The sequence below is a fragment of the Lygodium microphyllum genome, chromosome 1, assembly GCF_053477565.2.
Source record: "Lygodium microphyllum isolate KBCC chromosome 1, Lygodium_microphyllum_v1.1.10, whole genome shotgun sequence".
NCBI lineage: Eukaryota > Viridiplantae > Streptophyta > Polypodiopsida > Schizaeales > Lygodiaceae > Lygodium > Lygodium microphyllum.
Genome location: NC_141135.1, coordinates 188,477,962 through 189,631,394, shown reverse-complemented (window position 1 = coordinate 189,631,394; position 1,153,433 = coordinate 188,477,962). Strand labels below are relative to the sequence as shown.

Here is a 1,153,433-nt window from a genome sequence, read left to right as displayed (position 1 = left end):
TATATATATATATATATATTGCTTTAAGGTCATGATATATTTAGCAACTCTTAAAACTTTAGGAGTTGGTTTTCTTTTTAGTGGATTTCTCACTTTGAGATGCTTTAAAGGACGATAATACCTCTCTCTCTCTTAGTCTTCTTATCCTTTTATTTGTGTTTTGTGTATTCTTGAGATGTCTAAAAGGACATTAACTATGTTCTTACTCTAGGGTTGTATTCTTGTGTATTCTTGTGTTTACTCCAATTATCTTTGCTTCATCTCACAAATGTTCTCTCCTTGACTTGTATGTTTTTGTATCTTTTAACTTTTGTGTACTCTATTTTGCTTTTATGCTTGTACATTTAGACCACCCTTACTCTAGCTTTGCAACTTGATCTAGCCTTGGTCTAGTTGTAGCTTTCACACGTGCCTGGCCTCGATCTAGTTATAGTTTCCACATTGACAATAACTTTAGTTTGCAGAGAATTGCCTAATTTAGCTTTGTAGCCTACCTTAACAGTCTTAAACACTACCTTGATGGAGATGATGTTGCTCTAGCAAAGTTCCACAACAAGTTTTTGTTAGAAGTGGAGCAGCGGTGGAAGCATAAACATGTGTTGAAATAATCTGCTGAAACACAATACAAAAAGAGAAAAGAAAAGAACACGATACAGATAAGAACTCAGATGTATGCACGGGAAATGGAATCCATATATCTGAACACAAGACAGTCGCATACAACAATGAGTCACTGGCTGCGTGGGCACTGGCATTGGCATTGGCTCCTTTCTCCACAGAGTCTGTAGATGGTGAAGGTGATGATGATGTTGACTGAGGAGGAGCACCGAGTATAAATAGGCTGAAAAAGTGGGGAGCAATAATGTTGGTCGGACTAGAAAAAATACCTAAAATACCTAATAAAAATGCCCAGCCCAGATCAAGCTCAGACTCACACATGAGCTGACAAATGCTATGCTAACACTCTCTCTCAGATCATGGGTGATTTGATACAATACAATAGTACAATGAAAAGGGATCAGAAACTATACAACATAGAACCACCAAGTAGAACCATGGATACCCAAGCAGTGGGTGATCAAGCCACCATCAAGGTGCCTCAGAGATGTCGATGTTGATCGTACCAAACACTTGAAAATAGAGAAGATCATAGCATGGCTCTGTGTCCATCATCAATGTCTCGCAGTAGCATACAAGACCATCTTGTAAAAAATGCCCTTGAACATAGGTGACCATGGATTCTCCGCCTTTGGTTAGACCGCCAAAGTGTCCCCTCCTGTGAGCTCCAGACGAAAGCCTCCCGCTCTTTGTCAGATAACCATCTCATCATGAACCTGGATGTCAATCCTAGCTCCAGGATTTGATTTCGCCAAATTGAAGTCGATGCGTCAGGGACGTTCCTCTCTGGAACTTGTGCACATGTATAAAAGTAGAGATGAGGCGCGGCTGCCCCATCAAAACACCCGCTCACACTCCCTCTCTGGCACAAGAGAGTCATGAGGGATGACCTCATCACCACCACTAGAAAGCAGTCGAGGAAGGGGCCACCAAGCCCTTCTCGGGATTCGAAGAAGAGGATCCCTTTCGCGCCTTGGACTTCACCTGGGTCAGAGGATCTGAGTCGAAGTTTGATGAAGGAGAGAACTCATCGGTAGAGTCAACATCTCGCTTCGTCTTTTGCTCCTTCCTGGAAGCCGCTAACTTCTTACAGTCCTTCTGTAAATGTCCCTTCTTGTCACAGTGGTAACATTGGGCCTTCGACTTCTTCTTCCCGTCACCCCTCTCTGAAGCTACATAAGCCTTGCCTTCATAATGTGCCGGAAGCCGCCCCTGTAATCTCAAGGATGTCTCATGCTCAAGAAGCATCGAGGTCATATGTGTAAAACTGACAGGAGTTGATGATGTTTGCGCCCGCAAAGCATTGGCCACTCCATCAAATTCCGAGGGGAGCTTGTAGAGGACCGTCCCGATGAGATGCGCCTCTGGAAGAGTAGATTGCATGTGCTGAAGTTGGTCCTGTACCTGTGTAACATGAGGAAGAAAAGATTGAATAGTATCTTTCGGCTCAAACTTCATCTACTGGAGCTGGCCATAAAGTGTGACTGCCCGCATGATGGAAGGTGCCTCGTACATTTGCTGCAACTTCTGCCATACTTCAGGAAATGTCCTACAGGAGGTAACCGTCGGTAAGACCGCTTTAGAAATACACCGAAGCAACGCCGAGTAAGCACGGGCATTGTTCGAGTCCCATGTGAGCACCGCTTCCTCATGGTTGTCCTCATCAAAGTCTTCAGGAAGAGGAAAAGGATGGAGAGGGCGAGGAAGAGCTCCACAGACGATGTACCATAACCGCTTCTGCACAAACCAAGCTTTCATGACAGCACTCCATGTGAGATAATCAGGTCCATGTAACTTATCATCAGTGGAAGTGCACAGAGGAGCCATATGGAGAGGATAAGAAGAGAAGTAGAGAAGAGATGGAATGTAGAGAGGAAACAGAGCCAAAACACAAGCACAGACGACAGAAAATGAGAGTTCACATACAATATAATCCAAAATTTGATCAACAGAAGACAAAATCAGCTACAGAGAGTCAAAAAATAATCAAAAACGGTCAAAAACAGCAAAAACGGCCTGAAGTAATAGTCACCTAGCCACGAGGGACGCTAAATCAACAAAACGCAGGCTGTAAACTGCAGAAAAACAGGTAGAAAACTGTCGCCAGCAGCTGCAGATGAAAAACGCAGGCAGCAGAGGGTGCGTAGGTAGCAGACGATGGCAAAACTACAAAAAACGCAGGCTAAAAACAGCCCCAAAATAGGTCGCCTGGCAGCGACAGCAATCGTCTGATCAACAGGGGTACAAAACAATCCTGAAATCAACAAGAAAACACAGCAGAAACACAAATCTTGAAAACTGATACCATGTCGGAAGTGGAGCAGCGATGGAAGCATAAACATGTGCTGAAATAAATTGTTGAAACACAAGACAAAAAGAGAAAAGAAAAGAACACGATACAGATGAGAACTCAGATGCATGCACGGGAAATGGAATCCATATATCTGAACACGAGACACTCGCATACAACAGTGAGTCACGGCTGCGTGGGCACTAGCACTGGCACTGGCATTGGCACTGGCACTGGCTCCTCTCTCCACAGAGTCTGCAGATTGTGAAGGTGATGATGATGCTGATTGAGGAGGAGCACCGAGTATAAATAGGCTGAAAAAGTGGGGAGCAATAATGCTGGTCAGACAACATTAATGCTGGCCGACTGGTGCATAAAAATGCTCCATTGGCATAAAATGCCACACAAAAAAAAAACCTAAAAAAATGCCCAGCCCAGATCAAGCTCAGACTCACACATGAGATGACAAATACTCTGCTAACAGTTTCACCTCAATTATTATAGTTGGTGATGATAATGAGAGCCACCTTCTAAGTGGTCTTGAGGAAAGCACATGCATGCAACCCATTATTGTATCGATATTAATTAATTTTTGGCTATAAAGATCTTTGGCACTTGCTTGGAAAATCGAACACTCTCTATTGCAATAAACACCTTGAACCTTAGACAATGTTGTCATCATGACCTTAGATGAAAATGGCTCTATATCTATAAGTTGAGTATTCTATTACTCTTTACTCAAGTATTGGGCAATTCACATTCTTGACCCTCAACTTGTTTTGTTAATCTAGTTATTTTGATTGTCATTGGGATGCAAGTATCTCCCCTTGTTGGAGGCTTAAGTTGAAGTCCTTATATTTGTTCCTTGATCATTCTTTGCTCTTGGGACTAGGCACTTATAAACTTTTACTAGAGTGGTGAAAGTACCTACATTTTAAAGGTACAACTATTGAAGACCTAGAGGATTGTTTGAAGATTTTGAAATTCATGCCTTCAGAAAAAATGCTTTATTGGCACTCTTTCCTTCTACCTTAGAAGGCTCAACAAGCAAATGGTTTAGCTAATTTTAAGGGAATCGCTTCACTACATGAAATACCCTCAAGAAGCAATTGAAGGGTACCTTCAGATATACCAATGGTTACGAATGCATAGGATGTAAGCTTAAGCATATTTGTCTCAAGGAAGTTGAGTTAGTGATAGAGAATTGAGATGAGGATGTGGTTGTGTTGCAATTGGTATAATCTTTTTAAGTGCATTCAAAATTCATTAGTCTATCTCATAGAACTCCATGAGTTTCAAGAATGTTTTTCTCACATCACCTTAATATCCTTTTTACTTGCATATATTCACTTATTTATAAATTGGTCTTATATTTTCGCAAGTGATGCATCGCAACTTACACATGACTAATATGGCCTCTTACTCTAGATTTGAATAAAAACAAGAGGAATAAAACATTGTCTAAATATCTAGATAAAAATTAGAGTAGTTGAATGAGTTATTAGGGGGAATATGGACTCAAAAAGGATATCGTAAGAAATTGATTAGGAATCCTTAATCTTGGATTAGTTTCTTTTCATTGGTTATCATTGCATGTCTTTTTGTCCCTTGGCTCCTCTACATTTTTGGACTCCATTTACTTTTTACGGTGGAATCTAGTTAGAAAGGATGGGATTCTCCCTTTCTTTTCACCTTGGTAACTAGTCCTTTTCATCCTCCAAGTTGAGACCACCACTCTTCCAAAAGTGTTACATGAGCAACTTGGATTTATTTTTGCTTCAAAAAATAATTTTAATATTTTGAAATAAAAATTATAATTTTTTTAAAAAAGGTATCAAAGCATATCGTAAGTTAAAATAATCATTTAAAACATTTTTTGCATTAAAGATTCTCTAAATCAGTTCATACTTTAAGAAGGAACCACTACTCTTTCAGAAGTGTCACACTAGTAACTTAAATTTTAAAAACTTTCAATAAAAAATGGGTTTTTTTTTTCTCAAAAGATATCTAATCATATTGCAAGTTGAAATACTTATTTTTTATATATCTTTTTGTATCGAAGGTTCTCAAAATTAGCTCATATTTGATAATATCCACTTTATACTCCACTACTCCTCCTAATTGCCACATTAGTAGGACAGACTAATTTTGACATCAAAAAGTGATTTTTTTTCTCTTTTATTAAAACATAGTCTTTTTCATCTCCAATGGTGTTTAACCATATTATAGATGCATCAAAGTATTTTTAATGCTTTCTTTTGTTCTCTAGTCTTTTCAAATTAGCATTATTTTATGAAAACTTAATCTACTTCATTTTCTTTCTTGCTCTAATGGAAGCACTTTAGGACAGCAATTATAAGAGAAAGGTAGATTTGCATGTTTGTATAGATGAAGAGTATGTAATTGTAAAGTTTTCTTATAGTAAGTATAGGTTAGATTCACAATTGCTTCTCAATATCATTTAGAGGAAAAGAAAAATATTGATATTTGAGTGGATGAATCCTTGTATCCTAATGATCCTAGTATTATGCTAAATTCACATTTTAATTTCACTTCTTCGTTGCTTACTTTTATCGGGGATGGTGAAAATGGTTTACTAAGTTATTGCAAATGATTTGATAGAAATATTAATATGTATTAATATTATAAATCAATACTATATATCACTTATGAATCTTTGTTACAATCCCACGGTTTATTTCTACCTTCCTCATCTATAGAGGTATCACCCTCATTGTTCTCCGGCTCATTGTTAACAACTTCTACATCCTTGCTTGCTTCTTCCTCTTTGGAAGAGTCTTCTTGCTCGCAAGCTCTTGTTAAAGTCTTTAAGGCTGATTGAGGGAGGGTCTTCGAGCCTTTGGATTGATGAGGAGAGGACATGGAGATGACGAGGTGGTGCTACTATTAGATTCATTCTGTTGGCTAAAATTGGGGATCTCTTTGCCTTGCCACAGTGAAGTGCAAACTTTTCCTTGGCCTTGGCTTAGGAGTGGATGTCATTACAAAATTTATTTGGTGCAGGCCATGAGGTGGATTAGAAGAGAAGACAACAATAGATGTATAAAATAAGAAATAAGCTATATTTATATGAAACCTAGTACTAGGGTTCAAGGGGAGTTCACACATGATTTTACATGCATGCGCATTTTGAACCTTCCCTTTACCCCGTCGTGTGCCATGTTGCATGTGTATTCACTGCATATATGTTTTGCTACTTTTCCTTATTACATGCATAGATTTGTGGCCTGAGAGATTTAGCCAATGTGGTAACCTTAGCATTCTACAATCTAATGAAGCGATCGACTATGCATTCAAACATTTCTGAAAGGTAGCTTTTCTTGACACGACCACCTCCATGATAAGTATTCTTGAAATATACACCATAAGCGTGATAATGAGACTTTTCCATACCTTGGGTACTCCACATTTTTAAAGACACATATTTCTCTAAAAAATATGGTCCATGAGCATACGATGTGCTTCAAAGGTATGGAGTATTAACATTAGATTTGGAGCGTCAACATATTCAAATATTAAAGAACATGCAAGAAGTAGAGTTGAAGGTGTATCATGTAGTAGGTGATGTTGGTTTCTCCCCATGCATTGACAACTAGCTTTGTAAAACCATTGAGCAATGAATGAAATTCAACTTGAGTGGAACAAACAATTGATGGTTTTAGCATTATACACACTAGCTTATCAAAAGAATATCAAACATTCACACATGCATTCTTAAGACTAGGATCTCTTTTCAAATCTGTACTACATTTGCATAAATATTTACACGACTCCCACTTTAACTTTGATGGCTTGCCAATCATATTGCTTAGGAATCTCTTCGCCTTCATTCCACTCATTGATATTTTCTATGCTATGCCATGTTTAATGCTTTTTTATACTTTTTAATCTTTACCTTGCCTATGTATACACTTAATGAATTTAATAGCTCCTTGACTTTCTCAATAGTTGCTTCACATATGGAGGGATTTATTGTGAGATATGCAACTTCAATAACTTGTCAAATATATGCATAAGGAAATGCAAAGTGCAAAAATGGGTATTTTTAAGAATAATTGGAAATATGGCTTTCTATTTCTTATCAAGACGTAACCTATTGGGTGGTACCTTTCTATTGTAGGCCAGTCCTCCCTTTCATGCAACATCATCTATAGCCTTAGAAGAATTATTTGTTTTCATGCAAAATGGACAAGGCAATGATGTTGATACCTTAGTGTCATAATTAAATATATACTTAAAAGTCTTGATATCATCGCCCAAGTACCAATTAACGTTGGAATTCTCTGACTCCTTCCATGTAGAGCTTCTTGCCACTTGTTTGTTGAGAAATTATATCTAGATATGGAGTACATTGAAAAATCCAAAAGAGAATATTATGGGTATCCTTGGGTACTTCGGCTGCTAGCCGCTAAATTTTCTTTTCTGACTGCACACTAAACGATTGGACATGTGTGCTATCTTTTGCATAGGCCTCGACATAATTCATTGATGTAAGGCCCACCCTCTCCAACTTGTATCCCTTTACACTTTGGCATTCGTCAAGCTTGCTAACAAACTCTAAGGTTGAAATAAAACTTGGAAAACATAGTTGATAAAAACTTAGGAGAAAAACGTGTACTATATAAAATCCATAATGTTAGATTATGACAACTTATATACCTTCCAAGCATTGCACCTTGTAGAAATAAGTCATGGCACATTGCAACTTAACCAAGTCAACAAAAATATTGTTGAAGTTATCATAGTCATGAGAAATCTTTCTAGCTTTAGTTCCCTCCACTTCCATTTTACCCGTGATAAAAATAATAATCTCATATTGATGGAATCAGCAATGGGTATATTTTGTACTCGTCTTACAGCTCTCAATCAAAATGGACAAGGCAAAATCATGTGCTTTATCTCTCATGGACTACCCCTTTCATTTTGTTACTCAATGAAGGTGAGGACCCCCTTGCAATCATAGTGGATGTTGAAGAGCATGTTGGAGGCTCACTAAAGGATGTCCTTGATCTAAAGCCTTCAATAGTGGACAATACCAGAGAGGAAGCAAAGGATGCTGAAGAGTTAAAAGCTCTAGACCTTATGGTCAATAGAGCTATAGTTGCTATGGATAGCACCTTAGGAGATGGCTAAAGTGAGCAAGAGACTGCACCCTCTGCCACAAATGCAAATTGTCGCATAAATAACATGTGTGAGGTTTTTATTGATAACAAAGATTTTATGTTTCTCCATGATGTGGATAAATTTTTTGGAGTGAGGAAGGATGAGGCATTGTTAATGCTGACAATCGCCAATGACTTCCCCATCGTGTTTGATGATTTGCTTACAGAGTACATCAATCCAATGTTAGAGCTACTCATAGTTCTAGTAGATGTTGTAGACTTGGCAAAGCACACCACGATTGGCACCCAAGAGTTTGAGGCAATGCATGCTAGCTTGGTAGCAGGACAAGTACCCTTGGAAGAGTAGCAAGTCCCCCCCGATCAACGAGTCCAAGTCAAGTGTGAACTTGACCAAACCCTCGAAGATCTCTGCTAATGCCGAGCAGGAAGTGTATCAATAGTCTATCTAGATGTATACTATTTTGAGCTAACTTCATGTCAATGTAGACCGTGCTTAACATCAATGATTTTCCAAGTCACTAGAAGGGCTGGGGAGCATTCAAGAAGGATGCCTCAATAAGTCACTACATTGGTCAGATCCCCATTGATGACATAGCCATTCTCCATGCCACCTTACCCTCAACAAACAAACTCAGCTCTGTATCCTAAAGGCCCTATCAAAAGTATTACGTGCATCCACCATCACCTCGAATGTGCAGAAGATCATTCTTGTTAAAAAGGAGTCGGTGAAGCACGTTTTTGGTGCACACCTACATGGAAGGATACTACACAACGTAGGGATTGACAAAGCCATAAGAGCTAGCCAAGACCACCATGCAAGAGAGCGTCAAGGTAGAGTTGCTGCCAGAGGCCAAGAAGAGATAAAAGTAGACCCATGAGGAAATCAAACACGTGACATGTATTGCAAAAAGCCAAACAGGTCAACAAATCAAAGTGTAGAAGCTTGAAGAAGAATTAAAGTAATATGAAGGCAATAAGTCATGGAAATAGACACTCAAAGAAATTCAACCTTGGAGGAAGAGAATGCTTTACTAAAATTGCTTTTGAACTAAATGAAGAATGATAAGAACATTGAAGAAGCAAAGTTGTAAAGGTGTAAGCAAATTTCCATGGGTTATAAGGAAACAAAATGTCAATTACTTTTAATGTTATCGCTATCCTTGAATGGTGAAGTAATCTTTCATAGACTCGATCCATATTTCTGCTTCAACCTCGACATTTTTGCCTTGGCTAAGAAAAACAACTCATATCTCAGGCTACAATACTAAGTTTTTTAAAAAAAATTCTTTTTGCTCTGATACCACTTGTAATGTACCTGCCTTTGATTACATGACGAGTAATGTTTTAGTAGTCACCTAGAGTTTATCTTCTAGCTGTTGCCATCCGTGCTCTAACCAAAATGATTGGATTTTGTCAGGCTAGTTAACCCTAGGTATACCCCGCGAGGGAAGCATCTTGCCATTACCCACGGAGGACCAACTTGAAGGTTCCTAATTGACCTAACAGTCACTTATCAACAACTAACTCACATTCGGAGGTATCCTTTGAGAGGCTTCTTGTTCAAAAGGAGCAACTGCCATTATCATTGGTTCATGGAGCACAACACTTTTTTCAAGTAACAAGCTAAGGATTTATAAAATCCCTTGCAGTGCTTTGGCACAGCCGTCGTACATTTCCCCTAAGATAATTTACAGTTTGGGTTCTGAGACCAAACCCTAAGTAAGTCAGCGAATTGGCCCTTCCTAGAGTTTCTTCCGAGTCTTAGTTATCTAAATACCTACCACATTATACGAAACATATAAAAACAACTTCATTAATTAAAGTCCCTTTATACACAGTTGTTCATTTACGTAAGTTACTCACAAACAGACAATTAGAATAAAACAAGTTCATTGATTATATTCCATAATGTGTGTTCTCTTGCCCATATAGGAGAAAAATTACAATTTCACTTGTTGCCTCATCCGCGCATCTACATGTCATCAAGATCAAATCCACCTACAACTAGCATTCATAGGTGTCCCAAAGTAGAACTCGGGCCATACAGGGGACCAAGTAGTTCCTAGGTGTGAAAAAGGATTTACTAGCCAGAGCCCCCTTGGCACCTTTCCACCTCCTACTTAATATGATCCCTGCTGGGAGACCTCTCGCCATCGGAGCCAGTCCATGCTTTTGCGACGGTAAAAACATCCCCTCTTGGTATGGGGATTCAACACCTATCCTTGGGGGAGGTATAGGGCTCCTCAATTCTTATCTCTTTCGATTCTTAATTCAATCAGGATATAATCTAGAAGATCACAAACAAGATTGATGTCTACAAGCAGTTATGACTTCAATCAATCATGCAACTTTCAAGTGATACTTAATTCTAGTAGCAATCGACACTTGAGTTTCACATAATGAAATCTTCCCCTTGGAATTTAACTAGGGACATCTAGATTTTGGAGTCTCTAACTTCCCAATTCTTGTAACCAAGTTTATTGGCCTTAAGTCAATATTTCTTAAGAGACTTATCTTATTTCTATTGAAATTGGATAGAAATTTTTAGAAAAACCTGTGGTATCACGATTAGTAAAGGGTTGTTATCCGCGCCTACGACTCCATTAGTGACTCCTGTCCTCGCAACTCCAAATGTTGCTTCCACGTTAGTAGGGCCATTCGCGATTTCTTCTTTTGAATTCTTTCTCTTCGAGGCCATATAGAATAGAGGTATGATAGAATATGATAGAGTTCTTTAGTGTATTGTCTTCTCGGATCAGAGTAGAAGAGGACGAGAGACCTTCAGCGTATCCCTTTCCTTGGGTTGAACGGGTAATGTCTCTTCGTCTCATCCTCGTCAAGATTGCACGTTATCACTCCTCCTTCTCGATCAGTGCCTCGTCCCATTAAGATTGCTCTTGTCCTTCCTCGTCTCATGGGAGCCATGGAAGAAGCCTGATGGGGTCGGGCAGCGCTTTCGCATAGGGTTGGAGAGAGAGAGAAAGAAAGAGAGAGAGAGAGACTCAGTTGATTACATCAGAGCTTCTTCGCATCAATAGCAGCAGAAAGACTTCTGCATGGGTCGTTATGTGTTTGTTACGTGATGCTCTACCTTATTTATATAGTAATGAGAGGGGGAGGGGAAGAGAGCGCGCTTGCTTTTTGGCTTTTTTGATGACATCATCGATGACAAAGATTTTTTTTTTCTGCCATGCAACTTGTTTGGATCATAACTTCATCATATGGACTCCAAATATAATCGTTTCGGGTACCTAAAATGATTGGAACGCATTTGATCGACAAGCCAACACGGGCAGAATTGCGAAAATCTATAAAAAATAGGTGAAAATAATGATTTTTATAAATCACGTTATTTCTATCTATCTTTTGTCTTGGATGACTTATTCCCTTCAAAATAAGTCATAATATATATTTGGATCCATCTAAAGTCAGAATTAAGTCATCTAAACATAATACTAGAGATTTCGGACTATTCTAGTAAACCAGTCCTGCTTCATGTAAATCCTATACAGATTCTGCAGTTTTTTTTTCCATGTGTGGATGTGTAACACCACGTACAAACTAAGTAATGGGAAAATTACATAATGTCCCTTTCTGCCAATTCATAAAGTGTTCTAGGGAGGCCTATAGCTCTTAGCATGTCATTCCGATCATTTCTTAGAGGATCTTCCATATATTGCCCCTTCCTAGGCAGTTCCATGATGGCTTTATCTAGGAGCTTCTGCACCTCATCAAAAGAAAACTTATCCTTAGCACTTAGGACCTGGGGACCATACCTTTTAAGCAACGGTTTTCCCTTTACAACTAGGGCTTCTAACATCCTTGTGATACCTAAAATTTTGGCATGATGGCCCACCACATGGGTTGTTTCATCCATAACTGCACTCCACTGTATGTCAAGTTTTTCCCATGGCACTACGGCTTTAGCATAATCACTTGTTGATGCCATGACCGCCATAGCTTCCAACATACTTGTTCCATGCCCTCTAGGTTGATGGATAGTTATACATGATTTCTCTTGGGTAGAGACCACACCAAGGCGAACCTTGGCCCATGCCATCACATTAGAGGATGGGGTAACCACTAACTAGTTACTCTTCTCATCACCTAAATTATCTTCTATAGAGGACTCATGGTATACATAACTAACTAAATCCATTAGTAAGTTTTGTATAGGGAAAGCCAAGGTTTTCCATCCTTCAATGAACCCCATTTTATGGGCATCTTAGCACACTCCTAATCGACATAGATAAAAAACGGGCATGACACTAGCTCTCTAACGGACCCCTAAGACACACAAGACACCCCACATGGCCTCATGCCAGGAGCATCTAAGGCTCACACTACACTAAACTCTAATATCGATCTTGCGTTTGTAATAGGACATAGTCCAATGTTTACCTTCCTCTACTCCTTAGAGGGAGATCCCATAACATATAGGTATAATACCTCATATCACATACACAGGAGGCAACCCCTCAGCTGAAACACCGTGGCCTCACTACAACTGTCCTACATCAAGGGGATTGGCCCCAAGATGCACTGCTCAACATAAAGAACAAGCATACAAGCTCCACTCTTTGATTTATCGAATGATCCAGGAGTTGATATTTCCTCATTGAACTTAACCCAAGGAACTTGTCGTCTAACGTACAGCAAGGACTTTCTCACACTCTAAGCATTGGTCGATGTTCAGCATAAAGGTGCTACACATCCAGGATTTTATACCATGTGGCATGCAAAATGCAAAAGTGGATGCTTATTGTGCACAAACATTTTATTCTAAAACAAATCAGCAAAGTGGAGTATAAAAATCATCCCTTCAATGATTTTCAATCTATTTGTTGTTGTTGCGTTGCTAGAGACTAGCACTGAGTTACCTCGTGCTACTAGCCTCTTTAGACTTAACTTTTAAATGTCCTATATGACATGCACAACCAAAAGATCAGACTTCATTTTCAACGCTTAAACACTTCCATGATCCTTCTTTTCCCCCTATCGCTTATATGTTGCATCATTGCATATGCGTAGGGTTTTATGTTTTATCATTTTTGGTGTATGCAGCAATAAAAACACACTAAAACATAAAAACAAGGGAAGCTGAGGCTATACCTCATGCCTCAACCTTGCCAAACATGTACACACATTATCCATATTTTTTCTTATTTATTTGTTGTGAAAAATCTAAATTTTCCTATTTTTTACTATTTTCACTATTTATTTATCAAGAAAATAGACCATTTATTGGTTTTTCTGATTATGACAACTGAGAATCACTCATGTTCCAATTTCATCCCTCATGCATCATTTTTATCAAATGTGAAATGATAAAAATCCAATTTCCTTTGTAAAATGTGTGTTTTTTGGATTTTAGAAAATTATTATCAGCATTATGGCATTATGTATTTTGATTTTTCTAACATAGAATCATCAAATGTATAGCAAACAACATTCAAACCAATTTTCATCCAATATGAACATCATTTGGCCAACCAAACCTTTAAAAAAAGCATTTTTTCCTTTATGAAATAGAATTATTGGTTTTTTTACGGTTGCGGGTTTCTGAAACTAGATTCGGGATAGTAGAACAGTCCACCATTAATGCTCAACCCATCTCCAATCATCCATCTCCAACCCCAAGTCGACTTGGAAGTGATTCGGTACTATGCCGGACAAGCATTCACCACCCGGGCCTTCATCTCCCTTGACATGCAAGAATTGCCCCTTGTAGGAGAGAGAGGGAGGAGAGAGAAAGACTAAAAAATTAGGTTTCTCATTTCTCAATCATATGATGCATGCTTACATCCAAAACAGAGAGCGCTCTGTGTGGATCTGTAATCCATCTTCATCTCTCTCACCAGGCCAACGAAGAGGCACCAATCATCGGAGCATCATGAAAAAGTAGGGGGTGCTATGCCCAGGCCCTCGCCAAGGGGGCCAGTGCAAGGGGCCCCTTTCGCAACCCCTGGACCCCAAAATAGGGGCCCTTGATAACTCCCTTACCCTGCAACTCGATGCAATGTGCCTTGAGTTGCTACTAGCTTAACTACTCCATCTAACCCAAAGATTAGAACCACAACAGTCACCTTTTTGCCATTCGGTCGCATAGAACTCATCTAACATACAAGTCAGGACTCAACCAATATCTGGGCTCACATATGGCTTTTCCTAATAATTGGGGCCTTACAACTTTGAGCACCACAGATCATTGGTGGCACCTTATGAGGGAGTAGGATCTTTCCCTACCTCTAGGCATAAAGTCACCAAGTGCCAAAGAGCTATAACTATGTGCAAAGCTATCTCCACGACCATATGAAGATCCTCTAGCTCTGGATGAGCTACCATGATCTCTTCGATGGTAGAACATACTATCTTGACTAGTATCTGTCCCATTGGTATATATGCATTAAGGTCCAACTTCATTTCTTTTGCAAGCAACAAAATAACCAACCAACTCCTTAAAGTTAGGCATAGTGCCGCCTCTCAAAGGAATGTAGGTGTCAAGGGACTTGTATGTAGGTCCAAGTCCATTCAAAGTAACAAAACCAAGTCATCATCATCCACATGTACATTTATTGAAGCAAGATCTTGCACAATCTGCTTTATCTCTGCAACATAATTAGTAATACTTCAATTCCCACACCATGCACCATGTAATCTCAGGTTTATCTATATTTTTCTTTCCTTTGTGCAAGTGCCATACACTTTCTTAATGATCTCCCAAGAATCTTGATTGGTAGTAGCCTTTGTAATGTACGGGATCAATGTTTTTGAAATGCATATAGATATCTTATGCAAAGCCTTCCTATTTTAACCTATCCAATCTTTGTAGGACCTCTTTTTTTCCTTTGTGGGCTCTTCAAAAACTTCATGGCATGCATCTTCACTTGTAATGAGGCCCCATAGACCTCTTCCCATTAAAAAATTATTCATGTGATAGAACCATACACTATAGTTATCCTTGGTCAACTTGTCACCAACAATCTAAGTAATCTGTGCAATTTTTGACATTATGATAACTATAACTTTAGAAAAACCATTAGTATGCAAAGTGCCAAACCACTATTCAAGCATGTGAAGAAGTTTGAGCATCAATCGCTGAAATTAGAGACCAAAAAAACATTAAAAATATCCAAGAAAATTCGCTCAAACTAAGTTCCAAGGATGTGGCTATCCTACATTAAGCAGCCCCTAAGCTTTCGGCATCCAATACATGTGCCGATTTGAGACCAAAACCAATCAATTCCTTGCTCTCATACATTGATTTGCAACCTTCCATGGATTCCAAAATGCATTCAAAGCAAGCTCAACAACTCCCAAATTCGAGCTATAATAGCTCTTTGAATCCATGTACTTGCTTTGGGTGGATTAGACGAGGATTTGTGCCCAATTTAATGGTGGAAAACAAGTTTTCAATTCGATGTGGACCTTGATTTATCATGCTTTTCAATCTAATAATTTTCTCTCACACTCTTGCTTTGATATCAATTGAAAGGAATAAATATGGATGTCCAATGAAAGGGAGATGGCACACGATATGGAGAAGATTGCTTTTTCATCTTCATCCTTCTCACTTCTCCATTCAACATGATACACACAAAGTATCTCACTAAAGTGATATATACCTTTTCACTCTAAAGTCTCTTTACATATAGCCTCTATTTTATTTAGTGCATACATAGGATATGGACTTACCCTAGGTCTTATTTCTCAAGATTTTGATGCAAGCCCCAACCTTTTAATGTAGCCATTGCAATGACAACTCTTACAATTGTCATCTTTGCCACTAGAGCAAATGTCTCCTCATTGTCGATCCAATAAGTCTATGCATAACCTTTGCTAATAAGTATTTATTTATATCTACTCATTCTTCCATTTTCATTATACTTTACTTTGTAAATCCACTGGTAGAAAATAGGTTTCTTTTTCTCACATAGTGGTACCAGATCCCAAGTTCAATTTACGTCCAATGCAACCATTTCTTTATCCATGGCTTTCTCCCAATGAGCATGATCCTTAGAATTCAACTACAACTTTCTAGCTTTGATATTTGTACCAAATAGTTTCACTAGGTTATTCCATGCTTTTGTAAGATTGATTGCAACCTATATACATCCAATCATGTTGATGTGAAACACTAATGGAAATTCAATACAATATATAGCTGTTTGAGCACTGTGATTCCATTTCTTAGATGCCTTGGTCTGCTTTGGCATAGCATTTTCCTCTACTTAGTATTATCTCCTTCAATGTGGTCCTAATAACCTTTATCCATAAGAAAATTGGTCAATCTAAACTTCCTAGCATGGAAGTTATGCTTATCAAGCTTGCCACTAACAATATGATTAAATCCCTTAGACATAGTGCAACAAAACTTTAAAAAAGCTATTTTATAACCACCTGCTAATCTAGGTAAACTATCACCTATATTAATCTCCACACATAAGCATACGTCAAGCAACAACTATAGTGTGAGAGTCTACAAATACTGTTTGCCACACCCAACACCTATAACTTATTTGCAAAACAACAAGATTTATAGAGATCTCAAACCTTATCAGACTCACACATGAAGAGTGTCAAATTCCTAAATGGAGACTAAAACATGCCTAGAATATGAATTCGGCCACATAGATTTTGATTTCATAGGTTTAGATTAGAGATCTATAACATTTCCTCAAGCACTATGCTTGTAAAGATAGCTCATCAATCAAAGATCATAATGAGAGATATTGCCATAAGTATTTTGCATAGCAAGTCTTCCTTGTAAAATCTTGTTCTTGTGGTTCATAGTTCTTTATCTGAATACTGCTTTGATGCCTTAAAAGATAGGGGGAGAGAGAGAAATATTGAATCCTTGCAAGACACAATATATAGAGAATGCACACAAGATAGGAAGTTGAAAACCCTAGTCTTTCTTCTTTCTTCTTTTTATTAACTATAAAAATCTACCAAGAATTTCTCCTCTTGTGTTGGGAATTGCAAATTTGCTTTCTAGCTATACCCAATTCTTCCTCTCCCTTTTAGGTCTTATGGAATAGCACCTATTTAACTGCTCTGATATAATGCAAGTACACATCGACATTGCACAAACCATTCTAACCAAAATGAAAAACACTCCAAGTCCTAGAGATTTGGTTAAAATTTCCTTAACTATAAAACAACTAAACAAGTACCACATTAGTGACGAGCCTTGCAGCTTTATCAAATAATTTGAGAACTTCTATAAGGCCAGTAACCTTCTTGGTGGTGCAAAGCAAACAAGGCTTTCAAACTTTGCTTAGAAGAAAGGGGATGAACTTGGTTTATCCAGATGATGTTGAAAAGGCCTCTTTCATACTGCTTAAGGACATGTTCATTAAACAGTTTTCCAAAGCTAACTGTGGGAATAATCTCATTTTGTAGCTCATGAGCATTAATTAGTTAGAGGATGAAAGCATGAGAGATTACGTCTCTAAGATATTGACTTTGTACAAATGGATCTCTACCACAAAGAGATTCACTGCCAATGTAGTAATCTCACAAAATCCTTCATCAAGGGTATCCATAATGAAAAGATCTATAAAACCTTGACTAGAAAGTTTGTACTTGATCGCTCCAATATCAATATTTTCTAGACAAGGCTATCCATGTGGATGACCTTCACCACATGAATGTAGTAGTGATGAATAGCCACATGGATCCTATCATGATATACTTGAGGACAATTCTACATAGAAACTAGGGAAACCTAGGAATTAGTATAGCTAATGTTAGGAAGCAGTAGTAAGAACTACTCAAGATCACAAAATCATTAAAAATTTCTAGAACATACCATCAAAATGTGTAATCCATTTACTGTGGTGGGAAAAATGTTTCTGATCACCTTGATCATGCATGAACTATGGACGATTCGGCCATGAAGCTACATATTACAAAGCCCCACAAAGGCACCTTGCCCCCTACATTTGCCTACTAGAAGTTTAGCCATAGCCTAAATTACACTATAAAATCCCCACTTGTCCCACAATTGTCACTATCGACCCCTCCAATGAGCATGCAATGAGTTGAGATTTGCCCTTTTGAGATCCCTAGATCCCTTGCGCTAATTTTCATGCACCTACCCTTGTCCACTTCATTGAGGAATACCCAATATAGCAAATTCTAGTGATACACAAATCCTTTTGTTTATTTATGACAATGAAGAACACTTGATCCTCATGAACTATTGTCATGTTATCCATTATGACATTGGGATGAGGCCACGGGTAAGGCGTGTCTACAAATAGAGATCCCATTGCATATTGAAACTATGGGTGGTCAGGACATGCTTCCTCAAAAGTGTCCATAGAAACAAGAGAAATTTAGGGGGAGTGATGTTGAACCATCATTTCCTTGAATGTGGAATCACATACATGTACATAGACTATCCACAACATAAGGCAAGTAGTAGAAGCAAGGCAATAGTACTATTAGTTTCATTGATCCTATTTGTAGTGGAAAGGAGCAATGGCAAAGTTATCATTCCCATTCCTATGCACGATATCATTCATGCACAAAGTAAGATTAGGGGAGTGAGCATTGAAGGCCCCATGATGATGAATGGATTAGTCATTGGCAAGAAGAGTGCCAAGAAAATGAGAAAAAGAGCTAAACTCAAACTAAAGAGTGAAGGACTCTCAACATCACCATAGTAGGTAGCTATCACCTCTAATAAAGAGAGTACTACAAATAGCATCACAAATTCCTAAAGAAACCATTGCCAAGGAAAGGCATACCCTCACCTAGTTTAGCAACTAGTTGTAATTGACAAGGTTTAAGGAATAGATAAAGCTAAGTCAAGATGAGTTATAGATAGGGTAGGCCAACAAGATCTTAAGCATTCCAAGCATGTCCTATGTATCTCTTCAAGAAGATAAGGGATTAACACTTTCTAGGAAGCACTTTTTCAAATTCCATGAAGAATGTGTCGAGATTTAAAGTAAAGAAACTTGATCTTTGCTTGGATGGAAGGTTATATTCTGAAGCTCTTATAAACAATAGCACATCTCCTTTTTACAATAGCTCTTTGTTTTGATGAGTTGTATTAGTGATGGTTATAAATTTTTAAAAGAATATAACTCAATCTTATTATAGAGAAAGATGTTTTGAGATTGAAGAATCACTTACTAACAAAACATAAAGATGAATTGTTACATGGTGAAAGAAACTTAACCTAGTATGTTTTTTGTGTTTATTAGTTTTAACATATTAAGAAAATAGGTGACAAATTTTTTACAAATCAAATCATAACATTTCACCAATGATATAACAAGTTCACATTTTAGATAATATTTAGATTTGGCTAATTCACATGCTAAATTTGTGCTTGTTAGCATGTCCATGGACATACTATTTGTGATAATAAGAGTTGTCTTGGAAGCATTGGTTACTTGAATTAGTGTAATGCACATAATTGTCAATTACAAGACTCTCCATATGCCTAGTATAATCTTCCCTATAAACTTGAAGCTTGTCAATAAGATCCTCTAGAAGCTCTTGAAAGTTGAAACAAACATTCAACCTTACCTTGATTTACTTAAACTTAGATAAATTTTCTACTTTGTCAACACAAGATCCATTCATTTGATTTCTAATATGTTTTGAGATTGAACTTCTCCTTAATGAGGTTCCACCTGTAATAAGAGTTATCTTGGGAGCAATGGTTGTTTGAATGAGTGTAATGTACATAACTATCGATTGTAAGGCTCTATACATATATAATATAATCTTACATAAAACTTGAAGCTTGTTAGCAAGATCCTCCATAAGCTCTTGAAGGTTGAAATGAACATTTAACATTGCGTTGATATCCTTGAACTTAGATGGATTTATTTCTTCATGAAGAAATTCAAAAAGCATATAATCAATTGATTCATTCCTTCACAAGATAGCCTCTCTTTTTTGTCAATTTTTATAAAAAATACTTACATGTACTTTGTCTCTTCCCAAAACAAAAACCCATACAAAAATAATACTATTTGTAAGAAACATGAATTTCTTGGAGATAGACTACATAGACATAAACTAAAATCACATTTCATAAGACAAGTATGAAAAAAGTTATATTGTTTATAAGAAATGCAAATCTCTTGGAGATAGACTTTAGAGTCATAAAATAAAATCGCACTTCATAAGATAAGGGAGAAAAAGTTAGGCTATTGTAAGAAATGTGAATTACTTGGAGACAAACTAAGGAGTCATGAACTAAAATTACATTTCATAAGACAAGGGAGAAAAGCTAGATTTCAAATATTAAATGGATCAAATTAAGGGACATTCAATATTGCCTTGATATCCTTGAATTTAGATGAGTTTATTTCTTTGTTAAGAAATTCAAAACCGTGTAAATTCTTATCTTCTCAATCAATTCATTACTTTAGAGGATAGCCTCTTTTTTTTCAACTTTTATCACAAATACCTACATATACTTTGTCTGTGTCCAACACAAAAAGCCATATAAAAAGTAAGACTATGGTAAGAAATCAAATTTCTTAGAGATAGACTACACACTCATGAATTAAAATCACATTTCATAAGACAAGGGAGAAAAAGTTAGACTCTTTGTAAGAAACACAAATTTCTTTGAAATAGAATACAAAGTCATGAACTAAAATTGCATTTCATAAGACAAGGGGAAAAAGGTTAGACCGTTGTTGTAAGAAACACGAATTTCTTGGATACAAACTATAGAGTCATGAACTAAAATTGCATTTCATAAGATAAGGGAGAAAAATTAGATTTCAAGTATTAGATGGACCAAATCTTGTTATAAGACATGCACAATATAAGCCTATACTATTACTTGGGGCTATTGTACTTTGTATTTCATGAAATAACCAAGTTTTCATTTGAATCTAAAGATTTCAAAAAATATTTTCATGAGAAGTTTTTCAATATTAGTTTCAAACATATATTCTTAAAAAAATATTTTTATAGTTCAATATTTAAATGTTTATCCTAATATATCTAGAAAATAAGTAAACTTTATTTCTTCATAATATCTCAAAGGAGCAAATAGGCATATTTGAGAGGATATCTTACCTGTAAGTTTAAAGTCTTGAGTGTGTGCATATAGCTACGTTGTTTTAGTGTCTAAAGAAATGAGCTGAGAATGAAAAGAAAGGATTTACAAAGGAACTTCAAAATAATAAAAACAGAGCCATTTTGGCCTTGAAAAGTGTGTGTGTGTGTGTTTTTAAATGATCATTTTTTAAAATCTAGGGCTATTGACCACCTTGTGAGAAATCTTGTATAAAAGCACTCACTATTTCAAACAAGAGATTTACAAGGACATAGTTCATTGCATTCCAAACCTATTTTTCACAAGAAGTCTAGTTTTGGCAAGTGTATACCTCTTAGAATATATAAATCACTGGGATAAGCTAAAATCTCTCGATCTAATCTCCATCTCCAAATCTTTTATGGAAATTTTGCATTGAATATTGCTAAATAAATTGCTATCTAGGGTTCCAATCCTTGCAAGCCTTACTTTCTTAAAAAATGGGTAGCTATTAGTGAGATTGATAATTAGTCAAGTAGTTATCTTGAGAAACACAATTTTTGGGGATCTGTGCATTCTACCGGCTAAAAAATCATGTTTCTAAAGCCAAGGTTTGAAAAGCACATAATCTTGTGTCCTTTACCATTATCTTATGAAACATGAATATGATGGCTTGTACTACTTTTCCTTGTTAGTAATTCAATTTTCATAAGACATACTGTGAGATTGAAACATATAATTATGTATCCTTCTTTACCATTATTTTCTAATTTTGTATCATTCTTTACCATTATCTTATAAAATGTGAATATGATGGTTTAAGCACTTTTTCTTCTTAGTATTTCACTTTTCATAAGACAACTATATGATTGAAGCATCTAAATTTTGTATATTTCTTCACCAATATCTTATGAAGCATGAAAATGATGGCTTATACTACGTTTTTTTCTTAGTATTTTACTTTTCATAAGACACATTTAGAGCGGATTTTTGGAGTGGATTTAGAGTGTAAAAGTAGCCCAAGATGCATAAAAGAGCAATTTTACATGGAAAATGAATCGAGTGTAGATCAAGGAGCTGGAGTATTTTGAGATACATTTTAACACTGAGATTCCAATGCAAGTCTCTATTCTCGTCGAATCAAAGGTCATTTGACCCCCCATTAACAATCCCAAGATATAGCGTTGTGAAGCGGCTATCAGATATATGAGATACAAAAAGTGTCTGATGGATGTAAGAAGCTGGGAATAACAAATGAGTGTTAATAATGTTGATATTATGCCATGTCACACTGACATTGGTATAAAAGGAGAGAAGATGTAAAATTTCACATCTTTTTGACAAATTAATACAATTACAGTCTTTCTCTCCCTTCTTGCTCACAACTTCTATGGCTTCCCCTTCTTTCTTGTCTTTCTCTCTCTAAATCTAGTCTTTCTCTCTCCTCGTCACTCTCATTCTCTCTCTTCCTGCAGTCTTTCTCTCTCCTCTGGAGTCTTCTCTCTCCTCTTTCTCTCTCCCTAGTTTTCTCTCTGACAAGTGGTATCAGAGCTTGAGTATTTGATCCATTATTTTCTTCCATTTTCAGTCCCATTTTCCTATTTCAAAATCAATTTCAGACAAAAATGGTACAAGATAGTGACTAGTGGAGTGCTGCAGGACACCTACAGTTAGCAAGAGACTACATCTGGAGATATCTAAGGTCAGATATGGCGGATAAAGGCTTAAATGGCTGGGCGTCATTAAATTTTATGCAAAATTGAAGGTAACTAGGGTAAAGGATGGTTAATCGGGCCTAGTTTGGGAACAAACGTGGTTACTTTGAAAAGAGGGGTTTCTTTTTCCCCTTTCCTGGAGTTTCCTGCAGGTTTCATGGAAGATCAGTCCTAAAGATCTATTCATCTCTCTCAAACCCCTGAGTTTCTTGGCCAACTATCACATGGAATAGATTCCTCTGCTCAAGACCTTCAGAATGAACACAAGGTTGCTCAAGTTTGCCACAGCCATGGAGCCAGAAGCAGCCTCGAAAATTGCGGCACAATTTTTGGGCTGATTCCAGCCCTGCCTCTTGCTCAGGTTGCTTCCCTTCAGCTCTGGCACTCTTCCTGGTCCATTTCAAACATAAATCCTCAGCAAGATTAAGGTTCTCAGCTTCATTCAAGGATTCCTCAGCTCTTTCTAAACCCTAGGTGAACAGTCCATGGGCAGCCATGAAAGCTTCAGCCCAAGCTTTCATTTCTTAACAATTTCTTGAAGATTCTTCATCCTTTTAGCCCGTGGAATCATCTCAGCAAGGATTCTTCAACAAATTGCAAGGATTCTTCAACAAATTGCAAGGATTAAGCACGGAATGGTTAAAGATTGAAGATCAAGAGCTTCTATGGAGCAAAAATTTGGGGGAAACGGGTTTAATGCTTCAATTTCAAGCATTTGAGGCTTCAAGATTGTTCTCAAGCACCGGATAAGCAAGCCTTATGGATTATTTTACCAACATTGGACAATCGGGGGCTCTATCAAGCATATGAGATTGATCAAGTCATCTTTAGCCATGTCAAAGGTGGTTACAGGTACACCATTCATTGCTGAAGCACATGTGCAGGTACTACAGGGTACCCACAGGTCCTATATACCCTTTTGCAGGGTTTGGTAGCCATTTGGGGTTACTATCTTGCATTACAGGGTCAAAACAGGGCACTTACAGGTCTAGATAGGGTGTAGGACTGGACAGTTCAGACTCTGAAATCCAGCTACAGAATTTTCTGTCCTAAACTTGTTATAGCATGCTGTAGCTCATCTTGAAGAGGGCATTCTTAGCTTCGATTTGCACAAAAAAGTTCTGAAATCTGAGTTTCCTAGCCAAAGTTATAGCCATTTTTCTGACAAGGGGTACTGCAGGACTGCACTAATATGGCAGGACATAAAGGCAAAAATAAGGTCCAGGAGGATTATGCTCAGCAAATCAGGGATTCCATGATAGATAGCACACTTCAAGAGAACTCTGAAGAGCTTCAACAACAAGGAGAAGTCAGTTTACTCAATGATACTTTGTGTGTCCATGAACAAATACATAGGGACCGACATGAGGTCATTTTGTCAAGAATGGAGTAGATGGTTTTATCTATTGATCAAACGAAGTCTTCCATTGATAAGTTGGTGGATTCAACTACTTAAACTAAGGCTTCCATTGATAAGTTAGTAGAATCTAATGCTCAACTTATGGCGCAATTTTCTCAATTAATGCAATTGCAAATGGGATCAAGAATAGCTAATGAGAGGGCTTGTTCAAATAGTGGCCTTTCAGTCCCACTTTAGCCATCTAACCAAAATGGTCATGGAAATGGGATTATTGGAAGAAGAGGCATTCCAAATAGTTAGTATGAAGTAGGAGAAGCTTCACAAAGGCATGATGACTATTTAGGCAGTTTGAATGGGGCCAATACTCAAGCTTTTGGATTGCATACTCAAAATTCCAGGGGTACTTTACCAACATGAAGATTACATAGTAATTCTCAGCCACCTGTTGGAAGATTTCAGTCTCAATTTGGAGGTTTTTACTTGGTAATCCTGATCAGCCAATTTTGGGACAACAACTCTTTCATGAAAGAGAGTTCAAGGATAAAATTGTTTTAGCCAAATTTAATTGCTAGTCATCTTCACCATCAGACTTAGAGGAATGGACCTCTAAGATGGAGTCCTACTTTGATATATACCCTGAAACTGATGATATGAAGATCCACTTTGCTTCCTTGCATCTAGAAGGATTTGCTCATACTTGGTGGAGGTATATCAAGAAAGAGAATATACTTGTAGAGAATTGGGAAGCTTTCAAGGCACTTATGGTTGAAGTCTTTGTTTCGCCTCTTGAGAAAGAGAAGTTAGCACAGAGATGGTATGGTTTGGAACAAAGGGGCCTAAGTGTAAGAGAGTATACAAACCAATTCCTCAACTTGACCATGTATGTGGAAAGCATTAGTGATGAGGCTAAGCTTCACAAGTTTATGTATGGTTTGGAGCCATCTTTGTCAGCTGATGTTATGACACAAAATCCTACTTCACTTTTCAAGGCTATTGAGCTTGCGGAGTGCTATGAAAGAAAGTATAGGAAAGAGTCTTCATTTAAGCCAAGTTATGGACAGCCAAGGACTGTTTTAAAGCACGGACAAGTTGGTAACATTTATGGCAGCAATCATGTGCCTAATGGGAGCTTACGGGTACCAACTTATCCTCCATTTAATGCTTCTAGGTCTCAAAGTAATTTCAGGACAGCAAACAGTCCAAAGGTTGAATTTAAACAGGGTGACAACAAGCCTAAGTCCACTTCAGCTAAATATATTCCCATGGATCTTTACAAGGAAAGGAAGGACAAAGGCTTATGCTTCAAGTGTGGAGAAAAGCATACACCTGATCATGCTTCAAAGTGTGTATACAAAAATATCAAGCCAAAGCTTCAAAGTATGCTAGTTTTTGAGGACTTTGAATATGACATAGATGAAGCTAATGTAGTGGCAATCAATGCTGAAAATGAAGATTTTGAGGAGGACATTGGACAGGAGTACTTTTATGATCCAGCCGACTCTTTTCCTTTTGATCCAGGTGGAAATGTTCCGTTTGACCCTGATGGATCTTGTGACGAGTCACTTGCTGCCACTAATTGTTCTATCTCTATGGATGCTTGGACGGGATCTAAGAGCCCTAATACACTTCGTATGAAGGGAAGCATATGTGGAAAGCCAGTGTTCATCCTGATAGACAGTGGCAGTACTCACAGTTTTGTCAATAAGTCCATCATGGACAAGTTAAATTGTGTTTCCATAGACTTACAACAGCCCATTAGAGTACAAGTGGCCAATGGTGAAGAAGAAATCAGCACACAGATTTGCCCACAGGTTTCTTTGCAGTTAGCTGAAAAATTTGAAGCCAAAGTAAACCTGATCACTTTGGAAATGGGGCCCATAGATATTGTACTTGGTTGTGCTTGGTTGATGACATTAGGAAGGATCACTATGGATTTCTCACAGTTATATATGGAGTTTATCTCCAATGGACAGCTCATCCATTTACAGGGAATTCCTAGTAGATCTGATTTTCAGCTTATCACCATTTAACAACTCAAAAGAGAGTACAAGAAGCACTCACAAATATTTGTTTTGCATTTGAACAAAGAAACACAGGATCAGCCCAATAATTCAGCAAACCATCCAGCCTTAACAACTCTTCTTGAGAAGTATAGAGATTTGTTTGAAATACCTACTTCATTGCCTCCTAAGAGAGCGGATCACCCCATTGATTTGGAGCCCAACTCAAAGACAATCAATAAGCCACCTTGCAGATTATCAAAATGTGAATGGGAGGAAGTAGCCAAGCAAATCAAAGAGCTTCTTGAAATGGGATTCATTGAACCAAGTTCTTCACCTTATGCATCTCTAGTCCTGTTAGTCAAAAAGAAAGATGGATCTTTCAGAATGTGCATTGACTACAGGGATCTCAATAAGATAACAGTGAAGAACATGTATCCCATACCCAGGATTGATGATTTGCTTGATGAGCTTAAGGGGGCTCGATTCTTCATGAAGATTGATTTGAGATCAGGGTATCATCAGATTTGCATGCGAGAGGGTGATGAAGTCAAGACTGCTTTTAGGATTGATCGTGGGCTCTATCATTTCTTGGTGATGCCATTTGGGCTTACAAATGCTCCAGCTACCTTTCAAAGCCTGATGAATAAGATCTTGCAACCTTTCCTCTTTCAGTTTATCTTGGTGTTCTTTGATGACATTTTGATCTATAGCAAGACTTTACAGGATCACTTGGCACATATGAGGAAGGTTTTTGATGTGTTGAGACATCATAGGATTTTTGCTAAGGAGAAGAAGTGCTCTTTCATGCAGACTGAAGTGGAATACTTGGGACATATAGTGAGTGAAAAAGGAATACAGGCTGATCCCAAGAAGGTGCAATGCATAAGAGATTGGTCAACGCCTACTACTACTACCTCTCTTAGAGGATTTCTTGGTCTATCTTCATCCTATCGCTGATTTATAAAGAATTATGCGGCAATTGCAGCTCCTTTGACTGACAGGTTGAAGAAGGAGGCTTTCTTTTGGGATGCTCTTGCAAATAGTAGCTTCAACCAGTTAAAGGAACTACTTACTTCTGCTCCTATCTTAGTATGCCCGGATTTCTCCAAAGAGTTTACTATACAGCGTGATGCTAGTGGCCATAGCGTTGGGGCTGTTTTGCTTTAGGAGCATGGAGTAATTGCATTTAAGAGCCGTAAGCTTACAAATAAGGAGATGGCCATGAATGTTTATGACCAGGAAATGTTGGCTATCCTACATGCAATCAAGAAGTGGCACCATTACTTATATGGCAGCCGATTCAAAGTACATAGTGATCACTGGGTACTCAAGTATTTCCTTACTCAGTCAAATCTCACTCCAAAGCAACGTTGCTGGGTAGCTACATTACAGAATTATGACTTTGACATCACTCATACAAGGGGCAAAGATAACATAGTGGCTGATTCTCTTTCTCTTATGTGGGCTTGCAAAGTGTCAGCCATGACAGAATTACATAATGATTGGATTGAAGAACTACAGGAGGCCTATCTTTTAGATGAGGAATTCAGCCAAATCTTTCAGAAATTATAGCAAGGTCTTATGGAAGAAAACTCGCATTACCAGCTTAAAAATGGTCTTATTTGGTGGAAAGGCAAGATTGTTATTCCCTCTACTTCATCTTTTAGGCGGAAAATTATGGAGGAGTTATATTCTTCGCCTTTAGCTGGACACTTGGGAGTTTTCAAGACTTATGACAGGATCAGCAAAAGCTTTTATTGGAAAGGAATATGGAAAGATATCAAGGACTTCGTTATGAAGTGTATGCCTTGTCAACAAAATAAGGATAGCACCCATAAGCCAGGAGGCTTGTTACAGCCATTGCCTATTCGTACGGGTAAATGGACTCATATTACTATGGATTTTATCACTGGCTTACCTACTACTAAGAAGGGGTGGAATAGTATTTATGTGGTGGTTGACAGACTCACCAAAGCAGCTCATTTTATCCCAACAAAAATTCAGTTTGCTACTTCTCAAGTGGCCAACTAGTTTATGGAGCATATTTTTAGACTACATGGATTATCGCAGGTGATTATCCATGATAGGGACTCAAAGTTTATGAGTAACTTCTGGCAAGCGGTATTTACATCTATGGGTACTAATTTGGCTCCATCAATGGCTTATCATCCCCAAACTAATGGACAGACAGAGAGAGTTAATAAATTGTTGGAGACTTATCTTTGCCATTTTTGCTATGATGTCCAAACCTCATGGGATTCTTGGTTACACCTGGCTGAGTTTGCTTACAACAATTCCACTCATGTGAGCATAGGAGTTTCACCCTTTGAGGCTTTGTATGGTTACAAGGTGCCCTTACCCACAGTTATCTTTAATGAAAAGATCAATCCTCATGGGAAGGAGGAATTGGAAAGAATGCAGACCCTTCTTCAACAATGCAAGGTGAATCTAAGGAAGGCTCAAGATCAAATGAAGATGTATGCTGATGAGAAGAGGAGGCCTTTAGAGTTCCAAGAAGGAGAGCTGGTTTTGTTGAAGGTGCCCAAATCCAAGTACTCTACGTTAAAAGATGGATCTAGTAATAAGCTTGCCCACAGGTTTTATGGCCCTTACAAGATCCTTAAGCAGATTGGAGATTTGGCATACAAACTAGAGCTTCCCTCTTCTACAAAGATTCATAACGTCTTCCATGTTAGTCAGCTCAAGCCCTATTATGGTGATCCAGTGGATATAGTTGATGAGCTGCCACCTATTGATGAAGATGGTCTTGTTCAGTACATCCCATAAGCTGTTATAGGTCAGCACGAAAAGAAGCTTCGATCACGTTCTATTGTGGAATATTTGATCAAATGGAGAGGTTTACCATCTGAAGAGACTTCTTGGAGACCTGATTCTATATTGGATGAGTATCCATACTTGAGGGAGACATTGGTGGGTGGCTGAAGCCTATTGCTTATGGAGCTAGTAATGATGCAGACTGGTTCAGGATAGCACGCTGTTTTAGAACAGTTTTTATCGTATTTAATTTTTAGAATTAAGCTATCTATATGACCTTAAAGTACTCTTCAAGAGCTTCGTTTTGATATATGGTACATCTCATTTGGACACTTCTATCAAAAGTTATGGCAGATTTGGTCCAGCAGGGACTGTTTATTCAGCAAGCTGTCTATTTTGTTCTGGGACTATTTGTTGAAGACTTCATGGCTCCATTTGCTTCTGAAGCATTTCAAATCATGTATATAGTTGGGCCTTACTTCCGTTCTTCAAATTCAGCTCTTGTAATGGTCATTCTTCATTCATTTTCCATTTGTAAAGCTGTAAAACAGAGTAGTACTCTGTTCTATCCATCTCCTTTCTAGTTGTTTCTAGGTTTGTTTTTGAGGACAAAAACTTTTGGGAAGGGATGGATTGTAAGAAGCTGGGAATAACAAATGAGTGTTAATAATGTTGATATTATGCCATGCCACACTGACATTGGTATAAAAGGAGAGAAGATGTAAATTTTCACATCTTTTTGACACATTAATACAATTACAGTCTTTCTCTCCCTTCTTGCTCACAACTTCTATAGCTTTCCCTTCTTTCTTGTCTTTCTCTCTCTAAATCTAGTCTTTCTCTCTCCTCGTCACTCTCATTCTCTCTCTTCCTGCAGTCTTTCTCTCTCTCTATAGTCTTCTCTGTCCTCTTTCTCTCTCCCTGGTTCTCTCTCTAACAATGGAGGCCAAATTGATATATTTTGATGCCACGAAGTGACCTGTCTAGTCGGATCGGAATTTGGAATCCGCTTACTCCACCAACAAGGCCAAAACCACTTACTAGGAAGTGTGAATAGCGAAAATTGAACTAGTCAATTTGAAAGTTAATAGTTAAGCCTTAAGAGGCTTAAAAAATCATAAAAATTTATGTGCAAATTTTTTTGTGCGCCCCTTTGATTCCAGCAAGATGCCTCTCTCTGCCACCAGGGGAAATGGTCAAAGAGATGGAAGGTGGGGCTTCGATCCACGTGAAAGGCACTTCATTTTGATTGTATGCCCGAGAAAAATGATGCAATGAATGAAATTCTTTGATTTCAATCTTTCTCTCTCCTCCTTGCACCTTGTTCCCATGGTCTATTCTATGTGAGATTCTATGTGAGAGAGGGGTGGACTGAGATGAAAGATTTTGTTCCTGTGATGATCCTAAAGCATTATGGAGCATAGATCGAAGGTTGGGGATGTATCAGTGGCCATAGAAGAGCATTAGAGGCTTCCCAACTTTGAAATGCATGTGGATTTGTATGAAATCAAATAATGATTCTTTCATGCATATTATGGAAAATGGTTTGGAATGATTGAATATGATTTTCATTGCTTGAAAAATAAAAATTATCAGTTGGTTCTTGCCGTTCATATAATTAAAATGAAATTGAGAAAACTCGCAATGTGGGATTTGTGAGATTTTGAAAGAACTAAGGGTTTAATGAGATTTCATGGTTCTTATAGTGTTCATATGGGATCATATGAAACATAATACTGGTTCTTGATACATACAAGCTCTACATGTTTGAAAATAAAAAAAATTAGTGATAAATAATAAGATAAATCATAGAAAATCAAGAAAAATAGATTTTACGCATGGAAAAATTACCAAAAATTATGAATATGTCTGTAAATGTATGACGGAACTAGGGCATGAGGTTTAGCCTCAGTTTATCCCTATTCTTTATGTTATACTATGCATTTGTTGCTTTCCACATAAGAAAAACACATAAAAATCATGTTTAATCTACCATCAAATGCAAAATCATAAATGGTAAGGGAAAAGGGAATGTGAGAGTTAAATATGATTTGAATTTTTATTTCGTGCATGTTCTATCATATAGGATCTGATTATTCTAAGTCTTTAAAGAAAGGGAAATAACAGGAATTATTCCAGTGCTGCCTTATAGCAATGACACACTGTGTTAGAGTGAAGTTATGAAAAGACTTATTTGTGCACATCCACACTGTTTGATCTATAAGTTTACTTGTTTGTGCACTCTATGGCATTCACTTTACATACGCATTTTCATACGTGGTATTAAGATAATCATCTCTTGGATGCATAGCACTTGATTTCGAGTGATTGACCCACATTAAGTATGAGGTTTCTTAAGCCCCGTAGGTCTAGTTTTACGGTTTTCTTTGGGGGATTGATGTGGTAAGGATTAAATAATCTCCAAGAACGTTTCATTAAAAGAGAGGACTATGTTGTGTATTGCTTTATGTTGAAACACGCACATTGGGGCTAATCTTTGGGGTATAGAAGATCTATAGTGGAGACACAATAATAAGCTATAGTGGAGACACAATAATAAGCTAGGGGATGCTCCCTTCATTTGTGTTATGAGGCAATCTTTGGGGTATAGAAGAGCTATAGTGGAGACACAACAATAAGCTAGGGGATGCTCCCTTCATTTGTGTTATGAGGTGCTAGACACCGATATGTTTGGGTACTCGTTTTGCTTGAAGTCTAGAGAAGGGCATAATGTTGGACTATGATCTCGAAATAGTATCTACAAATGCATTCTTTGGATAAATCAGTTTATAGTGTTTATATGCTCCTGGGACTACGAGGCCTTGGGGGAGGCTATTTAGGTGAGATTAGGAGGCCAGCCCCCCTAGAGCTAGTGTTTGTTGGGCCCATTTTTGATCCTAATAGGTGGTGCGTTTCCCAGGAACCACTAGTAAGTGGCCATTTTCAAATCTTGGTTAATTAGGGACCAGTAAGTCAGTTTATACCAAAGAGCATCAAGATAGACCCATTATTTTCTTATAAACACTGTCAAGTTGAGATCCAAAAACAAGAAAGAGCTAAAAGGGCTAGATGGTGGGCTGAAATCATTAGCAGATATTCTTCTTAGCATAGTAGCCCAATACCCCTATGATGAGGGAGAGGCCTTAGTGACCCTAGTGCCACAAATAGTTCATTAGGAGGAGGAGGAAGCTCTAGTGCTCCCCTTATCCCAATAAGTCAGCCCGTTTCAAGTGGAGTTATAGTTACGCTATCATAAAATCCTATAAGAAATCTGGTTGTTGTTATGGCATAACCTATTGCAATTCCTATAGGTATGCCATGTTTTCCAACTTTAGGTTACTATCTACCCATCTTTAATGGGTTAGTGGAGGAGTATGCGAAGCTTCATATAAGAAAGTTTATGAAACTTAATTGTCAAATTCAAGAAGTGGGACATCTTATGATATTTCTCAACATGATCCTAAAAGGGAGGGCTACAATGTGGTATCATAGCTTAGAAGTGGGTACTATAATCACAATTGATTTATTCTTTGTAGCCTTTCGTAGAGAAATTTCCCTTGAGGAGAGAGGTGGACAATACTAGTTATGTGTGCTAAATGTGACACATCAAGAGCCCCATGAAAATGCTTGAGCATATGCCAAGAAGATGAAAGAGGTCTTTCACAAATTACAAGCTTCTATCCCTATCCTACCTACTTCCCAATTCCAATACTTCTTGCATGGATTGGAATTCAATATCCAAGTGCAGTTGAGTAGTGCCCCTTTAGCATATATAGATACTACTATAACTTGAGTAGAGGAAGTGGAGTCCTGCTTACAAGTGGCCTATGCATCGAGGGTAAATTAAATTCAAGCCTTAGTCCTAGAAATAATTTGGGATTAGTTAGTGGAGATCTAGGTGCAATCAATACCCATGTGACGATTGGCCCAAATGGTAGAGAAAGCATGATACAAAATGTGCCTTTATTTGACAAATCCTCTAAATGTCATTAAGCCAATTGTGAGCCAAAGAGCTCCTTTTGTAAACTAAGGGGCCGTGTAGCTAGTAGCCCCTTTGCAAGTTGTGCAACCTAGTGAGAGGGTAGCTCTTAAAGCCACTGGATATGAGTCATCTACATCAAACATTGTAGAAGAAGTAAAAGATATGATGAAACATTATACGGATATGAAAACTAATCAATACGACCAGATCACCATAGATGGTAATTTCTTAAAGCGTCAACAAAATTTGATGGGTACTAGAAAGCCCAATAATGGGGGACCCATCATAATTCAACTGTAAGTGGTATGGTGGGTAGCATCTCCCTCATAATTGTCCTAATGTCATATGCAATATGTGTGGGAAGTTTGGTCACTTAGCCACTACGTGTTGGAGTAGGGTTAGTTCTCTCCAGTAAGGTAGTTAGCAACCTGGGCCTATGAACCATCATGCAAAATAACAAGAATGCTAAAGGGGAGGGCCCTAAGTAAATTTTGCAAAGGGGTAAAGCCACACTACAAGGAAATTCCCAGTGGGGTAAGTTTGGTTGAAACTTTGCCAATCAGTGAGTGTTTATCTCCTAACAATGTTAGGGTGGTAACTAGGGATAAAAAATTCAAAGATGCTTAGAAAGATGACCCTAGGACAAGCAAAGTCAACACTAAATTCAATAGTGATCACAAGGTGTTGGATACCCAAGCGGGTCCTCTTAAAAAAGATGTTGTTTTAGAGGAGAATGTGATTAAAAGAAAATGGAAATCAAAAGAAAAGGAGGGTACTAAGATTATCAAGAAACCAAAAGAGTGGATTGTGTGGAAAGAGAAGAGAGTTGTGGAAAACTTCCGTGAGTTTGACCTAGCGTCGAGACCTAAAATGGGCCCAACACTGGCTCTAAAGCACTAGATGGGCCTCTATTACTCACTTAGAACCACCCCACATGGCCCTGCGAGGCTAGGAGCTCTAAGAAATTTGTGTTTATCCTATTTTATAGTCCAACGAATAATTATTTTCCCACTCCTCAAAGGGAGTCCCTAAACATGCTGATGTTATACACCACATAACACATACACAGGGAGCACCCCTCGGTTAATCACCACTGCTCCACTACGTCTCTCCAACCTCACTAAATAACTCCCAAGGAATTGAATATCTAGCCCTACGACTTGGGATACCTCACATTCTTAGCGTTGGTCATCATTTATACAAATAGGTGGTATGCATCCAGGATATGATACCATGTGGCACATCAATGCAAGTGTGAATATGACCATCATGCTCAAACAAATTTATTCTTTGAAAATTAGCAATGTGAAAGTACAAAGACAATTCTTTTCATGATTTTCTTTTCCTACGATAGTGCTTTATTGCCTAGGGCTAGCACACCGAGCTTCCTCGTGCTACTAGTCCCTTTTTATTTTTAACAACCGCAAACTCTATATGATATGCACCATGAAACATCAGAATTTAACGTACTTCAACCACTCAACCACCCCCTACTCCCTACCATTCAAAATTTTGCATACGTTAATAGGTGTAAGGCATGTTTTTCATATATATATTTTTATCAAAAGCTATAAGAGCTCACTCTAACAAAGAGATAGGGCTGAATTGAGACTAAACCTCATGCTTCAGCTCTATCATACATCCACAAATATAAATCTAAAAATTTTGATGCAAAAAACCTAAATTTATCCATTTTTTTTTCTATTTATTTATAGAAACTTAGCATGTTTCATTCCATAGGAATGGCAAATGCACGCCAAAAATACAAAAACTACATATTTTTCCTTACTGCCTAGTCTCGGATTTTGCGTGTTTTGCATAAAATTATTATACGATTGATTTTTATTATTCCTTCAACATGACTGATCGGATAGAGGATTGGCAATCAAATCCAAGCATTATTAACCATTTCAAATGACAATTGATCATAAAACGGTAAAATCTACATTTTTCTCATAAAACCGCTCATTATGACACACATTTTTTGATGTTGGAGGCCCACTGACACTCTTTCACAATTGTGACCATCCGTCCAACTCTAATTCATGTCTCTTTCCAGACCGACATCATCGTTTGACCAAAAACTTCCATCTCAGTCCATCCCCCTCTCTTTTACATTGATCCATGAGAACAAACCACAAGAGGAGAGAGGAGAGAGGAAAGAGGAGAGATAAATATTGAAATCAGGTCTTCATGTATAATGCATCAAATTCAGTCATCTCTGAAGCGATGAAGGGTGAGAAAATGGTGGATTGTGCTACTAAGAGCATTCCCTTAATGATTGCTAATTACAAAAATGTTTTTTTAATCATGGAAGGAGGTGCCGAAAAGAAAACAATGCCTCCCCCCCTCCCACGTCTCATGAAATGTGGCTTTTGGGATCTAAGCCACTAAACCAAGCTTAAAGTTTGGTTTTTAAAAAAATTGGTTCAAGTTTTGTGTTCACACTCTGACCGAAGTGGTTTTTTAAATTTTGGAGGGACCAAACGCGCTCGAAATTGACACCATTTCATTTTGCATGAAAATTTGGTCTTTATGGTCTCCTGGGCTCTTTTTCGCTTCACATGATGGCTCTAAAAGCCACTCTCACCTAGCAAACATGCTATGTGAAGTTAAACCGGATGCTACAACTAATTCAATTATCACCGAAGGTTTGTAAGTTCAAGAAAATCCTACAAATGGGTTATGTCGTAGAACCTTTTGGTGTCCATCGACTGGGTAGTGAATGGTGGGATCATGTAGAGAAGCACTGCCCTAGGGTGCATGCTTATGTTGATGGAATCTTGATAGATAATGTAGTCGTGGATCTCAGCTCATTTGTAAACATTATGAGCATAGATTTATTCAAGAGGCTAGGTTTGCCAATCCAAAAGGGTGTCATGATGGTTTTAATAATGGCTAATGATAGCCTAAGACAACCGAAAGAAATGGTAACGCAAGTACATGTGACGATTGCTAATATTGAGTGCATTCTTGACTTCCGTGTTATCCGATTTGCTAGGAGGCCAAGCTATCAGTTGTTGCTTGGACGTCCGTTGATATTACATTCCGATTGTTTGGTCCCAAATGGTCGATTGGTTTTTGGGTTTGGGTTAAAGAGGATAATTTTGGATGCATACCTTGAGTGCTCGTTGGATAAAAGGGCATTACCTCACACTATAGAATGGAAGACACTCAAGGAAACTTTAGCTACTGTTGGAACCTCAAGTTTCTAGTGATTCTAAAGAGGGTTCTACTACTAAGGAGATTTACCAAGTATGTTTGAATGAGCTAATAGAGGCAAATGATAGGATTCATGATGTTGATGTGATAGAGTTGGATCTTGGGATTCCCAATGATCCCCACCCCATTAAACTAGCCACTATGTTATCTGCTAATGAGCATGTGGATTATGTAGTATTCCTACAAGAGTTTAGGGATATATTTGCATGGAATTATGATGAGTTGAAGGGGATTGCCCCCTCTATTGTTGCTATGCATATGATCCCATTGAAAGAAGGTAGTAAGCCAGTAAGGCAGAAGGTTAGACATATGCATTTTTTAAGTTGAGAGAGCATCTTTTTGAGAAGTTGATGCGTTTAAGGGGCCTGATCTTTCCCATTATTGAACATACATAATGGTGCTCACCGGTGGTAATTAGTGAGAAAAAGAACAATCAAATCCACTTGTGTGTTCATTTTAATGAAGTGAATAAGTGGACAGTGAAGGACTATTATCCTCTCTACCTTTTATTGATTAGATTTTAGATCAGCTCTGGCAAGGCAAGAGATATACTCTTTCATGGATTGTTTTCTCAATTATAATCAAATGGATGTAGCTAAAGAGGATAAGTTAAAGACGATGTTTATTACAATTTTTGGTACTTTTGCGTACCATGTGATGGATTTTGACCTATTTAATGCTCTTGGGTCTTGGTAAAGAACGCGACTAACAAGACATTTGCCGATATATCTCCTGAAGAGTTGAAGGTTTTCATAAATGATTTGGAGGTAGCTACCATGACCCGTCATAGACAATCGATTGTTCTATGCACATGCTTTGAGCAGTGCTATGAGTATTGCATAGTGTTGAATCCTCGAAAGAGTGTATTTGGGGTGCCTTATGGTCTGCTATTGGGTCATGTTGTGAGTGTAGTTGGTATTGCCACCAAATCTAAAAAGGTGGTTGTTATTGTGGCCTTAAGTCCATCCACCTACCCTAGGAAAGTTCATAGTTTTGTTTCATTCGTGGGATATTATCATCAATTCATTAATTCATTGGCTGAATGTTTGTTACCCTTGATGAATCTTTTATCTCATATCCATGTTTTTGAATGGAGAGAAGCATGCAAAGTGGCATTTGAAGATGTTAAAATGGAATTATCCAAAGCGCTAGTTTTAAAAGCTCCAAAGAGGCATGAGGTTTTCTATATATTCATGGCGGCGACAAGGTGCAGCACTAGTTGTTGCCTATCCCAGATTTGGGAGGCATAGCTTTATCATCCTATTTCATTTGCTAGCCATAAATTGGGAATTTCAAAGCTTCATTACAGCTATTTGGAGAAGGTTTTCTTGGCTATGGTGTTTGCCACCAAGAAGTTCAGACACTATTTTTTATGAGAAGATGATTTTTTTTACCAAAGACGAGGGATTGTATATATTACTAAACAAGCTTCAACCCTTGATCGCCTAGCCAAGTGGTTAATTTCTTTGCAAGAGTTTAATTATGAGATTAGGAGCAAGCCACCAAAGCTGTAGGGTATTGTTGAGTATCTCATAGATTTTGGTGAGCCTAAGGAAGAGTTGAATAATATTAGTGACTGCGAGGATTTATGCAAAATTGATGTAGCCTCTATTCAGTCACGATATGTGTCTATCGTGCATTATCTATCAACAAGCAACTCGGCGTAAACTCTTTCTAAATCCGAGAAGAGGAAGATTAAGCAACGAACACTTTGCTTTTCAATAATAGTGGGTGTTTTACATAGGAAAGGTGTGGATGAGATTTATTGTCATTGTGGTGGTGCTTGATGAGGTACCCCTTATTCTAGAAGAATGTCATGATTTAGCATGTGGAGGCCATTTTGCTGGATGGCTCACTACCTAGAAAGATTTATATGATGGCTATATTGGTAATTTTTTAGGATGCTTTCACATATATTAAATGCTATGATGTCTGCGAGAGACACGATGCTAGGGAAAATCATAAGCAATGACTTAGTCATATTCTTGTGACTTTGCCCTTTGAGAAGTGGGGCATCAATTTTGTTGGACTTGTGCATCCTTCATCTACTACCTTCATCTACTATGCGGAAGCGTTATATCATTGTGGTGATGGACTACTTTATAAAATGGTCTGAAGCTTGAGCTATTATGAAGGACAATGCCAAGGAAACATCTAGTTTTATTATGGAACAAATTGTTTGTCATTTTAGTCCACCTAGGGAGCTAGTGTCCATTTGTGGGACACATTTTTTAAATAAGGTCATAAAGGCCTTGACTAAAGCTTTAAGAATAATAAAACTACCCATATAACCCCCAAGTGAATGGACAAGTAGAAAGTACCAACAAGCAACTTGTAGGGATTTTATCCAAGACCGTATCAGAGGGTAAGTGCGACTGGGATAAGAAACTGCATGTGGCTATTTGGGCTTATAATAGTACGTTCAAGAGTGTGACATGCCACAGCCCATTTAAGTTGGTATATGGAGAAGAGTGTGTGTTGCCCTTGAAAATTGAGTTACCTACTGTGAGGTTTGCATTGAACCATTCTTTGGGTGAAGAGGAAGCATTGCAAGAAAAGGTTGACCTCCTTGGCAAATCTTGATGAGATCCGATTGTAGGCTTTGTTACATCAAGACGTAGGGAAGAAGAGGATGAAAGTGCTTCATGACCTCCGTGCCGAAAAGATATAAATTTCTTAAGGGTTAGTTGGTCCAATATTATGATGCACGTCGCAAGTTATTTCCTAGCAAGTTAGAACTCAAATGGGATGGCCCTTATAAGATCATTCGATTAGGAAAGAATGGCTCTATAGCCCTTTTAGTAGATTTGCAGGGGGTAGAGTTTAAAAATAAAGTAAACTTTAATAAGTTGAAGCCCTATTATGTGTAGGGGATGACATCAGACTTGGTACCTTTGCAAGTCTTCTAGGATCTAGCTTAAACTTGCAGAGTGTGCAAAGGTAATCAAATGGGCAGAATCATTTCACATACATTAGAATAAACAAGAGCTAGAGACTCACCCATGTATGTAATGATAGAATTTTTATGAGAATTGCATATCTGCCACCATAATCACATGAATTGAAATTGTTGAGGGCTAAATTGACTTGTTTTTTGGGCTAATGTTTGTTGTTTTTGTGAGTTGAATAGTTGATTTTTGTGATGGGATGATTGTTTTTTGTTGAGTTTAGGAGTTTTTTAGAGTGTATTGGGATGGGTTGAGTAGATTTAAGAAGCTCGTGATGGTTTTTGGTTGAGATATGATGTTTTGATAGGTTCTGTGATATGTTTGTTTGATTCTGATATGGTCTATTTTGCCTCTATTTTTGTCTATATTCTTTCTATTTGTGAGGTTGGGATTGTACATGAGTGGTTTGAGGAATGATTGAGAGTGTGCTAGAAAGTTTTCGATAATTTGAAATGGTTTTGGTTTAAGCTATATGGTTTTTTTTGCGTTCTGTAGACCTTCTATAGTGTTCTGTAGAGCTTCTGTATCTTTGGTATGTAAGCCTCTATTTGCTTTTGTATGTGTTCTGATGGATGGATGTTTAGCTTGAGAAATGTTTTGTAATCTTGAAAGAGGAATAATACAAGCTTAAAATAGCTCAAAGAAGTAGAAATAGATGATAAAGACTTGAAGTGAATACAAAGTGACAGTGACACTAATGAGCTCCCAAGGGACACTGTAGTGGCTCTAGTGACTCTTCATATCATGCATACCTCTGAGGAGGGATATCCACAACCAAGAGAGGATTATTGAGAGTTATTATTTGTTATTTTCATTTACTATTGAGAGAGAGAGAGAGTATATGAGAGATAGCCAAAATTCTATGAAAACCATTATATCTATTTGAGAGAGATTGAGAGAAAGACTATGAAGACTATGAAGATGATGAAAGATGAATACTATGTGATGAATTCCATTCAAATTTGATCATTCCTTTGTGTCATTTTGGTTCTTGGATTGTTTCTATGAAGAATATGTCAAAGACGTATTGTGATAAATCAGTGGGAGATTTACTATATAATGTTGCGTAAAGATTTGGGAAGATTGGTATTCATTTTATTCTTGTGGTTGATTAAAGTATGAAGAACATGCTTGTTGGTGTGACAAGATAGTTTTTCTTGTTGTAGACTCCCCATTTTCTTGGTATTACTCTTGGGGATCCATATTTTTGGTGCATAGTAGTCGAGAAAAATTGCTATCAACAAGCACCAACAAAGGCTTAAAATGGAAGAAGTGGCATTATTGAAGAGGAAGAAAAGCAATGGAAGATTGTAAATTCTTGCTACTACTATTGAATGATTGGAGATCTTCATTGCCAAAGCCACTTTTTACAAGAATTGTATTCCTCAATGGTAGAATCATGTCACTATCTTGATGTGGGCTCTATGTGATAGATGGATCTCACTATCTTGTCAAGCTATAGAAAGTTGTATCACTATAGCCAATTGTTTTCCACAAAACTAAAGAGCAAAGCAGAGGCATAGAGAATGACCATCCATGGGAGATTTGGCCTTCATTGAAGAATTTCCTAACATCATCAAGTGGGAGATTTTGAAGAAGCTTCGGGAGTTGTGGTTTGTTGACGTTCACAAAAATAAGAAGGAAAAGAGTTAGGACTTGTTTGTGGACACCAAAGAGCAAGATACATGGGATGCTTTTGGTGCACTGACAACCTTGCGTTTATTCAGTTGGTAACCCACTAGAAGCTAGTAGATAGAGTATTATTTACCACCTATGCTATTGAAACCCTCCAAAGTTGGTATTATCGAGACAATGGTACTATGCAATCTCCAAAAGAATGAAATTTGATACCTTCAGAACTGAATAGCTTCCCCTCTATAGTGGGATGACAACTGAATTTAGAGATGTTGAAAAGAAGGAAGTAGAAGAAATGTTGGTAAGAGAGTCCTCCATAGAGAGATTGAAACCCCTTTGATTTCCTTTTGTTGAGTATAGACAAACTGGGTGGAGCCAACTCCCTGATGAATGGCACGATCAAGAGGCAACTACTAGAACAAATCTAGAGGTATGTGAGAAGAGAGAAGGCAAAAATCAAAGTTAAGAACCAGCTAGTGGCAAAAGCTTCCTTTGACACCCATGTGGCACTCTTTACAGAAGCCCCAATGGAAACCTAAGGTCCCCTTCCAAGTTTGATCCATCCTAAAAATATTGATGATAGACCAGCAAATGTAGTCCCATTGCTAACCTTTAAGTGAGAGTACAATGAAGACCTCGATCTTCATGTAGCTGAGTTCATGGTAGCATGTGTAGCCAACAATGCCAAAATCCCAAAGCATTGGTTGGTAATATGACTTGCCACTTTCAAAGGAGTGGCATTTCAGTGGTATGAGAGACAAGAAGCGGCAAGAACCATTGGCACATGGGATGACCTAAAGGTGGCATTTCTTACCAAATTCAAGCATGAAGGTTTTGAAGAGCAGATACGAGAGAAGTTCATGAACTTAAGTCTAGCAGTCCTTTAGTAAGTGGGCAGAAGCATATGTCGCTAGAATGGAATCCATACTCAAGAGATGGACCAACCATAATTTAATGAAGGCATCTAAAAGGGAGTTTTTCTTAGAGACCTACATTCAGAAGTTCATAAGTTTGTGGAGTTGAGAAGGACATCAACCTACAAAAGCTGTAGTGGAAGGTGAAAGATTGTATGATGAAGTGGAGGCAAGGCTATCAATGACCTCAAGCAGAGGAGTCTTACCTCCTCCCATGCCAGGAATGGTATATCCACCAAATATAGACCTAGAGATTGTTTCTTATCCCTATCCTAATAGATGCAAATAGTGTCGCAATATAGTGAATCAAATCCACAATGGCCGCCTTGCAGATAGCAGTACCTCAAATGATGGTTCAACCACAACAACAGTGGCCTCAAATTGTTTCCCCAATGGAAACTCAACAACAATAGTGGAATGATTCCAATTGGAATCAACAACCAACATTCTCAATAAGAGCTCTGAATCAGAATCAAAATAGAGGACCCTTTGGACCAACCCAAGTAGTCTATGTGGTGATTACATAGACTTCTCAAGACCCTATTGCGAGTACTCCAGGAGGAGAAAATTTGAAAGACACTAAAGGTGAATATTGTCAGCATATCCAGTACTACAGAAGGTGGAAGAGATGTGATGTGATCTAGTACATGGTGTAGAAAGTGCCATCGGGTGGGTCATGTAGCCACTAAGTGTACTCAAAAGCTAATCATACCAGGAGCCTTCTATTCATATTATTTAAGGAAGAATCATACAAAAGATATATGTTATTCGAAGGATATGCATGAAAGAAGAAAGAAAGATGAAGAAGCAAATTCAACTTGTTGGAATCCAAGATAACAACCCAAGATATCAGACCAAAGCCTAGAGAGTTTGATCCTGATTTTAGCCCAAGGAGGTTCTCTCCCCAAAGTTACACAAGAAGATAGTTTGGCAATGGCCAGATATTAGAAGTGGAGTTTTATATATGTGGAGAAAAATGACATATTTTACCAAATTGTCCAAACCCTAGATGATCCATGGACTACAAGCCCTTATGTAGTCGATGCAAATGAGAAGGACACACTAAAAAAGACTATCCTAATCCAACCTATGTGAAAGCCAACACTACTGATAAATCAATAGAAGATCTAAGAACTTATCGCCAACTTGGTGGAATTGAAAGTTGTCGCAATCATGCGTGCCAAGAAAAGAGAACCAACTATTCCAAAAGAGAACATTCATTTGCCAAAATTGTGAAGTTCAATATTCTAATAGAGAAACATAACAATATAGTACAAAGTAGTCTAGTGCCATAGAATGACACATAGACAGTTACAAAAGTAGGACCAGAGGTCCAAGAGATAGACAACAAAGAAGTACCTACAGCAATAGAAGAAGTTCAAACGTTTTTGCTTCTAGAAGAAAGAGGAAAGATGAAAGTGGGTGTTTGCCCATTCTCTAGCTGGCTGGTGGAGAAGCCCATGGATCTTATCAAAGAGTATGACTTGGTCAAAGACCTAGACACATTTAAACCAAACCTAACATTCCAACAATTATTGACGCTATCCCCCAACTTATCGAAAGAAATAAAAAACATATTAACAAGAAGATGTGGCCTAAGGATTGCTTCTATAACTGCCACTAAGTTCAATAAGACTATAGAGCCAGTAAAAGAAGTGGATGTGGCTAATGCCTTCTTAAATCTCGACACCCTAGAGATTGGCATTTGGATTAAAGGATGTTTGATTGTCAATGCATTGATTGATGGAGGCTCATTAGTCAATGTAATAACAGATGTGATAATGAATGATCCATGTCTACAAGGCATGCAACCTACATAGTGGCTTATTAGACTAGCAGACCAGAGCAGAATTAAGCCTTTGGGCATCCTTTTATATGTGAAGACAACCTTGGCAAGAAGAGACTATTGGTTGACCTACCTAGCGGTGGTGAAACCAAATTTCTATGAGACCTTATATCCTCTGCTAATACTGGGAAGACCATAGATTTTTAAAACAAAAGCATAGACAGATTGGTTCAAGGGAACCCTGATTCTAGGCAGAGAATCCAACAAGGTGATAGTGAAGTTGTATGGTTTGCAAAAAGGTAATGGATCCACCTCTACTAAAGTCTTATTGGAATCCCCTATTAAAGTTACAGATGGTACATTAGTAGAAGAAGTAGATATCAAATAGATATTTCCCAAGAAAATAGAGACAAAGACCCTGACAATGGGCACTGTAGGCTAACTCCAAAAAATAAGCAAAAGTCCTTGTTGATGGTTAGATACCTCTTGTTTGAACCAGGAATGACTTTTGAAGTTACCTCTGATAGTGAGATAGAAGCATGGACATAGATGTACTACTCTCTCTATTGCATGGCCATAGTAGAGTCAGAGTTAGAAGCAAAAGATGCAACAGAGAGTGTAACATGCCCACCTATTGATTGTCCACACATGTTTTAGAGGTCCATTAAGAAACGATTCTAAGCCATGTTTCCTGGTACTCCCATGGAATGTTCCAGGTATTGTCGCCTAGGGTATCTCAAGTCTACCTCGCAATGGAACGTTCATGGTAGAATCCACTAGGATCGGCCTGAAATCTGAGCCCCTAGTGGTTAGGGTCTCCTAGCAGCATTTTAGCGTCTGGTCCTGGATATCCTACTTTACACAGAGATACCCAAGCCAAAGTAGATCCATGCTGTACTTGGTTCAAAGAGAATGGGAAATGAGAGGGATGTGTTGCTTAACCTCTCCACCTACAGGGCATAGTCCCATTTCGGTCCCCTAAAATGGCATGAATCGGGTTCTAACCTAATAATACCTAAAGGTCGAACGATGGTAAAACCTTGTGAGAAGCCTCCCAGTTCTCTGGGATAGCCTTACTGTAGGACAAACCCGTCAGGGGTTCCGCCCACCCGCTTCCCTCAATAGGCATTCTTTAGTTATCTAATTAGGTTCTATCACATTTATGTGTGACATTTAAAATCAGCTTCCTTAATTGAGCCTTTTAAGAAGTAAGAGGGTTCGTTCATGTAATTTACGTATGGCACATACATGAATACATAGCAAGCAAACTTTTTGACACACAAGTTCTTTAACTTATTTTCTAGTTAAACTTTGTCTCTTGCCCATACAAGAGAAATTATGTAGCCCTTTTGTCCAACATAAGTAGCCGGTCCAAATAACATGGCACCGTAATTTCTATCCATCATCCAGAATAGGATCTTCCAACGCCCTAAACGTTGGGCTCATGGTAGTCTACAACTCTATTCCGGACTTGGAAAGGGGTGTCCATAGCTCCACTAACCCCAAGCGACCTAGGAGTGAGACACAACTTTTTGTGGTTGACCTTTTCACCACTCGACCTTCGACCCATGAATTGAGCAATGCCATATTAGGGTAATTTGTGGTGTGATCTTGGAGATGATCCATCCACACAAAATATTATTCCTTAATTAATACAATTAAGCATCAAGCACAATCCAGGAAATCAGCCTAATATCATCTTCCAAGAAAACATTCCTTTATTTCCCATGGCAACTTGTCATCACTGACCCCTGCCATGCATTTACCATCAAACACAAGCACTTGGATTAATCATCCAAATCATATCCCATCAACCAGTTTAATGAAAAAGCATTGAGGACTTATTTGATCAATCCACAAAAACAAACGTATCCTTTTCCAAACATTGCGAGAATAGTCGCGATAACCTTTCCATTGCGTATTTACTCTCCCCCTTGGAATCGGGAAAGGTTCCATGTAAAAATTACTTAACACACCCTTCTTTCGACTAAGGCATATGTTAAGGTTTTGAACACTATACAAGACATAAGTCCTAGTAGTCACTTATGTTGATTGATAACCCAGCTTTCTTCCCAACAAGTACAAAAGCATTGTTCTTTCCTTCGACTTAGGGTTTCCTAATCTTTGAGCTCTTCACTTGCCCTAAGGTTGTTGCTGCATCTAACACAACCCCAAATAGGATTGATGAACATATTCGCTATCGGACGGATCTCAAGGTATCATAGTTATAATCCTAATGATTGTTGTTTGCACTAGCTACACATAACTTCAAGAACCCAATGAGCTAATAGCACGTGATATTAGCAAGACTTTAATGCAAGGTCAATTTGTGTACCATTGATGCATATGTCATATAATCTTTCCCATGAATGCATTGTTTATGTGCATAACCCTTAATTAATCTTTATGTTCTTTATGCCATGTATGACTTTGTCACGTAGCATTGGGATGCAAAGTATTTGAGTACATGGGTTTGTGCGAACCTCAATGCACCATATGCATAAATCTATGTGAGGCCATCTATGGTTGCGGAAAGAATTAACCTATGATCCCCTATGAGTTTGTTAATTATTGAAAAAATAAATTCAAGCTACTTATTGAAATGAACTCATATGCATGCCTATGCCTCAATGAATAGCGGAGATGGAAATTTGTACCTAGATATTCGGATATGAATTATCCATACCCGACGTTGTATTCATATTCGTAGAAACACCTTGGCTGGTGGCTCCATTGTTGGATGCGGGATTACTTTGATGTGTGTCTCCCTCCATTTTTGGGGCCATACTTCTGGCCTATAAATCAGTCTTTTCTCTCGTTGGAGAGATGGTGTGCCGGGGTGATTCTTCTCGAAAGGATTGGACTTGTAGGGAGACAAGTAGAAGAGCAACGCGTGTGGTCACCCTCTAAGGAGGGGAAGGGCTCCCTCTTCTTCTTATTCTTCTTCTTCTCTCTCTCCCTCTCTCTTCCTCTTCCTATCTCTCTCTTCTTCTTCTTCTTCTCTTCTTCTCTCCTCCTCCTCCTTCTCCTCCTCCTCCTCCTCTTCTTCTTCTTCTCCCTCTTGTCTTAGCAGCAACATGGCTAAGGAAGTGGTATCCCTCCCTATTATGGGGGGGAGAGGTTATTATTGGGGGGTGGGTTTATATGTGTTGGGGGGGTGAGGAGGCATCATTGTCTCCATCTTCTACTTCATTGTCATCTTCTTTCTTGTCATCAGTGCTTCCTTCCTCTTCTCGCAATCAATGTCATGTTCATTTCCGTCTCCTCCAACTCCCTATCTACTCGTCATGATCGCCTCCTTCCTCATCATCTTTGCCCATGCAGTCACCCACCTCGGTATCATCACCAACCTCTCGTCCTTTTTCCTCCCCTTGCCACTTGTCGATGATGACAAGGTTAGGGGATTAAAAAAAATTCAATTATTTTATGAAGGGTGGGGGGGCAGTTTATGTAGTGATCGAAGACATTACATCCTCTCCCCCTTAGAGAACTCAAGATGTCCTCATCTTGGAAGAACTGGGGAAGACAGGCATTGATGGGGCTTAAGGCCTGTGGGTTAGGACCTACCATGTATCCGCTGTGCTACTCTAATCACTCATAAGCATGTGGTGTTTTGAAACAACATCTTATCGCATTAGATCTATCTGAGTCTGGATTATGAAAGAAGAGCTTATTGTAGTTATATCCCATGGATATCTTCTAGGTTTTCCCAAAGTATCAGGTATATTCTGGATCACTGGAACTTGTATAATTTCATTCTTTGTAAGTTCAAGTTCTCTTTGAGTTCTGTTAGGACAATTGACGTAGCTATGTCCAATGTTGTGGCACTTGGAGCATTAGTGTTTAGGGTGCTTTGGACATTCCCTTTTGAAATGACCTAACTTCCTGCAATAAAAAAAACGCGGAGCTTTATCACCTGCGGTCACAAGATTTCTAGTCTTCCTTGGCAGAATTTTCTTCATTAGACCAAATTGCCTTAGGATCCTTTTAATAGATTGAAGTGGTCCTTTATCTTGGAAAATTTGTTTTTAGATTGTCCTTTCCTTAGTTCGGGACTGAGCTCCATGGACAATCGGCTTTGCTTGTAATACTAAAGAATACTTACAAGCTTCGACATTCTGGTAAGACACGATCCATATTAGTTGAGAAGAAACGACTTAAGAGAAATTCATTGCAAGTTATAACTGTCATTCCTTGCTAGAGTATCTCTAATTATTTGCAAGTTCTAGGCTCAAAATAGATGCAACTCATATATTACTTAGGTTAATTGTAGTTACAATAGTAAAGTTTATTCCAATACAAGTTGTATTTCATGTTGACAAAATTTCTAGCATTTCTAATCATCCTGAAGGGGTGTTGTAGGTTCTAGGTCTTTTTCTTCATCTGATTCCTCTATATATCCATAGACTGCACCTGTGTAGCTTCATTTCCTTGAAGGCTCCATATCCTCCGAACTTAAGCCAGGGAAGTCTACTTGGACATGCCCTAGCTCATTGTAGTGGAAACATCGACGGTTGGGACATCTCCTACTACGGATGTGCCCTAACTCTTCGCACAAGTGGCATCTCTTGTCCTGATATCAGGAATCATCTTTGCTATAACTGCTCGATTTAAGTTCCTGGATGATTGGAGTCGCTCGAAGTAATGCCTCTTGCAAGTCTGTTGGACACATTGCTTCAAGACACTAGTTTAGAGGAGTGTTTAGGCCATGGCAAAACTTGGATACTTACCACACAATATCCATAAGTGGTGTGTATTTTAGTAGGGTTACAAACTTTGGGTAGTAGGCTTCCAACATTAATTCGAGCTACTTGAGCTTGAAGAATTTATTCATCCTCAAAGTCTGGTATGTTGGTGGAAGGTATCGTCTGTGTACAATATCTTTCAGCTAAGCCCAAGTGATAGTGGCTTCAGAAACACCTTGATCCTTGCACCATTGCTTCCACCATAACTGATCCTGGACAATTAACTTAAGTTTGGCTATCATTTCTTGATTGGTAGCAGCAATTTCCGAAGCAGAGAAATAGTCATCCATCAACTCAATCCATATCTCGGCCTTTTCTATGACATCTATCCCTTCTTTGTCAAACTCGGGTGCCTTAATTTATTTGAGAAGGAATTTCTTCTCTTGCATGACAGCATTTGTGGGTATCGAAGGTGCCTCACAATCAAGCCATACCGCTTAGGTTATTCCCTTTAGGACATGTCTACAAACCATACAATAAGCAATCACACCTCATTCTAAAGTTTCACTCTGATACTAACTGTAACGTGCCCGTGTCCAGGCATGTTTTAACAGTCCATTGAGAAATGATTCTAAGCAACGCCGCCCGGTACTCCCATGGAAGGTTCTAGGGTTTTTCACCTAGGGTATCTCGAGTCCACCTCGCAATTGAATGTTTGCTATTGAACCCACTAGGATCGGCATAAAATCTAAGTCCCTAGTGGTCAAGGTCTTCTAGTAGCATTTTAGCATTGGGTCCTAGACATCCTACTTTACACAGTGATACCTAAGCCAAAGCAGATCCATGTTGTACTTGGTTTAAAGAGAATGGTAAATGAGAGGGATGCACTGCTCAACCTCTCTGCTCATAGGGCATAGTCCCATTCCAGTCCCTTAAGACAACATGAATTGGGTTCTCACCTAATAATACTTAAAGGTCTAACGATGGTAAAACCTTGTGAGAAGCCTCCCAGTTCTTTGGGACCACCCTGCTCTGTAGGATGGACCCGTCGAGGGTTCTACCCACGTGCTTCCCTCAATAGGCATTCTTTAGTTATCAAATTAGGTCCTATCACATTTATGTGTGACATTTAAAATTAGCTTCCTTAATTAAGCCTTTTAAAGAACATGGTTCATTCACATAATTTACAGCACATACATGAATACAAAGTAAGCAAACCTTTTGACAAACAAGTTCCTTAACTTATTTTGTAGTTAATCTTTGTCTCTTGCCCATACAGAATAAATTATGTAGCCCTTGCGTCCAACATAAGTACCTGGTCCAAATCACATGGCACTATAATTTCCATCCATCATCTAGAATAGAATCTTCCAACACCCTAGATGTTGGACTCATGGTAGTCTACAACTCCATTTTGGACTCGAAAAAAGGGGTGTTCAGAGCTCCACTAACCCCAAGAGACATAGGAGTGAGACATAACTTCCCATGGTTTCCCTTTTCACCACTTGACCTTCAGCCCATGAATCGAGCAGTGCCCTATCGGGGTAATCCACGGTGCAATCTTGGAGATGATCCATCCGCGCAAAATATAATTTCTTAATTAATCCAATTAAGAATCAAGCACGATCCACACAATCAACCTAATATCATCTTCCAAGAAAACATTCCTTTATTTCCCAATGGTAGCTTGTCATTATTGACCCTTGCCATGCATTTACCATCAAACACAAGCACTTGGAATAATCATCCAAATCACATCCCATCAATCAGTTTAATGCAAAAGCATTTAGGACTTATTTGATCAATCCACAAAAACAAATGTATCCTTTTCCAAACATTGTGGGAATAGTCATGATAACCTTTCCATCACATATTTACTCTCCCCCTTGGAATCAAGAGTGGTTTCATATAAAATTTACTTAACACACCCTTCTTTCGACTAAGGCATATATTAAAGTTTCAAACACTGTACAAGACATAAGTCCTAGTCGTCATTTACATTGATTGATAACCTAGCCTTCTTTCCAACAAGTATAAAAGCATCAGTCTTTCCTTTGACTTAGGGTTTCCTAATCTTTGAGCTCTTCACTTGCCCTAAGCTTGTTGTTGCATCTAATGCAACCCCAAATAGGATTGATAAACATATTCGCTATCAGATGGATCTCAAGTCATCATAGTTATAATCCTAATGATTGTTGTTTGCACTAGCTACACATGACTTCAAAAACCCAATGAACTAATAGCTCGTGATATTAGCAAGACTTTAATGCAAGGTCAATTTGTGTACCATCGATGCATGTGTCATATAATCTTTCCCATGCATGCACCGTCTATGTGCATAACCCTTTAAGTAACCTTTATGTTCTTTATGCCACGTATGACTTTGTCACATAGCATTGGGATTCAAAGTATTTGAGTACATGGGTTTGTGTGAACCTCAATGTGCCATATGCATAAATCTATGCGAGGCCATCTATGGTTGCAGAAAGAATTAACCTATGATCCCCTATGAGTTCATTAATTATCAAAAAAATAAATTCAAGTTACTTGTTAAAATGAATTCATGTGCATGCCTATGCCTCAATGAATAGCGGAGATGGCAATTTGTACCTGGATATTTGGATATGAATTATCCATACCCGATGTTGTATTTGTATTCACAGAAATGCCTTGGTTGGTGGCTCCATTGTTGGATGCAAGATTACTGCCATACTTCCGGCCTATAAATCAGTATTTTCTCTCATTGGAGAGATGGTGTGTCGGGGTGATTCTTCTCAAAAGGATTATACTCATGGGGAGATGAGGAGAAGAGAAACGTGTGTGGTCACCCTCTAAGGAGGGGAAGGGCTCCCTCTTCTTATTATTATTCTTCTCTCTCTCTCTCTCTCTCTCTCTCTCTCTCTTCCTCTTCCTCTCCCTATCTCTCTCTCTTCTTCTTCTTCTTCTTCTCTCCCTCTCTCTTCCTCTTCCTATCTCTCTCTCTTCCTCCTCTTCTTCTTCTCTTCTTCTCCTCTCTCTCTCTCTTCTTCTCTTCTTCTCTCTCTCTTCTTCTTCTTCTCCTCTTCTTATCCCCCCTCTCTCTCTCTCCCTCTTCTTCTTCTTCTTCTTCTTCTTCTTCTTCTTCTTCTTCTTCTTCTTCTTCTTCTTCTTCTTCTTCTTCTTCTTCTTCTTCTTCTTCTTCTTCTTCTTCTTCTTCTTCTTCTTCTTCTTCTTCTTCTTCTTCTTCTTCTTCTTCTTCTCCCTCTTGTCTCTGTGGCAGCATGGCCAAGGAAGTGGTATTCCCCTACGATGGGGGGGGGGGGTGTTTTATGGGGGGGAGAGGTTATTATTGGGGGGGGTGGTTTTATACGTGTTGGGGGGGGGGGGGGGGGAGGCATCATCATCTCCATCTTCTACTTCATTGTCATATTCTTTCTTGTCATCACCGCTTCGTTGCTCTCCTTGCAATCAACGTCATGCTCATTGCTGTTGCCTCCATCTCCCCATCGACTCATCATGATCGCCTCCTTCCTCGTCAGCTTCTGTAATGAAAGAGACCTAACTGTCCTAACTAAGGGAAAGGAGAGAGAGAAGAACTGCAGAAGAAGAGGGAGAGGAGAGAGAAAGGCAGGAAGAAGAGAGAGAAAGAGGGAGAAAGAAAGAAGAAGAGGAGGAAGAAGAAGAAGCCATGGAAGCTTGAGAAGGTGAAAAGAGAGTTTCTTGATAATTTCTGTGATTCCTCAAAATACCCTCTTACACCTTATATACTGTCAGTGTGATTGGTATGTTCCCATGCCATGTTCTCGTGATCCCCGTTCATTACAACTTCGCCCATGCAATTGCCTGCCTCGGCATCATCTCCAACCTCTCGTCCATCCCCCCCCTTACCACCTATCAGCAACGACAGTGGGAGGGGATTTTTTAAAAAAATTCAATTATTTTATGAAGGGGGCGCTTTATGCAGCGGCCAGGGACATTACAGAAAGCATGTTATTCTTCTACAAAGCCCCTGTAGAGGTAGATATAGAGTCCAAAGAGGGTGATGAGATAAAAGTCAAGATGTAGATAATAAAAGCAAAATGGAAGAAGCTAGTCAACATGTAGATAAAAGAGGATAGAAATGAGGAGGAAGTCCCAGAGGCTCTAGAAGCCAAAGATCCACATGAGGTGGGATAGAATAACTATGGTACCCTTCGGACTGGTAAATGGATCTCATCATATGAAAATGAATTATAGGAAATAGATTAAGGAAAATAAGCCCTCTTTTAGTAGTGGCCCTTATCGCCCTAATTTTCCCTTCTCAAGAGAAAGGATGATGATGATGCACCGTGCCAATAAGCGGTAGTCCTGTAGCCTAAACTGAACTCAATGGTTCATATTATGTGATGTTCTTAGAGGTATCCTTAGAAGATGAGTCCTCGAGTCAAGAGGTAACTAACTCTAAAAAAAAATCAAAAATAGCCCTGAAACCATTTCAGCAACCCAAAGAGAAAGATGACTCCCCTCTAAAGGAAGAAGTTGGTTCTAGCAGAGCATCAGATGAGGAGGTCCCTCCCTCGAAGAAGTAGTCCGCAGGACCTTCATCTGTGAAGTGGAAGGTGAAAAGAAATTAACTTTTGAGGATATAGATGACATTGAACATCACTTGAAGGTGGGTAGTGATCTCCTAGAAGTGGAGTTGTTGGTCTTGTATGACCTACTAAAGGAGAACTTGGATGTGTTTGCATGGTTGTATAAGGATATGAAAGGGATTGATGCCACAATGTATCAGTATCACATCGCCCTTGAGCCCGATGCCAAGCTTGAAAGGTAAAGATAAAGGTTCATGAATCCAAATTATTCAGCCCTGGTGAAAGTAGAGTTGTTGAAGCTATTAGAAGTTGAGTTCATCTATCCAGTTGCCAATAGTGAATGGGTTTCACCTATCATGGTAGTACCCAAGAATAATGGAAAGTTGTGGATCTATGTGGAATTCTGAAAGTAGAATTCCAAGATAAAAAAAAATCATTTTCCTATTTCTTTACAGACCAATTGTTGGATATAGTGGCTAGAGATGAGCTTCATTCCCTCTTGGATAGATTCCATAGGTACAACCAAGTTCAAATAGCAGAAGAGGATCAATCTACCTATGCCTACAGAGTGATTCTATTTGGACTTTGCAATGCCCCTGCTACCTTCCAGAGAGTGATGATGGCTGCATTTCAAAATCATTTGCATGATTTCATTGAGGTATATCTAGATTATTTCTATGTCTTTAGTCCTCTTTGTAAGCATTAGGGGCACTTGGAGCACTGGTTGGGAGCATAGGATCTCACTTAATCTCAAAAAATGCATATTTTGAGTCTCTTCAGGCATTTTGTTGGGCCACATTGTCTCTACACAAGGAATAGTAACAGACCCTACCAAGATTGAGGAGAATGTAGCTTTAATAGCACCATCCAAACTCAAAAAATTTAGGGGATTTCTCGACCATATGGACTATTATAGGAGGTTCATCGCACTCTTTGCAAAACTAAGACAACTCCCTTATACAAGATCTTGAGGAAAGATGCAAAGTTTATTTGTATAGATGATTGTGAAGAACCATTCAACACTTTGAAGCAGTGTTTGATTGAAGTGCCTATCTTGCAATCTCCTGATTTGACAAAAGAGTTTCATGTGCATACTGATCCATCTCTAAAAGGTTTAGGCACAATCTTATTCTAGAAAAACTCATCCAAGCTAGATCAACCCATCTACTACGCAAACTGTAAGGTCATTGATCGGGAAAGGCACTATACAGAGTTAGAGTACCTCGCAATTGTGTTTTCCTTGGAGAAGTTTCGACATTTACTTGCTATCGACGTACTTCAAGTTTTATATGGATCATGAGGCATTGCCCTTCCTGATGAATAAGGTAGACATTAAAGGCCGAATGATGAGATGGCTCCTTCTGTTTGAGGAATTTGACCTTGAAGTGGTTACCAAGCCTAGTCACTTCCATGTTTTTGATGCCAGGAGGCATATTCCATGGTGGATTTTGTGAGACCACACTGGATTTTGTGAGGTTTTGTGGTGGATTTCGTAAAAATATATTTATTTTCCAGGGCTTGTATACACAAGGTGGATTCCTTGTGCGAGAAATTGACAGGGATGCCTGTCCTTTTTGGGCGTCATATTAATTTAATGTGCACGTAGGTGATTCCACAAGATAAATATTTAAATTAATGGATGTTTATGAGTTTAGAGTGCACTCGTATTAAAATAAGGTTAGGATAGAGTTTCAACCTATTTATTTATTTTGTAGCCAAAGACTGCTAAGTATTCACTTTTATTGGTTTAATTTTATTATTTTCTAACAATTGTGAATGCTTCAGTTGATGTTTAGAGCAGGTAACAGTGGCGTTGGGAAGCATTGGGTGATGGCGTGTATTCAAATTACCTAGAATAAATTATCATTTTTGATGGGTGCGTGCCTTATCATTAAAGACGTGGTGCTAATATTATTTATGTGTGCTTATTTATTGAAGCACTTGACAAATATTTATTATTTTGTATGCTCATGGGCACCCGGTTTGAATATTTTATTATTGGACATTGTATTTGGCCACAACTTGACTTTTCGGATGCTCAACTGCTTTATTCTTTATTTGAACAAAAGAAAACACAAAAGCCAAAGCATGCCAATTGTAAAATTGGGCTAGTTTTGAGCTTTGAGATGAATAAATTTATAAATACATGCCTTGTGAAGTGCTCACACAAGGCATGGGAAAAGATTGTACCCAATTTGTCTCTTTTCTTCATATCGTGCAAATCTTCCTTCTTGTTTTATGAGCTTTACTAGAGTTCTTTTGTTCTTGGGGACCTTCCGACGCTCGCTACGTACGCATCCATCATCCGGTTTGCGTACCGGTGATATCAGAGCAAAGCTGAGATCAAGGGCTTCCAATCGCTTAGTATGTTGAGTGAAGGCGAAGCTCTTGGAATGAACGGGCTCTACAATCAATCTCGCAATGAACCGTCAATACCAGCATGTTTGTGGCAGTAGAGAACTCCATGCTGTGTTGTCACATTGTGAAGGACCACTCTCTGACAGAGGACCACTTCCCAAGCTTCTTTATCAACATGTTTTTTCTCAGAGTTAGCAGAGAAGAAAGATTTGTCAATTGGAGTTTAAAAGCTTAATAAGCTTTATAAAAAGCTTAACTTTTCCAATTAAAACGTCTATGGTGGTAGGACGATATACTGACTGCCATCGAATCCAGCATCAACATACTGCCGTCCTGTCACGTTTGATCTCAAAAGTCAAGCTTTTTAAATAGTTTAAGGTTCTTAGGATATACTAAAGCTTAAGAATTTTAATCTTTAATCTCTTGCCTAGCCTAGCAAATGTTCACACTAAACCAACCTTGAACCGATTTTGCAACTCCATCAAGCCCCTACTTGTACCTGCACTCTAATAGAGCCAATTTTTAGCAAGCAGATTTTTATACGGAGTAATCTACACGGACGAAGTATTCGTTGGAAGAAGGCCTTCATCAATTACCCTAACCGCAAAGAAGAAAGATCGCAAAATGTCATTAAAAAAAAAGGCAAGTCTTGTAAACCCAAAGTTGAGCTACACTCATCCCTCTAACGAGATTTTGAGTGTGTGAGGTTGTTTGAGATTTTGCAGGATGTCTGATCAAACCATGGAAGATTTATGACCAAAGGTGATTTATCAAAACCAACGATGGAGAAAAAATTGGACCTAATTATGATGCAACTTCAAGAGGAATGAAGAGCATGTCAAACTTTGCAAGCTCAACTAGCTACTCTTCAACGATCCAGTGTTGATCAAGACGGAGCACAACCCGAAGATGTTAGTTGACATACGATTGATGCGACACTCGAAGCACAATATCTCAGGAAAGAAGCCAAGATAAGTAAAATAAATTTTAAATTTTATTCTTTTAGTGGGAAACGTGACGAAAAAACTGTTCTTGCTTTTATCAATCAGTTTGATGATTATTTCCATGAAGAGTAGTATGTTGAGAAAGATAAACTCAAATGTGTCACTAACCATTTAGTGGTGGACAGAGCATCGTTGTGGTGGAATATTTTTTGCAAGAGTATTGATTGTCCTACTACTTGGGAGGCTTTTCAAAAGAAAATTTGCAGAATTTTCTTCCACCTCAATTCCATGAAAAAGCAATCAAACAATGGGATCTTCTACAACAAAGAGATCGTGAACCTATTCCGCAGTACACTGAGCATTTTTGGAGTGCCTTATTGCAACTTTGAAAGCTTGAAGATGTACCTAAGGCAATCCACAAGTACAAGTATATGTCTGGTTTACTTGGTCACTTCTATGCGGAAGTGAACATGTTCAAGCCAAAGACTTTGGAGGATGGGATTTCTTTGGCCCATGATTCTGAAGAAAAAATTCATGGACGAGAAAAGTGGCCACAACAATTTCCAACTAACAGTAACTTTGGTACAAAGAAATTCAATTTTAACTTTCGAAGATTCAATCAAGCTTTGTTCCTTCTTCTTTCCGTAAATCTTGGACGTGACCCCCTGCTTTACCATCAAACATAAATTCAAATCTTAAGCCATCTCTTCCGCCAAATCCTAACATACCCAAACTTCTAGCCATTACCAATAATATTTCCAAAGCCAAGCCTATAGTTTGGTACAAGTGTCAATGACCTGGACACTTAGCAATAAATTGTCAATCCAAAAAGCCAATTGTTCACATCAATTACTTGGGAGTGACTGAAGATAAAGACCATGAAGAAATGACAGATTTCATGGAAGATGATGATAATATCGGTACTACTTCAGATACTTTACCAGGTATGCCAAATCCTCATTCATTATTAATGATGAAATGTCTTGTGCATGGTTATGAAAAGATTTTTTTGCATGATGATGGGAGCACACATGGTTTTATTTTTGCAAAATTGGTAAAAGAATTGAATTTACATACTGTTCCAACTCATTATCACATAAAAGCTACATTCTTAGGCACTAGATACAATGGTATACAAGGAGTTCGTGATTTAGAAATTAAAATTGGCAATTATGTTGAGCGCAGAAATTTCTTGGCTGTGCCTTTGCAAGCTAGTGACATTATTTTAGGAATGCCTTGGCATCACAAATATAATCTTGAAATAGATTATTTCACACATTCAATGAAAATTCATTCTAACGGAAAACAAATCACATTACATGGAACACACACCTTAGATAAATTTCCATTGCTTAGTCACACACAGGCTAAATGTGCATTAAGAAAAGGTAGCAAATCATACTTAGTATGGGTGAATGAAATTGAAGCTAAGGAAAATCAGATGCATCCTAGGCATGCACAATTTCTTTCACAATTTAAAGATTTTTTTGCTGTTGGTTTACCCCTTGGTTCACCACCTACACGTCCTAAAGACCATAAAATAAACTTAGTCCCAAGTTCTCAACTACCATGTAAAGCAGCTTATAGACACAATCAAATTGAATCGAAAGAAATCCAAGCCCAAGTTGAAGAATTGTTAACATGAGGACTTATTAGGCCCATTAGTTCTCCTTTTGGTGCACCTGTCCTATTAGTCAAGAAGAAAAATAATACCTATAGAATGTGCATTGATTATCAGGCCCTAAACAAGATCACAGTTAAGAATAGATATCCCATCCCTAGGGTAGATGACCTCATGGATAAACTACAAGGGGCCACTATTTTTAGCAAAATAGATCTCAAATCTGGATATCATCAAGTAGATTGGATACACCTGACATTTTCAAAACTACATTTAGAACTCAATTTGGTCATTATGAATTCCTTGTTATGCCTTTTGGTTTGACTAATGCACCAGCTACTGTAATGTGTCCCCCTGTCCACTTGTAGGACACGTCTTAACAACCCATCGGGAAGAGAGTCTAGAAAGCGCTGCCTGGCACTCACAAGGAATATCACGGGGTTTGCGATCAAGGTCTTCCTGAGTCTGCCACGAAGAGGAAGCATCTAGCCGTTCCCACTTAGGACCGACCTGAATTAGGGTTTTCCTAATAATCAAGTTTCTAGGGAAGTAGCTAGCATCGAGCCCCAGATGAATCACTTTGCGCAGAAATATCAGGGTCAAAGTGGATTTATACTGCACTTGGTTCAAGGAGAATGGGAAACAAGAGTGATGCAAAGCTCGACCTCTCTACCCGTAAGGCATAGTCCCATTCTGTTCCCCTAAAACAACATAAATCGGGACTCTAACTCTATTGATTCTAGGTAATTGCTACTTCGGTATCAATTCCTTCGAGAAAAGTTCTCGGCTAACCAGACCACCATTTTGTAGGACGGACATGGAGTCACGTCCACCACACTTTCCTCACGTTGCTTAGTTATCTAATTACCTACCACATTTAGTTTGACATGCAAAAACAACTTCCTTAATTAACCAATTAAACATTGGTTCCTTTACGTAACGTAGGCACTGACATAGAAAAACAATGTCAAGCAAGTTCCTTTTCAACATTTGATCTTTATTTATCATAGTCTTTGGAATACATCAAATATCCTGCCCAAAGGCTATCCCAGCAATCCTCAGGGATCGCTACTCCAAGTTTTTCCCATTGAGTAGTATATAGGCCTTGCGATCCCATCTCGCGTCACATCAGCCTCTTGTGTAGGATCCAGAGGCAAGGAATTTATGGCCAGAGCCTCCCCTGGCACCCAAGCATCCTCCTGCTCCAAGCAGCACCCACAGAGAGACCTCTCACGGCTGGTTCGGTCCACGTACCCGGTGTGGTTAACAACCCCCTTGGATAGGGTTAGGCAGATAGTCGAAGGTAACTGAAACTACCTCTCCCTGTCGGCTTTTAACATGAAGCATTAGTTGTTTTTCCTGAATTAGTTCCTTGAGCAAAGAAGTACAAATAGTGCACCTAAGTGTACAATCACAAGCATTCTAGTGGTCGTTCGTACGGCCAACTGCTAAGGTGTGATTCCTTTTCCACAAATACTCCCAGCATTCGATCCTGGATCATTCGCGACTTGGAAAGATCCCAAAGGTTTAGCAAGCTGAGTTGCTTCTTTACCCTTTTCCTTGGGTTAGTGTTTATACCCTGTTGACCCCAAATTGTCACTACCTTAGGTTTCCTTATATAATAGATCCTGGACAACCCTGTCGTCCTAACTTGGTTGGTCAATTTGCTTCTTGGCAATTCACCACTGCCCTGAGCTTGACAGATCAGTTCCCAAGAGGGAGTGTTGTAGTAGGGCAACTACTCATTTCTTAGAGAATCTAATTTGTAATTAGAACTCACCAATCATGGTCTAAGGTGTAGCAGTACTTATCTTGTGATTTAGATGCAAGAGCATATGACCATGCAGGCTTGCTGCACGAGATAGGTGTCAGTACCTAACTTGAGGGATTATATCTCTCATCATACGGTATTTCTTGATCAAGAATCCCTTTGATCAAGATACAGGGTTTTGGAGTCCTATTGACCCCAATCCAAAACCCTAATCCTACTAGGTTGATAAATGATTTGGCCCTAGGGTCCTTAAATTCCTTGCAAAAGTCTAGCATTTGGTCATCTGATCCTTAGGGTGAGAACCCTAGATCATCCTTGCACGGGCGTTTAGATAACCCTAACATTTCGTGAATGTGGGTTGAACTTTTAAGATTGAAAATATTAAATCGGCATCCTAAGTGCGATACTAAGAAAAATTTTAATGTAACTTAACCTAACCTACCACATTGAGGTGATCGTCGTATGCTGACTATTCACGCCTTTATGAATCTCATGTGAGTTATCCAATTACATGCAATTTACTTAATTTATCTAACTATCTTACGAATAAAGATGATCCTTCCTTTAGAGATGCAAATACTTCCCTCTAAAATTTGCAACAACTTTCCTTAAAAGATGAAAGTAACTGCAAGATGCATGAGATGTATCATTCCATGCCAATATGTAATTTCAAGACCATAGGCCTTTTGCCTTTATGCAACTATAGGATCTACAATGATCTTTCTTCCTTTCCTTTCCCTATACGATTTTGAATGACATTAAGAACTACCTCCTATAAACCTTACATTTATGCATCGAATTCAAAGCTTTTGTATTTTAATGAAGATGCATCCTTTCCCCAATTGTGAACTTTGATTAAAGAACTCTTTACATGGATGCATCATTTTCTCATGACCAGATGCCAATGAATACATCATTGATTTAATCCTTCCTTTATCTCTTAACTCAGCCTAAAATGTAACTATCCTTGCATGCAGATTACATACTATATGTTTTTTTTTTGTCAAAGTTCATAATCCTTTTCCTTTTATTGCAACTATTTAGTCATCATTAAATGACCTTCTACAATCATCCTATATACGAGTCACAACCAAGTATTTATTACATAAGTGCATCATGTGCTATATGCCCTATCCTTTGCATGATGCAACAAGGACGCCTTTGCACAATTGCATCATATGTTATAAAATGCAACTACCCTTGACCATGGAAGTGCAAGCAATGCAAGTACCTCTTCATGCAACTGAACTTTTTAAATCGAAACAAGTATATAAATTTTCCAATGCATTTAAGTTTCTCTATGTGAATTAAAACATGATTTATGCATCCTTTCCATGCGAGGATATTTTTCAAAACCTGGGCATTTAATATCGGGGCATTGTCCACTCTCGTACTTTGGGTTGAAGCTCCTGTGTGTGCTCCTCTCGATTTTTGTTTAGGAGCCATTGACAAAAATAATATCGAATCAACGAACTCTGCCTTGGTCTCCTTTTACAAATTTCGTAATTGCTTATTGCCCGAGATCTCCTTTGCGGCACAGGAAATAAGCCTTGGGGGACACGAACTATGAAATCCAACACTGCTAGTGAACTTGGTTTGGTGAAGTTTCAATAGAAGCTTCTTCAAGCTTCTGATTTTTCTAAGATGACGTGAGGATGATGATGAAGAATGGGGTGATGATGGTGAGGATGATGATGATGAACCGTGTGAGGAGGAGGAAGATGTTGGCGATGGCGCAGCCTGACGGCATGGGAGCAGCTAATGGCGTGGCAGCAGGTGACGGTGTGGCAGCATGTGACGGCGTGGTAGCACGCCCAGATGATAGGCCTCAAGCTTGGGAGGGGGGGTTTATATAAGGTGAAGGTGGGGGATGATTAAAGGAGTGGGGGGGGGGTGTGGCCACACAGGTGGTAGCCGCATGCCTTCCTCCTCATGCCCCTCCATAAACTCCTACACACATTCTCTCTTCCCACCATGCAACGGGAGAAGGAGAGGGAGTTTTAAATTTTTTTTTGCAATTATTTATTATTCTTTTTCTTGGGTGGGAGTTCCTACGGTGGTTTGTGGTTTTGTGGGCCACGGTTTCATATGCACAATGCGGGGGATGGTATTGTTAATACACGAGGATGGAGCACTTAGGCCAGAATTTCTTGTTGCAGGAGATTACTTCAAATTGCTTTTGTGCGGGATCTAGGTTCTTATAATATTTTATTATAGAAATATTACATTCTCTTCCCCTTAGAGAAATCAAGATGTCCTCATCTCGAGAAGATTTGGGGGTATTGTTGGTTGAGAGTACATTCATCCATCCAGGTGGCATCCTCTTCGGGATAATCTTCCCACTAGATGAGGTATTCTCTCAAGGTCCTGGATCTCAATTGCCTCTCCCTAACATCTAGGATTCTGTTAGGTCGTAGCTCAAGGACTCCTTGGCTAGGCATTACAATTTGTTGATCATCAAGCACATGACTAGGGTTAGGCATATACTTTTTCAATAGGCTGACATGGAATACATTATGAACTTTTAGGTTTTCAAGGAGTTGGAGTCTGTAAGCATTAGGCCCTAGGCACTTGAGAATCTTGTAGGGTCCACAATACCTTGGACTTAGCTTTTTGCACTCACCAAGGATAGGGAACTCTTCTTTGGACGTACGCGAATGAAGACCATATCACCTTCAATGAAGGATCTGTCTTGCCGTTTCAAGTCCGCGTAAGCCTTCTGTCTGTCCTTGGCAGCTTGGATGTCTTATCTTATTGATTTGATTTGGTCATCCATGTCTTCCAACATCTCCTTTGAAGCTTCAACCCTCAAGTTTGGATCCGAAAAGCTCAAAGGAGTACGACAATCGTGCCCATATAATGCTTGAAAAGGGGTCATCTGAATGCTTTGTTGGTAAGAAGCATTGTAGGCAAACTCAACCAGTGGCGGAAAATATTGAATCCACTTTTTGGGTTCGCGACAGCAATGTGCCCTAAGCATATCTTCAATGACTTGGTTGACTCATTCCTTTTGACCATCGGTTTGGGGATGGTAAGCTGTACTGAAACAGAGTTGAGTCCCAATGGCCTCGAAGATAGCCCTCTAGAAGTGTGATGTGAAGAGGGAGTCACGATCACTAATGATCCTTCTGGGTAACCCATGCAGTTTGAATATTTTCTTAATGAATAACCTTGTGATGTCTGAGGCTTTATAGTAGCTCTTCCTGACTGCATTAAGGGTCTTGGCATAGCCAAGATGTCCTGAGAAAGGGGAGTCATGGGCTTCCCAAAGTATCTTTTGCTTGAGTCATTGGCTTGCCGGGATTCATAATCTTGTCCTAAAGTAGACAAGTCCACTATTGATAGAGAATTCTTGATACTTTATTTTTAGCTTCGGGTCTTGATCTTTGATGGGGATCTCCCTTAGGAATTTCTGATAGGTTGGGTCATGACATGTCTCTTCTCTAGCTAGCTCAAGAATTGGGTTATTTGGCATTGATACCTTTGTGGCTAGAGATCTTGCTTTTGATGGATCTTGCAAAAGTAGAGAATTTAGAAATGCCTTGCGATGACTGAGTGCATTGGCAACTACGTTCTCCTTTCCAGGCCGGTATTTGATTTCAAAATCATATTCTTCCAGTACTTCAATCCATCGATGTTGCCTCATATTGAGCTCATTCTGGGTGAAAATCCATTTAAGACTCTTGTGGTCCGTCACTAAGGCAAATTTGTTACCCAGCAAGTAGTGTCTCCAAAGTTTGAGAGCATGGATGAAAACCAATAGTTCCATATCATGGGTAGCGTAATTCCTTTCATGGCTCTTCAGTTTCCTTGAAGAGTATGCTACGAGATGACCTTCTTGTATAAGCACACATCCTAAGGCAAGTGTGGTAGCATTAGTTATCACTTCAAACTCCTTACTAAGATCAGGAAGTTTCAGGATGGGTACTAATACCAAGCTTTGCTTTAGTTTGTCAAAGCTGGTTTGTTCAGCAGGTGACTATACAATTGCTACTTGCTTCCTTAGTAGATCAGTTAGAGGCACTGCAATCAAAGCATAGTTTTTGATAAAGACCTTGTACCATCCGGTCAATCCAAGAAAACTACATATTTCTTTGACAGAAGTTGGTGTTGGCCATTCTAGAACGTCTCTGACCTTGGCTAGATCCACTGATACAATGAATCCCAGATATTCAATCTATTGCTTGAAAAATGCACACTTCCTCTTCTTGGCATAAAGCTTGTGTGCTCTCATTGTTTCAAGAATAATGCGAAGGTGGGATTCATGATATTTTTCCTGCTTGGAGCAGACTAGGGTATTGTCAAAGAAGAAGAGTACGAATTCATCAAGATAGGGCCTAAAGATATTCTGCATTAACATGTTGAAGGTAGCAGGAGCATTTGTCACCCGAATGACATGACTAGGAATTCAAAGTGTCCATACCTTGTGTTGAATGCGGTCTTCGAGATATCTTCTTCCTTGATCCTTATCTAATAATATCCAGATCTGAGATCTATCTTAGAGAAGATCTTTGCACTTTGAAGACGGTCAAGAAGTTTATCTATTCTTGGAATGGGGTATTTGTTTTTAATGGTCGATTGATTCAACCATCTGTAGTCAAGCGTTCCATCTTTCTTCTTCTGGAACAACATTGGAGCTCCCCATAGCGAACTGCTAGGACAGATGTAGCCTTGGTCTGAGTTGCTCCTTCAGCTCAATCGCTTCTGGGATGGACATCCTATATGGTCTCTTTACGAGATTGGTGTAGCTCTTGGCACCAGCTTGATTTCGTGATCGACTTCCCTTTGAGGAGGAAGTTCTATCAGCTCTTCAGGAAATACGTCTCTGTGTTCCTTTAACCATGAAGGTTCTTCCCTAGATTCCTAATTCTGATCTGGCTTATTTAATTTAATCAAATAGACAGGTAGGCCCTTCCTAACTCCTTTTATTATCCGTGTTGCTTTTGCCAGCTAAATTTTTTGCTTACCAGCCTCTCCTTAAGTTGTAAATAGTTCCCCTTCAGAATTTCGAAAGGAGACTTGGCCCTTTCCACAGTGAATGTGGGCATCATTGGATATTAGCCAATCCATTCCGAGCAAACATTCGTGGACACCTAGGTTCATTACCCTGAATCTGACCGAAGTCGACTTTCCACCCAGTAGGAATTTCACCTTAGCAGTTTGCCTGGTACAAGAGACCTCTCGACCATTTTCTAATTCCACAAGTAAGGTAGGTTCCTCTATTGTGGCTATTCCTAATCTTTTTGCATAGATTCGTGAAATGAAGGAATGTGTACTGCCACAATCAATCAAGGTTTTGAAGCTTTTACCTTGATAATCCGATGGAGTTTGAATCACTGAGAATTGGCAATTCGGGCATTTCTTGTGAAGAGCAGCATGAACTGTTGCCCTCTCAATGTTAGCTTCCATGGATGGATCTTCTTCATCACCCAGCTCCTTGTTGGCAACACTGGAGGTTCTCCCTTTGGCCATGAAGGTGGCTCCTTGGCCATGGACAACTCCTTGGAATGGCCCTTGGTGTTGTCCTCTTCTAAGCTTGGGACACTGCCTTTTGAAGTGTCCAGCCTCATTGCAATGGAAGCAACGGAGATTGCAGTCATTATCTTGTGTAGGAACGAAGTTGTTGACAGTGTTGGCCCTAGCTTTCTTCCTTTGTCCCTGATTTTGGCCTTGCGCTCTCTTAGCATGAGACCTATACATTCCCTTGTTCTGATCCTTGTAAGACCAAGTCCTGTTGTTCCTTCGCTTGGTCTGCACCTCCTGTATTATTGGTGCAGCTCAAATGAGTGCGTCTTGTAGGTCCGTTGGGTGCATTGATTCCAAGCGAGTGTTTATGGGTGGATTTAACCCAGCACAAAACTTAGACACCTGTTGTGTCATATCCATTTGTGGTGCGTACTTTAAGAGAGAGATGAACTTTGAATAATATGCATTAAGTGATAGTCCAAGCTGCTTTAATTCATAGAATTTGTTCATCTTCTGTGTGCGGTAGGCAGGTGGTAGATACCTCCCTTGCACAGCTTTGAAGCTTCTCCCAAGTGAGTGTCCCTTCTAAGATCCCTTGGTCTTTGCACCATTGTTTCCACCAAAGTCTTGCTTCGCTGGTAAGCTTTAGTTTGGCGAGCATAGCTTGGTTAGCGGATGTAGTTCTAGCTGTCTCAAAATAGTCGTCCATGGACTCGATCTAGACCTCGGCGTCAGTTTGGACAGTCCTTCCCTTACCATCGAATTTAGGCGGCTTGATTTGTTTGAGAAGGAGCTTCTTCTCGTGTTTATGGGTGGATTTAACCCAGCACAAAACTTTGACACCTGTTGTGTCATATCCATTTGTGGTGTGTACTTTAAGAGAGAGATGAACTTTGAATAATATGCATTAAGTGATAGTCCAAGCTACTTCAATTCATAGAATTTGTTCATCTTTTGTGTGCGGTAGGCAGGTGGCAGATACCTCCCTCTCACAGCTTTGAAGCTTCTCCCAAGTGAGTGTCCCTTCTAAGATCCCTTGGTCTTTGCACCATTGTTTCCACCAAAGTCTTGCTTCGTTGGTAAGCTTTAGTTTGGCGAGTATAGCTTGGTTAGCGGATGTAGTTCTAACTGTCTCAAAATAGTCCTCCATGGACTTGATCCAGACCTCGGCGTCAGTTTGGACAGTCCTTCCCTTACCATCGAATTTAGGCGGCTTGATTTGTTTGAGAAGGAGCTTCTTCTCTTGAATTATAGCTGTACTTAGTCCAGGGGTCAGACTAGGAATCTGCACTTGAGGTTGCACCTGGGCAATAAGATTCTTTACGTTAAAACTTACCAAACGTTTCTCACATTACATTAATATGCCAAGCACAGCCTTTAGCCAAATTACCTAATCACTTAACTCCTTTACTAACAATTACAGCCATGACAGACAGTGATAAAAATCTTATTCATTCATGAGGGCATAGCCCTTTTAAGTACATTTATTTTGGGAAAGTAGAACAAGTTGATTGGCACATCAGTTTGGGGAAAATAGGATTGTGTTACATTCGACTACGGGGACTGAGTAATAATATGGAGAGGGGTCATGGATTTTCAGGAATCGATAGGTCATAGGAAGCTCGGGATATCCCTTCCTTTGATACCCGTTCTTCTCATAACGTCCCAGCACCTTGATTTTGTCGGTAGGGATCACTCGAGTCACTTCTTCGCACACATACTTGTTCTGCTTGACTTTCTGACCGCCCACATGCAGGGTTGCGTTTGTGTGAGCCTCGATAAAGATGAACAGCTTCACAATCTTTAAATCCTCCATCCACTTGATTCTCTTCAAGTTGGTCTGAAGGTACACAAGTCGGTGGGCTGCTATGTAGTATATTCTTGATTCATTCGTCCATCTCCATTGCACGTACATGGGTGAAGGATTGTAGATGCGGTCTAGAATATTCATCATGCCTAGCCTCTGTCGATAATCCGAAGCACGCATTGCAGTCATAAACATAACCTGGAACACCAAGAATTTGTCCCATTCTTTGTGACTCTGCAGCCTAGCATCCATAAGTGAGTAAGGAAATGTTCTTAATGGAAACATTGCTCTACTTCTCCCCATTAAGTTCCCTTGTAAATATTAGATCCCGTTGGACTGTAACATATCCCATTGTCCACTTGTAGGACACGTCTTAGCAGCCCATTGGGAAGAGAGTCTGGAAAGCGCTGCCTAGCACTCACAAGGAATGTCACGAAGTCTGCGATCAAGGTCTTCCCGAGTCTACCACGAAACGGAAGCATCTGGAAATTCCCACTTAGGACCGACCCGAATTAGGGTTTTCCTAATAGTCAAGTTTCTAGGGAAGTAGGTAGCGTCGGGGCCCAGACAAGAACCACTTTGCGTAGAAACATCAGGGTTGAAGCACATTTATACTACACTTGATTCAAGGAGAATGGGAAATGAGAGGGATGTGAAGCTCGACCTCTCTGCCCGTAAGGCATAGTCCCATTCTGTTCCCCTAAAACATCATAGATCGGGACCCTAACTCTATTGATTCTAGGTCATCACTACTTCGTTATCAATTCCTTCGAGAAAAGTTTCCAGCTAACCGGGACCACCCTTCCATAGGACGGACTGGGAGTCACGTCCAATGCACTTTCCTCAGATTGCTTAGTTATCTAATTACCTATCACATTTAGTTTGACATGCAAAAATAGCTTCCTTAATTAACCAATTAAACATTGGTTCCTTCACGTAACTTAGGCACTGACATAGAAAAACAATGTCAAGCAAGTTCCTTTTCAACATTTGATCTTTATTTATCATAGTCTTTAGAATACATCAAATATCTTGCCCAAAGGCTATCCCAGCAATCCTCAGGGATCGCTACTCCAAGTTCCACCCATTGACTAATATACAGGCCTCAAGATCCCATCTCGAGCCACATCGACCTCTTGTGCAGGATCCGGAGGCAAGGACTTTACATCCAGAGCCTCCCTTGGCACCCAAGCATCCTCCTGTTCCAAGTAGCATCCACGGAGAGACCTCTCATGGCGGGTTCGGTCCACGTATCCGTGGTGCAGCTAACAACCCCCTTGGATAGGGTCAGACAGACAGTTAGAGGTAACTGAAACTGCCTCTCCTTGCCGGCTTTTAACATAAAGCATTAGTTGTTTTTCTTGAATTAGTTCCTTGAGCAAAGAAGTACAAACAGTGCACCTAAGTGTACAATCACGAGCATTCCAGTGGTCGTTCGTACGGCCAACTGCTAAGGTGTGATTTCTTTTCCCTGATACTCCTAGCATTCGATCCTGGATCATTTGTGACTTGGCAAGATCCCAAAGGTTTAGCAAGCTGAGTTTCTTGTTTACCCTTTTTCCTAGGGTTAGGGTTTATACCATGTTGACCCCAAATTGTCACTACCTTAGGTTTCCTTATATAATAGATCCTGGACAACCCTGTCGTCCTAACTTGGTTGGTCAATTTTCTTCTTGGCAATTCACCATTGCCCTAAGCTTAACAGATCAGTTCCCAAGAGGGTGTGTTGTAGTAGGGCAACTATTCATTTCTTAGAGAATCTAATTTGTAATTAGAACTTGCCAATCATGGTCTAAGGTGTAGCAGTACTTATCTTGTGATTTAGACGAAAGAGCATGTGACCTTGCAAGCTTGCTGCATGAGATAGGTGCCAGTATACCTAACTTGAGGGATTATATCTCTCATCATACGGTATTTCTTGATCAAGAATACCTTTGATCAAGATATAGGGTTTGGGAGTCCTATTGATCCCAATCCAAAACCCTAATCCTACTAGGCTGATAAATGATTTGGCCCTAGGGTCCCTAAATTCCTTGCAAAAGTCTAGCACTTGGTCATCTGATCCTTAGGGTGAGAACCCTAGATCATCCTTACACGGGAGTTTAGATAACCCTAACATTTTGTGAATGTGGATTGAAGTTTTAAGATCGAAAATATTAAATCGGCATCCTAAGTGCGATACTAAGAAAATATTTAACGTAACTTAACCTAACCTACCACATTGAGGCGATCGTCATACGCTAACTAATCACGCCTTTATGAATCTCATGTGAGTTACCCAATTACATGCGATTTACTTAATTTATCTAACTATCTTACGAATAAAGATGATCCTTCCTTTAGAGATGCAAATACTTCCCTCTAAAATTTGCAACAACTTTTCTTAAAAGATGAAAGTAACTGCAAGATGCATGAGATGTATCATTCCATGCGAATATGCAATTTCAAAACCGTAGGCCTTTTGCCTTTATGCAACTATAGGATCTACAATGATCTTTCTTTCTTTCCTTGCCCTATACGATTTTGAATGACATTAAGAACTACCTCCTATAAACCTTACGCTTATGCAGCGAATTCAAAGCTTTTGTATTTTAATGAAGATGCATCCTTTCCCCAATTGTGAACTTTGATAAAAGAACTCTTTGGATGGATGCATCATTTTCTCATGACCAAATGCCAATGAATACATCATTGATTTAATCCTTCCTTTATCTCTTAACTCAACCGAAAATGTAACTATCCTTGCATGCGAATTACATACTATATGTTTTTTTTTTGTCAAAGTTCATAATCCTTTTCCTTTCATTGCAACTATTTAGTCATCATTAAATGACCTTCTACAATCATCCTATATATGAGTCACAACCAGGTATTTATTACATAAGTGCATCATGTGCTATATGTCCTATCCTTTGCATAATGCAACAAGGACGCCTTTGCACAATTGCATCATATGTTATAAAATGTAACTACCCTTGACCATGGAAGTGCAAGCAATGCAAGTACCTCGTCACACAACTGAATTTTTTAAATCGAAACAAGTATATAAATTTTCCAATGCATTTAAGTTTCTCTATGTGAATTAAAACATGCTTTATGCATCCTTTCCATGCGAGGATATTTTTCAAAACCTGAGTATTTAATATCAGGGCATTGTCCACTCTCGTACTTTGGGTGGAAGCTCCCGCGTGTGCTCCTCTAGATTTTTGCTTGGGAGCCATTAATGAAAAAAATATCGAATCAATGAACTCTCCCTTGCTCCCCTTTTACGAATTCCGTAATTGCTTACTGCCCAAGATCTCCTTCGCGGCATGGAAAATAAGCCTTGGGGGACACGAACTATGAAATCCAACACCACGGGTGAACTTGGTTTAGTGGAGTTTCAATAGAAGCTTCTTCAAGCTTCTTATTTTTTTGAGATGACGTGAGGATGATGATGAAGAATGGGGTGATGATGGTGAGGATGATGATGATGAACCGTGTGAGGAAGAGGAAGATGTTGGCGATGGCACAGCCTAACGGCGTGGGAGCAGCTGATGGCATGGCAGGAAGTGACGGCGTGGCAGTAGGTGACAGCGTGGCAGCAGGCCCATACGATGGGCTTCAAGCTTGGGAGGGGGGGTTTATATGAGGTGAAGGTGGGGGATGATTAAAGGAGTGGGGGGAGGGGGGGTGTGGCCATACAGGTGGCAGCCGCATGCCTTCCTCCTTATGCCGCCCCCATAAACTCCTACACACACTCTCTCTCCCCACCATGCAACAGGAGAAGGAGAGGGAGTTTTTAAATTTTTTTTGCAATTATTCATTATCCTTTTTCTTGGGGGGGGGGGGGGGAGTTCCTACGGTGGTTTGCGGTTTTGTGGGCCATGGTTTCATATGCACAACGTGGGGGATGGTATTGTTAATACACGAGGATGGAGGACTTAGGCCAGAGTTTCTTGTTGCGGGAGACTACTTCAAATTGCTTTTGCATGGGATCTAGGGTCTTATAATATTTCGTTGTAGAAATATTATAGCTACATTCAGTTGTATGATGAATCACATATTTGTGAAGCATCAGTACTGTGTAATTGTTTTCTTTGATGACATATTGGTTTTTAGTAAGAATGAGAATGAGCATAATGAACATTTATCTTTGGTTTTTAAATTATTGAAAGAGAATCAATTATATGCTAAACTGTGAAAAGAGTGAATTTTTCCAAATCCAAATTGAATATTTAGGACATATTGTTTCTTATGATGGTATTCAAGTTGATCCTTGAAAGATAGAAGCAATTTTGAATTGGCCAATCCCTAAAAATGTGCATGAGTTACATTCTTTCTTAGGTCTTGCTAGCTTTTACATAAAATTTGTGCAAAATTTTCCATTGCTTGCATTACCTTTGACAAAATTGTTAAAGAAAGGTGTTGTATATCATTAGTCTAATAATCAGCAAAAGTATTTTGATTTATTGAAACATGCTTTAACACATGCACCTGTTTTGCAACTACCTGATTTTAATCGATCATTCTTTCTAGTAGTCACTGATGCTAGCGGATCAAGAATAAGAGCTGTCCTTATGCAAGATTCACATCCGATAGCCTATTCTAGTTGCAAACTTAAACCCTTTGAACTGAAGTATTCTACCTATGATAAGGAATTGTTAGTTGTAGTACATGCCTTACGTCAATGGAAACACTATCTAATGGGATCTGAATTCATGATCAAAACAGACCAACAAAGTATCAAACATCTCCTTAGTTAGCCACAAATCTCTGACCATCATATTAAATGGGATGCTTTTATTCAAAGTTTCCATCCACTTATCCAATATCAACCCAGAAAAGAGAATGTTGTTGTCGATGCCTTTAGTAGAAGACCAAGTATCCATAATATCTCTGTTATATCTTTTGATTTCCTTATCCCTATGAAAGATACCTATGACCAAGACCCCATTTTTCAAGCTGATTGGAATACATTAGTTGCTAATAAATAGATTTCATTATTTCTACTTTAAGAACATTGGTTGAAGATTTTTACCAGCCAGAAATGGAATCTGATATTTCTAACTTTGTTTCTAAATGTTTAATTTGTCAAAGAGTCAAGCGACACCATGGTAAAAAAATATGGTTTATTAATGCCTTTACCACTTGCTGAACGACCATGGGAACATATTTCAATGGATTTTATAACTGGTTTACCAAACACCCAAGCTCATCATGATATGATTTGGACTATTGTAGATTGATTTAGCAAACATGCATATTTCCTTCCATGCAAGAAAACATTAACGACATCTCAAGTTGCACAATTGTTTTTGAAGACTGTTTTCACTAACCATGGTTTGCCAAAAGCTATTATTTCTGATCGTGATTCTAGATTTTGCAATAATTTTTGGACTACTTTTTTTTCTAATTTAGGTACAAAGATTGATTTTTCATTTGCATTTTATCTTGAAATAAATGGGCAAACAGAAGCTACTAATAGTACAATTTTAGATCTTTTACGTGTATACACAATTTCAAAACCAAAAATATGGAATACATACTTGCATTTACTTCAATGTGCACACAATAATACACCACATACTACTACACAAAAGCACATTTTGAAATCATTTATGGACATAGATTGCCTACACCTGTTACATCATTGTCAAACAAAGTTAAAGCTGCTGATGATATTGCCAATATGCATGCTACTATTTTTGCGGAAGTTAAAGATATGATTGCGAAAGTGCAACAATCATACACTAAACAAGCTAATAAGAAAAGAAAAGCCACGAGTTTCAAAGTTGATGATTATGTTTGGTTACGCATTGAAAAGAGAAGATTGCAAAGTGTTGAGAAACACCCTCTTGTTAAATTAGCATCTAGATTTTATGCACCTTTCAAAATCATCCACAAAATTAGTGCCAATGCATTTAAATTAGAACTACCCCAATACTAGAAAATTCATAATACTTTTCATATCAGTTTGTTACTGTCAAGAATCGCGTGGTGGAGGGACTTGCTCAAGATGCTGCGCCGAACACACATAGAATGCACAAGGAGAAGCTCACTCAAGAGACAAGAAGAGAGATGGAGGCCAAAACGTTTTCTTGCTGGTTTCTTCTTCTTCTTACACACACTTTACAATGTACACAAAGTATAGATAAGATAAAACATAAAGGGAAGTGGCCTACTAAGTCAAACAATGCATAACCGACTACACTAGTCAACTGACGCTATAACTATGCCAGCTGTAAATAGGTGTAACAACCTGAATATAATAAGTAATGAGTCAGTGGCCATGTGTGAGTCATAATGACCACCGCCGTGCTAAGTGTAGACATGTGGACCCATCTAACCAGGCGATCCATCATCAATGTCCGCATGTGTTGAGCTTGTCATCTCAACACTCCCCCTCAAGCTCAACTGCATCCCTGCAACTCCAAGTAAGCTTCAAAACTTTTGAAGCTTCTCTGTACCCAATGCCTTTGTGAAGATGTCAGCTATCTGATCCTGTGTGTTGACATACACAAAGTCAATATCACCTGCTAGTACCTTCTCTCTCAGAAAGTGGTAGTGTACCTCAATATGTTTTGTCCTGGCATGGAACACAGGGTTCCTAGCCAATTGTATACTGCTCATGTTGTCACAATAAATGACAACTGGACCTTCCACCTGCACATCCAAATCAGCCAATAACTTTTGTAGCCATACTACCTCACATGCTGCAATAGTAACACCTCTATACTCAGCCTCTGTACTCGACAAAGCAATTGTAGATTGCTTTTTGTTGCTCCAAGTAACTACTGCACTACCAAGAGAGAACATGTATCCACTGGTAGATCTTCTATCATACATTTATCAACCCAACCTGCATATGTGTATCCAAACACATGTACATTTGTACCTGCCTCATAGAAAATTCCATAATGTAATGTGGACTTCACATATCTCAATATGCGTTTGACTGCATCCAAATGTGGCTTTCTAGGTACTTGCATAAACTGACTCACAAGACCAACAACATAGCTCAAGTCTGGCCTTGTAATGGTCATGTAGATCAAACTCCCCACTATTCTCCTGAACATATTAGGGTCTTCTATCTCATCCCCAACATCAGCGCTCAACTTTACATTCTGCTCCAATGGGATTGAAAGTGGTTTGCATGCTGTCATACCATACTTGGACAACATATTCAAGCCATACTGTCTTTGGGACAGCCATTTACCATCATCACATCTGATCACCTCAATGCCAAGGAAGTACCTTAGCTCACCCAAATCCTTCATCTCAAACTTCTTCTTCAAAAAATCATTGACTTCAGCAATCCCACTATCACTATCACCTGTAATAATCAAGTCATCCACATAGATGACTATGATGACCAAATCTGCATCTCCCTTTCTCACATAAAGTGAGTGATCAACATCAAAAACATAAAAGCCAATATTGACAAGATACTCTCTGATCTTGTCAGACCATGCTCTAGGTGCTTGCTTGAGCCCATAGAGCGCCTTCTTCAACCTGCACACATACGTGGGATGCTCTAAATCTTCATAACCTGCTAGCTGATCCATATACACTTCTTCATGCAAATCACCATGCAAGAAGGCATTCTTCATATCCATTTTCTGCAACCTCCAACCTTTGGCTACTGCCAAAGCAATCACACATCTAACAGTTGCCATCCTAGCAACTGGACTGAAGGTTTCATCATAATCTATGCCATATGTCTGGGCATAGCCTTTTGCAACTAGCCTAGCTTTGTACCTACTAATAGAACCATCTACATTGTGCTTAATCTTATAAACCCACTTACATCCAATAGCTTTCTTTCCCTTCAGCAATGATACTAGATCCCAAGTCTTATTGGCCTCTAATGCAGCCATCTCCTCATCCATTGCTGCATCCCAATGAGTATGACCAACAACATCCTCAAAACAAGTGGGCTCAACATCCTCAAAAAGTTTCACCATATAAGCATAATGGTGAGCTGCATAACCTTCAAAACAAAATCTTTTAATAGGGTATCTGACCCTGCTAGATCTGCGTACCACCGGATCACTCAATGGAGCCTTTACATTATTATGAGCTCTCTGTACACCTGGTGTCTTGACAGAAGGAATACCAAGCTCATCATCTAAGCTCTCTGAGCCACTGGAGTCTCCATCAAGAACTGCTCCAATGCCATCTGACACTTTATTCTTTCCTTTGTCTTTACATGTAGTGCTACTAGATGCACCTGAAGATGTAGAGGTACTCCTTAGTCTCCCAGACCAAGGACTACCATATGTTGTCTCTGGTCCACTAAGAGCCCGTGATTCTTGCTTTTCATCTTGCACATGAGTGTCATGATCATCATCATCATCATCCAATGCATCACCACTAGATGCATACCAACTGCTCATTTCATCAAAGATGACATCCTTGCTCACTTTGAACTTACATGTGACAGGGTTATAAGAGCGATACCCTTTTTGCTCTAAATAATATCCAATAAAGACACACTTTTCAACCTTTGGATTCAGTTTCTTCCGCAACTCATCTGGCACATGAACATATGCAATGCAGCCAAACATTTTCAAGTGTGAGACATCAGGCTTCTTACCTGTAAAACATTCTTCGGGGGTCATACCATGAATTGCAGCTGTGGGAGTTCTATTCATAATATAAACAGCAGTATGAATAGCCTCAAACAAAAAATGCTCAGGCATATTCTTTTCAGTCATCAAGGTGCGTGCAACTTCTGCAATATGCCTGTTTTTCCTTTTTGAAACCCCATTTTGCTGTGGGGTATACGTGCATGTGAACTGCCTCTTTATCCCATGAGACCTCAGAAAATCACTGAACTCATTTGAGAGGTACTCTTCCCCTCCATCTGACCTCAAGCACTTTACTTTCAAGCCTGTTTCTCTTTCAACTGCAGCCTTGAAAGTTCTAAAGTGCTCAAAAGCTTCACTCTTTTCCTTCATAAAATATACCCACAGCTTTCTAGAACAATCATCAATGAATGTGACAAAGTATGAACTGCCTCCAAGAGATACATTTTGTGTAGGCCCCCAAATGTCTGTATGCACAACATCAATGATATTTCTGCTTATATCTCTGTCATGTGAAAAGGATTGTCTTGCTTGCTTACCAAACTGACATGCTTCTCATACCTTATGAAATTCTACAACTCTAAATGTAGGCAAACCTGTAACCAATCCTTTGGACTGCATTAATTTCAGCCTTTGTACATTTGCATGTCCAATGCGTTTGTGCCAAATTTCAATATCTGCAACAACACCTTTTCCTTTAGCATACATAGCAGCATTCATAGTAGGAATTCCAGCATCTAGAGTAAACATACGTCAAACTCTACTTCCCTTTGCAACTAACTTGCACTTGTCATTGAAGTCTTCTACAAAGCAGCCCTTTGCATTAAATCTCACTTGCAGCCCTTGCTCTACCATTTGACCGACTAACACCAAGTTCTTTGTAATAGATGGCACATGTAATGCATCTGAAAGACTCTTTGTCTTACCATCATGCAAGGACAAGGGAACTTTTCCAATGTGTGAAATTGGGTGGCATGAATCATCACCCATCTACACATAACCTGCATTTTGCAAATTCTACATCTCTCCAAACCATTCTGCATGGCTAGTCATATGATTGGATGCACCTGAATCAACATACCAAACATCATCATGTGTTCCCTTTCCTGTAACAGCATTCAACATATGCTGCATAACAAACAGACGTTCATTTTTGTCTTCATTCTATCGTGAAGACGATGCATAGTTTCCTTGTTGCAACTTACCACTGCGAATATCATCTTTCTTAGCATAACATTGGGCTGCAATATGACCTATTTTGCCACAGTATTGACACACAATATCAGAGTTGTTAGAACCTCTGTTTTGCCATCCACCTCTTCCTCTAAAGCTCCCCCTTCCTCTAAAGTTACCACGACCTCCTGAAACCTGCATATCGCCAAATTGTTGATTCAATCTGTTTTGCTGGTTGTCACTACCACGTCCTGTACCATGGCCTCTTGAAGAGAACCTGCAACGTCCCCTTCCTGAATTGGAGTAGAAAGCTTGGACCTATTCACCACTTTTTTCAGATGTCTCACTTAGCATGTTGATCTCTTCAGTGATCATAAGGGAGAGCACTCATCAAAATCTGATAATGGCTTTCTAACATATACGAAAGTTACAAAAGACTTCCAAGCCTTTTCATTGTTAAGTCCACCCAAGGTAGACGACACCAAATCATCATCATCGGGCATTGCATCAATCGCTGCCAAGGCATCTGCAACTCTCCTTACCTTCAGTGCATACTCATTGATAGACATCTTCCCTTTCTTCAATGTATTCAACTCTTGCTTGAGTTGAATCTTTCATGCCTTTGTATTTACAGAAAACATACTTTCAAGTATGGTCCAAGCTACATATGAATTCTCTGCATTTCTAATGTGTCCGAGCATATTATTGTCAAATATCTGTAGACAACCAACACATGACATTTTTATCTTTTGCATTCCATTCCTTCCGTGCCTTTGTCTCTTCTGTAGTTGGAGGATCACTCACCTCCAGCTCCTTTTCTTCACCTGAAACAAACTCGTAGAGGCCTTTTCCAATAAGGAAGTTCGTGACACGAAACTTCCATGAAGGGTAGTTGTTCTTGTCAAGCTTCTCAATGATGGGGCTTCCACTGTTCTATGCCATTATCACAAAATTAATACCAAACAACAAGCAAAACTTCTACAACCCTCGACCTGTAGTGCACAGTAATACACCAAACAACCTTTTTCACTGTCTGCTCAACAATACATGCAATCTGCAACCAGTTTGCAGATAAACCTTGTGTTTACTCGCTGGTAAACACCTTTGAACTTACAGATCTGAAATCTATAACCTACACACCCACTTTCAGTCAAGGGCGTATTTGCAGAATACACAGCGCTCTTTGCGCATACCAAATCTCACTGCAATCTGAGATTTTTGCTTTGCCTTGCTTTTGGTGCCTCCACAGGCACTATCCAAGAGAAAGAGTGGAAGGATGGGAGAGCTTCTTACTCGTGGCTTGCTTGCTTGAACCTTGCTTCTTCTCCTTCACTTCAGCCTTCGAAATCAGTCTCTCTTAGTGGTGGGGCTCTGATACAATGTCAAGAATCGCATGGTGGAGGGACTTGCTCAAGATGCTACACCGAATACACACAGAATGCACAAGGAGAAGCTCACTCAAGAGACAAGAAGAGAGATGGAGGCCAAAACGTTTTCTTGCTGGTTTTTTCTTCTTCTTACACACACTTTACAATGTACATAAAGTATAGATAATATAAAACATAAAGGGAAGTGGCCTACTAAGTCAAACAATGTATAACAGACTACACTAGTCGACTGGAGCTATAACTTGCCAGTTGTAAATAGGTATAACAACCTGAATATAATAAGTAATGAGTCAGTGGACGTGCTAAGTGTAGACATGTGGACCTATCTAACTAGGTGGTCCATCATCAATGTCTGCATGTGTTGAGCTTGTCATCTCAACAGTTACCACCTTTTAGAGGCCAATTACTTGTCCACCCTGTCTATGAAAACCCTTCTTTGTTAGAAGAAGAAACTAAAATCCTTGAACTTGAAACTATTCTAGATACTGACTTTATAACCACTAGAACTGACAGTAGATACTCTAGATATTTGGTTAAATTTAAAAATCATCCTATTGAAGAGGCCCAATGGATGCATGCCCACGACCTAAGTGCTTACCCCTGACTGCTCACTCCACATTGAGCTAATAGCAATTGAGGACAATTACTATCCTACCATGGGGGTATGATGCCAGGAGGCATATTCCATGGTGGATTCTGTGAGACCACGGTAAATTCTGTGAGGTTTTGTAGTGGATTATGTAAAACTATATTTATTTTTCGAGACTTGTACACAAGGTGGATTCCTTGTGTGAGAAGTTAACGGGGTCACCTATCCTTTTTAGGTGTCATGTTAATTTAATGTGTACGTGGGTGATTCCATAGTGGGTGATTCCGCAAAATACATATTTAAATTAATGGACGTTTATGAGTTTAGAGTGCACTCGTATTAAATTAAGGTTAGGATAGAGTTCCAACCTATTTATTTATTTTGTAGCTAAAGACTGCTAGGTATTCACTTTTGTTGGTTGAATTTTATTATTTTCTAACAATTGTGAATACTTCAATTGATGTGTAGAGCAAGTAACAGTGGCATTAGGAAGCACCAGGTGATGGTATGTATTAAAATTAGCTAGAAGAAATTATCATTTTTTATGGACGTGCACCTTATCATTAAAGGCATGGCACGAATATTTATTTAGGCATATGCTTATTTATTGAAGAAATTGATAAATATTTATTATTTTGTATGCACATGGATGCACGATTTAAATATTTTTTTAATAGATATTGTATTTGGGCACAATGTGACTTTTGGGGTGCTCAAATGCTTTATTCTTTATTTGAACAAAAGAAACCACAAAAGCCAAAGTATGCTAATTGTCAAATTGGGCTATTTTTGAGCTTTGAGATGAATAAATTTATAAATATATACCTTGTGAAGCACTCACACAAGGCATGGGGGGAGATTGAACCCAATTTGTCTCTTTTCTTCATGGTCGTGCAAATCTTCCTTCTTGTTTTATGAGCTTTAGTAGAGTTTTTTTGTTCTTGGGGACCTTCTGGCGCTTACTACATACGCATCCAGTATTTGATTTGCGCACTAGTTTTGCCGATTATCTGTCATAGATCCCTCATATTGAAGAAGAGGAGTAGGATGATCCAGACCTCCCTGATGTTTCCCTCTTTTTGGTCAAAATAGTAACCCCATGGTATGAAAACATTACCAAAGTCTTAGCCACACAATAGTATCCCCTCGACATCTCTAGTAGAGAGAAGAATAAGCTTATGTTGGAATCAACCCTCTATACCTTGCTAGGTGGCACTTTGTACAAGCGAGTCAAAGATTAAGTTCTATGGAGATGCGTTGTGGGAGAAGAGATTGGGATCGTACTGAAAGCATGCCATGACAAGCCTTGTGGTGTAGACACTTTTTGGGAGAAGTGACAACCAAAAAGGCTCTACTCATAGGTTATTGGTGGCTTACATTGCATAAAGATGCCTACAAATATTGCAAGCACTATGATTCTCGTCAATAGATGGGAAAGCCCACCAAATCTAGTGCCATGCCACTACAATCCATTCTTGCCCTAAATCCATTTGAGAAGTGGAACATTGACTTCATGGGCCCAATCGACCCTCCAACAAGAAGGAAGCATAATCTGTACATCTTAATATGTAGTACTGATTATGTGATAAAGTGGTGTGAAGCCAAAGATGTCAAATGAGATGACAAAAACAACATGGCCATGTTTGTGTATGAGAATATCATCACCTGTTTTGGCAGTTCCTTAGAGCTTGTCAGTGATAGAGGCACTCACTTTCTGAGCAAGATTATGAAAGAGCTAACAGAGCTTTACAAGATCCATGACTACAAGTCCATACTCTACTACCCTAGAGCCAATGACCAAGTTGAAGTTATCAATCGTATCATCTATTCAATGTGGAAAAGGATGATTGCTACACATCATCATAACTGGGATGATTGCCTTACTGAGGCCCTCTAGGCATATCAAACCTCCCATAAGGATACTATAGGATAGACACATTTCTAGTTGGTATATGACATAGAAGTCATCTATGCTGCTAAGCTAGAACTACCCTCTTTTTTGCAAGTACCAATCACAAAGCACTTGGGAGATGATGAGTCCTTGCAGACAGCAGCACCACCTCTTCTACACTTGGAATCTTTGGATGAAATACGATGGATAGTCTTACAGTCTATGAAAGCCACATAAGCTTGATAAAAGGCTTACCATGATAATTTTTTCAAGCACAAAGAATTCAATGAATGTAACCTAGTCCTCACCTATGATTCACTCTTTGGCAAGTTTCAAGGAAATCTCCAACAACACTATATGGGCCCTTACAAGGTACTTGTGGTCAACCCTAATAGTGGCTCTATCCAAGTGCAAGATATTGATACCTTTGATAATCCATTCTTGATCAATGGATACTTCCTAAAGAAGTATTATCCTTCTTGGGGATCCTAAAAATCATAGCCAATAGTCCCTCTCCCTCTTGGGCATCGCTCCTTATTACTTCTCATGTTGTCACTCATATCCATCACTCTCATTCTGACAACGTGGCATCCCATTTTAACAAAGCATCATTGATTAAGACATGGAAAGGATGGAATGGTGGTTATGGTCATCCATGTTGATATTCTTATCATAATAGATGCTCTTGAAAGAGATATTACTAAAGCAAAGCATAGGCTACACAAGGATTTTGACATTAAAGATCTTGGATTATTGAGGCACTTTCTAGGACTTGAAGTGATCGACACTCCACATGGAATTTGGATGGTGCAAATACAATATTCATTGGAGATGTTAAATAAGTATGGGATAACAACATGTAAGCTAGTGGATACTCCATTGGATCAAAACATAAGGATGGTTGATGATGGATAGTATGTTGAGGTTGTTACTATGTTCGAGAAGATGGTTGGTAGCTAGATCTACCTAACCATAACAAGACCATGCTTGAGTTATTTAGTGGTAGTGATAAGCCAATTCATGCAAAATCCATGCAAGTCACATTTGGATACAATGAGAAGAATGTTGAGGTATATCGAGAAGATAGTTAGCTTTGGCTTGTTCTATGAGAGAGGGATTAAGCCTATATTTTTGGATACATAAATGTAGTCTAGGCAAGAGGTATCATGGATAAGAGATCCACTATGATTATGATTTTTCATTTGGTTCAACCATGGTGAGTTGGAGTAGCAAGAAGCAATCTACAATTGCTTTGTCAAGCATACAAGCACAGTATAGAGGAATAATATTGGTAGCATGTGAGCGGACATGGTTGAGACTACTTTTATGTGATATGGGGATTAAGATGGATGGTGAATTTATCATATATTGTGATAAATATAGCGGCACGATGGCAAAGAACCCAGTCTATTATGCAAGCACAAAGCTTATTGAAGTACACTATCATTTCATTAGAGAAAAAGCTATGGATGGAGAGATAGACTTGGTACATGTCAAAACCAATAACCAAGTCACAGATATCTTTACCAAAGCATTAGGTAAAGATAAATTTGAATACTTTAGTAGTGTACTTGGAATATTGTATTTGAAAGCTCATTTTGAGCTTAAGGGGGAGTGTTGAGAGTAAGTCCTCCATATCCTATGTATGCACTAAATAAAAGAGATGTTGTGTGTAAAGAGACTTTAGAGTCAAAATGTATCTATCACTTTAGTGAGATACTTTATGTGTATCCTGTTGAATGGAGAAGTGAGAAGAAGAAGAACCTCCATATCGTATGCCATCTCCCTTCCATTGTGCATCTATATTAATTCCTTTAAAAATGGATATAATGAATGCATTCTTGCATGGTGACTCATTGAGAAGAAGTGTACATGGAGCAAGCACATGGCTATGAGAAAATGATTCACCCCAATTATGTGTCTAAGCTATGTAAAACCTTGTATGTGCTAAAATAGGAATCATGACCATGGCATGACAAGACAACACATTATCTTGTCTCTATTAGTTTCCATGTTGGAAATGCAAATTAGTCACTTTATGGATATCAAAGTGATAGGGGTATTGTTGTGATCACCTTATATGTGGATGATATAATTGTTGGGGTGATAATGTCCAAGAGGTAGAGCATGTGAATAATCTTGTCAAATGGAAATTTGATGTGAAAGATTTGGAAGAATTGAAGTACTTTATTGGCATTGATGTGATAAGAACATCTAAGGGAATCTAACCCTCACAAAGCAGTACATCTTGGACATTTTTATGAAGTATGATATGGATTTTGATTGTAACCCACTACATGCAATGACATAACTACAATAACAGTTGAAAAGGGAATTAGAGGAACCATAGAAAATGAAGAAAGGGGTAAAAGAAGGAAATAGAAAGATAGTAGAGCAAGCCGATGAAGTGGCAAGGGTGTTGCACAATTACAAGCAACTATAAGCTTGGTTAGCTTATGAACTAAAGCAAAGAATGGAGTTGAATCAAATGTGGAGGAGCAATGGGTTAAGCTTGAAGAACGAAGACTACCATTGCTATTTGTAAATTTCTTTTACAAGATGTGATGTGCTACTATGGATGTGTTGGAAAAGTGACTGTAGATAGAGGAGAATTGGATGGGGATGAGGCAAAAGTATGGAATCAAGATTTCTCTCCTTAAAATCCAAAATAAAATGGAAAAAATAAGCAAGGACACCTGCATATCATTAATTATTTGGCAAAAGCATGCCGAGAAATTAGGAGTCCATAAAAGATATTATTGCAACTACATAGTACGTGTTGACTTGGGAGGACGATATGACTAGGAAAGAGCTTCCTCTACAAATTCGGTAGTTTGAGAGAAGACCTAAAGATATCGAGCTCACATTGGTGTGCTTGAGAGAAGCCAAATTGAAAAACAAAAACAAGTTTGATAAGAAGCATATGCTTTTCCCTAAGCCAATGAAAAAAGGGGATTGGGTGCTAGTCTACATTAGTAGTCATGGGAATCAACTTAGCACTCTTAGAAAATTTTCAAAGTGATAGTTTGGCCCATATTTGTGATGAAAAAAGGGGATTGGGTGTGGTAGTCTATGATAGTAGTCTTGAAAATCAACATAGCACTCTTAGAAAATTTTCAAAGAGATAGTTTGGCCCATTTTTGTGAAGCATGTACGTGAAAATGCTACCTATTCTCTCGATCTTGATGGTACAAAGATTAAGGTCCCTATTGCTAGAAAGAGGATGGAGCCATTCAAAAGAAGGGATGTCAGTGCATATGAAGAAGAAGGACAAGACCATGACCATGTTCATGAAAACTTGGAAGATGAAGAATACAATGAAGGTAAATAGCCTAAATATGTTGAAGACTAAAAGATTTGGACATGCCAAAGAATATGCAAGTTTGGAGGGGGTGGATGTTGTGTTGCTTTGAAGGTAGATATTATAAAAATTCAAATATGACTTGATTAAAGTAACTGAATATGAGGTACTTTACATTACCCATCATACATGTATGTGAGAAGAGGGGAGAGATTGAAAAGGGGATATAATGTAAACTTATTTGCAAGCAGTTAAAGGTAGGGGATAGGAATAAGAAGAGGGCTAGAGTTTTTTTTTAGTGTCAATAAAGCAAGCACTAGATTGGAGTAATAGGAGAATTGAAAGAGAGTAGGAAAATCAACACAAATTGTGCCATGCTATTTGGGTTGATCATGGTTGTCTTCTTCTTTACACTTTCTAGTTCTTGGATTGCATGCTTCTTGGCTAAATACTAAAGGATTTTGGGCTTGCTTTTGGGATGAAGTTAGTGCATACTTTATGGCTAAAGACTAATTTGTTAAGGTTGAGAATATATTATTCAAGGGTGAATTATAGCATTGCATTACTATCGTAAATTATATGCTTTGTTGTCTTAAATTAAGGGAATCAATGGACTATTTTGATGCTTTCTTGATCCACTATTGGCATAGTTACAAGGCTCATGTATAGGGTTGAAAAAGGGATATTTTGGTGACTCAATGCAAGGATTATCATGTGATGTTGGCTAAATCAGTTTTTGATTGTTCATATGTAAGTACAGGAGCGTTTTTGAACTATAGATACATAGTTTGTTATCCAAACGTATCTATGGTGATTTATTTGCATATAAGGCTAAACATAACTAGCTCTAGTAGTAGCCTCAAATATTAATGTATATGCTAATGTATATGTTGTATATGGTTTGAACAAGATTTTGTGAATTATACAAAAGCTCTAGTTGGATTTTGAGTTAAATTGGTTCCTTGTTACTTATATCTATTACCTTCTCTCTTTCTTTTCATATTCTTCCACACTGAAACTTGCATATTTTTGCTATGATCTATTCTTTCCTGAGATTTGATGTCTTTTGCCCACACCAAGTCTCTCAAAAACACATGACATGATCCTAAATTTTTCTTGTTCTATGAAACATCTTATTTTAGTTTTTTCTAGGCATAGCACCATCTATTATGTGCAGAATTTGGTTGGGACTTTTCAACAAACCCCTCTCCTCTCCCTCCCCTCCCATCGGGGTGTAATAATCCATCAGGTTGCCATGTCTTGCAATTGAATGGTGACTCTATCTATAATTGGTTCTAGGGATTCCGAAAGATAAGTTTCTTCAAGAAGTAATCACTATAAGTGAGTTGATATAGCCACTTAGAAGGTGATTCTCCTCCTCGTATTAACTAGTATTACAAAATATGTAATTACCTTAATATTACTTAGGCCATTACAAAACTATGTTTCATTAAATTGTATGCAAGCATTAATGCTAAATACTTTATGGATATCATAAATTGAACTATACTTCCTAGAGTCAAAGATACACAAGGGAGAATCTATGCAATTATAATCTAGGATTATAATCTTATGTCTTTGTTTCTTTTCTTTGATCTAACTCATGTGATTAGACTCAATAATCTAGGAGATCTTGTATTGGTATCTATTGTCCACTGTATTCAATGTCTATGGATGTAGAAGAACTCTCTCGTATATTGATCTCCAATGTTTATGGATTTAGAAGTACTCTCTTATAGAAGCACCCACTAATCAAGGAGATCTTGTATTGGTATCCAATGTTTATTGATGTAGAAGCATTCTCTTGTGCTCACTTAGTGACTTGAAAATTTTTAATTCCATTGTTTGCTAGGACTATATGGCCACTCACTTAACAATGATGTGTTTCATATGATGTAAGTAATATGTCTCTTGCACACATAAATTAACACATCTACATCCATCCATGCTTGGAAGACAAGTCACATGTGTCTATATATGTACTTATTTCAATATACACATGTAACAAATTGCACTTGAAAGGCTATTATAGGGGGTTTCCCAAACTTAGTATGTGATACAATTGCTTATCACACTTGCAAACACAATTTTTCGATTGGTTGTTGCTTGATGACTAATTGTTTTCCCAAGTCAAACAAGCTTTGTGAGTTGCTTTAGTATGTATGATTGTCTTGATATCAAGAGATGTGCTCCACAAAACAAACACCATAACATAGTACAATTTTTAAAAGAAGCTCCATAACTCCTTATGATTGAGATACATCACTCTCTACAAGTATAAAGTTGTCCTTTGCTCTTCACTAGATAGTTTGCATTGATGTGGTTTGAAAATGTAAGTTTGTGCCTTGCCTTTTGATTTGCCATGAGTATAATAGTCCCCATTTCCTTTTTCTCATTGGCATGTAGGCAACTAGGTTCACTACTGAGCTCATTATTGCACTTGAAAAATGGAAACAATGAACATGATATGTGAACCAACCCTTTGTGTCGCCAAGTTGACTTGATTCAAAGTTTATGATATTGATGTGTGGACTATCCCTAAATAAACATAAATCTATCTTGCAAAATGTACAAAATTCATATGGGTTGTCACATATAAATTTTATAGGAGCTACCCGAATGTGTAAGAGAGTGGCATCCAAGTGATGAGTGAATATGTCTATATGTATAAGAGAGTGGCATCCAAGTGATGAGTGAATATGTACACGTGCATCTATATATGAGAGTAATGAATGGGGAGCATGTGGAGCAAAGATGTGATTAGTGTATCCAATGTCTATGGATTTAGTAGCACTCTCTTATAGAAGCACCCACTAGTCGAAGAGATCTTGTATTGGTATCCAATGTTTATGGATGTAGAAGCATTCTCTTGTGCTAAGTTAATGACGTGAAATTTTTAATTCTATATTTTTTGCTAGGATTATACAAGCATGAACTTGGCGATGATCCATTCTTTATGATGTAACTATGTCTTCTCCACACATAAATTAACACATCTACATCCATGCATGCTTGGTAAATGATTACACGTTTCTATATTACTTGTTTCCAATATATGCATGTAACAAACTGCACTTGAAAGGCTCTTATAGGAGGTTTCCCAAACAAGGAGGAAGTGGGAATGAGAAAGGATAAGAGCAAGCAAGATAAAAAATTTTAAAGGTAAGAAGAATAGCACATCATTTACTTGAAATAGGAGGGAGACTTAGTATGTGATGATACAACTGCTTGACACACCTGAAAATACAAATTCCTAATTGTTTGTTGCTTGGCGACATTGTTTTCCCAAGTTAAACAAGCTTTGTGAGTTGCTTCAGTGTCTTTATTTGTCTTGATATCAAGAGATGTTCTCTACAAAATGAACACAATAACATAGTATTGTTTGTAAATGAAGCTCTATAACTCCTTACAATTGAGGTATATTGCTCTCTACAAGTATAAGGTTGTCCTTTGCTCTTTGCTAGATAGTTAACATTGATGTGGTTTGAAAATGTAAGGCCATTCCTTGCCTTTTGATTTGTCATGAGTACAATAGTCCCCATTTCCTTTTACAGTTGGTATGTAGGCAACAAGTAGCTTCGCTTATTGAGCTCATTTTTGCACTACAAAATGGAAACAATGAACGTGATATGTGAACCAACCCTTTGTGTGGCCAAGTTGAATTGATTCAAAGTTTACAATAGTGATCGGTGGACTATCCCTAAATAAACATAAATCTGTCTTGCAAGATTTACGAAATTCATATCGATTGTCACATATAAAGTTTATAGGAGCTACCCAAATGTGCAAGAGAGTGGCATCCAAGTAATGAGTGAATATGTAACCCTATGTATGTATGTATGTATGTATGTATGTATGCATGCACGCATGTATGTATGTGAGAGTAATGAATGGGGAGCATGCGGAGCAAAGTTGTGACTAGTATATCCAATGTTTGTGTATTTAGAAGCACTCTCCCATAGAAGGACCCACAAATGTCAGAGACCTTTTATTGGTATCCAATGTTTATGGATGTAGAAGCATTTCCTTGTGCTCACTAAATTACTTGAAATATTTAATTCCATTTTTTTCTAGGACTATATGCCACTCACTTAACTTTGATGTGTTTCATATGATGTAAGTATGTCTTCTCCACACACAAATTAACACATCTACATCCATGAATGCTTGGAAAATGACTCACATGTGTCTATATATGTACTTGTTTTAATATATGCATGTAACAAACTACACTTGAAAGGCTCTTATAGGAGGTTTCCTAATCACACGATATGTGAACCAAGCACTTTGTGTGGCCAAGACTTGATTCAATGTTTATGATAGTGTTGTGTGGACTATCCCTAAATAAACACAAATGTAGTTGCAAGATTTAGAAAATTTATATCGATTGTCATGTATGGAGTTTATAGGAGCTCCCTAACTATGTAAGAGAGTGGCATCCAAGTAATTATATCATTTAGTCTCAAAGAGTCTTTCACAAGTTTAAATTTGAGTAAAACAAATTTGACATGATTTTATACACACACACCTTGAGTACTTACTATCAATGAATGTGGTTTGTTAAGTGCAATAATAAGTACCCCAAAATCTAAACACAAAGGACTTTACTAATCTTCTTGTTTGTATTTTTCTCTATAACCATTCAATGACATCATAATATTTATGGTAAATGTCAAGGCTACAAACTGAGAAGCTCAATTCTCAATAGGATTTTTTGCTCTTTTTTGGTGGTGCCATATAGAATACACTGCCATTATGTGCATCTAAGAAGATACATATTTGATGACAATGATATTGCTCACATGCCCGATGAGTGATGCATGCCTTGTGTTCACAGAGAGAGAGAGAGAGAGAGAGAGAGAGAGAGAGAGAGAGAGAGAGAGAGAGAGAGAGAGAGAGAGAGAGAGAGAGAGAGAGAGAGAGAGAGAGAGAGAGAGAGAGAGAGAGAGAGAGAGAGAGAGAGAGAGAGAGAGAGAGAGAGAGAGAGATTATGTGGTTTGGAAACTATGAGATGAGTTAGAGTTGATTATTGCACAAAGAGACAAGGTTTTCCTTAGGATTGCTCTAAGAATAGTGAGTGGGTCCCACGTTGTCGTGTCGCTATGCAAACACAGTGTGAAAAACCCTTGAGTACATCATCATCTGGCTTTCTTATTAATCTAGAGAGTCAATGTCATATTAGTCATTAGTGTTAGTGTCAATAGTATGGATGTTCAAAATTATGGGCTTTTTTGGATCATTTTAGCCTATTTTTGATATTTTAGATATTATTTCTTGTAAATATCCTCTAAATGTGTAGAAAAATTCTAGAATAGGGTGTCATGCAAAAAGCAAGTGGCTTTTCAACCAGTTTTGGAGATCTCATGCAAAAAGAAGTGCTTCCAAATGCACGTTGCACACGATTGTAGTTTTTTAGTAGCAAACAGCACCTTCGAACACGATGAGGAAGGAGAAGGAGGTATCGAGAGAATTCTGAGTAGGTATCTTAGGGTTTTACCCCCCTTTTAGAGCCAATAGAACCATCAGATTTTCCGTTTGAGTAGCAGAGGAGAAGCTAGTTTTTTGTGCCAGTCTTTGGGTAATAACAGGGTGAAATAGGGCATGATGAAAGGGAGACTCATTGTAAATAGGTTTTCTTAATCAAGAATGCTTTGAGCCTCTCATCTCTTACATGTGTATTGTTTCATCTCTCATTGGTCTCTACTCTATGTAATCTCTATTATCATCTCTACTCTCATACAAAAATCTACCTAATCTATTACAACTGTTAATCCTTGCTTAAGAATCTCTCTACTATCATATACATCAATCTATCCCTTAATACTCTTATTGAGTCCCATATCTAGAGACCCAGTGACTCCCTAGCATTCATGGAGATTATCTTGACAGTGTCCTCATGACTAGCACTAAAGGGACACCATGATTAGTGTGCCTAACTTGACTGGTTTGTGGCTTGTGCTTTTTTCCTTGTGTTGGTGTCCTAGGCTCACTTGATACACATAGATACAAGGCTTTCCGTATGCCTACTCTAAGCATGGTGTCTGGGTCTTATGTCCTCCTGACTTGGCACTAAAGCAATCACTAAAGGGACACCATGATTAGAGTGGCCATGCATTTGACCTAATTGATTTGTAGATTGTGCTTTTTGCCCTAGGCTTACTTGGCACACAAAGAGATAAGACTTTCCTTATGCCTACTCTAAGAATGGTATTTGAGTTCGATATTCGAGTCCCATGTCCTCATGACTTGGCATTGAAGGGACACCATGATTAGCGTGGCCATGCATCTAACGATTGATTTGTGGCTTGTGTTTTTTTCTATTTGTCAATGTCCCATGCATAAAAGACTCAAGGATTTTCTTATGCATGCTCTAAGCATGACATCTAGGTCCCATATCCTTGTGACTTGGCATTGAAGGGACATCATGATTAGTGTGGTCATGTGTCTTGACTTGACTAGTTTGTGGCTTGTACTTTTCCCTTTGTGATAGTCTCCTAGGCTTTCTTGGCACACAAAGACAAAGGATTTCCTTATGCATGCTCCAAGCATGGTGTCTAGGTCCCACGTCCTTGTGACCTAGTAGAACTTAAAGGAAACCATGATTAGCATGGTCATGCATTTGTGACCTAATTTGTGGCTTGTGCTTTTGCCTTGTGTCGATGTCCCAAGCTCACTTGGCACACAAAGACATAAGGCTTTCTTTATGCTTGCTCTAACCATTGTGTTTGGGTTCCACATCCTCATGAACTAGCACTAAATAGACACCATGATAAGTGTGACCATGTGTGGGAGCTTTCGCTCAACTGCCAAGACCCATGGACTGCTTATTGTTTCAAGTGTTCCAAGCCGAGCACTAATGGCTACCTCTCACATAGCCAACGTGCCATCCATATCTACTGGTGTAGTGAGCTTACCTCCATGCCGATCGAGTTACCCCCTCTCTCGCGCACTCCACCCAGTAGGGTTACATCCTCTCCCCCTTAGAGGAATCGAGATGTCCTCATCTTGAGAGGAAAGTGGGGAAGACAAGCACTACTGGACCTTAGAGCCTGTGGGTTAGGGCCCATCTGTGCTTCCGATGCGCTACTTTGATTACTCAAATTCTCAACTTAAAATAACAACTTGTCACAATTCATAGGATTCAATAGGATTTATTCCAAGTACAAGACTTATTACCTCAAGAGGATCTTCCTAGGATATCTAGTCATCCTCAAAGGTTATAATAGGCTCCAAGCCTTCATCATCATGTGGTTCATAATATGAGCCAAAAGTAGAGTTTAGACGACTTCATTTGGCTGCATGTTCCTGATTCTCGGGGTCTGTTTGGATGTGTCCTAGTTCATTGCAGTGGGAACATCAGCGGTTGGGGCATCTCTTACGGATGTGTCCTATCTCTCCGGACTTGTGGCACCTCTTGTCTTGATCTTGTGAGTCATCTTCATCATAGTTGCCTGATTTAAGTTCTTGGATGATTGGATTTTCTCGGAGTAACGCGTCTTGAAATTCTGTTGGGCACATCGATTCTAATCGAATGTTTATGGGTGGATTCAACCCATCACATAATTTTGACACCTATTGTGTCATATCCATTGGAGGTGCGTACTTTAGGAGTGAGACGAACTCTGAATAATATGCATCAAGGGATAATCCTAGCTGCTTCAATTCATAGAATTCATTCATTTTTTGTCAAGATTGTGGGAGAGAAGGAAGAAGTCTCACTTGTAGCTTTCTTGCTTGCATAATGGGGGAAAACACACAAGGGTGGAGGCTGAAAACAATTTTCCTCTTCTTAGTTGTGTAAGCAAAAAAGAACTCAAGTACAAAGAAATGGAAGAACCCTATATATGGGTCTCAAACCAAACTCAACTAACTAAGGTGGCATACTAACTGAGCCACGAACTAGAGTAGATAAGGATAGCTATCATGTAGCTATTATTCATGGGCGGTGTACCAACCGTGTCTGCAACTGACAAGTCGGTGACATAAATACACAACCGTCACCCTGGCGTATCACGAGTGGAGCTCGATATCTCAACACTCCCCCTCGAGCTCAATCCCAATTCGTGCACACCAAGCAGGTCTCTGAACTTGCGCAGCTTCTCTGCGCTCAATGCCTTCGTGAATATGTTAGCTATCTAATCTCTGTGCTGACATAACTAGATCAATAAGACCTAGTAAAACCCTCTCTCGCACATAGTGATAATGCACCTCAATGTGCTTTGTTCTAGCATGATAGACTGGGTTATTTGCCAAGTGTATACTACTCATGTTGTCACAATAAATGACAACTGGCCCATTTGTAGATTGATGCATATCATAAAGTAGCTTATGCAACCAAGCTACCTCACATGCAGCCATTGCTGCACCCCTGTACTCAGCCTCTGTGCTCGACAAGGCAACTGTAGGCTATTTCTTGCTGCTCCAAGTGACTGCAGCACTCCCAAAAGAGAACAGATATCCACTGGTAGATCGTCTATCAGAAGTACTACCAGCCCAATCAGCATCAGTGTATCCATGCAACTGTATCTGAACCCTAGTCTCATAAAATAGTCCATACTGCAATGTGGACTTCACATACCTGAGTATGCGTCTAGCCGCATCCAAATGTGGTTTCCTTGGAGCCTGCATAAACTGACTTACCAATCCAACAGCATAGCTCAAATATGACCTGGTAATAGTCATATAAATCAAACTTCCTACTATGCGTCTGTACATAGTAGGGTCTTCTAGAAGCTCACCTGCATCTGTGCTTAGCTTCACATTCTGCTCCAAAGGAACTGAAATAGGCTTACAGCCTGTCATCCCATATTTGGACAGCATGTCCAATCCATACTGTCTCTGCAAGAGCTGTATCCCACTTGGTGATCTAATCACCTCAATGCCCAAGAAATAACGAAGCTCTCCCAAATCCTTCATCTCAAACTTCTGCTTCAATAGCATTTTCACATGAAGGATATCTTCATCACTGTCACCTGTCATAATCAAATCATCAACATAAATGACAAGTAGCATAATACCTTTCTCTGTTTTTCTCACATAAAGTGAGAAATCTGCCTTGGAAATCTGAAAGCCAATAGTGACAAGATATTGTCCTATCTTGTCAGACCATGCTCTAGGTGCTTGCTTCAAGCCATACAAGGCTTTCTTCAACTTGCAAACAAACTCAGGATGAACATCATGCACATAACTTGGTGGCTGCTCCATATAGACCTCTTCTTGCAAATTACCATGCAAGAAGGCATTCTTTACATCCATCTGATGTAAAGACCATCCCTTTGATGCAGCCATAGCAATGACTGCTCTTACGGTTGCCATCCTTGCAACCGGACTGAATGTTTCTTCATAATCAATGCCATATGTTTGTGCATACCCCTTGACTACTAATCTTGCCTTGTATCTGTTCACAGAACCATCTGCATTGTGCTTCACCTTATAAACCCACTTACAACCAATTGCATTTTTACCTTTAGGCAAAGGTACCAATTCCCATGTAGCATTTGCTTCCAAGGCATCCATTTCTTCATCCATGGCTTTCTCCCATTTTTCTTTTCCCATGGCTTGCTCAAAAGAAGTGGGTTCTGGTTCCTATATTACTTTGACCATATATGCATAGTGAATGGCTGTAAATCCATCATATTTCAGCCTATCCACAGGATACCTAGCTCTCGTAGACCTGCGCAAAGTAGGTTCACTCCCAGGTGCTCTTAAAACATCCCTGGTCTTCCTTACTCTAGGTATAACAATAGAAGGAATACGCAACTCATCATCAATGCTCTGTTCTGAGCGACTGGATTCACCATCCACATAAGAGTGACCTGCATTCACATCAAACATGGGCTGATCAACCTTCTCTTTTCCTTTTCATGATACCTGCATACCACTATCTGCATTACTTTGAGAAGATTCTCCTGATCTCAATTTGCCTGTCCATGGTGAAGAATGTGAACCATTGCTAGAGGACGCTCCAGGTCCACTAATATTTTGTGACTGCTGCTGTGAATTCTGTGCAGCATTACCATTTTGTGCATCTACATCATCAATCACATTTACTGGTTTATACCAGCTACTCATCTCATCAAAAACAACATCTCTACTCACTGTAAACTTACGAGTAGAAGGGTTATAGCATCTATACCCTTTTTGCTGCTGCAGAGAGTAACCAATAAAGATGCACTTCTCAGCTTTTGGATCCAACTTGGATCTCAACTCATCTGGCACATGTACATAGGCAATGCAACAAAAAATTTTCAAATGAGAAATATCTGGTTTTCTACCAGTATACCTCTCCTCTGGAGTCATTCCATGTATTGCTGCAGTGGGAGTCCTGTTCATTATGTAGACTGCTGTAGCAACTGCTTGAGCCCAATAAAAATCTGGCAAGTCTTTTTCATTGAGCATGGCACGAGATACCTCTCCAATATGCATGTTTTTTCTTTCTGCAATTCCATTTTGTTGTGGGGTATGACTGCATGAATATTGCTGCTTTATGCCATGCTCCTGCAGGAACCTTGCAAACTCATTTGAGAGGTACTCTCCCCCTCCATCTGACCTTAGGCATTTTATCTGCAGGCCTGTTTCTTTTTCAACCATAGCTTTAAGAGTTTTGAAACGCCCAAAAACTTCACTTTTCTTTTTCATAAAATACACCCAAACTTTTCTGCTATAGTCATCAATAAAAGTGACAAAATAATGACAGCCTCCAAGAGATGCAACTTTAGTAGTCCACACATCAGAGCGGATTAATTCCAATGGCTTCTCACTCTCTTGAACATGTCTAGGAAATGGTTTCCTTGCCTGTTTTCCAAACTAACAGGCTTCACATACCTTATGCATTTCTGCAACCTTGAATTTAGGCAAACCTGCAACAATATTTTGGGCCTGCATTGATTTAAGTTGCTGTACATTAACATGACCAATGCGTTTATGCCAGATATCAATATCTGCAACTACACCGGTCCCATGTGCAAACATTGCTGCACTCAATTCAGACATGTCTGCATCCAATGTAAACATTCTGCCCTTCTTCTTTCCTTTTGCTATCAAGCGACCTTTATTTTTCATATCCTCAACAAAGCATCCATGAGGATTAAATCTGACCTGCAAGCCCTGCTCAACCATTTGATCAACAGAAACCAGATTCTCGGTGATATTCGGGACATGAAATACATCGGATAGGTATTTCTTTTTCCCATCTTGCATAGACAAATGAATTTTTCCAATCTGCACAATAGGATGTGCAGTATCATCACCAGTCTCCACAAATCTTGGTTTTTCCATTTTCCTTTCATCCTCCATCCATTCTGCATGACCTGTCATGTGGTTTGATGTACATGAGTCAACATACCATACATCATTGCTTTCTTCTGCACTTGTCACAGAATTGTTCATGTGCTGCACCATAAACAGATGCTCATTTCTGTCATCACCCTGTTTACTAGAGGATGCATAATTTCCTTGTTGCAGTTTTCCATTCATGATGTCATTCTGCTTTTTATAGCAGTCTTTAGCCATATGACCCATTTTACCACAATAGTAGCATTCAACATTACTGTTTGTATTTTGGCCTCTTTGCCATCCACCACGACCTCTTTTGCTCCCCCCGCCTCTAGAGTTACCATGTCCTCCTCCATAGGACTGGTTTTCTTGAGTTTGCTGCATATTCTGATTTCTACCACGGCCTCCAAATCGGCCTCCTCTACCTCTGCCTCTACCTCTTCCAGGATTTGAGTAGAAGACAGCTTCTTTTGAAGTTCCTCCTGAAGAAGATGCACCACCATTTCTTTGCTCCTCAGAAATTAGAAGAGCAATCAGCTCCTCATAATCAGGAAATCTTTCACGAACTGAAATGGATGTCCGAAACTGTGCATAATCCTTTCCTAGACCATTCAAGGTCACAGAAACTAAATCATCATCTTCCACTAGCAACCCAATGGAAGCAAGTGCATCTGCAATCTTCTTCACCTTCATGTGGTAGTCATTGATGCTCATATTTTCTCTTTGCACATTATGCAACTCTTGCTTGAGCTGCATTTTCCTGGCTTGCGTATTTGTGCTATACCTTTTTGACAAAGTATCCCATGCCTCCTTTGGCGTACTTGCATCCTGAATATGCACAATCATAGAGTCTGAAATGTTGATAGACAGCAAATACATAACTTTTCTGGCTCTCTCATGCCATGCTTTAAATGCCTGCATTTGCTGTTGATTAGGAACATCAGAAAGAACTGGTTCTTCTTCATTTCTTGCAACAAATTCCCAATATCCTTTTCCCATGAGGAAATTCGTCATTCTAAACTTCCATGCTTGGAAGTTGTTCTTGTCAAGATTTTCAGTGACAATCAGTGAAAGAGAATCAGACGCCATTACAGAACACTGCAAAAAATTCTGTCACTACAAAAAACACAGCTTCACCCTCACAAGGGCAAATCTGCAAAACTGGCAAAAGTGGTATTTGACCACACAGTCACTTCCTAGTGACGATTTTGCATAAACAGGAACCAAGGATGATTCTGTAACTCCCAATGTCTCTACGCACAAGCATACGATGCAATTTCTACAGTAACTTTTCACCGACTTGTAGAACAGTGGCTACACAGCATAAAACTGGGCCTTTTCCTGAGTACGTGCAGAAAACTTCCGCCTCCAAAATAGGCCCTGAAATGGCCTCAAATAAAAAAAACAAGGTCGCCAAGGGCTAAAGCCCTTACCTGCAGCATATACGGCCTTCTTGCTTCACCGCGAAGGGCGTCTCAACCAAGACAATGCACTCTTGCAGTTTCCGGCTATGCTACCTGCAGAGATCTGCTCCCAAAATAGAAAATGAAAGCAACACTGCTCCTCTTACCAGAACACCGCGAGCTTGGCTTGCTTTCTTGAGCTCCTTACCACGAACAAGGCTCTGATACCATGTCAAGATTGTGGGAGAGAAGGAAGGAGTCTCACTTGTAGCTTTCTTGCTTGCACAATGGGGGAATACACACAAGGGTGGAGGCTGAAAACAGTTTTCCTCTTCTTAGTTGTGTAAGCCAAAAAGAACTCAAGTACAAAGAAATGGAAGAACCCTATATATGGGTCTCAAACCAAACTCAACTAACTAAGGTGGCATACTAACTGAGCCACGAACTAGAGTAGATAAGGATAGCTATCATGTAGCTATTATTCATGGGCGGTGTACCAACCGCGTCTGCAACTGACAAGTCGGTGACATAAATACACAATGGTCACCCTGGCGTATCACGAGTGGAGCTCGATATCTCAACATTTTTTGTGTGCAGTAGGCAGGTGGTAGATACCTCCCTTGCACAGCTTCCTTAAGCTTCTCCCAAGTGACTGCCCCCTCCGAGATCACTTGGTCTCTACACCACTGTTTCCACCAAAGCCTCGCCTCGCCTGTAAGCTTAAGTTTGGCGAGCATGGCTTGGTTAGCAGGTGCAGTTCGTGCTGCCTCAAAATAGTCCTCCATGGACTCAATCCAGATCTCGGCATCGGCTTGAATAGTCCCTCCCTTGGCATCAAACTTAGGTGGCTTAATTTGTTTGAGAAGGAACTTCTTCTCTTGCATGTCAGCATTCGTGGGTGCAGAAGGTGCGTGACAATCAAGCCATATCACTTAGGTTATTTTTGTTTAGGATATGTCCATCAATCAAACATTAATCAATCATGTATCATTAAGAAGTTTTGCTCTGATACCAACTGTAACGTGCCCGCTCCTCAAATTGTGGGACACATCTTAGCAGTCCATCGAGAGATATATCTAGAAGACACCGCCCGACACTCTGAGGGAATGACATGGGGTTTGCCAACTAGGGTCTCTCGAGTTTGCCCCGCAACGAAACTTATACGGCTGTTCCCACTAGGATCGACCTGAAGTCCGGGTTCCTTGTAATCGGGTCTCCTAACAGCCTTCTAGTGTCGGTCTACAATTGCTCCACTTTGCGCGGACACAATTGGGCCAAAGCAGACTCATACAACACTTGGTTCAAAGAGAATGGGAAATGAGAGGCATGCATCGCTCGACATTTTTGCCCGTAGGGCATAGTCCCATTCCGATCCCCTAAAATGGTATGAATCAAGGTTCTAACCAACATTGTCTAAGGTCATCGTCCGACATTTCCTAACATTCCTCGTTAACATTTCCTTTGAGGAAAACTCTCCGCTAACCAAGACCACCCTTCCGTAGGATAGATCCATTGGTCACATCCACCACGCTTCCCTGGGGGTTGTTTTAGTTATCTAATTACCTACCACATTATGTTTACACATAAAAGCAACTTCCTTAATTAACCCGTTAATCACACGTTCCTTTACATAATTTAGGGCAGTGACATGAAGACAAGATAGAACAGGATCAAACTTATCTTCAGATTAATGTTTGTCTCCTACCCATACAGTAGAATTAAGTGTTCCTTTCTACCTCCACCGAAAAATCCTTCCGTCTCCATCAATAAAAACCCGAAGGTTTATCCTACCAAGATTCCACCTTGTAACTAGTATCAAGTCCTTGAGATCCCATCTTGAGTCACGTAGAACACTTGTGTAGGGTTTGGAGGCATTGGGATTTACGGCCAAAGCCCCCACGCAAGTGTCCTCCTACGCCAAGTAATTTCCACGGAGAGACCTCTCACGATGGGTTCGGTCCACATTCCTGGTGCAGATTCATAACCCCCTTTGTTAGGGTTTGGCGGTTCGCAAGGGGTCGCTAGTGGCGTCCTTCCTTAATTATCTCTTTAGAAAATCATCCTCAACTGAAGCAACCAGCTTAACATCCTTTAACTAGGAAAACATCCTTTTGTTCCCATGGTAATCAATCATCACAGACCCGGCCATGAAATCATCAACCACACCCCACTTGGGTTAACATCCAAAACCACATTAACAAACAGTTGAATGCACAACCTCTTGCTTCAAGGCATCGCAATCCCATTGCATGCACAACCAGAATTTAACTTGGATGTATCAAAACACTTTTACAATCTTTTCGAACAACCAAGCATAACTTGGGTCAACAATCCATCTTTAACAAGATCAACCTTCGTTCCATTTCAACAGTTCCAAGCAACATGCTTAGCATGAATCAACTACCCTAAAGTTCGCTCTCCCCCTTGGGTTAGGGCTTCACAAGGTCAATTTAACAAGTTCCTTCTACATCCTTTAAATGAACTAAGTGATTTCATCTTGACCTTTATTAATCCTGGCTACCTATTTAGGGTAGAAGATCAACCCAATTCCTAGAGTAGCTATCTAGTATTATAGGTCACCAAGTGCTAACCCATATTGCTAGTACATCACCAAGAGTACATTAGCAAGATTCCAACCTGATTAGCCATAGGTTATCCAATCTTCATCTATTGGCTAGAGTTCGGACAAGGATCTCTAAACGGAATTTTCTTTTAAAACTGCTATTCTAACAATGTTTATCGTGCAATCCCATTGTGTGTGCAAGTTAACATATATCGACATGTGCATGATCTAACTATTACTTTAATGTACTCTATCATCCTTGCGCATGAAAAACTAGTTTGCAATCTTAGGATGCTATTGCATTTTTTTGATAAGGGAGTATTTTTATCTCTTTTGATGCGAGGCTCCAATCCTTTTCATGAAAATAATGCAAACTAAGGTAATCCATTCAGTGTATAATACAAAAATATTTTCTACTATTAATCAGTAGAATGTTCCTCATGCAAGTGTTTGCATTTTCCTTAATCAATTTTACCTATCATTTCATTGACCATAAACATGAAATATCTTATGATTATTACAACTATCGTAACTAGATTCATGCCTAGGTTCTTTACCTATCAAACCATGCAATATGAATTTTATTATGATCCCCTATCCTCATGACATAAGCAAGACATCGAAGCAGTACCTGATTGTGGGGAGAAACTTTAGTGTTTACCCTTGGCAGTGTGTTTGCATGGATGGTGGCATCTTAACCCGAATCTTCGTCCATGGTTGTGGGATTCCCATTCACTTGGGAAGATCTCCGCTTGGGGGCCATCCTCAATTACGAGACTCTCTGAGTCATGGAGAGAAAGTCCATAAGAACCTTGGCCAAGAGACAACGTACGTATAGGGAGCACCTATTGGGAGCCGTGTATCCCATACACGAACTTCGGTAGAGAGGTTTGATGGGATGCGTCTTCTTGTGCAGGGATTGCAGAACTCTAGCACTCCAATGCCACATGAGCATATCCTGATGATGAAGATATATTCCCAAAGGCACGAAAAGGGAGCTCGGGCATGAATTGGGCTTAGGGGGGGAAGGTTGGAAAAATTCTAGAACCTTCTCTCTCTCTCTCTCTCTCTCTCTCTCTCTCTCCTTTTTCTTCTTCTCTCTCTCCCTTCCTCTTTTTCTTCTTCTCCTTCTTCTACTCCTCTCTCTCCTCTTCTTCTTCTTCTCCTCTCTCTCTTTCTCTTCTTCCCCTTCTTCTTCCCCTCTCTCTCCCTCTTCTTCTCCTTCTCTCTCTTCCTTCCTCTTCTTCTTCTTCTCCTTCTTCTACTCCTCTCTCTCCTCCTCTTCTTCTTCTTCTACTTCTCTCTCTCCCTCTTCTTCCCCTTCTTCTTCCCCTCGCTCTCCCTCTCCTTCTCCTTCTCTCTCTTCCCTCCCTCCTCTTCTCTTCTCTCTCTCCCCTCTTCCTCTCCTTCCCTCTCTTCTCTCCTTCTTCCTCTTCTTCTTCTTCTTTTACTACTCACGGGGCATAGCTACCTCGCCAGGGGGGGAGTTTCTGTTGGACGGCCCAGGGCCGCTACTGTCGCACGGGGGGGAGCTTGCAACGGAGGGGGGCGCAACATCTGTGGACCACCAAGGGGGGCCACCTGTGCCAACTGAGGGGTGGCGGAAGGTGATGTGGCAGGGAGGGGGGGTGCTCTCTCTGTGGACGAGGGAGGAGGGAAGGTGCTGCTTTTATAGGAGGGGGGAGGAGGTGGGTGGCATGGCCACCCCTCCCACCTAGGGGCTGCATGCCCCCATTACCACCACATCACTCCCTCTCTTTGTCTCCCCGCTGACAGCCCCCATTACCACCACATCACTCCCTCTCTCTATCTCCTCGATGGGCTGTCGGCGGGGAGAGAGAGGGGGAGTTTAAAAAGATTAAACTAACAATATTCTTTTTTTGAAATTAAGGGGGGGAGTTCCTATGGGGGGGGGGAAAACACGGGAATGTTATAGTATGCATGTTCATGAAATAAATTATGTGAAGGAACCTATGATTTAATGGACTAATTAAGAAAGCTGGTTGTATATGTTTCAGTAAATGTGGTATAGTTAATTAAAAAAATAAAGATGATACCGTCACCAAAGGAAAGGGCATGACCCCCAACGGGTCCGTCCAATGGTAGGGTTGTCCCGGTCAGCTAGAATATTTTCTAAATCAGCACAGAAATAGGAAGACAATAAATTGATCAACTAGTCATTAGGTAGAATTGACTTGCATTTTTTTAGGGTGCCGAAATGGGATTTTGCCTTATGGGCAGGAGGGTTGATGTATTGCACTCCCCTCCATTTACCATTCTCTTTGAACCAACAAGAGCAATGGCAAGTCCACTTCACTTTGAGTAATCCTGTAAGAAGTGGGAACTCGAAATTATTGACGCTAGCTCATTGTAGGAGACCCGTTTGATTTAGGAACCTAGAAATTCAGGTCAATCCTAGTGGTTTTGGATAGAACTCTTCCGTTGCAAAGTAGACTCAGTAGGGCCTAAGTGACAAATCACACGATGTTCCAAGGGCGGCGTCATTTTTGGGAAACCTACTGATGGACTACTAGAAGGTGCGCCTTGGATTGAGACTGCGGTGGACTCCTCACATACATCAAGCAAGATGGATGCACATAGATCTATATCTTGGAAACATTTTTTAAGATTTTGTTGGCAATGTGTGCCAAGTGGGAATAATAGATTGGGGTAGGGCTCTAGATTTCTCAGAGCAAAGTAGGTGTTCACAAAGCCAACTTAGGGAATGCCATGATAATGATGAAACATATAAAAGAAAAGTATATCAATGCAAGGTAGATCATGCATGAAGGGAATGGCTTGCCCTTGAGTTTTAAGACACAATATTGAAGGGTTGTGATACACCTCAAATAGATGTCTATGCATTGTGATGGATATTAAGAAAGATTTGTCACTTCTATGAGGATGCATAAGACTACTTTGACTTGGAAAAATCCATTTCTCCCTCCTTTCAAATGATTGGATATTTGTCAACTATCTTTGAAGATAAAATCATGAATGTAGATCTATCAACTTGGGTTTCTTTTGAGCAAATAAACAAGCTTGTTTGTAAGCACCCTAGTCTGAGAATGGAAACTTGGCCATGCATCCATTTGGAGAGATGGAGCCAACTTCTACATGAATACTTTTTTGTACACCATGTAAATCATATCAAAGAAAATTTTTGCTAACTTTACTTCAAAATATCTTAGCACATCTCTTTTTTCTAGCTTTATTCCTTTTGAACAAAAAAATGCCTTGTGCATTTGGCATGTATCATCTGACATCTCTTTATATATGTATGATTTGTATCTACTTTCTTGATAAAGTAAGTATGGACACTTGGATGTTGAGTAAGCTTTGTTGACAAAACTTGTGTATCCAATGTTATGTGCATTAAATCATAATTTGAAAGCTAACTAAAGCGAGTATATATGTGTTTTTTAAAGTCAAGCTTTGCTAGGAGATTGCTCTTTTGGGAGAACTATAGTTAAGAGTAGTTGGCTAGCTACAATGAGGTCTCAAAATATAATAAGTAACTTCATGGGGCATGATTCAAATGCATTATCTTATCATTGGATCTTTCATTCTTGTTATGAAATCTTTATGTGTGGGTGGATTTATATTTTGGTTTGTTAATAAAGCAAGCATTCAATCTTGAATGTAAAGATGTGTTAACAATAGTTGTGTATCCAAAGTTATGTACATCGCACCATGATTTGAAGTCTAATTCAATCTATGTACATCTTAGAGTTTTTTATTTTTGTATACATTAAAAAATATTTTTCATATTTATTTTGAATTCTTTTTGAACATCAGAAAAAAAGCCACAGAAGCATATCTAGGGAGTGTTATGGCAACAAGAGAGATCGTCATAGTTTTTAATGATGGTGCAGAACAAAACTACGTATTAGGGTTTGTTGGGAGAGAGAGTGAGACAACACTCACACCACCCAAGAAAATGCCAATGCCACCTTGAGCCTCAGAGAGGAGCCACTTGGATGGCAATAAGACACACACACTCTATGTGTGTGTGTGTGTGTGATGCTGACTATCTCTTTTGTTTTTCCTTTTTTTAAAACAAATAATAAATATTATTATTATTCTTCTCCTTCTTTCCTTTCTTCTTCTTACTCCTCTCTTCTTCTTCTTTTTCTTCTTCAACCTCTTCTTCCTCTTTCTCACTCCATCTTCTTCTTCTTTTCCTCCTCCTCTAATCTTCTTCTCCATTCTCCCGCACCCTATCTTCTTCTTCTATTCCCCTTAGTTTCTACCTTCTTCTAATAATTCTTCCACCATTAGATGAACTGTAAGCTTCCCAAGAAGACACAAAACTTAATAGCATATGTGGAACCTTGGCACACAAGAAATCCAAAAAGGAGAGTACGAGTTTGCATTTTGAGTTTATCTGAGTTTTGAGTTTTTTGTTATTTTTTAAAGTTTTTGTTTTGTGTTTTTTTTTCCTACCCTAACAATGCCTATCTTCACAATCTCAATCCAACAAATTTGTTCCTTCCGATTCAGCCTTCCTAATCTAGCCACATGGGTCTCGCAATGCTAGCCACAAACACGAACAATCGAAACCCCATTGATCCCGTCCACGCCCATGCACGTCTCTTATTCCACCACATGGTAGGAGTGTGAGAACCTTGGCAATTGCACTGTCCTAGGTCCTAGCAATGGAACCAAAACGTTAATCCTAATGCACCAACAATCGAGACTTTGGACAAACTTCTATTGTTTTAGAACCTACAACTCACTTTGGCAAGAATCTCTCACCTTGTCTCTCAACACTCCACTCTAACTGACCAAGTACCCTCCTCTCCAACCCAAGAAAGAAAGAACACAAGACTAGCTCAAGTGGTAATGAACTCACCTAACTTATCCTCTTGCATTTGATGACTCGAAGGCTCGAAGATGGTTCCGCGACCATGATCAATATGATCCAATGTTGTCACTCCTTTGCATCCACAACCAAGCACACCAATGAGTCAAAGAGCTAGTAGAGAATACGAGAAAAGAAAGACGATGGCGAAGAGCTTCACCTTCCCTCAACCCCTTTCTCAACACACCTCTCACTCTCTCCCTCTTAGTCACTCTCAACACAATGGAAGCAAGATGATAGACTAGAAAGATTGAATAGAAAGCTTCAATAGTCACACTAACAAAAATTTTGCAGCATGGATGTGCCAAAAAGGCCCCCCTATGACTGAGACCTCCCACCCTTATATAGACACAAGATTAGGGTTAGGGTTAGGGTTTGCGCCCCTTTTGTGTTTAGGGTTTCCACAGTTGTGAATTAGGGTTTGCACCCTCTTTTGGGCATCCTACCCATTTATTGCACTCTATGCCGATCAATCCCCACTGCGCGCTTGAACCTTAGCCTAAATAGACCAAGCCTATGCTAATCTAATCACACATACAGTGCGTAACCCAAGCAACACTTACAAGTGTGACAAATATAAATGTGAGTGATAGATACAATTTGCACAAGAGTGAGTTGGCTCTCACAAAGTAATACATCCATGATAATATGATGATGTCCATGAGCACAATAATAATACAAGTCCATCAATATTCCAAAAAGTAATATACTGAAGTTTCAAAAATAGTAATCCATCAAAAAATGTATTTGCACTTGCACTTCTAGTTTTCCTTCTCAAAATATAGTTAACATTATTTCCCCCCGAGATGAGTGCTTGTCCCATGGCACGCATGTCATACGTAGCATGCAGTAGATTACATCGAATATGCAAAATAATTGAAACAGGTGATGAAAGAGTAGTGGTCCGCATGGAGAAATATGAATGTTACTGATGAAAAAATGTGGCTACTGAAGAGGAATGTGCTCAAGGAAGAAGGAGGTGATGAAGAAATGGTATTGAAGACTAAGATCAATCATGAATCCTCTCTTGTCACAAGATCAATCCTCGAGATCACACCTCTCACAGATCTTTGTAATCAAGTGATTGACCATTGTGTATCCTGGCTCTTTGTAATGCAGAAACATCAGGATCAACCACTGACACCCTAACGGACCTTGTTCAACATAGGCTCTTTGATCACATGGATCTACTCACAATAGGAGCTCATATGGCCCAAACATTGCTGTTGAGTGGGATGGGTAACACACTTGCCCAACAAGACCAAGCCAAGGTACCCCTAGTGGCTAACCAAATTGACAAGAATTTTGAGAAAGTTTATGAGTCCAATAACCTTATTGCCAATGCCAAGCAAGCTCAAGATTTTGGACTTTGCATGGGCAAGAGGGGATGTACTTGGTTCACTGGCCTCGATGTAGCTGATAAGGCTTCCTTTGCAACTCTTAAGACTCTCTTCATTAAGCGATTTGTAGAGGCCGGCTATGAAGATAATTTAATTTTTTGACTCCTGAACATAGAGCGACTGGATGAAGAAAGCATGTGGGACTATGTGTCTTGCTTGAGAGGTCTCTATAAGCGAACCGCACTAGCCAAAAAACCCGGGGGGTCTAGTAGGGTTTACCATATGGTACCACGTGAGTGTAAGGGAGGGAGGTTATTTAAGGGAAGGAAGGTACATTTTATAAGGTAAGATCCCGTAAATAGGGGGTAGATAAGGGGTATTTCCATATATTTCTTGTGCGCAGGTGACATCTCCTTATTACTACTAGTGAATCCCCTATGCCAAAAAATAAGCTATCAAAGCAGTCATGAAGGCTTTCATCAAGGGTATCAACAATGAAAAGCTCTATGAGGCACTGGCTAGCAACTTCGTGCTAAATCAAACAAATATCAATGGAGTTTTAGATAAAGCAATTCGAATAGAGGACCTACACAAGGAGAGAACTTGTGATAGGAAAGGAAAAGGCTTAAAATCTGACTCCCAATCTAGTAGAGGAAAACTTGAGATAGGAAACATCCAAACTCAAAATATCATGGCCAACGTGATGAAACAACAACAAAAGCTCGTGAAAGTCATTGACTCATTCAAGCATACTCGACCATACCGACCAAATGTATAGTGCATAAATCATGATGGTGATCACATACCGTCTAAAAATGCTCTCAATAGGACAGAGCGTGCACTAATTGTGGGTGGTTTGTCATGAGGCTATTGAGAAATCAAATTATGTATGCCCATAGAGGCTGAATGTGTGCCCAAAAGAGGCTTGCCCATAAGTGGCTTTGTATGGAAAATATGAGAAAAGATGTATGCTCTAGAAGCTCTAGGAAGAGCTGTTTAGAATCCCATATGCACAGTGAAGGTAATAGTACTATCCAAAAAGCTATAAAGGCATGTACTTGGTTGACACTCTATGTACAACGAAATGGAACTATCAATTTGAGTTACTCGAGACTGTTTTTATGAGTCCAAGCTAATCTCTCTTGGAACCTAATTCATTTGAGTTACAATCTCTCATTCTAATAATGTATCATGTGTTGTTTGATTTGTGTCCACCATAGCTAACTAGCTCTAGATCCGTGTTTCTCAACATGGTATCAGAGCCATGGCTAAGCTAGGTAGCTAGTAGGTAAATTTTCTCCTTTTTTTTCATGCTCAAAAATCCTTCCTCTCTCATTCTCTCCCTTGTACAAGCCTATTTTCATTCCAGTATCTCAAGCTATCCAACATCCATTGTTCATACGAGGTGAAGAAGCTCAAGGAAGGAGGTGCTATTCAAGGTGCTATTCAAGAAACTTGATTTGAAGTCTACATTGAAGGTGCAAGCAAATCTTGTATTGTTTCCATGTATAACTGTAAATAAGAAATAGTGACATAGTCATGCTCTGGAGAGAGTCTTTCCTGTATACTCTACAGTACAGATCAATCTTCCATCTATATTCATGGATTCCACCAAGGGTGGGAAGGGTGCTGCTAGCCATGGCAAGGCCAAGAAGAAGGCCGTCTCCAAGTCCGCCAAGGCTAGCCTTCAGTTCCCCGTGGGAAGGACTGCTCGCTACCTCAAGAAGGGCCACTATGCTTAGTGTGTTGGCTCTAGTGCCCCTTGTCTACATCACTATCGTGCTTGAATACCTGGCCGCCGCAGAGGTGTTGAAGCTCATTGGAAATACTACTCGTGACAACAAGAAGAACATGATTATCCCTCGCTAGGATCAACTAACTGTGAGAAATGATGAGGAGCTTGGAAAGTTGCTCTACAGTGTGACCATCGCTCATGGTGGTGTTCTTCCCAACATTTATGCAGTGCTGCTTCCCAAGAAGACGACTAAGAAGGAAGAAAGGACCGAGAAGAAAAAGGGAGCCAAGTCCCCGTCAAGGCAGAGAAATGAGGATGTTTCTCTATAAGGCTGAATTGACGCTGACAAAACACACCACCGAATGCAAAAGATGGTGCCATTTTACTATATTAAACCTTATCATTAAAGGTTTCGAAGTCTCCCCTATTAAAGCCATGTTCACACATTGTTTTATCCATTAAGTTTTCATTCACACTAGCCCTTTCTTGAAAACCTCATTTGCACACACCTCTGGCTGCATTCAAACCTTCACTTAAATTCAAGCTCAGTTCTTGAAATTGTAATCGGGATTAAAGACTACCATTGAGCAAGATTGCCAATTAGTAAGACCTTCCCGTGATTTCAAAAAATGAGATCTTTTATTTGCATTATGCATGTGTCTAAACTTGAAAGAAAATCCAATGCCAAGCCATGTATTCCAACAAGCCAAGAGCTATCCATAGAAAAATGTATTCATTTTGTATGTCTAAAGCTATGCAATGCTCATGATAAGCCAAAAGCCAATTCTATATATCCCAATATCTATGTAACAGTTCAACTCATGAATGTCAAGAAGGGTTTGACAAGCCAAGGCAATGTACCCATTTGCATCCATCCCAACCTCACTGAAAAAAAGGATTACACCAAGAAGACTGGAGCACAAGAAAAAGCACCAAGCATCAATCAAAAGAATGAAGAATAAGAGCATGAAGAAAAAGAAGTCCAAGAAGATAAAGAAATCTTTGTTGGACAACAAAGAAAATTTCCCATAGTGGATCTTTATTTCCCATAGTGGATGTAAAAACCCTACCAAGATGTAAAGTTTCAAGCCTTAACTTGACTAGGCTGCCAAAGATCTAGTCTCCTAGTCCATGTTCACATGCATGGGGGGCAAAAGCTAGCAAGGGTAGAGACTCATCATTTGAGGGGGTTGTTGAGAAATCAAATGATGTATGCCTATAGACGCTGAAGGTGTGCCCAAAAGAGGCTTGCCCTAAGTGGCTTTGTATGGAAAATATGATAAAATATGTATGTTGCTCTAAAAGCTCTAGGAAGAGATGTTCAAAATCCCATATACATAGTGAAGGTAATAGTACTATCCAAAAAGCTATAAAGGCATCTACTTGGTTGATACTTTGGTACAAGGCAATGGAACTATCAGTTTGAGTTACTCAAGACTATTTTTATGCATCCAAGCTAATCTATCTTGGAACCTAATTCACTTGAGTTACAATCTCTCATTCTGATAATGTATTGTGTGTTTGATTTGCATCCACCATAGCTAACTAGCTCTAGGTTTGTGTTTCTCAACAGAGGCATCTACATGTCAAACCCCTAGGTGGCTTCCCTATGCGATGCCATATGCCAAACATGGGCTCCCATACCCAAGTCCTCAACAAATGGCTCTTCTTGCTCCTTCAAAGAGTAGAAACATGTAGCTCCTCAAGGTGACATTAACCCATTGGGCATGACATTGCCTCTAGGCCTGATCATAACTCACCCACCTAGTGATGCTCTAGTCCATTTTGTTGAAGAGCCTGCCGAGGAAGATGATTATACCAACCCATATGTCACTTATGATGAAGAAGGAAATGCGGTGCTTATGGACTATAGGCCCATTCTGATCATGATGTTAGGATGAGGCTGAGGGTGTGGCTTGACGCAACCCCAGGAGACTCTTGCTTGCTGGAATTGTGGCCAACCCGATCACATCTCCACATGGTGCCCTAAAAAACAAGAACAATCGAAGGAGAATGAAGTTGACCAAAGGTGTCCAGAATGCAAAATAACTCATATGTATTCCGATTTCCAAAAAGGAAAGCTAGCTCTAGCAAAGCTATACCCACTGTGCCGTTGACTCCCTTTGTAGTCAAAATGTTGAGAGATGAGGATGTGATTCCCATATTGATTAATGCCATTACATGAGCACAAGCTAAGAAAGGTGGCATTAGTATCCCTAGTCCATCTCTAGCTATTAGTTTTGTCATTAGAAAGAAGAATGCAAAGAAGAAAACTAAGCATGCTGCTCTCAAACTCAAAAGTGGTGGGGTCACTTCAGTTTCCTACAGTTTCTTTGAATGCTAAGCAAGCTACATTTGCTCCACACACAAAAATGGTTGCATTAGCCAAAGTAGGTAAATACCCTAACACCAAGCATCAACTTAATTTGATTAGAAAAGTAAAGAATTGAGTTGACGAGGCTCAAGCTAAAATTAGGGCTGAAGAAGCCAATGACAATTTGCAGCCACATGGCATCGATAGCACACTTCCCTTTGCCTCAACAATTGGCCCTAACACCTTTGGACGGCCCGCTATTGAATTTGGTGCACAATGGCTTGCCCAAGGTCAATCAAGGAAGTTATGGTATCAAGAAGTAGACCCTGGGCTCTTAGCTGTCTTAGCCTCTACAAGTGTCTCCATCCCAATTGACATGCTCTTCAAGAACAATCCTGCCATTTGGACCATGTTCAAGACTTGGATAGACTGAAGTAACGAGACACTGCCTATTGAGAAAAATCCCCAACATCCATTGCCTAGCTCCCCACCTACACCCGTCCTGGGTGCTCTTGAAGTTGCCACGTTTTGGGAAGGTGTTGAACAACATGCAGTTCTACCTTTAGAAGTGTTCGGTGATTACATGAAAAAGGTATTATAGATACCAAAGCCAATGTCAGTATCGTGAATCAAGCGATGCTTAAGATGTGGGGAAACCCTCCAATTGAACTTGTCCACTTTAATCTCACCATTGCTGATGTTTCTAAGGTGCACCCCCCTAGGTGTGTTGAAGGATTGGCCAGTGAAAATTGCTGGTGTGAAGTTGTTTGTCACATTTGTGGTCAAGAAAGGAGTTGACTATGATCTCCTACTTGGCTGACCTTGGATGCACAATGCATGACTCATTGAAGATTAGGGAAATGGTCTCATCTTTTTGGGGAATGGTACCAAGGCTATGTGTATTGAAATGGCTAGTTGGAAGACTACCTTAGTCAACATGGATGCTATTTCTAGCTTGTTGCATGGTGACACCATTTGTTCCCCAACACAAAATCCCTTGAACAAATATATTCCATGCCGAAAAGATGAGCAAGAATAGCTTCATATTCTTGCCACCTTGGAGTTGCCATTCACACTGAGGAAGGTGAATACACAGAGACCAATGAATGTCTAAGTCAATGCAGGCTTAAAGAAGCACCTGTACACAAGCTTGATATTCCAAATGAATATCTTTCTGTGCCATTGTTGATGATGCATGTTGGCCCATCACAAAAATCTAAGCCAAAAGACTTTAGTGCACCTATTACTAATCACCTTGAGCTCCATAAACTCCTCTCATCATGGAGACCAGCCTTCAAGAACATGGGTGAGGCTAATCTACTGATATTTGAAGAGCTCTTAACATGTCCCACATGGAACTAGACCAAACTACATCAAGTTTTGTTCGATTATCATAATAACCTTTTTGTCTCCATGATGCCCCCTGATGTCTTGGCCATAGGGGAGAATAGTGACTTTGAAGATGAACCGACTAAGTATGAAAGTGATACATATTATGATGCAGACTATGACTCTAATGGAAGAACAATTGAGCAAATCGCAATTGACCAAACACCTCACTTTGCACATTAATGCTAGCCTAGTCCGTGTTAAATCTGATTTAGAATGGTTGGAGTATTTGCAAGCCATGGATTATGCTCATCTCGAATCCAACACTCTTGGCCTGGCTTCCAACCCTAATCTATTCACTATTGAGCCCTCATTAGACCTACCTTTTCATGCTCCACCAATGTCTAAGGAGTCTCATTCTGAGTTAGATGCTAGCATTGACTCGGATCCCAAAATCCCTCAGCACGCTCTAAGATGAACTTGCCGGTTCACTTGCGAAGCAAGCATCTTAAGAAATCTTAGAAGAACCCTAACTCTGCTCTATAGGCTCGCAATATATGCCCCAGGATCTCCCTAAACACTTTACTAGGTTCAAGAAAGGGGATCGGATTTTCATTATTCGTGGCACCAAATGCCAAAGTGCAATTAGTGAATCTATTGAAGACCCAACAAAAGTAAAGGAAGTTGACCTTGCTGAGGAGGGGGAAACACCTAAACCTGCCTTTATTGCTGAGAACTTAAGCTAGGAAGATGAGGAGGTGCTCATCTGATTACTTAAGGAGTTTCATGACGTGCTTGCTTGGAATTACACAGATCTCAAAGAAGTACCACCTCAAGTCCTTATACTGTCGTGGTTCTCAAGAAGAATGGAAAAATTCTAGTATGTGTCAACTATAAGAAGGTCAATGCAGCAACCAAACATGATCTCTATCTACCCTGCATAGATTACATGATTGAGACAATGGCCAAGAATGAGGCTTATAACTTCCTTGATGGATTCTTCAGATACAATCAGGTTCAAGCTCACCCAAATGACCGAGACAAGACTACTTTTGCCACTGAGTGGGGCATCTTTGCTTACATTGTCATGCCATTTGAGCTAACCAATGCACTCGCCACCTTTCAATTATTGATGTGCACCATCTTTAAAGACATGTTTTGTAAGTGGCTTGAAGTATTTGTTGATGACCTCTGTGTCCATACCAATAGTAGGGAAGAGCACTTAGCCAAGCTTTGCCTTGTCTTTGAAAGATGTCAGCAATATCACCTTTCCCTCAATCCACTGCAATGTCAATTTTGGGTAAAGCATGGAATTATTCTAGGACATGTTGTGTCCAAGAATGGCATTGCCACTGATACAGCTAAGATCAAGGTTATTATGGAGCTTCCACCTCCCACCAACACAAAGGGTATTCAATGCTTTCTTGGGCATACTGGCTATTATTGCCGCTTTTTTCTAAATTGTGATGCTATTGCCCAGTCACTTTATAAGCTTCTGGTTGTGTGGGAATGGACTATTGAATGCTAGGACGCTTATGAGGCCTTGAAGAAGGCTCTTGTCTCTACACCCGTTTTACGAGACCCAGATTAGACAATCACGTTTCATGTTCATATTGATGCATCTAAAATTGCCATTGGAGCTATTTTGTGTCAACCTACTGAACATAACATGGACTTTCCGGTGAGCTTTGCAAGTAGGCAACTCACTAAGATTGAGATGAAATATTCTACTGAATGGGAAGGTTTAGCAATGGTTTATACAATTACGAAGTTTTGACATTATTTGCTTGTCACTCCCTTCACTTTTTTTGTTCATCAAGCTCTACTTTATCTCATGAACAAGCCATGTGCTACAGGAAAAATTGCCCAATGGTTATTGATTTTGCTTGAGTTTGATTTCTCTGTGGTTGTGCGAAAACGAAAGTAGCATTACATGGCTAATCACATGTCTCGATTGACCAGTGGAGAAAAGGCAACTGGCTTTGATTATAATTTACACAATGCCTATTTGTTTCGACTTCAACAAGAGGCCCAATTGTTCATGGCTAATCACATGTCTCGATTGACCAGTGGAGAAAAGGCAACTGGCTTTGATGATAATTTACACAATGCCTATTTATTTCAACTTCAACAAGAGGCCCAATTGTTCAAGGCTGATCTTAGACCCCATTGAGCAGATGATATTGTTGCTATTTTAGAGAATGGCATTCTTGCATGCCCCATTGAGAAGGCTCATCTCACTCGCTTGTTGATTAAGACCCGACCCTACCAAATGATTGCCGATAAACTTTATTGAATAGGGCAAGATGGTCTCCTTTGCCGATGTGTGTGTGAACATGACATGGAGTGTATGCTCCATGAAGCCCATGGAGGCATTGCTGGTGGACATTTTGATGGTCAAGTGACAGCACGTAAAATTTTATAGGCCTAGTTGTGGTAGCCCACCACCATGTTTAAGGATGTAACATGCTTTGTTAAGCGATGAGTGCCAACACACCAAACTTCCTATTTGCAAGAATAAGATGGAGCTATCACTGTCATTGCTCGAAAACCTTTTGAAAAATGGGGTATTGACTTTGTAGGACCTATCACTCCATCCACCCAGTATTCACAAGCATGCTACATCATTGTGGCAACCGACTATTTGACTAAATGGGTTGAGGCACAAGCCACCAACAAGAATGACACTTGTACAATTACTAAATTCTCATGGGAACAAGTGATTTCTCGCTTTGGCTGCCCTATTGAGTTGGTTAACAATCAGGAGACTCAGTTTCTGAATGAGGTTATTGAACATTTTCTCTCTACCTTTCTAATTATCCACCACAAGTCATCTTCGTACTATTCTCAAGCTAATGGCCAATAAGGTTTTTCTTAATGTATTGACAAAGACTATTTCTGCTTCGCGCTCTGATTGGAATAATAATCTTATGGCTGCCCTTTGGGCTTACTACACAACTTTTACTACACAACTTTCAAGACTGCAAATTGGTGAAATGAGAGAAGGATCGAAGCTTGCACTCGAGAGCTATGGCGGGAGAGCAAGAGCAAGAAAGAAAGAGAGACAAGAAATGGGAACTCCAATAGTCATAATGTGTGACCGGGCCTTCCTTTATTCAAACTGTCATTAAAAGAATAAAGAATAAAGTGACGGTGACGGGCGCCCACCATCTGCAGTGTGCAGTGGCGGTGACTGTCAGTGTAGTAATACACGGGTGGCTAGGCGGAGGCGCCTTTACCCCCAACAACCTCCCACTTAAAGGTGAATCTTCCCTAGTGAGGAGTGAAAGAAAAAAGATAAATACAATACAACATGTACACATGTACAACAGGATGAGGAAAGACGTCATCTCATCCCACGCCCATCAACCTCCTGAGGAAGGCAAAGCGCTCTGTAGAGAGGCTTTTTGTGAGCAAATCTGTAGGATTGTGGTCAGTCGAGATCTTGACAAGGTCAACAAACTTGTCCTCAATGACCCCACGTATGAAGTGATAGCTCACCTCAATGTGTTTTGCCTTTGCATGGAAGACCGGATTCTTAGCTAACTGAATATCATTCAGAGAATCTGAGTGTAGTGTAGGATAGCATCAATACCAAGGTCAGCAACCAAATGACCCAACCAAATGGCCTCCTTGCAAGCCTCAGTGGCTGCAACATACTCTGCCTTTAGAGTAAAAAGGGCCATGCATTTCTACACCCTGGACATCCAAGAAACAGCACCTCCAGCATAGGTGAATACATAGCCAGAAGTGGACTTCCTACTATCTGCATGTCTTGCATAATCAGAGTCAATGCACCCCACGACTCCTGTATCCTGGCTGCCATAGCATATGCACATATTAGCAGTTCCCTTCAGGTACCTCATGATACCCTTCACAGCATCCCAATGCTTCTTGCCAGGTGTAGCCATATAGCGTGCCACAACACCAACTGCAAAGGCAATATCTGGATGACTGGCTATCATGGCATACATAAGACTACCCATTGCGGAGGCATAGGGAATCTTGGCCATCTCGGCCCTCTGATCATCTGTCTATGGACAATCAACCTATGATACCTTCACATAAGAAGGCAATGGACAGCCAATAGGCTTTACGTCCTGCATACAGAAGCACTCAAGGACTTTATGAATGTACTCCCTATGTGACAAGTAAAGGAGTCCCTGATGCCTATCGCGTCTAATGCGCATACCAAGTATGTGAGCGGCCTGTCCTAGATCTTTCATCTCAAAGCTCTTCTTGAGATGAGCCTTAAGAGCATCTAGCTCATCATGAGCTTTCCTTGCTATCAGCATATCATCCACATAGAGCACCAAAATCAATAAAGAACCATCACGGGCTTTCTTCTTGTGAAGACACAGATCCATAGCACTCCTGTTGTAGCCCTGTGACTGCATAAAGGCATCAAACTTATGATACCACTCCCTAGGTGTCTGCTTCAAGCCATAAAGACTTTTCTTTAATTTGCACACTAGGTACTCCCTGCCAGGTTCTGCAAAGCCCTTAGGTTGCTCCATATAAATCTCATCATGCAAGTCCCCATGTAAGAAAGCCGTCTTGACATCCATCTCGTATAAATCCAAGTCAAGCTAAGCAACCAAAGCCAAGACTAAGCGCAAGGTGGTCGTCTTAACCATAGTAGAAAATACCTCATCAAAGTCCACACCATGCTCCTGCTTAAAACCCTTTGCTACCAATCTAGCCTTGTATGCCGGCTTGGGGTATCCAGGGGTACTTTTCAGCTTGTACACCCACTTGCATGGCAAAGCTTTCTTGCCCGTAGGCAAGGAAACCAAATTTCAAGTGTCATTCTTATGCAAGGAGTCTATCTTAGACTGCATAGCCCTCTCCCGGAGTGACTATCACCCCTGCGCATAGCCTCATCATAAGTGAAAGGCTCTCATGCATCTGTAACCAAGACATAATGCATTGAGGGCTGAAATCTATCAGGTGGACATCTGTCTCTAGTAGACCGTCTCACGGCAAGCTCTACTGCCTACCTAGTTGCCTCTGCTGCCTGCTTAGCTGCCTGTCCAACACCCTGACCATGAGCATTTGTTGTAGCTGTAGGCTGTCCAACTGGCTGTGTGGGAGCTCTCAGCTCCTCTTGAAATATGACCCTGCGGATCTCAACAACTCTCTCAGGCTACCGATGCATCTTGTTTTCATGGAAGACTACATCATGACTGCAGATGACTTTCCGCACCTGTAGATCCCAGAGACGGTAACGCATCTCGCCTGCATCCCCATAACCAAGGAAAATGCATTTGACACTCTTAGGATCCAGCTTACTTCTCTTATCCCTGGGCACATGGCAAAATGCCTCACATCCAAAGACATGGAGATGCACATAAGAGGAAGGTTTTCCATTCCTTACCTCCTCTGCAACTTGGAAATCCAAACCACTAGAAGGTGATCTTTTTATGACATGCATAGCTGTACTAACTACCTCAACCCAAAAGCTCTGTGGTAGGCTTGCATGGCTAAGCATATTGTGTACATGCTCTTGGATGGTTCTATTCATACACTCAGCCAAACCATTCGGGGGCGGTCAACTGATGCTTAATACCCCTCTCATCACATAACTACTCAAAAGCACGTGAGACATGCTCACCCCCATTATCTATTCTTAGGTATTTTAGCCTATACCCAGACTGGTTCTCAACCAATGCAAGCCATCTCTGAAACACAGCCAAGACATCGAATTTAAACTTAATAGGATAAGCCCAAACTTTTTGTGAAAAATCATCTATGAACGTAACAAAATACTTTGCACCACCCATAGACTGACAAGGCATGGGCCCACAGACATTCGAATATACCAATGCCAAGGGATCACTCGTGCGTGGCCTACCATACTTCTATGCATAGACCTAGTCTACCTACCATAATGACAATGCTCACATGAATCAAAACATGCATAATCAAGGGGCGGTAAGTACTGCAAACCAGAAAGCATTTTCATTCCCTTCAAAGACATATGGCCCAAACGGGCATGCCAAAGAGATACATGTGGGATAGAACCCACAGACAAAACATAATCAAGGGAAGAAGCGGATACAATCATGGGATAGAGGCTGCCAGCCTTGGCACCTCTCGCAATCACAAGTCTGCCACGAGTGATCTTCCATGCAGAGTCTCCAAAAGATACATGATAACCTGCATCATCAAGCTGTCCAGGTGACATGAGACTGCATGTCAAAGTAGGTACATGACGTACATCCTGCATAACAAAACTGCTGCCAGAAGGAAACTACACCCTAACATCACCAATGCCCACAATATCAAGAGAGTTGTCATCACCCAAGCGCATAGAACCCAAAACAGTACGGTATGAATGAAACCACTCTCTACAAGGTGTCACATGAAAGGACGCACCCGAGTCCAAGATCCAACACTATGCATACATAGAGTGTATCTCTATCATCTGCGAAGCACTAGAAGAAGCTGCAAGGATATAATAATCATCATCAACATCCTCAAGCTGCATAACATTGATCTCTTCAATTTTAACACTGGACTTTGCAAACACTATGCTGTGATCAGAAGACTTATCATGCACTTTGTCTTTCCCCTTATATTGGCACCTTTCATTGTGCAGTTCATGGCATTGTGGCCTAATATGGCCCTTTTTCCCACAATGGTGACAAGTAACATCTGCATTCTTGCCACGGGATTTGCTATGTGACTTTCCACGAGACTTGGACTGAGATTTCTGAGAATCCCATCCACGGCCACTGCCACTGCCATGCTTTTAATATCCATCATTCCTGCCTCTAACTGTCATAGCATGCGACACACGAGAGGCATCCAAATTCTTACGGTTAACCTCTTCCTACGGAAGAGCACTCTCAACATCAGATAATTTCAAGGTAGCAGGAAAGGCACATAATGCAGTGCGAAATACATCCCATGACTCATTAAGAGTATCAATAAGAAAAGAGGAGTGACATCCTCTGTAAAAGTGATGTCCTACGAAGTCAAGTTCTTGAGTATAGCATGGAACTGGCTCAAGTGAGCAAACATAGTCACATTCTCCTTCATGCGCAGATCCATAAGCTACTTCAGCCAATACATCTGACTCGCTCTCGACTTTTCTTGTCATAGAGATTCTTGATTTTATCCCACAACTACCATGCACTCTGTTCTTCCTCAAATACATTGTAATGAACCTGTTCTGTGAGAGATAATACAATAGTGGACTTGCATAACTCATCAAGCTCAAGCCATTCCTCATCTGACATAGTTGCAAGCGGATGCATGCTTAACCTCAATGGTTTAATCTACAATTTCTGCACCAACACTTGTCAAATCTGGCTCTTCCAATAAGAGTAATTCATACCATCAAGCTTAGTGATGTTGAAAATAGCATGATCAGCGAACGAACTCGCCATAATGTGCTAAAAGACTGTAGACAGTTCAAAACTACCTGTTGTTTATTGCAAAAAATGACAAAAAAATCACCAAAATTGAGAGAAAATGGTGAGAAAAGTGTAACTAAAGTTGCTGCCCACCAAGTACTAGTGAAAGTATATCATTTCAGAATATTTCAGCATGAGAAATCCATGTCAGTAAGGAGTTATATGCTTGCTGTAATAAATGGCAACAGGGTACTGTGAGAAAAAATTGCTGATTAAATCACTGCACCAAGTCAAGAAATGACAACGAAGACATGACCAGCCATAAACGGGCATAAATCAGCACCAAACAATCATCAAGACCCTGAGCAAACACCCAAACATGTCACCAAAGCATTCGTTAGTAAGTAGGCATACCCCTTGGACAATAGGGCAAAGTATACATAACACTAGCAAGACCTGACACCAATAGGTGTATGCTCACAAGAGTGCAAAGCCCAAGCTTAGGTCAAAAGAAACTCCAAGATACCAGTGCATGAACCATGTAACATTTAAGTGTAAGAGATCCCAAAGCCTCAAGTATCTGCAAAATGCTCAAAATAGCATAAACCTCCTGGTCAATGTCGGTCAAGCATACAAGATGCTCCCATTGGCACAAAAAGGCGGATAAACAAGCTCAACAGCTCAAGCAAACCAAGTCAGAGTACCAAAGACAAGTAACCAAGACAATGCACATCCAAGGTCGTAATGGAAAAAGCCAAGTCGTAACAGAAAAATCCAAGTCAATGTCCAACTTCTCAAGGGAATACTCAAATGAATGTTGAGACGATCTCAAACAACTGCCATCCACATCCAAAGCATAAAGCATTCACCAAGACATCATAACCCATACTGGATAGCCTAGGCATAAGCCATGTCATAGATGAAATGCCAACTGCAAAGAAGTGACAGTCAAACCCAAATCAAGCTCTAATCTCAGCTCAAAAGCATTCCGGAGCATAAACAAGACATGTGGCATAGTGCAAATACATCATGACATCATACCAAGTAGCCGGGAGCACCTTGTGACCAATGAGCATAACCCAACTGTAGCATAAATAGCTTCAGCCCTGAAGTTTCCAGCAGCACATAACCTCTATAAATTGAGCAAATCAGTGCTGAATCCAAGATCAAATCCATAGGCAAACCATAGGCATACATTCCCGTATGTATAGACACCAACCGGGCATAATCGGGCATCAAATACCAAGACTTGTAAGCATAAAATTGAAGTAGCAGGTGGCTGCCCTATTTTGGATAGATCTGGGATTGTTCAAAACTGTCAATGGCTGAGCTAAATCAGCTCCAAATGCGTCTCACATAAGAGGTATAACATCCACAAGTGATCCGATATCAATAGACATCAGTAGAAGCATCACATAAGCCATAGGCATACAAATACATGCTATCTCAGACCTAAAACCTGTTACAAAATATTCTGTCATCAGAATTTGGCAAATTCGACATCACCATTGCGTCCGAAGCATGCTAAAACCCCAACTTAGACTCTTACCTTGCCTGAATCGGGTTCCAAATGCTCGAGATATGACAAAAAGAGTGATTTTTGGGCCAGATATTGAAACATGTGCAAAAAAAAAGTGAGCTGGCTGGGGGGGGTCTGCTATCCCACGTGTTAACAATGGGGCCCAAAGGGGGCACAAATGGGGGCCAAAGAAGGCCTACACCAAGCCTTAGCAAGCCTTGATAGGATGGAAGCAAGATCCAGGTGAAGGAAGCTCTAAGAGGTGTGAGCTATGGCTGCCCACAACCTGTGAAAACCTTGTTTACCCAGACCTGTGGACTGAGATAAATCTCTGAAATAATGAAGCAATACCTCAATGTCAATGCCCTAATGGTGCCTCAATAGGCCGCGAAGAAGCTCGAGAAGCCGGGGAGTGACGGGAACTCAAGAGAATGAGCTATGGCTGCCGAGAAGGAGACCCAATGCAAGTGGGGAGTCGATGGGAAGCTGAGAATGCCACAAGCCAAGTTCAAGAGTCGGAAGCCATGCTCTGATACTAGTTGAAAGGAGAGAAGGATCGAAGCTTGCACTCGAGAGCTATGGCGGGAGAGCAAGAGCAAGAAAGAGAGAGAGACAAGAAATGGGAACTCCAACAGTCACAATGTGTGACTGAGCCTTCCTTTATTCAAACTGTCACTAAAAGAATAAAGAATAAAGTGATGGTGACGGGCACCCACCACCTGCAGTATGCAGTGGCGGTGACTGTCAGTGTAGTAATGCACGGGCGGCTAGGCAAAGGCGCCTTTACCCCCAACAACTGGCTAGACTCCATTTTGACTCACCTATGGAACTAATGCTACTATGCCAGTTGAGTTTCTCATTTCTAGTTTTCACATTGTAGTATAGGAGCATTGGGACGGCACTTGTGGCTTGGAAAAACCGCCTTGTGGAGTTGGAACTCCTCAATGAGACTTACCTTTTGGCCACACATGCCTCCTTTGCTGAAAAGGACCACCATAAGGCCTGCTTTGATAGACATGTGCAATAGCGTTCCTTTGACAAAGGTGACATGGTGCTCTTGTATTCTCTTAAGGGTCATAAGCAAAAATTGAAACTTTGCGATCTAGGACAATATCTCATTCGGCAAATTAGCAAGATGGGCAATGTTGAGCTTGAAACCCTCGAGGGGGAAGGCATTGGCCACTTCAATGGCAGTTGCATTAAGAGGTATTACCCCTAGAATTTTGAAATTCTCATATAGTTTGGGAATTCCCAATATAGTTAATATTTGGCCACATGATCAAATATTATCCCCTTAATTGAAAGTGGAGACTACCCTTATTACTATATAGGTTGTCTTTTCAAGTCCCACTTTGAAGCATGGGTTAAGATTTAGCCACATAGTCAAATCTTTACCCCTTATTTGAAAGTGGGACTTGGGAGATTTCCAAATTCTCTAATATGGTGTTAAACATGGTATGAGCAACTTGAGTAGTAGGCTGATGCTTATCAATTGGCTTCACCTAGCCCCACACATAACTTCTATTCACTTTTCCATGTATGAGCTGTTTCCATCTCTTTAATCGACCCCGTGGATGACCTTGGCATTCCCTCGGGGTCTTCCTTTGGATCTAGTTGTCTGCTATCAAGTAAGTCACTATTGACGCTCTCATTGATAAAAGTTCTGACTTCAACACCCTTCCATATAACCTCTAGATGGATTTGGGCCAACCCATCTTAACACCCACTCGCACTACTATGCTTCATCCCTATGGTGGCCAACCTTACTCGCTATTGGGTAAATGTAATCTTTTGCTTAACTAAGAGCATACCTCTTCTTTTTTATGTTCTTCTGAATCAAGAGGATGTGGGTAAGGACTTTCTCTTGGGTCACTCCTTTAAGTATCACGTTCTATGAACCATCAACTATATTCATCAATGCATTACATTGCAATTGCGATTTCCAAATGCCCATGTTGTTTTTGCTTTCAATCATGGGGATCCTTCTGTAGGGAAAACCCATCATTACCATGCTACTCCTGTTCATCAAACCTCCAACCCCGCACCTACGGAGTCTGCTCACTCCTAGTGATGGCCTCACCTCCCATACTAGTTCCATCTCTTCCTTCCCCACCCTCAAATCCATTGCATAGGTGGCCAATTTTTAATGTTTCAAGACTCTTCCCAAGCCCAAAATTTCCTCTTGTTGGTTGCCTTGCACTCTCTTGGAGGCCCAAGGCTATTACAAGGGTAATGCCAACATTTGGATTCCCAAATGATCTAAATGTTTTATCCCTTATTTCTCCTAAGGCTTCATTCTCTAGTAGCCCCAAGTGTTCGACTTACTATCTACAAGCTTCTCATCCATTCCCACCCCCCACTTCACCACGTCTCATCTTGTGCTCCACTCTCCACCCCCTTCCATCCCACTTGCCCACCCACTGCCTGGAGAGTCACTTCTACTACCTTCCTCTAACTCTCCATATTCATCTTTTGCTCTGGATTCACCTAATTGCATTCTTCCCACACCCACCCTTATGCCCTCAACCTCATCTGCAGCGTTCGCCTCTAACAATCCCTCATAGCTAGTCCACAAGTTGGATTAGGCAGCCCAAGGTCAACTTCAACAAGAATGCAGGGAATCGGTTCCACCTCCTCTTCAGCTTAGTTCCACCACCCCTCCTCCCCCTTTTGGTCTAAAACCTTTGCTCACATGTTGCTCTCTTAGCGGTATGGTAGCGGACTTGGCCATGAAGGACACCTCCTCAAAGCTAGATGGTTACTCCAATTCAACTCTATGTTTACCACTTTTTCAAAATTGTTTGCTATGATTGACCTCAGCCTTTCCGATAATGAGACACTTGAACTTTCTACTTGATGGAATCCCACGTGGGAGGAGCATGAACATCTCTTCCACAAAAGTCTCTTGGTGTAGGCTGAGTATGCCAACTCTTCCTCAAAAGTGTCTCCAATATCCAATCCTCCCATTTCATCTCTTCTTATGCTCCTGTGACCACATGTGATGACACGGCTGTGATTGCAGACCTTACAACCAAATGCACCACTTCTTGCCCTTTCTTACACACCTGGTATGGCCATGAGATTGCTCATGCTAGTAATCACCTTATGACAACTACTGAGCAAAAATGTGCCATTAGTAACCTTCAGGCTAATCCTACATATCATTTGCATGTCTCACTCCATTTTGGCTCATGACCTTGAAGCACCTTCCAACACCTGGAACATCATCCATTATTTAATAAGGTTCTTCTCAAGGAGGAACTCCATGTGGCTAGTCACTTTGTTGGTCCCTATCTACTCACCGATATTACCACTTATTTGTGTGGTTTGACTCTGCCCCCACTTGACCTTGATGCCTTCATGGAATTGGAGTATAATCCCAACTTTTACACTTGGTGGATGTCTACCCTTCCCTCATCTCCCCCTTCAGCCCAGCTGTCTTTGTGTTTTCTTTGGCCATACTTCATCTTGTGTGTATGTTTCTTTTTGTTGTATTGCACTAAAATCCTTGCCAGTCCTCTACTTGCCCCTACATGTTAGGGAGCTTGCTCGTGTTCATTGCTTGCAGGAGGGGGGAAATGGGGTCAATCAATGTTGGCATTTGTGAAATGTATGATTTGGTTCTTATTGTAACTTTTTGTGTGGATTAACTAGAAATTTCTCAAGATGTGTTTTTTTTTTTTTTTTTGAAGTAGATGGAAGGCTACATGGATGTTCATTAAGGATCCTCACAATGATGAAAAGATTGTGTTCACGATGAAGCAATGCAAAGAATTTGGTCTTGAAGTTAGCTTGTGGGGCTGTTGAGCGCCTTGAAGTTTCATCACCTTACCAACTTGGAAAACATTCTTAGTAGGTATCCTAAAATGAGGAAGTTTGTGGCTACATGTGGGCTAAATGGCTATGTTAGGGCAACCAATGGGCCTATTCACTTTGCTAGCTGTTACAACTTTGTGCAAAAATATCATCCTGATATTGAGTAGGAAGAGAGCAGAAAATTGGGGAGGTGGTACTCATGCCAAAAGTAGTGGAACAAGTCTTAGGTCTTCGTTGAGGATCAGGGAAGCATGGTAAACCCTTTAAACTCATCTAGTAGATCAATGATGGAGTGATAAGTGTGCAGTTACTTTGGATGGTCTGTTGATTTTATCTATTCGGGAGGAGGATCTTAGGATCTCTATACAAGTTTTTCATCACTTGTTTACTTACAGCAAACCCAACACCCATACTGGAAGGATACCCAAGGGCTTTATGGAAGATATCCTATCTGGTAAAATTACTAAGGGCATCTAAATAATTTTTGGTTAGAACAAGTCTATGACTCCCTTGCAAAGGGCATTGAGCCCTCTCCAAAAACCCTAATGAGAAGCCTTCCACTATTGGGGCCAAGTTTGGTATAATCAACTATGGCAGTTCCCTCATTAGGGTCATCACTGTAGCCTTAGGACTCTCTGAGTCAACGCAAGTGGAACTAGACGTGGCAGAGGTGGGACAAATGAAAGACAAGAGACCAAGAGAGGAACAAGGGCCAAGTATGGAGCAATCCATCCAAAAATGGAACCAAAAGGGAAAAAGAAAAGAAAATACCAAAGAGATCACCACAAAGCCCTTAAGGAATTGCCGAAGGATGCATAACACATGAGGGAAGCTATGAAGGATGCATAGCCCTCAAGGAATTGCCGAAGGATGCATATCCCTTTGGATGCACGGGCGTCAAATTAATTGAATATGCACATGGATGATTCCATAGTGGGTGATTCGGTCAAATACATATTAAATTAATAGACGTTTACGAGTTTAGAGTGCGCACTCAAATTAATTTAAGATTAGGACAGTGTTCCAACCTATTTTAATTATTTGTAGCTGAAGACTGCTAGGTATTCACTATTGTTTGTTTACTGTATTTATAAACAATTGTGAATGCTTCAGTTGATGTGTAGAGCAAGTAGCAGTGGCTTTGGGTAGCATTGGGCGTTAGCCTAAGTCCAAGCATAAATTTTATAATTATGATTAGTTATCTTAAGTATAATATATAATATTATATTATTAAAATTATTACTCTATTTGTAAGTTATAAGTCTAAACTTCTTTAGTAATAATTAGATCATTGTCCTTAGTACTATTAATTTATTTAATTTTAATATAGATTATTTTAGAATATGAGATTTAAGATATGCTTTTATTGAAATAAGCTTTCTTTATGGAATACCTTGCTATTTTCTTAATGTGGTTAAGTTTAGAAGGCTTTTCTAGCTTTCTTTATAAAAGCAACGAGATCACGACCAAAATAGTAGAACATGGTGAAAACTGAGTTTTTTCATTTCTTCCTCATCTGAAATTGGAATTCAAAGCTTCAAGAGTCATTTGGGGGGGTTTGGCATACTCGGAACACAATGGTAATGTCAAAATGTCAAGATTCAGAGCACAAATTTTTTTGTAGCAACTGCAACATGTTACAGGATACCTCTTGACTCTTAAAACTCCGTATTTCAATTGATATTTATAATTTCTTTGTAATTATATATAATATATGAATGAAAATATCCATGTAAAAAATATAATATATAATTAAGGATGGCAAACCATAGCTTTTGCCATGGGGAAGATTGGGCCCAATCGTGTGTTTTTCTCTTGTCTTTCTCAATCTATTGAGTTATTCAAATCCTCTTATGTATTATAATATTGTTTGTATTTAATAGTTGAGATGTTTGATTTGTTAGATTTTTTCACTAAGTTCTATTATGTGTGTCATAAATTTGTTTATGATTGAGATTTGATTTGCTAGATTTGCCATGTGTTCTGCTTCGTAACACTAGCAACTACATGACTTACAAACCCAGATTGCGAAGAACAAGAAGATGGAGCGGCTGAGAGGACAGTTGCAAGAAGTTGAGATCATGAGGAAAAGAAAATGAATTTCCCGTGCTTAGGTTGTGAATCTTATGGTCCCGATTGGAGGCAAAAAAGAAAAGTGCAACAACTCTCACCAATGACTCAGCAGAAGCACATCAAATTCAAGCACAAGATAGCCTTCACAAGGCTGCAAGATATAGTCGGAATGAGTTTAACTATTGCTATCAATCAAGTTGAGGAGAAAGTTATTCGAGCTTATGAGGAGACACTGTAGCAACTACTCACAAATTTGGCAAATTTCCTTCATGAGGAACACTAGTTTAAGCTTCCTACAGAGCTACCTATAAACATGCACTATCATTACATCAAGGGCTTTATAAGCAGGCCATTCGCACCATATCATCCAAGACCATAAGAACTATGAAGGAACTCAAAGCTCAGTTGAGACTAGCACCAGGTTCCTTGGTCAAAATTGGCCAAGGAATGGAGCTCATATTATTCACCTCGCACCCAAATCAAAGTTAGATGATTGCTCACTTGCATGACATGGGCTATAATGGATCAAAATTTGAGAGATGTAGGAATGGTACACCCAACATCCATTGAGTTGTGCGACATACAACATGAGTCACTAGCTAAAGTCCCCAATGTTGTACAACCTCTTGAGGACATGATTCCTTCTTTTGATTACATGGGTCCCCCAAGATTTTGTTGAATAGGAGGAGGAAGCCATCAAGGAAACTCAAGAACCACCACCATTACCAAACATGGCACTGGAGGTCCAAGAGCCCTTTGACAGGATGGTTCAAGTCCTTCAGGCTACCCCTCAAGATGTGCTAGAGTATCCACTTGACATGCAAGGTGTTGAGGCAGAAAGAGAGGATCTCGATGAGCCCATTAAGACCCATCACGAGAAGCAGAAAAAATAGAAGACCATAAATTTTTATTTCAATGTCTATAAAGATGCTAAATTTAGAACACCCTTACAACTCAATACCATGCAAAAGCTTATCAAAGTGGAAGAGAAGATCACCAAGAAGTGGTTGAAGAAGCAGGATAGGTAGGCTTTCAAAGTAGCTTGCAAGATTCCCAAGGAGAAGAATAAGAGGGAATATCTCATTGAGAAGCCACGCGATGTGTGGAAGCATCAATCGGAATGGAGATACCCTATCCTTGAAGCAGATGAAATGGCCCATTCTGCCCTTTTCCACTCAAATCAAAAGACAGATGTGCTCCATGGCCCTTATCCCAAAAGGTATGGAAGAGAATATGATGCTGCGAAGCATGGTAGACATAACTTTCCCAAAATTCCCAATATCAATGCTCTACATGAGAGTAGACTCTATCACTTCTAGTTGCATGACCTGCTGCCCTCATTTGACAGTTTCCTTAAATTGTACTCAAATTGCCTAGATCCTACTTTCATAGTCACTTGCAATTATCTCTGCCTCATAGTCAAGCTTATACAGCAGCAGCCACACTGACTCCTTATGAGAATGGCTTGCCACCCTTACTCTTTAACATCAATACAAGGATTGACCGCATTGCTATGGCAAGACTTCTTCTTCGAGATGTACTATTCCCATCTTACTATGTAGCCTTACTCGAGGATATGGTGGATAGTAGATTTGCTCGATCTACACACCCTTTCTACCCAGAATCGCCCATTGATCTCCGCACCTTTCTTAAGCCATATCTTTTGAGCAAAGGGTGTCTTTCACTCACCTTGATGCTGCCACTCTCCCTGCGGACTGAATCACTTATACATTCACATGAAGAAATAAAATTTAAACAAAAAGCCCAAAAAAACCACAAAAAACCAAAAGAATAATTAAAAAAATGAAAGAATAGAAAAGAAAAGAGGGCAAAAGTTCCATGATTAGTTAGGTACACTCACATTTCACTACACCTAAGGGTCCTCAAGTTGGATGCGTCTAGTGGCTTTAGTCATGCTTTAGTCAGCTGGCTCCGCTTAATCCCTTAGCCCTTCCCTCACTACAAAATCTTAGGGCTCATCAAGGGCAGGACATCTTGGGCTTGCTCAGATGGCCTTTCACCTTGGGTTTTGCACCGCACAATAACAATTCACCAACTGAGTCCTCAAGTGTGGGACAACACTTCAGGTTTGCGACCCATCTCCCAATTGCACTTGCAGTTGCACAAATCATTGCACATGTATGTTAGACACACCCCCCCTTAGGGAGAGCACACATTGGCTTGCAAGTTCTTGCAACAGGGCATTTGAAGGCCTGAAGTACCATCCACATTTGTGGCAGAGCCTCAATTTTTGGATATCATCTACACCATTAGTTGGGGCATCTTAGTCTTTAGTACCAATTCTTCATCACCTCCTTCTTCCTCGGGCACATTCCTCTTTAGCAGCCACAGTTCTTCATCAGCAACATTCATATTTCTCCATCTTCCGGAGACCACTACTCCTTCATCACCTGTTCCCAATATTTTACATCTTCAGTGTAATCTATTGCATGCTACCTACAACGTGTGTGCCATGGGACTAGCACTCATCTTGGGGGGAAATAATATTAATAGTAGTTTGAGAAGGCAAACTGGAAGTGCAAAATACTCTTTTTTGATGGATCAATATTTTTGGAACTTCAGTGTACTACTTTTTGAAATATTAGTCCACTTGTATTATTATTGTGCCCATAGACATCATCATATTATCATGGATATATTGTTTGGTGAGAGTCGGTCGTGCAGATTGTATCTATCAATCATAGTTGTATTTGTCGCACCCGCAAGTGTTGCATGGGTTGCACATGTTATGTGTGATTAAATTAGCATAGGTTTGGTCTATTTAGGCTAAGGATCAAGCACGCAATGAGGATTACATGGATAGGATGTCCAAAAGAGGGTGCTAATCCTAATTCACAGTTGTGGAAACCCTAAATGCAAAAGGGGTGCAAACCCTAATCCTAACCCTAACCTTGTGTCTATATAAGAGCGGGAGGTCTCAGTTGTAGGGGGGTCTTTTTGGTATGTCCATGCTGTGGAAGCTCTATCAATGGTGTGACTACTAAAGCTTTCTATTCAGTCTTTCTAGTCTATCATCTTGCTTCCATTGTGTTGAGAGTGACTGAGAGGGAGAGAGTGAGAGGTGTGTTGAGTGAGGGACTAAGGGAAGGTGAAGCTCCTCGCCATCATCTTGCTTTTCTCGTCTTCTCTACTAGCTCTTCGACTCGTTGGTGTGCTTGGTTGTGAATGCAAATGAGTAACGGCATTGGATCATGTTGATCGTGGTCGTGGAACCATCTTCGAGCCTTCAACTCATCAAACACAAGAGGGTAAGTTAGGTGAGTTCATTACAACTTGAGCTAGTCTTTGTCAAGATTGTGGGAGAGAAGGAAGGAGTCTCACTTGTAGCTTTCTTGCTTGCACAATGGGGGAATACACACACAGGTGGAGGCTGAAAACAGTTTTCCTCTTCTTAGTTGTGTAAGCAAAAAAGAACTCAAGTACGTAGAAATAGAAGAATCCTATATATGGGTCTCAAACCAAACTCAACTAACTAAGGCGGCATACTAACTGAGCCACAAACTAGAGTAGATAAGGATAGCTGTCATCTAGCTATTATTCATGGGCGGTGTACCAACCGCATCTGCAACTAACAAGTCGGTGACATAAATGCACAACGGTCACCCTGGCATATCACGAGTGGAGCTCGATATCTCAACACTCCCCCTCGAGCTCAATCCCAATTCCTGCACACCAAGCTGGTCTCTGAACTTACGCAGCTTCTCTACGCGCAATGCCTTCGTAAATATGCCAGCTACCTGATCCTCTGTGGTGACATAAACTAGATCATTAAGACATAATAAAACCCTCTCCCACACATAGTGATAATGCATCTCAATGTGCTTTGTTCTAGCATGATAGACTGGGTTATTTGCCAAGTGTATACTACTCATGTTGTCACAATAAATGACAACCGTCCCATCTGTAGGCTGATACATATCATAAAATAGCTTATGCAACCAAGCTACCTCACATGCAGCCATTGTTGCGCCCCTGTACTCAGCCTCTGTGCTCGACAAGGCAACTGTAGGCTGTTTCTTGCTGCTCCAAGTGACTGCAGCACTCCCAAAGATAACACATATCCATTGGTAGATCGTCTATTAGAAATACTACCAGCCCAATCATCATCAGTGTATCCATGCAACTGTATTTGAACCCCAGTCTCATAAAATAGTCCATACTGCAATGTGGACTTCACATACTTGAGTATACGTCTAGCCGCATCCAAATGCGGTTTCCTTGAAGCCTGCATAAACTGACTTACCAATCCAATAGCATAGCTCAAATCTGGCCTGGTAATAGTCATATAAATCAAACTTCCTACTATGCGTCTGTACATAGTAGGGTCTTCGAGAAGCTCACATGCATCTGCACTCAGCTTCACATTCTGCTCCAAAGGAACTGAAATAGGCTTACAGCCTGTCATCCCATATTTGGACAGCATGTCCAATCCATACTACCTCTGCAAGAGTCGTATCCCACTTGGTGATCTAATTACCTCAATGCCCAAGAAATAACGCAGCTCTCCCAAATCCTTCATCTCAAACTTTTGCTTCAATAGAATTTTCACATGAAGGATATTTTCATCACTATTACCTGTCATAATCAAATCATCAACATAAATGACAAGTAGCATAATACATTTCTCTTTTTTTCTCACATAAAGTGAGAAATCTGCCTTGGAAATCTAAAAGCCAATAGTGACAAGATAGTGTCCTATCTTGTCAGACCATGCTCTAGGTGCTTACTTCAAGCCATACAAGGCTTTCTTCAACCTGCAAACAAACTCAGGATGAACAGCATGCACATAACCTGGTGGCTGCTCCATATATACCTCTTCTTGCAAATCACCATGCAAGAAGGCATTCTTTACATCTATCTGATGAAAAGACCATTCCTTTGATGCAGCCATAGCAATGACTGCTCTTACAGTTTCCATCCTTGCAACCGGACTGAATGTTTCTTCATAATCAATGTCATATGTTTGTGCATACCCCTTGACTACTAATCTTGCCTTGTATCTGTTCACAGAACCATTTGCATTGTGCTTCACCTTATAAACCCACTTATAGCCAATTGCATTCTTATCTTTAGGCAAAGGTACAAATTCCCATGTAGCATTTGCTTTCAAGGCATCCATTTCTTCATCCATGGCTTTCTCCTATTTTTCTTTTCCCATGGCTTGCTCAAAAGAAGTGGCTTCTGGTTCTTGTATCACTTTGACCATGTAGGCATAGTGAATGGCTGTAAATCATCATATTTCAGCCTATCCACAGGATACCTAGCTCTCGTAGACCTGCGTAAAGTAGGTTCACTCCCAGGTGCTCTCAAAACATCCCTGGTCTTCCTTACTCTAGGTGTAACAATAGAAGGAATACCCAACTCATCATCAATGCTTTGTTTTGAGCCACTAGATTCACCATCCACATAAGAGTGACCTACATTCATATCAAACATGGGTTGATCTACCTTCTCTTTTCCTTTTCGTGATACCTACATACCACTATCTGCATTGCTTTGAGAAGATTCTCCTGATCTCAATCTACCTGTCCATGGCAAAGAATGTGAACCACTACTAGAGGACACTCCAGGTCCACTAATATTTTGTGACTGCTGCTGTGAATTCTGTGCACCATTACCATTTTGTGCATCTACATCATCAATCACATTTACTGGTTTATACTAGCTACTCATCTCATAAAAAACAACATCTCTGCTCACTGTAAACTTAGAGTAGAAGGGTTATAGCATCTATACCCTTTCTCTGCAGAGAGTAACCAGTAAAGATGCACTTCTTAGCTTTTGGATCCAACTTGGATCTCAACTCATCTGACACATGAACATAGGCAATGCAACAAAAAATCTTCAAATGAGAAATATCTGGTTTTCTACCAGTATACCTCTCCTCTGGAGTCATCCCATGTATTGCTGCAGTGGGAGTCTTGTTCGTTATGTAGACTGCTATAGCAACTGCTTGAGCCCAATAAAAATCTGGCAAGTCTTTTTGATTGAGCATGGCACGAGATACCTCTCCAAAATGCTTGTTTTTCCTTTTTGCAATTCCATTTTGTTGTGGGGTATGACTGCATGAATATTGCTGCTTTATGCCATGCTCCTGCAGGAACCTTGCAAACTCATTTGAGAGGTACTCTCCCCCTCCATCTGACCTTAGGCATTTTATTTGCAAGCCTGTTTCTTCTTCAACCATAGCTTTAAGAGTTTTGAAACACCCAAAAACTTCACTTTTTCTTTCATAAAATACACCCAAACTTTTCTACTATAGTCATTAATAAAAGTGACAAAATAATGACAGCCTCCAATAGATGCAGCTTTAGTAGTCCACACATCAGAGTGGATTAATTCCAATGGCTTCTTACTCTCTTGAACATGTCTAGAAAATGGTTTCCTTGCCTGTTTTCCAAACTGACAGGCTTCACATACCTTATGCATTTCTGCAACCTTAAATTTAGGCAATCCTGCAACAATATTTTGGGCTTGCATTGATTTAAGTCGATGTACATTAACATGATCAATGCGTTTATGCCAGATATCAATATCTGCAATTACATCGGTCCCATGTGCAAACATTGCTGCACTCAATTTAGGCATGTTTGCATCCAACGTAAACATTCTGCTCTTCTTCTTTCCTTTTGCTATCAAGCGACCATTATTTTTCATATCCTTAACAAAGCATCCATGAGAATTAAATCTGACCTGCAAGCCGTGCTCAACCATTTGACCAACAGAAACCAGGTTCTTGGTGATATTCGAGACATGAAATACATCCGACACGTATTTCTTTTTCCCATCCTGCATAGAAAAATGAATTTTTCCAATCTACACAATAGGATGTGTAGTATCATCACCAGTCTCCACAAATCCTGGTTTTTCCATTTTCCTTGCATCCTGCATCCATTCTGCATGACCTGTCATGTGGTTTGACATACCTAAGTCAACATACCACACTTCGTTGCTTTCTTCTGTACTTGTCATAGAATTGTTCATGTGCTGCACCATAAACAAATGCTCATTTCTGTCATCACCCTCTCTACTAGAAGATGCATAATTCCCTTGTTGCAATTTTCCATTCATGATATCATTCTGCTTTTTATAGCAGTCTTTAGCCATATGATCCATTTTACCACAATAGTAGCATTCAACATTGATGTTTGCATTTTGGCCTCTTTGCCATCCACCAGGACCTCTTTAGCTCCCCCTGCCTCTAGAGTTATCACGTCCTCCTCCATAGGACTGGTTTTCTTGAGTTTGCTTCATATTCTGATTTCTACCACGGCCTCTAGATCGGCCTCCTCTACCTCTGTCTCTACCTCTTTCAGCATTTGAGTAGAAGATAGTTTCTTTTGAAGTTCCTCCTGAAGAAGATGCACCACCATTTCTCTGCTCCTCAGAAATTAGAAGAGCAATCAACTCCTCAAAATCAATAAATCTTTCACGGACGGAAATGGATGTTCGAAACTGTGCATAATCCTTTCCTAGACCATTCAAGGTCACAAAAACTAAATCATCATCTTCCACTGGCGACCCAATGGAAGTAAGTGCATCTGCAATCTTCTTCACCTTCATGTGGTAGTCATTGATGCTCATACTTTCTCTTTGCACATTGTGCAACTCTTGCTTGAGCTGCATTTTCCTGGCTTGCGTATCTGTGCTATACATTTTCGACAAAGTATCCCATGCCTCCTTTGGCGTACTTGCATCCTGAATATGCACAATCATAGAGTCTGAAATACTGATAGACAGCCAGTACATAACTTTTCTGGCTCTCTCATGCCATCCTTTAAATGCCTGCATTTGCTCTTGATTGGGAACATCAGGAAGAACTGATTCTTCTTCATTTCCTGCAACGAATTTCCAATATCCTTTTCCCATAAGGAAATTCGTCATCGTAAACTTCCATGCTTGGAAGTTGTTCTTGTCAAGCTTTTCAGTGACAATCTGTGAAAGAGAATTAGATGCCATTACAGAATACTGCAAAAAATTCTGTCTCACTGTAGAACAGTGGTCGCACAGCAAAAAACAGGGCCTTTTTCTAAGTGCGTGCGGAAAACTTCCGCCTCCAAAACAGGCCCCGAAATGGCCTCGAATCAAAAAAACAGGGCAACCAAGGGCTAAAGCCCTTGCCCGCAGCATATACTGCCCTCTTGCTACACCGCGAAGGGCGTCTCAATTTGAGACAATGCACTCTTGCACTTTCCGGCTGTGCTACCTGCAGAGACTTGCTTCCAAACTCGAAAAATGAAAGTAACAATGGTCCTCTTACCAGAACACCACGAACTTGGTTTGCTTTCTTGAGCTCCTTACCAGGAACCAGGCTCTGATACCATGTCAAGATTGTGGGAGAGAAGGAAGGAGTCTCACTTGTAGCTTTTTTGCTTGCACAATGGGGGAATACACACATAGGTGGAGGCTGAAAACAGTTTTCCTCTTCTTAGTTGTGTAAGCCAAAAAGAACTCAAGTACATAGAAATAGAAGAACCCTATATATGGGTCTCAAACCAAACTCAACTAACTAAGGTGGCATACTAACTGAGCCACGAATTAGAGTAGATAAGGATAGCTATCATCTAGCTATTATTCATGGGCGGTGTACCAACCGCATCTGCAACTAACAAGTCGGTGACATAAATGCACAACGGTCACCCTGGCATATCACGAGTGGAGCTCGATATCTCAACAGTCTTGTTCTCTTGCTTTCTTGGGAGAGGAGGGTGCTTGGTTAGTTAGAGTGGAGTGTTGAGAGACAAGGTGAGAGATTGTCGCCAAAGTGAGTTGCAGCTTCTGAAACAATAGAAGTCCCGTCCAAAGTCCCGATTGTTGGTGCGTTACGCTCAACATCTATATTTCTTTTTCCTTGCAACCTACAAAGTTCTTTGAATGTAGATTATATGAGATCACAAGGTTTGTTTTTCTTACTTAATGGCTCATACTCGCGATCAATCTCGACATGGAGATAATATGTCTCTCTCCTGTATCTCTTTGAGATGATGGTTCGAACACTGCCGTCTCCCTTTGTGATGTTGATTCCACCCCAGCCATCTCCATTCGTGGTGTTGATTTTGCCCCAGCTACCTCTGTTGATTCCACCCTAGCCATCCTCGTTTGTGATGTTGATTTAGCTTCATCCATCCTTGTTTGCAATGTTTGTGAAGCTACTTTCAAAAAAATGAGGGAGAATACATGGAAATGTTTCAAACGTAATGTGGCGAGCACAATTCAAGGCTTCACGTAGTGCTCGTCTTTTGATAAAAAGAGACTATGTCATTAATTCTAATCGATTCAAATATGAGTCGTCAAGTTTTGAGCATAGGGTAATTGATTCCAAGAATTGACCTCTAAACTCTTAATTAAGGCTAATTGACAACTTAAAGGCTACGGGTTAATATGTGTATTTTAGAAAAAATGAAAAAATCCTGAAAATTTTAACTTTGTAGCCATTTGTATTGATTTTTGAATTACCTCTCTCTATGCTGAGGTGGAATTTCTTACAATGCTTAAACTTGAGTCCAAATCTCCCCTAATGCCTAAAATCTCTTATTATTAAGAGAGTTATTAACTCTTAAGCTAAAAGGCATTTTTGGAGTTCATATTCCCCCCTAATGCACAATCTATAAACCCTTAGTATTACATGCATTCAATATTGAATTTAAAAATCCTTGATGTATTCTCGTGAATAAAAGGTGTCCTTTTCCTATTTAACATGTGAATATTCGGAGTAATTGGTGCCCTTCTCTATATATTATTAAAAAATGTCTAAAAGAGAATGATAAAAACCTCTTCTATTAAATATGTGTGATAGACTTATATATTTATAAGTGACCCCCACATGATGAAATATTAACTCTTTCTAGTATTTTGGGAATAAATAATAACTTGTTCAAGGTTGCAAAGGCAATACTCATAAGCTTGATTTGATCTCTTTAGAGACTTTATGACTATTGATACATAACTATTTTCATATTAAGAAAAGCCTCTGAAAAGTAGGTGATAAAATTTTAAAGTTTGACTAGTTTGGAGTTGATTTTTTATTCTATTTTTCGAGACAAAAGATGAGGTGCCATTTCTTAGAGGGCCCAAGTTTGAGTCTTGGAGAAGCCATTACATCGAGTGTTTCTCCTAACATGTGTTTGTATTCTTGACTGACAATCAATCGACTCCTTGACTCTTCGATTTTCTTCTATAGGAGAAAAGTTCATAATGGGTCTCTTGACAATGCAATATATATTCTTAATTGTCCAATTGACTTCCATAGAGTATATCCTCAATTTTCTATGGAAGGAGAAGCCATGGATTTGGAACATCAATTGTCAAGGGAGGGGAAGTGGTGAGGCCATGGAGCCTAGAAGGATGACAAGTGCTCAAGCTAAGGAAGCCATGGAGCCTAGAAGGATGACAAGTGCTCAAGCTAAGGAAGGAGTCACATTCCAAGAGTCCATACAAGTACTAGGTCTATACAATAATTGGGAGGGGGGATTGTGGGTTAAAGAGAAGCTAGGCGTTAATAAGCCTCACACGTAGCGCCCACGTGTCGATGGCGAAGAGAGTCGGTCCCTTGTGACGAGTCGCGATGTTAAGATGTCGCCGAGAGTGCGCGCTGAGGTTGCGTGTCGAGGAAGAAACCGCACCAGACGAGTTTACTCGTATTCGTAGAAGTCGACGATAAGTACGTCTATTCGTATTATTAAACATGCTAACTTCTTGCCATTTCTATTAAGAGTGTGAATTTGCAAAACGCTTATTTTATAAATAAGTCTCCTCCTTTTGTAATGGTTGACAATCGCATGGATGGAACACATTGACATATAGAGATGGACATTCACACACTTTCTATACCCATGTGGAGCCACGGCTTTGGTATAGGTTGACTCGATATAAACTTTGAAGAGGTAACCCCATAGGCAGGTAGTTCCCTATGTATATAGAGTATGCTCCGAATCAGTAGGGGCGATGGATACATAGAGTGCCTGTGTGTTCACATATCGACTAGGTGGCTTTGCAAGTCTTTCACTTTTTCTTTTGATGCAAAAAGTACTTACATCTGCATCTCCAGGATGCTCCGGGTTTTGCCCAAAAAGGCTACTATTGCCCTGCCTTTACATGACTTCCAAGTCTTTCACATTCAGTGAGCAATAGCTTTCGATTATTATCACTGAACTTTAGGCCAGTGGGCTTGGGCCCCTGAACAATTTAAAAAACATCACATTTTAAAAAGCAACTTTGAAGAGGTAGGCTAATCAAAAGAGCTATGTCAAACCATATAGCCAATTGTGGCTAGCATCCAATTTAAATCATGCTCAGCAAATTTTTTGTGTTTCCACAATTGGGTTGAAAGTATGGGAAAGCTAGGTGAAGCATAGAGTCTTCATCTTGGGAACCTCTAATCTATGTAGTAGGCTGGGAGCAAAGCCTTAAGGACATGAATTGTTCATCTTGAACTCTCTTATTGGACCCTAACAAGAGCTAAAAGATTGCACATGGCCTTTTCTTAACAGGTAAGGGGCAACATCCTTAGGGCTTCTTGGCTAACTATGATCGCATAATTTATGGGGATGCATTTTTATTCATTTGTTTTTTTAAAACATGTTCTTAAGATGGCGCAAACCTAATCTTTTCCAAAACCGACCTTGTATTACAATTACCAGTTCATTGTAGTAACTCTCGTAGGTTCCAAATTGGTTTTTGGTTTCCATGATTTGGAGGTGCATTGATAATTAAAAAAAGATGCCTTGCTCGTTTCCATGATTTGGAGGTGCATTGATTTAAAAAAAAAGATGCCTTGCTCATTTCCTTTTACATTGCCTTGTCCAAAAGGGCTTCGTCATCGCAAATTCCACTTATATCCCATGGATAGAGAACATCTATACCCACAGTCTAATTGGTTTACAAGCAAGGAAAAAAGGAACATATGCAAACAAATGTGGATGATTTGACATGTGCAAAATATTCAATCTTCTAATGTTCCCCAAATGGATGGGCATCCAATATATAGTCCATATGTTAATGCACCACCGTTCTAAACTATGGACTTAAGCCAAGAATCGGTTAGCTCGAGTGGTAACGAAGCGGTGTAATAAACCCAAGGTTACAGGACTTTATATGATGTATGATGTAAGAAGTTGATTATCGCTCAATTTGGTCGGTCCGTGAGATGGGTGTTGTAATGGGACCACATGTTAAGGGTCTATAGTCAAGGATTAGGGGATTCCTTAAACTACCAAGTATCGGTATTCAATTAGTACAAAACCATCTCCCATCTAAATCATGGACTTAAGGGAGTGTAGGCCCGGATGAAGTTCAAGAGACATCCCCAAGAGAGCTGATGAGGACGATGACCATGCGAGGGGTCATGCAACATGGCAAGAAAATGAGGGGGGGAAACACTCTTTTTAATCATTATCCATCCATATGGCTTGCCGACTTCCGATTATATAATTCGATTAAACCAAAAAATAAAATTCAGAAAATGGAAAGTTGTATTCCGATCTTGAGGTGAATCTCGAGTTATCAAGAAAAATATATATATATACGGGAAAAGATGATGAAATAGAAAAGAGGTAAAAACGACTTACGTTGCTCGTCCTGGATCAAAGCCTCAGTTCTTGGGTGCTGATTCCACGCATAAAATCGCATGAGCCCACTTCCCATTTAGTAATCCTGCCAAGCGCCCCCCGCTCTCTCTCGCTCGCTCTCTGTGTATGCTCCCCCTCCTCTCTCAGCGATGGCGCCTACGATCACAGCCACCCCTTTCTTCATCTTGAGCTTGGCCCTAATACTAGCGGTTGCAGGCACTTCAGCTCCCATGAGCTCCTCGGCCTTGCCAACAGCAGCAATAAGACTGCCCGGTGCCTATGGTGACCCTCACTTCAAAGGCTGGGATGGCATCAACTTTGATTTCACAGGAGAACCAGGCGGGATCTACTGCATGATCTCAGACACCCTCCTGCACGTCAACATGAAGCTGGATGGCCACAGCAGTCTCACTTCAGATGGGCAGGTCATGGCCCAGACATGGATAACATCCCTGGGGATCCTCTTCCAGTCGCACAGGATCATCCTGGCGGCGGCACAGGAGCCTGATGCAGCGGGGGGGAGCTTCCTGGCAGCCATGGAGGTGGATGGGCAGGAGGTGGTGATGGGGCAGGAGGGCTCGCGCTTCACCTCATCAGATGGGCAGGCCAGCATCCGCTATGAGGAGAGGAGGCATGAGGGGGTGCTGCCCTATGACAGGTATACGGTGAGGCTGGCAGGGGCAGCTCGGTTGGGGCTGAGGGTCGGGCCGGAGGTTCCTGACTGCAGGACAAAGGGGGAGGCGCATGTGCACTTCAACATAGAGATGGAGGGGGCAAGCCTCTCGAGGGAGGTCCATGGGGTGCTGGGGCAGACGCTGCTCAATGCTCAGGGGAGGCTCCATGGGACCTCCGACTACAAGACTAGATGGAACTCCCTCCTGGTGGAGCAGCAGGTGGATGGCCCCAATGGAGAGGGCTACCTCGATGGCTCTGTCTCAGACTACCTCTCCTCTGGCCTCCTCTACTCGGACTGCAGATTCTCCCGATTCAATGCCAACTTTGCGCACCTCCCCACCGCCCTCGTGGAGGTCTCCTCCGGTTACTCTCGACGGCTTCTCCTTCCTTAGGTTAAGGGGACTTCTCCCTCCCCCTTATCATTAGGGTTAGGCCTAGGGTCCTTGACCATCATGGCCCAATGTAGTTAGGACCTTGCTCATGCACCCAGGTTCGAATCCCTCCACTCATTTGTCTGCAGTAGGGTTAAGTCCCCAAACCCTACTTATATGCATATTTCTGGGTGTGTGTGTGTGTGTGGTATCCCATAGTTTCATTAGAGTTGTTTCTAAGAAAAAGGCCTCTCTTCCTTTGCCCACACACATGGATTGATAGATAGTTTCTTTACACACTTTGGCCTAGTTGCTTCATCATACACATCAACTCCCTTGTACAACTTGCCCTCTATCCTCGTGCTTGATTGTGTGTCTCATGTTTAGAGGATTACTTATGTCCTACCAAGTTCCTTGATACCAACTCCTTGAAATGTTTGTATACATACACTAATGACATTATAGAGTGATACTATTTTAGGATTACAAGGCATGCTTGCATATTTCAATGTTAGATATTGTGGTTGTTATTGCGCTCCTCTTTAACTAGCGGTTTTTTTAAAAAAATATCTTTTGTAAGATAAGTCACTCATCTCTACTTATAAAGTCAGTCATATGTTGTAGGCTCTTAGGGAGAATATGGAAAATAGGAAAAATTTAAGTATTTGATATTATTTTTCATACATTTGATGATGTGTGTTTAGAGGGGTTACCATGATGAACAATAATGTGTTGAAATTGTAGTTTTGTACCAATAACTAAATGCACAAGCATGTATCTTATTGTTTCCAAACTAGGAATTTTGGGATGCAACGGAAAAATAGGATGAATTTTTGCAACATAGCCCAAAAGAATGATGATGAGTGTATCAATTGACCTTTGCATAACACAAGTTTTCTTAATTGCATGGTAGTGAATATGGTTAACTAAAATTTATGGTAAATTCTCATACCATGATGAACCTCCTAACCCTCATCTACATGGACCTTGAATTAACCTAAAGTGTGATCATCTCTTATATTTATAGTGTCTCCAAATTAATGCTTCAATTGTAGGATATGATTACAATTTACATGAATAAAGACATGATCCACCTCAATTGACTATTAAGCCTCCTTCAAGTGAGTTACTCATTGTGTACTAGTGAACATGCTTTGTCCTACCTTGGGCATGGGAAATGTTGCTCTAAAGATTTGTCATGTTTTGTCTCAAAGTAAGGTTTTGTTAAACTCCAAAATCTTGATTGCGGTTTAAGAAAACATTTATCTTTTACCTAAAACCAAAATATTATGGGGATTACATACTTCTTACCCGGTGATTGGACGTTGCTACTAAATGCACACTTCCATATGCAAAATGACACCTAATTGCATGGATCAAGCGGCTCTAACCTACCCATTTTTCTAAATATGTTATAAGACTATTGAAGGCAAGTGAAATAAGTGTAAAGGCTAGCATGTTGTTACTTTTGAACAACTCAAATTGTTGCTCTAGATGAAGATGGAGGAGAAATGAATAAGGTATTTGTTGAGTAGAATTGATCCTTTAACCATCAAAAGATGATGCCGAACAAGGGAAGATTTTTGGTTGGAGGGGTTCCAAAACCTTATTCACTCTTTGGATTTTGAACCTTACAAGTAAAAATTATTTAAAATTCTTGGATCTAAATGTGTAAACAACTTTGCACTATTGGGCTACAAATATGTACATATTTTCCCACACCCTTGAGAGCGAGAGAGAGAGAGAGAGAGAGAGAGAGAGAGAGAGAGAGAGAGAGAGAGAGAGAGAGAGAGAGAGAGAGAGAGAGAGAGAGAGAGAGAGAGAGAGAGAGAGAGAGAGAGAGAGAGAGAGAGAGAGAGAGAGAGACCATAGCTCAAAGTAAAGTGCATTAAAGTCAAAGAAGTTAGGGGTGATTTACCACTAGCTTATTTTTGAGGTTTTGATAGTAATTGAGCTAATGCTCAACTTAAAATGTTAGAAAAATAGTCCATGTATACAAAATACAAAAGATTTTGGCCAAATCTATTTCCCACAACTCTTGAAGTCAAGGTATATATTCATCTTATTGTTTAAAGTATTGTTGATGGATAAATAAAATATTTTCCCATCTATCTATAATTAGGAAATCATAGGGATCCCTCATTCTTTACCCCAACTCTAGTAGTCTCGAGCTTGGCTACTAAATGCCAAGTTTTTGTGTTTTCGAGGGGAAGAGAGGGCATAATCACACCTAATGGCATCAACATGATTATACCTTGCCACTTTTCTTGGTCTATTATTGCCGTGTTGGAAGGAAAGTGAAATCTAAGTAATGCCTACTATCATGTTTTCACTCAAAGCATGGGACAGTAGAGGGACAATATATGATCAAAGCCTCTATTCACATTAGGTGTGTGCTTTCCCTTATTCATGTGCCTTACCCAACACTTCCAAGTCTCAATTCTTATTATCTATTTGCTTTCCCCTCTTCACATTATGTACATGCTTTCACCTATTCGTGTGCCTTGCCCCAACACTTTCAAGTCAACACAAAAGGCATAGTGCATCATTAGCAAGGCCAATTGAGAAGAGCAAAAATGTGCATCCAAATGAACCAATAACTAAAACTCCCATGGTTGCATTGCATAAGAATGACACTTGGGATTTATGCCAACTCCCATCCAACAAGAAAGCTACATGATGTATATGGATCTAGAAGTTGAAACTTGACAATAAAGGATAGATTGATAGACATAAAGTTAGATTTGTTGCTAAATGATTTTCTTAAGAATATGGTACTAATTATGAAGAGACTTATGCACCTATAGCCAAGATGAACTCCATCAAGTTGTTGCTCTCTTTGGCTTCTCTTCACAATTGGAATTTATGGGAGATGGATGTAACTAATCCATTTTCCAATGGATAGCTTAAGGAAGAGGTCTACATGAAACAACCAGAAGGCCATGATGCATTAGAAAAAGAGCATCTAGTCTACAAGCTAAAAACAACTTGTATGAATTGACCAAGAGCTTGGTATGGAAGAATAGATAATAGCCTCAAATGTCAAGGATTTCAAAATACTAATCATGAACATATGATATATTATAATATTAAAGGGAAAGATATTGTACTTTTCTTGCTTTATGTAGATGATCTAACTTTGACAGGAGATAATGATGCTTCAGTGGAGGATGTAAAGTCCAAACTCTCCCATGAGTTTGAAATGAAAGACCTTGGATGCTTGCATTATAGTCTTGGTATTGAAATTTGTAGGATGAAGTCATGAGATATTTCAATTCTCAATAGACGTTTCTTCAATCTATTCTTGGGAGATTTGGTATGGCTAGCTCCTAAGCTATCTCTATATCTATGGAATCAACCCTCAAGATAACTATGGATGAAAATAGTACTTCTTGTGATACTATTGTATATAGGTAACTCATTGATTTTTTCATCTATTTGACTATTAAAATACATTATATTTGTTATGCAATCAATCCAATTGTTCAATTTATACATAGTCAAGGACGTCTCATTACATGGCAATTAAAAGAATACTTATATAATTGGGATATTTTATATGTAGGTGATAAGTTGAATCTACGCAGATTCAAATAACCCTAATTATGCATCAAGTTTGGTTGATAGGAGAAGCATCAACATCAATGCTTTTCCCTTGGAAGTGGAGTGCTCCAAGAAGAAAAATACAATCAATCTCTCATCATCAAAGGCTAAATACAAGTCCTTAACTACATTAGGTTGTGAAGCTATATAACTAAAGAGTTGCTTGCAAGAACTTGGGTTCTATGGATCCTATGATCCCACTCATATCCTTTGTGTAAAATCTCTATTGAATCTTTAGCAAAGAATCCAATCATGCATCAAAGGACCAAGTACATTGAAGGGAGAGAGCACTTTATTAGGAAAAGAGTTGCATAATGATCATATAGTGTTGCATCATTGCAGTATTAAGAAGAATGTGATTGACATCTTTACTAAATCTCTAAGGAAAGAGCTCTTTTATAAACATAGAGTAGGACTTGGTATGATGGAGCTTTGCTTAAGGGAAGGAGTTTGAGGAGTAAGGGAAGGTTTATAATGGAAGGCCCCAAAGTCAATCTTCCAATCATTACTTAGCTCTTTAGTTTTCATTTATCGGTTTTACATTTTTATATTGTGTTAAGAGATACTACTGAACTTGAGGGAAGATGTTAAAGTGTTCAAGCTCACACCATCTCTTCACTAAGGTGTCAACAATGCTTTTTGAATAGCAAAGGTCAAAGCTAATGCCAAGATAGTAGTTTACTATGCAAATGGATTTGAAAGATGGAGGGGGAAGACCTAATCTTCCCCAATCAGAAAAGCGGGGGACAAGTTAGTCACAAGGTAGTTGGGTTGTGCCCATATTCAATCTTAGGAGATGGCTCCAATGATCACCAAGTGTTGTAGGCATGTGTTAAACTAGATTTTGGAAGACGTCTTCTATACTAGTCAAGAATGCAAAGGCACAACCATCAAAGTAGCATTATTGACATGAAAAATAAACAAATTAGTGGAGTAATGAATGATGGTTAAATGATAAATGTGATATAGAAGTATATGCCTAAGGTCATACAATTGACCTACGAAAGCACTTTTTGGCACGACCAACAAGTGGGTATGAATATTGCAAAAGTATCCTTCAATCAAGCGGAAAATTTTGGTTATCACCTTTATAAGAATCAATTTTATAGGCCTAATTAACATCTTTCATAATAATTTTTGGAGATCTAAATGGATGAAATATTTATCTTTTTTAGTACTACAATGTGGATGTAGGAATCTTTGAGATCTAATTTTTGCATTATTTTATATAGCCATGTAGGGATAGCCCTATGGCATTCATCCACAACTGCTCCAAATCACTATCTATTGCTCTCGAAACTTAGTAAACCTCATGGTACCACTCCATGACATCCGAGACTTGGTTTAAAGCATCATTTGAGTGGCATTGATTAGCCATCGGCCCACTATTTGAAACAATTTGATATATACTATGGTGAAGAGCCCCCATTGGACTTCATAATGCTTACATGATGCTTTTTTACTACTCGGATATTATGGGGATTCCTTGAGATGCAATTTGGATTGGATAGAGCTCATGTAGCTTATTTTTAGCAAGGTTTATTGCTAAAATATATTTTGGACAGCAAGCATGCATTAGTGAAGCTTGCTTTGTATGCCTATAAGTGCTTCGAGGATTCTACATGCTTATATGGATGCTTGGTATTAATCTATGTGTCTATATATGTGTATGATGCACTTTGAGCTTTGTATTTGAGCTTTGTTGGATGTATTTGGGCATTGGACATTTGCTTCAACGATTCTCACTACAAGGGAATGGGGCAATAACGACGGCCATTTGCGACGCAAAAAAGCGGTGTTGCTAAAAGCGTCGCTATACGCGTCTCTATTTGCGTCGCTATTTGTGTCACTATATGTGTCGCTATTTGCGTTGCTAATATTAGCGACGCAAATAGAGATGCAATGCATATAGCGACGCTAATAGCGATGCAAATAGAGATGCAAATAGCGACGCAAATAGAGATGCAAATAGCGACGCCGGTCTGGGGAAAAAGTTTCGAAAACCCGAGCGTAACATTCACTGAGAGAACATTTGCGAGAAAGAATGAAAGAGAGAGCGAGAGAGCTTAAAGCTTTGTGTGTGTGAGAGAGAGAGAGAGAGAGAGAGAGAGAGAGAGAGAGAGAGAGAGAGAGAGAGAGAGAGAGAGAGAGAGAGAGAGAGAGAGAGAGAGAGAGAGAGAGAGAGAGAGAGCTCATCACCATGCCGCCGCCGTTATATATGAAGAAGAAAGAGAAGTGTGCAACAGAGAAGGGAGGGAAGGTGCAAAGAGAAGGTACAAAGGGTTTCATCTTCAGGCCTTTGAGGTAGGTACATTGCCTCTTCTTGCTTTATTTTTATGTTATCTTGTTTTCTTTTTTTGTTTTTCTTTGCAAAGAGATACATGGAAAGAGAGGGAGGGAGGAAAGAAGGGAGAAGAATGAAGGGAGAGAAAGAGAGAAAAAGGTAGAGAAAGGAAATAAAGAGAAAGAGGAAGAGAGAAATGAGAGATGAAGAGAGGGAGAGAGGATGAGTAAGAGAAACAACGAGAGAGAGAGGGGGAAAAAACAAAGAGAGAGGAAACAAAGAAAGGGAAATAGAGAGATAAAGAGAGGGGGAGAGAAATAGAGAGAGGGAGAGGGGAGGGGGAGAGAAATAGAGAGAGGGAGAGGGAAGGAAGAGAGGAGGAGGACGTAGAAAAGAAGGGTGAGGTAAAGAGAGGAAGGAGAGTGAAAAGAAGATAGAGAGAGAGGGAGAAAGAGAGATAGAGAGAAAAAATAGAGAGCGAGAGAGAGGGAGAGAGAAATAGGAAAACAATGAGAGAATGAGAGAGAAGGTTAATATAGAAAAGTAAAGGGGGAGGGAGGAGAGAGAGATAAAGAGAGGTGGGGTGACATTTCTTTCAATATCTTTGTTTCTTAAGCTTTTTATTTTCTAGCTTTGATTGTCTTTGCAATGAGATGAGTTGAGTGAGAGTGGGGAGGGAAGGAGGGAGAGAAATAGAGAGAAGAAGGGAGGGGAAGGAAGAGAGACATGGAGAGAAATAAAAAACAGGAGAGAGAGGGGCTTCATAAAAATTTGTCAAAACCCGAGCATGGCATTTTACAGGTCTGTAAACAAGCGAGAGAGAGAGAGAGGCCATTGCCACTGCCACCATCCATGAAGAGGGAGGAGACAAGTGTAAAGGAGAAGGAAGGAACTCCCGAATGAGAAAAAAATGAGAGAAGTACGAAGGGATTCTTCTTCAAGATTTGAGGTAAGTGCATTATCTATTCTCTCTTTGTTTTTCTCTTTTCTTTACTTCTCTCTTTCTTTTTGTTGATGAGTGTATTGAGAGAAGAAGTGAGAGAGATCAACATGTACAAGGGAGATTTTGAGAGAGTGAGAGAGAGAGAGAGAGAGAGGTCATTGCCACCGCCAATCCACCACAAAAATAGAGGGGACATCTGCAAAGAAGAATGAGGAAACCCGTGAAGGAGAAGAAGAAGAAGGAGAGAAGCGTGAAGGATTCTTCTTCAAGCTTTGAGGTAAATGTATTATATCTTCTCTCTTTGTTTTTCTCTTTTATTTACTTCTCTTTTTATTTTTGTTGATGAAGAGATGTATAGAGAGAAGAAGGGAGACAGATCAACACAAAGGAGATTGAGAGAGAGGGAGAGAGAGAGAGAGAGAGAGAGAGAAGCTACCATTGCCACTACCATTGCCACCACATCCACTAAAAGAGAGGGGACAACTACAAAGGAGAAGCCAACCTTTGTCTCTTCTCCATCTTGCCCTCCTCGAGCTTGCATGGCAGGCACCAAGCAAACATGTCCCCGTTTCTTGGCCATGGAGAGGCCTCATGCCAAAGCCCGCCACCTGGAGTACAAGGTGGAGCCTCCTCTAGTGCAGCAATAGGTACTCCCCATAGAGCACAACGGCCACTAGAGAAGAAGAGGAGATGGAAACCAGGCACGAGTGTGAGACAGCCCACCAGTAGGAAGGTAGACTGCTACAGCTATGATGATAGAAAGAAGAGCCTACATGATGTACTACATGTACCTTCTATTACCAAGAATCTATTGTCGATTGGACAGATGGCAGAACGAAATTTGCAAGAATCTAGTGTCGGTTGGATAGATGATTTCAACTGATACACGTGGCTGTACATTCGGAAGTACAAGGATGAGGTACTTGATGTCTTTAAGCAAATGGGTTTATAAAGAGAAATGCAAATCAGATGGTTCGTTGGAAAGGTATAAAGCCCGGCTCGTTACAAAGGGATATGCACATCAATACAGCCTAGATTATGAGGAGACTTTCAGCTGGGTTGCTAAGATGGAAATGGTGAGAATAGTCATTGCATTAGTGGCTTCTAAGGGCTGAAAATTATGAAAAGTGGATGTCAAAAATGCATTCATGAATGGTGACTTGCTTGAAGAGGTACATATGGAGTAGCATGAGGGTTATGTATACAACCTGAGGTGTATATGGATACTAGCTAGCAACCCCGTCTATCATGCTAGATCCAAACACATAGAAATTCATTACGATTTCATCAGAGAAATGGTACTTGTAGGATAGATTGATCTACTTCATGTGAAGACACAAGACCAGGTAGTATCTTTACCAAATCACTTGGTAAAGAGAAATTTGTTTGTTTCATGGATCTACTTGGAGTACAGTAACTAATCTGAGCTCAAGAAATGGAGTTTGAGAAGGGGGAGAATAAGCTGGAGTAAGCAGAAGATCAATGGGACTTATTCATACCTCAGGGTTCTGACTATAATGAAAGCTTGAAGTGAAGCTCTTCTTCTTGGGCCTAACAAGTGATAAAAAAGCTCCTTGATTAATACTTTTTTGAATTGATTATATCTAGCTTTTGTAATCACAATCTCTTTTTCTTCTCGGGCCTAAGCAAGTGATGAAAAAGCTCCTTGCAAAATACATTTTCGAATTAATTATATCTTTCTTTTGCAATCAAAGGATTCAAATTTTTTTAAATAATCTGATACACAATTTTTAGACATTAGATGTAGCTGACATTGGCAAATGAATTATGCAAGAATATTTAGTGCATGCAACTAGAAGGGTGGCAGGGCTGCATGCCCTGCCACCTATTTTTCCCCCCCTCTGTAACCGTCACTATTTACGTCGCAAATTTACTCTGCAATCGTCACTATTAGCGTCGCTATTTGCATCACTATATACGTCGCTAACCCAATTAGTGACGCATATAACGATGCAAATAGCGACGCTAATAGTGACGCAAATAGCGGCGCTAATAGCGACGAATCGATCGCGTTGCTAATAGCAACGCGAATAGCGATGACGGGGATAATTTTTTCCATGAATAATTCCGTCGCTTTAAACGTCGCTATTGGGTCTATATGTTGTAGTGTCTTCACTCACAAGTTGAAGACATATTGGATGTATATACTTCCAAATGTATTTATGATGTACTTGGACTTCCTGGAAGTATGACACTTATGTCTTGAGCTTTTCTTGCTCACTTTGTATTCTAGATTCACTTCCACAATGGAAGACACTTGTACTTTCTTTTTAGAGCTTAGTTCTTTAGAGACTATGGGAGTCTCTTGCGTATGTATATGCTCAATTGATCTGCACATACACTATTCTTGCAAAAACTAACTCTCATGGGCTGATTTGCTTTTAAGAACCTAGATACCTTGTAACTATCATTGTCAATGGGTTGTCAGTGTTGGATACATGATTGATATGCATTGGTTGTATGTATTTATGTACTTGACACCCTACATGTTTTGACAAATTTTTGTACTTGGTTGCTACACTGCTAGTTGCATTTTATATTGTTGAGACCAAAAATGGGTGTGACACTCGCTTTAAGGCTCTAACCAAGCTCCTATACTCACCAAACCACCCTCATGGCCAAGAGCATCTAGAGGCTACAAACTACTCTAAATAAATCACACATTTGTACCAATTTGTAGTCCAATGATCTTTCCCATCCCAACTCCAACAGCGCAAGTATACTACACATTCATGTGACTAACACCTCGTTGCACATGCATACAAAGCCACGGGGGATTCACTAATAGTAATAAGGAGACATCACCTACGTGCAAAAAATATATGAAAATACCCCTTATCTACCCCCTATTTATGGGACCTTACCTTATAAAATGTACCTTCCTTCCCTTAAATAACCCCCCTCCCTTACACTCACGTGGTACCATACGGTAAACCCTAGTGGACCCCCCCAGGATACAAAGCATACCTTAGTTGACCATTGTGGCTCCTATGGCTCTTGTACATGCCGGGAATTGGCCCCAGGATGTGTTGTCTCAAACATAAAACACAACCATAACATTGTCCACTCTTTTTCCAAGCTGCATGTTCTAGGAGATATTTTTGTTTCTCACTTAATCAATCCTCAAAGAAAATCATACTATCATATAGCTCAGAAATACTCACACTCTCATCATTGGTGGTCAATAGTTTTATTAACCAATTGCAATGCATCCAAGAGACTTTCTCTTTCTTGATACCATATATGCAAATGCAAATGCAAGGTGTAATGCCATATAGTGCTTGAACAACTTAGAAACAACACCGAACTAATCCATGCTATTGTCCCTTTAAAATTAAATGATGCCAATCCTATATGTCATGATATGCATGAAAATCAAAATTTAATTTATACTTAATTTTCCACAAGTCCATCCCCCCTATAGTTAGGTTGTGCAATCATGTACCAATTTAAGAGGGTGTTTCATGTCATTTTTTCCATGTACAAAAGCGACAAACACGCACTTCCACATAAAAATGGAGATAGGATGAGGCAAATCCTCACATACATCCACACACATATATCTATTTTATAGTAATTTTTTATACATAAAAACTAAATTTTTCATATAAAAAATCTATTTATTATTTTTAATGAATTTATATTATTATTATTTTTAAAAATTTATAAAGCTTATGTGGATTGTGATTCAACATTACACTCAATATAACTCCTCTAATACCATTTGAACAAAAAAAACATGAAATTATCATTTTTCTACTAAATTTTGCATTACAGGTTTTACGATTTTGATTTCCATTACATATATTGCTAGAAATTATTGATTGTGCTATAATTTCATATATATTCAAGAATATTCAAATATTTTCAATCATTTTTTATAATAAAAATGAAAAATTCATCATAAAATTCAGTAAACGACTGCTTACTCTATAAACCGTATACGCATCCCATCATATTTCAAAAAGAGAAGTTGTTGATGCTTTTTTACAACTAGCTAAGGTCTCTTTTTACTTCCTTGTTCCATTCCTCACATCTTGTCATACTAACCAGCACCCATTCCCCCTCATCCTCTCAGTCCATGCGAATAGCAATTATGACAAGAGAGAAAATTTGGAATCTGAACTTTTCATATAATGCATCAAATGTCTTGCTATTTCTTGTGATATAGAGCAAAAAATTCAAGGATCTCTATCCCAAGAGGAGAGCACATATTTATAAGAGACAAAATGCCATTTTTAACAAAAAGTGAAGCATTGAAAAATTGGTACCTCCCACCATTCGTGATATTTCATGCAAATTAGTATATTATTTGACACTCAATTAACACATAACTTGCAAAAAAACCACTTCGACCCTTGCATGTTTATATTGTTCAAAAGTGGTTTCGGTCTAAATTGAGGGGCAAAGGATCTTGGATTCATGATCTAACTGGATAAGCGGCTTCTGGCATCGAAAACTATTACCATGGCCTCTATCAATTGCTTTTTGACTTTTGAATCAGGTAGCTACTTCATAACACCAAACCTTGCAGTAGCCATTAAATGGGGGATCAAATAGACTATGATAGAAAAATGGACACTTGAGTGGGATTCTTAGTGTCAAAATGCACCTAAAAAAACTCTAGTGTGGTAAAAATACTCTAAATATGGATGCTCAAGATAAGGAATGACTTTTCCCATCCAATAGTCTTAGTACACTTTGTAAGTTTAAGTTAGATGCTAAAGAGTGCCCTACAATGAAATTCATTTTGCAAGAAATACTGCCACTTCACTAGGCAATCAGGTGGCTGCAACTTATTTATCAATAGCCTCAGTCCCTCTAGCTTCGTATAAATACAGCCCTTTTATAAAAGATGTAGTGCTTGAATTTCTTTGTTGCAAAGACTATTCCAAGGCATAGTTTCTCCATGTAGGTATAATTAATCTCGGACACCCCCAATTTGTGAAGACTAGTAAATGCAATCGGATGGTACCACTTCTTTTCTCGAATTTGGACTAAATATTAGTTAATACTATACATAGTAGCCATTGAAAATATATAAATTTCTCACCCCTTTTAGATGCTTTCAAGACTAGTGCTTTTGCCAATTTCTATTTCACATCCTGAAAGGTATACTTGACACGAATCACTCCAAACAAATAGACAGTTAAAGGATAATAGATTTGTCAATGGCAATGTCCTCTCAGTTAGTGCATTAATAAATTGTCACAATAATACCTTATTGACGATCGAAAGCTATGTACTTCTTTAGGAGTATGTGGTAAACTCATAGTGACGATAACCTTTATCTTTTTAGGATTGACAATCACAATACCAACCAAGCTAACCACATGGCCCAACACAATCCATAAGGCACTCCAAAGATGCAATCTCTTGGATTAAGAGCGATGCAGAACTGCCTGCACCGCTAAAGTATTTTTTTTAGAATGATCAAATATCTCTCCCTAGTGGTAACTGCCCCTAGATCATCAATGAAGGCCTCATTACATAATACAAAATCCATATCATGATACACAAATGTACCAAATACAGTGATAAATGTCATTTTCAACTTATCTTTCTTGCGATAGCCATCTGGTTATAACTGACAAAGTAGTCCATAAACGAATAAATATCCCTATCCACTGACTAATCTAGAATATGATCAATAAATGGCAAAGTAGATAGTAATCTTTAACCATCTATTTATTAAGCTCCCTAAAATCTACACAAAGCCAAATTTGATTATTTTTCTTTTTTCTAATAATATCAAAATATCCTTACACAATTTTTGCAGCTCCTTAAATAGTTTGTCCCTTAGCTCAAAAGGCATATGCCTCACTTTTTGTTGAATAGGGCGGCTACCTTCCTTTAGGGGAATAGTATGCACAACTAGAATAGGAGGAATACCCCTCAGCTCATCATAGCTCCATGCAAAAGTATCAGGGAATTCTTGAATCAAGGACGCGTAGTCCTTTCTCTCTTCTACACTAAGCATCGATATTAATTCAATTGATTATGAATCATTCAATGTACCGAGATCTAGCTCAATTACATTTATATATGTGATTTTGTCTTCAACTTCTATTGGCTCATTTAGAGTTGCCTAAGAGACATCTTTTGTAGTGGGCCCCTCTTATGATTCATCACTTGTGACAAAGTCTCACCACCAGAAGGATCCTCTAATGCATCTAATTATATCAAAGATAAAGGTGCTCTCTCATTTTGAGGAGATTCAAGATATGCATCTTCTATTACGCATCTGGAACCTCTGCCAAAAATGAGATGACCAGTGGATATATCAACTTGATAGTTAGATTGCAAGATCCATGGCCTTCTTAATAATACTTGATAGATTGGCTACCTTGCAAACCTAATAAACCTAAAGTCCAAAATGCATTCTACATTAGCAACATTCATGTGGACATTGGTAATGCAACCTTTTGATTGTCTTGAATTGTCATCAGCCATCTAGAGAATTGTTGAGGCATCCTTTTGGATCTCCAATCCCAACCTTTTCGTCAATTTTGAACTCATAATGTTGATAGAGGATCCCGTATCCACAATGGCATGATCCACTAATATGCCATCAATATATGTTGCCACCATTGGGCAATGCTTTTCAGCATGCTCAAACCAATCATCTCCCACACGGGCTCTTCCCAAGGGTTTGACAATATACCCAGTGCAAAGGATCTTCTTAGACTATTTACACACTCTCATAAATAACTTGATCAACTATAGGAGATTCACATCAGGCTTTACCTAAAGAGAATTGGCAAAGTCGAATTCATCAGGCTTTACCAAATCATTCTTTCTCTTGGTCAACTAAACATGCTTAGGTGTCTCTTTCTTGGCTTTTACCTTCTTCTTTGGTAGCTCCTTATTGGAATCAACTTTGCCATTAGTAGCTTTCAGATGATCAGATTCCACATCGGGGGACTTGCGTTCGCCTATCATCTTGTTCAAGGTTTTCCTTAACAAGTTTTACATTATCCATATTGCCTTCTTTAACCTTCTATCCTCTTGTAATAGCTCGTAAATTGAAAGCCTCAATGGTGTTGACGCACATAGCTTTGATAAGGCTGACACGACTACCACTAGGAAACTTTTTTATGATAGATTTTCCTCTCTACAATATTTTCTTTGGTCCCTCATCCTACTAAATATCATTCTCCTTGTGCTCGATGACTAATCAAACCTAGCTACCTACTCCCTTGCTAAAGAGAGCTACCGACAAGTACTAGCTAGGTGGTCAGAACTTCCCACATATGTCACATTTGACATTAGGGCAGTTTCTTGGAAAGTTTTGAGACTACCACACCACTTATAGCTAAATCTTAATGGACCACTCTCTTCAAGATGTTGCCTTCATATCAAGTTTTGTTGCTTATTTAGAAAATTAACATCTATGGTTATTTTTCTATATTGTTATGTTATCATATTGGTATAATGCTTCATCATGTCCTTGAATTTTCCTAGTACGTTTGATGCAATAGACTCATAGCCATGATCATCCTCTTGCCATTTTGCTTGCCTAATCATCTGATCGACTGTTGATTAGTTGGTATGACATTGGGGTTCATCATTTGGATTCGATTATTTAGTGGAACCATTTGGCTAGCCATTAGTATAGCAACATTAGGAGGAGACGGCAGCGGCAGCATGAGCACATTTTGCATTATGCTTCCTCTTTAATTCAAATAATCGCACCTTGACTTCCATTGATCAATGCCAAATTATTTCCAGGACTTAAACTTGTAAGCATGACTCTACCTCCTTTGCTTATGTAATAGCAATGCCTATATCAGCAAGAGCAACATTACTCAACTAGTCTTGGATATTGAAGTCTAATCCAAGTAAAAAGTGCTACAGTTGGACAACAGGTGGAATAGAAATAGAGGTTTGCAATTTGCAAAACACCTCTTTTAGTTTCTTGGTGTATGCTTAAGCATTCTCATGGGGCTCTTGAGGAATAACATTTGCAAATACTTACCACCCCTCTCAGGGGCAAACTCTCTTTGAAAGATCATAAATAATAAGTCAATCATGGTTATGGTCCCGACTTCCAAGTCATGTTACCATATTGTAGCTCTTCCTTTCAAAGTCATGTTAAAAAACATCGTAAGATGTCCTTAGTCCTAAATTCAACAATTAAACATTAATGTCTAGAACTCACTAATGCAGAGCTCCACATCTTCCTTTGCTAACCCATTAAAAATGGATAGAGGAAAACCTAGGGCTAGGAAATTTGGTGTCCCTGTAGGGATCGCAATAGGTTGCACCATAGCAATGATTGGATTTGCTACACAGGTCTGTAATCGATGGGACTACACCCCCATTAAAATTTGGCTAACTTGTCGGGGTAAAAGGCATGCTAGAGCTTTCCCCTTCCCCTAACAGGCTCGTTGGGATAATAGGGTCAACAAGACCTCTCTTTCTCAAGGATATCAAACTACCATGCTTACTTTAGGATAATATCTCCTAAAGTAAAGATCTCATCTCACGATCTAGCCCTTTCATCTCTTTCTTGACATTGGATTTAGCTTGATAGTATAACGGATCTATTTCAATGCTCTTTGGTATACATGAAACAACTGGTCTCTATTAACCAAGATTTAAAAACTACCACTTATTAGTAGCTCTCAACAAATGCACCATCTATCGAGACTAAAAATGGGCCCAACATTGGCTCTAGGGCTCTAGCCGAGCTCCTATGCTCACCAAACCATCCTCACAGCCTCATAGTCAGGAGCATTTGGAGGCTGTACACTGCTTTAAATAAATCATATGTTTGTATCGATTTGTAGTCTAGCAATCTTTTCCATTCCAACTCCAATAAAGAGAGTATCCCACACATACTGGTGACTAACACCTCATTGCACATACATATAGAGCACCCCCCCAGTAGCCAATTGTTGTGACTCCTACGACTCTCTTACACCTTAGGGATTGGCCCCAGGATGCATCATTTCAAACATAAAACACAATCATAACATTGTCCACTCTTTTTTCAAGCTACACATTACAGGCGATGTTTTTTTTCCTCACTTAATTAGTCCCCAAAGAAAAGTTTACTATCCTATAACTCAGGGATCCTCACGCTCTTATCATTGATCAATAGTTTCATTAACCAATTGTAATGTATCCAGGAGACTTCCTTTTTCTTGATACCATGTATACGAATGCAAGTGCAAGATGTAACGCCATATAGTGCTCAAACAAATTAACCATAAATTTGCCAAAGTTGTGTATTTAAAAAACATTCTTTCAATGAGTTCCTTTCTAACATATTGCTTCATTGCTTAGGAATAACACGGAACTAATATGTGCTATTGTCCCTTTAAAATTAAATGAAGCAAGTTTGATATGTCATGATATGCATAAAAAATATAATTTAATTTATACATAACTTTCAACAACCCCTTTCCCCCTAGTATTTAGGTTTTGCAATCGTGCACCAATTTAAGAGGGTGTTTCATGTCATTTTTTACATATAGAAAAGAAGAAAACAAACATTTTCACATAAAGATGGAGGTAGGATGGGTAAAATCCCCATGCCCTACCTTCACCATACATCCACACATATACATCTATTTTATAGCACTTTTTTACAGATAAAAACTAATTTTTCTATCAAAATTTTTCTTTCTCATAATTTTTTAAATGTTAATATAAATTTTATTTTTTATAAATTTTAGATTTACAAAGCTTATGTAGATTGTTATTCAATATTAAATTCAATATAACTCCATAGGAACACCATTTGAACCAAAAAAATCTGTGAAATTATCATTTTTCTACTAAATCTCGCATTGGGATTTTATGATTTTAATTTTTATTATGTGAATTGTTGAAAAATATTGATTATTATATATTTTTAAACATAATCAAGAATATTCAAATATTTCTAATCATTTTCATAATAAGAACGAAAGATTTATCACTAAAATTCAATAAAAGACTGCTTACTCTATAAACCGCATATGCATCTCATCATATTTTGAAAACGAGAAGTCATTGATGCTCTTTTACATTCAATGACACCTCCTTTACACTTCCTTGTTTCATTTCTCATATCTCGTCACACGAAGAACTGGTATCCATTTTTCCTTATCCTCCTTAGCCCATGAACAACAATTATGATGGGAGAGAAAGAGGAGAGAGAAAGAGTGAAATCTAAACTTTTCATACAATGCATCAAATCTCTTGTTGTTTCTTGTGATATGGAGGAAAGAATTCAGGGATCTCAGTCTTAGGAGGAGGAGGTATGATTCCAAGACACACGAAATGCCATTTTTTAATCAAAAAATGGAGTGCCCCCCTCCCCCTTCATGATGTTTCATGCAAATAAGCTTCTTTTAAGCTCAATTAACACATAACTTGCAAAAAAACTAGTTCAATCCTTGTTTGTGTTACTCTATTTGGAAATGGTTTCAGTCCAAATATGAAGGGGCAAAGGACCTTGGATTTGCAATCTGATTGGATGACCGGCTTCTTGGTGTCGAAAACTATTGCGCTAGCCTTTATCACTTGCTTTTCGACGGATCAGGTAGTTACTTCATAATTCCAAACCTTGCAGCCATTAGATCGGGGTCAAATGGACTCTGATTGACGAACGGACACTTACATTGAATTTCTAACGTCAAAATGCACCTAGGAAAACTCTAGCTCTTCTTGATCTATGATCAGCACATTTTTCACCAAAAAAAGTCTCTTTTATGGATCTCAAGCCACTTTTATGCTTTAAATTTGGCTCTAAAATTTAGTTCTCATATATATTCCCATTGATACCTAGATATTCCTAGCAATGGGAGTTGTCTTCTTTGGTCATTTGTCTACATATGTATGGTTATTTACTATAGTATTATGGATAGAAATGATGAATACTCCTTATGAGTAGCAAAGCCTTGTTTGAGCACTCTAGTGTCTATTGTCTGTGGACAACTATGTACTCTTTTGTTCCCTACCTCTTGGTCTCCCTTTTGATTGAGTTTTGGGACTCTTTTGATGTAATTATGACAGCCCATACTCTTGTGCTTTGCAGTCATTTACAGACATAATGGTGGGTACTTTCAATGCATCAAATGATAGGTCTGTTTTCAACCTTAAAAAGATGGATGGCAACAACTTTCAATATTGGAAGATGCAAATATGATACGTATTGGTGCCAAAGAAGTAGATTAGGCCATTGAAAGCCTAGGACATACAACTAGATAATTGGGATAGATATTATTGGGATGAGGCAAGTCTACTATCATACTTCCTTTATCTAAGCAGGTGTATTTCAATGTTATCTCGACTAATGGTGGTGCATATGATTTATGGAAAAAGATATGTGATCTTTATGACAAGCATAGTCATGTATCTCAAATGTATTAGTTGAAGAAGCTTGTGGACCTTTGCATGAAGGAGGGCACCCCTATATCTACTCATTTGAATGAGTTTCACTCTATTTTCAGCCAGCTTATCTTGTATGACATCAAGTTTGAGGATAACATAAAGTCTTTGTTCTTGATTATCACACTACCAGAGTCATGGGATACATTTCATACTACTATGAGTACTAATTCTCTTGAAGATGGTTTTTAATGTAATGATATTAATAGTGCCTTATTTATAAAAGAAGTAAACATGAAGAATATTAATGCAACCTACACTTCTCATCCACTTACAATTAGAGGTAGAAATGATAGAAATGGTAATAATAATTGTGGTAAAGATTCAAAGAGGTAAGTATCAATCTCGTGGGTGTGGTCCCATAGTAAGTCATATGGTCATAAGTCCTCTTTGACATGTCATTATTGTGGGCAATATGTCATGTTAGGCTATAGTGCCATAAAATGCACAATGATGAGCACAATGAAAAAGGTAAGGGAAAAGTGCAAGAAAATGCAAAGTCTACTAAGATTGTGCCTAAGTCTAATGTGAAGATAGAGGAGATAAATACCTTGGAGTATAGTTCTAATGACTACATTCTTGTTGCTTCATCACTCAATGCTACTCTATTGACCAATGTTTTGTCTTCTTACTCTCAGTATTGGCTTCTTGATTTGGGGACTTCATTTCATGTTACCATGCATTATCATTGGTTTCATATCTACCATATTGTTATGTGTTCTGTTAGATTGGGAGATGACACTACATTGAATATTATTAGCATAGGTGATGTTAGACTGTAGTCTCTAGTACCGGTGCTGCTTTTGTGCTTCATCATGTACATCATATCCCAGCTTTGACTAGAAGTCTTATTTCAATTGGGCAATTAGATAATAACAGGTACCATGTATATTTTGGTGATTCTTCATGGAAGATCATCTATGGTAGTCTTTTTTTTGCTAAAGGTATCCAAGGTTGGTAGTATCTATCCTTTGCTTATTTCTAGTTTTGTCGACCATGTTTTGGCTATGATTGATATTCCATATGTATTTTTATAGCATTGTCATCTTGGGCACATGTATTTTGAAAGGAATAAAAGTATTGATTCATTCTTAGTATCTCCCACTTTTGGATTATTCTTGTTTTGATTCATGTACTCATTGTTTATATGGCAAGTAGAGTTGTAACTTGTATAAGAAATCTAATTCTATGCATGTGGTGAGCCTTTAGCCCTTTTTTAAATGTTTATGGTCCCATGCCCTATCAATCCTTAGGTCATGCAAAGTACTTTGTTGCATTCATAGATGATTATCTGCATAAGGTTTGGGCCTATCGTATTAAGCAAATTAGATGTTTTGCCTATGTTTCAATGCTTTCTTGCTATGGTTGAGAACCAGTGTAGGTGGTGAAATGCCTATGGTTTGACAATGGGGATAAATATGTCTCTAAGTGTCTTAAGTAGTTTTGTGATAAGAGGGGTATTAAGTATCATTTGACTGCCCCATACACTCTACCACCATGCATAGTAGACATTAGTACATGGAGGTTTGACAATGGGGGTAAATATGTTCTACTTGCATAGTAGACAAGTCTAAACCAACCTACAACTCTTTCCTGCATCAAGACTACACCCACTGAAATGTCAAATGCATCAACAAATACATGGAATGGAATATCCCACTACAGAGGTTGTAAATTTGGTGCTACTACCAACATCTTCTTCAATATACCAAAAGCTTTATCCTGGTCATGCCTCCAGACAAACTGAACTCCCTTCTTAGTGAGCAATGTAAGCGAAGCACAAATATGAGCTAAATACCGCAAATACCTACTGTGTCATTTGGCTTTACCTACAAAGCGCATCACTTCTTGGAATGTTGTAGGTACATTAGTCTTCTGAACCGCCGGGATTTTCCTTGAATCAATAACCATACCTTCCTCAAAAATAATATGTCCCAAAAGAACTCCTCTTTTGGTAGCAAAAAAAGATTTGAATGGGTTAAGTGACATGCCAAATTAATGACATCTTTCAAAACAGAGCCTGAGATGCTGCAAATGATATAGAAATCATCAAAGAAAACCCTCATAAAAGATATGGATCAAATGTTTCATGAGCTGCACCTTGAAATTTTGGTGGTCCATTCTTTAAATCAAAATTCATAACAATACTTACAAATGCTCCCCATTCTATTATAAAGGCTATCTTATCCATATCATCCGAATGCATGTGAATCTAATTATATCTAGAGAAACCATCCAGAAAATTGTAGATCTCATGGCCTGCCACATCATCCAATAAAGAATATGTAAATGGAAGATGGAATTGATTAGTTATTGTTGTTGCATTCAATTTTCTATAATCCACACAAACCCATATCTTGACATTCTTTTTAGGCACCACTACAACAACCAAGTCACTTCATTGACGGGTTTGATAAAACCGACTCAAAGAAGTTTGTCAATCTCTTCCTTCACTTGTTTAGCATAATTGGGATTCATACAGTACTACCTCTGCATAATAGGTTTTGCATCTGCCTTTAAGTTAATTCTATGCTGATATACCCTTGGATGAAATCCCTTCATGTCAGTATACTCCCAAGCAAAGATATCCTGAAATTCCTTGCAAAAATTGATCAATTGATGCTTGAAGTCTTCCTTGACAAAAATACTCACCTTCATAGATTTAGAAGTTGCTTTATCTTCCAAATACAATTCCTGAACGTCATCTTTAAACACTCTAGCTGCCTTATTCATAATGTGCTCATATTTCATCTCTACATCAATAATAGCTCGTTGACTTGCTTTATCTAGATCCTCCTCTATCTCTAATAAAGGCTTCTTTTGCTCTTTAAGAGTTTCCAGATCGGTTATTTTACTCCCCTCAGGAGTAACATTGCTTTCTACAACCAAACTACTATTTTGTAGTATGAAATCACTGCTTTGCTCTATGGAGTTACTGTTTTGCTCTATGGGGTAACAGTTTTGCTGCATAGAGTTCCTATGTTGTTGCATTGGGTACTTGTGTTATTCTATGGATAAAACCACTTCTGATGATGATATTGCTAGAAATATATTATATTGAGACAAAATCTTTTCAACATCTACCTCAAACACTGGTACAACTATAGGATTAGCTTGCAGAAAGAGCTCCTCTTCATCATCTTCAATCTCCGGTGCAACATTAATTGTTTGGACGATACTTGAGCTTCAATATGTAATATTTCCACACAATAAAAGTTAGTTGGTTAGTTCAAAAGTTAGTTAGTTAATTAATAAGTTAGTAAGATTACTAACTAAAGACTAACTAAGGTAAAAACTAACTAACATTAATTATTAATAATTTTTATTTAATTTAAAATATTTTATTTAGAGAAATCAAGAGTCGTAAATTCGATAATTTTTTCGAATTGGCAAGGACCGTGGCCATCCTTCACGTAAATTACAACGTGAACGAATCTTATGAGTTATATTAATCACTAGGATAATGTGTATAGTTTGGATGGTCTAAAAATATTAGACTTTTGGACAAGACTAGAATATTTTAGATATTTTAGAGATTATCTTAATTTTTTTTAAAAAAGAGATATGGAGATTTCTAGAACTAGATGTCATTTAAAAGAAAAAAACAAGTGATGCGTTAGTTAGTTTGAAGATTTTATAAAAAGAAAAACAAAGAAAAGTGACTGGCGAAATCGCGCGCGCCGCGATCGCAGTTTACAGGCAGTAGACAGCACTTCGAACAGAGAAAAGAAGAAGGAGTGAACTGAGAGCTTTCTAACCAAGTGTCTTGGGGTTTTACCCCCCTTTCGGAGCCAATGGAACCATCGGATTTATGATCTGAGCATCAGATCACTGATCTTTCCAAGATCCCCCTCCACAAAGAGCTCCACTTCTCAACCACAAGCCCTCTTCCCCAATTCACTATAAATACGAGGCATGGGAGAGGCATAAGGGAGATAAGGAGACACCGAGAGGCTGCGAGAGAGAAGAAGAGAGAAGGAAGAATACTCCTTCAAGAGGCTGCGAGAAGCTAGAAAGAGAGAGAAGAGAGAGAGAGAGAGAGAGAGAGAGAGAGAGAGAGAGAGAGAGAGAGAGAGAGAGAGAGAGAGAAAGAGGAAGAGAGTTAGCCCAAATCCCTTGTCTCGATCTTTAACTAAGCCATATTCTCTACCCTCCATCATCTAAAATCTATCCCACTTTCCCTATCTCTCAAACTCCTCGTGGACGATGGCTCCAAAGCGACAAAGTGGAAAAACCATGGAAATCAACGCAACCGGTCAAGCGACGGGTATTGCCAATGATACGGGAGTGCCCGAGGTTGCGGGAATTGCCACCACAATTGGAACATCGGGTGTGGCTAATGCGAGCGCGAGTAAAGATGAAGTCCCTAATGTCGTCATGCCACCAAACCAGGTTATTCATTACTAGATTATCAATTTTATAATATAAGATAAATTACATAGGATATTAGCTTTCATATTCTTCGCTTACACATTAAACTGATAACTCATCTAGAAAGACATATTAGTTCAAGCATAAAACGATTAATCACTATGATTTCTAGCTAGAATAGTTGGGATACTAAGGCATAGAATCAAGATAGAATTAATTGTCAAAGGTTATTGTACATATGTCTTTATGCGTATTCAATAGAGTTATGATCAAAATGCGACAAGGTTAAGAACTGATTAGTGAAGGTTATAGAAACTGGTTATCTATTTAGGAATCCTAAAGATCATCTTGTTGAGATTATTGACACAATATATTTCCTTAAGGGATTTTGCTTATGTTAGATAAGTAAATCCAAATGGAAAACTCATGCCCTGCTTAATGTGTTTTAAGAGGTGTACTCAACACTTCTTTATGAGGAGAAGAATCCTCATGAAAGGTTGCCTTAGGATAAGGTCTACCTTGGTTATGTGAAACTGTGATTTACATGTTGGGATGATTGTCATTGCACTATTTGATACATATTTGAAAGGATTGTTTGTGTTTGCTAGAATCTAGATTTTTGATTGAAATTATTGCCAACAGAATAAAAGGAAGGATCGCGCTAGGCTACCCCCAAGCTAGCAGCGAGACCCTACTCCAAGGGGGTCGTGATTATCGCTACGAGAGGCTTGGACCGGCTCCGTAGGCGAAAGGTCTGTCAGTAGGGATAGTCTCGGGCAGTAGGAATTGTAGGTGCCAGAGGGGGCTCTGGCTGTAAATCCTGCATTGTTCCAAGAATCTGACGAGCCCCTTCGTGACCCAGGATGGGATCCTGGAACCCTAAATACTAGTTATGAGGGTGGAATCTTGGTGGACAGAATGTCCTTATGGAATTCTGTGTATCTTCCGCTGGGACGGAATGATGGGAATTGTAATAGACTTCCAATATAATAAAGAAGTTGCTTTATTGTTCGAATTGTATGCGTGTTAGTGAGATAAATTATGTGAAGGAACGTGTGTCTAAATGGACTAATTAAGGAAGCTGGTTGTATATGTTCCAATAAATGTGTTGTAGGTAATTAAAAAACTAAAGATGACCCATCATCAGAGGAAAGCGGGTGGGCGTAACCCCCGACGGGTCCGTCCAATGGTAGGGTGGTCCCGGTTAGCTGGGAGCTTTTCTACATCGAATATAGAAATAGGAAGACGATAAATTGACCAAGTAGTCATTAGGTAGAACCGACTTGCATTGTTTTAGGGGACCGGAATGGGATTTTGCCTTATGGGCAGGAGGGTTGACGTACCACACTCCCCTCCGTCTCCCATTCTCTTTGAACCAAGTGCAATGGCAAGTCCGCTTCAGATTGAGTAATCCTCTAAAAAAAAAGTGGAACTCGAAATTACTGACGCTAGCTGGCTGCTAGGAGACCCATCCGATTTTAGGAACCCAAGTCTTCAGGTCGATCCTAGTGGGTTCGGCCAGAACTCTCCCGTTGCGAAGTAGACTCGGTAGGGCCTAAGTGACAATCCCGTGATGTTCCAAGGGAGCAGCGGGCGGCATCATTTATGGAAAAACCTACTGATGGACTACTAAAAGGTGTGCCGTGGATTGGGACTAGCGGACACCTCACAGTTGGTATCAGAGCGCATGTTAGTATAGATTACGACGTAAGCTTAAGAAAAATATTATTTTTTTCTAAGCATAGCCTAGGACATATTTTACTTCTCTTTATTAATCTATGTTTTTTGAATTATGGCAGAGTAATGAATCTTGGAAGCGATTCTTGATCTTTCAAGTAATGTTTATGTCAGCTATGCATTCATCCAGTTTTTCCTCGAGAATTCAGATGATGCGAGTACTAGATCAGTTGTACAACCCGTCGCCTCTATATCGTGAAAGACGGTGGATGATTAGTGGAGGATATTGCTATATTGATGCAAGCCGTCTAGCTTATCTTCAAAATAATCTGAAAAGGGTAAAATGGATGGAAGATCTTAAAGTTGTTAAGATCTATCTATTTCATGAGGCCACTGTAAACTCAACCCTGTATACTAGAGGCAAGAAGATCAAACTAAACCAATATATCTATGGGGAAGTTACGAAGATCCTTCCGGCTGACAGAATAAAAGTCATAGGTCGCTCTAGCCGCCGCAACTACAAAAAAGAGGGATTTCCTGAACTCCCTCAAAAATATAGATTCCTAGATATTTACTCTCCGAATCCAAGTTACTTCATAAAGGATGTATCAGAGTGTCATACTTAGATTGTAGTAGGGAATCCTTTCCTGAGAGAAAATAAGATGAGCCTGCGAGCCATTTGAATAATGTATTTCCTTCCATCTGATTACCTTGTACATCCATTGTAATAAAAGACTGATTGATACTTTATCAATCAAAGAAATAATGCAATCCTATTTTTATTATTTTTGTCTTGAAACCTCTGAAATTGCAATTTAATTTTATGGGAAGAAAGTTGATTTGAGAATTGTTTCAGTAAGACTAAGCGAGAGATATTTTGAGTATTGAAATCTATTATTGACGCTACATAGAGTTGTAAAATTTAACTTACGAATTGCTAAAAATTTCCCAGAATCTCGCACCCACAACAATTCCCAACGAAGCTCAAGAGAAAAGGAATTTATTGAAGCAAGTCAAACCTCCAGAGTTTAATGGGAAAGGCGAAAATGTGGAAGCTGATGCAGAAATTTGGATCGAATCGATGGAAGATTATTTTACTGCTGCTGAAACTATCCCAGCCAACCAAGTCATGATAGCTAAGCTAAAATTAATTGGCGAAGCTCGACTTTGGTGGAAGCAGTGGTGCCGAGATCAAGGTGTCCCTGAAAATACCATTACTTGGGATTTGCTGAAAGAAGCTGTAAGAGGAAGGTATTTACCTCCAGCTTATCGCACCCAAAAGATGAACGAGTTCTTCAATTTGAAGCAAATGGGACTGACCTTGGAAGCATACTACTCCAAGTTTGTTTCTCTTCTTAAATATGCACCCCCCATGGATACGGTTCAACAAGTGTCCAAGTTTTGCAATGGGCTAAATTATCCTCTGAACACTCGTTTAGAATCAATGCGCCCCATAGACCTCCAGGATGCTTTGATTCGAGCTGCTCCTATTGTGCGGGAAGTACAGTCAAAGCCTAATCACAATAAGTTCTGGAGCTACAATAACCAGAACAAAGGAGGATTCAAAGGTCAAGCAAAAAGAACCCAAGGACAATTTTTCCAAGGACAAAAGAAGAAGGCAAAATCCAATGCAGTTGGAAATTTTATTCCTACCCAAGGAAACAGGGATGGTCTTAGGTGCTTCCATTGTAATGAGACAGGACATTTCAGGAGAGATTGTCCAAAGCTTGGTAGAAACCATCACCAAGGCCAATTTCGAGGTCAAGGCAGAGCTGCCCAAGGTCGTGGTCATGTAGCTATGGCAAGAGGAAGAACGTCAAATATTACCCTAAAAGAGACTAATAAGGAGGAAGACCCTACTATGGAAGAAGATATTGAAAGAGCAACTGTTCATGCTGCATTCCACAGGAAAGGACCAAATCGTCAATATTCGGTAATACAGACACCGGCTAGTCACCAAGGTAAATCATTTAAAGTTTTGATTGACTGTGGAAGTACACACTCATTTATTTCACCCAAGTGTGCTAAGAAGATAGGTATAGATACTGTAAATGCATCAAAGCTGCTTGTGGAATTAGCAAATGGAAAGGAAGTACTTTCTACACAGCAAACTGCCAAGGTAGAGTTTAACCTAGGGGAAAACCTTTCAAGTATGAGGTTCAGGGTAATGAACCTAGGAGCCTATGAATGTTTACTAGGAATGGATTGGCTGATTCCCAATGATGCTCATATCCATTGTGGAAAAGGTCAAGTCACATTTCAGGATTTGAATGGTGAAATAGCAACTACACAAGGTGAAACAGGGAAACCTAAAGTTCAATTGGCAAAAGCTTCTCGAATTGTGAAAGGCTTGAAGAAAGGATTACCTATTTACTTGATCAAGCTTAACAAGACAAATCAAGATGATCATGCAGAAGAAGAACCATCCTGGTTAAAAGAGTATGCTGACATATTTCCTGAAGAGCTAACTGAGTTACCTCCGGAAAGAGAAGTTGATCATGAGATCAAACTTGTTCCAGGAGCCGCTCCAGTGGCAAAAAGACCTTACAAAATGTCTATTCCTGAAGCCATCGAACTAAAAGAGCAACTCAAGCAACTGCTAGAACAAGGGTATATCCGGCCAAGTAGTTCACCATGGGGAGCCCCAGCATTATTCCAAAAGAAGAAAGATGGAACTCTCCGTCTTTGTATCGACTACCGAGGGCTAAACCAGGTGACAGTAAAGAATAAGTACCCAATCCCAAGGATTGATGAGCTTCTTGATCGTCTACAAGGAGCAAAGATCTTTTCTAAGATTGATCTTCGGTCAGGATATTACCAGATTAGAGTCAAGAATGAAGATATTCCAAAGACCGCCTTCAACACAAGGTACGGCCATTTCGAATTCATTGTGATGTCATTTGGATTGACAAATGCTCCAGCTACCTTCAACAGGTTAATGCAGGACATTTTTAGACCCCACCTTGATGACTTTGTCCTTGTATTCTTCGATGACGTCCTAACTTATTCTAAGGAGGAAGAGGATCATGAACCACATCTTCGCATTATCCTAGAGACAATGAGAACACACAAGTTGTATGCCAAGAAGAAGAAGTGTGCATTCTTCAAAAGAAAGATTGAATACTTGGGATTCATAGTATCTATTGAGGGTATATCAGTAGATCCTGCCAAGGTCAAGGATGTTCAAGATTGGCCGCCCCCAACCACTATCAAGGAAGTGAGAAGTTTCCTTGGCCTAACAGGATGGTATAGGGTATTCATCAGAAACTATGCTCAAATTGCAGCACCTCTTACAAATTTACTTAAGAAGCAAGTTGCCATTAATTGGACGCCAATCGAACAATCTAGCTTTGAGCAACTAAAGCATAGTCTGGTAACTGCTCCTATCTTAAGGCTACCTGACTTGAACAAGGAATTTGAAGTTGTCACAGATGCCAGCTCTCTTGCATTGGGATGTGTACTAATGCAGGAAGGACATCCTATAGCTTACTCTTCAAGAAAGTTGAAAATCCATGAGCAGAAATATGCTACTCATGACCTGGAGTTATTAGCTGTGATTCATGCTCTCGAATTATGGAGACATTACTTGCTTGGAAATAAGTTTTCCTTAGTCACAGATCATAAAAGTCTTAAGTGGATTTTTACTCAACCTGATCTTAATATGAGGCAACGACGTTGGATCGAGGTTCTACAGGAATATGACTTTGAAATTAAGTTCAGACCCGGTAAAGAAAATGTAGTAGCAGATGCCCTTAGCCGTAAAGCCTTCCTTAATGCTCTTATCACTGAAGAACCATCTAGGTCAGAAACTCTGGCTACAATGGTATCGATGCCGACTAATCCTATCATCGAGTTGACCAAGGATGAAGCAAATAAGGACCCAGACTATCAACAATTGTTTTGGGAAGTTCAGAATAAGGAGCAAGATCCCAAACTCAAGACTAAGTATCAGGAATTCTCTATAGATGAAGATGAAGGACTTGTTTATTTCAAAATGAGACTATGCATTCCTTCAAGTCAGACTCTCAAGAGAAGGATACTTTGGGAAGCACATGACTCTCCTTTTTCAGGACACCCAGGATATGCAAAAACTCTTAATGCTGTCAGGAAAAGTTATTACTGGCAAAAACTCAAGGGTGATATACTTAAGTATGTCATTGAATGTTTAAATTGCCAAAGGGTAAAATCTGAACGTGTCAAGTTACCAGGAAAACTCCAGCCACTTGACATTCCCCAGATGAAATGGGAATTTATTAGCATGGACTTTGTAGTTGGGTTACCTTCTGTACAAGGAGGATATAACTCAATAATGGTAATAGTAGACATGCTAACAAAGGTCGCTCATCTTCTACCAACAAAAACCAACTACAAGGCTTCAGATATTGCTAGAATTTTTGTAAAAGAGATTTTTAGGTTACATGGGTTACCTAAAAGGATCATCAGTGATCGCGATTCTCTTTTCACATCACACTTCTGGAAGAGTTTATTTGAAGCCATTGGAACCCAACTTTGTTTCAGTACTGCTTATCATCCACAAACTGATGGGCAGACAGAACGAGTTAATCAAGTAATTGAGGATATTCTACGTGCATATTGCAGCAAGGAACCTAAAAGGTGGATTCAGTATCTATCCTTAGTGGAATTTGCCTATAATGCCTCCTATCATCGAAGTATTCAGATGACTCCATTTCAGGCACTGTATGGTCAAGATTGTCGTGTGCCACTTAATTTTTCCGATCCTACTCTAAGGGTAGAAGCCTCGAGAAAAATGTTAGAAGAAATGGATGATCAAATCAAGATCATCAGACAGGATATTCAAGCTGCCAAGGATCGACAAAAGGCGTATGCTGATCTAGAAAGGCAAGAACGAATCTTCAAAGAGGGAGACATGGTCTTCATCCGTGTCCATCCAAAGAAGAGTTCTTTGTCTTTAGGTGAGTTTAAGAAGCTAAGTCCAAGATATTGTGGACCCTATAAGATTCTCAAGTGCCTAGGACCAAGCGCTTACAAGATACAACTCCCTGAGAATATAAAAATCCACAATGTATTTCATGTTAGCTTATTGAAAGCATACGTAGCTAACCCTAACCATATCCTTGATGATGAACAAGTTGTAATACCTAGCCAAGGAGTCCTTGAGCTACAACCTGACAGAATGATTGATGTAAGGGAGAGAAAATTGAGGAGTAGAACCCTTAGAGAATACCTTGTCCAATGGAAGGATTACCCTGAAGAAGATGCTTCATGGATAGATGAGGATGCTCTTCATCAACAATACCCACAGTTTCTCTCGAGATGAGGACATCTCGATTTCTCTAAGGGGAGAAGGATGTAATATTTCCACACAATAAAAGTTAGTTGGTTAGTTCAAAAGTTAGTTAGTTAATTAATAAGTTAGTAAGATTACTAACTAAAGACTAACTAAGGTAAAAACTAACTAACATTAATTATTAATAATTTTTATTTAATTTAAAATATTTTATTTAGAGAAATCAAGAGTCGTAAATTCGATATTTTTTTCGAATTGGCAAGGACCGTGGCCATCCTTCACGTAAATTACAACGTGAACAAAACTTATGAGTTATATTAATCACTAGGATAATGTGTATAGTTTGGATGGTCTAAAAATATTAGACTTTTGGACAAGACTAGAATATTTTAGATATTTTAGAGATTATCTTAATTTTTTTAAAAAAAGAGATATGGAGATTTCTAGAACTAGATGTCATTTAAAAGAAAAAAACAAGTGATGCGTTAGTTAGTTTGAAGATTTTATAAAAAGAAAAACAAAGAAAAGTGACTGGCGAAATCGCGCGCGCCGCGATCGCAGTTTACAAGCAGTAGACAGCACTTCGAACAGAGAAAAGAAGAAGGAGTGAACTGAGAGCTTTCTAACCAAGTGTCTTGGGGTTTTACCCCCCCTTTCGGAGCCAATGGAACCATCAGATTTATGATCTGAGCATCAGATCACTGATCTTTCCAAGATCCCCCTCCACAAAGAGCTCCACTTCTCAACCACAAGCCCTCTTCCCCAATTCACTATAAATACGAGGCATGGGAGAGGCATAAGGGAGATAAGGAGACACCGAGAGGCTGCGAGAGAGAAGAAGAGAGAAGGAAGAATACTCCTTCAAGAGGCTGCGAGAAGCTAGAAAGAGAGAGAAAGAGAGAGAGAGAGAGAGAGAGAGAGAGAGAGAGAGAGAGAGAGAGAGAGAGAGAGAGAGAGAAAGAGAAAGAGGAAGAGAGTTAGCCCAAATCCCTTGTCTCGATCTTTAACTAAGCCATATTCTCTACCCTCTCTCATCTAAAATCTATCCCACTTTCCCTATCTCTCAAACTCCTCGTGGATGATGGCTCCAAAGCGACAAAGTGGAAAAACCATGGAAATCAACGCAACCGGTCAAGCGACGGGTATTGCCAATGATACGGGAGTGCCCGAGGTTGCGGGAATTGCCACCACAATTGGAACATCGGGTGTGGCTAATGCGAGCGCGAGTAAAGATGAAGTCCCTAATGTCGTCATGCCACCAAACCAGGTTATTCATTACTAGATTATCAATTTTATAATATAAGATAAATTACATAGGATATTAGCTTTCATATTCTTCGCTTACACATTAAACTGATAACTCATCTAGAAAGACATATTAGTTCAAGCATAAAACGATTAATCACTATGATTTCTAGCTAGAATAGTTGGGATACTAAGGCATAGAATCAAGATAGAATTAATTGTCAAAGGTTATTGTACATATGTCTTTATGCGTATTCAATAGAGTTATGATCAAAATGCGACAAGGTTAAGAACTGATTAGTGAAGGTTATAGAAACTGGTTATCTATTTAGGAATCCTAAAGATCATCTTGTTGAGATTATTGACACAATATATTTCCTTAAGGGATTTTGCTTATGTTAGATAAGTAAATCCAAATGGAAAACTCATGCCCTGCTTAATGTGTTTTAAGAGGTGTACTCAACACTTCTTTATGAGGAGAAGAATCCTCATGAAAGGTTGCCTTAGGATAAGGTCTACCTTGGTTATGTGAAACTGTGATTTACATGTTGGGATGATTGTCATTGCACTATTTGATACATATTTGAAAGGATTGTTTGTGTTTGCTAGAATCTAGATTTTTGATTGAAATTATTGCCAACAGAATAAAAGGAAGGATCGCGCTAGGCTACCCCCAAGCTAGCAGCGAGACCCTACTCCAAGGGGGTCGTGATTATCGCTACGAGAGGCTTGGACCGGCTCCGTAGGCGAAAGGTCTGTCAGTAGGGATAGTCTCGGGTAGTAGGAATTGTAGGTGCCAGAGGGGGCTCTGGCTGTAAATCCTGCATTGTTCCAAGAATCTGACGAGCCCCTTCGTGACCCAGGATGGGATCCTGGAACCCTAAATACTAGTTATGAGGGTGGAATCTTGGTGGACAGAATGTCCTTATGGAATTCTGTGTATCTTCCGCTGGGACGGAATGATGGGAATTGTAATAGACTTCCAATATAATAAAGAAGTTGCTTTATTGTTCGAATTGTATGCGTGTTAGTGAGATAAATTATGTGAAGGAACGTGTGTCTAAATGGACTAATTAAGGAAGCTGGTTGTATATGTTCCAATAAATGTGTTGTAGGTAATTAAAAAACTAAAGATGACCCATCATCAGAGGAAAGCGGGTGGGCGTAACCCCCGACGGGTCCGTCCAATGGTAGGGTGGTCCCGGTTAGCTGGGAGCTTTTCTACATCGAATATAGAAATAGGAAGACGATAAATTGACCAAGTAGTCATTAGGTAGAACCGACTTGCATTGTTTTAGGGGACCGGAATGGGATTTTGCCTTATGGGCAGGAGGGTTGACGTACCACACTCCCCTCCGTCTCCCATTCTCTTTGAACCAAGTGCAATGGCAAGTCCGCTTCAGATTGAGTAATCCTCTAAAAAAAAAGTGGAACTCGAAATTACTGACGCTAGCTGGCTGCTAGGAGACCCATCCGATTTTAGGAACCCAAGTCTTCAGGTCGATCCTAGTGGGTTCGGCTAGAACTCTCCCGTTGCGAAGTAGACTCGGTAGGGCCTAAGTGACAATCCCGTGATGTTCCAAGGGAGCAGCGGGCGGCATCATTTATGGAAAAACCTACTGATGGACTACTAAAAGGTGTGCCGTGGATTGGGACTAGCGGACACCTCACACAATACTACTTGATTAAATGTAAATAACTTGACCTCCTTACTCCCATGAGGGATGATTGTTGTATTGGAACCACAATCCTACTTCAACTTGGCTAATCTAAACCAAGGTCTTCCCAACAACATATTATATGAGTCCCCTAAACCTTCCATGTGGAGAACAACAAAACGGACCTTGAACTTTAGCCCTGCTACCCAAATAATTTGATTCTTTAATATCCCAAGTGGCTAAAGTATTCTCTAATCTTCCATTTAAACTTGTAATGGTGCTACAACAAGTCCTTGCAATTTATGTGCCAAATACAACTCTTCAGGCAGAATATTGACTCTTGAACCTCCATCTAGTAGTACATTATCAAATGTACTACCCAAGTATTCAACTTGAATAGTTGGAACTTCGTAATCTACCACCTCCAACTATGTGGGGATCACTGCTTGACATTCTGAAATGTGTCCACTATCCATGGCATAATGGTTCAACACTTTATTTTGATTTGACATAATCTTTGCTATAAGCTTTTCCTTAAATCCTAGGATTATCTTAAGGATTATTTCTAAAGTTAGCTGCAATGAAAACTTAGTTAATGCAGCAAAAAACTCATGGGAACCATGCAATGACTCATACGGATCCAAACTTTGATGCTGATCACTAAACTGCATTCTTGTCATTAACATATCTTGTTGGTTTTCCTCATGCAGCAATTGACTCTCTTGAGCTTCATGAGGAAATTCTATAGCCTTAAAGTTGTTTTGAGTGCTGCTTCTTCTGCAACTTCATAACTTTGTTGGAGGTTGCTTCCCTAGACTTTTCCTAGTCTTCCCAATTGATCCTTTGCTTAGCTTTTGCCCTAGTAATGGCCAAAACTGTTGTCTTTTTGGACAGTCTTCCTCAACTATGAAATTTGAGCAATCGCAGCCTACCTGCAGGTCTAAACCATGCTTGGTTACATTGAAAACACCCTTATTTGCACCTCCTCCTAAAAAACTTCTTGAACTTGCTGGTCTAGTTATTGGCCTACTGCCTGGCTCTCCATGACTTTTGTAGGTATCTCAACAAGAACTACTACTGCAGGTGTTGATGGTTGCTGTCCACCACGGGGTAGTCCTGTCGGTTGCATTTCTTGCTACTCTCCAGTCTGCATTTCCCTTTCATCCCTATGGTGTATCCATAACTCACATTTAGGTCCTGACCTGTATCCCTGCTTGCCACAATAATAGAAAGGCCCTCACTACCTCTACTAAACATTATTCCATAGCCTTGGCTAGTGTTACTAAATTGATTACTTTATTACGCATTCTCTATTTAGTAAATTTATGTCAATAAATTAATGACTCACTTTTCTTTAAGTGTTGATGATGATCTATCATGGCCATGAGACCGTTTAGAGACCAATATTCCTAGTGCATCACTTAATGAGGTGATCAGAGCAATGTGACAAGGATATCTGGTACAGGTAGTACAAGTTATGAAGTGGGAAGGAAGTGTCTGCCAAGTGTAAGAGTGTACACAAGAACAAAGGAGATACACATAAATGAAGATGGATTGAGCTCTAAGAAGGGGAAGTGCATTAACATTGTGTATATGTATTTATGTGTGCATCCGAGGACGCCTGGGAACGTTTACTTGTGTGTAATGAGCATTGCATTCATTTGGGGTCATCCTCTCCCTTACAAGTCAAGGTTTAAGGTCTTTTCTCTCTGAATGAATTAACGAGAGAAGTAATTCTTTCACTAAGAAAAATGAGAGAGGTAATTCTCTCACTAAGAAAGACAAGAGATGTGATCCTCTGGAAGTGAGGAGAAAAGTGATTTTCTCTTTCTAAGGTTTAAGATGACACAAGCTTTTGTGTGGAAGTCAATCTTAAGGTTGATGCCCAAGGAAATCTAATGAACTCTCCTTATCTATGGCTCAAGATGGTTGCATGGACCATAAGTTAAGAATAGAGTTTAAAAAGTTACTTTTCTTAAAATAGACATGGTGAATCCATTTTTAAAATATCTCGTGACACAAAGCCGATCTCTAAAAACGGCTCGCAAGGGTTATCAGAAATGGTGAGATCTACAACTTTTGTGTTGGATGTTTTTCCATCCGAGCAATGCACAGAGAGATATTCCAAAATTGGTGCTATAGAGTAGGTCTTGGAATAGCTACATCTTGCATGAAGATCAACCTTTCCAATTTGGGCACTCAAGTCTCTCTCCAAGAAGAGAAGCTCTTGGAGCCTATAAAAGGGAGGCTCTCCTTGGGTGAGGAGGAGATGAAGGAAGCATCACTATGCATGCATGGAAGAGGACGAGAGAAAGTAGTTTGAGTCTCACAAAGTGCTACGGAAGCTCTGTTGAAATCAAGCACCAAGAAGAGAGCCCTGCACATATTGTGTAGGAGAGAAGAAGAGAAATCAAGAAGATCAAAAGAGCCAACTTCGGAGTTGTGCAAGTGCTCGCCCATTGTATACTATGTAAGGATCTGTGTAAGTTCAAGCTCACCAACCCTCGAGTTGTGCAAGTGCTGTAAAAGCTTTGCTGAAATCAAGCACCAAGAGAGAGCCCTATGCATATTGTGTAGGAGAGAAAGAGAGACTCAAGAAGGATCAAAAGGTGCCAACTTCCAAGTTGTGGTTAGCCAGTTGTATATCGTGCAAGGAACCATGATCTTATTCCCAAGGTCTACAAGTTAAGAATTGGTTTATGTGTAATAGAGGATCTTGCTCCTTGTCAATAATATAACTCCACAAGGGGGGGGGGGACTGGCCCATCTTCGAGTCCCTAGTGTGTTGTCAATCCCTCTATCTCTCTCTCTTTCTTTCTACATCTTTCTTTTCTCTCATCTGTTCTCTCTCTGTGCCAGCATAATATTCACCTTATATCTTTTAAGTATACAAGAAGGTTGACCGTGTATCTCAGATCTTATAACCTGGTCATTACCCCATTGCTTAGCCAATTGACCTTTTCTACCAAAGCCTCTAAATCCTCACTACTATGCAAATTCAGGTGCAATTTGGTTTACGGATGCCGTTGGAGGTGTTGTTTGTTATCTTGTATTCTATACCACTGGATTGTACCAACATGCTCTAGCCTCATGACCCACCTTTTGACATATGCTACATGACTTCACATTCTTGGAAGTATTCATAACTCAATAGTTGTTTCTTTATTTTCTTCTCCAGACTTCTTTCCAAGGCTATCTTTTCCTCTTTTTCTTTCCCCTTCTTCTTGTCCTTAGAAGAACTTTTATCTTTCCTAGATTTCCATTTATGCCTCTTTTGCCGCCGTTTACTTCGATTGTGATCCAAGTCACTTGATTCAGTATTCGACTCAGAACCTGATGAGGTATCTTGTTCATCACTAATATCCCCTGAATCAGAATCATTAGAGTTAGATTCTGAAGAGTCATGCTTACTCTTCTTCTTGGATCTACTCTTACCAAGTCTTTTTTCCAACCGTTGTGTTGCTTTAGGTAGCACATCTATGCTATTATTATTTTCAATTTTCACGTTGGCAATTGCTCCTGCAATAGCTTTATCCAATCCCTTAACAAAATAAGAATATTGTAACTCCAAAGAAGGCCTATCTTCATTCAACTTGTTTAATAGGTTTTTAAATTTTTGTGTATAATCCTGCACTAGCATTGTCTTCTGCTTGATTTCCTCAACTTCTTTAACATATCTCTAGTTGTCTTATGTTTTCTAAATCTAATTAAAGAAAGTATTTTTAAGGTCATCATATGTGGTAAAGTATCCAACATCATAAGTACTATACCAATCCATGGCCTTACCTTTGAAGGTTTATGCAAACTACTGTAGTTTGACCTGATCCCCAAACATATTGTTGAAACCGCTAGCCACCCACCTTGTCTAAAACTATGCAACATGACAATCTAGGTTGTTAACCCTCAAATGAACTAAGGTGGGAAAATCCAAAAAATCTGAAGTTGAAGACAAGGCCAAGGCAAAAGTGAAACGGAAGGTGAAGGTGCGCCAAGAAGAATCTGGAAACACAAGAAGTGCAGAAAAGTCCTAAATCAAGGACAAAGGAGGACAAGAGAAGTGCAAGCTAATACTTGTGTAAAAGAGCACAAGGCACACTAGGATCTATTTTAAAGAGCGCGTGCAAATTGTAAAGGTAGATGAGCGGTAGGAAGGAAGTTAGGAAGATAGGAGGACAATGGGAAAAGGGGCCTAGACCGATGACCGCCCAAAAGGGATTTAGGGTTTTGTATATAAAGTTGAAAAGTGAACGAGAAGCTCATTCTTGTGTGTGGCCAAAAGTAGCTCTCTTCTTCTTCTTCTTCTTCTTCTTCTTCTTCTTCTTGCTTGCTTGAGCTTTTGCTTGAGAGAGGAAGTGTGAGAGAGTGAGGGTGAGGGATCGGGGATTCTCTTCTCTTGTCTTGTCTTGCTCGTGGCAATGGAGCTTGGAGCGTGGAGCTTGAGGATGGAGCTTGCTTGAAGCTTGCACTTGGATCATGGAGCTACCGAAGTGCGCGGGAGAGGCGCGGCATGGAGGTAAGATCAATATACCCATAGATATGGATGGTGCGTTGGCTATGTGAGAGGTAGCCATTAGTGCTAAGCTTGGAACACTTGAAGCAATAAGCAGTCCGTGGGTCTTGGCAGTTGAGCGAAAGCTCCCACATTTTGGTTCCGTTGCCAAGACCAACGGATTCAAGCCTTGAGCACTTGTGCGCTTCGAATCGAGCATTGAAGTAGGGTTTTCCCCGAACTGGTGCTTGAGGTAGATAGTTAGGAAGCGAGGGAGTTTGAAGAGGTATTCGATCTCTTTAACAAGTAGGTTTTTGGTTTTTGGACTTGGAAAAGAATGATGGAGTAGTGTAGGTATTTCCCTTATGATTTTTTCTTACATTTAGAAAGGATAGGAGTAAAACATTGGAGCACACAGTAGGGGTTTTTGTTGCTGTAAAATAGGCTGAAACAGGGAAAAGAAGGGCAAAAAATGAAAATTTAGGTTAAATGTTAGTAAGGGAAGCAAGACTAAGATGAGTACAGGCCTGGGGAGGGTGATAAGGGGCCAGGAGTGGCAAGAAAGGCCACATTTTGCATTGCAGGGTTTCAAGAGAGCAGGAGAGAGGGAGAGAGCTTCATTGCATGGACCTGCTTCAATTTGGTCATCTAGGATTTATTTGCCCAGCCCAGGTAATTCCCCACCTTTCCCTACATGAGTAGCTTGGATCTAGAGTTGCTCAGCAAGGAGGAAGGCCTCGATCACTCGGCGCGACGAATTCTTTGAAGTCCGGTAAAAATCGCATCATGCTCGGCCCGTCCAAGTGATGGTGATTCTAGGGCGAGTCCCAAAATTGGCCCTCGGTCGGCCCTCATCCCACTACCACTTGGATGCCAACCACTCATACCACTCAATCCATTAGGCCCTCGGCCATCTTACTCGGATGCCCTTCGCTCGGCTCGTCTGAATCAAGCATTCGGACCAACTTGATATTTGGCCCTTGGCTCATCGGCGGAGGCTGACTCGGCCCAACCCCACTCGGACAAGTTGCCATTCGACCCGGTTGAATTCACCATTCGGTCCTCATCCCAACACCTGACTTGTCCCTTGGCCCACTCGGCCCTCGGACAACCACACTCAGTTTTGACATTCGGACGAGTTGCATTCGGCCCTTTTTCCTTCAGCCCACAACCATTCGGACGGCGGGCCGAATCAGGCATTCGGCCCCTGCAATTTTGACTTGTTGGGCCAAATTTGAATTCTTTCAAATTTTAACTTGTAGACCCTAAAACTGATCGAGAGACCATATAGAGCCAAAACCACATCATAGATCTATCATTGGGCTGAAATCTAAATTGAGCAGTTCAAAACTTGGCTATAAACGGTCCTTCAAATCACACATGGCACTTACTGTAACGGCCCTATAGGTCAGGGGGACTACCCCCCCAGACCCCCGCAGAGGGGGCTCTGCCCCCTCGGCACCTCCCCCAAGTAGGTTGGAGAGAAAACACGCACCGTGACAAGTCCTCCAAAATAGATCCTAGTGTAGTAGTGGCTCTACACAAGCATGGATTCTCACTTGCAAAAGAGCAACCAAAAGCCCATACCTGAACAAAGACAAACAGAGACCCTAGAACCTCAATGGGCCAATCTAGCCAACAAGAGTAAAAAGGCCACACTGCAAAAACACATATGTGTTGCATTTGGACTGCATCTAGTCAAAGTAGAAAGCAACAACATCAGGCTACAACTGCGAGGATGACTAGATATGACAGTCCTGACGATAGATGTACCTTGAATAGCAGTGCACAAACGATCCAAGACATGAGTGGAGAATCCACATCTGGTCATACAGTTGGGGACTCAAGGGCATTTTTCAGAAGGCTTAAATTTACAAGCCAAGACCCAGAAGACGAAGACATAGTACCACCTCCTTATCTTAGGGTCAAACTCACTGCGAAAAGAGAGCACACTATCGATGCTTTGATTGATGGAGGAGTAGATTTTAATATCTTGACCTATGAAGCATGGACCCTACTAGGCCAACCAGAGCTCACACCAAATAATGCAACTCTTAGTCCCTATGAGGGACACCCACAAGCATTTATGGGGAAGTGCAAAGTCCTTGTGACCATTGAAACGTAAAGCTTGCCTATCCTATTCCATGTCCCTCCAAATAGTACTAATTGTGGAAAGGAAACCCTCCTAGGAAGACCCTTCAAAAGGGAAACCAAGTGTGAGGCCGACTATGTAGCATAAAGGATACACCTGACACTACCGGGTGTGAGGATAATCACAACCTTTGGCAAGGGTGACCTCATCGAAGCTCGAGGAAAATGCAAGGAAGGTGCTAATATAACAAGCAAGCCTAGTAATGAGAGCAAGGACCTCTTGAAAGAGTTGATACAAGAACAGGTTGAACAACGAGAATTAGTGCGTGAGGCCATGCTTGAAACAAGAAGGTTAGGAGACAATGCCAAGGATGGGCTTTGGACTTTCAAATATCATAGAATACCCCGAAAGAAGCCCAAGCCTTATAGACACGAGAGCTTGCACAATGCCAAGATGGATATCCAAAGTGTTGCTTCGTGCTCAAGGGTATTATGCACGTAACCGATGGATTTGGATACCAAAACCCCTTGCTAAACCTCCTCTATTAGTTGAAGGCCAGACCGTAGCAAGAGCAAAGAAGCACATGAGGAAATATAAACAAAAAACCAAGTCTTGAGTCAAAAACATTGGAGTGACCGAGCCTCTCATGATCAAAATCAAGCAACCAAAAGTGACTATTCAAAGGGCAGATCCTCAGTCTAGCAAGCTTGATGAGCAGATATTAGATATAATCGTTGAGGGTAAGAAAAAAGCCACTAGTGCCTAGGGAGCCTTTGATTTCCCAAGAGGATAACAGGCATCATAGGCACAACATTGCTCATGGCAAGGTTAAATTCTCAACAAAGCAAATGGCAGAATCATCTAACAAAGCAAACCACGTAGGAGTCCCGAGTCTCCTACACCCTCTTTCCGAAATGGACATAGGAAGCACAACAACAGTTGTCGAGTGTAGCTACTCAATCCCAATTTCTATCTCCATCTAAGCTTCCAAATGTCCAAGAGGTGGGACATGACATCACCCATAGCTCGCGACCCAAGGATATGCCTATGCAATCTAATGTGACTAGATCAACTAAGGCTTGATCTGCACAAGTGAATGCTCAAAGGGAAACAAAAGACACACCCACTTCCGATCTTCCTGAGGACTTGACACCGGAACCTACTAAGAGTAGCCAGTCCACTGAACTAGCTGCTACTACTTCCAATCAGGGATCACAACAATCATAATCCTTGGCCATGACAATGCCCCTTGCAGAACGTGTCCTTAGCCATTCACCTGTGGAGGACGTGTCGCAACCAACATCCTTGACAACTCTAGCACTTCCAAAGCACCTAAATCCTAGGATTGAGGAGCTAAACAGAGGGGAATTAGCTGAAGAGATAGACTCTCCAAAAAGAGAGGCAGTTGTACCCGCACAACCTAGCAGGGCTGTTCAGCAAGCTGCACTATGTCCCATGAGGACACACTAGAGAAAGAAAATGCTGAGGCCCAACCAAGCACATCAATGATTGACCTAGTTCAAGGTTCTGAGTCTTCCAAGGATACACCTCGATTGCCAAAGAAAGAGAAGAGAAAACAACAAAAACAACAATGGTAGTTGCAAGCAATTGTAGACCCCAAGAAGAGTGAGATCAAGAGTGCCAAAGAGCTAAGGAATAAAGCATTGAGTCCACCCATGAATGAACCCACTACCATATCTCCTAATAGCGGTGAAACCTTAGACACATCCATGTGATCTGAAAAATCAAAGCAACCATTACCATCAACGGTTGCTTGTAACACTCAATCCATCGACAATAGAACTCACATTGACCAATCAAGAGTGGATACAACACTGTCACAACAGGGTGACAAGACTATACTGGTCACATCCAAGGAGAACCATGACACAATAGCAGCAAGGCCTTAGGAGAAATATGGAAACCTCAAAAGTATAAGCAATCCTAGCGTTGACCAATCTTGCTCATCTAGGCCTGAGCCCCCAACTATGCTAAAGCCTAGGGAAACTCCTCGAAACTTACATGAGATAGTGACCGAGCAAGCCCTCGTTGAATATAGAAGTGTCACAGAATGCTTAACTGAGTTGGATGCTAAACTCAAATTATTCACACGTGTCTACGTCCTTGTGCACATGGGTGCATTCCCCAAGAAGCAGCTTGGGGAATACTTGTCATTTCCCCTATCCTGGGAAGAGCAAGAACATCTTGAAGAGCACTATGGCAGGCTCCTACATGAACGCATGTGACTCGTCTCTGACAAGGAAGCCAACAAACTACGCTTGACTGTGACATTCAATGATGTGATCTACCAACCAGATCTCTTAGAAGTAGAGCAACTAAAGTGACAAACAGAGGGTTGAAGTCAATTCGAAAAATTTTGGTTTGAAAACCGCATTACAATGGCCGAACTGGGAGCCCAAATTAAGACGGTTTCAGAGGAGCGATTGGCCAAATGGCGGTCCCAAAGAGACCCAACCTATGTGGTGCTGACTTCCTTTCGAGTACTGACTGCCATTCAGGGTATGGACTTAGCTGAAACTAGCCAAGAGAACTCTCTGGCTGATAAGGTTCTCACTGAGGAGGAGTTTCATGTTGCTAGTAGACTCGAACAAGGTACCATGCTACTCAATGTTGCAAAATATCTATTGTTATTGAGTAAGCTGCCACAAGTACTGGATGCGTGTGCCACACTTCAATACAATCCTGAGTTCTACGATTGGTTTTTATCCTCATGAAGTGGCATGGATTTGTAAATATGTACATAAATAAACAATGAGTTTTGTGACCCTGTATAGATAATATCAACACACACAAGCAATGATAGTCAAGCGTGGGGAGAAGAGTTGGGCTTGGCAGGCTCAGCTCCTCAAGTCCTCCTCTCACCGCACATTTAGAAGTCATGTGGCCATTCCTGCCTCTAGGTGGAGGGTATGCAACCCTCATTACCACCATAGGAAGCCCTGACCAACATCTTTGATGGCATAGATGGGGTGCCGTCCCCTTCTATACACCTTTCCCCTTTCCGATCTATCCTTCCAAGGATGAGCCTTGCTCCACTCCATGACAACCAGTCCACGCAACTTAGCATAAGCCAAGATTTGCTATAGCTGGAATACGCCCCACAGTCGAAGTAGGATGAATATCATCATGAGGGCTGTCCCTCTACAACAAACACTCCTCACTTCACCGCACTCCTCCTCAAATGTGCTTGATAATCCACTATTTAATCTCTTTCATGCAAATAATTATATCCTTCCTCAAAGCCTAACCTTGGTTCACATTTTGCAGATTTCCCCACAATAGCCATCATGGAGCACACAATGCAGCTGGCATACAAGGAAGCTCTCCTCCATAGAAGGGAGCATAAGGCACTAGTGCCCCCACCAAAACGCTATGTGCCTACTCTAAAGAGATACACACAGAAAAGAGGCCCCAAGATACATTACCTAGGACACAGGCCGAAAACTTCCCAAGCCAAGAGGACAAAGGCTCATGGGAGCACTCCGGGTATGGCAACACCGGCCGTGCAGGTCCCCCACCAGACGCTCGGGCACCAAGTGCTTGAAAGAGGAGAAGGTTGTTGAGATATCGAGCTCCACTCGTGATAGGCCAGGGTGACCGTTGTGTATTTATGTCACCGACTTGTCAGTTGTAGACGCGGTTGGTACACCGCCCATGAATAATAGCTACATGATAGCTATCCTTATCTACTCTAGTTCGTGGCTCAGTTAGTATGCCACCTTAGTTAGTTGAGTTTGGTTTGAGACCCATATATAGGGTTCTTCTATTTCTTTGTACTTGAGTTCTTTTGGCTTACACAACTAAGAAGAGGAAAACTGTTTTCAACCTCCACCCTTGTGTGTATTCCCCCATTGTGCAAGCAAGAAAGCTACAAGTGAGACTCCTTCCTTCTCTCCCACAATCTTGACATGGTATCAGAGCCTTGTTCGTGGTAAGGAGCTCAAGAAAGCAAGCCAAGCTCGCGGTGTTCTGGTAAGAGGAGCAGTGTTGCTTTCATTTTCTGTTTTGGGAGCAGATCTCTGCAGGTAGCACAGCTGGAAAGTGCAGGAGTGCATTGTCTCAGGTTGAGACGCCCTTCGCGGTGAAGCAAGAGGGCAGTATATGCTGCGCGAGAGGCCTTTAGCCCTTGGCGACCTTGTTTTTCTGATTTGAGGCCATTTCGGGGCCTGTTTTGGAGGCGGAAGTTTTCTGCACGCACTCAGGAAAAGGCCCAGTTTTATGCTGTGCAACCACTGTTCTACAGGTCGGTGAATAGTTACTGTAAAATTTGCATTGTATGCTTGTGCGCAGAGACATTGGGAGTTACAGAATCATCCCTGTTGCCTGTTGATGCAAAATCGTCACTAGGAAGTGACTGTGTGGTCAAATACCACTTTCACCAGTTTTGCAGATTTTCCCTTGTGAGGGTGAAGCTGTGGTTTTTGCAGTGACAGAATTTTTTGCAGTCTTCTGTAATGGCATCTGATTCTCTTTCATAGATTGTCACTGAAAAGCTTGACAAGAACAACTTCCAAGCATGGAAGTTTAGAATGACGAATTTCCTTATGGGAAAAGGATATTGGGAATTTGTTGCAAGAAATGAAGAAGAACCAGTTCTTCCTGATGTTCCCAATCAACAGCAAATGCAGGCATTTAAAGCATGGCATGAGAGAGCCAGGAAAGTTATGTATTGGCTGTCTATCAGCATTTCAGACTCTATGATTGTGCATATTCAGGATGCAAGTACGCCAAAGGAGGCATGGGATACTTTGTCAAAAATGTATAGCACAAATACGCAAGCCAGGAAAATGCAGCTCAAGCAAGAGTTGCACAATGTGCAAAGAGAAAATATGAGCATCAACGACTACCACATGAAGGTGAAGAAGATTGCAGATGTACTTGCTTCCATTGGGTCACCAGTGGAAGATGATGATTTAGTTTCTGTGACCTTGAATGGTCTAGGAAAGGATTATGCACAGTTTCAGACATCCATTTCAGTTCGTGAAAGATTTTTTGATTTTGAGGAGTTGATTGCTCTTCTAATTTCTGAGGAACAGAGAAATGGTGGTGCATCTTCTTCAGGAGGAACTTCAAAAGAAGCTGTCTTCTACTCAAATGCTGGAAGAGGTAGAGGCAGAGGTAGAGGAGGCCGATATGGAGGCCATGGTAGAAATTAGAATATGCAGCAAACTCAAGAAAACCAGTCCTATGGAGGAGGACGTGGTAACTCTAGAGGCAGGGGGAGCCAAAGAGGTCGTGGTGGATGGCAAAGAGGCCAAAATGCAAACAGTAATGTTGAATGCTACTACTGTGGTAAAATGGATCATATGGCTAAAGATTGCTATAAAAAGCAGAATGACATCATGAATGGAAAGCTGCAACAAGGGAATTATGCATCTTCTAGTAGACAGGGTGATGACAGAAATGAGCACTTGTTTATGGTCCAGCACATGAACAATTCTGTGACAAGTGCAGAAGAAAGCAATGATGTATGGTATGTTGACTTAGGTGCATCAAACCACATGACAGGTCATTCAGAATGGATGGAGGATGCAAGAAAAATGGAAAAACCAGGATTTGTGGAGACTGGTGATGATACTGCACATCCTATTGTGCAGATTGGAAAAATTCCTTTGTCTATGCAGGATGGGAAAAAGAAATACCTCTCCGATGTATTTCATGTCCCGAATATCACCAAGAATCTGGTTTCTGTTGGTCAAATGGTTGAGCAGGGCTTGCAGGTTAGATTTAATCCTCATGGATGCTTTGTTGAGGATATGAAAAATAAAGGTCGCTTGATAGCAAAAGGAAAGAAGAAGGGCAGAATGTTTACATTGGATGCAGACATGTCTGAATTGAGTGCAGCAATGTTTGCACATGGGACCGGTGTAGTTGCAGATATTGATATTTGGCATAAATGCATTGGTCATGTTAATGTACAGCGACTTAAATCAATGCAGGCACAAAATATTGTTGCAGGTTTGCCGAAATTCAAGGTTACAGAAATGCATAAGGTATGTGAAGCCTGCCAGTTTGGAAAACAGGCAAGGAAACCATTTCCTAGACATGTTCAAGAGAGTAAGAAGCCATTGGAATTAATCCACTCTGATGTGTGGACAACTAAAGCTACATCTCTTGGAGGCTGTCATTATTTTGTCAGTTTTATTGATGACTATAGCAGAAAAGTTTGGGTGTATTTTATGAAAAAGAAAAGTGAAGTTTTTGGGCATTTCAAAACTCTTAAAGCGATGGTTGAAAAAGAAACAGGCCTACAGATAAAATGCCTAAGGTCAGATGGAGGGGGAGAGTACCTCTCAAATGAGTTTGCAAGGTTCCTGCAGGAGCATGGCATAAAGCAGCAATATTCATGCAGTCATACCCCACAACAAAATGGAATTGCAGAAAGGAAACACAGGCATATTGGAGAGGTATCTCGTGCCATGCTCAATGAAAAAGACTTGCCAGATTTTTATTGGGCTGAAGTAGTTGCTACAGCAGTCTACATAATGAACAGGACTCCCACTGCAGCAATACATGGAATGACTCCAGAGGAGAGGTATACTGGTAGGAAACCAGATATTTCTCATTTGAAAATTTTTGGTTGCATTGCCTATGTACATGTGCCAGATGAGTTGAGATCCAAGTTGGATCCAAAAGCTGAGAAGTGCATCTTTATTGGTTACTCTCTGCAGCAAAAAGGGTATAGATGCTATAACCCTTCTACTCGTAAGTTTACAGTGAGCAGAGATGTTGTTTTTGATGAGATGAGTAGCTGGTATAAACTAGTAAATGTGATTGATGATGTAGATGCACAAAATGGTAATACTGCACAAAATTCACAACAGCAGTCACAAAATATTAGTGGACCTGGAGCGTCCTCTAGTAGTGGTTCACATTCTTCGCCATGGACAGGCAGATTGAGATCAGGAGAATCTTCTCAAAGTAATGCAGATAGTGGTATGCAGGTATCACGAAAAGGAAAAGAGAAGGTTGATCAACCCATGTTTGATGTGAATGCATGTCACTCTTATGTGGATGGTGAATCCAGTGGCTTAAAACAGAGCATTGATGATGAGTTGGGTATTCCTTCTATTGTTACACCTGGAGTAAGGAAGACTAGGGATGTTTTGAGAGCACCTGGGAGTGAACCTACTTTGCGCAGGTCTACGAGAGCTAGGTATCCTGTGGATAGGCTGAAATATGATGGATTTACAACCATTCACTATGCATATATGGTTAAAGTGATACAGGAACCAGAACCCACTTCTTTTGAGGAAGCCATGGGAAAAGAAAAATGGGAGAAAGCCATGGATGAAGAAATGGATGCCTTGGAAGCAAATGCTACATGGGAATTGGTACCTTTGCCTAAAGGTAAAAATGCAATTGGCTGTAAGTGGGTTTATAAGGTGAAGCATAATGCAGATGGTTCTGTGAATAGATACAAGGCAAGATTAGTAGTCAAGGGGTATGCACAAACATATGGCATTGACTATGAAGAAACATTCAGTCCGGTTGCAAGGATGGCAACCGTAAGAGCAGTCATTGCTATGGCTGCATCAAAGGGATGGTCTTTACATCAGATGGATGTAAAGAATGCCTTCTTGCATGGTGATTTGCAAGAAGAGGTCTATATGGAGTAGCCACGAGGTTATGTGCATGCTGTTCATCCTGAGTTTGTTTATAGGTTGAAGAAAGCCTTGTATGGCTTGAAGAAAGCACCTAGAGCATGGTCTGACAAGATAGGACAGTATCTTGTCACTATTGGCTTTCAGATTTCCAAGGCAGATTTCTCACTTTATGTGAGAAAAACAGAGAAATGTATTATGCTACTTGTCATTTATGTTGATGATTTGATTATGACAGGTGACAGTGATGAAGATATCCTTCATGTGAAAATGCTATTGAAGCAGAAGTTTGAGATGAAGGATTTGGGAGAGTTGCGTTATTTCTTGGGCATTGAGGTGATTAGATCACCAAGTGGGATACAGCTCTTGCAGAGGCAGTATGGATTGGACATGCTGTCCAAATATGGGATGACAGGCTGTAAGCCTATTTCAGTTCCTTTGGAACATAATGTGAAGCTGAGCACAGATGCAGGTGAGCTTCTAGAAGACCCTACTATGTACAGACGCATAGTAGGAAGTTTGATTTATATGACTATTACCAGGCCAGATTTGAGCTATGATGTTGGATTGGTAAGTCAGTTAATGCAGGCTCCAAGGAAACCACATTTGGATGCGGCTAGACGCATACTCAGGTATGTGAAGTCCACATTGCAGTATGGACTATTTTATGAGACTAGGGTTTAGATACAGTTGCATGGATACACTGATGCTGATTGGGCTGGTAGTATTTATGATAGACGATCTACCAGTGGATATGTGTTCTCTTTTGGGAGTGTTGCAGTCACTTGGAGCAGCAAGAAACAGCCTACAGTTGCCTTGTCGAGCACAGAGGCTGAGTACAGGGGTGCAGCAATGGCTGCATGTGAGGTAGCTTGGTTGCATAAGCTACTTTATGATATGCATCAGTCTACAGATGGACCAGTTGTCATTTATTGTGACAACATGAGTAGTATACACTTGGCCAATAACCCAGTCTATCATGCTAGAACAAAGCACATTGAGGTGCACTATCACTATGTGCGAGAGAGGGTTTTACTAGGTCTTATTGATCTAGTTTATGTCAGCATAGAGGATCAGGTAGCTGACATATTCACGAAGGCATTGGGCGTAGAGAAGCTGCGCAAGTTCAGAGACCTGCTTGGTGTGCAGGAATTGGGATTGAGCTCGAGGGGGAGTGTTGAGATATCGAGCTCCACTCGTGATACGCCAGGGTGACCGTTGTGTATTTATGTCACCGACTTGTCAGTTGCAGACGCGGTTGGTGCACCGCCCATGAATAATAGCTACATGATAGCTATCCTTATCTACTCTAGTTCGTGGCTCAGTTAGTATGTCACCTTAGTTAGTTGAGTTTGGTTTGAGACCCATATATAGGGTTCTTCTATTTCTTTGTACTTGAGTTCTTTTGGCTTACACAACTAAGAAGAGGAAAACTGTTTTCAGCCTCCACCCTTGTGTGTATTCCCCCATTGTGCAAGCAAGAAAGCTACAAGTGAGACTCCTTCCTTCTCTCCCACAATCTTGACAAAGGTAGCTAGAGACAAGCGGGAATTTGATGAATTGTTTAAAAGAATTCTTGAAACAGCTAGAGCCAGGGACTATACCATTCAGGTCCTATCTTCCCCACCTAGCCTACTAGGAGTCCCGCACTGGCACAACCCCAGTTGCCCAACCACCCAAATTCATCCCACCTCATACAAATAGAATAGGCCCTATGATGTATAAGCTACTTAAAAAAGGCCATCTTGCCATAAATTTTTGTCCTTTAGTGGTTAAAATGGTAGACTCCCCACCTGTACAAACCTCCCTTACCTACTACTAATACATGTTGCGTCTTTAACAAATGCCGATGATATGCATCACAATCAACACCATAGGACTTTGATAAAGTAATATCTTTTTGTGTTGCATCTGTCATTATAATTGATGCATGTGACTTGCATATACTCTCACGAAGTGTCAAGTGGATGCAAGACAACACAGTCTTTGTACGAAAGTGTTCAATGCCCAAGTCATCAAGCAAGACTAGAAATCTCACAAGGAGCCATGACAATGCCTCACCGCCAAAAGTGAAAATCACCCTTGCCGATCGCCCACATCACATTACCCAAAGCATGATCAGTGTCTACTCTCTCTTTCTGGGTCAAACACTACACCTGAAACTCACGGTAGCTAATTGTACCAACATCGCACGTGACAAAGAGGTTTTGCAAAATCTCCAGTGTATCTTCCCATCTCAACAATTGTTCCTCTAGCAACGAGGCTAGGACACAATCATCGCTGTAATATCCAATTTCACAGCCTTTGAATCTTGACATTTCCCAATCCAATTGAAAGGCTGATAGCCTCAATGTATTGCAATGGTTTTACCCATGTTATTCTTTATATATAAAAAAATGGGAAAAGAAAAGGAAAGAAAAAGAAAAAGAAAAAAAAACACTCACAATCATAGCACGACACCTAGGGGTCCTCAAATTAGGTACACCTAGTGACCTTGGTCGACTGGCTCCATCCCTAGTCCCCTAGCCCTCTACACATCCCCCAGGATTGTTCAGGGCACATCAAGGGTAGGACATACCTAGGGAGCTTGTCTCACCTATGGTTAGACCTGTCACCCTGATCCATTTGCACGATTTCTTTTTGCACTCTGCCTTAGTGCCATTGCAATCGATCATGGTAAGCACTACACGAATGGCCATGAAAAGTAGACTGTACTCGTCGAGCAAACCCAATAGCCTACTAGCTACTGAAAGTTCGGTGTCAATGTATTCAATTATGCTATATTGTGCTGTCACAACACAAAGAATGTCTCATACACCTTCATGTGTACTTCTCAACATGGATAACTTTGTTTCATCCACACGTTGTTACGAGGAACCAGCCCATGGTCTTCTAACTACCTAATATCTAAGTATCCATAAGCACTCACATAATATCTGCACCAAAATATATACACAGTTTGGGTCCTCAAGTGCAAGAGAATACTCTCAGCTTACTAGAGTTCTATCTGTCTCCCAAACTAATCAAACTATGTATTGTGCACAATAAGAAGACTAGCACTACCCTTAAGGAGACACCACATATGAGAGGTTTTCAATCGCAGGTGTGGGAGCTTTCACTCAACCGCCAAGACCCACGGACCGCTTATTGTTTCAAGCGTTCCAAGCCGAGCACTAATGGCTACCTCTCACATAACCGACACGCCATCCATATCTACGGGTGTAGTGAGCTTACCTCCGTGCCGTTCGAGTTACCTCCTCTCCCGCACACTCTGGTAGCTCCACGATCCAAGTGCAAGCTTCAAGAAAGCTCCATCCTCGAGCTCCACGCTCCAAGCTCCATTGCTGCAAGCAAGAGAAGAGAAGAGAAGAGAAGAGAAGAGAAGAAGAGAGGAGAAGATGGAGAGCTTCTCCTCCTCTATGTTAGATATGATCAATGCCCCACCCTCATTAGGTGCTACCAATGATCCATGGTGCTCAAAGTTGTAAGGCCCCCATTATGAGGAGAAGCCAAGTGTGAGCCCGCACATTGGTGGAGTCCTGACTTGTATATCAGATGAGGTCTATGTGACCGGATGGCAAAAAGGTGACCATTGTGGGTCTAATCTTTGGGTTAGACGGAGTGGTTAAGCTGGTACAACTCGAGGCACATTGTATCGAGTTGCGTTATAAGGGAGTTAAAAGGGGCCCCTATTATGGGGTCCAGGGGCAGTGCCCCCGGCCCGATGGTAAAGGGAATATTCCCTGGAATATTCCTTGGTTGACTAGTGGAGGCTCATATGGTAGGTCGGTTAGCAGGCCGACCTAACGACTTTCGCGGGCTATAAAAGCTAAACCCTTTCACAGCCATCTTACACTCATCTTTCACCCAGTCAGAGTTGTTATTCCAACTAGCCTTAAGCTCTTCACCTATCTTCTGTCTAGATCGCCATCTAAGCTTCACACAGTGGAAGCGCACGGGTGGACAGAGCCATCTTTGTATTAGTTGTTTGGAGCTAAAGAATTTACTGATTCTCCTCTTATCTGTTGTGTACTCTCTATCTCTTTCTCAGATTCTGTTCGCTTTTACATGGTATCAGAGCCCAGGGGGCTCTAGAGATCGAAGAGCGTGCAAGAGGCAAAGGCTTCAACAGCAAAGAGAAACTATATCAACTTCGGGAAGTGGTTTTGGCGCATCAGGAAGCGGTGCAGGAGGTGGTGCTGCTGTACCGGCTATTCAAACACTGAGGATTCGTCCACCAACCTTCAGCGAAGGCAAGTTAGATGGTACAAACTACACCTTGTGGAAGTTCAAAATTACAACTATCCTTGATTCTTATGAGCTTCTGGAGACTGTGCTGGGGACTGACGCAGAACCACAGCCTACCCCCGACCCATCAAATCCTAGTGTGATGATTCCTCCGAATGCAGATCTTCTACGAGCTTGGAAACGAAGGAATGCAGATGCATTGTGTGCCTTAGTTACAAGCTGTTCTGACAGTGTTTTGACTCTGATTCAACATACAACCAAAGCGTCAGATGCTTGGAATGTACTAAGGAGTCAGTATGAAACACGAAACTAAACAAGGATTCAAAACTTGGAGAATCAACTAGCAGCGGAGAAGTTTGCTGAAGGAGAGACGGTTGAAGCATTCATCACTCGGATTAAGAATCTGCGCGACCAGATGGCTGGCGCTGGGATATAAAAGACTAGTGAAGAGCTAGCTCGGAGGTGTCTTCGGATTTGTCCACAAAAGTTTGATGGACTAGTAACTGCCCTTAATACTCAGGTGAGACCTCAAGCTTTGACTTTTGAGGAGTTTTGTGCATTATTAATGGAGGAGGAGTTGAGGCTGAAAGCCTGAGAAGGAAGCACCAATGGAGATGCTGCATTATCTGCCAATGCAAAAGGCAAAGGTGTTTCCTCCACCAAAAATGATGGTGAAAAAAAAGAAGAAGGGCGGCAAGAAGAAGTTTCAAGGAGAGTGCTTCTACTGTAAGAAGAAAGGACATGCAATTGCAGATTGTCGTGTCAAGAAGGCAGATGAAAAGAATGGTACTCTTAAAAGTAAAGGGAAAGAGACAGCCAATACGGCTGAAGCAGAGTTGGAATTATTCATGGCGACCATTGAGGAAGTGTGCTCCTCAGCGCAAGAAGAATCTACCACTGACTCATGGGTGTTGGATAGTGGGGCCTCCCGTCACATGACCAACAAGAAAGGTCTATACAGTTCTGTGCAGCCTCTACAAGAATCCATCACTGTGACAGTTGGAAATGATGCTAAATGCCCTGCTGTGGGCACAGGTACTATTTCTTTTGTTGCTGCAAATGGTGAAGTCAAAAAGCTTTCAAATGTGTTGTATGTTCCCGAAATCAGGAGAAATCTCTTATCAGTTGCTGCCATAACTGATCTTGGTCATGAAGTGAGGTTCAAGAAGACAGGTGCAGAAATTATTGATAGTGCTGGCACAATTGTTGGCAAAGGAGAAAGAAGGAAAAACCTGTATGAGCTAAGTGCTCTTACAGCCACCGCTGGAGTGGGCACAAGTAATCTTTGGCATGAAAGGTTTGGACACATCGGATTTGCAGTATTGAAGGAGATGCAAAAGCAAGGTATGGTTGCTCACCTACCTACAATAACTGAATTGAAGGAACCATGTGAAGCTTGTATGATGGGCAAGCAACAGAGAAAGGCATTTCCACAAGAAAGCAAGAATAGAGCACAGGCTCCTCTAGAGTTGGTGCATGCTGACTTGTGTGGTAAGATGCCTACACAGGCCTTGGGGGGATCTTCTTATTTTATGTTGATTGTCGACGACTACAGTAGGAAGATGTGGGTGTACTTCCTTCGTGATAAGGCTCAAGCTTTTGGTAAGTTTAAAGAATGGCTAATACTTGTTGAGAATGAAACAGGGAAAAGTGTGAAGAAATTTAGAACAGATGGTGGTTGTGAGTTCAACTCAAAGGAGTTTGAAGGTTTTTGCAAGAGCAAAGGTATCAAGCGTCAATTGACGATGCCTCACACACCTCAACAGAACGGTGTTGTGGAACGCAGGAATCGCACCATTGTGGAGATGGCAAGATGCATGCTAAAGGGCAAGGGATTGCCTAACCATTTTTGGGCTGAAGCTGTTAATACTGCAGTCTACATTCTAAATCGGAGCTATACAAATGCTCTCAAGGGAAAAACACCTCATGAGGCTTACACTGGTAAGAAACCATCTGTCTCACATTTCAGAATTTTTGGATGTGAATGTTGTGCACATGTTCCAGATGAGAAGAGAAACAAGTTACAACCAAAAAGCAAAAAATGTATCTTCTTGGGTTATAGTGATGAGCAGAAGGCTTACAAATTATATGACCAAGAGGCAAAGAAGATCATCGTGAGCCGTGATGTGGTGTTCAAGGAGGAGCCACATACAGTGGAGGAGGAGAAGACAAGTTCTTCCACTTTATCATCAAGCGAAGAAGTAGTCCACTATGAACCTATCCCGAGAGCTATCCCTATCCTTAAGGAGGAGGAAGCATCATCTTCAGATGATGAGGAAAAAGTTCACCAACCTGACATCACCCCACCGGAAAAGCCATTGCCGTGCTGGGTGAAGCAGCTCTATGACCACAATAATCCTATGCCTGCATCTCTTGAGGAGAAGGCAGACGGACCAAGGAGGTCTCAGAGAATAGAGGAGCAAAGGAGGGCTTCTGCTCACATAGTCAATATGGCCTTGATGGTTGAGATTATGAGAGAAGTAAAGGAGCCAACTGACTTAGAAGAAGCACTTGCAGATCCATCATGGAAGGTTGCTATGCAGGCAGAGTATGACAGCATAATGAAGAATGACACTTGGGAGCTAGTGGATCGACCAGCAAAGCGGAAGGTTATTGGCACCAAGTGGATCTGGAAGGTAAAGTACAAGGCTGATGGTACCTTAGAAAAGTACAAAGCTAGACTGGTTGCCCAAGGATTTTCACAAGTTGAAGGGTTTGATTTTCAAGAGTCATTTGCCCCAACTGCCAGAATGACCACTATTCACACGGTACTTGCAGTGGCTGCCCACAAGAAGTGGCCAGTGTACCAAATGGATGTTAAGTCAGCATTCTTAAATGGTGACCTCAAGGAGGAGGTATACGTGGCTCAGCCACCAGGGTTTGAGGCCCCCCATTCTGAGAACAAAGTGTGTAAACTGAAGAAGGCATTGTATGGGTTGAAACAAGCCCCCAGAGCATGGTACCAACGGATAGATAGGTTCTTTTTAAACCTAAACTTCAAAAGATGTGCCTCAGATGCTAACTTGTATGTTTACAGGGATGGTAAAAAGTCTGTAGTGATTGTCCTATATGTGGACGACCTTCTTATTATAGGTGACTATGAAGATATGATCAACCAAACTCGAAAGGCTTTGAGTTCTGAGTTTGAAATGATAGACTTGGGCTTGCTGCACTATTGTTTGGGGATTGAAGTCTGGCAAGAGCCAGGAAAGATCTTCATCTCTTAGAAGAAGTATGCATGGGAGATCTTGAAGGCATTTGGCATGACCGAGTGCAAGGAGATAGCTACACCTATGGAGGTGAATGCAAAGTTATCCATTGAGGATACATCAGCACTAGCAGACATTGGGAGGTATAGGAGGTTGGTCGGCAGTCTGATCTACTTGTGTAACACCAGACCAGATATCAGTTTTGTTGTTGGTGTTTTGAGCAGGTTCTCAAACAAACCTCATGAGAGTCATTGGAAGGCTGGGATGCGGGTGCTCAGATACTTGAAGAAAACTCTTGACTATGGTGTCACATACAGTTTCGGAACTTCTCTTGTGGGGAACTGTGACTCAAATTGGGCAGGAGACATTGATTCCAGGAAGTCAGTTTCTGGTTATTGTTTCTCTTTGGGTTCAGGAATTTTCTCTTGGATTAGTAAGAAGCAACCAACAGTGGCATTGTCTTCTACCGAAGCATTGTACAAGGCAGCTTGTTTTGTTGCATGTGAGGCCGTATGGTTGAGAAGGATTCTATGGCATATGGGAGTGCAGGATGAAGAACCAACTGTGCTGAGATGTGACAATCAAAGTTGCATTGCCATTGCCAAAAATCCAGTGTTTCATGCATGCACCAAACATATAGAGATCCAGTATCACTATGTGCGTGATTTGATGGAGGATGGGATAGTGGAATTGGTCTATTGTCCAATAGAGGAGAATGGAGCAGATATCTTCACCAAAGCACTTACGAAGGATCTGCTTCAAGTTCATCTTCAGAGACTCGGCATTGGGCCAAGGAGATAGTTCACCTATGGGTGGACATTGAGGGGGGGTGTTAGATATGATCAATGCCCCACCCTCACGGTGCTACCAATGATCCATGGTGCTCAAAGTTGTAAGGCCCCCATTATGAGGAGAAGCCAAGTGTGAGCCCGCACATTGGTGGAGTCCTGACTTGTATATCAGATGAGGTCTATGTGACCAGATGGCAAAAAGGTGACCATTGTGGGTCTAATCTTTGAGTTAGACGGAGTGGTTAAGCTGGTAGCAACTCGAGGCACATTGCATCGAGTTGCGGTATAAGGGAGTTAAAAGGGGCCCCTATTGTGGGGTTCGGGGGCTGCGAAAGCGGCCCCTGGTTGGGGGGTCCCAGGGGGGCCAGCGGCCCCCCTGGCGGGGGTCCGGGGGCAGCGCCCCCGGCCCGATGGTAAAGGGAATATTCCCTGGAATATTCCTTGGCCGACTAGTGGAGGCTCATATGGTAGGTCGGTCAGCAGGCCGACCTAACGACCTTTGCGGGCTATAAAAGCTAAACCCTTTCACAGCCATCTTACACTCATCTTTCACCCAGTCAGAGTTGTTATTCCAGTTAGCCTTAAGCTCTTCACCTATCTTCTGTCTAGATCGCCATCTAAGCTTCACACAGTGGAAGCGCATGGGTGGACAGAGCCATCTTTGTATCAGTTGTTTGGAGCTAAATAATTTACTGATTCTCCTCTTATCTGTTGTGTACTCTCTATCTCTTTCTCAGATTCTGTTCGCTGCGCCGTGTAATATTTTACACTCTATCCCTCACCCTCACACACTCACTCCCTCACACTCTCACACTCCCTCTCTCAAGCACAAGCTCAAGCAAGCAAGAAGAAGAAGAAGAAGAAGAAAAGGAGAGCTACTTTTTGCCACACACAAGAATGAGCTTCTCATTCACTTTTCAACTTTATATACAAAACCCTAAATCCCTTTTGGGCGGTCATCCCCTTTTCCCCTTTTTTACATGGCCGACCGTAGCCTAGGCCCTTTTTCCCATTGTCCTTCTATCTTCCTATCTTCCTTTCCACCGCCCATCTACATTTACAAATTGCACGAGTGAGAGACCGGCGCTCCTTGAATTAAACCATGATGTGCTTGTGCTCTTTTACAAAAGTTTTGACTTGCGCTTTTCCTTGTGCACCTTTCTCCCTTATTTAGGACTCTTCTCCTTGTGCGTCTTTGTCTTCCATTTCTCTTTGCCTTGGCCTCTATCTTTGTCTTCTTATTTAGCTTTTCCGGATTTTCCACCTTCATTCGTTTGAGGGTTAACATTACCCCCCTCCTAGACAAGTGCCAGTCCCATGGCACTCACCGTCGTAGGTAGTAGGCTGTAGCATGCATCGAAGATGTGGGTGACAAGGACATCGGTGGTTTCCGTGGAGGAGTGTTGGTGGTGGTGTGGTAGAAGGTCCTGGGGGCCTGTTGGTGGCCAAGGTGGCTGGTGGAAGGTTGTTGGAGTTGGCGGTAGGGCTATTTTGTGTTGGGGATTGCATTGATGGCCAACACAAGTGTTGGTTTGTTGGGGATTCCGCACATGATGATCCCTTGCGGGCTTGTCGGATAGTAAAGGATAAGCATTTAGAGTTGGGTGTTGATGAAGATCGAACGACACTTTCTGTGGAGTCTTCAACACCTGTAATTTGAAAACCTCTCGTGTGCTCTCTCCCTAAGGGGTAGTGCTAGTCTTCTTATCGTGCACAAGACATATTTGATTAGTTTGGGAGACAGGTCAAACTCTAAGCAAGCCTAGAGTATTGTCCTGCACTTGAGGACCCAAACTGTGGATATACTTCGGTGCAGATATTATGTGAGTGCTCATGCATACTTAGATATTACGTAGTTAGAAGACCGTGGGCTAGTTTCTCATAACAATGCGTGGATGAAGCAAAGTTGTCCATGTGGAGAAGAGGTACTCGTGAAGGTATATGAGACACCCTTTGCATTGTGACTGCACGACGTAGCATAATTGAATACAAGGACACCGCACTTTCAGTAGCTGGAAACTATTGGACTTGCTTGATGAGTACGGTGTACTTTTCATGGCCAATCGTGCGGTGCTTATCACCACTGAGTGCAATGGTACTAAGGTAGAGTGCAAGAGAGAATTGTGCAAGTGGGTCAGGGTGACAGGTCTAACCATAGGCGAGACAAGCTCCCAAGGTGTGTCCTGCCCTTGATGTGCCCTGAACAATTGTGGGTGATGCTAAAGGGCTAGGGGACTAGGGAGGGAGCTAGTCGAACAAGGTCACCGGACGTACCTAATTTGAGGACCCCTAGGTGTTGTGTTGTGATCGTGGGTGCTTCTTATCTTTTCATTCATTTCTTTTTCTTTTCTTTTCTTCTTCTTCTTCTTTTTCCTTTTTTTTTTTTGGAAACTTGCCTGAATACAACTATTACAATATGTTGAGGCTATCAACCTTCCAATGGGTTGCTTCGAAGGCTCCGAAAAATTGATATTATAGTGATGATTGTGCCCTAGCCTCGTTGTTAGAGAAGCTGTTGTCGAGATGGGGAGATACACTTGAGATATTGCAAACCTTCTTGCGACACCCACGATGTTGGTACAATTGAGGTAACGACTGCCATGAGCCAACTATAGAGCTTGACCCAAAAAGGGAGCGTGGCCCATGAATGTGCTTTGGGCCATGCGATGTGGGCAGTTGGCAAGGGTGATTCATGCTTTCAGCAGCGTGGCTTTGCCGCGGCTCCTTGTGGGATCGATGGTCTTGCGGTGATCGGGCATTGAACACTTTTATCCAAAGACCTGTCTCATCCTGTATTCACTTGTCGCTTCATGAGAGTACAATCTATAATAAACCAGTGCAATTCAAGGAGACATCACTTATCTGAATTCTATGGTGTTGACTTAGACATTTATCACCTGCGCTTGATTAGCTTGTTCTTTTGCTAAAGACGTGAAATATATTGAACGCAGATATGAAAAGTTCGTACAATTCGGGAACATGTCAACACTTAACCATTTAAAGACAAAAAGTCATGGCCAGGTAGCATTTGATAAGTCCTTTATACAACACGGGGCTACTCTATTTGTATGAGGCGGGGTGAATCTAGGTGGCCGGGTGATTGGGGCGCTGCTAGTGTGGGGCTCCTGTGGGGTTGGGCAGGGAACATGTCGACCGGGACATGAATGGTGTAGTCCCGGGCAGCTACCGTTTCCAGAATGTCTTTAAACAATTCATTGAATTCTTCCCTTTCCCGAGCTGCGCTTTCTACCCTTGAGCATCTGGGGCCCGGGCGTGAGCTGGGGGTTTGTGCCACTAGTGCTGCCACCTGTTGCACGTTTTGAGTCTTGGATTTCTTGACTCGAGGATTCTTCGGCCTTCGCCTTGGACAGTGGCGCTTAGGGCCTCGCTTCTTGGCATACCTCTTGATGGTGGGCACATAGCACTCCGGTGGAGGGGCGCGTGCCACATGCTCCTATCGTCTGTGAAGAGCGTTTTTGCATGCCAGATGTCCATGGTTCTCCATGTGTTCCGTCTGGAAGCCTGCGAGATGCAATCCAAGGGTTAGACCTTGATATAGGATACAATTGTTCGCATGGAAGGGATTTTAGTGTGGTTTATCAAGCGCATGTGACAAGAAGGGGAGGGGTGAGGCATGCAGTGTTTTGTCATAATGGGATGGCCCCCATGATGATGTTCGTTTTGCCTCTAGCCATTAGCCAATATTGGCTTATGCTAAGTTGTGTGGACCGGTTGTCATGGAGTGGGATAGGGCACATCCTCGGAAGGATAGACCAAAAAGGGAAGAAGGTGTATAGAAAGGGGCTGCATCCTGTCTACACCATCAGTGTTGTTGGTCAAGGCTTCCTATGGCGGTAACATGGGTTGCATGCCCTTCACTTGGAGGTGGGAATGGTCACACGGCTTTTAAATGTGTGATGAGAAGAGGACTTGAGGAGGTTAGCCTGTTAGACCCAACTCTTCTCCCTGCGCTTGACTATCATTACTTGTGTGTGTTGATATTGTTTATACAAGGTGACACAAGAATCAGTGTTTATTTATATACATAATGTCACTTCACGAGGATAAGAACCAAGCGTAGAACTCAGGGTTGTACCGGAGCGTGGCACACGCGTCTAGTATTCGTGGCAGCTTACTTAATACTGATAGATATTTTGCCACATCAAGTAGCATGGAACCTTGTCCGAGTCTACTAGCTATATGTAACTCCTCCTCAGTGAGAACCTTATCAAACAAAGAGTTTTCTTGGCTAGGTTCAGCCAAGTCCCTACCCCGAATGGCAGTCAACACTCGAAGGGAAGTTGGTGCCACATAGGTTGGGTCTCTTTGAGACCGCCATTTGGCCAATCGCTCCTCTGAGACTGTCATGATCTGAGCCCCTAGTTCGGCCATTACAATGCGGCTTTCGCACCAACGCTGCTCAAACTGACTCTGGCCTGCTGACAGTCGCTTTAGTTGCTCTATGTATACGAGATTCGGTCGGCAGAGCACTTCATTGAACGTGACGGTTAAGCGCAGTTCGTCTGCCTCCTCGTCAGAGATGAGTCGCATGCGTTCATGCAAGAGCCTGTCGTAGTGCTTGTCAAGATGTTCTTGCTCTTCCCAGGATAGAGGAAAGGACAAGTAATCTCCAAGTTGCTCCTTGGGGATTGTGCCCATGTCCGCAAGGACATAGACACGTGCGACCACTTTGAGCTTAGCATCCAACTCAGTTAAGCATTCTGCAATACTTCTATGTTCAACAAGGGCTTTCTCGGTTGCCATCTCATGCAAGGTTCTAGGAGTTTCCTTAGGCTTTAGCATAGCTGGAGGCTAAGGCCTAGATGAGCAAGATTGGTCAACACTAGGATTTCTTATGCTCTTGGGGTTCTCATGTTTCTCCTGAGGTTTTGCTGCAATTTTATCATGGTTCTTCTTGGATGTGACTGGTATAGATTTGTCACCCTGTTGTGATGACGTTGTATCCACTCTTGATTGGTCAATGCAAGTTCTATTGTTAGTGGATAGAGTGTTGTAAGCAACTGTTGATGGCAACGGTTGTTTTGGTTTTCACAGCACACGGATGTGTTTGAGGGTTCACCGCTATTCAGAGAGGCATTAATGGGTTCATTGGTGGGTGGACTCGATGCTTTATTCATCGGCTCTCTGGTGCTCTTCGTCTCAATGTTCTTGGGGTCCACAACCACCTGCAATTGCTGTTGTTTTCGATGTTTTCTCCTTTGTTTCCTGGTTCGTGAAGGTGCATCTCTTGTTGATTCAGGATTCTGGACTAGGCCACCCGGTGATGTGCTTGGTTGGGCCTCAGCATTTCCCTTCTCTAGTGTGTCCTCATGGGACATAGCTGTGGCTTGCTGAATAGCAATGCCCGGTTGTGAGGATACAACTGCCTCCCTTTTCGGGGAGTCTAGCTCTTCAGCCAACTCCCTTGAGTTTAACTCCTCCAGCCTAGGCTTTAGGCCCTCTGAAAGTGCTAGAGTTTTCGAGGAAGTTGGTTGCGACATTTCTTCCATAGGTGAACTTCTAAGGACATGTTCACAAGGGGCATTGTCATGGCTAAGGGCTGTGACTGGTGTGATCCCTGATTGGAAGTAGGGGCAGTTGGTTTAGCGGGCTGGCTACCCTTGCTGGGTTGCGGTGTCAAGTCCTTAGGGCCATTAGAAGTGGTCGTTGCTCTTAGAGCATTCCCTTGTGTAGACCGAGTATCAGTTGAGCTAGCCACCTTAGGTTGCATAGGCATACCCTTGGGCCAAGAGCCACGGACGGTGTCGTGTCCTGCCTCTTGGACATTTGGAAGCTTTGATGTAGGTTGAGATTGGGATTGAATAGCCGCACCTGACAAGTGTTGTGCTTCCTGTGTTCGTGTAGGGGAAGTGGGTGTAGGAGACTTCAGACTCCTAAGTGGCTTGAACACTGGCTTGGAGATTTGCTCGTGGCTGTTAGCCGATTGTGCTATTTGCTTTGTTGAGCATTTAACCTTGCCGTGAGCAATGTTGTGCCTATGATGCTTGCTATCCTCTTGGGGAATCAAAAGCTCCTTGGGCACTAGCGGCTTCTGCATATCTTCAACGACTACATCTGGCATTTGCTTATTAAGCACACTAGGCCGAGGATCTACCCTCCGATTGGTCCCGTTTGGCTTCTTGATTTCGACCATGAGGGGCTCGGTCACTCCACTGTTGTTGACTCGAGACCTGGTTTTTCGCTTAGATCTCCTCCTACGCTTTTTTGCTCTTGATACGATCCGAGAGGTTTAGTGAGGGGTTTTGGCACCCAAATCCATCGGTTGCCTACATAGTACCCTTGAGCACGTAGCAACACTTTGGATATCCATCGCGGCGTTGTGTTGACCTCGCAGCAATGCCTACGTCTATAAACCTTGGACTTCTTTCGTGGTCTTCTACGATATCTATAAGTCCCAACTCCATCCTTGGCCTTGCCTCCTAACCTTTTTGTTTCAAGCATGGCCTCACTCACTGGTTCTCATTGTTCGACCTGTGCTTGTATAAACTCTTCCAACAAGTCCTTGCTCTCGTTAATGGGCTTGACTGTTACGTCAGCACCTTCCTTGCCTTTCCCTTGAGGTTCACTGAGGTCACCCTTGCTAAAGGTCGCGACTATCCTCACCCCGAGTAGAGTCAGGTGTATCCTCTGTGCTACATAGTCAACCTCACACTTGGTCACCCTTTTGAAGGGTCTTCTTAGGAGGGTTTCTTTCCCGCAGCTAGCACTATTTGGAGGAACATGAAATAGGATAGGCAAGCTTTCTGTTTCAATTGTCACAAGGATTTTGCACTTCCCTATGAGTGCTTGTGGGTGTCCCCCATAAGGATTAAGAGTTGCATCAGTCGGTTTGAGCTCTGGTTGACCTAGTAGAGTCCATGCTTCGTAAGTCAAGATATTGAAATCTGCTCCTTCATCAATGAGAGCATCAACACTATGCTCTCTTTCTGTGGTGAGTTTGACCCTAAGATAAGCAAGTATTACTATGTCTTCATCTTTCGGGTCCTGGCTTGTAAATTTAAGCCTTCTGACAGATGCCCTTGAGTTCTTGACTGTATGACCAGATGTGGATTCTCCACTGCTGTCTTGGATCGTCAGTGTAGTGCTATTCAAGGTACATCTCTTGTCAAGAGTGTCATGTCTAGTCATCTTGGCATTTGTAGCTTGCTGGTGTTGCATTTCACTCTGACTAGACATGGTATGAACACAATGTCTTTGTGTTCTCGTGGCGTGGCCTTTTTGCCCTTGATGGCTAGATTGGCCCATTGATGTTATAAGGTCTCTGTTTGTCTCTATTCGGGTACGGGCTTTTGGTTGCTCTTTTGCAAATGAGAATCCATGCTCATGTAGAGCCATTACTACTCTAGGGTCCAATTTGGAGGACCTGTCGTGGAGCGCATTTTCCCTCCAACCTACTTGGGGGAGGTGCGGAGGGGGCAGAGCCCCCTCTGCGGGGGTCCAGGGGGGCAGTCCCCCCCGTCCCGCAGGGCTGTTACGATAAAATACATATACAATTTGGAGGATCGTTTATAGCCAAATTTTGAACTACGTGCTCTAAATTTTAGCCCAGTGATGGATCTGTGATGTGCCTTTAGCTCTACGTAGCCTTTGGGATCAATCTCAGGGTTTAGATGTGTCAAAATTTGTGTTCTAGATACCTGTCTGATTTTGACACTTTTTTGTCCGATTCTCAGATGTCCAATTTTCAGGAGTCCAATTATCAGAATCGGACGTCCGATTTTGGGTTGGTCCGATCGGCCCAATGGTCCAATTTTGGTCACATCCGATTCTGGGAGTCGGATCGAAAAAGTGGTCCGATTCTGGGAATCCGATCAGATAGGGTAGTCCGATTCTGACTGGTCCGATTCTGACTGGTCCGATTCTAGACTGGTCCGATTCTGACTGGTCCGATTCTGACTATGGTCCGATTCTGGGTGGTCCGAGTGTCCGAGTGTCTGAGCGTCCGATTCTCAAAATCGGACGGGTTGGTCCGATCGGATGGTTGTCCAAACGTCCAATTCTCAAAATCGGACGTCCGATTCTGGGACTCGGACAGCTAGTCCGATGGCATGGACGATGGCTTGCGAGTTGCACGCGATGCCTCTAGGCGGACGTCTACTACACTGAATCGTCCAGCGCCTTCCAGATAGGTGCAGGACACTACAAGGGAATGCCAGACATGCCTGGAACCACTGTGGTGCTCGAATCAAACGGCACTCTAAGGATCTGTGCCCCTATTTCCCTGTTTTAGCCTATTATATAGCAACAGAGAACCCTACTATTTGTTTCTTTTTCTTTGTTTTTTCCTATCCTAATGCATCCAATCACAAAGTAAATTCCTACACTACTTCATTCCACAACATAAATCTCAAGAAAGCAAAACACCTACTTGCCAAGGAGATCGAATACCATCTTCAACCCCCTTGCTTCCTACCTATCTACCTCAAGCACCGGTTCGGGGAAAATCCTACTCCAGTGCTCGATTCGAAGCGCGCAAGCGCTCAAGGCTTGAATCTGTTGGTCCCGGCAATGGAAGCAAAATGTGGGAGCTTTCACTCAACCGCCAAGACCCACGGACCGCTTATTATTTCAAGCGTTCCAAGCCGAGCACTAATGGCTACCTCTCACATAACCGACGTGCCATCCATATCTACGGGTGTAGTGAGCTTACCTCCATGCCGTTCGAGTTACCTCCTCTCCTGCGCACTCCGGTAGCTCCACGATCCAAGTGCAAGCTTCAAGCAATCTCCATCCTCAAGCTCCACGCTCCAAGCTCCATTTCCGCGAGCAAGACAAGAGAAGAGAAGAGAAGAGAAGAAGAGAGGAGAAGATGGAGAGCTTCTCCTCCTCGGTCCCTCACCCTCACACACTCACTCCCTCACACTCTCACACTCCCTCTCTCAAGCACAAGCTCAAGCAAGCAAGAATAAGAAGAAGAAGAAGAGGAGAGCTACTTTTCGCCACACACAAGAATGAGCTTCTCATTCACTTTTCAACTTTATATACAAAACCCTAAATCCCTTTTGGGCGGTCATCCCCTTTTTTACATGGCCGACCGTAGCCTAGGCCCTTTTTCCCATTGTCCTTCTATCTTCCTAGCTTCCTTTCCACCGCCCATCTACATTTACAAATTGCACAGGGCGCTCCTTGAATTAAACCATGATGCGCTTGCACTCTTTTACAAAAGTTTTGACTTGCGCTTTTCCTTGTGCGCCTTTCTCCCTTATTTAGGACTCTTCTCCTTGTGCGTCTTTGTCTTCCATTTCTCTTTGCCTTGGCCTCTATCTTTGTCTTATTATTTTGCTTTTCCGAATTTTCCACCTTCATTCATTTGAGGGTTAACAGCAGGTACTGAAGACTCCATCAAATGCATCATTAGCTCTTCATCATCACTCAATTCTGACCTCTTGAACATTCCTATCATGCGAGCCTACCAAACAATTGGCATGTGCAGAATCCCCACAAACCACCACCTGTACCAGTCCCCAACGCAATTCCCAGCAACAAACAGATCTACCCCCAACTCGAACCACCCTACCATTAGCCACGTACGCCAACAACCTAGCCCCAATGACCTTCATCTGCCCACCACTAGAAATCCTCCAAGGAAACCACAGACGTCCTTGCCACCCACGTCTTCGGTGCATGCTAAAGTCTGCTACCTCAACGATGAGTGCCATGGGACTGGCACTCGCCTAGGAGGGGGGGTAATGTTAACCCTCAAATGAACAAAGGTAAAAAATCTGGAAAATCTGAAGTAGAAGACAAGACCAAGGAAAAAGCGAAATGGAAGGTGAAGGCTCACCAAGAAGAATCTGAAAACACAAGAAGTGCATAAAAGTCCTAAATCAAGGAGAAAGGCGCACAAGAGAAGTGCAAGTTAATACTCGTGTAAAAGAGCGAAAGGTGCACCAGGATTTATTTTAAAGAGCACCGGGCTCTCACCCCTGCAAATTGTAAAGGTAAATGAGCAGTAGGAAGGAGGCTAGGAATATAACAGGACAATGGGAAAAAGGGCCTAGGCCACGGCCGGCCATGTAAAAAAGGGGATAAGGGGATGACTGCCCAAAAGGGATTTAGGGTTTTTTTATATAAAGTTGAAAAGTGAATGAGAAGCTCATTCTTGTGTGTGGCCAAAAGTATCTCTCTCCTTCTTCTTCTTCTTCTTCTTCTTGCTTGCTTGAGCTTGTGCTTTTGAGAGAGGGAGTGTGATAATGTGAGAGAGTGAGTATGTGAGGGTGAGGGACCGGGGAGGAGAAGCTCTCCATCTTCTCCTCTCGTCTTCTCTTCTCTTCTCTTCTCTTCTCTTGCTCGCGGCAATGAAGCTTGGAGCGTGGAGCTTGAGAATGGAGCTTGCTTGAAGCTTACACGAAGCTTGCACTTGGATCGTGGAGCTACCGGAGTTCGCGGGAGAGGAGGTAACTCGATCGACATGGAGGTAAGCTCACTATACCCGTAGATATGGATGGTGCGTCAGCTATGTGAGAGGTAGCCATTAGTCCTCATCTTGGAACACTTGAAGCAATAAGTAGTCCGTGGGTCTTGGCGGTTGAGTGAGAGCTCCCTCATTTGAGTTAGATGCCCTGACCTTAGGATTGAGTGGTGGGTTGGGATTCATGACTCTCGACTTCTTATTCTTTAATGGATGCAAGGGATCAAAAGTAAGAGACTTCTTTGCAGTAACCACTTGTCTCCTTAACAAGATTGCACTTTCTAACACCAAATGTTATTATCTCTCCATTGCACGGTCTAGAGGAGTTGAAAGATCTTGCAAATTAGGAACTCCATTTTCTTCTTCAAGAGAACTTGAAGGGGATTCGGTAGATGTAGCAGGGAAATGATACACAATAGCGATACTAGCAGAGGTACCCACATCTTGGAACTCCTCTTCAAATAGTGGAAACTCCTCTTCATCCAGGGTGTCAATTCCTCCTGCTTCACGACTGTCATTCTACAATAACCCCTATTGTTGTCCTACCAATAACTCTCTTAATTCTCTGGATTTGCCTTGGGTTAGAATAACATTTTATGGGTACGAGTAATTCTCTTATATATATGTAGAGATGCAAAGTTAAACCTTTAAACAACATCATGCTGCTTCAAGTAGTCTACCACTACTTCAAGGATCAACAAGAGTTTAGATTTCTATCATCAAAGAAGATTATTTTGATTATGCTTTAATATCCAAAATAGAGAACATTAGAAGAAGGGCTATATCATCCTGGCTTTAATACTACATAACTTCTTCATACAAAGATGTTCCATATAGCAATTTCAAATTTCTAACCTAAAACTTTGCCATTTTAAATGATGTTTTAACACAAAGAAATAGGGAAGCAATGGTAGGATCGCCAAAGTGTTGCTTCCCTATGTATGCAAAAAACATAACATGACAGAAAATGCTTTATGGGGGCAAATACCCAATCTCATATCAAGAACTCATATAAACTTAGAAGTAATCATATAGAGACATAGAAACACTGACTTCAACACCAATAATCAAAAAATGATAAGTAAATCACAAAGATCATGCTATAAATAGAGCAAGAACACCACAAATGATGACATCAACTACTAGATCCTCTCTATAATCATATGAATCCATCATACATCAAGCATGGACATCAAAGATGATCAGATAAATGAAAATGACACACAAAATGCCTCATTAGGTCATGATTTACAACTGCCTCAAAACTGCACTTCATGAGGCACTAAAATTCATGAGGAAAAATAAGGACGACCTCACACATAAGACTAACATAACTAAGGTCAACCATGCTAAGGGCATAATATATGATCCATAAAGTGTGAGATCATGACCATGGCTAACATAAACCTTCCTCATATGCACATTTGTGAGTCTTTAGATGTGAAGTTTTATGCCATATCCCCAAAGACAAGAGTAATAAGTTGAATCGAAAGTCTGTAAAATGCATCTTTCTTGGATATGGTGATGCAGGCGAGATAGACTATCGCATTTGGGATCCATAGGATTAGAAGATTATCTGCATCAATGATGTTATCTTCCATGAGGAAAAGATGCATATGAGACTAGAGCAAGTGATTGAGGTATGTAGGGTGATATTTCAAGAGAAGCCTCCTACTACATTATAGTTAGCTCCAGTGAGGCAACATGCTACAACTACTAATGATGTAGTGTCCCAAGATTTGCCTATTGTGCAGGATCATGATATTGGACAGAGAGAAATAGTCGTATAGACCCCATAGCTAGTTTTAATATGCTCCACTAGAGATTCACATCCTCTTGATCACTATGATTCCTCTATGGTTTATGTCATGGTGACACTCTACTGAGCCACTTACCTATGAGGAGGCTATGCATGGAGGCGATTCTCATTCTTGGGAGAGGGCTATGAAATTTGAGTTTGATTCACTACAATAGAACCATACATGGGACTTAGTTTCCTTGCCGAACGGAAAGCGTGCATTTCCATCCAAGTGGGTGTACAAGTTGAAGAGTAGCCCTAGTCTCCCTAAGCTACCATATAATGCTCAATTAGTTGCAAAGGATTTTAAATAAGAAAAGGAATTTGATTTTGATTAGATCTTCTCTCCTATGGTCAATATGACTACCCTACACTTGCTATGAGCCTGGTTGCTCAATTGGATTGGGATCTTTGTCAAATGGATGCTAAGATAGCTTTTTTGCATGGGGGGAACTACATGAGGATATTTATATGTAGCAACCTAAGAGCTTTGTGAAAAAAGGTCTTATTGCAAGTGGAAACACCCATCCTATCACTTTATTCTTTATTCTTTTAGTGGAAATAGAATAAGGAAAGGCAAGTCACAAATTGTGAATGTTGGAATTCCCACACATCAATCTCTCTCTTCTAGGTTGAATCTCTATAGCTCTTGCTTCCTTGTTACTTCTACTCATAGTTCCACTTCTGCTCCAACTTTCAATATAAGTTGTTCTAATCAACTAGATTGTCATCCTAGCAAACACAATGCAATCATAGCATATCTAGTGTATTCTAGTTCTATATAGACAATAGACATTGCAAAGGGCACTACTGAGTATATTTGAGTATAGCCCACACTGTCTATATTGTGACTTCTTCCTTTGTACTAGTTTTGGGTTTGGGGATTAGCCCATGACTTGTACTTGGCAAACATAATTGTCATTCTAATATGAATAAATAATTCAATATTATTATTAATTTTATGTTCTATATCCATTGTGGGTTTGATTAAGACTTGTATTAGTGTCTTGCTCTTATCTCAACATATTTCAATATTTTTTCTTTACTAAACAATTGATTGTGTTTGAAGATACTTTTGTATATGTAAAAGTACTTTCATATCTAGAAAATCACTTTTATCACTATTTAAAATCTTTTTTTTCTCAAGCACTTTCATCTATGTAAAAAGTATTTTTCCATAGTACTATTATTAATATTGTTCTAATTGATTGAGGGCTCATTTCTTCCTCATAAAAGGTATGTTCAATACATTATTTTATGGTTATGGTTGTTCTTGTATGTGATATGAGATGGAATATATTACCTTATGGTTTTGTGATTGTAATAGCTAGGCAGTTTATGGATCATGGTGGCTTAGGATGTTGGGATCCCCAATCCAACACTCCTAGCATTTTGTAGAATTCCAAAAAACTCAACTCTATGGGGTGGGGGTCCCATGCTTCTACTAGGAGGTCGATGTTTTTTGTTTATGGATCCCTTGAGCATCTGAGAGGGCAAAGGGCTGAGTGTAAATAAGTGCCTTTGTTAAGTAGGATGGCTTTATAGGCTAAAGGAAGCTTAGTGGGGCTTTTAGCTAGTAAATCCCATGTTGTCTGCAAAAGAAATATGGTCACATATACAAGTTCTTTGACCATAGACTCTTCATTAACATGATCCTTTCCAAGGCCTCTAAGTTTCTTTTTTAATTTTTGGTTCCATAGCATACTCATCATAACTTAATTGCATTCTTGATACTTGATACTTTTGTTTCCACCACTAATTCTCAAGTGTAGGCAAAAAACTATTCTCTCTCAACAATGCAAATGAGTTTTCTGATTGTTATCTAGCAAAATTTCCCCTCCGATTTCAAAACTCAAAACTTCATTTGAGAACTCCACATTTGATAAGTGGAGGGGTAATAAGATAATTGGAATTAAGTCAAATTAAGAAAAGGCTTATTTCCCCTTATTCTCACTTGAAAATCCTAGGCCTCAATTTAATTGCATTATATTTCTTAGTGCTCCTCCTAATATTAATCTCCCAAGAGATTACTTCACACTCAATTCTCTATATTTTCTCTTAATTTTCTCTAAATTTCTAATATTTTTCATTTTGTTATGTTTAATGAGTTTGAACTAATTTTTGCTGGTTCACTTATCATGAACATATAAAAGTTTACGAGGGGTCTAATGAATCATTTTTCTCTCAAGGAAACTTGGATTTAATGACTTCTTCAACTCATAATGAATAACTCAAACTACACAATTTTTTTAGCCTCATGGCTACATTGCATTCTTTTCCTCATTTAAAAAATGGAAATTTCTTCATCTTGAAAGATTTAGGTGTGTTACCTTTCAAGGGAGGCTTCTTCTAGTCATATGGTATCTTCTTCAAGACAATCCTTCTATTTCATGAGGTACTCTACCTATCTTCTTTGAGATAACCCTTCAATTGCATGAGGTACTTTTATAAGACGAAAGATCTTGAGAGTTTTTCTCTTCTATCAAGGATTCTCTCTTATTGCAATTTAGCACTCTTTAAGCTAGCATCACAATCATTTCATCATCTAGGATATGATTAGCACTAGGCAAATAGGGTTTGAGTATTCGTAGATGGAAAATATGTCCAAACTTTGAGATGTTGGGGCAATTTAAGTTTGTAAGGTTGCTTCCCTAGAGATATGCATATTTTGATTCATGTGAGCATTGTCTTGCAGACAGAGACTAGGAATATGTATAAGAAGTCTAGTAGGACATGCATGAGTGAGCCCCTGGCATTGGTACATTTGGATATCTATGGGCCCATGCCTTATCATTCTATGGGTGGTGCAAAGTATTTTGTCACGTTTATTGACACTTTTTCACATAAATTCTGGGCTTATCCCATTAAACTTAAGTCAGATGTCTTGGCTGTGTTTCAGAGATGGCTGGCATTGGTTGAGAACCAAACTAAGCATAGGTTGAAATGCCTTAGGACTAACAATGGGGGAGAATATGTGTCACATGGCTTTGAGCAGCTATGTTACGAGAGGGGTATTAAGCATCAGTTGATCGCCCCCTCTACCCCACTTGAGAATGATTTGGCTAAGTGAATGAATAGAACCATTGATGAACGTGTACGCAGTATGAGCCTACCACAGAGCTTTTGGGCTGAGGCAGTCAATATAGCTATGCATATCATAAATAGATCACCTTCTAGTGGTTTGGAATTCCAGGTTGCAGAGGAGGTATGACCCGGGAAACCTCCATCTTATGTGCATCTACATGTCTTTGGATGTGAGGCATTCTGCCATGTGCCCAAGGACAAGTGTAGTAAGATGGATCCTAAGAGTGTCAAATGCATTCTCCTTGGCTATGGAGATGCAAGTGAGATGGGTTACCACCTCTGGGATCCGCAATCATGAAAAATCATCCGCAGCCATGATGTAGTCTTCCATGAAGACAAGATGCATTGGAAGCCTGAGAAGGTGGTAGAGATACACAAGGTTATATTCTAGGAGGAGCCACATGCTCCTGCATAGCTAGTTGGCCAGCCTACAACAGCAGTTGGTATGCATGGCCAGGGTTTTGGACATGCAGCAGGGCCTGCAGTGAGATGATCTACTAGAGATAGATATCCACCTAATCGATTTGAGCTCTCAATGCATTATGTCTTGGTTACAGATGCAGGAGAGCCTCTCACCTATGATGAGGCTATGGGTAGGGGTGACAATCACTCATGGGAGAGGGCTATGCAGTCTGAGATGGACTCCTTGCACAAGGATATGACTTGGGATTTTATTGTATTGCCTAAGGGCAAGAAGGCTTTGCCATGCACATGGGTATACAAGCTGAAAAGTAACCCTGGAAACTCCAAGCCAACTTATAAGGCCAGACTTGTGCTAAGGATTTCAAGCAAGAGTATAGAGTTGACTTTGATGAATTCTTTTCTTTTGTGGTCAAGATGGCCACTCCACGCTTGGTTTTGGCCTTACTCGCACAGCTTGACTTGGACATGTATCAGATGGATATGAAGACTACATTCTTGCATGGGGATTTGCATGATGAGATTTACATGGAGCAGCCTAAGGGCTTTGCAGAACTTGGTAGGGGGCGCCTAGTGTGCAAGTTGAAGAAAAGTCTTTATGGCTTGAAGCAGGCACCTAGGGAGTGGTATCATAAGTTTGATGGCTTTATGCAATCACAAGGCTACAGCAGGAGTGCTATGGATCTGTGTCTTTACATGAAGAAAGCCCGTGATGGCTCATTGCTTATTTTGGTCATTTATGTGGATGATATGTCGATAGCAGGGCAAGCTCATGATGAGCTAGATGCTCTTAAATCTTAGCTAAATAAGAGCTTTGAGATGAAGGATTTGAGACAGAGGCCTCTCACATTCTTGGTATGCACATTAAGCACGACAGGCATCAAGGACTACTCTACTTCTCATAGAGGGAGTACATTCATAAAGTCCTTGAGTGTTTCTACATGTAGGACATGAAGCCTATTTGATGTCCATTACCTTCTTATGTGAAGGTCTCACAAGCCAATTGTCCACAAACAAATGAGTAGAGGGTCGTGGACAATTTGATGTATGCCATGATAGCCACTCGTCCAGATATTGCCTTTGCACTTGGTGTTGTGGTATGCTATATAGCTACTAAGAGCTGGATTTTAGGACCCGATTTGGACCTGTTCTTGAAGCGTTGAAGCTCGTTTTGGAGCTGGAAAGTGCCCGAGATGTGTTAAAGAGTGAATTTTCATGAAAAATCAAACAGTGGCGGATGGTCGAGCTAGATTTTTCCTAGATGAATTTCGACATCAGGAATCCAACACATGTCTCAGTTCGTCAATCGAAGGTCCTTTGACCCTCCATTTAATCCCCGCAAGGTTCGGTGTTATAAATCAGCTACCGGATCAGGAAGTTGTAAAGTGCATGGGAGAGGCCAGGTTGATGGAGTTCAATGCCATGAAGTCGCCTGTCCAATCAGATTGCAAATCGGAGTTCGTTTGGGCCTTCAAATTTGAAAAATCCACTTGCGGGACAATGTGAACACAAAAAGATGAACCGATTATTTTAATGTTTTAAACCTTAGGCTTCATAAAAGCCTTGAAACCAATGCAAAAACTGTCGAACAGAGGGAAGCATCAATGCGGCTCCTCATTTTTGCTTGTTGCCTCTCCGATTCAAACCCGTTTGAAGAGAGAGAGGGAGATTCTCAATTAGGGCAGGCAGAGGAACAAGATGGCTACAAGCTTGCCCATTTTAATGGAGGATTTAAAAATCTCGTGTTTTAGTATTTCTCTCTCCTCCCTCTCTCTCTTGCAAGGGGCAGTTCCTGCGTGTGAAGAAGAATGAAGCCCGATTGGTGAATGCTCGTCCGGCATGGTACCAGATTGCTTCTAAACTGAAGGTGGGCTGAAGATGGCAGTGTGGAGGTGGGCTGAGCATCAAACGAGGCCTGATTTGTAGGCCCGCAACAAGTTTCAAAACGTGAGATAATAAAAAATACACGGTAATGACATTTTTTCAAAGAAAATGGCTCTTTTTTCACATTTGATGAGGTTAGCAATGTTCATATGGGCTAAAAATTGATGGACATGTTGTTTACTATTGTCAAGATTGTGGGAGAGAAGGAAGGAGTCTCGCTTGAAGCTTTCTTGCTTGCACAATGGGGGAAGACACACAAGGGTGGAGGCTGAAAACAGTTTTCCTCTTCTTAGTTGTGTAAGCCAAAAGAACTCAAGTACAAAGAAATAGAAGAACCCTAGATATGGGTCTCAAACCAAACTCAACTAACTAAGGTGGCATACTAACTGAGCCACGAACTAGAGTAGATAAGGATAGCTATCATGTAGCTATTATTCAGGGGCGGTGTACCAACCGCATCTGCAACTGACAAGTCGGTGACATAAATACACAACGGTCACCCTGGCGTATCACGAGTGGAGCTCGATATCTCAACACTCCCCCTCGAGCTCAATCCCAATTCCTGCACACCAAGCAAGTCTCTGAACTTGCGCAGCTTCTCTGCGCCCAATGCCTTCGTGAATATGTCAACTACCTGATCCTCTGTGCTGACATAAACTAGATCAATAAGACCTAGTAAAACCCTCTCTCGCACATAGTGATAATGCACCTCAATGTGCTTTGTTCTAGCATGATAGACTGGGTTATTTGCCAAGTGTATACTACTCATGTTGTCACAATAAATGACAACTGGCCCATCTGTAGACTGATGCATATCATAAAGTAGCTTATGCAACCAAGCTACCTCACATGCAGCCATTGCTGCACCCCTGTACTCAGCCTCTGTGCTCGACAAGGCAACTGTAGGCTGTTTCTTGCTGCTCCAAGTGACTGCAGCACTCCCAAAAGAGAACACATATCCACTGGTAGATCGTCTATCAGAAATACTACCAGCCCAATCAGCATCAGTGTATCCATGCAACTGTATCTGAACCCCAGTCTCATAAAATAGTCCATACTGCAATGTGGACTTCATATACCTGAGTATGCGTCTAGCCGCATCCAAATGTGGTTTCCTTGGAGCCTGCATAAACTGACTTACCAATCCAACAGCATAGCTCAAATCTGGCCTGGTAATAGTCATATAAATCAAGCTTCCTACTATGCGTCTGTACATAGTAGGGTCTTCCAGAAGCTCACCTGCATCTGCGCTCAACTTCACATTCTGCTCCAAAGGAACTGAAATAGGCTTACAGCCTGTCATCCCATATTTGGACAGCATGTCCAATCCATACTGCCTCTGCAAGAGCTGTATCCCACTTGGTGATCTAATCACCTCAATGCCCAATAAATAACGCAGCTCTCCCAAATCCTTCATCTCAAACTTCTGCTTCAATAGCATTTTCACATGAAGGATATCTTCATCACTGTCACCTGTCATAATCAAATCATCAACATAAATGACAAGTAGCATAATACCTTTCTCTGTTTTTCTCACATAAAGTGAGAAATCTGCCTTGGAAATCTGAAAGCCAATAGTGACAAGATACTGTCCTATCTTGTCAGACCATGCTCTAGGTGCTTGCTTCAAGCCATACAAGGCTTTCTTCAACTTGCAAACAAACTCAGGATGAGCAGCATGCACATAACCTGGTGGCTGCTCCATATAGACCTCTTCTTGCAAATCACCATGCAAGAAGGCATTCTTTACATCCATCTGATGTAAAGACCATCCCTTTGATGCAGCCATAGCAATGACTGCTCTTACGGTTGCCATCCTTGCAACCGGACTGAATGTTTCTTCATAGTCAATGCCATATGTTTGTGCATACCCCTTGACTACTAATCTTGCCTTGTATCTGTTCACAGAACCATCTGCATTGTGCTTCACTTTATAAACCCACTTACAGCCAATTGCATTCTTACCTTTAGGCAAAGGTACCAATTCCCATGTAGCATTTGCTTCCAAGGCATCCATTTCTTCATCCATGGCTTTCTCCCATTTTTCTTTTCCCATGGCTTGCTCAAAAGAAGTGGGTTCTGGTTCCTGTATCACCTTGACCATATATGCATAGTGAATGGCTGTAAATCCATCATATTTCAGCCTATCCACAGGATACCTAACTCTGGTAGACCTGCGCAAAGTGGGTTCACTCCCAGGTGCTCTCAAAACATCCCTGGTCTTCCTTACTCCAGGTGTAACAATAGAAGGAATACCCAACTCATCATCAATGCTCTGTTCTGAGCCACTGGATTCACCATCCACATAAGAGTGACCTGCATTCACATCAAACATGGGCTGATCAACCTTCTCTTTTCCTTTTCGTGATACCTGCATACCACTATCTGCATTACTTTGAGAAGATTCTCCTGATCTCAATCTGCCTGTCCATGGCGAAGAATGTGAACCACTACTAGAGGACGCTCCAGGTCCACTAATATTTTGTGACTGCTGCTGTGAATTCTGTGCAGCATTACCATTTTGTGCATCTACATCATCAATCACATTTACTGGTTTATACCAGCTACTCATCTCATCAAAAACAACATCTCTGCTCACTGTAAACTTACGAGTAGAAGGGTTATAGCATCTATACCCTTTTTGCTGCAGAGAGTAACCAATAAAGATGCACTTCTCAGCTTTTGGATCCAACTTGGATCTCAGCTCATCTGGCACATGTACATAGGCAATGCAACCAAAAATTTTCAAATGAGAAATATCTGGTTTCCTACCAGTATACCTCTCCTCTGGAGTCATTCCATGTATTGCTGCAGTGGGAGTCCTGTTCATTATGTAGACTGCTGTAGCAACTGCTTCAGCCCAATAAAAATCTGGCAAGTCTTTTTCATTGAGCATGGCACGAGATACCTCTCCAATATGCCTGTTTTTCCTTTCTGCAATTCCATTTTGTTGCGGGGTATAACTGCATGAATATTGCTGCTTTATGCCATGCTCCTGCAAGAACTTTGCAAACTCATTTGAGAGGTACTCTCCCCCTCCATCTGACCTCAGGCATTTTATTTGCAGACCTGTTTCTTTTTCAGCCATAGCTTTAAGGGTTTTGAAATGCCCAAAAACTTCACTTTTCTTTTTCATAAAATACACCCAAACTTTTCTGCTATAGTCATCAATAAAAGTGACAAAATAATGACAGCCTCCAAGAGATGCAGCTTTAGTAGTCCACACATCAGAGTGGATTAATTCCAATGGCTTCTCACTCTCTTGAACATGTCTAGGAAATGGTTTCCTTGCCTGTTTTCCAAACTGACAGGCTTCACATACCTTATGCATTTCTGCAACCTTGAATTTTGGCAATCCTGCAACAATATTTTGGGCCTGCATTGATTTAAGTCGCTGTACATTAACATGACCAATGCGTTTATGCCAGATATCAATATCTGCAACTACACCGGTCCCATGTGCAAACATTGCTGCACTCAATTCAGACATGTCTGCATCCAACGTAAACATTCTGCCCTTCTTCTTTCCTTTTGCTATCAAGCGACCTTTATTTTTCATATCCTCAACAAAGCATCCATGAGGATTAAATCTGACCTGCAAGCCCTGTTCAACCATTTGACCAACAGAAACCAGATTCTTGGTGATATTCGGGACATGAAATACATCGGACAGGTATTTCTTTTTCCCATCCTGCATAGACAAGGGAATTTTTCCAATCTGCACAATAGGATGTGCAGTATCATCACCAGTCTCCACAAATCCTGGTTTTTCCATTTTCCTTGCATCCTCCATCCATTCTGCATGACCTGTCATGTGGTTTGATGCACCTGAGTCAACATACCATACATCATTGCTTTCTTCTGCACTTGTCACAGAATTGTTCATGTGCTGTACCATGAACAAATGCTCATTTCTGTCATCACCCTGTCTACTAGAAGATGCATAATTTCCTTGTTGCAGTTTTCCATTCATGATGTCATTCTGCTTTTTATAGCAGTCTTTAGCCATATGACCCATTTTACCACAGTAGTAGCATTCAACATTACTGTTTGCATTTTGACCTCTTTGCCATCCACCACGACCTCTTTGGCTCCCCCTGCCTCTAGAGTTACCACGTCCTCCTCCATAGGACTGGTTTTCTTGAGTTTGCTGCATATTCTGATTTCTACCACGGCCTCCAAATCGGCCTCCTCTACCTCTGCCTCTACCTCTTCCAGCATTTGAGTAGAAGACAGCTTCTTTTGAAGTTCCTCCTGAAGAAGATGCACCACCATTTCTCTGTTCCTCAGAAATTAGAAGAGCAATCAACTCCTCAAAATCAGGAAATCTTTCACGAACTGAAATGGATGTCCGAAACTGTGCATAATCCTTTCCTAGACCATTCAAGGTCACAGAAACTAAATCATCATCTTCCACTGGTGACCCAATGGAAGCAAGTGCATCTGCAATCTTTTTCACCTTCATGTGGTAGTCGTTGATGCTCATATTTTCTCTTTGCACATTGTGCAACTCTTGCTTGAGCTGCATTTTCCTGGCTTGCGTATTTGTGCTATACATCTTTGACAGAGTATCCCATGCCTCCTTTGGCGTACTTGCATCCTGAATATGCACAATCATAGAGTCTGAAATGCTGATAGACAGCCAATACATAACTTTCCTGGCTCTCTCATGCCATGCTTTAAATGCCTGCATTTGCTGTTGATTGGGAACATCAGGAAGAACTGGTTCTTCTTCATTTCCTGCAACAAATTCCCAATATCCTTTTCCCATAAGGAAATTCGTCATTCTAAACTTCCATGCTTGGAAGTTGTTCTTGTCAAGGAACATCAGGAAGAACTGGTTCTTCTTCATTTCCTGCAACAAATTCCCAATATCCTTTTCCCATAAGGAAATTCGTCATTCTAAACTTCCATGCTTGGAAGTTGTTCTTGTCAAGCTTTTCAGTGACAATCTGTGAAAGAGAATCAGATGCCATTACAGAAGACTGCAAAAAATTCTGTCACTGCAAAAACCACAGCTTCACCCTCACAAGGGAAAATCTGCAAAACTGGCGAAAGTGGTATTTAACCACACAGTCACTTCCTAGTGACGATTTTGCATCAACAGGCAACAGGGATGATTCTGTAACTCCCAATGTCTCTGCGCACAAGCATACGATGCAATTTCTACAGAACCTTTTCACCGACCTGTAGAACAGTGGCTGCACAGCATAAAACTGGGCCTTTTCCTGAGTGCGTGCAGAAAACTTCCGCCTCCAAAACAGGCCCCGAAATGGCCTCAAATCAAAAAAACAGGGTCGCCAAGAGCCAAAGCTCTGTCCCGCAGCATATACTGCCCTCTTGCTTCACCGCGAAGGGCGTCTCAACCTGAGACAATGCACTCCTGCACTTTCCGGCTGTGCTACCTGCAGAGATCTGCTCCCAAAACAGAAAATGAAAGCAACACTGCTCCTCTTACCAGAACACCGCGAGCTTGGCTTGCTTTCTTGAGCTCCTTACCACGAACAAGGCTCTGATACCATGTCAAGATTGTGGGAGAGAAGGAAGGAGTCTCGCTTGAAGCTTTCTTGCTTGCACAATGGGGGAAGACACACAAGGGTGGAGGCTGAAAACAGTTTTCCTCTTCTTAGTTGTGTAAGCCAAAAGAACTCAAGTACAAAGAAATAGAAGAACCCTAGATATGGGTCTCAAACCAAACTCAACTAACTAAGGTGGCATACTAACTGAGCCACGAACTAGAGTAGATAAGGATAGCTATCATGTAGCTATTATTCAGGGGCGGTGTACCAACCGCATCTGCAACTGACAAGTCGGTGACATAAATACACAACGGTCACCCTGGCGTATCACGAGTGGAGCTCGATATCTCAACAACTATTGGTTTTAGTCTCTCATAATAAAAAACTCTGAAAATATACACTTAAAGCGTGGGAAATAAATGGGAAAAGCCTGAAAAGCATGGTTTTTTGAGTAAAAATGGGGTTTTTTAGGCTTAAAATCGAAAAAGTATGAAACAAAATACCAATAAAATCTACATGGTTACTTTTTAAAGACTCAAGAGCCATAGCTTTGAAATAATGCTAATTTTCTTCCATTTTTATTGACAATAAATAAGAAAAAATAAGAAAAAATGATTCAAAATGCTTTTTAAAAGGGGAAGATTTAGAGAATGGACGAGAAAAATTATGGAAAATTATGGATGTGTCTGTGGGTGTATAATGAGGATAAAGCATGAGGGTTTGCCTCATGTTATCCCCATCTATATGTTTTGTGATTATTTACTACTTATTTCGTGCGAAATACACATGAAATCACCCTTTTACCCATGCAACGAGGCAAAACCTTAAATGGTAGGGGAGGAGGGAAGTTTGAGTGTTGAAATATGTTAAAAAATCTGATGTATTTGCTACATTATTCATATAGGATGATGTTAAGTTAAATAAAGGGAAGTACAACACGAGTGTAAGGCTTGGTGTCTTCTCTCGTCGCAGTAATTAGGCATTAGTGTATGGAAACATGAAAAGAATAGATTTGCACAATGCATGACGCTATTTTCCCATTGTTTGAGCACTTAATCATATACACATTTGCATCAAGCATTGTTAATGGTATCAATTACAAGCTCCTGGATGCATAGCACTTGGTTTCTTTAGGACTTGACCTACATAGAGAGAGTGAGCAACCTGATTGTAGGTCACGGTGGGTCCAAGGGGACGGATAAGTGAGGATAAGTGCATTCCTAAAGTATATTGACACTAAGAGGGGATTTTTATCTGAATGTGTCTATATGTGGAAGCAGTGCATCAAGGAGCCAATCCCCAAGATGTAGGAGAGCTGTAGTAGAGTCATGGCAATCAGCCGGTGGGGTGCCCTTATGTCTGTGATATGTGGCATTTATTGCCGATATATGTATAATCTCCCTTTGAGGAGACGGGAAAGGGAACATCTATTGGATTACAGACTATAAACATGCAGTGATTAGTGTTTAGGATAGTGTATCCCTCGACAGATGCTCCTGGTCCGCGAGGCCGTGAGGTGGGGTTGTCTATTGAGAGCATGAGATCCAGCTAGTGCCTTAGCCAGTGCTGGCCCATTTAAGGTCCCATCAGTGGTGCGTCTGTCGGGAGTTGCCTATAAGTGGCGGTCTCCGAATCTAGGTTGTAAAGGGAACTAAGTTCATAATTTCCATTAGGAGTATGCTAAGCTAACCATAAAATGGGGTTTGTTCAAGGATGGAAAACCTTGGCTTTCCCTATACAAAACGTACTTATGGACTTAGTTAGTTATGTAGAGCATGAGTCCTCTACAGAAGATAATTTAGGTGATGAGAAGAATAACCAGTTAGTGATTACCCCATCCTCTAATGCGATGGCATGGGCCGAGGTTTGCCTTGGTGTGGTCTCTACCCAAGAGAAATCATGTATAACCATCCATCAACCTAGAGGGCATGGAATAAGTATGTTGGAAGCTATGGCAGTCATGGCATCAACAAGTGATTATGCTAAAGCCGTAGTGCCATGGAAAAAACTCAACACACAGTGGAGTGCAGTTATGGCTGAAACATCCCATGTGGTGGGGCATCGTGCCAAAATTTTAAGTATCACAAGGATGTTAGAATCCCTAGATGTAAAGGGAAAACCATTGCTTAAAAGACACAGTCCCTAGGTCCTAAGTGCTAAGGATAATTTTGCTTTTGATGAGGGGCAGAAGCTCCTAGATAAAGCCATCATGGAACTACCTAGAAAGGGGCAAGATATGGAAGATCCTCTAAGAAAGGATCAGAATGACATGCTAAGAGCTATAGGTCTCCCTAGACCACTTTATGAGTTAGCAGAAAGGGACATTAAGGATAATATTAACCTCCCTACACCAGTAAAGGTGGAAATGGAAGAGGTTAGAGACCCTAAGACATTAGGGTTAGGCCATGATTACGAGGATTTTAATGGCCCAGTGCTAATCTCGAAGGAAAGGACTAAATTCCCTCCTCCTTATAGGGATCTCCTAGTGTTTCATGGGCTGGTTAATGAGGATCCGATGGTGCATTTACAAGAATACGGCCTAACTTACCTTGCAAGTGGTTTCAATGATATTCATTGGATGCTCGTATTCTCAAGTACCCTAAAGGGAGAGGCTAGAAAATGGTACTAGAGCCTCCCAAGAGGGTCTATTAAATCCTTTGAGGAGTTGAGTGATCGATTTTTAGATGAATATGAGAAGAAGGTGCCTATGACCCAAGTTTTAGGGCAGCTGATACAGATTAGGCAAGAGTCCTATCCTTCTGTTAAAGAATAGGCTAGAGCCTTTGATGATATTTTGAGACTTTGGCCAAGAAGAGCTACTGCATTGCCAGGTGATGTGCTATGTGAGCTCTTTTTGAGTGGCTTAGAGATTAATATGCAAATCCAAGTGGGACTACGGAATCCTAAGTCGTTAAGGAAAGCAAAGATGCATGCCAGTAATTATGAGGGACTTATTTAGAGATGTTGGGAAAAAATTTGGAGTTTTCCCCGCTCAGTACAAGTGCATCCTAGCTTCCAACCATTTCTACAAGGAGACAGCTCACTTTTTGATACCAAGGTAGCCTATGCGAGGAACCTTGGTAGCCAAAATCTCCAATCAAAAAATGGCAATAGTAGGGATAATATACCCCCTGGGGATAAAAAGATTCCAAGCCCAGTAAGTCCCATCAAGGCTTGCAACACTTCCATGAGAGGTAGTTGTGATGGTGGAATTGATAGAACCATTAGGTCTACAGGCTTATATGAGCATTCTATGAGTGGTTCTAGTTGTGCTCCTAGTAAGGCTCTTGAGAGACCTTTCCAATTTATAGATGAATCATGCTTTTGAGTAGATGCTATTCCTTTTAGTAAAAGCATGGTTCCTATGGCTAAGCAGTTGTTGCAAAGTGGACAAAGGCAAGTAAAGACATCTCGTGGAGGGAAGATGAGGCATGCCAAAGGTCCACCTGTACTAAATAGAAGCCATAAGGCTGCGAGGCCATCTGGTAATGGTGATAAATCCACAGTGAGTCCATTGGACCAATGTGGGCAGATGAGGCCGTCTAAGAATATGAAAAGGAATATGAGATGGGTTTGGAGGCCCAAAACCCCTAAAAATATTGTTGGTGTGTCAGATGAAGGGCCAGGAATTGCATGTGGACATGCTTTGATGGATTCCCAAGAGGATGCGACTAAAGGCCATAATGCGACATCTGACAATAGGGACCACCGCCCTGAGATGCATCTATGTGATGGGTCTAGGCTTGAAGCTCTGTCTAGTTTGGATCGTATCACTGACATATGTAATGGTCCAATTAGAGAAGAGTTGAATGATCATAAATCCATGATTCTCCCTGTAGGAGGCGTTACTAGAAAGTTGGGACAAGCGATCCGTTTGAATGATGACCAAGGGGATGAGATATATCAACCTAATGATATCATTCATTCAGCTCATAGTACCCAAGAAGAGATGGCCATCATTACTGAGATATCAGTAGAAAGACTTGGGCTAGTGGATCTACAAAGAGCGTAGATCAAGCTTTTAGCTGACTCACATGAGTAGCATGAGGCTAGTCCTCCTATTTTATGCTATCCTTGGTATCCTGATTAGTTTGATAGGATGTGGTGTATATGCCAAGGAGATCATATATTGCATGGATTAGAATGAACTATCCATTTTAGGCCAAGAGGGCCATTTGTTTGTCTAGTGCAGGTGCAGTTAATAGTTTTCTGTTTTAGTCCTGTGCGCCAGATACATTCAAAGAAGAGCTTGGAGGGAGCCTTTTGTCGTGCTAAAGCTTCTTATGGCCCTATCTAGGTGATATCTCTCCTTTATGAGTACTTTCCTTTTCATGCTATATGTGTCTGTGTACTTGCGGGGGATTTCTTTTCTTATTGGGGACCAGTAATCGAGGCATGAAGTCCCAGGATTAGGCTCTGCATGTTTGGGGGAGGTTTGAGTAGTCATTGCATCCTGCAAGGCATTATCAGGCATTGTAAGACCTATTTTAGATGGGAGTTCTAGTGATCTTGTTCTGCTGACCTACTAGGCGGCCATTCTGGGAGTTCTTGTTAGTTGTGAGGCAGTTAGAGAAGCCTACTAAATATTGATGGAAAGAGAAAAAACCCTAAATATCGGAAAGACAATATATGAATATACGGAGTGTATAAAAAGGGGTTCTAACCCCTATAAAAATAGAAAAGAAAAGAAAGAAAAATCTTTGAGCTGTTGTTTATCGCCTTGCAAAGGCCTGGTAGGTTCCTGGGGACGAGACAAGACCCAGGGCCGATGCCTTATCTTCCTAGGGGTGGCTTCTAGCAGAAAAATAAGAATAAAAAAAGGTTGGAATGAAAATAAAAGTGAGCATTAGAAAAGGATTAAGTGTCACCTTGCGCGGGCTTGGTAGGTTCTTGGATACCAAGACAGGACCTAAGGCCGATACCTTGCTGTCCTTGGGTCACTACACTCAGCTCCCTCCTTTTTACACACTCGAGTATGGAAAATAAGAGGCTAAAGACCCAATGTGCTAAAGGATAATATTTGTTGATCAGGCTATAGGAGTCCTCGCCTAGTAGGAGCTCCTAGTTGAGTTGTCCTTAGTTCGGTAGGTAGTTCAGACCACCACTCAAGATGACCTCTTTGATTGTTCTTGTTAGCTTGGTTGTGTTGGCGCAGTTGGTTAATGACTAGCTTTCCACTTTTTATCAGATTATGCTAGGTCTACTCCTCCTGGATTTCATGCCTTGGTTTTGACAAGGGGCTAGGGTGAGTGGTGTGATGTATTTTGTTATGTATCTATTTTCTATCAGCTTGATACTCTTTGTGGTTGTGTTTATGTGTAGAATCGTTCGTGGGATTCGATGCGCTGAGTCACCCTATCCCGTGGTCGCCAGTGAGAGCTGGATTTTAGGACCCGATTTGGACCCGTTCTTGAAGCGTTGAAGCTCGTTTTGGAGCCGGAAAGTGTCCCAAGTGGTGTTAAAGAGCCAATTTTCATGAAAAATCAAAAGGTGACGGATGGTTGAGCTAGAGTTTTCCTAGATGCATTTCAATATCAGGAATCCAACACAAGTCACGATTTATCAATCGGAGGTCGTTTGACCCTCCATTTAATCCCCGCAAGGTTTGGCGTTATAAAGCAACTACCGGATTGGAAAGTCATAAAGTGCGTGGGAGAGGCTAGGTTGATGGAGTTCGATGCCACGAAGCCGCCTGTCCAATCGGAGTTCGTTTGGGCCTTCACATTTGAAAAATCCACTTACGGGATAGTGTAAACATAAAAAGATGAACCCGTTATTTTAATGTTTTAAACCTTAGGCTTAATAAAAGCCTTGAAACTAATGCAAAAACTGTGAATAGAGGGAAGCATCAATGCGCCTCCTCATTTTTGCTTGTTGCCTCTCCGATTCAAACCTGTTTGGAGAGAGAGAGGGAGATTCTCAATCATGGCAGGGAGAGGAACAAGATGGTTGCAAGCTTGCCCATTTTAATGGAGGATTTAAAAATCTCATTTTTTAGTCTTTCTCTCTCTTCCCTCTCTCTCCTGCAACAAGGGGGAGTTCCTGCGTGTGAAGAAGAATGAAGCCCAATTGGTGAATGCTCGTCCGGCATGGTCCCGGATTGCTTCTAAACCGAAGGTGGGCTAAAGATGGTAGTGTGGAGGTGGGTTGAGCATCAAACGGGGCCTGATTTGTAGACCCGCAACAAGTTTCAAAACCCGAGATAATAAAAAATACATTGTAATGACATTTTTTCAAAGAAAATGGCTCTTTTTTCGCATTTGATGAGGTTAGCAATGTTCATATGGGCTGAAAATGGACATGTTGTTTACTGTTGATTTTAATATTTCATAATAAAAAACTCAAAAATATATATACTTAAAGTGTGGGAAATAAATGGAAAAAATCCGAAAAGCATGGTTTTTTGAGTAAAAAATGGGGTTTTTTAGGCTTAAAATCAAAAAAGTATGAAACAAAACACCAATAAAATCTACATTTTTGCTATTTAAAGACTCAAGAGCCATAGCTCTGAAAGAATGCTAATTTTCTTAAATTTTTATTGATAATAAATAAGAAAAAATAAGAAAATTTGGTGAAAATTAATTTTTTAAAGGGAAAAAAATAGGGAATGGACGAGGAAAATTATGGATGTGTTTGTGGGTGTATAATGAGGATAAAGCATGAGGGTTTGCCTTAGGTTATCCCCATTTATATGTTTTGGTGAGTATTTACTGCTTATTTCATACGAAATACACATGAAATCACCCCTTTACCTATGCAACGAGGCAAAACCTTAAACAGTAGAGGAGGAGGGAAGTTTGAGTATTGAAATATGTTAAAAAATCTTATGTATTTGCTGTATTATTCATATAGGATGACGTGAAGTTAAATAAAGGGAAGTACATCATGAGTGTAAGGCTCAGTGACTTCTCTCATCGCAGCAATTAGGTGTTAGTGTATGGAAACATGAAAAGAATGGATTTGCACAATGCACGACGTTGTTTTTCGATTGTTTGAGCACTTAATCATATACACATTTGCATCAACCATTGTTAAATGGTATCAATTACAAGCTCCTGGATGCATAGCACTTGGTTTCTTTAGGACTTGACCTACGTAGAGAGAGTGAGCAACCTGGCTGTAGGTCTAGATGGTGGGTCCAAGAGGATGGATAAGTGAGGATAAGTGCATTCCTGGAATGTTTAGTATATTGACACTAAGAGGGGAGTTTGTTTCGAATGTGTCTATATGTGGAAGCAACGCATCGAGGGGCCAATCTCCAAGATGTAGGTGAGCTGCAGTAGAGCCAGGGCAATCAGCTAGTGGGGTGCCCTTATGTCTATGATATGTGGCATTTGTTGCCAATATATGTATAATGTCCCTTTGAGGAGACAAGAAAGGGAACATCCGTTGGATTACAGACTATAAACACGCAGTGATTAGTGTTTAGGATAGTGTATCCCTCGACAGATGCTACTAGTCCGCGAGGTCGTGAGGTGGGGTTGTCTGTTAAGAACATGAGGTCCGGCTAGTGCCTTAGCCAGTGCCGGCCCATTTTAGGTCCCATCAGCTATACCTAGCAAGAAGCATTGGGATGTCATAAAGGGTATCATGAGATACCCAAAGGGCAAAGAAGATATGTGTATTTGCTATGGTAGCCAACATACGGGAGTTGTGGGGTACAGAGACCTCGATTATGCAGGACGTGCAAATAGTAGGAAGTCCACTTCTCTGGCTATGTTTTCACCTATGCTGGAGATGCTATCTCTTGGATGTCCAGGGTTCAGAAGTGTATGGCTCTATCTACCACTAAGGCCAAGTATGTTGCAACTATCGAGGCGTCAAGGAGGCCATATGGTTAGGCCTTTTGATCCATGACCTTGGGATTGATGCTATACCTACATTGCATTCGAATTCTATGAGTGCTATTCAACTAGCCAAGAATCCGGTCTTCCATGCGAAGACAAAACATATTGAGATAAGGTATCACTTTATATGTGGGGTCATGGAGGATAGGTCTATTGACCTTTTCAAGATCTCCATTGACAAAAATCCTACATATTTTCTCATGAAAAGCCTCACTACCGAGCGCTTTTCCTTCCTCAAAGAGATTGATAGGCATTGGATGAGATGAAGTTTTTCCTCATCCTATTGTACATGTGTACATTATACTGTATTTTCTTTTTTCTTGCACTCCTCACTGGGGAAGATTCACCTTTAATGGGAGGTTGTTGGGGGTAAAGGCACCTTCACCTAGCCACCCATGTATTACTACACTGACAGTACCCGCCACTGCACACTGCAGGTGCCAGGCGTCCATCGTCGTCACTTTATTATTTATTCTTTTAGTGACTTTTTGAATAAAGGAAGGCCTGATCACACATTGTGACTGTTGGAGTTTCCATTTTGTGTGTCTCTCTCTTTCTTGCTCTTGCTCTCCCGCCATAGCTCTTCCAAGCAAGCTTCGATCCTTCTCACCTTTCAACTACTCCTAAGGAAGTAGATGACCATTAGATGTTGTAGTATATGTATGGTATCGTTGAAGAAATTGGAACCTCATTGTTGATAGATCTTTAAGTTTTGTTTCTTCAATGAGGCTCCAAGATAAAAATATTGTCTTGATTGGCCTTTGATGTCTTGATGTGATGCCTCTAGAGCTTGAGATCTTCAGGAATGTTTTGATGCTAGTGTCAACTTCAAGTCTTTAATGTTGTTGCAGTGTAGGATTTTCATAGAAAGCTTCTAGTGCCAATGACATTTTCTTCAAGCCTTGAGTTTCATTGCATTGCTTTGTCACCTATTGCTTTCCTGCATTCACATGGTGAAACTGTGAGAGTACCATGTAGTGGATTCTAGGGAAAAATATAGAAAGAATTATGAACAATTTTTTTTCTTCTTTGAATTTCACCATCACACGAGGAGTGAAAGGTTTGATCTTGTACCTCTTGTTTTTATTTGTTGCCCTCGCATAAGATGTAGCATTGTTTCTAAAGTTGGAGGGACTTTTTCTCTTGCTAGTGTAACAAATTGAGCTAAATAAAAATATGTACAAAGAAACTAAGACTAAAAAGGAAAAAGAGTTAGTAATCTACAATTTTGGGATCCACCAATCATAGAAATTTGGATTGTACTCCAATTCGACAAAAGCATCCAAGTCATGTGGTTTGGTAACCAATCCACAAATATAGGTAATTAGATCACTAAGCAAAGAGGGTCCTACAAAGCGACTAACAATGTGTAGTTCCTCTTCAATCAGAATCTTGTCAAGCAATGGTGGGTGATATATCAACTTTTGTGGCAAGGCGAGATTTTAAGACAAGGTGATAGAGCACAATGAAGTAGTCTCACGGTAAGTTGGGTCAGCTTTGAAGTGTACTTACTATATGGCATTGCTCAACTGGGGTCATAAGACGACTGCTATTGCAAGCAATCTCAAGTCGATGAGAAAACCACTTCTGCAAGAATGGACTTGAGGAATGGAAATTTTTCTCAAGCTCATCAAAAACTGATTGATCTTGGATTTTGGTCACAAAAGCATAAGAAGGAATAAATTTGCATGATAGCAAGTGCTCCTCAAGGAGAGTCCTAACATTTTCCTCCTTAATCAAGAGGCTTTGATCGAAAAGGTGTTCATTTTCCTCCCAAGTGGAATGCCATTTAGAAGCAACCTAAACTAGCTCATCATCAGCAAGGCCTAAATCAAGCAAACAATTTGGCATAAGTTGTGTATATGGCCTCAAATTGGAGTAGGCATTCTATTTCAAAGGAATTGAAATTCTTTGCCAAATGAGCGGCCATGATACTCAATGGTCAACATACTAGCAAAGACTTGATGCCAAAAGGAGGGTCGAGTTTAGTAGGGTTGATCTGGAGATATGTCTCAGCAATCTCCTCAAAAGCATCTCGAGGTTCAATCGGCTCAATTGGGACTAACTAGTGGGGTGAGTTAGTAGGGACATCGGTGGCGTTGGGCCTAGAATTTGGAGTCGCAAGCATAGCTCTTCCAACCACTGTGTCTAGGTTAGTAGAAGGTTTATATATATCACTTTGTGTCACATCATTTGATGAAGATTCATTTATTGTAGTACTAGAAGCAGAGGTAGGATTTGGTGTTGTGTCATGCAACCTTGGAATAAACCATTCATAGAAATTAGGATTGTATTCTAATGAAGCATGCTCATCAAGAAGGTGTGGGTCATGGGTGAGACAAAAGATATATCTAGTGACATCAATAATCATGTCTCTCTATTCTAATTGACTTGCAATGTGTAGCCCGTCCTCTGAAATAAGTTTGCCACACAAGGGATTAAGTTTAGCCAATTTATAAATGTTGACACCATGGACAAGTGCAAGCACTCGAAGAGATGTAGGAGCAACATATGTAGGATCATGCATTGAAGTCCAAAGTGCCTTTCTTTACTTAGAAATTGTCATTACGTAGCTACCATATTGTTCAGCTAACCCTCGACTAGAATACCATTTCCATTCAAACTCAGTTTGTCCTTCTGCTTTCTTGGCCAATGCTACAACATCTTCCCTACTTGTTGTGTGCTTCCCAGTGTAGAACACAAGAATTAAGTGATGGTTCTCATGCTCTACCTTGGTCATTTTCTTTATAACTTCCCCCACAACTACTAGGTATATCCAACAAATTTGTGATTGCTTTGACTGTGTCAAAGGCTTTTATAAGAGTTTTTGATGCTCAACAGTATGAATCCCAAGGTTGGTGTGAACATATGCACGAGCAAGTGAAGTCAAGAGTGTTTTATCTAGTTCCTTAGAACTCGTAGCTTCTGATTGATCTCTATGTTGCCCCCTCTTTTCTAACATCTCCATGAGCGATCGTTTAGCTAGTTGGTTTCAAGTGCATTTGAGCTTTTGGTTGAGAAGAATGTGACTTGTGAAACGATGGGTTCATTATGCTCTTTGCACTAGATTGTATATCCTTGTGTGAGACTGAAGTACTAGAGGCTTGTTGTTCAACTGAAGTAACAGTCTTGGTCACATCCAAGGGTTGTGATTGTATGGGTTCCATCTCAGAATTGGAAGTAGTAACTTTCGATTCAATGGAGTGGTTAATTGTGACAATCAAACTTGATTGTGCACTTGGATCCTCGGACTGAGTGGAAGTTTTCATGGTCTTGGTATTTCCGAATTTATTTGTGACAACACTCATAAAGGGAGGTTATCGCTCTTTTGATGTTTTTATAGCTATCCCTTATGGATCCTTTTCCTTAGATCAAGCAGCTACACTAGGCTACTTCTACAAGATTTTTTGTTCTAGTTTGGGTGACAAAGGTTATTGGTTTTGAGGAGACTTCAGTTATTTTGAATAACCAGCAACAACCTGGGGTTGTTGCTTATCAACACTTCAGGGTTTTATCTCATCTTGTTGAGATGGAAAGCTCGACACGTGCGGACATTGATGATGGACCGCTTGGCTACATGGGTCCGCACGTCTACACTTAGCATGTTGGTGGTCATTATGACACTCACATGGCCGCTAAATTCTCACTTATTATATTTAGGTTGTTACACCTACCTACAACTGGCAAAGATATAGCGCCAGCCGATTAGTGTAGTTGGTTATGCTCTCTTTGGCTTAGAAGGCCACATTCCTTTATGTTGTATCTTATCTATACTTTTTGTACATTGTATAGTGTGTGGAAGAAGAAGAAAAAATCATCAAGAAAACGTTTTAGCTTCCATCTCTCTTCTTGTGTTCTTGAGTGATCTTCCTCTTGTATATACAGTTGTATGTTTGACGCAGCAGCTCAAGAAAAGTCACCCACCACACGATTCTTGACATGGTATCAGTTCCATGCCACTGAAAGAGGCTGAAGTGAAGGAGAAGAAGCAAGATTCGGGCAAGAAAGCATCAAGAAAATGTTTTGGCCTCCATCTCTCTTCTTGTGTTCTTGAGTGAGCTTCCTCTCATGTATACAGTTGTATGTTTGGCACAATAGCTCAAGAAAAGTCACCCACCACACAATTCTTGACATGGTATCAGAGCCATGCCATTGAGAGAGGCTGATTTTGAAGGCTGAAGTGAAGGAGAAGAAGCAAGGTTTAAACAAGCAAGCAATGGGTAAGAAGCTCTACCATTCTTCCGCTATCTCTCTTGGATAGTGCCTGTGGAGGCACTAGAAGCAAGGTAGAGTGAAAATCTCAGATTGCTATGAGATTTGGTGTGCGAGCAGAGCTTTGTATATTTTGCAAATCAGCCCTTTAGGGCTAGCCACAATTATTTTGGGAGTCTAAGGCCATTTTAGGCCCCGTTTTAGAGCTGCAAGGTTGCGAACAGTGGGTACACTGTGATTTTGGCTGTATTGACCGAAAGTGGGTGCACAGGTTACAAATTTTGAATCTGTAATTTTTGAGGTATTTGCAAGAAGAAAACATAAGGTTCATCTGCAAAACAGGTTGCAAATTACATGTACTATCGAGCAATCAATGAAAAAGGTTGCTTGGTATAGTATTGTGGACGTGTTGTAAAAGATTGTAGAAGACTAGCTTGCTATGTTGTATCCTTGTTTGTGATAATGGCAGAGAACAGTGGAAATCCCAATATTGAGAAGCTTGACAAGAACAACTACCCTTCATGGAAGTTTCGTGTGACGAACTTCCTCATTGGAAAGGGCCTTTATGAGTTTGTTTCAGGTGAAGAAAAGGAGCCAGAGCTAGGTATCCGACTGCAAATGAATTAAAAGCATGGAAAGAATGGAATGCGAAAGACAAAAAGGTGATGTACTGGTTATCTGCAGTCATTGATAATACGATGTTGGGACATATCAAGAATGTAGAAACTTCACATGCATCTTGGCCAATGTTTGAGAACATGTTTTCAGTAAATACAAAGGCAGGAAAGATTCAACTCAAGCAAGAGTTGAATGCCTTGAAGAAAGGGAAAATGTCTGTCAATGAGTATGTGTTGAAGGTGAGGAGCATTGCAGATACTTTAGCAGTAATGATTGATGCAATGACTAATGATGATGATTTGGTTTCATCCACTTTGAGTGGCCTTAACAATGAGAAGGCATGGAAATCATTTGTTACTTTGGTATATGTACGGAAGCCATTTTTAGATTTTGATGAGTTGATCTCTCTTATGATTACCGAAGAGATCAATATGCAGGGTGACTCATTTGAAAAAAATGGTGAATAGGTTCAAGCATTTTACTCAAGTTCAGGAAGGGGACGTGGTAGATCCTCTTTGAGAGGCCGTGATATGGGACCTACTCTGGCGATAACCAGCAAAACAGGTTTAATCAACAATTTGGTGGAATGCAGGTTTCAGGAGGCCAATGAAACTTTAAAGGCAGGGGGAGCTCTAGAGGAAGAGGAGGATGGTAGAATAGAGGTTCTAGAAATTCTGCTATTATTTGCCATTATTGTGGCAAAACAGGCCATATTGCAGCCCATTGCTATGCTAAGAAGGATGATATTCGCAGTGGTAAATTACAACAAGGAAATTATGCATCATCTTCACGACAGAATGAAGACAAAAATGAGCATTTGTTTGTTATGCAACATATGATGAATACAGTTATAGGAAAGCGGACACATGATGATGTATGGTATATCGATTCAGGTGCATCTAATTATATGATCAGTCATGTTGAATGGTTTGGAGAGATGTAGGACTTACAAAAGAAAGGTTATGTGCAGATGAATGATGCCACCCAATTTCACACATTGGAAAGGTTTCCTTGTCCTTGTATGATGGCCAGACAAAGAGTCTGACAGATGTATTACATGTGCTATCAATCACAAAAAATCTAGTGTCTGTTGGCCAAATGGTAGAGTAGGGGTTGCAAGTCCGATTCAATGCAAAAGTTTGTTTTGTAGAAGGCTTTAATGATAAGTGCAAGTTTGTTGCAAAAGAAAGTAGAGTTGGCCGTATGTTCACTTTAGATGCTGGAATTCCTGCAATGGATGCTACTATGTATGCTAATACTAAAAGAAAAGGAGTAGTTGCAGATATTGAAATATGGCATAAATGTATTGGACATGCAATGTGCAAAGGCTGAAATTAATGCAGTTTAGAGGATTGGTTACAGGGTTGCCTTCATTTAGAGTTGCAAAATTGCATAAAAGTATGTGAAGCATGCCAGTTTGGTTAAGCAAGCAAGACAACCCTTCTCGCATGACAGAGAAGTGAGTAGAAAAATACTTAATGTAGTGCATACAGATGTTTGGGGGCCTACACAGAATGTATCTCTTGGTGGCAGTAAATACTTTCTCACATTTATTGATGACTGTTTAAGGAAGTTATGGATATACTTCATGAAGGAAAAGAGTGATGTGTTTGAGCACTTCAAATCTTTTAAGGTAGTTGTTGAAACAGAAACAGGCTTAAAAGTGAAGTTCTTGAGATCAGATGGAGGGGGAGAGTACCTCTCTAATGAGTTTAGTGGCTTCTTGAGGACTCATGGGATAAAGAGGCAATTTACTTGCAGGCATACCCCACAGCAAAACGGGGTTGCAAAAAAAAAAAGGCATATTGCAGAAGTCGCACGGGTATTAATGGCTGAAAAGAATATGCCCAAACATTTTTGGTATGAGGCTATCCATACTACTGTCTATATTGTGAATAGAACCCCCACAACTGCAATTCATGGGATGACTCCTGAAATATGCTTTGCTGGCAAGAAGCCCGATGTATCGCACTTGAAGGTATTTGGATGTGTTGCATATGTTCATGTGCTAGATGAGCTACGGAAGAAGCTTGATCCAAAGGCAAAAAAATGTATTTTTATTGGATACTCTTTAGAGCAGAAAGAGTATCATTGTTATAACCCTGTCACAGGTGAGTTCAGAGTGAGCAGGGATGTTTTCTTTGATGAGATGGGCAGTTGGTATGCACTTGATGGTGATGTATTAGATGATGATAATGATCAAGATAGCTATGTGCAAAAAGAGAAACAAGAATCATGGAGTCTTAGTGGACTAGAAACATCATCTGGACTATACCTACAGTGATCCCTTGGTGTGGAAGACTAAGGAGTAGCCCCACATCTTTAGGTGGATCTATAAGTGTTGTAGGGAATGAAAAAGGAAATAAAAAAGTGCTGGATGGTAATGATGCATCTACTAGTCATTTGGGATTTGATGGAGATTCTAGTGGTTCAGAGAGTTTAGATGATGAGCTTGGTATTCCTTCAGTCAGGACACCACGTGTACAAAGAACTCATAGTAATGTAAAGGCTCCATTGAGTGATCAGGTGGTACGTAGATCTAGCAAGGTCAAATACCCTGTTAAAAGATTTGGTTTTGAAGGTTATGTAGCTCACCATTATGCTTATATGGTGAAACTAGTTAAGAATGTTGAGCCCACTTGTTTTGAGGATGTTGTTGGTCATGCTCATTGGGATGTAGAAATGGATGAGGAGATGGCTGCATTAGAAGCCAATAAGACTTGGGATTTGGTATCCTTACCTAAGGGTAAGAAAGCTATTGGCTATAAGTGGGTTTACAAAGTCAAGCATAATGTAGATAGTTCAATTAGTAGGTATAAAGCTAGGCTGGTTGCAAAAGGCTATGCTCAAACATATGGCATAGATTATGAAGAGACATTCAGCCCAGTTGCTAGGATGGCAACTGTTAGATGTGTGACTGCCTTGGCAGTAACCAAAGGTTGGAGTTTGCAGCAAATGGATGTTAAGAATACCCTCTTGCATGGTGAATTTCAAGAAGAAGTGTGTATGGAGCAGCCAGCAAGTTATGAGGATTTAGAGCATTCCACATATGTGTGCAGGTTAAAGAAGGCGCTCTATGGGCTGAAGCAAGCACCTAGAGCATGGTCTGACAAGATTGGAGAGTATCTTGTCAATATTGGATTTTGTATTTCTAATGTTGATCACTCATTTTATGTGAGAAAGGGAGATTCAGGTTTGGTCATCATAGTCATCTATGTGGATGACTTGATTATTACAAGTGACAGTGACAATGGGATTGTTGAAGTTAAGGACTTATTGAAGAAGCTTAAGATGAAAGATTTAGGTGAGCTGAGATACTTTCTTGGTATTGAGGCGATTAAATGTGATGATGGCATATGGCTATCCCAAAGGTAGTATGGCTTGGATATGTTATCCAAGTATGGTATGACAGCATGTAAGCCTCTTTTAGTACCATTGGAGCAAAATGTGAAGTTGAGTGTTGACTTTGGGGATGAGATAGAAGACCCTACTATGTTCAGGAGGATAGTAGGGAGTTTGATTTACATGACTACCACAAGGCCAGAATTGAGCTATGTTGTTGGCCTTGTCAGTCAATTTATGCATATGCCTAGAAAGCCTCATTATGAGATATGTGAAGTCCACTTTACATTATGGACTTTTTTATGAGGCAGGTAAGGACATACAAGTATTTGGATGTACATATGCAGATTGGGCTGGTAGCATGTCAGACAAAAGATCTACTAGTGGATTCATGTTTTCCCTTGGTAGTGCAACAGTTACATGGAGCAGCAAAAAGCAACCTACAGTTGCTTTACCAAGTACAGAGGCTGAGTATAGAGGTGCTGCTATGGCAGCATGTGAGGTGGTATGGCTACAAAAGTTATTAGGTGATTTGGATGTGCAGGGAGATGGTCCAGCTGTCATTCACTGTGACAACATGAGCAATATAAAGCTAGCTAGGAATCCAGTGTTCCATCCTAGGACAAAACACATTGAGGTGCACTACCACTTTGTGAGAGAGAAAGTACTTGCAGGAGAGATTGACATGGTATATGTCAACATACAGGATCAGGTAGTTGACATTTTCACAAAGGCATTGGGTGCAGAGAAGCTTCGAAAGTTCCGAAGCTTACTTGGAGTTGCAGAGATAAAGTTGAGCTTGAGGGGGAGTGTTGAGATGGCAAGCTCAACACATGAGGACAATGATGATGGACCGCTTGGCTAGATGGGTCTGCATGTCTACACTTAGCACGTTGGTAGTCATTATGACACTCACATGGCCACTGACTTCTCACTTATTATATTTAGGTTGTTACACCTACCTACAGCTAGTACAGATATAGAGCGAGTTGATTAGTGTAGTCGGTTATGCATTGTTTGAATTAGAAGGCCATTTTCCTTTATGTTGCATCTTATCTATACTTTGTGTACATTGTATAGTGTGTGGAAGAAGAAGAAAAAATCAGCAAGAAAACGTTTTGGCCTCCATCTCTCTTCTTGTGTTCTTGAGTGAGCTTCCTCTTGTGTACATAGTGTGTATTTGGCGCAGTAGCTCAAGCAAAGTCCCCCACCATGCTATTCTTGACACATCTATCCTTGGACTTTTCGTTGTTCTGGCTTGAGCAGCCTCACATGGAAGTGCTTTCTTTGGATTTAGCTTTTCCTCCTTGCTCAATGACTTTTTAGAAACTATGAGTTCCTCTTGCGGATTAGCAACAACTTCAAGTGGTTGCTCTTTCGTAATTGAGGGCTTAGGTGTCACAAGAACTAGCTCGTTAGTAACTAACTTATCTGGTGTTTTCTCCTCAAGTATCTTGGTCCATGACCTAGATCTATGTGTGGGTCTCTTTTACTTTCTCCTAGATTTGGATGGGACTTGGTCTGTAGTCACGGGAGGTGGCTTTGCGGGTGGTTTTGGTAACCAAATCTAACAATTTCTTGCATAAAACCCTTGAGCATGGAGCAACACTTTCGGCACCCATCATCGTAGCCTTGTGCTAGCTCTCCATCTTTGACACTTCCAATTACTTGCCCTAAATCTCTTCCCCCTTTTAGATGCAGTTCTATTTCCAACAACTTGAGAAGCTATGGTAGAGTTTCTAGTAGTTGTGGTCTTTCCTTTGGTTCTAGGAGGCTTCCTACGGAGCGATTCTCTCTTGTTCTCATGTGTCATGAGTAGTTCATTAATAACTCTCTGGTTATCCTCTCTAGGTGTTTGATATCTAACTTTGAGACAAACTTCTTGCCCTTCTCTAGAGAAGAGACAAGGTTTCCTTTGCTGAAAGTAGTGAATATCTCCACTTCTTGTAAGCTAGTGTATACAGTGTGCTTTGTAGTCCACAATGCATGTGCTTGCAAGCTTAAAATGTCTTCCAAGCAATACTTCCTTTCCCATATCTTCTCAATTTGGAAGCACATAAAAAAGGAATAGGCTGATCCTCCATATGGCTTGATAGCTGCCTTTCCCATATCTTCTCAATTTGGAAGCACGTAAAACACTATGGGCATGCTTTCAGCCTCAATAGTCAGGAGAATTTTGCATCATCCTAAGAGGGAATATGCTGATCCTCCATATGGCTTGATAGCTGCCTTGGTTGGGACAAGTTCAAGTTGTTTGATGTTAATCCATACCTCATAGGTCGAGATGTTGTAATCTGAACCCGTTCCAATCAAGGCAGCTATCAAGCCATACAGAGGATCAACCTATTCCCTCTTAGGATGACGAGTTCAAGTTGTTTGATCTCAATCCATACCTCATAGGTCGAGATGATGAGCTCTCACTTGGCAATTAGTTTGCCCTAACATATGCAAGAGGCATTAGCTCTTCATCTTCTAGGTCAGTGTTTGTGGCTTGTACTTTTCATATATTAGGCATGGTAGACCTAGTTAGGGTACTACATGAAACCTTTCATGTTGGATAGTCATGATACATGTGAGTCATCCTGCACTCAATGCATCTACGGTTAGCTCTTGGAAATTTATCTATCACCATCCGATCTACTAGCTTTGGCCTAAGCTCTTGTGTTGCTAGCTTTGACAACATGTGAATGGATAGATGGATGGGAATATTTACTTGTTTGTGTTGACTCATTAGGTTTTGGGCCTTTGAGATCTAAGTTGATTCCACTATGAGGCACGTTAACAGAGTCTAAAACTCCTAATAGCCATATGACAAACTCTTCTTCTAATGGTCTTGTGTGGTTTTTGGTGTATGTGTTCTTGTTCAACTCTCTAGGCTTGTCAATTCTTCTTAGATTTCACAACTTTGTTTCTTAGAGTTCTTATCCTTCAAATTTGTATCTAATTGGTCAATCGGTCTTGTGATCTTGCACTAAGTGCAAGTGGTGGAAGTATGGGCTCAGTGGTTGGCTTCTCCTCTCAATTGCTATGGTCTTGGCACTTTCTTTGAATGGGGTTCAAAATGATCCAAAGGAGGCTTAGGACTTATGGTAGCTTGGTCAATAATATTTTACTCATCGAGCCCTTATAATGATTGGAAAGGAGTACATGATGATGTTGGCTTCGTTGGACAATTTTCCCCTTAATGACTTGTATTGTGTCCTATATGTAGATGTTAAAGTGACTATTGTGGTTGTGCACAATGATCCTAAATGAGCTAAGGTAATGTCAGCCCAATGTGTGTTGCCAAGGTTTCCTAGGTGATATGTGCAATGTGTGCTAGGTCCTTTTAATATGATGAGGTGGTTCCTTAGTTTAACAAGCTCTTTGTTGAGTTCTTAAGTCATTAAGATATTTACTTCAAATGCTTGACTTCAAAACCTACAAGTTATCAAGGCACTTTGCAATAGTTTGATTCAAAACCTCACAAGAGGGAGTTGTGTAAAATTAGGCTTTCCTTTCCAATGCAATGTGCATGGGTGCAAGAAATTCCTCAAAGTATCACAACCATGTCATGCTAACAATATGGCAAGTTAGGATGGCACGTTGATGGAAATATGTAAAGCAAGAGGTTAAAATTTAGCATGTGAGTAAGACAAGTATGAGTGATCCTTAAGGCATCGTGTGTGTGTGTAAGTGGGAGTGTGAGTGAGTGAGTATGAGTGAGGGGTAAGTGAGGTGTGAGTGTGAGTGAAGGATAAGTGAGATGTGAGTGTTAGTGAAGGATAAGTGAGATGTGAGCATTATGGGTATGAGTGAGTGTGGATATGAGTGAGTGAAGGTGGTGGTGGAATGCACAAGAATGACCTTATCGGAATGAGCCAATGGCAAGAGTGAACTTCACGAGAGTGAACTCCACAAGAGTAAACTCTACGAGAGTGAACTAATGTGTGGGAGTGAACTCCTGTGTGTACAAGTGAACTAATGGGTGCAAGTGAACTCCTATGTGTGCAAGTGAACTATGTGTGTGAGTGAACTAATGTGTGTGAGTGATCTATGTGTGCAAGTGAACTAATGTGTGTGAGTGATCTATGGAATTGTCTTAGTGTGGCAGTGAGGTTTTAGGGTTTGATGTCTCGAAATGAGTGCTCGTGTGTGGGAGTTAGGGTTTATATGTTGGATGTGAAAGAAAAATAGGGGTGTGCGAGTTAGGGTGATGGGTGTGAGTGAGAGTGAACTGGTTAGGGTTTAGTGTGTGTTAAGGTGAGTGATGTGTGAAAAGGGGGTGGGTGAAGAATGTGGTGGTTATGTGTGTGTTTGGGGTAGTGGGAATGGGGTGTAGGGAGTGTAGGGGTAATGGTGGGTGATCCAAGGTTGTGTGTGAATGTGTGGATGTACGAGGTGTGGTTTGGTTGCATTTGTAATGAAGGAAGCTGGGAGGAGAGAGAAGGGAAGCTGAGGAGAGAGAAAGAGAGCAAGAAGAAGAAGGAAGAAAACTAGAAGAGGAGAGAGAAAGAGAGAAAAGAGGAGAGAAGGAAGAAGGAAGCCATGGAAGTTGGAGATGAGGTGAAGAGTGTGATCTTGATAATAATTGGTTGCCCTAATCTGGGGCTCTTACACCTTAAATACCTCAATCAATGTGACGGGTGTCTAAACCTTAGTCGGTGTGTATCCCACTTGTTACAATCCATCCCCACTCAAAAGGTTTTTGCCCTCAAAAACAAGGAGAAATAGAGGGGAGTGATGGGTGGGCTAAGGGAGGGTTGCAAAGTACTACTCAGAGCCCTTTGACAATGAAGAATAGGTGTGGAGAGACTAAGGACTGCATGTAGTCCTGAACCGGTCTGCTGAAGTAAACTGGTCATAAATTTTGATAGGCTGCTCCAAATAGGGCGTACTATATGTCAAAATGGAGCTTATGACGAGTACTTTCAGCCTATGTAGAATGCACATGCATGTGATTTGAGTAAGTACAAAACTGTTCTAAAACAGTGTGTAGTCTGCGGGCGGGAAGTGGGCAATTTGGGGCATGACCGGCTAGTCTTCCAACCATTGGGGTTCACGGAGGTAGGGAAATTCATTGAGGATGGTTGCTGGAAGCCAAGAGGCTTCTTCCAAGGGTAGGCCTTGCCATTTGATGAGGTATTCTGGGGGAAGTTCCTCCACATAGTCCACTGAGGAGCCTACAAAGTGTTTGAGCTGACTGTCATGAAACACATTGTGGATTTTGGTGGTGGGGGAGGAGGGGGGGAGTTCTAAGAGGTAGGCCAAGTCGCCAACTCTCTTCAAGATGCAGTATGGGCAATATAGAAGCGATGGGCTAGCTTGTTACTGTTGCCCTCTTTGAGAGTGGAGTAGTGGGACTTAGGCACTTTCAAAAGGACTAATTCTCCCTCTTGGAATTCCAAATGCCTTCATTTTTCGTCAACATAGAGTTTCATGTGTGTCTGGGCCTTCTGAAGATTCATTTTGCATCGTTGAAGTAAAGCTTGCATGCGATCCAATTCAACTTGACTTTGAGGATTGATCTTATCAGTAAACAAGGCTGTAGGAAGGGGAACCTTATACCCATATAAGGCCTCAAAAGGGAAAACTCCAATGCTAGAGTGTGTGGATTTATTATATGCAAACTCAGCCAAGTGAAGCCACGTATCCCAACTATGATGTACATCATGGAAAAAGTGCCTCAAATATGTCTAAAGCCATTTTTTCACTCTCTCAATTTGGCCATCAGTTTGAGGGTGGTATGCAATGGATGGAGCAAGCTTGGTCTCCATGGAGGTGAAAACTATCTGCCAAAAGTTGCTCATAAACTTTGCATCCCAATCATACACTATGACTTGTGGTAAGCCATGCAACTTCAAGACATTTTCCATAAATTGAGTGGCTACTTGAGAGGTAGTGTATTGGACCTTAGTGGGAATAAAATGGGCAGCTTTGGTGAGGCGATCAATGACCACATAGATACTATTCCACCCTTTCTTAGTCATGGGAAGGCTAGTGATAAAGTCCATTGTGATGTGAGTCCATTTCCCTTTAGGGATAGGGAGAAGCTACAAGAGGCCAGCGGGCCTGAGTGTACTATCCTTGTTCTGTTGGCATGGAACACATTTGGTCACAAAGTCCTTGACGCCCCTCCATAAGCCTTTCCAATGAAAGCTCTTGGCAATCTTGTCATATGTTTTGAAAACACCCAAGTGACCAGTAGTGGGGAAAGAATGCATTTCTTCCATGATCTTCTGCGTGAAGGGGGAAGTGTGTGGGATGACGATCTTGCCATGGGACCAAATAAGGCCATGCTTGAGCTGATATTGGGAGTTTTCAGCCATAGCCCCATGTTGTAATTTCTGAAATATGTGGCTGAAATGATCATCTGACAAGTAAGCCTCTTGGAGCTCTTCCACCCAATCACTGTGCAATTCTAAGATAGATGACACTCTGCATGCGCACATTCGAGAAAGAGAATCAGCCACAATATTATCCTTGCCCAGCGTGTGAGAAATGTCAAAGTCATAGTTTTGTAGGGTTGCCACCCATCGCCTTTGCTTAGGAGTCAAAGTAGACTGAGTCAAGAAGTACTGGAGGACTCGGTGATCACTTTTCACTTGGAAGCAGCTACCATACAAATACTAGTGCCATTTCTTGATGGCATGGAGGATGGCCAATATCTCTTGGTTGTATACATTCATTTGCATCTCCTTCTCATCAAGCTTGCGGCTTTGAAATGCAATCACACCATGCTCTTGCAACAATACTGCACCAATACTGCACCAATACCCCGGCCACTAGCATCACAATGAATGGTAAAGAGCTTAGAGAAGTTAGGGCAAACAAGGATGGGGGCTGAAGTAAGCGCGTCCTTTAACTACTTGAAACTATGATCTACAGTGGCATCCCAAAAGAATGGCTCTTTTTTCAAGTGAAAGGAGCCAGGTGGTCCTTTCTCCTACTATGCATATGGGATTCTGGTCCTGAGCCCTCATTACTTCTCACAAAGGGACTAAAGTAGGTGTGATTGCAAATATCTCAACACCCCTCCTCAATCACAACCAAAAGTACAAAGTGTGTAGAGGCTTTAGTGAAAGCAACACCTGCAAAGTGTGGGCACACCATAAACATGGCAAAAACACTAGAGCCTGTCGTAGAAAAGGCTAAGTGTGGGTACGACAAACATGATGGACATCCAGAGGCTGTAGCAGGGACCTCACAAAGTGTACAGAGGCTATAGTACAAGGATAACTGAGGAGTTTACAAGTTTATGTTTATGGCATTAGGGCTAGGAAATACAAAACTAAAAAAGTCTATCTGAATAGAAGGACTGATGAGGTTTGTCATTCTCCTGGTGGTCTTCTGAGAGTGGAGTTTTGAGCCCGCGATGTGCCTAAAATTTTCCAAAAATTCAAAATTTAGGGGAAAAATATTCAACATCGAAGGCGGCGGCTCCAGCTAGGACAATTTCAAGCACCAAGTGAAATACGACTCTTAAAAGGCGCCCGAGCGACACTTGTTGATTTTTGATAAATTTTCAGACTGCTGTGCGGGTAGTCAGGAGTTGCCAAGTAGTGCGGGATGTCACGCCAGATGCCTAGGATTTTTCAGAGCTCGAATCGGAGCCCAGATAGGGAAATGGCCAAGAAACCGGTCAAGATGCGAAGAGGTGGACAAACTTTGGGCCAAATGGGTTGTGCCTTTTGGGAGCCCCCTGATGGGACCTAAAATGGGCCGGCACTGGCTATAGCACTAGCCGGACCTCATGCTCATGACACACAAACACCCTCACGGCCTCGCAGACCAGGAGCGTCAATCTAATACTGAAGGACAAACTTCCCTTAAGCTTAATTCATGCGTTTATAGTCTATAGTCCAACGTTTCCCTTAAACTCCTCAGAGGGAGAACCCTTATACATTGGCAATGCCACGATCACACACATATGGGAGGCACTCCACCAACTAATAGTTGGAGCCCCACTGCAACTCTCCTACATCGTAGGGATTGGCCCTTTGATGCACTGCTAGACATATAGAACATTTCCACACATACTCCTCTCAAGATACCAATATTTTACGTTCCAGGATGTACCATTCCTCACTACAATTTCCCATTAGGACCCAACGACTAACCTATAGCTTAGGACATCCTCTCACGCTCATCGTTGGTCACAACCTAAGAAAGACAAGTGCCATGCATCCAGGAGGTTTCTCTGATACCTTTTAATTATTATGCTTAATGCAAATCATGTATGGCTATGTGCTCAGACAAAAGAAAGATCAGCATCGTGCATGATGCATAAAACATTCTTTTCGTGAATTTTACTAGCGCGTACTGCATTGAAAGGAGGCACCGAGCCATATGCTCATACTACCATCCTCTTTATTCAAACTGGTTCCTATATGCCAAGTGCAATGCATAAATCAAATCTTTTCTTTATCTTCCAGCGTTTCAGCCCCTCTTCATCCAACTCTTAACATTTTGTATCATTGATCAGTTTGATAGGGTTTCTATGCATTTCTCCCTTTTAAAAGAACAATAAATACGCACAAAACATAGAAACGGGGACAAATCGAGGCCGACCTCGTGCTTTGCCATTGTTATACATTGCACAAACATAGATATAATTTTCCCTAATTTTTCTCAGTCCATTTTCTATTTTTCTCTAATTTTAAACTCATTTTTTCCATTTTTTGGGTATTTTTCCCTATTTTTCTTTAATAAATAATGACTAAAAATAAAATTTGATTGTGGGCTATGGCCCTTAGATTCATTGATAGCAAAAACTCAAATATAGTTGGTGTGACATATCATATTTCTCATTTATATAGCAAAACCCCCAATTTTACCCTTAAAACGCGTGTTTTTCATGTATTTTGACACTAATTCTGGGCCATGTAGCCTTATATTTTCTTATTTTCAGGTTGCAAACAGTTGAAACTCATGGCAAACAATATCATAATGAACTTTCATCCCGTATGAACAAGGTTTCATAAAGCAAATAGCATAAAAAGATCATTTTTCTTTGTAAAAATAACATTACCGCTTATTTTCAGGTCTCGGTTTCTTGGTCTTGATTACGAGACTGATTTCCAACATGCATTTAATACTCAGTATCTTCAAGAACAGCACTCTTCATGTCTTCATCCATCCGGAAGCAATCCGGTCTCATTAGGATAAACTTTCCTCAATCATTCTTCATTGTCTTCTTCCACACAAGAACAGCCCCTTAAGGGAGAGAGAGGGAGGAGAGAGAAAGACTAGAATCAGAATTCTTCATCCAGGCCATCATTGCGTGAGCAAGAGGCAGCAATATGATCAGCAGGGAGAAGGTAGTCAAGCCCCATGATCACTTGAGTGGGTTGTATTGAGGCTGCATCCTCCATCTCCAAGAAGTGGGTGCAAATTTCGGCGCCTGTCTGGCCACGTTTTCTTCATTCCTCCTCTCTCCACGATTGGCATGTTTGATGTCATGTGGCATAAAATGTCTTGGGCTCCCAAAGGTCACCACTCATTTGGCCAAAAAGAAGTCCACCCTTTCGCATCTTGACCAGTTCCTTGGCCATTTCCCTATCTGGGCTCCAAATCAAGCTCTGAAAAATCCTAGGCATTCGACTTGACTTCCTGCATTGGCTGGCAACTCCTAACAACCCGCATGTCAGTCTGAAAATTTATTAAAATTCAACAAGTGTCACTTGGGTGCCTTTTAAGAGTCGTATTTCACTTGGTGCTTAAAATCGTCCTAGCTAGAGTCGCCCCTTCGATGTTGAATATTTTTCCTTTGATATTCGTAATTTTTAGCTATTTTCAAGCACTTCTCAGTATCAAAACTCCGCTCTCAGTGGCAACCACGGGATAGGGTGACTCAGCTCGTCGAATCCCATAGTAGATTTGCACAAAACAACCAAAGGAAGCATCAAGCTGATACAAAATAGATACACTAAAACACAGCACAATGCTTACCCTACCCCCTGACAAAACCAAGGCATGACATCCACAAGGAGTAGGACTAGCATAATCTGATAAAAGATCCAAAGCTTGTCACTAACCGACTGCTCCAACATGACCAAACTAAAAAGAACTATCAAAGAGGTTGCCCTAAGTGGTGGTCTAAACTACCTACCTAACTAAGGACAACACAACCAGGAGCTCCTACTAGGTGAGGACTCATATAGCCTGCTCAAGAAGTACTTTCTTATAGCACATTTCTTCTTTTAGGGTTTTAGGTTTCATACTCGGGCATGTAAAAAGGAGGGAGCTGAGCATAGTGACCCAAGGAGGACAGGGCATTGGCCTCAGGACCTGTCTTGGTACCCAAGAACCTACCAAGCTCTTGCGAGGCGACACTTAATCCTTTTCTGACGCTCACTTTTATTTTCACTCCAACCTTCCTTATTTTCTTCTTTTTCAGGAAGATGCTACCCCTAGGAAGACAAGGCATCAGCCCCAAGTCCTGACTCATCCCCAGAAACCTACCAGGGCTTCACTAGGCGATGATCAACTGCTTATAAATTTTCCTTTCTTTTCTTTTCTTTGATAGGGGTTAGAACCCTTTTTTACACACCTTTGTATATATTTATTGTCTTTAAGATATTTAGGGTTTTGTTTCATTATTTTCTTCTGGCAGGCTTCTCTAACTGCCTCACAACTAACAAGAACACCTAGAACGACTGCCTAGCAGGCTAGCAGAACAGTGTCACTAGGACCACCTTCTAAAATAGGTCTTTTGATGCCTGACAATATCTTTACAGGAGGCAACGACTACTCAGACCTCCCTCAGCCATACCTAACCTAAACCTAGGACTTCATGCCTTGGACGCCGGTCCCCAACAAGAAACGAAAAACCCCTTAACAAGTACACAGACGCATATAACATAAAACACAGTACTCATAAAGGAGAGATATCACCTGGATAGGGCCACGAGAAGCTTCCGTGCAACAAAGGCTCCTTCCACGCTCTTCTTCCGAACCTATCTAGCATAGAACTAAAACAAGAAACCATTAACTGCACTTGCACTAAACAGATGACTAGCCCTCTTGGCCTAACAAAATAAAGCATTTAACTACAAAACTTGATCGGCCCTCTTGGCCTAATGAAATAAAATAGTAACACCTCGCAAAATGTGCCCTCTTGGCCTAAGTAGATCAAACAGAATAGCACCTACACATCCCTCCTTGAAATAGTATAAATATACAATAATAGGCTCCTTTCCAAGGAGGAAAAACATGCTTGCAGCCCTAAACTAAATGCATAAGGTTATGACCCATCCCTCTGCATATATAGCAAGAGGCGTACGCATAATATGTTGTCTAATCAGCCTATGGGTCCAGGATAACAATGGTAGATTGGTCTCGGCTACTCTTTGCATCACCCATATCAACCATTGTCTGCCATATATTGCATGCTCTGATAACATACCCCACAAGCGACCGGGTCCTGTTTCATCATTGATAAAAATATCCAAACTAGGACCACAGTTGAAGAATAGGTCATCCTCATAAGCAAGATTTGCCAAAGAATCCGCAAATTGATTCCAGTAACGTGGATTTAGCTGAAAAGACACTCTCTCAAACTCCTCAAGTAGGGTCATGGCAGTTCGATGATACATACAAAGAATGGGATTCCGCACTGTGTATGTCCCATCTAGCTAATTCAGGATCAACTGGGAATCCCCTTTTACTAACAATCGCTGAATACCACCTTGCTTGGCAATATGCAGTCCCATAATCAAGGCTTTATACTCCGCCATATTGTTAGTGAATCCTACCCCGGGATAAGCAGCTAACTTCATCGTAACTCTACGTTGGGGATCTCAGATTACTACTCTAACACTCCCTTTTTTATTAGGGCCCCTGGACGCTCCGTCAAAATATAATGTATATGTCCATAATGGGTTTACACAGCCGGCCATCACGAACTCCTCTATTTGTAATTATGATAATCAAAGTTTATCATGTTTAGAGGGTGAACTGACGGCTCCATCCCACCTTCTTCATTGAACTCAACAGGGATGCTCATCAATAGTCGTAAGTAGTGATGGCAGAAGACTTTGATCTCCCACACAAAGGTCCCATCTTCTTGCTCAATCACTTTGTATCCTTTGCTCCACCAGATGAGTTTCCCCTAATTGTATCTCTGCTCTAGATATGGGTGCTCCAAATAAGGAATTAACCGCCCCATCAACCGGCTTTAAAGCTCTTTTGCAGGTCTCAAATCATCCCCAGTATGGACCTACAATGCATTTTCTTCGTATTAGCATACTTAGAAATAATAAGGTTTAATCTTATTAAGATTAACCTTATTTTTAAACTCTACTCCCTGTAGATCAGCTAATAGAGCCGTAAACCTATTTTTCCCTATCCTAACAATCTTGTAGGGGCCATCCCATTTAGGTTCCAGCTTCCCTGGAAACAGCTCCCTACGCGCATCATAATATAGAACTAATTGCCCTTTTTTCAAGGTATACTTCTTTGCTCTAAGGTCATGCAACTGCTTCATCCGGTTTAGCCACCTCCTGGTGTAATAAGCTCTGCAATTTCAGCTCATCTAGGTAGGATATGGTCGTGAAATGTTCAAAAAGGGAATCCTCAACTCCCAAAGAGTGGTTAATTGCAAACCGTATGGTTGGCAACTCAATCTTGAGGGATAACACACACTCTTCCCCATAAACTAATTTAAATGGAGTATGGCCGGTAGCTCACTTGAATGTCGTATTGTACGCCCATACTGCCACATACAACTTCCTGTCCCAGTCTCATTTCTTCTCAGAGACTATTTTAGACAAGATCCCCACAAGCTGCTTATTAGTACTTTCAACTTGCCCGTTTGCTTGCGGATTATAAGGAGTCGTTTCATTATGCTTGATTTGCCAAGCTTCTGTCAAGCTTTTGATCACTTTGTTCAAAAAATGGGTTCCACGGTCCGACACTAGTTCCTTCAGGGGACCAAAACGGCAAATAATCTACTCTAAAAGAAAACTTGCAGTCTCTTTTGCATTGTTCTACCTCATCACACGCGCTTCTGACCATTTTGTAAAATAATTAGTGGCTACTATAATGTATCTCTTCTAAGTAGTAGACGACGGGGTGATAGGACCCACAAAATCAATGCCCCACTTCTCAAATGGAAGCATAGCCATGATAGGTGTAAGTGGGCATTTCCTATTCTCTCTACTGTCATGCCTTTGACAGGTATCACATCTCTTAACATACTCAAAGGAATCTTGGAAGATGGACGGCCACCAATATCCATCTCTTAAAGCTTTCTGCGCCGTCAACCATCCCCCAAAGTGCCCTCCATATGCAGAGTCATGGGACTCTTCCAAGATGAAAGGAACCTCGTCAGGCATCACACATCGGCGGTAGATATCATCAACACCCTGCCGATATAGTGTCCCTGTGATCAAGGAAAACTTCAAAGCCTGTTGTTTGATTTTCCTCTTTTCAGACTTTGATAAACCAACTCTAGTCTCTCCTGTTGATAGATAATGCGTAATAACAGCATACCAAGATGGGATAGAAGCTGTATCAATTTTAAATATTTCCTCAATATCACTTCCTTTAGCCAAAGTCTCTTTCGGCTCCCCAAAATCCACAAGGCATTCCACAATACCCTGCGACCTCGGTGGCTTACTCTTAATCTCATAATCAAACTCTTGCAAAGTGATTAACCATTTTGCCAAATGATCAGGCGGTTGCAGCTTGTTCATAAGCAATCTAAGCCCTTCCGCCTTCATATAGAACACTACCTTTTCATAGAGGATGTAGTGCCTGAATTTGGGCTAAACAGCACCTTATACTATGCATGGTGGCTGCTGAAAATATATAGAACACCTCACCTCTTTTAGGTGCTTTTAAAACTGGTGCTTTTACTAGCTCCTATTTCGCATCCTCAAAAACTACCTTACAAGGGTCGCTCCATTCAAATAAACAGCTAAAGGATGATACATTCGTTAATGGCAACATTCTTTCTACCAAGGCATTTATAAACCTCCGATAGTATCCTATCGACGACAGAAAGCTATGCATCTCCTTCGGAGTGTGTGGTGGACTCATAGCAACTATGACCTTGATCTTTTCAGGGTTAGTTGTTATTCCTACTAAACTGACCACATGACCTAGCAATAGCCCATAAGGCACTCCAAAGACACACTTCCATGGATTAAGAGCGATACAAAATTGTCTGTAGCGCTCAAAGCATTTTCTTAAAATAATCAACATCCTTTCCCTTACAATGGCTGCCCCTAGGTCATCAGTAAATACTTTCAACTCATCTAGGGAGATGTCACCAAAGGTCTTGTCTGCTGTTCGTTGCCATGATCTAAGTGCATTGCACAAACCAAAGGCCATCACATGGTACACAAAAGTACCAAATACAGTAATAAAAGTCGTTTTTAACTTGTCATCTTCTACAATTGCCATCTGGTTATATCCTGCAAAGCAATCCATGAATGAATATATTTTCCTACTCGCTAATTGATCCATAATCTGGTCAATAAACGGCAATTGGTAGTAATCCTTAACTGTCTGCTTATTCAACTCTCTAAAATCCACACATAATCGGATCTGGTTGTTTTTCTTCTTCCTGATGACAACTGGTGAACACCATTCTGTGTGTTGTACAGGAAAGATTAAACCATCTTTCCTTAGCTTATGTAACTCTTCAAACAGCCCGTCCCTTAATTCAAAAGGCATACGCCTTACCTTTTGACACACAGGACAATTGTCTTCTTTTACAGGAATAGTATGAACAGCCAGGCTGGGAGGAATGCCTCTCAGCTCATCATAACTCCAAGCAAAGATATCGCGGAATTCTTGAATCAAGGACACATAGTCCTCCTGATGGGACCTAAAATGGGCCGACACTAGCTATAGCACTAGCCGGACCTCTATCATATGCTCAACAACCCCACGGCCTCGCGGCCAGAAGCGTTGATGACACATACATTGCCTTCCTAAACATCTTGCGTTTGTATCACGTCTCGTAGTCCAACTCTAACCCAATTAACACTCCTCAGAGGGAGTCCCAGCACATTGCCAAATGGCATGAAGTACAAACATAGGAGGTCCTCCCACGGCTGACTGCCATTACCTCATTGCGACTCTCCTACATCTTGGGGATTAGCCCCTCGATGCGTCGCTAAACATATATAACACTTCGCACATAGTCCTCTCAAGGTACCAATTATTTCGTTCCAAGATGTACCATACCTCACGTTACTTTCCCCTTAGACCCAACGCCTAGCCTACAGATTGGGACAACCTTACTCACTCAACGTTGGTCACGATCTAGAGAATACAGGTGCTATGCATCCAGGAGATATTGTTTGATACATTTTATCATTTTATGCTTCATGCAAATTGTGAATGTCCATGTGCTCAAACAAAGAAAAATCAGCATTGTTCTTAGTGCAAAAGCACTCTTTCAATGAATTTCTCTGACGCGTAATTGCTATGTTGCACGAACCTAGCACCGAGGAGACCTCGTGCTACTAGATCCTTATTTTAAATTAACGATCGATCTATATGATATGCATAGATGAAAACAATCAGACTTTTCTTTCTCTTAGCACTTAAACACCACCCTCATTCTCTTTACCCCCTCGCCGTTTAGATTGTGCACGATGATAGATTTAGGATAATATTTTTCCATGTTTTTGTTGTATGAAAAGCAATAAAAACTCACTAAAACATAAAGATAGGGTTGAACTGAGGCTAAACCTCATACTTCAGACCCCCCATACATACACAAACATGAATCTTATTTTTTAGTATTTTTCGCACACTCAAAACCTATTTTTCCCTTATTTTTACCCATTTTCCCTATTTTTCTTGTATTTTTTTGCAATATTAAATAACAGAAAATGAAAAATGAGTTGTGGGCTATGGCCCTTAGGTTCATTTGCATCAAAAACACAAATTTAGTTGGTGTGTCTTATTATATTTTCCATTTATATATCAAAAACACCCAATTTTTTTCTATTTCACGTGTTTTACGGGTTTTACACCATTAATTTCAGTCACAACACTTATGATTTTCTGATTTTCTGAGCAAAAACTGATCAAACTCATAGCAAACAACAACATAATGCATAATCATCCCATGGAAACAAATACTCATGAAGCAAATTGCATAAAACATCAATTTCCTTTGTAAAAATGGAATTACGATTCTTTGCGGGTTGCGGGTTTTTATTTGCCATGTCTCGGGACTGATTTTCAGCAGCCATTAATGTCCATGATAGTCTAGAATCAGCAATCTACCCTCCTCTTGCATCACGGAGCAATCGTTGATCCTTCTTCTTCCCACATGAATCTGCCTCTAGAAGAGAGAGAGGGAGGAGAGAGAAAGATTGAAATCAGAGATTTTCATAGAGACCACCATTGCACGAGCGAAGCACGGCGATATGACCAGTAGGTAGAGTTATCTGATAGATATCCTCTGTAGTGGACCCCTCTTTAGATTCATCACTAGATGATGTTTCACTATCAAATAGATCGTCTACTGTTTCTAATTCAATAGAAGATAAAGGAGCTCTCTCACTTTGAGGAGACTCAGGGTAAGCATCGATTATTACTTGATTAGCACCTCTACCTAGAGCCACACAGCCAGCGGGTATATCGACTTGACAGTCTGTTCGTAAGATCCAAGGCCTACCTAGCAAAACTCGATAGCTAGGACGTCCTGTAAATCTTATCACCCTAAATTCCAAAAAGCATTCTACACTTGCAACTGTAACATGGACCTTAATAGCACAACCTTCTGGTTGTCTTAGACTATCATCAGCCATTCTAAGAAGGATGAAACTATCTTTCTGGATGCCTAGACCCAACCTCTCCATCAACTCTGAACTCATGATATTGACGGAGGATCCAGTGTCTACAATGGCATGTTCCACTAATATTCCATCCACATAAGCTGGAACCCCAGGGCAATTCTTTTCAGCATGGTCAAACCAATCTTCCCCTACTCGTGCTATGCCCAAAGGTTCTACAATATACCCAATACGCAGGATCTTCTTAAATTCCTTGCGTACTCCTGGAGATAATTTAATCAATTGCAAGAAGTTCACATCTGGTTTAACTTTGCAAAGAGAACTCACTAAATCAAAGTCATGATAAGTAGTCAAAGCTCTCTTTTCTCGCCAAACCATCCTCTCTTTTGGTCTCGAGACCGGCTTTGATGCTTCTTTTTTAGCTCTTGCCTTCTTTCTTGGTACTTCCTCATCTCTTTTAGGGTCGCCTTTTCTGTCAACCAGCTTTAGCAGTCCCCCTTCTATGCTAGGATTCTGGACTTGCATCCCCTTATTCCCTTGTTTAGGGTTTCTCTCAACCGGTTTTGTATTATCTTTGTCAACCTCTTTAGCCTTTTGGCCTCTTTTCACGGCTCTTAAGTTAGAGGTTTCAGCATAATTGACTCGTACAGCCTCAATAAGGCTGACTCCATTGCCTTGTGGTAACTCTTCTACAGTTGTTTTTCCCCTCTGCAATATTTGTATGGGTGCATCATTCTGCTGCAAATTATTTCCTTGCACTCTATGATTCACTAGGCCCGGCTGTTTACTCCCTTGTTGGAGAGAACTAATCTTACTCCAACAGATAGCACCTAAATGCCCGACTTCCCACAAATATCGTATTTAACATTTGGACAGTTTCTAGGGAAATGATGTCCACCGCACCACTTACAACTGAATCTTGAGGGTCCCCACCCTCTTCAGGGCGTCAACTCCCTATCAGATTTTGTTGCTTCTTCAAGAAATTAATGTCGACAGCGATTTGTCGATATTGTTCAGTAATCATGTCGGTATAATGCTTCATCATATCCTTAACTTCGCCTAGGACATTAGATGCACTTGACTCATAGCCTCGATCGTTGACCCATTGTCCTAACAATCTGATTTGGCATTGGCTGTTGACCCATAGGAACAACATTACAATTTGAAACTTGGTCTCCAACATTTGGTGGAGCCAACTGACATGCCATAGGCATAGTCACACTAGGAGGAGCTGGTAGCAAAGGTACATTCTGAACCACACTCCCTCTCCCATTAGGGTTAGTCATAGGCATCCCTTGACTTCCGTTCGTCAATGATGGATTGCCGCCAGGTACTAAACTTCCATTAACATTCATTCGAGAGGAGTAGGCCGTCTGTAATCATGCTTCTACTCCTTCTCCCCGCGCAATGGCAGTGTCTATATCAACCAAAGCCACACTGCTCAATTGTACCTAAATATTGAAATCCAATCCATGCAAGAAATATTGCAATTGGGCAGTCGGTGGAATAGGAATGTAAGTTTGTAACTTACGAAACACTTCCTTAAGCTTCTTGGCATAGGCTTTCACATTCTCATGAGGGTCTTGGCGCGTTACATTCAAGACCCGCAACCAATATTGGTCACCTCTTTCAGGGGCATATTCTCCTCGGAAAGCTGCATAGAATTGATCAATTGTGGTTATGGTCCAAGACTCTATCCTCTGATACCATATCGCAGCCCTTCCTTTTAACATCATATTAAAGAACATCATGAGATGTCCCTCATCTTAGATGTTGATCCGGGTTTTTTACAACCCAGATTATTACCACAAAATTTGGCCAAAGCCCCTATCAAGAGCTTACCATATCACTTTGGGTTTACTCTTCAAGCACTAGGTATGCTACATTGCTTCTCGATTATGATAACTCTAGCAAATGGGGGGAACAAGTTCTTAGGAGGCATGTCAATGTAAAGGGTAAAAGGGATGGTTATCTTAGTGAAGATGGAAATGGATTACATCTAGGAGTTGAGTGAGTGCATAGATTTTTCAAAGGACTAGCCTCCAACTACATATGGGCCCCGTCTGCATCACTAAGATTTGGAATCTATCACCATCATTAGAGGACACCTCACCCTAGCACACAAGTCAATATCCACATCATGGTGTCATTTGGATCTTGCACAAAAGCTTACAAGCATGGACCCCTTTTGTCACATGCTTATATGTATTTATATACATATGGGGGACTAAAGTCAAAGTAGCTTTTAGAAGCCATTTTTTATAATCTCAATAACTCCCAAGAAAAAGTGAATTTCAAGAAAATTCCAACAATGTCCGATCAGTTTCAACCTGGTCTACAAAGTTGCAGAAGAAACTTTTTTCAAATTCCTCACGGATTTGAAGTTACAAAGGCGCAGACTGCTGGCTACATGCAATTTTCTTCTCTCTTTCACCACACCAACTTTTCACTCTATCCTTCTTGTAAATATATTATAATAATGTGCTTTGGACACCCACCTCTTGTAATCTAGCTCCATTTCTCTATTTTGTCTACCACCACCCTTGGCTTCTTGCATGATGACCAAGGTGGGGACTTGTCCCATCCACTATTCTCCATATTTTCAAAGATGCCATACATCATCTAGGATTATGTTAATCAAGAAGATTAGCTTAATCTAATCCCTCATGGAGGCTATATAAAGAGACCATGGAGAATGAAGAAGGGGGAGGAAGGACAATGACAAGTCCATGAGAGCATTCTAGAATATCCTCATCTCTTTGAGGTAAGCCATGAGTAAGTTCTTTTATTATGTAGTATAATGGCAAGCTTCCTCTACTTCTTCTCCTATTATCTCCCTCTCTTCTCATCTTCTCATTACATGTAGCATAATGGCAAGCTTCTTCTACCTCTTCTCCTCTTGTCTCCCTCTCCTCTCATCTCTCTCTCTTATATTCCAATATGGTGTCTAGCACATATATTCTCTCTTGTAAATTTGTGTCTTGGTTCTCTTGATTCTCTTTGAGAAAAGGGATGTCCTAGCCCATCCTCCCTTTGGCTAGGTGGTGCCCCTCTTTAGTTCTCTTAGTGAGGATTGGAGGTTGGATGGGTAAGAGGCAACCCGTTCATCATTTCAGCCCTCATTTTTTGTGCCCCCACTGAGGACATTCTCAACCACAATTCTCTACCTCCTTATGTGGGACGATACAACACATAGTGGTATATCCTCTACTACAAGTTCCCCAGGTGGCTCTTCTCCAACACATTCACCAAATTTTTTTTAAGCTGGTCGAAGTCCATGACTCCTAGAATGGTCTCCTAAGGAAGCCCAAGAAAGAAAGTATGCCTATCGGATGACAACACACATGCGGATAAAAGGTGTTCACTTTAGAAATTCCATTCTCTCACAACGAAAAAAAATATGTTGCCATCAATTGCTAGGTTCTCAAAATTGTGGTGAGTGTTTTGCAAACAAAGTGAAGGCCCTTCTGAGAAGTCCTCGTCTCCAAATCATCAAATCCCTCTCTCTCTCTGGCCTAATCCACATCAAAGGAGGACAACTATGCATGAACGGTGTGGAGTTTTGTAGAAGTGCAAAGTATGGAAACTACCTTCAACTGTTGTTAGCTCGAAGGTTGGGTGTGGTTGAAAAGGTGGCCATCACACCTTATGAAATATATGTCACCAAGGATAGACACACCAAGGCAAGAACAATCACTGGTGAGCAAATTCTTCGTATAGCAAAGTTGGTGGGTTCCAAAAAGAAACACTCTGGGAAAAATCCTTCAGAATTCAAGAAAGTGTATTCCCTCTACTCCCTTAAGTAGTCTCCACTCATGAATAATAATAATGGCCCGAATTTCTACACCTTCCACTCTGTACAAAACATCTGAGTTAATGTATGCATCAGTATGAAGATTTTCTTCCAGCAGCGTCTTGTCATGTACTTTGGGGCTGAAAGATTAAGGGAGATTCTTGTATCACCAGAACCTATAATCTTCCCAATACTAGACTACAATGCATCCTTCAATGTACATGTCTTTATCCTATTATAATAGTTTCTCATGAATCAGAACGAGTTGTATGGACCTATCCGTCCACTTGCTATGCAAACTATGCATATTGTAGCTAGCACAAAGCTTAGATTCCAAGGCATTATTAGAAGCATACTGGGGCCTAGACGTCTTGCTGAAATCAATGCATCTGTGAACCCATTCATCCTTCCCCTTATAAAATACAACTTAAGTCTAGACGTTTTCATCTTCGTACTCTACTAAGGCAACATGACATTTCCAAGTTTTTTTGGGTACAAAGGGGAGAAAGCTCTAGACTTTTTGGACGACTTAGAAATGGCCTTCCTAGTCACAGGCCGGGATGATGAAGCAACCAAAGTACATGCCTTCTCTTTAGTTCTAAAGGGTGATTCTCGAGTGTGGTATCAAGCTCTCCCGGAGGCTACAAGGGGTAATTGGGAGGATCTCAAGACCGCATTCATGCACAAGTACCAAGATACAGAGCCACCTGAAGATATTTGGAGACAACTCTTAGATCTTCGCCAAACCTTACCAAGGGAGTACCAAGCATATGAAGACGTGTTTATAAAATTGTGGAATAAATGGACAGCCTCTTTAACCGAGGGAGAAAGAGTATCTGATTATCTTAAGAAAGATTGTTTTCTAGCCGGACTCCATCCTCTACTAAGGGAGAAGGTCAAAGGAAAGTTTCCCACATCCTATGAAGAATCGATCACTTACGCGAGGGAGAAAGATAGAAAATTGAAGTATCAAGCCCAGTTGAAGGGAGGAGTTGAGCCCATGCAGGTTTTACCAACCATGCCAAGGCCTAGAGAAATAGCAGAGGCCCCACCTGAACCAGAGATACCACAGCAAGAGCTCCTACAACGCATTACTAATCAACTTGAAAGCCTTTCATTAAATTTGGTGCAAGGAGTGCGGCCCCCTCCCCTCATAAATGAAGGAAATAGAGGTCCAAGGAGGCAAGAAGGAGAGTATGTTTGCTATAATTGTGGGGAGACTGGCCATGGTATGTACTTTTGCCCTCATCCTAGGTGTTTTCCAGGAAATGGGTTCCAACCAAGAAGGAGGGGACAACAAGTGACACCACCTAGGAAAAAGTTTGTTCCACCAAATCCAGGGCCTCCACCACCGGTTCAAGTTCTCCATCATCCTCGACCACTTGCAGAGGTGCCACCCTTGCCTGTCCAACCACCAGAGAATCATGATGTTAGGATAATTAGTTTAGATGAGAGTGATGTCAAAGGGAAGGCCAAAGTAGTAGAGGTTGAAGCAATGCCGGTGAAGAAAGCTCGCAGAATTGAGAGAATGGAGCCTACACCACCAAAGGAGGTTGAAAATATGGAAGAGGAGGCACAGTCATCAATGGTTGCAAAGGCACGCAACAGTAAAAAGAGGAGGGCTCGCTCACGCTGGCACATTGAGCCAGATGATTTTTCCATGGGTAAAGGTACTAGAGCTTATGATTTGCTTTTGCTGATGTGAGGAATCAAGGGCCAAAAATTTCATGGCCACAATTACTACATCTATCTCCAACAGTGTGGCGACAATGGTCAAAGATGGTAAGCATTAGACCCATGAAGAATAGACATGTGAATGCAATCCATGCTAGAAAGTTGAAAGATATTGTGCCGCTAGTGGAAGCCAAAATCAATGGGCAGAGAGTATCAAAGACATATGTGGATGGAGGTGCAGAGATTTGTGTCATGACGGAAAAGTTGATGCATCGTTTGGGATTAGAGGTAAATGAAACTACTAAATTTGGGGCCAAAATGGCTAACAATGTAGTAGTAAATTGTTTGGGAGTTATAAAGAAAGTCAAGATAAAGGTGTGTGGAGTGCAATTGGACATGTATGTGATGCCAGTGAAGGGGGACGGCTCATTCTTGGGTGACCATGGCTAATGGGAATGAAAGCCAGACAAGATTGGAAGACAGGGGCTTTAGAGCTAAGGCCACAAAAAGGGCTACATAAAAAATGGAAGAGCACTATCTACAACATGAAGGAGGGCCGATAGGAGGATCTTGTGTTAGAGACCACCGCTGATGAATGGAGTTCCAGCGAGGGTTGGTCATCTATGACAGAGGGAGAGTCTTCTAATGAGGAGGAAGAAAGCTCTCTAGAAGTGATGGGGATTACATTAAAAGGGCCTTCTAGTAGTGAAATTCCGCAGCAGCTTCCAAAGGTCGAGAAGGAGGGGTTAGAAAAAATGTTGGCTAAGGATCTATCAGTTGAGGAGAAGGCAGCCTACATGGAAGTGGTGATAAAACACTCTGCACTTTTTATTTCTGATTATGAACACATCACAGGTGTGACAGCAATACAACATCACATTAATCTAAAAGAGGGAGCACGGCCAGTGGTGCAGCGACTATGACGATTGGGAGTAGTTCAACAAAACGCTCTACTCAGTAAGGTGCAATGACTTTTAAAGGCAGGCTTCATCTATCCAAGAGGGGACTCAGAGTGGGTTTCACATGTGGTGGTGATACCCAAGAAGAATGGAAAATGGAGGATTTATGTGGATTACAAGCCGCTAAATGCTACAACTAAGAGAGATCACTTTCCTCTTCCCTTTCAGGATGAAATACTCAACGAGGTGGCCGGGCATGAGAGATACACTGTTTGTGATGGGTATTCAGGTTATTTCCAGATCTGAATAGCTGAGAAGGATCAACAAAAGACTACCTTCATTACACCTTGGGGTTATTTTGCTTACAAAGTAATGCCATTTGGATTAACAAATGCCCCAGCTACCTTTCAGCGATTCATGAATTATGTCTTCCAACCATATTTTGGAAAATCCATTAGGATCTTTATTGATGACTTTTGTATTTATAGTTCTAAGGCTCTATATCTAGGGAAGGTGGATGAAGCTTTCAACCTCCTTGCACAAATGGGGGGGCAGTTAAACCATGAGAAGTGTTGCATTGGTGAAAGCAGTGTAACTTTGTTAGGGCATGTCGTAAGTGAGAGGGGCATTGAAGCAGATCCAAATAAAGTTAAGACCTTATTGGCGGTGCCATCACCATCTTCTGTGAAGCAACTAACCTCTTTCATTCAGAAGGTGCGATATATGGGGCGGTTCATTCATCTCCTCTCCCAATTAATATTTCCACTGCAACAGTTAACCCACTCTGAGGAGCTCCTGTGGAGTGACGACAGCGAAAGGTGCTTTCATGAGGTGAAGAAGGCTCTTAGCACCCTTCCTATAATTTTACAGCCGTGTTGGGATCAAGAGTTTTTTGTCAATCTGAGTTTTGGGGAAGATGCTCTAGGGGAAGCACTAATACAAAAGGATGCTAAAACTGGCCTAATGAGACCGGTTTACTTTTCTAGTAGAGTAATGACAGCATCAGAATGAGGGTACAAGATGGTCGAGGTGATGGTTTTGTCTCTAATGTTTGCTGTAAGAAAAAATTGTCCTTATCTTCTCCCTAGGCCATTCACAGTGATCACAATAGAAGAGCATTTTCCCTATGCCTTGTAGCACATGGATGTTTCAGCCAGAATCGCTAAGTGGGTGATACAACTCCAAGAGTTTGACTACACCTTCAAGGTGGAGGATTCTACTCGAGCTTGCCTAGCTGATTTGTTGACCCATAGATGTCATCAAAAGAAGGGAAAAGAGAAGGGAAAGGTAAAAGAGGAGACACCTCCTCTTGAGGAACCACCACGGGTGGAGAATGCCCATGCCCTCTACTTTGATGGGGCCTACAAGCATATTAAAGACAGAGCGGCAGTAGGAATAGTGGTGTTCAGTCCCGAAGGTGACAAAATTTATGGAGAAGGTATCAGCTTGGAGGATGTCCATTCTAACAATGAGGCAGAATATCAAGCCTTGCTTTTAGGTTTGAGGTGGTGTCTCTCACATGGTATCACTCGGCTTAATATTTTTGGTGATTCTATGCTAATTGTTAAGCAAATGAAAGGAATCAGGGCTTGTAAAAATGATAGCTTAGAAGTGAACATGAGGGAAGCTAAAACTCTCATGAGAAAGCTACAGAAAGCCCAAATCAATTTTGTACCAAGGCGCACAAATGGCAACACAGATGCTCTAGCAGCTGAAATTTTGAAAGAGGCAATGGTGGGCATCATTGCAGTAAAGCTTTCCTTGTTTCAGGGTAAGTTTCAGCTACAAGATGTGCTTTATTTTCTTGAGCATGGTGAGGCACCTACACATATGAGTAAAAGTGAGAAAAGGTGACTAGCTACTAAGGCCACTAAATACCGCTTGATAAATGATGTGTTGTATTGAAAGGAAAAGGATGCAGTGCTTAGAAGGGTGCCAACAGCAAAGGAGATTATAGATGTGATTAAGAGCTGCCATGAAGGGTTTTGTGGCGGACATTTTTCTCAAGAAATAACTAGCAGGAAGATTCTCCAAGCCGGTTTTGTGTGGCCTAGTCTACATCGAGATGTGCAACATTGGTGCCGCACTTGTGACAATTGCCAAAAGGCCGGACCAAGGAAGCTAGAGCATGAGGAACAAAATCCCATAACTACATATGGCCCATTTGAGAAATGGGGGGTTGATGCAATAGGGCCACTCCCACAAACTCAATCTGGCAAGGAATACATCATAATGGGAGTGGACTGCATGACGAAATGGGCAGAGGCTTCAGCAACTAGTAGGATCACAGCCCAAGAAGTGAAAAATTTTGTGTTTGAAAATATTTGTTGCAGGTTTGGCACACCTTTGGAAATTATCTCTAATCGAGGTCTTGGTTTTAGGGCGAACCTAGTAGGGGAGCTAATGGAAAGGCTAAAAATCAAGCACAGGCATTCTACTCCCTACTATCCACAATGTAATGGTTTGGTCGAAAAAGTGAATGGGTTGATTTGTAAGATAATTACCAAGCAGGTACACATGCACCCCAAGCACTGGGATAAAAAATTGAATGCATCTCTTTGGGCCTATAGGACTTCATTCAGAACCTCACTTGGCTATACTCCATTTAACCTTGTCTATGGCCAAGAAGCTTTGCTTCCTATAGAGGTGGAACTGGCTAGTTTGCGTGTTTTAGTAGCCAGTCAAGAGAAGAATCAAGATAAGAAGTTAGAGGAAAGGATCTTGGATCTAGAGAGGCTGGAGTTAGATAGAGAAGCAGCAGTCCAACACTATTCCATGCAGGCTGAAGAGAGGAGGAAGACCTTTAATAAGAAGATGGCTAGCAAACACATAAGGGAAGGATCACTTGTGCTACGCTATGATAACCACTTTGATAATAGAAAGGATGCTAAACTTGCGTTCAAGTGGGAAGGGCCATTCATGGTCATAAGGAGATATCCAAATGGCAGTTATAAGCTAGGTGACATGGATGGGAAGGTTCACAAGACAAGGGTAAATGGATGGCGACTGAAGCCTTATTTTCAAAGAAATATGAACACTTTGGAGTAGTCATTCAATGAAGAGCCACCAATGAGGGGGTGCAGTCCTCCTTGCTCTATTGGACCATCATTATCAAGCTAGAGGCATGAATATCTCTAGCCTAAGGGGAGGGCTAATGATCCGGGTTTTTTACAACCTGTATTATTACCACAAAATTTGGCCAAAGACCCTATCAAGAGCTTACCATATCACTTTGGGTTTACTCTTCAAGCACTAGGTATGCTACATTGCTTCTCGATTATGATAACTCTAGCAAATGGGGGGAACAAGTTCTTAGGAGGCATGTCAATGTAAAGGGTAAAAGGGATGGTTATCTTTGTGAAGATGGAAATGGATTACATCTAGGAGTTGAGTGAGTACATAGATTTTTCAAAGGACTAGCCTCCAACTACACATGGGCCCCGTCTGCATCACTAAGATTTGGAATCTATCACCATCATTAGAGGACACCTCACCCTAGCACACAAGTCAATATTCACATCATGGTGTCATTTGGATCTTGCACAAAAGCTTACAAGCATGGACCCCTTTTGTCACATGCTTATATGTATTTATATACATATGGGGGACTAAAGTCAAAGCAGCTTTTAGAAGCCGTTTTTTATAATCTCAATAACTCCCAAGAAAAAGTAAATTTCAAGAAAATTCCCACAATTGCCTGATCGGTTTCGACCTGATCTACAAAGTTGCAGAAGAAACTTTTTTCAAATTCCTCACGGATTTGAAGTTACAAAGGCGCAGACTGCTGGCTACATGCAATTTTCTTCTCTCTTTCACCACACCAACTTTCCACTCTATCCTTCTTGTAAATATATTATAATAATGTGCTTTGGGCACCCACCTCTTGTAATCTAGCTCCATTTCTCTATTTTGTCTACCACCACCCTTGGCTTCTTGCATGATGACCAAGGTGGGGACTTGTCCCATCCACTATTCTCAATATTTTCAAAGATGCCATACATCATCTAGGATTATGTTAATCAAGAAGATTAGCTTAATCTAATCCCTCATGGAGGCTATATAAAGAGACCATGGAGAATGAAGAAGGGGGAGGAAGGACAATGACAAGTCCATGAGAGCATTCTAGAATATCCTCATCTCTTTGAGGTAAGCCATGAGTAAGTTCTTTTATTATGTAGTATAATGGCAAGCTTCCTCTACCTCTTCTCCTATTATCTCCCTCTCTTCTCATCTTCTCATTCCATATAACATAATGGCAAGCTTCTTCTACCTCTTCTCCTCTTGTCTCCCTCTCCTCTCATCTCTCTCTCTTATATTCCAATATGGTGTCTAGCACATATATTCTCTCTTGTAAATTTGTGTATTGGTTCTCTTGATTCTCTTTGAGAAAAGGGATGTCCTAGCCCATCCTCCCTTTGGCTAGGTGGTGCCCCTCTTTAGTTCTCTTCATGAGGATTGGAGGTTGGATGGGTAAGAGGCAACCCGTTCATCATTTCAGCCCTCAATGCGATAATTGAACATCAATCTTTGGAACTCACAAATGTGAAATTCTGCATCCTCTTCCGCTAACCCATTAAAAATGGGCAAGGGGACTCCTAAGTAAATCCGATGTCCCTACAAGAATTGCAATGGGTTGTGCCATGGTGACAATCGGATTAACAATAGAAGCTTGAACGGGTGAATTCACCCCCCTACTTGAAGCGGGTAGACTTGGTGGAGAAGACGAAGAACTTACACTTCCTCCTACACCTAACGGACTATGGGGAGCAGTTGGGTGACTACTAAGACCACTGCCTCTTATACGTACCGGGCTACTCCTTTGAGGAGAATAGCGACTTACAATCTCTAACCACCGTCTAGCTCTCTTAGCACATTCTGCTTTGTGGATTTCGGCTTGACGGTCCTTGTCAGAGGACATAAACCAACTTCCTTTTGGTCCCTAGAAACCCTAGATTCGAGAACCACCACTTAAAGGCAGCTCCCGGTAGACGCACCATTGATGGGACCTAAAATGGGCTGGCACTGGCTATAGCACTAGCCGGATCTCATACTTATGACACACAAACACCCTCACAGCCTCGCGGACTAGGAGCGTCAATCTAATACTGAAGGACAAAATTCCCTAAAGTTTAATTCATGCGTTTATAGTCTATAGTCCAACATTTCCCTTAAACTCCTCAGAGGGAGAACCCTTACACATTGGCAATGCCACGATCACACACATATGGGAGTCACTCCACCAACTAATAGTCGGAGCCCCACTGCAGCTCTCCTACATCGCAGGGATTGGCCCTTTGATGTGCTGCTAGACATATAGAACATTTTCACACATACTCCTCTCAAGGTACCAATATTTTACGTTCCAGAATGTACCATTCCTCACTACAATTTCCCCTTAGGACCCAACGACTAACCTACAGCTTAGGACATCCTCTCATGCTCATCGTTAGTCACAACCTAAGGAAGACAGGTGCCATGCATCCTGAAGGTTTTTCTGATACCTTTTAATTATTATGCTTAATGCAAATCATGTATGGCAATGTGCTCAGACAAAAGAAAGATCAGCATCGTGCATGATGCATAAAACATTCTTTCCATGAATTTTACCAGCGCGTACTACGTTGAAAGGAGGCACCGAGCCATATGCTCATGTTACCATCCTCTTTATTCAAACCGGTTCCTATATGCCAAGTGCAATGCATAAATCAAATCTTTTCTTTAATTTCATCCCCTCTTCATCCAACTCTTAGCATTTTGTATCATTGATCAGTTTGATAGGGTTTCTATGCATTTCTCCCTTTTAAAAGAACAATAAATACGCACAAAACATAGAAAGGGGGACAAACCAAGGCTGACCTCATGCTTTGCAATTGTTATACATTGCACAAACATAGATATAAATTTTCCTAATTTTTCTTAGTCCATTTTCTATTTTTCCTAATTTTAAATCATTTTTTTATTTTTTGGGCATTTTTTCTATTTTTCTTTAATAAATAATGACTAAAAATGAAATTTGATTGTGGGATGTGGCCCTTAGGTTCATTGACAGCAAAAACTCAGATATAGTTGGTGTGACATATCATATTTCTCATTTATATAGCAAAACTCCCAATTTTACCCTTAAAACGCGTGTTTTTCATGTATTTTGACACTAATTTCGGGCCATATAGCCTTATATTTTTTTATTTTCAGGCTAGAAATAGTTGAAACTCATGGCAAACAATATCATAATGAACTTTCATCCCGTATGAACAAGGTTTCATAAAGCAAATAGCATAAAAAGATCATTTTTCTTTGTAAAAATAGCATTACCACTTATTTTCAGGTCTCGGTATCTTGGTCTTGATTACGAGACTGATTTCCAGCATGCATTTAATGCTCAGTATCTTCAAGAACAGCACTCTTCATATCTTCATCCATCCAGAAGCAATCCGATCTCATCCAAACAAGCTTTCCTCCATCATTCTTCATTGTCTTCTTCCACACAAGAACAACCCCTTAAGGGAAAGAGAGGGAGGAGAGAGAAAGACTAGAATCAGAATTCTTCATCCAGGCCATCATTGCACAAGTGAGAGGCAGTGATATGATCAGCAAGGAGAAGGTAGTCAAGCCCCATGATCACTTGAGTGGGTTGTATTGAGGCTGCATCCTCCATCTCCAAGAAGTGGGCGCAAATTTCGGCGCCTGTCTGGCCACGTTTTCTTCATCCCTCATCTCTCCACAATTTGCATGTTTGATGTCATGTGGCATAAAATGTCTTGGGCTCCAAAAGGTCACCACTCATGTGGCCAAAAAGAAGTCCACCCTTTCGCATCTTGACCAGTTCCTTGGCCATTTCCCCGTCCGGGCTCCAAATCGAGCTCTGAAAAATCCTAGTCGTCCGGCTTGACATCTCGCATTGGCTGGCAACTCCTGACAACCTATTGGAGTAAGATCAGTCTCTCCAACAAGGGAGTAAATTGCCAGGTCCAGTTAACCATTGTGCACAAGGAAATAATCTCTAACAAGAAGATGAGGGACTAAGACAAATACTGCAATGAGGAAAAGCTATTGTAGAGAATTTGCCTCATGGCAGTGGAGTCAGTCTTATTGAGGCTATATGTGTCAATGATGCTGAAATTTCTAATCTACGAGCCATAACAAGAGGTCAAAAGATTAAAGACAGTGACAAAGGAAGTGTAAAACGTGTCAAGGGAAACCCTAAGCAAGATGCTAGGGGAAAGCAAGTTCTGAATCCTGATATGGAAGGTGGACCTCTAAGGCCTGTTGATAGTAAAGTTGATCCCGAGAAGGATAAAGTATTTCCAAGAAAGAAGGCAAAAGTTAAAAAAGAGGTAGCAAAGCGGGTTCAAAGACCAAAGGAGAGAATGGTTTGGTGCGAGAAGAGAACTTTGGCTAACTCCCACGACTTTGATCTAGCAAGTTCTCTTTGAGAAGTTAAACTAGACGTGAATCTCTTGCAATTGATTAAACCTTCTCCAAGAGTATGCAAGGAATTAAAGAAAATCCTGCCTATTGGGTATATTGTAGAACCTTTGGGCATAGCATGAGTGGGAGAAGATTGGTCTAACATGATGAAAAGCATTGTCCTAGGGTTCTAGCATACGTGGATGGAATATTAGTAGAGCATGCCATCGTGGACACTGGATCCTCCGTCAATATCATGAGTTTAGACTTAATGGAGAGGCTAGGTCTCAAAATTCAAAAAGATGGCTCCATACTTCTTAGGATGGCAGATGACAGTCTAAGACAGCTAGAAGGTTGCATCGCTAAAGTCCACATTATCATTGCGAGCATGGAATGCTATCTAGACTTTAGGGTGATAAGGTTTCCAGGACATCCTAGCTATCAAGTTTTGCTAGGTAGGCCATGAATCTTATGAACAGACTGCCAAGTTGATATACCCACTGGTCGAGTGATTCTAGGTAGAGGTGCCAATTGTGTAATGGATGCTTACACTAAGTCTCCTCAGAGTGAGAGAGCTCCTTTATCCTCTACTAAACTAGAAACAGTAGATGATCCATCTGGTAGTGAGACGTCATCGAGCGATGGATCTAAAAAAGGGTCCACTACAGAGGACATTTATCAGATAACATTGAATGAGCGGATAGAGCCTCAAGATTGAATAAGAGACACGGATGTTATTGAGTTGGATCTTGGTACGCCTAATGATTCGCGGCCAAATAAATTAGGTTCCATGCTCAATTCGGAAGTCCAAAGACCCTATGCTTGAAGCAATCTTCCTTTGTACGCTTGTTGCACATGAATATTACACTAGCAAGATCCTCGTTTGTGAAGACGAATGCCACGAGGACATGCCATGGGGTGGTGCGGGAAATCGACTCCATGAATGGCCACTAGTAGCTCATGTTGATTTCATTTGGATAAGGCTTATTAAGCCTTAAACACTAAGGCTTACACTTGTTTTGTGTTCACATTGGAACTTGAAGAAACTAGCTATTTTTGTGGAGCTGCTTTCACATTGGAAGGAAGACATGAATTGGATTGCCCAAACTGGTTCACAGTGAATCAGTTCATACTGCAAAGAAGAAGAACTAGTTGGTTTGAAAATTGAAAAATGATAGTTTCTATGCAACTTATCGGAGGCTATTTAGAGGCTGATTTTTTCTCAAAAAAATTTGGAAAATTTTTTATAGCTTTAGCTTGGCACTAAAAATTGCATAAAATTTGCAGAAAAAGTGGTCAATTTTAGACTCGTGTTTTTATGCATTTTGGGTCATATAGACATCGTGTGGGATCCAATTTGGACGTTTCTTGGTGGAAACTGAATGTATGACATGTTGGCATCATGGATGGATGTATATGAAACATTTTGGACACATGTATGACAATCATATTTCTAGAAGCTATTTTTACATGCATTTTTGGACTATTTTTTATGCTTTCTAGTCTCGGATTGGACCATTGATGTTCCGGATTGGGGCATGCTATTGAATACCATTTGTAGATAGTTTGTATTGCTAGTTTTTTTTTGAATTTTCAACAGCCATAATGTCTGACATGGCACAGATCACTCAGATTGTAACACCATTTTGGAAAATATGGAAATTTCCCATAAGTTTTGGACATGTGGTCAAATCTTTGGATTTGTCATAACTTGAACACTATATGTCTAAATTGAGCACACTATAGCTCAATAAATTCCATTTTTCAAGTACTTTACAATGATAGGTCACATCATATGGTTTTGAGAAACTTATGGACATGTTATCCGGGTGCCACCTTTTTAGTATTCAAAAAATGGGAATTGGGAGATTCCCAAACTCACTAATATTGTGTTTTGTGGAGACAAATTGACCAAAGACAACTATAGTGTTTGGTCTTACAGGATGGAGAATTTTTTGATGGGTAGAGGTCTATGGGACCTCATAACATGTGATGATGAATGTCCAAAAGTTCTTGAACATCCAACTGTAGAGCAAAAGAAAGTGTATAAGGATTGGACATGGAGGAACAGGAAGGTTTTGCATTGGATCTCCATATGTATTTCAGAAGCCTTGATTCCTCATATAAAAAAGGCAAGTACTTGTAAGGAGGCATGGAAAATCATAGAAAAAATGTATGGAACATGAACAGAGGCTCATAAGATACAACTCAAGCAGAGATTACATGGTGCATGGAGAGGCAATTGCAGTATCAGTGACTGTGTGGTAGAAATCAAGCAAATTGCAAAAGACCTTACATCCATTAATGCACCTATTGATGATGATGATTTAGTGTCAGTGACACTAAATGGACTTGGACCAGCTTTCAAATCTTTGGATACCTCTATTTTAGTTAGAGAAGGCTCTATGCCTGTTTTTGAGGAGCTTATTGGATTGCTACTTACACAAAAAATTAAGTTGGGATTGAATGTATCTAGTAGTGGGAAAAATGCAGGTGGAGATAGTGTTTTCTATCACCAGAGAGGTCGTGGCAGCTCATCTAGAGCTAGAGGCTCTTCACTTGGTCGTAGTAATTATGGTTTTGCTCGTGGAAGAGGTAACTTTGGTCATGGTGACTTCATGCATAGAGGCATGGGGAGATCTTTCCCTCGAGGTAGAGGACGGTATAGTCCTCCACAGAGAGATGGCACTTGTCATTATTGTGGGCAGTTTGGTCATTTTGAGAGGGATTGTTATCATAAACAAAATACCATGTCTAGGGGTCGTGGAAGGACCCAATATGGCCACTATGTAGGCACTTATGGTGGTACAGGTTATGGACCTAGCCTAGAGGTCACCTATTTGCTATGGAGCATGTGCTTGGGAGCATGACTCACCCTCTTTGTGAGAATGACTAGTTTTTGGATTTAGGAGCTACAAACCACATGACTCATCATGTTGAGCGGTTTGATAGCAAGGAGCAGATGTAGAATGAGGAATATGTTTCCATTGGTGATGATACTTTACATAAAATTACTCATATTGGTAGTGTGCCACTTGTTACTAAAGATATGATTGAGAACAAGCTTGGTGATGTACTTTATGCACCCACAATAACTAAGAACTTAGCAGGTACACACCTTAGAAAAATGGTGTGGCTGAAAGGAAGAATCGGATTATTACAGAGGTTGCAAGGGCAATGATGAACCAAATGAACATGCCATTGTCATATTGGGCAAAAGCAGTGCATACTGCAGTTCACATTATGAATAGAACACCTACAGCCTTGACTCATAATATGTCACCATATGAGAAAATGTATGGCAGGACACCCACTGTTACGTACTTTAGAGTCTTTGGATGTGTTTGCTATGTTCATGTTCTGGAGGATTTGAGAAAGAATATGGAACCAAAGGTTGTAAAATGCATTTCCTTGGATATCTTGATGAGAAGAAGGGATACAAATGCAATGATTTAGTGAGTTAGGAAGTATACATAAGCAGGGATGTCAGATTCAGTGAATATGAATCATGGTACAAGCCCAAAATTGCAATGGATGTTGATTCCTATGAAAGCAATGAGATGATGGCTATGGAAGGAAAATTTCAGCAAACAACAAGGCTGAAAATCAGCATGTGGAAGATGCTTCAGGACCTCAAGAGAATGTGGAAAGCAGTGGTAGTTACAATCCATGGAGTGATAGGTTGAGAAGTGCACAAAGGAGTGCAGAAGTCATGAAAGGAAAGAGACCTATGATTGAAAGTTCAAAAGATGAATCTATAGATGATAAGTATGGCATTCCGCATGTTAAAACACCTGGCACTAGAAGTGTAGGAAAGTATGTTCCACCACACGCTAGATCAGTTGAGACACATGGTAGTGCACCTCAATTGAGAAGGTAGAAAAGGGGAAGGTATCCAGTTGATAGATTGACTTATAATGGGTTCATGAAGATGCATTATGCATACATGGTTTCTTATGTACAACATGTGGAGCCTACTTGCTTTGAAAAAGCAGTAGAGAGCAAAGAGTGGAGACAAGCAATGGATGCACTAAGGAAAAACAAGACTTGGGATTTGAGGAAATTAGCTCATGGAAAGAAATCCATTGGAAGTAAATGGGTTATAAGGTCAAATGTAAGTTGGATGGTTCCCTTGAGAGGTATAAAGCAAGGCTGGTTGCAAAAGGATATGCACAAACTTATGGTTTGGACTATGAAGAAACATTCAGTCTAGTAGCAAAAATGACGATAGTGAGATCAGTGATTGCCTTGGCTTCTATCTATGGTTGGAAGCTTAATCAAATGGATGTGAAAAATGCATTTTTGAATGGAAACTTAGAAGAGGAAGTGTACATGGACCAACCAGAGGGCTATGTAGATCCAAAATACTTACGTTATGTATGCAGATTGAATAAGGCTTTATATGGACTGAAGCAAGCACCAAGAGCATGGTGTGATAGCTTCAAAAAACTCTTATGCAGTATGGGATTTTAGCAGAGCAAAGCTGATTATTCACTTTATGTGAGGCATATAGAAGATGGTATGGTTGTTGTTGTCATCTATGTTGATGACCTCTTTATTACAGGTACATTTGAGAGGGAGATTGCTGAAGCCAAGCATGGATTAGATAAAGAGTTTGATATAAAGGACCTTGGTTTGTTGAGATACCCCTCATGGAATGTGGCTAATACAAAAGCAATATGCATTGGCGATGCTGGAAAAATATGGCATGACAGGATGCAAACCGGTTGATACACCATTGGATCAAAATGTTAAGTTGATGGATGATGGATCTTATGTTGAGGATGTCACTATGTTCAGAAAGATGGTTGGTAGTCTTATCTATTTGACCATTACAAGACCAGACTTGAGTTATGCTATTGGATTGATAAGTTAGTTTATGCAAAAACCATGCAAATGACATTTGGATGATGTAGTGAGAAGAGTTCTTAGGTATGTGAAGAAGACACTTGGCTATGGCTTGTTTTATGAAAAAGGAATCAAGCCTACATTGTTTGGATACTCAGATGTAGACTGGGCAGGTAGCTCCATGGATAGAAGATCTACTAGTGGCTATGCATTCTCATTTGGTTCCAGCCATGGTAAGTTGGACCAGTAAAAAGCAACCTATAGTTGCTCTATTAAGCACTGAAGCAAATTATAGAGGTATTTCATTGGCAACATGTGAGCAAGCATGGCTGAGATTGATCTTATATAACATGGGGATAGAGATTGATGGTGGAGTCATTACATGGGGGATTCGCTAGTAATAATAAGGAGATATCACCTGCGTGCAAGAAATATATGAAAATATTCCTTATCTACCCCCTATTTATGGGCCCTTACCTTATAAAATGTACCTTCCTTCCCTTAAATAACCCGCCCCCCCTTACATTCACGTGGTACCATACGGTAAACCCTAGTGGACCCCTCGAGAGGCATTATGTATTGTGACAATGTTAGCAGCATTATGTTGGCAAAGAACCTACTCTACCATGCAATGACAAAACGCATAGAAGTGCACTATCACTTCATTAGAGAAAAATTCATTGATGGAGAGATTGACTTGTTCCATGTGAAAAAAAATGACCAAGTTGTTGATATCTTTACCAAAGCATTAGGTAAAGATAAGTTTGACTACTTCAGGAGTGCACTTGGAGTCTTATGTGTGCAAGCTCATTCTGAGCTTGAGGGGGAGTGTTGATAAATATGACATATCCTAAGTCATATCCTGTGGATGTATGTATCTAGAGTAGAAGCATATGTAAAGTGTCCTTAAGTTGGGGGTATCTATCACTTTTGAGGATACCACTTTTATGAGACTCTGAGAGAATGGAAGAAGCATAATGAAAAAGAAGAGGATGAAGAAAGATTGAGCCTCCATATCCATATCTAAATCACCTTCTATTGTGCATCTCCATTGAATCTATCATCTACTTCAACCCACTTCTTCACTTTTTCAATGGCTTCAAGTTGGTGCTTTGGGTTGGGGTACTCCCCTACCTTCGCACTTCCCTTCTCAGCCATCTTTGGAGCTGATGTTTCTGCCTCTACATCTCTCATCCTTTTTCTAGTAGGCAGCACTGTGACACTCTCCATTTTTAGTGCGATCTTTGCGTCAAGTTTCATTTTCCTTTGCCTACGACTCTTTTTTCTGATTGAGGCTATGTCTAAGTTGATAGGCCCTAGCAATGATATGCTGGCTTGCTTCGTCTCCGCGTGGGTCATGACATGCAATGGGATGGGGCTAGCCTCCTCGTCGAGTGTCTCAACACCAAAAAACCCCAATGGGATTGATGGCACCGTTGCTAAACTAAAGGATGGTTTTTGTCTAGGGAAATCGGCAAAGAGATGAGTGATTCCACAATTTGGGCATCTAAGATTTGCCTTATTGTAGTTGGCTTGGTCCCTCTGGGGGCAGCGCGAGGAGATATGTCCTGCGTGACATGAGATTGGCTCTTGGGTCTTCCCTCCTATGCCTCTACCTCTACATCTACTTAACACAATCACCGGTATTGGTCTATAATCTAAGGATCGATTACCCTCCTCGTGTCATACGAGACATAAGGGTTCATGTAAGGTTCTTTTTCGTTCGGCTCCTCCACATAGTGGACTGGAGAGTCACTGAGTGGATGGATTATGTAGGGTCCATGTGGTCTGGGTATTCCTATGGGGTTTATCTCCATCCTAAGAATGACTGGGTTAGTTTCATTGGGCACCGAGAGAGCCAATGGGGCTCCCCTTTTGAAGAAGTTTGGCGGCCTATTCACTGGGTAAGGCTAATTGTAAGGTTGTGAGTATAGAAGTCTCCTTGGTAGTCTACAATGCATGGCATCGTGGCTGACAAACCCACCATAATTTGTGCAAGGTTGGGACCTAGGGTCTTGACACTTAGCTGGCAAGTGGTTTCTGCCATAATACACATATTGAACGTGAGGTCGTATTAGTCATCTCATCATCTCTTGTAGTTTGGCTAGCTCCATCTTCATCTTTGCTAGCTCCTAACTTGGGTTAGCACCCTTTCCTTTGTCTTAAGTACTTGGGCCTGATCCTTCGCTTGACGTTGAAGCTCTCTCAATGTTTCTAGGGTTAGTCTCTTCTTGTCTTGAGCTCCTAGAGCTTCTCTACTTGAGATGGTCATCCACTCTAATTGCATCGTCAAAGACCTTAGCTAGCGCATCTCGCTACAAGCTTGAATTGCTTCCAAGGCCTTGTAAAGTTCCTCACTATGTATCCCATTGATGAAGACTGTGGAGATCGCTCTTTCAATGGGTCACTCACCAGTTGGGATTCTCTTGAAGAGACTTTGCACGTGGGTGACGTAGTCTCTTATATCCTCCTTGTCCTTCTACTTGACATTCATTAGCCACACTAGAAGGTTATTGAAGTACCCAGGCTCAAAGAATCTCTTAATGAAGACACTCTTGAGGTCGTTGAAGTCAATCTGCTCCGCAGCATCCAGACTCATATACCAGGTCCTACCCTTATCTTCTAAGCATAGGTCGAAAACTTGTTGATCGCTGAGAAAGATCAATGAGGCCGTTGGCTTCACAGACCTGCTCGAACTACTCTATAAAGATATAGGGATCATTTTCTGGATCATATTTATCTAGCTGCTTCATGATTATAGGGATTTTAGATTGGCTCTTGGAGCCCTAGGTAACTCCTAATCCTGCAAGCAACCAGGTTGCCATTGTACAGCGCTTTGTCTAGTGGAAATTTTTTCTAGCAATCACTTCATGAGAAGCTCACTCAACGTAAGAACTCCTTCCAGCGCTCTTTCCCTCTCAGTATTAGGGCTTGTCCTATTTCTATTTGTTAGGGCTAGCACTTGCTGAATCTCGTACACTTCTATGCTCTACTGCAAGCTCCTAGCTTGTTGTTCCTAATTGTAGTTCACTAGGCCCTTTAAAGCTCCCCGTGCTAGTCTCCTCTCCTCTTCGAGGTCTACTATGATATCCTCGGGCATCCTACGGTGGTGGTGTGTCTGGGTCTATAGATCGTAATTGGTGACTAGTCATCACTGGATTTTTATCAAAAAACTACTTGGGTTGAGCTCTTCATCCCATCCGAGTTAGTGCTTGTCTCTGCCATGTCAATGGTTTCTCTCTCCACCAGGTTGTCAATGAGATTGATTAGATTGGGTAGATCCACTCCTCTAATGGTGTTTGTCCTTGATGTGTCTAGCTTCTCTATTGCGTCTTTGCTTGGTCCTCTGCTTAGGGTTTCGATCACCCCGACTATGTCTCAAGGTCTTATCCTACTGGTGGGTTCATTCTAGGGTTACATCTGACTATGTTCCTTGTCAATTACAACCAATCCCCAATTTACAGTCACTCTGTGTGTGTGTACTCTCTTCTGTCCACTATGTGCAATCAGGCTTTTGGCTTTTCTTAGGTGTACTTGAAGTGCTGGAAAACAATATGAGTGTGAAGGTAAAGGGACTATGCGGCTCTTGCACTCTCATTTACAGATTTGGCATGATAGGATCTAAGTTTGGTTTCTGACCATTCTCATTGGTCCTAGGGTATGTGCTGCATTGTTTAGCTTGATCGAGATCTCTTTGGGGATCTATGACTCAGTCTGGTGCTATTTAGTGGCTTAGACTTGGCTACAGTCCCTTCTAAGTCTGTGTTTTGTCAATTTTCTTATTTCTTGCGGCAGAAAGGTGTTTTAAGTGTCTATATGGCCTTTGAGGGTTTGCACGGCAGTGATCAGGGTCAGTGACGGTCTAGATATTAACAATTTAAAAAAATCCAAATTCAGCCTAGCAAGTCCAAATTGTAGGGCCCAAATGTCCATTTGGACTGTCGGAATGGCGGAGGGCTGAATGCAACTAGTCCAAATATCAAATTCGGCCAGTCCGAATTGTTGAGATGACAAGCTCATCACATGCGGACATTGATGATGGACCGCCTGGTTAGATGGGTCCACACGTCTACACTTAGTATGTTGATGGTCATTATGACTCTCACATGGCCACTGATTCATTACTTATTATATTCAGGTTGTTACACCTATTTAAAACGGGCATAGTTATAGCGCCAGTCGACTAGTGTAGTCGGTTATGCATTGTTTGACTTAGTAGGCCACTTTCCTTTATGTTGTATCTTATCTATACATTGTGTACATTGTAAAAGAGTGTGGAAGAAGAAGAAGAAACCAGCAAGAAAATGTTTTGGCCTCCATATCTCTTCTTGTCTCTTGAGTGAGCTTCTCGTTGTGCATTCTATGTGTGTGTTCGGCACAGCATCTTGAGCAACTCCCCCCACCACGCGATTCTTGACATGGTATCAGAGCCGCGCCACTAAGAGAGGCTGATTTCGAAGGCTGAAGTGAAGGAGAAGAAGCAAGATTCGAGCAAGCAAGCCATGGGTAAGAACCTCTCCCATTCTTCCACTCTTTCTCTTGGACAGTGCCTGTGGAGGCATCAGAAGCAGGGTAGAGCAAAAATCTCAAATTGTAGTGAGGTTTGGTGTGCGCGAAGAGCGTTGTGTATTTTGGGCATCTGAGGCCATTTCAAGCCCTGTTTTAGAGCCGCAAGGTTGCGGACATTAGTTTTAGGGTACACTGTCATTTCGGCTGTTTTGACCAAAAGTGGGTGCGCAGGTTACAGATTGTGAATCTTTAATTCTTGAGGTGTTTCCAGGAAGCAAACATAAGGTTTATCTACAAACAGGTTGCAGATTGCATGTATTGTTGAGCAGATAGTGAAAAAGGCTGTCTGATGTATTGCTATGCACTACAAGTCGAGGATTGTAGAAGATTTGCTTGCTATTTGGTATTAGTTTTGTGATAATGGCAGAGAACAGTGGAAGCCCCATCATTGAGAATCGCAACAAGAACAACTACCCTTCATGGAAGTTCCTTGTCACGAACTTCCTTATTGGAAAAGGCCTCTACGAGTTTGTTTCAGGTGAAGAAAAGAAGCCGGAGGTGAGTGATACTCCAATTGCAGAAGAGACAAAGGCACGGAAGGAATGGAATGCAAAAGACAAGAATGTCATGTATTGGTTGTCTGCAGTAATTGACAATAATATGCTGGGACATATTAGAAATGCAGAGAATTCATATGCAGCTTGGACCATACTTGAAAGTATATTTTTCGTAAATACAAAGGCACAAAAGATTCAACTCAAGCAAGAGTTGAATACATTAAAGAAAGGGAAGATGTCTATCAATGAGTATGCACTGAAGGTAAGGAGCATTGTAGATGCCTTGGCAACGATTGATGCAATGCCCAATGATGATGATTTGATGTCGTCTACCTTGGGTGGACTTAACAATAAAAAGGCTTGGAAGTCTTTTGTAATTTCTGTATATGTCAGAAAGCCATTTCCAGATTTCAATGAGTTGGTCTCCCTTATGATCACTGAAGAGATCAACACGCAGAGTGAGACATCTGAAAGAAGTGGTGAACAGGTCCAAGCTTTCTACTCCAGTTCTGGAAGGGGACGTGGCAGGTTCTCTTCAAGAGGCCATGGTATAGGACGTGGTAGTGACAACCAGCAAAACAGATTGAATCAGCAATTTGGCGATATGCAGGTTTCAGGAGGTCGTGGTAACTTTAGAGGTAGGGGGAGCTTTAGAGGAAGAGGTGGATGGCAGAACAGAGGTTCTAACAACTCTGGTATTGTGTGTCACTACTGTAGCAAAACAGGTCATATTGTAGCCCAATGTTATGCTAAGAAAGATATTCGCAGTGGTAAGTTGCAGCAAGGAAACTATGCATCGTCCTCACGACAGAATGAAGACAAAAATGAACGTCTGTTTGTTATGCAGCATATGTTGAATGCTGTTACAGGAAAGAGAACACATGATGAAGTTTGCTATGTTGATTCAAGTGCATCCAATCATATGACCAGCCATGCAGAATGGTTTGGAGAGATGTAGGATTTGCAAAATGCAGGTTATATGCAAACGGGTGATGATTCATGCCACCCAATTTCACATATTGAAAAAGTTCCCTTGTCCTTGCATGATGGTAATACAAAGAGTCTTTCAGATGTATTACATGTGCCATCTATTACAAAGAACTTGGTGTCAGTCGGTCAAATGGTAGAGCAAGGGCTGCAAGTCAGATTTAATGCAAAGGGCTGCTTTGTAGAAGACTTCAATGACAAGTGCAGGTTGGTAGCAAAGGGAAGTAGAGTTGGATGTATGTTTACTTTGGATGCTTGAATTCCTACTATGAATGCTGCTATGTATGCTAAAGGAAAAGGTGTTGTTGCAGATATTGAAATTTGGCACAAGCACATTGGACATGCAAATGTACAAAGGCTAAAATTAATGCAGTCCAAAGGGTTGGTTACAGGTTTGCCTACATTTAGAGTTGCAGAATTTCATAAGGTATGCGAAGCATGTCAGTTTGGTAAGCAGGCAAGACAACCCTTTTCACATGACAGAGATGTAAGCAAAAATATCCTTGATGTTGTGCATACAAACATTTGGGGGCCTACACAAACTGTATCTCTTGGAGGCAGTTCATACTTTGTCACATTCATTGATGATTGTTCTAGAAAGCTGTGGGTATATTTTATGAAGGAAAAGAGTGAAGCATTTGAGCACTTTAGAACTTTCAAGGCTGCAGTTGAAAGAGAAACAGGCTTGAAAGTAAAGTGCTTGAGGTCAGATGGAGGGGGAGAGTACCTCTCAAATGAGTTCAGTGATTTTCTGAGGTCTCATGGGATAAAGAGACAGTTCACATGTAGGTATACCCCATAGAAAAATGGGGTTGCAGAAAGGAAAAACAGGCATATTGCAGAAGTTGCACACGCCTTGATGGCTGAAAAGAATATGCCTAAGCATTTTTTGTCTGAGGTTGTTCATACTGCTATTTATATTATGAACAGAACTCCCACAGCTGCAGTTCATGGGATGACTCCTAAAGAATGCTTTATTGGCAAGAAGCCTGATGTATCGCACTTGAAGGTATTTGGCTATGTTGCATACGTTCATGTGCCAGATGAGCTACGGAAGAAGCTTGATCCAAAGGCTGAAAAATGTGTCTTTATTGGATACTCTTTAGAGCAGAAAGGGTATCGATGCTATAACCCTGTCACATGTAAGTTCAGAGTGAGCAGGGATTCCATCTTTGATGAAATGAGCAGTTGGTATGCATCTAGTGGTGATCCATTGGATGGTGATGATGATCATGATACTCATGTGTAGGCTGAAAAGCAAGAATCACAGACTCTTAGTGGACCAGAGACATCATTTGGTAGTCCTTGGTCTGGGAGACTAAGGTGTAGCTCTACATCTTCATGTGCATCTAGTAGCACTACAGGTAAAGACAAAGAAAAGAATAAAGTGTCAAATGGCATTGATGCAGTTCTTGATGGAGACTCCAGTGGCTCAGAGAGCTTGGATGATGAGCTTGGCATTCCTTCTGTCAGGAAACCAGGTGTACAGAGATCTCATAGTAATGTAAAGGCTCCATCGAGTAATCTGGTGGTACACAGATCTAGCAGGGTCAGATACCCTGTTAAAAGATTTGGTTTTGAAGGTTATGCAGCTCACCATTATTCTTATATGGTGAAACTAGTTGAGGATGTTGAGCCCACCTATTTTGAGGATGCTAATGGTCATACTCATTGGGATGCAGCAATGGATGAGGAGATGGCTGCATTAGAGGCCAATAAGACTTGGGATCTAGTATCATTGCCGAAGGGCAAGAAAGCTATTGGATGTAAGTGGGTTTATAAGATTAAGCACAATGCAGATGGTTCTATTAGTAGATACAAAGCTAGGCTGGTTGCAGCAAATGGATATGAAGAATGCCTTCTTGCATGGTGATTTGTAGAAAGAAGTGTATATAGATCAGCCAGCAGGTTATGAAGATTTAGAGCATCCCACGTATGTGTGCAGGTTGAAGAAGGCGCTCTATGGGCTCAAGCAAGCACCTAAAGCATGGTCGGACAAGATCAGAGAGTATCTTATCAATATTGGCTTTTATGTTTCTGATGTTGATCACTCACTTTATGTGAGAAAGGGAGATGCAAGTTTGGTCATCATAGTTATCTATGTGGATGACTTGATTATTACAGGTGATAATGACAGTGGGATTGCTGAAGTCAAGGACTTTTTGAAGAAGAAGTTTGAGATGAAGGATTTAGGTGAGCTAAGGTACTTCCTTGGCATTAAGGTGATCAGATGTGATGATGGTATATGGCTGTCCCAAAGACAGTATGGCTTGGATATGTTGTCCAAGTATGGTATGACAGCATGCAAACCACTTTCTGTCCCATTGGAGCAGAATGTAAAGTTGATTGCTGATGTTGGGGATGAGATAGAAGACCCTACTATGTTTAGGAGGATAGTGGGGAGTTTGATCTACATGACCATTATAAGGCCAGACTTGAGCTACGCTGTTGGTCTTGTGACTCAGTTTATGCAAGTACCTAGAAAGCCACATTTGGATGCAGTCAAACGCATACTGAGATATGTGAAGTCCACATTACATTATGGACTTTTCTATGAGGCAGGTACAGATGTACAGGTGTTTGGATACATAGATGCAGATTGGGGTGGTAGTATGTCTGATAGAAGATCTACTAGTGGATACATATTCTCTCTTCGTAGTGCAGCAGTTACTTGGAGCAGCAAAAAGCAATCTACAGTTGCTTTGTCGAGTATAGAGGTTGAGTATAGAGGTGCTGCTATTGCAGCATGTGAGGTAGTATGGCTGCAAAAGTTATTGGATGATTTAGATGTGCAGGTGGAAGGTCCAGTTGTCATTTATTGTGACAACATGAGCAGTATACAGTTGGTTAGGAACCTTGTGTTCCATGCCAGGACAAAATATATTGAGGTACACTACCACTTTGTGAGAGAGAAGGTACTAGCAGGTGAGATTGACTTGGTGTATATCAACACATAGAATCAGATAGCTGACATCTTCACGAAGGCATTGGGTACAGAGAAGCTTCAAAAGTTTCGAAGCTTACTTGGAGTTGCATAGATGCAGTTGAGCTTAAGGGGGAGTGTTGAGATGACAAGCTCATCACATGCGGACATTGATGATGGACCACCTGGTTAGATGGGTCCACACATCTACACTTAGCACGTTGGTGGTCATTATGACTCTCACATGGCCACTGACTCATTACTTATTATATTCAGGTTGTTACACCTATTTACAATTGGCATAGTTATAGCGTCAGTCGACTACTGTAGTCGGTTATGCATAGTTTGACTTAGTAGGCCACTTTCCTTTATGTTGTATCTTATCTATACTTTGTGTACATTGTAAAAGAGCGTGGAAGAAGAAGAAGAAACCAGCAAGAAAACGTTTTGGCCTCCATCTCTCTTCTTGTCTCTTGAGTGAGATTCTCCTTGTGCATTCTGTGTGTGTTCAGCGTAGCATCTTGAGCAAGTCCCCCCACCACGCGATTCTTAACACGAATGTGGTTGTTTGAGGGCTGAACGTTCGAGCAGTTGAGGGCTGAGTCAAGTGGGTCGAATGCAAAGTTTGTTTGAATGGTGAATTCAGCCGCGCCGGGCCGATTGTTAGCTTATCCAAGTGGGGTTGGGCCGAGTGGTGAACGTTTGAATGGTAGTGGGCCGAATGGCCAAACACAAGAGGGCCAAGGGCTGATTCTAGGGTTTAGCCTAGAATCGACATCACTTGGATGCGGGCCGAATGCGGCACTATTTTGGCAGATACAATGATAGATCGATTCAATCATATGTTTTAGATCATGACATATAGCATGCACCTCTGGATCAAAGCTATGGATAGAGGAGAAGAGTTGTATATACCTGCAATGCGCAAAAGACTCCTGGGTAATGCGATCGATCCAACGCGGGCAATGGCTCTCTCTCTCTCTCTCTCTCTCTCTCTCTCTCTCTCTCTCTCTCTCTCTCTCTCTCTCTCTCTCTCTCTCCCTCAATTCCACAGTTGAAAATGAGCTCTCCCTTGGCCTCTTGGGTTATAAACCCTTCCCCTTGATCTCTCCAATCACTCTCTTAGCGACATAAATCCATTCAAGCACTCTTTTTTCCCTTTTTTTCTTGATTTGTGCCATGTTTGGGCATGTTCAAATATTTTCCTTTTTTTTTAAGATTAAAATAAGGGAGGGCAATGCTATGTTTTAATACGGGTGAGTGGAGGGTGCAACAAAAATCCTAAAGCTTTCCGCTTCAATTTCTCGATTCTACCTACTCTAAATGCAACAAAAATCAAAAGTAAAGTACTGAAATGATTTCTCCTACTTGCTTAATCATCAAAAACCAAAAATACTTACTTGTTTCAAGGATTAAAAACCCAAAACCTCCTATCTATCTAAAGCTCTGGTTCAAGGATGAACCCCTTACTTCGATGCTCGAGTAAAGGCGTGCAAGCACTCAATCTTGAATTCCTTGTCCCCAATGGAACCAAAATGTAGAGAAGACCTCAAACTCAACCGCCAAGACCCACTGACCACTTATCCCTTCAAGCATTTCAAGCGATCACCTATGGCTATCTCTCACCTAGCCAATGCACCTTCAATCCTACCCCTCGTCCGCTCATGCTTTTTACCACTTTGTAAAATAGTCAGCCCCGCCACTATAATATATCTCTTTAGTGTAGAAGATGATGGGATAATAGGACCCACAAAATCTATGTCCCACTTCTCAAATGGAAGTATAGTAATAATAATCGAAGTAAGTGGTCACTTCTTATTCTCCCTAGTGTCATGTTGTTGACAAGTATCGCATCTCTTAACATACTCAAATGCATCTTGGAAAATGGAAAACCACCAATATCCGACTCTTAAAACTTTTTGGGCAATTAGCCATCCACCAAAATGCCCTCCATAAGCAATCATGGCACTCTTCCAAAATGAATGGAACCTCATCACGCATCACCAATCGGCGATAGATATCATCAACCCCCTACTGATATAGTGTTCCTGCGATTAAGGAAAATTTCAAAGCCTGCTATCTAATTTTTGTCTTTTCTGCTTTTGATAAACTGGCTCCAGCCTCTCGTGTTGATAGGTAATGCATGATAGCAACATACCAAGATGGAATGGAGGTCGTATCAATTTTAAACATTTTCTCAACACCACTTCCTTCGACTAAAGTCTCTTTCGGCTCCCCAAAATCTAGAGGGCATTCTACAGTACCCTGCAGCTTTGGTGGCTTATTTCTAATCTCATAGTTGAATTCCTAAAAAGTGATTAATCACTTTTCCAAACGATCAGGCGGCTATAACTTGTTCATTAGCAATCTAAGTCCTTCCATCTTCGTATAGAAAACTACCTTCTCATAGAGGATGTAGTGCCTAAAATTTTTAGTCACAAATACCATTGCAAGGTTCAACTTCTCCATATATAGGTATAATTGATTTTTGATCCCAACTTCCGACTAGCAAAGGCTATTGGGTGATACCATTTTTCCTCCCATATTTAGGATAAACAATAGCTAATACTATGCATGGTGGCTACTGAAAATATGTAGAATACTTTGCCCCTTTTAGGTGCTTTTAAAATTGGTGCTTTTACTAGCTTCTATTTCACATCATCAAAAGCTACCTTACAAGGGTCACTCCATACAAATAGACAGCTGAAGGATAATAGATTCGTTAGTGGAAACGTTTGCTCTACCATGGCATTTATGAAGCTCTGATAATACCATAATAATGACAAAAAGTTGTGTACTTTCTTCGAAGTGCGTGGTGGACTCATGATGGCGACTATGACCTTGATCTTTTTAGTGTCATTCGAGATCCCTACTGAACTGACCACATGCCTAGCAATAGTCCATAAGGGACCCCAAAGATGCACTTCTGTGGGTTAAGAGCTATGCAAAATTATCTTGAGCACTCAAAACACTTCCTTAAAATAAATCAACTGCCTTTCTCTTATGGTGGCTGCCTCCCAGGTCATCAATAAATACTTTCAACTCCTCTAGGGAGATGTCACCAAAGGTCCTATTTGTTGTTTGTTGCCATGAACCAAGTGTATTGCATAAACCAAAGTCCATCACATGGTATACAAAAGTACCGAAAGCAATAATGAAAGTTGTTTTCAGCTTGTCTTCTTCTGCAATTGCCATCTAGTTATATCCCGCAAAGCAATCCATAAACGAATATATTTTCCTACATGGTAACTGGTCTAAAATCTGGTAAAAAATGACAGTGGGTAGTAATCCTTAAGTGTTTGTTTATTTCTCTTCTTCCTGATAACAATAGGTGAACACCATTCAGTGTGCTGAACATGGAAGATCAAACCAGCTTGTTGCAATTTTTGTAACTCTTCAAACAGCCCGTCCCTCAATTCAAAAGGCATATGCCTTACTTTTTGACGCTCAGGATGGCTACCTTCCTTTAGAGGAATGGTATGAACAACCAGGTTGGGAGGAATACCTCTCAGCTCCCAAGAAAAGATGTTGCAGAATTCTTGAATCAAGGACACATAGTCATTTCTTTCTTCCAAACTGAGTATTGGTTGTAATTTAATTGGCCACAAATTATTTGGCATACCAAGATCTAGCTCAATCACATTCGTGTCTCTTATCCAATCTTGAGGCTCTATTGGCTCATTCAAAGTTATTTAATAGATGTCCTCTGTAGTGCACCCTTATTTGGATTCATCACTTGATGACATCTCACTAGCAGATACATCTTCTAATGTCTCTAATTCCGTAGAGGATAGAGGAGCTCTCTCACTATGAGGAGACTCAAGATATGCATCTACTACCACATGATTGGCACCTCTACCAAAAATCAAATGACCAACAGGTATATCAAATTGACAATTGGATCACAAGAACCATGGCCTTCCTAACAATACTTGATACCTTGGCCATCCTATGAACCTAATAACCCTAAAGTCCATAATGCATTCCACACTAGCAATGGTCACAAGGACTTTGTAATACAACCTTCAGGTTGTCTACTTAAACTATCATTAACCATTTGCAGAATTGTGGAGGCATCTTTTTGGATTGCTAGACGCATTCTCTCCATCAATCCTAAACTCATCATGTTAATAGATGATCATGTATCTATGATAGCATGATCCACTAGTATTCCATCAATGTAGGCTGCAACCCTTGGGGAATGTTTTTTAGCATGCTCCACTAGTATTCCATCAATGTAGGCTGCAACCCTTGGGCAATTTTTTTTAGCATGCTCCCACCAACAATATTTTCCGATATTGTTCAAAAATCATGTCAATGTAGTGCTTCATCATATTCTTAACTTTGCTAAGGACATTCGATGCACTTGACTCATAGCCATGCTCGTCTATTGGTCGTTCCATTGGCCTAACAATTTGATTAGGCATTGGTTGTTGCTAACTCATAGGAACAACGTTAGGGTTTGATGCTTGACCTCCAACATTTGGCGAGGCCATCTAACTAGCCATACGCATAGTCATATTGGGAGGAGCTAGCAATAAGGGTACATTTTGGATCATGCTTCCTCTCACATTTGGGCTAGTCATAGCTATCCCTTGACTTCCATTGCCATTGGTCAATGCCAAAGTATTTTCCGAAACGAGACCCATATTAAGATTAGTTCGAGGCATAGGCTGCTTGTAGTCAAGATTCTACTTATTGTGCTTATCTAATAGTAGTGTCTACATTCAGCAAAGTGACACTATTCAACTGCACCTGAATGTTGAAATCCAAACCATGCAAAAAATATTGCAATTGGGAAGCTGTTGGGATAGGAATAGAGGCTTGCAATTTGCAAAAGACCTCTTTTAACTTCTTGGCATATGCTTCGAGATCCTCATGTGACTCTTGAGGTGTCACATTTAGTACACGTAGCCAATGTTGACCACCCCTTTTAGGGGCAAACTCCCTTTGAAAGGCTTCAAAAAATAAATCAATAGTGGTTATGGTTCTGGCCTCTAGGCCATGATACCATATGGCAACTCTTCCTTTGAGAGTCATATTAAAGAACATCATTAAATGTCCTTCATCCTGGATGCGATAGTTGAACATCAACTTTTGAAACTCCCTAATTTGGAGCTCTACATCTTCCTCCACTAACCCATTAAAGATGGGTAGGGGGAAACCTAGGAATGGCAAATCTACCATTCCAGTAGGTATAGCAATAGGTTGAGCTACCATGGTAGCAACCATATTTTCTACAGGGGTTTAAACAACCCTTATTATAGCTCCACTCGAAGTGAAGGGATTGATTGGAGGGGGGGAAGAACTAGAGCTTCCTCCCCCTAATGGACTGTGTGGCAAGCTAGGGTTATTAAGACCCTGCCCTTGCAAAGATATTGGGCAACTCCTTTGCAGAGAGTATCTTCTATTTATCTTAGCCCACCGTCTAGCTTGTTCAACCCTTTCTTGCTTTTGGAGCTTTGCTTGATGGTCTTGTGAGTCTAGCTCACTAATTTCTAGCATACACTAGAGAATAGGTCCCAATTGACCAAGGCACAAAAACTACTACTTATTAGCAACTCTTGGCAAACGCACCACCTTTCTGGACCTAGAACAGGCCCGACACTGGCTATAGGCACTAGTTAGGCATCTCTAACTCTCACAAGACAACCCCACACGGCCTCATGGGCCAGGAGCTTCCAAGGGACACACTACCCTAGAATTGCTACTATAGATATTGTGTCTGTAGTGAACTGTAGTCCAATGATTTCCCTTCCCTACTCCTTAGAGGGAGATCACATACATCCTGGTATAATATATCACGTAACAAAACATAGGAGGCAACCCCTTCGGATAAATGTCGTGGCCCCACTAATACAGCTCTCCTACAATGAGAGGATTGGCCCCTCGATGTACTACTCTAACATAAAAAACATACGAGCAATCTCCACTCTTATATATTTTGAATGATCTAGGATATTTAATATTTCCTTACCAAGCTTTTCCCAAGAAATCGTTCATCTACCCATCTCGGGTTCCCTTACACACTCCACGTAGGTCAATGTTTGGAAAGCAATTGCAATGCATCCAGGTTTGATACCATGTTATACTCAATGCAAGTGTGGATGACCATTGTGCTCAAGCATTTTATCATTAGAAACGTGCTAGGTGAAGTGTAAAAACAACCCTTTAATGATTTTCCAACTAATCGTACATGCGACGTTGATATAGACTAGCACCGAATTTCTTTGTGCTACTAGCCTCCTTAATTCAAACGACAATCCATCCTATATGTTATGCATAGACCAATAGATCTGAATTTGAAACATTTTCAACAACTAACCACTTTCACAAACCCTCATCCCCCTACCATTTAGGTTTTGCATTCATTGGGTAGGTGTAGGGTTCATTTTCTTGTAATTTTTTAAAATAAAAATTGATAAAAACATACTATGGCATAGAAAAAAGGCTTGAAAAAGGCTTGATCCTCATGCTCTAGTCTTTTTATACACTCATGAACATAAAATGTATATTTTCCTAAATTTTTAGGCACAAAAACTAAATTTTCTCTTATTTTTCCTATTTTTCTCCTTTTATTTGTTTAAAAATTATGATAATTTAGAATTATAAATTCCTACTGATCAAGGACACTTAACATCATTTTCATATCCATTTATATCCCATATGAACCCAAAACACTCAACAAAAATCCCAAATTCCATTATTTCCATGAAAACCACAACTTATGGGTTTGTGTGTTTTGTGGGAAATTATTATATCATTGTATTTTTTGATTTTCTTTCATATTTCAAAGAGAATGCAACATGGAAAACCAAGAACAATCATTATCAAGCACTTTCTTCAACCATTTTTTCATAAAACAAAAGAACTACTCACTTACGCATAGAAACTGTGATTTTGAGGCTTGTATCTCATAGACGGGAGGCCGCTGATGTACTCTCTTAGCCCGATCTACATCCTCCATCACTCCAACATCATCATTTTCTTCGGATTCTTCATCACACCCCTCCCCCTTCTCTCTTAAATTGATGTATACGAACAACAACAAAAGGAGAGAGGAGAAAAGAGAGAGAAAGACTAAATTTTTAGATTTCTTAATCCTCCATAAAAATCAGCGACTCTTTGGGAGATTTATCTTCAAGATATGATTAGTTCCAGCTTGCATTAGAAAGCTGGGATATCACTACCATGAAGACACAATTTATATTGGTTAGGATGTGTACGCTTCCACATGGAGCAACCAATTCAGTGGTGCATATGATGAATGCTATGCATAAAGTTTTGAGAGACTAGAATTCCTCAGTTGACCTTACCCTTTCTTGATGATGTGCTCATAAAAGTGTGTGATATCCATGAGAAGAATGAAGAGTTGAATGAGTAGGGATGTAGAAGATTTGTGGTTGATCATATTGCTGATTGTGACAGGATTTTGAGCCATCTTGAAGAAGTGCATTTGACTCTATCAGGAGAAAAGTTGGTTTTTTGAGTGGAGGAAGTATTAGTTGTTGGGCACATGTGTGGACCATATGGGAGAAATCCCTCACCATTAAAGATTGATGCCATAAGCACGATGCGGGAGACGTGTTTGAATATATTCGAGGTGAGAAGATCTTTGGGTGCATGTGCCTTTTACTTGATATGGATTTTGCATTTTGCTCATGTGGCTGAAATTTTATATAAGCTCTTTAGAAAAGGGAAAAAGTTTTGGTGGGGTAAACAACATACGAAGGTAGTTCAAAAGTTAAAGAGATTATTGATTTTACAGGAGTAGCTTTTGGGTCTTTTGTTGAGTCTCAGGAGTAGCTTTTACAGGAGTTGGACTTGGACAACAATCTTTTGTATTACCATTCCAATTCATCATTGCTGCATAAGCCACTTGCAAGCGCCACTGTACTCCTTCTACTTGGGTGATAGCAGTGTCAATGTTGGCCAAAGCGACACTATTGAGCTGCACCTAGATATTGAAATCTAATCCACGTAGGAAAAATTGCAACTGTGCAGCCAGTGGAATGGGGATATAAGTATTAAGTTTGTGAAGAACTTGCTTTAGCTTCTTGGCATAGGCCTGAACATTCTCATTTGGCTCTTGGCATGTTACATTCAATACATGCAACCAATACTGTCCACCCCTCTTAGGAGCAAACTCTTTATAGAAGGTCGTGAAGAATTGGTCAGTACTAGTTATGGTTCTAGCCTCTAGACCGTGATACCATACTGCTGGCCTTCCTTTTAACATCATATTGAAGAACATCATTAGGTGTCCTTCGTCTTGGATTCGATAGTTGAACATGAGCATTTGAAAATTCTTAATATGGAGTTCTCCATCTTCTTTTGCTAACCCATGGAAGATGAGCAAAGGTGCTCCTAATGCTGGTAAATCTGGTGTCCCTGTTGGAATTGCGATGGGTTGTTCCATGGCTACAACTGGATTGACAACAGGAATTTGTGTAGGTAAAACTACACCCCCACTTGAAGCAGGTTGATTGACTACAAGAAGGAAAGTACTAAGATTTTTGCTTGCACTCAAAAGGCTGCTTGCGACACTTAAGTTATTAGAACCACTATCACTTATGTGTAGTAGGCTACTTCTTTGAGGAGAATAACGCCTTACAATCTCCAACCGCCATCTAGCCCTCTCAACACGTTCCACTTTTTGTATTTCGGCTTGACGGTTCCTGTTAAAGGACATAAACCAAATATTTGGTCCCTAGAAACCCTAGATTTGGAACCACCACGTATTGGCCGTTGCCGACAAACACACTACTAATGGGACCTAAAATGGGCCGACATTGGCTATGGCACTAGCCAGACTTCATGCACACAACAGACAACCCCACCACACAGCCTCCTGGGCCAGGAGCATCTATGATACACCAATGGACACAAGATAGACTTAATTATGCATTTGTAGCTGATATGTAGTCCAATGTTTACCATCTCTTCTCCTCAGAGGGAGATCCCATAACATACAGGCATAGTGCCTCATAACTCAAACATAAGGAAGCTCCTCTTGGTTGATCGTCGTGGCTCCACTGCGACTCTCCTACCCTTGGGGATTGGACCCAAGATATGTCACTCCAACATATAAAACATAACACACAAACTCCACTCTTTTCTTATTTTGTATGATCCAGGAATATATAGACCCTCACCAAATAGTCCCAAGGAAAGGGTACAACTGCCCTACATCAAAGGCTCCTTTCCACTCCACATATAAGTCATATCCTAAGAAGACAATTACTATGCAATCCAGGACTGATACCATGTCATATGTCATGCATAGTGCATATGATCCCAATTCACAAACAATATTCATCAAATTAGCATTTTGTGATGTGAAAAAACAACCCTTTCATGATTTTCACTAAATGTATGCTTCGATGTATGGAGACTAGCACTCATTCCTCGTGCTACTAGCCCCTTAAACTAAAATATCTCAATTCTAAATGAAATGCACAATCAAATATTTCAAATATTCAAACCCTCTCATCCCTCTTAATCTCTTAACCTCACCCTTTCCCTCTAACGTTTAGGTTATGCTGCGTTGCATAGGTGTAGGGTTTATTTTGTATGTATTTTTCGCATAAAACGAAAAAAACCATGAATTGTGACACATAAAAAAATCCAAACTAAAGCCAAACTTCATGCCTCAGCTTTGTTATATAGCCACAACCAAGAATTATAATTTTTTAGATTTTTATAACGTGAAAATCCTATTTTTCTTCATTGTTAGCTATTTTTCTCTATTTATTTGTGCATAAAAATAGATTATTTTTCAATTTATGATTAGTGAATGATTATGAGAGCTGAAAGATTTTTTGTCTCATAATTTTATCCCATGCACATCTCTTTTCCCGATCGAAAACCAATAAAACCTTCATTTTTACACTAAAAATACACTTTTTGAGCTATAATTTAATTATTGTGACTATTTATCATTACGGATCTGCATTTCTTTTATGCAAAACCCTCAATAATAATGCAAAAAAGATCCAAACAAATTTTTGTTCCAAATGAATTCCATTGCAACCATCAAACATAAAAAAGAAGTAAAATTCCTTTGTAAAAATGACGCATACCGCTTACTTGCATGTTGCGGGTTTTTTTATTATTTTTTCAGGTTGCCAACAGACTAACCAATAGAAAATATTCAATGCTGAACATCTCCCCTCAGCCTCCTCTTGATCTTGGAGTAATCCATCCGTCAACCGGTTTCATTCTTCTTCATGTACATGAATTGCCCCTTGAGGGGGGAGAGAGAGAGAGAAGAGAGAAAGATTGAAACTGGTTCTTCATGTCCATGCATCCATTGCTCGTGTGAAGACCAATGATGGAAAGTGAAGAAAGAATGTATCAGGCTGGTTATATCAAATCATAGTGGTGTATTGAGGTGGGAGATGCCCCCCTCTCTCCCTCTTCTTCAAAACGTCATTGTACAGGACCTCCATTTTTTTCACCATGGAAAAAAAAATGCCCCCCCCCCCCCCCCCCCCTTGAGTGAATTTTTTGGGGGGGAGGCCCCAAAGGTCACATCCCCCACTACAAGATCAATTTACACTACCTCCACTTTGGCCCTCCACTTCGAGAACCCCTAGTCGACTATCCGGCCTTCGATTTGACTTGCGAAAATTTTGCTCATCTGTCTCGAAGATCCCCACTGCCGGGCACTTCCCAGAGTCTCATATGACAGTCGAAAAATTTATGGAAATTTCCCAACCATCGCTTGGTGGATCTTTAAAGCACTTTTGGGGCTTGCTGCTTAAAATCGTACTGATTGTAGCTGCCGCCCTTGACGATGTCTATTTTTCCCTTGAAATTTGGATTTTTTTGCTATTTTTAAGCACTTCTTGAAGTCAAAAATCATTGCTCATGCATCTACCTATAGCTGGCATAATTATAGTGCCAATTGATTAGTATAGTCAATTATGCATTGTTTGACTTAGTAGGCCGCTTTCCTTTATATTGTATCTTATCTATACTTTATATACATTGTATTATGTGTAGTAGTAGAAGAAGAAACCAACAAGAAAACGTTTTGGCCTCCATCTCTCTTCTTGTGTTCTTGAGTGAGCTTCCTCTTATGTATATAGTGAGCTCAATCAAATGCCCTCACCACGCGATTCTTGACACAAACTAGTGATGAGAGGGGGGGTGAGTCAAAAGATTTTAAAACCTTCGTATTTTTATAATAGAAAAAAGGGGAAAAGAATGAAATGGTAATTGATAAAGGTAATGCATCATCACCACCCTCCTTGATTTCATTTACTTGTATTGTCAAATTATGTGACTGACATCGGTCATCGTAATCATCACTACAATCCATAATCTCTCTCACACTCTCAATATCACCAAAGTTATCATGCCACCAATCAACCAGCCTCTGAATTGTTGTTAGTCCCAAGTACACAGAAGGAATGAGAAATATCCTTTAAGCTAAGGCTATAAAAGGCTTGGTAACTGACTTTTCAAATGGGCACTAGTTCTCTGCTATTATACACACACACACACACACACAGTGTGTGTGTGTGTGTGTGTGTGTGTGTGTGTGTGTGTGGGTATGTGTGTGTGTGTGCATGTGTGCATGTGTGAGGAGAAGAAGGAAGAGTAGAAAAAGGAAAAGGGGAGAAGAGTAGAAGGTGAAGAGAGAGGTGGAGTAAAAGAGAAGAGAAGAAGAGGAAGAGAAGTAGGGGATGAAAAGAAGGAAAAGAAGAGAAGAGAAAGAGAGAGAGATGGAAGAAGATAGTGGAGGAAAAGAGAAGAAGAGTTTGAGAGTTAAAGATAGAGGAGAGGAAAAGAGAGAGGGAGAGAGAGAGAGTAATGGGAGAGGAAGAGAAAGAAGATAAGTGGAGGAGGGAAAGAAGGGAAGAAGAGGAGGAGAAGAGGTAGGAAAGAACAAGAAGATGAGAACAAAGAGAGAGGAAGAAGGAGAAGAGAGGACGAGAGAGGAGAAGAAGAGATGGGTAGAGAGAGAGATAGAATATAGGAGAAGAAAATAAGAGATAGAGATAGAGGTAGGGAGATAATACAGAAAGAAAAAGCAAAGATTAGAGGAAAAGAGAGATAGAGTCAATGTCTTGGACCCCCATCATTGGAGGGAAGGCTTGAAGGATAAGTTACATGTACACTACAACTACTCAAAGCTTTAGAAGGTCAAGATAATAGGGAGCACTATCGATTCTTGGAGGGAGTTGAAGCTAAAGGATGGATTCGTGAAAATGTTTCAACTTTATTAATGTAGTGAAATGCAGGAGCTAGAGGACAATTAGATGAGAAGACATTGTGCACAATGAGAGAAAGTGATAAAGACAATGTGGAAAGTGAAGTGAAATGTAGTTGTTGATTTCATTGCTAGTAATTGTATATATACATGGTACATTAAATGAGGTAGGTGACCTCCTATTCTAAATATGTGAGATATTTACAATGAGGATAAATATGGGATCCTTTTGTCCACATGCTTGTATATCCTTATCTTATCTAGACTTTACCCTAACATCCCCCCTTAAAAAGGTTCCATAGAGAATTTAAATGAATACAACTAGATGCAATTACAAAGAAAAGAGAGTACCACTGAAGATCATGATTTACATCTATCTATAATATCATCCCCCCTCTCCCCCTCCTAGAGCATGGAAAGGATTTTCATTACAATTTTGTGCTTTAAGTGGGGAACTAATTTAGTGAGGAAATCAACAACATTATCATAGGAGATATACACAATCAAGGGTGATATAGGAATTTTATACTAATTCTCATACAAAATGATATCCCATATCAATACAGTGGAGTTTGAGACTTAATTTAGGGCCTTGAACTATAGAGATATATGATTTGTTGTCGGTGAAGATGGGAATTTGCTAAGGGTGATATCCAAAACTACATTCTCCAAGAGTTTCTTAATCTAGATAACTTCTTGTGCTGCCATGTTGTATGCCACATATTCGACTTCTGTAGCAGAAAGTGCTACTAAGTGTTGATATTTAGTGTTCTAAGAGATAGTACCACTTGTTAGAGTAACAATAAAACCTGTGAGAGATCTTCGGGTAGCAAGGTCTCCACCCCAATCTGCATCCGAATAGGACTTTAAAAGAAAGTCATTGTTATCTTTAGAAAAGCACAGCTCCACATGAGGTGTGACTTTAATATATCTCAAGACTCACTTCAACTACTTCCAATGCTTGTACATGGGTTGATGCATGGCCTTGGTAAGAATATGTCATGCATAAGAAAAGTTTGGAGGGGTACAAGTAATCAAATATCTGAGATATCCAAGTGCTTCCATATAGGGAATAGTTTCCATTTCATGGGCTTTCCCATTAGAGAGAGAATGAGATGAAGATGGATTGAGCTAGAGATTTTTAGCAAGAGGAGTGACCATATGTTGCATGTAATAGACATGATGTAGGTATGTTGATGCATTTTGATGGATGTGGGTGATTGTTCAATTTCAATGCCAATAGAGTAATGCATAGGACCATAATTTATTATAGAAAATTGGGAGGACATTATGGATTAAGCCTTGGACATTGCATAATGAGAGTTAGTTAGGATAGGAAAGTCATCAAGATAGAGGCCTAGGATAATGACTATGTTGCCTTGAATGAGAGCATAGATGTTATGTCCTGTATTTAACCTTCTAAAGGAATGGTGTACTAATTGAGCATGAATGTGAGTGTACCATTGCATTGGTGCCTTTTTCAAGCCATAGAGAGATTTATGTAGAAGACAAACATGGGTAAGAAATTTGGGATCCACAAAATTTAAAGGTTGGGATATATAAATCCCTTCATCCAAGTGACCATGTAAGAAGGGAGTTTTGACATCAATATGATGTAGAATTAATTTGAAATGAGTAGCCATGGAAACCAATACCTATAAGGAAGTCATAGATAGTACATGAGAGAATGTAATCCCATAGTGGGAGGCTTTTGATCTCTTCAAAATCATGAGCTACGAGTTGAGCTTTGTATTCATCAATGGTGTCGTCTGGTTGGAGCTTTTTACAAAGCACCCATTTCAAATTGATTGCTAATTCCTCAGAAGGAAGAGGGACTAATATGTAGGTGTGGTTTTGAAGAAAAGCCTTGTATTCCTTGAGCATTGCAACTTTCCATTGAGAAGCTTCATGATTTTAGAGTGCTTGATTGACGTAGGGGTATTTTGGTGGCTCAAGAATGCGATTAGGAGGTGGATTTTAGGTTTATCCGATGGCAATATTGTCTTGAACATGGAGGTCATTCAAGATCTTATAGCATGAATTCAGTAATGACATGGCTTCATCATCATGGGAGTTGAAAGAGCTGAAGAGAGTGATGGGCATGGAAGAGGAAATTGGAGAAGACGGAGGTTTGAGAGTAGTGATAATGAGAGCAGTAGGTGGAAAGTTGCTTGAAGTGGAGAACATGGCAGTTTTTGATGAGTGGGGATGGAATTGGAATGTTATTTTTCTCTTGGAGTTTCTATTGTGAGTGAGTGAAGATAATCAAGAGATGAGAGAGGAGATTGTTGAGGAGCCAAGGCCAATGAGAGTGGATTGAAGGCCTATGTGATTGTTGTTCTTTGAGTACTGTGGCGTGATATAACTTTTAGTGGTAGTAACATGGGGCAATTGAGGTGGAGATAGTTGTGAAGGGGCAGTCAAGGAGCTCATATTGCATGGATATGATGGAATAATGAAGGAAATAGGGGTCAGATTAGTTACTGCAATAGAGAGAAGATAGATGGTTGCTTGTGTGGAGATTGCTAACACTGATGTCTTGGTGCCATATGTTGAATGATTTTCCCCATGTGATTTTGTTGTGAGACATCCTTGAGGTAGGACCTGATGTTGTTGTAAGTGAGCAGTAAATTGCAACATTCATGAGAGAAGAGATAGGAGTTGATAGTACTAAACATGGAGTCAAGAAACGGTTCAAGAGTCATATTTTACTTGGTGCTTAAAATCATCCTAGCTAGAGCCGCCGCCTTCGATGTTGAATATTTTTCCCTTGATATTTGTAATTTTTGGCTATTGTCAAGCACTTCTCAGCATCAAAAATCCACTCTCACCCCCTAAAATCTTATGCCACATGACATTTGGAAGAAATCATGGAGAGAGAAATATGGAGGAGCATGCCGCCTGTTTGACGCCGAAAATTGCGCCAACATGGAGATGGATCATGGTGGCAGCCTGCAAATACCCTACCTAACCAATCATACCCCCGATCTTCCCTCTCTCTACTGATCTTATTGCTGGTCTTCACTTGTCCAATGGTGGCCTGAATGGAGATTTTCGATTCTAGTCTTTCTCTCTCCTCCCTCTCTCTCCCCTAAGGGACTGTTCTTGTGTGCAAGAGGAAAATGAAGAATGGTGAAGGAAAGCTTGTCCAGATGGACCGGATTGCTTCCGGATCAATGAAGACATGAAGATTGCTGATTGTGAAGATGCTGGACATTGAATGTGGGCTGACTTGCAATCCCGCAGCAAAACCGAGATCTCGAGACACACAACTTAAGCGGTAATTCAATTTTTATGAAGGAAAAATGAATTGTTATGCTATTTGATTGATGAAACATTGTTCCCATGGGCTGATTATGCATTATGATGTTGTTTCCTATGGTTTTAATCAGTGTATGCTTTGAAAATCGGAAAATCATAAGTGATATGGCTGAGATTAGTGTTATAAAACCGTAAAACATGCGTTTAAGGGGTAAAATGGGATTTTTTGCAAAATAAATGAGAAATATGAGACATAATATGAACAAAACCTGAAATTTTGCTGTCAAGGAACCTAAGGGCCACAATCCACAATCAATCTTAATTTCTAGTCTTTTTTTAATTGAAGAAAATAGAGAAAAAATACAAAAAATTTGTGAAAATGGGTTTTAAATGGGAGAAAATTAGGAAACGATAAAAAAAATTCCAAAAAAGTACGTGTGTGTTTATGCAATGTATAATGAAGGTAAATCACGAGGTTGGCCTCGGTTTACCCTCGTTTCTATGTTTCCATCCATGTTTATTGCTTTCTTTGTAAGGAAATACACATAAAATGACTCTTTCACCTATCAATGAATGCAAAACATTAAACGATAGGGTGAGAGGGGAGGTTGAGCATCGAAATATAAATTAAAATCTGGTTTATGTGTTGCATCATGCCTATAGGACGTTGTTTTAAAATAAAGAGAAAGGCATCATGAGCGTAAGGCTCGGTGTCTTTTCTCGTTTCATTACATAAATGCTAGCATGGAAATCATGAAAAGATTGGTTTCGCACGATGCACAATGCTGATTTTCTTCTATTTGTGCACTAGACCATTCACATTATGCACTATGCATGGTTCATGCTATCAAAGGAAAATCTTCTGGACTGCATAGCAATTGTTTTCTTAGGACTTTGACCCACGATCGAGAGCGTAAGGTTATCCCTTGCCGTAGGATAGAGGGTCGGTTTCTTAAGGACTGTTAAGTGAGGACACATGGTATATCTCTTGGAAATACAAGAAATATAAAGAGAGGAGTTTATGTTCGTTTGTGTTATATGTTGAGCAGCGCATCAAGGGGCCAATCCCTGCGATGTAGGAGAGCTGTAGTAGGGCCGCGGTGTTTCTACCGAGAGGTTGCCTCCATGTGTGTGATCATGGCATTGCCAATGTGTATGGGTTCTCCCTCTGCAGAGCTTATGGAAAGGGAAACGTTGGACTACAAAACGATGAAACTATAAACGCATAGATTAGGATTTAGGGCAATTTGTCCTTTAGCATTAGATTGATACTCCTGGTCCACGGGGCCATGAGGGTGTTTGTCTGTTATGAGTATGAGGTCCGGCTAGTGCCATAGCCAGTGCCGGCCCATTTTAGGTCCCATTAGTGGTGCGTCTTCCAGGAGCTGGAAATAAGTGGTGGTTCTCGAATCTAGGGTTTTTTGGGACCAAAAGAAAGTTGGTTTATGTCCTCTGACAAGGACCGTCAAGCTAAAATAAAAAAAGCAGAACGTGCTGAGAGGGCTAGACGGCGGTTAGAGATTGTAAGTCGTTATTCTCCTCAAAGGAGTAGCCCAATACGCATAAGGAGCAATGGTCTTAGTAACCCAACTGCTGCACATAGTCCTTTAGGTGCAAGAGGAAGCGTAAGTTCTTCCTCTCTTCCACCAAGTCAACCCACTTCAAGTGGGGGTGTGATTCCATCAATTCAAGCTCCTATTGTGAATCCGATCGTCGTCATGGAACAACCCATTGAAATTCTTGCAGGGACGTTGGATCTACCAGATTTAGGAGTTCCTTTGCCCATTTTTAATGGGTTAGCCAAAGAAGATGCGGAGTTTCACATCTATGAATTCCAAAGATTAATGTTTAATTACTGCATCCAAGATGAGGGACATCTTATGATGTTCTTTAACATGACATTAAAAGGAAGGGCTGCGATATGGTATCATAGTATAGAGACTGGAACCATAACCACAGTCGATCAATTCTATGCAGCTTTCCGAGGAGAATATGCCTCTGAAAGAGGTGGCCAATAGTGGTTGCATGTCTTGAATGTAATGCGCCAAGACCCCCATGAGAATGTGAAAGCCTATGCCAAGAAGCTTAAGGAAGTGTTTCGTAAGTTACAAACTTACATTCCTATTCCGCCGGCTGTCCAATTGCAATACTTCTTGTATGGATTGGATTTCAATATTCAGGTACAATTGAGCAGTGTGGCTTTGGCTGATATAGACACCGCCATTGCGCTGGTAGAAGGAGTAGAAGCACGATTACAAATGGCCTACTCCTCTTGAATAAATCTTAATGCGGGTTTAGTACCTGGAGGCAATCTACCATTGACAAATGGAAGTCAAGGGATGCCTATGAATAACCCTAATGGGAGTGGAAGCATGGTTCAAAATGTACCTTTATTGCCAACCCCTCCTAGTGTGACTATGCCTATGGCTAGTCAGTTGGCTCCACCAAATGTTGGAGGCCAAGTTTCGAATTCTAATGTTGTTCCTATGAGTCAACAACCAATGCCCAATCAAATTGTTAGGCCAATGGAACGACAGGTCGACGATCGAGGCTATGAGTCGAGTGCATCTAATGTCCTTGGCAAAGTTAAGGATATGATGAAGCACTACACTGACATGATTTCTGAACAATATCAGCAAATAGTTGTTGACGTCAATTTCATGAAGAAGCAGCAAAATTTGATAGGGAGTCGACGCCCTAAAGAGGGTGGACCCTCAAGATTCAGCTGTAAGTGGTGTGGCGGACAACATTACCCTAGAAACTGTCCAAATGTTAAATGTGATATTTGTGGGAAGTCAGGCCACTTAGCTGCTACCTATTGGAGTAAGATGAGTTCCCTCCAACAAGGGAGTAAACAGCCAAGTCCAGTTAATCATAGAGCGCAAGGTAATAACCTACAGCAAAATGATGGACCAAGACAAATATTGCAAAGGGGAAAGACCACTATAGAAGAGTTGCCACAAGGCAATGGAGTCAGCCTTATTGAGGCTGTACGCATCAATGACGTTGAAACCTCTAACCTAAGAGCCATGACAAGAGGCCAAAAGGCTAAAGAGGTTGACAAAGATAGTGCAAAACCGGTCGAGGGAAACCCTAAGCAAGGGGATAAGGGGACGCAAGTCTAGAATCCTGGCGTGGAAGGTGGACCTCTAAGGCCTGTTGATAAGAAAGTCGATCCTAAGAAGGATGAGGAAGTGCCAAGAAAGAAGGCACGAGCTAAAAGAGAAGCACCAAAGCCGTCCCGAGACCAAAGGAAAGGATGGTGTGGCAAGAAAAGCGAGCTTTGGCTACCTATCATGACTTTGATTTAGCAAGTTCTCTTTGCGAAGTCAAACCAGATGTAAACCTCTTACAGTTGATTAAATTATCTTCAGGAGTACGCAAGGAATTCAAGAAGATCCTACGTATTGGGCATATTGTAGAACCTTTGGGCATAGCATGAGTAGGGAAAGATTGGTTTGATCATGCTGAAAAGAATTGCCCTAGGGTTCCAGCATACGTGGATAGGATATTAGTGGAGCATGTTATTGTAGACACTGGGTCCTCCATCAATATCATGAGTTCGGAGTTGATGGAGAGGTTGGGTCTAGGCATCCAAAAGAACAGCTCCACCCTTCTTAGAATGGCTGATGATAGTCTAAGACAACCAGAAGGTTGCGTTACTAGAGTCCATGTTACAGTTGCAAGTGTAGAACGCTTCTTGGACTTTAGGGTGATAAGATTTGTAGGTCGTCCTAGCTATTGAGCCTTGCTAGGTAGGCCTTGGATCTTACGAACAAACTGTCAAGTCGATATACCCGTCGGTCGAGTGGTTCTAGGTAGAGGTGCTAATCGAGTAATAGTCGATGCTTCCCCTGAGTCTCCTCAAAGTGAGAGAGCTCAAAGAAACTCTATTGAATTAGAAACAGCAGATGATCCATTTGGTAATGAGACATCATCTAGTGATGAATCTAAAGAGGGGTCCACTACAGAGGATATTTATCGGATAACTCTAAATGAGCCGATAGAGCCGCAAGATAGGATAAGAGACGTGGATGCGATTGAGTTGGACCTTGGCATGCTGAATGATTCGTGACCAATTAAATTAGGTTCTATGCTTAGTTCAGCAGAAAGGGAGGACTGTGTGTCCTTGATTCAAGAATTCCGTGATATCTTTGCTTGGAGTTATGATGAGCTGAAGGGCATTCCTCCCAGCCTGGCTGTTCAAACTATTCCTATAAAAGAAGGCAGTCGTCCTGTGTGTAAGAAGGTAAGGCGTATGCCTTTTGAATTGAGGGATGGGCTGTTTGAGGAGTTGCAGAAGTTATAGAAAGCTGGTTTAATCTTCCTTGTACAGCACATAGAATGGTGTTCACCAGTTGTCATCAGGAATAAGAAAAACAACCAGAACCGATTATGTGTAGATTTTAGAGAGCTGAATAAGCAGACGGTTAAGGATTACTACCCGTTGCCATTTATTGACCAGATTTTGGATCAATTAGTGGGTAGGAAAATATATTCGTTCATGGATTGCTTTGCGGGTTACAACCAAATGGCAATTACAGAAGAGGACAAGTTGAAAATGACTTTTATTACTGTCTTTGGTACTTTTGCATACCATGTGATGGCCTTTGGTTTGTGCAATGCACCTGGATCATGGCAACGAACAACAGATAAGACCTTTGGTGACATCTCCCCAGATGAGTTGAAAGTATTTATTGATGACCTGGGGGCAGCCACCGTAAGGGAAAGGATGCTGATTATTTTGAGAAATTGTTTTGAGCGCTGCAGACAATTTTGTATCGCTCTTAACCCACGAAAGTGTGTCTTTGGAGTGCCTTATGGGCTATTGCTAGGCTATGTGGTCAGTTCAGTGGGAATCGCAACTGGCCCTGAGAAGATCAAGGTCATAGTCACTATGAGTCTGCCACACACTCCGAAAGAGGTACATAGCTTTCTATCATCGATTGGGTACTATTGGAGGTTTATAAATGCCTTGGCAGAAAGGACGTTGCCACTAACGAACTTGGTATCCTTTAGCTGTCTATTTGAATGGAGCGACCCTTGTAAGGTAGCTTTTGAGGATGTGAAACAGGAGCTAGTAAAAGCGCTAGTTTTAAAAGCACCTAAAAGGGGCGAGGTATTTTACATATTTTCAGCAACCACCATGCATAGTATCAGCTATTGTTTAGCCCAAATCTGGGAGGAAAAGTGGTATCATCCGATAGCTTTTTCTAGTCAAAAATTGGGCATTTCGAAAATTAACTATACCTACATGGAGAAGTTGTGCCTTGCGATGGTCTTTGAGACTAAAAATTTGAGACACTACATCCTCTTCGATTGAAGGAAGTGATATTGAAGAAATGTTTAAAATTGATACAGCTTCTATCCCATCTTGGTATGCTACTATCACGCATTATCTATCAACAGGAGAGACTGGAACTAGTCTATCAAAATCAGAAAAGAGGAAAACCAAGCAACAGGCTTTGAAGTTTTCCTTGATCGCAAGGACACTATATTGGCAGGGTGTTGATGATATCTATCGCTGATGTGTGATGCCTGACGAGGTTCCTTTCATTTTGGAAGAGTGCCATGACTCTGTATGTGGAGGACATTTCGCTGGACGGTTGACGACATAGAAAGCTTTAAGAGCTGGATATTGGTGGCCATCCATATTTCAAGATTCCTTTGAGTATGTTAAGAGATGTGATACCTATCAGAGACATGATAGCAGAGAGAATAGGAAATGCCCACTTACACCTATCATGGCTATCCTTCCATTTGAGAAGTGGGGCATTGACTTTGTGGGTCCTATCACCCTGTCATCTACTACTCAGAAGAGGTACATTATAGTAGCAACTGATTATTTCACAAAATGGTTAGAAGCACGGGCGATGAGGCAGGACAATGCAAAAGAGACTGCAAGTTTTCTTTTAGAGCAGATTATCTACCGTTTCGGTCCACCGAAGGAATTAGTGTCGGACTGTGGAACCCACTTTTTGAATAAGTTGATTAAAAGCTTGGCAAATCAAGCATAATAAAACAACCCCTTATAATCTGCAAGCAAACGGGAAAGTTGAAAGTACTAATAAGCAGCTTGTGGGTATCTTGTCTAAAATAGTCTCTGAGAAGAAACGAGACTGGGACAGGAAGTTGTATGTGGTAGTATGGGCGTACAATACAACGTTCAAGTGAGCTACCGGCCATACTCCATTTAAATTAGTTTATGGGAAAGAGTGTGTGTTACCCCTCGAGATTGAGTTGCCAACCATACAGTTTGCAATTAACCACTCTTTGGGAGATGAGGATTCACTCTTTGAACGTTTTACGACCATAGCCCACCTGGATGAGCTGAAATTGCAAAGCTTATTACACTAGGAGGTAGCTAAACATCGGATGAAGCAGTTACACGACCTTAGAGAAAAGAAGTACACCTTTAAAAAAGAGCAATTAGTTCTGTATTATGATGCGCGTAGGGAGTTATTTCCAGGAAAGCTAGAACCTAAATGTGATGGCCCCTACAAGATTGTTCGAATAGGGAAAGAAAGGTCTATGGCTCTACTAACTGATCTGCAGGGAGTAGAGTTTAAAAATAAGGTTAATCTTAATAAGATTAAACCTTATTATTTCTAAGTATGCTAACACGGAAAAAAATGCATTGCAGGTCCATGCTAGGGCTACTTTGAGACCTGCAAAAGAGCCTAAAGTTGGTTGATGGGGCGGCTAATTCCTTATTTGGAGCACCCATATCTGGAGCAGAGATACCATCAGGGGAAACTTATCTGGTGGAGCAAAGGATACAAAGTGATTGAGCAAGAAGATGGAACCTTTGTGTGGGAGATCAAAATCTTCTGCCATCACTGCTTACGACTGTTGAAAAGTATCCCTGTTGAGTTTAATGAAGAAGGTGGGATGGAGCCGTCAATTCACCCTCTCAACATGTTAAATTTTGACTATCATAATTACGAATAGAGGAGTTCGTGATGGCAGGTTGTGTAAACCCATTGTGGACCTACACATTATATTTTGACAGAGCATCTAGGGGCCATAATAAAAAAGGGAGTGTTGGAGTAGTAATCCGTGATCCCTGACATTGAGTTACGATGAAGTTAGCTGCTTATCTCGGGGTAGGATTCACTAACAATATGGCAGAGTATAAAGCCTTGATTATGGGACTGTATATTTCCAAACATGGTGGTATTCAGCGGTTGTCAGTAAAAGGGGTTTCCCAATTGATCCTGAATCAGCTAGATGGGTCATACATAGTGCGGAATCCCATTCTTTGTATGTATCATCGAATTGCCATGACCCTACTTGAGGAGTTTGAGAGAGTGTCTTTTCAGTTGCTTCCATGTTACTAGAATCAGTTTGCGGATTCACTAGCAAATCTTGCTATGAAGAAGACCTTTTCTTTAATTGTGGTCCTAGTTTAGATATTGGTATCAATAATGAGACAGGACCCAGTCGCTTGTGGGGAATGTTATCAGAGCATGCAATATATGGCAGGCGATGATTGATATGGGTGATGCAAAGAGTAGCCGAGACCAATCTATTGTTGTTATCCTAGACCCATAGGTTGATTAGACAACATGTTATGAGTACACCTCTTGCTATATATGCAGGAGGGATGGGTCATAATCTTATGCATTTAGTTTAGGGCTACGAGCCCTAGTTTTTCCTCCTTAGAAAGGAGCATATTATTGTATATCTGTACTATTTCGGGGAGGGATATGTAGGTGCTATTTTGTTTGATCTCGTTAGGCCAAGAGGGCCACTTTTATGAGGTTTTGAATGTTTTATTTCATTAGGCCAAGAGGGCCAGTTGTTTGTTTAGTGTAGGTGCAGTTAATGGTTTCTTGTTGTAGTTTCGTGCTAGACAGGTTCGAAAGAAGAGCTTGGAAGGAGCCTTTTGTTGCACGGAAGCTTCTTGTGGCCCTATCCAAGTGATATCTCTCCTTTATGAGTACCGTGTTTTTATGCTATATGTGTTTGTGTACTTGTGCAGGGGATTTTTCTTTTCTTGTAGGGGACCGGCATCTAAGGCATGAAGTCCCAGGTTTAGGTTAGGTCTGTCTGAGGGAGGTCTGAGTAGTCGTTGCCTCCTGTAAAGACATTGCGAGGCATTGAAAGACCTGTGTTAGAAGGTAGTTCTAGTGACCTTGTTCTGCTAGCCTGCTAGGCAACCACTCTAGGAGCTCTTGTTAGTTGTGAGGCAGTTAGAGAAGCCTGCCATAAGAAAAATAATGATGATGAAAAGAAACCCTGAATATCTTAAAAGAACTAAATATATACAAAGGTGTGTAAAAAGGGGCTCTAACCCCTATCAAAGCAGAAAAGAAAAGAAATAAAAAATTTATGAGCTGCTGATCATCGCCTTGCAAAGGCTTGGTAGGTTCCTGGGGACGAGTCAGACCCAGGGCCATGCCTTGTCTTCCTAGGGGTGGCATCTTGCTGGAAAAGAAGAAATTAAGGGAGGTTGGAGCAAAAATAAAAGTGAGCGTCAGAAAAGGATTAAGTGTCGCCTTGTGAGGGCTTGGTAGGTTCTTGGGTACTGAGACAGGACCTGAGGCCCATGCCTTGTTCTCCTTGGGTCACTACACTCAACTCCCTCCTTTTTACATGCCCGAGTATGGAGAAATAAGAACCTAAAAGAATAAATATGTTAAAAAGAAAATACTTCTTGATCAGGCTATAGGAGTCCTCACCTAGTAGGAGCTCCTGGTTGTATTGTCCTTAGTTAGGTAGGTAGTTCAGACCACCACTTAGGGCAACCTCTTTGATAGTTCTTTTTAGTTTGGCCGTGTTGGAGCAGTCGGTTAGTGACTAGCTTCAGACCTTCTATCAGATTATGCTAGGCCTACTCCTTGTGGATGTCATGCCTTGGTTTTGTCAGGGGGTAGGGGTGAGATTGTACTATGTTTTAGTATGTATCCATTTTGTATCATCTTGATGTTTCCTTTGGTTGTTTTTGTGCAGATCTATTGTGGGATTCGACGGGTTGACTTGCCCTATCCCATGGTCGCCAATGAGAGCGGAGTTTTGAGCCGGGGATGTGTCTAAAATTTGCCAAAAATTTTGGAATTTAGGGGAAAAATATTCAACATCGAAGGCGGCGGCTCCAGCTAGGACGATTTTAAGCACCAAGTGAAATATGACTCTTAAAAGGTGCCCGAGCTACACTTGTTGATTTTTGATAATTTTTCAAACTATTGTGCATGTTTTCAAGAGTTTCCAGGAAGTGTGGGATGTCACGCGGGACGCCTAGGATTTTTCAAAGCTCGAATCGGAGCCCGGACAGGGAAATGGCCAAGAAATCGATCAAGATGCGAAGAGGTGGACAAACTTTGGGCCAAATGGGTTGTGCTTTTTGGGAGCCCCCTAAAATTTTATGCCACATGACATTTGGGAGAAATCGTGGAGAGAGAAAGATGGAGGAGCATGCCGCCTGTTTGACGCCAAAAATTACGCCAACATGGAGATGGATCATGGTGGCAGTCTGCAAATACCCTACCTAACCGATCATACCCCCGATCTTCCTTCTCTCTGCTGATCTTATCGCCGGTCTTCGCCTGTCCAATGGTGGCCTGAATGGAGAATTCTGATTCTAGTCTTTCTCTCTCTTCCCTCTCTCTCCCCTAAGGGGCTATTCTTGTGTGCAAGAGGAAAATGAAGAATGGTGAAGGAAAGCTTCTCCGGATGAGACCGGATTGCTTCCGGATCAATGAAGACATGAAGATTGTTGATTGTGAAGATGCTGGACATTGAATGTGGGCTGACCCACAGTCCCGCAACAAAATCAAGATCCCGAGACACACAACCTAAGCGGTAATTCAATTTTTATGAAGGAAAAATGAGTTTTTATGCTATTTAATTAATGAAACATTGTTCCCATGGGCTGATTATGCATCATGATGTTGTTTACTATGAGTTTAATCAATGTATACTCTAAAAATTAGAAAATCATAAGTGATATGGCTGAGATTAGTGTTATAAAACCCGTAAAACATGCGTTTAAGGGGTAAAATGGGATTTTTTGCAAAATAAATGAGAAATATGAGATATAATATCAAAAAAACCTAAAATTTTACTGTCAAGGAACCTATGGGCTACAACCCACAATCAATCTTAATTTTTAGTCTTTTTTAATTGAAGAAAATAGAGAAAAAATACCAAAAAATGGTGAAAAATGGATTTTAAATGGGAGAAATTTGGAAAACGGTAAAAAGAAAATTCCAACAAATTACATGTGTGTTTGTGCAATGTATAATGAAGGTAAAGCACGAGGTTGGCCTCGGTTTACCCTCATTTCTATGTTTCTGTCCGTGTTTATTGCTTTCTTTGTAAGGAAATATACATAAAATGACTCTTTCACCTATCAACGAATGCAAAACATTAAACGGTAGGGTGAGAGGGGAGGTTGAGCGTAAAAATATAAATTAAAATCTAGTTTATGTGTTGCATCATGCCTATAGGACGTTGTTTTAAAATAAAGAGAAAGGCAGCATGAGCGTGAGGCTCGGTGTCTTTTCTCGTTTCATTACATAAACGCTAGCATGGAAATCATGAAAAGGTTGGTTTCGCACGATGCACAATGCTGCTTTTCTTCTGTTTGTGCACTAGACCATTCACATTATGCACTACGCATGGTTCATGGTATCAAAGGAAAATCTTCTGGACTGCATAGCAATTGTTTTCTTAGGACTTTGACCCACGATCGAGAGCATAAGGTTATCCCTTGCCGTAGGATAGAGGGTTGGTTTCCTAAGGGACTGTTAAGTGAGGACACATGGTATATCTCTTGGAAATACAAGAAATATAAAGAGAGGAGTTTGTGTTTGTTTGTGTTATATGTTGAGTAGCGCATCAAGGGGCCAATCCCTGTGATGTAGGAGAGCTGTAGTGGGGCCGCGGTGTTTCTACCGAGAGGTTGCCTCCATGTATGTGATCGTGGCATTGCCAATGTGTATGGGTTCTTTCTCTGCGGAGCTTATGGAAAGGGAAACGTTGGACTACAAAACGATGAAACTATAAACGCATAGATTAGGCTTTAGGGCAGTTTGTCCTTTAGCATTAGATTGACGCTCGTGGTCCATGAGGCCGTGAGGGTGTTTGTCTATTATGAGTATGAGGTCCGGCTAGTGCCATAGCCTGTGCCGGCCCATTTTAGGTCCCATTATCTTCTTCTTCTTCTTCTTCTTCCTTTGCTCCATTTTATTATTCTTCTTTGACTACAACTAGATAGGCCTTTTGGGACCTCTTTTTGGCGTGGCAGAACTTCTCGGTGTGTCTGGTCCTTTTGTAGAAGTCACAGAAGAGCTGATCCTTCTTGCCTTTGTACCTCTTGCCAACATATAATGCATGATCATCTCTAGAGGTACTTGGTTCTTCCTTAGTTTTTAGCTTCTTTTCCTCCTCTAATAGTGATGCCTGGATATCAACAAGTTCAGGATTTGGCATGTTGATTAAAGTTGTTGATACATTATTATAATCAAGAGGCAAACTCTTAAGTAGAACACCGATGCAAACATCTTCTTCCATTTTAATGTTGATTTCTACAAGTTGGGTTAGAAGTCCTTCCATGTAATTTAGATGTGTGGCAAGTGATGTGCTGGACTTCATTTCAAGCCTAAAAAACTCAATTAGGAGACCATACTTTGATGATTTAGACTATGCACCGAACAAGGTGTCAAGTCTATTCCATGTATCCTGTGAGGTCTCACAGTTATCCACATGGTGGATATAGCTGTCATCTAGCTCAAACTTGATAATGGTCTGAGCCTTATCATCGTTCTTTTGCCAAGTGACAACAAGATCTGCATCACGAGGCTTCTTTTCTTTTCCAGTGGTAATGGCCAAGAGGCCCTTCTTCATCAGGATCAATTTGATGCGGGTCTGCCAGGTATGAAACCCCACTACTTTGAAACGGGTAGTTGGAGAATCTTTGCCTATGTTTGACTTGAGAAACCAGCAACAAATTAGCTTCAAATGACTGAGAATAACCAGGAATGAGTTGATCTTTATATGTGTCAAAAGACACAAGCAATGGCAGTGAAGTATCAAAATATACTAGTTTGAAATTTGATGTTTGTTGCTTGAGTTTGACTTCATGATCTTCAAAAACTCTTCATGGATTTCCCTCCTTGCTGATTTGATGGTTGAATACTTGCTGAAAACTTCAAATTAGAGTGGCCTGGTTGATGAGATATGGCTGCTTCAACAGAGGTAGGTAGGTGTTGTCCATAAACACAGTTATGGCAGCAACTCTGAAAAGAGGCAATGTTGAAGCTATAGTTGCCCAATCTCAATGATTGAGGTGCTATGAAGGAGCTTTGGAAGTAGAGAAACACTTCTCTAGAAGGAAGTTTAGAGAGATTTGGCTTGTGGAGAGAGATATGAAAGCTTCAAACTGACAGAGTGCTGCTGTCTATGGCTGCCATGGAAGCTTCATTGAAGGTAGGAATGCAAATGAAATTGGAGATAGGGTACTCAAACTGAGCTAAGAAAAGATGGAAAGGAGCTGAGAAGAGTGAAAGGAGAATTGAGCCATACTCAACTGAGCTCTGATACCATGTGAAATATGCGGGATCTAGAGCATGGTAGATGTGGAAGCTATGGAGGTTGAAAGAGGAAAAAGAAACTCATGAAGACATTGACCCTGACTAGGACAAATTGTTACACAAGTGAATTAGGTTCCAAGATTGAGACTTGGACTTATAAGCACAATCTTGTGTATTGACAGTGACATGACACTTTATTGGAAAGAAAAGAGTACTATCATTGCATTAGAAAAAGAGTGCAAGTACAATGCTTTATAGGAATTGAGTGGTGGTGCTTTCTCCTACTATGCATATGGGATTCTGGTCGTGAGCCCTCACTACTTCTCACAAAGGGATTAAAGTAGGTGTGATTGCAAATATCTCAACACCCCTCCTCAATCACAACCAAAAGAACAAAGTGTGTAGAGGCTTTAGTGAAAGCAACACTTGCAAAGTGTGGGCACACCATAAACATGGCAAAAACACCAGAGGCTATCTCGCAGAAAAGGCTAAGTGTGGGTACCACAAACATGATGGACATCTAGAGGCTGTTAGCAAGGACCTCACAAAGTGTACAGAGACTGTAGTACAAGGATAACTGAGGAGTTTACAAGTTTATGTTTGAGGCATTAGGGCTAGGAAATACAAAACTAAAAAAGTCTATCTGAATAGAAGGACTGATGAGGTTTGTCCTTCTACTAGCGGTCTTCTTCTTCTTCTTCTTCTTCCTTTGCTCCATTTTATTATTCTTCTTTGACTACAACTAGATAGGCCTTTTGGGACCTCTTTTTGGCGTGGCAGAACTTCTCGGTGTGTCTGGTCCTTTTGCAGAAGTCACACAAGAGCTCATCCTTCTTGCCTTTGTACCTCTTGCCAACATATAATGCATGATCATCTCTAGAGGTACTTGGTTCTTCCTTAGTTTTTAGCTTCTTTTCCTCCTCTAATAGTGATGCCTGGATATCAACAAGTTCAGGATTTGGCATGTTGATTAAAGTTGTTGATACATTATTATAATCAAGAGGCAAACTCTTAAGTAGAACACCGATGCAAACATCTTCTTCCATTTTAATGTTGATTTCTACAAGTTGGGTTAGAAGTCCTTCCATGTAATTTAGATGTGTGGCAAGTGATGTGCTGGACTTCATTTCAAGCCTAAAAAACTCAATTAGGAGACCATACTTTGATGATTTAGACTATGCACCGAACAAGGTGTCAAGTCTATTCCATGTATCCTGTGAGGTCTCACAGTTATCCACATGGTGGATATAGCTGTCATCTAGCTCAAACTTGATAATGGTCTGAGCCTTATCATTGTTCTTTTTCCAAGTGACAACAAGATCTGCATCACGAGGCTTCTTTTCTTTTCCAGTGGTAATGGCCAAGAGGCCCTTCTTCATCAGGATCAATTTGATGCGGGTCTACTAGGTATGAAACCCAACTCCTTTGAAACGGGTAGTTGGAGAATCTTTGCCTATGTTTGACTTGAGAAACCAGCAACAAATTAGCTTCAAATGACTGAGAATAACCAGGAATGAGTTGATCTTTATATGTGTCAAAAGACACAAGCAATGGCAGTGAAGTATCAAAATATACTAGTTTGAAATTTGATGTTTGTTGCTTGAGTTTGACTTAATGATCTTCAAAAACTCTTCATGGATTTCCCTCCTTGCTGATTTGATGGTTGAATACTTGCTGAAAACTTTAGATTAGAGTGGCTTGGTTGATGAGATATGGCTGCTCCAACAGAGGTAGGTAGGTGCTGTCCATAAACACAGTTATGGCAGCAACTCTTAAAAGAGGCAATGCTGAAGCTATAGTTTCCCAATCTCAATGATTGAGGTGCCAAGAAGGAGCTTTGGAAGTAGAGAAACACTTCTCTAGAAGGAAGTTTAGAGATATTTGGCCTGTGGAGAGAGATATGAAAGCTTCAAATTGACAGGGTGCTACTGTCTATGGCTGCCATGGAAGCTTCATTGAAGGTAGGAATGCAAATGAAGTTGGAGATAGGGTCCAATACTCAAACTGAGCTGAGAAGAGATGGAAAGGAGCTGAGAAGAGTGAAAGGAGAGTTGGGCCATGCTCAATTGAGCTCTGATACCATGTGAAATATGCGGGATCTAGAGCATGGTAGATGCGGAAGCTATGGAGGTTGAAAGAGGAAAAAGAAACTCATGAAGACATTGACCCTGACTAGGACAAATTGTTACACAAGTGAATTAGGTTCCAAGATTGAGACTTGGGCTCATAAACACAATCTTGTGTATTGACAGTGACATGACACTTTACTGGAAAGAAAAGAGTACTATCATTGCATTAGAAAAAGAGTGCAAGTCCAATGCTTTATAGGAATTGAGTGGTGGTGCTTTCTCCTACTATGCATATGGGATTCTGGTCCTGAACCCTCACTACTTCTCACAAAGGGACTAAAGTAGGTGTGATTGCAAATATCTCAACACATGTAAAGCTAGGAGGTCCATAGCAATTTTCTCCAATTGTTTCAGCCAATCACAGCCCAAGATAACATCAATGGGGCCCATATCTAGGGCAATCAGATCAACCAGTGCCACATAATTTTCAGTCAAGCATAAGGGAACTGCAGGACATACATGTGTGCTGATTTCTTTTTCTTCATTTGCTACTTGGACCTTCAAGGGGTGGCGTAATGCCATAGGAGTACATTTCAACCAATCAATGGTTGATTTATTGACAAAACTGTGAGTGCTTCCACTATCCACAAGGATAAAACATGCTTCCCATTTATACTTCCTTGAATGCGAAGGATACTGAGGCTGCGGGAACCCATCCAAGCATCCAAGGAGATCGAGCAAAGGGAAGTGGGAGGTGGGTGGGATGTTAAATCGAGTATTTGCAAGGGAGCACTACCTGGGTCAAAGGGAAACCCATCCTCCAGGTCATAGAACTGCTCATGATCAACATTCTCCATGGGCTCACTCTAATCAATGGCCAGGTCATCCTCTTCATTGTGCCAATCTTCCATGACATACATGCTGTGAACTTTGAACTTAGCTATCTTGTACGGGCATTTGGAGGCATGATCAATAGTGTACTTATCTCCACATTTAAAGCATAGGCCCTTTTCTTTTCGTTCCTTCACAACATCTGAGGAGATGAATCATTGACTATTGGATCCATGGGAAGGTGATGCAATGGGCTGTTTATTTCAGCATGTCTATTTTCAGCAATAGAGCCCGATGCTGTCCCAAAAGTGCCCATTTTTCTTTTAGCATGGAAGGGGGAGTAAGTGGGTACTTTGGGGCTGTTATTAGGCATAGAAGAGCCTTGAAAACAACCTCTATATGGGGTTGATCATGAAGGGATGCGGGGAGGTCCAACACCTTACTGAAAATGCTCATTCTTACGATACTTTCTTGCATATCTCTTAGCCAGTTTGATTGCATCAAACAGTGTAGTGGATTTTTGGGCCATGACATCAGCCGATAGACTTAACTCCAACCCATAGATGTACTTGTGCAATTTAGCATCATCACTGATGCTTTCCATATACATGGTCAAGTTCATGAACTGATTGGTGTAGTCAGGTATAGTGAGGTTACGTTGGTCAAGAGTGTACCATCGTCTTGCCAACCGTTCTTTTTCCACACGGGACACAAAAACTTGGACCATATACATTTTGAAATCTTCCCAATCAATGAACTGTTGATTCTCCTGATTGATATAGCACCACCAAGTGTGGGCAAAACCTTCCAAATGGAGAGAAGCAAAAAGTATTTTCTGATCATCAGTGTGGGGGTAGATGTTGAAGTAGGACTCCAACTTGGACATCCATTCTTTCAAGTCACATGGTGAGAGGGATTGCCCATTGTACTTTGTGAGAATGACCTTGTCACGCAGATCATAGGGGCCATGATGCCCATGAAATCCTTGTTGTCCATGCATCCCGTGGTGGCCATACATGCCCTGATGTCCATAAATCCCTTGTGGTGCATTTAGCCCATGTTGTCCATTATAGCCATGCTGTCCATGATTGCCAGGTTGGCCATTTGTAGCATATGGTCCTTGATGGGGCTGATTCATATGTGGTGCATGGGGGCTCCTAGGTAGAGCGGGTGAAATTTGACCCAAGGTGGGAGAAGGCCTCAAGTGAATGTTGCCGGCATGGTGGACGGGGGAATTCAATAGGGGCTCATCATGCATATGAGAGGGTTCCCCAATCTCATAGGTAGAAGGGAAAATTCCCTTAGCGCCAAGTATACCCTGTGGGCCATGGGACGGTTCTTGATGTGGAGGGTGTCTAGACTCATGTCTAGAGTCGTTGGTCTTCTCTTGGGATGAGCTATTAACCTTTATGGCAGAAAATGATCAGAATTTTTTGTAGGGGTTTTACAGTGCCTGTCATGGAGCGGTCTGCAACCTATCCACAGTGACCCTAGTGCACAAAAATGGGCATAGCTTTCACAGCGTAACTCCGATTGGGGAGATTTTTGGATTCAAACTAGAGGGGACAAAGACCTCTTTGAGATGAGATATAGGTTTTACCCCTATATTTAGGACAAAATGTTCTGCAATGGGATCTTTGTGACAGTCCTGTAGGACTATGACCAAAAACATTGCCTGTCCCTTAGTGCCAATGTCTTACATGGATAGAGCATAGATCAAGGGGCCTGATATGCCACATCAATAGCATCTTGAGCATACTAAATGTAATCCCGAGCATCATTGCATACCCATCAACTCTGCCATTCATGCATAAGTACATTCATTGTCATACATCTCCATTGATTGCATGTACCTCAAATGGCATACATGGGTGCCATTAGCATTGTAGGGTATCCAAGAGGGATCATTGGGGCATGGAAGTAGGGCTTATGAAATTACCTGCACATGCAAACAAGTATTGGGCTCCGGATCACCGGGAGGTGGGCAAAGTTCCCCCTAGGCTGGGTTGTGCACCCCTTCAGGGTCTTAAGTGGTAAGGGAGGGTCACCTCTCTTTTGTCTTATCACCTCGCCTAGCATCAGCCTTTTTCTCAGTCGCAGTATACATGGCAAAAAATTTTAATTAGTAATCAACATGAGATGCATTGGAAAGAAGACATTGGGCCTTTTCATGAGATGCAAGGAATGATGAAGATTGGGGTAGGGGTTACCTTAGCAGTCCAATGACTCACTAGCTGCTACTTACCCAATTTACAATGGCTAATATCCATCCAAGATCATAAGACAAGGTAGGGGTTAATGTTAGCCATTACAATGAAATTCGAGAAGAGATATGATGCTTGTATGCAATCTTGAATCTCTCCAACAATGGATTAAGCTCAGCAAGTGGCTAAATTGAGAGATTAAGACCAGAATGGCATATCTCTTTAATGCTTGTGACGATCGTTGAAGCCCGAATCATCATGATGCTGCTTGCTCCATTGATCAAGTCTGGTTGTTGGTTGGGCATTCGTGGAAGAGTACTTCAGCATTTGAGTACTCTTGCTAATGAAGAAGGCTCCCAAGCTTATCCTCGAGCTTGAGCTTCAAGAATGGGAAGCTTCAAGTGAAGCTTTCATGGTTGCCCACAAAGCTCCCATGAATGCTGAGCTCAAAAGCTTCATCCGGGGAAGAGGAATCCTTCACGAGCTGAAGGGGTTGTGGGATTGAGCTCTCCGGGTCAAAGAAAGCTTCAGTTAGGAGAATCCATGGCTGCCCCAAACTATTTCAAACAGTCCCAGCTGCTATCCACCATGGGAGTTGATTCCTAGGAGCAAAAGTGCCAAAGGCGGAAGGCCAATGTGTTGGAGCAATGCCCCTGGAGTGGCAGGGAGGGGAGGGCAGCAAGAGGAGGAGTGGCAGGAGGGCTGAGGAGGAGCAGGACAGCTAGCGCAAAATGCACCGAAAATTACAGGGTTGTCCTGTAGGCTTCCTTTTGATCAGGAGCTTGGGAGATCAGGGAAGAAGTCTCGGGGCTATTTGATGTTGGGGAGAACCCTCAAGTTAGATTTCTTCGGGTTTCTTTGGGCTGGCAGCCATGGCAATTTGTAGGAGAAGAGAGAGAAAGAGGGCTGAGGCAAAAAGTGACTGAGGTTTTGCCCTCTTCCAACTCTTGGGACTCTAAACTTGGCCGGGAACCCTTAAAATTTGCATGAAAAGAAGTGACAATCTGCTATTTTAATCATTTTACCTCCAGATATGTCCGACTCTCCAGCCATAGCTCCTGCTTGCTCCAAAAAGCTGAAGTTAACTGTAGTCCTTCTTGCTATACCTGTACCTGTAAGCTGAGTAACTAGGGTTTTTGGGATTTGAAAAGGGAGAAAGGGGAAAGAGAAAAAGGACCAAAGCCTGAAGCTCTGATACCACTTGTAATAAAAGAAGTTGGGAGGAGAGAGAAGGGAAGCTAAGGAGAGAGAAAGAGAGCAAGAAGAAGAAGGAAGAAGACTAGAAGAGGAGAGAGAAAGAGAGAAAAGAGGAGAGAAGGGAGAAGGAAGCCATGGAATCTGGAGATGAAGGTGAAGAGTCTGATCTTGATAATAACTGGTTGCCCTAATCTAGGGCTTTTACACCTTAAATACCCTGGTCAGTGTGACGGGGTATCTAAACCCTAGTCGGTGTGTATCTCGCTTGTTACAGCGTTGAATGTGTGAATATATGTGTGTATGAGTGCTTGTGAATATGTGTTAGTGTGTTTTTTTTTAATGTGCATGTGTTTTTTGAGTTTAGGTTTGTGTTATGTTAGTGGTTTTATGTTTTAATGGGTGTGTGTGGACATGTTTCTATGTGTGTTTCTATGTGTGTGTGTGTGTAATTGCTATGTGTGTTAGTATGTTTGGATATGTGGGTTTGAAGACTTGGGTGTTTTTTGTGGGAATGGGTATAGGGTTGTGTGTAGACAAGAAGGGGAAAAAAATTAATTGAAAAAATAAAAAATGAAAAAAGTGAAAACTTATCTAATGTGGTCGCCACAATGTTGATCATGGGTGGTCACCACTTCGCAACTTGCCACCGTCCTGTCACTAGCCTGCATGGATCCCCAAAAGGAATACTAAGGAAATATGGATTATACTACAATAAATTCTATCTTGGATCATCAACAACCATCTCTTTCATCTTTTATGTGATCATAACAAGGAAAAGAACAAGAAATCTTCATGCAGCTTCATAGAAACAATTCTCCCACGGCTTTAACTTTGACAAAAGCCATCATTCTCTTCGTATTCTTCATAAAATTCTTTGATATACATTGAAAACACAAAATAATATGCCACTTTGAATGGAAAAATGTCACATATGATTCACCTTCAAAGATTCCATGGCTTTCTCTCACAATCTCTCATAGATAGATACATTATTTTGCATAGAATTGGCTATCTCTGACTTTCTCTCTCTCTCTATCAATAGTACATAATCTCCTCACTAAAATACTCAATAATCACTCACAATAACCCTTCTTTGGTCGTGAATACCCCTCCCAAGAGATATGCCTGATATGAAAGGTCACCAAAGCCACTACAGTGACTCTTCACAATTCACTACTATCACTTCACTCCAGTCTTCTCTTGAGTCTTCAGTAGCTACTTGTGGGAGCTCTCACTTAACTGCCAAGTCCCATGGACCGCTTATTTCTTCAAGAGTTCCAAGCGAGCTCTAATGGCTACCTCTCACATAGCCGACATGCCTTCAAACCTACGAATGTAGTGAGCTTACCTCAGTGCCGAAATGAGTTGCCTCCTCCTTCGCACACACTGGTAGCTCCACGATCCTTGATGCTACCTCAATCACCCTCAAACCTCCTCCATCAAGCTCCATCCACCATAGCCATGCACGCGCAAGCAAAGAGAAGAGAGGAGAAGAAGAGAAGTGGACATGGTGAAGAGCTTCACCCTCTTGATTCCTCACTCCCACACACTCACTCCGTCACACTCTCACACTCCCTCCCTCAAGAGCACACACACAAGCAAAGAGAGGTCTCTTGTTAGCCACACACCCAAGAATGAGCTTCCATTCACTTTTTGAACTTTATATACAAGCCCTAAAATTCCATGGGCGCCCTTCGTTTTTACATGACCGGCCTTTGTGGCAAGGTCCTTTCTCCTATTTCCCTTTTGTCGCCTCATGTCTTAAACCTACACCCATCTATTCCTTTACAAATGGCATAGAAGGGAGTCTCACGCTCTTTTACAAGATTTCTTAGAGTTTTTTTAGGCGCCTTCTCTTTAAAATTATGCTTCCGCCTCAGCTTAGTCTTTTAACGGCCGCCTTTTGTTGAGATATCGAGCTCCACTCGTGATACGCCAGGGTGACCGTTGTGTATATAGTCACCGACTTGTCAGTTGCAGATGCGGTTGGTACACCGCCCCTGAATAATAGCTACATGATAGCTATCCTTATCTACTCTAGTTCGTGGCTCAGTTAGTATGCCACCTTAGTTAGTTGAGTTTGGTTTGAGACCCATATCTAGGGTTCTTCTATTTCTTTGTACTTGAGTTCTTTTGGCTTACACAACTAAGAAGAGGAAAATTGTTTTTAGCCTCCACCCTTGTGTGTCTTCCCCCATTGTCCAAGCAAGAAAGCTTCAAGCGAGACTCCTTCCTTCTCTCCCACAATCTTGACATGGTATCAGAGCCTTGTTCGTGGTAAGGAGCTCAAGAAAGCAAGCCAAGCTCGCGGTGTTCTGGTAAGAGGAGCAGTGTTGCTTTCATTTTCTGTTTTGGGAGCAGATCTCTGCAGGTAGCACAGCCGGAAAGTGCAGGAGTGTATTGTCTCAGGTTGAGACGCCCTTCGCGGTGAAGCAAGAGGGCAGTATATGCTACGGGACAGGGCTTTAGCCCTTGGCGACCTTGTTTTTTTAATTTGAGGCTATTTCGGGGCCTGTTTTGGAGGCGGAAGTTCTCTGCACGCACTCAGAAAAAGGCCCAGTTTTATGCTGTGCAGCCACTGTTCTACAGGTCGGTGAAAAGTTACTGTAGAAATTGCATCGTATGCTTGTACGCAGAGACATTGGGAGTTACAGAATCATCCCTGTTGCCTGTTGATGCAAAATTGTCACTAGGAAGTGACTGTGTGGTCAAATACCACTTTCGCCAGTTTTGCAGATTTTCCCTTGTGAGGGTGAAGCTGTGTTTTTTGCAGTGACAGAATTTTTTGCAGTGTTCTCTAATGGCATCTGATTCTCTTTCACAGATTGTCACTGAAAAGCTTGACAAGAACAACTTCCAAGCATGGAAGTTTAGAATGACGAATTTCCTTATGGGAAAAGGATATTGGGAATTTGTTGCAGGAAATGAAGAAGAACCAGTTCTTCCTGATGTTCCCAATCAACAGCAAATGCAGGCATTTAAAACATGGCATGAGAGAGCCAGGAAAGTTATGTACTGGCTGTCTATCAGCATTTCAAACTCTATGATTGTGCATATTCAGGATGCAAGTACGCCAAAGGAGGCATGGGATACTTTGTCAAAAATGTATAGCACAAATACGCAAGCCAGGAAAATGCAGCTCAAGCAAGAGTTGCATAATGTGCAAAGAGAAAATATGAGCATCAATGACTACCACATGAAAGTGAAGAAGATTGCAGATGCACTTGCTTCCATCGGGTCGCCAGTGGAAGATGATGATTTAGTTTCTGTGACCTTGAATGGTCTAGGAAAGGATTATGCACAGTTTCGGACATCCATTTCAGTTCGTGAAAGATTTCCTGATTTTGAGGAGCTGATTGCTCTTCTAATTTTTGAGGAGCAAAGAAATGGTGGTGCATCTTCTTCAGGAGGAACTTCAAAAGAAGCTGTCTTCTACTCAAATGCTGGAAGAGGTAGAGGCAGAGGTAGAGGAGGCCGATTTGGAGGCCGTGGCAGAAATCAGAATATGCAGCAAACTCAAGAAAACCAGTCCTATGGAGGAGGACGTGGTAACTCTAGAGGCAGGGGGAGCCAAAGAGGTCGTGGTGGATGGCAAAGAGGTCAAAATGCAAACAGTAATGTTGAATGCTACTACTGTGGTAAATTGGGTCATATGGCTAAAGACTGCTATAAAAAGCAGAATGACATCATGAATGGAAAACTGCAACAAGGGAATTATGCATCTTCTAGCAGACAGGGTGATGATAGAAATGAGCATTTGTTCATGGTGCAGCACATGAACAATTCTGTGACAAGTGCAGAAGAAAGCAATGATGTATGGTATGTTGACTCAGGTGCATCAAACCACATGACAGGTCATGCAGAATGGATGGAGGATGCAAGGAAAATGGAAAAACCAGGATTTGTGGAGACTGGTGATGATACTGCACATCCTATTGTGCAGATTGGAAAAATTCCCTTGTCTATGCAGGATGGGAAAAAGAAATACCTGTCCGATGTATTTCATGTCCCGAATATCACCAAGAATCTGGTTTCTGTCGGTCAAATGGTTGAGCAGGGCTTGCAGGTCAGATTTAATCCTCATGGATGCTTTGTTGAGGATATGAAAAATAAAGGTCGCTTGATAGCAAAAGGAAAGAAGAAGGGCAGAATGTTTACGTTGGATGCAAACATGTCTGAATTGAGTGCAGCAATGTTTGCACATGGGACCGGTGTAGTTGCAGATATTGATATCTGGCATAAACGCATTGGTCATGTTAATGTAAAGCGACTTAAATCAATGCAAGCCCAAAATATTGTTGCAGGATTGCCAAAATTCAAGGTTTCAGAAATGCATAAGGTATGTGAAGCCTGTCAGTTTGGAAAACAGGCAAGGAAACCATTTCCTAGACATGTTCAAGAGAGTGAGAAGCCATTGAAATTAATCCACTCTGATGTGTGGACTACTAAAGCTGCATCTCTTGGAGGCTGTCATTATTTTGTCACTTTTATTGATGACTATAGCAAAAAAGTTTGGGTGTATTTTATGAAAAAGAAAAGTGAAGTTTTTGGGCATTTCAAAACCCTTAAAGCTATGGCTGAAAAAGAAACAGGTCTGCAAATAAAATGCCTAAGGTCAGATGGAGGGGGAGAGTACCTCTCAAATGAGTTTGCAAAGTTCTTGCAGGGGCATGGCATAAAGCAGCAATATTCATGCAGTTATAACCCACAACAAAATGCAATTCCAAAAAGGAAAAACAGGCATATTGGAGAGGTATCTCATGCCATGCTCAATGAAAAAGACTTGCCAGATTTTTATTGGGCTGAAGCAGTTGCTATAGCAGTCTACATAATGAACAGGACTCCCACTACAGCAATACATGGAATGACTCCAGAGGAGAGGTATACTAGTAGGAAACCAGATATTTCTCATTTGAAAATTTTTGGTTGCATTGCCTATGTACATGTGCCAGATGAGTTGAGATCCAAGTTGGATCCAAAAGCTGAAAAGTGCATCTTTATTGGTTACTCTCTGCAGCAAAAAGGGTATAGATGCTATAACCCTTCTACTCGTAAGTTTACAGTGAGTAGAGATGTTGTTTTTGATGAGATGAGTAGCTGGTATAAACCAGTAAATGTGATTGATGATGTAGATGCACAAAATGGTAATGCTACACAGAATTCACAGCAACAGTCACAAAATATTAGTGGACCTGAAGCGTCCTCTAGAAGTGGTTCACATTCTTCGCCATGGACAGGCAGATTGAGATCAGGAGAATCTTCTCAAAGCAATGCAGATAGTGGTATGCAGGTATCACGAAAAGGAAAAGAGAAGGTTGATCAGCCCATGTTTGATGTGAATGCAGGTCACTCTTATGTGGATGGTGAATCCAGTGGCTTAGAACAGAGCATTGATGATGAGTTGGGTATTCCTTCTATTATTACACCTGGAGTAAGGAAGACCAGGGATGTTTTGAGAGCACCTGGGAGTGAACCCACTTTGCGCAGGTCTACCAGAGTTAGGTATCCTGTGGATAGGCTGAAATATGATGGATTTACAGCCATTCACTATGCATATATGGTCAAAGTGATACAAGAACCAGAACCCACTTCTTTTGAGCAAGCCATGGGAAAAGAAAAATGGGAGAAAGCCATGGATGAAGAAATGGATGCCTTGGAAGCAAATACTACATGGGAATTGGTACCTTTGCCTAAAGGTAAAAATGCAATTGGCTGTAAGTGGGTTTATAAGGTGAAGCACAATGCAGATGGTTCTGTGAACAGATACAAGGCAAGATTAGTAGTCAAGGGGTATGCACAAACATATGGCATTGACTATGAAGAAACATTCAGTCCAGTTGCAAGAATGGCAACCGTAAGAGCAGTCATTGCTATGGCTGCATCAAAGGGATGGTCTTTACATCAGATGGATGTAAAGAATGCCTTCTTGCATGGTGATTTGCAAGAAGAGGTCTATATGGAGCAGCCACCAGGTTATGTGCATGCTGTTCATCCTGAGTTTGTTTGCAGGTTGAAGAAAGCTTTGTATGGCTTGAAGCAAGCACCTAGAGCATGGTCTGACAAGATAGGACAGTATCTTGTCACTATTGGCTTTCAGATTTCCAAGGCAGATTTCTCACTTTATGTGAGAAAAACAAAGAAAGGTATTATGCTGCTTGTCATTTATGTTGATGATTTGATTATGACAAGTGACAGTGATGAAGATATCCTTCATGTGAAAATGCTATTGAAGCAGAAGTTTGAGATGAAGGATTTGGGAGAGCTGCGTTATTTCTTGGGCATTGAGGTGATTAGATCACCAAGTGGGATACAGCTTTTGCAGAGGCAGTATGGATTGGACATGCTGTTCAAATATGGGATGACAGGATGTAAGCCTATTTCAGTTTCTTTGGAGCAGAATGTGAAGCTGAGCACAGATGCAGGTGAGCTTCTAGAAGACCCTACTATGTACAGACGCATAGTAGGAAGTTTGATTTATATGACTATTACCAGGCCAAATTTGAGCTATGTTGTTGGATTGGTAAGTTAGTTTATGCAGGCTCCAAGGAAACCACATTTGGATGCGGCTAGACGCATACTCAGGTATGTGAAGTCCACATTGCAGTATGGACTATTTTATGAGACTGGGGTTCAGATACAGTTGCATGGATACACTGATGCTGATTGGGCTGGTAGTATTTCTGATAGACGATCTACCAGTGGATATGTGTTCTCTTTTGGGAGTGCTGCAGTCACTTGGAGCAGTAAGAATCAGCCTACAGTTGCCTTGTCGAGCACAAAGGCTGAGTACAAGGGTGCAGCAATGGCTGCATGTGAGGTAGCTTGGTTGCATAAGCTACTTTATGATATGCATCAGTCTACAGATGGGCCAGTTGTCATTTATTGTGACAACATGAGTAGTATACACTTGGCAAATAACCCAGTCTATCATGCTAGAACAAAGCACATTGAGGTGCATTATCACTATGTGCGAGAGAGGGTTTTACTAGGTCTTATTGATCTAGTTTATGTCAGCACAGAGGATCAGGTAGCTGACATATTCACGAAGGCATTGGGCGCAGAGAAGCTGCGCAAGTTCAGAGACCTGCTTGGTGTGCAGGAATTGGGATTGAGCTCGAGGGGGAGTGTTGAGATATCGAGCTCCACTCGTGATATGCCAGGGTGACCGTTGTGCATTTATCTCACCGACGTGTCAGTTGCAGATGCGGTTGGTACACCGCCCATGAATAATAGCTACATGATAGCTATCCTTATCTACTCTAGTTCGTGGCTCAGTTAGTATGCCACCTTAGTTAGTTGAGTTTGGTTTGAGACCCATATCTAGGGTTCTTCTATTTCTTTGTACTTGAGTTCTTTTGGCTTACACAACTAAGAAGAGGAAAACTGTTTTCAGCCTCCACCCTTGTGTGTCTTCCCCCATTGTCCAAGCAAGAAAGCTTCAAGCGAGACTCCTTCCTTCTCTCCCACAATCTTGACACCTTTGCGCCTTTGCTTTTTTTTTTTGTTCTTTTTCTACTTTTTGCTTCATTTTTCTGTCATCTTGAACTAAGGTTAATATTACACCCCTCCGAGACAAGTGCCAATCCCATGGCACTTCGAGGTCTCTCTTATGGAAGGGTGGATTGTGGGCCAGGGCAGAGGGACTCCTGTGATTAGGAAGCTTCGAGAATGATTTGGGTGGAGAATTAAGGTGTGTCGAGTGGATGATAGGGGGTCTCCGAAGTTTGTGGTTTACAACATCTTGTTGTACGTGGAAAGAGAAAGTGCTCGATCTAATGGGAGTGTCTACCTCACCCTGTAGTGCTTGGTGCTCATGTTGGTGGAACAGGGAGTTGGGTCTAACCCTAGGTAATCCTGGGTGATGTCCCACACTTGAGAACCCTGTTCGTGTAAGGGGAGGTGCGGTGTATGTAGCTTAGGGCAATAGGTCTAACCATAGGCGAGTGTTATCTCCTTAGGTGTGTCCTGCCCTTGGGGTACCCTAAGCGTGAAGTGGGGAGGCAAAAAGGGCTAGGGGGCTAGGAACGGGACCAGCAGACCGAGGTCACTAGATGTGCCTAGCTTGAGGACCCCTAGGTGTAGTGACTATGAGCCATGTGCCGCGACTTACATGCGGATGCTTTTTTTTTTTGGTACATGGTTCGATAGTAGGGAGTTGTTAGTCCTCGTCCTCAGAAGGTGGTGGTGAAGGAGATTTAATGGAGTGACTCAAAAATTTCCAGCTGTGCATGAAACTCTTAAGGTTCAAGCAAACCTAGAGGGGGGTGGTGGAGAGGAATGGATGGCTGCAGCAAATGAACTAGTTGTCACTCATATCTTCAAGAATAGGGAGGCAAAAAGAAGGGAGAAGACTGGCTCGCATCATTAGGTGGGTCATCACATAGCTATCAATGGCGTTAGGATAAAAAAAGAGTGGAGGGAGGCCACGTTCTTCCGGGGTGGGATCCTGTCTAAGTAGGATTTTTAATAGCCTAAGATAGTTGCAAGTGGTAATGAAGGCGAGATCCAGGCAGGAGGAGAAATCAGAAATAAACTGTGCCATGGTGGCATTTAAGCTGTCAAAGGTAAAGGTGAGGGCCTAGGCTAAGGTGGTAGTATAGGGGTTATATATGACAGGGAAGTCATAACGGCCATGGGTGTTTGCATCAAAGTCTACTCCTACTCTACGAGGGTATGCCATGTAGGTAGGGTTGTTCCTCTCCAAAGAGAGAGTGTTAGAGAAGGCCATCCATGTGAACACATTGTCGTCGCAGATGTGTCTCTGCCACAATGGTTGGCACTCGTATCCGAGCACGGACCGAGGCACCTCAAAAGTTTTATCTTACCAGTATTCCACATCCTTGGTGCCCTAGAGGGTGGGATTCTTCTCTCTTTCTTTCAGCCATTATTGGCTTAGCCAGCTTCTGATGTTGATCACGTCGTCCACTATTTTAGGGGGAAGGACTCTGTGCAGGGCATTGGGAATGAGGAAATTGAAGTTAAAGGGCTACTTCTCTTTTTCTTATCTCTCCCAGATTATGAGCTCCGCATGAAAACTGGCCAGCAAGTCATTTGGGCATGGTGGGAGGGGTACATACGGCTATGCCATAGGGTTAGCCCTCAATCTTTGTCTAGCTTCTTCCACCAATTTCCTCCTCTTCTCCCTCAGGGTGGTTTTCCTTTCCGCCGATGCCCCTGCCCTTCAAAATGGGGTGAAGGGGGTTGTGGAACCACTTCTTCTTCAAATCTGCCTAGGTCAGTTTGCAATTCAGCCTCACTCCCTGGGTGCTCTTGGTGTTATACCTCATCTGCGAACCCCAGAGCGTCAATCTCCTAGGGGGTTAGGCCAGCTGATAGCAGGTACCTACCTTGTTCATCCAGGCTCAACCCAATTGCAATGGGTTGGGAGGGCATGTGTAGTCCTACTCACAGAGCTCTGCGGGCTATGCTCAGCTTCTTCTTTACCGCCTCCAAGGACTCCCCTTACTTTGCATGAGTGGCATCCATCAGGGTATTTAGGAAGATTCATTGTTGAGTATTGAAAGCCACTTGGACTGCCTCTGCTTTGCCTTCTACTAGAACTTTCTCTTTTTCCACGAGAGCCAGGCGATGCGCCAAGGTCTTCACTCTTCATTCATTTTGGATTTCCCACTCTTTGACTCTCTTTTTCATTTCCTCCATACCTTCTCCATATCTTTGCACCATGGCCATGAGCCTTCGCTCCTGGTCTTTCAATTCCCTGCTCATTCTCTCCTGCTCCTCTAACAGATGATTTTTTATACTAAGAAGTGCTTAAAAATAGTCAAAAATTATGAATATCAAGGGAAAAATAGACTTCGTCGAAGGCGGTGGTGGCAATCAATACAATTTTAAGCGGCAAGTCCCTAAAGCACTAGTGCTTATTTTCATGGAAATCAAACGATGGCGGATGGCCGAGTTGGAGTTTTTCTAGATACAAAACGACATCAGGAATCCAACGCAAGTCTCGTATCTCCATTCCGAGGTTGTTTGATCCCCATTTAATCCCCGCAAGGTTTGGGGTTGTGAAGCAGCTGCTGGATTTGGAAGCTGAGAAGAGCGTGACAGGGCCCAACTTTGTAGATTTCGATGCCACCCATCTAGATGGATCTCGAATCCGATGTCGTTTGCCCTCTCAAAACTGAAAAAACCATTTGACCGAAAGTGTGAATGCAAAAAAGCATGAACTAGATAATTGGGTATTTAGCTTGAAGCTCTTAACAAAGAGCTTAAGGCCAAAAAATGGCCACGAAATGAAACAATGAGGGGGTGGGGGAGGGAACGTCAATTTTTTGCGCTCCCTCTTTTCTCTCCAAATGATGATTTTTTGATCTGAGGAGTGGAGAGGAATGCTCCTGGGCCTGGAATGCTTCTATCCTTTGCCCTCCATCGCTACAAACTGATCAAGAAATGATGCACTGAGTGAAGAGAACAAAAACCAATATTTCTCTCTCCTCCTCTCTCCTGCATAGAGGCTATTCATGTGCAAGAAATCAAGAAGAAGAGGGGCTGAAGGATGCTTGTCCGGCTGTGATCGGATTGCTTCAGCATGAAGAGGAGGCTGAGGAAAGAGGTTCAACATTGAAGAATGGTTGCTGATTGGTCTGTGGGCTGCTCAGAATAATTATTATAAAACGTGCAACACGCAAGACATGCGGTATGCTTCAATTTTATGAAGAAATTTGCTTGTTTTTGTTGTTTCACCGTCCAATGTTGTTCATATGCAATGAAATTTTGTTTGAACCTTGTTTGCATCATGATTGAGGGCTGGAATTACAGAAATACAGAACCCGTGATGATTTAGAGTCGTTATTAATTCTTTAAAGCCCACAAAATATCATTTTTAGTGAAAATTAGTGGTTTTTTTCTATTTTGAGTTGGAGAAAAGGGGTGAAAATGGGATAAAATTAGAGAAAATGTTAATCTCAGTCAAAACAATGAGCCAATACAAATAAATCAGAAAATACCTATTTTCCATGAATAATAAATAGAGATAAATAGCAAAATAGGGAAATTTTGGGTTTTTCGGGCTCAAAAAATATGAAAAAATAAGATTTATGTGTGTGAATGTTTGGCAAGGTTAAAGCATGAGGTTAAGCCTCATTTTGGCCTTTTCCTTTATGTTATAGTCTGTGTTTATCGCTTTTTACATACAAAAATAATACAAAACAACCATTTACATCTATGCACCACAGCAACACCTAAACGGTGAGGGGAGGATGAAGGTTGTGTGACGATTTAATTAATCAAAAGATAAAAATTTTGATTTTTCTCTTTGTGCATAACATTTAGGAATGGTTCCATAATTAAATATAGGTGACTAGCAGCACGGAAGTTCCGATGCTAGTCCCTAAAGCATCGCAGCACGTAACGCTTAGTTAAAATTCATGAAAGGGTTGTTTTCCGCACCTCACATAGCTGGTTTATTTTTAATCATAAAATAGTTGTGCACAATTGTCATACACCTTGCATCAAGCATGCCATGTGGTATCTCCTAGAATGCATTGCACTTGTTTGATAAACTTTGACCAACACGCTGAGAGGACAAGAAACCTAAGCTGTAGGGTTAGACAGGTGCTTCCGTTAGAAAAAGTTATGTGAGGCAAATTAAAATCTCTTGGAACGGTGAATTATGAAAGAGTGGAGTTTGTGCAAATATTATATGTGTTAGCGACGCATCTTGGGGCTAATCCCTGAGGTATAGGAGAGTCGCAGTGGAGGCGTGGCAATCAACGGGCGGAGAGGTGCTTCCCTATGCATGTATTACAAGGTATTATGCTTATATGTTATGGGATCTCCCTCTGAGGAGAAGGGAAGGTGAACATTGGACTACATATTGGATACAAATGCAAAATCGTAATAAGCATTTAGTGCAAAGTGAGTTTTAGACACTCCTGGCCCACGAGACCATGTGGTGGGGTTATGTGTCGTATGCATGAGATCCGGCTAGTTCCATAGCTAGTGCTAGCCCATTTTAGGTCCCATCAGTGGTGCATCTTCCGGGAGCCGCCAACAAGTGGTGGTTCTCGAATCTAGGGTTTTTAAGGACCAAATAGTTGGTTTACGTCCTCTGACAAGGACCGCCAAGTCGAAATACAAAAAGCAAAACGTGCTGAGAGGACTAGACGGCGGTTGGAGATCGTGAAACGCTATTCTCCTCAAAGGAGCAGTCTGCTATGCATAAGTGGCAGTGGTTCTAGTAACCTAGGTTACGAGTAGCTCTTTGAGTGCAAGCAGAAGTCTTGGTACTTCCCTATTTCTAGTTAATCAACCCACACCAAGTGGGGGTGTAGTGTTGCCTACACAAACTCATGTTGTCAATCCGGTTGTAGCCATGGCACAACCTATCACAATTCCAGCATGTACACCGGATTTATCAACATTAGGAGGACCGTTACCCATTTTCCATGGGTTAGCAGAAGAAGATGGAGAACTCCACATTAAGGAGTTTCAAATGCTCATGTTCAACTATCGAATCCAAGATGAAGGACACCTAATGATGTACTTCAACATGACTTTAAAGGAAGAGCGGCAATGTGGTATCACGGTCTGGAAGCCGGAACCATAGCTAGTAGTGCCCAATTCTTTACAGCTTTTCGTAGGGAGTTTTCCCCTGAGAAGGATGGACAATATTGGTTGCATGTTCTGAATGTAACACACCAAGAGCCAAATGAGAATGTCCAAGCATATGCCAAGAAACTAAAGCAAGTTCTTCACAAAAATTAATGTTTATATTCCCATTCCAACGGCTACATAATTGTAATATTTTCTACATGGATTGGATTTTAATATCCAGGTGCAGCTGAGCAGTGTTGCTTTGGCCGATATCGACACTACCATTATCCAAATAGAAGGAGTAGAGTCACGCTTGCAAGCGGCTTATGCAGCAAGGATAAATTGGAATGGTAATAATTTGGCCTTGACCAATGGGATTCAAGGGGATCCCATGTTAAATACAAGTGGCAAAGGGAATATTATGTCAAATTTTCCTATGTTGCCAGCTCCTCCTAGCATGACTATGCCTATGGCTAGTCAGGCAGCCTCACTAAATAGTGGTGGAAACCAAACAATGAATCCTAATGTTGTCCTAGTTGGTCAGCGGATAATTCCTAATCAAGTGGTTAGTCCCATGAGGCGACAGACTGATGATCACGACTATGAGTCAAGTGCTTCTAATATGCTTGGTGAAGTTAAGGATATGATGAAGCACTACACCGATATGATCTCTGAACAATATCGACAAATAGCTGTGGATGCCAATTTTCTTAAGAAGCAATAGAATTTGATAGGGAGCCAATGCCCTAATGAGGGTGGCCCCTCAAGATTCAGTTGTAAGTAGTGTGGGGGCCAACATTTCCCTAAGGAATTGCCTGAATGTTAAATGTGATATTTGCGGGAAGTCTGACCACTTAGCTGCTACCTATTGGAGTAAGATCAGTTCTCTCCAACAAGGGAGTAAACAACCAGGTCTAGTTAGCCATCACGCACAAGGAAGTAATCTCCAGCAAGACGATGGAACAAGGCAAATACTGCAAAGAGGAAAGGCTCTTGTAGAGGAGTTACCTCATGGCAGTGGAGTTAGCCTTATTGAGGCTGTACGTGTCAATGATGCTGAAACTTCTAATCTACGAGCCATAACAAGAGGTCAAAAGGCTAAAGTGGAGCCCCAAGAGGAACACCAAGGAAAAGGGAATTCTCTTGCAAGAAAATCTATCTTGTAACATCAACAAGCTTTTATTTCATTCTTTTGATCAGCAAAACAAAGAAAACAGCAATTCTTCACACAGCATCATAGTAGATATCTCCCACGGATTTGATAGAATCAACCATATTCTCCAACATCTTCACAAAATCCATCAGTATAACAAAGAACACAAAGGAATACACCATCTTTGAATGGAAATCAATCACATATTATTCATCTTCAATGTCTTCATAGTTCTCTCTCTCAAACTCTCATGTACGATCACACTGTTTTCATAAATTTGACTATCTCTGGCTCTCTCTCTCTCTCTCCATCAATAGTACATATTTTCCTCACTAAAATAATCTCATAATAACCCTCAATAATCCTTCTTAGGTCGTGGATGTACCTCCCAAGAGGTATGTCTGATATGAAGAGGCACCAGAGCCACTACAGTGTCTTTTCATAGCTCACCACTGTCACTTCACTCCAGTCTTTACTTGAGTCTTCAGCAGCTACTTCTTTGACTTCTTTTAGCTCTTTTTCACTTGTATTCACCTCTTTCCAAGGCTAGAAAACTTTCCCAAGCTACACTCTCATCCAACAGAACACATACAGAAGCATACAGAAGGTCTACAGAGGCTCACAGAAGCTCAACAGAGAGTTACAAAATGTCAATAGAAAGCATCAGAACTACATAACTCATACCAAAACCATTCCAAACCATCAAAAATCACTCAATAAGATTTCAAACAATCTCAAACCCTATCAATCAATACTCCATCCTTCCATACAAAGAGAAAACAGAACAAAACAGAAGCTCAACAGAAGCTATCAGGACCAAACAGAACATATCAGAACATCAACAGAACTTCACATCTCTACTAATAAACATCATGAGCTTAATAAAACCATTACAACCTATCCAAAGCATTCTCAAACCACTTCCAAACCAATCAATCATCTCATAAAATCAACCATTTAGCTCTCCAAAAAAACAAAAATCAGCCAAAAAATAGGTCATTTCAACACTCAACATATCCCCACACTTAATAAGGAAGCGTCCTCATGACCCAGGAAAAAGGGAATACAAGTTCATTCAAAAGCTCAACTTTGATCTTCAATAAATCTTCAAAAATAGTCCATCCAACCACGACCCCAACTTATAACCTGTATCTAATATAAAGAATACAACGAAAGGAAAACCCTTTATACACTAACACTTCTTATCAAACTGGAAATCACAACAAACTTGTAAAGGATATAAGAGGTTTCTTCTTCTGCATCAGCATCTTCAACTATCCAACCAGCAACACCATCACCGCAATTCTCCAAAAATGTAGCTCGTACGAAAGTAAATCGAATAGGCAACCACCACGATCTTATCACATAAATTAACCCACAACACAAACACTACACACAACACAACCATCTGAATGACTCCTCCAAAAAGAGAGATTTATCGTTAAAAATCATCCACAATACATTGCAAAGGTATCAACGAAGATGATCCCTTTTGAAAGCTTGGTGATTTCGAAAACGATCCATGGACAAGGATTCATCTACAAATGTCTTGGGAGGATTCTGAAAAAATTGAAGGCAGCACATCCTTTCCAATAAGACAAGGTATTTGCTACGCAAACAGAGGGCATGAAAGTACAAGACATCCAGTTGCTGGGAATCAATGCTCACATTGACATTCATGCACAACTTTGGAATAGGTTTTGAATCATCATGGGAATGCCTATGCATATATGCCAGGTACCAAGTAAAATGAGCAGTTAAGCGCACAGAAGGATCTGCAGACTGAGAATATTGCTAAGCAAAATGCAGATAATTCTGATAAGCCTGATTAGCACTTATCCATTCTCCTGGGATCAATGGCCAATTGATTTGAGGTCCAGTAAGGGAATCATTTGAACTCCAGCCTCTTCTTCGAAGAATCTTCTGATAAAAACCTTGATACCCACTAACCAATTGAGGAGGATTAGGAATAGAAGTGTTAGGAGACGGAAGAGGGACTAATGAAAGAGGATGAAGCAATGGATAGGCAAAATCATAAAATGAAGAATGGATTAAAGATGGATTTGCTGAAAATTGAGAAGATTCGGTTAAGAAAGGCGTTAAAAGATAAGCAGAAAAAGTTGATAGAATGTTAGGGGATGGGGAAGGACAAGGATCAGGAGGTAGAAAAACTCGATCTTAAATAAAAGAACAAAGGGTAAATATAGGAATTTGAGGAGATCCTTGAGGTTGGAAAAGAAGGGGTAAAATGACCTTTGGGTTAGATTGAAAAAGGGAAATATAAGCATCATACCTATGAGCCATTTGTTGATAATGAGTTAGGCATGGTAAGGATGGACCTAAAGCTGATCTACGATGATAGGCTTCAAAGAAAGAAGTATCAAACGGGGGTTAGTTGGAGAGATAGGCTAAAAGATCCACCCTCAGTTGGTTAATGTTCTGGGCATGAGCTGAAGCTTTGACATGATGGTGATTCAAAATGACAGCATCAACCATAGTGTGCCATGAAAACTCAGGACACTCAGCCACCTTTGAAGAATATCCCTAGAACATCTCATCAATCCTCAACTCCAAATGTTGGACATACAAAGAAGCTTGCAATACCACATCTTCGACATACCAAGTCAGATCTTCATCATCTGGAATCAGTAAATCACCCCTCAAATACATATAGGACAAAAGCATCATATCTGGAGTGTCAGAGTCTTAAAAAACCATCCTCACTACTTCTATCAGCAAATCAGATGACCAGGCCCCACTCCATCTATCCTCTGGAATAGGTAAATCCATCGTGGAAAGTTTTATATAGAAGGCCAACTTCTGTTGTTGATAATGGACAAAAAAGGAATGATCTGGTGGAACATATTCTTGATACTGCTCAAAAGAAGACCATAATAAATCCATGCGAGATTGCAATCTTTCCACCTTGGCCTGAAATAAGGGACATAATGTAGCATGTCTCTGAAGAGCTACCAAGCCTGCAGGAATAAAAGAGAAACTGGTTGCACAGGACTCTGTGTATTAGACCGAGACTGAGCCAATTGATCTTGGAGTTGCTGGATTTGAGCATTGCTCTGGTCTAAGATAGCTGTGGTGGATTTAAATTTCTCTGCTTGGGCAGCTATCACCTCCTTCATCTCTTGACTCTCCTTCTGTAACTTATCCCTCTCCTCTGTTATAGCAGCCACTTGAGACCTAGCTTTTGCCAACTCAGCTTTCAACTTAGAGATTTTAGCTTTTTGAATATCCATGAGCTTACTCTGCTGCTCCATTTGTGTACAAAGGTCAGAGAATTTCTCCTGAGCAGAGGCTAACTCAGTATTGGTCTTATTCAGTTCCTCCTTAGACTGCTGAACTTCATCATAAAATGAAGAATATAATTGCTGGATAGAGGCAGTCATCGAAAGCTCAATAGAACTCTGGATATCCTTGCATAGGAACGGAATAGCATCTCCTATTACCAAGTGGTGAACAGAAGGAATAGTAAGTTCTAGCATCCCATCTCTATGGGCTCTGAAAAGATTTGGCGTTTGAAGGAATGCAAGCAAGGTGCTGCAAGACTGGGCATGAACTGTCACTAGAACTGGAGGAGGAATAGGCACTGACTTAGCCACCCTCTTGAGGCATTTTCTATGGATGACAAGGGGAGGAGGAGAATCATCATCCTCAATTATCACATCATCATATTCATTATGAGGCGGAGGAAGAAATTTTGGAGGATCAATTAGAGGTAAAGAAACTTCCTTTGCAGGGGCAGCATGTAGCAAGAAGACATAGAGGAAGGACCCAAATGTAACATTAGTTACATTTCCTTGAGTAGCTCAGATAAAGTGGTGATCCATCTTGGAGAGGAGGTAGGTACTCCAATCAATAGTTATGCCTTTCAAAATTATTCGTGAAGCTATAAACAACTCCTTGGAAAGATAATGAGATGGGGATTTTGCAAGCATGAACCTGTCCTGAAGGAATTGGCATAGCTGTTTCCATAGGGGATTGGAAATCATGGAGACACCAACTCCTGACGTGGTAATGACCTTCTTCGGAGCAAGAATATCTTGAGTCTGCTTTTGCAACAGCTTTAAAATATCGTCATTGGTGAACAACTGTCTGGCAGCAGGGACAAACTCCCCACGATATGGCAGTCCAAGAGCCTTGCCTAGACTCTTCGGTGTCAGAAGAACAGTAGTGCCATGGACTGGACCAGACCTCTTACTGTAAGAGGTTAAAAACTCGTCACAAATGGTAGGATCATCTGGAACCAGTGGAAAAAAAAGGCTCATGAACTTGGACAAGCTTGCTTTAGCGACAACGTCCGAATCTAGTAACAAAGAATAATCATGTAAAGCCAAAGGAACATACTGGATCGGGGGAGGAGTACGAGAGGGCGCCATTCAGATGGTTACACACACACACACCACGAACACAGACAAACAAAGAGAATACCTGCAAAACAACCAAAAGGCTATAAAAAAGGAATCAATCCAAAAGAAAGACACTCATACAAATATAAACGTAACTAACCCAAGTACCACCCCAGACAATACACAGCCTAGAAAAAATTTGGCATGACCTCTACACATATGCGACTGAAAGCTTCATGCGATGCAATATGCAAACACCCAAATCCCCGTATCAGGCAATAAAGAAAAAACTACACACCATACCCGTAATCGTAACACATGGACAAATCAGACTACCAAAAAAAACGGACATCAAGACTGGACCATAACTTGACCATCAATGTCAACTAATAGATTCATATGCGCCCATCCCATGAAGCGAGTTCATTAAAAAGGAGAAATAAGTGCAGTGAGGGGGAATTAATTTAATGAAGGGTTCATTTTATAAATAAATTATTAACAATGGGTGACATTTTTATTAAGTGATAAACCTTAATAAGAAAACGGCGGTTCCTTCTTAAAATTTTAATTACACATTATTAGATTGGAGCGGTGCATTAATCCAAATCCCGGACCTTGATACCAGACTGAGGTCTCTAAATGCAAATTCATTTATTAAAAATTAAGGTGATGTGAAGCGCTTTTTTGCCAGCGCGTGCTTTTGTGACAGTTGGTTCATTGTTATTAAAAATATTAAGGTGCCTTTGAAGCGCACGTAGCGCGTACTAAGTGAACGGCGGGTTGATTTTAATTAGACAAAGGTGTGTTTGGCACGAGCGCGCGTGCCTTGGTGGTGTTTAGGATTCATGTTAAAAATTAAGCATGAACTTTGGGGTAGCTGAAAAAATAAAAAATATAAAAGGAAAAATACCTAGAAGTGGGTGTATGTGTATGCAATGAATGCGCACGTCTCAATCCCCAAAATGTAGGTCAACAATCCAAAAAGAAAAACCACGGACTCAAAATAATTGGACACACGACATAGCAAGATTAGTGTATATGAATTTGTTTGGATGACTGATGGCTTATATGTGGTTATTGTTTTTTTTTAAAATGTTGTGTATTGTTGATTGTGTATTTTGGTTTTTATATGTGTTTGTTTGTTGTAATGTTTTTTTTTTCATGTTTTTGTTGATCTTTGTGGCAAAATTTTGACAATGAAACACATATAAAAATGTTGAAGATTTTCAGCATCAATCCACCATGTGTGACCAAGGTATCTGGATTTTTCCAGATTTTTCAGCTTGTGTTTGGAATTAAAGAGGATTTTTCATGAATTTAGGCATTTAATGAAGCATTTTTACCATAAAATAATAATGAAAATAATTGGCACAGCATTTTCAACTTAGAAAATATTCCAAAAATAAGCAAAGAAGTTGATGGAATTTTTAAGATTTTTTTTGCAATTAAATTGGTATTTTTACCAATTTTAATGAATTTTTGCTCATTTTGTATGTATTTTTGAAAGAATTTTTACTTTTAGAATTTTCTGAGATTTTCAATTTGGAAAAATATTTCAATTGACTACAGAAATATTGGAAAATTTTTTTTAAATAAATTGTAATTTTTTTTATTTTTAATTGATTTTTAATGAAGTTTTGAATTTTTAAATGTGTTTTTAGGGTTTTTTTGGGTTTGGAAATTAAAATTCGGGAATATGTACCTAGCAATGGACTGCGTGTCAGCTGCGTGTGAATAGCTGGCTGGTGCACACCACCGCACGGACAAGCTAACGCGCGTCCCCGCGCGTGAACGGCCGCTAAGCACGCACGAACGCGCACATACAACTCCGCGTGCACACACACCTTTTCGTGGGAGAGGGGACTGAGAAGGGTTTCTGCGTGTGTCTTCTTTTTTTTCGTTTTTGAGGTCTCGATAGGGAGTACAGGGCGTAAGAGGGACTGGGGGAAACGGGGGCCTGTGGGGGTGGAGCGTGGGGTGGGTGATGTTAATGGTAGGGAGGGTAGGGTGGTGGGAATGGGAGCGTGTGGGGGGGAGGAGGGGTGGGTGGGTTGGGTGTGTGGGGGGTGTGGGGAAGTGGGGGGGGGGGGGGGGGGAATGGGGGCTTAGAGGGGAGTGAAGGGTGGTAATGTGTGGGGTAGGTGGTGTGGGAGGGAGGCGGAGGCCCGACAGGGCAGGCGGCGGGCACGGCCAACGAGCGGGGCGCTTTCCAGGTGGCAGCGGCCAGGGCGTCAGAGGGCCCAGGCTGCGCGGTGGGCGGTCGCAGGGCGTCAGCAAACAGGGCCCAGGGGGGCGTCGCATGGCAGGCGGGTGCCACAGGAGCGACGCGGAGGGCGTGCCAGGCGGGAGCGGCGGCGTCTGCGTCCAGGGGCGGGGGCCGAGGCGGGGGGAGACGAGGGAGGGAGGAGAAGAGGAGGAGGAGGGAGGAAGCGTGAAGGAGAGGAGATGAGGAGGAGGAAGGAGATGGAGAAGAGGAGGAAGAGGCCCTGGAGGGATTCGCCGTGCAGCACGGAGGGGTAGTGGAAGGAGGAAGAGGAGGAGGAGAGAGTGTGTCAAGATTGTGGGAGAGAAGGAATGAGTCTCGCTTGAAGCTTTCTTGCTTGCACAATGGGGGAAGACACACAAGGGTGGAGGCTGAAAACAGTTTTCCTCTTCTTAGTTGTGTAAGCCAAAAGAACTCTAGTACAAAGAAAATAGAAGAACCCTATATATGGTTCTCAAACCAAACTCAACTAACTAAGGTGGCATACTAACTGAGCCATGAACTAGAGTAGATAAGGATAGCTATCATATAGCTATTATTCATGGGCGGTGTACCAACCGCATCTACAACTGACACGTCGGTGAGATAAATGCACAACGGTCACCCTGGCGTATCACGAGTGGAGCTCGATATCTCAACACTCCCCCTCGAGCTCAATCCCAATTCCTGCACACCAAGCAGGTCTCTGAACTTGCGCAGCTTCTCTGCGCCCAATGCCTTCGTGAATATGTCAGCTACCTGATCCTCTGTGCTGACATAAACTAGATCAATAAGACCTAGTAAAACCCCCTCTCGCACATAGTGATAATGCACCTCAATGTGCTTTGTTCTAGCATGATAGACTGGGTTATTTGCCAAGTGTATACTACTCATGTTGTCACAATAAATGACAAGTGGTCCATCTGTAGACTGATGCATATCATAAAGTAGCTTATGCAACCAAGCTACCTCACATGCAGCCATTGCTGCACCCCTGTACTCAGCCTCTGTGCTCGACAAGGCAACTGTAGGCTGTTTCTTGCTGCTCCAAGTGACTGCAGCACTCCCAAAAGAGAACACATATCCACTGGTAGATCGTCTATCAGAAATACTACCAGCCCAATCAGCATCAGTGTATCCATGCAACTGTATCTGAACCCCAGTCTCATAAAATAGTCCATACTGCAATGTGGACTTCACATACCTGAGTATGCGTCTAGCCGCATCCAAATGTGGTTTCCTTGGAGCCTGCATAAACTGACTTACCAATCCAACAGCATAGCTCAAATCTGGCCTGGTAATAGTCATATAAATCAAACTTCCTACTATGCGTATGTACATAGTAGGGTCTTCTAGAAGCTCACCTGCATCTGTGCTCAGCTTCACATTCTGCTCCAAAGGAACTGAAATAGGCTTACAGCCTGTCATCCCATATTTGGACAGCATGTCCAATCCATACTGCCTCTGCAAGAGCTATATCCCACTTGGTGATCTAATCACCTCAATGCCCAAGAAATAACGTAGCTCTCCCAAATCCTTCATCTCAAACTTCTGCTTCAATAGCATTTTCACATGAAGGATATCTTCATCACTGTCACCTGTCATAATCAAATCATCAACATAAATGACAAGTAGCATAATACCTTTCTCTATTTTTCTCACATAAAGTGAGAAATCTGCCTTGGAAATCTGAAATCCAATAGTGACAAGATACTGTCCTATCTTGTCAGACCATGCTCTAGGTGCTTGCTTCAATCCATACAAGGCTTTCTTCAACCTGCAAACAAACTCAGGATGAACAGCATGCACATAACCTGGTGGCTGCTCCATATAGACCTCTTCTTGCAAATCACCATGCAAGAAGGCATTCTTTACATCCATCTGATGTAAAGACCATCCCTTTGATGCAGCCATAGCAATGACCGCTCTTACGGTTGCCATCCTTGCAACCGGACTGAATGTTTCTTCATAGTCAATACCATATGTTTGTGCATACCCCTTGACTACTAATCTTGCCTTGTATCTGTTCACAGAACCATCTGCATTGTGCTTCACCTTATAAACCCACTTACAGCCAATTGCATTTTTATCTTTAGGCAAAGGTACCAATTCCCATGTAGCATTTGCTTCCAAGGCATCCATTTCTTCATCCATGGCTTTCTCCCATTTTTCTTTTCCTATGGCTTGCTCAAAAGAAGTGGGTTCTGGTTCCTGTATCACTTTGACCATATATGCATAGTGAATGGCTGTAAATCCATTATATTTCAGCATATCCACAGGATACCTAGCTCTCATAGACCTGCGCAAAGTAGGTTCACTCCCAGGTGCTCTCAAAACATCCCTGGTCTTCCTTACTCCAGGTGTAACAATAGAAGGAATACCCAACTCATCATCAATGCTCTGTTCTGAGCCACTGGATTCACCATCCACATAAGAGTGACCTGCATTCACATCAAACATAGGCTGATCAACCTTCTCTTTTCCTTTTCGTGATACTTGCATACCACTATTTGCATTACTTTGAGAAGATTCTCCTGATCTCAATCTGCCTGTCCATGGCGAAGAATGTGAACCACTGCTAGACGACGCTCCAGGTCCACTAATATTTTGTGACTGCTGCTGTGAATTCTGTGCAGCATTACCATTTTGTGCATCTACATCATCAATCACATTTACTGGTTTATACCAGCTACTCATCTCATCAAAAATAACATCTCTGCTCACTGTAAACTTACGAGTAGAAGGGTTATAGCATCTATACCCTTTTTGCTACAGAGAGTAACCAATAAAGATGCACTTCTCAACTTTTGGATCCAACTTGGATCTCAACTCATCTGGCACATGTACATAGGCAATGCAACCAAAAATTTTCAAATGAGAAATATCTGGTTTCCTACCAGTATACCTCTCCTCTGGAGTCATTCCATGTATTGCTGTAGTGGGAGTCCTGTTCATTATGTAGACTGCTGTAGCAACTGCTTCAGCCCAATAAAAATCTGGCAAGTCTTTTTCGTTGAGCATGGCACGAGATACCTCTCCAATATGCCTGTTTTTTCTTTCTGCAACTCCATTTTGTTGTGGGGTATGACTGCATGAATATTGCTGCTTTATGTCATGCTCCTGCAGGAACCTTGCAAACTCATTTGAGAGGTATTCTCCCCCTCCATCTGACCTTAGGCATTTTATTTGCAGGCCTGTTTCTTTTTCAACCATCGCTTTAAGAGTTTTGAAATGCCCAAAAACTTCACTTTTCTTTTTCATAAAATACACCCAAACTTTTCTGCTATAGTCATCAATAAAACTGACAAAATAATGACAGCCTCCAAGAGATCCAGCTTTAGTTGTCCATACATCAGAGTGGATTAATTCCAATGGCTTCTTACTCTCTTGAACATGTCTAGGAAATGGTTTCCTTGCCTGTTTTCCAAACTGACAGGCTTCACATACCTTATGCATTTCTGCAACCTTGAATTTCGGCAAACCTGCAATAATATTTTGGGCCTGCATTGATTTAAGTCGCTGTACATTAACATGACCAATGCGTTTATGCCAGATATCAATATCTGCAACTACACCGGTCCCATGTGCAAACATTGTTGCACTCAATTTAGACATGTCTGCATCCAATGTAAACATTCTGTCCTTCTTCTTTACTTTTGCTATCAAGCGACCTTTATTTTTCATATCCTCAACAAAGCATCCATGAGGATTAAATCTGACCTGCAAGCCCTGCTTAACCATTTGACCAACAGAAACCAGATTCTTGGTGATATTAGGGACATGAAATACATCGGAGAGGTATTTCTTTTTTCCATCCTGCATAGACAAAGGAAATTTTCCAATCTGCACAATAGGATGTGCAGTATCATCACCAGTCTCCACAAATCCTGGTTTTTCCATTTTTCTTGCATCCTCCATCCATTCTGCATGACCTGTCATGTGGTTTGATGCACCTGAGTCAACATACCATACATCATTACTTTCTTCTGCACTTGTCACAGAATTGTTCATGTGTTGCACCATAAACAGATGCTCATTTCTGTCATCACCCTGTCTACTAGAGGATGCATAATTTCCTTGTTGCAGTTTTCCATTCATGATGTCATTCTGCTTTTTATAGCAGTCTTTAGCCATATGACCCATTTTACCACAATAGTAGCATTCAACATTACTGTTTGCATTTTGGCCTCTTTGCCATCCACCACGACCTCTTTGGCTCCCCCTGCCTCTAGAGTTACCACGTCCTCCTCCATAGGACTGGTTTTCTTGAGTTTGCTGCATATTCTGATTTCTGCCACGGCCTCCAAATCGGCCTCCTCTACCTCTGCCTCTACCTCTTCCAGCATTTGAGTAGAAGACAGCTTCTTTTGAAGTTCCTCCTGAAGAACATGCACCACCATTTCTCTGCTCCTCAGAAATTAGAAGAGCAATCAACTCCTCAAAATCAGGAAATCTTTCACGGACAGAAATGGATGTTCGGAACTGTGCATAATCCTTTCCTAGACCATTCAAGGTCACGGAAACCAAATCATCATCTTCCACTGGCGACCCAATGGAAGCAAGTGCATCTGCAATCTTCTTCACCTTCATGTGGTAGTCGTTGATGCTCATACTTTCTCTTTGCACATTATGCAACTCTTGCTTGAGCTGCATTTTCCTGGCTTGCGTATTTGTGCTATACATTTTTAACAAAGTATCCCATGCCTCCTTTGGCGTACTTGCATCCTAAATATGCACAATCATCAAGTCTGAAATACTAATAGATAGCCAATACATAACTTTCCTGGCTCTCTCATGCCATGTTTTGAATGCCTGCATTTGCTGTTGATTGGGAACATCAGGAAGAACTGGTTCTTCTTCATGTCCTGCAACAAATTCCCAATATCCTTTTCCCATAAGGAAATTCGTCATTCTAAACTTCCATGCTTGGAAGTTGTTCTTGTCAAGCTTTTCAGTGACAATCTGTGAAAGAGAATCAGATGCCATTACAGAAGACTGCAAAAAATTCTGTCACTGCAAAAACCACAGCTTCACCCTCACAAGGGAAAATCTGCAAAACTGGCGAAAGTGGTATTTGACCACACAGTCACTTCCTAGTGACGATTTTGCATCAACAGGCAACAGGGATGATTCTGTAACTCCCAATGTCTCTGCGCACAAGCATACAATGCAATTTTTACAGTAACTATTCACCGACTTGTAGAACAGTGGCTGCACAGCATAAAACTGGGCCTTTTCCTGAGTGCATGCAGAAAACTTCTGCCTCCAAAACACGCCCCGAAATGGCCTCAAATCAAAAAAACAAGGTCGCTGATGGCTAAAGCCCTTTCCCGCAGCATATACTGCCCTCTTGCTTCACCGCGAAGGGCGTCTCAACCTGAGACAATGCACTCCTGCACTTTCCGGCTGTGCTACCTGCAGAGATCTGCTCCCAAAATAGACAATGAAAGCAACAATGCTCCTCTTACCAGAACACCGCAAGCTTGGCTTGCTTTCTTGAGCTCCTTACCACGAACAAGGCTGTGATACCATGTTAAGATTGTGGGAGAGAAGGAAGGAGTCTCGCTTGAAGCTTTCTTGCTTGCACAATGGGGGAAGACACACAAGGGTGGATGCTGAAAACAGTTTTCCTCTTCTTAGTTGTGTAAGCCAAAGAACTCTAGTACAAAGAAAATAGAAGAACCCTATATATGGTTCTCAAACCAAACTCAACTAACTAAGGTGGCATACTAACTGAGCCACGAACTAGAGTAGATAAGGATAGCTATCATGTAGCTATTATTCATGGGCGGTGTACCAACCGCATCTACAACTAACACGCCGGTGAGATAAATGCACAACGGTCACCCTGGCGTATCACGAGTGGAGCTCGATATCTCAACAGAGTGGTGGTGGGAGGGAGGAGGGAGGGAGAAGAAGGGAGAATGGAGGGGAGGGAGAAGTAGGAGGATGGAGGGGGGGGAAAAGCAGGAGGATGGAGGGGGGGGGGGGGGAAAGGTGGTTGGGGAGGAGGGTGTCGGGGAGAGAGAAAGGGGGGGTGGGGGGGATAGGGGAAGGTACCCGTGGGGGGAGGGAGATAATATTTTTTTTTAAATAATAAATTAAATAACAGAAAGGCATGCCCTCGTCCCGCGCGCGTGCGCGGGGCGGGGTAAAAAAATTTGCCGTGACGGGATCGGAATGGTGCCGGGACGTTGGTACGGAGCACGCGGACGCGATGGGGGCATGTGGAGACGCATAAAATCGAAAACGAGCGTGTTCACGCGCTGGACAAGGCGCGTGAAACACGTAAAAAGAATGAAAATTTAATATCTCCCAATTTGGGCATCGAAACGAAATGCCGTAAAAATAAAAATTGGGCAGGACGGTAGGGGGAAGACAGGGAAACGTGCAGTAGGGGTTCCGGGGGGTAAAGGGCGTTCACATGCAAAAAACACAAAAAAGGCCCCGAAAACGCAAACAAAAATTAATATCGAAATATCCGTGCATCGGAACGAGATGTAGGAAGAAGGAAAAATGTGCAGAAGCACGTGCCCGACAATCCTATCACATCAAAACATGGTTCTGACTGAGATAAGATGCGTTCACATGGGAAAAACCCAAAAAATAGATTCGAAAATGGAATTGGAAAATAATATTGGACAAACCGCTTGCTGGAATGATAGGTAGTAAAAAGAAAAAACGTCCGCAGGAAGAGGTGGCACATGGTTGTCATGTTAGAACGCAGTCCCGGCGGAAGTAGGAGGGGTTCACATGCAAAAAATACCAAAAAGATACTCGAAAACACATTTAAAAATTAATAATTAAAAATGAAAAAATCAAAAGAGGGTGGAGGAAAAAGAAAAAAGGTGGGGGAAGGCGCGTGGACATGGCTGTCAAATCAAATTGGAATTCCTATGCAAACAGGGCAGGTTCACATGGAAAAATGTCAAAAAGACGCACGAAAAAGTCTTGAGAAACCGCAAAAATTAATATGGGACAAACCGTGCATCAAAATGACACAGAGTAAAAAGGAAAAATGTCAGGGAGAAAGTGATTGACAGGGCTATGATGTCAGATTGCGTTGCCAAAACAAGAAAAGCATGTTCACGTGGAAAACTGACCAATTTACGCAAAATCCGTAAAAAATTAATAACTCAAAAACCGTGCATCGGAACAGGGGTGGGTAAAGATAAAAATTGGACAGTTCAAAGGGACGAACAAGGGTAGAAGGGCAGATGGGGATGCCGCTGAACATAGGGTGCGTTCACAAGGAAACGCATCAAAATAAGGAAAAAAGAGAAATAGAGGAGGAACAGCCCCAAGGGAAGGGTGACAGTGGGCGAGTGGGTGGGGAAGGGACCCCAAGAGGGTAATAGAAAGTCATGGCATACATGCATGATCAAAGTGAGGCATATGCAGGGCAGTATGCAATGTAGACGCGCAGGGATACATCCCCACACTTAAAACCTTAACGGACAGGGTTAACTGAGCAACAGGGACCTAGGACCACTCAACAGACCAACCGCTAACATCCCCACACTTAAAACATGACCGTCACTGACCACAGAAGGTGTAGGGTTAGAAAAACTTGGCTCATATTGTAGAGAATCAAGGTTGATTGTCGATGGCACGTCCTGTGTGGTTATCGGCTGCTGCAGGAGGTACCAAGGTTCGCTCTAGCATACGTCCTTCATGGGAGGGACCATGTGGCAACACCCAAGGAGGTAGCTGGTTGAAGGAATCGTAGGAAATTCGTCAATGATGAGGAATGTTGCACTCAACGCACAATCACTCATATGGAATGAAAGAGCAGTCACTCGCCCCATGACTAATATCACTCAAGGAAAGCAAGATGAAAACCCATGTCTCACACCCCGGTTTAGAAATTGAAAAGGGGGATGGTGCAGAGGGAGTATGCCAGGGTGCACAGTTGATGGTGCATCAGTGCGTCCAACCCATCTGGCATAGGTGCAAGGAGGAAGGCAAGGAAGCCTTACAGTGCACTGTACAGAACAGGGTGGCGTGTCTTGTGATGATGGCAGAAACCCACCCCGTGGATGCATAGGGAAACGAGAACATACCTTGCGCGAAAGGTCGTAACGTCCCTCAATCCTCACCTCTCGGTAATTGATTGAAGAAACTCCAGTCACACTCAGCCCACCCTTTGTCTCACGCTCTGTTGAAAGATACAGAAGGCAGCCAGGTCCTGAAACCCGTTGATGTAATCCTCACGGTCACTTGTGCAAAGGTTGTATGCCTTGTGCGCATTTGATGGTGCAACTGTGCATCCTGCCCTGTGCTGGCATACGGTGCGAGAAGGAAGGCCAGGGAGCCTTATAGTGCAGTGCACAAGAACAGATCGTGCTTTGTGTATTGAGAGACCCTTCCCATGCGTGCAACACTTCAGTCACACGTCTCACCTCTCATTTGATTTGAAAGGGAAGGACTGGTCACTCGCCCCACCCTCCGTCTCACTCTCTGTTTTGATAGTTACAGAGGGCAACCCATTATCACTTCCCCATCCGGTTAGGATGAAAGCTCACATCACTCAAGGGGTTGTCGGTGAAGATCGTTGTGCCTGTTGTTGTCATCAGGGTGTTGAAGATGAGGCATACCCAGGGAGGCAGCCAACAAATCTGGTACTTCAATTGGTTGTAGAAAAGATCGTCTGCGAAAGGGGGTAGACAGACTGATGAAGTTGCAGAGACAGCGCACCAAGGGAGGTGGCTTCAAATTTCTTCTGGACAAGTTTCTACTGGTGAGTCAATTATCCTGAACTGCGCGGTGTTACCACCTTTTCCACAACCAGCTTCTTGCCCAAGGGTGTTTGCCACCTTTTCTTGGAGCGAGGCCCGCTATGACAGGGAATTGCTTCCTTTTCTCCCATAATAGTTTTTTTCTTTTCTTCTTTTCTTTGTTTTTTTTTCTTGTTTTGTTGTTGCTTTTTTTTCCTCTTTTTTACTCTTATTCCCGAGGGTGTCTCCACCTTTTCTCGAAGAATAGGTCGGCATGACAGGGACCGAAGTCCTTTTCTCCCATGACCGATATGTATATATTTTTCCTTTTTTTTCGAATTAAGCAAGGGAATGGTAGAAATACCATTTGTCAGAACCAACCTCGCCACTATCGCGCTGGTGGAAAATAGAGGATAAGAGATCAGGGCTGGAAGGTGGGGTTGAGGGGACAGAGGGTTGCGTCCACCTCATCAGGAGTGGCTAAAGAACGGCTATCAGAAGTAGCATCATAAGAGGTACAGTGCCACGCCAACAAGGGAAAGGATCAGGTGACCGTGATTGTCAAGATCCCCAAGGAGGGAAGTACTTCTTCAGGCGATATCCATTGATCAGGAAGGGATCATCAGAGGCATCAACGGTCTGCACTTGGACAGATCCATTAGGGTTGACAGCAAGTACCTTATATGGGCCCATCCACCGCTATTGGAGCTTGCCAGGAAACTTGCCAAATCGTGAATCATAGGCTAGGACCAAATCACCTTCTTTGAACTCCTTGTGCTTGATGAAGCTGTCATGGTAAGCCTTACGTCAAGCTTGCATGGCTTCCATGCACTGTAGAGCCATCCTGCGAATTTCATCCAAGCATTCCAGGTGCAGGAGACGGCATTGTAGTGAATCATCATCCCCCAAACGCTCTTTGATAGCCACTCGCAAAGAGGGCAATTCCAGTTCAATAGGGAAAACAGCTTTTGTACCATACACCAGCTAGAAGGGTGTATGTCCTGTTGCTGCTTTATGGGAGGTTCTGTATGCCCAGAGGGCCTCTGTAAGTCGATCATCCCAATCACGACGATGTGCAGCAATTGTTCTTGTAAGGATCGAGCAGAGGATGCGATTCATGACTTCGAATTGGCCGTTGGCTCTGGGGTAATAAGGAGTGGACTTGCGATGGCGGATCTTATACAGCTCTGTCAGTTCTTCCATGACTTTATTAATGAAATGAGTGCCTCTGTCACTTACCAGCTTTAGGGGACTGCCAAAACGGGTGATGATATTCTCGTACATGAACAGGGCCACGCTGTTACCATCGTCCCGCTTCAGGGCTTTAGCATCACACCACTTTGTGACATAATCCGTACATACCAAGATGTATCTGTTTTGTTTCCTTCGGGTGGGAGGATCGATTGGGCCTACAAAGTCAATGCCCCACTTCTCGAAAGGCTTCAAGGGAAGGATAGGTTGCAGTGGCATAGCGCTGGTCTTGGTGGGTTTCCCCATCCTCTAATAGGCATCACATCGCTTACAGTAGTCATAGGCATCCTTGTGGAGGGTTGGCCACCAGTAACCTGCTAACAGAGCTTTCCTGGCTGTAGCTTCTCCTGCAAAGTGGCCTCCACATGGCTCGTCATGGCAAGCCTTCAGAACAATCCCAATCTCATCTCTTGCAACACATCTTCTGAGCACTTCATCTTTGCCTTTCTTGTATAGTGCACTACCTAACAGGGTGTAGGGGGCTGATTTTAACATAAGCTTCTTCCTTTCCCGACTAGAAATACCAGGAGGGTACTGTTGGGTTGCTAGCAGATTGGCAATGTCTGCATACCAGGGGGTTACAGTTTCTACCAGGAATAAGGAAGCATCAGGGAGGTCTGGATCATCTTGCTCCTCCTCTGCCGTCCTGGGATACGCGACAGATGATCAGCCAAAACATGGGAACGACCAAGTTTGGTAAATACCTCAAAGTCAAACTCCTAGAATAGAAGGAGCCATCTCATCATTCGTCCTTTCACGTCTGCTTTGTTCATCAGGAAGGACAGGGCCTCATGGTCCACATAAAATTTAAAGTGAGTAGACAGTAGGTAGTGGCGAAACTTCTCTAGGGCAAACACCATTGCCAAGCACTCCAGCTCTGTCACTGTGTAGTTTCGCTCTCTATCAGTGACTTTTCGGCTTGCATAATAGATCAGTTGATCTAATTTCGAGGGACCCTTTTGACATAGAACTGCGCCTAAGCCTTCAATGGATGCATCAATGTGCACATGGAACTCCTTCGTCCAGTCAGGAGGTTGCAAGATGGGTGCCTCAATTAGGCACTGTTTCATAGTGTTGAAGGCCTTGTCACAATCTTCTATCCAAATAAACTCTGCCTCTTTCCTCAGAAGCTTGTGCAAGGAGGTTTCCTTTGTTGCAAAATGAGCATTGAACCTTCTGTAGTATCCCACATGGCCTAGGAATCCCCTCAACTGTTTGAGGTTGGTGGGTGCTGTCAGAGCTGCGATCTTCTTGATCTTTGCAGGGTCTGTTGATATCCTTTGTGCAGAGACAATGTGGCCCAACAGAACTCCAGAAGATACCCCAAAGATGCATTTGTTGAGGTTGAGGGAAATCCCATACTCCCAGCATCGGTCAAAGCATTGTTCCAAATGTCCCCAGTGTTCACGGATCAACTATAAACACAGAAGTCATCCAAATATACCTCAATAAAGTCGTGCAAATGATTTTGGAATGCGGCCATCATGACTCGCTGGAAAGTAGTAGGGGCATTGCTGAGTCCAAACGGCATCACTCGATAAGCGTAGGTCCCCCATTCTGTGGTGAAGATTGTTTTGGATTGGTCTTCTTCTGCTATCTGCACCTGGTTATATCCGCTGATCCATCCAGAAGGGAATAAAGCTCATGTCCTGCCACTGTGTCTAACAGCTGGTCTGTGAAAGGGATAGGAAAGTGATCCTTCTTGGTTTTTGAATTCAACTTGCGAAAATCCACACATATACGAAGCTTGCCATTCTTCTTGGGTACAACCACGATGGGTGAGACGCATTCACTATTTGCCACTGGATAGATGAACTCGGCTTCTAGAAGCTTCAGCAGCTCTGCTTTCACCAATGTGGAATAATTCGGGTTCATTCACCTCTGTCGTTGCCATACTAGCTTGGCATCAGGCTCCAAGTCAATATGATGCTGACATATTGTGGGATCAATCCCCTTTAGGTCTTTGTAGGACCATGCAAACACGTCCAAATTCTCTTTCAACAAGTTGTACAAGGTTGAAAACTCCTCTTCTGGTAGGCTGCTACCCACCTTCAAATGGCATTCAGTGCCATTTGCATCCACAAAGGTTAACTGCCTTTCACCTTCTACTTCACGGATGAAGGTCCCACGGACTGCTTCTGGATACAGATCCGACTCCTTCAAGGGGGTGGTGTCCTCTTCTGATGTCCCACTAGAACCAACTTCTTCTTTTGGTGGAGACTTAGGTTGCTCCTTGAGATGTTGAAATGGGATTAGAGCTGTTTCGGGTTTGGTTTCACGATTAGTTACCTCTTGGCTTGAAGACTCGTCTTCTGATGACACGTCCAGGAACATCACATAACAGGGACCCTCTGATTTCTATTGGGTTTGTGGGACTAGTGCTTGTTGGCAGGGTGCATCATCATCATCTTTTCATGGCAAAGGTGGGTGAGGGCGGCATGAGCCACTGCTGAAAGACGGCTTGGTCTTCTTTAATCATTTCTTATAAAGATTTTGCATATGAGAAGATCCATTTACTAAACCAAATGGTACCATTGCCATTCTGTCCCATAGCATGAGCTCGTCTGCTTCCGATGCTTCTGGAACTTCTTCTTCATATGTATCCTCTTCGAGTGGGATAGACTCTTGCATCTCGCTTTCATAACCTTATTCTTCAATATCATCTCCATCCTCTTTGGTCTCTGCCTCTATCTCTGTCTCGGTCTTTGTCTCTGTAGGAGCTCTATAAGAGAAGAACAGGTTCTTTGTTTTATCTTCTGCCTCTGTCTCTGGCTCTGCTATGGCCATGTAACAGGGAGAGCAGTACATCCATGCTTCTATCTCACTGTCAGAAGTAATTTCGGAAATTGTTCCTGGTTCAGGCAGGAAGTATTTACCCATTGACAGGGACTTTGCATCTTTTGGAAGTTGGCTTACAGTATCCACTTTTAAGGAACGTGCCATTGTTTTCTTGGGAAGGATCTATTTGACAGCATCTTCGTCTGCTGATGTTCCATCTGTAGCCTCATTAGGGGAGTTAGAAGATAATTCCAAGGAGGTGGATCCATGTCCTTTTTGAGCACCATATAGCTTCAGCACCACTTTATTGGGTCCTCTACCCAAGGTCAAGGTTCCTTTGAACCAATCTGTCCTTGCTCTGGCTTCAAAAAGCCATGGTCTGCCCAGTAATAGGGGATAGGATGTACCATAAGATTTTGGCTTCACCACCAGATAGGTTAGCCAATAATCTTTTCCAGTCACTGTAGTTTTCACATATGGGAGAATGCCCAAAGGCTTGATTCTGCTCTGATCCGCCAGTCTGATGAGCCATTGGGTTGGTTGCACACCTTGTAGGCCTAGATCCTTCATTGTCATATCCGTCATAATGTTCACTGATGAGCCACCATCAATCAGTGCATTTGCAATAAAGCAGCCTTCTATCCACACACTAGTCTCTGGGGTACTCGGATCTAGGAAGGTGTTAGCAACATCCACTTCTTTTACAGGCTCTGGAGCTTTGTTGGACTTTGTTGCTGTTGAGGGAGCAATCCTTAATCCACGTCTTCTTGTTAGTATACTTTTGAACCTTTTTCGGCAACTGGGAGACAACATCAATAATTGTCGGAATGTGAGGTTTGGTTTAAAGGTATCTAGATCTCTAACCAAATCGTATTCCTTAATAGGATCCACTGGCTTCTCTAACCGGTTAGGGAATGGGGTAACATCCATTTTCCTTTTCCTTTTTTCTTCCAACAGGGGCATCAGGGGGCCTTCTTCTGCCACTTGTGGCACTTCCTCCTCTTCTATCTCCTGGACCTTTGGTCCTATCTCTGGAATTGTCTTTATGACTCTCTGTGGCACTGTAGTGCTCTGTACGGCACTGTCAGGCTCTGTTCTATTCTGTTCTTCTGTTGGAAGATTGAACTTCACTGTTCTGGCAGGAGGATTATTTTCTTTCTAGATAGGTGGTTCCTTCTTCTTTGCACGCGTGATGGCAGCAACTTCCAATTCCACTAAATTGGAGGTAGGCTCTTGGGCCTTGGCCGGATTATCAGTAGCACAGTTTTTCACTGGGGCTCGGCTTGGACAGTCTTTTGCAGTGTGGCCTTCTCCTTTGCATCGACTGCATAAGGGCTTGTAATCCACTGACCTTCTGGGATTTGGACAATTTGGTGAAATGTGTCCCTTTTCTCCACATCTGTAACACTCCACTTCTGATCTCTGACCACCGCCAGACTGTCTTCCTCTGTAACTTTGAGAGGGAAATCTCCTTGGACCGAAATTAGGACCGAACTCTCTAGGCTTGGGTCCAATATCCTGTGTTGTCATTTTGGACTCCAACAAGTTGAATCTTGCGTCTTCTTCCTTCCTTCTCCTATCATGCATCTTCTTTAAAGAGCAAATATCCTCTGTATGGTTCTTCCACAAACAGTAGGAATAGAAAGCTCCAGGGACTGTTGGCTTTCGTGTACATTCAGTGGCTAAATGGCCTGCTTGATGGCACTTACCACACCAAGTATTTGACCTCATCACATCTCTTCCTGCTCCTGCAACGTTGGATATGCTAGCGGTATTCACTTTCAGTGTCTGTAGCTGCTCTGTAATCACATCCATCAACTCCTTTTTAATATTTGCAACTGAGTTGGATAAATAATCCTTCAAGCTTTCTCCTCCTGAGGTACTGGCAATAGGGTTTTGAGGAGTCTCTGTAATCACTGCATAAATAGGTTGGGCTAGTGTAGAGGGGTCTCTGTTCTGATTCTGATTCTGAGCTCTTGTTTGAACTGTTGGGTGGCTGTTGACTCCAATTGGTAGGGTTCCACTATTGTTGCTGATTTGGCATTGGGGAAATTGGTTGGGACCATTGTTGTTGTGGTTGAACTATCATTTGAGGCATTGATTGTGGCCACTGCGGATTTGGTGCACTGTACTGTGATACTGGGGGCATCTGTTGGTAGGGGTAGGGGACTGTCCCTAGGACTGCATTTGGTGGGTACATCATTCCTGGAATCAGAGGAGGTAGGACTCCTCTTCCTGGATTCATCGCCAATCTAGCTTCCACTTCATCATACAGTCTTGCACCTTCTATTGCAGCTTGCAGTGTGGCTGGTCTTTGCAGCTCCACAAACTTACAGACTTCTGGTTGTAATCCTCTGAGAAACACTCCCTTCTAAATGCCATCATCTAGATTATGGTTAGTCCATCTCTTCAGGATGGATTCCATTCGTGAGACATAAGCTTCTACTCTTTCTCTAGAGGACTGACTTAGGTTCATAAATTCCTCTCGCATCCGCTCTTCAAAACCTTCACACCTGAATTTAGTGAGGAAGGCCAACTTCAGGTCATCCCATGTGCCAAAAGTTCCTAATGCTTGTCTCTCATACCACTGAAACGCCGTGCCCTTGAAAGTGGCGGGGAATATTGCTAACCAATGCTCAAGGGTTCTAGCATTGTTAGCCACACATGCTACCATAAACTCTGCTACATAAAGATCGGGGTCTTCATTGTACTCTCCCTTAAAAATTGGCAACGGGACTACATTCGATGGCCTATCATCAATATTTCCAGGATGGTCGGATCTGGCTTGGAAGTGGACCTCCAGCAGGAGGAGGAAGGGCTTGATGTGCCATTGGGACTTCTGTAAAGAGTTCCGCAAGGGCATCAAAGGCGGCTTCTCCTGCTAGCACGTTCTCGGCTTTGATTCTTGCCTTCTCTCTTCTCACGTACCTCTGGACTCGTTCTAACGCTTGCCTCTTTATTGCGTCATTCATCGAGGGGTTGGCTCCACTATGTTGTTAGTGCTCCACAGAGGGATAATAGAAGGCTTCAGTCTCTGGAGGACTCTCTTGCCAACATTTCTTCTACTTCTTCCTTTTCAACGTCTCTGAATTCTGCTTTCATGCCACTGCACAGAGGAAGGTATTTGGTTCTGAAGGTGTCAAAATGCATACATCTAAGCATTGTGGTGGTGCCATCATCATAGTAATGCCAGCTTCTGATGGTTTCAACGGTGTATGTTTTAAAGAACACTCTGTCTACCAACTTCTAGTGGGTTGCTAATTGAACAAACAGAATATTGTCAATGCACCAAGCATCCCATGTATCTTGCTGTTGAGCGTCTACGAACAAGTCCCAGCTTTGTTCTTTCTTATTTTTGTGAACCTCCACAGACCATGACTCCTGAAGCTTCTTGACTATTTCCCACTTGATGATGTCTGGAAACTTCTCAATGAATGCCAAATCTTCCACGGATGGTCATTCTCTCTATTTCTGCTCTTCAGTTTGTTCCCAAATAGTTTGCCACCAAGATGCAAGTTTCTGTTGCTTCAACAGGAAGAGGAAACTGTCCACCACATAGAGCATGCATCATAATGGTGATATGTTTCCGCCATTGTGGGATGAACTTCTTGTGGAAAGTGGCTTTGATTATGAGAAATTCCAACATTTCAGTGGAAGAAGGAACTTTACAAACATCCATTGAATTCTTCTCTTCTTGGCAATGCCATTTCCTTCATTTTCAGCCTCTTCTGGTGCTTGTTGATGGCAAGTTTCCCCGGCTACGCACCAAAAACATGGAGCCCCAAGAGGAACACCGAGGAAAAGGGAATTCTCTTGCAAGAAAATCTATCTTGTAACATCAACAAGCTTTTATTTCATTCTTTTGATCAGCAAAACAAAGAAAACAGCAATTCTTCACGCAGCATCATAGTAGATATCTCCCACAGATTTGATAGAATCAACCATATTCTCCAACATCTTCACAAAATCCATCAATATAACAAATAACACAAAGGAATACACCATCTTTGAATGGAAATCAATCACATATTATTCATCTTCAATGTCTTCATAGTTCTCTCTCTCAATCTCTCATGTACAATCACATTGTTTTCATAGATTTGACTATCTCTGGCTCTCTCTCTCTCTCTCTCTCTCCATCAATAGTACATCTTTTCCTCACTACAATACTCTCATAATAACCCTCAATAATCCTTCTTAGGTTGTGGATACTAGGGAAAGGATTGCCAAGAAAGAAGGTAAAGGCTAAAAAAGAGGCACCAAAGCCGATTGAAAGACCAAAGGAGAGAATGGTTTGGCACGAGAAGAGAACTTTGGCTAATTACCACGACTTTGATCTAGCAAGTTCCCTTTGTGAAGTCAAGACAGGCATGAATCTCCTACAATTGATTAAAATTTCTCCAGGAGTACGCAAGGAATTCAAGAAAATCCTGCGTATAGGGTATATAGAAGAACCTTTGGGCATAGCTAGAGTGGGGGAAGATTGGTTCAATCATGCTGAAAAGCATTGCCCTAGGGTTCCAGCATATGTGGATGGAATATTAGTGGAGCACGCTATCGTGGACACTGGATCCTCTGTCAATATCATAAGTTCAAACTTGATGGAGAGGTTAGGTCTAGAGATCCAAAAAGACGGCTCCACACTTCTTAGGATGACTGATGATAGTCTAAGACAACCAGAACGTTGTATTACTAAGGTCCACGTTACAGTTGCAAGCGTGGAATGCTATATGGACTTTAGGGTGATAAGGTTTGCAGGACATCCTAGCTATCAGGTTTTTCTAGGCAGGCCATGGATTCTATGGACAGACTGTCAAGTTGACATACCTGCTAGTCGAGGGATTCTAGGTCGAGGTGCCTATCATGTAATAGTGAATGCTTACCTTGAGTCTCCTTAGAGTGAGAGAGCTCCAGTATCCTCTACTGAACTAGAAATAGTAGATGATCCATCTAGTAGTGAGACGTCATCGAGTGATGGATCTAAGGAAGGGTCCACTACAGACGATATTTATCAGATAACGTTGAATGAGCCGATAGAGCCTCATGATTGAATAAGATATGTTGACGTTATTGAGTTGGTTCTTGGTACGCTGAATGATTCGCAGTCAATTAAATTAGGGTCCATGCTCAGTTCGGAAGAAAGAGAGGACTATGTGTCCTTAATTCGAGAGTTTTGCGACATTTTTGCTTGGAGCTTTGATGAGCTTAGAGGCATTCCTCCTAGCCTAGTAGTGCATACTATTCCTATAAAGGAAGGTACCCACCTTGTACGTTAAAAAGTAAGATGTATGCCTTTTGAATTAAGGGACGGGTTGTATGAGGAACTACAGAAGTTGCGGAAAGCAGGTTTGATCTTCCCTATTCAGCATATACAGAGTGGTGTTCACCAATTGTGATCAAGAATAAGAAGAATAATCAAATCCGTCTTTGTGTAGATTTTAGAGTGCTGAATAAGCAGACTTTTAAAGATTACTACCGGTTGCCATTTATTGACCAAATTTTGGATTAACTAGCGGGTAGGGAAATCTATTCGTTTATGGATTGCTTTGTAGGGTATAACCAAATGGCGTTGCTGAGCAAGACAAACGATGTTTATTACAGTCTTCGGTACTTTGCGTACCATGTGATGGCATTTGGGTTGTGTAATGCACCTGGTTCGTGGCAAAGAACAGCCAACAAGACCTTTGGTGGCATCTCCCCCGAGGAGCTGAAAGTATTCATTGATGATTTGGGGGCAGCCACTATAAGGGATAGACAGTTGATCATTTTGAGCAAGTGTTTTGAGCATTGCAAACAATTTTGCATAGCTCTTAACCCACGGAAGTGCATCTTCGGAGTTCCTTATGGGCTCTTGTTAGGCTATGTGGTTAGTTCCATAGGGATTGACTGAACCTGAAAAGATCAAGGTCATAGTCACCATGAGTCCGCCATGTACTCCAAAGGAAGTGCATAGCTTTCTGTCCTCAGTAGGATATTATCAGAGGTTTATCAATGCCTTGGCAGAAAGAACATTGCCGCTGACAAATCTATTGTCCTTTAACTGCCAGTTTACATGGAGTGATGCTTGCAAAGTGTCTTTTAACGATGTGACGCAGGAGCTTGCCAAAGCATCTGTTTTAAAAGAACCAAAAAGGGGCGAAATGTTCTATATATTTTCAGAAGAAACCATGTATAGTATCAACTACTACTGTTTGGCCCAAATCTGGGAGGAAAAGTGGTACCATCCGATAGCTTTTGCTAGTCGGAAGTTGGGCGTATCGGAAATTAGCTACACCTATATGGAGAAGTTGTGCCTTGTGATGGTATTTGCGACCTAAAAGTTCAGGCACTACATTCTTTATGAGAGGGTGATTTTTTATACGAAGGCGAAAGGGCTTCGATTGTTGTTGAATAAGTTACAACCACCTGACCGTTTAGCAAAGTGGTTAATCACTTTGCAGGAATTTGATCATGATATTAAGAGCAAGCCGCCGAAGCTTCAGGGCATTGTAGAGTGTCTTGTGGATTTTGAAGAGCCAAAAGAGGTCTTGGCTGAAGGAAGTGACATGGAGACTTTGTTCAAGATTGATACGACATCTATTCCCTCCTAATATGCTGCTATAACACACTATCTTTCTACGGGAGAGACTGGAGCTACTTTATCAAAATCGGAGAAGAGGAAAATTAAACAGCAGGCATTGAAATTTTCCTTGATCACACACACATTATATCAGTAGGGTGTTGATGATATTTATTGCTGATGTGTGATGCATGACAAGGTTTCCTTTATTTTGAAAGAGTGCCATGACTCCACTTGTGGAGGGCACTTTGCTGGGTGGTTAAACAAAAGGCTTTAAGAGTTGGATGTTAGTGGATGTCCATCTTCCAAGATTCCTTTGACTATGTTAAGAGATGTGATATCTGTCAAAGGCATGACAGTAGAGAGAATAGGAAGCCCCCACTTACGCCTATCATGGCCATCCTTCCATTTGAGAAGTGGGGCATTGACTTTGTGGGTCCTATCACCCCATTGTCTACTACTCAGAAGAGGTATATTATAGTAGCAACTAATTATTTTACAAAATGGTCAGAAGCACGGGCAACAAGGCAGGACAATGCAAAAGAGACTGCCAATTTCCTACTTGAGCAAATCATATGCCATTTTGGTCCACCAAAAGAAATAGTATCGGACCATGGAACTCACTTTTTAAATAAAGTGATTAAAAGTCTGACTGAAGCTTGGAAAATCAAGCATAACAAGACGACCCCCTATAATCCGCAAGCAATGGACAAGTCAAAAGTACTAATAAGCAGCTTGTGGGTATCCTATCCAAGATAGTCTCCAAAAAGAAGCGAGACTGGGATACAAAATTATATGTGGCGATTTGGACGTATAATACAACATTTAAATGAGCCACTGACCACACCCCATTCAAATTAGTTTATGGGGAGGAGTGTGTTTTACCCTTATAAATTGAGTTGCCGACCATAAGATTTGCAATCAATCATTCTTTGGGTGATGAAGATGCCCTATTTGAGGGGTTTACGACTATAGCCCACTTGGACGAGTTCAAATTACAGAGTTTGTTGCACCAGGAGGTAGCTAAACGTCAGATGAAATGGTTGCATGATCTGAAAGTGAAGAAATATACCTTTAAGAAAGGGCAGTTAGTTCTATATTACGATGCACGTAGGGAGCTATTTCTAGGAAAGTTGGAACCTCGATGGGATGGCCCTTACAAGATAGTTCAGATAGGTAAAAATAAGTCCACATTTCTATTAGCTGATCTACAAGGGGTGGAATTTAAGAATAAGGTTAATCTTAATAATATTAAACCTTATTATTTCTAAGTATCCTAATGCGCTAATGCATTGCAGGTCATGCTGGGGCTGATTAGAGACCTGCAGGAAAGCTTAAATTGGTTGATGGGGCGGTTAATTCCTTATTTGGAGCACCCATACCTCGAGCAAAGATATCATCAAGGGAGGCTTATCTGGTGGAGCAAGGGATATAAAGTGATTGAGAAAGAAAACGGTACCTTTGTGTGGGAAATTAATGTTTTCTGCCATCACTGCTTACAAATCTTGACAAGTATCCCTATTGAGTTTTATGAAGAAGATGCAATGGAGCCGTCAGTTCATCCTCTAAATATGTTGAGCTTTGACTATCATAATTATGAATAGGGGAGTTTTTGATGGCTGGCTTTGTAAACTCATTATGGACGTATACATTATACTTTGACGGAGCATACACCAAGGGCCCTAATAGAACAGGAAGTGTTGGAGTAGTTATCCAAGATTCCCGACGTAGAGTTACAATGAAATTAGTTGCTTATCTCGGGGTAGGATTTACTAACAACATGGCCGAGTATAAAGCCCTGATTATGGGATTAAATATTGCTAAGAAAGGTGGCATTAGGTGGTTGTTAATAAAAGGGGATTCCCAGAGTTGATCTTAAATCAACTCAATGGGACATATACAGTCCGGAATCCTCTCCTTTGTATGTATCATCGAACTGCTATAACCCTACTTGATGAATTTGAGAGTATATCTCTTCAGCTGATTCCACATTATTGGAATCAGTTTGAGAATTCCTTAGCTAATTTTGCTTATGAAGAGGACCTCCTTTTCAATTGTGGTCCTAGTCCGGATGTTGCTATTGATCATGAGACAAGACCTGGTCGCTTGTGGGGGATGTTATCAGACACCACGCGTTATATGGTAGGCGATGGTTGATATGGGTAATGCAAAGAGTATCCCGACCCATATACCATTATTATCTTGGACCCATAGGTTGATCCAACGGCATGTTATGCGTACGCCTCTTGCTATATATGCAGGAGGTATGGGCCATAATTTGATGCATTTAGTTTAGGGCCGATAGCCCTATTTTTCCCCTTGGAATGGAGCATATTTGCGTATATCTACCTTCTTCCAAGGAGGGATCTCTATGAGCTGTTTTATTTGATTCCGTTAGGCCAATAGGGCCAGTTGCTTTAAGTAGTTAATGTCTGATTTCTTTAGGCCAAGAGGGCCAGTTGTTTGCAGGTTTTAATAATATCTCTCTTTAGGCCAAGAGGGCTCATTAGTTTGCAGTGAAAAGTGCTATTTCTTTAGGCCAAGAGGGCCCTATCTCTATTTGGTGCAGGTATGTTTAATGCTTTGTTGTTTTAGTGATTGCACCATACAGGTTGACGAAGTCGTTGGAGGGAGCCTTTGCTGTGAAGAAGTGTCTTGTGGCCATTCCAGGTGGTTTCGTTTCCTTTTCTAGTTTTTTCCCTTAAGCAATTAATGATATATGTGCATGTAAGGGTTACTTTCTTTTGTTTGGTAGGGACCGACAATTACGGCATGAAGTCCCAGGTTTAGGTTAGGTATGTCTGGGGAGGTCTGAGTAGTCATTGCCTCCTGCAAGGCATTGTCACACATTAAAAGACCTGTTTTAGATGGGAGTTCTAGTGACCCTGTTCTGCTGACCTGCTAGGCGGCCATTCTAGGAGTTCCTGCTAGTTGTGAGGCAGTTAGAGAAGCCTACTAAAATAATGATGGAAAGAGACAAAACCCTAAAGATCTGAAAGACAATATATGAATATACGGAGGTGTATAAAAAGGGGTTTTAACCCCTATAAAAATAGAAAAGGAAAAGAAGAAAAATCCTTGAGCTGTTGTTTATCGCCTTGTGAAGGCCTAGTAGGTTCCTGGCTGATGCCTTGTCTTCCTTGGGGTGACATCTTGCCATAAAATAAAGAAAAGAAGGTTGGAGCGAAAATAAAAGTAAGCGTTAGAAAAGGATTAAGTGTCGCCTTGTGAGGGCTTGGTAGGTTCTTGGGTACCGAGACAGGACCTGAGGCTGATGCTCTGTTCTCCTTGGGTCACTACGCTCAGCTCCCTCCTTTTTACATGCCCGAGTATGGAAAATAAAAACATAAAAGAATAGCAATGTGCTAAAAGAAAATATTTCTTAATCAAGCTATAGGAGTCCTCCCCTCGTAGGAGCTCCTGGTTGAGTTGTCCTTAGTTAGGTAGGTAGTTTAAACCACCACTTAGGGCGACCTTTTTTATAGTTCTTTTTAGCTTAGTTGTGTTAGAGCAGTTGGTTAGTGACTGGCTTCAAACTTTTTGTCAGATCATGCTAGGCCTACTCCTCGTAGATTTCATGCCTTGGTTTTGTCAGGGGGTAGGGTATGAGCTGTGATATGTTGTGTTGTGTATTCTTTATATCAGCTTGATACTCCTTTTTGTTGTTTCTGTGCAGATCTATTCGTGGGATTCGACGAGCTGAGTCACCCTCTCCCATAGTCACCAATGACAAATGATTTTTGATGCTGAGAAGTGCTTAAAAATGGTCAAAAATTACGAATATCAAGGGAAAAATAGACTTCATCGAAGGCGGCAATGACAATTAGTACGATTTTAAGCGGCAAGTCCCTAAAGTGCTAGTACTTATTTTCATGGAAATCAAACGGTGGCGGATGGCCGAGCTGGAGTGTTTCTAGATGCAAAACGATGTGAGGAATCCAACGCAAGTCTTGGATCTCCATTCCGAGGTCATTTGATCCCCCATTTAATCCCCGCAAGGTTTATGGTTGTGAAGTAGCTACTGGATCTGGAAGCCGAGAAGAGCATGACAAGGCCCAACTTTGTAGATTTCGATGCCATGGAGCCACCCGTCCAGATGGATCTCAAATCCGATGTCGTTTGCCCCCTCAAAACTGAAAAAACCATTTGATCGGAAGTGTGAATACAAAAAAGCATGAACTAGATAATTGGATATTTAGCTTAAAGCTCTTAACAAAGAGCTTAAGGCCAAAAAATGGCCATGAAATGAAACGATGAGGGGGGGGGGGGGGGAGGGGGGTCAGTTTTTTGCGCCCCCTCTTTTCTCCCCAAATGATGATTTTCTGATCTGAGGAGTGGAGAGGAATGCTTCTATCCTTCCCCCTCCATCCCCAGAAACCGATCAAGAAATGATGCAATGAGTGAAGAGAACAAAAACTAGTCTTTCTTTCTCCTCCCTCTCTCTCCTGCATAGAGGCTATTCGTGTGCAAGAAATCAAGAAGAAGAGGGGTTGAAGGATGCTTGTTCGGGATTACTTCAAGATGAAGAGGAGGCTAAGGAAAGAGGTTCAACACTAAATAATGGTTGTTGATTGGTTTGTGGGCTGCAAAATAATGATTATAAAATCCGCAACACGCAAGACACACGGTATGCTTCAATTTCATGAAGAAATTTGCTTGTTTTTGTTGTTTCATGGTTCAAATGTTGTTCATATGCAATAAAATTTTATTTGACCCTTGTTTGCATCATGATTGAGGGTTGGAATTACAGAAATATAGAACCCATGATGATTTAGAGTCGTTATTAATTCTTTAAAACCCGCAAAATGTCATTTTTAGTGGAAATTAGTGGTTTTTTTCGATTTTGAGTTGAAAAAAAGGGATGAAAATGGGATAAAATCAGAGAAAATGTGAAGTCTCAGTCAAAAAAATGAGCCAATAAAAATAAATCAGAAAATACCTATTTTTTATGAATAATAAATAGAGAAAAATAGCAAAAATTTGAGAAATTTGGATTTTTCGCGCTCAAAAAAATGAAAAAATAAGATTTATGTGTGTGAATGTTTGGCAAGGTTAGAGCATGAGGTTAAGCCTAAGTTTATCCTTGTCCTTTATGTTATAGTCCATTTTTATCGCTTTTTACATACAAAAATGATACAAAACAACCATTTATATTTATGCATCGTAGCAACACCTAAATGATGAGGGGAGGATGAAGGTTGTGTGACGATTTAATTGTTCAAAAGATAAAAATTTTGATTTTTCTCTTTGTGCATAGCATTTAGGATCATTCCATAATTAAATATAGGTGACTAGTAGCACGGAAGTTTCAGTGCTAGTCCCTAAAGCAGCGCAGCACGTAACGCTTAGTTAAAATTCATGAAAGGGATGTTTTCTGCACCTCACATGACCGGTTTGTTTTTAATCATAAAATGGTTGTGCACAACTGTCATACACCTTGCATCAAGCATGCCATGTGGTATCTCCTGGAATGCATTACACTTGTTTGATAAACTTTGACCAACACGCTAAGAGGACAGGAAACCTAAGCTGTAGGGTTAGACAGGTGCTTTTGTTGGGGAAAGTTGTGTGAGGCAAATTAAAATATCCTGGAACGTTGAATTATGAAAGAGTGGAGTTTGTGTGAATGTTATATGTGTTAGTGACACATCTTGGGGCTAATCCCTAAGGTGTAGGAGAGTCGCAGCAGTGGAGCCACGGCAATCAGCCGAGAGGTGCTTCCTTATGTGTGTATTACGAGGCATTATGCCTATATGTTATGGGATCTCCCTCTAAGGAGAAGGGAAGGTGAACGTTGGACTACATATTGGATACAAACACAAAATCGCCATAAGCATTTAGTGCAAAGTGAGTTTTAAACGCTCCTGGCCCGCGAGGCTGTGTGGTGGGGTTGTCTGTCGTATGCATGAGGTCCGGCTAGTGCCATAGCCAATGCCGACCCATTTTAGGTCCCATCATCCTCTCTTTCAAGGCTCAGTTTTTCGGCCATGGTTTTCATTTCTCGATGGTGTTACTCCTCTTCTCGCTTCCTTCCTTCTTCCCCTGCGGTAAACTCTTTCATGCCCCGTTCGATCTGACCTATTTTTGCTGCCAAATCCTAGTGTTGGATGATTAGAAGCTTATACTCTCCCTGCATTTTCTCGAGCTCTTGATTTTCATCTATGAGTTGTCACCGCCAGCTTTGTTCCTTTTCTTATTTGGTTTTTAGTTCATGTGTAGATCTAGGATTTCCTTTTGTTGCGTAGCCATTTGCCTCATCTTTTCGAGCTGGAAGGCTGCTATTGCCTTCTTTTTCGCTTCCAAATTGGCCATGCTATCCTCCTTTCCTCCATTGCCCTCTCTAACTAAGAGAGCAATTCATCAACGTACTCATCATGGTTTGCACGTGGTCGAAGCTTCCATCTTTTGGTGTTTCGGATCTTGCATAGCCTCAGCATCTGTAGTTGGCCTTTTCTGCCCGATGGCTGAGGTCTCCCTGCTCTTTCCTTGTGCTAGTTGCTTATTGATAAAGTATTGCATCCATGCCACAAAACTGTTCACATCAGTGCTAGTGCCGGGATGCTTGGGGTGACAGTGGTTGCTTCGCTGGCGGGCACCAAGAGGGGCGGGATGGGATGTATGGGAGCCTTACCCTTGCCTTCGATGACCATGGGTGGCATGGCTTCAGGTACTTGAGCGCTTGAGCAAGTCTATCTTCCCTAAGCGGACCTAAAGCCCCTAGGCCATCGAGTCGGATCTGTTGTTCTATGGACCGGCGAGTTGCTTCGGCCATGTCTTCCTCCTCATGTCTCCTCAACTCCGCCTCCTCTTCCATAGCTCTTCTTTCTCTCTCTTCTTCTATTTTCCTTGATTCCTCTGCCAACTTTTCAGCTTCTTCCTTCTCCTTCTTTTTCCTCTCTGCCGCCTCTCTTAGGGATTCCCTTTTAGCTCTCTCCAGATCTTCTTTTTCCTTTTTCCTGCCCCCCTTCTATTTCTTCTTTTGAGTTGCCTTCCCAATGGACTTCTTTGTTTTCTTTCTTATGGGTTGAGCCTCCTGCTCCTCCTTCTCTAGCTCGGTTTCTATCCTATCACTTGATTGCTCGTCCTCTTGGTGGGTCAGCAACCTATCTAGGGTCCCATCCGCTCCTTCATTTCCTTGTTGGGCTTCTTTTATAGCCTCCTGGATGATGGCCATCAGCAGACTTCCATACCTGATGAAGGAGGCTTTTGAGAAAGGTTTCTTCCCCTCTGTATTCTTAGATGCTGGGGATTCTCGGCCTGCCTGTCTGTTGCCCAGGGCTAGTGCTTTGGCTACTTGTTCTATTGTCTTGCGCATGTATCCATTCTAGTCCACCTCATCCAGGGTGCGAGCTGCCACATTCTCCAGCACATGTACACTGATCCGATGCATGAGGGAATTATAGAGTTGGCAGGAGAAAAGCAAGTGCACCAACTTTTCCTGCATGCAGATCTCAGCATTGGGGATATCCTTATGCTGATGCCGTTATTTGTCAAAACATATTCCTTCTTCATCTTTAGCATAGCATATACATCTCTCTTACGTTTTTTCTCCACCTTAGGTTCTAGCCCTAGTGCCTTCTTCATTAGGGCATGGTTTAATGGCACCTGCACTTGTCGGGCATTGTCCCCTCTTCCCACAGTCATCGTTTCGCATTCTTGGTCGGGGTTGTATGTTCTAAAAAATTTTACACGCTTTGTGTGGTTAGGTTCCTGTGCAAACTTCTCTAGGTACTTGTAGAGGTTACACTGTTCCACTATTCTCCTTGCTGCCTACTCCTTGGCCACCACCTTCTCAAGGTTGTGAATGCTATGGAATTTCAGCTGACTATAAGCCCGATTTTCCAGGCTGATGTCATATTGTGTTCTCTCCTCCTCCGTGAAAGGGAGTCGGTGAGCGTGATCTTGCTATGACATCTTTCGTTCCTATCATGAACCATCATTCCCATTAGTGCTTACAAGTAGTTGACCCACCCTTGAGAGGGTGAGATTCCCCTTGCCATAGGCTAGTCGATCGTTTCTTGGGGGAAATTATTGGTGAGGAAACATGGTATCTCCTAGATATTGCTGAAAGAAAAAGGAGTCTTGTATGAATGTGTTTATATGTAAAAGCAACGCATCGAGGGGCCAATCCCCAAGATGTAGGCGAGCTGCTTCATATTAGGGAGTTCCAAAAGCTGATGTTTAACTGCCACATCCAAGAGGAAGGGCATCTAATGATGTTCTTCAACATGACCCTGAAGGGAAGGGCAGCTATATGGTATCATGGTCTTAAGGTCAGAACCATAACCACTATGGACTTATTTTATGAAGCCTTCTGAAGGGAGTTTGCCCCTGAGAGGGGTGGCCAATATTGGTTGTGCGAGTTGAGTTTGACACGGCAAGAACTGCATGAGGATATACAAACGTATGCCAAGAAGATTAAAGAATTTTTTTGGAAATTGGATGCCTCTATCCCTATCCCACCTATTGCCTAGTTACAATACTTCTTGCATGGACTTGATTTCAACATCTAGGTGTAGCTGAGTAGTGTCACCTTGGCGGATATAGACACTCGAGCATAAGAAATAGAATCCCGACTACAAGCGGCCTATGCTTCTCGAATTAATCCCAATGTGGTTCTAGCATCGGGAAATAATTCGCAAAAACTGATGAATGGCAGTGGAAGCCAAGGGATAGGGATGGCCAACCCTAACGGGAGAGGGAATGTGGTGTCGAATGTGCTTTTACTGCCAGCTTTGTCTAGTGTGACTATGCCTATGGCTAGTCAGATGCCTCCAAATGTGGGAGGCCAAGCAATGAACCCTAACATCGTTCCTCTAGGTCAATAACCAATGCAACCAATGCCTAATCAAATTGTGCAGCCAAGGGAGATGATCAGGGCTATGAGTCGAGTTTATCAAATGTCCTTAGTGAAGTCAAGGAAATGATGAAGCACTACATGGATATGATCTCTGAATAATATCAAAAAATAGTCGTTGACATTAATTTCTTAAAGAAACAACAGAATCTGATAGGGAGTCGACACCCCGAAGAGGGTGCACCTTCTAGATTCAGCTACAAATGGTCTGGTGGGCAAGATTATCCACGTAATTGCCCAAATTTCAAGTGCTTGTGGGAAGTCCGGCCATTTAGTAGCCACCTGTTGGAGCAAGATCAGTTCCCTCGAGCAAGGCAGTCAACAACCAGGGCATGTTAATCATCATGCGCAAGGAAACAATTTTCACCAAGATGATGGGCAGAAAAAAATACTCCAAAGGGGTAAGGCTACTGTCAAAGAACTGCCAGATGGTAGTGGGGTGAGCCTCATTTAGGCTGTGCAGGTTAATGGCACTGAAGCTTCTAGCCTAGATGCCATAACAAGAGGCCAAAAACATAGAGAAGGCAACAAAGATAATGTAAAATCGATCGATGGAAACCCTATGCAAGATGATAAAGGAACGCAAGTTCTAAATCCTGACAAGGAAGGGGGACCTCTAAAGCTCGTAGAGAGTAAGGCTAACGCCAAGAGAGATAAAGAGGTATCGAGAAAGAAGGTGAGAGTTAAAAAAGAGGCAATAAAGCCAATGCAACGTCCTAAAGAGCGAATGGTTTAGTGCGAGAAGCAAGCTTTAGCGAATGACCACGATTTTGATTTAGCTAGCTCCCTTTGCAATGTTAAACCAAACGTGAATCTCTCGTAGCTAATCAAGCTGTCGCCAGGAGTATGCAAAGAATTTAAAAAGATCTTACGTATGGGTTATATTGTAGAACCCTTGGGAATAGCGCGGGTAGGGGATGACTAGTTTGAACATGCCGAAAAGCACTGCCCAAGTGTTGTAGCCTATGTTGATGGGATTCTAGTGGATAATGCTATCATCGACACAGGATCCTCAGTTAATATTATGAGTTCTGAATTGATGGAGAGGTTGGGTCTTGCGATTCAAAAAGATGCCTCCACAATCCTTAGAATGGCTAATGATAGTCTGAGACAGCTGAAGGGCTACATTACTAAAGTCCACGCGACAATTGCCAATGTAGAATGCTTATTGGACTTTAGGGTAAGCCGATTTGTAGGGCATCCAAGTTACCAATTATTGCTTGGTCAACCTTGTATTTTTCAAGCAAACTGTCAAGTAGATATACCCGTTGGTAGATTGATATTTGGTAGAGGTGCTAGACGTGTGATAATCGATGCATATCCTGAATCACCTCAAAGTGAGAAAGCTTCCCTATCTTCTACAGAGGTAGAGACAATGGAAGATGTGTCTACAAGTGATACGTCGTCGACTGATGAATCCAAAGAGGGATCGACCACAGAAGACATCTATCAAATAACATTGAACGAGCCATTAGAAGCTCAAGATAGAACAAGGGACATAGATGTTATCGAGCTAGACCTTGGTATGCCAGATGATGAGTGGCCAATAAAGCTAGGGTCCATGCTTAGTGCAGAGGAACGAGAGGATTATGTCACTCTGATCCAAGAGTTCCACAATATTTTTGCTTGGAATTACAATGAACTTAGGGGCATTCCTCCCAGCCTCGCTATCCATACAATTTCCTTGAAGGAAAGAAGTCGTCCTGTGCGATAGAAAGTCACACATATGCCGTTGAGTTTCAGGATGGGCTATTCGAGGAGTAACGGAAATTACGGAAAGCAGGTTTGATATTCCCTGTGCAGCACACTGAATGGTGTTTACCAATTGTGATCTAGAAGAAGAAAAATAATCAAATCCAGCTGTGTGTGGACTTTTGAGAGCTGAACAAGCAAACAGTTAAGGATTACTACCCATTGCCCTTTATCAACCAGATTTTGGATCAATTGGCAGGTACGGAGATATATTCATTCATGGACTGTTTTGCAAGCTAAAATCAGATGGTGATCGCAAAAGAGGATAAGCTCAAAACAATATTCATAACAGTCTTCGGGGCCTTTGTGTATCATGTGATGGCATTTGGTCTATGCAATGCACCTAGTTCTTGGCAACAAATTGTCGATAAGACCTTTGGTGACATTTCCCTTGAGGAGCTGAAGATATTTATTGATGATTTAGGGGTAGCCACTGTAAGAGAAAGGCAGTTGATTATTTTACAAAAATGTTTTGAGTGATACAGACAATTTTGCATAGCTCTCAATCCGAGGAAGTGCATTTTTGGCATACCTTATGGGCTCCTACTGGGCCATGTAGTTAGCTCGATAGGGATTGCAATGGATCTTGAAAAGATCAAAGCTATAGTCATCATGATTCCACCACACACCCCCAAAGAAGTCCATAGCTTTCTGTAATCAGTTGGATATTATTGACGGTTCATAAACACTTTGGCAGAAAGAACGTTGCCATTGACAAATCTGTTATCCTTCAACTGTTTGTTTATGTGGAGTGACCCTTGTAAGATAGCTTTCGAGGATGTAAAGCAGGAACTCGTAAGAGCAACTATGTTGAAAGCACCAAAGAGGGGTAAATTTTTTTATATCTTTTCAGTAGCCACCATGCATACCATTAGTTGTCATTTAGCACAGATGTGGGAAGAGAGGGTATCGCCCGATTGCTTTTTCCTAGGTGTATCCAAAATTAATTACACTTATATGGAAAAGTTGTGCCTTGCGATGGTCTTTGCAACTAAAAAGTTCAGGCACTACATCCTTTATGAGAAGGTTGTTCTTTATACGAAGGCGGAAGGGCTACAATTGCTGGATGAATAAGCTACAACCACCCGATCATTTTGCAAAGTGGTTATTAATCACTTTGCAGGAGTTTGATTATGAGGTAAAGAGCATGCCACCCAGGTTGCAGGGTATCATAGAGTGCCTTGTGGACTTTGGGGAGCCAAAGGAGGCTCTAGCTAAAGGTAGTGACTGTGACTCATTGTTCAAGATTGACACGACATCTATTCCCTCCTAGTATGTGGTGATAATGCATTATTTGTTGACAGGATAGACTGGAGATGGTCTATCGAAGTCAGAAAAGTGAAAGATCAAGCAGCAAGCTTTAAAATTCACAATAATCATAGGCACAATGTGTCGGCAAGGGGTAGACGATATCTACCGCCGATGCGTAATGCCTGACGAGGTCCCTTTCATCTTAGAAGAGTGCCATGACTCTGCTTGTGGAGGTCATTTTGCTGGGCGGCTAACTTCACAAAAAGCCTTGAGGGTGGGATATTGGTGTCCGGCCATCTTCCAAGATGCATTCGAGTACTTTAAAAGATGTGACATCTATCAATGACATGATAGCCAAGAGAATAGGAAGCGACCACTCACTCCTATTATGGAGATCCTTTCATTTGAGAAGTGGGGGATCGACTTTGTGACCCTATTACTTCGTCATCCACTGCACAGATAAGATAAATTATCATAGCAATTGATTATTTGACTAAGTGGTCGGAAGCACATGCAACACGGAAAGACGATGCAAAGGAAACCGCCAGTTTTCTATTAAAGCAAATAGTATGTCAATTTGGTCCACCAAAAGAAATAGTATCGGACTAGGGGACGCATTTTCTGAACAAAGTGATAAAAATCCTGACTGAGGCTTGGCACATCAAGCACAATAAAACAACCCCCTATAACCCACAAGCCAATGGGTAGGTCGAGAGTACCAACAAGCAGCTTGTGGGCATTCTATCTAAGGTAGTATCAGAAAAGAAACGGGATTGGGACAAAAAGTTGTACGTGGTAGTATGGGCATACAATACGACATTCAAATGAGCTATTGATCACACTCCATTCAAGTTAGTATATGGAGAGGAGTGCATCCTACCTCTAGAGATCGAGTTGCCAATGATAAGATTCGCGATCAATCATTCTTTGGGTGACGGGGATGCCTTCTTAGAGCGCTTTATGAATCTGGCACACCTCGATGAGATTAAATTGTAGAGCTTGCTACATTAGGAGGTGACCAAGTGTCAGATGAAGCAACTCCATGACCTAAAAGCAAAGAAATACACTTTTAAGAAAGGACAGCTAGTGTTGTACTATGATGCCGTAGAGAATTATTTCCAGGAAAGTTGGAGCCCAAATGGGACGGTCCTTATAGGATTGTCAGGATCGGAAAGAATAAATCCACAACATTATTGGCAGATCTTGAGGGTGTGGAGTTTAAGAATAAGGTTAATCTTAATAAGATTAAACCTTATTTTTTCTGACTACACTAATGACATAAGTGCCTTGCAGGTCTATGCGTGATTAATCAGACATCTACAAGGAAAAAACGATAAGAGGTTGATGGGTCGACTGATCCCTTATTTGGAGCACCCATATGTAGAGCAGCGATATCATCAAGGAAAGCTCATTTAGTGGAGTAAAGTCTATAAAGTGACTAAGCAAGACAATGGGACATTCATTTGGGAGATTAAGGTCTTCTGTTCACTATTTGTAGATTTTGACGAGTGTCCCTATAGTCTTTAATGATGAAGGTGGGATGGAGCCGTCAGTTCATCCTCTCAATATGTTGAATTTTGACTATCATAATTACGAATAGGGGAGGTCTGGATGGCTATCTATGTAAACCCATTGTGAACGTACACATTATATTTTGATGGGGCATCCAGGGGCCCTAATAAAAAAGGGAGTGTTGGAGTAGTTATCCGAGATCCCCAACATAGAGTTACAATGAAATTAGATACTTATCTCAGGGTAGGATTCACTAACAACATGGCGGAGTATAAAGCCTTGATTATGGGACTAAATATTCCAAGAAAGGTGGTATTCGACAGTTGTTAGTAAAAGGGGATTCCCAACTGATCTTAAATCAACTTAATGAGACATATACATTCTAGAATCCTATCCTTCGTATGTATCAGCGAACTGTTATAACCCTACTTGATGAATTTGAGAGCGTATCTCTTCAGCTGATTCCACGTTCTGGGAATCAGTTTGCGGATTCATTAGCCAATTTTGCTTATGAAGAGGACCTCTTCTTCAATTGTGGTCATAGTCCAGATGTTGATCTTGATAATGAGACAGGACCTCCTCGTTTGTGGGGAATGTTATCAGACCACGCGTTATATGGCAGGCGATGGTTGATATGGGTAATGCGAAGAGTAGCCAAGACCCATCTACCACTATTATCGTGGACCCATAGGTTGGTGAGACGACATATTATGCATACGCCTCTTACTATATATGCAGGAGGTATGGGTCACAAATTGATGCATTTAGTTTAGGGCTAAGAGCCCTATTTTTCCCCTTGGAATAGAGCATATTTTTGTATATCTGCCTTCTTCCAAGGAGGGATTTATATGAGCTAGTTTGATTGATTTCTTTAGGCCAAGAGGGGTAGTTGTTTTAAGGTTTTAATGTTTGATTTCTTTAGGCCAAGAGGGCCAGTTGTTTTAAGGTTTTAATGTTTGATTTCTTTAGGCCAAGAGGGCCACTTAGTTTGTAGTACAAATGTGCTATTTCTTTAGGCCGAGAGGGCCCTATGTCTGTTTAGTGCAGGTACATTTAATGGTTTGTTATTTTAGTGATTGCATCATACAGGTTGATGAAGTCACTGGAGGGAGCCTTTGCTGTGGAGGAGCTTCTTCTGGCCATTCCATGTGGTTTCGTCCCCTTTTCGAGTATTTTTCCATAAGCAAGTAATGATATATGTGTGTATAAGGGTTATTTTCTTTTGCTTATTAGGGACTGGCAATCGAGGCATAAAGTCCCATGTATAGGTTAGGTATATCTGTGGGAGGTCTGAGTAGTCGTTGCCTCCTGTAAAGGCATTTTCAGGCACTAAAAGACTTGTTTTCGAAGGGAGTTCTAGTGACCCTGTTCTGATGACCTACTAGGCGGTTATTCTAGGAGTTTATGTTAGTTGTGAGGCAATTAGAGAAGCCTGCACTTAATATCAAGAGAAGAACAAGTTTTGAATCTAGCTAAAATTACATATACGGAGGTGTCAAAAGGGGTTCTGACCCCTATAAAATTTTTTGAAAAGGGAAGAAAGAAAAATCCTTGAGCAGTTTTACATCATCTTGTGAAGGCCTAGTAGGTTCCTAGGGATGAGTCAGACCCGGGGCTGATGCCTTGTCTTCCTAGGGGTGGCATCTAGCTGGAAAAATAAGAATAAGAGAAGATTGGAGCAAAAATAAATGTGAGCATTAGAAAAGGATTAAGTGTTGCCTCGCGAGGGCTTGGTAGGTTCTTGGGTACCAAGACAGGATCTGAGGCTGATGCCTTGTTCTCCTTGGGTCACTACGCTCAGCTCCCTCCTTTTTACATGCCCGAGTATGAAAAATAAGAGGCTAAAGGATCAATGTGCTAAAAGATAATATTTGTTGATCAAGCTATAGGAGTCCTCGCCTAGTAGGAGCTCCTAGTTGAGTTGTCCTTAGGTAGATAGTTCACACCACCACTTAGGATGACCTCTTTGATAGGTCTTGTTAGCTTGGCTATGTTGGAGCAGTTGGTTAGTGACTAGCTTTAGGCTTTCTGTCAAATTATGCTAGGCCTAATCCTTGTGGATTTCATGTCTTGGTTTTGTCAGGAGGGGAGGGACCATTTTTTTTTACGGCTACAAAAAAAGACGCCATGGATGGAGACAATTTCTTGGAGGGGGGTTGGAGAGCCTCAATGTATCCCCCCCCCCAAAATCGATTTGATACATGATTTCCCCCCTGTCTATGCTTCCTATCGCTAGTCTCTGCCTGTGAAATGGCTCTGCCTGGTTATGGAGGATGAAAATTAGTCTTTCTCTATCCTTGCTCTCTCTCTTCCAAGAGGCAATTCATGTGGGAAGAATCAAGAAGAGAATCGGTTGAAGGATGCTTGTCCGGCATGGTACCGGATCACTCCCGGATCGATGGAGGGCTAGAGTTGGCTATTCGAAGGTGGGCTAAGCCTTGAATGAGGGCTGATCTGTAGTCCCACATTAGATTTTAAAACCTACAAAGAAGGGAAAAAAATTGGTACTTCTATTTTTCAAAGAAAATTTGCTTGTTTTTTATATTTGATTGAACCAATGTTGTTCTTATGGAGTGAAAATTGGTAGACATGTTGTTTATTGTTTTTTCTATGCTTTCATAGTGAAAAATTTAGAATACATAAAGTTAAAATGCTAGAAATAATTTTTAGAAACCCCATAAAACACGGTTTTTATGAGAAAAACAGGGTTTTTGGTGTTTTCAGGTTGGATAAACTAATACACATGGGATAAAATGCCAATAAAATCTATATTTTTTCTATTCTAAGAATCAAGAGCCACAGCTCTGAAAATATATCAATATTTTTATTAGAAAAATAGAGAACAATGGAAAAAAATAAGAGAAAATTAGAAATACGCCTTAGAAAAATACGAAAAAATGTAATAAGTGGTTGTGGATATATGGTAGTAGCAAAGCATGAGTTTTGGCCTTAGTTTGTCCTATCTTTTTGTCACATTGTGTGATTTATTTGCTTTTTATACATCAAACCATGCCAAAACAACTTCTATACACATATGCAACGAAGCAAAACTTAAACGGTGAGGGGAGGAGGATTTTGTGCAATAGTTTGAGGGCTGAAATAATATAAATTCTAATTGTTTTTCTATGCATAGCATTTAGGAAATGGTCTATTTGGAAATAAGAGATCTAGTAGCACAAGGTTTGCCTTGCTGCTAGATTCTTGCAATGAAGCATATACGTATTAGTTGGAATTCATGGAAAGATTGTTTGCGTACTTGCACATAGGCACACATGGCACTTATTGCCAATATGTGTGGGATAACCCCTTTGAGGGGTTTTGGGAAAGGTGTGGTTGGACTCTTATCTAGCTACAAATGCAATATTAGATGTATCTAGTGTGCATTTAGTTATTACAGATGCTCGTGGCCCACGAGGCCGTGTGGTGGTGGAGGTGTCTGTTGTGTACATGAGGTCTGGCTAGTGCCATAGCTAGTGCTGGCCCATTTTTGGTCCCATCATTACATGATCATTATGCAGAAACTCAAATACCGAGCCTCACTCTGCACTCCATACCTAAATCCCTACGTGTCAATGTCTTTTGGGAAGGCACGGAAACGCATGCAATCTTGCTAGTTTTAGCACTGGGAGACGTCACCAGAAAGGGGATCGTTGACACAGGGGCAGGAGTGAGTGTACTAAGCCATGCGATACTCCAAACTTGGGACAACCCACTGGTCAAGACTGTTAGATTTAACATCACACTGGCAAATGGAATGAAGGTGATGCCGTTCGGAGTGTTAAAAAACTAGCTAGTAAAGATCATAGGGATCCAATTCTCTATTGACTTCATAGTCATGAAGGGAGTGGACTATGACATCCTGCTAGGCCGACCCTGGATGCGCAACGCGAGAGTCGTAGAAGACTGGGGCAACGGTCTTATCTTCTTGGGCAATCGAATAGAGTTATTTGCTGAAAAGAAAGGCTTCGTATTTGTTGAATGAAAACATTTAAGCTCCAACATAAACTTTCCTTTCAGACTTTTCCACCGTTTAATTCAAATTTTTTGTGACATTTTTCCTCACTCGCAAACTAATATGTTTCTTTTCTTCATGTATTTAAATGTCGATTGAGGTTTTCACAGTGGTGTGGCTTTTCCTCACGTGTTTATGCATCTACTTGATTTTGATTGGTTCCAATTTTACTCACCCACCTTACCATACCCCTTCCCCTTCCAGATTTGGGGAGATTCCTTCCTAGGATTGAAGGCTAGCAGGCTCAGGGCTATCAGCTTACGGTGAGTGTTTACCATCACATGAGCCAAGCACAGAAGTTTGGATTGTACTCTAGCTGAGCATCATGGTCGAAGGGTTGGGTATCTACGTGTGTGATGTGAGTAAGGACATTTGTCAAGATGTCACCGAAATCAATGCAACTAGCAATATATAACTCTTCCTTTGTCAAGAGGCAGTCAAGGTAAGGGTGTCCTTTGATATGCTCTTCTAGGGGTCAGTCACGAATAGTGGTTAATACCCTATATGAGGTTGGAGCAACATAAGTTGGGTCATATTTCGATGTCTTGATGGCTCGTCGCTACTCAGCCCTACGTTGGTCATTATTTGGCATCCTTGAGTTCCCATTGCAATTGAAGGGCATACCAGCTCCGTAAGAATAGGGATTCAGTCTCAGCAAGCCTTTTTAACTCCTCTAATTCTCAATCAGTGATAGCAAAAGAGGCTCACTTATCGTATGATGTGATGAGCCAATGTTTGATGGCTTGCTTTGTAGATATCTCAGCACGGAGCAACTCTGCAACTAAGTGGGGTGCTTTGACAAATGTAAATTCCAGCGTGTCCCATGAACAAGGCATTGTACGAATTTATGTTGCAAAGGGCTCTTGCAAGAGGTCCAAGTCCAAGCGGTCATAACTCAGAGCCAACGACATGAATGTGGCATCTAAGCATCTGAGGCAAGCAATGGCGTCATCCCATGTGTCTTTGGCTAGATCCGCGGCCAATGACAAGAATGATTACCACTCATAGGAGGTTCTAAGGCCTCCGGGTGGTTGAGGTCTAACAGAACTAGAGAGTTGGGTAGCAGATAGTTGCAGGCTCAGTTGTTCCTAAGATTGTGGTTGGGTTGCTTTCCCGTCACGCTCAAACGATTGGACTGCGATTGGGATGTCCCTACTTGGGGATGTGGCCTCTTGTATCTTGATTAACTCACATGAGACCAGTTTGGGAACAACAGGTTGAAGTTTAGGCCCCGGTAGACCTGGTTGGTTTGCTTGTACATAATCAGTTTGCGAGTCAACGTCCTTGGGGACTCGAGTCCTTTGCGATGTTAGGCCTTGACCTGTTGCATGGTGGGTATGGTTACTCGTGGGGGTGGCGTTTGATTGGTGCTCTTGGCGCTTGATTACCCTCACAATAACCTTGTGCTTGCAATAGAGTCTTAGGAACCCAGCCCGGCTTGACCACCGTCACTGTGTGTAGCTTTGTTTTGGCCTTCTAGGTTTTGAGGTTGTGTTCTTAGCCTTGCAAAGGCATGGCTGATTTCCTTTGGGTGGTAGGTTTTGACGTTTAAGCACCCACCTTAAGTGATTTTCATGGGCGTCAACCGTGGTTTTAGTCGGTTGCTGGCATAGAGGCTTGGGAGGGTATAACAAATCACAACCCTCCTCCTTGGACTTGGTTGAATGCGTGTTTACAAGTGGTGTTGTGGGTCTGGTGGGAGTCATGCAGCCCTTGCTGAAAGCTACCACTATACGGACATTGCCAATGGCTAAGTGGATACATTGCGACTCATAAACAACATTGTAGTGAGCTTTCTTTTTAAAGGTTCGACTCAGTAGAGATTCGGTGCTGCCTGCATTTTCAATGTTTGGCAACACATAAAATGTCATTGATACACTCGCAGACTCGATAGAAATAACGACCTTGCATTTCCCTAAGAGTGCATATGAGGTCCCCCCATATGGGTTTAGTTTGGCGGTAGTGGGCTGTAGTTGTGGTTTGCCAATATGGGTCCAATGATTGTGGGTTAAGACATTGAAGTCTACTCCCTCATCAACTAAAGCATTGATAGTTCAAGTTTTCTTGGCAGTGATTGTGATGCGGAGGTAGGCAAGTTCTACGATTTCCTCATTTTCCTTGTCAATCTTCATGATTGTGGCTATCCATACTCTGACCAGTGGTTTTAGCATAGGTGGTTTGTGCAAGGGGTGCATGGGGGGATAATACTTCTTGATGCGACTACCATTGAAGAAGCCTACACCCTCGCCTTCCAAAGTCTCGAGTTTGACATTACCAGTTCGGCTAATGACACGAACCTTGAAGGGCCCTAGACCTTTAAACTTCATTTTCTATTTATGCCTCTTAACAGAGTACAAGAGCACTAAGTCACCTTGTTCCAAGTCACGCTACTTGACATGCTTGTCAAACCAGCCTTTGCGTTTTGCTTTCTTGCATATGAGTGCATGGGTAGCTAGGAGGCAAGTTTCCAAGAGGCGTTCGTGTTCAATTAGACATTGCATCCATGCTTCCTTCCCTTCCCATCTTTTGTGAATTGCGATTCTTAGGCTAGGAACGAAGAACTCTACAAGTAGAATTGCTTCAAATCCATAGGTCAACCTAAAAGGTGTTTGGCCTACAGCCATTTTGTAGGCTATGCAGTAAGTGATGGACCTAAAAACGGGCCGGCACTGGCTTATGCACTAGCCGGGCCTCATCACTACGCACAAGACAACCCCTCGGCCTTGCGGCCAGGAGCATCTATCAAAATCTCTGCCTTCCTAAACATTGCGTTTGTAATGCGTTTTAGTCCAACTGATCCTAACCCAATATTACTCCTCAGAGGGAGTCCCTTTCACATAGCCAAAAGGCTCGAATCACATACACATGGGGTTCCTCCTATGGCTAAATGCCGTCAACCCTCTGTGACTCTCCTACACCTTGGGGATTGGCCTCTTGATGCGTCGCTCAACATATAAACATTTCACACAAAATCCACTCAAGGTACCATTTAATCGTATACAGGAATGTACCATTGTCCTTACTTCTCTTTTCCCTAGACCCCACGACTAGCCTATGGCTTAGGGTGTCCTGTCTCTCACTCAACGTGGGTCAATGTCCTAATGAAAACAATTGCTGTGCATCCAGGTTTTCTGATACCTTTAAATATTTCCATGATTTATGCATAGTGTGGATGCCAAGTGCTCAAACAATTATGAAATCAATATTGTGCACATGTGGAAAACATCATTTCAATGACTTCCAATTACCATTCTTATGCGGCGTTGCACGAACCTAGCACCAAGGAAACCCTCGTGCCACTAGGCTCTTATTTCATAATTATTATCCATCCTAAATGCTATGCATAGAAATCAGAAACTTTTTCATCATCCCACATGGCATTTAGACATATTTCAACTACTCTACCCTCCCATCGATCAAATGTTACCTTGTTGTATGGATTTATAGGGCATTTTGCCATCATTTTATGTATAAAAAGCGGGAAAAACACACTAGAACAAGAAGGTGGGGATGAACTGAGGCAAATCCTCATGCTTTAGTCCCCACAAACATTCACAAACATTGTTCTTAATTTTCATTAATTTTCCGCACCCAAAATGCATTTTTCCCTTATTTTTAGTGATTTTTCTCCATTTTCCTTGTATTTTCCCTTATTTTTTGCATTATTTTATTACTGAAAATTCAAAATAGGTTATGGGCTGTGGCCCTTAGTTCCTTCTTGTAGCAAAATGAGAATTTAGTTGGTGTTCCTATTCACTTTCCCAATTCTATGCCCAAAACCATCATTTTCCCTTGATTTTCCATATTTTACGTGTTTTAGCATATTATTTTGAACCACAAGATGCATATTTTTCTGATTTTTTGATTATGACCAGAAAGAACTCATGGAAAACAGCAACATAAACAATTTTTAGCCCACATGAACAATATTTTATCAATCAAAAGCCATGAAATCTCAAATTTCCTTTGAAAATTTTGAATTACCGCTTATTTGCGTGTTTCGGGTTTCATGTCCATGGCTGCAAATCTGAAAATCAATAGCACTTCATGCTCAGCACGATCACAAATCACCATTTCCAGCCCGTGGAGCAATCTGATCCATGCCGGACAAGCCTCCATCATTCTTTCTTCTTCCTTCTTCTTCCCATGTGAACTTGCCTTTAGAAGAGAGAGAGGGAGGAGAGAGAAAGACTGAAATCAGAGATCTTCAAAGAGAGCATCATTCGACGGGTGAAGGGCGGCGAAATGATTAGCATCCAGGAGGGAATGAGGGGCAATGATGATTGACAGGTCGAGCCGCCTCCTTTGACGGTGAATATTTTTCCCTTGATATTCATAATTTTTAGCTATTTTTAAGCACTTTCCGGCACCAAAATTCTGCTCTCATTGGTGACCACGGGATAGGGTGACTCAGCCCGTCGAATTCATGAACATATCTGCACATAAACAACGAAAGAAGCATCAAACTGATACAAAACAAATATATAATAAAACACAGCACAATGCTTCCCCTACCCCTGGACAGAACCAAGGCATGACATCCACAAGGAGTAGGCCAAGCTTCATCTAATAAAAGAGGCGAAGTGAGCCACTAACCAACTGCTCCAACACAGCCAAACTAAAAAAACGATCAAAGAGGTTGCCCTAAGTGGTAGTCTGTGCTACTTACCAACTAAAAACAACACCACGAGGAGCTCCTGCAAGGCGAGGACTCCTATAGCCTGATCAAAGAGTATTTTCTTTTAGTACATTTCTTCTTTTAGGGTTGTTATTAGATGAACATACTTGGGCATGTAAAAAGGAGGGAGCTGAGCGTAGTGACCCAAGGAGAACAGGGCATCGGCCTCAGGACCTGTCTCGGCACCCAAGAACCTACCAAGCCCTCGCAAGGCGACACTTAATCCTTTTCTAACGCTCACTTTTATTTTCGCTCCAACCTTCCTTGTTTTGTCTTTTTTTTTTTCCAGCAAGAAGCCACCCCTAGGAAGACAAGGTATCGGCCCCGGGTCTAATTCGTCCCCAAGAACCTACCAGGCCTTCGCAAGGCAATGATCAACTGCTTATATCTTTTCATTCATTTTCTTTTCTTTGATAGGGGTTAAAACCCCTTTTTACACACCTTCATATTTATATTCATCTTAACGGATATACAGGGTTTCTTGGCATCATCATTATTAGCTTCTAGCAGGCTTCTCTAACTACCTCACTACTAACAAGAACTCCTAGAACGGCTGCCTAGCAGGCTAGCAGAACAGGGCCTCTAAGACTTCCTTCGAAAACAGGTCTTTCGATGCCTGACAATGTCTTTACAGGAGGCAATGACTACTTTGACCTCCCTCAAACCTATTCAACCGAAACCTGGGACTTCATGCCTTGGTGGCCGGTCCAACAAAAATGTGTCCCCTTGTTGAGATATCGAGCTCCACTCGTGATACGCCAGGGTGACCGTTGTGTATTTATGTCACCGACTTGTCAGTTGCAGACGCGGTTGGTACACCGCCCATGAATAATAGCTATATGATAGCTATCCTTATCTACTCTAGTTTGTGGCTTAGTTAGTATGCCACCTTAGCTAGTTGAGTTTGGTTCGAGACCCATATATAGGGTTCTTCTATTTCTTTGTACTAGAGTTCTTTTTGGCTTACACAACTAAGAAGAGGAAAACTGTTTTTCAACCTCCACCCTTGTGTGTCTTCCCCCATTGTGCAAGCAAGAAAGCTTCAAGCGAGACTCCTTCCTTCTCTCCCACAATCTTGACATGGTATCAGAGCCTTGTTCGTGGTAAGGAGCTCAAGAAAGCAAGCCAAGCTCGCGGTGTTCTGTTAAGAGGAGCAGTGTTGCTTTCATTTTCTGTTTTGGGAGCAGATCTCTACAGGTAGCACAGCTGGAAAGTGCAGGAGTGCATTGTCTCAGGTTGAGACACCCTTCGTGGTGAAGCAAGAGGGCAGTATATGCTGCGGGCGAAGGCTTTAGCCCTCAGCGACCTTGTTTTTTTGGTTTGAGGCCATTTCGGGGCCTGTTTTGGAGGCGGAAGTTTTCTACACGCACTCAGGAAAAGGCCCAGTTTTATGCTGTGCAGCCACTGTTCTACAGGTCGGTGAATAGTTACTGTAAAAATTGCATTGTATGCTTGTGCGCAGAGACATTGGGAGTTACAGAATCATCCATGTTGCCTGTTGATGCAAAATCGTCACTAGGAAGTGACTGTGTGGTCAAATACCACTTTCGACAGTTTTGCAGATTTTCCCTTGTGAGGGTGAAGCTGTGGTTTTTGCAGTAACAGAATTTTTTGCAGTCTTCTGTAATGGCATCTGATTCTCTTTCACAGATTGTCACTGAAAAGCTTGACAAGAACAACTTCCAAGCATGGAAGTTTAGAATGAAGAATTTCCTTATGGGAAAAGGATATTGGGAATTTGTTGCAGGAAATGAAGAAGAACCAGTTCTTCCTTATGTTCCCAATCAACAGCAAATGCAGGCATTTAAAGCATGGCATGAGAGAGCCAGGAAAGTTATGTATTGGCTATCTATCAGCATTTCAGACTCTATGATTGTGCATATTCAGGATGCAAGTACGCCAAAGGAGGCATGGGATACTTTGTCAAAAATGTATAGCACAAATACGCAAGCCAGGAAAATGCAGCTCAAGCAAGAGTTGCACAATGTGCAAAGAGAAAATATGAGCATCAACGACTACCACATGAAGGTGAAGAAGATTGCAGATGCACTTGCTTCCATTGGGTCACCAGTGGAAGATGATGATTTAGTTTCTGTGACCTTGAATGGTCTAGGAAAGGATTATGCACAGTTTCGGACATCCATTTCAGTTCGTGAAAGATTTCCTGATTTTGAGGAGCTGATTGCTCTTCTAATTTCTGAGGAGCAAAGAAATGGTGGTACATCTTCTTCAGGAGGAACTTCAAAAGAAGCTGTCTTCTACTCAAATGCTGGAAGAGGTAGAGGCAGAGGTAGAGGAGGCCGACATGGAGGCCGTGGTAGAAATCAAAATATGCAGCAAACTCAAGAAAACCAATCCTATGGAGGAGGACGTGGTAACTCTAGAGGCAGGGGGAGCCAAAGAGGTCGTGGTGGATGGCAAAGAGGCCAAAATGCAAACAGTAATGTTGAATGCTACTATTGTGGTAAAATGGGTCATATGGCTAAAGACTGCTATAAAAAGCAGAATGACATCATGAATGGAAAACTGCAACAAGGAAATTATGCATCCTCTAGTAGACAGGGTGATGACAGAAATGAGCATCTGTTTATGGTGCAGCACATGAACAATTCTATGACAAGTGCAGAAGAAAGCAACGATGTATGGTATGTTGACTCAGGTGCATCCAACCACATGACAGGTCATGCAGAATGGATGGAGGATGCAAGGAAAATGGAAAAACCAGGATTTGTGGAGACTGGTGATGATACTGCACATCCTATTGTGCAGATTGGAAAAATTCCCTTGTCTATGCAGGATGGGAAAAAGAAATACCTGTCCGATGTATTTCATGTCCTGAATATCACCAAGAATCTGGTTTTTGTCGGTCAAATGGTTGAGTAGGGCTTGCAGGTCAGATTTAATCCTCATGGATGCTTTGTTGAGGATATGAAAAATAAAGGTCGCTTGATAGCAAAAGGAAAGAAGAAGGGCAGAATGTTTACATTGGATGCAGACATGTCTGAATTGAGTGCAGCAATGTTTGCACATGGGACCGGTGTAGTTGCAAATATTGATATCTGGCATAAACACATTGGTCATGTTAATGTACAGCGACTTAAATCAATGCAGGCCCAAAATATTGTTGCAGGTTTGCCGAAATTCAAGGTTGCAGAAATGCATAAGGTATGTGATGTTAGATATGATCAATGCCCCACCCTCATTAGGTGCTACCAATGATCCATGGTGCTCAAAGTTGTAAGGCCCCCATTATGAGGAGAAGCCAAATGTGAGCCCAGACATTGGTTGAGTCCTGACTTGTATATCAGATGAGGTCTATGTGACCGGATGGCAAAAAGGTGACTGTTGTGGGTCTAATCTTTGGGTTAGACGGAGTGGTTAAGCTGGTAGCAACTCGAGGCACATTGCATTGAGTTGCGTGGTAAGGGAGTTAAAAGGGGCCCCTATTGTGGGGTCCGGGGGCCGCGGAAGCGGCCCCTGGCTGGGGGGTCCCAGGGGGGCCAGCGGCCCCCCTGGCGGGGTCCGGGGGCAGCGCCCCCGGCCCGATGGTAAAGGGAATATTCCCTGGAATATTCCCTGGCCGACTAGTGGAGGCTCATATGGTAGGTCGGTCAGCAGGCCGACCTAACGACCTTCGCGGGCTATAAAAGCTAAACCCCTTCGCAGCCATCTGACACTCATCTTTCACCTAGTCAGAGTTGTTGTTCCAGCTAGCCTTAAGCTCTTCACCTATCTTCTGTCTAGATCGCCATCTAAGCTTCACACAGTGGAAGCGCACGGGTGGACAGAGCCATCTTTGTATCAGTTGTTTGGAGTTAAAGAATTTTACTGATTCTCCTCTTATCTGTTGTGTACTCTCTATCTCTTTCTCAGATTCTGTTCGCTGCGCCGTGTAATATTTTACATGTGAAGCCTGTCAGTTTGGAAAACAGGCAAGGAAACCATTTCCTAGACATGTTCAAGAGAGTGAGAAGCCATTGGAATTAATCCACTCTGATGTGTGGACTACTAAAGCTGCATCTCTTGGAGGCTGTCATTATTTTGTCACTTTTATTGATGACTATAGTAGAAAAGTTTGGGTGTATTTTATGAAAAAGAAAAGTGAAGTTTTTGGGCTTTTCAAAACCCTTAAAGCTATGGTTGAAAAGAAACAGGCCTGCAAATAAAATGCCTAAGGTCAGATGGAGGGGGAGAGTACCTCTCAAATGAGTTTGCAAAGTTCTTGCAGGAGCATGGCATAAAGCAGCAATATTCATGCAGTTATATCCCACAACAAAATGGAATTGCAGAAAGGAAAAACAGGCATATTGGAGAGGTATCTTGTGCCATGCTCAATGAAAAAGACTTGCCAGATTTTTATTGGGCTGAAGCAGTTGCTACAGCAGTCTACATAATGAACAGGACTCCCACTGCAGCAATACATGGAATGACTCCAGAGGAGAGGTATACTGGTAGGAAACCAGATATTTCTCATTTGAAAATTTTTGGTTGCATTGCCTATGTACATGTGCCAGATGAGTTGAGATCCAAGTTGGATCCAAAAGCTGAGAACTGCATCTTTATTGGTTACTCTCTACAGCAAAAAGGGTATAGACGCTATAACCCTTCTACTCATAAGTTTACAGTGAGCAGAGATGTTGTTTTTTATGAGATGAGTAGCTGGTATAAACCAGTAAATGTGATTGATGATGTAGATGCACAAAATGGTAATGCTGCACAGAATTCACAGCAGCAGTCACAAAATATTAGTGGACCTGGAGCGTCCTCTAGCAGTGGTTCACATTCTTCGCCATGGACAGGCAGATTGAGATCAGGAGAATCTTCTCAAAGCAATACAGATAATGGTATGCAGGTATCACGAAAAGGAAAAGAGAAGGTTGATCAGCCCATGTTTGATGTGAATGCAAGTCACTCTTATGTGGATGGTGAATCCAGTGGCTCAGAATAGAGCATTGATGATGAGTTGGGTATTCCTTCTATTGTTACACCTGGAGTAAGGAAGACCAAGGATGTTTTGAGAGCACCTGGGAGTGAACCTACTTTGCACAGGTCTACGAGAGCTAGGTATCCTGTGGATAGGCTGAAATATGATGGATTTACAGCCATTCACTATGCATATATGGTTAAAGTGATACAGGAACCAGAACCCACTTCTTTTGAGGAAGCCATGGGAAAAGAAAAATGGGAGAAAGCCATGGATGAAGAAATGGATGCCTTGGAAGCAAATGCTACATGGGAATTGGTACCTTTGCCTAAAGGTAAAAATGCAATTGGCTGTAAGTGGGTTTATAAGGTGAAGCACAATGCAGATGGTTCTGTGAATAGATACAAGGCAAGATTAGTAGTCAAGGGGTATGCACAAACATATGGCATTGACTATGAAGAAACATTCAGTCTGGTTTCAAGGATGGCAACCGTAAGAGCAGTCATTGCTATGGCTGCATCAAAGGGATGGTCTTTACATCAGATGGATGTAAAGAATGCCTTCTTGCATGATGATTTGCAAGAAGAGGTCTATATGGAGCAACCACCAGGTTATGTGCATGCTGTTCATCCTGAGTTTGTTTGCAGGTTGAAGAAAGCCTTGTATGGCTTGAAGCAAGCACCTAGAGCATGGTCTGACAAGATAGGACAATATCTTGTCACTATTGGCTTTCAGATTTCCAAGGCAGATTTCTCACTTTATATGAGAAAAACAGAGAAATGTATTATGCTACTTGTCATTTATGTTGATGATTTGATTATGACAGGTGACAGTGATGAAGATATCCTTCATGTGAAAATGCTATTGAAGCAGAAGTTTGAGATGAAGGAGTTGGGAGAGCTGCGTTATTTCTTGGGCATTGAGGTGATTAGATCACCAAGTGGGATACAGCTCTTGCAGAGGCAGTATGGATTGGACATGCTGTCCAAATATGGGATGACAGACTGTAAGCCTATTTCAGTTCCTTTGGAGCAGAATGTGAAGCTGAGCACAGATGCACGTGAGCTTCTAGAAGACCCTACTGTGTACAGACGCATAGTAGGAAGTTTGATTTATATGACTATTACCAGGCCAAATTTGAGCTATGCTGTTGGATTGGTAAGTCAGTTTATGCAGGCTCCAAGGAAACCACATTTGGATGCGGCTAGACGCATACTCAGGTATGTGAAGTCCACATTGCAGTATGGACTATTTTATGAGACTGGGGTTCAGATACAGTTGCATGGATACACTGATGCTGATTGGGCTGGTAGTATTTCTGATAGACGATCTACCAGTGGATATGTGTTCTCTTTTGGGAGTGCTGCAGTCACTTGGAGCAGCAAGAAACAGCCTACAGTTGCCTTGTCGAGCACAGAGGCTGAGTACAGGGGTGCAGCAATGGCTGCATGTGAGGTAGCTTGGTTGCATAAGCTACTTTATGATATGCATCAGTCTACAGATGGACCAGTTGTCATTTATTGTGACAACATGAGTAGTATACACTTGGCAAATAACCCAGTCTATCATGCTAGAACAAAGCACATTGAGGTGCATTATCACTATGTGCGAGAGAGGGTTTTACTAGGTCTTATTGATCTAGTTTATGTCAGCACAGAGGATCAGGTAGCTGACATATTCACGAATGCATTGGGCGCAGAGAAGCTGCGCAAGTTCAGAGACCTGCTTGGTGTGCAGGAATTGGGATTGAACTCGAGGGGGAGTGTTAAGATATCGAGCTCCACTCGTGATACGCCAGGGTGACCGTTGTGTATTTATGTCACCGACTTGTCAGTTGCAGACGCGGTTGGTACACCGCCCATGAATAATAGCTATATGATAGCTATCCTTATCTACTCTAGTTCGTGGCTCAGTTAGTATGCCACCTTAGCTAGTTGAGTTTGGTTTGAGACCCATATATAGGGTTCTTCTATTTCTTTGTACTAGAGTTCTTTTTGGCTTACACAACTAAGAAGAGGAAAACTGTTTTTCAGCCTCCACCCTTGTGTGTCTTCCCCCATTGTGCAAGCAAGAAAGCTTCAAGTGAGACTCCTTCCTTCTCTCCCACAATCTTGACACCCCTCGACAAGTACAAATATACATATAACAGGAAAGAAAGGTACTCGAAAAGGAGAGGTATCACTTGGAGTGGCCGCAAGAAGCTTCCATCGCAGCAAAGGCTCCTCCAAGCTCCACAAAATTCCATGAACCGCAAAACCTGTCCAGCACAACACTTAAAACAAAAACCCGATTAAACGCACCCGCACTAGACAGGGGAATGGCCCTCTTGGCCTAATGAAATGAAACACTTCACTACAAAACCGAATTGGCCCTCTTGTCCTAATGAAATCAAACAATACTACATAATATCCTCCTGGAAACAACTATGATAGACATCAAAGCATACCATTCCCAGGGGAACAAAGGCTCGTAGCCCTAAGCTAGGTGCATTAAATTATGACCCATCCCTCCTGCGTATATCACAAGAGGTGTTCGCATCACATGTCGTCTAATCAGTCTATTGGTCCAAGATAATAAAGGCAGATGAGTCTCGCTTACCCTCTGCATCACCCAGATCAACCATCGTCTGCCAAAGAGGGCATGTTCAGAAAGCATACCCCACAAACGACCGGGTCATGTCTCACCATCAATAGATATATCGGGACAAGGGCCACAATTAAAGAAGAGGTCTTCTTCATACGCGAAATTAGCCAAAGAATCGGCAAACTGATTCCAATTCCGTGGAATCAGCTGAAAAGACACTATATCAAATCCGTCTAGCAGGGCTATGGCAGTATGATGGTACATGCAAAGGATGGGGTTTCGTACCATGTACGTCCCATTGAGTTGATTTAAAACCAACTGAGAATCCCCTTTCACCAATAACTGGCAGATACCACCCTTCTTTGCAATATTCAAACCCATTATTAGGGCTTTGTATTCTGCCATATTATTGGTAAAATTCACCCCGAGATAAGCAACTAACTTCATGACAATGCGTCGTCGGGGGTCTCGGATGACAACTCCTACACTTCCTTTTTTCCATGCACCCCTGGACGCCCCATCAAAGTACAAGGTGTATGTCCATAAAGGGTTTACATATCCCGCCATCCGGAACTCTACTTGTAATTATGGTAATCGAAATTCAGCATATTCAACGGGTCTGTAGGCTCCATCCCTCCATCATCATTGAATTCAACAGGGATGCTCGTCAAAATTTGTAGGCAGTGATGGCAGAAGACCTTGATCTCCCAAATAAATGTCCCGCCTTCTTGCTCAATCACCTTGTATCCTTTGCTCCACCAAATGAGCTTTCCCTGCTGATACCTCTGTTCCAAATATGGGTGTTCTAAATAAGGGATCAGACGACCCATCAACCTCTATCACGATTTCCTTGCAGATGTTTGTTCGATCTCGCCTAGACCTGCAAGGCAGTCATAGCATTAGTGCAATCAGAAGTAATAAGGTTTAATCTTATTAAGACTAACCTTATTTTTAAATTCTATCCCCTCAAGGTCAGCTAACAAGACTGTGGATTTACTCTTTCCTATTCTAACGATCCTATAGGGCCCATCCCATTTGGGCTCTAGCTTGCCTGGAAATAATTCACATCGTGCATCATAATACAGAACAAGCTGTCCTTTCTTGAAGGTGTATTTCTTGGCTTTGAGGTCGTGTAGCTGCTTCATTTGGCGCTTTGCCACTTCTTGGTGCAATAAGCTCTACAGCTTAAGCTCATCTAAATGTGCCAGTGTCGTCAAGCGCTCAAAAAGTGCATCTTCATCGCTCAAAGAATGATTGATGGCAAACCGAATAGTTGGTAGCTCAATTTCTAAAGGCAAGACACACTCCTCCCCATATACTAACTTGAATGGGGTATGGCCAATGGCTCGTTTGAAAGTCGTATTATAGGCCCACACTGCCACGTATAACTTTTTATCCCAATCCCGTTTCTTTTCCGACACAATTTTGGACAGGATGCCCACAAGCTGCTTGTTGGTGCTCTCAACTTGCCCATTGGCTTGCGGATTATATGGGGTTGTCTTGTTATGCTTGATTTGCCACATCTCTGTCAAACCTTTAATCACCTTATTTAGGAAATGGGTTCCGCGGTTCGACACTAATTCTTTCAGCGGACCAAACCGACATATTATCTGCTCTAATAGAAAACTAGCAGTTTCTTTAGCATCATCTTTCCTTGTTGCACGTGCTTCTGACCACTTTGTGAAGTAGTCAGTTGCTACAATGATGTACCTCTTTTGTGTAGTCGATGACGGAGTAATAGGGCCCACAAAGTCTATTCCCCACTTCTCAAATGGAAGTATCACCATAATAGGGGTGAGTGGTCGTTTCCTATTCTCTCAACTATCATGTCGTTGGCAAATATCGCATCTCCTAACATATGCAAACGCATCTTGGAAGATGGCAGGACACCAATAACCTACTCTTAAAGCCTTTTGTGGTGTAAGACGTCCAGCAAAATGGCCACCACAAGCAGAATCATGGCACTCTTCCAAAATGAATGGCACCTCGTCAAGCATCACACACCGGCGATAGATATCATCAACCCCTTGCCGATATAATGTACCTGCAATCAAAGCAAACTTTAACACTTGTTGCTTAATTTTCCTTCTCTCAGCTTTAGATAATTCGGATCCCGCCTCTCCTATTGATGAATAATGTGTTATTGCAGCATACCAGGAGGGAATAGATGCCGTATGTATTTTAAATAACAACTCCATGTCACTACCTTCAGCCACAGATTCTTTCGGCTCCCCAAAGTCCACAAGACATTCCACGATGCCTTGCAACCTTGGTGGCTTACTCCTGATTTCATAATCAAATTCCTGCAAAGTGATCAACCACTTTGCTAGACGATCAGGCGGCTGTAGCTTATTCATCAATAATCAAAGTCCCTCCGCCTTTGTATAAAGCACGACTTTCTCATAGAGAATATAATGCCTGAATTTCTTGGTCCCAAAGACCATCGCTAGACACAGCTTCTCCATGTAGGTATAATTGATTTCGGATACCCCCAGCTTTCGACTAGCAAAAGCAATCGGGTGGTACCACTTCTCTTCCCAAATTTGGGCTAAACAACACCTGATACTATACATGGTAGCTGCTGAAAATATATAGAACACCTCACCTCTTTTAGGTGCTTTTAAAATGGGCGCTCTTGCTAGCTCTTGTTTCACATCCTTGAATGCTACCTTACAAGGGTCACCCCATACAAATGAACAGCTAAAGGACAATAAATTTGTAAGCGGCAACGTTCTTTCTGCTAAGGCGTTGATGAATCTACGATAGTAACCAATCGAAGACAGAAAGCTATGAACTTCTTTCGGAGTGCGTGGTGGACCCATGGCAACTATAACTTTAACCTTCTCGGGGTCTGTCACAATTCCTACCGAACTGACCACATGACCCAGCAATAGCCTATAAGGTACTCCAAAAACACACTTCCGTGGGTTTAGGGCGATGCAAAATTGTCTACAGCGCTCGAAGCATTTTCTTAAAATGATCAACTACCTTTCTCTCACGGTGGCGGCCCCTAAGTCATCAATAAACACCTTCAACTCTTCAGGGGATATGTCACCGAATGTCTTATCTGCTGTTCGTTGCCACGAACCAAGCACATTGCATAACCAAAGGCCATCACATGGTACGCAAAAGTACCAAACACAGTGATAAAAGTTGTTTTCAACTTATCCTCTTCTGCAATTGCCATTTGGTTATATCCTGCAAAGCAATCCATAAACGAATATATCTCCCTACCCGCTAATTGATCCAAAATCTGGTCAATAAACGGCAACGGGTAGTAGTCCTTAAATGTCTGCTTATTCAGCTATCTAAAGTCTACACATAATCGGATTTGATTATTCTTCTTCTTTCTAATCACAACTGGCGAACACCATTCCGTGTGTTGCACAGGAAAAATCAAACCCGCTTTTCGAAGCTTCTGTAACTCTTCAAACAGGCCGTCCCTCAGTTCGAAAGGCATACGCCTTACTTTCTGTCGTACAGGACGACTGCCCTCTTTCAATGGAATTGTATGAACAGCAAGACTAGGAGGGATGCCTCTCAACTCATCATAACTCCAGGCAAAGATATCACGGAGTTCCTGGATCAAGGCCACATAGTCCTCCCTTTCTGCTGAGCTAAGCATAGAACCTAATTTGATTGGCCGCGAATCATCAGGCGTACCAAGGTCTAGCTCGATAACATCTGCATCTCTTATACGCTCTTGGCCCTCTATCGGCTCATTCAAAGTGATTTGATAGATGTCTTCCGTGGTGGATCCCTCTTTGGACTCATCACTCGATGATGTCTCACTGGCAGATAAATCTTCTAAGGTCTCCAATTCTGTAGAAGATAGAGGAGCTCTCTCACTCTGCGGGGACTCAGGATAAGCATCAACCACCACACGCTGGGCACCTCTACCGAATATTAGCTGACCGGCGGGTATATCCACTTGACAGTCCGCTTGCAAGATCCAAGGTCGTCCGAGTAATACTTGGTAACTTGGACGACCTACAAAACGAATCACCCTAAAGTCCAACAAGCATTCTACATTGGCAACAGTGACATGGACCTTAGTAATGCAGCCTTCCGGCTGTCTCAAACTATCATCTGCCATTCTGAGAATTGTGGAGGTATCTTTCTGGATCGCAAGACCCAACCGTTCCATCAGTTCAGACCTCATAATGTTAACAGATGATCCCGTGTCGACAATGGCATAGTCTACTAATATCCCATCGACATAGGCTGCAACCCTTGGGCAATGCTTCTCAGCATGCTCGAACCAGTCATCACCAACTCGCGCAATACCCAAAGGTTCTACGATATACCCGGTATGTAAAATCTTTCTAAATTCCTTGTGTACTCCTGGGGAAAGCTTAATAAGCTGTAAGAGATTCACATCCGGCTTGACTTCGCAAAGAGAGCTCGCCAAATCCAATTCATGATAGTTTGATATTGCCTCTTTTTTAACTTTCACCTTCTTCTTTGGTGGTTCCTTATCGGCTTTAGTTTCTATGGGCTTCAAAGGTCCCCCTTCCATGGCAGGATCCAAAACTTGCATTCCTTTGTCACCTTGTTTAGGGTTTCTGTCGACAGGCTTATCCTTGTCGGCTTCTCTACCCTTTTGACCTCTTGTAAGAACAGCACGCAGATTAGAGGTTTCAGTATCATTAACGCGTACAGCCTCAATCAAACTAACCCCACTACCACTAGGTAGCTCCTCCACTGTAGTCTTTGGTCGTTGAAGTATTTGTTTAGGCCCATCTTCTCGCTGGGAATCATTTCCTTGGGCACGATGATTAACAGGCCCTGGCTGCCGACTACCACGCTAGAGGGAACTGATCTTACTCTAGCAACAAGTAGCTGTTAAATGGCTGGATTTTCCACAAATGTCGCACTTAACATTTGGGCAATTTCTTGGATAGTGCTGCCTGCCACACCATTTGCAACTAAACCTCGACGGTGCACCCTCCTCTGGGTATCTACTTCCTACCAAATTTTATTGTTTTTTAAGGAAGTTGACATCAACAGCCATTTGTCGATACTGCTCCGTAATCATATCGGTATAATGCTTCATCATGTCCTTAACCTTGCCAAGAACATTGGAAGAACTCGACTCGTAGCCTTGGTCATTACCATGTCGTTCCATCGGCCTAACAATTCGATTAGGCACTGGTTGTTGAGCCACAGGCATGGTGTTAGAATTGACCGCCTGGCCTCCACCATTTGGAGCCATTTGACTACCCGTAGGCATAGACATGCTAGGGGGAGCTGGTAATAAAGGGACACTCTGCATCATGTTCCCTCTCCCATTAGGGTTAGCCATTGATATCCCTTGGCCACTACTGCCATTGGCCATTGCCATATTGTTTCCCAATACTAAACCCATATTCGAATTGCCTCGAGAAGCATAGGCTGCTTGTAGTCGGGATTCCATCTCTTGTGCTCGTGTAATGGCAGTATCTATATCCCCCAAGGGAACACTACTCAACTGCAATTGGATATTAAAGTCCAAACCATGTAGGAAATATTGCAATTGGGCAGCTGCAGGATAGGAATAGAGGTGTCTAACTTACCGAAAACCTCTTTTATCTTCTTCGCATAAGCACGAATATCCTCGTGTGGTTCTTGGCGGGTCACGTTGAGTACACGCAACCAATATTGCCCACCCCTTTCGGGGGCAAACTCCCTTCGAAAAGCTCCATAAAATGCATCAATATTCAATATGGTTCCGACTTCTAAACCATGATACCATATGGCGGCTCTTCCTTTGAGAGTCATATTGAAGAACATCATTAAATGCCCTTCTTCTTGAATGCGACAGTTAAACATCAGCTTTTGAAACTCCCTAATGTGGAGTTCCGCATCTTCCTCAACTAACCCATTAAAAATGGGTAGTGGGTAACCTAGAGCCGGCAAATCCGTCGTTCCTGCTGGAATTGCAATAGGCTGCGCCATGACGAGGATTGGATTTGCACTAGGAATAAGGTACGGTGGGATTACACCTCTCGCACTTGACGTGGACTGGCTTATAGAAGGAAGGGGAGTACTAGAGCTTCCACCTTCTCCTAACTTACTGCTTGTGGCCCCAAGACCACTAGATCCACTCCCTCGTAAGGGTTCAGCACCGCTACGCTTAGGGGAATATCTCCTAAAAATTTCAGCACGTCGCCTAGCTCATTCGTCTCTTTCTTGCTTTTGGATTTCTGCTAGACCATGCTTATCAATAAATAACGGATCAATCTCAGTATCCTTTGGCATAAACTGCTAGTTGGTCCCTAAACAACCAGGATTCGGGGACCGCCACTTTTAAGCGGCTCCCGGCAGACGCACCACTGATGGACCTAAAAACGGGCCGGCACTGGCTCATGCACTAGCCGGGCCTCATCACTACGCACAAGACAACCCCTCGGCCTCGCGGCCAGGAGTGTCTATCAAAATCTCTGCCTTCCTAAACATTGCGTTTGTAATGCGTTTTAGTCCAACTGATCCTAACCCAATATTACTCCTCAAAGGGAGTCCCTTTCACATAGCCAAAAGGCTCGAATCACATACACATGGGGTTCCTCCTACAGCTAAATGCCGTCAACCCTCTGTGACTCTCCTACACCTTGGGGATTGGCCCCTCGATGCGTCGCTCAACATATAAATATTTCGCACAAAATCCACTCAAGGTACCATTTAATCGTATACATGAATGTACCATTGTCCTTACTTCTCTTTTCCCTAGACCTCACGACTAGCCTATGGCTTAGGGTGTACTGTCTCTCACTCAACGTGGGTCAATGTCCTAATGAAAACAATTGCTGTGCATCCAGGTTTTCTGATACCTTTAAATATTTCCATGATTTATGCATAGTGTGGATGCCAAGTGCTCAAAAAATTATGAAATCAATATTGTGCACATGTGGAAAACATCCTTTCAATGACTTCTAATTACCGTTCTTATGCGGCGTTGCACGAACCTAGCACCAAGGAAACCCTCGTGCCACTAGGCTCTTATTTCATAATTATTATCCGTCCTAAATGCTATGCATAGAAATTAGCAACTTTTTCATCATCCCACATGGCATTTAGACATATTTCAACTACTCTACCCTCCCATCGATCAAATGTTACCTTGTTGTATGGATTTATAGGGCATTTTGCCATCATTTTATGTATAAAAAGTGGGAAAAACACACTAGAACAAGAAGGTGGGGATGAACTGAGGCAAATCCTCATGCTTTAGTCTTCACAAACATTGTTCTTAATTTTCATTAATTTTCCGCACCCAAAATGCATTTTCCCCCTATTTTTAGTGATTTTTCTCCATTTTCCTTGTATTTTCCCTTATTTTTTGCATTATTTTATTACTGAAAATTCAAAATAGGTTATGGGCTGTGGCCCTTAGTTCCTTCTTGCAGCAAAATGAGAATTTAGTTGGTGTTCCTATTCACTTTCCCAATTCTATGCCCAAAACCATCATTTTCCCCTGATTTTCCATATTTTACGTGTTTTAGCATATTATTTTGAACCACAAGATGCATATTTTTCTGATTTTCTGATTATGATCAGCAAGAACTCATGGAAAACAGCAACATAAACAATTTTTAGCCCACATGAACAACATTTTATCAATCAAAAGCCATGAAATCTCAAATTTCCTTTGAAAATTTTGAATTACCGCTTATTTGCGTGTTTCGGGTTTCATGTCCATGGCTGCAAATCTGAAAATCAGTAGCACTTCATGCTCAGCATGATCACAAATCACCATTTCCAGCCCGTGGAGCAATCTGATCCATGCCGGACAAGCCTCCATCATTCTTTCTTCTTCCTTCTTCTTCCCACATGAACTTGCCTTTAGAAGAGAGAGAGGGAGGAGAGAGAAAGACTGAAATCAGAGATCTTCAAAGAGAGCATCATTCGACGGGCGAAGGGCGGCGAAATGATTGGCATCCAGGAGGGAATGAGGGGCAATGACGATTGACAGGGGTTGTTTGCAGGCTGCGTGCTTGATCATCAAGCATGATGGCGCATTTTTCGGACGTGATGGCACCTTCATCCTCCTCTTTCTCTCACCACAATTTTGCATGCTTCATTTCATGTGACTTTTAATCTTGGGCTCCTAAGAGTCACTTACTCTTTTGGGCCAAATTTTGTCCACCCCTTTGCATCTTGACCGATTTCTTAGCCATTTCCCCGTCCGGACTCGGAATCGAGCTCTGAAAAATCCTGGGCGTCCGGCTTAGCATCCCGCATTGGCTAGTAGCTCGTGTCAACCCGCACGACTGTCTGAAAAATTATGAAAAATCAACAAGTGTCGCTCGGGTGCCTTTAAAGCACTTTGACGCTTAAAATCGTCCTAGGTCGAGCCGCCGCCTTTGACGGTGAATATTTTTCCCTTGATATTCATAATTTTTAGCTATTTTTAAGCACTTTCTAGCACCAAAATTCTGCTCTCAGTAAGCCCACAAGGCTGCCATCATCTTGTTGTCCCAATCATTGTGCGTGGCAAAGACCACCTTGGTCAGGACGTTCACTAGAATTTTATTGGTGGATTCCGCTTGGCCATTCGCTTGAGGATAGTATGATGAGGATTTTTTATGGATAATTAGAAAGGTGGCTAGAAGATGCATGATCACTTCATTAATGAAGTGTGTGCTTTGGTCACTAACCAATTCGATGGGGCAGCTGAATCGTGAGATTACCTACTCCCATAGGAACTTGGCAGTCGTTCTCCAGTCATTCTTTTGTGTAGCCCGTGCTTCTGCCCATTTTGTTAGATAGTCAATGGCTACAATGATATACTTGGCTTGAGAGTATTGTGCCGCAGGACTAATGGCTCCTATGAAGTCAATTCCCCATTTCTCGAAGGGTTGTTGTGCAATTACTAGAGGGTTAGCTCCATTTGATCCTTGCGAATCGGAACCTTTGTCCGTTGACACTCATCATAGTCTTTAACGAACCGCGCCGCATCATGGAAAAGTGTGGGCCACTACAGTTGAGACTGCAACACCTTACGGGATATTGTTTCTCCGCTAAAGTGTCCTACCGCAATTCCATTATGTGCTTTTGAGAGCACTTTCTTGCATCTCATATTCACGTACACATTTGCGCAACAAACCATCTAGCTGACCTGCTATCAACTGATAGGGTTGGACCTTAAGGATGAGCCGTCTAAGTCGGGCTTTCTCCATTGGTCGTTCAGGTAGTCCATTCTCAAGCACATTCTCAAGCACTTGGACTATGTCATCTACCCAATATGGCGTCAAGTCGGCTTGAAATAACTCTTTCTCGCTTGACAATCTAAACACGTGCACATCTAGCAAAACATCTATGATGCCTTGTCCAACGACCTCTCCTCTGGGGATGCGCAACATGTAGTCGGCCATGTAGTGTTGTTTTCCTTTTTGTACAACCACAGAGAAGTCAAATTCTAAAAGCAGAAGGATCCATTTAGCTATGCGGCTTGTAGCACAAGGTTTGTTTACTAAATGTAGCAAGGCTTGATGATCCACAAAGAAGGTGAAAGGAGTGGCCAACAAATAATGCCGAAATTTTTTCACGGCAAACACCATGGCCAGACCTTCTCTTTCTATTGTCGAATAGTTCATCTCAGTCTCGGTGAGTTGTCTGCTAGCAAAGCTCACTAGATAGTCGAGATTATGTTCGCTCGCTCGGTTGGCACAACATTGCCCCTGCAGCGAATTTCAAAGCATCAATATGCACATGGAAGGTAATGGTCCAATCTGGGTCTCATAGAATTGGTGTTGTGGTTAAGGTTTTTTTTAGTTCCTCATACGTGTGTTGGCACTCTTCAGTCCATTCGAATACAATCAATAGCTTGTACAAAGGTCTAGCAATCAATGCATAATTCAGCACAAACCGTCGATAATATCCCGTATGTCCTAAGAAGCATTGTACTCCCTTATAGTTGGTCGGGAGTGGAAGATCAATAATGACCCTGACATTTGAAAAGTCTGTGGCGATGCCGTTTTTCGACACCACGTGCCCTAGGATACATCCCTGCTTTACCCAAAACTGACACTTTAAAGGGTTTAGAGAGAGGCGATATAGGCGACACCATTCAAAGACCACTTGGAGCCTGTCTAAATGTTATCTCCAGGTCGAGTGAACACACAAGTCATCTACGAAGACCTCCAACCCTTTCCTGAGCATGTCTTTAAATATAGTGCACATAAGGCGTTGAAAGGTGGCTAGAGCATTTGTCAACCCAAAGGGTATGACTATGTAGGCGAAGACACCCCACTCAGTAGCGAATGCAGTCTTATGACTATTCGTAGGATACACCTACACTTGATTGTATCCAGAGAAGCCATCCAGAAAACTGTAGACCTCCTTGCTTGCCACTCTCTCGAGCATGTGCTCGGTGTATGATAATGGGTAGTTGTCCCTCTTCGTTGCAGCATTCACCTTCTTGTAATTGACGCATACCCTAATCTTACAGTTCTTCTTCATTACAATGACTATGGGTGATACCCAATCTATGTGCTCAATTTCGTCTCACTCTCATTAACTTATGACCTCTTCCTTGATCACATGAGCGTGTTTTGGATTCATGGGGTACGGTCACTGCTTGGCCGGCATTGCATCTGGCGTCATGGGTATGTTGTGAGTTACTACACTTGGATCTACCCCCTTGAGTTCTTCTAAGGACCAGGTGAATACGTCTATATACTCTCATAAGAGGGCAACAAGACGTGTCTCCTCCTTCTCCATTAGGTCATTGGCAATGAAGACAAATCGGGGTGTCTCCCCATCCAGGGCTAGGTTCACCTCCTTGACCTTGGTGGGCCCCTAAATGGGTTCACTTGTTTGCCCTTGACGTTTAGCACCCAGCAAGATCACTATCCTATTGCCCTTTTTGAATCTTGTAAATCTCTTGGGGAGGTCATGTGGTTTTTGTTGTTCATTTGCCCTTGCATCCTTAGACTGGCATGCACTTTCTTCTTTTAAGCGTTTGTGCCTTAGATGGACGCAGGCAGGTCCCCCTTGGTACGTCTAGTCTTGGGATGACTTGGTATTTCTGGGTCACTTTCTGAGCTCACTTCCGACTCGGAATCGAATTCTCCATCTTCACTAGGTAAGGTAGTCTCCCCCAGTGGTCGCAACTTGGAGAGCGACTTTGTTTTAAGCATTGGTGTGTGACTTGGTTGAGTTGGTCTTGCTTGTTCCAGATCTATGTCTCTTACATGTTCCAACCAAGCGCGGTCACAATCCATGCGCATGACCCCTTGCTCTCTCCTCAAGGTGTTCTTTCTCTTCGGCCTGGAGTATGCCCATATATGTTCTATCAGTGAAGCAGTGGCAGTCCTTGCATTCATCATTGGAAGCATCTTCATCTGACCACTCGTTGTCTCCTAGGTCTTGGCCTGTTTCGTGTGGTTGTTCGGGAACTAGGGCCCAATTGTACCTAAGGTTTAGGTCATGCACCCTAGCCCATTGCCACCTTGGTTCATTTAAGAGATCTCTGAGTGGCTTGATGTTTGCTACTAGATTTCATTCTAGCTTGCCGGTCAAATAATCTAAAACCCCTTGGAGCTCCCTCCACTTGGTTGGCACTTGGAAGGTGACAGGGTTGGGTCTTTCATGAAGGTTTCCTACCATCATATGCAGATTGGTACTGAGGGTGCACTCTTGGGTTCATCGATCATCTTAAGGGCCTATTTGTACTCCTTCTTGTCCGAGAACGGCAAGCCAATGGTAGCAAGGACATGCATCTAGTCTCGCTCGTCTTCAGGACATGGGATATACTTAGTTAGGGGACCATAGGATTTCCTGATCTAGGTATCACCTTTGAGCACCACGGAGATGGCGTTGAGATCAACTGGTGCAATTTCCCAGGAGTCCATTTTTACCCTCACGGCTTTTGTTTTATTGCCTAAGAAGATGAGACCATTCCCCCAATCTTCTATCACTCTGGCATTGCGCATCCAAGGTCGACCCAATAGGGCATCGTAGTCCACTCCCTTCATGACTATAAAGTCAACTGAGAATTGGATTCCAGCAATTTTTACTGGCCAGTTTTTTAGCACCCCAAATGGCTTCGCTTTCATTCCATTAACTAATGTGACATTGAGGCTAGCCATCTCAACAGGTGGGTTGCCCCAAGTCAGGAGCACTGCATGGCTCAATACACTGACTCCCACCCCTATGTCTACAATCCCTTTCGTTATTATGTCTCCTAGGGCTGAGAGCAGCAAGACTGCCTACTTCTCAGTGCCTTCCTAAAAAGCATTAATGTGCAAGGATTTGGGCATTGAGTGTAACATCAAACTCAATATTTGTGTCTCTGCATCATATTCTTGTAGGTCTGCAGGCAGCTTGCTCTTGTGACCCTTCAACCCACTCCTTCAAGTCTTGCCATAGACTCGGATGCTACCTAAGAAGATCTCCCAGGTTTACCGTCATTGGGGTGGTCACTAGAGCGGTAAGGAGGTCGTTGGCTGCTCGTCTTTCTCCTATTCCAGATTGTCCTAACCAGCGCCCTTGGCTGTGTTGTTATCCCATAGAGTCGAGGCCTTGCCTAAGCAGTACTGCTTGTGGCACCGCTACATCTCTTAGTTTCAGTTGAGGGGGTGAGAGTGGCATGCTGATGCTAAAGAGATCCTCGATCTCGTCCTCCAAGATGGGCTTCGTATCTTTCATATTTTCCTAAGCCTCCATTATCCACTCCTTCACCTTCTCAATGGCCTCTACTTGGTGCTTCGGGTCGGGGTACTCCCCCACCTTAGCACTTCCCTTTTCAGCAGTCTTCGTGGTTGATATCTCTACTTCAGTATCAATGACTTTCTTTCTAGCAGGTAGCATTGTGGCACTCTCAGTTTTCAGCGCGATTTTAGCTTCGGGTTCCTCGGAGGAATAACATTGAAACATCTCATCTATCTACAACTCCAAATATCTAACATACAAAGCAGCTTGTAGTACCACATCCCCAACATATGAAGCTAAATATTCATCGTTTAGAATCAACAAATCACCTCTCAAATATATATAAGACATCAACATAGTATCTGAAGTCACAGAGTCTACAAAAACCAATCGAACTACTTCAGTCAATAAGTTAGAAGACCAAAACCCACTCCATCCATCCTTTGAAAGAGGTAGATCCATCGTTGAAAGTTTAATGTAAAAGGCCAACTTCTATTGCTGATAATGCACTCTGCAGGAACATATTCCTAGAACTGCTCAAATGAAGACCATAATAAATTCATTTTGGATTGAAACCTTTCCACTTTACTCTAGAATAAAGGGCATATTATGTCTTGTCTTTGAAGAACTGCTAAGTCCGCAGAGGACAAAGAAGGCTGCATAGTAGGACTCAGTGAAGAAGAATGCGACTGAATCAACTGATTGTTAAGGTGTTGAATTTGAATGTTGATCTGTTCTAGGGTAGTATTTGCTAATTTGAGCTCCTCTGTCTGGGTAGCTATTAAAGCTTGAAGCTCTTGAGAGTCTTGCAACAATTTATCCCTCTCCTCAGTCACATTAACCACTTGGGATTTAGTATCAGCCAACTGAATTTGTAAACTAGATATTTTCACTTTGTGAGCATCAATAATCTTAGTCTACTGCTCCATCTGGATACAAAGATCAAAAAATATTTCTTAAGCAGAAGCTAGCTCATCATTTACGTTATTCAGCTCTTCTTTGGTATATTGAACTTCTTCATAAGCAAGAAGAATAGAGCTACTAGATACAAATAGTTAACGAGATGTCTTTGCATAAGAAAGGAATTGCATCTCCTATTACCAAGATTTGTACAAAAGGAATGGAAATCTCTAGAGTGCCATCATGATGTGCTCTAAAAAGATTCAATGTTGTGAGGAAAGCTGGTTGTTGACTGCTAGATTGAAGAGGAATGGAGACTGAAGGAGGAATTAGGGTTAATTCAGCCACTCGTTTAAGGCATTTCCTTTGAATTACTACAAGAGAGATGGAATCAAGATCCTCAATCATAACATCAATGCTTTCAGTAGGAGGAGGAACTTCTGGTGGATCAACTAGTAAGGTAGGAACTTCCTTCGAAGGGGCAACATATGCCAAGAAGACAGAAAGGTAGGAACCAAATGTAACATTCATTACCCCTTGTGGCTCTGAAAAAATGTTGATCCATCTTGGACAAAAGGTAGGAACTCCAATCAATAGTAATGCCTTTCAACACCATTCTAGAAGTTGTAAACAACTCCTTTGAAAGATAGTTAGAGGGTGTTTTGGCACACATAAACCAGACTTGAAGAAATTGGCATAATTGCTTCCAAACAAGATTAGAGATCATAGAGACCCTAATGCATGAGGTAGTAATAACACTCTCAGGATCCAACACATCCTGTGTCTGCTTCTGCAATGACTTAAGGATATCCTCGTTTGAGAACAATTGTCAAGTAGTAGGGGAAGAGTCTTCTCGATAGGGTAATGAGACAGAGTCTTGCCCAGGCTTTAAGGCGTCAGTTGGATGATTGTTCCTCTTACAAGACTAGACCTCTTACTATAAAAGGCCAGAGATAAGTGGCAATGAAAGTGCTACGAACTTGGCTAAGCCCGCCTTGCTGATAAGATCTAAATCCAATAATAAGGAGTAGTCATGAGACACCAATGGAATGTATTGAACTGGGGGAGGAGTACGAGGCGCCATTCCAATGGATTACGTACATACCACACACAGACAGTCACAATGAATGCCTGCAAAACAACTGGATAGAAATAGATAAGATATCGATCATAATAAACTCACACGGCCTCGACCAACTAACTAACCACCCCAAGTAGTCCATATCCTTTAAAAAAATCCGACATGACATCTACACATGTGCGATCAAAAGCTTGATGCAATGCAATATAAACAAACACCCTGAATCCTTAAGTCAGGCAGAAAAGAAAAAGAAAAATACATACCGTACACTAACTCGCCAACATGAGCAAAACAAAAATAGAGACTCTCATATGAAATGGTCATATTGACATGACACTCAAACTGTTTAAGGGCTACACAGTCTCAAGAAGCGCGTTCATTAAAAAGGGAATGTGTAGTGTAGGAAACATAAATATAATGAAGGATTCATTTTAATAAAGTTATTAATAATGGGTGAAATTTTATTAGGTTATAAACCTTTAAAAGAAAACGGTGGTTCCTTCTTATCCTTTATTTTAAAATTATTAAGTTTGAAACGATGCTTTTAACATAGCCTAGACTTTGAACCTTGACTGGGGATCTCTAAATGTAAATTCATTTATTAAAATTTGATTGTGTGTATAGCACTTTTGTTTAGTGTGTGCTTCTTGGTGACGGTTGGTTCATTTTTAAATAAAATTAAATGTGTATGTAGTGCACGAAGCATGTGCTAAGTAGTGAATGGCAAGTTCATTTTAATTTTCAAAAATATGTGTGTTTAGTGCGAACGCACTGAAAAATGTGGTGATCATGGTTCCTTTTAATAATTATTTATGGATGGATAATTATGCTTTCAAAAAATATGTGTGTTTAGCACAAAAATAAAAGAAAAGAAAAGAAATACCTAGGAGGGGTTTGAATGTGCTACCAGTAATGAAGATGATGCAACCACAATGTAATCCAATCAACAAACTCCAATCAGTTGGAAAAAGTTTGCCAATAATAATGAATTTGGATATGAATGTTGGAGTAATATTTTTTATTATTTGTTTAATCAACAATATGAATTGAAAGTGAAGCACAAGGGTCCAATAAATTTTTCAAAAAAATCCCAAATTTTTTTAGTCATTTTTGGAGTGAAAAAAGATTTTTTTTAAAGAATTTACATAGAAAATAAGAGGCTTTTTTAAATTCAATTAGGTTCCAAATAATTTTGATCATTTTAGCACATGCAAGTGATCCAAAAATATGAAAAAATATGGATATTATTTTTTGGAAAAAAAATGGAATTTTTTAAAATTTTACACCATTTTTCAACCATGTTTAGGTTAATGTCCATGAAATTAAATGTTTTTAATTATTTTCTACTTTTTTGTGAACATTATCAGCAAAGAAAAAATTAAAAAATTTTCAAAAAGTTGATAAATTGGTTCAATAAAATTTCAAATTTTTTTTCATAATTTTTGGGATTTTTATGGATTTTTTTCATTTTTAGGGTGTTTATAAGGTTTCATGTGTGTTTTAAGTGTTTTTCGACCTTTTAAAATGCAAAAATTTAAAAAAAAAAGGTTGTGTGTTAGAAAAATATATGGCATGAGATGAAAAGTGTGCATGTGAACTAGGCCTAAGAAGGCATGTACACATGCATCCGAGGTGGGAGAAAAGAGACGTCACGCACTAGAGGCATAAAGGAACATGGAGGCCAACAATGCGGGGGTAGGATGTAAAATATTATACGTCGCAACGAACAGAATCTGAGAAAGAGATAAAGAGTACACAACAGATAAGAGGAGAATCAGTAAATTCTTTAACTCCAAACAACTGATACAAAGATGGCTCTGTCCACCCGTGCGCTTCCACTATGTGAAGCTTAGATGGCGATCTAGACAGAAGATAGGTGAAGAGCTTAAGGCTAGCTGGAACAACAACTCTAACTGGGTGAAAGATGAGTGTGAGAGATGGCTGCGAAGGGGTTTAGCTTTTATAGCCCACGAAGGTCGTTAGGTCGGCCTGCTAATCGACCTACCATATGAGGCTCCATTAGTCGGCCAAGGAATATTCCAGGGAATATTCCCTTTACCATCGGGCCGAGGCCACTGCCCCCGGACCCCCGCCAGGAGGGCCGCTGGCCCCCCTGGGACCCCCCCAGCCAGGGGCCGCTTCCGCGGCCCTCGGACCCCACAATAGGGGCCCCTTTTAACTCCCTTACACCGCAACTCGATGCAATGCGCCTCGAGTTGCTACCAACTTAACCACTCCGTCTAACCCAAAGATTAGACCCACAACAGTCACCTTTTTGCCATCCGGTCACTTAGACCTCATCTGATATGCAAGTCAGGACTCAACCAATGTTCGGGCTCACATTTGGCTTCTCCTCATAATGGGGGCCTTACAACTTTGAGCACCATGGATCATTGGTAGCACCTAATGAGGGTGGGGCATTGATCATATCTAACATAGGATATAGATATATGTGTGAGGAGAGGGGGGCCGTAGGGGTGGGTGTGGTGGGGTTTGTTTTTTCAAATGGGTGGGTGTGGTTTTTTTTCTAAATTAATATTTTTGTACTTTGTTTAATTGTTAGTTTGTTAGTTTGTTATTGATATATATTAGTGCATGTTTAATGAAATGGAGAGGGCTGGGGGCCTAGGGGTAGGTGAGGTTTGTGTGAAAGTAAATGATCATTAATTTTAAGGTGGGTTGGCTTTTTCTTTAAATTACATTTGTAAATTGTGTTTTTTCTTAAATTTTATGTTGTGTATGTGTGTGTGTGTGGTTTTTTTTAAGGGTTAGAATGGGCAGGGTACCTTGGTTAGGGGGTTGGCAGGATCACATGGATGGGTAGGGGGGCGCGCAAGAGAGGGGAGGGGAGGAAGTAGTAGAGGAGGTGGAGGAGAAGGCAGCAAGTGGCGCTTCAGCGAACAGGCGGTGGCGACCAACGGGTGGCCAGTGTGGAGCATCAATGGCATCAGACGATGGAGACAGGGACGAATTCTGCGGTCATGATGGCACTTCTAAGGTGGCGATAAACGGCTACCAAGAGGCGCGGTGGCACCAACAGGTGGCCAGCGGGGAGGAGGGTGGATGGAGCTGGTATGGTGGCAAATTTGGCAGCCACAACAATGCTCCTAGGGCGGCCAGTAGACATCAGCAAAGCTAGAGGGCCGAAGGTAGCGTGTGGCGTTACGCGGGGCTGGCATCGAGGCAAGCCGACGTCAAGGCGGGCCGGGGCAGCCGCATGGCATGCGGGGCGGCGGATGGGGGAGGAGGGAGAGGTAGGAGGGGAGGGGGAGGAGGAGGAGAGTTAGGAGAAGGAAGAGGTGGAGAGAGGGGAAGGAAGGGGAGAGAAAGGAGATAGGTGGGGGGAAGGGTGGGAAGGGGACGGTTGGGGTGGAAAAGGGTGGGAAGGAGGGGAATGGGCAGGGGTGGTGGGACAAGTAGGGCTTTTTTGCCTTCTTTTTTTGTTTGTTAAAATAAAAGGAGAAAAACAAAGAAAAGTGCCCCCCATCCCGCACACCTGCACGAGGTGGGGGTTAAAAATTTTGTATTTTGGTGAAAGAGAGGGTGTCCGAGCAAACGTGTGAGTAGACAACAGCATGACAGATGCGTCAATGCGCATCGAAAGATGAAAATAGAGGCGTGAGTGCACAAACACACACGACAACAAGACACAAAATCATACCAAAATTAATTCTGAAAAATTCGTCCACCGGAACGAAGTGTAGAAAGAAGGAAAAGTGGGTAGGACAACTTGCCGGATAGGTCTATTATATCATAATGCCATTTTGACAGAGATAGGATCCATTCATGTGGAAAAAATAATAAAAATACACCTGCAAATAGAAAGAAAAATTAATACAAAAAAATCCGATGAGGTAAACATGGAAAATGTTTGCAAGAATAGGTTGGATAGGATAGCTAAGGTCGAATGCGGTTTTGGGGACAGGAAGGCGCATTCGCATGGAAAAAACAACAAAAACACAAAGAAAAACAGAGTTAGAAATTAATATGGAGAAATTCGTGCATCAAAACGGAGGGTAATGAAAAGGAAAAATGTTAGGCAAAGCATACAGGATAGGGGTGTCAAGTCAAATCACATTTCCAATGGCAATAGGGAGTGTTCACATGGAAAAAATAGAAAAAATAAGCATAAAATTTCACAAAAAATAATAAAATAAAATAGGTAGGCCGGATCAAGGTAGGAAAAAAGGAAAGTTGGGCGAATCAAGCCAAATAGGGCCATGTAACTAGAATTAAATTTTGAGGGAATTAAGGCAAGTTCACATGGAAAAACAAGTAAAAACACACCCAAAAATATCCAAAAGGGCAAAAAATTTAATAACAAATAGACCATACATCGAAAGGATAGGAAATAAAAAGGAAAAATATCTAGAGAAAGGTGTAGATCAAGGTTGCCACATCAGAATGTTGATCTAAAGCGGCGAAAACGCGTTAAATGGGCAAAAAATTCTTTAAAAATTAATAACTCATGATCCGTGACTTGGAACATGACAGATGATTTTTTATGTTGAGAAGTGCTTAAAAATAGCCAAAAATTACGAACTTCAAGGGAAAAATAGACTTCATCGAAGGCGGCAGTGGCAATCAGTACGATTTTAAGCGGCAATGCCCAGAAAAGGCTTAAAAGACCCACTTGACAACAGTTGGTGAATTTTGGAAAATTTTTGGCGTGTCAGATGAGACCTTGTGAGATGCTCGGCAATGGGGGACTTCAAGTTGAATGTCTAGAATTTTTCGGATCATAATTCGGTCATTGGACAAGGAAATGGGAGCGCCCGGGAGGCCAAGGCCAAATGTTAAGTGGAAATGGACTTAAGGGATGCCAAAGGCCATGACTCTTGGGGGCTCCCTAAAGGGGGCCCAATAAAAAAAACGTTTTTTTTTAGGGAAGAAGAAGGCGGTTGATTTTTCACGCCAAGAAGAAAATGTCGCTATCATTCTTGGGCAAGAAATGGGATATGGGGGCTACAAACAAACCCCCCAACCGATTACATACTCTTGATCTTCGCCCTCCATCGCTCTAGTCTGATCCTCAAATGGCTGTTTGGTTCAAGAGATTAGATTTCAATCTTTCTCTATTCTCCCTCTCTCTCCTGCAAGGGGCAATTCTTGCGTGTGAAGAAGAATAAAGCCCGGTTGATGAATGCTTGTCCAGCATGGTACCGGATTGCTTCCCAATTGAAGGTGGGCTGAAGATTGCGGTGTGGAGGCATGCTGAGTATCAAATGGGCCCTAATTTGCAAACCCGCAACAAGTTTCAAAATCCAAAATAATGAAAAATACATGGTAATGATATTTTTACAAAGAAAATAGCTTTTTTGTCACATTTGATGAGGTAAGCAATGTTCATATGGACTGAAAATTGATGAACATGTTGTTTGCTACTGGTTTTAGTCTTTCATAATAAAAAACTCTAAAAATATGCACTTAAAATGTGAAAAATAAATGGGAAAAACTCGAAAAGCATGGTTTTTAGAGTAAAAATGGGGTTTCTGGGCTTAAAATGGGAAAAACATGAAACAAAACACCAATAAAATCTACATGGTGATTTTGAAGGTTATAAAAAGGAAAAGTGGTAAGTCTGAAGGGACAAACAGGCCTGTAAGATCAGATGTGGATTCCAATGAACGTAGGTGCGTTCATATGGAAAAATCGTAAAACATGGGATAATGGGAAACAGAGAAAGAACAATTTCAGGAGTGGGATAGACTAGGACGGTCGGGTGGGGAAGGGACCCTATCAGAACAAAATCAAGGCATGGCATACATGCATGAGTAGATTGTGGTCTATGCATGAGGGTATGCAAAGTGGATGTGCAAGGAAGCATCCCCACACTTAAGGCCTTAGTGGGAAGGGTGAATTGAGCAACAAGGATGTAAGACTTGACAATAGACTAGATGCTGACATCCCCACACTTAAAACATGACCATCACAGATAAACAGAAAGTGTAGGATTATAAAAACTTGGCCCATGTTGAAGAGAGTCGAGGGGGATTGTCAATGTCACATGCTATGTCGCGATCGGCTGTAGGGGGTACCAAAGTGTCATCACAACATAGTGTCCAACATGGTAGGGACCATGCAATAGCATCCAAGGAGGCAGCATTATTGATGAAGTCACACAAGAAACCATCAATGGCAAAGAATGTAGCACTCAGCTCATAATCACTCAAATTGGAATGAAAAAGTAGTCACTTGCTCCACAACAGACATTACGCGATTGAAAAATGATGGAAACCTAGTCTCATGCCTGACTTAGAAGTCAACAGGTGAGATGATTCAAAGGGAGGATGCCAGTGTGTATAGTTGATGGTGCATTAGTGCATCCAACCCCGTCTAACATAAGTGCAAGCAAAAAAGGCCAGAGAGTCTTGTAGTGCAGTGTACAAAACAGGGTGATGTGTCCTATGGTGATGGCAGAGACCCATCCCGTGTGTGCATAGTGAAATGAGATCGTACCTGACACCAAATGTCGTAACGTCCCTTAATCTGCATCTCTCAATAATTGTTTGAGGAAACATCAGTCACTCTCAGTCCCCCTCTATCTCACACTCTTGTTAATAGATATAGGAGTGAAACTTGTTTTTGAAACCCATTGATGTTATCCTCATTGTCACTTGTGCAAAGGTTGTATGCCTTATCCCCAATTGATGGTGCTACTGTGCATCCTGCCATGTGCTAGAATACAATGCGATAAGAAAGGCCAAGGAGCCTTATAGTGTTGTGCATGGGAACAATTTTCTGCTTTGTGCATTGAGAGGCCCATCCTGTGCATGCAATACTCCATTCACACATCTCACCTCTCTATTGGATATAAAGGGCAAGGACTGGTCACTCACCTCACCCTCTGTGGAGGATGTTGGTGAAGTTCCCATAGCTCTGTTCCCCTCCTTCTATATTGGAAAAATGTAGTATGTTCTCTTGTCTGATATCTAGGCCCTTTTTAACATCAGGGAGGACTACTACCTAGCCATTGTTGCACAAGATCTAGAAACAGATTTTAATCTTATTGTACCGGATTGGGATAAGTATTTGCTTGTGGAATCAAATGTCAAGGAAACAAAATACCTCTCTGCAGTAGAGATTTTGACAGTGATATATAAGGATGCACTCCGATATGAGTCATCCATTCCTTAAGAGGTTGAGGAGATACTTCGGCATCCTCTATCTCCTGGACCTCTGGTCGTGTCTCTGCAACTGTCACACTATAGCTCTCTATGGCTCTGTAGTGCTATGTACTACATTTTTCTGTGATGTATTGTTTTGTTTCTCCCTAGAAAGGTTGAACTTCACGGTCTTGGCAAAGGGAATGTTCTCTTTTTTGAACTATGGTTCCTCCTTTCTTTGCACATGTTATTGCGGCCGCTTCCAGTTCCACTAAATTGAAACCAAGTTCTTGGGTATTTTGTTGGGTATCAGAAGTAGCTTTTACAGGGGCGAAGTCTTTTACAGTGTGGCCTTCTCTTTTGCATCATCTTCATAAGGGCTTGTAGTCCATGGACCTTCTAGGTTTTGGATAGTTCAGTGTGATATGTCCCTTTTCTCCACATCTATAACACTCCACCTCTGATCTCTAGCCACCGCCAAATTGTCGTCCTCTGCAACTCTGAGAGGGAAACCTCCTTGGACCAAAATTAGGACCGTATTCCCTAGGCTTTGGTCCAATGTCCTGCATTGTCATTTTGAATTCTAGCAAGTTGAATCTCGCTTCTTTATCTTTCTTTCTTCTATCATGCATCTCCTTCACAGAGCAGATATCCTCTGTATGGTTCTTCCTCAAATAGTATGAATAGAAGGCTCTAGGAATGGTAGGTTCAACTATTCTGTAATCACATCCATAAGCTCTTTCTTGATACTTGAAAGTGAATTGGACAAGTAGTCCTTCAGATTTTCACCTCCTGGAGTACTTGTAGTAGGGTTTTGAGAAGCTTCAGTAATCACTGCATACACTAGTTGAGTTGATCCAAAGGGTCCTCTGTTTTGATTTTGATATTCAAAGCTCCTGTTGAGATTGGGGGTTTTTGATTCTAGTTGGTAGGATTCCACTGTTGTTGAGTCACCATTGGGGTGTCTGAGGCCATTGTTGTTGTGGTTGAACCATCATTTGAGGCACTATCATCTATGGCCATTGTGGATTCGGTGCACTATACTGTAGCATGTACTATGGCACTATTTGGAGATGGGAGTAGGAATAGGAAACTGTCCCTAGGACTACATTTGATGGGTATACCATTCTTGGCATGGGAGGAGGTAAGACTCCTCTTCTTGAGATCTGTCAAGAATCGCATGGTGGGGGGGACTTGCTTAAGCTGCTGCACCAAACACACACTGTATATACAAGAGGAAACTCAATCAAGAACAAAAGAAGAGAGATGGAGGCCAAAACATTTTCTTGTTGATTTCTTCTTCTTCTTCCACACACTATACAATGTACACAAAGTATAGATAAAATATAACATAAAAGAAAGTGGCTTTCTAAGTCAAACAGTGCATAATCGACTACACTAATCGACTGGCCTTATATCTTTACCAACTATAGGTAGGTGTACCAACCTAAATATAGTAAGTGATAAGTTAGTGTCCATGTGAGTGTCATAATGACCACCAACGTGCTAAGTGTAGGCGTGAGGACCCATCTAGCCATGCGGTCCATCATCAATGTCCGCACATGTTGAGCTTGCCATCTCAACACTCCCCTTCAAGCTCAACTCTATCTCTGCAACTCCAAGTAAGCTTCAGAACTTTCGAAGCTTCTCTGCACCCAATGCCTTTGTGAAAATGTCAGCTATCTAATCCTATGTGCTAACATATACCAACTCAATCTCTCCTGCAATTACCTTCTCTCTCACAAAGTGATAGTGCAGCTCAATGTGTTTTGTCCTAGCATGGAACACTGGATTCCTAGCAAACTGTATGCTGCTCATGTTGTCACAATGAATAACAATTGGACCATCTCCCTACACATCCAAATCACCTAATAACTTTTGTAGCCATACCACCTCACATGTTGCCATAGCAGCACCTCTATACTCAGCCTCTATACTCGATAAAGCATTTGTAGGTTGCTTTTTGTTGCTCCATGTAACTGCTGCACTACCAAGGGAAAACACGAATCCACTAGTAGATCTTTTTTCTGACATGCTACCAGCCTAATCTGCATCTGTGTATCCAAAGACCTGTACATCCTTACCTACCTCATAATAAAAAAGTCCATAATATAAAGCGAACTTCACATACCTCAATATATGTCTAACTGCATCCAAATGAGGATTTCTAGGCATCTACATAAACTGACTGACAAGGCCAACAGCATAGCTCAAGTCTGGCCTTGTGATAGTCATGTAAATCAAACTCCCTACTATCCTCCTAAATATAGTAGGGTCTTCTATCTCATCCCCAACGTCGGCACTCAACTTCACATTTTGCTCCAATGGTACTGAAAGAGGCTTACATGCTATCATACCATACTTGGACAACATATCCAAGCCATATTGTGTTGCCAGGTGGCACCTACGCAAAGGGATGAGCGCCTTAAATGGTTCTCCATCAATGCAGGGCACGTTCCTAAGAATTGTCTTAGGCGAAAGGTCAATGGGGACGCCTATCCTTTCTGGGCGTCGATGCAAGTGTGAACGTGGGTGGTACCATTTTATCCACACGAGTATTAACGTCTTCGTGAACTAATTATTGTATGGAATTCCAATCAGTTGGTTATTATTCTAACATGATTTTTTGAATTTTTGGCAACAACTAATATGTAGAGCAAGGAGAATTGGAAAAGCGTGCCACATGCAAGCATTCTAAAGATTATTTTCCCAAGAATTTATTGGATTATTGTATTAGACACATCGCTATTTCTTATGAAGCGTGCACATAGCCTCTATGTAAATATCTATTAGCAAAATAGATTTTTAGAAGATATGTCCAATAAAATATCAATGGTTCTAGAGAGTTGTGGGATACACAACTGCTAGCATCCATTAATTCAGATTACTCTATCTCTTTTTCAGTTCACTCAAACTATTTATGCAAAGAGTGATTGTAAAGGGCCTAAATTTTGGGCAAATAAGATTAATAATATTATTATAAATATGGCATGAAGGGAGCTACCCACTTCATGTCGGGGGGAGATTGAACCCAATCTTGAATCATTTCATCTTACTTTACCTTCTTTTTTAGTCTATTTTTAATTTTTCATGAGTCGTATGCAATTTTTTGAGTAAAAGAGAGAAAGAGGGAGCTTCTTCCATTCGCTACGCGCAAACCATACATCCGTTGCTCGCAACAGTGGTATCAGAGCCCAGCCTACCTCTTGGGCTTCCAATCACCTACCCTCTGATGTGAAGGCGAGGCCTCTACTGCAAACGGGCTCTACGGTCCGTCTCATCGCGAACTGACTACACGGCTGGATTCCCAGGCCTTCAAAACCCCAAACCCCTCTATCACAGTCAAGAAATTATGTTGTTTTCCTAGACATTGAAGAATACCCACTCCTACATCATGGCACCATATTTCGTGAAGAGTTGGAGCTTACAGATGGTTAGTAAGCTTAATTAGATCTTAAGTAAAATCCTAGCTTAAGATTAAGCAAGAGCTTAAGCTCTATTTTGAATTCGTTGGGGGGGGGGGGGGGGGCATTTTTTTAATGCCACGGCAGCATCACGACACATTCTTGTCCAAAAACGTCAAGTTTTTTTTAACTCGATCAACTTATCAAGCGAGTTACATTACTAACTTACTTGATCAACTTCAAACTCTCTTACTCCGTGTCATACAAAGACTTTGCCAATCTTCACAAGTCACACCGGACTATCTCTCCCATAGAGGCAGTTCTCGCGCAATTCTTTCCAGCTTCATAAATCTCACAAAATTTCCATAAAAAATAACCACCTTTCTCGCCTACTTTCATCCATAATTTCTTTTCCAAAGACCGTTTAAAATTTTGGTCTTATACGCCAAAATTCTTCAACAACAAGCAAGGCATCTTTTCATTTGCAAGGCGTCCTAAATCTTCGGATTTCTCCATCAAGCAATTATGGCCAATTTCGACTCTGCGTCACCGCTTTCTGAGTCAACCTTGGAGCAACGTATGGATTTAATATCCATGCAACTTGAAGAAAAGCATCAACATCACGTACAACTGAAGTCCCTCAAGTGTCCTGCTTCACTAACATTTCTACCAACGATGATAACCTAGTCTGTGCCATCAATGCTACTTTGGATGTCCACGCTAGTCAAAAGGAGTCCAAGATAAGCAAGCATACATTCAAATTTAATTCTTTTGATGGTCTTAAAGATGGTTGCAAAATTATGTCATGGTTAAGTCAGTTCGAAGCTTATTTTGGCAATGAGAAATACTCTTAAAGTGATAAAAATCAATGTGCATCTCATTATTTTATTGAGAAAGCTGCATTATGGTGGGATGTCACGTGTAAAAGCATTGATCATCCTCTCACATGGAATGACTTTCGTAAGAAGGTTCTTGAAAATTTTCTCCCTGCACAATTCAAGCTCCGCATGCAACAACAATGGGATCTATTCATGCAATGGGAATGTGAGTCTATCCCTCAATACACAGAAAGATTTTGGAGCACTCTCTTGCAGCTCCAAATGGTGGAGCCAATGGCCAAATCTACTTTCAAGAGAAAGTATATGTCTGGCTTAATTCCATCCATCCAAGCCGAAGTCAACATGTTCAAGCCCAATAATCTAGATGAAGCCATATCCCTAGATCACGACGCTGAAAAGAAGCAGTCTAAAGACCAAAGGCAATTTTTGGCATCCAACGGTAACAACATGGGTAACAACTTTCGTTTTAATTATTTTCGTAACTTCAATTCTCAATATGAAAAGAGCCGTTTTAATCGACGGCCATGGATGCGAAATGTTATTAATAATCATGGTCAATCGGTTTCCAATTCTAAACCTCCCAATCTACCTTCGAATTTGCCTAAATCTGGTGAACCTAAAAATGTTAACCCAAGTGTCTCCAATGCCATTTCCAAAAATGTAATTTGTTATAATTGTAAGCGTCCTGGTCATATTGTGAGTCGTTGTCCCATGGGCAACACACGTGATTGGAAGAAACCCATGGTGCATCTCAATTTTCTTGGAACTGAAGAATCCAATGAAGACCTTGAAGCAATGCTCGACTTCGACGAGGCTACACTTATCAATGAAAATTCTAACCAACCTGAAGACCTTGCTGGTAAAATTTATATACATGCCTTATTAAAGATGCGATGTAAAATCAATAATAATGATATGACTGTTTTGCATGACGATGGTAGTACTCATGATTTTGTTTCAGAAAAAGTACTTAGAAACTTACAACTTAAAACTATTCCATCTGCCTATAAAATTAAGGCTGCATTTCTAGGGCAATGATATAATGGTACTAAAGAAGTTCATAATTTAGAAATTTGTATTGGATCTTATAAGGAAAAGTGAAATTTTTTAGTAGCACCTTTGCAATCTGCTGACGTAATTCTAGGAATGCCATGGCGTCACTAATTCAATCCCAATATAGATTACAACACACACTCAATGCACATTGAGTACAAAGGTAAACAAATTTTACTCAAAGGGTTAACAAAAATCGAATTATTTTCAATTATTAGTCATACACAGGCGAAGCGAGCTTTGCGTAAACAATCAAAAGCTTTCTTAGTATGGATTAATGAAGTTGATGTTACAAAAACTAAACTAACTCCAAAGCAACAACAGTTTATTGCTAAATTTTTCGATTGCTTTTCTAATGATTTACCTTTACAACTTCCTCCATCACGGCCCAAAGACCACCAAATTGATTTACTTCTTGGTAGTCAACCACCTTGCAAAGCTCCCTATCGCCATAACCAATTAGAACAAAAAGAGATTCAAAAGCAAATTGAAGAACTTCTAAGTAGAAAATTAATTCGCCTAAGTAGTTTGCCTTTTGGAGCTCTTGTATTATTAGTTAAAAAGAAAAATCAAACTTATCGCATGTGTATAGATTATAGAGCACTTAATAAAATAACAGTTAAAAATAGGTATCCAATACCTAGAATAGACAACCTTCTAGATAAATTACAAGGAGCAACAATGTTTAGTAAAATTGATTTAAAATTAGGATATCACCAAGTTCGTATGTCTACTTCTAACATTTTTAAGATAGCTTTTCATACACAATTTGGACATTATGAATTATTGGTAATGCCCTTTGGACTTACCAATGCTCCACCTACATTTAGTAGAATGATGAATAGAATATTTTTACATTTTCAGCATTGTGTAATAGTTTTTTTTAATGGCATTCTTGTTTTCAGCAAAACTGAAAAAGAACACAAAGAACATTTATCTTTAGTGTTTAGTTTATTAAAACAAAACCATCGATATGCTAACCCTGACAAGAGTTATTTCTTTCAATTTGAAATAGAATATTTAGGTTGTATCGTGTCTGCCAAAGGCATACATGTAGATCCACGTAAAATTGAAGCAATTAAGTCTTGGCCAACACCTAAAAATGTCCATGAAGTTCATTCATTTCTAGGACTAGCTAGCTTTTATCAAAAATTTGTTAGAAACTTTTCATTGCTTGCTTTACCGTTAACTCCTTTGTTAAAGAAAGATCTTATTCATCATTGGGGCGACAGCCAACAACGATCGTTTGAAATACTTAAGCATGAACTCACACATGCACCAGTTTTGCAGTTACCTGATTTCAATAGAGCATTCTTTCTTGTGGTTACTGATGCAAGTGGTTCAGGCATCGATGTAGTATTGATGCAAGACAATCACCCTATAGCATACTGTATTACCCTAATTTGATGATAACCACTCTTTAGATCAATGCAGCTGAAAACCTTTGAGCCTCCTAGACGATCCAAAATGTCATCAATTCTGGGAATAGGAAACTGATTCTTCGCAGTGATTTTGTTGAGGGCTCAATAATCAATGCACATCTTGAATGTGCCATCTTTCTTTTGAACAAGAAGAACCGGTGAACAAAATGGTGAGCTACTTGGCCTAATTAGCCCACGGTTGAGTAGGTCTTCGACTTGCTTTCTGATTTCTTCTTGTTGAGGACAGCTCACACGGTATGGTGCTATATTAGGAGGAGAATTGCCCGGGATAATATCAATATGATGGTCTTCTGGCCTTTTTGGGGAAAGCTGATAAGGAAGATCTTCCGAAAAACAATCTTTATACTTTTCCAAGAGCTGAAGTTGCTCTTGGTTTTCAGCATTCATATTATCTTTTACATTAGTGACATAAAGCAGACAACATTGAACACAATCCTTAATTGCTCTAGAGACTTGCATATGGCTTACCATAGGTATGGTGTCTCCAGAAACTCCAGCTTGGATCTCGTACTTCTTGCCTTTGTTAGTGAGTTCTACCTTCCTTTTTTGAGAGAAGATGGTTGAATCTACTCTATGATTCCAAGGCACGCCAAGAATCACATCGCAACCATCAAGGTCTCTGATACAGAAGGTATCTTCGTCACTGTAGCCTTGAATTTGAAACTTGAGCTTGCCAATGTAGGGTATCATAGTCTTCACTGTGTCACCTTCATCAGCATTTAAAGCTTGGCGAACTTCTGCCAGAGTGTCCATCTCTTCATTCTTTAATCCAAGCTCTTTAGCTAATTGCAAGGAAATGATATTTTCATTCGCCCCAAGATCTATCAAGAATAGTGCTTGCTTACCTTGCAACTGTCCCCAATCTTTTAATAATTTGCGCGTCTCTGGAGTGTGAGTTGTGTTTGCAACTACATCACTCATAACATTGATTTTCACTGGCGATTTAGGCTTGTTGTCAAAAACCTTGCTTTGTCACTTGTTTGGACATTGCTTCGCTATGTGGCATGTTTGTCCACATTTAAAGCACTTCCCTTCTTTCATGAAGCATTGCTTTTCTTCTTCAGAAAGTTGCTTTGCTTGTGGGTATAGATTGGAGCGAAATTGAGGAGCATTAGAAGGTGCATAGGGCTTCATCTTCATTTGATTTGATGGCTGCTTTTGCCGCTGCTTTTGTCCTTCATTTGGGGCTGAATACTCCTCATCATCAGCTACTCTCTTATTATCATTCTTTTGGAATGATTTGTTGCCATTGTGCTCCATTTTCCATGTCTCAGCATGGTCAATGAGTTCCCTGAGACTAGAACAATGATAATGATTAAGAGCAGTACGAAGTTTAAAATGCAAACCTCCTTGAAACTTCCTAAGCTTTTCCGAACTGCTGATCTTCTTGAAATGTTGGACCTTTAAAAGTAGCTCCCAAAATCTCTTGGTATAGTCACTAAGTGACATTTTTCCTTTACCAAAGCCGATCCCATTCCATTTTTACATCTCTTTTGAAATGAACAGGAAGAAATTGGCTTTGTATCATGCGAACAAAGGACCGCCATGATTTTGGGGCAGCATGATCATATTCCAACCCCGTCCACCAAGTATGGACTAAGTCGGTTAAATGTAAAGCTGCAAAATTAATCTTTTCTTTTTCTTTATACTTGTCACGACCATATAAAATTTGAAATTGATGAATAAACTTCAGAAGAAGATCAGGATTTCGGGAACCATCATACATACTGAACTTGATCTTCTTTTCAAGTTGAGATAGTGACTTAGTCTTCGTCTTCTTCCTATGCCTTCATCCATGCTCGGATCTTGAGGTTGAAGATGATGAAGTGATTGATGGGGATGAAGATGGAGACGAGGGTGAAGAATGTCGACGCCTTTGACGATGATGAGGTCTTCCATGAGAAGGGTGTGACTCTTCGTTACTAGAAGAGGATCCATCACAGTAGGCGCCAGATGACTTTGAAGAAGAGGATGAGCTTCGACGCGATCTCTTTCTTTGTCTTGAAGTAGAATGGGACTGCCTCTTAGAAGTAGTTGGACTTCTTGATCGGTTCCTTTCATTGGTATGGCTTTGTCTCCTTGAAGCAGATGGGCTTCTTTCCTTGAATTCTTTGGGATTCTCAACTTTTTCTAGTTTGAGAAGTTGCTCACAAATTTGTTGATTCTCCTCTCTAAGACTTTGAATGGCTTGAAGGATAGCACTCGACTGATCCATTGAGACTCTTAAGAAAAAAAAATATGCTCAAGCGCTCAATGCAAGGGCTGAAAACAAACAAACTTATAATTGTAAGCACTACCAGTGTTGGGGGTGAGGACCGAGCCAAAGCTCTAATACCATTGTAAACGCCCCGAACAAAGTAGTATGCTTAACAATTATGATATTCGCTTGTTTTCGAGATTTAATATAAAAGAGAATGAACACTTAAAGTTGAAAATGAAAATTACTCACAAAATTACAGCCATGAAAATGTAAAAGTAATGGAGACAAGTATGAGGGTTGAAGATGGGCAACCCCCCCCCCCAAGGAATGTATTTCTGCTCAACCCAAGTCCCTTAGGGAAGAGCTCAGTTACAATCAACCTGAGAGTGAGAAGAAGTAATTCTCACTCTCACAAGATCATGCAAAGATGTACAAACACACATGCATTATCTATTATGCAATGATAAGAACTTATTTCTTTACAGTATGAGAGAAGAAAAAGGGGAAATCAACCTTTCTCCATCGTTGATCAGCAGTACATGGATAGGGCTTGCTTCTTGTTGCTAAAATGGAAGAAAGAGCTCGAGAAGGAGGTGTTGTAATGAATTTATAGGCTTGATATCTTGTAAAACAGCAGTGATAGAAGAGGGAATATGGAGGAATTTGATAATGGAGAAGTGGGGGATGATGATGGGGATGGATGGGGCCAGTTTCTGGCTATCTGTGGGGGATGTACATGAGTTTACAGCAAAGAAAAATGATGTTGAATGAAGAAAAACGAGCTCTTATTTATAGGAGAGGGGAGAGCTAGTACAAAAGGGGAAAGTGGAGTAGCACAAGACAAGTGTCCAACCACATGTCATGAGATGTGACAAGTGGTGGGACACTTGGAAACTTGTGTGACAAGTCTCTTCTCTATGGCCTTCCTTTTTGGGTTGAATACTGTCAAGAATAGAAACAATCAAATTTAGTAAGCACAATCAGAGTACAGAACTTACTATTTTTAGAATGACATCCCTATTTTTTAGGACAAGCATTTTTAGGCTAATTCGAGGCTCCTAAAATTTAGGGACCTCCTAAAATTTTAGGGATCTCCTAAAATTTAGGGACCCCCCCAATATAGGTGTCATATGAAAGCTTTTTCCGTGTTCATCGCAAAAATGGTATCCGAATCTTCATGTGACTTTCCTATGCAAAGAAATGTGCATTTCAAGCTTTCAGCCCACACATGCACATTATACAAGCATTTCATGATCATGCCATCTTGTTGATTGTAACTGTCTGTTCTAGTGGATCTAGCCCACACTTCAAGGCATCAATCCTTTCTGTGTGCGAGTCTAACCCTGATATGCGTGAGTTCTAGTCACAGGCGCCCAATCGGGCCATATAGGTGGAAGTGTGAACTATCTTTTCTCTAACCCACTGTGTGGGTCCACCATAACCTATGACCACTCATCAGTGGCCAGCTCCAATGCACTTTTCTTTATATCTAATTAGTGCAAAGGAAATAAATTTAATAAATCATTATATATACAAATTAATGAAAAATGATACAAATTTTGTTTCTATAGAGTTGTGACATACCGCCCGTGGAGGGTGGCATCAAAATTCAGCCCTACCCTTCGAGGGTATGCCATGTAGGTAGGGTTGTTCCGCTCGAATAGCAGGGTGTTACAAAACGCCATCCAGGCGAGCATACGGATGTCGCATACTCGCCTCCTCCACTGGGGTTGGTTTTTGTAGCCCTATATAATGTGTGGGACTTCAAAAACTTTGTTCTGCTAGTAATCAGCCGCTTCTGTGCCCCAAGAGGTCAAAGTTTTTGCTCGCTCTTCTAGCCATCTTTGCCCCAACCGGCCACCGATTGCGATCACCTCATCCATCACCTTGAGCGGCAAGACCCTCCGCAGACTGTTGGGTAGGAGAAAACTAAAGGTGAATGGATCCTTTCCTTGTTCTTGTATCTCCCACAGCACTAGTTCTGTGTGGAATCCCGCAGGGATATCATCAGGGCAAGGTGGGAGGGGTGCAGATGGCAGCACGGCCGGTTTGGCTCTCAGCTATTTCCTGGCTTCCTCTACTAACTTCCTGTGTCTTTCCCTTGATGCGGCTTGTCTTACCGCAGATGGGTCCTCTTGTGGTGGCTCTTGAGACTGCGGCGAGGGGGGTTGTGGGACTACATCCTCCCTGAATCGGTTCACGTCGATTTCAAGTTCTGCTTCCTCCCCCTGCCATGCTCCCTATGGTTCTTCCTCTTCGAATCCAAGGGCGTCGATTTCCTGGGGGGTTAGGTCGGCCAGCAATAGGTATTTTCATTGCTCGTCCAAGCTCAGCCTAACCTCCGCATGTAGGGATGGCATCTGCAATCCAGCATGTAAGGCTCTGTGTGCGATGCTGAGCTTTCTCTGCATCACCTCCAACGACTCTCCTTGCGCTGAGCGGGTGGTGTCCAGGATGGTGTCGAGGAAGGCTTTCTGTTGAGCGCCGAAGGCCACTTGGGCGGCTTTTGTCTTGCTCTCTGCAATGATTTTCTCCTTCTCTACCAGAGCAAGGCGCCATGCCAGTGTCTTCACCCTCTTTTCATTGTGCACAGCCCACTCCTCTGCTCTTTTGTTCATTTCTTCCATGCTTTCGCCTTGCTTTACGATTAGTATCATGAGTTTTTGCTCGTAGTCCTCCAACTCCCTGACCCCAGTCTCTCTTGCTCTTCTTTTTCAGAGTTTAGTTGCTCTGTCAAGCGCTCAATTTCTTCTTGCTGCTCCTCTATGTCTTGTTTTCTCTCTTCGTCTCTAGCATTCATCTCAGCCACAAGCGCATCCACCTAAGCAGATTTCGTAACGAGCTCCTGGTATTGCACTATCAGGAGCTTCTACTCTCTTCGCATTTTCACTAGCTCTTGTGTCTTGTTCTCAAGTTGCTGTTTTGAGTGCTCCTCCCTGTCATCCTTAGCCTTCATTTCTTGTTTGAGATCTACGATCTCCCTTTGCTGCATGGCTATCATCCTCGTTTTATCCAGCTGGAAGGTGGCTATTGATTCCTTCTCCGCTGCCAACTCAGCCACGGCTATCTTGCGTTCCTCCTTAGCTTTCTCCAGTTGGGAGAGTAGCTCGGCGACGTACTCGTCGTAGTTAGCCAATGGCGTCATTGTTGTGTGGATGGGTGAGGTTGAGGCTTCTACCTTCTGCCTTTTAGGATCTTGCCTGGATTCCGCATCAGTAGCTGGCCTCTTTTGTCTTGTGGCCGTGGTTCCTGTGCTCTGTCCCTGGGTCATCTCTTTGTTGATGAAGTATTGCATCCACGCCATGAAATTTGACATGCCAGCACTGGTCGGGATGCTAGGGGTGATGGTGGTGGGCTCAGTGGAAGGCACCAAGAGGGTAGGAATTGGATGAATTGGGGCCTTGCCCTTGCCCTTAGTGACTACAGGTGGCACGATCCCCGGCACCTATGTGCTAGACCCTGGCCTTTCTTCTCTCTGTGGGCTCCAATCTCCCAATTCATCAGCTCGGCTTTGTTGCTCGATGGACCAACGTGTGGCTTCAGCCAGGTCCTCTTCCTCCTTCCTTCGTAGTTCTTCATCTTTCTCGTCCGCCTTTCTTCTCCTTTCCTCCTCCGCTTTTCTCTGCTCTTCCTTCTTTTTCTCTTTTTCTTCTTTTTTCTCTCTTTTCTTCTCCTCTGCTTCTTGTTTCGATGCCTTCTTTGCTTTCTATAATTCTTCATTTTCCTTCTCTTCCTCCTGTCTCTTCTTCCTCTCTCTCTCCTTGGTCTCTTTTAGGGACTCTTTCTTTGCCCTTTCCAAGTCTTCTCTCTCCTTCTTTCTGCCTTCGTCATCCTTCTTCTTTTTCTGCATTGTCTTCTTCTTGGGCTTCTTGGTTGTCTTTTTGCTTGTCTATCCTTCCCCTTCTTCCTCTGTCTCAGTTCTATCGATGGACCTATCCTTGTCCTGGTGAGGAGGCGACCTTTCTGGCGTTTCTCCTTCTCCTTCTTCTGCATCCTGTGCTTCCTTCACTGCCTCCTGGATTAGTGTAGTCAAGACACCTCCATACCCGATGAAGGAGGCTTTAGAGGAGGCTTTCTTTCTTTCTATAGCTTTAGAGGCTGGAGATTCTCCTCCTGTTGGCACACTTCCTAGGGCCAATGCTTCGGCTGCCTAGTCGATTGTTTTTCACACGTACCTGTTCTAGTCTACTTCGTCTAGGGTATGGGCTGCTACATTCTCCAGCACATGTACGCGAATTCAATGCATCAATGAATTGTAGCGCTGGTTGGAGAAGAGCACATGTATTAGCTTGGCTTGCATCCTGGCTTCTGTGTCGGGGATGTCTTGGATGCTTATGCCGTCATTTGTGAGCACATCTTCCTTCTTCATTTTAAGCATGGCATAAATATCCCTTTTTTGTTTCCTCTCTATCTTTGGTACCAACCCTAAAGCCTTCTCCACCAAGGTTGGGTCTAAGCGGACCTGTACCTGCTTTGCATCTTCTCCTCTGCCCACCGTCCAGTACCACATTCTTGATCTGTGTTGTACGTTCTGAGGAACTCCATGCACTTCAGGTGGTCCGACTCCTGGAGAACTTTTCAAGATACTTCGTGAGGTTGCATTGTTCAGCCACCCTCCTGGCTACTTTCTCCTTGGCCACCACAACTTCTATGTTGTGGATGGTTCGAAATTTGAGCTAGCTGAAGGCGCGGTTCTCTATATGGATGCAGTATTGCTCCCTTTCCTCTCGTCTGTGAACGGGAATCGATGGGCGCAGTCTTGCTGCGACATTTTATGCTCCTACCATAAATCGTAACTTTCATTAGTACTTTCCACATATTAATTCGCTGATTGCTGGAAAAGAAAAACTCTATGCTTTTTGAATGAGTTCATTAAGAAGCCATGTAGATTTTCCTTTTTAGACTTGGACTTTTTGCCCTTTATTTCAAAGCTTTCATGCCCATTTTCCTACCCCATCCATTTTTTCATAATATATGTTTATGATTTTCACTGATTTTACTTTGATTTATCCCCTTTGATTCATTTCTCATCTGATTCATTTCACCTTACCCCCTCCCCTTCCATCTTGAGAAGAATCCTTCCTAGGATTGAGGGTCAAAAGGTCAAGGGCTTCCATCATGTTGGGGTAGGAGTTACTTGTGAAGGAGCCAAGTATAGAAATTTGGATTGTATTTCAATTGAGCTGCGTGGTCCAAATCGAAGGGTCGAATTCCCACATGTGTGATGTATGTGAGAACATCTATGAGGAAGTCACTAGATTCGACACAGCTAGCAATGTGTAGCTCTTCCGGTTAACAAGCGATCGAGGTAGGGGTGTCCTTTGAGGTGTTCTTCCATGGGTCGGCCCCGAAGAGTGGTTAACACTCTATTCAAGGTGGGCGCGACGTAAGTGGGATCATACTCTGTTGTTTTGATGGCGCAGCGTTGCTCAACATTGGTCATTATGCGACATCCTTCAACTTCCCATTGCAACCTAAGAGCATACCACTGCCTCAAGAAAGGTGATCCAGTATCAGCGAGGTGTGATAACTCTGTGATTTCTTGGTTAGTGATAGCAGAAGTGGTTTGTGGATTGTATGACATGATAAGGCGCTGTTTGATGGCTTGCTCCTTGGAGATTTCGCTGTTAATCAACTCAGCAGCGGAGCAAGAAGCTTTTGCGAACGTGAATTCAAAGGTTTCCCAAGAGCAAGGCATATTTTGTACTTCAGTTGCAAAGGGTTCTTCTAATAGACCTACGTCCAAGCGGTCATAGCTTAGCACAAGAGACACGAAAGTGTCACCTAATCTTTTAATACAATCCACACATCATCCTCTGTGTCCTCAGCGAGGTCAGCGGCTAGCACTAAAAAGGATTTTTGTTCATAGGAGGGCGTAAGGCCGGACAGGTGGTTGAGGTTTGACGGAACAAGATCTTTTGACAACGAAGATGGGCAGTTGGGAGGGTTCGTGAGTTTGTTGGTTGGGCCGCTTGGATGTTGAGTGGATTAGTAGCAGCCATGACGGATGGGCTGCTACATTCAAGCTAGAGTTGGGGAGGCGGGTTGACTTTGGTGGGTGATGACTCTTGTGATGGAGCCTGCGGTTTGGGCCGGTAGGCTTGTGGGACTCTCGTGGGCCTAGGTGTGGATGAGGCGAATGGTTGTGGTTCAGGAGAGCACTGTGGCTTGTGGTTTTGAGGGTTTATGGGACGCTATTTGATCACGCTTGAGGGTGGTGTATGAATGGTGCCTTTGGCCGTGTGGGTCTTAGGGATCCACAGCCAGGTATTTCCCTCGTAGTAGCCTTATGCACGTAAGAGGGCTTTAGGGATCCATCATTGCTTGATCATGCAGCGCTTTCTGTGACTGCGTCTTGGCCTCCTAGGGTTATATTTTTTGGTCCTACGAGGATAAGAGTGTCGACTCCTAGGCGGCGGTTGCGGCTATTTGGGCTTCCATTGAAATCTAGGCTATTGAGCCTGATGTTTTGCTACTGTGGGCTGTGATTCCTGAATTTTGGGAGGTGGCGGCTACGCACTACCCCCTCCATATAGCTTATCATGGAGAATTCTATTGGTGGCTTTGCAGACGGTGATGAAGTCGCATAGCCCTTGCTGAAAGCTGTGACAATGCGAACGTTGCCTATTGCAAGGTGGATGCACTACGACTCATAATCAACATTGCAATGAGTCTTCTTTTTGAAAGTGTGCCCTAGCAGCGACTCCGTGCCTGCGGCTTTAGCATTTGGCAACACGTAAAAAATCATTGCGACAGTCTCAAACTCGATAGAAATGACTACTTTGCACTTGCCGAGGAGTGCGTAGGAATGGGCCCCATAGGGACTTAATTTAGCATTCGTGAGCTGAAGTGGTGGGCTGCCAAGTTTGATCCAATGATCGTGAGTTAGGACATTGAAGTCTGCTCCCTCATCGATCAGAGCATTGAAAGCGCAGATTTGTTTTACAGTGATCATTATATGGAGGTATGCGGGCTCTACGGCTTCCTCATCCTCATCGTCAATCTCAGTATTGTGGCCACTTGTACTTTGACAGGCGGTTGTAACATCGGAGGCTCATGCAAAGGATGGGTAGGCGGGTAGTACTTCTTGACACGACTGCCATTTTAAGAAGCCTATTCCATCACCATCTAAGGTTTCGAGTTTGGCATTGCCTGTGTGGCTGATCGCACGAACTTTGAAGGGTCCAAGGCCTCGAAATTTCATTTTCTGTTTATGTTCCTTAACGGAGTAGAGGAGCACTAAGTCACCATATTCAAAGTCGTGCTGCTTGACATGCTTGTCAAACCAACTCTTGCGACGGGCCTTCTCACATATAAGTGCATGGGTGGCTAGAAGACGGGTCTCTGATAGGCGTCAAGCTCAACCAGGCATTGCATCCATGCCTCCTTCCCTTCCCATCGTTCATGAAGGGCTATTCTCAAGCTAGGAACAAAGAATTCTAAGGGTAGGATTGCTTCCGTTCCATAGGTCAGCCTGAACGGGGTTTGACCGACATCCGTTTTATAAGCTGTATGGTAAGCCCACAAAGCTGCCATAAGCTTGTTGTCCCAATCGCTACTTGAGGCTGAGACTACTTTGGTTAGGACATTGATGAGAATCTTATTCGTGGATTCTGCATGGCCATTCGCCTGAGGGTAGTATGGCGATGATTTGCGATGGATAATGAGAAAGGTGGATAGGAGATACGCTATCACTTCGTTGATGAAGTGCATGCCTTGATCACTAACCAGCTCAATGGGGCAGCCAAATCGTGAGATCACTTGCTCCCATAAGAACTTGGCAGTCGTCCTAGCATCATTTTTACATGTGGCTCTTGCCTCTGCCCATTTCGTGAGGTAATCCATGGCCACAATGATGTACTTGGCTTGTGAGTACTGCGCCACAGAACTAATGGGTCCTATGAAGTCGATTCCCCATTTTTCGAAGGGTTGTCGAGAAATAATTGGGATCAACTCCATCTGATCCTTGCAAATCGGAACTTTTGTCCGTTGGCACTCGTCACAATGCTTGACGAATTGTGTGGCATCGCGGAAAAGCGTGGGCCACCATAGTTGAGACTGCAGCACCTTCCGTGCTGTCATGTCTCCGCTAAAGTATCCTCCCACAATGCCGTTGTGTGCCTCCGAGAGCACATCGTGCATCTCATGCTAACATATGCATCTACGCAGCAATCTGTCTTGCCCCAACCTATAGAGTTGGCCTGCAATCAACTGATAGGGCTAGATCTTAAGGATCAAGCGCCTAAGTCGAGCTTTTTCTATTGGTCACTCAGGTAGTTTGTGCTCAAGCACTTGGACTATGTCATCCGCCCAATATGGCGTTAGATCAGCCTTAAATAAATCTCTCTCGCTGGACAGGTGGAATAGATGGGTGTCGAGTAGTTCATCAACAATGCCTTGTCCCACGGATTCTCCCGTGGGAATGTGTGACATATGGTCAGCCATGTAGTGCTATTTTCCTTTCCGCACAACCATGAAGAAATCGAATTCCAAGAGCAGAAGGAGCCATCGAGCTATGCATCATGTAGCACAAGGTTTGTTTACTAGATAGAGCAGGGCTTGATGGTCCACAAAAAAGATGAAGGGTGTGGCCAATAGATAATTTGCCGAAATTTCTTCACAACGAACACCATGGCTAATCCCTCTCTTTCTGTTGTCGAGTAGTTCATTTCCATCTCAGTGAGTTGTCTGCTAGCAAAGCTCACTGGATAATCTAAGTTGTGCTCACCAGGCTGGCACAACACTGCCCCCATGGCAGGTAATGGTCCAATCTGGGGCTCGTAGAATTGGTGCTATGATTAGAGCCTTTTTCAATTCTTCGTATGCTCGTTGGCATGCCTTGATCCACTCGAAGACAATCAGCAGCTTGTACAATGGTCTGGCGATCAATGCATAGTTCAGTACAAACTGTCGACAGTACCCCGTATGGCCTAAGAAGCATTGAACTCCCTTGTAATTAATTGGGGGTGGAAGGTCAACAATAACCCTAACTTTTGAGAAGTCAGTGGCAATGCCGTTCTTCAACACCACGTGCCCTAAGATGCATCCATGCTTTACCCAAAACTGGCACTTCAAGGGGTTCAAGGAGAGACGATATAAGCAACACCGTTCAAAGACTATGTGGAGTTTGTCTAAGTGTTCGATCCAGGTCAAATGGACACATAGGTCATCGACAAAGACTTCTAATTCCTTACTAAGCATGTCCTTAAAGATGGTGCACATGAGGCATTGGAAAGTGGTAGGGGCATAAGTCAACCCGAAGGGCATGACTATGTAAGCAAAGACTCCCCACTCAGTGGCGAAGGCGGTCTTGTGCATGTCTGTGGGATGCACTTGCACCTGGTTGTACCCTGAGAAGCCGTCCAGAAAACTATAGGCTTCCTTGCCTACCACCCTCTCAAGCATATGCTCGATGTATGGCAATGGATAGTTGTCCCTCTTCGTGGCAGCATTCACCTTCTTGTAATTAACACACACTCGGATTTTCCCATTCTTTTTCATCACGATGACTATGGGCGATACCCAGTCTGTGTGCTCAATTTTGTAAATGAATCCCGCTCTCATCAGCTTGTCAATTTTCTCTTTGACAACATGAGCGTGTTTTGGATTCATAGGGTACGGTCGCTGCTTGACCGGCGTTGCGTCTAGCGTCATGGGTATGTTGTGAGTCACAACACTCGAATCTATCCCCTTTAGCTCTTCCAAGGACCAGGTGAATACGTCTATGTACTCTCGCAAGAGAGCAACAAGACTAGTTTCTTCTTCCTCAGTCAAGTCGTCGGCAATGAAGACTGGTCGGGGTGTTTCCCCTTCCTGGGACAGATCACCTCCTTGACCTTGGTTGGTCCCTCGATTGGTTCGTTGGTTTGTCCTTGACGTTTGGCACCTAACAGGACTACTACCCTATCCCCTTTTTTGAATTTCGTGAAGCGCTTAGGGAGGTCTTGCGGTTTTCGTTGTTCTTCTGTTCATGTATCCCTGGGTTGTTTTACCTTTTCCTGCCTTAACCGTCTACGCCTCAGGTGGATGGGTAGGTCCCCCTTCGTGCATCTGCTGGCCTAGGGATTTTTGGATCACTGTCCGAGCTAACCTCCGACTCAGAGTCGAACTCCCCGTCTTTGCTAGAAGAGGTAGTCTCCCCTGGTGGGCGTAGTTCAGATGGTGACTTGTTCAAGGTCTATGGCTCCTACGTGTTCCAACCAAGCGCGGTCACATTCCATGTGCATGACCCCTCGCTCTATCCTAAAGATATTTCTTTTATGCGGCTTGGAGTCTACTCGTATTTGCTCTATTTCTTGTCCTTCAGTGTCGTATTCTACGGTATCTACTTCAACCTCAATTCCATCACTGAAGGATTGGTAGTCTTTGTATTCATCATTAGAATCCCCTTCATTAGACTACTCGTTATCTCCTAGGGCTTGGTACACCTCTTGTTGTTGATCAGGGAGTAGGGCCCAGTTATACATGAGGTTTAAGTTATGCACTCTGGTCCATTGCCACTTGGATTCACCTAGGAGATCCTGGAGTGGTTTGAAGTTTGCACCTGCATTGCAAACTAGCTTGTCTGTCAAGTATTCCAGCATCTCCTGGAGTTCCCTTTTGTTAGTTGGGACTTGGAAGTTGACAAGCTTAGGCTTTCCCCGAAGGGTTTCTGCCATCATACAGACTGGTATGGAGAGTGTGTCGCTAGGCTTGCCGATCATTTTCATGGTTTGCTCATACGCCTCATAGTCTGAGAATGGCAGGTCGATTATAGCAAGAACATGCATCCAATCCCGCTCATCCTCTGGGCATGGGATATACTTGGTCAAGGGTCCATAGGACTCCTTGACCTGAGTGTTACCCTTGAGCATAGTAGAGATGGCATCTAAGTCGATCGATGAGGTCTTCCAAGTATCCATCTCTATCCTTACAGCATCAGTTCTATTGCCAAGGAAGATCAAGCCATTACCCCAATCTTCGATGGCTCTAGCATTGCGCATCCAGGGTCGGCCTAATAGGATATCGTAGTCCACTCCCTTCATGACTATAAAGTCAACAGAGAACTGGACGCTTGCAATCTTCACTGGCCAATTCTTAAGTACCCCGAATGGCTTTACTCTCATACCGTTTGCTAGTGTGACATTAAACTTAGCAGTTTCGACAAGCGGGTTTCCACAAGTCTAAAGCACTGCATGGCTAAGCACACTAACCCCAGCTCCTGTGTCTAAGATTCCCTTTCTTGTTGTGTCACCTAGGGCTAGGACCGGTAAGACTGCGTGCATCTCAGAACCTTCGCAGAAGGCATTGACGTGCAAGGATTTAGGCACAAAGTGCAACGTCAAACTCGGTATTTGCGTTTTTGCGTCATGGTCTTAAGGGTCTGCCATGACCTGCTCTCGTGACCCTTCGACCCACTGCTTAAGATCTTGCCATAGGGTAGGATGCTGCCTAAGCAGATCTCCCAGGCTAAGTGTTACAAGGATAGTCACTAGCGTGGTCAGGAGATCGTTAGATACTCGTCTCTCCCTTAACCTGGAGTGTCCTAGCCAATGGCCGTGAACTGATCTGCGGCTCTGTAGCATCAAGGCTTGGTCTTAGCGGCACTGCTTGTGGTGCAGTTGCTTCTGCCGACTTAGGTTGAGGTGGTGATATTGGCATGCTTACACTAGAGAGATCATCGATCTCGTCCTCTATGATGGGCTCAGCGTCTTTGAGATGCTCTTGAGCCTCCTTCACCCATTCCTTCACCTTTTTTATGGCCTCTAACTATCGCTTCGGATGCGGGTATTCCCCTACCTTAGCGCTTCCCTTTTCGGCCATCTTAGGGATTGAAGTCTCTACCTCTGCGTCTGAAACCTTCTTTCCAGTAGGCAGAGTCATAGCACTCCCGGTTTTTAGTGCGACTTTAGCTTTCGATCTCTTCTTTTTCCGCCTATGGCTTTTCTTCCCTATCAAGGCTGCATCAAGATTGCTAGGTCCTGGTGGTAGAGAGATGCCAGCCTTCTTCGTTTGGGCTTGGGTCATGACCCGCAATGGGATAGGTGTGGCCTTCCCATCAAGGTTTTTGACACCAAACAGCCCCAATGGGACAGATGGTACATTGGCTGAGCTAGAAGATGGCTTTCGCTTTGGGCAATCCACGAAAAGATGGGTAATTCCGCACTCTGCGCACTTTTGGTCAGCCTTGTCTCTGTTTTGCTGCTCTCTTTCAGGGCAGCATGATGAGACATAACCGGGGTGACCACAAGTCCAACAGATGACTGGATCCTACATCTTGCCTCCTAGGCCTCTACCTCGTCCTCTTCCTAACGCCATCACCGGTACGGGTCGATAGTCCATGAGGACAGCATCGCCCTCGTCGTCATGCAAGACGTAAGGGTATATGTAAGCTTCTTCCTCACTTGGCTCTTCCACGTAGTGGACTGGAGCATCGCTCGGTGGATGGGTCACGTAAGGACCAGGCGGTCTAGGGATACCCGTAGGATTTATTTCCATCCTAGGAACAGCTAGATTCATATCGTTAGACGCGGGAAGGGCCAATGGGGCTCCCCTTCCAAAGAATGGCTGCGGCCTGTTTGCCAGGTAAGGCTGGCTATAGGGTTGCGAGTACGAAAGTCTTCTTGGTAATCTGCATTGCACGACGTCATGGCCAAACCTACCGCAGTTAGCACAAGCTCTTGACCTAGGGTCTTGACACTTGGCCGGTAAGTGGTTTCCGCCATAGTACACGCATTGGATGTGGGGGCGCATTGGTCGTCTCAACATGTCTTGCAACTTGGCTAATTCCATCTTGACATTAGCCAAGCTATCTCGGTGACCTTCCCCTTATCTTGGGATGATGGGATTGACTCACTAGAGGCTGACGCTCTCTCTAAACCTCGCGAGTTGGTCTCCTCTACATTCGAGCTCCTGGAGCTCCGCTCTTTCAATTGATCATCAACTCTGATGTCTTCCTCAAACACTCTAGCTACCACATCTTGCTGCAAGCTTGAATTGCCTGCCAAAGCCTTATATAGCTCCTTGTCTCGAATTCCGCTAATGAATACAGTCAAAACTACTCTTTCAGTCGGTCACTCGCCCAGAGGGATTCTCTTGAAGAGACTCCTCACATGGGTTACATAGTCACGGATGTCCTCCTTCTCTTTCTACTTGACGTTCATCAAGCGTACTAGTAGGTTATCGCAGTATCCGGGCTCCGCGAATATCTTGATGAAGAGATCCTTGAGGCCATTGAAGTTGGCTCACTCTACAGCATCTAGCCTCGTATACCACATCCTACCCTTGCCGCCTAGGCAAAGCCCGAACGCTTACGAGTGTTGAGTTAGGTTGTTGAGGCCATTGGCTTCGCAGACTTGCTCAAACTGCTCAACAAAGCTGTATGGGTCGTCATGGGGTTGGTACTTGTCGAGTTGCTTGGCAACAATCGATATTTTGGACTGGCTCTTTGAGCCTTGGTTTGCCCCTAGTCCTACGAGCAGCGATGTCGCTAGTGCCACGGCACTTTGTTCTGCAGCCGTGTTATCTAGTAGTCGCTTCATGAGAAGCTCAGTCAATGTCAAGTCCCCCTCTAGGTCTCTCTCATGATCTGTTCAGTTCCTACCTGCTAAGTTCAACACTCGTTGCACCTCGTGCAACTCTGTACTTTGCCTTTGGCTTCTAGCCTGCTGATCCCTATTGTATTCAGCTATGCCTTGCAATGCTTTGTGGGCTAGCTTTCTCTCCTCTTCTAGATCTGTGATAATAGCGTATGTTGTCCTACCACGGTGCTCATACAGAGCGTGTGCGTCGTAACTGCTTACCAGCTACTACTGAATAACCTCTGGGAAGACGTTCAAATTGAGTTCCTCATTAGACCAGTGGTCTGAGCTTTCCTCTGCCATCGTCGAGTTGTCTTGCTCCACCAAGCTGTCGATCAGGTTCAGTAGACTCGTTAAATCCACGTCGTCGGTGCCCCTTGCTTGGTCCTAATCTGCGCTTTAATGGTTTGCCTATGTCTTGGGTCCTCTCCTATTGGTGGGTTCCTTGAGTGGTTTATCTGAGTGAGTTCCTTTAGCTCTTGAATACAAACCTCAATTTATGATCACTCAGTGCATGTGTCGTTTCTCGTGCACTTGTGCTCAATCAGGCTTTCATCTTTCTTAAGTGTACTTCAAGTGCGGAAATTCAATGTGAGTGCAACAAGCAATTCCTCAGCGTCTTACGCACTCTTGCTTGTTTCGGGCCTGATAGGCTTGTAGATCAATTTTCTGGCCATTTTGTCAGGGTTTAGGGTTTTCTCGTATGTCGCCTTGTTTGTTTTCGATCAGTCAGGTTTTACAGCTCAGCGGTTCGCGTCTAAGTCCTTGGGTCTTGCAACTATCCACTTCTAGCTGCTAAGCGGCTACGCGCTATGATTTTTTCCCATTACGTGTGTCAGAATCCAGTTCTGAGTGCCCAAAGGGTTTCAACAGTTTGTGATGTTGCGTATTTGCATGGTCAGGTCAAATTTTTGAAAATTTTGATTAAAATTTGCACTCGGACCAACTGGTTCGAATTGCAGGGTCCAAGTAGGTCACTCGAATGGGCCAAGGCACAGGGCCGAGGGCCGAACTTCAGGGTTTGATTCGGATGGTTTTTATTCGGATGGCCGAATGGAAAATTCAGACAAGGTGATTCGGATGGGCCGAGGCACTTGGGCCGAGGGCCGAATGTGGAAAGTGGCCAAGGGCTGAATTTGAGGCTCGAACAGGTCGTTCGGACGGGCCGAGGCCGAATGTGCCACGTGGTCAAAAGTTTGGCTCGGACGGGCCGAATGGGTGGACTCGGACGGTTTGCCTCGGACGGTCCAAGGGCCTGGTCCGAGGGCCAACTAGGGTTTGCCAAGTGGGCCGAGTGATAGGGGCCAAGGGCCGATTCTGGGACTCGGCCCAAAAAAGGCCACTCAGATGGGCCGAGTGCGGCGTGCATAAACAGCGTGAACACAAATTTGATCGATTCACCAGATGTAGGCAAGCACCATGGCCATGCACTTCCATATCCTATCTAGGGGAGTAGAGGGAGAGATTCATATACCTGAATGGGCCGGTAAGTGCGTCGGTGATGCGATCGAATCGATGTGGGCTGGAGCTCTCTCTCTCTCTCTCTCTCTCTCTCTCTCTCTCTCTCTCTCTCTCTCTCTCTCTCTCTCTCTCTCTCTCTCTCTCTCTCTCTCTCTCTCTCTCTCTCTCTCTCTCTCTCTCTCTCTCTCTCTCTCTCTGAAATGGCACAAATGAGCTCTCCCTTGGCCTCCTGGTTCTTATACCCCTTTCCAAGTGTGGTGTTGATGCCCCCAATCACTCACTTGCCGATCTTAGGCATCACTAGCGAGTGTTTTACCCATTTTTGCACGATTTTTTCCTTATTTTTCCCTGTTTTGAAATAGTAAACCCTACCCTTCTCCAGTTCGATTTCCTAATTCTAACCTACGCTAAATGTAACAAAAATCGAAGGCAAAAAACTGAAATAAATTCTCCATGTTTTCCAATCATCAACAACCAAAATATCCCAAAATACTTACTTGTTTTGAAGATTAAAAACACCCAAACTTCCTACCTATCTCAAGCTCCGTTTCGGGGATGAATCCCCTACTTCGATGCTCGATATGAGATGGGCAAGTGCTCAAGCTTGAATCCGTTGGTCCCGGCACGGAACCAAAATGTAGTGGGAGCTCACACTCAACCGCCAAGACCCACGGACCGCTTATTGCTTCAAGCATTTCAAGCGAGCTCTAATGGCTATCTCTCACCTAGCCGACGCACCGTCGATCCTACGAATGTAGTGAGCTTACCTTGATGCCGATGTGAGTAGCCTCCTCCCTCGCACACCTCGATAGCTCCACGATTCTTGATGCTAGCTCAAGCATCCTCAAGCCTTCTCCATCTCCAAGCTCCATCCTCCATAGCCGCGCGCGTGAGAGAAGAGAAGAGAAGAAGAAGAGAAGAGGAGATGGTGAAGAGCTTCATCCTCTTGATCCCTCACTCACACACACTCACTCCCTCACACTCTCACACTCCCTCTCTCAAGAGCACACACAAGCAAGAAGAAGAGAAGAAGAGAAGAAGAGAAGAAGAGAAGAAGAGAGCTCTTGGTAGCCACACACCAAAGAATGAGCTTCCATTCACTTTTTGAACTTTATATACAAACCCTAAAATCCCATGGGCACCCATCCCCTTTTTTACATGACCGGCCATTGTGGCAATGTCTTTTTTTCCATTTCCCTCTTCTAGCCTTACGCCTCTCCGTCTAATATTTTACAATTGGCACAGGAGGAAGCTTGGAGCTCTTTTACAAGAGTTTTCCAAGTTTTTTGAGGTGCCTTTCATTTAAAATTGCGCCTTTGGTCTCGGTTTAGCTTTTAGAGGTCGCCTGCGAGTCTTTGCTCTTCTTTCATGCTTTTTCCGCTTTTGCCTTCATTTTCTGCCATTTCCTGCCATTTCGACTTGGGGTTAACACACCTCGAGGGTATGTTTCCAAATGGCACCTACGCAAAGGAATGAGTGCCTTAAATGGTTCTCCATCAATGCGGGGCACATTTCTAAGAATTGTCTTAGGCGGAAGGTCAATGGGGATGCCTATCCTTTCCAGGCGTCGATGCAAGTGTGAACGTGGGTGGTACCATTTTATTCACACAAGTATTAACGTCTTCGTGAACTAATTATTGTATGGAATTCCAAATTAATTGATTTATGTGGCTAGCTGTAATTATTCAGTTGGTTATTATTCTAACATGATTTTCTGAATTTTTGGCACAGCTGATGTGTAGATCAAGGAGAATTGGAAAAGCGCGCCATACACAAGCATTCTAAATATTATTTCCCCAATAATTTATTGGATTATTGTATTAGACGCACCACTATTTCTTATAAAGCGTGTGCATAGCCTCTATGTAAATATTTATTAGCAAAATAGATTTTTAGGAGATATGTCCAATAAAATATTAATGGTTCTAGAGAGTTGTGGGATACACAACTGCTAGCATCCATTAATTCAAATTACTCTCTCTTTTTCAGTTCACTCAAACGCTTTATGTAAAGAGTGATTGTAAAGGGCCTAAATTTTGGGCAAAGAAGATTTCATAATATTATTATAAATACAGCATGAAGGGAGCTGCCCACTTCATGTCGGGTGGAGATTGAACCCAATCTTGAGTTGTTTCATCTTACTTTACCTTCATTTTTAGTTTATTTTTAATTTCTCATGAGTCATATATGCAATTTTTTGAGTAAAAGAGAGAAAGAGGGAGCTTCTTCCATTCGCTACGCACAAACCACACATCCGTTCCTCGCAACATACTGCCTTTGGGATAGCCATATACCATCATCACATCTGATCACCTCAATACCAAGAAAGTATCTCAACTCACCCAAATCTTTCATCTCAAACTTCTTCTTCAAGAAGTTCTTAACTTTAGCAATCCCATTGTCACTATCATTTGTAATAATCAAGTCATCCACATAGATGACTATGATGACCAAACATGCATCTCCCTTTCTCACATAAAGTGAGTGATCAGCATCAAAAATACAAAATCCAATATTGACAAGATACTCTCCAATCTTGTTAGACCATGCTCTAGGTACTTGCTTCAGCCCATAGAGCACTTTCTTTAACCTGCACACATATGTGGGATGCTTCAAATCCTCATAACCTATTGGCTGCTCCATACACACTTCTTCTTGCAATTCACCATGCAAGAAGGCATTCTTAACATTCATTTGCTGCAAACTCTAACCTTTGGCTGCTGCCAAGGCAATCACACACCTAACAGTTGCCATCCTAGCAATTGGACTGAATGTCTCTTCATAATCTATGCCATATGTTTGAGCATAGCCTTTTGCAACCAGCCTAGCCTTATACCTGCTAACTAAACCATCTGCATTATTCTTGACTTTGTAAACCCACTTACATCCAATAGCTTTCTTACCCTTAGGTAAGGGTACCAAATCCCAAGTCTTATTGGCTTCTAATGCAACCATCTCCTCATCCATTGTTGCATCCCAATGAGCATGACCAACAGCATCCTCAAAACAAGTGGGCTCAACATCCTCAACTAGTTTCACCATATAAGCATAATGGTGAGCTGCATAACCTTCAAAACCAAATCTTTTAATAGGGTATCTAACCCTGCTAGATCTGTATACCATCGGATCACTCAATGGAGCCTTTACATTACTATGAGCTCTCTGTACACCTGGTGTCCTGACTAAAGGAATACCAAGCTCATCATCCAAACTCTCTAAACCACTGGAATCTCTGTCAAATCCCAAATGGCTGGTAGATGCATCATTACTGTCTAGCATTTCTTCTTTCCTTTGTCCTTCCCTGCAATACTTATAGATCCACCTAAATATGTGGGGCTACTCCTTAGTCTCCCAAACCAAGGGCTCACTGTAGGTATAGTACCAGATGATGTTTCTGGTCCACTAAGACTCCGTGATTCTTATTTTTCTTTCTACACATAACTATCATGATCATTATCATCATCTAATACATCACCAGTAGGTGCATACCAACTGCCCATCTCATCGAAGATAACATCCATGCTCACTCTGAACTCATCTGTGACAGGGTTATAACATCAATACCCTTTCTACTCTAAAGAGTACCCAATAAAAATACATTTTTCAGCCTTTGGATCAAGCTTCTTCTCTAGCTCATTTGGCACATGAACATATGCAACACATCCAAATACCTTCAAGTGCGATACATCGCCAATAAAGCACTCTTCAAGAGTCATCATATGAACTACAGCTATGGGAGTTCTGTTCATAATGTAGATAGCAATATGGAAAACCTCAGACCAAAAATGTTTAGGCGTATTCTTTTCAACCATTAATGCCCGTGCAACTTCTACAATATGCCTATTTTTTCTTTCTGCAACCCCGTTTTGCTGTGGAGTATACCTGCAACTAAATTTCCTCTTTATCCCATGAGTCCTCAAGAAGCCAATAAACTCATTAGAGAGGTACTCTCCCCCTCCATCTGATCTCAAGCACTTCACTTTTAAGCCTGTTTTTGTTTCAACAGTTGCCTTAAAAGATTTGAAGTGCTCAAACACATCACTCTTTTCCTTCATGAAGTATACCCATAACTTCCTTGAACAGTCATCAATCAATGTGACAAAGTATTTGTTGCCACCAAGAGATACATTCTGTGTAGGCCCCCAAACATCTGTATGCACTACATCAAGTATTTTTCTACTCACTTCTCTCTCATGCAAGAAGGGTTGTCTTGCATGCTTACCAAACTAGCATGCTTCACAAACTTTATACAATTCTACAAATCTAAAAGAAGGAAACCCTGTAACCAATCCTCTAAACTGCATTAATTTCAGCCTTTGCACATTTGCATGTCCAATACGTTTATGCCATATTTCAATATCTGCAACTACTCCTTTTCCTTTAGCATACATAGTAGCATCCATTGCAGGAATTCCAGCATCTAAAGTGAACTGTTAGAAGACCCCTACTTGTCTAAGCTAATTCAATTTTTATATTGTTAGTAAGAGCTTATACACCACATTGATAACTATATGTTAAAGTAGTAGACTGTAGTCTAGCCTCTACAAGTTCCATGGAGCGTGGTACCATAATTATGGAGAAATCTAGCCCAATTTCTATAGAATTCATAGATGACCATTCTCTTGCTTTAGGTGATGTCAGGTATGAAACTAATCCTATAAAAATAAGATTGAGAGACTTTTTAACAAACATAATGTTCAATATCATATGTTTCCCAAGTAATCCAATCATAATTAGTCTACCTTGGCTCAAAGTACACAATCCCAATATCCACTAGAGGGCTCAAAAAAGTTGAAATGAGGCTAATATAATTTACGAAAAAAGAGAGTGCAGGACCACTTGGGGCAAAGGTATTCATGAGAGTAGTCAAAAAAATCCTAGTTTTCTAATATATGCTTTGCTAGCCAAATTGGTGATGACTAAGAAAGGTATGCAAACTCTTCCACTTCAATAACATGATGATCAAAATGTGTTTGAAAAGAAAAAAGAAAAATATGCTTCCCAAGCACAGAACTTATGATTGTGTCATTGAGTTGCAAAAGGGAATTCAACCACCCTTCAGCCCCGTCTATAACCTATCTCAAGATGGATTGGTAGAACTAGAAAAATATATTGATGGGAATCTAGCCAAGAGTTTCATATGATAAGCAAAGTCATTGGCATGATCTCTAATATTGTTTGTCAAGAATATGGATGTAGGCTCTTTGTATGTGTATCAACTAGAGGGGGCTCAACAAAATAACCATTAAGAATCATTATCCTCTATCCTTGATTCAAAAAATCTTGGATAAACTTGGAAAAGTAAAGATATTCACAAACATTGATTTTTATAGGGCTTATAATCTTCTTCGAATAAGAGAAGGTGATGAATGGAAGATATTTTTTTGCACAAGGTGTAGCCACTTTGAATATGTTGTCATGTCATTTGGTCTCACAAATGCTGGAAATCTTCAAACACCTAATGAATGATATCTTTCATGAGTACCTACATGACTTTGTGGTGATATATGTAGATGATATTATGATATTCTCTAGTAACCCAAACAAGCATAGGCATCACATGTGGTCAGCTCTTGATAAGCTATGTGCAAAGGACTTCTATGCTAATTGGAAAAGTTCTTCTTTCATAAACCAAAAGTGAAATTCCTAGGACATATTGTCTCTCAAAATGGAATCTCAAAGGAAGGAAAAAACATGAAGACTATTCTTTGCCATAGCTTGTGTATCTAACATACTTTATCAACCCTTCCTTAGCTTGCTCAAATATGGGTATCTTGATTTCATAGCCAAAATTGTGGTGTAGACTGTTGAAATATGGCCCTTCAAATATGCTCACATGAATAGACTCTTAGTTGGATATCAAGATTTGTTCTCATTGCTTATGCAAGACTAGAATTATGACATCTATGATGTCATTATCCCACTTGTATCACCTACTAGAGGCATCAATGTAGCTTACTTAGAAATGCAAAGAGAAAATGAGAGCTTATGAGATTTGATTGACAATTGCATTAGCTTCGATATCAATATGAAATTCATTTTCTATCATTCTTAATAAAACTTTGGAATTGGATCTACCTTTGCTTTGCAACTAGTCTCACGCAATTATGTCATGGCCATTTTTGAGTTCTAACCATATTAAGTGATTTGGTCTGGCTTGTGATTAGTTGAATGTATTCACATTCTTCCAACATGGTATCAATGTAGATACCTATAATGTAGCCAAGATTCATGTATTTGCATTATGAATTTGGCCCACATTTATGAGAGAGAATCTTTGACAAGTTGGCTTTAGCTATCTCGACACTAATCACTCTCCAAATATAGGAAACCTCTCCAAATATAGGGAATATCTCTACCTAAATATAGGAAATCTCTCTACCCAAATATAGGGAATCTCTCTACCTACATATGGGGAACTCTCTACCCAAATATAGGAAACCTCTCTATCCACTTGCATTGGAAACCTTTGAAAATATAGGAAACATGACTCCCCAAAATATAGGAAACCTCTCTACCTAGTTGCATTGGACGACAAAATCTCTAGATTCCCTCCACCATTGCTGATATCCTTTTGTGTGCATCTTCCTCACATTAGGGCACCTTTATTTATTGCATTGCCTACAGCCTACCATTGTAGATTTTCCCAAATATAATGCAAAATTTCTAGTACAAAATTCAACCCAATCCTTCTTATTATACTTTGTCTAATCTCCAAACCTATTATGAGGTTCCTATAGTCCATATAGTCCCTCAAACACATCTAAGAGGTCTTGCCAAAATTCTTTCTCTATAGGTTACATTATCCATATTACTTAGAGTATCTCTTCTAGTAGCCATAGCTAGTTTTTCTTCAACATCAATTTTTCTTCATTTTATCCTTTTTGTGCTAATACTTTGGCAAAACCTTAGTGAGAGCTTCTTCAACACATAATCCTTTTCATTACAAGATGTTGAGCTTAATGGGGTGGAGTCATGTAACAAAATACATCTCCGTAAGAAAGAAGTAAAGTCTACCATTAAAAAGTGGATTGTTGAGTTCACTAAGAAGTGGAGAAAAAAAATATTCTTGAAGTTTGATAACAATGGAGATAAGAGAATCTCAATAAGGATAGCTATTCCAATTTTTTGCTTGACAACTAGAGCCTATTTGGCACTAGAATAATCCTTGTTTTGTAATGGTTAGATCTATGTTATGAGAAACTCCTCCACTTTGTATTCCTAGAATGAACTTCTAGATGAATTGTTATTTATGTTTGCTTTAGTTTTTATTATCTTGGATGTTGGAGAGAACCAATAAATTTCAAATGCTCCATATGTTTTCTTTGTTTTAGTTATCCTAAGTGGTGGAGAGAACCAAGAAACTCCATGCATTTTAGATGTTCTATTATAATTCCATATGGGTGCGAGTGCTGACATAGCCATTTCCATCTTTTCTAGCATGTTTTGAGCTAGGGAGGGTGTTGAAATATGGCCCTTCAAACTAGCTCATAGGAATAGACTCTTAGTTGTAGATAAGGATGCGATCCCATTTCTTATGCAAGACTAAAATGATGTCATCTATGATGTTGTCATGCCACTTCTATCACCTAGTTGTACTACCTATATAAGAGACATTCATGCAGGACACTTAGAAATGCCAAGAGCAAGTGAAAGCATATGAGAGTTGAGTGATAGTTGTATCAGCTTCAACATCAATATGAGATCCAATTTCTTTCATTCTTAACACAAGCTTTGTCATTTGATCTATAGTTGCTTTGCATCTAGTCTCATGAATTTACGTCATGACTATTTTTGAGTTACAACTAAAGAGATTTAGTTTGGCATATGAATAGTTGAATATACTCACATTATTCCAACATAGCAAGTTGCTATCATAGAAAGTACCAAATCTCCATCTACTATAGCTCTTGGGCAAAGTCTGTGCCTTTTGTCAAACCTTTCTTCGTTTCTCAATCTGGCTTCCATTAGCTTTTGCACTACAAACTCTATAGCCTCTAGTCATCTCTCTAACTATCTAATTTGCAATTCAATTAACTCCTCCTTGTTCATACCTTCTTCCCATAGCAAAACATTCCATGTAGTTGCAACCTCTTCTATTCTCATGACTAGTTTCTCTTCACACATCAACTTTGAGGGTGTATAACCTATAGTGGCACTATGGGTAGTGTGATTCAGCCCATAATGCATATGGAAGTAGTTTTAAACTTTCCTTTATATGCATTTTTCAAGAGCCTTCACAATTGGTGGTGGGTGTCCTCTTTCAATCTTGCCATATCTTTAGGATTGTATGTTGAAGTAAGTGCCATCTTTATTCCCATTCTAGAGAAGAACTCTCTAGCCTCATCAATATCTAGCTCACTTCTATAAGCACCAGTCTTTCCCACACGACCATATCTATAAATTACATCCTCAAGCAAGAATTTGCACATTGCACTTGTAGTCTTTGTCCTCAAATCACGTCCTTCAACCTTGTTTGTGAGGTTTTCCAATGAGCAAAGACAATACACCTCATTTTCCATAAACCAAAAGGCATGGTCACTAAATCCACAAGCCATTTGTAATGCATAGAGAGAGGGTATGTAGGATCCAAACCATCATGCCATCTCACTAAAGAATACATTTGACTTGTGTTGCAAGTCTCAACAAATTGTGAAAAATTCATGTGCATGGCTTTCCACTAGTATCTCTCTTTCATATTCTCAAAAGTAGCCCAAACACCCTTGTGACTAGCCGTGAAATTCACTCATAATTTGGGGCATCTCATCTTTATTTAGGGTGTTTCCATAAAAGCCCATGCTTAAGGAAATGAAATATGCATTTTTACATATCTCTAAATTTATCCACTCTTCTTTTCTTGTCAAAGTGCTAAGATATTATCCAGTTTGTAGTCACTTTCCTTCATATAAATGCTCTTGGAATGTCTCAATCGTTGAAACACAACATGTGTGATCATTTTAAAATGTGAAACGTATATTTACAATTGCTATACTTGCATTTAAAACTCTTATATTTTTGTTTTCAATTGCTATACTCTGAGTGGAATTTTGGTGCCGATAATTGCTTTAAAATAGCTAAAAATTATGAATATCAAGGGAAAAATATCCAATGTCAAAGGCGACGGCTCGACCTAGGACGATTTTAATCATCAAAATGCTCTAAGAACGCCCATGAAACACTTGTGGATTTTTAGTAATTTTTCTATGTGCTTTTATGAGTCAGGGAAGTTGTCGACCAGTCCAGGATGCCGAGACGAGCTCACAGAAATTTTCAGAACTGGATTCGGACACCGTATGCGAGAGAGGCCGAGAAAAGGGCCAAAAGGCCGGTCAAAATTAGGGAGGTGCCCAAAAGGAGAAGTGAAGGGGTGCCTTTGGGGAGGGGCACCCCCCCACAAAAAAAAAATGAAATAGAGGGGGGGCGGCATGCAGCAGGCACCGCAAAAAAAACACCCCCCCCCCCCCCCACAAATCGAGATCATGGCTGAGGAGCAAGCCATAGAGGCAAGCACAGCAGGCAATTGCATTCATTCCTCGCTCCACATCGCTCCGTCCCACGCGAGATATGGCAGCCTATAGAGGGAGAGAGAAAATCAGTCTTTCTCTCTCCTCCCTCTCTCTCTCCTCTAAGGGGGGATTCATGTGGGAAGAGAAAGGAAGAAGAAAGAATGGTGGAGGTTTGTTCGGCATCAATTGGATCGCTCCACGAGCTAGAAATGGTGACATGTGATCGCCATGAGCATGAAGTGCTACTGATTTTTAGATTTGCAGCCATGGACATGAAACCCGAGACACGCAAATAAGCGGTAATTCAATTTTTTCAAATGAAATTTGAGATTTCATGGCTTTGATTGATAAAATGTTGTTCATGTGGGCTAAAAATTGTTTATGTTGTTGTTTTCCATGAGTATTTGTTGATCATAACCAGAAAATCAAAAAAACATGCATCTTGTGGCCCAAAACAATACACTAAAACACGTAAAATATGGAAAATCAAGGGAAAATGATGTTGTTGAGCATAAAAATGGAAGAATCAATAGGAACACCAACTAAATTTTCATTTTTGATGCAAGAAGGAACTAAGGGCCATAGCCCATAACCTATTTTGAATTTTCAGTAATAAAATAATGCAAAAAATAAGGGAAAATACAAGTATAATTGTTTGAGCACTTAGCATCCACAATATGCATAAATCATGGAAATATTTAAAGGTATCAGAAATCCTAGATGCAGAGCAATTGCTTTCATTAGGACCTTGACCCACATTGAGTGAGAGACAGGACACCCTGAGCCATAGGCTAGGCATGGGGTCTAGGGGAAAGAGAAGTAAGGACAATGGTATATTCCTGTATACGATCAATTGGTACCTTGAGTGGATTCTGTACGAAATGTTTATATGTTGAGCAACGCACCGAGGGGCCAATCCCCAAGGTGTAGGAGAGTCGCAGAGGGGTGGTGGCACTTAGCCGTTGGAGGACCCCCTATGTCTGTGCTTCGTGCCATTAGGCAATGTGTAAGGGACTCCCTCTGAGGAGTAGTGGGTGAGAGAAGAGTGGATTACAAACGACGTAATACAAATGCAAGATATTTAGGAAGGCAATGTATGTGTCATCAACGCTCCTGGCCGCGAGGCCGTGGGGTTGTTGAGTGCGTGAGATAGAGGTCCGGCTAGTGCACAAGACAATGTCGGCCCGTTCTAGGTTCCATCAGTGGTGCGTTTACCGAGAGCCGCTTAAAAGTGGCAGTCCTCGAATCCTGGTTGTCTAGGGACCAACTAGCAGTTTATGCCAAAGGATACTGTGATTGATCCGTTATTTATCGATAAGCATCGTCTAGCAGAAATCCAAAAGCAAGAGAGAGACAAAAGAGCTAGGCGACGTGCTGAAATTTTTAGGAGATATTCTCCTAAGCGTAGCGGTGCTGAACCCTTACGAGGGAGTGGATCTAGTGGTCTTGGGGCCACAAGCAGTAAGTTAGGAGAAGGTGGAAGCTCTAGTGCTTCCCTTTCTTCCATAAGCCAGTCTACATCAAGTGCGGGAGGTGTAACCCCACCGTCCCCTATTCCTAGTGCAAATCCAATCCTCGTCATGGCGCAGCCTATTGCAATTCCAGCAGGAACGACGGATTTGCCAGCTCTAGGTTACCCGCTACCCATTTTTAATGGGTTAGTTGAGGAAGATGCGGAACTCCACATTAGGGAGTTTCAAAAGCTGATGTTTAACTGTCGCATCCAAGAAGAAGGACATTTAATGATGTTCTTCAACATGACTCTCAAAGGAAGAGCCGCTATATGGTATCATGGTTTAGAAGCCGGAACCATATTGAATATTGATTCATTTTATGGAGCTTTTCGAAGGGAGTTTGCCCCTAAAAGGGGTGGGCAATATTGCTTGCGTGTACTCAACGTGACCCGCCAAGAACCACACGAGGATATTCGTGCTTATACGAAGAAAATAAAAGAGGTTTTCCGTAAGTTGAACACCTCTATTCCTATCCCCGCAGCTGCCCAATTGCAATATTTCCTACATGGTTTGGACTTTAACATCCAATTGCAGTTGAGTAGTGCCCCCTTGGGGGATATAGATACTGCCATTACACGAGCACAAGAGGTGGAATCCCGACTACAAGCAGCCTATGCTTCTCGAGGCAATTCGAATATGGGTTTAGTATTCGGAAACAATATGGCGATGGCCAATGGCAGTAGTGGCCAAGGGATAGCGATGGCTAACCCTAATGGGAGAGGGAACATGATGTAGAATGTCCCTTTATTACCAGCTCCCTCTAGCATGTCGATGCCTACGGGCAGTCAAATGGCTCCAAATGGTGGAGGCCAAGCAGTCAATTCTAATACCATGCATGTGGCTCAACAACCAGTGCCTAATCGAATTGTTAGGCCGATGGAACGGCATGGTAATGACCAAGGCTATGAGTCGAGCGCTTCCAATGTTCTTGGCGAGGTTAAGGACATGATGAAGCATTATACCAACATGATTACGAAGCAGTATCGGCAAATAGCCATTGATGTCAACTTCCTTAAAAAACAACAAAATTTGATAGGAAGTAGATACCCAGATGAGGGTGCACCTTCGAGGTTTAGCTGCAAATGGTGTGGTGGGCAACACTATCCAAGAAATTGCCCAAATGTTAAGTGCGACATCTGTGGAAAATCCGACCATTTAGCAGCTACTTGCTGGAGTAAGATCAGTTCCCTCCAGTGAGGTAATCGGCAACCAGGGCCTGTTAATCATCGTGTGCAAGGAAATGATTCCCAGCGAGAAGACGGGCCTAAACAAATACTTCAACGACCAAAGACTACAGTGGACGAGATAACCAGTGGTAGTGGGGTTAGTTTGATTGAGGTTGTACGCGTTAATGATGCTGAAACCTCTAATCTGCGAGCTGTTCTTACAAGAGGTCAAAAGGGTAGAGAAGCCGACAAGGATAAGCCTGTCGACGGAAACCCTAAACAAGGCGACAAAGGAATGCAAGTTTTGGATCCTGCCATGGAAGGGGGACCTTTGAAGCCCGTGGAAAGTAAAGCCGATAAGGAACCACCAAAGAAGAAGGTGAAAGTTAAAAAAGAGGCAATAAAGCCGGTTCAACGACCTAAAGAGCGGATGGTTTGGTGTGAAAAGCGAACTCTATCGAACTATCATGAATTCGATTTGGCGAGCTCTCTTTGCGAAGTCAAGCCGGATGTGAATCTCTTACAGCTTATTAAGCTTTCCCCAGGAGTACGCAAGGAATTTAGAAAGATCCTACGTACCGGGTATATCATAGAACCGTTGGGTATTGCACGAGTTGGTGATGACTGGTTCGAGCATGCTGAGAAGCATTGCCCAAGGGTTGCAGCCTATGTCGATGGGATATTAGTAGATTATGCCATTGTCGACACGGGATCATCTGTTAACATTATGAGTTCTGAACTGATGGAAAGGTTGGGTCTTGCGATCCAGAAAGATACCTCCACAATTCTCAGAATGGCAGATGATAGTTTGAGGCAGTCGGAAGGCTGCATTACTAAGGTCCATGTCACTGTTGCAAATGTAGAATGCCTGTTGGACTTTAGGGTGATTCATTTTGCAAGCCGTCCAAGTTACCAATTATTACTCGGACGACCTTGGATCTTGCAAGCGGACTGCCAAGTAGATATACCCACGGTTCGGCAAAGGCGCCCAACGTGTGGTGGTTGATGCTTATCCTGAGTCCCCGCAGAGTGAGAGAGCTCCTCTATCTTCTACAAAATTGGAGACATTAGAAGATTTATCTGCCAGTGAGATATCATCGAGTGATGAGTCCAAAGAGGGATCCACCACAGAATACACCTATCAGATCACTTTGAATGAGTCGATAGAGGGCCAAGATCGTATAAGAGATGCAGATGTTATTGAGCTAGACCTTGGTACGCCTGATGATTCGCGGCCAATCAAATTAGGTTCTATGCTCAGCACAGCAGAAAAGGAGGACTATGTGGCCTTGATTCAGGAATTTTGTGATATCTTTGCCTGGAGTTATGATGACCTGAGAGGCATTCCTCCTAGTCTGGCTATTCATACAATTCCGTTGAAAGAGGGCAGTTGTCCTGTACGACAGAAAGTAAGGCGTATGCCTTTCGAACTGAGGGACGGCGGGCTGTTTGAAGAGTTATAGAAGCTTCGGAAAGCAGGTTTGATTTTTCCTATGCAACACACGGAATGGTGTTCGCCAGTTGTGATCAGAAAGAAGAAAAATAATCAAATTTGATTATGTGTAGACTTTAGGGAGCTGAATAAGCAGACAGTTAAGGACTACTACCCGTTGCCATTTATTGACCAGATTTTGGATCAATTAGCGGGTAGGGAGATATATTCGTTTATGGATTGCTTTGCAGGATATAACCAAATGGCAATTGCAGAAGAGGATAAGTTGAAAACAACTTTTATTACTGTATTTGGTACTTTTGCGTACCATGTGATGGCCTTTGGTTTATGCAATGCGCCTGGTTTGTGGCAATGAACAGCAGATAAGACATTCGGTGACATATCCCCTGAAGAGTTGAAGGTGTTTATTGATGACTTAGGGGCCGCCACCGTGAGAGGAAGGCAGTTGATCATTTTAAGAAAATGCTTTAAGCGCTGTAGACAATTTTGCATCGCCATAAACCCACGGAAGTGTGTTTTTGGAGTACCTTATGGGCTATTGCTGGGTCATGTGGTCAGTTCGGTAGGAATTGCGACAGACCCCAAGAAGGTCAAAGTTATAGTTGCCATGGGTCCACCGCGCACTCCGAAAGAAGTTCATAGCTTTCTGTCTTCAGTTGGATATTACTGTAGATTCATAAACGCCTTGGCAGAAAGAACGTTGCCGCTTACAAATTTATTGTCCTTTAGCTGTTTGTTTTTATGGGGTGACCCTTGTAAGGTAGCATTCGAGGATGTGAAACAGGAGCTAGCAAGAGCTCCTATTTTAAAAGCACCTAAAAGAGGTGAGGTGTTCTATATATTCTCAGCAGCCACCATGTATAGTATCAGCTTGCTGTTTAGCCCAAATTTGGGAAGAGAAGTGGTATCATCCGATAGCCTTTGCTAGTCGGAAATTGGGCATTTTAGAGATCAATTATACCTACATGGAGAAGTTGTGTCTAGCAATGGTCTTTGGGACCAAGAAATTCAGGCATTATATTCTCTATGAGAAAGTCGTGCTTTATACGAAGGCGGAGGGACTTCGATTATTGATGAATAAGCTACAGCCGCCTGATCGTCTAGCGAAGTGGTTAATCACTTTGCAGGAATTTGATTATGAAATCATGAGTAAGCCACCAAGGTTGCAAGGCATCGTGGAATGTCTTGTGGACTTTGGGGAGCCGAAAGAATCTGTGGCTGAAGGTAGTGACATGGAGTTGTTATTTAAAATAGATACGGCATCTATTCCCTCCTAGTACGTTGCAATAACGCATTATTTATCGACGGGAGAGGCGGGACCCGAATTATCTAAAGCTGAGAGAAGGAAAATTAGGCAGCAAGCGTTAAAGTTTGCCTTGATCGCAGGTACATTATATCGGCAAGGGGTTGATGACATCTATCGCCGATGTGTGATGCCTGACGAGGTGCCATTCATTTTGGAAGAGTGCCATGATTTTGCTTGCAGCGGCCATTTTGCTGGACGGCTTACAGCACAAAAGGGTTTAAGAGCAGGTTATTGGTGGCCTGCCATCTTCCAGGATGCGTTTGCGTATATTAAGAGATGCGACATTTGTCAACGACATGATAGTCGAGAGAATAGGAAAAGACCACTCACCCCTATTATGGCGATACTTCCATTTGAGAAGTGGAGAATAGACTTTGTGGGTCCTATTACTCTGTCGTCGACTGCGCAAAAGAGGTATATCATTGTAGCAACTGACTACTTCACAAAGTAGTCAGAAGCACGTGCAACAAGGAAAGATGATGCTAAAGAAACTGCTAGTTTCCTTTTAGAGCAGATAATATGTCGTTTTGGTCCGCCAAAAGAATTAGTGTCGGACCGTGGAACCCATTTCCTGAATAAGGTGATCAAAAGTTTGACAGAGACTTGGCAAATCAAGCATAACAAGACAACCCCATATAACCTGCAAGCCAATGGGCAAGTTGAAAGCACCAACAAGCAGCTTGTGGGCATCCTGTCCAAAATTGTGTCGGAAAAGAAACGGGATTGGGATAAAAAGTTATACGTGGCAGTGTGGGCCTATAATATGACCTTCAAACGAGCCACTGGCCATACCCCGTTCAAGTTAGTATATGGGGAGGAGTGTGACTTGCCTTTAGAGATTGAGCTACCGACTATTCGATTTGCCATCAATCATTCTTTGAGTGATGAAGACGCACTTTTTGAGTGCTTGACGACACTGGCACATTTAGATGAGCTTAAGCTGCAGAGCTTATTGCACCAAGAAGTGGTGAAGCGCTGAATGAAGCAGTTACACGACCTCAAAGCCAAGAAATACACCTTCAAGAAAGGACAGCTTGTTCTGTATTATGACGCACGACGTGAATTATTTCCAGGCAAGCTAGAGTCCAAATGGGACGGGCCCTATAGGATCGTCAGAATAGGAAAGAATAAATCCACAGTCTTGTTAGCTGATCTTGAGGGGATAGAATTTAAAAATAAGGTTAATCTTAATAAGATTAAACCTTATTATTTTTTATTGCACTAATACTATGACTACCTTGCAGGTCTAGGCGAGATCGATCAAATATCTGCAAGGAAATCGTGATAGAGGTTGATGGGTCATCTGATCCCTTATTTAGAACACCCATATTTAGAACAGATGTATCATCAAGGAAAGCTCATTTGGTGGAGCAAAGGATATAAGGTGACTGAGCAAGAAGGCGGGACATTTATTTGGGAGATCAAGGTATTCTGCCCATCACTGCCTACAAATTTTGACGAGCATCCCTGTTGAATTCAATGATGATGGAGGGATGGAGCCTACAGTCCACCCATTGAATATGCTGAATTTCGATTACCATAATTACGAGTAGAGTTCCAGATGGCAGGATATGTAAACCCTTTATGGACGTACACCTTGTACTTTGATGGGGCATCCAGGGGTGCATGCAAAAAAGGAAGTGTAGGAGTTGTCATCCGAGACCCCCAACGACGCATTGTCATGAAGTTAGCTGCTTATCTCGGGGTGAATTTTACCAATAATATGGCAGAATACAAAGCCCTGATTATGGGTTTGAATATTGCAAAGAAGGGTGGTATCCGCCAGTTATTGGTGAAAGGGGACTCTCAGTCAGTTTTAAATCAACTCAATGGGACATACATGGTACGAAACCCCATCCTTTGTATGTACCATCATACTGCCATAGCCCTGCTAGACGAATTTGATAGAGTGTCTTTTCAGCTGATTCCACGAAATTGGAATCAGTTTGCCGATTCATTGGCTAATTTTGCGTATGAAGAATACCTCTTCTTTAATTGTGGCCCTTGTCCCGATATATCTATTAACGATGAGACAGGACCTGGTCGTTTGTGGGGTATGCTTTCTGAACATGCTCTCTTTGGCAGACGATGGTTGATCTGGGTGATGCAGAGGGTAGGTGAGACTCATCTGCCTTTATTATCTTGGACCCACAGACTGATTAGACGACATGTGATGCAAACACCTCTTGCAATATACGCAGGAGGGATGGGTCATAATTTAATGCACCCAGTTTAGGGCTACGAGCCTTTGTTCCCCCTGGGAATGTCATGCTTTGATGTCCATCATAGTTGTTTCTAGGAGGATGTTATGCATAGTATTGTTTGATTTCATTAGGCCAAGAGGGCCATTTCCCTGTCTAGTGCGGGTGCATTTAATCGGGTTTTTGTTTTAAGTATTGTGCTGGACAAGTTTCGTGGTTCGTGGAATTTGGTGGAGCCTGGAGGAGCCTTTGCTGCAATGTAAGATTCTTGTGGCCAATCCAAGTGATACCTCTCCTTTATGAGTACCTTTCTTTCCTGTTATATGTGTATTTGTACTTGTCGAGGGGGTATATTTTTGTTGGGGATCGGCAACCAAGGCATGAAGTCCCAGGTTTAGGCTAAGTATGTTTGAGGGAGGTTGGAGTAGTCATTGCCTCCTATAAAGACATTGTCAAGCATCAAAAGACCTGTTTTAGAAGGAAGTCCTAGTGGCCCTGTTCTACTAGCCTGCTAGGCAGCCGTTCTAGGAGTTCTTGTTAGTAGTGAGGCAGTTAGAGAAGCCTGCCAGAAGATAATAATGATGATGCCAAGAAACCCTGAACATCCTACAAGATGAATATAAATACGAAGGTGTGTAAAAAGGGGTTCTAACCCCTATCAAAGAAAAGAAAAGGAATGAAAATGTATAGGCAGTTGATCATCGCCTTGCGAAGGCCTGGTAGGTTCCTGGGGACGAGTCAGACCCGGGGCCGATATCTTGTCTTCCTAGGGGTGGCTTCTTGTTGGGGAACAAAAAAACAAAAAAATAACAAAACAAGGAAGGTTGGAGTGAAAATAAAAGTGAGTGTTAGAAAAGGATTAAGTGTCGCCTTGCGAGGGCTTGGTAGGTTCTTGGGTGCCAAGACAGGTCCTAAGGCCGATGCCTTGTTCTCCTTAGGTCACTACGCTCAGCTCTCTCCTTTTTACATGCCCAAGTATGTTAATAAAATAAAAACCCTAAAAGAAGAAATGTACTGACAGAAAATACTCCTTGATCAGGCTATAGGAGTCCTCGCCTTGTAGGAGCTCCTAGTAGTGTTGTCTTTCGTTGGTGGGTAGTTCAGACCACCACTTCGGGCAACCTCTTTGATAATTCTTTTTAGTTTGGTTGTGTTGGGGCAGTTGGTTAGTGACTCGCTTCGGATCTTCTATTAGATGTTGCTAGGCTTACTCCTTGTGGATGTCATGCCTTGGTTCTGTCAGGGGGTAGGGTAAGAGTTGTGTTGAGTTTTATCGCATATTTGTTTTGTATCAGCTTGATGCTTCTCTGGTTGTTTTGTGCAGATCTATTGTGGGATTCGACAGGCTGAGTCGCCCTATCCCATGGTCGCCAATGAGAGCAAAATTTTGGTGTCGAGAATTGCTTAAAAATAGCTAAAAATTATGAATATCAAGGGAAAAATATCCAATGTCAAAGGCGGCGGCTCGACCTAGGACGATTTTAAGCGTCAAAATGCTCTAAGGATGTCCGTGCAACACTTGCAGATTTTTAGTAATTTTTCTATGTGCTTGTACGAGTTAGGGAAGCTGCCGACCAGTCCAGGATGCTGAGACGAGCTCACAGAAATTTTCAGAACTGGATTCGGACACCGTATGCGAGAGAGGCTGGGAAAAGAGCCAAAAGGCCGGTCAAAATTAGGGAGGTGCCCAAAAGGAGAAGTGAAGGGGTGCCTTTGGGGAGGGGCACCCCATCCACAAAAAAAAAATGAAATAGAGGGGGGGCGGCGTACAGCAGGCGCCACGAAAAAAATGGCGCCCCCCCCCCCCCCCCACAAATCGAGATCATGGCTAAGGAGCAAGCCATAGAGGCAAGCACAGCAGGCAATTGCATTCATTCCTCGCTCCACATCGCTCCGTCCTGCATGAGATATGGCAGCCTGTAGAGGGAGAGAGAAAAACAGTCTTTCTCTCTCCTCCCTCTCTCTCCTCTAAGGGGAGATTCATGTGGGAAGAGAAAGGAAGAAGAAAGAATGGTGGAGGTTTGTCCGCCATCGATCGGATCGCTCCACGGGCTGGAAATGGTGATGTGTGATTGCCATGAGCATGAAGTGCTGTTGATTTTCAGATTTGCAGCCATGGACATGAAACCCAAGACACGCAAATAAGCGGTAATTCAATTTTTTCAAAGGAAATTTGAGATTTCATGGCTTTTGATTGATAAAATGTTGTTCATGTGGGCTAAAAATTGTTGACGTTGCTGTTTTCCATGATTATTTGTTGATCATAACCAGAAAATCAAAAAAACATGCTTCTTGTGGCCCAAAATAATACACTAAAACACCTAAAATATGGAAAATCAAGGAAAAATGATGTTGTTGAGCATAAAAATGGAAGAATAAATAGGAACATCAACTAAATTTTCATTTTTGATGCAAGAAGGAACTAAGGGCCATAGCCCATAACCTATTTTGAATTTTTAGTAATAAAATAATGCAAAAAATAAGAAAAAATACAAGAAAAATAGAGGAAAAACACTAAAAATAGGGGGGAAATGTATTTCGAGTGCAAAAAATTAATGAAAAATAAGAACAATGTTCGTGAATGTTTGTGGGGACTGAAGCATGAGGGTTTGCATCAGTTCAGCCCCACCTTTTTGTTCTAGTGTGTCTTTTTCCACTTTTTACACATAAAATGATGGCAAAATGCCTTATAAATCTATGCAACAATGCAACATTTGATCGATGGGAGGGTAGAGTGGCTAAAATGTGTCTAAATGCTGAGTGAACTGATGAAAACTTTTTGGTTTTTGTTTGCATACCATATAGGCCAGTGAATAATTATAAAATAAGGGCCTAGTAGCACGAGGGTTTCCTCGGTGCTAGGTTCATGCAACGCCGCATAAGAACGGTAGCTGAAAACCATTAAAAGGATGTTTTCCACATGTGCACAATATTGATTTTATAATTGTTTGAGCACTTAGCATCCACAATATGCATAAATCATGGAAATATTTAAAGGTATCAGAAATCATGGATGCACAGCAATTGCTTTCATTAGGACCTTGACCCACGTTGAGTGAGAGACAGGACACCCTAAGCCATAGGATAGGCATGGGGTCTAGGGAAAAGAGAAGTAAGGACAATGGTACATTCCTGTATACGATCAATTGGTACCTTGAGTGGATTTTGTACGAAATGTTTATATGTTGAGCGACGCACCGAGGGGCCAATCCCCAAGGTGTAGGAGAGTCGCAGAGGGGTGGCGGCACTCAGCCGCCGTTGGAGGACCCCCTATGCCTGTGCTTCGTGCCATTAGCCAATGTGTAAGGGATTCCCTCTGAGGAGTAGTGGGTGAGAGAAGAGTGGATTACAAACGACGTAATACAAACGCAAGATATTTAGGAAGGCAATGTATGTGTCATCAACGCTCCTGGCCGCAAGGCCGTGGGGTTGTTGAGTGCGTGAGATAGAGGTCCGGCTAGTGCACAAGCCAGTGCCGGCCCGTTCTAGGTTCCATCATATACCTACTTATTTCCTCATAACGTTTGTGTGAAGCTTATCCTTATGAAACTTTCTATCCTTTCCTCACTTAGCTGATACAATGCATCTATAATATGCACAAAATGTGGTATCTAGATAATATAAAATATACAAGATTCCAAAAACCTCATATCAATTGCATCCACTTTTGGTGGTGATGATCTTCTGTCATATGGTCTCAACAATCAGTACTTCATTCACACCAAAGATTGACTTTTGACCTGAAAGAGTTAGATTCAACTCTTCCAATCTAGCTAAGATATGATCTAGTCAGCAATATGATCAGGAATGAACCTTTTGCATCCTTATTCATTCAATTCCTCATTCTTATCCTCTTTTGCACATCCTTTTACCAATACATCTTTAGAAAAAGACATAGTCAAATGAGATATATAATCCCATAATACCTTGTTCATAGCATTCATCATGTAGGCAACATAATTCATAGCCCCATGCAATAAAGTGCACATGTGCACTAATCCTAATGGTTCTTTTGTGGTTGTATATCTTTACTTTCAATTCCTAATTGAAAAAATCATAGCTAGAGTACAAGTCACCCAAAGAATGTACTACTCTTCCACTAAATGCTTATAAACTCATCAACTATGGGACCTACTCCCATATAGTCACCTTATTGACTAGTTGCATATCTTGTATAAACCTCAAATCTCTATTTTTCTCAAGAATAATGAACCATTAGTTTGAGTATAGAGCTAAGGAAGGCTTAAGAATTTCCATTTTTATATTTTCACTTAGAAAATCAATCGACTTTTGTAAATGGGCTATTGATACTGGAATTGGCCTAAGTTCCATGGTACATGTGGAATAGTAAATATCTCCATAGGAGATAGCTAATCTCATGTGATTGAAATACAAAAGCCTTGCCATGCCTAGATAACATATCTCTAAATCATGCCTTCTTTGCAAGCTAAAGAAACTCACGACACACAATTTTTATCTCTTCGAGAGAATTTGCAGTGAATCTATGTGATCAATCTTCTTTGGATCCCTCTAATTTGGCTGCCAAAAACCCAACTCAATCATCTCCTCGTTGTTTAAAGGCAATGGCACTGCAATCGATTTTCCTTCCTTATCTACAATCTTATATTTTGTTTCAAGTTTAGCTTCAATCTTGGAGGAATACCCCTAAGTTCCTCATAGCTCCAAGCAAAGATGTAGCGAAACTCTTGAATCAGGGATGCATAGTCCTCTCTCTCTTTCGAACTGAGTATAGAACCCAATTTGATTGGCCGCGAATCATTAGGCATACCAAGGTCTAGCTCAATAACATCCGCGTCTCTTATTCGATCATGAGGCTCTATCGACTCATTCAAGGTTATCTGATAAATATCCTTTGTAATGGACCCTTCCTTAGATCCATCGCTCGATGACGTCTCACTATTAGATGGATCATCTATTGTTTCTACTTTAGTGGAGGATAAAGGAACTCTCTCACTCTGAGGAGACTCAGGGTAAGCATCCACTATTACACGATGGGCACCTTGACCTAGAATCACTCGACCAGCGGGTATATCGACTTGGCAGTCTGCTCGTAAAATCAAGGGCCGTCCTAGAAAAACTCGATAGCTAGGACGTCTTGCAAACCTTATCACCCGAAAGTTCAGATAGCATTCCATGCTTGCAATAGTAACGTGGACTTTAGTGATGCAACCTTCCAGTTGTCTTAGACTATCATCCGCCATCCTAAGAAGTGTGGAGCCATCTTTTTGAATTTTGAGACCTAGCCGCTCCATCAAATCTGAACTTATAATATTGACGGAGGATCCAGTGTCCACGATAGCGTGCTCCACTAATATTCCATCCACATATGCTGGAACCCTAGGGCAATGCTTTTCAGCATGATCAAACAAATCTTCTCCCACTCTAGCTATGCCCAAAGGTTCTAATATATACCCGATACGCAAGATTTTCTTGAATTCCTTGCGTACTCCTAGAGAAAGTTTAATCAATTGTAGGAGATTCACATCTGGTTTGACTTCGCAAAGAGAACTTGCTAGGTCAAAGTCATGGTAGTTAGCCAATGTTCTCTTCTCGTGCCAAACCATTCTTTCCTTTGGTCGTTGGACCGCCAGCTTTAGTGCCTCTTTCTTGACTTTTGTCTTCTTTCTTGGCACCTCTCTATCCTTCTCGGGATCCACTTTACCGTCAACAGGCCTTAGAGGTCCACCTTCCATATCTGGATTCAAGACTCGCTTTTCCCTAGCATCCTGCTTACGGTTTCCCTCGACAAGTTTTACAGTTCCTCTATCACCCTCTTTAATCTTTTGCCCTCTTATTACGGCTCGTAGATTAGAAGTTTCTGCATCATTGACACATACAGCCTCAATAAGGTTGACTCCACTACCATGAGACAACTCCTCTATAACAGCCTTTCCTCGTTGCAGTATTTGTATTGGTCCCTCATCTTGCTAGAGATTATTCCCTTATGTGCCATGATTAATTGGACCAAATTGTTTACTTCCTTGTTGGAGAGAACTGATCTTACTCCAACAGGTAGTAGCTAAGTGGCGATACTTTCGGCAAATATCACATTTGACATTTGGGCAATTCCTAGGGAAATGTTGGCCACCACACCACTTACAGCTGAATCTTGAGGGGCCACCCTCTTCAGGGCGTCAACTCCCTATCAAATTCTGTTGCTTCTTAAGGAAATTGACATCCACAGCTATTTGTGGATACTGTTCAGAGATCATATCGGTGTAGTGCTTCATCATGTCCTTAACTTCACCAAGGACATTAGAGACACTTGACTCGTAGCCGTGATCGTCAGTTCTACATCCCATGGGCCTAACCACTTGATTAGGGATTGGCCGTTGACCTACTGGGACAACATTAGGATTCATTGTTTGGCCCCCACTATTTAGTGAGGCTGCTTGATTAGCCATGGGCATAGTCATGTTAGGAGGAGCTGGTAATATAGGTAAATTCGGTATGATACCTCCTCTTGCATTCGTATTTGACATGGGATCCCCTTGACTCCCATTGGTCAAGGCCAAGTTATTACCATTAAAATTTATCCTTGCTGCATAAGCCGCTTGCAAGCGCGACTCTACTCTTTTTGCTTGGGTAATAGTAGTGTCAATGTCAACCAAAACAACACTACTCAGTTGCACCTGGATGTTAAAATCCAATCCATGTAGGAAATATTGTAATTAGGCAGCCTCCTGGACATTCCCATTTGGCTCTTGGCGTGTTACATTCAAGACACGCAACCAATATTGTCCACTCTTCTCTGGAGCAAACTCTCTACGGAAAGCCATTGGGTATTGCTAGTTATGGTTCTGGCTTCGAGACCGTGGTACCATACTGCCGCTCTTCCTTTTAACGTCATGTTGAAGAACATCATTAGGTGTCCTTTGTCTTGGATTCAATAATTGAACATGAGTGTTTGAAACTCCTTAATGTGGAGTTCTCCATTTTCTTCTGCTAACCCATGGAAAACGGGCAAGATGCTCCTAATGCTAGCAAATTCGGTGTCCCTACTGGAATTGCGACTACAACAGGATTGACAACAAGAGTTTGTGTAGATAAAACTACACCCCCACTTGTTGTGGGTTGATTAACTAGAAGTAGGGAAGTACTAAGACTTCCACTTGCACTCGAAGAGCTACTCGTAACACTTAGGTTACTTGAACCACTGCCACTTATGTGCAACGGGTTGTTCCTTTGAGGAGATAACGACTTACGATCTCCAACTGTCGTCTAGCCCTCTCAGCATGTTCTGCCTTTTGTATTTCGGCTTGACGGTCCTTATCAGAGGACATAAACCAACTATTTGGTCCCTAAAAACCCTAGATTCGAGAACCACCACTTGTTGGTGGCTCTTGGTAGACACACCACTGATGGGACCTAAAATGGGCTGGCACTGGCTAAGGCACTAGCCAAACCTCATCCCCTCAACAAACAACCCCACCACGCAGCCTCGCAGGCCAGGAGCGTCTATCGAGGGATACACTATCCTAAATACTAATTACTGCGCGTTTATAGTCTGTAATCCAACGGATGTTCCCTTTACACGTCTCCTCAGAGGGAGAATATACATATATCGACAATAAATGCCACATATCACGGACACATGGCACCCCACTGTAGCTGATTGTCGTGGCCCTACTGCAGCTCTCCTACATCTTGGGGATTGGCCCCTCGATGCGCTACTTCCACACATAGACACATTTGAAACAAACTCCCCTCTTAGTACCAATATATTTAACGTTCCATAAATGCACTTATCCATACCCTTGGACCCACCCTCTAGACCTACAGTTGGGTTGCTCACTCTCTCTATGTGGGTCAAGTCCTACAAAAACCAAGTGCTATGCATCCAGGAGCTTGTAACTGATACCATTTAACGATGCTTGATACAAATGTGTATATGATTAAGTGCTCAAACAATTGAAAAATAGCCTCGTGCATTGTGCAAATCCATTCTTTTCATGTTTCCATACACTAACTGTAATTGCTGCGATGAGAGAAGACATCGAGCCTTACACTCATGATGTACTTCCCTTTATTTAACTTAACGTCATCCTATATGAATAATGCAGCAAATACATTAGATTTTATATTATATTTCAGCACTCAAACTTTCCTCCTCCCTTACCATTTAAGGTTTCACCTCGTTACATAGGTAAAAGGGTGATTACATGTGTATTTCGCACGAAATAAGTAGTAAATACTCACAAAAACATATAAATGGGAATAATCTGAGGTAAACCCTCATACTTTATCCTCATTATACACTCACGGACACATCCATAATTTTCCATAATTTTTCTCGTCCGTTCCCTATTTTTCTCCCTTTTTTAAAAACCATTTTCCTTATTTTTCCTTATTTATTATCATTAAAAAAGGAAGAAAATTAACATTATTTTAGATCTATGGCTCTTGAGTCCTTAAATAGCAACCATGTAGATTTTATTGTTGTTTTGTTTCATGCTTTTCCCATTTTAAGCCCAAAAACCCCATTTTTCCTCTAAAAACCATGCTTTTCGAGTTTTTTCCATTTATTTTCCACACTTTAAGTGTATATTTTTTGAGTTTTCTTATTATGAAAGACTAAAACCAGCAGCAAACAACATGTCCATCAATTTTCAGCCCATATGAACATTGCTAACCTCATAAAATGTGGAAAAAGAGCCATTTTCTTTGTAAAAATGTCATTACTATGTATCTTTTATTATTTCGGGTTTTGAAACTTGTTGCGGGTCTATACACAAAATAATAATAAACCTATATTTCTTTGATTCGGATGACTTTTAGACACTTCTTGATTTGTCAAACACCAATCTTCTCATACACAAATAAGAGATAGCCAAAAGGATCAAATCTATCCACTAGATTACCAAGGACAATCTCCAAAACACATATATAGTTGTAAGCTTTAGAGCTGTTGCCCTAAAATACTATGAACCATAGCAATGAATTGCTATATATTAGGACACAGGAGACCTAAAAGAACTCTCTCCCTTCAATCACTACTCTTTCCTAGTACCTCGCCCCCATGAGCTATTTGACATGATGATAAAAAAGCATGGCATCTATCTGCCTCCTCTCCATGAATGGATCAAGCCCTTTCCGTATAGTTTGTGGAAAAATTTGTAGTACTTGTCCTCTTGCTCTTCATACACAAAAAAAAAACTACCCAAAAAGCATATTATATCACATGTAAAGTGATCCCTAAGCTATCTTTGTCAAGTCTCTTCACACACAAGCTTAAGTGAACATCTAGAAGATGGTAGTCTCTATTGAGTACGTCTAACACTTATAGAGTCTTCCTATCAAGGCACTATAGTGCCTATGTATAGTTAAATTCGTTAGGTGGATCTTTCAACTACTTTCATCAACTGGACATATGACATCATGCTACACGGAGATAATGTGCTTGTTGTTACAAACCATAGAATTGCTCATCGTAATGGCTTTTTGTTTATAATGCATACTAGATCTATGGTCATCTTCCTAAGTGCCTCCCCTTTTTCCCCATTCATTTTCATTGCTTCCTTTTCTATGTTTTTAGCTTCTCTTCTCAAGGGAAAATTTATGGTAGTCTACAACCATGTGAAGGTTGCCTTCCATGGTTCCTATGCATGACAATTTTCTTATGTCTCCTTGGAGTGGTTGCCTTTACTTTCTCCTATGCCATTCGAAAGGTGATTATTGTCATTGAGGCTCTAAATTCCTCATACTTTATCTCATCTATTTCCATCACCATCCCTTCTACTTCTTTGATCATATCCTTTAGTTGGGTTTGTGCTTTCAAGAGTCTTTGAGTTGATTCTTGTACATATTCTTGCTAGAGTACCGTTTTCATCATCTAGTTGTATCTAAAATTTTTGCTGCTCTTTGACCACTTTGTCCTCATCTTGTTTGAGTTTTTTATATTGGTTCTAAGAGTGTTGAAAAACTCCTCTCGGAATGTGGCTTATTTTGGTTGATTTGTTAAATTATGCAACTTGAGAATTCATTACACTTCTATCACTTTTCTCTTATTCATCTCCATCATATCAAGTTGTGTTTCTATATTGTTGCCATAGCAATATTTGTATATCGTTATTAGTACAGTGCTTCTTTTGGTACCTTCTTCCCCATACTTGAACTCTCTCCTTGTCGAGCCCTATGCCACTCCATTTCTATTGTGCCACTTTTTTTTTTGGATTTTCACATATCCTCCTCAAAGGACATCCTCATGGTGGCCATGAGGGTAATCTTTGTATTCTTTGTGCCATGAGTGGCCTCTCTAGCCTCAAAATCTCTCTTAGATCATTTTAATGCAACATGATATTCAAACTCTTTTATCTCATTTCTAGGTGTGGATTTTTATTACTTTTCTTCTTTTTTTCATGGTCCTTTGTTTTGTCCTCACCAAATCGATTTGCTTCCTCCCTTTTTATTTTCTTGGATGATTATTTTTTCATGTCTTTTTAATCATCCTCTAGTTCATCTTCCTCTCTTTTCTAATGCTCTCTTTCCTCTTGCTCTACATAGTCTCCTTGTTATTGTTGTTCTTCCTAATCAAAAGTTAATATTGATTATCTTGAAGGTGGTGATGGGTTTGTTGAGATATCAAGCTCGACTCGTGATATGCCAGGGTGACCGTTGTGCATTTATGTCACTGACTTGTCAGTTGCAGATGCGGTTGGTACACCGCCCATGAATAATAGCTACATGATAGCTATCCTTATCTACTCTAGTTCGTGGCTCAGTTAGTATGCCACCTTAGTTAGTTGAGTTTGGTTTAAGACCCATATATAGGGTTCTTCTATTTCTTTGTATGAGAGTTCTTTTGGGCTTACACAACTAAGAAGAGGAAAACTGTTTTCAACCTCCACCTGTGTGTGTATTCCCCCATTGTGCAAGCAAGAAAGCTACAAGTGAGACTCCTTCCTTCTCTCCCACAATCTTGACACGGTATCAGAGCCTTGTTCGTGGTAAGGAGCTCAAGAAAGCAAGCCAAGCTCGCGGTGTTCTGGTAAGAGTAGTGTTGCTTTCATTTTCTGTTTTGGAAGCAGATCTCTGCAGGTAGCACAGCCGAAAATTGCAAGAGTGCATTGTCTCAGGTTGAGACGCCCTTCGCGGTGAAGTAAGAGGGTAGTATATGTTGTGGGTAAGGGCTTAAGCCCTTGGCGACCCTGTTTTTTTTATTTGAGGCCATTTCGGGGCCTGTTTTGAAGGCGGAAGTTTTCTGCACGCACTCAGGAAAAGGCCCTGTTTTATGCTGTGCGACCACTGTTCTACAGGTCGGTGAAAAGTTACCACAGAAATTGCATTGTATGCTTGTGTTCAGAGACATTGGGAGTTACAGAATCATCCTTGGTTCCTGTTTATGCAAAATCGTCACTAGGAAGTGACTATGTGGTCAAATACCACTTTCGCCAGTTTTGCAGATTTGCCCTTGTGAGGGTGAAGCTGTGTTTTTTGCAGTGACAGAATTTTTTGCAGTGTTCTGTAATGGCGTCTGATTCTCTTTCACAGATTGTAACTGAAAAGCTTGACAAAAACAACTTCCAAGCATGGAAGTTTAGAATGACGAATTTCCTTATGGGAAAAGGATATTGGGAATTTGTTGCAGGAAATGAAGAAGAACCAGTTCTTCCTGATGTTCCCAATCAACAAAAAATGCAGTTATTTAAAGCATGGCATGAGAGAGCCAGGAAAGTTATGTATTGGCTGTCTATCAGTATTTCAGACTCTATGATTGTGCATATTCAGGATGCAAGTACGCCAAAGGAGGCATGGGATACCTTGTCAAAAATGTATAGCACAAATACGCAAGCCAGGAAAATGCAGCTCAAGCAAGAGTTGCACAATGTGCAAATAGAAAGTATGAGCATCAATGACTACCACATGAAGGTGAAGAAGATTGTAGATGCACTTGCTTCCATTGGGTCGCCAGTGGAAGATGATGATTTAGTTTCTATGACCTTGAATGGTCTACAAAAGGATTATGCACAGTTTCGGACATCCATTTCAGTTCGTGAAAGATTTCCTGATTTTGAGGAGTTGATTGCTCTTGTAATTTCTGAGGAGCAGAGAAATGGTGGTGCATCTTATTCAGGAGGAACTTCAAAAGAAACTGTCTTCTACTCAAATGCTGGAAGAGGTAGAGGCAGAGGTAGAGGAGGCCGATTTGGAGGCCGTGGTAGAAATCAGAATATGCAGCAAACTCAAGAAAACCAGTCCTATGGAGGAGGACGTGGTAACTCTAGAGGCAGGGGGAGCCAAAGAGGTCGTGGTGGATGGCAAAGAGGCCAAAATGCAAACAGCAATGTTGAATACTACTACTGTGGTAAAATGGGTCATATGGCTAAAGACTGCTATAAAAAGCAGAATGACATCATGAATGGAAAATTGCAACAAGGTAATTATGCATCTTCTAGTAGACAGGGTGATGACAGAAATGAGCATTTGTTTATGGTGCAGCACATGAACAATTCTGTGACAAGTGCAGAAGAAAGCAATTATGTGTGGTATGTTGACTCAGGTGCATCAAACCACATGACAGGTCATGCAGAATGGATGGAGGATGCAAGGAAAATGGAAAAACCAGGATTTGTGGAGACTGGTGATGATACTACACATCCTATTGTGCAAATTGGAAAAATTCATTTGTCTATGCAGGATGGGAAAAAGAAATACATGTCCGATGTATTTCATGTCCCGAATATCACCAAGAATCTTGTTTCTGTTGATCAAATGGTTGAGCAGGGCTTGCAGGTTAGATTTAATCCTCATGGATGCTTTGTTGAGGATATGAAAAATAAAGGTCGCTTGATAGGAAAAGGAAAGAAGAAGGGCAGAATGTTTACGTTGGATGCAGACATGCCTGAATTGAGTGCAGCAATGTTTGCACATGGGACCGGTGTAGTTGCAGATATTGATATCTGGCATAAACGCATTGGTCATGTTAATGTACATCGACTTAAATCAATGCAGGCCCAAAATATTGTTGCAGGATTGCCTAAATTCAAGGTTGCAGAAATACATAAGGTATGTGAAGCCTGTCAATTTGGAAAACAGGCAAGGAAACCATTTCCTAGACATGTTCAAGAGAGTGAGAAGCCATTGGAATTAATCCACTCTGATGTGTGGACTACTAAAGCTGCATCTCTTGGAGGCTGTCATTATTTTGTCACTTTTATTGATGACTATAGCAGAAAAGTTTGGGTGTATTTTATGAAAAAGAAAAGTGAAGTTTTTGGGCATTTCAAAACTCTTAAAGCTATGGTTGAAAAAGAAACAGGCCTGCAAATAAAATGCCTAAGGTCACATGGAGGGGGAGAGTACCTCTCAAATGAGTTTGCAAGGTTCCTGCAGGAGCATGGCATAAAGCAGCAATATTCATGCAGTCATATCCCACAACAAAATGGAATTGCAGAAAGGAAAAACAGGCATATTGGAGAGGTATCTCGTGCCATGCTCAACGAAAAAGACTTGCCAGATTTTTACTGGGCTGAAGCAGTTGGTACATCAGTCTATATAATGAACAGGACTCCCACTGCAGCAATACATGGGATGACTCTAGAGGAGAGGTATATTGGTAGGAAACTAGATATTTCTCATTTGAAAATTTTTGGTTGCATTGCCTATGTACATGTGCCAGATGAGTTGAGATCCAAGTTGGATCCAAAAGTTGAGATGTGCATCTTTATTGGTTACTCTCTGCAGCAAAAAGGGTATAGATGCTATAACCCTTCTACTCGTAAGTTTACAATGAGCAGAGATGTTGTTTTTGATGAGATGAGTAGTTGGTATAAACCAGTAAATGTGATTGATGATGTAGATGCACAAAATGGTAATGCTGCACAGAATTCACAACAGCAGTCACAAAATATTAGTGGACCTGGAGCGTCCTCTAGCAGTGGTTTACATTCTTCGCCATGGACAGGCAGATTGAGATCAGGAGAATCTTCTCAAAGCAATGCAGATAGTGGTATGCAGGTATCACGAAAAGGAAAAGAGAAGGTTGATCAGCCCATGTTTGATGTGAATGCAGGTCACTCTTATGTGGATGGTGAATCCAATGGCTCAGAACAGAGCATTGATGACGAGTTGGATATTCCTTCTATTGTTACACCTGGAGTAAGGAAGACCAGGGATGTTTTGAGAGCACCTGGGAGTGAACCTACTTTGCGCAGGTCTACCAGAGCTAGGTATCCTGTGGATAGGCTAAAATATGATGGATTTACAGCCATTCACTATGCATATATGGTCAAAGTGATATAGGAACCAGAACCCACTTCTTTTGAGCAAGCCATGGGAAAAGAAAAATGGGAGAAAGCCATGGATGAAGAAATGGATGCCTTGGAAGCAAATGCTACATGGAAATTGGTACCTTTGCCTAAAGGTAAGAATGCAATTGGCTGTAAGTGGGTTTATAAGGTGAAGCACAATGCAGATGGTTCTGTGAACAGATACAAGGAAAGATTAGTAGTCAAGGGGTATGCACAAACATATGGCATTGACTATGAAGAAACATTCAGTTTGGTTGCAAGGATGGCAACCGTAAGAGCAGTCATTGCTATGGCTGCATCAAAGGGATGGTCTTTACATTAGATGGATGTAAAGAATGCCTTCTTGCATGGTGATTTGCAAGAAGAGGTCTATATGGAGCAGCTACCAGGTTATGTGCATGATGTTCATCCTGAGTTTGTTTGCAGGTTGAAGAAAGCCTTGTATGGCTTGAAGCAAGCACCTAGAGCATGGTCTGACAAGATAGGACAGTATCTTGTCACTATTGGCTTTCAGATTTCCAAGGCAGATTTCTCACTTTATGTGAGAAAAACAGAGAAAGGTATTATGCTACTTGTCATTTATATTAATGATTTGATTATGACAGGTGACAATGATGAAGATATCCTTCATGTGAAAATGCTATTGAAGCAGAAGTTTGAGATGAAGGACTTGGGAGAGCTGCGTTATTTCTTGGGCATTGAGGTGATTAGATCACCAAGTGGGATGCAGCTCTTGCAAAGGCAGTATGGATTGGACATGCTGTCCAAATATGGGATGACTGGCTGTAAGCCTATTTCAGTTCCTTTGGAGCAGAATGCGAAGCTGAGCCAGATGCAGGTGAGCTTCTGGAATACCCTACTATGTACAGACGCACAGTAGGAAGCTTGATTTATATGACTATTACCAGGCCAGATTTGAGCTATGCTATTGGATTGGTAAGTCAGTTTATGCAGGCTCCAAGGAAACCGCATTTGGATGCGGCTAGACGCATACTCAGGTATGTGAAGTCCACATTGCAGTATGGACTATTTTATGAGACTGGGGTTCAGATACAGTTGCATGGATACACTAATGCTGATTGGGCTGGTAGCATTTTTGATAGACAATCTACCAGTGGATATGTGTTCTCTTTTGGGAGTGATGTAGTCACTTGGAGCAGCAAGAAACAGCCTACAGTTGCCTTGTCGAGCACAGAGGTTGAGTACAGGGGTGCAGCAATGGCTGCATGTGAGGTAGCTTGGTTGCATAAGCTACTTTATGATATGTATCAACCTATAGATGGGCCAGTTGTCATTTATTGTGACAACATGAGTAGTATTTACTTGGCAAATAACCCAGTCTATCATGCTAGAACAAAGCACATTGAGGTGCATTATCACTATGTGCGGGAGAGGGTTTTACTAGGTCTTATTAATCTAGTTTATGTCAGCACAGAGGATCAGGTAGCTGACATATTCACGAAGGCATTGGGCGCAGAGAAGCTGTGCAAGTTCAGAGACCTGCTTGGTGTGCAGGAATTGGGATTGAGCTCGAGGGGGAGTGTTGAGATATCGAGCTCGACTCGTGATATGCCAGGGTGACCGTTGTGCATTTATGTCACCGACTTGTCAATTGCAGATGCGGTTGGTACACCGCCCATGAATAATAGCTACATGACAGTTATCCTTATCTACTCTAGTTCGTGGATCAGTTAGTATGCCACCTTAGTTAGTTGAGTTTGGTTTAAGACCCATATATAGGGTTCTTCTATTTCTTTGTATGAGAGTTCTTTTGGCTTACACAACTAAGAAGAGGAAAACTGTTTTCAGCCTCCATCTGTGTGTGTATTCCCCCATTGTGCAAGCAAGAAAGCTACAAGTGAGACTCCTTCCTTCTCTCCCACAATCTTGACAGGGTTTCCCTCCTAATGTCATATGGGGGCATCTAACCTATTGCATGCCTTCCTAATGATGACTCTAATTAGAGCACTTCAAAATGCGATTACGATCCCTAGGACCCCTACTAATAGTAATGCTTCATTGAGACCCTTGTTGCGTATTATTTGAGCTTTCACTATGGCATAATGGGCCACATCAATCCACAAATTCATTCAAGTTCTGCCTCAATTCCCCAAGTCATTAAGTCTTCCATCAAACCCCTAGGGATATCTATTGGCATAGGTGTTTGGCTCAATCCATGTAAACATGATGGGGAAGAACTAAGCTAAGATGTGCAGTTCCTCATCCATAATGGCGCTAATTAGTAAGCTATCCTAGATGATGACTAAACTACCCTAGTTGTGGCCTCACAATATCAAGGCTTTTTTAATCACAAAAAAAATTGATACTAATACCCTTGTATTGTTAGGTTTTCCCTACACTACATACCTCCCCCGCTCAAGAAGAATTGCAATGTTTCCTAGCATTGCAACAGTTGGCATGGTTGATGGGTTGAGCATGCTCATTTATGACAAAATGATATTGTGCCTAGTGCTTATGTATCTACTAATCATACAAATTAGGGTTATACTAAAGTTCTACTAGGGGATCAAGATCGAAAGGTCAACATAATAAGGGACAAATATATGTAATAATATTAAATAGAAAATTAGGTGCCCTAGATCAACTAGCCATGTGAAGTTATTCTTCATGTAAAACTTTGTCCCATAGCAAGTGATGCTGAAGTTTCAATAGAGAGTCCAAATTCATGGGTGGTGAGGATGATTGGCCTTTGGAAAAGATCACATTGTAGTGTCGTGATTACATATTGTTGTTTGGCATTTGATATAAGATTACTACTAGAACAAGGAATTTTGACCTTATTTGTGTAGTCTTTGTGTACCATCCTCTCATGAAGGAACTTTATGAATTGATTTGTTGCTTTTGTTTTTTAGCTATAGACTCATCCTTAATTTCCATGACATGTATATAAGCTAGAAATATTAGAATAATTTTCACATCCTACTCTATTAGGGTATTTTAAAATCCATCCTAAATCATAATTCTTTTTAGGAATATGTATTCATGGTCCTACCACCTGGAGTGCCAAAAGGAAATGATCTCAACCATATCATCGTTAGCGATGGCTGTACCAAATTTTTCTATGATCTTACCAAAGTTTAAAATGTTATACCAAGCTAAATGAAACATGTCACTATATTATTTATGTTCCTCTATCAGTTCTTCTACCATCCTATAAAAATTGCTTGGCAACGGTGGCTTAGTTTAATGCTAGCTAGAGGCTATGGCTTGTTGGTTGTGATCATGTGATGGCGGATCTTTCTCTTCACCTTCAAATTTGTACAATGAGGACACAAATGCTATGTAGAACATTGGTAGAATGGATTCTTTGTCATCACATGGTTTAGAAAGACCGCATGCTATTGAGGATGAAGGTGGTTGCATCCATGGCTTGCATGAAGCACAAGATGAGGGTAGCCAACATGCGAATTCAAGTGTGCTAGATTCTCGAGATGGCCTAACAAAGTCTCAAAAGGAAATTGCTGAGCATGTCAACTGCAACATGGCACATGGAGAAGTGCATGGTGAGAAAGAGTCCATGGAAGATGAGGCTATGGATCCTCTAAACTCTATCACTTTGATAGTTGATTTGAATGTTATACTTTTTGTGAAAGTGAATGAAAGGAAAGCATGTCAGCAAGGATGAAAAATTAATGGATTTAAAATGGCCAACTCATGGTCAATGTCTTGTTGAGGCATCACATAAGTATTATTGTCAAAAGGGATGCACATTTATTGGATTGATGCTTTAAATGGTTCAATGTGTGTTTGCACATGTGCAAGGTGAGAGAGGCCAGTGAGAGCATACTGAAATCTACTTTCTGAACCTATTGGAAAAGATTTGTTAAGGTGTAATCTCAAGAGGAAAATGTGCTTGAGGAGAGGTTTGATGAGATTGAGCAACCATCAAAAGGAAAACCAGTGTTTCATAAGATTGTGCAAACATTTTGGGATGACTGGCCTAAATACACACTTGCAAATGCAATGCTCATTGATGATAGTGAGTACAAGTGTATACACAATACTCTTGGAGCATATGGTATTGTGAAAAAGGTTGGAGCTTTGCCCCATCTTGAATAAGTTGCTCATGAGTCAACATCATTTTCACAACCACACCACCTCCATCATGCTCTCTTTTCCCATGCTCGGATCTAAAGAAGTGGTGTGCCATGGTTAAACTTGTTATTCCTTTGTATTTAGACACAAAGTAAAATGGTCTTTTTGCATGAATTGAGATGTGGCTCCATTTAACCAAATCTAGTGCTCTCCCAATTGCAAAACTTGCTCCATCAGCCAATCATTATGTAGTATAAAGCAATGGTGAACAAAGAGTGTATCATTGGATTCTATCATTTGAGATTAAAAAATGAAGAGTCTTTTGAACTATACCAACCCTCCGAAAGTATATAATGAGAACCAAAATTGAAACTTGGTTGGCGTGCCAATGCATCAACTGTATCTCATCTTGTTCTTTAAAAAGCATAGTTCTTTGTTTATGACATACACAACCACCTCTCGTTGAATGTCTACACACACAATTTGAAATGATCTGCCTACCATTTCGCACTGAAGTTGTAAAGAACAATAAAATTCTGCAAGTGTGTTCTATACACCGTCATCAATCAACCATTGGTCATCTCCTTAAAACTAAGAATTTTCCTCTTCTTTTCTTTCCCTTCTTTATCAACCCCAACTTCAACATCTTCTAATATTCTAGCTGTGAAAATTTTGATTCTTCCTTTATCTCACATGGAAAGCATGGAAGATTTTGTATGCTAGATTCTAAACATTGCATTGCAAACACTTTAGCACATGGTAAGCAGAGTTTTCAGATCGAGTACAAAGCAAGCTCTCCCATGTTTGGGTGACATTGAGTGGAATTTGAGTGTGTGCATTGCAAGTACCACTCAACAAATTTACACATATAGCAACTACAATGGCATTGTTTCCTATGAAAACTTGTTTATGACTAATGTAGCTAGATTAAATAATCTCTTGAGAAAAAAGTTTGGACATGCTGAATGCAACAACATATATTTCTATGCGTCAACTTGTGCACAAAATAGGGCTTCAACTTTTTGAATCTCTTATGCTATGTAAGGACCTATGAGTATTCCTTGTTAAATTGTATAAACAACCATATGTAGAGGGAAAATGATGAAAATTTTTATGAGAAAACTACATGCGGATAAAGTGTATGTGTTCTCAAAACACAACACATATAAGATATTAGGTACATATTAGAAAATAAATGAGTTCTATAAGAAATGGCAACTTCAAACTTGCTACTAATGTTAATAATACACTATAATACTTTGATATCAAATTCCACTATACCACGATTATGCATAATGTTGTTTCTGCAATATGCCTATGGTAATGATTTGTCAACTTATAGCCAACAAATTCTTCCCTTGATTGATATTTAGATGGTTTTCATGGAGTAATGAGATTTCAAAATTCATATTTATTGTTATTTGTATATGGCCTCACAATGATAGCAAAAAAGGTACAAAGGATATAAGCTTCTATTTTGGAATGAAATGTGCTTCCTACTTCTTGCTTTAGCTTTCAACGCAATGATGCAATGTATCTAAGAAGTACATCCATTTTAGGACCCACACAAATCCTGATTCAGTGACTATGCACGTGTCACCTAGTTAGTTCTCAATGTGTTTTGGTGAGCTAAGAATCCCTTGACTAACTAGGTTCCTTATTAGCAAGGGCTTGACACATCATATTTAGCTATGAGATTAGTATTTTGTATTAGCCTTAGTCTTTACATTAGTCTATTTAGTCTTTGATGTGAGTGGACTTTAGACTTCATGTGATTTATGGTTGTAAGTAGTTTTGATCAAGCATGGTTTTAAAGGGCATTATGTTTCTTTTATCTTTATGATCATGCTATAGAAAATGAGAGGATTTAGTGATGGAATGCTGCCATAATACATTCATCCTATTAATTCTTATTATCTCTATGCTTCATTTCTATAATATTCTCTATTTATTTTTTGTTGCCTACTATTATCATAATCATTACTGGTGCACAGATCGGTCGCCGTATGCGTGCGTAGTGAGCGTCATAAGGTCCCCAAGAACAAAAGAACTCTACTTTTTACACAAAAACCAATGAAAAAAGCTTGCACGACATGAATAAGAGACCAATTGGGTGCAATCTCCCCCCATGCCTTGTATGATCACTCCACAAAGCATGTATTTCATATATTATTCATCTTCAAGATCAAATGATAGCCCAAATTACAAAATAACAGGCTTTAGCTTTTGAGTTTGCTTTTGTGCCAATAAAGAATTAAAGCTAATGGACGTCCAAGAAGTCAGGCTATACCCAAATACAATGTCCAATACAAGTATTTAAATCGTGTGTCTATGCACATACAAAAATAATAAATAAATATCAAACAATAAATATCAAACGCTTTGATAAGTAAGCGCGACAAAATATAGGCGCCATGCCTAAGATACGCACCCATCAAAAATTGATGATAATTTGAATACACGCTATCCTCCAATGCTTCCCAATGCCACCGCTGCTTGCTCTACACATCAACTGAAGCATTCACAATTGTTAGAAAAATAATACAATTAAACCGACAAAAGTGAATACCTAGCAGTCTTCAGCTACATAAATAAATTGATTAGAAATCAATCCTAACCTTAATTTATTACGAGTGCGCACTCTAAACTCATAAACATTTATTAATTTAAATATGTATTTTGCAAAATCACCCGCTATGGAATCACCCATGTACACATAAAATTAACAAAACGCTCGAAAAGGATACACATCCCCATCGACTTCTCGCACAAAGAATCCACTTTGTATATGAGCTCCGGTAATAATAAAATTTTACAGAATCCACCACAAAACCTCACGAAATCCACTGTGGAATATGCCTCCTGGTATCATACCCCCGGGGTGGGATAGCAATTGTCCTCAATTGCTATTAGCTCAATGTGGAGCTAACAGAGTGGGGAAAGCATTTAAGTCTCTAGTGTGCATCCATTGGGCCTCTTCAATAGGATGATTTTTAAACTTGACCAAATATCTAGAATATCTACAACTAGTTCTAGTGGTCATAAAGTTAGTATCTATAATAGTTTCAAGCTCAAGGATTTCAGTTTCATCATCTAGCAAAGAAGGGTTTTCATAGACAGGGTGTACAGGTAATTGGCCTCTAAAAGGTCGTAATAAACTGATATGGAAAGTGTTGTGGATTTTCCAATGTTATGGTAGTTCTAGTTTAAATGCATTGTCATTGATTTGGTGTATGATCTTGAATGGTCCATAAAATCTAGGTGCTAATTTGACAACTGGGTGTTTATCTACACTTTGTAATCTATGTTTTTCAATTCTTAACCAAACATAATCATCAACTTTAAAATTCATAGCCTGTCTTTTCTTATTTGCTTGTTTTGTATATGATTGTTGGGCTTTGGCAATCATATCTTTAACTTCACCAAAAATAGTAGCATGCATGTTAGAAATATCATCAGCAGTTTGAATTATGTTTGATAATGATGCAACAGGTGTAGGCAATCGATATCCATAAATAACTTCAAATGGTGCTTTCTTTGTAGCTGTATGTGGTGTATTATTATATGCAAACTGAAGTAAATGTAGATGTGTATCCCATGTGTATGGTTTTGAAATGGCGTAAGTACGCAAAAGATCTAAAGTAGTACTGTTAGTAGCTTCTGTTTGACCGTTTGTTTCAGGATGAAATGTAGATGAAAAATCAATCTTTGTTCCTAAGTTAGCAAACAAAGTAATCCAAAAATTATTTAAAAATCTAGAATCACGATCAAAAATAATAACTTTTGGTAAACTACGGTTAGTGAAAATAGTTTTCAAAAACAATTGAGTAGCTTGGGATGCAGTTAAAGTTTTCTTGCATGGAATAAAATATGCTTGTTTGCTAAACCTGTCTACAACAGTCCAAATTATATCATGGTTAGCTTTAGTGCTAGGTAAACCAGTTATAAAATCCATTGAAATTTGTTCCCATGGTCGTGATGGAATAGATAATGACATTAGTAAACCATATTGTTTACCATGGTGTCTTTTAACTCGTTGACAAATTAAACATTCAGATACAAAGTTAGATACATCAGTGTCCATATGTGGCCAATAAAAATCTTCAGTCAATGTACGCAAAGTAGATATAATTCCTCTATGACCTTGATATGGAGGACAATGAATTTATGCAAAACAAATGATCAAAATGGAACAGTCACACATAATCTTTTTTCATAAAACATGAATCCATTATTGTAAGACAATGAATCAATAGGAATCCAATTATTTGCAACTAGTTTATTCCAATCAGCTTGAAAAGTAGGATTCTGATGATAAGTATCTTTCATAGGGATAAGGGAATCAAATGATACCATAGAAATATTGTGAATTGTCGGTCTTCTACTCAAAGCGTCAGCTACAACATTCTCTTTTCTGGGTTGATATCGTATAAGGGAATGAAAACTTTGAATAAAAGTGGCCCATTTAATGTGTTGGTCAGATATTTGTGGTTGACTAAGGAGATGTCTAATGCTTTGTTAGTCAGTTTTGATCATGAATTCAGATCCCATTAAATAATGTTTCCATTGACGTAAGGCTTGTACTACGACTAACAATTCTTTGTCATAGGTAGAATATTTAAGTTCAGATGGTTTGAGTTTACAACTAGAGTAGGCTATAGGATGATTATCTTGCATAAGGACGGCTCCTATTCCAGATCCACTAGCATCAGTAACTACTAAGAAGAATGGTCTATTGAAGTCAGGAAGTTGTAATACAGGAGCATGAGTTAAAGCATGTTTCAATAAATCAAAAGATTTTTGTTAATTGTCAGACCAGTTATACACAATACCCTTCTTTAAAAGTTTTGTCAAAGGTAATGCAAGTAACCAAATCTTCGAAAATTTGAATTGAATTTTTTGGAACCAAAGTTACCATTAGTTGGAAATTGTTGTGGTCGCTTGTCTCGTCCTTGAATCTTTTCTTCTGTGTCATGAGCCAAAGAAATTGCATCTTCAAGGGTTGTTGGCTTGAACATATTGACTTCCGCATAGAAATGTCCAAGTAGGCCAGACATAAACTTGTGTTTATGAGTTGCTTCAGGTACATCTTCGAGCATACGTAATTGCAGTAGGGCATTCCAAACATCAAGTGGGAGAGAGATTATAGTATTTAGTTACTTGGTAGAGGAGTCTTGTTTTAGACTTTTGTATAGTAGTAGCCAAGAGATCTCTGACTTTCAATCCCTTATCTCTATTGAGAAGGCCAAGAGATCTCTGACTTTTAATCCCTTGCCTCTATTGAGAAGGCCAAGGAGATAGCCCATAATGAATGCAAATCCACAAATCCTAATATTAGGGATTCTAATTTTTTAGGGAAGAAGAAGAAAGATCTAAATCACCATGTGGCCTAGTTTGAGACAAGATGGCCTGCCAATGGCTTCAATAACACGTACGGGGATCAACTCAAACTTCAGTAATTTGCTGCAACCTTTGAGGGTAAGGCTATGTATTGTATAACAAATATGGTATTGGTAATTTTGCTACTTATGATGTACTTTAAAAATCATTTTAAAGTAAATTTAGAAAAGATAAAACAGCCACATATGTGTTAAAGAAGTTTAAAAAAATCAAATAGAAGTCTATGTTGGGGCAAGACTATGCACAAAAGTTCAAAAACGTTTTGAATAGATTGGATGCTGTAGATAGTCTATCTTTGGATTTGCAAAGTTCTTACTTTCTAAAGGGTTGCGATAAAACCATTGCAAGTGCAATTGCTAACATTGAATTGTATACAAATGCCACTATATATATTCTACTTGATGCCATTCAGAGTGTAGAGAATAGACTTGGAAAGAGCAAGTCCAAAAAGAAGGCCAGCAAGGAGTTTTTAACTCTTATGAATATGATGATTCTTATGTGGATGACACTAGTGATGATAAGGATTCTTCCTCTAAATCATACTTTGATAATGAGTCTAATAGTTCAGATGATGAAAGGGAAAAGAAGGCAAAGGAGAAATAAAAAGAAGTCAAAGAAAGAAAGGGAGCTCTCTAGGGATTGGAGGAAAAGTAAAGATAAGGGAAGAAAGCCTTAGAGAAGAGGCTACAAAAGAAGATTAAGAAGTAGTTGATGGATATGGGAGTAATGAATGCTCAATAGAATTTCAAGTCTTGCACCATTTGTCAAAAAATTGGGTATGAAGCCAAAGAATGTCGGTATAATCCAATTGTAAGGAATGCAAGGATGTAACCCACACTAATTGCATCATTTGTAAATCAAATAATTCTTGAGTTGGTACCATAAAGGGGGTTTAGAGGGTTCAGTAGTAGGAAGGATCAACCACAAAAATACTGGGGCAATGAACAACCTCAAGACCATGGAATAATGTATGGCAAAGACCAAGAGGACTTTGCTACTATTGTGGGGGACAGTAGGGACACATGCTAGGATCTAAGTGTGACTTATGAGTACACCATAGGGCTGAAAGAAGAATGCAAATTGGGAATCAACAAGAAATGTAATCGGCAAGACATTAACCACTGGTGCTCATAGTAGTGGTCTTAGTCAAAATCCCAATGAAAATCACAGCAAGACATAGTCCATAGGCCAACTAAAGATAAGAAGTAAGGAATCTTTGATAATGGAGGTGTCATGTAAAGAGAAGATTCTTACATGGCAAGAAGTGTTGGAAAAACAAGAGGGGTGTGATTGGTCCAATTGCATGTAGTAGAAGATTGTCTAAAGGACACTACAATTTTGTGTAATGGAGGGGAAATACTTAGGTCAAGTTGACCTAAGTATAAAAGGTGTAAGGGACACTACATAGGCACCATTTGATGAATACACATTTGTCCTTTCACCTTCTTCACCTTCTTCCCTGTCCTTCCATGTGGCTGCCAGCCATTTCTCTCTCCTCTTCTTGCCTTTCAGAGGTTTTGGTCTTTAATTCGTGCTACAAGTGAGTATTTTTTATCTTTGATGGTTGGTTTAGTAGGAGAAATTAGTTCACTACCTTGCTTTTGATTCTTGTTGCATTTAGAGTAGGTTAAGGTTAGGAAATCGGTTGGAAAAGCGTAGGGTTTGCTGCTTTAAAAAAGGCCAAACAGGGCACAAATCTGTGGAAAACGGGAGGAAGGAGAGTTGAAGAGGGTTGAGACTGACAAGCAGGAGGCAAGAGTGGCAAGAACTTGGTGAAGGAGGGGTTTAATAGCTAGGATACCCAAGGGAAGCTCATTTGAAACCATGGTTCCCAGAGAGAGAGAGTGAGAGAGCTTCATTGCATGCAATTGATTCAATCTCATTGCCAATGAGTTCATTGCCCACTACAAGTATTCCCACAACTTCTCGTGCATGTGTAGTTAGGATCTGGAGGTGCTCGAGTAGTGTGAAGGCTTCGATTGCTCGGCATGGTGAATTTTGTGTCAGATTAGTGAAAATGCACCACGCTTGGCCCATTTGAGTGACGACAGTTCCAAGAAGGGAATCTTGGACACAGGGGCAGGAGTGAGTGTTCTAAGTCATGCGGTACTCCAAACTTGGGGCAACCCACCGGTCAAGACTGCTAGATTTAATGTCAAACTGGCAAATGGAATGAAGGTGAAGCCATTCGAAGTGTTGAAAAATTGGTCAGTGAAGATCACAGGGATTTGGTTCTCTGTAGATTTCATAGTCATGAATGGAGTAGACTATGACATCTTGCTAGGCCGACCTTGGATGCGCAATGCGAGAGTCATAGAAGACTGGGGCAACGGTCTTATCTTCTTAGGCAATCGAACAGAAGCAGTGAGAGTAGAGATGGACACTTAGAAAACTACGCCAATCAACCTAGATGCCATCTCCACCATGCTAAAGGGCGATGGACAGACCAGAGGATCCTATGGAGCTCTTACCAAGTATATCTCGTGTCTTGATGAGGACAAGTGAGACTAGATGCACATTCTTACTACCATCAACCTATTGTTCTCATATACTGAGGAGTATGAACAGATCGTCAAGGCAACTGATAGGTTCAAGGACACACCTTCAGTGCCACTGTGCATGATGACTAGGAGTCTATGTGGGAGACCCACTCAAGATGCATTCTGAGCTCTAAGTAATAAACACGAGCTACAGGAGATCCTAGGATACTTAACAACAAGTTGATTGGCAATCCAGCGAGACGAACCTTAAGCCACTCCAAGATCTCTTGGATGAGCCTGAATGGCGATGGTCCAAGGTGCAAGATTTGAACTCAAAGTACAATTGGGCCTTACTTCTCAACCAACAAGAATGGAATAATCAAGACTAAGAAAATGACAATCAACCAGATAGAGACAACTCAGATGAAAAATATGAGGACTACTGATTCCTTCAGTACGAGGGCGAAAAGGAAGTGGATACCATAGAGTACGACACTTGGGGGCATATCATTGAACAAATACAAGTAGACCCTAGACCATGCAAGCGGAGTGCATTTAGAGAAGAGAAAGGAGTCAGACACAAGGGTTGCGATTGAACTTGGTTGGAGTGCATGGGTGCAATTGACTACGAGTAGGTAGGCCTAGCTTCGCCACATGATGCACCTCTGCTGGCTGCGAACGGACTTAGCTTCTAAGCTACAACTGCTAGGGGATAGCCCCTCTTGTAGCGATGATGGAGAGTTTGATTCCAAATCAGAAGTTAGCTCAGATAGTGACTCGAAAATACCTCTACCTCTCCCAAGACTACACGCACTTAGGGGGACCTACCTGTCCACCTACGATGCCAATGGTTAAAGGAGGTACGACATGCACTGAGCAAAGAAACACAAATGGACGAACAATGAAAACAACAAGACCTACCAAAATGATTCACAAAGTTCAAAAAGGGAAATAGTGTGGTGATCTTGCTGAAGCCAAATGACAAGGCAAGCAAGCGAACCAATCGAGGGACTTGCCAAGGTCAAGGAGGTCAATTCAGCTAGGGAGGGGGAAATCCCACGACCTGCCTTTATGGCCGATGATTTGGATGAGCAGGATAAGGCAAGTTTCATTACTCTCTTGCAAGAGTATATAGATGTGTTTGCCTGGTCCCTAGAAGAACTTAAAGGGGTGGACCCTAGTGTGGTGACCCACAACATACCCATGACATCTAATGCAACATTGGACAAACAACAATCATATCCCATGAATCCAAATCATGCCCATGCTGTCAAGGAAGAAATTGACAAGCTAATGAGAGCAGGATTCATCTACGAAATTGAACACATGGACTAGGTTTCCCCCATAGTCATCGTATTAAAGAAGAATGGACCCAATTATCACACGACAACCTTTTGAGAAATGGGGGATTGACTTCATTGACCCCATTAGTCCCACGGCACAATATTCACAGGCTAAATACATCATTGTGGCCACCGACTATCTAACCAAATGGGCACAAGTGCGAGCCACAAGAAAGAATGATGCTCGGACCACCACTAAGTTCCTGTGGGAGCAAGTGATCTCAAGATTCGATTACCCCATCAAACTAGTTAGAGACCAAGGCACCCACTTCATCAAGGAAGTGATAGCTCACCTCCTATCCTCCTTCCTGATCATCCATCGAAAATCTTCACCATATTACCAACAGTAAAATGGTAAGTTGAATCAACAAATAAAATCCTAGTGAACGTCTTGACCATGGTTGTCTGCTTGTCGCACAGTGATTGGGATAACAAATTGATGGCAGCCTTGTGGGCCTACCACACAGCTTACAAGATGGCGGTAGGACAAATCCCCTTTAGATTGACATATGGCCCAGAGGAAATATTTCCCTTGGAATTCTTCATACCAAGCCTCACAATCACCCTTCAAGAAAGATGGAATGGGAAGGGTGTATGGACTGAATGCTTGATTGAACTCGAATGCTTAATGGAAACTCGACTTCTAGCCACCCATGCACTCATATATGAGAAGGCAAGATGCAAAAGCTGGTTCGACAAGCATGTCAAGTAGTGCAACATCGAACATGGTAACTTAGTACTGCTGTAATCAGTCAAAGGACAAGTAAAAATTGAAATTTCGGGGGCTAGGACCTTTCAAGGTTCAAACCATTAGCCGAAATGGCAATGTAGAACTTGAAACCCTAGAGGGCAAGGGCATAGGCTTCTTCAATGGCAGTTGCACAAAGAAGTTCTTTCCCCCCACACACCCATTGCATGAGCCCCCAATGCCAACACTACCTGTCAATGTACGAGTAGCCACTATCATTGAGATGGATAGTAAGGATGAGGAAGCATTACCACTAGCTTACCTATGCATGATTGTCACTGCCAAACACACATGCACCATCTGTGCATAGATCGATGAGGGAGCTGATTTTAATATCTTGAATCATGACCATTGGACCCAAATTGGCAAACTGCAATTGTAGCCCACTAATGGTAGTCTCACCCCTTATGGAGACCGACCCTCCAAACTTCTAGGAAAGTGCAAGGTTGCAGTTTTTATTGATTCTGAAAGCACACCGATAATTTTCTATGTGTTTCCCAACACTAAGAATGCAGACACAGAATCACTGTTGGGATGAACTTTCAAGAAGCAAGCTCGTTGCAATGTCGACTACGAGTTGTAGTACATCCACCTTGCCATGGGTAACGTCTGCATAGTTACAGCTTTCAGCAAGGGTAGTGTGACCCTTTCCAAGTCCACAATGCCACCAGTAGAGAAACCCACCGCCAAGGCTAAGGAGGGGGGTCATGACTCCTCCCAACCCACCCATCCTCGAGGCCAACAACCCACTGGAACCCACACTGAAGCCCATGAACCTCGGTTCAAATGGGTACCTAAACAGGGAGCACCACCTAGGAATAGAAACCCATGACCTCGAAAGCTCATCATCCACACCCAAAATGTAGGAAGACAAGGCTTTCCCATAAATGTCGACGCGATGGGTCCCCAAGACTTATTGCAAGCGCAAGGCTAATATGCAGGTAACACTTGGATTTGGCTACCTAAAGCTGAAACGACCAAAGGGCCTACTTAGATGCCACCCTCAAACTTGACCACATGAAACATCATGCTAGAGACACTCACAACACAAGAGAATTAGATTGCTAAGTTCGTAGAATCTCCAAAGTCTAGCTCAGCATGACCTGAACCAATCTATCCCCCAAAATCGCAGCCCACTGCCACTAGCAAAATTCCTAGCTCTAGCACTAATGACACCTCTCACATCTCGAAGGCATCTAGTGGCACGACAACCACAACTCCCACTAAACCCATCGAATGTGAGGCCAAGCTCCAACCTAAAGAACAACCCAAACTGCGACTATTGGCTGCTAAACTCTCTAGTCCTGTTAAGCCTCAACCCCCCATTGGCCTTCAACCCTCTTATGAGCGATGATTAATCTTAACCTTGGCCATAGACTTAGCTGAAAATATGGGGGATGACTTGGTTGCTTGCCTCCGATGCTTGGATGCAACTTTCATGACCCTGGCTAAAAGCTACGAATGACTAGACTCAGGCCTCTTGGACAAACCTATAGCAACAAAAGTACGAACACTCCCTTGCTCTTAGGAAGAGTCAGAATTTGTATTCGTCAAGGCTTCTGAAGTAGTTTAGGAATTAATTGCAATTGAGATATCCCACAAACAAGCCATCAAGCAATGTCTCATTACGTCATATAACAAGGTCATATAACAAGACTACAACCCTAGCCACAAATCAAGAAATCACGGAGTTGGAACAGCTTGTCGACCATAACTCCTCCTTTTTACGGAAATGGTATGCTTTACAATTGCAATGGGAGCAAGTGGGATACCAAATGATGACCAATGCTAAAGAACGACATGCAACCAAGGCATCTGAATATGACCCAACCTATGTCACTCCAACTTCCTATAGAGTGTTGTCTTCTATTTGTAACCGACACCTAGGAGAGCACATTGAGGGACATTCGTTTTTAGATCGCATCATCATAGAGGTCATGCTACATGTTGCTAGTCGAACGGACTTCGGTGACTTCTTGCTTGACATCTCACTTATCTTACGCATGTAGGCATTCTTCCTTTTGACATGGACGGCTATGCTAATCTTGAGTATAACCCAAATTTTTGTGCTTGGCTCATGAAAAGGTAAACTCTCACATTAGGTGCTGAACGGCCGTCATCCTCTAACCCTTTAATCCTAGGAAGGATTCTTCTCAATTCAAAGAGGGGGAGGTATGGTAAAACAAACCAAAACACATAACAAGAACTATAAAGGAAAATAACACATGTGGGACATGAGGAACCTCAATGGTAGGATGAAGTAACTTGTAACTGAGGAATTGACAATAAAACTTGAAAGCAATAAACTTATACTATTTAAGGAAAAAGTATAATAATGTACTAAAAATAGGTTTATCTACCTAGCATGAAGTCTTGTCTTTCGGTAAAGCTAGGTGGAACATCACTAATGGCAAACCATGGCTTATGATAGGAGCTAAAGATGTCGCAGTAGCAAGATCAAGCCTAGGGCCTATCTTTCACGAAAGAGGAAAGAGCAAAGTACGGCCTATCCCTTGAAAATTGGGCGTACAACCAGCTCACGTTTAGGAGCATCCACAATATCAAAGGAGTGGTGACCAATGAAGAAGCTATCAGGAGGATTGTGGATTAGTGCAACCTCGTCATACGTCCTCAAGTCAATCTATCCTGTAAGAACCATTTCTCTAATGAAATGGTAGTGAATCTCAATATGTTTGGACCTCCCATGGTAGACATGATTGCTAACCAACATAGCATTGATGAGATTATCACAATGCAATCTCACTCTGCTTTCCAGTTGTATTCCCAAGTCGTTCAGTAGTTTCATCAACAAAACTGCTTTGCAAGCCGCTAAGGTAGCTCCTCTGTACTCAGCTTCTGTACTAGACAATGCAACAATAGGCTATTTCTTACTCTGCCAAATGATCATAATGTTGCCTAATCCAAATGCATAACCACTGGTTGACCTCCTGTCATAGGCATAACAGCCCAATCAACATCAGTAAACCATGTTAAGTCAAGGGATTTTCCATATGCATAAAACAATCCAAATCTACAATACCCTTTACATATCTCATGATCCTCTTGACTACATCTAAATGTGGTTTGCAAGGCTTCTACATGAACTGACTAATCAGCCCCACTGCATAACATAAGTCAGAGGAAGTAATAGTCAAGTATATCAAGCTGCCCACCATCTGTCGATACATGGTCACATTCTCTATGTCATTCCCAACATCAATCTGTAGTTTGACATTCTGATCAAGAGGTGTCTCCATGGGCTTGCATTCAGCCATACCATACTTCTGTAACATGTCATGAGCATACTGCTTTTGTAGCAGCCATATACCTTGAGGCATAGAGACTACCTCAATCCCAAGAAAATACTTTATTTCGCCAAGGTCTTTGACTCTGAATTCAACTTGTAAACATGATTTAATTTCAGCAACGCCCTCTTCATCATCTCCAATGATGATAAGATCATCTACATAAACCACTAGAAACACATATCCATGATCTATCTTCTTCGTGAACATATTGTGATTTGCATCATCCAATCTAATTCCTTGTTGCTGTAAATAACTGTTGATTTGAGCATTCTATGCTCTAGGTGCTTGTTTTAGTCCATATAAGGCCTTTTTCAGCTTACATACATCTGTAGGAAAGTCTAGGTGAACATAGTCTTAAGGTTGCTTCATATATACTTCCTCAACCAAATCAGCATTCAAGAAAGCATTCTTGACGTCCATTTGCCATAATTTTTACCCTTTGCATGCTGCCAAAGCAATAAAATTTCTGACTATTGCCATTTTAGCCACCGGACTAAAAGTCTCCTCATAGTCAAGGCCATACTACTGCGCATACCCTTTTGCAACCAGCCTAGCCTTATAGCATTCTAACAAACCATCTGACTTGCACTTAACCTTGTACACCCATTTGCAACCAATGGGAACTTTTCCTTCAGGCAGCTCAACCAATTCCCATGTCTCATTTTTAGCCAGGGTTGCATACTCCTCACCCATGGCAGCACACCAATTATCATCTATGACTGCATCATCAAACTTTGTAGGTTCTTTGTAACCTGTCACACTAGCCATATATGCATAATGGCAGGCTGAATAACTAGCATATGTAAACCAGTCACTTGTTTTTTGACTCTCTCATATCTCTGTAACTATGTCTCACTCTAAGCTTGCCTCTCATGAGGCGGTACATTATGACTCTGCCTTGCTCCAGGCATCATAACAGATGTAATTCCCAACTCACTATCCAAACTGTCACTGTTGGATGACTCATAACTTGCTATAAGTGGACCTGTCACATCCTCAAGCATCTTTTCTTTTCTCTTATCATATCCGTGTCAGTGGACGTAGGAGTATAACTCCGCAAGTAACCTGACCAAGGACTTACTGTAGGTGACCCATCACCTATAGGACCACTCATAGATGTACTCACTGTAGGTGCATTTTCAGCATTACTAGTGCTGATTGATCCATCAGTAGCCACTGCAACAGGATTACCATACCATGATGTCAGCTAATCAAAATCAACATCTTTGCTAAATAATCAATATCTCATGTGTAGATGGTACATAACACTTGTAAGCTTTCCAGTCTTGTGCATAACCAAGGAACACACTCTTGATAGCTTTAGGATCCAATTTCTTCCTCTTTTCATCAGGAACATGAGCATATAAAATGCTTCCAAATACCTTCAAGTGTGAACTATCAATTTTATGACCATACAACCTCTCATATGGAGTTACATCATGAATCCCTACTGTAGGGGTTCTATTCAGCACATAGACAACAGTCACTACTGCTTCACCCCAATAACCATTTGGCAAACTCTTCTCATTTAGTATAGCTCTTGATTATTCTATCAGTACCCTATTTTTCCTATCTAATACACCATTTTGCTACGGTGTATAGCTACAAGTTAACTGTCTTCTCATCCCATATTTAGCAAGGTACCTGTCAAAGTAATTAGGGACATATTCTCCACCTCCATTTGATCTAAGACATGAATTTTTATAGCTCAACTCATTTTCAGCATGCTTCTTGAAATCCTTGAATGCATCAAACACATCATCCTTATGTTTTAGCATGTAAAGCCATGTGTACTTGCTAAAATCATCAATGAAGGATACATAGTAACGAGTACCACCAAATGAAGCATTATGAGATGGACCCCATACATCTGAATGTACCAACTACAAGGATCGTGAGCTATTCCGTACACGTCTCATAAATGGAAACCGTGCTTGCTTTCCAAATTGACATGCATCACATACATCTCCAAAGTCATGATACTTGAACTTAGGTAGTCCAAGCACAATCTCCTTCTGGTGCATAGATTTTAGCTTTTGTACATTCACATGGCCAATCTGCTTATGCCATATCTCAACATCCTGTATAGCACCATCATCATGTGCAAACATGGCTGCTCTCAATTCCAGAATCAATGCATCAAGAGTAAACATTCTGCCATTGCTTTGGCCCCTCTAGCAATCAATTTGCAACCACTACCATATTCTTCAACAAAGCATCCATCTCTATTAAATCTCACATGTCACAACTCTATAGAAACAGAATTTGTATCCTTTTTCATTAATTTATCTATATAATGATTTATTAAATTTATTTCCTTTGCACTAATTAGATATAAAGAAAAGTGCATTGGAGCTGGCCACTGATGAGTGGTCACAGGTTATGGTGGACCCACATGGTGGGTTAGAGAAAAGATAGTTCACACTTCCATCTATATGACCCGATTGGGCGCCTGTGACTAGAACTCACGCATATCAGGGTTAGACTCGCACACAGAAAGGATTGATGCCTTGAAGTGTGGGCTAGATCCACCAGAACAGACAGTTACAATCAACAAGATGGCATGATCATGAAATGCTTGTATAATGTGCATGTGTGGGCTGAAAGCTTGAAATGCACATTTCTTTGCATAGGAAAGTCACATGAAGATTCGGATACCATTTTTGCGATGTACACGGAAAAAGCTTTCATATGATACCCATATTGGGGGGGTCCCTAAATTCTAGGAGATCCCTAAATTTTAGGAGGTCCCTAAATTTTAGGAGCCTCGAATTAGCCTAAAAATACTAGTCCTAAAAAATAGGGATGTCATTCTAAAAATAGTAAGTTCTGTACTCTGACTGTGCTTACTAAATTTGGTTGTTTCTATTCTTGACAGTATTCAACCCAAAAAGGAAGGCCATAAAGAAGAGACAAGTGTCAAGACACTTGTCACACAAGTTTCCAAGTGTCCCACCACTTGTCACATCTCATGACATGTGGCTGGACACTTGTCTTGTGCTACTCCACTTTCCCCTTTTGTACTAGCTCTCCCCTCTCCTATAAATAAGAGCTCGTTTTTCTTCATTGAGCATCATTTTTCTTTGCTGTAAACTCATGTACAGCACCCACAGATAGCCAGAAACTAGCCCCATCCATCCCCATCATCATCCCCCACTTCTCCATTATCAAATTCCTCCATATTCCCTCTTCTATCACTGCTGTTTTACAAGACAGCAAGCCTGTAAATTCATTACAGCACCTCCTTCTTGAGCTCTTTCTTCCATTTTAGCTACAAGAAGCAAGCTCTATCCCTGTACTGCTGATCAACGATGGAGAAAGGCTGAATTCCCCTTTTTCTTCTCTCATACTGTAAAGAAATCAGTTCTTATCATTGCATAATAGATAATGCATGTGTGTTTGTACATCTTTGCATGATCTTGTGAGAGTGAGAATTACTTCTTCTCACTCTCAGGTTGATTGTAACTGAGCTCTTCCCTAAGGGACTTGGATTGAGCAGAAATACATTCCTTCGGGGGGGGTTGCCCATCTTCAACCCTCAATCTTGTCTCCATTACTTTTACATTTTTATGGCTGTAATTTTGTGAGTAATTTTCATTTTCAACTTTAAGTGTTCATTCTCTTTTCTATTAAATCTCGAAAACAAGCAAATATCATAATTGTTAAGCATACTACGTTGTTCGGGGCGTTTACAGTGGTATCAGAGCTTTGGCTCGGTCCTCACCCCCAACATTGGTAGTGCTTACAACTATAAGTTTGTTTGTTTTCAGCCCTTGCATTGAGTGCGTGAGCATATTTTTTTTTCTTTAGTCTCAATGGATCAATCGAGTGCTATCCTTCAAGCCATTCAAAGTCTTAGAGAGGAGAATCAGCAAATTCGTGAGCAACTTCTCAAACTAGAAAAAGTTGAGAATCCCAAAGAATTCAAGGAAAGAAGCCCATCTACTTCAAGGAGACAAAGCCATACCAATGAAAGGAGCCGATTAAGAAGTCCAACTACTTCTAAGAGGCAGTCCCATTCTACTTCAAGACAAAGAAAGAGATCGCGTCGAAGCTCATCCTCTTCTTCAAAGTCATCTGGCGCCTATTCTGATGGATCCTCTTCTAGTAATGAAGAGTCACACCCTTCTCGTGGAAGACCTCATCATCGTCAAAGGCGTCGACATTCTTCACCCTCATCTCCATCTTCATCCCCATCAAGCACTTCATCATCTTCAACCTCAATATCCGAGCATGGACGAAGGCATAAGAAGAAGAAGAAGACTAAGTCACTATCTCAACTTGAAAAGAAGATCAAGTTCAGTATGTATGATGGTTCCCGAAATCCTAATCTTCTTCTGAAGTTTATTCGTCAATTTCAAATTTTGTATGGTCGTGACAAGTATAAAGAAAAAGAAAAGATTAAGTTTGCAGCTTTACATTTAACCGACTTAGCCCATACTTGGTGGACGGGGTTGGAATATGATCATGTTGCCCCAAAATCATGGCGGTCCTTTTTTCGCCTGATACAAAGCCAATTTCTTCATGTTCATTTCAAAATAGATGTAAAAATGGAATGGGATCGGCTTTGGCAAAGGAAAAATGAGTCACTTGGTGACTATACCAAGAGATTTTGGGAGCTACTTTTGAAGGTCCAACATTTCAAGAAGATCAGCAGTTTGGAAAAGCTTAGGAAGTTTCAAGGAGGTTTGCATTTTAAACTTCGTACTACTCTTAATCATTATCATTGTTCTAGTCTCAGGGAACTCATTGACCATGCTGAGACATGGGAAATGGAGCACAATGGCAACAAATCATTCCAAAAGAATGATAAGAAGAGAGTAGCTGATGATGAGGAGTATTCAGCCCCAAATGAAGGACAAAAACAGTGGCAAAAGCAGCCATCAAATCAAAAGAAGATGAAGCCCTATGCACCTCCTAATGCTCCTCAATTTCGCTCCAATCTATACCCACAAGCAAAGCAATTTTCCGAAGAAGAAAAGCAATGCTTCATGAAAGAAGGGAAGTGCTTTAAATGTGGACAAACAGGCCACATAGCGAAGCAATGTCCAAACAAGGGACAAAGCAAGGTTTCTGACAACAAGCCTAAGTCGCCAGTGAAAATCAATGCTATCAGTGATGTAGTTGCAAACACAACTCACACTCCAGAGACGCGCAAATTATTAAAAGCTTGGGGACAGTTGCAAGGTAAGCAAGCACTATTCTTGATAGATCTTGGGGCGAATGAAAATATTATTTCCTTGCAATTAGCTAAAGAGCTTGGATTAAAGAATGAAGAGATGGACACTCCGGTAGAAGTTCGCCAAGCTTTAAATGTTGATGAAGGTGACACAATGAAGACTGTGATACCCTACATTGGCAAGCTCAAGTTTCAAATTCAAGGCTACAGTGACGAAGATACCTTCTGTATCGGAGACCTTGATGGTTGCGATGTGATTCTTGGCATGCCCTGGAATCATAGAATAGATTCAACCATCTTCTCTCAGAAAAAGAAGGTAGAACTCACCAACAAAGGCAAGAAGTACGAGATCCAAGCTGGAGTTTCTGGAGACACCATACCTATGGTAAGCCATATGCAAGTCTCTAGAGCAATTAAGGATTGTGTTCAATGTTGTCTACTTTATGTCACTGATGTAAAAGATAATATGAATGCTGAAAACCAAGAGCAACTTCAGCTCTTGGAAAAGTATAAAGATTGTTTTTTGGAAGATCTTCCTTATCAGCTTCCCCCAGAAAGGCCAGAAGACCATCATATTGATATTATCCCGGGCAGTTCTCCTCCTAATATAGCACCATACCGTGTGAGCTGTCCTCAACAAGAAGAAATCAGAAAGCAAGTCGAAGACCTACTCAACCGTGGGCTAATTAGGCCAAGTAGCTCACCATTTTGTTCACCGGTTCTTCTTGTTCAAAAGAAAGATGGCAAATTCAGGATGTGCATTGATTATCGAACCCTCAACAAAATCACCGTGAAGAATCAGTTTCCTATTCCCAGAATTGACGACATTTTGGATCGTCTAGGAGGCTCAAAGGTTTTCAGCCGCATTGATTTAAAGAGTGGTTATCATCAAATTAGGGTAATACCACAAGATGTACACAAAACTGCTTTCCGCACTTCATACGGTCTTTATGAATTCTTGGTGGTTCCTTTCGGATTAACCAATGCACCAGCCACCTTTAATCGAATGATGGAGCGCATCTTTAGAGAGCATCGACAATATGTCAGTACTTTCTTTGATGATATTCTTGTCTTTAGCAAGAATGAAGAGGAGCATCATCAACACTTGGAAATTGTTCTACAATTACTACAACAAAATCAACTCTTGGTAAATGGTAAAAAGAGTGGATTTTTCATGCATAAAATAAATTACCTTGGGCATGTCATCTCTTTTGAAGGGATTCAGATGGATCCTGAAAAGATCAGGATAATCCAAGAATGGCCTCATCTTCATGATGTACATGAGGTGCGATCGTTTCTTGGCTTATGTTCTTATTACCGCCGCTTCATCAAGCATTTTGCACATATGGCTTCTCCACTTCATGACCTTACAAAGAAGAATATCTCTTTCCAATGGAAGGAAAAAGAGAAGGCAGCCTTCACAAGGTTGAAAACAGCTCTTACTTCTAGACCTGTTCTTATCATTCCAGATCTGGTAAAACCATTTGTGGTGGAAGCAGATGCTTGCGGTGATTGTATTGGTGCAGTGCTAAATCAAGAAGGCCATGCCGTAGCCTTTGAAAGCCGCCGTCTAAATGATGTGGAGAAAATGTATGACATTTATGAAAAGGAGCTCTTAGCAGTGGTTCATGCTTTAAAGATATGGAAACATTATCTTTCAGGCAATGAATTCCTTATTAAAACCGATCATCAAAGCTTGAAGTATTTCAAGACTCAAAAGCATTTGCAGGAGAAACATGCAAGATGGGAAAATTTCTTGTCTATGTTTCATTTTCAAATTATGTACACTCCAGGGAAACAAAATGTAGTTGCTGATGCACTTTCTAGAGTGCCTCGCATTGCAACTATTACAGTGGCTCATCATGAAGATTTTCAAACGATGAAGAATACTTATGATGAAGATACTGATTTTGTAGCAATTTGGTCAAATTTACAGCAAGGAGGTTCTCATCCAGATTATTCCATCAAAGATGGTTACCTTCTCATGAACAATCGCCTTTGTGTCACTCTTCCTGTTCGACAAAAGGTGCTTAAAGAAAGTCATGAACCCCCTTATGCAGGGCATAGAGGGAGGGCAGCCACTCTAAGTGCAATTGAGCGCTACTTTTATTGGCCAACATTACGAAAAGATACACATAACTTCATTGAGGCTTGTCTGGTATGCCAAAAATCCAAATATGATAGGCAGAAGATTCCAGGATTGTTGCAACCTCTTCCAGTGCCCAAAGATCTATGGGAATCTATCACAATGGATTTCATCTCAGGTATTCCAAGAACACCTCAAGGTCATGATATGATTTGGGTCATAATTGATAGATTCAGCAAACAATCACATTTTATTCCATGTCATAAAACATTGAAATCCGCACAAGCTGCAAGACTTTTCATTCAACATATCTTCAGACTACATGGTATGCCTTCTGAGATCATTTCAGATAGAGACTCCAAATTCACAAGTAACTTTTGGCATGCTTTATTTGAGAATTTGGGAACCACTTTAAAGTTCTCCTCAGCTTTTCATCCTCAAACTGATGGCCAAACAGAGGTGATGAATCTCACTCTTTTGGATATGTTGAAAGCTTATGTTAGTGAACATAAGTCACAATGGGAGAAATATCTTCCATTATTGGAGTTTGCTTACAACAATACAGTGCACTCATCCACAGGGAAAGCTCCAAATGAAATAGTACAGGGTAAAGTGATTCCTCCTCCAATTATTCGCACTAAAGATAAGATTTTTGCTGCTGATGAGTTTGCTTCAGATTTAAAAACAACAATGGATCAAGTTTGAGCCACTATCAAAGTTGCGCAAGAGCGACAAAAGAAGCAAGCAGATAAATGAAGAAGACCTTTGGCTTTTGAAAAAGGTCAATATGTCTTGCTAAAGTTTGATAAAAGCAGGCTCAAACAAGGTTCTGGTCAAAATTCATCTTTTCCAAAGCTCTCCAGTAGATACTTTGGACCCTTCAAAGTGATTGAGAAAATAAATGAAGTTTCTTATCGACTTGAGCTTCCTACTCATTGGAAAATACACAATGCTTTTCATGTAAGTTTGCTAACACCTTACATAGGACAAGAACCAAAGGAACCCATTACTGAAGATCCCCCAGAAGTTGAAGAAACAGAACAACTCTTGGAACCTGAAAAGATTTTGTTTCTCAAGGATCGAACCACGAGAAGTGGCCTTGTGACACGAAAATTCTTGCTAAAATTCAAGAATCTACCCACCACAGATGCACAGTGGGTAGATGAAAAATTCATGAAGGATTACCCAAATATTCTACAACAATATCAAGAAGATTTTCAGCTGAGGACAGCTGAATAAAAGCCAGAGGGCTGTCACAACTCTATAGAAACAGAATTTGTATCCTTTTTCATTAATTTATCTATATAATGATTTATTAAATTTATTTCCTTTGCACTAATTAGATATAAAGAAAAGTGCATTGGAGCTGGCCACTGATGAGTGGTCACAGGTTATGGTGGACCCACACGGTGGGTTAGAGAAAAGATAGTTCACACTTCCACCTATATGACCCGATTGGGCGCCTGTGACTAGAACTCACGCATATCAGGGTTAGACTCGCACATAGAAAGGATTGATGCCTTGAAGTGTGGGCTAGATCCACCAGAACAGACAGTTACAATCAACAAGATGGCATGATCATGAAATGCTTGTATAATGTGCATGTGTGGGCTGAAAGCTTGAAATGCACATTTCTTTGCATAGGAAAGTCACATGAAGATTCGGATACCATTTTTGCGATGTACACGGAAAAAGCTTTCATATGATACCCATATTGGGGGGGTCTCTAAATTCTAGGAGATCCCTAAATTTTAGGAGATCCCTAAATTTTAGGAGCCTCGAATTAGCCTAAAAATGCTAGTCCTAAAAAATAGGGATGTCATTCTAAAAATAGTAAGTTCTGTACTCTGACTGTGCTTACTAAATTTGGTTATTTCTATTCTTGACAGTATTCAACCCAAAAAGGAAGGCCATAAAGAAGAGACAAGTGTCAAGACACTTGTCACACAAGTTTCCAAGTGTCCCACCACTTGTCACATCTCATGACATGTGGCTGGACACTTGTCTTGTGCTACTCCACTTTCCCCTTTTGTACTAGCTCTCCCCTCTCCTATAAATAAGAGCTCGTTTTTCTTCATTGAGCATCATTTTTCTTTGCTGTAAACTCGTGTACAGCACCCACAAATAGCCAGAAACTGGCCCCATCCATCCTCATCATCATCCCCCACTTCTCCATTATCAAATTCCTCCATATTCCCTCTTCTATCACTGCTGTTTTACAAGACAGCAAGCCTGTAAATTCATTACAGCACCTCCTTCTTGAGCTCTTTCTTCCATTTTAGCTACAAGAAGCAAGCTCTATCCCTGTACTGCTGATCAACGATGGAGAAAGGCTGAATTCCCCTTTTTCTTCTCTCATACTGTAAAGAAATCAGTTCTTATCATTGCATAATAGATAATGCATGTGTGTTTGTACATCTTTGCATGATCTTGTGAGAGTGAGAATTACTTCTTCTCACTCTCAGGTTGATTGTAACTGAGCTCTTCCCTAAGGGACTTGGATTGAGCAGAAATACATTCCTTCGGGGGGGGGGGGTTGCCCATCTTCAACCCTCAATCTTGTCTCCATTACTTTTACATTTTTATGGCTGTAATTTTGTGAGTAATTTTCATTTTCGACTTTAAGTGTTCATTCTCTTTTCTATTAAATCTCGAAAACAAGCAAATATCATAATTGTTAAGCATACTACGTTGTTCGGGGCGTTTACATCACATGTAGATTCTGTTCTGCCATCTGCCCAACTAACAAAAGATTCTTCGTTATTGTAGGTACATGTAGTACATCATGTAGGCTCTTTTTCTTGCCATCAGGCATCATCAACGGAACAATTTCTTTGTACTGAATGCCATGCTGGGTGTTATCCCCAGTACACACATAACAATGTGAACATGCAACCATCTCATCAAACCATTCTCCATGGGGTGTCATATGATTCGAAGCCCCTAAATCAATGTACCATCTCTCATCTCTATTTTTCCTAGATGCATTCTTAGACACATACTGCATGGCAAAAAATCTGTCAACCTACTCATCATGAGCACCACTAGAAGATGCATAGTGCCCATGTTGTTTGCCCTTTGCCTTCATATCTCCTTGCTTCTTGTAACAGTCCTTTGCAATGTGTCCATATCTACCATAGTAATGATAGTCCTTATCTCTGTTTGATTGATCATTCGACTGCCATGAACTAGATCCACTACCTCTACTATGGTGTGATCTCCCCCTACCTCTAAAGCCGCCAGATCCACGCTGGCACCTGTATATTCGTGCCATGCTAAGCATTATGTTGTTTCTATCCATAAGTGTTTCGAGTGTCTCCTTGACCTCGAAAAGAGCCATGACCTTTGCCACCTCTACCACGCTAGCTAGAGTAAAGAATAGTGTCTCTGCTTTGAGACATACTAGAACCTGTATTCAAACTTCCTCATGCAACATCAAAGCAATTAGCTCATCCCAATCAGGGGATTCAGCTCTCATAGAAATAGATATATCAAATGCTTTATACTCTTTGCCAAGTCCATTCAATGTCACTGCAATCATATCATCCTCAGACACTGAAGATCCAATGGTGGCAAGCTGATCCACTATGTTCTTGATCTCTATACTATAGGCCTGAATGCTTCTGCCATTCCTAGACATGTTATTGAACTGTTGCTTTAGCTGAATCTTTCTTGCATGTGTTGCATTTCCATAATTCTTCATCAGTATGTCCCATGCATCCTTTGGGGAACTGCATCCAGTAATCTGTATAACCATAGCATCTGATATACATAAGGAAAACCAATGTAACACATTGCATGCTCTCTCAATCCATAGCTTATGAGCCCTTTTTTGATCATTTTTCGGATTCCTTTCAAGCATTTTAGGTTTAGTCTCATCACCTATACATAAGTCCCAATAACCTCTGCCAACCAAAAAAGTATTCATATGGAACTTCCATACAGAAAATTTTTTGTTGTCCAGCTTTTCTCCCATAATTTGAGTGATATTGTTAGTGCCTTGAGTATTTGCCATAGTTGCAACTTAGGTATATACAACCTGTAAGTATTTGACTCGTTTTCCTACAATTCAGGACCACTTTCTTGCTATTCAGGACAGTTTCCTACAATTCACGACCAGTTTCCTGCAATTCAGGACAATTTCCTGTAATTCAGGACAGTTTCCTGTAATTCAGGACAGTTTCATGCAATTCAAGAACAATTTCCCTATAGTTCAAGATAGTTTTCTACAATTCAGTATAGTTTTCAGCAATTTAGGAACAATTTCCTGCAGTTCAAGAACAATTTTCTTGCAGTTTAGGACAATTTTTTGCAATAATTTTCTACACCAAAGAAACATGGTATTTCAGCCCTTTACAACCTTAGAAACATCCACAAGCATGTGGGATAACCTGTAGGTATTTTAATCAATACATAGACTCTGCAAGCACTGTACCTCTGTCTCATGTATTCTTACTAGAGTAAAGAGAATTTGCATTCTAAAACCTACAACCTGTCATTCAGGCGCCTTCCTGACATTCAGGAAATCAACTCCTTTGAGATCTTGAGTGATAAATGATGCTATTTTCTTCAGGAGTGTAGAGAGGCAATGTCATACACTGCAGTTACTGTAAATGACCAGCCAAGTAGATGTCAAGGCATTTGTTTTATCTCCAAATTTCAATCCTCAGTTGCATCCAGTGCTCTCTTTAGTCTTCCAAGCATTCAACATACATATGTCAGGTCATACAAATGACAAGAGCTCCAAAATGACATGTAATGCTTCAGTAAAGAGACAATGCTTGTTGTCTACATTCAGTGACAATTTCCAGCCATTAAAAAATTCAATATTTGAATATTTTTTAGCATAAACTCCCAGGTCCAATGCATGACATGAAGTCCATATGACTTCCTAGCATATACTTATGCTTCGATGGTACTCCTGAACAAGTTTGAGAGCTCCAAGCTCATGTCAGAGGTGCATACATGATGTAGGTTGTCTGTATATACCAGACCACTGTTATTTTAGATCTGTAATCGATTTTTCAAGCTCCTAGATGAGCTCTCAGTCAAGCTCTCAGTCAAGCAATGATGCTATCACATGCTGTTTATTACAGTAAACAGCCAGTGTGCACAGGTATGTGCTGAATATCTCAAAATCTGTGAGGAATTTGAAAAAACTTTCTTCTACAAAGGCCGTTTCTCCAAAAACCATTTCTGTAGCAAGATATAGCTTTTGCAAAAAAATGGGTTGTAGGCACAATCTCCTTTGATGATGTTTTCTTCAGATCTGATGTCTTGATGTCAAATGGCCACTACCAAGCCTTTAGGCTTCAGGCATTCAAGCTCTAATACCATGTTGGAAGAGAGGGAGAGAGACAGAGTGGAGTAGAAGATGAGCCTCATCGTTGTTGTTCTTCCATTATTCTTCCATCATACATACTGAAAGAGACTTACACACATAGGTATGACTAACCAAGACTAACTATGGTTAAGTCACTGACTACACCGACTTATTGAATGTCAAACACGTGTACAACTGTATCCAATCACACACATAAAGATAGACTGGCTGAAGAGTAACAAGAGCTTGATATTCTAACATATAAAAGAGGCATCGAACAAAGAAGAGGGATAAGATGAAATGCCTGAGAAGTCACCTCCTCGTCACAACAAAGAACCATCAAGTGAGAGGATGGTTAGTGAAGAAGAGGAAGATCAAGAAGCTCAATCCAGCAAACGAAAGGCGAAGACTCCTAAAAAGAAGGCAACAAAGAAGAAGCAAGAGGAAGTGATAAAGAAAAAAGAAGAAGCAGACCTACTTAAAGCCAAGGCTGAGTCAAAAAGAGTTGCGAAACAAGAAGAGGAGTTGAGAAGGAAAGAAAAGGAGGACTTGGCACAAGCTGCACACATACATGCCATTGAACAGTAGTGCAAGCAGGAGGAGCTAGCAGCAATGAGCCCACCTAAGCATGATAGTTCTCAAGTGACAGAAGACTTGCCTCCACCCGTCCTTGAAGGAAAGTACAAAGCTGCACTTTACCCAACCCCACCTACCCTCTTGCCCACTACCCCAACCATTATAGCAATGCCAGGCACCCTAGCCATAGTGGATGCCAGCAACCTCATGGCATGGGTGCAGTTCTTAGTCAATCAGGCACATACCTCAATGCCCACCTCTAGTGAGGAAACCCCAACCATAGGAGTAAAAAGATCAGCTCTACTATAGATGCCGAGTCTCAACAAGGACCCAAGTGACCAAAGGTAGATGCTATCACCTCAGAGCTGTAGGCCGTAGACAAGGAAGAGCATGTCAGGGAGCTCTATGCATAGTTGGAAAGGGCAAAGGAGGAGAAGAGAGCGATACTGATGACATTAGAAACGGAAAGGAAAATGGAAAATGCCTCCTAGCTAGAAAAGACCCACCAAGTGGCCTTGCAACACAAAGAAATCCATGCACTGAAAGCAAAGCTAAGGGCCAAGGAAGATGACAAAGAACAATTGCGAAAAAGGCTGGAGGAAGAAAACTAGAAGCTGGTCGCAATGCAAAGGGAATACAAGCTCCTGGTCCTATACCAAACGGAGCTTAAAGCACAGGTGAGAAAACTTCAAGATGGCATGAAAGAGCTCACCGCGCTAGAAGCAGAGAGAGCACAAGAGCAAGAAGAATGGAAAAAAGAGAGAGAAGAAGTAGAACGTGGAACACAACGACAAAGGGAAGAACGAGCAACACTAGAGGAGAAGATCGGGCACCTAACAGAAGAAAAAGAGGACCTTGTACAAAAATGGAAAAGGCAGGAGCCAATGATAGTGGCGCTGTCACAAAGGCAAAATGAGGGCTTGGAAGAAATGAGAGAGAAGGCAAGGGAATGGGAAGCCAAGAGCGAGAAGCAAGTGAAGGTTCTAGCAAGCCACTTGGCCCTTGTAGAAGGAGGCCAAATATTAGCAGAAGGCAGGGCAAGCACCGCTCAAGCTAGCCTCGAATCCCAACAACGTGCCTTCCTCAGCACAATCTTAGAAGTCACAATCTCTGAGGAGGAGTAGGCAATTGATGTGCTTAAAAGAAAACTAGAAATAGGCCAGAAGGCGATCAAAAAAGGGCTATGCTCCTAGGCTCAAGATGCAAGCCTCAACCGATCAGTCAAGATCAGCAAGAGAAATGGTTATTAGGAGCAGGCTGGACACCAAAGGAGATTGACACCCTGAAACTTCAAGAATGACAACCCTAGGAGGAAGGGGTAGGGGCAAGCCATGAAGGAAAGCAACAAGATGATGAGAGGATCCCACTAACCCCCTCACCACAACCAGACCCCCCTCAAGAACAAGATGCCACAATAGAAAGGAAGGAAGAAGCAAAAAAGAAGAGGCCTTACGTCGCGCTTGAGTGGTTTCCATGCACTGCAGAGCCATCTTGCGAGTCTCGTCTAAACATTCCAAGTGCAGGAGACAGCGTTGCAGAGACTCGTCATCCCCCAAATGCTCTTTGATAGCCACTCTAAGAGAGGGTAACTCTAGTTCAATAGGGAATACGATTTCTGTGCCATACACGAGCTGGAAGGGTGTTTGTCCTATAGCTGCTTTGTGGGAGGTTCTGTACGCCCAGAGGGCTTTTGTAGGGAAGACGATTTCTGTGCCATACACTAGCTAGAAGGGTGTCTGTCCTGTAGCTGCTTTGTGGGAGGTTCTGTACGCCTAGAGGGCTTCTGTAAGTCGATCATCCCAATCACGACGATGTGTGGCAATCGTCCTTGTCATGATCAAGCAGAGGATGCGATTGGTGACTTCGACTTGACCGTTGGCTCTAGGGTAGTAAGGAGTGGACTTGCGATAGCAGATCTTATACAGTTCCATCAACTCTTCCATGATCTTGTTAAGGAAATGAGTACATCTATCACTTACCAACTCGAGGGGACTATCAAAACGGGTGATAATATTCTCGTACATGAATAGGGCTACGCTGTTACCATCGTCCCGCTTCAGAGCTTTAGCTTCACATCACTTTGTGACATAATCCATACATACCACGATGTATCTATTCTACTTCCATCTGGTAGGCGGATCGATGGGACCCACAAAATCAATCCCCCACTTCTGGAATGGCTTTAGGGGAATAATAGGTTGCAGTGGCATGGCACTTGTTTTGGTGGGTTTTCCCATTCACTGACAAGCATCGCATCTCTTGCAGTAGTCATATGCATCCTTGTGGAGGATTGGCCACCAGTATCCCATTAACGGAGCCTTCCTGGCTATTGCTTGTCATGGCATGCTTTCAATACTATGCTGATTTCGTCTCCTGCAACACATCTTCGCAACACTTCATCTTTGCCTCTCTTGTACAGTGCACTGCCTAGCAAGGTGTAGAGGGATGATTCTAATAAAAGCTTCTTCTTCTCACGACTTAAGATACCAAGAGGATATTATTGAGTTGCCAAGAGGTTGGCTATGCCTGCATACCATGGAGTAACTGTTTCAACTAGAAACAAGGAAGCATTAGGAAGGTCTGGATCATCCTGTTCCTCTTCTGTAGTTTAAGGGATCCATGACAGATGATCGACTAGGACATGGAAATGTCCAGGCTTAGTGACCACTTCAAAATCGAACTCTTGGAACAGGAGCAACTATCTCATCAATCATCCTTTGACATATGGTTTGTTCATCAGGAAGGACAGGGCTTCATGATCCACGTAGAACTTGAAATGCATTGATAGTAGATAGTGTCGAAACTTCTCTAGTGCAAACACCATTGCTAAGCACTCAAGCTCTGTCACTTTGTAGTTCTGTTTGCGGTCGATTACTTTCTGACTTGCATAATAGATTGGTTGATCTAATTTAGAGGGGCCCTTTTGACATAGGACATCACCTAGCCCTTTAACTGATGCATCTGTGTGCACATGGAACTCCTTCGCCCAGTCAGGAGGCTGCAAGATACGTGCTTGGATAAGGCAATGTTTTAGGGTATTAAAGGCTTCTTCACAGTCATGAGTCCAAAGGAAATCCACAACTTTCCTTAGGAGCTTGTGTAGAGGGGCTACCTTGGTTGCAAAATGTGCAATAAATCTTCTGTAGTAGCCCACATGGCTAAGAAATCCTCTTAGTTGCTTGAGGTTTGTTGGTGTTGTCAAGGCGGCAATCTCTCATGGGTCTGTTGTAATCCCTTATGCAGAGATAATATAGCCCAAAAGAACCCCTAATGAGATGCCAAATACACATTTATCAGGGTTGAGAGAAATCCCATATCTATCAAAGCATTGCTCTAGGTGTCCCAAATGCCCACGTATGAAGCTATAGACATAGAAGTCATCAAGATACACCTCAATGAAATCATGCAGATGATTCTGGAAGGCAGCCATCATTACTTATTGGAAGGTGGCAGGAGAATCACAGAGCCCAAATGACATCACTCTATAGGCATAGGTCCCCCATTCTGTGGTGAAGGTTGTTTTGGATTGGTCCTCTTCTACGATTTGGACTTGGTTATATCCGCTGAATCCATCCAAGAGGGAATAGAGCTCATGGCCACTGTATCCAACAGTTGGTATGTGAAAGGGATAGAGAAATGATCCTTCTTCATCTTTGAGTTCAGCTTATGAAAGTCCACACATATTCGAAGTTTCCCGTTCTTCTTGGGTACTACCACAATGGGTGAAACCCATTCACTGTTAGCCACGAGGTAAATGAACTCCGCTTCAAGAAGCTTCAATAATTCAGCCTTTACCAGAGCTAATAATTAGGATTCATATGCATTTGTCTCTGTCTCACATATTTGGCATCAGGCTCTAGGTCAATGTGATGTTGACATAATGTGGGATCAATCCCCTTTAGATCTTTGTATGACCAATCAAATACGTCTAAGTTCTCCTTCAGTAAGTCTCACAAGACCACTAGTTCTTCTTTTGGAAGATTGAGACCCACTTTCAAGTGACGTTCAGTACCGTCAGTATCTAAGAATGTCACTTGCCTTTCACGTTCCACTTCGCGGATAAATGTCCCATGAATTGCTTCTGGATAGAGGTCTGATTCCTTCAAGGGGGAAGTGTCATCGTCTAATGTTCCACTAGAACCAGTGCCCTCCTTCTGAACAGATGACTCATTTGTTTGTTGAGATTGCTAGAAGGATATTAGAACTTTGTTTGTTTTGTGTTAGTGGTGATTTCTTCTGAACTTAGGGATTCATCTTCAGAGAATGCGTCTAAGAATATCACATACCACGGACCTTCTATAAGTCATGGCTCTGATGGCTCCAGCTTCTGTTGACAAGGGACAACATCATCCTCTTTTCTCCAGAATGATTGCTCAAGGTGACAAGAGTCACTAGTGAACTTAATTTTTATACCTTTGATCCATTGCTTATGTAGATTCTACATACTTTGTGGTCCATTGGTCAACCCAAATGGAACCATGGTCATTCCATCCAATACCCTGGGATCTTCAGCCTCTGAGGTCTCTGTAAGGACATCAACAAGATCATCCGCTATCAGAGGAACTTCTTCATTTGCACTTTTATAACCTGCTTTGTTTTCTTCATCATTTTCATCCTCTTCTTCTGGAGGCTCTATCTCTGCTTCTATAGAGGCTCTGTAGGAGAAGAACAGGTCCTCCATCTCTATGTCTACTTCTACTTCTGCCTCTGTCTCTGGCTCTGCCTCTGCTTCTATCTCTGCTTCTAACTCTACGATTGCCATGTAACAGGGAGAACAGTATATCCATGCTTCTATCTTGCCGTCAGAGGTGATTTCAGTAGTCACTTTGAGTTGAGGGAGGAGGTATTCTCCCATGGACAAAGACTTTGCTTCCTTCTTTAGTTGGCTTAGAGTGTCCACTGTTAGGGACTGTGCCTCTATTTTCTTGGGAAAGATCTATTTTACAGCCTCTTTGTCTCCTGATGTACCATCTCTTAATTCATTGGAGGATTTGTTATGACTTCGATGGATGTGGATCCATTGCCTTTTTGCGATCCATACAATTTCCACACCACTTTATGGGGTCCTCTGCATAGGGTTAGGGTTCCTTTGAACCAATCCATCCTGGCTCTTGCTTCAAAAAGCCAAGGTCTTCCCAAGAGCAAAGGGTATGAGGTCCCATAAGAATTTAGTTTGACTACCAAATATGTCAGCCAATAGTCTCTTCCTACAAGGGTTGTTTTTACGTATTGGAGGATGCCCAACGGTTTAATTCTGCTTTGGTCTACCAATCAGATAAGCCACTGTGTAGGTTGAATTCCTTGCAAACCTAAGTCCATTATCACATCCATCATTATGTTTACTGATGAGCCTCCATCAATCAATGCATGTGAAATAAAGCATCCTTCTATCCATACACTAGTCTCTGGGGTTCCAGGATCTAGAAAGGCATTAGGCACATCCACTTCCTTCATAGGTTCTGAGGCTTTGTTGGACTTTTTTGTTGTTGGGGGAGCAATCCTTAGGCCATGTCTTCTTGTCAAGATGCTTTTGAATCTCTTTCAGAAACCGGGAGACCGCATTAGCAAGTGTCGGAATGTTAGGTTTGGTTTAAAGGTGTCTAGGTCTTTGACCAAATCATACTCTTTGATAGGATCCATAGGCTTTTCCAATTGACTAGGAAATGGGGCCACACCCACTTTTATCTTCCCTTTTTCTTCCAAGAGTGGCAACATATGCGCGTCTTCATCATGAGGAGGGACTTTGGCATCCTCTATTTCCTGGACCTTGGGTCCTATCTCTACAACTGTCTCTGTAGCTCTTTGTGGCTCTGTGGTGCTTTGTAGCTCCTTATTTTGGATTTCATTGTTCTGTTTTTCTCGAGGGAGGTTGAACTTCACAGTCTTGGCGGAAGGAACGTTCTCTTTTGGAACTACAGATTCTCCTTTCTTTGCTTGCATTGTTGTGGACACTTCCAATTCCACCAAATTGGAAGTAGGTTCTTGGGTCTTCTGTTGGGTATCAGAAGTAGATTTGACAGGGGCTGGACTTGGACAATCTTTTGCAGTATGACCTTCTCCTTTGCATCGGCTGCATAAGGGCTTGTAATCCATAGATCTTTTAGGGTTTGAACAATTCGGTGAGATACGACCCTTTTCTCCACATCTGTAACATTCCACCTCTGATCTCTAACCATCGCCAGTAGACTATTGTCCTCTATAACTTTGAGATCGAAACCTCCTTGGATCGAAATTAGGACCAAACTCCCTAGGCTTTGGTCCAATGTCCTGTGTTGTCATTTTCGATTCTAGTAAGTTGAATCTTGCATTTTCATCTTTCTGTCTTCGTTCCTACATCTCTTTCAGAGAGCAGATATCCTTTATATGATTCTTCTGCAAACAATGTGAACATAAGACTCTAGGAATGGTTGGTTTTTGGGTACATTCAGTGGCTAAATATCCTGCTTGATGTCACTTTCCGCACCATGTATTAGAACACATCACATCTCTCCCACCTCCCATAGGAATGGATATATTGGCAGCATTCGCCTTCAGCATCTATAGTTGCTCTGTAATCACATCCATAAGCTCTTTCTTGATACTTGTGACTGAGTTGGATAAGTAGTCCTTCAGATTTTCACCTCCCGAAGTACTTGTAATAGGGTTTTAGGAAGCTTCTGTAATTATTGCACATACAAGTTGGGTTGATCTAGAGGGTTCTTTGTTCTGGTTCTGATTCAGAGCTGCTGTTGAGACTTGGGGTTGTTGATTCTAGTTGGTAGGATTCCACTATTGTTGAGTCGCTATTGGATGAACACATTTGATGCACTATACTGTGACACTGTTTGCATCTGGGAATAGAGATAGGGAAGTGTCCATGGGACTGCATTTGATGGGTATACCATTCCTGGCATGGGAGGAGGTAAGACTCCTCTTCCTAGAGTCATTGACAGCCTTGCTTCAACTTTGTCATACAATCTTGCACCTTCCATTGCAGCTTGCAGATTGATTGTCCTTCTCAATTCCATGAACTTGCAAACTTCTGGTTGTAGGCCTCTGAGGAACACTCCTTTTTGAATGCCTTCATCCAAATGATGGTTGGTCCATCTCTTCAGGATGGATTCCATTCGCAAGACATAAGCTTCTACTCTTTCTCCAGAGGACTGACTTAGGTTTATGAACTCCTCTTGCATCCGCTCTTCAAAACCTTTACACCCGAATTTAGTGAGGAAGGCCAACTTCAGGTCATCCCATGTGCCAAAAGTTCATGCTGCTTGTCCCTCATACCATTGAAACACCGCGCCCTTGAAAGTGGTGGGGAATATCGCTAACCAATGCTCAGGGGTTATGGCATTGTTAGCCATGCATGCTACCATAAATTTTGCCATATGAAGATCGGGGTCTTCATTATACTCTCCCTTAAAAATTGGCAATGGGACTACATTTGCTAGCCTGTCATCAATATTTCCAAGAAGAATCTGACTAGGAAGGGGACCTTGCGTCTCCATGGGGACTTTTGCAAAGAGTGCTTTTAGGGTGTCAAAGGAGGCTTTTGTTGCAAGTTCGTTCTCAGCCTTGATTCTTGCCTTCTCTCTTCTCACGTACCTCTGGACTCATTCTAATGCTGGCCTCTTGATTGCATCATTCATTATTAGGGGGTTGGCTCCAACTAGTTGGTCTGTACTCAACATAATAGAATCAGAGAGGGGCTTTAGTCTTTGGAGGATTCTCTGGCCAATATCTCTTCTACTTCCTTCTTTTCAACATTTCTGAATTTGGCTTTCAAACCATTACAGAGGGGGAGATATTCCATTCTGAAAGTATCAAAACTCATTCTTCTTAGGATCGTTGTTATGCCATCATCATAATAATGCCAGCCTCTAAGGGTTTTAACAGTGTACGGTGTAAAGAACACTCTATCTACCAACTTCCAATGGGTTGCTAATTGGACAAATAGAAGATTGTCAAAAGACCAAGCATCCCATGTATCTTGTTGTTGAGTGTCCATGAACAAATTTCAAATCTTTTCTTTCTTGTTTTCGCGAACCTCCACTGACCATGACTCCTGAAGCTTCTCCACGATCTCTCACTTAATGATGTCTGGAAACTTCTCAATGAATGCCAAATCTTCCATGAATGGTCATTCTCTCTCTTTCCGCTCTTTAGTTTGTTTCCAAATAATTTGCCACCAAGATGCACGTTTCTGTTGCCTCAACAGGAAGAGAAAATAGTCCACCACACAAAACTTGCATCATGATGGTAATATGTTTCCGCCATTGTGGGATGAACTTCTTGTAGAAAGTGGCTTTGGCAATAAGAATCTTCAACTCTTCAATGGAAGAAGGAACTTTGCAAGGATCCATTAAATTCTCCTCTTCTTGGTAATGCCATTTCCTTCATTTTCACCCTCTTCTGATGTTTGTGAATGACAAGCTTCCCTGGCTGTGCACCGAAAACATGGAGCCCCAAGGGAGACACCAAGGAAAAGGGGTTTCTACTGCAAGAAAATATATCTTGTAATATCAACAAGATTTTGTTTTGTTCTTTTGATGACCAAAACAAGGAAAACAACAAATCTTCATGCAACATCATAGTAGATATCTCCCATGGATTTGATAGAATCAACCATAATCTTCAACATCTTCACAGAATCCATCAATAAAACAAGGAACATAAAAGAATACACCATTTTTGAATGGAAATAATCACATAGTATTCATCTTCAATGTCTTCATAGTTCTTTTTCTTAATCTTTCAAAGACAGACACATTGTTTTTTATAGAATTGACTCTCTCTCTCTCTCTCTCTCTCTCTCTCTCTCTCTCTCTCTCTCTCTCTCTCTCTCTCTCTCTCTCTCTCTCTCTCTCTCTCTCTCTCTCTCTCTCTCAATAGTACATAATCTCCTCACTACAATACTCAATAATCACTCCTAATAATCCTTCTTAGGTCGTGGATATCCCTTCCAAGAGATATGGGAGGTATGAAAGGGCACGAGAGCCACTACAATGACTCTTCATAGCTCACCATTGTCAATGTCACTCCAGTCTTCTCTTCAATCTTTAGCAGCTACTTCTCCAATTTGTTTTAGCTCTTTTGAACTTAGATTCATCCTTTCCAAAAGTTAGAAAACTTTCCCAAAGGCACACATACATTCCATAGAACACTTACAGAAGATCTATAGAACAGAATAGAACAAGAACACAACAGAGATAGAGGCTCTGCAAAAGGTCTACAGAGGGTTACAGAAGGTCACCAGAGAACAACAGATCCTCATAACTCATATTTAAACCATTCCAAACTATCAAAAACTATTCAATAAGCTTTCAAAAGACCTCAACCTTCATCAATCATCAATCCATGCTTCATACAAAAGAAAATCAGAACAAAACAGAAGCTAAACATAAGGTATCAAAACCAATCAGAACCTCAACAAAACCTACCAAAACATCACAGAACCTCATATTTTCACTAATAATCATCATGAGCTTCCAAAAAATAATCAATATCATCCAAAAAACTCTCAAACACTTCCAAAAATAACCAAATATCACTCAAAATTCATAAAAAATCAACTATTCAAACCTCGAAAACAACAAAAATTAGTCAAAAATTCAGCCTTTTTCCACTCTCAACAACGTAGAACTTGAAACTTTAGAGGGTGAGGGCATAAGCTTCTTCAATGACAGCCGCATAAAGAAGTATTTTCTCCCCACACACCCATTGCATGAGCCCCCAATGCCAATGCTACCTGCCAATGTATGAGTAGCCACTATCAGTGAGATAGACAGTGAGGATGAGGAAGTAGTACCACCAGCTTACCTACGCATGACAGTCACTACCAAAAACATATGCACCATCAGCGTATTGATCGATGAGGGAGCTGATTTTAATATCTTGACTCATGGCCAATGGACCCAAATTGGCAAACTGCAGTTGCAACAGCCCACTAATGCTAGTCTTACTCCTTATGGAGGTCGACCCTCCAAACTTATGGGAAAGTGCAAGGTTGTAGTTTAGGGTTTAGGGTTTAGGGTTTATGTGGGCTCTATGTGGTGGACTATTTCGTGATATGATGGGGGCTCTGTGTGGTGGACTATTTCCTCTTCCTATTGAAGTAATCGAGACGTGCATCTTGGTAACAAATTGTTTGGGAACAAATTGAAGTGTAGAAATAGAGAGAATGATCATCCATGGGAGATTTGGCATTTATTGAGAAGTTTTCAAAAATCATCAAGTGGGGATCATGAAAAAGCTTTACGAGTCATAGTCAATGGAGGTTCACAAAAACAAGAGAAAAAAAGAGTTAGAATTTGTTCATGGATGCTCAATAGCAGGACACGTGGGATGCATGATGCACTGATAATCTCCTATTTGTCGAATTAGCAACCCATTGGAAGCTAGTAGACAGAGTGTTCTTCACAACATACATTGTTGAAACCATCAGAAGTCGGCATTACTATGTTGATGGCACCACAACAATCCTCAAAAGAATGAGTTTTGACAACTTTTAGAACGGAATATCTTCCCCTCTATAGTGGATTGAAACCTGAATTTAGAGATGTAGAGAAGAAGGAAGTAGAAGAAATGTTGGCAAGAGAGTCCTCTAGAGACTAGAGCTCCCTCTGATTTTATTCTATTGAGTACAAACCAACTGGGTGGAGCTAACTCCTTGATGAATGATGTAGTTAAGAGGTAAGCACTAGAACGAGTCCAGAGATACATGAAAAGAGAGAAGGAAAAAATCAAAGCTGAGAATGAACTAGCAACAGAAGTCTCCTTTGACGCCCTAGTAGCACTCTTTACAGAAGTCCCCATGGCAACTTCTGTAAAGAGTCCTAGTAGCACTCTTTACAGAAGTCCCCATGGTGACTCAAGGTCCCCTTTTGAGTCAAATAATGTGTCCTAGAAATATTGATGACAAGCCACAATGAATGTAGTCCCATTGCCCATTTTTAAGGGAGAATACAATGAAGACCCTGATCTTCATGTAGCAGAGTTTATGGTAGAATGTGTTAATAATGCTAGAACCCCTAAGCATTGGATAGCAATATTCCCCACCACTTTCAAAGACGCGACATTTCAGTGGTATGAAAGACAAGCAACAAGAACTTTTGGCACATGGCATGGGCCTTCCTTACTAAATTCAGGAGTGAAGGTTTTGAAGACTGGAGGTGACAGGAGTTAATGAGCCTAAGTCAGTCCTCTGGTAAATGAGTAGAAGCCTATGACTCTCACGGATGGAATCCATACTAAAGAGATGGAACAACCATCATTTGGATGAAGGCATCTAGAAGGGAGTTTTCCTCAGAGACCTACAATGAGAAGTTCTCAAATTCATGGAATTGAGAAGACCAATCAATCTGCAAGCTATAGTGGTGGAAGGTGCAAGACTGTATGATGAAGTTGAAGCAAGGTTATCGATGACCTTGTTAAGATGGCAAGCTCAACACGTGCGGCCATTGATGATGGACCGCATGGCTAGATGGGTCCGCACATCTACACTTAGCATGTTGGTGATCATTATGACACTCACATGGCCACTGACTTATCACTTATTATATTTAGGTCGTTACACCTACCTACAGCTGGTAAAGGTATAACACCAGTCGATTAGTGTAGTCAGTTATGCATTGTTTGACTTAGAAGGCCACTTTCCTTTATGTTGTTTCTTATCTATACTTTGTGTACATTGTATAGTGTGTGGGAAAAAAAAAATCAGCAAGAAAACTTTTTGGCCTCCATCTCTCTTCTTCTGTTCTTGAGTGAGCTTCCTCTTGTGTATACAGTGTGTGTTTGGCATAGCAGCTCAAGCAAGTCCTCCCACCACGCGATTCTTGACATGGTATCGGAGCCATGCCACTGAGAGAGGCAAATTTTTGAAGGTTGAAGTGAAGGAGAAGAAGCAAGGTTTAAGCAAGCAAGCAACGGGTAAGAAGCTCTCACATTCTTCTGCTCTCTCTCTTGGATAGTGTCTGTCGAGCAAAAATTTCAAATTTTTGTGAGATTTAGTGTGCGAATAGAGCACTGTATATTCTGTAGATAAGCCCTTCAGGCCTTTCCACAGTTATTTTGGGCGTTTGAGGCCGTTTCAAGCCCAGTTTTAGAGCAGACAACAGTTTCAGGGTACATTGTGATTTTAGCTATATTGACCGAAAGTGGGTGCATAGGTTATATATTGTGAATCTATAATTTTGAGGTGTTTGCAGGAAGAAAACATAAGGTTTATTTGCAAACAGATTGCATATTACATGTATTATTGAGAAATCAGTGAAAAAGGTTGCTTGGTGTAGTGTTGTGCACGTGTTGTGAACGATTGCAGAAGACTAGCTTACTATGTTGTATCCTTGTTTGTGATAATGGTAGAGAACAGTGGAAATCCCATTATTGAGAAGATCGACAAGAACAACTACTCTTCATGGAAGTTCCGTGTGACGAACTTCCTCATTGGAAAGGGCCTTTATGAGTTTGTTTCAGGTGAAGAAAAGGAGCCATAGCTGGGTATCCCTCCGACTGCTGCAGATGAATTAAAAGCATGGAAAGAATGGAATGCGAAAGACAAAAAGGTGATGTATTGGTTATCTATAGTCATTGATAATACGATGTTGGGACATATCAGAAATGCAGAAACTTCACATGCAGCTTGGAAATTTTTTGAGAACATGTTTTCAATAAATACAAAGGCACGAAAGATTCAACTCAAGCAAGAGTTGAATGCCTTGAAGAAAGGGAAAATGTCTGTCAATGAGTATGTATTGAAGGTGAGGAGCATTGCAGATGCTTTAGTAGCGATTAATGCAATGCCTGATGATGATGATTTGGTTTCATCCACTTTGAGTGGCCTTAACAATGAGAAGGCATGGAAATCATTTGTTACTTCAGTATATGGAAGCCATTTCCAGATTTTGATGAGTTGATCTCTCTCATGATTACCAAAGAGATCAATATGCAGGGTGACTCATCTGAAAAAAATGGTGAACATGTTCAAGCATTTTACTCAAGTTCAGGAAGGGGACGTGGTAGATCCTCTTTGAGAGGCCGTGGTATGGGACGTGCTGGTGAAAACCAGCAAAACAGGTTCAATCAGCAATTTGCTTAAATGTAGGTTTCAGGAGGTCGAGGAAACTTTAGAGGCAGGGGGAGCTTTAGAGGAAGAGGTGGATGGCAAAATAGAGGTTCTGGAAATTCCGCTATTGTTTGCCATTATTGTGGCAAAATAGGCCATATTGCAACCCATTGCTATGCAAAGAAGGATTATATTCGCAATGGTAAATTGCAGCAAGGAAACTATGCATTGTCTTCACGACAGAATGAAGACAAAAATGAGCGTCTGTTTGTTATGCAGCATATGATGAATGCAATTACAGGAAAGGGGACACATGATGATGTAATTGCATATGATGAATGCAATTACAGGAAAGGGGACACATGATGATGTATGGTATGTCGATTCAGGTGTATCTAATCATATGACCAGTCATGTTGAATGGTTTGGAGAGATATATGACTTACAAACTCCAAGTTATGTGCAGACGGGTGATGATTCATGCCACCCAATTTCACAAATTGAAAAGGTTCCCTTGTCCTTGTATGATGGCCAGACAAAGAGTCTGACAGATTTATTGCATGTGCCATCAATTACAAAGAATCTAGTGTTTGTTGGCCAAATGGTAGAGCAGGGGTTGCAAGTCCAATTCAATGCAAAATATTGTTTTGTAGAAGACTTTAATGATAAGTGCAGGTTGGTCGCAAAAGGAAGTAGAGTTGGCCGAATTGGATTTTTATCTAGCTAGGTGACCCCTACTATGGCTGAGTATCCACGTTTCCCAAAAATGAAGGCATTGTAAAGCTTGTAGCCTTTTGTTAGAACTACATTGAAAAATATTCACATATTCTCCATAATACAAACATAATCCTTGAGAGAATCATCATTGCTTTTCTTGAGCAAACTATGGCTTAAATCAAGCTTAATCAAACTTTGCATAGGTGCAATATTGATTTCTTATCTTCCTTGAAAAATTATCAATGTATAGTATCTAGACTTAATAAAGCCCTATAGTGTTCTCTTGACACCTTCCAAATAACCAATTATCACATTCTATTGCATGAGAAATGAAGCCAGTTAACATATAAACCTTTGACATTGTCAACAAAAGATATTTCACATCATCATTCAATCTTAACAATATTGGCTAATAAAACAACCCTCATGCCAAGTCAAATCACAAGTGAGTTTTCAAAATTAAAATTTATAAAGTAATGCAAGTGTAGATTCTTAATGTATACTACTTCCTTTGGTCTCGAAAACTCTAACACTATTACTATCTCTAAAGATAGTTGAGAATTCTCAAACAAAATCCTCAAAATCATAGAGTAGAGGAGATATCCTTTCAAGTAAGGGTGTGAACCAAGAGAGGGTTTTATTTAAGAGGGGTATGCCGATAAGACCCATTTGAGAAACATTATCAGAATAGCATTGAGGTTGCATGCGAATGAGCAACCCACTTGCTATAAAAAAACCTCTAAATTTTGATATTATTCCATCAAACTTTTTAGGTAGGCTAACCTTTGGCTCCTTCCTATAACTAAGAGGGTAGCTATCTACAAGATATTGAAAGGCCTTCTTGATGTAGACTTGCCTTTAGGAGTTGTTGAAGTTTATTTTGAAGGTCTTGGATGGCTAATCCTAAAGATTAGGTTTCTCCACTTATAGTCATGCATTATTTTGATAAAGTTATTAAATTTATTCTTGAATATTTTGTAAAGTGGTGATGACACTTTCCATCATATTATCCATCACAATTAGGCAAGATCAAGTATGGAGTCTTGCCAAACTATTGTGAGGGTGACAAGAACTTGGAAAGGACAATGATTTTTACCTCTCAAACTTACAAGAGAATAACTTGAAGAATAAGAACTTATTTCTTTATTATAAAAGGGCAAAGTACAATAATGTATTTCTTGTTACAAGATAAGATCTCAATACAAGACTAGAACAAAGACACAACAAGATTGGTACAAGACAAGATCTCCATAAAATACAAGGTTGGTACAAGACAGAACTAAGAGAAACATGGCTTGAACTGGAACTAAGAGAGGACTTACCTCACGGGAGTCTCACAATTGGTGTTGGCATGACTGAAGGACTTGTAGCCAAGATGCCCTATTTATACTAGAGTTGAGGAGGTTAAGGAGGCTGACATAAGCATCACTGACATAATTGATGACATAAGGAAGGTTGGTAAAGTGCATGCAAGCATTCTTTTAGAATCTTCTAAAGAATCTTCCAAAACTCTATCTTGAATCTTCCAGAGGTTTCTAGAAGATAATAGGTTTCTTGATGTCCATGACACTTGGATGCCCTTGAATAGGAGCAACTTGAGATCTCTTAGCTTATGTGGGAGCTCTAACCAAATGAGATCTTACCAAAAAGTGTGCAGTATATGCATTGTGGTGGGAGTTACCTACCATTGGAATATCCTAGATCTAGTTGAATGCACATGAACTATGAAAACTTTGATAGCATACTGCTAATCTCTAAGAAGGCTTCAATATCCTACTATGTGTGCTAATGTTAGACATCAACAACAGAATTGAGGACCCTTCTACCAAAGGCCTCAATAATTTGCCTCACCTACCCCATCTAACAAAACTTGGTAGCTCCAAGAGTAGACAAGTAATCACTTGGTTATATCTAGACCTGAAGGGAAATTTTTACTCACCCTTCTAGTGATGCTCCTATGCACTTCACCGAAGGACCCCTAGAAGAATAGGAGTACCCAAGTACCTACTTCACATACAACAAACAGGGTAATGCGTTTCTTATGATTACTAACAAAATCCTATCATGATGTTTATATGCAACAAAGGGAGAGACACAATCTAACCTTGCAAAATGATAGAATGCTAGAATTATGTACAACTAAGGCATATTTCTACAAAATGCCTCAAAGATTGGAACCCTTGAAAGGTAACTGCATCGATGAATGTTGTACTAAGTGTGGCATCACTTGCATGTATCTTGATTGCCCTAAGAGAAGAGCTAGCACAAGTAAGGAAATCACACATTTAGATTCTTTGAGTCTCTTTGGCATGGCAATGACCAATGATGAGGATACTATATTGGTCCCTATGAATGCCATCACAAGATCTCCAAGCAAGAAAAGAGGAGTTAGTATCACTACCCCATCCATTTCCAAGAGTTTGGTGATAGGTGAAAAGATCTCAAAAAAGATAAATAAGTGTATGAAAATTAAAGTCACTTTAAAGAGTGATGGAGTCACTATGGATTAGAATAAATAGCCATTTTGAGTGTAGAGAGCATCATCACTACTACAACCCACATCCAAAAGGTTGTTAGGACTCTAGCCTAGAACATCAAGTAGATACTATTGATCACTTGGTTAAGGAGGTGAAATTTAATTGCAAGAGCAAGAGGTAGTAATAGACATGAGTGCAATTGGCTTGTCTAAGATGTTACTCCTATCAACCCTCATTGACTCTCACACCTTTGGGACATCTACCTGTCTAATCAAAATGAACACCATGGCATGCCTTTGTCACAACATAAGTGACATGAGGGCAAGGAAATTCTAATGCAATCAAGTAGACCCAATCATTATCATAACCCTATCCTCCATTGATAGTGGTTCACAAAGCTTGGGGAGACTCTCCCATAAAGAACATGCACTTCAATGTATTCATAGTTGATGGATTCAAGATTTTCCCTTTGGGAGTATGAAATGAGTGGCTTGTTAAGATTTTTGAAGTTATTTGTCAAATTTGTAGTTATGAAAGGATTCGACTACAATCTTAATTCTTGGATGTCCTTGGATGTGGAACAAAATATTTATCAAGTACAATGGTAATAGTTTAGTCTTCTTCAAAAATCTAAAGGATGCAATTTGCATTGAAATGGAAAATTGGAAGACCACTTTGGAATATTTGTATATAGAATCTCCAAAATACTAAGAAGATATTCCAACTACCCTCTTGCATCAAAATCACTAATAAGTACATCCCTTACCTTGAAGATGAGAAAGACTAGATACATAATTTTGCAACATTGGATCTACCATTTATATATGAAGGAGAGTACTGAGATGATCACAAAACAAAAAACCAAAAGACAATAGACTATGATGCACATGCTTTGACCCTACATAGAATCATGCTTAGAACTAGTTCTCATGAGATGAACCCCCAAACCATTGGATTAGCTTAGAATGAAAGGATTTTGCACCCCCTCCTCTTAAAAAACTAGTATCATTCTTAGCACCAATACTCTTGAAACTACTAACCCAATGGAAATGGTGGCTTAGGAATAACACCAAATATAATCTAGTAACTTTTTAGGAGCTATCAGAGAACCTTAATTGGCAATGGACCAAGCTATATGAGTCAAGCTTAAAGTTGGAATGTAGCATGGATATGATCCTAAGATCACCCTAATTAGCCAATATGCAAAGGACAAAGAGAGATCTTCTTGTTCACTTGTGAAGAAGGCGGTCACAAGGTACTAAGAAAGTCATAGACTCTAACACAAGAAGTTAGCAAAGCCCTCAAGATCTTCCTAATCACTTCATAGAATTTAAGAATAGAGATTGTGTCATTATGGTGATTGAAGCAAAGAGAAAAGGCGAATCAAATGAGCTTATCAAGGGATCCACAAAAATAAAGGAGGTAAACCTCATAGAAGGAGAGATGCCAAGACCAATCTACATTCTACAAAATCTCACAATGGAATATTGAGATCAATCTCATCAACTTACTCAAGGAGATTCAAGTTGTGTTTGCTTGGGATCTCAAGGGAATCCCATACCATGTGTTAATATATAGAATTTCAATTACCCTCAAAGCTAAGCTAGCAAAACAAGGACCTTATTTGATGAATTAATAATGCACATATTATGTTTGAGAATAGCGAAACAAGCTTCTCACGATAGAATTCATCTATTAAATTGAGAATATGGGTTGGGTATCACCATTGTCACTCTCAATTGTTCTACACCAACAAGCATATGATTGAGCACATGGAATACAACTTTCTTGATGGACTTTCAAGAATCAAGTGCAAAAAAAAGAAAGAATGAGGGAATATGAGAGCTTCTTACCCATTTCTTGCTTATTTGAATCCTTACTCCTTATCCTTTAGTTTAGTGTCCAAAACCAACCTCTATTAGTGATGAAGCTTTGATACCATATCATAAATCACTTGGTAGGGGGGATTGCTCAAAATTTTTGTGCCAAATATATATATTACATGCAAGGAGAAGCTCACTCAAGAACACAAGAATAGAGGCCAAAACGTTTTTTTGATGGTTTTTCTTTCTTGTACACTTTGAAATGTACAAAATTTATAGATAAGATACAATATAAAGGAAGGTGACCTACGAAGTCAAACATTGTATAATTAACTATATAATGTAAGCGATAAATCATTGGCCATGTGAGGAACATAATGACCACCAATCTGCTAACTATAGACCTATGAATCCATCTAGTTAGGTGGTCCATCATCAATATCTACATGTGTTGAGCTTTCCATCTCAACATTTGACCTACCATCATCTTGTTTCATTTTTGGTTGAGGTTCTTTTGCTCCACTCTCCTTGGCAATGGAACTCGTGCCTTCTTACCTTAATCTCTAGGAACTTAGGGATTTTCTTTGTATTTGTCACTACCACTTGTACATTCATTAGCATGCACACATCACTACATCAATGAATGAGGGGGGAGGATTGTGTTGAAAACTTCCCAAAAATCTTCCACTAGTTAGCAATACTCGAATACAACACTAGGGGAGAGGCAAGTAGCAAAATATCTAGGGATTTTGTTATTGAAGTCTGAAGTCTACAAAGCTATGAAGTTATTGTACCATGGAACTATATAGATGAGTCCATTTGAGGATACAATTGATTAGCTTTCAATGAGATCTTGCATTGTATTTGTTGAGAACTTGAGGTGTGACGCACTATGAAGATGCCTTGTGCCATCAGCACCGCATTTGTTGTCCTCAAGGTGTTGATGTGCAAGTTGGAATGAAGCTAGTCACGAAGTTGCACTCCAAAGGGAGAGTGACCCGCAACAACCTGAGCAACATTGTGGTCTCCTCTCGTTCTTTCTAAATTGTGCAAACTGACTAAAGCTATGCCTTAGTGATTTGAGGACATCACGTAAAGCATCTGGTTGGGGGGACACCTATATAGTACTCCAAAGGTTTTCATTGTGTGTCTTCTTTGAGGCCACTCAAGTGTGCTATTGTTCTTCCAAGGAGAAGGTACATTTATCACACTAGGATTCTCTATCATTTGTAGTCACATAATGTGGATCACCCTTGTCTTGCTTTGCTCACATCATGGTCCCATATGGCAACCTATCATGTGAGAGTGTGATGTTAGTTCTTGGAGGTTACATAGGAGAGAGAGAGAGAGAGAGAGAGAGAGAGAGAGAGAGCAAGTTGTTAGTGGTGCTACAGGCCCAAACATGAGTAAGTTTGATAGCACCTTTTAGAGTACTCTCCTTGTGGTTTTATATTTTTCTCATTTGCCTCTTGTATGGTCATATGTTCACAATTTAATCAATTGTTGTAGGATAGCAACAAGCATGAACCAATGTTACCCTAATACTCTCACAAGAGATATTCTATTTTTGGAAGTTTGGGCTAGCTAACAAGAGTTATGTGATGAGAAACTTGGTCAATGATATGTGCAGATGAGCAAAATATGATATGGTTGTGTTTCAGTATTGACTTGCTCTCGCAGAGAATCAATCTAGGCATAGGCTAAAATGCCTAAGGACAAATAATGGGGATGAGTATGTCTCATGTGTCTTTGAGTAGTTTTGTGGCGAGCGGGGTATTAAGTGTCAGTTGACCACCCCTTACATCCCTCCCCAAAATGGTATGGCTAAGCACGTGAATAGGACTATCCAAGAGAGGGTCCACAATATGCTTAGCCAGGAAGGCTTACCATAGCATTTTTGGGCTAAGGCAGTCTCTACTATCATGCATCTCATTAACATGTCACATTATAGTGGTATTGACTTCCAGGTTACAGAGGAGGTATGGATAGGAAAGCCTCCCTCATATGCTCATTTGAGTGTCTTTGGATGTGAGGCCTTCTGCCATGTGCCCAAGGACCAACACAATAAGCTGGACCCAAATATTGTGAAATGCATTTTCATTGTCTATGGAGATGCAGGTGAAATGGATTCCCGTCTCTTTGGAATCCATAGGTGTGGAAAGTCATCCACATCCATGATGTAGTCTTCCATGAAGACAAGATGCATAGGAAGCATAAGAAAGTGGTTGAGATATGTAGGGTTATATTTCAGGGAGGAGCCTCCTGCTCCTGCATAGCCAGCTAGACAGCTTGCACCAGTAGTTGCCAATGCTCATGGCCAAGATGTTAGACAGGATGTTGGATAGGCTGCACATGCTGCCTTGAGGCATTCTATTAGAGATAGACAACCTCTTGACTATTATATGCCCTCCATGGATTATGTATTGGTTACATATGCAAGAGAGCCTCTCACCAATGTGATGAGGCTATGCATAGGGGTGACTGTCACTCCTAGGAGAGGGTTATGTGGTCTAAGATTAACTCATTGCATAAGAATCATACATGGGACCTAGTTTTCTTGCCTAGTGGCAAGAAGGCTTTGCCTTGCAAGTGGGTGCACAAGTTGAAAAGTGCCCCTGGCCACCTCAAGCCAACATATAAGGCCAGATTGGTTGCTAAGGGTTTGAAGTAAGAACATGGTATTAACTTTAATGAAGTCTTTTTTCCTATGGTCAAGATAACTACCTTGCGCTTAGTCCTAGCTTTGGTTGCCAACTTAACTTGGATCTTTATCAATTGGATGTCAAGATGACTTTCTTACATGGGGACTTGCATGATGACATATACATGGAGCACCTTAAGGGTTTTGCAGAGCCTAGTAAGGAACACCTAGTATGCAAACTGAGAAAGAGTCTTTATGGTCTAAAGTAGGCACATATTTGGTTGTGATGTGTCTTTCTATGGCCATATCATATACTTGGAGTCTCGCACTACCTGGAGCTTGTTCCACTTCATTTTGGCACCTTAAAATTTTATTAAAAATATGAGACCACTACAAGGTTCATCTTTAGAAGTGCTTTTAAGTCCCGCCTTCCACGACTACTTAAAATTATCTAATCAGTATCCTCCACTTCCAGGGAGCTTCGATTTTCATCTTAAATTAACAAATTTGGCACATTTCTAGCAGTCTTCTCTGGTCCTAAATCTCACTCTCATTGGCAACCATGGGATAGGGTGACTCATCAGCCCGTCGAATCCATGAATTGATCTGCACATTAAGAAACCATAAAGAATACCAAGGTGCTTTAAGGAAATACACAACAAAACACAAAACACAGCTCTCACCCTACCCCTTGACAAAATCAAGATATGAAATTCCATAAGGGATAGGCCAAGTATAGTCTAACAAAGATCTAGAGCTAGTCACTAACCAATTGCACCAAAATAGATTGGCTAAAAAGGAACCATCAAAGGAGTCCTCCCAATTGGTGGTCTGACCCATCTACTTGAGCTAGGACAACTGGACTAGGAACTTCTATTAGGTGAGGACTCCTATAACTTGGTGTTTTACGCTCAAATACTTTTCATTTAAGATTTTCTTTTACTTCAAGACTTAATACTCAAGTGTGTAAAAAGCAAGGAGCTAATCATATTGTGCCCAAGGAGAACAGAGCATCCACCTCAAGTCCTGCTTCATACCCAAGAACCTACCAAGTGCTCATAAGGTGATACTAAATTCTTTTTCTTTTTCTCACTTTTGTTATCACTCCAAGCATCCTTATTTATTTTTCCAACTAAATACCACCCCTAGGAAGACAAGGCATCAGCTTATTTGGGTGTGACTCATCCCCGAGAACCTACAAGGCCTTCACAAGGCAATGATCATCTATACTTGAAATATTTCTTTCTTGTATTTTCTTATTTGAGGAGTTAGAACCCCTTTTTACATACCTTCATATTTTACATAGGATTTTTCAAATATATTCATTGTTTCTTCTCTTTCTTATTAGGCAGGCTTTTCTATCTACCTCACACCTAACAAAAGCACTTAGAAATAATTGCCTAGTAGGCTAGTAGAACAAGGTCACTAGGACTACTCTAGAAAAAAATCTTTAAATGCCTAACAATGCCTTTATAGGAGGCAAACAACTCCACAAACCTCACCAGACACACCTAACCTAATCCTAGGACTTCATACCTTAACTTGCCAATTCCAAAAAGAAGAAAATTCTCCACAAATACATATACATTCAAATTAAGGAGTAAAAAGCTCGAAAAGGAAGAATAACACTTGGACTTGGCCATAAGAAGCTTTTACATAGCACTTCTTTAAATCTATTTTGTATAGTACTAAGACAAGAAACTATTAGCCGCACCCACACCAAGCAAAAAAATGGCCCTCTTGACCTAATGAGATAACCTAGTTCATTGTAAAATAAATGGCCCTCTTGGCCTTATAAAATAGTACTCCCTTACAGCTCACCATTCAGCAACCTACTACTAAAAACAAACCCTTGATCCCCTACGTAAATCATACTAATGCATAAAAGTAGACCAAGGGATGGGCCGCTTAGTCCCTACACTAAATGCATCAAATTATTAACTAACCCCCTTGCATAAATAGCAAGGGGTGTCTGGGGAATATGTCATTGAATGATCTTGTACATCCATGAAAGAATAGGAAGATGGTCAATCGTTACCTGACTCATCACCCATACTAACTATCGGCCATAAGAAGACATGTTAGCAATCCTCACAGTAGTCCTAGGCTAATAAGATCGTACAATTCTAATAACCCCTTAGGACCATAGTTGAGAAACATGTCCTCAACAAAGGCATAATTTAAGAATCTGCAAGCGGTTCCATCGATGAGACAAGAACCAGCTAATAAGTCATTGTCTCAATAATCTAAAGTATATCAAAGGTTACATGATGATACATCCATAGAATGGGATCCCTCACACTATAAAGTCCCATTCAATTGGTTAATCACTAGCCATGAGTCTCCTTTTACCAATAAACAACGGACACATTGGGCTATATTCAATCCCATGTTTAAGGCCTTGTATGCTACCATGCTATTAGTAAAAAAGGTAGCATCATAAACATAAAATCCAATGTTAATGAGATACTTTTTTATCTTGTTAGACCATGCTCTAGGTGTTTGCTTCAGCCCATAGAGCACTTTTTTTAACTTGCGCACATATGTGGGATGCTCTAAATCCTCATAACTTGTTGACTACTCCATATACACCTCTTCTTACAATCCACCATGCAAGAAGGAATTCTTGATATCCATTTGCTACAAATTTTTGCTACAAATTCCAACCTTTGGATGGTGCCAAAGAAATCACATATCTAGCAATTGCCATCCTAGCAAACAATTGGACTGAACGTCTCTTCATAATCTATGCAATATGTTTGAGAAAAGCCTTTTGCAAGGCCTAGTCTTATACTTGTTGATTGAACCATCTACATTATGCTTGATTTTGAAAACCCACTTACAGCTAATAGCTTTCTAACCCTTGGGCAAGGGTACCAAATCCCAAGTCTTATTGGCTTCTAATACAACAATCTCCTAATCCATTGCTGCATTCCAATGAGCATGACCAACAACATCCTCAAAACAAGTGGGCTCAACATCCTCAACTACCTTTACCATATAAGCATAACCTTCAAAACCAAATCTTTTAACAAAGTATCTGACCCTGCTAGACCTACGTACCATTGGATCAGTTAATGGAGCCATTAGATTACCATATGCTCTCTGTATGCTTGGTGTGTTGACTAAAGGAATACCAAGCTCATCATCCAAAATCTCTAAACCACTAGAATCTCTATCAAATTCCAAATGAGTAGTAGATACATCATTATCTTCCAGCACTTTCTTCTTTCATTTACCTTTATATGCAACACTTGTAGATCCGCCTGAAGATGTGGGGCTACTACTTATTTTCCTAGACCAAGGGCTAATTGTAGATGTAGTACAAGATGATATTTTTGGTCCACTAAGGCTCTATAAATCTTGCTTTTCTTTTTGCATATAACTATCATCATCATCTCTTGCATCACTACTAGATGTATACCAACTTCTCATCTCATAAAAAATAACATCCGTGCTCACTTTGAACTCCTCATGATGACAAGGTTATAGTAATAATGATATCCTTTCTGCTCTAAAGAGTATCTAATAAAAATACATTTTTTTCCTTTGAATAAAGCTTCTTTTGTAGCTCATCTAGCACATGAACATATGCAATACAACCAAACAGTTTTAAGTGTGATACATTAGGCTTCTTGCCTGTAAAGAATTATTTGGGGGTGATCCCATGAATTGCAACAGCTATGTGAGTTTCATAGTATAGACAGCAATATGAATAGCTTCATACCAAAAATATTTTGGCATATTCTTTTCAACCATTGATGTCATAAAACTTCTGCAATATGCTTATGTTTTCTTTTTGCAACCCCATTTTGCTGTGGGGTAGACCTATAAGTAGGTTGTCTCTTTATTCCATGAGACCTCAAGAAGACACTAAACTAAATTTGAGAGGTATTCTCCTCCTCCATCTGATCTCAAGCACTTAACTTTCAAGCATGGTTTTGTTTCAAGTACAACCTTGAAAGTTTTGAAGTGCTCAAACACATCACTCTTTTTCTTCATGAAATAAGTCCATAGCTTCCTTGAACAATCATTAATGAACATAACAAAATATTTACTACCACTAAGAGATATATTTTGTGTAGGCCCCCAAACATCTATGTATACAACATCAAATATTTTTTACTCATATCTCTATCATATGAAAAAGGTTGTCTTGTCTACTTACCAAACTGACATGCTTCACATACTTTATGAAATTCTACAACTCTATCATATGAAAAAGGTTGTCTTGTCTACTTACCAAACTGACATGCTTCACGTACTTTATGAAATTCTACAACTCTAAAAGCAAGAAAACATGTCACCAATCCTTCGGAATGCATTAATTTTAACCTTTACATATTTGCATGTCCAATATGTCTATGCCAAATTTCAATATTTGCAACCAGTCCTTTTCTTTAGCATATATAGTAGCATTTATCGCAAGAATTCAAGCATCTAAAATTAACATGCAACCAACTCTACTTCCTTTTACGACCAACCTACACTTATCATTAAAGTATTTTACAAAAAAACTTTGCATTAAATTGAACATGTAGTCTCCTTACTCTACCATTTGGCCAACAAACACTAAATTCTTTGTGATTGATGGCACATCTAATACATCTGATAGACTCTCTATCTGGCCATCATGCAAGGACAAGGGAACCTTTCCAATGTGTGAAATTGGGTGGCATGAATCATCATCGGTTTGCATATACCCTAGATTTTGTAAGTCTTGCACCTCTCCAAACCATTTAGCATGACTGTTTATATGATTAGATGCATGTGAATCGACATACTATATATCTTCATGTGTCCCCTTTCCTATAACAAGATTCATCATACATAACAAAAAAATGCTCATTTTTGTCTTCATTTTGTCATGAAGCCGATGCATGGTTTTCTTGTTGCAATTTACCACTATGGATATCAATTCTCTCTTTGCCCCAACTAACCTCTCACCCCCTCTCTCTCTAGCTAACCTCTCACCACCCCCTCCCCTCTCTCTCTAACATCTCACCTCTAGCCTCTCTCTCTGTCTCTCTCTAAACTCTCATCAACTCTCTCTCTCTCTCTCTCTCTCTCTCTCTCTCTCTCTCTCTCTCTCTCTCTCTCTCTCTCTCTCTCTCTCTCTCTCTCTCTCTCTCTCTCTCTCTCTCTCAACATTGTGGAGGATCCACCCATTGAGCTGGCTACATCGACAGCTACTAAAGGAGGGTCCATAGCAAACGCATCCAGCTAGTGAGTCTAGCAGGTGGGGGCGAGGCTTTGACTAGTGGGCGAGGGAAGGCCCAAGCCTCCTTAGTGAGCACAAGTCTCTCGCGAAGTAGACGATGGTGCCAATAAAATGGCTTGGCCAGTTGGTCCAATGAGTGGGCAGACAACGCCCTGGAGCCCTACGAAGGAAAAACTAATGGGGAGAAAGAGATAGAGATTATGAAAATGGAGGAGAGAAAGTATTCTCACCCTCTCTCTCTAGCCTCTCACCAGCCCCTCTCTCTCTCTAACCTCTCACCAACCCTCTCACTCTCTCTAACTAACCTCTCACCACCACCCTCTCTCTCTCTCCAACCTCTCTCTCTCACCAATTGTCTCTCTTAAACTACCCTCTCATCTTTTCTCTCTCTAACCTCTAACCTCTCACCTTCTCTCTCTCTCCCTCCCTCCCTCCCCTCTCTCTCTCTCTTACCCTCCCTCTCTCTCTCTCCACCATGGAGGAGCCACTCTTTAAGCTAGTGAGTGCAAGGATTTGGCTAGTAAGTGGGGGCTCCTTGGTGGGAATGAGCTTCTAGCTAGTAGGCAATGGTGCTAGCAAAAAAATTGGTGGGCCGGTCTAGCGAGCAAGCACAAGGCTCTAGTTGGGGGAAGCAAGTGCAACCTCCTTGGTAGGCATGAGCCTCCTCTAGCTGACAAGTGAAGGTGGACAATGCCCTACAAGCAAATCTACAACCTATTGCTCCTAACTGGCTAGTCCCGGGGAGGTCACTCATCATAAATATATGTATGTGTCACATGGATTCAACATAAGGATTTTTTAAAATACCATTTTTACATATTTTTTACATACAAAAGGGTCCTATATAAAAGGTTTACTTATAGATTGAATAGAAAAGGGTTATGTTTTATTAAGGAAAAATTCACGGATAAGGATATTTATAAATAGACCTTGAATGCACATGATATAGAGGGTATACATATAATGAACTACGCCAGTGGCTAGTGAAGGTAGATGACAAACCTCTGACCTGCAACTTGCTACTCCTGGCTAGCTAGCAAAGGCGAACAATGCCCTAGAGCCCAAATGAATGGTGAGAGAGATATAGAGAGAGATGCTAAAGATGAACAAGGAGAGAGAGAGAAAGAAAGTATTTGCACCCTCTCTCTCTAACCCCTCACCACCCCTCTCTCGCTCCAACTTCTCATCACCTCTCTGTCTCTCTCCCTCTAACCTCACCCTCTCTCTCTCCCTCCCCCTCTCTCTCCCACCACTTCTCTCTCTTTCTCTCTCTCCCCATGGAGGAGTCGCTCACTAAGCTAGTGGATGCAAGGCTCTAGTTTAGGTGGGGACTCCTTGACGAGCATAAGCCTCTTAGTAGCAGGTGATGGCAACAACAAATGATTGGTGGGCTGGTCTAGGGGGCGAGCGTGAGGCTTTGGTTGGCACATGGGGGGCAAGCACAAGCTCCTTGGTGGGTGCAAGCCTCTGGCTAGTAGGAGAAGGTGGACAATGCCCTACAGGAAAACCTACAACTTATCTACTCCTTGTTGTTTGGTGAAGGCAGACGATGACCTATAGGCGACCTACAACCTACTTCACCTAACTAGTTGGCAAAGGAAAATGATGCCGTGGAGCCTTGCGAAGGTAAAACCAATGACATGAGACACAGAGAGAGAGAGAGACAGAGAGAGAGACAGAGAGAGAGAGAGAGAGAGAGAGAGATGCGATGAGATGAGATGAGAGAGAGATGAGGATGTATCCCATCACTTTTCCAATCATTGGAAAATTCAAATTCTCTATCGAACTAGTGATGATTAGGAAATTCAAACATTTTCCAAGTTCGTGAGCTCTTTGGCATTTTGTTGCACCCAAACTTGTAGCCAAAATAATAAAGTAGTATAGGTGAGTCAAGCCTTCCACTAAAGCAATAATGGAGCCAATCAAATGAAATCCTTGTCACTAGGAGAAAGAAAGTAAAAGTCCCATATGGCTTGTTGTCATGAACAATAATTGTGAAATGCCTCCTAAATGGATCAAGCACTCTAAGAATAATCCAAGAGACATAGAAGCCACATCTCAATGTATCATCCTTGAATTCAAGTGTGAAATGCACTAAGCCCCAAATCCTCAAGATAAAACTCAACAATCTCTAGTCTCCCTGGGTCTTCAAATCATTTTCTTCTTCAAAAGCACTTGTTTTTCTCAATGCAAAGTGTGACCTACATTCTTGAAATTGAACCACAGCTCAATCAATAATGTTCTTTTGAAGGATCACATTTTGGAATCAATGCTTATGCAAATCATAACACATGATGCTTCACATAAAGATATGCATGTGTTGGGACCTAAAATGAGCTCGACACTGGCTCTAAGCACTAGCCGTGCCTCTTGACACTCAAAGAAAACACCCCCTCGGCCTCACAGCCAAGAGTATCTAAGGGACACACTGCCCTAACTTTTATCATAAATTTAGCATTTGTTTTTAAGTTATAGTCCAATAGTTAAGCCTTCCTCACACTCCTTAGAGGGAACCACTACACATATATCGATGTAAAAACACCTTGTAAACACAAACAGAAGGTGGCACCCCTCAGCTCAATGACGTGGGCCCACTGCACCTACATCACAAACTCCACTCTCATTTTCAAACGTTTTAAGAGATAAGATATTTCCTCACTTAACAGTTCCCCAAGGAAACCGATTGTCTAAACCTACAACTTAGGTATCTCACATATTCAGCGTATGTCATATGTATGAATACAATTGCAATGCATCCACACGAATGACACCATGAGTTATGCGCAATAATGTGACTATGTATGAACAATAATGCTCAATCATTTTATGATTTAGCAATCAGCATTGTGAGGTGCAAAGACATTTCTTTCCATGATTTCAACCTACATGTAATGGTATGTTGCTAAGGGTCAACACCGAGCATTCTCCTGTTGCTCGACCCTCTTAAACTTAAACCATAAATGTTCTATATTCCATGCATCAACAAATAGATCAGAATTTTGAATGTTATCAGCAACTAATCACCCTTAAAACTCATTCTTCTCCCTACTATTTAGGTTATGCATGGGTTGGTAGGTGTAGAAGACATTTTTTCCATGTGTTTTTCTTGTAAAAGTGATAAAAACTATACTTTAACATGGAGACAAGACTAAAATGAGGCTCATCCCTCATGCTCCAGCCATGTCATACATCCACAAACATAAAGCATATTTTTTTAAAAAATTCTAATGCAAAAATCTAAATTTTCTCTTTTTTCCACTATTTTTTTATTTATTTAGATAAAATTCTAACATTTCTGATTTATGGGTTAGGACTGATCATAATCATTGAGAATTGATTTTGTACTCATTTCTAATCCATATGTATCCCAAAATCACAACAAAACCCCCAAAAGTTATCATTTTTATGAAAACCGCATAATTCCAGGTTTTGTGTGTTTTGGTGGTATAAATTATTATATGACTAAATTTTTTGGTTTTCTTCAAGATTTTCGATAGATTTCAACATTATCAATCAAAGGTAACCATTAACAAACAATTCCATCAAACGTTTATCATAAAACAAATGAATATATTACTTACGCATAGAATCACACTTTTTAAGACTCGTATTTCATGGTTGGGAGGCCATTGATGCTCTCTCACAGCCCGATCTACAATCTCCTTCACTCCGGTTCCCTCATTATATCCACATCTTGCCTCAAACTCCACCCCCTTCTCCCATAGAATCACGCGTGTGAACAAGCATCAAGAGGAGAGAGGAGGGAGGAGAGAGAAATACTAATTCTGCATCTTCTCCACCGGGTAGCCATTGTTCGATTAGAAAGCGGCGATGGAAAGCATAAAATTCAGGATATTGCTAGCCATGATCTGTTTGGTGGGTTGTTTACAGGCCCCACACCCCTCCTCCAAATCGTCGCCATGGGGGGACGTCGGCTATTTGTGCCATTTGAAAAAATACACCCCCTGGAAAAAAAAATAGGGGCTATGGCCCCCTAAAGGCCATGCCCAATTTCTTGCCACTTTTTGGGTCAATTTTGACCTTGAAATTATCTGACTACTTGCATCTCCTCCGGTCGATCGTAAATCTGGAAAATCATGCATGCCTGGCTTGACATCTTGAACAGCCGAGAAGCTATTTTTCTTCAATCTGACCATCTAAAAAATTATGAAAAATCTACAACCACCGCAATGGACAAAGTTTTGCATTTCTGTCTTCCTCGATCTTTTAAAATGGTTGAATCTTCATGCTCCTCTTCCATCAGCTTTGAATTCCCACATAAAATTTGCATGTCTGCTCCTTTCCGGCACTTTATGGGTCTTTAAATGCTGCTCTCATTGGTGACCACGGGATAGGGCGACTTAGCCCATCGAATTCCACGAATTGATTTGTACAAACAATGATCAGAGAAAGTATCAAGCTACCACAAAAAATATACTCAATAAAACACAAGACAACTCTCACCCTACCCCCTGACAAAATCAAGGCATGAGAATCCACAAGGGATAGAAGTAGCATAATTTGACAAAAATCGAGAGCGAGTCGCTAACCAACTGCTCTAACATGATCTGACTAAAAAACCTATCAAAGAGGTCATCCTAGTGGCGGTCTAAACTACCTACTTAACTTGGGACAACTAGACCAAGACCTCCTACTAGGCAAGGACTCCTATAGCATGGTCATCATATTTTTATTTACCTCCCAAGGTTTCCATACTCGAGTGTTTAAAAAGGAGAGAGCTGAGCGTAGAGTGACCCAAGGAGAACAAAAAGCACCGGTCTTAGGTCTTGACTCCGTACCCAAGAACCTACCAAGTGCTCGGGAGGCGACACTTAATCCTTTTTAACACTCACTTTTGTTTTCGCTCCAACCTCCCTTATTTCATTTTCGGTGAGAGCTGGATTTTAGGACCCGATTTGCACCCGTTCTTGAAGCATTGAAGCTCGTTCTGGAGCCGGAAAGTGCCCGAGAGGTGTTAAAGAGATAATTTTTATGAAAAATCAAACGGTGGCAAATGGCTGAGCTAGAGTTTTCCTAGATGCATTTTGACATCATGAATCCAACACGAGTCTCGGCTCGTCAATCGGAGGTCGTTTGACCCTCCATTTAATCCCCACAAGGTTCAGCGTTATACATTAGCTACCGGATCGGAAAGCCGTAAAGTGCGTGGGAGAGGCCAGGTTGATGGAGTTTGACGCCACGAAGCCATCTATCCAATCGGATTGCAAATCGGAGTTCGTTTGGGCCTTCAAAATTGAAAAATCCACTTGCGAGATAGTGTGAACACAAAAAAATGAACCGGTTATTTTAATGTTTTAAACCTTAGGCTTAATAAAAGCCTTGAAACTAATGAAAAAACTGTCGAATAGAGGGAAGCCTCAATGCGCCTCCTCATTTTTGCTCGTTGCCTCTCCGATTCAAACCCGTTTGGAGAGAGAGAGGGAGATTCTCAATCAGGGCAGGGAGAGAAACAAGATGGCTGCAAGCTTGCCGGTTTTAATGGAGGATTTAAAAATCTCATTTTTAGTCTTTCTCTCTCCTTCCTCTCTCTCCTGCAAGGGGCAGTTCCTGCAAGTGAAGAAGAATGAAGCCCCACGGTTGGTGAATGCTCGTCCGGCGTGGTACTAGATTGCTTCCAAACTAAAGGTGGGTTGAAGATGGCACTGTGGAGGCGAGCTGAGCATCAAACGGACCTTGATTTACAGACCCGCAACAAGTTTCAAAACCCGAAATAATAAAAAATACACGGTAATGACATTTTTTCAAAGAAAATGGCTCTTTTTTTGCATTTGATTAAATTAGCAATGTTCATATGGGCTGAAACTTGATGGACATGTTGATGTTGGTTTTAGTCTTTCATAATTAAAAATGCAGAAAATATACACTTAAAGTGTGAAAAATAAATGGAAAGAACCCGAAAAGCATGGTTTTTAGAGTAAAAATGGAGTTTTTGGGCTTAAAATCGAATAAGCGTGAAATAAAACACCAATAAAATATACATGTTTGCTGTTTAAAGACTCAAGAGCCATAGCTCTGAAATAATGCTAAATCTATTCTTTTTTATTGATAATAAATAAGAAAAAATAGAAAAAAATGCTTTTTAAAAGGGAAAAAATTTTATGAATGTATCTGTGGGTGTATAATGAGGATAAAGCATGATGGTTCGCCTCAGGTTATCCCCATTTATATGTTTTTGTGAGTATTTACTGCTTATTTTGTGCGAAATACACATGAAATTCCCCCTTTACCTATGCAACGAGATAGAGGGAAGTTTGAGTGCTGAAATATGATATAAAATCTGATGTATTTGCTGCAGTATTCATATAGGATGACGTTAAGTTAAAAAAAGGGAAGTACAGCATGAGTGTAAGGCTCAGTGTCTTCTGTCGTTACAGCAATTATGCGTTAGTGTATGGAAACATGAAAATAATGGATTTGCACAATGCACGAGGTTGTCTTTCCAATTGTTTGAGAACTTAACCATATACACATTTTCATCAAGCATCGTTAAATGGTATTAATCACAAGCTCCTGGATGCATAGCACTTGGTTTCTCTAGGACTTGATCCACATAAAGAGAGTGAGCAACCCGACTGTAGGCCTAGACGGTGGGTTAAAGGGGATGGATAAGTGAGGATAAGTGCATTCTTGGAACGTTAAATATATTGGCACTAAGAGGGGAGCTTGTTTCGAATGTGTCTATGTGTGGAAGCAGCGCATCTAGGGGCCAATCCCCAAGATGTAGGAGAGCTGTAGTAGGGCCACAGCAATCAGCATGTGTGTGTAATATGTAATATGTGGCATTCATTGCCGATATACGTATTATCTCCCTCTGAGGAGACGGGAAAAGGGAACATCCGTTGGATTACAGACTATAAACGTGCAGTGATTAGTCTTTAGGATAGTGTATCCCTCGACAGAAGCTCCTGTTCCGTGAGGCCGTGTGGTGGGGTTGTCTGTTGAGAGCATGAGGTCCGACTAGTGCCTTAGCCAATGTCGGCCCATTTTAGGTCCCATCAGTGATAATATACCCCCTGGGGATAAAAAGACTCCAAGCCCAATAAGTCCCATTAAGGCTTGCAACACTTCCATGAGAGTTAGTTGTGACGGTGGAATTGATAGAACCATTAGGTCTACAAGCTTAGATGAGCGTTTTATGAGTGGTTCTAGTTGTGCTCCTAGTAAGGCTCTTGAGAGACCTTTCCAATTTATAGATGAATCATGCTTTCGAGTATATGCTATTCCTTTTAGTAAAAGCATGGTTCCTATGGCTAAGCAGTTGTTGCAGAGTGGACAAAGGCAAGCAAAGACATCTCGTGTAGAGAAGATGCGAAATGCCAAAGGTCCACCCGTACTAAATAGAAGCCATAAGGCTGTGAGGCCATCTGGTAATGGTGATAAATCCACAGTGAGTCCATTGGACCAATGTGGGCAGATGAGGCAATCTAAGAATATGAAAACGAATATGAGATGGGTTTGGAGGCCCAAAACCCCTAAAAATATTGTTAGTGTGTCAGATGAAGGGCCAGGAATTGCATGTGGACATGCTTTGATGGATTCCCAAGAGGATATGACTAAAGGCCATAATGCGACATCTGACAATAGGGACCACCGCCCTGAGATGCATCTATGTGATGGGTCTAGGCTTGAAGCTCTGTCTAGTTTGGATCATATCATTGACATATGTAATGGTCCAATTAGAGAAGAGTTGAATGATCATAAATCCATGATTCTCCTTGTAGGAGGAGTCACTGGAAAGTTGGGACAAGCGATCCATTTTAATGATGACCAAGGGGATAAGATATATCAACCTAATGATATCATTCATTCAACTCATAGTACCCAAGAAGAGATGGCCATTATTACTAAGATATCAGTAGAAAGGCTTGGGCTAGTGGATCTACAAAGAGCGTAGATCAAGCTTTTAGCGGACTCGCATGAGTAGCATGAGGCTAGTCCTCCTATTTTATGCTATCCTTGGTATCCTAATTAGTTTGATAGGATGTGATGTATATGCCAAGGAGATCGTATATTGCATGGATTAGAATGAACTATCCATTTTAGGCCAAGAGGGCCAGCTAGTTTGCAGTGAAATGTGCTATTTCTTTAGGCCAAGAGGGCCATTCGTCTGTTTGGTGCAAGTACGGTTAATGGGTTTTTGTTGCAGTGATTGCATCATATAGGCTAACGAAGTCGCTGGAGGGAGCCTTTGCTGTGAAGGAGCTTCTTGTGGCCATTCCAGGTGGTTTCGTCCCCTTTTCGAGTCTTTTCCCTTAAGCGATTAATGGTATATGTGTGTGTAAGGGTTACTTTCTTTTGTTTGTTGGGGACCAACACTCAAGGCATGAAGTCCCAGGATTAGGCTCTGTATGTCTGGGGGAGGTCTAAGTAGTCATTGCCTCCTGCAAGGCGTTGTCAGGCATTGTAAGACCTATTTTAGATGGGAGTTCTAGTGTCCCTATTCTGTTGACCAAGTAGGCGACCATTCTAGGAGTTTTTGTTAGTTGTGAGGCAGTTAGAGAAGCCTGCTAAAAATAACCAAAAGAATAAAAAACCCTAAATATCTGAAAGACAATATATGAATATACGGAGGTGTGTAAAAAGGGGTTCTAACCCCTATAAAAATAGAAATGGAAAGAAAGAAAAATTTTTGAGCTGTTGTTTATCACCTTGCAAAGGCCTGGTAGGTGCTTGGGAATGAGACAAGACCCAAGGCCAATGTCTTATTTTCCTAGGGGTGGCTTCTAGCTAAAATAAGAATAAAAGAAGGTCGGAGCAAAATAAAAGTGAGCGTTAGAAAAGGATTAAGTGTCACCTTGCGCGGGCTTGGTAGGTTCTTGGGTACCGAGACAGGAACTAAGGCCGATGCCTTATTCTCCTTGGGTCATTGCACTCAGCTTCCTCCTTTTTACATGCCCGAGTATGGAAAATAAGAGGCTAAAAGACCCAATGTTCTAAAAGATAATATTTGTTGATCATGCTATAGGAGTCCTCACCTAGTAGAAGCTCCTAGTTGCATTGTCCTTAGTTAGGTAGGTAGTTCAGACCACCACTGAGGATGACCTCTTTGATAGATCTTTTTAGCTTGGTTGTGGTGGCACAGTTGGTTAGTGACTAGCTTTCGACTTTTTATCAAATTATGCTAGGCCTACTCCTTGTGGATTTCATGCCTTGGTTTTGTCAGGGGGTAGAGTGAGAGATATGATGTGTTTTGTTGTGTATCTATTTTGTATCAGCTTGATGCTCTTTATGATTGTGTATGTGCAGATCTATTCGTGGGATTCGACGGGCTGAGTCACCCTATCCCGTGGTCACCAATGAGAGTTGGATTTTAGAACCCGATTTGGACCCGTTCTTGAAGCGTTGAAGCTCGTTTTGGAGCCAGAAAGTACCCTAGAGGTGTTAAAGAGTCAATTTTCATGAAAAATCAAATGGTGGCGGATGGCCGAGCTAGAGATTTCCTAGATGCATTTCAACATCAGGAATCCAACACAAGTCTCGGCTCGTCAATCGGAGGTCATTTGTCCCTCCATTTAATCCCTGCAAGGTTCGGCATTATAAAGCAGCTACCAGATCCAGAAGCCGTAAAGTACGTGGGAGAGGTCAAGTTGATGGAGTTCGATGCCACAAAGCCACTTGTCCAATCAGATTGCAAATCGGAATTCGTTTGGGCCTTCAAAATTGAAAAATCCACTTACGGGACAGTGTGAACACAAAAAGATGAACCGGTTATTTTAATGTTTTAAACCTTAGGCTTAATATAAGCCTTGAAACTAATGAAAAAACTATCGAACAGAGGGAAGCGTCAATGCGCCTCCTCATTTTTGCTCCTTGCCCCTTCGATTCAAACCCATTTGGAGAGAGAGAGGAAGATTGTCAATCAAAGCAGGGAGAGGAACAAGATGGCTGCAAGCTTGCCCGTTTTCATGGAGGATTTAAAAATCTCATTTTTTAGTATTTCTCTCTCCTCCCTCTCTCTCCTGCAAGGGACAGTTCCTGCATGAAGAAGAATGAAGCCCGGTTGGTGAATGCTCGTCTGGCGTGGTACCGGATTGCTTCCAAACCGAAGGTGGACTGAAGATGGCAGTGTGGAGGCAGGCTGAGCATCAAATGGGCCTTGATTTGCAAACCTGCAACAAGTTTCAAAACCCGAAATAATAAAAAATACACGTTAATGACATTTTTACAAAGAAAATGGCTCTTTTTTCGCATTTGATGAAGTTAGCAATGTTCATATGGGCTAAAAATTGATGGACATGTTGTTTGTTATTGGTTTTATTCTTTCATAATAAAATCCTCAAGAAATATACACTTAAAGTGTGGGAAATGAATGGGAAGAACCCGAAAAGCACGGTTTTTAGAGTAAAAATGGGATTTTTGGGCTTAAAATCGGATAAGCGTGAAACAAAACACCAATAAAATGTACATGTTTGCTATTTAAAGACTCAAGAGCCATAGCTCTGAAATAATGCTAATTTTATTTCATTTTTATTGATAATAAATAAGAAAAAATAGAGAAAATACACTTTTTAAAAGGAGAAAAAATAGAAAATGGATGAGAAAATTTATGAAAATTTATGGATGTGCCTTTGGGTGTATAATGAGGATAAAGCATGAGGGTTTTCCTCAAGTTATCCCCATTTATATGTTTTTGTGAGTATTTACTACTTATTTTGTGCGAAATACACACGAAATTACCCCTTTACCTATGCAACAAGGCAAAACCTTAAACGGTAGGGGAGGAGGGAAGTTTGAGTGCTGAAATATGATGTATTTGCTACATTATTCATATAGGATGACATTAAGTTAAAAAAAGGGAAGTACAGTACGAGTGTAAGGCTCGGTGTCTTCTCTCATTACAGCAATTATGTGTTAGTGTATGGAAACATAAAAATAATGGATTTGCACAATACACGAGGCTATCTTTCCAATTGTTTGAGCACTTAACCATATACACATTTGCATCAAGTATCGTTAAATTGTATTAATCGCAAGCTCCTGGATGCATATCACTTGGTTTCTCTAGGACTTGACCTATGTAGAGAGAGTGAGCAACTTGGCTGTCTCGTTGGCTGTAGGCCTAGGCGGTGGGTTAAAGGGGATGGATAAGTGCATTCCTTGAACATTAAATATATTGGCACTAAGAGGGGAGCTTGTTTCGAAAGTTTCCATGCGTGGAAGCAACGCATCAAGGGGCCAATCCCCAAGATGTAGGAGAGCTGTAGTAGGGCCACGGCAATCAGTTGTGGTGGGGTGCCCATGTGTGTGTAATATGTGGCATTCATTGCCAATATATGTATAATCTCCCTCTGAGGAGACGGGGAAAGGGAACATCCGTTGGATTACAAACTATAAACGCGCAGTGATTAGTGTTTAGAATAGTGTATGCCTCGACAGATGCTCCTAGTTCGCGAGGCTGTGTGGTGGGGTTGTCTGTTGAGAGCATGAGGTCCGGCTAGTGCCTTAGCCAGTGCCAGCCCATTTTAGGTCCCATCATTCGGCTAGCTACTCATCCCCAAGAACCTACCAAGCCTTTGCAAGGCGATAATCAACTACTTCTAGGAATTTTCTTCCTTTTGCTTTTCTAATTGAGGGGTTAGAACCCCTTTTTACACACCTTTGTAATTTTTTATATTTAGATATATTCAAAATTTTCTATTTTTTGCTATTTTGGTAGGCCTCTCTAACTACCTCATACTAGCAGGGACTCCTAGGATAGCTACCTAGCAAGGAGGAAGGATAGGGTCACACAGACTACCCTCTATCATAGGTCTTTAATGCCTGACAATGTCCTAACAAGAGGTAGAAGACTACTCAAATCTCCCCTAGATATACCTAACCAAACCCTAGGACTTCATGCCTTGATTTCTGGTCCCCACAAATGAAAAGGAACTAACCCCCACATACACATATAACACTCTTAGCTTAAGAGGAAAACTCAGAAAGGTAACGACACCGCCTAGAATGGCCACAAGAAGCTCCTCCGCAGCAAAGGTTCCCTCTAGGCACTTTATCCAACCTGTGTAATGCAATCACTAAAACAAAAAACCATTAAATGAAAAAAAACCAAACAAAGGTATGGCCCTCTTGGCCTAAAGAGATACAACAATTCACAAAAGAAACAGTCCTCTTGGCCTAACATAAATTATTTTTTAAAAACCAAATATGGTCTTCTTGGCATGTAAATTATATCTTGTCAAACTAACCAAGCTAAACCAAAGTAACAAGTCCAAGCCTTCCTATTGATATAACCTCAATATGGGCTATTCCTCTTTGTGTGCTCTTTGTGTGTTATTAGCTAAATGAATGGCTTTGCACTTAGGAAGGATAGGAGCAAAACATTGGAGCAAACAGTAGGGTTTTCTGTTGCTGTGTAACAGGCTAAAACAGAGAAATAGGGACACGAATTCAGATTTTTGGCTGGAAGAGTATGAGGGACTAAGTTTTGAGGTCACAGCAGGCTGGGATAGGGCAATAAGAGGCCCAAGGAACCAGGAAAGACCACATTTGACATCCTACCTTTTGAGAAGAGAGTGAGCTTGAGATCCAGGGAGAGAGCAAGAGAGACAAAGCTGCGGGGAGATCGTTGACGTGCTGATCGATTTGAGCACCACATCGTTCCAAGGTATGCTAGGCGGTTCCCTCTATTGCTTTGCATCGTTTGGAAGGTACGACACACTTCGGTGGAGTAGACATTGACCTAGAGGCATCACGCGCAACTCGCGGGCCATCGTCAGCGCCGTCGGACTAGTTCGTCCGAGTCCCAGAATAGGATTGCCCGATCTTTGGAGTCGGACCGTCCGACTCCATAAATCGGACCTCTCCAAAAACCGTCTGACTCCGAAAATCGGACCACTTTTCCGATCCGATTCCCAAAATCGAACTAGTCCCAAAGTTGGACCAGTCCTAGAATCGGACCACAGCCCCAGAATCGAACTACCTTTGCATGTCTGATCAGTCCGATTTTGAAAATCGGACACTCGGACCCTGAGAATCGGACGCACAAAAATTGAATGCAAGGAATCAGACGAGTTCAAAATTGGACGCCCATCAAAATCAGACATCCGATTCTAGATTTCAGACGTGACCAAAATTGGACCACTGGGCCGATTGAACCAACCAGAATTGGACGTCCGATTCTGATAATCGGACTCCTGGAAATCAGACATCTAAGAATCGGACAAAAAACTATCAAAATCGGACAGGTATCTAGAACACAAATTTTGACGCATCTAAACCCCGAAATTGACCCCAAAGGCTACGTAGAGCTAGAGGCACATCACAGATCCATCATTGGGCTGAAACTTAGAGCAAGTAGTTCATTTTTGCTATAAATGGTCCTCCAAATTGCACATGGTGTTTACCGTAACGGCCCTGCGGGCCGGGGGGGACCGCTCCCCCCTCTCCCCCGGATCCCCACAGAGGGGTCTACCCCTCCGCACCTCCCCCAAGTAGGTTGGAGAGAAAACGCGCGTCGTGACAGGTCCTGCGAATTAGGCCCTAGTGTAGTAATGGCTCTACACAAGCATAGATCTTCACTTACAAAGCAACAAATAGAAGCCCACACCCAAAAAAAGACAAAAAGAGACCCTAGAACCTCAACAGGCCAATCTAGCCATCAAAGGCAAAAGGGCCACACCATGAGAATACACATACATGATGTTCAAACCGTGTCTAGTTAGAGCAGAATGCAACATCAGCAAGCTTCAAGTGCGAAGATGACTAGACATGACACTCTTGACGATAGATGCTCCTTGAATAGCACTACACTAACGATCCAAGACATCAATGGAGAATCCACATCTGGTTGTGCAGTTGGGGACTCAAGGGCATTTGTCAGAAGGCTTAAATTTACAAGCCAAGACCCGGAAGACGAAGACATAGTACCGCCTACTTATCTTAGGGTCAAACTCATCGCGAAAAGAGAGCATACCATTGATGCTCTAATTGATGAAGGAGCAGATTTTAATATCTTGACCTATGAATCATGGACCCTACTAGGCCAACCAGAGCTCACACTGACTAATGCAACTCTTAGCCCTTACGGGGGACACCCACAAGCACTCATAGGGAAGTGCAAAATCCTTGCGATAATTGAAACTGAAAGCTTGCATATCCTATTTCATGTTCCTCCAAATAGTGCTAATTATGGAAAGGAAACCCTCCTAGGAAGACCCTTCAAAAGGGCAACCAAGTGTGAGGCCGACTATGTAGCACAGAGGATACACCTGACACTACCAGGTGTAAGGATAGTCACAACCTTTAGCAAGGGTGACCTCATCGAACCTCGAGGGAAAGGCAAGGAAGGTGCTAACATAACAGTCAAGCCTACTAATAAGAGCAAGGACTTGTTGGAAGAGTTGATACAAGCCCAGGTCGAACGACAAGAACCAGTGAGTGAGGTCATGCCTGAAATAAGAAGGTCAAGAGACAATGCCAAGGACAAGCTTTGGACTTACAAATATCGTAGAAGACCCCAAAAGAAGCCCAAGCCTTATAGACGAAGGCATCGATGGAGGATCAGCACAATGCCGAGATGGATATCCAAAGCGTTGCTATGTGCTCAAGGGTATTATGCAGATAATCGATGGATTTGGGTACCAAAACCCCCTGCTAAACCACCTCTATCAACTGAAGGCCAGATTGCATCAAAAGCAACAAAGCACAGGAGGAAATCTAAGAGAAACTCTAGGTCTCGAGGTAAGAAACCAAACATGAGTGTTCGAAAGAAAGAGCCTCGGCCTAGCATGCTTAATAAGTAGATGTCATATGTAACCATTGAGCGTGCACAAAGACAACTAGTGCTCAAGGAGCTTTTGACTTCCCAAGAGGATAATGTGCACCAGAGGCACGACGTTGCTCGTGAGAAGGCGGATTGCTCAACAAAGAAAATGGCACAATTGTCTAATAGCCTCGTGCAAATCATTCAGCTAGTGCCACGCCCACCTAAGAGTCCTAGATCTCCTATACCCTCTTTTTCCTAACGGACACAGGAAGCATAATAGCAGTCATCAAGTGCAACTGCTCAATCCCAATCTCTATCTCCATCTAAGCTTCCAAATGTCCAAGAGGTGGGACATGACACCATCCGTAGCTCTCGGCCCAAGGATATGCCTGTGCAACCTATTATGACTAGCTCAACTCATGCTCAATCTACACAGGTGAATGCTCAAAGGGCAACAAAAGACACAACCACTTCCGATCACCCTAGGGACTTGACACCGCAATCCACCAAGAGTAGCCAGCACACTGGACTAGCCGCTACTACTTCCAATCAGGAATCACACCAGTCACAGTCCTTGGCCGTGATAATGCCTTGCGGAACATGTCCTTAGTAGTTTACCTATGGAGGAGGTGTCGCAACCAACTTCCTTGACAACTCCAGTACTTCCAAAGTGCCTTAAGCCTAGGCTGGAGGAGTTAAACACAAGGGAATTGGCTGAAGAGCTAGACTCTCCAAAGAGGGAGGCAATTGTACCCTCACAACCTAGCGAGACTATTCAGCAAGCCATGGCTCTGTCCCACAAGGACACACTAGAGAAAGAGAATGCTGAGGCCCAACTAAGTACATCAACGGTTGACCTAGTCCAGGGTCCTCAGTTGTTGAGGGATGCACCTTCACTGACCAAGAAAAAGATGAGAAAACAGTGAAAACAAGAGCAGTTACAGGTGGTTGTGGACCCCAAGGACATTGACACTAAGAGCGCTAGAGAGCTAAGGAATAAAGCATCGAGTCCATCCACCAATGACCCCATTGATGCCTCTCCTAGGAGCGATGAAACCTCAGACACATCCATGTGCTCTGAAAAATCAAAGCAGCCGTTACCATCCATGGTTGCTTTCAACACTCAATCCATCGACAATAGAACTAGCATTGACCAATTAAGAGTGGATACAACGATGTCACAACAAGGTGACAAATTTATACCAGTCACTTCCAAGGAGAACCATAACGCAATAACAAAGCCTCAGGAGAAACATGGAAACCCCAAGAGCATAAGAAATCCTAGCATTGGCCAGACTTGCTCGTCTAGGCCTGAGCCCCTAGCTATGCTAAAGCCCAAGCAAACTCCTAGAACCTTGCATGAGATAGCAACCGAGCAACAAGCCCTCGTTGAACATAGAAGTGTCACAAAATGCTTAACCAAGTTGGATGCTAAGCTCAAAGCGTTTGCACATGTCTATGTCCTGGCAGACATGGGCGCATTCCCTAAAGAGCAGCTTGAAGAATACTTGCCATTTCCCTTATCTTGGGAAGAGCAAGAACATCTTGACGAGCACTATAACAGGCTCCTACACGAACGCATGCGACTCATCTCTGACGAGGAAGCCGATGAACTACGCTTAACTGTCACATTCAATTATGTGCTCTACCAACCAAATCTCTTAGAGATAGAGCAACTAAAGCGACTATCAGAGGGTCGAAGTCAATTTGAACAACATTGGTGTGAAAACCACGTTGCAATGGCCGAACTAGGAGCCCAAATCATGATAGTCTCAAAGGAGTGATTGGCCAAATGGCGGTCTCAAAGAGACCCAACCTATGTGGCATCAACTTCCTTTTGAGTGCTGATTGTCATTCGGGGTACAGACTTAGTTGAAACTAGCCAAGAGAACTCTCTGTCTAATAAGGTTCTCACTGAGGAGGAGTTACATGTTGCTAGTAGACTCAGACAAGGTTCCATGCTACTCAATGTTGCAAAATATCTATCGGTATTGAGTAAGCTGCCACAAGTACTAGATGCGTGTGCCACACTCTAGTACAATCCAGAGTTCTACAATTGGCTTTTATCCTCGTGAAGTGACATGGATTCGTAGATATGTATATAAATAAACAATAACTTTTGTGACCCTGTATAGACAATGTCAACACACACAAGCAATGATAGTCAAGCGCAGCGAGAAGAGTTGGATTCAACAGGCTAAGCTCCTCAGGTCCTCCTCTCACCACACATTTAGAAGTTATGTGACCATTCCCGCCTCCAGGTGGAGGGCATGCAACCCTCATCACCACCATAGGAAGCTCTGACCAACATCTCTGAGGGTGTAGATAGGGTATCGTCCCTTTCTATACAGCTTTTCCCTTTCCGATCTATCCTTCTGAAGATGAGCCATGCCTGACAACTAGTCCACACAACTTAGCATAAGACAAGATCTGCTAATGGTTGGAGGCCAAATGAACATCATCATAGGGGCCATACCTCTACTACAACCACTGCATGCCTTACCTCTCCCCTCCTTGTCATACGCGCTTGATAACCCACTGTATAATCCCTTCCATGCGAATGGTTTTATCATGTCTCAAGGCCTAATCCTTGGTTCACATTTTGCAAGTCCCCCTACGGTAGCAGACATGGAGTGCAGCTGGCTTGCAAAGACGCTATCCGCCGTCGAAGGGAGCATGTAGCACAAGCTCCTTCGTCGGAACACTACGTGCCTAGCCTCAAAAGGTATGCAAAGAAACGAGGCCCCAAGCAACACCGCCTCGAACGTGGGCCGAAAAATCCCCAGGCCAGGGGAATAGAAGCTCAAGGGAGCACGAAAGGCGTGGCAACACTGGTTGTGTGGGCCCCCAACAGACGCTCGGGCACCAGGTGCTCGAAAGAGGAGAGGGTAGCTCGAGACAAGGAAGAATTTGATGCATTGTTCAAAAGCATTTTGGAAACAGTTGCGGCCAGGGACTACACCATTCAGGTCTCGGTCGACATCTTCCTTGCCCAACCTCACAGGAGCCCCTCACCAGTAGAGCCTCAGTCACATGACCACCCGGACTCACCCCGCCTCGTGCAAATCGAGTAGCCCCTATGATATATAAGCAACTTAACAAAGGTCATCCTGCCATAACTTTTTGTCTTTAAATGGTTGAAGGGGTAAGCTCCCCACTTGTACACACTTCCCTTACCTATTGCTAATATATGCCACGTCTTTAACAAGCACCGGAATAGGCATCGCAATCAGCATCATAGGATTTTGAAAATGTAATATCTTGACATGATTGCATTTGTTCGTTGTACTTGATGTATGCGACTTGCATATACTCTCATGAAGTGACAAGTGGATGCAGGATGACACAGGTCTTCGTGCGAACGCGTTCAATGCCCAAGTCACTGCAAGACCACCAACCTCACAAAGAACCGCGACAAAGCCACGCTGCCGAACGCGAAAAATCACCCTTGCGAGTGCCCACATCGCATGACCCAAAGCATAGTCATGGTCTACGCTCTATTTCTGGGTCAAGCTCTACAGTTGGTTCACGACAGTTGTTACCTCAATTGTACCGACATCGCGTGTCGCAAAGAGGTTTGCAATATCTCAAGTGTATCTCCCCATCTCAACAATTGCTTCTCTAACAACGAGGCTAGGGCACAATCATCACTGTAATGTCCATTTCCTGAGCCTTCGAAGCTTGACATTTCCCAACCCATTGAAAGGCTGATAGCCTCAACATATTGCAATGGTTGTACTCAGGCAAGTCCGAAAAAAAAAAAGGAGAAAAGAGAAGAGAAAGAAAGAAAGAAAGAAAAAAGCATAAGAAAAAGAAACAAAAAAGAAAACATAAAAGGAAACAAGAAAAGAAAAGAACGAAAAGATAAGAAGCACCCACAAACACAGCACAGCACCTAGGGGTCCTCAAATTAGGTGCATCCAGTGACCTTGGTCGGCTGGCTCTGTCCCTAGTCCCCTAGCCCTTTAGCATCACCCACAATTTTTCAAGGCACATCAAGGGTAGGACATACCTAGGGAGCTTGTCTCGCCTATGGTTAGACCTGTCACCCTGACCCATTTGCACAATTCCCTCTTGCACTCTGCCTTAATACCATTGCAATCAATTGTGGTAAGCACCGCACGAATGGCCATGAAAAGTATACTGTCCTCATCACGCAGGTCCAATAGCTACCAGCTATACCGACAGTGCAGTGTCCCCGTGTTCAATTATGCTATCTTGTGCTGTCACAACGCAAAGGATATCTCATACACCTTCACGTGTACTTCTTCTCAACATGGACAACTTTGCTTCATCCATACCTTGTTCCGAGAAACCAGCCCGCGGTCTTCTAACTACGTAATATCTAAGTATGCACGAGCACTCACATAATATCTGCACCAAAACATATACACAGTTTGGGTCCTCAAGTGCAGCAAAATACTCTCAGCTTGCTTAAAGTTTGACCTATCTCCCAAACTAATTGAACTATGTCCTGTGCACGATAGATAAGACTAGCACTACCCCTAAGGAGAGACCACCTATGAGAGGTTTTCATTTGCAAGTATTGAAGACTCCAACGAAAGTGTCGTTCACTCTTCATCGACACCCAACTCTGAATTCTTATCCTTTATCATCCTACAAGCCCACCAAGAATCGTCATGTATAGAATTCCCAATAAACCAGCACTTGTGCTGGCCATCAGTGCAATCCCCAAACAAAGAATAGCCCTACCACCAACTCCAACAACCCTACCACCAGCCACCTAGGCCACCAACGGCACGGTGCGCCCAATGACCTTCCTCCACACCACCACCAACACTCCTCCATGGCAACCACCGATGTCCCTTCCACCCACGCCTTCAGTGCATGCCAAAGCCTGCTACCTACGACGGTGAGTGCCATGGGACTGGCACTCATCTAGGAGGGGGGTAATGTTAACCCTCAAATGAACAAAGGTGGAAAATTCGGAAAAGCTAAAGCAGAAGACAGAGGCCAAGGCAAAGTGAAACAGAAGACAAAGACGCACAAGGAGAAAAGTCCTAAATAAGGGAGAAAGGCGCACAAGGAAAAGTGCAAGTCAATACTTTTGTAAAAGAGCGCAAACGCATCATGGTTTAATTCAAGGAGCGCCGCGTGCAATTTGTAAATGTAGACGGGCGATGGAAAGGAAGCTAGGAAGATAGAAGGACAATGGGAAAAAGGGCCTAGGCCACGACCGGCCATGTAAAAAAGGGGATAAGGGGATGACCACCCAAAAGGGATTTAGGGTTTTGTATACAAAGTTGAAAAGTGAATGAGAAGCTCATTCTTGTGTGTGGCCAAAAGTGGCTCTTCTCTTCCTCTTCTTCTTCTTGTTCTTGCTTGCTTGAGCTTGTGCTTGAGAGAGGGAGTGTGAGAGTGTGAGGGAGTGAGTGTGTGAGGGTGAGGGACCGGGAAGGAGAAGCTCTCCATCTTCTCCTCTCTTCTTCTCTTCTCTTCTCTTCTCTTCTCTTCTCTTGCTCGCGGCTATGGAGCTTGGAGCGTGGAGCTTGAGGATGGAGCTTGCTTGAAGATTGCACTTGGAGTGCGCGGGAGAGGAGGTAACTCGATCGACATGGAGGTAAGCTCACTACACCCGTAGATATGGATGGCGCGTCAGCTATGTGAGAGGCAGCCATTAGTGCTCGGCTTGGAATACTTGAAACAATAAGCGGTCCGTGGGTCTTGGCGGTTGAGCAAAAGCCCCCACAATAAACAAGACCACTTGTCTCCTTTAAACTTCTCTAGCCATGCCATTAGGTGGAAGCCTCTAAGGTAATGCTATTGGAAGAGCTACACAAATAGACCAAGGCCATTTCTCAAGATTGGAAGAACAATTCTTACCTATTATATTAACAGTTACTTATCCTACTGTCATTATATTAGAAAAAATTGTAGCCAACTAGATTATCCAAACCTTCTAGCATGAATAAAAAGATTGTGTGACTCTATTTCTAAAGAGCTATTATAATTTTCCCTTTAAATGATACCCAAGATGGGGAGGAGAGAGAAAGGGTGATGAGAGAGAGGACATGTGGTAAGTGTAATTTTTTCTTACCAAAAAGGGGTCGTTGGCAACCCCTTATTGGACAAAAAAAAATTTTGATGACCCATTCATGGCGAGGGTAACTTTTCACCCAACTGGATTTATGGGTTTTCTTCACCCAATAAGGGGTTGTCGATGACCCCTTTATGGCAAAAAAACAAACCAAAGTTCTTAGAATATACAACATAGGAAGAGAGAGTAACAAAGTGATGGGAGAGGGATGAGAGAGAGAGAGAGAGAGAGAGAGAGAGAGAGAGAGAGAGAGAGAGAGAGAGAGAGAGACAACATGAATAAAGCAATATTTGAACGAGTGTGTTTTTTAAGAAATAAAGTAATGTCTAAACGAGTGTGTATAAGCTTCTACTTTGTATGACTATCTCATATTATGCTTCTAGGAGTGTAAAGATCTACTATTTAGAAAATTATCTCTCTCTTTCACTCATAAAGTTAATTAAGTAAATATTTGTTAATTAGTTGAGAAAATGGGGGAAGAGAGAGAAAGGGTGATGAGAGAGAGGGCATGTGATATGTGTAATTTTTTCTCGCCAGAAAGGGGTCGCCGGTGGCAAGCCCCTTACTAGACGAAAAAATTTTCTAGTGGCCCATTCCTTGTGAGAGTAACTTTTCGCCTGACTGGATTTGTGGGTTTTCTTTGCCTAATAAGGGGCTGGCGGTGACCCCTTCTTGGTGAAAAAACAAACCACAGTTTTGAGAATAGACGATATGGGAAGAAGAGAGAACAACATAGTGTTTTCTTTTCCACCCAAGAGCGGAAAAAAACCCGTACCCTATTGGTCCATGTTCTCCCCATGTTGTATATTCTTGGATTTGTGGTTTGTTTTTTTTTGCCAAAAGGGGTTGCTAACAGTCCCTTGATGGGCGAAAAAAAATTATCTCTCTCTTTCACTCGTAAAGTTAATTAAGTAAATATTTGTTAATTAGTTGAGAAAATGGGGGGAGAGAAAGAAAGGGTGATGAGAGAGAGGGCATGTGATATGTGTAATTTTTTCTTGCCAAAAAGGGATCGTCGACAACTTCAGGCGACCCATTCCTTACAAGAGTAACTTTTCACCCAACTAGATTTGTGGGTTTTCTTTGCCTAATAAGGGGTTGTCCGATGACCCCTTTTTTAGCAAAAAAACAAACCATGGATCTGAGAATATATAGCATGGGGATAATAGGGACCAATAGGGTACTTGGGCAAAAAAAAACCCGTACCTTATTATATATAGCATGGGGAGAATAGGGACCAATAGGGTACGTAACAATCGTACCCTATTATATACAGTATGGGGAGAATACTAACCAATAGGGTGCATGTGAAAAAAAAAACCCGTACCCTATTGGTCCCTATTCTCCCCATGCTGTATATTCTCGGATCTGTGGTTTGTTTTTTCGCCAAAAAGGGGTCACCAATAGCCCCTTAATGGGTGAAAAAAAACCACAAATCTAGTTGGGCCAAAATTTACTCTCCAAGAATGGGTCATCGAAAAAAAAATTGTTTGATAGGGGGCTGCCCCCGACGACCCCTTTCTGGTGAGAAAAAATTACACATATTGCATGCTCTCTCTCTCTCTTCCCTCCTCTCTTTCATCACTCTTTCTCTCTTCCCCTATTTTTTCTCTCCTTCACCTACAAAATGGCCTATCCCTCCCTTTTCACATTGCAAATCATTCCACTCTCGATATGTGACTCTCTCTCTCTCTCTATATATATATATATATATATATCCCTCCCTCACTCCCTCTCCTTTGTCTTTAAAAGGACCCCCCCTCCCCTTGCAATTCAAGTTCTTGTTTTATATCCCCTACCCTCAATATGGTTCTATCTCTCTCTCCCCCCTCTCTCTCTCTCTAACACAGTCACCCATACTCTATCTCACCATTCTATCCTAGGTTTTTTCCCTCTCTCTCTCCCCCTCCCACACACACACTCTCTCTCTCTCTCTCCACCTTCCTCTCTCTCTCTCTCTCTATCTCCTCCGTTCTCCCCCTTGTCTCTCTCCCTCTCGCTCTCACTTTCGCTCTTTCTCCCTATATCTGCCTCTCTCTCTCTCTCTCTCTCTCTCTCTCTCTCTCTCTCTCTCTCTCTCTCTCTCTCTCTCTCTCTCTCTCTCTCTCTCTCTCTCTCTCTCTCTCTCTCTCTCAATTAGCATTTCATTGTCACGAAATTGAGGAAGCAATATATATGTAAGAAGTAACCCTAAGCCCCTCTATCATGGCCAAATCTGATTTCAAAAGAAAAGATCATGTCACCCTTTACGAGGGCAACGAAAGGATTGCAAAAGATTTAATCCGACAAACGTTCCCCTCACCAAGCTTGCTCCCTAGATGAGTGGAAGTTCTTATCACCATCGTGCATTAGAGGGGTGTGAAGGCCTATGGCAAAGGCAATATTGAGATTGACGTCGTCTCCCACAAAGCTACAATGGTGCAAGATATTCCACTTGCAAGACATCACCTCCATGAAGCTACAATGGTGTAAGATGTTCCAACCACACATGCAGGTAAACAAACATGTAAGAAGAATATTATCTATCGTTAGCATTCAATAAGAAGAATATGTTACTAATCGAGGAGTCAATGTGCATAGGTTCACAACATTGAAAGCCCCATGGAAGACCCCTTGCAAGTCATTCTCTCCCATGCCACTATGATGGAGAAGGTGGAGTGGTATATTTTTATCTGCAACCCATTCAAGATTGGACATGCATTGTGAAATGATCAGCCAAGTGAGGCATTCTCTCGATTAGTAGAGGCATTGGAGGAGGTCAATCAAAACAAGATGGTCGAGGTTGACGAAGAAACCAAACATAGCATGAGATATCATGGTGATTTGCCTCCCTAAAGATAGTGTCGTGCATGGATTAGGAGATGGAATTCCATCATGGAACTCCCATACTGAGGCAGAGTCAGTTAAGGCCATATATCTGGCTGATCGTGTTCTCAAGGATGCAAGGATGTTACTTTTCCTTACCACAACACACTCCATGGTAGAGCTTGTCGAACAGGTTGTGGAGGATGGACATCGATGGATGGAGTCAAGGCAGAAGTGTTGGGCCTTACGCATGGCACAGGTTGCTCATTACGAGATGCCTATATATTGGAGGTAGAGAGGTAAGAGTTTTAAAGTCATGATATACTCATGTTGGATGTTGTTTATGTATCACACTTGTTGGCTCCGCTTAGTGAGTACAATTACTAAAATTAGTATTTTGAGCTTTAAATGCAAGTACATGTACTATATATTCTAGCGTACATGCATCATCCCTCTGAATTTCACTAAAGACGACATTACTACAAATGAGTGGGTGCAAGATACATCAAGATCCCAAATGAGAGGTCAATATAATATTCTTCTTACATGCAGGTAAACAAACATGTAAGAAGAACATTATCTATCATTAACATTCAATAAAAAGAATATGTTACTAATCGAGGAGTCAATGTGCATAGGTTCACAATATTGAAAGCCCCATGGAAGACCCCTTGCAAGTCATTGTCTCCCATGCCACTATGATGGCGAAGGTGGAGTGGCATATTTTTCTTTGTGACCCATTCGAGATTGGACATGCATTGCGAAATGATCAACCAAGTGAGTCATTCTCTCGATTGGTAGGGGCATTGGAGGAGATCAACCAAAACAAGATGGTCGAGGTTGATGAAGAAACCACAAACATAGCATGCGATATCATGGTGGTTTGCCTCCCTGAAGATAGTGGCGTGCATGGATTGGGGGATGGAATTCCATCATGGAACTCCCATATTGAGGCAAAGTCAGTGGATGCCATGTCTCTGGTGGCTGATCATGTTCTCAAGGATGTAGGGATGTTACTTTTCCTTGCCACAACACACTCCATGGTAGAGCTTGTCAAGAAGGTTGTGGAGGATGGACATCGAGTGGATGGAGTCAAGGCAGAAGTGTTGGGCCTTACACATGACACAAGTTGCTCATTACGAGATGTCTATATGTGTCATTGGAGATAGAGAGGTGAGAGTTTTAAAGGCATGATATGCTCATGATGGTTGTTTATGTATCACACTTGTTGGCTCCGCTTAGTGAGTACAATTACTAAAATTAGTATTTCAAGCTTTAAATGCAAGTACATTGCTATATATTCTAGCGTACATGCATTTAGATATCGCTTACAATGGAGTCATCCCTCCAAAGTTCACTAAAGATGACATTACTACGAATGAGTGGGTGCAAGATACATCAAGATCCCAAATGAGAGGTCAATATAATATTCTTCTTACATGCAGGTAAACAAACATGTAAGAAAAACATTATCTATCATTGACATTCAATAAGAAGAATATGTTACTAATCGAGGAGTCAATGTGCATAGGTTCACAACATTGAAAGCCCCATGGAAGACCCCTTGCAAGTCATTGTCTCCCATGCCACTATGATGGCGAAGGTGGAGTGGCATATTTTTCTTTGTGACCCATTCGAGATTGGACATGTCATGTATCTGGTTAATCGTGTTCTCAAGGACGTAGGGATGTTACTTTTCCTTGCCACAACACACTCCATGGTAGAGCTTGTCATGTATTTGGTTGATCGTGTTCTCAAGGATGTAGGGATGTAACTTTTCCTTGCCACAACACACTCCATGGTAGAGCTTGTCGAGCAGGTTGTGGAGGATGGATATCGATGGATGGAGTTAAGGCAAAAGTGTTGAGCCTTACACATGGCACATGTTGCTCATTACAAGACACCTATATGTGTCATTGGAGGTAGAGAGGTGAGAGTTTTAAAGTCGTGATATGCTCATGCTAGATATTGTTTATGTATCACACTTGTTGGCTCCCTTTAGTGAGTACAATTACTAAAATTAGTATTTCAAGCTTTAAATCCAGGTATGTGTGCTATATATTCTAGCATACATGTGTTCAAATATTGCTTGCAATGGAATCATCCCTCCGAAGTTCACAAAAGATGGCATTACTATGAATGAGTGGGTGTAAGATACATCAGGATCCCAAATGAGAGATCAATATGAGATCCAATGTTGTTAAACTACTGTAGATATGTTTTGTAAATATTTAGTACGTTCCTAATCCGTTATATGACTACCAAATATTGTAGGTGGCATGCAATGTGGTAGGGCTTTTTTGAGCTCGTTCTTGCAAACGTACACAAAAGAAGGGGACACCATTTTAGATTGCAATGCGGGATGTGGTGACTTTGCATTGGTAGTGCTAAATTCCAATAGACTGCTTACATGTTTGTACTGCTTCATCAAAGATGGAAGATATCTAAGAGCAAGGGTAACATGTTTACATAAACTTATACAGTATCTGATTGTAATGTAGTGTTCTTTTTGGTCATACCAATACATGGGTGCTCACCCTTCCACAGGTGCATGTACAACTACCTCCCACAACTCAAAAATTAATCGTGTTTGATATGAATAGGGCGCTTTTACATAGGTGGCCAAAGCAAAGGGAATCGTTACTAGTGAAGCCCCTAGATGTGGGCATGTATTGGGTGATTTTGTGGCTAGGGCTTGCCAAGTTTTTGAAGGAAATATCTACATTGTTTGATATTTCCATCTGGAGCTCCATGAAGGAAGACAACTTAAGTGAGCTACTCCAATTGGAAGTGAATGTGTGAAGTCGTCAAATCAAGCACCAACCTTTGTATTCCAATATGGACAAGGAAAGTGCAGAGCAACTCCCACAGCAACTTCTGCCGAAAGGAGTTACACAAAGCCCCTTTTCATGAAATGTATTGATGACATTGACTGGCCACACTTCAGCCGGATAACAACACTATTTGTGGATGATAGCATGGAGAAGATATAGTGAACCCACCCAACACCTTTATATGCCCACCCCCATTTGAGGAAAACCCCATGGACACTATCCTTTTGGAGTACATGCTTTCCTACTTGACCAAGCTAGCGTGCTTTCATGGTTCAATCCTAGACTTTGCTAGGGATCATCAATTCCACCCCCCAGCAATGGAACTCGATTGATATTTGATGTGCATGATGAATATGTACTTTTAAAATTATTAGATTATTTTTATTTACAAGAGCAATAAAATGAGGATGAGAGGAAAGAGGAGAAAGAGAGAGGAATGTGCAAGTGAAGGAGATTGTGTGTATAGGCATTCTCTCAATTACAATACTATAAGATGTGTAAATAGAGCATGTGCAAAATTTATAGGGAAGGGTGGAGCGTAGAAACATGCATGCATGTGAATGTATATGCATTCTCTCAATTACAATACTGTAAGATGTGTAAACAGAGCATGTGCAAAATATCTAGTGAAGGAGATTGTGTGTATAGGCATTCTCACAATCACAATACTATAAGATGCGTAAACAGAGCATGTGCAAAATATCTAGGGAAGGGTGGAGCGTAGAAACATGCATGCATGTGAATGTATATGTGCACAATGGATTGAGTAACAATGAGGTAATATTGTTGTCTCGATATTAACTATTCGAACAAAGTGAAAAACAATAGATATCACACCAACATGTGCAATGTAGTTTTGCTTATGTGTACACAATGGAAGTGATATATTAGGATATAATATCAAATCATGCACATAAAAGTGAGAGGTATATGAATGTATATATGCATGTGGGATAACAATGTGATATTCTTTTCATCCTAATATTAACAGCTAAAAGTGTTTTAGACAATTTACCTTATGCAAACCCTTGACCCTTGTAATAATAAGAGGGTTTTGAAAAACGGATGGATGACCCTTGCAAAATTAAGAGGGGGAGAGAGAGAAGTTGCTAACTTAGAGAGAGAGAGAGAGAGAGAGAGAGAGAGGGGGGGGGAAGAGAGAGGTTTCTATTTGAGAGAGAGAGAGAGAGAGAGAGAGAGAGAGAGAGAGAGAGAGAGAGAGAGAGAGAGAGAGTGTGTGTGTGTGTGTGTGTGTAAGAGGGGGAGAAAAAGAGGAGTTGCTTATTTGGTCTAGTGCTCTCTGATCTAATATTCATTAGTTGTTATATTTGAGAGAGAGAGAGAGAGAGAGAGAGAGAGAGAGAGGGGGGGAAGGAGAGAGAGAGAGTGTGTGTGTGGGTGCATATGTATTTGTGAGCAACATGAGGAGAGAGAGAGCAAGCGAGAGAGAGAAGGTAAGTGCAAGAGAGGGAGAAGTGAGAAGTGAATAGAGAGAGAGAGAGAGAGAGGGGGGGGAAGGAGAGAGAGAGAGTGTGTGTGTGGGTGCATATGTATTTGTGAGCAACACGAGGAGAGAGAGAGCAAGCGAGAGAGAGAAGGTGAGTGTAAGAGAGGGAGAAGTGAGAAGTGAATAGAGAGAGAGAGAGAGAGAGAGAGAGAGAGAGAGAGAGAGAGAGAGAGATGGGGAGGAGAGAAAATAGAGAGAGAATAATTGGTGGAAGATGGGGGGGGGAGAGAGAGAGAGAGACCTTAATTAACATTGGGGGAGAAACATGGGATGGGACGGTAGTGGTGGAGGTGGTAATGACAACGGCAATGGAGGCAGCAATAGAGGTGGTGGTGGTGGTAGTAGTGTGGCAGCGGTAGTGGTAGTGGTGGTGGCAATGGTGGTGGTGGTGGTGGAGATGGTGGTGGTGGTGGTGGTGGTAGTAAGGGCAGTAGTGGTGCTTGATATGTGCACAAGAGAATAGGAGGAATAAGTGAAATATGTGAAACAAGAAATGGAGGGTGCCTAGAAAAGCTTGCTTAAATGCTCACTCGAAAAGCTCGCTTCTTGCCCTTCCCCAGAATGGTTTTGTTGCTTACTTTGATGGTTTATACAAAAGGATCCATGATGAAGCTTCAAGAGGTTTGGGACTATATGACCCTACAAGAAAGCTAATCAAGAAGCAAGGATTTAAGTTAGAGGTGCACAATAACAATGAAGCAAATTATGCAATGATGAAGAAAGCCTTGCAAATTGTATAAAGATTAGGGATTTAGTAAAAGCAATATTTTTGCTAATGACATTGCCTAAAAGTTGAGATACTTTTAGAAATATGACTAGCAACTCAACACCCACTAGTGCTTTGACTAGCTTGAAATCTTAAGAGTAATTTGCTTATGAAAGAGGTCAATAGAAGGAATAATCTAGGTATTAAACGGTTTAATGCACTTATGGTAAGAGAGAGGCTAAATGCAATAGAAATCTCATGATAGAGGACACTTTAGAAGCAAGTCTCACATAAGGAAATATGTTCAATGCTTTTATTGCAATAATAAGAGTGACATTAAAAACGATTATTTTAAATTTAAAACCAAGAACAAAGGCAAGCAAAAGAGTGATGAAGATGGAAAAAATGAGAAAAATACAATGGCTAAAATTGAGAATATAGATACTATATCCAATAAGTGTGATGATGGTGATGTATGGTACATCTCTACTCTTGGTGATGTATTCCTTCTTGCCAAATGATAATATGTTGCAAGACTAGATCGTTGATTTAAGGGCATCCTTTCATTTTACTCCTCATAGGGATTTGTTTGCTACTTATGGTATAGGCAGAAACATTTCATTTTGGGCAATGACTTTGCATGTAGCATCATTGGAGCCATAATATTGCAATTGTGAGAGTGAGTAGCCATTTGCATCTCTTTGGCATTGCCATTTGGGTCACATATTTGCGAGACAAGAATGAAAGCTCTTTCTTGTTTGTAGTATCTTCCTTCTTTAAACTTTCAAACATTGAAATATGTAAGCACTATGTGTATGGGAAACAAACAAAAATGTCACATAAGAAGAGTCTTGGTATGAAATTAGTGCGTAGTGATGTGTGTCGGCCTATACCTACATTTTCATTGGGACGAGAAATTTTCCCAAATACAAATATCAAATAATGAAATAATTAATTAAGCCCCTATGTATATACAAGATAATAAATGTTTTGTTAAGTGCTTTAATAAATAAGCGCCCTTAAATAAATATTGGTGCCACGCCTTTAGTGATAAGGCGCACACCCATCAAAAATAGAAATTCTTCTAAGCATTTGGATGCACACCATCGCCTGGTGCTACCCAATGCCACCACCACCTACTCTACACATCAACTAAAGCATTTATAATTGTTAGAAAATAATTAAATAAGACCTAACAAGCAACCTTTAGCTACAAAATAATTAAATTGGTTGGAACTCTATCTCCTAATCTTAATTTAATTCGAGTGCACACTCTAAACTCGTAAACATCCATTTATTTAATATGTATTTTACAGAATCACCTGCTATGGAATCACCTATGTGCACATTGAATTAATTTGACGCCCAAAAAGGACATCCGACCCCATCAACTTATCGCACAAGAAATCGAGCCTCGACAAATAAATAGTTTTACAAAATCCACCGAAAAACCTCATGGAATCCACCGTGAAATATGCCTCTTGGCATCATACTAACACTTGCAACACAAGAAAAGTTAGTTAGGTTTTACTAGCAATTTAGCTACTAAATTTTACAAGTATAGATTCATTCCTGTCCTCCTTGGAGGACAATTTGTTTGCAAATTAAACTTGATGTAATTCCACCATATGGTAATAAAACTTTTTACTATCATAGTGCACTTGCTTCTAGAATTTCTTACTTTCTCGTTGTTCTCATATAACCCTAGCATAGTGTGGCAATGCCATAATAATATTTATCTCTCTATTTTTAAATAATATATGTGCAAGAAATTATATTCTTTTAATGAAAATGCTTATTGGTAGAAGACGCACATATACACACAAAACTAACCCTCCCCATCCCCTCGCACATGGCTCTCCATCCCCATTTAAAAATAAAACTAAATCCAAAATATGCACATATATAGTTGTTCTTAGAATATTTGAACAATATAAATCCCTTCACCCAATCACTAAGACCTCTCTCTCTCTCTCTCTCTCTCTCTCTCTCTCTCTCTCTCTCTCTCTCTCTCTCTCTCTCTTGTGTGCAGACGCGTGTGTAGTGAATGCTGGAAGGTCCCCAAGAACAAAGAACTCTACTAATCTTCATAATTTCAAGTACAAAGCAAAAGGAAATTTGCATGACATGAGACAAAAGACACAAATTGGGTGCAATCTCCCCCCGTGCCTTTTGTGAGCACTTCAAAAGGCATGTATTTATAGATTTATTTATCTTCAAGCTAAAAAATAGCCCACTTTACAAATAGCATACTTTTGCTTTTGCGTTTGAGCTTGCCCAAATATAAAGTAAGGTGTTTGGGCATCCAAAAGTCAAGCTGTGCCCAAATACAAATATCAAATAATGAAATAATTAACTGAGCACCTATGCACATATAAGATAATAAATATTTTGTCAAGCACTGTAATAAATAAGTGCGCTTAAATAAATATTGGCACCACGCCTTTAGTGATAAGGCGTGTACCCATCAAAAATAGTAATTATTCTAGGTGTTTGGATTCACGCCATTGCCCTATGCTACTTAAGACCACCGTCGCTTGCTCTACACATCAACTGAAGCATTCACAATTGTTAGAAAATAATTAAATAAAACCCAACAAAAGTAAATACTTAGCAGTCTTCAACTAAAAAATAATTAAATAGGTTAGAACTTTGTCCTAATCTTAATTTAATTCTAGTGCACACTCTAAACTCGTAAATGCCCATTAATTTAATATGTATTTTACAGAATCACCCGCTATAAAATCACCCACGTACACGTTAATTTAATTTGATGCTCGCAAAGGGCAGGCATCACCGTCAACTTCTCGCATAAGGAGTCCTCCTTGTGTACGAGCCTCGACAAATAAATAGTTTTATAGAATCCACCATGAAATATGCCTCTTATCATCTCTCTCTCTCTCTCTCTCTCTCTCGCCATGTTCCCTCTCACCATTTCTCCCTATCCATCCCTTTCCTTTACCCCTCTCTCATCATTGCCACCATTCCCTCCCCCTTCCCTCTCCTCCCATTGTCTCCCTTTCTCCCCCCCCCCCCCCCCCCCCCCCCCTCCCCCCCTCAAAATTTTGTCATTGACATACCCCCCTCCCTCCTCATACGTTCCTTGCCTCTCATATAGCATGAGGCTTTAATTCACACCCTCATTGTGATTTGATTCAAATTTTAGACGCTTTTGTGCATTGCATTTCGGGAATGTAGGGCCCAAATTCCATAATCTTTGCAATATAAAAAAGAAGGGTGGAAAGCTATTAAACCCCACACCCCCTTAGAAATATCTCTTGGAATTGCTACCATGGAAAGACCTAGAGAATGTATTTAATATGCTATGAATAGGCTAATCCCCTTGTGTTGTGGGGATTTTTTTGTGTGGTGTTACTATCACCAACAAGTACCTTTTAAAGAAGGTGTTGCTAATTGCACAACAATAAAGCTTGTTGAATGAGGTCTTCTCATGCATTATAAAATGATTAATGCTATAGTGTACAATTGGAATCTCCTACAACATGGCACCATAATATAGAGATCATAGTTGTATGTGAATATTAAAATGACAAATTTGTAAGGCTTCCATGTTGCACAATGTGTTTCATAGTGGTACAACGGAATTGTCCAAACTATTTGAAGCATGAGGTATGATTTTTAGCTCATGGATACAAGCCTTATGATAACATTAAGCACCTTATTGGGAAGCTACTACTAACTATGAGTAGCACACATGAAGTCTTTGTTCGAATACTAAATTAAGCATTTTAAATTTTGTTGTGCTCATAATGAGTATTTTAGTTCATAATGCTGACATTTCAAATAGACTTTGAGTCAATGTTTAAAAAAACCTTAGTTTAAGTACATTATTTTGGATTCCTTTATGAGGTTTCTAGAGGATATTTTGACTTGTTTATAGTGTCTCTACTTTTTTGCTAGAGTCTATAAGGCTACTTACAAAATACCTAGGAGAGCGTCATGAGAGATGTTCTTGGATTAGCCTTGTTATGTTCACTTCCCTTGGGAAGCTATAATTACTCTATGCGCAAAAGTAGAAACACCCTTTAGTGTATTTTTCATGCCTATATTTTCATGTATTGATGGAAAAGGATTGAAATTTCTCATTTCAACTCTACAAAAGTAGCAACAAACCAAGATTGACTTGCAAACAACAATATCCTAGCTCTCCCTTATTTTTGATTGGTTGGGAAAATACATTAGCATGGTGGGTGAAATTGTTTTGACTATTACTTGGATTGGTATGTCGAAATCCTAAGTCTTCCCCCACCCCGCCCCCCAAGCCATTGCATGGGAAAAACATTACATAAAAGATGTCCTAGCTTTTCCTCTTTTTCCATTTATTGGGAAAATATTTTTGGAGTGCATTATCTTGGACTATTATGAAGCGGTTAAGAGGGACTTCCCATAGGGTTGAGGGAGTAGTTCGCAAATAAAATCATAACACAACTTCCTTTCTACAAACTATCATGGAGCAAAAGTTTGCAGATTAGGGCTTTTTTTGTGAAGTGAATATATATATATATATGTATGTATGTATGTATGCATGTATGTATGTATGTATGGCATTTAATGTAGAAGGTGCAGTTATGTTTTTGCTTGCGAAGCACCTCTAAGAGGGTCTTTGCACACATATATGCCTTTGCTTTTCTATGCCTTCACATGGCAAACTATGCCTTCATTTCCAAAGCAAATCCTCTGGTTATGAATCCAAAGCTCAGTTTCTATTTTCATGGTATGTGAAACCCTTCTAAGAGGCCTATAGCACACATAGTGCACTAGTTTGTAGGGAACACCAGTTTTAAATCGAGTGCATGTCGCACCGTATAAAAGTAACTTGCCGCAAAAAAAAAGGAAATCATGGTTAAAGGCCAAGTAGAGCATTGTCTGAATGTAGAAAAAGATCATGATTGATGAAACCATATGTAGCAAGTCAAGTACGGCCAAGTTTTGCAAACTTTGCCCAATTCGAGGAAGTTCTAAATTGCGAGCTCGATTTCTTTAGAAATGGAAACGGTGTCAAGATCCGTGGTGCGAACGTGTGCATGAACTATGGCAGTTCAGTGCAAACGAGCCCTTGTGTGAAAGGCTTCTAAGATGTGCAGCAAAGTGCGATTACACATGTGAATGGGGGCCTTGAACGAATTAGGAAAGTTTTTCGGGCTGTTTGGGAGGGGAGGGGAGAATTTACGCACTGTTAAATGGGGCAGTTAGTATCGGACGGCTGGGAATGCGTTTTGTGTTTTTGAGTTTTTTGAACGGATGTTGCGTTGCATGGGGTTGGGTTGTTGTTGTTGTTGCTGTTCTCCGCCTGCTTCTTATAGCTAAATACTACTGTTCGTGATATATTTTATAGAGTCTGTCTGTCCATACCTGTGTGCGCGCGGCTTGTATATGCCAAAACTGCTGTAAAGCGATCGTATCAAGTGTAAAGCGAACCTACCGGAATCATCGTCGTCTTCCATATCCCCCCCCCCCCCAGCTCAAACCCTAGCTTGCAGCAGGCGAGGTCCGCCATCGCTACAGCTCGTATCCCTAGGGCCTGAGGCTGGCGTGCCTGTCTCCTTTGGAGCGTTCCTTTCCCTGACCCTGCTTTCGGCCCTTCGGCCTCCCCCCCTTGCCGTTCACCGCACCATCATGGCCGACTCTTCCCGGGAAGAAAACACGTACATGGCCAAGCTCGCGGAGCAGGCCGAGCGGTACGAGGAGATGGTCGAATACATGGAAAAGGTGGCCAAGAATGCCGCCGGTGAGGAGCTCAGCGTCGAAGAGCGCAATCTTCTGTCCGTGGCGTACAAGAACGTCATCGGAGCACGTCGGGCCTCTTGGCGCATCGTTTCCTCGATCGAGCAGAAGGAAGAGAGCAAGGGCAACGAAGAGCATGTCGCTCTCATCAAGGAGTACAGGGCCAAGGTGGAGGCCGAGCTGAGCAAAATCTGCAGCAACATCCTGGAGCTCTTGGATAGTCACCTCATTCCTACTGCAAGCGCTGCTGAATCGAAGGTATTTTATCTGAAGATGAAGGGAGACTATCATCGTTACCTTGCTGAGTTCAAGACGGGTGCTGAGCGTAAGGAAGCGGCAGAAAATACCTTACTTGCCTACAAATCTGCTCAGGTATGGGTTCCGAAGCACTTGGAATCGCATTCTCGTAGAGCTGTGGTTTTAAGTTTCGGAAGATGACGTTCTTTTCTTCAGAAATGAGTAGTCTACTGGTTTTTCTTCTACGAACTCTGCTTCGATTCCCAATAAAAGTACTATCGTTACATAGATTCACGAATATATGCTTAGTAGCAGACAGTCAGGTGCACCCTGATCAGCAGCAACCAAGCTGTATACCGGCGGTAGTAAGAAGCAGTTCATTCAGTGTCCTCTACTGACAACATCACTTTATTACCAGCAACTAATGGATTGGGAGCACTTAGAATGGCTGGGTCCTCTGTTAGTGGTAATTTTTGCAAATTTATACAAATGTAAATGTGTGCGCATCTTCACAAGAACACGTTTTGGGAGAGTCATTTTGGCTTCTATGTCATTATTTCTTCTCAAAGCAGGCGTTATTGGTTCTCCATTCTTCCGAAGGCAAAAGTGCTTTTTATTTTATCTTCAAATCACAAGCTTGGCTGCTGGAGCCCATGAAACTAAATGCTATTCCTGTTGGTGCTGGAATATCAAGCCACATGTGCACAGCATATATAGAGATGAGATCCCCAAAAGACCATCCTAAGAATGTTACGGAGTACTAGTCAATTCCTTTGGAGTTATGCTATTTTTTCCTGAATTAAAACTACTGCGTAAGGTTTGGGAGTAGTTAATCACCTCTGTTGAATACCTTGAAAGCATTGATGGGAACGTTGCAGATGTCTCTCTTCTCTGCAGCAGGAAAGTACAGTGTGTGGTTTTCCCTGTGTTTGTATGTTTTGTACAGTATACCCCGGGCTGTGTGTAACAATTGCAACTGATATGTATTTGCAGGAACTTGCAACAACAGAGCTAGCACCTACTCATCCGATCCGTCTTGGGCTTGCTCTGAATTTTTCAGTTTTCTATTATGAGATTCTTAACTCTCCAGATCGGGCTTGTACAATGGCAAAGCAGGCAAGACAATTGTCATTTTTAGTGCCTGAACCATTTTAGGCTGGATAAGCTTGGAAGTATGACAGGAACATCTGCATAATCTTGTATTTCAGGCCTTTGATGAAGCAATATCAGAGCTTGACACCCTTGGTGAGGAGTCGTATAAAGACAGCACGCTAATCATGCAGCTTCTACGGGACAACCTCACACTTTGGACTTCTGACATGCAGGTACACTATTGGCAGTAGTATTATTCTGAGGTATGCTGTAGCAATACTTATATATTCTGTTGTTTTTAACTGGTTTCTTTTTGTAAATAATCTCCAGGAGCAGACAGATGAGTGAATGTGTGCCTACAATTAAAGTAGATTTGTAGCCTTGTTACAAGAGCAGATTTCAGTGTCTACAGAAAGGAGGTAGTTGTGAGTGTGTATTGTAACGAAAGAGCTTTCAGAGATGGTACTACTACTTGATCTTGATATGGACTGCCCAAGAGTAGAATCCAGTGGTTGGCGTGTATGATTATTCCATTGGAGGTAGAAGAGGCTGAAGTATTTTGCTTTTGTGAGTTGCTGTGTGGTGGTTCTGTATATGCAGCTCAGATAGCCAGGTTTAATAGAGTCTGGTGATGGCACTGGCTATGATGTGAAGGCTACATTTTCTGTTCTTTGTATGCCTGGAGGGCTACTGTAGCTGTAGACAACAAACATCAAGGTTTAGTGGCAATTTGTTCTGTTTATGTTTGATGACAGCTTGAGGAGCCAACTATTTTCAGTTTGATGTGTTTCTATAGTGAAGGCTTCTCCTGTTCTTTTGCTGGTTTTTAAGTCTCTTTTCAAGCAGATGCAGTAAGAATACTAAAAGCTGTAACTGCTATTTTGTGCTTTATGAGTTGCCTTCACTACATGGATTAGTGACAGCAGCTGTTATATTTTCCTTCACCACGTGTGAATAACTGCATGGCTTATAATGGCTTAAGGCTGGTTACACACCAAGTGGACTTCTGACCCCCACCTAGAGTGTGGGCATGCACTTTTTGAAACTGGGCATGGACATGGGCGTCTCAGCTTTACACACCAAATGGAACACATTGTAAAAAAATAAAAAATAATAGACTTATAAACTTTTTGATTGGTTGCAAATGCAAAAAGTGCACCCTTGTTTGCTACTTTACAAAGTGGACAGGGGAGACTCCCTGTCCAAAAGTGGGTGGGGTAGTTAACTTGTTTAGCAGGTAAACAATAGATCATGTCCTCTCTAGCGTGTAAAGGTCTGTTGATGTCCAACCCTTAAATAAGTGTTTTGATTGGTTAAAGCTTAGAAAATGGGTGTCTAGCATTTGGTATTTTCATACTATTGAGCAACTTTGCTTTGATGATTCTTTTTTAGTTTGTTGCTATTAAAAGTATTTGCATGTTAACATCAACTCTTCCACTTCAACGATGACCTCTCTTATTATCATATAGTTAGCATATGGTGTGACATTTAAGCTTCTTTTGACTTGTTCCTTGTAGATGGTCAAATGAACTTTATATCTTGAGTAGTGAAAAGTAAACAACTCTCTTGATATCTTTGTAGGTAGGCATTGTCAACTTAAAGGGTGACGTGTTTGGGCAGAACTTTACCTATTTGTGTGTTGCCTCAAAGACTATTAACTTCGTGTGTATGCTCTCTCAGTATGCTTTGTGCATGCATGTGGATGACCCTTGTACCAAAGGTAGTGTACAAATGGTCATGTAACTTATTAAAGTGCACAGATTGATTAGGATAAACAAATCATGGATTACCTCTAGGTTGCAAAGGGTGCAAATATTGATATGATTGCCTTGTAGAAGCAACTTGTGGAGGACCAAGTTAGGGACAATGATATAGATAGGCTTATCATTTTCGACTTTGGTAGGTGAGTGCACAAGGTTGTTGTCCCTTTGGCTTTGGATGAGGTTAAGACATTAGCATGTAGAATTGGTATGTGTAGCTATCCTTTATAGGTAGGCTCACAATATTGAAGATTATTTTCACATCTATGTTAGTTTTTTTTTTTTTTTTGATTCCCTACTCCCCCTCAACACTAATTTCCATGATCAAACTGAGAGGTTCTTTAGGGAGTCTCTATGGCACAAAAATGACAAGACTAGTATTGCCTAGATTTATTGGGACACCTTGATGACAAGTAAAGAAGACGGGGGTTATGCCTTAGAGCCTCTACAAGGAAAATCTGATGAAATGCTCTTTAGTATACTTAAGATAGCAATCAATTGTGGTCTCACTTAATTAGGTTCTAGCTTGAATATGTAGTAATTGGTGGCAGCCCTTGATTAGGCATTCAATGGTTTGACGCACTTGGAAATGTTCTCCTAATCAAAATTCCAGTCCCTATTGCTCAAGGCCTTATAAAGGTTTGGAATGCAATTCTTAAGGCAGGTACCTGAACTCAGGATTTGCCCAAGAGTAGACTCCTCATCATTGCTTAGTATATTGCTCTCATGCCTTTTGACTCCGTCTACCCCTTGTGATTGAGGCACCTAGGCTATTGAGAACCCTACATAGGAAATGCTTGAGGAGTTGGTGCAATTTGTGGGATATTGCTAGCAATTCATGGAAATAACTAATGTGGGTGAGACAACACTTTGGCTTGTTTGACAAAATCTTAGTGGCTTCTAAAGGTGGCTTTGAGACCTGAGGACCCTTGGTTGTGTTACCAATCATGTGTCTTGTGTGGTCATCTCTTGCATGTGAGCCTCAGTCTGCATGAGATGAGGATATTAGGAGCTTTGACATTGTATTTATTTGTCATTCTATATGCTTTAGGCACTTTAGATGGAGTACACATTAGCGCATTTCTTTTTGGGCACTTTTGGTTACATGACATCAGAGCCATGCTTGGGAGCTTGAGATATTGAAGAGGAGGGTGTTGTTCGTGGCAAATCTAGTTGAATGCCATCCACACGTGTTGCAGACCTTGTGCTTGGCATCAAACACTATAGGCTGATCTATTTTTAGCCCATACTAGGTTGAGTCTATAAGGATAGGCTACGTTCTGCAATCTGCACTAAGGTGGCTTGTTCCAGGTTGGGCGGCTTGTTTTCTACCCATGCAAGCTTGCATTTTTAAAGGCAAACCCCTTGTGCTATTGTGTTTTGGGTCTACTAGAACAAGCCTCTACATCGTTTGCATTTTTATGCAGGTAGCACATCTGCATCTACATTTCATGTAGAGTTGCTAGCAACCTTGTGTTTTGTGTCAAGGTAGCAATTACTTAGATTAGGGTGGTTCTTTTTAGTCTCGGGCGAGGTCTATTTAAACTTGATGACCATCTTACTGTTAGTACGATTGTTAGCTTACGTGCGAGTAAGTGTATGCCATTTAATGCTAGGCACATTGTAGTTATTTTAATCATTTTTTGTTGTGGTTATTTCATGTCAGTTTGGCATTCATGATGCTAGTTAGCCAACATTAATGACGGTCGACCAACATTTATTTGAGGCCTATTTTATGCATATATATATTAGGGCTCCTTCTCCTTAGTCATCATCATTCACCACATGGGCTTCTTGTTGGAGATACGAGCCAATGCTTGTGTCCACCCAACTAGTGACTCACTATTGTACGTGAATGTCTCGTGTTTGATATATGGATTCTATTTCCTCAATGTTCCTCTAAGTTCTCTTCTTTGAAGTGTTCATTCTTTTTTGTCTTGTGTTCACTAGTCTAATATCACTTGTTTAAGCTTCCATTACTGCATCCACTTTTGACATGGTATTTGATTTTACAATATGTGCTCATGTTGCTATGTTTTGTTGATTACATGCCTGTTTCACCCCTTTGATTAGGCGACATGCTGTTGGGTATTTTTTTGTTTGTGGTTCCCTGTAGCTTGTGATAGTTGGCTCACATGTCCATGTCAATTTCTTGCATTTAATACCCAATTCAACATGTGTTTTGATATTCTTTTCTTGAATATTGGGCGTGCCACTATCTGTATAGGTTATCTTTGCTATATTTGGTGTTTTTTGGCTGTATTTTTCACTTCCTTCAATAGTCATCCATATTTTTTGATCCAATTTTGATTTTTATTGTGCGTGAACTCACCCTTTGTGTAGCCTTTGTTGCTTGGTCAAATGTACTCTCTCTCTCTCTCTCTCTCTCTCTCTCTCTCCCTCCATGCCTACTCCCCTATCTTTCTTCTTACCCTCTCCATATGATTGCTCTATACACTTTTGTTGATAATAAGTTACATGGACTTGACTATCCAACTTAGAGTGCTGTCATGAAAGCGTGGTTTGTGTAGAAGTGGTTGTGGTACATTGTTTGTGGAGTTATTCCATGTCCTTTGCATCCTTTTCCAATTCTTGATGATTTTGATGAGGTTAACCATGAGGAAAGTGTGCTTACATGGGATATGAATGATGCACATGCCTATTTTGCTTTATTCAATATATTTCTAAAGTTCTCTAAGTGGTTACTTGTTGCAAGACATCTTCAGAAGTATGGTTGAAGCTTCAGGTGTTGTACGAGGTACCTTCCACCATGCGTGCAATGGCACTTTATGGGCCACTCTAGCAAATTAGGTTTGAGCCTAAGGACACCATTCAGTTATTTATACTCCATATTACATACATGACCAACTTTGATACATGCAATATGCCCTTCTAGAGGCACATCTCGTGAGATTGACACTCTACAAGCTCCTCTCAAAGTTCAATGGAGTGGAAAATGCTTTGAGGGCACAAACATCATCTATACATGTGAGCTTCACGCATATGTCCTTGATGCTGCTTGAGCATGATGCATCTTTGTGTTTATAGGGGAGACTTCCGTCTCCTTATGAAGGTTATGGTGAGGCCTTTACAACTTCAAAGAGGGGTGATAAAAAGAAGACGTTAAAGGCCTAGTGTTATCGTGGTAAGAAGGGCCATTTGCATTAAGATTGCAAGGAGTTAGCTACCTCATGAAAAAAGGAGAAGAAGAAGAAGAAGCAAGATATCGACTCCTCCTACAAGTCATCCTCTTCCTTAGACTTTGACTTGGATCATTCGGCCAAGGAGAAGTCCAAAGCGCGAAAGGGATCCACTTCTTTAGATTGAAGGAAGGGCTTGGTAGCTCCTTCCTTTGCTACTTTCTAGTGCAAGTTGTGTAGTAATTCCTTATGACTCTCTAGTGCTAGAGAGGAAGTGTGTGAGGTGGGCAGTTAAGCCTCATCTATATCAGTATACAAGTGTATAGGTTCCAAAGAGGGATATCCTTGCACATTTGAAGTCTGGCAAGTTCAAACCACTGTGAAGCTAGGATTGACATCCAGGTTTATCATGGGCTAGTATTTGATAGAGAGCGGGATTGGCTCCTAGGCTCATATGAGGGGCCACTCTAGCGCTTTGCCCAAAGGTGGGGAATCCATGGTCACATATGTTTAGGGGCATTTTTGACATAATTGTCTTGTATGCTATTGCGAGACATTGATGATGGACGTAGAGACATGCTATGGTTCTTCTCTATTTTTAGAAGTTGGTACAATTGACTTCGACATCATGCTCTCTCCAAGGCACCTTGGTGGTGGCTTGATCATCCATTGCTTGGATATCCATGGTTCTACTCTGGTGGTTCTATGTTGTATGTTGAGTCATTCTTCTTAAATCATTATATCAGATCACCTGTGCTCTAAGAGAGGGTATAGGTGATCTAAGAGAGGGTGTTAGCAAGATCGTCAAATCATGTTTGAGTCAGTGCATGCCATTTAGGTTTGGGCACATTGTAGTTATTTTAAGTACTTTTTGTTGTGGTCATTTCATGTCAGTTCAACATTTATGATGCCAGTTGGCTAGCATTAATGCTAGCTTACTAGCATATATTTGAGGCCTATTTCATGCCTATTTATTGGAGCTACATTCCTCTAAGTTCTCTTCTTTGAAGTGTTCTCTCTTTGTTTGCCTTCCGTATTATGTTCAACACTATTTCAGCACTTGTTTATGCTTTCATTGTTGCATCCACTTCTAATACTCATAGGTTGGGCGACCTATTTTTAGGCAGATAGATCTACTCTTTGTTGTTTTTTCTTTCTTTTTGGTTTGGCAATTCCTTTTCTTAGTTGGACGATAGGTTTTCTAACTTGTTGATTGCATTTATTATAGTTGTACCCTTCATATGTGCATTTTACATATCTATCCCCTCCTGCTCTTGGCATTGAGTCCCATCTCAGATACTCCTCGTATTTATTTTTGTCCTTCAATCTTTTCTGATCAACACATTGACGTATACTCCTTGTCTTTATTGTTGTCCCTCAATCTTTTATGATTAGCACACTAACGGATCTCGTATAGGTGGAGGATATCCCAGTTGCAACATCTTTGTTTTTTGTAGGTACTTATTGAAGGACATCTATGGCCGATGTGTATGCTTTGGGGGATTGTGTGGCTTGGGATGATTTAGATTGACCACCATCCTCTCTCTTTTTTGTGCTATATTTTTCACAGATTCCAGTCTTGATTGGCATGGATGGCATCTCTTGAGAAGGTGCCAATCCTACCTTTTCTATCCACATTCAACAAGCTAGATGGGATGAACTACCCTCTATGGTTGTGCTGCATGGAGTGCCTGACCTTTGGGATTTTATTATTATCCCCATATTCCAATCTATTGTGAATCCTCATGATTTTCTCTTTTTGAGTTGTATCGATTTTGTGCTCGTGCATGTTAAATGTATTTGCATTGCTGCATGGGTTTCAAAGAGATTGGCATCTCTCTATCGGATCCAAACATTTGGGAATTGATTATCTCTTGGGTTGAAGCTATGATGAGGGATCACATTTGCAGGATGGAGGAGCTTTGGGATGAGTTTGCATTCCTTGGTACAAACATTTCCTGGAGGACCTAGCTATGAACTTCTCTCACATCTTCTATCATTGACATATGATGTGTTACACCAGTTTGCTCGCTTCTCATAGTAGCTAGGAGACTATCACGTGGGAGGAGCTAGTCCCCTTAGTGCTTGAGTATGATGCACCTCACAGTGAGATGGATTCTTGCGAAGCCCATGCACATGGCCATGCTTATGTAGCCTTATCTCTAGGTACAAGACAAGCCAAGCAGAAGATAGGGAAGAGAAGAAGTTGGAGTCATCTTTTGACTCTGATACATATTTTGTGGGGAAGCATAGAGGATATCCCCTATGTCTTCATGGTGGAAATACCTTGTACCTCTAGAAGTAGTGTTGGAGGAATCTACATTAGAGTCTTTATCTACCTCTACTTCATCACTTGCCATTACCACTGAGTCCATGTTTCTACACATTTATTAGGTGGAGGAGCCTTCTATGTTTGTCTTGTCTTTTGAGCAACCTTGGCTCATTGATAGTGGTGCATCACTTTCTATTTTTGCACTCGTTCCCAATTATGCAACCTTTCTCCATTCCCCACCATCTCCTTTGGTGGTTCCCTTGTACCTCCCATCCCTTTTAGAGGGGGACGATATTGGTGATGTAGTTGTGGATTTCCTAGCCCTTTGTGTTTTCATAGGGGGCTTCCTAGGATCATGATGAGTTTCTTCATGGTTTCCACTCTACTTTGGGCCTTTCCATATTGTGACAACCTCTTTTCTTGTCATCGAGTCACCATCCCTTGCTGCTTGGCCCTTGGTCCTTGTTGTTTCTATGCAGCATATGGTGCCTTTGATAGTTCCTCACTATCATCTCATAGTTGGGTTTGAGGCCTCACTCAGCCATCCTTGACTTGAGTTTTCAGGAGCGATCCATTCATGGCCTCTCTGTTTCCATTGCCCTTTGGTGGCCTTCCATTTGATTAGATTTTTCTCCTTGGTTGGCTTCTTCAATGACAAACTCCATTGTATTGACATTGTTCCTACCACCCCGAATCTACATCTCCTTTGGCCTTTCATTGCATCCATGATTTGAGAGGGGGTGTTAGCAAACATGTGTATCTTGTATGATCATCTCTTGCATGTGAACCTCAGTCTGAGTGAGATGAGGACAATAGGAGCTCTGACATTGTACTTTTTTGCCATTTTATGTGCTTTAGGCACTTTAGATAGAGGGGACATTAGTGCATCTCTTTTTGGTCACTTTTGGCTATCATGGGTGGCACCCTATTTTGAGCTTAACTACTTTTGGCCCTAGTTTGTCTATATATAGGAAACTTACACTCCCACTCTCATTATCCATCATTGATCCTTCGTGATTAGCTGGCCCTCCTCATTCTCTCATCCCTCTACTACCATTTATGCCCACACTAATGTGTAGAGTTGTGTGTTGGGGCTAACTGTTGCAACCTTGTACCTTTAGCCATTGCAATCACATTGTTCCTTTTCTCTCATGCATTCTCTCTTCTCTCCTTCTCTCTATGTTCACTTTCCTCTTTTCGTTGCGCACTCTCATAGGTTGTCCCTTTATATCAAATGATACATACCTTGGCAAGTTCTTGATCACATCAAGTGGAAAGAAGTTATGGGATAACAAAATGAGGAGGGACCCATAGGGCCCATCTTCTAGGGTGTTGTGAAGACTTGGGTTGAATGGAAGAAGTAGTTTCCACTCACAAGTATCCACTTGCAGGAGAAGGGTTTGCAAGGCTTCGAAGGCCACTAGCTCTAATTAAGTTGAATATATTGTCATGGCCAACCATCAAGAGGTTGTAGGCTAGAACTCTCCAACCTAGTCAAGGTGCCCTTGTGGTGCATTTGTTGTTGGTAGAAGTCATGAAGAAATAGTCAGACACCTATTTTAGGATTGCCCTTTAGTAGAGCATGCTTGATTCAAACTTAGACATTGGTTAAAGAAGCCAACTTCAATGGCATCATAGGTATGAAGAGTGTATTGTTCAAGAACTACCATGGTATGAGGCCATGACGAAGCTATGAAACATGTTTAGAGCCCTAGTAATCAAGCACAGTTAATGTTGTAGGAAGATTGCTATTTTTAAGTCCAAAGTGCACTCATCCCTAGCATATAGCATTAGCTCTTTGAAAAGTTTGATGATGTTGATGCCTAGGAAAGTAAAAAAGGACCACTAGATCTACATGCTCTTTGAAAATAAATTGTAGGCTTATCCTTAGACTTTTGGGTCTCTTGGCATTCTACATGCATTATAAGAGAGAAAAGAGAGTGGTGGAAGAGAATGAGTTACATTTATTAAATTTGAGAGAGAGAGAGAGAGAGAGAGAGAGAGAGAGAGAGAGAGAGAGAGAGAGAGAGAGAGAGAGAGAGAGAGAGAGAGAGAGAGAGTAATGCCCTTTTAGTTGCATTTGTTTTGATGATTTCCCTTGAACTTCTTACTCTTTGATATCTACTCTATTTTATAAGAATTGCTTGAATATGATTGTTAAGAATTGGTTGCGTGACATGCATATCCAAGCATTTTCCAATTTTGGTCAAATATACTTGGTTTGTTGTGCATAAGGATGTAATATGCACGTTCGTTGACATTAATTAGAATGAGATCTAAGTTTGGTATTCCTACCTATGGCATGGCGACCATTGCACCAATAGTGGAGGATTGACATTGGGTTTGTAGTGCACTTAAGTTGTAAAGCAAGCTTAGCACTTAAGTTTTGTTTAGCGAGTAGCTTACTTATGACTAGACTAATTAGCCCTTAATACACTACCCTTGAAGCAAAAAAGCCATGGCTCAGTAATTTGGTTTCTCTACAAAAAATTCAACTTCTCTTCAAGGATAAAGACTAAAAAGAAATGGTAGGGAAGTGTAAGTAACACAAGATCATAGTTGAGACAATATAGAAGGGGCCAAAAGAAGTTAGAAAGTATATGTTTCTATGTTTATCTTTGAGACCATTTTTTCAAAAATAAAAAACTTTTAGTGCTTCTAGTCAAATCATATCAAATATTTTTTAATTAGACTAATAATTCCATAAAAAATACTTTGATATACATGACATATAATTTCATTAAGAGAATCACAAGTAAAGAAAAATTGTCAACTTTTTCAATAGCTTCAAATAGTGTTATTGAGGGTTGTTACGATTGATTTTTATGCACTTTTAAAAATCCAATTTTTATAAATAATAAAAATTTCAACTTCTCTTCAAGGATAAAGACTAAAAAGAAATGGTAGGGAAGTGTAAGTAACACAAGATGGTAGTTGAGACAATATAGAAGGGGTCAAAAGAAGTTAGAAAGTATATGTTTCTATGTTTATCTTTGAGACCATTTTTGCAAAAAATAAAAAACTTTTAGTGCTTCTAGTCAAATCATATCAAATATTTTTTAATTAGACTAATAATTCCATAAAAAATACTTTGATATACATGACATATAATTTTATTAAGAGAATCACAAGTAAAGAAAAATTGTCAACTTTTTCAATAGCTTCAAATAGTGTTATTTAGGGTTGGTATGATTGATTTTTATGCACTTTTAAAAATCCAATTTTTGTAAATAATAAAATTTTACTTCATTTTTAATTATTTTATTCTATTATCTAATAATATTGATCAACTCCCATCCAATTTTGATATCATATAGCTCCCATCCAATTTTGGTATCATATAGCTCATATCGAATTTTTGTATCATATATACATGTTATTTTAAATATAGTCAAATAGGAATTGAGCCAATTAAGTGGATTTAACCATTTTTGTGGAAAATTACAAGATTAGTATTAATAAAATTTAAATTTTGATTAATAAATAGTTCACTACTCATTTAGAAAGTTGATCTTGGATATTTGGGCTCTCTCTCTCTCTCTCTCTCTCTCTCTCTCTCATTTCAGTAATAAAATTTTGGAATCAACTATTGTTCTCTTATTTTTTGCAAAATTTTATAGATTTTAGCCATGGAATATGAGTTGATATTGTAAATGGAGTGAAAATCCAAATTTTCATTTTGGTATGGGAATCCATTGGATAACTCTATAACTCCATTAATAATAAAATATATTATTATGATCAAAATATCATTAAATAATGAGAGTGGGATTTTAGGACTAGAGAAGGTTTAGAAATGTGCCAAATTTTGTTAATTTAAGGTAGAAATCAAAGCTCATTAGAAGCAGAGGATGTGGTTTTGACAATTTTAGGCGACCGTGGAAGGCATGATTTAAAAGCACTTTTGAAGATGGATCTTGCAGTGGTCTCAGATTTTTAATAATTTTTTCTAGGTGTCAGAATGAAGTGAAACAAGCTCGAAGTAGAGCGGGACTCTGAGACAATTATGCAAAAATTTTTGAATTGAAAATTTGATTTGCCAAAGGCCAGGCATGAAGGGTCAAATGAAGGTGTAAAAATGATATAAAAGACCAAGAGTTGTGACCTTTGGGACCCAAGCCCCCCAAGAAATTCGCGTGAAGGGGAGAGGGCTCATTTTTTCAAATGGGGCAAAAAAAATGGCGCATCTTGGGGCATGATGCCATGAAAAATGGAAAGGGGGGGCTATATAGTCGAAGAAGAGGCTAGCAACTGATTACATTAGTCTCTTTCTCGATTTTTTCACTTTCAATCGTCTAAGATCCAAAATTGGTGATTTGATCGTGGAGATGAAAATTCAATATTTCTCTCTTCTCCCTCTCTCTCTCCCCCCCTTGAGGGCGATTCATGTGGGAATTATTTAGAGAAGATCGGGATCGAGATCAGTTATCCAGCTTGAACCGGATTGATGTGGGACCATGCGATGTTGAGGAGTTATGACCAGTGCTATTTGAAGACCAATGGCGGGTCCCAGTCGCTATCAGTAAAATCAATTCTTGAGATGCAAAATACCAAAAATGATAGTAAGCCTCTTTTTAATGGAAATTTGGATTCTTTCTGACATTTTATGGTGCAAATCATGTTCATATGTGATGAACATTTGTTTGAAGCTTGGTTGTAATGTGTTTGAGGGCTATGGATCATAAAATCTAGAATTTGTGTCCATATGTGTGAGCTATTAATTTTTGAAAACCCGAAATGTGTGTTTTAAGTGAAAAAATGATGTTTTTCTTGGTTTTGGGTGATTAAATCATGTTCATATGGGATGAAATGAAATGTGAGGATAATTCATAGTTCAAATTAATTTCTTGAATTAAAAAAAAAGAAAAATACAACTTTACATAAAGAAACAAAAACCAAAAATATGGTTTTGAGATAAACAAAATAGGAAAAAATAGTTTTTGTATTCAAAAAATTATAGAAAACTAGAATCATGTTTGTGCAAGTATAATGGAGGTAAAGCATGAGGACATGCCTTAGTTTACCCCCGTTTGTATGTTTTAGTGCATATTTATTGCTTTTATTATGAAAAAACATACATGGAAACACCTGTTAACCTACCCATTGCAAGCAAAACCATAAATCGTAGGGAGAGAGGGGGTTTTTTGTGCTGAATATGATTCAAAATGTTATTTATTGGTTATACTTTTCATATAGGTCTTGATTTTATTTTAAATATTAAGAGGTATAGTGGCATGGAGTAGTCTAGCATTGTCTTATCATTGCAACAAAGTTGTTAGTGAAGAAAAATCATGGAAAGAATGTTTGAGCACATTCATAATGTTGATTTTATTTGAGTAAAATGTTTGTGCACTCAAAGTCATTCACTTTGCGTTGCATTGCATCGACATGGTAAAGAGAACTATTTGCTAGATGCATAGTACTTGATTTCAAACTATTGACCCATGATGAGTGTGAGACTCCCTATGTTAAAGATTTAGTATAATCATTTCATTGGGGACTGATTTGGTGAGGAATATACTATCTCGTGGAACAAATATTGTGAAGAGTGGACTTTGTGTGTATGCGTTATATTTTGAGACAATGCATCCTAGGGCTAATCTTTGGGGAGTATAGGAGAGCTGTAGTGGGGCCACAACAATAAGTTGGGGGGTGCTCTCTTTGTTTGTATTATGAGGTGTTAGCCCTACTTGGAGTTGGGAAGGACATCATGTTTGATGACAATCTAGAGATGTTATTTACAAATGCGTTCTTTTATTAAATCAGTTCATAGTGTCTATACACTTCTCATCGCGAGATCATGGGGTTATTTTAGTGAGATTAGGAGGCTCGACTAGAGTCCTAGAGCCAATGTGGGATCAATTTTTGTTCTCGACACGTGGTGCATTTTCCAGGAGCTGCTAATAATTGGCAATTTTTGAATCTTGGTTAATTAGGGACTAGTTAGTCAATTTATGCCAAAGAGCTTTGAGATAGACCCATTATTTTTTGATAAACACTGTCGAGCCAAGATTCAAAAGTAAGAAAGAGCAGAAAGGGCTAGAAAAGGGGCTAAAATCCTTAGGAAATATTCCCCTTAACATAGCAACCCAATATCCTTATGAGCGAGAGGTTTTAATGAACCTAATATCACAAACAGTCCATTAGGAGAAAGAGGAAGCTCTAGTGCTCCCCTTTGTTGAGATATCGAGCTCCACTCATGATACGCCAGGGTGACCGTTGTGTATTTATGTCACCGACTTGTCAGTTGCAGACGCGGTTGGTACACCGCCCATGAATAATAGCTACATGACAGCTATCCTTATCTACTTTAGTTCGTGGCTCAGTTAGTATGCCACCTTAGTTAGTTGAGTTTGATTTGAGACCCATATATAGGGTTCTTCTATTTCTTTGTATGAGAGTTCTTTTGGCTTACACAACTAAGAAGAGGAAAACTGTTTTCAGCCTCCACCCTTGTGTGTATTCCCCCATTGTGCAAGCAAGAAAGCTACAAGTGAGACTCCTTCCTTCTCTCCCACAATCTTGACATGGTATCAGAGCCTTGTTCGTGGTAAGGAGCTCAAGAAAGCAAGCCAAGCTCGCGGTGTTCTGGTAAGAGGAGCAGTGTTGCTTTCATTTTCTGTTTTGGGAGCAGATCTCTGCAGGTAGCATAGTCGGAAAGTGCAGGAGTGCATTGTCTCAGGTTGAGACGCCCTTCGCGGTGAAGCAAGAGGGTAGTATATGCTGCGGTAAGGGCTTTAGCTCTTGGCGACCTTGTTTTTTTGATTTGAGGCCATTTCGGGGCCTGTTTTGGAGGCGGTAGTTTTCTGCATGCACTCAGGAAAAGGCCCGGTTTTATGCTGTGCAGCCACTGTTCTACAGGTCGGTGAAAAGTTACTGTAGAAAGTGCATCGTATGCTTGTGCGCAGAGACATTGGGAGTTACAGAATCATCCCTATTGCCTGTTGATGCAAAATCGTCACTAGGAAGTGATAGTGTGGTCAAATACCACTTTCGTCAGTTTTGCAGATTTGCCCTTGTGAGGCTGAAGTTGTGTTCTTTGCAGTGACAGAATTTTTTGCAGTGTTCTGTAATGGCGTCTGATTCTCTTTCACAGATTGTCACTGAAAAGCTTGACAAGAACAACTTCCAAGCATGGAAGTTTAGAATGACGAATTTCCTTATAGGAAAAGGATATTGGGAATTTGTTGCAGGAAATGAAGAAGAACCAGTTCTTCATGATGTTCCCAATCAACAGCAAATGCAGGCATTTAAAGCATGGCATGAGAGAGCCAGGAAAGTTATGTACTGGCTGTCTATCAGCATTTCAGACTCTATGATTGTGCATATTCAGGATACAAGTACGCCAAAGGAGGCATGGGATACTCTGTCAAAAATGTATAGCACAAATACACAAGCGAGGAAAATGCAGCTCAAGCAAGAGTTGCACAATGTGCAAAGAGAAAATATGAGCATCAATGACTACCACATGAAGGTGAAGAAGATTGCAGATGCACTTGCTTCCATTGGGTCGCCAGTGGAAGATGATGATTTAGTTTCTGTGACCTTGAATGGTCTAGGAAAGGATTATGCACAGTTTCGGACATCCATTTCAGTTCGTGAAAGATTTCTTGATTTTGAGGAGTTGATTGCTCTTCTAATTTCTGAGGAGCAGAGAAATGGTGGTGCATCCTCTTCAAGAGGAACTTCAAAAGAAGCTGTATTCTACTCAAATGCTGGAAGAGGTAGAGGCAGAGGTAGAGGAGGCTGATTTGGAGGCCGTGGTAGAAATCAAAATATGCAGTAAACTCAAGAAAACCAGTTCTATGGAGGAGGACGTGGTAACTCTAGAGGCAGGGGGAGCCAAAGAGGTCGTGGTGAATGGCAAAGAGGTCAAAATGCAAACAGCAATGTTGAATGCTACTACTGTGGTAAAATGGGTCATATGGCTAAAGACTGCTATAAAAAGCAGAATGACATCATGAATGGGAAATTGCAACAAGGGAATTATGCATCTTCTAGTAGACAGGGTGATGACAGAAATGAGCACTTGTTTATGGTGCAGTACATGAACAATTCTGTGACAAGTGCAGAAGAAAGCAACGATGTATGGTATGTTGACTCAGGTGCATCAAACCACATGACAGGTCATGCAGAATGGATGGAGGATGCAATGAAAATGGAAAAACTAGGATTTGTGGAGACTGGTGATGATACTGCACATCCTATTGTGCAGATTGGAAAAATTTCCTTATCTATGCAGGATGGGAAAAAGAAATACCTGTCGGATGTATTTCATGTTCCGAATATCACCAAGAATCTGGTTTCTGTTGGTCAAATGGTTGAGCAGGGCTTGCAGGTCAGATTTAATCCTCATGGATGCTTTGTTGAGGATATGAAAAATAAAGGTCGCTTGATAGCAAAAGGAAAGAAGAAGGGCAGAATGTTTACGTTGGATGCAGACACGTCTGAATTGAGTGCAACAATGTTTGCTCATGGGACTGGTGTAGTTGCAGATATTGATATCTGGCATAAACACATTGGTCATGTTAATGTACAGCGACTTAAATCAATGCAGGCCCAAAATATTGTTGCAGGATTGCCAAAATTCAAGGTTGCAGAAATGCATAAGGTATGTGAAGCCTGTCAGTTTGGAAAACAGGCAAGGAAACCATTTCCTAGACATGTTCAAGAGAGTGAGAAGCCATTGGAATTAATCCACTCTGATGTGTGGACTACTAAAGCTGCATCTCTTGGAGGCTGTCATTATTTTGTCAGTTTTATTGATGACTATAGCAGAAAAGTTTGGGTGTATTTTATGAAAAAGAAAAGTGAAGTTTTTGGGCATTTCAAAACTCTTAAAGCTATGGTTGAAAAAGAAACATGCCTGCAAATAAAATGCCTAAGGTCAGATGGAGGGGGAGAGTACCTCTCAAATGAGTTTGCAAGGTTCCTGCAGGAGCATGGCATAAAGCAGCAATATTCATGCAGTCATACCCCACAACAAAATGGAGTTGCAGAAAGGAAAAACAGGCATATTGGAGAGGTATCTCGTGCCATGCTCAACGAAAAAGACTTGCCAGATTTTTATTGGGCTGAAGCAATTGCTACGGCAGTCTATATAATGAACAGGACTCCCACTGCAGCAATACATGGGATGACTCCAGAGGAGAGGTATACTGGTAGGAAACCAGATATTTCTCATTTGAAAATTTTTGGTTGCATTGCCTATGTACATGTGCCAGATGAGTTGAGATCCAAGTTGGATCCAAAAGCTGAGAAGTGCATCTTTATTGGTTACTCTCTGCAGCAAAAAGGGTATAGATGCTATAACCCTTCTACTCGTAAGTTTACAGTGAGCAGAGATGTTGTTTTTGATGAGATGAGTAGCTGGTATAAACCAGTAAATGTGATTGATGATGTAGATGCACAAAATGGTAATGCTGCACAGAATTCACAGCAGCAGTCAAAAAATATTAGTGGACCTGGAGCGTCCTCTAGCAGTGGTTCACATTCTTCGCCATGGACAGACAGATTGAGATCAGGAGAATCTTCTCAAAGCAATGCAGATAGTGGTATTCAGGTATCAGGAAAAGGAAAAGAGAAGGTAGATCAGCCCATGTTTGATGTGAATGCAGGTCACTCTTATGTCGATGGTGAATCCAATGGCTCAGAACAGAGCATTGATGATGAGTTGGGTATTCCTTCTATTGTTACACCTGGAGTAAGGAAGACCAGGGATGTTTTGAGAGCACCTGGGAGTGAACCTACGTTGCGCAGGTCTGCCAGAGCTAGGTATCCTGTGGATAGGCTGAAATATGATGGATTTACAGCCATTCACTATGCATATATGGTCAAAGTGATACATGAACCAGAACCCACTTCTTTTGAGCAAGCCATGGGAAAAGAAAAATGGGAGAAAGCCATGGATCAAGAAATGGATGCCTTGGAAGCAAATACTACATAGGAATTGGTACCTTTGCCTAAAGGTAAAAATGCAATTGGCTGTAAGTGGGTTTATAAGGTGAAGCACAATGCAGATGGTTCTGTGAACAGATACAAGGCAAGATTAGTAGTCAAGGGGTATGCACAAACACATGGCATTGACTATGAAGAAACATTTAGTCTGGTTGCAAGGATGGCAATCGTAAGAGCAGTCATTGCTATGGCTGCATCAAAGGGATGGACTTTACATCAAATGGATGTAAAGAATGCTTTCTTGCATGGTGATTTGCAAGAAGAGGTCTATATGGAGCAGCCACCAGGTTATGTGTATGCTGTTCATCCTGAGTTTGTTTGCAGGTTGAAGAAAGCCTTGTATGGCTTGAAGCAAGCACCTAGAGCATGGTCTGACAAGATAGGACAGTATCTTGTCACTATTGGCTTTCATATTTCCAAGCCAGATTTCTCACTTTATGTGAGAAAAACAGAGAAAGGTATTATGCTACTTGTCATTTATGTTGATGATTTGATTATGATAGGCGACAGTGATGAAGACATCCTTCATGTGAAAATGCTATTGAAGCAGAAGTTTGAGATGAAGGATTTGGGAGAGATGCATTATTTCTTGGGCATTGAGGTGATTAGATCACCAAGTGGGATACAGCTCTTGCAGAGGTAGTATGGATTGGACATGCTGTCCAAATATGGGATAACAGGCTGTAAGCCTATTTCAGTTCCTTTGAAGCAGAATGTGAAGCTGAGCGCAGATGTAGGTGAGCTTCTGGAAGACCCTACTATGTACAGATGCATAGTAGGAAGCTTGATTTATATGACTATTACCAGGCTAGATTTGAGCTATGCTGTTGGATTGGTAAGTCAGTTTATGCAGGCTCCAAGGAAACCGCATTTGGATACGGCTAGATGCATACTCAGGTATGTGAAGTCCACATTGCAGTATGGACTATTTTATGAGACTGGGGTTCAGATACAATTGCATGGATACACTGATGCTGATTGGGCTGGTAGTATTTCTGATAGACGATCTACCAGTGGATATGTGTTCTCTTTTGGGAGTGCTGCAGTCACTTGGAGCAGCAAGAAACAGCCTATAGTTGCCTTGTCGAGCACAGAGGCTGAGTATAGGGGCGCAGCAATGACTGCATGTGAGGTAGCTTGGTTGCATAAGCTACTTTATGATATGCTTCAGCCTACAGATGGGCCAGTTGTCATTTATTGTGACAACATGAGTAGTATACACTTGGCAAATAACCCAGTCTATCATGCTAGAACAAAGCACATTGAGGTGCATTATCACTATGTGCGAGAGAGGGTTTTACTAGGTCTTATTGATCTAGTTTATGTCAGCACAGAGGATCAGGTAGCTGACATATTCACGAAGGCATTGGGCGCAGAGAAGCTGCGCAAGTTCAGAGATCTGCTTAGTGTGTAGGAATTGGGATTGAGCTCGAGGGGGAGTGTTGAGATATCGAGCTCCACTCGTGATACGCCAGGGTGACCGTTGTGTATTTATGTCACCGACTTGTCAGTTACAGATGCGGTTGGTACACCGCCCATGAATAATAGCTACATGACAGCTATCCTTATCTACTCTAGTTCGTGGCTCAGTTAGTATGCCACCTTAGTTAGTTGAGTTTGGTTTGAGACCCATATATAGGGTTCTTCTATTTCTTTGTATGAGAGTTCTTTTGGCTTACACAACTAAGAAGAGGAAAACTGTTTTCAGCCTCCACCCTTGTGTGTATTCCCCCATTGTGCAAGCAAGAAAGCTACAAGTGAGACTCCTTCCTTCTCTCCCACAATCTTGACACCCTTTTCCTAGTAAGTCAACCCACTTCAAGTGAGGTTGTAGCCATACTGTTACAAACTCCTATAATAAATCCATTTTTTGTGCAACCTATTGCAAATCTTGTAGGAACACAAGATTTGCTAGCTTTCGGGTTTCCTCTACCCATTTTCAATGGGTTAGTGGAGGAGGATGCAGAGCTTCAAATCAATGAGTTTCAAAAACTCATGTTTAAATGTCAAATTCAAGATGAGGGACATTTAATGATATTCTTTAAGATGACTAGTATCATGGCTTAGAAGCTGGTACCATAATAGCAATTGATTTATTCTTTGCAGCCTTTTGAAGGGAATTTTCCCCTGAGAGAGATGGTCAGTATTGGCTACGTGTCCTAAATGTGACACGTCAAGAGCTCCATGAAAATACTCGAACGTATGCCAAGAAGATGAAAGAGGTATTTCACAAATTTCAATCCTCTATCCCTATTCCACTTGTTGCCCAACTGCAATATTTCTTGCATGGATTGGTCTTCAATATCCAAGTGCAGTTGAGTAGTGTCCCTCTAGCAGATATAGATACTACCATAACCTAAGCAGAGGAAGTAGAGTCCTGCTTACAATTGGCCTATGCATTGAGGAAACATCTAAATTCGAGCCTTGATCTTCCTGGAAATAATTTGGGATTTGTCAGTGGAGATCAAGGTGCGATCAGTATCCTCTGACCAACCTGAATGGTAGAGGAAGCATGATGCAGAATGCGCCTTTGTTTTCAGCTCCTCTAAATATTGTTAAGTCAATAGCTAGCCAAAGAGATCCTTTTGTAAACCAAGGGTCAGCACAATTAGCAACCCCTTTACAAGTTATGCAACCCAATGGGGGGGTAGCTCCTGAAGCCATTGGTTATGAGTTCTCTGCATCGAACATTATAGAGGAAGTAAAATATATGATGAAACATTATATGGATATGATTACTGAGAAATACTGCCAGATCATTGTAGATGTTAATTTTCTAAAGCACCAACAAAATCTAATGGGCATTAGAAAGCCTGATGACGGGGACCCATCACGATTCGATTGTAAGTGGTGTGGTGGGCAACATTTCACTCACAATTGTCCTAATGTCAAATGTGATATATGTGAGAAGTCTGGTTACTTAGCCACTACCTGTTGGAGTAGGGTTAGTTCTTTCCAGCAAGGTAATTAGTAACCCTGGCCTTTGAATCATCATGTAAATAATGAGAATACTAAAGGAGAGGGCCCCAAGAAAATTTTGCAAAGGGGTAAAGCCACACTCGAGGAAGTGCCCAATGGGGTAAGTTTGATTGAAACTTTGCCAATCAATGAGAGTCTATCTCCTAACAATGTTAAGGTAGTAATTAGGGGTCAAAAATTAGAAGATGCTAAAAAAGATGACCCTACTACAAGCAAAGTTAACCCTAAACCTAGTAGGGATGATAATAAGGTATTGGATGCCTAGGCAGGTTCACTTAAAAATGATGGTGTTTTAGAGGAGCCTGTAGTGGGAGCTCACACTCGACTGCCCAGACCCATAGAACGCTTATTGTTCAAGCATTTCAAGAGAGCTCTAATAGCTATCTCTCACCTAGCCAACACGCTTTTGATTCTATGGGTGTACTGAGCTTACCTTGATAGCTAAATGAGTGGCCTCCTTCCTCAAGCACTCCGGTAGCTCCACGATCCTAGATGTAAGCTCAAGCAACCTCAAGCCTCCTTCCTCAAGCTCCATCCTCCATAGCGGCATGTGAGATAAGAGAAGAGAAGAGGAGAGAAGAGAAGAAAAGAGAAGAAGATGGAGAGCTTCTCCTCTTCGGTCCCTCACCCTCACACACTCACTCCCTCACACTCTCGTACTCCCTCTCTCAACACAAGTACACACAAGCAAGAAGGAGAGAAGAAGAAGCCACTTTAATCACACACCAAAGAACGAGCTTCTCATTCACTTTTTGAGTTTATATACAAGCCCTAAATCCCTTGGGCACCTATCCTCTTTTTTACATGATCGGGCATCTTGCCAAGGTTCTCTTTCCCTGTTTCCTTGTTGCCTTATCCCTTCACCTATGCTCGTCTAGATTTCACAATTTACACAGAAGGGAGTCTGGAGCTCTTTTACAAAATTTTGGTGATGCCTTTGCATTTTAAAATGTGCCTTTACCTTCAACTTGACCTTTTGCACTTTTGGCATTTCCTCTCTTATTCATTTGTCAGGATACTTTTTTTCACATTATTCCATATTTTGAATTTTCTTTTTCCATCTCGCATTGGGGTTGTTAACATTACCCCCTCCTAGTTGAGTGCCAGTCGTCCCATGGCACTTATGGGTCTTTGTTGATGAGGGCTCGATGATTTTAAGGGTGGTTGTGTGAGTAGCTTAGGGAGATAGGTCTAACCATAGGCGAGGGTGACCTCCCTAGGTATATCCTACCCTTGATGTGCCCTAAGCATAAAGTGGGGAATCAAAATGGGCTAAGGGGTTTGGGATGGAGTTGACCGACCGAAGCCACTAGATGCATCTAACTTGAGGACACCTAAGTGCATTAATTGTGACACTCATGAGTTTCTTGCTTTTTTCTTGTGATTTTCTTGACTGACCGAAGCCACTAGATGCATCTAACTTGAGGACACCTAAGTGCATTGATTGTGACACTCATGAGTTTCTTGCTTTTTTCTTGTGATTTTCTTCTTTGTTCTCTTGTTCTTGTCCTTTATTTTTTCTCTTTTCTCTTTCTTTTGCCATCTTCCTGCTTCTCTTTTTTTTTCTTTAAAAAAAATTGTAACAAGGAGCTAGTCTTCATCATCGTGTGGTCGTGAGAGGGAGAAGTGGGGGGTTCAAGGGACTTACTAAGAAAGCTTTTCCCTTGCATATATCCTTTTAGGCTCATCTGAACATTGAGGGGAGTTGTGGACAAAAATAGGTGGTTGCACCTAGTGAAGTGGCTGTCGCTCATGTCCTCTAAGAGGGCTATGCAAAAAGCCATTGAACAGCTATCTATGTCGACATTGAGATCAAAAAATAGTGGCGGGAGATGGTATTCTTGCAGAGTAGGGTCTTGCCTTAATAATACTTTAAGGAGACTAAGGTAATTACAAGTTGTGAGGAAAGCAGGGTTTGGGCAAGAGCTGAATTCATTGAGGAAATGGTCAATAGAGACATATAAATCATGTTCAAAAAATGTGAGCGCTTCTTCAGGCTTAGTGGCATTGACATTATAGCTTTTTCGAAAGTCATATAAACCATGGACGTCTGGATTGAAGTCCACTTCCACCCTTCTGGGATATGGCATGTATGTGGGGTTAGTCCTCTAGAAGGGTAGGGTGTTGCAAAATGACAATCTAGGCATCCATGTTGCCGTCCCAAATTTGCCTTCTCCACCTTGACTAGTACTCATAGCCCTTTACTGTTCTAGACACCTCTATGACCTTATTCTCCTAGTAGTTAGGAGCCTTTGTTCCCCATAAGGCATGGTTCTTCTCTCTTTTGGAAACCCACCTATCTCCCAGCCTTCTTCCTACATTAATCACCTCTCCCACCACCTTGGTTGATAGCACTCTGCTCAGTGTAGTGGGGAATTAGAAATTAAAGTCAAAGGGTTCATGGCCATTCTCCTTATGCTTCCATACTATGAGCTCTACATTTAAATCTATTGGGAAACAATCTTCTCTTGGAGGGACGGGCACTTTTGGGGCCACTATGGTTGAGCTCTTAGCCTCCTCTGTGTGCTTGGTCCAGCACATTCGTTCTCCAGCTTTTGATATCTGCTTTCCTTTTTGCAATGGTGTCTAACTCTTGCTATACTTTTGGCCGTGGAGAGGGAGGGTGTGGGACCAACTCATCATCTTGCTATCCCATTTCAAATCTTAGTTATGCTTCTCCAATTAGCCTTTGCATCTCCTCTCCCCTGTGTTCTTGTGGCTCTCCTTCCTTGAGCCCTAGAGAGTCCACTTCTTGGATTGTCAAGCTTGCCCTTAGCAAGTAGCTTCTTTGATCTTGTAGGCCCTGGTTGGTTCGTGTTGCTTGTGGTTGGATGTGTAGCCCGTGTCTTAGAGCCCTATGGGAAATCTCTAACTTTCTCCTTAGTGACTCAATGGTCTCATCCTCTTCTGATTGTGTGGCATCCAAGAGAGTATTGAGGAAGGCGTGTTGTTGGGCTTCCAAGCTTATTTGTGTGGCCTCTGCCACCCTGCTTTGTGCTAATACCTTGTCACCTTCTGCAAGGGCTAATCAGCTTGCTAGGTCTCTTACTCTTCCTTCACTCTTGCCCACCCATTTATCTGCTCTTCTTTTCATCTCTTCCAAGCTTTCATTATGCCTTCGAGATAAGGCCCTTATTCTCTGCTCTTATTCCTTGATTTCTCTTTCTAGTCTTCTCTTCTCTTCTAGTTCTACAACCACCCTCTTCTCTAAATCTTCCATATTTTCTTGATGGCCCTCTCTTCTTCTCTATCCGCAAACTCCTCCATGGAATTCTAGACTCTTTTCATTTGTCCTTGCAACTCTTCTTGTTGTAGGATTAGGAGCTTGTACTCCCTTTGAAGTCCCACCAGCTCCCAATTCTTGTCTTCAAGCCTCTTGCGCCAGCCTTCCAGCTCGAGAGAATCCACTAAGTGGATGGTTATCAAAGAGAAATAAGTCCCACCAGCTCATGATTCTCATCTTTCTTTGCTTCTAACTTGGCAACAACCATCTTCTTTTCCTCCTTTTCTCTCTCCAGTTGTGAAAGGAGTTATTTGATATAATAATCATAATTCCTAGAGGTGCCAGTGCTGTAGGGTGGTCGTTGTGGATGGTTCAATCTTCTATCTCTTGGGATCTTGTCTTGACTCCGCATTTGTAGTTGTTGGCCTCTTTTTTACCATCACTAGGGTTTCTCCACTTGCATCTTGGACTCTCTTTATTGACCAGAAAATGCACCTAGGCCATAGGGTTACTGGCATTCACTGTAGTTAAAGTGCCTTGGGTGAGTTAGAGACTAGGGTGATAGGCACTAGGACATGTGGAATAGGGTCAATCAAACCCTTGCCCTCACCTTCTGTTATTGGGGGTGACGTAATTTCTGGCATGTGGGAACTTGTCCCTGGGCCTTTTTCTCTGTGCGGGCTCATGACAACCAACTCCTCTCTGGAGGGATGTTCCACTAACATGTAGATGGCCTTGGCTATGTCCTCTTCTTCTCTCCTTCTAAGCTCCTCTGCCTCTTCATCTTCCTTTCTCTTTCTTTCTTCTTCCGTCTTCTTGGATTCCCTTTGGGCCTTGAGGTAGTCAACTTTTTCTTTCTTCCTTCTCTCTTCTTCTACCTTCCTTTGGGGGCCTTTCTTCTTGGACTTTTTGGTCCCTTCATGGCTAGACTATGTTGCCTGTTCTCCTTCTTCGTCACTCACGGTTCTCTCACTGGACTGTTCCTACTCTTGATGGGGAGGTGGCCTATCTAGTGTCTCATCAACTCCTTTGTTGCCTTGTGCTTCCCCCAATGCCTCCCTGATGATGGTAGTTAAGACCCCATCAAATCCAATAGTCGAGGCCTTAGATGATGACTTCTGAGGTTAGGGACTCTCCACCTGCAGGAATTCCACCTATAGCCAGTGCCTTTGTTGAGGTCTCAATTATTGTCTTCCATGTGAAGCTATTCAAGTTCACTTCATCTAAAGATATGGCTGCAATGCTTTCTAGCATTGGCATACTGATCCTGCTCATCAATGCATTGTACCTTTGGCTAGAAAACAAGGCATGCACCATCTTGGCTTCTAACTGGACTTCTGGGTTAATAAATCAGCTAAGTGGATGCCATCGTTAGTGTGGAACAACACTTTGTCCATTCCTAGCATGTTGTACAAGTCCCTTTTTGGTTGCCTTTCAACTTTGTTGGCCATGTCCAATGCTCTCTCCATTAGCTCTCTCCAGGGTCAACTCAACTTCTACTTGGTGGGTGGCCTCTCCTTATCATAGATTCACGGTGCTACGGTTCCTGTTGAAAGTACGGAGAAACTCCACACACTTTTCATAATCCATGACTTGCTCGACTTTCTCCAAATACTTTTGCAAATTGCATTGATTCACAATCTACTTTATGGCCTATTCTTCCATGACTACATCTTCCAAATTTAGGACGTGCTTGAACTTAAATTGGTTGTAGGCACTCGTCTCCATTGAGAGGCCATACTTTGCTTGCTCTTCCTCTCTAAGAATGGCAACTTGTTGGTTTTCTCCTATCCTACCATGGTAGGTGCCTGTCATGAAGCCATGACTCACCATCAGTGTTCTTCATATAATTTTTGTAGAAAGACACATATGAAAGGGAAAAAATGCTTATGGAAAACTAAAATTCTTAAATACAGAAAGGGAATTTTCCTTCAAATAGTCCATGCATTCTTCAAAAAATTTATGACACTTTTTCTCAATCATAAGTTCATTTTTATCCATTCTTTTCTATTTTGGATGTTGATTGAAGTTTAGGGTTTCTTTTTGTGTTCCGCAACTAAGAGGATTCTCATGAATCCAAAACCCTTAAAGATTCAAGGACTACACCTAAACACCAAAATATTCAATATAAAGTTTCAAATGGAATGGCTTAACCAATTAGAGATCTTGCATCATGTACACTCAAGGTAAAAGCTTGCATATCTCATTTCAACTCTTGAAATCCTTATGATGGAAGGAGTGGAGGATGTAGATGGTGACTTTACTCAAGAGTGTAACAATTGAAGCTTAGATTTTGAATGTAGTGCAAACACCAATCATAAGATTCCTCAACTTTCCAAAGCACATGAAAAAAAGGAGAATCTGAACTACTCCCTAAAAGGGAAGGGCTTGGAGTTGTATATATAGTGAAGAATTTTTGTCACTATCTACTTGCTTATCCCTTCAACTTCTTTGTGGAACATCAAGCACGATTATATTTTGCTAACATGTCATGTGCCATAGGCTACATAGTATTCTGGGTCCTACTACTTCTAGAGTTTTATTTTATCATGATTATTTAGAAATATAAGTAACATAGTAAAAAGTGTTGAGAAAGAAACACGAATTGATGACAATCTTCATGACTACCACTTGGGCAGGTGACATTGTGTAACTTCTCAAGCAAGGACTACCTAATCACCTAATAGAGAGGGCAAGACTCACTCACCTTCTAATCAAGACCCAACCCTATCAAATGATAGCAAGATAAATTTACTGGCTAGGGTAGGATGGTCTACTAAGGCAATGTATTTATGAGTATGAGATCAAGGATGTGCTACAAAAGCATAGGGGGGATAGCAAAAGGTTACCTCAACACTATTACCTTAGTTCAAAAGATAGTATAATCACAACTTTGGTAGCCTATACTATTTCAAGAAACAACACATTTTGCAAAGCACTATAATATGTGTTAATATGTGTTAATGTACTAATGAGACAACCCAAAAAGATAAGATGGAACTTACACTAGTGCTTCCTTGTTAACCCTTCAAAAAATGGGGCATTGACTTAATGAAAATCAGTAGCCCTACTACCCAACATTCCCAAGTACAATATATTATCATTGCATTTGACTATACAATGAAGTGGATAGATCCAAGATCCACATGCAAGAATGATGCCAAAACCATAGCTAAATTCTTGTGGGAAAAATTTATCACCTAGTTTGGTTGTCCCATTGAGATTTCCAGTAATAGAGGGCTCACTTCATTAATGATGTGGTAGAGCATAGGCTCTCAATGTTCACTGGTCATTCATAGTAAATCAACTCCATATTACCCTCAAGAAAATGGCCAAGCGATAAAGAAAGCGAAGGGTGATTCTTTTCTATTTTTGTACGTTGATTGAGGTTTAGGGTTTGTTTTTATGTTCCACACCTTTGTTCCACTTTTATGTTCCACACCTTATCCCCTCCTCCCTTGGAAATGAGAAAAATCCTTCCTAGGATTAGAGGTTGAAGGGTTAAGGCCATTCAGCGCATGCTCATGGTGTTTTACTTTCACATGAGCCAAGCGTAGAAGTTCGGGTTGTACTCCATGTGAGCAAAGTTATCCATGTCAATGGGTCGGATGCTTACATGGGCGAGGTAAGTGAGGAAATATATTAGAAAGTCATAGGAGTCTATTTGGCTAGCAATGTGTAACTCCTTCTCTATCAACATGCAATCTAAATAGGGGTGGGTCATGATGTGCTCTTAGAGGGTTGGGTTGCGAATGGTGGTTAACACCCTATAGGAGGTCAGAGCTATATAAGTTGGGTCATACTCTGAGGTTTTGATGGCACATCTTTGCTCAACATTGGTCATGATTTGATAGCCCTCTAGCTCCCATTGAAGTCAGAGAGCATACCATTTTTGCAAGAAAGAGGAGTCGTGATAGGAAGATGTTTCAATTCTTTAATTTCTTGGTCTGTATGGTAGGAACCGTGCTCTTGTCATAGGAGGTGATGAGTCATCATTTGTGCACTTGCTTGTGGGAAATTTTGATGGCAATCAACTCCTTAGCTTCTTGGGGAGCCTTAATGAATACGAATTCTGATTCTTCCTAAGAGCAAGGCACTGTACATACCTTCATGGCCAAAGGCTCTTCTAAAAGGCCTAGGTGTAGTCAGTCATAGCTTTTAGCAAGTGTAGTAAATGTAGCATCCAAGCGTCCAAGGCAAGTAACCAAGTCATCCCCTGTATTTGTAGCTAAGTCTAAGGCAAAGGTAAGAATGTATTGTCACTCATAAGAGGGTTTTAGGCCCACAGGAGATTAAGGTTTGATTGGGCTAGATAGGTGTACGACTAAGGTTTGTGGTTTTGGATGCTCCTGAGGGAGCGGTTTAGCCACTTGTGCATAAGGCATGTCTTGTGATGTAGATGTTGTGCTGCTAGCTACTTGTGAGGCTTAGGGGCAATAGTAGTGCCAGGTTGAGGTAGTTGATATGCATCAAGCACTGCAGTTTTAGTTGATCCTCTGCAAGCTTAATGAGTTTGGGCTCTATGGGCTCCGTAGCTTGAGTCGTTTGGGATTTCAATTTCTGATATGTCTTTTAGGCTTGTGTGGGCAAGCTCGAGGGTTGTGCTTGAGTAGTGTGCTTGGAAGTCTTGGCTTTGGGCACCCATATCTAGGTATTTCCCTCGTAATAGCCTTGCACTTGCAATAAGGTATTGGGGACCCAACGCGACTTGACTACTCGTAGAGGACTATTGTTTCTTCTCTATTTTCTAGTTTTTGAGGGTGAATTCCTAGACTTGTGAGGTCGTGTTTGGTTGCTTTTTGGTGGCAGTTCTTGATGTTTAGGTACCCATTTGAACTTGGGTTCATGGGCTTTGACTTTCATCTTCGCGGTTTGCTGACGTTGAGGCTTGGTGGGTGGTGACAAGTCACAGCCCCCCTCCTTAGACTTGATGGTGAATTCCTTTATTGGTGGCTTCACGGGCTTTGATTGAAGCCGTGCTGCCCTTGTTGAAAGCTGTCATGATACGTACATTGTTGATGTGAATGCGCTATGTCTCGCAGTTGACATTGCAATGGGCTTGTTTTTTAAAAGGGCATCCTAACAATGATTCCTTACCTCGGCATCTTTTGTGTTCAGCAACACATATAAGATTATGGTTATGCTCTCAGACTCGATAGAGGTTGTGACTTTGCACTTTCCCAAAAGTGCATATGATTGGCCCCCAAAAAAGGGGTGAGTTTAGCGCTCGTGGATTGTAGTTGTGGTCGGCCGATTTGAGCCCAATGATTGTGAGTTAAGATATTAAATCATCTCCTTCATCGATCAATGCATGGAAGGTATGTGTTCATTGGGCGATGATTTTTATGCAAAGGTAAGTAGGTTCCACTGCTTCTTCATCCTCATCTTCAATTTCCATAATTGTGGCAACTTGGACTTTCACATGGACTCTAGCATGGGAGGCTGGTGTAGTGGATGTGTGGGAGGGTAGTACTTCTTTATGCGGCTACCATTGAAGAAGCATATGCCCTCTCCATCGAGGGTCTTGAGCTCCATATTGTCGGTTCGGTTTTGATGGTGCAAAATCCCATTGTTGATTTGATTGATGGTGCAAACTCGGAAAGGCCCTAATCCCCTAAACTTCATCTTCTACTTGTGGCCTCTCACTGAGTATAACAACATGAGGTCACCTCGATCGAAGTCTCCCTACTTAACATGCTTATCAAACCAACTGTTATGTCATGCCTTTTTGGAAATTAGGGCATGGGCAGCTAGAAGTGGAGTCTTTGATAAGCATTCTAGCTCAACTAAGCATTCTATTCATGCCTCCTTCCCATCCCATCGCTCTTGAATGGCTACTCTCAGGCTAGGGACAAAGAATTCCACCGGTAAAATGGCTTCAGTTCCATAGGTCAACCTAAAGGGAGTCTATCCTACAATTGTCTTATAGGCTGTTCGATAGGCCCATAATGCCACCATCAGCTTGTTGTCCCAGTTGATGTGTGAGGAAGGAGAGACCACCTTGGTTAGGATGTTTACTAGGATCTTATTTGTAGATTCTGCCTAGATTTTTGCTTGAGGGTGGTACGATTAGAAAGGTAGATAGGAGGTGAGCAATCACTTCATTAATGAAATGCATGCCTTGATCAATAACTAGTTCAATGGGGTAGCTGAATCGCGAGATTACATGCTCCCAAAGGAACTTAGCTGTGGTTCTAGCATCGTTATTTTTAGTGGCTTGTACTTTTGCCGACTTTGTGAGGTAGTATGTGTGGCAACTATGATGTACTTGGCTTGTGAATATTGTGCTGCGGGACTAATCAGCCCGATGAAGTCAATTTCCCAGTTTTCAAAAGACTCCTTTGCAATGATTGGGTTAACTCCATCTTGTCCTAGTGAATAGGTACTTTGGTCCATTGGCATTCATCACAGTGCTTTACAAATCATGTTGCCTCTTGAAAAAGTGTAGGCCACCATAGTTGAGAGTGCAGTACCTTGCAGGCTATCGTATCTCTACTGAAGTGTCCTCCAGCAATCCTGATATGTGCTTTTGCAAGTACGTCATGCATTTCATGCTCACACACACCTATGTAGCAAGCCATCCTGCCCTAGCCTATAGAGTTGACTTGCTATCAACTGATAGGGTTGTATCTTGAGGATGAGTGGTCTAAGTCGGGGGCTTTGTCGATGGGTCTTTTGGTTAGTCCGTGTTCAAGCACTTGGACTATGTCATTTTTCCAATATGGCATCAAGTAGGCTCTAAACAAATCTTTCTCGCTAGACAAGCTAAAGAGATGCACGTCTGGCAAATAGTTGATGATACCCTGTGTCCAACGGCTTCTCTTATGGGTATGCAGGACATGTGGAGCCATGTAATGCTATTTTCCTTTGCGCACAACCACATAGAAGTCAAATTCTAAGAGCAGAAGTAACCATTGAGCAATGCGTCCTGTAGCACAAGGTTTATTAACAAGATAGAGCAAGGCTTGATGGTCAATAAAGAAAGTAAAAGGTGTAGCCAATAGATAATGCCAACGTTTCTTTATAACAAATACCATGGCTAAACCTTCTCTCTCCATCGTGGAATAGTTCATTTCGGTGTCCTTGAGTTGTCTACTAGCAAAACTCATTGGATAGTCTAGATTGTGTTCGCCAGGCTAGTATAACATGGCTCCCACAAAAAAATTTGAGGCATCAATGTGGATGTGGAAGGTTATGGTCCAATTTGGGGCTTGTAGTATTGATGTAGTTGTCAGAGCCTTTTTCAACTCTTCATATGCACATTGGCATTCCTTGGTTCACTCGAATATTATCAGCATATGGTAGAGTGGTCTAGCGATTAACGCATAGTCCAACAAAAATCACCGATAGTATTCTATATGCCCTAGGAAGTAATGAACTCCCTTGTAATTGGTTGGTGGTGGAAGGTAAAAAATAACCCTAACTTTTGAGAAGTCAGTGGCAATGCCATTCTTCGACACCATGTGTCCTAGGATGCATCCATGCTTCACCTAACGAGAGATGGTATAGTTTGCATCGTTCAAAGACTAAGCGGAGTTTGTCTAGGTGTTCTTTCCAACTCGAGTGAACACATAGGTCATCAACAAACACTTTTAACTTTTGCCAAAGCATGTCCTTAAAGATGGTATATATGAGCTATTAAAATATGGATGGTGCGTTTGTCAGCCCAAAGGGCATGACTATGTAGGCAAAGACACCCCACTCGGTAGCGAATGCAGTCTTATGCCTGTCATTAGGATGCACTTGAACTCGATTGTAGCCTGAGAAACCATCCAAAAACTATAGGCTTCCTTGCCAGCCACTCTCTCAAGCATTTGCTTAGTGTATAGCAGTGGATAGTTGTCTCTCTTCGTTGCAGCATTGAATTTCTTATAATTAACACACACTCTAATTTTTCCATTCTTCTTGAAGACGATTACAATGAGCGAGACCCAGTCCGTGTGCTCAATTTCATAGATGAATCCTGCTCTTAAGAGTTTTTCTATCTCCTCCTTGACCGCATGAGCATGCTTGGGATTTATAAGATATGGTCGCTACTTGATCGACATTGCATCTATCATGGAGATATTATGAGTCACTATGCTCGGATCCACTCCTTTCAGCTCGTCGAGTGACCAAGCGAAGACATCTATGTACTCTCGTAGAAGAGCAATGAGACTTTCTTTTTTCTGCTTGCTCAAGTCATTCGGTGACAAGGAAAGATCGGCACGTCTCCCCTTAGACAAATTAACCTTTTTCACTTTGGCAGGTCCTTCTATAGACTCTCTTGCTTGCCCTTGTTGTCTGGCTCCTAGCAAGATCACTATCCTATTTCCTTTCTTAAACTTTGTGAATCATTTTGGTAGGTTTTGCGATTTTTCCTGTTCTTTAGCTTCTGACTCCCTGAGCTATCTCTTCCTTTCCTCGTTCCACCGTTGGTACCTTAGGTGGAGTGGTAAGTCTCCCTTGGTGCATTTTTTATTAGGAGGTTGAGGTATCTCGAGGTTGCTGTCTGAGCTCACTTTCTATTTAGAATCAAACTATTTGTTGTTGCTTGAAGAGGGAGTCTCTCCTGGTGGTTGTTGCTCTGATGGTGATTTTATTCTCAATAGAGGCACAACAAGTGGCTAAACTAACCCTACTTGCTCATAGTCTATCACCCTAACTGGTCTAGCCAAGTGAGATCACATTCGGTTCTAAGAACTTCTCTTTCGATTCTAAATGCGTTGGCACTTTGTAGCTTTAAGTTTACTCTAATCTGCTCTATTATCCAACCATCCATGTGATATTCTATTGTGTCGGTCTCCTCTTTACTATCTTCATTCATAAAATAGTAGTCTTCATACTCATTGTCTAAACTATCCTCATCCGATTGCTTGTCATCTCCTAAACCTTGATGCTCCGTTTCTTTCTCACCAGTGACTAAGGGCCAATTGTACATCAAGTTCAAATCATGCACCTTAGTCCACCTCCACTTGGGTTCGTCCAATAGATCCTTGAGGGGTTTGAGGCTAGTGGTTGGGTTGCCAGCTAGCTCATCCATCAAGTGCTCTAAGTCTTCATGGAGCTCTTCCTTGTCGTTTGGGATATGGAATGCAATAGGTGTGGGCCGTTCACTAGGGCTTCTGGCCATCATGCATAGTGGCATTGATGGTTTTCTCCTTGGGCTCACCGATTGTCTTAGCAGCTTGTTTGCATTTCTCATTGTTTGAGAATGACAAATCAATCATGACTAGCATGTGCATCCAATCACACTCGTCCTCAGGGCGACAGGGGATATTACTTTGTTAGTAGCCGTAAGATTTTCTAACTTGAGTATCACCCTTCAGTAGAGCTGAGATGGTGTCAAGGTTGACTGGCGTAGTCTTTCAAGGTGTCCATTTCTACCCTCACTACTTTTGTTTGATTGCCTAAGAAGATTGAACCGTTGCCCTGATATTTTATGACTCATGCATTCCACATCTCTAGGATCAACCTAACAGAATATCGTAGTCGACTCCCTTCATGACAATGAAGTCTACTGAGAAGTGGACTCTTGCAATATTCAATGGCTAATCTTTTAGCACTCCAATTGGTTTGACCTTCATCCCATTAGCCAGCATGACATTAAACTCAGCGTTCTTAATAGGCAGGTCACCCTAGGCCTGAAGCACTACGTGGCTAAGCACACTGACTCTTGCCCCTGTGTCTGTGACTTTCTTCCCTGCGAATAGTGTCGTGGCACTCTTAGTTTTAAGTGTAACCTTTGCTTCACTTCTCTTCTTCCTTTACCTATGGCTCTTCTTTCCTATTGAGGTTGCGTCCATGCTGCTAGGCCTTGGCAGTGATATGCCAGTCTGCTTCATTTGTGCTTGGGTTACAACATGCAATGGGATGGGTGTAGCTTCTCCATCAAGTGTTTCAACTTCGAGTAGTCTCAATGGTACTGATGACACAATTGTCAAGCTAGAGGATGGTTTTTGTCTAGGGAAATTGGCAAATAGGTGGGTGATTCCACACTCTATGCATTTGAGGTCTTTCTTGGTTGGCTTGCTCTCTCTTAGGGCAGCGTGAGGATATATGCCCTTGGTGACCTAGTCCAACAAGCAATTAGCTCTTGGGTCTACCCTCCTAGGCCCCTACCTCTACCTTTTCCTAATGCCATCATTGGCACTAGTCGATAGTCCATAAGGATCAGATTGCCCTCTTCATTGTATGAGATGTAAGGGTCACTCGGTGGGTAGGTTACAAAAGGTCCAGGTGGCCTATGTATGTGAGGTTAATTTCCATCCTAGGGATGGTTGGTTTTGCATCATTAGGTGTTGGAAGAGCCAATGGGGCTCCCCTCTCAAAGAAATTTGATGGCCTACTCCCTAGGTATGATTAGTCGTCAGGATGTGAGTATGGAAGTCTACAATGCATGGCATCATGACTGAACCTACTACAATTGGCGCAAAGTCGAGACTGAGGGTCTTGACACTCTGGTGGAGGTGGTTTCCATTGCAATAATGCACACATTGGACATGTGGACGCATATGTCTCCTCACCATTTCTTCCAATCTCACTAGCTTCATCTTCATTTCTACCAGCTCTTAACTTTGATCAACGCTTTTTCCTTTATCTTGGGCACTTGTTGGGATTGACCATTCTCTAGATGTTGTTTCCCTTTTCGGAGATCTAGGGTTAGCTTCATCTCGATTAGAGCTCTTGGAGCTTCTCTCCTTGAGCTAGTTGTCCACTCCTATGGCCTCTTCAAATACCCTAGCTAGTGCATCTCTTTGCAAGATCGAGTTTCCTACCTGCGTATTCTATTGATAAAGACTACGGAGATTGCTCTCTCGGTGGATCATTCATTAGTTGGGATTCTCTTATAAAGACTCTACACGTGGGTCACGTAGTCCCTAATGTCCTCTTTGTCCTTTTTCTCGACATTCATCAGTTGAACTATGAGATTGTCCGAGTAGCTAGCCTCAGAGAATCTCTTAATGAAGAGATTCTTAAGATTGTTGAAGTTATTGCACTCTCTGCAATGTCTAAGCTTGTGTACCATGTCCTACCCTTATCGCCTAGGCATAGGCCGAAATCTTGTGAGCGTTAAGCAAGATTGGTGTGAGGCATTAGCCTTGTAGACCTGCTTGAATTGCTCTACGAAACTATACATGTTGTTGCCCGGTTGGTATTCATCTAGCTACTTTGTGACTGCAAGGATCTTCGATTGGCTCTTCGAGCCCGAGTGACTCCTAATCTTGCAAGCAATGAGGTTGTTAAGGTTGTCACACTCTGCTCTACTAACGTATTGTCAATGAGTCGAGCCACTTCGTAAGAAGCTTGCTCAACATTAAGTCTGCCTCTAGCACGCTCGCTCTCTCTCTCTCTCTCTCTCTCTCTCTCTCTCTGTGTTAGGTCTGTTCGATTCCTATTCGCTAGACATAGCACACGTTGAACTTCTCACATCTCTATGCCCTACCACAATTTCCTAGCATGCTGCTCTTGGCTATAGGCTGTGATGCTCTATAGTGCCTTTTGCGCTAATTTTCTCTCCTTCTCGACGTCTGCGATGATGCCATCTGATGGCTTACCATGGTGCTTCATCCGGGTTTGTATATCATATTTACTCACCATTTGTTGGATTTTGACTGGGATTTCTTCCAAAGTCAAGCTTGTCACTTTTGTGGTTTCGCCATGTCTGTAACCTCTTGCTCCACTAAGTTGTCGATGAGGTTGACCAAGTCGAGTAGTGTTGCGCCTTCAATGGTATTGATCCTTCTATACATTTGGCTTTATGTGTTGGGTCTCTCTCCTAGTCCCATAGATAGGGATTCTTGATAGCCTATCTCAGTTTGAGGATCATCTCCTGTTTGTGGGTTCGTTCTGCTTATTATGTCTGAGTGTGTTCTTTTCTTTATTACAAACTATCCTTAACTTATGTACACTCTGAGTGAGCGTGGTGCTCTTTCTATGCACTATGCAAAATCAAGCTTTCAATCTTTTTAATTGCACTTCAAGTGTCAAAAATAGTGTGCGATGCAAATACATGATGAAAAATATAGCTCTCTCACTCCCTTGTATGTTCTTGGCTAAGTATGCCTCCAGGCTCAGTTGATTACTACTCTCAGTGGTTTCTAGGGCCTCTACTACATCTTTCAACTCGATCAAATCATAATTGGAGTCTATGGGGGTTAATTTGTGGCTCTAAGCAAGCTGGATAGCTAGAGAGTCAGCTAGCATTGCTTCTAGGTCTGTAGGTCACATTGTGCATAGTTAAGAGGCCCCACAAGCCATCCGACACATTTGGAAGGCTACTGAAAGGTTTTCCTATCATGTAAGGTGCTCCGCCTTGCTCGGGATGAGCTAGATTTGTTAATTTTCACTTCTAGCTTTTGATATGATTTGATAGAGTCCCATTCTTAGTGTTTGATTCTCAGAATCAAACGTTCGAGCATGGATGGTTTGATTTTCATTTTTCCAGCTTTGATGCGTCTGATTTTTAGGCAATCCGATCACAGAGCATCCGATGGTGGTCGATAGTTCGAATCGAACGAGCTATGCATTCAATCGGGTGGGTCACAAGGGGTTTGAATCCGATTATCGGTTTGCATTTGATCGGACAGTTCGAATAGCGTTCGATTATCAAGAATGAGACCATCCGATGATCTAGAATTGGATGCCTGAGTCCTATTCATGGAATTAGACCATCCGATGATCTAGAATTGGACACCTGAGTCCTATTCATGGAATTAGACTCTAACAACTTAGTCTTGATTCTGATGGTGCAACAATTGGGGTAGCAAGATTTTGATTTGTGGTGTCGATTTAATGCACGTAAGGTCACATACACCTCCAAAAAGTAAGAATGGGGAAGGGGCCAAGTTCGTATATACCTGGAATGGTTGGAAAACTCCTGCACAAGTCGATCGATCCGTTGCAAGCCCTAGATATCTCTCTCTCTCTCTCTCTCTCTCTCTCTCTCTCAGAGCTAAAGCTAAAATTGAGCCTTCAACCCCCCTTCCTTCAGTCTTAAACCTTGGTTCCAATCCTCGAGTGCTGCCTCGTTAGTGCTCATGCCTTGTCAATGGATTTCAACCCTGTTTTAACCTTGTTTTGGGCCTATTTACAATAGCAACCCTAAAGTGATTCACTTCGATCTATCGATCCTATCCCACTCTAAATGATTTATCCTACTTGTAGAATCATCAAAACCCAAAGTACTTACTTGCATTGAAGATTAAGATCCAAAACCTCCTACCTATATCAGGCACCGGTTTGGGGATGAAACCCTACTTCGATGCTTTGATTTGAAGCACACAAGTGCTCAAGCTTGACTCTTTTGGTCCCGACAATGGAACCAAAATGTAGTGGGAGATCATGCTTGACCTTGCAAGAGAAGAGAAGAGAAGAGAAGAGAAGAGAAGAGAAGAGAAGAGAAGAGAAGAGAAGAGAAGAGGAGAGGAGAGGAGAGGAGAGCTTCTCCTCTCTGATTCCTCACCCTCACACACTCACTCTCTCACACTCCCACACTCCCTCTCTCAACATAAGCACACAAGCAAGAATGAGAGAAGAAGAGAGGAAGAAGAAGTCACTTTAACCACACACCAGAGAATGAGCTTTTCATTCACTTTTTGAGATTATATACAAGCCCTAAATCCCTTGGGCACTTATCCTCTTTTTTACATGACCAGGCATCTTGCCAAGGTCCTCTTTCCCTATTCCCTTCTAGTTACCTTATCCCTTCACTTGTACTTGTTTAGATTTTACAATTTGCATAGGAGGGAGCCTGGAGCTCTTTCGCAAAATTTTGGTGATGTCTTTGCATTTTAAAATGCACCTTTACCTTCGACTTGACCTTTTGCACTTTTGACATTTCCTCTCTTATTCATTTGTTGGGCTTCCTTTTTTTTGCATTATTCCATATTTTGAATTATCTTTTTTTTGTCTCACATCAGGGTTGTTAACAGATCATGTGGTCAAAAGAAAATGGAAATCAAAAGAAAAGAAAAGCTTATCAAGAAGCCAAAAGAGTGGCTGGTGTGGAAAGAGAAGAGAGCAGTGGCAAAATTCTGTGAGTTTGACCTAGCAAATATGCTATGTGAAGTCAAAACAAATGTGAATCTACTACAACTAATCCAATTTTCACTAAATGTTTATAAGGAGTTCAAGAAAATCCTATGAACAAGTTTTGTCATAGAGCCTTTGGTGTCCATTGAGTAGGTAGTGAATGGTGGGATAATGTTAAAAAAGCACTACCCTAGGGTGTAGGAATATGTTGATGGAATCTTGATAGAAAATGTAGTAGTGGACCCCGACTCATCCATAAGCATTATGAGTATGGATTTATTGGAGAGGCTAGGTCTACTAATCCAAAATGTTGAGATGACAAGCTCAACACATGCGGACATTGATGATGGACCGCCTGGTTAGATGGGTCCACACATCTACACCTAGCACGTCGGTGGTCATTATGCATCTCACATGGCCACTGACTCATTACTTATTATATTCAAGTTGTTAAACCTATTTACAGCTGGCATAGTTATAGCACCAGTCGACTAGTGTAGTCGGTTATGCATTGTTTGACTTAGTAGGCCACTTTCTTTTTATGTTGTATCTTATCTATACTTTGTGTACATTGTAAAAGTGTGAAAGAAGAAGAAGAAATCAGCAAGAAAACGTTTTGGCCTCCATCTCTCTTCTTGTCTCTTGAGTGAGCTTCTCCTTGTGCATTCTGTGTGTATTCGGTGCAGCATCTTGAGCAATCCCCTCCACTACGCAATTCTTGACATGGTATCAGAGCCGCACCACTGAGAGAGGCTGATTTCGAAGGTTGAAACAAAGGAGAAGAAGCAAGGTTCGAGCAAGCAAGCCACGGGTAAGAAGCTCTCCCATCCTTCCACTCTTTCTCTTGGGTAGTGCCTGTGGAGGCATCGGAAGCAGGGCAGAGCAAAAAATCTTAGATTGCAGTGAGATTTGGTGTGCGCGAAGAGCACTGTATATTCTGCAGATAAACCCTTTAGGGCTTTGCCGCAGTTATTTTGGGCATTTGAGGCCGTTTCGGGGCCCGTTTTAGAGCCGCAAGTTGCGGACAGCAGTTTTAGGGTACGTTGTGACTTCAGCTGTATCGACTGACAGTGGGTGCGCAGGTTACAGATTTCAGATCTGTAAGATTAAAGGTGTTTACCAGTGAGTAAACATGAGGTTTATCTGCAAACAGGTTGCAGATTGCATGTATTGTTGAGCAGACAGTGAAAAAGGCTGTCTAGTGTATTGCTGTGCACTACAGGTCGAGGATTGCAGAAGATTTGCTTGCTGTTTGGTATTATTCTTGTGATAATGGCAGAGAACAATGGAAGCCCCATCATTGAGAAGCTTGACAAGAACAACTACCCTTCATGGAAGTTCCGTGTCACGAACTTTCTTATTGGAAAAGGCCTCTACGAGTTCGTTTCAGGTGAAGAAAAGGAGCCGGAGGTGAGTGATCCTCCAACTGCAGGAGAGATAAAGGCACGAAAGGAATGGAATGCAAAAGACAAGAAGGTCATGTATTGGTTGTCTGCAGTAATTGACAATAATATGTTGGGACACATTAGAAATGCAGAGAATGCATATGCAGCTTGGACCATACTTGAAAGTATGTTTTCTGTAAATACAAAGGCACGAAAGATTCAACTCAAGCAAGAGTTGAATACATTGAAGAAAGGGAAGATGTCTATCAACGAGTATGCATTGAAGGTAAGGAGCATTGCAGATGCATTGGCAGCGATTGATGCAATGCCTGATGATGATGATTTGGTGTCGTCTACCTTGGGTGGACTTAACAATGAAAAGGCTTGGAAGTCTTTTGTAACTTCCGTATATGTCAGAAAGCCATTTCTAGATTTTGATGAGTTGGTCTCTCTAATGATCACTGAAGAAATCAACATGCAGAGTGAGACATCTGAAAGAAGTGGTGAACAGGTCCAGGCTTTCTACTTCAGTTCAGAAAGGGGACGTGGTAGGTTCTCTTCAAGAGGCCGTGGTACAGGACGTGGTAGTAACAACCAGCAAAACAGATTGAATCAGTAATTTGGTGATATGCAGGTTTCAGGAGGTCGTGGTAACTTTAGAGGCAGGGGGAGCTTTAGAGGAAGAGGTGGATGGCAGAACAGAGGTTCTAACAACTCTGGTATTGTGTGCCACTACTGTGGCAAAACAGGTCATATTGCAGCCCAATGTTATGCCAAGAAAGATGATATTCGGAGTGGTAAGTTGCAGCAAGGAAACTATGCATCGTCTTTACGACAGAATGAAGACAAAAATGAACGTTTGTTTGTTATGCAGCATATGCTGAATGCTGTTACAGGAAAGGGAACACATGAAGATGTTTGGTATGTCGATTCAGGTGCATCCAATCATATGACCAGCCATGCAGAATGGTTTGGAGAGATGCAGGATTTGCAGAATACAGGTTATGTGCAGACGGGTGATGACTCATGCCACCCAATTTCACACATTGGAAAAGTTCCCTTGTCCTTGCATGATGGTAAGACAAAGAGTCTTTCAGATGTATTACATGTGCCATCTATTACAAAAAACTTGGTGTCAGTCGGTCAAATGGTAGAGCAAGGGCTGCAAGTCAGATTTAATGCAAAGGGCTGCTTTGTAGAAGACTTCAATGACAAGTGCAGGTTGGTAGCAAAGGGAAGTAGAGTTGGACGTATGTTCACTCTAAATGCTGGAATTCCTACTATGAATGCTGCTATGTATGCCAAAGGAAAAGGTGTTGTTGCAGACATTGAAATTTGGCACAAACGCATTGGACATGCAAATATACAAAGGCTGAAATTAATGCAGTCCAAAGGGTTGGTTACAGGCTTGCCTACATTTAAAGTTGCAGAATTTCAGAAGGTATGTGAAGCATGTCAGTTTGGTAAGCAGGCAAGACAACCCTTTTCACATGACAGAGATGTAAGCAGAAATATCCTTGATGTTGTGCATACAGACATTTGAGGGCCTACACAAAATGTATCTCTTGGAGGTAGTTCATACTTCGTCACATTCATTGATGATTGTTCTAGAAAGCTGTGGGTATATTTTATGAAGGAAAAGAGTGAAGCATTTGAGCACTTTAGAACTTTCAAGGCTGCAGTTGAAAGAGAAACAGGCTTGAAAGTAAAGTGCCTAAGGTCACATGGAGGGGGAGAGTACCTCTCAAATGAGTTAAGTGATTTTCTGAGGTCTCATGGGATAAAGAGACAGTTCACATGCCGGTATACCCCACAGCAAAATGGGGTTGCAGAAAGGAAAAACAGGCATATTGCAGAAGTTGCACGCGCCTTGATGGCTGAAAAGAATATGCCTAAGCATTTTTGGTCTGAGGCTGTTCATACTGCTGTTTATATTATGAACAGAACTCCCACAGGTGCAGTTCATGGTATGACCCCCGAAGAATGTTTTACAGGTAAGAAGCCTGATATTTCACACTTGAAAGTATTTGGCTGCATTGCGTATGTTCATGTGCCAGATGAGTTGCGGAAGAAACTGGATCCAAAGGCTGAAAAGTGTGTCTCTATTGGATACTCTTTATAGCAGAAAGGGTATCGTTGTTACAACCCTGTCACATGTAAGTTCAGAGTGAGCAGGGATGTCATCTTTGATGAAATGAGCAGTTGGTATGCATCTAGTGGTGATGCATTGGATGTTGATGATGATCATGACACTCATGTGCAGGCTGAAAGGCAAGAATCACAGACTCTTAGTGGACCAGAGACATCATCTGGTAGTCCTTGGTCTGGGAGACTAAGGAGTATCTCTACATCTTCGAGTGCATCTAGTAGCACTACAAGTAAAGACAAAGGAAAGAATAAAGTGTCAGAAGGCATTGATGCAGTTATTGATGGAGACTCCAGTGGCTCAGAGAGCTTGGATGATGAGCTTGGCATTCCTTTAGTGAGGACTCCAGGTGTGCAGAGAGCACGTGTTAATGCAAAGACTCCATTGAGTGATCCAGTGGTACGCAGGTCTAGCCGGGTGAAATACCCTGTTAAAAGATTTGGTTTTGAGGGTTATGCAGCTCACCATTATGCTTATATGGTGAAACTAGTTGAGGATGTTGAGCCCACATGTTTTGAGGAGGCTATTGGTCATGCTCATTGGGATGCAGCAATGGATGAGGAGATGGCTGCATTAGAGGCCAATAAGACTTGGGATCTAGTATCATTGCTGAAGGGAAAGAAAGCTATTGGATGTAAGTGGGTTTATAAGATTAAGCACAATGCAGATGGTTCTATTAGCAGGTACAAAGCTAGGCTGGTTGCAAAAGGCTATGCCCAGACATATGGCATAGATTATGATGAAACCTTCAGTCCAGTTGCTAGGATGGCAACTGTCAGATGTGTGATTGCTTTGGCAGCAGCCAAAGGTTGGAGGTTGCAGCAAATGGATGTAAAGAATGCCTTCTTGCATGGTGATTTGCAGGAAGAAGTGTATATGGATCAGTCAGCAGGTTATGAAGATTTAGAGCATCCCACGTATGTGTGCAGGTTGAAGAAGGCACTCTTTGGGCTCAAGCAAGCACCTAGAGCATGGTCTGACAAGATCAGAGAGTATCTTGTCAATATTGGTTTTTATGTTTCTGATGCTGATCACTCACTTTATGTGAGAAAAGGAGATGCAGGTTTGGTCATCATAGTCATCTATGTGGATGACTTGATTATTACACGTGATAGTGATAGTGGGATTGCTGAAGTCAAGGGTTGTTTGAAGATGAAGTTTGAGATGAAGGATCTAGGTGAGCTAAGGTAATTCCTTGGCATTGAGGTGATCGGATGTGATGATGGTATATGGCTGTCCCAAAGACAGTATGGCTTGGATATGTTGTCCAAGTATGGTATGACAGCATGCAAATCACTTTCAGTCCCGTTGGAGCAGAATGTAAAGCTGAGTGCTGATGTTGGGGATGAGATAGAAGACCCTACTATGTTCAGGAGGATAGTGGGGAGTTTGATTTACATGACTATTACAAGGCCAGACTTGAGCTACGCTGTTGGTCTTGTGAGTCAATTTATGCAAGTACCTAGAAAACCACACTTGGATGCAGTGAGACGCATATTGAGATATGTCAAGTCCACATTACATTATGGACTTTTCTATGAGGCAGGTATAGACGTACATGTGTTTGGATACACAGATGCAGATTGGGCTGGTAGTATGTCGGATAAAAGATCTACCAGCGGATACATGTTCTCTCTTGGTAGTGCAGCAGTTGCTTGGAGCAGCAAAAAGTAATCTACAGTTGCTTTGTCGAGTACAGAGGCTGAGTATAGAGGTGCTGCTGTTGCAGCATGTGAGATAGTATGGCTGCAAAAGTTATTGGCTGATTTGGATGTGCAGGTGGAAGGTCCAGTTGTCATTTATTGTGACAACATGAGCAATATACAGTTGGCTAGGAACCCTGTGTTCCATGCCAGGACAAAACATATTGAGGTACACTACCACTTTGTGAGAGAGAAGGTACTAGCAGGTGAGATTGACTTGGTGTATGTCAGCACACAGGATCAGATAGCTGACATCTTCATGAAGGCATTGGGTACAGAGAAGCTTCAAAAGTTTCGAAGCTTACTTGGAGTTGCAGAGATGCAGTTGAGCTTGAGGGGGAGTGTTGAGATGACAAGCTCAACACATGCGGACATTGATGATGGACCGCCTGGTTAGATGGGTCCACACGTCTACACCTAGCACGTCGGTGGTCATTATGCATCTCACATGGCCACTGACTCATTACTTATTATATTCAGGTCGTTACACCTATTAACAGCTGGCATAGTTATAGCGCCAGTCGACTAGTGTAGTCGGTTATGCATTGTTTGACTTAGTAGGCCACTTTCTTTTTATGTTGTATCTTATCTATACTTTGTGTACATTGTAAAAGTGTGAAAAAAGAAGAAGAAATCAGCAAGAAAACGTTTTGGCCTCCATCTCTCTTCTTGTCTCTTGAGTGAGCTTCTCCTTGTGCATTCTGTGTGTGTTCGGCGCAGCATCTTGAGCAATCCCCTCCACCACGCAATTCTTGACACAAAAGGATGTCACGATGGCTTTAAAAATGGCTGATGATAGTCTAAGGCAATCAAAAGGAATGGTAACATAAGTACATGCAACATTTGCTAATATTATTGAGTGCATTCTTGGCTTTCTTAGTATCCAATTCGTTAGGAGGCCAAGCTATCAATTGTTGCTTGGTTTTCTGTGTATTACATTCCAATTACTTGGTGGATATCCTAGTTGGTGGACTAATTTTTAGGTGTGGGTTTAAAGAGAATAATTTTGAATGCATACCTTGAGTGCCCATTGGATGAAAGGGAATTACCTCCCACTATAGAATGGGAGGCACTTGAGGGAACTTTAGGTATTGGTACCTCAAGTTGAATTGATTTTGAAGAGGGTTCTATTACTGAGGAGGTTTACCAAGCATGCTTAAATTAGCAAATAGAGGCAAAGGAAAGAATTCATGATGTTGATGTGATAGAGCTAGATCTTGGGACTCCCAATGACCCTTGTCCTATTAAACTTGGCACTATGTTATCTACTGATGAGTGTGTAGATTATGTGACGCTCCTACAGGAGTTCAAGGATATATTTGCATGGATTATGATGAACTAAAGGGAATTCCCCCCTCTGTTGTTGCCATCCATACGATCCCATTGAAGGAAGATAGTAAGCCAGTGAGGCAGAAGGTTAGACATATGTCTTTTGAGTTGAGAGAGCCTCGTTTTGAGAAATTGATGCATTTAAGAAAGGCTAGTATGATATTTCCCATTGAACATACATAATGGTACTCACTGGTGGTAATAATAAAGAAAAAGGACAATCAAATCCTCTTGTGTGTCAATTTTAAGGAATCGAACAAGTAGACAGTGAATGACTATTATCCTTTGCCCTTTATTGATTGGATTTTAGATCAGCTAGCAAGGTGAGAGATATACTCTTTCATGGATAATTTCATGGGTTATAATCATATGGCTATAGATGAAGAGGATAAGTTAAAGACAACATTCATTACAATTTTTGGTATTTTCATGTACCATGTGATGACTTTTGGTCTATGTAATGCTCCTGGGTCTTGGCAAAGAACGATTGATAAGATGTTTGTCAATACATCCCTTGAAAAGCTAAAGGTTTTTATAGATGATTTGAAAGCAACTACCATGACTTGTCATAGACAGTTGATTGTTCTACATGCATGCTTTGAGAAATATGGTGAGTATTGCATAGTGTTGAATCCTCGAAAGTGTGTATTCGAGGTGCCTTATGGTTTGCTATTGGGTCATGTTGTGAGTGCAGTTGGTATTATCACTTACACTGAAAAGGTGGTTGTTATTGTGGCCTAAGCCCACCCACTTACCCTAGGAAAGCTCACAATTTTTTTTCATCCGTGGGGTACTATCATCTATTCATTAATGCATTGGCTGAACATTCAGTACTCTTGACGAATCTTTTATCTCACAGCCATGTTGTTGAATGGATAGAAGCATGGAAAGTGGCATTTGAAGATGTTAAAATGGAACTATCCAAAGCGTCGGTTTTAAAAGCTTCAAAAAGGGATGAGGTTTTCTTTAAATTCACAACTACAACAAGGCATAGTAATAGTTGTTGCCTATCCTAAATTTGGGAGGCATAGCTTTATCATCCTATTGCATTTGCAAGCCAGAAGTTGGAAATATCATAGCTTTGTTACATCTATTTGGAGAAGATTTGCTTTGCTATGGTATTCACCACCAAGAAGTTTAGACACGATATTCTTTATGAGAAGGTGGTGTTCTTCACCATGGCGGCAGAGGGATTTGACTCATTGCTAAACAAGCTTCAACCCCCTAGCCAAGTGGTTGATCTCTTTGCAAAGTTGACTATGAGGTTAGGAGAAAGCCACCAAAATTGTAGGGAATTGTAGTGTGTCTACTAGATTCTGGTGAGTCTAAGGAAGAGTGGGTTGATATTAGGTGAGGATTTATGCAAAATTGATGCAACCTCTATTTCGTCATGGTATGTGTCTATCACACATTATCTATGAATATGCAACTCGATGAAAACTCTTTCTTAATCTAAGAAGAGAAAGATTAAGCAGTAAATTATATAGAAAAGGTGCAGATGAGATTTATCATCATTGTGTGGTTCCTGATGAGGTACCCTTTATTCTAGAGGAATGTCATGATTTAGCATGTGCAAGCCATTTTATTGGACAGCTTACTGCTAGAAAGCTTTGTTGAGATATTGGCAATCACACTCAACTTAGCCTCTTTATATGGAGCAATGTGGGCTCAGGATGTGGAATCCCATATGCACAGTGGTGGAAAGTGCAGCCTAGTCTATTCCTATAAAGCATTGTACTTGCTCTATTTTTGAATGCAATGTCATAGTACTTTTGTATTTCCAGCAAAGTGTTTGTGTCATTGTTAGTCCACTACACAAGATTGTATTTATGAGTCCAAGCTTCCATCTTGGAACCTAATTCACTTGTGTGACATTTGGTCTTGATGTCTGTTATTTACCTCATGAGCTCAGTCTTCCTCTTTCAATCTCCATATCCATGCTCTAGATCTGACATATTCTACATGGTATCAAAGCCTAGTCAAGCATGGCTCAACTCTACATATCACTCTTTTAGCTCCTCTCAATCTTTAGTTAGCTTATCTTGACATAAACCCTTCATCTTGCACCTCCATATTCCCTTTATCTCTCTTGGCTGCCATAGACGACATCTACCTACCTCTATTGGAGTAGCCATATCTCTTCAATATTTCTTCTTGGGAGTTGTTCCTTAGATCAAGACACATCTTTCTAGCCCAAAATTGCTTGACATTGTGCAACATACAACTAGATATTGTTAAAAAACACACATTTGGCACAAATTTCGTTACTGTAAATTAGACCTATTCTCTCTCTCTACAGTGACATTATTCCACAAGTTATCATAGGGCATTTTTTAGTCATATAGGTGACATGATTTAACTAAGAGGGCTTGAGAAAATTCCCCTCCAAAATATAGATATTAGAAGATTTCTTAGAGGTGGTACTGCAGGAAGCCATAGCCAACTTGCTACTATTGTTCAATTGATAGGGTCATCATCATGCCTCACAATGCCAAGGACTTCCATAGGGATTTTGAAGTTTATCATACAGGCAATCTCTTGCCAGAATTTTGACTCAAATGGTCCACTGGTGGTGAGCTGCTATAACCAAAATATCAAGTTGCTGTCTTGAAACTATAACTGGCAACAGCCATTTCTCTCTCTTGCCACTTAAACCAAATCTTGGTCACTCTAATCCACTGCAAATTGAAGTTTACAACAATATTTTAGTATCCAATAAGCAAGCCTTGGAAAGCTTTTGAAGATTTGAAGCTTTCATTGAAGTACAAGCATCAAGCATAGTGAAATTTTATGCTACCATTGCTTGTGTTTTTCAACACATTGTAGTAAACTTGGTTACTGATCAACCTCAATCAAGTGAAGCCATTTTGAAGCTATTTTCAGTAAACATTTCCCATCAAATCAGCAAAAGGAGGGGAGAAATCCAAGCATCAAAGCATCAAACTCAACAGCGTAGTATTTATTGATGCTTATCAAGTGTTATTTACACTACATTCCTTGTGTCTCTTGACACAATTAAATATTTTGTTGCTCAAATTTGAGTTTTTTGGTGCTGATTTGCTGCTCTAGCATGGGTAAAGACTCTCCAATTGTTCGGTTCAAAGGGGTTGGGTTTCACACCTAGCAAACCCGCATTAAGCTCATTTTGATGAAGAAGGGTCTTTGGGCCATTACTAATGGCAAGGAGAAGAAGCCTCGAGATGTGGACCTTGCAGTTACTTGGCAAAAGAATGATGGAAAAGCACATGTCATCATTAAGCTAGAATTGGACTACATCCACCATGTGGATACCTGTGAAACTTCTAATGATACATGGAAGAGATTAGATACTTTGTTTGGTGCACAATCAAAGTCATCTAAGTATGGATTACTAATTGAAAATTTTAGGCTAGATATAAAATCAAACACATCTCTTGAAACTCACTTAAACTACATGGAAAGTCTCTTAGCTTAGCTTGCAGTAATTGATCTCAAGATGGAAAGTCTCTTAGCTTAGCTTGCAGTAATTGATCTCAAGATGGATGAAGATATTTATATTGGTGTGTTGTTAAAAAGCCAGCCTCTTGACTATAATAATGTGTCAACTACATTGATCAACATGCCTAGTTCTAAACTGGTTGACATTAAGGACTCCCTGCTAGAAGAAGAAAAGAAGGTAAAATCCAAAGAAGAACCAAGCACCTCTAAAGATGAACAAACGTTATATGTAGGTACCAGGTACAAGGGCAAGAAAGATCAACTGGTATGTGACTTATGCAAAAGAATTAGGCACACGGAGAAATTTTGACATGCTAGAAAGAGGTCCGAAAAGGCCTATCTAGTTGTTGTTAAAGAAGAAGAAGAAGAAGAAGACCACTAGGAGAAGGACAAACCTCATCAGTCCTTCTATTCTGATAGACTTTGTTAGCCTTGTATTGCCTAGCACTAATGTTTTTGACATAAGCTTGTAAACTCCTCATGTGACCTTGTACTACAGCCTTCGTACACTTTGCGAGGCCCCTGTTATAGCCTCTAGATGTCCATCACATCTTTGGTACCCACACTTAGCCTTTTCTCTGATAGCCTCTAGTATTTACCATGTTTGTGGTGTGCCCACACTTTTCAAGTGGTTGCTCATCACTAAAGCCTCTATACACTTTGTACTTATCTAGTTGTGATTCAGGAGGGGTGTTGAGATATTGGTAATCACACTCAGCTTAGCCTCTTTGTATGGAGTAGTGTGGGCTCAGGATGTAGAATCCCATATGCACAGTGGTGGAAAGTGCAGCCTAGTCTATTCCTATAAAGCATTGTACTTGCTCTCTTTTTGAATGCAATGTCATAGTACTTTTGTACTTCCAACAAAGTGTTTTTATCATTGTCAATTCATACAAAAGATTGTGTTTATGAGTCCAAGCTTCCATCTTGGAACCTAATTCACTTGTGTGACATTTGGTCTTGGTGTCTATTACCTCATGAGCTCAATCTTCCTCTTTCAACCTCCATATCCATGTTATAGATCCGACATTTTCTACAAGCTTTACGTGTGTAGGCTATTGGTAGCTGATGATTTTTCAAGATGCTTTTGCATGATGATAAGGAAAATTGTAAGCGACCACTTAATCCTATTATTATGATGGGGCATTGATTTTGTTAGATCTATATATTTTTTGCCTAATACGTGGAAGCATTATATCATTGTGGCGACGGAATACTTTACAAAATGGTATGAACCTCGAGCTACGATGAAGGACAATGCCAAGGAAACAACTAGTTTTATTATGGAACAAATTGTTTGCCATTTTGGTCCACCTAAAGATCTGGTGTTCGACCATGGGACACATTTTCTAAATAAGGTCATCGAAGCCTTGATTGAAGTTTTAAAAATTAACATAATAAAACCACCCCATATAATCCCCAAGTGAATGGACAAGTAGAGAGTACAAACACAAGCAGGTTATAGATATTTTATTTAAGATTGCATTTGATGGTAAGTGCAACTAGGACAAGAAACTTCATGTGGTTGTTTGGGCTTATAAAATATGACTTTCAAGAGAGAAATAGGCCACACCCCATTTAAGTTAGTATATGGGGAAGAGTGTGTCTTGCCCTTGGAAATTGAGTTACCTAGTGTGAGGCTTGCATTGAACCATTCTTTGGGTGAAGAGGAAGCATTGCAAGAAACATTGACCTCCCTAACATATCTTAATGAGGTCCAATTGCAAGCTTTATTACATCAAGAGGTAGGGAAGAAGAGGATGGAAGCATTTCATGACCTTAGTGCTAAATGATATAAATTTATGAAGGGTCAGTTGGTCCTATATTATGATTCATGTCGAAAGTTATTTCATGGCAAGTTAGAATCCAAATGGGATGGCCCTTATAAGATTGTTTGTATAGGAAAGAATGGTTATGTAGCCCTTTTAGTAGATTTGTAGGAGATAGAGTCTAAAAATAAAGTAAAGCTTAATAAGTTGAAGCCATATTATATGTAGGGGTTGATGTTGGACTTGGTACCTTTGTAGGTCTTTTAGGATCTAGCTTGAACTTGTAGTAGGTGCCAAGGCAATTGGATGGGTAGAATCATTACTTACCTTAAACATTCATATTTAGAGTAGTGTTACCACCAAGGTCAAGTGATCTGGTGGAGTAGTAAGGGTTATCATATTACTGAGTGGTAAGATAGATCTTTCACATGGAAAATTAAGATTTACTGCTATCATTATCACATGGTTCTTAATAGCATCCCTATTAACTTTAATGAGGAAGGAGGGATTGTGCCTGTCATACATCCTCTCTCTAAGTTGACTTTTACTACCATAAGTACGAGTAGGCTAATTGGTATGGTGTGGCCTCTCAATGAAGCATGGGTCTAGACTTTGTATTTTGACGAAGCTTCACGAGGGCCCGCTAAACATGAGAGTGTTGGTATGGTTATTTTAGCCTGGATGTAAAGTCATTATGAAAATGAGAGTTTATTTAGGCACCTTTTTTTTATACTAATAGCATGGTAGCATACAAGGACTTAATCATGGGATTGAATATAGCCTGATGTGTCCATTGTTTATTGGTAAAAAGGAGACTTGCAGTTAGTGATTAACCAATTGAATGGGACTTTATAGTATGAGGGATCTGATTCTATGGATGTATCATCATGCAACCTTTGATATACTTCAAATTATTGAGACAATGACTTGTCGGTTGGTTCTTGTCTCATCGACGCAACCGCTTGCAGATTCATAAATTATGCCTTTGTTGAGGACATGTTTCTCAACTATGGTCCTGAGGGGTTATTAAAATTGTATGATCTTATTAGCCTAGGACTACTGTGAGGATTGGTTGTTGACATGCCTTCTTATGGCCGTTGATAGTATGGGTGATGAGTCAGGTAGCGATTGACCATCTTCCTATTCTTTCATGGATGTATAGGATCATTCAATGACATATTCGCCAGACACCCCTTGCTATTTATGCAAGGGGATTAGTTAATAATTTGATGCATTTAGTGTAGGGCCTAAGAGGCCCATCCCTTGGTCTACTTTTATGCATCAATATGATTTATGTAGGGGATCAAGGGTTTGTTTTTAGTAGTAGGTTGCCGAATGGTGAGCTGTAAGGGGGTACTATTTTATAAGGCCAAGAGGGCCGTTTATTTTACAATGAAATAGGTTATCTCATTAGGTCAAGAGGGCCATTTATTTGCTTGGTGCGGGTGCGGCTAATGGTTTCTTGTCTTGGTAATATACAAAATAAATTTAAAGAAGTACATGGAGTAAGGCTCTTGCTACGTAAAAGCTTCTTATGGCCAAGTCCAAGTGTTATTCTTCCTTTTCGAGCTTTTTACTCCTTAATTTGAATGTATATGTATTTGTGGAGAATTTTCTTCTTTTTGGAACTGGCAAGTCAAGGTATGAAGTCCTAGGATTAGGTTAGATGTATCTGGTGAGGTTTGTGTAGTTGTTTGCCTCCTATAAAGGCATTGTTAGGCATTTAAAGTTTTGTTTCTAGAGTAGTCCTAGTGACCTTGTTCTACTAGCCTACTAGGCATTTATTTCTATGTGCTTTTGTTAGTTGTGAGGTAGATAGAGAAGCCTGCCTAATAAGAAAGAGAAGAAACAATGAATATATTTGAAAAATCCTATGCAACATATGAAGGTATGTAAAAAGGGGTTCTAACTCCTCAAATAAGAAAATAGAAGAAATAAATATTTCAAGTATAGACGATCATTGCCTTGTGAAGGCCTGATAGGTTCTTAGGGACGAGTCACACCCGAAGAAGCTGATGCCTTGTCTTCCTAGGGGTGATATTCAGCTGGAAAAATAAATAAGGATGGTTGGAGTGAAAATAAAAGTGAGAAAAAGAAAAAGAATTTAGTATCACCTTATGAGCACTTGGTAGGTTCTTGGGTATTAAGACATGACTTGAGGTGGATGCCCTATTCTCCTTGGGCACAATATGCTTAGCTCCCTGCTTTTTACACACTTGAGTATTAAGTGTTGAAGTTAAAAAAAGTGTTAAATGAAAAGTATTTGAGCATAAAACATCAAGCTATAGGAGTCCTTACCTAATAGAAGTTCCTAGCCTAGTTGTCCTAACTCAAGTGGATGGGTCAAACCGCCACTTGGGAGGACTCCTTTGATGGTTCCTTTTTAGCCAATCTATTTTAGTGCAATTGGTTAGCGACTAGCTCTAGATCTTTGTTAGACTATACTTGGCCTATCCCTTATGGAATTTCATATCTTGATTTTGTCAAGGGGTAGGGTGAGAGTTGTGTTTGTGTTTTGTTGTGTATTTTCTTAAAGTAGCTTGGTATTCTTTACGATTTCTTAATGTGCAAATCAATTCATGGATTCGATAGGCTGATGAGTCACCCTATCCCATGGTTGCCAATGAGAGTGAGATTTACGACTAGAGAAGACGGCTAGAAATGTGCCAAATTTGTTAATTTAAGATGAAAATTGAAGCTCCCTGGAAGTGGAGGATACATATTAGATAATTTTAAGTAGCCGTGGAAAGTAGGATTTAAAAGCACTTCTAAAGATGAACCTTGCAGTGGTCTCATATTTTTAATAAATTTTTAAGGTGCCAAAATGAAGTGGAACAAGCTCTAGGTAATGCGAGAATCCAAGTATATGATATGGCCATAGAAAGACACATCACAACCAAATATGTGCCTACTTTAGACCATAAAGAATCTTTCTCAGTTTGCATACTAGGTGTTCTTATTAGGCTTTGCAAAACCCTTAAGGTGCTCCATGTATATCTCATCATGCAAGTCCCCATGTAAGAAAACCATCTTGACATCCAATTGATAAAGATCCAAGTCAAGTTGGGCAACCAAAGCTAGGACTAAGCGCAGGGTAGCCATCTTGACCATAGGAAAAAAGGCTTCATTAAAGTCAATACCATGTTCTTACTTCAAACCCTTAGCAACCAATCTGGCCTTATATGTTGGCTTGGGGTGGCCAGGGGTACTTTTCAACTTGTGCACCCACTTGCAAGGCAAAGCCTTGTTGCCACTAGGCAAGAAAACTAGGTCCCATGTATGCTTCTTATGCAATAAGTTAATCTTAGACCACATAACCCTCTCCCAGGAGTGACAGTCACCCCTACACATAGCCTCATCACATTGGTGAGAGGCTCTCTGGCATATGTAACCAATACATAATCCATGGAGGGCATATGATAGTGAAGAGGTCGTCTATCTCTAGTAGAATGCCTCAAGGCAGCATGTGCAGCCTATCCAACATCTTGTCTAACATCTTGGCCATGAGCATTGGCGGCTACTGGTGCAAGCTATCTAGCTGGCTATGCAGGAGCAGGAGGCTCCTCCTTGAAAGATAACCCTACATATCTCAACCACTTTCTCATGCTTCCTATGCATCTTGTCTTCATGGAAGACTAGATCATGGATGTGGATGACTTTCCACACCTATGGATTCCAAAGAAATTGGAAGACTAGATCATGGATGTGGATGACTTTCCACACCTATGGATTCCAAAGAAATGGGAATCCATTTCACCTGTATCTCCATAGACAAGAAAAATGCATTTCACACTTTTTGGGTCTAGCTTATTGCGTTGGTCCTTGGGCAAATGGCAGAAGGCCTCACATCCAAAGACACTCAAATGAGCATATGAGGGAGTCTTTCTTGTCCATACCTCCTTTGCAACCTGGAAGTCAATACCACTATAAGGTGATATATTAATGAGATGCATGGTAGTAGAGACTGCCTCAGCCCAAAAATGCTATGGTAAGCCTTCTTGGCTAAGCATATTGTGGTCCCTCTCCTGGATAGTCCTATTCATGCGCTTAGCCATACCATTTTGGGGAGGGATGTAAGGGGCGGTCAACTGACACTTAATACCCTGCTCGCCACAAAACTAATCAAAGACACATGAGACATACTCACCCCCATTATTTGTCCTTAGGCATTTCAGCCTATGCCTAGATTGATTCTCTATGAGAGCAAGTCAATACTGAAACACAACCATATCATATTTTACCCATCTGCACACATCATCGACCAAGTTTCTCATCACATAACTCTTGTTAGCTAGCCCAAAATTCCAAAATAGAATATCTCTTGTGAGAGTGTTAGGGTAACATTGGTTCATGCTTGTTGCTATCCTACAACAATTGATTAAATTGTTAACATATGACCATACAAGAGGCAAATGAGAAAAATATAAAACCACAAGGAGAGCACTCTAAAAGGTGCTATCAAACTTACTCATGTTTGGGCATGTAGCACCTACTAACAACTTGCTCTCTCTCTCTCTCTCTATCTCTCTCTCTCTCCTATGTAACCTCCAAGAACTAACATCACACTCTCACATGATAGGTTGCCATATGGGACCATGATGTGAGCAAAGCAAGACAAGGGTGATCCACATTATGTGACTACAAATGATAGAGAATCCTAGTGTGATAAATGTACCTTCTCCCTGGAAGAACAATAGCACACTTGAGCGGCCTCAAAGAAGACACACAATGAAAACCTTTGGAGCACTATATAGGTGTCCCCCCAATCAGATGCTTTATGTGATGTCCTCAAATCACTAAGGAATAGCTTTAGTCAATTTGCACAATTTAGAAAGAACTAGAGGAGACCACAATGTTGGTCAAGTTGTTGTGGGTTACTCTCCCTTCGGAGTGCAACTTCGTGACTAGCTTCATTCCAACCCGCACATCAACACCTTGAGGACAACAAATGTGGTGCTGATGGCACAAGGCATCTTCATAGTGCGTCACACCTTAAGTTCTCAACAAATACAATGCAAGAGCTCATTGAAAGCTAATCAATTGTATCCTCAAATGGATTCATCTATATAGTTCCATGGTACAATAGCTTCATAGCTTTGTAAACTTCACACTTCAATAATAAATTCCCTAGATATTTTGCTACTTGCCTCTCCCCAGTGTTGTATTCGGGTATTGCTAACTAGTGGAAGATTTTTGGGGACTTTCCAACACAATCCTCACCCCTCATTCATTGATGCAGTGATGTGTGCATGCTAATGAATGTACAAGTGGTAGTGATAAATACAAAGAAAATCCCTAAGTTCCTAGAGATTAAGGTAAGAAGGCATGAGTTCCATTTCCAAGGAGAGTGGAGCAAAAGAACCTCAACCAAAAATGAAACAAGATGATGGTAGGTCAAATATTGAGATGGCAAGCTCAAACATATAGATATTGATGATGGACCACCTAACTAGATGGATCCATAGCTGTATAGTTAGTAGATTGGTAGTCATTATGATCCTCACATGGCCAATGATTTATTGCTTACATTATATAGTTAGTTATACAATGTTTGACTTCGTAGGTCAGCTTTATATTTTATCTTATCTATAAATTTTGTACATTTCATATTGTGTAGAAGAAAGAAAAACCATAAAAAAAACGTTTTGGCCTCTATTCTTGTGTTCTTGAGTGAGCTTCTCCTTGCATGTAATATATATATTTGGCACAAAATTTTTGAGCAATCCCCCCTACCAAGTGATTTATGATATGGTATCAAAGCTTCATCACTAATAGAGGTTGGTTTTGGACACTAAAGTAAAGGATAAGGAGCAAGGATTCAAATAAGCAAGAAATGGTCAAGAACCTCTCATATTCCCTCATTCATTCTTTTTTTTGCACTTGATTCTTGAAAGTCCATCAAGAAAGTTGTATTCCATGTGCTCAATCATATGCTTGTTGATGTAGGACAATTGAGAGTGACAATGGTGATACCCAATCCATATTCTTAATTTAATAGATGAATTCTATCATGAGAAGCTTGTTTAGCTATTCTCAAACATAATATGTGCATTATCAATTCATCAAATAAGGTCCTTGTTTTGCTAGCTTAGCTTTGAGGGTAATTGAAATTCTATATATCAACACATGGTGTGGGATTCCCTTGAGATCCCAAGCAAACACAACTTGAATCTCCTTGAGCAAGTTGATGAGATTGATCTCAATATTCCATTGTGAGGTTTTGTATAATGTAGATTGGTCTTGGTGTCTCTCCTTCTATGAGGTTTACCTCCTTTATTTTTGTGGATCCCTTGATAAGCTCATTTGATTCGCATTGTCTCTTTGCTTCAATCACCATAATGACACAATCTCTCTTCTTAAATTCTATGAAGTGATTAGGAAGATCTTGAGGGCTTTGCTAACTTCTTGTGCTAGAGTCTATCACTTTCTAAGTACCCTGTGACTTCCTTCTTCACAAGTGAACAAGAAGATCTCTCTTTGTCCTTTGCATATTGGCTAATTAGGGTGATCTTAGGATCATATCCCTGCTACATTCCAACTTTAAGCTTGACTCATATAGCTTGGTCCATTGCCAATTAAGGTTCTCTAATAGCTCCTAAAAAGTTACTAGATTATATTTGGTGTTATTCCTAAGCCACCATTTCCATTGGGTTAGTAGTTTCAAGAGTATTGGTGCTAAGAGTGATACTAGTTTTTTAAGAGGAGGGGGTGCAAAATCCTTTCATTCTAAGCTAATCCAATGGTTTGGGGGTTCATCTCATGAGCACTAGTTCTAAGCATGATTCTATGTAGGGTCAAAGCATGTGCATCATAGTCTCTTCTATTGTCTTTTAGTTTTTTGTTTTGTGATCATCTTAGTACTCTCCTTCGTCTTTAAATGGTAGATCCAATGTTGCAAAATTATGTATCTAGTCTTTCTCATCTTCAAGGTAAGGGATGCACTTATTAGTGATTTTGATGCAAGAGGGTAGTTGGAATATCTTCTCAGTATTTTGGAGATTCTATATACAAATATTCCAAAGTGATCTTCCAATTTTCCATTTCAATGCAAATTGCATCCTTTAGATTTCTGAAGAAGACTAAACTATTACCATTGTACTTGATAAATATTTTGTTCCACATCCAAGGACATCCAAGAACTAAGATTGTAGTCGAATCCTTTCATAACTACAAATTTAACAAAGAACTTAACTTCAAAAATCTTAACAAGCCACTCATTTCATACTCCCAAAGGGAAAATCTTGAATCCATCAACTATGAATACATTGAAGTGCATGTTCTTTATGGGAGAGTTTCCCAATACTTTGTGAACCACTATCAATGGAGGATAGGGTTATGATAATGATCGGGTCTGCTTGATTGCACTAGAATTTCCTTGTCCTCATGTCACTTATGTTGTGATGAAGGCATGCCATGGTGTTCATTTTGATTAGACAGGTAGATGTCCCAAAGTGTGAGAGTGAATGAGGGTTGATAGGGGCAACATCTTAGAGAAGCCAATCGCACTCATGTATCTTACTACCTCTTGCTCTTGCAATTCAACTTCACCTCCTTAACCAAGTCTTAACATGATCAATAGTATCTACTTGATGTTCTAGGCTAGAGTACTAACAACCTTTTGGATGTGGGTTGCAGTAGTGATGATGCTCTCTACACTCAAAATAGCTATTTATTCTAATCCATCGTGACTCTATCACTCTTTAAAGTGACTTTAATTTTCATACACTTATTTCTCTTTTTTGAGATCTTTTCACCTATCACCAAACTCTTGGAAATGGATGGGGTAGTGATACTAACTCCTCTTTTCTTGCTTGGAGATCTTGTGATGGCATTCATAGGGACCAATATAGTATCCTCATCATTGGTCATTGCCATGCCAAAAAGACTCAAAGAAACTAAATGTGTGATTTACTTACTTGTGCTAGCCTTTCTCTTAGGGCAATCAAGATACATGAAAGTGATGCCACACTTAGTACAACATTCATTGATGTAGTTACCTTTCAAGGGTTCCAATCTTTGAGGCATTTTGTAGACATATGCCTCAGTTGTACATAATTTTAGCATTCTATCATTTTGCAAGGTTGGATCGTGTCTCTCCCTTTGTTGCATATAAACATCATGATAGGATTTTGGTAGTAATCATAAGAAATGCATTACCTTGTTTGTTGTATGTGAAGTAGGTACTTGGGTACTACTATTCTTCTAGGGGTCCTTTGGTGAAGTGCATAGGAGCATCACTAGAAGGGTGAGTAAGAATTGTCCTTTAGGTCTAGATATACCCAAGTTATTATTGTCTACTCTTAGAGCTACCAAGCTTTGTTAGATGGGGTAGGTGAGGCAAATTATTGAGGCCTTTGGTAGAAGGGTCCTCAATTCTATTTTTGATGTCTAACATTAGCACACATAGTAGGATATTGAAGCCTTCTTAGAGATTAGCAATATGCTATCAAACTTTTCATAGTTCATGTGCATTCAACTAGATCTAGGATATTCCAATGGTAGGTAACTCCCACCACAATGCATATACTGCACAATTTTGGTAAGATCTCATTTGGTTAGAGCTCCCACATAAGCTAAGAGATCTCAAGTTGCTCCTATTCAAGGGCATCCAAGTGTCATGGACATCAAGAAACCTATTATCTTCTAGAAACCTCTAGAAGATTCAAGATAGAGTTTTGGAAGATTCTTTAGAAGATTTTAAAAGAATGCTTGCATGCACTTTACCAACCTTCCTTATGTCATCAATTATGTAAGTGATGCTTATGTCATCATCTAGAAGCCTCCTTAACCTCCTCAACTCTAGTATAAATAGGGCATCTTGGCTACAAGTCCTTCAGTCATGCCAACACCAATTGTGAGACTCCCGTGAGGTAAGTCCTCTCTTAGTTCCAGTTCAAGCCATGTCTCTCTTAGTTCTTATCTTGTCTTGTACCAACCTTGTATTTTATTGAGATCTTGTCTTGTACCAATCTTGTATCAAGGAATATATTGTCTTGTTGTGTCCTTGTTCTAGTATTGTATTGAGATCTTATCTTGTAATAAGAAATAAATTATTGTACTTTGTCCTTTTATAATAAAGAAATAAGTTCTTATTCTTCAAGTTATTCTCTTGTAAGTTTGAGAGGTAAAAATCATTGTCCTTTCCAAGTTCTTGTCACCCTTACAATAGTTTGGCAAGAATCCATACTTGATCTTGCCTAATTGTGATGGATATTATGATGGAAAGTGTCATCACCACTTTACAAAATATTCAAGAATAAGTTTAATAACTTTATCAAAGTAATGCATGACTATAAGTGGAGAAACCTAATCTTTAGGATTAGCCATCCAAGACCTTCAAAATAAACTTCAAGAACTCCTAAAGGCAAGTATACATCAAGAAGGCCTTTCAATATCTTGTAGATAGTTGCCCTCTTAGTTATAGGAAGGAGCCAAAGGTTAGCCTATCTAAAAAGTTTGATGGAACAATATCAAAATTTAGAGGTTTTTTTAATAGCAAGTGGGTTGCTCATTCGCATGCAACCTCAATGCTATTATGATAATGTTTCTCAAATGGGTCTGATCGGCATACCCCTCTTAAATAAAACCCTCTCCTGGTTCACACCCTTACTTGAAAGGATATCTCCTCTACTCTATGATTTTGAAGATTTTGTTTGAGAATTCTCAACTATCTTTAGAGATAGTAATAGTGCTAGAGTTTTCGAGACCAAAGTAAGTAGTATGCATTAAGAATCTACACTTGTATTACTTTACAAAATTTTAATTTTGAAAACTCACTTGTGATTTGACTTGGCATGAGGGTTGTTTTATTAGCCAATATTGTTAAGGCTGAATGATGACGTGAAATATCTTTTGTTGACAATGTCAAAGGTTTATATGTTAACTGGCTTCATTTCTCATGCAATAGAATGTGATATTTGGTTTTGGTTATTTGGAAGGTGTCAAGAGAACACTATAGGGCTTTATTAAGTCTAGATACTAGACATTGATGATTTTTCAAGGAAGATAAGAAATCAATATTGTGCCTATGCAAAGTTTGATTAAGCTTGATTCAAGCCATAGTTTGCTCAAGAAAAGCAATGATGATTCTCTCAAGGATTATGTTTGTATTGTGGAGAACATGTGAATATTTTTCAATGTAGTTCTAACAAAAGGCTACAAGCTTTACAATGCCTTCATTTTTGGGAACATGGATACTCAGCCATAGTAGGGGTCACCTAGCTAGATAAAAATCCAAACTTGTTAGAAGACCCCTACTTGTCTAAGCTAATTCAAGTTTTATATTGTCAGTAAGAGTTAAAACACCACATTGATAACTATATGTTAAAGTAGTAGACTCTAGTCTAGCCTCTATAAGTTTCATGGAATGAGAAGTCTACTATGGAGCATGGTACCATAATTATGGAGAAATCTAGCCCAATTTCTATAGAATTCATAGATGAACATTCTCTTGCTTTAAGTGATGTCAGGTATGCAACTCATCCTATAAAAGTAAGATTGAGAGACTTTTTAACAAACATAATGTTCAATATCATATGCTTCCCAAGTAATCCAATCATAATTAGTCTACCTTGGCTCAAAGTACACAATCCCAATATCCACTAGAGAACTCAAAAAAGTTGAAATGAGGCTAATATAATTTACTAAAAGAGAGAGTGTAGGACCACTTGGGGCAAAGGTATTCATGAGAGTAGTCAAGAAAAATCCTAGTTTTCTAATATATGCTTTGCAAGCCAAATTGGTGATGACTAAGAAAGGTATGCAAACTCTTCCACTTCAACAACAAGATGATCAAAATGTGTTTGAAAAGAAAAAATAAAAAAATGCTTCCCAAGCACCGAACTTATGATTGTGCCATTGAGTTGCAAAAGGGAACTCAACCACCCTTCAGCCCCGTCTATAACCTATCTTAAGATGGATTGGTAGAACTACAAAAATATATTGATAGGAATCTAGCAAGAGTTTCATATGATAAGCAGAGTCATTGGCATGATCTCTAATATTGTTTGCCAAGAATATGGATGTAGGCTCTCTGTATGTATATCAAGTAGAGGGGACTCAACAAAATAACCATTAAGACCTTGATTCCAAAAATCTTGGAGAAACTTGGAAAAGTAAAGATATTCACAAACATTGATTGTATAGGGTTTATAATCTTCTTCGAATAAGAGAAGGTGATGAATGGAAGATAATTTTTTGCACAAGGTGTAGCCATTTTGAATATGTTGTCGTGCCATTTGGTCTCTCAAATGCTAGAAATCTTCAAACACCTAATGAATGATATCTTTCATGAGTACCTACATGAATTTGTTGTGATATATGTAGATGATATTATGATATTCTCTAGTAACCCAAACGAGCATATGCATCACATGTGGTCAGTTCTTGATAAGCTATGTGCAAAGGACTTCTATGCTAATTGGAAAAGTTCTTCTTTCATAAACCAAAAGTGAAATTTCTAGGACATATTGTCTCTCAAAATGGAATCTCAAAGGAAGGAAAAAACATGAAGACTATTCTTTGCCATAGCTTGTGTATCTAACATACTTTATCAACCCTTCCTTAGCTTGCTCAAATATGGGTATCTTGATTTCATAGCCAAAATTGTGGTGTAGACTGTTGAAATATGGCCCTTCAAATATGCTCACATGAATAGACTCTTAGTTGGATATCAAGATTTGTTCTCATTGCTTATGCAAGACTAGAATTATGCCATCTATGATGTCATTATCCCACTTGTATCACCTACTAGAGGCATCAATGTAGCTTACTTAGAAATGCAAAGAAACAATGAGAGCTTATGAGATTTGAGTGACAATTGCATTAGCTTCGATATCAGTATGAAATTAATTTTCTATCATTCTTAATAAAACTTTGGAATTTGATCTACCTTTGCTTTGCAACTAGTCTCATGCAATTATGTCATGGCCATTTTTGAGTTCTAACCACATTAATCGATTTGGTCTGGCTTGTGATTAGTTGAATGTATTCACATTCTTCCAACATGATATCAATGTAGATACCTATAATGTAGCCAAGTTTCATGTATTTGCATTATGAATTTGGCCCACATTTACGAGAGAGAATCTTTGACAAGTTGGCTTTAGCTATGTCAACACTAATCACTCTCCAAATATAGGAAACCTCTCCAAATATAGGGAATATCTCCACCTATATATAGGAAACGTCTCTACCCAAATATAGGGAACCTCTATACCTACATATGGGGATATAAATGCTCGTGGAATGTCTCAATCATTGAAACACAACATGTGTGATCATTTTAAAATGAGAAATGTATATTTACAATTGCTATACTTGCATTTAAAACTCTTATATTTGTGTTTTCAACTGCTATACCTACTTATTTTCTCATAACGTTTGTGTGCAGCTTATCCTTATGAAACTTTCTATCCTTTCCTCACTTAACTGCTACAATTCATCTATAATATGCACAAAATGTGGTATCTAGATAATAGAAAATATACAAGCTTCCAAAAACCTCATATCAATTGCATCCACTTTTGGTGGTGATGATCTTCTGTCGTATGGTCTCAACAATCATTACTTCATTCACACCAAAGATTGACTTTTGACATGAAAGAGTTAGATTCAACTCTTCCAATCTAGCTAAGATATGCTCTAGTCAGCAATATGATCAAGAATGAACCTTTTGCATCCTTATTCATTCAATTCCTCATTCTTATCCTCTTCTTCACATCCTTTTACCAATACATCATTTAGAAAAAGACATAGTCAAATGAGATATATAATCCCATAATACCTTGTTCATAGCATTCATCATGTAGGCAACATAATTCATAGCCCCATGCAATAAAGTGTACATGTGCACTAATCCTAATGGTGCTTTTGTGGTTGTATATCTTTACTTTCAATTGCTAATTGAAAAAATCATAGCTAGAGTACAAGTCACCCAAAGAATGTACTACTCTTCCACTAAATTCTTATAAACTCATCAACTATGGGACCTACTCCCATATAGTCACCTTATTGACTAGTTGCATATCCTGTATAAACCTCAAAGCCCTATTTTTCTCAAGCATAATGAACCATTAGTTTGAGTATAGAGCTAAGGAAGGCTTAAGAATTTCCATATTTATCTTTTCATTTAGAAAATCAATCAACTTTTGTAAATGGGTTGTTGATACTGGAATTGGCCTAAGTTCTAGCCTAAGTTCCATGGTACATGTGGAATAGTAAATATCTCCATAGGAGATAGCTAATCTCATGTGATTGAAATACAAAAGCCTTGCCATGCCTAGATAACATATCTCTAAATCATGACTTCTTTGCAAGCTAAAGAAACTCACGACACACATTTTTTATCTCTTCGAGAGAATTTGTAGTGAATCTATGTGACATATTTTCTTTGGATCCCTCTAATTTGGCTGCCAAGAAGCCAACTTAATCGGCTCCTCGTTGTTTAAAGGCAATGGCACTACAACCAATTTTCCTTCCTTATCTACTATCTTATATTTTGTTTCAAATTTAGCTTCAATCTTGTCAAATTCAAAGCATAAACCCTCTTGTATTGTAAAATGAACAATCTCATAGTACATGTCCAAAGAACACACCTTTGCCACATAATTTTTAGAGTTTTGCTCAAATTTCAAAATAGATGAATTTTAGCCAATATATCCACATTTAAGACAATGCATCATATATGCAAAAATACATTCATTCATTTGCAACTAATAATCCACTTCTCATATATTTTTCATCCTTTAAAACATGATGCTTTTCAGTTATGTTCATGGTTTCAACTTTCTAAAAGCATACATAACTCCGCACTATTGAAAATCCAATGGAACCTTAAACATCTAAGCCTATAATATGAGGTGAGAGCTTTTCCCACTTAGAATCATCATAGTTCTACTTTACAATGGCACTCATTGAGAACTAGGCTCTCTAAACTATTTTATATATGGTGGTAATGGATAATCTCTTAATGTGTCCTGATTCCTGGCATGGTTAACACATACAATAAACAATTGAATAGCCATCTTACCATCTTGGCTCTCCTGATTTGTGCATAGGGTGAACCATCATCTAAGAATTTCATATCCATATGTAGAACAATGAGATATGACTATCCAAGAATAATGGAATAAGAAGAGGGATTGTGCATGAAAAAGTGTTATTCATTCTATACATCATTGATAGTAACCTTGACATTTGGACATGCAACACACAAATCTTCTAAAGAATTGTTGATTGCCCTCATTCTCCATGCATGATCAACATCTACTAGCCATTTTTCATTCTCATATAAGGTATGAACCATATGATTCATGAGTGCAATACAAGGAGTTTCAAGGTCCCCAATCTTAACAATTGTCTTTGTAGTAGCAAGAGTCCAAGGATTACATGTGTAATGGCTCCTAGGTATTATAATGGAAGGCTCCTCACTATTATAACGCATCTCTCTCACATCCCTTTGATTATGATTGCAAACTACTACTTTTTAGCCCTATCAACTAGCTTTTCATCATTGACAAACAAGGACATCTTCAATTATAGCCAATTCGATTACAACACCTGCATCATCTTCATGAACCACTTGGGTACCCTGTAAACCAAGCTCTTCATCACCCTACATCATAGCATGCATAGGCTCTCCAACAAACTACCTCTTTCTCTTGATAATATCAATCATTTCTTTGTGAAACTCCCTCTTGGCAATGTCAAGAATCTCACCAAGGGTGAATTCAACTTTGCTATTCATGATGTGCTCCTCAAGTGAATTTTTCAAATCTATTGTAGTTTCAGTGCCAAATTGCAATTTGTATCCTAGTTGTCTCCCATTAGGCTTTGAATGCTCTTGATTTTTCTCTTTTGCGATGTGTTTCATGGTATTTTCAACCATAGGCCTCATAGGAGGTGCAAGATGTGGCTAATTTGAATCAAATCTACCACTCCCTATGGTAAACCTTTTAGATAAATCGGGATTTCCTTAATTTTCCTTTCTTTTATATTCCACAATCGTACTAGTATTTTTGAAATCTAGCAAAATATACATAGATAGAAAAATAGTCTACCGATGCATCCTTACTTCTCCTCTCACCACGGATACTCTTCTTTGCATCATATTAATTTAGCCCTAGGGGTTTTCTTTTTTGTTGCATGCATTGCATAAGACCAAAGTTCGGATCACTTACTAGAAATCACAATATAACCATGAGTTTTCTTAATTTGAAGACCAAAAGTAGTAGCTTCCACTACTACATATGCATTCCATATAGCATCTCTTCCACTAACTATAGCATTCCAACCTTCCCAAAATTTGGGGTAAGTGGCAATTTAATCTAATGCAAGGGGATCTTATCATCTTTAAAGAAAATCAAGTTGTTTTCTAGTGCATCCTTGTATTTTTGCAATCCTTGCACTCTTGTAGTATTGTATTATAATACCAAATACATTAGCATACAAATCTCTCCTACATTGAGGACCCCTGGTATAATAGACCGACCCTTTTCTTCCATCCTTACAAATTCAACTGTAGATTACACATGCCCTTAACCAATTCATCCATGAAATTATCCTTGACAAAATTAGTTGTAGAAATAGATTGCTTACCTACAAGCTCTATAACCTTACTAGTGGCCATAGGCATAGGCCTGTTCAAGCCCATACATCATCCTTAATGTCTTGCCAACTAGTTTGTCTTGTTCAGTTGTTTCATATTCCAAAAAGATATTCTAAGCTTGATTGAAAATTAGGATCCGTAGCTTATAATAAGAGATCTATCTTCTCAGTTTCAAGATCTTGTTGCTTTGCAATATCAAATTGCCCAAATCCATGCTCAAATTCATCTAATAGCTTTGTAGTTGCAAGACCTTTATTAAGTTTCATAGTCCACTCCATAAAATTCTTGTAAATCACCAAACCTATGTCTTCAATTAGAAAAAAACATGTTTTAAAGCTTTCTTGAACTCAATCCAATTAGCATCTTTTGCATAAATTTTATTTATGTGTGGATTGAGCTCATGCTCTACAAATTGCACAAAGTATTGGCTCATCCTATGCGGAGAAACCCCATAAAAATCCATATTTTCAACATGGACCTTTAGATAGTTGGAAATTTTTGTGCTATCAAATAATCTTAGTTGGCTTTCCATAGGTTGCAAAGATTTGGTGATGAAAAATCCATGCTTGGAAATAGAATCCAATTGCTATTGTTGTTGCCATTGCTACAAATACATAGTAAAAGTGTGCAATAATTGCCTTATATCATTTGCAAAACCTAAAGCATCATCCATCCTGTTAAACTCTTCTATAAGCTTTCATGTTTGGTTCATCAAAAATGTCAAAGGATTAAGGGCCCACTACCAAAGTCATAGGTAGTCAAAAGAAGTTTAGTAGAAGGAAACTTAGATGCAAGACAAGAAGAAGAGAAGAGAAGGGTTTGAAGATGAAAGATAGAGATTCAAAAGGTTTAAGTTTTAATATGTAATCACTTATTTCATGCATCCAACAAAATACATATATCTATATCACACAAGTATTTTAATGCAAAAGATCATATTTCATCATGGTTAGACCCAACCCGATTACTTAATGAAGCATAGTGTATTCGATTGGATGCATTCATATGACAAAACAAACATATCCTTTCTTAAGAATAGTCCAAGGTAATAACAACCCACATAAACCTATATTTGTTTGATTCGGATTACTTTTAGACACTTCTTGATTTGTCAAACACCAATCTTCTCATACACAAAATAAGAGATAGCCAAAAGGATCAAATCTATCCACTAGATTACCAAGGACAATCTCCAAAACACATATATAGTTGTAAGCTTTAGAGTTGTTGCCCTAAAATACTATGAACCATAGCAATGAATTGCTATATATGAGGACACAGGAGACCTAAAATAACTCTCTCCCTTCAATCACTACTCTTCCCTAGTACCTCGCCCCCATGAGCTATTTGATATGATGATAAAAAAGCATGGCATCTATTTGCCTCTTCTCCATGAATGGATCAAGCCCTTTCCGTATAGCTTGTGGAAAAATTTATAGTATTTGTCCTCTTGCTCTTCATATACAAAAAAAAAACTACCCAAAAAGCATATTATATCACATGTAAAGTGACCCCTAAGCTATCTTTGTCAAGTCTCTTCACACAAGCTTAAGTGAACACCTAGAAGATGGTAGTCTCTATTGAGTACGTCTAACACTTATAGAGTCTTCCTATCAAGGCACTATAGTGCCTATGTATAGTTAAATTCGTTAGGTGGATCTTTCAACTACTTTCATCAACTGGACATATGACATCATGCTACACGGAGATAATGTGCTTGTTGTTACGAAACATAGAATTGCTCATTGTAATGGCTTTTTGTTTATAATGCACACTAGATCTATGGTCATCTTCCTAAGTGCCTCCTCTTTTTCCCCATTCATTTTCATTGCTTCCTTTTCTATGTTTTTAGCTTCTCTTCTCAAGGGAAAATTTATTGTAGTCTACAACCATGTGAAGGTTGCCTTCCATGGTTCCTATGCATGACAATTTTCTTATGTCTCCTTGGAGTGGTTGCCTTTGCTTTCTCCTATGCCATTCGAAAGGTGATTATTGTCATTGAGGCTCTAAATTCCTCATACTTTATCTCATCTATTTCCATCACCATCCCTTCTACTTATTTGATCATATCCTTTAGTTGGGTTTGTGCTTTCAAGAGTCTTTGAGTTGATTCTTGTACATATTCTTGCTAGAGTACCTTTTTCATCATCTAGTTGTATCTAAAAATTTTGTTGCTCTTTGACTACTTTGTCCTCATCTTGTTTGAGTTTTTTATATGGGTTCTAAGAGTGTCAAAAAACTCCTCTCGGAATGTGGCTTATTTTGGTTGATTTGTTAGATTATACAACTTGAGAATTCATTACACTTCTATCACTTTTCTCTTATTCATCTCCATCATATCAAGTTGTGTTTCTATATTGTTGCCATAGAAACCTTTGTATATCATTATTAGTATAGTGCTTCTTTTGGTACCTTCTTCCCCATACTCGAACTCTCTCCTTGTCTAGCCTATGCCACTCCATTTCTATCGTGCCACTTTTTTTTTTTGGTTTCCACATATACTCCTCAAAGGACATCCTCGTGGTGGCCATGAGGGTAATCTTTGTATTCTTTGTGCCATGAGTGGCCTCTCTAGCCTCAAAATCTCTCTTAGATCATTTTAATGCAACATGATATTCAAACTCTTTTGTCTCATTTCTAGGTGTGGATATTTTTATTACTTTTCTTCTTTTTTTCATGGTCCTTTGTTTTGTCCTCACCAAATTGATTTGCTTCCTCCCTTTTTATTTTCTTGGATGATTATCTTTTCATGTCTTTTTAATCATCCTCTAGTTCATCTTCCTCTCTTTTATGATGCTCACTTTCCTCTTGCTCTACATAGTCTCCTTGTTATTGTTATTCTTCCTAATCAAAAAGGAATATTGATTCTTTTGAAGGTGGTGATGGGTTTCCCTCTTGATGGCTCATGGGGGCATCTAACCTATTGCATGCCTTCCTAATGATGACTCTAATTAGATCACTTCAAAATGAGATTATGATCCATCGGACCCGTACTAACAGCAATGCTTCATTGAGACACTTGTTGCGTATTATTTGAGCTTTCACTATGGCATCATGGGCCACATCAATCCACAAATTCATTCAAGTTTTGCCTCAATTCCCCAAGTCATAAAGTCTTCCATCAATCCCCTAGGGATATCTATTGGCATAGGTGTTTGTCTCAATCCATGTAAACGTGATGGGGAAGAACTAAGCTAAGATGTGCAGTTCCTCATCCATAATGGCACTAATTAGTAAGCTATCCTAGATGATGTCTAACTACCCTAGTTGTGGCCTCACAATATCAAGGCTTTTTTAAGTACAAAAAAAATTGATACCAATACCCTTGTATTGTTAGGTTTTCCCTACACTACATACCTCCCCCACTCAAGAAGAATTGCAATGTTTCCTAGCATTGTAGCAGTTGGCATGGTTGATGGGTTGAGCATGCTCATTTATGTACAAAATGATATTGTCTAGTGCTTATGTATCTACTAATCATACAAATTAGGGTTATAATAAAGTTCTACTAGGGGATCAAGATTGAAAGGTCAACATAATAAGGGATAAATATATGTACTAATATTAAATAAAAAATTAGGTGCCCCAAATCAACTAGCCATGTGAAGTTATTCTTCATGTAAAACTTTGTCCCATAGCAAGTGATGCTGAAGTTTCAATAGAGAGTCCAAATTCATGGGTGGTGAGGATGATTGGCCTTTGGAAAAGATCACATTGTAGTGTAGTGATTACATATTGTTGTTTGGCATTTGATATAAGATTACTACTAGAACAAGGAATTTTGACCTTATTTGTGTATGTTGAGTGTTGAAATGACTTGTTTTTTGGCTGATTTTGGTTGTTTTTGAGAGCTGAATGGTTGATTTTATGGGATGATTGATTGATTTGGAAGTGGATTGAGAGTGTTTTGGATGATATTGATTGTGTTTTGGAAGATCATGATGTTTGTTGATGGTTCTGTGATGTTCTGATAGGTTCTGAATGGTTCTGTATACCTTATGTTTTGTTCTGTTTTGGTCTGTTTTGTTCTGATTGTCTTCTGTAAGGAGGGAAGGAGTATTGATTGATGAAGAATGAGATATTGTGAAAGTTTATTGAATGGTTTGTGAGAGATTGAAATGGTTTGAGAGTGAGTTATGAGGTTTTGATAACCTTCTGTAGGTCTTCTGTAGAGCTTCTGTCTCTGTTCTGTCTCTGTTCTGTTCTGTTCTGGTACTGTTATGTAGACTGTTCTGTATGCTTCTGTAAGTGTTCTGTGGAATGTATGTGTGATTTTGGGAAAGTTTTCTAGCCTTGGAAAGAGGTGAATACAAGTGCAAAAGAGCTGAAAGAAGTGGAAGAAGTAGCTGCTGAAGACTCAAGAGAAGACTAGAGTGAAGTGACAGTAGTGAGCCGTGAAGAGACACTGTAGTGGCTCTGGTGACCCTTCATATCAGACATACCACTTGGGAGGGGTATCCACGACCTAAGAGTGATTATTGAGAGTAATTGTAGAGAGATTGTAGTGAGGATATGATGTATTATTGATGAAGAGAGAGTCAGAGATAGCCAATTCTACTCAAACAGAGTGATTGTATATGAGAGATTGAGAGAGAAGACTATGAAGATATTGAAGAGAAGACTATGAAGACTCAAGAGAAGACTAGAGTGAAGTGACAGTAGTGAGCCGTGAAGAGACACTGTAGTGGCTCTGGTGACCCTTCATATCAGACATACCTCTTGGGAGGGGTATCCACGACCTAAGAGTGATTATTGAGAGTAATTGTAGAGAGATTGTAGTGAGGATATGATGTATTATTGATGGAGAGAGAGTCAGAGATAGCCAATTCTACTCAAACAGAGTGATTGTATATGAGAGATTGAGAGAAAAGACTATGAAGATATTGAAGATGAATACTATGTGATGTATTTCCATTCAAAGATGGTGTATTCCTTTGCTTTCTTTGTTCTATTGATGGATTTTGTGAAGATATTGAAGAATATGATTGATTCTATTAAAATCCGTGGGAGATTTACATGATGCTGCATGAAGATTTGTTGTGCCTGGTGTTCTTTTCTTCATTGTGATCATATGAAACATGATAAACAAGCTTGTTGATGTTACAAGATAGATTTTCTTGCAAGAGAATTCCCTTTTCCTTGGTGTTCCTCTTGGGGCTCCATGTTTTTGGTGCGCAGCCGGGGAAACTTGCCATCAACAAGCATCAGAAGAGGCTGAAAATGAAGGAAATGGCATTGCCAAGAAGAGAAGAATTCAATGGATGTTTGTAAAGTTCCTTCTTCCAATGAAGAATTGGAATTCCTCATAATCAAAGCCACTTTCCACAAGAAGTTCATCCCACAATGGCGGAAACACATCACCATTATGATGCATGCTCTATGTGGTGGACAGTTTCCTCTTCCTATTGAAGCAGCAGAAACTTGCATCTTGGTGGCAAACTGTTTGGGAACAAACTGAAGAGCAGAAACAGAGAGAATGAACATCCATGGAAGATTTGGCATTCATTGAGAAGTTTCCAGACAACATCAAGTGGGAGATTGTGAAGAAGCTTCAGGAGTCTTGGTCTATAGAGGTTCACAAAGACAAGAAGGAAAAGAGTTGGAATTTGTTCGTGGATGCTCAACAGCAAGATACATGGGATGCTTGGTGTACTGATAATCTTCTGTTTGTTCAATTAGCAACCCACTAGAAGTTGGTAGACAGAGTGTTTTTCACAACATACACTATTGAAACCATCAGAAGCTGGCATTACTATGATGATGGCACCACCACAATGCTCAGACGTATGCATTTTGACACCTTCAGAACCGAATACCTTCCTCTGTGTAGTGGCATGAAAGCAGAATTCAGGGACATTGAAAAGAAAGAAGTAGAAGAAATGTTGGCAAGAGAGTCCTACAGAGACTGAGGCCTTCTGTTAACCCTCTGTGGAGCACTAACAACATAGTGGAGCCAACCCCCTGATGAATGATGCAATAAAAAGGCAAGCGTTAGAACGAGTCCAGAGGTACGTGAGAAGAGAGAAAGCAAAAATCAAGGCTGAGAACGAGCTCGCAGCAGAAGCCGCCTTTGACGCCCTTGCGGAACTCCTTACAGAAGTCCCAATGGCACATCAAGCCCTTCCTCCTCTTGCTGGAGGTCCACTTCCAAGCCAGATCCGTCCTAGAAATATTGATGACAGACCAGCGAATGTAGTCCCATTGCCAGTTTTTAAGGGAGAGTACAATGAAGACCCTGATCTTCATGTAGCAGAGTTTATGGTAGCGTGTGTGGCTAACAATGCCAGGACCCCTGAGCATTGGTTAGCAATATTCCCCGCCACTTTCAAGGGCGCGGCGTTTCAGTGGTATGAGAGACAAGCAGTAGGAACTTTTGGCACATGGGACGACCTGAAGTTGGCCTTCCTCACTAAATTCAGGCGTGAAGGTTTTGAAGAGCGGATGCGAGAGGAATTTATGAACCTAAGTCAATCCTCTGGAGAAAGAGTAGAAGCTTATGTCTCACGAATGGAATCCATCCTGAAGAGATGGACTAACCATAATCTAGATGATGGCATTCAGAAGGGAGTGTTTCTCAGAGGATTACAACCAGAAGTCCGTAAGTTTGTGGAGCTGCAAAGACCAGCCACACTACAAGCTGCAACAGAAGGTGCAAGACTGTATGATGAAGTGGAAGCTAGATTGGCGATGAATACAGGAAGAGGAGTCCTACCTCCTCTGGTGCCAGGAATGATGTACCCACCAAATGCAGTTGCAGGGACTGTTCCCTATCCCTACCAACAGATGTCCCCAGTATCACAGTACAGTGCACCAAATCCACAGTGGCCACAATCCATGCCTCAAATGATGGTTCAACCACAACAACAATGGTCCCAACCAATTTCCTCAATGACAAGTCAGCAGCAACAGTGGAACCCTACCAACTGGAGCCAACAGCCAACAGTTCAAACAGGAGCTCTAAATCAGAACCAGAACAGAGACCCCTCTGTACCAGCCCAACCAGTTTATGCAGTGATTACAGAGACTCCTCAAAACCCTCCTGCCAGTACGTCCGGAGGAGAAAGCTTGAAGGATTACTTATCCAACTCAGTTGCAAACATCAAAAAGGAGTTGATGGATGTGATTACAGAGTAGCTACAGACGTTGAAAGTGAATATTGCTAGCATATCCAACGTTGTAGGAGCAGGAAGAGATGTGATGCGGTCAAATACTTGGTGTGGTAAGTGTCATCAAGCAGGCCATTTAGCCACTGAATGTACACGAAAACCAACCATCCCTGGAGCCTTATGTTCCTACTGTTTGCGGAAGAACCATACAGAGGACATTTGCTCTCTAAAGGAGATGCATGATAGGAGAAGGAAGGAAGAAGACGCAAGATTCAACTTGCTGGAATCCAAAATGACAACACAAGATATTGGACCCAAGCCTAGAGAGTTTGGTCCTAATTTCGGACCCAGAAGATTTCCCTCTCAAAGTTACAGAGGAAGACAGTCTGGCGGTGGTCAGAGATCAGAAGTGGAGTGTTACAGATGTGGAGAAAAGGGACACATCTCACCAAATTGTCCAAATCCTCGAAGGTCAGTGGATTACAAGCCCTTATGCAGTCGATGCAAAGGAGAAGGCCACACTGCAAAAGACTGTCCAAGTCCAGCCCCAGTGAAAAACAGTGCTACTGATAGTCCAGCCAAGGCCCAAGAGCCTACCTCCAATTTGGTGGAATTGGAAGTTGCTGCCATCACGCGTGCAAAGCAGAAGGAACCACCTGTCCAGAAAGAAAATAACCCTCCTGCCAGAACAGTGAAGTTCAGTCTTCCACCAGAAGAACAGAACAGAACAGAGCCTAACAGTGCCGTACAGAGCCCTACAGTGCCACAGAGAGTTACAGAGAGTTGCAGAGACAGGACCAGAGGTCCAGGATACAGAAGAGGAGGAAGTGCCACAAGTGGCAGAGGAAGTTCCTGTAATTCCTCTGTTGGCAGAAAAAGAAAAAATGAAAATGGGTGTTGCCCCATTCCCTAATCGTTTAGAGAAGCCAGTGGATCCTATTAAGGAATACGATCTGGTTAGAGATCTAGATACCTTTAAACCAAACCTCACATTCCGACAATTATTGATGTTGTCTCCCAGTTGCCGGAAAAGGTTCAAAAGTATACTAACAAGAAGACGTGGTTTAAGGATTGCTCCCTCAATAGCAACAAAGTCCAACAAGGCTCCAGAGCCTGTCAAAGAAGTGGATGTGGCTAATGCTTTTTTAGATCCGGGTACCCCAGAGACTGGTGTGTGGATAGAAAGCTGCTTCATTGCAAATGCACTGATTGATGGAGGTTCATCAGTAAACATTATGACGGATGTGACGATGAAGGATCTAGGCCTACAAGGTGTGCAACCAACCCAATGGCTCATCAGACTTGCGGATCAGAGTAGAATCAAGCCTTTGGGCATTCTTTCCTATGTGAAGACTATAGTGGCTGGAAAAGATTATTGGCTGACTTATTTGGTGGTGAAGCCAAACTCTTATGGTACATCCTATCCTCTGTTACTGGGCAGACCATGGCTTTTTGAAGCTAGAGCAAGGACGGATTGGTTCAAAGGAACCTTGACCTTGGATAGAGGACCCAACAAAGTGGTGCTGAAACTGTATGGTTCTCAAAAAGGACATGGATCCACCTCCTTGGAATTATCTTCTGACTCCCCTAATGAGGCTACAGATGGAACATCAGCAGACAAAGATGCTGTCAAACAAATCCTTCCTAAGAAAATAGTGGCACATTCCTTAACAGTGGATACTGTAAGCCGACTTCCAAAAGATGCAAAGCCATTATCAATGGGTGAATACTTCCTGCCTGAACCAGGAATGACTTCTGAAATCACTTCTGACAGTGAGACAGAAGCATGGATGTATTGCTCTCCCTGTTACATGGTCACAACAGAAGCAGAAGCAGAAGTAGAGGCAGAGGCAGAAGAGGAAACAGAGAATCTATTCTTCTGTTACAGAGCTCCTACAGAGACAGAAGCAGCAACAGAAGCAGAAGCAGAAGCAGAGACAGAAGCAGACGCAGAGACAGAGACAGAAGAGGATGGATATGATATGGACGAAGAAGATTATGAAAGTGAAACAGAAGAATCTATCCCACCTGAAGAGGATACATTTGAGGAAGAAGTTCCAGAAGCATCAGAAGCCGATGAGCTCATGCTATGGGACAGAATGGTGATGGTACCATTTGGTCTGGTAAATGGATCTTCTCATATGCAAAACCTTTATAAGACGTGGATTAAGAAGAACAAGCCGTCTTTCAGCAGTGGCTCATGCCGTCCTAACCTATCCTTGCCAAAGAAAGATGATGATGATGCACCGTGCCAACAAGCACCAGTCCCACAAACCCAACAGGCATCAGAGGGTCCCTGCTATGTGATGTTCCTGGATGTGTCATCTTCAGAAGATGAGTCCTCAAGCCCAGAGGTAATTAATTTTGATACCAAACCCGAAACAGCTTTAATCCCATTCCAATATCTTAAAGAGCAACCTAAGTCTCCACCAAAAGAAGAAATTGGTTCTAGTGGGACATCAGAAGAGGACACCACTCCTTTGAAGGAGTCGGATCTGTACCCAGAAGCAGTCCGTGGGACCTTCATCCGTGAAGTAGAAGGTGAAAGGCAGTTAACTTTTGTGGATGCGGAAGGCACTGAACGCCACTTGAAGGTGGGTAGCAGTCTCCTAGAAGAGGAGTTGTCAACCTTGTACAACTTGTTGAAAGAAAATTTGGATGTGTTTGTATGGTCCTACAAAGACCTAAAGGGGATTGATCCCACAATATGTCAACATCATATTGACTTGGAGCCTGATGCCAAGCCAGTACGGCAACGACAGAGGCGAATGAACCCGAATTATTCCACATTGGTGAAAGCGAAGCTGCTGAAGCTTCTGGAAGCCGAGTTCATCTATCCAGTGGCAAATAGTGAATGGGTTTCACCCATCGTGGTTGTACCCAAGAAGAATGGCAAATTGCGCATATGTGTGGATTTCCGAAAGCTTAATTCCAAAACAAAGAAGGATCACTTTCCTATCCCTTTCACAGATCAACTGTTGGACACAGTGGCAGGACATGAACTTTATTCTCTTTTGGATGGATTCACCGGATACAACCAAGTCCAAATCGCAGAAGAAGACCAATCCAAAACAACCTTCACCACAGAATGGGGGACCTACGCTTACCGAGTGATGCCATTTGGGCTCTGCAATGCCCCTGCTACTTTCCAACGAGTCATGATGGCCGCATTTCAAAATCATCTGCACGACTTTATTGAGGTATATTTGGATGACTTCTGTGTCTATAGTTTGATCCGTGAACATTGGGAACACCTGGAACAATGCTTTGACCGATGCCGGGAGTATGGGATTTCCCTCAACCCCGACAAATGCATCTTTGGGGTTTCTTCTGGAGTTCTGTTGGGCCACATTGTCTCAGCACAAGGGATATCAACAGACCCTGCAAAGATCGAAAAGATCGCAGCTCTGACAGCACCCACCAACCTCAAACAGTTGAGGGGATTCTTAGGCCATGTGGGTTACTACAGAAGGTTCATAGCCCACTTTGCAACAAAGGCAACTTCCTTGCACAAGCTTCTGAGGAAAGATGCAAAGTTTACTTGGACGGACGAATGTGACAAAGCCTTTCACACTTTGAAGCAGTGTTTGATAGAAGCACCCATTCTGCAACCTCTTGATTGGACGAAAGAGTTCCACGTACACACTGATGCATCAATTGAAGGTTTAGGTGCTATCCTCTGCCAGAAGGGCTCCTCGAAGCTGGATCAACCGATCTATTACGCAAGCCGGAAAGTCACTGATAGGGAATGGAACTATACAGTGACCGAGCTGGAGTGCTTGGCAATGGTGTTTGCCCTGGAGAAGTTTCGCCATTACCTCCTATCTACCCACTTTAAATTTTATGTGGATCATGAGGCCCTATCCTTCCTGATGAACAAAGCAGATGTGAAAGGACGATTGATGAGATGGCTCCTTTTATTTCAGGAGTTCGACTTTGAGGTGATTACTAAGCCTGGTCGTTCCCATGTTCTGGCTGATCATCTGTCGCGTATCCCACAAACTGCAGACGAGGAGCAGGATGATCCAGACCTCCCTGATGCTTCCCTGTTCTTGGTAGAAACTGTAACTCCATGGTATGCAGACATTGGCAATCTGCTGGCAACCCAACAGTACCCTCCTGGTATCTCTAGTCGGGAAAGGAAGAAGCTCATGCTAGAATCAGCCCCATACACCCTGCTAGGCGGTGCATTGTACAAGAAAGGCAAAGATGAAGTACTCAGAAGATGTGTTGCAGGAGATGAGATTGGTATTGTTCTGAAGGCTTGCCACGACGAGCCATGTGGAGGTCACTTTGCAGGAGAAGCTACAGCCAGGAAGGCTCTGCTAGCGGGATATTGGTGGCCGACCATTCATAAGGATGCCTATGATTACTGTAAAAGATGTGATGCTTGTCAAAGAATGGGGAAACCCACCAAGACAAGTGCCATGCCACTGCAACCTATCCTTCCTTTGAAGCCGTTTGAGAAGTGGGGCATTGACTTCGTCGGTCTGATCGATCCTCCTACCAGAAGGAAACAGAACCGATACATCCTCGTATGTACGGATTATGTCACAAAGTGGTGTGAAGCTAAAGCCCTAAAGCGGGACGATGGTAACAGCGTGGCCCTGTTCATGTATGAGAATATCATCACCCGTTTTGGCAGTCCCTTAGAGCTGGTAAGTGACAGAGGCACTCATTTCCTCAACAAAGTCATGGAAGAGTTGACAGAGTTGTATAAGATCCGCCATCGCAAGTCCACTCCTTATTACCCAAGAGCCAATGGCCAAGTCGAAGTCACCAATCGCATCCTCTGCTCGATTCTGACAAGAACAATCGCCGCACATCGTCGTGATTGGGATGATCGACTTACAGAGGCCCTCTGGGGGTACAGAACCTCTCATAAAGCTGCAACAGGACAAACACCCTTCCAGCTGGTGTATGGAACAGAAGCTGTTTTTCTTGTTGAATTGGAACTACCCTCTTTGAGAGTGGCGATCAAAGAGCGTTTGGGGGATGATGATTCACTGCAACGCCGTCTCCTGCACTTGGAATGTTTGGACGAAATTCGCAGGATGGCTCTCCAGTGCATGGAAGCCACGCAAGCTCGACGCAAGGCTTACCATGACAGTTTCATCAAGCACAAGGAGTTCAAAGCAGGAGATTTGGTCCTAGCCTATGATTCACGATTTGGCAAGTTTCCTGGCAAGCTTCAACAGCGGTGGATGGGCCCCTATAAGGTACTTGCAGTCAACCCTAATGGCTCTGTCCAAGTACAGACCGTGGATGCCTCTGATGATCCCTTTCTGATCAACGGATATCGCTTGAAGAAGTACTTCCCTCCTTGGGGATCTTGACAATTACGGACACTTGATCCTTTTCCTCGTTGGCGCGGCATTGTACTTCTTATGATGCTACTTCTGATAGCCGTTCTTCAATCACTTCTGATGAAGAGGGTGCAACCCTCTGTCCCCTCCAAACCCCCTTCCAGCCTTGATTTCTTATCCTCTATTTTCCACCAGCGACAGTGGCGAGGTGGGTTCTGACACATGGTCTTTCCACCATTCCCTTGTTCAATTTGAAAAAAAAAAACGAGAAAAAAAAAACAAAACATATCGGTTATGGGAGAAAGGACTAAGGTCCCTGTCATGCCGACCTATTCTTCGGGAAAACGTGGAAACACCCTCGGGAATAGGAGAAAATAAGAAAAAAAAAAAACAAAGAAGAAAAGAAAAGAAAAAACAAACAAACAAATCTGTTATGAGAGAAAAGGAAGCAATTCCCTGTTATAGCAGGCCTTGTTCCAAGAAAAGGTGATAAACACCCTTGGGCGAGAAGCTGGCTGTGGAAAAGGTGGTAACACCCAGCAGTCCAGAAAGTGGATTCATTAATTGATATCCCTCGGATCCAATTCCGACGCTACCTCCCTTGGTACGCTGTGTCCTGGGTCTCTTTGCAAAGTGACTATCTGTCCTCTAGCAGACGACATATTCCTATCCAACACAATGTTCGATTTGATGGCTACCTCCCTGGGTACGCCTCTTCAACAATTGACGAAGCGATCTTCATCGACAACCCCTTGAGTGATGTGAGATTTCATCCTAACCGGATGGGGAAGTGAGTACGGTTGCCCTCTGTATCTATCAACAGAGAGTGAGACAGAGGGTGGGTCGAGAGACCAGTCTTTTCCCTTCCAATCAAATGAGAGGTGAGAAGTGTGAATGAAGAGTTGCACGCACGGGATGGGCCTCTCAAAGCACAAAGCACAATTTGTTTCTGTGCACTACACTATAAGGCTCCCTTGCCTTCCTTCTTGCACCGTATGCCGGCACAGGGCGGGATGCACAGTTGCACCATCAAATGCGCACAAGGCATACAATCTTTGCACAAGTAACTGTGAGGATTACATCAATGGGTTTCAGGAAAAGGCTGCCCTCTTGTATTTATCAATAGAGCGTGAGACAGAGGGTGGGATGAGTGTGACTGGAGTTTCTTCAATCAATTACCGAGAGGTGAGATTGAGGGACGTTACGACACTTGGAGTTAGGTATGTTCCCATTTCCCTATGCACCCACGGGATGGGTCTTTACCGTCAACACAAGACACATCACCCTGTTCTGTACACTGCACTGTAAGGCTCCCTTGCCTTCCTCCTTGCACTTATGCCAGACGGGTTAGACGCACTAATGCACCATCAACTGTGCACCCTGGCATACTCCCTTTGCACCATTTCCCCCTTGTTGATTCCTCAACCGGGTATGAGATATGGGTTTTAATCATTCTTTTGCGAGTGATAATTAGTCATGGGGCGAGTGACTGTTCTTTCATTCCAATTGAGTGACTGTGAGTTGAGTGTAGTATTCCTCATCATCGACGAATTTCCTGTGATTCCTTCAATCAGCTACCTCCCTGGGTGCTGCCACGTGGTCCCTGCCATGACGGACGTGTGCTGAGAAGATGCCTTGGTCCCTCCAGCACCGACAACAACACTGGACGTGCCATCGATACTCAACCTTGCTTTTTGACGAAACGGGCCAAGTTTTTCTAACCCTACAACTTTTGTTTCTTAGTGATGGTCATGTTTTAAGTGTGGGGAAGTTAGTGGATGGTCTGTGGCGTGGTCCTAGGTCCCTAATGTTCGGTTAACCCTATCCGTTAAGGTCTTAAGTGTGGGGACGCGTCCCTGCGCGTCTCCCGTGTATACCCTTTTGCATCTGGCTTAACCTGTTCATGCATGAATGCCTTGCCTTGCTTTTACCCTAATGGGATCCCTTCCCACCCTTCCGGTTATGTTCCACCCACCCTTGGGGCTCTTCCCTTGCAGTTTTCCTTCATTCCCTGATTTTAAGGTTTTTCCATGTGAATGCACCCTATGTTCACCAAAATCCAAATCCAACCTGATAGCCCTGTTCCTCCCATTGAACGGTCCATTTTTCCTTTTTACCTACCCCTGTTTCGGTGCACGGTTTTTGAGTTATTAATTTTTGAAGCATTTTACGCAATTTAGACGGTTTTCCATGTGAACGCGCTTTTCTTGCTTCGGAACCGTGATCTGATGTCATAGCCCTGACCAGCGCTTTTCCCCTGACATTTTCTCTTTTTATTCCGCATCATTTCGATACATGGTTTGTCCGTTATTAATTTTCCGGTTTTTTAAGACTTTTTCATGCGTATTTTCGACATTTTTCCATGTGAACCTGCCCTATTTGCATCGGAATTCCAATTTGATTTGACAGCCGTGTCCCCTGTGCCTCCCCCCACCTTTTTCCTTTTTCCTCCACCCTCTTTCGACTTCTAGATTTTTTATTATTAATTTTTACATGTGTTTTTGGGAGTATTTTTGGTGTTTTTTACATGTGAACCCCTCCTCCTTCCACCGGAACTGCGATTTAATGTGATAACCCTGTGCTACCCCTTCTTGCGGACATTTTTCCTTCTTACTGCATGTCATTCCGGTGAACGGTTTGTTCGATATTAATTTCCGATCCCATTTTCGAGTTTTTTTTTGGGTTTTTTCCATGTGAACGTGTCTTATCTCAGTCGGAATTATGTTTTGAGGTGATAGGATTGTCGGGCACATCTTTTTGCACAGTTTTCCTTTTTTCTGCACCTCATTCCGATGCACGGATCTTTTGATATTAATTTTTAATTCAGATTTTTGGTTCTTTTTTTGTGTTTTTTGCACGTGACCGCCCTTTACCCCTCCCGGAACCCCCGTCCCATATTTTCCTTGTTTTCCCCCTGTTGTCCTGCCCACTTTTTGTTTTTACGCTATTTCGTTTTGACGTCCGGATTGGGAGTTATTAATTTTTCTTTCTTTTTACATTTTTTCTCGCGCCCGTTTTGCGTGTGAACGCGCGTTTTCGATTTTACGAGTCTCCACGCGCCCCGGTCGTGTCCGCGTAACCCGTACCGTCTTCCCCGCGTCATTTCAATCCCGTCACGGCAAATTTTTTTACCCCGCCCTGCGCATGAGCGCGGGACGGGGGTACGCGCCCTTGCCCCCCACCCCTTCCCCCCCACCTGCCCACCCCATGGCCCCCCCCATGGGCCCCCCACCCCTTTCTCTTAACTGCCCACCCCTTCCCCCCAACCGCCCGTTTCTCTCCCTCTCTTTCTCTCTCTCCCTCTCTTTCTTTCTCTCTCTCTCTTTCTTTCTCTTTTCTCTCTCTCTCCTTCCTTCCCCTCGACGTCCGTGCCTTCTCCTCCCAACGCTCCTCCTCTCCCCTTCCCCAGCGGCCATCGCAGCGCTCCTCCGTCCCTCTCTCCTTCCTCCAGCCTCTGCCCATCGCCGCCTCTCTTCTCTCCCCTTCTCCAGCGCCCGCGCCACTGCCTCCTTCCCCTACCTCCAGCGCCTCCTTCCCCCAGCCTACCGCCTACTCCCTAACCCCCCCGTCGTCTCCGCCTACTCCCTACCCCCCGCCGTCTCCGCCTACTCCCTACCCCCCCCGCCATCGCTGTCTCCTCCCTACCCCGCCGTCTTCGCCTACTCCCTACCCCCCCCGTCCGCTTTCCTGCCTACCCCCCGCCCGTCCGCTGTCTCCTCCCTACCCTCCCCCCCCCCCCCCCCCCCCCCGCCCGCCGCCTTCCTTCCTATTCCCCCCCGCCGCCGTCCTTCTCTCCTCCTCCCGCCAGCCGCCGACGACCTCCCTCTCTTCCCTCCCCTTCCCCGAGCGCGTCCGTCCCTCCCCCTCCTCCCCTGGAAGTGCCGCTGTGCCCTGGAAGTGCCGCCGCGCCCTAGAATTGCCACCGCCTGGACGCCGTCGCGCCGCCCCAGGAGCCGCCGGAAGTCGCCTGCCCACCTCCACCTCCTCTGCCGCCGAAGCCGCCACCGCCTGGACGCCGCCGTCGCCGGCCCCACCACCTCCTCCTCTCTAACCCCTCTCTAACCCTAGGTTAGTTAAACTAACTCTAATTTACTTAAACTAACCCTAATTAACTTACACTAACCCTAAAGTAGTTAGTCTAACCCCCTAGTCACCCTAACCTAACCCACCCCCTAACCAACTAACCTTAGGTTAGTTCCCTAAACTAACCCTAGTTAGTTCCCTAAACTAACCCTAGTTAGTTTACTAACCCTCCCCTAGTTAGTTGACTAACCTAACTATAGTTAACCTAGACTAACCTAACCATAGTCAACTTAATTAACTAACCCCTACCTAGTTAACTTACCTTGACTAACCTAACTTAGTTGGAGAACCTAGCCTAGTTGACTAACCTAAGCAACCTAGACTAACCTGACTTGACTTAGGTAGACTAACATGACTTACCCCACTAACTAGACTTAATTGACTTATGCCTAACTGACTTATTTGATTAATGTGATTTAGGTGACTTAATTAATCACTACATTAATTTTTCCATTAAAAAATTTCAAAAAAATTTCTAAAAATTCATTTTGCCTTTTGTCACTTTTTGGGAATTCGTCTGCTGGCAATTGCCTATCCTAAAATTTCTGAAAATTAAATATTTCCTCATTTCACCCCCAAATTGCCAATACATGTAGAAAATTCATTTAAAAATAGTAAAAAATTCTAAAAAAATTCCCCTCACCTCCCTTCATCATTTTCCCTTTATTCAAACATAAATAATCACAACTTAATACAAAAAAATAAAAAATAAAAATATATATAAAATAAACAAATAAAAAATAAAAAATAAAAATCAACATAAACAACCAACACAAACCAAATCCACCCATCCGCTAAGGTGTTGTCATTGTTGTTTCATCAGTGATCTTTACTTTTCCTTTCCTGGATTCCCTTCTTTTGGTGGACTCTTCCGTGTGCATTTCTGCATTACATACACACCCCTTCTAGGTATTTATTTTATGTGCTTTATTTATTTTCATTTTCCCCCTTAATCACAAATTAATTGTTAAAATGAACCCTTTAATTCACCCACAATTTCCACGCGCATTCGCGCTAAACACACATACTTTTTAATTAAAATAAACCAGCCATTCACTTAGCACGCGCTACGTGCGCTAAAGAGGCACTTTAATTTTTTTAAAATAAAATGAACCAGCCGTCAGATGAGCACGTGCTGGCAAAAAAGCGCTCCATATCACCTTAATTTATAATCAATGAATTGCATTTAGAGACCCAGTCGGGTATCGAAGTCCGGGAATCGAATAAAAGCACCGTTTTAACCTAATAATTGGTAATTTAATTTATAATAAGGAACCGCCATTTTTTTGTTAAGGTTTATCACCTAATAAAAATTCACCCATTTTTAATAATTGATTAAAATCAACCCTTCATTAAATTAATCCCCCCTCATTGCACTTAATTCCCCTTTTTAATGAAGCGTTTCGTGGGATGGGTATGCGCCGTCATTAGAGTTCTTTTCCATGGTCCAGTCTTGGTTTATCACAGATATAGTTTTGATATGTGTCGGATGTGGTCTTGTTTTGGTTTCCTGTCTTAGTTACGGTTACGGGTACGGTATGCAGTTTTTTTTCTTTTCTTGCCTGATACGGGGTTCAGGGTGTTTGTCTGATGCATCGCATGAAGCTTTCGGTCGCATTTGTCTCAAGGTCATGTCAAATTTTTTCTAGGATGTGGTTTGCTTGGGGTTAGTTGGTCGTGTCACGTTTTATTGGTAATTCTCTTATCCTTGGTTTTTTGTCTGTTGCTTTGGAGGCATTCTCCTTGATTGTCTGTGTTTGTGGTGTGTGTGTAACCATCTGAATGGCGCCTTCTTATGCTCCTCCCTCTATCCAGTACGTCCCATTAGTTAGTAGTGATTACTCGTCCCTACTTACTTTTGAGCCCCTCACGAAGGCGGGACTTGCTGCTTTTGTGGCCACTCCTTTTTCATTGCTTCCAGAGGATCCGTCGTTATGTGATGAGTTCCTGGCCTCTTACAGCAAGAAGACAGGTGTAGTCCAAGGCATGTCTATGACTTTGACATCTCGAGGCTTAGGGAAGGCTCTATCTTTACCCTTCAAAGGAGAACCTTTTGTGACCACTCGTCAGCTCTTCTCTAATGAAGAGATTCTCAAGCTGTTGCAGAAGCAAACAAGGGAAGTCCTTGATGTTAAGAAAGTGATAAACTCTTCAGGAGTTTCTTTTTCTATGATCACTGATCCTGTATGGAAGACGATGTGTCAGTTCCTTCAGGACAGGTTCATGCCTGCCAAAACGCCATTCCACTATTTGTCCAAAGAGCTTTTCACAGCCTCCAGGATGGTGCTAAAAGGAGTTGCTATTGATTGGAGCACTTACCTCCTTACTAAAATGGATCAGCATTTTGTTAAAGTCACCAGGGGTAATGTTACCAATGTCACATATGGATCATATTTGTTTGCCTTCTTGACCTATTCAGGTTTACAGAAGACTGTGCCTCCACCTCCTCCATCAGATCTAGTACCTCCTCCTCCACCTTCAGAAGAGTCAGCACCCATTGACATAGAGGATGATGATTCTCCGCCTCCCCTGGTCATACAACGCAAACGCTTGAAACGGGTAGCGGATAAAGCCCCTGCTGTACTTCCCTCAGTGCCTATCCCTGCTACCTCTGGCAGTGAACTCCCTGGGTATCTCACTTGTAATAACCTGTTCAGAGCACATCGAGAAGGATCCTTGGAGATCTCAGTTCCTTCCCTGAACAGTCTCGTTTCAGGAGATGCCATTCCTTTCCTCTGCAAGGATATTCAAAGTTCCATTGAGTTGTCAGTGACAGCCTGTGTTCAACAGCTGTACGCATCTTTTTATGAAGAGCTCATGCAGTCCAAAGACCAGTTGCATAAGGCAACATCTGAGTTAGGTTCTGCTAAGGATACCCTAGCAGATTTATTTAAACAAATGGAACAACAAACCCAACTGGTTGCCACTCAAAGCGATGAGATTTCTTCATTGAAGACCCAGTTACTCGAGGCTCAATCACAGGTTACTAGCCTTTCAGAGGAGAAGGAGAGGATGTCCAGAGAAGCGAAAGAATTCCAAGTTCTTTTAGATGACAAGCTTTCAGCTTTACAGATGGCTAATGACACAGTGGCCAACCAAGCTTCCCAAATCCAGTAGTTGCAAGATCAGCTTGCAAAGTCCCGCTCTGTTCCTCCAAGCCCTCCTGTTCCATTAATTCCTTCTCTTTCACAGCAGGACTTGGCTGCCTTACAGAGACAGACTACTTTGTGCCCTCTATTCCAAGATAAAGTGGAAAGATTGCAGTCCAGAATGGACTTGTTATGGTCTACCTTTGAGCAGTTTCAGGACTATGTCTTACCAGACCATTCTTTCTTTGTCCACTACCACTTACAGAAGTTGGTTTTCTACATGAAGCTTTCCACGATGGATTTACCTTTTTCAGAGGATGGCTGGAGTGGAGCTTGGTCTGCTGAGTTGTTGACAGAGGTAGTTAGAATGGTCTTTGAAGATTCTGTCACGCCAGATACCATGTTGATGTCATACATGTATCTCCGAGGAGATTTGTTAATTCCTGATGAGGTAGATATGGCATGGTATGTGGGGGATGTGGTCTTACAGGCTGTTCTATATGTCAATCATTTGGAGATGCGCATAGCTGATATGTTCCAAAGTTATTCCTCCAAAGTAGCTGATTGTCAGGATAATTCGTGGCATCCCATGATTGATTCGGTGGTCCTAAATCAAAGACAAAACACAGCTCCTACCTTTGTACAGAGTACTAACCAACTGAGGATGGATCTCTTAACCTATCTTTCCAAACATAATCCATTTGATGCTACCTTCTTTGATGCCTATCATAGACGATCTCTTTTGGGACCTTCTGCTCCTACCCTCCTCTATTACCAACAAATGGCTCACCGCTATGCTATATATATTTCCCTTTGTCAATCTAATTCCACAATTATTTTACCACTTCTTTTCCAACCTTCATCTTTCCCTCAAATTCCTATTTTCACTTACTGTTCCTTTATTGAGGATAGGGTATTTTCCCCTTCTCCACCCTGTCCTTCACCCCTCATTAATGTACCCTCCACATTTCCTATTTATCAGTTAACACCGTTCCTTAGTGATTCCTTACAAATTTCTGCCACTCCTTCTTTAACATTTTCTTCCTTTTATGATTTTTCCTATCCTTCCCTTCATCCACTTTCCCTTATTCCACTACCCTCTCCTAACACTTCCATATCTCAACCACCTCAGTTGGTTAGTGACTGTGACGGTTTTGATAATCAGATTTCCAGAAGAAGGGGATGGAGTTCAGATGATTGCCTTACAGGACCGCAGATTAATTGGCCAGTAATTCCAGGAGAATGGACAGCTTCTAGTCAAGCTTATCAAAACTATGTTCATTTTGCCCAACAATATTCCCAGTCTGCAGATCCCTCAGTGAGATTAACTGCTCACTTTGCTTGGTACCTGGCATATATGCATAGGCACTCTCATAATGATTCAAAGCCTATTCCAAAGTTATGCATGAATATCAATGTTAGCATTGATTCCCAGCAGCTGGAGATATTGTATTTTCATGCCCTCTGTTTACCTAGCAGATACTTATTCCTGTTGGAAAGGATGTGCTGTCTCCAATTTTTCCAAAATCCTCCCAAAAACTTTGTAGATGAATCCTTATCTATGGATCGATTTCGACAACATCAATCTTTTAAGAGGGATCATCTTCATTGATGCCTTTCCAATGTATGGTGGAAGCCTTTAATGCAAAACTCTCTTTTTGACGGAGTCATTCAGATGGTTGTGTTGTGTATTAGTGTTTGTGTTGTGAGTTCATTTATGTCAAACGAACGTGGTGGTTTCCTATTGGATTTCGTGTACGAGCTATGTTTTGGAGATTTGTAGAGTTGGGGTCGTGGTTGGAGAGTTGAAGCTGATGCTGATGAAGAAGAAGCAAACTCTTATATCCTTTACAAATTTGTGGTGATTTTTTTTAGTTTGATAAGAGGTGTTAATGTGTAAAGAGTTTTCCTTTCTTTGTATTTTTATATCAGAAACAGGTTATAAGTTGGGGTCGTGGTGGATGGATTCTTTGTGAAAAGATATTGAAGATCAAAGTTGAGCTTTTCCCTGAACTTGTATTCCCTTTTTCCTGGGTTGCGAGGACGCTTCCTTATTAAGTGTGGAGATATGTTGAGTGTTGAAATGACTTGTTTTTTGGCTGATTTTGGTTGTTTTTGAGAGCTGAATGGTTGATTTTATGGGATGATTGATTGATTTGGAAGTGGATTGAGAGTGTTTTGGATGATATTGATTGTGTTTTGGAAGATCATGATGTTTGTTGATGGTTCTGTGATGTTCTGATAGGTTCTGAATGGTTCTGTATACCTTCTGTTTTGTTCTGTTTTGGTCTGTTTTGTTCTGATTGTCTTCTGTAAGGAGGGAAGGAGTATTGATTGATGAAGAATGAGATATTGTGAAAGTTTATTGAATGGTTTGTGAGAGATTGAAATGGTTTGAGAGTGAGTTATGAGGTTTTGATAACCTTCTGTAGGTCTTCTGTAGAGCTTCTGTCTCTGTTCTGTTCTGTTCTGTCTCTGTTCTGGTACTGTTCTGTAGACTGTTCTGTATGCTTCTATAAGTGTTCTGTGGAATGTATGTGTGATTTTGGGAAAGTTTTCTAGCCTTGGAAAGAGGTGAATACAAGTGCAAAAGAGCTGAAAGAAGTGGAAGAAGTAGCTGCTGAAGACTCAAGAGAAGACTAGAGTGAAGTGACAGTAGTGAGCCGTGAAGAGACACTGTAGTGGCTCTGGTGACCCTTCATATCAGACATACCTCTTGGGAGGGGTATCCACGTCCTAAGAGTGATTATTGAGAGTAATTGTAGAGAGATTGTAGTGAGGATATGATGTATTATTGATGGAGAGAGAGTCAGAGATAGCCAATTCTACTCAAACAGAGTGATTGTATATGAGAGATTGAGAGAGAAGACTATGAAGATATTGAAGATGAATACTATGTGATGTATTTCCATTCAAAGATGGTGTATTCCTTTGCTTTCTTTGTTCTATTGATGGATTTTGTGAAGATATTGAAGAATATGGTTGATTCTATTAAAATCCGTGGGAGATTTACATGATGCTGCATGAAGATTTGTTGTGCCTGGTGTTCTTTTCTTCATTGTGATCATATGAAACATGATAAACAAGCTTGTTGATGTTACAAGATAGATTTTCTTGCAAGAGAATTCCCTTTTCCTTGGTATTCCTCTTGGGGCTCCAGTGTAGTCTTTGTGTACCATCCTCTCATGAAGAAACTTTATGAATTGATTTGTTGCTTTAGCTTGTTAGCTATCCTTAATTTCCATGACATGTATATAAGCTAGAAATATTAGAATAATTTTCACATCCCACTCTATTAGGGTATTTTAAAATCCATCCTAAATCGTAATTCTTTTAGGAATATGTGTTCATGGTCCTACCACGTGGAATGCCAAAAGGAAATGATCTCAACCATATCATCGTTAGCGATGGCTATACCAATTTTTTCTATGATCTTGCCAAAGTTTAAAATGTTACACCAAGCTAAATGAAACATATGTCACTATATTATTTATGTTCCTCTATCAATTCTTCTACCATCCTATAAAAAGTGATTGGCAAGGGTGGCTTAGTTTAATGCTAGCTAGTCAGGCTATGGCTTGTTGGTTGTGATCATGTGATGGTGGATCTTTCTCTTCACCTTCAAATTTGTACAATGAGGACACAAATGATATTCAGAACATTGGTAGAATGGATTCTTTGCCATCACATGGTTTAGAAAGACCCCATGCTATTGAGGATGAAGGTGGTCGCATCCATGGCTTGCATGAAGCACAAGATGAGGGTAGCCAACATGCAAATTTAAGTGTGCTAGATTCTCGAGATGGCCTAACAAAGTCTCAAAAGGCAATTGCTAAGCATGTCAACTGCAACATGGCACATGGAGACATGCATGGTGAGAAAGAGTCCATGGAAGATGAGGCTATGGACCCTCTAAACTCTATCACTTTGATAGTTGATTTGACTATTATACTTTTTGTGAAAGTGAATGAAAGGAAAGCACGTCAGCAAGGAGGAAAAATTCATGAATTCAAAATGGTCAACTCATGGTCAATGTCTTGTCGAGGCATCACATAAGTATTATTGTCAAAAGGGATGCACTTTTTTTTGGATTGATGCTTTAAAAGGTTCAATGTGTTTGTTTACACATGTGCCAGGTGAGAGAGGCCAGTGAGCATACTGAAATCTACTTTCTGAACCTATTGGAAAAGATTTGTTAAGGTGTAATCTCAAGAGGAAAATGTGCTTGAGGAGAGGTTTGATGAGATTGAGCAACCATCAAAAGGAAAACTAGTGTTTCATAAGGTTGTGCAAACATTTTGGGATGACTGGCCTAAATACACACTTGCAAATGCAATTCTCATTGATGATAGTGAGTACAAGTGTATACAAAATCCTCTTGGAGCTTATGGTATTGTGAAAAAGGTTGGAGCTTTGCTCCATCTTGAATAAGTTGCTCATGAGTCAACGTCATTTTCACAACCACACCAGCTCCATCATGCTCTCTTTTCCCATGCTCGGATCTAAAGAAGTGGCGTGTCATGGTTAAACTTGTTATTCCTTTGTATTTAGACACAATGTAAAATGGTCTTTTTGCATGAATTGAGATGTGGCTCCATCTGACCAAATCTAGTGCTCTCCCAATTGCAAAACTTGCTCCATCAGCCAATCATTATGTAGCATAAAGCAATGGTGAAAAAAGAGTGTATCATGGATTCTATCATTTGAGATTAAAAAATGAAGAGTCTTTTGAACTATACCAACCCTCCGAAAGTATATAATGAGAACCAAAATTGAAACTTGGCTGGAGTGCCAATGCATCAACTGTATCTCATCTTGTTCTTTAAAAAGCATAGTTCTTTTTCTATGACATACACAACCACCTCCTCGTTGAATGTCTACACACACAATTTGAAATGATCTGCCTACCATTTCACATTGAAGTTGTAAAGAACAATAAAATTCTGCAAGTGTGTTCTATACAGTGTCATTAATCAACCATTGGTCATCTCCTTAAAACTAAGAATTTTCCTCTTCTTTTCTTTCCCTTCTTTATCAATCCCAACTTCAACATCTTCTAATATTCTAGCTGTGAAAATTTTGATTCTTCCTTTATCTCACATGGAAAGCATGGAAGATTTTGTATGCTAGATTCTAAACATTGCATTGCAAACACTTTAGCACATGGTAAGCAAAGTTTTCAGATCAAGTACAAAGCAAGCTCTCCCATGTTTGGGTGACATTGAGTGGAATTTGAGTGTGTGCATTGCAAATACCACTCAACAAATTTACACATATAAGAACTACAATGGCATTGTTTCCTATGAAAACTTGTCTATGACTAACGTAGCTAGCTAAAATAATCTCTCCAGAACAAAATTTGGACATGTTGAATGCAACAACACATATTTCTATGCTTCAACTTGTGCACAAAATAGGGCTTCAACTTTTTGAAACTCCTATGCTATGTAAGGACCTCTAAGTATTCCTTGTTAAATTGTATAAACAATCGTACGTAGAGGGAAAACGATGAATTTTTTTTATGAGAAAACATGTGGAAAAAGTGTATGTGTTCTCAAAACACAACACATATAAGATATTAGATACATATCAGAAAACAAATGAGTTCTATAAGAAATGGCAACTTCAAACTTGCTACTAATGTTAATAATACACTATAATACTTTGATATCAAATTCCACTATACCATGATTGTGCATAATGTTGCTTCTGCAATATGCCTATGGTAATGATTTGTCAACTTATAGCCAACAAATTCTTCCCTTGATTGATATTTAGATGGTTTTTCATGGAGTAATGAGATTTCAAAATTCATATTTATTGTTATTTGTATAAGGCCTCACAATGATAGCAAAAAAGGTACAGAGGATATAAGCTTCTATTTTGGAATGAAATGTGCTTCCTACTTCTTGCTTCAGCTTTCGACACAATGATGCAATGTATCTAGGAAGTACATCCATTTTAGGACCCACACAGATCCTGATTCAGTGACTATGCACGTGTCACCTAGTTAGTTCTCAATGTGTTTTGGTGAGCTAAGCATCCCTTGACTAACTAGGTTCCTTGTTAGCAAGGGCTTGACACAGCATATTTAGCTATGAGATTAGTATTTTGTATTAGCCTTAGTCTTTACATTAGTCTATTTAGTCTTTGATGTGAGTGGACTTTAGACTTCATGTGATTTATGGCTGTAAGTAGTTTTGATCAAGCATGGTTTTAAAGGGCATTATGTTTCTTTTATCTTGATGATCATGCTGTAGAAAATGAGAAGATTTGGTGATGGAATGCTGCCATAATACATTCATCCTATTTCTTCTTGTCTCTATGCTTCATTTCTATAATATTCTCTATTTATTTTCTGTTGCCTACTATTATCATAATCATTATGTAGTATTTCCTTATGATTCTATGGTGTTATCTTTTATTTCTATGCTAATTTCCTAAAGCAATATGGTGATTCCCCACAATGCTTGTAGTATTTTGATGTATTTCCTCATAACAAAAATGCAATCATGTTATGCATTATGCATAGTCTTAGGGTTGTAAAACTTTGGCATTATTGCCATTGCTACCTTGAACCTTTGGTTTAAAACTCAATTAAGAATGAATTTGTTTCATGGCACAAATATGAACTTCTTGCAAATCCCTAAAGCAAGATGATATAGTTTAAGGGTTACTTTTGCATTTCTATTTGTATGTCTCGTAGAATTACCCCCATCCATCAAATGCCATCTTGACAAGGTGAAAATATGGAGAATTGTTGGAGTTGTTAGCAAGGAACCAAGAGTGGGATCCGTTGCATGATGAACGTGGAGAAGCAGGAGCATTTGCATCCCTATATGAGGAAGGAGATGCAATCTATATAGAGGATTACTATCCGTTATGCCATCTACATAGACTTATGGTTGTGACACTATGGTAATCTTGCCATTGCTGCCCTAAACCTTTGGTTTAAAACTTAGCTAAGAATGACTTTGTTTCATGGTAAAAATTGTATTTTTTGTAAATCCCTAAAGCAAGATTATTACTTCAAAGGGTAAATTTTGCAATTCGATTTGTACGTTGAAGAATCACCCCCATCTATCAAATGCCATCTTGACAAGGAGAAAATCTAGAGAATTGTGAGAGTTGTTAGCAAGGAACCAACAGTGGGTCCATTGCAAGATGAAGGATAAGAAATAGGAGCATTTGCAACCTTGCTTGAGGAAGGAGATACAATCTATATAGAGGTTTAGAGGATGCGGGTACCTCTTTAGGCACCTCTACAGTATATCATTCTCATGCTAGCTCTACAAAAGAAGAGGAATTGGTTTTCTTACCCAAACTCAGTACACTCCTCCTCATCAAGTGGGAGAGAGATTATAGTATTTAGTTACTTGGTAGAGCAGTCTTGTTTTAGACTTTTGTATAGTAGTAGCCAAGAGATCTCTGACTTTCAATCCCTTATCTCTATTGAGAAGGCCAAGAGATCTCTGACTTTTAATCCCTTGCCTCTATTGAGAAGGCCAAGGAGATAGCCCATAATGAATGCAAATCCACAAGTTAATCCTAATGTTAGGGCTTCTAAGTTTTTAGGGAAGAAGAAGAAAGATCTAAATCACCATGTGGCCTAGTTTGAGACAAGATGGCTTGCCAATGGCTTCAATAACACGTATGGGGATCAACTCAAACTTCAGCAATTTGCTTCAACCTTTGAGGGTAAGCCTATGTATTGTACAACAAATACGGTATTGGTCATTTTGCTACTTATGATGCACTTAAAAAAGCATTTTAAAGTAGATTTAGGAAAGATAAAATAGCCACGTATGTGTTAAAGAAGTTTAAAAAAATCAAATAGAAGTCTGTGTTGGTGCAAGACTATGCACAAAAGTTCAAAAACTTTTTGAATAGATTGGATGCTGTAGATAGTCTATCTTTGGACTTGCAAAGTTCTTACTTTCTAAGGGGTTGGGAGAAAACCATTGCAAGTGCAATTGCTAACATTGAATTGTATACAAATGCCACTATATATATTCTACATGATGCCATTTAGAGTGTAGAGAAGAGACTAGGAAAGAGCAAGTCCAAAAAGAAGGCCAGCGAGGAGTTTTTAACTCCTATGAATATGACGATTCTTATATGGATGACACTAGTGATGATAAGGATTCTTCCTCTAAATCATACTTTGATAATGAATCTAATAGTTCAGATGATGAAAGGGAAAATAAGGTAGAGGATAAATAAAAAGAAGTCAAAGAAAGAAAGGGAGCTCTCTAGGGATTGGAGGAAAAGTAAAGATAGGGGAAGAAATCCTTCGAGAAGAGGCTAGAAAAGAAGATTAAGAAGTAGTTGATGGATATAGGAGTAATGAATGCTCAATAGAATTTCAAGTCTTGCACCATTTGTCAGAAAATTGGGTATGAAGCCAAAGAATGTTGGTATAATCCAATTGTAAGGAATGTAAGGATGCAACCCACACTAATTGCAGCATCTGTAAATCAAATAATTCTTGAGATGGTACCATAAAGGGGGTTTAGAGGGTTCAGTAGTAGGAAGGATCAGCCACAAAAACAATGGGGCAATGAACAACCTCAAGACCATGGAATAATGTATGGCGAAGACCAAGAGGACTTTGGTACTATTGTGGGGGACAGTAGGGACACATGCTGGGATCTAAGTGTGACTTATGAGTGCACCATAGGGCTGAAAGAAGAATGCAGATTAGGAATCAACAAGAAATGAAATCAGCAAGACATTAACCACTGGTGCTCATAGTAGTGGTCTTAGTCAAAATCCTAGTGAAAATCACAGCAAGACATAGTTCATAGGCCAACTGAAGAGAAGAACTAAGGAATCTTTGATAATGGAGGTGTCATGTAAAGAGAAGATTCTTACATGGCAAGAAGTGTTGGAAAAACAAGAGGGGTGTGATTGGTCCAATTGCATGTAGTAGAAGATTGTCTAAAGGACACTACAATTTTGACTATTACAAGGGCCGAAGTTAAGAAGAGAATAGACTAGAATGTATAGGAGAAGGTCAAAGAAGCAATTGCAAAAGAGATGTAAAGATAGCAAAGAGAAAGAGGAGCAAACCAACTCAGTCGTACAGATTCACTACAAGAAATGAAGAAAAATCAAGAATTTGACAAAGAAGAACAAGGACTGCAAGAGGTTTTGTAGCTAAAAAATGATCATGATGAAAGTTCAAGTTTTCATGAGTAGCAAAAAGGCCCTCATGAGTCCTTTAAAACATTTGCTAAGTCTTCTTGCACAATTAGCTAGAACAAATCCTTGATCTTATTCTAGGATTCAAAGAGAAGTTATTGCGAAGGATTATGACCAATCAAGGCCAAGTGTGGAAGCAGCATTAGGAAAATGCAATGGTGCAACAGAATGTCAAGTAGTGATACCTACCCAAATAGAGATAGTGGACTACAAGGTACCTACTATTCAAGTAGAGTAATTAGGTAGGAAGTTTGATGATGTTTTGCTAGATGGAGGATCATGGGTGAACACCAAGATCCAAGGCGTTTTATTTGGCAGGTCTTGAAATCTTGTCAGCAAGATCATGATCCTCCCATCTGCATAAAATTTTGTGAAGTGTGTGAGTCTTGCATGCATTTACTAATGATATAGACAACTATTAGTTGGAGTTTTGACGGTAGAAAACCTAAGGGACAAGCTTAAAACTAGTTTTGTTGGTTTTCATCTTTATTTTTATAATTTGTTAGTCTCTCTGTCTCCCTCACATTTAGAGCTTAGATGTTACTTATCTAATTAATTAATTATTATTAGATATTAATTAGTTATTTAAATAATTATTCATTAATTATCTAGCTAATTAACTATTAGTTAGTTAGTTACTTATAATGATTAATAAGTTATTTGTAATTTTATACACCCTTTTATTACTTAAAATATATTAAATATTTATTTATTATTTTTTAAATAAATTGGGTTTATAAATATATTTTTAATTATTTTTAATAAATTATTGATACATTTAATATGTATGTATGTATGTATGTCACACACACACACACACACACACACACACACACACACACACACACACACACACACACACACACACACACACACACACACACACACACACACACACACACACACACACACACACACACACACACACATCCCTAGTAGTTTCTTAAATTTTACTTTCTATATTTTTTTTGTTGCTAGTTTTCTATATGTTATGTTTATTTTTTATAATATTTTATTCGTGGAGTGTTCAAGTATGAATATGAAAATAAGTGGGTGTGAATAATTATTTTAAATAATTGTTTGAGGGGTACAAACACATATACAAAGAGAGGTAAGGCTAACAGTGATATGAAGGCAGGCAAGTACATTAACTTAGCAAGTTGCCTTCATAAGTTGCTTACAAAATAAGCAATGTCCATAAATGCCCACAAGCTAACTTTAAGAAAAATGTGAAATGATGTATGGCCTTGTATATGTGGGAATTACATTACATTAGGAGGATGTATGGGTATTAGATATGATACACAAGTAAAGACCTTGATGTTAAGCTCTATAGTCCTCTTTTAACCCACATAAACATGCATTCACGCTCATAATGCTTAGTATAAAATTTACTTCATAGGAGCACGACTTGCTTTATGGCATGTGCCTCCCATAGCATACCTTGATGGCATAATGTAAAGTTTACTCCATGCAAACTCAACTTGAGTGTATAACATTTGACTCCATAGTATAGCATAGGGCTTGCACGACTAGATTGGTGAATTAGATAACCTTGATAGATGACTATGAGAAGTAGGTGCTAGCAAAGGGAGGGAAGTAGAGAAAGTGTTAGTAAGACTGGTGTAGATTCTAGATTCTAGTTTTCGAAAAAAGATCAATCATGAGATCACTTCCTTTTAAATTGACTCACATAAGTATACACCACATAGTATAGCATAGGGCTTGTGTGATTGGATTGGTGAATTAGATAGCCTTGATAAAGGACTATGAGAAGTAGGTGCTAGCAAAGGGAGGGAAGTAGAGAAAGTGTTAATAAGACCGATACACACTCTAGATTTTGGATTTCCAGAAAAGATCAATCATGAGATCACTTTCTTTTACATTGACTCACATAACTATGCACCGCGTTGCGCCTAAATTTGACGATTGTTTTCCCTATTTTTGGCATTTCCCCCCCATCAAAACAAGGAGAATACTGTTGCATTTGTCAAGTAACACTATGTTTAAGATGATGCTCTCATTTGTCATTGACATTATGTGGAATATACTTAGGTTTCCAAATAGTTATAGACTTAATCCAATGAAAGGTATTGCAATAAACTTCATTATCACATGAAATACCTGGCATCCCATAGAATTTAGGCTTTGATCCCCATAGTCAAGCGTGGCACAATCTCGAAAAAGGCTTGACACATGGGTCGTGCCCAAGAATGTGTTGCATAAATGTATGGAATCCTGCAATGTACAAATGATCTGGTCCGATTGGCCATGTGGCAAGCGCGCATTCGTGTAGATTAAACAAAAAGAAAATCGACCAATAAGAGAAAGCATGGTGATTTGTTTGTGCACCATGAAGATGGTGATGATAATGAGAGTGCAAAGGATGAGCGACTTAGGGAGTCCCATGGTGCGGGACACTAGGGGTGCTACGAGAGGAGTCCAGCACAATCTCGAAGAAGTCAGAGTCAAAGCGCTGGGAGGGGGACGTGGCGGGCTCTGGTTGGCGGGGCGCCTGGCGGACGCGCGTCGGCGCAGGGGAGGGCGAGGGGGAGGGGCTGGGGCCCACATCGGAGAGCCACGGCATAGAGAAGAGATCGCCACTGTCTAGCTCGGGCGGCCTGGGCGGGGCCCGCCCCAAGCAGGGGTCCGCGACCCGCCGCCCGTTGGCCGGCCCCCACTCGAACGGGGCCTGCCCGAAGTTGGCCGTCATCGCCACGTCATAGTTAGCGGCCACCGTCGGGAACAGCGGCTGCCGCGCGAACGCCCCTCCTTCCCCGCCGGCGTCGTCAGGCAGCGCCAGCTCCTCCGCCACCTCGCCGTTCAGCGTGAATCGCAGCCTCCCCGCCGTCGGATCGAAGCCGCATCCGACGGTCGTGTTGGTCCCTCCCCAGCTCTTCCGCCTCCAGTTCTTCGTGATCGCGGCCTTGTGGACGTGCTCCACCCCTACGAGCCCAACAAAGCAATGCATAACAAATCCACACGCAATGAATTCTACATTAAATCCACCCAAACCATAGTCTATCAAAACCACAATTGTGCATAATGTTAATCCGTCAAAACCACACTTATGTATATCAAGCGAATCCATCCTTTCCACAATAGGTAACAACCTTAGCGAAAAGCTTTGAGTTGGTCTAACGATGTTCCTCTCATTACAAGTAACAACATTAATGTCGCCAAAGCCTTCATATTTTTTGAAAACAGGTTTGTTGAGTTTGTCCCAGAAAGGCCTCTTTAAAAGCAAAACTTTACATACATAAACTTCCACCATAAAGAGCTCAAGCTTCGAAATTTCTCCTTGAGAAGGTTTTCAGTGTAGGGGTTCAACCAAATTTTGCTTTTGGAGCCAAATCCAAACCTGGGTTACCATACATCATACAGTGAAACTATAATGACAAGTGTGATATTATTAATTTACTAGCTACAAAGGCATAGAGCCAACTCTCCTCAAAGTTACGACACCCTATACAACTTGAGCAACAATAACACTTTCAATTTCAAGAAGTCTCAAGCATCGTTCCAAGAACTAGAGGAACTATGCATGTTAAGCTTTAAAAATGCATGATAATAGCTAGGAGGTAAAAGGAGCTAGAATGCATCAAGTCCAATAAGCATGACAAGAAGAAAATGTGCTTAGAGTTTTGTGTCATATTGTTATGTGACTTGATGAAAACTATCACTTCAATGTCCGTCAAGCATAACATCACCTTCAAAAGTACATTGGGAAAAGAAATTTCCACAATTGGGCATAACTTTTTCATTGAAATTCCTAGCCGTAAATCCTTCTAAATTCTAATCCACTCAATTGGAATCCAACAATATTTGTGCCTATGTAATCAATTCATATGTTTAAAGCCCCTCTTAAAAAAATAAGTTCCTTTCAAATCGCTTAGGAAGTTCCCTTTAAAGTTATTTGGATGTTAATGAGTGCAAGAGTTACAAATGTGGGTTTTTTACAAAGGTAAACCCACATGTAAATGGATAAGCCAATAAGCCATGTAGACCAAACATGGTGTGTTTGTATGGACATATGCATGTTTTCAAGATGTGCATGTGCTTCATTGTGTGTATGCACACATTAGTACCTACATGCATGCATGCATATGTGCTACCTATATGCATGCTTGTCTCTTTATGAATATCATTGTATGCATATCTTGATAGTTCATTTTTCCATTGCAAAGATATTCATTATGTCATGCAACTATGTCCTTTGAGATATCCCATAAACTCAAATGGAAGACCTTGTTAACCTTTGGAAGACATGTCAAACCATTAGCTGAATATATAACTACCGTTGAGCTAGTTTCCAAACATAAAAATTGGAGGCACATGAAAAACAAGAAAATGTTAACAAGTTGATGACTTCCTATATAGAAAGAATGCGTACTATCTTAAGCTTCATTCCCACTTTTATGGGGCATAAGATGCAATGAAGAAATGCTAGCGAAACCAATTTCTTGCAGGAACATAATAACTCACCAACATAGAAAGTGGGTGGAACTTCAAGGGTAGACTATGCATACATTACAAGTTGGAAGGTGTTTGTAACTTCAATGATGGACTAGCCTGGGCCCATGGATGGGGACCTATGTGGACTTGTGCGTGTAAGAGCCACACTCCAAACAATGGTGATCATAAGAAAATAGGTTGTTTGACAATATGCTTTTGCAATTTTCAATATTAAAAAATGAGCACTTTTATAACATTGCAAAGCATATTTTCAATACTTAAAAATGAACACTTTTATAACATTGGCCTTTGATCACATGAAGCATATGATGCTAAAAGTTGACCACACATCATAATTCTAATATTCCCTTATCTACACAAATTAGAGAGGCTTTAATATACCCCCATATCGGATCGCTTATGTTAACTAAGTTGGCCTAGGGTAGGCACTATTAAGAAACTACCCATATTACATACATTTAAGCTACTATAAAGAAACCACTTCTCTTTATATTTGAGGTAATTTTAATATCTCTTTATCTATGAATTAGAAGATTTTTGTACATGGACTTTTTTCTCGTGAACCTAACCATTCCCCATGCACATGACTATGTGCAAGCGTATTTCCTAGAGTCTGCAGGTCCATACATTAGAATTTGGTCACATGTTACCTTACATGGTAGGATACATGGATAAAAGGTGACCACCCTAGGTAAGTAGCTAGCTTCCTTCTTACAAGGAATCCTAGTTTGGTGTGTCTATCATCACAAAGTTGAAGTACTAGATGAAGTATGCTTGTTGTAAAGTTCAAGTACTAGATGAGGAAAAGTAGCTGAAAAGTATGTTCTAGATTTGTACTGCCTTATTGACCTGTAATTTGTAAGTTAGTGTCCATATTGAGACTAGGTGATATTGATATCTATTTTGTAGGTTAGTCTTATATTCAAACTGGTCATACAATGTGTTTGTTACAAAGTTCAAGTACTAAATCATGAAGTGCACTTTTGTTACAAGTCCAAGTACTAGATAACCAAAAGTAGCTGAAAAGTGCTTTTAAATTTGTACCATCTTATTGACTTATAATTTGTAGATTAATGTCATATTGAGACTAGGTCATATTATAAGGGAGGTGTATTGTAAAGGTTGACCTACAATGCAAGAAGGAGAATAATGATGAAAACATGAGGCCCAAAAGGTCTATACCAAGCTTGCAACTTTCAAAGCTCAGCTTCCAATGCTATGTTGATTCTAACAAACAAACATCACAACTTGAATGGGTTCTACAAATTGTGAGGGTAGTTCTCTTGACTATCATAAACTAAAGATGCTAAGGGCCATGCCTTGCCAAAGTTGACAGAGTTAAACAAGTAAAAGAGAGTGTGAAAGCATGAAAGCCACCCACACATTGACTACACAAGGACCCCATTCGTGCCAACAAGGAAAGAGAGGGTGTTTGAGGTGAGAGAGAGCTGTTTGGAGGAGAGAGAGAGAAGGCCTTCAAGAGAGAGACATGATTTTCACCAATCAATGACTACCAAGTCTATGGACTTCTCCAAGTTCATGGAGTATCACCATTCCTAGAGATACTCCATAAACTCCCTAAAGTTAAACTGACACAAAGTCAAGAGTGATCAAATAAACCAGCCATCTCCTATCAAACTTGACTGTGTAAACTTGTGCAAGTGAGATTTACTTAAGTGTGGCTTGGATCTTAGAAAGAGAACTACACTTTATAGAAGGATCTTTGGTTGTATGGAGGCGAGATCAAAATACATGTAGCATCCTAGATCTTTTGATCATTTGGAACACACGTGTGCACACATGCATGAAGGTGTGCATGATACAGGTATACTTGCTTGTTCTGTTCAGACTATAGCTGAAGACCACCGGACTTAAATGTTCAAGCAATGAGAGGAGATGCAGTGGGTGGTAACCTTGGAGTTACCAGACTGCTGCATTACTTACGCTAATTAGATATATATTTGAAGCAGTAATTAGGTGAAGTCTACACCACTTCAGTCGGTTTTTGCGACAAGCAAAGGCATTCAGTGGTAACAAATAATTATCAACCTCCTCCATCAACTGCTGAAAACAGTACGCTGAAATGAATTGAACCAATTGCAGAGTATGCATATAATGTCAGGTTAAGCAGCATTAGTATGCAATCATGCAATCAAGACTTTAACACTGGCAGACTAAACCTCTGAGCCTTGGCTGGAGACCTGACCTGGTCCCTCATTACCTGCATGGGACTCCGGTCCATGCATGGTATGACGGGTGTTCAGGCAGGTTCCCTGCAAGTGATCAAAAACCCATGAAGCCAGAGAATGGGTCTTATACTAGATCATGCTTCCCCGACTGCTATCAGGTCAGAAAAATAATATGATGCACATCCACACATGCTTACCATTGATGAATACTCGACCGTCTGAGAAGAAGCCAATAGATCCTGGATCACAACCAGGCAGCCGGAAGGGGGGTGCAGATCCTGCAGCAAGCCCAATTGCACATATTTGCGATCGGCGCAATAGGTCATGAATATCTGATATTGATGAATTAGCTGATATTAAGCTTGCATTGATATCAGCCAGGCTACTTGCATCCCCAGTACTAGTCTGCTTACTGCATGTGCTAACCTTAGCTATATCATGTACGTCTCCTGAAAGTCGATTTATATCTTCTATTGCTCTTCCTTGTAATGGCAAGTCATTCTCTAGATTGGGTACATTATAGAAGCTAGGCCTTCTCTCATCCTGTGCAGATTCATTCCCATTGTAATAGCTAGATCTGGGTTTGAATTCAGAACTTGCATGAACACCTGCTGTGACCACAGAATGGCCTGCATGATCAGTGGATGACGCGGAATTGATCAGTTTTGCATGCTCGTTCTCATTGAAGGATACTTGGGATGAAGAATCCACATTAGAATCTGCTCCATTGGCCAGTATTGTTATCTCAAAATACCCCTCTTCCGGGAAGAAAAGAGGCCCCAATGGGGGTCCAGGAAGAGGTAGAGTGGTCTGAAGCGCCTGCACTGGTTTGGTTTCACCCTGTCTTTTGGGCGCAGCAGCAGGTATAAATCCAGGATTGAGCCTGATCTTCTGCACATAATCACTTGATCCTGCACCCACCTCCCATGACATCTCAGGCTCCAAGAGGGGGGATTGAGAGCATCCTGCAGTGCAGAAACCCCATAGCTTATGTTGCATCGGGCTACCCATTAACTGTGTACTGTATGTGAACGCAAAGGCTGCCCACCCATGCTCCACTGCCTCAGCCACACGGCCTGGATGCTCACCCCAGTCAAATGGCTTGATTGGATATGCTGCCCTCCACTCATTTGCAATCCTGTTGCTCTGCTTGTAGTAAGACTCGCATGGATCCCGGCTGATGCCACCGCAGCCGCCTCCGCCCAGTGGCCAGAACCGCTTCGTCACGCTGCCCTCAGACCGGTCTATCTGCTGGCTGGGTTCTTTCTTCACCGTCCCCTTAGTCTGTCTGTAATAACACAAAGATATGGCGCCTAGTATCAGTATTGCAGCAGCGCCAGCAGGCAAGGCTGCTGACAATACGATCCCCAAGGCCTGCATGCCCTAATTCCAACAACAAGGCCACATGAAAGGGGAGAAAAACCATTACACACAAAGATAGGCACAGGTGGGTGTGCGCGTTCCCAAATAAGGTGGAAAAAGAACTGGCATAATCATGAAATGGGAGGCAGGAAAGCATACACTTTAATGAGTTTACAGCGGGCCCAAGGTCGAAAGGATTAGACTGATGCTATGAAGAGATTCGAGAGGCATGGAGATTAAACTGCAGAAGAATGAGAGCAACGATCATCATTAATAGCATGCAACCATTGATGAGAGGTTTAGGAGAGCTTTGGGAAAACCCAATTAGTCTGTATGATGGATTGATGTCATTGAAAACACAGAGAGAGAGAGAGAGAGAGAGAGAGAGAGAGAGAGAGAGGGCGCAGGAGATGGATAGCTATGGTGCTTGTCTTTCTTCTCCTTCAGTTCTGATAAGAATTGAAAACAAGAATGATTGATTGCTGAACACCAGAAGAGGCAAAGGAAGAGTTAGGGTTGAGTCAAATTGAGCTCATGAACAAGGGCATCATGCCATCATGCATGTGTAGCTCTAATAATGGCTGGATGAGAATTTTTGAGCGAGAACAACTTTTGTCAGGCAGCCACAATTTACAAAGTTGTCGAACTGGAGATCTGCAAAATAGAGGGGAAAAGGCGAATGATGAAGAGGGCTATTTATGGGAGAGACTTCATTAAAGGAAAAAGCCTTCTTTTGGCGCAAGCTCCATTCTCTCATCAGAATGGCTGGCTCTGGAGTCTGGAGTCTGTGGTCACACATATACACACTGATCGACGGAATGTGTGTGAGACTCGAGAGAGAGAGAACGTGTGAGGTTTGAGGTGAGTGGATCAGGGACTGTGGACATGTCTGAGAGAGAGAGAGAGAGAGAGAGAGAGAGGGGGGGAGGGGGACTCAGGAGAGAACGTGTGTGAGATGAGTTGATAAGGGTCATCATGTCTGACTCTCATAGAGAGAGAGAGAGAGAGAGAGATTTGACCAAATGCCTGCCAACAAGCACACGTGCCTTCTGCGCATTCGACAGAGAGTCAAGACTAGACACCCATCCTTGCAAAATGCAGCCAAAAAAGCTACCAAATTTAGCGACATATAACAGTCTTAGTTGAAGCATATCTTAAATAAATAATCATTGCTAACAATCTTAGTTTGAGGCATATAATAAATAAATAACCCTCTCTCTTGCTGGCCTACAACAAACTTCAAAGGCATTATCTATAAGAGAACAAACACGTGGTGTTTAAAAGCTGTGCACACACACTAGCCAAACTTGGAGCACATCCTGCACTTACCTTAGCCACAATGAAGGCATTATCCTCTTACAATAATACACACGACTAGCGTAGACAAGCTACATCACGTTGGATTAACCACCTTAGTGGATTCCAAGTGGGTCACGTTGGATTGATTAACCACCTTAGTGCATCGAAAGTGGGCCAAATTCTTGACCTCAAGAGCCATGGAGCTATGCTCTCATCCTTTGCAAGAACCCAATGTTTGGCATGGCTATGTGCTTCTTTGCTCGATTCCTACATTCCTAGCTTGCATAGGTTAGGCTTAAGCCCCTACATAGATGAAATATCAGGATGAATTGTCACTTTCATGGCTTCTTCCATTGTTTCGTTTGCTTCATCCTTCACTAGAGCTGGCCAAGTCAACATTGTTGGTTAGGCCCCTTAATCACATGTTGGTCACGGCGGTTTGCAAACTTGCAAAGCTCACGGAGCTACATCTCACTTGGGTAGCCTCACTTCCTTTGGATTTTTGTGAGCAAAGAGAAGCAAGTGTGGGATAGAACCAAGTGCGTTGTTGCGTGACTACTTCCATTTATTCCCCAAAAAAGATAGACTCTACACCTCACACACAACAAATGATGAGGTTCTGCACATAGCAGTAAACCGTACCAATCTCAAGAGGTAATAAGTTATACTTTAATTTACTTATTATTATTATTTTCTTCAATATTAAAAGACCACACACTCCAAAAGATTCATGATATGTCTTTGTGAATGAAGTGTATAGACACCAACATATTTGAATTAAATTTATTTAAAACAAAATATCAAAAGTAAAGCAATGTAAGAAAAGTAGACCTAAGTATTTGATACAATTTAAATTGCTTAAGTATTATGTTGTCTAAATTTGGTACATAATCCAAATATATGTTCTCCTCTCAATGAACATATATGAGTACTTCATGTCAGCTTTTGGCCCCAATAGGACTTTCTTACATAATTAAGGACATTTAAGGATATACATGCAAGTGCATCAACTTATGCTTACACATGTTTTTAGCAAAGAAATAAAAGATTTTTCCATAATTTTTCTTTTAAGAATTCCACTTCATCCATTGATTACCAAATGAGCATGGCATTCTGGCAGTAGAGACAAAGCCTTTAACATGGATGAGAGAGAGAGAGAGAGAGAGAGAGAGAGAGAGAGAGAGAGAGAGAGAGAGAGAGAGAGAGAGAGAGAGAGAGAGAGAGAGAGAGAGAGAGAGAGAGAGAGAGAGAGAGAGAGAGAGAGAGAGAGAGAGAGAGAGAGAGAGAGAGAGAGAGAGTTTCCAAAGAGATTTCGATTCAACATAGTTATGTTATCCTCTTACAACTACAGTAGTGCAACTTGGGTCATAGACAGTAGTGCAACTTGGGTCATAGATGCGACAATAGGGAGCATGTATTGGGTGTGTTCAATCCAATTATTTGTATAAATCTCCCCACCACGCGATTCATGACATGTACTACCCTTGGGTGTCATTGATTCCTTTTCTTTTGATGGAGTAATATGAGCAACAATTGAGGGTTGCTATGGATCTTATGTTGTAGATTTAGTAGCATGATTGCCTTGATCCTTAAATTTAGATTGTGCTTCTTGAGAAAGAGATGGAGGTTTTTATTGATTAGGATATGCAATTGGCAATTCCTTTTGCTTATATTGCACTAAAAGCTTTATGGTTAGGGGCTTTCAAGAAGTTGCTACTTATCTGGATATTGTAGTTATTGCTACCATAATTTTGGATTTTTTAAGTACAAGTTTGATCTTGGATGCTTGAAGTTTTTGTAAGTTGAGGGGTTGGATGCATTTAGGAGCCCATACTCACCAATTACTTTAATAGTATCATTGCATATTGAGTAGAGTTGTGAGCACCCATCGTGGTGAGATACACAACTACCTATGGTTCTTTCCTCATCGAATACGAATTTTGTGCTTAGATTTAATAGCCTTAGGGAGTGTATTCCAATTAGGTGGAAGGCACAAGGTGTCATAATTAATTTGAAATTAATCATTTTGGATGTGTATTCCAATTAATTATAATATTATTTTGAGAGCCTAGCATAGCACCCATGCAAGCTATAATATTTCCTACCGAGAAGAAATATCCACAACTTGACAAGGGTGTGGGCACTAGCTTTCATTTACTTTCATGTAGTTAATGTAATCTAAATGTATATGCATAAATCAGGAAAGATTGACCAAGTGCCAAATAGGAGAGACAAGCACCCAACTTGAGTGGAAGACTAAACTCAAAAGCACATATATGAAAGCTAGAAAGTGAATGGATAAGCTTATTCTTATGGTATGCAAACTTGAGAGCATGCTTTTTCTTCTTGCTTCTACCTTATTTACTTGTGCTCCATCTTGAGACGACTGAGGGAGAGTGAAAGTGTGAGAGACAGGGAGAGTGAGAGTGTGGTAGTGAGAAAAATGGATAGATTGATGCGTGCAAGAAATGTATCAGCTACGTGAGAAGTAGTCATTATCGAATTGGGTGAAGTGGTTGAAATAATAAGAGTTCCATCAAGTCTGATGGTCAAGCTTGCGAAAGCTCTCACAATGACATAGTCTAGAGGTGAAGTGTATTTGGCAGTCTAGGAACCCTCACACAAACTATCATTAAGTGGCTTAATAGGAACTTGTGATTGTCCCATCTCTCCCTCTTGTAAAACATGAAGAAATATACTTGCCTATGGTACTCCCACCTTAGTATAAGCGTATCCCAATTCCTACCAGGATGATTCACACAAACAGTAAGAAATTGGACAGCTTTCCTCCCATCCTTACTTTTGACCCTTGCATAAGCAGAACCATCATCAATCACCTTTGTTTCTATACTCACTCTTGTAATATAGGGCCATCCCAAAATCACTGCATATGAGGAACTATCTTGCACAAAGAAGTGTTGCTTTTCTTATACATCACCAATCGTCACTTTTACATTAGGACATGCAACATAGAGCTCCCTTGAAGAATTATTTGCAACCCTCATATGCCAACCATGATCAATGTCCATAGGCCATGCACCATTCTCATACAATCCATGCTCAATTAATCTCAGACCCATGGTCAAGAAAAGCAACACAAGGAGTTTCATGCTCCCCTATTTTCACTATCGTTTTAGTGGTAGCCATGGCCCAGTGATTTCTTGTGTAATGACTTTGAGGAATAAATCCTAAGTCTCTTCCCCATAGTGTTGCATTTGCCTTACTCCACCATGCATATTGCTACAAGACAATGCATTTTCAGTCACTTTCTTCTCTTTTCCACATGCTGTCCACCACTAATTAATAACATCCTACATAGATAATCCAGTGCTTACATCATGCTCATATTCAGTCCGAATACCCAACAAACTAGTTTCCTCTTCAAATTGCAGCAATGCACTAGTGGTATTACTAAGAAATTGACGCTTCCTCTTAATTATGTCAATGATTTCATCATGAAATTCTCACCTGGTGATGCCAAATACCTCTCCCAAGGGAAAATTCCACCGACTATTTAAGATCTGTTCTTCAAGAACCTTCTTAAGATCTGTGGCCGTCTCGATATCAGACTGCAACTTATATCCTAGCTACTTGCCCTTCTTTTTGCCTTCTTGTTTGCTATCCTGTTTTTTCTCTTGACTAACCTCTTCCATAACATGCTCGTGAGGTGGCTGATTTATAGCCTTAGGCTAATCCACACTTCTTCTGGTCACTCATTTAGATGTCCCTACATTATCTTCATCTCTCTTTTGTTTCTCTTCCACAAGCACATTCATGTTTTGCACCTTTGCTAAATATGTATACACTGAATATGCATCTACTGGTGATTCCCAACCAATTATCTCACGAATGTCTTGCCTTGCATGAGACATTTCATTATCAGTAAATTTTCTCTTTTTAGTTGCATGCAAAGCATGTGTCCATATTGTAGCCTTTGGACCAACCATCACTTGGCCATGCATTCTATCCAACTGTAGACCAAAAGTAGAAGCATGTACAGACGCATAAGCATTTTGGACAGCCAAGTCTTCCAACAATTTTGTATACCTCCATTTCCAAAATTCAAAGCAAGAGGCAATCCCGTTTCTTGTGCATGGATTTTGCCATCTTTCCAAAAGATGAGCTGTCATGCCAAGGTCTCCTGTTAAGCAGCACAATCCTTTCTCTCATGCTGCAAACTATCACAACACATACATCTTTTCCCTGGTTTAAGGGATGTTGTCGTCCCCTTTTCTCTTGTCCTTTTTCATCTAATTTTACAACCTTCAATTGAAGATCCCGCATGCCTTTGACCAATTCATCTAATACATCTTCCCTAATAGTGGGAACAATAGGTACAACCATAGGTTTAGCTACAGAAGTGGGTGGCTTATTGGATACATCAACTGTTTTGCTTGTAATAATGGGCAAGCTAGAGACATGCAATCTTTCTCTTCTTCTATGATTTTTCACCAATGCAGTAACAGCTTCCTTGACATGCCTCCACTCAATTTTAAGAATTGTCTATGTAGTCTGATCCTCTAGCAAATCATCAAGCTTCTCTTGAAGCTCGGGATCTATTACTTGTAGAAACAATTCAATTTTTTGAGTTGCAAGAGCTTACTGTTTTGCAAGATCTAGCTACTCAAATTGACTTTCAAATTCTCTTAATAATTATGTAGCCGCAAGATCCTTATTGGGTTGTAGAACCCACTCGTGGAAAGTCTTGTGCATAATCAAACTAGCGTCTTCAATGTAAAATTCTTTCCTAAGTGTCTTCTTGAAAGCTACCTAGTCAACATCCTGCATATACAATTTACTAATTCGCGCTTTTAATTCATGTATAGTAACCCGTACAAAATATTGGCTCCATGCAAGTTGAGCCAACCCAAAGAATTTCATCTTTTGAGCATAGGTATGTACATATGCAAATATATTCTTGCCATTGAACAACTTCATCTCACGCTCAACTACTTGCAGAGCATTCATCACAGCAGTTTCTGTTTGAGTAGAAGCCTGCATTACCTATTGTTGTTGTTATACCTGCATAAGCATGTTCATATTCTACACTAGCTGCTGTAAAACATCACTAGAAATTGTGCTTGAAGGTTTTTCCATCTTGTATTTCCTTCTGATGACCTTTCATGTTGGGTTCACCAATGTCTGAGGGGTTTTAGTTGAAAGGTTATATCTACCAAGGATTAGAGATAAAAGAAAGTAGAGAATAGGCGATAGAAGAGAAGAAAATGAATAGACAAGAGGTACACAAGTTAGAGACAAAGCACAATGAATCAAAGCACTATGTATTAATAGAACATGAGAAGATAAACAAAATCCTTGTGTGGCATTACTCAGAAGCAATCTCCAAGCATTAGATCTCCTGGAGCTCCCTTGTAGACAAAAAACGTGCATCAAAATAGTAGCTTCTTCTATGCTACTTAGATTGCAAATCTCATGGTCATGTTGGTTCCGAAAGGGGGGTAAAACCCCAAGACACCTCAGGACACCTGATCACGATTCTTCCAGATCACTCCTTCTCCCAATTTAGAGTGCTATTTGCTACCTATAAACTGCGATTGTGACACATGCGATTTTGCCAATTCTTCTTTTTTGCATGAAATCTCCAAAACTAGTTTAAAAACAACTTGCTTTTTGCATGTCACCCTATTCTAGAAGTTTCCATAGCTTTTTAGGATATTTACAAGAAATAATATCCAAAAGATAAAAAATAAGCTAAAGTTGTCCAAAAATCTAGTATTTTTGAACCATCCATACCATGGACATTAATGACTAAGATGTCATTGACTCTCTAGATCAATAAGAAAGTCGGATGACGATGCACTCTAGAGTTTTTCACATTGTGTTTGCGTAGTGACATGACACTGTGTGAACAAACAACAACTAGACTTTCTTTTAGGATTTTTTTTTCTCCTAACATAGAAAAAACAATTGACATAACATATAATGGTATTGTCTTTGCATTGTGTATTTGCAAAAATAAAGACCTTATCAAAGATTTAAAAAAGTTTTATACTATTAAAATTATAATCAAAATGTGACTCTTAATTTAATTGTACTTAGGCCAAAAATTTTTAAGCAGAGAAATTGGATCACAAGTTAGAGAGAGAGAGAGAGAGAGAGAGAGAGAGAGAGAGAGAGAGAGAGAGAGAGATTGATTCAAAGCTATTAATGTGTAGGAAAGGTCCAAAGTTAGTACTATAAGAGAAAGTTGATATACTTTTTTAAAGCCACACACGCACACACACACATAAAAAGAGTGTGTATTTTCCTAAAGGTCCAAAGCTATTAATATAGGAGAAGCCCAAAGGTAGTATTGTGGTATTATATGAGAGTTGCTAGAATTTGAGAGAGAGAGAGAGAGAGAGAGAGAGAGAGAGAGAGAGAGAGAGAGAGAGAGAGAGTATGGACGTGTTTTGATAAAAATTCAAAGCTATTAATGTGTAGAAAAGACCCAAAGATAGTACTGTAGTATTGAGATAGAGAGAGGGAGAGAGAAAGAGACAGAGAGAGAGAGAGTGTGTGTGTACAGATAAGGATCCAAGGCTGTTAATATAGGAGAGGGTCTAAGGTAGTATTATAAGAGAGGGTACTAGAGATTTTCAAAGCCAAAGAAGGGGGTGCTGGAACCCTCTCCTATAATATGACAACACTATTTTTTGGCCTCTCCTACATTTATTTGAAAAAGATACATTGCTATCCAAACTACTTTTCATTTTCTTTCTCTTCTCTCTTATCAAATATTTTTATTATTTCTCTTTTCTTATCAAAGATTTTTAAAAAGATACCTCTTTCTTGTCTCTCATCAATAATTGTTTTTATCTCCTCTCCTCTCTCTCTCTCTCTCTCTAATCCAAAAGTAAATTTTATCTCTCTCTCCTCCCTCTTTTCTCCATTGAGTCCTAATACCTTTCAAATTAAAATTTCTTACATTCAAAGTATCTAGAATATATGTTTTATTTTAAAGACTAGGCAAACTATTGACGAAATACTTAGTAAAGGAGGATTAGAGTTTTTATGAGCAATAACCTTTAATGCTATGTCTTTAGTTCTTTAAACTACACTAGACAAACCTACCTTGATTGTTCTCTCTATGTGTATATGTATGCATGCACGCATGTATATTTCTCATTAAGAACTTGTTTCTATCTCACTCTCTTATTAAAAAACTATTGTCACTAAAGATCTCTCTCCTCTCTCTCTCTCTCTCTCTCATTAATATATATACATATGTACGTGTGCATATACTTGTGTGTGTATATTGGAAGTCCTAATACACCCACACACACATGCACACATATATGATTAGCTCAAAGAAGTATAACTATATTTTATAGCTTATGAATATTATATTACAATGACATGATATCAAGTTAGAAAAGACATGCACAATGAGATATCAAGATCACACACACACACACACACACACACACACACACACAACATATTGATTGAGCATCGAATTTATAATTATTTTCACCAATCAATATCCCATCCTACCACCACAATAAATAATCTACAAATGTGCAAGATTTAATAATGATTTTTTATTTATAAACCAATGTTTAATGAGGTTGTTGGAGTAATGTATAAAGAAAAATATTTAGTGAGTGTTTAAAATGGATCCAAATATAAACATGTTTGTATACCAATCCATGCATAGTGAAGAAAACTTGCATCTCATATTTGGAAGTAGAATAAATTTCCTAACATTACCCATAGTGTGACCAACAAAGCAAAGACTATGCTAATCCTTAGAGAAAATGCATTTTATTTTGTTGAGAAAATATAGAAATACCTCGCTTAGTTAGTTATGATCAAATTTATGATAATCTTTTCACATCATTATCTCTTAGTTTGTGGAACAATAGTATACTTGCTAGATGTTAATGCAATACAAATGTAGATCTGAATTGCTTACATGAATTGTTTTGTATTGTAAACGAGAGAGAGAGAGAGAGAGAGAGAGAGAGAGAGAGAGAGAGAGAGAGAGAGAGAGAGAGAGAGAGAGAGAGAGAGAGTGTGTGTGTGTGTGTAAAAGTGGTGGTGAAATTAGTGATGGTGGTGGTGGTGAAAGTAGTGATAGTGGTGGTGGTGGTGAAAGAGGAAGTGGAGATGGGTATATCTAAGGGTGGAATAAATGAACTATGTGGAATAAGAATAGGGGGGTTGCCAAAAAAAGCTTGCTAAAAAACTCATTTTCTTGACCTTCCCCAACAAAAATGGAGAAAGGGGATGATTGCTTTGTTACTATATCTCCCCCCCTACCCTTGTTCGACGGAAGGTATACCTCCAACCCCTTGAAGTACAAAATGTTGCCTCTCCCATCACCATGTCCTCTCACTCACATGCACGTGCGCTCGCACACAAACACACATAGTCACCTATCATTACTATTCTTCCACTAGCTATTGTTGTTGAGAGTCACTACAATGGAAGGGCATACACCAAAGAATCATATGAGCATAGATATTCCAAAAACACACGACCATAAATGAAATAGAGAATATAAAAATTAAAAAGCTTAATAATATAAGAATATAGTTATAAACTGAGAGAAGAATCCACATAACATCAATGCTAAGTGCTATGAAAGGATGTGAGCATTTCTTATGCATGCATTTTACCACTTTACACATGTTTATGCTATGATAGAGTGTGCATCCTTGTACTACCTTTACGAAGAGGATATAAAATAGGAGCATCCCTCTTGGTATTTTATCACTTTACACATGTTTGTGATATGATAGAGTGTGCATCCTTATAATGCCTTTACAAAGAGGATATAAAATAGGATCATGGTGATAATGAAGAGAGAAGGTGGCTTGCTAAAAATAAGCACAAACCCAACTTCATGGGTAGCTTTTGATAAAAATTAGACACACGATCACTCTATACTCACTTAAGAACTATTCACACAAAAAGAATATGCTCACAAGCCAAAGATAAATCCTAAGCTATCATAAAATTAATAATCTGACAACTCATAATCATGTTAACTACTATAAATATCTCTCATAAAACTATTCTAAAATAAGGCAACTTTGTAATATGCCTCTAGAGGCTCAAGAAAGAGAATGAATTTATTTACTCAGTTAGAACAAAAGTTCTTACTTGACCTAGATTAAAATAGTTCATTTTTCTTCCTCATACATAAGCTTAGATCATATTATAAGTAGATATTAAAATAAAAATAAAAATAAATATTTACATTAGGGGAGATTTGAGGTTATTTTTTGGCCCTATTAGAAATTGAGGAGAGAGAAAATGCAATGCAAACTTTTAAAAATATTATTGGAAAAAAATTGCAATCCAATGGAATTTTGGCCCTCATGTACCTTGCTGATTTCATTGTTAATCGTCGTTCACAAAGGTGTTGCATGTTGTTGTCACCTCCAATGCCTCACTCTGTTGCTTAGAATCTCTCTTTCACTAACTCTCTCAAAATCTTCCCTCTTCATTTTGAAACTTTTGCTTCAAGAAACTCTAAACCACATCCAAATTGCAAGTATGGATGACTATATATGACATCTATACCATCTCTATATTGATTTCAAAGATAAGTATGAATCCATTTGTAAAAGAAACAAGGTTTCTATAAATACATTGAGTGTGATGGAAGCACTAAGATTAGAGGGTAGAAATAGATTTGATCTATGGATTGAAGATAGGTTGTATCCTGTGGATCCTACAACAAGAAGCACCCCTCCATTCTCTCCGTATTTCTTATTGTTGCGATTTGTTGAAGACTATCATCAAGGGATTTGAGCTTATATATAGAATTTAGTAGGCCATTCAAACATTTCAAAGTTGGAGAACCAATGGTTATGCTAGGAAAGAGATACAATGAGAAAAGAATTAGAGGAGAGCCAATGAAAAATAAGGAGTCTCAAAACCAAACTATGTGTAGCTAGATGAAAAGAAACTGTGCTCAAGTCACATGAAAGGCAGAGAAGTCTGAAGAATATCAAGATCCTCAAGCTTGGAAGTGGATATTTTAGGAGAATAATAGTAGCAATATGATAACAAATTAGAAACTCACCCTAAACTAGTTGTATTCTGTTGTGTTTTGGGAGTATTAAGACTGAAGTAAGTGTTCACAATGTGAAAGTATTATGAATACATACTCATGTGTGTGGCCTTGTCTCATCGTCATTGTTGTTATTGTAACTGACGAGGCCATTCTTAATTTGGACAAAGCAACAAGGAACATGGAGAGAGTATCGCAAGCCTACAACAACATCATTCCTTCCAAAGATATTAGAAACATCTTGGTTGAGAAGAGATTTAGGAAGGGCAATAAAAAATGTATTGAAAAGTTTTTGCAAAGATATACTCAACTCTTCAAAGTTATGTAAGAGACATTGAAGAAGAAAAGGGTAAATGCTTCTAGAGCCATCTTTAATTCAACAAACAAGATGTAGTGTCAACCAAAGACTCTTGGAATTTCTTGGTGAGCCCTTTCATATCATAGATAGCTATCATAGAAAGAAGAGAGTGCTAAAGTATGAAAACTTGAACAACATATTCTTTGACTTGAGGACTTTGTAGAGAGCTATGATCAAGTTTATAGCCTCTATAGAGCATATAATGGAAAATGGCATTGCCATTTTTGTTAACAAGATGGATGAAATTGAGATTATAAAAGGTAAGAAAATGGAGAGAGTTTCTATCACCTTGATGAATAGGGATATTCAACCAAATAGTAAAGGGGATGAAGGCATGGCGTACTCAATGCATTTCAACATGTAATTATACTAAGACATATGGTTGTTGGGAGCATTTCGTGGAGGACTCAATGCATTTCAACATGTGATTAGACAAGGAAATATGATCATTGTTGTGAGCATTTTAGGTTGACATGAAAAGTTTTGATGAGTTGCATTGAGTGTTTCAATGAAATTCTATATCTGAAGTGATAAGTGCTCAACAAGCAAGGAAGACACTAAGTGTTGAAGGTTTTGTACAATATAAAGTGGAGTGACACATGGCCACAAATCTAAAGATATTAAAGTGCATGTGTAATGTGTCAAAAGGTACTATTTCTAAGAGTCCTTGCATTTATTGCATGGCCCTGGGGCTAAGGAGTGCAATGGTGCTAGTTTGAATAAGGCATATGATAGATATACTAAAGATCCAAACTTTCAAGCTATTCTAGGTATTCTAGGTATTTCTTTAATAGACATTCACATATACAGATTGCATGCCTTGTATAGAATAGTTGAGAAAATTCTGCACCATTACATTGGATTTGCATGATGGAAATTACAACCCGAAAAGGCTAGGGATGATGCTATCAAGGCTATTGTGAAAAATTTTTGGGAGACATTGGTCTCCACAGGGAAAGTGTTGTGATTTCAGCAGATCCTCAAAGGTCCAAGAATGTGAATAGGGTTGCCAAAAAACCCTCAATAGGTGGAGTTAAGACCAAAAGGTTTTTATGCTTCCATGGCAAGCCTAGTGAAAGGATCCCTGCAAAAGGTTCTTCTTGCATTCATTACAACTAATGGAAAGTGCTATATAATGGATTCAAAAACCATGGGGATAATGAAAGAGCAAGGAGTAGTAATGCAGAAGTCTAGGAGGGATTAGATACCCTATTCTTGTATTGTGATAGGACACCTTGGTCCAAGGAGGATCTCTTGACCTTCAAGAAGGTATTCAACAAATTTAAGATCTCCATGAAGGATGTTTGGGCTAATAATCTCACACACTATATGGTAATGAACTTATATTTGGTTTTTATACCTTTGAAGTTATTATTTCGCTCTTAACTAATCCCATCTGTTTTCTTATGCACAACATATTGTTTATAGTCATTGTCCTTAGTTTGTGAGGTAGTATGGGGTGCACAAAAGAAAAATAACATAGTGAAAGTTTTCTAGTGGTTTTATAAATTAATTTGGCACAAATTGAGGTTAGGAGAAGCACAAAGAGGATGTGCCAAAACTTGGACATATCTCTTGTAGTAAAAATATCATAAAAAGAGAGATAAGAAGCATGTAAAAATATCATAAAAAGAGAGATAAGAAGCATGCAAAATCTCACGTGTGATGAAAAGTATTTAAAATGGTTGGCCTCTAGTGAGAGTCAAGGCCAAATACTTGGCTTAAAGAGAGGATAACCAACTATGTAGGCTCAAAGATGATGATTTCATATTCTTTGTTGGCATTTCATCATCTTCATCACCCTCATCCATTGAGGTTAGCAATTGTAAAAGTGGTGTTGACACTATTGGAGGCAGTGACTCTACAAGAACCCTTTGTTTCATCCATTGCAAAAATGTCTATTTCTATAAGGATGCAAATTGCACAATTCCTTAATCCTCACTGCAATGGCATGAGTAGCATATTATAAGTAGTAATGGCCCTTAAAGCTTGGTATTTATACCCAAGACCGAACACCCGGAATGCAAATTTATATTAGATCAGAATTATTTTCTTTGCATTCATTGGAAGAGCATAGCCTCCATGAAACTTGGTTAGCACCTTGAGTGCAAAAAGGGAAGCCTTCCATTGTCTCCGAAGTACTAATAGTGAAAAATTACAAATTTCAACTACCAAAATATTGTATATCATTCATTCAAATCAGTATGATGTTTCTCTATAATACATTGTAGGACATTGTATTTGTGTGTGTGTATCTTTTCATGATCCAATTTTTCAATGTATTATGAAAAAGAAACATTTTTTTTGTGCCCTATTGATTTGGAGCTGCTTGCAAATGATGCCCTTGAGCCCCCTGCTTATGTAAGGAAGTCATTATTATCAACTAGAACCTAGTTACAAAGATATATTATTAGAAAAAAAAACCAAGAACTATGGTTGATCAATAATAAGGAGAGTACAAACTAAATATCAATTTATTTTCATCACTTTCAAGCAAACATGTCACCCACAAAGGGATTGTACCACCCCCTCCTATTGTGCCAGTGATGCCTTGAACTTTTGCAAGTTGGCTAGGGCAAGCCTTTCAATGATTATGACTATTTATTCTTTAGTAGGAAATTGTAACCCCTCATAAGTCTTGGCCTCCACTTTACTGCTTTCAAGGATCTACTAAGATGTTGCAAACTTTGTATCTTCAACCACAGAGGTAGCCAAGATATGTAGATCTATCTCCTCCTAGATTTATTAAACCAGGCTATTAAACTGGCCTAAGGCAACAATACTGTAATCCTCATGAATGTTTAGCAAATTCATTAATTGACCAAAAACACATAGTGTAGTTCATTTGACATCATAACTTGGAATCTTAGGATCTAAAAATAGTTTTTTTGCTAAATGTAATTAACTTTTTTTCATTTTCTTGCCATCCAACATTGTAAAAGTATGTAGGCAATAGATAGACAAGCTTCCTTTCTCACATGCATTGATTGGTTGTACATTTTCTGGGTAGCGTTAGGGGTAGTAGACAGGGCTAGATCAAAACTTTGTAGAGAAACTTGTGCTCTCTCTTCCTTTGTATCAAAGGGTATCATATTGTCTTCCGTTTCAGCCTCTTTAATAGTAATGGCATACACTTCTCCAAGGTAATCACCAAGCCTACCCCAAACTACACATGCTCCTTTAAAGAGCTACTAGATGTATGAAGTTGCTATTTAGTTTTGGTGTTTGGGGGGGTGGGGGGGAACCCATGGCACAAAATTAGAAATATCCCACACCTACTACATTGTCAAATGGCACCTCATGCAAGGAACTAGCATCTCCAATACTTAATGGGATTCTTGATCTGCCACGTTGAGGGAGAAAGCCTTAAGTGAGAGCTGAATGAGAGTATATGTACTAGAGAGCAAGAGAGAAATTGTGATCGAAGGAGATCAAGAGAGTATGAGACTAAGAGAGGCTGTATTGAAGTTCTCAACACACAAAGGGGTTTTGCAACACTAGGCTTTGTTAGTGACCTTATGGAAGCAACCAGTTTCTCCCCTTCACTTTCCTAGATGGCAATGAAAGTAACTATGGTAACACACTTCCCATTGCACATATGTCACAATCACATCTATCTAGCTATGGAAAAGTGGTCCAAGAAATCTATTTCTCCTATTTTTGGTGGTGTTTGTTTTAGATTGTGTTGCTGATGTGGTTGGATTTATGTATCTATTTGTCATTTTCGTTCATTGTGATAGCTATATTGACTATCATCTATGCCAATGCCAACTCACTTAAACAAAATATCTAGCAGCCACAATATCCCACCAAATGGAAGAAACAATGAAAGGTTGTGAGACACAAAAAGGCATCGAACCTAGGAAATTTTACTAGAGAGTATTGTTACTTTTGGTCTAGATGGTCAATTCCAAGGTGGAGTGTTGCAACGTTAGCATCTTGAAAAACATCACATCAAAGGCTCCTATAAATTAGCTAAACACTAGCCAAGGAAGCCAACATGTGATTATAGATGGAGCGACATCCATTGGAAAATCAACACAAATGTATGTATGCCAAGAAGGTGATGAAGTCATCATTTTGATAACCTTGACCTCTAGTTTAAGGTTATAGAACCATGAATGTTGAATATGAGAAAAGAATCTACTTGGAATTTGTACACCTCCATGTTGAGAATAGCAAATGATGTATGCCCATAGAGGTTGAATGTGTGCCCAAAAGAGCCTTGCCCATAAGTGGCTTTGTATGAGAGATATGACAAAGATGTATGCTCTAGAAGCTCTAAGAAGAGATGTCCAAAATCCCATATGCACAATGAGGTACCGTGGTACTATCCAAAAAGCTATAAAGGCATGTACTTGGTTGACACTCATTTTAAGGAATATGGTACAATCATTTTGAGTCACTCAAGATTGTGTTTATGAGTCTAAGCTAATCTATCTTGGAACCTAATTCACTTGAGTTACAATTTCTCATTCTAATCATGTATCGTATGTTTGATTTTTGTCCACCATAGTTAACTAGCTCTAGATAAGTGTTTTTCAACATGGTATCAGAGCCATGGCTGAGCTAGGTAGCTAGTGGGTATAGGTTTTCAATGTTTCCTTCTCATTGCATATTCTAAATCCTTTCTATCTCATTCTTTTTCCCTTTGTACAAGCTATTCAACACCCATTGTTGTGTATGAGGTGTTGTGTAGGAGGTGAAGAAGCTTAAGGAAGGAAGTGTTGCAGTGTTAAGAAGATCTATTTGGAGTTTACATTGGAGGCATTGAGGTCCACTGTCATTTCCTTATCCTCAAGTTGTCATTTGGGAGAAAAGGGAGAAAGGCTACAACCATTGAAGTCTAGCTACTATTCAAAAACAAGTAAGGCAACTAGATAGAGATAGAGAAGAGGAAGGAAGTTTCAAAGGGTGCCCAAAGCTCCATAATTGAGAAGGTCATCCAAGATGCCCTTGATCGTTTGATGAGAGGGAGGACCACTGTTGTGGTTGCACATCGGCTTTCGACCATACGCTGTGCAAACTAGAAGGGTTCTTTCGCGCTTGCGTGCTGAGATACCCTGGCCCCAGCCCAGTCGAGAACCGCCATTCTGCTGCCTTTGCTCTCACTGGCATTTCTTCATCATGAGTAAAGTTCACGGTTCACTGGCTCAAGCTGGGAAAGTTAGGGGGCAAACCCCGAAAGTTGCAAAGCAGGAGGCATGTATGCCCAGCATGTAAGCTTGGGATAGAGGAAGCACAAGAGATGGCGTTGGCAGGCATCACACTGCTCTGATAAGCGTAAGCATGGCCAAGAAGATCTGCTTCTATCTGCAACAGAGACAGAGAAGAGAAGACAAGTCAAAGAGGAGACGAGAAGAAAGAATCTGAAATATCATCTCTGTTTGAAATTGCGACCTGTTTGAAATTGTGCCATTCTTGTTGGAGGCCATATCTATTTGTCACGATTACTGTCATTATCCTTTCTTTTTTTAAAAATCTAAGGTTTGGAAATCCTTATCACTAAAGCCTCTTCACACCAATCCTTTCTCACACTAAGCTTTACTTTCATACATACTCAAATTGATTTCCATTAGTTTATAAAAAGTGCTTGAATCTTTGCAAAAACTAATTGAGCATCTATGTCATCAAGGGTCTATTGACACTAGTACTAGTGCATCTATTCCAATATCTGTCAAAGCACTGTGTAATCGGGATTAGACACTGCCATTTGGTAAGACCTTCCCACAATTTTTTTAAAAAAATGATTTGTCTGCACCATGTGCAAATGATCAATGCCATGTATGTCAAAGAAATCCTAAGACAAGGCCATGTATCCATCAATGTGTTCATTTGTAAAAGCATAAAGCAAAAAGGAGAAGTACCACACGTCAACAAAGGGATAAGGAGCACAATAGAAGTCAAGGAGCATGAAAAAGACAAAGAAGAAAACCAAAGAATTCCAAAGAAGCATACTTTACACTACTGCAAACCAACAAAATGTTTTTGCAAAAAATTTCCATAGAGGATCTAGAATTCCCTAAGTGGATCTGTTTGAATTTAAAACCCTCACCAAGAATGTAAAGTTTCAAGCCTTAACTTGACTAGGCTACCAAAGAGCTAGTCTCCTAGTCCATGTCTACATGTAGGGGGGGCAAAAGCCATCAAGGGTAGAGACTCATCATTTGAGGGGGGGTGTTGAGAATAGCAAATGATGTATGCCCATAGAGGCTGAATGTGTGCCCAAAAGAGGCTTGCCCATAAGTGGCTTTGTATGAGAGATATGACAAAGATGTATGCTCCAGAAGCTCTAAGAAGAGATGTCCAAAATCCCATATGCACAGTGAGGTACAGTGGTACTATCCAAAAAGCTATAAAGGCATGTACTTGGTTGACGCTCATTTTAAGGAATATGGTACAATCATTTTGAGTCACTCAAGATTGTGTTTATGAGTCCAAGCTAATCTATCTTGGAACCTAATTCACTTGAGTTACAATTTCTCATTCTAATCATGTATCGTATGTTTGATTTCCATCCACCATAGTTAACTAGCTCTAGATCCGTGTTTTTCAACACTCCACCATTTACTTCATGTCTTGTTGGAAACTAAACAAGACTAGATTCACATAGCTAGAAAACCTAGCCCTTTCACCCCACAAGTCCAAATTTTGTACTTTTCCTTTATTCAATCAACAAAGGATGGAATGGAAATTTTCCAAGGGTTCCCAAATTCCCAAGAGGCCCACCACCATTGAAGGGATCTCCTAAACCTTGAGAACTAAGCACATGTTCAGGATTTTGTTAGTGGCGCCTTGCATTATGTTCGAAGCAGGGCCTATCAAAATAACCAAATAAATTCATTCTTTTAATAAAAAAAGCACTCAGTACTCAATTTCCACATTTTCTATTGTTAATGCAAAAGCTCTTCTATTAAACTTTGACTTTGCATACATTTTGCTGCTTTCTTACTCTCGATCTTGCCTTTGCATGGTCCTTTGTTCTACCTCTCACTTGAAAGATGGATTAGAAGTGGAAGTACGAGCGGAAGTAAAAAGAGAGTAAGAGCGATGGAAATTCAAGCAAGAAGAGAGGGACCAATGTGTGGAAACTCCAACAATCACAAGGTGTAACCCACCTTCCCTTATTCTATTGCCACTAAAAGAATAAAGAATAAAGTGACAGCGATGAGCATTCACCACATGTAGTTTACATGTATGTGACTTTAGTGTACAAGTAAATGTAGGTGGCTTAGTATAGGTTTCCTTTAACCCTCAGCAACCTCCCACTTAAAGGAGAATGTGCCTAAGTGTGAAAAAAATAAGAAAAAGATAACAAAGTACAAAGTGTACATAGAAGTACAACAAGATGAGAAAGAGACGTCATCTCATCCTACACCCATAATCTTTCCTAAAAAAAGATATAATGTTCCACTAGGAAACTTTTAGTGAGTAGATCTATAGGATTCGTATCCATAGGGATCTTAAAAAGCTCGATGTACTTGTTCTCTACTGCCTCCTAATGAAGTGATAGTGAAGGGAGTGAGCTCGAACATGAGCAAAAGTAAGAGCTATGGTGGAAGGAGCAAGAGCAAGAGCAAGAGAGAGAGAGAGAGAGAGAGAGAGAGAGAGAGAGAGAGAGAGAGAGAGAGAGAGAGAGAGAGAGAGAGAGAGAGAGAGAGAGAGAGAGAGAGAGAGAGAGAGAGAGAGAGAGAGAGAGAGAGAGAGAGAGAGAGAGAGAGAGAGAGAGAGAGAGAGGATGTGGAAACTCCAACAGTCACAATGTGTGACCAGCCTTTTCTTTATTCAAATGTCACTAAAAGAATAAAGAATGAAGTGATAGTGATGGGCACCTACCACTTGTAGTATATAGGTGTATGAGTACTTTCAGTATAGTAATATACCAATGGCTAGATACATGCACCTTTACCCCCAACAAATAGCACACCTCAATATGCTTTGTCTTTGCGTAGAAGATTGAATTATGGGTGGCCATTTGAATGGAACTCATCGAATCTGAATCTTGTGTAGGAGTCATAGTCATGTCAAGATTTGCAACTAGATGGCCTAACTATAGTGCCCCCTTGCAAGCATGAGTAGTGATTGTAACATACTTGGTCTTTGTAGTAGACAAGGCCATGCATTTTTGCACCTTGGACATCCAAGAGATAGCATCCCTAGCAAAGATAAATACATATCCAAAGGTGGACTTCCTATTATCTACATGTCTTGTATAATCTAAGTCAATATAACCTATGACTCCTATATCCTAGAGACCATAGCAAATGGACATATTTGTATTACCTTTAAGGTTCCTCATGACACCCTTCACAATGTTCCAATATCACCTCCCAGGTGTAGCCATATAACATGCACTCCTACTACAAATCCTATGTTAGGGTGAGTGGGTATCATGGTATATATCAAACTGCCTATTATTAGCAAGCTACATGCCCAATGGTTGAAAGATGCAAGGTCTCATGAAGCAAGTTAGCAAGAGATGGAACCTGTGAAAAAGAAGATAGAAAGCTAGGAAAACACTGGAGTAGATGCCTTCTCAGATCCTATTAGCAACACTGTGAAAAAGAAGATAGAAAGCTAGAAAAACACTGTAGTAGATGCCTTCTTAGATCCTTTGAGCAACTCAATACACATCAAACATACTCTAGGAAATTGGAGTGTAACTCAACTCCTCTCCTCCTGATAATCACTTTCAAGAGGATACTAACTCTTTCTCACTCATACAACTCATCTCGCATAGAACTCCCACTCGCATAGGACTTGGCATTGCCACAAATCCATTGTGTTTTGCTACTTTCCTCTTCTATATCCACATAAAATCTGAAATCGCAATTTAGGTAGAAATAGTAGATAATGTAGACACAAACATGAAAGGTTTCCTACAAGAGTATAAAAGAGGCAAGAAACGTCAACTAAGATTATGTGAGTTGAGACTCTCTCTCTCTCTCCACTATAATTACACATAGCTAATGTTCAAAGCCATAAGGTAGGGTGTAGATTTATTGAAGAGTCTCATGCGTAAGGGATCTACTCCTTGGAGTCATGCTCAATACATGGACTTTTGAGGTTCAAGATAGGATTATATCAAGTCTTGGAAAGAAGAGGCTAAAAGAGGTTTATGATGATAAAGTGGTATGAACACAAGAGATAGAGGTACATGCTTTCATATGGTCTTTACAAGGAGGGTAACTAGCAAAAATTTTAAGTTGTATACGTATGCACTTTGGATTCTCTCGACCATGCAAAGACCATCATTAACTTAAAGTGTCACATCTAATACTTGGAGGTCAGAAAACTGATCTTCCACCATCATGCACTCTTTTAAACTCCCAAAATCCTCTTTGTTGATGCTCTTTTCTCTTCTATCAAGCATATCAAATTCGCATCCTCTTCTCTGTGTCTCAATCATTGTTGCTCTAGTTCATGCATTATTGCTCATAGAAACAACATTACATGTCCCTTTTTAATTGCCATGGATGGAGGAATATTATAGTTCACCAATACCACTGGCCATACACTGTATGATGTGCTTTTGATGCCAAATGGATTGATTCCATCCATACCTAAACCAAATCTCAAATTTCTTGGCTCTTCTTTGAAAACGGGCCACAAATTTTCTATATGTTGCCATGTCGGTGTGTCTGTAGGGATCCTTCATTTTCCATCACTTGAATGATGACTAGCATGCCATGACATGAGCTTTCCAATAGACTTACACTTGAACATAAGTTGAATACGTGGAAAACCTCACGGAATCCACCGTGGCACGGAATCCACCGTGAAATATGCCTCCTGGCATCATACTCCCCTCAATGTGGAGCTAACAGAGTGGGGAAAGCATTGAAGTCTCTAGCGTGCATCCATTGGGCCTCTTCAACAGGATGGTTTTTAAACTTGACCAAATATCTAGAATATCTAGGCCAAATCTAGTGGTCATAAAGTCAGTATCTATAATAGTTTCAAGCTCAAGGATTTCAGTCTCATCATCTAATAAAGGAGGGTTTTCATAGATAGGGTGTACAGGTAATTGGCCTCTAAAGGGTCGTAATAAACTGATATGGAAGGTGTTATAAATTTTCCAATGTTGTGGACCACATGTTTATGAGTGATCAGAGTAGCACAAGGGATGCATGATAGGTCTTAACCCACAGGTCCTAAATCCCGCTAATGCTTGTCTTCCCTAGTTCTTCCGAGATGAGGACATCTCAAGTTCGATAAGGGGGAGAGGATGTAACATCCCTGCTTGCCAAAGCCATAAGACCCCTCCCCTAATTTTTTAAGAAAAAAGTAATCAAAATTTTTTTATTACTACTACCACCCCCGTCATTGTGCCAACAGGAAGAGGGAGTGGAGTCGGCGAAAGGGAGATGATGTCGGTGGGGAGATGGAGTAGGAGATGACGAGGGAGGGGCAGCTATAGTCGACATGGAGAAGAGGGAGAAGATGTGGACGTCGAGGGGGAGGAAGCCATTGATGGGATAATAACAAGGGGGGAGGAGCATACGTGTGCTACCTTCCCCCCCCACTAGCTCTCTTTCTCCCCTAGCAGTCAAACTGGATGGCGGGAGGGCCATTCTGACTGCTTGGATGAAGGCAAAGGGAGGGGCCGCCGTGTCAACACCCCCCTATAAAACCCCCCTCGAAGGCAGCTAGGGCATCTCTCTTCTTCCCCCCCTACACTATCTCCTTTTCCCCCCCTATAGTAGCACTCTTTCCCCCCCCGTAAAGGGGTACATCTTGTCCCCCCTCCTCCTAAGGGGGTTAGGCAATACCACTCCCCCCCCCCCCCCCCCCCCTGCCAATGTGAGAAGAAGAGGGGAGAGGCTGCCTTATTTTCTTCCCCCCCTTGTTGCCAGCCTGAGGTAAGAAGAAGAAGGAGAAAGAGAGGAGAAGAAGAAGGAGAAGGGAGAATGAGAGAGAGAGAGAGAGAGAAGGATAGAGAAGGTGAGGAAGAGGGAGGAAGAGAGAAAGAGAAAGAGGGTGTACACACGCATTCCTTCTCTCGCATTGGCGGCAAACCCATACCCCATTTCCACATGATTATCCTTCGACCGCCAGCTCATCTCACTCCCCAACTGGCCCTTGCTAATCGAGTACAAGACGTGGAAGCCTTGTGCAAAGCACATCTAAAAGAGAAGAGATCAGGGATGGAACCCAAGGGGAAATTCTCGCACCCAGATGGCAATCCCTCAACAGGCAACGAAGCCTCAGGTGAGGGCATCACTACCAATCCACATGCGATACTGATCATAAGTAATGTATTTCTGAATTAATATATGCTTACTTGATTTTTGCATGAGTCATGCTAGGGCTGTATTATGCCGCACGAGAATAGGACATTGAGAAGGATAAAGTGCATCGTAAGTATTTGAAGGACTGAATTTTCCAAATGTGTGTGTTAAATAAATTTTATTGTATTTAGATGCCATACGATAAACTTATAAACAACATGTAAGGCTTCAAGCATTGCCATCTTCCCATCCTCGCAATAATAGGTGTGTTTTCACCACACCATTGGTATGATGTAGCTCGCACACTTGATGGAAGGCATGATAAGTGATTTAGCCTAAGGAAATTCATTTTCAAAGCTCTAGGCTTTGCCCAAGCTCTTGCTAACAACACAAACTAATAGCTCATGTTTGGTAGATTGGAGCCTTGATGTTATGCATAGTTAGCACAAATAACAATCATAAGGGCTAAAACTAAGATGCCTTGGGGACTGTCTAGCATACCACCTTCCTCAACCCAATTCAGGGATTGGGCTAGTGTGCATAAAGTAGGGTGTCCAAAACCCGAAGCTAGGATGCTGTCAAGAGACCTTGTCTACTAGGAACCCAAATTTCAGGTTGATCCTTGTGGGTTCAGCCATGGACATTCCATTGCGAGGTGGACTTAGGAAACCCTAGGTGACAAATGCCGTGACATTCCATGGGAGTGCTGGGCAGCATCGCCCAGACTCGTCTCTCGAATGGACCACTAAAAACATGCCTGGATAGTTGATAGGTAGACACATTACAACCTTGCACTAATTAGAAAAGGCTATATTTAAACTAGAAAAATAAGGCTAAAAAATCTTTCCTTTGAGCCAAAAAATAATGCCATAAAAGTACCATAATGTTTGCAAAGGTCAGTGACACGTGGCACAAGTTTCGAGGTGACAATGATATACCCACCAACATGTGGAGTGAGTTGCTCATTATACTTCGAAGAAAGGTCCTTTGAAAAGAAATTTTCAAACCACTAAGTGAATTTTCAAACCACTAAGCTCCTTTTTTTCTCCAACCGCACTAATGGTAGGCAACTTTATCACAATGAAAAATTTTCCAATACCCAGCACACAAGGTAAGATTTCATCACACACCTAAAACAAAAAATTCTTTTATTTATTTCTTATAGGTGCCTGCAATTTACTGCTGATCAAAACATGATATATTTGTCCCATAACTTCCATTCTCTCATTAACTCTTGCAAGTCAAACTTGTAAAATGTGAGAATGGCACTTGGGAAGTCTTTAATAGATCTTGACTCACATTTCATATAACTCTTCGCTCTATTGACTACCACAACTATTTCTAGTAGTTATTTACTATATCATTTTTCATTTACAAAAAAATTCCTTTATCTGAGAAGAAAAATATATTCTTCGACGTATGAAACATGAAAACGAAGGTTCTTAGTCCACAAGCAGGGCCTTCATTTTGTGTTTCATACGTCAGATTTCACAATCTTCTAATCTTGAGTATTGTTATTGTTTTTGGAGATTTCGGATGGCTAGAAGTAAGTCTACTACAAGAAAGAAAAAAGTTAAAGCACTCAGACAAGCACAAAACCAGGGTACCGAGCAGCAAAATATATGCCTGGAGATTTGCTCCTCACCATGAAACCTGCAAACACACCTCTCTTGCCATGAATACACACACACAAAAGACTCAAGACACACCCTCACTGATCAAGAAACAAGATCACGAGGCTCCTCTTTCAAGCTCACACACCAAGAATCCATAGTTGCAGCACCAAGGTAGAGCAGGAAGAAGGATAGACAAAGAGAGTTTGGAAAAGAAGGAAGAAAGAAGTTAAAGAGACACCACAATCTGCCATGCTCCAACCTCCTAGACCACTTTTTCCAAAGAACTCCAATTGCACCCCTTACACATTTATTAAATCAAATATTTTTTAGCATACATAAAAACTAAAGTAGAAGACTTATGTGTTGCATGTATTCTAGGCAAGTTTCCTAAGGTTGTAAAATAAAAGAACATATGCAATGGCTTTTATAGCTCCAAGCCAAGCATTTACAATGGTAAAAATATATATCAACGAAGTACAACTTAGATGCAATAGCACAAACATTTTTGATAAAATGAATAATTTGTTGATGTAGACCCCAAATCTTTTAGCCTTTTTGATGTAGAAATTGGAGGCTATCATTCCTCCCACACTTAAATTGGTGAGCTCCCATGAACCAAAGAACCATAGTACACTTCCATTATAATCTTCAAGAAAAACATCATATCCTTCTTCTCATTTCTTCACACTTCTATGGATCATTTGTCCACTTCTTCAACAACCACTATCTCTTCACATCAATATTTTGTCTTGATTCCAAACACCCATCACTGACTAATACACTGATAAGGATGAATACCACAACACTTCGGTTTTGGGAGACATACTATCTCTGTAAAAAAGAAATATTGAAAATCCACCAATTTGATACCAAAAATTTGAAAACCCCACAAAAAATCTTCAAAGGAGCACTTCCAATTCATCAGATTTATCTTTAAAGTACTCCTGCCCGTGTCATTTCGAGCTTGGCTTACTCAAATAAATAGACATGAATCATTTGTAATATATTTGCATATGAACATGCTATTTCTTTTTTGATAGGATAATCAAACCTTAGGGTTCTTTTCTTTTCTTTTTCTTTTTCTCAAAACCTTATCTCCTATTTTTCCTCTTCTCATCGTTGTGCAGGCCTCTGAGAACTCGTCTCCCTCCATACCCTCGCCATCTTCTTTCTTCTCCATTTTACTACGGGCTTCATTACTAGTAGCTATTGTAGAAATAGATTTGATTGCTCTGCAAAGTGAAGTGCAATTGGTGCGGCAAGACAATGAGGGCCTCCAAGCCTAGGCTTAGTAGCAATATAAGGAGCTTCATGAGTAGCGATAGCGTCCACAGGACTATCGTGAAACCAGGTTGGATTAAACTGACTCTCCCCAAGATGCTACTGGGCATCAAAATATGAATTGAAACCTTGACATGAAAACACATAGTATCAAGGATGGAGCACAATGAGATCTAGCAAGCTACATGGCATAGTGCCTATTACTTGGAAATCCTAGCAGCTAAACTCTACACTCACTAAATTCCACAACCTCTATACAGGCTCTGCATGGATCTCTAGCTTTAGCACAATAGTCTCCACTATTCCCCATTCTTGGCACTCCCTACAGCTTTGACCTATGCCCCATCCACTGACTTTATCATTTGTATTCATGTTCACGATCATCTTTGTATTCATGTGTTTCTTGTTGTCTCTTGTTTAGTGTTCTTGTGTTTTGATGCTTTCATTTCCCTCTATGCATTCTAACATGGTATTTGATTTCTAATTCTTGGATTTTGATGTCAGTTTCTCGTGTCTTTTTTGTTGAACAAGGTGTAGATATAGCCTTCCCTTGCACATGGCTAGTCTTTTTGGCAGTTGGATAGCTTGATTTTATAGATGAGTGGAAGATTTCACAGCTATTCTTGTTGACTAGTACTCATGCATATGTTTATTGCTCCAGGGGCCTATTTTTAGCATGATGTAACTCTTTTCCAACTAGAATAATTCATTGCTTCCAACTAGTGATGTGTGGTTGTGTTGTGCTTCCTCAGTTTTACTTGCATTTCCTACTTATGTGTCCATATCCTTTGCTATTATGACTACAAACTAGGTGTCCACTCGTTATGCTTGCATTTGATCTTCTTCATTTGCTTATGTGTGCATTTGCATTCCACACTCATACTATGGCATTCTACATTTAACCACATGTTTTTGTGTTCAAGGGAGGGATTACCATGTTGGTTCATTGTTGACTCACTTAATGTCATTCATGGTTACCTTGTTCTCATGTTCACATGTGCATGGTGGTGTTGTGTATTAAATTGTTAATGAAATTTCTTCTGGCGGCACTGGTCAAGCATGCTTAACCTTATTCTTCAGCAACTCCAGTCAAGATGAGGGGATTCGATTGGGGAGAGAGTGTGAGGAGGAAAAAACAAGGTTTGCCAAGATCTATCATTGTATTGGCCTTTGTGCAGCCTCAATAAACATGAGCTGAAGATAAGTTGTCAACATGAAACTAGATGTCTTCGGGCAGGCCATACTTGATGAGCTCCTAGTTCTCGTGTTTGTCGAGGCCCATGTAAATGGTGTAATTGCTAGCTTCAGGCCTGGCTTTGAAGTAGTACACCATAGCTCTAGAAGCGCTCTGATCACCGGATCAAAGAGAAGAAGAAGGATACCTATTCAATCAGTAGTATGAATCTCTTCGTATTTCTTCTTCTGTGCTGTGGGCCTTCAATCAATGCTTTTGATTGGCTCCTTCAAAGCTCTCTGCAATGAATCCATATGCTTGTAAGTTATGAAACCAAAAGTGCCTGAAGGACCAATTGTGCCAAAAGTCGTCACATTGCACACAGTTTCAGCGATGTCCATCTTCATAAGCAGGGCGCCGTTTGGAGGAGAGTGTGAAGGAAAGAACAATCTGCTATAAATCTGCAAGACAGGCGAGAGCAGAACAGATCGCCATGGCCACACAGATGAAAGGGGAGAGGGATAGAAATGGACCGCCATTGGTCCTAATCTGAATTACGATTGATGCGCTAAGTGAAAGGAAAAAGAGAGGGAGTCGTTGAATCGTGTCGTATCCTTCACTGCAGCAACTTCCTCCATCCCTTCTTCTTCTTCTTCTTTCATTAATCTTTTTTCCATTCTTTTAATACTTCAAGTGGAGTAGTAAAATAACTCGCCCATGAAACAAGGATTTCCAAAGACGTCTGATCTCCTTCTCCACATTCATCTCTGCTAGCCTCTGCTCCAAGATGGCTCTTTTTTCTTCCCCCTCCCCTCATCCACAAGAAGCTTGATTCTCAATTTGTAAAGTTGCTAGTAAAATAGAGCATGTGAGAAACAAATCTACATGTAGCTCCCTGTTGCTTCAAAGATCTTCAACACCTGCTCTTCACTTTGCAGAATCCATGGCTAGCCCAGTCCCAGCAACAACAGAATAAAAAATGATCGGCTCTCACCCAGCACTCGAACAAGCACAAAACTAGGGTACCAAGCAGCAAAATATATACCTGGAGCTTTGCTCCTCACCATGAAACCTGCAAACACACCTCCCTTGCCATGAATACACACACACAAAAGACTCAAGACACACCCTCACTGATCAAGAAACAAGATCAAGAGGCTCCTCTTTCAAGCTCACACACCAAGAATCCATAGTTGCAGCACCAAGGTAGAGCAAGAAGAAGAATGGGCAAAGAGAGTTTGGAATAGAAGGAAGAAAGAAGTTAAAGAGACACCACAATCTACCATGCTCCAACCTCCTCAACCACTTTTTCCAAAGAACCCCAATTGCACCCCTTACACCTTTATTAAAGCAAATACTTTTTAGCATACATAAAGACTAAAGTAGGCGACTTATGTGTTGCATGTATTCTAGGCAAGATTCCTAAGGTTGTAAAATAAAAGAACATATGCAATGGCTTTTATAGCTCCAAGCCAATCATTCACAATGGTAAAAATATACATCAATGAAGTACAACTTAGATGAAATAGCATAAACATTTTTTATAAAATGAATAATTTGTTGATGTAGACCCCAAAACCTTTAGCCTTTTTGATGTAGAAATTGGAGGCTATCATTGATCCTAGAGGCCTTGCTTTAAAGATCCATCAGCTCTCCAAGCCTTCTAAACTTCCAAGGAAATCAAAGTCAAGGAGAAATTTTGCACAGCATGTGAGATGCCTAAAGGAGATTAGAACTGCAATGAAGGCTCTCAATAACACAATTCCAAAACTACCCTTTCAAAGGCTTATCAGAGAAATTTGTGACAAGCATAGTCTCAATAGTTTTAGATGGACAAGGAAAGCTCTTAATTGCATCCAGGAGGTTGCAAAAGATTTTTTGATTGAGTTTTTTCAAGATTCCTATATTTGTGTTGCTCATGCACGTAGGCTTACACTTATGGACAAAGACATGATAATTCTTAGGAGGTTGAGATAGAAATTTTCAAAGGTCCTTAAGGTAATCCCCTTACTTATGAAAAGACTTTCAATCTTTTAAATGTGCTGCCATATAGAAAAAGGAAAGATGATCTAGGTCCTAAGGTTGAAGATGTTACCCATGAAAAAGACACAAGATAACATAAAAAAGAGGAAAAGGCCACAAAAGAGCAAGCATATAAATGGACGAAGTATAGAAGGAAGAAGGCAGAATAAAAGAAAGCAAAGAGGCTACCATCTTTTGAAAAAGAGCTATCTACCCTTTTTGAAAGGGATGATCTTGAGGTTTTCAATGTCTCTTACTTTTTACTTGGTGATATTAACAAAAGATCTGATATGATATTTTTTTACTCTGATTGTGTTCAAATCCTCAAGAATAAAATGAGACAAGTAAATGTCAACTCTATTTTTCTTGTTGGGATGAGGTATAATATATCCCAAATTTGTTTTTACTTACTATATTTTTCTAGCAATAGGTTTTTCATGTTTATACTCACTATCTCCATTCCTTTACTAGGTGTATAATGCATGATCTCCCCTTTGATATACAACAAAAAATTGGGGTGCTTGATCTATCTATTTCATACTATATGAGAAGTGAGCTTGATGCAAGTGTATTTGATCATTAGTTCAATCCAATTGACTTTGGCACTTTGAAGCTCCTTCTAATTCCATACAATGAAAAGTAAGTAATTTGATATTCTATTAGATTTTATGAGATTTTATTTTGCTAAATTATTGAAGTATGATTGTTTTTAATTCTCATTGAAGCCTAATTGGAATATACTGTGTGGACAAGCAATGTTTTCTCATCAATTCTTTGAAAGGAAGCCATGAAAAAGCTAAGTTGTAAGTTATAAAGCTGTAAAAAGATTGATTGAAGTGCTAGAGAAAAAGCCTCCCATGCCTTTTGATTTACTTGCAACAATGCAATATAGACAACTTGTGGTAAGGTCTTGATTAATATGGTTTGAACATAATAAGAAAATTTATTCTATAAGCTATCATAAACAAGTATCATAGTTTTACTTTATATCTTTGGTTGTACTGTTCTCATCAAGATGATAGTCATTCTTACGGCTAGAGATTAATTATAAATATTGTTATGAAATCCTAGATACATGCTCGATTTTCTTATATACTTAAAATATATATGACGAATATTATGTTGGAACAGAGGGAGAATAGATGAGAGAAAAGAAATATGTAGAGAGAGAGGTAGAGAAATTGGCAACACACTAGGGATGGGAAGATGGGCCAGTCCCAAGGAGCAAGCTCCTCCGTTACACATAAGCCAGTTCTTACTTGTAGATCTTGGAAACAAGATCATGGTTCCTTGCACAGTATATAACTGGCTAACACTTGCACAACTTGGAAGTTGGCACCTTTTGATCCTTCTTGAGTCTCCTTCTCTCCTACACAATATGTGTAGAGCTCTCCTCTTGGCACTTGATTTCAGGAGAGCTTCCGCAGCACTTGCACCTTCTCTTCTCCTCTTGGAACTTGATTTCAGCAGAGCTTTCGCAGCACTTGCACCTTCTCTTCTTCTCCTGGAACTTGATTTCAGCAGAGCTTCCGCAACACTTGATTTTAGCAAGGCTTCCATAGTGCTTGATTTCAGTAGGGCTTCTGCAACACTTGCACCTTCTCTTCTCCTCTTGGATACATGCAAAGTGATGCTTCCTTCACCCCTCCCTCACACCCAAAGAGAGCCTCCTCTTTTATAGGCTTTCAAGAGCTTCTCTTCTTGGAGAGAGAGTTGAGTTGTTCTTCATGCAAGATGTGGTTGTTTCACTCTGTAGCACTAATTTCGAGATATCTCTTTGTGCGTTGTTTGGATGAAAAAGCGTCCACACAAAAGTTGTAAATCTCGCTGTTTCTGATAACCCACGTGGCCTATTTTTAGAGATCATTTTTTCTATTGCGAGATATTTTAAAAATGGATTTTTCAAAAAAATAGCTTTTTAAACTGTACTCCTAACTTGTGGTCCATGCAACCACTTTGAGTCATAGATAAAGAGAGTTCATTAGGTTGCCTTGGGCCTCAACCTTAATATTGAATTCCACACAAAATCTTGTGTCATTTTAGACCTTAGAAAGAGAAAATCACTTCTCTCCTCACTTCCAGAGGATCACATTCTCTCGTCTTTCTTAGTGAGATAATTCACTCTCTTGTTTTTCTAAATGAAAGAAAAGACCTTAAACCTTGACTTGTAGGGGAGAGGATGACCCCAAATGAATGCAATGCTCATTATACATGTTCTCTCTCAGTCATAAACTGAGCGTCGAATGGGGGATAATTCTTAAACTTAACTAGGTACTTCCGTAATACCTTACCTGACCTTAGAGTATTGTCCTGATGGTTGTAAAATTCTTTCAGGCGCACAACGAACTCTTCTATTTCTTCTATGTCAAGTAAATCTTCCTTGATTGGTTCCATTGGAGGTTCTCCAATATAGGGACATAACAAACTTATATGGAAAGCATTATGAATGTTCCAATGACTTGGTAGATCCAAACAAAAAGTCACATCGTTTATCTTATCTGTGATCTTGAAAGGGCCATAATAGCGATTAGAAAGCTTAACCACTTTACCCCTTTGACCTTTCTGCTTCTTCAAGCGAGCCTTTTCAAACTTAAGAAGAACATACTGTCCCAAGTTGAGATCTAACTTACGACAATGCTTATCTACTTCGTGTTTATGCTTCTCTTGTGTCCTTTGGATAGTAGCTTTTACTTGAGTGAAAGTTGTATCAATATCTCTAACAAACTCATCTGCTACAAAGATCTTATCCTTCGTAAGAAAAATGGGTGGTAAATGAGGCTTACCATAGATGATCTCAAAGGGTGCCTTACCAGTACTAAAGTGCACCATACTATTGTATGCAAACTCTACTAAAGGCAAATACTTTTCCCATTCTCTTTGATTATCAGAGACATAGGATTTCAAAAGGTCCAAAATAGTAGAATTACCACTTTCACTCTGCCCATCCATTTGAGGATGATAAGAGGATGAAAACTTTAACTTTGTCCCGAGGTTCTCGAAGAGAGCTTGCCAAAAGAGGCTGGTCATGCAGGGATCTCGATCACTTATAATGGATTTAGGCATGCCATGATGCTTGAAAATATGAGCAATGAATAGTTTAGCCATATGATCGGCTTTGATTGTCTTTCGCACTGGTATAAAGTAAGCTTGCTTACTGAATCTATCAATGATAGTCCAGATTGTATCATTGCCTGCTTGTGTGCGCGAGGAAGCTCCATGATAAAGTTCATGGCTTTACTGCCTTGATCCTCAGCAAAAAAGCATTTGCTTCTTAGTAAGGTCATGTAGAGGAGATGCAACATACGCAAAACCTCATATGAACCTCCTATAGTATGAACATAGGCCCAAGAAACTTCTAACTTCATGTACAGAAGTAGGTATAGGCCATTCAACAATGGCTCGAAACTTCTCATGATCCATTCTCACCAAATTGTGAGAAACAATATGGCCTAAGAAATGAATTTCCAAAAGAAAAAAACTCACTCTTCTTAGCATTGACCTGTAGTCTATGCTTGCGAAGCTCTTGAAAAACAATATATATATGTTTTCTATGCTCTTGAGAGCGGATTTTTGAGTCCAAGATGTGCCTAAAATTTGCCAAAAAATCTGGAATTTAGGGGAAAAATATTTAATATCGAAGGCGGTGGCTCCACCTAGGACGATTTTAAGCACCAAGTGAAAGACGGCTTTTAAAAGGCGCCCAAGCGACACTTGTGGATTTTTGATAATTTTTTCGACTACTGTACGGGATGTCAGGAGCTTCCAGTCAGTGCGGGATGTCAAGCCAGATGCCCAGGATTTTTCAGAGCTCGAATTGGAGCCAGGACGGGGAAATGGCCAAGAATCGGTCAAGATTCGAAGAGGTGGACAAGTTTGTGACCAAAAGGGGATGTGCCCTTTGGAGGCTTGGACCCCCCAAAAATTTTATGCTACATGAAGGGAAAACGTGGAGAGAGAAGGTGAAGCAAAATGTGAAGAAGGGCGCCATCAGACACGGTCGAAATTTGCGCCAAGATTCTCTCACATCAATCATGGGGGCTGCAAGCAACCCATATATACCGATAATGGGGCTGATCTTCCCTCTCTTGATGGATGCTATCGCCGCCCTTCGCTCGTGGAATGATGGACTGAATGAAGAGAACCAGATCTAGTCTTTCTCTCTCCTCCCTCTCTCTCTTCTCTATGGGATGTTCATGTGTGCCATCTTGATTAATAATCCGGGAAGGAGAATGAAGGAAATGGTGTTGGAAATTGATGGAGATGCTGAAGATTGAAGTACAACATTGGATTGAGAGCAATGGAGGCTCCGTTTACTAAGTATGCAATCATTCAAGACGTCTCGGGTTACGTAAAAACATGGTATGACCATTTTTATGAAGAAAATGAAGGATTTTTGATAGTTTATGATGATAATTATGTTCTTATTGGATGAAAATTTGTTTGTGGGCTGTTTGCATAATGAGTAATTGCTGTGTATCAAAAAATTCTGATTTTGCAATGATTTACATGCTTTATTTAATTCTCGTAAACCCGAAATGCGGGTTTTAAGTGGCAAAATGCTAGTTTTTCCGTTTTGGGTGGGGGGAAAAGTGTTCCCATGGGGGGAATATGGAAGATAAATTGAATGATAGTATGATGAAGTGAGTGGAATAAGAAAAATCAGAAAATAACCTATTTTATTGCCAAATAAATCAAGAAAAGAAAAAAATAAGGAGAAAATAGTAATACGTCTTGGAAAAATAAGGAAAAATATAAGAATTGTTCGTGAATGTATGGTAGTGGTGAAGCATGAGGTTTAGCCTTAGTTTGCCCTATTTCTTTGTTAAAGTTTGTGATTTATTGCTTTTTCTACATCAAAATACATTAAAATGAACCTCTACACCTGTGCAACGAAAGCAATACCTAAATGTAGGGGGTTGGGAGGTTTGAATGGTGTGATTTGCGTGCTGATTGTTGCCGATTTTCTGATGCATACCATGTCATAGAGTTCATGTTATTTTGAGTAAGAGGATAGTAGCACGAGTGTTATCTTGGTGCTATCCTTTCATCGCTGCAATGCGTTAGAGAATAAGCATTAAAAGCCTGATTGTGCAAAAAGCACGTTGCTGATTTGAAAATGATGTTTGAGCACTTTAGAATCATTCACTTTGCATGTGCATGACGATCATGGTATCGAAATAAAAACCTGGATGCATAGTACATGTTTTCAATGACAATGACTACGTTGAGTGTGGAAAGGCATCCTAAGCTGTAGGATAGACGTTCGGTTCTTGGGGGATTATTTGGTGAGGAAGCATGGTACATCTCCTGGAGATGTTCGAAATGAAGAGTGGAGTTTGTTCGCTTATTTTATATGTTGAGCAGCGCATCAAGGGGCCAATCCCTACGATGTAGGAGAGCTGCAGTGGAGCCGCAGTGTTTCTATCGAGAGGTTGCCTCCCATGTGTGTGATTATCATGGTATTTATTGCCAATGTGTATGGATTCTCCCTTTGAGGAGTTTAATAAAAGGGAAACGTTGGACTACAAAACTATAAAACTATAAACGCATAGATTAGGCTTTAGGGTAGTTTGTCCTTTAGCATTGGATAGACGCTCCTGGTCCACGAGGTTGTGAGGGTGTGTTTGCCTGTTATGAGCATGAGGTCCGGCTAGTGTCATAGCCAGTGCCGGCCCATTTCAGGTGCCATCAATGGTGCGTCTACCGGGAGCTACCTATAAGTGGCGGTTTTCGAATCTAGGGTTTCAAGGGACCTAAATTATCCATAAAATGGGGTTTGTTCAAGGATGGAAAAACTTGGCTTTCCCCATACAAAACTTACTAATGGACTTAGTTAGTTATGTAGAGCATGAGTCCTCTGCAGAAGATAATTTATGTGATGAAAAGAGTAGCCAATTAGTGGTTACCCCATCCTCTAATATGATGGCATGGGCTGAGGTTCGCCTTGGTGTGGTCTCTACCCAAGAGAAATCATGTTTAACCATCCATCAACCTAGAGGGCATGAAACAAGCATGTGGGAAACTAGGGTAGTTATGGCATCAACAGGTCACCATGCTAAAGCCATAATGCCATGGGAAAGTGCTGATATACGATGGAATATGCTTGTGGTTGAAACATCCTGTGTAATGGGCCACCATGACGACATAGTAGGCATCACAAGGATGTTAGAAGCCCTAGCTGTCAAGGGAAAACCATTGCTTAAAAGGCACGGTTCCCAAGTTTTAAGAAGTGGTAATGATAAATCTGCTTTAGATAAGGACCAAAAGCTCTTATATAAACCCATTATGGACTTTCCTTTGAAAGGGAAAGGTATGGAAGATCCTCTAAGAGGGGATTAAAATGACATGTTGAAACTTATAGGACTCCCTAGACCACTCAGTGAGTTAGCAGAAAGGGATGTCAATGAGGGTATTAACCTCCCTACACAGAAAAGGGTAGGGATGGAAGAGGTTAAAGATCCTAAGAGGCTAGACCCAGATCATGATGAATATGAAGATTTTAATGACCCGGTGTTGATCCCAAAGGGGAGGGCTAAATGTCCTCCTCTTTATAGGGATCTCCCAGTGTTTTATGGGTTGCCAAATGAGGATCCGATGATTCATTTAAGACAATATGGCCTAACTTGCATTGCAAGTGGGTTCGACGATATACATCGGATGCTCATATTCCCAAGTACCCTAAAGGGAGGGGCAAGGAAATGGTACTGGAGCCTCCCAAGAGGGTCGATCAAATCATTTGAGGAGTCTTGTGATAGATGTCTAGATGAGTATGAAAAGAAGCTCCCTATGATTCAGGTCTTAGGGCAGCTTATGCAGTTTAGACAGGAGTCTTATCCTTCTACTCCATCTCCCCGCCTCGTCTTCTCCCTCTCCCCACCTTGTTAGTCATTGATGGCTTCCTCCCCCTCGACATCCACGTCTTCTCCCTCTTCTCCATGTCGACTATAGCTACCCCTCCCTTGTTATCTCCTACTCCATCTCCTCGCCGACGTCATCTCCCATTCGCCGACTCCACTTCCTCTTCCTATTGATGCGATGATAGGGGGTGGTAGTAGTAATTAAAAAAAATTGATTACTTTTTTTAAAAAAATTAGCAAGGGGACTTATGGCTACAGCGAGCAGGGATGTTACAAAGGTACCTTTTGAGTGAGTTCCTAGGTGACTATTTGTAAATAAATACACATTGTGAAGCCAATTCAGGCTATTGTATACACACTTTTCTTCTACGCATTTGTCCCTCTCTCCCACAACCATACACCTTGTGCATCATAAGCCAAGACTATGGATGCTCTTGAAGAAACCAATTTATGCTCACAAAACAATACAATTCTAAGGTAACAAAATTCTATTGGTTATTTCTCGTATGCATAGGTGTTGTGATTTATTCTTAATTCCATTGAAAGTAATAGAAATGATTGAATAATTTATTCATTTATTCTTAATTTATTTTAAGGATTCAATCTTTACTTTGTGTTAGCTCTTTCCATTGCTGAACAATATATTTTGTCCGATCAAATGTGATGAGGCTCTAGAAAGCTCTTTTGAGACCTTTATAATCACGTTTCATAAGTCTTGGAAAACTCCATGAAGTTTCTTCTATTGATGCCAAATGAAACGTGAAAACTGATGCCATGCTTTGCTACTTGTATTATAAGCTTGCACTTCATAATTCAAGGTTCTTTGTATCCCTAAACTTGTCTTATTGTTTCAAAATTTTGTTTTGTGAGTAATCAAGATGACTAAAATGAATATTTCTCTAGAGAGAATGGAGGAAGAGGATCTAGATGATACATGTGATGAGAAGCTCCTTGATTTCTTCCATGCAATTGGAAATTCATCCAAATTCAACTACATTAGAGATATGCTGAATGTTTCCTTTGATTTGTAAGAGCTCTTCAAGGATCTTGAAGAAAAAATGAAGGATTATAGAGAGTGTTATGATAGACATGTGTAGGACCTAGAGATTGAGGGATTTTTCCATTGCAATGATGTAGTGGAAGTTACCAATGTAGTTAGAACAACTTTGCAAACAAGGTTTAGCCTCATTGATGAGGAATTCAAAAAGTGGGATGCAGATTGTCCTTTTTATCAGGATCGACATCAATGTCTTCTTGTCCACAAGGATATTGGATTTCTTATATATCTTCAGTATATGGATAGTTCTTTTTTAGATACAATACAAGAGAAGAAGAAAAAGATATTGCAAGTAAATATAAAGAGGTTGAAGAGAAGAGGAAAATGTCTGAGAAGGATGTTGAGAACCAACTAGTGTAGGGGTTTGATGTTGCTTTGTTTAAAAGTGAGAATATTACAAAAGTGGAAGAAAAGGAGATAGAGTTGAGTGTAGTGATTGAAGAAGGTCCTCTTGATTATATCCCAATATTTCCCACTTACCTCATCAATAAAAAGAGACATATGTTGCTAAATGATATCCAATACCTTTTTTATCTCAAAGAAGATTACTGCTTAGCAATCCTTGTAGGATGGGGCCAAATCGATAAGAATTTTATAGGTTATGAATAGGAATTGCTAGCAAGTCTTGATGTTGAGGGAGAGAATTTTCAAGACAGCTCTGTAGCCTTTCATTCATGTATTAATCAAATTATGGAATCTGAAAAGGAGAGGCTAGCCTACAGAAGAAGAGTTCTCACAAGTTCAATAGAGACTTAGTATTGATGGCATAGGGTATGAAGAGAAACTAAAGTCTCCATCAGAGGAGACACCAAAAAGTTTGATAAATCTTATGATGATAGTCTTTTTAAAGAAGATGAAAACCTTAATGTGTAAAAGATAATTTTAAGATATCCATTGAGGTCTATATTAGAGTTTGTTATGCATTATAGAAAAATATCATAGGATATTTACCTATTCACATCTTACACTATTGTGGTTTATTGTGTAGATAGAAATTGAAGATCTAGACAACTTTCTTGGAAGAGCCGAGGGCTCAAGGCCATTAAAGCTTGGCAAAAGTCAAGGCCTTGGTCATTATATCAGAAGCTTAAATAATCAAATGGTTGCAATTTATCATAGCAGGCTATCAAGCTCTCGAAGCCTGGCAATAATGGCTTTGAAAGGTATCTCCAAGGTGATTGGATCCCAAGTTTTCAATAAAGCTATCTCAAAGGCGATTGGATCCCAAGTTTTCAATAGAGGATCAAATTAGATAATTTTGGTGGAGAAGGAAGAAGCTATAAGGGTTTTTGGCTTCATGCCTAGATATAGTGGATCTAGGCCAGAGTACTTTGGAGTTCTTGGCTCTTATTTGCTCTCCCATGTAGGAGATGCCAATGATTTGAAGCTCCTTTCAGGCTACAAGAAACAAGAGTTCTTGAAATATAGAGGTCTTATTGAGTGGGAGTTGGCTCCCTTTGACACATTGTACATACATTTGAGCATCTTTAAGTCATCGGCTATGTGCCATTTCAACAACTAGCTCATCTCCTATCTGTTCTCTCTTAATAACATTAGGTATTGGTGTTTGATGAAAAACCCAATACAATATATCAAAATCCTTTGTATCTACTTTGAATGCTCCTAGCCACCAAATGTTGTGTTCAAATTAAATACTAAATGACATTGAGTGATTGCAATGACATGATAAAAGTGCTCTATTCATCAAGGTAACAGAGATCCTATCTAATTCAATGCATTTCAGAATCTCACTTTCATCAAGTTTAACCACAAATCTAGCCACTCCTTGTGCCTCTTCTAGTGACAAGTCCTAGAATTTGACCATTAAACATTGTAGGGTGGCGAGTCAAGGAAAATATTGTTAAATTTATTAAATACAACTTCCTTTTTCCTGGCCTTGAAGCTAGCCTTGATATGGAAAGACTCATCCAAAATCTCCATCACTTTGTTATTCTCTATCTAATAGTTCTAACCATAGATGGCTTTAGAAGTATGCAATTGTGTACTTGTCCTTGCTTCATATTTGATTGTAAAAGGTGGAAAAGTTACATATAAGCATCTCGACTAATACCAAATTTATCTAGCATCTTCTACACTAACTCATTATCCAAAGAATGATCCTTTATAAATGAGTCCAATCATTGTTTCTTTGCATTTTTAAATTTCTTCTTCTCCAAAATATATTTTGCAACTATTGAAGGAAGAAGATGATAATAAAACTAAGATGCTTTTGAAGAATCTCTTTCACTTGCATTCAATCAAAGAAGAGACCTAAACAAAATTAATATCACAAATAAATGCAATTAATTATAAATAACTTCATATTTAATATTTTTAAAGTTAAAAAAAGGACATCCTCCTCATTTGAGACTCTCATATTTTTAAGAGCTCTTTCTCAATTTGGAAGAACTGCAATAGTTTTCTTTCATTGACAAGATTTGATGCATTTCTCCAACAACGTGACCGGCCAAAGACCAAGCCACTTTTAACCAAGTTGTCAAGCCAAGTTATAGGAGTTGTTGCACTAAATAGGTGATATTGGTAACTAATTTCTATAATTTATCCTAGCCTTCCTCAATATTTACGACACTTGTTCGTAGTACTCCAACTAATCTAATATCGAAAACTCAGTAAAGTTTCCTAATCTTGCACTTCGTCTCTATCTTTATACTGGACACTGAAAAACTAAACCTAGAAGTTTTATCACTTTAGGAGTAAATTTCAAAGCATAAATCCAATAGTTCTTTCTAATTTCTTTTATTATCAAATCAACAAACATTCCTCAAACCCATAAATTCTACTTTTCTTTTAAAAACATTTTCCTTGTCCAATATTGTATAACTTAATACCTCGTCAACACTTTTAATTTACATAAAGTTAGACACATCATATTTTATATTAATAATGTTCAAAGTAATAACATCAAATCAATTTTCCTTTTCTCTAACCCTAAGAAAATTTCATAAAATATAAAAAACTATATTCTTAGGTTTTCTATAGAAGACCCTAATTTTTACTTAATTAAAAACATGATTTTTATCAAAAATACTGTAAGTTTCATCCAAAATAATTATTTTTGATTTTTAAGACATAGTAAAAATATTCCAAAAATTTTATAAAATTTTAAAAATACTTTTAGAAATAGAAAATTTATCAAAAATATCACATCTCATAATTAATTAAGAAAATATTTTGTAAAAATTATCTATGCCATTTTTGAGCCATTTTTAAGCATTTTAACTTTTTTTTATTTTTAAAATATAAAATCAGACCTACATCATTTCTAAAAACTATCTAAAGTTGAAATTGAGGTTCAAAGACATTCTATAAAAATTCCAAACCCAAGAAATATTTACACGGGATTACTTTTTCCTGTTAAATGAGTTAAGGCACTTACGTAAAGTACGAGAATCGTAATTGCGTCTTTGGGAGTTGTGTTCTTTGCAGTCCAGTCAAGATCTACCTTCCTCCTAGTTGTCTTGAATGTGAGCTCATAATTTTTACTTCCTCGTAGCTTCTTACACATTAATTCCTCATTAGCAATGGGAATGGTATTTATGAGATAAAGCTATTAAGCTTTGATTGAGAGTTTAATAACTATAGCTATGCCTTCTTCATAGGGAGACGACTTATGAAGGGGAAGCCAACTAATTGCATATCTTGGCAGTGTATCCACAGAATCCTGTGCGAAGCCAAGCAATTTGAAGAGGAGAAATTCTCTACCAACCTATAGTCTCAGTTTGCTCAAGTATATTGAAGCTCTATGTTAGCATTGATAACCAAGAGAAGGTGATGGAAGAGAGGAAGAGGAATTTGCATTGGATTTGGCTCTGTAGTGTCTCTCTGCCTTGTCAGACTCTTTGTTATCTCTCTTTGTTTGAATTGTTGCCAAGGAGAAAGTGCCCTCTCTCCCTCTTCTCTAATTGGCATGATGGTGCCATCTTCCTCTCCTGTTCATTCTCTCTCCCTCTTCTCCAATTGGCATGGTGGTGCCATCTTCCTCTCTTGTTTGTTCTCTCTCCCTCTATAGGATGGCACTTATCACGACTCCTCCCTCTTTTGCAAACTCCCTCTCTCCCTCTCCTCCAAATTGATCCCCATTGGACTTGCTCTCCCTTCTGTAATTTCATTTCATCTCCCTCTTTCCATCTTCCACTATGATGGCACCCTCTTTCTTCCACTATGATGGCACCCTCTTTCTTCTTCACAACCCCCCCTTCCATATGACATCATGCAACATTTTTTTTTCTTTTAATTATGTTTTAAAAAAAAACTCATTTCCTAACCATTAGAACCATAACACATAAAAGAATACCCCCCTCCTCTATCAGCTAGCATCCTCTTTTACATAATATTTTTTGTTAAGCTAAAATGTTAGCTACGTTTCCACCTTCCCTATACGACTCCCCTCTCTTGCATTTTTACCTATGAGATCTATTCGCCATTATCAAAATGTTTTCCCTCCTTTGCTCGTGTTGGCAGCGTTGATGGGATTACCATCTAAAAAAACACAGTCTCCATTGTCATTGGCATTGGAAAGCTGGGCATATAGCCACTTTTACTACCTTCACTAACAAGTGCTTCGGATGTTGACTCAAGAAGTAACCAGGTTGGTATCTTTTCACATTAACTCAAATACTCATGGCCCACTAATTGTTATATCCATGTCATTAACTCCACTTACTCGAAGATGTCTCATATACTTGGCATTGTAGAGTAGTGACTCTCCTTGTCCACACTAGCGTTGCCTTTGTTCTTTGACTTATCCCTCCCCTCCTTTAATCTTTAATGTGATCATCCTTGAAATACAACTCTCTCCCTACCATATCCCAATGCCTACCTATGTATGATGTGGTGAAAAATTTGCCAACTCTACTACTCCTATCTATGATCATCATTAACAATGACCAAGAACACTTGTCCAATTTGTGCTATCGAATTCACATCTTTTGCTTTTGCCAAGTCGTACTTGACTATACACTCAAACATCTCTAACCATTCAAAAACAACTCATTTGGATTTGTCAATATATTCTTTATGGGAAGAAAGGTCAAATGATCATCCCAGCCAAAATTCTAATCCCTTCTGATTAGATAAAAATATTGAATTCTACCTGGTATTTTCCTAAGTCCACCCTCTAGCACAAAACTCCTTTGAACTAGGATTGTAACATGAGCTCTACCAGGACGAGCAACAATTTGAAAATCAAACTCTTGAAATAACAACATCCAACGAATTACACGTCTCGAAAGTTTTGCTTTATTAAGCAAATACTTTAACGCCTCATGATCCACATAAATAGTAAATTTATTCCCTAATAAATAATGAGGAAAATTTTCCACTGCAAATACCATTGATAAGCATTCTTTCTTAGTGGTAATATAATTTCTTTCTGCATCACTTAAATTATAGCTTGCGTAATGAATTGGAGGATCCACTTTATTATCATCTACTTGGCATAAAAAACCTCCTACAATATACATAGATGCATCAGCATGAATATGGAATTCTTTCATCCAATCTGGGGGTGCCAATACAGGTCCTTCAATTAACTTTTGCTTAAGAAATGCTATTATTGGATCTTCACAACTAAGGATTGATTACATTAGGGTCCTTCAAGATTCCAACCATTCATTAAGAGGAATGCCTACTCACTAAAGTTTAGGATTCCATAAGAAAAGAAAAGGAATAGGCAATCATGGGATTTGAGGAAGTTGGAGGTTGAGGTGGTTGCACCCTCTCTCTTCCTTTATCTTCTCCTTTCACTGTTCATTTTCCTCTCTTCCTCATTTGGCACAACACTTGCCTTCTTGTTCTTGTCTCTTTCTCTTATGCTTCATGCTCATTTTAATGGAGAGTGAGGAAGAAGAAGAGGGTGAGGATGGTTTTCGAGGGTTGATTTGTTGAGATATCGAGCTCCACTCGTGATACGCCAGGGTGACCGTTGTGTATTTATGTCACCGACTTGTCAGTTGTAGATGCGGTTGGTACACTGCCCATGAATAATAGCTACATGACAGCTATCCTTATCTACTCTAGTTCGTGGCTCACTTAGTATGCCACCTTAGTTAGTTGAGTTTGGTTTGAGACCCATATATAGGGTTCTTCTATTTCTTTGTAAGTGACTTCTTTTTGGCTTACACAACTAAGAAGAGGAAAACTGTTTTTAGCCTCCATCTTTGTGTGTATTCCCCCATTGTGCAAGCAAGAAAGCTACAAGTGAGATTCCTTCCTTCTCTCCCACAATCTTGACATGGTATCAGAGCCTTATTCGTGGTAAGGAGCTCAAGAAAGCAAGCCAAGCTCGCGGTGTTCTGGTAAGAGGAGCAGTGTTGCTTTCATTTTTCTGTTTTGGGAGCAGATCTTTGTAGGTAGCACAGCCGGAAATTGCAAGAGTGCATTGTCTCAGGTTGAGATGCCCTTCGCGATGAAGTAAGAGGGCAGTATATGCTGCGGGAGAGGGCGACCCTATTTTTTTGATTTGAGGCCATTTCGGGGCCTGTTTTGGAGGCGGAAGTTTTCTGCATGCACTCAGGAAAAGACCCTATTTTATGCTGTGCGACCACTGCTCTACAGGTCGGTGAAAAGTTAATGTAGAAATTGCATCGTATGCTTGTGCACAGAGACATTGGGAGTTTCAGAATCATCCTTGGTTCCTGTTTATGCAAAATCGTCACTAGGAAGTGACTGTGTGGTCAAATACCACTTTCGCCAGTTTTGCAGATTTGCCCTTGTGAGGGTGAAGCTGTGTTTTTTGCAGTGACAGAATTTTTTGCAGTGTTCTGTAATGGCGTCTGATTCTCTTTCACAGATTGTAACTGAAAAGCTTGACAAGAATAACTTCCAGGCATGGAAGTTTAGAATGACGAATTTCCTTATGGGAAAAGGATATTGGGAATTTGTTGTAGGAAATGAAGAAGAACCAGTTCTTCCTGATGTTCCCAATCAACAGCAAATGCATGCATTTAAAGCATGGCATGAGAGAGCCAGGAAAGTTATGTACTGGCTGTCTATCAGTATTTCAGACTCTATGATTGTGCATATTCAGGATGCAAGTACGCCAAAGGAGGCATGTGATACTTTGTCAAAAATGTATAGCACAAATACGCAAGCCAGGAAAATGCAGCTCAAGCAAGAGTTGCATAATGTGCAAAGAGAAAGTATGAGCATCAATGACTACCACATGAAAGTGAAGAAGATTGCAGATGCACTTGCTTCCATTGGGTCGCCAGTGGAAGATGATGATTTAGTTTCTGTGGCATTGAATGGTCTAGGAAAGGATTATGCACAGTTTTGGACATCCATTTCAGTTCATGAAAGATTTCCTGATTTTGAGGAGTTAATTGCTCTTCTAATTTCTGAGGAGCAGAGAAATGGTGGTGCATCTTCTTCAGGAGGAACTTCAAAAGAAGCTGTCTTCTACTCAAATGCTGGAAGAGGTAGAGGCAGAGGTAGAGGAGGCCGATCTGGAGGCCATGGTAGAAATCAGAATATGCAGCAAACTCAAGAAAACCAGTCCTATGGAGGAGGACGTGGTAACTCTAGAGGCAGGGGGAGCCAAAGAGGTCGTGGTGGATGGCAAAGAGGCCAAAATGCAAACAGTAATGTTGAATGCTACTACTGTGGTAAAATGGGTCATATGGCTAAAGACTGCTATAAAAAGCAGAATGACATCATGAATGGAAAACTGCAACAAGGGAATTATGCATCTTCTAGTAGACAGGGTGATGACAGAAATGAGCATTTGTTTATGGTGCAGCACATGAATAATTCTGTGATAAGTGCAGAAGAAAGCAACGATGTATGGTATGTTGACTCAGGTGCATCAAACCACATGACATGTCATGCAGAATGGATGGAGGATACAAGGAAAATGGAAAAACCAGGATTTGTGGAGACTGGTGATGATACTACACATCCTATTGTGCAGATTGGAAAAATTCCTTTGTCTATGCAGGATGGGAAAAAGAAATACCTGTCCGATGTATTTCATGTCCCGAATATCACCTAGAATCTGGTTTCTGTTGGTCAAATGGTTGAGTAGGGCTTGCAGGTCAGATTTAATCCTCATGGATACTTTGTTGAGGATATGAAAAATAAAGGTCGCTTGATAGCAAAAGGAAAGAAGAAGGACAGAATGTTTACGTTGGATGCAGACATGTCTGAATTGAGTGCAGCAATTATTGCCATGGGACCGGTGTAGTTGCAGATATTGATATCTGGCATAAACGCATTGGTCATGTTAATGTACAGCGACTTAAATCAATGCATGCCCAAAATATTATTGCAGGATTGCCTAAATTCAAGGTTGCAGAAATGCATAAGGTATGTGAAGCCTGTCAATTTGGAAAACAGGCAAGGAAACCATTTCCTAGACATGTTCAAGAGAGTGAGAAGCCATTGGAATTAATCCACTCTGATGTGTGGACTACTAAAGCTGCATCTCTTGGAGGCTGTCATTATTTTGTCACTTTATTGATGACTATAGCAGAAAAGTTTGGGTGTATTTTATGAAAAAGAAAAGTGAAGTTTTTGGGCATTTCAAAACTCTTAAAGCTATGGTTGAAAAAGAAACAGGCCTGCAAATAAAATGCCTAAGGTCAGATGGAGGGGGAGAGTACCTGTCAAATGAGTTTGCAAGGTTCATGCAGGAGCATGGCATAAAGCAGCAATATTCATGCAGTCATATCCCACAACAAAATGGAATTGCAGAAAGGAAAAATAGGCATATTGGAGAGGTATCTCGTGCCATGCTCAACGAAAAAGACTTGCTAGATTTTTATTGGGCTAAGGCAGTTGCTACAGCAGTCTATATAATGAACATGACTCCCACTACAGCAATACATGGGATGACTCCAGAGGAGAGGTATACTGGTAGGAAACCAGATATTTCTCATTTGAAAATTTTTGGTTGTATTGCCTATGTACATGTGCCAGATGAGTTGAGATCCAAGTTGGATCCAAAAGCTGAGAAGTGCATCTTCATTGGTTACTCTCTGCAACAAAAAGGGTATAGATGCTATAACCCTTCTACTCGTAAGTTTACAGTGAGTAGAGATGTTGTTTTTGATGAGATGAGTAGCTGGTATAAACCAGTAAATGTGATTGATGATGTAGATACACAAAATGGTAATGTTGCACAGAATTCACAGCAGCAGTCACAAAATATTAGTGGACCTGGAGTGTCCTCTAGCAGTGGTTCACATTCTTCGCCATGGACAGGCAGATTGAGATCAGGAGAATCTTCTCAAAGCAATGCAGATACTGGTATGCAGGTATCACGAAAAGGAAAAGAGAAGGTTGATCAGCCCATGTTTGATGTGAATGCAGATCACTCTTATGTGGATGGTGAATCCAGTGGCTCAGAACAGAGCATTGATGATGAGTTGGGTATTCCTTCTATTGTTACACCTGGAGTAAGGAAGACCAGGGATGTTTTGAGAGCACTTGGGAGTGAACCTATTTTGCGCAGGTCTACGAGAGCTAGGTATCCTATGGATAGACTGAAATATGATGGATTTACAGCCATTCACTATGCATATATGGTCAAAGTGATACAGGAACCACAACCCACTTCTTTTGAGCAAGCCATGGGAAAAGAAAAATGGGAGAAATCCATGGATGAAGAAATGGATGCCTTGGAAGCAAATGCTACATGGGAGTTAGTACCTTTGCCTAAAGGTAAGAATGCAATTGGTTGTAAGTGGGTTTATAAGGTGAAGCACAATGCAGATGGTTCTGTGAATAGATACAAGGCAAGATTAGTAGTCAAGGGCTATGCACAAACATATGGCATTGACTATGAAGAAACATTCAGTCCGGTTGCAAGGATGGCAACCGTAAGAGCAGTCATTGCTATGGCTGCATCAAAGGAATGGTCTTTACATCAGTTGGATGTAAAGAATGCCTTCTTGCATGGTGATTTGCAAGAAGAGGTCTATATGGAGCAGCCATTAGGTTATGTGCATGCTGTTCATCCTGAGTTCGTTTGCAGGTTGAAGAAAGCCTTGTATGGCTTGAAGCAAGCACCTAGAGCATGGTCTGACAAGATAGGACAGTATCTTGTCACTATTGGCTTTCAGATTTCCAAGGTAGATTTCTCACTTTATGTGAGAAAAACAGAGAAAGGTATTATGCTACTTGTCATTTATGTTGATGATTTGATTATGACAGGTGACAGTGATGAAGATATCCTTCATGTGAAAATGCTATTGAAGCAGAAGTTTGAGATGAAGGATTTGGGAGAGCTGCGTTATTTCTTGGGCATTGAGGTGATTAGATCACCAAGTGGGATACAGCTCTTGCAGAGGCAGTATGGATTGGACATGCTGTCCAAATATGGGATGACAGGCTGTAAGCCTATTTCAGTTCCTTTGGAGCAGAATGTGAAGCTGAGCGCAGATGCTGGTGAGCTTCTGGAGGATCCTACTATGTATAGACGCATAGTAGGAAGCTTGATTTATATGACTATTACCAGGCCAGATTTGAGCTATGCTGTTGGATTGGTAAGTCAGTTTATGCAGGCTCCAAGGAAACCACATTTGGATGCGGCTAGATGCATACTCAGGTATGTGAAGTCCACATTGTAGTATGGACTATTTTATGAGACTGGGGTTCAGATACAGTCGAATGGATACACTGATGCTGATTGGGCTGGTAGCATTTCTGATAGACGATCTACCAGTGGATATGTGTTCTCCTTTGGGAGTGCTGTAGTCACTTGGAGCAGCAAGAAACAGCCTACAGTTGCCTTATCCAGCACAGAGGCTGAGTACAGGGGCACAGCAATGGCTGCATGTGAGGTAGCTTGGTTGCATAAGCTACTTTATGATATGCATCAGCCTACAGATGGGCCAATTGTCATTTATTGTGACAACATAAGTAGTATACACTTGGCAAATAACCCAGTCTATCATGCTAGAACAAAGCACATTGAGGTGCATTATCACTATGTGTGAGAGAGGGTTTTACTAGGTCTTATTGATCTAGTTTATGTCAGCACAGAGGATCATGTAGCTGACATATTCACGAAGGCATTGGGCGCAGAGAAGCTGCGCAAGTTCAGAGACCTGCTTAGTGTGCAGGAATTGGGATTGAGCTCGAGGGGGAGTGTTGAGATATCGAGCTCCACTCGTGATACGCCAGGGTGACCATTGTGTATTTATGTCACTGACTTGTCAGTTGTAGATGCGGTTGGTACACCGCCCATGAATAATAGCTACATGACAGCTATCCTTATCTACTCTAGTTCGTGGCTCACTTAGTATGCCACCTTAGTTAGTTGAGTTTGGTTTGAGACCCATATATAGGGTTCTTCTATTTCTTTGTAAGTGACTTCTTTTTGGCTTACACAACTAAGAAGAGGAAAACTGTTTTCAGCCTCCATCTTTGTGTGTATTCCCCCATTGTGCAAGCAAGAAAGCTATAAGTGAGATTTCTTCCTTCTCTCCCACAATCTTGACATGATTGTAGGTACATCCTCAGATATCCCCATTGATATACTTTCAAGAAAACTATTCCTGGCACTCGATTTTGGTTCTTCTTTCCTCGCATTCACAAAATGTACCAAGGGTATAGCCATATAAGGAACAATAGCGAGGTCGTTCTGCGTACCCCAAGTCATTTCTATCATGTGGACATCCAATAGGTTTGGAAATAGCTTACTAATATGAATTCCTTGTCCTTTACCCCAGCCTTGCAAAATAGGCTTCAAATTTATATTATAGTTTGTTGTGAACATGGTATTTATAAAACCTATCATCTGAAAAATCTACTCTTGATGACATGGATATTGATCATGTAACATATGACGATATTGACGTAAGATCTTATTGTTCTTTTCTAAACATTCTTGATCATCTAAACTCTAAGACCATTGGTTATCCTTAAGCTTAAGAATTAATGAATGCAGATCCTCATTTTCCTCACCTTGAATTTGACAATGTAGATAATGTATGACTTGTTTAAGCTCTACAAAATCCCTAGGTGTCGCAGGTTCAAACCATCTAAGTTGTGGTTCCTTTCCATCCCTATAGATAGAAAAATCCATCACCCTTTCTTTAGGATGAGGTAATACAACCTCTGGCATATTTTTCATATTGATCTTAGTGGATTTAGATTGGACACATTGATAACCAACTAGTGGTCCCCTAGAACAATGATACATCTTCTGTGTAATTCCATTGAAGTGCTTCAAGGGATGATACAACCAAGGAGTACTAGTAGGGTTTTTCCCTCGAGTTTCTGGTTCAAAAAGACACTTAGACTTATCTTTTTCCCAAAACCAATTAGCCTTTTCATATTCGTCCCACTGGTTCTTATCTATAGGTAAGGCTTGTTTCATATGTAATTCCCTACTACTAATTTTTGACCTCCATTCCTCTAAACACAACTCTAAAAGTGAAATTTCATCTAGATATCACCTTTCTCTAAATTGAAATTCTGCTTTTTCCTTTTGTAACTCGGTAATTTTCTTCATTGCTTCATTTACAGCAGTCATTGCCACCTCACATTCTACTTCCAAAGCCTCATCATCCTGTGATGTTGGTCTTTGTAATAGTTTGCAAATATTCCTACTCCTCCGTTCTCTTTCCTTTCTTTTTAACTGGTAATAATAAGTTCTTCTAGATATATATATGGCAACTTTTCAAATCCAAAGGGTAGAGCATTTTCCTCATAAGGGGAAATAGTAAAAACCCTACTCTCAAGCATGCCATTATTATTCTCAGTAATGTCAAATTCATCCATACTCTCCAAAGAGGTTGTTGAGATGTCGTCTACATTAAATGTCACTAACTCAGGCATCTCTTCCTCTTCTAAATCATCCATAGAAATCACTTTTGCCTGCCATACGTAAAAAACATATCTTCATGATCATTTTTCTCCTGATCCATGGATAATCAGGAATATATTTCAAGTGAATCATCAAAGTATTCCGCTTTCCCTATAGAGAGCATTAAGCAGTCTAGGGTTGTATCTTCAAACGTAGACAACCAATGAGTATTCTCACTATCTAAGATGAAAATGTTACAGCATATTCACCAATACCCATCTGTTCTACCTTATGAGGCTAATGTACTATATTTACCTTCACTTTTTTTGCTCTTGCTGGGTGTCATGTTCTAAATAACCAGGCATAAGGCCCTTCATTGTCAGTCCTCTCCATTTCCAAATCATAAAACTCACTGTTGGATTTCGCACCCATTTCACTAACCATCTCATCTCCTGACTCTTTCAAAAATCCTTTCGAAATAACTTGTATTTTAACCCGATCATTTCGAGGATCAATCACAATTGAACCTTTATACCAATCTTGAGTGCACCTTGCTTGGTATAACCAAGGTCGACTAGCAACACATAATATGAAGAGATATTTGACAATGAGCGAACTACTAAGTAATTCACATGAAATTCTAGGCCAGCAATTACAGATTTCACATTACGAAGTAATCCCAAAGGAATCACTTTCCTTTGATCAGCCACACGTAAAATGATATCGGTAGGTTCTAGATTCTTCAATCCTAATTCTTGCATCATTTGTTTTGTCATCAAATTGATTGTTGAGCCACCATCTAATTGCACTTCATTCAACAAGTAGCCATTAATAGTAGTATCTATAATTGGAGCTCTTAGATCCACAAATAAATCTACTATTTTCACGTCCTTAATTGCTTTTCTTTTGGAGGAATTTACAGTTACTTTAGGAACAATAATTTCAATCCTCTTCCTTCGATGTTGAACTAATTTATGATAAAGCTGCTTTCGACATGTAGGTGCTATTTCTAGCAATTGCCGAAGGTTAATGGTTAAAGATACTTGCTCTAATGCAGCCCAAAGATCATAAGTTTTATTTACTACTTCCACCTGCTCTTTACTTTCTTCCTTAGGAGGTATCAGTCTTTCAGGAAAAGGAGCTACCCCTACTTGAATCTTAGGATTTGCTAAAGGCACATGTAATAATGGATGGTTAGAGGAATGTTGTGGAGAATCTGACTTAGGTAGCTCTACATTAGGATCTATATCCTTAGATTTAGCCTTCACTGCTTCTTTTAATTGTAAACTTTCTACCTCTAGACCTTGCTCCTCTCATTGCTGCTTTTGTGCTCTAGTCACCACACCAATCATGGGGTCAGCCTTAAAGGTCACCCTATGGGGTATGAATTTAGACTTAAATCCATTTCCTTGCCTTGTTGTTTCTACTTCAACTAAGTTTGGGGATGAGGTTGAGGGTTCATTAAAAATTTTCTTATCCTTGTCATTAGGTTGGTTATCTTCTCGCTTACGGCAATCCTCTTCGTGATGCCCTTCGCCACTACATCTCCTGCATAGAGGACTATAGTCCTGATTTGTACGTGCATTTGGATAATATATAGCTATATGACCAACCTGTTGGCATAGATAACAAATTACTGGTCCCCTAGGCCTTTGTGGTCCCCCTTGCCCCATTGGATTACGAAAAGTACCATTATTCCTCAAAAAAGGAGAATCTCTTCCTTTGTTTCTATCATTATTGTAATTATTTTGGGGTACTCGGGGTCCACCTTGGGTTGGCAATCCTCTCAACCTAAAAGGTCGATTAGGTGGTCCAATCACATAAGTCATATTACTCGATCCATGTAATTGTAATTTGTTTACATTGAACGAGCTTGTTGTTGCTCTTGACCTATCTTGTGCCAACAATTTGTATCTAGATGCCTTTTCTTAAGGCAAAAGGTGCAAAATGGTGGATGGTCAGGCATTAGTCTTGAAGGCATCGGACACTTTGTAGCCACATGGCCATACCCATGACACTTACCACACCAGATATTGGATCTAGGTGGGTTTGGAGTTGAGCTACTTGAGGATTGTTGTGCACTAGAAGACTGTGTCGTTATCGAATAAATTTCTTTCAAAGGTGCTTCCATTGCACTCATAATTTCCTCCTTCAACTTTCCTAAGGATTTTGCAATAATATTGGCTACTTTCACTTCATTAAGAGAGAACTAAAATTGCGGCATAGAAGGCATTCCTGCTTGCATCATATAGGCTGGAATAGAAGTGTATGAATTTAAAGGTACACTTGATACATTTGGATTTGCCATTACCGATGGATTTAAAGGAATAGTCACATAAGACACGCTCTTAGATATCCCACTTCAAGTGCTTGGATATTCCATCTGAGGTTCTTTAAATAAGTCCCTCCATCGTTGTTGACTGAGTTGCATTTCTTCCCACAATCTAGAATGTATTTTAGCATCTGCCAACGTAGCTGGCCGTTGTAGGCGAACATGCTGATAAACTTTAGGGTTAAGCCCATCAATAAATTTACACTTTTGTGTAGGTTCATCAAGAGTTGGATTCATCTTTCGAATAATTGTCTCCATACATTCAATGTAATGTTCAACACTTTCGGTTGTTCTTTGGGACAAATAGTCCAATTGAAGGGCTAGTCTATCTTGGAAACCTTGTTGTCGAAATTTTTCCAAAAACACTCTTGATAAGGATGCATAAGTCACTTTATGTTGGGCATCTCATCTTTTAATGTTGTAGGGAAGATATGAAGCTTTTGATCATTTTCTACTATCTCATTGGTGATACAGGTCACCTCAAATCTTTGCAAATGAGCATCGGGATCCTCGTCCCACAATCCCCCAAATTGCGTGACTGATCTGACTAGATTACGAGCCATTGTTTCTCTAAAGAATATCTCTAACCCTAAATCTTAGGTAATATCCAACTACCGGGATCCTTAGGCTCCTTAAATAGTTGGCACAATCCAAAATTTGACTCTAAATCCCAATCAAAGGGTGGTTCAATACTCCCTACTTTAGTATTAGCTTCACTCTCTCTACTTTCACTACTTTGTCTACTCCTTTCCCCAGTGACACTACTGGTGCCTGAGGCCACTTGATCCCATTGATATGAGTCTACTTCACCTCCCATTGACAATGTTATATCAAATGATATACTAGGCCTAAAAGGTTCTACGTTTGAGCTAGACACAGCATCTATCCCCAGATTCAATAATGCATTCACCCTCTCAAGCCTTTATGATAGCCAAGCCTCCTGTCGTGCCTCGCATTCTCTAGCTCGTTGATCTCGAGCTTCATTTTTGATGTCTTCATCTCTCCTCTGAATTCATCCACTATTAATGAAATAGCTATTACTGTCATATTCCAAAATTTCACACGTTTTGTTTGAAGCTATAGAGTTAAATATTTGTGTACATGCGCGCTTAGAAGGTTTAAAATGCTTGGTAACTCTAGGTCTATTTCTCCATAAGGAAACTTTTCTTCTTGCTCAGGAATTAGGCCTAAAATTTCAGTGATCTCTCTAACGTCTTTTGTGTCGAAAGTAACTTTTAAACCTCTGGATACACGTATCCAAGGCAACGCATCATCCCATACTACTCTTCTAAAAGTTCCATAAGCATTACGATAATACCAATCAAAGTGGTACGGTACACTGATTGCATTTATTTCCACTTCATCTATTAGCCCACAGTGCACTGCATAAAACTACGGTTTGCGCATAATCATTATAGCCCCAACTCCAAGAAGATAACTGTTCTACCTCTATAGTTAATTTTGGGCTGAAATATTTGCCCCCCTCTACTAAGTCTATGTCTCTTGCCAAATCCAATATTCTCCTTTGGCAATTTTGGGGCAAATTCAAAAAATATTCCCTTAGAAAAGAGACCTCATATTCACTCATTAATACCTAGGATTTTAATATCCTAGGGAGATCGATCACCCATTCAAGTGCACTTGGCTCCTGGCAAATGCACCAAAAAATGATCGGTCAAAGACCAAGCCACTTTTAACCAGGTTGTCAAGTCAACTTCTAGGAGTTTTGCACTGAATAGGTGATATTGGTAACTAATTTCTATGATTTATCCTAGCCTTTCTCAATATTTATGACACTCATTCGTAGTAGTCCAAATAATCTAATATCAAAAACTCAATAAATTTTCTTAATCTTGCATCTATACTGGACACTAAAATACTAAACCTAGGATTTTTATCCCTTTGAGAGTAAATTTCAAAGCATAAATCTAATAGTTCTATCCAATTCCTTTTATTATCAAATCAACTAACATTCCTCAAATCCATAAATTTTAATTTTATTTCAAAAAAAATTCATTGTCCAATATTGTATAACTTAATACCTCGTCAACACTTTTAATTTGCATAAAGTTAGACACATCATATTTTATATTAATAATGTTCAAAGTAATAAAATAAAATACATTTTCTCTTTCTTTAATCCCAATAAAATTTCATACAATATCCAAAACTATATTCTTAGGTTTTCTATAGAAGATCCTAATTTTTGCTGAATTAAAAACATGATTTTTATAAAAAAATACTACAAGCTTCATCCAAAATAACTATTTTTTATTTTTAAAACATAGTAAAAATCTTTCAAAATATTTTAAAACTTTTTAAAATTACTTTTAGCAATATATAATTTATAAAAAAAAAATCACATCTCATAATAAATTAACAAAATATTTTATAAAATTTTATATTTACCATTTTAAGTATTTTTAATTGTTTTTTATTTTTAAAATATAAAATCAGACCTACATAAATTCTAAAAAATATCAATATTTTAAATTGAGATTCAAATATATTTTATAAAAATTCCAAACCCAAGAAATATTTACGCAAAATTACTTTTTTATGTTAAACGAGTTAAGGCACTTATGTAAAGTAGAAGAATCGTAATTGCGTCTTTGGGAGCCATGTCCTTTGCAGTCCAGCCAAGAGCCAAGATCTACCTTCCTCCTAGTTGTCTTGAATGTGAACTCATCATTTTTACTTCCTCGTAGCTTCTTACGCGATAATTGCTCATTAGCAATGGGAATGGTGTTTATGAGATAAAGCTATTAAGCTTTAATTGAGAGTTTAATAACTATATCTATGGCTTCTTCACAAGGAGACGCTTATGAAGGGGAAGCCAACTGATTGGATATCTTGGCAGTGTGTCCACAGAATTCTATGTGAAGCCAAGCGATTTGAAGAGGAGAAATTCTTCTACCAACCTATAGTCTCAGTCTGCTCAAGTATATTGAAGCTCCATGTTAGCATTGATAACCAAGAGAAGGTGATGGAAGAGAGGAAGAGGAATTTGCATTGGATTTGACTCTGTAATGTCCCTGTGCCATGTCAGACTCTTTGTTATCTCTCTTTGTTTGAATCATTGCCAAGGAGAAAGCGCCCTCTCTCCCTCTTCTCCAATTGGCATGATGGTGCCATCTTCCTCTCCTGTTTGTTCTCTCTCCCTCTATAGGATGGCGCCCCCTTTTTTCATCATGACTTGATGCCAAGAGGCATATTCCACGGTGTATTCCGCGAGGTTTTGCAGTGGATTCCATAAAATTATATTGATTGACGGGGCTCGTACACAAGGTGGATTCCTTGTGTGAAAAGTCGATGGGGATGCCTGTCCTTTTCGGGCGTCTCGTTAATTTAATGTGCAAGTGGGTGATTCCATAGCGGGTGATTCCGCAAAATACATATTTAAATTAATGGACATTTATGAGTTTAGAGTGTGCACTCGTAATAAATTAAGGTTAGGACTGAGTTCCAACCTATTTATTTATTTTGTTGCTGAAAATTGCTAGGTATTCACTTTTGTTGGTTTAATTTTATTATTTTCTAACAATTGTGAATGCTTTAGTTGATGTGTAGAGCAGGTGTCGGTGGTGCTGGGAAGCACTGGGTGATAGCATGTATTCAAGTTATTTAGAAGAAATTATCATTTTTGATGGGTGCGCAACTTAGGCATGGAGCCAATATTTATTTTGACACGCTTATTTATTAAAATGCTTGACATATATTTATTATTTTGTATGTGCATGGGTGCACGATTTAAATATTCGTTATTGGACATTGTATTTGGGCACATCCCGACTCTTTGGGCACCCAACTGCTTTATTCTTTATTTGGACAAAAGCAAACACAAAAGCTAAAGCGTGCTAATTGTAAATTTGGGCTATTTTTGAGCTTCGAGATGAATAATATATTAAATACATACTTTGTGGAGCGTTCACACAAGGCATGGGGGGAGATTGTATCCAATTAGTCTTCTTGCTTTATGTCGTGCAAATTTTCTCTCTTGGTTTTTGAGTAGAAAGTAGAGTTCTTTGTTCTTTGGGACCTTCCGGCGCTCGCTACGTACTCATATGACATCCGATTTGTGCATTAGTGGTATCAGAGCGAAGCTGAGATCGAGGGCTTCCAATCGATTACCATCTCGCGCGAAGGCGAAGCTCCTGGAATGATCGAGCTCTACAGTCAGTCTCACGATAATCCGTCAATACCAGCGCATTCCTGGTGGTGAAGAACCCCCTGCTACACATTTAGATCGTGAAGGACCAGCCTCTACATGCGGAGGACCACTTGGGAAGTTCCTTTGCTAAGTCTTCTTCTTTTGAGAAAGAACAGGCAAGAATTTTAATCAAGCTAGAGTTTATGAAGCTTAACAAAGCTTAAGATAAGCTTAAGCGCTATAAAGTTTGAATATCGGCGTTGGCAGTATGTACTCAAGGTCGCTGTCGTCGTCAAAAAGCTGCCGACGGCCTCATGCAGTCGATCAAATTAAGATTTTTTTTAAAAATTAAATCTTAAAGCTTTAAAGCTACTAAGGCTTAAAATTACAAAGCTTCAATCCCTCCCATAGCAGGAGTTCATACACAACAACTCCTGAACCAGTTTTTGACCTCCCTGTAAGCCCCCATTCGCACCTGCGTTCTGATAAAGCTAAGTTCCAGCACACAGATTGCTATACACAGTCTATACAGACAACATATCCTTTTGGAAGAAGGCCGACATCAATTTTCATAGCCGTGAAGAAAATAGATTATCAAAAGCCACTTTTTTTTAAAAAAAAAACAAGCCTTGTAATCCCGAATTTGAGGTACACTCATCCCGCTAACAGGATTTTGAGTGTGTGAGGTTGTTTTGAAATTTTGCAAGATGACCAATCAAAATATGGAAGATTTTATGGCTGAAGGTGATTTACCGGAACCAATGATGGAGCAAAAATTGGACCTAATTATGATGCAGCTTTAAGAGGAACGAAGAGCACGTCAAGCTTTGCAAGCTCAATTGGCTAGTCTGCAACAATCTATTGCCAATCAAGATGGACCGTAATCTGAAGATATTATACGAGGTACAATCGATGTGACACTTGAAGTGCAATCTATTCGGAAAGAAACAAAGATAAGTAAATGAAATTTCAAATTTCATACTTTCAATGGGTCATGCGATGGCAAGACTGTACTTGCTTTTATCAACCAGTTTGATGATTATTTCCATGAAGAACAGTATGCTGAAAAAGAAAAAATTAAGTGTATCACTAATCATTTAGTGGACAGAGCATCCCTATGGTGGACTGTTGTCCGCAAAAGCATTGATTGTCTTACTACTTGGGAGACTTTCCAAAAGAAAATTTTGTAGAATTTTCTTCCACCCCAATTCCACGAAAAAGCAATCAAATAGTGGGATCTTCTACAACAAAGAGATCGCAAGCCTATTTCCCAATATACTGAGCATTTTTGGAATGCTTTATTGCAACTACGAATGCTCGAAGATGTACCTGAGACGACTCATAAGCGGAAGTTTATGTCTGGGTTACTTGGTCACTTCTATGCGGAAGTGAACATGTTTAATCCAACGACTCTCAAAGATGCAATTTCCTTGGCCCATGATGCTGAAGATAAGATTCGAGGACGAGAGAAGCGACCACAACAATTTTCAACCAATGTAACTTCGGTACAAAACAATTCAATTCTAATTTTCAAAGATTCAATCAAAATCATTTCCTTCCATCTTCATTCCGTAAATCTTTGACACGACCCCCTACTTTACCATCAAACACAAATCCAAATCCTAAGCCATCTCTTTAGCCAAATCCCAACATTCCTAAACTTCCTGCTATTACCAATAATGTGTCTAAATGCAAATCCATAGTCTGTTACAAATGCCATCAACCTGGACATCTAGCGATGAATTGTCAATCCAAAAAGTCAACTGTTCACATAAACTCTTTGGGAGTAACTGAAGATGAAGACCATGAAGAAATGCCAGACTTCATGGAAGACGATGACGATAATGGTACTACTTCAGATACTTTACAAGGTATACAAAATCCCCATTCTTTATTAACGATGAAATGTTTTGTGTATGGTAAAGAAAAGATTGTTTTACATGATGATGGGAGTGCACATGACTTTATTTCTGCAAAATTGGTCAAATAATTGAAATTACATACTGTTTCTACTCATTATCGCATCAAGGCTGCATTCTTAGGCATTAGATACAATGAAACACAAGAAGTGCATGACTTAGAAATTAAAATTGGTGATTATATTGAACGTATAAATTTCCTAGTTGTGCCTTTGCAATCTAGTGATATTATTCTAGGCATGCCTTGGCATCATTTGTATAATCTCGATATCGATTATTCTACGCATTCAATGAAGATTCATTCTCATGGAAAACCAATCACATTGCATGGTATGCACGCCTTTGATAATTTTCCATTACTTAGTCATACATAGGCTAAATGTGCATTAAGAAAATGTAGCAAATCTTATTTAATTTGGATGAATGAAATTGAAGTTAAGGAAAATAAGATGCATCCTATGTATACACAATTTCAAGACTGTTTTGCTGCTGACTTACCACCTGGTTTACCACCCACACGACCTGAAGATCATAAAATAGACCTAATTCTAGATTCTCAAGCACCATGTAAAGTATCTTATTGACATAATCAAATTGAATAGAAAGAAATTCAAACTCAAGTTGAAGAATTGTTAACTCGAGGACTCATTAGACCCAGTAGTTCTCCATTTGGTGCAGTTGTCTTATTAGTTAAAAAGAAAAACAACACCTATAGGATGTGCATTGATTATCATGCCCTAAATAAAATTAGTGTCAAAAATAGATATCCCATTCCTAGGGTAGACGATCTTATGGACAAACTACAAGGGGCTGCAATATTTAGCAAAATAAATCTTAAATTTGGATACCATTAAGTACGACTGGACACATCTAACATTTTTAAAATTGCATTTAGAACTCAATTTGGACATTATGAATTTCTAGTTATGCCTTTTGGATTAACTAATGCACTAGCTACATTCAGTCATATGATGAATCGCATCTTTTTGAAGCATCAGCATTGTGTCATTGTTTTCTTTGATGACATATTGGTTTTCAATAAGAATGAAAATTAGCATTATGAACATTTATATTTGGTTTTCAAATTATTGAAAGAGAATCAATTATATGCTAATCCTGAAAAGAGTGAATTTTTGCAAACACAAATTGAATACTTAGGACATATTGTTTCATTTGAAGGTATTAAAGTTGATCCTAAAAAGATAGAATCAATTTTGAATTGGCCGATATCTAAAAATGTGCATGAATTACGTTCTTTTTTAGGTCTTGCTAGCTTTTACAGAAAATTTGTGAGAAATTTTTCATTGCTTGCATTACCTTTGCAAAAATTATTAAAGAAAGGTATTGTGTATCATTGGTCCAAAAATCAGCAAAAGTCCTTTGATTTATTGAAACATGTTTTAACTCATGCTCCTATATTGCACTTCCTGACTTCACTATATATTTTTTCCTAGTAGTCACTGACGCTAGTGGATCTGGAATAGGAGCTGTCCTTATGCAAGATTCTCATCCCATAGCTTACTCCAGCTGCAAACTTAAACCCTCTGAACTCAAGTACTCTACTTATGATAAGGAATTGCTAGTTGTAGTACAAGCTTTACATCAATGGAAACACTATTTAATGGGATCTGAATTCATCATTAAAACTGACCAACAAAGTATCAAACATCTCCTTAGTCAGCCACAAATCTCTGACTGTTATATTAAATGGGTTGCTTTTATTCAAAGTTTTCATCCACTTATTCAATATCAACCCGAAAAAGAAAACACTATTGCCGATGCCTTAAGTAGAATACTTAAGTAGAAGACCGACTATTCATAATATCTCTATGATATCTTTTGATTCTCTTATCCCTATGAAAGATACCTATGACTAAGACCCTAGTTTTCAAGCTGACTGGAATAAATTAATTGCTAATGACTAGATTCCAATTGATTCATTGTCTTATGATAATGGATTTATGTTTTATGAGAAAAGGTTATGTGTAACTATTCCATTTAGATAATTTGTGTTGCACGAAATTCATTGTCCCCCATATCAAGGCCATAGAGGTATTATTTCTACTTTACGTACTTTGATTGAAGATTTTTATTGGCCACAGATGGAATTCGATGTTTCTAACTTTGTATCTGAGTGTTTAATTTGTCAAAGAGTTAAGTGACACCATGGTAAGCAGTATGGTTGTTAATGCCTTTACCAATCCCTGAAAGACCATGGGAGCATATTTCAATGGATTTTACTACTGGTCTGCCTAACACTCAAGCTAATCACGATATGATATGGACTATTATAGATCGATTTAGCAAACAGGCATATTTCATTCCATGCAAGAAAACATTAATTGCATCTCAAGCTTTTCAATTGTTTCTAAAAACTGTTTTCACTAACCATGGTTTACCAAAAGTTATTATTTATGATCGAGATTCTAGATTCTACAATAATTTTTGGATTACTTTGTTTGCTAACTTAGGAACAAAGATTGATTTTTCATCTGCATTTCATCCTGAAACAAATGGGCAAACAGAAGCTACAAATAGCACAATCTTAGATCTTTTATGTGCATACACAATTTCAAAACCACAAACCTGGGATACACAATTGCATTTACTTCAGTTTACATACAATAACATACCCCATACAGCTACACGAAAAGAACCTTTTGAAATCATTTATGGATATAGATTGCCTACATCTCTTACTTCATTGTGAAACAAAGTTAAAGCTGCTGCTGATGATATTACCCACATGCATGCTACTATTTTCGATGAAGTTAAAGATATGATTGCGAAAGCCCATCAATCATATACTAAACAAGCAAACAAGAAAAGAAAAGCTATGAGTTTTACAGTTGATGATTATGTCTAGTTACGAATTGAAAAGCGAAGACTACAAAGTGTTGAGAAACACCTTGTTGTAAAGTTAGCTCCTAGATTTTATGGACCTTTCAAAAAAATTCACAAAATCAACGATAATGCCTTTAAACTAGAACTACCCCAACACTAGAAAATCCACAACACTTTTCATATTAGTTTGTTATGACATTTCAAAGGCGAATTACCTATCCATCCTATTTATGAAAATCCCCCTTTGTTAGAAGAAGAAACTAAAATCCTTAAACTTGAGACTATTCTAGATACCGACTTTATGACCACTAGAACCGGCCGTAGATATTCTAGATATTTGGTGAAATTTAAAAATCATCCTGTTGAAGAGGCCCAATGGATGCACGCTCGTGACCTAAGTGCTTACCCTTCACTGCTAACTCCACATTGAGCTAATAGCAATTGAGGACAATTGCTGTCCCACCCCGGGGGTATGATGCCAGGAGTCATATTCCATGGTGGATTCCATGAGGTTTTGCGGTCAATTTCGTAAAATTATATTTATTGTCGGGGCTCGTACACAAGGTGGATTCCTTGTGCGAAAAGTCGATGAGGATGCCTGTCCTTTTCGGGTGTCTCGTTAATTTAATATGCAAGTGGGTGATTCTATAGCAGATGATTTCGCAAAATACATATTTAAATTAATGGAAGTTTATGAGTTTAGAGTGCACACTCATAATAAATTAAGGTTAGGACTGAGTTCCAACCTATTTATTTATTTGTTGCTGAAGACTACTAGGTATTTACTTTTGTCGGTTTAATTTTATTATTTTCTAACAAATGTGAATGCTTCAATTGATGTGTAGAGCATGTGGTGGTGGCGCTGGGAAGTACTAGGTGATAGCGTGTATTCAAGTTATTTAGAAGAAATTATCATTTTTGATGGGCGCGCATCTTAGGTGTGGCGCTAATATTTATTTTGACGCGCTTATTTATTAAAGCACTTGACATATATTTATTATTTTGTATGTGCATAGGCACACAATTTAAATATTCGTTATTGGACATTGTATTTGGGCACATCCCAACTCTTTGGGCGCCCAACTGCTTTATTCTTTATTTGGACAAAAGCAAACACAAAAGCTAAAGCATGCTAATTGTAAATTTGGGCTATTTTTGAGCTCAGAGATGAATAATATTAAATACATGCTTTGTGGAGCGCTCACACAAGGCATGGGGGGAGGTTGTACCCAATTAGTCTTCTTGCTTCATGTCATGTAATTTTTTTCTCTTGGTTTTTGAGCAAAAAGTAGAGTTCTTTGTTCTTGGGGACCTTTCGGCGCTCGCCATGTACGCATACGACATCTGATTTGTGTACCATGACTCCTCCCTCTTTTCCAAACTCTCTCTCTCCCTCTCCTCCAAATTGATGCCCTTTGGACTTCCTCTCCCTTTCGTAGTTTCGTTTCATCTCCCTCTTTCCATCTTCCACTATGATGGCACCCTCTTTCTTCCTCACGAACCCCCCCTTCCACATGACATCATGCAAGACTTTTCTTTCTTTTAATTATGGTTTTTTTAAAACTCATTTCCTAACCATTAGAACCATAACACATAAAAGAACACCCCCTCCTCTATCAACTAGCATCCTCTTTTACATAATATTTTTTGTTAAGTTAAAATGTTAGCTATGTTTCCACCTTCCCTATATGACTCCCCTCTCTTGCATTTTTGTCTATGAAGTCGGATCTTTATCCACCATTATCAAAAAATTTTCCCTCCTTTGCTCGTGTTGGTAGCATTGATGAGATTACCATCTAAAAAAACACAGTCTCCATTGTCATTGGTGTTGGAAAGTTGGGCATATACCCGCTTTTAATTCCTTCACTAACAGTGCTTCAGATGTTGACTCTAGAAGTGACCATGTTAGTATCTTGTCACATTAACTCAAATACTCATGGCCCACTAATTTTTATATCCATGTCATTAACTCCACTTACTTGAAGATGTCTCATATACTTGGCATTGTAGAGTAGTGACTCTCCTTGTCCACACTAGCATTGCCTTTGTTCTTTGACTTGTCCCTCCCCTCCTTTAATTTTTAATGTGATCATCCTTGAAATACAACTCTCTCCCTACCATATCCCAATGTCTATCCTATGTATGATGATGTGAAAAATTTACTAGTTCTACTACTCCTATCTACGATAGGCATTGTTTCTGACATCCTTTTTTGCAACCAAGTTAAGTGCATAATCTAGAAACCTATTGTAAATAAGCTAATTCTCACATGAACAATTAAACTAGAAATACAAAGAAAAGATACAAAGAAATAGACTATTTACCAAGAAACCATAGCCAAGGTGGCTAGGCATGAAATGATATTACCATGAATGGGTATGAATCAAGTGATGAGAGGTTGCAGCATGGTATGCACCCCAAGCTATGGTGGCCAAGAGTATGCACCATCTTAGATGGTGGGAGGTTGAGACCTCAAACATGAAATGTTGTAAAATGGAAAAAATATATTTGGCTAGTTACAACTTAGCATTTTATACTTAACCCTAGTAGGCTAAATATTGGCTAAGGTATTAAGGCACTTTTACTCTATTACAAGCCATCTGATGGGACCTGAAATGGGCCGGCACTGGCTATGGCACTAGCCGGACCTCATGCTCATAACAGACAAACACACCCTCACGGCCTTGCGGACCAGGAGGGTCAATCTAATGCTAAACGACAAACTGCCCTAAAGCCTAATCTATACGTTTATAGTTTCATCGTTTTGTAGTCCAACGTTTCCCTTTCTATAAACTCCACAGAGGGAGAATCCATACACATTGGCAATGCCACGATCACATACATGGAGGCAACCTCTCGATAGAAACACCATGGCCCCATTGTAGCTCTCCTACATCGCAGGGATTGGCCCCTTAGTGCGTTGCTCAACATATAACACAAATGAATGCAAACTCCTCTCTTTTATATTTTGAATCCAGGAGATATACCATGTGTCCTTACTTAACAGTCCCTTAGGAAACCGACCCTCTATCCTACAGCAAGGGATAACCTTACACTCTCAGTCGTGGGTCAAATTCCTAAGAAAACAATTGTTATGCAGTCCAAGAGCTTTTCCTTTGATACAATGAACTATGCATAGTGCATAATGTGAATGGTTTAGTGCACAAACAAAAGAAAATCAGCATTGTGCATCATGCGAAACCAATCTTTTCATGATTTCCATGCTAGCATTTATGTAATGCAATGAGAAAAGACACCGAGCCTTACGCTCATGCTGTCTTTCCCTTTATTTTAAAACAATGTCCTATAGGCATGATGCAACATATAAACTAGATTTTAATTTATATTTTGACGCTCAACCTCCCCTGTGAAAGAGTCATTTTATGTGCATTTCTTTATAAAGAAAGCGATAAACATGAATGGAAACATAGAAACGAGGGTAAATCGAGGCCAACCTCGTGCTTTACCTTCATTATACGTTGCACAAACACACATGTAATTTTTTGGAATTTTCCTTTTACCGTTTTCTAATTTTCTCGCATTTATAACCCATTTTTCATAATTTTTTGGTATTTTTCCTCTATTTTCTTCAATAAAAAATGACTAAAAATTAAGATTGATTGTGGGCTGTGGCCCTTAGGTTTCTTGACAATAAAATTTTATGGTTTTGTAGGCATTATGTCTCATATTTCCCATTTATTTTGCAAAAATCCCATTTTTATCCCTTAAACGCATGTTTTTCAAGTTTTATAGCATTAATTTCAGCCATATCACTTATGATTTTCTAATTTTCAATTATGAACTATTGAAACTCATGGAAAACAACATCATAATTCATATTCAGCCCATGAGAACAATGTTTCATCAATCAAATAGCATAAAAACTCATTTTTCCTTCATAAAAAATTGAATTACCCCTTAGGTTTCGTGTTTCGGGATCTCGATTTTGGTGCGGGACTGCGGGTCAGCCCACATTCAATGTCCAGCATCTTCACAATCAACAATCTTCATGTCTACATCGATCCGGAAGCAATCCAGTCCCAACCGGACAAGCTTTCCTTCACCATTCTTCATTTTCCTCTTGCACACAAGAACAACCCCTTAGGGGAGAGAGAGAGGGAGGAGAGAGAAAGACTAAAATCAGATTTCTTCATTTAGGCCACCATTGCTCGAGCGAAGGGCGGCGATATGCTCAGCCCACAGGGAGAAATCAAGGGCCAATGTCTGCTCCATGGGTTGTATTCAACCCCTAATCATGAGAGAGGATGATGTTGGCGCATTTTTCGCCAGCGTGCAGGTGTCATGCTCCTCCATCTCCCCACGTTTTTTTTCATGCATTTTGGTTAAAAGTTTTGGGGGGGGGGGGGGGGGGGGTCAAGCTCCCAAAGGTCATGCCCAATTTTGACCTCAAACTAGTCCACCTCTTCATATCTTGCCCATCTTGTGGCCATTTCCTCGTCCGGTATCCAAATCGAGCTCTGAAAAATCTTGGGCGTCCGGCTTGACATCCCGCATTGACTGGAAACTCCTAAAAACCCACACGGCAGTTGGAATAATTATCAAAAATCCACAAGTGTCGCTCGGGCGCCTTTTAAAAGTCGTCTTTCACTTGGTGCTTAAAATCGTCCTAGCTGGAGCTGCCGCCTTCGATGTTAAATATTTTTCCCCTAAATTCCAGATTTTTTGGCAAATTTTAGGCACATCTCGGGCTCAAAACTCTGCTCTCATTGGTGACCACGGGATAGGGCGACTTAGCCCGTCGAATCCCACAACAGATCTGCACAAAAACAACCAAAGGAAGCATCAAGCTGATACAAAATAGATACATACTAAAACATAGCACAATGCTCACCCTACCCCCTGACAAAACCAAGGCATGACATCCACAAGGAGTAGGCCTAGCATAATCTGATAGAAGGTCCGAAGCTAGTCACTAACCAACTGCTCCAACATGGCCAAACTAAAAAGAACTATCAAAGAGGTCGCCCTAAGTGGTGGTTTGAACTACCTACCTAACTAAGGACAACACAACTAGGAGCTCCTACTAGGCGAGGACTCCTTTAGCCTGATCAAGAAGTATTTTCTTTTAGCACATTTCTTCTTTGAGGTTGTTATTCTTCATACTCGGGCATGTAAAAAGGAGGGAGTTGAGCGTAGTGACACAAGGAGTACATGGCATTGGCCTCAGGTCCTGTCTCGGTACCCAAGAACCTACCAAGCCCTCGCAAGGCGACACTTAATCCTTTTTTGACGCTCACTTTTATTTTCGCTCCAACCTTCCTGACTTTCTTCTTTTCCAGCAAGACGCCACCCCTAGGAAGACAAGGCATCGGCCTTGGGTCTGACTCGTCCCCAGGAACCTACCAGGCCTTCGCAAGGCGATGATCAACTACTTATAGATTTTCTTTTCTTTTCTTTTCTACTGTTAGAGGGGGGTTAGAACCCCTTTTTACACACCTTTGTATATATTTATTTCCTTTTGAGATATTCAGGGTTTCTTTTCTCTCTATCATCATTATCATTTTTCTTCGACAGGCTTCTCTAACTGCCGCACAACTAACAAGAACTCCTAGAATGGCTGCCTAGTAGGCTAGCAGAACAGGGTCACTAGGACTACTGCTAAAACAGGTCTTTCGATGCCTGGCAATGTCTTTACAGGAGGCAATGACAACTCAAACCTTCCTCAGACATACCTAACCTAAAGCTGGGACTTCATGCCTTGGACGCCGGTCCCCAACAAGAAAAGAAAATCCCCCACACAAGTACCCAAACACATATACATAAAAACCGCGGTACTCGAAAAGGAGAGATATCACCTGGATAGGGCCGTGAGAAGCTTCCACGCGACAAAGGCTCCTTCCAAGCTCTTCTTTGAACCTCTCTAGCACAGAACTCAAACAAGAAACCATTAACCCCACCTGTACTAAATGGACAACTGGCCCTCTTGGCCTAATGAAATAAATCACTCCACTACACAAACTGATCGGCCCTCTTGGGCTAACGAAATCTAGATGCAATATCCAAAGCAGCTAGCCTTCCTAGCTTAAAACTAGATAGGTCATTTTAGTCCACGTAATACTGATGTCCTTGGCATATACATCACACCCTATCAGACTACCCAGGGTGCCAAAGATAACATATCATAGGTCGACTAGCCCCATGCTACTCATGCAAGTTAGCTAAAAGCTTGATCTTGTATTTTTTTGATCTTAGGTTTGTTTGTAGAGCTACAAGTCCAAGCCTTTCCACAAATAACTCATCAATAAGGCCGATCCCTTCTTGGGCACTATGAGCTGAATGAACGGCCTCAGTGGGCTTGCATGTCCTACATTTATTATAATCGAAACAAAATTGTCGTTCAAGCAATTGAGTGGCTCTTTTGGGAGAAAGAATCATAGCTTTGTACTCATTCGAACCTCCCCTATTTGGGTTTTCACATAAATCAGTGATGCGACCCAAACCAGGCAGGGCTTCAAGCCTAGGCACATCCCATGAGTGTATCCCAAGGCAGTGTATATTGTCAGATGTATATCCAGTCTTATCCTCTTGGGGGTTTGACAAAATATATCCAGATGGGATCCTTGGCCTTGCATCGACACTCCTGCCATCCTTTTGGAGATTTTGGGTCTCCAAACCCATCTCACATTTCCCCTAATAGTCTGGCATTCCCTAAATTTGCTGCACTGGTCTAACGAACTCAATACAAACTTATCCCTATGGCCAAATGGCCTCACATCCTTATGACCTTTGTAAAGCACAGGTGGACTTTTAGCATTTTGCATCCTTTTTACAAAAGATGTCTTTACTTGTTTACGTCCATAGTGCAAATTTTTTCCCTTAAGAACCATGCTTTCACTGAAGGGAACAACATCCACCCGGAAGCATGATTCCGACACCAAAGGTCTCTCAAGAACCTTACTAGCAACAAAATTAGAACCACACACAGAATGCTTATCAACGCTCATAGACCCATTGGTTCTATCCATGTTTCCATCACAACTACCTTGCGTGGAAGTGTTGCAAGCCCTAATGGGACTTACATGGCTAGGAACCTTTTCACTGAGAGGCATGTCATTACTACTCATAGGATGGCCATTTTCTGCTTTGAGATTTTGGCCACCAAGGTTTTCCTCATAAGCTGCCTTGGTATCAACAAGTGTGCTGTTGTCTTGCAGAAATGGTTGGAAGCTAGGATGCACTTGTACTGAGTGGGGTAAACTCCAAAAGTTTTCCCAACATCTCTAAATATGACCCTCATAATCAATGGCATGCATTTTTGCTTCCCTTAACAATTTAGGATTCCGTAGTTCTACTTGGATTTGCGTATTAATCTCTAAGCCATTTAGAAAGAGCTCACATAACACATCATCTGGTAATGCACTTGCTCTACGTGGCCAAAGCTTAAGAGTACTATCAAAGGCTCTAGCATACTCTTTAACAGAAAGATAAGACTCCTGTCTAAACTGCATAAGCTTCCCTAAGGCCTGAATCATAGGGAGCTTCTTTTCATACTCATCTAGAAATCTATCACAAGACTCCTCAAATGATTTGATCGACCCTCTTGGGAGGGTCCAGTACCATTTCCTTGCCTCTCCCTTTAGGGTACTTGGGAATACAAGCATCCGATGTATATCGTCGAACCCACTTGCACTGCAAGTTAGGCCATATTCTCTTAAATGAATCATCGGATCCTCATTTGGCAACCCATAAAACACTAGGAAATCCCTATAAAGAGGAGGACATTTAGTCCTCCCTTTTGGGATCAACACCTGGTCATTAAAATCTTCATATTCATCACGATCTGGGTCCAGCCTTTTAGGATCTTTAACCTCTTCCATCCCCACCCTTTTCGGTGTAGGGAGGTTAATACCCTCATTGACATCCCTTTCTCCCAACTCACTGAGTGGTCTAGGGAGTCCTATAAGTTTCAACATGTCATTTTGATCCCCTCTTAGAGGGTCTTCCATACCTTTCCCTTTAAAAGGAAAGTCCATAACGGGTTTACATAAGAGCGTTTGGTCCTTATCTAAAGCAGATTTATCATTACCACTTCTTAAAACTTGGGAACCGTGCCTTTTAAGCAACAATTTTCCCTTGACATCTAGGGCTTCTAACATCCTTGTGATGCCTACTATGTCGTCATGGTGGCCTATTACACGGGATGTTTCGACCACAAGCATATTCCATCATATATCAGCACTTTCCCATGGCATTATGTCTTTAGCATGATGACTTGCTGATGCCATAACTACCCTAGTTTCCAGCATGCTTGTTTCATGCCCTCTAGGTTGATGGATGGTTAAACATGATTTCTCTTGGGTAGAGACCATACCAAGGTGAACCTCGGCCCATGCCATCGTACTAGAGGATGGGGTAACCACTGATTGGCTACTCTTTTCATCACATAAATTATCTTTTGCAGCAGAGGACTCATGCTCTATATAACTAACTAAGTCCATTCGTAAGTTTTGTATGGGGAAAGCCAAGTTTTTCCATCCTTGAACAAACCCCATTCTATGGATAATTTAGGGTCCCTTGAAATTCTAGATTCAAAAACTGCCACTTATAGGCAGCTCCCGGCAGATGCACCATTGATGGGACCTGAAATGGACCGGCACTGGCTATGGCACTAGCCGGACCTCATGCTCATAACAGACAAACACACCCTCATGGCCTCGCGAACCAAGAGCGTCAATCTAATGCTAAAGGACAAACTACCCTAAAGCCTAATCTATGCATTTATAGTTTCATCATTTTGTAGTCCAATGTTTCCCTTTCTATAAACTCCACAGAGGGAGAACCCATACACATTGGCAATGCCACGATCACATACATGGAGGCAACCTCTCGGTAGAAACACCGCGGCCCCACTGCAGCTCTCCTAAATCGCAAGGATTGGCCCCTTGATGCGTTGCTCAACATATAACACAAATGAACACAAACTCCTCTCTTTTATATTTCGAATCCAGGAGATATACCATGTGTCCTTACTTAATAGTCCCTTAGGAAACCAACCCTCTATCCTACAGCAAGGGATAACCTTACACTCTCAATCGTGGGTCAAATTCCTAAGAAAACAATTGCTATGTAGTCGAGGAGCTTTTCCTTTGATACCATGAACTATGCATAGTGCATAATGTGAATGGTTTAGTGCACAAACAAAAGAAAATCAGCATTGTGCATCGTGTGAAACCAATTTTTTCATGATTTCCATGCTAGCGTTTATGTAATGCAATGAGAAAAGACACCGAACCTTACGCTCATGCTGCCTTTCCCTTTATTTTAAAACAACATCCTATAGGCATGATGCAACACATAAAACAGATTTTAATTTATATTTTGATGCTCAACCTCCCCTCTCACCCTACCATTTAATGTTTTGCATTTGTTGATAGGTGAAAGAGTCACTTTATGTGTATTTCTTTATAAAGAAAGCGATAAACATGAACGGAAACATGGAAACGAGGGTAAACCGAGGCCAAACTCATGCTTTACCTTCATTATACGCTGCACAAACACACATATAGTTTTTTGGAATTTTTCTTTTACTGTTTCCTAAATTTCTCCCATTTAAAACCCATTTTTCACCATTTTTTGGTATTTTTTCTCTATTTTTTTCAATAAAAAATGACTAAAATTATGATTGATTGTGGGCTATGGCCCTTAGGTTTCTTAACAGCAAAATTTCATGGTTTTGTAGTCATTATGTCTCATATTTCCCATTTATTTTGCAAAAATCCCATTTTTACCCCTTAAACGCGTGTTTTTCAAGTTTTATAGTATTAATTTCAGTCATATCACTTATGATTTTCTGATTTTCTGATTATAAACTATTGAAAGTCATGGAAAACAACATCATAATGCATATTCAGCCCATGGGAACAATGTTTTATCAATCAAATAGCATAAAAACTCATTTTTTCTTCATAAAAAATTGAATTACTGCTTAGGTTTCGTGTTTTGGGATCTCGGTTTTGGTGCGGGACTGCGGGTCAGCCCACATTCAATGTCCAGCATCTTCACAATTAGCAATCTTCATGTCTACATCGATTCGGAAGCAATCCGGTCCCAACCAAACAAGCTTTCCTTCACCATTCTTCATTTTCCTCTTGCACACAAGAACAGCCCCTTAGGGGAGAGAGAGAGGGAGGAGAGAGAAAGACTAGAATTAGATTTCTTCATTCAGGCCACCATTGCTCGAGCGAAGGGCGGCGATATGCTCAGCCCACAGGGAGAAATCAAGGGCCAATGTTTGCTCCATGGGTTGTATTCAACCCCCAATCATGAGAGAGGATGATGTTGGCGCATTTTTTGCCAACATGCAGGCGTCGTGCTCCTCCATCTCCCCACGTTTTTTTTCATGTATTTTGGTTAAAGGTTTTTTTTGGGGGTGGGGGGGGGTCAAGCTCCCAAAGGTCATGCCCAATTTTGACCTCAAACTAGTCCACCTCTTCATATCTTGTCCATCTTGTGGCCATTTCCTCGTCCGGCATCCAAATCGAGCTCTGAAAAATCTTGGCCGTCCGGCTTGACATCTCACATTGATTGGCAACTCCTGACAACCCGCAAGGTAGTCGGAATAATTATAAAAAATCCACAAGTGTCGCTCAGGCGCCTTTTAAAAGTCGTCTTTCACTTGGTGCTTAAAATCGTCCTAGCTGGAGCTGCTGCCTTCGATATTAAATATTTTCCCCCTAAATTCTGGATTTTTTGGCAAATTTTAGGCACATCCCGGGCTCAAAACTCCGCTCTCACCATCGCAACCTATAAGAGCTTTGTCCTCAAAGCTTAATTTGGGACAAGATACAAGAATGAGTACAAAGATAACTTGAAATAGATGAATTCAATGCTAAAATAGGAGTCCATGCTGAAGAAGACCAAATAAGTCGATAAAAAAAAACCATGTAAGTGGAAGAACTACTGTAGGCTGTCCAAAACATACTGCAGTAAAAATTTGGCCATATCTTGAAGTAGAAGTGTCCAATTTCCATGTGTGAACTAAAAAAATGTAGAGGTTAATATGTAGTATCCAGCGATGCCATCAAAATCATATTTTAATGAAGATAAAGCAATTAATTTCAATATAGAAATTTACTATAGGAGGCTTATTACTGTTCAGTGAATGAACTATCCTCTTGAAGAAGCCATGGAAATTGTTCAAAATATGAAGCATGCTACCAAGAAGATTCTTCCATAGGCAAACCCTTCCACTTTATAAGATACTCCACAAGAACTTGGTTCCTTAGAACTTTCTCCCCTTTATCAACAAAATTTTCAGGTTCATAAATGAACAAATGATCTTCATCAAGGGGAGGTAGTTCTTCTAGAACTTGGATTTTAGGACCAACATAGTTCTCAAGCTAAGATACATGAAAGACATTGTGGATGCGTGTAGTTGAAGGTAAATCAAGTTGATAGGCAAGATCCCAAACTCTCTTAATTATTTGGTATGGACCATAATACCTATAATCAATTTTATCATGTCCTCCCTTAAGAGAAGCATAACGGGATTTTGGAACCTTCAAGAAAACCCATTCACCTTTATCAAACTCCACATGTCTTCTTTAATCATTTGCATGGGCTTTCATTGTCTCTTGATCTTTTCCAATGTTATCCTTGCATAAGAGCCTCCATCTTCTCTAACTCTTCACGAGCATTGGGATTCACATCATCATGAAACAATGGGAAGGCACTTGAACCTTGTAGCCATATAATGCTTCAAAAGGAGACATTCCAATACTCATGTGATGAGTATCGTTATAAAAAAAATTTATAAGATGAAGCCGATGGTCCCATGTGTTTTGTGTGTCATGGCAAAAATAACGCAAGTAAACTTCTAGCCATTTGTTGACCTTTTCACTTTATTTGTCCATTTGTGGATGATAAGCCATACTAGGAGTCAAAATAGTCCCCATAGAAGAGAACAAAATCCTCCAAAAGCTACCCATAAACTTGGTGTCACGATCGGACACAATCTTCATTGGCATTCTATGAAGCTTAAAGACACATTCCAAAAACTGATTCAGCCACTTGCCTTGCTATAACTTGAGCCTTTGTGTTGGAATAAAATGGGCTGATTTAGTCAACCGGTCTACCATAACATAAATGCTATTCCACCTATGTTTTGTTTTAGGAAATCCCATTATGAAATCCATGCTAATATCAATCTGCTTTCGATGAGGAATAGGTAGTTAGCTAAAGCAAACCAGTGGGTAGAAGCATGGAATCCTTATTTTGTTGACACAGAAGACAACTCGTGATATAGTCTTTAACATATTTGAAAATACCTTTCCAATAAAAGCTCTTATGTGGATATTATCAAATTTTTTGAAAAAACTATGATGTCCCACTAAAGGTAAAGAGTGCATCTCTCACAAAATGTGATCTTTGAAAAATGATTGTGGAGTCAAGAAAACCCATCCTTGATACCATAAAAGACCATTATGCCATTTATAATTTTGATACTCTCCTCCTTTGCCTTGCTGAAATTTCTTGATTATTTTGGATCCTTGCTCATCAAGCGAATACTCTTCTTGAATGTCATGGATCCAACCCTTATGCACGATTGAAATGGTAGAGATAGAACATGCCCATATTCTAGATAAGGCATCCACCATCACATTGTCTTTTCCAACCATATAAGATATCTCAAAGTTATATCCTTGAAGAGTAGCTAACCATCTTCCTTGCTTGGGAGACAAATTTGTTTGCAAAAGGAATTATTTTAGCACAGGATGATCGCTTTTGACCTTAAAATGGCTGCCATATATGTAATGATACCACTTTTTAATAGCATGTAATATTGCCAACATCTCTTGCTCATAAACATGTAATTGACGCTCCTTGTCATCAAGCTTTCGGCTTTCATAAGCTATGACTCCATGGTCTTGATATAAAACATCCCCAATTTCTCTTCCACTAGCATTTGCACATATGATAAATTACTTAGAGAAATCCAAGCATATAAGGATAGGTGCTGAAATTAAAAGAGATTTTAGCTCATTGAAACTTTGATCGGTGATGGAGTCCCAAACGAAAGCCTCATTTTAAAGTTTATATGTGAATGGAGCCACCACATGAGCATAATTCTTGATGAACCTCCTATAGAAGGATGATAACCTAAGGAATCCTCTCAAAGAGGTTGCATTCCTAAGAGTAGGCCATTCTTTAACACATTTCACCTTGTTGGGATCCATTCTAATGCCTTGCTCTCCCACAACAAGACCTAAGTATTCAACTTCATCTTTCATGAAAGAACACTTTGTCATCTTGGAAAAGAGTGCATATCTTCATAATGTGTCAAAAACCTCTCGTATATGCTTCAAATGGTCATCCTTGGATTTGTTGAGATATCGAGCTCCACTCGTGATACGCCAGGGTGACCGTTGTGTATTTATGTCACCGACTTGTCAGTTGCAGATGCGGTTGGTACACCGCCCATGAATAATAGCTACATGATAGCTATCCTTATCTACTCTAGTTCGTGGCTCAGTTAGTATGCCACCTTAGTTAGTTGAGTTTGGTTTGAGACCCATATATAGGGTTCTTCTATTTCTTTGTACTAGAGTTCTTTTGGCTTACACAACTAAGAAGAGGAAAACTGTTTTTCAGCCTCCACCCTTGTGTGTCTTCCCCCATTGTGCAAGCAAGAAAGCTTCAAGCGAGACTCCTTCCTTCTCTCCCACAATCTTGACATGGTATCAGAGCCTTGTTCGTGGTAAGGAGCTCAAGAAAGCAAGCTAAGCTCGTGGTGTTCTGGTAAGAGGAGCAGTGTTGCTTTCATTTTCTGTTTTGGGAGTAGATCTCTGCAGGTAGCACAGCCGGAAAGTGCAGGAGTGTATTGTCTCAGGTTGAGACGCCCTTCGCGGTGAAGCAAGAGGGCACTATATGCGACCTTGTTTTTTTGATTTGAGGCCATTTCGGGGCCTGTTTTGGAGGCGAAAGTTCTCTGCACGCACTCAAAAAAAGGCCCAGTTTTATGCTGTGCAGCCACTGTTCTACAGGTCGGTGAAAAGTTACTGTAGAAATTGCATCGTATGCTTATGCGCAGAGACATTGGGAGTTACAGAATCATCCTTGTTGCCTGTTGATGCAAAATCGTCACTAGGAAGTGATTGTGTGGTCAAATACCACTTTCGCCAGTTTTGCAGATTTTCCCTTGTGAGGGTGAAGCTGTGTTTTTTGCAGTGACAGAATTTTTTGCAGTGTTCTGTAATGGCATCTGATTCTCTTTCACAGATTGTCACTGAAAAGCTTGACAAGAATAACTTCCAAGCATGGAAGTTTAGAATGACAAATTTCCTTATGGGAAAAGGATATTGGGAATTTGTTGCAGGAAATGAAGAAGAACCAGTTCTTCCTGATGTTCCTAATCAACAGCAAATGCAGGCATTTAAAACATGGCATGAGAGAGCCAGGAAAGTTATGTACTCGCTGTCTATCAGCATTTCAGACTCTATGATTGTGCATATTCAGGATGCAAGTACGCCAAAGGAGGCATGGGATACTTTGTCAAAAATGTATAGCACAAATACGCAAGCCAGGAAAATGCAGCTCAAGCAAGAGTTGCATAATGTGCAAAGAGAAAATATGAGCATCAATGACTACCACATGAAAGTGAAGAAGATTGCAGATGCACTTGCTTCCATCGGGTCGCCAGTGGAAGATGATGATTTAGTTTCTGTGACCTTGAATGGTCTAGGAAAGGATTATGCACAGTTTCGGACATCCATTTCAGTTCGTGAAAGATTTCCTGATTTTGAGGAGCTGATTGCTCTTCTAATTTCTGAGGAGCAAAGAAATGGTGGTGCATCTTCTTCAGGAGGAACTTCAAAAGAAGCTGTCTTCTACTCAAATGCTGGAAGAGGTAGAGGCAGAGGTAGAGGAGGCCGATTTGGAGGCCGTGGCAGAAATCAAAATATGCAGCAAACTCAAGAAAACCAGTCCTATGGAGGAGGACGTGGTAACTCTAGAGGCAGGGGGAGCTAAAGAGGTCGTGGTGGATGGCAAAGAGGTCAAAATGCAAACAGTGATGTTGAATGCTACTACTGTGGTAAAATGGGTCATATGGCTAAAGACTGCTATAAAAAGTAGAATGACATCATGAATGGAAAACTGCAACAAGGGAATTATGCATCTTCTAGCAGACAGGGTGATGACAGAAATGAGCATTTGTTCATGGTGCAGCACATGAACAATTCTGTGACAAGTGCAGAAGAAAGCAATGATGTATGGTATGTTGACTCAGGTGCATCAAACCACATGACAGGTCATGCAGAATGGATGGAGGATGCAAGGAAAATGGAAAAACCAGGATTTGTGGAGACTGGTGATGATACCGCACATCCTATTGTGCAGATTGTAAAAATTCCCTTGTCTATGTAGGATGGGAAAAAGAAATACCTATCCGATGTATTTCATGTCCCGAATATCACCAAGAATCTGGTTTCTGTCGGTCAAATGGTTGAGCAGGGCTTGCAGGTCAGATTTAATCCTCATGGATGCTTTGTTGAGGATATGAAAAATAAAGGTCGCTTGATAGCAAAAGGAAAGAAGAAGGGCAGAATGTTTACGTTGGATGCAGACATGTCTGAATTGAGTGCATCAATGTTTGCACATGGGACCGGTGTAGTTGCAGATATTGATATATGGCATAAACGCATTGGTCATGCTAATGTATAGCGACTTAAATCAATGCAGGCCCAAAATATTGTTGCAGGATTGCCAAAATTCAAGGTTGCAGAAATGCATAAGGTATGTGAAGCCTGTTAGTTTGGAAAATAGGCAAGGAAACCATTTCCTAGACATGTTCAAGAGAGTGAGAAGCCATTGGAATTAATCCACTCTGATGTGTGGACTACTAAAGCTGCATCTCTTGGAGGCTGTCATTATTTTGTCACTTTTATTGATGACTATAGTAGAAAAGTTTGGGTGTATTTTATGAAAAAGAAAAGTGAAGTTTTTGGGCATTTCAAAACCCTTAAAGCTATGGCTGAAAAAGAAACAGGTCTGCAAATAAAATGCCTAAGGTCAGATGGAGGGGGAGAGTACCTCTCAAATGAGTTTGCAAAGTTCTTGCAGGAGCATGGCATAAAGCAGCAATATTCATGCAGTTATACCCCACAACAAAATGGAATTGCAGAAAGGAAAAACAGGCATATTGGAGAGGTATCTCGTGCCATGCTCAATGAAAAAGACTTGCTAGATTTTTATTGGGCTGAAGCAGTTGCTACAACAGTCTACATAATGAACAGGACTCCCATTGCAGCAATACATGGAATGACTCCAGAGGAGAGGTATACTGGTAGGAAACCAGATATTTCTCATTTGAAAATTTTTGGTTGCATTGCCTATGTACATGTGCCAGATGAGTTGAGATCCAAGTTGAATCCAAAAGCTGAGAAGTGCATCTTTATTGGTTACTCTCCGCAGCAAAAAGGGTATAGATGCTATAACCTTCTACTCGTAAGTTTACAGTGAGCAGAGATGTTGTTTTTGATGAGATGAGTAGCTGGTATAAACCAGTAAATGTGATTGATGATGTAGATGCACAAAATGATAATGCTGCACAAAATTCACAGCAGCAGTCACAAAATATTAGTGGACCTGGAGTGTCCTCTAGTAGTGGTTCACATTCTTCACCATGGACAGGCAGATTGAGATCAGGAGAATCTTCTCAAAGTAATGCAGATAGTGGTATGCAGGTATCACGAAAAGGAAAAGAGAAGGTTGATCAGCCCATGTTTGATGTGAATGCAGGTCACTCTTATGTGGATGGTGAATCCAGTGGCTCAGAACAGAGCATTGATGATGAGTTGGGTATTCCTTCTATTGTTACACCTGGAGTAAGGAAGACCAGGGATGTTTTGAGAGCACCTAGGAGTGAACCTACTTTGCGTAGGTCTACGAGAGCTAGGTATCCTGTGGATAGGCTGAAATATGATGGATTTACAGCCATTCACTATGCATATATGGTCAAAGTGATACAGGAACCAGAACCCACATCTTTTGAGCAAGCCATGGGAAAAGAAAAATGGGAGAAAGCCATGGATGAAGAAATGGATGCCTTGGAAGCAAATGCTACATGGGAGTTAGTACCTTTGCCTAAAGGTAAGAATGCAATTGGCTGTAAGTGGGTTTACAAGGTGAAGCACAATGCAGATGGTTCTGTGAACAGATACAAGGCAAGATTAGTAGTCAAGGGGTATGCACAAACATATGGCATTGACTATGAAGAAACATTCAGTCCAGTTGCAAGGATGGCAACTGTAAGAGCAGTCATTGCTATGGCTGCATCAAAGGGATGGTCTTTACATCAGATGGATGTAAAGAATGCCTTCTTGCATGGTGATTTGCAAGAAGAGGTCTATATGGAGCAGCCACCAGGTTATGTGCATGCTGTTCATCCTGAGTTTGTTTGCAGGTTGAAGAAAGCCTTGTATGGCTTGAAGCAAGCACCTAGAGCATGGTTTGACAAGATATGACAGTATCTTGTCACTATTGGCTTTCAGATTTCCAAGGCAGATTTCTCACTTTATGTGAGAAAAACAGAGAAAGGTATTATGCTACTTGTCATTTATGTTGATGATTTGATTATGACAGGTGACAGTGATGAAGATATCCTTCATGTGAAAATGCTATTGAAGCAGAAGTTTGAGATGAAGGATTTGGGAGAGCTGCGTTATTTCTTGGGCATTGAGGTGATTAGATCACCAAGTGGGATACAGCTCTTGCAGAGGCAGTATGGATTGGACATGCTGTCCAAATATGGGATGACAGGCTGTAAGCCTATTTCAGTTCCTTTGGAGCAAAATGTGAAGCTGAGCACAGATGCAGGTGAGCTTCTAGAAGACCCTACTATGTACAGACGCATAGTAGGAAGTTTGATTTATATGACTATTACCAGGCCAGATTTGAGCTATGCTGTTGGATTGGTAAGTCAGTTTATGCAGGCTCCAAGGAAACCACATTTGGATGCGGCTAGACGCATACTCAGGTATGTGAAGTCCACATTGCAGTATGGACTATTTTATGAGACTGGGGTTCAGATACAGTTGAATGGATACACTGATGCTGATTGGGCTGGTAGTATTTCTGATAGACGATCTACCAGTGGATATGTGTTCTCTTTTGGGAGTGCTGCAGTCACTTGGAGCAGCAAGAAACAGCCTACAGTTGCCTTGTCGTGCACAGAGGCTGAGTACAGGGGTGCAGCAATGGCTGCATGTGAGGTAGCTTGGTTGCATAAGCTACTTTATGATATGCATCAGTCTACAGATGGACCAGTTGTCATTTATTCTGACAACATGAGTAGTATACACTTGGCAAATAACCCAGTCTATCATGCTAGAACAAAGCACATTGAGGTGCATTATCACTATGTGCGAGAGAGGGTTTTACTAGGTCTTATTGATCTAGTTTATGTCAGCACAGAGGATCAGGTAGCTGACATATTCACGAAGGCATTGGGCGCAGAGAAGCTGCGCAAGTTCAAAGACCTGCTTGGTGTGCAGGAATTGGGATTGAGCTCGAGGGGGAGTGTTGAGATATCGAGCTCCACTCGTGATACACTAGGGTGACCGTTGTGTATTTATGTCACCCACTTGTCAGTTGCAGACGCGGTTAGTACACCGCCCATGAATAATAGCTACATGATAGCTATCCTTATCTACTCTAGTTCGTGGCTCAGTTAGTATGCCACCTTAGTTAGTTGAGTTTGGTTTGAGACCCATATATAGGGTTCTTCTATTTCTTTGTACTAGAGTTCTTTTGGCTTACACAACTAAGAAGAGGAAAACTGTTTTTCAGCCTCCACCCTTGTGTGTCTTCCCCCATTGTGCAAGCAAGAAAGCTTCAAGCGAGACTCCTTCCTTCTCTCCCACAATCTTGACAGGATTTGCTATAGATGAGAATATCATCAAAGAAAATAAGGATTATTTTGAATAAGAAGGGTTGCATTATTTTATTCATGAGGACTTGAAAAGTAGTGGGTGCATTGGAAAGCCCAAATGGCATAACCAAGAAGTGATATAACCCTCTTTTAGTCCTAAAAGTTGTTTTGAACTTATCTGTAATATTTCTACACGAAATATTAATGATCCTAGACCCCACACATCTCGCCAAGAGCTATTTCGAGTGATCTCCTCTACAAACAAAAAACTTTGGGCTAAGTGCTCCCTCCGCGTGCATCAACAAACACCAGCTCCGCGTCGTGTATAGTAAGCCGTGGCTCGAAACCATGGCTCGAAACCACAAGCCCACACAGGAACCCCCTTCAAGGAACAAAAAAGGGATAATTTTTGCAATTTTTTTAATGAATAAACTCCCTCCCCTTCAGCCGTTGCATGGCGGGGAGAGGGAGTATGTGTTGAAGTTAAGTGGTGGAGGGGCATGGAGAGGGGAAGCATGTTGCCTGCCACTTGTGTGGCTATTCCCCCCCTTCAACCTATATGAACCTCCCCTCCCCAAGCTTGAGGAAGAGAGGAGAGAGGAGGATCATGAGCTGCTGCCACCGCCCTATGGATCATGTGCCCGCCTGCTGGTGCTGCCGCCTTCATCGTCACCATCATCATCATCATCATCATCATCATCATCGTCGTCGTCGTCGTCGTCGTCGTCGTCGTCATCGTCGTCATCGTCGTTTCATCCTCATCATCTCCCCCATCCACATCATATCCCTGTGACACAGAAGCTTGGAAGCTTCTTTTTGAAGCTTCTATTAAAGCTTTCCTAAGCCCAGTTCTCCCGTGCTATTCGATTTTTTAAAATCGAGTTTGCAAGGCCCGATTCGTGCGAAGGGAAGTAAATTCGCAGGGAGTATAGGGAGTTCAAAAATCGGATAAAGAGCAAGGAGATTTTGCTAAATCGAGATCTATGTCATCGATGGCTCCTAAGCAAAAGTCGCGAGGCGCACATGCGGGAGCTTCCAACCCAAGTATGAGAGTGGACAACACCCCGACTTTGAATACCCAGGTTTTGAAAATCAATTCCGCATGGAAAGGATGCATTAAGCATGTTTAATTCTCATAGGCAAGTTTAAATGCCTTAGGAAATTTATATACTCATTTGATCTACAAAATTTAGTTGCATGTCAAGCATTTGCAATTGCTTGCACTTCCGTGGTAAGGGGTAGTTGAAATTCTGAACGTATGGTGCATAAGTAAAAATACGAAATTGTGCAAAGGGATCTTTGTTGCATCACGCAGAGGATAGGGCATAAACACAAAATGCACTTACGTAGTAAAATCCTGGTTGTGACTCGTGTATAAGATAATCATAGACAGCCATTAAATGATATCCTAATAATTGCAATGCATGGAAAGGATTTATGTACTTTGCAAACCGCATGAGATGGTAGTTACATTCTAGGATTGGGTTAAGTGCTAAAGGAATAAGTCAATGATGGACTCATGACATTCGCTCATGCATGGAGTTCTTTTATCAAAGTTTGAATGCATCTTCATTAAAAATATTATAGCTTTGATTTCGTTGCATTAAACGTAGGGTTTATAAGAATAGTTTTCTGAATGTAAATCAACGTCGCATAAGGCAAGGAAAAGAAGAGATCACTATAGATCCTATAGTTGCAAAAAGGTCTATGGTCTTGAATTTGCATATTCGCATGGAATGATGCATCTCACCTATCTTGCGGTTATTGACATCTTTTAGGGAAAGTATTTGCATCTTAAAGGGAAGATCATCTTGACTCATGGGTTGGTTAGATCAACGAAGTAATTCATGTAAAATTGAATAGCTTACATGAGAATCATAAAGGTATGATTAGTTAGCATATGACAATCACCTCAATGTGCTAGGTAGGGTTAAGCTATGATAAAATTCTGCCTAGTATTGCACTTGGGTTGCCGACTTAATACTACTGATCTCAAAGGTCCTACCCATATTTACAAAATGTTAGGATTATCTAAACACCGCGCAAGAATGATCTAGGGTTCTCACCCTAAGGGTCAACTGACCCTTAGGGTGAGAACCCTAAGGGTCAGTTGACCAAATGCTAGATTTCTACAAGGGATCTAGGAACTCTAGGGCCAAAACGTTTATCAGCCTAGTAGGGTTAGGTTTTGGATTGGATCAATAGGACTCCCAAACCTTACATCTTGACCAAGGAATATCGTGTGATGAGAAAAATAATCCCACAAGTTAGGTGTTGTCATCTATCTCGTGCAATGGGTTGCAACGCCATATGGTTTGTGTCTAAATCACAAAATAGTATTGCCACTCCTTAGAACAAGGTTGGCGAGTTCTAAGTACGAGTCTAATTTTCTAGAAGATGAGTAGTCATCCTACTACATCACCCTTCCTTGGGGCTGATTTGCCAAGTTAGGGGAGTTACAAATTTTCCAAGAAAGCAATTGACCAACCAAGTTAGGGCGACAAGTTTGTCCAGGATTTATTGTCTATAATTTAAGGAATACCTAAGGTAGTGAAAATTTGGGTCAACAGGGTATGAACCCTAAGCCAAGGAAAAAGGGGTAAACTCAGCTTACGAAACCCTTGAGATCTTGCCACGTCATGATTGATCCGCGATCGAATGCTGGGGGCATTTGGGGAGAAGAATTGACACCTTAATAGTTGGCCGTACAAATGACCACTGAAATGCTTGTGATTGTACACTTAGGAGCACTATTTGTACATCTTTGCTCAAGGAACTAATGTCGAAAAAATAACTAATGCTTCAGGTTGAAAGCTTGGAGGGAGAGGCAGTACCAGTTACCTCCGACTGTCTGCCTGACCCTATCCAAGGGGGTTGTTAGTCGCACCGGGTACGTGGACCGAACCCGCCGCAAGAGGTCTCTCCGCGGGTGCTACTTGGAGCAGAAGGACACTTGGGTGCTAGGGGAGGCTCTGGTCGTAAATCCCTTGCCTCCGGATCCTACACAAGAGGCCGACGACGTGACTCGAGATGGGATCTCGAGGCCCGCATAGTAGTTAACGGGCGGAACTTGTAATAGCGATCCCTAAGGATTGCTGGAATACCCTTCGAGCGGATTATATGATGTATTCCAAAGACTGATAAATAAAGATCAAATTTGAAAAAGGAACTTTCTTGACATTATTTTTCTATGTCAGTGCCTAAGTTACGTGAAAGAACCAGTGTTTAATTGGTTAATTAAGGAAGTTGTTTTTGCTTGTCAAACTAAATGTGGTAAAATCAACCCGAGGAAAGTATGGTGGATGTGACCCTGGGTCCGTCCTACGAAAGGGTGGTCTCGGTTGGCCGGGAACTTTTCTCAAAGGAATTGATAGCGAGGTAACATTGACCTAGAATCTATAGAGCTAGAGTCCCGATTTATGCTGTTTCAGGGTAACGGAATGGGACTATGCCTTACGGGCAGAGTTGAGCTTCGCATCCCTCTCGTTTCTCATTCTCCTTGAACCAAGTGCAGTACAAATCCGCTTCGACCCTGACGTTTCTATGCAAAATGGTTCGCCTGGGGCCCGACGCTAGCTACCTCATAGGAACTTGATCATTAGGAAAACCCTGATTCAGGTCGATCCTAAGTGGGAATGGTCGGAATGCTTCTGTTTCGTGGGCAGACTCGAGAAGACCTAGATCGCAAACCCCGTGACATTCCATGGGAGTGCCAGGCGGCGCTTTCTGGAGTCTCTTCTTGATGGGCTGCTAAGACATGTCCTACAAGCGGACAGGGGGACACGTTACAGTTGGTATCAAAGCGAGCCAACAGAATCCAATATTTACAAGGAAACTTAATGAGGGGAAGTAGAGGATAGTTGTCATTAAGAACATTTCCTTACTTACTTGGATGCTGGCTTGCAGAGTCGCGAAGCATGGAACAAATTCTTGGTGTTCCAGGTTATGTTTATGACTGCAATGCGTGCTTCGGATTACCGACGGAGGCTAGGCATGATGAATATTCTAGATCATATCTACAATCCTTCACCCCTGTACATGAAATGGAGATGGACAGGTGAATCAGGAATATATTACATAGCAGCCCACCGACTTGCATATCTTTGGACTAACTTGAAGAGAATCAAGTGGATGGAAGATTTAAAGATCGTGAAGTTGTTCATCTTTGTCGAGGCTCATGCAAACGAAACCCTATATGTCGGCGGACGAAAGGTCAAGCAGAACAAGTATGTGTACGAGGAAGTGACTCGAATAATCCTTGCCGATAGAATCAAGGTGTTGGGACGTTATGACAAGAATGGGTATCAAAGGAAAGGATACCCCAAGCATCCTATGACCTATTGATTTCTGAAAATCCATGACCCCATTCCATATTATTACTCAGTTCCCATAGCCGAATGTAAGACAATCTTATTTTCCCCAAATTGATGTGCCAATCAGCTTGTTCTACCTTCACAAATAAATGTACTCGAAAGGACTATGCCCACATGAGTGAATAAGATTTTTTATTACTATCTGTCATGGCTATAAGTGTTGGTAAAAGAATTAAGTGATTAGGTCCCTTGGCTAAAAGCTGAACTAGGCATGTTAATGTAATGTGAGAAATGCTTAGCAAGTTTTTAACGTAAAGAATCTTATTGCCCAGGCGCAACCTCAAGTGCAGATTCCTAGTCCGACCCCTGCACTAAATACGACTATAATTCAAGAGAAGAAGTTCCTTCTCAAACAAATCAGGCCACCTGAATTCGATGGCAAGGGAAGGACCGTCCAAACTGACGCCAAGGTCTGGATCGAATCCATGGAGGATTACTTCGAAGCAGTAGGTACTGCACCTGCTAACCAAGCTATGCTCGCCAAACTGAAGCTTATCGGTGAAGCAAGACTTTGGTGGAAGCAATGGTGTAGAGACCAAGGGATCTCGGAAGGGACAGCTACTTGGGAGAAGCTTAAAAGAGCTGTGCGAGGAAGATATCTACCACCTGCCTATCGCACACAGAAGATGAACGAGTTCTATGAACTGAAGCAGCTTGGTCTATCCCTTGATGCACCTACCTTACTTTTGGAATTAGCAAATGGTCATGAGGTCTCTTGTACCACGCAAACTGCTAAGGTGAAATTCCTATTGGGTGGAAAGTCGACTTCGGTCAGATTTAGGGTAATGAACCTAGGTGTCCACGTATGTTTGCTTGGCATGGATTGGCTAATACCCAATGATACCCACATTCACTGTGGAAAGGGCCAAGTTTCCTTTCGAAATTCTGAAGGGGAACTAGTCACAACTCAAGGAGAGGCTGGGAGGCCAAAAATTCAACTGGCCAAAGCAACACGGATAATAAAAGGAGTTAGAAAAGGGCTACCTGTCTATTTGATTAAACTAAATAAGGTAGATCATGATCAAGAATCTAGGGAAGAACCTTCAAGGTTAAAGAAATATGCAGACGTATTTCCTGAAAAGCTGACAGAACTTCCTCCTCAAAGGGAAGTCAATCATGAAATCAAGCTAGTGCCATGAGCTGCACCAATCGCAAAGAGACCATATAGGATGTCCATCCCAGAAGCGATTGAGTTGAAGGAGCAACTCAAGCAACTGTTAGACCAAGGCTATATCCCTCTTAGAAGTTTGCCATGGGGAGATCTAGTGCTGTTCCAAAAGGAGAAAGATGGAACACTTTGGCTATGCATTGACTACAGAGGGTTGAATCAATCGACCATTAAAAACAAATACCCCATTCTAAGAATAGATGAACTTCTTGACCGTCTTCAAGGTGCGAAGATCTTCTCTAAGATAGATCTAAGGTCTGGATATTATCAAATAAGGATCAAGGAAGAAGATATCCCAAAGACAGCATTCAGTACGAGGTATGGACACATTGAATTCCTGGTCATGTCATTTGGGCTGACAAATGCTCCTGCTACCTTCAACAGGCTAATGTAGGATATCTTTAGGCCCTATCTTGATGACTTCGTACTCGTCTTATTTGACGATAACCTAATCTACTTCAAACAGGAAAAAGATCATGAACCCCAGCTTCGCATTGTCCTTGAAACAATGAGGGCACACAAGCTTTATGCTGAGAAGAAGAAGTGTGCATTTTTCAAGCGACAGATTGAATATCTAGAATTCATTGTATCGGTGGAAGGAATTTCAGCAGATCCGGCCAAGGTCAGAGATGTTCTGGAGTGGCCAACACCAACTTCTATCAAAGAAATACGTAGTTTTCTTGGATTGACAGGATGGTACAGGGTCTTTATAAAAAACTATGCTTTGATTGCAGCACCTCTGATGACTGATCTACTAAAGAAGCAAGTATCAATTGTATGGTCACCTGCTGAATAGTCCAGCTTTGACAAACTAAAGCAAAGCTTGGTATCAGCACCCATCCTGAAACTTCCTGATCTTAGTAAGAAGTTTGAAGTGATAACTAATGCTAGCGCACTTGGCTTAGGATGTGTGCTCATGCAAGAAGGTCATCGCGTAGCATACTCTTCAAGGAAATTAAGAGCCATGAGAGGAACTATGCTACCCATGATCTCGAGCTATTGGCTATCATCCATGCTCTCAAACTTTGGAGACATTACTTGCTGGGTAACAAATTTACCTTAGTGACAGATCACAAAAGTCTTAAACGGATTTCACCCAGAATGAGCTCAAGATGAGGCAACGTCGATGGATTGAAGTGCTTGAAGAATATGATTTTGAAATCAAATACCGGCCCCGAAAGGAGAATGTAGTTGCCGATGCACTCAGTCGCAAGGCATTTCTAAATTCTCTGATTTTGCAAGATCCATCAATAGCAAGATCTCTAGTCACAAAGGTATCCATGCCAAACAACCCAATTCTTGAGCTAGCTAGAGAAGAGGCATGCCATGACCCAACCTATCAGAAATTGCTAAGGGAGATCCCCATCAAAGATCAAGACCCAAAGCTACAAACAAAGTACCAAGAATTTTCTATCAATAGTGGACTTGTCTACTATAGGACGAGATTATGCATCCTAGCAAGCCAATCACTCAAGCAGAAGATACTTTGGGAAGCCCATGACTCCCCTTTCTCAGGACATCCTGGCTATGCCAAGACCCTCAATGCGGTCAGAAAGAGCTATCATTGGGATAGGCTTAAAGGTGAGGTTCTCAAATATGTCACAGAATGTTTATCTTGTCAACGCATTAAGGCTGAACATGTCAAAATGCCAAGGAAATTGCAACCACTTGACATTCCCCAAATGAAATGGGAATTCATTAGTATGGACTTTGTTGTTGGACTGCCCCAAGTTCAAGGAGGATACAACTCCATTATGGTCGTGTAGATATGTTCACCAAGGTTGCACATCTTATCCCTGTTAAGACAAACTATAAAGCCTCAGACATTGCAAGGTTATTCATCAATGAAATATTCAAGCTACACGGGCTACCCAGAAGAATCATTAGTGATCGTGACTCTCTCTTCACATCACACTTCTGGAGGGCTATCTTCGAGGCCATTGGGACTCAACTCTGTTTCAGTACAGCTTATCATCCCCAAACCGATGGTCAAACGGAACGAGTCAACCAAGTCATTGAAGATATGCTTAGGGCACACTGCTATCGCAACCCTAAAAGTGGATTCAATATTTGCCATTGGTTGAGTTTGCCTACAATTCTTCTTACCAACAAAGCATTCAAATGACCCCTTTTCAAGCATTGTATGGCACAATTGTCATAGTCCTTTGAGCTTTTCGGATCCAACCTTGAGGATTGAAGCTTCAAGGCAAATGCTGGAAGACATGGATGACCAAATTAAATCAATAAGATAGGACATCCAAGCCAGCAAGGACAGACAGAAAACTTACGCGGACATGAAATGTCAAGGCAGATCCTTCGTTGAAGATGATATGGTCTTCATTCGCGTACGCCCAAAGAAGAGTTCCCTATCCTTGGGTGAATGCAAAAAGCTAAGTCCAAGGTATTGTGGACCCTACAAGATTCTCAAGTGCCTAGGGCCTAATGCTTACAGATTATAACTCCCCAAAAAACCTAAAAGTTCATAATGTATTCCATATTAGTCTATTGAAAAAGTATGTGTCTAACCCTAGTCACGTGCTTGATGATCAACAAGTTGTAATGCCTAGCCAAGGAGTCCTTGAGCTATGGCTTGACAAGATCTTAGATGTTAGGGAGAGGCATTTGAGATCTAGAAACTTGAGGGAATACCTCATCCAGTGGAAAGATTACCCCGAAGAGGATGCCACTTGGACGGATGAAAGTACTCTCAACCAACAATACCCCCAGATCTTCTCGAGATGAGGACATCTCGATTCCTCTAAGGGGGAGAGAATGTAATATTTCTGCACGAAATATTAATGATCCTAGACCCTGCACATCGCGCGCAAGAGCTATTTCGAGTGATCTCCTACAAACAAAAAACTTTGGGCTAAGGGCTCCCTCCGTGTGCATCAACAAACACTAGCCCTGCGTCGTGTATAGTAAGCCGTGGCTCGAAACCGCAAGCCCATGCGGGAACACCCCTTCAAGGGACAAAAAAGGGATAATTTTTGCAAATTTTTTCATGAATAAACTCCCTCCCGTTCAGCCGTTGCATGGCGGGGAGAGGGAGTATGTATTGAAGTTAAGTGGTGGAGGGGCATGGGGAGGGGAAGCATGATGCCTGCCACTTGTGCGGCTATCCCCCCCCCCCCCCCCCCCCCCCCCCCTTCAACCTATATGAACCTCCCCTCCCCAAGCTTGAGGGAGGGAGGAGAGAGGAGGATTGTGAGCTGCTGCCGTCGCCCTGTGGATCGTGCTGCCCGCTTGCTGCCGCGCCGCCAGGCTACTGCTGCTGTCTTCATCGTCACCATCATCATCATCATCATCATCATCATCATCATCATCATCATCATCATCATCATCATCATCATCACCATCCTCATCACCTCCCCCATCCACATCATATCCTTGTGACACAGAAGCTTGGAAGCTTCTATTAAATCTTTCCTAAGCCCAGTTCTCCCATGCTTTTCGGGTTTTTAAAACCAACTTTGCAAGCCCCGATTCCTGCAAAGGGAAGTAAATTCACAGGCAATAGGGAGTTCGGAAATCGGATAAAGGGCAAGGAGAGTTTGCTGAATCAAGATCTACGTCATCGATGGCTCTTAAGCAAAAGTCGCGAGGCGCACATGCGGGAGCTTCCAACCCGAGTACGAGAGTCGACAACGCCTCGACTTTGAATACCCAGGTTTAATTCTTGTAGGCAAGTTTAAATGCCTTAGGAAATTTATATACTCATTCAATCTACAAAATTTAGTTGCATGTCAAGCATTTGCAATTGCTTGCACTTCCGTAGTTAGGAGTAGTTGAAATTCTGAACGTATGGTTCATAAGTAAAAAGATGAAATTGTGCAAAGGCATCTTTGTTGCATCGCGTAGAGGATAGGGCATAAACACAAAATGCGCTTACGTAGTAAAATCTTGGTTGTGACTCGTGTATAAGATAATCATAGACGGCCATTAAATGATATCCGAATAGTTGCAATGCATGGAAAAGAATTTATGTACTTTGCAAACCGCATGCGATGGTAGTTACATTCTAGGATTGGGTTAAGTGCTAAAGGGAGGGTTAAGTCAATGATGGACTCATGACATTCGCTCATGCATGGATTTCTTTTATCAAAGTTTGAATGCATCTTCATTAAAAATATTATAGCTTTGATTTCGTTGCATTAAACGTAGGGCTTATAAAAATAGTTCTGAATGTAAATCAACATCGCATAAGGCCTTGGGGGGGGGTCACCTTATAGAAGCACACTATATAACATGCATTCAAAGGATAATTTGAAAACCCCTTTTAAATTTTTTTTCACCATTTTATATACCCCTTTTGTGAATTTTGAAGGCAATAGTTATATCCCCTCTGTAAATCTAAAATTTGAATCGAATGTGCATTTTCATAGCCCCTTCTGTACAATTCAAATTAAAACATGATACTACCATAGTGACTACTTCTCCAACTCAGCTTTTCCAAATGGAAAACCATGCATTGAGCATCATGTATCATTTTACCTCATCAAGTGGAGCATTATGAGCATTCATTACTCATACAAGTTCCCAAGCAACTACCACACTAGTTAGGCAGTTACCCTCATCTACTCTTTACATCCACACCCTTGATTGTGGTTTTGTACTTTGAGTCTCACTTTTGTATGAACTATTGGGCCAAGCCAAACAAACAAACATCCACCAAACAAAAATCATTGCCTTCATGATCATTGCAAGCTTGTGAGCAATCCGTTGCAACACCCTTGGTCTGATGTCTTGATTTCATTGGGGTGACCTCTTGGGCAACTCAAACAAAATATCCATCACCTCCATGATCCTCTTAGGTCCTTGAGTAGTCCGGAGTGACACCCTTGGCACAATGCCTTAATCTCGTTGGGGTGGGACTCTTTGGGTCAAGACTAGAGCCTTCCTTTCACTCTCTTTGATCACCCTTTTTGAGCATGAGAAGGAGTGTTAGGCTACCTTAAATTGCCTTTCAAAGTACCATGGTTCTTATATCAGCCCCAAAAAGTAATTTTGTGTTTTAGACATCACAAAGACATTTCAACATGACAACTAGCTCAAAATGTTGTATTAAAGAGGACCCAATGTGCACTCCCATTTTCATAAGTTGATCTTTGTGATTCATTTATGTAGAAGGTTTTTTTCAATTGTTGCATTTTAAGAAAACCTAACTACATGGTTGGTAGATGTTTTTTTGGATAAGCCATGATGTGAGACTTTGACTTGATATGCTCTGTGAAAATTGTGTGCAAGTCTGATCTTGAAGGGCACAAATGCAATTATTTCTGATTATACTTTTGCATACAACTCTTACTCTCCCTTTGTCTTTGTAGTCATTCCATGTTTCCTCAATAAGCTCAAAATAAGATCCTATATAATTTCAAGTCAAGGCTCTCACAAATTAATCTCCAAAATGATTAGAAATTAGCCCTAAGATACACATTATACAAAAGTGATTTTAAAACAAACCCAAACCTTACTAAAGCTCAACTCTTTCATAAATTAGTAATTATCATATATGAAAATAACATTTACTAGAGGTTTCAATGGTTAAAAAGATGTCACTTACCATTGTGAGTGTTATTAAAAATGGGCCACTTTACTCAAGATAGTGAGCCACTTAACTTGAGTAAAGTGTGGCTAATTTTTTGGAGCCATGCACCACCTTGCCATGCACCATTTTACTAACATATGCCCTAAAGGGAAAGGCTAATAATATTCCAAGGAGAGGAAACAACTATGGATGATTTGCCTCACCCGACAAAAGAACATGGTGTGTTGCCTATAATCCTCAAACTTGGAAGTTGTCTAGATTTTAATGTGAACACAAGGTAAATTCATATTGATGAAAAGCTATGATAGAATCCACTCTCCCTCCCCTATGCTAGTTGTAAATATTTTTCTCATGAGAACATATATGCCTTTAAGTATTGATCCCCTCCCCCCATCTTCCCCCCACCCATCCCCATCCCCTTCCAACCCTCCCCCCCTTAAAAAATGTGCTTCTGAAATTTTTTGAATAAAAACACCCCTAATGTAAATTTTATATGAGGTGTATTTATAAACCCCTTTTGTTTTTGGAAAACTGTAAGTCAACATAATAAAAATACCATTTCTTTTGAACTCACGTGGTATATTACATGTTGTATAAGGTGACATCCCCAAGCATAAGGCAAGGAAAAGAAGAGATCACTATAGATCCTATAGTTGCAAAAAGGTCTATGGTCTTGAATTTTGATATTCACATGGAATGATGCATCTCACCTATCTTGTAGTTATTGACATCTTTTAGGGAAAGTATTTGCATCTTAAAGGGAAGATAATCTTTACTCGTGGGTTGGTTAGATCAACTAAGTAATTCGCGTAAAATTGAATAGCTTACATGAGAACCATAAAGGTATGATTAGTTAGCATATGACAATCACCTCAATGTGCTAGGTAGGGTTAAGCTATGATAAAATTCTGCCTAGTATCGCACTTGGGTTGCCGACTTAATACTTTCGATCTCAAAGGTCCTGCCCATATTTACGAAATGTTAGGATTATCTAAACACCATGCAAGAATGATCTAGGGTTCTCACCCTAAGGGTCAGTTGACCAAATGCTAGATTTCTGCAAGGGATCTAGGAACCCTAGGGCCAAAATGTTTATTGGCCTAGTAGGGTTAGGTTTTGGATCAATAGGACTCCCAAACCTTACATCTTGACCAAAGGTATTCTTGACCAAGGAATACCATGTGATGAGAAAAATAATCCCACAAGTTAGGTGCTGACACCTATCTCGTGCAACAAGTTGCAACATCATATGGTTTGTGTCTAAATCACAAAATAGTATTGCCACTCCTTAGAACAAGGTTGGCGAGTTCTAAGTACGAGTCTAATTTTCTAGAGGATGAGTAGTCATCCTACTACATCACCCTTCCTTGGGGCTGATTTGCCAAGTTAGGGGAGTTACGAATTTTCCAAGAAAGCAATTGACCAACCAAGTTAGGGCGACAAGGTTGTCTAGAATTTATTGCCTATAATTTAAGGGATACCTAAGGTAGTGACAATTTGGGTCAACAGGGTATAAACACTAACCCATAGAAAAAGGGGTAAACAAGCAACTCAGCTTACAAAACCCTTGGGATCTTGCCAAGTCGTGATTGATCCGGGATTGAATGCTGGGAGCATTCGGGGAGAAGAATTGACACCTTAACAGTTGGCCGTACAAATGACCACTGAAATGCTTGTGATTGTACACTTAGAAGCACTATTTGTACATCTTTGCTCAAGGAACTAATGTCGAAAAAATAACTAATGCTTCAAGTTGAAATCTTGGAGGGAGAGGCAGTACCAGTTACCTCCGACTGTCTGCCTGACCCTATCCAAGGGGGTTGTTAGTCGCACCAGGTATGTGGACCGAACCCGCCGCAAGAGGTCTCTCCGTGGGTGCTACTTGGAGCAGGAGGACGCTTGGGTGCCAGGGGAGGCTCTGGCCGTAAATCCCTTGCCTCCGGATCCTGCACAAGAGATCGACGTGACTTGAGATGGGATCTCGAGGCCCGCATACTAGTTAACGGGCGGAACTTGGAATAGCGATCCTTGAGGATTACTAGAATAGCCTTCGGGTGGATTGTATAATGTATTCCAAAGACTGATAAATAAAGATCAAATGTTGAAAAAGAAACTTGCTTAACATTTTTTTTCTATGTCAGTGCCTAAGTTACATGAAGGAACCAGTGTTTAATTGGTTAATTAAGGAAGCTATTTTTGCTTGTCAAACTAAATGTGGTAGGTAATTAGATAACTAAAGCAACCCGAGGAAAGTGCGGTGGATGTGACCTTGGGTTTGTCCTATGGAAGGGTGGTCCCAGTTGGCCGGGAACTTTTCTCAAGGGAATTGATAGCGAGGTAACAGTGACCAAGAATCTATAGAGCTAGAGTCCCGATTTATGCTGTTTTAGGGGAACTGAATGGGACTATGTCTTAAGGGCAGAGAGGTCGAGCTTCGTATCCCTCTCGGTTCCCATTCTCCTTGAACCAAGTGCAGTATAAATCCACTTCGACCCTGATGTTTCTGTGCAAAGTGGTTCGTCGATGCTAGCTTCCTCATAGGAACTTGACCTTTAGGAAAACCCTGATTCAGGTCAGGTCCTAAGTGGGAACGGCCGAAATGCTTCTGTTTCGTGGTAAACTCAGGAAGACCTAGATCGCAAACCCCATGATATTCCATGGGAGTGCCGGGCGGCACTTTCTGGACTCTCTTCCCGATGGGCTGCTAAGATGTGTCCTACAAGCGCATAGGGGGACACGTTACATTATCTCCTTCCTTCATTTGAATTTGATGATAGCCCAAATGAAGATCTATTTTGGTAAAGACCTTTGCATCTTTAAGTTCATCCAAAAGATCATCAATTCGGGGAATAGGATACCTACTCTTGACTGTTGACTTGTTTAAATATTGATAATTAATACACATGCAAAATGATCCATCATTCTTCTTGATTAAGAGCATGGGAGAGGAAAAAGGTGATTGAATTTGCTGAACTAAATCCATTTGTAGCAGCAATTCTTTGACTTGTCACTCCACTTCTTCCCTCTCAAACTTGGACAAGCGATAGGGAGGTTTATTGATGAGCTTTGTGTTGGGCAACAAATCAATAGAATGGTCAACCCCTTTCTTTAAAGGTAAAGATAATGGTGGCTGAAATAAATCCCTTTATTCCTTCAATAGCTCTTCCAATCATGGATCCCCTTTCTTTGTAGAAGAAGATAGCTGATTTGATGATTGCTCTTCATCTGCTTTTGCAAGCAAAAGAGTGAAGATGCATGACTTGGAGTTGATTTCTTTTCACAATTTCTTCATAGAGTTGAGTTCTATATGTTTGTGGTCTATGCCTTTCAATTCTATGTGTTGTCCTTGCCAATTAAATTCCATTTGCATTTGCTCTAAATCTAGAGTAAATTTGCCAAGGGTTTTCGGCCAATTGCATCCCATAACAATGTCAATAGGCCCCATATTCAAAGTGATCAAATTCACCTATATTGTACATGAGGGCGATAGTTCAATTGAAGTATATGGACACACTTCTTTACTAGACTCATATGCATCATATTGGCAACTTGTATCCGTAAGGAAGATTCTAAGTCAATGGGTAGCAACTTCAGCATGTTCAAAGATTGGTGTTGATGAAGCTATGCGTGCTACCCATATCTACTAAAATATATGAATCCTTGCCATTAACGATACCTTTGAGTCTAAGTGTACTTTTCCCTTTGCATCCGGTCCATGCATCATGTGAAATAGTACACAAGGAAGAACGAGAACCATGAGTACTACTTGGATCAAATGGAAACCCATCCATGGGATCATAGAATCCTTCATTAGTGGCATCCTCTTCTTCATGAAATGCATCGACCATTGGGTAAGCATCAACATGCAATAGATTTCCCTCATTTTCCTATTCTTCTTCAACTTCAACATCTTGAGTGATCACCATGTTGATTTTTCAATTCTTAGCTTTACACTTTAGCTTATGGTCCTGTGATCACTTCTCCCCACATTTGAAACATAATCCTTTGGCATGCATTTCTCTAAGCTTGTCGCGAGGAAGTTGTTGTTAGAACTGTTTTGGGATAGTTTAGGAGTATTTTCAACTCTTAAAAATTTGCATCTTGTCTCAGCCACATTTCTAAAATTCTACCCCTTGTTTATATGCATAATTTCCACCTTGTTTAGAGGCATAAATAGTAGAAAATTTTGGGACTTTTCTATTACAACTTAATAACCCCTATTTTCTTACTTTAATGTATCTCTTGATTGGTTGAAAACTTGCCCATATTTTGTTGGTTGATTGGAAAAATTATTGCCCGCATTCCTTTATTGGAAATTTCATGCATCTCTCTTGTACTTCAAGGAATATCATTCAGCCAATTTTTGTATGACCTCATTAAAGTTTTTGGTTCTTGAGCCCTACCTCCAATAATAGGGCAAGGCCAAGATAAAAAATGTATTTATTGAGCTTAGCAAAATCTGAAATACCTTCAATGTATATGGAGAGATTTAAGTAGGTGTTGGAGTAGTCTCTAACAAACATTCCTCTTTGAGCACATGCATACCATCTTGTTTGGAGCCTTTTTTTTCCAAAGGGGAAACAAAAACATCAATAATTGCTTGCTTGAACTCCTCCCAAGTGAGAAAGTTTTGCCCAATCTTGTGCATGTAATGCCACCAAGTATGGGCGTAACCTTCAAGATGAAGAGCCATGAAATAAATCTTGGTTTCTTCACTTCTAGGATAAAGGGCAAAGTACAATTCAATCTTATTAATCCATTGTTCCCACTTTGAAGATGAAGTGTTATCCCCTTTGAAATTAGTGATATCGATATTTTCCTTATACTCCTTTTCATTGTAAGATGGCTGCTCATAAGAATGTTGCTTCCATGAATCTTTGTTCCAAGATTTTTTTCTAAAATTAGGTGGCCCAAATCCATGATATGAGGGTTGATTGTTTGAAACATGCCCTTTATTTGAAAGATCATGGGTTGATCTTCTCTCATAATTTCTTCCACCTTCATAAACTTGATCGTTGTTTGATTGCATTTTCTTTTTGCACATTAGAGGGCTCATGATAATAAGACTTGTAGAAGGGGTCACATCCATGATAATCATCATCCCATCAATTGTTGTCTTGTTCCCCTTCATGTCTAAGGCTATCTTTTGGGCTACTAAACTGAGGCCTTGTGGTATGAATTCCATGGATTTGTAAAGAGTGATAGTTACCCCTCACTCTAGATGGTTCTTCCCTTTCAAAAGTATATATAGTTGGCTAAGAACTTTCTTTGTTTAGGTGGGAAGGATTGCCAACAAGAGGAGTTGTATGTGGATCTTCAATAGTTTGAAATTCCCTTTGTGGCTTGCCCCCCATTTCCTTTATGGCTGAAATGAGTTCTTGGAATAAAGATTTATTGCTTTGTTATAGAGATCAGAGATACCCTTGTTTACTTGTGCCATCATTTGCAACAAATCTTGATTCATATATTTTAAACCTTCATTCAAAGTCTTCAAATCCCTAGAAAGGTCTCATTCACATGTCCCAACTCTTTTGATAGTAACAGGTAATCACTCATACATTGCATGTACTTCATGTGTCACCCCTTTCTCAGTGTGTGATGTAAGCAATTCCTATGCTTAAATCTTCATCTATTTGCTCAAAATTATTAAATTCATTTGTATAATTGTGATCCTCTTATAAGTTCCTGACACCATCATTCAATGCTTCAGTAACGGGGTCTTTTTTCTTATTCTTGGCCATTAAAAGATAGTGTTGTAGTAGTAGACAATTTGTTAATAAATCCATTGTTTCTCTCACAATATAGCACCAATCCCAATGCTTAATAGCTCTATGGGAAGCTTATTATATGGAGATATAATATTTTAAAAGATATCAACTTGGATTGGATAATTTGGGTGGAACAATGACAAACAATATCCCCCTGTATGTTGTCTCGATGCTCTCTTAGTGTACCTACTGACAGTAAATCAAAAATAACTTGAGCTCCTGATATTAGATTGAATTTTTTTTTGATTCAAATCAAATCTTAGGATCCCCTATTTGAATGGAGCTATCAATTTTCCAATATGGATAATGAATGAATTTTTTATAATTGAATCTTTGGTTTTGAACACAAGTTTCTTGCACCTTGTTCACAACCTGTAAGTACCCTATTTGACCCTGTGGGAATATCTTGAGTGGAAGAAATCCTTGTAAAACTCTATAGCAACCTAAAGAGGGTTTTGGGACACTTTTAGGGCATAAGGATAACCTATATATTGGTAGGTACCTACTGTAAAGACTTGTAAAACTGCGACCACCTGTAGGTATCCAGAGAATAGGAGATGCCCTACACCTCTTCCAATTTTGTTCCAATGGAACCTTAACCACCTATGGTACTCTCAATAGGAATGATCACTATTGTGCTACTATCAAAATCTCATAGTGGGGAATGTACTTGCACCTAAATTTGAAAATTTCATGGGCTTCGAGACAAGAGGGGTGCACAAAGTTCCTCCTCAAGCCAGGTTGTGCACCCCTTCAGGGTCATAATTGGGAAGGGAGGGTCACATCACTATCATCTTCCCAAATCAGCTGGCATCCACGTTTTCCTCACAAGAATCAACATGGCAAGTACATCCTAATGGCTAATCAAACAAGGATGTTATGGATTGACTGAAAAAACCTTTAAATTCTTCAATGAAATGTAAGTGGATATTCGGAAAATGACAGAATTGAAAGGGCTATGGATAGGGCATTACCCTTTTGCAATGACTCACTGCTTTTACAATATCCCCACTTATCATTTTCATCATTATTTCAGTCCTTTAACATCAATGTTCAATCATCCAACAAAAATCCAAGTTAAGTAGGCAATGTGAGTAGTATTTTTGCAATCAATTTGGCATCAACATTTAAATGGGAAGGAAATAGAATTTATCAAGAAATCATAATCGGTCCTAGGTTGAATTCTATGTGCCCTTAAATGGGGATTAAGAGGATCTATTACACTCAATCTCTCTTTATCAATGGTAGGGCTAATTCAACAATTGGATGAAAAGAGAGATTCAGCTAAAAGCAATAAAAATTACCTCTTAATGTTGATGAAGAGAAGTAGATGAACCCCCAACCAATTAATATTTAGCATAATCCACCATCCATGGATTAAGATTGAAGATCATAAGACTAGCTCCAAGAAAACTTTGTCCATGATGATTGCTCCCATGTATTTATTAGCTCTTGATCAATAAGATTGCTCCAATGCATCAAGAGAATCCAATGCTTTAATAGAAGTCTACGATGATTTGTTGGAGAAGATCCTTCAAGATTTAAAGAATGTAAATGCTTGATAGAATCAAGGATTTCAAGAATTGTCAAACATTGCCATGTTCAAGAGGTTGAAAATGCCTTCAATCTTGAAGGAATGCTTCAATGTATGCCCAATCTTGATGGAAATATAGCTTCAATTAAACCTTCCAAGGGTTGTAGACAACAAAACTCCCATGAATTGAAGCCTCAAGGAAGAAAAATTTGATGAAGATTGATGGATGCCATGTTTTGCCCCAATTTGATATGAGGAGAATGCTTCAATTTTGCTTGGAAGCTCCAATGTATGCCCAATGTCAGCTGCAAATGCTTGTCTTTCACCTCTTGAAGCTAAAAGGCACCAAGATTGACTCTAAAATTCAAGAAATTGTTGAAAACTTCATGCTGTCCATTTTCAGCTATAGCTACGGTTGTGAAGAGAGCGCCAAGGTTGAAGGAGAGTGAAAGATCAAGTAGTGAAAGACTAGTATTTCAAGTTAGGCCTGTATTTGATCATGCAAGAGAGGGCATAGCCTCAGGATGAAGTTGTGGACTGATTCAAGAGAATAGGAGTATGTTGAAAAGTGATGCAAATTGCCTTGGGCATATCTTCTTGCACCACGTGGTGATAATCAAGCCAAATATCAAGCATAATGGTACTCTACAAGTGTCTTGAGACATCAGGAATCATCCTTTGTAGGTTACATGAAGAGATATGGCCATGGCAAGGAGATATGAGAAGAGAAGTCCATGGAAGCTTTCAGCAAGAAGCTTGGAAAGAGGAAAGAGAAGCTTTCTTCAAAAAATTAGCCACAATTTAACTCTTCTAAACCCTATTTAGACTTCAGTTAAGTCCAAGAACCTTCAAAATGGCCCCAAATTGACCATGTACCACCAAAACAACCTTGAATCCACCATTATTTCTTCAAACCTTCTTCAATATCTTCAAATTTAGTTATGACTTACTACAAAGAACCTTAACTAGTCACGATTTTATCTGTGTTAAATCCTGTGACTAATTCTTGTCCTCCAGTTACCCTCCTATGCCTAATCTTATAACCAAATTCACCATGAAAATGACCTTCCCATTGGATCAAAGATGTTCTCTGATACAAATGTAAAGAAGCTAATTCCCATAGTAACAATTAAATTGGAAATATAAAAAATAGATTAAATTGAAAATCAAGTGACGAGAGACTCCAACATGGTATGCACCCCAAGCTATGGTGGCCAAGAGTATGCACCCTCTAAGATGGTGGGAGGTTGAGACCTTAAATATGAAATGTTGTAAAATGGAAAAAAGATCCTTGGCTAGTTACAACTTAGCCTTTTGTACTTAACCCTAGTAGGCTAGATATTGGCTAAGGCATTTAGTCACTTTTACTCTATTACACCTATTATAACCATCACCAATGAACCTCATTAATGAAGAGCTATTATAGAAAGGTGGAGTGCTCTTTTTGCTAGGATCTTTGGAATATATCCTGCTATCTAACCAAAGTTCAAGTTTATTCTTCTTCAAATCTGAGTATATGTTTTGTAGACTTTGTAATAGTAATGGTTTTTGTTATCTTTCTTATTAGTTCATTACTCATTATCCAACTCAATATGAAGATCATAGAGAGGTCTTTTACTAGAGCTACAGAGATCATTGGATGACTCATCTATAACCAAGGATGTGATTAGAAGATTGAATTGAAAAACTATGTGAATCAGAAACAAGAAAGAAAACGAATAAGAAACTAGTAAGGAGGGAAAATAAATAAGAGAGAGAATGGAGGGAGGTAATCAAACCTCGAAAAAAATTCAAATTAAATATTAGTCTTTACCTTAATGAGGATGAGCAAGATATTCATTATGACAACCTTTGTCACCTTTATGGTGGCCTAGATTTCTAGATTTGATGTGACTACAAGAATATTACGACAATGACTTATTAACAAATTTTTATATAATTACTTACCAAAATATATTTTTTTTAAAATATAAATAATAATTTTATTTTTAAAAATAATTTCTCTCTCTAGATCACTTATAGGAAATTTTCGAGACCTCAAAACTCCCATAATGCCACACACAACTTATCTTAGCTCTCCCTCTAGCTCACAACTTGCTATTGACCGTTTCTTGACTCCATGTTTAGTACTATCAACTCCTATCTCTTCTCTCATGAATGTTGCAATTTACGTCTCACTTACAACAACATCAGGTCCTACCTCAAGGATGTCTCACAACAAAATCACATGGGGAAAATCATTCAACATATGGCACCAAGACATCAGTGTTAGCAATCTCCACACAAGCAACCATCTATCTTCTCTCTATTGCAGTAACTAATCTGACCCCTATTTCCTTCATTATTCCATCATATCCATGCAATATGAGCAATCAATTTGAAATGGGTGCTTTGTAAAAAGCTCCAACCAGACGACACCATTGATGAATACAAAGCTCAACTCGTAGCTCATGATTTTGAAGAGATCAAAAGCCTCCCACTATGGGATTACATTCTCTCATGTACTATCTATGACTTCCTTATAGGTATTGGTTTCCATGGCTACTCATTTCAAATTAATTCTACATCATATTGATGTCAAAACTCCCTTCTTACATGGTCACTTGGATGAAGGGATTTATATATCCCAACCTTTAAATTTTGTGGATCCCAAATTTCTTACCCATGTTTGTCTTCTACATAAATCTCTCTATGGCTTGAAAAAGGCACCAATGCAATGGTACACTCACATTCATGCTCAATTAGTACACCATTCATTTAGAAGGTTAAATACAGGACATAACATCTATGCTCTCATTCAAGGCAACATAGTCATTATCCTAGGCCTCTAACTTGATGACTTTCCTATCCTAACTAACTCTCATTATGCAATGTCCAAGGCTTAATCCATAATGTCCTCCCAATTTTCTATAATAAATTATGGTCCTATGCATTACTCTATTGGCATTGAAATTGAACAATCACCCACATCCATCAAAATGCATCAACATACCTACATCATGTCTATTACATGCAACATATGGCCACTCCTCTTGCTAAAAATCTCTAGCTCAATCCATCTTCATCTCATTCTCTCTCTAATGGGAAAGCCCATGAAATGGAAACTATTCCCTATATGGAAGCACTTGGATATCTCAGATATTTGATTACTTGTACCCCTCCAAACTTTTCTTATGCATGACATATTCTTACCAAGGCCATGCATCAACCCATGTACAAGCATTGGAAGTAGTTGAAGCGAGTCTTGAGATATATTAAAGTCACACCTCATGTGGAGCTGTGCTTTTCTAAAGATAACAATGACTTTCTTTTAAAGTCCTATTCGGATGCAGATTGGGGTGGAGACCTTGCTACCCGAAGATCTCTCACAGGTTTTATTGTTACTCTAACAAGTGGTGCTATCTCTTAGAACACTAAATATCAACACTTAGTAGCACTTTCTGCTACAGAAGTCGAATATGTGGCATACAACATGGCAGCACAAGAAGTTATCTAGATTAAGAAACTCTTGGAGAATGTAGTTTTGGATATCACCCTTAGCAAATTCCCATCTTCACTGACAACAAATCATATATCTCTATAGTTCAAGGCCCTAAATTAAGTCTCAAACTCCACTGTATTGATATGGGATATCATTTTGTATGAGAATTAGTATAAAATTCCTATATCACCCTTGATTGTGTATATCTCCTATGATAATGCTGTTGATTTCCTCACTAAATTAGTTCCCCACTTAAAGCACAAAATTGCAATGAAAATCCTTTCCATGCTCTAGGAGGGGGAGAGGGGGGATGATATTATAGATAGATGTAAATCATGATCTTCAGTGGTACTCTCTTTTCTTTGTAATTGCATCTAGTTGTATTCATTTAAATTCTCTATGGAACCTTTTTAAGGGGGGATGTTAGGGTAAAGTCTAGATAAGATAAGGATATACAAACATGTGGACAAAAGGATCCCATATTTATCCTCATTGTAAATATCTCACATATTTAGAATAGGAGGTCACCTACCTCATTTAATGTACCATGTATATATACAATTACTAGCAATGAAATCAACAACTACATTTCACTTCACTTTCCACATTGTCTTTATCACTTTCTCTCATTGTGCACAATGTCTTCTCATCTAATTGTCCTCTAGCTCCTGCATTTCACTACATTAATAAAGTTGAAACATTTTCACGAATCCATCCTTTAGCTTCAACTCCCTCCAAGAATCGATAGTGCTCCCTATTATCTTGACCTTCTAAAGCTTTGAGTAGTTGTAGTGTACATGTAACTTATCCTTCAAGCCTTCCCTCCTACAATGATGGGGGTCCAAGACATTGACTCTATCTCTCTTTTCCTCTAATCTTTGCTTTTTCTTTCTGTATTATCTCCCTACCTCTATCTCTATCTCTTATTTTCTTCTCCTATATTCTATCTCTCTCTCTACCCATCTCTTCTTCTCCTCTCTCGTCCTCTCTTCTCCTTCTTCCTCTCTCTTTGTTCTCATCTTCTTGTTCTTTCCTACCTCTTCTCCTCCTCTTCTTCCCTTCTTTCCCTCCTCCACTTATCTTCTTTCTCTTCCTCTCCCATTACTCTCTCTCTCTCCCTCTCTCTTTTCCTCTCCTCTATCTTTAACTCTCAAACTCTTCTTCTCTTTTCCTCCACTATCTTCTTCCATCTCTCTCTCTTTCTCTTCTCTTCTTTTCCTTATTTTCATCCCCTACTTCTCTTCCTCTTCTTCTCTTCTCTTTTACTCCACCTCTCTCTTCACCTTCTACTCTTCTCCCATTTTCCTTTTTCTACTCTTCCTTCTTCTCCTCACACATGCACACACACACACACACTGTGTGTGTGTGTGTGTGTGTGTGTGTGTGTGTGTGTGTGTGTGTGTGTGTGTGTGTGTGTGTGTGTGTGTGTGTGTGTGTGTGTGTGTGTGTGTGTGTGTGTGTGTAATAGCAGAGAACTAGTGCCCGTTTGAAAAGTCAGTTACCAAGCCTTTTATAGCCTTAGCTTAAAGGATATTTCTCATTCCTTCTGTGTACTTGGGACTAACAACAATTCAGAGGCTGGTTGATTGGTGGCATGATAACTTTGGTGATATTGAGAGTGTGAGAGAGATTATGGATTGTAGTGATGATTACGATGACCGATGTCAGTCACATAATTTGACAATACAAGTAAATGAAATCAAGGAGGGTGGTGATGATGCATTATCTTTATCAATTACCATTTCATTCTTTTCCCCTTTTTTCTATTATAAAAATACGAAGGTTTTAAAATCTTTTGACTCACCCCCCCTCTCATCACTAGTTTGTGTCAAGAATCGCGTGGTGAGGGCATTTGATTGAGCTCACTATATACATAAGAGGAAGCTCACTCAAGAACACAAGAAGAGAGATGGAGGCCAAAACGTTTTCTTGTTGGTTTCTTCTTCTACTACTACACATAATACAATGTATATAAAGTATAGATAAGATACAATATAAAGGAAAGCGGCCTACTAAGTCAAACAATGCATAATTGACTATACTAATCAATTGGCACTATAATTATGCCAGCTATAGGTAGATGCATGAGCAATGATTTTTGACTTCAAGAAGTGCTTAAAAATAGCAAAAAAATCCAAATTTCAAGGGAAAAATAGACATCGTCAAGGGCGGCAGCTGCAATTAGTACGATTTTAAGCAGCAAGCCCCAAAAGTGCTTTAAAGATCCACCAAGCGATGGTTGGGAAATTTCCATAATTTTTTCGACTGTCATATGAGACTCTGGGAAGTGCCCGGCAGTGGGGATCTTCGAGACAGATGAGCAAAATTTTCGCAAGTCAAATCGAAGGCCGGATAGTCGACTGGGGGTTCCTGAAGTTGAGGGCCAAAGTGGAGGTAGTGTAAATTGATCTTGTAGTGGGGGATGTGACCTTTGGGGCCTCCCCCCCAAAAAATTCACTCAAGGGGGGGGGGCATTTTTTTTTCCATGGTGAAAAAAATGGAGGTCCTGTACGATGACGTTTTGAAGAAGAGGGAGAGAGGGGGGCATCTCCCACCTCAATACACCCCTACGATTTGATATAACCAGCCTGATACATTCTTTCTTCACTTTCCATCATTGGTCTTCACACGAGCAATGGATGCATGGACATGAAGAACCAGTTTCAATCTTTCTCTCTTCTCTCTCTCTCTCCCCCCTCAAGGGGCAATTCATGTACATGAAGAAGAATGAAACCGGTTGACGGATGGATTGCTCCAAGATCAAGAGGAGGCTGAGGGGAGATGTTCAGCATTGAATATTTTCTGTTGGTTAGTCTGTTGGCAACCTAAAATAATAATAAAAAAACCCGCAACATGCAAGTAAGCGGTATGCGTCATTTTTACAAAGGAATTTTACTTCTTTTTTATGTTTGATGGTTGCAATGGAATTCATTTGGAACAAAAATTTGTTTGGATCTTTTTTGCATTATTATTGAGGGTTTTGCATAAAAGAAATGCAGATCCGTAATGATAAATAGTCACAATAATTAAATTATAGCTCAAAAGTGTATTTTTAGTGTAAAAATGAAGGTTTTATTGGTTTTCGATCAGGAAAAGAGATGTGCATGGGATAAAATTATGAGACAAAAAATCTTTTAGCTCTCATAATCATTCACTAATCATAAATTGAAAAATAATCTATTTTTATGCAGAAATAAATAGAGAAAAATAGCTAACAATGAAGAAAAATAGGATTTTCGCGTTATAAAAATCTAAAAAATTATAATTCTTGGTTGTGCCTATATAACAAAGCTGAGGCATGAAGTTTGGCTTTAGTTTGGATTTTTTTATGTGTCACAATTCATGGTTTTTTTCGTTTTATGCGAAAAATACATACAAAATAAACCCTACGCCTATGCAACGCAGCATAACCTAAACGTTAGAGGGAAAGGGTGAGGTTAAGAGATTAAGAGGGATGAGAGGGTTTGAATATTTAAAATATTTGATTGTGCATTTCATTTAGAATTGAGATATTTTAGTTTAAGGGGCTAGTAGCACGAGGAATGAGTGCTAGTCTCCATACATCGAAGCATACATTTAGTGAAAATCATGAAAGGGTTGTTTTTTCACATCACAAAATGCTAATTTGATGAATATTGTTTGTGCATTGGGATCATATGCACTATGCATGACATATGACATGGTATCAGTCCTGGATTGCATAGTAATTGTCTTCTTAGGATATGACTTATATGTGGAGTGGAAAGGAGCCTTTGATGTAGGGCAGTTGTACCCTTTCCTTGGGACTATTTGGTGAGGGTCTATATATTCCTGGATCATACAAAATAAGAAAAGAGTGGAGTTTGTGTGTTATGTTTTATATGTTGGAGTGACATATCTTGGGTCCAATCCCCAAGGGTAGGAGAGTCGCAGTGGAGCCACGACGATCAGCCAAGAGGAGCTTCCTTATGTTTGTGTTATGAGGCACTATGCCTATATGTTATGGGATCTCCCTCTGAGGAGAAGAGATGGTAAACATTGGACTACATATCAGCTACAAATGCATAATTAAGTCTATCTTGTGTCCATTGGTGTATCATAGATGCTCCTGGCCCAGGAGGCTGTGTGGTGGGGTTGTCTGTTGTGTGCATGAAGTCTGGCTAGTGCCATAGCCAATGTCGGCCCATTTTAGGTCCCATTAGTAGTGTGTTTGTCGGCAACGGCCAATACGTGGTGGTTCCAAATCTAGGGTTTCTAGGGACCAAATATTTGGTTTATGTCCTTTAACAGGAACCGTCAAGCTGAAATACAAAAAGTGGAACGTGTTGAGAGGGCTAGATGGCGGTTGGAGATTGTAAGGCGTTATTCTCCTCAAAGAAGTAGCCTACTACACATAAGCGATAGTGGTTCTAATAACTTAAGTGTCGCAAGCAGCCTTTTGAGTGCAAGCAAAAATCTTAGTACTTTCCTTCTTGCAGTCAATCAACCTGCTTCAAGTGGGGGTGTAGTTTTACCTACACAAATTCCTGTTGTCAATCCAGTTGTAGCCATGGAACAACCCATCGCAATTCCAACAGGGGCACCAGATTTACCAGTATTAGGAGCACCTTTGCTCATCTTCCATGGGTTAGCAAAAGAAGATGGAGAACTCCATATTAAGAATTTTCAAATGCTCATGTTCAACTATCGAATCCAAGACGAAGGACACCTAATGATGTTCTTCAATATGATGTTAAAAGGAAGGCCAGCAGTATGGTATCACGGTCTAGAGGCTAGAACCATAACTAGTACTGACCAATTCTTCACGACCTTCTATAGAGAGTTTGCTCCTAAGAGGGGTGGACAGTATTGGTTGCATGTATTGAATGTAACATGCCAAGAGCCAAATGAGAATGTTCAGGCCTATGCCAAGAAGCTAAAGCAAGTTCTTCACAAACTTAATACTTATATCCTCATTCCACTGGCTGCACAGTTGCAATTTTTCCTACATGGATTAGATTTCAATATCTAGGTGCAGCTCAATAGTGTCGCTTTGGCCAACATTGACACTGCTATCACCCAAGTAGAAGGAGTACAGTGGTGCTTGCAAGTGGCTTATGCAGCAATGATAAATTGGAATGGTAATACAAAAGATTGTTGTCCAAGTCCAACTCCTGTAAAAGCTACTCCTGAGACTCAACAAAAGACCCAAAAGCTACTCCTGTAAAATCAATAATCTCTTTAACTTTTGAACTACCTTCGTATGTTGTTTACCCCACCAAAACTTTTTCCCTTTTCTAAAGAGCTTATATAAAATTTCAGCCACATGAGCAAAATGCAAAATCCATATCAAGTAAAAGGCACATGCACCCAAAGATCTTCTCACCTCGAATATATTCAAACACGTCTCCCGCATCGTGCTTATGGCATCAATCTTTAATGGTGAGGGATTTCTCCCATATGGTCCACACATGTGCCCAACAACTAATACTTCCTCCACTCAAAAAACCAACTTTTCTCCTGATAGAGTCAAATGCACTTCTTCAAGATGGCTCAAAATCCTGTCACAATCAGCAATATGATCAACCACAAATCTTCTACATCCCTACTCATTCAACTCTTCATTCTTCTCATGGATATCACACGCTTTTTTGAGCACATCATCAAGAAAGGGTAAGGTCAACTGAGGAATTCTAGTCTCTCAAAACTTTATGCATAGCATTCATCATATGCACCACTGAATTGGTTGCTCCATGTGGAAGCGTACACATCCTAACCAATATAAATTGTGTCTTCATGGTAGTGATATCCCAGCTTTCTAATGCAAGCTGGAACTAATCATATCTTGAAGATAAATCTCCCAAAGAGTCGCTGATTTTTATGGAGGATTAAGAAATCTAAAAATTTAGTCTTTCTCTCTCTTTTCTCCTCTCTCCTTTTGTTGTTGTTCGTATACATTAATTTAAGAGAGAAGGGGGAGGGGTGTGATGAAGAATCCGAAGAAAATGATGATGTTGGAGTGATGGAGGATGTAGATCGGGCTAAGAGAGTACATCAGCGGCCTCCCGTCTATGAGATACAAGCCTCAAAATCACAGTTTCTATGCGCAAGTGAGTAGTTCTTTTGTTTTATGAAAAAATGGTTGAAGAAAGTGCTTGATAATGATTGTTCTTGGTTTTCCATGTTTCATTCTCTTTGAAATATGAAAGAAAATCAAAAAATACAATGATATAATAATTTCCCACAAAACACACAAACCCATAAGTTGTGGTTTTCATGGAAATAATGGAATTTGGGGTTTTTGTTGAGTGTTTTGGGTTCATATGGGATATAAATGGATATGAAAATGATGTTAAGTGTCCTTGATCAGTAGGAATTTATAATTCTAAATTATCATAATTTTTAAACAAATAAAAGGAGAAAAATAGGAAAAATAAGAGAAAATTTAGTTTTTGTGCCTAAAAATTTAGGAAAAGATACATTTTATGTTCATGAGTGTATAAAAAGACTAGAGCATGAGGATCAAGCCTTTTTTCTATGCCATAGTATGTTTTTATCAATTTTTATTTTAAAAAATTACAAGAAAATGAACCCTACACCTACCCAATGAATGCAAAACCTAAATGGTAGGGGGATGAGGGTTTGTGAAAGTGGTTAGTTGTTGAAAATGTTTCAAATTCAGATCTATTGGTCTATGCATAACATATAGGATGGATTGTCGTTTGAATTAAGGAGGCTAGTAGCACAAAGAAATTCGGTGCTAGTCTGTATCAACGTCGCATGTACGATTAGTTGGAAAATCATTAAAGGGTTGTTTTTACACTTCACCTAGCTGGTTTCTAATGATAAAATGCTTGAGCACAATGGTCATCCACACTTGCATTGAGTATAACATGGTATCAAACCTGGATGCATTGCAATTGCTTTCCAAACATTGACCTACGTGGAGTGTGTAAGGGAACCCGAGATGGGTAGATGAACGATTTCTTGGGAAAAGCTTGGTAAGGAAATATTAAATATCCTAGATCATTCAAAATATATAAGAGTTGCTCGTATGTTTTTTATGTTAGAGTAGTACATCGAAGGGCCAATCCTCTCGTTGTAGGAGAGCTGTATTAGTGGGGCCACGACATTTATCCGAAGGGGTTGCCTCCTATGTTTTGTTACGTGATATATTATACTAGGATGTATGTGATCTCCCTATAAGGAGTAGGGAAGGGAAATCATTGGACTACGGTTCACTACAGACACAATATCTATAGTAGCAATTCTAGGGTAGTGTGTCCCTTGGAAGCTCCTGGCCCATGAGGCCGTGTGGGGTTGTCTTGTGAGAGTTAGAGATGCCTAACTAGTGCCTATAGCCAGTGTCGGGCCTGTTCTAGGTCCAGAAAGGTGGTTCATTTGCCAAGAGTTGCTAATAAGTAGTAGTTTTTGTGCCTTGGTCAATTGGGACCTATTCTCTAGTGTATGCTAGAAATTAGTGAGCTAGACTCACAAGACCATCAAGCAAAGCTCCAAAAGCAAGAAAGGGTTGAACAAGCTAGACGGTGGGCAAAGATAAATAGAAGATACTCTCTGCAAAGGAGTTGCCCAATATCTTTGCAAGGGCAGGGTCTTAATAACCCTAGCTCGCCACACAGTCCATTAGGGGGAGGAAGCTCTAGTTCTTCCCCCCCTCCAATCAATCCCTTCACTTCGAGTGGAGCTATAATAAGGGTAGTTTAAACCCCTGTAGAAAATCTGGTTGCTACCATGGCAGCTCAACCTATTGCTATACCTACTGGAATGGTAGATTTGCCATTCCTAGGTTTCCCCCTACCCATCTTTAATGGGTTAGTGGAGGAAGATGTAGAGCTCCAAATTAGGGAGTTTTAAAAGTTGATGTTCAACTATCGCATCCAGGATGAAGGACATTTAATGATGTTCTTTAATATGACTCTCAAAGGAAGAGTTGCCATATGGTATCATGGCCTAGAGGCCAGAACCATAACCACTATTGATTCATTTTTTGAAGCCTTTCAAAGGGAGTTTGCCCCTAAAAGGGGTGGTCAACATTGGCTACGTGTACTAAATGTGACACCTCAAGAGTCACATGAGGATCTCGAAGCATATGCCAAGAAGTTAAAAGAGGTCTTTTGCAAATTGCAAGCCTCTATTCCTATCCCAACAGCTTCCCAATTGCAATATTTTTTGCATGGTTTGGATTTCAACATTCAGGTGCAGTTGAATAGTGTCACTTTGCTGAATGTAGACACTACTATTAGATGAGCACAATAAGTAGAATCTTGACTACAAGCAGCCTATGCCTCTTGAACTAATCTTAATATGGGTCTCGTTTCGGAAAATACTTTGGCATTGACCAATGGCAATGGAAGTCAAGGGATAGCTATGACTAGCCCAAATGTGAGAGGAAGCATGATTCAAAATGTACCCTTATTGCTAGCTCCTCTCAATATGACTATGCATATGGCTAGTCAGATGGCCTCGCCAAATGTTGGAGGTCAAGCATCAAACCCTAACGTTGTTCCTATGAGTTAGCAACAACCAATGCCTAATCAAATTGTTAGGCCAATGGAACGACCAATAGACGAGCATGGCTATGAGTCAAGTGCATCGAATGTCCTTAGCAAAGTTAAGAATATGATGAAGCACTACATTGACATGATTTTTGAACAATATCGGAAAATATTGTTGGTGGGAGCATGCTAAAAAAAATTGCCCAAGGGTTGCAGCCTACATTGATGGAATACTAGTGGAGCATGCTAAAAAACATTCCCCAAGGGTTGCAGCCTACATTGATGGAATACTAGTGGATCATGCTATCATAGATACATGATCATCTATTAACATGATGAGTTTAGGATTGATGGAGAGAATGCGTCTAGCAATCCAAAAAGATGCCTCCACAATTCTGCAAATGGTTAATGATAGTTTAAGTAGACAACCTGAAGGTTGTATTACCAAAGTCCTTGTGACCATTGCTAGTGTGGAATGCATTATGGACTTTAGGGTTATTAGGTTCATAGGATGGCCAAGGTATCAAGTATTGTTAGGAAGGCCATGGATCTTGTGATCCAATTGTCAATTTGATATACCTGTTGGTCATTTGATTTTTGGTAGAGGTGCCAATCATGTGGTAGTAGATGCATATCTTGAGTCTCCTCATAGTGAGAGAGCTCCTCTATCCTCTACGGAATTAGAGACATTAGAAGATGTATCTGCTAGTAAGATGTCATTGAGTGATGAATCCAAATAAGGGTGCACTACAGAGGACATCTATCAAATAACTTTGAATGAGCCAATAGAGCCTCAAGATTGGATAAGAGACACGAATGTGATTGAGCTAGATCTTGGTATGCCAAATAATTTGTGGCCAATTAAATTACAACCAATACTCAGTTTGGAAGAAAGAAATGACTATGTGTCCTTGATTCAAGAATTCTGCAACATCTTTTCTTGGGAGCTGAGAGGTATTCCTCCCAACCTGGTTGTTCATACCATTCCTCTAAAGGAAGGTAGCCATCCTGAGCGTCAAAAAGTAAGGCATATGCCTTTTGAATTGAGGGACGGGCTGCTTGAAGAGTTACAAAAATTGCAACAAGCTGGTTTGATCTTCCATGTTCAGCAAACTGAATGGTGTTCACCTATTGTTATCAGGAAGAAGAGAAATAAACAAACACTTAAGGATTACTACCCACTATCATTTTTTACAGATTTTAGACCAGTTACCATGTAGGAAAATATATTCGTTTATGGATTGCTTTGCGGGATATAACTAGATGGCAATTGCAGAAGAAGACAAGCTGAAAACAACTTTCATTACTGCTTTCGGTACTTTTGTATACCATGTGATGGACTTTGGTTTATGCAATACACTTGGTTCATGGCAACAAACAACAAATAGGACCTTTGGTGACATCTCCCTAGAGGAGTTGAAAGTATTTATTGATGACCTGGGGGGCAGCCACCATAAGAGAAAGGCAGTTGATTTATTTTAAGGAAGTGTTTTGAGTGCTCTAGATAATTTTGCATAGCTCTTAACCCACAGAAGTGCATCTTTGGGGTCCCTTATGGACTATTGCTAGGCATGTGGTCAGTTCAGTAGGGATCTCGAATGACACTAAAAAGATCAAGGTCATAGTCGCCATCATGAGTCCACCACGCACTTCGAAGAAAGTACACAACTTTTTGTCATTATTATGGTATTATCAGAGCTTCATAAATGCCATGGTAGAGCAAACGTTTCCACTAACGAATCTATTATCCTTCAGCTATCTATTTGTATGGAGTGACCCTTGTAAGGTAGCTTTTGATGATGTGAAATAGAAGCTAGTAAAAGCACCAATTTTAAAAGCACCTAAAAGGGGCAAAGTATTCTACATATTTTCAGTAGCCACCATGCATAGTATTAGCTATTGTTTATCCTAAATATGGGATGAAAAATGGTATCACCCAATAGCCTTTGCTAGTCGGAAGTTGGGATCAAAAATCAATTATACCTATATATGGAGAAGTTGAACCTTGCAATGGTATTTGTGACTAAAAATTTTAGGCACTACATCCTCTATGAGAAGGTAGTTTTCTATACGAAGATGGAAGGACTTAGATTGCTGATGAACAAGTTATAGCCGCCTGATCGTTTGGAAAAGTGATTAATCACTTTTTAGGAATTCAACTATGAGATTAGAAATAAGCCACCAAAGTCGCAGGGTACTGTAGAATGCCTTCTAGATTTTGGGGAGCCGAAAGAGACTTTAGTCGAAGGAAGTGGTATTGAGAAAATGTTTAAAATTGATACGACCTCCATTCCATCTTGGTATGTTGCTATCATGCATTACCTATCAACACGAGAGGCTGGAGCCAGTTTATCAAAAGTAGAAAAGACAAAAATTAGATAGCAGGCTTTGAAATTTTCCTTAATCGCAGGAACACTATATCAGTAGGGGGTTGATGATATCTATCGCCGATTGGTGATGCGTGATGAGGTTCCATTCATTTTGGAAGAGTGCCATGACTGCTTATGGAGGGCATTTTTGGTGGATGGCTAATTGCCCAAAAAGTTTTAAGAGTCGGAGATAGCCATAGGTGATCGCTTGAAATGCTTGAAGGGATAAGTGGTCAGTGGGTCTTGGCGGTTGAGTTTGAGCTCTTCTCTACATTTTGGTTCCATTGGGGACAAGGAATTCAAGATTGAGTGCTTGCACGCCTCAACTCGAGCATCGAAGTAAGGGGTTCATCCCTGAACCACAGCTTTAGATAGATAGGAGGTTTTGGGTTTTTAATCCTTGAAACAAGTAAGTATTTTTGGTTTTTGATGATTAAGCAAGTAGAAGAAATCATTTCAGTACTTTACTTTTGATTTTTGTTGCATTTAGAGTAGGTAGAATCGAGAAATTGAAGCGGAAAGCTTTAGGATTTTTGTTGCACCCTCCACTCACCCATATTAAAACATAGCATTGCCCTCCCTTATTTTAATCTTAAAAGAAAAAGAAAATATTCGAACATGCCCAAACATGGCACAAATCAAGAAAAAAAGGGAAAAAAGAGTGCTTGAATGGATTTATGTCGCTAAGAGAGTGATTGGAGAGATCAAGGGGAAGGGTTTATAACCCAAGAGGCCAAGGGAGAGCTCATTTTCAACTGTGGAATTGAGGGAGAGAGAGAGAGAGAGAGAGAGAGAGAGAGAGAGAGAGAGAGAGAGAGAGAGAGAGAGAGAGAGAGAGAGAGAGAGAGAGAGAGAGCCATTGCCCGCGTTGGATCGATCGCATTACCCAGGAGTCTTTTGCGCATTGCAGGTATATACAACTCTTCTCCTCTATCCATAGCTTTGATCTAGAGGTGCATGCTATATGTCATGATCTAAATCATATGATTGAATCGATCTATCATTGTATCTGCCAAAATAGTGCCACATTCGGCCCGCATCCAAGTGATGTCGATTCTAGGCTAAACCCTAGAATCAGCCCTTGGCCCTCTTGTGTTTGGCCATTCGGCCCACTACCATTCAAACGTTCACCACTCGGCCCAACCCCACTTGGATAAGCTAACATTCGGCCCGGCGCGGTTGAATTCACCATTCAAACAAACTTTGCATTCGACCCACCTGACTCAGCCCTCAACTGCTCGAACGTTCAGCCCTCAAACAACCACATTCGTGTCAAGAATCGCGTGGTGGGGGGAACTTGCTCAAGATGCTACGCTGAACACACACAGAATGCACAAGGAGAAGCTCACTCAAGAGACAAGAAGAGAGATGGAGGCCAAAACGTTTTCTTGCTGGTTTCTTCTTCTTCTTCCACGCTCTTTTACAATGTACACAAAGTATAGATAAGATACAACATAAAGGAAAGTGGCCTACTAAGTCAAACTATGCATAACCGACTACATTAGTCGACTGGTGCTATAACTATGCCAATTGTAAATAGGTGTAACAACTTGAATATAATAAGTAATGAGTCAGTGGCCATGTGAGAGTCATAATGACCACCAACGTGCTAAGTGTAGATGTGTGGACCCATCTAACCATGTGGTCCATCATCAATGTCCGCATGTGATGAGCTTGTCATCTCAACACTCCCCCTCAAGCTCAACTGCATCTATGCAACTCCAAGTAAGCTTCGAAACTTTTGAAGCTTCTCTATACCCAATGCCTTCGTGAAGATGTCACCTATCTGATCCTATGTGTTGATATACACCAAGTCAATCTCACCTGCTAGTACCTTCTCTCTCACAAAGTGGTAATGTACCTCAATATATTTTGTCCTGGCATGGAACACAAGGTTCCTAACCAACTGTATACTGCTCATGTTGTCACAATAAATGACAACTGGACCTTCCACTTGCACATCTAAATCATCCAATAACTTTTGCAGCCATACTACCTCACATGCTGCAATAGCAGCACCTCTATACTCAACCTCTATACTCGACAAAGCAACTGTAGATTGCTTTTTGCTGCTCCAAGTAACTGCTACACTACCAAGAGAGAATATGTATCCACTAGTAGATATTCTATCAGACATACTACCACCCAATCTGCATCTATGTATCCAAACACCTGTACATCTGTACCTGCCTCATAGAAAAGTCCATAATGTAATGTGGACTTCACATATCTCAGTATGCATCTGACTGCATCCAAATGTGGCTTTCTAGGTACTTGCATAAACTGAGTCACAAGACCAACGGCGTAGCTCAAGTCTGGCCTTATAATGGTCATGTAGATCAAACTCCCCACTATCCTCCTAAACATAGTAGGGTCTTCTATCTCATCCCCAACATCAGCAATCAACTTTACATTCTGCTCCAATGGGACAGAAAGTGGTTTGCATGCTGTCATACCATACTTGGACAACATATCCAAGCCATACTGTCTTTGGGACAGCCATATACCATCATCACATCTGATCACCTTAATGCCAAGGAAGTACCTTAGCTCACCTAAATCCTTCATCTCAAACTTCTTCTTCAAAAAGCCCTTGACTTCAGCAATCCCACTGTCATTATCACCTGTAATAATCAAGTCATCCACATAGATAACTATGATGACCAAACTTGCATCTCCCTTTCTCACATAAAGTGAGTGAACAACATCAGAAACATAAAAGCCAATATTGATAAGATACTCTCTGATCTTGTCCGACCATGCTTTAGGTGCTTGCTTGAGCCCATAGAGCGCCTTCTTCAACCTGCACACATACGTGGGATGCTCTAAATCTTCATAACCTGCTGGCTGATCTATATACACTTCTTTCTACAAATCCCCATGCAAGAAGGCATTCTTCATATCCATTTGCTGCAACCAGCCTAGCTTTGTATCTACTAATAGAACCATCTGCATTGTGCTTAATCTTATAAACCCACTTACATCCAATAGCTTTCTTGCCCTTCGGCAATGATACTAGATCCCAAGTCTTATTGGCCTCTAATGCAGCCATCTCCTCATCCATTGCTGCATCCCAATGAGTATGACCATTAGCATCCTCAAAACAGGTGGGCTCAACATCCTCAACTAGTTTCACCATATAAGAATAATGGTGAGCTGCATAACCTTCAAAACCAAATCTTTTAACAAGGTATCTGACCCTACTAGATCTGTGTACCACCAGATTACTCGATGGAGCCTTTACATTACTATTAGCTCTCTGTACACCTGGTGTCCTGACAGAAGGAATGCCAAGCTCATCATCCAAGCTCTTTGAGCCACTGGAGTCTCCATCAAGAATGGCATCAATGCCATCTGACACTTTATTCTTTCCTTTGTCTTTACCTGTAGTGCTACTAGATGCACCTGAAGATGTAGAGCTATTCCTTAGTCTCCTAGACCAAGGACTACCAGATGATGTCTCTGGTCCACTAAGAGTCCGTGATTCTTTCCTTTCAGCCTGCATATGAGTGTCATGATCATCATCATCATCCAATGCATCACCACTAGATGCATACCAACTGCTCATTTCATCAAAGATGGAATCCCTGCTCACTCTGAACTTACATGTGACAGGGTTATAGCATCGATACCCTTTCTGCTCTAAAGAGTATCCAATAAAGACACATTTTTCAGCCTTTGGATCAAGCTTCTTCCGTAGCTCATCTGGCACATGAACGTATGCAACATAGCCAAATACCTTCAAGTGCGATACATCAGGCTTCTTGCCAATAAAGCATTCTTTAGGAGTCATCCCATGAACTGCAGCTGTGGGAGTTCTGTTCATAATATAAATAGCAGTATGAACAACCTCAAACCAAAAATGCTTAGGCATATTCTTTTCAGCCATCAAGGCATGTGCAACTTCTGCAATATGCATGTTTTTCCTTTCTGCAACCCCATTTTGCTATGGGGTATACCTACATGTGAACTGTCTCTTTATCCCATGAGACCTCAGAAAATCACTGAACTCATTTGAGAGGTAATCTCCCCCTCCATCTGACCTCAAGCACTTTACTTTCAAGCCTGTTTCTCTTTCAACTGCAGCCTTGAAAGTTCTAAAGTGCTCAAATGCTTCACTCTTTTCCTTCATAAAATATACCCACAGCTTTCTAGAACAATCATCAATGAATGTGACAAAGTATGAACTGCCTCCAAGAGATACAGTTTGTGTAGGCCCCCAAATGTCTGTATGCACAACATCAAGGATATTTTTGCTTACATCTCTGTCATGTGAAAAGGGTTGTCTTGCTTGCTTACCAAACTGACATGCTTCGCATACCTTATGAAATTCTGCAACTCTAAATGTAGGCAAACCTGTAACCAACCCTTTGGACTGCATTAATTTTAGCCTTTGTACATTTGCATGTCCAATGCGCTTGTGCCAAATTTCAATATCTGCAACAACACCTTTTCCTTTAGCATACATAGCAGCATTCATAGTAGGAATTCAAGCATCCAGAGTAAACATACATCCAACTCTACTTCCCTTTGCTACCAACCTGCACTTGTCATTGAAGTCTTCTACAAAGCAGCCCTTTGCATTAAATCTGACTTGCAGCCCTTGCTCTACCATTTGACCGACTGACACCAAGTTCTTTGTAATAGATGGCACATGTAATACATCTGAAAGACTCTTTGTATTACCATCATGCAAGGACAAGGAAACTTTTTCAATGTGTGAAATTGGGTGGCATGAATCATCACCTGTCTGCATATAACCTGCATTTTGCAAATCTTACATCTCTCCAAACCATTCTGCATGGCTGGTCATATGATTGGATGCACTTGAATCAACATAGCAAACTTCATCATGTGTTCCCTTTCCTGTAACAGCATTCAACATATGCTGCATAACAAACAGACGTTCATTTTTGTCTTCATTCTGTCGTGAGGACGATGCATAGTTTCCTTGCTGCAACTTACCACTGCGAATATCATCTTTCTTAGCATAACATTGGGCTACAATATGGCCTGTTTTGCTACAGTAGTGACACACAATACCAGAGTTGTTAGAACCTCTATTCTGCCATCCACCTCTTCCTCTAAAGCTCCCCCTGCCTCTAAAGTTACCACGACCTCCTGAAACCTGCATATCGCCAAATTGCTGATTCAATCTGTTTTGCTGGTTGTCACTACCATGTCCTGTACCATGGCCTCTTGAAGAGAACCTGCCACGTCCCCTTCCTGAACTGGAGTAGAAAGCTTGGACCTATTCACCACTTCTTTCAAATGACTCACTCTGCGTGTTGATCTCTTCAGTGATCATAAGGGAGACCAACTCATTGAAATCTGAAAATGGCTTTCTGACATATACAGAAGTTACAAAAGACTTCCAAGCCTTTTTATTGTTAAGTCCACCCAAGGTAGACGACATCAAATCATCATCATTGGGCATTGCATCAATCGCTGCCAAGGCATCTACAATGCTCCTTACCTTCAGTGCATACTCATTGATAGACATCTTCCCTTTCTTTAATGTATTCAACTCTTGCTTGAGTTGAATCTTTTGTGCCTTTGTATTTACGAAAAATATACTTTCAAGTATGGTCCAAGCTGCATATGAATTCTCTGCATTTCTAATATGTCCCAGCATATTATTGTCAATTACTGCAGACAGCCAATACATGACATTCTTGTCTTTTGCATTCCATTCCTTCCGTGCCTTTGTCTCTTCTGCAATTGGAGTATCACTCACCTCCGGCTTCTTTTCTTCACCTGAAACAAACTCGTAGAGGCCTTTTCCAATAAGGAAGTTCGTGACACAGAACTTCCATGAAGGGTAGTTGTTCTTGTTGAGCTTCTCAATGATGGGGCTTCCACTGTTCTCTACCATTATCACAAAACTAATACCAAACAACAACCAAATCTTCTACAATCCTCGACTTGTAGTGCATAGCAATACATCAGACAGCCTTTTTCACTATCTGCTCAACAATACATGCAATCTGCAACCTGTTTGTAGATAAACCTTATGTTTGTTCTTGGAAACACCTCAAGAATTACAGATTCACAATCTGTAACCTGCGCACCCACTTTTGGTCAAAACAGCCGAAATGACAGTGTACCCTAAAACTAATGTCCGCAACCTTGCGGTTCTAAAACAGGGCTTGAAATGGCCTCAGATACCCAAAATACACAATGCTCTTCGCGCACACCAAATATCACTACAATTTGAGATTTTTGCTCCACCCTGCTTCTGATGCCTCCACAGGCATTGTCCAAGAGAAAGAGTGGAAGAATGGGAGAGGTTCTTACCCATGGCTTGCTTGCTCAAATCTTGCTTCTTCTCCTTCACTTCAGCCTTCGAAATCAGCCTCTCTTAGTGGCGCGGCTCTGATACCATGTCAAGAATTGCGTGGTGGGGGGAGTTGCTCAAGATGCTGTGCCGAACATACACATAGAATGCACAATGAGAAGCTCACTCAAGAGACAAGAAGAGATATGGAGGCCAAAACGTTTTCTTGATGGTTTCTTCTTCTTCTTCCACACTCTTTTACAATGTACACAACGTATAGATAAGATACAACATAAAGGAAAGTGGCCTACTAAGTCAAACAATGCATAACCGACTACACTAGTCGACTGGTGCTATAACTATGCCAGTTTTAAATAGGTGTAACAACCTGAATATAATAAGTAATGAATCAGTGGCCATGTGAGAGTCATAATGACCATCAACATACTAAGTGTAGATGTGTGGACCCATCTAACCAGGCGGTCCATCATCAATGTCCGCATGTGATGAGCTTGTCATCTCAACAATTCGGACTGGCCGAATTTGATATTTGGACTAGTTGCATTCAGCCCTCCGCCATTCCGACAGTCCAAATGGACATTCGGGCCCTACAAATTGGACTTGCTAGGCTGAATTTGGATTTTTTTAAATTTTTAATATCTAGACCGTCACTGACCCTGATCACTGCCGTGCAAACCCTCAAAGGCCATATAGACACTTAAAACACCTTTCTGCCGCAAGAAATAAGAAAATTGACAAAACACAGACTTAGAAGCGACTGTAGCCAAGTCTAAGCCACTAAATAGCACCAGACTGAGTCATAGATCCCCAAAGAGATCTCGATCAAGCTAAACAATGCAGCACATACCCTAGGACCAATGAGAATGGTCAGAAACCAAACTTAGATCCTATCATGCCAAATCTGTAAATGAGAGTGCAAGAGCCGCATAGTCCCTTTACCTTCACACTCATATTGTTTTCTAGCACTTCAAGTACACCTAAGAAAAGCCAAAAGCCTGATTGCACATAGTGGACAGAAGAGAGTACACACACACAGAGTGACTGTAAATTGGGGATTGGTTGTAATTGACAAGGAACATAGTCAGATGTAACCCTAGAATGAACCCACCAGTAGGATAAGACCTTGAGACATAGTCGGGGTGATCGAAACCCTAAGCAGAGGACCAAACAAAGACGCAACAGAGAAGCTAGACACATCAAGGACAAACACCATTAGAGGAGTGGATCTACCCAATCTAATCAATCTCATTGACAACCTGGTGGAGAGAGAAACCATTGACATGGCAGAGACAAGCACTAACTCGGATGGGATGAAGAGCTCAACCCAGGTAGTTTTTTGATAAAAATCCAGTGATGACTAGTCACCAATTACGATCTATAGACCCAGACACACCACCACCGTAGGATGCCCGAGGATATCATAGTAGACCTCGAAGAGGAGAGGAGACTAGCGCGGGGAGCTTTAAAGTGCCTAGTGACCTACAATTAGGAACAACAAGCTAGGAGCTTGCAGTAGAGCATAGAAGTGTACGAGATTCAGCAAGTGCTAGCCCTAACAAATAGAAATAGGACAAGCCCTAATATTGAGAGGGAAAGAGCGCTGGAAGGAGTTCTTACGTTGAGTGAGCTTCTCATGAAGTGATTGCTAGAAAAAATTTCCACTACACAAAGCGCTGTACAATGGCAACCTCGTTGCTTGCAGGGTTAGGAGTTACCTAGGGCTCCAAGAGCCAATCTAAAATCCCTATAATCATGAAGCAGCTAGATAAATACGATCCAGACAATGATCCCTATATCTTTATAGAGTAGTTCGAGCAGGTCTGTGAAGCCAACGGCCTCATTGATCTTTCTCAGCGATCAACAAGTTTTCGACCTATGCTTAGAAGATAAGGGTAGGACCTGGTATATGAGTCTGGATGCTGCGGAGCAGATTGACTTCAACGACCTCAAGAGTGTCTTCATTAAGAGATTCTTTGAGCCTGGGTACTTCAATAACCTTCTAGTGTGGCTAATGAATGTCAAGTAGAAGGGCAAGGAGGATATAAGAGACTACGTCACCCACGTGCAAAGTCTCTTCAAGAGAATCCCAACTGGTGAGTGACCCATTGAAAGAGTGATCTCCACAGTCTTCATCAATGGGATACATAGTGAGGAACTTTACAAGGCCTTGGAAGCAATTCAAGCTTGTAGCGAGATGCACTAGCTAAGGTCTTTGATGATGCAATTAGAGTGGATGACCATCTCAAGGAGAGAAACTCTAGGAGCTCAAGACAAGAAGAGACTAACCCTAGAAACATTGAGAGAGCTTCAACATCAAGCGAAGGATCAGGCCCAAGTACTTAAGACAAAGGAAAGGGTGCTAACCCAAGTTAGGAGCTAGCAAAGATGAAGATGGAGCTAGCCAAACTACAAGAGATGATGAGATGACTAATACAACCTCACGTTCAATATGTGTATTATGGCAGAAACCACTTGCCAGCTAAGTGTCAAGACCCTAGGTCCCAACCTTGCACAAATTATGGTGGGTTTGTCAGCCACGATGCCATGCATTGTAGACTACCAAGGAGACTTCTATACTCGCAACCTTACAATTATCCTTACCTAGTGAATAGGCCGCCAAACTTCTTCAAAAGGGGAGCCCCATTGGCTCTCTCGGTGCCCAATGAAACTAACCCAGTTATTCTTAGGATGGAGATAAACCCCATAGGAATACCCAGACCACATGGACCGTACATAATCCATCCACTCAGTGACTCTCCAGTCCACTATGTGGAGGAGCCGAACGAAAAAGAACCTTACATGAACCCTTATGTCTCGTATGACACAAGGAGGGTAATCGATCCTTAGATTATAGACCAATACCGGTGATTGTGTTAAGTAGATGTAGAGGTAGAGGCATAGGAGGGAAGACCCAAGAGCCAATCTCATGTCACGTAGGACATATCTCCTCGTGCTGCCCCCAGAGGGACCAAGCCAACTACAATAAGGCAAATCTTAGATGCCCAAATTGTGGAATCACTCATCTCTTTGCCGATTTCCCTAGACAAAAACCATCCTTTAGTTTAGCAACGGTGCCATCAATCCCATTGGGGTTTTTTGGTGTTGAGACACTCGACGAGGAGGCTAGCCCCATCCCATTGCATGTCATGACCCACGCGGAGACGAAGCAAGCTAGCATATCATTGCTAGGGCCTATCAACTTAGACATAGCCTCAATTAGAAAAAAGAGTCGTAGGCAAAGGAAAATGAAACCAGACGCAAAGATCGCACTAAAAATGGAGAGTGTCACAGTGCTGCCTACTAGAAAAAGGATGAGAGATGTAGAGGCAGAAACATCAGCTCCAAAGATGGCTGAGAAGGGAAGTGCGAAGGTAGGGGAGTACCCCAACCCAAAGCACCAACTTGAAGCCATTGAAAAAGTGAAGAAGTGGGTTGAAGTAGATGATAGATTCAATGGAGATGCACAATAGAAGGTGATTTAGATATGGATATGGAGGCTCAATCTTTCTTCATCCTCTTCTTTTTCATTATGCTTCTTCCATTCTCTCAGAGTCTCATAAAAGTGGTATCCTCAAAAGTGATAGATACCCCCAACTTAAGGACACTTTACATATGCTTCTACTCTAGATACATACATCCACAGGATATGACTTAGGATATGTCATATTTATCAACACTCCCCCTCAAGCTCAGAATGAGCTTGCACACATAAGACTCCAAGTGCACTCCTGAAGTAGTCAAACTTATCTTTACCTAATGCTTTGGTAAAGATATCAACAACTTGGTCATTTTTTTTCACATGGAACAAGTCAATCTCTCCATCAATGAATTTTTCTCTAATGAAGTGATAGTGCACTTCTATGCGTTTTGTCATTGCATGGTAGAGTAGGTTCTTTGCCAACATAATGCTGCTAACATTGTCACAATACATAATGCCTCCCGAGGGGTCCACTAGGGTTTACCGTATGGTACCACGTGAATGTAAGGGGGGGCGGGTTATTTAAGGGAAGGAAGGTACATTTTATAAGGTAAGGGCCCATAAATAGGGGGTAGATAAGGAGTATTTTCATATATTTCTTGCACGCAGGTGATATCTCCTTATTATTACTAGCGAATCCCCCATGTAATGACTCCACCATCAATCTCTATCCCCATGTTATATAAGATCAATCTCAGCCATGCTTGCTCACATGTTGCCAATGAAATACCTCTATAATTTGCTTCAGTGCTTAATAGAGGAACTACAGGTTGCTTTTTACTGGTCCAACTTACCATGGCTGGAACCAAATGAGAATGCATAGCCACTAGTAGATCTTCTATCCATGGAGCTACCTGCCCAGTCTACATCTGAGTATCCAAACAATGTAGGCTTGATTCCTTTTTCATAAAACAAGCCATAGCCAAGTGTCTTCTTCACATACCTAAGAACTCTTCTCACTACATCATCCAAATGTCATTTGCATGGTTTTTGCATAAACTAACTTATCAATCCAATAGCATAACTCAAGTCTGGTCTTGTAATGGTCAAATAGATAAGACTACCAACCATCTTTCTGAACATAGTGACATCCTCAACATAAGATCCATCATCCATCAACTTAACATTTTGATCCAATGGTGTATCAACCGGTTTGCATCCTGTCATGCCATATTTTTCCAGCATCGCCAATGCATATTGCTTTTGTATTAGCCACATTCCATGAGGGGTATCTCAACAAACCAAGGTCCTTTATATCAAACTCTTTATCTAATCCATGCTTGGCTTCAGCAATCTCCCTCTCAAATGTACCTGTAATAAAGAGGTCATCAACATAGATGACAACAACAACCATACCATCTTCTATATGCCTCACATAAAGTGAATAATCAGCTTTGCTCTGCTAAAATCCCATATTGCATAAGAGTTTTTTGAAGCTATCACACCATGCTCTTGGTGCTTGCTTTAGTCCATATAAAGCCTTATTCAATCTGCATACATAACATAAGTATTTTGGATCTACATAGCCCTCTGGTTGGTCCATGTACACTTCCTCTTCTAAGTTTCCATTCAAAAATGCATTTTTCACATCCATTTGATTAAGCTTCCAACCATAGATAGAAGCCAAGGCAATCACTGATCTCACTATCGTCATTTTTGCTACTAGACTGAATGTTTCTTCATAGTCCAAACCATAAGTTTGTGCATATCCTTTTGCAACCACCCTTGCTTTATACCTCTCAAGGGAACCATCCAACTTACATTTGACCTTATAACCCATTTACTTCCAATGGATTTCTTTCCATGAGCTAATTTCCCCAAATCCCAAGTCTTGTTTTTCCTTAGTGCATCCATTGCTTGTCTCCACTCTTTGCTCTCTACTGCTTCTTCAAAGCAAGTAGGCTCCACATGTTGTACATAAGAAACCATGTATGCATAATGCATCTTCATGAACCCATTATAAGTCAATCTATCAACTGGATACCTTCCCCTTTTCTACCTTCTCAATTAAGGTGCACTACCATGTGTCTCAACTGATCTAGCGTGTGGTGGAACATACTTTCCTACACTTCTAGTGCCAGGTGTTTTAACATGCGGAATGCCATACTTATCATCTATAGATTCATCTTTTGAACTTTCAATCATAGGTCTCTTTCCTTTCGTGACTTCTGCACTCCTTTGTGCACTTCTCAACCTATCACTCCATGGATTGTAACTACCACTGCTTTCCACATTCTCTTGAGGTCCTGAAGCATCTTCCACATGCTGATTTTCAGCCTTGTTGTTTGCTGAAATTTTCCTTCCATAGCCATCATCTCATTGCTTTCATAGGAATCAACATCCATTGCAATTTTGGGCTTGTACCATGATTCATATTCACTGAATCTGACATCCATGCTTATGTATACTTCCTAACTCACTAAATCATAGCATTTGTATCCCTTCTTCTCATCAAGATATCCAAGGAAAATGCATTTTACAACCTTTGGTTCCATATTCTTTCTCAAATCCTCCAGAACATGAACATAGCAAACACATCCAAAGACTCTAAAGTATGTAACAGTGGGTGTCCTGCCATACATTTTTTCATATGGTGACATATTATGAGTCAAGGCTGTAGGTGTTCTATTCATAATGTGAACTGCAGTATGCATTGCTTTTGCCCAATATGACAATGGCATGTTCATTTGGTTCATCATTGCCCTTGCAACCTCTGCAATAATCCGATTCTTCCTTTCAGCCACACCATTTTTCTAAGGTGTGTACCTGCTAAGTTCTTAGTTATTGTGGGTGCATAAAGTACATCACCAAGCTTGTTCTCAATCATATCTTTAGTAACAAGTGGCACACTACCAATACGAGTAATTTTATGTAAAGTATCATCACCAATGGAAACATATTCCTCATTCTACATCTGCTCCTTGCTATCAAACCACTCAACATGATGAGTCATGTGGTTTGTAGCTCCTAAATCCAAAAACTAGTCATTCTCACAAAGAGGGTGAGTCATGCTCCCAAGCACATGCTCCATAGCAAATAGGTGACCTCTAGGCTAGGTCCATAACCTGTACCACCATAAGTGCCTACATAGTGGCCATATTGGGTCCTTCCACGACCCCTAGACATGGCATTTTGTTTATGATAACAATCCCTCTCAAAATGACCAAACTGCCCACAATAATGACAAGTGCCATCTCTCTGTGAAGGACTATACCGTCCTCTACCTCGAGGGAAAGATCTCCCCCTGCCTCTATGCATGAAGTCACCATGACCAAAGTTACCTCTTCCACAAGCAAAACCATAATTATTACGACCAAGTGAAGAGCCTCTAGCTCTAGATGAGCTGCCACGACCTCTCTGGTGATAGAAAACACTATCTCCACTTGCATTTTTCCCACTACTAGATACATTCAATCCCAACTTAATTTTTTGTGTAAGTAGCAATCCAATAAGCTCCTCAAAAACAGGCATAGAGCCTTCTCTAACTAAAATAGAGGTATCCAAAGATTTGAAAGCTGGTCCAAGTCCATTTAGTGTCACTGACACTAAATCATCATCATCAATAGGTGCATTAATGGATGTAAGGTCTTTTGCAATTTGCTTGATTTCTACCACACAGTCACTGATACTGTAATTGCCTCTCCATGCACCATGTAATCTCTGCTTGAGTTGTATCTTATGAGCCTCTGTTCACGTTCCATACATTTTTTCTATGATTTCCCATGCCTCCTTACAAGTACTTGCCTTTTTTATATGAGGAATCAAGGCTTCTGAAATACATATGGAGATCCAATGCAAAACCTTCATGTTCCTCCATGTCCAATCCTTATACACTTTCTTTTGCTCTACAGTTGGATGTTCAAGAACTTTTGGACATTCATCATCACATGTTATGAGGTCCCATAGACCTCTACCCATCAAAAAATTCTCCATCCTGTAAGACCAAACACTATAGTTGTCTTTGGTCAATTTGTCTCCACAAAACACAATATTAGTGAGTTTGGGAATCTCCCAATTCCCATTTTTTGAATACTAAAAAGGTGGCACCCGGATAACATGTCCATAAGTTTCTCAAAACCATATGATGTGACCTATCATTGTAAAGTACTTGAAAAATGGAATTTATTGAGCTATAGTGTGCTCAATTTAGACATATAGTGTTCAAGTTATGAAAAATCCAAAGATTTGACCACATGTCCAAAACTTATGGGAAATTTCCATATTTTCCAAAATGGTGTTACAATCTGAGTGATCTGTGCCATGTCAGACATTATGGCTGTTGAAAATTCAAAAAAAACTAGCAATACAAACTATCTACAAATGGTATTCAATAGCATGCCCCAATCCGGAACATCAATGGTCCAATCCGAGACCAGAAAGCATAAAAAATAGTCCAAAAATGCATGTAAAAATAGCTTCTAGAAATATGATTGTCATACATGTGTCCAAAATGTGTCATATACATCCATCCATGATGCCAACATGTCATACATTCAGTTTCCACCAAGAAACGTCCAAATTGGATCCCACACGATGTCTATATGACCCAAAATGCATAAAAACACGGGTCTAAAATTGACCACTTTTCCTGCAATTTTTATGCAATTTTTAGTGCCAAGCTAAAGCTACAAAAAATTTTCCAAATTTTTTTGAGAAAAAATCAGCCTCTAAATAGCCTCCGATAAGTTGCATAGAAACTGTCATTTTTTAATTTTCAAACCAACTAGTTCTTCTTCTTTGCAGTATGAACTGATTCACTGTGAACCAGTTTGGGCAATCCAATTCATGTCTTCCTTCCAATGTGAAAGCAGCTCCACAAAAATAGCTAGTTTCTTCGAGTTCCAATGTGAACACAAAACAAGTGTAAGCCTTAGTATAAGCCTTAGTGTTTAAGGCTTAATAAGCCTTATCCAAATGAAATCAACATGAGCTACTAGTGGCCATTCATGGAGTCGATTTCCCGCACCACCCCATGGCATGTCCTCGTGGCATTCGTCTTCACAAACGAGGATCTTGCTAGTGTAATATTCATGTGCAACAAGCGTACAAAGGAAGATTGCTTCAAGCATAGGGTCTTTGGACTTCCGAATTGAGCATGGAACCTAATTTATTTGGCCGCGAATCATTAGGCGTACCAAGATCCAACTCAATAACATCCGTGTCTCTTATTCAATCTTGAGGCTCTATTCGCTCATTCAATGTTATCTGATAAATGTCCTCTGTAGTGGACCCTTTTTTAGATCCATCGCTCGATGACGTCTCACTATCAGATGGATCATCTACTGTTTCTAGTTTAGTAGAGGATAAAGGAGCTCTCTCACTCTGAGGAGACTCAGTGTAAGCATCCATTACACAATTGGCACCTCTACCTAGAATCACTCGACCAGTGGGTATATCAACTTGGCAGTCTGTTCATAAGATTCATGGCCTACCTAGCAAAACTTGATAGCTAGGATGTCCTGGAAACCTTATCACCCTAAAGTCTAGATAGCATTCCATGCTCACAATGATAATGTGGACTTTAGCGATGCAACCTTCTAGCTGTCTTAGACTGTCATCCGCCATCCTAAGAAGTATGGAGCCATCTTTTTGAATTTTGAGACCTAGCCTCTCCATTAAGTCTAAACTCATGATATTGACGGAGGATCCAGTGTCCACGATGGCATGCTCTACTAATATTCCATCCACGTATGCTAGAACCCTAGGACAATGCTTTTCATCATGTTAGACCAATCTTCTCCCACTCATGCTATGCCCAAAGGTTCTACAATATACCCAATAGGCAGGATTTTCTTTAATTCCTTGCATACTCTTGGAGAAGGTTTAATCAATTGCAAGAGATTCACGTCTAGTTTAACTTCGCAAAGAGAACTTGCTAGATCAAAGTCGTGGGAGTTAGCCAAAGTTCTCTTCTCGCACCAAACCATTCTCTCCTTTGGTCTTTGAACCCGCTTTGCTACCTCTTTTTTAACTTTTGCCTTCTTTCTTGGCAATCCTTTATCCTTCTCGGGATCAACTTTACTATCAACAGGCCTTAGAGGTCCACCTTCCATATCAGGATTCAGAACCTGCTTTCCCCTAGCATCTTGCTTAGGGTTTCCCTTGACACGTTTTACACTTCCTTTGTCACTGTCTTTAATCTTTTGACCTCTTGTTATGGCTCGTAGATTAGAAATTTCAGCATCATTGACACATATAGCCTCAATAAGACTGACTCCACTGCCATGAGGCAAATCCTCTACAATAGCTTTTCCTCATTGCAGTATTTGTCTTAGTCCCTCATCTTGTTAGAGATTATTTCCTTGTGCATAATGGTTAACTGGACCTGGCAATTTACTCCCTTGTTGGAGAGACTGATCTTACTCCAATAGGTAGTAGCTAAATGGCCAGAATTTTTGCAAATATTGCATTTGATATTCGGACAATTCCTAGGGAAATGTTGGCAACCACACTATTTATAACTGAATCTTGAGGGGGCACCCTCTTTAGGGTGTCGACTCCCTATCAAATTCTGCTGCTTCTTAAGAAAATTGATATCCACAGCTATTTCAGAAATCATATCGGTGTAGTGCTTCATCATGTCCTTAATTTTGCCAACGACATTAGAGGCACTCGACTCATAGCCGCGATCATCTGTCTGTCATCCCATCGGCCTAACCACTTGATTAGGAATTGACCGGTGACCTACTGGGACAACATTAGGATTCATTATTTGGCCTCCACCATTTACTGGGCCCATCTGACTAGCCATAGGCATAGTCATACTACTAGGAGGAGCTAGTAACATAGGAAGATTTAGCATGATACTCCCTTTGCTATTCACATTTGACATGGGATCCCCTTGACTCTCGTTGGTCTCCCTTTTCTCCACATCTATAACACTTGATCTCTAATCTTTGGCCATCGCCAGACTCTCGTCCTCTGTAACTTTGAGAGGGATACCTCCTTGGTCCGAAAGTAGGACCGAACTTCCTAGGCTTTGGTTCGATGTCTTGAATTGTCATTTTGGATTTCAACAAGTTGAATCTTGCATCTTCATCTTTCTTTCTCCTTTCATGCATCTCCTTTAGAGAAAAAATATCCTCTATATGGTTCTTCCTCAAACAGTATGAGTAGAAGGCTCTAGGTAATTTGTTTTTGGGTACATTTAGTGGCTAAATGTCCCACTTGATGGCACTTTCCATACCATCTATTAGATCGCATCATGTCTCTTCCACCTCTCGCAGGAGTGCTTATGTTGGCGGTATCACATTCAGCATCTATAGCTATTCTGTAATCACATCCATCAACTCCTTAATACTTGCAACTGAATTGGACAAGTAGTCCTTCAGATTCTAATCTCTTGAAGTACTTGTAGTAGGGTTTTTGGAAGCCTTTGTAATCACTACATAGACTAGTTGAGATCCAAAGGGTCCTTTATTCTGGTTTGATTCAGAGCTCAATTGAGATTGGGGATTGTTGATTCTGATTAGTAGGGCTCCATTGTTGTTGTTGAGTCACCATTGGGGGAGTTGTTTGAGGCTATTGTTGTTGTGGTTGAACCATCATTTGAGATACTATAATTTGCAGAGGCCATTGTGGATTCGGTGTACTCTATTGTGGCACTATTTGCATCTAAGGATAGGGGTAGGAAACTATCACTCGGACTACATTTGGAGGGTATACCATTCCTGGCATGGGATAAGGTAAGACTTCTCTTCCTGAGGTCATCGATAGCCTTGCTTCAACTTCATCATATAGTCTTGCACCTTTCACTACAGCTTGCAGATTGACTAGTCTTCTCAATTTCACAAACTTACAAACTTCTGGTTGTAGTTCTCTAAGGAAAACTCCCTTCTAGATGCTTTCATCCAAATAATGGTTGGTCAATCCCTTCAATATGGATTCCATTCTAGAGACATATTCTTCCACTCATTCACCAGAGGACTATCATGAACTCCTCTTGCATCCGCTCTTCAAAACCTTTGCACCTGAATTTAGTGAGGAAGGCCAACTTTAGGTCATCCCATGTGCCAAAAGTTTGTGCTACTTGTCTCTCATACCACTGAAATGTCACACCTTGCCAACCAATGCTTCAAGGTTCTAGCATTGTTAGCTACACACGCTACCATAAGCTCTGCTACATGAAGATTAGGGTCTTCATTGTACTCTCCCTTAAAGATGGGCATAATGGGACTACATTTGCTAGCCTATAAGTCATCAAAGGAGGTTTCTCCTATTATATCTGGTTCACGGCTTTGATTTTTGCCTTACTCTTTTTTGATGCACCTTTGGACTCATTCTAGTGCTTGCCTCTTAATTGCATCATTTATCAGGGAGTTAGCTCCACCTAGTTTGTCTATACTCCACAAAACAGAATGAGAAGGACTTCACTCTCTAGAGGACTCTCTTGCCAACATTTCTTCTACTTCCTTCTTTTCAACAACTCTGAATTTAGCTTTCATTCCACTACAAAGGGGAAGATATTCAGTTCTGAAGGTATCAAAACTCATTCTTCTGAGGATCATTGTGGTGCCATCATCATAGTAATGCCAGCTTCTCATAGTTTCAATAGTTTATGCTGTGAAGAATACTCTATCCATCAACTTTCACTAGGTTACTAATTGGACAAATAGAAGGTTGTAAGTGAACCATGTATCCCACATATCCTGCTGTTGAGCATCCATGAATAGATTCAAACTCTTTGCCTTATTGTTCTGATGAACTTCCACTGACCACGACTCTTGAAGCTTCTTCATGATCTCCCTCATTGATGATGTTTGGAAACTCCTCAATAAATGCTAAATCTTCCATAGATGGTCATTCTCTCTATTTCTCCACTTCAGTTTTCTCCCAAACAATTTGCCACCAAGATGCATGTCTATGTTGCTTCGATAGGGAGAGGAAATAGTCTAGTACATAGAGCCTTCATCGTGATGGTGATATGTTTCTACCATTGTGGGATAAATTTCTTGTAGAAAGAGGCTTTGGAAATAAGAATCTCCAATTCTTCAGTGGTAGAAGGAATTTGCAAGTATCCATCGAATTCTTCTCCTTTCAATAATGCCATTTTTAGCCTCTTTTGATGCTTGTTGATGGCAGGTCTCCCCTATTGTGTACCAAAAACATGGAGCCCCAAGAGGAACACCAAGAAAATGGGGAATCTACTACAAGAAAATCTATCTTGTATAATCAACAAACATCTTTTTCATATTCGGTATGACCACAACAAGGAAAAGAACACCAGGAACAAGAAATCTTCATGTAGCTTCATAGAAACAATTCTCCCACGACTTTAACTTTAACAAAATTGATTATGCTCTTCACATCGTTCATAGAATTCATCAAGATACCACAAAGACACAAGAGAATACACCACTTTGAATGGAAATCATCACATAGTATTCTTCTTCAAAGGTTCCATAGCTTTCTCTCACAATTTCTCACTCATAGATACATTATTTTGCATATATTTGGCTATCTTTCACACACACACACACACACACACACTCTCTCTCTCTCTCATACATGCTCTCTCTCAATTGTACAATGGAATAATTAGGTATTATCATCCATAACCCCTCTTTGGTCATGGATACCCCTCCCAAGAGTTATGTCTATAAAAGGTCACCATGACCACTACAATGTCCCTTGAGAGCTCACTATTGTCACTGGTCACTTCAATCTTTACTTCAACTCTTCGGCAACTACTTCTTCCACTTCTTCCAGCTATTTTGAACTTATATTCATCTCTTCACAAGGTTCGAAAAATTCCCCAATCTACACATTCATCCCTCATCACACTTACAAAGACATACATAATAGAATAGAACAGAGACAGAAATAGATGCTCTACAGATGATCAACAGAGGGTTAATAGAAGGCATAAAAAAGCCTTCAAAACCATTAAAAATCATTCAATAAGCTTCCAAAAACTCTCAAACTTCATCAATCATTATTGCAACCCCTCATACAGAAGGAAAATAGAACAAAATAGAAGCTCAATGGACCCAAACAAACCTAATCAAACACTAACAGGACATTAATAAAACATGTCAAAACACCATATCTCCACTATAAACCATCATGAGCTTCCAAAAAAAAAATCAACCTTATCCAAACCACTCCTAAACACTTCAAAAAAAACTAATCATCCTTCAAAATACATAAAAAATCAACAAAGCAATCCACAAAAACAACAAAAATCTGCCAAAAAGTCAAGTCATTTCAACCCTCAACATAAGCTTCGAAACTTTTAAAGCTTCTCTGCACCCAATGTCTTTGCAATAATGTTAGCTATTTGATTCTATGTGCTAACATATACCAAGTCAATTTCTCCTACAAGTAACTTCTCTCTCTCAAAGTGGTAGTGCATCTCAACATGTTTTGTCCTAGAATGGAACACTGGGTTCCTAAAATAATCAAGTCATCCACATAGATGACTATGATGACCAAGCTTGCATATCCCTTTCTCACATAAAGTGAGTGGTCAACATCATAAACATAAAATCCAATGTTAACGAGATACTTTTTGATCTTGTCAGACCATGCTCTAGGTGCTTGCTTCAGCCCATAGAGTGCTTTTTTTAACTTGCACACATATGTGGGATGCTCTAAATCCTCATAACTTATTCACTACTCCATATACACCTCTTCTTACAATCCACCATGCAAGAAGGAATTCTTGATATCCATTCACTACAAATTCCAACCTTTGGCTGCTATAAAAGAAATCCATATCTAATAGTTGCCATCCTAGCAAACAACTGTGTTGAATGTCTCTTCATAATCTATGCAATATGTTTGAGAAAAGCCTTTTGCAAGGCCTAGTCTTATACTTGTTGACTGAACCATCTGCATTATGCTTGATTTTTAAAATCCACTTACAGTTAATAGCTTTCTTACCCTTACGCAAGGGTACCAAATCCTAAGTCTTATTGGCTTCTAATACAGTAATCTCCTCATCCATTGATGCATTCCAATGAGCATGACCAATAACATCCTCAACTACCTTTACCATATAAACATAATGTTGACATGTATAACCTTCAAAACCAAATCTTTTAATAGGGTATCTGACCATTCTAGACCTACGTACCATTGGACTAGTTAATGGAGCCATTACATTACCATATACTCTCTATATGCTTGGTGTCTTGACTAAAGGAATACCAAGCTCATCATCCAAACTCTCTGAACCACTAGAATCTCTATCAAATTCCAAATGACTAGTAGATACATCATTATCTTCCAACACGTTATTCTTTCATTTGCCTTTATCTACAACACTCGTAGATCCACTTGAAGATGTGGGGCTATTCCTTAGTTTCCTAGACCAAGGGCTGATTGTAGATGTAGTACTAGAGGATATTTCTGGTCCACTAAGGCTCTATAAATCTTGCTTTTCTTTTTTCATATAACTATCATGATTATCATCATCATCATCTTGTGCATCACTACTAGATGTATACCAGCTTCTAGTCTCGTAAAAAATAACATCCCTACTCACTTTGAACTCCTTGTGATGACATGGTTATAGTAATAATGATATCCTTTCTGCTCTAAAGAGTATATAATTAAAATACATTCTATAGCCTTTGGATCAAGCTTCTTTTGTAGCTCATCTGGCACATGAACATATGCAATACAACCAAATAGTTTTAAGTGTGATACATTAGGCTTCTTGCCTATAAAGAATTCTTCGAGGGTGATCCCATGAAGTGCACAGCCGATGTGCGAGTTTCATAGTATAGACAACAATATGAATAGCTTCATACCAAAAATATTTTGGCATATTCTTTTCAACCATCGATGTTATACAAATTCTGCAATATGCCTATGTTTTCTTTTTGCAACCCCATTTTGCTGTGGGGTAGACTTGCAAGTAGGATATCTCTTTATCCCATGAGACCTCAAGAAGGCACTAAACTAAATTTAAGAGGTACTCTCCTCCTCCATCTGATCTCAAGCACTTAACTTTCAAGCATGGTTTTGCTTCAAGTATAGCCTTGAAAGTCTTGAAGTGCTCAAATGCATCACTTTTTTTCTTCATGAAATATGTCCATAGTTTCCTTGAACAATCATTAATGAACATAACAAAATATTTGGCACCACTAAGAGATATATTTTGTGTAGGCCCCCAAACATCTGTGTATACAACATCAAATATTTTTTACTCATATCTCTATCATACGAAAAAGGTTGTCTTGTCTGCTTACCAAATTGACATGCTTCACATACTTTATGACATTCTACAACTCTAAAAGCAAGCAAACTTGTAACCAATCCTTTGGACTGCATTAATTTTAACCTTTATATATTTGCATGTGCAATATGTTTGTGCCATATTTCAATATTTGAAACCAGTCCTTTCCTTTAGCATGTATAGTAGCACTCATCGCAAGAATTCAAGCATCTAAAGTGAACATGCAACCAACTCTACTTCCTCTTATGGCCAACCTACACTTATCATTAAAGTATTTTACAAAAAAACTTTGCATTAAATTTAACCTTTAGTCTCCTTACTCTACCATTTGGCCCCAATAGACACTAAATTCTTTGTGATTGATGGCACATCTAATACATCTGATAGACTCTCTATCTGGCCATCATGCAAGGACAAGGGAACCTTTCCAATGTGTGAAATTGGGTGGCATGAATCATCATCGGCTTGCATATCCCCTAGATTTTGTATGTCTTGCACCTCTCTAAACCATCTAGCATGGCTGTTTATATGATTAGATAATGTGAATCGGCATATCATATATCTTCATGTGTCCCCTTTCCTATAACAAGATTCATCATACATAACAAAAAAATGCTCATTTTTGTCTTCATTTTGTCATGAAGGTGATTCATGGTTTTCTTGTTGCAATTTACCACAGTGGATATCAATTCTCTCTTTGCCCCAACTAACCTATCACCCCCTCTCTCTCTAGCTAACCTCTCACCACCCCCTCCCCTCTCTCTTGAACATCTCACTACCCTCTCTCTCTTTCTCTCTCTAAACTCTCATCAACACACACACACTCTCTCTCTCTCCCCCCACCAATATATTTTCACCCTCTTGCTCTCTAACTAACCTCTCACTACCCCCATCTCTCTCTCTCCAAAGTCTCATCATCTCTCTCTGTCACCACCTCTCCCTCTATCTCTCTCTTCCTCTCTCTACAACTAACCTCCCATGTTCTCTCTTTCTTTTTAACCTCTCTCTCTCTCTCTCTCTCTCTCTCTCTCTCTCTCCACATCATGGAGGAGCCACCCATTGAGCTTGCTACATCGACTGCTACTAAGGGAGGGTCCATAGCTAGCACTAATTGCGGAGGGAGCGGCCATGGAAGGCAAGCACATCTAGCTAGTGAGTCTAGTAGGTGGGGGCGAGGCTTTTCCTAGTGGGCGGGGAAAGGCGCAAGCTCCTTAGCAAGCACAAGTCTCTTGCGAATTAGGCGATGGTGCCAATAAAATGGCTTGGCTAGTTGGTCCAACGAGTGGGCAGAAAACACCCTAGAGCCCTATGAAGGATAAAATGATGGGGAGAAAGAGATAGAGATTATGAAATTGGAGGAGAGAGAAAGTATTTCCACCCCCTCTCTCTAGCCTCCCACCACCCCCTCTCTCTCTAACCTCTCACTAACCCTCTCACTCTCTCTAACTAACCTCTCACCACCACCCTCTCTCTGTCAAGAATCGCGTGGTGGAGGGACTTGCTCAAGATGCTGCGCCGAACACACACAGAATGCACAAGGAGAAGCTCACTCAAGAGACAAGAAGAGAGATGGAGGCCAAAACGTTTTCTTGCTGGTTTCTTCTTCTTCTCCCATACTCTTTACAATGTACACAAAGTATAGATAAGATACAGCATAAAGGAAAGTGGCCTACTAAGTCAAACAATGCATAACCGACTACACTAGTCGACTGGCGCTATAACTATGCTAGCTGTAAATAGGTGTAACAACCTGAATATAATAAGTAATGAGTCAGTGGCCATGTGAGAGTCATAATGACCACCGACGTGCTTAGTGTAGATGTGGGGACCCATCTAACCAGGTGGTCCATCATCAATGTCCGCATGTGTTGAGCTTGTCATCTCAACACTCCCCCTCAAGCTCAACTGCATCTCTACAACTCCAAGTAAGCTTTGAAACTTTTGAAGCTTCTCTGTACCCAATGCCTTCGTAAAGATGTCAGCTATCTGATCATGTGTGTTGACATACACCAAGTCAATCTCACCTGCTAGTATCTTCTCTCTCACAAAGTGGTAGTGTATCTCAATATGTTTTGTCCTGGCATGGAACACAGGGTTCCTAGCCAACTGTATACTGCTCATGTTGTCATAATAAATGACAACTAGACCTTCCACCTGCACATCCAAATCAGTCATTAACTTTTGTAGCCATACTACCTCACATGCTGCAACAGCAGCACCTCTATACTCAGCCTCTGTACTCGACAAAGCAACTGTAGATTGCTTTTTGCTCCTCCAAGCAATTGCTGCACTGCCAAGAGAGAACATGTATCCGCTGGTAGATCTTCTATCAGACATACTACCAACCCAATCTGCATCTATGTATCCAAACACCTATACATCTGTACCTGCCTCATAGAAAAGTCCATAATGTAATGTGGACTTCACATATCTCAATATGCGTCTGACTGCATCCAAATGAGGCTTTCTAGGTACTTGCATAAAATGACTCACAAGACCAACAGCGTAGCTCAAGTCTGGCCTTGTAATGGTCATGTAGATCAAACTCCCCACTATCCTCCTGACCATAGTAGGGTCTTCTATCTCATCCCCAACATCAGCACTCAACTTTACATTCTGCTCCAACGGGACTGAAAGTGGTTTGCATGCTGTCATACCATACTTGGACAACATATCCAAGCCATACTGTCTTTGGGACAGCCATATACCATCATGCCAAGGAAGTATCTTAGCTCACCTAAATCCTTCATCTCAAACTTCTTCTTCAAAAAATCCTTGACTTTAGCAATCCCACTATCACTATCACTTGTAATAATCAAGTCATCCACATAGATGACTATGATGACCAAACCTGCATCTCCCTTTCTCACATAAAGTGAGTGATCAGCATCAGAAACATAAAAGCCAATATTGACAAGATACTCTCAGTTCTTGTCAGACCATGCTCTAGGTGCTTGCTTGAGCCCATAGAGTGCCTTCTTCAACTTGCACACATACGTGGGATGCTCTAAATCTTCATAACCTGCTGGTTGATCCATATACACTTCTTCCTGCAAATCACCATGAAAGAAGGCATTCTTCACATCCATTTGCTGCAACCTCCAACCTTTGGCTCCTGCCAAAGCAATCACACATCTGACAGTTGCCATCCTAGCAACTGGACTAAAGTTTTCTTCATAATCTATGCCATATGTTTGGGCATAGCCTTTTGCAACCAGCCTAGCTTTGTACCTACTAATAGAACCATTTGCATTGTGCTTAGTCTTATAAACCCACTTACATCCAATATCTTTCTTGCCCTTCGGCAATGATACCAGATCCCAAGTCTTATTGGCCTCTAATGCAGCCATCTCCTCATCCATTGCTACATCCCAATGAGCATGACCAACAGCCTCCTCAAAACATGTGGGCTCAACATCCTCAACTAGTTTCACCATATAAGCATAATGGTGAGCTGCATAACCTTCAAAACCAAATCTTTTAATAGGGTATCTCACCCTGCTAGATCTGCATACCATCGAATCACTCAATGGAGCCTTTACATTACTATGAGCTCTCTGTACACCTGGTGTCCTGACAGAAGGAATGCCAAGCTCATCATCTAAGCTCTTTGAGCCACTAGAGTCTCCATCAAGAATGGCATCAATGCCATCTGACACTTTATTCTTTCCTTTGTCTTTACCTGTAGTGCTACTAGATGCACCTGAAGATGTAGAGCTATTCCTTAGTCTCCTAGACCAAGGACTACCAGATGATGTCTCTGGTCCACTAAGAGTCCGTGATTCTTACTTTTCAGCCTGCATATGAGTGTCATGATCATCATCATCATCCAATGCATCACCACTAGATGCATACCAACTACTCATTTCATCAAAGATGACATCCCTGCTCACTTTGAACTTACATGTGACAGGGTTATAACAGCGATACCCTTTCTGCTCTAAAGAGTATCCAATAAAAACACATTTTTTTGAATTTGGATCAAGCTTCTTCCATAGCTCATCTGGTACATGAACGTATGTAACACAGCCAAACACCTTCAAGTGCGATACATCAGGCTTCTTGCCAGTAAAGCATTCTTCAGGAGTCATCCCATGAACTGCAACTGTGGGAGTTCTGTTCATAATATAAACAGTAGTATGAACAGCCTCATACAAAAAATGCTTAGGCATATTCTTTTCAGCCATGAAGGCGCGTGCAAATTCTGCAATATGCCTATTTTTCCTTTTTGCAACCCCATTTTGCTGTGGGGTATATCTGCATGTGAACTGTCTCTTTATCCCATGAGACCTCAGAAAATCACTGAACTCATTCGAGAGGTACTCTCCCCCTCCATCTGACCTCAAGCACTTTACTTTCAAGCCTATTTCTCTTTCAACTGCAGCCTTGAAAGTTCTAAAGTGCTCAAACACTTCACTCTTTTCCCTCATAAAATATACCCACAGCTTTCTAGAACAATCATCAATGAATGTAACAAAGTATGAACTGCCTCCAAGAGATACATTTTGTGTAGGCCCCCAAATGTCTGTATGCACAACATCAAGGATATTTCTGCTTACATCTCTGTCATGTGAAAAGGGTTGTCTTGCCTGCTTACCAAACTAACATGCTTTGCATACCTTATGAAATTCTGCAACTCTAAATGTAGGCAAACCTGTAACCAACCCTTTGGACTGTATTAATTTCAGCCTTTGTACATTTGTATGTCCAATGTGTTTGTGCCAAATTTCAATATCTACAACAACACCTTTTCCTTTAGCATATATAGCAGCATTCATAGTAGGAATTCCAACATCCAAAGTAACGTCCAACTCTACTTCCCTTTGCTACCAACCTGCACTTGTCATTGAAGTTTTCTACAAAGCAGCCCTTTACATTAAATCTGACTTGCAGCCCTTGCTCTACCATTTGACCGACTGACATCAAGCTCTTTGTAAAAGATGGCACATGTAATACATCTGAAAGACTCTTTGTCTTACCATCATGCAAGGACAAGGGAAATTTTCCAATGTGTGAAATTGGGTGGCATGAATCATCACCCGTCTGCACATAACCTACATTTTGCAAATCCTGCATCTCTCCAAACCATTCTGCATGGCTGGTCATATGATTGGACGCACCTGAGTCAACATACCAAATATCATCATGTGTTCCCTTTCCTGTAACAACATTCAGCATATGATGCATAACAAACAGACATTCATTTTTGTCTTCATTCTATCGTGAAGATGATGCATAGTTTCCTTGCTGCAACTTACCACTGTGAATATCATCTTTCTTAGCATAACATTGGGTTGCAATATGACATGTTTTGCCATAGTAGTGACACACAATACCGGAGTTGTTAGAACCTTTGTTCTGCCATCCACCTCTTCCTCTAAAGCTCCCCCTGCCTCTAAACTTACCATGACCTCCTGAAACCTGCATATCGCCAAATTGCTGATTCAATCTATTTTGCTGGTTGTCACTACCACGTCCTGTACCACGGCCTCTTGAAGAGAACCTGCCACGTCCCCTTCCTGAACTGGAGTAGAAAGCTTGGACCTGTTCACCACTTCTTTCAGATGTCTCACTCTTCATGTTGATCTCTTCAGTGATCATAAGGGAGACCAACTCATCGAAATTTGAAAATGGCTTTCTGACATATAGGGAAGTTACAAAAGACTTCCAAGCCTTTTCATTGTTAAGTCCACCCAAGGTAGATAACACTAAATCATCATCATCGGGCATTGCATCAATCGCTGCCAATGAATCTGCAATGCTCCTTGCCTTCAGTGCATACTCATTGATAGACATCTTCCCTTTCTTCAATGTATTCAACTCTTGCTTGAGTTGAATCTTTCGTGCCTTTATATTTATGGAAAACATACTTTCAAGTATGGTCCAAGCTGCATATGAATTCTCTGCATTTCTAATATGTCCCAGCATATTATTGTCAATTACTACAGACATCCAATACATGATCTTCTTGTCTTTTGCATTCCATTCCTTCCATGCCTTTGTCTCTTCTACAGTTGGAGGATCACTCACCTCCGGCTCCTTTTCTTCACCTGAAACAAACTCGTAGAGGCCTTTTCCAATAAGGAAGTTCGTGACACGGAACTTCCATGAAGGGTAGTTGTTCTTGTCGAGCTTCTCAATGATGGGGCTTCCACTGTTCTCTGCCATTATCACAAAACTAATACCAGACAGCAAGCAAGTCTTCTGCAACCCTTGACCTGTAGTGCACAGCAATACACCAGACAGCCTTTTTCACTTTCTGCTCAACAATATATGCAATCTGCAACCTGTTTGCAGATAAACCTTATGTTTGCTTCCTGCAAACACCTCAAGAATTATAGATTCACAATCTATAACCTACACACCCACTTTCGGTCAAAACAACCGAAATCACAGTGTACCCTAAAACTGTTGTCCGCAACCTTGCGGCTCTAAAACGAGGCCTGAAACGGACTCAGATGCCCAAAATAACTGCAGGAAAGTCCTAAAGAGCTAATCTGCAAAATACACAGTGCTCTTCGCGCACACCAAATCTCACTGCAATCTGAGATTTTTGCTCTGCTCTGCTTTCGGTGCCTCCACAGGCACTATCCAAGAGAAAGAGTGGAAGGATGGGAGAGCTTCTTACCCATGGCTTGCTTGCTCAAACCTTGCTTCTTCTCCTTCACTTCAGCCTTAAAAAATCAACCTCTCTCAATGGCGCGGCTCTGATACCATGTCAAGAATCACGTGGTGGAGGGACCTGCTCAAGATGCTGTGCCGAACACACACAGAATGCACAAGGAGAAGCTCACTCAAGAGACAAGAAGAGAGATGGAGGCCAAAACGTTTTCTTGATAGTTTCTTCTTCTTCTCCCACACTCTTTACAATGTACATAAAATATAGATAAGATACATCATAAAGGAAAGTGGCCTACTAAGTCAAACAATGCATAACCGCCGACTACACTCCTGGCGCTATAACTATGCCAGCTGTAAATAGGTGTAACAACCTGAATATAATAAGTAATGAGTCAATGGCCATGTGAGAGTCATAATGACCACCGACGTGCTAAGTGTAGATGTGGGGACCCATCTAACAAGGTGGTCCATCATCAATGTCCACATGTGTTGAGCTTGTCATCTCAACACTGTCTCTCTCCAAACTCTCTCTCTCTCACCAATTATCTCTCTTCAACTAACCTCTCACCTTCTCTCTCTTTAACCTCTCACCCTCTCTCTCTCTCCCTCCCTCCCTCCCTCCCTCCCTCCCCTCTCTCTCTCTCACCCTCCCTCTCTCTCTCTCTCCACCATGGAGGAGCCGCTCATTAAGCTGGTGAGTGCAAGGCTCTGGCTAGCAAGTGGGGGCTCCTTGGTGGGCACGAGCTTCTAGCTAGCAGGAAATGGTGCTAGCAAAACAATTGGTGGGCGAGTCTAGTGAGCAAGCACAAGGCTCTAGTTGGGGGAAGCAGGTGCAACCTCCTTGGTAGGCATGAGCCTCTAGCTGACAAGTGAAGGTGGACAATTCCCTATAAGAAAATCTACAACCTATTGCTCCTTGTTGATAAATATGACATATCCTAAGTCATATCCTATGGATGTATGTATCTAAAGTAGAAGTATATGTAAAGTGTCCTTATGTAAAGTGTCCTTAAGTTAGGAGTATCCATCTTTTGGAGGATATCACTTGTGGTAGATAGAATCGATGAAAGAAGAATGAGAAGAAGAAGATGATGACCATGGAAAATGATTGAGCTTCCATATCCCATGTCGTCTACTCTCTGTTGTGCATCTCCCCCTCTCTTTTATCAGTTGGTATTAGAGCACGAGTGTGCGGGAGCTCAAGATTGGAGTGGGGAGCGCGTCGAATCAAGGTCTACATCGAGGTTCCATTTTGCTGTTTGCCATTAAAATTAGGTACTAGTCTCGACCTAAGCCACCCAAATCAGGTATCAGGGCTTTAGAGAGCCATCGAGGCTCGGAGTTTGAGCCATTGAGCTCATCTTGGATGCATACGGGAGGAGAAAGCACATCTTGGATGCATATGGGAGGAGGAAGCATGCTGGAAATCATGTACGACAGCATGTATGACAGCCATGAATCAATGTGTGTTTTTTGGTTCAAAATTGGTTCATGGTGTGAGTCGGTATTGGGAAGGCCAAGGAGGTTATCACTGTTGTGGAGAAGTCTGCTACTAATGCCCGCAGGCATATTGTTATAGTGTTTATATCCATTAACTTAAACCATGTTCATATTGTTCAAGGGGTAAACTGGTTATTTGGTGAAATTGTGTTCACATTGCAGAGCTCATGAACTAGTTATTTCCTAAATTCGTTCACAATCAATGAGTTCAGACTACAGAAAAGAAGAACTAGTTGGTTAGAAGATTGAAAAAGGGAAGTTTCTATGTGTTCAAAGAGTAGAGAGAGAGAAAGGGAAAGACTCCATATCCATGAGCCTTCAGGCTCTCAAGCTCATTCCTTCATTTCCACACACTCACAACAAGATAAGTGACCTAGTGTAAATGTAGACTAGACTGACTAACTCTAGTCAGGTCACTAACTGACTACTAACCCGACTTATTAAATGTAGTCACATGTAGACAGCTGTACACACTAGCTGTCATAGATGTCGGTCATAGATGAAGACACACTGACGATGAGCTTGATTTCTAACACTCCCCCTCAAGCTCAAAAACAAAACTCAAATCATCTGCATCACTCCAAGTAGCAGTCTAAAGTGAATGAACTTATCTTTACCAAGTGATTTGGTAAAGATATCTGCTACCTGGTCTTCAGTCTTCACATGCTTCAAGTCAATCTGATCTGCTAAAACCATTTCCCTTATGAAATGGTAGTGAACCTCAATGTGTTTTGATCTTGCATGATAAACAGGATTGCTTGCTAACATAACATTGCTCAAATTGTCACAGTACAGCTTGACTTTGCTATCCAAGTGTACTCCCAAGTCATTCAGTAACTTCTATAACCACTTAGCTTCACAGGCCGCTAAGGCCGCACCACGATACTCTGCTTCCGTACTGGACAATGCAACTGTAGGCTGTTTCTTACTCTGCCAACTGATCATGCTACTACCCAGTCCAAATGCATAGCCACTGGTTGACCTCATGTCATATGTGCAACCGGCCCAGTCAGCATCAGTGTACCCCATCAAATCAAGGGTTTTCCCATATGCATAAAACAGCCCATGATCTGTGGTACTCTTTACATATCTCAGAATTCTTCTAATTGCATCCATTTCATCAGTATGTCCCAAGCATCCTTCGGAGTCTCACATCCAGTGATTTGAATTACCATAGCATCAGATATACATAAGCAAAACCAATGCAGCACCTTGCATGCTCTTTCATTCCATAGCCTGTAGGCTCTTTTCTGTTCATTTGTTGGATTGTGTGCAGGCAACTCAGGAGCAACTTCATCTCCTGTATATAAATCCCAATAACCTCTGCCAACCAGAAAGTTTTTCATTCTGAATTTCCATAATGTAAAGTTCTTATTATCCAACTTCTCTCCAACTATCTGAGTGATATTGTCAGTCCCATGTGCATTAGCCATGATGCAATAGACTGTCTATCAAGTGCCTGACTCCCTGCAGTCCAATAAGTATGACTGACTAAGTTCAGTCCGTAACAGTTTATGATCGTTTTCTGCACTAAATTGCAGAAAAAAACCAAGGTATTTCAGCCCACTGACACCCCAAAACAACCCTCAAACAAGTGGTCTCAACTGTAGATATAACTGTCAATACATAAGCTATCTGTTTGCTTCAGCTTAAGCTTATGTAACCTCACTGCCAGGGTACATACATGCAGTCTGAAAACTGTAAACTGTGAGTAACCAATAGCAATTTCAAGTCCAAAACTGAGTGTGTCAACAAATTCAGTTTCAGGTTGCAGTCAACCAAAATTCAACATACCAAGCTCCAAGCAGCTCCAAAAATCTTTTGACCATGTCATACATTTACTTTGTAGTGGCAAGTTCAATACATGAGCATCTGAGTAGGCATAGACAACCTGTCTTCATTGACCAATGGCATAAACCTCATGAGTTGTTTGTAATTAACCAGGACAGTGTAACTGCATTTATTTCAGCTTCAAAATTCAGTTTTCAATGATGCTCATTGCTTGCTTCAATTCTCCATGCATTCAGCATGTATAGGCCAGTTCATATAGATGATGGAACCCCCAAGATGACCTGTATTGCTTCAGTAATGCACAGTACTTCTCATTGGCTGTGTATGACAGTTTTCAGCCTGTCATTGATTTTCAGATCTGAGTATTCTGAGCAACTGTGTATGACAGTTTTCAGCCTGTCATTGATTTTCAGATCTGAGTATTCTGAGCAACTGTGTATGACAGTTTTCAGCCTGTCATTGATTTTCAGATCTGAGTATTCTGAGCAAAAGATCTTAGCTCCAAGACATTTGATCCAATGTATACATGCTTTGACACATTCTTGTGCTCCAAAGATGCCTTCTGAGTGTAGTACAAGGCTCCTGTGTGTCAGTAATGACTGAATGCATGCTGTCCATTCATGTTTACAACAGTTCAGAAATGATTACAGGTCTGTGTCTGTCACTCCAGCTCATAATAGAGCTCCCACACAAGCATTTACTCCTTGCACACTTCAAATACCTTCAATAGTGAGCATACATGCTCTATGAACCTTGTCCAAGTGCCCCACTGAAGATTGATAGGTTGCTATCCACTCAGATCAGCAGGTGCAGATTTTGAGACCATGGGGCGCAGATTTTCAGGCACAGGTTGTTGTCCACTCAGATAAGCAGGCGCAGATTTTCAGATACAGGTTGCTGTCCATTCAGATCAGCAGGCGCAGATTTTTAGATACAGGTTGCTGATTTTCAGGACGCAGTCCACGATTTTCAGAAGGCAGTCCACGCTGATTCCTTCCTTTGACTATGGCTTCATTTGCAAGTGTCCAGCTTCTTCCTCATTCCTTACTTCCATCTCCTTTGCACTGCAAGTTGTCATGCCCATTCTCCCACAGCCTCATGGATGAAGCTCTGATACCATGTTCAAAGAGTAGAGAGAGAGAAAGGGAAAGAATCCATATCCATGAGCCTTCAAGCTCTCAAGCTCATTCCTTCATTTCCCCACACTCAACTGAAAAGCACACACACTCACAACAAGATAAGTGACCTAGTGTAAATGTAGACTAGACTGACTAACTCTAGTCAAGTCACTAACTGACTATTAACCCGACTTATTTAATGTAGTCACATGAAGACAGCTGTACACACTGTCATAGATGTCGGTCATAGATGAAGACACACTGACGGTGAGCTTGATTTCTAACACTATGCAACTTACAGGAGGCTGTTTGGAGGCCGATTTTTGCTCAAAAAATTTTGGAAAAATTTTTGTAGATTCAACTTGACAAGTACTTACAGCTTGGCACAAAAAATTGCAGGAAAAATTCATATTGTTCAAGGGGTGAACTGGTTATTTGGTGAAATTGTGTTCACATTGCAGAGCTCATGAACTAGTTATTTCCTGAATTCGTTCACAATCAATGAGTTCAGATTGCAGAAAAGAAGAACTAGTTGGTTAGAAGATTGAAAAAGGGAAGTTTCTATGCAACTTACAGGAGGCTGTTTGGAGGCCGATTTTTGCTCAAAAAATTCTGGAAAAATTTTTATAGCTTCAACTTCACAAGTACTTACAGCTTGGCACAAAAAATTACAGGAAAAATGGTCAATTTTAGACCCATGTTTTGATGCATTTTGGGTAATACGGACATCGTTTGGTATCCAATTTGGATGGTTCTTGTTGGGAACTGAATGCATGATATGTTGGCATCATGGATGGATGTATATGACAGTTTTTAGACACATATATGATAGTCATATTGCTGGAAGCTATTTTTACATGCGTTTTTAGACTCTTTTTTATGTTTTTTTTTGTCTCGGATTGGACCATTGATGTTTCGGATTTGGGCATGCTGTTGAATACCATTTGTGGACACTTTGTATTGCTGGTTTTTCAAAATTTGCAGCAATCATAATGTCTGACACGGCACAGATCACTCAGATTGTGGGAGAGAAATTGACCAAAGACAATTATAGTGTTTGATCTTACAGGATGGATAATTTTTTTATGGGTAGAGGTCTATGGGATCTCATAGCAGGTGATGATGAATGTCCAAAAGTTCCTGAACATCCAACTGAAGAGCAAAAGAAAGTGTACAAGGATTGGATAGGGAAGAAAGGAAGGTTTTGCATTCGATCTCCATATGTATTTCAGAAGCCTTGATTCCTCATATAAAAAAAGGCAAGTACTTGTAAAGAGGCATGGAAAATCATAGGAAAAATGTATGGAACATGTACAGAGGCTCGTAAGATACAAATCAAGCAAAGATTACATGGTGCATGGAGAGGCAATCGTAGTATCAGTGATTATGTAGCGGAAATCAAGCAAATTGCAGAAGACCTTGCATCCATTAATGCACTTGTTGATGATGATGATTTAGTGTTAGTGACACTAAATGGACTTGGACCAGCTTTCAAATATTTGGATACCTCTATTTCAGTTAAAGAGGAGGCTCTATGCCTAACTTTGAGGAGCTTATTGGATTCCTACTTATAGAAGAAATCAAGTTGGGATTGAATGCATCTAGTAGTGGCAAAAATGTAGGTGGAGATAGTGTTTTCTATCACCAGAGAGGTCGTGGAAACTCATCTAGAGCCAGAGGTTCTTCAGTTGGTCATAGTAATTATGTTTTTTCTTGTGGAAGAGGTAACTTTGGTCATGGTGACTTCATGCATAGAGGCAGGGGGAGATTTTTTCCAAGAGGTAGAGGACGGTCTAATCCTTCACAGAGAGATGGCACTTGTCATTATTGTGGACAATTTGGTCATTTTGAGAGGGATTGTTATCATAAATAGAATGCCATGTCTAGGGGTTGTGGAAGGACCCAATATGGCCACTATGTAGGCACTTATGGTAGTACAGGTTATGGACCTAGAGGTGGATCGCCTAGAGGTCACCTATTTGCTATGGAGCATGTGCTTGGGAGCATGACTCACTCTCCTCGTGAGAATGACTAGTTTTTGGATTTAGGAGCTACAAACCACATGACTCGTCATCTTGAGTGGTTTGATAGCAAGGAGCATATGAAGAATGAGGAATATGTTGCCACTGGTGATGACAGTTTACATAAAATCACTCATATTGGTAGTGTGCCACTTGTTACCAAAGATGGGATTGAGAATAAGCTTGGTGATGTAGTTTATGTGCCCACAATAACTAAGAACTTAGCTTCGGTTGGTCAAAGATCAAGGATTGCAGGTGAGATTCAATAAGTTTGGATGTTTCATTGAAGAGTTCCATAATGGAAGAACTGGCAAGGTGATTGCTCATGGTAGAAAGAAAGGGAGATTATTTGCTTTGGATGCAGGTACTCCATTGATTCAAAACTATGTATGTTGACAAAGGACATGGGCAAGATAAGGATGTGGAATTATGGCATAGAAGGATTGGTCATGTCAATTTGCAAAAATTGAAGCAAATGCAATCAAGACAAATAGTTCGTGGTCTACCACATTTTGGATATGTGAATTTTTATCATGTATGTGAGGCTTGTCAATTTCACAAGTAGTCCAGATTGCCATTTCCAAAGAGGGGGAGAATAAGGAGCTATCCTTTGGAAATGGTACACTCAAATATTTGGGGCCCATGTCAGAATGTTTCCATGAGCAGAAGATGTAGATTCTATATCACTTTCGTTGATGATTTTAGTAGAATGACTTGGGTGTACTTTATGCAACATAAAAGTGAAGCATTTGAAAAGTTTCTGGAAGCAATTTGGATGCTACATAAAATGTTTGAGGTCAGATAATGGTGGAGAGTACATGTCATATGAGTTTTGTGACTTCTTGAGAGATCATGGTATCAAAAGGCAATTGACATGTAGGTACACACCTCAACAAAATGGTGTGTTTGAAATGAAGAATTGGATCATTGCAGAGGTTGCAAGGGCAATGATGAACCAAATGACATGCCATTGTCATATTGGGCAGAAGCAGTGCATACTGCAGTTCACATTATGAATAGAACACCTACAGCCTTGACTCATAATATGTCACCATATGAGAAAATGTATGGTAAGACACCCACTGTAACATACCTTAGAGTCTTTGGATGTGAGTGTTATGTTCATGTTCTGGATTATTTGAGAAAGAAGATGGAACCAAAGGATATAAAATGCATTTTTCTTGGATATCCTGATGAGAAGAAGGGATACAAATGCTATGATCCAGTGAGTAAGGAAGTATACATAAGCAGGGATGTCAGATTCAGTGAATATGAATCATGGTACAAGCCCAAAATTGCAATGGATGTTGATTCCTATGAAACCAATGATGATGATGGCTATGGAAGAAAAATTTCAGCAAACAATAAGGCTGAAAATCAGCATGTGGAAGATACTTCAGGACCTCAAGAGAATGTGGAAAGCAATGGTACTTACATTCCATGGAGTGGTAGATTGAGAAGTGCACAAAGGAGTGCAGAAGTTGCGAAAGGAAAGAGACCTATGGGTAAAAGTTCAGAAGATGAATCTATAGATGATGAGTATGGCATTTCACATGTTAAAACACCTAGCACTAGAAGTGCAGGAAAGTATGTTCCACCACACACTAGATCAATTGAGACACGTGGTAGTGCACCTCAATTGAGAAGGTCAGAAAGGGTAAGGTACCCAATTGATAGATTGACTTATAATGGGTTCATGAAGATGCATTATGCATACATGGTTTCATATGTACAACATGTGGAACCTACTTGTTTTGAAGAAGCAGTAGAGAGCAAAGAGTGGAGACAAGCAATGGATGAACAGATGGATGCACTAAGGAAAAACAAGACTTGGGATTTTGTGAAATTACCTCATGGCAAGAAATCCATTGGATGTAGATGGATTTATAAGGTCAAATGTAAGTCGGATGGTTCCCTTGAGAGGTATAAAGCAAGGCTGGTTGCAAAAGGATATGCACAAAGTTTTGTTTTGGATTATGAAGAAACATTCAGTCTAGTAGCTAAAATGACAACAGCGAGATCTGTGATTGCTTTGGCTTCTATCTATGGTTGGAAGCTTTATCAAATGGATGTGAAAAATGCATTTTTGAATGGCAACTTAGAAGAGGAAGTGTACATGGATCAGCCAGAGGGCTACGTAGATCCAAAATACCCACATTATGTATGCAGGTTGAAGAAGGCGTAATATGGACTGAAGCAAGCACCAAGAGCATGGTGTGATAGAATCAACAAATTCTTATGCAGTATGGGATTTCAATAGAGAAAAATTGATTATTCACTTTATGTGAGGCATACAAAAGATGGTATGGTTGTTGTTGTCATCTATGTTGATGATCTCATTATTACAGGTACAATTGAGAAGGAGATTGCTAAACTCAAGCATGAATTACATAGAGAGTTTAATATAAAGGACCTTGGTTTGTTGAGATACTTCTTGGGTATTGAGGTTATTGACACCCCTCAGGTATATGGCTGAAACTGTAACGTGTCCCCTTGTCCACTTGTAGGACACGTCTTAGCAGCCCATCGGGAAGAGAGTCTAGAAAGAGCCACCCAGCACTCACAAGAAATCTCACGGGGTTTGCGATCTAGGTCTTCCCGAGTCTACCACGAAGAGGAAGCATTCCGGCCGTTCCCACTTAGGACCGACCTGAATCAGGGTTTTCCTAATGGTCAAGTTCCTACGAGGTAGCTAGCGTCGAGCCCCAGACAAACTACTTTACGCAGAAACATCAGGGTCGAAGTGGATTTATACTGCACTTGGTTCAAGGAGAATGGGAAACGAGAGGGATGTGAAGCTCGACTTCACTGCCCGTAAGGTATAGTCCCATTCCGTTCCCTAAAACAACACAAATCGGGACTCTAGCTCTATAGATTCTAGGTCATTGTTACCTCGCTATCAAATCTTTTGAGAAAAGTTCCCGATCAATCAGGACCACCCTTCCATAGGACGGACCCAAAATCACATCCACCACACTTTCCTCGGGTTGCTTTAGTTATCTAATTACCTACCACATTTAGTTTGACAAGCAAAAACATCTTCCTTGATTAACCGATTAAGCACTGGTTCGTTCATGTAACTTAGGCACTAACACAGAAATACAATGTCAAGCAAGTTCCTTTTTCAACATTTGATCTTTATTTATTAGTCTTTGGAATACATTAAATAAACATGCCCGAAGGCTATTCGAGCAATCCTCAGATCGCTATTCCAAGTTCTGCCCGTTGACTAGTATGCGGGCCTCGAGATCCCATCTCAAGTCACGTCGGCCTCTTATGCAGGATCCGGAGGCAAGGGACTTACGGCCACAGCCTCCCCTGGCACCCAGGCGTCCTCTTGCTCCAAGTAGCATCCACGGAGAGATCTCTCGCGGGGGGTTCAGTCCACATACCCGACGCAGCTAATAACCCCCTTGGATAGGGTCAAGCAGACAGTCGGAGGTAACTCGTACTGCCTCTCCCTCCAGGATTTTGACCTGAAGCATTACTTGTTTTTCCTGAATTAGTTCCTTGAGCAAAGATGTACAAACAGTGCATCTAAATGTACAATCACGAGCATTCCAGTGGTCGTTTGTACGGCCAACTGCCAAGGTGTAATTCTTTTTCCATGAATACTTGCAGCATTCGATCCTGGATCCTTTGTGACTTGGCAAGATCACGAGGGTTTCATAAGCTGAGTTGCTTGTTTGCCCTTTTGTCCTTGGGTTAGGATTTGTACCCTGTTAACCCAAATTGTTGCTACTTTAGGTTTCCATATATTATGGCCAATAAATCCTGGGCAACCTTGTCGCCCTAACTTGGTTGGGTCAATTGCTTTCTTGGCAAGCCATAACTATCCTAGCTTCACAAATCAGTCTTCAAGGAAGAGTGTTGAAGCAGGACGACTACTCAATTTCTAGAAAATTAGACTTGTAATTAGAACTCTCAAACTTGGTCTAAGGAGTGGCAATACTATTTTGTGATTTAGACACAAGATCGTACGACGTTGCAGCTTGTTGCACAAGATAGGTGTCAATATCTGACTTGTGGGGATTATATCTTTCTTCGTACGATATTTCTTGATCAAGAATACCTTTGATCAAGATATAGGGTTTGGGAATCCTATTGACCCAATCCAAAACCTAACCCTACTAGGCTTGATAAAATTTTTGGCCATAGGGCCCCTAAATTCCTTGCGGAGGACTAGCATTTGGTCAACTGATTCTTAGGGTGAGAACCCTAGATCATTCTTGCACAGGCGATTAGATAATCCTAACATTTCGAGAATGTGGGTAGGACCTTTGAGATCGGAAATATTAGATCGACATCCTAAGTGCGATACTAGGTAGAATTTTAACATAGCTTAACCCTATCTAGCACATTGAGGTGATCGTCATATGCTAACTAATCGTACCTTTATGATTTTCATGTAAGCTACTCAATTATACGTGAATTATTTAGTTGATCTAACCAACCCACGATTGAAAATGATCTTCCCTTTAAAGATGCAACTACTTTCCCTAAAAGATGTAAATAGCTGCAAGAAGTAGGAGATGCATCATTCATGTGAATATGCAAATTCAAGTCCATAGACCTTTTTGCCTTTATGCAACTATAGGAATCTACATTTAACTTTCTTTTCCTTGCCCTATGCGAATTGATTGACATTCAAAGTTATTCGTATAATCCCTACGTTGATGCATCAAATTCAAAGCTTTAGTATTTTTAATGAAGATGCATCCTTTCCCAAATTCAAACTTTGATAAAAGAACTCCATGCATAGATGTATCATTCTCTCATGATCAGATGCCATGAGACAATCATTGATTTAATCCTTCTTTTATCACTTAACCCAACCTATAATGTAACTATCAACGCATGCGATTTGCAAAGTTCATAAATCCTTTCCATGCATTGCAACTATTCGAACATCTTTTAATGGCCGTCTACGATTACCTTAATCACGAGATACAACCAGGAATTTATTACATAAGTGCATTATGTGTTATATGCCCTATCCTTTGCAAGATGCAACAAGGACGCCTTCGCACAATTTCATCTTTTAACTTATGCATCATACGTTCGAAAATGCGACTACCCTTGACCATGCAAGTGCAAGCAAATGCAAGTACTCGACATGCAACTAAACTTTGTAGATCGAATGAGTATATAAAATTCGCAATGCATTTAAACTTTCCTAAAAGAGTTAAACATGCTTAATGCAACCTTTCCATGCGGGGTTAATTTTCGGAACCTCAGCATTCAATATCGGGGCGTTGTCCACTCTCGTACTTTGGGTGGAAGCTCCCACGTGCGCTCCTCTCGACTTTTTCTTAGGAGCCATAGATGAAGTAGATCTCGACTCAGCAAACTTTCCTTGGTTCACTTATGCGTTTGGAAGTCACTCTGTCCGAGATCTCCTCTTGCACACAGGACATAGGCCTTGCAAGACGGTTTTTTAAAAAACCGGGGAGGCAGGGGTGAACTATGTCTATGGAAGCTTCAATAGAAGCTTCTGACCTTCTGGAAGAAACAGGGGGATGACGTGGGATGGAGAATATGATGAGGATGACGACGACAGAGATGATGATGATGATGATGATGATGATGATGATGATGATGATGATGGTGGTGGTGATGGTGAAGGCGACGGCAGCGATAGTCTGGCAGCGGGTGGCAGGCAGAAGGCGGTGGGTAGCTCCTCAGGGCGGCGGGCAACATCACGATCAATCCCCCCTCTCAAGCTTGGGAGGGGGGTTTATATGAGGTAAGCGTGGGGGGGGGGTGGGCCACACAAGTGGCAGGGTGCATGCCCCTCCTCTCCTCAAGCTCCACACATACTCCCTCTCCTCACCATGCAACGGCTGAAGGGGAGGGAGTTTTTTTTATAAATTGCAATTTAATCATTATCTTTTTTCCCCCCTTGAAGGGGTGTTCCCGCGGTGGACTACGGATTTTAGCCACGGCCTCTTATGCACAACAGGGCCTAGTGTTTGTTAGTGCTCGAGGAGGGAGCACTTAGCCCAAGGTTTTTCTGTTGTGGGAGGTTACTTTGAATTGCTTTTGCACGAGATTTAGGGTCTTCAATATTTTGTTGTGGAAATATTACATTCTCTCCCCATTAGAGGAATCGAGATGTCCTCATCTCGAGAAAATCTGGGGTTATTGTTGGTTGAGAGTACTTTCATCCATCCAAGTGGCATCCTTTTTGGGGTAATCTTTCCACTAGATGAGGTATTCTCTCAAGGTCTTGGACCTCAAATGCCTCTCCCTAACATCTAAGATCTTGTCTGGCCGTAGCTCAAGGACTCCTTGGCTTGGCATTACAACTTATTGATCATCAAGCACGTGACTAGGGTTAGGCACATACTTTTTCAATAGGCTGATATGGAATACATTATGAACTTTTAGGTTTTCAGGGAGTTGAAGTCTGTAAGCATTAGGCCATAAGCACTTGAGAATCTTTTAGGGTCCACAATACCTTGGACTTAGCTTTTTGCATTCACCCAAGGATAGGGAACTCTTCTTTGCACGTACACGAATGAAGACCATATCACCTTCAACGAAGGATGTGTCTTGTTGTTTTAGGTCTGCGTAAGCCTTCTGTCTGTCCTTGGCGGCTTGGATGTCTTGTATTATTGATTTGATTTGGTCATCCATGTCTTCCAGCATCTGCTTTGAAGCTTCAACCCTCAAGGTTGGATCCGAAAAGCTTAAAGGAGTATGACAATCACGCCCATACAATGCTTGAAAAGGGGTCATCTGAATGCTTTGTTGGTAAGAAGCATTGTAGGCAAACTCAACCAATGGCAAATATTGAATTCACTTTTTTGGTTTGCGACAGCAGTGTGCCCTAAGCATATCTTCAATGACTTGGTTGACTCGTTTCGTTTGACCATCGGTTTGGGGATGATAAGCTATACTGAAACAGAGTTGAGTCCCAATGGCCTCGAAGATAGCTCTCTAGAAGTGTGAGGTGAAGAGAGAGTCATGATCACTAATGATTCTTCTAGGTAAACCATGCAGTTTGAATATCTCCTTGATGAATAACCTTGCAATGTTTGAGGCTTTATAGTTTGTCTTAACAGGGATAAGATGTGCAATCTTGGTAAGCATATCCACCACAACCATAATGGAGTTGTATCCTCCCTGAACTTGGGGCAGGCCAACAACAAAATCCATACTAATGAATTTCCATTTCATTTGGGGAATGTCAAGTGCTTGCAATTTCCCTGGCATTTTGACATGTTTGGCCTTAATGCGTTGACAAGACAAACATTCCGTGACATATTTAATAATGTCACCTTTGAGCCTATCCCAATAATAGCTCTTCCTGACCGCATTAAGGGTCTTGGCATAGCCAAGATGTCCTGAGAAAGGGGAGTCATGGGCTTCCCAAAGTATCTTTTGCTTGAGTGATTGGCTTGTCGGGATACATAATCTTGTCCTAAAGTAGACAAGTCCACTATTGATAGAAAATTATTGATACTTTGTTTGTAGCTTCGAGTCTTGATCTTTGATGGGGATCTCCCTTAGCAATTTCTGATAGGTTGGGTCATGGCATGCCTCTTCTCTAGCTAGCTCAAGAATTGGGTTGTTTGGCATGGATGCCTTTGTGGCTAGAGATCTTGCTGTTGATGGATCTTGCAAAATCAGAGAATTCAGAAATGCCTTGCGACTGAGTGATTGGCAACTACATTCTCCTTTTTAGGCCGGTATTTGATTTCAAAGTCATATTCTTCCAGTACCTCAATCCATCGACGTTGCCTCATATTGAGCTCATTCTGGGTGAAAATCCATTTAAGACTCTTGTGGTCCGTTCACTAAGGTAAATTTGTTACCCAGCAAGTAGTGTCTCCAAAGTTTGAGAGCATGGATGACAACCAACAGCTCCAGATCATAGGTAGCATAATTCCTTTCATGGCTTTTCAGTTTCCTTGAAGAGTATGCTATGGGATGACCTTCTTGCATGAGCACACATCCTAAGGCAAGTGCGCTAGCATCAGTTATCACTTCAAACTTCTTACTAAGATCAGGGAGTTTCAGGATGGGTGCTGATACCAAGCTTTGCTTTAGTTTGTCAAAGCTAGACTGTTCAGTAGGTGACCATACAATTGATACTTGCTTCTTTAGTAGATCAGTTAGAGGTGCTGCAATCAAAGCATAGTCTTTGATAAAGACCTTGTACCATCCTGTCAATCCAAGAAAACTACGTATTTCTTTGGCAGAAGTTGGTGTTGGCCACTCCAGAATGTCTTTGGGCCGGATCTACTGAAATTCCTTCCGCTAATACAATGAATCCCAAATATTCAATCTGTTGCTTGAAGAATGCACACTTCTTCTTCTTGGCATAAAGCTTGTGTGCTCTCATTATTTTGAGGAAAATGCAAAGCTGGGGTTCATGATCTTTTTCTTTCTTAGAGTAAACTAGGGTATCATCAAAGAAGATGAGTACGAAGTCATCAAGATAGGGCCTAAAGATATCCTGCATTAGCCTGTTGAAGGTAGCAGGAGCATTTGTCAGCCCGAATGACATGACCAGGAATTCAAAGTGTCCATACCTTGTGCTGAATGTGGTCTTCGGGATACCTTCTTCCCTGATCCTTATCTGATAATATCCAGACCTGAGATCTATCTTAGAGAAGATCTTCGCACCTTGAAGACGGTCAAGAAGTTCATCTATTCTTGGGATGGGATATTTATTTTTAATGGTCAATTGATTCAACCTTCTATAATCAATGCAGAGCCGAAGTGTTCCATCTTTCTTCTTTTGGAACAGCACTAGAGCTCCCCATGGCGAACTGCTAGGACGGATGTAGTCTTGGTCTAACAGTTGCTTGAGCTGCTCCTTCAGATCAATCACTTCCGGGATGGACATTCTATATGGTCTCTTTGCGATTGGTGCAGTTCCTGGCACTAGCTTGATTTTGTGATCGACTTCCCTTTGAGGAGGAAGTTTTGTCAGCTCTTCAGGAAATACGTCTACATATTCCTTTAACCATGAGGGTTCTTCCCTAGATTCCTGATCCTGATCTAGCTTATTTAGCTTAATCAAATAGATAGGTAGCCCCTTTTTAACTCCTTTTATTATCTGTGTTGCTTTTGCCAACTGAATTTTTGGCTTACCAGCCTCTCCTTGAGTTGTAACTAGTTCCCCTTCAGAATTTTGAAAGGAGACTTGGCCCTTACCACAGTGTATGTGGGCATCATTGGGTATTAGCCAATCCATTCCAAGCAAACATTCGTGGACACCTAGGTTCATTACCCTGAATCTAACCGAAGTCGACTTTCCACCTAGTAGGAATTTCACCTTAGCAGTTTGCGTGGTACAAGAGACCTCACGACCATTTGCTAATTCCACAAGTAAGGTAGGTGCATCTTTTGTGGCTATTCCTAATCTTCTTGCACAGATTGGTGAAATGAAGGAATGTGTATTTCCACAATCAATCAAGGTTTTGAAGCTTTTACCTTGGTAATATGAAGGAGTTTGTATCACCGAGAATTGGCGATTCAGGCCTTTCTTATAAAGAGCGGCGTGAACCATTGCCCTCTTAATGTCAGCTTCCATGGATGGATCTTCTTCATCACCCAACTCCTTGTTGGCAACACTGGAGGTTCTCCCTCTCACCCTAACAGTGGCTCCTTGGCCATGGGCGGCTCCTTGGAATGGCCCTTGACGTTGACTACTGCTAAGCTTGGGACTTTGCCTTTTAAAGTGACCAGGCTTGTTGCAATGGAAGAAATGGAGATTGCAGCCATTACCTTGTGTAGGAATGAAATTGTTGATAGTGTTGGCCCTAGCCTTCTTCCTTTGTCCCTGGTTTTGGCCTTGTGCTCTCTTAGCCTGAGACCTATACACCCCCTTGTTCTAATCCTTGTAAGACCAAGTCCTGTTATTCCTTGGCTTGGTTTGCACCTCCTATATTATCAGTGCAGCTCGAATGAGCGCGTCTTGTAGATCCATTGGATGCATTGATTCCAAGCAGGTGTTTATGGGTGGATTTAACCCGGCACAAAACTTTGACACATGTTGTGTCATATCCATTTGTGGCACGTACTTTAAGAGAGAGACGAACTTTGAATAATATGCATCCAGGGATAGTTCAAGCTGCTTTAATTCATAGAATTCATTCATCTTCTGTGTGCGGTAGGTAGGTGGCAGATATCTCCCTTGCACAGCTTTTTTAAGCTTCTCCCAAGTAACTGACCTTTTCGAGATCCCTTGGTCTCTGCACCATTTTTTCCACCGAAATCTTGCTTCGTCGATAAGCTTCAGTTTGGGGAGCATCACTTGGTTAACGGGCGCAGTTCCTGCTGCCTCGAAATAATGTTCCATGGATTCGATCTAGACCTCGGTGTCAATTTGGACAGTCCTTCCCTTACCATCAAATTCAGGTGGCTTGATTTGTTTGAGAAGGAACTTCTTCTCTTGAATTATAGCCGTACTTAGTGTAGGGGTCGGACTAGGAATCTGCACTTGAGGTTGCGCCTCGACAATAAGATTCTTTACATTAAAAATTACTAAACATTTCTCACATTACATTAATATGCCCAGTTCAACTTTTAGCCAAGTGACCTAATCACTTAACTCCTTTACCAACACTTACAGCCATGACAGACAGTGATTAAAAAAATCTTATTCATTCATGTGGGCATAGCCCTTTCGAGTACATTTATTTTGGGAAGGTAGAACAAGCTGATACATCAGTTTGGGGAAAATAGGATTGTGTTACATTTGGCTACGGGGACTGAGTAATAATATGGAGAGGGGTCACGGATTTTTAGGAATCGATAGGTCATAGGAAGCTTGGGGTATCCTTTCCTTTGATACCCATTCTTCTCATAACGTCCCAGCACCTTGATTTTGTCGGCAGGAATTATTCGGGTCACTTTCTCGTACACATACTTGTTCTGCTTGACCTTTCGACCGCCGACATGTAGGGTTGCATTTGCGTGAGCCTCGACAAAGATGAACATCTTCACGATCTTTAGATCCTCCATCCACTTGATTCTCTTCAAGTTGGTTTGAAGGTACGCAATTCGGTGGGCCGCTATGTAATATATTCCTGATTCACCCGTCCATCTTCGTTCCATGTACAGGGGTGAAGGATTGTAGATACGATCTAGAATATTCATCATGCCTAGCCTTCATCGATAATCCGAAGCACACATTGCAGTCATAAACATAACTTGGAACACCAAGAATTTGTTCCATGCTTTGAGACTCTACAGGCCAGCATCGATAAGTAAGGAAATGTTCTTAACGGCAACATTTCTCTACTTCCCCTCATTAAGTTTCCTTGTAAATATTAGATCCTGTTGGTTTGCTCTGATACCAACTGTAACATATTCCCCTGTCAACTTGTAGGACATGTCTTAGCAGCCCATTGGGAAGAGAGTCTAGAAAGCGCCACGCGGCACTCACAAGGAATGTCACGGGGTTTGCAATCTAGGCTTTCCCAAGTCTGCCACAAAGTGGAAGCATTCCGGCCATTTCCACTTAGGACCGACCAGAATCAGGATTTTCCTAATGGTAAAGTTCCTAGGAGGTAGCTAGCATCGAGCCCCAGACGAACTACTTTATGCAGAAACATCAGGGTCGAAGCAGATTTATACTGCACTTGGTTCAAGGAGAATAGGAAATGAGAGGGATGCAAAGCTTGACTTCTCTACTCGTAAGGTATAGTCCCATTCCGTTCCCCTAAAACAACACAAATTGGGACTCTAGCTCTATAGATTCTAGGTCATTGTTATCTCACTGTCAAATCCTTTGAGAAAAGTTCCCGGCCAACTGGGACCACCCTTCCGTAGGACGCACCCAGAATCATATCCAGTGCACTTTCCTCGGGTTGCTTTAGTTATCTAATTACCTACCACATTTAGTTTGACAAGCAAAAATAACTTCCTTAATTAACCAATTAAACACTGATTCGTTCACATAACTTAGGCACTGACACAGAAATACAATGTCAAGCAAGTTCTTTTTTCAACATTTGATCTTTATTTATCAGTCTTTGGAATATATCGAATAAACCTACCCGAAGGCTATTCCAGCAATCCTCAGGGATCGCTATTCCAAGTTCTACCCGTTGACTAGTATGTGGGCCTCAAGATCCCATCTTGAGTCACGTCGGCCTCTTGTGCAGGATCTGGAGGCAAGGGATTTACGGCCAGAGCCTCCTCTGGCACCCAAAGGTCCTCCTACTCTCCAAGTAGCACCCACGGAGAGACCTCTCGCGGGGGGTTTAGTCCACGTACCTGGTGCAGCTAATAACCCCCTTGGATAGGGTCAGGCAGACAGTCGAAGGTAACTCGTACTGCCTCTCCGTCCAGGCTTTTGACCTAAAGCATTAGTTGTTTTTCCTAAATTAGTTCCTTGAGCAAAGAAGTACAAACGGTGCATCTAAATGTACAATCACAAGCATTCCAGTGGTCGTTTGTACGGCCAACTGCCAAGGTGTAATTCTTTTTCCATGAATACTTGCAGCATTCGATCCTGGATCATTTGCGACTTGGCAAGATCCCGAGGGTTTCGTAAGCTGAGTTGCTTGTTTTCCCTTTTGTCCTTGGGTTAGGGTTTGTACCCTATTAACCCAAATTGTCGCTACTTTAGGTTTCCATATATTATGGCCAATAAATCCTGGGCAACCTTGTCGCCCTAACTTGGTTGGTCAATTTCTTTCTTGGCAAGCCATAACTATCCTAGCTTCACAAATCAGTCTTTAAGGAAGAGTATTGAAGCAGGACAACTACTCAATTTCTAGAAAATTAGACTTGTAATTAAAACTCGTCAAACTTGGTCTAAGGAGTGGCAATACTATTTTGTGATTTAGACACAAGATCGTACGACGTTGCAGCTTGTTGCACGAGATAGGTGTCAATATCTGACTTGTGGGGATTATATCTTTCTTCGTACGATTTTTCTTGGTCAAGAATACATTTTATCAAGATATAGGGTTTGGGTGACCCAATCCAAAACCTAACCCTACTAGGCTTGATAAACGTTTTGGCCCTAGGGCCCCTAAATTCCTTGTGGAGGACTAGCATTTGGTCAACTGCTTCTTAGGGTGAGAACCATAGATCATTCTTGCACGGGCGATTAGATAATCCTAAAATTTCGAGAATGTGGGTAGGACCTTTGAGATCAAAAATATTAGATCGACATCCTAAGTGCGATACTAGGCAGAATTTTAACATAGCTTAACCCTATCTAGCACATTGAGGTGATCGTCATATGCTAGCTAATCGTACCTTTATGATTTTCATGTAAGCTACTCAATTATACGTGAATTATTTAGTTGATCTAACCAACCCAGGATTGAAAATGATATTCCCTTTAAAGATGCAACTACTTTCCCTAAAAGATGTAAATAGCTGCAAGAAGTAGGAGATGCGTCATTCATGCGAATATGCAAATTCAAGTCCATAGACCTTTTTGCCTTTATGCAACTATAGGAATCTACATTTAACTTTCTTTTCCTTGCCCTATGAGAATTGATTGACATTCAAAGTTATTCGTATAATCCCTACGTTGATGTATCAAATTCAAAGCTTTAGTATTTTTAATGAAGATGCATCCTTTCCCAAATTCAAACTTTGATAAAAGAACTCCATGCATAGATGTATCATTCTCTCATGATCAGATGCCATGAGACAATCATTGATTTAATCCTTCTTTTATCAATTTACCCAACCTATAATGTAACTATCAACGCATGCGATTTGCAAAGTTCATAAATCCTTTCCATGCATTGCAACTATTCGAACATCCTTTAATGGCCGTCTACGATTACCTTAATCACGAGATACAACCAGGAATTTATTACATAAGTGCATTATGTGTTATATGCCCTATCCTTTACGAGATGCAACAAGGACGCCTTCGCACAATTTCATCTTCTAACTTATGCATCATATGTTCGAAAATGCGACTACCCTTGACCATGCAAGTGCAAGCAAATGCAAGTACTCGACATGCAACTAAACTTTGTAGATCGAATGAGTATATAAAATTCGCAATGCATTTAAACTTTCCTAAAAGAGTTAAACATGCTTAATGCAACCTTTCCATGCAGGGTTAATTTTCGGAACCTCGGCATTCAATATCGGGGCGTTGTCCACTCTCGTACTTTGGGTGGAAGCTCCCGCGTGCGCTCCTCTCGACTTTTTCTTAGGAGCCATCGATGAAGTAGATCTCGACTCAGCAAACTTTCCTTGGTTCACTTATGCGTTTGGAAGTCACTCTATCCGAGATCTCCTCTTGCGCACAGGACACAGGCCTTGCAAGACGGTTTTTAAAAAACCTGGGGAGGCAGGGTGAACTATGTCTACGGAAGCTTCAATAGAAGCTTCCAACCTTCTGGAAGAAACAGCGGGATGACGTGGAATGGAGAAGATGATGAGGATGACAACGACAAAGATGATGATGATGATGATGATGGTGATGGTGAAGGCGGCGGCAGTAGCAGCCTGGCAGCAGCAGGTAGAAGGCGGTGGGTAGCTTCTCAAGGTGGCGGGCAATAGCACGATTAATCCCCCCTCTCAAGCTTGGGAGGGGGTGTTTATATGAGGTAAGGGTGGGGGGGGGTGGGCCACACAAGTGGCAGGGTGCATGCCCCTCCTCTCCTCAAGCTCCACACATACTCCCTCTCCTCGCCATGCAACGGCTGAAGGGGAGGGAGTTTTTTTTTTAAATTGCAATTTAATCATTATCCCTTTTTCCCCCTTGAAGGGGTGTTCCCGCGGTGGACTACGGATTTTAGCCACGGCCTCTTATGCACAACGCAGCCTGGTGTTTGTTAGTGCTCAAGGACGGAGCACTTAGCCTAAGCTTTTTCTGTTGCGGGAGGTTACTTTGAATTGCTTTTGCGCGATATTTAGGGTCTTCAATATTTTTTTGCGGAAATATTACAGATACAAAGGCAATATGCATTGGAGATGTTGGAAAAATATGGCATGACAAGATGCAAATAGGTTGATACACCATTGGATCACAATGTTAAGTTGATGGATGATGGATCTTATGTTGAGGATGTCATTATGTTCAGAAAGATGGTTGGTAGTCTTATCTACTTGACCATTACAAGACCAGACTTGAGTTATGCTGTTGGATTGATAAGTTAGTTTATGCAGAAACTATGAAAATCACATTTGGATGTAGTGAGAAGAGTTCTTAGGTATGTGAAGAAGACAACTGGATTTGGCTTGTTTTATGAAAAAGGAATCAAGCCTACATTGTTTGGATACTCAGATGCAGACTGGGCAGGTAGGTCTATGGATAGAAGATCTACACGTGGCTATGCATTCTCATTTGGTTCAACCATGGTAAGTTTGAGCAGTAAGAGGCAACCTACAGTTGCTCTATCAAGCACTGAAGTAGAGTATAGAGGCATTGCATTGGCAACATGTGAGCAGAAATGGTTGAGATTGATCTTATATGACATGGGGATAGAGATTGATAGTGGAGTCATTATGTATTGTGACAATGTTATCAGCATTATGTTGGCAAAGAACCCAGTCTACCATGCAAGGACAAAACACATAGAAGTGCACTATCACTTCATTAGAGAAAAAGTCATTGATGGAGAGATTGACTTGGTCCATGTGAAAACAAATGACCAAGTTGTTGATATCTTTACCAAAGCATTAGGTAAAGATAAGTTTGAGTACTTTAGGAGTGCACTTGGAATCCTATGTGTGCAAGCTCATTCCGAGCTTGAGGGGGAGTGTTGATAAATATGACATATCCTAAGTCATATCCTATGGATGTATGTATCTAAAGTAGAAGTATATGTAAAGTGTCCTTAAGTTGGGGGTATCCATCTTTTGGAGGATATCATTTGTGGTAGATAGAATTGATAAAAGAAGAATGAGAAGAAGAAGACGATGAACATGGAAAATGGTTGAGCTTCCATAACCCATGCCATCTACTCTCCATTGCACATCTCTCCCTCTCTTTTATCACTCCTAGTTGGCTAGTCCCGAGGAGGTCACTCATCATAAATATATGTATGTGCCACATGGATTCAACATAAGGATTTTTTAAAATACAAATTTTATATATTTTTTACATACAAAAGGATCCTACATAAAAGGGTTACTTATAGATTGAATAGAAAAGGGGTATGTTTTATTAAGGAAAAACTCAGGGATAAAGATATTTATAAATAGACCTTGAATGCACATGATATAGAGGGTATACATATAATGAACTACCCCACTGGCTAGTGAAGGTAGATGACAACCCTCCAACCTATAACTTGCTGCTCCTGGCTAGCTAGCAAAGGCGAACAATGCCCTAGAGCCCTATGAAGATGAAATGAATGGTGAGAGAGATAGAGAGAGAGAGATGCTAAAGATGAATAAGGAGAGAGAGAGAGAGAGAAAGTATTCACACACTCTCTCTCTAATCCCTCACCACCCCCTCTTTAATGTCTCACCACCCCCCTCTCTCGCTAACTAACCTCTCATCACCACCACCCTCTCTCTCTCTCCAACATCTCATCACCTCTCTCTCTCTCTAACCTCACCCCATCTCTCTCTCCCTCCCCCTCTCTCTCCCACCACTTCTCTCTCTTTCTCTCTTTCCCCACGGAGGAGCTACTCACTAAGCTAGCGGGTGCAAGGCTTTGGCTTAGGTGGGGGCTCCTTGATGGGCACAAGCCTCTTGGTAGCAAGTGATGGCAACAAAAAATCATTGGTGGGCTGGTCTAGGGGGTGAGCATGAGGCTTTGGTTGGTGCATGGGGAACAAGCACAAGCTCCTTCGTGGGCGCAAGCCTCTAGCTAGTAAACGAAGGTGGACGATGCCCTGTAGGAAAACCTAAAACTTATTGTTGAGATATCGAGCTCCACTCGTGATATGCCAGGGTGACCGTTGTGCATTTATGTCACCGACGTGTCAATTGCAGATGCGGTTGGTACACCGCCCATGAATAATAGCTAGATGGCAACTATCATTATCTACTCTAGTTCGTGGCTTAGTTAGTATGCCACCTTAGTTAGTTGAGTTTGGCTTGAGACCCATATATAGGGTTCTTCTATTTCTATGTACTAGAGTTCTTTTGGCTTACACAACTAAGAAGAGGAAAACTGTTTTCAGCCTCCACCCTTGTGTGTATTCCCCCATTGTGCAAGCAAGAAAGCTACAAGTGAGACTCCTTCCTTCTCTCCCACAATCTTGACATGGTATTAGAGCCTTGTTCGTGGTAAGGAGCTCAAGAAAGCAAGCCAAGCTCGCGGTGTTCTAGTAAGAGGAGCAGTGTTGCTTTCATTTTCTGTTTTGGGAGCAGATCTCTGCAGGTAGCATAGCCGAAAATTGCAAGAGTGCATTGTCTCAGGTTGAGACGCCCTTCACGGTGAAAAGTTTTATGCTGTGCGACCACTCAGGAAAAGGCCCAGTTTTATGCTCTGCGACCACTGTTCACCCTGTTTTTTTGATTTGAAGCCATTTCGGGGCCTGTTTTGGAGGCAGAAGTTTTCTGCACGCACTCAGGAAAAGGCCCAGTTTTATGCTGTGCGACCATTGTTCTATAGGTCGGTGAAAAGTTACTGTAGAAATTGCATCGTATGCTTGTGTGTAGAGACATTGGGAGTTACAGAATCATCCTTGTTGCATGTTGATGCAAAATCGTCACTAGGAAGTGACTGTGTGGTCAAATACCACTTTCGTCAGTTTTGCAGATTAGCCCTTGTGAGGCTGAAGCTGTGTTCTTTGCAGTGACAGAACTTTTTGCAGTGTTCTATAATGGCGTCTGATTCTCTCTCACAGATTGTCACTGAAAATCTTGACAATAACAATTTCCAAGCATGGAAGTTTAGAATGACTAATTTCCTTATGGAAAAAGGATATTGGGAATTTGTTGCAGGAAATGAAGAAGAACCAGTTCTTCCTGATGTTCCCAATCAACAGCAAATGCAGGCATTCAAAGCATGGCATGAGAGAGCCAGGAAAGTTATGTACTGGCTATCTATCAGTATTTCAGACTCTATGATTGTGCATATTCAGGATGCAAGTATGCCAAAGGAGGCATGGGATACTTTGTCAAAAATGTATAGCACAAATACGCAAGCCAGGAAAATGCAGCTCAAGCAAGAGTTGCATAATGTGCAAAGAGAAAGTATGAGCATCAATGACTACCACATGAAGGTGAAGAAGATTGCAGATGCACTTGCTTCCATTGGGTCGCCAGTGGAAGATGATGATTTAGTTTCCGTGACCTTGAATGGTCTAGGAAAGGATTATGCACAGTTCCGAACATCCATTTCCATCCGTGAAAGATTTCCTGATTTTGAGGAGTTGATTGCTCTTCTAATTTCTGAGGAGTAGAGAAATGGTGGTGCATCCTCTTCAGGAGGAACTTCAAAAGAAGCTGTCTTCTACTCAAATGCTGGAAGAGGTAGAGGCAGAGGTAGAGGAGGCCGATTTGGAGGCCGTGGTAGAAATCAGAATATGCAGCAAACTCAAGAAAACCAGTCCTATGGAGGAGGACGTGGTAACTCTAGAGGCAGGGGGAGCCAAAGAGGTCGTGGTGGATGGCAAAGAGGCCAAAATGTAAACATCAATGTTGAATGCTACTACTGTGGTAAAATGGGTCATATGGCTAAAGACTGCTATAAAAAGCAAAATGACATCATGAATGGAAAACTGCAACAAGGAAATTATGCATCTTCTAGTAGACAGGGTGATGAAAGAAATGAGCATTTGTTTATGGTGCAGCACATGAACAATTCTGTGACAAGTGCAGAAGAAAGCAACGATGTATGGTATGTTGACTCAGGTGCATCAAACCACATGACAGGTCATGCAGAATGGATGGAGGATGCAAGGAAAATGGAAAAACCAGGATTTGTGGAGACTGGTGATGATACTGCACATCCTATTGTGCAAATTGGAAAATTTCCCTTGTCTATGCAGGATGGGAAAAAGAAATACCTGTCTGATGTATTTCATGTCCCGAATATCACCAAGAATCTGGTTTCTGTTGGTCAAATGGTTGAGCAGGGCTTGCAGGTCAGATTTAATCCTCATGGATGCTTTGTTGAGGATATGAAAAATAAAGGTCACTTGATAGCAAAAGGAAAGAAGAAGGACAGAATGTTTACGTTGGATGCAGACATGTCTGAATTGAGTGTAGCAATGTTTACACATGGGACCGGTGTAGTTGCAGATATTGATATCTGTCATAAACGCATTGGTCATGTTAATGTACAGTGACTTAAATCAATGCAGGCCCAAAATATTGTTGCAGGATTGCCTAGATTCAAGGTTGCAGAAATGCATAAGGTATGTGAAGCCTGTCAGTTTGGAAAACAAGGAAACCATTTCCTAGACATGTTCAAGAGAGTAAGAAGCCATTGGAATTAATCCACTCTGATGTGTGGACTACTAAAGCTACATCTCTTGGAGGCTGTCATTATTTTGTCACTTTTATTGATGATTATAGCAGAAAAGTTTGGGTGTATTTTATGAAAAAGAAAAGTGAAGTTTTTTGGCATTTCAAAACTCTTAAAGCTATGGTTGAAAAAGAAACAGGCCTGCAAATAAAATGCCTAAGGTCAGATGGAGGGGGAGAGTACCTCTCAAATGAGTTTGCAAGGTTCTTGTAGGAGCATGGCATAAAGCAGCAATATTCATGCAGTCATACCCCACAGCAAAATGGAATTGCAGAAAGAAAAAACAGGCATATTGGAGAGGTATCTCGTGCCATGCTCAATGAAAAAGACCTGCCAGATTTTTATTGGGCTGAAGTAGTTGCTACAGCAGTCTACATAATGAACAGGACTCCCACTGCAGCAATACATGGAATGACTCTAGAGGAGAGGTATACTGGTAGGAAACCAGATATTTCTCATTTGAAAATTTTTGGTTGCATTGCCTATGTACATGTGCCAGATGAGTTGAGATCCAAGTTGGATCCAAAAGCTAAGAAGTGCATCTTTATTGGTTACTCTCTGCAGAGAAAAAGGGTATAGATGTTATAACCCTTCTACTCGTAAGTTTACAGTGAGCAGAGATGTTGTTTTTGATGAGATGAGTAGCTGGTATAAACCAATAAATGTGATTGATAATGTATATGCACAAAATGGTAATGTTGTACAGAATTCTCAGCAGCAGTCACAAGATATTAGTGGACCTGGAGCGTCCTCTAGCAGTGGTTCATATTCTTCTCCATGGATAGGCAAATTGAGATCAGGAGAATCTTCTCAAGGTAGTGCAAATAGTGGTATGCAGGTATCACGAAAAGGAAAAGAGAAGGTAGATCAGCCCATGTTTGATGTGAATGCAGGTCACTCTTATGTGGATGGTGAATCCAGTGGCTCAGAACAGAGCATTGATGATGAGTTGGGTATTCCTTCTATTGTTACACCTGGAGTAAGGAAGACCAAGGATGTTTTGAGAGAACCTGGGAGTGAACCTACTTTACGCAGGTCTACCAGAGTTAGGTATCCTGTGGATAGGCTAAAATATGATGGATTTATAGCCATTCACTATGCATATATGGTCAAAATAATACAGGAACCAGAACCCACTTCTTTTGAGAAAGCCATGGGAAAAGAAAAATGGGAGAAAGCCATGGATGAAGAAATGGATGCCTTGGAAGCAAATGCTACATGGGAATTGGTACCTTTGCCTATAGGTAAGAATGCAATTGGCTGTAAGTGGGTTTATAAGGTGAAGCACAATGCAGATGGTTCTGTGAACAGATACAAGGCAAGATTAGTAGTTAAGGGGTATGCACAAACATATGGCATTGATTATGAAGAAATATTCAGTCCGGTTGCAAGGATGGCAATCGTAAGAGCAGTCATTGCTATGGCTGCATCAAAGGGATGGCCTTTACATCAGATGGATGTAAAGAATGCCTTCTTGCATGGTGATTTGCAAGAAGAGGTCTATATGAAGCAGCCACCAGGTTATGTGCATGATGTTCATCCTGAGTTTGTTTGCAGGTTGAAGAAAGCCTTGTATGGCTTGAAGCAAGCACCTAGAGCATGGTCTGACAAGATAGGACATTATCTTGTCACTATTGGCTTTCAGATTTCCAAGGCAGATTTCTCACTTTATGTGAGAAAAACAGAGAAAGGTATTATGCTGCTTGTCATCTATGTTGATGATTTGATTATGACAGGTGACAGTGATGAAGATATCCTTCATGTGAAAATGCTATTGAAGCAAAAGTTTGAGATGAAGGATTTGGGAGAGCTGCGTTATTTCTTGGGCATTGAGGTGATTAGATCACCAAGTGGGATATAGCTCTTGCAGAGGCAGTATGGATTGGACATGCTGTCCAAATATGGGATGACAGGCTGTAAGCCTATTTCAGTTCCTTTGGAGCAGAATGTGAAGCTGAGCGCAGATGCAGGTGAGCTTCTGGAAGACCCTACTATGTACAGACGCATAGTAGGAAGTTTGATTTATATGACTATTACCAGGCCAGATTTGAGCTATGTTGTTGGATTGGTAAGTCAGTTTATGCAGGCTCCAAGGAAACCGCATTTGGATGCGGCTAGACGCATACTTAGATATATGAAGTCCACATTGCAGTATGGACTATTTTATGAGACTGGGGTTCAGATACAGCTGCATGGATACACTGATGCTGATTGGGCTAGTAGTGTTTCTGATAGACAATCTACCAGCGGATATGTGTTCTCTTTTGGGAGTGCTGCAGTCACTTGGAGCAGCAAGAAACAGCCTACAGTTGCCTTGTTGAGCACAGAGGCCGAGTACAGGGGTGCAGCAATGGTTGCATGTGAGGTAGCTTGGTTGCATAAGCTACTTTATGATATGCATCAGCCTACAGATGGGCCAGTTGTCATTTATTGTGACAACATGAGCAGTATACACTTGGCAAATAACCCAGTCTATCATGCTAGAACAAAGCACATTGAGGTGCATTATCACTATGTGCGAGAGAGAGTTTTACTAGGTCTTATTGATCTAGTTTATGTCAGCACAGAGGATCAGGTAGCTGACATATTTACGAAGGCATTGGGCGCAGAGAAGCTGCGCAAGGTTCAGAGACCTGCTTGGTGTGCAGGAATTGGGATTGAGCTCGAGGGAGAGTGTTGAGATATCGAGCTCCACTCGTGATATGCTAGGGTGACCGTTGTGCATTTATGTCACCGACGTGTCAGTTGCAGATGCGGTTGGTACACCGCCCATGAATAATAGCTAGATGACAACTATCCTTATCTACTCTAGTTCGTGGCTCAGTTAGTATGCCACCTTAGTTAGCTGAGTTTGGTTTGAGACCCATATATAGGGTTCTTCTATTTCTATGTACTAGAGTTCTTTTGGCTTACACAACTAAGAAGAGGAAAACTGTTTTCAGCCTCCACCCTTGTGTGTATTCCCCCATTGTGCAAGCAAGAAAGCTACAAGTGAGACTCCTTCCTTATCTCCCACAATCTTGACACTTATTTCTCCTTGTTGTTTGGTGAAGGAAAATGATGACCTATAGGTGACCTGCAACCTACTGCACCTAACTAGTTGGCAAAGGAAAACGATGCCATGGAGCCTTGCAAAGGTAAAACAAATGACATGAGAGAGAGAGAGAGAGAGAGAGAGAGAGAGAGAGAGAGAGAAAGAGAGAGAGAGAGATGAGATGAGGATGCACCCCATCACTTTTCCAATCATTGGAAAATTCAAATTCTCTATCGAACTAGTGATGATTAGGAAATTCAAACATTTTCCAAGTTCGGGAGCTCTTTGGCATTTTGGTGCACCCAAACTTGTAGCCAAAATAATAAAGTAGTATAGATGTTTCAAGCCTTCCATTCAAGCCATAATGGAGCCAATCAAATGAAATCCTTGTCACTAGGGGAAAGAAAGTAAAAGTCCCGTATGGCTTGTTGTCATGAACAATAATTGTGAAATGCCTCCTAAATGGATCAAGCATTCTATGAATAATCCAAGAGACATAGAAGACACATCTCAATGTATCATCCTCGAAGTCAAGTGTGAAATGCACTAAGCCCCAAATCCTCAAGACAAAACTCAACAATCTCTAGTCTCCCTAGGTCTTCAAATCATTTTCTTCTTCAAAAGCACTTGTTTTTCTCAATGCAAAGTGTGACCTACATTCTTGAAATTGAACCACGTGCTCAATCAATAATGTTCTTTTGAAGGATCGCATTTTTGAATCAGTGCTTATGCAAATCATAACACATGATGCTTCACATAAAGATATGCATGTGTTGGGACCTAAAACAGGCTCAACATTGGCTCTAAGCACTAGCCGTGCCTCGTTACACTCAAATAAAACACCCCCTCAGCTTCACAACCAAGAGCATCTAAGGGACACATTTCCCTAACTTCTATCATAAATTTAGCATTTGTTTTTAAGTTATAGTCCAACAGTTAAGCCTTCCCCACACTCCTTAGAGGGAGCCACTACACATATATCGGTGTAAAAACACCTCATAAGCACAAACAAAAGGAGGCACCCCTCAGCTCAATGACGTGGGCCCACTGCACGTACGTCACAAACTCCACTCTTGTTTTCAAAAGTTTCAGGAGATAAGATATTTCCTCACTTAATAGTTGCCCAAGGAAACCGATTGTCTAAACCTACAACTTAGGTATCTCACATATTCAACGTACGTCATATGTATAAATACAATTGCAATGCATCCACGAATCACACCATGAGTTATGCACGATAATGTGACTATGTATGAACCATAGTGCTCAATTATTTTACGATTTAGCAATCAGCATTGTGAGGTGCAAGATTTCAACCTACACATAATGTTGTGTTGCTAAGGGTCAACACCAAGCATTCTCCTATTGCTCGACCCCCTTAAACTTAAACCATAAATGTCCTATATGCCATGCATCAGCAAACAGATCGGAATTTTGAATGTTATCAGCAACTAATCATCCTTAAAACTCCTCCTTCTCCCTACTATTTAGGTTATGCATGGGCCGGTAGGTGTAGAAGACATTTTTTCCATGTGTTTTTCTTGTAAAAGTGATAAAAACTATACTTTAACATAGAGACAAGACTGAAATGAGGCTCATCCCTCATGCTCCAGCCATGTCATAGATCCACAAACATAAATCATATTTTTTAAAAATTTTCTAATGCAAAATGTTTTTTTTCACTATTTTTTTCATTTATTTAGATAAAATTATCATATTTTTTATTTATGGGTTGGGACTAATCATAATCACTGAGAACTGATTTTGTACTCATTTCTAATCCATACATGCCCCAAAATCACAATAAAACCCCCAAAATTTATCATTTCTATGAAAACTACATGATTGCAGGTTTTGTGTGTTTTGGTGGTATAAATTATTATATGACTAAATTTTATGGTTTTCTTCAAGATTTCTAATAGATTTTAGCATTATCAATCAAAGGAAACCATTAACAAACAATTCCATCAAACATTTATCATAAAACAAATGAATATATTACTTACGCATAGAATCACACTTTTTAAGACTTGTTTTTCATGGTTGGGAGGCTGCTGACGCTCTCTCACAGCTCGATCTATGATCTCCTTCACTCTGGTACCCTCATTCTATTCGCATCTTGCATCAAACTCCATCCCTTCTCCCATAGAATCACGCGTGTGAAGAACATGCATCAAGAGGAGAGAGGAGGGAGGAGAGAGAAAGACTAATTCTGCATCTTGTCCATGGGGCAGCCATTGTTTGATCAAAAAGCGGCGATGGAAAGCATAAAATTCAAGATATTGCTAGCCATGATCTGTTTGGTGGGTTGTTTACAGGCCCCACACCCCTCCTCCAAATCGTCGCCGTGGGGGGATGTCGACTATTTGTGCCATTTGAAAAAATACCCCCCCTCCCCACGGAAAAGAATTAGAGGCTATGGCCCCCCTAAAGGCCATGCCCAATTTCTTGCCCACTTTTTTGGTCAATTTTGATCTTTAAATTATCCAACTACTCGCATCTCATCCGGCCGATCGCAAATCTGGAAAATCCTGCATGCCCGACTTGACATCCTAAACAGCCAAGAAGCTATTTTTCTTCAATCTGACCATCGAAAAAATTATGAAAAATCTACAACCACCGCAACGACCAAAGTTTTGCATTTATGTCTTCCTCGGTCTTTTAAAATGGTTGAATCTTCATGCTCCTCTTCTATCAGCTTTGAATTCCCGCATAAAATTTGCATGTCCACTCCTTTCCAGCACTTTATAGGTCTTTAAATGCTGCTCTCATTGATGATCACAGGATAGGGCGACTTATCCCGTCGAATCCCAAGAACTGATTTGTACAAACGATGACTAGAGAAAGTATCAAGCTACCACAAAAAATATACTCAACAAAACACAAGACAACTCTCACCCTACCCCCTGACAAAATCAAGGCATGAGAATCCACAAGGGATAGACGTAGCATAATCTGACAGAAATTGAGAGTGAGTCACTAACCAACTACTTGAACACAGACTGGCTAAAAAACCTATGAAAGAGGTCATCCTAGTGTTGGTCTAAACTACCTACTTAGCTTGGGACAACTGGACCAAGACCTCCTACTATGCGAGGACTCCTATAGCCTAGTCATCGTATTTTTATTTACCTCCCAAGGTTTCCATACTTGGGTGTGTAAAAAGGAGACAGTTGAGCATAGAGTGACCCAAGGAGAACAAAAGACACCGGCCTTAGGTCTTGACTCAGTACCCAAGAACCTAACAAGTGCTCGCGAGGTGACACTTAATCCTTTTAACACTCACTTTTGTTTTTGCTCCAACCTCCCTTATTTCTTTTTTGGCTAGCTGCTCATCCCCAAGAACCTACCAAGCCTCTGCAAGGTGATAATCAACTACTTCTAGGAATTTTCTTCTTTTTTCTTTTCTAATTGAGGGGTTAGAACCCCTTTTTACACACCTTTGTAATTTTTATATCTAGATATATTCAAAATTTTCTCTTTTTTGCTATTTTGGTAGGCTTCTCTAATCGCCTCATATTAGCAGGGACTCCTAGGATAGCTACCTAGCAAGCAGGAAGGACAGGGTTACAAGGACTACCCTCTATCACATGTCTTTAATGCCTGATAATGTCCCAACAAGAGGTAGATGACAACTCAAATCTCCCCTAGATATACCTAACCAAACCCTAGGACTTCATGCCTTGATTGCCGGTCTCCACAAATGAAAAGGAACTAACCCCCACATACACATATAACACTATTAGCTTAAGAGGAAAACTTGGAAAGGCGAAGACACCACCTAGAATGGCCACAAGAAGCTCCTTCATAGCAAAGGCTCCGTCTAGGCACTTTATCCAACCTATGTGATGCAATCACTAAAATAGAAAACCATTAAATGTACTTGCACTAAATAGAGGTATGGCCCTCTTGGCCTAATGAGATACAACAGTTCACAAAAGAAACAGCTGTCTTGGCCTAACATAAATCATTTTTTTAAAACCAAATATGGTCTTCTTGGCATGTAAATTATATCTTATCAAACTAACCAAGCTAAACCAAAATAACAAGTCCAAGCATTCCTATTGATATAACTCAGTATGGGCTATTCCTCTTTGTGTGCTATTAGCTGAACGAATGACCTCCTTAGACTTGAGTGCCTTATCATCCAAATAGATTGGTTGTTCCAGCTTTCCAAAATCCTCTCCTATAGAGAGATCAGTGGATTTCAGCTCATTTAACCCTTTCTTATTTTGATTTTTGAATGTGCCATTAAATTAGGTAGGGATTCAATCCTAGGCCCATCACAACGATGCATCCCAAAGCGATGGACATTGCTAAATATATTGTTATGTCCTCTAGTCTCATCCACTTGGGAATTGACCATAGTATATCCACCTAGGACTCTTTGCTTGTGATCCAGCACATAGCCACACTTTTAGAGATTTTGGGTCTCCAAACCCATCTCTTTCTCATCTTTGCATGGGTTGATTGGTTGCCACCTCTCCATCTATTTTGATATTCTTTCATTGTGACTGATCCATCTCAGCTCACTTGTTGCCTATCACTTCCCTTGAAGAAAATCCTCCTACTGGATTCAACTCTAGGTGGATCTTTACCATTATAAATCCTAGGTTCCCTATTACCTTGGTTCTCAATGGTTGAGACAACCTCCACATGGTAGCATATATCAGCTATGTTGTGGGGCGTCATCTCATTGACATGATTTTGTTTCAAACTTAGACCACTGATGGGTTGCTTAACCACTCCACTTCCCCTATTAGGTCTCTACACCCATTTCTATCTAGCTCATGGCTTTGGAACATGGGATTGGCTACACTAGGATGCCAAGGTTCCTGGGCCTCAAGATCATTATAGTCAATGCCAGGATTCTCCCTAGTATACCTATCATTTGCACCTTCAACATGACTAACATTCAAAAAATGTTTCTAATCCTTATGGATTTCAAGGGTGTAGGGAAAACTCCAATAGCTCTCCCAACATCTCTGAATACATCTCTCATTATCTTCTGCTTGAACATTTGCCTCCTTCAGTGACTTAGGGTTTCTCATCCTAACTTGGAATTGTGTATTTGTTTCCAAGTCACTAACAAAGAGTTCACCAAGCACGTATTCTGGTAATTGACCTAACTTTCATTGGGCTAAAGCTTCAGAATGTCATCAAAGGCTCTCATGTACTCTTTGTGACGGAGGTATAAAACTCTTGCCAAGTCTGCATAAGCTATCCCAAGACCTGAGTCATGGGAACCTTCTTCTCATATTCATCCAAAAATCTATCACATAATTCCTCGCATGATTTGATTAACCCTCTTGGGAGGCTCCAATACAATTTCTTGGCCTCTCCCTTCTTTAGGGTATTTGAGAACACAAGCATCCGATGTAGATCATCAAACCCACTTGCAAGGCAATTCGGGCTATAATCTTTCAAATGTAGCATCGAATCCTCATCTAGTAGCCCATGAAACACTAGGAGATCCTTGTAAGGAGAAGGGTATTTAGTCCTCTTCTTTGGGATCAACACAGGGTCATCAAAATATTCATATTTATCTTAACTTAATACCCCTGTGTCAGGGTCTCTAATCTCTTTTGTTTCCACCTTTATTAGTGTAGAAGAGTCACTAGTTCCCTCGATGTCCCTTTCTGCCAACTCACAGAGTGGTTTAGGGAGTCCAACATGACACAATAGGGAATCTACCCCATCACTGACTAGTGGTGCTTTAGCAAGGCTATTCTCATCTACCACCACTTTGCTAAAACCTAGGACTTGTCCCAATAGAATCTTTCTTGCTAAAAATGGTCTTCCACACACATAGTCATCATCCAATGCTTTATGGATCTTCGCAATTGCACTACAGTACCCAACTATGTTAGGCAAGGATTGGATGTATTCTCGGACTAGAGTCATGTATTATTGTGTGCTTATTAACCATTGTTATCGCAGTCTTTTCATCTAAAGAGTCATCATCCTTAATGGATGATTGTGCCCTCTTAGCCTCACTTTGGCTCTCTAATATTTTCTCTAACTTCCATGGCCTATTAATCTCAAATGTCGCTCCATGGGTACTTTTCCATAGTGGCCCAAATTCGAGCATGGTGTCACTTGCAGGGCAAAGGATTAAATAGTTGACCACATGACTAACCAAAGATCCCAATAAACCATTTCGGATGGAAAAAGTATCTTTCAGGTTATGGGGATTCCTTGGATTAAGCATCATGTTGATGACAAAAGTATTAATCAACTTGCATTTAATATCCACCACTTTAAGGTGACTCCCAATTAGAAACTAAGAAAAATAATGGGTCCCTGATAGCCAAGATTCGAAAGCCGGCATGTATTAGTGGCTTCCAACAAATGCACCACCTGTTGGGACCTAAAACGGGCTCAACACTGGCTCTAAGTACTAGCCAGGACCTCTCTACACTCAAAGAACACACCCCCTCAGCCTCGCGGCCAAGAACGTCTAAGGGACACACTGCCCTAACTTCTATTGTAAATTTCACATTTGTTTTTTATTGTAATCCAGTAGTTAAACCTTTCCCACACTCCTGAAAGGGAGTCCCTACACATATATCGGTGTAAAAACACATCATAAGCACAAACAGAAGGAGGCACCCCTCGGTTGAATGCCGTGGGCCCATTGCGGCTCTCCTACACCTCGAGGATTGGCCCCTCGATGAGATGCTAACACAAATAGCACATACGTCACAAACTTCACTCTCATTTTCAAATGTTCTAGGAGATAATATATTTTCTCACTTAACAATTCCCCAAGGAAACCGATCCTCTAAACCTACAGATTAGGTATCTCATATACTCAATGTAGGTCATATGTATGAATATAATTGCAATGCATCCATGAATGACACCATGAGTTATGCATAATGGAATTGTGTATGAACCATAGTGCTCAATAATTTTAGGATTTAGCAATCAATGTTGTGAGGTGCAAAGACATTTCTTTCAATGATTTCAACCTACACGTCATGTTGCATTGCTAAGGGTCAGCACCGAGCATTCTCGTGTTGCTCGACCCTCTTAAACTTAAACCATAAATTTACTATATGTCGTGGATCAAAAAATAGATCAAAATTTTGAATATTATCGGCAACTAATCACCCTCAAAACCCCTCCTTCTCCCTATTGTTTAGGTTATGCATGGGTTGGTAGGTGTAGAAGACACTTTTCCATGTGTTTTTCTTGTAAAAGTGGTGAAAACTATACTTTAACACATAGACAAGACTGAATTGAGGCTTATCCCTCATGCTTCATCCATGTCATACATCCACGAACATAAATCATATTTTTTCTTAATTTTCTAATGCAAAAACCTAATTTTTTCCTTTTTTCCACTATTTTTCTTCATTTATTTAGATGAAATTATGATATTTTTTATTTACGTGTTGGGACTAATCACAATGACTGAGAATTAATTTTATATTCATTTCTAATCCATACGAACCCCAAAATCACAAAACAAAACTCCCAAAATTTGTCATTTCTATGAAAACCGGGATTGTGGGTTTTGTGTGTTTTGGTATAAATTATTATATGACTAATTTTTTTGGTTTTCTTCAATATTTTTGATAGATTTCAACATTATCAATCAAAGGCAACCATTTACAAACAATTCCATCAAACATCTATCATAAAACAAGTGAATATATTACTTATGCATAGAATCATGTTTTATAAGACTAGTATTTCATAGTTGAGAGGCCGCTGATGCTCTTTATTGGCCATTGATGTTCTCTCACAGTCTGTTGATCTACAATCTCCTTTGCTCCGGTTTCCTCATGCTATCTGCATCTTGCATCAATTTCGATCTCCTTCTTCCATAGAATCACGCGTGTGAATAGGCAGAGAGGAGAGGGGAGGGAGGAGAGAGAAAGACTAATTCTGCATCTTCTCCAATGAGTAGCCATTGTTCGATTAGAAAATGGTGATGGAGAGCATAAAATTTAGGAGATTTCTGGCCATGATCTATTTGGTGGGTTGTTTACAACCCCCACACCCCTCCTTCTCCAAATCGTCACCATGCTGGAGCGTCGGCTATTTGCACCATTTGAAAAAATGCCCCCACCCCCCCCCCCCCCCCCCCCAAACATGAAAAAATTTAGGGGCTATGGCCCCCTAAAGGCCCCAATTTCTTGCCCACTTTCTTGGTCAAATTTAACCTTTAAATTGTCTGACTACTCGCATCTCCTCCGGGGTCGCGAATCCAGAAAATCATGCATGCCCGGCTTGACATCCTGAACAATCGAAAAGCTATTTTTCTTCAATTTGACTGTCAAAAAATTTATGAGAAATCCGTGTCCATTGCAACGGCAAAACTTTTGCATTTCCATATTCCTCAGTCTTTTAAATGGTCGAATCTTCATGCTCCTCTTCCATCGACTTTGAATTCCTGCATAAAATTTTCATTAGTCCGCTCCTTTTTGGCACTTTACGGGTCTTTAAATGTTGCTCTCAAAATGCACTGAAGGATTAGTGCCTATCCTAGCTATTGAGCCGGCTTTGGAGATACCCCTTGAGGTTTAGGTGGACTTGAAGGGTGGTGGTGGAGAGGAATGGATGATTGCAATGGGTGAAGTAGTTATCATTCATGTTCTCTAGAAGGGCTATGCAAAATGAAGGTAATAGAGTAGCTCGTATCATTAGTCAATCCATCGCACAACTATCTATAGCGTTAGGATCAAAATGGAGTACTGGAAGGCCGCACTCCTGCAGGGTGGGGTCTTGCCTAAGGAGTATCCTAACTAATCTAAGTTAATTACAAGTGGTAATAAAGGTGGGGTGAAGGCATGAAGAGAATTCGTTAGTGAATTGGATTAGAGTATCATACAAGTTCTCCGATGTGAAGACAAGGGCCTCTTCATATGTAGTACAATGAGGATTATAAATTATAGCAAAGTCGCAGCGACCATGGACACTGGAGTCAAAATCCACTCCCACCCTTTGAGGGTAAGGCATAAAGGTCTGGTCATTCCATTCAAAGGGTTGAGTGTTCCAAAAGGCCATCCAGGTGTCCAGGTTGGAGTCACATATCCTTCTTCTCCATTTAGGTTGACATTGGCTGGCCACCATCGACCTTGGCACTTCAAAAATCGTATTCTACCAAAATTCAACATCTTCAATGGCCCATAAGGTGGGGTTCTGCTCTTTCTCCTCTAGCCATTTTTGTCTGAGCATGCTTTCGATGTTAATCACTTCCTCCACCACCTTGATGGGAAAAACCCTAAGCAAGGTGGTGGGGCACTAGAAGTTAAAGTCGAAGGGGCTCCTAGATGTTTCTTGCCTCTCCCAGATTACAAGGTCGGCATGGAAGCTTGTTGGGTCATCATCCTCACATGGTGGGATAGGTGCTTGGGGCGCCCTCACTCCCTTGGCATTCCATTTTCTTGTTGTGTCCTCCACCATTTGTTTCCTTCTTTCCCTCACTGCCACCTTTCTTTCTATGGCAGTGTCTGCGTGTTGTTGCTCTTTAGGCCACGGGGAAGGAGGCAGTGGGACAAGCTCTTCTTTGTGTGATCTCATTCCAAAGTTCACATCCACCTCCCTCTCCTATATTGGCTCATGCTACTCTTCATCGATAAACTCGAGTGCATCCAGTTCCTGCGAGGTTAGGCCTGCTAATAGGAGATAATGGCATTGCTTTTCCAGGCTTGGGCCAACTCCACTAGGTTGTGGCGACATCTGCAGTCCTGCTTTCAATGCTCTACGAGCCATTCCCACTTTCTTTTTTATTGTTTCTATGGACTCTCCCTCCTCTACCTAGGTGACGTCCAGTAGGGTATCTAGGAAGGTGCGTTGCTGAGTGTGGAATCTCACTTGGGCAGTTGTTGCTCTACTTTCAGCAAGTATTCTTTCTTTTTCAACTTGAGAAAGATGGCTACCAAGGATTTGACTCTTATGTTGTTTTGGCTAGCCCATTCTTCTGCTCTCTTGTTCATCTCTTCCAAGCCCTCACCTTGCCTTTGTGACAGGGCCACTATCAGCGCTCCTAGCTTTTCCATTTTTGTACAAGGTCCTCTTTTTCTTTTGTTAGGTGCCCAATCTCCTTTTCTAGTGTTTCTTGTTCTTCCCTTTGTCTTTGCATTCCACGCTCTGCTTCTTCTCTTTTTTTTTCCCATTCTTCTTGCTCTTATGCTCTCTCTACTTCCAACGCATGAGCTCTTCCATGCTCTCTTGGAGTCTTCTCACATGTGTTTTGAGCTTCGCCTGTTGTAGAACCAAGAGTTTGTACTCCCTTTGCATTCCGACTAGCTCCTGGTTCTCTTCTTCCAATCTTTTTCTTCTTCATCTTCCTTGGCCCTCATTCTACTTTTAGCGAGTGGATTTCCTTTTGTTGCAAGGCCACTTGGCGGGTCTTTTCTAGCTGGAAAGCATTTGACATTTCCCTTTCCATTTCCAGCTTTGCCACTACTTCTCTCTTCTCCTCCTTTGCCCTTTCAAATTAAGCATAAAGCTCCTTTACATGCTTGTCCTAATCAGCGGGCTGTGGCTCTGTGGTAGTAGTACCTGTTCTTGGTCACTTGGTCCCCTGTTGAGATTCAACGTCTGCAACTACCGATCTTTTCATTCCTATTGTTGGGGTTCTTGCACTGGAGGTGGGCATTGGAGTATGTGCCTTATTGACCAAGAATTGTACCCATGCCATGAGGTTACTAGCATCCACTGTGGTTGGGGTGCCTAGTGTTGCTGCGATGGTTGGGCTATTTGGCAAGAGGGTAGGTGGGGTCAGGTGGAGTGTGGCCTTGCCCTTTCCTTCTGGGGCAGGTGGAGGTAAGTCTTCTAATGCTTGGGCATTGGTTCTCGACATGTCCTCCCTTGGCGGGCTCATTGTTACTAGTTCCTCCTGCTTGCACTACTGCTCTATGGACATGTGCACAGCTTGCGGCAAGTCCTCCTCTTCTTTTCTTCTCAACTCCTCCTCCTGTTTGGTGGCTTTTCTCCTCCTCTCTTCCTTGGCTCTTTTTGACTTAGTCTTGGCTTTTAGTAGGTCCGCTTCCTCCTTTCTCTTCCTCTCTTCCTCCTGCTTCTTCTCTGTCATCTTATTTTTAGGCCTCTTTGCCTTCCTCTTGCTGGATTGAGCTTCTTGCTCTCCCTCTTCTTCACTAACCATCCTCTCACTTAATTGTACTTTGTCATGATGAGGAGGTGATCTCTCAGGTGTTTCATCAGATCCCTCTTCTCTATCTTTACACCTCTTTTATCGCCTCCTGAGTAAGGGCGGTCAAGACTCCTCCATACCCTATGAATGAGGTCTTGGCTGAGGGCTTCTTCCTGTCGGTTCCCTTTGATGATGGGGATTCTCCAGGTCTTCTTCCAAGGGCTAGTGTCTGGCTGATTGATCTATGGTTTTCCTAATGTAGCTATTCCAATCCACTTCATGCAGTGAATGAGTCACCACCCTCTCTAGCATGCGCATGCTAATCTTATGCATGAGCGAACTGTATCTTAGGTTGGAGAAGAGGGAGTGGATCACCTTGGCTTGTAGCCTGACTTTTGCATTGGGGATGTCATGGATGCTTATATAATCATTCTTCAAGACACTTTCCTTTCTCATCCTCTCAGCATGGCATCGACATCTCTTTTATGCCTCTTCTCCATCTTTGATTCCAATCCCAACGCTTTTTCCACTAAGGCCTCCCTGTGAGTGGGATTTGCACCTGCTTGATTCCTTCTTTGCTTGCCAAGGACACTGTCTCACTCTTCTTATCGGGGTCATATGTCCTCAGGAATTCCACACACTTAGTGTGGTCAAGCTCTTGTCCAAAATTTTTGATATACGTGGTGAGGTTGCACTAGTCCACGATCCTCCTAACGGCTTCCTCATTGGTCACTACCGCTTCGATGTTGTGGATGCTCCTAAACCTGAGCTGGTTGTATGCTCGGTTCTCAAGGGAGAGGTTGTACTTCACTCTTTCCTCTTTCGTGAAGGGTAGGTGATGGGCTCAGTCTTATTGTGACATCTTCAACTCCTATCATAAGCCATGGTTTTCCATTAGTGCTTTTCCGAATAGTCACTTGCTAAAAGAAAAGACTTCATGCTTGGCAAATTAAATTATTTTTAGTACAGAATTAGACTTTTCCTCCAAGCAGACTATTGATTTCAAATTTTATTGTCAATTCCTCAATCACAAGCTGTTTCATCCTACCATTGAGGTTCCCCATGTGTGCTTTTTCTTTACTATTCTCCTTATGTGTTTGGTTTGATTCACCATACCCCCCCTTTTTGGAATTGAGAAGAATCCTTCCTAGGATTAAATTTTTAGCTGGTGAAGGGCCTGCAGCACATAATCTTAGGGTTTTATTGTCGCATGAGCCAAGCATAGAAATTAGGGTTGTATTCTAAAGTAGCATAGCTATCCATGTCTAAAGGGCATATACTGGCATGCATAATATAAGTGAGGACATCAAGCAAGAAGTCCCCAGAGTGAGGGGATCTAAATAAGGATGTCCCTTAATGTGTTCTTCCATGGGTCGGTTACGAATGGTAGTCAACACCCTATAGGAAGTTGGAGCTATATAGGTTGGGTCGTATTCTGATGCCTTGATTGTGCATCGATGTTTAGCGTTGGTCATTATTTGGTATCCTTCTAGCTCCCATTGCAATCATAGAGCATACCATTTCCACAAAAACGAGAAGTTGTTGTCAGGAAGCTATTTCAACTTCTTGATTTCTTGGTCTGTGGCCATGATCGTGTTCTTGCTATACAACGTAATGAGACACTATTTGATTGCTTTTTCCTTGGATATCTCAGTTTCAATTAACTCCTCAGCTACTTCGGAAGCCTTAACAAATGCAAATTCCAACTGCTCACAAGAGCAAGGGAGTGTTCGTACTTCCATTGCTATAGGTTCTTCCAAGAGACCTAAGTCTAGTCAATCGTAGCTTTTAGCTAATGTCATGAAAGTAGCATCCAAGCGTCAAAGATAAGAAACAAAGTCATACCCAATATTTTTAGCTAAGTCCACGGCCAAGGTTAGAATTGGTCGTCGCTCGTAAGAGGGTCTAAGCCTGGCAAGTGATTGACGTTTGATAGCACTAGAGAGTTCAGCAATAGCTAATGTTTGCTACTTGGTTTGCTCCTGAGGTTATAGCTTGGCCTTATGTTCAATGGGCTTGGTTGTAGCTGTGGTTGACATGCCACTAGGCACTTCTAAGATTTGAGGGGCATCACCAAGACTAGATGTGGGTAGTTTGTAAGTAGCAGGCTATGGTTTTTAGTTTATGCCCTATTGAGCTAGGCTTTGGAGGTTCTATGGACTTAGTGGACTGATTCTCTTATGGTTTGAGTGTCTTTGGCAAGATGTTTCATGTGGTCAAGCTTGAGGGTGGCACTTGAGTAGTAGGGCCTTTGGTTGTTTGGGCTTTAGGTAGCCAAATCTAGGTGTTACCCACATAGTAGCCTTATGCTTGCAATAAGATCTCGAGGACCCATTGCAGCTTGACCATACGTCGATGTTTATAGTTTCATCTTGGATTTCTAGATTTCGAGTATGGGTCATTAGCCTTGCGAGGCTATGGGTTTCTGTTCCTAGGTGGTGCTCGTTGTTTACGTATCCCTTTGAACTAGGGTTCATTGACTTTAGCCTTGGTTTCAGTGGGTTGCTGGCATTGAGGCTTGGCAGGTTGTGACGAGTCACAACCCCCCTCCTTAGACTTGACGATGGGTTTCTCTATCGGTGGCTTTGCGGACTTAGAAGGAGTCATGCTGCCCTTGCTAAAAGCTGTAACTACGTGTACGGCTAAGTGGATATGCTGTGACTTGTAGTCGACATTGCAATAAGCTTGCTTCTTAAAGGTTTGTCCTAATAGCGACGTCGTGCCTACATCTTTAGTGTTGGGTAACACATAGAAGATTACTGGCATGCTTTTAGATTCGATAGAAATAACAACCTTTCACTTTCCCAAAAGTGTGTAGGGTTGGCATCCATAAGGGTTGAGCTTAGCATTAGTGGGTTGCAATTGCAGTTTGCCAATTTGGGTCCAATGGTCATGGGTTAAGACATTAAAATTAGCTCCCTCATCGATCAAAGCATTGATAATGCATGTGTGCTTAGCAGTAGCGACCACCGTTGTGCTTAGATAAGGTGATTCTACTAGTTCCTCATCCTCATCGTCTAATATTAGTGATAGTGGCTACTCGTACGTGGATAGGAGGTGCTAGCATTGGGGACTTATGCAATGGGTGTGTGGGAGGGAAGTACTTCTTTATGAAGTTGCCATTGAAAAATCCTATGCCCTCATCTTCTAGGGTTTCGAGCTCTACATTTCTAGTTTAGCTGATGGTTCGAATCCTAAAGGTGCCTAGCCCTCAAAACTTCAGTTTCTGCTTATGTCCTTTGACTGAGTATAGCACCACTTAGTCTCCTTATTCAAATTTTCACTGCTTTACATGCTTGTCAAACCAACGTTTGCGTCTTGCCTTTTCGCATATTAGCACATGGGTGGCTAGAAGCTAGTTTTCTGATAAGTGTTCGAGTTGAATCAAGCATTCTGTCCATGCTTCCTTCCCATCCCATGTCTCTTGAAGAGCTATCCTGAGGCTTGGTACTAAGAATTCCAAGGAAAGGATCGCCTTTGTACCATATGTCAATCTAAAGGGAGCTGTGCGGTAGGCCCACAAGGCCGCCATCAGCTTGTTATCCCAATCACTTGCGTGAAGCAAAGATGACTTTGGTCAAGACATTTATTAAGATTTCATTTGTGGATTCCGCTTGACCGTTTGCTTGAGGGTAATAAGGCGAGGATTTCTTATGGATGATTAGAAAGGAGAATAAGAGGTGAGCTATCACTTCGTTGATGAAGTGTATGCCTTGGTCGCTAACTAGTTCGATGGGGCAGTCAAATCATGAGATCACTTGCTCCCAAAGGATCTTAGGGGTGGTCATAGTGCCATTTTTTCTTATAGCTCATGCTTCTGCCCATTTTTTTAGATAATTAGTGGCCACAATGATGTATTTGGCTTGTGAATACTGTGCTACAGGACTAATGGGTCCGATGAAGTCAGTCCCCCATTTTTCAAAGGGTTGTTGCTGCTCAATATAGCGTCATGTTGGCTCTAAACAAATCCCTTTCACTGGACAAGCTGAATAGATGTGCATTTGGCAGTTTGTCTATAGTGCATTGCCCAATAGATTCTCTTGTGGGGATGCACAACATATGGTCAATCATGTAATGCTACTTCCCTTTATGCATCACCACGAAGAAGTCAAACTCCAACAAAAGTAGAAGTAGCCATCTAGCAATGCATCCTGTAGCACAAGGTTTGTTAACCAGATATAACAAGGCTTGATGGTCAACAAACAAGGTAAAAGGCGTAGCCAGAAGATAATTCTGAAATTTCTTTACAGGAAACACCATGGCCAAAAGCCCTCTCTCTTCATTGTTGAGTAATTTATTTCGGTCTCAGTGAGTTGTCTGCTAGCAAAGCTCACTGGGTAATCCAAGTTATGTTCACTAGGTTGGCACAACGCAACTTCTACGGAAAATTTCAAAGCGTCAATGTGCACATGGAACATGAGTGCCCAATCTGGGGCTTGTAGAATTGATGTTGTGGTCAGAGCCTTTTTCAGTTCCTCATACGCATATTGGCATTCCTCAGTCCATTCAAATAAATCAACAGATTGTATAGAGGTCTAGCAATCAATGCATAGTTTAACACAAACTGTCGATAATACCAGGTGTGTCCTAAGAAGCACTGAACACCCTTGAATTCAATTGGGGGTGGAAGATCGACAATGACCTTGATCTTCGAGAAATCTATGGCAATGCCATTCTTTGACCCCATGTGTCCTAGGATACATCCATGCTTCACCCAAAACTAGCCCTTCAAGGGGTTCGAGGAGAGATGGTATAGTTGACATCGTTCAAAGACCATTGTCTAAGTGTTCTTGCCAAGTAGAATGAACACACAAGTTGTCCACGAAGACCTCTAACCCCTTTCTCAGCATTTCTTTGAATATTGTACACATTAGTAGTTGGAAGGTGGCTGGCACATTAGTCAACCCTCGGAGTGGCTTAAGATTTGTTGTTGGATTGCCAGCCAACTTGTCGGTCAAGTACCCCAAGACCTCTCGTCTATTGTTTGGGACTTGGAACACAACAGGGTTGGTTCTTCCATGTAGGCTTCCAATCATCATGTAGGCTAGCACTAAGGGTGTGTCCTTGGGTTTGTCGGTTGCCTTAATGGCTTGTTCGTACTCCTTAGTGTCTAATAATTGTAGGTCAATGGTAGCAAGAACATGCATCCAATCTCACTCATCCTCAAGGCACGAGATATACGGTTTGAATATCAAGCTCCCACTACTCTTTAGTCAGTCTATCTTTATGTGTGTGACCGACATTAGCTGGATACAGTTTTACATGTGCGTGACATTCAATAAGTTGGTGTAGTTAGTGACTTAACCACATTTGGTCTTGGTTAGTCATACTATGTGTGTAAGTCTCTTTCAGTTAGTATGATGGAAGAATAATGAAAGAAGAATAACAAGGAGCTCAGGCTCATCTTTTGCTCCACTCTATCTCTCTCCCTCTCTTCCAACATGGTATCATAGCTGAACGCCTGAAGCCTGAGGGCTTGGCCAGTGGCCATTTGACATCAAGACATCAGATCTTAAGAAAACGTCATCTAAGGAGACTATGCCTGCAGCCCGTGTTTTTGCAGAAGCTATATCTTGCTATAGAAATGGCTTTTGGAGAAAGGGACCTTGGAATCTTGATCGTTTCGACATGGTCTACAACTTTGCAGAAGAAATCTTTTTCAAAATCCTCATAGATTTTGAGATATTCAACACATACCTGTGTAGATTGGCTATTTACTGCAGTAAACAGTAGGTGATTCCAGGGCCACCTGGTGGATTTCATCCTAACAATGTATATGCCCTTATTATCGTGCATTTGAGCATGATATTGGAGTGTTAAATGCTCAATTTTGGAGCTTATTTGCAGGCTGGAAATAGTGAACTAGTTGCTATCCTGAATTTGGAAACAATATACCTGTAGGGTTGAAGTATATGTGATGCTTATTTGCTAGTGACAAATGCTTGGATCATATCACTTGAGTGGTAGATTCTTTTTGGGATATTGTGAGTGCTGAAAGTTAGAAATTTGGACTAATTTGTTGTTGGTTATACCAGGGTATTGACTAGTTATTGTCTACATGAAGGATACCTATCATCTTCACTTTACATACATGCAATACATTCTGACTGGTTGGACATGTATCAACTCTTGCATAAATTGGAAATTGAATGAGATGTCTTGGGGCTATTTTGAGATCTGAATACTCTTGTTTTAACATAGAAAATACTGCTACTTATAACAGTGGGCTGGTTGTATTTGGTGCTGCTACTTGCATACAATACAAATATTGATACTTGTATGGACATAGTTTGTTGATGGGATGTTTTACCACTACCATAGAATGTTTTGAACTGATTTGAGCTTGGTTTATGCTCAGTTGATTGTGTTTTTTCATTGTTGGAATATAGTTTGTAGCAAGCATGTTGTCACAAAAATTGTCCTAAATTGCAAGAAAATGTATTAAATAGTAGGAAACTGTTCCTGAACTATAGGAAAAGGAGTCAGATACTTACAGGTTGTATACATCACTGAATACCTAAGCTACAACTATGGCAAATGCTCAAGGCATTGACAATATCACTCAAATTGTGGGAGAAAAGTTGGACAACAAAACTTTTGCTTTATGGAAGTTTCGTATGAAGAATTTTTTGGTTGGCAGAGGTTATTGGGACTTATGTACAGGTGATGAGGCTAAACCTGAAATACATGAAAGGAATTCGATAAATGATCAAAAAAGGGCTCATAAGCTATGAACTGAGAGAGCATGCGAGGTGTTACATTGGTTTTTCTTATGTATATTAGATGCTATGGTTATACATATTACTGGATGTAGTTCCCCAAAGGATGCATGGGACATACTCCTGAAAAATTATGGAAATGTAACACATGCAAGAAAGATTCAACTAAAGAAATAGTTCAATAACATGTCTAGGAATGGCAAAAGCATTTAGGCCTACATATAGAGATCAAGAACATAGCGGATCAGCTTGGTACCATTGGATCTTCAGTGTTTGATGATGATATGATTGCAGTGACATTGAATGGACTTGGCAAAGAGTATAAAGCATTTGATACGACTATTTCTGTGAGAGCTGAATCCCTAATTGGGATGAGCTGATTGCTTTACTGCTACGTGAGGAAGTTAATCTTGGGTTGAATACAAGTTCTAGTATGTCTCAAAGCAGAGACATTGCTCTTTACTCTAGCCAGTGTGGTAGAGGCGGCAGAGGTTGTGGCTCTTTTTGAGGTTGAGGAGACACTCAAAATGCTTATGGACAGCATCAGCAAAATGCTTGGCATGGCACAAATACATAGGGCTAGCGTGGATCTAGAAACTTTAGAGGCAGGGGGAGATCACCCCATGGTAGAGGTGGTGGATCTGGTTCATGGAAGTCAAATGATCAGTCAAACAGAGATAAGGACTGTCATTACTACAACAGATATGGACACATTGCAAAGGATTGTTACAAGAAGCAGGGAGATATGAAGGCAAAGGGAAAATAGCATGGGCACTATGCATCTTCTAGCGTGCTCATGATGAGCAAGTTGACAGATTATTTGCCATGCAGCATGTGTCTAAGAATGCATCTAGGCAGAATAGAGATGAGGGATGGTACATTGATTCAGGGGCTTCAAATCATATGACACTCCATGGAGAATGGTTTGATGAGATGGTTGCAGGTTCACATGGTTATGTGTGTACTGGGTATGACACCCAACATGACATTCAGCACACAAGAATTGTTCCGTTGTTGATCCCTAATGGCAAGAAAAAAAGCCTGCATGATGTACTACATGTACCTACAATAACCAAGAATCTTTTGTCAGTTGGGCAGATGGCAGAATAGAATCTATAGGTGAGATTTAATAGAGATGGATGCTTTATTGAAGAATATGGTAATGGCTGCAAATTGATTGCTAGAGGCCAAAGAGATGGTATAATGTTTACTCTTGATGCGTCAATTCCACGATTGAAAGCGGCTATGTTTGCACATGATGATGGTGCTATATGGGATGTTGAGATATGGCATAAGGGGATTGGCCATGTGAATGTACAAAAGCTAAAATCTATGCAGTAGAAGGAGATTGTGCTTGGAGTGCATAAGTTCAACTATCATGACTTTGGACATGTATCTTATGCATGTCAATTTGGAAAGTAGACAAGGTTTCCATTTATGAGACATGTATAGAATAGCTCATGACCCTTGCAGTTGGTACATTCAGATGTATGGGGTCTGCCTTATAATGCTTCGTTTGGTGGTGCTCATTACTATGTATCCTTCATTGATGATTTCAACAAGTACACTTGGCTTTACATATACTGAAACATAAGAATGATGTGTTTGATGCATTCAAGGAATTCAAAAGCACGTTGAAAATGATTTGAGCTATAAAATTTCATGTCTTAGATCAGATGGAGGTGGAGAATATGTCTCTAATTACTTTGACAGGTACCTTGCTAGACATGGGATCAGAAGACAGTTAACTTGCAGCTATACATTGCCAAAAAATGGTGTAGCAGAAAGGAAAAATAGGGTATTGATGAAATCGGTAAGGCTATGCTGAATGAGAAGAGTTTTCCAAATGGTTATTGGCCTAAAGCAGTAGCGACTGTTGTCTATGTGTTGAATAGAACCCCTACAGCAGGGATTCATGATATAACTCCATATGAGAGGTTGTATGGTCATAAACCTGACATTTCACACTTGAAGATATTTGACAGTATTGCATATGTGCATGTTCCTGATGAAAAGAGGAAGAAATTGGATCCTAAAGCTATCAAGAGTGTGTTCCTTGGTTATGCACAAGACTGAAAAGCTTATAAGTGTTATGTACCGTCTACACATGAGACATTGATTAGCAGAGATGTTGCTTTTGAGGAGCTAGCATCGTGGTATGGTAATCCGATTGCAGTGGCTACTGATGGATTAGTCAGCACTAGTAATGTTAAAAATACACCTACAATGAGTTCATATATGAGTAGTCCTATAGGTGATGGGTCACCTACAATAAGTCCTTGGTTAGGACGCTTGCGGAGTCGTACTCCATACATTGACACGGATATGTCAGTGAGGGGGAGATTGGATAAGGGAAAAGAAAAAATGCTTGAGAATGTGACAAGTCTAGTTACAGTAGGTTATGAGTCATCCATCAGTGATAGTTTGGATAGTGAGTTGGGCATTCCGTCTGTTATGATGCCTGGAGCAAGGCAGAGTCGTTATGTACCACCTCATAAGAGGCAAGATCAGAGTGAGCCACAGCTATGGAGATATGAGAGAGTCACAAAACCACTTGATAGGGTTACATACATTGGTTATTCAGCCTACCATTATCCATATATGGCTAGTGTGACAGGTTACAAAGAACCTACAAAGTTTGATGATGCAATTATAGATGATAACTGGTGTGCTGCCATGGATGAGGAGTATGCAGTCCTAGTTGAAAATGAGACATGGGAATTGGTTGAGTTGCCTGAAGGTAAAGTCCTCATTGGCTGCAAATGGGTGTACAACGTTAAGTGCAAGTCAGATGGTTTGTTAGAACGCTATAAGGTTAGGCTGGTTGCAAAAGTCTATGCGCAACAGTATGGCCATGACTATGAGGAGACTTTTAGTCCGGTGGCTAAAATGGCAACAGTCAAAACTGTCATTGCTTTGATAGCATGAAAAGGCTGGAAATTATGGCAAATGGACATCAAGAATTCTTTCTTGAACGATGATTTGGTTGAAGAAGTATATATGGAGCAGCCTGAAGGCTATGCTCACTCGGACTTTCCTACACATGTATGTAAGCTAAAAAATGCTTTATATGGACTAAAACAGGCACCTAGCACATGGAATGCTCGAATCAGCAGTTATTTAAAGCAACATGGATTTAGATTGGGTGATGCATATCACAGTCTGTTCACGAAGAAGACAGATCATGGATATGTGTTTCTAGTGGTTTATGTAGATGATCTTATCATCACAAGAGATGATGAAGAGGGCATTGCTGAAATTAAATCATGTTTACAGGCTGAATTCAGAGTCAAAGACCTTGGTGAACTAAAGTATTTTCTTGGGATTGAGGTAGTCTCTACGCCTCAAGGTATATGGCTGCTACAAAAGAAGTATGTTCATGACATGTTGCAGAAGTATGGTATGGCTGAATGCAAACCTATGGAGACACCTCTTGATCAGAATGTCAAGTTGCAGATTGATGTTGAGAATGACATAGATAATGTGACCATGTATCGACAGATGGTGGACAACTTGATATACTTGACTATTACCCATCCTAACTTATGTTGTGCAGTGGGGCTGATTAGTCAGCTCATGCAGAAGCCTCAAAAACCACATTTAGATGCAGTCAGGACGATCATGAGATATATCAAGGGTACTATAGATTATGGGTTGTTTTATACATATGGAAAATCCCTTGATTTAACATGGTTTACTGATGTTGATTGGGCTAGTTGTGCCTATGATAGGAGGTCAAACAGTGGTTATGCATTTGGATTGGGTAGCAATATGATCAGTTGGCAGAGTAAGAAATAGCCTATTGTTGCATTTTCTAGTATAGAAGCTAAGTAGAGAGGAGCTACCTTAGCGGCTTGTGAAGTAGTTTGGTTTATGAAACTATTGAAAGACTTGGGAATACAGCTAGAAAGCAGAGTGAGATTGCATTGTGATAACCTCAGTAGTGTTATGTTGGCTAGCAATCATGTCTACCATGCTAAGTCCAAATATATTGTGGTTCACTACCATTTCATCAAAGAAATGGTTCTTACAGGGTAGATTGACTTGATTCATGTGAAGATTGAAGACCAGGTAGCATATACATTTACCAAGTCTCTTGGTAAAGAAAAATTCTTATACTTCAAATAGCTAGTTGGAGTTTATCAGATGGTTTAAGCTTGAGGGGGAGTGTAAGAATATCAATTTTTCACTACTCTTCAATCAATCTATCTTTATGTGTGTGATCGACATTAGTTGGATACTGCTATACATGTGTGTGACATTCAATAAGTCGATGTAATCAGTGACTTAACCACAGTTAGTCTTGGTTATTCATACCTATGTGTATAAGTCTCTTTCAATTAGTATGATGGAAGAACAATCAAAGAAGAACAACAATGAGCTGAGGCTCATCTTCTGCTCCACTCTGTCTCTCTCCCTCTCTTCCAATATATACTTGGTAAGGGCCCCATAGGATCCCCTAGTCTATCCGTCACCCTTCAGCATGGTGGAGATGGCATCTAGGTCGACAGGTGTAGTCTTCCATGTGTCCATCTCCACTCTTATTGCTGAGGAAGATAAGACCGTTGCCCCAGTCCTCCACGACTCTCATGCTACACATCCAAGGTTGAGGTGACCTAGTAGGATTTCCTAATCCACTCCATGACTATGAAGTCAACAGAGAATTGGATTCCCATGATCTTCACTTGCCAATTTTTCAACACTCCGAACGATTTCACCTTCATTCCGTTAGATAGTATGACATTGAACCTAGCAATCTTGACTGGTGGGTTACCCCAAGTCTGGAGTATCGCATGGCTTAGCACACTCACTCCTACCCCTGTGTCCATGATCCCCTTTCTGGTGACATCCCCCAGTGCTAAGACTAGTAGGATTGCATGCATTTCCGTGCCTTCCCAAAAGGCATTAATGTGGAAAGATTTAGATATGGAGTGTAGCATCAAACTCGGTATTTGAGTTTCTGTATCATGCTCAGGAAAGTTTGTGGTAATTGGCTCATTTGGTTCTTCAAACCCACTGTTTCAGCTCTAGCTATAACATTTTAATTCCAACTTCTTGAGCTTGAAGATTCCATTCATCCTCAAAGTCTGGTAGGTTGGCGGAAGGTATCATCCACATACAACATCTTTCAGCTGAGCCCAAGTGACAGCGGCTTCAGAAACACCTTGATCTTTGCACCATTGCTTCTATCATATTCAAGTCTATAGCCAACTAACTTAAGTTTGGCTATCATTTCTTGGTTGATAGAAACAGTTCCTAAAGCAGAGAAATAATCATCCATCGACTCAATCCATATCTTCGCCTTTTCTGCGATGTCTATCCCTTTTCCACCAAACTCGGGTGCCTTAATTTTCTTGAGAAGGAATTTCTTCTCTTGCACGTCAACATCCGTGGGTGCGAAAGGTGCCTGACAATCAAGCCATACCACCTAAGTTAATTCATTTAGGATATGTATATGAACCATACATTAATCAATCATATATCATTATGAAGTTTTTCTCTGATACTAACTATAATGTGCCACCTCTCGACTATTTGGCAACGTTTTTAGTGGTCCAAGAGACGAGTCTAGCACTCCCATGGAATGTCATAGAGTTTGTCGCCTAGGGTTTCCTAAGTCTGCCTCGAAATGAAACATTCGCGGTCAAACCCACTAGGATCGACCTGAAATATGGATTCCTAGTGGTCAAGGTCTCCTGATGGCATTTTAGCATCGGGTCTTGGACATCCTATTTTACGCAAAGATACCCAAGCCAAAGAAGACCCATGCCGCACTTGGTTCAAAGAGAATGGGAAACGAGAGGGATGCGCCGCTCAACCTCTCTACCCGTAGGGCATAGTCCCATTCTGGTCCCCTAAAACGGCATGAATCTAGGTTCTGACCCAACAATTCCTAAGGGTTGGATGTCGGTAAAACCTTGCAAGAAGCCTCCCAGTTCTCTGGGACCACCCTACCATAGGACAAACCTGTTGGGGGTTTCGCCCACCCACTTCCCTTGATAGCTTTAGTTTTCTAATTAGGTCCTATCACATTTATGAGTGACATTCAAAATCAGCTTCCTTAATTAGGCCTTTTAGAGAACATGGTTTGTTTACATAATTTATGGCACAAACACGAATACAAAGCAAGCAGTCCTTTTAACAAACAAGTTCCTTAACTTATCTTCAAGTTAATCTTTGTATCCTGCCTATACATGAGAAATTATATATTCCCTTCTGTCCAAGAGAACCGGTCCAAATCACATGGCACCATAATTTCCATCCATTATCTAGAATAGGATCTTCCAACTCCCTAGACATTGGGATCACGGTAGTCTACAACTTTGTTCCAGACTAGGCAAGGGGTGTCCTGAGCTCCACTACCCCAAGCAACCTAGAAGTGAGACACAACTTCCGTGGTTGGCCGTCTCACCACTCGATCTTCGGCTTGTGAATCGAGTAGTGCCCTCTCGGGTTGAAGCACGACGTGACCTTGGAGATGATCCACCCGTGCAAAATATCATTCCTTAATTAATCCAATTAAGAATCAAGCATAATCAAGGCAATTAGTCGTAATATTATCTTCCAAGAAAACATTCATTTGTTCCCATAGCAACTTGTCATTACAGACCCGTGCCATGCATTTACCATCAAACACAAGCACTTGGAATAATCATCCAAATCACACCCCAACAATTAGTTTAATGTAAAAGCATTTAAAACGTTGTTTGATCAATCAACAAAAACAATAGTATCCTTTTCCAAACATTGCAAGAATAGTCGTGATAACCTTTCCATCATGAATTTTCTCTCCCCCTTGGAATCAGGAGCGGTTCCATGTAAAATTTACTTAACACACACCCTTCTTTTGACTAAGGCATATGTTAAGATTTCAAAATTTTTACAAGACATAAGTCCTAGTAGTCACTTATGTTGATCGATAACCTAGCCTTCTTCCCCACAAGTACAAAAGCATCAGTCTTTTCTTCGACTTAGGGGTTTCTAATCCCTAGAGCTCTCCAATTGCCTTTGAAGCTTGGAATTGTTGTGTGTACCTAGCCTAATCCCTGAGTTGGGTTGATGAAGGTAGTAGTTGCAAGACGAACCCCAAGACATCTTAATTTTTTCCCTTATGATTGTTATTTGCACTAACTAAACATAACATCAAGATTCCAATCTACCAAACACGAGCTATTAGTTCATGTTGTTAGGAAGAGCTTGGGAAAAGCCTAGAGTTTTTGGGATGAATTTCCTTTAGGCTAGATCACTTACCATGCCATTTATCAAGCATGCAAGTTGTAGCGAATACCTTAAAGGCAATGAAAACGCCCCTACTATTGCAAGGTTAGGAAGTTGACAGTGCTTGAAGCTTTATATATTGTTTATGAATCTATCCTATAGCATCTAAATGCAATTAACTTCTCTTGAAATAAGGATTTGGGAAACTCCATCCTTCGAATAGTCAAGGCAAAGTTTACCAATTTCAACGAACTATTTCTCACATGGTAAAGTTTGGAACCTAATGTATCGCATGCGGGAAATTAAGCAAGCATCTATCAAATTGAGAATACATTACTTACAACCGATACCGCAATCAGATTGGTAGTGATACCCTCATCTAAGTCTTCGTTGCTTGTCGTGGGGTTGCCATCTGCACGTGACACTTTTTGCTTAGGGGCCATCCTTGGTCTTTTCCTCTTTTAGACGCGACTCGCACAAGACTTCAATAACCACTCACTCGAGAAGAGGGCAAATTGGGGAAAGTTCAGCTTATAGGATGAAGGACAATCTTGCCAGAGGTACAGGAAATAGATTTGCAGGCAAAGGGGAAAAAATATGCATGTGTCCACCCTCTTAGGAGGGGAAGAGAAAGAGTCTCTCTCTCTCTCTCTCTCTCTCTCTCTCTCTCCCTCCCTCCCTCTTCTTCTTCTTTCTCTCTCTCTCTCCCTCTTCTTCTTCTTCTTCTTCTTCTTTTCTCTCTTCTCCCCTCTCTTCTTTCTCTCCCTCTCTCTCTCTCTCCCCCTCTCTCTCTCTCTCTCTCTCTCTCTCTCTCTCTCTCTCTCTCTTTACCACACCCTCTCTCTCTCTCACGGCGGAAAAAAGGGGGCAAGAGGTGGTATCTCCATCCTCTTCTTTACAATGGTGGGGGGTTTACAATAGGAGGGGGTTTTTTTGGGGGGGGGGGAACATGGGAAAAAGGTTGACTGGTGGTGGTAGTGACCATCACCTATTCTACATGGTGGCTAGGGCTCGCAGCCTCCCAATTGGCCATGACTGGTTATGATGGCCTCATGTCTCCCTCCCATCGTTGTCATTGATCATGCCATCTTCTTCTTCCCATCGATGCCACTCCCTCTTCCTGTTGACGATGACAAGAGGTGGTAATATTTTTATTATTATTATTTTCTTATGAAAATTAGGGAGGGGGTTTTATCCAGTGTAGGCAGCGGGGGATATTACAGTCTCTCCTCTTGAAAAAGAGAAATTGGCAAGAAGATGGTATGGATTAGAGCAAAGAGATCTAAGTGTATGGGATTATACAAACCAATTCCTCAACCTCACCATGTATATAGAGATCAGCATAAGTAATGAAGCTAAACTCCACAAGTATATGTATAGTTTAGAACTTTCTTTATCATCTCATGTTATGGCGCAAAACCCTACCAATCTTTTCAAAACTATTGAGCTTGTGGAATGTTATGAAAGAAAGTATAGAAGAGGGTCTTCATTTTAGCCCCAGTCAAAGGATTGTTTTAAAATAAAGATAAGTTGACAATATTTATGGTAGCAATCATGAACCAAGCAGGAGCTTAAGAGTGCCAACTTATCCATCATTCAATCTTCAATATCTTAAGGCAATTTCAAGATAGCCAATAGTTCAAATGTGGATTTTAAATAAGGGGACAATAAGTTTAGATCCACTTCAGCCAATGTTAATCCAAAGTCTATTCTTATAGACCTCTACAAAGAAAGGAAAGAAAAAGTCTTATGTTTCAAATGTGGGGAGAAATATACAACTGATCATGCAACAAAGTGTATATACATGAGAGCATATTTTAAAGGCCATTTTTGAAGTGGAAAAGAGCCCAAGAGGCCGTAAAAGACCAAATTTTCATGCAAAATGAAACAATTACAGATCAATGAGCTGGAGTTTTTTTGGATGGAGTTTGATGCTAGGAACCTAACGCAAGTCTTGATTCGTTGATAGGAGTTCATTTGACCCCCCATTTCATCCTCGCAAGGTTGTGTGTTATGAAGCCGCTATATGATAGGGGAACCAAAAAGTGCATGATAGTTACGAAATTTATAGATTTCAATGTCAAGAAGCCAGACATCTAGATGGATCTCGAATCTGAGCTCGTTTGCCTCCCCAAAATATAAAAAATCCACTTGCCTAATAATGTGAAAACTTGAGGATTGAACTAGATATTTTAATGTTAAGCCTTAATGACTTGATTAAGGGGGAACATAAACACAAAAAAAAAAAAAAGTGGAGGGGGAAGGGGTGCCATTTTTTTCAACGCATCCTTTCATGGCCAAACAATGGGTATTTTTAATCATGGGAATCAAGAGGAATACTCTAGAACACGAGATCCCAAATTTTTTTGCCATCCATCACTCCAATCTGATCAGAAATTGATGCACCGAATGGAAAGATCTGATTTTAGTATTTCTCTCTCCTCGTTCCTCTCTCCCTCCTCTTTTCTCTCTCCTCTTGTGGCTTGTTCTCATGGATCAATGTAAAAGAGAGAGGGATGGGCTGAGATGGACATTTTTGATCGTACGATGATGCGAGAGTATAAAGAGACATAAATCGAGGTTGGATGGATAGTTAGTGGCCGTGAAAGTGTGGTTAGCAGACCTCCAGTTCGAAATATGCGCGTCATAATGAGCGGTTTTATGAGAAAAGGGTAGATTTCAGCGGTTTATGATCAATTTTTGTTTGAAATGGTTAGCAATGCTTAGACTTGATTGACCTCTAATTGCTCAATCATGTTGAAGGAATCATAAAAAATTAGCCGTATAATAATTTTATGCTAAACATGCAAAATTGGAGACTGGGTAGTTTAAGGAAAAATATGCAATTTTTGGGTTTTTGGTGTGCATTTGCTATTCCTATGGGTTGAAACATGCTAAGCAAATCATTTTCCATAAGTTTACTCAATCTTAACTAGAAAATCATTAATTTTCTAAATAAGAAAAAAAAGAGAAATTTTAGAGTTTTTGTATCAAAAAAATAAAAAATTAATATTTACATTTTTGAACATATGATAGAGTTGAAACATGAGGTTTAGCCTTAGTTCAATCCTATCTCTTTGTTAGAGTGAGTTTTTATCACTTTCAATAAAGAAAAATATGTTAAAAACCATGCCTTACACCTATCAACGCATGCAAAATTTTAAACGGTAGGGAGTAGGGGGTTATTGAGTGGATAAAGTACATTAAATTTTGATGTTTCATGGTGCATATCAAATAGAGTTCATGGTTATTTAAAACTTAAAGGGATTAGTAGCATGAGAAAGATCGGTACTAGCCCTAAGCAATGAAGCACTATCGCAGGAAAAAAGAAGCATGAAAAGAATTGTCTTCACACTTTCACGTTATTGATTTTCAATGGATAAATGTGTTTGAGCATGATGGTCATATACACACTTGCATTGATGCACCATATGGTATCATATCTTGGATACGTAGCACATGTTTGTATGAGTGATGATGAGTGACATTGAGAGTGTGAGGTATCCCAAGCCGTAAGGCTAGATATTTGGTTCCTTGGGGGTTATTCGGTGAGGTTTATCTATTATCTCATGGATCGTTTAATTGAAAGAGTGGATTTTTTTTCGAATGTGTTTTATGTTCATGGCGCATCTTGGGGCCAATCCTCCCCGAGGTGTAGGAGAGCCATAGTGGAGCCGTGGTGACCACCAACTAAGGGGTGCTCCCTTTGTGTGTGCTATGCAGTGTATAACACCAATATATTTAGGGACTCCCTTTGAGGAGTGGGAAAAGAATCATTTGTTGGACTAGAAAATCATACAAATGCAAAATTTTTGGACACTCCTAGTCGTGCGGCCGTGTGGGGTGATTTTAAGTGAGTAGCAGAGGTTCGATTAGTGCCTTAGAGCCAGTGTCAGGCCCGTTTTAGTTCTAGATAAGGGGCGCATTTGCAAGGAGCTGCTAATAAGTGGCCATTCTCAAACCTTGACCAAAAAGGGACTTAAAATATATGACTATGCTCATCAAGGATGTGTTTAAGTATTTGTAAAATGGGGTTTGTCCAAGGTCTCAAACACTTGTCTTGACCTATTCAACATCTCCTAATAAACCTAATTAATTACGTAGGGGTTGAATCCTCTACAAAAAATTATTTATGTAGCATGGAAAGTACGCATATAGTGTCTAATCCGTCCTTTAGCATGATGGCATGGGCCGAGGTCAGTCTCTATTCAAGAAACATTGTACACAACTTTTTTGAAATAATTTAATTTTTTTGGGGGGGTAGGTGATTCCCATGTAGGAGCGGGGGTGAAATATTACATAAATTCTCTTGTGGTTGAAACATCCCATGTGGTGGGTCACCATGCTGAAATATTAGACCTCACAAGGACGTTGGAAGCCTCAGTTGTTGTTAAGGGAAAGAAGTTGCTTAAAAGACCGAACCCTCAAGCTCTAAATAATGTTGATATAGTTGCTTTAGATGAAGGGTAAAAGCTTTTGCATAAATCCATTATGGAATGGCCTTTGAATGGGCAAGGTACAGAAGATCCACTAAGGAAGGAGATCTGAATGATATGTTAAAAGTCATAGGACTCCCTAGACCACTCTATGAGTTGGCAGAAAGGGAAGTCCATGGAGCAAGAAACCTTCCTACACCGATAAAGGTGAAAATGGAAGAGATTAGAGGCCCCAAATGATGGAATTAGGTCAAGATGAATACAAAGATTTTTACAACCTAGTGTTGATCTCCCAAAGAAGAGGACTAAATGCCCTCCTCTTTATAGAGATCTCCCAGTGTTTTATGGGTTGTTGGATGAGGATCCAGTGCTACACTTGAAAGAACATGGCCTAACTTGCCTTGCAAGTGGGTTTGATGATCCACATTGGATGCTTATGTTCTCGAGTACCCTAAAGGGAGAGGGTATGAAATGGTATTGGAGCCTCCCAAAAGAGAGTCAATCAAATCATTTGTGGAATTATGTGATAGATTTTTGGATGAATACGAAAAGAAGGTTTCCATGACTCAGTTCTTAGGACAACTTATATAGATTTGGTTTCGAGACCTAAAATGGGCTAAGCACTGGCTCTTAGCACTAGTCGGACCTCTAAGACACACAAGACACCCCACATGGCCTTGCGGTTAGGAGCATCTAAGGGACACGCTACACTAAACTCTAATATCAATTTTGCATTTGTAATAGGACACAATCCAATGTTTGCCTTCCCCTACTCCTCGGAGGGAGATCCCATACACATTGGTATAATATACCACGTATCACATACACAGGAGGCAACCTCTTGGTTGAAACACCATGGCCTCACTGCAACTCTTAGGGATTGGCCCCTTGATGCACTGCTCCAACATAAAGAACAACCATACAAGCTCCACTCTTTGATTTATCGAATGATCCACGAGTTGATATTTCCTCACTGAAGTTATCCTAAGGAACCGCTCATCTATCCTATAGCCTAGGAATCCTCACACACTCCACGTTGGTAATTTATTTAGCAATCAAGTGCTATGCATCCAGGGTTTTATACCATGTGGCATGCAAAATACAGAAGTATATGACCCTTATGCTCCAATATTTATAATTAAAAATCAGCAAAGTGGAGTGAAAAAATCAGCCCTTGAATGATTTTCAATCTATGCATTGTTGTTGTGTTGCTAGATGTTAGCACCGAGTTTCCTCGTGCTACTAGTCTCCTTAAACTTAAATTTTTATCGGCCTATATGCTATACATAAACCAAATTAATCAAAATTTTATATATTTCTAGCAATCTCTCACTTTTACAATCTCTTTTCCCCCTAACCAGTTAGGACTTGCCGCGTTGCATAGGTTCAAGGTTCATTTGTATGTCATTTTTTCATATAGAAAGCAATAAAAACTCACTAAAACAAAAAAAAAGGATGATATGAGGCTTAACCCTCATGCCTCAACCTTGCTACACATCCACAAACATTAATCATATTTTTTCTTAATTATTTATTGTGAAAAATCTAAAATTTTCCATTTTTCTCTATTATTCCTATTTATTTTCTTCAAAATTTATGAAAAAACAAACTTCTGAGATCCCACTAATAAAAATCACGTATCCCCATTTTTATATTTATTTTTACTCCATGGGAACTCAAAACACTCACTAAAACCCCCAATTTCCATGATTTGGTGAAAAATCGCACTTTGCGGGTTTTACGTGTTTTGAGGAAAAATTATTATGACATCAAACTTTTTGGTTTTTTCTTTCATTTCAGAGATAATTCAGCATATGTAACCAAAATCAATTATCATCAATCATTTCCTTCAATTATCTTTCATCAAACAAAGAAAAAGAAACCCGCGTGTTCAAGGCATGTATCCCGAGATTGAGAGGCTGTTGATGCTTTCATCTTGCCATTGATGCGCTCTCCAGCCCCAATCTATGTCCTTTACCACTCCATCAACATCATTTGCTTCAAAATCATCATCACCCCCTCCCCCTTCTCTCTTTCATTGATGTATATGAATAGCCGCTAAGAGGAGAGAGGAGAGAGGAGAGAGGAGAGAGGAGAGAGGAGAGAGGAGAGAGGAGAGAGGAGAGAGGAGAGAGGAGAGAGGAGAGAGGAGAGAGGAGAGAGGAGAGAGGAGAGAGGAGAGAGGAGAGAGGAGAGAGGAGAGAGAAGAGAGAAATACTAGAAAATCATATGTTAAATCCTCCATTAAAATGGGCAAGCTTACAGCCATCTCTTTCCTCTCTCTCTCCTGATCGAGAATCTCTCCTCTCTCTCCGAACGGGTGTCTATCGAAGAGGCATCGGGCAAATTTGAGAGGCATCTTGATGCTTCCCTATCTGTTCGACAGTTTTTGCGTTAATTTGAGGCTTCTTATTAAGCCTAAGGTTTAAAACATTAAAATAACCGGTTCAGCCTTTTGTGTTCACACTGTCCCGCAAGTGGATATTTCGATTTTGAGGGAGCAAATGGGCTCAGATTCGAGATCTGTTTGGACAAGTGACTTCGTAGCATCGAAATCAATAAGTTGGGCTTTGTCGTGCACTTTCTAGCTCTCAAATCCAGTAGCTGCTTTACAACGCAAAACCTTGTGGGGATTAAATGGGGGGTCAAACAACCTCCGATCAACAAACCGAGACTTGCGTTGGATATCTAACATTGAAATGCATCTAGTAAAACTCTAGCTTGGCCATCCACACCATTTTATTTTTCATGAAAATTTGGTCATTGATGCTTCCCGGACACTTCTTGGTCCCAAAATGGCCTCAAATGCTTCAAGCCCTTGGCTCCTAAAATCCACCTCTCATTCGGCAAGTTTTATATACCTTTGTTAAAGAGTACACAAGAGCCTTTGATGACATCTTGAAGCTTTGGCCAAGGAAAGTCACAGTCAATTACCGGAAGATATGCTTGGTAAACTCTTTGTCAATGGCTTGGAAATAAACATGCAATTCCAAGTAAGGATAAAAAACCCTAAGTAACCAACGGAGACAAAGGTTCAAGTAGAAGATTATGAAAGATGTATTCAGAGATGTTGGAAGAACTATTAGAGTATTCCCCACACCCTTGAAATCCATAAGGATTGGAAACATTTATTAAATGCTAGTCATTGTTTACTGCAGCACAGAGGAGCGGGAAAATGGAAAAAGGAGATAACCGAAAGGGCACAGGACAAAGGAAGGAAAAGGCGCCTGGGATGGAAGTCAGACCTTGAAAAATTTGAATGACGACCTCTCTAGAAGGCCTCAATGTTGCCTTGAGAAAAGAAAAGAGTAAAAGCACATCATTAATTGTGAAAGGGCTCCCGAATCCTTGTAAAAGAGTGCTAGGCTCACTCCTGTGCAAATTGTATGCACTAGCTGGAATGGGATAAGCTAGAACGGTAGGAAATAGGAAAAGAGGGCCTAAGCTAATGGCCCGCCATGTAAAAAGTGGGGATGACCGCCCAAAAAGTAGGGCATGTAAATAAAGTTCAAAAGTGAATGAGAAGATCATTCTTGTGTGTGGCCAAAGCTTCTTCTTCTCTTGTTTCTTGCCTTCTTGCTTGTGCTTGAGTGAGGGATTGAGGGAGTGTGAGGGAGTGAGTGTGTGAGAGTGAGGGATCATGGAGAAGGAACTCCCCATCTTCTCTCTTCATCTTCTCTTCTTCTCTTCTCTTCTCTTTTCTCACGCGGCTATGGAGGATGGAGCTTGACATAGAGGGCTTGAGGTTGCTTGAGCTTGCCGCAAGGATCGTGGAGCTACTGGAGTGCAAGAGAGAGGAGGGAACTCGATCGAGCATCAAGGTAAGCTCACTACACCCGTAAGGTAGGCATTTCGCATCAACTATGTGAGAGGTAGCCATGGCCGCTCGGCTTGAAATGCTTGATCAATAAGCGGTCCGTAGGTCTCGGGGTAGATCTCCGTAGCTCCCCTTCATTTTGGTTCCATTGCCGAGACCGAGGGAATCAAGCCTCGAGCGCCGTGCACATCAAATCGAGCATAGAAGTAGGGTTTGCAGCCCGAACCAGTGCTCAAGATAGTTAGGAGATTTAGGAGGTTTTAATCCTTGGAGCAAGTAAGTATTTTGATTTGTTGTTGAATATTAGAGTAGGACCATCCATCTCCATCTCTGTTGCATTAGGTTAAGATTAGGATAGGAAAAAGAAGGAAAACAGAAAGGGTTCTGCTGCTGCTGGAAACACGGAAATAGGGGCACAAATTCTGGAGTGCCATTCGATTCGAGCACCACAGTGATTCCAAGTATGTCTGGCATTTCCTTGTAGTGTTTTACACCTATCTGGAAGGCAATGGATGATTCCATGGAGTAAGCGTTGAGCTTGAGTCATTGTGTGCAACCCGTGGGTTGTCGTCTGTGCAGTCAGACCAAGTTGTTTGGGTCCGATTCCCAGAATCGGACCACCCGATTTCTAGAGTTGGACCTTCTGACTGCGAGAATCAAGCCACCCCGTCTGACTGCGAGAATCAGACCACCCCGTCCCGATCCGATTCCAACAGTCGGACCCAGTGCCGAAATCGGACCAGTCCGTCTGATTCTCAAAATCGGACCAACCCGTCCGATTCCCACAATTGGACCACCCTATCCAATTTTCACAATCGTACCACCCTGTTCGATTTTCACAATCGGACCAGGCCGTCCGAGTCTCAAAATCGGACTACTTCACCAGAGCTTAAAATAGAGGGTTTTGGAACCTGCCTGATAGTCCTGGCCACCCTGTTCATATCTCTAACCCCCTGGAAATCCAATTTAGCCCTTAGAAGCCAGAGACCAGATAGGATAATCGAGGATTCACCCCAAACAGCTAGACATTGAGCAGACCAAATTTAGAACTTGACTTGACTTTCGGTAACCAACCAACCAACCCTGAAGCAGAATAGAGAACGCAGCATGGACTTTCCGTAAGACCTTAGATTAGCCAGAACCTGCGCTTAGAGCCATATCAGGCTACAAATGTGAGGGGAAGAGTGGAGTTTGCATTGAGCATTTTTTGCATCCGCACCTCACTTTTTAATTTTATCACCAAAGGTACACTACAAGAAAAGAAAAAGCATGTTTTTGCACTAAGCACTGGAAAGCACGAAGCACAACTTGTGAATAAGATTGACAACTACTTTCAATAACAAGGAACTCATCAGGAGATATAATAACATCGAGGAACCCACTATTAGGAGAATATCCCAAAACATAGTTGGGTGCCTAAGAGCCCCATCAATAGGACCTTAAGAGGACACAAAGATCTAGAAGGCGACAACATAGAGGATCGGATGCTGTCGGAGCTACTCAAATTGATCGACGGCCTTGTGGAGCTGGAAGTGGGAGCAATGTCAGGATCACGAGGCATACAAGGAGAGGACCAACTGGACTTGGGAGAATTCCCAGTCTTAGTGTAGGAGTTAGTCAATGAGTACGACTTGTTGACTAGGACGGTAGTTCAGGGCAGACCAGTAGAGGAAGTGGTAGCAAGCCTAGAAGAGGAAAGAAAGGCGATTAGAAAGGTGCTAGAGAGCATAATTTCCTATAACCACGAGTAGAAGGCTAGGAAACTCCAACAAGATGTAGACATGTACGAGGTGCTAGCCTTGGTTGGTGCAACCAAAGCAGGGCCAACTGCAAAGAGAGAACGAGCAGCAGAGGCTGACTTATCATTGAGTGAACTTGTAGCCAAGCGGCTCATGGACAATACGTCCGCTGAGCAGAGTGCAACAGACTTAACCACCGTATTACTCTCGGGATTAGGGGTCACGCAAGGGGAAAAGGGGCAATCTAGAATCCCTATTGTAGCAAAGTAGCTAGACAAGTATGAACCTAGCAATGACCCATATAGCTTTGTGGAGGAATTTGAACAAGTTTGCGAAGCAAACGGTCTCATGGACCTTGCACAACGCTCTCAATCTTTCAATCTGTGCTTAGGTGATAAGGGGAGAATTTGGTACACTAGTCTAGATGCAGCTGAGTGCACGAACTTTGACCGTCTTAAGGACCTATTTATCAAGAGATTCTCTGAGGCAGGGTACTCTGACAATCTCATCATCCGGTTGATGAATGTTAGTCAGAGGGAAAAGGAAGACGTAAGGGACTATGTCACTGATGTGCATAGCCTCTTCAAGAGGATCCTTGCAAATGAGTGACCTAACGAGAAGGCTGTGTCTACCGTATTTATAAATGGAATTGGAAGCGAGGAGCTCTATAAGGCTTTGGCTAGTAACTCCACTCTACACTGAGATGTGTTAGCTAGAGTCTTTGAAGAGGAAATAAGGGTGGATGATCAGCTTAGGGAGCGAAGCATGAGGAACACCAGTTGTCGGGGCAGTACAAGTCAGATAGCTCCAAAGCAGTCAACAGTTTCAGGAGAGAGAGAGAACTCTAGCATACAGGATAAGGGAAAGAGTGTTGACCAAGGCTAGGAGCTCGCTGAGGTGAGAATGGAGCTTGCATGATTGCAAGACCAAATGAGGAAACCTATGCGGTCGCATGTGCAGTGTATACACTGTGGCAGTAACCACCTCCCAGTCGAGTGCCAAGATCTTAGACCTAGGCCGTGCTCAAACTGCAGTAGGTTTGGTCATGATGCATTACATTGCAAACTACCAAGGAGATTCCCATATGCGCAGCAATACAACCCTCCATACTTAGGCAATAGGCCACCTAACCTCTTTGGTGGGCAGGGAGCCCAGTTGGCGCTTCCAGCACCAAATGACGCAAGACCGGCCATTCCTAGGCTAGAGATGAACCCAACAGGCATACCCTGACCACCAGGGCCCTATGTAACCCATCCACTGAGTGACGCTCCTGTTCATTATGTGGAAGAACCTAGTGAAGAGGAGACCTACGTGAACCCATACATATCCTATGATGAGGAAGGCAATCCAGTCCTGATGGACTACCGACCATTACCAGTGATGGCGCTAGGTAGAGGAAGAGATAGAGGCTTTGGAGGACCAAGCCAAGATCCAATCTCATGCTGGACTTGCGGTCATCCAGGCCATATTTCATCACGCTGCCAGGAAAGGGAATAGGCAAACAAGGACAAAGCTGACCTTCGATGCACCGAGTGTGGAATCACACACCTATATCATGACTGTCCTAGACAGAAGCCATCAACTAGTTCTACCAACGTGCCCTCAGTTGCCTTGGGGCTATTCGGTGTGGAGAACTTTGACAGTGAGGGTACGCCCGTCCCACTACATGTCATGATGCAAGCACAGACAAAACAGACAGGCATCTCATTGCCTGGGCCAAGTAACCTGGATGCAGCCTCGTTGGGAAAGAAAAGCTGGAGGAGAAGGAGAAAGAGAACAGATGCAAAGATTACCCTTAAGACTGAGGAAGCTACAATGCTAGTGACAGGAAAGAGGGTCACTTATGCAGAGGCAGAGACCTCAGCTCCTAAGACAGTAGAACTAGGGAGTGCTAAGGTAGGGGAATACCCCCACCCCAAATGGCAACTCGAGGCTATAGCCAAAGTCAAGGAGTGGGTCAAGGATGCCCAGGAACACCTTAAGGACGTAGAGCCTATACTAGAAGACCAAATTGAAGACCTCTCTAGTGTGATTACACCCGTTTCACCATCGTGACCTCAATCGGGGAATGCACCCACACCACATGAGATGCCACAGAGGCAAGACCAGGAAGAAGCATGTCAACAAGCTAGCCAAGACATATGGCCAAAGAGTGCTGACCAAGGAGGAAGACAACCACCCAGCAACCTCCTCACCACTTTAGTAACCACGCCAATTACCTTGAGCCTAGGAGATCTACTTCGACAGCACCCTTCCTTATGGCAAGAATTAAAGCACTGGGTGGAGGAAAAAGAGGAGCACACTGCCGCTGACTTGCAAGAGCAGTACGCAGTCACGTAGATTCCAAGGCTAATGCTACACTCAGTTCCAAGGTCACTGCACATCAATGCTTTCTGGGAAGGCACTAAGATGCATGCAGTCTTACCTATCTTAGCCTTGGGGGATGTAACACGAAAAGGAATCGTAGACACAGGCACCGGTGTCAGTGTCTTAAGCCACGTAGTTCTATAGGCCTGGGGAAACCCACCCGTGGAAACGGCTAGGTTTAATGTCACATTGGCCAACGGAATGAAGGTCAGACCATTCGGGTTCCTAAAGAACTGGCTAGTGAAGGTCGCAGGGGTGCAGTTTTCTGTGAACCTCATTGTCATGAAGGGAGTGGACTATGACATACTGCTAGGCCGACCCTGGATGAGGAACACTCGAGTTATTGAAGATTGGGGTAACAATCTCATCTTCTTGGGGAATAGAACAGAAGCGGTAAGGGTTGAGATGGATACCTGGAAGACTACCCCAACCGACCTTGATGTTATCTCAACCATGCTAAAAGGTGATGCATAGGCAAGAAAACCCTATGGGTCATTGACCAAGTACATCCCTTTCCTTGAGGACGAGTGGGATTGGATGCACGTCTTGGCAACCATTGACCTACCATTCTCAGATGAGGAAGAGCTATATAGGCAAGCTGCTAAATCCCCAAGCATGCCAGCAAGGGAGCCCATTATCCCACTCTGCATGATGCTAGGAAGCTCACGTAACCCAGGGAAATGGACCAAAATTCACGATCTGAACCTATTATACAATTGTCACTGACGAAAAGGAGATTGGAGAGGAAAACCTCGGGGATGACGAGCAGTCAGAGGGGCAAGACTCTGATGATGAGGAGTACGAGGGTTTTCGCTCTATTGGGGATGAGAGTGAAGAAGAGTTAGACATGATAGAATATGACACTGAAGGGAGAACGATCGAACAGATCAAGGCAGACTCTAGGCCTAGAAGGGAAAGGGCAGGCTAGAATGAAAGAGGAGTCATGTGGATGGAGTGCGATAGATCCTGGTTGGAGCACATAGGAGCCATGGATTATGAGCAGGCAGGAGTAGCGCAACCATTGGTAGTTCCAGTGCTTAAGACGGATACACCTACTGAATTATGACCCCCTAGCGAAACTCCTTCCTCAAGCGAGGGATGTGAGTTTAACTCGGAGTCAGAAGTCAGTACGGAGAGTGATTCCAAAATACCCCAACCCTCTAAGGTCAAACGCACCAAAGGGGACTTGCCGGTCCACCTAAGGCATAGACGGCTAAAGGAGGAGGCCAAGAAGCGAACTAAGGACTCAGAAGCAGAGAGGCAAAAGAAGCCGCAGGATCTCCCCAAACGCTTCACAAAGTTTAAGAAGGGTGATAGAGTGGTGATTCTGCTAGGAGCAAAGAAGACAAGGGCAAACCAGTGAGCCAATTGAGGGACCTGCCAAGGTCAAGGAATTCGACTTGGCAAGGGAAGGCGAGAAGCCTCGACCTATGTGCATTGCTGATGACTTGACCAAGGATGAGGAGGCTAAACTTATTGCTCTCCTATGAGAGTATGTCGACGTGTTTTCCTGGTCCTTGGAGGAACTTAAAGGAGTCAATCCTAAGGTTGTGACCCATCATATCCCAATGGTTCCAGATGTGGTGCCAACAAAGCAATGACCTTACCCTATGAATCGCAAACACACCTATGCAATGAAGGAGGAAATCAATAAGCTCTTGAAGGCGAGATTTATATATGAGATTGAGCACACGAATTGGGTATCACCTATAGTGATCTCTATGAAAAATAATGGTAAAATTCGAGTGTGCATGAATTACAAGAAAGTTAATGCCGCTACGAAGAGGGGCAACTACCCCTTACCATATACCGAGCACATGCTGGAGAGAGTAGCAAGCAAAGAAGCCTACAGCTTCCTAGATGGCTTCTCTGGCTATAATCAAGTGCAAGTGCACCCTGATGATAGGCACAAGATTGCCTTCGCCATGGAGTGGGGTGTATTCGCCTACATCGTTATGTCCTTTGGGCTAATGAATGCACCTGTGACCTTTCAACGATTAATGTGCACCATCTTCAAGGATATGCTTAGACGCGAGGTAGAGGTGTTTGTAGGCGACTTATGCATACACTCTAGTTGGGCCAAACACTTAGAAAAGTTAAGAGCTGTCTTTGAACGGTGTCAGGTTTACAACCTCTCATTGAACCCCTTAAAGTGCTAGTTCTGGGTGAAGCACGGATGTATCCTAGGGTACGTAGTGTCAAGGAACGACATTGCCACTAACTTCTCAAAAGTCAGGGTCATTTTCGACCTACTACCACCCATAACTACAAGGGCATTCATTGTTTCTTAGGCTATATGGGATACTATCGATGCTTTGTCCTGAATTATGCACTGATTGCTAGACCATTGTACAAGCTGCTGATTGTATTCGAGTGGACTAAGCAATGCCAGCGTGCTTATAAAGAGTTGAAGAAGGCTCTCACCACTGTACCAAACTTATGAGCCCCAGACTAGAGCATAACGTTTCATGTACACATAGATGCCTCTAAGTTTGCTATTGGAGCTATTCTATGCCAGCGTGGTGAGCATAACCTAGATTACCCCGTGAGTTTTGCTAGTAGGCAGCTCACTAAAATGGAGATGAACTATTCCACTATAGAAAGGGAAGGGTTAGCCATGGTGTTTGCTGTAAAGAAATTTAGGCATTATCTGTTGGCCACTCCCTTCATCTTTTTCGTTGACCATCAAGCCTTGATTTATCTTGTGAACAAGCCATGCGCTACAGGTCGCATAGCTAGATGGTTACTTCCCTCTGTTGGAATTCGATTTCTCTGTGGTTATACGTAAGGGAAAGCAGCACTACATGGCTGATCACATGTCCCGCATACCCACAGGAGAAGCTGCCGGACAAGGCATACCTGACGACCTACCGGACGCTCATCTCTTTGGCCTATCTAGCAAAAGAGACTTGTTTAGAGCTGATTTGATGCCATATTGGGCCAATGATGTAGTCCAAGTGCTAGAGAACGGTCTACCTGAGAGACCTATTGAGAAAGCTAGGCTAAGGAGACTTATCTTAAAGATCCAGCCATACCAACTGATCGCCGGCCAACTGTATAGGCTAGGACAAGAAAATTTGTTGCGTAGATGTGTGTGAGCACGAGATGCACTATGTATTGAGAGAAGCGCATGGTGGAATAGCTGGAGGACACTTTAGTGGGGATACAACAGCCCGTAAGGTGCTACAATCCCAACTATGGTGGCCCACCCTATTCTGTGATGCTCCTAAATTTGTAAAACACTGCGATGAGTGCCAGAGGGCTAAGATGCATGTGCGCAAGGATAAGATGGAGTTGACCCCCGTAATAGCATGATAGCCCTTCGAAAAATGGGGCATTGACTTCATTGGACCTATCAGTCCTGCGGCACAGTACTCCCAGGCATGCTACATCATTGTGGCAACTGATTACCTGACGAAGTGGGCAGAGGCAAGAGCCATTAGGAAGAACAACGCTAGAACCACTGCGAAGTTCTTGTGGGAGCAGGTACTTTCACGTTTTGGTTGTCCAATTGAACTAGTAAGTGATCAGGGCATGCACTTCATTAATGAAGTTATATCCCACCTGCTCTTGACCTTCCTAATCATTCATAGAAGGTCCTCGCCCTACTACCCTCAAGCAAATGGCCAAGCAGAATCCACGAATAAAATCCTAGTCAGTACTTACAAAGGTGGTATCCACATCATGAAGTGACTGGGATAACAAATTAATGGCGGCCTTGTGGGCCTATTGTATAGCTTATAAGATAGATGTAGGACAGACGCCCTTTAGGCTGACTTATTGAACGGAGGCCATTCTACCCTTAGAGTTCTTTGTCCCTAGCTTAAGGATAGCGGCCCAGGAGCGTTGGGAGGGAAGAGAGCCTTGGACCAACCGCTTAGTGGAGTTAGAGTGTCTCACGGAGACTCGACTCTTAGCCACCCATGCTCTGATTTGTGAGAAGGCACAAAGAAAGATGTGGTTTGACAAGCATGTCAAACAGTGCAACTTTGATAAGGGGGACCTTGTTCTACTATACTCTGTGAAGGGTCACAAACAGAAAATGAAATTTCAAGGACTAGGACCCGAGTACGTATAATTAGTAGAACAGGCAATGTTGAATTGGAGACGCTCGAAGGTGAAGGAATAGGTTTTTTCAATGGCAGTCGCATGAAAAAGTACTATCCTCCTTCCCATCCATTGCACGAGCTACCTATACTTGAAGCCCCTATCAACGTCTGCGTGGCTACTATTACTAAACTGACAGATCCAGATGAAGAAGCAATGGCACCCACCTACCTACGAATCACGGTCACTGTAGAACGGACGTATTCTTTTGACGCCTTGATCGACAAAGGTGCCGACTATAATATCTTGATGCATGACCATTGGACACGCATTGGTCAACCTAAATTACAGCCCACAAACGCTAAACTTAGCCCATTTGGGGACAACACTTACTCACTCTTAGGAAAATGCAAAGTGGTTGTTTTCTCTATCGAGTGTGAAAGTATACTAGTCTTCTTTTATGTGTTGCCAAACACTAAAGGGGCCGATAATAAGTCACTACTAGGTCACACTTTTAAAAAGCAAATGAACTGCAATGTGGACTATAACCTAGATTGCATCCATCTTGCTATAGGCAATGTGCACATAGTGACTACTTTCAGCAAGGGTTATCTTGATCCTTCTACAATTGCAAAGCCACCGATAGAGACCCCTACGGCCACGCCTATGACCAAGCCTAGGGAGAAGGGCTGTGATATCTCACCCCATGCTCAAACTGCTAGAACCAAGCCCACCAAGGCCATTCACAAGGCCAAGGAGTCCATGCTCATATGGGTGCCAAAATGATAGGGGCCACCTCCTTGTAAACCATAAAAACGTGCTTCTAAACGCAAAAACTATCAGTCATAGCTTAAGAGGCAGCTCAGATGCTATCTACGTAGGCGCACGACCATGCTGTGATGGATCCCCAAAGATCTCTTGCAAGCATAAGGATACTATGAGGGCAACCCCTGGATATGGGTGCCTAAGAGTGGACATTCAAGAGGCTCAACTCTAAGCAACCTCACTCCAGCTAGAGAGGCTTGCACATATGGAGCCCAGGCTACAAAGCAAGCTAGACCAGCACTATTTGTGATTAATGAATCCCAACTCATTTATCGTCCAAAGCTAGATGCCCCAAAATTATCCAAGTCAGAGGAGTTGAGCACCCCCATGCCAGCTTAGATAGAATGCAGCACACCTCCTATGCCACTGGAGCCCCCTACAGCATCTCAAACTGCTTCTGAGTGCAAAGTCCCATCTGTGACACCATCAATGGAGTCACCACTGTCCAGCCCAATTGCACCATCACCACTAGCAGGTCTTAGGCCTTTGTATGAAAGACGATCTTTCCTTTCAGTGGCCAAGGATCTTGCTGAGACCTCGGGAGATGACATAGTGACATGCATCAAGGTGTTAGATAACACCTTCACCACATTCTCTAGGAGCTATGAGAGGCTTGACCTAGGACTTCTCAATGAACCCCTTGCTTCTAATGTTCTTGCGTTGCCATGCACTTGGGAAGACTACGAATTTATGACTGTCAAATTCCCCAAAATTTCCGCCGAATGAATTGCTAATGGAGAAATCTCAAAGGAGCAAGCCATTCTCAGAAGACTAATTACCTCATACCGCAAGTCTGCTTGCTCTGCACCTGAACAAGAACTAGAGGAGCTCATGCAGCTTGCTAGCTCTGATTCTTCGTTCTTACAACTGTGGTATGCCTTGCGACTCCAATGGGAGAAAAAAGGCTACTGCATCATGACCAATGCCGAGCAAAGAAGGGCAATCAAAAGAATTGAATACGATCCTACTTATGTGGCATCTCTTTCATTTAGGGTTTTGGCCATTACATGCAACAAACACTTATATGACCATGTGTTAGCCCATCCTTGCATTGACCAATTCCTTACGGAAGAGGAACTACACGTTGCTAGCCGCCTCAACTCTAGGGACATCTTTCATGATGTCTTGACCTATATCACCCAAGCTTCCATACGACCATGTGAACTTGAGCTTGAATATAACCCTAACCTTTATACTTGGATGTTGACCAAGTAACTCGCCGCACAAATTCCATGTGAGTCATCGGTCTTCCTTTGTTAATCCTAGGAAGGATTCCTTTAAAACTTAAGGAAGGGGGGGGAGCCAAGAGATGTAGCAAGGTCTAGTGATGGATGAAAATGATCAACTAAATTTAAATAGGAAAGAATGCAAGGAAATAGATGTTGCTTTTGAATTATTTCCAAGTTTCATACCTCTGAAGCAGCACGGCAAACTGTCACATGCATTCTTTCTTGGGTTTTTGTTAGTGATGAGTCAATTAATAACACTAATATTGGCATGGTGTAATGACAAGCACCTACCATGGCAGGACAAGAAAAGGGGGGTAAACTTCCATTCACTGAAGAGGAGCTGACAAAGTATGGGATCAGTGTTGAGACACGTGGATTTAGCCAATTCATGTTCAAACATACCCTGAATTTAGACGATGCCATCCTGGAAGAGCCCGCAGTGAAGGAGTTGGTGGATAAATGCAACCTCCGAAAGTATGTGGAAAAGGTCGGACAAGCTATAGATTACAGCATGTGCGTTGACTTTTTAAGGAGCTTTGATGAAGGTAGGAGCTATGGCACGGTCAGAATAAGGATTGGTGACCAGGAAAGAAGGGTGCAAGTGCCCTTAATGCAGCTATCATCGAGAAAGCCCTGGGGCTTGTGTCCAAGAAGGAGAGGCACCCAAGAAGAGATGTATATACCATGATGGCAGTCAAAAAAGATGACGTGCACATAGTGGATGGAATCGATTTGGGTGATATTCCAGACCCGGCAACAAAGATGCAAGCTAAAATGGTCCACGCCCTTTTCTCAGGAAAGAGATACAACGCTTTAATGAATAGAATCGGGGTGCCATTACTAGAGAGCATCGCTGTGGGAGTTCCAAAGGAGGTGGATTGGAACGGTTTTGTACAGAAAACTATCAAGAGTTCAGCCATCTCCTGGCTCCAGCCACCATAGCACTAGCTGGTGGGGAGTCTCCTGCTTATACTGCATGATCCGCAAGGAAAAAGCCTGCCTCAAAAGCCTCCACAATCAGATATGGCGTTGTCCTGACGGCAATCATCCATGAGGCTATCAAGGATGCTGGTGTAGATGAAGAGCAAGTTGTGCATCAAAGCTCACCTCACTGCGAGGAAGAAGGCTCAAGTGAAAGGACAATAAGCGAAAAAGGAGAGCCAGAGGTACCACCTACTCAAGTGGCTAATCCACGAGAGCAAAAGAAGAGTGACAAGAGCCAGAAGGAGAAGAAAGAAAGATTGAGCAAAGAAGAGCGAGCCAAGATGAAGAGGGCTCAAAGAGAGTCAAGAAGGGTGGAGGAGGAACGAAGGAAAAAAGAAGAGGAAGAACTCGAAAAAATTAGAGAAGAATCAAAGAGGGCAGAAGAAGAGAGGCAAAGAAGGGCAGAGGAGGAAGCCGAAGAACTAAGAATGAAAGAACTTGCTAAGTTGGCAGAGGCCACTCATAGATCTATCGAAGAAACCCATGGGGGAGGAGAGATCGATCCTTTCAGTCCCCGCCATGAAGTTGAAGCAAGTGGTAGTGTGGAAACGGCCCCAGTAGTTGTAGGCAAGGGCAAGTCCCTGCTGCACCCCCTGCCTTCCTCCTTTGTGCCAGTACCAACCGACACCGCAACCACAACCACCTCGCAACCCACGCCCTCTCTAGACATGGCCCAATTGATGAACACGATGCAACTACTTGTCAGTAAAGTGGCTGAAATTGTACTAGAAGTCGGAGCAAAAAGGCCCGCTGCCACAGATGCCGAGTTTAGGCAATATCCAAAACGACAGAAGCTAGAGGCATCAACCACTAGAGCCCCTACTCCCATGCCATCTAGTGCCGACTATGACACTTATGTGGCTGAGCTTCTAGCACAATTGGATAAGGAAAAAGAAGAAAAGAAGATAGCCCTGGTGGAGTTAGAGAAAGAAAAGGAAACTTTGGCAGCCTTAAGGGTAGAAGTTTCAAAGCAAGGAGCCGACCAAAGAAGGGAAGTGAAAACTCTACAAGATCAGCTGGAAGCAAAGACCAAGGAAGCCCAGGATAATGAGAGCCGCCTAAGAAAAAGGCTGGAAGATGAAGAGCAAAACCTGGTGGCAGAACAACGAAGCTTGAAGTTACTAGTGCAGCAGTATGCTGACTTGTAACAGAGAATTGGCGAACTGAAAAGGTACAGACAGATAGAAGCTCAGGAGGCCGAGCCAAGTGAGCAACAAGAAGATGCCATAGGTTTTCGGCTATGGTATGAACTTGAAGAACAAGACAATTTGGAGAGGGAAATAGAGTTCCTAGAATAGGAAAGGCCGAGAGTTCCCGCAGCAGAAGCACAAAGGCCGCAGAATGAGGCACAACGACTGCAAGATGCATTGGAGATTACCAAGGGAGACCTAGAGGCCCTCATGGCCATGGCCTTCACCCAAAGAAGATTGCACTTTGCAAAGATCCAAAGTCACGAGCAGCTTGTGCAAGAAAAGTCAGAGCTATTTGCTGAGGTGAAAAAAAGATTCAGCATTGCAAATCAGGAAAAAGAAATTGCTGAAGAACAGCTAGCTCGAAATTATAGGGAAAGGAACCAACTCTAGTTCTTAACGAATGAGCAGTAAGGTTAGTGAGCTAGAGGAGGGAAGAAAGAAGATGGACGAGAGAGCCAGTGAGTAGGAAAGAAACAATTTTGAAAGAGTTAGGGATTTAACAAGACGCTTGGCGATGGCTAAGTGCGAGAGAGTGCTTGCAAAGTCCAAGGTAGAAGCAGCTGATGTATGTGCCAACACACAAAGGCAAGCCTTTCTCAGCACAGTACTACACGTCACCTAGGCGGAGGGAAATGATTCAGTGGAGAAGGTAAGAAGGAAGCTAGAACTGACCACCCGAGCACTAAAGTATGGCCTTCAAGAACGGGAGCTTCCAACAGGCACAGGAATCACAAAAGAGCAACAATTTCACTACCTATGCTATGCCGGCCTCTCCACTGTTGAGCTTTAGGAACTTGGGTTTGAAGAGCATGAGCAGCCACCACCACCACCACAAGCGATTCCATCAGTTGTCAAGTAGAATGTCGAAGAGGGTCCGGACTTTGAGCAGGATGCTGAATAAGAGCAACAAAGAATGCCCAGTCCGCCTCTACCAGACCTCCCGCCTGAAGAGCCCGAAGATGCCCATATGCCCGAGCGCATTGTGGCAGCCAGAAGAAGAAGACAAGAACAAGCAGAGGAAGCCTGACGCAGAGCACAATCACTGCCAAGACAATTCCCTAAAGAGCATGTCCCACTACAGGGGCATCCCCATCCTATCGATTGGCCTCAAGAATTGGTCATATGGCACCAACAGGAGTTCTAGACGAGGCCATTTGAACGTTCATTCGCTTATCCACGCTCTCTGGACCATGCTTTGCCTCTAGGTATTCTAGCCAAGATCAAGGATATGGCTAATGATCTTGCAAATAGGTGGATAGAGGAAAGAAGCCTCGTAATAACCAGATGGAGGCAAGAGCCTGAAGACTACTGGCAAGACAAGGTAAACAGGGTTCCCAAAACTATCCAAGGCTAGAGGCACAGCCAAAGTGGCGGAGGAGGATTTGGGATACCAATTTTGATGCCTGGACCGCCTTCTGCAGCTCGCTCCCTGAAGAAAGCAAAGACCCCATCTACATGCCCTACCCCCGTAGGCATGGAGTTGACTATGGTCGAAATATTCATGGGTATTTTGACTTTCCTAAGATATATAATGTTAATGCCCAGAGCCCCGAGGAATGCCTAGTCTTTAGGTTAGAGGATCTCCTCCCATCTATCAACCGCTTCCTCGCAGATTTTTCTTCTTGCCCAGATCCACCCTTCTTAACTACCTATAATTATCTTAAGCTTATCAAGTTCCTACTAATGCAGAGACCCACAGTGGAGGAAGCCCACCTCCCTCCACTCTTTTTTGACATCAACTTAGGGATAGATAGTAGAGCCATGACTAGACTAATGATGAGGGCAACCCTGCTTCCCTCCTTTTGCTTAGAAATGTTAGAGGATATGAGTGATACCCGCTTCACAAGGTGCAATCATCCTATCTTGTCATCCACACCTCTGAAGGCCCGGGCTGGTATTAAAGAATATCTACAAAGTCGTGCATTTCTATCGCAATGCTTGGCGACCACCTCGTAATCCAACTGAAGGTGATAGGCATTAGCCTAGACATCTTCCTTGTATGCAATTCTTTTATAAAAAAAAGAGAAGAAAAAGAAAAAGAGAAAATAAAAAAGTACGAGGGCTCACTTCACTTAATACACCTAGGGTTTACACCTAGCCCCTCCCCCACTTCACGCTTAGGGCAAATCAAGGGCAGGACTTCCAGACCTATCACACTAAGTTTTGCATTGCACCTTCAACAACACCTCGGGGGGGGGGTCACTCATGAATATAGTATATATAATGTGAGTTCAAAATAAGGGGTTTTTAAAACACCAATTTTTTACATTTTTTACATACTGAAGGGTGTCATATAAAGGGGTTACTTACAAATTGAATAGGAAAGGGTTGTGTTATTCAAAAAAAATTCACAGATTAGGATATTTATAAATAGGCCATGAATGCACGTTATATAGAGAATATATATATAGTAAATCCCCCGTGAACAACACACAAACTGGATCCTCAAGTGTGGGACATTACCAAGGGCTTACCCAAGGTTAGACCCATCTCCTAGTTCCACTACATATGCACTTACACCACACCGTGAGACAGACACACCCCTTAGGGAGTGCATAACTTTCTCTTGCAGGCTATGATCGTGACTCAGTGAATGGCTACCTAGCCAAAGAAGATCATCCACGACATCCGCTTATGACCAGGAATTTTTCCCTAAGTCCGATAGGACAACACTACAGCAGCTTCAGGAGCTTTTGCATACTATGATGGTTGGATGGACCAACATGCTTGATGTAGCTGACCATGTGCCTGTTGATGGCTACCATGACTGAACCAAATCAAGCAGAAGGAAAACTCAGTGATGGACCCACCATTGGCATAGATTTTGGAACCTCATATTCTCCAAATGTATGTTCAAACCCCTAGACCTGCGAATTGCTTATTGATTAAGTGCTTTTAGATCAGCATGGGATACATGGCTACATGGTTCTCAACAGCCGGCTGGCAATGAACAGGATTAGAGATGCACATGCAAAACCTTTATCAGCCATCGCAGAATGGGAGCTACAATTGTGTGAGAAATGCCAAGCATCTTCATGAAGTCTAAAGCACGTCGGAATCTCTCCTAGTCATCGTTAATAAAACTCCATCATCTCTCATTCACAACAACACCTTTTGATTGTGGTCATCTACCTACCAGTTCCACTTAGCAACAACCCCAACTATCCCACTCCCCACCACAGCGCCATGGGACTGGCACTCAACTAGGAGAGGGTAATGTTTACCGCAGAACAGAGGAGCGGAAAAATGGAGTAGAGGAGCAGAAAAATGGAAAAAGGAGATAACCAAAAGGGCACAGGACAAAGGAAGGAAAAGGTGCCCCGGATGGAAGTCAAACCCTGAAAATTTTAAATGACGACCTCTCCAAGCCTCAATGTCGAGCGCACCATTAATTGTGAAAGCGATCCCAAATCCTTGTAAAAGAGTGCCAAGCTCACTCCTGTGCAAATTGTATGCACTAGTTGGGAATGGGATAAGCTAGAACGGTGGAAAATAGGAAAAGAGTGCCTAGGCTAATGGCCGGCCATGTAAAAAGTGGGGATGCCTGCCCAAAAAGTAGGACATGTATATAAAGTTCAAAAGTGAATGAGAAGATCATTCTTGTGTGTGGCCAAAGCTTCTTCTTCTTCTTCTCTTGTTTCTTGCATTCTTGCTTGTGCTTGAGTGAGGGATTGAGGGAGTGTGAGGGAGTGAGAGAGTGAGTGTGTGAGAGTGAGGGATCGTGGAGAAGAAGATACCCATATTCTCTCTTCATCTTCTCTTCTTCTCTTCTCTTCTCTTTTCTTACGCAGCTATGGAGGATGGAGCTTGATGGAGAGGGCTTGAGGTTGCTTGAGCTTGCCGCAAGGATCGTGGAGCTACCAGAGTGCAAGAGAGAGGAGGGAACTTGATCGAGCATCAAGGTAAGCTCGCTACACCCGTAAGGTAGGCATTGCACGTCAGCTATGTGAGAGGTAGCCATGGCCGCTCGGCTTGAAACGCTTGATCAATAAGCGGTCCGTAGGTCTCGAGATAGAGCTCCGTAGCTCCCCTTCATATGCTGGAGGCACAAATAACAGGTATACTAATAAGGAGTCTTGCATTAACTATAATGATCCTAAGACCCAAGAACCCTAGCATCGTAGTGCAGCCAATCCCATGTTCCAAAGCCATGAGCTAGATGGGAGTCGATGTAGACCTAATGGGGGAAGCACAGTGGTTAAGCAACCCGTCAAATGTCTAAGTTTGAAACAAAATCATGTCAATGAGATGACGCCCCAAAAATAGCTTATATATGCTACCATGTGGAGGCTGTCTTAACTATTGAGAGCCAAGATTATAGGAAATCTAGGGTTTGCAATGGTAAAGATCCATCTAGAGTTGAATCTAGTAAAAGGATCTATTTTAAGGTAAGTGATAGTCAGCAAGTGAGCCGAGATAGGTTGGCCATCATGAAAGAATATAAAAATAGGAGTGGTGGCACCTAATTGAGCCATGCAAAGATTAAAAGAAGATGGATTTGGAGGCCTAAAATATCTAAAATTGTGGCAGGTGTGCTAGATCAAAAGCAAAGAGTTCTAGGTGGATATACCCTTGTTAATTCCCAAGTGGATGCAACTAAAGGCCATAATGATACATCTAACAATGTGCACCACTCTAGGATGCATCATTGTGATGGGCCCCCAAGATTGAATCCCTACCTAGTTTGGGTATTAACAATGACACATTCCAAAATCCAAATAAAAAAGGGTCATACCAAAATCTGCGGATCTCCGTGTAGGAGAGGTGTTTGGGAAGCTGGAACAACCAATCTATTTGAATGATAAGACACTCGAGCCTAAGGATGTTATTCATTTAGCTAATGGCACACAAACAAGAACAACCCATACTGAGGTTATATTAGTAGGAAGGCTTGGACTTGTGGATATACAAAAAGTCCAAAATTAAAACTCAATAATGGAATTACTCTCACACCTTATGTGACTTTGGTTTAGCTTAGTTAGTCTTATACGTTGCGATTTACATGCCAAGTAGACCATATTTGGCTAGAGCAAAATGATCTATGAGGGGCGTTTCAGTTAGGTTCTAATGTTGTATTTCTTAAGGCTAAGAGGGCTAGTTTTTTGGTTGTGAATTGTTATATTTCTTAAGGCTAAGAGGGCTATATGTTTGTTTGGTGCGGGTATTCAGTGGTTTTTTATTTTAGTGACTCCATCTCAAACAAGTTTGACAAAGTGCCTGGAGAGAGCCTTTGCTGCAAGGGAGCTTCTTGTGGCCATTCCAAGTGGTGTCGTCACCTTTCTGAAATTTTCCCTTTAAGCTAATAGTGTTATATGTGTATGTGGGGGTTTATTTTCTTTTCAAGGACTGGCAATCAAGGCATGAAGTCCTAGGGTTTGGTTAGGTATAAATGAGAGTCGAGTAGTTGTCTACCTTCCGTCAAGACATTGTTGCATTGAAAGACTTGTTTTAGAAGGCCGTTCTAGTGACCCTATTCTTCTAGCCTATTAGGTAGGCTATTCTAGGAGTCCCTGCTAGTATGAGGCTGTTAGAGAAGCCTGCCAAAGTATAAAGAAGAGGATAATTTGAATATACTTGAATGATAAAAATTAGAGACGTGTGCAAAAAGGGGTTCTAACCCCTTAACCTTACAAAGGAAAGACAAGCAAAGAGAAAAAAACTTATAAGAAATTGATTATTGCCTTACGGAGACCTAGTAGGTTCATGGGGAGGACTGCCTTGTCTTCCTTGGGATAGGAGCTAGCTAGCAAAATAAATAAGAATGGTTGCAACAAAAATAAAAGTGAGAAAAAAAGAAAAGGATTAAGTGATGCCTTGTGAGAGCTTGGTAGGTTCTTGGATACTAAGTAAGGATGATATAAGGCTGATGCCCTGTTCTCCTTGGGTTACTCTACACTCAGCTCCCTTCTTTTTACACACCCGAGTATGAAAACTTTGAAAGACAAGTGTGTTTATATATATATAATTCCCATGCTATAGGTCCTTGCCTAGTAGGAGGTCGTGGTCTAGTTGTCCTAAGTTGGGTAGGTAGTTCAAGCCACCACTAGGATGACCTCTTTGATGGTTCATTTTAGCTAGTCTATGTTGGAGTAGTTGGTCAAGGACTGATTTGGATTTCTCATAGATTATGTTGGGCCTATCCCTTGTGGACCTTCATGCCTTGATTTTGTTAGGGTGTAGGGTTTAAGCTATTCTTGTGCTTTATTGAGTATCTTCTTTGTCACAGCTTGATGCTTTTTATGTTTGTTATTTGTGTATATCTGATGGGACCTAAAATGGGCCAGCACTGGCTATGGCACTAGCCGTCGGACCTCATGTACACAACAAACAACCCCACTACATAACCTTGCAGGCCAGGAGCGTCTGAGACTCACTCTACACTAAATGCTAATGTCGATTCTGCATTTGTATTAGGTTATAGTCCAACGTTTACCATCTCTTCTCCTCAGAGGGAGATCCCATAACATATAGGCATAGTGCCTCGTAGAACAAACATAAGGAAGCACCTCTCTACTGATTGCCATGACTCCACTGTGACTCTCCTACACCTTGGGGATTGGCCCCAAGATGCGTTGCTCCAACAAAAAGTACACATGAGACAAGATCCACTCTTTCATTCTGAACGTATTCCAGGAGATACCATGTGTCCTTACCAAATAATACCCTAAGAAAATGATCAACTAGCTTATGGATTAGGTTGTCCCTCACACTCTCAAGCATAGGTCATCATAACAGAAAACAGGTGCTATGTATCCAATTCTTCATATTCCGATACCATGGTTGATATGCACATGCAAAAGTGGACGGTCCTAACGTACTCAAACATAATTTTCAATCAAAAATGTACCATGCACAATTAGGCTTTCCAATGCTCATTCACTAACTCATTGCGGTGATGTAAGGATAGCACCGAGACAACGCTCATGCTTCTATCCTCTTAATTAAAATAAATGAGCCCTATATCATGCTATGCATTAGAAAAATTAGCAATAATCAGCACCCAAATCACATCATTCAAACATCCCACTCCCTGTAATTAGGTATTGCTTCCATTGCATAGGTGTAGGGGTTTATTTTGTCATGTTTTGATGTAGGAAAAGTGATAAATCACGAACTTTGACAAAGATATAGGGCAAACTGACAAACCTCATGCTCCACCACTACCATACATTCACAAACACTCATTGTATTTTTTCTTATTTTTATGAAGCATATTTCTATTTTTTTCCTATTTTTTCTTATTTTTTAGCATTTATTCGATAATAATCACTATTATTTTCTGCTTTTTCTTACACCAATCATTTCAACATACTAAAACTCAATTTTATTCTCCATTTTCCCCCATAGGAACACATTTCACCCACCTGAAACGACAAAACCATCATTTTACCCTTGAAAACCGCATTTTGGGTTTGCGGGATTTAAATAGCGCATGTAAATCATTATGAAATCGGAATTTTCTGATTTACAACAATTAAGCATGATGCAACTAGCACTCAAAACAATTTTTCATCGCATAAGAACATCATTTCCATCATAAAATATAAAAAAACCTTCATTTATTTCATAAAAAATAGTCATACCATGTTTTTACGAAACCCGAGATGCATTGAATGACTATGTGACTAGTGGAGGGAGCCCCCATTGCTCTCAATTCCATGCTGCACACCAATCTTCAGCATCTCCATTAATCTCCATCATCATTTACTTCAATCTGCTTTCCGATTCCTCCTTCAAGATAATGCGCATGGATAGCCCCTTAGAGGGGAGAGAGAGGGAGGAGAGAGAAAGACTAAAAATGGAATTTTTAAATCCTCCATTAAAACGGGCAAGCTTACAGCCATATTGTTCCCTTCTCTGCCCTGATCGAGAGTCTCCCTCTCTCTCTCCAAACGAGTTTGAATCGGAGAGGCATCGAGCAAAAATGAGAAAATGCATTGACGCTTTCCTCTGTTCGACAGTTTTTGCATTAGTTTCAAGGCTTTTATTAAGCCTAATGTTTAAAACATTAAAATAACCTGTTCATCTTTTTGTATTCACACTGTCTCGCAAGTGGATTTTTTGATTTTGAGGGGGCAAACGAACTCCGATTTGCAATCCGACTGGACAGGCGACTTTGTGGTGTCAAACTCCATCAACTTGGCTTCCCCCATGCACTTTACGGCTTCCCGATCCGGTCACTACTTTATAACACTGAACCTTGCAAGGATTAAATGGGGGGTCAAACGACCTCCGATTGTTGACGAACTGAGACTTGCGTTGGATTCCTGATGTTGAAATGCATTTAGGAAAACTCTAGCTTAGCCATTTGCCACCATTTGTTTTTTCATGAAAATTGGCTCATTGACTCATCTCGGCCATGTTTTCACTTTAAAACAAGCTCGAACCGCTTCTAGATTGGCTTAAAGTCAACTCCTAAAATGTAGCTCTCAAGATCAGTTCATGGGATTCGACGGGCTCAGTCACCCTATCCTGTAGTCGCCAATGAGAGAGGATTTTAAAGGCCATTTTTGAAGCAGAAAAGTCCCTAGGAAGCCATAAAAGACCAAATTTTCATGCAAAATGAAACAGTTATGGATTGATGAGTTGGAGTTTTCCTAGATGGAGTTTGATGCTAGGAACCCAATGCACGTCTCGGTTCATCGATAGGAGTTCATTTGACACCCATTTAATACCCGCAAGGTTGCGCGTTATGAAGTAGCTATATGATTAGAGAGCCAGAAAGTGCATGACGGTGACCACGTTTATAGATTTTGACGTCATGAAGCTAGGCGTCCAGATGAATACCTCGCATCTGAGAGCTTGTTCGCCCCTTCGAAATTAAAAAAACCACATGCCTACAGTGTGAAAACTTGAGGATTGAACTAGATAATTTAATGTTAAGCCTTAATGACTTGATTAAGGGGGGACATAAATACCAAAAAAAAAAGTGGGGGGAGGGGCACCATTTTTTTCGGTGCATCCTTTCATAGCCAAAAAATGGATTTTTCTGATCATGGGAATCAAGAGGAATGCTCTGGGGCATGAGATCCCGAATTTTTTTGCCATCCATCTTTCCAATCTGATAAAAAATTGATGCACCGAATGGAAAGATCTAATTTTAGTACTTCTCTCTCCTCTCTCCTCTTGTGGTTTGTTCTCATGGATCAATGCAAAAGATAGGGGATGGACTGAAGATAGACATTTTTAATTGTATGATGATATAGGAGTGTAAAGAGACATGAATCCAAGTTGAACGGATAGTCGACAGCCGTGAAAGTGCCATCAACAAGCCTCCAAGTTTGGAATGCGCGTGTCATAATGACCGATTTTATGAGAAAAATGTAGATTTCATCGTTTTATGATCAAATGTTGTTTGAAATGGTTAGCAGTGCTTGGATTTGATTGCCCATACTCTAATTGCTTAGTCATTTTGGAGGAATTATAAAATATTAGTTGTATAATAATTTTATGCTAAACACGAAAAACTCGAGAGACTGGATAGTTCAAGGAAAAATATGCAGGTTTTGGGTTTTTGGTGTGCATTTACTATTCCTATGGGATAAAAAATGCTAAGAAAATCATTTCCATAAGTTCACTCAATCTAAACAAAAAATAAGTAATTTTAAGTAATTTTTATAAATAAATAGAAAAATTTATATTTTTCACATTTAAAAATAAGAAAAAACAAGATTTATGTTTGTGAACATATGATAGAGCTAAAGCATGAGGTTTAGCCTCAGTTTAGTCCTATCTCTTTGTTAGAGTGAGTTTTTATCGCTTTTAATAAGAAAAAACACATTAAAAACCACGCCTTATACCTATCGACACTCGCATGTAAAATTGTATAGGGAGTAGGGGGTTGTTGAGTGGATAAAGTATGCCAAATTTTGATATTTCATAATGCATATCAAATAGAGTTCGTGGTTTTTTAAAACTTAAAGGGACTAGTAGCACGAGAAAGCTCGGTACAACTAGTCCTAGCAATGAAGTACTATTGTAGGAAAAAATTGTCTTTACACTATCATGTTGCTAATTTTCAATGGATAAATGTGTTTGAGCATGATGGTCATATACACACTTGCATTGATGCACCATATGGTATCATATCTTGGATGCATAGCACATGTTTGTATGAGTGATGATCGATGTTGAGAGTGTGAGGTATCCCAAGCCATAGGGCTAGATATTCGGTTCCTTGGGGGTTATTTGGTGAAGTTTATCTATTATCTCTTGGATCATTTAATTGAAAAAGTGGAGTTTGTTTTGAATGTATTTTATGTTCATGGTGCATCTTGGGGCCAATCCCTGATGTGTAGGAGAGCTATAGTGGTGGAGCCGCGGTGATAAATTGAGGGGTGCTCCCTTTGTGTGTGCTACATGGTGTATACACCAAGATGTTTAGGGACTCCCTTTGAGGAGTGGGAAAAGAATCATTTGTTGGACTACAAAATCATAAAAACTCAAAGTTTTTGAGTCTCTTGGCTACGAGGCTATGTGGGGTGGTTTTAGGTGAGTAGTAGAGGCCCTGCTAGTGCCTTAGAGCCCGTGTTGGACCTACTTTAGGTCATGACAATACAAGAATGAAAAAGCCAAGGTCCATAGTATGTTAGTCTGAAGACTCAGAGGATGACAATGATGAGGCCAAAGTATTCTGAAAATGAGGATGTTGAGGAGGAAGTTGGATAAGAACACTTTTATGATCATGCTGACACTTTTCCTTTTGATCCAGGTGGTAGTATTCATTTTGATCTAGGAGGAATTCATGATGAGCCACATGCTGTCAATAATTGTTCCATTTCCATGGATGCTTGGACAATTTCAAAGAGCCCTAATACACTTTGTATGAAGGGTAATATTCATGGCAAGGATGTGTTATCCTGATAGACAGTGCTAGTACATATTCTTTTGTGAATAATTCAATTGTAGATAGATTGAATTGTCTTCCCACTAATTTACAATAGCCCATAATAGTTCAAATAGCAAATGGTGAAGAAGAAATCAACACTCAAATATGCCTATAGATTTTTTTTACAATTGGCTGAAAATTATGAAGCAAAAGTAAACCTGATCACTTTAGAAATGGGGCCCATAGATGTACTCGTATGTAATTGACTAATCCTCACGAAGGATTACTATGGATTTCTCACCATTGTATATGGAATTTCTATTTGATGGTGGCCAGTCTATCCATTTATAAGGAATCTCTAGTAAATCTGATTTTCAATTGATCACCATTCAACAACTCAAGGAGTACAAGAGGCATTCACACATTTTTGTATTGCACTTGAATGAAGGGATTGAAGTTCAATCCAAAAATTCAATAGATCATCCAACTTTGAAAGTTGTTCTTGAGGAGTATAGGGATTTGTTTGAAGTACCTACTTCATTACCTCCTAAGAGAGCAATAGATCACCCTATCAATTTGGAGCCAAATTCAAAACCAATCAATAAGCCACCCTATAGACTTCCTAAGTACGAGCATGAAGAAGTAGCCAAGCCAACCGAGGAGCTTCTAGAGATAGGATTCATTGAACCTAGTTCTTCACCTTATGCATATCTGATCTTGTTAGTGAAAAAGAGAAGTGGATCCTTTAGGATGTGTATTGACTATAGGGATGTAAATAAGATCACAGTGAAGAATGGGTACCCAATACCTAGAGTTGATGATTTTCTTGATGAGCTCAAGGGGGCTAGATTCGTCACCAAGATTGATTTGAGGTAAGGGTATCATCAGATCCATATGCAAGAGGGAGATGCAATTAAGATTGCCTCTAGGACTGATAATGGGCTATACCACTTTCTAGTGATGCCATTTGGGCTTACTAATGCTCCAACGATCTTCCAGAGTCTGATTAATAAGTTTTTCCAACCTTTTCTCTTCCTCCTTTTCGACGGCCTATTCTTGTGTAGCATAGTATGGGGCCTAACGTATCTTATGCGGGACTCAAAGCAAACATATGTTAATTTGGAAATACATTACTTACGGCCAGTACCGCAATTGGATTGACAGTGATGCCTTCGCCCAAAGCTTCATTGCTCATTGAGGGATTGCCATCCATGAGTAACATTTTCCACTTGGGACCCATCCTCGATCTTCTTCTCTTTTAGACGTGATTTGCACAAGACTTTAGCGCCTTTTACTCAATTAGTGGGGCCAATTGGGAAGAGAATTAAGCTTGCGGATGGAGGATATTCTCGCAGGAAAAGGCATAGGTTCATAGGCAAAGGGGAAAGAAAGAATGTGTCAACACATATTTAGGCACAATGTTCTAGCCCAATGGGAAGAATATACCGGAGGGGAGTAAGGACTATGTAGTGGTGTCCTTGCACGAGGAGTTTCCAGTACCTACGACGACGGAGAGATTTTCCACAAGGTGGATTATGGAGTATAAGCATGTATACATGTCACATAGATGATTAGATGCACGTAAGGCAATTAAGAGTGGTGTCTTAAAGCTTGAGTAATTAGACGTAGAGGATTGGTTGAGACTCATGGAGGCCACAAATTCACCAAGCTGATAGCTAGCAACATTAGTAGCATTCAACAAGAGTCTCTGAAGAGACCATAAATCAATATAGAAAACCTTGTGGACAGTAGATACCCTGTTGTATACATAGTTTAGACAGTAGTAAATTGTTACAAGCTCTCACTTTGAAGCCTATATGCACTCTTTGGGAGTACCTGTGATATGTAGGTAATGTCAGTCTACCTTTTGCATCAAAGATGAGTTATCCCAACACAAAGCTTTTGTTTTGTTTGCTTAATCACAAAGTATATATGTATGTTCAGCATATGGGTGAGCAAAACATGTCTTCAGCATGTGCGCATGAGATGATGGAAATGTAGGATATTGATCATTGTAGGTTCAATTTATGAGAGGGTTCTCCCCAAAACATCCAATATTTCTTGCTCCTCCCAAAATGGTGTTATCCATTTTTTTTTCTTTTGAATATGCTACTCCCGTTCAAATAAAACTCATTGTTTTTTGTCCAACGTTAGGCTATTCACCCTTAGTTAAGTCCCCCTTGTCCATCTAATTTTAGTCTCATGCATGCAAACTCCACTTCTTGACTTATTTGAGTCCTTTCCTAATATAGCATGATCAAAACCTATTAGTTCTCGTACAGACAATCTAGTGTAGTGCCTTCTAGAACGTGTCTTCCATGATCCTGCGTGTAGACTACTAACATACTCAATACACAACTGCCAATATGCTTTCATACCATAGACATAAATCCTTTTGACAATGTATGCACCGTCCAACAAGTATGAAGGGTCCATTGGATCAAATGTAGGTTTATATTGCGGTCAATCTCAAAATGCAATAGGGAAGGTGGTGGAAATAAGTTGCCTCGCACTATAGAACAGTCAACACATGGTCTTTAGCACCTAGAGATGTCACCTAGCTAGTTGTAAGATGGACATCATGCTCCTATTCATAGAATTTGGCTCCCACACTATTAGACACTAGTGTGTTTAGCCACAAACTGTGAGGGTTCTTGAGAATGAGTAAAAAAAAAGATAAGATAGAAGCTAAGCCAGCTGATGCCAAAATCCTCTATGTATATTTGGAAACAAAAGCACTACACTAATTCTTATTATGTATAACAATGAAATCCCAAGTACAATTTCTTGTTCAATAAGGTCCCAACTCAAATACAAGAAGAAGAGTGGCCTTTCCGGGCCAAGGTACTTGTAAAATCCATTTTAAAATTCCTTTTTGCTATTATTCCAACCAACAAGAATGATCCGCTTAAGACTTGCCTGGTGGCTGAATCTTCACTCCAATGCAACCCCTAAAATTTTATGTGTAGCCTACAACTTTCTAGGATCACTTTCTTTTTAATGAAAGCTTGGAAGTTTTGGGATCTTATATGTTATGGGGCTAATCAAGTTTAGAATGCATTTTTAGCTCCAGCAAACATCTGGTCACACTTTTTGCCCGCTTGTCATATCTTCTTTAGATGTGCGCTTCATGGCGTTCAATGATGAGAACCTTTAATATGCTTGCATCCTTCCATAGAATAGCTTGAAGTCATGTCTCAACTAGTTTGTGATCAATTCTATGATAGAGCTAGTGTTTTGTATCTATTACATAAGAATTTTTTTTAAAAAATATTAAAAAAATAAACTTACATTAAGGGATTTATAAATTATGGTAAAATTCAAAGAATGGTCAAGAAAATATTGAGAAAATATCACAAAATAGGTTACATAGGGATATATAAAACATGCCATGAACACACGTGATATATAGGATTTATATATTGGTGATAGCCCCAAGTTGGCAGTCCCTTAGAGCTTATCAATGAAGGCATAGACACTTAGTTTCTAAACAAGATCATGGAAGAGCTAATAGAGATCTATAAGATCTACCATCATAAGTCCACACCCTACTATCCTAGAGCCAATAGCCAAGTCAAAGTTACCAATCGCATCCTATGTTCAATCTTGATAAGAATAATTGCCACACATCATCATGATTGGGATGATCAACTTGTCTTTTCGATTGAGCCAGAATTTCCCTCTATAAGAGTGGCTATCACCGAATGGTTGGGAGATGTAGAGTCCATGCAATGTCATCTCCTACACTTGGAATGTGTAGACAAGACTCGCAAGATCCCATCCTTACCTATGATTCACACTTTGGCAAGTTTCCTAGAAAGCTTCAACATTCCTACATGGACCCTTACAAGGTACTTGCAATCAACCCTAATGGCTCTCTTCACATCCAAGCCGTAGATGTCTCTGTTGATCCCTTCCTGATCAATGGCTATTTTTTGGAAAAGTATTTCCCTCCTTTGGGAATCTTGACAATCACAATTGATAGTCCCTTTTCTCATTTTGACAAATGATTTCTGATGTCTAGAACTGCTTAAAAATAGCCAAAAATTGTGAATTTCAAGGGAAAAATAGACTTCGTCGAAGGCGGCGGTTGCAATCAGTAAGATTTTAAGCGGCAATGCCCGAAAGTGCTTAAAAGACCCACTGGATGATAGTTGGGGAATTTTCATAATTTTTTGGCGTGTCAGATGAGACCCTGGGAGATGCTTGGCAGTGGAGGACTTCAAGACGGACGCCCAAGATTTTTTAGACTTCAATTCGGGTACCGGACGTAGAAATGGGAGTGCCCAGGAGGCCAAGGATCAAAGGCCAAGTGTGAATAGGATTTAGGAGGCCCAAAAGTCATGACTTTTGGGGGCTCCCTTTGTGAGTCCAAAAAAAAAAAGGAATTTGTGCAAAGATGAAGGTGCCATGATTTGATGAAGAGGAGGGGCTATGGTACTTCAATGAAACCCCCCCAACTGATCTGATGAATGAACTACACTCTATCTTCGCTCTTCATCACTGGTTTCCATTCGTCAAATGGCTACCTGGTTGTGAAGATACAGATCTAGTATTTCTCTCTCCTCTTTCTCTCTCCTGCATAGAGGCACTTCATGTGGTAAGAATCAAGAAGAGAATCGGGTGATGGATGCTTGTCCGGGAGGCACCGAATTGTTCCAAGAGGTTGAGAAGGTTGAAGGCTGAAGATCTATGCTGAAATCCATGGCTGGTTGGTCGATAAACAATCGCAATTAATTATTCAAAAAACCCAAAACATGCAAAAAAGGCGGTATGCTCTATTTTATGAAAGAATTTTACTTGTTTTTTATCGTTCATGGTCTAAATGGTGTGTACATGGGCTGAAATTTTGTTTGAATGTTCCTTACATTATGTTTGAGGGCTACAATCACTGTTATGTAGAACCTGTATTGATTTACAACAATTATAAATTTTCAAATCTCGAAAAAACGCTAGTTTTAATAGGAATTGATAGTTTCTTTGATCCTGAGTGGGGAAAAATGAGTGGACATGGGATAAAATAAGGAAAAATGTTGAGTTTCAATTCAAATGATAAGTTGTCCAAAAAAAAATAGAAAATACCTATTTTCTATTAAAAATAAATAGGAAAAATAGAGAAAATGGAAAAAAAAGTTCGAAAAAAATGAAAAAATAAAATCTATGTATGTGAATGTTTAACGGGGCTGAAGTATGAGGTTAAGCCTCAATTCGGCCTTGTCCTTTGTGTTAAAGTGCATATTTATTGCTTTTACATACGAAAAAATGACATAAAAGAACCTCTACACCTATGCAGCGCATCAAAATTTAAACGATGAGGGTGAGGATGATGTTATACAACAGTTTAAATGCTGAAATAATAAAAAGTTCGATTTTTCTCTTTATGCATAACATTTAGGATGCGTTTTATTTAGAAATAATGGATCTAGCAGCACGAGGTTTGCCTTGGTGCTAGGTTTCTACAACGAAACATTGTATATTAGCAGAAATTCATTAAAATGGCTATTTTTTGCACGACACATAGGTTGATTTTAAACCATAATTGTTTATGCATAGAATAAGGCATACACCATTGCATGAATCATATACATATCCTGGCATGCATGGCACTTGGTTGAATGATAAATGACCCACGTTGGAGAGAGTAAGGCACCCAAGTTGTAGGTCTAGACGGTGGGTCCAAGGGGGACAAGTAAGTGAGGACTAGTACATTCCTGGAACAATATAACATTGGTACCAAGAGCAGAGTCTGTTTTGTATGTGTTATATGTGTTAACAACACATCGAGGGGCCAATCCCCACGGTGTAGGAGGGTCGCAGTGGGGTTGCGACAATCAGTCGAGGGGTGCCTCCTATGTTGTTCTACGTGGTGAATTACACCAAAATGTGTAAGGTTTTCCTCTGAGGAGTCTGAGAATGTTAAGGGTTGGACTATAAACAGGATACAAATGCAAAATGTACATACGATGGTAGGGCAATGTGTCCTGTAGACGCTCCTGTCCGCGAGGCCATAGGGTTGACTTGTGCATGTTAGAGGTCTCGGCTAGTGCTATAGACAGTGCTAGCCCATTTTAGGTCCCATCAGTGGTGCATCTACTGGGAGCTACCAACAAGTGGTGGTTCTTGAATCTAGGGTTTTTAGGGACCAAGTATTTGGTTTATGTCCTTTGAAAAGGGCTGTCAAGCCGAAATACAAAAAGCAGAACGTGCTGAGAGGGCTAGATGGCGGTTGGAGATTGTAAGATGTTATTCTCCTCAAACGAGCAACCCGTTATGCATAAGTGGCAGTGGCTCTAGTAACCTAAGTGTTACGAGTAGCTCTTCGAGTGCAAGTGGAAGTCTTGGTACTTCCCTTCTTCCAGTTATCAACCCACTTCAAGTGGGGGTGTAGTTGCACCTACACAAACTCCCGTTGTCAATCCGATTGTAGCCATGGCACAACCCATCGCAATTCCAGCAGGTACACCGAACTTACAGGCATTGGCAGCACCATTGCCCATTTTCCATGGGTTAGCAGAAGAAGATGGAGAACTCCATATTAAGGAGTTTCAAATGGTCATGTTCAACTATCGAAATCCAAGATGAAGGACACCTAATGATGTTCTCCAACATGATGTTAAAAAGAAGAGTGGCAGTGTGGTATCACGGTCTAGAAGCCAAAACCATAACTAGCAGTGCCCAATTCTTTATGGATTTCCGTAGAGAGTTTTTGCTTATGAGAAGGGTTGACAGTATTGGTTGCGGGTCTTGAATGTAACATGCCAAGAGCCAAATGAGAATGTCCAGGCCTATGCCAAGAAACTAAAGCAAGTTCTTCGCAAACTTAATGCTTATATTCCCATTCTAGTGGCTACACAGTTGCAATATTTCCTACATGGATTGGATTTTAATATCCAGGTGCAGCTTAGTAGTGTCGCTTTGGATGACATTAACACTGCTATTACCCAAGCAAAAGGAGTGGAGTCATGCTTGCAAGCGGCTTATGCAGCAATGATAAATTGGAATGGTAATAATTTGGCCTTGACCAATGGGAGTGAAGGGGACCCCATGTCAAACGCAAATGGGAGAGGGAGTATCATACCAAATTTGCCTATATTACCAGCCCCTCCTAGTATGACTATGCCCATGGCTAGTCAAGCAGCCTCACTAAATAGTGGTGGAAGCCAAACAATGAGTCCTAATGTTGTCCCAGTAGGTCAATGGATAATTCCTAATCAAGCAGTTAGGCCAATGGAACAATAGATAGATGATCGCGGCTACGAGTCGAGTGCCTCTAATGTCCTTGGTGAAATTAAGGACATGATGAAGCACTATGCTGATATGATTTCTGAACAATACAGACAAATAGTTGTGGACGTCACTTTTCTTAAGAAATAACAGAATTTGATAAGGAGTCGACACCTTGAGGAGGATGCCCCCTCAAGATTTAGTTGTAAGTAGTGTGATGGCCAACATTTCCCTAGGAATTGCCCGAATGTCAAATGTGATATTTGTGAAAAGTGTGGCCACTTAACTGCTATCTCTTGGAGTAAGATCAGTTCTCTCCAACAAGGGAGTAAACAACCAAGTCCACTTAACCATCACGTACAAGGGAATAATCTCCAGCAAGATGAGGGACCAAGACAAATACTGCTACAAGGAAAGACTACTGTAGGGGAGTTGCCTCATGGCAGTGGAGTCAGCCTTATTGAGGCCGTATGTGTCAATGATGCTGAAACTTCTAATCAACGAGCCGTAACAAGAGGTCAGAAGATCAAAGAGGGTAACAAAGGAATTGTAAAACCTGTCGAGGGAAGCACTAAGCAAGATGCCAGGGAAAAGCAAGTCCTGAATCCTAATATGGAAGGTGGACCTTTGAGACCTGTTGATAGTAAAGTTGATCTCGAGAAGGATAAAGGATTGCCAAGAAAGAAGGTAAAGTCTAAAAAAGAGGCACCAAAGCAGATTGAAAGACCAAAGGAGAGAATGGTTTGACGCGAGAAGAGAACTTTGGCTAACTACCACGACTTTGATCTAGCAAGTTTTCTTTGCGAAGTAAAACTAGATATAAATCTCCTACAATGGATTAAACTTTCTCTAGGAGTACGCAAGGAATTCAAGAAAATCCTGTGTATAGGGTACATTGTAGAACCTTTTTGGGCATAGCTAGAGTGGGAGAAGATTGGTTCGATCATGCTGAAAAGCATTGCCCTAGGGTTCTAACGTATGTGGATGGAATATTAGTGAAGTACACTATCATAGACACTGGTGTTAAGAAGTAGCAATTGCGGTCATGCAATGCTACATTGGATGGGTGATAAGGTAAAGTAAACACCTCGCTTAAGAGGGGGTGTTGAGAATGTAAGCTTCGGTATTTGCGGGTGTGTATTATGTGAAAGCACTCTTGTGTGCTTAAGATTGTATGGTGCATGAATATGGATGAGAGATGTGGAGTAAAGTGTGCCACACAGGGCACACATGTAAAGTGTGGGTTGTATCACATGGGGACACACATGGAAAGTGTGAGGGATCATTGATGGAGTATCTCCTCCTTTATATATGTAACCTGTGTATGCAATGAAAAAGAAGAGAACATTTGTTGAGTGTGCATATTGTTTGCCTTCTCTTTGTAGCCATGGAGTTCCTTGTCTATTACAATCCTCCGTGATAATGTATCAATCATTTTGTACACACCATGATCAACCCCACATTGGGATTCTTGACATGGTATCAGAGCCAAGGTTTAGGGCTATTGATCATGGTGTACTTATACGTGTAGATATCATTGTATGTGGTTTTCCCGAATTTAGCATTAGTATGTTTTAGCCATTCTTTCCTTAAAAATCTTGCACACTCATTATTATACTGGTTCACGATTTCAAGGGAGCTAAAATCTTTTGAGAATTATGAAGAGGCCATCAAATGAAGGATCTTTGTATAATGGAAGCTGGAAATGGAGTTTTTCACAAGAAGTGAGTGGAGCCATCATCATCAAAGAAGCTACTATTAGAAGTCAAAGGTATTTGTTTGTTTTGCCTCTTCAATTGCTGTTTTTGAGCATGGAAAAAAAGCTCAAATAAGAGAAGGGTTGTTGTTTGTGGACATTGTTGTCCTATTGGCTCTTGCCCTTGAGCAAGGAGTATGTGAAGGTGTATATGCTTACTGTCATTGGAATGGCAAGTAGTGTTGGGCTGGTTTCAATCTTGCCAAGTTGAAGCATGTTAGTTGAGGTGTGTCTCATGTGTGTGCTCAAGTATGAGCATGTGGAGTGGAAGCAAGAAATGACTTCTCAAGGGAAGAAGCATATGAAAAGCACCTTGAAGATGCATGTTGAAAGAGCATGTGGGTTCTAAACTCAAGAAGGAAGCTACCATCAACCATAGAGAGAAATACAAAGGTAGGTGCTGATGGGGTTGAAGTGCCTTGATGGGGCTGAAGGTCCTTGGAGGTGTTGTGAAAATGGATACCTCTGATAATAGCTCATTGGAGCCTACAATAGAAAATGAAGATTAGACATTGGGTTTTGAAAAGAGCTTTGACTTAGCTGAGCAACCTCGAAACAACCTGGGATTGCAAACAAAAGTGTAGAAAAAAAGAGAGGAAGCTAAAGATAGGTAAGTTGCGAATGAAACTGTCATTGTCCTCGATTAGCAATGTGGTTTTGTGGATGGTATTGGTGTCAATGCTATCACGAGAATATTACGAAGGTCATCACAGTATTCAAAAGTAAGAGGACAATGAAGGCAAAGACAAGGATAAGGAATATCGATAAGTTTTGGGGAGAGATGAGGACAGATAATATTCTTTAGAGTACACCAGAGAGAGCTGCTGCAACATATCGACTACAACAATGCCAAAGATGAAGTCTAGGCAATAGACAAATGTGAAGAGGCTCCAAAGGTAGCGTGAATTGCTGTAATCTTTCACATCATCATTATTCTCTTGGCAACATGAGTGTGGCCAGTCAAGAATCTGGCACAACTGCTAAGAAGAAAGCCTTGTAGAACAGACTACAAATGATTGAAGAAAAAGATGCAATTAAAGATGGAGATTGGCTACGACAAACAGCAGCTAGGCTGACGCTGATGCAGAGGATGAGTAGGATAAGGAGGAACATCATGACCAGGTAGAGCCACAGGATGTGACGCAACGTGCCGAATCGAAGGCCATCGCAGGAATTGGCGGAGGCAGTCAGGCTGCCAGCCATGTCTCAGCCCACTAGCATGGACACAGAAAGGAAGGTCAGCCTACTGCACTTGACGTGAAATAGAAGGAGAAGCAATCTTCTTTCACAATCGGAAAGACCCACCACAAAATGGGTACATCAGTTTTTGAAAAGGAGAAGATGAAGAAGAAGATGCAGATCCCACTCTTAGCATGAACATCGATGGACGTGTCTTCATGACCAATGAATCTCCAGCCAATTAAAAGATTCTCTGACGAAGATAAGAAGAAGGAAAAAGAAGACGAGTCATGACCACATGTGGCATATACCTATTATCCAAACCTTTTAAGGTTGGATGTATAAAGCTTCTAATTCACACAATAAAAGTGAAACTATAAAAGTTGTAAATGTCTTCATGATTCACATTTGTGTCAAAGGCAATTGTACACGAGATTTTATATTCACCCATCGCATGAGGGTACTCCTACCCGAGCCGCATAGAGCTCAAAAGTGGTTGGTTTCATACATATAAATCTCGACATGTATTCAAAATAAGTTTGCACAAGAATTGGCTTGTGTGAGGGGTTCTCTGCCCGAGATTGAGATCTCAAAAAGAATTTTGCGAGTGTGTGGTGTGTGCACATGATTGTTGCACCTTGAGGTTTGTCATACCTTTCCCGAACATCTAGGATCGTTCAAAAAGGATGGGGTAGGTTCACCCGAGCAAGTGGTGCTCAAACGAACATTGTACACGCACATAAAACATGCATATGGTGGACTAGAAGTGTCTAGTCATATAAACACTCCAATATAGCATTGAGGGGGAGTGTTAAGAAGTAGCAATTGCGGTCATGCAATGCTACATTGGATGGGTGATAAGGTAAAGTAAACACCTCACTTAAGAGGGGGTGTTGAGAATGTAAGCTTCGGTATTTGCGGGTGTGTATTATGTGAAAGCACTCTTGTGTGCTTAAGATTGTATGATGCATGAATATGGATGAGAGATGTGGAGTAAAGTGTGCCACACAGGGCACACATGTAAAGTGTGGGTTGTATGGTGTCACATGGGGACACACATGGAAAGTGTGAGGGATCATTGATGGAGTATCTCCTCCTTTATATATGTAACATGTGTATGCAATGAAATAGAAGAGAGCATTTGTTGAGTGTGCATATTGTTTGCCTTCTCTTTGTAGCCATGGAGTTCCTTGTCTATTACAATCCTCTGTGATAATGTATCAATCATTTTGTACACACCATGATCAACCCCACATTGGGATTCTTGACAATTGGATCCTCCGTCAATATCATGAGTTCATATTTGATGGAGAGGTTAGGTCTAGAGATCCTTAGGATGGCTGATGATAGTCTAAGACAATCGGAAGGTTGCATCACTAAAGTCCACATTACAATTGCGAGTGCAGAATGCTATCTGGAATTTAGGATGATAAGGTTTGTGGGACGTCCTAGCTATCGAGTTTTGCTAGGCAAGCCATGAACTCTACAAACAAACTGTCAAGTCGATATACCCTACTGGTCAAGTGATTCTAGGTCGAGGTGCCCATTGTGTAATAGTGAATGCTTACCCTGAGTCTCCTCAGAGTGAGAGAGCTCCATTATCCTCCACTAAACTAGAAACAGTAGATGATCTATCTGGTAGTGAGATGTCATCGAGCAATGGATCTAAAGAAGGGTCCAATATAGAGGATATTTATCAAATAACCTTGAATGAGCCGATAGAGCCTCAAGATCGAATAAGAGATGCAGACGTTATTGAGTTGGACCTTGGCACACCTAATGATTCGCGGCCAATCAAATTAGGTTCCATGCTCAGTTCGGAAGATAGAGAGGACTATGTGTCCCTGGTTTAGGAGTTCCGAGACATCCTTGCTTGGAGCTATGGAAAACTTAGAGGTATTCCTCCTAGTCTGGCTGTGCATACCATTCCTGTAAAGGAAAGTACCCACCCTATACGTCAAAAAGTAAGGCGTATGACTTATGAACTAAGGGACGGGCTGTTTGAAGAGCTTCAGAAGTTGCGGAAGGCGGGTTTGATCTTCCCAGTTCAGCATATTGAATGGTGTTCACGAGTTGTGATTAGAAAGAAGAAGAATAATCAAATCCGTCTTTGTGTAGACTTTAGAGATCTAAATAAACAGACTGTTAAAGATTACTATCCATTGTCATTTATTGACCGAATTTTGGATCAATTGGTGGGTAGGGAAATATATTCGTTCATGGATTGCTTTGCAGGGTGTAACCAAATGGCGATTGCTGAGCAAGACTAGCTGGAAACGACATTTATCACTTTCTTTGGTACCTTTGCGTACCATGTGATGGCATTTGGGTTATGTAATGCACCTGGTTCATGGCAAAGAGCAGCCAACAAGACCTTTGATGACAACTCCTGAGAGGAGTTGAAAGTATTCATTGATGACCTGGGGGCAGCCACCGTAATAGAAAGGCAGTTGATTATTTTGCAGAAGTGTTTCGACCATTGCAAACAATTTTGCATAGCTCTCAACCCACAGAAGTGTGTCTTTGGAGTGCCTTATGGGCTATTGTTAGGCCATGTGGTCAGTTCCGTAGGGATTGTGACTGACCCTGAAAAAATCAAGGTCATAGTCGCCATGAGTCCGCCACGTACTCCAAAGGAAGTGCATAGCTTTTTGTCATCGATAGGGTATTATCAGAGGTTTATCAATGCATTGGCAGAAAGAATGTTGCCACTGACAAACCTATTGTCCTTTAATTGTCAGTTTACATGGAGTGATGCTTGCAAAGTATCTTTTGACGATGTGAAGGAGGAGCTTGACAAAGCACCTGTTTTAAAAGCACCTAAAAGGGGTGAAATGTTCTATATATTTTTAGTAGCAACCATGTATAGTATTAGCTGCTGCTTATCCCAAATTTGGGAGGAGAAGTGGTACCATCAAATAGCTTTTGCTAGTCGAAAGTTGTGTATATCAAAGATTAACTACACCTATATGGAGAATTTGTGCCTTGCAATGGTATTTAGGACCAAAAAGTTCAAGCACTACATTCTTTATGAGAAGGTGGTTTTTTATACGAAGGCGGAAGGGCTTCGATTGTTGTTGAATAAGTTAGAGCCGCCTGATCATTTAGCAAAGTGGTTAATCACTTTGCAGGAATTTGATTATGAGATTAAGAGCAAGCCGCCAAAGCTTCAGGGCATTGTAGAGTGTCTTGTGGATTTCAGAGAGCCAAAAGAGGTCTCAGTTGAAGGAAGTGACATTGAAACTTTGTTCAAGATTGATACGGCATCTATTCCCTCCTGGTATGCTGCTATAATGCACTATCTTTCTATGGGAGAGACTAGAGCTCCTTTATCAAAATCGGAGAAGAGGAAAATTAAATAGCAGGCATTGAAATTTTCCTTGATCACAGGAACACTATATCGGCAGGGTGTTGATGATATCTATCGCCGATATGTGATGCATGATGAGGTTCCATTTATATTGGAAGAGTGCCATGACTCCGCTTGTGGAGGGCACTTTGCTAGGCAGTTAACGGCACAAAAGGCTTTAACAGCTAGGTATTGGTGGCCGTCCATCTTCCAGGATTCATTTGACTATGTCAAGAAATGTGCTACATGTCAAAGAAATTACAGTAGAGAGAATAGGAAGCATCCACTTATGCCAATTATGGCTACCCTTCCATTTGAGAAGTGGGCATCGATTTTGTGGGACCTATTATCCCATCATCTACTACTCAAAAAAATACATTATAGTAGCAACTGATTACTTTATAAAGTGGTCACAAGCACGGGCGACAAGGTAGGAGAATGCAAAAGAGACTACCAGCTTTCTACTTGAGTAGATCATCTGTCGTTTTCGTCGACCAAAGGAAATAATATCGGACCATGGAACCCTTTTTTTGAACAAGGTGATTAAAAGCTTGACTGAAGCATGGAATATTAAGCATAATAAGACAACCCCCTATAATCCACAAGTCAATGGACAACTTGAAAGTACCAATAAGCAGCTTGTGGGTATCCTATCCAAAATAGTCTCCGAAAAGAAGCGAGACTGGGATACAAAATTATATGTGGCAGTTTGGGCGTATAACACGACGTTTAAGTGAGCCATTGGCCACACCCCATTCAAATTAGTTTATGGGGAGGAGTGTGTCTTTCCCTTAGAAACTGAGTTGCCAACCATTAGATTCGCAATCAATCATTCTTTGGGTGAGGAAGATGCCCTATTTGAGCGGTTTGCAACTATAGCCCACTTGGAAGAACTTAAATTGCAGAGTCTGTTGCACCAGGAGGTGGCTAAATATCGGATGAAGCGGTTGCACAATCTACAAGCAAAGAAATATACCTTTAGGAAAGGGCACTTAGTTCTATACTATGATACGCATAGGGAGATATTTCCAAGAAAGCTGGAACCTAGATGGGATGGCCCTTACAAGATAGTTCGGTTAGGTAAAAGTAAGTCCATGGCTTAGTTAGCTAATCTACAGGGGGTGGAATTTAAGAATAAGGTTAATCTTAATAAGAGTAAACCTTATTATTTCTGAATATGCTAATGCGCTAGATGCATTGCATGTCTATGCTCGCGTTGATTGAAGACTTGCATAATGCAGATTTTGACAAGCATCCCTGTTGAGTTTAATGAAGAAGGTGGGGTGGAGCCGTTAGTTCATCCTCTCAATATGTTAAATTTTGACTATCATAATTACGAATAGGAGAGTTCTTGATGGTTGATTGTGTAAACCCATTATGGACGTACACGTTATACTTTGATGGAGCATCCCAGGAGCCTAATAAAAAAGGGAGTGTTGGAGTAGTTATCCGAGATCCTCGACATAGGGTTGCAATGAAATTAGCTGTTTATCTCGAGGTAGGATTCACTAATAACATGGGAGAGTATAAAGCCTTGATTATGGGACTGAAAATTGCCAAGAGAGGTGCTATTCGATGGTTGTTGGTAAAGGCGGATTCCCAGCTAATCTTAAATCAACTCAATGGGACATATACAGTCCGAAATCCCATCCTTCGTATGTATCATTGAATTGCTATAACCCTACTTGATGAATTTGAGAGCATATCTCTTCAGCTCATTCCACGTTATTGGAATCAGTTTGCGGATTCCTTAGCTATTTTTGCTTATGAAGAGGACCTCATGTTCAACTATGGTCCTAGTCCAGATGTTGCTCTTGATAATGAGATGGGACCTAGTCACTTGTGGGGAATGTTATCAAACCACGCATTATATGGCAGGAAATGGTTGATATGGGTAATGCGAAGAGTGGCTGAGACTCATCTATCACTATTATCCTAGACCCATAGGTTGATCAGATGACATGTTATGTGTACGCCTCTTGCTATATATGCAGGAGGTATGGGTCACAACTTGATGCATTTAGTTTAGGGCCGAGAGCCCTATTTTTCCCTTTGGAATGGAGCATATTTTCATATATCTACCTTCTTCCAAGGAGGGATCTATATGAGCTAGTTTGCTTGATTTCTTTAGGCCAAGAGGGCTAGTTGTTTTAATATTTTAATACTCTATTTCCTTAGGCCAGGAGGGCTAGTTAGATTTTTTGTGTCATGTTTGATTTCTTTAGGCCAAGAGGGAAAGCTAGTTTGCAATGAAATGTGCTATTTCTTTAGGCCAAGAGGGCCCTATATCTATTTGGTGCAGGTGTAGTTAATGGGTTTTTGTTGTAGTCATTGCATCATACAGGTTGATGAAGTCGTTGGAGGGAGCCTTTGTTGCGAACAAGCTTCTTGTGGCTATTCCAGGTGGTTTCGTCCCCTTTTTGAGTCTTTTCCCTTAAGCAATTAATGATATATGTGCATGTAAGGGTTACTTTGTTTTGTTTGTTGGGGACCAGAACTCAAGGCATAAAGTCCCAGGTTTAGGCTCTGTATGTCTGGGGGAGGTCTGAGTAGTCATTATCTCCTACAAAGGCATTGTTAGGTATTGAAAGACCTATTTTAGAAGGCAATTCTAGTGACCCTATTCTGCTGACCTGCTAGGAGGCCGTTCTAGGAGTTCCTGTTAGTTTTGAGGCAGTTAGAGAAGCCTACTAAAATAATGATGAAAAGAGGCAAAACCCTAAATATCTGAAATACAATATATGAATATACGGAGGTGTGTAAAAAGGGATTCTAACCCCTATAAAAATAGAAAAGGAAAGAAAGAAAAATCCTTGAGATATTGTTTATCGCCTTGCGAAGATGTGGTAGGTTGCTGGGGACGAGACAAGACTTAGGACCGATGCCTTGTCTCCCTAGGGGTGGCATCTAGCTGAAAAACAAAGAATTCAAGAAGGTTGGAGTGAAAATAAAAGTGAGTGTTAGAAAAGGATTCAGTGTCACCTTGCAAGGGCTTGGTAGGTTCTTGGGTACTGAGATAGGACCTGAGGGTGATGCCCTGTTCTCCTTGGGTCACTACGCTCAGCTCCCTCCTTTTTACACGCCCGACTATGGAAAATAAGAGGCTAAAAGAGAAATGTGCTAGAAGATAATATTTGTTGATTAGGCTATAGGAGTTCTCGCCTAAGTAGAAGCTCCTAGTTGAGTTGAGAGCGGAATTTTGGTGCCGAGAAGTGCTTAAAAATAGCTAAAAATTATGAATATCAAGGGAAAAATATTCAACGTCGAAGGCGGCGGCTCGATCTAGGACGATTTTAAGCGCCAAAGTGCTTTAAAGGCGCCCGAGCGACACTTGTTGATTTTTCATAATTTTTCAGACAGTCATGTGGGTTGACAAGAGTTACCAGCCAATGCGGGATGCCGAGCCGGACGCCCAAGATTTTTCAGAGCTCAATTCGGAGTCCGAATGGAGAAATGGCCAAGACATGGTCAAGATTTGAAAGGGTGGCCACAACATGGACCTAAGGGGGGGTGCCCTTTGGGGAAATTTTAACCCCCCAACCAAAAGGCATGCAAAAAATCGTGGGGAGAGAGGAGAAGAGGGCGCCAACAAAACAGGCACCGAAAATCACGCCATGGATGATGGGATGCTTCTTCCAGCCTGCAAACAACCCCCATCACTGATCATTGCCCTTGCTTCCCTCTTGGATGCCAATCATATCACCACCTCTCTCCCGAGAAGTGATGGTCTCTATGAAGAACTCTGATTTCAGTCTTTCTCTCTCCTCCCTCTCTCTCCCCTAAGGGCAGATTCATGTGGTGAAGAAGAAGAAGAAGAATGGATGACGGAGGCTTGTCCAATGAAGACTGGATTGCTCCGTGGTGCAAGAGGAAGGAAGATTGCTGATTGTGGACTGTCATGAGCATTAATGGTGGCTGGAAATCAGTCCCGAGATATGGCAAATAAAAACCCGCAACCCGCAAAGAACGGTAATCTCATTTTTACAAAGGAAATTGATGTTTTATGCAATTTGCTTCATGAATACTTGTTCCCATGGGATGATTATGCATTATAATGTTGTTTTCAATGTCTTTCAACTGTTTATGATCAGAAAATCAGAAAATCATAAGTGTTGTGGATGAAATTAATGGTGTAAAACCCGTAAAACACGTGAAATATGGGAAAATTGGGTGTTTTTGAGATATCAATGGAAAATATAATAAGACACACCAAATAAATTTGTGTTTTTGTTGCAAATGAACCTAAGGGCCACAGCTCACAACTCATTTTGTATTTTCAGTCATTTAATATTGCAAAAAATATAAAAAAAATAGGGAAAATGGGGGAAAAATAGGGAAAAAATGGGTTTTGAGTGCCGAAAATTAAGAAAAAATAAGATTCATGTTTGTGGATGTATGGGGGGTCTAAAGTATGAGGTTTAGCCTCAATTCAGTCCTACTCTATATTTTAGTGAGTTTTTATGGCTTTTCATACAATAAAAATGTGGAAAATAAACCCTAAACCTATGTACCATGCACAACCTAAACGGGTGAGGGGGTAGAGTGTATAAAAGGTGTTTAAATGCTGAATGAAATGATGAAAAGATTGCTGGTTTCTATGCATACCATTTAGGTTGGTCGATAATTAAAAATTAAGGACCTAGTAGCACAAGGGTTTCTCGGTGCTAGGTTCATGCAACGTCGTATACGAGTGATAGTTAAATTGATTGAAAGAATGCTTTTTGCACGAAACACAAATGCTGATGCTCTTAATTGTTTGAGCACGTGGACATTCACAATTTGCATGAAGCATGAAATTTAAAAAGTATCAAATAATACCTCCTGGATGTATGGCAATTGCTTTCTAGAGACATGACCAACGTTGAGTGAGTAAGGTTGTCCCAAGTTGTAGGCTAGGCGTTGGGTCTAAGGGAAAGAAAGTGAGGTATGGTACATGCGGATATAATCAATTGGTACCTTGAGTTGAAATGTGTGCGATATTGTATTATATATATTTAGCGACGCATCGAGGGGCCAATCCCCAAGGTGTAGGAGAGTCACAGTGAGGTAGCGGCAGTCAGCCGTGGAAGGACCTCCTATGTTTGTGCTTCGTGCTATTTGGCAATGTGCTAGGGACTCCCTCTGAGGAGTGTTAATTGGGTTAGAGTTGGACTACGAGACGTGATACAAACACAATATGTTTAGGAAGATGATGTATGTGTCATCCACGCTCCTGGCCGCGAGGCCGTGGGGTTGTTGAGCGCATGATAGAGGTTCGGCTAGTGTACGAGCCAGTGCCGGCCTGTTTCAAGTCCCATCAGTGGTGCGTCTACCGGGAGCTGCTTAGAAGTGGCGGTCCTCGAATCCTGGTTGTCTAGGGACCAGGTAGCAATTTATGCCAAAGGATATTGAGATTGACCCGTTATTCATCGATAAGCATCGTCTAGCAGAAATCCAAAAGCAAGAGAGAGACGAAAGAGCTAGGCGACGTGCTGAAATTCTTAGGTGGTATTCTCCTAAGCGTAGCAGTACTGAACCCTTACGAGGGAGTGGATCTAGTGGTCTTGGTGCCACAAGCAGTAAGTTAGGAGGAGGTGGAAGCTCTAGTGCTCCGCTTCCTTCCATAAGGCAGTCTACATCAAGTGCAGGAGGTGTAACCTCACCGTTCCCTATTTCTAGTGCAAATCCAATTTCCGTCATGGCGCAACCCATTGCAATTCCTGCAGGAACGATGGATTTGCCGGCTCTAGGTTACCCGCTACCCATTTTTAATGGGCTAGTTGAGGAAGATGCGGAACTCTACATCAGGGAGTTTCAAAAGCTGATGTTTAATTGTCGCATTCAAGAAGAAGGACATTTAATGATGTTCTTCAACATGACTCTCAAAGGAAGAGCTACCATATGGTATCATGGTTTAGAAGCCGGAACCATATTGAATATTGATTCATTTTATGGAGCTTTTCGAAGGGAGTTTGCCCCTGAAAGGGGTAGGCAATATTGGTTGCGTGTACTTAACGTAACCCACCAAGAACCACATGAGGATATTCGTGCTTGGACACCTCTATTCCTATCCCTGCAGCTGCCCAATTGCAATATTTTCTGCATGGCTTGGACTTTAATATCCAGTTGCAGTTTATTAGTGTCCCTTTGGGGGATATAGATGCTGCCATTACACGAGCACAAGAAGTGGAATCTCGACTACAAGCAGCCTATGCCTCTCAAGGCAATTCGATTATGGGTCTAGCATTGGGAAATAATATGGCGACGGCCAATGGCAGTAGTAGCCAAGGGATAGCGATGGCTAATCCTAATGGGAGAGGGAACATGATGCAGAATTTGCCTTTATTACCAGCTCCCCCTAGCATGTCGATACCTACGGGCAGTCAAATGGCTCCAAATGGTGGAAGCCAGGCAGTTAATCCTAATACCATGCCTGTGGTTCAACAACCAGTGCCTAATCGAATTGTTAGGCCGATGGAATGACAGGGTAATGATCAAGGCTACGAGTCGAGCGCTTCCAATGTTCTTGGAGAGGTTAAGGACATGATGAAGAATTATGCGGACATGATTACGGAGCAGTATCAACAAGTAGCTGTTGATGTCAACTTTCTTAAAAAACAACAAAGTTTGATAGGAAGTAGATACCCGGATGAGGGTGCACCTTCGAGGTTTAGCTGCAAATGGTGTGGTGGGCAACATTATCCACGAAATTGCTCAAATGTCAAGTGAGACATTTGTGGAAAATCCGGCCATTTAGCAGCCACTTGCTGGAGTAAGATTAGTTCCCTCCAGCGAGGTAGTTGGCAACCAGGGCCTGTTAATCATCATGCGCAAGGAAATGATTCCTAGCGAGAAGACGGGCCTAAACAAATACTCCAACAACCAAAGACTACTGTGGAGGAGCTACCTAGTGGTAGTGGGGTTAGTTTGATTGAGGCTGTGCACGTTAATGACGCTGAAACCTCTAATCTGCGAGCTGTCCTTACAAGAGGTCAAAAGGGTAGAGAGGCCGACAAGGATAAGCCTGTCGACGGAAACCCTAAATAGGGCGACAAAGGAACACAAGTTCTGGATCCTATCATGGAAGGGGGACCTCTGAAGCCCGTGGAGAGTAAAGCCAATGCTAAGAAGGACAAGGGAACCACCGAGGAAGAAGGTGAAAGTTAAAAAAGAGGTAATAAAGCCAATTCAGCGACCTAAAGAGCGGATGGTTTGGCGTGAAAAGCGAACTCTACCGAACTATCATGAATTCGATTTGGCGAGATCTCTTTGCAAAGTCAAGCCAGATGTGAACCTTTTATAGCTTATTAAGCTTTCCCTAGGAGTATGCAAGGAATTTAGAAAGATCCTGCGTACCGGGTATATCGTAGAACCTTTGGGTATCGCGCGAGTTGGTGATGACTGGTTCGAGCATGCTGAGAAACATTGCCCAAGGGTTGCAGCCTATGTCGATGGGATATTAGTAGATTATCCCATTGTTGACACGGGATCAACTGTTAACATTATGAGTTCTGAACTGATGGAAAGATTGGGTCTTGCGATCCAGAAAGATACCTCCACAATTCTCAGAATGGTGGATGATAGTTTGAGACAGCCGGAAGGCTGCATTACTAAGGTCCATGTCACTGTTGCAAATGTAGACTGCTTGTTGGACTTTAGGGTAATCCGTTTTGCAGGGCGTCCAAGTTACCAAGTATTACTTGGACGACCTTGGATCTTGCAAGCGGATTGTCAAGTGGATATACCCACCGGTCGGCTAATATTCAGCAGAGGTGCTCAGCGCGTGGTGATTGATGCCTATCCTGAGTCCCCGCAGAGTGAGAGAGCTCCTCTATCTTCCACAGAATTGGAGACATTAGAGGATTTATCCGCCAGTGAGACATCATCGAGTGATGAGTCCAAAGAGGGTTCCACCATGGAAGACGTCTATCAGATCACTTTGAATGAGCCGATAGAGGCCCAAGATCGTATAAGAGATGCAGATGTTATCGAGCTAGACTTTGCATGCCAAATGATTCACAGCCAATTAAATTAGGTTCTATGCTCATCTCAGCAGAAAGGGAGGACTATGTGTCCTTGATTCAAGAATTCCACAATATCTTTGCCTGGAGTTATGATGAGCTGAGAGGAATTTCTCCCAGCCTGGCTATTCATACTATTCCTGTAAAAGAGGGCAATTATCCTGTGCGTCAGAAAGTAAGGCGTATGCCTTTTGAATTAAGGGACGGGCTGTTTGAGGAGTTACAGAAGCTTAGAAAAGCGGGTTTGATCTTTCCTGTGCAACACACGGAATGGTGTTCGCCAGTTGTGATCAGAAAGAAGAAAAATAATCAAATCCAATTATGTGTAGATTTTAGGGAGCTGAATAAGCAGACAGTTAAGGATTACTACCCGTTGCCATTCATTGACCAGATTTTGGATCAATTAGCGGGTAGGGAGATATATTCGTTTATGGATTGCTTTGCAGCATTTTCTTAAATTGCTACCACCGTGAGAGAAAGGCAGTTGATCATTTTAAGAAAATGCTTTGAGCGGTGTAGACAATTTTGTATCGCTCTAAACCCACGGAAGTGTGTTTTTGGCGTACCTTATGGGCTCTTGCTGGGCCATGTGGTCAGTTCGGTAGGAATTGCGACAGATCCCGAGAAGGTTAAAGTCATAGTTGCCATGGGTCCACCACGCACTCCGAAAGAAGTTCATAGCTTTCTGTCTTCGGTTGGTTATTACAGCAGATTCATAAACGCCTTGGCAGAAAGAATGTTGCCGCTTACAAATCTATTGCCCTTTAGCTGTTTGTTTGTATGGGGTGACCCTTGTAAGGTAGCTTTCGAGGATGTGAAGCAGGAGCTAGTAAAAGTACCTGTTTTAAAAGCACCTAAAAGAGGTGAGGTGTTCTATATATTTTCAGCAGCCACCATGCATAGTATCAGCTGTTTAGCCCAAATTTGGGAAGAAAAGTGGTATCACCCGATTGCTTTTGCTAGCCGGAAGCTGGGGCTATCCGAGACCAATTATACCTACATGGAGAAGTTGTATCTTGCGATGTCTTTGGGACCAAGAAATTCAGGCATTATATTCTCTATGAGAAAGTTGTGCTTTATACGAAGGCGAAGGGGCTTCGATTATTGATGAATAAGCTGCAGCCGCCTGATCATCTAGCGAAGTAGTTAATCACTTTGCAGGAGTTTGATTATGAAATCAGGAGTAAGCCACCAAGGTTACAGGGTATTATGGAATGTCTTGTGGACTTTGGGGAGTCGAAAGAATATGTGGCTGAAGGTAGTGACATGGAGTTATTATTTAAAATAGATACGACGTGTATTCCCTCCTGGTATGCTACTATAACGCATTATTTATCGACAAGAGAGGCTGGATCCGAACTTTCTAAAGCTGAGAGAATGAAAATTAAGCAGCAAGCATTAAAGTTTGCTTTGATCGCAGGTACATTATATCAGAAAGGGGTTGATGACATCTATCGTCGATGTGTGATGCCTGACGAGGTGCCATTCATTTTGGAAGAGTGCCATGACTCTGGTTGCGAAGACAATTTTGCTGGACGGCTTACAGCACAAAAGGCTTTAAGAGCAGGTTACTAGTGGCCTGCCATCTTCCAGGATGCATTTGCATATGTTAAGAGATGAGATATTTGTCAACGACATGATAGTCGAGAGAATAGGAAAAGACCACTCACCCCTATTATGGCGATCCTTCCATTTGAGAAGTGGGGAATAGACTTTGTGGGTCCTATTACTCTGTCGTCGACTGCGCAAAAGAGGTATATTATTGTAGCAACTGACTACTTCACAAAGTGGTCAGAAGCACGTGCAACAAGGAAAGATGATGCTAAAGAAACTGCTAGTTTCCTTTTAGAACAGATAATATGCCGTTTTGGTCCCCCAAAAGAATTAGTGTCAGACTGTGGAACCCATTTCCTGAATAAGGTGATCAAAAGCTTGATTGAGGCTTGGCAAATCAAGCACAATAAAACGACTCCTTATAATCCGCAGGCAAATGGGCAGGTTGAAAGTTCCAACAAGCAGCTTGTGGGTATCCTATCGAAAGTCGTATCTAAAAAGAAATGCGACTGGGATAAGAAGCTGTATGTGGCAGTATGGGCATATAATACCACGTTTAAGCCAGCCACTGGCCACACACCGTCTCATTTTTACAAAGGAAATTGATGTTTTATGCAATTTGCTTCATGAATACTTGTTCCCATGGGATGATTATGCATTATAATGTTGTTTGCAATGTCTTTCAACTGTTTATGATCAGAAAATCAAAAAATCATAAGTGTTGTGGATGAAATTAATGGTGTAAAACCCGTAAAACACGTGAAATATGGGAAAATTGGGTGTTTTTGAGATATCAATGGAAAATATAATAAGACACACCAACTAAATTTGTGTTTTTGCTACAAATGAACCTAAGGGCCACAGCCCACAACTCATTTTGTATTTTCAGTCATTTAATATTGCAAAAAATACAAGAAAAATAGGAAAAATTGAAAAAAAATAGAGAAAATTTGGGTTTTGAGTATCGAAAATTAAGGAAAAATAAGATTCATGTTTGTGGATGTATGGGGGGTCTGAAGTATGAGGTTTAGCCTCAGTTCAGTCCTACCTCTATGTTTTAGTGAGTTTTTATGGCTTTTCATACAATAAAAATGTGGAAAATGAACCCTAAACCTATGCACCATGCACAACCTAAACGGTTGAGGGGGTAGAGTGTATAAAAGGTGTTTAAATGTTGAATGAAATGATGAAAATCTTGCTGGTTTCTATGCATACCATGTAGGTTGGTCGATAATTAAAAATTAAGGACCTAGTAGCATGAGGGTTTCTCGGTGCTAGGTTCATGCAACGTCGTATACAAGCGATAGTTAAATTCATTGAAAGAATGCTTTTTGCACGAAACACAAATGCTGATGTTCTTAATTGTTTGAGCACTTGGACATTCACAATTTGCATGAAGCATGAAATTTAAAAAGTATCAGATAATACCTCCTGGATGTATGGCAATTGCTTTCTAGAGACATGACCAACGTTGAGTGAGTAAGGTTGTCCCAAGCTGTAGGCTAGGCGTTAGGTCTAAGGGAAAGAAAGTGAGGTATGGTACATGCCTGGATATGATCAATTGGTACCTTGAGTTGAAATGTGTGCGATATTGTATTATATATGTTTAACGACGCATCGAGGGGCCAATCCCCAAGGTGTAGGAGAGTCGCAGTGAGGTAGCGGCAGTCAGCCGTGGAAGGACCTCCTATGTTTGTGCTTCATGCTATTTGGCAATGTGCTAGGGACTCCCTCTGAGGAGTGTTAATTGGGTTAGAGTTGGACTATGAGACATGATACAAACGCAATATGTTTAGGAAGATAATGTATGTGTCATCCACGCTCCTGGCCGTGAGGCCGTGGGGTTGTTGAGTGCATGATAGAGGTCCGGCTAGTGCATGAGCTAGTGTCGGCCCATTTCAGGTCCCATCAGTACCTATTTTAAAAGTACCTAAAAGGAGCGAAATGTTCTATATATTTTTAGTAGCAACCATGTATAGTATTAGTTGCTACTTATTCCAAATTTGGGAGGAGAAGTGGTACAATCGGATAGCTTTTGCTAATCGGAAGTTGGGTATATCGGAGATTAACTACACCTATATGATGCCTTGTGATGGTGTTTGCGACCAAAATGTTTAGGCACTACATTCTTTATAAGAAGGTGGTTTTTTATACGAAGGCGGAAGAGCTTAGAGTGTTGTTGAATAAGTTACAGCCGCCTAATTGTTTAACAAAGTGGTTAATCACTTTGCAGGAATTGGATTACGAGATTAAGAGCAAGCCGCTGAAGCTTTAGGGCATTGTAGAGTGTCTTGTGGATTTCAGAGAGCCAAAAGAGGCCTCGGCTGAAGGAAGTGACATGGAAACTTTGTTCAAGATTGATATGGCATCTTTTCCCTCTTGGTATGCTGCTATAACGCACTATCTTTCTACTGGAGAGACTGGAACTACTTTATCAAAATTGGAGAAGAGGAAAATTAAATAGCAGGCATTGAAATTTTCCTTGATTGCAGGAACACTATATCGACAGGGTGTTGATGATATCTATTGCCGATATGTGATGCGTGACGAGGTTTCATTTATATTGGAAGAGTGCCATGACTCCGCTTGTGCAGGGCAATTTGGTGGGCGGTTCACGGTACAAAAGGCTTTAAGACCTGGGTATTGGTGGACGTCCATCTTCCAGGATTAATTTGACTATGTCAAGAGATGTGATACATGTCAAAGACATGACAGTAGAGAGAATAGGAAGCATCCACTTACGCCGATTATGGCTACCCTTCCATTTGAGAAGTGGGGCATCGATTTTGTGGAACCTATTACCCCTCATCTAATCTCGAGAGAGTCACTCATGAATATATGTATATATAACATGAGTTCAAAATAAGGGGTTTTTAAAACACTATTTTTATACATTTTTCACATACAAAAGGGTGTCATATAAAGGGGTTACTTACAGATTGAATAGAAAAGGGTTGAGTTTTATTGAAGAAAAATTCACTGATTAGGATATTTATAAATAGGCCATGAACTCACGTTATATAGAGAATATATATATAGTGAACCACTCGAGCGTCTACTACTCAGAAAAATACATTATAGTAGCAACTGATTACTTTACAAAGTGGTCAGAAGCACGGGTGATGAGGTAGGAGAATGCAAAAGAGACTGCCAGCTTCCTGCTTGAGCAGATCATCTGTCATTTTCATCCGCCAAAGGAAATAGTATCAGATCGTGGAACCCATTTTTTGAACAAGGTGATTAAAAGCCTAACTAAAGCATGGAAAATGAGAATCCAATGCGGATACGAGCTTCTCATCCCAAAAATTTCTTTTCATAAGGTTGTTTGGGAAGTCATGCAAGACTTGGAGCTGAAAGGGATGGGAAGATTTTGGGCACGAGTGCGGGATGTCCCACCAGCAGGAAGGTGGACTCTGCAATAGTGGAGGCCCTATAAACAGTTGTAGAGGGGTTTCTCATTGACTTGTTCGATGATACACAACTTACGGCCATCCATGCAAAGCGTGTCACAATCATAAATAAAGACATAAACTTTATCATTCGATTTGACATGACAAGGGGACTCCTCCATAGGTTATGAGATTAATGATGCAAGGTTTTGTAATGAGTGTTATAGCACCATAGCATCTTGGAAGGCTAAAATTTTTTGTATACTCTACCACATTGGAGTATTTATTTATATATACATAATATCTCATATGATCTGTACTGAATTCAAATAATTGAGTAAAGTTGTCTTGTTTTGTTTCTTGAAACGCACGACTCTTAATTTATGTTTAACGTACGAATGCATTGAAAGTAGTAATACGTATGGATACGAGCTACGTTATTGCTTATGCACAATTGCAAGTGTAGTACTACGCGTTGAATTATGTTAATGTATGCGAATGCGTCATTCACGTACCACACACTATCGTCACACTTACACAATTGCAAGTGCAGTACTATGCTTTGAATTATGTTAACGTATGCGAATGTGTCATTCACATATCACACATTATCGTCACACTTATATGAACCACACATTTATTCAATGAATATTTATTCATAGGGACAAAGTAAAATATCTTATATTCATCAAGAAAAATACATGCAATGGCTACTAGTGATGGTAGATACAAAAAGCTTATAGTCAACAAGAACTCTCAATTGTTCCTTGTCTTTTTCATTTGTGGAGAGGAGGGGCTAGCTTTCGATGAAAATATAAGTTCCTTCTTTGCTTCAAAAATGATGCACTCCCCCTTCAGCTCTTTCTCTAGGAGAATTGGATCTGACACTTTAGGAAGGTCACCTATTGTAGCAAGCACACGCATTGCTCCACCACACATTTGGTCAAACAAATAAAGAAGCTTTGACCTCTTGATTAGCACAACATTCTTCAATCTAGATGTCACATGTATCGCTCAAAAATGTCCAAACTTGGTTAAAGCTCAAATTTTCATGATTATTTCTTGCCCTCTTTTGGTGAGCACTTCTTATAAAGACCACCAAGTCTGCAACAAGGTTGCCAATGTACTCCTTCAGAGCTGAATCCTTCTGTTGATCCGCATGTTGAGCTCCTCCTTGCCTTGATGCAAACTCATCTATATACAGTATGTCTTGAATGGCAAAGCCAAATCAAACAATATATTTAGCGACTAAACTAGAGTTATCAAAAAGTGATGAAATTGGTGAAATCTTGGCAAAAAATGATACCTGCAGCTGCCCTGTATTCGAAGTTTGGCATTTGGGGCCACTTCGGACAGGGCAGCAGCATGCATCATTTTTTGCCGAGATTTCACCGGGGGACTCTGGGGGACCGAACACACCCTACTGTCAAGTTTCATTGCATATAAATATATGGTAGCTAGAAATCTCACCTTCTCTAGATCATCGTGTATCTTCATTTCCTCATGTGTCAGTGAGGCACCTCTTTGGGCAGAGGGATCTAGAAACTCCTTAGTAAGAAGCTGGGGCCTTGGTCTGAACAAATCATGCTGTAGTGCTTCAAATTCAGCATTCGACACAAGGTAATGTTCTTCAACCGAGGTAATATGCTCCTGTGCTGCTATGATGGCACTCACTGTATCTAAGCTTGTGCCATCATATCTTCCAATCTCTGCCATCGTCGGATGCACATCCATGTAATCATAATCGATCAGGTCTTCCATCGAATCCCTGACTAGGATGGAAAAAAACTCTTCTTCCTTCATTTCCAAGTATTGCAGCACATCTAATAGAAGCAAGTATTGTACACCATCTACTTCAATGGGCGTCAAGGAGCCAAGGTTAGGTTTGTCGACTTGTGGTTATTCTGAAGAAGATGGCACCATGAGAGCCAACCCTTGCTTTGCCACCACACCCAATGTTCATCTTCAACATTTATGAGCTCTTCAATCGGTTCTTCTCCCGTGTATGTGATAGCAACAACTTGTGGATTTGTATCTTCATTGCTCTCCTCCTCTAGGGGTGTATCCAATGCAAGGAGGTAAACTGCCAATGTGCAATCACACTCCACGAGATCCAAAGGTGTTGTACCTATGCACTACCCATGGGAACAATGCATACTCTGTGTGAAGTATCCACATGGGCCAGACACCTATTCACCACTTTTTGGTGATTCTTCCCTACCTGAAATACCATGAGTTGTTCCAGAGGCACCCAAGTCATGTCGAATCCCTTGATGGAGTATGTGCAGGTAATGATGGTGCTCACAAAGTCTTCCAAAACCTAAAGTGGGGGATCCAACGATGAGAGCATGCTTTCAAGGTTGAAGTTCTTAGAGAAAACCTAGAATATATCGTCACCCTGGTTGGCAAAGATAGTCTCGTGGATCCACTCATCAAAGTGTGGCCTGAGCATCCATCGTAGCAGGTAAAGGATGTGGTGGATATAAAGAGATGAAGAGAAAAAGTGTGAAATGAAACAATGAAATAAGAACTAAACTAGTTCTACCTTAAAAACCTTAAGTTTTAAACCATTAAGGGCTATTTGCATACGATATTTAGTTATGGCTTTACTTACATCTTTATAAAGTTTACATGCATATGTAAATGTGTTGATGTGAAAAGTGTATAACAAGTTTATGATTTTGCATAAATACCATAATTTTTAAATATTGCAAGTTTGCAAGTGACAATATTCTATTGGCCAAAAAATCCAAAATGTATAGGTGTTGGATATTACAACTCGTGATGTTGGGATTTTTAGGGAGACTCTACAATTTCTAAAATATGTGGAGCCACACACTTTCTACTGATAACAGTATCCTCAGGTCAGCTTCAAATTTCCCTGCCATATAGTTTAAAATAGAAACTAGCACATGGATTCTGCATTGACATTGTAATTTCCTAGTGCATTATACTTAAGGGCCAATCATCCTCCATTTGCAACACTTGGGGCTCGCAACCCTCACAAATGACAGTAACATCCATAGCTACACTTTCACGCATATCTTGATCAAGGCACAACCATTTACCCTTGAGCATCCTCCATCTATGATACTTGAACTCTAGGCATAAAGTCTGTCGTGTGACAAAGTACCTGTAATTGGAAAGGAAAGTTAGCCGTAAGATAATAGTCAACTGAGAGAGAAATTTTTTACTTGAAAGCCATGTCCCTTATTGTGACTTGACACTCCACTGTGTCAGGACTGTGAGTTATTTTTTATGTCCAAGTTTTGCCTAGAATCCTTTTTACATAATCCTTTGATGCGCTTTTTATGACGTACATGCTTTTGGTACGTTTAAACCCTTACATTCCTTGAACATGTGTGCAAAAATTACAATCGGTATGAACCAGCTTAGTTGTACATTCTTTGAGCTCGTGCTTGGCTTCATAGAATTCAATATGTCTACTGAAATTTGTGTGCTACACATGTGCAAAATGTCACTACTACACAATGGTCATTCTATGCTATTGAGATTTGATATGTGTATAGACTCAAGGGTTCCATATTCTCAACCCCCCTTGGGCAATATGTACTTGGAGTCATAGAAAAAAACAAGGTTCTCTGTGAGCTGCTTAGTTGTACGCCCCTCAAAGAGAAATCTACTAATTTCGAGGTGGTAACACTCAAAAGAACTAGTGAAACTCTCAACATTTTGCCACTCACAGCAATCCAAAGGGTATACTTCTGTAAATATGAGACAAATTATTACATAGGTATCATGAAATTTCTCATTCTCAATGAGTTGCAAATACTTACTATTTGCAATGTTTCGTTGAAAGAGCACAGTGGGCACAATATGTATTTGTTTTTGCATGAATACATGTTGTACAAACTCCTTTGTTACAAGATGAGAATCAACATTCCTTTGTCTGAGAGCTAAAATTTTACCCTTCCAGTGCTTTGATACATCTGTAATTGCAGATGTTTTCACCCTAAAAGCTCCCTTCATACTTGGATGCATATGTATCCAAGACGAGCAATGATACGTATTAGTGATCCAATTCCCTTCTTCATCTTCTTTGTTACGTACTTCTATCAAGAGAATGCTTGTTCTTCTCTCAGGCATTATAACCTATGCATTAGAGGTAAAGAATTATGTATTAACCCATAAATAATAAGCATTTTAAGTCTGTTTAATAATCACCAATATGCCATACAAATCAACATGGCATTAAGATATGTTTACACTTTTGTAAATAGACATAAACATTGATATCGAAACACATGTGGATATGTACATCAACACAAAGTATAGATTCAATTTTAAGGCATCACTTTAATCATATCATTTACATGAAATATAATGAAATGAATAGCACAAGAATACTTAAAGAATTTTGCCAAAATAAACTTTATTATAATGAAGATGAGTTTGATTTGACTCAATACATTGTATGAAATGTGGGTATTATAGAGTAGTTGTTACAAGGATAGCAGCCACATGGCATGTAAATCTTAATAGGCACATTGGATTGACACCTAAGATATTCTAAGACTCAACACATTGTGTGTTATATGGATGATATGATACACGAGTTTCATGGATCATTGCCAATTGGCATGGAGATCCAAATGGACACATAGGACCAATAAAGCAAAGGATTTTTAAACCATCGACTTCCAACAGATCCATATCATCCAGCACAAAGGAATCACTCACCACATCAAAATAGTCGATCGAGAATTATGTGCTTCACCTAAACCTTGTACAATACCTGCATGTACAAAAACAAAAATACTTGCATGAATCCCTTTTAGCAAAAAATATCTAGATAACTGCATGAATAGAAGTAATACAAAACATGACCAATTTACCTATAAGCTGGTCTACTAAAGATAAGATTGAATCGTGCTAATCAAAACCGATTGCAAATTATGGACGTAAGAAAACATCTATCCCATCAAACATAAAAGTCACTAATTAAATGAATAAATTTTGGCACCACAAAATATGGTAGATTTACTTGTAAATTGAGCTATAGAATCTCTGCTCTACCTTGTGTTAAGTGTTGCAACAACAATTGATCCTTAAGTTAGAACTAGCATCAAACCCTATTGTAAAGATAGTAAAAAAGGGATAATGCAAAGAGGAAGAAAGAGAGAGCGTGTGAGTACACGGGAGAGAGAAAGAAATGAGCACCTATCCAATATTGCCCAAATTGATCTCTGCAAAAGACAATAGCAAGAGTTAGTATTTGCATGAAGGTACTGAAAAAACAGTAGAAAAGAGGAAACATAGAGAGAGATGAGCACTTATGCAATGTTACCCAAAATGATCTCTACAATAAAACAACAACAAGGGTTAGAACTAACATTATGTTGTATTGAAAAGATATCAATAAAAAATAACCAAACAGAGAGAGAGATTTACACCTTTGTCTCTTGCTCCAAATAAACTCTACAAGAAAACAACAATTAGAACCAACATTGAACTCTATTGAAAATACAACATAAAAGAGAAACAACACATAGAGAGAGAGAGAGAGAGAGAGAGAGAGAGAGAGAGAGAGAGAGAGAGAGAGAGAGGGATTCCTAGTAGTACCAATTGTTGAAATGCATGGATCTAGAGCATGGTTATGGTGGATGGAACACAAAGACAATGTTCATGACAACATGGATTAGAGAAACCAATTGTTACTTAAGTGAATTAGGTTCCAAGATGGAAGCTTGGACTCATAAACACAATCTTGAGTATGACACTAACTATGATTGAAAGGACAAAGTACAATTGTATTCCATCATTGAATGATAAGAAGGTACATCACTTTGTAGATTCATGATGGTTCCCTTTTCCTCCAATGTGCATATGGGATTCAAGACATCTCTTCCTGGAGCATACATCATTTGTCATATCTTTCAACACTCCCCCTCAAATGATGAGTTTTTACACTTGCTGGCTTTTGCTCCCCTACATGATAGCATGGGCAAGGAGACAAGCTCATAGGTAGCCTAGTCAATTTAAAGCTCGAAACTTTACATCTTTGGCAAGGGTTTTGTTTTACAAAGAAAATCCACTAAGGGAAACAAAATCCACTATGGGAAAACATAAGATCCACTATGGAAAATATAATTTCTTCAAAACAATATGTTAGAGTTGTTGTTGATAGCGAAAGCATCTTCTTCATTCATGAATTTTTTGATGATGGTTACCATTCTGCACTTGTTGTGCTCTTTTACGGTGGAAACATTCACTAGATATATGGCCAATCTTACCACAATAATGACATGTCATCCAATCTTTGTTGTTGGAGTTAAATCCTTGGCCTCGGCCCTTTGCTCCATAATTTCGTTTGGTGTATAATAGACTGTCTTTCTATATTGAGACAACTCCCTTTGCATCTTTGTTTTTATGTTTAGTTTCTTCATCAAGTAGAGAGTGGTCAATGCCCTTAAGTGAGAGATTTGGAACATTACTTAAGATAGATACAAGGTTTTCATATGGCTCTTGATTTACACTTCCTAGTAATACTGCTATAGCTTCTTATTCATCAATGTTCTTCTTTAGAGTAGCAAGTTGAGTTTTTAGACTCTTAAAATTATTAATGTGCATGGTCATAGAAGAACTATCTTTTACATCCAGTTTGTAGAATTGTGTGAGTAGTTTTACCTTGGAGTTTTTACCTTGAGTTCCAAAGATCATGTCAAGATCATGCCATGCCTTTTTTTCATCTTTGATGCTGGAGATATGTTGCAATACATCATCAAATAGTCCTGAGGCAATGATGCCTAGAGCCTTGTTGTTCATCTTTTTCCACTCTTTTGTCTGAGCTGGACTTTGTCAATGAACCCATCTTCATCATCTTCCTTCTTGCTATCTACATCTCTTGCATTATCCTCAAATAGATCCAAAAGGTCCTTCCTCATGAGATGGTACATTGTCTTTTCTTTCCAGGCATGAAAGTCTTCACCATTGAATTTGCTCAAGTTCAAAAATTTTGAAGGAGGTCTTATCACAAGTATATTCAGGCAGTGTCTATCCTTTTACAATGAGATTGAGACTTACAAAGGATTTAATCAATTGGGCACTCCACATTAAAGATATTCATGTTTGTCATCGCAAGAAATGAAGTAAAACCAAGAAATGAATTATTCTTGGATGTGTCAAGAAACACAGGTGCCAAGAAGCACTAGGTTAGTATCAAGAGATACTAGCTATGAAGAACAAGATGTCAAGCTTGATGATGATTCTTTGATCCTTGTCTTGTAACTTGAGTCCCCTCCTTGCTGGTAAATCAGCTAAATGCTTGCTAGAAAATAAGCTGGGATTCAACTTAGAGAGAGTTGCAGACCCTTAGAGGATCTTGATGATGCTTGAGATCTTCAAATCTTCTAGTAAAACTTCCCCTCCTTGATGATTTTTGGTCAATCTTGTTGTGTCTTTAGTGTAATAGTAGATCACAATGATCGTGAGTTTCTTGAACTTGAGGAATAAAGAAATAATAACAAATATAAGCTTTGGTGCTTATGGCTATGGCTACCACAATAGGGTTTCTTGGAGGCGATTGGTTTTCTTGATGCAGCAGCTCGTATCAGTAACCATTTGCCACAAGATTTGGTGGGGGAGAAGCTTATATAGCAAGCTTCAAATGCCCTATAGTTGCAGTGAAGATCGTAGCCTACACGCAGGCAGCATGGTAGCAGTACAAACAAACTCAGGTGCAAAATAGGCAATGATGGCACATTTTTGCAATGTTGGGCTCTGGCTAGGACAATGTTGGTGTTTAATGTACCAGATTGAAGCTTTGGGAGTCAAGAAACACTTTCCTAGAAGGAAGTACTAGAAGATATGGCCTGTAGAGAGAGATCTAGAAGCTCGAACTGAGGTATGTCATGTTGGCTATGGTTGCCATGGAAGATCAAGTGGAAATATAAGTGAAAACTGAGCTCATGAGCTAACAATGAGCTAACCAAAAGTGAAGAGCAGCTAATAGAGTAGAGAAGGGAGCTATATTGAGCTTAGCCATGCTCACCATGGCTTTGATACCATGTTGAAATGCATGGATCTAGAGCATGGATATGGTGGATGGAACACAAAGACAATGTTCATAATGACATAGATTAGAGAAACCAACTAATACTCAAGTGAATTAGGTTCCAAGATGGAAGCTTGGACTCATAAACACAATCTTGAGTGTGACACTGACTATGACTGAAAGGAAAAAGTACAATTGTATTCTATCATTGAATGATAAGAAGGTACATCACTTTATAGGCTCATGATGGTTCCCTTTTTCTCCACTATGCATATGGGATTCAGGACATCTCTTCCTGGAGCATACATCATTTGTCATACCTTTCAACACCAACTCTTTAGTAGGCTAGAAGGATGAGGTCACTAGAACTACCCTCTAAAATAGCTCTTTACATGCCCGAAAATGTATTTACAAAAGGCGGACAAACCTCCCTGGACATACCTAACTTAATCCTAGGACTTCATGCCTTGACCTACCGGTCCAAACACAAGAAAGAAAAATCTCCAAAATATACATAACACATTTTGCTTAAGGGAAAAGAAATTGGAAAGGAAAGATATCACACTAGCTGCAAAAAGCTTCCACACAACAATTGGCTCCCTCATGGTGCTCCTTTAAACCTATCTAATGTAGTAGCTAAAACAAAAATCATCAAATGCACCCACCCAAATAGACACATGGCTCTCTTAGCCTAAAGAAATAAATCATTTCAATGCAAAATAAGTACCCCTCTTTGCCTAACAAAATACAACATTTATGTCTAAGACCACAAGTCCTCTTCGCCTAAAGAGAATAGGTCATTTTGGTCTATCAAATATATAGTCTTCTTAGCATATATATTATATCTTATTAGACTAGCCAAGACAAACCAAAAGTGACACAAGATGTGAGGGCTAGCCTCATGTTGCATATGCAAGTTAGCTTACTACAATCTAATCATCAAAGTTTAATCTTAGGCTTTTGTATATCCACAAGTCTAAGCCTTCCACTGATATAACATTGATATGGGCTATTCCTTCTTGGGTGCCATTAGCTAAATGAATGACCTCATTCGGCTCATGTGCTCCACCTTCATTGTCATTCAAATAATTGGTCATCCAAGCTTCCCTAAGACCCCTCCTATAGAGAGAATCATAGATTTATGCTTATTTAAATCTTCCCTATTTGGATTATTATGTATGCCAGTGTTATAATCAAAACTAGGTAGAGTTTCAATCCTAGGACCATCACATAGATGCATCCTAGGACCATCATTTTAACCTTCCCTATTTGGATTATTACGTACGTTAGTCTTATAATCCAAACTAGGTAGAGTTTCAATCCTAGGACCATCACATAGATGCATCCCAAAGTGGTTCATATAATGTTAGATGTATCATTATAGCCTTTGGTCTCACTCACTTGGGAATTGACCATATGGTATTTCCACTCGGAATTCTTGGTCTTTCATACTTTTTTGTGATTTTTGGGTGTCCAAACCCATCTCACATTCCTCTTTATATTCTTACACTACCTCAATTTGCCACATTGGTCTAATGGATTCAACGTGAAGTTATTGCTATAACCAAATAGCCTCACACACTAATGACTTCCATCTAGCATATAAGCGAACCTTTGGCATTTGGCATCTTCTTCACATAGGATGCCTTTACTTGCCTTTGTCCACATTGCAACCTCTCATTCATAGACATCGTGCTCTTAATAAGAGGAATAACATCCACTTGAAAGCATGATTCTCTTATAAATGGAAAAGGTCTCTCAAGAGCCTTTCTAGGAGTGAAATGAGAACCACTCATAGAATGCTCATCAACACTTGTAGTCCCAATGTCTCTATCAATTTTCCTTCATAGCCATCCCTCATGGAAGTGTTGTAAGCTCTATTGGGACTTACTTGGCTTGGAACCTTTCCACCAAGAGGCATACTATCACAGCACATAGAATTCACATTTCTTGCCTAGAGATTTTGATTACTAGGTCCCCCACATAGGTTGTCTTGATATTAGCAAGTGAATAATCTCCTTGCAAAAAGGTTGGATACTTGTATGCACTTTCAATGAGCAAGGAAAACTCCATAAGTTTTCCTAACATCTCTTAATGCACTACTCATAGTCAACTGCATGTATCTTAGCCTCACTTAATAAGTTAGGATCTTGAGTCCTTACTTAGATTTACATATTAATCACTAAGCCACTCATAAATAGCTCACATAGCACATCATTCGATAATCACACTGGCTCTTCTTGGCCAAATCCTAAGAGTATCATCAAAGGCTATAGCATATTCTTTGAGGGAGATTATGACTCTTGCCAAATTTGTTCAAGCTCTCCCAAGACCAAAGCCATGGGAATCTTCTTCTCATATTCATCTAGAAATTTGTTACATAGTTCCTCAAAGGTTCTAATTGACCATATTGGGAGGCTCCAATACCATTTCTTGGCCTCTCCCTTCAAGGTACTTGAAAATACAAGCATCCGATGTATATCATCAATTCCACTCACAAGGCAAGTTAGATCATATTCTTTCAAATGCAATATCAGATCCTTATCTAGCAACCCATAAAACACTAGGAGATAACTATAAGGAGGAGGGCATTTATTCCTCTTCTTTGCAATCAACACTGGGACATGTAGATCTTTATATTCAACTTGACCTAATCCCAGTATCTCAAGGTCTCTAATCTCTTCTATTTCCACCTTTACTAGTGTAGGAAGGTTAATACTTCCATTGACGTCCCTTTTTGCCAACTCATAGAGTGGTCTAGGGAGTCTTATAACTTTCAATATATCATTCAAATCCTTTCTCAAAGGATCTTCTGTCCCTTGGCCATCCATAGGCAATTCCATAATAGATTTATGTAGGAGATCTCGCCCCTCACCTAAAGCAAATATATCAATATTACTTAGAGCTTGGGGGTCGTTCCTTTTGAGCAATGGTTTCCCCTTAATACTTAAGGCTTCCAACATCCTTGTGAGGCCTAATATTTTAGCAAGGTGACCCACCACATAGGACGTTTTAGACACAACTAAATTTCATTGTATATCAATACTTTTACATAGCATTACAACTTTAGCATGATCGCTAGTCAATGCCATGACTATCATAGGTTTTGATATACTTGCATATCCTCTATGTTGATGGATGGTTGTGCACAATGTTTCTTGGATAGAGACTGCACCGACGTGAACCATGCCATCATACTAGAGGATGGAATAACCACTAAATGGTTAGTTTCCACATCACATGAATTATCCCTCGTAGAGGATTCATACTCTATATAAATAATAAGATCCATTAGCAAGTTTTCTATAGGGAAAGCCAAGTGTTTTAATCCCTAGGAGAACCCCATTTTTTGAATATTTTACCACACCCCTAATGGTCAAGGTTTTACATTTTCAGATTCCTTTTTAGCCAAGGTTCAAAAATTGCCACTTATAAGCGGATCCTAGCAAACATACCACATGTTGGGACTGAGCAGAACATTGAATCTAAGGCTCTATCCAAGCTCCTACACACACCAAACAACCCCCATGATCTCACAGTTAGGAGCGTCTCGATGTTACAAAATGATTTATCTAATGAATGCATTTGTAGACATGACTTTCAAACTATAGTCCAATGTACTGTCTATCTTGACTCCAAGCAAAGGGAGTATCCCATACATATAGGTGACTAACACCTCATCATACACACAAATAGAGCATCCCCAGTAGCTAATTGTTGTGGCTCCTACGACTCTCCTACATCCTAGGGATTGATGCTAAAATGTGCTGTCTCAAACAATGTAAAGAACAAATGTGACAAAATCCTCTCATGATGTATATAACGATCCAGGGAATATTTCAACTTCACATAGCATCTCCCTAAAGATCACCGTGCTACCCTACAACAAAATAACCTCACATACTTAGTGTTGGTCTCACAACTACACATACAATTCCTATGCATCTGTGAGTTTTCCTTTTGACACCATGTATGACTCATTGTGCTCAAACAATTTTAATTATAAACTAGCCAACTATTATGTAAAAATAATCTTTCTATGATTTTTTTTCTCTATGTTATGATGATGTATTGCAAAGGACAATATTAGGACAACTCGTGCTACTATTCCTCTTCAGACTTAAATAAATCAAAGCCTATATGCCATGGTATGTAATGAAATGAGAATGATGCCAGGAGGCATATTTCACGGTGGATTCCGTGCCATGGTGGATTCCGTGAGGTTTTACGGTGGATTCCGTAAACTTTGATGACCGGGGCTCATACACAAAGTGGATTCTTTGTGCGAGAAGTTGATGGGGATGCCTGTCCTTTTCGGGCGTTTCATTAATTTAGTGTGTACATGGGTGATTCCATAGCGGGTGATTCCACAAAATGCATATTAAATTAATAAAAGTTTATGAGTTTAGAGTGCACACTCGTAATAAATTAAGGTTAGGATTTATTTCTAACCAGTTGATTTATTTATGTAGCTGAAGACTGCTAGATATTCACTTTTGTCGGTTTAATTGTATTATTTTACTAACGACTGTGAATGCTTCAGTTGATGTGTAGAGATAGCAGCAGTGGCGGAGGAAAGTATTAGAGGATAGCGAGTACTCGATTTATGGATTATATTTTGATGGGCGCATACCTTAGGCATGGCGCCTATATTTTGTCACACCTTTTTATTAAGGCGTCGGATATTTATTATTATTTTGCATGCACATGGGCGCACGATTATGTTATTTCTATTTGGACTTTGTATTGGGCGTGCTAGACTCTTTGGGCACCGTCCATTAGCTTTATTCCTATTTTGTGTTAAAGCAAACTCAAAAGCTAAAAGCTTGCTATTTTGTAATTTGGGCTATTATTTGAGCTTGGATATGAATAATACATAAAAATACATGATTTGTGGAGCGCTCACACAAGGCATGGGGAGAGATTGCACCCAATTGGTCTCTTGCTCTTGTCATTCATGCTTTTTACCTTGTAATTTGTGCAAAAAGTAGAGTTCTATTGTTCTTGGGGACCTTCTGGCATTCACTACGCGAGCGTACAGCATCCGATCTACGCACCAATGGTATCAGAGCGAAGCTAAGATCAAGAGCTTCCAATCGCTATCCATCTTGTGCGAAGGCGGAGCTCCTGGAACGATCGGGCTCTACGGTCAATCTCGTCGCGAACCGTAGATACAGGCAAATTTCTGGCGATCAAGAACCCCTGTTTCCATCATCGGATCGTGAAGGACCGGTCTGTAAAGGCGGAGGATCACTCCTATATCCTCACATACAAGTCATCAAAAACCAGTGAAATAAAACCCCATAGCTCATAAGCTTAAAAGCTTTGTCTTTTAATAAGCCTAGTATTAAAGCTTATAAGCTTTAAGAAGCTTAAAAGCTTCAAATTAGTTACGTCGGGACAAGAGGAGATCTCCGAATTTTTCGTCGGCAGCAAAAACGCCCCTCACCCCCCAAGAATTGCGCCGTTTGTTGATTTTTAAGCCCCCCCTAAGCTTAATTACTTAAGCTCCTTAATCAGTCAGGTCCTCACAAACTCCAGGTCACACACAGTCAGTCAGATTTGGCAAGTCTATCAAGTTGAAGTACTACAAGTTCCATAAATCGACTGAGTTATGCAAGTCTACAACTTTGCAAGTCACATTAGTCTGGTATGCTGCAAGTCAGACAAGTCAACTGGAGTCAGAACTGACTTGTGCTCAAAACTCATAGAAGGGCTGTTCCTGCGCAGAAACTCCGAACTGCAAAGTTGTTCATTGGAAGGTACTCTACCCATACGTAGGTTTGTTGAAGCATTTTCAGCATACAAAGAAGGATAAAATGCAGATTATTCGAAGATTGTGAAAGCCATACCCAAAAATACATGAGCCTTGTATTCCCGAACTTGAGCTACGCTCATCCCGCTAACTTGATTTTGAGTGAGAAAGGTCTTTTGAGTTTTGCAGGATGACGGAACCATATATGGACGATTTAATGGCTGAAGGCGACCTACCTGAACCTATGATGGAGCAAAAGCTAGACTTAATCATGATGCAATTGGAAGAAAAACGAAGGGCTAGGCAAGCATTGCAAGTTCAACTGGCAAATTTACAAAGAGCGTCTACCGACAAAGAAGAACCTCAATCTGAAGATCTTATCCGACGTACCATTGATGCAACTCTCGAAGCTCAAACCATTCGCAAGGAATCAAAGATAAGTAAAAGAAGTTTCAAATTCCGTACTTTCAATGGCATACGAGAAGGAAAAACTGTTCTAGCATTCATTAGTCAGTTTGATGACTATTTTCATGAGGAAACCTATGCAAAAAAAGATAAAATCAAGTGTGTCACTAATCATTTAGTGGACAGAGCATCTCTTTGGTGGACTATAGTACGCAAGAGTATAGATTGTCCTGCTACTTGGGAGAATTTCAAGAAGAAGTTAATGCAGAATTTTCTTCCTCCTCAATTTCATGAGAAAGCTATTAAGCAATGGGATCTTCTTCAGCGGGATCGTGAGTCTATTCCTCAGTATACATAGCGTTTTTGGAATGCACTACTCCAGCTACGCATACTTGAAGACGTAGCTGAAACAACACACAAGCGCAAGTATATGTCTAGACTCCTTGGGCATTACTACGCTGAAGTTAACATGTTCAAGCCTGCTACTCTTGAAGACGCAAGTTCACTAGCTCACGACACTGAAGACAAGCTACGAGGTAGAGACAGACGTCCACAGCAATTCCAAACCAATGGTAACTATGGATCTAAGCAATTCAATTTCAATTTTAAAAGATTTAATCGAGGTCATTTCTCTTCATCATCTTTCCATAAAAATTGGGCAAAACCACCTGCATTACCATCCAATGTCAATCAAAATCCTAAGCCTATTCCACAGCCAAATCCTAATGTCCCTAGATTTTCTGCCATTGCAAATAATGTAACCAAAGCCAAGCCAATAGTATGCTATAAATGCCACCAGACTGGACATCTAGCAGCAAATTGCCATTCAAAGAAGCCACCTGCCCATATCAACTACCTTGGAGCAATGGACGATGAAAAACATGAAGATATGCCTGATTTTACAGAAGATGAGGACGACACTACTACTTCTTCGGATATTTTACGAGGTATGCCAACTCCACATTCTTTATTGACTATGAAATGTTTGGTGCATGGAAAGGAAAAGATTATTTTGCATGATGACGGTAGTACTCATGATTTTATTTCAGCAAAATTAGTAAAGGAATTGAAGTTACAGACTGTACCTACGCATTATCGCATCAAAGTAGCATTCTTAGGCACTAGGTATAATGGTACACATGAAGTGCATGACTTAGAGATTCAAATTGGTCAATACACTGAAAGAAGAAATTTTCTCATTGTTCCATTACAGTCGAGTGACATTATCTTAGGTATGCCTTGGCATCACCAGCATAACCCAAATATAGATTATTCCACACATTCAATGAATATTACTTTTCAAGGAAAATCTATTACATTATATGGTATGCATGCATCTAATGTTTTTCCACTGCTTTCGCATACTCAAGCTAAACGTGCATTACGCAATAGTAGTAAATCCTATCTCATTTGGCTGAATGAACTACAAGTTAAAGAAAATCATATGCATCCTAGGCATAAAGAATTTCTTGCACATTTTAAGGACTGTTTTGCCGAAGATCTACCACCTGGTTTACCTCCTTCACATCCAGAAGACCATAAGATAGATTTGATTCCTGGCACACAACCACCTTGCAAAGCACCATATAGGCATAACTAGATAGAGCAAAAAGAAATTCAGAGTCAAGTTGAGGAATTACTAAATAGAGGATTGATTAGACCTAGTAGTTCTCCATTCGGTGCACCTGTTCTGTTAGTCAAGAAAAAGAATAATACCTATCGTATGTGCATTGACTATCGAGCTTTAAATAAGATCACTGTAAAGAATAGGTATCCCATTCCTAGAGTTGATGACCTTATGGACAAACTGCAAGGATCTGCTATATTTAGTAAAATAAACCTTAAGTCTGGTTATCATCAGGTGAGACTAGATAAGTCTGACATATTCAAGACTGCATTTAGGACACAGTTTGGTCATTACAAATTTTTAGTGATGCCATTTGGATTGACTAATGCACCTGCTACGTTTAGTAGAATGATGAACAATATATTTCTGAAATATCAGTATTGTGTAATTGTCTTCTTTGATGATATTTTGGTGTTTAGTCAAAATGAGAAAGAACGTTATGAGCATTTGTCATTGGTTTTCCAGTTATTAAAAGATAATCAACTGTATGAAAATCCTGAAAAAAGTGAATTCTTTAAAACAAAAATTGAGTATTTAGGTCATATTGTATCATTTGATGGAATTAAAGTTGATCCTAAGAAAATAGATGCAATATTAAATTGGCCTGTACCTAAAAACATGCATGACTTACGCTCATTCCTTGGTCTTGCTAGTTTCTATAGGAAGTTTGTACGTAATTTTTCATTACTTGTTTTACCAACTGACTAAACTTCTGAAGAAAGGAATTGACTATCATTGGACCGAAAATCAACAGAAATCCTTTGATTTATTGAAACATGCATTAACCCATGCCCTTGTCCTACAGTTGCCTGATTTTAATAGACCATTCTTTCTAGTAGTGACCGATGCTAGTGGATCAGGAATAGGAGCTGTACTTATGCAAGACAATCATCCTATAGCCTATTCTAGTTGTAAGTTGAAACTGAAATATTCCATATATGACAAAGAACTATTAGCAGTTGTACAAGCATTAAGACAGTGGAAACACTACTTAATGGGTTCAGAATTTATGATTAAGACCGATCAGCAAAGTATTAGACATTTACTTAGCCAACCCCAAATATTTGACAGACATATCAAATGGGCATCCTTTATCCAGAGTTTTCATCCTATCATTCAATACCAACCTGGAAAAGAAAATGTAGTGGCTGATGCATTAAGTAGAAGACCTGCCATTCATAATATTTCTGTTATATCTTTTGATTCTTTGATTGCTATGAAAGATACTTATCATCAGGATATTACTTTTCATGCTGATTGGAATAAATTAGTTCAAAATAACTTCATTCCTATTGATTCATTGTCATATAATGATGGATTTATGTTTTATGAAAAGAGATTGTGTGTTGCAATTCCATTCCGATCTTTTGTTTTGAATGAGATTCATTGTCCCCCATATCAAGGTCATAGAGGTATCATATCTACTTTATGTATATTAACTTAAGATTTTTATTGGTCACATATGGACACTAATGTATCTAACTTTGTTTCTGAATGTTTGATTTGTCAAAGAATTAAGAGACAGCATGGTAAACAGTATGGATTACTTATGCCTTTGTCTATTCCATCTAAGCCTTGGGAACAAATTTCTATGGATTTTATTACTGGTTTACCTAATACTAAATCTAACCATGATATGATTTGGACAGTAGTAGATAGATTTAGTAAACAAGCATATTTCATTCCATGTAAGAAAACTTTAACAGCATTACAAGCAGCACAATTGTTTTTGAAAACTGTTTTTACTAACCATGGATTGCAAAAAGTTATTATATCAGACCGTGATTCTAGATTTTGTAACAACTTTTAGATTACTCTGTTTGCTAACCTAGGCACAAAGATTGATTTCTCATCTGCATTTCATCCTGAAACTAATGGACAAACAGAAGCCACTAATAGCACTATTCTAGATCTCTTACGTGCATATACTATTTCTAAACCACAGACATGGGACACACATTTGCATTTATTACAGTTTGCATATAACAATACACCACACACATCTACAAAGAAAGCATCCTTTGAAGTGATTTATGGTTATAGATTATCTACACCTGTTGCATCTTTGTCAAATAGAATTCAGAGTGCTGATGATATTGCTAGTATGCATAATACTATTTTTGATGAGGTTAAAGATATGATTGCCAAAGCCCAGCAATCATATACCAAACAAGCCAATAAGAAAAGACAAGCAATGAATTTCAAATTTGATGACTATATTTGGTTGAGAATAGAAAAACGTAGACTACAAAGTGTAGATAGACACCCAGTTGTAAAATGAGCCCCTAGATTTTATGGACCATTTAGGATCATTCATAAAATTAATGACAATGCATTCAAGTTAGAATTACCACCTCATTGGAAAATTCACAACACATTTCACATTAGTTTGTTAAGACCTTTTAGAGGCCAATTACCTGTACACCCTGTTTATGAAAATCCACCTTTGTTAGAGGAAGAGACTGAAATACTTGAACCAGAAGCTATCATAGACATTGACTTTATGACCACTAGAACTGGCCGAAGATATTCTAGATATCTAGTTAAATTTAAGAACCATCCTGTAGAGGAAGCACAATGGATGCACGCTAGAGACTTAAATGCTTTCCCCACTCTGTTAGCTCCACATTGAGCTAATAGCAATTGAGGTCAATTGCTATCCCACCCCGGGGGTATGATGCCAGGAGTCATATTTCACGGTGGATTCCGTGCCACGGTGGATTCCGTGAGGTTTTACGGTGGATTCCGTAAACTTTGATGACCGGGGCTCATACACAAAGTGGATTCTTTGTGCGAGAAGTTGATGGGGACGCTTGTCCTTTTCGGGCGTTTCATTAATTTAGTGTGTACATGGGTGATTCCATAGCGGGTGATTCCGCAAAATGCATATTAAATTAATAAACGTTTATGAGTTTAGAGTGCGCACTCGTAATAAATTAAGGTTAGGATTTATTTCTAACCAGTTGACTTATTTATGTAGCTGAAGACTGCTAGGTATTCACTTTTGTCGGTTTAATTGTATTATTTTACTAATGATTGTGAATGCTTCAGTTGATGTGTAGAGATAGCAATAGTGGCGGAGGAAAGCATTGGAGGATAGCGAGTATTCGATTTATGGATTATATTTTGATGGGCGCATACCTTAGGCATGGCGCCTATATTTTGTCACGCCTATTTATTAAGGCGTCGGATATTTATTATTATTTTGTATGCGCATGGGCGCACGATTATGTTATTTCTATTTGGACATTGTATTGGGCGTGCCAGACTCTTTGGGCACTGTCCATTAGCTTTATTCCTATTTTGTGTTAAAGTAAACTCAAAAGCTAAAAGCTTGCTATTTTGTAATTTAGGCTATTATTTGAGCTTGAAGATGAATAATATATAAAAATACATGCTTTGTGGAGCGCTAACATAAGGCATGGGGGGAGATTGCACCCAATTGGTCTCTTGCTCTTGTCGTTCATGCTTTTTATCTTGTAATTTGTGCAAAGTAGTAGAGTTCTATTGTTCTTGGGGACCTTCCGGCATTCACTACGCAAGCGTACAGCATCCGATCTGCGCACCAGAGAACTATTCAAATCTTCTCTCTTTTCAATCCTTTTTTCCCTACCACTTGGGTTTTACTTTTGTGCATAGATGTAAAAGGGTTTTGTTGTCATTTTTTAATATGAATAAGCAATAAATATGCTCTTTTCACACATGAATGGAGGTACATTGAGGCAAATTCTCATGACCTACCTTCATTATATATGCCTCCTCGGTGCGCTATGTCATTTGATTCCATAGTGCGTGTGACTCCTACACCAGACGAAATCTCCTCCATGTAATGTAAGCTCCTGATCTTTCAGTTATCTCCTTGGGTATGCCTCTTCATCAGCAAATCATATTTGACATAATCGATAAGAAGACATTGATCTTCATAAAAAATCCCCTAAGTGCTGTGAGATTGTAATCGGATGGGGATGTGAGTATGGGTTGCCCTTTGTATTCATTAATAGAGCATGAGACAAAGGGTGGGGTGAGCAACTAGTCTTGTTCCCTTCAATTCAAATGAGAGGTGAGATGTGTGAATGGAGTGTTGATTGCATGGGTTGGGACTCTTAACACACAACACATGATCTATTCCTACCCGCGGCACTATAAGGCTCGCTAGATTTCCTTCTCATACTATATAATGGCCGAAATAAGATAGGATGCACAATTGTACCATCAATTGCACATAATATTGAGATAGCAAGCTCAACACCTGCAGTCATTGATGATGGACCACCTGGCTAGATGGGTTCACATATCTACACTTAGCATGTTGGTTGTTATTATGATACTCACATGGCAACTGACTTATCACTTATTATATTTAGTTTGTTACACCTACCTACATCTAGCAAATATATAATGCCAGTTGATTAGTGTAATATTCTCGCCATAACACTTCATAAAACAAATTTAGACTTGAAATGTTTTAAAAATTACTCATTGAGTTATCACATAAGTGACCGCATGTACTATCAACTCTTGCATTAAATCAATTCTGCAATCCAACACGAGAAGACGCCTCAATGAACCCAGCCAACAAAAAAAAGCAAATACGTCTTGTAAATAATATTATGACCGCTTGATCATAATGTTTCCCGCATTATATTTGATTTAGCATTCTCGATTCCATTTAATCCATCAAAGATCACATTGATTTTGCAACGGCAAGACAAATCGTAAAAGTCTTAATCGGTAGACAAAGAACGCGCAAGAATGAGCATGATATTGAGTAAGTTAAGCATCAAAGAGTATGGCATGACTTTATAAACTAGATAAGTCACAAGGCAGCTTGGCCAAAAACTACCAGATGAAGTCATTTTGAAGGAAAAAATACGTTTTTAAAAAAATATACCAAAAATCATGACGTTTTTGACACCTGCATGGATAGAAAGCATTTTAAAATCATCTCCATACCACCATTCAACAGGTAGGTAATCAAAAAGCATTTTTTATCAAGCTTACTTAGCTCTTAACGAGTAGCCAAAATAATGAGTGACTGTATGCGTCCCCCTCATGGCTATAAATACAACCCCTCTCTTTCACAAAGAAAGCAAGAAGGAAGACCTCCTGATGATGGAAAAATTTATCTACATCTCTTTTCCATTCTAGCTTGAGCCTTGAAAAAGGAAAATACCCCTCTTCTACCTCATTTCCATTTTCTCTATCCCATGTTAGGCCTTTCTTCCATATAGCCATATCGCTAAGCAAAACGGTGGTGAAATTTTTCTAGACGACCACCAACTCTCCCTGAGCTACCACATGAATTTCGCATGACATCCATGGCTACACGAGATCACAAAAATTCAAGAAGCCCATTTGAAGCAAAAGAAGCAAGAAACGCGGTCGATGGAGAAAATGACGCGGTATGAATTGGCGAAATCCCCGTTACTACAAACCTGATAGAGGTAACATCTCGTCGATTTGGAAAAAAATAATATTTTATAAGCTTATCGCTATATTTGGATTTACATGATTGTAAACACATTTTAAAGAAGATGTATATGAACTGCTGCTTGGAAAAATGGCCTAAGTAATATAATAATAAACTATTCAATGAAAAGACTCTTTCACTTGAAAAAGGATTCTATGTCCATCATGGAGAAAATATCATAATTATGGTTTATTTCATGATATTTATTGTTATTTCGTTAATGACGCGTGTGATTATAATAACTAAAAAAAGGTACACGGTGTTAAGAAAGGGAATATTTAATCATTTCCCCCTGAAAGTGACTATCACAATTTCATTTTGCTAATGATAAACAGACGTATATGAGTCTTATAATAATTTATAGAGAATCATTTAGATAATATCATGAAATAATCAATGTATTAAATCAACATAAAATTGTATAGGAAAATATATACTAGACACACATAAATTAGGTGTGTAGTAATATAATTCGATGTCTAAAAGATGAATGAAAAATTACACTTATGATTTTTACATTGCTTAGAATAAAGTTTTCAGAAAAACAATCAGCATTGAATTAAACCATAGAATATGAGCAGAATTTTAAAAAATTATTTTCTTACTGAAAACACACACAATGTTAACATTAATGGTTATATTAGTGAGAGAGTCAATATCATGAGCCGACCCACATATGAATCAACGAGAAAACCTTACCTAAAATATCGAGAATGTTGAAGCAAAAACAACTATGAAATACTTGATAACCCTTAAACTATCAGTATCATGAAATTAAATAAATATCAAAAGTTTGTAATACTTATTGGACATTGATAAGAATTTGTGGATACAAATTCTAATGTCTAAACAGACTTGAAAAAGCATTTGAAATCCTGCTAAGTGTGGGTTAGGGTAGGGCAGTGCATGAATTGCCTGCCATAGGTATAAATGTCCATATTATCTTTTAGGCGAAAATATCAAGTTTTCATAAGGATAAAATAGACTTCAGATTCATGAAATAACTTGTGGATCCGGAAAAAAGAGTTGCAAGTAGGAAGTGAAATCCTAAGAATAAGGTGGGACCTTAAAAGAGAAACCCTTGAATTGGGTGGGGCTGCTTCCTATGCTAAAAACACTTGCTGTCGTTTCTTTTTTTTATTTGTACATGTATTGATGGTTGCAAAAGAATGATTATTTGTACTTGTAACAGTTAGATTTGATTGTAAATATATAATCATGATAATAAGAGGAAAGATCGCGCTATGCCTCCCCCACGACTAGACACGAAACCCTACTCCAAGAGGGATTGTTTTGTACTGCCACGAGGAGATCTGGACTGGGCCCGATGGCGAGAGGTCGCTTGATGAGGAATCCATTAGGCAAGAGGAGGTGAGAGTGCCAGGGGGCTCTGGCCGTAAATCTCTTGATCGCTCCTAGGAACTGCCTGACCCTCACGTGAATTAGGATGGGATCCTAGAGTCCCCGGTACTAGTGAAGGGATGAAAATCTTGGAGGGTTTGCTTTCTTCTGCACAGACAGAAGGGATTTTCCGATGAGCGGAGGTTTTATCTTCTGTATAGGCAGAAGGGAAAAAGCATTGTAAATAACTTTTGCAAAATAATAAATAAATATGTTTTTGCCAAAAGATTATTTTTCTCAGTCTTCCTGTTATGTCATAAAATTACACCAAGGAACCTATGATAATTGGTTAATTAATGAAGCTGCTTTTATATGTCATAACTTAATGTGATAGGTAATTAGAAAACTAAAAAAAACCCTTTGTGTAAAGCAGGTGGGCGAGATCCATGACGGATCCGTCCTATGGATGGGTGGTTCCGATAAGCTGGGAGCTTCTTTCAAGAGATTGAATGTAATGTTAATCAGGAGAAATTAGGTAGAGCCAAGTATTGACTTACCTAGGGTCGGGTCTTAAAACCATGATCAATAATTATCTTAGGGAGTGCAGTGGATGTGCCAAAACTCTGTTAAGGTTCCCTGAATCCTAACTAGTTGCTGGAAAAAAGTGTTGCACTCCATGAACCAATGGTAACTAGGATCGCTCCAATCGAACAAGAAGCCCTTGTGGGACACCTCCCATGGAGCTAGCTAATGCATCAAGACCTCAATTGTCAAATTAGGACCCCAAGCTTGCAGGTTGATCCTTGTGAGGATGATCAGTACCTTTTGTTAGGGGGTGGACTCTGGGAAACCTAGACGATAGACCCCATGCATTCTCGCACAAAGCCATGTAGGATAGTTCCCCGATGGACCACTAATACGTGCTACTAGGGAACTCTTAGGTAGGTACGTGACACGTGGTATCAGAGCCTAATTGAAATTAAAAATATCTATGTTTTTTAAGACTAACTGTTCTAAGTAATAATCACTGTGTTGATTGTTAAGGGATAAACTTTGGCAGAATAATGAAGCCTGAAACTAGTTCCTTGTTTTTCAAGCAATGTGCACATCTGTGTTGAACTCCACGGATGATGAGTGGAGAAGAGAAATGATGAGGATACTCAATCGCCTATGTGATCCATCCCCCGTGAATCACAATAGAATATGGTTTTGGGATGAATGTTATTGTTACATTGAGGCTAATCGATTCTTTGACAAGCAGACTAATCTAAAAATCCTCGAATGGATGGAAAATTTAAAAGTAGTTGAGGCATTTATCTTTTGTCTGTCCGGAAGGAATCCACTTATGATTACTAGTGGTCAACAAATACATCTAGACCATTGTGTCTATGACAAGGTACTGAAGGTAATCCAAGCCGACATGATTATAATCCAAGGATGTCACAAGTATTGAGATTACCTTATCCATGGTTTTCTAGATCTGCCATTTCCACAGTATAGGTTTTTGGACATATACGACAATTGGCCTACTTTCTTCTACATGAACGTAACTGATATCCATCCCTGAAAAAGAAAGATATAATGATATCCTATTTTGGAAATTGTACATAGCATCTAGCCTATCATATTGATACTTATGTATATCTACTTGTAAACATCTGCCATTTGTAAATATTCCTTACTTGTAAAAATCATAACATATGGCTACTGATTATAAAAGATAACATCGACTAGATTTTGTAAAAATATTGTGCTCTTTGGCTCATCATTGTTTTATAAAACTAGTAAGATATGTTAATGTGGGAATGAAGCTGAAAAGTTTAAAGTACTAAACTAATTTGTGAAACTTATGATAACCTAGGGTAATACAACTATCGCTAGTCTGACTGAAATTCAGGAGAAGAAGTATCTCCTTAAGAAGGTTAAGTCACCGGAATTCGATGGCAAGGGCAAAGACGTTGAAGCCAAGGCAGAGACTAGGATTGAGACCATGGAGGACTACTTTACTACTGCTAGAACTAGCCCTGCTAATCAACCCATGATTGCCAAGTTGAAATTGACCGGTGAGGCACGCCTGTGGTGGAAACAGTGCTGTAAAGACCAAGGACTTGCTGAGACAGTTATTACCTGGGAAAAGTTGAAAGAAGCTATGTATGGTTGATATTTGCCACCAGCTTATCGCACACTAAAAATGAATGAGTTCTTTAACTTAAGATAGTTGGGAATGAGCCTGGAGGCATATTACTCAAAGTTTATATCACTGCTTAAATATGTGCCTTCCATCACTATTGCTTAGCAAGTGTCTAAGTTTTGTCACGGATTGAATGCTCCTCTGAACACACGCCTTGAATCTATGCGCCCAACTGATCTACAAGATGCTTTGATTCGCGCAGCACCTCTTATTTAGGAGATTCAATCAAAGCCAAGGAATAATAAGCTCTGGAATCAAAACAAAGGGACTTCACGAGGCTATGTTAAGCGAGCCCAAGGTCAACGTCCACTTGGTCAAGGAAAGAGGGCAAAAAAAAAAGCAGTTGGGAACTTCATACCTACAGGAAGTAATCCAGGTTTACCTAGGTGGTTCCACTATAATGAGCCAGGTCACTTTAAAAGACAATGCCCAAAGCTTGGACAAATTCCCTGCCAAGGACAGTACAGAGGTCAGAACCGAGCTTTAATTGCAAAAGGAAAACCATATGCTATAATTCTTAAAGATCTTGAAGAAGAGGGAAACCCAACTATGGAAGCTGATATAGAGAGGGCATCAGTTCACACCATCCTCCATAAGAAATGCCCAAATCGCCAATTTTCAATGATTCAAACACCAGCTAAATATGAGGGTAAGCCCTTTAAAATTCTGATTGACTGTGGAAGCACACACTCTTTCATGTCACCAAAGGGTGCCAAGAAATTAGGTATAGACACAATACCTACATCTAGGTTACTTGTGGAACTTGCTAATGGAAAAGAAATCATGTCTACTCAGCAAACTTGCAAAGTGACATTTAGCTTGGGAAGCAATCTCTTTGAAATGGGATTTAGGATCATGAATTTAGGGACTTACACATGTCTATTGGGTATGGACTGGTTAATCCCCAATGATGGACATATTCAGTGCAGAAAAGGCCAGGTGACTTTTTAAAACCTAAAGGGGGAAACAATGATGACCCAAGGTGAGGCAAGAAAACCCAAGGTTCAACTAGCCAAATCATCTCGCTTAATAAAAGGGTTAAGAAAAGGACTATCAATGTATCTCATAAAATTAAATAAGGTTGAGCTGAATAAACAAGACGAGGGAGAGCCATATTGGCTGAAGGAATATGATGACATCTTCCCAGAAGAGCTGACTGAATTACCACCTCGAAGAGAAGTCGATCACAAGATCAGACTTGAACCAAGAGCTGCTCCAATTTCTAAGAGTCCATATAAAATATCTATCCTTGAAGCAATTGAGCTGAAAGAGTAATTCAAGCAGTTCCTGGATCAAGGATACATCAGACCTAGTAATTTGCCATAGAGAGCCCGAGTACTGTTTCAAAAGAAAAAGGATGGAACTCTCCGCCTTTGCATTGATTACCGAGGTCTAAACTAGGTACTAATCAGGAATAAATATCCAATCCCAAGAATAGATGAGCTACTTGATAGGCTGCAATGGGCGAGAATCTTTTCCAAGATTGATCTCTGATCTGATTACTACCAAATAAAGATCAAGGAAGAAGATATCCCCAAAACTACCTTCAATACCAGATATGGTCATTTTGAATTTCTTGTAATGTCTTTTGGTCTAACTAATGCCCCTGCTACATTTAATAGATTAATGCATGAAATTTTTTGACCTTATCTTGCTGAGTTTGTCCTAGTTTTATTTGATGACATCCTAACATACTCCAAGAGAGACAAAGACCATGAGATGCAATTGCGCATTCTGCTGGACACTATGAGGATGCACAAGCTCTATGTGAAGAAAAGGAAGTGTGACTTTTTCAAAAGACAGATGGAATATCTCGGATTCATAGTAATTGCTGAAAGAATCTCTGTAGATCCAGCCAAAGTTAGAGATGTTCGAGAGTGGCAACCTCCAATGGCAGTTAAGGAAGTGAGAAGCTTCTTAGGACTGACTGGATGGTATAGAATTTTCATAAAAAATTGCACCCTAAAAGCTGCACCTCTCACTGATTTGCTGAAAAAGCAAACTGCTATTGTGTGGACACCCTTTGAGCAAACCAGTTTTGATTAGCTTAAGAAAAGTTTGGTAACAGCACCCATCTTAAAGCTTCCTGACCTAAGTCAAGAGTTTGAAGTCGTAACAGATGCAAGTTTTCTTGCACTAGGTTGTGTGCTTATGCAACAAGGTCATCCAATAGCCTACTATTCCTCAAGGAAGTTGAAAATCCATGAGAGGAATTATGCCTCCCATGATCTCGAGCTATTAGTTGTGATCTATGATCTCAAATTGTGGCGACACTATCTGCTTGGAAGCAAGTTTACTTTGGTCACTGACCACAAAAGTCTCAAACGGATCTTTACTTAACTAGACCTCAACATGAGGCAGGGTCGGTGGATTGAAGTCTTGCAAGAATTTGATTTTGAAATCAAGTTCAGACCTGGGAAAGAGAATGTGATTGCTGATGCATTAAGTCGTAAAGATTTTTTGAATGCACTTATCATGGAAGATCCATCTAAAGGAGAGACTTTAGCTACCATGATATCGATGCCTAGCAATCCAGTCATTGAGCTAGCCAAAGAAGAGGCAGACAAGGATCCTAAGTATCAACTAATGCTTAGAGAAATCCTAGTTAAGGACAGTGATCCTAAGCTCAGAGTCAAATACCAAAATTTCAATGTGGATGCTGGAATTGTCTATTTCAGAACAAGGCTCTGCATTCCCCTCAGTCAAGTGCTGAAAAAGAAGATATTATGGGAAGCCCATGACTCCCTGTTCTCAGGACACCCTAGCTATGCAAAAACTCTTAATGCAGTTAGGAAAAGTTACTACTAGGAAAGAGTGAAGCATGATGTACTCAGATATGTTATTGAATGCCTAAGTTCCAAGCGGGTGAAAGCTGAGCATGTCAAAATGCAAGGTAAGCTCTAGCCACTTGACATTCCATAGATGAAATGGTAGTTTATTAGTATGGATTTTGTAGTTGGCTTACCTTCTGTTCAAGGAGGGTATAATTCAATCATGGTTATTGTGGATATGCTGACAAAGTTCACTCATCTTATCCTAGTCAAGACCAACTACAAAGCTTCAGATATTGCACGATTGTTTGTGAAAGAAATCTTTAGGCTTCATGGATTGCCTAAACGGATCGTTAGTAACTGCGACTCTCTGTTTACGTCACATTTTTGGAAAAGCCTATTTGAAGCAATTGGAACCCAACTTGCTTTACACAGCTTACCATCCCCAAATTGATGGTCAAATAAAGCGGGTTTATCAGGTCATTGAAGATATACTGAGAGCTTACTGTTCCAGAGGACCGACAAAGTGGATATAGTATTTGCCCTTAGTAGAATTTTCCTACAATGCATCATATCACTAGAGTATTCAAATGACTCCATTTCAAGCATTATATGGACAAAGATTGTTTGACGCCATTGAATTTCTTTAATGCAACCCTAAAGGTTGAGGCTTCTAAGAAAATGCTAGAAGACATGGATGATCAAGCCAAAACTATCACGCAAGATATCCAAGCTGCCAAGGATTGCACCAGAAAGCTTATGCTGATCTAGGATGAAAAGAGCGCATCTTCCAAGAGGGAGACATGGTTTTCATTCATGTACGCCCAAAGAAGAGTTCTATATCATTAGGAAAGTTCAAAAAGTTGAGTCCAAGGCATTATGGACCATACAAGGTTCTCAAATGCCTAGGAGCTAATGCCTACAAGCTACAACTTCCTGATCATGTGAAAGTCCGCAATGTATTTCATGTTAGTCTTTTGAAAGTTTGTGTGGCAAATCAAGATCATATAATTGATGACCAACAAATTGTAATGCCTACTCTAGCCTGATAAGATCCTAGATGTAAAAGAGAAACCTTTTAGAAACAGAACCATTAGAAAGTATCTTATCCAGTGGAAAGACTATCCTGAGGAGGATGCTACTTGGATAGAAGAGACAGCTCTAGAAAAATAGTTTCCCCAGTTCTTTTCGAGATGAGAACATCTCAATTCCTCTAAGGAGGAGAGGATGTAATATTCCCACCATAACACTTCATAAAATAAATTCGGGCTTGAAATGTTTTAAAAATTACTCATTGAGTTATCACATAAGTGACCGCATGTAATATCAAATCTTGCAGTAAATCAATTCTACAATCCGACACGAGAAGACGCCTCAATGAACCCAGTCAACAAAAAAAAGCAAATACGCCTCGTAAATAATATTATAACGGCTTGATCATAATATTTCCCACAATATATTTGATTTAGCATTCCCGATTCCATTTAATGCATCAAAGATCGCATTGCTTTTGCAACGGCAAGACAAATCACAAAAGCCTTAATCGGTAGACAAAGAACGCGCAAGAATGAGCATGATATTGAGTAAGTGAAGTATCAAAGAGTATGGCATTACTTTATAAACTAGATAAATCATGAGATAACTTGGCCAAAAACTACGAGATGAAGTTGTTTTGAAGGAAAAAGGGCGTTTTTGAAAAAATAGGCCAAAATTCATGACATTTTTTACACCTGAGGGAGAGAAAGCATTTTAAAATCATCCCCATGCCACCATCCAACAGGTAGGCAATCAAAAAGCATTTTTTATCAAGCTTACATAGCTCTTGACAAGTAGCCAAAAGAATGAGTGACTGCATGTGTCCCCTTCATGGCTATAAATACAACCCCTCTCCTTCACAAAGAAAGCAAGAAGGAAGACCTCCTGATTAAGGAAAATTTTCTCTACATCTCTTTTCCATTCTAGCTTGAGCCTTGAAGAAGGAAAATACCCCTCTTTTACCTCATTTCCATTTTTTCTATCCTCTATTACGCCTTTCTTCCATACAACCATATCGCTAAGCAAAATGCTGGCAAAATTTTTCTAGATGACCATCAACTCTCCCTGAGCTACCACATTAATTTCACATGACATCCATGGCTACACGAGATCACAAAAATTCAAGAAGCCCATTTGAAGCAAAAGAAGCAAGAAACACGGTCGATGGAGAAAATGACGCGGTAGGAATTGGTGAAACCCTCATTACTACAAACCTGATAGAGGTAACATCTCGTCGGTTTGAAAAAAAAAATGTTTTATAAGCTTATCGCTATATTTGGCTTTAAATGATTATAAATACATTTTAAAGAAAATGCATATGAACTGCTGCTTAGGGAAATGGCCTAAGTAATATAATAATAAACTATTCGGTGAAAAGACTCTTTCACTTGAAAAAGAATTATATGCCTATCATGAAAAAAAATCATAATTATGGTTTATTTTGTGATATTTATTGTTATTTCATTAATGATGCGTGTGATTATAATAACTAAAAAAAGATACTTGGTGTTAGGGAAGGGAATATTTTATAATTTTTTCTTGAAAATAACTATCTCTATTTAATTTTGCTAATGATAAGCAGATGCATATGAGTCTTATAATAATTTATAAAAAATTATTTAGATAATATTATGAAATAATCAATGCATTAAATCAACAGAAAATTGTATAGGAAAATATATACTAGACATGCATAAATTAGGTGTGTAGTAATATAATTCGATGTCTGAAAGATGAAAGAAAAAAATACACTTATGATTTTTACATTGCTTAAAATAAAGTTTTTAGAAAAACAATCAGCATTGCATTATGATATAGCTAAATGAAAATTGATATTCTTAGATAATGTTGAAAGTTCGACAAATGGTCGGACATTGTCGATTAAACCATAGAATACGAGAAAAATAAAATAAAAATTATTTTCTTGCTGAAAATACACACAATGTTAATATTATTGGTTATATTAGGGAGAGCGTCAATATCATGAGTCGACCCACATATGAATCAACGAGAAAACCTTACCTAAAATATCGAGAATGTTGAAGCAAAAACAACAATGAAATACTCGACAACCCTTAAACTATCAGTATCAGGAAATTAAATAAATATCGAAAGTCTGCAAGACTTACTGGACATTGATAAGAATTTGTGGATACAAATTCTAATGTCTAAACAGACTTGGAAAAGCATTTGAAATCCTGCTAAGTGTGGGTTAGGGTAGGGTAGCGCATGAATTGCCTGCCATAGGTATAAATGCCTATATGATCTTTTAGGAGAAAATACCAAGTTTTCATAAGGATAAAATAGACTTCAGATTCACAAAATAACTTGCAGATTCGAAAAAAAGAGTTGCAAGTAAAAAGCGAAACCCTAAGAATAAGGTGGGACCTTAAAAGAGAAACCCTAAATTTGGGTGGGGTTGCTTCCTATGCTAAAAACACTTGCTGCCGTTTCTTTTTTTTATTTTTGCATGTATTGATGGTTGCCCAAGAATGATTAATTGTGCTTGTAGCAGTTAGATCTGATTGTAAATATATAATCACGATAATAAGAGAAAAGATAGCGCTATGCCTCCCCCACGGCTAGACGCGGAACCCTACTCCAAGGGGGATTGTTTTGTACCACCATGAGGAGGATCACATAGGTGATCGAGTATCCTCATCATTTCTCTTCTCCACTCGTCATCCGTGGAGTTCAACACAGATGTGTACATTGCTCGAAAAACAAGGAATTGGTTCCAGGCATCATTATTCTGTCAAAGTTTATCCCTTAACAATCAACACACTGATTATTACTTATAATAGTTATTCTTAAAAACCATAGATATTTTTAATTTCAATTAGGCTATGATACCACATTTCATGTGCCTACCTAACAGTTCCCTAGTAGCACGTTTTAGTGGTCCATCAAGGAACTATCCTAGATGGCTTCGCTTGGCATTCACGAGAATACACATGGTCTATCCTCTAGGTTTCCCAGAGTCCACCCCATAACAGAAGGTACCGGCCGTCCCCACAAGGATCAACGTGCAAGCTCGGGGTCCTAATTTGACAATTGAGGTCTTGATGCATCAGCTGTGCCATCGAGGTGTCCCACAAGGGCTTCTTGTCTGATTGGAGCGATCGTAGTTACCCTTGGTTCATGGAGTGCAATGCTTTTTTCTAGCAACTAGTTAGGATTTAGAGAACCTTAACGGAGTTCTAGCACAGCCATTGCACCTTTTCCCTAAGATAATTATTGATCAAGGTTTCAAGACCCGACCCTAGGTAAGTCAATACTTGGCTCTACCTAATTTCTCCTAATTAACATTTCATTCAATCTCTTGAAAGAAACTCCTAGCTTACAGGGACCACCCATCCGTAGGACGGATCTATCAGGGATCTCGCCCACCCACTTCCCACAAAGGGTTTTCTTTAGTTTTCTAATTACCTATCACATTAAGTTATGACATATAAAAGAAGATTCGTTAATTAACCCATTATCATAGGTTCCTTGGCGTAATTTTACGACACAACACAAAGATAGAGAAAAACAATCTTTTGGAAATACATATTTATTTATTATTTTGCAAAAGTTATTTACAATGCTTTTTCCCTTCTGCCTATGTAGAAGATAAAACCTTCGATCATCGGAAAATCCCTTTTGTCTATGTAGAAGAAAGCAAACCCTCCAAGATTTCCATCCCTTCACTAGTACTAGGGACTCTAGGATCCCATCCTGATTCGCGTGAGGGTCAGGCAATTCCTAGGAGCGATTGAGAGATTTACGGCCAGAGCCCGCTGGCACTCCCACCTTCTCTTGCCTATTGGATTCCTCACCGAGTGACCTCTCGCCATCGGGGCCGGTCCAACCCCCCGTGAATCACGAAAGAAGATGGTTCTGGAATGACCGTTATTGTTACATTGAGGCCGATCGATTTTTCGACATCCAGACTAATCTAAAACGCCTTGAATGGTTTGAAAATTTAAAAGTAAATGAGGCATTTATCTTTTGTCTGTCCAGAAGGAATCCACTTATGATTACCAGTGTCGACAGATATGTCTAGACTGTTATGTCTATGACAAGGTACTGAAGGTAATCCGAGCCGACAGGATTATAATCCAAGGACGTCAGAAGTATCGAGATTACCGTATCCATGGTTTTTCAGATCTGCCATTTCCACAATATAGGTTTTTGGACATAGACAGCAATTGGCCTACTTTCTTCTACATGAATGTAACTGATATCCATCCCTTAAAAAGAAAGATATAATGATATCCTATTTTGAAAATTGTACATAGCATCTAGCCTATCCTATCGATGTTGATGTATATCTACTTGTAAACATCTACCATTTGTAAATATTTCTTATTTGTAAAAATCATAACATATGGCTACTGATTATAAAATATAACAGCAACTAGATTTTGTAAAAATATTGTGCTCTTTGACCCATCATTGTTTTACAAAACTAGTAAGATATGTTAATGTGGAAACAAAGCTAAAAAGTTTAAAGCACTGAACTAATTTGTGAAACCTATGATAACCCAGGGTAATACAACTATCACTAGTCCGACTAAAATTCAGGAGAAGAAGTATCTCCTTAAGTAGGTTAAGCCATCAAAATTCGATGGCAAGGGCAAAGAAGTTGAAGCCAAGGCAGAGATTTGGATTGAGACCATGCAGGACTACTTTACTGCTGCGGGAACTAGCCCTGCTAATTAGGCTATGATCGCCAAGTTGAAATTGACCGCTGAGGCCCGCCTATGGTGAAAACAGTGTTGTAAAGACTAGGGACTTGCTGAGACAACTATCACCTGGGAAAATTTGAAAGAAGTTTTGCATGTTCGATATTTGGCCACCAGCTTATCGCACGCTAAAAATGAATGAGTTCTTTAACTTAAGACAGCTGGGAATGAGCCTGGAGGCATATTACTCAAACTTTGTCTCACTGCTTAAATATGTGCCTTCCATGACTATTGCTCAGCAGGTGTCTATGTTTTGTCACATGGATTGAATGCTCCTCTGAACACGCGCCTTGAATCTATGCGCCCAACTAATCCGCAAGATACTTTGATTCGCGCAACACCTCTTATTCAGGAGATTCAATCAAATCCAAGGAATAATAAGCTCTGGAATCAAAACAAAGGGACTTCATAGGGCTATGTTAACCGAGCCCAAGGTCAATGTCCACATGGTCAAGGAAAGAGGGACAAAACAAATGCAGTTGGGAACTTCATACCTACAGGACGTAGGACTCATAGGATTGTAGGTATACCCCGTAACAAAATGGGGTTGCAGAAAGGAAAAAAAGGCATATTGCAGAAGTTACATGGGCATTAATGGCTGAAAAGAGTATGCTAGAACATTTTTGGTCTGAAGCTATCCATAGTGCTATCTATATTATGAACAGAATCCCACAGCTGTAGTTCATGGAAATACTCTTGAAGAATGTTTTACTAGCAAGAAGCCTGATGTATCACACTTGAAGGTATTTGGTTGTGTTGCATATGTTCATGTGCCAAATGAGCTATGAAAGAAGCTTGATCCAAAGGCTGAAAAATGTTATTTTATTGGATACTCTTTAGAGTAAAAAGGGTATCATTGATATAACCTTATCACATGTGAGTTCAAAGTGAGCAGGGATGTTATTTTTTATAAGATGAGCAGTTGTTGGTATGCACCTGTTGGTGATGTATTAGATGATGATAATGATCATGATAGCTATGTGCAGAAAGAAAAGCAAGAATCACGGAGTCATAGTGGACCAGAAACATGATCTAGTACTACACCTACAGTGAGCCCTTGGTCTAGAGACTAAGAAGTAGCCCCACATCTTCACATGGATCTATAAATGTTGCAAGCAAATACAAAGGAAAGACAAAAGTGCTGCATGGTAATGATACATCTACTAGTCATTTGGGATTTTATGAAGATTCTAGTGGTTCAAAGAGTTTGGATGACGAGCTTAGTATTCCTTCAGTCAAGACACCAAATGTACAGAGAGCTCATAGTAATGTAAAGGCTCCATTGAGTGATCTAGTGGTTTGCAGGTCTACGAAGGTCAGATATCCTATTAAAAGATTTGGTTTTGAAGGTTATGTAGCTCACCATTATGCTTATATAGTGAAGCTAGTTGAGGATGTTGAGCCCACTTGTTTTGAGAATGTTGTTGGTCATGCTCATTGGGATGCAACAATAGATGAGGAGATGGCTGTATTAGAAGCAAATAAGACTTGGGATTTGGTGCCCTTGCCTAAGGGTAAGAAAGCTATTGCCTGTAAGTGGATTTACAAAGTCAAGAATAATGTAGATGGTTCTGTTAACAGGTATGAGGCTAGGATGGTTGTTGAAAAAGGCTATGCTCAAACATATGGCATAGATTATGAAGAGACATTCACTCTAGTTGCTAGGATGGAACCTGTTAGATGTGTGATTACCTTGCCAGTAGCCAAAGGTTGAAGTTTGTAGCAAATGGATGTTAAGAATGCCTTCTTGCATGGTGAATTGCAAGAAGTGTATATGGAGCATGTTGAGATATCGAGCTCCACTCGTGATATGCCAGGGTGACCGTTGTGCATTTATGTCACCGACTTGTTAGCTGCAGATGTGGTTGGTACACCGCCCATGAATAATAGCTAGATGACAGCTATCCTTATCTACTCTAGTTCGTGGCTCAGGTAGTATGCCACCTTAGTTAGTTGAGTTTGGTTTGAGACCCATATATAGGGTTCTTCTATTTCTCTGTACTAGATTTCTTTTGGCTTACACAACTAAGAAGATGAAAACTGTTTTCAACCTCCACCTTTGTGTGTATTCCCCCATTGTGTAAGTGAGAAAGCTACAAGTGAGACTCCTTCCTTCTCTCCCACAATCTTGACATGGTATCAGAGCCTTGTTCGTGGTAAGGAGCTTAAGAAAGCAAACCAAGTTCACGGTGTTTTGATAAGAGGACCAGTGTTGCTTTCATTTTTCGAGTTTGGGAGAAAGTCTCTGCAGGTAGCACAGCCGAAAACTGCAAGAGTACATTGTCTCAGATTGAGACACCCTTCGCGGTGTAGCAAGAGGGCAATATATGCTGCGGAAAAAGGACTTTAGCCCTGGGTTGCCCTGTTTTTTTGATTCGAGGCCATTTCAGGGCTTGTTTTGGAGGCGGAAGTTTTCCGCACGCACTCAGGAAAAGGCCCTGTTTTTTGCTGTGCGACCACTATTCTACAGGTCGGTGAAAAGTTATCATAAAAATTGCATCATATGCCTGTGCGCAGAGACATTGGGAGTTACAAAATCATCATTGTTGCATGTTGATGCAAAATCGTCACTAGGAAGTGACTGTGTGGTCAAATACCACTTTTGTCAGTTTTGAAGATTTGCCCTTGTGAGACTGAAGCTGTGTTTTTTGCAGTGACAGAATTTTTTGCAGTGTTCTGTAATGGCATCTGATTCTCTTTTACAGATTGTCACTGAAAAGCTTAACAAGAACAACTTCCAAGCATGGAAGTTTAGAATGACGAATTTCCTTATGGGAAAAGGATATTGGGAATTCATTGCAGGAAACGAAGAAGAACCAGTTCTTCCTGATGTTCCCAATCAACAACAAATGCAGGCATTTAAAGGATGGCATGAGAGAGCCAAAAAAGTTATGTATTGGCTGTCTATCAGTATTTCAGACTCTATGATTGTGCATATTCAGGATGCAAGTACGCCAAAGGAGGCATGGGATACTTTGTCAAAAATGTATAGCACAAATACGCAAGCTAGGAAAATGCAACTCAAGCAAGAGTTGCACAATGTGCAAAGAGAAAGTATGAGCATCAATGACTACCACATGAAGGTGAAGAAGATTGCAGATGCACTTGCTTCCATTCGGTTGCCAGTGGAAGATGATGATTTAGTTTCTGTGACCTTGAATGGTCTAGGAAAGGATTATGCACAGTTCCAAACATCGATTTCCATCCGTGAAAGATTTCCTGATTTTGAGGAGTTGATTGCTCTTCTAATTTCTGAGGAGCAGTGAAATGGTGGTGCATCTTCTTTAGGAGGAACTTCAAAAGAAGTTGTCTTCTACTCAAATGCTAGAAGAGGTAGAGGCAGAGGTAGAGGAGGCCGATCTGGAGGCCGTGGTAGAAATTAGAATATGCAGCAAACTCAAGAAAACCAGTCCTATGGAGGAGGATGTGGTAACTCTAGAGGCAGGGGGAGCCAAAGAGGTCGTGGTGGATGGCAAAGAGGCCAAAATGCAAACAGCAATGTTGAATGCTACTACTGTGGTAAAATGGGTCATATGGCTAAAGACTGCTATAAAAAGAAGAATGACATCATGAATGGAAAATTGCAACAAGGGAATTATGCATATTCTAGTAGATAGGGTGATGACAGAAATGAGCATTTGTTCATGGTACAGCACATGACCAATTCTATGACAACTGCAGAAGAAAGCAACGATGTGTGGTATGTTGACTCAGGTGCATCAAACCACATGACAGGTCATGCGGAATGAATGTAGGATGCAAGGAAAATGAAAAAACCAGGATTGTGAAGACTGGTGATGATACTACACATCCTATTGTGCAGATTGGAAAAATTCCTTTGTCTATGCAGGATGGGAAAAAGAAATACCTATCGGATGTATTTCATGTCCCGAATATCACCAAGAACCTGGTTTCTGTTGGTCAAATGGTTGAGCAGGGCTTGTAGGTCAGATTTAATTCTCATGGATGCTTTGTTGAGGATATGAAAAATAAAGGTCGCTTGATAGCAAAAGGAAAGAAGAAGGGCAGAATGTTTACGTTGGATGCAGACATGCCTGAATTGAGTGCAGCAATGTTTGCACATGGGACCGGTGTAGTTGCAGATATTGATATCTGGCATAAATGCATTGGTCATGTTAATGTACAGCGACTTAAATCAATGCAAGCCCAAAATATTATTATAGGATTGCCTAAATTCAAGGTTGCAGAAATGCATAAGGTATGTGAAGCCTGTCAATTTGGAAAACATGCAAGGAAACCATTTCCTAGACATGTTCAATAGAGTAAGAAGCCATTGGAATTAATCCACTCTGATATGTGGACTACTAAAGCTGCATCTATTGGAGGCTGTCATTATTTTGTCACTTTTATTGATGACTATAGCAAAAAAGTTTGGGTGTATTTTATGAAAAAGAAAAGTGAAGTGTTTGGGCATTTCAAAACTCTTAAAGCTATGGTTAAAAAAGAAACAGGCCTGCAAATAAAATGCCTAAGGTCAGATGGAGGGGGAGAGTACCTCTCAAATGAGTTTGCAAGGTTCCTGTAGGAGCATGGCATAAAGCAGCAATATTCATGCAGTCATACCCCACAACAAAATGGAATTGCAGAAAGGGAAAACAGGCATATTGGAGAGGTATTTCGTGCCATGCTCAACAAAAAAGACTTGCTAGATTTTTACTGGGCCGAAGCAGTTGCTACAGCAGTCTACATAATGAACAGGACTCCTACTGCAGCAATACATGGGATGACTCCAGAGGAGAGGTATACTGGTAGAAAACTAGATATTTCTCATTTCAAGATTTTTGGTTGCATTGCCTATGTTCATGTGCCAGATGAGTTGAGATCCAAGTTGGATCCAAAAGCTGAGAAGTGCATCTTTATTGGTTACTCTCTACAGCAAAAAGGGTATAGATGCTATAACCCTTCTACTCGTAAGTTTACAGTAAGCAGAGATATTGTTTTTGATGAGATGAGTAGTTGGTATAAAACAACAAATGTGATTGATGATGTAGATGCACAAAATGGTAATGCTGCATAGAATTCACAGCAGCAGTCACAAAATATTAGTGGACCTGGAGTATCCTCTAGTAGTGGTTCACATTCTTTGCCATGGACAGGCAGATGGAGATCAGGAGAATCTCCTCAAAACAATGCAGATAGTGGTATGCAGGTTTCACGAAAAGGAAAAGAGAAGGTAGATCAGCCCATGTTTGATGTGAATGCAGGTCACTCTTATGTGGATGGTGAATCCAGTGGCTCAGAAAAGAGCATTGATGATGAGTTGGGTATTCCTTCTATTGTTACACCTGGAGTAAGGAAGACCAGGGATGTCTTGAGAGCACCTGGGAGTGAACCTACTTTGCGCAGGTCTACTAGAGCTAGGTATCCTGTGGATAGGCTGAAATATGATGGATTTAGAGCCATTCACTATGCCTATATGGTCAAAGTGATACAGGAACCAGAACCCACTTCTTTTGAGCAAGCCATGGGAAAAGAAAAATGGGAGAAAGCCATGGATGAAGAAATGGATGCCTTGGAAGCAAATGCTACATGGGAATTGGTACCTTTGCCTAAAGATAAGAATGCAATTGGTTGTAAGTGGGTTTATAAGGTAAAGCACAATGCAGATGGTTCTGTGAATAGATACAAGGCAAGATTAGTAGTCAAGGGGTATGCACAAACATATGGCATTGATTATGAAGAAACATTCAGTCAAGGTTGCAAGGATGGCAACCGTAAGAGCAGTCATTGCTATGGCTGCATCAAAGGGATGGTCTTTACATCATATGGATGTTCTTGGTATTGAGGTGATTAGATGTGATGATGGTATATAGCTATCCCATAGCTAGTATGGCTTGGATATGTTATCCAAGTATGGTATGACAACATGTAAGCCTTTTTCAGTACCATTGGAGCAAAATGTGAAGTTGAGTGCTAACGTTGGGGATGAGATAGAAGATCCTACTATGTTTAGGAGGATAGAAGGGAGTTTGATTTGCATGACTATCACAAGGCTAGACTTGAGCTATGTTGTTGGCCTTGTTAGTTAGTTTATTCATATACCTAGAAAGCCTCATTTGGATGCAGTTAGTTGTCTATTGAGGTATGTGAAGTCCACTTTACATTATGAAGTTTTTTATGAGGCAGGTAATGATGCACATGTCTTTGGATACACAGATACAGATTGGCCTGGTAGCATATCAAACAAAAGATCTACTAGTGGATCTATGTTTTCCCTTGGTAGTGCAATAGCAAAAAGCAACCTATAGTTGCTTTATCGAGTACAGAGGCTGAGTATAGAGGTGTTGCTATGGCAGCATGTGAGGTGGTATGGCTGCAAAAGTTATTAGGTGATTTGGATGTACAGGGAGATGGTCCAGTTGTCATTCATTGTGACAACATGAGCAACTGAGAGAATAAGAGAGAGAAGAAAAATGGAAGAGAGAGAGGGAGGGAGAGGAAGAAGAAGAAGAAGAAAGAGAGAGTGAGAGAGAGGTGAGAAGAGAGAGGGAATGAGAGAGAGAGAAGAAGAAGAAGAATGAGAGAGAGAGAGAGAGAGAGGAGGGGAGAAATGGATAGTGAGAGTAAGAAGAGAGTGAGTGAGCTATCTCTGTTTCTCTCTAACTAATGATACCAACAAAACTAATCCAAACTAAAAAATTAACAAATACGCATTCTCTCTCTCTCTCTCTATGTCAAGGAGAGAACTAAGAGGTGAGAGAAAGAAGAGCAATGAGAGAGATGAAGTGACAAGGAGAGAGAAAGACATGAAAGAAGAGAGAGAAGTCATAGAAGTTGTGAATAAGAATGTGAGGCAAGAGATATTAAATGTATTAATATTTATAAATATCTAAAATTTTACTTGTCTCTCCCTTTTATACCTATGTGACTGTGAAAAGATATGATTAATAATTCCAAACTAAACATATCTTCTTACCAGCTTCTTACAATCCATCATGTCTGAAAAGTTTTTTCCCACAAAAACAAACTTACAAGAGTTGAAAAGGATGGATGAAACAGATTACTACTCTGTTTTCAGCTATACAAAGTATGGAAATGAACAAAATATTGAAGACATATGGATTGAAATGAAGACATGAAGCATTAGTTGTAAACATGATCATGATTGCTTCAAAAGAGATTGGATCCTTTAAGTCTTCAAGAAATAGACTCAAAATGAAGAAGACAACTTGTTGTAAAAAACAAATCCTATTGAACCGAATCTACCATAACTTCTAGTAAAAGTATCCAAATGAAACGTGTCACATGTCAAAACATAGCTCTTAAAGAGTACTTTGATCCTATGTAGGTGGCATATCCTTGAAAATTTGGCAGAATAAAAATTGTTCTAAAATAGACTACTGCCAAGACCCTGTTTACATCGTAATTGGCTCCACAATATTTATGCTTCAGTCACCAATGTAACCTATAGATAAGGAAACTCATCTAATATAGATATAGGCCTCCAATAAGCTTCTTCAAGTGGGCTATCACTAGCCAGGATTGAAAAGATCTGGTCCAAATATGGTGGCACTCCACACAAAAAGGTTCTCATCACCATAAGGGCTTGCACTGCAACCCTAACAAAGGAGTTACAACCCTTGGATATTCCACAAATGAAAGGGGAGTCAATAAGTATGGACTTTGTTGTTGGATAACCTACTGTTGCGGGTGGATATGATTCCATCATGGTAGTGGTTGATAGATTGACAAAAGTTGCACATTTGATCCCCATCATTGATCTCAGTCAAAACGACCTATAAGTCATCTGACATTGCTCAAGTCTTTATCAAAGAAGTATTTAGGTTACATGGATTGCCAAAGAGCAACCAAGACTCCAAGTTCACCTCTAAGTTTTGGACTTGTCTATTCCAATAAATTGGAATGCCGCTATGCTTTAGTTTGGCTTATCATCCTCAAACCAATGGCCAAACTGAGAGGGTGAACCAGACCATTGAAGATATTCTAAGGTCTTATTGTGGCAATGAATCGAGACAATGGATTGAACACCTACCTTTGGTGGAGATTGCTTATAACAATTCCTTTCAACAAATAATCAAGATGTCCCCATTTCAAGCCTTGTATGGGCAAGAATGTTATACACCTCTAAAATTCTGAGATCCCACTCTCAAGGTAGAAGCTTCTAAGGCTATGCTTGAAGAGATGGACCAACAAATCCAATTGATCCGACATGACATTCAAGTTAGTCAAGATCAACAAAAGTCTTATACAAATCTTGAAAGATCCATAAGAACATTCAAGGAAGGTGATGTGGTGTTTCTAAGGGTAAGGCCCAAGAAGAGCTCATTATCCTTGGGGAAATACAAAAAGCTTAGTCCAAAATACTGTGGAGCATATGAAGTAATCAAAGTAATGGGAAGGCAAGCCTACAATCTTAAATTGCCACCCCATCTCAAGATTCACAATGTATTTCATATAAGCCTACTAAAACCTTATGTACCAAAGCCCGATCATGTACTTAATGATGAACACGTAGTCATGCTTGCCCAAGGAATTCTAGAAATGCAACCCGAGAAGATTTTAGATACAAGGGAGAAACCTCTAATAAGCTGAATCCTAAGCAAACACCTAGTACAATGGAAGGATTATCCTGAAGAGGATGCCACTTGGGTCGATGAGGCAACCCTTATGAAAGAACACCCCCAGTTTCTCTTGAGATGAGGACATCTCAATTTCTCTAAGGAGGGAAGAGTATAATGTCTCCATTACTTAGTTTATTTTAATATAAACAATGTGCGTATACATCCAAAAATTGATTTATGTTGAAAAAAAAAATCACACATTTTTAAAAATATCTTTAAATATGAAGATAATTGTTATTATTAATGAGGTATTATATGCCAATTCATGGAAGAAAGATTTGGGAAACCCTCCCAATACTAGCTTATTAAAACTATATTTGTAGTATAGAACAACAAAAAGAACTAGCCTAGTGGATAGTCACTTGGCAATTAAGTGCACTTGGGTGACGACATTGCCGGGATGGGTGACCTCCCGAGAAGATTTTCCTACAAGCTAGTAGGAGCTTCTTGCATGTAGCCAACAGCGCCAATAAAGCCTTCATAGCTCGTTGCCAAGTATGCCAAGGTCTATGCCTTGGTCACCCCCTTGGTCATGAGCCTTAGCATGATGCCCCTACCCAATGACATGACGCATGGTCCTCTCCCATATATTTGTAAATTTTTATATTTGCGCTACAAAAATGGAGCCCCCTCTCCTGTGACATCATCGATGATATCATTCAAGACGTTAAAAGAAAGCGTTCTCTCTTTATCATCGATGATGTCATGGAAAACACTAAAAAGAAAGTGTTCTCTCTTTACCCCCCCCCCCCCACAGTACTATATAAATAAGGGTGAGTGTCACATAAAAAACACATCAACCCATTCAGAAGTCTCTCTGTTGTTGATGCAATGAAGCTCTGCTACTACTGCAATCAGCTGATTCTCTCTCTCTCTCTCTCTCTCACACACACACACACACACACAAATCCATCAAACTTCTTTCATGGCTCCCAAGGGATGTTGAGATGCTGGGCGAGGTCATGCTTGGAGAGCTCCCTAACATGAGGAAGTAATCTCTGCTATGGGAACTCAACACGAAGTTGCAGCGCAAGCGAAAGTTGCCCCCTATATTATCAATTACTTTTTAGGAAGGAACACGAGAATTGTTGGAGGGGATAGATTTTATGCATCACATACATTTTTTATATATCTCATACATTGAAAAGTGTGTTAAAAATGTCCTATGGTTATGACTGCTTTCGGATTTGTCAATGCTGAATTATGGCTCTTATGATTCCGTGCTTGCATAGACAGACAAGTTGTGGATTGTGGTGATTTGGGATGTTGGGGTCCCCAACCCAATGCTCCCTCCCCCTCTGCAAAGTGTGGAAAAACTCAACTGTGGGTGGGGATCCTATGCTCCCGAGAGAGGTAGGTATTTTGGTTTTTGACCACTCCAGCACCTGAGAGAACAAAGGGTCGAGTGATAAGATCCCCTGTTATAGAGGATGGTTCTTAAGGCTCATAGAAGCTTAGAGGGGGTCTGAGCCAGTCAATTCCCTGATGAATATGGATGAAGTGTGGTCACATAAAACCCAATCTCGAGGGATTGGAAGGTCCTATCCCAGGCTGGGGATAGTGTCTTTCTATGAAAAGACAAATTTTGTACCACTTTGCGGATTGATGGTTATGGATGTTTTTTATGAAATAAATTTTTTGATTTCTGAATTGTTTGTTATGTGCTAAAGATTGAGTTTAATGAACCCAATTTAACAATGTAATAAAAGAAAGCTGATATTATATGTCCAAATAGCATGGTAGTATGCTTTGCTAATTAGAATACTAAGCAAACCCAATCAAGGAAAGTGGGAGACTTTGATCTTGTCAATCAAACACCTATGGTTGGGTAGACCCGACAAGTCAGGTAACTTTCCAATACTAGATAGAGCTGATTAAATCGTGACTCTCCCAATATCAGTAGGATTAGTTACCAATTTTAATACAATTTTAGGGGACTGGAGCTGAGATTTTACCTTATGGGTAGGGGGATTGAGTTACATTCTCCCCCATGTCTCACTCTCTTTGAACCAAGTGCGGTGTTAACCTCACTCTGCCTTTGATTGATTACAAAGTGGTCTTTCTTAGGTGGGCATTAGATTGCTATTAGGGGTGACTTGTCCATGTTTTTCTTGTGAAGTAGAAATGAGATTCCCATGTTCAACTAAGTTTGAGGTTTTCCATGGGGAGGCAGGATGGTGATGTACATGGACATGAATTTCAATTGACTACTAAGAGGACTCATCCGAGTCTATGCGGCACCTCACAACTTCCTAGAGGGATGTGATGCTAGATAAGGGTATATTGGTGGATTGTATGCCTAAGACTAGACAAAAATCCTAGATTTAGAGACAGAATGTAAGGTTGGCATTTTGCCTTGGAAAAGGCACATGATAGATACATTGTTTTGTAATTAATTGTTTTCAAAGGATTGGTTGACATTGTCTTTATGTCCATGATCAAGAAAGCTATCTTTGCATGTCAAACATAAATATGTTAGGGTAATTAAATAACTAAAACAAAAGTTTGAGAAAAGCAAGGGGATGGAATCCCTGATGGGTCCATCCTATGGATGGATAGTCTTAATAAGCTAAGAGTTTTCCTTCAAGATGCTAGATTTAGAAAGTGGTTGAATGTGTGACTATCTAGTGTAGATCCTAATCAATGTCATTTTAGGAAAACATATTCTACAATCCTCATGTCGAGAAGGTTAAGATGCTCCAGGAGCTTGGCATGATTCGAAGGGAAGAGAATCCATGGTTTTTTTCTTGAAGGGCAAGGTTTATATAGAAAAGGAAAAAGAATTTTCCTTCAAACATAAGTATCACATAACTTCCATAAGTCGTGTGTAGCAATGTCATTCACAACTGTAAAATATACAAAATCTATAAAGTGCAACCTAATAGTGGATTTGGACAATGCATCAACCTTTGATTGGGTCTTCTCAAATTCAACCTTGAACACATGCTCTCACTCCTAGATCCATCCCTTCAGGCCTTGGAAGAATTTGTGATCATCATTGCCACCTACACATACTCCATCAAGGGATCTGACATGCCTTGGGTAGGTTCCTCTTGAATAGCTCATGGTACTTTGAGTAGGGAAGAACTACCAAAAAGTGATGAATAGGTATTTGATCCATGTGGGTCCTTTGCACAGAGTATGTGTTGTTCCCATGGGCAAGGCACTAGGTACAACACCTTTGGAGCTCGTGGTGAGTGATATTTCTATCACATACAAGGGAGAGCCAACAAATGTTCAAGAGGAACCTAAAGTGGTGGCAGAGCAAGGGTTAGCTCTCACGATACCATCCTATTTATAAGAGCCAATAAATGTTCAAGAGGAACCTAAAGTGGTGGCAGAGCAAGGGTTGGCTCTCATGGTACCATCCTCTTCAAAAGAGCCACAAGTCAACAAATCCAACCTCGTCTCCTTGACACACATTGAAGTAGATGGCATGCAATACTTGCTTCTATCGAATGTGTTGTAATACTTGAAACAAAGGAATAAGAGTTGTTCTCTGTCCTAGTGAGGGATTCGATGGAAGACCTCATCAATTATGATTGGATGGATCCAATGATGGCATAGATTGGAAGATATGATGGCACAAGCTTAGATACAGTGAGTGCCATCATAGTAGCATAAGAGTAGATTGCCTTAGCTGAAAAAGATTACCTTGTGCTAAATGCTAAGTTTGAAACACTATCGCATGATTTGTTCAAACCAAGAGGGATGTGCATGTAATGATGGCAAGGTCTAGAAGATATGATGGCACAAGCTTAGATATAGTGAGTACTTAGATATAGTGAATGTCATCATAGTAGCATAGGAGTAGATTCTCTTGATTGAAGAAGATAACCTTGTGCTAAATGTTGAGTTTGAAGGACAATAGCATGATCTGTTTAGACCAAGGCCCCAACTTTCTGTCAAGGAGTTTGTGGATTCCTCTTCCTAGAGAGATGTCTTATTGACACATGAAGATATAATATGCTTTAAAAAGGTGAGATTTCTAACTATCATATATTTTTATGTGATGAAACTTGGTTGTAGGGTGCATCGAGTCACTTGAAGTCCATCGATAAAATCTTGGAAAAAAGTGATACAAGCAGTTGTTTGTTGATGTCTAGGGCCACGTTTTTTAAGTTTGGTATGTGGGACCACTTTTAGATGCCAAACTTTGGATAGGATAGCTGCATGCATCATTTTTTGCCAAGGTTTCACCAATGGACTCCAAGGGACCTATAAACCCTACAATCAAGTTTCGTCATGTTTCGATAACTCTAGACTAGTTACTAATCATGTTGTTTGATTTGACCATATCATTTAGTATATACTATATATAGATGAGTTTGCATTGAGGTAAGGAGGATCTTGGCATGTGGATCGGCAAAATGATTTGGCTTTAAAGGAATACATTGCCAACCTTGTTGCTGACTTGGTGGTCTTCCACAAGAGGTGCTCATCATGAGGAGAGGAAACAATCATGAAAATTTTTACCCTAACCAATTAGTTTGGACCTTTTCGAGCAATAACTTCGATATCTAGCTTAGAGAAGGTATTGCTAGTGAAGTGATTAAAGCTTCTCTACCTATTTGACCATGCATGTGGTGGAGCAATGTATGTGCTTGCTACATTAAATGACCTTGCAAAAGTTTAGATCCAGTTCTCTTAAAGGAAGAGCTGAAGAAGAAGCATATCATTATTGAAGCAAAGAAGAAACTTCTATTTTCATCAAAAGATCACCCCTCCTCTCTATTGATAAAAAAGTCAATGAATGAATGAGAGTTTTCTTAATGAATATAAAATATTTTTCTTTATTCCAATAAATAATTATTCATTGAATAAATGTGTGGTTACGTAAAGTGTGATAATAATGTGTTATATGTTGATGATGTGTTTGCATACGTTAACATAATTTGATTTAATTATGTCAATATGTAGTATGCATACTCACATTGAACACTATATTAGGAAATTTGGAAATTTCTATGCACTTTGGGAACCCCCACTATCTTTATTATTTGACCATATGGTCAAATCTTGTTGTCTTACTTAAAGGTGGAGCCTACCCTAAATACTATATAAGCTACCTTCCCAAATCCCACTTTCAAATATGGATCAAAATTTAGCCATATGGTCAAATATTTATCACGTATTTAAAATTGGGACTTGAAAATTTCCCAAATTCTCTAATATGGTGTTATCATATATAGGCGATTATATAAGTTGTATCCATATCGATTACTACTTTTGATAAGTGTGTACATTAAATAAAAATAAGCATAATGTATTTTAAGAAACAAAACAAAATAAGTTTACTTAAACTAATTGAATTAAGTACACATCGCATGATGTGTGTGTGTGTGTGTGTGTGTGTGTGTGTGTTTGTGTGTTACATAGTACACAAAATGTTTTGGCTTTCTAAGTACGATGGTGTTGTAGCAGTACTCATGGCAAAACCTACAGAGGAGTCCCCTTACTGTAATAAGGTTAATCTTAATAAGATTAAACCTTATTATTTCTAAGTATGCTAATATAGGGAAATGCATTGCAGGTCCATGCTGGGGATGATTTGAGACTTGCAAAAGAGCTTAAAGTCGGTTGATGGGTCGGTTAATTCCTTATTTGGAGCACCCATATCTGGAACAGAGATACCATCAAGGGAAACTTATCTGGTGGAGTAAAGGATACAAAGTGATTGAGCAAAAGGACAGCACCTTTGTGTGGGAGATCAAAGTCTTCTGCCATCACTGCTTACGACTGTTGACGAGTATCCCTGTTGAGTTCAATGAAGAAGGTGGGATGGAGCCGTTAGTTCATCCTCTCAACATGCTAAACTTTGATTACCATAATTACGAGTAGAGGGGTTCGTGATGGCAAGTTGTGTAAACCCATGGTGGACGTACACATTATATTTTGACGGAGCGTCCAGGGGCCCTAGTAAAAAAGGAAGTGTTGGATTAGTAATCTAAGATCCCCGACGAAGAGTTACGATGAAGTTAGCTACTTATCTCGGGGTAGGATTCACTAACAATATGGCGGAGTATAAAGCCTTGATTATGGGACTGCATATTGCCAAACAAGGTGGTATTCATCGGTTGTTAGTAAAAGGGGATTCTCAACTGATCCTGAATCAGCTAGATGGGACATACACAGTGCGGAATCCCATTCTTTGTATGTATCATCAAACTGCGATGACCCTGCTTGAAGAGTTTGAGAGAGTGTCTTTTCAGCTAATTCCACGTTACTGGAATCCGTTTGCAGATTCATTGGCAAATCTTGCTTATGAAGAAGACCTTTTTTTCAATTGTGGTCCTAGTTTGGATATTGTTATCAATGATGGAATAGGACCCAGTCGCTTGTGGGGAATACTATCAAAGCATGCGATATATGGCAGACGATGGTTGATATGGGTGATGCAAAGAGTAGCTGAGACCAATCTACTGTTATTATCCTGGACCCATAGGTTAATTAGACAACATGTTATGCGTACGCCTCTTGCTATATATGCAAGAGGGATGGGTCATAACCTTATGCATTTAGTTTAGGGCTACGAGCCTGTTTTTCCTCCTTGGAAAGGAGCCTATTATTGTATATCTGGATTCTTCCAGGGAAGGATGTGTAGGTGTTATTCTGTTTGATTTCATTAGGCCAAGAGGGCCCGTGTTGTGAGGTGTTATTATTTTATTTCATTAGGCCAAGAGGGCCGATTAAGTTTCGTGGTGAAGTGCTTTATTTCATTAGGCCAAGAGGGCCAGTTGTCTGTTTAGTGCAGGTGTGGTTAATGGTTTCCTGTTTGAGTTTTGTGCTAGACAGGTTTGGAAGAAGAGCTTGGAAGGAGCCTTTTGTCACGTGGAAGCTTCTTGTGGCCCCTATCCAGGTGATATCTCTCCTTTATGAGTACTATGGTTTTTGTGCTATATGTGTTTGTGTGCTTGTAAGGGATTTTTCTTTTCTTGTGGGGCCGGTGTCCAAGGCATGAAGTCCCAGGTTTAGGTTCAATGTGTTTGAGGGAGGTCTAAGTAGTCATTGCCTCATGTAAAGACATTGTCAAGCATCAAAATACCTGTTTTAGAAGGGAGTTCTAGTGACCCTGTTCTGCTAACCTGCTAGGCAGCCGTTCTAGGAGTTCTTGTTAGTGGTGAGGCAGCTAGAGAAGCCTGTCGAAGGAAAAGAAAATAATGATGATAAAGGGAAGAGAAACCCTGAATATTTGAAAAGACAATAAATATATACAAAGGTGTGTAAAAAGGGGTTCTAACCCCTATCAAAATAGAAAAGAAAAGAAAGAAAAAAGATTTATAAGTAGTTGATCATTGCCTTGTGAAGGCCTGCTAGGTTCCTGGGGATGAGTCAGACCCGGGGCCGATGCCTTCTCTTCCTAGGGGTGGCATCTTGCTGGAAAAAAAATTTAAGGAAGGTTGGAGCGAAAATAAAAGTGAGCGTCAGAAAAGGATTAAGTGTCGCCTTGCGAGGGCTTGGTAGGTTCTTGGGTACCGAGACAGGTCCTGAGGCCGATGCCCTGTTCTCCTTGGGTCACTACGCTCAGCTCCCTCCTTTTTACATGCCCGAATATGTCAATAAATTTTTTTTGAAAAATCCTAGAAGAAGAAGTGTGCTGAAAGAAAATACTTCTTGAATCAGGCTATAGGAGTCCTCACCTAGTAGGAGCTCCTGGTTGTGTTGTCCTTAGTTAGGTAGGTAGTTCAGACCACCACTTAGGGCAACCTCTTTGATAGTTCTTTTTCGTTTGGCCGTGTTGGAGCAGTTGCTTAGTGACTAGCTTCGGACCTTTTATCAGATAATGCTAGGCCTACTCCTTGTGGATGTCATGCCTTGGTCTTGTCAGGGGGTAGGGTGAGCATTGTGCTGTGTTTAATATGTATCTATTTTGTATCACCTTGATGCTTCCTTTGGTTGTTTTGTGCAGATATATTGTGGGATTCGACGGGCTGTGTCACCCTATCCCGTGGTCGCCAATGAGAGCGGAGTTTTGATGCCGAGAAGTGCTTAAAAATAGCTAAAAATTATGAATATCAAGGGAAAAATATTCAACGTCGAAGGCAGCGGCTTGATCTAGGACGATTTTAAGCGTCAAAGTGCTTTAAAGGCGCCCAGCGACACTTGTTGATTTTTGATAATTTTTCAGACTGTCGTGGGGGTTGTCAAGAGTTACCGACCAATGGGGGATGTCAAGCCAGACGCCCAAGATTTTTCAGAGCTCAATTCGGAGTACGGACGAGGAAATGGCCAAGAAACCGGTCAAGATTTGAAGAGGTGGACATTAGAGTGGTCAAATGGGCAAGTGACCTTTGGGAGCCCCAAATGTGAAATGTCACATGAAATGCAACATGCAAATCGTGGAGAAGATGAAGAAATATGGCGATAGCATGCTGGCGCAAATTGCGCCCTCTCTCCTCTCTCTCTCTCTTCCTGCCTGTGAACAACCATACATAATGACTATGGGGCTTCATTCCCCTCTGGATGCTAGTCATATCGCCGTGCTTCACTCCCGCAATGGTGGTCTCTATGGAAATCTCTGATTCTAGTCTTTCTCTCTCCTCTCTCTCTCTCTTCTAGAGGCAGATTCATGTGGGAAGAAGAAGGATCGACGGATGCTTGTCCAACCGAGATGGGATTGCTCCGTGATGCAAGAGGAGGGTAGATTGATGATTCCGGACTGTCATGGGCATTAATGGCTGCTGGAAATCAGTCCCCAAACATGGCAAATAAAAACCCGCAACCCGCAAAGAACGGTAATTTTATTTTTACAAAGGGAATTAATGTTTTATAAAATTTGCTTCATGAATATTTGTTCCCATGGGCTGATTATGCATTATGTTGTTGTTTGCTATGAGTTTGATCAGTTTATGCTCAGAAAATCAGAAAATCATAAGTGTTATGACTGAAATTAATGGTATAAAACCCGTAAAACAAGCGTTTGAGAGGCAAAATGGGGGTTTTTTGCAAAATAAAGGGGAAACATGAGATATAACATCAACAAAACCTGAAATTTTGCTGTCAAAGAACCTAAGGGCCGCAGCCCATAATCAATTTCAATTTCTAGTTATTTTTTATTGAAAATAATAGAGGAAAAATACCAAAAAATGATGAAAAATGGATTTTAAATGGGAAAAAAATTAGGAAACGATAAAAGGAAAATTCCAGAAAATCAGATAAGTGTTTGTGCAATGTATAATGAAGGTAGAGAACGAGGTAGCCTCGGTTTACCCTCATTTCTATGTTTTTGTCCGTATTTATTGCTTTCTCTACAAAGAAATACACATAAAACGACTCTTACACCTATCAACGATTGCAAAACCTTAAACGGTAGGGTGAGAGGGGAGTTTGAGCGTCAAAGTACAATCTTAAATCTGATTTATGTGTTGCATCATGGCTATAGGATGTGTTTTAAAATAAAGGAAAAGGTAGCATGAGCGTAAGGCTTGGTGTCTCTCCTCGTTTCAATACATAAACGTTAGCATGGAAATCATGAAAAGATTGATTTCGCACGATGCACAATGATGATTTTCTATTGTTTGTGCACTAAACCATTCACATTATGCACTACGCATGGTTCATGGTATCGAAGGAAAATCTCCTGGACTGCATAGCAATTGTTTTCTTAGGACTTTGACCCACGATTGAGAGTGTGAGGTTATCCCTTGCTGTAGGGTAGAGGGTTGGTTTCCTAAGGGACTGTGAAGTGAGGAAGCATGGTATATCTCCTGGAAATACGAGAAATATAAAAGAGAGGAGTTTGTGTTCGTTTGTGTTATATGTTTAGCAGCGCATCAAAGGGCCAATCCCTGAGATGTAGGAGAGCTGCAGTGGGGCTCCGACTATTAGTCGGTGGAGTGCCTCCTATGTGTGTGTGACCGTGGCATTGCCTATGTATAAGGGATCTCCTTCTGAGGAGTTTAAGGGAAATATGTTGGACTATAAACTATAAATGCAGGAATTAAGCTTAGGGCAGTGTGTCCTTTAGCATTAGATTGATGCTCCTGGTCCGCGAGGCCGGGAGGGTGTTTTTGTGTCATGAGCATGAGGTCTGGCTAGTGCTATAGCCAGCGCCAGCCCATTTCAGGTCCCATCAGAGGATGAAGCTTTTCTCATGTTCTCTCCAAGCTCTCTCTTGCCATACCCATGCTTCTCTTTTGCATGTGGAGGTCATATAGTTTTGAGAGTTGAAGGAGGACTCACTTGGATTGTGGAGTGTGCAAAGTGCATCCTTCATAGGATTGCATGAAGGCCCTGCCACCACTAACTATAAATGAATCCTTGTATTTATGTGTGAGAGACTATGTAAGAGATAGTCGTTGATTTTTTTGCATGGAAGCTCTTAAAGGAATAAGAGTGTGTCCAACATCCTCAATATATAACCCTCGCATCTTTGCAACTTGGTGAGCCTTAGGAGATATTACAATTTGCATGGGAGTGAGCCCATCTCTCATAGTAATATAATGATTTTTTAAAATTACAAGCCCCTCAAGAGCTTCTGATGAACCTCTAAAATTTATGTGTCTCAAAAAATAAATCTTGATGATTTTTCTTTAATTTTTAATATTAACATATGTTTACAATTTATGCACTCTATCATTATGGCAATTGCTGAGGAGATTTCTCAATCCATTTATTTATTTGTTATGAATCTTCCAATTGTTGTATAATCTACATATTTATAAATTACTCTAAGAGAGCTTTGATAATTTACTTATTTTTAAATGTATTAAGAGTAAGATATATCTAGTTATATTTTAGAAAAGCAAAATCAATTCGAAGTTGTACTTATAAATTTTTATGAAGTTATATGGCTTATGTGATCTTTTTCTCTTATCACGTATAACTAACAATTGGTCCATTTGAAAGAAAGCATTAGCACAAGTTTGAATCACTTTTCAAGCTTTTAGTATGTAGAGAGAGAGTGTGTGCTCCACCCACGAGGAGCAGGCTTCCATTATGAAACTTTCTTTTTAAAAAATAATTTTGGAATTTTTTAAAATTAATTTTTCTATTTTTAACATTGTTAGTTTGATGGAAATGGCTACAATAATTGTCGCTTTCCAATAGTAAAGTGGATTAATTGTTAGATTTGCTAAGGGTTTGGAGTGATTCTCAATTTCTAATAATAATATTTTGCCATCACATTTCAGCCCTTTTTTTATTCAAGGGGAAAAAAAAAGTGGTGGAACACTCTCCTTGTTTGATATCTTTTAGTGTTTTTTTCTCTCATCTCTTCCCTCCACTCCATATCCTTTGGAATTCCTCTATATTTTCTCTCTACACTGCCATACATTTCTACTCTCCACCTTTCTACTCCATAGATGTGTCTTCTTGATTGGTGCTTCCATTGAGTCTATAATCACTTGCAATACACTCAATGAGTATGACATGTGGGTTCCCTTGACCATATCAGAGGGAAGTTGGATAATCATACAACAAACAAAGCAGAAGAGATCCTTGATAGCCAACCCTTTCTTATCATGCTAGAAAGGCAAGGTAGCATATTTTATGCTTGGTGACTCCAAGAAGACGATCAAAAAATTGTGTATTCAATAAATTTTCATACATAAGGAGCTTTGACTTAGGCCTAATGCCTCTAGTCTCCTCTCCATAGACCCAACTTTTAGTGCATTTTAGTTGTGTCTACCTTCTAGTATAAATGAAGGTTAGTGTTTCTAATTCATCATGCAACTGATAAGATCCTTTGATGTTAAAAATAGACTTGTATCCATCAAGCATTAAGGAGTGGAAAAACTAGTGAAATGTGTAGTAGATATTCTAGATTGTGATAATGTCAGATCTAGAGCATGGCAGGAGCTATGGAGGTTGGAAGATGAAGACTAAATTCGTGTTGACATGGACAATGAGTAGAAAACTGTTACACAAGTGAATTAGGTTCCAAGATGGAAGCTTGGACTCATAAAGACAATATTGTGTATTGGACTGACAATGACAATGACAATGACACTAACTGAAAGAGGAAAGCATCATGATATTGCATTCATCAAAGTGATAGTCAAGTACAATGCTTTAGAAGTTGGGTTGTTCCACTCTCCTCACTGTGCATATGGGATTCAAGACATCTCTTCCTGGAGCATACATCATTTGTCATTTCTCAAAAATCCCCCCCTCCCCAAATGATGAGTCCCTGCACTTGATGGCTTTTACCCCCCCCCCCCCCCCAACATGGTCATGGCCTCGGAGACTAGCTCATATGCAACCTAGTCAAGCTAAAGCTTGAAACTTTACATCTTTTGCAAGGTTTTTACAAAGAAAATCCACTAAGGGAAAAAATAGAGATACACTATGGGAATAACATATGAAAGATACAATTAAAATTCTTTAGAACAATCTCTCAGAGTTGTTGATGGTAGTGGAAGCATTTTCTTCTTCTTCTTCTTTCATGAATTGGTTTCGGTGGTGATTATTCTACATCTGATGTACTCTTTTCTTGTGGAAACATTCACTGGGTATATGGCCAATCTTGCCACAGTGATGACATATAATCTAATCCTTGTTGTTATTGGTGATGAGTCCTCAACCACAGCCTCTTGCTCCATAAGTGCCCTTGGTGTACAAGAGACTATTGTTGGAGGTGTGTTCCTTTGCATCCTTGCTTTTAACTTTGCTTTCTCCATCAAGTAGTGAGTGCTCAATATCTTTAAGTGAGAGACTTGGAACATTACCTAGGGTGGACACAAGATTCTCATATGGATCCCTATTTACACTTGCAAAAGTACTACGACTATTGCTTCATCTTCATCAATATTCTTCTTAAGAGTTGCAAGCTGGGTTTTTAGGCTCTTGAACTTGTTAATGTGTATGGTAATGGAAGCACTATCTTTTATATCTAGTTTATAAAATTGCATGAGTAAATTTACCTTTGAATTCTTTGCTTGGGTACCAAAAATCTTGTCCAGTTTCTCCCAAGCAGTTCTAGCATATCTGATGCCAAAGATATAATGTAGCACATCATCATTAGTCCCTAGGAAATGATGCATATTGCCTTGTTATTCATCTTCTTCCATTCTTTGGTTTTTGGTGGAACTACTGCAAAGATCTCACTTTCTGAATCTTCTTTCCCACCATTTGTATCACCTTCATCATCTTCAAAGAGATCCCAGATGTCTTTCCTCATGAGGTGGTACATGGTCATTTCCTTCCAGGAATGAAAGACTTCACCATTGAATTTAGCTATTTGCTCAAGTTCACTCATTTTGAAGTAGGTCTTACCACGAGCGTACTCGAGCAGTGCCTATCCTTTTACAAGGGGGTTAAGACTTATAAGAGATTTGATCAATTAGGGCATTACAATAAGCTATTGAGATAGGATAAAAAATGAGTTATTCTTGAGTGAGCTTATAATCCAAGTGCTACAAAGAACTAATAGAGTATCAAGAGATACTATGCCTTGATTGTGCCTTGAAGACTCGATGTTGATCTTGATAGTTGATACTTGATGTTACAAATCTTCTTCTCGAGAATTTCTCTTGCTGAAAACTAATCATACCTAAGTGTTTGAGGCTTCAATGTATTGGAATGAAGTGGAAAATGAAGTGTTTATGACCTTGATGGTCAATAGCTATGGCTTCTTCTTTTAGGGTTTTGATAGGCAACTGTCCTTTCAGCTCATGAAGCTCAAGGAGTTGACCATTGCAAGAGATATTGCATAGGAATTAGGCTTACATAGTGAGCTTCCAAAGCCCTATACTCACAGGATAAGTTGTGCAGCACAAGAAATGAATCTATGTACAAACTAGAATCGACGCAATTCTGAACACTGACCTAGGAAATGTGTAATGTCGAGTAGGGAGGAAGAGGCCAATGTCGTGGTTTGATGTGATGTCTTGAAGCACCCTGAGCAGAAGAAGATTTTTTTAGTTCAAGACATGAGCTATCTCTTCTTGTGCTAGATCCAAGACCTCCAAGCAAACAGGGTGTTGCTGGCTATGGCATCCATGAAAGCTTCAATGAAGGTTATCAAACATAATAACCTTTTGCCAGGCAAGTAGCCCAAGACGACCATTAATTAGTGTGTCCCGAACAAGGGCAAGAAGTGCCAAGGTCCGAAGCTCGGGGGATACCCTCAGATTTCTTACTAAATTGGGCAGGACTTGTCTATTTGGGAACACCGGTCAGGTGCACCATGAAAACAAGCCCTAGAGACCCAATTAGAAGGTGGGAAGGGGGTATATTTGGTTGGGAGGTGAGTAAGACACACAAGAAATCTTCTTCTCTCTCACATTTGGTATCAGAGCACGCAGGTTTCCAAAAAAAAAGATTTGGGGTTTACGACACACAGGTGAGATCGTACGGCAGTCGCGAGAGCACATAGGAGTGGGCAGCATGAAGGCATCTCTACAACACACCACAGAAGACAGCACAACGTCTCTTTCTGGCAACACCCACCACAAGGCCTAGCGGCAACCCAAAATCACGCAAGTAGCACCACCAAGGCCAAGGCACACTTCATCACACAAGAGAGCTCTCTCTCTTTGACTTGAAAGAATGACTATCTCCCTTTCAGCACTCTACATGTGGGATAGAATCCCATTTTTACCAAGCCTGTGAGCCCTCCATCCCCTTGTAAAAAAAAGAGGGTGTTTTCTCCTCTTTCTAAGCACATTTTCTGAGATCTATAACTTCTTGGTATGACATCCAAATTGCAAACCGATTTCACGAGCTTCGAGAATGATTTGAAGAAAAGATTTTGAAGTATTATCATTGCCAACTGAGCTTGGGAGCACTTTTGAAATTTTGCGCCAAAGTGACCTCTTGAGGCATGCAAAAAATTTGGGATTTTTGGGCTCCAACGGACTCCGATTCAAGTGCTGTCAGTTCCTGTGGTTTTCTTGCATCGATGTGTATCGAATTTCAACATATTTGACTTTTGGTTTTGACTGGCGAGGACATTTCAAATTGCCTTCGTGGTGCCAGATACACATTATCTCTACCTTTTGGGGCTTAAAATTCACTACTTTGAGTGCGTCTATGTATGCTTGAGAGTGTGGATTCTATGCATTTGGATGTTTATGCATGGTTTCAAAGAGGATTTGGTGACTTATTTAGCTTTGCACTTTTGTTCGAAATGTACAAAGAGGCTTGCTTTTGACATGTGTGCTTCTTGTGGATAGTACTTGTGCAGAAACATAGCAGTTTTCTGAAAGTACATTGTATTTACGCTTGCCTTCTTTTGTTAGTTTGAATTATCAATCTTTTTATTTTAAAAAAAACATCAATTAATCAATCATGTCAGGCACTGAAGATATGCCTTTGAATGACATTGATGTAGAGGAAGAACCTCTTATGCATGATGACGAGTTGCCCTCTTCATCTAATGATGTGCGTAATCGTCTTTCTAGTTTGGAAGGCACTATGCAAGTTTTGCTTGAACAAATGCAAATTCTAACTCAAAATGCTTTGGATAAAGGCAAGAGACCTTTTAGATGAGAGTTTACGTGATGCATGTATCCTTGACACACAAGTTATACATGACTCCTCCATAGTCATTTCTCCGTTGCCAGAAGCTAAGTGGCAGCTTAAAGACCTTAAGCTGCCTAAGTTCAATAGCACGGCAGCACAAAGGACTACATATGCGGTGGAACAGTGGCTCTCTAAATGGGAGTAGTGTTTTAAGTTATGCCATATTCATGAGGATGCTTTAAAGATACAACAAGCTACATATAATCTCATGGATGCCGCTCACCATTGGTGGCGGAAAATTGAACAGGAACATGCAGAGCCGTCTACTTGGATTGCATTTAAGACATTGTTTTATAATAACTTTGTCCCTCCATATGAGCAGACAAGGGCTCTAGATGCGTGGTTCTTCATAGCTCAGAAGAGCTACTCTGTCCAAGAATATGTGGACAAGTATAGAGAGATTCTGTTAAAGGTCCCTGAACATATTCCTGACTTTTTGCAAGTGCGTAAATTTATCATGGGCTTAAAGAAACCTTAAGGCCACTTGTCAGGAAGGAGAGATGTAAAACCTTGAATGAGGCAGTGGAGCTTGCATTAGTCCTTGAAGATGGGAAGGCGCAGAGATTTCCTTGGACTAGAGGTGCACGCCCTGTCTTTACTCTTGTAGTTGCACCTAGTGCTCCTCGTGCGAAGGACACTAGAGAAGCGCATATGATCAAGACTGTGACATGTACCAAGAGGAAGGTATCTGATATGGCTGAGAGAGCCTACAATAAATTCATCCTCACTCCACAGCAAAGGGAGAAAGCAATGAGAGAAGGACTCTATTACGGATGCCTGGGGTAGCATAAATTTAAGGCTTGTCCCAAGAAGGCAAGAGTCAGTGCTCAAATGGTACTTAATCCAATGCAGGATGTGGATAAGGCGAGAGATGACCTAGATGAGTCACCTCCACATGACTCTGGTTATCATAAACGGATCCTAGCCGTCACAGTAACAAAGAAAGTACCAACTGTGCCAGATGCAATGTTATCGCCTGAGGCACAAAAGGGGTACTAGTTTGCTGACACTGAGCTCATTGTAATGAAAGGCATAGTGGCAGGATGCCCTGTGCATATTTTATTTGATACGGGCTCTTCACATAATGTTATTAGCTCTAATCTCGTCAAGAAGCTGAAGCTCAAGACTACCCCTTCAAAATATAGTTATTCGGTAGAGCTAACTGACGGGATGGGTACAGAGACATGGGATCGGCGAGTTGTTGACCTCCCTATACAGATCCAGTCTTATGAGGACAGATTGGATTTTGAAATTACACGGCTTGGAAGATTCGACCTAGTGTTGAGCAAGCAGTGGCATGCAAAGAAGAGACCTATCATTGACTTCTCTTCTCATATTTATCAATTTGAGCACGAGGGCCGACGATTGTTGATTCGTGGAGAACCAGATCTCCAAGAAGCGAAGATTCTCTCGATGACTAAGGCGCTCAAGATTGACTGTAAGTCTCTTTACTTTTGTTATATTTTAAATATTTCTAAATGTGTGTCAAATGATGACATGGACAAAGGTGGAAGTTCCACAAGTGTCCCTTCGGCCTTATCAAGTAAAATAAGCGCCCAATTTTCTAATGTATTTAAATATGATCTACCTCTTGGTTTACCTCCTCGTAGGAATGTGGAGCATAGGATTGAGCTTATCCCAAGAGCTAATCCAGTTTGCTAGACCCCCGTTCAGGATGAGTCTACAGGAGGAGAATGAAGTTCGTAAGGTGGTGGATGAGTACTTAAGCAAAGGATTGATTAGACCTAGCTTTTCACCGTTTGTAGCCCCTGTTTTACTTGTAAAAAAGAAAGATGGTTCTTTTTGAATGTGTATAGACTACAGGGCTTTAAATAAAATAACTGTCAAGCATAGATATCCTATGCCTCGTATTGACAATCTCTTGGATGCTCTGGGTGGTGCCTTTATCTTTAGTAAGATTGATTTAAAAAGTGGTTATCACCAGATTAGAGTAAGAGATGAAGATATTTCTAAAACTGCTTTTAGAACAAGATTTGGTCAATATGAGTATTTGATTATGCCTTTTGGTTTAACAAATGCTCCTGCTAATTTTATGATGTTAATGAATGATTTACTAAGACCATACATGGGCAAGTTCGTTGTAGATTCTATTGACAATGTGCTTGTGTATAGTAAGAGTATCCATGAACATGAGTCACATTTGGTGACAGTTTCGGGAAGCAAAACTCTATGCTAACCCAGACAAGACAATTCTATATTTAGCAGAGATAGAGTATTTAGGTCATATTGTATTTGCCAATGGGATCAAAATGGACCCCAAGAAGGTTGTTGTGATACTTAGCTAGCCGACACCCCAAAATGAAACATCTCTTTGTTCCTTTTTGGGATTGCCTGGATTCTATAGGAGATTTATATATGCATACTTGTATATAGCTGCTCCTATGACAAATTTATTGCAAGATATGGTGCCCTATGTGTGGACATCAGTGCAACAAGAAAGTTTTGAGGCTATGAAACAAGCAGTTTCTACTGCCCCTGTTCTCAAGATAGTTGATTCTGAGAAACCATTTGTTTTAGAAACAGATGCAAGTAGCATCACGATAGGTGCAGTCATTAGCCAAGAAGGTAGGCCTGTAGCTTTTGAAAGCAAGAAGCTTTCCCCAAGCCAATAGAATTGGCCAGTTCATGAATAAGAGCTTTATGCTATTGTTCATTGCCTTAAAGTTTGGCGGCACTATTTATATGGTGCAGATTTTAAAGTTTATACAGATCACCATACCCTTAAGTATTTTTGCAATCAACCAGATCTTCGAGGGGGCCAAGCTCGACGGGCTGAAATGATGCAAGAATTTCATATGGAAATTCTATACAAGAAGGGTAAGGATAATGTTGTTGTTGATGCATTATCTCGTATAATGTATCAAATGAGCTTTGCAATTTTAGAAAGCTCATTGCTTCAAGGAATAAAGGAAGCACAATTAGAGGACTCTTATAAGGCAAAAATTTATCAGGCCATAGAACAAGACTCTTTGATTAGGGATGGACCAGATACTTCTGTTTCATTAGATATTGTTATTTCTGATAAGGCAAGTTCATTTAAGAACCTTTCAATTGAGAATGGGTTTCTTAAACGAAAAGGCAAGATCTGTGTTCCTAGTGCACGGGAACTACGAAAGAAAGTTTTGTTTGATAACCATGATGTGCCTTGTGCAGGACATCCTAGTATTGATAAGACCATACAGCTTGTTAGAAGGACATTTTGGTGTCCAGTGTTGGCCAAGGATGTCTGCCAATATGTCCAACAATTCTTTCAATGTCAAGTTAATAAACCAGAAAGGGTGAAGCCACCAAGTCTGCTAATGCCATTACAAATTCCAGAATCTAATTGGAAAAGTATTTCCATGGATTTCATTGTCGGCTTACCTAGAACCCAGAGACAAAAAGACACTATCCTAGTGATAGTGGATCGCTTCAGTAAAATGGCTCATTTTATAGCCACTCGTGAAAGTGTGGAAGCTCCACAAGTTGCAGATTTGTTTATTGATCATGTGTTTAGGTTGCATGGTCTACCTACATCCATTGTGTCTGATAGGGATGTCAGGTTTACTGGTCATTTTTGGCGTCATGTCTTTGGTCGTTTAAAAGTTTCTTTAAACATGTCAAGTTGTGATCACCCAGAAACAGATGGTCAAACAGAAATAGTCAATCAAATACTAGAAGACATGCTGAGAACATATGTATCTGATAAACAAACAGATTGGGATACGCATTTGTCCTTGTTATAATTTGTGTATAACAACAGACTCATAAGGCGATAGGTTTGCCTCCTTTTGAAATAAATTATGGAATGAATCCAAGTTTTCCTAGTATAGTAAGGTCAGATGAGAAATGCCCAGCTGCGGGCAGAATTTCTTACTGACATACAAGCTAATATTAAAATTACTAAAGCCAAGCTACAACAAGTTGCTGATAGGGCTAAGCATTTTGCAAATAAGAAAAGGTCAAGTAGGATCTTTGAATTAGGAGAAAAAGTTTTTCTCCACCAAAACCAGCCAAGTCATCTAGTTTATCGACTGGAAAATGTCCAAAGTTATCTCCAAGATATTGTGGACCGTGGAAAATTATTCAGAAGCTAAGTGATGTAGCTTACCGATTGGAACTTCCTCTTGGATGCCGTGTTCATCCAGTGTTGCATGTTAGCAAAGTAAGAAAGTATATCTCACGTGATGATAATCTAATTAATGATATGGTACCTTTGCATGAACATGATTCAGTTGTTGACCATGGACCAAACAAGATACTAGATCGGAGAGAGAAACGGTTGCGTAATCGTACTCTCCATGAGTATCTAGTTCCCTGGAAGGGTCTACAAGTTACTGATGCTACATGGGAATCAAAAGCTGTAATTCGATGACACTTTCCATCACTAATCATTGAGGACAATGATTTTTGAAAGGGGGAGAGAATGTCAAACATAACAACCTTCGGCCGGGCAAGTAGCCCAAGACAGCCATTAATTAGTGTGTCCCGGACAAGGGCAAGAAGTGCCAAGGTCCGAAGCTTGGGGGATACCCTCAGATTTCTTACTAAATTGGGCAGGACTTGTCTATTTGGAAACACCGGTCAGGTGCACCATGAAAACAAGCCCTAGAGACCCAAATAGAAGGTGGGAAGAGGGTATATTTGGTTGGGAGGTGAGTAAGACACACAAGAAATCTTCTTCTCTCTCACAAAGTTGAAGGTGAAGCTAGAGTAGGAAATGAAGTCTTGAGTCGCAGAAGTGAAAGGGAGCTAGAGAAGCTAAGTGAGGAGCTGACCATGCTCAGCTGAGCTCTAATACCATGTGATAAATGTTGGATCTAGAGCATGGTAGGAGCTATGGAGGTTGGAAGATGAAGACTAAATTCATGTTGATATGGACAATGAGTAGACAATTGTTACACAAGTGAAGTAGGTTCCAAGATGGAAGCTTGGACTCATGAAGACAATCTTATGTATTGGACTGACAATGACAATGGCACTAACTGAAAGAGGAAACTATCATGATATTGCATTCATCATTGTGAAAGTGATAGTCAAGTACAATGCTTTATAGAAGTTGGGTTGTTCCACTCTCTTCACTATGCATATGGGATTCAAGACATCTCTTCTTGGAGCACATCATTTTTGCGAGAGAGAGAGAGAGAGAGAGAGAGAGAGAGAGAGAGAGAGAGAGAGAGAGAGAGAGAGAGAGAGAGAGAGAGAGTTGGATTGATGTAAGGAGAAGATGAGAAGGAAAGAAAGTTATATTAATGTCTTCAAAAGGCCAAAGTTGAAAATGAGCCACAAAACATTTCATACATGTTCATGAATAATACGCATGCCAAGTAATATTAAATGGAAATGAAAATCAAAGCACTTACTAAGGGAGGTCTATGAATTTAGAGGATACAATATATAGGGAGGGGGAATGCTACTTTAGTATAGATGGATCTCATCCAATTATATCCCTCATCATATCCTTTAGGCTCCTATGTTGGGTGATAATGGCACGATCCTCATTATCATGATTCTCCTATGATATCTCAATCTAGTCAAAGGAACGTGTGGCTAGCTCTTATAGTGGATCATAAATATAATGACTTGAGTCGTGTTATGATGTCTTAATTGTAGTTGACAGGCTTGTGGATGGGGACTATGGGTCTAGCATCACCCCCTTTGATGAGGCCTATGTGACTATAGGTTTGAAGACATGTATAATAGCTTGCAGATTCCACTCTCTCTGTGGGATAATGCTATCACCTATCTCAACAAGGACTCCTTGTGTCTATTAGCTTTCAAGAAAATAGGTGAAGGCTTCATTGATCAAGAAACTCATTGATTTGAGAGATTGAAATATCTCGTGGATCTCATTATAAGCTAGGCATTTGCAAATGTAATGCTTGTGGTAATCTGTTAGACCTTTGTCCCTAGGGTAAAGGGGTCAATAGAGTGTCATTTAACAATCCCCTATTATTATCAAGCACAACTAGTTATAAATTAATGGTTCACAAAAGTGTAATAGTGAGGGGCCAATATAGTGACACTCAAAGGGTGAATTATCTTGAAGTTTTACAAAGTCCAAAATATAAAAAAATTAACATGCCTCGATTGTTTGACTCGCATTAAGCTTATAAGGAATATGATAAAAAATGTCTCATAATTTAAGTGGCTTAAAAAATTGCATCATTTTCATAAAATCGTCACTAAATTGGGGTGGACTGCATTTGCTTTTGGGAGGCATCACTTTATAGGCCTTGACTGGCACCATGGATTGGTTCATCACTCTAATGCTATACATCCCATAATTGCTTAGTGTGCAATACACTTATTGTAAACATTCACGTTTCATTTCTAGAGACTTAGAGGTGTTGATGGTACAAGGATAGATAGGCAATTTGATTGTTTATGTTATTCACATATATTCTACTTATCTATGAGCATTCTCAAGATTTCTCAACATCCTCACCTAATCTAGCAAAGGTTTTCTTCAATGTCCACATCAGATGACAAATATAATAATATCCCAGCATGTCACTAATTGGTAAAGCAAAAAGCAAGTAACATGCAATACAAAAGGTTCATGAAGCGCATAACATGCATCATCAAACATATCCTATTTATCAATGTATGTAGTAAAATCATAAGTAATTGGCATTAGGATTGATCAAAACGACCTAATTGTGTTGGAAAAATCTCTTTCCAAGAAGCATCATGAGTTGTGTTACTCAAGACAGGTAAGCAAGGAAAAGGAGGTGCTCCTTATCAATGGAGGCGCTTCATCTAATTGATCTTATAGTGATCCTTTAAGTAATAATGTACATTTTTGTAATCAAAATAGAAGATAAATGAAGTAGGAAGTTGGATGTCTCATTGTGCAAGTCTATCCTCAATTGTTGTAATGTGCACATTGATTCTAGCTTCATAATGATCAAAAGCTCACTATAAAAACATCAATATCTCATATTTAATTTCCAAAAGACTCCCTTATGTCTTGGTTTAGTGGCACCAACTTCCCCAAAAACATGGTGCCATCTTTTGTACAAAAATTCCCCAATGAAGTTTTGAGTGGCAACCATATACTTGCAAACAATAAAATCTAGTTGTATCTTGCAAGTGATTTCATCTTGTACCTTTGTAACCTAGCCTACATCCACAAACTTTAGGATATTATCTACATTTGGGGACTCCACTAGGAATATGGTTCTTAAGGTCTTGGCATGAGTGTTGAAGAAGTCCACAAAAATAACCATGGATATAAAGTAGATATTTTGTTTTTCTTGCTTGAAATGTTTAGCTTTAGATATTTTTGCATCTCACGAAACATTTTGCACTTGTAACTCTTACTTATCCTTGAATCTGGCAATGGCCACTCTACACTCTTGAAATTTGGAAGGGGAATATTGAATATGGTTCCCCATTCCTAATTGGAGGAAGATTGCATGTAAAAATGGACATAAAAGAATGTGCCTCTCACCTAATGCCAGTTTGGTACTGCCCTTGTAAAGCTTCTCACCAATAGAGGTGTAGATAACATCTCTCTCTCTCTCTCTCTCTCTCTCTCTCTCTCTCTCTCTCTCTCTCTCTCTCTCTCTCTCTCTCTCTCTCTCTCTCTCTCTCTCTCTCTCTCTCTCTCTCTCTCTCTCTCTCTCTCTCTCTCTCTCTCTCTCTCTCTCTCGGGCTTGGCTTAGGTGGTCCTACTAAGATGGTTGAGAAAGTTTTTGGGTACATCTTGTTGTTAGGACGAGAATTTAATTCTAACCATTTTCCCTAGGTGGCACCCTTGCACTATAGTTGAGGTGAGGAAAGGGGTGAAAGAGCTCTCTAAGAATGTGTGAAGAAATTCTTAGATTGTGATGGAAGACTTGGACAAGGAGATTGACTTTGGGGGCATCGTGACCTATCTTTGTCAAGGGGAGAGAGAGAGAGAGAGAGAGAGAGAGAGAGAGAGAGAGAGAGAGAGAGAGAGAGAGAGAGAGAGAGAGAGGAGAGGACAAAACAACTAACAATGAATTGTGACTACTTTTAGACAAGAAGATTGGATTGATAGACAAATTGTAGGACTAGAAAAACTTGTTGGGCAAAGGTGTAGATAAAAAACAAACAAACTATGCAAACAATTAGCTAGAACTGTGACAACTGTGTTAGAGGCTTTTCAAAATGATGGACCTACTACTTGTAGTGATTGTGAGAGAGAGAATGAACTGAAGAGGCTTGTTACCTATTGTAAGCGGGGAAACTAAATGAAATATTAACGGTTGCAGGAGGCCAAAATAACCAATGAGACCATAAGGTACAACGGGTTGTGTGAAGATACAACTGTCTAGAATAAAAGTGAATGTAAAGAAAAATCAACTAATGTCAAGGCTATAAGCTACAATAAAATGAGAAACTCTAGTTGATACAATCCATGGTGATAAAACCCTGATGTACAAAAGCCACTACTAGGAATATCATGGAGATACATGGGACTTGGCTTTTGCCTAAGAAATGATATCTTATATCTGCTCATGCACATGATACTACTATCTATGTTGGGAAAGAAAACTGTACAAGGCCAAAGTTGACTATGAGACCTGAAACATTACAAATAATACACATACCAAGTAACATGTGATGGAAATGAAAATGAAAACAATGCCTATGAGAGGCCTATGACTACAAATTGTGTTGCAGAGCGTCAGAAATCAAGAGCCCATAGCGACGTAGATTCATCACCAGTAGTTTCTGGTGCTTGAAGAACATGTATGCGACATTCTTGGCAGGATTGTTACGGACGAAAAATCCAATGGTTTCTGGTGGCTGTAAGCTTCGTTACCGTCGCAGTCACACATGCTACTTGAGCCCCTTTCTTCCCTTCCCTTCAGTTTCTATGGTGGAGTCCCAAAACATGTTGCAGTGTATTCCATCTGCCCTTGTTTCATTCAATCCGTGTCTTTGGGTTTATGCAGGATTCCTTGTCCCACACTCTCTGTTCCTCAATTGCAAGTTTCCTTTCTGATATGCAATCAACAAAGAATCACATCGGGTAGAAGGAAGAGGGCGGTGTAATCGCTCAAAGATGTCATTTTCCATACTGATCCGATGCGCATAGTTTTGCTGCAACGCAGCAACTATTATGCCCATCGTGGTTATCAACACTGCACTACTGAAGTAGTAAAAATTTATTAGACTCTTGGCTGAATCAAGCCACTCAGTTACAAAGAGCATGCGTCCCAATCAACAGATATGACGTTGAATATATCAAGCTTGAGAAGTTTGCACATCAGAAAGTTTACAAGAGCTTCCAAATGCTCGCTAGATTACAAGCTAAAATCAAAACTAACTAGATGTCTGTAGACATTATAGACAACCCAATCCAGAGTACACATCACGAATAGTTCTTTGCAAATTATCCAGTGGACTTTAATTAACAACCCTTCAGCAAATGTAGCACAAATCACCCATTAATCTCTCTTACAAATCAGCCCATGCAATGATATTGAAGGGCAATTTATTTTACATATCAAAGAGGCAATGCATAGTGTACAAACTAGGAAGTAGTTTCAATTATTATTTATACAGGAAGAGCAGAAACTAACCCATAGCTTCTTGCCAAGCATATTATAACAGCGAAAATGGGCCATTCACCCAAATGTTTATATAATAAGTACCCCCTTGGAACTCAGAGGGGATTTTAAGGCTTTTAAAAAGCCGTCTAGTTTATCTCCCCATATGTACAAAGGATGGTTCCAATTTTGGCTGGTCAGTGGCCATCGGAATACAAGCTAATGACAATTTACTTACAAAATTTCAAGCTATTCAATGAACTGTCCAAGTCAGGCTATAAAGCAGAGCTGCTTCTGTGTCCTCTATGTGTGTGTAGTATATTAGCCATGTCTTTTCATCTGTTAACCCTCAGTACACTGTTAACGTCCTGCGAGTGATTCAATAAACCCATCATACAAGTTGAGAGAGAGAGAGAGAGAGAGAGAGAGAGAGAGAGAGAGAGAGAGAGAGTTGTGGGTTTATATCATCTCAAGCCTAAAAACACCAACAAACGAATAACAGTGACTCACATGCAGAAAGTATACAAAAATTACCTGTGAGATGTGTTAGGAATTATTCAAAACACGCTGCGAGCAAAAAGGGTTGGCGCTCCCCAATTGTATTGGCCAAGAAATGTACTCTGCTGAACAAAAGAACAAGAGCTCCTAAGGAACAAATACCATTCTATTGGAATCACAGCTACCTGTGGCTGTGGACTACCAGTTATACAAGATGTACAAGAACCCCCTTAGCAACCATAAATCTGTTGAGACTCGAGAGCATGAATCAATCCATTGAACATACCATTGGACAGAAAATTATAAGTTGCAGTACCTGTAAAGAGGAAAAGAGACAAGCTTTTCTGAATACCTGAGACTGCAGATGATGACTCTTTATCTTTTGAACTGTATTTGCAAGAGTTTCAGATATGTCAGGACTCTGCATGATACCCTCCACTGTGCTTGACTCCAACCTAATCTCACAAACCAATATCTCAACTTCCATACAGAAGCATATGAAACATGAACAGAAGCCAGGACACGAAACATGCAAAACATGAACATGTACATACCTTGGGAGTGCAGCAGTTGCAGAACTCTCGTTCTCCTTGCCTTCCCCATCAAGAAGATCAAGCACATACTTGAATGTACTCGATTGAAGATTGAAGCCATCTGACAGGAGGATGTGTTACGCATTGGACTAAATAACAGTAACTGTATCAAACAGAAATAACTGAGGGTGACAGATTTGAACCTATCACCTACCACAACTTGCACAATCATATGATAACTGATCTGTCACATAGATATGGTGTGCAGATGAAAGGGAAGATTACCATCTAAACAGACACTGCTCTCGCCTGCATCAAAGCCTGCACTTATTTGTCCCTCTTGTTGTTGTGCAAGTTCAGGGATTGCTGGTGATTGCTCTCCTTGTGTTCCTACTAGCTCCAATTCTGCCATCTTTCTCTCTAATGTGAGGACTCTACCATCATCCACCACTTTTGTTACTGGATCTTCTCTCTGGTATCTTACAGCTGATAATGCATTCTAGGCTAGTTAGACTAAGAACTTATGATGAAGAGTGTCAATTCATCTCGACTGCCAGAAAGCAAACATATTTCATACCTGGGAAACGGTTGCCAGCAGGTAAATGCTTCACTGCATCCCTCTCATGTAACCTCCTGCATAGGTTGAGTTCTTTAAGTGCATTGATGTTGCTTTTTACAAAACTAAGTATCTTTCAGATTTCTTAGACACATTTGAAAACTCCGTGAGGTCGTCCAATGCTACTATAGAAACCGTGGAAATCTGTAAGTTACCTCTCGTTAGTCTTTCCTTTCTCTTTATAGGGTTTGACAAGGACCCTTGCACCACAAATGTAATGGGGGTTCCCTTCTGTCAGTATTGTTGTTACAGTATCTGGATATACGAAAGTCACAAAGCCGAACATCCGCTTCTGCTGATGGGGTATCCTGACATCTTGAACAGGTCCATATGCCCTGGAAAACAGTATACATATGCAGTCTTACGTTTTGATTAATGTCTCACCTGACTGTCACCCCAGTGACAAAGAAAAACCAGAAAACAGGCACAGCAAAGTGCAGTTAATCATTGGTGGTGATATGAGACAAGACTGGTTCACTTTCCATCTAAGGACCAACGCAAATTCAATAGATCCTTCTCAAACTGGAGGGGGGACAAATGCTCTCCAGCAATCTTAAGGTTTAGTTGCAACTCAATAACATGAAGACAATACTTGTTAAAATTTCTTTCAAAGCAAGGTAATAAGGCCTCATGGGTTTCAACTGAAGTTACTCAGGGAACCTGACACTACCCCGCAAGCCTTAACATCTAAGCTTTACCAGCAGCAAGATAGAACTAAATACCTATGAGGTCAAGCATGCATACTAAGGGCCTTTATAACCCATACCTACCTAGGTTAGACTGTCTTTCCCATCTAGCAAACCAATCCACCTTTAGTTAAGAGAGCAAATGTAGTCACTTTATTATCCTTCAGTTAACTTTCACCAGATCTTACAGTATTCTTATACAAACAGAAAATCTATTCTGGTGAGTGGAGCCAACCTGAAATGAAGTGTAACATCCTCTTCGGTAAAAGTGCTTTCAGGGGGGAATGTCAAGTAAATCTGCCTGGAGCTTGCATTGATTGCATAGAAGTCCCGATGTCCTCTAATTTCAGCGAACTTGTGTGCATCCTCAGTGAGCATCACAGCATGTTGACCATGGGGTCTGCCAAGCAAATGTAAAGCAATTGACTGAGTTTCCACCGAAAGACAGGGAATATATGCAATAAAGAATTGACCAGCAAAAAAGCCATGTAGCTGCAAAGCTCCAACAGATTCAAGAGGGATACTAGGCAAACAAGGGCATGAGCATAGTTGCCAAGGGTTTCTGAAACAGGAGGTGTTTCATACGAGTTACCTAAAACATTAGAAGTGGGTTTCATTCGAGATGGAAGAAAACTATAATGAGACTTTATATGTATAAAGTATTAGTATGATTCACATTATGTAATTTATCATGATTTATGATCCTATACAATGCAAATATGGATTCAACATATCAACAACATATGCATGCATCATTGTCCATTATCTCTGGCAATAATAGCCTTAATTATGGAAGAAGCCATCAATATATACGTGCATCATAGACAACTCAAGGAAATTTCTCGTGATCAATGTCAATGTCCATGTCAGTGTGTCAAATTAATCCATGACAAATCTCAATTACAAAAGTTCAAACACATTTTTTTAGGGTGGGGAAATTTAAAATAGGTGTTTCATAGGTCTCTGAAACACCTGGGTATGAAACGAGTTTCCTAACGTTAGAAAACGGGTTTCTAGGCAGCTATGGGCGTGAGCAGCCTGTATCACTACAGATATTCCAGGAAAACAAATGTAGTAACATTTAAGCAGAGAAAAAGCTATCTAGTTCATTAGCTATTTGTATGACTCCAATCAAATAGAAATAAAGTGACTTCCTTCTGATCTATATCCAAGGTCATAAGACAACACAACATAGAACAAAGAATTTATTACACAAATGATAGCTTCACTTTCATCTATGTATCTGGCAAGTGCATGCATTAGACTCTATATTTGCCTGTTTAAGACTTCGACCAAGCTTGAAGCAATTTCCAAAGAAAGTGGAAGCTCTGAACCAGCTAAGGTCAGCTATTGGGCGTACCAAGTACGTTTAAAGCATCCTCGAAGCATCAACCATGTGGAAGCTTCACTTCAACAACATATTTTACAAGGTCATCAGGTGAAGGACGTCTAAGATTTGTAACCCACTGCATTCAGAGATCACTTCTACATTTGCAACCCACTTCATTCAACAACTCTCTCTCTCTTTTAAGATATTGTAGTACGTATTGCCTTGTCACTGGACAATCACACATCCATTAAGAGAAAAAATAAACATCAAACTAAATAAATGATAACTATCTACATACCTCTCAATCACAGTAACAGTGCCTTTTAATCTCATAAGAAGTTTTGTAAGGCTATAACCCACTTTCCCATGCCGCTGACTCTCTGTCATATAGCCATCAGCTTGTAAAGACTTCCCAAACCTTTCATAATACAGCTGTGGAAGAGATGCAATTGAAACCGGCATCTGTCTCCCGCGAAGAAGCTCCCTCAGCTCCTGCTCAAGGCAATCTAGGGACAAGGAATTCAATACACCATCATCTGACCCTGTTGTTTCCGAATAGTCATCTGAAAGCTGAGCTGCAGTAAAAACCTCATTATCACCATGGTGCACGAAGCGACAGCTATTCCCATGCTTGCAGTAGCCCCTTGAAAAGAAAAGACAAGGCTTCCAAGACAGTGGTGCAGCAATATGTGGCTGGATGCCATCCCCAATCGAAGATGATGCCCAGTGGTTTGACAACTGCACATAATTACTCGGTTCTTCAAAACCCATACAAGGATGTTGCCCCATCATATCAAAGCAGCCGTTGGAAGGCACATGTCTTTCTTCATAATATTCGTAAGGGAAGGAGGCCCGACTTTGCAAAGCTGCCATTCGAGGAGTGGGCCAATTCTTGCTCATCTGAGATAGCATCATGGGTGGATATGGATTTGGCTTGTGGAGAATAAAATTAGTCAATGGATTTGTAGGATAATTGCTCTCAATGGCTGAGGATTTGGAACCAGCAAGAGAGGGTACCTGCACGACAGATTGAGCTAGTGCTTGAGTTGGCAAACTGCATGTCTCTGCTTGTGGCAGCAGGGCTGATTGTCCTAACTGCATACTTTTATTACTTACATTCAGACCCAGTTCTTTCTTGGCTTTTGTAACAAGAGAATGCAGGGCCACCTCGGACCCTAAAGCAAGGCGGAGAAATTCTTGTTCACCCCAGTCTTGCAGAAGTAAATACCCCATAAGTTTGAATGCATTTTCAGAGTCAATATTCTGAACTCGTGAGAATAGTATTCTTCTAGCCTCCTCAAGATCCATGGTGAATCTGTCACAAATGCCAAGCCATATTAATACAGGCACAAGCCGCAAGAGTTCCTGAACATTAATAACCTATATGCATAAACATAAAAGGCAACCATGCCAGCAGAATATAGAAGACATCAAAACTTAAGAGAGGAAGTCAGCACTATCCCACCATATTTGCTGTTTACAGATGCAATGAATGCTTTCATCATTACGTATAAATACGCTGACTTCTTTCAAACATACCACTACTTACCTAAACTAGTCCAGCTGCCAATGCATGCCTCATAGTGCTAAAATTAAGGCAACTATACTTCTAACTGCCAAATGAAACACCTTTCATATCACACAAACACAAAATAACCGGTTACTAATCACCAGAGAGCTTTGCACATGAGGAGCCAACCCTAATGTGTATATAACTAGAGAAATAGAAGGCTCTCAATCGATCTAATTGGTCACAATTGAATGTAAATGACTTTAAGAAATGACTGAATTACCTACAGATGTAAAATCTAGATTGTAGCAGACAATGGGATAAAACAGCAGCTATATCAAGCCGTAGCTCTGTAGCGTGTCAAAGTTTACAGCTTCATATATATGGCTCACAATCACAATAATTCCTCACAATCAACTCTTCTGATATGATGATGAGAGTCAAAAGTACATGTTATCACACACGACAGTAGGGCAATTGGCCATAGGACTCTATGGCGCCGCTAGGAGATATAAAAGCCTCTGAAAGCATGTTTGTGAGTAAACCCATACCGTTGCTGCTGTTTTGTGTCATCTATAATCACATCGACAGAATCTGCATCTGGTAAGTGGGATCCTTATCCATACATTGATACCTGTCTATAGCTTTGTTTGCCTTGTTCCATGTACCGATACTCATGCAAGCAGCGATGTACGGTCAAGAAAATATGAGTGTCAAATAAAAACCAGCCGCACTACCATTACACCCACGAGTCCATAAACCCTTACCCATAAACTGATACCCTTCAAAAAAGGTTTTCTTGATACTTATATTCCATGCATATCAATATCGATTCAGGATGCAAGTCACCCAGAACACAAGGTGACAGTCATTCACCAAATCAGAACTGTCCTATCAATATCGATTCAAGCTACCCAAGAATCAGCCTACAAAGAAGAGGTAATAATCGCTTTAACTCCTTTAGAGTGGATTGACTAGAGACGCGGTTGCGTCCGCCATTCGGAGCTATAGAGCAACAGATCATGCGAAATAACATTGTCCTAAACATTTCGACAGTTTATATTGAGCATCCTCCTCTAATGGCAACATTTAGCACAGCAGAATCATTTTATTGGATAGAAGACTCACCGAGGATTACAATCATGGTCTAGCAAATACGAGGAGGCAGTTGGGCGTGCAGGCATACAATGGAGGAAGCAAGAATGTGATAGGGGATGTAGTCATAGATTGGGTTGCTCCTGTTGTTATCGAGAGTTCCTCTGATTGTGATATTGATTGATTGATTGATTGATTGAGAGAGAGAGAGATTTTAGCAGTCGGTGTCGCATTGCCCCTCGCATTCTTATCAGGTGCCGACATTGCGACAAGTAAGAGGACCCAGTAGCCTAGTACCACAAGGGTCAACAATGAAAGTCTACATTAGGATCTGATTTAGCCTCAACTCCGTTCGGCGTTTCACGTTTAAGGCTCGCTTCGTGAGATTAAGGCTAAATATTCTTGCTGATGCCGTAAGGTCAAAAACATTGCATTCATGAATAGAATTAACCTATATTCCCCTTGGAGTTCTTGGAGTTTGGGGTGCATACTACTTACATAGGCCCTTTATGGCAAGGAAATGATCATCATCATCATGGGAAATCAAATGCCTTGTGAACTTCGTCCACACATAATCTAATGTAATCAAAAGTTTTGACCAATCTCTCTCTCTCTCTCTCTCTCTCTCTCTCTCTCTCTATGTATATATATATATATATATATATATATATCCTAAAGCAAGTGTTACCAAAGGACATGTCTCGGGTAAGTTACTCATGAATATATGTGTGCATCATGTGGGTTCAAAATAAGGTATTTTTAAAATATCATTTTTATATATTTTTTACATATAAAAGGGTGTAATATAAAGGGGTTATTTACAAAAGGAAGAGAAAAAGGTTATGTTTTATTCAAGAAAAATTCACAGATAAGGATATTTATAAATAGGCCTTGAACACACCTAATGTACACAATATACATATAGTAACTTCCCCGAGGGCATGTATGCAATCAAAGGTGAAGCAAGTCAGTAGAAACAAAGGCAACATTTGGTTGTTGCGGAATGGGTATCTAAGCGATTCATAACGAGTCATAACCAAGGCCCATCACCTAGCTTAACACATTAGAAACATGCCTACACATGATATTTTGATACATATGAATACACTAGTCATTGAATTATAGACATGTACCAAAGTTGGGTCCATACATGGAGGCAACAAAAAGTCATCACAGGGTGTCCTTCAAGTGCCCATTCCAATGCCTACTTCGGCATAAAACTTGTCTCACATAGAGGGGGCCATCCCTCTATTCATAGACTAATTGTATCTTTTAGTGACTTTAGCATCTTCATCCCACTTGATAGGACAGAATGAGGACCCACCCATTGAGGATGCTAAGTGTCTAGAGACCCTTGGTGGCTTTCTCCTAACAAATAACTTTTTACATGTCACCCATATGTAGATCCAAGGTTTGAGCCTTGGTCTCACCATCTACAAAGACAGGTTCTAATGACATGACACCCATGTTAAGCCAACCGAATGTAGAAGTTCTAATGAGTACCACTGAGGAATGATGGATAGGCACATACCCTAGTACAATAAAAAATGACATGCTTGAGGTACTTGCAATGAATAAGACCATATAATCTCCAAAGTGTTTCAATCAAGCAACTAAAAAGCTTATGATTGCATATATGCGAAAGAAACAATTACACTCGACTCAAAGCTGATACTACTGGTATACATGCATGCTTATGGACCTTCAAATAAATCACAAGTTAATTCTTTCAAGTCTTGTGCCAAATCCTATGGATTTTAACAATTTCTTCAATTTGCAAGCTTCCATATCCCCACCCCCAAAATTTTGAGCATGGATCACTTCTTCAACTCTATGCCTTCCAAAGGACCAACTTTAAAAAGAACTACATCAATCTATTTAACCAGGTGTGAACTCCATACTTCAAAGTAAGTATATCGTGAGGTTCATGATTGCTCATGATAAAAAAAGGGCTCATGAAAACTTGTGACATCACCTACATTCCAAGGGTAACTTTGTGTGTTTTGGATCACGAGACACGCTCTTTATAAAATTCCCATTGAAATTATAGTAGCCCTAGATACCAATACCATTATACTAGAAACTCCCCCTATTTAATTTGCATGCTAACTCGCTTGCATATAGCATGACCCCTACAACACCAAAGCCATTAGGTCCTCTATAAAAGAAAAGATTTGCTCCTTGTCAATTATACAATAAAAGCCTACATGTAGACAACTATGATGATTGTCATCGTGCTAATCTTGTCTAGATAAAAGCATGTTGGTAATCTCCTCACCTAACCAATCTTTATGAGCCAAATAAGTGGCATTACATTGTATTTGCAAAAACAACATTGACAATGATATCAAGACTACTAATCTCTGTTAATGCACCAAACTAGAATACCTATCTCAATCATGAGAAGGAATGTCATTCGTGATGACAACTCTTTTAGCAACTTAGAAAGTACTAATATGACTTTCACAAGCCATCTACATGCAAAGTAAAAACTCAAGGATCCCATGACTTGCCGAGTGTAATATCCCCTAATAGTGGATAGACACTATCCCTACATTATTGTAGATCATTTAGGTTATAGCTGTTGTACTAATGACCTTACAAGATATGTACACACTTAAAAATTAATCATCTTGGGGTTGCATCCAAGGAGGAAAAGTGCAACCAAAGAAGCCCGTGACATGCATTGACATTTAGTGCATTAGAGATGGTAAGAATATGGCAAATATGCATGTAAGGGTCTCTTGTTAAGTGCTTGAATACATGCGATAGGAGTAGTTTCTTTATGGTGACACCTCACCAAGGATACAAGCACAATGCAAGTAGAAGATTTCTACATTAGGTGCATTCAAGTATGATCCTACAAACAAGATATAAGTACTAAAGACTAGGTTGCAGTTAGAGCTTATGCCATGAGAAGGCACCACTCTTACTTTAAAGCTTTCCCTAGATCAAGATGTATTATACTTAAGAAAATTCTACACAGACCTGTAACACAAATATAGTTCACATGTGGATTTCAATTTGTAGAACTTAACAGAGGGTTCAATCCATCACTTTGTCAAAGTTTGTTACAAATTTCTTGGATATTAGTTAGAGTTCTACTTTCATCTAACTCTAGTCACTAACAGAAAAGTGACCACTAACCCAAAATCTTTGAAAAAATGTTTGGAATGGTAGTTTAGTGGCATCAACTTTCAAAACATACTTGCTAGGGTTTTCAGATGTAAGGTTTGATATGTTTGGACTCTCTTTGTTGGCATTGCATTCATTGAACATCAATAGTTCATAACATCTTGAACAAGTACAATAGTTTTGCAATGACCAACAATTGACAACTCTCTTGGTTTTGGTGAGGGCACGGAGCATGTATATTATATTTCAATGCCCCTATCAAAGTGACTCACTGGTGCTTTACCTAAGAAGGTGAGATTCATCAATATTTGTTACAATCACTTGGAAGTGTAAGTTTACCAATACAAAAGAGAATCAAGATCTAAGCCTCCATAGAGGTCATTAGTGTAAAAATGCAGGTTTCTAATTCAAGTAATGTTTCGGAAAATAGAATCAACAAGAGAGATTATTAGATAACAATGCAAGAAAGGAAGGCAAACGATCTTTGAAGATGCGCAGTTCCCTATGAAGGTGTGACTCAAGCTGTGGAGGTTAGTTTTATTGGCTCACTAAAGAGGTCCTTGAGGTGGTGATTAAGGTATGAGACTGATCGAGGGGCAATGGGCATACATTGCAGGGTGGGCCATACTTAGAAAGCTGATCTGCAGACAGCACGGTCTCCCCATGCAGTGTTCTACCCTGACACTGCAACAGGATCCATGATCTTATGACTTTCCTACATCGAGCAAAAATGGACTTGTTCAGATCTCATACTTGCAGATTTGGATGCAATGATGGCATATCTTCATCGGAATCGGCAGCTATGCATTGGGAGCTAGCCAACACATGAAATCGATTATGCAACAGATGACAAGAGATGCATGCCATCCCTTATCGAACACGAAGGACATGATCAGATTATTGGAGTACAGCTAGCCGAGGAAGAGCTACAGCCAAAGAAGCTTTGATACTGTATGATTCTGTGATGTTACAGGGTTTGCTTGCATAAAAATGGAGAGATCATCTCACCCCACCACTCTTTCTGCGCGTATAACTGCACTCTCAGACCAAAGATCAACAACATACACAGCCGTTAAACTCTGCATTTGGAAACAATATCCAACTGCAGCACAGACGCAGATGTACTGCACAGTGAAAATAAATGTGACAGAGAATAGTACTGCAGTGGATTATAGCCGAGCTTCACTGAGTGGTGTGTAAGGGCTGCATGAGGCCGAGTCAGTGAAGAATCATGATCACTGGAGCTGCAATAGAATGTCAAGGAAGAGTAATATCCATCATTCTGGCCAGGAGCTCAGAGACATTACTCATGGTCGATTAAGTCAGAGCAGCGGACAGTTATAAAAATGGCGGTTTTAAAGGTTAGACATACAAACCGCCAAAACAAAAAAGGAGAGGCATGGTGGAGAAGATGATCAGAGACTGATTAATGAAGGACGGAATTACCTGTAAAGGAAAGGATGTATCAATTTAGCAGGCTGCAGATATATATGTGTTTGAGAGAAGGTGGGCAGATCTTATTTTAGCAGTAAACTTCAGTCAAGTGTGAGCCTTCACCAAGCATATTCATGGGGTAATGTACTGCAGGGCTGGGAATGGCCTCTCGTGGTTGAAGGTGGACAGCCATAGCCATTTACTTGTCTCGGCTAGGCAGCAGACATCCATCATCAGCATTCTTTAATGTTGGCAGTGTCTCTGCATGGCTTTTAGTAGCAGTATGTATATAACCTTCCTTGATAAATCAGCAAATGCATAGGCCTCCTAGCTTGATGCTTGACCTCCTCACTCTGGTTAACAAATCACGTTCAGATAAGCCGTGTAGATTTGGGTGCAGAAGATCAAGCCATTGCTGTGTCAAGTGTATAAGGAAATCAGTGGCAATTTCGGGAATCAAGACGCCCAAGATATGCCAGGGGCATGTTAGGATTGAGCTATGAAGAGAGAAGAGATCACTGTGATCAGGGAGCGACGATATGGTAATTAGGCGGAGCTGACGATCGAACAGACATGACACAGTAGCAGCTCGGCTGTACAACCAAGTCTGATCATGCGATATGCAGGGTGTGGAGAAGCAGGCATGGAGAAGAGAGGTGAGATGGAAGACTGCAGCTGGGACTGTATGCTGCTTTGAAGAAGAAATTAAATGGATTCCGATAATATTTGAAAAATGAAACAGCACACTAGCAGTATATTTATGGTGCATAAATATAATAATAATAATAATAATAATAATAGTAGAACGACGACAACAAGGAAATTATGATAACATTATAATAATTGCGATTATGTAAGAGGATTTATTTTCATTACAACAGGCACACGGTTACACCGACCTGGATTGTGCAAAATTTTCCACAAATTTGCAGAAATAATGAAGCCATTTAGCGCAAGGCAAGTTGCAGATAAATAGAAAGTGAAGACAAAAGAGCACAAACTCAAAGTCACATCTATGGCACCTCCTCTACTAAGGCTTTTGGGGGGGGGGGGGGGCCAAACACGCTATCCTTTTTTTTTTTTGTTATCATTTGCTATTTTTAAATACTTTTTAGCATTTGAAGCCCAGGCCCCGCCCTAGACTTTGGAGGCACTTTTATCAGAATTATCCTCAAATTGAATATGCTAAAAATAAAATCTTTCCTACATTATCTACACAATGTTTGAAATGCTAAGGTCTTATTTTAGTAGTTAGACTACTATTTTGTAGCATGAAAAGGTGCTACAAAAAGGAGACCTTCATGTAACAACTTTCTAGAGTGGTAAGCCAAGGGTGCATGGTAGCACTCATCAGCTCTATCTCAAAGACAATAAGGGATTAGCAATTGTGGGGCACAACGAGTTCACATCAATGTTAACGAGGAAAGCACTTCCAATAGTCGGTACGAGAAAACCTTCATTAGTTCTTTCCTAATTAGGTTTAAATTCCTACATCATATTGTAACCAAACTTACTCTAAAGTTTTCCTAAATTTGAATATCTAACTGTCAAAACATGGGCTCATAATTACAAATGTGTGTTTTCAAGTCTTGTTGGGTGCATAACTAGGTTGGATAGCGTTGTTCACACAAGGGGTGTTCGTATAAGGTATGGTTCTTGCCCACGGAAACACTCGATTCTTCCTCATCCTTGACAGGGTCACCAAAGAAGAGGGTCCAAGTGAGATCAAGTTGTTCAGTTAGCCAATATCTGGAAGGAAGGTGTGCCAACCCCCCCCCCCCCCCCTCCCCCTCGCGCTCCGTCTTGTGACTATTTAGGTGTGTGTCTTGTATAAAGAGTTTTGTCATAAATTTTGGAATTATATGTACAAAAACTCAATGTTTTGTTTTCATTCAAAGTTCAGTTGATACTAACCCTAAAATTCTAATGAACATCGATATTCCATGGCCCCATTATTTTACAAGGAGTGCAATGTAGCTATAATTGTTCATTTGCACCTTTTCAACGATGGTTTCACGGTGGGAAGTGTTGACTTATTTAAGCATGTGAGCTTCTTAACTCACAACATAAATTGCATGATTAAATCTCCATTGAAATACTATGCACGCTTTCTACATTATGCAATATCACATAGCATTGCAACACAATTGGTAAATTTAGGTGCATGCTTTCTTTGTTATCTACAATGATCCACCTCTACATTTGGTTGCACAAAACAAGAAGAAGGGTCTATAAATGCTTATAGAGCATCTAACAATAACTACGTCCATGGACGGTCCTTGCCATTGTATGCAAGTGTGGACCAAACTTGAATTGAGGCTTAATTGAGACATAATAATGGGTCAAAGAGTGTAGATAGTTGTTAAAAGACCAATAAGCATCCTAGTTCGGAAGTTCTTGTGGCCTCCAATTTCAATTTATGAAAGCACGCATAAGTGTGAAGAAAATTGTGCAATGCTAGTGACAAGACCAAAGCCCTTCTTGTTTCTTCCTTTGATCTCTTTGAGATGGAAACATGATTGCTTTTGGAATAGACAACCGTAGGAATTCCCCAAAAATGCATTAAGATGTGGATAAATTATCAGCATGAGAGAGGGGGCCTATTGTTCCCACATGTTTGCTTGTTAATTGATAAGTCTTGCAAATTTCATTAACGTTCATCAATGCAAATGGAAAATTTAAACTTAAGTAATGACCCCTTTTCTAAAGCACCACAACATTATGTAATGAGGACTATGCGAGCATTTTAAGCAAAACCTATAATGAGATAAGCATTATGCAGCGACCTACTAGTCTTGTGACCATGCTTGTTAAAACTTTGGATAGTAATTTCTACCACTATGTTTTGAATTTTGATATATACATTTTTCCTATTTGCAAAGGGGAGGCAATATATGGACAATGTATGTAGACAACTTCTTTGGCATGAATTCACTATATTTTGCATCAAGAATAAGTAGAAGAAGGATGGTCACATGAGAAATAATAGAACATACATATGGCTACTTTTGGTCCTTAAGATTGGGCATAAGGCCATGGCATATGGAGTCCTAGACTAATACGTACTTGATTATGTATACTCCCCATACACTATTTTCATAACATGAAGCAACGTCCTAAATTCTTGTTTGTTGGTGGAAAGTGTGTCTTTGAGGGATGTTTGATTAAGCAAAGGTTTTTCCTAGTGATCATTTTGTGCACCACCCCATGAGTTTGTACCAACTCAAGTAGAGCAATGGGGCCATTAAAAAGGGTGGGGGGGGGGGGGGGGGGGGGGTGTTGTATCACCACCTAGGGCCGCCACTTGCATTGTGAAAGGCAAAGCATGGCCACCCCAAGCAAGAATGAATTAATGTCAAAGCTCTTGTTTGGTGCTAAGAGTCACCCTATAAGCTAATCTAAATGGTTGAAGAGTGAGTGGATGATGGAAGCCCAAAGCTCTATCGAAGTGGTGTTTATCGCGAGGCTTTTGCCACTAAAAATCATTCAACATCATCCTTCTTATCCCTCCTACAATATTGCTACCTTGGGTTTTCCTTAGGTATCAATAGATCATTGTACAGTGAAGAAACCCCATCGGAGAGGTCTACACACTTGTAGTAAGATGAGGTGTGATGTGGCTCAAAATACTTTGATAAAATAATTAAAAGAATGATAACCTTACGCACCAAGTAATGGACGCCCAACCCCCGCCCAGAGTGTGGGCACGCACTTTTTGAAATTGGACACGGACATGGGTGTCATACCTTTACACACCAAATGGACACAGTGTGTAAAAAAATATAAAATAATAAACTTATAAATGTTTTGATTGGTTGCAAATGCAAAAAGTGCCGCCACTTTACAAAGTGGGAGGGGGAGACTCCCCGTCCAAAAGTGGGCGGGTAGTTCACCTATTTAGCAAGTAAACAATAGGTCATGTCCTCTCCAATGTGTAAAGGACTGCGAACACCCAACCGTTAAATAAAGTGGTTTGATTGGTTAAAGCTTACAAAGTGGGCGCCCCTTATTTGGTGTGTAACCAGCCTAAGTAACCAAGAGCGCATTGTGGTGCATTAAAACCTTGCCCTCTTGTTTTAGAGAAGTTTCTTAAAAACAAGGGCTTTATTTTCTCTCTATTCCCAAAAGCAAGGGCTACTTCTTTTGTTTGTAAGAGTAAGTTTTCGATAAGTGTTGGTTTTGGTTTAAAAAGAAAGAAAATTGGTAGAGAAGTTAATTTGGAGTTGATCTGATTAGCCCTTTAACTCAATGAAATAAGGGCTAATCTTTGAATGATGATCCAACATACCATCATACAATTGTGTAAAAGCATAATTGCTAGGAAAAATAAGTGAGGCAAAGCTTCTCGAGCTTTGTAATTACCCAACCCGCATGAAGCGTGGTTAGCGGGCCTAACCGCCCCAAAGGGCAATGCTAGCAAGAAAGCAAATACCAATTTCTTTAGAAAATGAGTATTAAGGAAAGTATCATTCGGATTTATTATTATATCATACCAAACACAAAGCTGGGATTTATTATTATATCCTACCAAACACAAAGCTGGATATATAATTTTTGCCAGAAACATAAAATAGAATATTGTTTTGGCTGTGCATGGAAGAGGAAATTTATGGGTTTTGGCAGGGGGTGATGATGATGGAGAGGCGGGCCCCACACTTTCCCCTTTTTGCATGGACCCATGAGATCGCAACACATGCACATCGGAATGTGTGGAGGGGAGAGTACGTGATGATATGCGATAGCTGCACACACACACACACACACATACACACACACACACAAGTACACAGAGCTTGTTTATTCGGTTTTTGATAATTATTTTTAAAAAATAGCGATATTCACAATAACTATAACAATAAATAAATAGTCTTACGTTAACACATGTTCTCGTGAGGCGACGACACACGCACATGGAAGACATGCATGATGCATGATGGCATGCAGGGGGGTTTGTTCGCTGCAGCCTGCGCTCTCTCTCTCTCTCTCTCTCTCTCTCTCTCGCGTGTGTATGGCCAGCATTTAATTTTCCTAAAAAACTCCCCTTGAGGCTTCTGTTGCTCTCAGCGACTTCTCAGCTCGGCCTTTATTACTGCTGCCCCTGCATCCCCCCGCCCTGCTACCTTAGAGATCCTCACTTTTGAATTCAATATCCTTTACGCCTGTCCTATCTGAGCGCTAGGTCACACCTCGGTTTACTAGGGGTTAACCCCAACACCACTAACCTTAACCTTTGGTCACCGCCCCAAGTTGGTCTTGGTGGAGCTATCCAAACTCTTGCCCCACAACCCACCTTGGTGCTAGTGAAGAGTTACCAGGGTTCACCCATTAACTCTGCCAAATATTTGCAACCACCACCCACATAGCCAATCACAAGTTGCGGTCTACCATAAATGTCTTCGAAGCTACCATGAAGAACCCTGATGCAACCACTCTAAGAAAAACCTCCTCAAATCAATGTGCTACATGTATCAGAACCCTCGATGCCCTTGCACAACATGGCTCACAATAATTAACCCACCCTATGGGGTTCACATGGTTGGTTAGGACCATGCCACACTCACAGTTACTAAACTTTGCGAAAGACTTGAAAGTATCATCACATCGTTTGAAACATTCTTTTGCTTCCTTATCAAAATGTCGTTAGCTTTACTTCAAGTGCATAGGTTTCGCACCACCCTTACCTAAATTTTCACTAGTCCTTTAGGCAATGTAAAAGTAATCGCTTCTTTAATTAAAAATCAATGAATTCTCACCACTCATGTGGCTCACTTTCATGAGGATGGTAGCATTCAACGTGTGTTTTTGGTATGCTTGAAATTGGAATGACCCATCTCCACTCCAAGCTTTCTATCGAGCAATGGCTAGTTAACTGTAGTATCTAGCCTAGGGGAAATTTCAATTGCTTGATTATTGATCATAGCCTTGCATGAACAAGCCCATGGTTGACAAAATTCTCATGGTTGACAAACCCATCGGGGGTTCCGCCCACCCGCTTCCCTTGATAGCTTTAGTTTTCTAATTAGATCATATCACATTTATGTGTGACATTCAAAATCAGTTTCCTTAATTAAGCCTTTTAGGCAATGGGGTTCGTTCGTGTAATTTATAGCACTGACACGAAAATAGAGCAAGGCTCAGTCCTTTTGTCAAACAAGTTTCTTAACTTATCTTCAAGTTAATCTTTGTCTCCTGCCCATATAGGAGAAATTATATATCACTTTTTCCATGTAGAAGTACCCAGTCCAAATCACATGGCACCATAATTTCCATCCATTATCTAGAATAGGATCTTCCAACGCCATAGACGTTGGGCTCACGACAGCCTTCAACTCCGTTTCAGATTGGCAAGGGGTGTCCAGAGCTCCACCTGATCCTAAGCAGCCTAGGAGTGAAACACAATTTCCGTGGTTGGCCTTTTCACCACTCGACCTTCGGCCCGTGAATCGAGTAGTGCCCTTCTCGGGTTATTCCATGGTGTGATCTTGGAGATGATCCACCCGTGCAAAATATCCTTTCCATAATTAATTCATTTGGGAATCAAGCACAAACAAGGCATTCAACCCTTATATCATCTTTCAGAAAACATTCCTTTATCCCCATGGCAACGTGTCATCACAGACCTCTACCATGCATCTACCATCAATCACAAGCACTTGGAATAATCATCCAAACCACAATCCAACAATTACCTGAATGTAAAAGCATTTAGGGTGTTATTCGATCAACCAATGAAAACAATGGTATTCTTTTCAAACATTGCAAGAATAGTCATGATAACTTTTCCAATGCATATTCGCTCCCCCCCTTGGGATCAAGAGCGATACCATGCAGAATTTTAGCTTGACTTTATCTTCCTTTCAATGAGTGCAATACAAATTTGTAACTCCTATACGATGCAATGTTATCTTTCTTTGTAAAATAATTCCTGAATTTATTGTACAGGTTGTACTCATTTCATGGTTTGGCGGTATAAGGTAAACTTTTTAATCGTTATTTAAGTGTGAAACCTTCATAGGAATGGGTGCAATACTTTAATACAAGATCATTTCATGTACCATTGATGTATGTTTCATATAATCTTTCCCCATGCATACATCGTCTATGAACCTTAAACAATACTGTCCTAGGTAAAGACTAATTCGAAGACTTATCGATGCTTGATACTTTAGAGCCTTATATGCTACTTATGCTATGCATAGATTCTAACGCATAACAATGTGAAGCAATCTACTTCTCTTGATACATGCACTTCGCAAACTCCATCTTCAAATACTTGAGATGAAATTTATAATTTTCAGTGTCCTATTCTCGTCTGGCATAGTACGACCCTAGCATATCTCATGCCCTCACCCGAGGATTCGTTGCTTGTTGAGGGATTGCCATCTATGCATGACAATTTTCGCTTGGGGGCCATGATATTCTTCTATTTTAGATGCGGCTCAATAGTCATTTGCTTGAGAAGAGGGGAAATTGGGGAAGATCGGCTCATGGGTTAGGGGATGAGCTCGGGGAAAAGGAAAAGGAGAATATGCGTGTGGCCACTCTCTAGGGAGGGGAAGAGAAGGAGAACCTTCTAGAGGGTTCTCTCTCTCTCTCTCCCTCTCTCTTCCTCTCTATCACACACACACACACACACACACACACACACACACACTCTCTCTCTCTCTCTCTCTCTCTCTCTCTCTCTCTCTCTCTCTCTCTCTCTCTCTCTCTCTCTCTCTCACAGTGGAAGTGGGGGTGGGGGGGAAAGAGGTGGTATCTTCGCTTGGGGGGGGGGGGGGGGGATTTTATAAGGGAAGGGGTGGGGTATTATTGGGGGGGGAGGAGGTGGAGTGGTGCCACCACCCATCCCTTTTGCATGGTAGCAGTGCTACTGACAAGTTGAGAAGGGGTCAGGAGGGGTGGTAGGCTCGTGGCCTCCCCCTCATCGATGTCTCCTTTCTCTTTGTCATCATTGGTAGCTTCCTTTCCTCCCTCCTCAGCATCGTCGTCATCCTTCTTCCCCTCGCTATCTATTCGAAGGCGGCAAAGGGGGTGGGATTAAAGAAAATTAAACTAATTTTATTAAAATTGTAGGGGGGAGTTTGTATGTGGGGATATTACATCCTCTTCCCCTTAGAGAACTCGAGATGTCCTCATCTCGGAGGAATTAGGGATTTTGTTCTGGAACTTGTGGGGTAGGATCCATCATGCATTCACTGTGACACTCTGATTACTCATAATCATACAGTCTTTTAAAAAAACCACTTGTTGTATTAGATATATCAGAGTTTGGATTAAAAGAGAAAAGTTTATTATAGTTACATCTCATGAATATCTTCTAGGTTTTTCTTAAGTGTCTGGTATATTCTGGATCACTGGAGCTTGTACAATTTCATTCCTTGTAAGTTTAAGTTCTCTTTGAATTCTATTGGGACAATTGACATAGTTATGTCCAATGTTGTGGCACTCAAAGCATCGGTGTTTAGAGTGGTTTGGACATTCCCTTTGAAATGACCTAACTCCCTGCAATAAAAACAACACGGAGCTTTATCACTTGTGGTCACAAGATTCCTGGTTGTTATTGGTAAGATTTTTTTCTTTAGACCAAATTACCCTAGGATCCTTTTAGCGGATCAGAGTGGTCCTTTATCTTGGAAACTCTGTTCCCAGATTGTCCTCTTCTTAGTTCGGGACTGAGCTCCATGGAAGATTGGCTTTGCTTGTAATACTAAAGAATACTCCCAAGCTTCGACATTTTGGTAAGACCCAATCTATATTAGTTGAGAAGAAACAACTTAGGAGAAATTCATTGTAAGTTATAACTATCATTCCTTGCTAAAGTATCTCTGATCACTTATAAGTTCTAGGCTCAAAATTGATGCAACTCGTATTGTTCAGGTTAACTGTAGTTACAAGAGTAAAGTTTATTCCAATATAAGTTTTATTTCATGTCAATAAAATTTCTAGGACTTCTAATCATCCTGAAGAGGTGTAGTGGGTTCTAAGTCTTCATCTTCATCTGATTTCTCTATATATTCGAAGAATGCAGTTGTGTAGCTTTGTTTCCTTGGAGGCTCAATATCTTCTGGGCTTAAGTCAAGGCAGTCTGCTTGGACATGTCCTAGTTCATTGCAATGGAAGCATTGACGGTAGGGACATCTCCTACGGATGTGCCCTATCTCTCCGCACGTGTGGCAACTCTTGTTCTGATCTCGAGAATCATATTTGCTACCAATTTAAGTTCTTGGATTATTGGATTCACTCGAAGTAATGCATCTTGCAAGTCTGTTGGACGCATTGCTTCATGATGGTGGTTTAGAAGAGTGTTCAAGCCATGGCAAAACTTGGATACTTGCTGCGTAATATCCATAGGTAGTGTGTATTTTAGTAGGGTTACAAACTTTGAGTAGTAAGCTTCCAAGGTTAATTCAAGCTGCTTGAGCTTGAAGAATTCATTCATCCTCAAAGTCTGGTAGGTTGGCGGAAGGTATCGTCCCGCGTACAACATCTTTCAATTGATCCCAAGTAACAACAGCTTCAGAAACACCTCACTCTTTGCACCATTGCTTCCACCATACCCGAGCTTCGGCAACTACCTTAAGTTTGGCTATCATTGCTTGATTGGTGGAGGTAGTTCCCGAAGTAGAGAAATAATCATCCATCAACTCAATCCATATCTTCACCTCTACTACGACGTCTATCCCTTCTCCATCAAACTCGGGTGCCTTAATTTTCTTGAAAAGGAATTTCTTCTCTTATATGTATCCATAGGTAGTGTGTATTTTAGTAGGGTGACAAACTTTGAGTAGTAAGCTTCCAAGGTTAATTCAAGCTGCTTGAGCTTGAAGAATTCATTCATCCTCAAAGTCTGGTAGGTTGGCGGAAGGTATCGTCCCGCGTACAACATCTTTCAATTGATCCCAAGTAACAACAGCTTCAGAAACACCTCACTCTTTGCACCATTGCTTCCACCATACCCGAGCTTCGGCAACTACCTTAAGTTTGGCTATCATTGCTTGATTGGTGGAGGTAGTTCCCGAAGTAGAGAAATAATCATCCATCAACTCAATCCATATCTTCACCTCTACTACGACGTCTATCCCTTCTCCATCAAACTCGGGTGCCTTAATTTTCTTAAAAAGGAATTTCTTCTCTTATATGTTAGCATTCATGGGTGCAAAAGGTGTCTAACAGTCAAGCCATACTACTTCAGTTATTCTGTTTAGGATATGTCTACGAATCATACATTAATCAATCATGTAGCATTACAAAGTTTTGCTCGAATACCAACTGTAACATGCTCGCCTATTGGTTGTCCAAGCACCCTTTAGGGTCCATCGAGAAACGAATCTAAGCATCGCTGCTCGACACTCCCATGGAATGTCCTAGGGTTTGTCGCCTGGGGTTTCCTGATTCCATCTTGCAATGGAATGTTCGCTGTCGAATCCACTAGGATCGACCTGAAATTTGGGTTCCTAGGGGTCAAGGTTTCCTAACAACATTGGGTCGTACAAATCCTACTTTACGTAGAGATACCCAAGCAGAAGTAGATCCATGTCGCACTTGGTTCAAAGAGAATGGAAAGTGAGAGGGATGTGCCACTCAACCTCTCTGTCACTAGGGCATAGTCCCATTTCAATCCCCTAAAATGGCATTAATCCGGTTCTAGCCTATCAATACCTAAAGGTTGAACAATGGTAAAACCTTGTGAGAAGCCTCCTAGTTCTCTGGGACCACCCTACCGTAGGACAGGCCTATCGGGGGTTTCGCCCACCCACTTCCCTTGATAGCTTTAGTTTTCTAATTAAATCCTATCACATTTATGTGTGGCATTCAAAATCAACTTCCTTAATTAAGCCTTTTAGGGAACGGGATTCGTTCGTGTAATTTACAGCACTGACACGAAAATAGAGCAAGGCTCAGTCCTTTTGTCAAACAAGTTTCTTAACTTATCTTCAAGTTAATCTTTGTCTCCTGCCCATACATGAGAAATTATATATCCTTTTTTTCCTACAGAAGTACCCAGTCCAAATCACATGGCACCATAATTTTCATCCATTATCTAGAATAGGATCTTCCAATGCCATAGACGTTGGGCTCACGGCAGCCTTCAACTCCGTTTTGGACTGGACAAGGGGTGTCCAGAGCTCCACCTGACCCCAAAACATAATTTCCGTGGTTGGCCTTTTCACCACTCGACCTTCAGCCCATGAATCGAGAAGTGCCCTTCTTGAGTTATTCCACTGTGTGATCTTGACATGATCCACCCGTGCAAAATATCCTTTCCGTAATTAATTCATTTGGGAATCAAGCACAAACAAGGCATTTAGCCCTTATATCATCTTTCAGAAAACATTCCCTTATCCCATGGTAATGTGTCATCACAGACATCTACCATGTATCTACCATCAATCACAAGCATGTGGAATAATCATCTAAACCACAATCCAACAATTACCTAAATGTTAAAGCATTTAGGGTGTTATTCGATCAACCAATGAAAACAATGGTATTCTTTCCAAACATTGCAAGAATAGTCACGATAACCTTTCCAACACATATTCGCTCTCCCCCTTGGGATCAAGAGCGATACCATGCAGAATTTTAACTTGAATTGATCTTCCTTTCAATGAGTGCAATACAAATTTGTAACTCCTATATGATGCAATGCCATCTTTCAATGTAAAATAATTCCCGAATTTATTGTACAGGTTGTACTCAATTCATGGTTTGGTAGCACAATGTAAACTTTTTAATTGTTATTTAATTGCGAAACCTTCATAGGAATGGGTGCAAGACTTTAATGCAAGATCATTTCATGTACCATTGATGTATGTTTTATATAATCTTTCCCCATGCATGTATCATCTATGAACCTTAAACAATACTATCCTAGGTAAAGACTTATTCGAAAAGTTATCGATGCTTGATACTTTAGAGCCTTATATGCTACTTAATGTCTACCACTGATACACAGGGAGTTTTGATTGGAGAGTTGGATGATGATGATGATGAGGTTATGGTTGATAATGCTTCTGTTTTGCCGCAGGTAGAGAAGAGGGTTCAGCCTATGCATTATGCTGAAATTGATGAGCCTGTTTTGATACTGCGTAGTCACTTTTCACGGAGCCATTGGGCTAGGGCAACTACAGAGACGATGGTAAAGATTGGAGAGAAACAGGTGCCTTATGTTGCATTGGTTGATCATGGTTCAGAGATCAACATCTCAGAAGAAGGACAAACCATATTGCAACACATGCCAGAAGCATGGGCACACAGATGCTACTTGTTGGTATAATCCTAACAATAGGGAAAACCAAGATAACAAGTGCCAAGGGAAAATGCACCAGCTATAAATGTAGTAGAACCAAACATAAATAGAGCAATGGAAGGTCCACCTAGAAGACTTCAGGGGAGAAATAATTGGGGACCACCTAGTCCTCAAGGAAATGGTAATTTGAATGATGACCCATGCACATACTGTGGAGAAATGAATCACATGTAGGATCCTAATTGCTCATTGTGGTGTAAACACAGAGAGGAGAGAGGTATTCCTATTATCAAATATAAGAATCAGAGATCACCTGCACAAGCACAACAGAATAGGCCACCACAGGCTAATGTAGTCATTGTGGAAGAAGCCAAACGATGATGATGATGGTTATTGTGGGATTCGATGATGTAGGCCTTGCGGATGGTTCTTCTTGCTTTGTGGAGAGCAATACTTCTCTCTCTCTAGTAGACGGAATAGGGACGAGAGTAGAGGTATGACTTTTAATTGAATTGATAGAATAGGATAAAGTTATTCAGTGTCTTGTCTTCTTGAATTAGAGTAGAAGAGGATAAGAGACCTTCAGCATATCCCCTTCCTTGGGTTGAATGGAATGATGTCTCGTCATCTCGTGGAATAGAGTCTTCTTCTTCTTGATCAGCATCTCATCCTCATCAAGATTGCTCTTGTCGCTCTTTTCTAGTCATCCCCAAGTCCTCAATTTATAGTTTTGCAGGGAGGAGGATAAAAGGGAGGATGCTTGCTTTTTTAGCGTTTTTCGATGACATCATCGATGACAAAGAGAGAACACTTTATTTTAGTGCTTCTGATGACATCATTGATGATGTCGGACTAGGAGCTCCATTTTTGTAGCGCAAAGATAAAAATTTACGAATCTATGGGCAAGCACCATGTGGCGCATCGTCGACGGCTGTCACTCCAAGGCTTACAACCAAGGCCGTGACCAAGGGATAGACCTTGGCATCTTGGCCTTGGCATACTTGGCAATGGGCTATGAAGGCTTCGTTGGCACCTTTGGCTACGCATGAGAAGCTCCCACTAGCTTGTAGGAAAATCTTCCCAAGAGGTCACCCATCTCGACAGTGTTGTCACTCAAGTACACTTAACTGCCAAGTGACTATCCACTAGGCTAGTTCTTTTTGTTGTTCTATACTACAAACATAAATTTAATAAGCTAGTTTTGGGAGGGTCTCCCAAGTCTTTCTTCCATGAACTGGCATATAATACCTCATTAATAATAATAATTATCTTCATAATGAGAGTCAATTTCATAATTAGAGATAGTTGTTTTTTTGTGCAACATAAATCAATTTTCTTTGGAATGTATACGCACATTAAAATAAACTAAGTAATGGGGACATTACAGTTGCCCACCCTAACTCCCATATCGATTTACACATACAGAGAGTACTTCCTAGTTGAATGTTGTGGCCCCTACGGTTCTCCTACACCTTTGGAATTAGTCCCGAGATGTGTCGTCTCAACACATACAGAACAACAAAACAAAGTACTCTCTCTTTATTTTTTCGATCCAAGAGATTTATTATTTCCTCACACAATTTTTTTTCCAAAAAATAGCCACTTTGACCTACTGCAAAGGAACCTCTTTCACTCAACATAGGTCAATAATTTGATAGACAAATGCTATGTATCCATGAGTTCTTTTTTGATACCATGCTTTGTGCATACACAATGTATCATGCCCTAGCATGCTCAAATAGTTTTAATTATAATCAACCACATGTTGTATGAAATTCTTTCCATGCTTTTCTCTAATGTAGTGCGGCATTGAGAAGACAAAAATAGGCTAACCCATACTTCTACTCCTTTAGATATTCATGATGAAACTTAAATTATATACTTTAATGCAAAATTGTCCATTTTTCTTTATATAAAACTTAGCATTTCAGCCTTCATTGCACATTGATTCATTATATGGACCATTCTTTGTGTTATACAATATTTCTCCATAGAAACATGCAAATGGTTGTAGATTGAGGGTAAACCTCATGATCTATATTCCACCATACTTTTGAACCTATTCTCCTCATCTTTTTTATTTTTTGTATTTTTTTAAATTTTTTACTATTTTTCAAATTTTCTCAATTATTTTTTGTATGAAAATAATTCTACAATTTTTAATCATAAAATAGAGAAACATGGCCATGCAACTAGCATGCTTCATTTTGCCCTACATGTACCATTACCTTTACCAATTTTATCAATCACTATCATATTTCTCAATTTTATGTATTTTGTGTGTATTGGATAATTAATTTTTGCATTATGACATCCATACATTTCAAAATTTTAGGCTTATGTAGATCTTAAACACAACAAATATCACTTTTACATTGAATTTCAGCCCATATGTATCTCAATTTCATGACAAAAATAATAATAGAATCGAATTTCCTTTAAAACAGAGACTTATCACAAGAAAACCACTTGATTTTTCATGATTTCGGTGATGCATAGGCCATTAGTCCTTTGCTAGCCGGTATTCCTACAGTGTTCTTCTTCTTCTATGAATCATATTTTTGTCATGGCCCTGAAGAAAAAGAATTCAAAAGCAGAAATCACGAATGACCCTACTAACATGGAAGCAACAGTTGGAGCTTCGAGCATGGAAGTCACTAACGGAGTCACATGTGTGGATAACAACCCTTTGCCATTTCTATCCAAATTCAATAGAAATAAGATAAGTCTCTTGAGAAATATTGAGATCTTAGAGTATTCACTTGGTAAATTATTAGAACGTCTTATGGGCTAGAAACTGTTAAGGGAACTATGAAAACCTAGAACTCAAGAGAAATCATGAGGAATTTTAATGTTAACCCCATAGAAAAGAAGATTAGTAAATTCAAGACAAATTTACTAAGAACATGGGTGGATTTAACTCGGCACAAAACTTTGACACCTGTTGTGTCATATCCATTTGTGGCTCATACTTTAAGAGAGAGATGAACTTTGAATAATATGCATCCAAGGATAGTCCAAGCTACTTTGATTCATAGAATTCATTCATCTTCTGTGTGCAGTAGGCAAGTGGCAGATACCTCCCTCGCACAGCTTTTTTAAGCTTCTCCCAAGTAATTGACCCTTCCGAGATCCCTTGGTCTCTGCACCATTGTTTCCACCAAAGTCTTGCTTCACCGGTAAGCTTTAGTTTGGCGAGCATAGCTTGGTTAGCGGGTGCAGGTCCTGCTGCCTCGAAATAATCTTCATGGATTCGATCCAGACCTTGGTGTCAGATTGGACGGTCCTTCCCTTACCATCGAATTCAGGTGGCTTGATTTGTTTGAGAAGGAACTTCTTCTCTTGAATTACAGCCGTACTAAGTGTAGGGGTCAGACTAGGAATCTGCACTTGAGGTTGTGCCTGAGCAATAAGATTCTTTACGTTAAAACTTACTAAACATTTCTCACATTACATTAATATGCCCAGTTCAGCTTTTAGCCAAGTGACCTAATCACTTAACTCCTTTACCCACACTTACAGCCATGACAGACAGTGATAGAAAAAATCTTATTCATTCATGTGGGCATAGCCCTTTCGAGTACATTTATTTTGGGAAGGTAGAACAAGCTGATACATTAGTTTGGGGAAAATAGGATTGTGTTATATTCGGCTACGGGGACTGAGTAATAATATGGAGAGGGGTCATGGATTTTCAGGAATCAATAGGTCATAGGAAGCTTGGGGTATCCTTTCCTTTGATACCCGTTCTTCTCATAACATCCCAGCACCTTGATTCTATCGGCAGGGATTATTCGAGTCACTTCCTTGTACACATACTTGTTCTGGTTGACCTTTTGACTGTTGACATGTAGGGTTGCGTTTGCATGAGCCTCGACAAAGATGAACAGCTTCATGATCTTTAAATCCTCCATCCACTTGATTCTCTTCAAGTTGGTTTGAAGGTACGTGAGTTGGTAGGCCGCTATGTAATATATTCCTGATTCACCCATCCATCTCCGTTCCATGTACAGGGGTGAAGGATTGTAGATACGGTCTAGAATATTCATCATGCCTAGCCTCCATCGATAATTTGAAGCACACAATGCAGTCATAAACATAACCTAGAACACTAAGAATTTGTTCCATGCTTCGCGACTCTGCAGGCCAGCATCGATAAGTAAGTAAGGAAATTTTCTTACCGGCAACATTGCTCTATTTCCCCTCATTAAGTTTTCTTGTAAATATTAGATCCCGTTGGTTCGCTCTGATACCAGCTATAATGTGTCCCCATGTCCACTTGTAGGACACGTCTTAGCAGCCCATCAGGAAGAGAGTCTAGAAAGCACCGCCCGGCACTCACAAGGAATGTCACGGGGTTTGCGATCTAGGTCTCCCAGAGTTTGCCACGAAGAGGAAGCACCTGGCTGTTCCCACCGACCTGAATCAGGGTTTTCCTAATAGTCAAGTTCCTAGGAGGTAGCTAGCAGCGAACTACTTTGCACAGAAACATCAGTGTCGAAGTGGATTTATTGTGCACTTGGTTCAAGGAGAATGAAAAATGAGAGGGATGCGAAGCTCGACCTCTCTTCCCGTAAGGCATAGTCCCATTTCGTTCCCTTGAAATAGCATAAATCGAGACTCTAACTCTATTGATTCTAGGTCATTGCTACCTCTCTGTCAATTTCCTTTGAGAAAAGTTTCTGGCCAACCAAGACCACCCTTCTGTAGGATGGACCTAGAGTCATGTCCACCACACTTTCCTTACGTTGCTTTAGTTATCTAATTACCTACCACATTTAGTTTGACAAGCAAAAATAGCTTCCTTAATTAACCAAATTAATCATTGGTTCCTTCACATAACTTAAGCACTGACATAGAAAACAATGTCAAGCAAGTTCCTTTTTCAACATTTGATCTTTATTTATTAGTCTTTGGAATACATCAAATAAACCTGCCCAAAGACTATTCCAGCAATCCTTAGGGATCGCTATTCCAAGTTCCGCCCATTGACTAGTATGCGGGCCTCGAGATCCCATCTCGAGTCATGTTGGCCTCTTGTGCAGGATCCGGAGGCAAGGGATTTACAGCCAGAGCCTCCCCTGGCACCCAAGCGTCCTCCTACTCCAAGTAGCACCCACGGAGAGACCTCTCGTGGTGGGTTCAGTCCACGTACCCGATGCGGTTAACAACCTCCTTGGATAGGGTTAGGCAGACAGTCGGAGGTAACTGGTACTACCTCTCCCTCCAGGCTTTTAACCTGAAGCATTAGTTGTTTTCCCTAAATTAGTTCCTTGAGCAAAGAAGAACAAATAGTGCACCTAAGTGTACAATCACGAGCATTCCAGTAGTTGTTTGTACGGCCAACTGCCAAGGTGTAATTCTTTTTCCACGAATACTTCTAGCATTCAATCCTGGATCATTTGTGTGGGAGCTTTCACTCAACCGCCAAGACCCATGGACCGCTTATTGCTTCAAGCGTTCCAAGCCGAGCACTAATGGCTACCTCTCACATAGCCAACGCGCCATCCATATCTACGGGTGTAGTGAGCTTACCTCCATGCCGTTCGAGTTACCTCCTCTCCCGCGCACCCCGGTAGCTCCACGATCCAAGTGCAAGCTTCAAGCAAGCTCCATCCTCAAGCTCCACCCTCCAAGCTCCATTGCCGCGAGCAAGAGAAGAGAAGAGAAGAGAAGAGAAGAGAAGAAGAGAGGAGAAGATGGAGAGCTTCTCCTCCTTGGTCCCTCACCCTCACACACTCACTCCCTCACACTCTCACACTCCCTCTCTCAAGCACAAGCTCAAGCAAGCAAGAACAAGAAGAAGAAGAAGAAGAGGAGAGCTACTTTTGGCCACACACAAGAATGAGCTTCTCATTCACTTTTCAACTTTATATACAAAACCCTAAATTCCTTTTGGGCGGTCATCCCCTTTTCCCCTTTTTACATGGCCGGCCATAGCCTAGGCCCTTTTTCCCATTGTTCTTCTATCTTTCTAGCTTCCTTTCCACCACCCATCTATATTTACAAATTGCACGGGTGAGAGCCCGGTGCTCCTTGAATTAAACCATGATGTGCTTACGCTCGTTTACAATAGTTTGACTTACGCTTTTCCTTGTGTGCCTTTGTCTTCCGTTTCTCTTTGCCTTGGCCTTTGTCTTTATCTTCTGTTTTGGCTTTCCGGATTTTCCACCGCCTGGCACTCTTTTACAAGATCTTAGGGAGTGCCTTTGTATTTTAAAATGCACCTTTTTCCTTTTGCATTTGCCTTGGACTTTTAAGGTTGCCCTTGCGCTTCTGGCATTTTCTCCTCTTCTTTCTTTAGTCGAGCTACCTTTTTTCTGCCTTTGCCCTGTGTCCTTTTTATTTCCTTTTGATTTCTTCGTGTTGGGGTTAACATTACCCCCCTCCTAGACGAGTGCCAGTCCCGTGGCACTCACAGTTGTAGGTAGCAAGCGTTTAGCATGCACCAAAGACGTGGGTGGCAAGGACGTCTGTGGTTACCTTGGCGAAGTGTTGGTCGTGGTGGGGAGGAAGGTCATTGGGGGCACATTGGTGGGTTGAGTGGTAGGTGGTAGGGCAATGGGAGTTGGTGGTAGGGCTGTTCTTTGGGGGGTTGCACTGATGGAGTACAAGTGGCAGTGTGTTGGGGCTTCTGTACATGCTGATTGTTGGCAGGCTTACAGGTTGATAAGGATAGGAATTCAGAGTTGAGTGTTGATGAAGAGTGAATGACACCTTCGTGGGAGTCTTCAAAACCTACAATTAAAAACCTCTCATGTAGTCTCTCCCTAAGGGGTAGTGCTAGTCTTCTTATTGTACACAAGACATAGTTTGATTAGTTTGGGAGACAGGTCGAACTCTAAGCAAGCCTAGAGTATTGTCCTGCACTTGAGGACCCAAACTGTGCATATAATTTGGTGCAGATATTATGTGAGTGCTCGTGCATACTTAGATATTACGTAGTTAGAAGACCGTGGGCTAGTTTCTCATAACAATGCATGGATGAAGCAAAGTTGTCCATGTGGAGAAGAAGTACACGTGAAGGTATATGAGACATCCTTTGCATTGTGACTGCACGATGTAGCATAATTGAATACAAGGACACCGCACTTTCAGTAGCTGGAAACTATTGGACTTGCTTGATGAGTACGGTGTACTTTTCATGGCCAATTGTGCGGTGCTTATCACCATTGATTGCAATGGTACTAAGGCAGAGTGCAAGAGAGAATTGTGCAAGTGGATCAGGGTGTCTGATCTAACCATAGGCGAGACAAGCTCCCCAAGGATGTCCTGCCCTTGATGTGCCCTGAACAATTGTGGGTGATGGTAAAGGGCTAGGGGACTAGGGACGAAGCCAGTCGACCAAGGTCACTAGATGTACCTAATTTGAGGGCCCCTAGGTGCTGTGCTATGATCGTGGGTGCTTCTTATCTTTTCATTCATTTCTTTTTCTTTTCTTTTCTTTTCTGTTTTTTCTTTTTTCTTTATTTTTTTCTTTTTCTTGTGTTTTTTTTGTTTTTTTTGTTTTTTTTTTCGGACTTGCCTGAGTACACCATTACAATATGTTGAGGCTATCAGCCTTTCAATGGGTTGGAAAATGTCAAGCTTCGAAGGCTTAGGAACTGGATAGTACAATGATGATTGTGCCCTAGCCTCATTGTTAGAGAAGCAGTTGTTGAGATGGGGAGACACACTTAAGATATTGCAAACCTCCTTGCGACACACGTGATGTTGGTACAATTGAGGTAACGACTGCCGTGAGCCAACTATAGAGCTTGACCCAGAAAGGGAGTGTGGCCCATGAATGTGCTTTGGGCCATGCGATGTGGGCGGTCGGCAAGGGTGATTCGTGCTTTCGGCAGCGTGGCTTTGCCGCGGCCTTCGTGAGCACCTGGTGCCCGCGCATGCGTTGGGGGTCTGTGCAACTGGCGTTGCCACATTTTGTGTGCCTCCTTGAGCATCCACTCCCCTGGCTCGCGGATTCTTCGGCCTTCGTCCGGGGCGGTGTCACTTGGGGCCGCGTTTCTTGGCGTACCTTTTAAGAGTGGGCACATAGTGCACCGATGGAGGGGTGTGTGCTGCATGTTCCCGTCGGCTGCTGCGGAGAGTGTCCTTGCAAGCTAGCTGCCCTTGGTTCTCCATGTTTTCCTTGCAGGGGGACCTGTAAGATGCGAATCAAGGATTATGATTTGTTACATGATAATACCATTCATATGTTAGGGATTATAGTGCGGGTTATCAAGCACATAGGACGAGAAGGGGAGGGGTGGGGCATGCAGTGCTTGTTGTAGAGGGATGGCCCCCGTGATGTATATTTAGTTTCCTGCCATTAGCAGATCTTGGTTCATGCCGAGTTACCTCGGCTGGCGGTCATGGATTTAGGCAGGGCCTCTCCTTGGAAGGATAGACCGGAAAGGAAAGAAGGTGTATAGAAAGGGACCATACCCTGTCTACACCATCACAGTTGTTGGTCAAGGCTTCCTATAGCCGTGCCCTTCACTTGGAGGTGGGGATGGTCACACGGCTTTTAAATGTGTGATGAGAGGAGGACCTGAGGAGCTTAGCCTGTCAAACCCAACTCTTCTCCCTGCGCTTGACTATCATTGCTCGTGTGTGTTGATAGTATTTATACAGGGTGACACAAAAATCATTGTTTATATATACATCTATACATATACGAATCCATGTCACCTCACGAGGATAGAAACCAATTGTAGAACTTAGGATTGTACTGGAGCGTGGCACACGCATCTAGTATTCATGGCAGCTTACTCAATACTGATAGATATTTTGCCACATCGAGTAGCATGGAACCTTGTCCGAGTCTACTGGCAATATGTAACTCCTCCTCAGTGAGAACCTTATCAAACAGAGCGTTCTCTTGGCTAGTTCCAGGTAAGTTTGTACCCCGAATGGTAGTCAGCACTCGAAGGGAAGTTGGTGCCACATAGGTTGGGTCCCTTTGGGATCGCCATTTGGCCAATCGCTCCTCAGAGACTGTCATGATCCGAGCCCCTAGTTCGGCCATTCGCACCAACGCTGCTCAAATTGACTCTGGTCTGCTGACAGTCGCTTTAGTTGCTCTATGTCTACGAGATTCGGTCAGCAGAGCACTTCATTGAACGTGACAGTTAAGCGTAGTTCGTCGGCTTCCTCGTCAGAGATGAGTCGCATGCGTTCATACAGGAGTCTGTCATAGTGCTCATTAAGATGTTCCTGCTCTTCCCAAGATAAGGGGAAGGACAAGTAATCTCCAAGCTGCTCCTTGGGGATTGTTCCCATGTCCGCAAGGACGTAGACACGTGCGACCACTTTGAGCTTAGCATCCAACTCAGCACTTCTATGTTCAACGAGGGCTTGCTTGGTTGCTATCTCATGCAAAGTTCTAAGAGTTTCCTTAGGCTTTAGCATGGCTGGGGGCTCAGGCCTAGATGAGCAAGATTGGTCAACGCTAGGATTTCTTATGCTCTTGGGGTTCTTACGTTTCTCATGAGGTTTTGCTACTATTTTGTCATGGTTCTTCTCGGATGTGACTGGTATTGATTTGTCACCCTGTTGTGACGACGTTGTATCCACTCTTGATTGGTTGATGTGAGTTCTATTGTCGGTGGATTGAGTGTTGAAAGCAACTATTGATGGCAACAGCTACTTTGATTTTTCAGAGCACACGGATGTGACTGAGGTTTCACCGGTATTAGGAGAGACATCAATGGGTTCATTGGTGGATGGACTTGATGCTTTTTTCCCCAGCTCTCCATCACTCTTGGTCTCAATGCTCTTGGGTTCCACAACCACATGTGATTACTATTGTCTTCGTTGTTTTCTCCTCTTTTTCCTGGTCAATGAAGGTGCATCTCTCAACGACTCAAGACCCTGGACTAGGTCAATAGTTGATGTGCTTGTTGGGCCTCAACTTTCCCCTTCTCTGGTGTGTCCTCATGGGACATGGCCGTGGCCTGCTGAATAGCCTCGCTAGGTTGTGAGAGCACAACTGCCTCCCTTTTCGGAGAGTCTAGCTCTTCAGCCAACTCCCTTGTGTGTAACTCCTCCAGCCTAGGCTTTAGGCACTTTGAAAGTGCTGGAGTTGTCGAGGAAGTTGGTTGTGACACCTCCTCCACAGGTAAACTTCTAAGGACATGTTTCACAAGGGGCATTGTCACGGCCAAGGGTTGTGACTGCTGTGATCCCTGATTGGAAGTAGTAGTAGCTAGTTTAGTGTGCTGGCTACTCTTGGTGGATTGCGGTGTCAAGTCCCTAGGGTGATCAAAAGTGGTTGTGGCTTCTATTGGCCTTTGAGCACTCATCTGTGTAGATCGAACATGAGTTGATCTAGTCACATTAGGTGGCTCAGGCATATCCTTGGGTCGAGAGCTACAGATGGCATCATGTCCCACCTCTTGGACGGTTGGAAGCTTAGATGGAGATAGAGATTGGAATTGAGCAGTTGCCCTTGACAACTACTGTAGTGCTTCCTGTGTCTGTTTGGGAGAAGAGGGTGTAGGAGATCTAGGACTCATAGGTGGATGTGGCACTAGCTGAATGATTTTCTTAAGGCTATTAGACGATTGTGCCATTTTCTTTGTTGAGCGATCAGCCTTGCCATGAGCAATGTTGTGTCTATGATGCCTGTTATCCTCTTGGGAAGTCAAAGGCTCTTTGGGCACTAATGACTTTTGCATATCCTCAACGATTACACCTAATGTTTGCTTGTCAAGCACGCTAGGCTGAGGATCTACCCTCCAATTGGTCCCGTTGGGTTTCTTGATTTCGACCATGAGGGGCTCGGTCACTCCACTGTTTTTGACTTGAGCCTTGGTTGTTTGTTTAGATCTCCTCCTACGCTTCTTTGCTCTTGATACGATCTGGCCTTCAATCGACAAAGGAGGTTTAACAGGGGGTTTTGGTACCCAAATCCATCGGTTACCTACATAATATCCTTGAGCACGTAGCAACGCTTTGGATATCCATCGTGGCGTTGCATTGACTCTCCATTGATGCCTGCGTCTATAAGGCTTGGGCTTCTTTCGCGGTCTTCTATGATATTTGTAAGTCCAAACCCTATCCCTAGCCTTATCTCCTGACCTTTTTGTTTCAAGTATGGCCTCACTCACTGGTTCTCTTCGTTCAACCTGCGCTTGTATCAACTCTTTCAACAACTCCTTGTTCTCATTACTAGGCTTGCTTGGTATGTCAGAATGCTCCTTTCCCTTCCCTCGAGGTTTGGTGAGGTCACCCTTGCTAAAGGTCGTGACTATCCTCACACCCGGTAGTGTCAAGTGTATCCTCTGAGCTACGTAGTCCGCCTCACACTTGGTAGCCTTTTTGAAGGGTCTTCCTAGGAGGATTTCCTTTCCACCATTCTCACTATTGAGAGGAACATAGAACAGGAGTGGCAAGCTTTCTGTTTCAATTGTTACAAGGATTCTGCACTTCCCTAGAAGTGCTTGTGGGTGTTCCCCATAAGGGCTAAGAGTTGCACTAGTCAGTGTGAGCTCTGGTTGGCCTAGTAATGTCCATAATTCATAGGTCAAGATGTTAAAATCTGCTCCTTCATCAATCAGAGCATCGATAGTATGCTCCCTTTTCGCGATGAGTTTGACCCTAAGATAATTAGGTGGTACTATGTCTTCATCTTCTGGGTCTTGGCTTGTAAATTTAAGCCTTCTGACAGATGCCCTTGAGTCCCCACTTGCATGATCAGACGTGGATTCTCCACCAATGTCTTGGGTTGTCTATGCAGTGTTGCTCAAGGTACATCTCTCGTCAAGAGTGTCATGTCTAGTAATCCTCGCATTTGTAGCTTGCTAATGTTGCATTTCGCTCTGACTAGACATGGTCTGAACACAATGTCTTTGTGTTCTCGTGGTGTGGCCTTTTTGCCCTTGATGGCTAGATTGGCCCATTGCTGTTCTAGGGTCTCTGTTTCTCTCTGTTTGGGTATGGGCTTTTGGTTGCTTTTTTGCAAGTGAGAATCCATGCTCGTGTAGAGCCATTACTACACTGGGGTCCAATTTGGAGGACCTGTCACGGCGCGCGTTTTCTCTCCAACCTACTTGGGGGAGGTGCAGAGGGGGCAGCCTGGGGGCAAAGCCCCCTCTGCGGGGGTCCGGGGGGGGGGGGGGGGGGGGGGGAGCAGTCCCCCCCGGCTCGTAGGGCCGTTACGGTAAATGCCATATGTGATTTGAAGGACCGTCTACAGACAATTTTGGACTACTTACTTCTAGATTTCAGCTCAGTGATCGATCTATGAGGTGGTTTCGGCTCTATATGGTCTCTTGGTCAGTTTCGAGGTCTATGGGTTAAAATTTGAAAAAAATCTAAATTCGGCCTAACATGTCCTAATTGCAGGGTCCAAGTGGGTCACTCGGACGGGCCGAGGTGCATGGACCAAGGGCCGAATTCGTGACTCGGACAAGGTAGACTCAGACCGACCGAATGGTCGATTCGGACAAGGTCACTCGGACGGGCCGAGGCACTTGGGCCGAGGGCCGAATATGAAACGTGGTCGAGGGCCGAATTCTATGGCTCGGACGGTTTGGCTCGGACAGCAGGCCGAGGGCCGAATTAGTCGATGGTCCGAATGGTCGACTCGGACGGGCCGAGTAGGTATGGGCCGAGTCAGTGGTCCGAGTGGTAGTGGACCGAGGGCCGATTCTGGGACTCAGCCCAGAATTGCCATCACTCGGACACGCTGAGCGCGGCACAGTTTTTTGCCGGCACGATGATAAATCGCCCGAATCACACGATTCAGGTCACGGCCTGTCATACATATCTCCAAATCAAAGCTATGGATGGAGGGGAAGAGTTGTATATACCTGGAATAGCCAACAAACTCCAAAATGCAAATCGGCAAGCAAATCAAACCCTCTTTCCCTGTTTTGACAACAGAAACCCTAATGCTGATTTTCTTTGTTTTCTCCTACTCTAATGCATCCAAATCACAAAGTAAATACCTACACTACTCCATCTCACAACATAAACCTCAAACAAAACAAAAAACCTACTTGCCAAGGAGATCAAATACCATCTTCAACCCCCTCACTTCCTACCTATCTCAAGCACTGGTTTGGGGAAACCCTTACTTTGATGCTCGATTCAAAGCGCGCAAGCACTCAAGGCTTGAATCCGTTGGTCCCGGCAATGGAACCAAAGATGTGGGAGCTTTCGCTCAACCGCCAAGACCCACGGACTGCTTATTGCTTCAAGCATTCCAAGCGAGCACTAATGGCTACCTCTCACATAACCGACGCGCCATCCATATCTACGGGTGTAGTGAGCTTACCTCCATGGCGTTCGAGTTACCTCCTCTCCCACGCACCCCAGTAGCTCCACGATCCAAGTGTAAGTTTCAAGCAAGCTCCATCCTCAAGCTCCACCCTCCAAGCTCCATTGCCGCGAGCAAGAGAAGAGAAGAGAAGAGAAGAAGAGAGGAGAAGATGGAGAGCTTCTCCTCCTCGGTCCCTCACCCTCACACACTCACTCCCTCACACTCTCACACTCCCTCTCTCAAGCACAAGCTCAAACAAGCAAGAACAAGAAGAAGAAGAAGAGGAGGAGAGCTACTTTTGGCCACACACAAGAATGAGCTTCTCATTCACTTTTCAACTTTATATACAAAACCCTAAATCCCTTTTGGGCGATCATCCCCTTTTCCCCTTTTTACATGGCCGGCCATAGCCTAGGCCCTTTTTCCCATTGTCCTTCTATCTTCCTAGCTTCCTTTCCACTGCCCGTCTACATTTACAAATTGCACGGGTGAGAGCCCGACGCTCCTTGAATTAAACCATGATGCGCTTGCGCTCTTTTACAATAGTTTGACTTGCGCTTTTCCTCGTGTGCCTTTGTCTTCCGTTTCTCTTTGCCTTGGCCTTTGTCTTTATCTTCTGTTTTGGCTTTCTGGATTTTCCACCTCCTGGCACTCTTTTACGAGATCTCAGGGAGTGCCTTTGTATTTTAAAATGCACCTTTCCCCTTTTGCATTTGCCTTGGACTTTTAAGGTTGCCCTTGCGCTTCTGGCCTTTTCTCCTCTTCTTTCTTTAGTCAAGCTACCTTTTTTCTGCCTTTGCCCTGCGTCTTTTTTATTTTCTTTTGATTTCTTCGTGTTGGGGTTAACAACTTGCGACTTGGCAAGATCCCAAGGGTTTCGTAAGCTGAGTTGCTTGTTTATCCTTTTTTCCTTGGGTTAGGGTTTATACTCTGTTAACCCAAATTGTCGCTACTTTAGGTTTCCATATATTATGGCCAATAAATTCTAGGCAACCTTGTCGCCCTAACTTGGTTGGTCAATTGCTTTCTTGGCAATTCATAACTACCCTAGCTTCAGAAATCAGTCTTCAAGAAAGAGTGTTGAAGCAGGATGACTACTCAATTTCTAGAAAATTAGACTTGTAACTAGAAGTCGACAAACTTGGTCTAAGGTGTAGCAGTGCTATTTTGTGATTTAGGCACAAGAGCATATGACGTTGTAGCTTGTTGCACGAGATAGGTGTCAATACCTAACTTGTGGGGACTATATCTTTCTTCCTACGGTATTTCTTGATCAAGAATACCTTTGGTCAAGATATGGCGTTTGGGAGTCCTATTGACCCAATCCAAATCCCTAACCCTATTAGGCTTGATAAACATTTTGGCCCTAGGGTCCCTAAATTCCATGCGAGACTCTAGCATTTGGTCAACTAATCCCTAGGGTGAGAACCCTAGATCGTTCTTGCGCGGGTGATTAGATAATCTTAACATTTCGAGAATGTGGGTAGGACATTTGAGATTGGAAATATTAGATCGGCATCCTAAGTGCGATACTAGGCAGAATTTTAACATAACTTAACCCTACCTAGCACAATGAGGTGACCATCATATGCTAACTAGTCATACCTTTATGAATTTCATGTAAGCTACTTAGTTACATGCGAATTACTTAGTTGATCTAACCAACCCATGACTAAAGATGATCTTCCCTTTAAGGATGCAAATACTTTCTTCTAAACTTGCGAGTACTATCCCTAAAAGATGTAAGTAGCTGCAAGATGTGGGGGATGTATCACTTCATGCAATTTCAATACCATAGACCTTTTTGCCTTTATAGGATCTACGGTGATCTTTCTTTTCCTTGCCCTATGCTATAATGATTGTCATTCAGAACTAATTCTTATAAACCCTACGTTGATGCTTCGAATTCAAAGCCTTAGTATTTTAATGAAGATGCATATTTTCCCAATTTCAAACTTTGATAAAGAACTCTATGCATGGATACATCATTCTTCCATGACTAGATGCCAATGAATACATCATTGATTTAATCCTAAAATGTAACTAACATTGCATGCGACTTGCATAATATCAAAGTTCATAGATCTTTTCCTTTCGTTGCAACTATTTAGGCATCATTTAATGTCTATCTACAATTATCTTATACACGAGTCACAACCAGGAATTTATTACCTAAGTGCATTATGTGTTATAAGCGCTATCCTTTGCGAGATGCAACAAGGACGCCTTCGCACAATTTCATCTTTTAACTTATGTAACATACGTTCGAAAATGCAACTACCCTTGACCATGGAAGTGCAAGCAAATGCAAGTACTCAACATGCAACTAAACTTTGTAGATCGAATGAGTATATAAATTTCCCAATGCATTTAAACTTGCCTACGAGAATTAAAACATTCTTAATGCATCCTTTCCATGCGGAAATATTATTTGGAACCTAGGCATTCAATATCGGGCCGTTGTCTACTCTCGTACTTTGGGTGGAAGCTCCCACGTGCACTCCTCTCGACTTTTTCTTGGGAGCCATTGACGAAGCAAAACTTCGACTCAGCGACTCTCCCTTGGCTCTCTTACGTGTTACGAAGTCACTACTACCCAAGATTTCTTCCCTGCATAGGAATCGGGCCTTGTAAGTCACGATTTTAAGAAAACCGGGGAGGCACGGGTGAACTAGGCCTAGGGAAGCTTCAATAGAAGCTTCCAATCTTCTGGAAGAACAGGGGGATGACATGGAGAGGATGATTGGAGAGGATGATGATGATGATGATGGTGATGATGATGATGATGGTGGTGATGATGATGAAGACGATGGCAGTGGCAGCCTGGTGGCGACAGGCAGAAGGTGGCGGGCAGCTCCTCAGGGCGGCGGGCGGCAACACGATCAATCCCCCCCTCAAGCTTGGGGAGGGGGGTGTTCATATATAGGGTGAAGGTGCAGGGGGGGGGGGGGGGTGGCCACACAAGTGGTAGGGTGCATGCCCTCCTCCCCATGCCCCTCCACAACTCTAGCTCATACTCCCTCTCCTTGCCATGCAACGGCCGAAGGGGAGGGATTTTTGAAAAAAAAATTCGCAAATAATCCTTTATCCTTTTTTCCTTGGAGGGGTGTTCCTGTGGTGAACTACGGATTTTGAGCCACGACTTCCTATGCACGATGCGGGCTGGTGTTTGTTAATGCATGTGAATGGAGCACTTAGCCCAAATTTTTTTTGTTGCGGGAGATTGCATTGATTCGCTTTTGCGTGGGATCTAGGGTCGTTAATATTTCGTTGTGAAAATATTACATTGGTGATTCAAACACCATGAACATATAACAGTAAAACCTTTAAAATTTTGATTGATTGTGGAAGCACACATTCATTCATATCACCAAGGTGTGCTAGAAAACTAGGCATAGACACAATGCATGGATCTGGGATGATAGTTGAGTTAGTTGATGGAAAAGAAGTTTCATCAACACAACAGACAAGTAATGTGGAGTTTAATCTAGGTGACAATCAGACCAACATGCAATTCAGGCTTATGAACTTGGGAACCTATGAGTGCCTGTTAGGAATGGACTGGTTAATTTCCAATGGTGCTCATATTCATTGTGAAAAGGGCCAAGCCACTTTCTTGAATCTTGTAGGACAACAAGTGACCACACAAGGAGAAGTAGGAATGGACTGGTTAATTTCCAATGGCGCTCATATTCATTGTGAAAAGGGCCAAGCCACTTTCTTGAATCTTGTAGGACAACAAGTGACCACACAAGGAGAAGTAGGAAAACCAAAGATTCAATTAGCAAAAGCTTCTCGAATCGCTAAAGAAATAAGCAAGAAGATAACCCAAAAATTGCTTTGAGCACAAGGTACGATCATTAGAGTTTATCCTAATGTCATTTGGATTAACAAATGCCCCTACTACCTTCTACAAATTAATACAAGATATATTCAGACCTTATCTTGATGATTTTGTCCTTGTATTCTTTGACAACATATTAACATATTCCAAGGATAAAGAAAGTTATGAGTGACAACTGTGGACAGTTCTTGAGACAATGCACACTCACAAGCTGTATGCTAAGAAGAAGTGTGTGTTCTTCAAGAAGCAAATTGAGTATTTAGGGTTTATAGTTTCACAAGAGGGAATATCGGTAGATTTTCCAAGGTCAAGGATGTACAATATTGACTGAATCCAACCACTGTAAGCGAAGTTTGTAGCTTTTTGGGTTTAACAGGATGGTATCGAGTCTTTATCAAGAATTATGCCTTGATTGTTGCACCCCTCATCGACCTACTCAAGAAGCAAGTTGCCATTAAATGGACCAAAGTTGAACAGTCTATCTTTGACAGGGGTCAAGCTAAATTTAGTCACAGCCCCAATCCTCAAACTACCCGATCTTAGCAAAAAATTTGAAGTGGTGATTGATGTGAGCTCTCTTGCTTTGGGATGCAAACTCATGCAAGAAGGATATCCAATAGCATATTTCTCCAAAAAATTGAAGACTCATAAGAGAAATTATGCTACTCATGACCTGGAATTACTTGCAATTATCCACGCTCTTAAGTTATGGAGACATTATCTATTCGGAAAGAAATTCTCACTGGTAACCAACCATAAAAGTCTTAAATGGATCTTCACTCAACCATATCTAAATATGAGGCAACGTCGATGGATCGAAGTCTTGCAAGAGTATAATTTTAAGATAAAATATAGACCAAGAAAAGAGAATGTAATTGTAGAATCTTTAAGATGCAAATCATTTCTCAATGCACTTATCTCAAAAGAACCTCCTAGAGCCCAAACACTAGCTACAATGATATCAATGGCTACTAGTAATCCCATCATCGAGCTAGCCAAGGAGAAGGCAAATAATGATCCCAAATACCATCAAATGCTAAAGGAAATTTAGAATAAAGAACAAAATTCTAAGTTTAAGACAAAGTATCTTAACTTCTCTATTGAAGAAGGACTTGTCTACTTTAAGACAAGATTATGTATTTCTTCAAATCAATAACTTTAGAGGAAGATAGTATGGGAACCTCATGATTCCCCATTTTTAGGACATCTTGGCTATGCCAAAACTCTCAATGCAGTTAGGAAAAGCTATAATTGGGAAAATCTCAAAAGTGACATACTTAAATATATAACCGAATGCTTGAGTTGGCAATGAATAAAAGCCGAATGAGTTAAGCTACCAAGAAAGCTACCACCACTTGATATTCCTCAAATGAAATATGAATTCATTAGTATGGATTTTGTAGTTGGATTACCCTCAGTTCAAGGAGGATACAACTCAATCATGGTAATTGTGGACATGTTGATTAAGGTTGCCCACCTTATTTTGGCCAAAAATAGCTACAAAGCCTCAGATATTGCCAAGTTATTTGTCAAAGAAATCTTTAGACTTCATGGACTACCAAAGAGAATTATTAGCGATCGTGATTCTCTATTCACTTCACATTTTTGGAAGGGATTATTTGAAGCTCTTGATACATAGCTTTGTTTTAGTATAGCTTATTATTCTCAAACTAATGGGCAGACAAAGCATGTAAATCATGTCATTGAAGACATCCTTAGGGCATATTGTTGCAAAGAACCTAGACGGTGGATACAATATTTACCTTTGGTGGAATTTGCTTACCATGTGTCCTATCATCAGAGCATTTAGATGACCCCATTTCAAGCTCTATATGGGCAAGAGTGCCTAACTCTGCTAAACTTCCTGACCCTACCTCAGAGGTTGAAGCTTCTAAGAAGATGCTTAAAGAGATGGATGAACAAGTCAAAACCATCAAGCAAGATATACAATCAAGGATCAGCAGAAAGCCTATGCTGACCTAGGGAGAAAAGAGTGAATCTTCCAAGAGGGGGACAAGGTTTTTATCCGTGCACACCCAAAGAGGAGTTCTTTATCCTTGGGAAAATTCAAAAAGCTAAGCCCAAGTTATTGTGGATTGTAAAAAGTCATAAAGGCTCTTGGACCTAATGCTTATAAGCTACAACTTTGTGAAACCCTAAAAGTTCATGGTGTATTCCATGTCAATCTCTTGAAGCCCTATGTACCTAATCATGATCATATTCTTGATGATCAACAAGTTGTAATGCCAAGCCAAGGTTTACTTGAACTTCAACCTAATAGAATCTTGGACGTAAAAAAAAGAATCCTTAGGGATAGGACCCTTAGAGAATAGCTCATCCAGTGGAAGGATTATCCTGAACAGGATGCCACTTGGATCAATGAGGTAACCCTTATGAAATAATACCCCCAGTTTCTCTCCAGATGAGGACATCTTGATTTCTCTAAGGAGGGAAGAATGTAATGTCCCCATTACTTAGTTTATTTTAATGTGTGTATACATTCCAAAGAAAATTGATTTATGTTGCACATTTTAAAAAAACTCTAATTATGAACCTAACTCTCATTATGAAGATAATTAGCATTATTAATGAGATATTATATGCCAATTCATGGAAGAAATACTTGGGAGACCCTTCCAAGACTAGATTATTAAAACTATATTTGTAGTATAGAACAAAAAAAAGAACTAGCCTAATGGATAATCACTTGGCAGTTAAGTGCACTTGGGTGATGACACTATCGGGATGGATGACCTCGCGGGAAGATTTTCCTACAAGCTAGTGGGAGCTTCTCACGCATAGTCAATAGTGCCAATGAAGCCCTCATAGTCTGTTGCCAAGTATTGCAAGGTCTATGCCTTGGTCATAAGCCCCACTTAACGACGTGCCATGCGGTGCTTGCCCATACATTCATAAATTTTTATATTCGCACTACAAAAATAAAGCTCCCTCTCTGACGTCATCAATGATGTCCTCAAAATTGCTAAAAGAAAGTGTTCTCTCTTTGTCATCGATGATTCATTGAAAAACGCTAAAAAAGCAAGCCTCCTCCCTTTTACCCCCTGCAAAATTATAAATCGAGTACTTGGGGATGACCAAAAAAGAGTGACAAGAGCAATCTTGACGAGGACGAGATGTTGAGTGAGAAGGAGGAGACTATTCCACTCTAACCTGAGAAGACAAGACACTGAAGAACTTTATCCTATTCTATGAATTATTAGAACATCTTATAGGCTAGAAACTGTTTGGGGAACTATAAAAACCTAGAACTCAAGAGAAATCATGAGGAATTTTAATGTTAACCCCATAGAAAACAAGACTAGTAAATTCAAGACGAATTTACTAAGAATGAAACCCTGAAGAAACTAGCCAAGGATATAGTTTTAATCTAGAAGCTCTGATAAAAGATTTTTTTAAAAAAATAACTCTAAGTTAAAGAAACTGGCTTAAGGCCAAGAAACTTGGTTACAAGAATAAACTTTAAACTGGGAAGTTACAGACCCCAAAATCTAGATACCCTTAGTTAAATTTCAAGGGGAAGAGTTCATTATGTGAAATTCAAGTGTCAATTGTTATTAGATTAATCATCACTTGATTGATTGAAGTCATAACTGCTTGAATTCATCAATCTTGTTTGTGACTTTCTAGATTAGATCGTGATTGAATTAAGTATTGGAACATATAAAAATTGAGGATCCGTTTACCTCCCCCAAGGATAGTTGCAGAATTCCCCTGTTGAATGCTGAAATGATTAGATTTTTTGGTTAATTTTTGTTATTTTTGAGGCTTGAATGGTTGATTTTTGATGGATTTGGAGTGATCTTTGGTTGTTTTGGAAGTATTTGAGAGTGTTTTAGATTATATTGATTTTGTTTTGGAAGCTCATGATGATTCTCAGTAGAAATATGAGGTTCTCTGATGTTCTAATAGGTTCTGTTGAGGTTTTGATTAGTTCTGATACCTTCTGTTTAACTTCTATTTTGTTCTAATTTTCTTCTATATGAAGTGTGGATTGATGATTAAAGAAGGTTGGGATATTTTGAAAGCTCATTGAATGGTTTTAGTATGAGTTATGAGGTTATGATGTTTTATGTTGACCTTTTGTAACCCTCTGTTAAGCTTTTGTAGAGCCTCTGTTCCTACTTTGTTTCTGTTTTATTTTGTTCTGTAGATCTTATGTAAGTGTTCTGTGGAATGTATGTGTGAATTTGGAAAAGTTTTCTAGCCTTGGAAAAATGTGAATATAAGTTCAAAAGAGCTCAAGGAAGTGGAAGAAGTAGCTACTGAAGACTCAAGAGAAGACTGGAGTGAAGTGATAGTAATGAGCTATGAAGAGTCACTATAGTGGCTCTGGTGATCTTTCATATTAGATACACCTCTTGGAAGGGGCATCCACCACCCAAGAAGGATTATTATGAGTGATTATTGAGTATGATAGTGAGAAGATGATGTAGTATTGATTGAGAAAGAAAGAGAGAGTCATATATAGCCAATTCTATGCAAGACAATGTATCTATCTATGAGAGATTATAGGAGAAAACTATGAAGACAATGAAGATGAATCATATGTGATATTTTTCCATTCAAACTAGTGTTTCTTTTGTGTTCTCTTTGTCTATCAATGAAAAATATGAAGATAATGATGAATTTTGTTGAAGATAAAATTGTGGGAGATATCTATTATTATGCTATGTGAAGATTTGTTATTTTTCTTGTTGTGGTTCTCTAAAGAATGAAGCAAAAGCTTGTTGATGTTACAAGATAGATTTTCTTGCAGTAGAAACCCCTTTTCCTTGGTGTCTCTCTTGGGGCTCCATGTTTTTGGTGCACAACCGGGGAAACTTGCTATCAACAAGCATCAGAAGAGGTTGAAAATGAAGGAAATGGCATTACCAAGAAGAGAAGAATTCAATGGATATTTGCAAAGTTCCTTCTTCCACTGAAGAGTTGGAGATTCTCATTACCAAAGCCACTTTCTACAAGAAGTTCATCCCACAATGGCAGAAACATATTACCATCATGATGCAGGCTCTATGTGGTGGACTATTTCCTCTTTCAATTGAAGCAATAGAGACATGCATCTTGGTGGCAAATTGTTTGGGAACAAACTGAAGTGCAAAAATAGAGAGAATGGCCATCCATGGAAGATTTATCATTCATTGAGAAGTTTCCATACATCATCAAGTGGGAGATCGTGAAGAAGCTTCATGAGTTGTGGTTAGTGGAGATTCATGAAAACAAGAAAGAAAAGAGTTGGAATTTGTTCGTGCATGCTCAATAGCAGGACACGTGGGATGCATGGTGCACTGACAATCTCCTATTTGTTCAATTAGCAAACCACTGGAAGTTGGTAGACAGAGTATTCTTCACAAAATACACTATTGAAACCATCAAAAGTTGGCATTATTATGATAATGGCACAACAACAATCCTCAAAAGAATAGTTTTGATGCCTTCAGAGTGGAATATCTTCCACTCTGTAGTGGTTTGAAGGCTAAATTCAGAGACATAGAAAAAAAGGAAGTATAAGATATATTTACCAAAGAGTCCTCCAGAGACTAAAGCCCCCTCTCATTCTATTATGTTGAGTATAGACCAACTGCTTGGAGCCAACCCCCTAATGAATGACACAATCAAGAGGCAAGCACTAGAACGAGTCTAGAGGTACGTGAGAAGAGAGAAGGAAAAAATCAAGGATGAGAATGAGCTTGCAGCAGAAGCCTCCTTTGACGCCTTAAAAGTACTCTTTACAGAAGTCCCCATGGCGACTCAAGGTCCCCTTCCTAGTCAGATTTTTTCTAGAAATATTGATGATAGGCCAGCAAATGTAGTCCCATTGCAAATTTTTATGGGAGAGTGCTACATGAAGACCCTGATCTTCATGTAGTAGAGTTTATGGTAGCATGTGTGGCTAACAATGCCAAAACCCCCGAGAATTGGTTAGCAATATTCCCTGCCACTTTCAAGGGCGCCGAATTTCAATGGTATGAGAGACAAGTAGAGGAACTTTTAGCACATGGGACGACTTGAAGTTAGCCTTCCTCACTAAATTTAGGCATGAAGGTTTTGAAGAGAGGATGCGAGAGGAGTTCATGAACCTAAGTCAGTCCTCTAGAGCAAGAGTAGAAGCTTATGTCCTGCGAATGGAATCCATCTTGAAGAGATAGACCAATCATCATTTGGGTGAAGGCATCCAGAAAGGAGTGTTTCTCAGAGGCCTACAACTAGAAGTTTGCAAGTTTGTGGAATTGAGGAGACCAGTCAATCTGCAAGCTGTAGTGGAAGGTGCAAGATTGTATGACGAAGTTGAAGCAAGGTTGTCAATGACCTTAGGAAGAGAATTCTTACCTCCTCCCATGCCAGGAATTGTATACCCACCAAATGTAGTCCTAGGGACAGTTCCCTGCCCCTACCCCTAGATGCAAACATTGCTATAGTACAATGCACCTAATCCACAGTGGCTGCAGATGACAATGCCTCAAATGATGGTTCAACCACAATAGTAGTGGTCTCAAGTAGTTCTTCCAATGGTGACTCAACAACAGTGGAACCCTACCCACTGGAATCAACAACCCCAAGTCTCAATAGGAGCTTTGAATCAGAACCAGAATAGAGGACCTCCTGGATCAACCCAACTCGTGTATGCAATAATTATAGAAGCTTCCCAAAACCCTACTACAAGTACTTTAGGAGGTGAAAATCTAAAGGACTACCTATCCAACTCAGTCGCAAATATTAAGAAAGAGCTTATGGATATGATTACAAAACAGTTACACACACCAAAGGTAAATACCACCAATATATCCACTCCTATCAGAGGTGGGAGAGATGTGATGCATTCTAATACATGGTGCGAAAAGTGTCATCAAGCGGGACATTTAGTCACTGAATGTACCCAAAAACCAACCATTCTTGGAGCCTTCTGTTCATACTGTTTGAGGAAGAACCATATAGAGGATATCTGCTCTTTGAAAGAGATGCACGAACAAAGAAAGAAATATGAAGAGGCAAGATTCAACTTGCTAGAATCCAAAATGACAATGCAGGACATTGGACCTAAGCCTAGGGAGTTTGGTCCAAATTTTAGTCCAAGGAGGTTTCCCCCTCAAAGTTAGTCAGTTTGGTAATGGTCAAAGATCAAAGGTGGAATGTTACAGATGTGGAGAAAAGGGTCATATCTCACCAAATTGTCCAAACCCTAGAAGATCTATGGATTACAAGCCCTTATGCAGTCAATGTAAAGGAGAAAGCCACACTATAAAGGACCGTCCTAGTCCAGCCCCTATCAAGGCCAATGCCACTTATAGCCAGCAGAAGGCATAGGAACCTACCTCTAATCTGGTGGAGTTGGAAGTTGCCGCTAATCGCACGTGCCAAGAGGAAGGAACAACTCGTCCTAAAAGAGAACAATCCTCCTGCCAAGACTATAAAGTTCAACCCGCCAACAGAAGGGTAGACCAGTACATAACAAAACCTTGTAGTACATAGCACTATAGTGCCACAGAAGGTACCAAACACAGTTCTAGAAATAGAACCAGAGGTCTAGGAGATAGACAATACAGAAATACCTCTAGAAACAGAAGAAGTGCCGATGTTGCCATTGCTAGAAGAAAAAGGAAAGATGAAAATGGATGTAGCCTCGTTTCCTAGTAGCAGGCTGCTGGAGAAGCCCGTGGATCCCATCAAAGAATATGACTTGGTAAAAGACCTAGATACTTTTAAATTGAATATGACTTCCTAGTAGCAGGCTGCTGGAGAAGCCCGTGGATCTCCTAGCTACCAAAAAAGATTCAAAAGCATATTAACAAGAAGACATGGCCTAAAGATTGCTCCCCCAACAACAACAAAGTCCAACAGAGCCTTAGAACTTGTAAAGGAAGTAGATGTGGCTAACGCCTTTCTAGATCCTGGAACCCCATAGATTGGCGTATGGATTGAAGGGTGCTTTATTTCAAATGCATTGATTGATGGAAGCTCATTGGTAAACATAATGACGGATGTGACAATGAATGATCTAGGCTTGCAATGAATGCAACCTACACAGTGGCTTATTAGGTTGGCAGACCAAAGTAGAATCAAACTGTTGGGCATCCTCCCATACGTTCAAACAACCCTTGCGAGAAAAGACTATTGGCTAACATATTTGGTGGTCAAACCAAATTCTTACGGGACCTCATACCCTCTTGTGTTGGAAAGATCTTGGCTTTTCAAAGCAAGAGCAAAGACGGATTTGTTCAAAGGAACCCTAACACTTGGCAAAGGACCCAATAAAGTGGTGTTGAAGTTGTATGGATCGCAAAAAGGCAATGGATCTACGTTCATCGAAGTCATAACATAATCCTCCAATGAAGTAACAGATGGTACATCAGGAGACGAAGAGGCTATTAAACATATCTTTCCCAAGAAAACAAAGACATAGTCCCTAATAGTGAGCACTGTAAGCCAACTCTACCGAAGGAAGCAAAGTCTTTGTCCATGGGAGAATACCTTCTACCTAAACCCGAATTGACTTCTGAAATCACCTCTGACAGCAAAATAGAAGCATGGATGTACGGTTCTCCCTATTACATAGCAGTCGCAGAGTGAAAGACAGAGACAAAAGTAGAGACACTAGCAAAGACTGAAGCAGAGATAAAGACATAAGCAATAGCGGAGGACATAACAGAGAGCTTGTTCTTCTCTTACAGAACACCCATAGATGTAGAAACCGAACCTGAAGAGGATGAAAGTGATAATGCAAATGAAGATTATGAAAGTGAGCTCGAAGGATCTATCCTACTCACATAAGGCAAATATGAGGAACGCATTCCTGAAGCCTCAAAAGCAGATCCCTTTTTGTTTAACAAAATGATTGTGATACCCTTTGGATTGATCCATGAATCATGTTATATGCAAAGCCTTTATAAAAAATGGATTAAAAAGAATAAGCCATCCTTGGGTAGTGGCTCTTGTCATCCAAAGTTACCCTTCCTTAAAGAAGATGATGACAATGCACCTTGACAACAACCCCTAGCCTTGCAGCTCAAACAGAACACAAGAAGTTCATGTTATGTAACATTCTTGAATGCATCTTTAGAAGACAAATTCTTGAGCCCAGAAGTAACTCATCCCCAACCCAAGAAGTCACTTGAAAGTGGGTCTAAATCTTTCAGAAGAAGAACTAGTGATCCTGCGAGACTTACTAAAGGAAAACTAAGACATGTTTGCATGGTCATATAAAGATCTAAAGGGGATTGATCCCACAGTATACCAACACTACATCGATCTAGAGCCTAATGCCAAACATTTGAGGCAAAGAAAGAGGTGCATGAATCCCAATTATTATGCTGGTGAAGGCTGAATTATTGAAGCTCCTTGAGCTGAGTTCATTTATCCCGTGGCTAATAGTGAATGGGTTTCACCCATTGTGGTTGTACCCAAGAAGAACGGGAAACTTTGAATATGTGTGGACTTCCAAAAGCTAAACTCCAAGACGAAGAAGGATCATTTCCCTATCCCTTTCATAGACCAAGTGTTGGACACAATGGTAGGCCATGAGCTCTATTCCCTCTTGGATGGATTCAGTAGATACAACCAAGTCCAAATCGCAGAAGAGGACCAATCCAAAACAACCTTCACAACAGAATGGGGAGCCTGTGCTTACAGAGTGATGCCATTTGGGCTCTGTAATGCTCCTTCTACCTTTCAATGAGCGATGATGGCTGCCTTCCAGAACCATCTAATGATTTCATTGAGGTGTATCTCGATGACTTCTATGTCTATAGCCTAATCCGTGAGCATTGGAGACACCTAGATAAATGTTTTGGCAGATGCCAAGAGTATGGGATTTCTCTCAACCACGACAAATGTGTTTTTGGCATCTCATCAGGAGTTCTTTTGGGCCACATTGTCTCTGCATAAGGGATAGCAACAGATCCTGCTAAGATTGAGAAGATTGCCGCCTTGACAACCCCAACTAACCTTAAGCAATTGAAGGGATTCCTTATCCATGTGGGCTATTACAAAAGGTTCATTACATACTTGCAACAAAGGCAGCCCCTCTGCATAAACTCCTAAGAAAAGATGTCGAGTTTACATGGACCACTGATTATGACGAGGCATTTAACACCTTGAAGCAATGTTTGATTGAAGCACCCATCCTACAGCCTCTTGATTGGATGAAGGAGTTTCATGTTCACACTAATGCATGAATTGAAGGCCTAGGTATAGCCTTATGACAAAAGGACCCCTCTAAGTTAGATCAACCAATCTATTATGCAAGTTGGAAAGTAACCAACTAAGAGTGGAACTACACAGTGAGAGAGCTTGAGTGTCTAGAAATGGTGTTTGCTTTTTGGAGAAGTTCTGACATTATTTGCTGTCGATGCATTTCAAATTCTATGTGGACCATGAAGCCCTTTCCTTCTTAATGATGAACAAGGTTGACATGAAGGGAAGAATGATGAGATGGCTCCTTCTGTTTCAAGAGTTTGACTTTGAAGTGGTTACCAAACCCGGTCGCTCTCATGTCCTAGTTGATCACCTTTCGTGAATCCCTCAAAGTGATGATGAAGAAGAGCAAGATGATCCAGATCTTCCTGATGCTTCCTTGTTTCTAGTCAAAACAATTACCCCATGGTATATAGATATAGTCAACCTCCTGGCAACCCAACAGTATCCCCTTGGTATCTCAAGTCGTGAGAAGAAGAAGCTTCTGTTGGAATCATCCCCCTACACCCTATTAGGTGGCGCTCTATATAAGAAAGGCAAGTACAATGTCTTGTAAAGATGTGTTGCAGGAAAAGAACTCGACATAGTATTGAAAGCATGCCATGACGAGCCATGTGGTGGACACTTCGCAGGAGAAGCGACAGCCAGAAAGGCCTTACTTGCAAGATATTGGTGGCCAACCCTCCATAAGGATGCTTATGATTACTGCAAATAGTGTGATGCTTGTCAATGAATGGAAAAGCCTACCAAATCCAATGCCATGCCCTTGCAACCCATTCTTCCCCTAAAGCCATTCGAGAAGTAGGGGATTGATTTCGTGGGCCCCATTGATCTGCCAACCAGAAGGAAGTGGAATAGATACATCTTGGTCTGTATAGACTACGTAACAAAGTGGTGTGAAGCTAAAACTTTGAAGTGGGATGATGGTAGTAGTGTGGCCTTGTTCCTGTATGAGAACATCATCACCCATTTTGGCAGTCCCCTAGAGCTCATAAGTGACCAAGGTATGCACTTCCTTAACAAGACTATGGAAGAGTTGACAGAACTGTATAAGATCCGCCATCGCAAGTCCAACCCTTATTTACCCCAGAGCCAACGGCCAAGTTGAAGTCACCAATCGCATCCTCTGCTTGATCTTGACAAGGATGATTGCTGCACATCACTGTGATCGGGATGATCTTGCCCTATGTTTTGACAAACGAATTCTTTGATATTAATTCCTGTATGAATTTTTGAGCTTGATTTTTGCCTTTTTCCCATGTGAATTTTGGGCTGGATTTTTGTCTTTCTGCCTAGACACTTGTTGTATTTTTCCATTGTCTTATTCCCTGCCTTCCGACACAATTTTTTGTTTTTACGACATTTCATTCTAATGGATGATTTGGGTTTTATTAAAATTTTCATGTTTTTTCATGTATACGCGCCTCCCGCGTTGCACGTGAACATCCACATTTTTTAAGTTACTTGTCCTTTGCTACGTCTATCACACTGTTCGCCCCTGTGCCAGTGTCTTGGTTGTCTACGAGTCCAGCTATTGTTTTTCTTTTTATTATTTTTATTATTTGTCTTTATCTTTTTTTATTTTTTATTCAAAAAAATCAACTCCCTCTCTCCTTCTCAACGGTTTCCCCCTCTCCTTCCTCCCTCTTCTCTCTCCTCTTCTTTCTCTCTCTTTCTTTCTTCTTCTCTCTCCTCGCCCCCTCCCTCTCTCTCTCCCTTGCCTACATCTTCTCCTTCTCCCTCCCTTCTCCTCCTCCCGCATCTTCTTCTCTTCCCTCCATCTCCTTTTCTCCTCCCTCCTTCTCCCCTTCCTCCTCCTACCCCATCTCCTCCTCCTCCTTCCTTCTTCCCCACTTCCTCCCCTTCTTCTCCTTCTCCACCCCTTCTTCTCCTCCCTTGCTCTCCATCTCCTCCATCTCTTCCCCTCCTCGTTTCTTCCTCCTCCCGCCTCTCGCCTCCCTCCTTCTTCCCCTCTCCTCCCACCCTCCTCCCACCCTCCTCCCTCCCTCCTCCCTTCCTCTTTGTTAACCCTCAAATGAACAAAGGTGAAAAATCTGGAAAAGCTAAAGCAGAAGACAAAGGCCAAGGTAAAGTGAAACGGAAGACAAAGACGCACAAGGAGAAAAGTCCTAAATAAGGGAGAAAGGCGCACAAGGAAAAGCGCAAGTCAATACTTTTGTAAAAAAGCGCAAGCGCATCATGGTTTAATTCAAGGAGCGCCGGGCTCTCACTCGTGCAATTTGTAAATGTAGATGGGCGGTGGAAAGGAAGCTAGGAAGATAGAAGGACAATGGGAAAAGGGCCTAGGCCACGGCCGGCCATGTAAAAAAGGGGATAAGGGGATGACCGCCCAAAAGGGATTTAGGGTTTTGTATATAAAGTTGAAAAGTGAATGAGAAGGTCATTCTTGTGTGTGGCCAAAAGTGGGTCTCCTCTTCTTCTTCTTCTTCTTGCTTGCTTGCTTGAGCTTGTGCTTGAGGGAGTGCGAGAGTGTGAGGGAGTGAGTATGTGAGGGTGAGGGACCGAGGAGGAGAAGCTCTCCATCTTCTCCTCGTTTCTTCTCTTCTCTTCTCTTCTCTTGTCTTGCTCGCGGCGATGGAGCTTGGAGCGTGGAGCTTGAGGATGGAGCTTGCTTGAAGCTTGCACTTGGATCGTGGAGCTACCGGAGTGTGCGGGAGAGGAGGTAACTCGATCGGCATGGAGGTAAGCTCACTACACCCGTAGATATGGATGGTGCATTGGCTATGTGAGAGGTAGCCATTAGTGCTCCGGCTTCGAACGCTTGAAACAATAAGCAGTCTGTGGGTCTTGGCGGTTGAGCGAAAGCTCCCACACTCTTCCTCGCCGTTCGACGATCGCTGCCGAGCCCTAGGATGCCACCATTGTGACTAGTCGACTACTGTCGCCAAGCCCCAGAATGCCACTGCCACGCTCGCGCCACCTATACTTGCATCACCGCCATCGACATCACTGTTGTCGCCCACCTCACGCCGCCCGTCACCTACAATACCACCCCTACCACCCTTCTATCCCCCTACCCGCCCCCTATTTCTCACGCTCCCTTTTCTACCGCCCCACTACCCATCCCCCATCCCCCTACCCCCTACCTACCGTTCGTCCCCTGCCCCCCTTTGTCTGTACCCACTACCCATCCTCCTACCCCCTACCCACCCATCCACCCCCTACCCTCCCAATTAAGCCCCCCTTCCCACCCCATAACCCCCACCTGGGGAAAACCCCCCCTCTCCCATAGCCCCTTTTTCCACTACCCTAAACCCACAACAAACACAACTTCACCTCCCGCAGTCCCCCATTCCCTCTGGTGGATTCCATCTTTGCCTCGGCCCCCTGTTTGGCCCATGTTCACATGTCAAGCACCTCCTTTGCTACAATTTCCTGCATGTTTTGGGTTATTGCGGGTGTTCGCATAATCGTGCGCCGCCAGCCAACGTTCACGCATGAGGACATACATTTAGTCTTGTTCGTGAGGTGGTGCGTGCCCAGCCGTGTCCACACAGCTATTTACATGTAGTCCAAGTACTTCCTTTCTTATTTTTGAAAAGCCCATTAACACCCGAGAAAACACCTAAAACCCTAAAAATTCATTTAAAAATTCATTAAAAATCAATTTAAAAAAAATAGCAAAAAATTTCCTTACCAAATTTGAAAATTTTCAAGTTTACTTTGCTAGTTATAATGCATAGAATTAATTGCAAAAAGTTAACAACCCTTAAAATCCTTCAAAATTTATTAAAATGGGGACTAAAATTCACTAAAACTAATTAAAAATCAGAATTAAATTAAGAAAAATCACAAAAATTCCACCAATAAATTTGACTATTTTTGGAATATTCTTTAAGCTGAAAATGCATTGACATATGATCACTCTATTATTTTAAGGCAAAAATGCTAAATTAAATATATAAACTCATGGAAAATTCATTTTAAATTTCAAAAATAAGCTAGAAAATGTTGGATAAGTTCAAACACATTGTTGACATTTGATGATTGGTAAAACCTCACCATAAAAATTCACAACATATTTATGTGTCCCATTTTACCAATTTTGCCAACAATATTTAAAAAAAAAAACCAACACAAACAAAAAACAATCATCACAACTAATCTAACTAAATAAGACCACACTAACCTTACCTTAATATTTTCTTTTTAAAAATAAGGTGTTCCATTTTTTTTTCATTTAGTTGGTTTTGCTTGTTTTTTGACTCATTGCATCTTGGGACTAATTTGTGTGCCCTCAATTTCTTGCATGCACACCCTTGTCAGGTATGTATTTTTTATATTTCCTACTTTATTTATTTTTTGTCACCCCACAACCACAGTTAATTGTTAAAATGAACTTTAGTCACCCACTTTTCCATGCGTGCTTGCGCCAAACACACATTTTTCTAATAAAATAAAATAAACCAATCGTTCACTTAGCACGCACTTTGTGCGCTATAGACACATCTAAGTTTATTTAAAAATGAACCCACGGGCACAAGTGCATGCACTACACAAAAAGTGTTAAACACACACTTAATTTTTAATCAATGAATTTACATTTAGAGACCTCAATGTGGGACATAGAGTCTGGGATTAGTTTAAAGCATCGCTTTACCCTAATAATTTGTAATTAAAATTTTGAAAAGGAACCACTATTTTCTTTTTAAGGTTTAACAGCTAATAAAATTTCACCCATTTTTAAATGATTTCTTAAAATAAATCATTTATTAAAACTAATTCCCCTCATTGCACTTATTCCCCTTTTCAATAAAAGTGATTTGTGGGATGGACACGTGCCATCTTTCGAGTTGTAATTGCTTACCAAAGTTTTGGTTCTGTTATGAGTGGATCGTTGTTGTATTATGGTTTGGTTGCTATATGACAGGATTACATGTACGGTATGTAGTTTTCTTTTCTGCCTGATATGGTGCTTCAGGGTGTTTGTTTGCCTTGCATCGCATGAAGCTTTCGGTCGCATATGTATAGAGGTCATGCCGAACTTTTTCTAGGATGTGGATTGTTTGGGGTAGTCAGTGGGTCAATCATGTCTGTGTGTGTCTATTCTGGTCGATCTCTTATTTATGGTTATTCTGTTGTTTTGCAGGCATTCACTGTGATTGTTTGTGTGTGTGGTAAGTGTGTAATCTATCTGAATGGTGCCTCAAGCTCCTCCTCCAGTTCAGTACGTCCCCTTGGTGTCTCACGATAATTCTTTATTGTTGGAGTCCAAACTTATTGGGAAAGCAAGCTTAGCCAAGTTCATCACACTCTCATCACCACTCATCCCAAAGAATACTGATACTTCTGATCAATTTCCAGTCTCTTACAGTAAGAGGTATGGTCTTGTCAGAGGAACAATTGTCCAATTGATGCCTAAAAGTTTGGGCAAGGCTCTGTCTTTACCCTATTGGGAAGGCTCTTTCCTTACTACTCGACAACTGTTCTCGAATGAGGATATCCTTAAATTATTGCAGAAGCAGGCACAAGATGTGTTGGATCCCAAGCAGGTTCTTACCACTTTTGACATCAGTGTCTCCATGATCTCCAATCATGTAGGGAAGCAGCTATGCTAGTTCCTTTAGGACAGGTTTATGCCTGCCAAGACACCCTCTAATTACCTTTCAACGGAGTTGTTTACAACTTTTAGAATGGTATTGAAAGGCATAATGATTGATTGGAGTTCCTACCTTTTGTCAAAAATAGATCAACACTTTGTTAGAGCCACAAGGGGTAATGTAACTAATGTTACATTTGGTTCCTACATTTCTGTCTTTTTGGCATATGCCACCCCTTCGAAGGAAGTTCCTACCTTGATCGTTGATCCACTAGAAGCTCCTCCCCCTATTGAACACTCTAATTTCGTCCTCATTGAGGATCTTGATCCTATCCCTCCTGTGGTAGTTCAGAGGAAACACTTAAAACGAGTGGCTGAATCATCCCTAGCTCCTCCTCTAGTCTCCATTCCTGATTAATCTAGCAATCACCTACCAACTTTCCTCACAATGCCAAATCTTTTCAGAGCACATCGTGAGGATACTCTAGAGATTTCCATCCCTTCTGTACAACACTTGATAGCTGGAGATGCAATCCCTTCCTATGTCAAGATGTTCAGTATTATATATTGAGCTCTCAGTGATTGCTTGTATCCAGTAGTTCTATTCCTCTTGCTTGACGAAGTCCAACAAAGCTGAGACAAGAAACTGCAAAGCTAGCTTCTGCTCATGAACACTTTTCTAATCTTTATACCCAAATGGAGCAATAGACTAAGATCATTGATGCTCAGAAAATGGACATTTCTAGTTTGCACACTTAGTTGGCTGACACTAAAACCCACGTGGTTAATGTGATCAAGGAACAAGATAGATTGTTGAAGGAATCTCAAGAGCTTAAGGCTCTGCTAGCCACCTAGACAGAGGAGCTTAAGATAGCAAATACCACCTTAGAATAGAGAAGAATCCAAATTCAGCAGCTTAATGAGCAACTAGTCTAGTCACGTTCTTCTACACCGAGTCCTAGGGCAGCCAATTTCTTCTTTGACCCCTGCGGACTTGGCAATTCTCCAATGATAGACCACGTTATGTCTGTTGTTCCAAGCTAAAGTAGAAAGACTGCAGTCTAGGATGGACTTATTATGGTCTTCATTTGAGCAATTTCAGGAGTATGTTTATCCAAACCATTCCTTTTTTGTTCACTATCAGTTGCAAAAGTTGGCCTTCTATATTAATCTCTCAACGATGGATCTACCTCTTCTAGAGGATGGTTGGAGTGGAGCCTAGTCTTTTGATTTGCTGACAAAAGTAGTCCGTATGGTCTTTGAAGATTCTATGACTTCAAATACAATGCTATTGTCTTATATGTATTTACGAGGTGATCTGTTGATTCCAGATGATGAAGATCTGGCTTGGTATGTAGGGGATGTGGTCTTACAAATTGCCTTGTACATCAAACATTTGGAGTTAAGGATAGATGAAATGTTTCAGTGCTATTCTTCTAAAGTGGCTGCTTGCCCTAACACTTTATGGCATACAATGATTCTGTAGTCCTGAACCAACGACAAAATAAAGCCCCTACTCGTGTGTAGAACACTAACCTGGATCTTTTAACTTATCTTTCCAAGAACCATCCATTTGATTCATCCTTCTTTGATGCCTACCACATACAATCTGCTTTACGTCCCTCCATTCCTAGCTTATTTTATTATCAACAAATGGCCCATCGATATGATGCTTATTTTTCCCTTTATCAATCCAAATCAGCAGCCATCTTACCTCTCCTTTTCAACATGAGGTTGCTCTTCAAATTCCAATTTTTACCTATTGTTCTTTCATTAAAGATCGAGTATTTTCCCCTTCTCCGCCTTGTCCTTTCCCATCTATCCATATTTCTTCTACTTTTCCTAATTATCAATTAATGCATTTCTTAACTGATTCATCTAAATTCTCAGCTAATCTTCTTTAGCTTATTTCTCATTTTATGATTTTTCCTACCCATCTCTTCATTCTCTTTTTCCCATTCCTCTTTCGTCTCCTACCACTTCTATTTCTCAAACCCCTTACTTGGTTAGTGGGTATGAAGGATTTGATCAGCAAATTCCACAAAGAAGAGGATGGAGCTCAACTAATTCTCTTACTGGACTATAGATTAATTGACCATTAATTCCAGTGGAATGGACAACTGCTAGTCAACTAATTATCTTATTAGATTAATTGGCCATTAATTCCAAGGGGATGGACAACTGCTAGTCAAGTGTACCAAAATTATCTCCATTTTGACCAACAATATTCACAATCTCCAGATCTTTCAGTGAAATTGATAGCCCACTTTGCTTGGTACCTAGCATATATGCATAGGCATTCCCATAATGATTAAAAGGCCATTCCAAAGTTATGTATGAATGTCAATGTGAACATTGATTCCCAACAATTGGATGTCCTATATTTTCATGCCCTTTGTCTGCCGATTACAAATATCTTGTTTTGCTAGAAAGGATGTGCTGCCTTCAATTCTTTCAAAATCCTCCAAAATCTTTTGTAGATGAATCCTTATCCATGGATTGTTTTCATAATCATCAAGCTTTCAAGAGGCATCATCTTAATGATACCCCTGGATGTATCTTCTCTGCTTCTTAATGATATATCTCTCTTTTGGAGGTGCCATTCAGATGGTTGTTTTTTGTTTGTGATGTGTTAATTTCTATGTGATGAGTTCGTGGTGATTGAATACTGGATTTTTTGGAGAGCTCTCTTTTCAACTATTGGCAATGATGGTGATGGTGGATGGAAAGCCTATGATGCAAAGCTGAAGAACCTCTTATATGCTTTACAAATTTATCATGACTTTCTATTGTTTATAAGATGTGTTACTGGATAAAGTTGTTTTTCTTTAGTTGCATTCTTTCTTAGATATAGGTGATAAGTTGGGGTCGTGGTTGGGTGGATTATTGAAGATACTAAAGAAGATCAAGTTGAGCTCTTAATGAACTTGTATAACCCCTTTCTTAGGTCGTGAGGACACTTCCTTATTAAGTGTGGGGATATGTTGAATGTTGAAATGACTAGACTTTTTGGTTGATTTTTGTTGTTTTTGAGGCATGAATGGTTGATTTTTTATGGATTTGGAGTGATGTTTGGTTGTTTTGAAAGAGTTTGAGAGTGTTTTGGATTATATTGATTATGTTTTGAAAGCTCATGATGATCTCAGTAGAAATATGAGGTTCTGTGATGTTCTAATAGGTTCTGATTGGTTCTCACACCTTCTGTTTAGCTTATGTTTTGTTTTTATTTTCTTCTATATGAAGCATGGATTGATGATTATGTAGTGAAAACCACGAACTTGAAGATAAGAGGATAATATGCACAATAAGAGATAGAGATAGAGACAATATAGAGAAAGTAGTCAACTGCAGTTAAGCATTTCATTGCTAGTGGTTGTATATATACAAGGTACATTAAATGAGGTAGGTGAGCTTTATATCTAAATATCTGAGATATTTACAAAGTGGATATCTATGAGATCCTTTTGTCTACATACTGACTTGTCCTTATCTTATCCAAACTTTTATCCTTATCCGCAACTTTATCTTGACATCCCCCTCAAAAGGATTCCATAGCTATCTTTAGAGAAATAAAAAGATTACATTCAATACATCAATTCAGCTAGATGTTTTCCCCTCCCTATCAGATCATGCAAAAGATTTGCATGGCAATTTTGTGCTTTGAGTGAGTAACTGATTTGGTGAGGAAATTGGCAACATTATCACATGATGGTACATATTGAAGGATGATATGGAAACTTTCAACTAATTCACATACAAAATGATATCTCATATCAATATGGCGGAGTTTAATGCTTAATTTTGGTCCTTGAATGACAGAGATTGATGCTTTATTGTCGGTGAAGATTGGAATTTGCTGAGGTTGATACCCAAAACTGATGTCTTCTAAGAGTTTCTTTAGATAAATTATTTCCTAGGCGGCCATGTTGCATGCCACATATTCGGAGTTATAGAAAATTGTGAAGATATGATAGATTTGGCTTTGGACATTACATGAGGAGTGTTGGCAAGAATAGGAATGTCATCAACATAGAGACCTAAGATAATGACACTGTTTCCTTGAAGAAGAATATAAATGTTGTGATCTATTTCTAGCCTCTGAAAGCCATGGTGTAGTAAGTGAGAATGAATACGAGTGTACCACTGCCTTGGTGCCTATTTTAGGCCATAAAGAGCTTTATGCAGTAGGCAAACATGTGTAGGAAATTTGGAATCAACAAAGTTTGGTGGTTGAGACATATAGATTTTTTCTTCTAAGTGACCATGCAAGAAAGCAGTCTTGACATCAATGTGGTGAAGAATTAATTTAAAATGATCAGCTATGGAGAGTAATACCCGTAAAGAGGACAAAGAAAGTATAGGAGAGAATGTACTTCCATAATGGAGACCTTCAATTTCTTTGAAACCACGAGCCACAAGTCGAGCTTTGTACTTGTCGCTCGCTGGAGCCATCTAGTTTGAGCTTTTTGTGAAGTACCCATTTGTAGCTTATTGTAGATTCTCCAGGAGGAAGGGGTACCAATTTCCAAGTGTTATTGTGAAGTAGAGCTTTGTATTCATCAAGCATAGCAGCTTGCCATTGAGAGGCTTCAGTACTTTGAACTAGTTGAGTAACAGTAGGGCAAATTGGAGCTTTGGGAATAGTGATTGGAGGTGAATTTTGAGCTTGGCCAAGAGCAATGCTGGCTTGAAGATGAAGATCGTGTAAGTTTTTGAAGCACGGAGTTGATTGTGGTTGTACCTCTTCAGTGTCAGAGTCGGATGTACTGAATAGAGTAATTGGCATTGATGGAGAAGCTGAAGATGGAGGCCATAGAGTCATAACAATGAGAGTCCGTAGGAGAAGTATTGCTTGATGTTGAAGACATTGCAGCTATGCGAGCAGACCTTTGAGGTTTTTGTTCATCAATGGATGGAGCTAAGTTGGGAATAGAGGCATGGAGAGGAGCCAAGTTTTCATGAGGAAATGAAGCTTGTGGAAGATAGGAAACTCGATCTTTATATAGATTTTCTATATTATGTTGGGAACTTTGAAATTGTGAAGATAAGGAAGCATCTGTGTGAGTGCTAAATTGCTGAGTACAATTTGTGATTGGTTGTTCTTTAGGATAGGCAGCAGCAGTCGAGCTTGGGTGTGCCAGTTGCTATTGATGCGTAGCCTGTTGTTGCTGGTGGATTGGAGCATTTGGCGAGTTTGGACTAAGTGAAGAGTCCAGGAGCTGCTGCATGGTGTTCAATGAGCAAGTTTCTGCTTGACAGCACTCAGTGCCATTTGAAGGGGTAGTAGGCGTGATTATCGTGCCGTTTTGATGTATTCCAGACGTAATTTGTGCTGGATGATAGGCTGGAGCTTTAATAGCTTCTAAAAATTTTGATAAGGCTTGATATTTAAGGTTTGAAGCCTTTTGAGATAAGGGTTGTTCACATGATTTAAGGGAGTTCCAACTTCTATAAGAAGATGAGGATGATGAAAAAGGTGAAGAGCTAGAGTGGCTTGAACTGGACAGAGAGGATTCTGTCAAAGATATGTTTGGGTTTGTATGAGGCATATCTAATGTCAGAGATTCTTTGACAAGAAAAAGTGTGAGAGATGGACATGTTGTGGTGTTGGACAGAAGAAGATTATCTTCATAAAAGATGGCACTCCAGCCATGAATAAAGACTTTATCAGTTGGATCATAGAAGCAATAGGCCTTGTGACCATGTGGCTCTCCATATCCTGTAAAAACTAGTTGTGTGGCTCTAGGAGAAAACTTGGATTTGTGATCTTGATTGACAAGAAATGCAATGCATCCAAATACTTTAAGATGTGATAAGTCAAGAGGGTGACTAAACCACAATCCATAAGGAATATTGTTTTGTAGGGAGTTGGAGTACAACCTGTTTTGAAGATATTTTGCTATAGCAATTTCTTCCTCCCAATAGTCTTTTCCCAGACGAGCTAGTGATAGCATAGCTCTTGCAGCATTGAGTAGTGTGCGATTCTTTCTTTCTGCAACTCCATTTTGTTGTGGATGATGTGGTATGGCAAGCTCATGTTGAATGCCAAAGGCCTTGCAATAATCTTCAAATTCATTTGAAGTATATTCTCCTCCATTGTCTGTACGAAGAGCTTTGAGTCGTAACTCGTGCTTATTTTCAACCGCTTCCTTATATTCTTGGAACTTGGAGAAGACTTGTGACTTCCTCGTGAGAAAATATACAATAGTATATCTTGAATAATCACCAATAAGCACCATAAAGTATTTCATGCCAGTGAGAGATACTGGATTTATTGGACCACAAATGTCGGAGTGTACTAATTGAAGTGGTTGAGTCATAATGGAGTAAGATTTGGGATAAGGAAGATTTGTGGCTTTATTGAGAGCACAAGCTTGACAAAATGGAAGTTGAGAGAGAGATGGTGGAATGCCGCAGACAAGCTTCTTGTGAATAAGTTGTTGGAAAACATTCTGAGAGGCATGACCAAGCCTAGAGTGCCATAGGAGTGCATTCTGTGGTAGACTTGTGAGCGACGTGGAGTTAGCTGAAGCATTTGAAGGAGGTTGTAGTAGTGAATACCCAAGTTTATAAAGCCGACTTACTTTGGGATAGGTAAGTTTGAGAGAAGGTGAGAGTAGCTGTAAGATGCAGTGGTCTTTATAGAAGTGAATAGTGAGAGAGGATTGAGAAGTGAGCTCACTGATACTTAATAGATTTTTCTTGAGATTGGGAACATAATAGACTCTGTGTACCTTGATTATGCGATTGGAGGGAAGCTCCACTTGAATTGTGCTGTAGCCTTGAGCTTGTTGAATGCTATTGTCCCCCATGGCAACACGGAGTGGAGTATAGATCTCTTTGAAGTTGACTAACCATTCCTTGTGAAAAGTCATTTGATGAGTAGCTCCAGAATCTAGAAACCATGTATATTCTTCTTTGGAGTTTGATGAAGGTGCTCAAACACTTGTGGCTAGGCTGATGATTGTTTCTGGTTCCTCTTCTATGTCATAATTGCCAATGCTAACAAAGTGAGCATGACCTTTTGATTGATATTTGTTGAATCTATTTTTTTTACGACAATCCTTTTCAATATGACCTTGTCTTTTGCAAGCATTACATATGAGATGATAATGAGGGTTTCTTGTTAAGGATAGGGATTGAGAAGACTAGTAAGAGTTGGGCTTATGTTGATGATTACCAAGAATCCCTTTGAAGTTAGACCGAGAAGAAAACTTAGGCTTTTGTTGAAAGTATTGAGCTCTTTTGTGAAAATGTTTTGGGTTGTAAGCAATTATAGCTAGAGCCTTGGATTCTTGATTTGAAGAAGTAGAAAGAGTATTTCTCATGACTTGCTCTTGCTTGATTCTATTAATCAGTGGGGGTTGAAGCTTGAGTTTATCAATGGAGGTTTGAGTAGTAATAAAGGCTCTCCAAGATAGAGGCAAAGAAGAGAGTAGAAACATGGCTTGTAATTCTTTTGAGATGACCAAACAAGATATTATGGTTTCATCTAGTAAAGATTGCCAGTGTTCTAAGAACTTAGTGGTAGATTGTTCTTCATGCATAATGGCAGTAGATAGTTTTCTAAACATAGTCATTTGATAAACAATATCTGTGTGTTCATATGTATTGTTGAAGAATTTCCAAATACCTTTTGTAGTGGGTATTGTTCTTACTAGTTGTACTTGTCGATCTCCACAATGGACAAGTATTTCCATTCTCGCAGCTAGATCTCTTTGCATCCAATCTTCATTATCTGCTCCTTCTTTTTCAGGGTAGTCTTCCTTGCCATTGATAATATTCCATAGGTTTTCTTGAGATAGATAAAGTTTGATCCTTAGCTTCCACACTTGATAGTTGCTTCCATTGAGTTTGTCGATCTTGATGTGTTGGTTGTAGGGAGGTGGTAGCATTGACGAGAGCCATTGGAAGAATGGGAAGGAGAACAATTAGTTTGTGAATCTGAGGAGAGTATGATGAGCTAGAAGGATAGGACTTGGTGCTCTGATACCATGTAGTGAAAACCAAGAACTTGAAGATAAGAGGATAATGTGCACAATAAGAGATAGAGATAGAGACAATATAGAGAAAGTAGTGAATTGCAGTTAAGCATTTCATTGCTAGTGGTTGTATATATAGAAGGTACATTAAATGAGGTAGGTGAGCTTTATCTCTAAATATCTAAGATATTTACAAAGTGGATATCTATGAGATCCTTTTGTCCACATACTGACTTGTCCTTATCTTATCCAAACTTTTATCCTTATCCATAACTTTATCTTGACATATTAATGAAGGTTGGGGTCTTTTGAAAGCTCATTGAATGGATTTTGATAGTTTGGAATGGTTTTAGTATGAGTTATGAGGTTCTGTGTTTTTTGTTGACCTTTTGTAACCCTCCGTTAAGCTTATGTAGAGCCTTTGTTCTTGCTCTGTTTCTGTTCTGTTTTGTTCTGTAGATCTTCTGTAAGTGTTACGTGGAATGTATGTGTGATGTTGGGAAAGTTTTCTAGCCTTGGAAAAAGGTGATTGTAAGTTCAAAAGAGCTCAAGGAAGTGGAAGAAGTAGCTGTTGAAGACTCAAGAGAGTGACTAGAGTGAAGTGACAGTAGTGAGCTATGAAGAGTCATTATAGTGGCTTTGGTGACCTTTCATATCAAACACACCTCTTGGAAGGGGCATCCATGACCTAAGAAGGATTATTACAAGTGATTATTGAGTATTGTAGTGAGGAAATGATGTAGTTTTGATTGAGAGAGAAAGAGAGAGTCAGATATAGCCAATTCTATGCAAGACAATGTATCTATCTATGAGAGATTGTGAGAGAAAACTATGAAGACAATGAAGATGATCACATGTGATATTTTTCCATTCAAATTGGTGTTACTTTTGTGTTCTCTTTGTCTATCAATGAAAAATATGAAGAGAATGATGAATTTTGCTGAAGATAAAACCGTGGGAGATATCTACTATGATGCTGCATGAAGATTTGTTCTTTTCCTTGTTCTGGTTCTCTAAAGAATGAAAAAAAAGCTTGTTGATGTTACAATATAGATTTTCTTATAGTAGAAATCCATTTTCCTTGGTATCTCTCTTGGGGCTCCATCCCCATACCAAGAGGGGATGTTTTACCGCCATGAAAGCATGGACCCATCTCCAATGGTGATAGGTCTCCCAACAGGGATCGTATTAAGTAGGAGGTGGATAGGGTGCTAGGGGGGCTCTGGCTAGTAAATCCTTTATGCACCTGGGAACTACTTGGTCCCCTGTATGACCCAATTTCTACTTTGGACACCTAAAAATGCTAGCTATAGGTGGATTTAATCTTGGTGACATGCAGATGCGCCGGATGAGGTAGCACGTAAAATTTTAAATTTTCTCCTGTATAGATGGGAGAACACACATTATGGAACATAATCAATGAATTTGTTTTTTTGAGATTGTATGTCAATGAGTAAATTACACAAATGAACAACTGTGCATAAAAGGACTCTTTTAATTAATGAAGTTGTTTTTATACGTTTCACGTAATGTGGTAGGTAATTAGATAACTAAGAACTTCCATAAAGGAAAGTGAGTGGATGGATTCCCAATGAATCCAATCCTATGGCAAGGTGGTCTTGGTTAGCCGAGAGGTTTTTCCAAAAATAAACAATAGGAAGAAACTCTAGGAAGGGTCAATTCGCTGACTTACCTAGGGTTTGGTCTTAGAATCCGAACTGTAAATTATCTTAGGGGAAAGGTACGATGGCTGTGCCAGAGCACTTGCAACGGATTTCATAAATCCTTAGTCTACTACTGGAAAAAAGCATTGTACTCCATGAACCAAGGGTAATGGCAATCACTACTTCTAGGCAAGAAGCCTCTCGAAGGACACCTCCGGATGTGAGCTAGTTGTTGATAGGTGACTATTAGGTCAATTAGGAACCTTTAGGTCGGTCCTCCATGGGTAACGACAAGACATTTCCCATGCAGGGTAGACCTAGGGTTATAGAGTCGATGACAAAATATGATCATTTTGGTTAGAGTACAGATGTCAATGGTGGCTGGAAGGTAAACTCTGGGCGACTACTAAAACGTTACTTGTCACATAATAAAGGTGGGTACGTTACAGATGTTGAGATATCGAGCTCCACTCGTGATACGCCAGGGTGACCGTTGTGTATTTATGTCACCGACTTGTCAGTTGCAGATGCGGTTGGTACACTGCTCATGAATAATAGCTAGATGACAGCTATCCTTATCTACTCTAGTTCGTGGCTAAGTTAGTATGCCACCTTAGTTAGTTGAGTTTGGTTTGAGACCCATATATAGGGTTCTTCTATTTCTTTGTACTTGAGTTCTTTTGGCTTACATAACTAAGAAGAGGAAAACAGTTTTCAGCCTCCACCTCTGTGTGTATTCCCCCATTGTGCAAGCAAGAAAGCTACAAGTGAGACTCCTTCCTTCTCTCCCACAATCTTGACATGGTATCAGAGCCTTGTTCGTGGTAAGGAGCTCAAGAAAGCAAGCCAAGCTCGCGGTGTTTTGGTAAGAGGAGCAGTGTTGCTTTCATTTTCTGTTTTGGGAGCAGATCTCTACAGGTAGCACAGCTGGAAATTGCAAGAGTGCATTGTCTCAGGTTGAGACACCCTTCGCGGTGAAGCAAGAGGGCAACCTTGTTTTTTTTATTTGAGGCCATTTCGGGGCCTGTTTTGCAGACGGAAGTTTTCTGCATGCACTCAGGAAAAGGCTCAGTTTTATGCTGTGCAACCACTGTTCTACAGGTCGGTGAAAAGTTACTGTAGAAATTGCATCGTATGCTTGTGCGCAGAGACATTGGGAGTTTCAGAATCATCCTTGGTTCCTGTTTATGCAAAATCGTCACTAGGAAGTGACTGTGTGGTCAAATACCACTTTCGCCAGTTTTGCAGATTTGCCCTTGTGAGGGTGAAGCTGTGTTTTTTGCAGTGACAGAATTTTTTGCAGTATTCTGTAATGGCGTCTGATTCTCTTTCACAGATTGTCACTGAAAAGCTTGACAAGAACAACTTCCAGGCATGGAAGTTTAGAATGACGAATTTCCTTATGGGAAAAGGATATTGGAAATTTGTTGCAGGAAATGAAGAAGAATCAATTCTTCCTGATGTTTCCAATCAACAGCAAATGCATGCATTCAAAGCATGGCATGAGAGAGCCAGGAAAGTTATGTACTGGCTGTCTATCAGTATTTCGGACTCTATGATTGTGCATATTTAGGATGCAAGTACGCCAAAGGAGGCATGGGATACTTTGTCAAAAATGTATAGCACAAATATGCAAGCCAGGAAAATGCAGCTCAAGCAAGAGTTGCATAATGTGCAAAGAGAAAATATGAGCATCAATGACTACCACATGAAGGTGAAGAAGATTGCAGATGCACTTGCTTCCATTGGGTCGCCAGTGGAAGATGATGATTTAGTTTCTGTGACCTTGAATGGTCTAGGAAAGGATTATGCACAGTTTCGGACATCCATTTCAGTTCGTGAAAGATTTCCTGATTTTGAGGAGCTGATTGCTCTTCTAATTTCTGAGGAGCAAAGAAATGGTGGTGCATCTTCTTCAGGAGGAACTTCAAAAGAAGCTGTCTTCTACTCAAATGCTGGAAGAGGTAGAGGCAGAGGTAGAGGAGGCCGATTTGGAGGCCATGGTAGAAATCAGAATATGCAGCAAACACAAGAAAACCAGTCCTATGGAGGAGGACGTGGTAACTCTAGAGGCAGGGGGAGCCAAAGAGGTCGTGGTGGATGGCAAAGAGGTCAAAATGCAAACAGTAATGTTGAATGCTACTACTGTGGTAAAATGGGTCATATGGCTAAAGACTGCTATAAAAAGCAGAATGACATCATGAATGGAAAACTGCAACAAGGGAATTATGCATCTTCTAGTAGATAGGGTGATGACAGAAATGAGCATTTGTTCATGGTGCAGCACATGAACAATTATGTGACAAGTGCAGAAGAAAGCAACGATGTATGGTATGTTGACTCAGGTGCATCAAACCACATGACAGGTCATGCAGAATGGATGGAGGATGCAAGGAAAATGGAAAAATCAGGATTTGTGGAGACTGGTGATGATACTGCACATCCGATTGTGCAGATTGGAAAAATTCCTTTGTCTATGCAGGATGGGAAAAAGAAATACCTGTCCGATGTATTTCATGTCCCGAATATCACCAAGAATCTGGTTTCTGTTGGTCAAATGGTTGAACAGGGCTTGCAGGTCAGATTTAATCCTCATGGATGCTTTGTTGAGGATATGAAAAATAAAGGTCGCTTGATAGCAAAAGGAAAGAAGAAGGGCATAATGTTTACGTTGGATGCAGACATGTCTGAATTGAGTGCAGCAATGTTTGCACATGGGACCGGTGTAGTTGCAGATATTGATATCTGGCATAAACGCATTGGTCATGTTAATGTACAGCGACTTAAATCAATGCAGGCCCAAAATATTGTTGCAGGTTTGCCTAAATTCAAGGTTGCAGAAATGCATAAGGTATGTGAAGCCTGTCAATTTGGAAAACAGGCAAGGAAACCATTTCCTAGACATGTTCAAGAGAGTGAGAAGCCATTGGAATTAATCCACTCTGATGTGTGGACTACTAAAGCTGCATCTCTTGGAGGCTGTCATTATTTTGTCACTTTTATTGATGACTATAGTAGAAAAGTTTGGGTGTATTTTATGAAAAAGAAAAGTGAAGTGTTTGGGCATTTCAAAACTCTTAAAGCTTATGGTTGAAAAAGAAACAGGCCTGCAAATAAAATGCCTAAGGTCAGATGGAGGAGGAGAGTACCTCTCAAATGAGTTTGCAAGGTTCTTGCAGGAGCATGGCATAAAGCAGCAATATTCATGCAGTCATACCCCACAGCAAAATGGAATTGCAGAAAGAAAAAACAGACATATTGGAGAGGTATCTCGTGCCATGCTCAATGAAAAAGACATGCCAGATTTTTATTGGGCTGAAGCAGTTGCTACAACAGTTTACATAATGAACAGGACTCCCACTGCAGCAATACATGGAATGACTCCAGAGGAGAGGTATACTGGTAGGAAACCAGATATTTCTCATTTGAAAATTTTTGGTTGCATTGCCTATGTACATGTGCCAGATGAGTTGAGATCCAAGTTGGATCCAAAAGCTGAGAAGTGCATCTTTATTGGTTACTCTCTGCAGCAAAAAGGGTATAGATGTTATAACCCTTCTACTCGTAAGTTTACAGTGAGCAGAGATGTTGTTTTTGATGAGATGAGTAGCTGGTATAAACCAGTAAATGTGATTGATGATGTAGATGCACAAAATGGTAATGCTGCACAGAATTCACAGCAGCAGTCACAAAATATTAGTGGACCTGGAGCATCCTCTAGCAGTGGTTCACATTCTTCGCCATGGACAGGCAGATTGAGATTAGGAGAATCTTCTCAAAGCAATGTAGATAGTGGTATGCAGGTATCACGAAAAGGAAAAGAGAAGGTTGATCAGCCCATGTTTGATGTGAATGCAGGTCACTCTTATGTGGATGGTGAATCCAGTGGCTCAGAACAGAGCATTGATGATGAGTTGGGTATTCCTTCTATTGTTACACCTGGAGTAAGGAAGACCAGGGATGTTTTGAGAGCACCTGGGAGTGAACCTATTTTGCGCAGGTCTACGAGAGCTAGGTATCCTGTGGATAGGCTGAAATATGATGGATTTACAGCCATTCACTATGCATATATGGTCAAAGTGATACAGGAACCAGAAGCCACTTCTTTTGAGCAAGCCATGGGAAAAGAAAAATGGGAGAAAGCCATGGATGAAGAAATGGATGCCTTGGAAGCAAATGCTACATGGGAGTTAGTACCTTTGCCTAAAGGTAAGAATGAAATTGGCTATAAGTGGATTTATAAGGTGAAGCACAATGCAGATGGTTCTGTAAACAGATACAAGGCAAGATTAGTAGTCAAGGGGTATGCACAAACATATGGCATTGACTATGAAGAAACATTCAGTCCGGTTTCAAGGATGGCAACCGTAAGAGCAGTCATTGCTATGGCTGCATCAAAGGGATGGTCTTTACATCAGATGGATGTAAAGAATGCCTTCTTGCATGGTGATTTGCAAGAAGAGGTCTATATGGAGCAGCCACCAGGTTATGTGCATGCTGTTCATCCTGAGTTTGTTTGCAGGTTGAAGAAAGCATTGTATGGCTTGAAGTAGCACCTAGAGCATGGTCTGACAAGATAGGACAGTATCTTGTCACTATTGGCTTTCAGATTTCCAAGGCAGATTTCTCACTTTATGTGAGAAAAACAGAGAAAGGTATTATGCTACTTGTCATTTATGTTGATGATTTGATTATGACAGGTGATAGTGATGAAGATATCCTTCATGTGAAAATGCTATTGAAGCAAAAGTTTGAGATGAAGGATTTGGGAGAGCTGCGTTATTTCTTGGGCATTGAGGTGATTAGATCACCAAGTGGGATACAGCTCTTGCAGAGGCAGTATGGATTGGACATGCTGTCCAAATATGGGATGACAGGCTGTAAGCCTATTTCAGTTCCTTTGGAGCAGAATGTGAAGCTGAGCACAGATGCAGGTGAGCTTCTAGAAGACCCTACTATGTACAGACGCATAGTAGGAAGTTTGATTTATATGACTATTACCAGGCCAGATTTGAGCTATGCTGTTGGATTGGTAAGTCAGTTTATGCAGGCTCCAAGGAAACCGCATTTGGATGCGGCTAGACGCATACTCAGGTATGTGAAGTCCACATTGCAGTATGGACTATTTTATGAGACTGGGGTTCAGATACAGCTACATGGATACACTGATGCTGATTGGGCTGGTAGTATTTTTGATAGAAGATCTACCAGTGGATATGTATTCTCTTTTGGGAGTGCTGCAGTCACTTGGAGCAGCAAGAAACAGCCTACAGTTGCCTTGTCGAGCACCGAGGTCGAGTACAGGGGTGTAGCAATGGCTGCATGTGAGGTAGCTTGGTTGCATAAGCTACTTTATGATATGCATCAGCCTACAGATGGGCCAGTTGTCATTTATTGTGACAACATGAGTAGTATACACTTGGCAAATAACCCAGTCTATCATGCTAGAACAAAGCATATTGAGGTGCATTATCACCATGTGCGGGAGAGGGTTTTACTAGGTCTTATTGATCTAGTTTATGTCAGCACAGAGGATCAGGTAGCTGACATATTCACGAAGGCATTGGGCGCAGAGAAGCTGCGCAAGTTCAGAGACCTGCTTGGTGTGCAGGAATTGGGATTGAGCTCGAGGGGGAGTGTTGAGATATCGAGCTCCACTCGTGATACGCCAGGGTGACCGTTGTGTATTTATGTCACCGACTTGTCAGTTGTGCAGATGCAGTTGGTACTCTGCTCATGAATAATAGCTAGATGACAGCTATCATTATCTACTCTAGTTCGTGGCTAAGTTAGTATGCCACCTTAGTTAGTTGAGTTTGGTTTGAGACCCATATATAGGGTTCTTCTATTTCTTTGTACTTGAGTTCTTTTGGCTTACACAACTAAGAAGAGGAAAACAGTTTTCAGCCTCCACCTCTGTGTGTATTCCCCCATTGTGCAAGCAAGAAAGCTACAAGTGAGACTCCTTCCTTCTCTCCCACAATCTTGACAACAAAGCCATTGGACTACAAAGTTTGAAACTTATGTCTACAGACATGTTAGTTTGATAAACCATTTTGTATTATCCAAATGCTCCTAGGCATAAGGCCATGAGGATTGTTTGGTATGTATAGGAGCCCATTGGCTAGAGTCAATACAACTAGTGTCATTGGGCCCATTTTTAGTCTCAATAGGTGGTGAGTTTTTTTAGAGCTACTAATAAGTGACAATTTTCAAACCTTGGCTAATAGGGATCTAGTCAGCTAGTGTATGCCAAAGAGCACCGATATAAATATAATATATCATTATAGAACCTGTTAAGTTGAGATTCTATAATAAGAAAGAGCCAAAAGGGCTAGACAAAGAGTAGAGATTATTAGGAGGTATTCTCCTAAGTTTAGTAGTCCAATATCACTAAGAGTGAGAGGTCTTATTAACCCGGTTAATGTCTCGATTAGTCCATGTGAGGGGGGGGGAGGAAGCTCTAGCATTTTCATTTTCCCAAAAAGTTAGTCTACTCTGAGTGGGAGTGTTACAAATCCCTAGAGAAAAAAATATTGTTATTATGGCACAACCAATTGCCATACCTGCAGAAGCAACGGATTTGCTAGCACTTGGTTTTTCCCTATCCATTTTTTATGGATTATATAAGAGGATGTGGAACTCCATATTAATGAGTTCCAAAAGTTAATGTATATATTTTGAATTTAGGACAACTAAGGATATCTTATGATGTTCATTAATATAAGTTTGAAAGGAAGAGCCATAGTGTGGTATCATGGCATAGAATCTAAAACCATCACTACAATAATATATCTATTTTATGTAGCCTTTGAGAGTTTTCCCTTGAGAGGTGATCAATATTGGCTGCACGTTTTGAATGTAACATGCTAAGAGCCTCATGAGAATGCTTGAGCTTATGCCAAGAAATTAAAGGAGGTGTTCTACAAAGTACAAGCCTCTATTCCCACTGCACCTATTGCCCAACTACAATACTTCCTACGTGGATTGGATTTCAACATCCAAGTGCAGTTGAGTAGCATCCCTCTTGCTAATATAGATATTGCCACCATTATAGGAGCAAAGGAGAAAGATTTGTGATTACAAGTGGCCTATCCATCTAGGGTAAATATCTATTTAAGTCTAGGTCCTAAAAATAATTTGGTATTAACCATAGTTAGTGGAGGTCAAGTGCAATAAGCACACCCATGAACAACCCTAATTTAAGAGGCAACGTGATGTAGAATATGTACATATATTGTCGACTCCTCCTAACGGTGCTATGGCAATGGCTCACCAAATGGCTCCATTAAATAGTGGAAGTCAAATGACAAATACTAATGTAATGCTAACTAATCAACCATAATATCTAACCAAGTGGTTTAACCATTAGGCCGCCAAGAAAATGATCATGGTTTTGAGTCTAGTGTATTGAATGTTCTTGGGGAAGTCAAGGGCATGATGAAGCATTATACTAACATGATATCTAAACAATATAGACAAATATCCATAGATTTAAACTTCTTGAAGAAGCAATAAAACTTAATAAGAAGTCAATGCATGGTCCACCATCAAGGTTTAGTTGTAAATGGTGTGGTGGTCAATACTTTTCTCAAAACTATCCCAATGTTAAATGTGACATATGCAAGAATTTTGGCCACTTACCTAGCACTTGTTAGAGCAAGATTAGTTCCCTTCAGCAAGGAAGTAGATAGTAGGTCCTATTAATCATCAAGGACAAGGTAACGATTTTAAGCAAGATGAGGGACCAAAGTAGATTTTGCAAAGAGGAAAGACTATAGTGGAAGAACTGGCTAGTAGTAGTGGTGTAAGTTTGATAGAAGCAGTGCATGTTAATGGCACTAATGCTTCTAATTTATGAGTAATTATGAGAGATCAAAAGGACAAAGAGGGAGATAGAGATACTATAAACCCTCTTGAGGAAACCCCTAAACAAGATCATAAGGGTAGGAAAATTCTTAACCCTGATATGCAAGGGGTTCCTTTGAAGGCTGTTGATGGCAAACAAGACCTAAATAAGAAGCCGATGAAGAAGAAAATGAAGGCCAAGAAGGATGCACCAAACCTTGTGAAGCAACCAAGAGAGTGGATGGCTTGGTAAGAGAAGAGGACTATTGCTAACTTTTAGGAATTTGATTTAGCAAGTTCTCTTTGTGAGATCAAGCTCGATGTCAACCTTCTGTGGTTAACTAAACTATCTCCCCGAGACTGCATAAGGAGTTTAAAAAGATCATTCACACTAGATATATTGTCAAACCCTTGGGTATATCTTGTGTTGGTGATGTGCGGTCTGAGCATACTAAAAAATATTGCCCAAGGATCCTTACTTATGTTGACGATATATTGGTGGACCGACCATTGTGGATACATGATCCTCCATAAACATTATGAGCTCGAACTTGATGGAGAGGCTAGGATTAGAGATCCAAAAATATGCCTCCACAATTTTAAGGATGGTTGATGATAGTTTGAGACAAATGGAAGGTTGTATTACCAAATTCCATGTAATCGTTGCTAACATTGAATGTATCCTAGACTTTAAGGTCACTAGATTTGCAAGCTGGCCAAGTTGCCAAGTGCTATTAAGAAGGCCATGGATCTTTTAATCTGACAACCGAGCCAACATGCTGGCTGGTTGTTTGATCTTGGCAAAGGTGCCAGACTAGCTATAATCAATGCTTACCCAAAATCACCTCAAAGTGAGAGAGCACCCATATCCTCAACGGAATTGAAAGCACTAGAGAGCCTTCTCATAGTGAGACTTCATCAAGTGATGAATCAAGAGAGGAGTCTACAATGGAGGACATTTACTAGGTAACTTTGAACGAGCCTATAGAAGCTCATAATAGAACGAGCAATATGGATGTGATAGAGATAGACCTTGGTACATCAAATGATTCGTGACCGATCAAATTAGGGTATATAATCAACACAAAAGAAAGGATTACGTGTCCTTAATCCAAGAATTTTGTAATATATTCAAGTAAATTGAAGGGTATTTCCCCTAGTTTAGCTATGCATATTATTCCCTTAAAAGAGGGAAGTCCACATGTCCAATGAGACACATACCTTTTGAGCTAAGGGACATGGTAGTAAAAGAGTTATAGAAATTATGTAAGGTTGTCTTGATATTTCCCGTGCAACACACAAAGTGGTGTTCACGGGTGGTCATCAAGAAGAAGAATAATAATAAAATCTAGCTTTGTGTTGATTTCAGAGAGCTCAACAAGCAAGCAGTTAAGGACTATTATATGTTGTCATTCATTGATCAAATCTTAAATCAGTTAGCTTGTAGAGATATACACTACTTTATGGACTATTTTGCTAGCTATAATCACATGGCCATCCTAGAGGAGAACAAGCTAAAGACGACATTCTTAAACATGTTTGGAACGTTTTCAAATCATATCATGGCCTTCGGATGATGTAACACACTCAATTCTTGGCAATGTATGGCTGACAAAACCTTTGGTGACATTTTCCCAAAAGAGCTAAAGTCTTCATTGATGATCTTGGGGTAGCCACCACTAGAGAAATGCAATTGATAATTTTGTAAAAGTGCTTTGAGCATTGTAGGTAGTTTTGCATTGCCCTAAATCCAAGGAAGTGTGTCTTTGGAGTGCCCTACAAATTATTATTGGGCCATGTGGTTAGGTTTGTTGGAATTGCGATTGATTCAAAAAAGACCAAAGTCATTGTCACTATGAATCCACTGAGAAACCCTAAGGACGTGCATAGTTTCATATCATCAGTTAGATATTACAAGTGATTCATTAATGCACTTGCTAAAAGAACATTGGCATTGATGAAGTTATTATCCTTCAATTGTTCATTTGTTTGCAATGATTCATGTAAAATATCATTCAAGGATGTGAAGCAAGAATTGGCTAAAGCTCTAGTCTTGAAAGCACCCAAAATAGGTGAGAAGTTCTATGTGTTTTCAATAGCCGTGGTGTATAGTATAAACTGTTGCTTAGCTAAGAAAGGGGAGGAGAAATGGTACCATCTGATTGTGTTTGCCAATCGCAAATTGGGTGTGTCTGAACTTAATTATATGTATATGGAAAATTTGTGCCTAGGAATGGTCTTTGCTATGAGGAAATTCAAACACTATATCCTATATGAGAAAGTAGCATTTTATACACTCCCCTAAACCCACAAGCTACCTAGGATTGAAACATTATTCCCATGGTTGGCCTTTTCACCACTCGACCTTCGGCCCATGAATCGAGCAGTACCCTTTTTGGATTGATCCGTGTTGAAATCATGGAGGTGATCCACCTGTGCAAAGAAACTTTTCTTAATTAATTCATTTAAGAATCAAGCACAGTCAATGCAATCAACCCTAATAACATCTTTCAAGAAAAATTTCATTTATCCTCATGGAAATTTGTCATCACAAACCCCCACCATGAATTTACCATCAATCACAAGCACTTGGAATAACCATCCAAATGACAATCCAACAATCAGTTGATTGTAAAAGCATTCAGGATGTTGTTTGATCAACCAACAAAACCAATTGTATTTCCAAACAATGCAAGAATAGACACGATAAAATTTACATCCACATATTTTCTCTCCCCCTTGGAATCTAAGAGCAAGTTTTGCTTAACGCAAAGGTAACTCATGTACATTGCTCATGTTGATATTGCAGTTTCAGCAACCAAAGCATTTGGAGTTGAATATGATCAATGCCCCTGATTCAAAGCTCCAATTAGGCAAGCACTCTTGAATCTTTAAAGCACAATTTTGACCATACAAAATGTTGCAAGAATTCCTTTAGATGATAGTAATTTGGTAAAAATTTACTCTAGATATTGAGCTATATCAAATTTCTTGCTCTGGTCCGTCTTCAATTTTTTAGCATTAGTAGTGAATGGCTTGAATGGACTGTCTAAATTGTCATCTATCAATTTTGAACTTTTAAAGCATCCTTTACAAGAGGATCCCATTGCCACTTTTAAAATGCAACACCAACAATGCGAAAGGGAGAGTGCATGACTAGTATATGAGTATTCAAGATCAGGCAAAAGTAGATTCTTCTCTTTAGGTAGGGTATCCAAAATCAGTAACTTCTATGGGCCTTTCACCAATGTTGAGTACTAGACTAGATTGTTGGGAGAATTTCACATCTTCACAATTAAAATTCTCAGAATCCTGTTAGGATGATTTATTTCAGAGAGCTAGAGTCTCTACTGAAATGGCTATGGATGCTGTACCATCATTTGTCTCCACTACAATAGTTTGCCAAGGAAGTTTTTATGGCCTTTACTGAGTGGCAGATCATTTCCTAGCAGAGTCTTGGTGCTAACAATATCACTCAAATAAGCAAAGTTTTTTGCACAAACAACCACCCTATACCCCAAAAAGTAAGTTGATTGCAATATGGCACCAATTTTTTGCAGATCAGCCACTTCATCTAAGGAAACCTAGACATGAACCTTGTTGCCATCCCCTTCTTGATTGAATTTCTGAACTCCCTCAAGGGCAAGCTGTTTGATGTGGATATGATCTACTGCACTATCCAATATTTTATGTTATATGATCAATCTGTAGATGCTGTACTGAAATCACCTAAGCCTGATTCTAAAGCTTCACCCCTAGTGCTAGCTGTGGGACTTTCATCCAAGGTAAAAGTTTCTAGACTTGTGGATGCATACCTTAATGAAGTGGCAAATAATCCTAAGCTATCTCTACATTGCTTTTAGACCCTTGTTAAGGCACTCCCTGAACTTGTGAGATTGAATGGTCTATACAAGGATGTGGTCAGTTTTATCAAGGCCCGCATAGAACTTTTAGATGTTGAGCAAAAGAAGCTATTGGCTACATTGATGTTCATAAACTTTCACTAGAGGCTTGTAATACAAGTGCCGCAAGTGGTGTTGATGGGTTGCACACAACAAAGGCAACTCTCAAAGAAAGATATCTTAGGAAGGAAGAGGTAGGTAATGTTGCAACAGTGGTGGGTGATGAGAAGATGTCTTCATATAGTGGAGCAATGGATTTGAATTTGATAGCTACAAGTGGGGCTACACTGGCTTAGCAAGGCACAACTGATATTCTAGGTACTGAACTTGCAAATGATAGCTTGCATCTAACAGAACAGCCAGAAGGAAGTGAAATGGGAGGTTCAGTGGCTTCATAAAAATCTTTTGGTCCTAGATTCAAAGGCCAACACATGGATAAAGGTGGAAGTATTGTTGACACCGCAAACCAGCACTTGCTATTACATCAAGTGAGACAACATAATCCTAGCAACATTGATGAGCTGAAATTCTGCATGATTCTGGCAGCACTTTGAGCGGAAACCAAAACACATTAAAATAAATGGAGTTTGTGCATGATATCAACAACCTTCCTTCACAAGGAACTATAGCCTCCCTGCATCAAATGGTGATTATACGTGATTTTGGTAGCATTAATTTGGGCACCAACCAAGAAACCTTGAGTCAAATGAAGTTTGGGCAATGATACTGGCATTTTATCACAAGAAACTGTAATCTCCTTGCATCAAATGGAGTCTAGGAAATCTTATATCAAACAATGTTTTTGCAATGATGATGGCATCCTTTTGCCAATAGGGTCAGTGCTTATTCTGAATGGAAATGGAGCAGATATTGCCGCACATGTCATGTTGTCCCTAAGCAGTTCTTTAGCTTTCCTCCTCCTCCTCCTCCTCCTCCTCCTCCTCCTCCTCCTCCTCCTCCTCCTCTTCTTCTTCTTCTTCTTCTTCTTCTTCTTCTTCTTCTGTATTTTATTTCTCCACTGATGTTCATTAGCAATGGCTTTCATAGTTGTACTCTATTGCGGATCAAGAGCCTCCACCAAGGTAGTCGATTCGGTCTCCATTGTTGTGATGCTCTCCTGATCAATCTGTATAATGACATTCACACTAGAATCTGAGGAAGTATTTTTTTCTGAATTATATCACGATGATGAAGGATGATCCTTCTTATCCTTCTCCTCCCTTTTGAGCTCCTTCTTTTGATTTTAATTAATGTAAAGAGTTGAATTAGGGGAATATAACAAGGCAATGACCATATGTATAGATATCATTTTTTGACACATTAATGCATTAATGTCCTTCTACAGGTAATATGTTTTGGCTCTTGTCTCCTTGGTTTACTTCACACAAAGCGCCAGCATTGCTTGGGAAATGTTACTCTTAATAATGACATACAACCATGTGCAACTAAGATGTACTCACACTTCACGCGTGCTCAAGGCACTGCTCCAAGCTTCTGGATCCATGTGTCCAAAAATTTGAACTATCTAACCTCACAATACCTCAATCATAAAAAGAGGGAGATTCCCTATGTACTCTGTGTGGTGTTCTCCCACCAGACCCCGATTATCCCACAAACCATCCCAGTTAATATCAGCATGGACCTTCCTTCCTCCTGTTCCACCTGTTGTTCCCCCTTTTGTTTCACCTATAGACCCTAGGGCCTATAGATTGTAGGGATAATGGCAGTTTTGATGAAGCTCAAAACCTCTTGCAGCTTGGCATGTCTAGGATAGAGGATGAATTCATGAACTTGTTCGAAGTGCAAAGTGAAACAGTAGATCCTGAATGGTTGCTTGAAATGTAAAGTGGATGAAGGCTCTCAAGGTGTCTGTAGATTGAAGATGAAGAAATGACAAGCTGTAAAATCATTGCAACTATGTTGAACAGGTAGTCCCAAATCTTAAGTGCCTTGAAGAAGAAGAAGAAGAAGAAAAAGAAAATTTTGCTCCCTAAAGCCTCCTCAAAGCCTTCAATAATGGTACTCCACTTGTTGAGAATGAAGAGTAGAGGGAGATTCAAACATAAAATATGTATGAAACTTCATGATCTGAAGGCTAGAAGTAGATCTATGTGGAAAACTCCATGGAAGCTTGACCAAATCTTGAAGAAAGAGGAAAGAGAAGCCTTTCTTGAAAAGTAACTACAATTTAATTCCCAACTAAGCCCAGTTTAATCCCCTTTGACATAGGTACCTCCAAACTACATGAAAATTTGGCAATGACTTGCTATTTTAGCCTTCCACCACTGCCATATTTAACCTTGAAGATCTCAAGATATAGTCTCATGCTAATTGTAGATGATCTGCAAACCTCTGGTAATCACTTTCTATGTCAAGTACCTATAGTACTTGTCTGAATTTGGTTTTTATGGTGACAATTTGGACTGAAATAGAAGGAAAAATGGATCAAAGACCATTGCTCTAATACCACTTGTAAAGAAGTGAATTGGAGAGAGAAAAATAGGAGAGATAATATTACAGAAGAGAAAGAATAAGAATTTTAGAGCTAGGAGAAAGAGAGTGATGAGGAGAGAGAAAGACTAGAATAGGATAGAGAAAGATAGGAAAGAGAAAGAAGACATTGAAGCTGAGAGCAAGGTAATGAGAAGAAGGATAGTAATGTATTAATGTGTCAAAAGATGATTCTTGTACATATGGCCTTTTCCCTTTTATATGCCCCTAATTCAACTCTTTATAGATCTAGATGGGACAATTCATAAAAGTAGGATCAATGGGTTTCATCTCAAGAAATACATTTTCAAAATCATGCAAATACAGATGTTGTAAGTAGAGTATATACAAGTCATAGAGTAGCTTATTATGGTTAGCAGTTTTGGATAGTTGTTGTATTCTAAAATCTAGTGTTAATCAGGGGGTTTTGAATAATAGAAAACATGCTTAGAGTATACTTTCATACTAATAAATATCTCTATTAAGTTTGGTAGCTTGTAAAAATTCGAGACAGTAGACTGTGCAAAGGTTTGTTGGGGATGAAATATTTGGAATTTGACTCTAATGTCTTTAACAAGGTGTAGTTTCGAACTCGACTATAACTTTCCTTTAGAAGGCTTAACAATCCGAGTTTGTTGAGATGGCAAGCTCAACAAGTGCAGACATTGATGATGGACTATCTTCAACAGATAATCTCAAAATGAAGTAGACAGCTTGCTGTGTAAACAGACCCTTGCTGGACCAAATCTGCCATAGCTTCTACAGAAAGTGTCCAAATGAGGCATGCCATATATCAAAACGTAGCTCTTGAAGAGTACTTTAAACACATGTAGATAGCTCAATTATGAAAATTAGGCACAATAAAAATTGTTCTAAAATAGTGTGCTATCTTGATCCTGTCTACACAAAAACTAGCTCCATAATCAATAGGCTTCAGCCACCACTAATGTATCCCTTAAGAAAGGAAACTCATCCAATATAGAATCAGGCCTCCAAGAAGCTTCCGCAAGTGGTAAACCTCTCCATTTGATCAAATATTCCACGACAAAATGAGATTGAAGCTTCCTCTCACGCTGACCTATAACAGCCTTTGGAATGTACTGAATAAGAACTTCTTCATCAATAGGTGGCAGCTCATCAATTATATCCATTGGATCACCATAGAAAGGCTTGAGCTGACTAACATGAAAGACAATGTGAATCTTTGTGAAAGAAGGGAGCTCTAATCTGTATGCCAAGTCTCCAATGCGCTTTAGGATCTGGTAGGGGCCATAAAACTTGTGAGCAAGCTTATTACTTGATCCATCTTTTAATGTAGAGTACCTAGACTTAGGCACCTTCAGTAAGATCATCTCTCCTTCTTGGAACTCTAAAGGCCGCCTCTTCTCATTAGCATACATCTTCATTTGGTCTTGAGCTTTCCTAAGATTCATCTTACATTACTGAAGAAGGGTTTGCATTCTTTCCAACTCTTCCTTCCCATGAGGGTTGATCCTTTCATTAAAGATGACCATGGATAAAGGCTTTGTAGCCATACAAAGCCTCAAAAGGTGAAACTCCAATACTAGCATGGGTAGAGTTGTTGTAAGCAAACTCAGCCAAGTGTAACCAAGAATCCCATGAAGTTTGGACATCATAGTAGAAACGGAGAAGATAAGTCTCCAACCATTTATTAACTCTTTCTATTTGTCCATCAGTTTGTGGATGATAGGCCGTAGATAGAGTCAATTTAGTGCCCATAGATGTAAATACTGCCTGCCAAAAGTTGCTCATAAACTTTGAGTCTTTATCATGAACAATCACATGCGGTAATCCATGTAGTCTAAAAATGTACCCCATAAACTGACTGGCCACTTGAGAGGCAGTAAACTGGATCTTTGAGGGCGGAGTTTTGAGCCTGGGATGTACCTAAAATTTGCCAAAAAATCTGGAATTTAGGGGAAAAATATTTAACATCGAAGGCAGCGAGTGCAGCTAGGACGATTTTAAGCACCAAGTGAAAGACAGCTTTTAAAAGGCGCCCGAGCGACACTTGTGGATTTTTGATAATTTTTTTGACTACCATGCGGGATGTCAGGAGTTGCCAGTCAGTGCGGGATGTCAAGCTGGATGTGCATGATTTTTCAGAGCTCAAAACGGAGTTCGGACGAGGAAAATTGGCCAAGATACGAAAAGGTGGACCAAAACTTGGACAAAAGGGGGGGTGCCCTTTGGGGACTTTAACCCCCCCCAAATTTCATGCAAAAAAAAACATGATGGTGTGAGCATGGCGGGCTACATCAGGTGGTGCAAATTTCGCTTCTTCTCCCCCATAATCGATTTCTGGGCTGTGAATAAGCCATGCAACAAAGATGACCCCTCAACTTCTCCCTCTTGGCTGAGCATATCACCAGTCTTCTCACGAGGAATGGCTGTGTGGATGAAGAGAACATATTCTAGTCTTTCTCTCTCCTCCCTCTCTCTCTTCCCTATGGGCTGTTCATGTGTACCATCTTGATGAAGGAATTGGGGAGGGAGAATGAAGAAAGTGGTGATGGAAATTGCTGGAGATGCTGAAGATTGAAGTACAACATTGGATTGAGAGAAATGGAGGCTCCGTCTACTAGTTATGCAGTCATTCAAGGCATCTCGGGTTACGTAAAAACACGGTATGACCATTTTTATGAAGAAAATGAAGGATTTTTTATAGTTTATGATGATAATTATGTTCTTATTGGATGAAAATTTGTTTGTGTGATGTTTGCATTATGAGTAATTGCTGTGTATCAAAAAATTTTGACTTTGCATTGATTTACATGCTTTATTTAATTCCCGCAAACCTAAAATGCGGTTTTTAAGTAGTAAAATGGTAGTTTTTCCGTTTTGGGTGGGTGATAGGTGTTCCCATGGGGGGAATATGGAAGATAAATTGAATGTTAGTATGCTGAAGTGATTGGAACAAGAAAAACTAGAAAATAGTATATTTTATTGCCAAATAAATCAAGAAAATGGGAAAAATAAGGGGAAAAATAGAAATATATCTTGGAAAAATAAGAAAAAATATAAGAATTGTTCGTGGATGTGTGGTAGTGGTAAAGCATGAGGTTTAGCCTCAGTTTTCCCTATCTCTTTGTCAAAATTTGTGATTTATCACTTTCTATACATCAAAACATGAAAGCAATACCTAAACATAGGGGGTTGGGATGTTTAAATGGTGTGATTTGCGTGCTAATTGTTGCTGATTTTCTGATGCATTTCATGACATAGAGTCCATGTTATTTTAATTAAGAGGATAGTAGCATGAGTGTGGTCTCGATGCTATCCTTTCATTGCCGCAACGAGTTAGGGAATAAGTATCTGAAAGCCTGGTTGTGCACAACACCACATGTTTCTGATTTGAAAATGATGTTTAAGCACTTGAGGATCGTTCATCTTTGCATGTGCATGAAATCATGGTATTGGAATAAAAGGCCTAGATGCATAGCATCTATTTTCAATGACAATGACTATATTTGAGTGTGAAAAGGCATCCGTTCGTTTCTTGGGGGATTATTTGGTAAGGAAACATGCTATCTCCTGGATTCGAAATGAAGAGTGGAGTTTGTTCGTTTGTTGTACATGTTGAGCAGTGCATCAAGGGGCCAATCCCTACGATGTAGGAGAGCTGCAGTGCGGCCGCGGTGTTTCTACCGAGAGGTTGCCTCCCATGTATGTGATTATCGTGGTATTTATTGCCAATGTGTATGGGTTCTCCCTCTGTGGAGTTTATAGAAAGGGAAACGTTGGACTACAAAACTACAAAACTATAAACGCATAGATTAGACTTTAGGACAGTTTGTCCATTAGCAGTAGATAGATGCTCTTGGTCCGCGAGGCCGTGTGGGTGTGTTTGTCTGTCATGAGCATGAGGTCCGGCTAGTGCCATAGCCAGTGCCGGTCCATTTCAGGTCCCATCAATCTTGGTTGGAATAAGATGGACTGCCTTTGTGAGTCTATCTACCACCACATATATACTATTCCATCCCTTCTTGGTAGTAGGAAAGCTAGTAATGAAATCCATAGTAATGTGAGTCCATTTACCTGTAGGAATAGGTAATGGCTGTAACAAACCTCCTGGCTTATGGGTGATATCCTTATTCTACTGACAAGGCATACACTTCATGACAAAGTCCTTGACATCTTTCCACAATCTTTTCTAATAAAAGCTTTTATTGATCCTGTCATAGGTCTTGAAAACTCATAGATGTCTAGCTAAAGGCGAAGAATGTAGTTCCTCCATAATTTTCCATGTAAAGAAAAGGTAGAAGGAATGACAATCTTGCCTTTCAACCAAATAAGGCCATTTTTGAACTGATAATGTGAGTTTTCTTCCATAAGACCTTGCTGTAATTTCTGAAAAATATAGTTGAATTCTTCATCCAAAAGATAAGCCTCCTATAGTTCTTCAATCCAATCATTATGCAATTCAGTCTCATAGCTGAAACTTTGCAAGCCCACATACGAGAAAGAGAATCGGCCACTATATTATCTTTGCCCCTCGTATGAGTAATATCAAAATCATAATTCTATAGTGTAGCTACCCACCGATGCTGCTTAGGAGTAAAATTGGACTGAGTAAGGTAATACTTAAGAACCTTGTGATCACTCTGGACTCTGAATTGGCTACCATACAAGTAATGGTGCCATTTCTTCATTGCATGCAAGATAGCCAACATCTCCTGGTCATAAACATTCATGGCCATTTCTTTATCTGTAAGCTTATGGCTCTCAAAGGCAATCACTTCATGTTCCTGTAACAAAATAGCCCCAATTCCACGGCCACTAGCATCACACTGTATGGTAAATTCTTTGGAGAAGTCTGGGCATACTAAGATAGGAGCAGAGGTAAGGAGTCCCTTTAACTGGTTGAAACTACTATTTGCAAGAGCATCCCAAAAGAAAGCCTCGTTCTTCAACCTGTCAGTCAAAGGAGCTACAATAGTCGCATAATGCTTGATCAATCGGCGATAGAATGAAGATAGACCAAGGAATCCTCTAAGAGAGGTAGTAGTAGTGGGTGTTGGTCAATCTTTTATGCATTGCACCTTCTTGGGATTAGCCTGTATCCCTTTTTCACTGACAATATGTCCCAAGTATTCCACTTCAGTCTACATGAAAGAATATTTCTTATCCTTAACAAAAAGCATGTGATGTCTCAATACATCAAAAACCCTCCTCATATGTGCTAAGTGAACTTGTAAAGTCTTACTGTGGATTAGAATGTCATCAAAGAACACCAATACAAACTGAAAGAGGAAAGGTTGCAAAGTCTTATTCATTAGGCTCTGGAAGGTAGCTGGAGCATTTGTAAGCCCAAATGGCATCACGAAGAAATGATAGAGCCCTCCATCAGTCTTGAAAGCAGTCTTGACTTCATCACCCTCTTGCATGCAAATCTAATGATACCCTAAACTCAAATCAATATTTGTAAAGAATCGAGTCCCCCTTGAGCTCATCAAGCAAATCATCAATCCTGGGTATCAAATATCTGTTCTTCACTGTGATCTTATTAAGATCCTTGTAGTCAATGCACATTCTAAAAGATCCATCTTTCTTTTTTACTAACAAAACTGGAGATACATAAGGTGAAGAACTTGGTTCAATGAATCCCATCTCAAGAAGTTCCTTGATTTGCTTGGCTACTTCCTCTCATTCACACTTAGATAATCTGTAATGTGGCTTATTGATTGTCTTTGAGTTGGTCTCCAAATCAATAGGATGATCTACTACTCTCTTGGGAGGCAATGAAGTAGGCATCTCAAACAAATCCCTATACTCCTCAAGAAGAGCTGTCAAGGCTAGATGATTTGCTGAATTATTGGGATGATCTTGCATCTCTTTATTCAAATGCAAAACAAATATTTGTAAGTGCCTCTTGTACTCCCTTTTGAGTTGTTGAATGGTAATAAGCTGAAAATATGATCTACTAGGAATTCCCTATAAATGGATGAGCTATCCATTGAAGATAAACTCCATATATAACTGTGAGAAATCCATAGTGATCCTACCTAATGTCATCAACCAATCACAATTGAGTACAACGTCTATAGGCCCCATTTCCAAAGTAATTAGGTTTACTTTTGCTTTAGAATTTTCAGCCAGTTGTAAAGAAACCTGTGGGTATATCTGTGTGTTGATTTCTTCTTCACCATTGGACGCTTGAACTCCAATGGGCTGTTGTAAATCTGTGGGAATACAATTCAGCTTGTCCATAATGGACTTATTCACAAAACTATGGGTAGTGCTACTATCTATCAAAATGAGCACAGCCTTTCCATGAATGTTACCCTTCATACGGAGTGTATTAGGCCTCTTAAAACCTATCCAAGCATCCATGGAAATAGAACAACTAGTGGTAGCAAGTGGCTCATGGCAAGTCCCACCTGGATCAAAAGGAACACTTTCACCTGGATCAAAAGGAAAAGAGTCAACTAGATCATAGAAATTTTCTTGCCCAACTTCTTCCTCAAGATCTTCATTTTCAGCATTGAGTGCAATTGCATTAGCTTCATCCATCTCATCTTCAAGATCCTCAAAGACTAACATACTCTGAAGCTTGGGTTTGACATTTTTATATACACACTTTGAGGCATGGTCAGGTGTATACTTTTCCTCACACTTGAAACATAAGCCTTTCTTTCTTTCTTTGTAAAGATATATAGGAATAGACTTAGGATTCATGTTGGCTGAAATGGATTTAGGCTTGTTGTCTCCTTGTTTGAAGTCAACTGTAGGACTATTTGCTATCCTGAAATTACTTTGAGGTCTAGAAGCATTGAATGGTAGATAAGGTGGCACCCTTAAGCTCCCATTTGGCACATGATTGCTGCCATAAGTGTTACCAACTTGCCCGTGCTTAAAAACAGTCCTTGGCTATCCAAAATCAGGCTTAAATGAAGATTCTCTTCTATATTTCCTTCCATAGTGCTCTGCAAGCTCAATAGCCTTAAAGAGAGAAGTAGGGTTTTGTGCCATGACATCAGCTGATAAAGGTGGCTCTAAACCATACATGTACTTATGGAGCTTAGCCTCATCATTGATGCTTTCTACATACATGGTTAGGTTGAGAAATTGGTTAGTGTACTCTCTTACACTTAGGCCTCTTTGTTCCAAACCATACCATCTCCGTGCCAATTTCTCTTTTTCAAGAGGGGAGACAAATACTTCAGCCATAAGTGCCTTGAAAGCTTCCCAATTCTCTACAAGTATGTTTTCCCTTTTTATATACCTCCACCAAGTATGGGAAAATCCCTCCAAATGCAAAGAAGTAAAATGAATCTTCATGTCATAAGTTTTTGGGAATATGTCAAAGTAAGATTCCATCTTAGAGATCCACTCCTCTAAATCAGATGGTGAAGATGACTGACCATTAAACTGGGCTAAAATGATATTGTCCTTCAGTTCTCTTTCATGGAATGGTTGCTGTCCCAAAATGGACTAATCATGAGTACCATGCATTGAACCCCCAAATTGAGATGGAAATCTCCCAATAGGTGGCTGAGAAGCACTATGCAATCTTCATGTTGGTAAAGGACCCCTAGGGAGTTGAGTATTCAACCCAAAAGCTTGAGAGTTGGCTCCATTCAAATTGCCCAAATAGTCATCATGCCTTTGTGAAGTATCACCTACTTCATATTGGCTATTTGGAATTCCTCTTCATCCAATAATTCCATGACCATGACCATTTTGGTTAGATGACTGAAGTGGGACTGAAGGCTCACTATTTGAATAGGCTTTCTCCCTGGCTTCTTTAGATCCCATTTGCATCTGCATCCATTGGGAGAATTGAGCCATAATTTGAGCATTGGAGTCCACCAACTTGTCAATATAAGCCTTTTTCTGAGTCATTGAATATATTAACTTCTCAATGGAAGACTTTGTTTGATCATTAAACAAAACCATTTGCTCCATTCTTGATAGTAGGGCCTCATGACGTCTCTATGCCTTTGTTCATATACGCACAAGGTATAATTGAGTATACTAATTTTCCCTTGTTATTGAGGCTCTTTAGGGCTCTCTTGAGGTACATTATCCAACATGGAATCTCTGATTTGCTGAGCATAATCATCCTGGACCTTATTTTTACCCTTATGCCCTGCCATAATAGTGCAGTCTTGCAATATCCCTTGTCAAAAAAATGGCTATAACCTTTGCTAGGGAACTTCGATTTCAAAAAAATTTAGTTCAAATTGAAGCCAAGAATTCCCTCTTTGAGATGAGCTATAGCATGCTATAACAAATTTCGAACAAAAAATTCTGCAACTCAATCTTTGAGTCTGAACTGTCCAGGCCTATACCCTGTTTTGACCTACAAATGCCTTGTTTTGACCCTGTAAGGAAAAATAGTAACCCCAAATGGTTACCAAACCCTATAGAAGGCTGAGTAGAACCTATGGGTACCCTATAGTACCTGCACTTGTACTTTAGTAATGAAGGGTGTACCTGTAACAACCTGTAAATGCCATGTAGTACCTTATAAAATCCCTGTTTTATCATGTTTTAATCCTGAAGATACTTGAGCCTTTGGAAACTCTTCAATCTTCAATTCTCCACTCGTTGTACCTGTATGAGGATAAACGGCATGACAAGCTCCTTACTCGGGCTCCGAATCATCGAGAGGCGGGCAAAGTTCCCCCTGGGTTAGTTGGTTGCACCCCTTCGGGATCTTTGATAGTGAGGGAGGGTCAAATCTCTTTTGTCCCACTATCTCCCCCGGCATCCACCTTTTTCCTCGGTGGGTATATCAACATGGCAATGGCATTCTATTCTAATCAACCAGTATGAAATGCATTGCTGAAATATTCATTCAGCCCTTTTCATGAGATGCAATTGAATGAAATTTGGAAAATTTGGATAAGGAAAGGGTCTTATCAATGCAATTCAGTGACTCACTGATTGTTTTAGTACTTACCCTTTTACAATATTTCAGCTTGGGCAAAAGAATTCAACCAAAAAAAGTCAAGGTTATGCATCAAACTTGGTAAATGATATCTATGATGAGGTTACGATTGAATCAATACTGAAATTCAATGGAATAGGCTGAGATTAATGGGAAATAACACTAATCTCTGATCTATTGATCAATTCAGAGAATTAATTGATCAATAATTGATGGGGCCTAAAATGGGCCGGCACTGGGGCTATAGCACTAGCCAGACCTCTAACGTGCACAAGACAACCCCATGGCCCCGCGGTTAGGAGTGTCTACAGGGTACATTGCCCTGCCATCGTACATACATTTTGCATTTGTATCGTGTTTATAGTCCAACCCTTAACCTTCTCAAACTCCTCAAAGGGATACCCTACACATTTTGTTGTAATTCACCACGTAGAACAACATAGGAGGCACCCCTCGGCTGATTGCCACGATCCCACTACAACTCCTCCTACACCTTGGGGATTAGCCCCTCAATGCGTCGCTAACACATATAACACATACGAAATAGACTTCGCTCTTGGTACCAATATTATATCGTTCCAAGAATGTACTGGTCCTCACTTACTTGTCCCCTTTAGACCCATCACCTAGACCTACAGCTTCAGTGCCTTACTCTCTCCAGCGTGGGTCATTTATCATACAACCAAGTGCTATGCATGCTAGGAATAGATACCATGTGTATATGATTCATGTAATAGTGTATGATTGTGCACAAACAATTATAGTTTAAAATTAGTCTATGTGTTGTGCAAAAACAGCCCTTTTAATGAATTTTTGCTAGTACGCAATGCTTTGTTGTAGGAACCCTAGCACCAAGGCTAACCTCGTGCTACTAGATCCATTATTTTCCAAATAAACCGCATCCTAAATGTTATGTATAAAGAGAACAAGCATACTTTCTATTATTTCAGTGTTTAAACTATTGTATAACATCATCCTCCCCCTCACCATTTAAATTTTGCTGCGGTGCATAGGTGTAGAGGGTTTTTATGTCATTTTTTGTATGTAAAAGCAATAAATACGCACTTTAACACAAAGGACAAGGACCAAACTGAGGCTTAACCTCATGCTTCAGTCCCATTAGACATTCACATACATAGATCTTATTTTTTCATTTTTTTAAAAACCCAAGAAACCCTTTTTTTTCTATTTTTCTCTATTTTTCCTATTTATTTTTATTTAAAAATAGGTATTTTTGGTTTTTTCTTATGACTGATCATTGGAACTAAAACTCAATATTTTTTCTCATTCATTTTTTCCCACTCAAAAGCAAAGAAACTATCAATTTCCATCAAAATTAGTGTTTTATCGGGTTTTGAAAATTTATAATTGATGTAAATCAAGACGGGTTTCGCATAATAGTGATTGCAACCCTCAAACATAATGCAAGGAACATTCAAATAAAATTTCAGCCCATACACACACCATTTAGACTATGAACGATAAAAAATAAGTAAAATTCTTTCATAAAATAGAGCATACCACCTTTTTGCATGTTTTGGGTTTTTTTAATATTTAATTGAGACTGTGTATCGACCCACCAACCATGGATTTCAGCATAGATCTTCAGCCTTCAGCCTCCTTAGTCTTTTGGAACAATCCGGTGCCTCCCGAACAAGCATCTATCTCCCAATTCTCTTCTTAATTCTTACAACATGAAGTGCCTCTATGAAGTGACTAGTTTTTTATCTCTTTGCTCACTGCATTAATTTTTTATTAGATTCTAGCGATAGAAGGCGAAGAATAGAGGCATCTCAGGCCCAAGAGGATTCTCTCTCTCTCTCTACGTAGATCAGAAAATGGCCAATCATTGCCAAGAAGGGAGGTGCCAAAAAAAATGTGCCCCTTCCCATGGTGTTTCATATCTTTGGCTTAAGCTCAAGCTTAAGCTTTAAAACATAAAGTATCTAGTTCGTAGCTTGTGCTTTCACACTTCCGACAAGTGGTTTCACACTTCCGGCAAGTGGTTTTATAATTTTGAGGGGGCAAACGATGTCGAAATCGAGATTCATCTAGACGGGTGGTTCCATGACATCGAAATCTACAAGTGTTTAAACTATTGTATAACATCATCCTCCCCCTCACCGTTTAAATTTTGCTACGGTACATAGGTGTAGAGGATTTTTATGTCATTTTTTGTATGTAAAAGCAATAAATACGTACTTTAACACAAACGACAAGGACCAAAGTGAGGCTTAACCTCATGCTTCAGCCCCGTCAGACATTCACATACATAGATCTTATTTTTCTATTTTTTTCGAAAGCAAGAAACCATTTTTAAAAATTTTAGTCTATTTTTTCTATTTATTTTTTAAATAGGTATTTTTGTTTTTTTCTAAGACTGATCATTGGAATTGAAACTCAGTATTTTTCCTCATTTTATCCCATGTCCACTCATTTGTCCCCACTCAAAAGTAAAGAAACTATCAATTTCCATCAAAATTAGTGTATTATCGGGTTTTGAAAATTTATAATTGTTGTAAATCAATACAGGTTTTTCATAACAATGATTGCAGCCCTCAAACATAATGCAAGGAACATTCAAAGAAAATTTTAGCCCATACGCACACCATTTAGACTATGAACATTAAAAAACAAGTAAAATTCTTTCATAAAATAGAGCATACCGCCTTTTTGTGTGTTTCAGGTTTTTTGAACATTTAATTGGGATTGTATATCGACCCACCAGCCATGGATTTCAGCATAGATCTTCAGCCTTCAGTCTCCTCAGCCTCTTGGAACAATCTGATGCCTCCCGGACAAGCATCCATCTCCCAATTCTCTTCTTGATTCTTGCAACATGAAGTGCCTCTATGTAGGTCTATGCAAGAGAGAGAGGGAGGAGAGAGAAAGATTGGTTTTTGATCTCTTTGCTCAGTGCATCAATTCTTGATCAGATTCTGACGATGGAGGGCGAAGAATAGAGGCATCTTAGGACCAAGAGGATTCTCTCTCTCTCTCTCTCTCTGTAGATTAGAAAATGGCCAATCATTGCCAAGAAGGGAGGTGCCAAAAAAAATGTGCACCTCCCCATGGCATTTCATTTCTCTGGCTTAAGCTCAAGCTTAAGCTTTAAAATATAAAGTATCTAGTTCATAGCTTGTACTTTCACATGGCAAGTGGTTTTTCTAGTTTTGAGGGGGAAAACGACGTCGAAATTGAGATATGTTTGGACAGGTGGTTCCGTGACATCAAAATCTACAAGTGTTTAAAGTATTGTATAACATCATCCTCCCCCTCACCATTTAAATTTTGTTGCAGTGCATAGGTGTAGAGGGTTTTTATGTCATTTTTTGTATGTAAAAGTAATAAATACGCACTTTAACACAAAGGACAAGGACCAAACTGAGGCTTAACCTCATGCTTCAACCCCGTCAGACATTCATATACATAGATCTTATTTTTCTATTTTTTCGAAAGCAAGAAACTCTTTTTTCCCTATTTTTCTCTATTTTCCTATTTATTTTTAATAAGAAATAGGTATTTTTTGGTTTTTTTCTGATGACTGATCATTGGAACTGAAACTTACTATTTTTCCTCATTTTATCCCATGTCCACTCATTTTCCCCCACTCAAATCTAAAGAAACTATCAATTTCTATCAAAATTAGTGTTTTTCGAGTTTTGAAAATTTATAATTAATGTAAATAAATACGGGTTTTGCATAACAGTGATTACAACCCCCAAACATAATGCAAGGAACATTCAAATAAAATTTCAGCCCATACACACACCATTTAGACTATGAACGATCAAAAACAAGTAAAATTCTTTCATAAAATAGAGCATACCACCTTTTTGCGTGTTTTGGGTTTTTTGAATATTTAATTGGGACTGTGTATCGACCCACCAGCCATGGATTTCAAAATAGATATTTAGCCTTCAGCCTCCTTAGCCTCTTGGAACAATTCGATGCCTCCGGGACAAGCATCCATCTCCCGATTCTCTTCTTGATTCTTGCCACATGAAGTGCCTCTATGTAGGAGAGAGAGGAAGGAGAGAGAAAGACTAGTTTTTTATCTCTTTGCTCAGTGCATCAATTCTTGATCAGATTCTGGCAATGGAGGGCGAAGAATAGAGGCATCTCAGGTCCAAGAGGATTCTCTCTCTCTCTGTAGATCATAAAATGGCCAATCATTGCCAAGAAGGGAGGCGCCAAAAAAAAATGCACCCCCTCCCCCCCCATGGCATTTCATTTATTTGGCGTAAGCTCAAGCTTAAGCTTTAAAACATAAAGTATCTAGTTCATAGCTTGTGCTTTCACACTTCCGACTAGTGGTTTTTCTAGTTTTGAGGGGGCAAACGATGTCAGAATTGAGATCCATCTGGATGGGTGGTTCCGTGATGTCGAAATTTACAAAGCTGGGCCCGTCATGCTCTTCCCGGCTTCCTGATCCAGTAGCCGCTTCACAACCCCGAACCTTACCGGGATTAAATAGGGGATCAAATGACCTCAAAATGGAGATCTGAGACTTGCATTGAATTCCTGACATCATTTTGCATGTAGGAAAACTCTAGCTCAGCCATTTGCCACTGTTTGATTTTTAATGCAAATAAGCACTAGCACTCTAGGGACTTGCTGCTTAAAATCATACTGATTGCAACCGTCACCTTCGACGAAGTCTATTTTTCCCTAAAATTTTAACTTTTTAGCTATTTTTAAGCACTTCTCGGTATCAAAAAGCATCTGTCATTGGCGACCACGGGATAGGGCGACTCATCCGCCGAATCTCACGAACAGATCTGCACATAAACACAACCACAAAGAGCATCAAGCTGATACAAAAAAGATACACAACAAAACACATCACGGCTCTCACCCTACCCCCTGTCAAAACCAAGGCATGATTCCAGGAGGAGTATGTCTAGTATAATCTAACAGAAAGCCCAATGCTAGTCGCTAACTAACTACTCCAACACAGCCAAGCTAAAAAGAACTATCAAAGAGGTCGTCCTAAGCGGTGGTCTGAACTACCTACTTAACTAAGGACAACTCAACTAGGAGCTCCTACTAGCTGAGGATTCCTATAGCCTGATCAAGAAATAGTATCATTTAGCACATCGCTCTTTTAGCATATTATTTTCCATACTTGGGCCTATAAAAAGGAGGGAGTTGAGCGTACTGAACCAAGGAGAACAGGGCATTGGCCTCAAGTCCTATCTCCGTATCCAAGAACCTAGCAAGCCCTCGCAATGTACCTAAAATGGGCGGGCACTGGCTATAGCACTAGCCTGACCTCTAACATGCGCAAGACAACCACACGGCCTCGTGGTCAAGAGTGTCTACAGGACACATTGCCTTGCTATCGTACGTACATTTTGCGTTTGTATCGTGTTTATAGTCCAACCCATAACCTTCTCAGACTCCTCAAAGGGAGACCCTACACATTTTGGTGTAATTCACCTCGTAGAACAACATAGGAGGCACCCTTCGGTTGATTGCCACAGCCCCACTGCGACCCCCCTACACCTTGGGCATTGGCCCCTCGATGCGTCGCTAACACATACAAAACAGACTTCACTCTTGGTACCAATATTATATGGTTCCAGGAATGTACTTACCCTTTTATAATATTTCATCTTGGGCAAAAGAATTCAACCAAAACAAGTCAAGGTTGTGCATCAAACTTGGTAAATGATATCTATGATGAGGTTATGATTGAATCAATACTGAAATTCAATGGAATAAGCTGAGATTAATGGGAAATAACACTAATCTTTGATCTATTGATCAATTTAGAGAATTAATTGATCAATAATTGATGGGGCCTAAAATGGGCCGGCACTGGGGCTATAGCACTAGCCAGACCTCTAACGTGCATAAGACAACCCCATGGCCTCGCGGTCAGAAGTGTCTACAAGGTACATTGCCCTGCCATCGTACATACATTTTGCATTTGTATCGTGTTTATAGTCCAGCCCTTAACCTTCTCAAACTCCTCAAAGGGAGACCCTACACATTTTGTTGTAATTCACCATGTAGAACAACATAGGAGGCACCCCTCGGCGGCTGATTGCCACGACCCCACTGCAAGTCCTCCTACACCTTGGGGATTGGCCCCTCGATGCGTCGCTAACACATATAACACATACGAAATAGACTTCGCTCTTGGTGCCAATATTATATCGTTCCAAGAATGTACTGGTCCTCACTTACTTGTCACCTTTAGACCCACCGCCTAGACCTACAGCTTGGGTACCTTACTCTCTCCAGCATGGGTCATTTATCATTCAACCAAGTGCTATGCATGCCAGGAATAGATACCATGTGTATATGATTCATGCAATAGTGTATGATTGTGCACAAAAAATTATGGTTTAAAATCAGTCTATGTGTCGTGCAAAAACAACTCTTTTAATGAATTTTTGCTAATACGCAATGTTTTGTTGTAGGAACCCTAGCACCAAGGCTAACCTCGTGCTACTAGATCCATTATTTTCCAAATAAACCGCATCCTAAATGTTATGTATAAAGAGAACAAGCAGACTTTCTATTATTTCAGTGTTTAAACTATTGTATAACATCATCCTCCCCCTCACCATTTAAATTTTGCTGCGGTGCATAGGTGTAGAGGGTTTTTATGTCATTTTTTGTATGTAGAAGCAATAAATACGTACTTTAACACAAAAAACAAGGAACAAACTGAGGCTTAACCTCATGCTTTAGCCTCGTCAGACATTCACATGCATAGGTTTTTTTTTCCATTTTTTTAAACGTAAGAAATCCTTTTTTCTTATTTTTCTCTATTTTTCCTATTTATTTTTAATAAAAATAGGTATTTTTATTGTTTTCTTATGACTGATCATTGGAACTCAAACTCAGTATTTTTTCTCATTTTATCCCACATCCACTCATTTTTCCCCACTCAAAAGCAAAGAAACTATCAATTTCCATCAAAATTAGTGTTTTATCGGGTTTTGAAAATTTATAATTGCTGTAAATCAATACGGGTTTTGCATAATAGTGATTGCAACCCTCAAACATAATGCAAGGAACATTTAAATAAAATTTCAGCCCATAAGCACACCATTTAGACTATGAACGATCAAAAACAAGTAAAATGCTTTCATAAAATAGAGCATACCGCCTTTTTGCACGTTTTGGGTTTTTTGAATATTTAATTACGACTATGCATCGACCCACCAGCCATGGATTTCAGCATAGATCTTCAGCCTTTAGCCTCCTCAGCCTCTTGGAACAATCCGGAGCCTCTCGGACAAGCATCCATCTCCCAATTCTCTTCTCGATTCTTGCCACATGAAGTACCTCTATGCAAGAGAGAGAGGGAGGAGAGAGAAATACTGGTTTTTGATCTCTTTACTCACTGCATCAATTCTTGATCTGATTCTGGTGATGGAGGGTGAAGAATAGAGGCATCTCAGGCCTAAGAGGATTCTCTCTCTCTCTGCAGATCAGAAAATGGCCAATCATTGCCAAGAAGGGAGGTGCCAAAAAAAATGTGCCCCCCCCATGGCGTTTCATTTCTTTGGCTTAAGCTCAAGCTTAAGCAAGCTTAAACTTTAAAACATAAAGTATCTAGTTCATAGCTTGTACTTTCACACTTTTGGCAAGTGGTTTTTCGATTTTTGAGGGGGCGAACGACGTCGAAATTGAGATCCTTCTAGACAGGCGGTTCCGTGACGTTGAAATCTACAAGTGTTTAAACTATTGTATAATATCATCCTCCCCCTCACCGTAATTTTGCTATGGTGCATATGTGTAAAGGGTTTTTATGTCATTTTTTGTATGTAAAAGTAATAAATACTCACTTTAACACAAATGACAAGGACCAAAATGAGGCTTAACCTCATGCTTCAACCCTGTCAGACATAAATACACACTTTAACACAAAGGACAAGGACATAAATACGCACTTTAACACAAATTGAGATCCTTCTGGATGGGCGGTTCCGTGACGTTGAAATCTACAAGTGTTTAAACTATTGTATAACATCATCCTCCCCCTCACCGTTTAAATTTTGCTACGGTGCATAGGTGTAAAGGGTTTTTATGTCATTTTTTGTATGTAAAAGTAATAAATATGCACTTTAACACAAAGGACAAGGATCAAACTGAGGCTTAAACTCATGCTTCAGCCTTGTTAGACATTTACATACATAGATATTATTTTTCCATTTTTTTTGAAAGCAAGAAACCCTTTTTTTCCTATTTTCGTCTATTTTGTCTATTTATTTTTTATAAAAAATATGTATTTTTGGTTTTTTTACCTTGTATCTAATGCACCAGTCACATTTTGAGAGATCTTGGGTTTCCAAAACCCATCTCACATCCCTTCTTGCATTCTTAGGCTGCCTTGACTACCCGCATTGATCCAATGGACTCACTATGCATTTATTGCTATAGCCAGATGGCCTTAGATCCTTATGACTTCTATTTAGTACAGGTGGACCTTTGGCATCATACATCTTCTTCATATGAGAGGTCTTTACTTGCTTTTGTCCACTTTGCAACTGCTTAGCCATAGGAACCATGCTTTCACTAAAAGGAATAGCATCTACTCGAAAGCATGATTCATCACACTAAACTGAAAAGGCTTCTCAAGAGCCTTACTAATGGCACAACTAGGACCACTCATAGCACACTTATTCATACTCATAAGCCCGATGGTCCTATCAATGCCACCATCGCAACTACTTCTCATGGGAGCATTGCAAGCCTTGATGGGACTTACTGGGCTTGGAATTTTTTCATCCCCAAGGGGTATATTATCCCTACTACATTTTTTGCTTGGAGCTTTTGGCTACCAAGGTTCCCCTCATAGGCTGCCTTGGTATCAACAAGTGAGCTATCTCCTTGTAGAAATGGTTGGAAGCTAGGATGCACTTGTACTGAGTGGGGAAAACTCCAAAAGTTTTCCCAACATCTTTGAATATGTCCCTCATAATCAATGGCATGCATCTTTGCTAACCTTAACGACCTAGGATTGCGCACTTGGATTTACATGTTATTCTCTAAGCCACTCAAAAAGAGCTCACATAGCACATCACTTGGCAATGCAGTAGCTCTTCTTGGCCAAAACCTCAAAAGATCATCAAAAACTCTAGCATATTCTTTAACAGAAGTATAGGACTCGTGCCTAATTTGCATCAACTGCCTTAAAAATTGGGTCATAGGCACCTTCTTCTCATATTCATCTAAAAATTTATTACATAGCTCATCAAAGGATTTAATCGACCCTCTTGGGAGGCTCCAGTACCATTTCCTAGCTTTGCCCTTCAGGGTACTTGAGAATATGAGCATCCGATGAATATCATTGAACCCACTTGCAAGGCAAGTTAGACAGTATTCTCGTAAATGCACCATCAGATCCTCATTAACTAGCCCATGAAACACTAGGAGATCCTTATAAGGAGGAGGGCATTTAGTCCTTTCCTTCAGGATCAGCATTGGGGCATTAAAATCCTTGTATTCCTCTTGACCTAGTACCAGTGTATTAGGGTATTTAATTTTATCCACTTCCACCTTTACTGGTGTTGAAAGGTCATTGCCTCCATGAACTTCCCTTTCCGCTAACTCATAAAGTGGTTTAGGGAGGCATATAGCTCCTAGCATGTCATTCTGATCCTTTCTCAGAGGATCTTACATATCTTGCCCCTTCCTAGGCAGTTCCATGATGAATTTATCTAGGAGGTTCTGCCCGTCATCAAAAGCAAACTTATCATTAGCATTTAGGTCATGGGGACCATCCCTTTTAAGCAATGGTTTTCCCTTTACAGCTAGGGCTTCTAACATCCTTGTGATACCTAAAATTTTGGCACGATGCCCCACCACATGGGATGTTTCAGCCATAACTGAGCTCCAGTTTATGTCGAGTTTTTCCCATGGCACTACGATTTTAGCATAGTCACTTGTTACCAAGACCACCATAGCTTCCAACATATGGGTCCCATGCCCTCTAGGTTGATGGATGGTTATACATGATTTCTCTTGGGTAGAGACCACACCAATGCAAACCTCGGCCCATGCCATCACATTAGAGGATGGGGTAACCACTAACTAGTTACTCTTCTTATCACCTAAATTATCTCCTGTAGAGGAATCATGCTCTACATAACTAACTAAGTCCATCAGTAAGATTTGTATAGGGAAAGCCAAGGTTTTCCATCCTTGAAGAAACCCCATTTTATGATTAGCTTAGCACACTCCTAATGGAAATTATAAACATAGGTCCCTTCACGACCTAGATTCGGAGACCGCCACTTATAGGTAGCTCTTGGCAGACACACTAATGATGGGATCTAAAATGGGCCAGCACTGGCTATAGCACTAGCCGAACCTCTGACATGCACAAGACAACCCCACGACCTTGTGGTCAGGAGCATCTACACGACACATTGCCCTACTATCGTAGTACATTTTGCATTTGTATCGTGTTTATAGTTCAACCCTTAACCTTCTCAGACTCCTCAGAGGGAGACCCTACACATTTTGGTATAATTTACCACATAGAATAACATAGGAGGCACCCCTCAGCTGATTGCTATGACCCCACTGCGACCGTTCTACACCTTGGGCATTGAGCCCTTGATGCATTGCTAACACATATAACACATACGAGACAGACTCCGCTCTTGGTACCGATATTATATCATTTTAGGAATGTACCGGTCCTCACTTACTTGTCCCCTTTAGACCCACCACCTAGACCTATAGCTTGGGTGTCTTACTCTCTCTAGCGTGGGTCATTTATCATTCAACCAAGTGCTATGCATGCCAAGAATCGATACCATGTGTATATGATTCATGCAATAGTGTATGATTGTGCGCAAACAATTATGGTTAAAAATCAGCCTATGTGTCCTGCGAAAACAACCCTTTTAATGAATTTTCACTAATACGTAATGCTTTGTTGTAAGAACCTAGCACCAAGGCTAACCTCGTGCTGCTAGATCCATTATTTTCCAAATAAACTACATCCTAAATGTTATGTATAAAGATAACAAGCATACTTTTTATTATTTCAGTGTTTAAACTATTATATAACATCATCCTCCCCCCCACCATTTAAATTTTGCTGCGGTGCATAGCTGTAGAGGGTTTTTATGTTATTTTTTGTATGTAAAAGCAATAAATACACACTTTAACACAAAGAAAAAGGAAGAAACTGAGGCTTAACCTCATGCTTTAGCCCCGTTAGACATTCACATACATAGATCTTATTTTTCCATTTTTTTCGAACGCAAGAAACCCTTTTTTTGCTATTTTCTCTATTTTTACTATTTATTTTTAATAAAAATAAGTATTTTTGGTTTTTTTCTGATGAGTAATCATTGGAAATGAAACTTGGTATTTTTTCTCATTTTATCCAATGTCCAGTCATTTTTTCCACTCAAAAGTAAAGAAACTATCAATTTCCATCAAAAATAGTGTTTCTTCAGGTTTTAAAAATTTATAATTGCTATAAATCAATACGGGTTCTATATAACAGTGATTGCATCCCTCAAACATAATGCAAGGAACATTCAAATAAAATTTCAGCCCATACGCACACCATTTAGACTATGAACGATAAAAAACAAGCAAAATTCTTTCATTTAATAGAGCATACAATCTTTTTGCGTGTTTCATGTTTTTTGAATATTTAATTGGGACTGTGTATCGACCCACCAGCAATGGATTTCAGCATAGATCTTCAGCCTCCAGCCTCCTCAGCCTCTTGGAACAATCCAGTGCTTCCTAGATTGTTCCAAGAGGCTGAAGATCCAGTGCTTCCTAGAGAAGCATCCCTATCTCCCAATTCTCTTCTTGATTCTTGCCACATGAAGTGCCTCTATGTAGGAGAGAGAGGGAGGAGAGAGAAAGACTGGTTTTTGATCTCTTTGCTCAGTGCATCAATTCTTGATCTGATTCTGGCGCGATGGAGGGCGAAGAATGGAGGCATCTCAAGCTCCAGAGGATTCTCTCTCTCTCTGTAGATCAAAAAATGGCCAATCATTGCCAAGAAGGGAGGTGCCATGGCATTTCATTTATTTGGCTTAACCTCAAGCTTAAGTAAGCTTAAGCTTTAAAACAGATATATCTAGTTCATAGCTTGTACTTTCACGGATCCGGCAAGTGGTTTTTCCAGTTTTGAGGGGGCAAACGACGTCGAAATCAAGATCCGTCTGGATGGGTGGTTTTGTGACGTTGAAATCTACAAGTGTTTAAACTATTGTATACCATCATCCTCCCTCTCAACATTTAAATTTTGTTGTGGTGCATAGGTATAGAGGGTTTTTATGTCATTTTTTGTATGTAAAAGCAATAAATATGCACTTTAACACAAAGGACAAGGACCAAATTAACCTCATGGTTCAACCCTGTCAGACATTCACATACATAGATCTTATTTTTTCATTTTTTTGAAAGCAAGAAACCATTTTTTTCTATTTTTTCTATTTTTTTAAAAAATAGGTATTTTTTAGTTTTTTCTGATAACTGATCATTGTAACTAAAACTCAGTATTTTTCCTCATTTTATTCCATGTCCACTCATTTGTCCCCACTCAAAAGTAAATAAATTATCAATTTCCATCAAAATTAGTGTTTTATTGGGTTTTGAAAAATTATAATTGCTGTAAATCAATAAGAGTTTTGCATAACAATGATTGCAGCCCTCAAACATAATGCAAGGAACATTCAAAGAAAATTTCAGCCCATACGCACACCATTTAGACTATGAACGATAAAAAACAAGTAAAATTCTTTCATAAAATAGAGTATACCGCATTTTTGTGTGTTTCAGATTTTTTGAACATTTAATTGGGATTTTGTATCGACCCACCAGCCATGGATTTTAGCATAGATCTTCAGCCTTCAATCTCCTCAGCCTCTGGGAACAATCTAGTGCCTCCTGGACAAGCATCCATCTCCCAATTCTCTTTTGATTCTTGCTACATGAAGTGCCTCTATGCAGGAGAGAGAGAGAGAGGAGAGAGAAAGACTGGTTTTTTATCTCTTTGCTCAATGCATCAATTCTTGATCAGATTCTGGCAATGGAGGGCGAAGAATAGAGGCATCTCAGGCCCAAGAGGATTCTCTCTCTCTCTCTCTCTGTAGATTAGAAAATGGCCAATCATTGCCAAGAAGGGAGGCGCCAAAAAAAATATCTCCCCCCCCCCAATGGCATTTCATTTCTTTGGCTTAAGCTCAAAGCTTAATCAAGCTTAAGCTTCAAAACATAAAGTATCTAGTTCATAGCTTGTGCTTTCACACTTCCGACTAGTGGTTTTTCTAGTTTTGAGGGGGCAAACGATGTCAGAATCCAGATTCGTCTGGACGGATGGTTTCGTGACATTGAAACTTACAAAGCTAGGCCCCGTCATGCTCTTTTCGGCTTCCAGATCTAGTAGCCACTTCACAACCCCGAATCTTGTGAGAATTAAATGGGTGATCAAACAACTTCGAAATGGAGATCCAAGACTTACGTTGGATTCCTGACGTCGTTTTGCATCTAGGAAAACTCTAGCTCGGCTATCTGCCACGGTTTGATTTTTCATGCAAATAAGCACTAGTGCTCTAGGCACTTGCCGCTTAAAATTGTACTGATTGCAACTGTCGCCTTCGATGAAGTTTATTTTTCTCCTAAAATTCGAATTTTTTGGCTATTTTTAAGCACTTCTCAGTATCATAAATCATCTGTCATTGGCCACCACGGGATAAGGCGACTCAGCTCATCGAATCCCACGAACAGATCTGCACATAAACACAACCACAAAGATAATCAAGCTGATACAAAAAAGATAAACAACAAAACACATCACAGCTCTCACCCTACCCCCTGTCAAAATCAAGGCATGATTCCACGAGGAGTAGGTCTAGCATAATGTGACAGAAAGCCCAACGCTAGTCACTAACCAACTACTCCAACACAGCCAAGCTAAAAAGAACTATCAAAGAAGTCGTTCTAAGTGGTGGTCTCAACTACCTACCTAACTAAGACAACTCAACTAGGAGCTCCTACTAGGTGAGAACTCCTATAGCCTGATCAAGAAATAGTTTCTTTTAGCACATTGCTCTTTTAGCCTATTATTTTCCATACTCGAGCGTGTAAAAAGGAGGGAGCTGAGTGTAGTGACCCAAGGAGAATAGGGCATTGGCCTCAGGTCCTGTCTCCGTACGCAAGAACCTACCAAGCCCTCGCAAGGCGGCACTGAATCCTTTTCTAACGCTCACTTTTATTTTCGCTCCAACCTTCTTGTATTCTTTGTTTTTCAGCTAGATGCCACCATCTGCTCCTTAGAAATTAGAAGAGCAATCAACTCCTCAAAATCAGAAAATCTTTCACGGACGGAAATGGATGTTTGGAACTGTGCATAATCCTTTCCTAGACCATTCAAGGTCACAGAAACTAAATCATCATCTTCCACTGGCGACCCAATGGAAGAAAGTGCATCTGCAATCTTCTTCACCTTCATGTGGTAGTCATTGATGCTCATACTTTCTCTTTGCACATTGTGCAACTCTTGCTTGAGATGCATTTTCTTGGCTTGCGTATTTGTACTATACATTTTTGACAAAGTATCCCATGCCTCCTTTGGCGTACTTGCATCCTGAATATGCACAATCATAGAGTCTGAAATACTGATAGATAGCCAATACATAACTTTTCTGGCTCTCTCATGCCATCCTTTAAATGCCTACATTTGCTATTGATTGGGAACATCAGGAAGAACTAGTTCTTCTTCATTTCCTGCAACGAATTCCCAATATCCTTTTCCCATAAGGAAATTTGTCATTCTAAACTTCCATTCTTGGAAGTTGTTCTTGTCAAGCTTTTCAGTGACAATCTATGAAAGAGAATCAGATGCCATTACAAAACACTGCAAAAAATTTTGTCACTGCAAAAAACACAGCTTCAACCTCACAAGGGCAAATCTGCAAAACTGACGAAAGTGGTATTTGACCACACAGTCACTTCCTAGTGACGATTTTGCATCAACAGGTAACAAGGATGATTCTGTAACTCCCAATGTCTATGCACACAAGCATACGATGCAATTTCTATAGTAACTTTTCATCGACCTGTAGAACAGTGGTCGCACAACATAAAATAGGGCCTTTTTCTGAGTGCGTGCGGAAAACTTCCGCCTCCAAAACAGGCCCCGAGCCTCGAATCAAAAAAACAGGGCAACCAAGGGCTAAAGCCCTTACCCGCAGCATATACTACCCTCTTGCTACACCGCGAAGGATGTCTCAATCTGAGACAATGCACTCTTGCACTTTCCGACTATGCTACCTGCAGAGACTTGCTCCCAAAACAAAAAAATGAAAGCAACACTGGTCCTCTTACCAGAACACCGCGAACTTGGTTTGCTTTCTTGAGCTCCTTACCACGAACAAGGCTCTAATACCATGTCAAGATTGTGGGAGAGAAGGATGGAGTCTCACTTGTAGCTTTCTTGCTTGCACAATGGGGGAATACACACAAAGGTGGAGACTGAAAACAATTTTCCTCTTCTTAGTTTGTGTAAGCCAAAAAGAACTCAAGTACAAAGAAATAGAAGAACCCTATATATGGGTCTCAAACCAAACTCAACTAACTAAGGTGGCATACTAATTGAGCCACAAACTAGAGTAGATAAGGATAGCTGTCATCTAGCTACTATTCATGGGTGGTGTACCAACCGCATCTGCAGCTAACAAGTCGGTGACATAAATGCACAACGGTCACCCTGGCATATCACGAGTGGAGCTCGATATCTCCACAATCACTTGGCAATGCAAAAGCTCTTCTTGGCCAAAACCTCAGAAGATCATCAAAGGCTTTAGCATATTCTTTAACAGAAGTATAGGACTCGTGCTTAATTTGCATCAGCTGCCTTAAAACTTGAGTCATAGGCACCTTCTTCTCATATTCATCTAAAAATTTATCACATAGCTCATCAAAGGATTTAATCGACCCTCTTGGAGGCTCCAGTACCATTTCCTAGCTTTGCCCTTCAAGGTACTTGAGAATAGGAGCATCCGATGAATATCATTAAACCTGCTTGCAAGGCAAGTTAGGCCATATTCTCATAAATGCACCATTGGATCCTCATTAATCAGCCCATGAAACACTTGGAGATCCTTATAAGGAGGAGGGAATTTAGTCCTTTCCTTAGGGATCAGCACTGGGGCATTAAAATCCTCGTATTACTCTTGACCTAGTACCAGTGTATTAGGGTCTTTAATTTTGTCCTCTTCTACCTTTACTGGTGTTGAAAGGTCATTGCCTCCATGAACTTCCCTTTTCGCCAACTCATAAAGTGGTTTAGGGAGGCATATAGCTCCTAGCATGTCATTCTGATCCTTTCTCAGAGGATCTTCCATATCTTGCCCCTTCCTAGGTAGTTCCATGATGACTTTATCTAGGAGCTTTTGCTCCTCATCAAAAGAAAACTTCTCCTTAGCATTTAGGTCATGGGGACCGTCCCTTTTAAGCAATGGTTTTCCCTTTACAGCTAAGGCTTCTAATATCCTTGTGATACCTAAAATTTTGGCACGATGCCCCACCACATTAGATGTTTCAGCCTAACTGCGCTCCACAGTATGTCGATTTTTTCCCATGGCACTACAGTTTTAGCATAATCACTTGCTGATGCTAAGACCGCCATAGCTTCCAACATATCAGTCCCATGCCCTCTAGGTTGATGGATGGTTATACATGATTTCTCTTGGGTAAAGACCACATCAATGTGAACCTCGGCCCATGCCATCGCATTAGAGGATGGGGTAACCACTAGCTGGTTACTCTTCTCATCACTAAATTATCTCCTATAGAGGACATGCTCTATATAAGTAACTTAGTCCATCAGTAAGTTCTGAATAGGGAAAGCCAAGGTTTTCCATCCTTGAAGAAACCCAATTTTATGGTTAGCTTAGCATACTCCTAATGGAAATTATAAGCATAGGTCCCTTTAAGACCTAGATTCGGAGACCGCCACTTATAGGCAGCTCCTGGCAGATGCACCACTGATGGGACCCAAAATGGGATGGCACTGGCTTTAGCACTACCTAGACCTCTGACATGCACAAGACAACCCCACGGCCTCGTGGTCAGGAGCGTCTATAGGACACATTGCCCTGCCATCAATGCCCTGCCATCTTATGTAGATTTTGTGTTTATATCGTGTCTTTAGGCCACCCCTTAACCTTCTAAGACTCCTTAGAGGAAATCCCTACACATTTCGGTATAATTCACCACGTAGAACAACATAGGAGGCACCCCTCAACTGATTGCCATGGCCCCACAGCGACCCTCCTACACCTTGGGCATTGGCCCCTCGATGCGTCGCTAACACATATAACACATACGAAACAGACTCCGCTCTTGGTACCAATATTATATCATTCCCGATCCTCACTTACTTGTCCCCTTTAGACACACCACCTAGATCTACAGCTTGGGTGCCTTACTCTCTTCAGTGTGGGTCATTTATCATTCAACCAAGTGCTATGCATGCCAGAAATAGTATATGATTCATGCAATAGTGAATGATTGTGCACATACAATTATGGTTTAAAATTAGTCTATGTGTCATGCAAAAACAACCCTTTTAATGAATTTTTGCTAATACGCAATGCTTCGTTGTAGGAACCCTAGCACCAAGGCTAACCTCGTGCTGCTAAATCCATTATTTTCCAGATAAACCACATCCTAAATGTTATGTATAAAGAGAACAAGTAGACTTTTTATTATTTCAATGTTTAAACTATTGTATAACATCATCCTCCCCCTCACCGTTTAAATTTTGTTGGGGTACATAGGTGTAGAGGGTTTTTATGTCATTTTTGTAAAAGCAATAGATACGTACTTTAACACAAAGGACAAGGACCAAACTGAGGCTTAACCTCATGCTTCAGCCCCATCAGACATTCACGTATATAGATCTTATTTTTTCATTTTTTTCGTGTGCAAGAAACCCTTTTTTTTCTATTTTTCTCTATTTTTTATATATTTTTTAGAAATAGCTATTTTATGGTTTTTCTCTAATGACTAATCATTAGAACTGAAACTCAATATTTTTCCTCATTTTATCCCATGTCCACTCATTTTTCCCACTCAAAAGTAAAGAAACTATCAATTTCCATCAAAATTAGTGTTTTTTCAGGTTTTGAAAATTTATAATTGCTGTAAATCGATACGAGTTCTACATAATAGTGATTGCAGCCCTCAAATATAATGCAAAGAACATTCAAATAAAATTTCAGCCCATACGCACACTCTCTCAGTATCTTCGGGTCTTCTCTCCAACTAACGAATACAAAGAGCCAAAAGATCTTCTCTAGACATCTCTTCTTGCAACTTTAGACTATGAACGATAAAAAACAAGCAAAATTCTTTCATAAAATAGAGCATACCACCTTTTTGCGTGTTTCAAGTTTTTTGAATATTTAATTGGGACTATGTATCAACCCACCAGCGATGGATTTCAGCATAGATCTTCAACCTCCAACCTCCTCAGCCTCTTGGAAAATTTCCGTGCCTCCCGGACAAGCATCCATCTCCCAATTCTCTTCTTCATTCTTGCCACATGAAGTGCCTCTATGCAGGAGAGAGAAAGAGTGGTTTTTGATCTCTTTACTCACTATATCAATTCTTGATCAGATTCTAGTGATGGAGGGCAAAGAATAGAGGTATCTCAGGCCCAAGAGGATTCTCTCTCTCTAATAGAGGTATCTCAGGCCCAAGAGGATTCTCTCTCTCTCTCTCTATAGATCAAAAAATGGCCAATCATTGCCAAGAAGGGAGGCACCAAATAAAATGTGCCCCCCCATGGCGTTTCATTTATTTGGCTTAAGCTCAAGCTTAAGCAAGCTTAAACTTTAAAACATAAAGTATCTAGTTCATAGCTTGTACTTTCACACTTCTAATAAGTAGTTTTTCCAGTTTTGAGGGGGCAAACGACGTCGAAATTGAGATCCGTCTGGACGGGTGGTTCCATGACATTGAAATCTAGAAGTTTTTAAACTATTGTATAACATCATCCTCCCCCTCACCATTTAAATATTGTTGCGGTGCATAGGTGTAGAGGGTTTTTATGTCATTTTTTGTATATAAAAGCAATAAATATGCACTTTAACACAAAGGACAAGGACCAAACTAAGGCTTAACCTCAAGCTTCAGCCTCGTCAAACATTCACATACATAGATCTTATTGCAGGAGAGAGAGGGAGGAGAGAGAAAGATTGGTTTTTGATATATTTGCTTAGTGCATCAATTCTTGATCAGATTCTGGCAATGGAGGGCAAAGAATACAGGCATCTCAAGCCCAAGAGGATTCTCTCTCTCTGTGTAGATTAGAAAATGGCCAATCATTGCCAAGAAGGGAGGCGCCAAAAAAAAATGCATCCCCCTCCCCATGCCATTTCATTTCTTTGGTTTAAGCTTTAAAACATAAAGTATCTAGTTCAAAGCTCATGCTTTCACACTTCCGGCACAAGTGGTTTTTCCAATTTTGAGGGGGAAAACAATGTCGAAATTGAGATGCGTCTGGATGGGTGGTTCCATGACGCCGAAATCTACAAAGTTGGGCCTTGTCACGCTCTTCCTGGCTTCCGGATCCAGTAGCCACTTCACAACCCCGAACCTTGCGGGGATTAAATGGGAGATCAAATGACCTCGAAATGGAGATTCGAGACTTGTGTTGAATTCCTGACGTCGTTTTGCATCTAGGAAAACTCTAGCTCGGCCATCTGCCACGGTTTGATTTTTCATGCAAATAAACACTAGCGCTCTAGGGACTTGTCGCTTAAAGTCGTACTGATTGCATCTGCCACCTTTGACGAAGTCTTTTTTTCCCTAAAATTCAAATTTTTTTGGCTATTTTTAAGCACTTCTCAGTATCAAGAATCATCTGTCATTGGCAACCACGGGATAAGGCAACTTAGCCCGTCGAATCCCACAAATAGATCAGCACATAAACACAACCACAAAGAGCATCAAGCTGATACAAAAAAGATACACAACAAAACAAATCATAGCTCTCACCCTACCCCCTGTCAAAACCAAGGCATGATTCCACGAGGAGTAGGTCTAGCATAATCTGACAGAAAGCCCAACGCTAGTCACTAACCAACTACTCCAACACAGCCAAGCTAAAAAGAACTATCAAAGAGGTCATCCTAAGTGGTGGTCTGAACTACCTATCTACCTAAGGACAACTCAACTAGGAGCTCCTACTAGGTGAAAACTCCTATAGCCTGATCAAGAAATAGTTTCTTTTAGCACATCGCTCTTTTAGCCTATATTTTCCATACTCGAGCGTGTAAAAAGGAGGGAGCTGAGCGTAGTTTCCCAAGGAGAACAGGGCATTGGCCTCAGGTCTTGTCTCCGTACGCAAGAACCTACCAAGCCCTCGCAAGGCGGCACTGAATCCTTTTCTAACGCTCACTTTTATTTTCACTCCAACCTTCTTGTATTCTTTGTTTTTCAGCTAGATGCCACCTCTGGGAACACAAGGCATCAGCCCCGGGTCTTGTCTCGTCCCCAGGAACCTACCAAGCCTTCGCAAGCTGGAGGCCGGCACGCTTTGGGTCCTTAAGGGGTGCCAGGGGTGACGGTCTTCCACGGGTAGCCAGCCCCTGAGAGTCGATATAACCTGTAAAAAAAATTGTACCCTCCCTAAGGGGTGTGCGGCTTGTCGTGTAGTGTGTTGTGCTCATGGCAGTGAAATTGGGAGATGGGTTTAACCTTGGGCAAGCCCTTGGTAACGTCCCACACTTGAGGACCCAGCTTGTGCTTCGTTGGTGGTGCGGTGCAAGCCTTAGGGTGACAGGTCTGAAAGTCCTGCCCTTGATGTGCCCTAGGCGTGAAGTGGGGGAGGGGGCTAGGGAGATCCCTAGGTGCTTTTTTTTTTTTTTTTGAAGATGAGACATAGGCCCAAGTATCTTAGTCGAAATGAGGAGGAGAAGGTGGGCGGAGAGACTTGCTCAAAAATTGGCGACTCTGCATGTAATTCTTTAGATTCATGCGGACATGTAGGGAGGTAGTGGAGAGGAAGGGGTGGTTGCATCTAGTGAACTGGCTGTCGTTCATGTCCTCTAGGAGGGCTAGGCAAAAAGAAGGGAGGAGGGTAGCCCTCATCATGAGACGAGCCATGGCACAATTATCTATAGCATTAGGGTCGAAGAATAGGGGAGGCAGGCCATGCTCTTGTGGAGTCGAGTCCTGCTTAAGGAGTAGCCTAAGTAGCCTAAGATAGTTACAGGTGGTTATGAAGGCGGGTTCAGGACATGAGGAAAAATCCGCAAGGAAGCACATCATAGATTCGTCTAGGCTTTCTGCGGTAAAAAGAAGGGTGTTGTCGAAGGATGCTACAGTGGAGTTATAAATGACGGGGAAGTCATAGCACCCGTGGAGGGTGGCATCAAAATATACACCTACCCTTCGAGGGTACACCATATAAGTAGGGTCGTTCGGCTCGAACGGCAGGGTATTACAAAAAGCCATCCAGGTGAGCATGCTTATGTCGCATATTCATCTCCTCCACAGGGGTTGGTCCCTATAGTTTTGTATAGTGTAGGGGATTTCAAAAACTTTATTGTGCCAGTAGTCATCCGCTTCGGTGCCCCAAGAGGTTGGGGTCTTTTCCCGCTCTTCCAGCCATCTTTTCCCCACTCAGCCACCGACCGCGATCACCTCGTCCATCACTTTGAGGGGCAGGACCCTCCGCAGACTGTTGGGTAGGAGGAAACTGAAGGAGAATGGCTCTTTTGCTAGTTCCTGCACCTCCCACACCACCAGTTCTGCATGGAATCCCGCCGGGAGATCATCTGGGCATGGAGGGAGAGGCGCGGACGGTAGCACAGCTGGTTTGGCTCTCAGCTTCTGTTTGGCCTCCTCCACCAGCTTTTTTTGCCTTTCTTTAGAGATGGCTTTTCTTTCTGCAGCTGGGTCTTCTTGTGGTGGATCTTGGGCCTGTGGCGAGGGGGGTTGCGGGACCACATCTTCCTTGAAGCGATTCACATCGATTTCCAGCTCGACTTCTTCCCCCTGCCATTCTGTGATGAGTACTGCTTCTTCCTGGAACCCGAGGGCATCTATTTCCTGGGGGGTCAGGCCGGCTCTCGTCAGGTATTTCCGTTGTTCCTCTGGACTCAGCCTCACCTCCGCTGGCAGTGGTGGCATCTGCAGTCCAGCGTGTAGAGCTCTTCTCGCCATGCCAAGCTTCCTCTGTACTACTTCCAGCGACTCTCCTTGTGTTGTGTGGGTGGTGTCCAAGATGGTGTCGAGGAAGATCTTCTTTGAGCGCTGAAGGCCACTTGGGCTGCCTCTGCCTTGCTCTCCGCAATGATTTTCTCTTTTTCTGTTAAAGCAAGGTGGCGTGCCAGTGTCTTCACCTTCCTCTCGTTATGTGTGGCCCATTCCTCTGCCCTCTTGTTCATCACTTCTAGGCCTTCCCCTTGTCTCAAGGTCAACATCATGATTTTCTGTCCATAATCCTCTAGTTCCCTGACCAGCCTCTCTTGTTCTTGTCGTTCATAGGTCAGCTGATCTGTTAGGCACTTGACCTCCTCCACCTGCTCCTCCATGCCTCATTGCCTTTCTTCGCCCCTAGCATTCAGCTCCTCCCTAAGTGCATCCACCTTAGCAGCTTTTGCAGCAAGCTCCTCGTACTGCCCTATGAGAAGCTTGTGCCCTCTTTGCATGTTTACTAACTCTTGCATCTCATTCTCGAGTAACTGCCTCCAATGTTCCTCCCTCTCATCCCTAGCCTTCAGTTCCTGTTTCAGCTCTGCAATTTCGCGCTGCTGCAAGGCTACCATTCTTGTCTTGTCCAACTGGAAGGCGGCCATGGTTTCCTTCTCGGCTGCCAACTCAGCCAACGATTGTTTTGCATTCCTCCTTCGCTCTCTCCAACTGGGAGAGCAGCTCGGCGACGTATTCGTCAAAATTAGCCGGTGGCATCATCGTTGCGTGAATAGGCGAGGTGGAGGCTTCGACTTTTTGCTTTTTGGGTTCCTGCCTAGATTCTGCATCTGCGGCTGGCCTTTTCTGTCCTGTGGCCATAGTTTCCATACTCCGCCCCTGGCCCATTTCTTTGTTGATAAAATATTGCATCCACGCCACAAACTTCGACACATCAGTGCTAGTGGGTATGCTGGGGGTGACGGTGGTGAGTTCCGCGGGAGGTACCAGGAGGGTAGGGATTGGATGAAGCGGGGCCTTGCCTTTGCCTTCGGAGACTAGGGGTGGCACGAATTCTGGCACCTGTGTGCTGGATCCAGGCCCCTCCTCTCTACATGGGCTTAGGTTACTTAGTTCGTCTGCTCGGTACTGTTGTTCGATGGACCATCGTGTGGCCTCCGCCAGGTCCTCCTCCTCTTTCCTTCGCATCTCCTCCTCTTCTTCCTCCGCTTTCCTCTTCCTTTCCTCCTGCCTTTTCTTCTACTCCTCCTGCTTTTTCCCTTTTTGTTCTTTTTCCCTCCTTTTCTATGCTTCAGCTTCTTGTTTGGACGCCTCCTTGGCTTTCTGCAACTCCTCTCTTTCCCTCTGCTCCTCCTGCTTTTTCATCCTTTCTCTCTCTTTTGCTTCTTTCAGGGACTCCTTCTTTGCCCTTTTCAAGTCCTCCCTTTCTTTCTTCCTACCTTCATCACCCTTTTTCTTCCCCTGCACCGCCTTTTTCTTTGTCGTTCTGATTGCCCTCTTACTAGTTGGTCCTTCCCCTTCTTCTTCTGTCTCTGTTCTGTCGGTGGACCTGTCCTTGTCCTGTCGAGGGGCGACTTCTCCGGTGTTTCTCCTTCTCCCCCCTCCGGCTCTTGTGCTGCCTTTACTGCCTCCTGAATTAGTGCAGTTAAGACTCCTCCGTAGCCGATGAAAGAGGCCTTGGAGGAGGCTTTCTTCCTTTCCATTACCTTAGAAGTAGGAGAATCTGCTCCTGTTGGTGCACTTCCCAGGGCTAGTGCTTTGGCCGCTTGATCGATAGTCTTTCGCACGTAGCCATTCCAATCCACCTCATCTAGAGTGTGGGCTACTACATTCTCGAGCATGGGCACACTAATCCGATGCATTAAGGAGTTGTATCGTTGGCTGGAGAAGAGCACGTGCACCAATTTGGCCTGCAGCTTGACGTCAGTGTCGGGGATGTCTTGGATGCTTATGCCGTCGTTTGTAAGTACCTCTTCCTTCTTCATTTTTAGCAAGGCGTAAACATCCCTTTTTTGCCGCCTTTCTGTCCTAGGTGCTAATCCCAGAGCTTTTTCCACCAGGACTGGGTCCAATCGGACCGGTACCTTCTTTGCGCCCTCTCCTCGGCCTACTGTTACAGTGCCCGCTTCCTGGTCCGAATTGTATGTCCTGAGGAATTCCACGCATTTGAAGTGATCAGGCTCCTGCGAGAATTTTTCATTATATTTTGTCAGGTTGCACTGTTCCACCACCCTTCTGGCTGCCTCCTCCTTCGCCACCACGACTCCGATGTTGTGGATGGTTCAGAACTTCAGCTGGTCCATTAGGATAAATATGGACTCTCTTTTTTGCCCCTTAAGGAGTGAATAAACAAATATAGGCCTAACCAATGAGAGAGCTGGGATTCCAGATTCATGTAACATGAATCTTCTAGCCATATCTTGGACCAAATCTTCCCTCAGCAATAAAATAAGGGAAAAGGGGAGTACAAAGCTGTCACTTCTTGGAAGTTTGTGCCTCGAATTTTCATTTTCTTATTTTTTATGTTTGACTTTTCTTTTCTCCCCTTTTTAGTTTCCCCCTCTTTTTTAGGTGGAACTCAAATTTGTCATATCTCTTTCCCCGCTTCTTCTTTCCTGACGAAATTTTACAGCCTCACTGTTTCTTGCCCTATCTGTAACCCTGTAAAATTTCATTTGCTTTGCACAAGCACAGAGAGAGTTTCATGTGTTTTATGAGAGCAGAGCTTGTTTTACCAAAGCCCTAAGATTCTCTTCACAAAACTCTACAGGTATATTTTTCTCTTCCATAGATGTTCTATGGTAAAGTTTTATCTCGTTTGGAGAAAACCTGTGCAAGTTATGTGCATTCTTTGACATGTAATTTCTTTTGTTTTGATGCTCTAGGAGTCTCTTATAGTCAATAATAGTGATATTTTGAATACTCAACTTCTTCTTCAACATCTTAGGGTTTCTCTGTAAACAAAGTTACAGGTATATTGTCTTGTTTTTTTGTTGCTCCACTGTTAAATTTTATCTCGTTTAGACAAAATGTATACAAGTTACATGCATACTGAGCTTTCCCTTGTTTTTTTACTCCAAGAATCTCCGAGGGTGAAGAACAATGATTTATTAAGAACTCAACTTCTACAACATCTTTGGGATTTTGAACACTCAACTTCTTCTTCAACATCTTAGGGTTTCTCTGTAAACAAAGTTACAGGTATATTGTCTTGTTTTTTTGTTGCTCCACTGTTAAATTTTATCTCGTTTAGACAAAATGTATACAAGTTACATGCATACTGAGCTTTCCTTTGTTTTTTTACTCCAAGAATCTCCGAGGGTGAAGAACAATGATTTATTAAGAACTCAACTTCTATAACATCTTTGGGATTTTTTGCAAAGAAAGCCACAGGTATATTGCCATTTTTTACTACTGTTCCATGGTTAAATTTCAACGCATTTGGACAAAGCCTATATAAGTTATATGTATGCGTTGACCCAATATTTCTTTTGTTTTTGTACTATAGGAATCTGTCAGTGAAGGAACAATGGTCTTGCTATAAGTCAACTTCTTGTTCAACATATCTAGGGATCTTTGTGAAAGAAATTACAGGTACAATGTTTCTTTTTTAAATTGATCCATTTAAATTTAATTTCATTTGGAGAGAACATTTGCAAATTATACACATGTTGATAGGTAACTTTTGTATTTGGTTGTTACAGATGTCTTCACGGAGGAAAAATATCAGTAGCATACTTGCAGTGGAGGTCTTCAACACGAAAGATAATGGCGGTAATTGGATTTGTGATAAGTATTATAAGTTGGATTGGATTTTGATGCACCCAAGTACTCGAGGGAGTTTCAAGGTCAAGCGCAAGGATGTTGCAAACCCTAGCAAACATTGGAAAGGTAGAATTCTAGAGTTCAGAAAAGTGTTTAATGGCACAAGTGCAGTAACAGAAGTGTTGATTCAACATGTTTATACGCATAAACAAATCTCTGTACACGACGAGAACAACATTGCAAATTATAAACAAAACAGTAAGTTGTTAAATTTTATCATTGATTATTCTTTTGTATCAGAGTTGTTTTTAAAAGTCTTTGCAGTATTCTAATTCAGTCTTGTTTGATTGACAGCTCTATATCCATCGACTTTGCATGAATGGCAGAATGTGGAATGTTTAAGCGGCAAGATACATGTTTGGCATGAAGAGATAGGTTCTTTGATCTATGATAATACCTCTACAAGTCAACTTGCCACTCAAAATATCTTTTTTTATAATTCATTGTATGTGGTAGAAAGCCAGAGATTGCAGCATGTCCCATTGCCGCCACTGTCTAGTGATGAATGGTTCATTGGTAGCTTGGAGTTGTCAGGAGCTTGCAAGTCGAAGATAAAATCTGACATCAATAGTGCTATGAAACCCACCACAGGCTCCAAAGATGTGCATCTTAATTGGTTTATTCCATTCTCATTGTTTGCACATTTGTTTGGTTCATGTGATGTTTTGAAGAAAACAAAGATTACTTATCAATGCAAGTGTCCATCCGAGGAATGGATGAGTCAGCTATTGGGTGAGTCTTGGGAAGTCAAAAGAACACATTTTGATGAGACGATTGAGTGCAGGGTCAACCAATCTGATATTACATTCAGGTAAAACTTTTTTACTACTTTGCATACCTTGATTTAATTGACATAGGTCTCGCTTAGATGAATTGTTATGTTAGTCGCATTGATCACTTACCATTATTTTTGTTTTTATTACAGGTATTTCATTGCTAGACAAACTCTGTGCGTTCGCTTTCGATATAGAAGATGGCGACTTTTGCGAGGGGAGTGGATCAGCTTGGATCAAGATATCCGAGATGACACACATACATCGCTCGTAGATGTGGTAATCTTGTGGAGTGGTCATAATCCTTTCGTAGTCAGTGTAGAGAGTCATTGGCCCATTTATTTTCTGAGACAAGAAATCCAATTAATGTCCAATGAGCCCCTCTACAACTTCTATTTCAAGTTAGATAATAGAAAAGTCAGGACTCATAGTGAGCAATCCATGACATGTAAACAATGTGCTTCTCCACATATCCTTGAGATAGTGGAATCCTGATAATGAGTGTGCGCAACTGCAAATTAAATGTATTGTCAACCTCGCAATGCGAAACATTGGAAACTTAAAAATTGACAAAAAATAAATCATGGGTAAAATGGAATATTGCATCGGATATACTGTTGCCAAACCACTAAATATAGTAAGGATATAGTGCATCGGCCCATGTACAACAGATCACCGACGTGTACGTGGTTGCACATTGAATTTATCCTCAACAAAACTACTTACAAAATTGGAAACTTGAAAATTCACACAATGCGAAACATGGTCAAAATAGAATATCACATATTGGATTTAGCATTGCGAAACTATGAAATACACGGTAGATAGTGCATCGAACCAAGTACAACTAGAGCTAGGGAAAATTTAGCTCCATTTTGCAGGCCACTACTATCAAATACTTGAAGGTCTACTGGAAAGATAACCCAAAACTAAGCTCCTTACAATCTACAACCAAACCTGAGCTAAAAACATAGATCCAATTACAAGGTAGCTTCTCAAAGCATATTGTTGACATTAAGATTAAATGCATCCTTGTTATTGCGGATCCTGCGAACAAGAACCAGATCTATGGGCTTAATAGTGATACGTTGGGCATGAATGGCTAAAAGTTGACCATCACTCATTAGATCAATCAAGTAGCTTTCAACTGCTTCTTGGAGAGCAAGCAAGGCTTGGCTTGACCATCGCCCCACATTCCTTGCCTGGTTCCTCAAAAAGAACTTGTGATGATGTCCTGACTGTAGATCTTGCAGTATTTCTCGCACCAACCTGGAGAATGGTGCCTTAGGAATAATCAAGTCGACACTCTTCTGGAATTTCCTTATCTCGCATAGCGCAGCTGTGCCTGGTCTCCATCTTCGCTTTTTATGTGTTGGAGGGCGTGTATTACGAGCTGGAGCAGTAGTGGGAGGTGGAGCAGCTAGAGCATGTGGACCACCATTTCTGGACAATGGCGAACCATCATTATCGACCATACTAGGGCCACCATTGTTGGCCACAGTAGCGCCACCATTATTGGCTGCAGTAGGGCCACCGTTATCGGTCACCAGGGGATCTTTGTCACTCATAGTACGCTCACTAGATTCGGAAGAGTGTTGAGCTCTTGCTCTCGCAAGCGCCTTTTTGATAGGAAGCTTGGAACGTGCCATGGCTGTGATGATGAAGGATAGAAAGGTGGAGGGTAGAGTGGAGAGCAATGGGAAAAAATGAAAGGAGAGACGACTTAAATACGAAACTTTCAAACTTACTGTGGTGTAAATGAATTTTAAATTTATCATTTCATTTCATTTCTCCACCCCATCCCTACCTCTCTCTATCTCCTGACACCCCCTCATGCCCCCCCTCTCTCTCTAGGCCAATGAATGTTCTAATGTTTAGAATTTTCATATCTTTGTCTTAGGATTTCAAAATCTACTTTTCATAATTAAAAAACAAAGTTCGAAATCGACTTTGAAAAATATAGTGACAAACCTTTGAAATTTTAAAGAAAATTTATAAGACATCTCATGTTAGAGATATGAGTATTGATGTGTCATATCCTTCGGACTTGTGCTCTCTTGTGGACTCTAAATGCATCAAAATTATTATCTTTATCTAGGTCTCCATTTTTTGCCATCTCTCTCTTGGGTTGCCAACCATTCTGCGTGCCGTTGTCTAGCTGTGCTATTTTCATATCTTGCTTTTCTCACTTCAAATATTGCCCTACTTATAGATTCTGCTTGAGATGTTTTGGACTTCTTTTCTTTTTCCTCGTATCGTATCTCTAGTCTCCTATACCACCATTGGAATAATTGCCTCATAGAATTGGAATCATTGATGCCACCTCCATGATCAGTTGCCTTTTGAAAAGCACATCGAGCTTGCCAGTGAGATCTTTCCATGCCTTGAGTTGACCATATTGCCAAACTTCCTTGATCTGCAAAGTATGGACCATGTGCTTCAAGTATATGCTGCACAAGAAAAGAGATTAGAAACACAAAGTAATTCGAAATGATGATTTTTTTTTGCAATGGTGATAATACTGACCATGTAGTGTGTTATGCTATTTGTAGTCCATGCCTCCACCATGGACTTATGAAATTTAGCAGCTGTCTCTTTAAATGCATTGGCATCACCATCCATAAACCCCAACTTCTGTAAGAGAGCTGCTAATCTATCTAGGTGTATCCACACTTCTGCCTTCGCAATCCTCGTTCGTCCCCCATTGCTCCAATCTGAAACAGCAAGGTGCAACTTTTTCCATGCTTCGTACTTCTCTGGTTGTTTTACTAGTATATTGCCTTCCTCATCTCGAGGTGGAGATAAAAACTTCCTAGCCTTGGGTCCGCCAAAGCATGCTTTACAAGGAACATTTCCACTCTTCCCTAATTTTTTCTCGTCCTTTTTTATTTCTACTTGGCCTCCGTGCAATCCAACTTTAGAGAGGACTTGTTCTACCTTCTTGCATGTAGCATCAGATTCTGACACGGGCTGCATCTTGTATGCAAAGCATATATATTCATATACTAGCTTCTCAATTATTCTAACCAAACAATGCAATGTGCAAAAGTGAACCCTTGTTAGTGGTATTTCCAAAATAGGGCGCCAGTTTGGATCCACTGGAATTAGCATTCCATTTCTCATGACTTTCTGATCACGTGTCAGAGCACCCTGTTGTCCTGCCTTGGCAAGCCATTCTTTCTTTCCATCTTTCCCTTTCTTCCTAGTTTGCATGCAGTATATGCACGGAAATTTTGCATTTGCTGCATTTGATAAACCAAACATACACTTCAATGTTTTTAAATCACCTGCAAGATGCCATTCAACTTGATAGTCCCCAAACCCCTCAACATGTAAAACTGCTCCATTATTTTGCTGTTGAATAACACTGGGTATATTAGTGAGGTTAAAAAAAACTTTAAGTACTTCATGGTCCTCCTTTGGTACTTCAAATGCTGCAAGCCACCATATTTCATTCTCCGATTGTACATGAAGTATAAAGGATGTTTTTCATCGATGTTGGGATCCAATGCTCGATTCATAAGTGTTATACTCACACGCTCAAGTTTTTGCCCCTTGATAATCTCACTCTCATCAAGTTTGAGGACAAACTTAAGCTTGCCTCTACATTCTTCCATAGACATATTGTAAAACTTGACCATAGCAATCTGAACCCTACATATATCCAATACAAAGTTGTTGGATGCATTCAATACAAAGGCAACTTCTTTGGAACCATACTTCAATATGTGTGTGTGTTCCAGATGCGTAGGCTCACCAATTAGTTCTAAAACTTTCTCATTTAGTTGTTTTCGAGCCTTCTTCACGTGAAATGGTTTTGGCAGAGGCATTACTCGCTTAGTATTGAAGACTTGCTTAAAACCTGTATCCAATTGTTGATAGAGCATACTATATGACTCAGAACTCATTCCCACCTTGTCACATAATCCCTGAGCATCTGTAGCAGTAAACAAGTTGCTCACATCCCTAAGACGTTCACTAGCAACACCATCCACAATGTCCCTGAATTTACGATTTTCCAATGCATTTTTGACCATATTCTTGCTAAGGACTTTGGCAATAGTATCATTCTCTGCATGAGGAAACATATTTCTCATTGTAGTAGATTGAGCATATATCCGTCTATGATATTGTCCACTTCCTTTGGCTAATTGGCCAATTGGTTTAACGGATCGGATGCGCCAACGTGCCTCTTTGGTTTTTAAAGTGGGCCCAATCTCCAAAGTTTTTGTGAGCTTCCTCTCTATATTTCGATTCTCCTTCTCCAAGTCATTGACTTTAGACTGTAACTCCATATTCTGCACATGTGTAGCATGCATAGCATCTTCAATGACAGACATTGCTTGTTATAGGTTCTGGTTCTCTCTATCCTTCTCAGCCAATAATCTATCCTTTTCCATCAAAGACTGCATATTCCCTTGTAATCTTGTCTGCATATTTGTCAAGGTTTGATGAGCCCCTGCTAATCCTTGTGTGACAAGTCTGCATGTGTATCCATACAATCCTTCATTGCCTTCACAAGCAAACTTTACAAATGATGTAAGCCCTTCAAATTGTGGTGGCCTTCGAGTGAGTGGATCGGGTGGATAAATGCACCCATCAACCCAAAGGTCCACATTTTTTTTCCCTGCATTTCTTTCTTGTTGCATCCTGCATCTTATTGCATCATCTCTTTCCACAGTTCTTTTGAACATTGGTGTATATTCATCCTCCAATTGAAAGTGAATATCTCTCTTTCTCTTGGTACATCCTGCACCTGCATTCTGCAAAAAAAAAGTATGCAAATGTTAACTTGGATTAACATTCAAATCGCAGAACTACACCCCTTTGATTCACTATATCTGTGTTTTTTTTAAAACCTAGTTGGTTCTTGTCTCTTTCTCTTGCTTTCAGTCTTGATAGACCCTAATCAACCCCTAATCAGCCTGTAATCTTGGCTTTTAATCTACCTCTAATTAGCATCAAATCTTATCTTCTGTTCTATCCAAAATATTCTCTCTCTCTCTCTCTCTCTCTCTTTCTCTCTCTCTCTCTCTCTCTCAACAAAAATTCATCAAGGAAACCCTAAACACATTCATATTGAAGCTTGGCTAGTGGAAAACAATAACATCATCTTATATTCTACCCTAATTTACTATCTATCACTCTATCACTTATTTTCTTTGTTCATCTCACACAGTCCTCTCTGTCCCCCCCTTCTCCCCTCCTCTCTCTCTCTCTCTCCCCCCCTCTCTCTCTCTATGAATTGATGCTTAAGGACTGAACAAAAACTGTGAAGAATAATAACATCACAAAGATTTAAAAAATAAAGATACCTCCATTATCACTGGATTGCTTGTAGTATAGACTGTTGAAGACGAAGATTTCTTACTGCATATTTCTGAAGAGGAAGATGGCTTGTAGCAGGGTAGAGTGTGTTGCAGATAGAGATTCTTTGATTTCAACAAATGGTATCAAAACTACTCCTCAATGCTGCTTCAGAAGAACTCGTATGTAAGAAACCATATTCTGGAGGGAAAGAGAAGAATGCACAAAATTTGGGACAAAACTAGAGCTTTCTGAGGGAATGAAAAAATGCCCAGAAATAGGTATATACTTGTCCAAAAAAGAAGAAAATTTACAAGGAAACTCTCGAGTCAAAAAGGTGTCTCTGGGTAAAAAATAATCTTAAAATATGATGTGTATGTCATTTTATATCATTTTTTAACTTCCGCCCTTTTAAGAAGCGAGAATGAGAATGATTGAAAAGTCATGAGGGCACTAAAGAGGGCATTAAAGAGTCATGAGGGCATTAAAGAATGATTGGCTGTGTTTTTAGAAAAAATAGAATTGTATTTTTTTAGTTATGAGGATTTTGAGAAAAAGTGACCTTATCCTGCAGTTTGGGAATAAAATAATAGGTGAAATCTATTGAAAACACAAAAACGAGATTTGCTTGATTGTAGAAGATCTCTTTTTAGAGAGAGAGAGGTGAGAGAAACCCCTTAAGGGGCAAAAAAGAGAGTCCATATTTCTCCTAATGGAAGGCGCGGTTTTCGAATTGGATGCAATATAGCTCCCTTTCCTCGTCAGTGAATGGGAGCCGATGGGCGCGGTCTTGCTGTGACATTTTCTACTCCTGCCACAATTCATAACTTCCGTTAGTGTTTTCCATATAGCACTTTGCTGTTTTTAAACTCTTCACTGAATTTTTGGAAGCCATTTTTTCCATAGTAATGCTTATGTCTTTCACTACTTTTACTTTACCATACCCCCCTTTTTATTCATTTCCTATCTGATTCCCTCCACCGTATTTCCCACTTTTCTTTTCACCGGGCTTTTGCACGTACATACCACCTTTCTTCCGGCTGAGAGAAGAATCCTTCCTAGGATTGGGAGTTAAAGGGTGGCATTGGTGCTGTTGGGGTAGGAATTTACATGTGAAGAAGCCACGTGTAGAATCATGGGTTGTACTCCAGCTGTGCATGACAATCGAGAGCAGCCGGTTGGATAGAGACCTGGGAGATGTAGGTCAAGACATCATGAAAGAGATCCCCAGTATTAAGGCGGTTGGCGACATGTAATTCCTCTTTGGTGAGGAGTTGGTCAATATAGGGGTGGGCGAGCACATGGTTGTCCAATTGCTGATTGCGGGTGATGGCCAAAACCCTAAACGAGATGGGTGCCACATAAGTGGGGTCGTATTCAATGGTTTTAATTGCCCTGCATTGCTTAGCATTGGTCATTTTTTGGCAACCTTTTTTCTCCCATTGGATTCACAGAGCAAACCACTGCTGTAAGAACGTGGAGGGCGAGCTTGCCATCTGCATGAGCTCATGCATCTTGTTTTCAGGAACAGAGCAGGGAGGCTTTCGATATGAAGTGACTAGGCGTTTGAGCGCCGCTTGCTCCCTTGAGATTTCATCGTTTGCTATGAGTTCTGCAGCGATCTTGGGGGATTTAGTAGTTATGAGTTTGTATTCCTCCCATGTGCAGGGTAATGCACGAACCTCCGAAGCAAGGGTTCTGTCAAGGAGTCCTAGGTCTAGCCTCTCATAGCTTCTAGTGAATGTGGTGAAAGTGTCGTCCAATATCCTGATGCAGGTTATTAAGTCATCCCCAGAGGTCGCGAAAAGGTCGTTAGCCTAGGAGAGAAAAGGTCGTACCGCGTACAAGGGTGTAAGACCTGCTGGTGGGATTGGTGCAACTGGACTGGACAGTGGTGACTCCCTCATCGGTGTCACAGGTTGGGCTTTGTTCGCAGAAGCACATTGAGGTGCTGCAAGGAGCTCTGGGGGCCTGAGGGTTGGGCTGGGTTCTGAGTGAGCAGTCATAGGGATTTTAAAGCCCTCTGGATTAAGCAGGTTTAAGGCTTGTGGCGGTTTCTTTGGTCGATAGATGAGTTGAGGCTTACTAGCCATTGCTGGCAATGGCGTGCTAATTATGTGCTGGTTACCCCGTGTGCAAGCCTTCCTTTCTAGGGCGATATCACTTGTAGATGAGCTTTTTAGCCGGCCATTTTTAGGCACCCAAATCCAGGGGTTGCCCTCGTAGTATCCTTGTGTCCGCAAGAGATCCTTACGAATCCATCGCAGCATGGTCGTTTGTCTATGGCAATAGCGTCTATACTGCCTCCTAAGCCGGAACGGCTGACGTTTATGGCAATTAATATCCCATTTGGGTGGTGTACCCGAATGCGGTTCCTATCATTTTGGCACCCACATAAGTTTGGGCTCCTTGGCCTTGTAAGCATTCTTAGTGGGTTTGGGCCTTGGGTCGAGTGCATGGCACGAAGCCACAAGTTTCTCCCATTTAGACTGGGTCTGGGGCGTGGTCCTAGGGGTTTCTACCGGTGGCGTCGTGATGGTGGAGGAATCATCACGGCCCTTGCTGAAGGTCGTTACTATACGGGTGCTGTCGATGGCAAGATGAATGCGGTTTAGGTTGTAATCCACATTACAGTGCGTTAGCTTCTTGAAGGTGCGACCCAATAGTGACACATTACCAACTTCTTTAGTGTTAGGCAACACGTGGAAGAAGGCTGGTAAACTTTCAATCTCGATGGAAACAAGTGCCTTGCACTTCCCCAGGAGTGAATAGGCAGCACCCCCAAACGGGGTGAGGTTGGCATTAGTGGGCTGTAGCGTCGATTGACCAATGCATGTCCAATGGTCATGTGTCAAGATATTGTAGTCGGCCCCTTCATCAATCAAGGCATCGAAAGAATACACCGCACCTGCTGTGACTGTGATTCATAGATACGCCGGTGCTACTGCTTCCTCGTCCTGATCCGTAAGATCGGTTACAGTTGCCATTCGGACGTTCAACGGGGCTTCTAGCATGGGTGGCTCATGTAATGGATGGGACGCGGCTGCCATTAAAAAAGCCTACTCCTTCACCGTCAAGTGTCTCCAACTCAACATTCCCGGTTCTACTAATCATGCATACTCTAAAAGGGCCTAATCCTCGGAACTTCATTTTCTGTTTGTGTCCTTTCACTGAGTATAGCAGAACAAGATCTCCTTGTTCGAAGTCTCGCTGCTTGACATGCTTGTCAAACCACATCTTTCGTCGAGCCTTCTCGCAGATGAGCGCGTGGGTGGCTAGAAGACGAGTCTCTGACAGGCATTCCAGCTCGGTCAGGCATTGCATCCATGCTTCCTTCCCTTCCCATCATTCTTGGAGTGCTATTCTCAGGCTAGGGACAAAAAATTCTACCGGTAGAATTGTTTCAGTCCCATAGGTCACCCTAAAGGGGGTTTGACTGATGGCTGTTTTATAAGTTGTGCGGTAGGCCCACAAGGCTGGCATCAACTTGTTGTCCTAGTTGCTTCTCGAGGCTGAGACCACCTTAGTCAGGATGTTAATAAGAATCTTGTTAGTCGATTCTGCCTGGCCATTAGCCTGAGGGTAGTATGGCAAGGATTTGTGATGGATGATAAGAAAGGTGGATAAGAGATGTGCTATCACTTCGTTGATGAAGTGTGTGCCTTGGTCGCTAACGAGTTCGATGGGGCAACCAAAGCGAGAGATCACTTGTTCCCATAAGAACTTGGCAGTCATTCTAAAGTCATTTTTTTGTGTTGCTCTTGCCTCTGCCCATTTCGTGAGGTAATTCGTGGCCACTATGATGTACTTGTCTTGCGAGTACTGTGCTGCGGGGCTTATTAGTCTTATGAAGTCAATTTTCCATTTTTCGAAGGGTTGGCGAGCAATAATTGGGGTTAACTCCATTTGATCCTTACGAATCTAAACTTTTTCCTGCTAGCACTCGTCACAATGCTTAACAAATCACTTGGCGTCGGGGAAAAGTGTTGGCCACCATAGTTGGGACTGCAACACCTTCCGTGCTGTTGTGTCTCCGCTAAAGTGTCCCCCTGCAATGCCGTTGTGCGCTTCTGAGAGCACATCGTACATCTCATGTTCACACACACACCTTCGCAGCAATCCGTCTTGCCCCAACCTATAGATTTGGCCTGCAATCAGCTGGTAAGGCTGGAGCTTCAATATCAAGTGCCTAAGTCGTGCCTTTTCTATTGGTCGCTCAGGTAGTCCGTGCTCGAGCACTTGGACTATGTCATCTGCCCAGTATGGAGTCAGATCAGCCTTAAATAGGTCTCTCTCTCTGGACAGGTGGAACAAGTGGGCATCAGGTAACTCATCCATGATGCCTTGTCCAGCTGCTTCTCCTGTGGGTATACGGGACATGTGATCAGCCATGTAATGTTGTTTTTCCTTTCGTACCACCACGAAGAACTCAAACTCTAGGAGCAGGAGGAGCCATCGAGTTATGCGTCCTGTAGCACAAGGTTTGTTTACCAAGTAGAGCAGGGCTTGATGGTCCATGAAGAAAATGAAAGGTGTGGCCAGTAGATAGTGCCGGAATTTCTTCACGGCAAACACCATGGCTAGTCCCTTCCTTTCTATTGTTGAATAATTCATCTCCGTCTCAGTGAGTTGCCTGCTAGCGAAGCTCACTGGGTAGTCCAAGTTATGCTCACCCGGTTGGCACAACATTGCTCCTATGGCAAACTTAGAGGCGTCAATGTGTATGTGGAAGGTAGTGGTCCAGTCCGGGGCTCGCAGAATCAGTGCCGTCGTTAGAGCCTTTTTCAATTGTTCGTACGCCCATTGGCATGCTTCGGTCCACTCGAAGACGATTAGTAGCTTGTACAATGGCCTAGCAATCAGCGCGTAGTTTAGTACAAACCGCCGATAGTATCCTGTGTGACCTAAGAAGCATTGAACTCCCTTGTAATTACTTGGGGGTAGAAGGTTAACGATAACCCTGACCTTCGAGAAGTCCGTGGCAATGCCGTTCTTTGACACCACGTGTCCTAAGATGCATCGTGCTTTACCCAAAACTGACATTTCAAGGGGTTCAGGATGAGGCGATATAAGCGACACTATTCGAAGACCGTGCGGAGTTTGTCTAGATGTTTAATCCAGGTCGAATGGACACACAGGTCATCAAAAAAGACCTCCAACTCCTTGCGAAGCATGTCCTTGAATATGGTGCACATAAGGCGTTGAAAGGTGGCGGGGGCATTGGTTAACCCAAAGGGCATGACTATGTAAGCAAAGACGCCCCACTCAGTGGCAAAGGCGATCTTGTGCCTGTCTGCAGGATGCACTTGCACCTGGTTGTACCCTGAGAAGCCATCCAGGAAACTGTAGGCTTCCTTACCTGCCACCCTCTCAAGCATGTGCTTCGTGTACGGCAAGGGGTAGTTGTCTCTCTTTGTAGCAGCGTTCACCTTCTTGTAATTGACACACACTCGAATCTTACCGTTTTTCTTCATCACAATGACTATGGGTGACACCCAGTCTGTGTGCTCAATTTCGTAAATGAATCCAGCTCTCATCAGCTTGTCGATTTCCTCCTTGATAGCATGGGCATGCTTTGGATTCATGGGGTACCGCTGCTTGACCGGCATTGCATCCGATGTCATGGGTATGTTGTGAGTCACAACACTCGGATCTACCCCTCGTAGCTCATCTAAGGACCAAGCAAATACGTCTATGTACTCCCGCAAAAGAGCGACAAGACTGAACTCCTCTTCAGTAGAGTCAAGTCCTCGGCAATGAACACCGGTCGGGGTACTTCCCCTTCCAGGGCTAGGTTTACCTCCTTGACCTTGGCTGGCCCTTCGATTGGTTCGCTTGTTTGCCCTTGGCGCTTTGCACCTAGCAGAACCACTACCCTATCCCCTTTTTTGAATTTAGTGAAGCGTTTAGGGAGGTCTTGCGGCTTTCTCTGTTCCTCTGATCGTGCATCCTTGGGGCGCCTTGCCTCATCCTGCCACAACCGTCTGTGCCTCAGGTGGACAGGTAAGTCCCCCTTGGTGCGTCTGGTCATGGGTGGCCTAGGGATTTTTGGGTCACTATCAGAAGTAACTTCTGATTCAGAGTTAAACTCCCCACTTTCACTAGAAGAGGTGGTCTCCCCTGGTGGCCGCAGTACAGATGGCGATTCGGTTCTAAGCAGTGATGTCATTCCTGGTTGGGCTAGGCCGGCTTGCTCAAGGTCTACAGCTCCTATGCATTCCAACCAAGCACGATCACATTTCGTACACATGACTTCTTGGTCCATTCTAAGGGCCTGTCTCTTCTGCGGCTTGGCGTCTGCTCGTATCTGCTCAATTTCTCATCCTTTAGTGTCGTACTCTATGGTATCCACTTCACCCTCGCTTTCATCAGCGAAGGATTGGCAGTCTTCATATTCATCATAGGAATCTTTATCGCTCGACTGCTCATCGTCTCCCAAGGCTTGCTTTGCCTCATCTCGCTGGTCGGGGACCAGGGCCCAGTTATACATGAGGTTCAGCTCGTGCACCCTGGTCCACTTCCACTCGACTCCTCCAAGAGGTCCTAGAGCGGCTTGAAGTTGGCGGCTGCGTTGCCTGCTAGCTGGTTCGTTAAGTACTCCAGTATTCCCTGAGTTCCATTTTGTTGGAAGGCACTTGGAAGGTAACAGGCTCAGGCCCTCCATGGGGGCTTGCTGCCATCATGTAGAGTGGCGTAGGAAGTGTTCCGTTTGCCTTGCCGACCGTTGTGATGGCTTGCTCGTATGCCTCCTGGTCGGAGAATGGCAGTTCAATTGTAGCGAGGATGTGCATCCAATCCCGCTCATCCTCTGGGTATGGGATATACTTGGTCAAGGACTCATAGGGCTTCCTAACCTGAGTGTTCCCTTTGAGCATAGCAGAGATGGCGTCCAGGTCGACTGGTGAGGTCTTCCAAGTGTCCATTTCTATTCGTACGGCGTTAGTTCTATTGCCAAGGAAGATTAAGCCGTTACCCCAATCTTCGATAACTCTAGCGTTGCGCATCTCCAATTGTCGCTTGGGGTGCAGGTATTCCCCTATCTTAGCTCTTCCCTTTTCGGCTGTCTTAGGGGCTGAAGTCTCTGCCATCGCATCTGAGACTTTCTTCCCGGTAGTCAAAGTCGTAGCACTCTCGGTCTTCAATGTGACCTTAGCGTCCGACCTCTTCTTTTTCCGCCTGCGGCTTTTCTTCCCTATTGAGGCTGCGTCCAGGTTGCTAGGTCCTGGCAGAGAGATGCCAACCTGCTTGGTTTGGGCTCGGGTCATAACTCGTAAGGGAATTGGCCTCACCATCGGGGTTTTCGACACCAAACAGCCCTAATGGGACGGATGGCAAATTAGCTGCGCTAGAGGACGGCTTCCACTTTGGGCAATCAACGAAAAGATGGGTGATTCTGCACTCTGCACACCTTTGATCAGCCTTGTCCCTGTTTTGCAGCTCTCTTTCAAGGCAACGCGATGAGACATGACCGGGGTGTCTGCAAGTCCAACAAGTGACTGGATCCTATGGCTGCCCTCCTAGGCCTCTACCCCGTCCTCTTCCTAACGCCATCACCGGCACGGGTCGATAATCCATGAGGACCGCATTACCCGCATCGTCATGCGAGACATAAGGGTAAATGTAGGTCTCTTCATCATTTGGCTCCTCCACATAATGAACTAGAGCGTTGCTTGGTGGGTGGGTCACATAAGGACTAGGCGGTCTAGGAATGCAGGTGGGATTTATGTCCATTCTAGGGACGGCGGGTTTCATATCGTTAGGCGCAGGTAGAGCCAATGGGGCTCCCCTTCCGAAGAATGGCTATGGCCTGTTAGCTAGATAAGGCTGGCCGTAGAATTGCGAGTATGGAAACCTTCTTGGTAGCCTGCATTGTGCGGCATTGTGGCCGAACCTCCCGCAGTTTGGAGCAAGGTCTTAACCTAGGGTCTTGACACTCAGCCGGCAAGTGGTTCCCTCCACAGTACACGCACTGGATGTGCGGGCAAGTTGGTCGTCTCAGCATGTCTTGTATCTTGGTTAATTCCATCCTGACCTCCGCCAGGCCTTGGTCAGTCTCGGTGGCTTTCCCCTTATCTTGGGGTGATGGGTTCGACTGCTCACTAGAGGCTGGCATTCTCTCTAAACTCCGCGGGTTGGTTTCTTCTAGGTTTGAGATCCTAGAGCTCCACTCTTTCAGCTGGTCATCGACTCTGATGGCTTCCTCAAAAACCCTAGCTACCATGTCTCGCTGCAAGCTTGATTTGCCTGCCAGTGCCTTATATAACTCCTCATCTCGAATTCCGCTGATAAATACAGTCAAGACTGCCCTGTCAGTCGATCGTTCGCCTAAGGGGATTCTTTTAAAGGCTTCTCACGTGGGTCACGTAGTCACGGATTCCCTCCTTCTCCTTCTGTTTGACGTTCATCAAGCGTACTAGCAGGTTGTCGGAGTATCCAGGCTTGGCAAACCTCTTGACGAAGAGATCCTTGAGGTTATTGAAGTTGGCTCGTTCTATGGCATCCAGGCTTGTATACCATGTCCTACCCTTATCGCTTAAGCAAAGTCCGAATGCTTGCGAACGTTGAGTCTGGTCATTGAGGCCATTGGCTTCGCAGACTTGCTCAAACTGCTTGACAAAGTTGTACGGATCGTCATGTGGCTGGTACTTGTTGAGTTGCTTGGTGACAATCAGTATTTTGGTCTGGCTCTTTGAGCCCTGGTTTGCCCCTAATCCTGCAAGCAGCGATGTCGCTAGTGCAATGGCACTCTGCTCTACTGCGGTGTTATCGAGCAGCCGTTTCATGAGGAGCTTGCTCAGCGTCAGGTCTCCCTCTAGTGCTCTTTCCGGCTAGCCAAGTTTAGCACTCGCTGCACCTCATGCAGCTCCATGCTTTGCCTCAGACTCCTGGCTTGTTGATCCCTATTATACTCAGCTATGCCTTGCAATGCTTTGCGGCCTAGCCTTCTCTCCTCCTCTAGGTCTGCAATGATTGCATCTGCCGTTCTACCACGGTGCTCGTACCGGGCATGCGCATCATAACTACTCACCATCTGCTGTATAGCATCCGGGAATGCGCTCATGTCGAGCTCCTTGGTAAACTGATGGTCTGAGCCTTCCTCCGTCATGGTCGGATTCCTGCGATCTTCACTGTGTTGTTGATCCGGTTGACTAGTCGTGATAGGTCCTTGTTGTTGGCGCTCCTCACTTGGTTCTCTTCTACACTTTGTGTGTCTGTCTACCTCTTGGGTCCTCTCCTATTGGTGGGTTCCTTGAGCGATTTATCTGAATGAGTTCCCTTAATTACTGAATACAAGTCTCAATTTACCGCCACTCGGTGAGTGTGTTGTTCTTCGTGCACTTGTGCCCAATCAGGCTTTCAGTTTCCTTAAGTGTACTTCAAGTGCAAAATTCAATGTGAGTGCAGCAAGCAATTCCTCGGCGCCCCACTCACTCTCGCTCGTTTCTGGCCTGATAGGCTTATAGGTCCATTTTCTGACCGTTTAGTCAGGGTTTAGGGTTCCTTGTTTGTTTCCTTGTTCACTTCTGATTGATCGGGTCTTCGTGGTTCAGCGGCTTGCGTTCTAGTCCGTGGATCCCTCAACTATCTACCGCCCACCGCTAAGCGGCTGTGTACTACAATTTCTCTTATCCCGGGTGCCAGAATCAAGTTCTGAACGCCCGAAGGGTTTCGACAAGTTGTGCTAATGCGCATTTTCCGGTCGGGTCAAATTTCTAACAACTTTGACAAAAGCTGCATTCGGACCAAGTGGTCCAAATTGCAGGGTCCAAGTGGGTCACTCGGATGGGCCGAATGGCATGGGGTCAAGGGCCGAATCTCCAAATCTAGATTGGACGATTTTTACTTGGACGGGCTGAATGGCGAGTTTGACAGATTCAGACATGCTAATTCGGATAGGTCGAACCATAGTTGGCCGAGGGTCGAATCTCGGGTGTGGCCGAGTTCCGATTGTGGAATCCGGACGGGTCGCTCGGACGGGCCGAATGGCACAAGGCCGAATGTGTCACGTGGTCAAAAAGTTCTGGCTCGGACGGTCCGAGGAAGGTCTCTCGGACGGTTGACTGGAATAGTCCAAGTGCCGACTAGGGTTCTGGCCGAGTGGCCGAATGGCAAGGGGCCGAAGGCCAATTCTGGGCCTCGGCCCAAAAGCAATAGCTCGGACAGGCCAAAAACGGCGCGACGAAAACCACGCGATGCCAATCTTGCCCGATTCTTATGATTTACTCAACCATTACAAGCACAAACCTCCAGATACCATCTAGGGGGTTTGAGGGAGGGATTCATATACCTGAATGGGTCGGTGAGTGCGTCAGTGCTGCGATTGAATCACATGACCTGGGGCTTCCTAGCTCTCTCTCTCTCTTTCTCTCACACTGAAATGGCACAAATGAGTTCTCTTTTGGCCTCCCGGTTCTTATATGCCCTCCCAGCTGTGGCATTGACACCCCTGATCCCTCTCTTATCGATCTTAGTCCTCACTAGCGAGCATTTTGCGCATTTGCATGACTTTTTTCCCTGTTTTTACTCTGTTTTGAAACAGTGAACCCTACCCTTTTCCGGTTCGATCTCCTAGCTCTAACCTACGCTAAATGCAACAAAAATCGAAGACAAAAAACTGGAATAGATTCTCCATGCTTTCCAATCATCAAACAACCAAAATATCCAAAATACTTACTTGTTCCGAAGATTAAAAGCACCCAACTTCCTACCTATCTCAAGCTCCGTTTCGGGGATGAATACCCTACTTCGATGCTCGATGTGAGGTGCACAAGTGCTCAAGCTTAAATCCGTTGGTCCCGGCAATGGAACCAAAATGTGGGAGCTTTCGCTCAACCACCAAGACCCTCGGACCGCTTATTCTTTCAAGCATTTCAAGCGAGCTCTAATGGCTATCTCTCACCTAGCCGACGTGCCGTCGATCCTACGAGTGTAGTGAGCTTACCTTGATGCTCGATTGAGTACCCTCCTCTCTTTTGCACTCTAGTAGCTCCACGATCCTAAATGCTAGCACAAGCATCCTCAAGCCTCCTCCATCTCCAAGCTCCATCCTCCATAGCCGTGCGCGCAAGAGAAGAGAAGGGAAGAGAAGAGAAGAAGAGGAGAGGAGATGGTGAAGAGCTTCATCCTCTTGATCCCTCACCCTCACACACACTCACTCCCTCACACTCTCACACTCCCTCTCTCAAGAGCACACACAAGCAAGAAGGAGAGAAGAAGAGAAGAAGAAGATGACTCCTTTTGCCACAGACCAAATAATGAGCTTCTCATTCATTTTTTGAACTTTATATACAAAACCCTAAATCCCTTCCGAGCGGTCATCCCCTTTTCCTCTTTTACATGGCCGGCCGTAGCCTAGGCCCTCTTTCCCATTTCCCACCATTCTAATTTACCCTATTCCCACTAATGCATACACTTTGCACAGGAGCAAGCCTGGCACTCTTTTACACAGATATGGGGGCGCTCCCATATTTTGATGGTGCGCCTTTTCCTATTTTATTGCCGTGGCCCCACACCGAAGCCTTTTGTGGGTTGTGTCTGAATATTTGAATTTTTTAGGAATTGGTTGCCAGTCAAGGCGCATTTTTTGCTCTTGCGCCTTTTTTGCTCTTTTTCCTTCTTCCCAGTTTCCGCTCCTCTATGCTGCGGTAACGTGGTCGGAAACAAGGTAACATAGTCCGACCCTTAACCTTCTCAGACTCCTGAAAGGGAGACCCTACACACTTTGGTGTAATTCACCACATAGAACAACATAGGAGGCACCGCTCAACTGATTGTCGCGGCCCCACTGCAACTCCTACACCTTGGGGATTGGCCCCTCGATGCGTCACTAATACATATAACACTTACAAAACAGATTCCGCTCTTGGTACCAATATTATATCGTTCTAGGAATGTACCAATCCTCACTTACTTGTCCCATTGGACCCACCGTCTAGACCTACAGTTTGGGTTCCTTACTCTCCCCAGCGTAAGTCATTTATACTTCAACCAAGTGCTATGCATGCCAGGAATAAATACCATATATATATGATTCATGCAAAACTGGACACTTTATCTTGTGCAAAAATAATTATGGTTTAAAATCAACCTTTGTGTCATGCAAAAACAACCCTTTTAATGAATTTCCGCTATTACGCAATGCTGCGTTGTAGGAACCTAGCACCAAGGGTAACCTCGTGCTGCTAGATCCATTATTTTCAAATAAACCACATCCTAAATGTTATGCATAAGGAGAACAATCAAACTTTGTAGCATTTCAGTGTTTAAACTATTATATAACATCATCGTCCTCCTCACCGTTTAAATTTTGCTGTGGTGCATAGATGTAGAGGTTCTTTTATGTCATTTTTTGTATGTAAAAATAATAAATATGCACTTTAACATAAAGGACAAGGCCAAATTGAGACTCAACCTCATGCTTCAGCCCCATTGGACATTCACATACATAGATCTTACTTTTCCATTTTTTTTGAATGCAAGAAACCCCTTTTTTCCTATTTTTCACTATTTTTTCTATTTATAATAACAAATATGTATTTTCTAGTTTTTTTCTGATGGTTATTCATTGGAACTAAAACTCAGTATTTTCTTTCATTTTATCCCATGTCCACTCATTTTTTCCACTCAAAAGCAAATAAACTATTAACTTCCATCAAAATTAGTGTTTTTTCGGGTTTTGAAAATTTACAATTGCTATAAATCAATACGGGTTCTGCATCATAGTGATTGCAGCCCTCAAACATAATGCAAGGAACATTCAAAGAAAATTTCAGCCCATACATACACCATTTAAACTGGGAACGATAAAAAACAAGCAAAATCTTTCATAAAATAGAGCATACCGCCTTTTTGCGTGTTTCGGGTTTTTTGAATAATTAATTGGGATTGTGTATCGACCCATCAATCATGGAATTCAGCATACAACTTCAACCTTTAGCCTCGTCAGCCTCTTGGAACAACCCGGTGTCTCCCGGACAAGCATCCATCACCCGATTCTCTTCTTAATTCTTGCCACATGAAGTGCCTCTATGCACGAAAGAGAGGGAGGAGAGAGAAAGACTGGTTTTTGATCTCTTTGCTCAGTGCATCAATTCTTGATTAGATTTTGGCAATGGAGGGCGAAGAATAGAGGTATCTCAGGTCCAAGAGGATTCTCTTGAGGGAGCAAACGATGTCGGATTGAGATCCGTCTGGACGGGTGGTTCTATGACGTCAAAATCTATAAAGCTGGGCCCCGTCACACTCTTCTTGGCTTCAAGATCTAGTAGCTACTTCACAACCCAGAACCTTGTGGGGATTAAATGGGGGATCAAATGACCTCGGAATGGAGATCCGAGAGACTGGAAAACTCCAGCTTGCCCATCCGCCACCGTTTGATTTTTCATGCAAGGAAGCACTAGCGCTATAGGGACTTGCCGCTTAAAATCGTACTAATTGCAATTGCCGCCTTCAACGAAGTCTGTTTTTCCCCTGAAATTCGAATTTTACCTATTTTTACGCACTTCTCGGCATAAAAAATCATATGTCAATAATCTCTCATCAACAAGTGAAAAAGCATTAGCAAGTGGATTATTGAGAGATTTCAGAGATTAAGCGAGAGAAATACCTTAATTAAGCTTGAAGAAGATGATAGATGTCAGCTCCAATCCCATTGATGGAAGAATTCTTCAAGATCCACCATAAATCCACCATGAATCCAACATGAGGTTTAAAATATCCACTAAATCAGTCCATATGAGCTCCAATATGCTCAAATTCGTGAAGAATCAATGCCCCAAGCTTGCTTGAACACTTGAATACCAAAGATTCAAGCCGCTTGAAGAAAATCTCCAAAATAAACCTTCAATATGAGCTCCAATGTCCTCCATGAGTTGAAATCTTTGCAATTTGTTAAAGAATCCTCACTAACATGATACCACGGGCTGAATTGATGAGTAATCCTCAAGAAATTGTCAAGAAATGAAACCTTGGACTGAAGCTTTCATGGCTGCCCATGGACTGTTCATGTAGGGTTTCAAGAGAGAGAAAGGATGAAGAATAGGCAGCTCCCCAGACCAAAATATCCTCCAAAAGCAAGTGATTTATGCCAGAGATTGATTAGAATGGCCAGGAGAAAGAAGAGCAGCACCTCAACAAGATTTCCTAGGGCTGAAAATCAGTGCAAAATGCACCAACAGTTTGTTGTCCACGTGGCATGAATCTCCAGCATGGTTGATGCTCTTAATGCCTGAAAAGAGAAATCTTGAAGGAATTCCACCATGAAAGTTGAAGAAACTTGTAGGAAGCTCCAAGAAAGGGAAAGAGAACCCTCTCTTTTCAAAGTAACCACAGTTTAACCCCGAACTAAGCCCACTTAACTCTCATTTACCCTAGTTACCTCCAATTTTGCATGAAATTTGATGACAACCTGCCACTTTAGCCATCCTCTGCCATATCTGACCTTGGAGATCTCCAGATTAGCCTCTTACTAACTATAAATGGTCTGCAACCCTCCACTACTCACTGTCTTTACCAAGTACTTTTCTGAAATTGATTTTTGATGGAGAAAATAGGACTGAAAATAGAAGGAAAAATGGATCAAAGACCAATTCTCTGATACCACTTGTCAGAGAGAGAACTAGAGAGAGAGAAAGAGGAGAGACAAGACTGCAGAAGAGAGAGAAAGAGAGTGACAAGGTGTAATATTTCCACAAGAAATATTAATGAATTTTAGCATCTACACGCCCACGCAAAAGTAGCTTAAAATATTCTCCCCGTGACTAGAAGAAACCTGGGCTAAATACCCCACCTTCACACATTAATAAACTCCAACTACACGATGCATAACGAGCCGCGGCGTGAAGACCGCAAAGCCGCATGAGAACACCCTTCTTGAAAAAAAAGGGGCAATTGGATAATGGGTAAGATTAAGGGAAAAAAATTATTATTAATTACCCCTCCCCTCAGCCGATGCATGGCAGGGGGAGAGGGAGTGTGTGGAGGAGTGAGTTAAGTGGAGAGAGGGAGGAGTGTGGTGTGAGGATGCATGAGGGAGGGAAGGCATGAAGCCACCACGTGGTGGATCTCCCCCCCTTACACACTATAAAACCTCCCCCTTAAGCTTGGGGGGAGGCACAAAAAGAGAGAGAAGAGGGCTGTTGTGATGCCTGCCAATCATACTGTCGCCATCGCCACGCCAAGGGCTGCCACCGTGAAGTCCGCTTGCTGCCGCTGAGTGCGACACTGCAGCCACCTACCCATTGCCATCATCATCCTTCCGTTCATCGTCGTCCTCTCCTCCAATCATTACCCCCTCCCCTCCATGTCATGTCGTGTTATTCAAGCAGTTGCATTGCATGGAAATGAAACCATGGACTTACATGTTGCATGCAAAGATGCTTGCATTTTAAGACGCATTAAGTGCTGTAGAATGGATTAAGTCAACGATAATCTTATGATAATCGTCATGCATGAACTTCATTCATCAAAGTTGTATCTAGAAAAGGTTGCATGTCATATGAAAGCTTGATATTCAATTGCAATAAGCGAAAGGTTGTAGGCAAAGTTCTTAGTGTAAATCTAAGTAGGTTTTATGCGGTTACCCCCAAATTGTCAATCATTATGATTCTAGCAAGGAAAAGAAATGGTCTTGCAAACCTTATAATTGCATAGAAGTAATGAATCGCATGTTTACATGTAATGTGATGTGTTGCAACTATTTACACCTTTAGAACAAGTTTAGCCTCTCTAAGAAGAGATCGTTTCTTGTCGCAAGACAAGTAGACCAATTTGGCTAGATCACTTGTAAGGGTATAACCCTCAAGGGATTCTTAAGAGCATAAGTAGTTAGTACAACAAACACCTCAAAGTGCTAGCTAGGGTCTAGCACGTTAGAAATTCTGCCTAGTATCACACTTGGTCGCCAAGTCGAGACCCTCAAACCCAAAGGTCCTACCCACATTTTGCCTAGTATCGCACTTGGTCGCCAAGTCGAGACCCTCAAACCCAAAGGTCCTACCCACATTCATGGAATGTTTGGGTTAATTGGACACCCATACAATAACGATCTAGGGTTTTACCCTAAGGATCGAACAACCTAATACTAAACTTTCGATTGAGTCTAGAAACCCTAGGGCCAAACGTAATTGGCCTAGCAAGGTTAGGGTTGGGTTGGGTAAGAAGACATCCCAAACCCTACATCTTGACCAAGCATATTTCTTGACCAAGAAATGCCATTGATGGGTGAAATGATCCCATGAGTTAGGTGTGACACTTGTGCAACAAGTTGCAATGTCGCATGGCTTTGTGGTTTTATCACAGGATAGATTTGCCACTCCTTGGAATAAGGTTGGCAGGTTCTAGCGCAAGTCTAACTTGCAAGAGGATGAGTAGCCATCCTGCTACTAAGTTGCCAAGTTAAGGTAACGAGCAATTGACAAATCAAGTTAGAGCGACAAAGTCGCCAAGATTTACTATCTTAATTTAAGGAACCTAAGATGTTGCTGATTTGCGTTGACAGGATATAAACCCTAACCCAAGGAAAAAAGGGTAATCAAGCAACGAACCCTTGGGGATCTTGCAGGGTTGCAATTGATCCCGGATCGAATGCTGGATGCATTCGGAGAGATGGATTCACATCTTAGCAGTTGGCCAAATAAAACAACCACTGGATTGATTGTGTTTGTACAGTTTAGGAGCACTATTTTTATTACTTTGCTCAAAGAACTAAAGATGGAAAAATAATTAATGCCTTAGGTTGAAGGCCTGGAGGGAGAGCCAGCATCAATTACCCCTGATTGTCTGCTTGACCCTAACCAAGGGGGTTGTTAGCCACGCCAGGTACGTGGACCAAACCCACTGCGAGAGGTCTCTTCATGGATGCTACTTGGAGCAAGAGGATGCTTGGGTGCCAGGGGGCTCTGGCCGTAAATCCCTTGCCTCCGGGTCCTGCTCTAGCCGTAGATTGGATCTTGAGGCCCGCATACTAGTCTACGGACGGAAACTTGGATTCGTAATCCCTGTGGATTGCTGGATTGCCTTCGGGTGGATTATGGATTAGCCTATGGGCTGGATTATAATATGTATTCCAAAGATAAATAAGATCAATTGTTGTAAAGGAACTTGTTTGACATCGTTTTTCTATGACAGTGCTAAGGTTATGTGAAGGAACCAATGACTAAAAGGCTAATTAAGGAAGCTGTTTTTTGCGTGTCAAACCAAATGTGATAGGTAATTAGATAAGTAAAGCAACCTTGAGGAAAGTGCGGTGGATGTGGCCATGGGTCCGTCCTACGTATAGGTGGTCCCGGTTGGTCGGGAACTTTTCTTGAAGGAAATGAATAGCAAGGAAAGTTGACTTAGAATCTAGGATACTAGAGTCCCGATTTATGTTGTTTTAGGGGAACGGAATGGGACTATGCCTTATGGGCAGAGAGGTCGAGCTTTGCATTCCCTCTCGTTTCCCATTCTCCTTGAACCAAGTGCAGCATGAATCTGCTTCGACCCTGACGTTTTTGTGTAAAGTAGTTTTCCTGGGGTTCGATGCTAGCTACCATTCTAGGAATTTGACCACTAAGGAAAACCTGATTCAGGTTGGTCCTAAGTGGGAACGGCCAGAATGCTTCCGCTTCGTGGCAGAATCGGGAAGACCTAGATCAGAAACCCCGTGACATTCTGTGGGAGTGCCGGGTGGCACTTTCTGGACTCTTTTCTCGATGGGCTGCTAAGACGTGTCCTACGAGAGAACAGGTGGACATGTTACAGTTGGTATCAGAGCGAACCAACGAGAAACTAATTTACAAGAAAACTTATTAAGGAAAGGTAGAGAAAATATTGCTGTTAAGATCGTCTCCTTACTTACTTATCAATGCTAACTTGCAGAGTCATGAAGCATGGAACAGATTCTTGGTGTTCCAAGTTATGTTTATGACCGCGATGCGTGCTTCAGATTATCGACGAAGGATCGATATGATGAATATCCTAGACCGCATCTACAATCCATCGCCCCTGTTGTACATGGAACAGAGATGGACGGGTGATTCCGGAATCTATTACATAGATGCCCACCGATTTGCGTACCTTCAAACCACCCTAAAGAGAATTAAGTGGTTGGAGGACCTGAAGATCGTGAAGCTGTTCATCTTTGTTGAGGCTCACGCAAACGCAACCCTACATGTCGGAGGTCGGAAGGTCAAGCAGAATATGTACGTGTACGAGGAAGTGACCCGAATAATCCCTGCGACAGAATCAAGGTGTTGGGACGTTACGAGAAGAATGGGTACCAAAGGAAAGGATACCCTAATCTTCCAATGACCTATCGATTCTTGAAAAATCCATGACCCCAATCCATACTATTACTCAGTTCTCGTAGCTGAATGCGACACAACCTTATTCTCCCCGAATTAATGTATCGTCTTTCTCTACCATCCCAAGAATAATTATACTCGAAAGGGCTATGCCCATATGAATGAAATAAGACTCTTTTTATCAATGATTGTCTTGACTGTGAGTATTGATAAAAAAGTTAAGTGATTAGGTCTCTTGGTTGAAAGCTGAATTGGGCATGAAATGTAACATGAGAAACGTTTGGCAAGTTATTAACATTAAGAATCTCAATGCCCAGGCACAACCTCAAGTCCAGATTCCTAGTCCGACCCCAAGTACGGCCGTGATTCAGGAGAAGAAGTTTCTTCTCAAGCAAATCAAGCCACCAGAATTTTATGGCAACTAATGCGGAGATCTGGATCAAGTCCATGGAAGATTACTTTGAAGCGGCAAGTACTGCACCCGCAAACCAAGCAATGCTTGCCAAGCTGAAGCTTACCGGCGAAGCAAGACTTTGGTGGAAGCAATGGTGCAGAGACCAAGGGATCTGGGAAGGGTTTGTTACTTGGGAGAAGCTAAAAAGAGCTATGCGAGGAAGATACTTATCACATGCCTACTGCACGCAGAAGATGAACGAGTTCTATGAGCTGAAACAGCTTGGTTTATCTCTTGACGCATACTACTCGAAGTTGATCTCTCTTTTGAAGTATGCGCCACAAATGGATATGGCACAATAGGTGTCAAAGCTTTGTTCCGGATTAAACCCACCAGTAAATACCCGCCTCAAATCAATGCGCCCAATAGATCTTTAGGACGACTCACTCATTCGAGCTATGCCCATAATACATGAGGTGCAAACTAGGCCAAGAAGTAACAAGACTTGGTCTTACAAGGATCAAAACAAAGGAGTGTATAGGTCCCAGGCGAAGAGAGTTCAAGGTCAAAACCAGGGACAAAAGAAGAAAGCTAGGACCAACAATGTCAATAATTTTGTGCCGACCCAAGGTAATGGCCACAATCTCCATTGCTTCCATTGCAACAAGCCCGGTCATTTTAAAAGGCAATGTCCCAAGCTTGGAGGAGGACAACGTCAAGGACCATTCCAAGGAACCGCCCGTGGCCAGGGACGTGCCACCCGGGACAGAGGAAGAACCACATGTGTTGCCAACAAGGAGATGTGCGAAGAAGAAGACCCAACCATGGAAGCAGACTTTGAGAGGGAAATAGTCCATGCCGCCCTTCACAAGAAAGGACCGAATCGCCAGTTTTCGGTGATTCAGACACCATTGGATTATCAAGGTAAAGGCTTCAAAACCTTGATTGATTGTGGCAGTATGCATTCCTTTATTTCACCAGCTTGTGCAAGAACATTAGGAATAGCCACAATAGATGCACCTACCTTGCTTGTGGAATTAGCAAATGGTCATGAGGTCACTTGTACCAGGCAAACTGCTAAGGTGGAATTTCTACTAGGAGGAAAATCGACTTCGGTCACATTCACAGTCATGAACCTAGGTATCCATGAGTGTTTGCTCGGAATGGATTGGCTTAAACCTAATGATGCCCACATTCATTGTGGAAAGGGCCAAGTTTCCTTTCAAAATTCTGAAGGGGAATTGATCACAACTCAAGGAGAAGCTGGAAAGCCGAAAATTCAATTGGCCAAAGCATCTCGGATAATAAAGGGAGTCAGAAAGGGGCTACCTGTCTATTTGATTAAGCTTAATAAGCTAGATCAGAATCAGGAGTCTATTGAAGAACCTTCATGGCTAAAGGAGTATGCAGACGTATTTCCTGAAGAGCTGACAGAACCTCCGCCTCAAAGGGAAGTTGATCATGAAATCAAGCTAGTGCTAGGAGCTGTACCAATTGCAAAGAGGCCATATAAAATGTCCATCCCGGAAGCGATTGAGTTGAAGGAGCAACTCAAGAAACTGTTAGAACAAGGCTACATTTATCCTAGGAGTTCGCCATGGGGAGCTCCAGTGCTGTTCCAGAAGAAGAAAGATGGAATGCTTCGGCTATGTATTGATTACAAAGGGTTGAATCAATCAACCATTAAGAACAAATATCCTATTCCAAGAATAGATGAACTTCTTGACCATCTTCAAGTGCGAAGATCTTCTCCAAGATTGATCTTAGGTCTAGATATTACAAGATAAGAATCAAGGAAGAAATGGACACTTTGAGTTCCTAGTCATGTCATTCGGGCTGACAAATGCTCCTGCCACCTTCAATAGGTTAATGCAGGATATCTTTAGGCCATATCTTGATGACTTTATACTTGTGTTCTTCGACGATGCCTTAGTCTACTCCAAACAGGAAGAAGATCATGAACCCCAGCTTCGCATTGTCCTTGGACAATGAGGGCATGCAAGCTTTATGCCAAGAAGAAGAAGTGTGCATTTTTCAAACGGCAGATTGAATATCTGGGATTTATTGTATCAGCGGAAGGAATTTCAGTAGACCCCCTGACTAAGGTTAGAGACGTTCTAGAGTGGCCAATACCAACAACTGTCAAAGAAATACACAGTTTTCTTGGATTGGCAGGATGGTATAGGGTCTTTATCAAAGACTATGCTTTGATTGCAGCGCCTCTGAAGGATCTACTAAAGAAGCAAACATCAATTGTATGGTCATCTACTACTGAATAATCTAGCTTTGATAAAACTAAATCAAAGCTTGGTATCAGCACCTATCCTGAAACTTTCGAATCTTGGTAAGGAGTTTGAAGTGATAACTGATGCTAGCACACTTGCCTTAGGATGTGTGCTTATGCAAGAAGGTCATCCTATAGCATACTCTTCAAGGAAATTAAAGATCCATGAGAAGAATTATGCTACCCACGATCTGGAGTTGTTAGCTATCATCCATGCTCTCAAGCTTTGGAGACACTACTTGATGAGTAACAAGTTTACCCTAGTGACGGATCATAAAAGTCTTAAGTGGATCTTTACCCAGAATGAGCTCAACATGAGGCAACGTCAATGGATTGAAGTGCTGGAGGAATATGATTTTGAAATCAAATATCGGCCTGGGAAGGAGAATGTAGTTGCCGATGCACTTAGTCGCAAGGCATTTCTAAATTCTCTAATCTTGCAAGATCCATCAACAGCTAGATCTCTAGCCACAAAGATATCCATGCCAAACAACCCAATACTTGAGCTAGCTAGAGAAGAGGTATGCCATGATCCAACCTATCATAAGATGCTAAGGGAGATCCCTATCAAGGAGCAAGACCCGAAGCTACAGGCCAAGTATCTAGAATTCTCTATCAATAGTGGACTTGTCTACTATAGAATGAGATTATGTATACCGGCAAGCCAGTGACTCAAGCAAAAGATACTTTGGGAAGCTCATGACTCCCCTTTCTCAGGACATGCTGGCTATGCCAAGTCCCTCAATGCAGTCAGATAGAGCTATTATTGGGAGAGGCTTAAGGTTGACGTTCTCAAATATGTCATAGAGTGTTTGTCTTGTCAATGCATTAAGACCGAAGATGTCAAAAATGCCAAGGAAGTTGCAACCACTTGACATTCCCCAAATGAAATGGGAATTCATCAGTATGGACTTTGTTGTTGGCCTACCCCAAGTTTAGGGAGGATATAACTCCATTATGGTCGTGGTCGATATGCTCACCAAGGTTGCACATCTTATTCCTGTTAAGACAAACTATAAAGCCTCAGACATTGCAAGGTTGTTCATCAAGGAGATATTCAAACTACATGGGTTGCCCAGAAGAATCATTAGTGAACGTGATTCTCTCTTCACATCACACTTCTAGAGAGCTATCCTTGAAGCCATTGGGACTCAACTCTGTTTTAGTACAGCTTACCATCCTCAAACCGATGGTCAAACGGAGCGAGTCAACCAAGTCATCGAGGATATGCTAAGGGTACACTGTTGCCATGAACCCAAAAAGTGGATTCAAAACTTGCCACTGGTTGAGTTTGCCTACAATGCTTCCTACCAACAAAGCATTTAGATGACCCCTTTTCAAGCATTGTATGGGCACGACTGTCAACTTCCTTTGAACTTTTTGGATCCAACTTTAAGGGTTGAAGCTTCAAAGCAGATGCTGGAAGATATGGATGACCAAATGAAGTCAATAAGACAGGACATCCAAGCCGCCAAGGATAGACAGAAGGCTTATGCGGACTTGAAACGTCAAGATAGATCCTTCGCTAAAGGAGATATGGTCTTCATTCGCCTACGCCCAAAGGAGAGTTTCCTATCCTTGGGTGAATGCAAGAAGCTAAGTCCAAGGTATTGTGGACCCTACAAGATCCTCAAGTGCTTAGGACCTAATGCTTATAGACTACAACTCCCTGAGAACCTAAAGGTTCATAATGTATTCCACATCAGTCTACTGAAGAAGTTATGTACCTAACCCTAGTCATGTGCTTGATGATCAACAAGTTGTAATGCCTAGCCAAGGAGTCCTTGAGCTACAGCCTGATAGGATCTTAGATGTTAGGGAGAGAAAATTGAGATCCAGAACCTTGAGAGAATGTCTCGTCCGGTGGAAAGATTATCCCGAAGAGGATGCCACTTGGTTGGATGAAAGTGCTCTCAACCAACAATACCCCCAAATCTTCTCGAGATGAGGATATCTCGATTCCTCTAAGGGAGAGAGAATGTAATATTTTCTCAAGAAATATTAATGAATTTTAGCCTCTACACGCCCGCGCATAAGCAGCTTAAAATATTCTCCCCACGACTAGAAGAACCCTAGGTTAAATACCCCACCTTCACGCATTAATAAACTCCAACTGCATCGTGCATAAGGAGCCGTGGCTTGAAGACCGCAAAGCCACCTGAGAACACCCTTCTTGAAAAAAAAGGGGAAATTGGATAATGGGTAAGATTAAGGAAAAAAAAATTAATTATTAATTACCCCTCCCCTCAGTCGATGCATGGCAGGGGGAGAGGGAGTGTGTGTAGGAGTGAGTTAAGTGGAGAGAGGGAGGAGTGTGGTGTGAGGATGCATGAGGGAGGGAAGGCATGAAGCCTCCACGTGGTGGATCTCCCCCCCCCCCCTTACACACTATAAAACCTCCCCCTTAAGCTTGGGGGGAGGCACAAAAAGAGAGAGAGGAGGGCTATTGTGCCACCTGCTAATCATGCTGTCGCCATCGCCACGCCAAGGACTGCCGTCATGAAGTCCCCCTAGCCGCCGAGTGCCACGCTGCAGCTACCTACCCATCGCCATCATCATCCTCCCGTTTATCGACGTCCTCTCCTCCAATCATTACCCCCTCCCCTCCACGTCATGTCAATGTTGTTCAAGCAGTTGCATTGCATGGATATGAAACCATGAAATTGCATGTTGCATGCAAAGATGCTTGCATTTTAAGACGGATTAAGTACTATAGAATGGATTAAGTCAACGATAACCTTATGATAATCGTCATGCATGAACTTTATTCATCAAAGTTGTATCTAGAAAAGGGTGCATGTCATATGAAAGTCTGATATTCAATTGCAATAAACGAAAGGTTGTAGGCAAAGTTCTTAGTGTAAATCTAAGTAGGTTTTATGCGGTTACCCCCAAATTGTCAATCATTATGATTCTAGCAAGGAAAAGAAATGGTCTTGCAAACTTTATAATTGCATGAAAGTAATGAATCGCATGTTTACATGTAATGTAATGTGTTGCAACTATTTACACCTTTAGAACAAGTTTAGCATCTCTAAGAAGAGATCGTTTCTTGTCGCAAGACAAGTAGACCAATTTGGCTAGATCACTTGGAAGGGTATAACCCTCAAGGGATTATTAAGAGCATAAGTAGTTAGTACAACGAACACCTCAAAGTGCTAGCTAGGGTCTAGCACGTTAGAAATTCTGCCTAGTATCGCACTTGGTCGCCAAGTCGAGACCCTCAAACCCAAAGGTCCTACCCACATTCACGGAATGTTTGGGTTAATTGGACGCCCATACAATAATGATCTAGGGTTTTACCCTAAGGATCAAACGACCTAATACTAAACTTTCGATTGAGTCTAGAAACCCTAGGGCCAAATGTCATTGGCCTAGCAAGGTTAGGGTTGGGTTGGGTAAGAAGACATCCCAAACCCTACATCTTGACCAAGCATATTTCTTGACCAAGAAACACTGTTGATGGGTGAAATGATCCCATGAGTTAGGTGCAACACTTGTGCAACAAGTTGCAACATCGCATGGCTTTGTGGTTTTATCATAGGATAGATTTGCCACTCCTTGGAATAAGGTTGGCAGGTTCTAGCGCAAGTCTAACTTGCAAGAGGATGAGTAGCCATCCTGCTACTAAGTTGCCAAGTTAAGGTAACGAGCAATTGACAAATCAAGTTAAAGCGACAAAGTCGCCAGGATTTACTATCTTAATTTAAGGAACCTAAGATGTTGCTAATTTGGGTTGATAGGGTATAAACCCTAACCCAAGGAAAAAAGGGTAATCAAGCAACGAACCCTTGGGGATCTTGCCAAGTCGCAATTGATCCCGGATTGAATGCTGGATGCATTTGGAGAGATGGATTCACATCTTAGCAATTGGCCAAATAAAATGACCACTGGATTGATTATGTTTGTACAGTTTAGGAGCATTTTTTTTATTGCTTTGCTCAAAGAACTAAAGATGGAAAAAGAATTAATGCTTTAGGTTGAAGGCCTGGAGGGAGAGGCAGCATCAGTTACCCCCGACTGTCTGCCTGACCTTAACCAAGGGGGTTGTTATCCACGCCGGGTACGTGGACCAAACCCGCCACGAGAGGTCTCTCCATGGGTGCTACTTGGAGTAGGAGGATGCTTGGGTGCCAGGGGGACTCTGGCCGTAAATCCCTTGCCTCCAGGTCCTGCACAAGAGGCCGACGTGACTCGGGATTGGATCTCGAGTCCCGCATACTAGTCTACGGGCGGAAACTTGGATTAGTAATCCCTGTGGACTGCTGGATTGCCTTCAGGCGGATTATGGATTGCCTTCGGGCGGATTATGGATTAGCCTATGGGCTGGATTATAAGATGTAGTCCAAAGATAAATAAGATCAATTGTTGTAAAGGAAGTTGTTTGACATTGTTTTTCTATGTCAGTGCTAAGGTTACGTGAAAGAACCAGTGACTAAAAGGCTAATTAGGGAAGCTATTTTTTGCGTGTCAAACCAAATGTGATAGGTAATTAGATAACTAAAGCAACCTTAAGGAAAGTGCGGTGGATGTGGCCATGGGTCCGTCCTATGTATGGGTGGTCCCGGTTGTCCGGGAACTTTTCTCGAAGAAAATGAACAGCAAGGAACATTGACTTAGAATCTAGGATACTAGAGTCCCGATTTATGCTGTTTTAGGGGAACGGAATGGGACTATGCCTTATGGGCAGAGAGGTCGAGCTTTGCATTCCCTCTCGTTTCCCATTCTCCTTGAACCAAGTGTAGCATGAATCCACTTCGACCCTGACGTTTCTGCGTAAAGTAGTTCGCCTAGAGTTCGATGCTAGCTACCATTCTAGGAATTTGACCACTAGGGAAAACCTGATTCAGGTTGGTCCTAAGTGGGAACGGCTGGAATGCTTCCGCTTTGTGGCAAACTTAGGAAGACCTAGATCGCAAACCCTGTGACATTCCGTGGGAGTGCCGGGCGGCACTTTTTGGACTCTCTTCCCGATGGGTTGCTAAGATGTGTCCTACAAGCGAATAGGTGGACACGTTACACAAGGAGAGAGAAATACTAGAGTTGGAGAGGAGAAAGACAAGAAAGAGAGAGAAGCCATAGAAGCTGTGAGCAGGATGGGAGAGAAGGACATTAATTGTATTAATGTGTCAAAAGATATGAAAATTTACATGTCCTCTTCTTTTATACCAATGTTAGTGTGACATGGCATAAAATCAATATTATTTTTACACTAAATCATTATTCCCAGCTTCTTACACACCAACAAAACATAACATCCAAATTAAATTTTAAAAAAACAAAACCCAATAAAACACAACTTACCTCACATAAAATTTAGAATTACAAACAAAACAAACAAAATGAAAGAAAAACCACACCCTAAAAATCACAAAAGAAAGAAAAAAAACATGGACACATTTAAAAGATAAAACATGAAAAAAATGACAAAAAGTAATAAACAAAACCAGACACTCCTATTGTTTTTTGTATGCATGGGTATTAGCTATCATTTCTTTATTTTTTAACTTGTCCAGGAGGTCGACTCTCTGTTAGTCGACATGTTGTCCTCCTATTTGTGGATTTTCTAGACATGGGATTTGCATTCCTTATTTTTCCATTGTGCCATCAAACCTTGAGGATGCCATATACACACTACTAGGTACCATTTTCTTTTCTCTCCTTCATGTGCACCATAACACACATTTAATTTATAAATAAAATTAATCAAAATGTTGCACCCACAAAACTAACAAAATGTACCCCATAAATTTTTCATTTAAAATGAGCGGACCATTAATTTGTAAAAGGAACCCTTGCTATTGCATGCACACCTTGTACAATAACACACATAATTTTGTGAAATAAAATCAACCCATGATGTTCATAGTGCACATGCACATGTGCTGTAGACACATTTAAATTGTAAAAAAAATGAACCCCTCATCATCACTCATGCATGCACTTTGTGCTAAATATAATTGAATTTGTAATAAGGAAGTGCATTTGTAGAGACCATCGTCTAGTCAAGTCTAGTCTAAATGGGGTTTGGGTTGGAAAATATGACTCATTGTGCATTAAGGGTATAATCTAACAATGAATTATTGCTAATACCATCCACTAAAAGGAATTCATGTAGTTCTCACTCATTCACATTGTCGCACCTCAGGATGACGACATACATTTATAGGGTTGGGGTTTATCACTCAAATGGTAGTCTTGTCAGTCCTATCTATTGTCAATGGTTCTTTAATGAGTCTATTATGGTTTCTTTGCTTAAGTCCATCAAGGACACTGTGTGACTTGATCGTATTTTATTTTATTTGAAGTGCTTGATTATGGGGGATTAGGGTGCCTGTTTGTCTACATATCACGAAGCTATTGGTCGCATATGTGCTTAGGTCATGTTAAAAGTTTTTCATAGGCTGTGGTTTGCTTAGGGTTTTCTAGTTCAGTCATGTCAATCTTGTTCTTTTTCTTAATTTTGTTATCTCCATTGTGGTCTGTGTATTGGTTTTTTGCAAAGAATTCCCTACTTTACTTTCCTGGCTCTATGTATCTTAGCCCAAATAGTTTGGATGGCACCTCCTATGTGTCATGAATCGCATGGTGGGGGGACTTGCTCAAGATGTTGCGCTGAACACATACAGAATGCACAAGGAGAAGCTCACTCAAGAGACAAGAAGAGAGATGGAGGCCAAAACATTTTCTTGCTGGTTTCTTCTTCTTCTTCCACACACTTTACAATGTACACAAAGTATAGATAAGATATAACATAAAGGAAAGTGGCCTACTAAGTCAAACAATGCATTACTAACTACCCTAGTCGACTGGCGCTATAACTATACCAGCTGTAAATAGATGTAACAACCTGAATATAATAAGTAATGAGTCAGTGGCCATGTGAGAGTCATAATGACCACTAACGTGCTAAGTGTAGACGTGTGGGCCCATCTAACCAAGTGGTCCATCATTAATGTTCGCATGTGTTGAGCTTGTCATCTTAACACTCCCCCTTAAGCTCAACTGCATCTCTGCAACTCCAAGTAAGCTTTGAAACTTTTGAAGCTTCTCTGTACCCAATGCCTTCGTGAAGATGTCAACTATCTGATCCTATGTGCTGACATACACCAAATCAATCTCACTTGCTAGTACCTTCTCTCTCACAAAGTGGTAGTGTACCTCAATATGTTTTGTCCTGGCATGGAACACAGGGTTCCTAGCCAACTGTATACTGCTCATGTTGTCACAATAAATTACAACTGGTCCTTCCACCTACACATCTAAATCAGCCAATAACTTTTGCAGCCATACTATCTCACATGTTGCAATAGCAGCACATCTATACTCAGCCTCTGTACTCGACAAAGCAACTGTAGATTGCTTTTTGCTGCTCCAAGTAACTGCTGCACTACCAAGAGAGAACATCTATCCACTGGTAGATCTTTTATCAGACATACTACTAGCCCAATCTGCATCTGTGTATCCAAACCTGTACATGTGTACCTGCCTCATAGAAAAGTCCATAATGTAATGTGGACTTCACATATCTCAATATGCATCTGACTGCATCCAAATGTGATTTTCTAGGTACTTGCATAAACTAACTCACAAATGTGGTTTTCTCGATACTTGCATAAACTAACTCATCATCACCCATATGCACATAACCTGTATTTTGCAAATCATGCATCTCTCCAAACCATTCTGCATGGCTGGTCATATGATTGGATGCACCTGAATCAACATACCAAACATCATCATGTGTTCCCTTTCCTATAACAGCATTCAACATATGTTGTATAACAAACAGACGTTCATTTTTGTCTTCATTCTATCGTGAAGACGATGCATAGTTTCCTTGCGGCAACTTACCATTGTGAATATCATCTTTCTTAGCATAACATTGGGCTGCAATATGACCTGTTTTGCCACAGTAGTAACACACAATATCAGAGTTGTTAGAACCTCTGTTCTGCCATCCACCTCTTCCTCTAAATCTCCCCCTGCCTCTAAAGTTACCACACCTCCTGAAGCCTGCATATCGCCAAATTGCTGATTCAATCTGTTTTGCTGGTTGTCACTACCACCTCCTGTACTATGGCCTCTTGAAGAGGACCTGTCATGTCCCCTTCCTGAACTGGAGTAGAAATCTTGGACCTATTCACCACTTTTTTCAGATGTCTCACTCTTCATGTTGATCTCTTCAGTGATCATAAGGGAGACCAACTCATCGAAATCTGGAAATGGCTTTCTCACATATACAGAAGTTACAAAAGACTTCCAAGCCTTTTCATTGTTAAGTCCACCCAAGGTAGAAAACACCAAATCATCATCATCGGGCATTGCATCAATCACTGCCAAGGCATCTGCAATGCTCCTTACCTTAAGTGCATACTCATTGATAGACATCTTTCCTTTCTTCAATGTATTCATCTCTTGCTTGAGTTGAATCTTTCATGCCTTTGTATTTACGGAAAACATACTTTCAAGTATGGTCCAAGCTGCATATAAATTCTCTGCATTTCTAATATGTCCCAGCATATTATTGTCAATTACACAGACAACCAATACATGACCTTTTTGTCTTTTGCATTCCATTCATTCCGTGCCTTTGTCTCTTCTGCAGTTGGAGGATCACTCACCTCCGGCTCCTTTTCTTCACCTAAAACAAACTCGTAGATGCCTTTTCCAATAAGAAAGTTCGTGACACGGAACTTCCATGAAGGGTAGTTGTTCTTGTCAAGCTTCTCAATGATGGGGTTTTCATTGTTCTCTGCCATTATCACAAAACTAATACCAAACAGCAAGCAAATCTTCTGCAACCCTCAATCTGTAGTGCACAGCAATACACCAGACAGTCTTTTTCACTGTCTGCTCAACATTACATGAAATCTGTAACCAGTTTGTAGATAAACCTTGTGTTTATTTGCTGGTAAACACCTTTGAACTTACAGATCTGAAAAATGTAACCTGTGCACCTCTATACAACAGACACAGCTGAAATTGCAGGATACCTCTCAAACTGCTGTCCACAACCTTGCGAGTCTAAAACGGAGCCTGAAATGACCTTGGATGGCCAAAATAGTAGCGGGAAAGTCCTAAATGGCATATTTGCAGAATACACAGCACTCTTCGCGCACACCAACTCTCACTGCAATATGAGATTTTTGCTCTGCCCTGCTTTCGGTGCCTCCACAGGCACTATCTAAGAGAAGAAGTAGAGAATGGAAGAGCTTCTTATCCATTGCTTGCTTGCTCGAATCCTTGGCTCCTCTCCTTCGCTTTAGCCTTCAAAACCAGCCTCAATCAATGGTGCAGCTCTGATACCATGTCACAAATCCGTGGTGGGGGGACTTGCTCAAGATGCTGCGCCGAACACACATAGAATGCACAAGGAGAAGCTCACTCAAGAGACAAGAAGAGAGATGGAGGCCAAAATGTTTTCTTGCCGATTTCTTCTTCTTCTTCCACACACTTTACAATGCACAAAAAGTATAGATAAGATACAACATAAACGAAAGTGGCCTACTAAGTCAAACAATGCATAACCAACTACACTACTCGACTGGCGCTATAACTATGCCAGCTGTAAATAGGTGTAACAACTTGAATATAATAAGTAATGAGTCAATGGCCATGTGAGAGTCATCATTAATGTCTGCATGTGTTGAGCTTGTCATCTCAACACTATGTTGGTGATTCAGCATCTTCCCCTTTCAGCCCATGATTATTCTCTCTTGCTAGATGCATAATTACATTCGTAAGGCTGGTCTTTATCTTTTTGTGGCCCTGAAGTTCCCTCCAATGGATGTGAAGCTTTATTACTCTTTGTTGAAAATGTAAAAGAAGCGTGCGGACTTGGTTTATGGTCGTCATTTATGTTTATCCCTTATTACTATTTAACGAGGCCGTATTCCTGCCCTTTGCAACTTCCCCTATGCTTACTAGTAATCATTTATTATCGACTACAGAGATTCTTTCTGTGTTGTTTGCAGAAGGATACCTCTACTCCTTTGGTAGCCAATCAGGTTATCACTAGCTCAGGAGTATCAATGGCATATATTTTCTCTCCCCTATGGAAGTAATTATGCCAATTTTTCTAGGATTGTCAAGTAAGACTGCATCCAAGTGCTTGTCGAAGGAACTATTCACTATGTCTCTGTCGGAATCCTTGAGGGGGTTAAGTTCAACTGGACAACATTTTTGTTAGCTAAAATGGATCATTGCGTGTCAAGAAGGTTAGCTGAGTAGTACTGTTTCCTATGGGATTTTTCTACATAAAATAATTCAATTGGCACCTCCCCTAGGTGGCATTCATGTGCCTAATCCTGCCCCACTTCCTTAGCAATCTCCTCCTTCTATTCCTTCTTCTCCTCCTATGCAACCCAACTCAAATTTAGCAAATGTGCCCCCTGTCAGGTTCATTTGTAAGAAGCACTATACACAAGGTTCTCCTAATCCTACCCATGTTCCGTTGCCTGTGGTATAGACTCTGATACCTAAGGTGTCTAGTAGCTCACTTCCCATGTTCATTGCATGCCTAATCTATTTGCGATACAACAAGAAGGTACACTATTTTTACATTCTCCTTCATCCCTCTAGACATTGATTTTACTAGCACCCTATTTTTTAAGCTTATGTTAATTGTCCAAACTACGATGGAAACAGCTTTGAATTCTGGTCTCCAATCTATCTACATAAGATTTTTTACCTCTTTGTAGGACAGGGTGGGTTCCTTGACTTGTCAATCGAGCAAGACACTAGAAGATTGGCTTCAAAAAGGTATGCTCTAAGTGACATACATAAGAAAATGCAAGAAGCTACTATTTTAATGGATTCTCAAAAAGCTACTATTGGAGAGTTGAAGCTAAAGTTGCAAGCTTAGAGGCAGATAATATGCCCATTACTGAAGAAAAGGATGCTACATTGGTAGATATGCTTACTTTACCCCCGCGAATTTTAGTATTTGTGAGGGTGAATTAAAGTATGCCCAAGTGACTGCGGAATCTCGACAAAAGTATATTGATGAGTTGCAGTCTAAAAGAGTTACCATCTATGTTTCCCCTCTTGCTCATGTTATTCCTTCTATTGTGCCTTCTAAGGAGGAGTTGGAGAATTTACAAGAACAGACTAGGTTGTGTGTGATGCCTTTGCTACCAAGGTGGAAAGGTTATAACATCATAGGGATTGTGTACAGGAAGCTTTTACTCATTACATTGAACTTCTCCCCTCCGCCCTCTTTTTGGCTTAAATATCATTAGCAGAGGCTAGCCTTATATGTCTCTTTGAGCAATGTGGATTTACAGCCTCCAAAGGACGATTGGCATGATCTTTGGTCAAGTGATTTGCTCAAATCAATGTTTGGAGCCTTGGATGGCATGCTTAATCTCAAGTTAGATTGCTCTCTTTCATGTATATTAAAGGGGATTTGGAAATTTCAGATGAGGTGGATTTGAATATTTATGTGGGGGATGTGGTTTTGCAAGCTATATTGTATGTACATTCTATGTAGTTAGATCTTGCGAATGGTCATTAGCGTACATCATGGTAAAGAGGAGATGCTTGGCATCCTCCTTTGGATGACGTTGTTATGGGTTCATGTCATCAACAGAGTGCTTTTTATAGTCTGATATGCATTAGTTGCATGCTAAAGTGTTGTAACACATTGCTAATAATCCCTTGTTTACTGAGGAGTTTTTCCAAAATTTCAAGTTTCATTGTTTTATTTATCCTCATAATCTTATTTCCTATTCTCTCATTGCTTTTCACCTTCCTTCATATATTCATCTTCCTACAAATACTGATTGCATTCCTATTTTGTCTTTTACCCTTGCTTTATCCCCTCATATTATGGTTTTTACTTCATGCTCGTTTATCACTAATCCTAGTACATCTCTCTTATAGATCCTTCTATTGTTGTTCCTCCTATTCCTTCAACCTTTTGTTCAAAATCACTTAAAGCCTTTTTAGTATCATTTCCTCCATTTTCTACACCATTATCCTTACACTTTCCCTCTTTCTATGATCTGCCATATCCACCTCTTCAATGTTCCACCCTCATTCCTATTCCACCTCCAACAGAATATATCAATCTTCCACCTCAATATGTACTGGATGCTCTTGGATTTGATAATGATATCCTCTATTGATGGCAATGGACTTTACATGATTCTATGACGAGACATATATTTAATTGGCCTCTCATTCTTGGGTCCTAGGAGACTTCCTCAGCATGTTCAAACTCTTATATTTAATTTACTCGTGTGCATGCTTAATTTGAGGATACTTCTATACGTCTTGCCTCACATTTTTGTTGGTATCTTGCCTTCATGCATCAACATTCCAATTTGAACACTCTGAAGACCGTTCCAAATCTAATAATAAATCTTAATGAGGATGTGACTATTGCTCAAATGGATGTGTGCTATACTACTTTGCATAGTCATTTCCTACAAGATTCATTATCTTGTTAGAAAGGATGTGTTGTTTGCAATTCCTTCAAAATGTACCTCTTCATTTTGTGAATGAAAGCAAAACCCCAGAACATTTCAATCTTAGCATGAAGTTTAAGAAAAAATATCTTCATCCTATATAGTGATGGTGTATTTTTTGGATATATCATCCTTTTAATGAAAATTATCCTTCTTTTTAGCTCTATTTTTGGGGAGTAGTGCCATTTAGACTACATTTTGTTGTGTATTTTGTGAGTTTTGTATTCTATATTCTCTAATGTATGTGGTGTGTGTATATTATCTTTGTCACGTGGAGACGATGAAGTCATTGTTAAAGAAGATTGACATTGAAGCTTATCAAAGCTGGTTGGACGTTGAAGTTAATGATTGTTTGGATGACTATGTGCTACAATGTAGAAAACTCTCATATCCTTTACTAATTTGTTTAATTCTAGTTTGACCACTAAGGATTGATCTATACTTTAAGGTGTTTTCCTTTCATCAATATGCTTGGTAGATCCAAAATATTTTAAAGAATGGATGGAGTTATGATTGGTTGCTACCTACTAGATGATTGTTGTTGAAGATGGAAGTGAGTGTCTAGTATTTTGAGCTTTTATTCTATTTTTCTAACGTTACATGGAGGCTTCTTGATTAAGTGTGGGGATATATTGTGTTGAAATGACTACATTTTTAGCAATTTTTTGTTGATTTTTGGATGGTGTTGATATGAGGGTATGTTGATTGAATGTTGATGACTTTGGAAGTGTTTTGGGATAGTTTGATTATGTTTGGGAGAGTCATGATGATTTTTGATTGAGTAATGATGTTTTGATGGTTTTTGGTATGTTCTAATAGGTTTTGTGATATGTTTGTTTAGTTTTTATAGGGTCTATTTTGCCTCTATTTTAATCTGAATTCGTTATGTTTGTAAGATTGAGATTGTGGAGTGATTATTTTGAGAAATATTGAGAGCATGTTGAAAGGTTTTGGATGGTTTGAAGTGGTTTTGGTTTGAGCTGTATAGTTTTTATGTGTTTTGTTGAGCTTCTCTAGAGCCTCTGTCTCTATTCTATTTGCTTTTGTAAATATTATGATGGATAAATGTTTATCTTGGGGAATGTTTTACAATATTGGGAGAGGAATAATATAAGCTCAAAATTGCTTGAAGAAGCTGAAAAATTAGCTAAAGAAGACTTGACATTAAGATTACAATGACAGTGACAATAGTGAGCTCTCAAGGGACACTATAGTGGCTCTGGTGACTCTTCATATCAGATATATATCTTGGGAGGAGTATCCATGAGCAAGAGAGGGTTATTGAGGATGATTTATTGTAATTCTAATATACTAATAAGTATATGTGTAAAAGAGATCAAGTATGAGAGACAGTCATTTTCTATGCTTTTAAAAATATTATATTTATATGAGAGATTGAGAGAGTCAATGAAGACATTGAACATGAGTATTGTGTGATGAAATTTGATTCAAAGTGAAGTATTATTTTGTTTTTTTGTGGTTTTTTGATAGATTCTAAGAAGAAAATTAAGAATGTGATTAATTTTGTTAAAATTAAAGCCATGGGAGATTCTTTCTATGATGCTATATGAAGATTTGCTGTGCATGGTGTGCTTTTTCCTATTGTGGTTGCATAAAGGATAAAGACATGCTTATTGATGAATATAAGATAGATTTTCTTGCAGTAAGATCCCTATTTCCTTAGTGTTCTCTTGAGAGCTCCAAATAAAACAATACAAGATAGATTTTCTTGCAATAAGATCCCTATTTCCTTGGTGTTCTCTCGAGAGCTATAAGTAGAAGAAATATTGACAAGAGAGTGCTCCAGATATTGAAGTCCCTCTGATTCCCTTCTGTTGAGTATAAAAAAAATGGGTGGATCCAACTCTCTAATGAATGATGCAATCAAGATGCAAGTATTAGAACAAATATAGAGGTACATGAGAAGAGAGAATGCAAAAATCAAAGCTGAGAACAAGATAGAAGCAAAAGCCTCCTTTAAAACCCTTGTGGCACTCTTTAAAGAAGTCCCCATGGCAAGTCAAGGTCCCCTTCCTAGTCAGATCCATCTTGGAAATTTTGAAGAGGTGAACGAATATAGTCCTATTGACAATCTTTAAGAGAGAACTTCCTGTAGCCAAGTTCATGGTAGCATATATAGCTAATAATGCTAGAACCCTAGAGCATTGAGTGGCAATATTCGTGCTAGCCACTTTGAAAGGCACGTCGTTTCAATGGTATGAGAGACAAGTAGCAATAATTTTTGGCACATGGGATGACATGAAGGTGACCTTTCTCACCAAATTCAAGCACGAAGATTTTGAAGAGTGGATGTAAGAGGAGTTCATGAAGTCTTTTGGAGAATGGGTGGAAGCATATATCTCTAGAATGGAATCCATACTGAAGAGATGGGCCAACCATAACTTGGATGAAGGCATCAAGAAAAGGGAGTTCTTTCTTAAGGCCTATAACTAGAAGTTCATAAGTTTGTGGAGCTAAGAAGACAGTTAACCTACAAGCTGCAATGGAAGGTGCAAGTCTGTATGATGAAGTTGAAGCAAGGTTGTCTAGTATAACTCAAGAAGAGAAGTCCTTGGTCATGTAGGAATTTTGCCCCCTATTTTTCCTTTATAAATACCTTTATGAATCAAGGGATATATGTGTAAAGAAACCCTAATTAGGGTTAGCTAGGGATTAGTTAGGGTTTACCTATAAAATGGCAGCCAGCCAAATGTAGCATTATCACTTGATCATTGGAAGACATCTTGTTCTAGGGAACCTTCTTTCTTGTATTCCATTTTTTAAAGCTATGGTAACTTGCCATGTTAATGAAGTTTAGTCCCTTTCCATTTTCAGTTTGTCTTGTTGATTTCCTATTTCTTCATCCATGGTTGGACATGGAATTAGGCCAATTTAGGCTAGTTAGGTTAGCTTCATTACAAATGGTATCAAAGCATGTGTCTTTGATCCTTGTGCAACATCATTATCATGATTTAGATCTTGCTGGTGAGGTCACAGTCATAAAAAATATGGTTATAGCATGTTTGGTTTTGGTTTGGAACCATGTTTGTTTGTCCCTAGGTAGCTGGGGTAACTAGCATAGGGAAAACCGTGGTTAGATCTATGGTGAATATTTCAAACCGAGCTAAAGATGGTGGGTCTTGGCAATATCCAGTGGGCAATGGCAGGCTCCAACCAATTTTAGTAGGTCGTGGCTCAATTTTGGCCCAAAAATGAAGTAAGATGGACAAAATGAAGGCTACAATCTTTAATGGAGACCAAACTTGAGTTGCTTTTTTTTTTAAGATAGGGTTTCTTCTCTTTCTTCAAGATTTCTTTCATGGATTTTATGGAAAATTTCTACTCCTACCTTGATTCTATGAATTCTACCTTGCAAAAACATTACATAACAAGCTTCTTCATCAACTAGGCTTGCCAACAAGCACCATTTATGGTGGTTTTGCTTCACCTGTGTTGCTTGCTGTGGAGCTTTCAAAGTCTACAAGCACCATTTATGGAGGTTTTGCTTCAGCTGTGTTGCTTCTTGTAGAGCTTTCAAAGGCATCACTCCACAGCACAAGAATTGGTGTCCACAGGGAGATAGTTTCAGATGTTGATGAAGGACTGTAGAGCTTCTAAGGTGTAGAAACCATGGAGCTGTTGAAAACGGCCAGCATTTTTGTAGCCTAACTACTACATTTAGGTAGCAAACTTTGAAGTTTGGAAAGCTCCAGAAACAAATGGATTAGTAACTCCATGAGAGGGCTATGCAAAAGCTGCATGTATCTATGACACTATCAACACGCTTCTGGAGTGAGAACTAGTACTGAACCTTAAGCTGACAATTGAGAAAGCTATTGTTGAAGAACAATTTAAGGTCAAATTAAACTTCTAGCCACCATATCTCAGAGAAATATACAGGATGCCAAAGGTTCCAAGATACTATGAAATATCAAGATCAACTCAAATTTATAGTGAGGCCGTCAAGTTCAGAGTTGGATTGCTACAGTGATACAATAAGAGATGGTATACGGGTCCAGACTTGTGTAGATCTTAAGCAGGCACTGGATTATAATAGATGCCAAGGAAAAACAAAGCACATTAGAGGTGTCGATGTCATTAGGGAGTAGCCTATGCTCCTACCAAGCTCTTCAGAGGTATTGATGTCATTAGGGAGTAGCATGTGCTCCTACTAGGCTCTAATTTTGAATATACCTCTGCTTGTCCTCTATGTATTGCTATAGAAAATGGCAAAATCTAACAAAATATCTCAGATCTCTCTCTAAAGTTGAAAGAAGAAGCACCAGTTTCATCATTGCATTGTCATGGAACTCATCAGTTTCGGCCAACTAGTTACAAAGATAAGACGAGATTTCCAGGAGAGAGCATAACAAGCCAACTGAATATATTAGGTTGAGGAAGTTGCGGCAAGCAACGGCAAGTGATCTGCGAGGACATCTAGCTACGGAGAAGTATAGTAGGTTAAGCAGAAGGACGACAACTGCAAACGCAATGAGCACAGCGGCAACACCACTGGGATGGTGACTCGGCATTATGCAGGGCTAGGGCTGGGGGGAAGAAGAAGGAAACAAGAAGTGATCTGGACCTGCTGCCCAGCAATTAGCCTTCGACTCAAGGCCTGCAGTTATCCAATTACTGGATGCAAAATTAGTATCCCATGTTGCACAGTCCTGCCTCATAGCTGAAGTTGAGACATCGTTCTTTTTCTCATGGCTCTCACCGTATGGATCTACCACACCTTCATCAAAGACATCACCCAAACCTTCATCTAACAATGAATGGAAGGTGTTTTCTGGTTTTCTAGAGCTCAAAACTATAGCTGCTGCTTTCCTTTTCTTCTTCCTATTCTTCTTTCTTTTATAGCGATGGTGTGAGTTCTCATAAGAGGGATTGCTTGCTCAAATGTCAGAAACTGTCTGGATTGCTCTAGTCTTTCTGATGAAAATTCATGAGAGGAGAATTAGGAATCGAAGGCATATCTTAATACATCAACATTTTTTGGAGAAACTCTCTACACGGCTCCATTCAGAGAACACATGCCTAGATCTGCGTTTCAATAAAATCTGAATAATGCATTTGAATAATGCTTTTGTGGGGAAGATTGTTTGTGCTTGAGGTATGCAATGGTTCCATTATGCAAGTCTTTGATAAAGGAGGAGCTTAAAGTTCATGAAACAAATTTTGAATGCAGTGTGAATTATGGGCTCAGAGAACCAAGTCACTTTTATGAATCCCTCCACAACTAACTCAGAAACACTAGTGTCTCTTCTCTTACTCTTTTTCTTCTTTGCTACACCCTTCTTGGGAGGTTCCACTTTCATCTGCGTAGGCTTTGTTGAATTTCCATTCTCAATTCCTCCTACTACTGTCTTTGGAACATTGCTTTCAATGTTATGATTTGCACTTGCAGAAGAGCTCATTGAGCTCTTAGGCAACCATTAGAGGCCACAAAGCAAGGTCATAAAACTCGTACTTCATCTTCTTCAAGAAATTTCATGGATGGAGCCTTCTTCTATCTCTGACAAACCCTAACATGGACTATTATGGACAGTAAGAAAATTTTGGCAAAATTCTCATCAAGATCATGGGGCTTTTGATCATTATCATGTCAAGATTGTGGGAGAGAAGGAAGGAGTCTCACTTGTAGCTTTCTTGCTTGCACAATGGGGGAATACACACAAAGGTGGAGGCTGAAAACAGTTTTCCTCTTCTTAGTTGTGTAAGCCAAAAAGAACTCTCATACAAAGAAATAGAAGAAGCCTATATATGGGTCTCAAACCAAACTCAACTAACTAAGGTGGCATACTAACTGAGCCACGAACTAGAGTAGATAAGGATAGCTGTCATCTAGCTATTATTCATGGGCGGTGTACCAACCGCATCTGCAACTGACAAGTCGGTAACATAAATGCACAACGGTCACCCTGGCATATCACAAGTGGAGCTCAATATCTCAACACTCCCCCTCGAGCTCAATCCCAATTCCTGCACACCAAGCAGGTCTCTGAACTTGCGCAGCTTCTCTGCGCCCAATGCCTTCGTGAATATGTCAGCTACCTGATCCTCTGTGCTGGCATAAACTAGATCAATAAGACCTAGTAAAACTCTCCCTCGCACATAGTGATAATGCACCTCAATGTGCTTTGTTCTAGCATGATAGACTGGGTTATTTACCAAGTGTATACTACTCATGTTGACACAATAAATGACAACTAGCCCATCTGTAGGCTGATGCATATCATAAAGTAGCTTATGCAACCAAGCTACCTCACATGCAGCCATTGCTGCACCCCTGTACTCAACCTCTGTGCTCGACAAGGCAACTGTAGGCTGTTTCTTACTACTCCAAGTGACTGCAGCACTCCCAAAAGAGAACACATATCCACTGATAGATCATCTATCAGAAATACTACCAGCCCAATCAGCATCAGTGTATCCATGCAACTGTATTTGAACCCCAGTCTCATAAAATAGTCCATACTGCAATGTGGACTTCACATGTCTGAGTATGCGTCTAGCCGCATCCAACTGTGGTTTCCTTGGAGCCTGCATAAACTGACTTACCAATCCAACAGCATAGCTCAAATCTGGCCTGGTAATAGTCATATAAATCAAACTTTCTACTATGCTTCTGTACATAGTAGGGTCTTCGAGAAGCTCACCTGCATCTGCGCTCAACTTCACATTCTGCTCCAAAGGAACTAAAATAGGCTTACAGCCTGTCATCCCATATTTGGACAGCATGTCCAATCCATACTACCTATGCAAGAGCCATATCCCACTTGGTGATCTAATCACCTCAATGCCCAAGAAATAACGCAGCTCTCCCAAATCCTTCATCTCAAACTTTTGCTTCAATAGCATGTATCACAATTGAAGAAATATGTTGGGCCAAATATACAACGTATTAAAGAGCTTCCACCACTTGATGAAGGACTTATTGTCAATGAACTTGAGAAAATCATTGGAAGGCATGAGAAAGTTCTTGGAAATCTGAATTTCTGATTAAATGGAAGGGGCTACCTATGGAAGAGTCCATTTGCAACCTAATTCATATTTGGATGCTTTCCCATGGCTCTTGTAGGAAGAATTATGATAGCATGTGCAAGAACAACTTGCTATATAAATTTTTTGTCATGAATTAAATTGCTTTAACGATATCAAGTAGTTTGATGGTGTGGGCTGATGGCTTGGATTGTGTGCTTCATTTTTATACCATAAACACTTAATTTGGACACTTTAGTCAAAAGTTATGGCAGTTTTACAAATTCAAACCTATTCGGACAACAAGCAGTTATTTCACTCTTTCAAGTTAATTATGACATTTCTTCATGGAAAGTGCTTCCAGATGCTTCTGGATCTTCATTGACATGTTTTTCTTCATTAATGACTTGTCTATCACCCCATTATCTTCATTTTTGAGGACAAAACCATCTTTGGGAAGAGGTGGTTTGTAATGAAGCAAATTAGCCACATTACTTCACTTACCTTTACTAAAATAAACCATGTAAATACCTTAGCCATGGTGGTACTAGGGTTTACTACAAAAAGGAAAGAAGTGCTAATGTGGGGATCTTTTGACAATTACACTAATTTCTGGAGATCTCTTGTCCATCACCATCTTGGGGTGAGTACCAAGCTTTATTCTTGTATCTTGATTTTAGCTTCCATGGCTACATTGTGCTATGGTATAATGGAAGATGTCTATGTCATGACCATGATTGAAGCATTTCATGTTATTTTCTTTGTTCAATTCATTAGTTTTCTTGTTGATTTCCATGGTAGAATAGGTCTTCTTTACATGAATATAGGCAGTTAAACTGATATCTCAATGGAGTTTTGAATACCCTTACATAAGAAAAGGAAAGAAGTGCTAATGTGGGGATCTTTTGACAATTACACTAATTTCTGGAGATCTCTTGTCCATCACCATCTTGGGGTGAGTACCAAGCTTTATTTCTTGTATCTTGATTTTAGCTTCCATGGCTACATTGTGCTATGGTATAATGGAAGATGTCTATGTCATGATCATGATTGAAGCATTTGATGTTATTTCTTGTTATTTTCTTTGTTCAATTCATTAGTTTTCTTGTTGATTTCCATGGTAGAATAGGTCTTCTTTACATGAATATAGGTAGTTAAACTGATATCTCAATGGAGTTTTGAATACCCTTACATAAGAAAAGGAAAGAAGTGCTAATGTGGGGATCTTTTGACAATTACACTAATTTCTGGAGATCTCTTGTCCATCACCATCTTGGGGTGAGTACCAAGCTTTATTTCTTGTATCTTGATTTTAGCTTCCATGGCTACATTGTGCTATGGTATAATGGAAGATGTCTATGTCATGACCATGATTGAAGCATTTCATGTTATTTCTTGTTATTTTCTTTGTTCAATTCATTAGTTTTCTTGTTGATTTCCATGGTAGAATAGGTCTTCTTTACATGAATATAGGTAGTTAAGCTGATATCTCAATGGAGTTTTGAATACCCTTACATGAATATAGGCAGTTAAACTGATATCTCAATGGAGTTTTGAATACCCTTACATAAGAAAGGAATGGTATCTCTTGCTACCGTGTGGTGTAGAGAAGGAATTGATGTTTCTATATCAACATCTTTGTGTGGCCTAAATAAATTTATAGATGTAAGGCATACATGAAGAGCACTTTTGATGTAATAGGGGTTGACATTGGGGGAGCTAGAACTGGAATAGTTTTGACCACATGTTTTAAGCACTTCCTTTGAATCATTAAAGGAGGAAGAGAATCCATATCTTCAAATATGTGTTCAAGACCTTTTAAAAGTGAAGAAACCACTAAAAGGTTTTCAAAATATTGTGGAATTTCTTTGGTAGGGGCAGAGTATGTCAGAAAAGCATACACATAGGACCCATAGGTGACACTAGTTACACTACCCCTAGTAACCTTGACAAAATGTTGATCCACTTTAATACAAAGGTATAAACTTCAGTCATCAATGACCACTCCATTAAGCACCATTCCAGAGTTAGTGAACAACTCCTTGGACAAGTAATTGAAGGATTTCTTGGCAAATATAAACCTATCTTGAAGAAATTGACACACCATTTTCCAAAATGGATCAAAGATCATTGCCACTAAGACACTTGAGGTGGTAAGAACTTTCTTAGGATCCAGGATGGATGGACTTATTTCTACAATACCTTGATAATATCCTCATAAGCTAAGAGTTGATGGGCTACTAGAAAACCCCTCCACAGTAAGGAATAGACAAAGCTTTCCCCAAGACTTTGGGTGTCATCATCATAACAATGGTATCTCGGACACTACAAGGATATAGGGGAATACTAACAGCCATTTGTGACATAAATTAGCGACATCGCTATTTGTGTTGCAAATGGCCATCACTATTTGCATCGCATTTGCTACGCAAATAGGGATGGTACTCAGACGAAAAAAAGCGGACCAAAACCCGAGTGCAGCATTTTGCGCAAAAGAGCGAAAGAGAGAGCGAACTACATTGTGCGTTTGGGAGGGAGAGGGAGAGAAAGAGAGAAAGAGAGAAAGAGAGAGAAGGAGAGCTTCTCATCGTCGCCACCACCATTTGCAAAGAAGAGGAGGAAGTGCAGGAAGGGCGAAGAGGAGTCACCGTCGCAAAGAGGAGCCGCCGAATCCATCCTTGGGCCTTTGCGGTGAGTGTGTTACTCCCTCTTGGTTTGTTTTTGTTAAAAATGATGTGTATTGAGGGAAAAAGAGAGGAAATGAGAGAGGAAGAGAAAGAGAGAAAAAGAAAGAAAGAACGAGAGAGAGGGAGGGAATAAACATGAAACATAATAAAGAAAGAGAGAAAGAGAGAGAGAGGGAGGGAGGGAGGAGAAGGAATGGATAAAAAACAAAGAGAGGGTAAGATCTTGTTCTTTAATTTCTTCTTTTCTTGTTTGTAGTAGTAGTAGTAGTGGTGGTGGTGGTGGTGGTGATGGTGGTGGTTCTTCTTGGAGTGCTTCATGAAAACCCCGAAAGACTTTGTGTGACAATGATCTCGGCCAGAAGGTAGCATGGCTAAAGGTTGGTTGGTGTCTGAGACATTAGTGCATATTTCACAATGGCTACCAATAGTGGATTCAAACAATAGTATGCTATGGTCCTGAAGGACAATGATAGGTTGATCAAAGATGTGGTGGTTGGAAATGGGGTAGAAAAAGGACGGATGCTACAATGGAGGAGAAAGTGAATTGTTTTTGTATGTTGCACCAGTCCTCCATGGAGACGTGGCTCTCTACGTATGAACAAGCCAAGAAAGATCGAGAAAAAGAGCGATCTAAAGTTTGATGTAGTACGTGCCATCGACCGATTCGATATCCTGAGGGCATAGAGGAGATGCCATAGTTTATGTCAATGCTATGGTTACATGGATCTTTGACTGCAGCATCTCGCGAAGGGGCGGAGGTCTCAACTAAGGAGTGGGAATTCTCGAGGGGATTTAGTCCAAAGGTGATGACACATTTAGGGTTTGTCATATCTAGATTCTATATGCGAGAACTAATTAACTATTTCAATGTACAATACAAAATATACAGTGCGGCATGGTTGTGCAGACATCATTTCCGTGTGGAGTGTATCGACAAAATGTGCTCCACAACAGATTGTGGTATCATGGCAAAGTTCAAGCAAGAGAGCCGACGATGAGCAACAATCCAAATATTGTTATAGATGAGATGGAGTACTTTGGGAACTTGCAAAGTATTATCACGGTGGATTACTGAAGCCTCTCCATGATCCTATTTGATGTGCAGTGGTTCAAGGTGGTACTTGAAGGAGTTAGGGCAACAGTTCAACGAGGTTCATCTGGATTTCTTGAAATATATTCCAAAAAAAGATAGACAAATTTGTGCGACATGTTTATATTGCCAGCCCATTGTGAACAAGTGCATGAATTCATATTTTTTAAAATTTTATTACGACATGGTACATGCCACAAAAGTTAGATCTCTCTTATACATGATTTTGAACACGTAATTTTCTATCCAAACCCCCGATAACCTCGATGGTGGTATGTTGTATCTTCAGCTTCCCGAAGTGTGAGAGTATATGATGAAAGTAATGCTCCCAGCATAGATGAGGACAATATGCAAATAGAGGGGTCGATATTGCAAGGGGTGGAGGCCACTGAAAGCTTGGAGCATATAGAGGAGCCAGAATTGGGTAACAACGATGGAAATACAGGAGTCCAAGAACGAGGTGGACTCATCCTTTTGTAGTGACCTATCTATTGACCTTCCAATGTATTCGGAGTTGTGTCAGGATATTGACATGGGACCATAGGATATGTTGTACTTGGAGCATCCACCTACTCAATTCGTTGATGAATCGCTTATTAGGGTACATAAGATATGTGTTTTAAGTAATAATATTTTTAAAAGATTTATATTACCATGCTTTGCTTGATTTATATTGATTATGCTAACATCAATTTTTGTCTGTGGTGTAGGTAACCTTTGTGGATATTTGGATCCGCATGATGAGTCGAGGGATGAGTGACGAGGAGCTATAGGAGATCTTCACATGTATGTCTCCAAATCAGATGGCTTGATTCAGAGATATGGCGGACTAGGAGCTGTCTTAGACATCATCAGGCCATTCTATTAGATCTACTTCAGTGCACTCTGGTGCTTTGATTTCCAATAGATGAGGTAGACTCTCTAGACTTGGGCCGGATGGAGGGAGTGGTTCTGGGGGATGCTACGAAGACGTGGATGCAGTGAGCCCACAGTCAGCTAGGGATACATGTGCTACTCCTTGATCTCATACAGGTTCAAGAGAGCGTGGCTCAGGTGGTTGTTGTGAAGGTACCGACGCAGTGTCTCCGTCTCATTGTTTTGCTGGAGTTGTGTCACCTATGGGATTTATCACACTTGTGGCGACGTCTGCTCATGTCGCTCAAGCTTTTGCTCCATCCATCCACAGGTGGCACCCCTATGGGTGCTACTCCAAGAGATACCACCCTCTAGGTACACTAGATGTATAGGGGTCTCCTAGATATGCCTAAGAGCATGGTTGCAGGTGGGAGAGGACACATCTTAGGCATACCCCCCCAGAGGGGTATGGATACCTTTTAGATGATAGGACAGGAGCCGTCATCATGAATGATGAGGGGAGAAGGGTGATGGCTCGTATGAGAGAGTTATGCCAATAAGTTTTCGGCACAACGTCTTGGATCATTGGAAGAACATATCAGAGGGGAGCAAGGACTACATAGTAGCATCCTTTCATGAGGATTTTCTGGTACCCACCATAGTAGATAGGTTTTCCATAGGTTGGATGATGGAGTGCATGCGTTCGTACATGCCACATAGACGATCGGATGCATGCAAGGCACTTAAGAGTGGGGCCTCAAAGCCTGAGTGGCTAGACACAGATGACTGGCATCAACTCAGGGAGGAGGCTACATGCCAGGACATTGGAGATAGCAGCGTGAGGCGGTGAGGGCACAACTAGAGGCAAGAGTGTTCCATCATCTTGGGAGTGGTGGCCATAAGACTTATATGGAGGACTTTGTAATTTTTTCTTTTGTTCTTATCACTTATTTTTTTGCGATATCCCTTGTACTGAAAATTGTGTTTTTAACAGTTGTATTTTTTTTTCTTTGCAGCACTCCATTAAAAATCATGATCCCACCGGCCTAGAGACTCAATATGCAGAGAGACACGGTCTCACTGCATTGATCGACCAATTGTATGGATGTGGCAGCCCAATAAATCACTCATCTTTCTTGTCCATAGTTACTAATTTTAATTAAAATGCATTATTGTATGGTGGACTGATGTGTAGTTTTTTCTTTTTTTGTAGAGTCCATTCGATGCTCCTTTGTAGTGGGATGAGCTTTCGGATGGTGAGGATCTATAGCTCGCCCTTGGATCCATGGAGTGCACATCCTCTTATTTTTTGGTCATGTGATTTATGTAGGCATTTTCTATGTAATATATTATTATAATCTTTTCTATCCTACCATAATTCTACTGTCGCTTTCCTTACACGATCTTGTATTTATTTTATGTATCAATGTTATGGATTCAAGTACACTTTGCCTTCATTTTGAAGACAAGCATTGTACACTACTTTATTGTAACTCTTTTGTATGGCCCAAATAAAGCCCACGGTTCTATTTGTGGCAAATTAAATTTTTTTCTCTGTAACTGTCGCTATTAGCGTCACAAAATTACAGCACGTGTCGCTATTAGCGTCACAAATTTACTGCACGTGTCGCTATTAGCGTTGCAATGTGCCTCGCAAATCATTGCTATAGGCATCACTAATGCAACACTGATAGCGATGCAAATGGAGACGCCTATAATGACGATTATAGCGACGATTATAGTGACGGTTCTATGGTATCACTGATATCGACATTTTTTGCGACAACAGGGGCAAATTTTTTTATGAACATTTTCATCACTTTGAACATCAATATGAGGCCTGCATCTTGTAGTGGGACAAAACTAGCTTGCTTGCTATAAGAGGATAAGAACTCATCACATAGGTAGGATCATCTAGAATTAGTCATAATGAAAGAGCCACAAATTTGAAAAGGCCAATCTTAATAATAAGGTCTGATTTTAACAATGGAGAATAATCTCAACAAACCAAAGGAACATATAGAATCCATTGAGATTCCATTCAGAGTATAACAAGATACACACACCACATAGACAAAAAAATGCATGCAAAATACTAGAACAAAAATAGATAAGAGATCGACAAAGGTATTAGCTTTCACATAGGACCATTGACCACCCCAAAAAAACCACATCCTATAGTAATTTAAACATGACCTAGCCACACATGCGACTGAAAGCTTCATGAGATGCAATACAGAGGCACCATGATCCTCATATCAAGCAATTTTTTAAAAAAGACATATATAACATACCCTTGGCTACAGTATCGTGACCATCAAAATACCAAAAACCAAACAAACCACAATACATGGACACTATTGAACCAAGACTGAACTAATCATGCCTACATCGATTGACTAGTAGATTGTGTCACCCACACTCTCACATAGCATGCTCATTGAATTAGTGATTAGTGATAAGTGAGTGGATTTAGCTTTAATTTTTGATGGATTTTAAAATATTTATTATCAACATGTGAAATTTTTATTAAATAAGAAAATTCAAAAAAGAAAATAGCAATTTCTTAAATTTTCATTATAATATTTATTAAATTGATTGATGCATTAAGTGCAACCCATGACTATGATCTTGACTCATAGGATCTCTAAATGCAAAACCATTTTTAAAAATTATCATGTATATATCACTTTTTGACCATCGCATGCATGAGTGACAACTGGTTTCTTTCAGTACAAATTACAATGTGTGTGTTTGGCACATGAATCGTGTGCCATGTGAATGGCTAATCTATTTTATTTTATTTTAATGGTGTATTGGATGTGAATGTGCATGGAAAATGTGATCAACTAGATTTATTTTAGAAATTAAATGTGATTTTTTGTGCATGAGAAAAATGAAAAAATTGATACTTGAGGATATGTGTGTACATCCTAATCTGAATGTGTGCACTAAAAAGGAATGACCACATCCATGAGAGAAACCAAAATGCACTCTAGCTAGTTTGGAATTTAACTGCTTGAGAAAAAAGACCAAAATATAGCATGCATTTTTTGTTAATTTATTTTTTATTATTAGGGATTATTAAAATTTTAGTTTAGTTTTTTTATTGAATTAAAATAAACCTATTGGAAATTCAATCAATAATAAAAATTGTTAAATTTTGAATAGAATTTTTAGGGATTTTAAAAGATTTTTTTTCATATTTTATTACTTTTTTCCTATTTTTGTAAATGTTTAAAGATTTATAATGAAGTTTTCAAGTTTTTAATGGGCCTTTTTATTTTTGATATATTTTTTAAATATACAAATAATATTTGCTATCCAAAATTTACGGTTGTATTTTGGATTTTTTACTATTTTTTATAATTATGTGCACACATGGACCATAGACATATACACATGGACCACAAAAAACTATGCGCAAACAACACATACTAAAGGACACACAGAAACCAAAGAGTTGAAACACACCCATGAAAACCGCTCATGAACTAAGACAAGAAGATTGCTTCATGGAAGGAAGGGGACAATAAGGTGTCTTGTTGTATGTTGATGTTTGTTATGTTGGATTGTGTGGTGTCGATGGGGGGAAGGGAAGAACATGGGTCGAGGAGGGGGGGTGGAAAGGAGGCTATGAAGGGGGGATGGGGGGAAAACTGGGGGGGAATTTTTTTGGGGGGGTGCATGGGTGGGAAACTAGGGGGGATTTGGAGGGGGGAGGATGGGAATGGGAATGGGTTTGATGGGGGGTGATTGGAGTGGGGTTGGGGGGATAGGTGGGAACGTTTGGTGGAGGGAGGGAAGGGTGGTAAGGTGGTGGAGAAAGTAGAAGAAGGGGAGGAGGGAGCAAAGAAATGGTAGTGGCTTGCACATGGTTGCAAGTGCTATGGTTGAGGTGGCGGGCAGCGAGGCTAGCATAGAGGCCACATGCACCAATGGGCCAGAGCATACTAGGGGAGTAGTGCGGCTAGTGTAGGGGCCATAGAGGTAGTGGCCAATGCAGGGAGAAGGGAGAGGGAAAGGCAAAGGCAAAGAAGAAGAAGAAGAAGAACAAGAACAAGAAGAGCAAGAAGAACAAGAAGAAGAAGAAGAAGAAGAAAAGGAAGGGGCGGCATGAAGAAGAAGAAGAGAAGAAGAGAAGAAGAGAAGAGAAAAACCATTGGGGTGGGTTTGGGTTTTTCTTTCCTTTTCTTTTTGTTCTTAGTTTCTTTGTGTCGTGGTATTTTTTATTAAAATATGAACCATGGGCGCCCCCATTCCGCACAAATAGCAAAAAATGCACATAAAAACACAATCATAAATTAATAAGAGAAAATCTATATGTGGAATGGAAGACAATAAGAAGGGAAAATGTCTATTGGAGGCAATTGACATGGCTATCAAGTGAGAACACAGTTCTGATGAGAAACCAGGGTGTTCACATGGAAAAATGCCAAAAACACATCTAAAAGCACAAAAAGTAGTAACAACCAATTTGTACATCTGAATGATGGGCTATGAAAAGGAAAAATATCAAAGGGAAGGGGAGAGATAGGATTATAAGGTCAAACCAAAATTTTAGAGAGAAAATCGTGCATTCATATGGAAACACATCCGATTCATGTTAAATCCTTTCAAAATTAATAACTTGTGAACCATGGCTCAAAATTGAGGGCGGTAAAAGGGAAAAATATCCATTTCAAAGGGACAAATAGGGCTATAAGGTTAGGTTTCACTTTTGGGATGATAGAGAGCATGCCTATGGAAATATATTCAAAGAGCATAAAAGTGGAAAAAAATGAATAACCGATGAGTTGTAAGTCAGAACAACAAGGGACTGTAAAAAGGAAAAATGTCTAATTAAATGGATAAATAGGGTGGGACTATTAAAGGGCAGTTCTGATGAAGCAAAGGTACATTCACATGGAAAGATATGAGAAAGAGAGAAATAACCAAATGGTGAAGGAAATACCCTAGGTATGGGATAGTATAGGATGGGTGGGTGGGAAAGGGACCCCACCAAGTCCAAGAAAAGGCATTGCATCATTTAAAGATCAAATGGAGAGGTATGGTTATGATTGTATGTAGAATACACATGCATGGACACGTCCCCACACTTATAACCTTAACGGATCAATGTTGTGAATTGATAGTAGCCTAAGACTAGCCAATAGACTAAACCCTTGCATCCCCACACTTAAGACATGACATACACATATAAACGCAAGAGGTATAGTTAGAAACACTTGGTCTATGAAGAAAATAGTCGATATGGACAGTCAATTTAATGCGATAGGTGCCGAAGTCAATTGCAAGAGGTACCACAGCTTGCCACATCATACTTGTAATATTTTCATGCAATTAAAAGTTAGTTGGTTAGTTTGAAAGTTAGTTAGTCAATTAATAAGTTAGTAAGGTTACTAAATAAAGACTAATTAAGGTAAAAACTAATTAACATTAATAACTAATAATTTTTATTTAATTAAAAATATTTTATTAAAAAATCGAGAGTCATAAATCTGATATTTTTCTCGGATTAACAAGGACCATAGCTACCCTTTATAGAAGTTACAACATGAACGAGAGTTATGAGCCATATTGATCACTAGTGTTAATATGTATAGTATGGATGGTCCAAAAATATTAGATATTGGGCAAAATTAGCATATTCTAGATATTTTAGATATTATTCTAAAAAGATATGGAGATTTTTAGAATTGGATGTCATTTAAAAGAAAAGATAAGTGATGTTTTAGTTAGTTTTGGAGATATTATAAAGAAAAAAAAAAGAGAGAGATTGGCAAAATCATGCACGCCGCGATTGTAGTCTATAGGCAGTAGACATCACTTCGAACATGAAGAGAAAGAATGAGTGATCTAAAAGCTTTCTAAGCAAGTGTCTTGGAGTTTTACCCCCCTTTTGGAGCCAATGGAACCATTAGATTCATGAGTTAACCATCAGATCACTGATTTTTCCAAGAGTCCCTCCACCAAGAACTCTTATTCTCAGCCACATCCCCTCTTCTCTAATTCATTATAAATATGAGGTATGGGGAGGCACAAGGAAGCACAAGGAGATTCTGAGAGGCTGTGAGAGAGAGGTAGAGAGAAGGATACCCCTCCAAGAGATTGTGAGAGAGAGCTTGAGAGAGAGAGAGAGAGAGAGAGAGAGAGAGAGAGAGAGAGAGAGAAGAGTTACCCCGAGAGGCTACAAGGGAGAGAGTTAGCTCAATTCCCTCTATCTTGATCCTCGACTTAAACATCTTCTCTTACGCTCTTCTATCTCGAATCTATTCCGCCTTCTTAATCTCTTGAGTCTACTTGTGGACAATGGCCTCCAAGCGAAGAATGTCGCGTGCGGATGGCAATCCTACAACCAGCGACGAAGCTTCGGGTGAAGGCATCACTGCCAATCCAACTACGGTTCCAATCGTAAGTAATGTATTTCTAAATTAATAGATGCTTGCTTTGATTCTCACATGAGATACATTAGGCTCCATACTATCATGTATGAGAATAGGTCATGGGAAGGGATAGGCCTCTTCTCACATATTCGAAAGATGGAGTTTGCAAAGTGCATGTATCAAGGGAAGTTAATTGCACTTAGTTGCATATGGCTTATTCATTGATAGAGCAATCAGTCAGGGGTTATGAATATCATAATCATATAAAGAATAACATTAGGAATTGTGCATACAAGTATTAAGTAAATTTTGCATAGAACCGCTCTTTGATCCCAAGGAGGAGAGCGAATATACGATGGAATTATTATCACGTCTATTCTTGTATTGTTTGGGAAAAAAATACAATTGGTTTTGTTGGTTGATTGAACAACACCCTAAATGCTTTTTACAATCAACTGATTATTGCATTGTGATTTGGATAAATATTCCAAGTGCTTGTGTTTGATGGTAAAAGCATGGCAAAGGTCAGTAATGACAAGTAGCCATGGGAAATAAAGGAATGTTTCACTAGAAGATGATATTAGGCTGATTGCCTTGATTATGCTTGATTCTTAATTGGATTAATTAAGGAAGGATATTAGGCTGATTACCTTGATTATGCTTTTTACAATCAACTGATTATTGCATTGTGATTTGGATAAATATTCCAAGTGCTTGTGTTTGATGGTAAAAGCATGGCAAAGGTCAGTAATGACAAGTAGCCATGGGAAATAAAGGAATGTTTCACTAGAAGATGATATTAGGCTGCTTGCCTTGATTATGCTTGATTCTTAATTGGATTAATTAAGGAAGGATACTTTGCACGAGTGGATCATCTCCAAGATCGCACCACGGATTACCTCGAGAGGGAACTGCTCGATTTATGGGCCGAAGGTCAAGTGGTGAAAAGGCCAACTACGGAAGTTGTGTCTCACTCCTAGGTCTCTTGGGGTTAGTGGAGCTCTGGACACCCCTTGCCTAGTTCAACAACCATGGTCCCAACCAATTTCCTCAATGCCAAATCAGCAGCAACAATGGAATCCTACCAACTGGAGCCAACAGCCAACAGTTCGAACAGGAGCACTGAATCAGAACCAGAACAGAGACCTCTCTGTACCAGCCCAACCCGTTTATGCAGTGATTACAGAAACTCCTCAAAACCCTCCTGCTAGTGCCTCAGGAGGTGAAAGCTTGAAGGACTATTTATCCAACTCAGTTGCAAACATCAAAAAGGAGTTGATGGATATGATTACAGAGCAACTACAGACGTTGAAAGTGAATACTGCTAGCATATCCAACGTTGCAGGAGCAGGAAGAGATGTGATGCGGTCAAATACTTGGTGTGGTAAGTGTCATCTAGCAGGCCATTTAGCCACTGAATGTACACGAAAACCAACTATTCCTGGGGCCTTCTGTTCCTACTGTTTGCGGAAGAACCATACAGAGGACATTTGCTCTCTGAAGGAGATGCATGATAGGAGAAGAAAGGAAGAAGACGCAAGATTCAACTTGCTGGAATCCAAAATGACAACACAAGATATTGGACCCAAGCCTAGATAGTTTGGTCCTAATTTCGGACCCAGAAGATTTCCCTCTCAAAGTTACAGAGGAAGACAGTCTGGCGGTGGTCAGAGATCAGAAGTGGAATGTTACAGATGTGGAGAAAAGGGACACATCTCACCAAATTGTCCAAATCCTCAAAGGTCAGTGGATTACAAGCCCTTATGCAGTCGATGCAAAGGAGAAGGCCACACTGCAAAAGACTGTCCAAGCCCAGCCCCAGTGAAAAACAGTGCTACTGATAGTCCAGCCAAGGCCCAAGAGCCTACCTCTAATTTGGTGGAATTGGAAGTTGCTGCCATCACGCGTGCAAAGCAGAAGGAACCACCTATCTAGAAAGAAAATAACCCCCCTGCCAGAACAGTGAAGTTCAATCTTCCACCAGAAGAACAGAACGGAACAGAGCCTAACAGTGCCGTACAGAGCCCTACAGTGCCACAGAGAGTTACAGAGACAGTTACAGAGACAGGACCAGAGGTCCAGGAGACAGAAGAGGAGGAAGTGCCACAAGTGGCAGAAGAAATTCCTGTAATTCCTCTGTTGGAAGAAAAAGGGAAAATGAAAATGGGTGTTGCCCCATTCCCTAATCGGTTAGAGAAGCCAGTGGATCCTATTAAGGAATACGATCTGGTTAGAGATCTAGATACCTTTAAACCAAACCTCACATTCCAACAATTATTAATGTTGTCTCCCAGTTGCCGGAAAAGATTCAAAAGTATACTGACAAAAAGACGTGGTTTAAGGATTGCTCCCTCAACAGTGACAAAGTCCAACAAGGCTCCAGAGCCTGTAAAAGAAGTGGATGTGGCTAATGCTTTTCTAGATCCGGGTACTCCAGAGACTGGTGTGTGGATAGAAGGCTGCTTCATTGCAAATGCACTAATTGATGGAGGTTCATTAGTGAACATTATGACGGATGTGACAATGAAGGATCTAGGCCTACAAGGTGTGCAACCCACCCAATGGCTCATCAGACTTGTGGATCAGAGTAGAATCAAGCCTTTGGGCATTCTTCCATATGTGAAGACTACAGTGGCTGGAAAGGATTATTGGCTAACCTATTTGGTGGTGAAGCCAAACTCTTATGGTACATCCTATCCTCTGTTATTGGGCAGACCATGGCTTTTTGAAGCCCGAGCAAGGACGGATTGGTTCAAAGGAACCTTGACCTTGGATAGAGGACCCAACAAAGTGGTGCTGAAACTGTATGGTTCTCAAAAAGGACATGGATCCACTTCCTTGGAATTATCTTCTGACTCCCCTAATGAGGTTGCGGATGGAACATCAGCAGACGAAGATGCTGTCAAACAAATACTTCCCAAGAAAACAGTGGCACATTCCTTAACAGTGGATACTGTAAGCCGACTTCCAACAGATGCAATGCCATTATCAATGGGTGAATACTTCCTGCCTGAACCAGGGAGGACTTCTGAAATCACTTCTGACAGTGAGATAGAAGCATGGATGTACTGCTCTCCCTGTTACATGGCCACAGCAGAGATAGAGGCAGGAGAGGAAACAGAGAATCTGTTCTTCTGTTACAGAGCTCCTACAGAGACAGAAGCAGAAGCAGAAGCAGAAGCAGAAGCAGAAGCAGAAGCAGAAGCAGAGACAGAGACAGAAGAGGTTGGATATGAAATGGACGAAGAAGGTTATGAAAGAGAAACGGAAGAGTCTATCCCACCTGAAGAGGATACATTTGAGGAAGAAGTTCCAGAAGCATAAAAAACAGACGACCTTATGCTATGGGACAGCATGGTGATGGTACCATTTGGTCTAGTAAATGGATCTTCTCATATGCAAAACCTTTATAAGATATGGATTAAGAAGAGCAAGCCGTCTTTCAAGAGTGGCTCCTGCCGTCCTAACCCATCCTTGCCAAAGAAAGATGATGATGATGCACCGTGCCAACAAGCACCAGTCCGACAAACCCAACAGAAAGTAGAGGGTCCCTGTTATGTGACGTTCCTGGATGTGTCATCATCAGAAGATGAGTCTTCAAGCCAAGAGGTAATTAATTTTGACACCAAACCCGAAACAGCTCTTATCCCATTTCAACATCTCAAGGAGCAACCTAAGTCTCCACCAAAAGAAGAAGTTGGTTCTAGTGGGACATCCAAAGAGGATACCACTCCCTTGAAGGAGTCGGATCTCTACCCAGAAGCAGTCCGCGGGACCTTTATCCGTGAAGTAGAAGGTGAAAGGCAGTTAACCTTTGTGGATGCAGAAGGCACTGAACGCCACTTGAAGGTGGGTAGTAGTCTCCCAGAAGAGGAGTTGTCAACCTTGTACAACTTGTTGAAAGAGAATTTGGACGTGTTTGCATGGTCTTACAAAGACCTAAAGGGGATTGATCCCACAATATGTCAATATCATATTGACTTGGAGCCTGATGCCAAGCCAGTACGGCAACGACAGAGGCGAATGAACCCGAATTATTCCACATTGGTGAAAGCAGAGCTGCTGAAGCTTCTGGAAGCCGAGTTCATCTATCCAGTGGCAAATAGTGAATGGGTTTCACCCATCGTGGTTGTACCCAAGAAGAATGGCAAATTGCGAATATGTGTGGATTTTCGAAAGCTTAATTCCAAGACGAAGAAGGATCATTTTCCTATCCCTTTCACAGACCAACTGTTGGACACAGTGGCAGGACATGAGCTTTATTCTCTTCTGGATGGATTCAGCGGATACAATCAAGTGCAGATCGCGGAAGAAGACCAATCCAAAACAACCTTCACCACAGAATGGGGGACCTACGCTTACAGAGTGATGCCATTTGGACTCTGCAATGCCCCTGCTACTTTCCAACGAGTCATGATGGCTGCATTTCAAAATCATCTGCACGACTTCATTGAGGTATATTTGGATGACTTCTGTGTCTATAGCTTGATCCGTGAACACTGGGAACATCTGGAACAATGCTTTGACCGATGCCGGGAGTATGGGATTTCCCTCAACCCCGACAAATGCATCTTTGGGGTCTCTTCTGGAGTTCTGTTGGGCCACATTGTCTCTGCACAAGGGATATCAACAGACCTTGCAAAGATTGAAAAGATCGCAGCTCTGACAGCACCCACCAACCTCAAACAGTTGAGGGGATTCCTAGGCCATGTGGGTTACTACAGAAGGTTTATAGCCCATTTTGCGACAAAGGCAACTTCGTTGCACAAGCTTCTGAGGAAAGATGCAGAGTTTACTTGGACAGAAGATTGTGACAAAGCCTTCCACACTCTAAAGCAGTGTCTGATAGAGGCACCCATTCTGCAACCTCCTGATTGGACAAAAGAGTTCCACGTACACACTGATGCATCAATTGAAGGCTTAGGTGCTGTCCTCTGCCAAAAGGGCTCCTCGAAGCTGGATCAACCGGTCTATTACGCAAGCTGAAAAGTCACTGATAGGGAACGGAACTATACAGTGACAGAGCTGGAGTGCTTGGCAATGGTGTTTGCCCTGGAGAAGTTCCGCCATTACCTCCTATCTACCCACTTTAAATTTTATGTGGATCATGAGGCCCTGTCCTTCTTGATGAACAAAGCAGATGTGAAAGGACGTATGATGAGATGGCTCCTTTTGTTCCAGGAGTTTGACTTTGAGGTGATTACTAAGCCTGGTCGTTCCCATGTTCTGGCTGATCATCTGTCGCGTATCCCACAAACTGCAGACGAGGAGCAAGATGATCCAGACCTCCCTGATGCTTCCCTATTCTTGGTAGAGACTGTAACTCCCTGGTATGCAGACATTGCCGTACCCTCCTGGTATTTCTAGTCGGGAAAGGAAGAAGCTCATGCTAGAATCAGCCCCCTACACCCTTCTAGGCGGTGCACTGTACAAGAAAGGCAAAGATGAAGTGCTCAGAAGATGTGTTGCAGGAGAAGAGATTGGGATTGTTCTGAAGGCTTGCCATGACGAGCCATGTGGAGGTCACTTTGCAGGAGAAGCTACAGCCAGGAAGGCTCTGCTAGCAGGATATTGGTGGCCTACCATCCACAAAGATTCCTATGATTACTGTAAAAGATGTGATGCTTGTCAAAGAATGGGGAAACCCACGAAGACAAGTGCCATGCCACTACAACCTATTCTTCCTTTGAAGCCGTTTGAGAAGTGGGGCATTGACTTCGTAGGTCCGATCGATCCTCCTACCAGAAGGAAACAGAACCGATACATCCTCGTATGTACGGATTATGTCACAAAGTGGTGTGAAGCTAAAGCCCTAAAGCGGGATGATGGTAACAGCGTGGCCCTGTTCATGTACGAGAATATCATCACCCGTTTTGGTAGTCCCTTAGAGCTGGTAAGTGATAGAGGCACTCATTTCCTCAACAAAGTCATGGAAGAGTTGACATAGTTGTATAAGATCCGCCATCGCAAGTCCACTCCTTATTACCCCAGAGCCAACGGCCAAGTCGAAGTCACCAATCGCATCCTCTGCTCGATTCTGACAAGAACAATTGTTGCACATCGTCGTGATTGGGATGATCGACTTACAGAGGCCCTCTGGGCGTACAGAACCTCCCATAAAGCAGCAACAGGACAAACACCCTTCCAGCTGGTGTATGGTACAGAAGCTGTTTTTCCGATTGAACTGGAATTGCCCTCTTTGAGAGTGGCTATCAAAGAGCGTTTGGGGGACGATAATTCACTGCAACACCGTCTCCTGCACTTGGAATGTTTGGACGAAATTCGTAGGATGGCTCTACAGTGCATGGAAGCCACGCAAGCTCGACGCAAGGCTTACCATGACAGTTTCATCAAGCACAAGGAGTTCAAAGCAGGTGATTTGGTCCTAGCCTATGATTCACGATTTGGCAAGTTTCCTGGTAAGGTCCAACAGCGGTGGATGGGTCCCTATAAGGTACTTGCGGTCAACCCTAATGGCTCTGTCCAAGTACAGACCGTTGATGCCTCTGATGATCCCTTTCTGATCAATGGATATCGCCTGAAGAAGTACTTCCCTCCTTGGGGATCTTGACAATTACGGACACTTGATCCTTTCCCTCGTTGGCGCGGCACTGTACTTCTTATGATGTTACTTCTGATAGCCGTTCTTCAATCACTCGTGATGAAGTGGACGCAACCCTCTGTCCCCTTAAACCCCCCTTCCAGCCTTGATCTCTTATCCTCTATTTTCCACCAGCGACAGTACAGAGGTGGGTTCTGACACATGGTCTTTCCACCATTCCCTTATTCAACATTGAAGAAAAAAAAAACACAAAACATATCGGTTATGGGAGAAAAGGACTTAGGTCCCTGTCATGCCAACCTCTTCTTCAAGAAAAGGTGGAAACACCCATTTGAGGCATGGATTGTGGCCACTGTGGATTTGGTGCACTGTACTGTGATACCGGGGACATCTGTTGGTAGGGATAGGGAACAGTCCCTGGAACTGCATTTGGTGGGTACATCATTCCTGGCATCAGAGGAGGTAGGACTCCTCTTCCTGTATTCATTGTTAATCGAGCTTCCACTTCATCGTACAGTCTTGCACCTTCTGTTGCAGCTTGTAGTGTGGCTGGTCTTTGCAGCTCCACAAACTTACGGACTTCTGGTTGTAATCCTCTGAGAAACACTCCCTTCTGAATGCCATCATCTAGATTATGGTTAGTCCATCTCTTCAGGATGGATTCCATTCGTGAGACATAGGCTTCCACTCTTTCTCCAGAGGACTGACTTAGGTTCATAAATTCCTCTCTCATCCGCTCTTCAAAACCTTCACGCCTGAATTTAGTGAGGAAGGCCAACTTCAGGTCATCCCATGTGCCAAAAGTTCCTGCTGCTTGTCTCTCATACCACTGAAACCGCGCCCTTGAAAGTGGCGGGGAATATTGCTAACCAATGCTCAGGGGTTCTGGCATTGTTAGCCACACACGCTACCATAAACTCTGCTACATGAAGATCGGGGTCTTCATTGTACTCTCCCTTAAAAACTGGCAATGGGACTACATTCGTTGGTCTGTCATCAATATTTCCAGGACGGATCTGGCTTGGAAGTGGACCTCCAGCAGGAGGAGGAAGGGCTTGATGTGCCATTGGGACTTCTGTAAAGAGTTCCACAAGGGCATCAAAGGCGGCTTCTGCTGCAAGCTCGTTCTCAGCCTTGATTTTTTGCTTTCTCTCTTCTCACGCACCTCTGGACTCGTTCTAATGCTTGCCTCTTTATTGCGTCATTCATCAGGGGGTTGGCTCCACTATGTTGTTAGTGCTCCACAGAGGGTTAATAGAAGACTTCAGTCTCTGTAGGACTCTCTTGGCAACATTTCTTCTACTTCTTTCTTTTCAACGTCCCTGAATTCTGCTTTCATGCCACTGCACAAAGGAAGGTATTCGGTTCTGAAGGTGTCAAAATGCATACGTCTGAGCATTGTGGTGGTACCATCATCATAGTAATGCCAGCTTCTGATGGTTTCAATAGTGTATGTTGTGAAAAACACTCTGTCTACAAACTTCCAGTGGGTTGCTAATTGAACAAACAGAAGATTATCAGTACACCAAGCATCCCATGTATCTTGCTGTTGAGCGTCCACGAACAAATTCCAACTCTTTTCCTTCTTGTCTTTGTGAACCTCTACAGACCAAGACTCCTGAAGCTTCTTCACAATCTCCCACTTGATGTTATCTGGAAACTTCTCAATGAATGCCAAATCTTCCATGGATGGTCATTCTCTCTGTTTCTGCTCTTCAGTTTGTTCCCAAACAGTTTGCCACCAAGATGCAAGTTTCTGCTGCTTCAATAGGAAGAGGAAACTGTCCACCACATAGAGCATGCATCATAATGGTGATGTGTTTCCGCCATTGTGGGATGAACTTCTTGTGGAAAGTGGCTTTGATTATGAGGAATTCCAATTCTTCAGTGGAAGAAAGAACTTTACAAACATCCATTGAATTCTTCGCTTCTTGGCAATGCCATTTCCTTCATTTTCAGCCTCTTCTGGTGCTTGTTGATGGCAAGGTTTCCCCGGCTGCGCACCAAAAACATGGAAAAACATGGAGCCCCGAGAGGAACACCAAGGAAAAGGGAATTCTCTTGCAAGAAAATCTATCTTGTAACATCAACAAGCTTGTTTATCATGTTTCATATTATCACAATGAAGAAAAGAACACCAGGCACAACAAATCTTCATGCAGCATCATGTAGATCTCCCACGGTTTTTAATAGAATCAAGCATATTCTTCAATATCTTCACAAAATCCATCAATAGAACCAAGAAAGCAAAGAAGTACACCATCTTTGAATGGAAATACATCACATAGTATTCATCTTCAATATCTTCATAGTCTTCTCTCTCAATCTCTCATATACAATCACTCTGTTTGAGTAGAATTGGCTATCTCTGACTCTCTCTCTCTCTCTCTATCAATAATACATCATGTCCTCACTACAATCTCTCAAAAATCACCCTCAATAATCACTCTTAGGTCGTGGATACCCCTCCCAAGAGGTATGTCTGATATGAAGGGTCACCAGAGCCACTACAGTGTCTCTTCACAGCTCACTACTGTCACTTCACTCTAGTCTTCTCTTGAGTCTTCAGCAGCTACTTCTTCCACTTCTTTCAGCTCTTTTGCACTTGTATTCACCTCTTTCCAAGGCTAGAAAACTTTCCCAAAGTCACACATACATTCCACAGAACACTTACAGAAGTATACAGAACAGTACCAGAACAGCTACAGTACAGAACGGAACAGAAACAAAACAGAGACAGAAGCTCTACAGAAGACCTACAGAAGGTTACAGAACCTCATAACTCACTCTCAAACCATTCCAAACTCTCACAAACCATTCAATAAACTTTCACAAGATCTTAATCTTCATTAATCAATACTCCTTCCCTCCTTACAGAAGACAATCAGAACAAAACATACCAAAACAGAACAAAACAGAAGGTATACAGAATCATTCAGAACCTATCAGAACATCACAAAACCACCAACAAACATCATGATCTTCCAAAATACAATCAATATCATCTAAAACACTCTCAAACCACTTCCAAATCAATCAATCATCCCATAAAATCAACCATTCAGCTCTCCAAAACAACAAAAATCAGCCAAAAAACAAGTCATTTCAACACTCAACATATCCCCACACTTAATAAGGAAGCGTCCTTGCGACCCAGGAAAAAGGGAATACAAGTTCAGGGAAAAGCTCAACTTTGATCTTCAAGAATCCATCCACCATGACCCCAACTTATAACCTGTTTCTGATAGGAAAATACAAAGAAAGGAAAACTCTTTATACATTAATACCTCTTATCAAA

General features: G+C 40.8%; 4 protein-coding genes across 10 annotated transcripts; 2 read left to right on the top strand and 2 right to left on the bottom strand.

Moving 5' to 3' along the window:
• Positions 1-137,706: 137,706 nt before the first annotated feature.
• On the top strand, positions 137,707-139,254 carry LOC148042095 (uncharacterized). Its single transcript, XM_087689220.1, has one exon. The coding sequence runs from the start codon at positions 137,855-137,857 to the stop codon at positions 138,770-138,772; it is 918 nt and encodes a 305-aa protein (XP_087545346.1). The 5' UTR covers positions 137,707-137,854; the 3' UTR covers positions 138,773-139,254.
• Positions 139,255-548,106: 408,852 nt separating this feature from the next.
• On the top strand, positions 548,107-550,671 carry LOC148042094 (14-3-3-like protein). Its single transcript, XM_087685514.1, has 4 exons — positions 548,107-548,919; positions 549,778-549,900; positions 549,993-550,109; positions 550,207-550,671. Exons 1-4 carry the CDS (start codon positions 548,440-548,442, stop codon positions 550,222-550,224), a joined length of 738 nt encoding a protein of 245 aa, XP_087541640.1. The 5' UTR covers positions 548,107-548,439; the 3' UTR covers positions 550,225-550,671.
• Positions 550,672-645,502: 94,831 nt separating this feature from the next.
• LOC148042093 (uncharacterized) lies at positions 645,503-652,374 on the bottom strand. 2 transcript variants are annotated; one of them, XM_087685509.1, is made up of 3 exons: positions 651,611-652,374; positions 650,287-651,472; positions 645,503-646,370 (listed from the first exon to the last, which is right to left on the bottom strand). In XM_087685509.1, exons 2-3 carry the CDS (start codon positions 651,467-651,469, stop codon positions 645,820-645,822), a joined length of 1,734 nt encoding a protein of 577 aa, XP_087541635.1. In that variant the 5' UTR covers positions 651,470-651,472; positions 651,611-652,374; the 3' UTR covers positions 645,503-645,819. The 2 variants fall into 2 exon arrangements, with proteins under 2 accessions (XP_087541635.1, XP_087541631.1); XM_087685505.1 differs by having other exon boundaries at positions 645,504-646,370; positions 650,287-652,374.
• Positions 652,375-971,221: 318,847 nt separating this feature from the next.
• On the bottom strand, positions 971,222-982,848 carry LOC148042092 (zinc finger CCCH domain-containing protein 18-like). 6 transcript variants are annotated; one of them, XM_087685497.1, is made up of 11 exons: positions 977,608-977,879; positions 976,086-976,284; positions 975,268-975,986; positions 973,875-974,039; positions 973,109-973,288; positions 972,915-972,970; positions 972,623-972,823; positions 972,359-972,458; positions 972,157-972,259; positions 971,841-971,929; positions 971,225-971,674 (listed from the first exon to the last, which is right to left on the bottom strand). In XM_087685497.1, exons 1-10 carry the CDS (start codon positions 977,661-977,663, stop codon positions 971,864-971,866), a joined length of 1,845 nt encoding a protein of 614 aa, XP_087541623.1. In that variant the 5' UTR covers positions 977,664-977,879; the 3' UTR covers positions 971,225-971,674; positions 971,841-971,863. The 6 variants fall into 6 exon arrangements, with proteins under 6 accessions (XP_087541598.1, XP_087541607.1, XP_087541589.1 ...); XM_087685472.1 differs by having other exon boundaries at positions 971,222-971,674; positions 972,157-972,191; positions 975,268-976,284; positions 977,608-977,889; XM_087685481.1 differs by having other exon boundaries at positions 971,222-971,674; positions 971,841-971,926; positions 972,157-972,191; positions 975,268-976,284; positions 977,608-977,889.
• Between the last annotated feature and the right edge of the window lie 170,585 nt (positions 982,849-1,153,433).

What these genes read in the sequence shown, in the direction of transcription:
- LOC148042095 (XM_087689220.1), top strand. Translation starts at nt 137,855, where the DNA reads ATGGCGCCTACGATCACAGCCACCCCTTTCTTCATCTTGAGCTTGGCC.
- LOC148042094 (XM_087685514.1), top strand. Translation starts at nt 548,440, where the DNA reads ATGGCCGACTCTTCCCGGGAAGAAAACACGTACATGGCCAAGCTCGCG. An exon ending in TTGCCTACAAATCTGCTCAG is followed by an intron (nt 548,920 to 549,777) that starts GTATGGGTTCCG and finishes ATGTATTTGCAG; the next exon opens with GAACTTGCAACAACAGAGCT. An exon ending in CTTGTACAATGGCAAAGCAG is followed by an intron (nt 549,901 to 549,992) that starts GCAAGACAATTG and finishes CTTGTATTTCAG; the next exon opens with GCCTTTGATGAAGCAATATC.
- LOC148042093 (XM_087685509.1), bottom strand. Translation starts at nt 651,469, where the DNA reads ATGCAGGCCTTGGGGATCGTATTGTCAGCAGCCTTGCCTGCTGGCGCT. An exon ending in CGGTCGAGTATTCATCAATG is followed by an intron (nt 646,371 to 650,286) that starts GTAAGCATGTGT and finishes TTGGGCTCGTAG; the next exon opens with GGGTGGAGCACGTCCACAAG.
- LOC148042092 (XM_087685456.1), bottom strand. Translation starts at nt 977,663, where the DNA reads ATGCCTGCACGCCCAACTGCCTCCTCGTATTTGCTAGACCATGATTGT. An exon ending in GACCATGATTGTAATCCTCG is followed by an intron (nt 976,285 to 977,607) that starts GTGAGTCTTCTA and finishes CATTTGTGACAG; the next exon opens with ATTCACCATGGATCTTGAGG. An exon ending in GCAACTGCTGCACTCCCAAG is followed by an intron (nt 972,260 to 972,358) that starts GTATGTACATGT and finishes TTGTGAGATTAG; the next exon opens with GTTGGAGTCAAGCACAGTGG.